Genomic DNA, 959,307 nt, shown 5'->3' on the forward strand with positions numbered 1-959,307 from the left:
ACCTATCCATTTCCATTTTTAAATTTTCTAACCTACCTGCCCGATTAAGGGATCTGACATTCCACACTCCGATCCGTAGAACGCCAGTTTTCTTTCTCTTGATAACGACGTCGTCTTGAGTAGTCCCCGCCCGGAGGTCCGAATGGGGACTATTTTACCTCTGGAATATTTTACCCAAGAGGACGCCATCATCATTTAACCATACAGTAACGCTGCATTCCCTCGGGAAAAATTACGGCTGTAGTTTCCCCTTGCTTTCAGCCCTTCGCTATACCACAACAGCAAGGCCGTTTTGGTTAGTGTTACAAGGCCAGATCAGTCAATCATCCAGACTGTTGCCCCTGCAACTACTGAAAAGGCTGCTGCCCCTCTTCAGGAACCACACGTTTGTCTGGCCTCTCAACAGATACCGCTCCGTTGTAGTTGCACCTACGGTACGGCTATCTGTATCGTTGAGGCACGCAAACCTCCCCACCAACGACAAGGTCCATGGTTAACGGGGGCGCGGGAACCGAAGTACCACTACGAATTCCTCTTGTGTCAGCTAAATCGGAAATTGGTTTCATGATTGCACATGTAGTCAAAAACATTGATTCGTTGAATGGAGAAAATAAACACGTTTTCACAAAATCGACATTCTCACCCAAAAATTGTAATGTCCATTGTTAATATCTGCTGTCAAGTCTACTTTTATTTAGTTTCTATTGCTATTACGTTTTTCGTTTCAGTCGTACGTCGATACACGATCTGATGTATCAAGACGGAAAATGGATTTGCTACTGCAGCAAATGCGAAACATGGTAAGATATTGCCAGGTGTGCACCTTAATAAGTGATAATGACTAGAAAATTGTGCACTAAGAAAAATGAGGGGTCAAATGGCAGTATGAAGACAGCAGCTATGGCTATTTTTCATTCATCGCTCACTGTCTGAGGTAGGAGTTCGATATATGGAGTATGTGGGATCTGGAGGCTGTAAATCCTTCAACAGTGTTTTAAAAAGCATACACTATGATGAACTTATGACAAAGCTTTAATGTGTATGCCGTCTAAAGAAAAGCATGGGATTCCGATTTCGGGAGCTGAAAAAGATACTTGCCGACGCCAAATTATCATATGGTAAAGTATGAAATACACTGGAAGTCCAGTTAATACAATTAGCGGTGAATTTTAGGACCACTATGGTGAATTCATTAGAGAAAGCACACATGATTTGGAACACAGGATAAGAACAGTGTGGGCAACATGCTTTCGCTGGCTGTCCACAGATACCAGCCCTGAAAATAACTTACGCCCACTTGCACCAGATACTTGGTGCGAGTATAGAAAAACAAAGGCAACTGGTAAACTGGATGTCATGGGTAATGGATGCAGTTTCCGCAGTGCCGGCTCCTTCGGACATACATGTATGACCAAAGGAACGTTGTATCGTAATTCGGAATAACACAGCCTCTGTAATATTGTATTTTACTTTGTTTTATTGGCTTCCTAGCTGATGTAAGCTCTTTGTCTTGTCCTGATGTTAGACAACGTATGTATTCTCCCGAAGCACATGTATCAATATAAATCGTGATGAAACATCGTATGAATTGTTTTCATTACAGAATATTCATTGCATGCAGTGTAGTCACTCATTCAATACTTTAGCTCGCAGGAAAAATACGGCGCTTTGTTTTTAGTTATTCACCGATCTATAAACGTATTATACACTGCAAATAAAATGAAATCTCCGTTGTCACTTTTTTCCATAATTATTTACAAAAAATAATTGTATAACTGTATTTGAAACTGTATCGTGCTCATTGACTTTAAATGCAATTTTGCCATCTGCTTTTGCGCTATTTCGACGAACTGTAAACATTACATATTTGAATTCAAAACATGAAATTGTACCACAGTTCTGCTATTTTTTTAATTTAATTGGATGACTGCCAACCACACAGATGCGTAGGCCCCCCACCGCCTCGCAGATTGTGACGATGAGTGTGACATCACAACTATAAGGTAGGGGCAGATGTAACTATGTCTGAACCATTACCGGATACTGAAAAGGTATTAAATCTTTCAGTCCCAAGTATTTAACTCGTTTTCGTACATCAAAAAATTGTACGACAAATAGTGAACGGAGGTAGTGCCACAAATTGTGATATTACTGAATAGTCAGAATCATCCCACAAAAGTTATAGATCCCGTTATGCATTAGAAGGGAAGCTGTACATTATTTACTATAATCACAGCGCAGACCGTACGCTTACTACAACAACTGTCTTATGCTATCCACTAAAATGCCCGCTAACTAAACTAAAAGAAGGTAACAAAACATAGCTTCATGCATTTTAGAAATAAAGTGTGCACTTACCTTGGTAGATACGTGTAGTTTAACTATATTTAAAGCGGTTTCATACCATAATGATACACGTCGGTCTATCCATTGATCCAGTGCATAAAATCTACGAAAAATAAGGTGAAAGAGTGCTATGGAAGCACCACCTCCTGCTGGTGATTTGAGTTTTTTATCACTCGGTTAGACGCATTATTAAAGTTTATAGCTTCTAAATAGAATTAGGTAATATCCAGTGGAAATTTAAATTTTAATGATTAAGACACACCTATTCTACAGCCATACTCAATTACCTGGTGAATTCAAATAATCTAATTCTCCATCAAACAACTGACAACGAGAGCTGTGGAAGTCATCAGTGCTATCTGTAATATTTCTACAGACACCTCTAGAGCGTGAAACCACTGTGCGACCACTTTTATTTAGACTATAATACTAATAAATGGAAGAAGAAGTAAGGAAAATACAATTTATTTGCGAAATAAATATCCGAAAGACGTACGTAATACGAGGTGCATTCAAGTTCTAAGGCCTCCGATTTTTTTTCTCCGGACTGGAAAGAGATAGAAACATGCGCATTGTTTTAAAATGAGGCTGCGTTCATTGTCAATACGTCCCAGAGATGGCAGCACCGTACGCCAGATGGAATTTTACCGCCAGCGGCGAGAATGACATTGTTTCAAATACTTAAAATGGCGACGTTTTCCTTACTTGAACAGCGTGCAATCATTCGTTTCCTGAATTTGCGTGGTGTGAAACCAATTGAAATTCATCGACAGTTGAAGGAGACATGTGGTGGTGGAGTTACGGAAGTGTCGAAAGTGCATTCATGGGTGCGACAGTTTAATGAAGGCAGAACATCGTGTGACAACAAACCGAAACAACCCCGGGCTCGCACAAGCCGGTCTGACGACATGATCGAGAAAGTGGAGAGAATTGTTTTTGGGGGAATCGCCGAATGACTGTTGAACAGATCGCCTCCAGAGTTGGCATTTCTGTGGGTTCTGTGCACACAATCCTGCATGACGACCTGAAAATGCGAAAAGTGTCATCCACGTGGGTGCCAGGAATGCTGACGGACGACCACATGGCTGCCCGTGTGGCATGTTGCCGAGCAATGTTGACGCGCAACGACAGCACGAATGGGACTTTCTTTTCGTCGGTTGTGACAATGGATGAGACGTGAACGCCATTTTTCAATCCAGAAACAAAGCGCCAGTCAGCTCAATGGAAGCACACAGATTCACCGCCACCAAAAAAATTTCGGGTAACCGCCAGTGCTGAAAAAATGATGGTGTCCATGTTCTAGACAGCGAGGGCGTAATCCTTACCCATTGCGTTCCAAAGGGCACTACGGTAACAGGTGCATCCTACGAAAATGTTTCGATGAACAAATTCCTTCCTGCACTGCAACAAAAACGTCCGGGAAGGGCTGCGCGTGTGCTGTTTCACCAAGACAACGCACCCGCACATCGAGCTAACGTTACGCAACAGTTTCTTCGTGATAACAACTTTGAAGTAATTCCTCATGCTCCCTACTCACCTGACCTAGCTCCTAGTGACTTTCGGCTTTTTCCAACAATGAAAGACACTCTCCGTGGCCGCACATTCACCAGCCGTGCTGCTATTGCCTCAGCGATTTTCCAGTGGTCAAAACAGACTCCTAAAGAAGCCTTCGCCGCTGCCATGGAATCATGGCGTCAGCGTTGTGAAAAACGAGTACGTCTGCAGGGCGATTACGTCGAAAAGTAACGCCAGTTTCATCGATTTCGGGTGAGTAGTTAATTAGAAAAAAAATCGGAGGCCTTAGAACTTGAATGCACCTCTTACAATTGGCCTCAATGAAAAATGTAATATAACATAACGTACAGTTCCCAACAAATGCATTCCATACAGGTATAATAAAGTTCAACTCAATTTATTATTTATTGCGAGCTGAAAAAGCGCCGCTTCGCATGTTTTTTATTTTCATTTGCTTCCTGCGAACGTTTCAGGTCACGGTCAGTAAGAATGATTATTCAAAAAATCGTAAAAACGTTAGCATTCCACCCGAAAAAGTACTCGCGAATACTCAAAAATACCGCCCTGTACAATTACATCCACCGAAGTAATCAACAGTACTCGAATCTGAAATAAGTACCCCGCCAGTCACTTATTTATAGAACACCGAGAACATTCCAAAACATTTGAGAAAGTTAAAAAAAAGGAACGTTCTAGGACGTTCTAAGATCTTGAACATTAAAAATATTCATAAAAGTTCGAAAACATGGCTAAATCTCAAACTTTTTCACTTAAAATACCCACTGAAAGAGATAAAAGATATTTTGGTGACCACAATGTGGTAGCGACCACTTCAAACATTTATATCTTCAGAAACACAACAGCTAAGACCGCACAATCACTGTAGGCACGACATGGGATCCTAAGGTAGCACCAGAAACAAAACACAGTGACAGGCGGTAGGTAGAATCAACCTTTAAACACAGTAATTATAGCGCTGCACTATCTCAGCATACTCCCAATACAGCTGTATATGACTTGGCGAAAGAAAATTTCGCTCCGTTTTCACTACATTTCATACTTAATTAACTTTTTCTGTCGCATTACTTGTTGATGAATTGCATTTGACATCTTGTTATTTGGTGAATAGATACATATAGTCCTTTAGTTTCCCATCCCTAGAACAAATTACATATAAGCGAACATGAGAAATTGATACCGCAACGTCTTAACGTTTGTCTTTGTCTCATTTGTTGTGACTCTAACTGCTAATCTTACTAAAAATTACAGTCTTTCGAATTTAAGAATTAGTTCTGTACACATGAGCGGAGTCCTCGGAATAAATGTTGATTCTTTCTTTTATCTTTTCTGATTTTCTTGACGGTATTTTTGTTCTGTCGTTGCAATTACAAAAATAAGACGCGTTTCGCTTTGTTGAGGTAAAGCATCATCAGTGGTCTGTAATTAAGTTATTTACATTTTGATTTGCTTTAAGATCGAAAAACATTTCGTTAAAAATCTTACATCGGGAAATCAAGCGAAAATCACCGTAAGTACAAACCAACATATTGTTAAAGAAGAGTTTTTCGATCTTAAAGCTAATGAAAATGTAAATAACTTCATTACAGACCATTGATGACGCTTCACCTCAGTAAAGCGAAACGCCTCTGGGGAAAAAAAGGCATTTTTGTAGTTGCAACGTCAGAACAAAACCACCCTCAAGAATTGCAAAGCAATCACGGACAACATGAGCACACAAAGGAAGAATTTTCTGGTATTATTTTTACTTCAATTGTAATGTTTGCTAACTGTTTACGAACATTTCTTGCTTTGAATTTTTTAATTAATAGCGTCAGATACTTCATTTCTTACTGCTGTAATGGTTCTTTCATGTAACCAACATAAGTAATCTTTGAACAATGTTCGGGAAAAAATTATCTACTACTTTACTTGGGCTGTTGTCAATGATACAGAAATCACTTGTAAGTTCAGTTTAGCGTGTAACACAATCAACTGGGAGAGTGCCTTCAGTAATTTGTTCGGGCTTTTCGACGAAGTGTTTCGCTTCTTCATCACTGGAAAGCTGAACTCTCATATTTGTTCTTAACTGTGCTATCCTCATTTTAGAATAAGAAATGATATCTTAAAACATGAATTAATTTCAACTGCTGGAGTTGATTTTGGAGTAACTTGAAGCGTTTGCCGAAAATTCCTATATTTGTAAATAATGTACTTCCCATTAATTCCGGATTACCTAGGAGATTTAGAATGTTTTCGAATCTTCTGAGAGATTCTATAACATTTTGGAACGTTCTCCAACATTCTAGAAGGAATCGGGCCATTCCCACTTCGGCTCTCGATTTCAAGCTTCTTCAACCCTTCGCATAAGACATTCGTTAGTGGGACGCCCTCATTTGACTCCAATATCTTCGAACGCAACCCCTGCAGTTCCGAACCAAACTTTCTTCATAGATGGTGAATGGAGGGCTACCATACTATGTAACCCACTTTGGGCTGCAGGAGGATGTGGCGGAGTTACAGCGGTACTCATAAAGTTAAGTGTGGCGAAATAAATAAAAAAAATTAAATTTATTGGTTTTTTGAAAAGAGGAAAAATTACGGACATGGAACTGTAACTTTAGAACCTTTGAAAGGCTTTTTTACGGATTGTATTGACTGGCTTGAATGCGGACAAATACGTTGCGGCGTGAAATATGCCTGTAATATAATTTACCATTCCGATTAATTACATTTTGAATTCTACGTCATTGTTGATTTAATCAGAGTTCTGACCTTAGACGTAGAATTAGTCCTTCTGCCACAATATTAATTCATTAGTCGCCATCGGTGTTCTTCTCTTTGTTGACCGTGTGTATCTTCCTGAGTCGGCATCGGTTCACTTCACGAAGACGGTGGAAATCAAGGAATAGAATGCTACGTCGCTTTAAATAATTTTCGTAACACTTCGATAGTTCTCACTATTTTTTATTCACAACACAATAAGACTTGCTCTACTCGTCGCACAAACCATAATTACTAACAATATGGCTGCCTTTCCGCACAGTCCAAAAATCACGTCCATCCTCCACAAGGCAACAATCGAAAGTGTCTCTTAGCTCCTTGGGGTATGAAACAAAAGAGAATCCAATGTGAACATTACAAAGATTATAATCTACATGCCTCTCAATTTAATCTTTGGCGCAGCCTTTCAGGTATTGTATGTCTCTGCGTCGGAATGTGTCATTACAGTACTCATAAAGTTATTATGTCGGCGCGAACAAATCCCAGCTTTAAAACGTATATCTTCATAATTAACCCCTGCAGTTTCAAACGAAAACCTGCTTCATGGAGCTACGAAATTATCTTGCGAAGTTTTGACGGAACATCAGACACACATACATACTCTTATTATTCAGGGTGGGCAGATACAGTGTGAAAAGCTTGCAAGAGTATTGCATGGGAGATTGTGCTGAGAAATAATCGTTAAGAAAAATGGTCTATACGTTGCGCTGTTTCCAAATTATTTAGCGCTCCAGTTAGCCAGCCAGTTCATTCCACGCGGAAATTCAAGCACTTGCACGCGCGAAACTGTAGTAACACACGCATTTGTGGTTCCACGAGTTGCTACTTGTTTAAATGCTCAATACCAGTCAAAATGTGCCTTTCTCTGACACGATAAGTTTATGTAAGAATGAAAAGTCTCACGGCGGTAACACTGAATAAAATCTTTTCGGGTTTGCAACCGCGTCAAGTAATTAAAGTTGCACAAGTTTTCGACCAAGTACTCTTGGCCACTCTGAAGCGGAGTGGCTGACAGTGGGCTGCTGCTATTCCTCTTATATATACTCGCTGCCGGCTTTGACCTCACTGGTGCTCGCTGCACTGCCATAATTATAGGGCTTTCGACGCGCCCGCTTCTACCGCACGACCGCCGGATTCCACGCGGTGCTGAGCTGCAGACAACCGTCACTGTTTAGGGTGTTACTGGTGATTTATACTTCAATGGCTTCTTTAATGACGCAATTCCACAAGCCGTCTGTGCGAGCCACGACAGATGCTCAGCTAAAGCAGATTTCTCGAGGTAGCTTTGGCGATAAAATTTCTCATGCTCCTTCCTGCGTCGTTCCACAGTGCGCACTGTTTGTCCGATGTAAGACTGGCCACACCCTCAAGGTATCTCGTAAACCCCAGGTGTTCTTAGACCTGGTACTTCTTTAACTGGTCTCAGTAATTGACGGATTTTCGTCGGAGACCAGGATATCGAGTTCATCTTGCATCTTTTCTGCATGCGGCTTATCTTGCGCGACACGGAGCCACAGAACGGCAAGAAAGCAAGTCTCTTTCCCTGCTCCTCGTCAATGGTCTCTTTGTGAGTCTTGCATGAAATCACTTCATTTATTTGATGAACGCCATAGCCGCTGTACCTGAAGACCTTGCGTGCGTGGCCCAGCCCATGGGGCAGATTATCAGCGCCTGGTATCTTGCTTGCACGATGCACCGATGTTTGAAAAACAGTGCGCTCCTGCGCCCGGTGGTACCGGCTGATGGCGTGCAAGTACAGATCGGTGTCGGTGGGTTTTCTGTACACGCTGTGGCCAGGGCACCCATTTCGTTTGAGGCGGACAAGAAGGGCAATGCATCGTGTTTTTCTACTTCCATGGTAAACTGGATGTCACTGTTAATGCCGTTGAGGTTTTGCAAGAATTCTTCAAGTTTCTCACGTCCATGAGGCCAAACGGGGAACGTGCCGTCAACGCATCGGAATAAACAAGTAGGCTTTAATCGGACCGCGTCTGATGCAATATCCTCGAAATTCTCCGTGAACAGTTTTGCAACAGCAGAAGCTAACGGGCTACTGGCCGTTGTACAGAAAGTAAGAAGACATCAAACAGTGCCTAAATAGCTCGCCCACAAAGAAGTGGCATACCGAGTCCAAACAGCCTCTGGCAGGCACATTCGTAAACAGCGCCACCACATCAAAACTCATCATAATGTCGCCCTCACTAAGTCGAAGACAGTTAATTCAGTTGATAAGATCTGTTGAATTCTTGATTGATGCTCCAAGTGGCCCACATGTGGAGCTTGTATGTTGGTGGTCCAATGGTGGATACAATAAGGCGGAATGGCGTCCCGTCTTTGTGGATCTTCGGTAGAGTAAAAGCAATAGGTGTTGTAGGTGCCTATGGGAGACGATTCTTGACCCGAGAACGTTTTATTCAGTGATAAATTCAAGCTAGGTGAGTAGAAACTACGTATGTTCGATTTGAGGAAACCAAAGGAAGAACAACTTTGGCGACAGTGTCTCTGGCAGGCTACTTTAATTTTCCGTGGGCGGCAACCTGACTGGCTAATTACAATGCCAAATAACTCGTAAACGCAAAGCATATCTAATTTTTTCTTAACAACCTCCCCTGCAACACTTACGAGACTGACAAGACTGTTTCTGACCACTCTGGTCATTCTCCATAGCAAATTGTCTAGAGTAGTGTTCAAAACACTGGTTGACATTGCTTGGTAAATTTCAACTGTGTGATGGCGTCAGAGCGAAAGACCGATTGCGAGCGATGTCGCCGGGGTCCCTCGTTCGTGTGATGGTTGGGGGGGGGGGGGGGGGGGGGCATGAGCTCCCCGCGTTGCCAGTATTTAGCTGTGAGGTTAATACCTGAACATAACATGACGGACTCTAAGTGCAAAATGATGAAGTCATTTATCCTCGTTGGGAACATATACGCTATCTAGTATTTCAGTATATAAAGCTTTAGTTGCAGAACACGGTGCACCGTGTATTGTTGTGTAATGTGAATATTTGTCACCCGTTGGATGACAGACGAACAAAATTTAATAATGGTGGTGGTCTGAAACACCAGTGTTCGTTTACTAGAACTTTTTTAACCAGTTGACTGTAAAATAATCACCAGTTTGACCTGGAGCAATAGGGAGAGGAATAATACGCAATCAGATTAAAAGCATGTGGACACTTAGTATTCAACGTCAATAGAGTGTGTGTTCAGTATTCGCGTTTGTGACGGCTTGACCTCTGCTGACCACATTTTCAGTGAGATGCCTGACTGCCTGTGGAGGAACACAGCCCATTCTACCTCAAAAACCCCAATCAGGGAAGGTGGTGTTGACGGGCGCTGTGGTCTGGAGCGACTCATTCCAAAGGAGTTACAGTGGGTTCAGGTCGGGACTCTGGGTAGGCCAGTCCACTTGAGGAGCGTCATTGTCTCACAGGCGCTACCTTGTGGCAGGGTGCACTGTCATTGTGACACAGTGAGCCATCGGCTCCGAACTGTTCCTCTACTGTACGTACACAATCCTGTAAAATGTGGTCAAGTCCATCTGAATGTAGCCTTTTACTTACAGGGTGACAACTATTGATCTATATGGAATAAAATCGCCATAACTTCTCAATGTTTTGCGTTAGGACGTTCAAACTGCACGGTTGGCCGCGGAGCATTCGTCAATAAGTAAAATTGGCACATCCGCATTTTGTGATCCAGGATCTTTTGACTATCAACGAATCACTGTGTGGTGTGCAGTGTACAGTCACGGAATGATCGGCGCGATATTCCTTGATGGCACGGTGACTACCGTACGGTACGAGAAGGTTTCGGAAGACGATCCCATCCCATTATCCAAAATGGCCCTGATTTCGACGAGGTGTTGTTCATGCAAGACAGAGCTCGGCCCCATCGAAGCAGGAGAGTGTTTGATGTCCTGGAGGAGCACTTTGGGGACCGCAATCTGGCTCTGGGGTTAGAGGCCACTGGCATGGGCCTCAATTAGCCGCCATATTTTCCGGATCTGAACACGTGCGACTTCCTTTTGTGTGGCTGTACTGAAGACAAGGCGCGCAGCAGTAACCCAAAACTATTGCTGAGCTGAAAACAGCCGGTCAGGAGAGCTTCTGTAAAGTTTGGAAGGTAGGAGAAGAGGTACTGACAGAAGTAAAGCTGTGAGGAGGGGGCGTGAGTCGTGCTTAGGTAGCTCAGTTGGTAGAGCACTTGCCCGCGAAAGGTGAAGGTCTCGATTTCGACTCTCGGTCCGGCATACGGTTCTAATCTGCCAGGAAGTTTCATATCAGCACACACTCCGCTGCAAAGTGAAAATCTCATTCTGGAGCCATTCAGGAGGCCATCGCCACCATCGATGTTCTGACACTTGAGCGCATCATGCAGAATTTCGCTATTCTTCTGCGCCACCTCGTGACCAATGACTGCAGGAATACCGAACATGTGATAACCTAAAACCTAACAACTGTAGCGATGTTTGCCTGTTGAATGAAGTGCGTGCACGTCGAAGTTTATAACTAACTTTATTTTTTTCGTATAATTCTATAATTGTCACCGTGTAAGTGCACTAAGGGGACCACACCCGAACCCAAAAAACATTGCCATACTATAACATCTGCATTGTTCACACTTTGCATTACACATCACGGCAGGTAACGTTCTCTAGGCGTTTTCCAAACTCAAACCCTTCCATCGGACTACCACAGGGTACAGCGTGATACCCCACTCCAGATGACTCACTTCAAGTTGTCCACTGTCTGGTGGCGTCGCTCTTTACTCTCCCTTAAGGGCCGCTTAGTACAGACCACATGCATACACGGTCCATAAAATTGCCAAATATGCAGCAACCAGTCGCAAAATCATGTTTTATTTATTCACTTTTGCAAATCGATTTCAATTGCAAAACAGCTATCATCGGTGCTACAGATACAACAATGAAAATAATTAATAACAGTGACCAAATGAATAAATGTACAAAAGCAACGTAAAGCAATTACGGGTGATCCCACAGGTTCTCGAGTAGGTTTCAATTCGGGAAGTCTGGTGGTCAGGAGAGTACAGTAAATTCTTCCTGGTGCTCTTCAAACCACGCACATTCCGCCAGGTTAGCCGAGAGCGCTAATGCTCTGCTTCCTGGACTCGGGTAGGCGCGCCGGCCCCAGATCGAATCCGCCCGGTGGATCACTGACGTCGGCCAGTGTCCCAGCCAGCCTGGATGTGGTTTGAGGCGGTTTTCCAAATACCGGAAGCGGAATACCGGGCTGGTCCCCACGTTCCGCTTCAGTTACAAGACTCGCAGGCATGTGAACCCGTTCACACTATTCCATGGCTTACGCTAGACGCATAGAGCTGGGGTACATTTATTCCATCCATGGAGGGAGGGGGGGGGGTACGGGGTGGCGGCAGGAAGGGCATCCAGCCACCCCTTAAAACTAACCTTGTCACATGCGTCCTAACCATGCCTACCCTGCAGAACTGCGGGACAAGGCACCAACTAAAGAAACAAAGAAAGCTCTTCGAACGACGCACCTACACTGAGAGCGGTGTGACATCTTGCATTGTCCTGCTGGTACATGCCATCATGCTGAAGAAAACCAAACTGCATGTAGGAGTGGTCGTGGTCCCCAAGAATAGATGCAGCCTTGTGTTGATCCAGTGTGCCTTACAAAATGACGAGACCACTCAAGAGAATGCCACGAAAACATTGCTCAGACCATAACTGTTCCTTCACGATACATGTTTTCACAAGCAAACCATCACAATTTGAGAAGAACAGTGATATATTATACCTACAATTGCAGACGAAAAAGTGACCTTTAATAACCAATGTTAAATCCGTCAGTGGCTGAGGAGTTCTGTATGCAGCAATAAAAATTTTTGATCTGTTGCCCAATAACATAAAATGTCTGACAGGCAGCGAAGCAACTTTTAAATCTAATTTAAAATCATTTTTCCAGGACACCTCGTCCTATTCCACTGAGGAACTGTTGGCCAGTAAAAAATCGTACGTAGGATCCATGCGACATGTAACTAACTAGCTAAGTATCTGACTAACACTGCCTCCTCCGGCCTGGACATTTCCAGTGATTGTTGCGGGGCTGTACACGCCATCGGCCATCTATCCGAGGGAGCATAAAACGTGATTCGTCTGCAAAGGTCACATGTCGCCACGCGGTGGACGTTTAGCTGCAGTATTCGCGTGTAAACTCCAGGCTTCGTCGTCGACGAACAGCGGTCGCCACAGGTGTGTGAATTAGGCGCCTCCTGTGGAGACCCAGACGCAGCGACATTCGGCGGATGGTCGTTGAGGAAAAACTGTTAGCAGCCTTTCCGTTGATCTGGGTGGTCGGATGCTCAACAACAGCGAGTAGGTTCTCCTTTACACGTCTCCGCAGCCGTGGTTAACCCATGTCGTCTACGGAACGTGATGCACCATAGTCGCTTCGCCACCGGCTTTGTACAGCGCCAATTTGCCAACCACCGACAGCACACTGATGGTTTACACACTTAGCCGTTTCGGTAATGCCACCACTCTTGGCGTGAAAGCCAAATGGCCGGCCGCGGTGGCCGAGTGGATCTAGGCGCTTAAGTCCGGAACCGCGCTGCTGCTAGGGTCGCAGGTTGTAATCCTGCCTCGGGCATGGATGTGTGTGATGTCCTTAGGTTAGTTAGGTTTAAGTAGTTCTAAGTTCTAGGGGACTGATGACCTCAGGTGTTAAGTCCCATAGTGCTCAGAGCCATTTGAACCATTTGAAAGCCAATGATCATGGCCTTCTGCACGCCAGGTAAATCGTTTCGTGTCCGCATTACATCTACATCTACGTGATTACTCTGCTATTCACGGTAAAGTGCTCGGCAGAGGGTTCATTGAACGACCTTCAAGCTGTGTCTCTACCGTTCCACTCTCGACCGGCGAGCGGGAAAAACGAGCACTTCAATTTTTCTGTGCGAGCCATGAATTCTCTTATTTTATCGTGATGATGATTTATCCCTATGTAGTTGGGTGGCAACAGAATGTTTTCGCAATCGTAGGAGAAAACTGGTGATTGAAACTTCATGAGAAGATCCCGTCGCAACGAAAAACGCCTTTGTTTTAATGATTGCGACTCCAATTCACCTATCATGTCTGTGACGCTATCTCCCCTATTTCGCGATAATACAAAACGAGCTCCCCTTCTTTGAACTTTTTCGATGACAGCCGTTAATTCTACCTGATGCGGATCCCACACCGCACAGCAATACTCCAGAATAGGGCGTACAAGCGTGGTTTAAGCAATCTCTTTAGTAGACCTGTTGCACCTTCTAAGTCTACTGCCAATGAATCGCAGTCTTTGATTTGCTCTACCCACGATATTATCTATGTCATCGTTCCAATTTAGGTTATTTCAAATTGTAATCCCTAAGTATTTAGGTGAATTTACAGGCTTCAGATTTGTGTGACTCATGACGTAATCGAAATTTAGCGATTTCTTTTAGTACTCATGTGAATAACTTCACAATTTTCCTTATTCAGGGTCAATTGTCACTTTTAGCACGATACAGATATCTTATCTAAATCATTTTGCAAGTAAATGACAGCATCATCTGCAAACAGTCTAAGACGGCTACTAAGGTTGTCGCCTATGTCGTTAGTACAGATGATGAACAATAGAGGACCTGTAACGCTTCCTTGGGGAACGCCGGATATTACTTCTGTTTTACTCGATGACCTTCCGTGTATTACTACGAACTGTGACCTTTCTGAGAGGAAATCACGAATCCAGTCACACAACTGAGGCGATATTCCCTAGGAACGCTCCCTAGGAACGCAGTTTGGTTAGAAGACGCTTGTGAGGAACGGTGTCGAAAGCCTTCTGGAAATCTAAAAGTATGGAATCAATTTGACATCCCATGTCGATAGTACTCATTACTTCATGAGTAGTAAGAGCTAGTTGTGTTTCGCAAGAACGATATTTTCTGAATCCGTGCTGACTACAGGTCAATAGATCGTTTTCTTCGAGGTACTTCATAATGTCCGAATACAGTATATGTTCCATAACGCTACTGTAAGTCGACTTTAGTGATATAGGCCTGTAATTCAGCGGATTACTCCTACTTCCCTTTTTGGGTAGCGGTGTGACTTGTGCAATTTTTCAGTCTTTAGGTACGGATCTTTGTGTGAGCGACTGCTTGTATATAAATGCTAAATATGGAACTATTTTATCAGCATACTCTGAGAGGAAGCTTTCTGGTATACAGTCTGGACCGGATGCCTTGCCTTTATTGATTTCAGCTGCTTCGTTACACCGAGAATATCTACTTCTATATTTCTTATCTTCTTAGTTGTTCTTGTTGGAATTCAAGAACATTTACTTCGTCTTCTTTGGTGAAGGAGTTTCGGAAATCCGTGTTTAATAGCTTTACCTTAGTAGCACTGTCATTAGTGACCTCACCGTTGATATCGCGCAGTGAAGGTATTGATTGCGTCTTGCCACTGGCGTGCTTTATGTATGAACAGAATGTCTTTGGGTTTTCTGCCAGATTTCGAGACAGAATTTCGTTTCCGAAATTATTGAAACCACCTCACATTGAAGTACGCGCTATATTTCGAACTTTTGTAAAACTTTGCCAATCTTTTGGATTTGCATTCTTTTAAATTTGGTATGCTTTTCTCGTTGCTTCTCCATCGACGATCTGACCCGTTTTGTGTACCATGGGGGATCAGTTCCAACACTTATTAATTTATGTGATGTATATCTCTCAATCGCTGTTGATACTATCACTCTGAAAACATTCGACATTACGACAACGACTAGACTGTTTTTGGCGTCCTCCCCAACACGATTTTATATCCCCTCCACTACTACTGCTGCCACGTGCCGTCTGTGTGTGTGTATTACACGTTGACGTCGAACATAGGCGGCGGCCACGTTAACGTGACTGGACCGTGTATGTGGCTTGTGAGGAGCTGCTCGAGCATTTATTTAACCGCCTACGTACATTTACTGTACTAGCTGGACTGGTGGTAACGCTTTGCAACTCACGAATTATTCCCTCCGTTGCTGACATGTGATTTATCACAACCACATTGCTCAATACTCGTCGGTTCCTGTTCGTGAGGGCATGAGATGTGTCTGGTCTTAGTTTCGTTGTGCTTGTTCCTTTGCGTTTCCAATTCACAATCACATCACCAACATTCGACATTGGCAAGTTTAGAAGCATTGAAATGTCCAAAAATGTTTTAAATGGCTATGAGCACTATGGGACTTAACATCTTAGATCATCAGTCCCCTAGAACTTATAACTACTTAAACCTTACTAACCTAAAGACATCACACACATCCATGCCCGAGGCAGGATTCGAACCTGCGACCGTAGCAGTCCCGCGGTTCCGGACTGCAGCGCCTAGAACCGCACGGCCACCGCGGCCGGCTTGAAATGTCCCTCATGAATTTGTTTCTCAGATAACATCCAGTAACTGCTCCACGTTCTAAGCCAATGAGCTCTCCCGGACGACCCGTTTCCCTGTTATTGTTTCTCTACTGACACACAATATTCCCCTCCTTGTTTTACATTGGCGAGTGACATTTAGTGATCTACGGGGCACCACATAGGGGTGACCGTATACTCTTGATCAGATAGTGCACCATTACTACTGCAATAATACGAAGAGCCAAACCGTCGAATAGGCCCAGCCTGATACACTCCGTCGCCGTTCTCCTTATCAGCACCAAATTTGCAAACGGTACACGCTGACGCCAAGGTGGAACCCACTCTCAAAATTCCACTAGCTGCGACTTCCGCGTCACTCTCGCATTTAAGGCTCCAGTGGTATGTGGAGAAGCCAGGTGAGTGACACACTTGTTTGTAGCACATCTTCCCAAAGACTGTTGCTCATGACTAGCTAGCACTCTGGATGCATTGACCCTAATCTGTGCTGTGGCCACAGTGCGGTATTGAATGGCTTCTGAAACCAAGACAAGGCACAGGGGCCTTTTCTTGGCCCACCGGAACCAACAGAAACACAGGTGTGGCGCTTCTCGTCCAACGTGTGGAAGCTTCTTAAAAGGAGCATCCAACGTGCAGCTACCCACAATACGACCACTCTGAAGTTTAGCTAATTAGACCAATTGTGCTCGTTGCCGCAGCCGTCACGTGTCTACAGTTCATGCTTTAAGTAGCAAACTACTCTCTCAGCAACGCAAGTGCTTACATTTCATTTGGTACGGTGGGGAAGCCTGTCCTCTGACCTCTTCTCCTGGCGGCGGACCAGTGGTTTGCGGCGCTCTCATCTCGTTTCTCTTAGGATAACTTGCACACATTATATGAAGCTGACGTCCTCTTCGAGATGTCTTTTCAGTACCACGAAAAGAAGTTTGATTTCCATTACAAATAAAAAGCTTTTCAAATTCACTCAGAAGAGTACAACTTCCAATAAAAATTGCTGTCATAACTCGGTAGCAACAAATGGTAAAGTACGCCGCCTGACGAAAAAAGTGAAGCACACAGGGCATGGTTGGATGTAAGTGCAAACACCGGGTATGTAGTGATTAGAGCTGTAGTTCTCAGTGACAGGTAAAATAGCCATCGAAGTGTGTCACTGTTGTCTCTGTTGTTACAACACCTGGTAGTTTGAACGAAAGTGGTGTGAACAACGTCAGATGTTGCATGATCACTGTGAAGAATATTTGTTTGAGACACCGTCATCATCACCTGCCAGAGTGTGAAAGAGACCTCATTGGGCATCTCCATTTGGAGCACCTGCTAGAGTGTGAAACGAACCTCGTTCCGCATCTCCATTTGGAGAAGCTGCCAGAGTGTATAAGAGGGCCTCATTGCACATTTCCATATGGAGCACCTGCTAGAGTGTGAAAGGAACCTCATTGCACATCTCCATTTGGAGCACCTGCTAGAGTGTGAAAGGAACCTCATTCCGCATCTCCATTTGGAGAACCTGCCAGAGTGTATAAGAGGGCCTCATTGCACATCTCCATTTGGAGCACCTGCTAGAGTGTGAAAGGAACCTCATTGCACACCTCCATTTGGAGCACCTGCTAGAGTGTGTGTGAAAGGAACCTCATTGGGCGTCTCCATTTGGAGAACCTGCCAGAGTGTATAAGAGGGCCTCATTGCACATCTCCATTTGGAGCACCTGCTAGAGTGTGAAAGGAACCTCATTCCGCATCTCCATTTGGAGAACCTGCCAGAGTGTATAAGAGGGCCTCATTGCACATCTCCATTTGGAGCACCTGCTAGAGTGTGAAAGGAACCTCATTCCGCATCTCCATTTGGAGAGCCTGCCACAGTGTATAAGAGGGCCTCATTGCACATCTCCATTTGGAGCACCTGCTAGAGTGTGAAAGGAACCTCATTCCGCGTCTCCATTTGGAGAACTTGCCAGAGTGTATAAGAGGGCCTCATTGCACATCTCCATTTGGAGCACCTGCTAGAGTGTGTGTGAAAGGAACCTCATTGGGCGTTTCCATTTGGAGAACCTCCCAGAGTGTATAAGAGGGCCTCTTTGCACATCTCCATTTGGAGCACCTGCTAGAGTGTGAAAGGAACCTCATTCCGCATCTCCATTTGGAGAACCTGCCAGAGTGTATAAGGGGGCCTCATTGCACATCTCCATCTGGAGCACCTGCTAGAGTGTGGAAGGGACCTCTTTGGCCATCTCTATTTGGCTGGCTGGTTGAATCATGCAATATCCAGATCTGTGGCATTCGCGCGTGACAGCGACCCGGTATTCCACCACAACACAGCATCTCCTTATTGTACACCGAGCACACCGTGCCCCCGTCACATCTGCACCAGCCATCTTAAAACAAGTGGTGGACTCACCGCCTCACTCTGTACCTTCCTGTACCATTGACTGGAGGCCAGCAGTAGCTGGAAGAGGAAATTACCATCTGACGTGTTGGCTACAGACAGCTGCGTTTGGCGCGGTGCCTTGACCGGGAAGCATGGACTGCTGATGGATGGCTTCGCACTCTGTTCAGTAATGAACCGAGATTCTGCACTGCCCAGATGATGATAGTCGGCAGCCGGCCGGTGTGACCGAGCGGTTATAGGCGCTTCAGTCTGGAACCACGCGACCACAACGGTCGCAGGTTCGACTCCTGCCTCGGGCATGGATGTGTGTGATGTCCTTAGGTTAATTAGGTTTAAGTAGTTCTACGTTCTAGGGGACTGATGACCTCTGATGTTGAGTCCCATAGTGCTCAGAGCCATTTGAACCATTTGATAGTCGGCGAGTATGGCGGCGACCTGGATAGAGGTCCCATTCTTCCAGTGTGTTGGTGGGGCACAGCAGTGTGAATCCTGGTGTCATGGGGATGTCTTCAGGCTACGGCTGGTAGCGATTGAGGGAACTGACGGCGAAACGTTACATCGCGGACATCCTGCGTCGCCGTGTGTTGCCTGTCACTCGGCAGTAGCGTGCTGCCACTTTTCAACAGAACAATGCTCGTCCACACACTGTCTGCGTGGTGCTGAGGTACTTCCGTAGTCAGCAAGATCTCCAGACTCTTCCCCCATAGACCATTTGTGGGACTAGTTTGGACGAGAGCTCCCACCTCGTGAACGTACCTAGTATGTCAAGGATCATTTACAACGGTTGCCTCAGGAGTGCTTTGCAATGGCTTCATAACCCGTTTCCCAATGGAATCGGAGCATGCATCCAGACTGAAGGGGGCGCAACAGCATACTGGTTAGAGGGCTCTTTCTACCAACTCCTTTGTATATTTCACCCGATTTTGTAAACATTGAGAAGCTTCATATATTCTCTCAAGCTTGTAACAACAACAACGCTGTACTATTGTACATATAATAATTTTTTTCTGATTTTTCGATAAATTAGTCTAATCGCTGTTCTGATTTCATTTCTTTTTTTTCTTTTTTCATGCCATCATGTTAAAGAAACTGTAAACAATTTTCGATGTGAATATTAATGTTTGTCAAATTTCAAGCAATATTGTAATAGAATTGAAGTGTAACAAATGTTGTAACTGTTGTAAGATGTTTAAAATTGCAACTGTGCGTCTGGTCCATATGTAGGCAATGTATTAGGATATGTAGAATGCAAAACCTCGGGTGAATACCCGGCTTGTAAGGGAGTGGTAAAAGGTGGATGGCAGGGAGCGCGGGAAAATGCGCGCGGGCGCGGCACGGCACAACGGGCTCAGCAGAAGTAGTCGGAGTTGGGCATCGGTCTGAGAAACACGTTCTGGATCGAGGAGGCTCTCCTGGGAAACGTAATTTCGTTGGGCCTCGGATATGCCGTTCCGACGCCTATACAGCATGGCAAAATTCCATAGGCACTAAATGGAAAAGTATTGCGACGCTATGAAGAAGTAAAGTGCCGATACATCAAGAGCCATTGCTGTGGTTGTATGTGCGCTCTGTGCCTCGCCATCTCGCCACCTGCCAACCGCCACATCGATACAAACAGGTTGAAACTTTTAGTACTGTATTCGTGTGGACCAGTGTTACTTTTGTTCCATACTATTCAATAACAACTTAAATTTTACCAGAACTGTCCTATCATTTAATTATCTTCACAACTAACCTAGACAGGGTCCTTTCCAAATGTTGTGCAATCCGAGTGTCCCAAGATGAAAAATTAAAGTTTGTGTTAATAATAATTACCTGCAGACCTATCTATGTTAGAATGATGTTTAAAGAATTTTTTTGTTGATGAACTAATAGACGAATAACAAAGGTCTGACAAAGTGGGAAGATAATTTTGATATTGATTTAGTAATGAAACTTAATTATTTCGAGACCGGTATAATGGTATTTAAATGAGCAGGAAATAAGACAAAAAGAGTAGTAAATCATATATTGGAAATCTTGAGGGCATAATGATTTCAGTAATTAATTGTTTTAATACAGTGATCATAACAGTTTCAGGGTCCCCCCCCCTTTTTTTATTCATTTGAATTCTGAAGTGTTCTAAACTGATTTGAACAGCAAAGTCAAAGCCAAAATAGAAACCAAAATTTATCAGTGTTTTACCTTTATCAAAATTGACATTGTGTGTGTGATTCGAAAGTGCTATTTCTAGGGTAACCTATGCCCGATTTTAATCAGATCAATAGACAGTACGAAGTTTTGTAGTAAACATTATATTGTAATGTTATGTATTTATGGTTTATCCATATTAGTACAGAAAGTTAAATTATCAGTTCAGCAGATTTTCTGGTTCTAAAATTTACCATATTATGCAGTGTTATTACGTGTTGTTTTGTATGAACGTGCATCAACTTGTACAGGGAAGAAACTCAGTTAATGCCTAATTAGGCTGGCGACCGTATTATTAGCAAATTGGTAGCATATTCTGTGTTGTTTCTTGTCCATCCTGACGTGTAGTTGCATTTCGGACTTGCTTGACGTATCATTGTTATTACAGAGTGGGTGTAAGTCTGATTTGCCTCCATTCAGGTACTCGCGGTCAATTTCTATACAAAAATCCTTTCTCATAAGGTGAAGCCCGCCAGCTTACCATAGTACAGGCTTTAATGAGTATCGTGTGCCCACGCGCACGTTACAAGCTGTAAAGTTTTATTTCGTTTCCCCCCTCACTTTCTACACGATTAACATTTTTCAGGTAGTGAATATGCGTACTTTACAAAATTCGCCACGTTGTCAGTAAAAGTTTAGAGAAAACCGAAACTCGATATATTTACTCGCTCTGCGTATGTTTTTGTAGCCCTGTCTTATCTGCATTTCTTTTACTATCACCATCATCAGGTTGACGAATACTGCAGGAAGAATAGTTAAATGGCTCATAATGTTTCCTGTCTTGATACTACCGTTTCGTGGAAGAACGTCTGTGAACCAGCACCACGGTTCACACCTCAGTCACGTAGTTGGAAATTCACCAGCTCGTATTTACGAAGCTACATTACATAACCTTAACGATGTCTTCCTTCTGCAGCACTACGCATACATGAATAATACCTCGCATTGTTGTTGTTCTTAAACAGCTACAGACATCACATCATTTCACCTGTAAAACTGACCGAAACCGCAATCTTACTAAAAAAATATAGTCTTCTGTGGTTTTATCGAATTCCCATCATTGCGTTAATGTGAAAAACCTACATCAAACTTTTATAGTCAAAATCACACAGACGGCATAGTATGCTAAACTGAGCAAACACCGAACCACTGGTCGGAATTCAATCGCCTGCCTCATGGACGTTAGCCCTGCTACGTTTCCACGGTGGAATTCACCATTGTTCACAACTGACTGTCGAAACTGGAGTATAACTCGACGCAGGATCTTGCAGACAAATTGAATGTCGTACCCGAAAAGTTGGAACGGATTTTCTGAGATACTTTTCGCAACTCGCGTCGTGTTTATAGCGTTTTTAGTGTTGACTAGTACTACCTCCTATGGAAATATGAGACGTATTTGAATACTGTACGCTCGTTTTTCCCCGCTACATTTTCAATTTCACCCTACAGCACTACTACACAGTACCTCATAATAAAAGCCGTGTTTAATTTAATTTTACAACCTTGATGACATTTTCTCAATACAGATGTATGTATTTTATTACCTGCTTGTCAATGATCATTAGTTGTAGGAATGTAAAATACGTACAGTATGGAAAATCAGTATTATAAATGAATGTAGTAGACACTCTGGCGATATAAGGACCTTGAATTATGTAGAATCCATGTACTCTGATAGAATCTATAGAGTATGTATACATATGGAGTGACCAAAACCTACTGCGCATGTTCTCAACACCATACCGGGCTAGTCACGTGATTTTGGGACGAAGCTGCTCCTCTACAATTTGCGGTAATAGTGAAACTTTAAGATTAGATGCATTCACCTGGTTTTATATACGTTTCTGCACGTGTGAGGTTTACTAACAGCTATGGTACAGTATTGGCGTTGCTACGGATGTAAAGAGAACTATGTGAAACGGCCTATTACTTTTCATAGGCATCTACAACAAAAGTGTAATTGCAGATTTCATACTGATTTGTGGCACTTTGTTTGTTGAAATATATCGAGACACGGTACTATAAAGTCTAGTACTGCAAGTATAGTTCTATGATTTTATAGTCTTGTGTTTAAAGACAAACACTAGATAAATTTGCAGATGAGTTTGAGTAAACTTTCAGTATGTGTACACATATTGCTGCTGTGTTCATATGCAGGTAAAATTTATACATGACAGTGATTAATTTCCTCCAGTTTATACAGTCTCTCAAACCCTTGCGTGTAAAACTATTTCTGCATGAGTAGTTTCCTAAAATATTGCTTTCTAAACTACCTAATTAATCAGAAGAGACTTGAAAACATGAATCAGAGCAATAGTGAACGTCAAAAATATTTTTGGTTCTCACTTCCTATCACGTTACAGAAAAAACGTAAATAAAGAGGAATCTGAAATTTAGTGCAGCGAGAAAACCCAATACTACTGCTCTTCACGTTTTTAAGCCAGCTTCAGTTCTTGCTATCAAATTGTTAACATGTCTGTAAAACGCATATGCAAAGTTTCGGGGTACTTCTGACAGTGATGTATATGTAGCAGCGAAGTAATAAGATTCAAAATACGCTAGTCGGGAAAAAAAGCGCCGTCCCAAAATCACGTGATTTGAGCTGCAGCAGATGTTTCGGACAGAATTCTCATTCCGGTCATCCGAATGTTCACTCTATATATATTTATACTCCATGCGAGAATACAAAGACGTTATTAGGAGCAGGTCACTAATATCTGTGGGATGTGGACTCATGCAGGCAGAGAGTACAATGAGCTGCAAGCTTATAGCAGTCGAGAAAATACGCAAGCTGGCTGTGCTACCATGCACAATTAAGTCCATTGGCGATGTTGTACACAAAGTGCGGCAAGGCTTTGTAAACTGATGAGCGGGCATTTATATGGGTCACAACACAAGGTTTAATCAAGAGGAACTGCTAAAATGGATGGCTGGATGAAGAGCTCAGTGTGGCCAAAGTTAATACAGAGTTCTCGTTACTAATCGTACTGTAAGACCGTGCCATTTAGTGGCGTAGTATTGTAAAACACTTGCCTGGGTCGTAGATTCAGTACTTCCGAACACTGTAGTGCTTTCGCGTAAACTACAAAAAGGATTTAGTGTTAATGATTTCAGAATGAAACTTTCACTCTGCAGCGGAGTGTGCACTGATATGAAACTTCCTGGCAGATCAGAACTGTGTGCCGGACAGAGACTCTACTTCGGGTCCAGAGTTCGAGTCTCGGGCCGGCACAAAGTTTTAATCTGCCAGCAAGTTTCTTAGAGTTAATGATTGTCTCAAGTGATCAACGTCAGTGAGACCCTTTCCTACAATCATTATTACCAGTGACACATTAGCAAAAGACGTATTATTTGACTAAAAACGATCTAAATGTTCTTGCAATTAAAACTTAAATTTTGCCATTTCATGGAAAGAGAGATAGTAATAAGTAACTGAAGTCATTATTTCACTGCACTACGTTAATTGCTTTCTACAACTATTTTAGAAAGAAATTTAGTGCAGTTTATATGTAGCTAAAAATATTGGCAAAATGAAGTTATTTATTATGATTTACAGAAAGTGTTTATATTTTTTGTATGTTCTAGAAATTTATTATGTGGACTTGACTACCGTGATTTTGGCGTTGTCTAAATTGATTGCTTCTATTTAATGAAATAATGTTGAACCTAATTGTTATAAAAATGCCATGGAATATTGAGTATTCGTAGGTATTGCTTCACAAAATCTGACAACGTTCAGAATTATCGCAAATGAAGTTGCTCAATGTGTGTCACATTATCTATTAAGTAAGAATTGGTTTTCCATGTTCATAAAGTTTTCATTTCAGTAATGGCTAATTTTCATTTATGTTATTTTAGTGACATTATCATTTGATCCTCCAAGTGTGTATTTACTGAAACTGCCTAAACGCATGGTAGTAGTTGTTATGTACGAGTAATATCAGCTGCAATCAAACGTGTTTAATTTCATAACTTTTGCTTAAGCATGAGCTGTCGACCCTATAATACCACTCAGTAATTAATATTTCAGTAAATTTCAGTGGCGTAAGTAACCACAAACTTAGCTAACTAGCGCGACACTAAATTAATGAACTTCTACATCTACTTTAACATATGCATGGCTACTCTGCAATTCACACTTAAGTGCCTGGCAGAGGGTTCATCGAACCATTTTCATACTATTTCTCTACCATTCCACTCTCGAATGGCGCGTGGGAAAAAGGAACACATAAATCTTTCCGTTCGAGCTCTGATTTCTCTTATTTTATTATGATGATCATTTTTCCCTGAGTAGGTGAGTGTCAACAAAATACAGGGTGATTCAAAAAGAATACCACAACTTTAGGAATTTAAAACTCTGCAACGACAAAAGGCAGAGCTAAGCACTATCTGTCGGTGAATTAAGGGAGCTATAAAGTTTCATTTAGTTGTACATTTGTTCGCTTGAGGCGCTGTTGACTAGGCGTCAGCGTCAGTTGATGCTAAGATGGCGACCGCTCAACAGAAAGCTTTTTGTGTTATTGAGTACGGCAGAAGTGAATCGACGACAGTTGTTCAGCGTGCATTTCGAACGAAGTATGGTGTTAAACCTCCTGATAGGTGGTGTATTAAACGTTGGTATAAACAGTTTACAGAGAATGGGTGTTTATGCAAAGGGAAAAGTTGTGGACGGCCGAGAACGAGTGATGAAAATGTAGCACGCATCCAGCAAGCATTTGTTCGCAGCCCAGGAAAATCGACTCGCAGAGCTAGCAGAGAGCTGCAAATTCCACAATCAACTGTGTGGAGAGTCCTACGAAAATGGTTAGTTATGAAACCTGAACGTCAACTACCCGAGGCGATGGATCGGCCGCCAGGCAGCCCGTGACAGAGCACTTCATCAGTGGCCTCCAAGAAGCCCTGATCTTACCCCCGGCGATTTTTTCTTATGGGGGTATGTTAAGGATATGGTGTTTCGGCCACCTCTCCCAGCCACCATTGATGATTTGAAACGAGAAATAACAGCAGCTATCCAAACTGTTACGCCTGATATGCTACAGAGAGTGTGGAACGAGTTGGAGTATCGGGTTGATATTGCTCGAGTGTCTGGAGGGGGCCATATTGAACATCTCTGAACTTGTTTTTGAGTGAAAAAAAAACCTTTTTAAATACTCTTTGTAATGACGTATAACAGAAGGTTATATTATGTTTCTTTCATTAAATACATATTTTTTAAGTTGTGGTATTCTTTTTGAATCACCCTGTATTTTCGCATTCGGAGGAAAAAGTTGGTGATTGAAATTTTTTAAATAGATTTCGCCGCAAAGAAAACCGCCTTTGCTTCAGTGACTGCCACCCCAACTCGTGTATCGTATCTGTGACACTCTCACACATATTGCGCGATAACACGAAACGAGCTGCCCTTCCTTGCACTTTTCCGACGTCCTCCTTGATTGCACACTTTGTTTTCGGTCGTTGTTGGCAATATATTATTCGTGCCTTAGCGATCAAGAGTATGACCACTGCCATTCTTTTGATCAAATTATTCTTCGGAATTGATGCCTTTTCTGGAACTTATAGGACCTTAGGTCACATGTGTCGTTAAAATACCCGAGGGTGCTGGACGGATTACAAGCCGTTTAGGCTAAAACTAGTTGATGATTCGAAACTGTCAAATGAAGCGCAGTTTCACGCTGGTCATTCTGAAAGCTTGTAATCTAATCTACGTGTCACTGTTCTTTCTTAAAGAATAAAAAGCAGAATCAGTAATCATGAGCGCAGCTGCTTGAAAAAATATCATTCATAAATGTTTTCTCACTAACTTCGAAGGTGGGCGGAAACAAAACGCCTTTTTATGAGCTTTCCAATGGTCACTTAAAATGTCACGTATCTAGAGCCGTGACTTGCTAGGTAGTCTTATTAAGTGTCATGTTAATTTCAATTTTCATGCAGTAAACAGGTATTACAACGAGATATCGCAAAAGTGGAATGAGAAGCATACCATAGTGTAAAGGCCTCAGTGGTACGGTGCTACATGTTGGTATACAGATTTTATTAAATGTAGCCGAGCAGTCTAGGGCGTCTTGTCACGGTTCGCGCGGCTCCCTCCGTCGGAGGTTCGAGTCCTCCCTCGGGCATGGCTGTGTGTGTCTGTTCCTTAGAGTAAGTTAGTGTAATTTAGATTGTTGTTGTTGTTGTTGTGGTTTTCAGTCCTGAGACTGGTTTGATGCAGCTCTCCATGCTACTCTATCCTGTGCAAGCTTCTTCATCTCCCAGTACCTACTGCAACCTACATCCTTCTGAATCTGCTTAGTGTATTCATCTCTTGGTCTCCCCCTACGATTTTTACCCTCCACGATGCCCTCCAATACTAAATTGGTGATCCCTTGATGCCTCAGGACATGTCCTACCAACCGATCCCTTCTTCTGGTCAAGTTGTGCCACAAACTTCTCTTCTCCCCAATCCTATTCAATACTTCCTCATTAGTTATGTGATCTACCCATCGAATCTTCAGCATTCTTCTGTAGCACCACATTTCGAAAGCTTCTATTCTCTTCTTGTCCAAACTATTTATCGTCCATGTTTCACTTCCATACATGGCTACACTCCATACAAATACTTTCAGAAATGACTTCCTGACACTTAAATCTATACTCGATGTTAACAAATTTCTCTTCTTCAGAAACGCTTTCCTTGCCATTGCCAGTCTACATTTTATATCCTCTCTACTTCGACCATCATCAGTTATTTTGCTTCCCAAATAGCAAAACTCCTTTACTACTTTAAGTGTCTCATTTCCTAATCTAATACCCTCAACATCACCCGACTTAATTCGACTACATTCCATTATCCTCGTTTTACTTTTGTTGATGTTCATCTTATATCCTCCCTTCAAGACACCATCCATTCCGTTCAACTCCTCTTCCAAGTCCTTTGCTGTCTCTGACAGAATTACAATGTCATCGGCGAACCTCAAAGTTTTTATTTCTGCTCCATGGATTTTAATACCTACTCCGAATTTTTCTTTTGTTTCCTTTACTGCTTGCTCAATATAAAGATTGAATAACATCGGGGAGAGGCTACAACCCTGTCTTACTCCCTTCCCATTAGATTAAGTAGTGTGTAAGCTTAGAGGCCGATGACCTCAACATTTTGGTTCCATAAGACCTTGCCACAAATTTCCAATTAACTGTCCCAATTTTACTTGTCATGCAATGTTAGTTTCTCCTGTACCATAGAATTCTATGGAGACACTGATGAAGGGCAACTTTGGACTGTACTTTCAATGTGACGTATCGTACGTGTATCTGTATATGCCTTCGTGTCATTAGCACTGAGTGATTTACATAAATTTATAAAGTAGGAAAAGGAAAGAACGAAGAAAATTCACCGTTTAACGTAAACTAAATCTGTATAACAGACGGTGAGTCGAACCATTGTCCTCCTGTATGCGTGTCCAGCAATTTATAAAATAGATGGATTTTCGTTTGTTAATTTGGTCGTAGGAAGTACTGTAGAGCTTCGACGGGTTTGGCTGATGTAAACAAAGAAAACAGTACACTCAGTTGTTTGACAGGTGTATTAGAACTAATAGAATTCAAGTTCCTCCCGAATACAACGGCTTTCATTTTCTTAGACGCCTACAGCGCTCCGTTGAAACTTCTGCGTTGAAACCGGTTTGTCAGTCTTCTTCAAGCATGGTGTGCTCTGCTGCCAGAACAGCAGCACCCTGTACTCAACTGTCGAAGGCCCTACGGGCTGAGAGCCATCCAGTTAGCTCCGCCTCTGGCCTTACGTAGACACGTCCCCTTTTACCTCGTGCATACCATGTCTCACATAAGAGCTGGCTGTTGGTTTTCAACTAGCAAGAATTGTTCAGAGAGTAAGACGGTAGTACGGAGCAATGCTAAAGGTTAATCTGAAAGGTAAAGAGCAAATCGAAGTGATAGACATTATGTAACATATCACTGCTGACAGCACCATCGCATCTTCTTCTTGGCTACTGCGGTCGATAGAGCCAATGTCCACTCTCCTGAAGAATGGGGCTTTGTATGGCCTGAAGATGACGGTTTGGTCTTTCCGTAACCCTTCTACATGGGTTGTGGTCGGTGCCTGCTATCCTTTGCTCAAGAGACAGTGATCTTCCCATGATGACTGGTGTTCTCCAACAACTATTGGAAACAAACTACTGAAACTTTCTGGCTAAATGCAGCAGTTTGCAGACAAATGTTACTGGTGGGATCAGCAAACGGCTGACGACAGTATTGGTCGTAAGGCTGAATGGCTGAAAGGCGTGGATGTTGAAGCAATTTCCTGGAACAGCTGGGAATGGAGGAAATCATGAATCTGCTGGCATGTCTGACTGGTGTGGGACACAATTCATGTATCCTTTGGGACGAAGCTGGTGACTTAAACCGTTTAACTTGTGAAGCCCAGAGTTAGTGAATCTTCGTGATCAGCCAGCATACTTCTCAAGTGCAGAAAGACTACAATAATTCAAAGTGCATTTCTGTGTGCGGTTATGGAATGCAGTTTAATCATTTTTGTGGTTTCCCAGGTACATGGGCTCATTATGTAGAGGTCTCATAGCACATAGTACAACCATCGGGGGAGTTTTTGGTGAGGTTCAACTGAATACAATAACTTCCTTTTGTTTCTGCGAAAACTTTCCTCTGTTATCGTCTTTTGTCCTTTCGAGATGATTGGAGTACGGCCGCAATCTGCCGCCGCGCTTGACGTTACGAATGTCGCAGCCAGCTGCCAGAGGTTTTGTGAACCAGAAAACCTGTGGTGCCACTTTTTAATAATAGCTCAATTGCCATCGGGGAACAGTTGTAAGTAGGCTGTTTAGGTTTTTTTATTGGTAACGCCACGTAGCGCTCTGTATGAAAATCAATGGCTGTGCTGTGTGCAGTCTGTGGCTAGTTTGCATTGTTGTCTGCCATTGTAGTGTTGGGCAGCGGCAGCTGGATGTGAACAGCGCGTAGCGTAGCGCAGTTGGAGGTGAGCCGCCAGCAGTGGTGGATGTGGGGAGAGAAATGGCGGAGTTTTGATATTTGTAAGAATGGGTGTTATGAACTCCTATATATATTATGACTTTTAATGACTATTAAGGTAAATACATTGTTTGTTCTCTATCAAAATCTTTCATTTGCTAACTATGCCTATCAGTAGTTAGTGCCTTCCGTAGTTTGAATCCTTTATTTATCTGGTAGTAGTGGCGCTCGCTGTATTTCAGTAGCTCGAGTAACCAAGATTTTTGTGAGGTAAGTGATTTGTGAAAGGTATAGGTTAATGTTAGTCAGGGCCATTCTTTTGTAGGGATTTTTGAAAGTCAGATTGCGTTGCGCTAAAAATATTGTGTGTCAGTTTAAGCACAGTCATGTATAATTGTTAAAAAGGGGACGTTTCACAGTCAGTTGAGAAAACGACGCCGTATGAAAAACTACTTCTCCTCACACTTCTATTAAAAAAGAAAATCCGAAAGGTTAGAAAAAATGAGATGAAAATGAGTTGACAAGTCATGGGATAGCGATATTCACACGTACAGATGGCGATAGTGTCGCATATACAAGGTGGAAAAGTGCACTGCTATGACGGAGCTGTCTTTGGTCTCAGGAGATTCACGTGAAAAGGTTTCCAACGTAACTATCACCGCATGACGGAAATTAACAGACTTTGAACATGGAATGCTAGCTGGAGCAAGACGCATGTGACATTCCACTTGGGCAGTTGTTGGAGAATTCAGTATTCTGAGATCCACGAAGTCAAGAGTGTGCCGAGAATACCAATTTCAGGCATTAGCTCTCACCACGGACAAAGCTGTGGGTAACAAACAACACTGCTTGAAATAGCCGCACAAGTCAATGTGGGACGTACGGCGAACCTATCCGCTAGGACAGTGCGGCGAAATCTGCCTTTGATGTCCTACGGCAGCAGACGACCGACGCGAGCGATTTCACAAACAGCGAGACGTCGCCTGCAGTGCCTCCCCTCGGCTTGTGACCATATCGATTGGACCCTAGACGAGTGGAACACCGTAGGCTGATCACATGAGCCCAGACTTCAGTTGGTAGGATCTAACTGGTGGGGTTCGATTGTGGCACAGATTCCCACGAAGTCATCGACCCAAGTTGTCAACAACGCATTGTGCAAGCTGGCACAGGCTCCATAATAGTGTGGCCTCTGTTTCCACAGAGTGGTCATTTAGCCCTCTGGTCCAACTGAACCGATCGCTGACTGGAAATCGTTATGTTCGGCTTCTTGGAGACCTTCTGCAGCTATTTTCGGACTTCGTGTACACAAACAACAATGCAATTTTTATGGATGACAATGCGCCATTTCACCGGGCCACAATTATTCGCGATTGGTTTGAAGAACACAGTGGACAATTCGAGCTAATCATTTGGCCATCCATCCAACATGCTAGGGTTGCCTAGAAAGTAATGAACTGCATTTTTTTGTTCTCATCCGAAAGCAATGCTACGAATACGAAACATTATGTATTATTTGGAGTTAAGTTATTTGGAGTTGAGTTTCCGTCACTTCCGACAGATACCGTAGCTGCAGGACAATTTCAAAATGGCGTCTGTAGGTCATTTAAGTTACGAGCAACGTGCCGTCGTTGAATTTCTCACTGAAGACAAAGAAACTGGGAGGAACATTCACAAACGCTTATGCAAAATCTATGAGGCACCTGGTGTCGACAGAAGTACAGTTAGTCTCTGGGCACGGAGGGTGAGGTCAACAGAAGGCGGTTCGGTGGAGCTCCACAATTTGCACCGGTCGGGCAGACCATCCACGGCTGTCACACCTGACATGTTGCAGCGAGCTGATGTTGACATTCGAGAGTACAGACGCGTTACGACTCGGCTGTTGGCGCTGCATCTGTCAAGTGTGGATGCGATTATCCGCACTCTTGGATACTCAAACGTGTGTGTACTGACAGGGCATACACGCCCTTGTTTCGGGCTGTAGGGAGGCCATAGAACGGGATTAAAATACGTGGAAAAATAGGGTGTGTACATAAAACACCACTCTTTCGCGTGTGTAATTCTCATTAAGTTCAATAAAGAATTGTTGGAGAAACAAATGCGATGCGTATATGGGATACAATCGAGAGGTCAGTGCGTGCACAAAATCCTGCACCGCTCACACTCTAGCAATTATGGACGGCTATAGAAGCACTATGGCTTAAAAATACCTGCGGGGGACTTCCAAAGACTTGCTGCGTCCGTGCCACGTCAATGTGCTGCACCACGCCAGACAAAAGAAGGTGCGACACGATAGAGCAAGTCCCTCGATTCGCCAGAGGATTGTACTACACTCTGGCGATCATAGTGTGGAATTTCGTAAATTTTTCAACTGTCTTCGAATGTGTAAACTGCCGTTTTACGCGTTGCTTGGCGATACAGGAGATGTAACTGGTATCGACAGAGTACTAAACAAGTGGTTTTCAGCGAAAAAAGAAATTGATCCTCACACTGAGGTAAGTAATGATGTAGTCGTTACTTTATTTTTCGTAATATATCTTCACAAATTTCTATAATTTTGCAAAATGCTTTTCGTGACTAATAACAACAGTAGACGTGTGGTAAATAAAGGTAGACAGGAACAGTAAACATTTATGTGCTAACAGCCTCACTGAAAATGTACATAGTTACCTGTTTGTGATAAATTATTACCTGACGGATAATGTGTTAGTGAGAGCACTTGCAAAGGGAATACCTGATGAACAGTGGATGGAGGAAATTGTGTGGCCCGACATGATACGGCGACTTTTAGTTACCTGTGGTTTCTGCTTCTGCTATAACTGAAATTATGTGGGAACAGGACTCACTTTGCAAATCTCAAACAGGTGGGAGATAAAGAAGTTCCTTTCTTCATCATTCGCTTCTTGGTTGGAATGTGCTTTTGGGGCAATCTTTCATTTTAACTGCAATAAGTTTGCCGTCTTTACTTTTACGTGTCTTCATTATTCTGTTTCCGTGTTTTCCAAAATCCGGATAAATTTTTACACCTGTCTGGGTCAACTTTTATGTTCATGAACATGGATACTGTTGTCAGCTTCCACATAGCTTATTGTTTCCCTGGATAGAGCTACAATGAAGCTCAGTTGATCAGAATATACAATGTCGTTTTTTTGTTAAAAGCTTCAGAATCAGAGCTGCCCCAGGTGTGGCTCATCGGGCATACACCATTTGGTCTGCCTGATCCCGCATGACCGTTATTGGCGTCAGACGAAAACTTGCAATTTCGTTGCATCACTCGTGGTATGGTAGTGATACGTGATACCACATTTTTTTTTTATTTGTTTCTGAACCTGCTGAACTTCAGAATATCCTTCTATCACGTCATCTCAAATTGCATTTCTCTTTTACTTCTCAAAAATTAGGTATTCTGTATGTCGTTCTATTTTCAAAGTACTTATCACTTCCCTCACTTTTCGGTCAACCTTATTTCGTGTTTCCTTATTTACTTAATTACAAAATGTGTAACGCCTTCCAACAAAGACGACGTTCACTGTATTGTAGCAACAAGTTATTGAAGAGCCAGGTTCTTCCCGTCCCTTTACGACGGACCTGCACCTACCCGTGAACATTGTCTCAGCAGATGATCAGTAAGGAAGCCGAGTGAAACCTACTGCACTTCGACGTGAACCAGGCTGCAATTTAAGTCACTAATCAACGTTTCAGGAGAAAGTTTTCACACGAAATGAAAGGTTGGAAATTTTGTCCTCAATCAATATATTCTGAAACTTAGGTGAACAAGTATTACTGCCAAGCTCGTGCTAGTCTTAACACAGTCACTCACAATCCCTTTCACTCAGGTTAGCAAGTTCATGGTGTTGCATTTCGCGAAAAACTTAACAGCTACAAAAATACTGATTGTTTTTGATTGAGAATGCTCGCCAAATATTAAGTCTGTCGGTACCAAATGCAGTCACAGTTTTTAGCCACCGACCTGCTCAATACCCCACGTGGAATATATGTCTTATCTCGTCACAAAATTCACTTAAAAATTCCGAAATTTCTACACACACATCGGAATAATTATGCCGTCACTTTCCAACACTTTTGATGTATGAAACACTGCTAGATCCGGCAACTTATCGTTTCCATCGGAACTACTACTACACACGTCCGAACTGTTTCATGGCTAGGCTACGACTTCTCTCCAGAATACTCTGAGTCTTCTCTACCAGCAGAGAAAGGCGCGCGAAGAATACTGCGTTACCATTGGTCAATTTACTCAACAGCCAATAGCAAAACAACATTCTCCCGCGCCAATCCGCGCTTTTCATCAATAACCAATCGCAAAATAGTAAACCTAACGACTGCACTTTTTACCGACGTAACTATCTAATATTCTGAAGTTTTGTTTACGCTTAAAGTTATTTACTATTGTTATTTATACCTGAATTAACTTTCCCTTTACCATAATCTTACTTTACGATACTATTCTACAAAAATCCCCTTTGTCCATATCCATACTTCTTCCAAATGTTCCCACACTAAATCTTACTACATAACTCGTTAAACAATTATCTTCATATTAACCTTAAACAACACTCACGCATCATTCATTCTGCTAAAACACATTTATAACATTTTACATACACAAAAAGACATAATAACACTTTATGAAAATATTAGAACAGTTTATGAAAAACAGTCTATTACTTTAGTGCACTCTAGTGGGCACAATCGAAACTAAAATTACGGTCCCCCTATCCAATACTGTCCTCTATCGGCTGATACATAAACTACGTGTGTGCGTCCAGTCTCGCGTCACCATCTGTCACTCCCCAGCTCTGAGACACATCTCCCACTTAACCGCCTCCAAGGCAGGATCGGTGTACGGCGCTACGCCTCACACGGACTGAGGGCGCGTGCTGGAGTGATGTACGCGATCACGGGTGCTTCAGGGAGAAGTGGCTTCACGTTCACCAGTGGCCACTTAGGCAGCTCCCAAGTGGACTGATCTGTTGGCAGGCGCGGCATCTGGTGGATCCGTGGCTCCGCTAGTTGCCGTTGGCTAACGAGCTCCCGCCACCGCCAGTAAGACACAAGGCGGCACCGAACCCTCTGGCAGCTGGCAGTGGCGTTCATGACGTCACGAGTGGCGCCACTTGTCTCCCTCTACCAATAGCGGCCCGAGGCACTAGAAACAGGGAGACAGCGGCGTATTGGCAGTTGGCAACGTACATTCTACAATCGGATACTTGTCACTAGAAGTCTTGCTAAATTTTGATAATTAGCGACACGGCTTTAATTATTGATTTGTCAGTAGTGGCAAGATTAACCGTGCCGCGGCTCAAAGCGAGGCAATGGCCATTACTGCGTCAGTTGAAAAATTTTCGAAGCTGAATTAATAAAAAGTAGAGAAATAGGTGATTTTAATGATTCAGGTGTTCTACATAGTCTCCCTCACTTGAGTACAGCCACGCCAAACTGCCATAAGAGCCTCCTTTATGATGGGTTCAACGTGCCTCACATTCGCACCTTCATCGGGCTTCGCCTAACGATCAGAGAACCATACCGCTCTTTGTCGTTCCGTGGTAGGTTCGTATTGATAACACCAAGTCTCGTCACCCTTGATGTATTTTTAGAAAAAAGTGTTTTCATTGCTTTTTATGTCACCAAGTCCCGGCAGGCGTCCATGCGCCGTTGTTTTTTATTGGTGAGTCAAGGTGTTCGGGACAGTCTTTGCTTTGCACAAACGTTTCTCTTCTCCAAAACATTCTGAAGAATGTCTTGAACACTTTATTTAGACCATCCTTTTTTCCATGATTTCCCTAAATCACTTGTTGTCGTTGGCAGGAGAGCCAACACCATGTTACTACAAGAGGCCGAAAGGCATGCGTTTTAGCTGACGCAGGCTGGCGTGAGGTCTGGAACAGGACAAGGAAATTAGAATTTAGAAAAACGGACGTAGCTGGTGGAATACTTAACTTTAATCCATTAATGATGAACGTCGCTCTTGACGGTACATGATTTACAATATCAATAGTAACTGAATATGGCGCCTTGCTAGGTCGTAGCAAATGACGTAGCTAAAGCCTATGCTAAACTATCGTCTCGGCAAATGAGAGCGTATTTCGTCAGTGAACCATCGCTAGCAAAGTCGGCTGTACAACTGGGGCGAGTGCTAGGACGTCTCTCTAGACCTGCCGTGTGGCGCCGCTCGGTCTGCAATCACTGATAGTGGCGACACGCGGGTCCGATGTATACTAACGGACCGCGGCCGATTTAAAGGCTACCACCTAGCAAGTGTGGTGTCTGGCGGTGACACCACATCACTCCAGGCGAATGGCAGGGTGGTTCTTTCGAAAGCACACGGCCCACTTCTTTCCCCATCCTTCCTTAATCCGCCGGAACCGATGGCCCCACTGTTTGGTCCCCTCCCCCAAACCAACCAGCCAACTTGATTTAGAGACGGTTCCACCGCTTTACCTGTGACACAATGACGCACTATGGTCGTACGTCCACTCCTTAACACTGCCTGCTCACAACTGACTGGTCGATTGCTCATCTGTTGTTTACAGTTGTTACTTCAAGTTGCGAAGCTGTACTTAATGCGCTGTGGTCGCTTATACGCCACGAAAGAAAATCAAATTCGGAACTTTTTGGACGGACTGTGTATTTAAAGTTCTTTTAACGGTGTAGCAATGCAGGTAATTATTCCGAGCTCGCACCAATAAATTGTTTCGGAGTAAACCTGCAGAGCAGTACGTCGCGTTATGTTCGTCTCACGCGTCAAGTATTGGCAGAGAGCGAGGATTCTCGCCGTGGCGAGGATTGTGATTTAGCGCGACACTGCGGTCTCCGACTCAAAGACGTAAAAAACGTTTCAATTACTGTTTCAAGAAGTACTATCACAAATGAAGTTATTCTTAGCAAACTACTAAGTAATATCAACAGAATTATATCATGATTTAGATTAGCCTGTTGACTTGTACTTACCAAGAAAACAGACAGTTTTGAAATATCTGCACACTAAACTAAGATATAAATCTTTACTAGGAAATGGTTGACGAGAGCATATACATGACGAATCACCTGAAACTTGCACAGCAGATATTACGGAAATGGAAAGTGGTATTGATGTGCGGTCTTCACACACTCTATTGGCAGTAAGGGCCTCGTATTGTTAGCCATTCAACAGATTGTAAAAGTACTTGGAAAGTTTATTTTTTGTGCAAACATACACTTTTGTCAATGGAACAATAGCTATTGACATTAACAAACTAAAGGTAGTGTGAATCAGAATGCAAGCGGCGTTTCTTGCAGGGGTCTGGTGCGAGTCGTTTACGAGAGATCGTAGTTTGAAACGTTTCCACACCGTCACTTGTTTGTGGCATTCAACCTCCGTAGTTGCTAGGTACGACGTTGTTATGTTTGCTTACAGTGTGCTTGTGTGTTCCTTGAGTGTACTGCGACTTGCTAGTGAGTCGGTGTGTGACAGTGCTACCGCTAGTACTTGGGTAGACAATGGGATTTATGAATCCAGAAAAAGCCGACATGCTCAAGGTGTATGATGAGTGTAAGAAGAATACATTCCGTTCTTGTAGACTGTATGCGGTAAGACGTCCTTACAGTCGTCAACTACTCCCGGAGATATTTATCAACCTCTTCAAACAATTACACCCACGCAACGTATCGGAAGAGGAGGAAATTAGTGTCCCTACTGATGCTGCAGTTGAGCCGTACGATAGCTCCAGCACAATCGCACAATAAACTGCGATGAGTCAGCCAAATGTCGTACGCGCTCTCCATCGACATAGGTTACATCTCTCTCATATCTCTCTCCATCAACAGTTCCATGGCAACCACTATGAGAATTGTGTTAACTTCCGAACATGGCCATTAAGACAAGATACCCCAGATGTTCACGTAGTGATGAACTTACGTCTATCAGTCATGGGCAGGTAAACCTCCCAAACCTGCACTAGTGATCTGTTGACAATCGCCGTTGGCTTCGTCAGGCAGAACGTCAGCGTCCGTGGAGCCTGGGACAGTGAATCATCAGCTCATAAGACTGTTTCTCATGGACGGAATACTCACTGCGCACAAGGACTGCAGCCTCTTGACACACAGTCTTCTACATATGCTAGAAGACGTTCCTCTGTAGAGTAGGAGCAACCTGTGGTACCAACATGATGGCTGTCCAGCCCATGGTGTTCGAAGTACTGCAGGAAGTCTTCACGAACTGTTTCACAGTCGAAACTTCCTGGCAGATTAAAACTGTGAGTCGGACCGAGACTCGAACTCGGGCAAAGGTCCCCAGTTCGAGTCTCGGTCCGGCTCACAGTTTTAATCTGCCAGGGAGTTTCATATCAGCGCACACTCCACTGCAGAGTGAAAATCTCATTCTGTTTCCAAGTCGTTGGACTGGACGCAGAGGACCTTTACCTCGGTCGGCCAGTTCCCAGAATTAGACGCCTGTAGATTTATTTTGTGGGGAAAGCTGGAAGACGCTCTTTACAACGATATACAACAGGCCCAATGATATACAACGACATATTACTGCAACCTGTTCTGACACCTGCGCTGAAACGCTAGTAAGTGTGCAGCAGTCGTTCTGTAACAGACTGGAAGCGTTGTATTGCTGCCGGTGGTCAGTTTGAACGCAAGCTGTGATGCCCCGTTGTCTCGTTGCTGATTAGAATCCACATAACTAGTGTGTGCACTTGTATTGTTCTGTAGCATGTGCTACCGTAAGTATTGTACGAGTGTTGATATCAGAACTTTTCAAAATACGGTATCTCGTAAACAGCTCGCACTAGATTCCTGAAACAAACACCACTGACATTCTAATTTACACCGCCTTTAGTTTCCTAACGTCCACAGGCGTTGTTCTATTTACAAATCTGCGTGTTTGCACAAAAAAATTCTCTTCCTAATTATTATTATAATCTATTGATTGTTTAACAATACGAGCCCGTGACTGCCAATCGATTCTGTGAAAACTGCACGTCAATACCACTTTCCATTTCCACAATTACTTGCGATGCAAGCTTTAGATGATTCGTCCTGTATATTATTCCAGAAATATTCACTCCAAAATTAAATCGTCCTTTTGCTTACGTGGCAAAATTTAAAGAACCTTACGTAGCAAATTCAGTGCCGTTTCGGGGATAAATTTTATACAAACGTGGCAGTCCTTATAATCCTTCATGCAGCAGAGTGTCCGGCACTAACAGAAAAACAAAATCGCAGAATCTCATAGCAGAAATGAGGTTTCTACTCTGAAATTTAGGATATAAAAGAATTGACCACATCTAAATGTACTTATGTCTTATATTAGGCGCAAAGAGTGCAGTGGGAGAAACTGTAGCACACCACACAAAACGCCTAACTCATGTTGAAAGAATGCCCGATAAAGCGATAGGGAAATGTAATAGAGGAAGCTCATTTTCGAAATTGTAGAACACTGAACCCTCTCAAGATGATTAATTTTTTATGCCGTTGATGACCACTGTTCAAACTTAAATACCTGAAAGTTAAAAAATAGTACTTTGTAGCTCTCCGTCCCGACGACCATCATGGTCAAGTAAGGCTGTTTTCTTCTGCATTTAGGCGAGTGGATAATAATAGGAGAGGCTGTCGGACTGGGTTGTTTCTGTTTTCCGCATAATTAACTTACAAGCCGGCGGCATTAAGAAGTATTCTACGAATCAGAAGTATTTGGATGTGCATTATTTTATTTGCACTGTACCACACCTTTTTAAGCGGAGAACTATCTCCGTTCTGCCATAAAGCTACCATTTCGAGAGGGTATAAAAATAAAATCTCCGTCACAGTCGGTGAGACTGCGCATTTATCTCCGTCCGGTTGCCCTCAGTATCCACGTAGTCACCGCACCGACTGCTCTAAGGCACTGACTCACAGGTCGATCGCTGTGTCGCAACAGTTCCAGGAAGATCATCCCGACTGACAGCAACCGAGGCAGACGTTTGTCGACCGATAAGTGACGGCTCAACACGGCTTTGTACTCTAGCATCTAGCAACTCGGCACACATTTCTTCCGAGCCTGACCCCAATCGGAGAAAATGCGTTTGCCTCTAAACGCTCTGGTTCAAAGAAACATCATTATTAATGAATACTGACAGAAAGATATTCAATAATATCACCCCTTCCGTGCACGGGGCGGATCGCTCGAAACTGCTGTCACAAATAATTCCCAAGGAAAACGTGCGGTTGATCTGTTGTTTCCACAGTGGTAAACAATAAAGTAGATGATGCAAAAGAGTTTTGATGAGATGCTGTGTTCATTTCTAAATTAAAACAAAAACTATTTTGCCTACAAGGGCCCAGTGGGTACCCAGCCGAAAACAGAACACAGATCGCCCGCATCTCGTGGTCGTGCCGTAGCGTTCTCGCTTCCCACGCCCGGGTTCCCGGGTTCGATTCCCGGCGGGGTCAGGGATTTTCTCTGCCTCGTGATGGCTGGGTGTTGTGTGATGTCCTTAGGTTAGTTAGGTTTAAGTAGTTCTAAGTTCTAGGGGACTGATGACCATAGATGTTAAGTCCCATAGTGCTCAGAGCCATTTTTTCAGAACACAGATCGAGCATGAAAATCAGAAGAAGGGATACTAAACTGTGAAAAAAAGCAACAAAATCGTAACAGTCAACCGTCCAAGCTCAAGATGTGCTGCAGCTAGCCAGTTGCAAGACTCACGGAGCAGTGGTTGTGTGGTCACTGTGCTAGATTGCATGGAGGGAGATCCGTGTTAAAACCTTCCTCGTACCCCATTTTTTTACAAAATTATGAATTTTCTGTCGTGTCTTTGACGTGTCTGTTCTCCTTCTGCAATCTTGGCAATTGTCGTACTATGCATTGGTTGTAGAAAGTAAGTCACGTGGTAAGAATATTTTACCGTCACGAGTAAAAGTGATGAATAGTGAGAGCAGGCGAGATGTCGCATAGACCTCCCGCAGAAATGAAAACAACAAATAAACAGTGTGAACTACGATACAAGAAAGGAATTCAAAAGTCAGAACTTGCAATACGGAACGTAAGAGTCATAACATGTGGTAATTGTGAAGAACAAATAGGAGGTACGTACGTCTGGAGGTCCCTTCCTTACACCTCACTGTCGCAAACGGACTTCACACAACGAGAAAGACACAAAGTTGAATACAGCGAACAGACACGTCAATGACCAGACGGAGAACTCAAAAAAGTTTGTGAAAAAAGGGGGGCACGAGGGAGATTTGAACACAGATCTCCCCCTTCGCAGTCAATACCGTGACCATATAATCACATCGCCGTGACTATTCACATCAGGTCGATGTTGCACATCTTCAACTTGGACCTTTCACTGTTTCGATTTTGCTTCTTTTTTCACACGTTTGATCTGTGTTCAGTTTCTGACGGACCATCCACTCGGCCATCTTACCGCTAAATCTGAGGAGGATGCGACGGGGAATTTCCCTTGTAAGCACTTTACAGCAAACGTGATATAATTTAGTTTCATGAGGCTTCAGGTTATTCATAATATTGTAATATCCACGAGTGACACACTGAAAAATTTTAATATCGTAATTTAATTGATAGGTTGTAACCTCCCTCTTACTAATCGGCCTATCCTGCTTGCGACATAAAATATGACCGTCGATCGCGTGTATGCCGAATGGGTTTTTTCTAATTGTATAAGTCTGTCTTTCCCGAAGAAGTGATACCGATAAGTAGGAGAAAAGTGTACAACCGACCCTTCTCATAGAAAGTCTTCTAAAAATAAAAGTAATTAAACAGAACAGGGCTATAATTTGGAAAATAAAAGTTATTTTGTGCATTCATTCACTCACGAACAACAGTGGACAGAGAGGGGTACCACTGAGCATGAATCCAAAAGTTACACTAATGAACGAAAAGGAAGTAATTAACGGTCGCCAGTCGACTACGGCAATTTACATCCAAAATCCTGTACAAGATGCTCAGGATGACGGGAAAGAAAAACACGTATTATTAAACACTGATGTGGCAACTAAAGGCTGCCACGTTTTTCTTTTTCTTTTTCTTTTTTTTTTTTACACTAATTTTAAGTGAGTATGTAATGATAAAGAAAACTGAGAAATCACTCTTGGGCATTAAATTTTGAAGAAGGCAATCGAGTAATCATTTGAAAATATTCAATTCAACTGTATGTTAGTACTGAGCTTCGTTACATGAACAATGACTTTCAGTGACCTCAGCATAACGTCATCAAAGAAATTTAGAAAAAAAGCAAGCACTTTTTACTTTGCCGTTACTTATTTTGCAAATTGGATTTCATATTATTGTCTGAATAACTGAGCCCTTTTTTTTTTACTAACTTGAACAGAAATAAATAGTAGAATACATAACAGACGAAACAGCCATGTGCTCCAAGCTATATGTAAAATAAATAAAACTTCCGCACTCTTAACTTGTGCATTTTTATAGATTTGGATTTTTTTCAGTGATTGATTCTCAATCTAAATAAATGATATTGCTCTACTTTAGTCATATACTGAAGCCTCTGTTGTAAAACAGTTAATTGAAAGTAAAATTCTTAAAAGAGAAACTATTCATTCATAAACTGGCTGTAACTATTCAATGTGTTTCTTATGACACTCAGTTAGCATATTAGGGAAAAAAAGGAACAAGGACCCTGCTTGGTGACAATGTCTGGGGGCAATGAGGACACAGTCACCCTGAGTTTAACTGATTATTATTTAAATAAATATTATCAATCAAATCACATTCAGCTGTACTGCATGGTTAGCCATTAATACTTTCTACTAATGAACAGTCTTACTTCAATGCTGTGCGTACGACGAAACTCTGAGCCGACGACGAAACTGTGTTGCTGGAACTGCTGCTGTTGTTGAAGATGGTAGCATATTGTGGAGCCATGGCTAATTATAGGAACGGGAAATCGTAACTAATACAGCCCCTTCCGCCCGTCCACTGTCCTTACTCCTGCTCTAGTCATCTGCCCGGCGCGCGTACATGATGCCGCCGAAATGGTACTCTCTACTGCGAGAGCGATAACACCACACTTCCGCACACTACAAGCGCTGGAACCCGTCTCCCGCTCTCTCCGCCCGCTCTGAGCAACAACTCCCTTCCCAAAGATTTTACAACGCACAAGCACTGCTATTATCGTTGCTAGTCGATGCAAATAACAATTTCTATGGCTTTTTCCTAGAGCTTGTAAGTTTCACAGTAAAACAGAAATAAATACAATGAAACGTCAGCAGACTTCTACCTAAATGTACACATACTGTCAAGCTTTGTCCTTACTTATTAAAAGAAAGCATCTAAATTATATTTACATACAATTCAAAAAAAGTTATTTATCGGTAGCAGGTGACATGCATCATGCATTTTCGGTGTTACAAGCTGTCTACTGCATGGAGTGGTAACACTTGTGATCATTTGAAGTTCCAAATAGAGGCTGTGTTTACACCTCTGTATATACACTGAAGAGGCAAAACATTATGACCACCTGCTTAATAGTGTTGGTCCATTTCTGGAACTTAACACAGCAACGGTTGTGTGTGGAATGGACTCGAAAAGTCCTTAGTGGGTTTCGGAGGTATGTAGTATTAGATGTCTAGACACAGGTCACGCAATTCCCGTAAATTACAGACCAGTGGTTCATAGCTGCGGAGCTGACTTTCGATAGCGTCCCTGATCTACATCTACATCTACATTTATACTCCGCAAGCCACCCAACGGTGTGTGGCGGAGGGCACTTTACGTGCTACTGTCATTACCTCCATTTTCTGTTCCAGTCGTGTATGGTTCGCGGGAAGAACGACTGTCTGAAAGCCTCCGTGTGCGCGCGAATCTCTCTAATTTTACATTCGTGATCTCCTCAGGAGGTATAAGTAGGGGGAAGCAATATATTCGATACCTCAACCTCATCCAGAAACGCACCCTCTCGAAACCTGGCCAGCAAGCTACACCGCGATGCAGAGCGCCTCTCTTGCAGAGTCTGCCACTTGAGTTTGCTAAACATCTCCGTAACGCTATCACGGTTACCAAATAACCCTGTGACGAAACGCGCCGCTCTTCTTTGGATCTTCTCTATCTCCTCCGTCAACCCGATCTGGTACGGATCCCACACTGATGAGCAATACTCAAGTATAGGTCGAACGAGTGTTTTGTAAGCCACCTCCTTTGTTGATGGACTACATTTTCTAAGGACTCTCCCAATGAATCTCAACCTGGTACCCGCCTTACCAACAATTAATTTTGTATGATCATTACACTTCATTCGTTCCGCACGCATACTCCCAGATATTTTACAGAAGTAACTGCTACCAGTGTTTGTTCCGCTATCATATAATCATACAATAAAGGATCCTTCTTTCTATGTATTCGCAATACATTACATTTGTCTATGTGAAGGGTCAGTTGCCACTCCCTGCACCAAGTGCCCATCCGCTGCAGATCTTCCTGCATTAAGCAATGGTCCCATAACACTCCCCTGTGGCACGCCAGAGGTTACTTTAACGTCTGTAGACGTCTCTCCATTGATAACAACATGCTGTGTTCTGTTTGCTAAAAACTCTTCGATCCAGCCACACAGCTGGTCTGATATTCCGTAGGCTCTTACTTTGTTTATCAGGCGACAGTGCGGAACTGGATCGAACGCCTTCCGGAAGTCAAGAAAAATGGCATCTACCTGGGAGCCTGTATCTAATATTTTCTGGGTCTCATGAACAAATAAAGCGAGTTGGTTCTCACACGATCGTTGTTTCCGGAATCCATTTTGATTCCTACAGAGTAGATTCTGGGTTTCCAAAAACGACATGATACTCGAGCAAAAAACATGTTCTAAAATTCTACAATGGATCGACGTCAGATATATAGGTCTATAGTTTTGCGCATCTGCTCGACGACCCTTCTTGAAGACTGAGACTACCTGTGCTCTTTTCCAATCATTTGGAACCCTCCGTTCCTCTAGAGACTTGCGGTACACGGCTGTCAGAAGGGGGGCAAGTTCTTTCGCGTACTCTGTGTAGAAACGAATTGGTATCCCGTCAGGTCCAGTGGACTTTCCTCTGTTGAGTGATTCCAGTTGCTTTTCTATTCCTTGGACACTTATTTCAATGTCAGTCATTTTTTCGTTTGTGCGAGGATTTAGAGAAGGAACTGCAGTGCGGTCTTCCTCTGTGAAACAGCTTTTGAAAAAGGTGTTTAGTATTTCAGCTTTACGCGTGTCATCCTCTGTTTCAATGCCATCATCATCCCGGAGTGTCCGGATATGCTGTTTCGAGCCACTTACTGATTTAACGTAAGAGCAGAACTTCCTAGGATTTTCTGTCAAGTCGGTACATAGAATTTTACTTTAGAATTCACTGAACGCTTCACGCATAGCCCTCCTTACGCTAACTTTGACATCGTTTAGGTTCTGTTTGTCTGAGAGGTTTTGGCTGCTTTTAAACTTGGAGTGAAGCCCTCTTTGCTTTCGCAGTAGTTTCCTAACTTTGTTGTTGAACCACGGTGGGTTTTTCCTGTCCCTCACAGTTTTACTCGGCACGTACCTGTCTAAACCGCATTTTACAATTGCCTTAAACTTTTTCCATAAACACTCAATTGTCAGTGTCGCAACAGAAACTTTCGTTTTGATCTGTTAGGTAGTCTGAAATCTGCCTTCTATTACTCTTGCTAAACAGATAAACCTTCCTCCTTTTTTTTATATTCCTATTAACTTCCATATTCAGGGATGCTGCAACGGCCTTATGATCACTGATTCCCTGTTCTGCACTTACAGAGTCGAAAAGTTCGGGTCTGTTTGTTATCAGTAGGTCCAAGATGTTATCTCCACGAGTCGGTTCTCTGTGTAATTGCTCGAGGTAATTTTTGGATAGTGCACTCAGTATAATGTCACTCGATTCTCTGTCCCTACCACCCGTCCTAAACATCTGAGTGTCCCAGTCTATATCTGGTAAATTGAAATCTCCACCTAAGACTATAATATACTGAGAAAATTTATGTGCAATGTATTCCAAATTTTCTCTCAGTTGTTCTGCCACTAATGCTGCTGAGTCGGGAGGTCGGTAAAAGGAGCCAATTATAACCTAGATCTGTTGTTGAGTGTAACCTCCACCCATAATAATTCACAGGAACTATCCACTTCTATTTCACTACAGGATAAACTACTACTAACAGCGACAAACACGCCACCACCGGTTGCATGCAATCTACCTTTCTAAACACCGTCTGTGCCTTTGTAAAAATTTCGGAAGAATTTGTCTCTGGATTCAGCTAGCTTTCCGTACCTATAACGATTTCAGCTTCGGTGCTTTCTATCAGCGCTTGAAGTTCCGGTACTTTACCGATGCAGCTTCGACAGTTGACAATTACAATACCGATTGCTGCTTGGTCCCCGCATGTCCTGACTTTGCCCCGCACCCTTTGAGGCTGCTGCCCTTTCTGTACTTGCCCGAGGCCATCTAACCTAAAAAACCGCCCAGTCCACGCCACACAACCCCTGCTACCCGTGTAGCCGCTTGTTGCGTGTAGTGGACTCCTGACCTATCCAGCGGAACCCGAAACCCCACCACCCTATGGCGCAAGTCGAGGAATCTGCGGCCCACACGGTCGCAGAACCGTCTCAGCCTCTGATTCAGACCCTCCACTCGGCTCTGTACCAAAGGTCCGCAGTCAGTCCTGTCGACGATGCTGCAGATGGTGAGCTCTGCTTTCATCCCGCTAGCGAGACTGGCAGTCTTCACCAAATCAGATAGCCGCCGGAAGCCAGAGAGGATTTCCTCCGATCCATAGCGACACACATCATTGGTGCCGACATGAGCGACCACCTGCAGATGGGTGCACCCTGTACCCTTCATGGCATCCGGAAGGACCCTTTCCACATCTGGAATGACTCCCCCCGGTATGCACACGGAGTGCACATTGGTTATCTTCCCCTCTCTTGCTGCCATATCCCATTACGCGCCTGACGTTGGAGCTCCCAACTACCAATAAGCCCACCCTCTGTGACTGCCCGGATCTTGCAGACTGAGGGGCAACCTCTGGAACAGGACAAGCAGCCATGTCCGGCTGAAGATCAGTATCAGCCTGAGACAGAGCCTGAAACCGGTTCGTCAGACAAACTGGAGAGGCCTTCCGTTCAGCCCTCTGGAATGTCTTTCGTCCCCTGCCACACCTCGAGATGACCTCCCACTCTACCACAGGTGAGGGATCAGCCTCAATGTGGGCAATATCCCGGGCAGCCACAGTCGTAGTCCCCGACAAACCCCCATCTGGACCCCCACAGTGATGCCCATTGGCAACAGCCTCAAGCTGTGTGACCGAAGCCAACACTGCCTGAAGCTGGGAGCGAAGGGATGCCAACTCAGCCTGCATCCGAACACAGCAGTTGCGTTGCGTTGCATCGGGTTCAGATCAACGGAATTTGTTGGACGAGACATTAACGTAATTCACTGTCATGTTCTTCAAATCACTGCAGTATGATTCTAGCCTCGTTACGTCGACAGTTATCCTGCTGGAAAATGCCACGCACTTGGGAGAAAACATCAAACATGAAGTAATGTAAGAGTTGGTAATAATGTTCACGACCTCCACAGCTGTCATATTGCTTTCGGTTCCTGCCCAGGCCCCATCATGGCGAACATGGAGCTAGTGTAACAAGAAACGGGAGTCGTCCGACCAGGCGACACGATTTCGCTCCTCCACGACTCAAACTCAATGGCCCCAATACCCACTGCAATCGTAATTGACGATGTTGTTAGGTCAGCATGGGAACACGTAGCGGTCGCTACTGCAGAGCCCCATGTTCAACAATGCGCGACGAACGGTGTGCTCTGGAACGCTTTCGCCTGCTTCAGAATTGTATGCTGTCGGTAAATCCGCCGCAGATCGATACCTAAACTGCTTAATAGAGAGAGAAAGATTCAGAACTCCACATCCTACCCTGGGGCGTGCACTCCCAACACATTGCTGCCTACTCGTGGCTTCATCGTCATTCAACTGCTTTCTATAGATGCTGACGTCAACAGCATGTGAACTGCCGGCGAAATTCGCCGTTTCCGAAACGCTCGTTTCCAGGCGCCCGGCAACGATAACCTGTCCTTTGTCAAAGTCGCTTTTGTCACCTGATTTCCCACTTTGCAGCCAATATCTTCGCTATACATGTTCCTTACAGCCTCACGTCCCCCCACCGCCATCAAGCAGCACTAAATCTTGCGGTGGCCGGTGGCAGTAATGTTTTGGCTCGACACTGTGTATTATCCTTTATCGTATGTAAGTACTGTCCACTGAAGTTGCCAGATTTTTGTGTGAAACATCTTTTCTGACCCATTTATACAACCGCTGACTGGTGTGACCTCAGTTGTCTGAAAATTGTAAATGATCGATAGTGCAGCAGCACCAAATGACATCCATATGCGATAATTATTATGTTTTACAATGGAGTTTATTACAAGATCATTGGCCTTGCATAATAGAGGTTGGAAAAAGGAGCACGTCATTCTCATTTTCATGAGAAATGTTCGGACTTGTGATTGCAGACCAAACTGTTGTAGAATTGTAGAACAGAATTTATGCTAGAGTATTGTGACATTTCTGTGTAATGTAAATTTCCTGTGTGCACAATTCAGCTCGGTGTGTTTCTTCATGAGAAAATAAAGACAATAGGCAACAGAGCTACATTTAGTGATTTCAAGAAGATGATCGATACAGTTCCATATTATCGTCTACAATAAACTACTACTTTTCGGGCCGCTGGACCAGTTTTGTGACTGGACTCAGGACTTACAAAGAGGTAAAAGTCAACACGCCGTTCTTTACGGAGAGAAATAGTAAGATGTAAAAGTAACAACAGGATTAGTGCACCCCCAAGGAAGTGCTGTAGGCCCTGTCCTGTAAATTATTTGACAGTAAACGTCGGAAGTCCTCTGATATTGTTTGTGAATGATGCTACTGTATGTAAGAAAGCCACAAATGCAGGGTTGTATAGAGAAACTCAGGAAACGCCGATGGAAACGTAAATATGGGGGGATGTTAACAGCCGACAGCTCGAAAGTGTGGCGAATAATGATACCATTTGCGGAAAAGGTGTCACGCGATACGAAGGATCACCTTTTCCACTCAATTCGTGTGCCTAGGAGCCTCGTTAAGTACGAGCATGTTAATGGGTATACTCCGGCAAACCTAGAGTGAACCGGGTGGAACCAGCTGTAGATTTTGGCGCACGTTTGAACAAACGGTGCCTGTTATCTGGGCTCCAACGTGATACTTGGATACTTTCAGCAAATTGAGAGCAGTGAGAATTTTTAAAGTAAGTGTAAATATGCTTCGTTAGTCTAATCTTTCGTTTGCAATCCCTATGGGAGAGATAAGTAGTCGTTCTAACACACTCCTCCAGTCCTTTCTTATAGCTGAGTTTTGAAAAATTGTAAGTAGGCTTTCTCGGACAGATCTTCAAGAGTCTGACAATTCATGCTTTTCAGCATCTCCACGAGGCTCCCTCTTGGTTAGAAGAAATCTATGGCCATTTGTATTGAACTTCTTTGCATACTTTCCAATATTCCCTGTTCGTCCTTTTTGCTATAGGTCTCATACAGCTAAGCAATATTCTAGGACGTGTCGCACAAGTGTTTTGTAAGCAGTCTCCTTTGTAGACATTGCATTTTTTCCTGTACCCCATTAATGAACAAAAATGTGCCGTCTATTATCTATAATTGAGCTTATATGCTCCTTCCATTTCATATTGGTACTAATTTCCACACCCAGGTACTTGTATAAAATTTACTGATTCGAGTTGTGACGCATTAATATTTTAGTGACAGGATATGGAGTTTTTTCGTTTTGTGAAATGAAAAATTTAACAGTTCTAAGCTGTTGCAGAACGTTTCCCAGCTTTACACTACCTTGAAATCTTATCAAGATCTAATTGCAAATTTATGTTGAATTCTTCAGACAATTCTTAGTTAAAGGTAACTGCATCAACTCCAAAAACTCTTAGGTTACTATTAATGTTATCTGCCATTTAAATAGTATACAAGATAAACAGCAGAGGTCCCAATGCAATTTCCTGGGGTACGCCTGACGTTACTTGTAGATCTGTCGATGCCTCAGCGTCCAAGATAACGATCTACGTCCTCGTTACCAAGGAATCGTCAATTCTGCTGTTACAAATGTCTTTTGGTACCCTGTATGATCGAAATTTCGTTAGTAAGCGGTGGTGTGGCACAGAGTTAATTGCGTTCCGGAAGTAAAAAAAAAAAAAAAAACACACATTCATCTGACTACCTTGATCCATGGCTTTCATACGTCATGTGAGAAAAACGCGAGTTGGATGTCGGAACCCATAGTGCTTGGCACGGAGGAAGTAATTCTCTTGGAGATACCTCTTAAGTTTCAGCTTAAAATATATTTCAAGGTAATACAAGAAAAGCTTCACCGCATTTTGACTTACTGTGTCCACGTGCGTCGAAAAGTTTCTTCTGTTAGCGCTGAGTACGTACAAACAGTGTAACGCCTAGTTGCGTTATTATCTAGCTTAATGTCGGGATTTCGTTCTGGGGTGATACTCACTTCAGAATAACACATCTAGTTTTATTTGTAGTTATATTGTTGCTTGTGCGCATGTCTGCATTTTTGAAAGCACATGGTTTGCATTCTCTTCAAGATCCCACCTGGACATTTTGCCACGATGTTTTAGCTGATAAACATTCAGCCATACGCCAGTGAGTTTTGCACTGCAATGTTATCTGAAGCGTGTTAAATGTTTGTCAGCCGAAATGTCGTGGCAAAAGTCGACGTCATACAGCTGCAACCCCGATACGTCACGAAATTCTAGGCGTTGTTCAATAGTAAGGTAAAAAAATAAAAAAAAACTGATGCACATTTCTTTTCTGCGGACAGTCCTCTCTTACATTTTTTTGTTAGTTTCTGCACCCTACAGATCCGTTCGACTCTAGGACTCTTTCAGTAGTCCATGAAACTGAGATGGGTGTCTCTTAACTGCTAATCACTAATTTATAGAAGACGTTCGAAAGATTTAAGCCAAGTTTCGATAAATTAGGTAATGTGATGGTGCTCTAAACGTCATATAAATATTGTAACACGACGCACCTTTTTAATACACTGAGAGAAATTGTCCTGCGGCCGCCTTTGTCAGAATCTGATCCATAGCTTTCTTGCAGCTGAACAAGACATAAATTTTCGCCTCCATAAAAATTAAAAATTTAAAAGCTGCGACCATTATGACGCAGTACTTTCGAGTTGCATTGTACCAACCTGTGGCACTACGTGAATTTATCTCAGTCCTTCCTAAACAGTCACGGCGGTGTTCGTTATGTGTAACACGTACTTCAGCCATGCTACGCCATTATAACCGGTTTCTGCTACCGTGGCTGCGAAGCAGTTACAGCCTCAGTCATTTAAACGTGGCGTAGGTCTCTCTGCTAATGAAATGGCTTTCATTTGGCTGTGGAGTGGACGCCGGAAATGAAATACATCGCCACGTCTTCAGCTACTGCCATTGGTGTCACGAATGAGATACGCGGACACACAGCACAACCGTAAATTACCAGCTATTCATTTGTACTGCATGATTTCAGGCTACCACAGAGGCCCTTACTGATTAAATCTCGAGCGCCACATCGAAATACACACTACCCTGTTTGCTATACGTTACACTGCTACCACATTTCTCAAAGCATTCATTTCTACACGCATGTTATACACATTTGAGTGAAAGCAGGAGTCACATTGCATTTATTCACAGGGGCATGCAGAGTCACCTTGCCTAAAAATTTATTCCACGAGTGAACACAATCACTTCCAATACAATTAGGAATTACTCTTGTGTTGGTGATCTACTGCCATGAAGGCAAAGTGAATATTTCTTCTCGACACGTGTCCGGAATATTGTCACCCCTTGCATACGTCGTCGGCTCTCAGGACAGAAGTGACCACTAGACACAATGAAGTCTCAGTTTTATTCTATGTAATTATATTAATGGACTTCCTCCTTTCGTAAGGGTAGTTTCTCGCAGTTCAATGGAGCAGCGAAGCGTTCAAGTGAATGTAAATAAACCTCATTCCCGTTTTCAAGTAGAGATGTCGGTAAAATTTATATAGCTATATGCGTAAATGTCTGAGCGACTATATGCTCTGGTTAGTGTACTGTACTTGCATGCAGCATGACCGCGGTTCGTATTCCCGTCTGACCTTCTACACTGATGGAAGTAACACAGCTTATTTAATTCCCCGTCCTTGTCATATCCAGGCTTGTATGCTTCTGTAATGGCATCGACGACAGGACTTTGAACTCTAACCATCCCCCTTTCTTCGGACGGGCGGCTAGCTAGGAGGAGACTTGTGGCACTAATTTATTCTCTGTCACATACCCTAAAAGGCTGACCCCCCCCCCCCCCCTCGACTAGATACCACAACAGTCTAATGCCAATTAGCACGCAACCAAGGCAGCACATTCCCCCCTTCATCATCCAGTGACATCCACATGACCGCAATGGCCATTGCCTATGGAGATGTTTGTGTGTAATGGAACTACTCAGTTTGTATAAACTCACTTTGTTATTACAATCCTAATTAAAATTCCACTTTAAATACCTACATTCCATTAATGACAGCCGTGAGTGGTGAAGATTCCGGTCTCGCTCTAGGACAACACATTTCGAAGTCACAGCCAAATCAAACTTCCGCCCAGCTGCGGTGATAAACAGTATTGTCAGAGTCCCGGCAAACAAAGAGGCAAACAAAAGTCTTACGTAGCACGCTGTTCCTTCCTTGACATATTGCTCGCCGCAGTAGTTCGAGCAAAGAAATCTTTTTTCTGTTTTATTTTTAGAATACCTTTGGCGTACCTTCGGTGTAGTCTGTCACGTCGGGTTTCCTGAATTACTTGTGAAAAATAGTGAGCATTCCGAGTATATTTTCGTACAGTACGGACCTGTAATCGTTACAATTTTTGCATTATTTTGCATACTCCCAAGGAAATCTGCTTATCTCCGTCAGTCACCATACTCTGAAAACAGTTTGCGAACCATCTATGGTACATTTTATCATCTTAATGACTGAAAGCGAAATGAATCACTATGGTCTTTTAGGCTTTCTTGGTGTGATTGATTACTGGTGTGGTTTCGTTTATTTATTTTCTTTTCTCCATAGCTAGTTATTTTCAAAAGTTTCTTACATTGAACGCAACTTTTTTATATTCAACGATGTATCCAAAAATGAAAGCATGTTCTCGCCAAGGTAAACAGAGGGAGAGAAACAAAAACATAGTAACGTACAGAGAAGGTAGGAGGATCAAGTACGAGTAATAAATTATCCATACCAGCCAGTGAACGAGCATTTTTCAAATACTAAGTAGTAATTACAGTAAAAATTCCCAAAAACAAATATGACACCTGTAAATAATTGTGAAGTACAATGATCTTATTATCGACCACAGAGCATGAGGTCAGTAAAACTGCACAAAACCTAAAAAGGGAATGGCAATAGTCTTAGATGCAGTACCAGTCTGCATACTGAAACAATTCATGCGGAGCACACAACTTCTCTCCACTGATATGCATCAGGGAACTTTCTAGAGTATTTAAAACAGGGAAGAATTGTGCCTCTGCTAAAGAAAGGTAATGCAGGTGACACAGAAAACTACATACCTATTTCTTTGCTGCCATCATTTTCAAAAATAATAGGACAAATTATGAAAGACAAAATAATAAATTACTTCAATATATAAAATCTTCTAAGTGAAGTGGTAGATGTATAGGATCAGCCTTACCAGAATTTACAGAAGTGGTACTTCGTCTTTCCACATAGATCAATGTGAGACAGGCGTATTCTTGGAACTTTCTAAGTGTTTTGATACTATTGACCATAATATCCTGCCAAATAAACTAAAATCCTTAGGTATGAGTGCTGTTGCTAATGACTGGTTCAGATGACACGTAGTAGATGAGGTACAAAGAGTAGATATGACATAAAACTGATGTAAAGGTGAACTTGGGTAGCCTATTAGTACCAACGCTATTCCTGATATGCATCAGTTGCTTTATTAGTAGTGATAGTCATGGAGAAAAATTTTCTTTGCTGGTAACATCAACCGACAATGAGAAAACAAGGGAATTCGTTGTTACATTGAACAAAGTGAAAACAAATGTCATGATTTCCAGTGGGAAGAGGGAAAATAATACCGTCTAAATAAATATAGTGAGAAAATGTTCGTTTCGCGGAATAACATTTCAAATTCGAAAAAAAAATATCCATCAAAGGGCGTAGAAGCCGCGGGGGGGGGGGGGGGGGGGAGGGGGGAGGGGGGCAGAGGAGCGTGGGAGTTCGAACTCTGCAGTTTACAAAACTCAGAAACGAGTCCCGGTAGGATCAAGGCAGTTATGTCGAGTGGTAGCCCTCTGTCCCCCAAGCATAAGGAAGGTTCCCGTTTTTTACGAGAAGGACGTGCTTTTTAAGATATAAGGGCTGGAAAGTTTCGACCTCTAAAAATTTGTAGAACTTTCCAGGATATTGCAGACTAATCAAGAAACTAGGGAATTCGAGAGCATTGCACAACATTCCAGAATGTTTCGGAATGTTGCACAATGATCGGGGATGTTTTGGAATGTTCGGGAATAGTATGGAACGTCGGGAAGATTCCATAACGTTCGAGAACATCCCATAACATCCAAGATCATTGTGGAACATTCCACAACACTCTAGAATGTTGTGGAATGTTCTGGAAATTGTGGAGCATTCTGAGCCTTTTTGGTATTTCTCGAATTCGTCACTGGGTGGGTTACCCATTGGTAATGACCCGTCGTAGTTTCGAACGTCAGTTTCGTATCAGTAACGAAGGGAGGATTCGAAAAAGTAGTGCAGTGGTTGAATAAAAACAGTGAAGTATGAGTAGTCGAAATGATATAATGACTGAATATAAACCGAAAATAAAGTGTGTAAAGTGTACTTAGTTTATTTGTTAATAAAATGTTGATTTGATTTATATTTTAGACACAACGCCGAAACGTAAAACAGGAGATCTTGCATTTCTATTGCAAGACGGCGAAAACAAAAGAACAGCGGAAAACCGAAATAGGCGAAGAGCGAGGGGCATGTTTAATTTACAACGAACAAGAATGAGCATCCTGAGAAGCAGAGAAACTGAAGTACACCGAAATGAACGGACTGAAGAATCAGGGATTACAAAAAAGTAATGCAGTGGGTGAATAGAAACAAACAGGGAAGTGTGAGTAGTCAGTGTGATGCAGTGACTAAATGTAAACCGAAAATTTGTTGTGGAAAATAATAAAAGTTGTTAATAAAAAGTAAATTTGATTTATATTTTAGACAATGCTCAAACGTAACAGAGGAGGGATCTTGCCAGTTCTGAAGCAAAACTGCTAAAACAAAAACATCAGCGTAAAAACGAAACAGATGAAGGGCGCGATGCGCGTTTAAGTTCCGAACGAATGACAATGAGCAGCGTGAGAAGAGAGAAACCGAAGAACAACGAAGTGAACGGACTGAAGAATCAAGAACTGTGACGCACACTTATGACTGCGAACTACAGCCAGCCATGAAAATTATCACTCTACGAGAAGCACAGACGAGATGAAGTAAACAGTACAACCTAAGAATCGAAGCATTCCAGTACGACCCGGTGAACGAATATAACAAACACGTCGTAATCGGAAAAATGGGTATCATTTGCCAATTTGGCAAAACGAAAAAATTCGGTAGAGAAAGACCAGGATTCTATTGCATAAATCGAAAAATTCGATTACATCACTGAAAGCACCTCCGCAGGAAAACAAAATGGAGAATAAGTACTGCAAATAGTTAGAATAAGTTTTCAATCATCTTTTTACCTCTTATACTTTAAATTTTATCCTTTTATCGCAACCACCACACAGTCTCATATCAACTCCGTGAGCGAAGCCGTGTACCCCAGTTAGTAACAGAATATTCGGTACAGACAATAAACAAACGAAAGCACACCATTAATCAGTCATATCCAGAAACCAAGAGTTATCATATTGATACACACCGGTTTCAGTCATTCAGATAAGATAAAAACCGTAAATCATCTGCATCTATCACTAAATAATACCTCAGCTTATAAATAAGGGTATTACGTATAACGCGAGGTTCGGTATTTACTATAAAATATGTTAATTTATAGAAAGTATGACGCTGAGTTATAAATAAATTTCATTACGCTCGATAATACTATTCCACTTTTATGGTTCAAATGGCTCTGAGCACTATGGGACTCAACATCTGAGGTCATCAGTCCCCTAGAACTTAGAACTACTTAAACCTAACTAACCTAAGGACATCACACACATCCATGCCCGAGGCAGGATTCGAACCTGCGACCGTAGCGGTCGCGCGGTTCCAGACTGAAGCGCCTAGAACCGCCCGGCCACAACGGCCGGCCCACTTTTACGTAATTGTCATAAAACAAAACAGCTATGACAAATGAAAGATAACATGGAGTAGCTAACGACTTGTCGCACTAAATCACTACTTCGCATAATAATCTAGTGACGTAATGACTACAGTAATGATTCAAACCGTCATGCACATTCATTAAAATACTATTCATGGCCTAAACAATTTACCTACTCATACAGAAAGAGTAGTGCAAGTACTATACAGTAAGTTACTGCAATGGCGGAAACAGTGCGCTCGTAATGCAACTTCCGAGTGGCAAAGTAATATGTAGTGAAGGGTTGTGAAAATATTTAATAAATGAAATCAGTTGTTTGCTCTGTATTTAATCCATTAGTTTCAGAATGTGAACTGTAATTGGTAGTGAGAAACTGCACATTGTTAAGTAAATATTGCGTAGCTGAATTGCTGCTTTGACTTCGCTGTACACTGCCAGATAAATAATACACCCTCCATCGTTCCTTTTACTGCCATCTTATGTTAATTGTTACATAGTGGCACATCTCTTCTCGTAGTATCTCCATATACAGCCAAGGTATAGATATTAGCCGGCCGGAGTGGCCGTGCGGTTCTAGGCACTACAGTCTGAAACCGAGCGACCGCAGGTTCGAATCCTGCCTCGAGCATGGATGTGTGTGATGTTCTTAGGTTAGTTAGGTTTGAGTAGTTCTAAGTTCTAGGCGACTGATGACCTCAGAAGCTAAATCGCATAGTGCTCAGAGCCATTTGAACCATATAAATATTGAAATGAAATGATAGTATGACACTGTTGGCCAGGCCGCCCCATGCGGGGAAGTTCGGCCGCCGTATTGCAAGTCCTTTTTAGTTGACGCCACTTCGGCAACTTGCGAGTCAATGAAGATGAAATGATGATGAACACACAACACCCAGTCATCACGAGGCAGAGAAAATCCCTGACCCCGCCGGGAATCGAACCCGGGACCCCGTGCGCAGGAAGCGAGAACGCTACCGCAAGACCACGGGCTAAATATTACTCCATATATACTGTAGCAATCATCACTGTTACATACAAAGTACACACAATTCCACAACAAACCGAACTGCCACAGACTACCACTCTCAAAGTTGTTACAATAAATAAAGACTTTGCCTGACAGTTGCAGCTTCTTATAGAAGGATAGTAAATATTTTACATATTTGGTTTCTTTTTAACACACATACTGCTTTTCAATATAACTCAACTTTGGAAGTAATTGATAACGTAAGTAATACCCGCGAATAATGAAGTGCTCAGACATAAACAGTTTCTTACGCTACTAATAGATGGCGTTGCTGATCACAACTACAGAACAATGGAGCATAGTTTCAGATATTCAGATCGAATTATGGATTCAAATTAATACATTCACAAATGGTGTTTATAGGTTTGCTTTAGAAATGGCAAGATCTCTTGTTTTACGTTTCGGCGTTTTCTGTTTAATTAATTCTAACGTATCATCTGTCAACGTCAGATGTGAAAATTACCGAACTATCGGTTTAATAAGTCACAGCTGCAAAATAATAACGCGAATTATTTACAGACGAATTGAAAAACTGGTAGAAGCCGACCTCGGGGAAGATCAGTTTGGATTCCGTAGAAATGTTGGAACACGTGAGGCAATACTGACCTTACGACTTATCTTAGAAGAAAGGTTAAGGAAAGGCAAACCTACGTTTCTAGCATTTGTAGATTTAGAGAAAGCTTTTGACAATGTTGACTGGAATACTCTCTTTCAAATTCTAAAGGTGGCAGGGGTAAAATACGGGGAGCGAAAGACTATTTACAATTTGTACAGAAACCAGATGGCAGTTATAAGAGTCGAGGGGCATGAAAGGGAAGCAGTGGTTGGGAAGGGAGTGAGACAGGGTTGTAGGCTCTCCCCGATGTTATTCAATCTGTACATTGAGCAAGCTGTAAAGGAAACAAAAGAAAAATTTGGAGTAGGAATTAAAATTCAGGGAGAAGAAATAAAAACTTTCAGGTTCGCCGCTGACATTGCAATTATGTCAGAAACAGCAAAGGACTTGGAAGAGCAGTTGAATGGAATGGACAGTGTCTTGAAAGGAGGATATAAGATGAACATCAACAAAAGCAAAACGAGGATAATGGAATGTAGTCGAATTAAGTCGGGTGATGCTGAGGGAATTAGGTTAGGAAATGAGACACTTAAAGTAGTAAAGGAGTTTTGCTATTTGGCGAGCAAAATAACTGATGATGCTCGAAGTAGAGAGGATATAAAATGTAGTCTGGCAATGGCAAGGAAAGTGTTTCTGAAGAAGAGAAATTTGTTAACATCCAGTATATATTTAAGTGTCAGGAAGTCGTTTCTGAAAGTATTTGTATGGAGTGTAGCCATGTATGGAAGTGAAACATGGACAATAAATAGTTTGGACAAGAAGAGAATAGAAGCTTTCGAAATGTGGTGCTACAGAAGAATGCTGAAGATAAGGTGGGTAGATCACATAACTAGTGAGGAGGTATTGAATAGAATTGCGGAAAAGAGAAGTTTGTGGCAGAACTTGACCAGAAGAAGGGATCGGTTGGTAGGACATGTTCTGAGGCATCAAGGGATCACCAATTTAGTATTGGAGGGCAGCGTGGAGGGTAACAATCGTAGAGGGAGACCAAGAGATGAATACACTAAGCAGATTCAGAAGGATGTAGGTTGCAGTAGGTACTGGGAGATGAAGGAGCTTGCACAGGATAGAGTAGCATGGAGAGCTGCATCAAACCAGTCTCAGGACTGAAGATCACAACAACAACATCTGTCAACGTAAATATACTCTTTTCAACAAACTGCCATTTTTGAAGTGCAAACTACTTTCATACTATGATAAATGGATGAGATTAATAAACGAGAAAAGAAACAATTCAAAACATTTCGATGTTCTCGTTGATAGCATCTCTTCTCAAGTCATAACTCTTTGTACTTTTGCTCTACTGATCATTCACAATTTTCACATGAAAATGCTTTAGTGAAGAGTATTGTACCTTGCAACACTTTTCAGACTATGGCCTCTCATAGATGTTTAATATATTTTCTTATTTCATTCTGAAATGACAACAATCAGTTCATGTGCGCTGTAATTTTGTCTGAAATTTCAAAAATTACTCCGGAAAAGTACAATTTTTCCAAATACGAAAAATCTTTCCAAGGTGAAACATGGTAGTATAACCAGGAACAATTATTCTATTCAAATTTAGACGTATTACAATCGATAAAATCTTGTCAACACTCTATGTAACAAAAAAATGTTCAAATGTGTGTGAAATCTTATGCGACTTAACTGCTAAGGTCATCAGTCCCTAAGCTTACACACTACTTAACCTAAATTATCCTAAGGATAAAGCCGGCCGGTGTGGCCGTGCGGTTCTAGGCGCTTCAGTCTGGAACCGCGTGACCGCAACGGTCGCAGGTTCGAATCCTGCCTCGGGCATGGATGTGTGTGCTGTCCTTAGGTTAGTTAGGTTTAAGTAGTTCTAAGTTCTAGGGGACTGATGACCACAGATGTTAAGTCCCATAGTGCTCAGAGCCATTTGAACCTAAGGATAAACACACACAACCATGCCCGAGGGAGGACTCGAACCTCCGCCGGTATCAGCAGTCCATGATTGCAGCGCCCTAGACCGCTCGGCTAATCCCGCGGAACTGTATGTAATAATCTGTGCGTTTCATTATAAATGTGCTACACGTCAGTAATCAGTAAGTAAAATAAAATTAAGAAGTATAATGAAAAATGTTACATGTAAAAACCAGTTTAAAATGGATGCTATTGGTAACTAACACAACTTTCCATTTTTCAGATTGGGAAAAGTGTTAATACATTACAGAAACTCAGCTGTTTTGTCAATATCACGTGTTCTATGGTTGATTAATTTCTTCTGTTTGAAGGTACAAGATGGTGCACAACCGACGAAGTGTGACATTTTTTAAAAAATGTACAGTGTTTTAATCACGATAAACCTCTGTAACTGAATAATTAACAGAGTTCTCAAAATAGCTTTAAAATACTGTATAGCACCTACGTTTGTAGAGCTCGTAGTACTTACAAATCCTACACAAAACACATCATCGTGTCTCACATCAACAAAGAACGCAAAACATGCCGAAAGCTGCTTATGGCGGTCTCTACTGCTGTTTGAAAAATGCCTAGTGTACAAATATGAGTTATGACACATCGAATGCAAATACAGGGTGCATATCACATTCCTTGAATACCAAATATAAACTAGAAACATTGCAAGGTTTGCACATCAATGAGGTCACAATCTGCTGTTAGGTAACTACAACGCGTTGCTCTACCCCTTGATTTGGGAGACGTTTACATCCTCTTTGGAACGGTGTCCACAAAATGGCCAAGATATCTCCGTCTCATTCTTTGATGGTGGCGATCCAGAGGCCTGAGGATGGCAGTAATGTGCCGCCGAAACTAGTCGTGTGAGACAATAAAGACATCCTCAACACAGAGCTGTCGTGGCACTTTTTCTTATATATATATCATCAGCTGAAGTCCGTCGCCCATGCAGTAGGAACGGCATCTATAAATTAATTTCAGAAGTGTGAAGATTTTCATGTAATGTTGTCGCTACAATGCTCGCTTGCGCGTAATTTATGGCGTGTTTGGAAAACGGTAAGTTTTAGTGGGATTTTTCTTTCTTGGGTCGCGTTAGTTAGTTCGAGTACTGAGGTGTGATTAAGTGAAGTTATCAGTTCACATGGCTTGCACTCAGAAGTTATGGATTTTCCACTCCTTTACCATTTCAGTAACTAATTTCATGGAAATGTGATATTTGTATTATGAACTAAGTTCTATAAAGATCATTGTAATGTGTAAGGGAGGTATTAGAGTGTCAATATAGTTTTTGAATGCTAGTCTCTTTACATCATTCAGTAAATGCAATATCCTCAACGTCTCCTCATGAAATTTATTCTTTGATTCTGCGTGTTACCGCGTTGCACTGAGCGGAACACAGGCGCGCAAAAGTAAAGCTGAAGCTTAATGTGCTTTGAATAGTCGCGTGCCCTTGCGTTGCAATGTGCAAGGATTTTGTTCCTTTTAGCTTGTTTGCAGCCGCGCTGCAATTTTTTTATGTTTATCAGTTACAGCCGTAACGAACTTCTGTTACCACAGGTCAGCCATGAAAGTTAGCGACGGTTTTAACATCACAGTCAGAACACTGCAACATCATTTACAGTTAGCTTTGTATTTCAAAACTGTTACCAGGTTCAATGTAGGTAAATATCAGTTAAGATTTATTTTCTTATGCGCATAGACTTATTCTTACAGCGCAGTGTTACATTTGCGTGTATATTACGTAGCGTTTGGGATTTTATTTAGTCAGTTGCTTACGTAGAATCAAAGGGCATTTGTTCGGGAAAACATTTTTGGTTATTTATTCTTTCAAAATACGATTTGTAATTTTATGCATCATTTTTATTCTGTTATCTTCGTGGGTTAGAATTGTAAGTCACATATTGTGACGTCACAAACTGTAGCCCTGTTCACTGCACAATACTATTTTCACAGGACTGTTTCTTTAGCATACAGTTTTAGGTTTTCTGAGTCTTTTGGCAAAGGTTTATTCAAGTGCAATTATACAATTTCAGATAGTTTGGCAGCATATTCTATCAGATAGCCTTTCTGTATTATGTAACTTGCATTGTTCAGTATTACAACACAGACACACATGGAGTTAAAAGAAGAAAATCGTTCAGTTGACTCCAGTTTCAGTTCACAGCATCAAACGATTATATTCGTACACGTTACAAACTGCGCTCTTTTGAGCAGACTGGCTTCATTTTGGTAATGCTTTGCATTTGTTTCAAAAATGCTAGGTTTTTAGTTTCAGGTGGCTTATTCTTTTACTCTCTGCTTCCCTTCAATCTAAGACCACGAAAAAAATGGTTCTAAAGGCTCTGAGCACTATGGGACTTAACTTCTGAGGTCGTCAGTCCCCTAGAACTTAGAACTACTTAAACCTAACTAACCTAAGGACGTCACACACACCCATGCCCGAGGCAGGATTCGAAACTGCGACCGTAGCGGTCGCGCGGTTTCAGACTGTAGCGCCTAGAACCGCTCGGCGACACCGGCCGGCGAATCTAAGACCACACACGCTAGCAAAATTATTACGTGGTGAAAACATTTTTTTATTTTGCTGTTTACAATAGTCGAAAAAAATTGATTCTTGTATTCAGCATATAACATCTGAACATAGTAATTACCGCTTAGAGATGTCAAACATATAGGTGGAAAGCAACGCGCACATTAATCTTTCATCACATCTTTAATGAATTACACGAACAGAAAAATAATAATAATAATCAAAAATAAAGCGAAATGGAATCATTACGTTGTATTGATGTTTATACACAGGGATAGTCATGGATGTATGCAGGGTGAACATTAATAAAACCGACAAACTGCCGGGATAGTTTCCCGACTGGAAATGGAGGAAGAAAGGTACTATGAACACGCGTCCAGAAATGGACGGTGTGCGTGCAACGGTAACAAATCGTCCCAGAACACAGTACAGCGCTTCATCGCACCCACGTCACCACAGATGTTCAAAGCGGCCTCCATGGGATGTAATGTCATCCAGAATATTACTTTGCTTACACATTGTTGGTGGATCTCTTGTCTGCAGCTTGTACTAGGATTCGTCTTAATATCCTCAGAACCACGTGAACGCAAAGTTTGCCGCCTCACTGCACGTTCGTCTGAAAGTACCCACGATCACACAAACGACCAAAAAGAGCTTGAAATGTTGTGTGATGCGGTTGGTGTTTGGTTCTTGGTTTGGTATAGGCAATCTGCCTCTCGACCGTTTCCTTCTGCTTGCCCGTACACAAACATCATCTTGGCTCCTTCAGAACATGAATACTCGTCCATTCTGCTGCTTACAGTACGCTATGTCAATCAGACAGCCTGTAACGCACAAAGAACACACGGCACGTGGTCAGAAGAACTGTCATTCGTCAGAGCCATCAACCGTGGCAACAATGCCTTTCCGGGCACATGTTCATAGGACCTTTCTCCTCCATTTTCAATCAGGAATCCATCCCTGAAGTTTGTCGGTTTTATTAATATTCACCCTGTGTACTTGCGAGCACCTGCAATAGAGACACCTACCTAACTGCATCTATCAAACCCTTTCAGACGCATGAGAGTGATGACACAACGTGGTATATACTCCAGGGAACACAGATCCTTGGGGAGCCCTATCCACCCAAGACAGTCCACTTGTCGTCCACAACTCACGAAGGTGAGTAGGGCTGGAAGTAAGGTGCGCAATAGACGCTCGGCGACTTCCAAGATCTAATGAATAGGATTATGGGACCTGTAGGGCCACACGAGTGCACTCTTTCTAAAGCATTCCTGAAACTGTTCTGACACGGCTCAAGGGCGACTGTCCGTGGCCTTGCTGGTAATACACAGGTCTTCAGTGTGGCGCAGTCGGTGCCCACGATCTTCATCGCTTGCCACTAACAGGCAGTAGAGCGTCCCCATTGTAGCCCACTTAAAGACCCCCTATGTTAGGCGGAGGTATTTATACCTCACAGCGACGAGGTCGATCTGTATGGTATGGGCACTGACTAATTGTTATCTTTACGGAGCTCTCAACTCGCAGAAGATCTGCGGTCTTGTGACCTCTCTATTCTCTTTTACAATCCGTGACAGTGGATGACAACTACAAATACCACCACGAAAGTTGGCTCAGGAGGCAGTTTTTCTCGGTGTCGGAGGTGGAGCCTATCTAGGGGTCCATTTCATCCATTGCAAACGTCCACCAGGTGATCTTCCCGTACGACGCCCTTCGCTAGTGGGAACCATCGCCTCACGTGGTTTCTGCACGCTGCACCAAGGACGTAGTTATAGACGATTCGGCTGCATATTGGTGTCCAGTAATGAAACAGCCAGTGATTCACTGTTACAAACCCTGTTGTAATCCCTGTTAGAAAACAATGACACCTGGCGTCATCAGGTGTTCATAAGTCCTTGCAGGTGAAAAGCACCATTCTTGAAGCACCTAGAAGTTTGAGTGACCCAGGAGGTGGGCTTCGATGATCTGGTCGCAGTCAAATGGGCTGATATTGTGTCTTTTCCACCTTGTGCGGGACATTCATGGCAACTGCTATTACAAAAGCCTCAACCTATTTTATTCACTGCAGCGAAAGGAGGACATTCTCTTCAACACAGTGACTATCTCCAATTTAATTGTTCTCTTGTATACAGTACGATCATTTAATGGATTTATGGAAGTAAATAGGAATATAAAAAAGGGAGGAAGGTTTATCTGTTTAGCAATAGTAATAGAAGGCAGATTTCAGACTACCTAACACATCAAAACGAAAATTTCTGTTCCGTCACTGACAATGTTGAGTGTTTATGGAAAAAGTTCAAGGCAATCGTAAAATGCGTTTTAGATAGGTACGTGCCGAGTAAAACTGTGAGGGACGGGAAAAACCCACCGTGGTTCAACAACAAAGTTAGGAAACTACTGCGAAAGCAAAGAGAGCTTCACTGCAAGTGTAAACGCAGCCAAAACCTCTCAGACAAACAGAAGCTAAACGATGTCAAAGTTAGCGTAAGGAGGGCTATCCGTGAAGCGTTCAGTGAATTCGAAAGCAAAATTCTATGTACCGACTTGACAGAAAATCCTAGGAAGTTCTGGTCTTACGTTAAATCAGTAAGTGGCTCGAAACAGCATATCCAGACACTCCGGGATGATGAAGGCATTGAAACAGAGGATGACACGCGTAAAGCTGAAATACTAAACAGCTTTTTCCAACTTTCAAATAACTTCCGGGAATTCAGCTAGGTAACACTTTCAGCGACCGTCGATATTTCGGCGGGAGAACACCCCGCCATTTTCAAGGCAAACCTTTTTCCAAAGCTGTTTCACAGAGGAAGACCGCACTGCATTTCCTTCCCTAAATCCTCGCACAAACGAAAAATGGCTGACATCGAAATAAGTGTCCAAGGAATAGAAATGCAACTGAAATCACTCAATAGAGGAAAGTCCACTGTACCTGACGGGATACCAATTCGATTCCACTCAGAGTATGCGAAAGAACTTGCCCCCCTTCTAACAGTCGTGTACCGCAAGTCTCTAGAGGAACGGAAGGTTCCAAATGATTGGAAAAGAGCACAGGTAATCCCAGTCTTCAAGAAGGGTCGCCGAGCAGATGCGCAAAACTATAGACTTATATCTCTGACGTCGATTTGTTGTAGAATTTTAGAACATGTTTTTTGCTCGCGTATCATGTCGTTTCTGGAAACCCAGAATCCACTCTGTAGGAATCAACATGGATTCCGGAAACAGCGATCGTGTGAGACCCAACACGCTTTATTTGTTCATGAGACCCAGAAAATATTAGATACAGGCTCCCAGGTAGATGCCATTTTTCTTGACTTCCGCAAGGCGTTCGATACAGTTTCGCACTGTCGCCTGATAAACAAAGTAAGAGCCTACGGAATATCAGACCAGCTGTGTGGCTGGATTGAAGAGTTTTTAGCAAACAGAACACAGCATGTTGTTATCAATAGAGAGACGTCTACAGACATTAAAGTAACCTCTAGCGTACCATAGGGGAGTATTATGGGACCATTGCTTTTCACAATATATATAAACGACCTAGTAGATAGTGTCGGAAGTTCCATGCGGCTTTTCGCGGATAATGCTGTAGTATACAGAGAAGTTGCAGCATTAGAAAATTGCAGCGAGATGCAGGAAGATCTGCAGCGGATAGGCACTTTGTGCAGAGTGTGACAACTGACCCTTAACATAGACAAATGTAATGTATTGCGAATACATAGAAAGAAGGATCCTTTACTGTATGATTATATGATATCGGAACGAACACTGGTAGCAGTTACTTCTGTAAAACATCTGGGAGTATGCGTGCGGAAATATTTGAAGTGGAATGATCATATAAAATTAATTGTTGGTAAGGCGGGTACCAGGTTGGGATTCATTGGGAGAGTCCTTAGAAAATGTAGTCCATCAACAAAGGAGGTGGCTTACAAAACACTCGTTCCACCTATACTTGAGTATTGCTCAGTGTGGGATCCGTACAAGATCGGGTTGACGGAGGAGATAGAGAAGATCCAGAGAAGAGCGGCGCGTTTCGTCACAGAGTTATTTGGTAACCGTGATAGCGTTACGGAGATGTTTAGCAAACTCAATTGGCAGACTCTGCATGAGAGGCGCTCTTAATCGCGGTGTAGCTTGCTCGCCAGGTTTCAAGAGGGTGCGTTTCTGGATGAGGTATCGAATATATTGCTTCCGCCTACGTATACCTCCCGAAGAGATCACGAATGTATAATCAGAGAGATTCGAGCGCGCACTGAGGCTTTCCGGTAGTCGTTCTTCCCGCGAACCATACTCGACTGGAACAGGAAAGGGAGGTAATGACAGTGGCACGAAAAGTGCCCTCCACCACACACCATTGGGTAGATGTAGATGTAAATGTTAATAGTAATTTAAATGCATGCCAACATTTAATCTTGAGGACATCGACAAGAAATTACGACTCCAGGACGCATAAAGCTTGTACCGCGAAACGCCTCAGTTCAGCGAGGAAGACAGTACATAAATATCTCTCAAGCTATGTGGAAATGTTGGAACACGTGAGGCAATACTGACCCTACGACTTATCTTAGAAAATAGATTAAGGAAAGGCAAATCTACGTTTCTAGCATTTGTGGACTTAGAGAAAGCTATTGACGGTGTTGACTGGCATATTCTCTTTAAAATTCTGACGGTGGCAGGGGCAAAATTAAGGGAGCGAAAGGCTGTTTACAATTTGTACAGAAACCATATGGCAGTTATAAGAGTCGAGGGGCTTGAAAGGGAAGCAGTCGTTGGGAAGGGAGTGAGACAGGGTTGTAGCCTATCCCCGATGTTATTCAATCTGTGTACTGAGCAAGCAGTAAAGGAAACAAAAGAAGTATTCGGAGTAGAAATTAAAATCCATGGAGAAGAAATAAAAACTTTGAGGTTCGCCGATGACATTGTAATTCTGTCAGAGACAGCAAAGGACTTGGAAGAGCAGTTGAACGGAATGGACAGTGTCTTGAAAGGGGGATATAAGATGAACATCAACAAAAGCAAAACGAGGATAATAGAATGTAGTCGAATTAAATCGGGTGATGCTGCGGGAATTAGATTAGGAAATGAGACGCTTAAAGTAATAAATGAGTTTTGCTATTTGGGGGGCAAAATAACTGATGATGGTCGAAGTAGAGAGGATATAAAATGTAGACTGGCAATGTCAAGGAAAGCGTTTCTGAGGAAGAGAAATTTGTTAACAGCGAGTATAGATTTAAGTGTCAGGAAGTCGTTTCTGAAAGTATTTGTATGGAGTGTAGCCATGTATGGAAGTGAAACGTGCACGATAAATAGTTTGGACAAGAAGAGAATAGAAGCTTTCGAAATGTGGTGCTATAGAAGAATGCTGAAGATTGGATGGGTAGATCACATAACTAATGAGGAGGTATTGAATAGGATTGAGGAGAAGAGAAAGTTGTGGCACAACTCGACTAGAAGAACGGATCGCTTGGTAGGGCATATTCTGAGGCATCAAGGGATCACCAATTTAGTATTGGCGGGCAGGGTGTAGGGTGAAAATCGTAGAGGGAGACCAAGAGATGAATACACTAAGCAAATTCAGAAGGTTGTAGATTGCAGTAGGTACTGGGAGATGAAGAAGCTTGCACAGTATAGAGTAGCATGGAGAGCTGCATCAAACCAGTTTCTGGACTGAAGACCACAACAACAACAACAACAACAACAACAACAACAACGAGATATGTCATAACGAATTCAAGCGACTCATCGATGATTAGAAGCCGCAGAGCTGCCAAAGTGCAGGGTACTAATTGTTGCGATGAAGTCGGCCGTTGTGGCCGTGCGGTTCTAGGCGCTTCAGTCTGGAACCGCATGACCGCTACAGTCGCAGGTTCGCATCCTGCCTCGGGCACGGATGTGTGTGATGTCCTTAGGTTAGTTAGGGTTAAGTAGTTCTAAGTTCTAGGGGACTGATGACCTGAGATGTTAAGTCTCATAGTGCTCAGACATTTCAACCATTTTTTTGTTGCGATGAATCTGGTGTTCCAAATATCCTTACCGTGCAGTGATAAATATACGTATATGAAAATCCTGGGATGTGGCTAAGCCATGTCTCCGCAGTATCCTTTCCTTCAGGAGTGATAGTCCTGCAAGGTTCGCAGGAGAGCTTCTGTAAAGTTTGGAAGGTAGGAGACGAGATACTGGCAGAAGTGAAGCTGTGAGTACCGGGCGTGAGTCGTGCTTCGGTAGCTCAGATGGTAGAGCACTTGCCCGCGAAAGGCAGAGGTCCCGAGTTCGAGTCTCGGTCGGGCACACAGTTTTAATCTGCCAGGAAGTTTCACCTGTCTTAGTGTTGCAGTGTATTAGGCAAGGTCTGAACAACGAAACGGAGTTGGCGACCAGGCAAAGAGTGCGAATTGATCAATTCCTTTTCGAAAAGATTTTAATTCGGGTGAAGTTAATGCTCAGATAACTGTACCATTTGTATGTGCACCGTTCGGATTTCGGTTCCGGAAACAGTCACTGTCGATCGGATTTTACAGTCGTCCCTAAATTAATCCCGACTGGAGCGATACTGATGGTTCAAATTTGGTCCTCCAATGTATCGAACCTTGATCTAAGATTAGTTTAAACAATGTGAAAAAATCTTGCTTCATTCGGATTTTACGCGAAAAAAATATATTTTTCTTGGAGGTTTCTGAGTCGGGCTACTATTTTATTTTAAACCTGTACGAATGGGTTCAAACTATGCGCGAAGGTAGATACATGAATAAAGACGAAATGAAATTTTTTTATCAAATAATGTTTAACCCTTGTCGAGATACGATGGTTTAAAATCAAGTTAAATTAGTGCGTAGAGTTTGTTCTTATGTGAACTGAATGGGTCGAAACTATTTAAAGTGAATTAAAGAATGAAATAAATAAATCATGCATTCTTATGATAAAACTGAAAAATAGCATTCAAAAATGTAGCTTCATTCGGATTTTACTTGCAAAAACCATGTTTTTGTGAGGTTTTTTTTCCACGTGCCACTTCCATGTTTTAAACTTGTTCAAAATGGTTTCGTTAGAAGATAGAAAAATACATGTAACTGATGGTTGTCTTGCAATTTTGTGTAAGTTTTATTCGTGGTTACAATATGTTGTTGTTGTTGTGGTCTTCAGTCCTGAGACTGGTTTGATGCAGCTCTCCATGCTACTCTATCCTGTGCAAGCTTTTTCATCTCCCAGTACCTACTGCAACCTACATCCTCCTGAATCTGTTTAGTGTATTCATCTCTTGGTCTCCCTCTACGATTTTTACCCTCCACGCTGCCCTCCAATACTAAATTGGTGATCCCTTGATGCCTCAGAACATGTCCTACCAACCGATCCCTCTTCTGGTCAAGTTGTGCCACAAACTTCTCTTCTCCCCAATCCTATTCAATACTTCCTCATTAGTTATGTGATCTACCCATCTAATCTTCAGCATTCTTCTGTAGCACCACATTTCGAAAGCTTCTATTCTCTTCTTGTCCAAACTATTTATCGTCCATGTTTCACTTCCATACATGGATACACTGCATACGAATACTTTCAGAAACGACTTCCTGACACTTAAATCAATACTGGATGTTAACAAATTTCTCCTCTTCAGAAACGCTTTCCTTGCCATTGCCAGCCTACATTTTATATCCTCTCTACTTCGACCATCATCAGTTATTTTGCTCCCCAAATAGCAAACCTCCTTTACTACTTTAAGTGTCTCATTTCCTAATCTAATTCCCTCAGCATCACCCGACTTAATTAGACTACATTCCATTATCCTTGTTTTGCTTTTGTTGATGTTCATCTTATATCCTCCTTTCAAGACACTGTCCATTCCATTCAACTGCTCTTGCAAGTCCTTTGCTGTCTCTGACAGAATTACAATGTCATCGGCGAACCTCAAAGTTTTTATTTCTTCTCCATGAATTTTAATACCTACTCCGAATTTTTCTTTTGTTTCCTTTACTGCTTGCTCAATATACAGATTGAACAACATCGGGGAGAGGCTACAACCCTGTCTTACTCCCTTCCCAACCACTGCTTCCCTTTCATGTCCCTCGACTCTTATAACTGCCATCTGGTTTCTGTACAAATTGTAAATAGCCTTTCGCTCCCTGTATTTTACCCCTGCCACCTTTAGAATTTGAAAGAGAGTATTCCAGTCAACATTGTCAAAAGCTTTCTCTAAGTCTACAAATGCTAGAAACGTAGGTTTGCCTTTCATTAATCTTTCTTCTAAGATAAGTCATAAGGTCAGTACTGCCTCACGTGTTCCAGTGTTTCTACGGAATCCAAACTGATCTTCCCCGAGGTTGGCTTCTACTAGTTTTTCCATTCGTCTGTAAAGAATTCGTGTTAGTATTTTGCAGCTGTGACTTATTAAGCTGATAGTTCGGTAATTTTCACATCTGTCAACACCTGCTTTCTTTGGGATTGGAATTATTATATTCTTCTTGAAGTCTGAGGGTATTTCGCCTGTCTCATACATCTTGCTCACCAGATGGTAGAGTTTTGTCAGGACTGGCTCTCCCACGGCCGTCAGTAGTTCCAGTGGAATATTGTCTACTCCGGGGGCCTTGTTTCGACTCAGGTCTTTCAGTGCTCTGTCAAACTCTTCACGCAGTATCATATCTCCCATTTCATCTTCATCTACATCCTCTTCCATTTCCATAATATTGTCCTCAAGTACATCGCCCTTGTATAGACCCTCTATATACTCCTTCCACCTTTCTGCTTTCCCTTCTTTGCTTAGAACTGGGTTTCCATCTGAGCTCTTGACATTCATACAAGTTGTTCTCTTATCTCCAAAGGTCTCTTTAATTTTCCTGTAGGCGGTATCTATCTTACCCCTAGTGAGATAGGCCTCTACATCCTTACATTTGTCCTCTAGCCATCCCTGCTTAGCCATTTTGCACTTCCTGTCGATCTCATTTTTGAGACGTTTGTATTCCGTTTTGCCTGTTTCACTTACTGCATTTTTATATTTTCTCCTTTCATCAATTAAATTCAATATTTCTTCTGTTACCCAAGGATTTCTACTAGCCCCCGTCTTTTTACCTACTTGATCCTCTGCTGCCTTCACTACTTCATCCCTCAAAGCTACCCATTCTTCTTCTACTGTATTTATTTCCCCCATTCCTCCCAATTGCTCCCTTATGCTCTCCCTGAATCTGTGTACAACCTCTGGTTCTTTTAGTTTATCCAGGTCCCATCTCCTTAAATTCCCACCTTTTTGCAGTTTCTTCAGTTTTAATCTACAGGTCATAACCAATAGATTGTGGTCAGAGTTCACATCTGCCCCTGGAAATGTCTTACAATTTAAAACCTGGTTCCTAAATCTCTGTCTTACAATATAGGCAACATGATTCGAAAGACATTTAAAAAAGCTTATGCCGGATCAGACGTCACCCGAGTCAACAAAAATCTACATCGGTTGCCAGGCTATGGCGACCTGTCAAAATTATGGTTACCAGGATGAAAAATACTCCTACCGTGGCAGAAAAGAAGACGAATATGTTCTGGGCAAAGTTAGGAAGGTAAAGGGAAAAACAACTTTTACGGCTTTGCTGGCAACTTCAGAGACATTTAAATAAAAACATATTGATATATTCGGGCTTTTTTACTTGTGAATATTTGTACCCATATCATGTGATATCATGGATCGTGCCAAGCAGAGTGACATGGTACCTGATCTCATGTCGTATAACTTTCCCAGCAGAGTGAGCCCTCTTAGACCCACCCGCTGTATGGCGTGGGGTGTAAATACAAACAAACACAAATTTATGTGCCTCTATAGAATGGGATGCAGCTACAACAGGAAGTATCCGAAAGTAGTAATGCATGTGTAAAAGGTAATGTACCGGATTGGGGATGCATGCATCGTACACTTTAATGACACGCTGTCTCATATTGCACGACTACACAAATGCCATTTTGGATGACATGATGGATTGTGTCATGTTACAGGACATGGAATCATGTATCATGTTACTTTACTTGACACGATGCATTATATCATATGTCACGGGTACTGATAGCAACAACTAACAAATAAAAAAGCGCGAATATGTAAATATGTTTTGTTTTTAATGTCTTTGAAGCTGCCAGATAACGCGAAATGAGCATTTTTCATTTTTGTTGGTGAGATTATGGTCGCATGGTTTATTAGGCTAATCGAGCTGGAGTGGGCTGCCTGAGTGTGGACTTCCTTTGTGAACTGTTTATGCTATTTCTGTCTGTTAAAATTCAGGCACGGGAAGTCGAGTCTAACGTTCCTGATACTGGATATTTGCGGTTTTTGAACCTTTACGTGTTAAATACTTATTTGCGCAACTGATTTTAAGTCTATTCACAAGATAAAATGTGACTATTATGCAATGTTCGTGAAAGAATGTGTTACTTGCAAACTTTAATTTTGTTTACTGAAATTCCCGAGTACTTAGTTGAAACAGTATTTCGTTACACACGCGTGTAATCTGCTCTGTGTTACTGTGAGCACAGCTTGGCAGCATCGACCTTTCCTCGATGTTGAATTGTAGAAAAGCGACTAAATGAAATAATAGAACTAGAATTATTCTTTTTGACATTAACTGTGTTTTTCGTCAGTGCTTGGTAGAACATGAAAATATTAAAAAGAAAAACACTTCCTGATGGTCTGCAGAATTATGTTTATTTGGTCACGAACAGGCTTTCGGCTTCTTTAGGCCATCTGACATCTAAGTGATATTATTTGTACAGAAGATACTAAAATCATATTTATCTGTGTTAGCGACATTCATTGTCACCTGAAGATGGCCTGAGAAGCTGAAAGCCGGTAAATAAATATAAGTTTGCAGAGCGTTAGGAAGTCTTTTCGTTTGTAATATTTTTAATATTGTTCTTTTTGAGTTATCACTTAGTATTTCCAATTTGTATCTGTATAAACTGTTATCGTAGAACCTTACCATTGGTTACGCCACAATATTTCACTGTGTTGATCACTTTGTTAAACTAAAACTTAAACAACCAAACTCCGCCTGAACAGCCCATGAAGGCTCAACGGTACCGACCGGCCACCGTGTCATCCTGAGCCCACAAGGCGACACGGGATGCGGATATGGAGTGGCATGTGCTCAGCACACCGCTCTCCCGGCCGTTTTGTCAGTTTACGAGACCGGAGCCGCTACTTCCCAATCAAGTAGCTTTTCAGTTCCGCTCACAGGGGCTGAGTGTATCCCGCTTGCCAACAGCGCTAGGCAGCACGTGAGCGCTTAACTTGGGTGATTTGACGGGAACCGCTGTTACCACTGCGGCAAGGCCGTTGGCTAAGTTAAATCTTGCTCTATAATTTTCTTATTCAACAGTCACGCTGATCTAATGCTCTCAGTATTCTGTCTGAAACGGTTAATTATCTCAATACTCACACTTCACACCCGTGTAATTCACCGCTGCCACTCTCACGTGTACGGCTCTCGCCTCTCCGTCCTGTTTTGGCGCTGCTGACGCTACTGTGGCACGTTTAGCGCCCTGGCGTCGCACGATACACTTTGTACCGACTTACATCACATGATTTACCAATGAATACAATATTCTTACAAACAATTTCGTTTTCTTACAGATGCTTTTTCCTATCAAACTTCTATAAATAACAAGGGCTGAGTTCAGGGTGAATTTCTTTAACAATTCTCAGGCGTGCGCTACGGCTTCGTGGCCAGAGTAATGCCTCTTGGTTATCGATGGTCTTCCGTGGTTTAGTCTTCCGACCAGACACCGGCATGAGGGTCTTTGACTGGAAGTATGTTTGCAAAGTGGTTTGGCACCTTATCATTCCCCTCCCGCTTCTACCATCTCAAGTACAACAGTTTATTTACCATACAATTAATCAAACTGTGAGGCGACATCGAAGGCTTCCGAAGATATGGGCACCTCACACAGTGAACAGACATGTAAAAGCATGTGGACACGATTATTGGCATCTCGGAAGACGAAGTATGCGAAGTACATTCATCATGAAGATATAGAAGAAAGAGCAACTTTTGGTAACCACGGAATTTGAATTAAGTATCCTGGCTTATGTTAACAGTAACGTGCGCAACAACACTGTGTGACCAAAAGTATCCGGACACCTGGCTAAAAATGACTTACAAGCTCGTGGCGCCCTCCATCGATAATGCTGGAATTCAATATGGTGTTGGCCCACCCTTAGCCTTGATAACAGCTTCCACTCTCGCAAGCATACGTTCAATCAGGTGCTGGAAGGTTTTTTGCGGAATGGCATCCCATTCTTCACGGAGTGCTATACTGAGGAGAGGTGTCTCTATGTCGCTCGATGAGGCCTGGCACGAAGTCGCCGTTCCAAAACATCCCAAAGGTGTTCCATAGGATTCAGGTCAGGACTCTGTGCAGGCCAGTCCATCACAGGGATGTTACTGTCGTGTAAGCACTCCGCCACAGGTCGTGCATTGTGAACAGCTGCTCGATCGTGTTGAAAGATGCCATCGATATCCCCGAATTGCTCGTCAACAGTGGGAAGCTAAAAGGTGGTTAAAAGATCAATGCAGGCCTGTGCTGTGATAGTGCCACGCAAAACAACAAGGGGTAGAAGCCCCCTCCATGAAAATCACGACCACACCTTAACATCACCACCTCCGAAATTTATTGTTGGCACTACACATGCTGGCAGATGACGTTTACCGGGCATTCGCCATACCCACACCCTGCCATCGGATCGCCACATTGTGTACCGTGATTCATTACTCCACACAACGTTTTTCGACAGCTCAATCGTCCAATGTTTATGCTCCTTACACCAAGCGAGGCGTCGTTTGGATTTTGAGCAGCCGCTGGACCATAAAATCCATGTTTTCCCACCTCTCGCCTAACTGTCATAGTGGATCCTGATGCAGTTTGGAATTCCTGTGTGATGGTCTGGATACATGTCTGCCTGCTACACATTACGACCCTCTTCAACTGTCGGCGGTCTCTGTCAGTCAACAGACGAGGTCGGCCTGTACGCTTTTGTGCTGTACGTGCCGCTTCACGTTTCCACTTCACTACTGCATCGGGAACAGTGGACCTAGGGATGTTTAGGAGTGTGGAAATCTCGCGTACAGTCGTACGACACAAGTGACACCCAATCACCTGACCACGTTCGAAGCCCGTGAGTTCCGCGGAGCGCCCCATTCTGCTCTCTCACGATGTCTAATGACTACTGAGGTCGCTGATATGGAGTAACTGGCAGTAGGTGGCAGCACAATGCACATAATATGAAAAACGTATGTTTTTTGGGGTGTCCGGATACTTTTGATCACATAGTGTAAGTGCCGCTATGAGCTATGACCTTTTGCGACTTGCCCGAATCCAAATGTCCACCGTACGCAATTCCATTCGCAAAATTCGCTCGCAAACTGGTTGAGATGGAACTTCATTCAGCGAAAGAAGCAATTCCAGTCATGTTTTAACCTAACTGAGATACGGAAAGGTTGACGCTCGCCTCTGGTGCATGTAGATCACCACTATTTGTGACCACTGTTCTTACACACTGATACATGGCTGTCAGTGGTACATGATTCCTTGTAGACACTTTGGGCCGTCCATATTCATACTCCAATAAATCAGCAGCATTATTAACAATGTAGTTATGGGCACATTCTAACACGACAGTTCCTTTCCATCATTCTTTCACGCCTGCGCGTCGACTCATTTTAGTGTGATGGTGATGTGCAGTTGAGTAGCTCATTGAAATGTGTATTCAGGTGAGTAATAATTACACAAAGGAAAGATCCGCCAGTTACGCGAGACATAAGACGCGAATTCTGCCGCGTCAGGAAAGCACATTCCGACAGCAATGGAATTATTTCTTATTATCTAAGTGGTTGCTGTAAGAAAACGTAATTATTTGGATGTTAAAGAACTGCAATTACTGTTCTTCCATTGCTGGATGTTCAGACCAGTGGATGATGGATGACACGAGACATTGTTCAATGGCCTTTGACCGTAAAACTCCAACGAAATTCTTAAATTGTGAAAGCGTAAAGAGAAAAATTGATATGACCAGATTTCGCCTCTTACAAAGATAAGTTCTTTCTCTAATGACAGAATGATTAAGGGAAGAGCGAACATGAAAATCAAATCGTTTCCTCATTGAACAATGCGGTTGGAATCCTATTGAAAACGGCGTCCTGTGAACATGTTAACGTACAATTTTTGATTAATGAATGATATACAAAATAGGTAGTTCGAATACTTCTACCAAATAAAACACTATACCAAAAATCAACTCTTTAATTATTCAGAGAATTGTTTACACGAGAGACACTTACAATACGCTTCGAGCTGAAGTAAAAACAGTTAAGAGAATGAGTGAGTTTGTTCAGACAAAAGAAGGATTCAAACGTTTTCTTGTTTGAAAGACAAATGAAAAGACATGGAAGCAGCATCTTAGAACGGAGTAATGAATCTCTGGCATTGCATTTTCTTAGCACTGTGTAATTGAGTAGTATATAGCGAGTCATATTTTCTCGATTTTAAAAGACAGCTTCATAACATACGCACCATTTCACTTCCATATCTCACGCTAGCCCTGAAAGGTCACATGACTGCAAGGAAGGTTACTAATATTTTGTCCAGCGGGATTGTCTACACTTAGAACTCACGCTGTTTTAATAAACCGACTGAGTCATTCCGAATCATAGTGAAGTATAGTGGCTATATTGTGTATAACACGCAAATAATCAATCATTTATAGTAGGTGGACTGTTAATACAAACCTCTTTGAAACTAATGAACTACTAGTGCTGAAAACTGTAACTTTCCCGTTAAATACTATGTTTCGTTGAAATAATTCGAATTTGATTTAATGTTTGACTGAATCGTCCAATTGCGACGAACGACGAGAAGCGTCTAAACCGGAGGGTGGCTGAATTCGGACCGCTCGTTGCAGCAAGCACCAGTGTATCGCCGTCTGCACGGGCGGAACGCACAGATGGAACGAGTGGCCGATATTATGGAGTTACTCCGAAATCCGTTCGAGATTGGTGCCGCGAAATTGAAAATCAATGCCATTTCGCGCACTTCACTCTGAACGAATTTCGCGCTCTGCGATTTTTCAGATCTTGCCGCTTTCGCTGGCGGACTTTGGGGCCTTACGTTTCATCTCCCGTGATCAAGTGAATGACGCAGTCCGACAGATCACCAAAGACCCCCCTTCAGTCGTACGTTGATTGGATGAGATACGAGTTGCTCTGTATCAATCTGCTCCTTCGTATCTCTCTTCGACTGTTTAACTTTCTCTTCATTGTTGTGGTCTATACTCTGACTCTCTCTCTCTCTCTCTCTCTCTCTCTATCTATCTATCTATCTATCTCTCTCTCTCTCTCTCTCTAAGTCTCTGTCTCTCTCTCTCTCACTCTCTATCTATCTATCTTTCTCTCTCTCTCACTCTCTCTCCCCCTCCCCCTCTCCCTACCCTCGTCTCTCTCCCCCTCCCCCCCCCCGCCCCTTCCCCCCCATGCACAGAGTTTATCACGTCCCGCTGTTTTCATGAACTGACAAATTTATTTGTGACCTCATGCCCTTCCTGTCATAACAGGCGTCAGTCACGTAAGCAACTGTCAACTGTGTAATCTTTCTTCTATGCATTTTAACTGTTGCTGTATCGTACGAGAGGCTGCTGATAGGTACTTAGCTTTTCCAAGTTAAAATAGATGTAGGTTAATTCTAATGTTTTGCCACTAAACCTTGTTCATTACATTATTTCATTATTTGATTTAATTCCGTAGCAGTAGGTTTGGTGCAGATCTGAATTGAAAATAGTGCAAAAAACACAGAATTCACAATTAAAGAGTCGTGTTGTGATTAAGCAGCTTTTTTTTTTTTTATAAAGGAAAGACGGCCGAAAAAATTAATGATTGTATCTCTGGTACAGAGGGTGGTAACTGCCCTTCCTACTCCACTATCAAGAATTGGGAGCTGTATTTAAAACAGGAGATTTCAGCGCTGGAGGTGCAGAGCGTTCTGGAAGGCCAACTCAAGTCACAGTTTCGGAAGCCGTGGAGGCTGTTCATTCCATGACCCTGGATGATCGGAGCATAACTGCTAAAACGATAGTAGAAACCATGTGTATATCCTAGGACCATGTGGCGTATGTTATTCATAAGACTTTGCACCTTGAAAACTCAGTCAAATGGATTCCCACATGCCTCAATACAGACCAAAAACGTGAAAGAGTCATTGCTTCGCAGTGCATTTTGATTCAGTTTTGCCGGGATCCCATGGAAATGAAACATTCATATGTCCTTATGATCCAGAGACCAAACAACAGTCAAAAGAATGGAGACATCGGTGGTCTCCAAGTCCAAAGAAGTTCAAAACATAAAGATCATCCGACAAGTTGCCAGCATCCTTCTTTCGGGATAAAGACGGAGTACTTACAACATAATGAAACCTTCACGGCAAAGTTCTATTTTGACCACATCGATTAACTAAAGCAACAGTTGCACTCGAAACATCGAGAAAAGCTGAGAAAAGGAATCTCGTTTCTGAAAGACAATACCCCCTCCCCACAAGGCGGCCATCACGCAGCGAAAACTGGTAGATCTTCAATTTGAAATCCCCAAACATTCACCCTCGTCACCTGACTTGGCCCATTCTTACTATTTTGTGTTCCCAAACTTCAAGAAATATCTCAACGAAAGACGATTTCTGAACACTGAGGAAGTCATAAAAGCTACGGATGGGTGGTTTGCAGCACAATATAAATCTTTCCATTTTAGGTAGGTTAAATAAACTGGAACAAAGATTTCATACATATGATGAGCTCAAGAGGGAATATGGACAAATGGACACCTATAATGAGGCCCCATTCAAAATCTGTTAGATGCTGATAACCTTGTCTCACTAAAGTCAGTGATGAAGAATTTGTAACCAGCAGCAGTATTTTTAGATGAATAATTTATTTCTCCTTATTTTTATCTCGAGGAAAAAATTTACTGTCCATACTGACGTGTGGTATAACCAACCATAAGGGCTCTTAGTTCAGCACGTCACAGATCAATGACGTATGCTGCGGTTTATCGAAATAGGAGATATACTGAGGGAAAGTAAAGGAACGAATGTGGAAGAAAGCTACTGCACGTCCATCAGTTCGGGAATGATACAGTAAACGCGTGGAGAACGATTCGGTACTGAATAAAGCACTAAGTTGTTGAAAGATTAATAGAATATCACAGGACAACGTCGAAAAACCTTTCTTCGCTTTCCTACAAAACTCTTTCGAACAGCTTCCAAATAGTTACAGATATCGTAGTGCACAGCACACAAGAAGTTGTGATACTACGCTTTTAAACTGTAACTGTGACATGCACTGCAACCATCACACCGCACTTTATTTACCGAAGGTCGTGTCCCTGGTGTCTTTTCTACCCAGATTCTGATGTGAGACCTTACGTTCGTGCTAGCATTACCTAATATATTAAATCAACCTATTAGTGTAAATTTCAGTACTGATATTTTTAACTTTTAGTGATCCCTTGATACCTCAAACGGAATGTGTGGACATCTTATACTCCAATTACGTCCATACAAATTCACCTTTCAATTTTTGCATAAATATTATCGTCTGAAAACACCCCAAAGAGACATGTATAACGCAAGATAACGAGGAGTTTGAGACTACAAAATATGCAAAGAACGACAAACATTTCCGATTGTCGCATATTAAGAAAACTTGGGATGACATGTGCGGCAAGTTAGAATAAACATGATGGATGGCTACATATTCATTGTCGGTGAAAATACACACATCAAAAAAAGTTTTGCATCACCTCAGTTCCGGAACCTGTACAGAAAATTGAGAATAGAGATCAACATAAACATCATTCCCGCCCTTTTTATTGCTCATGAAAACCACATGTTGCATGTTGTACCACCATACAGCAAGACCTTCAGAGGTGATGGTCCAGACTGCTGTACACAGCGGTACCTCTAATACCCACTAGCACGCCCTCTTGCATTGATGCTTGCCTGTATTCGACGTGGCGTACTGTCCACAAGTTCATCAAAGCACTGATGATCCAAATTGTCCCACTCATCGACGACGATTCGGCGTAGATCCTTCAGAGTGGTTGGTGGGTCACGTCTTCCATAAACAGTCCTTTTCAATCTATCGCAGGCGTGTTCGATAGGGTTCATGTCTGGAGAACATACTGGCCACTCTAGTCGAGCGATGTCGTTATCCTGAAGGAAGTCATTAACAACATGTGCACGATGGGGGCGCTAATTGTCGTCCATGAAGACGAATGCCTCGCCAGTATGCTGCCGATATGGTTGCACTGTCTGTCGGAGGATGGCATTCACGTACCGTACAGCCCTTACGGCGCCATCCATGACCACCAGTGGCGTACGTCGGCACCACATAGTGTCACCCCAAAACATCAGGGAACCTCCACCTTGCTGCACTCGCTGGACAGTGTCTAAGGCGTTCAGCCTGACTGGCTTGCCTCCAATGGCGTCTCCGACGATTGTCTGGTTCAGGGTATATGGGACACTCATCGGTGAAGAGAACGTAATGCCAATCCTGAGCGGTCCATTCGGCATGTTGTTGGTCCCATCTGTACCGCGCTGCATGGTGTCGTGGTTGCAAAGATGGACCTCGCCGTGGACGTCGAGAGTGAAGTTGCGCATCGTCCAGCCTCTTGGGCACAGTTTGAGTCATAACACGACGTCCTGTGCCGTAGGTAGCTGTCATCCACTGCAGTAGTAGCCCTTGGGCGGCCTGAGCGAGGCATTTCATCGACAGTTCCTGTCTCTCTGTGCAAGCTTACTACTCTCTTTTAGAATCTGGACTTTAATAAAAATGGCAGGGTACTGTTAATCAGAACACAGGGAGAAGCTGTAATCTAAATGACAATAGATTTATTCATCTCTAACAACACAAGACAACAAAAATGACTAAAGAAACGTCACAGAAACATTTTTTATTTGACAAACGCTTTCACTAACATGGGGTTTATGGTGGACAAAGTGATCAGCTGGGGATCGACACACGATACTGACCAGAACACTAATTGCTTTATCTGACTCCATACACGTGAATCCGGGTTATGGCGCAAAAACTACACCACCATCAAGCATCTGTATTCTACCATTCCAAAAAGAAAAATATGGTTCGAAAGAACAGGGTGCTGAGAAACATATATTGGAGTCCTACGCCGTAGCAGCGAATACCTTACCCTCCTGCTGGTCAGGGAGGCACACCACGATGCGTTCGGCGACTGAAGTCATGGACGTCCGCAATCTCTTATTAATGGTGCGCGCCCTTAAACTGCAAGTACGCGGTCTCACCTTTGGTCAATTCGGAAAGCAGTTACTTTCCCATGAGCCTCTGAAACCCCGGTGGATTCCAGTGTGCAGGTGGACCCGTTTGCTAGTCTGCCAAACCAATTTGACTCCGTCCCACGACTACGCGTGACGGAATATGTCACATGTTTAGACGGCCGACTCAAGACAAATAAGTACGCCCACACATCACCCGTTGTGTGCGTGATGCTAGAAGCAGTACGCCTGACGGTTCAGAATGTGTCTGGCACAGACTGCAAGTGGCACACTAGCCAAGGACACAAGTCTCACCATTTAGGTAGAGACCTGCAATTCTTTACTAGCGAAGTGCCAGTACAAGAGTGATCTTCTCTTTCTGTCCGCTCTCCTCCTCAGCTTGGTAGCAAAAGCCCATTTACATCTTAGACTTCCCCCACTTTAGCACAAGCCAGTCACGAGCTGGAGAACGGCATTCGAAGCTCGGAGAGTTACTCTTGCTCTGCGTACACCGATTTGACCAATCACAGACTTTAAAGTTAATTGGGAGAAAAGGAAAAAAGATTCAGTTTCGCGTCCTCTTTCCCACGCGTTTACGCTGTCTCTTTTGCTAGTAACATGACCAGGATGGAAGCACACCCGTCCATTAAAAGCTTTTTGTCTCCCCTGCTGCGTCCATTTCGAAGTTTCCAAAGAACATCCATAAACTCGCTGCAAGCCTCGTGCCTTCCCAAATACGTGTTCTAACACATTCTGGACGTTTGGGCGCCAGTGACCTGTCCCACGGAAATTCGTAGAACGCTCGCAGTTGTCTCATCGGCTTCCCGACTAACAGGGGCCCATCCTCTGACTTACTGCCAGTCTACAATGTGCTGGCTATTGCAGCGGCGACTTCTCGGCGCTGGTCAATCTACCTGGACGCAGATGCCTACCGACCGGTGCCAACCAACGTGTCTGCACAACGAGACCACAGAACTCGGCCGTCCGGAAACGTTTCCACCCAGGTTCCGCAGAAAAAACCCGCTTTTCTTGTCCCACAGTCGCCGTGCTTTTACTGCAGTCGTTTAAATCGGCACTCTATTCCTTTGAAAGCAGGTAAAGCTTACTGTTATTCCTTACCTAGAGCATGCAAGCAAGAGCATTAACTACTATCCACCATTACATCATGAAGTCAAATCGTAATAAAGATCATTTTCCCTAAGAACATGAAGCGGTATAACACCGAATCAGAAGTGAGAGGCCGCGCGGGATTAGCCGAGCGGTCTGGGCGCTGCAGTCATAGACTGTGCGGCTGGTCCCGGCGGAGGTTCGAGTCCTCCCTGGGGCATGAGTGTGTATGTGTTTGTCCTTAGGATAATTTAGTTTAAGTACTGTGTAAGCTTAGGTTCAAATGGCTCTGAGCACTATGCAACTTAACTTCTGAGGTCATCAGTCCCCTAGAACTTAGAACTAATTAAACCTAACTAACCTAAGGACATCACACACATCCATGCCCGAGGCAGGATTCGAACCTGCGAACGTAGCGGTCACTCGGCTCCAGACTGTAGCGTCTAGAACCTCACGGCCACTCAGGCCGGCTGTAAGCTTAGGGACTGATGACCTTAGCAGTTAAGACCCATAAGATTTCACACACATTTGTAAAAAAACAGACAAACAGAAGTGAGAGTGCCCTGCAATCTCTCATCCGTATCTTCTCCATGTTCGAACAATATCGCTTTGGCTCGCTCTTAGACGCCTGGACACTTCCTTTGTTGAGAGCCCTTCCTGGCACAAAGTAACAATGTGGACGCGATCGAACCGTGGTACTGGCCGTATAGGCATGATTGAACTACAGACAACACGAGCCGTGCACCTCCTTCCTGGTGGAAAGACTGGAACTAATCGACTGTCGGACCCCCTCCATCTAGTAGGCGCTGCTCATGCATGGTTGTTTACATCTTTGGGCGCGTTTAGTGACATTTCTGAACAGTCAGAGGGACTGTGTCTGTGATACAATATCCACAGTCAACGTCAGTCTTCAGGAGTTCTGGGAACTGGGGGAATGATGTGTGTACATTGAACAAGTAACGGAACAGAAACGCACTCCTGCAAATCAGATCGTACAATTTTAATGTAGATTCGTGTTTTCTTCTTGCTAATGCTTCCATAGTCTTAATATGTTGATTGAGAATATGGACGTCAGTGATGAAGATATTGATCAGCGACATGGTAGACGAGCTCGAAAAACGCAAAAATCAGATACCCGTCCATAAGGCAAAAGTGGCGTCAAAACCTTCGGTACGATTTGTCGTATTGATCTGGACGAGGATACGGTGTCAGATCTCTTATGTTCGGGGACAGTGGCTATCAGTTACAAAATCTGAACTTACCACAGAGACTGAATGAGGGCCTGAACTTGCTACTGACTCCCCTCCACAGATTCTTCTAACTTCCCTAGCGATAGAACACGTAACAGCTCCACCTACTTGCAGGCCCAGTGATTCTTGTGAGATAATATGTTTTTCATTCTAATGAAGAATACGATACGATGACCATTTGTATTAAGTTAAAACTCTTCTTAAGAGTAAAAGTACGTCTCAGCTGTGGAGGTATGTAGCACGAGTTGAACGGATACTGAATTTATCTTAATGTAAATGATGATCCACACGCGTTGTCGAAGTGTAACGTGGAGCGATAGGCATTCTTTGTACTTTTATCGAAGACTCGGAAGACAATCAGATACCAAAGTGATGCTAATTCAGACCCCTAACAATTCATCCCAAAACAAAAGAAATCCTTCAATTGAGCCAATTTGTTGTGTTATAGGGATTTCGTTACGTGGCTAACATAAAAGAGAAACAGGAAGTGAAAACAAGAGAAAGATTTTTGTTATTTTTAAATCGTGCTGTACAACTAATTTGGCTATTGGAGTGGCACTGATTTTTCTGAAGAGTCACAGCTTAACGGTGCAGGGATACCTTTGACCTTTGGTTGCAACCTACATCAGCTCATTCAGCTCTAAAATTTGGCTGTACAGGTATTCGGCTGACTGGTGAGCTTTCTAAATGAATTCTGCCACTATTCACTGCTACGCCTCGCGAAGGCAGAGTGATCTTTTTTTAGTGTGCATAATGGATCCAGTCTACGCAATACGTAAGGTTACCTCTGCACTCCTGCAGACATGATGCCGCAGATCACACGTAGAGCAAGCAAGGCGTACGAAAAGTTAGCATATTTGTGTACTATGTAAACTACCGTAAGATGTGTGGAGGAGAGCACTTTTTGTTTCGCTATTACTTTCCTCTTTTCGATTTGTAAGCTCCACACATCCTTCTTGTTGTAATAATTTCGTGTGGCTCAATGAGGAAATGCAAGTCTTTCAATCGAACGCCTTCGGCGACTTGCGTTTCCCTACTTTACCACCAGTTCTCCAACCGAGGAAAGGGGACCTACAGTTTAACGTCGAATCCGAACCACATGTCATTCCTAGCGACTTCCGGCTTCATTGCGAAGTGAGAGCTAGAGCCGGCCGGAGTGGCCGAACGGTTCTGGCCGCTACAGTCTGGAACCGCGTGACCGCTACGGTCGCAGGTTCGAATCCTGCCTCGGGCATGGATGAGTATGATGTCCTTAGGTTAGTTAGGTTTAAGTAGTTCTAAGCTCTAGGGGACTGATGACCATAGATGTTAAGTCCCATAGTGCTCAGAGCCATTTTTTGAGAGCTAGATTAAAGGCAGAGTTAAAATTCCCGTGGTCTGGTTGGATTCAATCCCCTGACCTGTTGCTATTTATTACTAGACCACGATGTTCGTGGAGGGTATGAGGCGGAATATTATATTCTTCTTGTCGTTATCGGGGATGATGAAACTACTAAATCGCAGTTAATAAACGTAACTCTTACTTCATTTTCATCTTACTTTCACACCAATAAAAAACACCAACGTCATTCGTCATTCTACTACTGAACCATTGTTACACAGGGACAACGTACATAAACAAATGTAAACACTTTGGTAGCAACAAAATACACCACGCAGATTGAATGAGTCTCTTTACCAGTGGTCAATAGCGACTGCAGGTTAAGCTAGACTGCTGGTAAAGCTTCTCTATTGTCAATAACGTTTGTGGTATGTTAACTGTTGCTTTCAACAGTTAGTTTTGTAAAAATTGTGGTCACAAACTGACAATGGGCCACTTTGTAATATACCAACCTAGTCTTAACAGGACCAGTATTAACCTAAAGTTAAAAGTGATGCAGACTGATTAAGCAACTGAAGATCATCCGCCACGGTTTGAAACGCATCGTACGTCGAAATAAAAACCGCGAGTTGCAAGTGAAGGCGGTTAATTTTTTATTTTACGAGAGTAATACAGTCATGGAAGCAATACTGACAGCAATGGATAAAATTAAATTACAACTCTAATTCATAACAGTCACTGATTTATTCTGAACACGGACAAGATAACGGTATCCTCACAGGTTACAATCGCGATTTTTGCACTGGATGAATAATGGCTTCGTCTATTCCTTCGTAACTACCGCATTCGTAGAAATCGAGAGTAACGTAGTCACCTCTACTATTCTCATCTGGCTTAATCATGAACCGTGGGGAGACGACTTCGTCAGTGTAATTTAGAATACGTCCATTCAACGGGATATTAGTGCTGATACAGCATTTTCTCTCTTCTAATATCGTCCTTTTCATGTTGCTTAATTTTGTGCTGTATACGTTCCAGTAACTACTTTTCCTGAGGTAGGAACCACAGGAGCACGAAATTTCTGAAATGATAACATTTTCTGTCTATGACTGCACCTGTTAGTTATTTTCTACTATCGACCAACTTCGGTATACTGGTATAACAGCTGAAATTGGTCAACAGTGGAATATTAAACGGCAAAAACTGACTTCCAAATCTAGTTGCAGGTTGCAACGTCTACCAAGGAAAACAAAAATTTGATTTTCAATAATTTAACTAGTTAAGAAATTTTAAATGCTCTCGTAATCTACGCATTAACATGTATAATTTTAAGGGTTTAACACAATAAGTCAAGTATTAAAGTTAGATACTTTGTAAATGTTTTGAGGCGTTTTCGGCACGAAAATTACGCAGACTCTGTTCATCCAGTATTTGAGAGTGAGAACACTTAGCGACTTCCAATAAACTTTAAACACAGTTTCAAACCTTTTTGAAACTTCTTTTCGTTAACATCCACTACAAAATAATGAAAGAAGTTCATCTCTTATTACATTCTCGCTGTTCTCGCTATAAAACTTCATTATCAGGCATGACGTTTTAATTTATTCCTTCTTTCCTACCAACTCTATTCGGATCGCACTTTGCAGACAGACGGTAACCAGATACACCACTGAATGTACCTGAAAACGCTTATAATGCTACGGCACGTGGTACAGGAGATGCAGACGTTATAGATGATGAGATACATGAATAATTTCATTTTCTTGAAACGGAGCTTAAAGTACTCAGACTATTCACATCCAATACTCGATAATGAGAGCACTTAACGACTTCCAACAAACTTTAAACGTGAGAACGAAGCTCTTCACGACGGCACTGTTGCATAAAACATTCTCGGACTTCTGCCCCCCCCCCCCCCTCAGTCCAGGGTAAAAAAAAAATAAATGGCTCTGAGCACTATGCGACTTAACTTCTGAGGTCATCAGTCGCCTAGAACTTAGAACTAATTAAACCTAACTAACCTAAGGACATCACACACATCCATGCCCGAGGCAGGATTCGAACCTGCGACCGTAGCGGTCACGCGGTTCCAGACTGAAGCGCCTTTAACCGCACGGCCACACCGGCCGGCTCCAGGGTAAAACCTCGAGCTTCCGGCGATATCGCCATCGTCTTCATGTGGAGCAACCTGACCAAATTGCTGCTGTGATGGCCTTATATACTCCATAGACAGCTTGTGATTGGTCAGTAGTTACGTAATGTTGTCGCAGGTGGTGTCAACGTCTGCGCTGGTCGTGCCACCGCTTTCGTAGTAGCGTAAACACTGCGACCCACATCTCTGCTTCCTCTCTGCACCGAGGGCTAACTTCCATGCACCGCTAAGAGTATACGAAGGGCTTATTTCAATACTGGTAAAAGTCCAATACCCCCACTTTTCTGCCTATAATGCTTCTGAAATTAATGATCCAAGTAAACAGAAAGAAAGGTTCATCTCTAGCAATAAGCCATATGCTTGAATATCTCTGGTCTCTCAACTGCAAATTTTTCAGCGCTCATTAAACTTTAGGACTCTGTATCTCAAAATGAAAAAAAAAATGTACTTGTACCACTATTGAAATAAGCTTTTCATATATGCCGTCATGGTTGAAGTTATTCTCATACATTCTTATTTCTACAGCCTCCTTAATTACAGAATCCCAGTAAGTAGGATTCTGGATCGAAACTTTTGTTTCGCCAAACAACATTTTGTGTTTGTTCGTGAGGCTGTGCTCAGCAGCTGCAGATTTATAGGTGTCCATCTTACAGCATGGACGAAGGACTTCAGCTGATGATATGTGTGACAAAAAGTGTCACCTCAGCTGTATCTTGGGAATGTCTTTATTCTGCCACACGACTAGTTTCGGCTGCAGTTACCACCATCCTCAGGCCCCATCACTGCCAAAAGAGTATTTGATGTTCTTGGCGCCTTTACTCTGCGATCCTTGTTACTAGCACACGAGCCTAACCCTCATTATGAGTCTATACCTTGTTGTCTCCAATGCCAAACAGGTGTGGTGGTACTTTTTCTCATATAACGGCAGACGTCTCCAGTTCTCCGTTTTTTATATGCCGCTGACGTTTTACACAGTGGTCGGAAACGGTGTGGATGGAATGGACTGATCGATGTAATTGCTTCCACAATCAAAGGGACGTTATAAATCCCAGTGATCCTGAGGCCGAGACTGTCCTTAACATGGCGAAGTACGACGGTATTTCGGAAAGTAAAGATACACCGTACGCCAGAGGAACAGAAGAGTTTTGGCGAGCAAGTTAGCAACACTGGTGTTAACCTTGAACCGTTAGCTTTCTCCTCGGGATCGTTCGGCAGTTGAACGTTGCTTCTGGTTGGAGTAGGTCGTGTTTAAAATGGCTGCGCCGATTCAGAACCCCTCCAAATGCGAAGTGCGCTCCGTCATAAGTTTTCTTCATGCAAAAGGTCAGCGACCAGCGAATATTCACAAAGAAATTGTTTCTGTTTATGGGAACATTATGAATCGACAAAATGTAACGAAATGGTGTCGTCAGTTCTCTGCAGGTAGGACCGATGTTCATGACGAACAAAGAACAGATCGGCTATCTGTGATCTCTGATGCCCTTCTTCGGAGAAAGGAGGAAGCAATTCGTGTGAATAGACGTCTCACATTGAACGAATTGCTTCAGATCGTACCGGACGTGTGAATGACAACTCTTTATGACGTTGTGACTGTCTTGTTAGGGTACATGAAATTATGTGTGCGCTGGGTTCCAAAGCTGTTAACGGAAGACAACAAAAAGAAAAGGATGGGCTTTGCACTCGACTTCCTCATATGCTACGCTGAAGCAGGAGATGAGTTCCTTGATCACACTGTGACAGGTGATGAGACATGGGTTTATCACCATACACGTGAATCCAATAAACAATCAATGCAATGGCGCCATTCGAATTCCCCAAAAGCCAAGAAATGCAAAATGTCGATTGCAGCGAAGAAAATCATGGCTTCTGTTTTTTGGGACAGACAAGGCATTCTTCTGTTGGAATTTATGCCTCCTGTAACTACTATTAATGCTGCTGCATATTGGCAGACTTTAAAACGTCTTCGAAGGGCAATTCAAAATAAACGCAGGGAAATGCTGACTAGTGGAGTCCGCTTGCTTCGTGACAACGCTCGGCCTCACACAGCGCTCGTAACCAAAGCACTACTCAGACAATTCAAATGGGACGTATTGGACCATCTGCCGTACAGCCCGGACCTTGCGCCCACCGACCTCCATGTCTGTCGTTACCTGAAGTCACATCTTGGTGGAAAATCATTCCACGACGATGAAGAGATAAAAGGTGAATTTGAAATGTGGTTCCAACAACAGACGGCAACCTCCTATGACTCTGGGATACAATAGTTTGTGCACCGACTTAACAAATGTTTGGATAACGGGGGTGATTATGTCGAAAAATAACAAATTATCCAGTTAATAAGGTGTAACTGACGTTTTCTAATTAAATGTTCTATTTAAGGACTGCGAACCATTGTATCTTTACTTTTCTAAATGCCCTCGTATCTTTTTTTACCTTGTTAGGAGGTGGAAAAGTACGTCTTATACCTTGTCTTCCCAGGAGAGTGCCTGTTTTTCTCGATGTAGCGCCGCAGAAAGAAAGAAATATAGTCGGTGGCTCATGACGCGAATGTTCAACATTTTCACGTTTTTTTTTCCTTTTTTTCTTGGAGAACGCTAACTTCATAGCAGATGGACCATAGCCTTTCTTTCGGAACACTACTTCAGATGATTAGTCTCGGGATCCAAGTGGTTCCCGCCAGTAACAGTTTTTGCTCTGTGTACCAGTGTATTTCAAACTGCTCTCTTCTGGACTGCGTGATGAAAACTCTGGGCGCTAAGATATAAATCTGTGCGCGTCGGCTTGCGCTATACTGATCGGCCGAGACATCCACCCGACTTCCGTTGTACGAAAACATCTCAAAATGGCAACTGTCCTTTCTCTGTCTCGACAGTGATGATCCGAAGCATGCTGTTCATATGTTCGAGGAACTGCCCCAGAGCTTCTACGCCGCGTAGTCAGACCATAAACGCGTCGTCAGCGTAGCGATAAAACAAAGACTGAGGGAAGCGAGGCAAATTTAATGCACGCTGCTCAAAGTGTTCCATAAAGACGTTGGTCACTGCTGGAGACAACGGAGAACCCATAACCATTCCGTCCGTCGTTTCAGAACAATTATCACCATACAAGAAGTAGATGGTTGTTATAACATGTCGGAAAAACTTTTAACTTCAGGAGGAAAATGCTCTGACAACAGCTGAATGTCTTCTCTACAGGAACTTTTGTGAATAGTGAAACCACATCCAGGGCGACTAAAGTTTCTTTTGAGCATATTCTGATTTGTTTAATCGTCTCAATAAACATCTGAGAGGTTTTTATGTGACGTTCGCAGAGACCAGCTACTGGAGTCATCAGCTCAGTTAAATATTTCGCTAGCCTATTGGTAGGAGAGCGAATAGCGCAAACAATTGGTCTCAGTGGAATACCTTCCTTGCGGATTTCAGGTAATCCGTACAGCCTGGGAGATCTAGGAGTTCGAGCTCTAAGAGTTTTCGTGACATCCTCTAGTATACCAGAATTCGTCAAGAACTCCACCAAATTTCTGCAATATGACGGAGTTGGATCCAGTTTTAGGTATTTGTACGTGCTGTCCTCCAACAACGATGCCACTGAACGTCACAGAAAAGCGTTAGATGTGACGTGAGAGACGTACACACCTGTGAGATGTTTACCAGCTCATCGACCTGCTAAACTATCATGCAGTCACTCACGACATCAAAGGAGAAATTTGTGACTTGTGGCCTCCCCCCTTAATTCTCGGCTGGAATTCACATGAGTCGTCACACGTGACGTCAGTGCAGCAGTACAAACTCCGCTTGTGTACAAGAATATGAGGAAGCACAAAATACTTAGCTCCTTTACTGACGATCTCCTAGAAGTCGAAATCGCACTGTTAGTATCTCCAGGTTCGTAGTCGTAGCTTTGCAGGAGATTCTGTTCAAAAATGGTTCAAATGGCTCTGAGCACTATGGGACTTAACTTCTCAAGTCATCAGTCCCCTAGAACTTAGAACTACTTAAACCTAACTAACCTAAGGACATCACACACATTCATGCCCGAGGCAGGATTCGGACCTGCGACCGTAGCGGTCACGCGGTTCCAGACTGAAGCGCCTAGAACCGCTCGGCCACTCCGGCCGGCAGGAGATTCTGTGATGGATTCTTGTGAGGTTAACTTTAACAAATAAAATAACGATAGTTTCAGTATACTTCACAGTTTATTGGTGCTTCTTGCTCCGCTTTTATTTTAAACCATTAAAGTTGTAAGGTATGCTTTAACATTGCAAAAGGCTGTAAGTAGAATTTACAAAACTCGTCTAACACATCTGACAATCAATTCCTCCCACAGTTTTTCAGTGGTAAACAAACTGCATCTCTCTGAAGTGAACATAATTCTCAATATTAACTTCTGATTATTGTTCAAATTCAGGTTGAATATTGAACAGGTGTTCGTAATTTTAACGTAATATATACACTTCTGTTTAATGAACATGTTTTACTAAAACTGCAACTTATCGTTGCTTTTTGCAAAAGTTCAAGAAAATTGCTATCGGTGGATATTTTTGATACTGGTAAGGACCAAATTACAATCTATTTTTTTCTTTTTTTTATGAACATGACTCTTTTAAATTAAAATATAGTTTAGTTGTTACAGAAATCCAAATATGACGTTAGTGCCGCTATTTGAGTGAATGAAGATTGCATCGGAATTCTGACTTGAGACGAAATTAATCCTCAAATTTTATTCCGTCTCAGAATGTTTTGACACAATCTAATATGTATGGTATTTACTCTGTTCTTTAAGCTTTTCACTGAGATATAAATTATCAAATGGAAATAACTTTTTAAAAATACGTAAAATTTGACGTTCACTATTTTATGAGATTATGGGTTAATTTTTATTTCTTAACTGTTTGGTTGACTTGTCGTTTTTTTTTGCACATGACACGGTCATTGACCAAACGAAATAAGTCTCAGTTCAAATTGAATTGCTTCGCAGGACATGTATTTAGATGTAGATGGTTGCGAACATGGTAGTCATTACTATACAGTAAGTCAGAAACCTGTATTTCCTTTATCAAAATTTTTCAAATGGCTCTGGGCACTATGGGACTTAACTTCTGAGGTCATCAGTCCCTTAGAACTTAGATCTACTTAAACCTAACTAACCTAAGGAAATCACACACATCCATGCCCGAGGCAGGATTCGAACCTGCGACTGTAGCGGTCGCGTGGTTCCGTACTGAAACCCCTAGAACCGTTCGACGGCGGCGGCCGGCTTTCTTTTATCGATATGTGACAATGGAAGATGAACGTTGTCCACTGCTCGAAATAATTAAAAGGTCACTTTTGAAGGTACCGTCATTTTCGTTCATTGCGACGAAGAAGTTTAAAATTTGGCTCAGGGATACCTACAAAATCCTCTGCAACGTCGCAAAAGCGTGACGCAATGCGACGTCAGGATCGGCGGCGCTTCAAATAGCAAGTTTTCGACACAGGCTAAATAAAGGCCGGAGGTCAGAAGTGAGATGTAAGATGGGTTAGTGATGTCAAACCAGCTCGCCGGCCGGAGTGGCCGAGCGGTTCTAGGCACTTCAGTCTGGAACCGCGCGACCGCTACGGTCGCGGGTTTGAATCCTGCCTCGGCCATGGATGTGTGTGATGTCCTTAGGTTAGTTAGGTTTAAGTAGTTCCAAGTTCTAGGGGACTGATGACCTCAGATGTTAAGTCCCAGAGCGATTTGAACCACACCGGCTCCAAATTTCACCACAATTCTGACCAATGCCATCGTGGACCTTTCACACGTTTGGAAAGTCGTCACACCCTCTCTTATTCACATTTCACCTCTTCTTTTGACGCCTCTGCGATTGAGGTCAGACCCGTGATGCCCAGCTTTTAAATCACGCGGTTTTCTATGACGGCCAAGGAAAGCGTTTTATGCACTCTGCCGCTCATAATTCACACTAAAAGACCTCAACAGGTGGCATAATGGCACAAATTAAACCACTCCTTCACCTGCAGAGTTCATTTGCACACATTTCGCAATCGAAAACGACAGTTTGCTGTGCGATGTGCAACGGAACGACGTGTTTGATAACCCTTGTCACAGCTACAACCTCTGAATGATAGAACCCTTCTCTACGAACATCCTGGGGCGGCAAGCCCTCTGAACAAGATCTGACTCTTTGCAGTGTAGCGCCACGGCAATTTTTATTCGGGTATAAGGAGTGAAGCCATTAGGGACAGTTAAAAACCATTTGACGACATCTGAACACGATCCGAAGCAGCTCCTGTTTCGCACCCCCCACTGCCATGAACATTGGAGGAGGGGGGGGGGAAGCGGAGGAGGGGGGAAAGGGGAAGGGGCCAACATTGACATGTGTGTCGTATGTGAATAAAACATCAAAGGATCCGCTAAGGTGACCCAGCTACGCAACACACTCGGTGCCACTAGCACACCGTTGTTGAACTCTTTAAATTGGTACGTGTACAGAGAGCACCCTTGACTCGTTCCTTGGCACCTGCTGACCAGCAACCCCTCAACACCCTTCAGTTGAGTGGCACTGCACTGCTACTCTAGTGCGTGTTTGCAGACATGCGAAATGTGAGTTGTGTCGAAGGGGTTGCCTATCTGCAGGCGCCTAGAAATCAGTGAATGGTTGTCTCTCCACAGGTACATTTTTAAAGAGCTCAACAGGGATGCACCAATGGCACCAAGGTTGTTGGCGTACTACGGGTCTTAGAGGGACCCCCTGCTGTTTTATTCACATATGTGTCAGTGTCACAGAATGGCGCAAAACAGGAGAGCTGAAAAAGTGTGAACACAGTTTGCTGCTTCAGGTCATGATCAGATTTTGTTGAATGGTTTTGAAGGGCCCTAGTGGTTCTACTTTCATGTAGTTAGCACGCGATTCTCTGATTACGTTATGGTAATATCTGGTGAGAGATTTTTCTAGAGTCGGTCTTGCACTTGCTGCCCTACGAGATAAAAGACGATCCGAAGCCATGGAAGAGGCACTCCAGCAGCCAACTGTGACCCCAGCACAGCAGCTGGCGCTGATGTGTAGTACGAGGGTCTGCCAACACGACTCCAGTCTGCCCTAAACTCCAGTGTCGCACAGGTCTGTCCCGGTCTGCCGTACCAGCGGGTCAGGTTCAGCATTCAGCACAACAACACGGCATGCGACATCATGGTCCATGTGAGGGGACAAGGTGGGCAGCTGTCTGAGTGAATTGAATTCTCCCCGAATCGGCGTGTGAGGCGAAATACACACGTTGTGAACACCGCCACCACAAGCAGAGCTACCGCGTGGCGTGCCCACCTTGCCAGTAGGCGGAGTCAACTTCCACTCTGGGCCGATGCAGAGCCCTTGGCAGTCATCGATCCACTGTTGTAGTCAGCGCATTCTTCTCCGAATTACGTAGTCGCCAGCAGCAACGACTTGCATTTCCAGTTGTTGTTGTTGTTGTTGTTGTTGTGGTCTTCAGTCCTGAGACTGGTTTGATGCAGCTCTCCATGCTACTATACCCTGTGCAAGCTTCTTCATCTCCCAGTACCTACTGCGACCTACATCCTTCTGAATCTGCTTAGTGTATTCATCTCTTGGTCTCCCTCTACGATTTTTACCCTCCACGCTGCCCTCCAATGCTAAATTTGTGATCCCTTGATGCCTCAGAACATGTCCTACCAACCGATCCCTTATTCTAGTCAAGTTGTGCCACAAACTTCTCTTCTCCCCAATCTTATTCAATACCTCCTCATTAGTTACGTGATCTACCCACCTTATCTTCAGCATTCTTCTGTAGCACCACATTTCGAAAGCTTCTATTCTCTTCTTGCCCAAACTAGTTATCGTCCATGTTTCACTTCCATACATGGCTACACTCCACACAAATACTTTCAGAAACGACTTCCTGACACTTAAATCTATACTCGATGTTAACAACTTCCTCTTCTTCAGAAACGATTTCCTTGCCATTGCCAGTCTACATTTTATATCCTCTCTACTTCGACCATCATCAGTTATTTTATTCCCTAAATAGCAAAACTCCTTTACTACTTTAAGTGTCTCATTTCCTAATCCAATTCCCTCAGCATCACCAGACTTAATTCGACTACATTCCATTATCCTCGTTTTGATTTTGTTGATGTTCATCTTATATCCTCCTTTCAAGACACTGTCGATTCCGTTGAACTGCTCTTCCAAGTCCTTTGCTGTCTCTGACAGAATTACAATGTCATCGGCGAACCTCAAAGTTTTTACTTCTTCTCCATGAATTTTAATACCTACTCCGAATTTTTCTTTTGTTTCCTTTACTGCTTGCTCAATATACAGATTGAATAACATCGGGGAGAGGCTACAACCCTGTCTCACTCCTATCCCAACCACTGCTTCCCTTTCATGCCCCTCGACTCTTTTAACTGCCATCTGGTTTCTGTACAAATTGTAAATAGCCTTTCGCTCCCTGTATTTTACCCCTGCCACCTTCAGAATTTGAAAGAGAGTATTCCAGTTAACATTGTCAAAAGCTTTCTCTAAGTCTACAAATGCTAGAAACGTAGGTTTGCCCTTCCTTAATCTAGCTTCTAAGATAAGTCGTAGGGTCAGTATTGCCTCACGTGTTCCAACATTTCTACGGAATCCAAACTGATCTTCCCCGAGGTCGGCTTCTACTAGTTTTTCCATTCGTCTGTAAAGAATTCGCGTTAGTATTTTGCAGCTGTTACTTATTAAAATGATAGTTCGGTAATTTTCACATCTGTCAACACCTGCATTCTTTGGGATTGGAATTATTATATTCTTATTGAAGTGTGAGGGTATTTCGCCTGTCTCATACATCTTGCTCACCAGATGGTAGAGTTTTGTCAGGACTGGCTCTCCCAAGGCTGTCAGTAGTTCTAATGGAATGTTGTCTACTCCCGGGGCCTTGTTTCGACTCAGGCCTTTCAGTGCTCTATCAAACTCTTCACGCAGTATCGTATCTCCCATTTCATCTTCATCTACATCCTCTTCCATTTCCATAAAATTGTCCTCAAGTACATCGCCCTTGTATAAACCCTCTATATACTCCTTCCACCTTTCTGCCTTCCCTTCTTTGCTTAGAACTGGGTTGCCATCTGAGCTCTTGATATTCATACAAGTGGTCCTCTTCTCTCCAAAGGTCTCTTTAATTTTCCTGTAGGCGGCATCTATCTTACCCCTAGTGAGACAAGCCTCTACGTCCCTACAAATGGTTCAAATGGCTCTGAGCACTATGGGACTCAACTGCTGAGGTCATTAGTCCCCTAGAACTTATAACTAGTTAAACCTAACCTAAGGACATCACAAACACCCATGCCCGAGGCAGGATTCGAACCTGCGACCGTAGCGGTCTTGCGGTTCCAGACTGCAGCGCCTTTAACCGCACGGCCACTTCGGCCGGCTCTACGTCCCTACATTTGTCCTCTAGCCATCCCTGCTTAGCCATTTTGCACTTCCTGTCGATCTCATTTTTGAGACGTTTGTATTCCTTTTTGCCTGCTTAATTTACTGCAATTTTATATTTTCTCCTTTCATCAATTAAGTTCAATATTTATTCTGTTACCCAACGATTTCTATTAGCCCTCGTCTTTTTACCTACTTGATCGTCTGCTGCTTTCACTACTTCATCCCTCAGAGCTACCCATTCTTCTTCTACTGTATTTCTTTCCCCCATTCCTGTCAATTGTTCCCTTATGCTCTCCCTGAAACTCTCTACAACCTCTGGTTCTTTCAGTTTATCCAGGTCCCATCTCCTTAAATTCCCACCTTTTTGCAGTTTCTTCAGTTTCAATCTGCAGTTCAGAACCAATAGATTGTGGTCAGAATCCACATCTGCCCCTGGAAATGTCTTACAATTTAAAACCTGGTTCCTAAATCTCTGTCTTTCCATTATATAATCTATCTGATACCTTTTAGTATCTCCAGGATTCTTCCAGGTATACAACCTTCTTTTATGATTCTTGAACCAAGTGTTAGCTATGATTAAGTTATGCTCTGTGCAAAATTCTACAAGGCAACTTCCTCTTTCATTTCTTCCCCCCAATCCATAGTCACCTACTATGTTTCCTTCTCTCCCTTTTCCTACTGACGAATTCCAGTCACCCATGACTATTAAATTTTCGTCTCCCTTCACTACCTGAATAATTTATTTTATCTCGTCATACATTTCATCAATTTCTTCATCATTTGCAGAGCTAGTTGGCATATAAACTTGTACTACTGTAGTAGGCGTGGGCTTTGTGTCTATCTTGGCCACAATAATGCGTTCACTATGCTGTTTGTAGTAGCTAACCGGCACTCCTATTTTTTTATTCATTATTAAACCTACTCCTGCATTACCCCTATTTGATTTTGTATTTATAACCCTGTAATCACCTGACCAAAAGTCTTGTTCCTCCTGCCACCGAACTTCACTAATTCCCACTATATCTAACTTTAACCTATCCATTTCCCTTTTTAAATTTTCTAAACTACCTGCCCGATTAAGGGATGTGACATTCCACGCTCCGATCCGTAGAACGGCAGTTTTCTTTCTCCTGATAACGACGTCCTCTTGAGTAGTCCCCGCCGGGAGATCCAAATGGGGGACTATTTTACCTCCGGAATATTTTACCCAAGAGGATGCCATCATCATTTAATCATACAGTAAAGCTGCATGCCCTCGGGAAAAATTACGGCTGTAGTTTCCCCTTGCTTTCAGCCGTTCGCAGTACCAGCACAGCAAGGCCGTTTTGATTAATGTTACAAGGCCAGATCAGTCAATCATCCAGACTGTTGCCCTTGCAACTACTGAAAAGGCTGCTGCCCCTCTTCAGGAACCACATGTTTGTCTGGCCTCTCAACAGGTACCCCTCCGTTGTGGCTGCACCTACGGTACGGCTATCTGTATCGCTGAGGCACGCAAGCCTCCCCACCAACGGCAAGGTCCATGGTTCATGGGGGGGTTCCAGTAATAAATGGAAAACTTTTGAATACTGTTTTACTGAATCTAACGAGGTCGCCCAGGTCCTCGGTCTGCATCCTTACGAAGTAGGAAGGGTTTCCACCCTGGGAGAGGGCTGCCCCTACAGAAGGATCAACACTGTCATCACATTTAATGGTCGAAGCTTCATTTGTTCGAGGTGATAGTGAAATCGTCATTACTAACTTTGATAAAACAAACGGAATAGTTGATGTTTTAACTAAAGTGACCACTCAAGATGGAGAAATTACTGACTGTGGAAAGCTATTCACTGATTTCCCACAAAGTGTTCGAGCTTCAGGCAGGCACTTCAGTAACATAGAGTGAAAGTAGTCACCTTGAACCAGAGGAGCTGTTAGGTACAAATAAGAAACATCTGCACTGCATCAGCCTTACACTGTGCCCAGTCTGTGCGCGTGGCGAAGGTTGTATTTATAGATTTGAATCCACAAATTACCTGACAATTTTTTTGAAGCTCAAGAGTCCTCTGCTGACTGTCTATACACCCTACGCACGTTCCAGTCTACTTGGACATCCTTTTTTAATAACGAAGCGCATACAGCGTTGTGTGAAATTGATTGATTACTTGGGTCAGTTACGTTATTAGCTATCAGTTTAACAGTGGTGGCTGTAAGAGACCTTTCCAGCTAGCAACCATCGAAAGAGACAAAAGTGAGATCCACTTTCAGGACGAATTTAAGCGCATACATTGTTAAGCCATTTACGCCAGAGGCCTGATACAATGACTTCTGTGGATTTATGGCAAACATTTGATTAACACCGTCCTTTTCCGAGGTTGTGCGTCTTCCTAATCTTCTCGCGTCGGTTATGGTGCCTGCTGTTAGCAAATTTTGATGCAAATTTCAATTTGATATTATTGCTAGAAACACATGAATCCTACCTGTCACCTTCGCCTGCGGTTCACTGCTCGCAAAGTCACAACACCGCTGTTATCTCAACTCTCTGTTCCACGTTTATTGTAGTTTACATAGAATAAAGGAACGGCACGTCAAATTAAACAACAAATAACTGCTTTATTGTGGTCACTTAACTAATAGTAATGTTGTAGTAATTTAAAGTAAACAGTACTTTATCAGACACCTTTCGCTACCGAGAGAATTATTTCTGAATACTGATTTGCAACTTATATCCACCGAGAGTAGCTCAAAATACTTGGCGATTTCATATCTCTGACGGAGGCAGCCGCGTAGAAGATTTCCTGCAAGGCCTTAGCTGTTTACCAGCGAATAGAGGCTCGATCAGGGAAGATGGTTGCCACTCATGCAAGAAGCGTGACACTGTGTTACACGACATCGCACACGTCCGTCAGGGTCACCCAGATCGGGAACACCCACACACACACACACACACACACACACACACACACACAACCGACCGCTGCTCTTCGGAATGTCACTGTCACGAACGCGATACGAGTTCAGTTGACAACACGCAGTGTTTACCTGCAGACGTTTTAAAAGCAGGTCGTTAAAGCAGTAATCTAACAACAAACAAATGCAAAACGAGGGTAGAATTTACTTTTATTTAAAGTGATAAGGCGACCACACTCTGCTACGGAATCACATTAACGGATACGACCCATTAGGTTTTTTAAACTAGGCGTATTTTATACTGTAAAATACTACCTAAACTTTATTATGATTACGAGATAACATTCTGTCATAGTTTTGGATGTACTTAAAGATACATTAAGTTACATTTTTATTTAGATGTATTCCAACTAGAGTATTTTAAAATAAAAATTTTATTTAAGTGTTGCAATGTGGTGTCAGTCTACTTCTTTTGTTGCCAAAGAAAAAATTTAATAGAAAACAGCAACATCACTTGGAACAATTTTTGCTAACTACACGAAATACCTTATCAGAGTGATCCTTGAAAGACCATTCATTACATTCGTCACACTTTCAGTCTGTTCTCAAGTGTTTTCTTGGTCCACGTATCAAGGATCTTCCTTGTGCTTCTTTCTACAGTTCCGGTTTGTTGAGTTTCCGTAGATGCACCCACCAAATTCGTCGCACTGAGGACATGTTTGCTCAGTTGCGTTCGATTTTTTGCTCTTTGTTCAATCTGAGGTTTCACCATTTCTTTTTCCAAAGCAAGCTTTTGCTGCCAGGTTACATTTTTCGTCAACCAGAGAACGAAAGCTTTGACACAGGCAGCATGAATTAAATTGAAGAAGCGTTTCATAGGCTGTGGTGAGTTGGATCTTGATATTTACGCTGATGAGCCAAAACAGTATGACCACTGCCCACCGCGGGGTTGAGTACCTCCTGGTGGTGTTTTGGGCACGTAACGCAGTGAGGAAAGAATGTACGCGCAAGAAAGACGAATGGGCAGTCATTATAGCGAAGATACGGGCCGCAAATGGGGAAATGCTCTGACATAAGCGGTGCTGCAAAGGGCACATTGTTGTTGCGCTGCGGCTGGAAAAGAGAATCTCTGAAACGGCGGAACTGGTCGACTGTTGGCGTACTACTGTCGTAAGGACCTATGGAAAGCGGTTGTAGGGATGGCGAAGTGACGAGTAGGCCGTATGGTACTGGATGACCACGTCTCATCACAAAACGTGGAAGTCGGAGGATCTCCCACAGTGCAATCCAGCTGACGACAGGGTACGATGTGGGTCAGACACAAGTTCTTTGGAGCACACCGTTCAAAGGCCGTTGTTGAACACGGAGCTCCGCATCACACGACCCGTACGTCCTCCTGTGTTTACCCAATGACGTAATCAAGTATTAATGCTGTGGGGACAGCGTCACTGAGTTCAATAGAAACGTACAGCCTGTCGAATGAATCGCATTTCGTGTTACACCAGATCGATGGTTGGTTCCTTACACGTCGTCAGCCATGCGGATGGCTGCACGAAACATGCACGCAGGCACAGGTGCAGGCCGGTGAGGGCGGAATTATGCTATGGAGTATATCGAGTTGAGCTTCCGTGGGATCTGTGGTGGCAATCAATCGTCATGACAGCAGTGTTGTGTGTCAACATTATTGCGGACCGCCTGCGCCGCTTCATGCTTGAAGTCTCCCCCTGCAGGATGACATCTTCCAGTAGGACAACTGTCCGCGTTGCAAGGTCAGAATCGTGCTACAGTGGTTTGAGGCGCGTCATAATGAACTCACATTGATATCGTGGGCAGCAAATGAACTTGATCTGTACCCACAGAAACACATATCTGGCGCCAGCTGCGTGCCCGTAAACCACCATCCCGGAATTTGCGGGAATTGGTTGACCTGTGAGCAGGCATCTGGTGCCACATACTTCTGGACTTGTAGAAGCCATGCCAAGGAGAATCTCTGTAGTATTGTGTTTGAAAACTGGAATGACACGCTATTAAGCAGGAAGTCATAACACTTTGGCCCATCGGTGTATATTCCATCGTTAACTTGTCCACCAAACCAATACCGCTTTTGTTAGCATTGTAGTGCATGATAATTTCCGGCTTGATTTCACTTGCTTGGTTAGTACATTATTCATCATGGCGTTAGGATGAAAGACGTACTACCACTCTTTTCTTTGCTGGCGCGTAAGACGCCTCCGTTAGTTCACTGGTAAAACCAAAAGTGGAAGAATGTATCGCCTTTTGTTTATTTTTCAAAAATAATCCTGGAATCTCTGGCTTATTTTTTCCAGTATATACATGCATTCTGTGTGCATAGAGAGTTTGGGCGGCAGCTCCAACCCGAAACATTTATTCCACATTTTCTTGCTTTTGTTTACATTCACAGATGAAATGGGTATCTTCCCCCCAATATAACCAATTGCTCGTTCACTGTGACACAGTGATTTTGTGTACAAGCCATTTGAAAACTGCCGATTACAGTGTCAAAAACTGCTTTAGTTGGATCTAATTTGTCTGACATTCTACGTGTACATCTGATGGTTTTATCGTCATAACGAATGACAGTAAAATTCCCACTATTTCAGTAAATACTGGTCTTGAAAGTGCAGGGTTTTTGAAACAAATTTACTACTGATGTTTTCTTCAACCTCAGAATACCCGCAAGCTTACACGAGCCAATAAGTGCTAGCAATTCTCCTGCAGTAATATCGTCCCATAAATTTGGAATTTGAGAAGCGTCCTCAGAGTTAGTGTGTATGCAAATTTCGTACAATATTTCATTAGTACAAAAAAGTTTCTTGGTGTCACATTATTCTGAATTGTTTCTCCCGTTAGCTGTCAACTCTGGCTTACCTGCTCCAATGTTATGTTGTCTGAGGCGACTTCGAGGAGGAGGTAACTTTTTCGTAATTTGCCAGTTTTCCCTGTCTAAGTTTTGCTCATTTCGTTGTTAGCAAAGTCTGCATTTCCTTCATTTCCGTGATCTGTATCAGAATTATCTTCATTTTCAGATACATGATTCACTTCTTGTACATCTGATTGTTCGCTGAGTACATCCTTATTATCATCATTATGATCACGAAAGATATTCCTATCACAACCATCATCTGAATTTGCACCTAATACCTCTTGTAACATTTTTTTTAAATTGCTTTCGTATTTTCTTCATAGGGGACCATTTTCGCTAAGTAAATGTCTGCAGCTTGTCAACTGAACCTAACGTTTATTTTTAAATGATCAGTGTTGCCAATAGTGCAATTAGAACAAAAAGAACTTAAAATAAAAGTTAACTGAAACAAGCACAATTGTGTATAAATTGATCCACTGTCATTTTTGGCAGTGCGTATACACTGCCCGAAAATGAATTAGTACACCCTTTTCGAGTTTTCCGATTCACTCAAGGTTTATTGTTGCAACAGTGCACATGTTGTTGTTGTGTGGTCTTCAGTCCTGAGACTGGTTTGGTGCAGCTCTCCATGCTACTCTATCCTGTGCAAGGTTCTTCATCTCCCAGTACCTTCTGAATCTGCTTATTCATCTCTTGATATCCCTCTACGATTTTTAACCTCCACGCTGCCCTACAATACTAAATTGGTGATCCCTTGATGCCTCAGAACATGTCCTACCAACCGGTCCCTTCTTCTAGTCAAGTTGTGCCACAAACTTCTGTTCTCCCCAGTGCACACAGAATACATGAAATTATCACATTTAGAGACTAATAGCAGTAGCGTTTCTGCGGTGTCAGGTATCGACTCATGCTGAAACACCAACATCAGTAGGAGGTGTTGCCACTACGGGTGGCAATGCAAACACTGTTTCTGGGATCCAGTTGCTGGCACAGGTGGCGAACACTGTCCTGGGATACGCCATGCCACGCCTGCTCGACCTGTTCACGTAGTTCTGCAAGACTTGTTGGTTGACGAGTTGGACGGGTCGCTTCTCGTCCCACCACATCGCACACGTGCTCGACTGGACACCGTCCGGAGATCGTGCTGGCCAGCGAATTGCTTCACGTCCTGCAGAGCACGTTGAGCTTCCCGCGCAGTGTGTGGGCGACCATTATCCTCTCTGAACAATACGTCAACTCCCTGTTGCAAGAACGGCAAAGGAATGGGTCTAACGACATTCTGCAAGTACCGAGCGATGGTTCGTGTCCCTTCGAGTTAACCTGGAGTGGGGCCAGCGTGTGTTGAAGGAATGCACTCTGCGAGACAGCACTCGGCAGGTCTAAGTCACACGCAAAACCGACCATCTTCTGTGTGCAAGCAGAATCTGCTTTCATCACTGAAGTGTACAGCGGCCATTACGACTTCCAAGTGATTCTGTGACGGCGCCAGTCGAGCTGTGCACGTAGATGCTGTGGCGTGAGCGGAAGACGGGCTAGAAGTGTGTATGCCCGTAGCACCACTGCTAATAACCGGTTCGCAACAGTTCGTGTTGGCACTCTGGGGTCACACGCCTTCTTATCCGTTCTGTCGTAGCTGTACGATCTGCCACTGCTTCTCCTACATTACGATTGAGCCGTGGTAAAAACTGCTGTTTTGAAGAGCGCGCCGCAGCGCGTAGTGTGAAGCAGTCGCCCTCCGTTTCTGGCGGTGGCGCCGCTGTAGCAATCGCAGCTTTGGTGTCTCCCTCTGGTGGGAAAGGGGAAAGGTAGAGTGTTCACGTGCATTTAAGGGGCGCTATGAGCTCGCCAGTCGGTCAGTTGGTCAGCCGGGTCAGTGTGGGGCAGTCAGTGTCTGTCTGTCGTCCGGAGTGCTAGTATGTGTTATGCCGCCAGTCCGCTCGAGTTGCTCGGGCAACGGTCATTGGCGGTTGGATCGGTCGGTTGGTCGGTCGCGCACTGAGACACGAGATGACTGGTCCGCCTTGAGCGTCGGCGCATGTGAGGTCGCCACGTGAGTCCAGTGGGCCGCGGCGTATAGCGAGGGGTAGTGGGTTCGCGGCCGACACGAGAGCAACAGGAGTCAAACCACGACAGCGGGCTGGCAGGTGCGAGCTGCGACGCCGTGAGACGGGAGATCGGCGCGCCTTCCTGCGTCCGTTGAAGCGGCTGGCAGCGGACGCTCTGGGAGAGCGTTTTGGGGGTGCTGCGCCAGGTCTTCGCCAGACGTCGCACTTTATTAGACGTAAAGTGATTCGTGATATGTTTTTTCATTTACTTGTTAAATTCTGCTTGCTCGTCTGTCTCTCGTCAACATTTGTTAGACAGCTAGTGTTTGTCTGTCGGTCTGCCGTACGTTAATAGCTGCCACTGTCATGTTTGTCGGATTCGGTGTTACCGAATTTATTGCTTGAAGTGTAACGGCCGAATTCCTGAAATATGTTTTCTATCTTGGCTATCATCTTCAGAGGCGGTACATGTGTAATGTAGAGCATTATGTATGACTGCATTTCATGGGTTTTTATTTAAATGGTTATTCCACCGTAAGAGTTTTTTTTGTTTCTTTTTAAATCAAGTTGCACCTTCTTTGGCAAGTTAATCTTTTAATGTTAGTGTTTCATACCATTTCCATCCCTCCTACGAGGTGCATAAATTATGTGCTTGTGTGGGTTGTTAAAATTTTTAGTTTAAAGTAATCTGGTGTTGCAGATTTGCACGAGCGTAGTCTCTCAGAGGTTGTTGTGAGCGGTCGTCACTACGGCCGTGTCAAAAGGGAACGGCAAGGTTCTGAGCCCGAAAGCTCATACTGTCAAAAATTGTTCTTTCTACCTCTGAATAAATTGTAACTTGATATTTAGAAGGTGCTTTCTGATTATAATGTTAAATCTATTTTTAAAAAAAAGGCTTTCAGGAATAAAATTTCTATTTGTTGAAAGAAAATTGATTTGTTTTCGGTCGGCCGGAGTGGCCGAGCGGTTATAGGCGCTACACTCTGGAACCGCGCGACCGCTACGGTCGCAGGTTCGAATCCTGCCTCGGGCATGGATGTGTGTGGTGTCCTTAGGTTACTTAGGATTAAGTACTTCTAAGTTCTAGCGGACTGATGACCTCAGAAGTCAAGTCCCATAGTGCTCAGAGCCATTTGAACCATTTGTTTTCACCAGTTACCCGCTGGCAACTACTTCCGCGCTCACAAATTGTGATTAAATGTGTGAATGTTCTTGATGAATCGCTAGTAAATAAAGTACATTCTTAAGAAAAAGTTTTGAAACTAAATTTACGGTTCAACGATCCTGGCGGGCGTCTGTGCTGCGTGGACGTCCACAAACTCGTCCACGGCTGGGAGACTCTTCACGTGGCCAGTCATACCAGCATCGTTGCACAGCTGGCGCACCACGTCCAACCTGTGTGCCAATTCTCCGAAAGGACCATCCCGCCACCCGAGACAGTACGACCCCTTTCAAACTCCCTCAGTTGGCTGCAGGGAGCGCGGCTGCGCCTCCGTGGCATGCCTGCCTGCTTGCTTGGTACGTTTGCACCACACTTTCTGGCTGTGAGCAATCCCTATTCAAGGCTAGATACAGATAGCGCTTTGGAAGCTACGCCACTACACTATGTGTTGGCGGACGACGTTGAAACCATTATCGGCACATCTACTAACGTCTAGCTGACGTATGCCGTAATCTGATCAAAATCGACGTCGTCTATCCAGATGTACTAATTTTTTCCGGCACATGCATGCGATTAAAACACCTTAAACGCAAATCAAACGTTGAAGCAGCTACGGAAGGATGTGAAACACATTTTTGTGGCTTACTGAACGTAACAAAATAGGAAAATAAACTTTGCTCCACTGGAAAAACAAGTTGTCGTTCCATAAAACGTGACAGGTTCATTTGCAGCACTGTAATATTAACCAAATACAGAAATAAAGGCGGTCGAAGTGGCCGAGCGGTTCTAGGCGCTACAGTCTGGAACCGCGCGACCGCTACCGTCGCAGGTTCGAATCCTGCCTCGGGCATGGATGTGTGTGATCTCCTTAGGTCTAAGTGGTTCTAAGTTCTAGGAGACTGATGACCTCAGGAATTAAGTCCCTTAGTGCTCAGAGCAATTTTTAAAAAGAAATAAATCCCGCCGCCTGTTGGAAGACTTACTATAACACCGAGAAAAATCTAAAAATAAAATTATAATTGGTTTTCTTTTGCTTTCGAGATAAAGCTATGCAAAGCAAATTATTTCTACATGAAAGCTTTCCAGCGGTTGTTCTGCAATCAGCCGCAGGGATGTCGCTTTGTGAATGACGCGCTGAGGGCCCCTGGACTCACAGTGCAGAGTACTGAAGGACGACTCATGTCAGTAAGACATGGTGTTAAGAAAAACATATCACACCTAAATTCACTGTACATGTATGAGGTACATCTGACGGCGAGGCTACAAGCTTCGAAATCGATCGTTGCGTAATAAAATGAAGACTGCTTAATTGCACTCTCAGGCAATTTACTATTCCCAACTTACAAAATATTTCTGTTCTTCTCTGAATCTCTCGCAGAAAGATACCACACGATGTATACTTTAGTAGAACTAATTCACCAAGTCATAGAATACCTCACCACTGCTTGAAACAGCTCTTTGTGATAACAAACAGCGAGCCTAGCACGGTTTCTCATTTCCAATCTTAATTCTTTCCTATAATAATGAAACAGAAGCTAATTGTCTAACGAGGTACCCGTATACCCTTCATTCTCAAATGGTTCGAATGGCTCTGAGCACTATGGGACTTAACTGCTGTGGTCATCAGTCCCCTAGAACTTAGAACTACTTAAACCTAACTAACCTAAGGACATAAGGACATCACACACATCCATGCCCGAGGCAGGATTCGAACCTGCGAGCGTAGCGGTCGCGTGGTTCCAGACTGTAGCGCCTAGAACCGCTCGGCCACTACGGCCGGCCTTAATTCTCCTCCACCGGTTTGCATGTTGTGAATTCCATAGTACGAAATTCTGAGTACTCACAGGTTCACCTGTTGTATTGTAAATCTGATGTTTCGTGGCAATTCTGTTTCCATTCGGCGTTAAAATGAATCTGCTTGCAGCCATTCCTACTGTTATCAACATCAGTAAATGCAGTGAACCTAGAACAATAAATTGCCGGATGAAGTTCTCAATTTCTGATCAGCTATAGTTACATCGTATGTTTCATTAGTTAATGTAAACACTGACTGGAAGCTTACCGAAACAGATAGTGAAGCTCAATGATCTCAGTGTAACGAGCTCAGATAACCTCAACTTTCAAACAATCGGAAAAGTCAAATCTGGAACAAAATTTTATCCCCTGATGAAGGTTTTTTCAAGTGAAACAAAGCCGCGCCGGGCAGCCGTGCGGTCTCGGGCGCCTTGCCACGGTTCGCGCGGCTTCTCCCGTAGGAGGTTCGAGTCCTCCCTCGGGCGTGGGTGTTTGTGTGGTCCTAAGCGTAATATAGTTTAAGTTAGATTAACTAGTGTGTGACCCTAGGGACCGATGACCTCAGCAGTTTGGTGCCATAGGAACTTACCACAAATTTCCAATTTTCTAAAATGAAACAAGTAAATATAATGTTCCAATTAGAAAGTTATTATGAAGAAGTTCTTTCCTGCTTATCACCCCCAATTACCTATGTTTTACAAGTCCAAAACGCGTTAATAGTAAAATAGACCGAAACTGAATGTGCTGCACACATGGACTATACTTTACGTACAATATCAACTCAAAATCATTAAATAAAAACTTTACGCTCATGAAATTAACCGATTAGTGTTTGTTACTCATTTTTCTTGTGTGCATGAAAATTTGTCGCAACATAATGACAACTGTTTGTTGTGACACAAGTAGAACAACAGAATATGTCCAGCGTTATGAAGAAAAAAAATGAATTACTTACGAGCACACTTTAAATACCGTTGCCAACATGACATTTAATTAACAAACATGGACATTCATTGCTCCCTTGAACAGAGTGAAAATTTGGCTATGGTTTTATGCGTCTAAGCTATTTAATGCAAACCTAGGCTCACTGTACCAAATACGTATTTCAGAATAATTACAGAAAATCGCGAAAAAAACACCGAAAAATCGTTCTTCCCCGTAAAAAAAATACATTATAATTACTCACAGTGCCTTAAACAATTCATTACGTCCATATCCCTAAGTTAGCTATAAGCAGTATTTCGGAAACTGAATTATATCAAAGCGTGGAACACACTGAGCCAGACAAAGAAAAAAATGATTAACTAGAAAATTTATTCGTTGCATACAATTTTTCGTAGTTATTGCTAATAACAATCTCTGTCCTCTTGAGAACATTATTGATCCGATACATTTTCATACGTTATTTTTATTGTATCCAAACAAAAAGTTGTTTTTCTTGTTTAAATCTGGCTCACCTTGCTTCTGCTTACAGACATAGTCACAACGGTTTCCATCTAGGGGCAAATCTTGGAGTAATCGTTTAATCTGGTCCGTTAAGTGTCACCTTTGTCACTTTCTTAACCAAAGCAATGAATGCAATTTACTGTTAAAAGTCGCAGTACTTGGAAAAGTACTCACTGTTGTCTTACCAGCTGTCATATCTACTGTAGAGTCACACTATCGTAATAATAAGTACTGCTATGTTGTCAATATAACGTACTCGACAGCATTTGAAAAAAGAAGTGATTATGTAGGGATAACTGGACACGTCAAAATGTGACCAAAAGGCATAAATATGCGTGCTAATGTCGCCAGTATCAGACTGGTTAATTATGAGCTCCTTAGGTAACTGGCAGTTTCAGTCCAGAACGTATATGAGAGGACAAACCTGCGGGATTGGGGTATGTACACAAACCCCTACCCATCGCAAGCATTGCGCAAATAATTACGATATCCAAGTGCGCTTTCCCGTGCTGCTAAGAGCTTTAAGTTGTCACGAGCTTGGAGGAGGCAAGGGAGAAAGCTGTGTGTCAAGTTCAGTCGGTCCGTGAGTCGGATGGCGAAAGGCGGGACTCTGGGTTCTAATGCCGGTCCGTCATAATTTTAACTTGTCACATACAATAACCGCAGCAGATATTGTACAGAAAGTACAACTAATTAATGGTCAGCTGTGTTAATAAAGACCTTTGCACTGTTGTTTATCTGGCAGACGGCAGAATTCCCATCAGACGAAGATGTTTTTACAATGAAGGTCCTTACGTATGGCACTTTAATACTACCCTTTCGCCTTCCTGTTCCTATTGGACACTGTAGTTATCCTCGCAGTTCGTGACATCTGCTGACTTTGACGATGTGCTGATGCGTAGCTCGCAACGTATGCATGGATATTCTCACAGTTTGCAACTACATTCGTCCCCCACCCTTCTGCAATGTAACCTGCCGTCACTTTCATTTTAACTTGTAATTCATCTTTAGAATTTCAAGAATAATAACAATGAAAAAGATAAAGTATTTAATCTCCGACAAATGGCAATTGAGAGAAATCATCATGACAAGTCTTTATGTTCATCGCTGAGTGCCGTGACTATAGGAACCAAACGTCTCCACCCCGAACGGTTACCAGCTTCTCACAGAGAGTGCTGAACAGGTAGACGAGAGGTCTCGGTTTGATCCTCTTCTCTCCCCTCGACCACGCGCTCTCCATCTTCCCTTTCATGATTATTTTCTCTATATTCTCTCCATCTCTTCTCACAATATGGCCAAAGAACTGCAGTACTTTTTGGCTGACACGAGAAGAAAGGCATCTGGAGATACTCAGTCGCTTAATAATTGATACATATGTTGTTCTTTCCGTCCATTTCATGCGCAGCAGCCTGCTCCAGCACATCAAAGGCATCGAAACGCTGGCTTTAACAGACAGCTGTTTCAACAAGCCGCATCTTTGTGCTACTTGGGATCGTTCTGATCTGCCAGATCTTGGTGAGTTTCTCGATAGCTACTCTCCCTAACGTGACCCGTTTTCTTATCTCATCTTCGCAGCTTCCCGTGTCATAGAAATACACCATTTAATAATATTTACCCAAAAATTCGATAACTACATGGATAAATCAACTAGTTTAAAAACTGTAATAGGAGCAAAATGTGATAGCTTTGACAACGTCACAATTTATATGGTAGAAACCCAAAGTACGGAGTAGTCATTATTAATATTTCACTAGGCGATACGATTTTCAACACAAGTCTGGAGACGATCTCTATGAGATCGTCTATGTGGGTGAAATGCTACTACTGCTTCCGTGTTAAATTAGTGGTGGGTCATTCCCTCTCTCTCTCTTGCCTTACTCAGTTGGCTGCAGTTTGCCGGTTCGACTTGTGGGCTCACGAGTCACGTCCTGTTTGTTGTTAGTAGCAGGTATGGTCACACTGAATTGGGTCCTTTGCCTAACTGCAATACTGTCTGCAGCCGATAAGGTCCGAAAGCCGATAACGCAGGCAAACAGTTATTTTATTCTCCGAGAGTCACTCAAGTAATTTGGAAATTTACGTATGCCAAAAAATTTAGATTTTCCAAGGTTGGAATGTGACACTCTGTTGGCGAAGCCAGCGAATGTGAAAGGGAAAAACCTGATTGTGGTGACGGACCTGTAGCTTAGTCCGAGGTCTAGGTTAGGGTGTAATGTGACAGTGTGCTCGAGATTTGGCGAAACCAACGGAAGCGAAAGCAACACACGAAGTGGCTTACATTCTGCAGGAACGTCACTACATTGCAGCTCCGCAGAAGCGTCACTCCGCTCAAACTCCGAGCTCTACGCCGAGACCGAACGAGATGGTGTACTGCTAACATACTGTATTCGTGTTTGGGACGATAGTGGTTCAAGCTACCATCTGGTCGTCCAGATACTGGGTTTTCGTAAATACCCGCTACAGATTTCTAAGAACTGTAGAGGGGAGTGAGTACATGATATTTTGGGCAGGAACCCATGTCCGGAAACGAACAGTTTCCGTTCTACGACGGTTTCGGTTCAGATATTTAAGTCACCCATTTCTGCTTGAGGAACTGAATTAGGCGTGACGCAGCACAATTATCAGGTAAAAATTGGGAAGTAAATAACGAAACGTTCATTTATCACTTAAGCACATTTGTTATACTAGCACTTAAACAATACGTGTTTACATTATTCCAAAACAAAAAAGAATCCAGCTCGTTTTGTATTATCACGAAATAATGCGGATAATTGGGGTGGCGGTTATTTAGACAAAGGCGTTTTTCGTTGCTGCAGAATCTTCTCATGAAATTTCAATCACCAACTTTCTGCTCAGAGTGTAAAAATCTTTTGTTGACGCCCATGTACATAGGGAGATATGATGATCATAATAAAATAAGAGAAATCAGAGCTCGCTCGGTAAGATTTAAGTGTTTGTTTTTCCCGCACGCTCTTCATGACTGTAAAGTTAGAAAAATAGCTTGAAGGTGTTTCTCGACCCTCTGCCAGCCATTTATTTGTGAACTGCAGAGTAGTCACGAAACCTCTGCCAGCCACTGAAGCGTGAATTGCGGAGTAACCATGTAGATGTAGGCGTAGATACTGTACGTACAGAACAGCACTGGTGCGTCACAACAGTAGCTCCATGTGGCGGACACCAACGTCGTTACAAACATTGTACCTGTGAAGCATGTTGTGGCACGCACTCTCCACCCCACCTGCTGTCTCTTCAGCTTCTAGTGCATCGGCCAGAACTCGTGCCAGTAGCTCTTCTCTGTCTTTGAATACGACCCCACCAGATGTGTTCCATAGGAGTTACGTCTGGGGATCGCGGCGGACACGGGGCTGGACCACCTCGAACTGTCCATGTTTCACCACATCGTCAGGTGGGTAGTCTCCGAACCGCACGTCAGAAGTGAGGTGGTGCACCATCATGCTGAAACCACAGCTCGTGGCGCTACAATACGATATAGCTGGAGGCAGCCAGCGCGAGCCATCTAGTAGCAAAAAGGTGGCGCTGAGCGGTAGTATTAACATAAAATAAAGTCGAGACCGGGCAGCAGGACATGGATACAGCCAGTGAGAGGCATCTAGCGCCTTAAAAGAGAAAAGATACTGCTAGCCTTACCCGGACTCACTACTCCCCCTTTGAAAATGTAAATAGTGTGCAAAGAAAATATATAGTAAGTAAACAAGTAAAAATAAGAATTAAGTTGTACTGATGGAAGAAGAATAGGTAAGGGTAAATAGAGTATTAGTAAATGAACCAGTAATTTCACAAGAATAACAAGGGGAGTTTCTCCGCCCCCCCCCCCCCCAAACAGGTAGGTTATGCGGATGGAACAGCGTAGGAAAAAGAGCAAAGAGAAGAGTCAAGTCGAGGCGGCTCACGGCAGCGGACGTTTCGCACGAGAGCTGGCGAGCCCTCAGTACGCAGTCCACTAACTTTTGTTAATTATTATAAAAGACAGCGCCGAGACGAGGTCGTGTGGAGGGGAGCAGTGGCATATACACGTTAAAAAGGGCTACAGAACGAGGAGAAGTATATTTCACTGAAAAGGGCGTTCTTGTGCAATGCGGCAATGACCATGGCAACCAGGTATACCCACGGCTTTGGACTCCAGTATGGGATATACAAAGGCAACAGTAAAGAATAAAGTTATTAACTGCTCTGTGTTGGGGCAAGCTCGTGAATATAAGACGCTCCCAGCACCGTGAGCGATTGTAAGTGCGAAACCGCACCGTAGAACAAAGACCAAAAACAAACAAAAAGGTATTTGTTTTTCCAGTGTAAAAGAAGTATATGTGTATATATATATATCTGTTGTGCTACTAGTGAAAGAGAATTAAATCAGTGTTTACCCCAAATAGCGGTCCCAGTGAATGTTACTTGAGAGTTAACCTGAGTCCTTCACCACCTGGTACATTGCTTGGGTACAAGTCGTGGAGTACACAAGAGGTCCACAGGAGCATCGGCAGTCGCACTGAGGCAGAGAATTTCGCTGGTCATAGTTACTCAGAACTGACAATTGTTGATGTCAACGAGCTGGAGGGATCAGAAGACACTACAGGGTACTGTACTTGCAAGTTCCGGATGCTACGCTGTGGGTGAAAATGAGTGAGCAGAGTAACTGCGTGAAAGTTTCAAGTAGTCCAAATTGAAGGATTATGGATAATTGTCGTGATTAAATCCAGAAAGATCACCACAGCTTAGTAGCCTTATCAGTAGTTATTGTAAAGGTATTAGTAGATTAGTAGATGTAATATTCTACTGATAATCCTTGTATTGTGTAGGGGAAAGGCGGGTGATGGGATGGAAAAAGTGGGGGTCCTTACTGAAGCATATGTGCGTCTGGATAAGGGAAGATTAAATAAAATCGGACACCTCAAAGGGAATCAACCTAAGAGTTACTGCGTGAAGTGTTGCCGATTATTCCCCATTATAAACTTCTTGTATAATATAAACAGAGCGGGAGGATTGTCAACCACAGGTACCACGAAGTGGGTCGGGGATGGTAATCTGTGAGGCAGGTGTGCAGTCGCGCCAAACGGAGTCTGATGGAAGAATCCTGGGGAGGGCATTCAGTGGCCAGCTTTGTCCCAGAACGGGTCCAATAGGTTCTGTGAGCAAGTAAGACGAGTTAGTATGAGTGAAAGGACGTATGGCTCAATCACAAGACCGTCCAGCATAAACGCAGACGTTGATATGAGGTAACCGTCTGGCGTAGTACTTGTCATCCGGTCTACACCACTACAAACCAGGACAAGCAGCTCTGAGGCTTCTCTATTTCCCTCAGCAGACGTGGACGCCTTATACATCTTAATTTAAACCGTCTCAGAACGGAAATATTACGTTTCCGGAAAAGGGGTCGTATTCAAAATATTATGTGCTCACTCCCCTTTAAAAGTCCTAGAAGTTTCTAACGGGAATTTTCGGACGCCCTGTATACGCATTCCTTGGGTTCAAAAATGGCTCAGATGGCTCTGAGCACTATGGGGCTTAACAATTGAGGTCATCAGTCCCCTGGACTTAGAACTAATTAAACCTAACTAACCTAAGGACATCACACACATCCATGCCTGGGGCAGGATTCGAATCTGCGACCGTAGCAGCAACGCGGTTCCGGACTGAAGCGCCTGGAACTGTCCTTGGGTTCCCTACACGCTTAAGGACATGGTCGATTTCTTTCTCCACCCTCCCCCAATCCTAGCTCTGACATCGTCGTCGAAGAGACGTTAAAACTTGAACGCACAGTGGTTCCTTGAGAATCCGCGCAGCAGCAGTCCTCAGCCTCTGGCGGTCCGCGGCGAGTCCGAGACCTTGCCAACCCTCTGCGCGATGAAAGGCTCTAGCAGCATCACGAGGAGCAGGAGGAGAGCGTTACCGGCTATGTGGGCCAGTGGAGGCGGCAGATGCGTCAAGGCTGAAGGCTGCCGCCGCCGCCGCTGCCGCTGCCGCCACGGACGGATGGGCCGCCGCGTGGCAGAGTGGTGGGGCTTGCCGCCAGCCAGGCCCGCCAGCGGAAGAAAGCACCGCCGCCCAGGCGCACTCATTGCGCGGCCGGCGCTGCACCGCGACGGTCCTCTCCCGCCCTCTCCACTGGTCGCGCGCGTGGTCGTGGTCGTGATCGCGGTACTGGCAGTGCGGTAGCCCCGAGGCACGGGCCAGCCAGCGCCGAAGACGACGACGTCGACCACTGGCTCCAGCCGCCTGACCACCGAAAAGGGTGAACCGGAAGTCTGCACCGTCGACATGCGGTACAAGGTAGGCACCATCGTCCTCTCTGCCGCTGCTGCCGCCGCAGTCATGGTGTTAACCTACACAATACGTCCATTGTCCGTCATCTAGTGGTTGCCACCGCTGTCTATGCGAAGGACCTGGGGCGATTCCATATGACCACGTTGGATTACTCTGCCGTATGATGTCAAATGGTAATCGCCCTGGAAAAAAAAAAGCGTTGAAAGTTGACATGCAAGGCGCTTGGCAGGTGGTAGACCTCAAGTTGGGTGTCAGTGTCGCCCGTTTAGAGAATACTTCTCATCGTGCAGTGTACATAACGTCGTGAACTTATTTCTCTGTTATTCGTGGAATGTGTTCCATTTCTCAGAATAGCCCAATTTGATATAAAAATGAAGTGAAAGAAGCAAATATCGCTACATTTAGCCAACTGCCGTATTAAGCAAAGCAGTGCTTGTCTGTGTCATTTCAGAAACAAAAGAAACATTTTCACGTCTGTATTTCCATTGGCCGAAAAAGTGATACAGTTCGCACTGACCACCAGCCCAACGATTTATTGTTACGCGCATAATATTTCAGTGAATGAGATGTCTGCCTTCGTCAGGTGTCATGGATGACCGATTTAAAACTGTTCGCTGCCTGGGCACAAAAGACACCAGTCGGTTTAAGACCATCTTTCGAAGCATGAGACAATGAATGTCAGATTAGTCGTCCACACATTGTGCATAAAAGTGAGATAGTTAACCTGATAAGGCTTCTACCGACCACACTAAGCCAACATGAAAAATTACGTTGCTACATTACTGCACACAGCATCTGTTCAGTTTGTTTGACAGTTGAGTGGTATTGATAAAAGATGAAATTTAGCGACTTACATTATTCCGTCGCGATTTTTGTAGTAACATTTCACTCAATAAACAATACACGAAATACGCGTATAAGTAATTGTGGCTGAATCTGACATCAAAATGTATTATTGTTTTCATTAGCTTGATCTAAGTCTCTTGTTAATACACTGTAATTACAAAACAACAAAATATTGTCCATGTTTCGTACGACAGAGTGTTACACTTGATCAGAGTTGTAAGTACTGGGTCCCCACGTAATACCAAGAAAATAATCTACAAAAGGCTGTGCCTATGTGGTACATAAACAAAGTACATCTACGAAATTTAGCGACAATTCTAAATACTTCATCGGGGTCTTGAGGTATAGTCATTGAAAATGGAGCATTATTACAGACGAAGTTACCATTCAGTGAGAGACGAACGTTACCTTCTGTCAAATAAATGTCCTATTTGCTCGCTGGGAAAAGTTCTTAGAGTCATTTACTTGCCTTTTCAGACACTGGCTACAAATCAAACAAACATATTTATATGTCTGCTCATGATCACTTAAAGATAGACCCGGAAATCTCGAAAACCAATGCAAATAAATTGAAAAGTGGTCAGTATGTACCTCTGAAGTATCTCATACTGTCATGTTTGTTAACATATCAATTGGAAAGAAAATTAATACAATTAAATTCTGCAATTGAGATTATCTAAATTTTTCCTCGGTACCAGCCTCACGCAGACAGCTCATACACCCTGTATACACCTGAATCTCTTTACAGTTGGCGTAGAAAAGTGTCTGATATTTTCAGCCCAGAGAGTTCGAAAGGTATTTTGAACACCTAAATTGTAAAGCCTTCTATGTGAAGAGTTTTGGCATCTCTCCTCGCGAGCCGTATGTTTGGTGTTTTATCAGGAGCTGCCCATTACAGATAACTAGATGACTAGATGAGTGTGTCTACACTATAGGTAATGTGTGAGATTGGCTCTAGATAAACGTGAGACACGATCTTTCCGCAGTGTTTACTCATTCACGGGTATTTAACAGCACCTCCCGGCCTTCTCCTTGCTCGTCGAATTGCGCCGATGGACATTCTTTCAAATACTGATATTCTATGCGCCTATCTCTGTGTTGAACGCTAAGGCGTCACCAGAATTTATCTCAGTCGGTCATGCAGACGAGTAGCTTTGGCTCTGATAACCTCCTTTGGCAGTCATCCATTATTTCCTGTTGACTTCTAGATGACGGGTGAACGCCAAGAAATTACGAAGCGTATCTCACCGTTTGACCGCCGAAAAATGCGAACGTAGTGGTTGTGAATGCGAAACAGTACTTACATAATGAATACGACACTAGAACCACAACTGATACTGAGAAGAACTGAACACTGTGAACGAGCAAGATACCGCGAGAGAGAAGAAGGTAGAGAAAGGCAGAAACTAATACGATGAAAACGACGATGCTTAGCATGATGCTGAAAACGTAGGATAAAAGAAAGAAAACACCAGTTGCAAATAACGTTTATAGATAATGCTAAATTGTTTCTACTGCTATGTACCGTATCACGAAGTTAGTGTATCCACAGGCTTTGAAATTCTAACTGTCGAAACAATACTTATGAGGTATGCTGCAGAAACCAGTTAATTCACGATACGCTTACAAATGTTGGCCAAATTTTATGTTACACTTAATAAAATCGTCCTTGTCGATAACCCATAAAGAAATTTACAAAACATCATCACTCTTATGATTTCAGAAACGAAGAGCAAATACAGCAAATGAACTCCCAAATTTTCGTTTTTTATCAGCATAAAACGAAACAATTAGAGTGAGAAACTGTATTAGTAACGCTCACCACAATGTCCAATGAATAAAATGCTTCAAAGCTAATGAAATGAATTTCGTTCGCATAATTATTTCCACGTGTGTCAGACCACATTGTGTTAATTGGAGCATATGCTGTTGAAAAGGTCAGTAGCATTTACGGTGTGGAATTTAAAACAACTCTGCATACTTTCTCTAGTAAAAAGTCACTTTTTAGTTATCCGTCTCGTTTTTGAAAAGAGTATTGTGGCATAGGATCGCAAGCAACTGATAATTTACAAAAAGCAACCTTAATAACTGGTGAAAATATTATGCCAGTGATGAAAACTACAGAAATGTAAGTAGACCGCAAAGTATTCATTCTACAAATATCATTCAGTCATATATAGCTGGTGTTCCTAAGACGTATTGAGTCTCACCTTCATTTATAAGAATGATGTAAGCCAAAGCACCTTGTAAGCAGGAGACCAAGGTTCGTATCCCGGTTCTGGTATAAACTTTAATTTGTTGCTTTGGCCTACATTATTACCATACTATCATTTAAAACACGTCCTCTGTGCATCTTTCACTGCAACGTAATCCCTTCGCTTCATGGCATTTTAAGAAGCAGAGAGCTGTTTTTCGAGAGACTTGTTGATTAAATAAAAACTGAGACTAGTAGCAAAAAATGTAATAAAGTCTCAAACGAATGATGACATTCATCATCATTATCATCATCTTAGTATTCCGCAATATCTGCAGACTCTACTGAATAGAATGTTAGCAAAACTAAAGAAGCCTCTACTACAGAAGGGCAGAAACGGCTTTGAAAGCTCTCCTTTGTATATATATATATATATATATATATATATATATATATATATATATATATATAATTCGCTCTAACACATTTCCAAGCAGATCATGGAAAAATTTATGTAATACCATACAAGAAATTCTGCAGATTTTGTGTGGCTTTCCGCTTACTTCTGTGCCTTGGGGAAAATACTTTTGCATGCCCCTTCAATCTTCGTTAACCATGATTTCCTCTTTTAATATCGGACATGAAAAACATACTCCGTCAACAAGCCCTAGCGGGCGCATTCCAACCGACCGACCGCCGAGTCACCCCCTCCCCCACTGGCGACACTGGATGCGGTACGGAGGTGCGCGAGGTCAGTAAACTGTTCTCCCGCCCGTTGTCAGTTTTCGTTACCTGAAGCCACTACTATTCGGTCAAGTAGATCCTCAGCTGGTACAACGAAAGTCAGTGCACCCCGTGCCAATGGAAAATCTCTGGCAGTGCCGAGAATCGAACACGGGTCCTCCACCTGGCAGTCAACTGCTCTGTGACCAGTCAGCTACCAAGGTGGACGTCGCTCTTCTGCAGTTAGTTATTTTCTAAGCTACATGACGATCACATCCACCGAAAATGAGTGTCAAATATAGCGAAAGAGTTTTCTTTCTGTTTTTGGCAGGTGAAGGGCAATATTTTGACAGTAAAGTATACATTATGCTAACGTAATCACTGCTCCTTGCTCACATCTATAGTCTTTACAGCTCTCAGCACTAATGTATACTTTCCCTGGGTCGAATTCCGACATCGGCTGAGCACTCTTATTTTGTAACGTGCGTATCAAATTTCGATTTATCACACTGTAACTTGAGTCACGTTTTTACTGAGTTGTGCTAATTCTTGACTCTAAGGTCAGGTTATTACTTTCCCCAGACTGCAAGCGAATCGTGATGCGTCTGTGATTCTGTGCATCCATCAGTGTCATAAGGATGTGAGGAATAAATAACGACGACCTCTTTGCAGTAATTATTTGGTAATAGTGTCATGAGAAATATTTCCAAAACTTTAGGTGAGGAGGAAAATAAAATTTTTCTGCAAGTTTCAGCTTTAGTTGTGATTCGGCGCAGTTTCTATGTCCAGCTCACCCACATTACAGAGGCGTGTGTTGGCAGTCATCTGTAGTGAGTAATGTGGAGGCTTGAAGATAACAGAAAAGCGAGTTGCCCGCTGTTAGTAAAACTCTTCGCTTAAAAGTTTTTTCCTGCGCTACACATCGAATATGAATTTGGTTAAGTTCGTGCGGACGGCACCGCTGGATTGTGTGGCTGTAGGTGAGTGGAAGCGTCAAATTATAATTGCAATGACTCAGGGTTCAATTCTCAGTTACTCTTAGTACCTTGTTTTTCGTACGTATCACTTCTTTCACCTCCTGCATAGGCTTGTTAATATGAAAACTGCCGAGCTGCATCGAGATGCTGTATCCTCGTCAAACAACAGGTTTGGTACGTCAGTTCAGAGGGTGGAGGAATACTAGGTCATATCACTTACAACTCAGATATTCAAACCAATCTTCAGTTTGAGGACAGATTTATCTTGTGCTTAGATTACTCAGGTCTGAGAAGCACACAATTTGCACCGCGGCCTTACTCGACAGTTGAGACCATCACACACAGCTGTCCACTGAAAAAACATCGTCACATGTTAACGGAAGTTACCAGTTCATTCTCGAGATCCAACCATCGTCCGCAATTCAAAAATCTGAAAGAAAATTTCCAAACCATGTGGTGAAATCGTGAGAATTTTGCGGAGTTTAACAGAAACTACTTCTCCGATAGGATGGACTGTCTCCGGTTAAAGTGGATGACAGTTGAAGGAGACCATTGATAAACGATATTGTTACAAAAACATTTGTTAATTACTAGTTTTGGCTAGTTTTATTTATGTAATCAGATACTTTTGTCCATAGTCACAATAATGTTAATTTTTAAGTTAATGTTTCGTGGAAAAGTAAAGATAATATGTATGGAGCTGTCAATGATACTAACAACGCGAAAGGCACTTTCAGTGTTCTGAAGGTAAGATAAATACTTGCGACGTAGCGAACAGGATATCAAGACAACTGACGCATATTACGAGAGGAAAGCATCATCTAAAAATATTCTTGGCTTGCGATCAAATGCGTAGACCCCTCAGGTCTCTTCTACAAGTTGCAGTATTTCACTGCCTATCATGTATCTAAATATATTGTTTTAATTTCTACTTCTTGCTAAATATCTGTATGAAAACTTTTTCTATTCACATCAGCAGAAATTTGTGGACACACTCAAGTCAACCAAACTACATGTAATAAATTTAATCTGATTTGCCGTCTACATTTCCACACGAATAGAATTTGTGAACTCTGAGACAGTTTTCTGAAAACAGGAAGGAACGTTCGAGTTTACATGGATATCATTAGGGACCGAAAACAGTATCACTTACGCAAGGATGCTGCCAGAAATTGGTTGCACACTTTATGGAGGAACCGTTTCAGTTTTCGCCTGATGGAACAACACTTATTAATCTGCGCAGTCTGTCTCGGCTGTTTCGTTGTATGTGAAGTCGATAGTTTACTTCGTGCTATCGTTTAAGCGGCGTTCGCTTATCTTCTTATCTCTTCCTTTCATCAGCTTTCATTGTTCATTGTTTGTATACTTGCCCAATGCCTCTGGTACGTTATTTGATTTACACGTTTGTTGGATTCAGTCTAGTATCCAGATGGCACTATTACGTCTGTGTTCCAGGTGCCCTTCCGTGGTCTAATAATTCTGACTTCTTAAGTTTAACAAAAGTATTTCGTTCTCCAAACATCAGGAAATAACGTGTCGAAGAGGTGTTTATGCCATACGTATCGTTCACACTTCTATTTTGCCATTTATTATAATTTTCGTAATGAACTACTGTCTCTCTCTCTCTCTCTCTCTCTCTTTCTCTCTCTGTCTGCCTTATCTTTTTTAATGTGAATACTCACACAACCCGTCCTTGTAGAAAATTTAGTATTGTCGCGAATAACGTCAGTTAAAATGTAAAGGATTATAAGGTATCCTCCAGGATGAAATGGATATGTTGGACTGCAATTCAAATGGAGTACGTCATAATCAGTTAATTCCTTCCACACAATATTTCTGGCCTTCATGGCACTTTTAACAAAGAATACAATGCGTCGCATAAGGTTCACATTAGTTGCTTTAAGACTGCATTACTAAGCGTGCCAGCTAGACAAGTTTCTGTCATTCTGAGGATATAATTACGAGATGGAAGCCGTAGGCCGGTTTTACGGAAGTCTCGCCTAGCTGCCATTCTCCCTGTCAGTGACGCCACGAACGTTTTCCGGCACCGCGCCACCAGCTCACTAAGGACTTGCCTCGCGTGACTAGTTCATCCCGCTGAAGGCCAGATTGCGCTGCCACTAATAGTTGCAACTACAAAACTCTTATTGTCTGCAGACGAATCACGAGAGTATTTTCAGAACCTTTTGCTTCTATAATGTTCTTTTTAATTTTAGCCAAGTCTTGGTTATTCGTCTGCAGTACGGGTTAAAAAATAAATTGTACGGTATTCAGCGCCTCACAGCGTTCAGCTGTAATAGTTGTGGCCGTTTTCCTTCGAGTTTTCTTTTGTCCCGACTGTTGAACACAGTGCACTTTTACTTTAGGAGATGCGGCGTTGAAACACCTCTCCGGCATCCCAGATATACGTTCCCCATGGTTTCCCTAATTGATTATTGTGAACTGTGGAATGATTCGTTTGGGAAGGACACAGATTATTTCTTTCCAAATCCTTGTCTTATCCGAGGTTCTGCCCCGTCTCTCACGAAATCGACAGGATGCCGAAACTGGATTGTCTTCTTCGGGACTTTCGAGACACGCATATGATAGTTGTGGAAATGTTGGCTACGTCCAACTGTAGCATACACCTCACGTACAATGTTCGTTAGAACATCCTATTTTCTAATCACTAGTGAAATATTAAACACAAGGAGAATGTGGACTTGACATGTCAGCAGTATAACATGAAGGTAACCTCAAAGGAATAAGGGGCAAGCCGTTGAAAGGCTGTTGTGCGGATGGCCACCTGTTTGAAGGGGTTCGGAAATATTTTATTCGAAAATTTTTTATCGTAACCGTCGGATCGGAAAATTTTCTTTCTCTCGTGTCAAGAGTTGCCGTCCGCCCGCAGGACTGCTCCCTCGGATTAAAAAAGAAGAAAATTGGTTCAAATGGCTCTGAGCAGTATGGGTCTCAACATCTGAGGTCATCAGTCCCCTAGAACTTAGAACTACTTAAACCTAACCAACCTAAGGACAACACACACATCCGTGCCCGAGGCAGGATTCGAACCTGCGTCCGTAGCAATCGCGCGGTTCCGGACTGTAGCTCCTAGAACCGCTCGGCCACCGCTGCCGGCTCAAACTCCCTCGGATCACGCTCCAGCACCTGCCTATGTTGCAGGTCAAACATGGCTCACGTAGTTGAGGAATGCCGACAAGAGACACTTTGAGGGCGCCTCCTACAGCCCTCGGCCAATGAGAACTGTGGGAAAATGATCACGTGGAGTCCCGGTACACGGGAGTAGAGCGGCCGTTTCAGAAAAAGTGCTCCCACGTGACAACACGCCTTCTATTTGCTCACTCCGCCACGCCTTCTATTTGCTCACTCCGCAACTTACAATGGTAGGCCACAACAATGATATCACAAATTTACTTCAAACATTGTACACCTTTAGTGGGCCATTAAGACAACGTAATGGGCAAGTATTAAAGTGCACTACTTTCGCAATTCCGAGACAATCGCGGGGAAGATTTACTCGTCTAGTAAGTACTCGTAACTGCCATATCTGTGCGTTGGTGCCGGACGATAGAGTTTATGGTGGTCGAATGGTTAGCTTTCGAGCGTCGCAGAACGAACGTGTATGAAGCTTCGGTTCGACTCCCGCTCAAACTTAACTCTTAATCTACAGGGTGGACATAAAGTCCGGGAACACTTTCAGTTATTTATTGCTCAAGAACCAAACATTGTACAGATATCAAACGTGTGTAATTTTGAAAAGAAACCCTGAAAGTTTTTTTTCCATCTATACCGCCACAGCATAGTTTGGTAATATGCCGATAGTCAGCACTAGTCGCAAGCATGGCGTGTTAAGGTGCGGATCGAGGATCACCAGATCTCCAACGTCGGTGTGACTTTTTTCTGTGATGACACATTAAAGATCCGGCATATGTACCGCCTCTACCACGTGATGTTGCAGAGCTCCGGAAGAGAATACGGGAAGCGACTGCCACAGGCGACGATGCCATGCTGGGACGGGTGACGGGTGTGGCAAGAATTCGATTACCATATTGACGTCTGCCGGCTCACTCATGGTTCGCATATCGAAATCGAATGCTTGAAAAAAAAAAACTTTCAGTTTTCCTTCAATATGCAATATGTATGACTCTGTACAAGGTTTAGTTCGGCAATATAATTTTAAAAAACCATATGTATTTGCATAAAGTTTTTGTGGTTTTATGTTATTTGAGTACTTACTATTTTTAATGAAATTTAATTATTAGAACAAACATATTTATAATTATCAACACGTAAATGAATAAACGCATAGAGTTTTCCTGAAAATGTATGCTGTCGTGATTTGCGAAATCCCTTATACATGCAATCTGCTAAGGTGCCCATACCTACTTTGCACCTCGAGGCTTCGAGCTGCAGACACAAAGCCTGCGCAGCGGTGAGATGGTGATAATGTAACAAGAGCGAATAGCGTAAGTCCAAATTCTTTGTATGTCACAGAACTTACATTTGTATTACAAAAAGGAAGGTTTGAGCGGCAGTCGAACAGTCGCCTCATACACGGTCGTCTTATGTAGCTCGAACGCCAACGACTTGACTACCATCAACTCTAACTTCCAGCACCATGCAAGGATACACCAGTTACATAATAGACGCGTGAAACTTCTGATTTCCTCGGAATTTCCAGAGTAGTTGTACTGTACAACTTGCACGTTACGTTTTCTTAATGAGCTACTAAAGTTGTGTAAAGTTTGAAGTAAATCCATGATCCAACGTCGTGGCCTCGCCCTGTTAGCCGTAATGGCACCTTCCCTACACGTGCCCTTTGTGCTCCGAGCTATAAAATACGCATGGATTTTTAAGAAAACTCCCTGTTCTCAGTTAAAATATCCTCACTTGATGCCCACTCCTTCGCCTTACCTCTCGGTTCAAATGGTTCAAATGGCTCTGAGCTCTATGGGACTTAACATGTGAGGTCATCAGTCCCCTAGAACTTAAAACTACTTAAACCTAACTAACCATGCCCGAGGCAGGATTCGAACCTGCGACCGTAGCGGTCGCGTGGTTCCAGGCTGAAGCGCCTAGAACCGCTCGGTCACACCTTACGGCCCTTCCTAAACAACTGTTGTCAGAGCAGAGGGAACTGACTCACCTTGTGATCCATAAACACGCGGTGGGTGCCACTGTATGGGAGTTGTTGTTTAGAAGGTGCAGCCTGCGATGCACGGCCTGACGGTTAGCCGACAGTATGGGACGTGGGTTCCTGCCTGTGATGCCCGGCACGTCCCTAAACGACACGTGACAGCTAGATGATCGTTGATTGGTACGCCTGCACGCCGAGCCGGTGCGCCAACCGTTCTGGACCATCCGTACACTATATGTTTAAGTGAGACTGTAAACTATTGGCTTGAGAAATGGCATTTTTAAATATGGTGCTAGATATCTAAAAGCACTAAAGACGCATTGCAGTAGCGTACTGCCTTGGGAATTTGCAATAAAGTCTCAAAAATTAAGTTAGATCGAATAAACCCTTAGCCACTAAATCGTGTAAGTTTAGGAAATATCTGTATTGTCGTCGTATACATGGGCACCTCAGGAAGTGGGACACATTCCTATACTGTAGCAGACCTGTGTATGTGTATGTTCATGAACAATCTCAGCTCCATATGCTCGCTCGTTTATGTGCGGAAGAATAACCTGAAGAAATCTGATCAATTTTTTTATATTCTAGAGTAGATATGATCGGTCAAACTTCGTACTTTCGCAAAATCCTTAATTATTTTAGACACCACCTTGCTAGCTATTTGCTATTTCTCATTTGACGCTGGATCAGCAGGTATCAATAATTATGTATGCTACATCACACAGGCATTTGGCTATTACGACATTTAATCCGTCGAGTTCACATTAACATCGTTAAAAATGAACCTTTGCAAGTTATTTTGAGAAAATTCGCCTGCTTAGCTGGATGGTGACGTGCTCGCCTCCCATGCAAACGGGCCCGGGTTCGATTCCCGGCGGCATTGGAGATTTTCTCCGCTTGGGGACTGGCTGTTGTGTTGTCCTCATCATCTTCTCATCCTCATCACCGGCGCACAAGTCGCCTAATGTGGCGTCGACTGAAAGAAGTCTTGCACTTGGCTGCCGAACTTCCCCGAATAGGGGCCTCCCGGCCAACGATGCCGTACGCTCATTTCCATTTCCATTTTGCGAAAAGCTCCTAAGTACTGGAAAGGTGAGCACGCCACAATACTAGATATCCCTAATGCATCCGATAGTGTAGTGAAACGATGGTAGGCACTTCAAAGGCTGAAGATGGAAGAAACATCCGGTATTGGCATCTAGGCGGTAATAAGGCGCGAATGTGACGTTGCAGAATTGACAGTGTAGATACTTCCCCTCCGCCGAATGTAGATTTCGCTTTGGCCACCACCTTGATGCTGTTCAGGAGGAGTATTCGAACACTACAAACAAAAGTTCTTTAACATTTGAAACTGCATTGTACGTAGAGAGGTAAAACTTGACATACATGCCTAAAATGATATGGGTTTTTACTGAAACGAAAACTAGTGCAAAAACAGGCCAACAGATGGCTCTGGACAGGGACACGCCAGTGCCGCTGCTTCCGACAGGTCAGAGGTATCCTGATTTGTCACAGAATCGCATCATCCCTAACCTGGCTGATCAACAACTACTGGAAGGTACGACTTTTGTGCGGGATTGTCCTCCACCCCATACTGTTACACGTGTGAAAAATCTTTGAGGCACATCGTTTACTGGGGATCGCGTACCGAGCCGCCACTTTTGTCATGCTTGGCCTCGCAGCTGCCCAGACCACCCTCCGTATGATTCTTGGTTGTGGGCTTACCTGAAGTCGCAAGTCTACTGCGATTGTCTGACCTCATAATGTATACTAAAAGACAACATCCGACGGCGAGTTCTCACAACACCTAGTGATACGTTGATACGCGGGCTATTTACAACATTTTGCCTCGACTTCAGGTATATTGATGAATGACATTTCTTAGAAAGAACTTCGTCTTAGCTGAGGATCAACTTATATACTAATTATTGTTTTTGTATCATATGAAGCTCCATATGTTGGTCGTTTTGTGAACTGTTTTTGGTTTCAATAAAAACCCACATCATTTCAAGCATGTGTGTCAATTTTTCCCTCTGTACCTACATTGTTCTGTGAAATATTCAATTTTCAAATGTTAACGGACTTTTGGATCATCCTGTAGAAGTAATAGCGTTTCTGATTTTAGTGTTTTATTGAAGAGAAACAGCCAATGAGCTGGCTAAATCGGAAAGCGGAACAGCTGATTTCTAGAGTCCATTAATGTAAAATAACTGACCATCAGGAAACCGATATTTGACGGGTCTAGTAAAAATACTTCCTGCCTTAACACGGAAACACGGCAGCAAAACACGGTTTCGGAAATTCGGCTTTGCTGTTTCGGAAGTTGTGCCTCGCCCAAACGTAGCAGACGAGTCGATCTGACAGCATACCTTTCCATAACCGTGATAAGATGAGCCACTGGTATTTTATCTTTACTCCCTTCATCATCTCTTATAACCTTCTATGAAATGCAATTCGCAGCTTGATACATTTCTCCCACTCTGAGCTTAGCGAGTGGATTTTTGGCACACTAAGTTGTAGATTCTTGGCGTGGTAAGTCTTAAGTTATTTGATGCGAGACTGATACTCGGTAGAAAGGATATCTCTGGCGGTCGCGTCCGCCAGGAGCCCTATAGGGGTGACTGTCGAATTCGTAGGAGACAGGGCCTTTCTATGCGGCAGCTAGCTCTCTACCTTCTTCACCGGCGATCGTGGCAATCAGTCGCTATCACTGAATGACAAACAACATTGCGAGACGTTTCGCCTACGGTCCGTCACCGTAAAAGTCACGTTTGCTGCCAGAGGTGTGGCCTATTGGCAGACGCCAGAGGCTGTAACTTCGAGGCTCCGTAGTGTCGCTAGATGACGTTTCTGGACATGGGTGCCAACCTCTATGTGTTCCTCAGGACACAGTCTACAACGCCTACAAGCTTGTCGCAACATTTCTGGGACAGTTGCTGGTAAGCCTTTTGGGATGTGTGGTCGTCCTCCTAGAAACTCTTCTGTACATGAGTTTCGTTCAGGACTGCGCTGGGCATCTTCAGAGGAGCTCCTCCGCTGAGTCTTGCCGACTGACCGGCCGGATGCCCGAGAGCGACATAAATAGTCGGAAAGGGGGGCGTGGTCAAAGTAACATACGATGAGCAGAGATAATCCTTGTCAGAGGTAAAACTTAACTATCGATTGTCGTCTTGTCGAAGATGAAACCGTCTAGAGATTCTGCAGAGCTACTGTTCATATGTCGCTAAGTTTCATTGCTTCCTCCTTAGTATTAAAATTATCCTCTTGCTTATAAATATCAATGGCTTCTCTATGTAGTCATGGATAATAATTTGACGTTGTAGATAAAATATGTTTCAGAAAACTTCACTTCGTGGTTTCGTGACTGAAGAGCACGCTCTGCTACAGTTGATTTCTCTGTTTTTCCTAGTCGGACAAGACTTTTGTGCTCTTACGCCCCTCTTGGTAGTTTCAGGTTTTATCTCTGATGTCTGCTCATCACGTGTTACTTTGAACACTTCTTCATTTACTACAGTCTTTATGTCGCTCTCGGGCGTCCGACCAGTCAGTCGGCAAGACTCAGGGGAGGAGCGCCTCTGAAGATGCCCAGCGCAGTCCTGATCGAAACGTCAAGAACAGAAGGGTTTCTTGGATCACGACCTCTCATCCCGAAAGGTTTACCAGCATCTACGTCATCCGGTCGAGAAAGCATTCATTCTATTTCTGGAACACCCTGTATTTCTGTTCTTGTTGTTGTTGTCAGTACTTTATTTCTTCAGACTCATCGAATACGTGACTTGACCTTCATGTCTGCAGGCCGGGCTTACTACGGTCACTATTTACCGTTTTATAATTAATGTGTATGACACCGTGCACAACTGTTATATTTTCGTCATAGATATTTCCCTCCGTGTAGGCCGGCCGGGGTGACCGAGCGGTTCTAGGCGCTACAGTCTCTAACCGCGCCACCGCTACGGTCGCAGGTTCGAATCCTGCCTCGGGCATGGATATGTGTGATGTCCTTAGGTTAGTTAGGTTTAAGTAGTTCTAAGTTCTAGGGGACTGATGGCCTCAGACGTTAAGTCCCATAGTGCTCAGAGCCATTTGAACCATTTCAAACTCCGTGTAGTTTTCATCTGTATTTCTTCGAGTTATGTGGTAATTGCCCACGTAGGATGAGGCAAGAACAGCAAACTAAAGCACATTCTTCAGGCCAATATAGCACGAAGACACATAAGGCCACGTAAAATATATGCCTAAAAGTGAAAGAGCAGTAAACGTACTAGTTTTCAGTCTGAGGCAGCTGCAGAATAATTTCGACAGTGTACGCTCTCTTTATTCAGGGTCAATTGCCATTTTTCGCACCATACATATATCTTATCTAAATCATTTTCCAATTCATTTTAGTCATCTGATGACTTTACAAGATGGTAAATGACAGCATCATTGCAAACAATCTAAGACGGCTACTCTGATTGTCTCCTATGTCATTAATACAGATCAGGAACAATAGAGGGCCTATAACACTTTCTTGGGGATCGCCGGATATTATTTCTGTTTTACTCGATGACTTTCCGTCTATTTCTACGAACTGTGACGTGCCTGACAGGAAATCACGAAACCAGTCCCACAACTGAGGCGATATTCCGTAGGCACTCAGTTTGGTTAGAAGACGCTTGTAAGGAACGGTGTCGAAGGCTTTCTGGAAATCTAAAAATATGGAATCAATTTGACATCCTCTGACGATAGTACTCAGTACTTCATGAGTATAAAGAGCTAGTTGTGTTTCGCAAGAACGATATTTTCTGAATTCGTGCTCATTACGTGTCAATAAATCGTTTTCTTCGAGGTACTTCATTATGTTCGAATACAGCGTATGTTCCAAAACCCTACTGAAAATCGACGTTAGTGTTATAGGCCTGTAATTCAGCGGATTACTCCTACTTCCCTTTTTGGGTATTGGTGTGACTTGAGCAATTTTCCAGTCTTTAGGTACGGATCTTTCTGTGAGCGAGTGGTTGTATGTAATTGCTACATATGGAGCTATTTCATCAGCAACCTGACTGGTATAGAATCTGGAAAGGAGGCCTTGCTTTTATTAAGTGACTTAAGCTGCTTTGTGACATCGGGTATATCTGTTTCTATGTTTCTCATCTTGGCAGAGCTTCTTGATTGCAATTCAGGAATATTTACTTCGTCTTCTTTGCTGAAGGAGTTTCGGAAAATCGTGTTTAATAACTCTGCTTTAGTGGCACTGTCATCAGTAACTTTACCGTTGTTATCGCGCAGTGAAGGTATTGATTGCGTCTTGCTACTGGTGTGCTTTATGTATGACCAGAATCTCTTTGGGTTTTCTGCCAGATTTCGAGACAGAATTTGGTTGTGGAAATTATTGAAAGCATCTCTCATTCAAGTAAGCACTATATTTCGAACTTCTGCAAAACTTTTCCAGTCTTTTAAATTTGCCATGCTTTTTTCGCTACTTCTGCAACAGCGATCTGACCCGTTTTGTGTACCATGGGGGATCAGTACCATCACTTATGAACTTTTGTGGTATACACCTCTCAATTGCTGTTAATAATATCCCTTTGAATTCATTCCACAACTTTTCCACGCTTACACGATCAGATTGGACGAGGTGCAGACTGTCTCTTGAAAAGGCATTAAGAGCATTTTTATCAGCTTTTATAAATAGATATACTTTGCGTTTCTTTTTGATGGTTGTAAGAGTTACGGTATTCAGCCTGGCAGCTACTGACTTGTGGTCGCTAATCCCTGCTTTCGCAACCATTTACGCTTGGAGTGTCCTCTCCGCAGACGGAATGTCAGTTTTTCCCAAAAACGAAGCAGCGTGTCCCAAGAAGAGATTAGCTTCGGCAGTCCGCTTTCACTGCCTGCCGTATTTAGCGAGATCGTGCATCCAGAGTGGACGTCCTCACGTGCAGTGAACCGCCGTGTCGCAGGACGTGGCCAGCGGTAATCCGACGCTGCGGCCGCTACCCGATAATTACTGCAGTGTCATGTTCAGCGAGGTAATGCGGGAACGGGGAAGTCTCGGAGCGGGCGGTCACGCCCTGAACACCTCCGATCCTCCGTGGCTTTCTCCCGATCACGCTCGCACCGGACGTGGCTTTCGATAAAGTCTTCCCACGTTTGCTTTTCTGCACAGCTTCTCTCACACGGTCCGTCGTTTGAAGCTTGCGGTAACTGTTAATCCCTGTTATCCGTGACTCGTGCAACTGTGTACGCTAGCTGCCCCAGCTACGGAGCTGGGTTTGGTTTACATGATATACGCATAAACTGCTTGGCTTTTGAATGACGTCAGCACCAAATAATTCGACACCACCACATCATCAGTTATCACATTGCGCCTCTGACCATGATGACGTAACGCAGAAAGTAGTCTTGAACACGAAAAACAGAAGACATGAGCTTAAGGACACACCGACGAGTTCTGAGACTAAGCACAGACTGAGATGGAGAAGGACACTGGAAAGGTACCAACAAGGCGTCTACCTTTAATGATCTGTGGAAACTACGAAAAATGTGGAAGGCTGAAGAGGGATGTAAACCTTCCGAATGCGAATCCAGAAAGCTACACTACTGGCCATTAAAATTGCTACACCACGAATAAGACGTGCTACAGACGCCAAATTTAACCGACAGGAAAAAAGATGCTGTGATATGCAAATGATTATCTTTTCAGAGCATTCACACAAGGTTGGCGCCGGTGGCAACACCTACAACGTGCTGACACGAGGAAAGTTTCCAACCGATTTCTCATATACTAACAGCAGTTGACCGGCGTTGCCTGGTGAAACGTTCTTGTGATGCCTCTTGTAAGGAGGAGAAATGGGTACCATCACGTTTCCGACTTTGATAAAGGTCGGATTGTGTAGCCTATCGCGATTGCGGTTTATCGTATCGCGACATTGCTGCTCGTCTTGGTCGAGATCCAATCACTGTTAGCAGAATATGGAATCGATGGGTTTAGGAGGGTAATACGGAACACGTTGCTGGATCCCAATGGCCTCGTATCACTAGCAGTCGAGATAACAGGCATCTTATCCGCATGGTTGTAACGGATCGTGTAGCCACGTCTCGATCCCTGAGTCAACAGATCGGGACGTTTGCAAGACAACAACCATGTGCACGAACAGTTCGAAGACGTTTGCAGCAGCATGGACTATCAGCTCGGACACCGTGGCTGCGGTTACCTTTGACGCTGCATCACAGACAGGAGCGCCTGCGATGGTGCACTCAACGACGAACCTGGGTGCACGAATGGCAAAACGTAATTTTTTCGGATGAATCCAGGTTCAGTTTACAGCATCATGATGGTAGCATCCCTGTTTGGCGACATAGCGGTGAACGCACGTTGGAAGCGTGTATTCGTCATCGCCATACTGGCGTATCACCCTGCGTGATGGTATGGGGTGCCATTGGTTACACGTCTCGGTCACCTCTTGTTCGCATTGACGGCACTTTGAACAGTGGACGTTACATTTCAGATGTGTTACGACCCGTGGCTCTACCCTTCACTCGATCCCTGCGACACCCTACTTTTCAGCAGGATTATGCACGACCACATGTTGCAGGTCGTGTACGGGCCTTTCTGGATACAGAAAATGTTCGACTGCTGCCCTGGCCAGCTCATTCTCCAGATCTCTCACCAATCTAAATCGTCTGGTCAATGGTGGCCGAGCAACTGACTCGTCACAATATGTCAGTCACTACTCTTGATGAACTGTGGTATCGTGTTGAAGCTGCATGGGCAGCTGTACCTATACACGCCATCCAAGCTCTGCTTGACTGAACGCCCAGTCGTATCAAGGCCGTTATTACGGCCAGAAGTGGTTGTTCTGGGTCCTGATTTCTCAGGATGTATGCACCCAAATTGCGTCAAAATGCAATCACTTGTCAGTTCTAGTATAGTATATTTGTCCAATGAATACCCGTTTATCATCCGCATTTCTTCTTGGTGCAGCAATTTTAATGGCCAGCAGTGTGAAAACTGAGCCATAGCTCCGCGTCAAATCTTCAATTATGGTTTAAAACTAAGGGACAACGAAAACCGGGAGAAATTAGTCGAAATCAATGCTTTATTATACAAAACTCTACATTTTGTATTACTTATAGCTCCATATTTCAAAAAGAACGTAGTAATTCCAATTCCAAAGAAAGCATGTTCCTGCACCACAGAATGTTTTACACCCATCAGTTTAATAAACCATGGTTGTAAATTACTGACAAGAATTATTTGCCGAAAATTGCAGACATCGGTAGAATCTAACCACGGGAAAGGCGAGTTTGGGTGCAGGAGAAATGCAGGGACATGGGAGGCAATATTGACTTTGCTACTTACTTAGAAGAGAGACTGGAAGAAGGCAAACCTTCGTTTATAGCAAATGCAGATTTAGAGAAATTTCTCGAGAACATTCACTGGACTACGCTTCTTGAACGTCTGATTAGAGCAGCGATAAAATACATGGAACGAAAAGTTGCCTAGGAGCTGTTCAGAAATCAGACTGCAGATATAAAAGTCGAAGGGCGTGAAAGGAAAGTAGAAGTTTTGAAGGAACTCACACAGGATTGTAGCCTATGCCGCTAACATTCACTCTGTGCTTTGAGCAGCCAGCAAAGGAAAGCACGGAGATATTTGGCAACCGAATGAAATTTCATCGAGAAGAAATAAAAAGTTTAAAGAATGAATAGTCTCTTGAAAATATGAGTGGAGTTAAATAAGTAATGTAACACTCTTTTTCTCGGTCAATTAGAAGTGAAGAAAATGCAGAATTTATTGAGGGATATCGTGAAATATTCCACTTCCGCCTCTACAGTTTCACTAAGTTCCATGAGTTGTCCGCGCTATATGTACGAGTATGCTTCGAAACGGCATCTGTAACAGAAGTGAGTTCCGAGCACAAAGCTGTCATAGAGTTTATTTATTAGGGGGAACCAGAGCATCGCAGACACGCGTAGGCGCTTGCAGAATGTCTACGGAGACCTGGCAGTGAACAAAAGCACGGCGAGCCGTTGGGCGAGCCGTGTGTTATCATCGCAACAAGTGTGCGCTAATCTGTCCGATCCCCCGCGTGCCGGCCGACCCCCCATAGCTTTGACTCCTGCAATGCTGGAACGTGGGGACACCCTCGTTCGGGGTGACAGACGGATCACAGTCAAACACCACACTGCACAACTGGACGTGTCTGTCGTCAGTGCTGACACCCTCGTCCACCAGTTGGGGTACTCAAAGGTATGGGACCGCTGAGTTTCTCGCCGCCTAACAGAAGACCCTAAACAGCAACGAAGAATTATCTGTCCGGAGTTGCTAGAGCATTACGAGGCTGATGATAGTTTTTTGTCAAACATCTTCACAGGCCATCAAACATGGATCCATCACTTAGAACCGGAAGCAAAACGACAGTCCATGGAGTGGCGCAACACCACATTTCCTCTTAAGAAAAAGTTGAAAGCCACACCCTCAGCTGGTGAAGTCCGGACTACGGACTACTGGGACTCTATAAGGGTTATTCTGTTTGATGTCCTCCGTCATGGTGCAGCGATTGGCTCTGAAGTCTACTGTGCTACCCTCAGGCAATTGAAGACACTCTCCATGACAACACAAAGCCTAATGCAAGTCTGCCGCACCTGAGAGGATCTCGTAAAACTTTAAGGGACTGTTCTTCCACATCCACCATACAACCCTGACCTCCCGTCTTCCGGCTTCCATCTGTTTGGACCAATAAAGAATGCATTTTCGTGGGTACTCCGACGTCCAGCAGTGGAATGGAACCATGCGGGTATACAGACCCTCCTATCAGGTGGCGTACGGCCGTCGCACTGAATGGAGATTATTTTGAAAAACAGAGTTTTATGGTCAACAGAGTGGTGTATTGGAATCCTGAATAGAACCAACCCGCTATGAGGAAAAAAAGTGTTTCGTTAGTTACTGAACGACTCTCGTAGGTTCTAAGATTAACATCAGCAAAAACAAAAGTTGGTTAATGAAATGTAGTCGATGGTCGAAGTAGAGACGATGTATTATGTAGACAAAAAACAGAAACAAAAGCATTTCTGAAAAACAGGAATTTGTTAACATCGAATATAAATTTAAATGTTAGAAATTTTCTGAAGGCATTTGTCTCGAATGCAGCCATATACGGTGGTAAAATGTGGATGGTAAATGGTTCAGGCGAAAAGGGAACATAAAATGTTGAAATGAGATGTCACAGAAGAGTGTTGAGTACTAGATGGGCAGATAGGCAATTAATGGTGAGGCGCTGAGTGAAACTGGCGAAAGAAGAAATTTAAGGCACAGCTTGAGGTATCAAGGAATCTTCAGTTGGTAATGGAGTCTATTTCGTGTTGGAAGGGATGTATGTAAGAGGGATGTATGTAAAATTTATCAAAAATGATGAAATTTTTTGCCACTAGATAGTTTTGTAACATGTTAGAAATACCGTTTTCAATTTTCACAGTTTAATTCGTGCTGCAAATGATGTAAAATCCATGTTGTTTCGATCAATGAGCGGTGCCACGCCCCTTTTTCTACACGAATCTGCCCTTGTTTGCGTTATTTGACTATTTCTTGCCATCAGAGAAGACATCTGTAGAGTATAAGAGGTTGGGAGTCCATTTACGATGGATTTATGAAAGAAATGCACACATGGTGGAACAAAAAACCTGAACTAAAGCTTTGACAACCCCATTTATAAGAGATGCCCGAAGACAACATTTTGCTCATCTACAATTCTTAAAATTTCCTCATTTGATGCTTTGTAGGCTTCATTTATGGTAACAATGGAAGAATCAGAACACTTATGAGTCTAGTATTTGATAGAGGTTGCTTGACTGAAAACCTGTTGAAGAAGACTGATGATATGCATATTGACAGTTCTGAAAAGTCAGTGAAGCATGTTGCCAAAAGGACGTGGCAGAGGGATCAGAGTAGAATAAAAGAGCTATAAGAAGACCAAAAAAACCTAATATATTGTTCTGGTCAACACTAAGGTACTTGTTTCTAGCATAAAGGCTGATAAAACGTTCTTTCTACATATCCCGGAATTTTCATTTTTCGTATATAACGAACGTTTTCTGCTGAACAACCGCAGGTAAAAAGCTGAAATTTGCTGCAGACTTTGTACGTACTATAACACAATTTCGTGTGGTACAAGGTTTTTCAAAGTGCATTATTGTGAAGTTTATTTAATTTTTCTGAAATAAAAATTGTTACGTATCATACACGCAAATTAAAATAAAAAACACTGTTGTGAGAGTTGTAGGACCGGTATTGAGAAGTGGTACACAGTTTACTCGCCGGCACGGTAACTCAGCTTGTCGGTCAGAGGGTTGGCTACACTCTGTAATAAAAATACTGAGTTATTGGATCAACAACGAACTTCAACGGGTGTCTAGCGACGTCCTTCCCGAGCAGATAAAACGAACAAAATGAGATTCATAAAAATAATAATAATAATAATAAAGCTGTCTCGCGGCCGAATAAATACAATCTATGTGTACTATCAAGTCAGAGGTGACCGACAAAAGAAAAAAACAAAAACTAAGAATGACTTATCACATTTTGAAACTGATAAGTGCACTAACCCTTGAGAAAATGTTTCTCATGCGATGGTATGTGTTCCAGAAGTATCCGGCAACGTCCTGTTCAAATTATTTGAAACAAAAAAGAGTTAAAAAACAATTCAGATTGTAGCCAATAACATAATGACAACGCGTGCAAAAATTTGGTTCAATTACTTCTCAAACTGTGAAAGATGCATCAGATTATATGTACGTGTGTGTTTTGTCATGCGACTCCCCCCTTGAAAGAGATGAATACGGTAGACTAGCATGGAGAGCAGTACCAAGCAATTCGTCCAAGTGAAATGGTTCAAATGGCTCTGAGCACTATGGGACTTAACTTCTGCGGTCATCAGTCCCCTAGAACTTAGAACTACTCAAGCCTAACTAACCTAAGGACACCACACACATCCATGCCCGAGGCAGGATTCGAACCTGCGACCGTAGCGATCGCGCGGTTCCAGACTGAAGCGCCTAGAACCGCTCGGCCACTGCGGCCGGCCTTCCAAGTGAAAGACCAAAACAACAGCACGGCAGTAAATTACAGTAATTCGAGAATGAGGAGTAAATTGTTGTGATCTCAAAATGAGGGGTCAGTTGCACGCTGTAATCTATTGGTACGATCGAGCTACGTTGAACTGTGGACTGTAAGACTGGGAGGGAGATACAGCGCGCGGCTTGTGTGGGAAGGAGGCGGAACGCCGCTGGCCGACGTCGCAGCTGATCGCAAGGTCGCCGGTGGCCGGGGTCAGGTCAGCCACAATTGAGGCAGCGTGCAGGCCGGCCGGGCAGCTGCGCCGCCACAGCGGCTCCCACGCACGGGGAGAAAGCTGCCGATGCACTGAGGCGCGCGTCCCGGCTGCCGGCTGCGCCGCGTTTCCCGGTGCGACCTCTGGCACCGGGGTGACTCACGCTGGACGTGCCTCGCCGCACACGGTACATTGCAGCAGTGTGCATAGCAGAAATAAAATAGTGGCGGAAAGGATTGACGGTCGCAGTTAAACGGTGTGATTAATCAGGAAGATAGTATGCTGCAACATGAACTGCAGAGTGCAAAGGTCATCAAAACATTTTTTTTTTACAAGTGTATGTGCGGCCTGAAGTGAAGACTGGAACTTTGCACCGAGTCTGTGATTCAAACCCGGGTCCCTCGCTCAGGAGGCAGATGCGCTGACCATGACGCCAGACTGACACATTGGCTTTGCACAATTGCGCGGTCTACACTATAGTCCGTGAGACGAGTGATTGGTAGTGACAGTTCCGGCGGGCAGACGGCGCTGTTGCCGAACGTGGCTCACAGCACGCGGCGCCCTGTCTGCTACACGCATTCTCTAGCAGCAGAAATAAAAGCCAGACAAAATACAAGTCGTATTGGTACGCGCGAATTTATTTAAAGTTGATGCTTGAAATATATTAACTCTAAAACTGATAAGAGCTATTTAGTACAAGTATCTAAGATGCTGAAACATAATAAAGTTATTTGTTAAACTTCACAACTGAAATTATTTTCGCAAGTTGTTGAACATTAGCAGTTTTGGTTTCCATTGTTAAGTATTAGCATTATTAATTTGTTCTACTACAAGCTACAGAATAATTGGTCAGTGTATTAAGAGTTATAATCTGAAGAAAGTACTCACAATATGATGATCTGGTTGTAGATCGATAGCAAACTCCCTCCTTACATTCCTGAATACGTTGTAGTTACTGTAATGCAAAAACACCACTCACATCACTGTCAGAATCTGATTTGACATTGTCTCCCTCAGCACTACTCGAACTATCACTGCTCTCTCCCAGATGTATAATTAAATTTTCGATGCAATCTTCCACAACCCCTTCGGTTTTGGCCGCCTCTCTGATGGCACTTGCAGTGCTGTTTACAATTTTAGCCCACGTCTTCGCTTGTCACTTTATTGATAGCTGCTGGAAGGAGAGTTTCCACTTCAGAGATCGTGAATTTTTTATTGTTTGCAGCAATGTAATTTTTTATCTGCGCCCACACTCCTTCAATTGCACTGAAGTGACAGTGGTATGGAGGAAGCCGAACGATTTCATGCCCGTGCCTTTTAGCAATCTCGTCAATTACATATGTTGGAAATTGGGGTTTCTTTTGTGCCACAATTTCGAGCAGTTCCGCCTTCCTTAAATCTTCTCTGAAATCTACTTTTCACCGTTTCAACCACTGAATGATATCGTCTTTTTTTTTGTTGCCAAGGTTGGTGCCTTATCGTGAACAACGGAATGATAAGGCGCATTGTCCATAAAAATCACTGATGGACTTGTCAGATTCGTCATAAGCGATATCTCGAACCATTCTTGAAATACTACACTGTTCACTTCTTCATGGTAATCTCCCGCCTTTTTACCGAAACATTTTCAAGCAGTTTGGCACAAAACCTTTCGATGTTCCTGCATGTAAGACAATAATACGCCCTCCTTTGCCAACAGGCACTGCCATTGTCCCCTCTGGCGTTCCATCATTCCAGCCTCTACGTAAAGAATGGCTGGCATTGACCCAAGTTTCATCTAACCACACTATACTTTCGAATTCCACACCCATGATCCTGCGCAGAAATCTGCACCGCCATGCAACTACATCTGTCCTTTCCATTAATATTTTGCGTCCGTTAAACAATGAATAGCTGAAGCCTATGTCTTTCAACACTGTACGCAATGAAAATTTGCTCCCTTTAAAAAGATCGTCTTTCTGAAGCGACACCTGTAGTTTAGATAGAGTGGGATGTTCCCTTCTCTTATAATAGCTGTATATATCACGACGAATAGCGTCTTTCTGAAAATCGTCCAAAGCTGTCACCTGCTTATTTCTCGGTCGCTTCTCTCCTGGTGTGTGCAGCTTTGTTGTGCCACTCTCGTCACAATCTACTCTAAACTGTTCTTTCCCTATCTTTACAACAGTGTTCTTACTTATTTTCAATGCTGCTGCAGTTCTCTTCACAATCTGAACAACAGGAATTAAGGGCCCACCTTTGTCCTTTTCTTTCTCAAAGTAATCCCTCGCAGAGCACACGAATTCACGGGCCTGGGTGTGTAGCACACTTTTCTTCCTCCGTTTCACTTCTTGTGTTGGGCTGGTACTACCCGCCGCACTAGACATTGTTTACAACGAAACATAATCAAAGAAACACTAAAAACAACAAAAACGAAATAAACTGCGAATTCGACTTCAGACAAACGACGAACGACCGCACCGCCTGCACGCGAGACACTGGTAAGTTCCATAAGCGCGCGACCGGGTTTCAGAGCGGCAACGTGGCCCTTGCTACCCGCTCAAAGTCAGGCCGTCATAGGCTGCCTGCCTGCGGTCGCTAGGCAACGGAAAGACGCTACCGAGCTGTCAATACCAAAGACTCGTCTCCCAGACTATAGTACGCCTCCATCCTCAGTCCAAATTCCCATTTACTCCTTAGCCCACTTGGAACCCTCCTAAACTTCAACAGCACTGCAGCTGTATTGGAATGGCAGTTCAGCACTGAACGAAATAGAAGAGCTTGCCTCAAATCCAGCATATCTGCTGTAATCAAATGAAACTATATGATTCTGGAGACCTTTTCCAAGTCTCAAACATTCACGATGTACACACGGTGATTATTTTTGACCTTTAAAAACCGCCGAAACGACGCAGATGATGTTGAGACAAGTAATTCAATATAAGGCACACGGAGCAGCAAGTGCAGGGAAGTAGCCCAAAATCGGATGACAAATACTGAACACGTGATGTGACGGAATGACGTACTTCGCCGCACGGCTGATAGGGAGCAGTGTAGCAATCCGCTCCGATAGGCAACACTGTTTTCGCAGATGTATACCCATTCATCGCAGTCTACCGTATGAGATGGGATAACGCAACAACGAAACCGAGTGCGGTGGCGCAGCGGTTAGCACACTGGTCTCGCATTCGGGAGGACGAAGGTTCGAACCCACGTCCTGATTTAGGTTTCCGTGATTTCTGTAAATCGCTTCAGGCAAATGCCTTAATGATTACTTGGCACGGCTGACTTCCTTCCCCGTCCTTCGCTAATCCGATGGGACCAATGACTTCTCTGTGTGGTCCCCTCCTCCAAATCAACCAACCAACGAACCAGCAAGAACGAAAACAATGTACCCTAGTGGAGCTACGTCCAAAAACACAGCCGCCAATCGGCTAGCATAGGATAGACAAGACCAACCGCTGCACGTGCGGCGAGGTACGTCGTTTGGCGATTTCACGTGTTCAACACTTGTCATGCACTTTTGGAATATTTCCCGACATTTCCGGCCCCATGTGTCTCATATTAAATTACTTGTCTCAGCGTCATCCACATCGCCTCGGGGTTTTATTAAACATTAATAAGTATGGACCTGCAAATGCAGACTGAACCGACTGTCTAGTGAGCAGGAGACCAGGGTTCTAATCCCAGTCTTGGTAAAATTTTTATTCGTTGCTTCAGTCTGCGAATATACACTACAGATGTTTCAGACTTGGAATGTCCTTGGGACTATATAGTTTCCTTCAACTTTTTGTAGTTAACGCTTTAACCTAATTTCTCGCTACCTGAATTGCCTGACAAAAAAGGTGAAGCATCCATAAGGCGAAGAAGAAACGAGATGATACCTTATTACTTAAGAGAGTAAGGTGCGTGATGTCATCCTTCGCTAATCCGATGGGACCAATGACTTCTCGGCTTCGTCGCAGGTACCGAAGCAATTTTAAAAACAACTTGATCGTTCGAAGCCACGTATCAGTATGAGGTTGTACCCCCTCTGGCCTGGATTTATGCACTGATTCTGTTGGGAATGGTGTTATAAAGCGTTTGTATCCTCTCCTAGGTGATCCACAACGGTATCCTAGATGCTGGGATGCTGGCTCTCATGTGGTGTTGACACCCGAACTGGTCCCACACATGTTCTGTCGGGGAGAGATCTAGGGAACTTGCTGGCCACAGCAGTACTTCATCACGCACACAGTCCGTAGAAACATGTGTGGATGAGCATTGTTCTGCAGAAGAGCGTTGAAAGTTATATTACATATGGACAACCATCACCTGTAGAATGGAATGACGACAATCAAAATTTGTGGCGGGTAGGGACTCGAATCCAGACTTCCAGCTTATCGCGAGCGGCCGCCTTCACATTTCGCAATCCGTACACGACTTAATGGCAGCCCCAAACTTCCCTATGTGGTCCATGTGTCACAATCTGAACTCGCGCCTTAAGTATATTTCCCGTGCAGGAAAGACATACTGATTTATTGAGAATCGAGGGCCGAGTGTTAGCGAATAAATACGAAATACCAGTGTCCGTCTTATAAAGAAATACTATGCAGTGTTCCTTCGGACGTGTAAGTCGCTGCATTCTTCCGTTACTCCTTCTCTACTGACAACAGCACAGTCACCGCATCTTCTCGTACTGGTTGGTCTGCTCTCGTAATACTTAGTAGAGGTCGTTTCCGCAGTAAGCACAGGTGTCCTGATATTTTTGACCAGGTGGTCGATACTGTCCCCACATGGCTCTGCCGATTTTTTTTTCACATGCTAAACTATAAAGAAAGCTATGTGGAGGCGAAATAGTAAGAGAGTAAACGGTCTTTATACTTCATAATAGTGTTGACAGTTTTTTGTTACTGGCTAATGACGTAGATTTTTAGATTTATTAATTTTTTTGTATTCTAGAGCTTCCCAATTTTCTGTCATATGTCTTCAGGCGTTCTGGTACACCCTTGCGCAAGAATTCATACTCACACAAGATGCAAAATCTACCAAAGTCCACGTAGATACAATTTTTGAACTGTATGTTGACGTGGTTCGCATTACCGGTCACATTAAAACGAATATTTAGTACTGGTAAAAAATGACAGCTATCAATAAACAAATGAGCTACCCAAGCACGACTCACGCCCCGTCCTCACAGCTTTACTTCTGCCAGTACCTCGTCTCCTACAATCCAAACTTCACAGGAGCTCTCCTGCGAACCTTGCAAGAATTAGCACTCCTGGAAGAAAGGATATTGCGGAGACATGACTTAGCCACAGCCTGGGGGATGTTTCGAGAACGAGAATTTTCACTCTGCAGCGCAGCGTGCGCTGATATGAAACTTCCTGGCAGATTGAGTCGTGCTTGGGTAGCTCAGATGGTAGAGCACTTGCCCGCGAAAGGCAAACGTCCCGAGTTCGAGTCTCGGTCCGGCACACAGTTTTAATCTGCCAGGAAGTTTCATATCAGCGCACACTCCGCTGCAGAGTGAAAATTCTCATTCTGGAAATATCAATAAAGAGCCTGTAAGTGTAACACCTCCAAAATCCTCGGTGAAGCTTCTGGATGATAATTTTTGCAGCCATTACACACGACTCCCATTAGTCGTGCTGAGCAAACAAGTCACTGTGGCCCCAGTTGCATCCGCTCAGAGAACCATCATGTAAATCAGTAGCGAGTGAAAGTGTGTTAGACACTTATGAATTTTTCTTTCCATGTTAAAACATCGAGAGTTATGTCATACTGCAATTAAGGCCAAAAGAGGATTCTTTTGGTTGCTTTGTCAATACGGCCGCTCCGTTTTCTTGCTCGGTTTACGTGAGAATTTTTAGTTGAGAGTGTTGTTATTCGATTGGATTTACGTGATACGAGTGGCTCTCATAGTGTCGGTTAAGCTTAATGTTGTTAACCAGTTGGAAGTGAATCAAGAAATTAATTACGCTGTGAATTTAGTGGTTCACTTGTGGCGCTTAGAAGATACATCCATCTTTAGAAAAGTCCTTTAATATCTTGCGCTGAATCTTGAGGGATATTATTTTTGATGTCCTCTATACGGCATAAATTGTCACCATACTGTAACAATCGCCTATCAGTACAAGTTTCGTAACACATGGTTCCTAATTCGTTAGTATCTATTCCGTGCATTCGATAAACTGTCCAGTATTTCATTTGAGTGTCTTTTCTCAAAACACACTCCTTTTGTTGAATTGCAACGGTATAATAATTATTCCTAACAAGAAGGTATTATATAGCTCTAGCGAATGGAAACAGCCGAAGTTTGAACAACCGACACAGATACTAAGGTAGTAGTGAAGAGGTGAGGATAATGTGTCCGGTCGAAACCGGAAATCATGCTTAACTGAAATTGTGATTCTTCAGTTTCTCCCGGCGTATTTGTTGCTCGAACTGTCCACGGGTATACTGCCGGTTCATGGTGTCCAACGGGCACAATATTTCGGCGATCAAACATGTCGCCATCTTCAGGTGCGCTGGCGAACTGAGCTCCTGAGGGCTTGCGCCCGTCTTAAATCCCCTGCTGAGAGTCTTCTTAATTACATTCAATGTCGGGTCCCAGGCCTTGCTGGGATTGTAGCCGCAATCTCGGTTGATAAGATTCCCTGGTGCGAATTTCGATAGCTTCCCTTATAACGCTGTCCCAATATTTAGAGGTCTGAGCCAGGATCTTGGTACGCTCATAATCCATCTCCTTTTTCTCGGACAAACAGTGCTCTGCTATTGCCGACTTATTTGGATATTTCAGTCGAGTGTGCCTTTGATGTGCTGCTTTACTCCGGCCGCTGTGGCCGAGCGGTTCTAGGCGCTTCAGTCCGAAACCGCGCGACTGCTCCGGTCGCAGGTTCGAATCCTGCCTCGGGCATGCATGTGTGTGATGTCCTTAGGTTAGTTAGGTTTAAGTAGTTCTAAGTTCTAAGGGACTGATGACCTCAGATGTTAAGTCCCATAGTGCTCAGAGCCATTTGAACCAATCCTCTACAGACAACTCTCCGCTTCCTTTTAAACTGGCGGGTCCTCCTGTTGTGGGTACTTTTGATAAGATAATGTATAGCCTTTTCATAGTACTCTGTCTCTCTCACAGAAACCAGACTTTGGCAAAGAGAAAGTACAGGCATCGGAAACATGTCTCTACTCTGAGTCATTGATCAGATATGCATTGTCAGCAGGCCCGTAGGCAAATCTAAATCAGCCGTCTGGTCAACATGTACGCTCTGTGGAAAGCGGTGATGGACGCTGCGTGTGAATATAAACGGAGCGCGACATTGACTAATGTCTCATCACCATATGCCTGTTCATGCGGAAATAAAGACTAGGCATAAAGTGCTGTTGACGATTATCTAGTTAGAAACGGAGGTCAAGAACGGAAAGGACAAATATGGAGAAGAAAATAAGCCGTGTTGTTTTCAAAGGAATCATCCCGGCTTTCGCCTTGATCTGTAGGTCGCCAGACGTGGATCTGAAGTCGGCTCCTCCAGAATTCAACCCCCAGAGCGGCAAGCTGCAGCGCCATTCCGCTTGGTTTGTTTAATCGACGCCCCATCGAACTGCTGTGCTGAGACGGAGAAATGCTGCAATATTTACTTAATGAGGTGGACGAATTGGATGAAAATATTCAACCGCACATGAATGAATTAAAGTCGTTTAGATGTGTTTTATCTATACTCCCCGTTGCTTTAAAGGCAGTCAAGGTTTTTTATACTGACCGTTCGTTGGGATATTGCTCACAAAAAACTACGTTCCTTCGTTCAAGATTCATATGGTATTACGATATTACACTTACATCTGTAAATAAACGATCTCTGTCTGATGTACATGTGACAACTCGTGGTCAACCATTAAATGTATTCGCAACTGCGAATGTGGAGAACCATGAGCTGTACAACGGAATAACGACAATCAAAATTTCTACCGGGGCGGGGCTCGAACCTAGATTTCTCGCTTATCTCGAGCGGTCGCCTAACCATTTGGTTATCCGAGCACGATTCACTGCCGGCCCCTAGCTTCCTTACGTCCACAGCCACGTGCGTACAACCTGTAGTCGTACATCCATTACGTATATTCTCGTACAGGAGAGAGTTTACTTGAAAGGCACTCGCCCCGTGTCGGCGGGTAAATACGATGTTGCAGTTTCTGGGTTATGCATGCAAGTCCAAAGGAACTTTGCATCGTAATTCGGGATAAAACAGCCACTACAGTATATCGTATCGTGCTCATCGTAACAGTGTTAACGGTTAGGCTCTCTTTGCGAGGGGGCCGCCCCACGTCTTCCTCGTCTCGCGGAAACTGCTCCAGCTTGGTAAGCCTCCGGAACCTTCCAGGAATCCCCGCTCCGAGAGTATAGCTCCACTTTTTCATGGAGCGGGCCGCTCATCTTTCCTCCATCGTCCAGTGGATGGCGTCATATTAAGACACGGATCAAGAGGCCGCGTGGGACTTTCCCGATGGAGTCCTGCGTCCCTTTGCGAGTTTCGCTTAACAGAACGCGAGTCAGACGTACAACTCTGCTGAAGGCAGAAACTGGACGGTTCAAGACCGGCAGATCTACGAATGTCCTTTCGGTTCTCACATTGCACTTCATACTATCTACGAACCAGTCGATATGAACAGAGGAAGGACTGAAATGTCCACATTCTCTCCCATATACTAGTCAAGTGTTATCAGCATCGTATCACCAAAAGCGACAGAGAAAAAGACATCTTCCTTTCTTCCAAAGGCGGAAAAGTCCAACTAGTTTTTAGCGCTACCAATATATTCAGACAAATAACTGACACGCATTCGGGAGGACGACGGTTCAATTCCGCGTCCGGCCATCGTGATTTACGTTTTCCGTGATTTTGCTAAATCGCTCCAGGCAAATGCCGGGATGGTTCCTTTGAAAGGGCACGGCTGACTTCCTTCCCCACCCTTCCCACAATCCAGTGAGACCGATGACCTTGCTGTTTGGTCTCTTTCCCCCAAACAACCCCAACCCTCAGACAAATAACTGGTTTTCTTCACGGAGAGCCGGCCGGAGTGGCCGTGCGATTCTGGGCGCTACAGTCTGGAACCGAGCGATGTGTGTGATGTCCTTAGGTTAGTTAGGTTTAATTAGATCTAAGTTCTAGGCGACTGATGACCTCAGAAGTTAAGTCGCATAGTGCTCAGAGCCATTTGAACCATCTTCACGGAGAAAATTGGTATTGTAAGTGAACAGCTAGGACGGCTAAAGCTGTCTAAAAAAATTAAAAATATAGAAATGTATTCAACTCGAAGGAAGAAAACCGCGTACAAAAGGTGAAATGCTTATTACGTTATGAAAAACTGCACACAGTGTCTGAAGTATAAAAGAACACATGTCGTTAAATCAACTGCAGTTATAAAATAAATTCAATGAAAATGTGGTAACTGGAGTACAATTATAATTTATTTTTGTAGTAGGTAGAAGCTAGAGTATTTTCTAGACACACAAAGTGCATACGTAACTATGTAGAGGTAAAGCAATTATATGCTCGTTCTGGTGTAGAAAATATTTTAGCTTCCACCTGTTAGAAAAATTTTATTTTTCTATAACCAATTACGAAAGTGTCATTAAAATGACGTGAGTAAAATTTCAACTAACAAGGACATGAATACTCAAGCGACCTCTAGCGGCACTATGTGACAATGTTGTCCAGTAACTTTTGCTGTGTGTTAGTTCCCGGCGTTCTTGTACCAGTGATGTTCTCTGTGATTTGTAATATGCGACAGATGAACTTCGTGAAACACTGTTTTTAACTTCGGCGTACCAATGTATCTAATGTCAACTAGCCAGCTAATTAATAAATGGAGTACATTTATAACTCTAATTGGGTACTGTATTAACCTTCACCGAGGCATGTGGAATAATAATTCATTCCACGTATTATACGTATGACAGTGTACGCTAATTTTTATAATCTAATATGTTTTATACTTTTACACCATTCACAGATCAGATGATAGTAACTCTGTTTACCGAAACCCGTCATGATAGATAAAGGTTTCACAAATGCGATTTTTGCTGAGAAGTCGTGTTCCTTCAAGATGGATATTTAAAGATCGTCCCTTATCAGTCAATATAAGCTAGTTAACAGGAATGTTTATTCTGTCACCACTCCATTTATCTGTTGGACTGTATTTGTTTACAATTTATGAAGTTAACCGAATTTAAACACTACAAAAGAACAAGTTGCTGAAGAAGCAATACTGTGTAACAGACGTAGTTATGTACATTCTGTTAGCTGTAAACGTTGAGCGTGCTTCTTATCTCGTCGTTGACCTGTACTTCTCTGGACTTATGACTTACGCTATTCCAGTAAACTATTCTCGTGTCGTTGACAACCTGTGCTTCGTGTCCCAATCCGAGTGTATTATTCCTTTCCCTTTACGAAGACTCGGAACATGTAGGGTTGTTTTTCTGCAGCAGGGACAAGTCTCTGTGTTTATAATTCCTTTGGAGCAGAAACTCAACAATAAACACAGTTTTCGTCCTGCATTCTTTCAGAATTGGCTGTTGAGGCCAGTCCCTTCCCCTTCTTTTGGGTCATCAGTTTTCTGACAGGTTCGATGCGCTAACCTCTTCGTCTCGAGAGTAAGAATTGCAGCCAACGTCCTGAATTAGTTGTTGGATACATTCCAGTCTCAGTCTTTCCCTATAGTTTTTACTCCCTGTATCTCCCTGAGGTGTCACGAAAGTAGCTCCTTGATGTCTTAACACATGTCCTGACACTCTGTCCCTACTTCTTGTCAGTGTTTGTCAGATGTTCCTCACCTCGCCGAATCTGCAGAGATGCTCATTTCTGATGTTATAAATCCACCTGATTTTCATCACCCTTCTATAGCATCACATCTCAAGCACTCTAGTTGTCTTCTTATCCGGTTTTCTCTGACTCTATAAAATGGTTCCTTCAAATTCCGATTTATCAGCATTTCATTCACTTTAGCAGCGATGCCACTGTGTTAGGTTGGTTGGTTGGTTTGGGGAAGGAGACCAGACAGCGAGGTCATCGGTCTCATCGGATTAGGGAAGGACGGGGAAGGAAGTCGGCCGTGCCCTTTGAAAGGAACCACCCCTGCATTTGCCTGGAGCGATTTAGGGAAATCACCACTGTGTTAAGTAACCGGTACTGAGTGACAAGTTGTTGCACAAGCAGAATCGGACCGCAAAGTGTGTCCGGCGCGGCGGATGAGAGGGCGTCCCGCGGAACTGAAGGGGGCGGCGAGCCTGCCGCAGATAAAGGCCGGCCGCGTCTCTTGCGTAACGAGCAGTCGGCCGCGTCGGTTCGGCGCGTTGTCCCACTTCTGCCGCAGCGCCGGCACAGGGGTGAGTGGCGACAGTGCCAGGACACGATGGCAACACGCTGGCAGCTAACCGACAAATGTCGCCGAACACGTTACACACGGTGTTCCTCCAGAGATCTGGGCGGTAACTTTGCACGAGGGTGTTCAAAACGTGTCTGATAGTCTTTTGTTGAAACCAACAATGGTATCGGAGTGCGCGCTCTCTACGTTTGTAGGCATAAGTAGCGCGCATGCCCGATTTTTTTTTTTTTTTTACATGACTGTAGAAACAATCAGTCAGTGGCTGTATGAATATGTCCAAAAACAAAAAAAAAAAAGCTCTGAAACATTAAATGCAAGTTAAAGGCCATGGCTGCCGTCAACTGCAGCGAAACATTACGCGGAATCAGCGGGGACGAGTGAAAATGTGTGCCGGACCAGGGTTCGAACACGGGATCTCCTGCTCACAAGGTAGGTGCGTTAACCAATGCGGCTTCCGGGACAGAGCCTTAGGGCCGATCCACACTTCCGCCGAGCGCCAGCTATACGCAGTTCTTGTATATTTTACTCCCATTCGCTGCTCTGATATTCCCACAGGAGGCCGGACCTATTTGTGCATCCGCATCGAAGAAGGTTTACCATTTATATGAATGCGTTGGATCTATTCGGACATTTATTATTTATCACAGATAAATGAGGATTTTTGAAGCATCGAATGTGCATCCATTTAGAACAAGACATCACTAGAATTAATTTTAATTTTAATAACCAACAGCCTCAGTTGCACCGTTTACCTAGAATTTACCTAGGTTTCAGTCGCGATTGCACAACCTTTTTTCAGAATAACAGTACTACCGTTTGTCCGTAGTGGACATCGTCAAGCTAAAACTGCAGATCCATAAATTGTCGTCAGACTATAAAACTTATCTGGAACTGCCTCGGTCCCGCTTCGCGACCGCGATGCGGCAGCCACGAGTGCTGTAGTCCAGTTCCAGTATAACATTCGTGGCTGCAGCATCGCGGTCGCGAAGCGGGGCTGAGGCAGTTCCAGAAAAGTTTTATAGTCTGACGACAATTTATGGATCTGTAGCTTTAGCTTGACGATGTCCACTATGGACAAACGGTAGTTACTGTTATTCTCAAAAAGGTTGTGTAATCGCGACTGAAACCTAGGTAAATTCTAGGTAAACGGTGCAACTGAGGCTGTTGATTATTGAAATTAAAATTAATATTTACACAATTGCTGACAGGGCCGCGAAATGTTGAAGATATTTAACATCTCTAGAAGTTTCCTCGAAATGCACCGTTCCGCTGAGTCCTGTCTATATTTATTAAAGGGTAAAAATGAAAAAATATTTTAAAGACAATGCGGTTTTCATCTACATCTACGTCACATTCCGCAAGCCACCTAATGGTGTGTGGCGGAGGGTACTTTGGGTACCACTATTTGACCCCTACAACCCTGGTCCACTCGCGAATAGTGCATGGGAAGAATGATTGTCGATAAGCCTCTGTATTGGTTCCAATTGCTCGAATTTTCTCCTCGTACTCAATACGCGAGATGTATGTGGGGGGAAGTAATATGTTGACTGACTCCTCCTGGAAAGGGCTGTCCCGAAGTTTCAGTAGTAAATATCTCCGTGTTGCACACCGCCTCTCTTGTAACGTCTGCCAGTGGAGTTTGCTTAACATCTCCGTAACGCTCTCTCGCCAGCTAAACGATCCCGTGACGAAAAGCGCCGCTCTTCATTGCATCTCCTCTCTCCCTTCTATCGGTCCTACCTGATAGGGAACCCAGATAGATGAACAATACTAAAGAATCGGGCGAACAAGCGTCTTATAAGCCATTTATTTCGCGCATGAGTTACATTTCCTTAAGATTCTCCCTATGAATCTGAGTCTTGTGTCTGCTTTTCCCTCTATCTGTTTTATGTGGACATTCGACTTAAGGTCACTCTGGATAGTTACGCCAGATATTTTGCGGCAGACGCTGTCTCCAGCTGTTTGTTATCAATAGTGTAGCTGTGCAGTAGTGGATTTCTTTTCCTGTGTATGAGCAGTATTTTACATTTATTTACGTTCAGGGTCAACTGCCAGAGCCTGCACCATTCATCAGTTCTCTGCAGGTCGTTCTGCAAATTCTTACTATATTGTGACGTTGCTACTTTGGTATAAACAACAGCATCATCTGCGAATAGCCTTAAACAGCATCCGTCGCTTTCTACTAGATCGTTTATATATATATATATATATATATATATATATATATATATATATATATATATATATTGTACACAGCAACAGTCCTATCACACTTCCCTGTGGCATTGCGGATATTACCTTTACATGTGTCGATTTAGTTCCGTTAGGAGCGATGTGTTGAGTTCTATCTGCAAGAAAGTCTTGAATACAATCGCAAATCTTCTCCGTTTCTCAGTAATCTCCTATTTTTTTCGTTCAACAGCAATGCGAGACGGTGTCAAACGCCTTACTGAAATCAACGAACACGGCATCAAGCTGGGCGCCGTTGTCCACTGTGCTGTGGATCTCATGGAGGAACAGAGCCAGCTGAGTTTCACAGGATCTCTGTTTGCGGAAGCCATGTTGATTTATGTAGAGCAGATGTTAATTTTCAAAAAACTTCATAATTCTTGGGCATAAAACATGTTCCATAATTCTACAGCAGACTGACGTCAACGATATGGGTCTATAATTGTGTGAATCTGTCTTACGGCCTTTCTTAAAAACGGGAACCACCTGCGCTTTTTTCCAGTCGTCACGTACCTTTCGTTGCTCAAGCGATCTACGAAAATTTTCGCTGATATTCGTTAGTTGTATAGTGCTAACAGAGGTAACGTAATGCAGTATTTTGTTAATAAGCTGCTACTGTGTTTTTCAAGCTTGACATTTGCATCTGCGAGTAGTAGCTGCCTCCAAGTAATTTTCCCTTTATTTGTTCCGCAATAGCTTCGGTGTTGCAAGGACACGCCGCGACCACAAGGACTTGAAGGTCTTGATGAGTTTTCCCGCGCTATTTAAAGCCACCATCGTTCATGCAACCGCAAGGAAGGCTGGTAGTGTGCTGTTTTCGGAGGTGGATATTAAAGTTCAACTATTCAATACTGTTATATTGTACTGGGTTTTCAGGAGGAATAGCAAATAGTTTACGAGGTGGTAGAATAGATAAATCGAGTAGAACATTAATATAACATGTGGGCAGTTTTTACTGGTTTGAGGTATACAGTTGGTTACAGAGACAAGATTTCATTTCACATGTTGGTATTCCAGCTGCTATGGATTTATTTTTCGATTGTCATTTTTGGTTTGAAGTTCAAGTTACGACGTTGTGCTTGAGTATACATAACTGAATTTTTCAACTGTGATTGGGATTTGTTGGCCAATGCTTTTGTATCGACTACGCATGCAGTACATATTTACAAATCTTGAGTACGGCTATATAAAATTTGTGCTCACATTTTGTAATGGAAACGTTGTTTGTAGAGAACACGATGGAGAATATTTACTAACAGCGCAACACCAGATTCAAGAGTGTTTACACTAAACTGCTTGAGACTGGTGCGGTGTCCTGCACGATATTAACTCTGAAGGTGCAAACTAGCAAAGTGCGGATGAAGTAAGGTACAGCTTCAGATGTTATCACGTAGCCTTCAGTAAGTAAACGAGGAATATCAACACTTATCGACGTTCCACATACGGCAATATGGAAGAAATCAGGTATGCTTCTATCTTTATCAGTTCCAGGTGATGCTGCACATTCATGAAGGATATGAGGATAATACGTAGATGAGGATAATATGTAGATCTGAAATAATACTGCTTATTGATGAAGCCATTTTCACTCGTAACAGTATCGTCAACACTCATAACTCACATTGGTCGTCCGACGGAAACACACATACCTGTTTTTCCAAGACAGAAGATAACTTACAAATAGCAGTAAATTTTGAGCTAAAACACAATATAGTACAATTTAATTATATCTGTATGTAAGTTAAAGGGAATGGTTTCAAGTGGAAGAAACCGCTCAGATCTAAAATAATAATTAAAGAGAAAATTTTAGAACAAGTATCCCACTTAATTTATCTATGACTTTATGTTTGATTTAACTGTGCCAGTGACATTCATAAGAAAGTTAGTAAATTTTAAGCTGTCTGCGGAACAATTGTACAATCTTTGCGAATAAAAACAAGAAAGGAAACACAGATGAAATTCTATAAAATTACGGCTGTACCTACTCTTGTATCTGTTTCTGAATCATGAACAGGAACAGAAAACGAAAAATCCCACGTACAGGCAGCAGTGATGAAGTTAGTGAGATATTAACGAGCTGCAAAAAGTGGACAAGTTAAGGAATGAAACAGTAAGATCAAATTGAAACATCTTTTGAGTTAATGATAAGACAGACGAAAATAGAATGAAATGGAAAGATCATGTTGGCAGAATGAAAGAAAATAGATTGGCCAAAAAACTAATGAATAAATAGGCGACTGGTGTTGAATCTTGCCTCCTCGTCGAATGTGGGGTGTCTAGGAAACCTGCTTTCTCGGATCGCTAGCCAAACAACTAAAACAAATCGTATTAATGAGTTTTATTACAAAAAGTAAGGGACAATACTTACCTTTCATAATTAAATATATGTGTCGCAAGCAAAGGGAGACATCCGAAACAAACAATGTTCCTGAAAAAATGGCTCTGAGCACTATGGGACTTAACTGCTGTGGTCATCAGTCCCCCTAGAACTTAGAACTACTTAAACCTGACTAACCTAAGGACATCACACACATCCATGCCCGCGGCAGGATTCGAACCTGCGACCGTAGCGGTCGGGATGTTCCAGATTGTAGCGCCTAGAACCGCTGGGCCACTCCGGCCGGCTAATGTTCCTGAGAATAACAACTCAAAGATTGAGCTACATAGAATGTAGAAGCAAATAACGAGCTTTGGCACTTCTATTCAGGTCGCCTGTCTTGATGCTTCTCTCCGACTATGCCACGACCATTCTTTTTTTTTTTTTTTGCGAGAGATTGAAATAGTCTTGTGGACAGTAAAACTCTTCCATTCGACAGTGATGTCATTCCAAAGACAGCACTTGAGTGAACGTTGAAGGCGTGGCGGTGGGACTGATCTTCCATACCACCCTCCGACAGCGGAAGTTCAGCTCGCAGGCAAATATTAACTAACTACGAACTACATTACGTATGAGCAGTGGTGGCTGAAGATGGTCGATACCCATGGGATTGTCAAGTGAACACTAACACTTTATTACTGGCCTTAACAGCGCCATCGATAGACATGGTCAGAATCGGAGTCCTCAAGGATGGTGTGGGGAACAGGGTGTCGCTGGCAGTGCCGGGAAGGCGTTGTGCCAATGTTTTGTAAGCCAGCGTCCGTATCGAGTACGGCTTCTACTTTGGCATAGAGACGCCTTGCCTTCTCTCGCATGGACCTCTTGAGAGAGGCCTGACGGTTTCTCTCGTGGAGGGTAACTACCCTGGTGAAGGGAGGGGCATGGAGACTCCACCGAAGCACCTTATTCTGCAGGCACTGGAGAGTCTGCATCCTGGAGGCATTAATCGCAGCCGACGCAGTGGAGCCATAGGTGAGGGAAGTTTGTACAGCCATCCGGTACAGCCGGAGCTTGGTGTCGAGTTTCAGCCCCCTGATGGTGAACATTGGGTTCAACTCTTTTATCAGCTCGAGTCCTTTTTCAGTTACATTCGACCGCGACCAGTCGGGCGCCGCGTTTGTGTCCTTTTCACTTAGGGGCCGCTGCTATCGCGTTGTCATCGTGGAGAGGGGCGGGTCTGCGTGCAACTGGCTGACGTCTTCTTCACAACCCTGTCTGCTCTCTCGTTCCAGACAGCCGTGCCGGCGCCTGACTTTACGCTGGAGCAACTGGAAAGAGAGAAGCAGGTAGACCTCACAAGGGCAGAGAGATGGATGGATGACAGAGGCCGGAACTAATAGCCGGCCGGAGTGGCCGAGCAGTTCTAGGCGCTTCAGTCTGGAACCGCGCGACCGCTACGGTCGCAGGTTCAAATCCTGCCTCGGGCGTGGATGTGTGTGATGTCCTTAGGTTAGTTAGGTTTAAGTTGTTCTAAGTTCTAGGGGACTGATGACCACAGCAGTTAAGTCCCATGGTGCTCAGAGCCATTTGAACCGGAACTAATAACAAATAATCCTTGGAAGGGTATTATGATGACGATGATCGTCGACATACAATTAAGTAGTAGTGGCCGTATAATACGTCTTTAGAACACGCCTGAAATTATCTTCACATTGAAACTTCCTGGCAGTTTAAAACTGTGTGCCGGACTGAGACTCCAATTCGGGACCTTTGCCTTTCGCGAGCAAATGCTCTACCAACTGGGCTACCCAAGCACGACTCACGCCCCGTCCTCACAGCTTTACTTCTGCCAGTACCTCGTCTCCTATCTTCCAAACTTATACAGAAGCTCTCCTGCGAACCTTGCAGAACTAGCACTCCAGAAAGAAAGGATATAGCGGAGACATGGCTTAGCCACAGCCTGGGGGATGTTTCCAGAATGAGATTTTCACTCTGCAGCGGAGTGTGCGCTGATATGAAACTTCCGCTGCAGAGTGAAAATCTCATTCTGGAAATATCTCCACATCTGTCGATTTTGTTGGAATAAGAACAACATGTTGAGTTCTAAGTAAGTGCCGTTCCCGATCTCAAATCTGGTCCAGTACACGGTAAGCTCCCAATTTTTTTTTCTTTTTACGGTGAACGATCGGTTGTAACTGTATCGAATACCTTCCTGAAGTGAAGATGCACTCTATCAGTCTCAGCACATTTGTCAATGACGCTATGGATATCACGGAAAAAAAGAGCGAGCTGAGTTTCGCAGGATCGATGTTGGCGGGATCCATGTTGATTTTTACACTACTGGCCATTAAAATTGCTACATCACGAAGATGACGTGCTACAGACGCGAAATTTAACCCACAGGAAGAAGATGCTGTGATATGCAAATGATTAGCTTTTCAGTGCATTCACACAAGGTTGGCGCCGGTGACGACACCTACAACGTGCTGACATGAGGAACGTTTCCAACCGATTTCTCATACACAAACAGCAGTTGACCGGCGTTGCCTGGTGAAACGTTGCTTTGATGCCTCGTGTAAGGAAGAGAAATACGTACCATCACGTTCCCGACTTTGATAAAGGTCGGATTGTAGCCTACCGCGATGGCGGTTTATCGTATCGCGACATTGCTGCTCGCGTTGGTCGAGATCCAATGACTGTTAGCAGAATATGGAATCGGTGCGTTCAGGAGGGTAATACGGAACGCAGTGCTGGATCCCAAAGGCCTCGTATCACTACCAGTCGAGATGACAGGCATCTTATCTGCATGGCTGTAACGGACCGCGCAGCCACGTCTCGATCCCTGAGTCAACAGATCGGGACGTTTGCAAGACGACAACCATCTGCACGAACTGTTCGACGACGTTTGCAGCAGCGTGGACTATCAGCTCGGAGACCATGGCTGCGGCTACCATTGACGCTGCATCACAGACAGGAGCGCCTGCGGTGGTGTACTCAACGACGAACCTGGGTGCACGAATGGCAAAACGTCGGATGAATTCAGGTTCAGTTTAGAGCATCATGATGGTCACATCCATGTTTGGTGACGTCGCGGTGAACGCACATTGGAAGCGTGTATTCATCATCGCCATACTGGCGTATCACCCGGCGTGATGGTATGGGGTGCCACTGGTTACACGTCTCGGTCACCTCTGGTTCGCATTGACGGCACTTTGAACAGTGGACGTTACATTTCAGATGTGTTACGACCCGTGGCTCTAACCTTCATTCGATCCCTGTGAAACCATACATTTCAGCAGGATAATGGACGACCGCATGTTGCAGGTCCTCTATGGGCCTTTCTGGATACAGAAAATGTTCGATGCTGCCCTGGCCAGCACATTCTCCAGATCTCTCACCAACTGAAAACGCCTGGTCAATGGTGGCCGAGCAACTGGCTCGCCACAATACGCCAGTCACTACTCTTGATGAACTGTGGTATCGTGTTGAAGCTGCATGGGCAGCTGTACCTGTACACGCCATCCAAGCTCTGGTTGACTCAATGCCCAGACGTATCAAGGCCGTTATTATGGCCAGAGGTCGTTGTTCTAGGTACTGATTTCTCAGGCTCTATGCACCGAAATGGCGTGAAAATGTAATCACATGTCAGTTCTAGTATAATATATTTGTCGAATGAATTCTCGTTTATCATCTGCATTTGTTCTTCGTGTAGTAATGGCCAGTAGTGTATATAGATGAGTACTTCGTTATCGAAAAACACTAATGCGTGAACACGAAACATTTTCATAATTGTACAACAGATCTACGTCAGTGATATAGGCCTGAGGTGTAGAAGATGCGCTGTGAAAAGAAATCATTCACCGACACAGTTCTCAGAAACGCAAAGCGTATTCGCAAGTAACCTTGAGGGTCACCAATTGCTATTGGCCTGTGGAGGATAGCCATTACACAGTCGATTGATCGTAGGCAAATGATGGACGTTTTCGCTGTAACAGTTTCACGGAAGTGTGGCTAAACGCTGCCCGTTATCCAATTCGCCAGACAAACCGTTCGCTGCTGGCGGTAGTGGTTTGGTCTGAAAGGAAGACGTAGGTAGAAAGCGCCGCCGCCGCCGCCGCCGCCGAGGCCGTTTTCCGCCGTTTCGAGACACTCTCGCTGGGAGGCCCGCCGAATGGGAAGACGGAACAGGTGAGAGGCGCGGCGGGGAAGCGGCTCCCGATAGCTGCGGCGCCTTCCCGTTTCTGCTCCAGTAATCCCGCCGTGCAGCCCGGCCTGCAGCCTAGCCCTGCCTTCCTCGGTCGCTCAGCTACGCTTTCGCGGTGGCTCTCCGGCGCCGAACGCCACGGACCGAGCGGGGAGAACCCACCCGAATCCGACAGCTCCGCCACCGTGAGGCGGGAAAACTACTGCCGGTGGCAGGCGCACGTCACAAGTCCAGCACAGCGATTCCAGTTCTAGGTGCTCTCCGTGGCGAGTGATAATTTTTATTCCCTGTCTGTCACAAGAGTTGTAACTACACTGAGCAATACAATTAAAGCATCACATTTTGAAACCCCGTAATTTTTTCCTATCGCTAAGCATTCAGATAGATTATATAATGGTAAGACAGAGATTTAAGAAACAGGTTTTAAACTTTAAGACATTTCCAGGGGCAGATGTGGACTCTGACCACAATTTATTGGTTATGAACAGTAGAATAAAACTGAAGAAACTGGAAAAAGGTAGGAATTTAAGAAAATGGGACCTGGATAAACTGAAAGGACTTGAGGTTCTTCAGGCAGAGCATTTGGGAATGATTGACAAGAACATGGGAAAGAAATATACTAGAAGAAGAATGGATAGCTTTGAGAGACGAAATAGTGAAGACAGCAGAGGATCAAGGAGGTAAAAAGAAGAGGGCTAGTAGAAATCCGTGGGTACCACCACAGATATTAATTGATGAATGGAGGAAATATAAAAATGCAGTAAATGAAGCAGGTGAAAAAGAACACAAACGTCTCAAAAATGAGATCAACAGGAAGTTCAAAGTGGCTAAGCAGGGATGGCTAGAGAACAAATGTAAGGATGTAGAGGCCTATCTCACTAGGGGTAAGATAGATACTGCCTACAGGATAAGTAAGGAGACCTTTGGAGAAGAGAGAAACTCCTGTATGAGTATCAAGAGCTAAGATGGAAAACCAGTTCTAAGCAAAGAAGGGAAAGCAGAAAGGTGGAAGGAGTATATAGAGGGTCCATATAAAGGCGAAGTACTTCAGGGCAGTATTATGGAAATGGAAGATGATGAAGTGGAGATGAAATGGAAGATATGATACTGAGTGAAGAATTTGACAGAGCACGGAAACACTTAAGTCGAAACAAGGCCCCGGGAGTAGACAACATTCCATTAGAGCTACTGACAGCTTTGGGAGAGCCAGTCCTGACAAAACTCTACCATCTGGTGAGCAAGATGTATGAGACAGGCGAAATACCCTGAGACTGAAGTAGCGGAAAAGCATCCGGACCAGACGAGATACCCTTAAGATTCTACAGTGATTATGCTAAAGAACTTGCCCCCTTTCTATCAGCAATTTATCGTAGATCGCTGGAAGAACGTAAAGTACCTAGCGACTGGAAGAAAGCGCAGGTCGTTCCCATTTTCAAGAAGGGTCATAAATCAGATGCGAATAATTATAGGCCTATTTCGCTTACGTCAATCTGTTGTAGAATAATGGAACATGTTTTGTGTTCTCGTATTATGACGTTCTTAGATAATACAAGTCTCCTTCATCATAACCAACATGGATTCCGCAAACAGAGATCATGTGAAACTCAGCTCGCCCTATTTGCCCAAGAAATTCACAGTGCCGTAGACACTGGCGAGCAGATTGATGCCGTATTCCTGGACTTCAGGAAGGCATTTGATACGGTTCCGCACTTACGTTTAGTGAAAAAAATACGAGCTTACGGAATATCGGACCAGGTTTGTGATTGGATTCAGGATTTCCTAGAAGAAAGAACACAACATGTCATTCTTAACGGTTCAAAATCTGCAGATGTAGAGGTAATTTCGGGAGTACCGCAGGGAAGCGTGATAGGACCTTTATTGTTTACAATATACATAAATGACTTAGTTGACAACATCGGTAACTCCGTGAGGCTATTTGCAGATGACACGGTTGTCTACAAGAAAGTAGCAACATCAGAAGACTCGTACGTACTCCAGGAGGACCTGCAGAGGATTAATGCATGGTGCGACAGCTGGCAGCTTTCCCTAAACGTAGATAAATGTAATATAATGCGCATACATAGGGGCAGAAATCCATTCCAGTACGATTATGCCATAGGTGGTAAATCATTGGAAGCGGTAACGACCGTAAAATACCTAGGAGTTACTATCCGGAGCGATCTGAAGTGGAATGATCACATAAAACAAATAGTGGGAAAAGCAGGCGCCAGGTTGAGATTCATAGGAAGAATTCTAAGAAAATGTGACTCATCGACGAAAGAAGTAGCTTACAAAACGCTTGTTCGTCCGATTCTTGAGTATTGCTCATCAGTATGGGACCCTTACCAGGTTGGATTAATAGAAGAGATAGACATGATCCAGCGAAAAGCAGCGCGATTCGTCATGGGGACATTTAGTCAGCGCGAGAGCGTTACGGAGATGCTGAACAAGCTCCAGTGGCGGACACTTCAAGAAAGGCGTTACGCAATACGGAGAGGTTTATTATCGAAATTACGAGACAGCACATTTCGGGAAGAGATGGGCAACATATTACTACCGCCCACATATATCTCGCGTAATGATCACAACGAAAAGATCCGAGAAATTAGAGCAAATACGGAGACTTACAAGCAGTCGTTCTTTCCACGCACAATTCGTGAATGGAACAGGGAAGGGGGGGATCAGATAGTGGTACAATAAGTACCCTCCGCCACACACCGTAAGGTGGCTCGCGGAGTATAGATGTAGATGTAGATGTAGATGTAGACTTCAAGAAGAATATAGTAATTCCAACTCCAAAGAAAGCAGGTGTTGACAGGTGTGAAAATTACCGAACTATGAGTTAACAAGTCACGGCTGCAAAATACAAACACGAACTCTTTAGAGACGACTCGAAATGTTTATACAAGCCGACCTCGGAGAAGATCAGTTTGGATTCCGTAGAAATGTTGGAACACGCCAGGCGTTACTGACCCTAAGACTTATCCTAGAAGATTAAAGAGAGGCAAACCTACATTTCTAGCATTTGTAGACTTAGAGAAAGTTTTGAAAATGTTGACTGTAATACTATCTTTCAAATTCTGTAGGTAGCAGGGGTGAAATACAGGGAGCGAAAGACTAGTTACAATTTCTACAGAAACCAGATGGCAATTATAAGAGTCGAAGGGTACGAAAGAGAAGCAATGGTTCAATAGGATGTGAGACAAGGTTGTAGCCTATCCCCAATGTTAGTCAATCTCTATATACTGAGCAAGCAGTAAAGGAAACAAAACAAAAATTTGGAATAGGAATTAAAATCCATTGAAAAGAAACAAAAAGTTTGAAGCTTGCTAACGACATTGTAATTCTTTCAGAGACAGCAAAGGACCTGGAAGAGAAGTTGAACGGAACTGACAATGTATCGAAAAGAGGATATAAGATGAACATCAACAAAAGTAAAACGAGGAGGATTGTTGTTGAGGGAATTAGAGTTGGAAATGAGACACTTAAAGCAATAGATGAGTTTTGCTATCTGGGGAGCAAAGTAACTGACAATGGTCGAAGTAGAGAGGATACAAAATGTAGACTGGCTTTGGCAAGGAAAATGTTTCTGAAGAAGCGAAATTTGTTAATATCGAGTATAGATTTAAGTGTCAGGAAGTCGTTTCTGAAGGTATTTGCATGTAGTGTAGCCATGTATGGAAGTGAAACATGGACGATAAAAACTTTGGACAAGAAGAGAATAGACTGGTGCTACAGAAGAACGCTGAAGATTGGATGGGTGGTCACATCACTAATGAGAAAGTACTGAATAGAATAGGGGAAAAGAGGAATTTGTGGCACAACTTGACTAGAAGAAGGGATCGGTTGGTAGGACACGTTCTGAGGCATCAAGGGATCACCAATTTAGTTTTGTAGGGAAGTGTGGAGAGTAAAAATCGTTGAGGGATACCAAGAGATGAATACACTAGCCAGATTCAGAAGGATGTTGGTTACAGTAGTTACTGGGAGATGGAGAAGCTTGCACAGGATAGAGTAGCATGGAGAGCTGCATCAAACCTGTCTCTCGACTGAAGACCACAAAGGTCCCCACTGAACATGACCACACGCCTTTGAAGTGAGACCGGAATTGTTGGTCTGGTACGCAGGTTGGATCCATTAGGGACCATTCAAAAGAATGAGACGAAATCTGAACCTGATCTGAAGCAGTAAAGGGTGTTTATATTTCTTCAGCTGTTATGTTTCACCATGTCCTTATTGAGGGGGCAACACTGGCACAAGTCTGAATAAAACAACAAAGAGTTCCTCTAAGACCCACAAGTTTGGCAACACTGTCAGTACCACCCATCCACGTTTAGTGAGCACTTTAAAAATGTGTATGTACAGAGAAAACACTTGAGAGAGTCCTGCACGCCTGCTAGTAGGCATGCGGGATCAGTGAAGTGTCAAAGGGCTGCCTACCTGCAGGTGTGTAGGGCTTGAATGGTCCCTAGTGTTCCACCCTGTACATCAGACCAAAACTTGCGGTCCGCATTTCACTCCAAAGGCGTGCGAACACGTACGGTGGGGACGGAGCGCTGCGATGTCGCAAAACTGATAAAATTTCACTTAAGGGGTATTTCATTGCCACTAGTTACTTACAAAATTGTTTCAGAAATCATACTCAAGCACTGGAGCACAATCAGACCATTTATTCGTGAATATCAAGCAGGTTTTAGGAAAGGTTCATACTGAGTGGAACGAATTCTCAATTTCAAGACGGTGTTACAAATCCGTAAGGACAGACGAACGGTGGTCACATTTGCACGCTTCAAAAGAGGATATGATTCGACACATAGATGTAAACTGTTAAGCACACTCTATGAGTTTAAACTGGATAGAATGACAAGACAGCTGATTACAGTGAGTTGACAATATTCATGGGATAGCGATTTTCAGATATACAGTAGGCGGTATTATCACTTGTATAACATATAAAAGTACATTGGTACATTGGCGGAGCTATCTTCTGTACTCAGGTGGTTCATGTGAAAAGGTTTCCGACGTGATTATGGCCGCTCGACGAGAATTCACAGACTCTGAACGCGGAATGGTAGTTGCTCCTACAGGCATGGGGCATTGCATATCGGAAATACTTACCGAATTCAGTATTCCGAGATCCATTGTGTCAAGAGAGTGCCTAGAATACGAATGCTGACGATAGTCGAAGTACAAAGCAAGCTGCCAATAGCAATAAAAGAATTTCTGGAAAAAGAGAAATCTCTTGTTGCCGAATATAAATTTAAGTATTACGAAGTCTTTTGTCTAGGTATTTTCCTCGGATGGAGCGTCGTACGAAACAAACGTGGACGATAAGCAGTTCAGACCAGAATAGAATAGATGCTTTTGAAATGCGGTGCTACTGAAAAATGTCAAAAAAAAAAAGAAATAGGTAGGTCGAGTAATTAATGAGGAGGTAATGAATCGAACTGAGGAAAGAAAGAAATTTGTGAAATAACTTGATTAAGCGAAGGTATCGGTTGACACATTCTAATGCAGCAAGGAACATCAATCTGGTTGTGGAAGAGAGTGCTGAGGGTAAAAATCGTAGAGACCAAGGCTCTGATACAGTAAGCGGGTTCATATCGATGTAAGTTGCAGTTATTACGATGAGATGAAGAGTTTTGCTGAGGGTAGACTATCGTGGACAGCTCCATCGACCAATGTTTGGAATGATGAGCGCAGCAAACCAACAACATAAACACCTTTCCTTTAGAGGATTTTATTCTGTTAGAGAAGATGTACTATCCTCGTACATGTAGTTTGATGTGATGTATGGTGAAATCCATTTGTGGTATTTTCCCCACAAAATATGCACCCTACAGGAGAACTTGTTTACAGTTCTCGAAGTAACATTAAAATCACTGCCAAGTACTTTTGTGAGACACAGGAAATGTGATATTAATGCCAACAAAGAACACATGGGAAACTTCTTTGATTAACCCCAGTCTCCCGTTGCATTGTTGCAGCAGTTGCAATTGTTGAAACAAACGTTCCTCTCTCATTTGCATTCGATTTGCGTTCTATCCTGCGAGCTCCATGTTAGATACACTGTATATTTGAGAATTACAAAATCTGCTGCTTTAATCTCAACTGTTTTGTTAATAATATTATCCGAATAGCTGGGAGTGCTTGACAGAATCTGTGTGTTGTTATACTGCATACGATGACCAGTTCCAGGAAAGTGTTGTGCAATAGCAGATTTCCTCGGCTGTTATTAAGTGTGTGTCACACACGCCCACAGTAGCGAAGGAAATTGCGCGTGAGACACACGCCTACAACAGCCGAGAAAATCAGCTCTGGCAGGACATTGCGTTGACACCAGCCATCCTGCAGAATAGAACAACTCGGAGATTCTGGCATGCAGCTCCAACTACTGGGATGTTAAGGAAGCAGTTGAAATTAAATTACCAAACAGTCTTGTAAACAGAGACGGGGTTTTTAGTTCAATTCTATTTGAATTCTGCTCTCTGCCTTGTAAAACGAAAAAGGGCAGAGTTAACGCCAAGTCCCCCGTCGGCAACCAGTATTCACTATTGACAAAGTAAGAAATTGTTCTTCTTTGGTTGTGTTGTGTCATTTGCGTTGAATGATGAGATGTGCACCTATCGAAATATCGGCGGCTGTTGATGACGTTACCCAGCTATGTTCTAGTAAGCTGTTTGTTCGTATGGAATTTACGCAGCAAGAATAGTGTTTACGTCCTTGGTACACGACATCGTTAACTAACTGAAACCCGTAATACGCTAAGGTACGCAGCGAAAATTATGTGCGGTTGGCTTCAACATTTCGTTCCATAGGTACTTTTTTCTGTATCCATGAGGGACTACCCAAATGGCCGGCCTCTGTGTCAGAGCGGTTCTAGGCGCTTCAGTCCCGAACCGCGCACCTACTACGGTCGCAGGTTCGAATCCTTCCTCGGGCATGGATGTGTGTTGTGTCATTAGGTTAGTTAGGTTTAAGTAGTTCTAAGTCTACGGGACTGATTACCTCAGATGTTAAGTCCCATCTATGCTTAGAGCCATTTGAACCATTTGGACTACCCAAATGAGTTAATACGACTGTTGATTGGACATCGAGAGCAGTTTTGAACGATTACAAACAGCAATATCAATTCGCTCCCGCTTATCCCACTTGCTTATCAGCCTCGCAATTCATTTTAAAGCACCAGATGTCGAAAGTTGAGGACAGCATGCTGGTGCCGGGGGTGCTACGCCCAGTTCGCTGCCGAGGTTACCAAGGAGTGAGTAACCTCCGTCAGATGTGGAAAAATGTGACTAGCGCCCAGTTAATCAGCGTTTAGTGCATCAGTTATTCAGTTAACGCTCCATAACTGGCTCAAAAGCTGACAAAGACCAGTTTCTATAAAAGAGCACGATCTGAATAAACCTCATTTTAGTGCTATGGAGGTCTCAGTAACTACAAGGACTGATTTAACTACCACTATTTCAAATAGCCGTACCACCGGAGCACGTTTTTTGTAGAGTTTCGAGACTTTTTGAAGTTTGGAGATGGTCTTCCGGTATCGCTACTGCCTGTGTTTATACGGTCGACGTCGTCAATTTTCCGGCAATTGAAGTACATGGTGCCAATACTGTTCCAAAAATTACTGTTGGTAATTAGAATGTTCGAATGTGTGTATGAAATCTTATGGGACTCAACTGCCAAGGTCATCAGTCCCTAAGCTTACACACTACTTAACCGAAACTATCTTAAGGACAAATGCACATACCCATGCCCGAGGGAGGACTCGAACCTCGGCCGGGACCAGGCCGTACAGTCCATGTTGGTAATTAGTTTTCGTCAGTTAAACAGTTATTTGGTAAGGCGTTCCCGCCGACTGGGCGAAGGTTTGAACGGTGCTGCAAACACAGTATGGTTACAAAGTCGTCGCCTTGTATCGAAAACGAAAAGCCTTACGTGTTGTGACCCGGATGGAGGGGCCGTTAAACTCTGCACAGGTCGGTCAAGCCGTGGGTAACCTTGGAAATGCGTGCAGGAACGACGAAACCATTCCCAGCCTTTTACCGGCTGTAACAGCTAACGTAGACATCCCAAAGGAGTACAAAATCTCTAATACCAATAAACTTTCGAAACCCAGTCGGTTAAAGAATCGATAGGGTTCATACAATTCCACGTTTAGATCTCCGTACCTTCTATAGCTACGGAGGAGGTCTAAGTGGAAGAGTGATGGAATCCCGGCTGAATAACAGTACAATTAACCACGTCTGAAATCCGATTAGCGTGAAAAAGCAGCCGGGACCAACCATTATTCACCTCTTTGAGTGCATTAAATTCACGACCATGTCTAGGTCCTCCAGATTACCCGGTCTTAACCCAGCTCGAGCATTGGTGGGATGCTCTCAATACCTGCGTACTCTCGATGCACTCAGCACCAATTGCAAAAGAACAATTGACGGTAGCACTGCAAGATATGTGGGTATCTCTCCAGAACTATTCCAGCACCTCGTATAGTGCATACCTCACTGCGTTGCTGCAGTTTTGAGCACTCAAGAATAATCGACTCAGTATGAACATCACTTCCAGTACCTTGCTATGACTTCTGGAGTCAGTAAAACTGAGGTGTCTTCAGAATTGACGTATTAAATACACATTAGTAACACACTGTCGTCCGCAGCTCGTGGTCGTGCGGTAGCGTTCTCGCTTCCCACGCCCGGGTTTCAGGGTTCGATTCCCGGCGGGGTCAGGGATTTTCTCTGCCTCGTGATGACTGGGTGTTGTGTGATGTCCTTAGGTTAGTTAGGTTTAAGTAGTTCTAAGTTCTAGGGGACTGATGACCATAGATGTTAAGTCCCATAGTGCTCAGAGCCAACACACTGTCAGTAGATGACATAGGCTGAGGATTTAGACTTTTGCAGGTCTTTGTAAGGTTCTAAATATGGGACTGAAATGACACTGAAATCGAGAGAAACAACCTCCAGGCTGTGGCTAAGCCATGTCTCTGCCTCCGAAATATCATCTCTTCCAGGAGTGCTAGTTCTGCAAGGTTCGCAGGAGAGCTTCTGTGAAGTTTGGAAGGTAGGAGACGAGGTACTGGCAGAAGTAAAGCTGTGAGGACGGGGCGTGAGTCGCGCTTGGGTAGCTCAGTTGGTAGAGCTCTTGCCCGCGAAAGGCAAAGGTCCCGAGTTAGAGTCTCGGTCCGCCACGCAGTTTTAATCTGCCAGGAAGTTTCACTGAAATCGATGGCATAGAAATTTGGCGTGCATGAGCGGATGAAGGAAACTGATAAGAGGGACCTATGAAAATACTGAAAAGTTAACGCGCTACCTGGAGGCATCTGTTTCGGGCTCTTCAGCGTTAGCAATTCCAGATATCTATAAGCCTCGTTTAGTATTCGGAAAGGAATATCGCGCGTGCCTGAGAAGGGTTTCCTCCCTTCAGTTCGATAGTTTACAAACGGTTCATGCTTCTGTCTGACAGAAGCAGTAAGGAAAAGTTTTTCTTTTTGAGTCTGGTTGAATGAGGAGGTGTAGGATGACTTGAAACATTGGCATACCTATGGCATAGCTGTTTGGGGAGTCAGAAGTTTCCGTGTTTCAGTGATGGGTGGGGAGGCGCCCTGGTCTCCTGTTTGTTTACTCGTGCAGAGCGCCACCGCGGCAGCGCACGGCGGCGGCGTGCCAGGGCGTGCCGTGGCCCTGGAGGGCTGCCCTTGGCCGCTGCAGACCGCAGCGTGACTCGCGATCCAAGAGGACAGCTGCACAGGGCAGGGAAGGTCTCATCCGTCGGCTTCTGTTCCAAGTCGAGAGCGTTAGAAGCGTAGCGCTGTTTCAGTTGGGAAAGAACCAGAGCAAGAAAGAAATCAAAAGGTGAAACCATCCCATTTATGTCTACTGATGGGAGAAACGTTAGAAAACTTGAATTTGAAAGAATCAGAGCAAGAAAGAAATCAAAAGGTGACTGTGAAACCATCCCATTTATGTCTACTGATGGAGAGAAACGTCAGAAATCTTGAAATGGAATGGCTAGACTGCAACCTGAGCCCTTCTTAACAAGTCAGTCTCGTGACCGTTACATCAAAACCCACAGTAGCCACTGACTAGCGTTTTCATCTACATCTATATCTACATCTACGTGATTACTCTGCTATTCACAATAAAGTGCCTGCCAGAGGGTTCAATGAACCACCTTCATGCTGTCTCTATACCGTTCCACTGTTGAACGGCACCCGGGAAAAACGAGCACTTAAATTTTCCTGTCCGAGCCGTGATTTCTCTTATTTTATCGTGATGATCATTTCTCCCTATGTAGGTGGGTGCCAACAGAACGTTTTCGCAATCAGAGGAGAAAACCGGGACTGAAATTTCATGAGAAGATCCCGTCGCAACGAAAAACGCCTTTGTTTTAATGATTGCCACTCCAATTCACGTATCATGTCTGTGACACAATCTCCCCTATTTCGCGATAATACGAAACCAGCTGCCCTTCTTTGTACTTTTTCGATGTCAACCGTCAGTCCCACCTGATGCGGATCCCACACCGCACAGCAGTACTCCAGAATAGGGCGGACAAGCGTAGTGTAAGCAGTCTCTTTGGTAGGCCTGTTGCACCTTCTAAGTGTTCTGCCAATAAATCGCAGCCTCTGGTTTGCTCTACCCACAATATTATCTATGTGATTGTTCCACTTTAGGTTATTTGTAATTGTAATCCCTAAGTATTTAGGTGAATTTACAGCCCTCAGATTTGTGTGACTTATCACTTAATCGAAATTTAGCGGATTTCTTTTAGTACTCATGTGAATAACTTCACACTTTTCTTAATTCAGGGTCAATTGCCACTTTCCGCACCATACAGATATCCTGTCTAAATCATTTTGCAAGTTGTTTTGATCATCTGATGACTTTACAAGACGGTAAATGACAGAATCATCTACAAACAATCTAAGACGGCTATTCAGATTGTCTCCTATACCGTTAATATAGATCAGGAACAACAGAGGGCCTATAACACTTCCTTGGGGAAAGCCTAATATTACTTCTGTTTTATTCGATGTTTTTCCGTCTCTTACTACGAACTGTGACCACTCTGGCAGGAAATCACGCATCCAGTCGCACAATTGCGGCCATATTCCATAGGCACGCAGTTTGGTTAGAAGACGCTTGTGAGGAACGGTGTCGAAAGCCTTCTGGAAATCTAAAAATATGGAATCAATTTGACATCCCCTGTCGATAGCACCTATTACTTCATGAGTATAAAGAGCTAGTTGTGTTTCACAAGAACTATATTTTCTGAATCCGTGCTGACTATATGTCAATAAATCGTAATTCAGCGAATTACTCCTACTTCCCTTTTTGGGTATTGGTGTGACTTGAGCAATTTTCCAGTCTTTAGGTACGGATCTTTGGTTCCAATGGCTCTGAGCACTATGCGACTTAACTTCTGAGGTCATTAGTCGCCTAGAACTTAGAACAAATGAAACCTAACTAACCTAAGGACATCACACACATCCATGCCCGAGGCAGGATTCGAACCTGCGACCGCAGCGGTCGCTCGGTTCCAGACTGTAGCGCCTAGACCCGCATGGCCACACCGGCCGGCTACGGATCTTTCTGTGAGCCAGTAGTTGTATATAATTGCTAAATATTGAGCTATTTTATCAGCATACTCTGAGAGGAACCTGACTGCTGTACAATCTGGACCGGAGGTTATTGATTTAAGCTCCTTTGTTACGCCGAGGATATCTGTTTCTATGTTTTTCAACTTGGCAGTTATTCTTGATTCGTATTCAGGAATATTTACTTCATTTGCTTTGGTGAAGGAGTTTCAGAAAACCGTGTTTCATAACTCTGCTTTAGTGGCACTGTCATCAGTGACTTCACCGTTGTGATCGCGCAGTGAAGGTATTGATTGTGTCTTGCCACTGGTGTGCTTTATGTATGACCAGAATCTCTTTGGGTTTTCTGCAAGATTTCGAGACAGAGTTTGGTTGTGGAAATTTTTTTGTCTGCGAATATGTAATTTGTCTGCGAATATGTAATTTATACGCATCCAAAAGTACAGCATAAGCAAGAAATGAAAGAACACTTCCAGAACAGGATTTTCGAGGAAGTGCAGAACAAGGTTAAAATTGTTTACATTTGGCACATAAAAGGTATAAACTAGGTAAATGGAAATGATCTGAAATCGAAGTAAGAAACTTCGAAAAATAACAAGTCGGAGAATCTCTTTCCCTTCAAAGTAGTAGACAGAGGATAATGGTTACCTGTACAGGCTCGACACACCAGTCAGTGGAATGCTCTCTATGAGATGTTTCAAGTGTTTCATGAGGTATCTTGACAGCCCAGCCTTTTGTAGGGACACAGCCATGCTCCGTAGGATTCCGATTTAGTGACGTTGCTGACCTCGAGGTGGATGTCTGTACTCGCAAAAACTGATCCAGGGGTTCAGTTCGATGTGGACAGGCTCTGTTGACTGTGGTGAGGAGGTCTGGAATATATTTGATCGCAGGTCATCCGGGATGGTGACGAAGAATAATGTGAACAATACTACACCTAGCCATCATGTTGCTTCTGCACAGTAAGACCTCACCACCAACAGTCTGGTCTCTTTCTCGACAACTGGGAAACGAGATAGCCTTTCTCCCGACAATCGAATGTGCTACGAGAATTACTGTGTGTACTGAAGTAGGATTCGTCTATGGAGAATAAATTCCTGTTTTCAACCGTTCATGGTCCACCCTCGATGATGCAGATTCCACAGTATAAGACAGTGATCTAAAGATTAGAACCCAAGCGTTAGGGAGACTGACCAACTTGTTCGGGCTCCTCATACACAGAACGCCTGTAAGTACTTAATTTGTTGAGAGAGCGGAGCTGAAGTGCACTGTAAGGGTAGGAGAAAGCGTGGAAGACGAAAAGCCACTCAGAAATGCCAGATTAAAAACGAAATTTGTAGGAAGGGTAGGGGCAGGGGGAGAATGGAAACCTTTAGTGGATGCTTTGTTTTCCTCGGGGAGACACAAGAACTAATGGGGGCAAAGAACATAAATGTGTTACTTGAAATGTGAAAGGAGTTCTACAGTCCCACTTTTGTCGAACCACGGCAAGAATTGTCTGGTAATATACTGAGGACAGAGAGGCAGCAGCCGGACATGAAGTACCTGAGCAATTGAAACGAACAGTTGTAATTCAAAACATGCTATCAGTTTCGTTGCGAAAATGCGTTGTTTGAGCCCTCTGTACATGTAAACATTCCTAATATCATAGTAAAGTGTAATGAGAGTATTAACAATGTAAAATAATGATCTCCGATACATGAACCACATAAATCAGTCTAAAACCTAATATACAAATTATGTATTGCGGGTCATTAGAGAATGTGTGATATTTTATTTCGGTGAGTTTGCAGTATCCAATAATCATTTGTTCACTAGTTTTTTTGTTGTATTTGTTTACTCCAGCTATTTCGTTTTATCTTAGTAGGCTGTTTCGTTTTATTATGTTTATATCCTGTTTTAGTAGGTATTCCAGTTAGGGATATACATAACTTCGGTTGCTTTTCTGGTGTTATTCGTTGTACACGTGGCCTCCCCTCGGATAAATTACGTCACTGGATTATGTAGTTATTGTATATTTTATCCCGCGTCGGAGATTCGAGTCCTCCCTCGGGCATGGGTGTGTGTGTGTGCTGTCCTTAGCGTAAGTTAGTTTAAGTTGGATTGAGTAGTGTGTAGACTTAGGGACCGATTACCTCTGCAGTTTGGTCAAATAAGATCTTACCACAAATTTCCAAAAATTTATTATATATTTTTAAAAAATTTTAAGCAGTATAAATTAGATGCTGAATTTTGTTTTGTTATAGGTACCGACAGTATATTCGTATTTATGACGTAATTTATCCTCGTTTAAGTCACAATCTGTGCATTTTGAGGTTAGTACTCTCGCTATAGTTTACTGTCATGCTGTGTGTGTTTCCACATACAAGAACTTGAAGACGACTTTTTCGCGTCAAAACTGGTAGCGTGTTTTCAATAAACGACGTTTGAATTACAATACAGCTGTTCAAATAGTTCAAATGGCTCTGAGCACTATGGGACTTAACATCTATGGTCATCAGTCCCCTAGAACTTAGAACTACTTAAACCTAAACGGGCCGACTTGGAGCAGGAGAGGCACCACAGGACGTTTTAATTTCTACTGTCCATAAGGACATCACACAACACCCAGTCATCACGAGGCAGAGAAAAATACAGCTGTTGCTGCAGTTTTAATTGTTCGTGGCAAGTATTGTTTGTGACATCATAAGGAAATCAGCGAAAGAACAGAATAATAAAAGGACGTTTAACATTCCGACATTCCTATTTCCCGTCGACAACGGAGCGAAATCACGGAAAGGGACAGGGCGTAAATTGAAATAGGGCGTGCCTTTTTTTGTTTTGTTTCTTCTTACAGGAATCGACATTCTCTTTAAATAGTTTAGGGGAACCACACAAAACTGAAAACTGAATGCCCAATCGGGGGTTTCAAACCCACTCCGTCCGAATGTGAGTCCAGTGTGCTAACTACTGCAGCACTTCGCGCCGTTAACCAATGGACCCTGAACTTTTTGGCACGTAAAACTAATAGCAACATAAGTAGATTACTGAAGATTCAGACGAATTAAGATCAACCATCTCCCCCAAAATTTGAAGATACCTTATGCATTTGATATCACATCGTAAATTCATTGCCATCGGAGAGAATGGCGATGTCTCAGGTTAAAGAAAGAAGTGATTCCTTCTACGTTAGAAATCAGATATGCAAATTAGGAACATCACCTCAATGGACTGTCGTGATAGTGTTGGGAGGAATATGTAAATTTACACTCCGATGATGTTAGTCGTGGGACAGCTACTCATATCGAAATATTTCTGATACTCACGGTACACTCGTGGAAAGGTAGTACGGAAAAATCCCCACTTCATCGCTGCCTTTGTGGTGCTGTGTCCCATGATGATGATGATGATGATGATGTTTGGTTTGTGGGGCGCTCAACTGAGCGGTTATCAGCGCCCGTTCAAATTCACAACCTCTGCTAAGTCCAAACACGCGCCATTCATGAATTATGATGAACTGATGAGGACAACACAAACACCGAGTCATGTCGAGGGAGGGGAAAATCCCTGACACCGCCGGGAATCGAACCCGGGACCCCGTGCTCGGGAAGGGAGAGCGCGACCGCGAGACCACGAACTGCTGACGCTGTGTCCCATCGTTCGTGCGCCGACAATAGCACCACGTTGAAACTCACTTAAGGGGGGTAGGACGTCAAACGGGCCGACTTGGAGCAGGAGAGGCACCACAGGACATTTTAATTTCTAATGTCTACACTTTAACAAATAAATTCATAATACTTTGTCAGAATCACCAGGAAGGATTGAGGACTCACACTCATAGCAGTGGAAGCTCAAAAACGTAGCAAAATACCTTTTTTTTTTTTTTACATGTGAAATTTCATCCTTTTTTTCACTTACTACTGGCTGCATTTGTTTCTGTAGGTACACTTTTCTTCCTCATTAAGAGAGATTCTTCGATGAATTTTGCACAGCATACAAGCAGTACTTACAGGTGTATGAAACTCTAGAATTTTACAAATCTATTAAAAACTGTGGTAGAAATTGAGATAATTAACTATAAAATTTTAGTTTTTTCTAAACAAGAAGTTTAGAATGTAACAGTTCATTAATTTTTTTCATAAATTAAATAAACTCTAGAGTTTCATACACATGTAACTACAGTTTGTATGCTGTGCAAAATTCATCGAAGAATCTCTTACTTAGGAAGAAAAGTGTACCTATAGCAACAAATGCAGCCAGTATTAAGTGAAAAAATATGAAATTTCACATGTAAAAAAATGTATTTTGTTACGTTTTTGAGCTTCCACTGCCATGAGTATGAATCCTGAATCCTTCCTGATCATGCTTTCAAAGTTTTATGAATTTATTTGTAAGAGAATAGACAGTGGAAATCAAAGCGTCCTGTGGTGCCTGTCCAGCTCCAAGTCGGCCCTTTGATGTCCTACCCCCCCCCCCCCCCCCCGTAAATATAAATATTGATAATCTGCAATTGTAGCAGCAGTAACCGATCTAACAACTGCGCCAGATACTTGTTGTATTATACAGACGTTACCGACCGCAGCGCCATATTCTGCCTGTTTACATAAGTCTGTATTTGAGTAAGCAAGCCTATACGAGTTTCTTTGGCGCATCAGGCTACAGCTTGCCTTTTCCCTCTTCTTCTCGTTCATCGCTCGACTCCATCCGTCAGCAGCGCGAGTGCCTCTGGCTCGCTCTCCCGTGTTACGAGCGCAGGCAGCCTTCAGCGTTCGCCTCGCTCCGGCGAGTAGAGGCGGTCAGCTCGGCGGTACTTGGCCTTGACCGAGAGAACCGTGGTAGTCAGCTGACGCAGTCAGAGCACCCAGCAGCCAGCTGCTGGCTGCCGGCCGCAACAGGAATTTCCTGCTCCGCGCACCGCCCACCGCTCGCGTTCTTCTTTTTCTCCTGCTCCACTACTCGCAGCCACACCGTGTTTACCTGCTGGGGAGCGAGACGCAGGTCGCGTAAGTGCTGACGCACGGCCGCCTGCAAGTCACCCGGCCAACGCCGGCAGTTGTACTTGCTAGTGGCACTAATTTAGAAAATTCCCCAAAGTCACAGTAGCCGAACGGCCTTACGATTGATTACCGGTGCAAACACACACTTGCTGGGGGACTACACCTAAAAGGCTAAATATGTATGTTCTGCAGAGGTCTTCTTTTCTTCTAAATCCGATAAGAGTGAAATTACGAGAAAACTTGCTCTGAACATCCTTAAACCAGGGAAATCTGGTGAAAACCCTGCAAACTTCCGCCCAATAGCATTATTGAGCATTCGCTACAAGTTGCTGGAGAGACTGATCTACAATAGGATACACCCAACGGTAGACAAACACCTGCCTCGCGAACAAGCCGGATTCAGAACTAATCGAAGTTGCTGCGAACTTCATATCATACATAGAATCGGGATTCCAAAAAGGATTGAAAACATCAGCAGTCTTTGTCGACCTCAGTGCAACTTATGATACGGTATGGATAGATGGTCTTATCCTGAAGTTTGCCAACATGATTCCATGCTTGAAATTGACAAACCTGTTGGCAAAAATTCTGCAAGTCCGATATTTGAAAGTAAACCTGGGGTCACAAAGCAGCATCTTCATCTACATCTACACGATTACTCTGCAATTCACATTTAAGTGCTTGGCAGAGGGTTCATCGAACCACAATCATACTATCTCCCTACCATCCCACTCCCGAACAGCGCGCGGGAAAAACGAACACCTAAACCTTTCTGTTCGAGCTCTGATTTCTCTTATTTTATTTTGATGATCATTCCTACCTATATAGGTTGGGCTCAACAAAATATTTTCGCATTCGGAAGAGAAAGTTGGTGACTGAAATTTCGTAAATAGATCTCGCCGCGACGAAAAACGTATTTGCTTTAATGACTTCCATCCCAACTCGCGTGTCATATCTGCTACACTCTCTCCCCTATTACGTGATAATACAAAACGAGCTGGCCCTTTTTGGCACCCTTTCGATGTCCTCCGTCAATCCCACCTGGTAAGGATCCCACACCGCGCAGCAATATTCTAACAGAGGACGAACCAGTGTAGTGTAAGCTGTCTCTTTAGTGGACTTGTTGCATCTTCTAAGTGTCCTGCCAATGAAACGCAACCTTTGGCTCACCTTCCCCACAATATTATCTATGTGGTCTTTCCAACTGAAGTTGTTCATAATTTTAACACCCAGGTACTTAGTTGAATTGACAGCCTTGAGAATTGTACTATTTATCGAGTAATCGAATTCCGACGGATTTCTTTTGGAACTCATGTGGATCACCTCACACTTTTCGTTATTTAGCGTCAACTGCCACCTGCCACACCATACAGCAATCTCTTCTAAATGGCTTTGCAACTGATACTGGTCTTCGGATGACCTTACTAGACGGTAAATTACAGCATCATCTGCGAACAACCTAAGAGAACTGCTCAGATTGTCACCCAGGTTATTTATATAGATCAGGAACAGCAGAGGTCCCAGGACGCTTCCCTGGGGAACACCTGAAATCACTTCAGTTTTACTCTATGATTTGCCGTATATTACTACGAACTGTGACCTTCCTGACAGGAAATCGCGAATCCAGTCGCAAGACTGAGACGATACCCCATAGGCCCGCAGCTTGATTAGAAGTCGCTTGTGAGGAATGGTGTCAAAAGCTTTCCGGAAATCTAGAAATTCGGAATCAACTTGAGATCCCCTGTCGATAGCGGCCATTACTTCGTGCGGACGATGTTTTCTGAAACCATGCTGATTACGTGTCAATAGATCGTTCCCTTCGAGGTGATTCATAATGTTTGAATACAATATATGCTCCAAAACCCTACTGCAAACCGACGTCAATGATATAGGTCTATAGTTCGATGGATTACACCTACTACCCTCCCCCCAGGGGATCCACAACTCTTTTGTGGATACGTGCGTAGCGAGCACGGGGCCCCGAGCTAATGTGGCCTTCCTTCCTTTCCGGGCTGCATACCTTCCCTTTCCGCATCCTTCCCCATCCCCTATCTTCACCCCCCCCCTCACCTCTGGCTGTTTCCTTCACTTTCTCCCCCTCTGGGAGTATGGTTTGCGCCTACGTCCGGAGACGGACGCTTGTAAATGTTCCGCATTCTTCTTCTTCCTTGCTTGTATGTCTTCTTCCTTCCTTTGTCCTTCTCCTTTCCTTATCTCTTCTCTTTACCCTTTTCTCCGCTGCGGCGTTTGAGACCCCCTCTTCTTTCCTTTCCCTTTCTCTTTCTTCCTCCCTGTGCGTGTCTGAAGGCCGACCCACGCACTTCCATGCGTAGCCGGTGACGGGGTAACGCGTAATTCCCCGCCCCGGGTAGACAGGTAGGACACGTACGTACCCCCTGGTAAAGGCCAGGCCCAGGGAGGGGTGATTACCCGAGCTGATACCTTCCGAAAGTGCCGATTGGTCCCTCCGTCCGTTTGTCGGGAGGTGTGACCTGAGGTGTGAACAATCACCTAAGGCGGGTGTGCCCTCGGTGAGGGCCCCCACAAGGGAGGAGCGCGCCATCGGAGACGCCGGTAATCATGGGGGATTCTTCCGCAATGGTTTCCTCACCTTCCACTATGTCTGCTCACAAACGTAAGTTCACTGAGTCTCAGCCACAGACGGTTCTTCCATCGTTGCCACAGTTCCTTGTTGTTTCTCGGTCTGACGAAGGTCACGACTTTTCCACGGTCAACCCTTTCATTATTCAGAAAGGTGTCGACGCAATTGCGGGTCCTGTAAAGTCTTGTTCCAGACTACGGAATGGCACCCTGTTGTTGGAAACACACAGTGCCCTCCAGGCTCAAAAATTGCTGCGTACTTCTCTGCTCCACACCTTCCCTGTCCGGGTGGAACCGCACCGTACCTTAAATTCCTCGCGTGGAGTCGTTTATACACGCTCCCTCGATGGATTGTCTGACGAAGAAATTCAGCACTACCTGTCTGACCAGGGCGTCACCGCTGTTCATCGGGTTATGAAAAGGGTTGACTCGAACATCATTCCTACCCGCACTGTCTTCTTGACATTTGACAAAGTTCAACTCCCATCAAAAATCAAAGCAGGCTATGAGATAATTTCCGTTCGCCCTTATGTCCCGAACCCTACGCGTTGCTATCGATGTCAGCGGTTCAATCACACCAGCCAGTCCTGTTCCAATCCGGCCAAATGTGTTACGTGTGGCAGGGATGCCCATGAGGGTGCTTGTCCACCTCCATCCCCTCGCTGCATCAACTGTATGGGTGACCACGCTGCTTCCTCTCGAGATTGCCCTGTCTTTAAGGACGAAAAGCTGATCCAGGAAATAAGAGTGAAGGAAAAGGTGTCGACCTTTGCTGCTCGAAAGTTACTCGCCAGTCGACAGCCCACCGTGCCTCAGAAAGGAAAATACAGCGCTGTCCTTGCTTCTCCTCGGCCAACAAAGGAGGCGGCCACGCAGACTTGCGATCTCACATTTAGTACCACGGTCGTCAGATCGGCCAGCGCAAAGATCGCCCGTTCAACCTCACCTCTTTCGCCTGCCCACTCTATGGCTCACCCTTCGTCGGGTTCTGCTAAATTTCGAGCCCAAAAGTCAGACGCCAAGTCTTCCAAAAAAGAGCATTCTCGTGAAGAGTTTTTACGTACTGCAACTTCACAACCATCGGTTCCTCCTTCATCTAAACATACCTCCAAGAAGGCTACGAAGAAACACAGTTCCTCTCCTTCTCCGCCAAGGCGTGTCCCATCTACAGCACCACCTGGCGGAAATCGCCCTCGGCCATCTTCTGTGTCGCCGAGGCGCACTGTTGGTGGCCGGTCAACTGGCCGATCGTTGGTGGCAGGAGCTGCTCCTGACCAACCTATGGATCAGGATCTTCTGCCTTCGACTGAATGCCATTCCATCCCGTCGGTCGCAAGCTCTGAGCAGTCGTTGAGTTGACAGCACCCTTGGTGACGTTCCTCCATTTCTGTTCACCCTATGTCCATTATCCACTGGAATATCCGCGGCATTCGCGCCAATCGGGAGGAATTGTCGATCCTCTTACGATCCTACTCGCCGGTCATCTTCTGTCTTCAGGAAACAAAGCTGCGTCCCCATGACCGCTTTGTTCTCCCTCATTTTCAGTCCGTCCGATATGACCTCCCCTCTGTTGAAGGCACTCCAGCCCATGGAGGACTCATGATTCTGCTCCATGATACTCTCCATTATCACCCACTCCCCTTAAACACTTCCTTCCAAGCTGTCGCCGTCCGTCTTTCCCTTTCTGGATACACGTTCTCTCTTTGTACGGTATACATTCCATCGTCTACACCAATGGCACGAGCTGATCTCCTTCCTCTTCTTGATCAGCTTCCACCCCCCTATTTGCTGGTTGGGGACTTCAATGCCCACCACCCGCTTTGGGGATCTCCACATCCTTGTCCACGTGGCTCACTATTGCTAGACGTCTTCCACCAAGCGGATCTAGTCTGCCTCAACACTGGGGTCCCCACATTTTTGTCTGCCTCCACGGCAAATTTATCCCATTTGGACCTTGCGGTCGGTACTGTTCCGCTAGCTCAGCGCTTCGAATGGTTCGCCCTTGATGATACACACTCGAGTGACCACTTTCCATGTGTTCTTAGACTGCAGCCTCAACTGCCATATATGCGCTCGCGACGCTGGAAGTTTGCCCAAGCCGATTGGACACTTTTTTCGTCTCTAGCGACATTCGATGACCGTCGCTTTCCCAGCGTCGACGATGAGGTCACACATTTTACCGACGTTATTCTCACAGCTGCGGAACGTTCAATACCACGCACCTCCGAATTGCCCCGGCGCCCTCCAGTCCCTTGGTGGAACGAGGCATGCCGTGACGCAATACGTGAGCGGCGACGTGCTCTTCGCATTTTCCGTCACCATCCCACTTTGTCCAACTGTATCCGATATAAGCAGCTCCGTGCGCGATGCCGTCGCGTCATCCGCGATAGCAAGAAGGCAAGCTGGAAATTCTTTACTAGCTCATTTAACAACTTCACTCCCTCCTCGGAAGTTTGGAGTCGGCTTCGACGGTTCTCAGGCGCGCCTAGTTTCTCCCCGGTCTCTGGGCTCACTGTCGCGCATGATACCTTAGTGGACCCCGTCGCAATTTCTAACTCATTGGGTCAGCACTTTGCTGAGATTTCGAGCTCTTCAAATTACCCGCCGGCGTTTCTCCCGAAGAAACGTGCAGCGGAAGTGCGACATCTTGCTTTCTCCTCTCAAAATCGCGAAAGCTACAATACTGTTTTCTCCATGCGCGAACTCCAACATGCACTCTCTTCTTCTCGCTCCTCCGCCCCAGGACCGGATGGTATCCATGTCCAAATGTTGCTGCATTTATCAACCCATAGCCTGCGTTACCTCCTTCGCCTTTATAATCGAATTTGGACCGACAGTACCTTTCCCAGGCGATGGCGGGAAGCTATTGTCGTTCCCGTTCCGAAACCTGGAAAGGACAAACATCTCCCCTCTAGCTATCGCCCCATTTCTCTCACGAGTAGTGTCTGTAAGGTTTTGGAGCGTATGGTGAATTACCGTTTAGCTTGGTGGCTGGAGTCCCGCAGTCTTTTAACACCTGCCCAATGCGGATTCCGAAAGCATCGTTCTGCTGTTGACCATCTTGTTGCTCTCTCCACTTATATCATGAACAATTTTCTCCGGAAACGCCAAACGGTAGCAATATTCTTTGATCTGGAGAGAGCGTACGATACCTGTTGGAGGACAGGCATCCTCCGTACACTGTTCTCTTGGGGCTTTAGAGGCCGGCTGCCCCTTTTTCTTCGCGAATTTATGGCAGAGCGCACATTTAGGGTGCGGGTGAACACTACTCTCTCCCGTACTTTCTCCCAAGAAAACGGGGTACCCCAGGGCTCCGTGCTGAGTGTTGTACTGTTTGCCATCGCCATTAATCCAATTATGGATTGTCTCCTTCCTGATGTCTCGGGCTCCCTCTTTGTGGACGATTTTGCGATGTACTACAGCTCTCAACGGACCAGCCTTCTTGAAAGACGTCTTCAAGGATGTCTCGATCGCCTCCACTCGTGGAGCATCGAAACCGGCTTCCGTTTCTCACCCAGTAAGACCGTTTGTGTTAATTTTTGGCGACGTAAGGAGTTTCTTCCGCCCTCCTTACATCTAGGCCCTGTCAACCTTCCGTTTTCCGACGTCGCTAAATTCTTGGGTCTTATGTTTGACAGAAAACTGTGCTGGTCCTCCCACGTTTCCTATCTTTCGGCTCGCTGTCTGCGTTCCCTTAACACCCTCCGTGTCCTGAATGGTACCTCTTGGGGAGCGGACCGAGTGGTCCTTCTCCGCCTCTATCGCGCCTTAGTGCGCTCGAAATTGGATTATGGAAGCATAGTCTACTCCTCTGCTCGGCCGTCTATTCTTCGGCGACTCGACTCTATCCACCACCGTGGATTACGTTTAGTGTCTGGAGCTTTTTACACCAGCCCTGTGGAAAGCCTTTATGCTGAGACTGCTGAACCTCCGCTGTCCAATCGGCGGGCAATCCTTCTGAGTCGTTATGCTAGCCATCTGTCTTCCATGCCTGCTAATCCAGCCCATAACCTTTTTTTCGACGCCTCCTTTGATGTCTGGTATTCAGGCCGCTCCTCCTCCCTACTACCCCCGGGAGTCCGCTTCCGTCAACTGCTCCATTCTCTTTCCTTCCGCTTTCCTAAAACCTTCTTGACAACTTGGGGTACAGCACCGCCTTGGCTCCGTCCCCGGATCGACTTGCTCAGAGACCTATGTCAATTTCCCAAGGATGGTACCCCTACACTTGTTTACCGTCGGGCATTTGCTGCTCTATGTGCACAAATGACGGAAGCCACATTTATTTACACCGATGGCTCGAAAACATCGTTAGGTGTAGGGAGTGCCTATATTGTTGGCGACACCCCACATCACTTTCGGCTTCCCGACCAGTGTTCGGTCTATACTGCGGAGCTTTACGCTGTTCTCCAGGCTGTCCACTACATCCGCCGCCATCAGCGGATACAGTACGTAATCTGCTCCGATTCTCTCAGCTCTCTCCTAAGTCTCCAAGCTCTTTACCCTGTGCACCCTCTGGTCCACCGGATTCAGGACTGTCTGCGCTTGCTCCACCTGGGGGGCGTCTCAGTGGCGTTCCTCTGGCTCCCGGGACACGCTGGTATCTGTGGAAATGAGGCGGCCGATATAGCGGCCAAGGCTGCAGTCTCTCTTCCTCGGCCAGCTCTTCAGTCTCTTCCGTCTACCGATCTACGGAGCGGTTTATGTCGCCAGGTCACTCATTTATGGCATGCGCATTGGTCAACACTTCCCCACAATAAATTGCGGGAAGTGAAAGCCCTTCCTTGCGCTTGGACCTCTTCCTCCCGAACGCGTCGTCGGGAGGAGGTAATTTTAGCTCGACTCCGGATAGGGCACTGTCTTTTTAGTCATCGACATCTTTTAAGCGGTGATCCTCCCCCACTCTGTCCCCACTGCTCTCAGCTGTGGACGGTCAGACACCTTTTAATTGAATGCCCCTATTTTAATCCGTTACGCTCCCGTCTACAGCTATCGCCTGATCTATCGTCGATTTTAGCAGATGACACGCGCTCAGCTGACCGCGTTCTACAGTTTATTAGTGACAGTGAAATGACGTCAGTCATTTGAAGCCTTTTTTTGGGGGACAACCAACCCCTTTCTATAGTGGACCTTTAAGCATTCCTTCTGCCTTTAGTTTCTCAAATTTTCTGACTTTGTTTCCATTGCTGCTGATTTTAAATTTCGTTTTTTTCCTGTTTTCTACGTCACGGGCTGGGCGCTAATGACCATAGAAGTTTTGCGCCCTAAAACCACAAAAAAAAAAAAAAAAAAAAAAAAAAAAAAAAAAAAAAACCTACTACCCTTCTTAAACACTGGTGCGACCTGCGCAATTTTCCAATCTGCAGATACAGATCTATCGGTGAGCTAGCGGTTGTATATGATTGCTAAGTAGGGAGCTATTGTATCAGCGTAATCTGAAAGGAATCTAATCGGTATACAATCTGGACCTGAAGACTTGTCCGTATCAAGCGATTTGAGTTGCTTCGAAACCCCTAAGGTATCTACTTCTAAGAAACTCATGCTAGCAGCTGTTCGTGTTTCAATTTATGGAATATTCCATTCATCTTCCCTGGTGAAGGAATTTCGGAAAACTGCGTTCAATAACTCCGCTTTAGCGGCACAGTCGTCGGTAACAGTACCATCGGCACTGCGCAGCGAAGGCATTGACTGCGTCTTGCCGCTTGTGTACTTTACATACGACCAGAATTTCTTCGGATTTTCTCCGATATTTCGAGACAGTGTTTCGTTGTGGAACCTATTAAAGGCATCTCGCATTGAAGTCCATGCCAAATTTCGCGCATCTGTAAATTTTAGCCAACCTTCGGGATTTCGCTTTCTTCTGAACTTCGCATGCTTTTTCCGTTGCCTTTGCAACAGCGCTCGGACCTGTTTTGTGTACCATGGGGGATTAGTTCCATCTCTTACCAATTTATGAGGTATGAATCTCTCAATTGCTGTTGCTACTATATCTTTGAATTTGAGCCTCATCTCGTCTACATTTGCATAGTCAGTTCGGAAGGAATGGAGATTGTCTCGTAGGAAGGCTTCTAGTGACACTTTATCCGCTTTTCTAAATAAAATTATTTTGTGTTTGTTTCTGGTGGATTTGGAAGAAACGGTGTTGAGCCTAGCTACAACGACCTTGTGATCACTAATCCCTGTATCAGTCATCATGCTAGCTATTAGCTCTGGATTGTTTGTGGCTAAGAGGTCAAGTGTGTTTTCGCAACCATTTACAATTCGCGTGGGTTCGCAAGTCAAAAAGAATAAAAAATTGACTCCCCAAGGATCCGTATTGGCTCCACTGCTTTTCAGTGTTTACATCAGTGACATGATAGACACTGAGTCAAGTAAGTTTTGCTACGCTGATGACATGGCTATAGCTACTCAAAGCAAATAAGATGGTGAAAGAACTTTAACTGCTGACCTAGAAGTACTAAACCAGTACTACAAAAAATGGAGACTGTGCCCAAACCCAAATAAAACAGAGACGTGCGCCTTTCATTTAAATAACAGACTAGCAGACAGAGAACTAAATATTACTTTCTGCGGAAAACGAATTAAACATAACAAAATTTCCCAAATATTTAGGCATAACTCTTGACAGGTCACTTACCTTCAAGAAACACCTGGAAGTAACTAGCCAGAAATTGAAAACCCGAAATAACATCATCCAGAGATTAGCAGGTACCACATGGGGAGCGGATGCAAATATACTACGTGTTGCAGCCATATCACACGTCTGTTCCGTGGCAGAGAGTACTGTGCCCCTGTGTGGAGTAGGAGGGCCCATGTAAAGAAGATTGGCGCTCAGATCAATGAAGCCATGAGGACAATCACAGAGACACTAAAGTCAACACCTCTCGAATGGCTTCATGTCCTCTCGAACATCACTCTGCCTGAAATCCGTAGAGAGCTGGCAACAATTCAGGAATGGCAAAAAAATAAATCATGCAGACAAGGCAAGAGTGCTACCGATACACCAAGTACTTCATGACCGCTCTCGATATCGCCTTAAATCAAGACCGCCAATATGGGAAGACAGAACACTTGCCCAAGGAAATACCTATGACTGCCACAAATCCTGGAAAACCAAGTGGAACAATAGTCACATTAACCGACACAATATAGATTATCCCAGCCAACAACTCCCAGGAATGCAGCTTCCTCGTAAAATCTTGTGCCAGCTTAACCGTGTGAGAACTGGACACGCGAGAACTAAATCCATGCTGTACAAATGGGGCCCCAATGATAGCCCAGTGTGTGACTGTGAAACTGATGAACAAACATTACAACATCTAGTGCAGGATTGCCCACTGCGAAGATTGTGTGGTGACTGGAAAGACTTCGTGGAGGCAAGCCCTACTGCCATTAAATGGCTATCACATTTGGACATAACTTTTTGACGAATTGTAGCTGTGATTATATTTCAACTTTGCTCAGATTTAATAATGACTGGTGTTTGTTCTGCTTATATTATTATGTATGTGTGTATATATATATTTGTATTTATATGTTATGTTATGTAAATTTACGATGTCAATACCACACTTGCACTAGAAAAGCCATACGATAAATAAATAAACGAGAAAACGTATTGTGTATTATAAGTACTTGAGCACCTTGGAAAACGATATCATCGTAATATGAGGTGTAATCCAACCGGTCAAGGGTAGGGTCACGAATTCGCTGTGACCTTCTTGCAGGAACTGTCACATAATTAAACCAAACATTTTTCAGGAAGATCGGAAACCGTTGTCACAATGCTTAGACTCACATTTACCACACTCTCTAACCTCCACCATACTAATTTAGTCTCCAAGTCACTCATATTGCTTGTTAATTTTATTAGTACGATGTGTAGTCTTTGCAACGCATTTCAGCCAAGGATAAAAGTAGAAATATGTGAAAGGTTACATTCACCACGGGAAGACGTCTGTCACATACCGGTTCGTAAACTTTACCACTAGCTCCTTCATTCCATATCTAGAGCGCTGTTGTTGCGCGATTCGGTGATCAGAATTGTAGCTGGAGATTACCTTCGAAGTCCTGACATTGCGAAAGCGACGAATGTTATTGACAACGCAATGACCGTCTTCCACCACACAAATCAAAGAGCTGAAAACACGTATCCAGTAATTTTACCGTATTACGAACGCAAAGACGCGGTTAGAGGAAGACTGCAGACGAAACACACTTTACAGCAGAAGCAAAGGTAAGGAAGATGAGGAAGACATAAAGACACACAATAATTATAAATACACCGTGTTCGTAAGAGCGTGCGAAAAGTTAACTGGACAGGACTGAATAATTTGAGGTAGGTAACGTGGGGTCAGAGAAGCCAGCTTAAGGAGATAATAGGTATAAAATCACATTACTGTATACTTCTTATCTACATTGTTAACTGCAGATACCATCACTGACACAATGAACGTACCACTGGTACTGTATCTTACAAAAGAAGCTGAAACTGTCATCATCCTCTATGCTAGCATGTTATAGACCAACAAGGTTCTGACTCACCCTGACAAATATCCCGAAAAGAGTATGTGTGAAATCTTATGGGACTTAACTGCTAAGGTTATCAGTCCCTAAGCTTACACACTACTAAACCTAAATTATCCTAAGGACAAACAAACACACACACACACCCATGCCCAAGGGAGGACTCGAACCTCCGCCGGGACCAGCCGCACAGTCCATGACTGCAGCGCCTAAGACCGCTCGGCTAAGCCCGCGCGGGAAATATCCCTGGTGTGCTTCGAATCATATCACAGACAGCTACAATTCTGGCAACTAAATCTGTCTCCATATACAATGACGGCTCATACAAGTGACTTTAGATATCCCCTTAGGAAATAATCATGGGGATTCAGATCATGTGACCTCACAGGCCGTGGAATAGGACCTCCTCTTCAAGCGACGAGGAAATACAGCATTGAGATGAAGCTCCCCTGTGAACCTAGGTCCGCGAGAGGCAAAGGTCCCGAGCTCGAGTCTCGGTCCAGCCCACAGTTTTAATCTACCAGGAAGTTTCATATCAGCGCACACTCCGCTGCAGAGTGAAAATTTCGTTCTGAAAACATCCCCAAGCTGTGGCTAAGCCATGTCTCCGCGATATCTTTTCTTTCAGGAGTGCTAGTTCTGTATGGTTCGCAGGAGAGCTTCTGTGAAATTTGGAAGGTTGGAGACGAGGTACTGGCTGAAGTGAAGCTGTGAAGATGGGTCATGAGCACGACTCATATATATATATATGAAGTTTAGTTTTGTGCTGAATTTCGTTGGGCCTACTGGCTGACATCCAATCTCGTTCAGGAGTAATGGTCACAAATGTTGCGAATCACTGAATCACACAGATTAAATAATTATTATTGCGGTTTTAGCGTTGACATTCGCCTGCAACGATGCTGAATAAAATGTCATAGTTGTCATAGTTTCTCTTTAGTGCACGAGTGTAATTTATAAAATAACGATTATGTGCTCTGTGCTGCTGTCTTATTTGATGGACTAGACTACAGTTATATCTCGCACCTAATATAAGTACTTGTCTGTGTGCGTCACAGGCTCTGGACAGGAAATGTGGCTGACAACGTAAATCGTGCGACCTTTAACCTGTATCAGCTGATAACCGCCGTTGGATCTTCACTCAAGTTCGGTTCGGTGACCTATTGGAAGCGCTCCGATCACCCGCAGTCTGCGGCTAGTTAATGTACGAAATTATTTTGACTCTTCTCAAAATAATTACAGCACAGAATCCCTGCCGACGTTCATCAAAGTAAATCGTACTAAGACAATGTTAATTAATAAAATTATCGAACGCCAATGGTGGAATCCCACCGGCAGTTCTGAGGAAGATGCCGATAACAGAGGACGGAAGCCGAAAATTTTCAGCTGCTACTTTCAAAATATTAGAAAGTTTCTTTTACTGAGATAAGTAACTTTTTCGAAAAAATTGTATCGGTTAACTGATTGCACTGCACTCACCGAATTCGACTTCTTTTAGTTAAAACTGCGAATTACGCAACAATGGTCGTAAAGAATAAGACAACCAGTAAAATAATCCATCTGTGTCTTTCCATATTTCTTTCAAACCAATCGCGTAACTTTGATGAATCATTACGGGCAAGACTGGAAGCAATTCATGCGTGCAGACACATAACCTGGTTTGGTGCTGTTAATGTACGATAAAATAATGGCCTGATGCAGAAGTGCTGGAACTGTCGCCGATCACAGATTTAGAAGTTTGCCAGGGAGAAGGTGAAAAAGCAGCGACCCCGCTAGTGTAGCCGATTTCGTAGGTGTTACACTTCCTCGCCTTACGATGAAGGATCTGGTTCTAAATTTTCGGACTCTGTAAAAGTATATTTCATCAGTTTAGAATACATTTCTTATGACCCAGGCGTTATTGTTGTTGTGGTCTTCATTCCGAATACTGATTTAGTGTACCTATCCATGCTGGAGTACCCCACCGAAGGCCCTATATCCTTGCATAACTACTGAAGGCTTCATTCATTCTAACCGGCTTACGGTGTATCAAGCCTTTGTGTCCCTACCTCTACAATTCTTACCTTCTCTCCTGTCCCACACACTTTTCTCCGTTGCCAAACTGACAATTCCTTGATGGCCCAGGATGTGACCTACCTATCGATTCATTCCTTTAATCGAGATGTGTCATGAACTTCTATTCTCCCATGGATTCAGTAACTCATTAACTATCTGAAATACACATCCAATTTTCATCGCTCTTCCATAGCTCCACAGCGCTGTTTATCGTCCAAATTTTACTTCTTTACAACGCTCTACTCCAGATTTATCTTCGAAAACACTTCCTTAGATTTATGTTCGCTGCTAGGAAATTTCTCTTTGTCAGAAACGCTTTTCTTGCTGTTGTCAATCTGCGTTTTACATCCTCTGTACCGCAGTCATCGCCAATTATTTTGCTGTACAAGTAACAAAACTCATTTACCACTTCTATCGTCTCATTTCCTAATCTAAATACCTCAGCATCATCTGATTTAATTCATATATATTTTATAACCCTTGTTTTACTTTTGTTGATATTCATTCTATATTTTCATTTGGTTCCACTGACGTTCCAAGTCCATTACCGTCTCTGGCAGACTTAACAATTACGTTGGTAAGCCCCGAAGTTTTCATTTATTCTCCCTGAACTTTATTTGCCTTCCCAAACTTTCCCTTAGTTTCCATTGTTGCCTGCTCAGTGTACAAATGCACAGATTGAATAATATGGCGAACAGTCCCGTTTCCTTCTCGACTACTGCTTCCTTTTCTACATCTACATCTACATCGATACTGCTCAAGCCACCGTGCGGTGCGTGGCGAAAGGTACCCTCTACCACTACTGGTCATGACCTCCGACGCTTATAACTATACAACACAGGCTTGACGCAGTTTGTCTGTATTCCAGACTACGGTAGTGACTGTTTCCTACTTACGTAGAGAAGTAGAGCAGAGTGCAGTGGCTGTTCATTCAGCAACAGTAGTACTATATCAGGAATAAAGGCGGAGAGGTGCTCTTCGTAAACGAATCAGGATTCATTTTCCATACGATTCTCATCTCACATTCGTCGGGAGGGGAAGCAGTATTCGCTTAAATGAGAGGCACGTCATGGGCGGGGAACAGCTTAGTGGGGGTGGGGTTTCGATGTGAGGACACCACAGAAGTCTTGAAGAGGCCCCTACTCAGCTGTGGATGTTGGATGTTATGAAATAACATATTTTTCGATTTTTTCCTTTGTAGGATTAAAAACAGAAGGAGTTAATTTAAGCGCAGTAAATGCAACATCCATGATTTAAATAATGAAACACTGTGCTAATCACGAATTTTTTAACTATCACGAAGCTTTTCGAGAATTTAGTCCCATTGTAAAGTGCATTTGTTTGCGTAATTATTTGTGTGAAGTTTGCACGTATATTTTGTCTCGTTTGCCCTGTTGCTGTCCTTTTTATATTACGTTGCATCGAAAAATCGGACAAAATGAATGTTGAGGGTTTTTTACCTGCTAACCCTGATGGGAAAGAGTATTTGAGCTAACATAAACACGTAAAAGAATCTCAGTATTTATTCCTCCCATTTTTCCGATTTTAGTATAATCTCAAAACAAAAATAAAAAAAGAAAAAGAATAAAAAGATTACAGCGCAAGAGAAGCAGTACAATATACAATCACGCATAGCACGAAGTAATTATCTAAATATTTTCGCTTTGGAATGAGAATAAATCCTCGGACCACGCCGTGCTAAGCACGAAAAAATACGTAAGTGGTACACTGTTTTCTTACTTAAATCATAAATAATACAATCGCAGGCTTCCAGAAACGTCGATTATGATGAACAGAATACAACATAATTAACAAATATGACGAAGACAGGTTGTTATCAGTACGGAATTAGTCTTTTTCCATAACTGACTCAAAAGTGGGTCGTACAACTGACGGTACGACAAAAAACGTTAACCAAGCTACAGTGGGAATGGGTTGACTAAGCAGTCTTCAAGACGTCTAGAATGATTATTAGCAAAGTCAATAACTATAGAAGGTACAGATCTCAAGGAAATTGTGTTTAGGTCTATAGTGAAGCGATCCACTGCCTTGCGACAATACTGCATCAACATTAATACGTCACTAATAACATTGCAAAAATTCCATATGCAAACGAACGTATACGAAAGTTACTCATTATTTGAAATGCTGACTAGGTCAACCGAGCCTGATCAACGTTGCTCAGACACGATCATGACAACCCTTCCGTGCAGTGGTACCAATGACAAGTCAGTTGACAAGTGAAATATCAGTATCAGGTCGCAAATGTACTGTTGATTAACGATGACTACGAAGATTAAGTGTTTTAGGCGGAATGTTTACGCCAGTGTTTGAATTTTCAAACACTCGCACGCAACGCGATGGTGAATAAATACTGATCGACTGACGTCATTCGTCTGATTGCTTTCCGCTCCCGTAGCCAAAGCCCCTAGTTGTTAATTTTTTGTCATGAGCTCGGTCACTGGGAGCAACGAAGCTAGTACCAAATGGTAAGAAGTGTGTGCGTATAGCGAATCATTGAAAGAAATCTGGTCGGTTCTGTCTCATATGGTCGGCCGCTGTGGCCGAGCGGTTCTAGGCCCTTCAGTCCGGAACCGCGCTGCTGCTACGGTCGCAGGTTCGAATCGTGTCTCGGGCATGGATGTGTGTGATGTCCTTAGGTTAGTTACGTTTAAGTAGTTCTAAGTTCTACGGGACTGATTACCTCAGATGTTAAGTCCCATAGTGCTCAGAGCCATTTCAAGCATTTTCTTTTTTATTTCTTTTTTTTTTTTTTTTTGTCTCAGATGCAACTCCCCTAGTGTCACTAAATCAGCCTATTTATAGTGTGATGAGTACAGATTTAAATAGAAGGTAGTTTCCAATGTCAATGATGATTAGTCATTTGCTTAGTAGCCTTTAGATACAATATAAGTTCACTCGAGGCAAACTTTAAACATCGGCTGTGACAACATATATGTCAATAAATGCTACGATGTTCGCTTTTAACCTTTCCCTTGAAAATCTCACTTTTTACTGTCCAGTTAGATGATGTGTATCTCTTACGCACGAAATAATGCAATATAATGTCGGAGGTGTTGACGTAACCCCGAAAAATTACCCTTGTAGATCCTGCGCAGGCCCCCACAACCGCACCCGCACGAGTGGTCGACTGTGAAGAGCGGACAAATTGAATAGCTGGGCGGCGGCCATTAGAGTGGTAAACTGACGCGCGGAGTTCGAATGTTTATACATCGCTTTTGGTTATAAAACGCCTTCCCCTGAGTTAGGTCTCCAACATAATGCCTCATTTAAATACGTTACTACAATATGCTTTTTAATTTATGAACAAACAGCAACTAGTCATTGTTTATGAATTTATCTTACGTACTACATGGAATCTACCATAACTAAAAGTTATGTACTGGACCCCTACATTTTTCGTAGTTCATTTACGATAGATGTTCGCAAAATGCATCAAAATACTCGAAGATTTGCCCCCTATGTTAATAGATATTTTCTAACTCTACATTGCTTTACATTTTACGACGAGAAGTGCGTTATATACGGCATAGTGCTTTGGCAACTCACGTCCAAGTTATCAAGTTTCTCTACCGATCAGCCAACGTTCTTCAAAATGATCAGAACATATAAAATGGTATTCTATCGGTCGGAAATCTTGCCTCCTGACAGCGTGTAACCATTTTTGTAACAGCTGTGGTTTTGAGAAAGGGAACCTGAAAATAGATGCACAGACATTATGGTAACACCGTGTTACAAAAACATTTATTAAGCAAGTGCACTGACATACAAAACAACTTAAAATATTCACATACCTGTGAAATGTAATATTCGTTCCTTTCTCGAATTTATTTGTACAATTAATCGCTGCACAACTCTTCGCCATTGTACCTCTTTTGATTGGAACGTACAGACAGTAGAATTACGAGTAACAAATACTGTATGAACGCCCCAACAAATATACAGCGTTGAATCAGGGTCGTCATAAACAACAGTACTACACAACACATCAGACTACAACCACTATAATGGCGTCCAGCCGAAGGTTCAAATTATCCCGCGACTGCAGCGCCATCAGTGAGTCTAGTTATTTTTTACAAGGTCTTTGATCCTGCGACGGCTGTGGAGACAGCTGAATACTCCGCTTATATCTAGCCGTTTCGCTCGTCGGCCGACGTACTGTGTCGGCTGTGCGCGAGTCGGGCAGAAACGTCTTCTCGGCCGTCTCGTGTTGAGGCAACGAGGCGTGTCATTAAGACGAGCCTTGGGCCCGTGTTGAGTCAGCGCTGCACGCCGTGGCACACGCTGAATGCAAACGTGTCTGCTTACCGCTCTGGACTCCGGCCACGTGTCACCGTCGCCGACCTGTGGAGGAAACAGCCCGTCTCCGACATTCCGGCTCCAGCGCAGATATGTGCGTAATGCGTGCCAGTGCGAGCTTCTGATATAATCTTGTAGGTGTAGAGCTGTACCCACTGCCGGCAGATGCACCACGCGCGTTTTCGTGAGAGGCATTACGTCCCTTGTTGCCACATTACACAGATGAAGTAAAGTGTTACGATCTCCGCACAGCGGAGGACTGAATGCCATCTGCTGCAGTTGCTGGCACGTCACGCGGTAAGGGAAGTATATAAGCGAGACGAATGTGGAACCAACCTAGCGCCGAACGAAAAAATGGCTGACATCGAAATAAGTGTCCAAGGAACAGAAACGCAACTGAAATCACTCAACAGAGGAAAGTCCACTGGACCTGACGGGATACCAATTCGATTGTACACAGAGTACGCGAAAGAACTTGCCCCCCTTCTAACAGTCGTGTACCGCAAGTCTCTAGAGGAACGGAAGGTTCCAAATGATTGGAAAAGAGCACAGGTAGTTCCAGTTTTCAAGAATGGTCGCCGAGCAGATGCGCAAAACTATAGGCCTATATCTCTGACATCGATCTGTTGTAGAATTTTAGAACATGTTTTTTGCTCGCGTATCATGTCATTTCTGGAAACCCAGAATCTACTCTGTAGCAATCAACATGGATTCTGGAAACAGCGATCGTGTGAGACCCAACTCGCTTTATTTGTTCACGAGACCCAGAAAATATCAGATACAGGCATCCCAGGTAGATGACATTTTCCTTGACTTCCGGAAGGCGTTCGATACAGTTCCGCACTGTCGCCTGATAAACAAAGTAAGAGCCTACGGAATATCAGACCAGCTGTGTGGCTGGATTGAAGAGTTCTTAGCAAACAGAACACAGCATGTTGTTATCAATGAAGAGACGTCTACAGTCGTTAAAGTAATCTCTGGCGTGCCACAGGGTAGTGTTATGGGACCATTGCTTTTCACAATATATATAAATGACCTAGTAGATAGTGTCGGAAGTTCCATGCGGCTTTTCGCGGATAATGCTGTAGTATACAGAGAAGTTGCACCATTAGAAAATTGCACCGAAATGCAGGAAGATCTGCAGCGGATAGGCACTTGGTGCAGGGAGTGGCAACTGACCCTTAACATAGATAAATGTAATGTATTGCGAATACATAGAAAGAAGGATCCTTTATTGTATGATTATATGATAGCGGAACAAACACTGGCAGCAGTTACTTCTGTAAAATATCTGGGAGTATGCGTGCGGAACGATTTGAAGTGGAATGATCAGCCGGCCGGAGTGGCCGAGCGGTTAAAGGAGCTACAGTCTGGAACCGCACGACCGCTACGGTAGCAGGTTCGAATCCTGCCTCGGGCATGGATGTGTGTGATGTCCTTAGGTTAGTTAGGTTTAAGTAGTTCTAAGTTCTAGGGGACTTATGACCACAGCAGTTGAGTCCCATAGTGCTCAGAGCCATTTTTGGAATGATGATATGAAATTAATTGTTGGTAAGGCGGGTACCAGGTTGAGATTCATTGGGGGAGTCCTTAGAAAATGTAGTCCATCAAAAAGGAGGTGGCTTACAAAACACTCGTTCGACCTATACTTGAGTATTGCTCATCAGTGTGGGATCCGTACCAGATCGGGTTGACGGGGGAGATAGAGAAGATCCAAAGAAGCGCGGCGCGTTTCGTCAGAGGGTTATTTGGTAACCGTGATGGCGTTACGGAGATGTTTAGCAAACTCAAGTGGCAGACTCTGCAAGAGAGGCGCTCTGCATCGCGGTGTAGCTTGCTCGCCAGGTTTCGAGAGGGTGCGTTTCTGGATGAGGTATCGAATATATTGCTTCCCCCTGCTTATACCTCCCGAGGAGATCACGAATGTAAAATTAGAGAGATTCGAGCGCGCACGGAGGCTTTCCGGCAGTCGTTCTTCGCGCGAACCATGAGCGACTGGAACAAGAAAGGGAGGTAATGACAGTGGCACGTAAAGTGCACTCCACCACACACCGTTGGGTGGCTTACGGAGTATAAATGTAGATGTACGTAACACAAAAGAGAAAATCTTTGGCAAAGGGCAGCCCGGCGCCTGGGAGCTGGTACCTGTGAAACGGCAAAACGGTTAGGTGTTCGTGTGCTTCTCTCATGGGCATGTATGGGATGCGCTTGAAGGACGGTGAAACCATTAGTATGCTACATGGCGTTGAACGTCCACATCTCGCCACGTGTGTCGAATGCTTGCTCACCCTGTAAAGCGGTGTAAGAGGAGGTCTGTACCAAACTGGACGACAGAGTACAGTCCTGAAGCAGACACAGGTGTCTCAGATAACACTACTCAGCGTACATCGTCGGAGAGTGGGTTACGAATCAGGCAATCCCTACGTGTTCCGACTTTTGTAAGACAACGACGTGTAATGTCCCCCTTCCCTTCTATCGACAATGTTAGAAATATATGAACGTGTAACCATGTGCCTAAACAATTGGAATAAAATTTTGAAAAGGCTATCGTTCCGAAGATTCAATATAAAGTCGATAACAACGAGATGCCTTCTAGGACAACTTACTCCGCCTACTTAATTACTGTAAAATGTAGTATGGTTGTTCGAAAGGTTTTTGCTATCATTCACGTACTGTGCCAACGAGAAGGGGTACCACGTGGATCGGAACAGAATAATAAGAGTTACTGAAATAATTATTGCTAAAAGAACTGAAAAATTATAGCTAAAAGAAATACGGTCGCCAGCCCAATTGGGCAAAGTTTCTGATCGGTAGGTGAATTAATGAGCCGATCAGTCAATGTCAACAATTACTCGAACACGCGCGGCAACAGAGGGCTGCACGCACGTTAGCAAAAACAATTGAAACATTTACGTAATAATGCGAGAAAGAAAATAGTTTGCGCTCGAAATATCATTAACTAATAGAGCTGAAATTTTGAAAACATACAAGATAACACTTAGATTAATGGTTACTTACTGTTGTAAGTTACAATGGCGCTTCCTCACAATAACGTCTACTATTTTCATATGAATTTTGGAAAATGGCAAAACATAATTAAAAGAAACTCTATTGACTTCTGAACAGGGAAGTAGAAATTGGTAATTACTGTATCATAAGGTAATTATTATACTTTAGCACGACTGCAAGTCAAGATGTGAACCAGAACTTCACTAACAACAAATTACAATAATCACTGATACTTGCACCCACTCATTAATTCTAGTTAGAGCTTTTGTTCATAGTGCCAGGAATCATTTTAATTTTATTAATTGATTTACTATTTGCAACGATCGCCTCAGATTAAAGTTCAAATTTAAAGTTAGTGAGACTGAAATTACTGAATGCTTTAAGTTCAAATCTTTAATCTGAGTGAATCATTTAGTTCATAAGAAAAATTAACTGGCACTGCAATTTTCATTTTTCATAAACGGTACTCGGATTATTGTAACAATAGGAACTTACTTGGTGAATGATTTTAGGAGAATCACGGGTAGACAGTTTTGATTAAACTATGGTAATTACTCACTCGCAGAACGCCACAAAGCTGAGTAACGCCGTTACAGAACTAGTTGACAATAAGCTGTGATGCAGCTTTACGACGATACTGCTGCTGGCTCCTTTCCATGATAATTAGCGAGCACGGGAGTTATTGGCAATGATATTGTGGTGGCGGGTTCTTGATGTTGCTGCAGCCAATATTTCCACCGCCCACGCTCATCACTTGCCACGTGCCGCTAAACAATCACTCCTCCAGTACAGTGCACGCCATCCATGCGTCCGTACTTCACCAAGTCTCACACCAGAGTTCTCTCTCTGTGTAGCGCGCGCTCTGACGTAACTTCCTCCCGCGTCCAGAGACGCCGCTACTCCAAAGATACTCTTTCGTTGACAAAAACCTAACGTTTCCCTAACATTTACATAATATCCATATTGATTATACGGCAAAATAAACAAATTAATTCATACATCGTGTACATATAAATTTATATAAAGATAAAAGCAAGTATATCTCTCTCTCCATTCGTTTAGTCGGTTCCGACTCTTCGTGACCCCATGAACCAAATCACGCCACTTTTTCCTGTCTTGCACTTTCTCCCGTAGACCTTCCAGGTTGGAACACATTGCTTGTGTGATGCCATCGATCCATCTCATCCTCTGACGTCCTCTTCTTCTAGTTCCTTCAATCTTCCCCAGCATTAATGTTTTTTCCAGCGAGGCATGCCTTCGCATTGTGTGTCCAAAGTAGGTCAGCTTTTGTTTTAAGATTAGACCTTCCAGGGAGAAATCTGGTTTAATTTGCTCCAATATTGACCTGTTGGTTCTCTTTGCAGTCCATGGAACTCTAAGAAGTTTCCTCCAACACCACAATTCGAAGGAGTCAATTCTTCGCCGTTCAGCCTTTCTAATGGTCCAGGTCTCACACCCATACATCACAACTGGAAAGACCATAGCCCTCACAATACGGATCTTTGTTGCTAGTGTTATATCTCGGGACCTTATAACCTTGTCAGGGTTTGACATCGCCTGTCTACCGAGCAACAGGCGTCTCCGGATTTTATGGCTGCAGTCACCGTCAGCAGAGATCTGGGAACCGAGATAACTGAATGTGGTCACTACCTCCATGGTTTCTCCTGCTATATCCCACGAATTGGTAGGTGTAGTTGCCATAATTTTCGTTTTCTTCACATTCAGCATAAGACCAGCCTTTTCACTTTCGTCTTTCACCTTTAGTAAGAGTGTTCTCAAATCTTCTTCACTTTCTGCCAATAGGATCGTATCATCCGCGTACCTGAGGTTGTTTACATTTATTCCAGCTATTTTAATTCCTGTATATATAGAATAATAAATGGTCAAAGAGCACTTCGGCATGAAAGTGTTACAGACGTCGTCAATTACGACTGCAGTGGGAGCGGTATCTTTGAGATTGGACCGCGGATCGACGGGAACACGTCGCCTGGTCGGATGAATCAGGTTTCATGTTGAACCTGGTGTATGGTCGAGCCCAGATACGCCGTCATCCAAGCACACAGCCGCTCGGCACAGTCAGAGCGACATGGGCGCCGTGGAGACCGTACTATGCGATGGGGGCTTCCGTGGGACTGCTAGCAGTAAGCAAAGGCACTATGGGAGCTGTGAACTACATGGACACTAATAGGTGCTTAATCTCTTCCCAGACTGCGATGGTATATTTCAGCAGGATAACTTGTAACGATCCTATCCACATTCTTTCCTATTTCCTACTCCTGTATTTCACAATACAGTGTTCTATGATCGTCTTATGTCATGAGTTTTCGGTCTCGTCTGCAAGGCGGCGTGCCCTTGCCACCACTTTAACTACATTACGCAAATCATAGCTGTCGACTCCCAACTAAACCGACTATGTAAAGACTTTGAACACTACTTTTCCGCATCCCGCGTGCTTTTACTATAATTAACCTCGTTTGTACCTCTTTGAAAGTCAACCAGGCAGTCTTACTTCGTCCGAATCGTCTAGTGGACGAACTAGGCGGTCGTTGCGAAACAGCGTTATGAACTTCACTCCTAACCTTCAACTGTATTTCTGATAGTAGATGTTTTCCGCTTAAGTGCAGTGACATCACGCTTCAGTAGGTCAGGGTCAATATTGACTTACCTTGTCTATAATCTTTGCTAAAAACGGTCGCCGCTTTCTGAAGGGACGATGTTTTGGAGAAGTGACCTTATTTATTGTTTCATGAATGACATTAATGGTTGTTAGACCAGAATGAAACTTACAGACTTTAAAGTACTTTGTATTCAAGTAATACTTAAGCAACTTGTAAACAAACTTTAATGTAACATTAGTCTTTAGACATCAGTTACTTTAATCTTGCATTTCGAGTGAAAGAATTTAAGTGAATAAAATTCAAGGAAAAACAGAAGAAATGCGATCCGTCAAAGCTGCGCGACTTACATTAATACATCACAATACCAATACTTTACCTCGTGCAACGTTCCAACAAAAATTTAGTAACTTTAAGACATAATTTAAGCCAAAATGAAGTAGGTGCTTCAAATCTAACACTCGTTAATTGTCTGTATACTGAATCAAAATCTCTTCTTACACATTCCTAATGAACTGAAGGTGTTTTCTCTTACACAATACTAAAGAACAAAACGCCTGTAGCCGGCCACGGTGGCCGAGCGGTTCTAGGCGCTTTAGTCCGGAACCGCGCGGCTGCTACGGTCGCAGGTTCGAATCCTGCCTCGGGCATGGATGTGTGTGATGTCCTTAGGTTAGTTAGGTTTTAGTAGTTGTAAGTTCTATGGGACTGATTACCTCAGATGTTAAGTCCCATAGTGCTCAGAGCCATTTGAACCCTTTTTGAAAATGCCTGAAGCTTGCCTTTCGTGATGCAGTGCAGATGAGGACGTTCTGCTAACGTACTCCTACACATTCTTCAGGTCAGTGGGCAGACCGAAGTACGATAGCGGCTACCCTTGAGCAGCATACTTCAAATATTATGGTGTAATAATTGAAATACCTAATAATGACAGGAAAACTCTTGCATATAAACCACAACGAAACAATATAGATGGCTTTCATTTTCAGAAGTGCTACTTATTACTTGTTGCCGTCGGGCGTACGAAATTTCGGACAAGTACTCAGTGTCTTGTAATCGCACCACAAAACGACCTCCAACTATCATTGGGAGCAGGCTACCCTATCGAGCCCAGTCTGTATTCAGTATACCTCTTACTGGCTAAAAAGTGTTACCAAAATGGAGAACGATAAGGTCCGTACTCGACCGTGTCCCCCGCGTCAACCTTCAGTGCATTTCCCCTTGTAGAGAAGGTGTTTCCGCAACGGAAGGGGGCAACGACTTGGTGGTCCTCATGCCTGATGGCTGTCACAGTGTTTTTGCAGAATACTGTGCACTGCTTAACAATTATTTAAATTATCCTTAGGATGGGTTCAGACCAATTACTTTTAGTGTTCATTTATACACTTGAGGCTAGAACAATAGATAAATGCGTAATATGAAGTCAAGTTATAGTTTAATAAGGTGTTGATTACATTTAACTCTAAATGAGAATCAGTCAACGTTCTTAAGACATTCAACACACGTTTTTATAACACACTACGAATGATGTGACGTCACACTGCTCTGTTATAAACTGCGCGTGTCAGAAGACTAGAATCTCGCAACAGTGAATTGAGCAGTATGATAGCGAACCCACACTGATGTCTTAGCCAACAATTTCGCCTCATATGAATACGATGGAATACATCTGAAACGCTCTCATTGACAACTCTGCGCCGAGAAACCAGCGACCCTTAATTTACGGGAACTTCGTAACCTGTGCGGTGGACATCCGACGCTTCATGCTTCACGAGACGAACAAAGGAGTTTCCGATTCCAAGCAACGCAGAATCGCTGCTGTATTGCGTTCTAAATGTGGACCAAAACACCTAAACATGTGATCATAATGTTTTGCCTCATTATATGGATTGTTCGTCTTAATTGCAACACGGTATTAAGGCGGAAAATTACGGCTGAAGCACTGCTTATAGAACCCTACTTTCTATTCAAAACTGGCGTAACAATTTACTGTTAATTGTACTGTTTCGGCTTCACAAAACTCAAAACGCAACACTAAGTTGCACGATACTGAAACGTTTCTAGACAACACGATACGTTATGTAGCACTACATGTATTTGCCTTGTCACTTGGGGAATGGGTGACAAGATCCTTGTACAACAACAACAACAAATGAAAATTTCTGATGCTTCACTGTATTTCGTGAAACGTAACCATTATGTATGGGTAAAGAGAGCCCAGAAATGCCCGTTGGACACTTCTCGTCCCCTCATTTAAAACGCCGACGGACTCCTCTTTGAAGGCGCAATAAATCTCTACCTTCTCTGAATTTGATAGCTACCACACTTTTTCTTCATTCTTGAAAGTACAACACTCCCAATATATATCATAGCAGAGCGTCTCAAGAGTGAGCAACATTCGTTGGAGGATATGACGGAAAACATGGGGGCGCTGCACTTTGAAGAAAAAGGATGGTCGCTGTCAAATTCAGAGAAGGTAGAGATTTATTGTGCCTTGAAAGAGGGGTGCGTCGGCGTTTTAAATGAGAGGACGGAAGTGTCTAAGGGACATTTCGGGTACACTTTAGCGACATCCTTAAGACGCAGCCGCCAACATATTTTACCTAGTAGACAGGATTTACCCATGCTACGAGGGTGAGTCAATTATTATCCGCCATTTAGTTATGTTTTTGTTTATTTTGGCAGTACTGTCGTTTTATGTTGATGACGCATGCTTTACTTATTTGTTGTTATATCTTTGCAGTTTTCAAGCTGCTAGGTTAGTTTCGTTATCGCTGCCGTGCTGTTAATCGTGGCTGATCCGCTGTCTATTTGCACCAAAGGAGAGTAAAGTTCAGTGATCCGTATTTTGTGGTCACAAGACGTATCAGGAGCCGAAACTCATCGAAGACTTTCGGTACAATATGGGAAAAATGTTTTGGCACAACGGAGTGTCTACGAATGGATCGAAAAATTCCGAAATGCTCGCACGAGTGTTACACACGATGAAGGAGCCGGACGACCGTTTACCGCCACAAATGAAAAAACCATTGAGCGTTGACGTGAAATGATTCTCTTAGACAGATGATTAACTATTGAGGAAGTCGCACATCGTCTGCAAATTAGTCACGGTTCTGCCTGCGAAATCATCCACAACAGACTTGGGTTTCATAAAGTTTGTGCAAGATGGGTCCCAAAACAACTCGCACAGTTGCATAAACAAACGCGCTTGGACATCTGCAAAAAACATTTGCATCGGTATGGAACCAAGGATACAACTTCTTAGACAGGATCATTACTGGTGACGAAACATGGATGCATCATTAGGAGCCGGAAAGTAAACGGCAGAGTTTGGAATGGAAACATCCAAATTCGCCGTGCAAGAAAAAGTTCAAGACCCAACCGTCCGCGGGAAAACTGATGCTTACTGTTTTTTTGGATGCACGAGGTCCAGTACGGGAACATTATGGGGAAACGGGCACAACAATAAACACTGTACGTTACAGAGAGAAGCTTACTGCCAGGCTAAAGCCTGCAATTCGAAGCAAACGCCGAGGATTGCTGCTAAAAGGTGTTGTGTTGTTGCACGACAATGCCCGTCCGCATACTGCTACCCACACTGCTGAAGCGCTCCATAAACTCAAATTTGAAGTGCTGGATCATCGTTCACAAAGTCTCTATCTTGCTCCTCCTGACTATCACTTGTTTGGTCCACTCAAACAGGCATTAAGGGGCCGTCGATTTGCCTCGGACGAAGCAGTGAAAGAAGCGGTGCATTCCTGGCTAGTAGCTCAACCGAGAACCTTCTTTTACGAGGGCACCAGGAAGCTTGTACAACGATGGACCAAGTGCGTTAAAATGCAAGGATGCTATGTCGAATAATGATGTCCTTGTAGGTTCCCTGTTTGATTACAATAAAACTTTATAACTACATTGCGGATAATAGACTTACCCCGTATTTCCGTTCAGATTGCAGCGTAGTGGTATTTTTAAGTTAGAATGTGCTAGGACTAGACAGGCATTTCTCAAAGATTTTATGACAGACAGTGTATCGTTGGTGCTGAGCACTCAGCTTTAAGTAAATATCATCGTCGATAGGCGACGACAGAGAATTTCTGTTTGCAACTGTACCTTGAGTTAGGTGGATGGAAACTCAGGATGTATGTAACATTTATATGAAGGGCTTATTTCAATAGTGGTACAAGGCCATTTTTGTTCATTTTGAGACACACAGTCCTAAAGTTAAATGAGCGCTGAAAAATCTGCAGTTGAGATACCGGAAATATTCAAGCATATGGCTTCTTGCTAGAGATGATCTCTCCTTTCTGTTTGTTTGGATCATTAATTTCAGAAGCATTATAGGCAGAAAAGTGGAGCTAATGGACTTGTACCACTATTTAAATAAGCCCTTCATATGTCTGTCGGTATAAGGAGGATTGTTTTACCCGATTTCCTTGTTTTTAGCACTTGAAAATGGGATAATGTTGTCTCGGAACATGTTGTGGCAGTAATCACACGATTGGCCACTGGGCTGAATATCCTCAGTATTGCTCAAAAAAATTACTTTCTTCTATTGCTCCCTAGTCCAGGTTTCATGGCTTGACCACCATGTTTTCGTTTTACGGACGTTTGCTATACTGATGTGAGATTTTCGAATCCCATGTCGCAATACAGTTCGCAGCTTATAGAGCTCCCTTCGTGTTGTTTGGTTGCTGACATTGAGTTCACCAGTGACATTTGTGGCCATCGTCCTCTTATTTCTCGTTACAATCCTCTTCAATAGCCTTCAAAATGGTTCAAATGCCCCTGAGCACTACGCGACTTAACTTCTGAGGTCATCAGTCGCCTAGAACCTAGAAGTAATTAAACCTAACTAACCTAAGGACATCACACACATCCATGCCCGAGGCAGGATTCGAAGCTGCGACCGTAGCGGTCTCTCGGATCCAGACTGTAGCGCCTAGAACCGCACGGCCACTTGGACCGGCAATAGCCTTCCGTCACGACACTCAAAACATACTATCGTCCGCATTGTGACTTAGGGGATGATGTTTTCCCACTTTTCGTGTACGCCCCATAAATCTTCGATACTATACCTCTTGAAGCACCAAAAACTTCGACTACTTTGACTGCGGAAGCATCTGCCATAGGAATGCCAACATTCTCTCCGCTGTTCGAATTCACTTGCGTGCGACATAATGCACCCACATCCATGTAGGACACTGTCCTGACCAACGTACTGACGGCGCTGCACGCAGGTGCCGTTCGTGGTCAAATACAACAGCGCCACCTGCAGGCTTCTACGTTAAAGCAAGCACTTCTCGCCGTGCTTCCATGTTTATGTCCAGTCCGCCTTAATCACCATCTGTCTGTGAGTCGTGCAAACACTGTTCCGTATATTTCTGTGTTTTAATTTCTTTGTCGGTTGTGCTTTTTTTGCGGTGAAGATGGGACAGATGTTCGATACTTGGTTAGACCAGTATGGCAAAGCACCTTAACGTCGCATACAGTTGGCAGAGGTTCTAGAACAACATTCGTTAATCTGTCAAGCGGATTCGACCACGACCTAGCTCACTTAAAATGGCTCTGAGCACTATGCGACTTAACTTCTGAGGTCATCAGTCGCCTAGAACTTAGAACTAATTAAACCTAACTAACCGAAGCACATCACACACATCCATGCCCGAGGCAGGATTCGAACCTGCGACCGTAGCGGTCGCTCGGTTCCAGACTGAAGCGCCTAGAACCGCACGGCCACTCCGGCCGGCTAGCTCACTTCCAAGTCCAGGAACGTGGACGACAACCCGTACTAACAGGCCATTTACATTTTAGTGTACGGCTCAGTATTATGCCAGGATGGATATTACTCGAGAATTTCATCAGTCCACAGCCACCCCTGACCTAATATTAATGTCACAACCGTGGCAGAACCCTTCCGCGTTTTGCGCAGCTGTATCTCTCTCGCGGCTTGCATCAGACCACTGTAGCATCGTGAAGTCTGGGCCAGAGGGCCATTGAAGCGTTGAGTGGGGTCATTAGGGTAGACGATGACGCAATGCGAACCGACTGCGATAATTAAAACAATTCGGGCCTCGTTGTTTGATGTTCCAGTTTCCTCCGGGCCTTGATCCTAAAGTACAAGCAGTCATTTGAAGCTACTAGTGAACATTCCGTTTTACACCATTGATGAATTCTTTGAAGATGAAAATACTGTACCTATTTTATGTAAACCAATTTACATCGATATAGTAGTTTATGTAGAAATATATGCTCTTGACTTTGCCTATTGCTGTAATCAGCTGAACGACAATAAAATTATTATTATTATTATTATCGTTCCCTGCGGTCCTCATCGTCATCACTCTTGGACGACATACAGCAACGCCCACTTAAGATGGCAGCTCTTGGTTTTCATTTCTAATGATTATAAAGAATCCGCCTCGGTTGCAAATAGAAACCGGATGTTGACCAAGGTTTCGGCGCGGATAACCACGCCTGTTTCGGAACGCACTAAAACTACAAACTGCCTAAGGACTTTGTAGTTTTAGTGTGTTCGGAAGAAGGCGTGGTTATCCGCGCCGAAACCTAGGTCAACATCCGGTTTCTATTTGCAACCGAGGCGGATTCTTTATAATCATTAAATTATTCACGATTGCTGACGAGATTGCAATGTTAAAAGTTTTCATTTGTGCTTCATTAAAAGGTTGTGCATATTCTGGTGTACATCCCCAGCACAGCTCTGCCTACACACAGAAGCATATCCTCTCAACCCCTCATATACTTTTAACTTACCCGCCAACATACCTTTATCATGATCCATATCTGATAAATCATTACTTATTTACAAATACATCATGAACAGAAAGGTATTAGAGAAGAATTTCATTTTGGGGAAAACAACTGCGGAAATGTAACTACCAACATGAAATGAACATAAAACAAGCAGCGGGGTTTCGATACTTGAGCCTCGATATTCACCACAAAATCATGACGTCATGGATTCAGACCAGCCATCCTGGGAAGTCTGTCTGAAGTCAGCTGCGAAAGGAAATAATGAAGTTTTGAGTTGCGTCGTCTTGCCTGAAAATGTGACCTCCAGAGCTATGCTACTGAGTATAGTTAGACACAACATTCTTGCTTTATTCCGTAATGGCTGTGCTCATTTCAGGAGAGGGACTTGCCACATTTGCTGATACCTCACCATGTCTGAAGTAACTTTTACACCTATCTGTATGGTTGTTTGTCCAGGACACATCTTGATCAACTTTTACTTACATATCCAGTTAACTTACGTAAATGATCGTAATAGTAATGATAATAATAACAATAAAATTTACTCTTTTAAGAAATCTGGAAAACAGAGAAAATCTAAGAGGAATGGAAAGTTGCGTTGATACATCCACACGAAAAAAAGCTAATAAATAGGGCGTATTCAACTGTAGAGGAATCTCTTTAGTGCCAATAGCATATAAAATATTTTCCAAGATTTTATTATGCGGAACAAGAACAACACTAGTTGGTCATTTAGGTGAACACCAAGGCAGTTTTGGTAAGAGAAGGTCATGCTCAGAACGAGTATTTAATTTTGGTAATTCGCCACTGATTCAAAGAACGTTTAGTTATATTTGTGGATTTCAAACAGGCTTTTGATTCTGTTGACAGAGAAATTGTAGGTAAAATAATTAGAGAATTTGGCGTGAAGTCTAAACTGGAGAACCTAATTCGTGAAACACTTGCAGATACAGAATGAGATTTTCACTCTGCAGCGGAGTGTGCGCTGATATGAAACTTCCTGGCAGATTAAAACTGTGTGCCCGACCGAGACTCGAACTCGGGACCTTTGCCTTTCGCGGGCAAGTGCTCTACCAACTGAGCTACCGAAGCACGACTCATGGCCGCTACTCACAGCTTTACTTCTGCCAGTACCTCGTCTCCTACCTTCCAAACTTCACAGAGCAGGAGAGCTTCTGTGAAGTTTGGAAGGTAGGAGACGAGGTACTGGCAGAATTAAAGCTGTGAGTACCGGGCGTGAGTCGTGCTTCGGTAGCTCAGTTGGTAGAGCACTTGCCCGCGAAAGGCAAAGGTCCCGAGTTCGAGTCTCGCTCGGGCACACAGTTTTAATCTGCCAGGAAGTTTCACTTGCAGATACAGTCTGTAAAGTGAAATTTATGGGAGAAATTTGACAGCCTTTCAAAATAAAAACAGGTGTACGACAAGATGACGGCGTATCCCCAACTCTTCGTAATATTATGCTAGAAAAAAAACCAGTGAGAATTTGCGGAACGAAAAGTTATTGAATTGAACATTTCGCCGATAAGGATAGGAAGAGGGAGCAAAAAGACCTAAATCAGCTGCCTTGCATTTGCAGATGATTTTGCTACACTTTTCAAAAATGTGGTATCTGCTATAATATAAATAAATATAATATAAATAAATATAATATAAATAAATCTCCTGGAAGAAATAGGCAACAAACTTTAAGGATGCTCGAAAATTCCTGTAAACAGATGTTGGTGAAATGTAAAGGGAAAAAAAAAGAAATATCTAGGGGCTATAATCTAACAAGGTGCTTTGGAAAATCTGCAATAGAGTAAAGGTTGCATAAAATGGGGAGAGCATATAGTATCACCAAAGACCTCTACAATTAAAAGTTCCCGACCAAAAATGCAAAAATAAGTCATTAGAACACAGCAGGGAAGCAAGAATGCTTATATGCAAGCGAATGACTGGCATTAAACTGTAATTTAGATAAACCAGAATTATATGGAAAATATTAGGACCACAAAACACAGCATAAAGTTGAAAATTACGAAGTAGTGCTGAAATATACCAAACTATAGAAAATATTTAAAATGTAATGATAAAAAGAAGACTTGTGGCTTTTTGGACATTTGTTTCGAATGCAAGACAGTAGATTAACTAAAAAGGTTTTGAAATATTTGTGGGCTAAGAAGTCCAGAATAAGTTGGATCTGCGAATTAAAAAAGATTTAAAAGGAAACAATATAAAAACAGAAAATATAAACCACAGAGAAGCCTTTCGTGAGAAAAAATATTGAAAATGGAAGGTTTCCAAGATAGGGTAATTCTGAAGACTGGTACAAAATATTTTGAAGTCAGAAAGAGGAAACGTAGGTAAGAGATCAAAGTATTAATAATAATAATAATAATAATAATAATAATAATAATGCAATAATAAGTCTTGAGAAAGTAAGTTACACATGTCCCACGTTAAGACCGTTATGTAATAAGAGTGGTGCACTGTCAGAAAAGAGTGACGGACATGTTCCGGATTTCCAACGGAGACAGTTCTGCTGCGGTACGGGCAGCAGGTGCATCGGCGTATGGGAGTGAAGCGGCTCGGCAACTGAAAAAGTACTCCAAAGTCAAGTATGGGGGACAGTACGATTCTTGTGTGGGAAAAACATCTAAATTGTACGCAGATTTACCGTGAAATCTGGAGATACATGGCCCAAATGCAGTGTCGCGTCCAGATATAATGAAACGGTGTCAACAATTTAATCAAGGCCGCACAGGCGTGGTTATCACTGACCGGGAAGGAAAGGCATCGATATCGACTACAAACCACAATGCCCAGCCAGTCGAGGAACTGATTCGCAGCAGTCGCAGATTTTCGAAAGACTAGAATGTTCACACGACTCTTTCCGAATGGCTCCGTGATGTAGGAGAGGATTTCTGTCGGCGAGAAATTGAACAGTTGATAAATCGTTTCGACCGTTGTTTACAAAGACTTGGTGACAAAGCTGAAAAATAATGTCACTTTGAAGTGTACTGCAACAACCAATAAAAGTTAATAAACCTGCCCTAATAATACGCAATTTAGGTTTTGAAGTTTTCTCGTAATAATAATGATGATAATAACAACAATTCGAACCGGGTTCCTTCAGATTGGGTGCCATCGCACTAGCACGTCCTTGCTTCTGTCGGACACAAACGTAGCTGCCTGTATTTCTGTGAGATATAACTGAAAGTGGTTTTCAGTTTCTCACACATCAGATCATGATGCTCCCCAGTCCTCTGACAGTACTCGGTTTAACAATTGCTACAGGAGTTACATGAAGTACTGCTACAATTAGACGGTGAGAGTGGATTCTAATTTTTATATGTATAGCGACGAGCGCGCTCAGAACATTTCGAAAGCTACTTGAGTATAAAAGTAGCAATTAGTGAACTATTGATCAGTCGTTATAGTGCCAACAAGAGACAATCGACATTAAGACGAAACTCAGTACAATTCTCGATAGGATGCATAACAAGATTCTGCTAAGAGAGCCGTAGAGTGGTCCCACTGTTTTATAATTCAAGTCAATCGGTTTGTATTTTCGAGTATCACTGCGCTGTATTTAGATTAGCTGTATATGAGTCTCTTTACATTACAAAGTGGGTGTCTGATTTGCAAAAAAGGTTTGACTGGCGCAAATACTGCATCGTTTCACAGCATTCTGTCAGTTTTGATCAATCATTATTCATTTTCGGGTCTAATAGGAGGTCATGGGTATCTCTGAATACACAATTACAATAGTATATTAATGCTACGCTGAAAGTAATGACTTCTCTGCATAGACGTTTTCCTTTTACTATGTAAGTTATGAACAAGGCAAGTGAATAGCCAAAAGAAAAAAAATTGTGAAAGAGCTAAGTCAAATACTGTTACGATTTTACTCACTGTCCAGATGAACACTCATTTTAAACATCATGATAAATTATTAATGAATCACTTTCTGAATCGTAGTTCCGTTGGCCATTCGTGTCATCGTGCCTGTACTTTGCTTAATCATACGAACGGATGTTCAAAAAAGAAAGGCAGAAACGTCCACATGCCAAAGTTGGTAGACGTCATAAAGAATGATCGATGAGCGAGTCATACAGAAAGTTCAACCGTTATATGTTAGCGAAAGTTCTTGCCGAGAAAAGGAGAAAATACTGGTCCCACGTAAAATCGCTAAAGTGGTCGAAAGCCACCATTCAGTCAAACATCGCTGAATCTGGTGTGGCAATAAAAAATGACGGATAAAGTTTTAAAATCCGTTTGAAAACCACTGACGCAGGAGAACCACAGAAACACGCCATTGTTTGACCGCCGCATGGACTGCTGAATGGAGGACAAAGTAATACCATCCCTGACGTAGATAAGCAACTGAAAGAGTCGAAAACAAATAAGTCGCCACGGCCGGATGGAATGTCAGTTGGGTTTGACAGAAGATGCTGTACAGCATTTGCCCTTTACTTAGCTTGCATTTATCACGAATCTCTCGCACAGTGGAAAGTGCCAAGCGACTGGGAAAAAGAGCACGTGTCTCCCGTATATAAGAAGCGTAACAGAACGGATCCGCAAAACTACATACTAATATTCTTAATGTTGCTTCGCCGGAGAATGTTTGAGATTCTACGTCCGAATACATTTTCTTGAGACAAGCTTTTGTCCCCAAGTCGGTACTGACTTAGAAATCATCGCTCGGGCGGACGAAATTCAGCTTGCCCTTTTCTCACAAGATATTCTGCGAGCCACTGATGAAAGGCAAAGATTAGGTTACATATTTCAAGATTTCCGTGAAGGGTTTGACACAGTGGCCCACTTTAGAGTATCAACGAAGGTACGAGAATACGGAATAGATTCTCACCTTATATGTGACCTTGTAAAGAATACAAAGCTATGTTGTTCCGGACGGTGAGTGTTCATTAGAGACGTGGGCATCATCAGGAGTGGCTGGAGAAGTGTGATTGGTCCGCTCTGGTTCCCTGTGTACATAAAAGAGCCGATGGTTAGGATGAGCAGCAATTTGCCACTGTTTGCTGATGACGCTGTAGTGATCGGGAAAATGTGATCATTGAGTGACTGTAAGAGCACGCAGGATGACTCCGACAGAATTTCTATTTGATATGGTAAATGGCAGTATGCTCTAAATGTAGAAAAACACAAGTTAATTCTGATGAGTAGGAAAACAGTCCTGTAATGGCAATATTAAAGGTGTGCTGCTTCACGCAGTCACGTCGACTAAATATCTAACTGTAACGTTCCAAAGCGGTACGACATTAAACTAACACATAAGACCGGTTGTAGACAAGGCAAATGGTTAACTTCTTTTATTGGGAGATCTCTAGGAAAATGTAGTTTTTTTATGAAGAAGACCGCGGCTATAACACTATCGTGACTCGGTATTGCCCGTGTCTTTGGGATTCCCACAAGTCTCTGACAGAGGCATACTGTTAGATTTGACCGGTAGGTTCTATCAACACGCGAGCATTACGGAAATACTCGGTGGATTCAGAAGGGAATCCCCGGAGGGAAGATGACGTTCTTTTTGCCAAACACTCTTGAGAAAGTTCAGGAAACCGGTATTTGTGGCTGATTGCAGAGCGATTCTCCTACTACACGCGTAAAACTTGAGTAAGATACGAGAAGACAAGATGAAAGAAATAAACGCTTGTGCAGAGGCATATAGGTAGTCGTTTTTCCCTTACTCCATCTGGGAGTGAAACACGAAAGGGAATGATTATGGTACCATCCGCCGTATACCGTAGGGCGACTCCTCACATGCCAGCGATAAAAAAATGTGTCCCAAAATTTCGTATGGCGAGTATATCGGGCAGAAAAAGGAGGTTAAAGAGTGGCAATCTGGCAACACTGTCACAACAAGCATGCTAACTACCTCTGACAAAACTTTTTTAATCGTGCCGCACAGTTTGCGCAGTGGACAGAGGTCTGGATTACCATGCGGAAGGGCGAGGGTTCAATCCTGGGTTGAGTTGCATTCTTTCATTTGCTAATTTCATTCTGACATTTCGTACTGTAATATACACCGTTTCTTATGTGACATGTACCCTAAATTTACAACATTTTGTAACGCTGAACACGACAAACATGTGGTTAGACAAATAAGAAATAGATTGTTGAAACAATTAATGGGACCATAGTGATAACACATAGAAATAGTAACCGAGTTTCGACATTATTCGCAAAGCACGTTGCTAGTCCGACTGGTAACGTAAGGCCCTAACGGAATGTAATGATCCTGAACGAGGCAAGAATAATAGTTGGCACTAATCTATGTGACCATTAGAGAAGAGGACAAAGAAAACAGGTTACGCTTCTAGTAGAGGAAGTGGTGCGAATAAATTCGAGCCCACGACGTGGAAAGGGTATTTTCAAAGCTGACCAATGTTCCAATTCTACGATTGTCGTATGTAAGGGCAAATGTTTTCCAGAGGACCCGCTGCAATCGCAGTTGACGATTAAGATACCAGATACGGTACCACTTTGACTACATTTACCACATAAAAAACATATTCTTGAACCCAGGATCGAACCCTCGACCTACTGCATGCTAACCAAAAAACTCCAACCACTGCAACATCTGTAAAGCCCAGCTGTAATATGTTGACGGAGCTAGTTACTATACATGTGGTTACAGTGTTGCCAGATTGCCACTCTCTAACGTCCTTTTTCTGCCGAATGCACTCGCCGGACAAATTTTTGTGACAGACATATTTTTGTCGCTGCCATATGTGGAGTCGCGCTGCGAAGCTCGAATTTCGCTTCACCCTCCATATGGATGTGTAATGGAAGGAAATCGCGAAAATCGCAACCACGTTCCATCTGTTAATACTTTGCGTAAAAGATTCACTTAGGGAACAGTATAAGACTTGAACAGTTGCTGTGTTTCATTATCTCTGTCCCTGCGTGTCATGTCAGCGGAATGCCGGTGATATTCCACAGAACTATTGCCCCTGCGTCAGCTGGCACGTAAACAACAGGAAAATTAAAGCACTTGCCGCGCAAAATGTTGACTTCCCACTCGACGTTAAACAGTATCTCGTGTGACACACGTTCGCCTGTCAGCAGATGAACTCGACGTCTGTGTTTCGTCACCTGCTCCGACTCAAGTTAAGTGGCGCAAATCCAGTTTTATTTACGCAACCTGCGCGGATGAGACAGCAGTTTCAGCGTTGTAGGCAGTCATTTCGTCTTCAAAATTAGCTGAGTGGGAAACACAAACGGCTCTTGCAGAAATACTTTTTTCAGACTTTAACAACATTTTAACAACTTACATCAAGCAAACCGAGGATAGCCTTGAAATGCGAAATGTGCGAGACTCATAATCTGAATATAATTTTCACTTGTAAAAAGCTACGAGTTCGTATTTTTTTAGTTTATGAAAGCTTCCAAAGCAAATATCGCTAACTCACGCTTATGCGACGTTGTCTGACTCGGAGACAGCAGGTTTGGTTCGTAGTAGTGAAAGGAAATATCACCTCCAGTACTTGGAGCGGGAGAGAGGGTGTACAGGTATTGCCAACTTCTTTGCTACAGTATTTTGTATAAACGTCGAGGATTGAATTCTAATTTTTTCGTCAGTGTCTTGTGTCATATGACACTTCTGATGGCGACTTATCCTTCTGACGAGAAGGATGACCTCGACGGATGCTGTAACCTCCCCCTCACTTATCGACCTTAATGACAGTGAAAAATTAAACCGCGGGTATCTAATGGAAATTTGGGAAAAGCAATTGTCGCCGAAGTTAATCTGTCGATAAAGAGGGAGGAAGGGTTGAATCTAAATGAAAGGAAAAATGCAAATGAAGTTGGTGTAAATTAATTTTGAAAAAGGGTTAAGTTAACAAAGAAAGTAAATGTGCGGTCGTTACGTTAACAGTTAACTGCCGTTCATTAGATATTTGAGATTTGGGGAAAATTACTGTCGACAGTCCTATGGACAACTAATATAATAACTGAAAAAGAAAGGTTAATGCACATACAATTAGCACCAAAATCGTGGCAACTGAAGGTTGACACGTGTTGTGTGAAAACTGAATGTTTCTCAGAAATAATAAATTTCGCTACACTCTGACTTAATTAATAAAACCGGAAAATTGAAAGTTAATTTAGTGACTGAAATTAATAGTGAACTTTGTTTCTGAAGCACTACGAAATTCAATAAAATAAGGTTAGTCTTGGGCTACCACAACAATCATTTCAAAAGCTCCTTGAATCTACGCAATTTAGAAATAAGAGATTTAACTTTGAACTTGAATTAAATGATTCAGAACAATTAACAATAGTAAAATTTAGTACGTACCAAGCTGAGCTGCAGTCACAGGTAAGCTAAAATATGGTAACAAAACTCGCACTCTTAATTTGTAATCTAAATATTGTAGCCAGCTATGAATACTTTAGCTGAACTTTGAAATTAAAGCAGTGAAATGGAATGATATTACTTTAATGCTGGCGTTTGAATTTCAATGACACTCGGTTTCATTCCGGAAAAGGAAGGGACCCTGCTTGGTAATGCAATTGGAAGAATGAACAACAAAGATTCATGCCAAGGTGCTGTAATTTTGTGAGGCAAATGGAACAATTTTAAAAACTGAGGTCTGCCATACAGTTCTAAAACTTTACGTGCTTCCAGTCTTCCTTGTTGGTTGATTGAAGGTTTGAAGTCGTCGGTCGAGGAGGTGGCGACAGTCACTCATTGTCGGCCGTCGCTGTTGCAGAAGCTGGATGTTGGCGCGCCTTCTTCTCGACACGGTCAAGTGGCAAAACGGGCTCTTGATGTGTGCCAGCTAATGTTTCCCGTCCGCGACACCGTGCTAGAAGCTATCATAGCAAGTCGAGCGCAATTACATGCCGCCAAACCCCGAAAGCGCGGCAACTCGCGGGCGCGTCACACAACACACCTGCTCCACCGCCCTACTCCAGCCAGACTCTCTCTGCCCTGCCCGCGCTCCATGCGGCAGAGTTAACACTACCCAAGATCCTAATCACTTTGGTTCTCCACACGACCTATCGATGTAATCGTTCGATAGCATAGTTTTCCCTAGGCAAGACCCAGCGTAAAAGTACAAATAATATTTACAAAACAAACCAATTATACATCGACATATATAGGGTGGTCCAAAAGTCCGGAAACACCCCGATAAAATCCAAATGGAGTAGCAAACAAGGAAACAGAGTCTCTACACACGAGGTGAAATTCTCTATCTGTTTGATATGTCACATGACCACATTCCCATTTGAAATATTGGAGTTGAATCCAAGATGGCAGCTTTCAAGATGGCCGCCATGTTGGTGGCATAGGCTATAAAGTTTCCCCCTTCCCGTTCCTCGTGTGTAGGGACTCTGTTTCCTTGTTTGCTACTCCATTTGGGCCGGCCGAAGTGGCCGTGCTGTTAAAGGCGCTGCAGTCTGGAACCGCAAGACCGCTACGGTCGCAGGTTCGAATCCTGCCTCGGGCATGGATGTTTGTGATGTCCTTAGGTTAGTTAGGTTTAACTAGTTCTAAGTTCCAGGGGACTAATGACCTCAGCAGTTGAGTCCCATAGTGCCCAGAGCCATTTGAACCATTTTTTACTCCTTTTAGATTTTATCAGGGTGTTTCCGTACTTTTGGACCACCCTATATATATATATATATATATATATATATATATATATATATATATATATATATATATATATATTTTCGTTTTTTTTTTCAAAAAATTACAATACATAAAGACACAGAAATGTCATATGTTCAGGTAACAAAATAAGGAAAAAATTTATAGTACAATAGATGGAAATAGGAGGATATGCATTTCCGGTGTTACAATGGCTTGATGTTGTTGGATAAGAGTAGTCTATCCACCTGCATTTGGTTTCTACCTCTCCCTTCTCTCTGTCATCATCAACAAAACGAAAGCGGCAGTCAGACTACATAGACATTCATCATAGCCACACATACTGTACATATATACGTAATACATACACTGATCTGCCAGAATGTTATAACCATCCACCTAATAGCCGGTATGTCCACCTTTGGCACGGATAACAGCGGCAGCGCGTCGTTGCACGGAGGCAAGGAGGCCTTCGTAGGTCGCTGGAGGGAGTTGGCACCACATCTGCACAGATCGGGCGAGTTGGGGGAGGGGGGGGGAGGAGGAGCAGCACATCAATTGGAACTCGTCATTGTGTTCCTCGTACCGTTCCATCACACTCCTGCTCTTGAGACATAGCGCGTAATCTTGTTGAAAAATGCCACTGCCATTGGGAAACAGGATCCTCATGAATTGGTGTACGTGGCCTGCAGTCACTGAGCGATACTCCATGGCCGTCACAGTGCCTAGCACGATCCCCACTGGACCCATGGATATCCACGTGAATGTTCCCCAGAGCATAATGGAGCTGCCACCACCTTGTCTCCATTTCTCAGTACAGGTGTCAGGAAGTTGTTCCCCGGGAAGACGACGGATTTGCACCCTCCCATTGGCATGATGAAGCAGGTATCGGGATTCATCAGAGTATACAACGCTCTGTCACTGCGCCAACGTACAGTGGCGATGGTCACGTGCCCATTTCAGCTGTAGTTGCCGATATCATGGTGCTAACATTAGCACGTGGATCGGTCGTCGGTGCACTGTGTGTTCAGGCACACTTGTACTCTGTCCAGTTCGGCTACAGTTCGCCGCCTGTCCTCTTTTACCAGCCTTCCCATCCTGTGACGTCCGACAACACCCGTAATGAGGGATGTCCGCCCACGCCCAAGACGTCTGCACGTGGTTTCACCTTGGTTGCGGCTTGTGTTGAAGACACGACAGCATTCCTCGAACACCCGAAAAGTCGGGCAGTTCCCGAAATGCTCGTGCCGAGCCTCCGGACCATCACAGCCTGCCCTCGGTCAAAGTCAGATACGTGGCCCGTCTTGCCCACTCTACACACGGACAGCTTGCTCACTGTTACTACATGCATCGTGCGTGTGTTGGTTGGTTGATTCGCGGGGAGGGGACCAAACAGCGGGTTCATCGGTCCCATCGTATGAGGGAAGGATGGGAAAGGAATTCGGCCGTGTCCTTTCAAACCATCTCGGTATTTGCCTGAAGCGATTTAGGGAAATCACGGTAAACGTAAATCAGGGTGGCCGGATGCGGGCTTGAACCGTTGCTCTCTCGAATGCGAGTCCAGCGTGTTAACCACTCCGCCACGTCGCTCGGTCCGTGAGTCTGTCTGAGTAGTGGCCATTGATCGCCAGGTGGCGCTGCTGCCTCCTGGACGGTATCGATATTAGGTCGCTGGTCATAATGTTCTGTGAACCACCAGATTTGACGATGCAAAGAATAATGTAGTATTCATTTGACATGTTCGTAACTACTATTGCAGTAAGCTTATATTAAGATATTTAAGTGAAGGATGTCAGTGTAGTGGTTCAGTTGATGCTGCAGCTGTGGTCGCTCTTGTACACTAAACATGACAGTGTTACTGCCGGCCGTGGTGGCCGTGCGGTTCTAGGCGCTACAGTCTGAAGCAGAGCTACCGCTACGGTCGCAGGTTCGAATCCTGCCTCGGGCATGGATGTGTGTGATGTCCTTAGGTTAGTTAGGTTTAAGTAGTTCTAAGCTCTAGGGGACTTATGACCTCAGCAGTTGAGTCCCGTAGTGCTCAGAGCCATTTGAACTATTTTTTGAACAGTGTTACTGAAGGGCTTGGGAATATTAGACGTCGATCCGAGGAAGAGGTGTGACGTCTTTATGAGAAATGCTGTGGAAGATGAATACTCCAGACACAACGTAAATCAGTTTAACAGCTCCGTCGTAATTACCAGAAGAAAGTAAAAGTGTCAGTATTAACAACATGAAGTACCATCCACCACACGTCGTGCAGTCTTCTGTGAAGTATTTATATTAACGCCCATACAGCTCCATCACGGTACTCACGTAATAGCGTTAGCTTATAGACGACAGAGGTTTGTCGTTCGTTTTCAAAACTATGATTTCTGTACTACATGTCACATTATTTCTTTTCCCTTAAACATCCACACCTAGAGAATGGCGTATTTGAAACCCTCATCTACGCTTGGGTTGAGACTCGAACCCGCTGTATACGTTTGACGAAACACCGATGCCACATCGAACTTCGTATGCTGTCTTAATATTTACCTTCCACCATCATTACCAGAACTGAAAGTCTAACATTTTGGTACACAGTAAAAGAAGAAGAAAAGAATGAAATAAAAACTCAAACGTCCTATGCCTGTGTAGATACACTCACATACGTTCCTTTTTTGTAACTATCTATGAGCAGTTTTATCAGCCCACAGCTTCTAGATTTTTTCGGTTACGACTTTGTAGAACACATTTGCAGCTGCTTCATTCTGTACCTGATTTCCTTGATGCGATTCAAGACGCGTAGGCTATGTCCCTTTACTGTTTTCTACTATCTTTCTTGTACCCCTCCACAAAAAAGAAAAAATCAATTATCACCGTCATTAACGCTATGGAAGTTACCAAGTGACTATTTGTAACGAGTCAAGTGAAAGAAACGGTGAACCAAGATAGCAAAGGAAGATGCTGCCTTTTTCCTGATACTAATTCTAGCTTGGGATATTCGTTCCGCACCGGTTCTCTGCTACGGCAAGGTATTCTACTGACGCTTCATACTTCTGACGTCATAAATCTGCTAAATCTGTGATAGGCTGCACTTAAGGTTGAATCGGTTGTCAGTATGGATAGTAACAGCTTAAACAACCTTTAGTAATAAGCTTCAATAAAAATCGTCTTTCTTCACACTTACCATGTACTTACCACTGCTGGATAACAAACTTCATATGTAGTATCGATACCTTTGAATCTAAGTCCCGTAAAGCAAAGTCACTATCAACTTTACCATAGTAAAAATAACAAAATTACTCCCAGTTAGTTATCCAGTTCTTTTATTATGCGTCATGATCCTCATTACTCATCCTATTGTACTTGGTTGCTTCTCTTCCACAAGACTTTTAATGCGTACTTTCCGGAAGCATTCTAAGCTCCTTCGTCGTTTACGGACATGTTGCAACTGTTTCCCGAAAATGAACTGCTTGACCAAGAAACGGGTGTTTCGTTCCACTAGCAGCAGTTGCGTCAGAGGCGTGTGAAAGACTTAACGGGCCAAGTAATTAGTGAGTCAGATTACAGGCGCCGAAACGGCAAAGTCGATGAGTTATTGCCTTTGTCGTGTAGGTATGTTCCGACAGGGACCGCTGTTATGGCGTGATTACTTCGAAGAATTGCATCTTCGAATTTATGATGGCTGTAAAGCGTATAATTTTTTCCACTTGACGTCTATCTTTCTGTTATTGTCATTATTATGTGCTACACGTATTGTAATGTTAACGTAGTAGGAAATACTGTTTAGATGTAAGAGGTACCCTATAGGCCTTAACTTGCCATAAATAAATGCATAAACGAAAAAATTAAGGAACATAGTACCTCTTACAGCAGTCTAAAGAAAACGTTAATTCACCAATACAATGCGACGGTAGCCTCAACCATAGTGAAAATAGCCAACTGATTTGGCGTGTTATTCCTGAGTTACATTAAGTCACTAACGGTAGCATTTATTCCTTTATTTGCTCGTTCATATGCGATATCTGCCTCTCGGGCCATAAAATACATACAGAAATGGGACATTTCGTAAGGGTCATGAAATGGGGTGTAGCCTTTGAAGACAACAGTAATGATTCGCAGGTGTGTTTCCAGGATATTTTTTTCCGTTTTTCATTGTGCTCTCCTTTCTTCCAATTGACCTTAGGGTGTAAAGTGGAGGAGGACGTCGTCGTTAGAAATAGACAAACTAGGAGGATAGGAAAGGAAATTAACCGAGCCTTATCAAGGTAATTATTATTTATAAACAAACATCTAGGACTGACGGAGAAATAGAAAAGATACAAAGAAGAGCAGCTTTTACTGTCACAGATTCATTTAGAAACGTCACGGAGATGGTCAATGAACGGCAAGGGCAGACGCTATAACAGAGGCGTTATGCATATCGGAATACTGTAATGTTAAAATTCGAAGTTCGTATGCGATGAAAAGAGTGAATCAACATGCTTCCTCGTACGCATGTCTCGCGAAAAGAACACGAAAGAAAAATTAGATTGCTTGCCAACAGTGTTTCTTCCCTCTCATCATTCGTCGTCAGGAACGGGAAAGAGCGGAAGCGGCACTATGTTCCCTTGACCACACACCATAAGGCAGCATATGGAGTATAGATGCAGATGTAGGACGGACCAAGTCCATCCAGAATCACACGATGTAATACAAAACTCTCTCTTCAACGCAGATGGTGTCAGATAAGTATACCATTACACACACCCGATGAATAAAATTACACTCTTCGCTTACGAAGTCCCGCTGGCGATCTACACTCCTGGAAATTGAAATAAGAACACCGTGAATTCATTGTCCCAGGAAGGGGAAACTTTATTTACACATTCCTGGGGTCAGATACATCACATGATCACACTGACAGAACCACAGGCACATAGACACAGGCAACAGAGCATGCACAATGTCGGCACTAGTGCAGTGTATATCCACCTTTCGCAGCAATGCAGGCTGCTATTCTCCCATGGAGACGATCGTAGAGATGCTGGATGTAGTCCTGTGGAACGGCTTGCCATGCCTTTTCCACCTGGCGACTCAGTTGGACCAGCGTTCGTGCTGGACGTGCAGACCGCGTGAGACGACGCTTCATCCAGTCCCAAACATGCTCAATGGGGGACAGATCCGGAGATCTTGCTGGCCAGGGTAGTTGACTTACACCTTCTAGAGCACGTTGGGTGGCACGGGATACATGCGTACGTGCATTGTCCTGTTGGAACAGCAAGTTCCCTTGCCGGTCTAGGAATGGTAGAACGATGGGTTCGATGACGGTTTGGATGTACCGTGCACTATTCAGTGTCCCCTCGACGATCACCAGTGGTGTACGGCCAGTGTAGGAGATCGCTCACCACACCATGATGCCGGGTGTTGGCCCTGTGTGCCTCGGTCGTATGCAGTCCTGATTGTGGCGCTCACCTGCACGGCGCCAAACACGCATACGACCATCATTGGCACCAAGGGAGAAGCGCCTCTCATCGCTGAAGACGACACGTCTCCATTCGTCCCTCCATTCACGCCTGTCGCGACACCACTGGAGGCGGGCTGCACGATGTTGGGGCGTGAGCGGAAGACGGCCTAACGGTGTGCGGGACCGTAGCCCAGCTTCGTGGAGACGATTGCGAATGGTCCTCGCCGATACCCCAGGAGCAACAGTGTCCCTAATTTGCTGGGAAGTGGCGGTGCGGTCCCCTACGGCACTGCGTAGGATCCTACGGTCTTGGCGTGCATCCGTGCGTCGCTGCGGTCCGGTCCCAGGTCGACGGGCACGTGCACCTTCCGCCGACCACTGGCGACAACATCGATGTACTGTGGAGACCTCACGCCCCACGTGTTGAGCAATTCGGCGGTACGTCCACCCGGCCTACCGCATGCCCACAATACGCCCTCGCTCAAAGTCCGTCAACTGCACATACGGTTCACGTCCACGCTGTCGCGGCATGCTACCAGTGTTAAAGACTGCGATGGAGCTCCGTATTCCACGGCAAACTGGCTGACACTGACGGCGGCGGTGCACAAATTCTGCGCAGCTAGCGCCATTCGACGGCCAACACCGCGGTTCCTGGTGTGTCCGCTGTGCCGTGCGTGTGATCATTGCTTGTACAGCCCTCTCGCAGTGTCCGGAGCAAGTATGGTGGGTCTGACACACCGGTGTCAATGTGTTCTTTTTTCCATTTCCAGGAGTGTATATCTTCAGCAAGATAATGCGGCACCCATCGGTCCTGAGTTGTGTCAGAAGGTTTTGAGGAATAATTTCCAAAGATGTGCCTGCGTGCTTTCTTTGTCATCTGACCTAAATGCTATTGAGATGCGCGAATCCCTTACCCATTTCAACAACAGTCCCTGTGAGGACTGGTGGTGACGGATTGGTCATGGATCTCGTTGCCCGCTTCATCCGGGTGAAAGGCGAAACTACAAGGCACTAGGTAGAACTCTTTGATGTACCTGTGCACGTGTGTCTGTCATCTTCAGTCTGAGCAGAGGTCTCCTCCAGAACTTTCCTTATACTCGTACCACAGTCACGCCACTAGAAGCCCACAGTCACAGAGGTGGCAGGCAAGGCGAGTGGAAAGCGCCCTGGGCTTATGCGCAACACAGGCGGCCCAGCCAAGTCCAGCAGCAGACACCAGCCCACTGACTCACTGATAGCGTGCTGAGTGGGCCAATATTGACTGTTCAGACCGTTGCGACGGTGCTAGCTACGATATCTACAAATGCGTACTGCATGTAGCATACAACTGCACTTCACGTGAGTGACTGCTCACACAAACGCCACAACAATACATTGTCAAGCAATTAAGAATCACAATTTTGGCGCCGCTGAGGGTGGCAACAACCTGAAACAGAGAGCAATCGACACCAAGTGTTCCGAATAACGCTGACGTTTAACTGGGAGTCGGCAGTCACCTTATTGCTCCCTTACCATAGCTACTCTAGTAGGAGCTCACAACATACCAGTCTATGCAGTTTACCAGTTGGTAATAAGATCGGAACGTTTTCTGGCCCAGGCGTCGCCCCACAGTATCAGTATGGGTTCTTGAGAAAAAGAGTTGGACTACAACTGGTTTAGAGGAAAGTCCGCATTTGTAAGAAGAATGTTTTCGTAAAACATAATTGTGTGAATGCACGTATGTTTCAGTATACATATTCTTAGTTAATACAGTCTACAGTGTTAACTACCCGGTGGTATTGGGATCGGGATGATACCAAATGAGAAGTAAGATTGCGATGTGCGCTATAGTAACTGTGACAGACGCGGGAGAATATTCACTGCTAGACGCAACTCTGTGGGGCAGCTGCAGAGTGGGTGGAGCGGGGCAGGGAGGGAACGGAGAGGGATTTTACGCTACTTAAGAACTCGTCGAGCTCTCCATCCCGAATAGTCGGTGACAAAAGCTCTGATGCCGTCAGAAAATGCCGAGGCTGCGCGCGAGGAACGGAAGCAAACACTTAAGCCAGTACGAAGAGAACAGCACGTTTCCTCATGGAAGGGAAACAGCTAAGTATCTCGTAACGTATATCAGCAGAACGGTAATCCCCTACAGGAGCCGTCTTAATCACAGCACCTTTAGCCGCTAACAGCATCAAGAGCCGCCCGAATTTGCACACCGAGCGCTGACTGCAACGAATTACCTACGTTTTGTGCGAGCTGCTATTTCATGCAGCTCACACGTTTTATAATCAGATTAATCTGTTCTGCGTCCACAACACATGTGCTTACGTATCTCTGATACGACTGTTACAAAGTTTCTCTTAATTTATAGGCAGTAAGTCTCACGAATTTTAGAGAGATATTACAAAAGATTTCACTATAAAAGTTAGAATAAGCATTGTTCACAAGATTTGAGAGACAAAGCCATATCGACTACAATTTTTTTGTTTTTTGTTTTACAGGCTTTAATAAGTTACACCAACAGCTGTCGTTCTGGTATTACTGAACCAAAAGTATACCTACGGTCAATTCCTTGTACTTTTCTCTGAGATTGTGATGATTATAACAGACAAAATAAAACTGAGTGACGAACAGGAGTTCGAAGCATTGAACACGACATTTCGATTGCTGTGCACTTTCGCTTGAACGTCCATGACACGCCTCTTACACTGCCTCGAAGCTTTGCCAATGTGTTTGTTCCTTTCACGTGGCTGACATGGGGAAAAAATTTTCGCCGAAAGGTTGGCGTCTTAATGTATGGGACGAAACTGCTCAGGTCATTGGTCCCTAGGCTTACACACTACTTAATCTAACTTAAACTTTCACTAAGGAGAACACACACACCCATGCCCGAGGATTCTAACCTCCGACGGGGGGTGGGGGGTGGGGGGGGGGTGGGGGAGAGCCGTGCGAACCGTAACAAGGCGCCCAGACCGCAGAACATCATGACCACTGCTCACCGCGAGAATGAATGGCACCTGTTGGGGTCGCGGTTCCATTACGTGGTAAGAAAAGTAAGCGGAACAGAGGCGAGGGGAAAATCATTCTAGCGGTGATATGGGCGGCAAATGACGAAAACGACTGACACGAGTGACTAAGTAAAGGCAGATTGCCATACAGGGTTGAAAAAATAGAGCTGGCACAGAAAATCCATACATATTATAAGAATGTGTGTATGTAGGTGTGTGCGTTCGACATCTCCTCATAAACGACTGAACCGATTTCAAACAAACTTGGTACACATATGTCTTACTGTCAAATAACAATCGCTATGGGGGTAAGAACCACTTACCTATCACGGTTCAGGAGATATGACGTCATAATCAATGAGAAGCCTGAAAAACTGCCGCATCATACATGACGTTTAAATGTATCACTTTTGTGCTACAAGCGGTATTCGCAATAAATTTGCAGACCGTGCTTACGTATTCCTCTAAATGCACCGTCAAAATTATATCATGGTACCACCCATACTTATAAAAAATGAGATGCTTGAAAACGTGCCGCAATTGTGCATGACATTTAAATTTATAACTTCTTTGCTAATATCTGTATTCGTAACATATTCTGCAGACAGTACCCCTACGCCTCTGAGTGTACCAACACCAATATATCATAGCATGAGACACAGATTAAGAGATATGACGTCATAAACACTGAGATGCGTCGAAAAATGTATTATTATGCGTGACGTCTTAATACGTTTATTCCTTACTACTGAGTTTCTCCTACAGTCGAGTCAACTTGAGGAATGTCTTCAGATTTGTTTCAACGCGGTGGCATCCATCACTGAGCTAACAGATGCAGACTATTTCCGAAACCTATCAAAGTTTGAAGTGGTTCCGAGATAGCACTATACTCGCTTCTAAAAATGAAGATGTAGACAATCAGATACCTGCCACGTAACTTGGTCAAGTCACTGAATACCAGTCTGTCGATACCATGGTAGGCGCCAGAGACACCTTCAGTCAGCAAGATATCGGTCCCAGGGACTCAAAGACTTTCGACAATGTTTTAATTTCAAGTTTTAAATCGGATATCAAATGACGAAATCTTTCTTCTGATGTAATTACAAATTGACAATGTTCTCATTCTTTTCCTTTACTTGTACTGTGAAACCTTTCTTCTTGCCGAATGTCATGATCCGTTGTCAGTGGAAAGTACCACATATGTTGTAATGAGCGAGCCTGCGACTGTCAAACTAATGTGACATAAATGTCCGTATCTTTTGATTACACAGACTTAGAAGGTTAACATTTTTACACGACCAGAGTACTGCAGACCTCAGTATGTGACATAAATTTAAACGGGGTATGTGTTCTCCTTCCTGAGGAAAAAGGTGTCTTAACAGACGGTCAGATAAAAAAATGACAAAAAAAGTTTTCATGTAATGTAACTACAAATTAGCAATTTCGGATTTCCCTCTTGTAGACTTAGAGAAAGCTTTTGACAACGTTGACTGGAATACTCTCTTTCAAATTCTAAAGGTGGCAGGAATAAAATACAGGGAGCGAAAAGCTATTTACAATTTGTACAGAAACCAGATGGCAGTTATAACAGTCGAGGGACATGAAAGGGAAGCAGTGGTTGGGAAGGGAGTGAGATAGGGTTGTAGCCTATCCCCGTTGCTATTCAATCTGTGTATTGAGCAAGCAGTAAAGGAAACAAAAGAAAAATTCGGAGTAGGTTTTTAAATCCATGGAGAAGAAATAAAAACTTTGAGGTTCGCCGATGACATTGTAATTTTGTCAGAGACAGCAAAGGACTTGCAAGAGCAGTTGAATGGAATGGACAGTGTCTTGAAAGGAGGATATAAGATTAACATCAACAAAAGCAAAACGAGGATAATGGATTGTAGTCGAATTAAGTCGGGTGATGCTGAGGGAATTAGATTAGGAAATGAGACATTTAAAGTAGTAAAGGAGTTTTTCTATTTGGGGAGCAAAATAACTGATGATTCTCGAAGTAGAGAGGATATAAAATGTAGACTGGCAATGGCAAGGAAAGCGTTTCTGAAGAAGAGCAATTTGTTAACATCGAGTATAGATTTAAGTGTCAGGAAGTCATTTCTGAAAGTATTTGTATGGAGTGTAGCCATGTATGGAAGTGAAACATGGACGATAAATAGTTTGGACAAGAAGAGAATAGAAGTTTTCGAAATGTGGTGCTACAGAGGAATGCTGAAGATTAGATAGGTAGATCACATAACTAATGAGGAGGTATTGAATAGGATTGGGGAGAAGAGGAGTTTGTGGCACAACTTGACAAGAAGAAGGGACCGGTTGGTAGGACATGTTCTGAGGAATCAAGGGATCACAAATTTAGCATTGGAGGGCAGCGTGGAGGGTAAAAATGAATACACTAAGCAGATTGAGAAGGATGTAGGTTGCAGTAGGTACTGGGGGATGAAGAAGCTTGCACAGGATAGAGTAGCATGGAGAGCTGCATCAAACCAGTCTCAGGACTGAGGACAACAACAACAACAAACTGGAAATCAGAGACAGTGTTCAAGACTGAACAACCGTTGTCGCAGGGCGTCTGACAGTCTATTCAGAACGCAAGTTCCACCCGCGCCCCCTGAGAAGCCCGACCTGGGACTCGTTTCCCTGTTTTAACGTCTCTCGCCCGTCGTGTAGCACCGCCGGCGCTTCCTGACGAATCCCCCTCGTCTGTGCCACTTGCTACTCGCCGCGGAATGCGGTCACCGTCGTTAATTACGCTCCTCTGGCGATCTCGCTTCAAGTGAAACCAGGCGGTGCCGCTGCTCGCTTCGAAACTCCGAAGTGAGCAAAAATTAGCGCAGCACGTTCCGCTGTCTGAACACTGCACTTCATTTACGTCCCGTGACGTACAACGAAAGAAAAAAATACTGATCTAATATTATTTATTGTGAATTAAGCGGAAAACCTGTAATACTGAAGGACCCAAATAAAGCCATCTTGTGCTGTATTACTTCCACTGTTCAAAAGTTATTCCGAATGTAAGCGCGCTGTGTCTGTCGCGGTCCAAGTTATTTGGCTGCGAAATTGACGTTAGTTGGGCATTATAGTGTTGACAACACGAAGTTTGGGATTTGACTGCGGGTACGGCGCAATATCCACCACAAAGCGTCCCGCAGTCAACTGTAATGCTACTATTTAATATGAACAATTTTATTAGTTCAGTGACTGTTTGACGCTGTGCTATGTATGTAGCTGTCAAAGACGCTATAATCTTACAGAGGCATGAACAATACTATCATCTCTGATTTTATATAATTTTTTTGTTATCTGCAATGTTAATTATTCTGACTATTGTTCTCCAGACTGTTGTTCTCGTTAAGATTGTGTTGAAACTAACCCTGCATCAAACCAGTCTCAGGACTGATTGTATTGTGTCAGACGAAATAAAATAGCTCATCTCAAATGATTAATAGGTGAGACCCGAAATTAATTACTCTTCTACTATTACATTCTCATAAATATCCAGAGAGTTCCAGACATCTACGTTGACGTGCATTTGGAGAGAGGCTGGAGACGCGGCGAATGAACTTGCAAACACACGGCGATTTTTACAGATTCAAGAACTCGCGTTTAAATACCGTTAACAGCGCTTTACCAAGATTTCGGCACTCAACATCTTACGTAAACGCCGAATTTACGTAACAGTACATCGCTTGAAAGCCAACTGAACAAACCAAAATCTCGTCCAAATAATATTCTAAGACAACATAAAACTCCACAACAAACAAAATAATATAACACAATCTGTTAAGGGGACATTGTACGTGAAATTCGTTGACATTTTCTGTTTTCTACTCCATAATGTACTTTGGACTTTCCTGAACGTTTTGGTACATAATACATTAAAATCAGATAATTGTGAGACCTTCAAATAATATTTTCAATGCTGACATGTGACTCAAATTTCGTGGCTATGCAGACACTGCCACAGTTAAACAGTCATATCTTGGGAACTACACAGTCTAGAAGGCCGTGAATTGCTTTGTTTTGTGCCTACTGCTACGTCTCAGAAGTTGGCATTACCAATAAACAGTTTCTGATACTAGTTTTCGCTGAAAGTAGTGTGATTATCGGCCATTTGTGTAGTAAGCTAACTCCTATTGCTTTTTATACGTAAATAAAATGACTAAGCGTTAAAGTAACGTCAAGAAACGCAGATTTGCGGGTAACAGATGTGTGAGACCTGCATTTTCTTCTGAAGTACTTGAAGACACGTGTATTAGCAGTGACGGAAACACGATAATGTTCCTGAAGTGACCGCGGCCCCTAGTGCATCGAAAAGGAAAGTAACTTTAGAAACGGATGACAGTGGTAAAAGTAATGATATTATGGCAATGAAACCTATTTACAGAGATTTGGCAAATCCTGACCTTCTAAAGAGGTGTTTAAATGGAAGACCCAGAGTGTCAATGACTCCTTCAATAATGTTGTGTGGTGCCGTGTACCTAAAAATGTATTTGTTGGCCTTGTGACTCTAAAGTTAGCAGTGTCTGATGCTGTAATAACTTTTAATGGTGGGAACTATGATAGACTTAAGGTTCAGGAGAAGTTAGGGGTAAGATTTGGACAGAACACAGCTAAAGGACTGCGGGAACTGGATGAGCTTCGTGTATGTGAAGCAGAGTTAGCTGCTCAGCAAATGACGAAAGAATCAAGAAAGAAAAGGAGGAGGCAAGCACTGGGCTATTGTGACACTGAAGAAGACACAGACTATGGGCTAGGGCAATTCTAGTGCATAAAAGAGGCAGGAATGTAAGTCTATATAAGAATTTGTAATAAAAAAGTTGCAAACCTGAATATCTCTGAACTACATTTTTTTGCAATAAATGACCCATTTTCTAAAGAAAGTACTGATGGTAGACACATGAAATTTTCACAGGGTTCCAAGTGTGAGATTCAACACATATGGAACTAGATTAATTAAAATATCCTGAGTTGTTTTGTTTTTATGTTCATTTATTTACAAAATTCTGTCAAAAAATTGAGTATTTGAAAAAAAAGATAGCATGCCCCACAATACAATTTTAGAAATAATTCTAGTTCAGTGTATCTAAAAAGGTGGATTCAATAATCGTAGAACATCGTAATATGGTGTCTTAAAAAGTTTCCAAGATAATGGGTCACAAAGTTCGATAATTTGACATTGGCGGCATAGGACATACAAGAGGTGGTCTTCTGCTCATAGCTGTACCTCAGAAGGAAACGCTTAGGCTCGCTTCACACTGAAGCGATATGGTATGCGATACAGTAGGCGCTACGACCTGTGTTCCGACAAACAACAAGAGAGCAAGACTCACGTTTCTGGCTCAGTTGTAATCACGAGCTCTTCTGGATAGGATGTTATTGTGGCTTATCAATATCTAAAGCTCAAACAACTTGGAAAGGTAAGGAAGTACTAGAAGTACGCGTATTGCGTAATCAAATATCACCACGGTTGTGGTTTCTCTTGGGCTCTCTCAGCATGAACACGGCATGAGTGCAGACTGTTTCCACTTTTTGGAGCAACTAGCATCAGCTATTCTGACAAAGCAGCTCACAGGCTCGTATTGGCGGAAACACGAGACAGCTGCGCATAGCGCGGCGATGGTCATAGCGCCGAGTGTGGTGCGTCCTATCTTGTCACAGCCAGGCGTCAAAATTTATCACGTGGCCTGAGGTGTGCCGTTACTTCTTGCGTTAAAAAATGTTTAGATACGTTCCTTACATTTCTTACGCAGCAATCTATGCCATAAAATGCACCAAACGCAAACTAACCAGCGATTACACTTTTTACTGCAAACTTTTCTGCTGCTGAGAGACTCCTCATTACAATAAAGAAAGCTGGTTAAAGTACGCTAATTACGTTAAAAATGCCACCATTAAAAGTTTTTTTGTAATAAGACTGCATGATGCGGTACTTTATTCAGTGAAGTCGCATACAGTTGAACATTAATAAAACCGACAAACTGCAGGGACGGATCCCTGATTAGAAATGGAGGGAAAAAGGTCCTAGGAACTTGAGTCCGGAAATGCATCGTTGCCGCGGCAGATGGCGCTGACGAATGACCGTTCCTCTGACCACGTGCCGTGTGTTGCTTACGGGCTGTGTGACTGACCAGCGTACTGTAAGTAGCGGAATAGTCCGGCATTCATGTCGGCTTCAAGCCGAGATGGTGGTTGTGTACGGCCACTCGGATCGAAACGGTCGGGAGGCAGCACGGCTGTACCAAAACAACTCCCTCACAGACACCATCCACATCACACAACAATTCAAGGCGTTTTTGGGTGTTTGTGTCATCATGGATCCTTTCATACAGATGAACGTGCAAGGAGGCGGTGGACTGTGGGTACACCAGATTTGGAGGGGCGGGTTCTACGTGCTATTGAGACGAACCGTAGTACAAGCTACAGACAAGTTGTCCTCCAACATGGTGTGAGCCAAAGTACGACTATGTGTCTGTCAGAAAGACCCCATGATCTCAAAAAGCCCACAAAGGGCTTGAAATGTTGTGTGATGTATTTGGCGTTTGTCGGGGACTTGTTTTGGTATAGCTGTGCTGCCTCTCGACCGTTTCCGTCTCCCTGGCCGTTCACAAACACCGTATCGACTCGTTCCCGAGCTTAAAGTACGGTTCGTCAGTGACTCAGCCTGAAACTCACAAGGATATATAAAATAACCCAAAATATACGGCTGTTGGTAAAGTTTTTTTGGATCGAGGAAAAAGAGCCTTCTTGTCTGTATTGTTGGAGATTACGAAGGCGTATGCGATACTCCAGAGTTACATCAGCTCATCTGGGATTCAATGTGACGGCCGGATAATACATGTATCAACACTAACGGAAGACATCTGACCCTCAAAGTTACAGACCAATAACCTTAACAACGGTTTTCTGCAAAATCGAACATATTCTCGGTTCGAATATAATAAATTTTCTTGCTCAGTTTGAATATAATAATTTTTCTTGAGACAGATAAGCTACTGACCGCGAATCATCACGGTTTTAGAAAGTATCGCTTATGCGAAACTCAGCTCTCCCTTTTCTCACACGATATACTGCGAGCTATGGTTGAAGAGAATCAAGCACATTCCATGTTTCCACTATTCTTGACAGCAATCGACACTAAGTCCCCGATTAATGTGACGAAGGTATGAGTGTATTCAATTCTAAACCCTACCGTATAGGCGACGGGCTATTAATAAGACAATATACAAGACACGATATACTGCGAGCTATGGTTGAAGAGAATCAAGCACATTCCATGTTTCCACTATTCTTGACAGCAATCGACACTAAGTCCCCGATTAATGTGACGAAGGTATGAGTGTATTCAATTCTAAACCCTACCGTATAGGCGACGGGCTATTAATAAGACAATATACAAGACACGATATACTGCGAGCTATGGTTGAAGTGAATCAAGCACATTCCATGTTTCCACTATTCTTGACAGCAATCGACACTAAGGCCCCGATTAATGTGACGAAGGTATGAGTGTATTCAATTCTAAACCCTACCGTACAGGCGACGGGCTATTAATAAGACAATAAATATAAAATACCTGCGCGAGAGATAAATACTCTGGGGAATTTAAGCATCGCCATGCGAACTCGATAACAAAGATAGACTGTATTAAGCTACGGCAAAGAGATAATTATTTTATGTTGTACATTGGAACATAGATGTTCTATGTCAGATTGAGAGGAGATTGTTGGACGCCGCCATTAAGGCAGTAATCGATGTTTTATGGTATTGAAGAAAATAAATGCATATAAAAGCACAAAAGGAGTATCAGATGTGTAGAGTTCTTAACAATTAAGCATTTCAAAAGAAATATTCAGTGATTATAAAGACGCAAGTCGTTCGGAAGTGTTGTGTGGTTTGATGATGCGAACCCGCAGTTTTACCCGGTTTTGAGATCCGTCGAGAATATTACTCCGAAGACCTAAAAAATTTCACGAAATGAAGTTGGACGCCACATTCCATACACATGACACAGCATAGCACTTGGCTGTACCGATCGATTTTCCGCAGAGCGATAAATTATCTTTAGCGATTCAAGGTGGAGAAGTTACAGCAAGGAGGCCCCAGGAGATCTGCTGCTGCGAAACGCTTATGGTATTACCGTATTCTTTAACTTACGGAGAACAGTAAGCAATGTAGACTTCATAACTACCGCGAACATAATTAAAAGGACTCAACTTAAATGAAAGGAGCAAACAGTAAAAAGGATTCGCTAGACCTAACCATAAATAAAAATCAGTTCATAATAATACGCAGTCGCGTTAATAAAACGCTCATTAAATAATAGAGAAAATAAATTGGAGGGAAGTGCTACAAAGCCATTGAAACCAACTGTTTTGCCTTCGCTGACGATCTCGCCTGTTTAGCTTACACACAAAAAGACACAATAAAACAAATAGAATTACTTAAAGAAACTGCTGAAAAAGCAGGCTTGCAAATTTCATTTGAAAAGACAGAAATCATTACAAATATCAAAAATCCACGAAAGAAAATAACTGCGACATACGGGAAAATACAGGTATCTAAACATTTTAAATATCTTGGTGAACTAATTCAGCCTGTGGCAAAAGGTCATCCAGCCTGCAGGGCTAGAATACAAAAACTAGAGACAGCAACTCACTACTGCAGACAAATGAATTCAAAAAAATGTATATCCAAAAACATTAAACTCAGACACTACCAGACTTGGACACAGGAAAATAACAGATGATCAAGGCAAGCCTGTATACGGACTAAAAAGTAACAAAGAAGTGTATACGAAGTGCATCAAAATTACAGACGAAATTGGAAAAAGGAGATGCTCCTTTTATGCTCACATCATGAGGATGAACCCGAATAGGCTTACAAAACAAATATTTTCGTACATCGCAAATCTAAAAAATAAAAATTCATGGTTTATCAACACAGAAAGAGATATAAACGAAATGGACGTAGAGCAGGAAACAATATTTAACAGAAACCTTTTTAGAAAAAAACTGAATTCATTCACGGGTTTCGGTGTGAAAATTAAGAAGACTTGTGGAACTAAATGGTCTGAAGAGAGAAAAGCCGCCTTCAGCGCTAGAATGAAAGCAGTGTGGACTGAGAGAAAGAAGACTTCCCAGAAGCGCAAGAAATAACTGTTTTCACGGTCTTTAACGTCCAAATTTGTATAATAGTAATAATAGAGAAAATAAAAGTGAGAACTTTAAAATACGATCGCACCATGTGAGTGGCTCGAAGACTTCTTAAGTAATGCAACACAGTGCGCTACCCTGTCGGCGAGTGTCCATCAGAGACAAGTTTATCGTCAGGAGCGCCCCAGGGAAGTGTGGTACGGAACTACCATATTTGAAACGCGCGGCACACAGCAGCTGTTTCCGATCTTGAGCAAACGACACCACCACACAGCCCTGTCACTGCGCATGCGCAGTATGCAGCACGTGCAAGAGCTAGAAGTCTACACTCGGGACAGTTACTTGCTCCGTGATGTCCCTAGCCCATTCGCGACGTGGTTGGCGGCTGATTTCCACTCGAGCACGAGACGCGCGCCCAAAACGAGAAGTCGGTTTCGGCCGGAGAGTCGCCCTGGACTTGGGAGCGGGCCTCGGCAGACGGGACGGCACGGCTGGCTGTGCCCGCACCCCGGGCGAGCGCGCCTTCACGGCCGCGGCCGGCGGGCAGCGGCCCTGCGCCCAAGGTGATCGGAACAATACCCGAGCCTCGCACGCGACACGACTGCTGATGACGCAACGAGCCGCTACGGCGCGCCCGCCGTCACCAGCTGCTTCCGCCGGAAAATTGTCCCGGCCTCGGCGAAAATTGCGTTCTTATCTTCCGACATATTACATGTTTTTTTTTTAAACGTTTAACCTGTCCTTTAATAACAAAGTACCAGATTTAGGAGGATTTGACGGCAGAAAAAAAAAACAAAAACAAAATTGGAGGCACATGGACAGAGGAGAAGAAAATACAACATGAGAAGAAGATGAAGGAGTTGATCAACTGAACACAAAGTTTGTAAACGTGTCCGTGATCATGTTATGAAGCCTTGGGGAAGTCCGTCTCAATCACATAAATTGTACACCTCACAATTGCCGGTTTCTGCCGATGTCATTTTCAGATCTGTTACAAACAGCAAACGGAAAGCAGTGGATTAACTAAGTTCAATTAGTTGAAGCGATATCTACAACAGGCTTAGTGACACACACAGAATGTTGACATGATTAACAGCCATGCATACTGTGCTGTCACCGCCAGACACCACACTTGCTAGGTGGTAGCCTTTAAATCGGCCGCGGTCCGGTAGTATACGTCGGACCCGCGTGTCGCCACTATCAGTGATTGCAGACGGAGCGCCGCCACACGGCAGGTCTAGAAAGACTTCCTAGCACTCGCCCCAGTTGTAAAGCCGACTTTGTTAGCGATGGTTCACTGACAAATTACGCTCTCATTTGCCGAGACTATAGTTAGCATAGCCTTCAGCTACGTCATTTGCTACGACCTAGCAAGGCGCCATTATCATTTGCTATTTATCTTGTGATGCATGTACCGTCAGACCGATGTTCACCAATTGTGGATTAAAGTTAAGTCTTCCAACAGATACCTGCTATTTTTGCTAGCCTCATATCCCTGACCTGTTCCAGACCTCACACCAGCCTGCGTGAGCTTAAACGCGTGCCTTTCGGCTATCTCCTAGTGGCTTGGCTGTCTTGCCAAGTCACAACACATACCATAAAATATTTTGACATCGGTATCAATGTGAAAACCTAGATATGTAAGTACATGGTGACTGCTAGTGATGGTTTGGATACGTCCAGTATGGAAGGTGAACATTAAAGAAACCGACGAACTGCAGGGACTGATTCCTGACTGGAAATAGAGGAGAAAAGGTGCGATGAACATTTGTCCGAATCCCGGGTTCTATTCCCGGCGGGGTCGGGGATTTTCCTGCGCCTCGTGATGACTGGGTGTTGTGTGATGTTCTTAGGTTAGTTAGGTTTAAGTAGTTCTCAGTTCTAGGGGACTGATGACCTCAGAAGTTAAATCCCATAGTGCTCAGAGCCATTTGAACCATTTGTCCGAAAGTACGTCGTTGCCACGGTAGATGGCGCTGACGAATGACAGTACCTCTGACCAGGTGCCGTGTGTTTCTTGTGTGCTGCAGGCTGTGTGGTTGACGCAGCGTACTGTAAGCAGCAGAATGGTCCGTTATTCACGTCGGGAACAAGCCGAGATGATCGTTTGTGTACGGCCAAGCAGATGGAAACAGTGGAGGCCTAGAACCTGGTCCCCCAAATTTGATGTACGCACAGTCCGCCGCCTCCCTGCACCTTCGTCTGTCTGAAAGGACTCATGATCACCCAAGCACCCAAAAAGGGCTTGAAATGTTGTGTGATATGATTGGTGATATTGAGGGACTTGTTTTGGTATAACTGCGCTTCTTCTCGACTGTTTCCATCTACTTTGCTGTACACAAACAAAATATAGGCTTGTTGCCGGCATGATACCGGACCATTCTGGTACTTACAGTAAGCTGCGTCAATCAAACAGCCAGAAATAGACAAGAAAAACACGGTACATGCTAAGAGCAACTTTCATTCGTCAACGCCATCTACCGTGGCAACCATGCGTTTCCGGACACATGTTCATAGGACCTTTTTTCCTCCATTTCCAGTAAGGAATCCATCCCTGGGGTTGCTCGGTTTCACTAATGTTCACCCTGCACACAGAAAAAATGGAAATGTCGTGTGTCTAGGGCCTCCCGTCGGGTAGACCGTTCGCCTGAGATGCAGGTCTTTCGATTTGACGCCACTTCGGCGACCTGCGCGTCGATGGGGATGAAATGATGATGATTAGGACAACACAACACCCAGTCCCTGACCGGAGAAAATCTCCGACCCAACCAGGAATCGAACCCGGCCCCTCTTTTTTTTTTTTTTTTTTTTTTTTTTAGAAAATTACCTCTTACACTTCAGGCGTTGGCCCCTATCACCCATACTACCCCCAAAAACCTATCTAGCCTAAAAACAAAAACAAAGCTAGTGCCACCGCCACTTTCATCCTGAAGCTAACTAGGACGGCCGTTCGCCACCACTTCAGGTTCCGCCAACGAACAAAAATTAAATATGCCTCTGAACTTTGTACAAAAAAAATAAAATAAAAGAAGAAAGGAAAGGGTATAATACTTTATTAAATTTTATTTCTTGTTCATTTTGTTCTTATTTTGTTCTTGTGTATTTATTTGGATTTGAAAGCAGGTCTCCTGCCCACGTTTTTTTTTTTTTTTTTCAATGTGCGAACAGTCACAGTTAACCAAGCCTGGAAAACTAAAACAGAATGAAGACGCCATCGAAGATATGAGACATAAATAGCATGAAAAGAAAGCTACCACGTCGTAGTGAGGCTTCCCAGCGACTGCGCCCACTGATAAGATTGTTCAATATATGGTCGTTTGCAGTTCGTTCTGACCTCATCTGCCACTGCCTGGAACATTCCAGCTACACGGCGGGCTGTGAAAGGCACTCCATAGGTAGTTTGCGAAGCACTGTCGATATCTGGTATGCCCGGAAATAGCATGATGTCTTTCTTGCAAAGAGAGCCAGAAGTCAAGGAAATCCTTCTGTCCGTCACGACAGAGGTAATGGACGGCATGTCCACGTATCCAGGTGACAGAGTTGGTTCGAGTCTTGGGGTAAAATGTCTCATCCGGAAACAATAACGTGCGTGCAGATATATGCTCCGGCCTAACTCGCAAGAGATAAGCCAACATCTGCCGCAGTAGGTGCCAAACCGGTTCCGCCTCTCCACAGCTGAGGCGGTGCTCGTCAGAATCTACTGTATTACAACCCACACAATTGGGAGATTCTGTCATGTGGATATTGTAGAGACGTTCTTGCGTCACCAGCTTCCCATTAACGACGACGTACCATTGAGAAACAACATCGGAATCAAGCATGGCATCGTGTACAGTTTTCCACACCACGCGCCACCGTACGTCAGGATATTTTAGTTCGACCACATTTAGGGGGCGGCGTTGCAGCATGTCATGATAGAGGCGTCGAGTTGTGGCCATTTGTGGTGTCGTGAGCGCGACACTGCTATAACTCTGTTCTAAATAGAAACGTCCTATATAAAAGAGGGGCGCCGGGATGTCCCGTAGTGGCACCGGCGCCCTTAGTGAAGCAGGTCGTAGCGCCGTCAGAAGCAGACTCGTGAGGCTCGTAGGACAACGGCGCAGCAGACTTAAATGTGAGCTAACATAGAGGGCAATGGCCCTATCATGGACGTCAACTAGGCCGAGACCACCTTTTTCCTTGGGGAGGGTAAGAGATACGTATCTGATCTTCAGTAACATACCAGCGGTGACGAAGTATCCCAGCGCTGCCATAATGCTACGAGCCAAGGGCTTCGGAATGGGTAGCGTTTGGGCGACATGCGGTATGCGGGACGCAAGGTATACATTGGCATAATACGCCCGCTGGACGATTTTGAGGGATCGCAAGCGCTGATTTGCAATTCCGGCCCTAATTTGGTTAAGAAGGCGTCGATAATTGAGCGTCGTCGCGCGTCGCATGTCGTTCATGAAATCTAAGCCCAAGCAGCGTACAGTATCACTGAAGCGTAAGGGGGCAATGTGTTCCTGCGGTAGCCCAATCCCGATGCTCAAGACGACGGACTTGTCAACGTTGATTTGGCTACCTGAAGCTGTACCGTAGGTTGCAATCCAGTCCAAAGCCGCGGCCATATCGTCAGCTCCTCGTATGACGATCATCAAATCATCCGCATATGCGGTGCAGCGATAGATGGAGCCGCCGATCTGTATCCCAGTGAGCCTGTCTCGGAGACCACACAACAAGGGTTCTATGGCCAATGCAAATAACAATGTTGATAATGGACATCCCTGTCGTACTGATCGGCGGATCGGCATGGGTGCCGTCAGTCTTCCATTGACAAGAAGTCGAGAAGTTGCACCATGTAGTAGGCGTGTCAGCACTGTGATAAAGGGGTCGGGGTATTCCATGCGCCGTAGAACGACCGTGAGGAAAGTGTGGCCCACACGGTCAAAAGCCTGGCTAAAGTCGATAGACGCGAGGGCTGCCGGCAAACGTCTCACCCGTGCAAGGGAGATGAGATCTCGGTAACGACATAACGCAGTTCTGATGTTGTTGGGTCCCCCCAAGGACGTCTGATCGCCGGACAAGACGTGCAATAGTGTGCCGCGAATACGTTCTGATAGCAGCCTCGAAAAGATCTTGAAGTCGCTGTTCAATAACGTTAAGGGACGATAGTCGCGGACATGATTCCGTCCCTTCGGCTTATGGATGGGGACAATCAGACCTTCCAAGAATGGTGCAGGCAATGTTATATCCGGGGACATCAATTCCTGGCAAATTTCGATCAAACACGGTAGCAACAGTTGTGTAAAGGCACGATAGAACTCTAATGGTAACCCATCGATTCCTGGTGATTTATGGGGAGCACCTTTACCAATGGCGTCGAGCACTTCCTCTTCTGTCACTTCTCCCAGTAAATTCGGTACCATGTCTGGTGGAACTGTACCGTGGACATGTGCGGAAACGGTGTCTACCGTCGCCATATCAGGGGGCACTGCTGAATAAAGTTGAGCGTAATGCCCATAGAAGGCTTCTGCTATATCTGCTTGTTCTACCACGTGTCGACCGTCGTCGGTTATCATGTCGGTTACCAGTGCCCTGCGGCGCCTCCTGCGTTCTATGAGCACGTGGTGCGTAGATGGCCTTTCTGATTGTATCATGTCTGGAGCACGCGACCGTATAATAGCGCCTTGTAAATGATGGCGTGCTAAGGAGACGAGCTGCGCTTTCGCGCGATTGACTGTGATCTGCCTGTCAGGTGAGGGCTCCATAGCAAGACATTCCCGTAGGACGGTGTAATAAAAGTTTTCCGTGCTCCTCCTCCATGCCGCTGCTTCCCGGCCGTAAGCCATGAAGGTGCGTCTAAGAGCAGGCTTCGCACATTCAATCCACCAACTGAGGGTCGATCGGTACCGACCACGACTCCGTAAGGACGCGGTCCACGACTCTTCGACAGCACCTTTACATGCCGGCTCGTCCAGATGGGCGACGTTCAGTTTCCAGGGGGGCCTACTGCGCCACACACGTGCAGGTTGGAGGGCAATGGTGCAAATATAGGCTGTGTGGTCGGTGAATGCAGTGGGCCAGAGCTCTGCTCCTCTCGTCGCCGTCGAAAGGGTGCTTGTGACGTAAATCCTGTCCAACCGACTTGATGAATGGCTTGTATAATGGGTGTAACCAGGAGCTGGGCCATGGATGTGGCGCCACGTGTCAATCAGGTGGAGGTCACGCACCAGCATTTCCAATTCCGCACACGGGACGTGATGTGGCTGCTGATCAGATGGAGATAATGTACAGTTAAAATCTCCTCCGATCACCATATCGTCTATGTGGCCCATAAATAGACGCGTAATATCTTCCGAAAAAAAGCGGGCCCGATCTCTCCGTCTCCCTGATCCTGAAGGGGCATATACATTGATGAGTCGTACACCGTTGACAGTTACTGCCATGGCTCTTGCACTCGGTAAGTACAGTACGTCCGTAGCCGCCAAACCGTCCCGTAACAGAACAGCCACACCACAATCGGTAGAAGAGGCGTGGGAGATGTGGGCGGTATATCCGTAGAAGTCAGGGAAACTAGCGACACATACTTCCTGTAAGAGGGCCACGTCGATGTCCGCCGCATCAAGCATGCGTTGTAGCATTGTCAGTTTGTGTGGTGCCCTTATCGCGTTGATATTGATTGTGGCAAGGCGAAAGGTGTGCTGCCTAGCCTCTTCACCTAGGGTAGACGCCACGGCAATAAAAGCTAACCGCAAGAGATGCCGGACCCACCAAACCTGTTACAAATTATGAGTCGTTCACGCTGGTAGTGGCATCCCCAATGCCGCCCCCTCCCCTGTCACCCGTGCCCTCTTCAGGAAGTCCCTCAACATCGTCCGACCACAGTGGGTGCAACACGATGCTGTGTGGCTGATCGGCACCTAAATCTCTCTCACGTACGTCGTCTTTGGTAGAGGTAGACGGATCGCCATCCATCGACGCGACCTGCCGCGTTTGTGGTGCAAGAAGTAACGGGGCACTCGTAGTATGGGCAAGTGAACCGTCTACACCACTTATATCCTCAGCAGGCGCAGCATCCATGCTGTCTGATGAGATGTCACCTTCTTGACCGGCCGTGTGTAGGAGGCAATCGTCAGAAGGGGTCCGCCGACGTCGCTTGCGTCGTCGGGGCGAACGTTGCTTTCGAACGTGGACATCCGTATCCGAATGTGGGAGGCAATCCAGCGTCGTATCACCTTCCGCTAGGAAAGCCGCGGTCGGGACAATGTTCGCGTCCACGTCCGTCGCGTTCTGAATGTTATGTTGCGTCTGGAGTCCGTGGGACTGTTGCTGCTGTTGTTGCTGTGGAGGGGGCGACATATGGGTTGGCACCGAGGGTCCTTCCTCGTCCTCCCGTGGTACTTCTGGCGTCGATGGATGTGTCTTATCGCCCGTTTCGTTCTCAACTATGGTGCGCATCGTCGTCTGAGCGTACGTGAGGGGCAGGATTGTCGTCCCCGTCGGGGAAACGGAGTCTCCCACTGGTATCTGCGTAATTCTACGTTGTAAGCAGCTCGATCGAACATGGCCTTCCTGCCCACATCCGGAATAGGTACGCGGTTGACCGTCGTACATGATGATTGCACGACAGCCACCGATGTTCAAATAGGACGGCACGTGTATCTTGAGCTCAAGTTTAATTTGGCGCACACCATTGTAGACCTTATACGTCGAGAAAGTTTGCCACTTTTCTGCAACGTGGCTGATAACATTGCCATATGGTCGGAAGGCGTCCTTGACCACTTCCTCTGGGACCTCGAAGGGGAGCTCAAAAACTCTTACAGTCCTTAGGCCCATGCCAGCATGATCCACCGTCACTGCACCGATATGCCCGTCAGAATGTTTGAATCGGAGAGAGTTCGAGTATTTAGAAACCACTGTCGCGCAGACCTCTGCACTGGTCATTTTAACATAAACCACGCTCGCCGTTATAGAAAAATGTATTCCGACGACAGTCGCCGGATCTAAACTTAGATCGTCGCGTATGAACTGTTCTATTTCATAGGCTCGAGGACGCGCGTGATCTGGTTGGAAAGTAATTTTGATCGTATCGTGGCGCCATGTGTGTGCCATAATCGCACTGAACTTGGAACAAATACAACTCGCGCCGCGAGAAGGTAAACACAAGCAAGCGCTCACGGTCGCGCACGGCGAGGCGCAGCGGACGTCCTCGCCCCACCGCAGCCGAAAGCAGACTGTGCCCTTAGGATTGACAGTCTGTCACGCTGACCACTCAGCTACCGGGGCGGACTGCACAGAGAAGAAACAGAGGTGATTAGAGGACGCTATTGCTACGGCGCATGGGTAACCGATACTCTAAATTCAATAGTTAAGATACAGTATGTATAGTTATTAATTGAAATTACTTCATATGGCAAAACGAGCGTCTGAAAATAGACTTTTATAAAATATGTGGACATAAAAATGAAGGTTCAAAAATGGTTCAAATGGCTCTGAGCACTATGGGACTTAACTTCTGAGGTCATCAGTCCCCTAGAACTTAGAGCTACTTAAACCTAACTAACCTAAGGACGTCACACACATCCATGCCCAAGGCAGGATTCTAACTTGCGACCGTAGCGGTGACGCGGTTCCAGGCTTAAGCGCCTAGAACCGCACGGCCACACCGGCCGCCTGTACCTGAAGGGAAGCCTTGATCGAGTAACACTAGCGGTTCGATACTCGGTAAGCAGGTGTTTCGTTCGCTGGAGAACAGTGCGGAAGTGCGCCCGTAGCGAAGCGACCGCGCAACTGCGTCCGCTGACGCCGCGTGCCTGCCGGCGGCGGATCGCGCTCACTTGTTTCAACAGGTCACTGGACTTGCGCGCGGGACGCACAACGGGCCGACTAATTGACGTTCGCTTTTTTTATTTATGACGGCCGCCCTGGCCGGGGCGACAAGCTGCGAGCCGGCTGTCCGTCACGGCTGCCGGAGGCGCCGGCGGAACTCCGCCTCAGTTACGCCGCACTCAAAATACCAGCAGCGGAAGAATGGAAACGGCTTTGTCCGGATCAGTAATATTAGCGTGTATTCCAATATGACGCTTGTAATATGTTATGCATTAGCGCTGCCAAAACCGTGACGGCCGGCCGCGGTGACCGAGCGGTTCTAGGCGCCACAGTCCGGAACCGCGCGACTGCTACGGTCGCGAGTTCAAATCCTGCCTCGGGCATGGCTGTGTGTGATATCCTTAGGTTAGTTAAGTTTAAGCAGTTCTAAGTTCTAGGGGACTGATGACCTCCGATGTTAAGTCGCATAGCGCTCAGAGCCAAAACCGTGACGTTCTATAGTACATTTCTAAAATGTAAAATTCCTGCAATCTATGGTTAGTATTCTATCTATCTATCTATATCTACATCCATACTCCGCAAGCCACCTGACGGTGTGTGGCGGAGGGTACCTCGAGTACCTCTATCGGTTTTCCCTTCTATTCTAGTCTCGTATTGTTCGTGGAAAGAAGGATTGTCGGTATGCTTCTGTGTGGGCTCTAATCTCTCTGATTTTATCCTCATGATCTCTTCGCGAGATATACGTAGGAGGGAGCAATATACTGCTTGACTCTTCGGTGAAGGTATGTTCTCGAAACTTTGATAAAAGCCCGTACCGAGCTACTGAGCGTCTCTCCTGCAGAGTCTTCCACTGGAGTTTATCTATCATCTCCGTAACGCTTTCGCGATTACTAAATGATCCTGTAACGAAACGCGCTGCTTTACATTGGATCTTCTCTATCTCTTCTATCAACCCTATCTGGTACGGATCCCACACTGCTGAGCAGTATTCAAGCAGTGGGCGAACAAGCGTACTGTAACCTACTTTCTTTGTTTTCGGATTGCATTTCCTTAGGATTCTTCCAATGAATCTCAGTCTAGCGTCTGCTTTACCGACGATCAACTTTATATGATCATTCCATTTTAAATCACTCCTAATGCGTACTCCCAGATAATTTATCGAATTAACTGCTTCCAGTTGCTGACCTGCTATTTTGCAGCTAAATGATAAGGGATCTTTCTTTCTATGTATTTGCAGCACATTACACTTGTCTACATTGAGATTCAATTGCCATTCCCTGCACCATGCGTCAATTCGCTGCAGATCCTCCTGCATTTCAGTACAATTTTCCATTGTTACAACCTCTCGATACACCACAGCATCATCCGCAAAAAGCCTCAGTGAACTTCCGATGTCATCCACAAGGTCATTTATGTATCTTGTGAATAGCAACGGTCCTATGACACTCCCCTGCGGCACACCTGAAATCACTCTTACTTCGGAAGACTTCTCTCCATTGAGAATGACATGCTGCGTTCTGTTATCTAGGAACTCTTCAATCTAATCACACAATTGGTCTGATAGTCCATATGCTCTTACTTTGTTCATTAAACGACTGTGGGGAACTGTATCGAACGCCTTGCGGAAGTCAAGAAACACGGCATCTACCTGGGAACCCGTGTCTATGGCCCTCTGAGTCTCGTGGACGAATAGCGCGAGCTGGGTTTCACACTATCGTCTTTTTCGAAACCCATGCTGATTCCTACAGAGTAGATTTCTAGTCTCCAGAAAAGTCATTATACTCGAACATAATACGTGTTCCAAAATTCTACAACTGATCGACGTTAGAGATATAGGTCTATAGTTCTGCACATCTGTTCGACGTCCCTTCCTTGAAAACGGGGATGACCTGTGACCTTTTCGAATCCTTTGGAACGCTACGCTCTTCTAGAGACCTACGGTACACCGCTGCAAGAAGGGGAACAAGTTTCTTCGCGTACTCTGTGTAAAACCGAACTGGTATCCCATCAGGTCCAGCGGCCTTTCCTATTTTGAGCGATTTTAGTTGTTTCTCTATCCCTCTGTCGTCTATTTCGATATCTACCATTTTGTCATCTGTGCGACAATCTAGAGAAGGAACTACAGTGCAATCTTCCTCTGTGAAACAACTTAGGAAAAAGACATTTAGTATTTCGGCCTTTAGTCTCTCATCCTCTGTTTCAGTACCATTTTGGTCATAGAGTGTCTCGACATTTTGTTTTGATCCACCTACCGCTTTGACATAAGACCAAAATTTCTTAGGTTTTTCTGCCAAGTCAGTACATAGAACTTTACTTTCGAATTCATTGAACGCCTCTCGCATAGCCCTCCTCACACTACATTTCGCTTCGCGTAATTTTTGTTTGTCTGCAAGGCTTTTGCTATGTTTATGTTTGCTGTGAAGTCCCCTTTGCTTCCGCAGCAGTTTTCTAACTCGGTTGTTGTACCACGGTGGCTCTTTTGCATCAAACTAGAGACGATATATAGGGTGTCCATTTTAATTGAAGACATTGAAAAATCTCTAAAACTACCTATCCGATCAATAAAAGTTATAATTCTAATTTGTTTTTCTCGTAGGGGTACATCCAACGATAACCCACCTCGTGCGTGGGTGGGGGGTGGGGGGTGGGGGGGGGGGGGAAGAGGGGGGCGGGGCGCGGGAACTTGGAAGCCTTCAATTGGAACCCCCGTTTTTTATTGCAGATTACGATTCTGTGGTAAAATAGACAAGCATTATATCTGAAGAGTATTCCTCGCTTCACCACAGATGGGGCTATGCTCTTAGGAATACAAATGAGTACACTAACATAATTTACGACATTCTACTCAATGGCCCTTAAATACCCACATGGGATCCCGCCTCCGAGCTGAGAGGGTAGGACAGACCGGTACTTCGCAACTTCCAATTGGAAACCCCATTCGCAACGTTGTATTCCTTCGACATATGGAACAGTGCAATGGCAAGGAAAGTGTTTCTGAAGAAGAGAAATTTCTTAACATCGAGTATAGATTTAAATGTCAGGAAGTCGTTTCTGAAAGTATTTGTATGGAGTGTAGCCATGTATGGAAGTGAATGATGGACGATAAATAGTTTGGACAAGAAGAGAATATAAGCTTTTGTCCGCAGCTCGTGGTCGTGCGGTAGCGTTCTCGCTTCCCGCGCCCGGGTTCCCGGGTTCGATTCCCGGCGGGGTCAGGGATTTTCTCTGCCTCGTGATGACTGGATGTTGTGTGCTGTGCTTAGGTTAGTTAGGTTTAAGTAGTCCTACGTTCTAGGGGACTGGTGACCATAGATGTTAAGTCCCACAGTGCTCAGAGCCATTTGAACCAATAGAAGCTTTCGGAATGTGGTGCTACAGAAGAATGCTGAAGATTAGATGGGTAGATCACATAACTAATGAGGAGGTATTGAATAGAACTGGGTAGAAGAGGAGTCTGTGGCACAACTTGACTAGAAGAGGGGATCGGTTGGTAGGACATGTTCTGAGGCATCAAGGGGTCACAAATTTAGCATTGGAGGGCAGCGTTGAGGGTAAAAATCGTAGAGAGAGACCAAGAGATGAATACACTAAGCAGATTCAGAAGGATGTAGGTTGCAGTAGGTAGTGGGAGATGAAGAAGCTTGCACAGGATAGAGTAACATGGAGAGCTGCATCAAACCAGTCTCAGGACTGAAGACCACAACAACAACAAAATCGAACAGGCCAGTACTCGATGCCCCACTGTGTCCGCGCAACAGTACACTGCCTGCGGAGCTCGCTTAAAGTGCAGACGTAGGACAGACAGCGGCTCTAAACATTACAATACATTCGCAGCTTTTATTGCCTACGCATCATCTGGAGAACAGACGTGCAAGTAGACGACGAATGTTGCAACCACGGAAGCAAAAACTGAAATTATCCTTATTTACGGAGAATGTAGGAGAAATATTGAGGCTGCTATTGCCTCGTAAACCGAGCGTTTACCGGAGTAAGCTCGCTCTAGCCCGTCAGTTCACGGGGTTGTGAACCCCTTTATGTCTGATGGCAGCGTGCAGACCGGCGAAAGGAAACGGCACAGGAGAAGCTAATGAAATCACTGTGCTGGCGGCAATGCACGACAGCTCACGGACAAGTGCCCGGCAATTACACCGCGGTTCCGGTATGTTCGCAGGCAGCATTTCCACAATACTGTATCGTCGTAAGTATCATCCATACTACGTGTCACTGCGCTAAGAACTTCGTGGCCCCGATTTCCATAATCGGGTAGTGTTTTGTGAACGGACAAATGCAACTGATCCCCACGTTCTTTGGGGAGGTACTGTATTTCTACGAGTCTACATTCACAAACCATGACAGCGTTAACCGGCATAACATGCAGCAATGGAGTGTAGACGTCCTTGGTCGGTTAACGCATGGTGTGGCATCATGGGGAACAAACACATTGGTCCGGTTTTTATCCACGGCACGTTGAATGAACGCAAATATCGAATGCTTTTGCAACAGGAACTAACAGTACTACCGCACGATGTTGTCCTGGACATTCGACAACATATGGTGTATCAGCATGATTGGCCAGTGCATTACGTAATTGTAGCACTGCAGGTATTAGAACCTGGGCGGTAGATCACCAGTGGTGGCCGTATTAATTGGCCCGCTATATCTCCGGATTAGACGTCGTCGGATTTCTTTCTGTGGGGCTATTTAAAAGAGAAGGTGTGGCAATAGGCCGTGAAGACATGGTCGACTGTATCAGAAACGATTGTGCTGACACTCCCACAGATATGCTTCTGTCCTGTGTACGGCCATTTGAGATGGCCGTTGTGGCCGAGCGGTTCTAGGCACTTCAGTCCGGAACCGCGCTGCTGCTACGGTCACAGGTTCGAATCCTGCCTCGGGCATCGCTGTGTGTGATGTCCTTAGGTTAGTTAGGTTTAAGTAGTTCTAAGTTCTAGGGGACTGATGACCTCAGATGTTACGTCTCATAGTGCTCAGAGCCATTTGAACCATATGAAAGGCCATGTGAAAAGCAGATCAATGAGAGTATTGAAGTGTGCGAATTGCGTTTGAACACTTACTCTATTTGGAAAAGCAGAGTAGCGTTCGCCTCGGGCCACGAGCGCAGTGGCGCGTCGAGTAGTCACCTGTTCGATATGTCGAAGGAATACAACGCTGCGAATGGGTTTCCCAACTAGAAGTTGTGAAGAACTGGTCTGTCCTACCCTCGCAGCATGGAGGTGGGGGTCCAACGTGAATATTCGAGAGCCATCGACTAGAATGTCATAAATTATGATTGTGAACCCATTTATATTGCTACGAGTACAGCACCATCTGTGGCGAAACGAAGAAAACGCTCCAGACAAAACGTATGTAGACTCTGCCGTAGAATCGCAATCTGCAATAAAAAAATGGCGTTCCCATTGCAAATTTCAAAGTTGCCCCCGACACGCACTGGGTGGGTTGGCGGGTCGAGTGTTGAATCATTGGTTGCCTTCCTCCGAGACAAACAAACTGGAATTATTGTGTAGTTTTCAAGGTATTTCAATGTCTTCAGTTTTAAAAAAACTTACATATTAAGGAAATTGCAGACCTGGTAGAAAACGATCAATTTGGCCTTAGGAAAGGAGTATTAGTTGAAAACAGTCTTGGTTGCAATTTTAGTTTCTTTTAATTTATCAACTACACGTTTCACCTTATTTAGGCATCTTCAGGCTGATGTTAGTTTGGTATTTCTTAGGACGATCCATTTGACAGTGTAGCTAAGGGGCAACGTCGAGTACATCAGGCCAACATCGCCTTCGTTCACCTCAGTAAATACTTTCTACATGGTCATGAGTGACTACAAGACCTGGATAGCGCGTTCACGTTCACAGGAACAAATAATTCTATTATCTTGGCCTGATGTACTCGACGATGCCCCTTAGCTACACTGTCAGAAGGATCGTCCTAAGAAATACCAAACTAACATCAGCCTGAAGATGCCTAAGTAAGGTGAAAGGCGTAGTTGATAAATAAAAAAAACTAAAACTGCAACCAAGACTGTTTTCAACTAATACTACTAAACACTGGTTTGCTGATTCATGCCACATATGGACTGGACGAATTTCTTTAGGAAAGGATGTTGCGATTGATAATGGAAACAAGACAAGAAAAATTAAAAATACTCTTCGGGTGTGTGTACCTGAAAACAGTGTTAGAGAATGTAAGATGTTACAAAAAAATGAAAATTCTGAAGAAATGGGAATAAGCTGTATGAGATGGTGGATAATATACAATATGTGCAAGTACAAATAGGGAACAATAAAAATGGAAGACGAAAAACGAGGTGTTCGATTCAGAAAGAATGTAAGACAGGGGTGTAGCCTTTGGCCCCTACAGTTCAGTCTATGTCTATATCGAAGAAGCAATGGCGTAAGTAAAATAAGTCTCGAAAGGGGGATTAAGATTGAGGATGGGAGGGTATCAGTATAAAGATTCGCTGGTGATATAGCTATGTTCAGCAAAACTGAAGAACTGCAAGACGTGTTGATTGAAACGAACAGTCTAATGAGTACAGTATATAGATTGAGTGTAAACGAAAGAAAGGTGAAAGTAATGAAGAACAGTAGAACTGAGATTATCAAAAACTTAACATCAGTATCGGGGTTCCCGAAGTAGACGAGTTCTGCTACCTCGGAAGCAAGAAACATACGACAGCTGAAGGAGAACATAAAAAGCAGATTTAGTATAGGCAAAGAGGGAATTACCGCTCGTGAGTAGTCTGTTACTACCAACAGTCGGCCTAAATCTGAGGAAGAAATGTCTGAGAATATACGTTTAGAGTACAGCGCTGTATAGTAGAAAATCATGGACTGTGCGAAAGCCGGAAAAAGGGAGAAACAAGCGTTTGACGTGTGGTGCAATAGAAGGACGGATGTTGAAAATTAGATGGTTTGATAAGAAATGAGGAAGTTGTCTGCGGAACTGTCGAAAAAAGCAACATTTACAGAACAGTTTCATGACGAAGGGACAAGACGACAGGACGTAAGTCGTGGAGTAACTTCCACGGTTCTAGAAGAAGCTGCAGAATGTCAAAAGTGTAGATGAAGACAAAGATCGGAATACATTCAACAAATTAGGAGGGAACTAGGGTACAAGTGTTACTCTGAAGTCAAGAGATAGGCACAGAAGAGGAAATCTCATGAAACTAGTCAGAAGACCGACGACTGAAAAAATAAAAAAGAGGTATAAGGTTGAAGAGAAACTAGGTCACAAAAGTCAGCTTCAAATGTAAGAATTTCGGGTAGATGATTAGGCAAGGCAAGAAGGCACTGCTAGATGTAATCGGAAATCAGACATAAACAGTAACTTAAAATCACAGCTCAACATCTTTTGAAATTTGGTTTGAGATCACCAAGGAAATCAAACTTGTAAATATGTGTCATTCCTGACGATTAAACGAATAAAAGGAAACGTGCATGGTAAAATATTGTTTTAGTTGTTTCGGATTTAAAACGCCAATAACAATAGTACAGCAACAACAGACATTATGGTCGCGGACATGAAAACACATTTTAGGGGCGGGCAGACTTGAAAGCACAGAACCTGATTCACCTGAAATGACCACCTGCCACCACACAGTGGACGTCAGGCTGCGGTATTGGCTGGAGTTCCAGCTTTCGTCACCGACGAACAGCGGCCAGTATGGGTGCGTGAACCAGGCTGGGGAGGCCCGTTCGCTGAACAGTCGTCGAGCAGACACTGTTGACAGCCCCTCGGTTCACCTGGACGGTCACTTGCTCAACAGCTGCACGTCTGTTCGCCCCTACACACATCCTCCGCAGCCGACCTGCACACCAGACATTTATGACCCGTGGTGCACGGCACTTGACTCGGCAGCTGTTTCGGATAGCGCCATTTTGTCATGCACGGTATACTTTAACCATGGCGACACGCGAACGGTTTCCTAACTTGGTCCTTTCCAAAATGCTTCCACCCTTGTTGGTCCGAAAGCCTATGATCACCTCCTTCCGGACATCAGATAACTCACTCTGTCCCCACATTACAACGAATTCACTGTTCTCCGATACGTTTCATATCTCCTACACTGCTAGTGCTGCCATCTGCTGTCTGTAAGTGGTGATTGCACGCTGGCGTCTAACAAAGGCGGTGGTCACACCAATGTGACTGGACTGTGTAGTTCCGTTCTGTTATTTAAACGTTTCGGGGAAATTTTAGCTGGTATCTCCTGTCATTGGAGAAGTAGGTTTAATTAGTAATACTGAATTGTTATTACCGAGGTGTGCCTTTTGGACAAATCGACATCGTTGAACGAATCTACAGCGTGATTATAACAGCTGTAGAAATAGCACCACTGGTAAGAATGACGTCAAATTGGAACGGAATACTATCGGAGAAAGGAGAAAACGTATGGCAGAAGAAAACTAAATAGTTACAAAATGTAGCAATAGATGGCTCTGTAAGCATCATAATTTAATAGTGGTCGACTAAAAACGACAAATGAATCACACAACAATGCCTAAGGTGAACGTCTGACATTAAAAAAAAACTGTTCTATTCAGTGTGATACTGTTAGTTTCGTAAGCCCATCCACCACGGCAAGGTCCTATCACAATGGACACTCCGCACCTATAGCTGAGTGGTCAGCATGACGGACTGCCGTCCTAAAGGGCCCGGTTTCGATTCCCGACTCGGTCGGGGATTTTCTCCGTTCAGGGACTGGGTGTTGTGTTTTCTTCATCATCATTTCATCCCTATCCGGCGCTCAGGTCGCCCAACGTGGCGTCGAATGTAATAAGAGCTGCACCAAGGCGGCCGGACCTGCCCCCAAAGGGGCCTCCCAGCCAATGACGCCAAACGCTCGTTTCCATATCACATCGGATGGAAAAAATTGGTTTTTAATTGTCCTGAGGCTAAAAACCGCATAAAAAGCATCAATCACATGGGTCTTTAATTGTTCTGAGGCCAGAAACCGCATAAAAAGCATCAATCAAAATGAAATCGGATTATTAATTTCCGTGTGACTGGCTCAAAACATGTTCAATATGCTATCCACCGTTTTCTGCAGCGTAATCGAGAAACAGCATGTTCTGTAGCTGATCGAAGTGTTTCCGGGGTCACGTTCAGAATGTGTTGCGCAGTGCGTGCCTTCGATGCAGCTAAGTTTGCAATCGGAACACTGAACACAACATGTTTCAGATAGCCCCATAGCCAGAAGTCACACGGATTAAGATCACTTGATCGGGACGGCCAGACTGTAGGGAAATGGGGGCTGATAACTCTAGCATTTTCGAAATGGCGCTTCAGGAGCTGCTTAACTAGATTTTCAACGTGCGGATGTGCGCCATCTTGCATATAAATGATCCCAACCACACATCCACGCTGTTGGAGAGCTGGAATGACGCGGTTGTGCAAAAGACACTCGTAGCGGCTACCAGTGACGGTGCAGGTAACAGGACCGGAAACACTCGTCTCTTCGAAAAATACGGCCTTTTGATCAATGATGACGTAAACCCGCACCACACAGAGACCTTTTCAGGATGAAGTGGAGCTGGTTGATTAGCGTGTGGATTTTCCGTTGCCCATATTCGACAATTCAGTGCATTGACATATCCTGCCAGATGGAAGTGGGTTTCGTCTGTCCACAGAACCTTCCACGGACAATCATTGTCCAGTTCCATGCGAGCAAGAAATTCTAAAGCAAAGGTCTCCCTAGCTCGCAGGTCAACAGGAAGCAACCCTTGCACATGGATAGCTTTGAATGGATAGCACAGAAGGATGTTTGGTAGGATTTTACGCACCGTACTCACGGGTATGTCCAATCTACATCTACATCTACATTGATACTCCGCAAGCCACCCAACGGTGTATGGCGGAGGGCACCTTACGTGCCACTGTCATTACCTCCCTTTCCTGTTCCAGTCGCGTATGGTTCGCGGGAAGAACGACTGTCTGAAAGCCTCCGTGCGCGCTCTAATCTCTCTAATTTTACATTCGTGATCTCCTCGGGAAGTATAAGTAGGGGGAAGCAATATAATCGATACCTCATCCAGAAACGCATCCTCTCGAAACCTGGCGAGCAAGCTACACCGCGATGCAGAGCGCCTCTCTTGCAGAGTCTGCCACTTGAATTTATTAAACATCTCCGTAACGCTATCACGGTTACCAAATAACCCAGTGACGAAACGCGCCGCTCTTCTTTGGATCTTCTCTATCTCCTCCGTCAACCCGACCTGGTACGGATCCCACACTGATGAGCAATACTCAAGTATAGGTCGAACGAGTGTTTTGTAAGCCACCTCCTTTGTTGATGGACTACATTTTCTAAGCACTCTCCCAATGAATCTCAACCTGGTACCCGCCTTACCAACAATTAGTTTTATATGATCATTCCACTTCAAATCGTTCCGTACGCATACTCCTAGATATTTTACAGAAGTAACTGCTACCAGTGTTTGTTCCGTTATCATATAATCATATAATAAAGGATCCTTATTTCTCCAATGTTCGGGCACTCCACCTTTACACACCACCACTCGTCTCCTCCTGCATTGCTATGGCCACTGCTTCCATTGACGTCGAATCAATTCGTTTCCTGCCTCTACCAGGATAGATACCAAAAAAATCCATGTTTTCGAATTTCCAAATCATTTTCTCCAGACCCACGGCAGTCATCGGACCAAAGCCTTTTTTTTTTTTTTTTTTTTTTTTTCAAACCGTTCAGTGTCCGGAACTTCTGCAGAGCGACGTGTGCACAGTCATATGTCTTGTAATACAGCTTTACAAGCAGAGCGCTATTCTGGAGTTAGACAGTCCTGGCGAAAGTCGCAGACGTGAAAGGAAGAAAAGCCGTGTACCCGGAGTGTTTATACCAACTTCAATGGGTCGTGCGCATGACAGGTTTTTTCAAAAAATGTTCAAATGTGTGTGAAATCTTATGGGACTTAACTGCGAAGGTCATCAGCTTACACACTACTTAACCTAAATTATCCTAAGAACAAACACACACACACACTCATGCGCGAGGGAGGACTCGAACCTTCGCCGGGATTAGCCACTCAGTCCAACAGGTTTTTTCATTTACGTATTCTGACACATACAGCGCCATCTATTGATCAATTTGACACTACTTTTTTTTCTTCTGCCATTTGTTCTCCCCCTTCTCCGATAATATTCCGTTGCAATTTGACGTCACTCTGACCAGTGGCGTTATTTCTCCAGTGTTTTGAAAGTTTAACTTTAATTATAATCACCCTGTATATTATTAATTAGTTACCGGCTGAAAGTGTCAACCTATCACCAGGTTCATGTTGCAGGCTTATTGCCTATGTCACGGGTCCAAGGGGCAACAAATATTTTATTTTCAGTATTTCATCTGATTGCCTTGCCGCAGTGGTAACACTGGTCCCCGCCAGAGCAGCGAAGTTAAGCGCTGTCCGGCTTGGATAGTACTCTGATTGGTCACCATCCAGGTCTGCCGAGTGCTGTTGGCAAGCGGGCTGTGCTCAGCCCTTGTGAGGCCAATTGAGGAGCTACTTGAGTAAGAAGTAGCGACAGCAGTCACGAAAACCGACAGCAGATGAGAGGGTAGTGTACTGACCACATATCCCTCCGTATCCGCATCCGGTGAGCTTAAGGGTGAGGATGACGCGGCGGCCGGTCGGTTCGGAGGGCGTCATTTTTATTTCATCCGATTACTGACAGAATTTATAACCTTCTTGCATAATCTTCCCATCATAGGGCATAATCTTACACAAAAAATTTAACACAGCAAGTCAAATAATAAAGTTAGAAACTGCGTGTATGATTTGTGGCAGAGTTGAGTCACTGGGTGCAAATTACCCAAACTAAATTCATCTAGTGTTTGACAATGAGAGCACTTTACGACTTCCAGCAAAATTCAAACATAATTTCAAACCTTTTCTAAACTTTTTTCTCATTTACAACTTACAGCTGTTTTGTACGTGAGAATATAATTCTTTAAAGGATTCGGGTATGGGATGAGGGGCTACTGGTGACAGTTTTTTATGTAGAGAGAGCGGTAAAACACGTCACCGTATTGTACTTCCCGCTTGATTACCCTTTATTAATTACGTTCGGCCTACGAGGCTGTTTCCCGAGTCACTGAGTTGACGTAACTTCATTCACGTCCAGCTCTCCAAAGCCATTGCTGCCAATCACGCGTGTGAGAGCTCCACAGGTTCATCATTTATGCTATGTAGTCCAATAATAGTCACTCTGTTTCGTATCAGCGATTAGCTCACTCCAATCACACGGGCGAGTGCTCACGCATCCCTCGTGGCTGTTTAACTGTGCAGCTCTGTAATAAAGTGAACAGCTTCTGCAGCAGTTAATCCGCACACTTTTATCCGGAAATTCGATATGAATCTCAGAGGTGATTATCCACTCTTGCACGACACAGTACTTATCTGACATTGTCACTAATAGGAAATACTATCCATACAACGCGATGTTCAGATGTTTTATATTGAGGCTGGGCAGTACATGAAAAACTTACCCACATTCAGCCAGCTAACAGTAAGATTTAAGAGCTGCATCAAGGAAGACATATGACGTGGACTAGTAGAAGGTGAAATCAGTTGGTTTAATAAATCACATATGTAAGATTCATTTGCTACATTTCTACTGAAAGGCTTTCCTGAAAATTTGGGTCTGGAGTAAGGGATTATACTGGAGTGAAATTTGGACAGCGTTACGATTGGAATAAAGAAATTTGATGAATTTGAAAAGTAACACTAAATGGGGATCTGAAACGAAAACGAAAAAGGGACAAAATAGGAAATCTATTAGTTTCGCATGTAAGTTCAGGCGGATTTTTCTTAATTCTAGGTTTCCAGAAAAATAAATAAGAAATGTACAACAAATCGATGAATAATGTATTCTCCGTTGTTGTTTGTAGCTTATTCTTAACGTTCCAACAAGCTGTTCAATGACTCGTCGGTAGAAATCATCTGGTTTCCACTCGAGGAAATCGTTCACTTCGTTAATCAACGAAATGCCACGTGGCGCATTCGAGAGGGATCGCAGCGAATGTAAACCCGAAGGCGCCAAGTCGGGAGAACGCAGACGATATCGGAGCACTTCGCAGACAAGCGTTTGAATGGCTTCAAAGGCGATGAGATGGCGTTTCCATATTCCAGAAGAACGCCATGTTCGATATGAATCTCAGAGGTGTTCATCCACTCTTGCACGACATTCTCACTAATAGGAAATACTGTCCATACAACGCGATGTTATAAGGCCCAACGAATGCAAGGACTGAACAACGCTATCCAGCAATAACGTCCTGATCGGCGACATGGCGTTCTTCCGGTATATGGAAACGCCATCTCATCGCCTTTGAAGCCATTCCGTATACCCATAAAGCAATTCTTGGTCGATCAAGCATGTCTTTGAGGTAGAAACTGCCGTCTTTAAATCACTTAAACCAATTTTGACCAGTCCTCAGAGGCATTCCTTCTTCGCCATACTCTTCACAAATCTCTCGATCAACTTCTGTGGCTTTGGCACCTCCATTAAACGCACTGAGGACGGGCCGGGGTTGGCGTGTGACTTGTGACTGAGTACGAACGACCTCCAGAAAATATACCTCTTCCTGACATATGAAGTCGGTTTCCTCTTTAGAGCAGTGCCTGACGTTGCTTCCGAACAATGGTGTTACTTCTAACTGTTGTTGTTGTTGTTGTGGTCTTCAGTCCTGAGACTGGTTTGATGCGGCTCTCCATGCTACTCTATCCTGTGCAAGCTTCTTCATCTCCCAGTACCTACTGCAGCCTACATCCTTCTGAATCTGCTTAGTGTATTCATCTCTTGGTCTCCCCCCATGATTTTTACCCTCAACGCTGCCCTCCAATACTAAATTGGTGATCCCTTGATGCCTCAGAACATGTCCTACCAGGCGATCCCTTCTTCTGGTCAAGTTGAGCCACAAACTTCTCTTCTCCCCAATCCTATTCAATACTTCCTCATTAATTATGTGATCTACCCATCTAATCTTCAGCATTCTTCTGTAGCACCACATTTCAAGAGCTTCTATTCTCTTCTTGTCCAAACTATTTACGGTCCATGTTTCACTTCCATGCATGGCTACACTCCATACAAATACTTTCAGAAATGACTTCCTGACACTTAAATCTATACTCGATGTTAACAAATTTCTCTTCTTCAGAAACGCTTTCCTTGCCATTGCCAGTCTACATTTTATATCCTCTCTACTTCGACCATCATCAGTTATTTTGCTCCCCAAATAGCAAAACTCCTTTACTACTTTAAGTGTCTCATTTCCTAATCTAATACCCTCAGCATCACCCGACTTAATTCGACTACATTCCATTATCCTCGTTTTGCTTTTGTTGATGTTCATCTTATATCCTCCCTTCAAGACACCATCCATTCCGTTCAACTGCTCTTCCAAGTCCTTTGCTGTCTCTGACAGAATTACAATGTCATCGGCGAACCTCAAAGTTTTTATTTCTTCTCCGTGGATTTTAATACCTACTCCGAATTTTTCTTTTGTTTCCTTTACTGCTTCCTCAATATACAGATTGAATAACATCGGGGAGAGGCTACAACCCTGTCTTACTCCCTTCCCAACCACTGCTTCCCTTTCATGTCCCTCGACTCTTGTAACTGCCATCTGGTTTCTGTACAAATTGTTAATAGCCTTTCGCTCCCTGTATTTTACCCCTGCCTTCTTTAGAATTTGAAAGAGAATATTCCAGTCAACATTGTCAAAAGCTTTCTCTAAGTCTACAAATGCTAGAAACGTAGGTTTGCCTTTCCTTAATCTTTCTTCTAAGATAAGTCGTAAGGTCAGTATTGCCTCACGTGTTCCAGTGTTTCTACGGAATCCAAACTGATCTTCCCCGAGGTCGGCTTCTACTAGTTTTTCCATTCGTCTGTAAAGAATTCGTGTTAGTACTTTGCAGCTGTGGCTTATTAAACTGATTGTTCGGTAATTTTCACATCTGTCAACACCTGCTTTCTTTGGGATTGGAATTATTATATTCTTCTTGAAGTCTGAGGGTATTTCGCCTGTTTCATACATCTTGGTCACCAGATGTACTTCTAACTACGCAACCTATAACCATCAAATCTGACACAAGTCACTGCACTAAGCAAGTGACCGTCTGGAACCGCGCGACCGCTGCCGTCGCAGTTCTAGGGGACTGATGACCTTAGAAGTTAAGTCCCATAGTGCTCAGAGCCATTTGAACCAACTAAGCAAGCCGATAATGATACAAATGCCTATTTTTACTTCTTGTAAAAGGAACAAAAGTATTAAAAATAACTATACCCTGCATATATCGTATCTCGCATTACAGCCACGTGAGGCAAGGGGATGAAGACAGAGTGTCAACTCCACGTCCCTTTTTAGGGTACTGCTTTCTACGAATGTAAAACGCGCTGACGTAATCACAGTGAATATTGTTACGTCTGTATAGTGCGTGAGCGATTGTGGCTAGATTAAGCTGCATGTGCTCATTTTTTGAGAGAATATGGTGGGGCGTGTGGTAAGGGTAGAACACATGCACTTCATTAGCGAATGCAATGGAATAAAGAGTATTAGTTCAGATTTAGGCTTCTATGAAATGATGGGTATATTACAGGCCTGCTGTTATACCACACACATGAGGTAATTTATTTTTTGCATTCTACAGATCTTGTGAGCACGGATTTTCGACACTGATTGAAGAAGAGCTTTTATTGTGTAGGAAGGCCGTTGCACAAGCCTCTCTGCCAATTCCAGCCCCTTCACACCTAACGAAGTGCTCCATGTCTAATATTATCAGTGTTACTCGCACTTTCAGGTTCTCACAAAAATAATCAACTGTGTCTGACGTTGGTTGGTGTTAGCCGGTGGGCATTACAAATGACGAAGTGTGGAATTCCCAGTTAGTTTTTTTCTCTGTTGATTACAACCTTGACGTGCTAACTACAAGGAGACAGCCGATAATCCATTTAACTCTGTGAATGGGAAATCCCTCCATGGTCTGATCTGCGGGCGCCACTAACTGTGTTTATCTTTTTGCTTCGACAGTGTAGGAAGAACTGGAGACATCAGCTGATAAACATCTTGTAACTGAGAATAAAAACTAAGTAGTCGCACATTACTACCGTATATCCAACCATATGAACTCATCTTTTATTAATCATTTGCTAATTCTGGAAATTCAGTAATAATAAGAGAATAAAGAAACATTTGCGAATTGTCGACAAAAAAAAGCAGAAGCAATAATAATAAGAGAGTAAATAAACATGTAGTTACGTAACGACAGTGGTTTTAAACCGGTAGTAGCGTCTTACGCGCAGAAAAACTATTTGTTGATGAAAGTAAGAATTTATATTTCATAGGCTGAATGGGTTTACGCATCAGATAAAATGATATGAAATTCACGATACCTATTGACTAGAAGTGAAGAATTCATCAATTAAATCGCTGAAGTAGGCTGTGGGTGGCCAGTTTAGCGAGGTTAAACCCGTTGCCAAAGGCAGACTGGGTGACCAACGACTCCCTTCAGCCAACGAGATGCAGCCTGCTGAAAAGTTCAACCACGAATTAATATTTATCTGTGTATGTCAATGAGATGTGGGTGTAACACGACCCATTGTAATCGATGGCCCGCTACAAATACCTGGAAGATGCGGAGAGGGGGGAGGGGGAATCGTGCACGCCTATGTCCCTGTTCAGTATGAAGACCGCGGTTCTGAACACTCGTTTAGCTCCATACTTAACAATCATATACAGCCGTTTGGTCGACGAAAGATCCGTACCCAAAGACTGGAAAGTTGCACAGGTCACACCAATATTCAAGAAAGGTAGTAGGAGTAATCCACTAAATTACAGGCCCATAATATTAACGCCGATATGCAGCAGGATTTTAGAACATATATTGTGTTCGAACATTATGAATTACCTCGAAGAGAACGGTCTATTGACACACAGTCACCATAGGTTTAGAAAAGATCGTTCCTGTGTAACACTACTATCTCTTTATTCAAACGAAGAGTTGAGTGCTATTGACAAGGGATTTCAGATCTATTCCGTATTTCTGGATTTCCGGAAGGCTTTTGACTTGGTACCACACAAGCGGCTCGTAGTGAAATTGCGTGCTTATGGAATATCGTCTCAGTTACGTGACTGGATTTGTGATTTCCTGTCAGAGAGGTCACAGTTCGTAGTAATTGACGGAGAGTCATCGAGTAAAACAAAAGTGATTTCTGGCGTTCCCCAAGGTAGTGTTACAGGCCCTTTGCTGTTCCATATTCATATAAATGATTTTGGAGACAATCTGAGCAGCCGTCTTCGGTTGTTTGCAGACGACGCTGTCGTTTATCGACTAATAAAGTAACCAGAAGACCAAAACAAACTGCAAAACGATTTAGAAAAGATATCTGAATGGTGCGAAAAGTGTCAGTTGACCCTAAATAACGAAAACTGTGAGGTCCTCCACATGAGTGCTAAAAGGAACTCGTTAGACTTCTGTTACACGATAAATCAGTCTAATCTAAAAGCCGTAAATTCAACTAAATACCTAGGTATTACAATTACGAACAGCTTAAACTGGAAGCAACACACAGAAAATGTTGTGGGGAAGGCTAACCAAAGACTGCGTTTTATTGACAGGACACTTAGAAAATTTAAGAGATCTGCTAAGGAGACTGCCTACACTACGCTTGTCCGTCCTCTTTTAGAATACTGCTGCGCGGTGTGGGATCCTTACCAGATAGGACTGACGTAGTACATCGAAAAAGTTCAAAGAAAGGCAGCACGTTTTGTATTATCGCGAAATATGGGAGAGAGAGTCACAGAAATGATACAGGATTTGGGCTGGACATCATTGTAAGAAAGGCGTTTTTCGTTGCGACGGAATCTACTCACGTAATTCCAATCACCAGCTTTCTCCTCCGAATGCGAAAATATTTTGTTGACACCGACCTACATAGGGCGGAACGATCACCACGATAAAATATGGGAAATCAGAGTTCGTACGGAAAGATATAGGTGTTCATTCTTTGCGCGGGCTATACGAGATTGGAATAATAGAGAATTGTGAAGGTGGTTCGATGAACCCTCTGCCAGGAACTTAAATGTGATTTGCAGAGTATCCATGTAGATGTAGATGTAAATGGTAAGTGACAGTCTATGAGAAAAAGAGGTATTGCGTGTAAAACATTGTACGTGGTGCGCTTCACGCATATTAGTTGACAGTTCGACGATGAATCGAGAGAGGGCAGCTCTGTCTACAATTTCAGATTCTGAGCAATGGTAACTTTGTCAGGATTTGCTCATGCAAACCGTGATAAGTCCCAGAACATGGCTACAAATAGTAACAACGCGTGGGGGGTCGTGCCAGGATAATTCTTGTCACAAACTATCTGTACGAAAGTGAGTCAGTAAATAAATCGGAAACTAGGAGAGAGACGCCAGAGCCACGTGTACGAGCCTGAAATATATTTTCCTTTCAACATACACCCCTTGAAGAACTTAAACCTTCATCCCATTGTCAGACAAAGCGTTAAAAGCCCGCGGCGTAGAATTCTTGTGGCGTCGTTCGCATCTGAGTGACCTCTCTGGGTAGAAATTTATTTGGTTTCTTAAATTTCTGCAACCCATATGACCTACATGTGCACGGGGTAGCGAAATACCCCTAGACACGGAAACTGTGCCGTCACTGAAAAAGACAGGGCGGTCAGCACGCTCCTTGTTTGTGACCTTTTTGGTACTTTGCTGAATTCCTGTGTACAGTTCAAACTTTCACTATGGAAGTCCTCGACGGGTAGTCCCTTGGCTCACAGAAATCGCGTTGTTCTAGTTGGGTACACAATCATAGCACACCTGCCATCTTGGTCTGACTGCAGATCATTAAATATTGGCTGCGGAATACTGTGTATCGTCTACCTTCCAAGCTACAGGTGCTTCTGGATATGTATAGGCGGTATTCTCGTGTTTACGACGTATTTATTGACTCACAAATCCAAGGATGGTTCAAATGGCTCTGAGCACTATGAGACTTAACTTCTGAGGTCATCAGTCCCCTAGAACTTAGAACTACTTAAACCTAACTAACCTAAGGGCATCACACACATCCATGCCAGAGGCAGGATTCGAACCTGCGACCGTAGCGGTCGCGCGGTTCCAGACTGTAGCGCCTAGAACCGCTCGGCCACTCCGGCCGGCTGTTACACTTCATTATTTCCAAAATTGGTAATTCAAATCTTACTATCACAAACTGAAATAATTTGGACCTTTTAAATTTGTATTTTTTGGAGGTTTCACAATTACGTTTTGTTAACTCGCACAGAAAATAAGCAATGTTTCGTCGGTGCTAACCGATGTTAAGAGCACTCAGTCTGCAAGTAAACTACTGTAAGTACCCGTTGACGTATTTTTAAAAATTAAAATTTTGGAGAGAATTTACGCCTTTATAAATATTTCTGTACGTCCATCTTTTCAGAGATACTTGTGGGACTCGTATGCTCAGTCATAACGTCAAATCAAACACCTATCAACCCTCTAATTTCCATACTGATATTTTATTTGACTACCAGTTTCGGCGATTTACTACGATGCCTTAGAGGATTGTTGAAGTGATGGCTGTATCAATTAAAAATCTACACACCAGTCTTTGAAACCTTCCTACACGTCGGTCAGGGGACCTGGAGACAGCGTAGTAAATCGCAGAAACTGGTAGCCAAATAAAATAACAGTATGGAAATTAGACGGTTGACAGGTTTTTGATTTGACATTCTCCCTTTAAAAATGTGTCGTTACTCTAGAAATATTGGAAAAGAATGACTTATGTGAATAAAATAATTACAATGGATGCACATGAAATATCTTATTTATGAGGTTTTATTGAAACTTTGCTGTGCAACTTCTCAAAACAACCACCTTGTCCCTTTGCATTGTTAACAGCCGAGCTCTTCCAGTACAGTCAGCAAATTCGAATAATAGTAATATTTGTTTGGAATAACCGAGAAAAACTTTTTAACTCAAATAATATTATTGTAGCATTCAGTAATTCCTACCAAGATCTTACAAAATCTGGATGACATGCTTGGTTGGATTACTTAACGAGTTTCGCATCACAGAAATGTAGATAGCAGAAGGAGACCAAGAGACGAGTATAGTAAGCAGGTTCAAATGGCTGTACGATGCAGTAGTTATTCAGAGATGAAGAGCCTTTCACAGGACAGAGTAGCGTGCACAGCTGTGTCAAACCACTGTTCGGGCTAAAGACCACAAGAGAATAAGGACATCGTAACTACACAAAATTTTTTCTACACTTACCTTTTACTTTTTGTGCACGGTCTCCGAAATACTCTCTCCACAATTCATACTCCACACTTAACGCCTTTTCCACTTCCGGATGCATTCTTGGTACGCCTCTTCCTGGATCACACGAATTTTCTTTTATCGTGTCTATTGTTGCAAGCGTTCGTCCTTTCAACGGGATTTTCCAACACTGGAAACTAAAAAAGTTCTCAGGAGCCAGATCTGGAGGACGAGGCAGCGTAGCAATTTCGTTTTTTATGCAATAGTCCCGCACCAACAGGGATGAATGTGCCGGTGCGTTATCATGATGGAAGAGTCACGAATTGTCTCGTCACATTTCAGGCACTTTCCTTCCCACATTTTCTCGCTGGCATCGCAACACGTCCCCATAGTATCATCGATACGAATTCATGACGAACTAATCCTTCGAATTCAGATAAAAGAATGGCTTTGACATTTGACCTGACCTGACGAGCTTTCTTTGGTCTTGAAGAACCTTTCCCGACCCATTGTGAAGATTAAACCTTGGTCTCAAATCATATCCGTAGACTCACGTTTTATCACCAGTTATGATTCTCTTAAGGAATGTTTTTTCGTTTCTGCGATCCCAAAGCTCTTCACAGATTGCGAGGAGAAGATCTTTCTGGTCTTCAATGGTGAGCCGTGTGATGAACGATACATTCCAAGATTCTGCATCAGGGTTTCATGACATGATCCAGCTGTAATGTTACAGTCTTCTGCTATCTCTCAGACAGTCTGTATTCGATTGCCACGTACAGTTTCGTTGAATTTCCTGACATGAGTGTCGTCGGTAGATGTCGAAGGGCGTCGTGAACGAGTGTCATCTGTAACTTCCGTCTGGCAATTTTTACACCGTGTCAACCATTTGTAACGCCGAGTACGGTTTCAGCACTCATTACCGTAGGCTTTCCGCATTATTTGGTGTGTCTCTGTAAAGGTTTTCTTGAGTTTCACGCAAAATTTCATGCAGACACGTTTCGTCATCTGGAATTTCGCAAACTGTACAACACAACGTTCTACTCAAAACACCACTGAAAACAGTAACTGAGATACAATAATGAAACTCCCGGCAACTACACATTAACACAGGCGTGTGCAGCTCTGCCAACCACATTTCGCTCCAACACGCCAATGGCCCGAAATTCAGGAATTTTTTGAACAGACCTCGTATATACTTCAAGTGTCGACTTCTTCAAGTGTTCCACTGACTCTCCAAAGTCGCTAAAGCTGTCTTACGGAGCTCTTTATTTACATGAAGTGTTGAGTGCTATTGACAAGGGATTTCAGATCGATTCCGTATTTCTGGATTTCCGGAATGCTTTTGACACTGTACCACACAGGCGGCTCATAGTGAAATTGCGTGGTTATGGAATATCGTCTCAGTTATGTGACTGGATTCGTAATTTCCTGTCAGAGAGGTCACAGTTCGTAGTAATTGACGGAGAGTCATCGAGTAAAACAGTAGTGATTTCAGGCGTTCCCAAGGTAGTGTTATAGGGCCTCTGCTTTTCCTTATCCATATGAACGATTTGGGAGACAATCTGAGCAGCCGTCTTCGGGTGTTTGCACATGACGCTGTCGTTTATCGACTAATAAAGTCATCAGAAGATCAAAACAAACTGCAAAACGACTTAGAAAAAATATCTGAATGGTGCGAAAAGTGGCAGTTGACCCTAAATAACAAAAAGTGTGAAGTCTTCCCCATGAGTGCTAAAAGGAACTCGTTAAACTTCGGTTACACGATAAATCAATCTAATCTAAAAGCCGTAAATTCAACTAAATATCCTAGGTATTACAATTACGAACAACTTAAATTAAAAATAACACACAGAAAATGTTGTGTGGAAGGGTAACCAAAGGCTGCGTTTTATTGACAGGACACTTAGAAAATGTAACAGACCTACTAAGGAGACTGCCTACACTACGCTTGTCCGTCCTCTTTTAGAATACTGCTGCGCGGTGTGGGATCCTTACCAGATAGGACTGACGGAGTACACCGAAAAAGTTCAAAGAAGGGCAGCACGTTTTGTATTATCGCGAAATATGGGAGAGAGTGTCACAGAAATGATACAGGATTTAGGCTGGACATCATTAAAAGAAAGGCGTTTTTCGTTGCGACGGAATCTTCTCACGAAATTCCAATCAGCAACTTTCTCTTCCGAATGCGAAAATATTTTGTTGACACCCACCTACATAGGGCGGAACGATTACCACGATAAAATGAGGGAAATCAGAGCCCGTACGGAAAGATATAGGTGTTCTTTCTTTCCGCGCGCTATACGAGATTGGAATAATAGAGAATTGTGGAGGTGGTTCAATGAACCCTCTGCCAGGCACTTCAATGTGATTTGCAAAGTATCTATGTAGATGCAGATGTAGATGTAGAAAATAACGTAGTCCTATTCCGTAGCTGTATAACTCCATAAGGAAATTAACATTAGGCTGAACGCAATGTGCATCCAATCAGGCCTGCTCAAACCTCCTACTGCAAGTGTTTTCGGGGGTAAACACCCCCCCCCCCCCCCATCCACACCCACCACCTGTCAAGCCGGCAGGCAGGCAAGCAGTGCGGCGACAGATAACCGCGCATGCGGCGGCGTCGGCGCTGCCCTGGAGAGCGGGCAGACGTGCTGCTGGCGCTGTCGCGATGGCCGGTCCTTTCTTCGGCTTCCTGCCATTCCGGGTCGTAACGAAGACGGATTGCCGGCCCAGAAACGGCGCGCCCTCTCCTCCCGCCCCGGCCGTGTAACACCGAGGCTCCCAGCGAGCCGAGCCGAGGCGGACTGCCGCGTCGCTGCAGAGCCAGCCCAGCCCCACACTGGCTGACCGGGCAATGAGGTCTGCTATCACACCGTAGCCACACGGCCTTATTTGGATTCCGTATACCTGTTAATACCCTGCCTGGTAAATAAAGTGAAGCCCCCACAAGGAGAGGAGGAAACAAAATGAAATTTCGTGAGTTGATAGACTACGTGACGTTATATCAGTGGATTATAAAATTAAGTCAGCTTTAACGAGATCAGTATGACGTTCCACCCGCTGTGCCCTGAATGTATGCAATGATGCGGCCGACAACTGTGTCATAAAACCATTGCTTCCTCTCCAGCAGGGAAGCTAACACAAAATATATATGAAGAGGTTCTTCTGTGCGTATACACCAACAGTCTCCGAACTCTTACGGGAATCGGCAAAAAGCCGCGAGTAATGTATATAATGGGTAGGGGCACTGTAAATATAGTGTGGGACCACAAGTTGGGAATGCGGCTCTCACGGGAGGCGTGCCCGAGATAAGTCCCTGCAGTCGCACTATCCTCTGTGTCCTCGGTGACTCAGATGGATAGAGCGTCTGCCATGTAAGCAGGAGATCCCGGTCGGGACAGACGTTTTCAACTGTCCCCTTTGACTTATATCGACGCCTGTATCCAGCTAGGGGTACTCATTTCACTGTAACTAACACGAAATGGCTGCGTGAAAAATGTGAAAAAATAAAAAAAATGATTGTTCAAAGGAATGACTCAGCATACAGAAAATTCATAACCTTCGGTGAAACTGAAAGCAAGGGTGGTAACATTAAGAGTGCAAGGGGAATTCCACCGTTAAATGCAGAGTAGATAGGTAGGAAGGGTACATTGAAGGTCTCTGCGGTGATGGAAGATTTCTCTGATTTGATAGAAGATGAAATAGGAGTCGATGTAGAAGAGATAGGGAATCCAGTATTAGAGTCAGAATTAAAGAGAGCTTTGGAAGACTTAAGATCAAGTAAGGCAGAAGAGATAAATAACATTTCAACAGAATTTCTAAAATCGTTGGGGGAAGTGGCAACAAAAGTGTTGTGGATTGGCAAGACAGCCAACCCACTATGAGAGGAAGCCGAAAGGCACGCGTATTAGCTCACGCAGGCTGGCGTGAGGTCTGGAACAGGTCAAGGAAATGAGACTAACAAAAAACGTACGTAGCTGCTGGAATACTTAACTTTAATCCATAATTGGTGAACATCGCTCTTGACGCTACATGTTTTACAGCATCAATAGTAACTGGTAATGGCGCCTTGCTAGGTCGTAGCAAATGACGTAGCCGAAGGCTATGCTAACTATCGTCTCGGCAAATGAGAGCGTATTTTGTCAGTGAACCATCGCTAGCAAAGTCGGCTGTACAACTGGGGCGAGTGCTAGGAAGTCTCTCTAGACCTGTCGTGTGGCGGCGCTCGGTCTGCAATCACTGATAGTGGCGACACGCGGGTCCGACGTATACTAACGGACCGCCGCCGATTTAAAGGCTACCACCTAGCAAGTGTGGTGTCTGGCGGTGACACCACACAAAGGACTATTCACATTGGTGTGGAGAATGTTCGAGTCTGGCGACGTAGCATCTGACTTTCGGAAAAATATCTTCCACGCAATTCCGAAGACTGCAGGAGCTGACAAGCGCCAGAATTACAGTCCAGTCAACTTAACAGCTCATGCATCCAAGTTGCTTACAAGAATAATGTACTGAAGAATGGAAAGAAAAATTGGGGATGAGCTACATGACCATTTGTTTGGCTTTAGGAACTTCTGACGTTGCAGTTGATAACGGAAGCAAGATTAAAAACAAATCTGGGTGCCAACAGAATGTTTTTTCGCAATCGGAGGAGCAAACTGGTGATTGAAATTTCCTGATTCCTTCGCAACGAAAAACTCCTTTGTTTTAATGATTGCCACTCGCCATCACCTATCATGTCTGTGGCACTGTCTCCCCTATCTCGCGATAATACAAAACTAGCTGCCCTTCTTTGTACTTTTGCGATGTCAACCGTCAGTCTCACCTGATGCGGATCCCACACCGCACAGCAGTACTCCAGAACTGCGCGGACAAGCGTGGTGTAAGCAGTCTCTTTAGTAGACCTGTTGCACCTTATAAGTGTTCTGCCAATGAATCGCAGTCTTTTGATTGATCTCCCCACAATATCATCTATGTGATCGTTCCAATTTAGGTTATATGTAATTGTAATCCCTAAGTATTTAGTTAAATTTACAGCCTTCAGATTTGTGTGGCTTACCACGTAATCGAAATTTAGCGGATTTCTTTTAGTACTCATGTGAATTATATCACATTTTTCTTTATTAAGGGTCAACTACCACGTTTCGCACCGCACAGATATCTTATCTAAATCATTTTGCAATTCGTTTTGGTCATCTGATGACTTTACAAGACGGTAAGTGACAGCATCATCTGCAAACAATCTAATAGGGCTATTCAGATTGTCTCCTATGTCGTTAATATAGATCAGGAACAATAAATCGCCTATGACACTTCCTTGGGGAACGCCGGATATTACTTCTGTTTTACTCGGTGACTTTCCGTCTATTATTACGAACTGTGACCTTTCTGATAGGAAATCACGAATCCAGTCGCTCAGCTGAGGCGATATTCCATAGGCACTCAGGTAGTAAAAGTGGGGGCATTGGCGTCGTCATGTGTTTGGTCGGTCCTGCCATTTTGTTTAGTCGAGGTCATGGAGCCGTGGACTCTGAGACATCGTGTGTTTGCCTACGATAGTTTTGTGCTTAATAATGAGCCTGTAGTTGCAGCTCAGAGTGAGTTTGGTCGCCATTTCAATCTTGCGAGACAGGTTAGTGTTCACACTCGTAACACCATTTTGCTTTGAGCTGAATCATTTCGTTTACGAAGAACAGTGATGAACAGAAAACCGCCAGGGGCCCCCCGTTCAGTACGCACTGCAGAAAATGTCGAAAGAGCTCGGCAAGCCACACTCCGTAGTCCTGGCCGATCTACTGGCTGACGTTCTGCTGAAGTGCGCCTCGGTAGTCGCTGAGCGTGGCACACCGATCTGGGGTTTCATCGCGACAAAATTTTCATGGTGCAACAATTGATCCCTATAGATTATGGACAACGGCTATATTTTGCTCGAGAAATGGAGGCCATACTTGAGCAGAATGACAACATTATTTTGTTTGTGAGTGATGAAGCTCATTTTCGCTTGAACGGCGTGGTAAATCAGCAGAACTGTTGTTATTGGGCCAGTGAAAATCCAAAATTAATGCATGAGAATGTTCAAATGTGTGTGAAATCTTATGGGACTTAACTGTTAAGGTCATCAGTCCGTATGCTTACACACTACTTAACCTAAATTATCCTAAGGACAAACACACCCATGCCCGAGGGAGGGCTCGAACCTCCGCCGGGACCAGCCGCACATTAATGCATGAGAGACCAATACATAGTCCCAAGGTGATTCTGCTGCCGGCCGGCGTAGCCGAGCGGTTCTAGGTGCTACAGTTTGGAACCGCACGACCGCTACGGTCGCAGGTTCGAATCCTGCCTCGGGTATGGATGTGTGTGATGTCCTTAGGTTAGTTAGGTTTAAGTAGTTCTAAGTCTAGGGGACTGATGACCTCAGAAGTTAAGTCCCATAGTGCTCAGAGCCATTTGAACCATTTGACTCTTTGGTGTACTGTAATTGGTTCAGATGTTATTGGTCCATACTATTTCCAAGACAATAACGGGAACACTGAAACCGTAACATCGGAACGTTATAGAAAGATGATCACTGAACTCTTCCTACCTGAACTAACAAGACATCGTGTTCCATGGTTTCAACAGAACGAGGCTTCAGTTCACCGACGAAGAATGTCAATGGAGGCTATTCGGATGGTTTTTCGTGGTCGCGCATTTCCCGGCTTCGTGGCATTAGTTGGCCTGCTCGTTCCCCAGACTTGTCCGACTACTGTTTGTGGGGTTACCTCAAGTCACGTGTACACGAGCGTAAACAACGTACACTTGAAGAACCGAAGGAAGCAATTCGTGTGGAAGTCGTTCAGGTTGGCAGAGCAATATTGGAGAGGGTGGAAACCAACTTCCGAGAATGGCTTGAGGGGTGCATCGCTCAAAAGGTCCGTCACCTGAGAGATATGTTTTCAAGCATTAATTTTGTAAAATGGCAACAGAACTTGAGTATTATTCTGTAAATAAACATTCTTTTGAAGCAAAAGTATCGATATATTGTTTTTTTTTCTGAACGTCCGCTAGCCGCGCGGCCTTGGGTGCCCCCACACCCCCGTCAGAGACTAGAGTCCTCCCTCAGGCAAGTGTGTGTGTGTGTGTGTGTGTGTGTGTGTGTGCGTGTGTTTGTGTGTGTTGTCCTTAGCGTAATCTAGTTTATGTTACATTAAGTAATGTGTAAGCTTAGCGACCGATGACCTCAGCAATTTGGTCCCATAGGTTCTTACCACAAATTTCCAAATTTTCTAAACGTCCGTCCTTTATCCCTCACCTTGTACTACACCCCAAAATATGGAAAGCAAAGAACTTGCGGTAGAAGAGATTTGTTTCACAGTATCGAAGATGAAGAAGTGATCGCAGATCTTAAGGTGTACATTTTAAGGCCCATGTTTACTGGACTTTTTTATTTCGATTGATCGTTCCTGTCATCTCCCTGAATATTGATCATACAAGTCTCTTCTACCGCGAGCTCTTTGCTTTCCATATTTTGGGGTGTAGTACAAGGTGAGGCATAAAGGACGGACGTTTAGAAAATTTGGAAATTTGTGGTAAGAACCTATGGGACCAAAGAGGTCATCGGACCCTAAGCTTACACATTACTTAATCTAACATAAACTTACGCTAAGGACAAACCACACACACACACACACACACACAAACACACACACACACACACACAAACTTATGACAGGGCACCCTCCATACTTTCAGGCCTGGTAACAACGTTAAAACACGAAAAATTTCTATGCTCTCTGGTGATCGTTTACCTGTCACAGAAAACTGCTATCCTAATGATTTACCTGCCCACCGATGGTCCATGCGTGTACAAAGTATCATTGACATCCGACTTTCTTTTCTGGGTTAGACCGTGTACTTTGTACGCAGCTGCAAGTTAGTTTTTACCAACGCAACCTTCTTCATGTTCATTCTCCACTTTGTTTGCTTTACTGACATGCATCTTGATTTCCAGTCTAAAAGAAAAAGAAAATGGCTCTGAGCACTATGCGACTTAACTTCTGAGGGCATCAGTCGCCTAGAACTTAGAACTAATTAAACCTAGCTAACCTAAGGACATCACACACATCCATGCCAGAGGCAGGATTCGAACCTGCGACCGTAGCGGTCGTTCGGCTCCAGGCTGTAGCGCTTAGAACCGCACGTCCACTCCGGCCGGCTTTCCAGTCTCGTCTTTATTATTATTGTCTTTAGGAGAGCTGTCATCTAGACAGCAGCATTGCTTCGACATTTCTGTAAGACTTAAAACTCAACGTACCGGTAAGAACCTAATATCATCTTGCAAACACTGCACCAACTTTCAGCAAAAGTTCGCGCGAAGGTATTGCGTGCGCTCATGTTCACTAGTTCTTTCATTCTTATGAAAACTGGCTACCTCAGATGGCTTACAGTCAGCTTCCACCTGCCGTAGATAATCTTCACCATTTGTTACATTTACTCGAGTCGTTCTCAACATTGCTCGCAAGATTTGAGTACAAGCGCAAGTTTCTCGATTAAAGCAGGTGTACGCACCGATTCACAGTACACAGCCCCCGCTCTGTGACTATTCAGTGAACTATGCGACCGAGCAAACAGTGGTGCGAACCCTTTTTGCGCGCAGAGATGAATTCCTTTAATAAAGCGCAAAATCACACTGCAGATAACAGAGGCGGCAGCACTCCTTTGTGGCGGATAGGGCCTTTCGCGCCGAACCCGCGGCACAGTTGTATAATGCGATAGCCGAACCGATATGTTTGCAGAATATTTCTCGCCGCCGGTTTCACGCTACCTTCCCCTCTTTCGGAATAAAGCCACGTGTATTTCATTGCAGCGGATTATCTTCACAGAGGGATTTGTTTACCTGTTACAAACGAATATTCAGTTGTGCACTCTCGCTTTTCGGCTATAGAAGGTGTTTTTTATTCGCCACAACAGAGAATCGGTTTCTGTTGCAGTGCAGAGATCTAACGACACCGCTTATATCTCGGTAAGCATTCAGTAGCGCCCTTGTGGAAGACAATATTTAATCCTCTCTGGTGCGCCGGCCGGTGTGGCCGAGCGGTGCTAGGCGCTTCAGTCAGGATCTGCGCGACCGCTACGGTTGCAGGTTCGAATCCTGCCTCGGGCATGGATGTGTGTGATGTCCTTAGGTTAGTTAGGTTTAAGTAGTTATAAGTTGTAGGGGACTGATGACCTCAGATGTTAAGTCCCATAGTGCTCAGAGCCATTTGAACCATTTGAACCTCTCTGGTGCGGTCTGTACATCAGTCTTCACTAATGCCTTCATAGCCATTAGTTACATTAATTTGAAATCTAAATTTGTAAATGTCGTGTGTCTTCTTAAGCACTCACGTAACCGAGGTCGCTAAGGCACACGTCAGACGTTCAAAGGCAGCATCAGCCCTCGGCAACTACACTCATGCCCATAAATTAAGGATAATGCTGATACATGGTGAAACAACGCTCTGGTGAGCGGTTTGCGAGCTTAAATCACCTCGGGGTATGACCATGCGGTGCATTTGACCCGCGGTCATCTCACGGTGGCGCTGGCAGCAGTCCACATACGCAGAGGTGTGTTGGTGCATGTCAGAGTACAGTGCAGCGAGTAAGTGTGCAGACGTTTTCAGACGTGCTAATCGTGACTGTGTGTTGAAAATGGCTGAAAAAACACATATTGATGACGTTATGAGGGGTAGAATACTAGGGCAACTGGAGGCTGGTCAAACACAGCAGGCCCTACCACGGGTCCTCCGTGTGCCACAAAGTGTGATCCTGAGATTATGGCAACGATTCCATCAGACAGGAAACGTGTCCAGGCGCTACAGTACGGGACCTCCACAGCGTACAATACCACAAGAAGACCGATGTCTTACCATCAGTGCCCGCAGACGGCCACGGAGTACTGCAGGTAGGCTTACTTGGGACCTTACCGCAGCCACTGGAACCGTTGTCTCCAGACACACAGTCTACAGACGACTGAACAGACATGGTTTATTCACCAGGAGACCTGCAAAGTGCATTCCACTGACCACTGATTACAGGAGAGCCCGTAAAGCCTGGTGTCAAAACACGGTACATGGTCATTGGAACAGTGGTTCTAGGTTATGTTGACGGACGAATCCAGGTGTAGTCTGAATAGTGATTGTCGCCTGGTTTTCATCTGGCGTGAACCAGGAACCAGATATCAACCCCTTAATGTCCTTGGAAGGGACCTGTATGGAGGTCGTGGTTTGATGGTGTGGGGTGGGATTATGATTGGTGCACGTACACCCCTGCATGTCTTTGACAGAGGAACTGTAACAGGTCAGGTGTATCGAGACGTCATTTGGCACCAAGCCTTTCAGGGGTGCAGTGGGTCGCACCTTCCTCCTGACGGATGATAACGCACAGCCCCACCGATCTGCCATCGTGGAGGAGTACCTTGAAACTGAAGATATCAGGCGAATGGAGCGGCCTGCCTGTTCTCCAGACCTAAACCCCATCGAGCACGCCTGGGGTGTTCTCGGTCGACGTATCGCTGCACGTCTTAAAACCTCTAGGGCACTTCAGGAGCTTCGACAGGCACTGGTGCGACAGTGGGAGGCTATACCCCAGCAGCTGCTCGACCACCTGATACAGAGTATGCGAACCCGTTGTGCGGCCTGTGTACGTGTGCATGGTGATCATACCTCATACTGGTGTCGGGGTACATGCACAGGGAAAAGTGGCGTTTCGTAGCACATGTGTTTCTGGATGGTTTTCTCAACTTGTCACCAATACCGTGGCCTTACAGATTTTTGTCGTGTGTGTTCCCCTATGTGCCCATGCTATTAGCGCCAATTTTGTGTAGTGCCACGTTGTGTGGCACCACATTCTGCAATTATACTTAATTTATGAGCATGAGTGTAGTTCACAGCACACGCCCATGTCTTCGTTTCTTATGAGTGATGCATCCAATATTCGACAGAAAACACGTCTCCCACAGTACACTGAGGAATATACCGGGCGATTACAAGTAACATTTGGCTACCTGAACCAGCATAGACGGAAAACTGTTTACCGTGTGCGTGCCCAACCTTATAGGAATGATGCTCAGACTGTGCTCTGCAGGATTTGCGTTGTTGGTAGTGTCAGTGTCATGACATGCCGTTAGGCGCCCGTGCTGACGCGGCGACGTAGGGCTGAAACACAGGCACCAGTGTGCGGCGACAGCTGCAGACCGTCAACATGGGTCTCGACAGGGCGAAACGGGATTTCTCGTAAAGCTGTTTTAACAAAACAACGGCGACAGTGCTACTGTTCTTTACGAGCATCGACACATTAAAGGAATACGGAGAGGTCCTCTTTCCGTACCAGGCTTGAAGGACACGATCGGAAGTTCGAATTAACTCCCAACATTTGGGAATTGCTCCCGGGAGAGACCAACAGCCAATTGGGCCGGAGATTGTTGAAGAAGTCGCTGTTTTCATGGCTGAGAGTGCTGGGCATAATGTGCGAACTTCAAACAGTGTACGAGTTGTGTCGCGACAACTGAACATTCCACGGTCCACTGTTCGAAAAGTGCTGCGAAGAGTTGTAAATGATATTCGTACAAGCTTCACATTACTCACCACCGCTTGCCACTTCATTCAGACATTCGAGTAGACTCGGCTGTTAGGTTTCTTGTAAGGGTTGAAGCTGACGATGTGTGGCCTTGCAACATTTTGTGGAATGGTCAAGCCCACTTTACGCTCAATGGAACAGTGAACACTCACAATGGTCCCATTTGGGGATCGTCACCGCCAACGAACGTTCACGAACTTTCCTTATATTGCGAATGTGTCACTGTGTGTTGTGACTTCACAGCGTAAATGGCACACGTTACTCTGATCTGCTCCCAGAACATGCGATCCCTGCTCTGCGGGGGAGAGGTACTTTGGACTCGACTGTTTTGACGTGCGACGGAGCTCCACCTCAAAATGCTCGTGAGGTCACTCGATTACTCCGTAACACATAAGGAGAAAACAGAATCATTCACCAATCGTTCCAAAATGAGTGGCCTCGAAGGTGATAATATTTGTATTCAAGTGGTTTCTCGCTGTGGGGTTCGCTAAAGGACAGGTTTTTTCAAAGTGCCAATAACACGTTGGAGGTTGAAGACAAGGATAGCATAGAGGTAGCAAAACCTCACTGAGGTGTTTCAGGCAGCAGTTGAGCAATCTATCCTGCGGTTCCAGGATGTAGTCGATGCAAATGGTCGTCACATAGAGCAACGTTTGTATCCTGGGACGTAAACATGATTCTCTATTAACAAATGTAACCCACACATGTTGAAATTAAAATGTACTTCTTTCAATGCTTTATTCGTTATTTCTCTTCCGCATATCCTTACAAATATCACTGTCTTAGGATCATTCGTTTTTCATGGAACTCATCTCAAGCAGCGAATGTTCATTTATAGCTACCCCGTACATTGCCCGCGTAGGTGTCTTTTTCCTGAAGACAGTTTTGATTGATCTATAGCATTAGCAGTTTCCCCTCTTCATATATTTCAAATTCAAATAGCTCCAAGCAGTATGGGGCTTAACATCTGAGGTCATCAGTCCCCTAGACTAAGAACCAAGTCAGCCTAACTAACTTAAGGACGTAACACACATCCATGCCCGAGGCGGGATCCGAACCTGCGACCGTAGCAGCCGCGTGGTCCCGGACTGAAGCGCCTGGAACCGGTCGGGCACAGCGGCCGCCTCATATATTTCCACCAGACTGTTTTTCACCTGGAGTTTCTTACTTTGATCGACTGAGTTGTCCAAACTGTGCTCAGCTCTGCGTGCGGAAGTTCACATTCCGCTCGAGTACCGGTGGAATCTGTGTTCTGTGCTTCCAACTCTGTATCTCATGACACAAAACCTTCTTAGGTTTGAAGTACCATAGCAAGGGAGGAACTGGCAGGAGTAAGGTGCTGGTCAGAAAAAAATGTTACACTTCTGCCAGAAAATACTAATTTATCTTTAAATGGTACTCCAAACAGATCTAATGTATTCTTTTAACACGTGAGGTTTGAGTTCAAGTAATTAAAGACTATGGACGTTCCATGGTAATAAATCCATTAAATGTTCATCTGTTAGATCACAACAGACAATGGACCACTGTAAAAAGCAGAGTAAAATAAATAGGCAACTGTAAAGAACCCAGAATGAGATTTTCACTCTGCAGCGGAGTGTGCGCTGATATGAAACTTCCTGGCAGATTAAAACTGTGTGCCCGACCGAGACTCGAACTCGGGACCTTTGCCTTTCGCGAGCAAGTGCTCTACCATCTGAGCTACCGACGCACGACTCACGCCCGGTACTCACAGCTTTACTTCTGCCAGTATCTCGCCTCCTACCTTCATGGTAGAGCACTTGCCCGCGAAAGGCAAAGGTCCCGAGTTCGAGTCTCGGTCAGGCGCACTGTTTTAATCTGCCAGGAAGTTTCACAACAGTAAAGAATGTTCAGATAAGTACAGGGAATTATTAATAAATATTTAATGTATGACTTTTAAGTTAATAATTGAAACGGGGAGATTATGTAAATCTTGATCTCGATCACGTGGTTCTGCGATTTATAAATCCAATAAAGCGTAATATGACTTCGATTACTATTAGAACAGACGAAAACGTTTTGATTAACACATGTTCTCAAAAATACATAAAGCATCAAAAGAGTTAGCTGATGGTTGGGTTAACCTCTGTAAACACAGCATATCAGAAGAGGAAAGCATAAAGTATAAAACACTCAAGTATATTATTTGGATCCTGGTAAATAACCAGGCAAAATCCAAACATCAGTCAAAGAAAAGGTAGCATGCGCATAGCTTGGTTTATAAATTTAGGTTACTGGGGCTACTTCCTTAAAATAATGCATAATTCAATTTTTAAAAAAGTGCCCTCAAGGTTTGAACAGCAGAGTGACATCACGCAAATCGCCGTTATGTCGATTATGTCGACTTGGAGTAGATGGCACATGCTCCCTGGCGGGATTCGAAGGAGGCGGTTTTATGGTTACAGAGTAAAAGAGGTAAAATCGAACTTTCGATAGACATCGAAGCTCCGCATGGCTCAGGTTAACTGTGGCCATTCGAAGAATATGACCCCATCACATCAACTGGCTTTTCTGCCGGGGTGACTCAGTCCCTGTTGTGGTAGTAGTCTTCTTCCCCATTCGGTCTCATCTGTGTATACGAGTGTTGAAAACTAGACTTTTGAGATTATGTAGAACTTCGTTCTTTGAACCAATGACCTCTCAGTATGCTTGGAGGGGAGCAGAGAGGCTTCCAACAGAGAATGTTTGGGCGTCGAACTGCAGTGCCTGCATTCGCTTCATAACCAAAAGGAAACTGCCCAATCTGTTGGTCGGGCCAACGTCGCCTCCTCTACGGGCCAGAATAAAACTAGTCTCTGTATGTCCCACTTTTCAGAGATAGTCGCGGGACTCGGCCGTTCGGTACAGGGTGTCACATGAGACACCTCTCAGCCGTCTAGGTTCCAAACTTATTTTATTTGCCTACCAGTTTCGGCGTTTTACTACGCCATCTGTAGGCCCTCGGCCGACGTGTAGGTAGATTCTAGCTTGGTTGTGGTCCAAACAGGAGCCAGCAATACTGGTATTAATTGATTTCTGCTTGCTACTGCGATCTGCCATCATCTGCCGACCAATTACCAGTATTGCTGGCCCATGTATTGACCACAACCAAGGTGTAATGTACGTAAACGTAGGTCAGGGGCCTGAATATGGCGTGGTAAAACGCCGAAACTGGTAGCCAAAGAAAATAAGTGTGGAAACTAAACGGCTGAGAGGTGTTTCATTTGACATCGAATATTAAAATACCTTGGTTAGTAGTCGAGGGTATGGTGGAGCGTCGAACGTCGTTCGGAAATCTAGGAGGGGGGCTTCTACGTTCCAGCTACCTTGTATGCTTGTGATCGGATAAAGGAATGGTTGTAGTGAAATAAAAACAGTGAACATGTCTTAGTGCTGAAATGAAGATAAGTGTGGGCTTTCGAAAATATGGCATTAACACGGTTTGCGAGCACCACAGACGGCACTACATGCTCTTCAACGTGGTCCTGGACCGGCCACAAGGTCGGCGCGGCTAGACAAACGCTGAAAGATCGTTTGTACGTGTGAACGCATTCCACACGTGGTCGATGTGATGTAAGTCGGGGGAATGGGCAGGCCAGCTCATCCGCCGAACGCCATTTCGTTCCAAGAGTTGCTCTACTTGCGCTGGTCGATGCGGTCATGTGCTATCATGCATAAAGTTTTCAAAGATTTGGAGATCAGTACGCTAGCCAGCGTTATACTTCCCCACACCAGGACACGTGGACCACCGAAATGATCATGAGCGACACAGACCTTCAAATCTTTGAACACAGTACGCTCGCCGATCATATTTATTGTGACGCTGTATTACTTCCCCACGTGCGTCTGTTGAGGGGTGTATTAGGCCGTAGCTTCATTTTTATGGATGACAATGTATCGAGCAGTACAGAAAAGAGCTCTTGGAACAAGAGAATATCCGGCGAATGAAGTGGCCTGCTCGTCCCACCGACTTAAATCCCAAAGAGTACGTGAAGACGCGTTGGGGAGACGCATTCCAGCACCGACGTCCATCCAGTAGTTGTCGAACGTGCTGGTGGAGCAATGGAACTCCCCTCCCCCCCTCCCCCACCACTACCACCACAAAAACTCGTTACCAACCTAGTGGGCGGCATGAGAACACGCTGCAGAGCGTGCTCACAAACCCTGTTAAAGAGAATGTCCCGCTATTTTTGTTATGTCCAGGGGACCTTTATAAGTCGTGCTAACTATTATCTGAATAAAAGAGTCATTTTATTCGTCTCACTGCGTATTTCTTTCAGTTACCTTCTGAAGGCTACTGCACTGCAGCAGTTCCTTCTACGTGTCGCAGTTCCTTCTATGTGCATCAATGGGCGCGATAGAGGGAGCCTGATGGAAAGTAGTTAACCAGGAGTGTTATCAGGTTTAGTTAACTCGATGAAATCTACTCGTGTTTTCAGCCGAGCCGCGGCGTCGTGTTGTCGCAACGTTTCGACGAGTTTCCTATTCGTCAACTTCAGGCCTGAAGCTTGCATTCCCATGTACACATGTTCTGGCTGCCTGCTTTTCATACTGATCTTTTTTGCGGCAGTTTTATGGCTTTCAGTCGTCACCAGTAGCAAAGAAGTTAGGATTAATGGATAATAAGATAATTATGCGATGTTAGAATTATATTAATGCCTTCAGCTGCTGACAGGCTTTGATGCATATCAACGGGGACAGGTGAAAATGAGTGCCGCGACCGGGACTCGAACCCGGCATCTCCTGCTTACATGGCAGACACTCTATCCATCTGAGGTACCGAGGGCACAGAGGATAGTGCGACTGCAGGGACTATCTCGCGCACGCCTCCCGCGAGACCCACATTCTCACCTTGTATGTCCACACACTACATTCGTAGTGTCCCACCCCAACACATTCATTACTCGTGGTAGACATTCTTACTAAGCGCCGCACTGAAGAAGGAGGTCATGGCCGGTGTGGCCAGAACTATATACTTATATCGCTATGGTGTCTGTTCTATCGGAGATGTCCGAAAAAACAGACACCATATCCATATAAGCTCGTATTATGTTGTTTGTACGTCCCATCTTCTTTACAAGTCCAGGGAACCATCACAAATCGCAGTGACTTCAGTGTGTTGTTGTTGTTGTGGTCTTCAGTCCTGAGGCTGGTTTGATGCAGGTCTCCATGCTACCCTATCAAGTGCACGTTTCTTCATCTCCCAGTACCTACTGCAACCAACATCCTTCCGAATCTGCTTAGTGTATTCATCTCTTGGTCTCCCTCTACGATTTTTACCCTCCACGCTGCCCTCCAATGCTAAATTTGTGATCCCTTGATGCCGCAGAACATGTCCTACCATCCGGTCCCTTCTTCTAGTCAAGTTGTGCCACGAACTCCTCTTCTCCCCCAATTCTATTCAATACCTCCTCATTAGTTATGTGATCTACCCAGCTAATCTTCAGCATTCTTCTGTAGCACCACATTTCGAAAGCCTCTATTCTCTTCTTGTCCAAACTATTTATCGTCCATGTTGCACTTCCATACATGCTATACTCCATACAAATACTTTCAGAAACGACTTCCTGACACTTAAACCCATACTCGATGTTAAAAAATTTCTCTTCTTCAGAAACGCTTTCCTTGCTATTGCCAGTCTACATTTTATATCCTCTCTACTTCGAGCATCATCAGTTATTTTGCTCCCCAAATAGCAAAACTCCTTTACTACTTTAAGTGTCTCATTTCCTAATCTAATTCCCTCAGCATCACCCGACTTAATTCGACTACATTCCATTATCCTCGTTTTGCTTTTGTAGATGTTCATCTTATATCCTCCTTTCAATACAATGTCCATTCCGTTCAACTGCTCTTCCAAGTCCTTTGCTGTCTCTGACAGAAGACTGTAATTACTGTAATTTCTGTTCACGTTACTGCGTATTTCTTTCAGTTACGTTTTCTGCTGTTCTGTAACTCTCCTCTCTATGTATGGTCCAAGTAGCTATGTCGTTGGCAGTGTCACATCATGCGGGAGTTCCTTCCATCCTTATGTTATGCCCACCGGTATACATGTGCTAATCGTGAATTCCCAAATCCGGCGACTCCCCAGCAATGTCCGGGTCACGTTTTTACGCGGACTCAACGCTGGTGGTGGGCCACACATCCCGTTGGCGGGGCCAGCAATCGAACCGCCGCCGACCGATACGTCGGCTCGGCTCGGTACGGATGTTTGGCGGCGGTGCGCATTGTCCGCGGCCATTGTACGGCCCGCCTCATTGTGCCGGACTCATCCCGCGTCAAGGACAGCCGCCGCGGGCAGTGGGGCTCGTGACAGAGAGAGATAACATCGCGCTGCCACAGCCGCAGGCCGCGGGGTTAAGCCCCGCTCACGCTGAGCCGCCAGCCGGTTGGCCAGTAGCGAGTCCACTCACCTCTGGGGAAAAACTGTGCCGGCCGGTTATAAAGACCCGCAACAAAAGTAATTTTCACTCACCGCGCGAGAGTGGCTGAAACCTGGTAGTCAAGGAAGGCAGGATTCGGCTACGATTGTGGTCGGGGCCGTAATCAACTACAATTACACACATTTATTTTAAAACGGTAATTCCACACTCAGCAATTAATAAAGATATCACACGTTGTCAATGAAGGAATAAACAACTGTGTAATTAATAGTGCTTTGAGTGCGTTACAACTTACCAAATGAGCATAAAATACAGACACAGCAAGTAATGTTTTAATAACAAGCCAATGTGATCCCAATTAGAATTTTAAGGTAAGTGACCACAGCCACGGCCAAAGGCCTTTAACGCCAAGAACGGCAATTATAAAGAAAATTTAACAAACGTACTATAAAATAGCAATGAAATAGCAAAGGTTAATTTAAAAAGACAGGCAACTGATCACGAAACGGGTCAGATAAAAAGATGGTAAATTTGGTAGCACAACCATTCAAACCTGCTGTAACGCCAAGAATGGCAATTATATTTAAAAAAAATTAAAAAATACGTAAAACTTTGAACATAGCTGCTAAGGTTCAGTGACCGAGTCAGAATTATATTGGAAAAAATAAGCCCTCGGTCACAAATATTAAGTCAAAATTCACCTGGTTTCGACGCTACTATGAGCGTCTTCTTCAGAATTAGACTAACTGTTCTAAAACATATTAGGTATATAGTACATTAATAAAATTAAAGTTTCTACTGACTGGAAAAGATGCAGTATTTACGAGGTGCATTCAAGTTCTAAGGCCTCCGATTTTTTTTCTAATTAACTACTCACCCGAAATCGATGAAACTGGCGTTACTTCTCGACGTAATCGCCCTGCAGACGTACACATTTTTCACAACGCTGACGCCATGATTCCATGGCAGCGGCGAAGGCTTCTTTAGGAGTCTCTTTTGACCACTGGAAAATCGCTGAGGCAATAGCAGCACGGCTGGTGAATGTGTGGCCACGGAGAGTGTCTTTCATTGTTGGAAAAAGCCAAAAGTCACTAGGAGCCAGGTCAGGTGAGTAGGGAGCATGAGGAATCACTTCAAAGTTGTTATCACGAAGAAACTGTTGCTTAACGTTAGCTCGATGTGCGGGTGCGTTGCCTTGGCGAAACAGGACACGCGCAGCCCTTCCCGAATGTTTTTGTTGCAGTGCAGGAAGGAATTTGTTCTTCAAAACATTTTCGTAGGATGCACCTGTTACCGTAGTGCCCTTTGGAACGCAATGGGTAAGGATTACGCCCTCGCTGTCCCAGAACATGGACACCATCATTTTTTCAGCACTGGTGGTTACCCGAAATTTTTTTGGTGGCGGTGAATCTGTGTGCTTCCTTTGAGCTGACTGGCGCTTTGTTTCTGGATTGAAAAATGGCATCCACGTCTCATCCATTGTCACAACCGACGAAAAGAAAGTCCCATTCGTGCTGTCGTTGCGCGTCAACATTGCTCGGCAACATGCCACACGGGCAGCCGTGTGGTCGTCCGTTAGCATTCGTGGCACCCACCTGGATGGCACTTTTCGCATTTTCAGGTCGTCGTGCAGGATTGTGTGCACAGAACCCACAGAAATGCCAACTCTGGAGGCGATCTGTTCAACAGTCATTCGGCGATCCCCCAAAACAATTCTCTCCACTTTCTCGATCATGTCGTCAGACTTGCTTGTGCGAGCCCGAGGTTGTTTCGGTTTGTTGTCACACGATGTTCTGCCTTCATTAAACTGTCGCACCCACGAACGCACTTTCGACACATCCATAACTCCATCACCACGTGTCTCCTTCAACTATCGATGAATTTCAATTGGTTTCGCACCACGCAAATTCAGAAAAGGAATGGTTGCACACTGTTCAAGTAAGGAAAACGTCGCCATTTTAAGTATTTAAAACAGTTCTCATTCTCGCCGCTGGCTGTAAAATTCCATCTGCCGTACGGTGCTGCCATCTCTGGGACGTATTGACAATGATCGCGGCCTCGTTTTAAAACAATGCGCATGTTTCTATCTCTTTCCAGTCCGGAGAAAAAAAAATCGGAGGCCTTAGAACTTGAATGCACCTCGTACAAGTCACACATTAAAAAAGATCTCAGCCGGAAAGGCGACGTCATGAACAGTTGTGAGATGGCGAGCCGCTAAGGGCTGCTCGTAATGTGAATAATGTACTATGTACCTAATATGTTTTAGAACAGTTAGTCTAATTCTGAGGACGACGCTCATAGTAGCGTCGAAACCAGGTCAATTTTGACTTAATATTTGTGACCGAGGGCTTATTTCTTCAAATATTAAAAAAATACAATAAAACAGCAAATACAACAGAAAATGATAATTTAAAAGACAAGCAACCGATCACCAACCAGGTGAGACAAAATGATGGTAAACTTGGTAGCACAATCATTTGAACCTGCTCTAACGCCAAGAATGGCAATTATATAAAAAAAATTTTAGAAACATACAGTAAAACAGCAAATATAATAATAAAACACAAGGGCCAGTCACAGACGGTGCACCAGGAATCGAACTCAGAGTAGGGCCGGCAAAAAACACTTTCGCGAGTGATGAGACAGGCAGCAAAGAGTTGCACTCACTTCACAAGATGGTAGCTCAGACTAGTGGCAGTCTAACGAATGACTAATGATAATCTTGATGAGACTACTACCCGACTTCCAGTAAACCAAATGCAAAGATGTTAAGATACGCCAAAGCCGGAACCGGCAGTCTGGACTCCGCCAGTAGAATACTGTGCTTAGAGCGCCCGGAACGAGAAAGGAATCACTACCATCAGAGCAGAAAAATCGTAACCACCTACAATCAAGAAAGCTGACAGAACTACACGCCTCACCGGACGGGCAGCGGCAAGGGGAGGAAACGTACACTGCCGATACATAGACTAACACCCAGGGCGGGTAACTGGGGCGTTAGCGGTTGCGAGGGAGGAAAAATACCGCTGGTTGAACTTAACAAATAGTAACAAACTGAACGCAATAAATAGTAATTAGACGTCCTCCAGGAAAGCTAATCACATCCGCCTTCCCCAAGCACTCCACCCGCTGCTCTTCGTCTCGGCAACACTACGAGCAGCAACACGAATCCAAGTTACTGGAGAACCGCAAGATCTCACAATGGTGGAGGTTTCTCCACCTGAGTCCAAATGCAGTCAACTTAAAGCTTGCAGGATCCGGTTTACGGCGAGGTGATGCAGCCTCGTGACCACAGGCCTTCGATCCGGCATTCCATGTACGCCGTCAGCAATTCTGGCGTGTTTTCGCACTGCGTGGACCTGGCTCCTCCTGTGTACCCGTACCGAACTGCACACTCACACGACCCGGAAGAACAACAACGTCGCCCCATAGATAGGGCCACAGTTACTACATATGGATAACCGCCGCTGCTGCCACTAGCAGACAGGCAACGCTTACGAAACCAGTGGCGCCAGTCAGCACGAGAAGAAGACAAACAACCGTAAGCATGCCAACTAAACAATACCGTCTGGCCTGCAAGAGAGGGCGGAAACCTACAGACAGCACCAACGCGAGCCGCAGTACGGTTCAGTGGCCACAAACGCACACACACTGCTGGATATATTTCGTAAACCACATCAAATACTGACGAATCGATTCCACAGACCGCACGTGAGGAGAGGGGCTAGTGTAACTGGTTAATACAAACCATACAAAAATGCACGGAAGTATGTTTTTTCACACAAACCTACGTTTTTCTAAATGGAACCCCGTTAGTTTTGTTAGCACATCTGAACATATAAACAAATACGTAATCAGTGCCGTTTGTTGCATTGTAAAATGTTAATTACATCCGGAGATATTGTAACCTAAAGTTGACGCTTGAAAGCTCCGACGTTCAGTTGCGTGATGTAACAAACACGGGCCACGGTCGGCGAGCCCTCCTGATCTTACACATCTGGACTTCTTTCTATGGGGTACGTTAAAGGAGAATGTGTACCGTGATGTGCCTACAACCCCAGAGGATATGAAACAACATATTGTGGCAGCCTGCGGCGACATTACACCAGATGTACTGCGGCGTGTGCGACATTCGTTACGCCAGAGATTGCAATTGTGTGCAGCAAATGATGGCCACCACATTGAACATCTATTGGCCTGACATGTCGGGACACACTCTATTCCAATCCGTAATTGAAAACGGAAACCACGTGTGTACGTGTACCTCACCCCTCATGGTAATGTACATGTGCGTCAGTGAAAAAGACCAATAAAAAGGTTTTAGCATGTGGACGTAATGTGCTGTTCCAGTCTCTTCTGTACCTAAGGTCCATCACCGTTCCCTTTGGATCCCTACGTAATTCGGTGCTCTCCGATACACACGATCGAACAGCGGAGGAGTCGTACTCAAGAGTCAACTTTAGGTTACAATATCTCCGGATGTAATTAACATTTTACAATGCAACAAACGGCACTGATTACGTATTTGTTTATATGTTGAGATGTGCTAACAAAACTAACGTGGTTCCATTTAAAAAAACGTAGGTTTGTGTTAAAAAACATACTTCCGTGCATTTTTGTATGGTTTGTATTAACCAATTACACTAGCCCCTCTCCTCACGTTCGGTCTGTGGAATCGGTTCGTCAGTATTTGATGTGCCTTATGAAATATATCCAGCGGTAACGTTAGGTGACTCACCCTGTATAATGCATAAATACATGGTCTTGCAGAGATACGATCTCTTCGGCCTTCCAGCCGCTGTTAAGAGTCTGTGCACTGTCTAATCAAAAGTGTCAGGACGCGCCTATGTAATGCGGAATTGTCCACTAGATATCACGAAAGGCTGACCATATACGATAAGAGAACGCGACGAGTATCAGATTCTCAGTAACAGCAGAATGGGTCGGTCAGTCAAGTAGAGTGACTTCCAACGTGAAGTAGTTGGTTGGTTGTTTGGTTCGTTGATGTGGGGCAGGGGACCAAACAGCGAGCTCATCGGTCACATCGGATTACGGAAGGATGGAGAAGGAAGTCGGCCGTGCCCATTCATAGGAACCATCCCTGAATTTGCCTGAAGCGAGTTAGTGAAATCACGAAAAACCCGAATCAGGGTGGCCGGACGAGGTTTTGAACTGTCGTCTTCCCGAATGCGAGTACAGTGTGCTAGCCACTGCGCCACCTCCATCGGTAGTGAACTAGTCATTGGATGTCGCCTGAATAACAAATTTGCTAGGGACGTTCCAGCCGTTCTACAGCAGCCAAGGTGACTTGTTGTGACTGCGATGAGAAAACTCGAAGGAACAACCACAGCTAAACCAAGAGGAGGCAGATACATGAACTGACGTACAGGGACCATAGAGCGTTACAGAAGACGGTCGTAAAATATCTCGTGAAATGAGTGGAAGCAGCTCAGCTGACGGAATGACTGTTCGTAGTCGGCTGCTGAACAGACATAACACTTTCTTCAGGCCTGCTGATAAAATAGGTCAAACTTGTCATGTCTGTCAAAGGTAACATACACGTTAGTGGTCGAGCAGCTCCTCATAAAGCCACACATTTATATGGTGTAAAGAGCGACGCCAGACGGACCATGGATGACTGGAAACGAGTGATTTCGAGTGACAAATCGCGATGTAGCCTATGGCAATCCGTTGGAACGTTTTGGGTCTGTGCTAATGCTTGGACACGTTACGTGCAGTCGACGTTTTTAAAAATATCGGGAATTCAATATACTGATGTTTAAAAAACTATCACTATCTGCTTACGATATTTCGAAAAAAGCGTAGATACATCGGTATATCGACGTTGTAAATATAGACGTACTTGCCTACAAAAATATCGGATGCACATTGTAAATATACTTCCGGTTTTACAAGTGTATATTTAAATATTGATTTATTATTAGACATTCTCTATAGCAACAAGCTAGCAGCCTGCCCATTCCCCTTAGAGCAAGAATTAAGAGGAAAACTATGCATTTTCTTGTTTGCCGGGAACGACTTTGCTAACAATTGTGACTGCATGTAAGCGGCACAATAAAATGTATCCGTCGTTCGGTTTCGTCACATATCGGATTTGTCTGGAACACTTCATCATTTATTTTTTCTACCGACGCCAGCGACCTAGCACTTGTAGTGTCAAAACTGCGTGCTGAAGCTCAGCGTTAAGACCAATCCTGTCATTTAGATTTTTGTTCATCATTTTCAGGAACTGTTTCCGAAGAATACCCTCCCCAGTGCAGTCGGACTTCTTCTTTTGTGCCACATATACTTGCTTCACACAGTCGAAGAAAAAGATTGCACGGGATGAAAGCTCAAAAAGTAGTAAGACTCCTTCACATAGTAAAAGTAAAATTATGTCCTACTAAAATTTCAAAAGAACAAATTTAAACATTTACCAAAAATTGTGGAACAAATATAATATGAAATAAAAATATCGACACTCGATATTGCCATTTTTATGTCGATGTGTCGATATATCGGGGGAAATGATGTAGAAGATACGTATCAATATTTGTTGAAAAATGTAGATATATTGATGTACCGATATTTCGTCAACAGCCCTACAGCTGACAGCGAAGTACGAAGGATGTGGCTTGCAGTATGAGAGTGTTTTTCGAGGTTAAGGTGTGGTTCCCCAATTGTGCTTAAGAGAATGTTAAATGCTGAACGATATGAGCACATTTTACTGCGTACAGTAGAGGAAGAGAAAGGAGATGATAACTGTATTAACATGACACTGCAACCTGTCGTAAGATAGCTTCTCCTTTACCCAGTGGGTGACCTTTGGAATAAGTTAGAACGGCGACTTCGGTCCAGGTTCTGCCGCCCAACACCAGTACCTTCTTGAGGAAGCGTGGGGTTCCATTCGTCCACAGACATTGAGATACCTGTTCAAGTAATTTATGGGAATGCAGTTGTCAACCTGCCGATGTTTAGACCGCTGCACATCCTGTCATTTTCAAGGCAAAACTGCAGCAAGTAAGCAAGTAAGGAAATTTAAAACCACCGTTTGTGGGGATATCCCGGAAAGAAAACGCGCGCTCACACACACACACACACACACACACACACACACACACGCTGTAAACACCGACGCCATCTTTGGTTGTGTGATGGCGCTAGTGTTAACAAAGTGTGTGTGTTTGTTACGTACGTGTGTATCATCTTTTCGCAATTTCTCTGCAAACCAAGGTCCTAAATTCTCTTCCACAGCACTTGCTGTAGTTCTGCCTTGAAAAATGACAGTGTGCACCTGTCGAAATATCGGCAGTTGTCGACGTCACCCGGCTGTGTTTCCGCAAGTTATTTGAACATTGGTATATACAGGGAGAAACATCCGCAGCTTGTGGTCTCGCGATCGCGTTCTCGCTTCCCGAGCACGGGGTCCCAGGTTCGATTGCCGGCGAGGTCAGGGATTTTCATTATTCATGAAAGTGGCGAGATTGGACTGAGCAAAGGTTGGGGATATGTACGGGCGCTGATAACCGCGCAACTGAGCTCCCATGAATCCAAGCAACATCATCATCATCAGAGGGAGAAACTCAGATTCAGACACCTCATTCCACGTGCGCCTCAGCACGTTTCAAGCCGTCGTAATCGTGAAGGGCGGACACACCCCTTGTTAACGTCCACTAACAGGTGTACAGATATTTTTTACCAGACAATGTACGGCCATGGCTCCTGTAAAGCCTAGTTGATTTACTGCCGCGTCGACGACACATTCGTTGTGTGTCCACATGGTGGTAGAAAACTGGGTGAGTTCTTGGAACACCTCAGTAGACAACATCAAGTTTACGATGTGCGTTTAAAAAGTCCTTGTCCTTTATTGCCGTCCATAATCCTGGTAAACGCAATAGGTGTCTCAGTCACAGTGCATAAAGGCAAACAATTCGTACGGATCTGTACTTGCACGCTCTGCTCCACCAATCGATATAAAGGCGCAAGTGTGTAAAGAGTTTGGTTCATGGAGCAGAATCTGTCTTGTCCAAAAGTTGCCAAAAATTTCAGGAAGTATACGCAAGCAAAACACCTCGAAATAGGAGATAAAAAAAGCGTTTTTCCATTCTGCAACTCAGTCTCAGGGCCGATTAGTCGGCTGCTGAACAGACATAACACTATCTTCAGGCCTGCTGCTAAAATACGTCACTTGTGAAGTCTGTCAAAGGTTATATACACCTCAGATCTCCCGTCGTTTACAAAATACGGCGAGAGTGTAGACAGTATTACGTCGGGAAGACTGTTTATCGACAGAACTACAGGCTGCAATATAGGCCTTAGCAGATGATACATTTGAAAATGGAAGGGAAATTGCATCAACGACAACTCTGTCATGGCGAAGACTAATGGTTTCTGGGATATCATAATTATAGAACACAAAGACATCGAAATATCTGACAACAGCTTCAGTAATGACGGCTGTTTTCAGCTGAGTATAGCATGCATCACGGCCATTGCAACCTTAAAGTGGGATCGGAGGAAGTGGTATGAGAAAATTACCTTATCTGGCGATGGGCTGAAACTCAGTAACCCCACAGTAGGTACCACGGCAATAAATGGCGATTCAGCTGCACCTAAGAATTGGTTTTGTGTACCACCCAACACCTTCCAAAACCACGCATGAGATTCATGTATTCTCTCACTCTCTATGTGCAAGCTACTGGTCCTACAGGAAAAAATGAACAGGACCTTTTTGTAGGAAATATAATATAGTTTACAATTATTCAAGAAAAACATGTTTGAAGGTAACTTTAGTTCCTTTTTCTTTAATAGTACAAAGATCATGGCCTCTAGTGGAAACTTTTCCCAGTAAAATAATTTATCTGCATTAAATTTCCTACAAAAAGGTCCTGTTCATTTGTGTAGGCTTTAGAGTTTTCTGTACTGAGCGAGACGATATGAAAATCTTTTGCGTGGTATTTGAAGCCATTGCAAATTGCATAAAATCCAACAGTAGGGCCAGCAGAATCAGCCTGTCACAGGCTGCGGGCCTGCAATCACACAGCAGTGGGTACCTGACGATGACCAAGGACTACCCGTCTGAGAGCTCATTGCCATTGCAAATTGCATAAAATCCAACAGTAGGGCCAGCAGAATCAGCCTGTCACAGGCTGCGGGCCTGCAATCACACAGCAGTGGGTACCTGACGATGACCAAGGACTACCCGTCTGAGAGCTCATTGCCATTGCAAATTGCATAAAATCCAACAGTAGGGCCAGCAGAATCAGCCTGTCACAGGCTGCGGGCCTGCAATCACACAGCAGTGGGTACCTGACGATGACCAAGGACTACCCGTCTGAGAGCTCATTGCCATTGCAAATTGCATAAAATCCAACAGTAGGGCCAGCAGAATCAGCCTGTCACAGGCTGCGGGCCTGCAATCACACAGCAGTGGGTACCTGACGATGACCAAGGACTACCCGTCTGAGAGCTCATTGCCATTGCAAATTGCATAAAATCCAACAGTAGGGCCAGCAGAATCAGCCTGTCACAGGCTGCGGGCCTGCAATCACACAGCAGTGGGTACCTGAGAGCTCATGAGTATACGATGACGCGACTTAATACCAACCAATGAAGAAGGATAATACACTACTGGCCATTAAAATTGCTACACCACGAAGATGACGTGCTACAGGCGCCAAATTTAACCGACAGGAAGAAGATGCTGTGATTTGCAGATTACTAGCTTTTCAGAGCATTCACACAAGGTTGGCGCCGGTGGCAACACCTAAAACGTGCTGACATGAGGAAAGTTTCCATCCGATTTCTCATACACAAACAGCAGTTGACCGGCGTTGCCTGGTGAAACGTTGTTGCGATGCCTCTATAAGGAGGAGAAATGCGTACCATCACGTTTCCGACTTTGATAAAGGTCGGATTGTAGCCTATATCGATTGCGATTTATCGTATCACGACGTTGCTGCTCGTGTTGGTCGAGATCCAATGACTGTTAGCAGAATGTGGAATCGGTGGGGTCAGGAGTGTAGCACGGAACGCCGTGCTGGATCCCAAGGGCCTCGTATCCCTAGCAGTCGAGATGACAGGCATCTTATCCGTATGGCTGTAACGGATCGTGCAGCCACGTCTCGATCCCTGAGTCAACAGATGGGGACGTTTGCAAGACAACAACCATCTGCACGAACAGTTCGATGAAGTTTACAACAGCATGGACTATCGGCTCGGATACCGTCGCTGCGATTACCCTTGACGCTGCATCACAGACAGGAGCCCCCGCGATGGTGTACTCTACGACGAACCTGGGTACATAATGTTAAAACCTAATTTTTTCGGATGTATCGAGGTTCTGTTCAGAGCTTCATGATGGTCGCATCCGTGGTTGGCGACATCGCGGTGAACGCACATTGGAAGAGTGTATTCGTCATCGCGATACTGGCGTATCACCCGGCGTGATGGTATGGGCTGCCATTGATTACACGTCTCGGTCACCTCTTGTTCGCTTTGACGACACTTTGAACAGTGGACGTTACATTTCATGTGTTACGACGCGTGGCTCTACCCTTCATTCGGTCCCTGCGAAACCCTACATTTCAGCAGGATAATGCACGACCGCATGTTGCAGGTCCTGTACGGGTCTTTCTGGATACAGAAAATGTTCGGCTGCTGCCCTGGCCAGCACATTCTCCAGATCTCTCACCAATTGAATACGTCTGGTCAATGGTGGCCGAGCAACTGGCTCGTCACAATACGCCAGTAACTACTCTTGATGAACTGTGGTATCGTGTTGAAGCTGCATGGGCAGCTGTACCTGTACACCCCATCAAAGCTCTGTTTGACTCAATGCCCAGGCGCATCAAGGTCGTTATTACGGTCGGAGGTGGTTGTTCTGGGTACTGATTTCTCAGGATCTATGCACCCAAACTCTGTGAAAATGTAATCAGATGTCAGTTCTAGTATAATATATTTGTCCATTGAATACCCGTTTATCATCTGCATTTCTTGTTGGTGTAGCGATTTTAATGGCCAGTAGTGTATTCAAAGGACTACGAATTTCTCATTGTTTCATTTCAATTCCTATTACACGTTGCGAGTATGTATTGCATTCTGAGGCGCGGCATAAAAAATGAAGGCAGATTAATTTTGAGGTTCCCGTCGATGACGAGGCAGCTAGTCGGAGCACAGACTCGGACTGGATAGGGATGGCGAAGTTAACCAGATGTCTCCTTCCCAAGAGAACGATCGCGGCATTCGCGTTACTCCTTACAGAGAAAAGAAACAAAATAAAGGTCGATGACCGAATGCGGACATGAATACTGCGCCTTCCGAATCCCTAATTTATGCTACCACAAACTTTGACTATAACCCCTGCATATGAAATAAAATTCAACGAAAAAATTTATGTACACAGTATTTGTGGAGGAATAATAAATTGTCTGAATAATACAGTCTACATCGCAATTTTCAGTGACCGGTTTCAGCCAATATAGGCCATCTTCAGATTCGTTTCGTCGTAAACATTTCAGGAGCTAGCAGTATATACTAATTCGAATAAAACAATCTAAAAATTTTGGTCGAATTTTATTGATTATATAAAACTGTTGGTATTGCAGTTTACATGTGTTTACTTATTGTCATAATTTTTCTTTTGATGTTAAAGTTGGGAAATTGTTTTTGAGTTTACATAACAGAATCTTCCAGCTGTGATTTATTCGAAAATTGTACTGTATCGTTTAACAAGCCGCAGATACTTACAAACGCTGAGTATGCCAATATGCTATTTGTTTACTGATTTTGTGATGGCAATGCTGCTGCTGCTGACAGAGCAAATGCTATACAATTATCCTAACCGCAGAGTATTATACTTTACTCGTGTTTTCGCTAAACGCTGAGAGACTGCTGCATCGACTGAACGCTTTCTATAAACAGAACCACCTCGTAATATTGTCACACAAGTATTGAAAATGTGTCTCATGCACTGTCTCGTATGAAATACCCGTGGATCTCTCATTAATTCTGTGAAGAAAGGTTGTAGTGTATTGTTTACGTACATATCGTAAGTTATAATTTGGTAAAAAAACTGTACCGAATAACTTACGTTCTACTAATTGCACGCGCATCATACTCATATGCCGTACCGAGGATGTTCACCTAACTGATAAGAATTTTAAGAATTTAAACGTCGATTGTTCTGCGAGTTCGCGTACTCTGACAAATGAGGCAGTGTTTCTGAGAAATGAGTATTTCAGGATAAATTTCTCCAGCACGAGGAAAATATTTCATTGCTGACTTTTCCAAATTCCCGAGATATCGAACCATTCGAACAGCAAAATAGCTAATGATGACCGAACAAAGGACGATATAAAATGAAGACTGGCAAAAGCAAGAAAAGCATTGCTGAAAAATTGGAGTTTATTAAGTTCTAATGTAAATTAAAATGTTAAGAAGTCTTTCTGAATGTATTTGTCTGGAGTACATAACCTTGTACAGAAGTGAAACGTGGACAATAGACAGTTCAGACAAGAAGAAGACAGAAGGTTTTGAAACGTGGTGCTAATGTAATTGGACAAAAAATAAATTTACGGCACAACTTGACTAAAAGAAGGGAACGGTTAATAGGCCACATGCTGAGACGTCAAGGAATTCTCTGTTTGTTAAAGTATAGAAGCATAGCGAAGGTAAGGGGAGGGGGGATGTGTAGAGGAAGACCAAACAGTAAGCAGTTTCATATGGGTACAGATTGCGGTAATTGTGCCGAGATGAAGTTTGCGCGGGATAGTTTAGTATGGGGACAATTATTGAACTGTACGAAATAAAAACTTCATAACTTCTGAACGGTTTGTGTTAGGACGTTCAAACTGCACGGTTGGACGCGCATGATGGGAATTAGCATACGCTTTATTGTTTGGTTTAACGACGAAGCCCACTTTCATTTGGATGAGTTCGAAAATAAGCAAAGCTGGGGAACTGAGAATCCTCATTTCCCACTAGAGAAGTCTCTTCGCCCTCAACGGGTAACTGTGTGGTGTGTAATGTCCAGTCACGGAATAATTGGTGCGATATTCCTTGATGGCACGGTGACTACCGAACGGTATGTGAAATTTTTGGAAGATGGCATCATCCCCATTACCCAAAGTGATCCTGATTGCAACAAGATGTGGTTCATGCAAGACGAAGCCCGACCCCACTGAAGCAGGAGAGTGTTTGATTTCCCGGAGGAGCACTCTGGGGACCGCATTCTGTCTCTGGGGTACCCAGAGGCCACCGGCATGGACCGCCGTATTCTCCGGATCTGAACACATGCGACTCCTTTCTGTGGGGCTACATAAAAGACAAGTCGTACAGCAATAACCTCAAAACCATTGCTGAGTTGGAAACAGCTGTTCAGGAGGTCATCTACAGCTTCGATGTTCCGACACTTCAGCGGGTCATACTGAATTTCGTTATTCCTCTGCGCCACATCATCGCCAATGATGGCAGGCATATCGAATATTTCATAACCTGAATATCTGTAGCCACTTTTAAATGCTGAATAAAGTGTGTGCACGCTGTTGCTCGAAACTAATTTGTTTCTTTCCATGTAGTTCAATAATCGTCACCCTGTAAATCAGCGTGACGGAATGTCAATCCTAAGGGCACGGGTTCGATTCCCGGCTGGGTCGGAGATTTTCTCCGCTCAGGGACTGGGTGTTGTATTGTCCTAATCGTCATCATTTCATCCACGTCGACGCGCAAGTGGCCGAAGCGGCGTCAAATCGAAAGACTTGCTCCAGGCGAACGGTCTACCCCACGGGTGGCCCTAGTCACACGACATTATTATTATTACCCTGTAAATAAAGCCAGTCTTCGGACCGAAGACCACAACAACAAACAACATCGAGCCAACAAGATTTTTATGCTCTCCTTGTGAAGAGAATGTCAGAATTAAATAAGGTGGCTCCTTCTACACAACAACGGAATTGGGAAGACAGTGGCCGTGCACCATAGAGCGACTTGCGGAATTTCTACGTATACGTTGAACTGAGCTGCAGCACACTAAACTACCGCCCGTGTGGTGCCGACGCAACTCTCATGCAGAGAAGCTACAGCGCCATTTCACCTTTGCACAGAACTTGTTCGCGGAGCTGTTCAGAACTTTCAAACCTTTCCCCGCTGAGGAAGTTTGCAGTCGCGCATAGGTGCGGTAGCTCTGGAGGAGTGGAATTTTGAACCGCGCTCCGTGTTTGTCCCGGGCGGCGCGGCGGCGGGTTCCCGGCCAGTGGCCGGTGGAGCGCCCCCGACCTCTGACGAGTCCCCGGGGTGCGGCGGCCGCTGTCGGCGCCTCCTCCGCCTCCGCCTCCGCCGCCCCCGCGCTATGCTAATGCCCGCCCGCCGCCATGTTTTATTCATGGGGCAGGTTATCGCGGCCGGTGGCCGGCTGGCCGGCCGGCCGCTGCTATCAATCAGACCGCCAGCGAGCGCCGCAAACAAGCCCAGTTTTTCCGGGCGCGGCCAAATCCCCTGGCAGCTAGGCAGCCCAGCTGTACGTTACGCGCGAGGTGAGGCTGCTAAATGGGCGCTGCCGGAGCAAGAACGACCACCTCGGCCTTCCATACAGTCGGAAAACACGCGTCTGGCGCCCGAGGCGGCCTGATATACGACACGGTCCTGTACGTGTTCTCGACCCCCTGGGACTTGTCCAAAATGTGCAAGGGGGAGAGGTCTTCTCTTCCTCTCTCATCCCGAATGTGGGCGGGTTCTGCCATACTTTGCTCCCTCTTGATGCTCTCGTATATTCTACCAGCTTCAGTTTCATTCATGAATTCCTGTCTCGGTCATCCTCTCTGTTTTCTTTCTCCCTCACCCCCTTCAGAATAAACGTCTTAAGTGAAAAACCTAAACATCTTGAAAAATTAGCAGCTGATTTTTGGTGCCAAATGTAGCAGAGACACTGATGCGTCGAGACTTGCTAGCAAAATACACTAACAGAAAAAAAGTCACAGCACCAAGAAGGAGTAGTGCGACATAAAAATTTGTAGATATTTTTCTATGTCCTAAAGGTGATGTCTATTCAAATTTCGTGTCAGTTGCATAAGACTGGCGCTATAAGGATGCAAATCAGTTTTGCCTTAAATATACGCTGTAACAGTCGTCAGCGTTAGCTGCCTCAGAGGCTGGACCTTAAGACGCCAGAGTCTTCATTGTCATTACCTCACTGTTGTGTGCATAGTTCCGCATAGTCAGCGCGTACACAACTTTCCCACTAGACCGCGCTCCGCTAAGTACAACAGCGCAGGCGCAGCGCTCTTCCGTCTCCGCACTACGAGATGGCGCTGTCTTAGAGACGGACCAAATTCTGCTTCCGCCGATCCGCGTATTAATATGTCACGCAGCCAATGAGATTGATGCTAACGTAGAACCTTTTCTCCTCGCGGATCACACTCGCGCAGTGATACCTGAACGCGCGATTAGTCAGTCTGCATTAGTCTGCATCAGTCTGCATTAGTCTGCATTTGTTTGCACCAGACTATAGTAAAGTTTCAGTCTGCGCCTAATAAGATTATCTCCTGTACATAGCCATGAAGAGAAATGTATAGACACTTTGTCAAGTATCAGAGATATGTGAGAATAAGATTATCGTACCAAGACCAAAGGAACTTCAGATTGTCAATTGTAAATAGCATCCACAACCAAGTTAAGTTATTTTTATGCTTGTTCTTCTTTTAATAAATGTGTGTGAAAATTAATCAAGTTCTGTTTAAAGTTGGTCACCGTCAATCTGCTACTCTAAGCGTGCAAGTGGCATTTCTATCGTCTGACCTAACGGCAGAAGATAAACACGCCACGTTAAGACCACGAGACATATTGCTGACACTCGCCTACTTCGTTAGAGTGACACGTCAAATAATCTGATGGTGTGTGTACCGAAGGTCTTACAGTACACACACCACACTCACTGAGTTTGAACGAGGTCGCGTAATAGGGCTGCAAGAAGCTGTATGATCCTGCTATACTGCAGAAAGTCTGGGCAGGAATGTAGCCACTGTATGTCACTGCTACCAGCGGTGATCACGAAAATGTACGGTTCCGAGCCGCACTGTACAGCGTGCCTCCCACTAACCCCAAAAGACCGCTATTTGCGACTTCACAGGTGTCAAACGAGAGCTCACTTCTGGATGGTAGGGTGTAGATCTGTTGTGTTTTCTGATGAAAGCTAGTTCTGCCTCGGTGCCAGTGATGGCCGTGTCATGGTTGGAAGGAGGCCATTTGAGGGTTTCTTCCAGTGATCCAATTTTTTGATTTAGCCGAAAATCTGTGCTTCACTATCAGTTGTCGAAACCATCAGCTGTCCCCTTAACTCGTTCCAAGTCTGGTCTACTTGATAACGATCGCATACTCACGAACCTAACAACAGAACTGGTGGCGGCGTAGTATTGAATGTGGTTCCCTTGCAGTAAACTTTCCCATAACCATCACAAAATATCTGTTTCTTCCTTCCGCCTACACCATTGCTGACTATAATTAAAGTTATCATCCAAAGCGAACTTCGTAATGCATTTAATTCACAGCTGCAATTTCATAAACATATTTATTAGTATCTGAACACGGTTCCACCTTCAGCTGGAAAATCATGAGTCATCTACGCGCATCGGATTAACATATAGGGTGTATCCGAACCACGTTCTTGCGCAGCTGTAGGAAATCAATAAGAGTGACAAGCAACGAATCTGACACTGCCCATTTCCTAGTTCTCAAACTACACAGAAGCTATCCTGCTTACTTTGATGTTAATAAATTTGCCCTCGAAAAGCAACAACCTAAGTTCGAGTCCCGGTCTCTGATTCTCTCTAAGCCGACGCCATTCCCGTATTTTCCGCGTTTGTTAATGACACATACTTTTGTTTAATATTTGTATACGACGAAATTTTGGAGATATTTTTCTTTGCCTGAGTTCCACAGCTTTTATAAATTGTAGAAATGTCGTGATGAAACATCTTAAGCTGCTGTTAAATTTATTTCAATTTGATTGTTTGTAATTTACACTCTATTAATCTACTTCTGCATGAGTAAACAATAGTCATAAATACCGTATTTCTGACATTGTTGATTTTGATGTATATATGTAACAAAAATCTGTGCTGTAAAATAGTACTTCACTGAAACCCGTCACAAAATAAAAAAGAAATTGATAATCTTATTTTATCGACGCTGGATCTCGTGAGCTCCACGGCTGTTTAGGATTATTGGTGACGAACACAACCAGCTACAAATATTTTTGAAATGCTTTATTTCAGTGTCATAACTGGCATCGGGTTATCACCCCTCCCCCTTCAGACGGAGTGGACGATACACTGCTGCCAAAAACATCAATGTAATCAGGAACGTTAGCCATCTGAAGAGGGGCGTGATATCACGAAACCATTGTAGACATTTAAATAAAGCATTTTCAAAGTATTTGTCGCTTGTTGCTTTATTCATCAACAATAATCTGAGCAGCAGCTTAAGGTGGTAAAATTTCGGAAGCTCTATTTCATCTTTTTCCCCTTTCCTTTTCAGTACTTAAAATTCTGCTGAGAGTCTCCTCTCGTTTTGAACTGAGTACAAAAGAATATGTGACTTCAGCAAAATGCCCTTTTTATAAAAAATTGTGACCCAAGAAATAACTTAACACTATCTGGCTAGGGTTTCACAGTCATATTCAAGTGAAGGAGGTGTTTTCATTGTGCAGTGGAAAAAACTGGAAAATATATGAATATCTGAACAAATTCCAGATCGCAATTACTTCTCTAAGTTTCTGAACAAATTTTGTGAGTGTATACGATCTCCCCTGTAGGGAGACACGCGCAATGAGAATGAGAACTTCACACTGAAAGCCTGATGTCTGCCCACGCAATAACTTGAGTAACAGTCACAGCGAACGTAATATGGGAACAGCACGCTGCCTCGAAGTCTCGTCAGCACCACTTGCCTTGAGACCGTAAAGACGTGCAAAAAGTTCAAAATATTTCTGCTGACGGCAGTTTGGCTTTACTACGACTACTGCAGCTTGAATTCGTACTCCATTCAAGAACGGACGCAAGAATGTACATAGAAGCACGTGTACAGACCGAGTACAGCTATGACTTCATAAAAGACTGGTCAATGAAAATAATTCGTTAATGTTTTAGAGAGATTTCTGATTGATGATACTCAGTTCAAAAGTGGTAACAAATAACAGCTTTATGCTTGTCCCATGATGGACCACATGCTATAGTAGTCCATGGCACATGAAAATCAGAACAAAAAACAGAAAGCTCTGTACATGTCTGAGTACTTTAAGCAACAGTAACGCAGTGAAAGTGTGTTGAAACAAGTACGCTAACCTCGAACGAATGAAATACCGTACCACCAGCATGGAACACGATCTACCTGTTTGACCAACGGGAATTAAGACTGAATATGCGTGAAGAGACAGCTATAGATCTGAGAATGTTGCAAACAAAATATTACGCCAAGCTGCAAGTGCATGGCACGGGCTCACCGTAGTTCTCGTAGCGTGACTGTAGCTATCAGAAAGTAATCTCAACTGACATGCACAGAGTCGATAAGGAAGCTCTGACACCAGTGGTCCCCAGCAACATGCAGGCAGGAACGGAACAGACTGCACTCTGTCTACCGTCAGACAGTACATACTAACACACGAGTCGACCTGCCCAGCCCTCTCAGCAGGTTCTGCACACTGTGCCTCCAGAGTGTTGCGTAACTCCACTTTACCAGTCAATGTCAGAATGTGGTAAGTAAAACCATACCTAAAGCCATCGATAGCCTGGGTAGAAAATGTCTTGGAAAAGTAATGTATTGTAGAGTAGCTTCACACCTTTGTAAAAATAAAGTTTTAAAAAATGGCAGTTTGGTTTCCAGAAGGGTTTTTCAACGGAAAATGCTATATATACTTTCACTAATGAAATATTAAATGCTCTGAGTAGTCGGAAGTCACCCGTTGGGATTTTTTGTGATCTATCAAAGGCTTTTGATTGTGTAAATCATGGAATACTTCTAGATAAGCTCAAGTACTGTGGTATGAATGGCACAGTACTCAGATGGTTTAAACCATACCTAACAGGCAGAGTGCAGAAAGTTGAAATAAGCAGTTCACATAATACGCAAAAAACTGGTGATTTCTCAAACAGGGGAACAATCAAGAATGGGGTGCGGCAAGGTTCGGTCTTGGGTCCTCTGCTGTTCTTAATATATATTAATGACTTGCCATTCTATATTCACGACGATGCAAAGCTGGTACTTTCTCCCAACGATAAAAGTATATCTATAACACCCAACAGACAAGAATTAACTGGTGAAATTGTAAACGATATTTTTCAGAAAATCATTAAGCGGTTCTCCGCAAATGGGCTCTCATTAAACTTTGACAAAACACAGTATATACAGTTCCACACAGTAAATGGAATGACACAATTAATAAATATAGACTTCGATCAGAAATCGGTAGCTAACGTAGAATATTCAACATTTCTAAGTGTATGCATTGATGAGGGGTTGAACTGGAAAGAACACACTAAGGATCTGCTGAAACGTTTGAGTTCAGATACTTATACTATTAGGGTCATTGCAAATTTTGGCGACATACATCTCAGTAAATTAGCTTACCACGCCTATTTTCATTCTCTGTTTTCGTATGGCATCAGACTCTGGGGTAATTCATTGAGTAAAAGAGTGTTCATTGCACAAAAGCGTGTAATCAGTATAATTGCTGGAGCTCATCCAAGATCATCCTGCAGACACTTATTTAAAGTGCTAGGGATCTTCACTGTAGCCTCACAATATATATATTCACTTATGAAATTTGTTATTAACAATCCGAACGAATTCAAAAGTAATAGCAGTGTACATGGCTACAACACTAGGAGAAAGGATGATCTTCACTACTCAAGGTTAAATCTAACTTTGGCTCAGAAGGGGGTAAATTATGCTGGCACAAAAGTCTTTGGTTACTTACCTAATAGCATCAAAAGACTGACAGATTGCCATATAGCATTTAAAAGGAAATTGAAAGAATTTCTTAATGGCAACTCCTACAACTCCTACTACTCATTAGATCTATTTTTGGATGTAGTAAGTGGGTAATTTCCACACACCCCACCCCCCGAAAAAAAAATTAAAAATATTACGTGTCATGTAATATTTTGTGTAATGTAATATGTTGTATATACAGCTTTTATTAACCTCACACGTCCCACATAATTACGAAGTGTCGTATTCATGATCTATGAAACAAGTCTAATCTAATCTCATCTCTAATCTTCGCAACAGACTCGCAACTCGGAACTCGCATAAGTAAGAAGAGCTTGGAGACTGACATTTTAACGAACGAATTTCACTGTGCAACCAGTGGGTTCATCTCGGGCATAATGTCCGAAAGAATAGAAAATATCTCAGCATACCATCGTTGGAGAATTAAAGTTCTTAAGATAAACTGTTAATGGCCTAGTTACGTACGAACTCTAGTATTACTCAACCGGAGTCCAGTATTTCAAAAGGTGCAACCCCTCGCTCGATCTTATTATTTCTATCACAAATGGTACAAGAGACGTCAGACTCCCTCGTGGCAGCCGCGCCTTCCCCTTCCACAGCGAGGGCGCAACGTCGGCTGTCCAAAAATTTAGGGACGCGTTGTCATAAATCCCGAAGTACTGGTGACTCAGTCGAGTCCCGTAATCGGGCGACGGGCGCTCTGAGACGAGCTTTGTGATTTACTTACTGCGCTGGAATTAGCGCGGCGACATTTCGGATCAGCGCGCCACCGGCAGATATTAATTACGGGCTCAGTAATTAGCGATGCTGATGAATAAGCAATGAGCGCCGCTTGCCGCGTGTCGGCCCCTGCGCCCCCCGCTTCCCGCCGTGCACCGCGCGCCAGCGGGATGCCGGCCTGCTCCTGCCACTGTGCCCTGACACGCACTGCCGTGTCCTCCACGTGGGGCGCCGAGTACTGCCCCTCCTGGAGAAAACTAAACACTCCGTAAACGAGCACCATTCGAAGGTCAACGTCCACACTAAAGGGTACACAAAACCATACAGTGGAACATAAATCCTTATAGAGACAGTACGAGGCCGGGATAAGATGTACTGCACCTCGCTTTTGTGTTAAAGAATCAATACTCGAAATCCAAATTTTAATCGGAGGAGAATAATTACTTTTAGTTTCAGAATAAAATCAGTCTTGTTTGTTCGATGTCAATGACGTGTTTCGCCCTTTTGGGGCATCATCAGATTGTGCAAAAGTAGCTGGATATGTAACCCTTATGTCATAAAATCATATAAAATAGAAAATAGGCGCAACAGTAGATATAGTAATGATATTTTACTTTTTGGATGGTCTAATCGCAGCCGAATTCAACAAATTTTTTGTACTAGAATGAAATTTTCGCTCTACAGCGGAGTGTGCTCTGATATGAAACTTCCTGGCAGATTGAAACTGTGTGCCGGACCGAGACTCGAACTCGGGACCTTTGCCTTTCGCGGGCAAGTGCTCTACCGACTGAGCTACCCAAGCACGACTCACGACCCGTCTTCACAGCTCTAATTCCGCCAGTACCTCGTCTCCTACCTTCCAAACTTTACAGAAGCATCAACAAAATTTGGAAGTAGAACTTTATTAAGTACATCACAGAGAAGGAAAGAGTGCCACAACCGTTTATAACCTCAATATACAACAGCGTAAATATAAACTAAAAATATAAATAAAAATATATACATATTCCAGACCACTGAAGTTGGCTTGAAAGTAATAAATGCGGAACGCACATCGGACAAAAATCGTGTGTTTCTGATTAGATGTCACCAAGATAATAGTTACGTACAGAACACAATATTATACGCAAAATGATGACGACAGCACTACAAAAACCGAAGATGTTTAATCCGAGGAGAAGTTTGAGAGATAACTGTTGTGTTTTTATTAACTACTCAAAGCAAACAACATGAATTACATGTAAAGTATAGCAGCCGTTTCCCCGACAAATACCAGTGCAAAATCATCTGACTCTACAGAATCTGATCATAATTATGCATACACCGTTAGTAAATGCGGAATTGACCACCAGATGTCACGACAGGCGGATCCGCCAGTATAATAGGACGTGGCGAGTAACATGTTGTAAGAACAGAAGCAGTAACAACAAGACGAGACGTCAGCACAGCTCAGTGACTTCGAAAGCGGAGTAGTCACTAAGTGTCACATAAGTGACAGATACATCAGAGACATTTCAAAGTTGAAACAAATGAGCCCACGGTCACAATTTTTAGTCTCATTAACCAGGTGTCAACACTTCTAAGAGGGCCTTCATCAGAATTTAAATGTTTAAAGTGGCCTGTAACATAATTACAAATTATAGGAAAAGAAATTATTTTATATAAAAGTGTAAGTACTGAGTAACAATACAAGACAGAGAGAGTACTTACATGTCACATATACAATAAATAATAGGCCAGAAGGGGTTTACTCACATTTTTAAAAAAAAAGAATGCATGAAGGCGAGCCACTATTGGCAGCTCATGTCACAGGTAGCAACGGACCGAGGCGCAAGCGTTAACAAGTGTGAGCAGGTGGTACATGACACCAAGACGGCCGGTCCTGGCGGAGGTTCGAGTCCTCCCTCGAGCATGGGTGTGTGTGTTTGTCTTTAGGATAATGTAGGTTACAGTAGTGTGCAAGCTTAGGGACTGATGACCTTAGCAGTTAGGTCCCATAAGATTTCACACACATTTGAACATTTTTATGACACCAAGAGTGCCATTTGATAGACGTAAATATAAGAAGGCTACTTAACATTTAAAATACATACAGCTGAATGTTAAAATGAACAGTATTTAGTACGTGAAGTCACAGGCAAAGGTTTACATGACAACGGCAGACATGGTAACATTTTCCTTATGCAAAAGCATATAAATAGGGTTTGAAAACCGAAAACTAATTAACAGTACAAAAAGAAGCAGTACTTACACGTCACGTATAAAATAAATATAAAGCGAAACAGCTTTAGTCACAATTTAATGTAAAATGTGTGGAAGGCGAGCCCCTACGATCTATTCGCATATGTCGTGCTCGCATGTGTCGTGCTCAGGTTCTTGCTGGTGGGACGTGAAACTATGGTCTTCGTTTTCCTTTTAGGACCACCTACTGCGGAAGGATACACGTCTGTCTCTCTCTCTCTCTGGGAACTAGTACACCTCATATGTAAGTTGAGGGTTGAGGAGTGAGAAAGAAAAGAAAAGGGAAGGGGCTATTGATGTCAGCTGCATCGGTACTTTACACGGAATCAGTGGCGACGAGTGAAAATGTGCGCCAGATCGGAACCCGAAATCGGGATCTCCATCTTGTACTGTATTGTACTGTATGTTAACCGGGGACCTGGAAACGACGGAGAGGCGCCGTCCCCGCCGCAGCCGCAGTGGTCCACAACCCCACGACCACTACCGCAGTCCACTTCACCCCTCCGCCGCCCCACACACAACCCAGGGTTATTGTGCGGTTCGGTCCCCGGTGGACCCCCCAGGAAACGTCTCACACCAGACGAGTGTAACCCCTATTTTTGCGTCGTAGAGTAATGGTGGTGTACGCACACGTGGAGAACTTGTTTGCTCAGCAATCGCCGACATATAGTCTTGGAGACGAGTCTTTGGTATTGACAGCTCGGTAGCGTCTTTCCGTTGCCTAGTGACCGCAGGCAGGCAGCCAATGACGGCCTGACTTTGAGCGGGTAGCAAGGGCCACGTTGCCGCTCTGAAACCCGGTCGCGCGCGCTTATCAAACTCACCAGTGTCTCGGGTGCAGGCGGTGCGGTCGTTCGTCGTTTGTCTGAAGTTGAATTCGCAGTTTATTTCGTTTTTGTTGTTTTTAGTGTTTCTTTGTTTATGTTTCGTTAGTTTATTTCGTTTTTGTTGTTTTTAGTGTTTCTTTGTTTATGTTTCGTTGTAAACAGTGTCTAGTGCGGCGGGTAGTACCAGCCCAACACAAGAAGTGAAACGGAGGAAGAAAAGTGTGCTACACACCCAGGCCCGTGAATTCGTGTGCTCTGTGAGGGATTACTTTGAGAAAGAAAAGGGCAAAGGTGGGCCCTTAATTCCTGTTGTTCAGGTTGTGAAGAGAACTGCAGCAGCATTGAAAATAAGTAAGAACACTGTTGTAAAGATAGGGAAAGAACAGTATAGTGTAGATTGTGACGAGAGTGGCACAACAAAGCTGTACACACCAGGAAAGAAGCGACCGAGAAATAAGCAAGTGACAGCTTTGGACGATTTTCAGAAAGACGCTATTCGTCGTCATATATACAGCTATTATAAGAGAAGGGAATATCCCACTCTATCTAAATTACTGGTGTCGCTTCAGAAAGACGATCTTTTTAAAGGGAGCAGATTTTCATTGCGTACAGTGTTGAAAGACATAGGCTTCAGCTATTCACTGTTTAACGTACGCAAAATATTAATGGAAAGGACAGATGTAGTTGCATGGCGGTGCAGATTTCTGCGCAGGGTCCTGGGTGTGGAATTCGAAAGTATAGTGTGGTTAGATGAAACTTGGGTCAATGCCAGCCATTCTTTACGTAGAGGCTGGAATGATGGAACGCCCGAGGGGACAATGGCAGTGCCTGTTGGCAAAGGAGGGCGTATTATTGTCTTACATGCAGGAACATCGAAAGGTTTTGTGCCAAACTGCTTGAAAATGTTTCGGTCAAAAAAGACGGGAGATTACCACGAAGAAATGAACAGTGTAGTATTTCAAGAATGGTTCGAGACATCGCTTATGACGAATCTGACAAGTCCATCAGTGATTGTTATGGACAATGCGCCTTATCATTCCGTTGTTCACGATAAGGCACCAACCTTGGCAACAACAAAAAAAGACGATATCATTCAGTGGTTGAAACGGCGAAAAGTAGATTTCAGAGAAGATTTAAGGAAGGCGGAACTGCTCGAAATTGTGGCACAAAAGAAACCCCAATTTCCAACATATGTAATTGACGAGATTGCTAAAAGGCACGGGCATGAAATCGTTCGGCTTCCTCCATACCACTGTCACTTCAATGCAATTGAAGAAGTGTGGGCGCAGATAAAAAATTACATTGCTGCAAACAATAAAAAAATTCACGATCTGTGAAGTGGAAACTCTCCTTCCAGCAGCTATCAATAAAGTGACAAGCGAGACGTGGGCTAAAATTGTAAACAGCACTGCAAGTGCCATCAAAGAGACGGCCAAAACGGAAGGGGTTGTGGAAGAATGCATCGAAAATTTAATTACACATCTGGGGGAGAGCAGTGATAGTTCGAGTAGTGCTGAGGAAGACAATGTCAAATCAGATTCTGACAGTGATGTGAGTGGTGATTTTCGATTACAGTAACTACAACGTATTCAGGAATGTAAGGAGGGAGTTTGCTATCGATCTACAACCAGATCATCACATTGTGAGTACTTTCTTCAGATTATAGCTCTTAATACACTGACCAATTATTCTGTAGCTTGTAGTAGAACAAATTAATAATGCTAATACTTAACAATGGAAACCAAAACTGCTAATGTTCAACAACTTGCGAAACTAGTTTTTATTTCAGTTGTGAAGTTTAACAAATAACTTTATTATGTTTCAGCATCTTAGATATTTGTACTAAATAGCTCTTATCAGTTTTCGAGTTAATATATTTCAAGCATCAACTTTAAATAAATTCACGCGTACCAATACGACTTGTATTTTGTCTCGCTTTTATTTCTGCTGCTAGAGAGTGCGTGCAGCAGCAGACAGGGCGCCGCGTGCTGTGAGCCACGTTCGGCAACAGCGCCGTCTGCCCGCCGGAACTGTCACTACCAATCACTCGTCTCACGGACTATAGTGTAGCTGAGGCGGAATAAGGGGAAGCAGCCCGCATTTGCCGAGGCAGATGGAAAACCGCCTAAAAACCATCCACAGACTGGCCGGCTCACCGGACACAAGTCCGCCGGGTGGATTCGTGCCGGGGACCAGGTGCTCGTACCCAATCCGGAAAGCGGTGCGTTAGACCGCACGGCCTTACCGGGCGGGCTGCCTCCTGCTTACTAGATACTTGCCTTAACCATTGCGCTCTTGGACACAGTGTTTGTCGCAAGTGCGCGGACTCTCTCTACGGTCCTCTCTGCCGACTGACAGCGCCACGCAGCGCCACCTGTCTGCACTGCAGTCCCTGTCCACATCCTCCATGCTCGCTGCTTTGATGTTACAGCAGGAGGTCAGACTTAATGGTGCATCCACAATGTCGAAGGTGGATTCGTTCCTCATCGAGGCGAATCACTTGCAGAGGGTGTCCGGGAAGTAGCGACGAATATTTAAGTGCTATACAACATACAAAATTTATTGAAAATGTTATGTTTTTAGAAACACTTTAAGTAAGTCTCCCCTTTATGTATGAAAAATTATATCCTCCATATGACCTCCGCGAGGCAACGACCAATGCGTTCATCGGTTCTCCTGCAGTTGGTGTATTGTTTTTCACTGCGCTTTTGATTTCACAAATCCCCACAAAAACAGTCACAAGGCGTAAGATCGCATGATATGACAGGCCATTCCTGGTTACCACACAAAGAGATAATTTTTTGAGGAAATTTTTCATCCAGCAGAGCAATCGTTTCACGCGATGTGAGACTTGTCGCACGATCCTGTCGAAATCAAAAATCGTCATTTTCGTCAATAAGAAGGAAAAACCAATCAGGAAGCATGTTTCGGTAACGGTCGCCGTTCACTGTGACGGCAGCTCGCTCATAATTTTCAAAAAAGTACGGGCCGATCACTTCTGCTGCCCAGAACCCACACCGCACAGTCATGCTTTGTGGATGCACCTCATCTCCCACAGCCACTCGCGGATTTTCGCCACCCCAAATTCTACAGTGCTGCTAATTGACGTAGCCATTCAGGTGGAAGTGCGCCACATCTGAGAAAACTACTATTTTTGTGAAGTTCTCGTTCTCCGCTTGTCGAGCCAAGAAGCATTGAGCAAATAGATGTCGCTTTCCATGATCTGCAAGTTTCAACTCTTGTGTAGGTCACATCTTGTACGCACGCATTTTCAGACCTTTTGAAAGGATTTCACGCAGTGAATTTGGTGATAAATTCAATTAATGAGCACGTCCTTGAACCGATATTCTGTGGCTTACGGTTACATCGTCTCGCACGACAGCAATGTTTTCTTGTGTTCGAACAGAACGCTGTCGTTCTGCTTTCTTAAAGTTTGAAACGGAAGACGTGGTCTCATAGTTCCGGACCAACTTCCGAACTGGCGATTCGGTTGGAGCAGCATTACGTCCGAGTGTCAGACGCAATTCACAGAATGTTGCCGTGGGACTTCCACTGTGTCTGTAATAACTTTTTCTCACTAAAACATCAAACAACAATTTTCAGCACACAAAAGCTATCATGCAACTGACGGGAAGGCTCGCAAATTAAAAACATGAAAAAACCACGGCTTCCAACCGTCATATGACAAAATGGCGCAAAATTCAAATTCGTCGTTGCTTTCCGGACACCCGTTATGAATGCGTGGTGTCTGTTCTTTCGGACATGTCCGAAAGAACAGACAAGTCCATAAGAATTCATATAAAAGATACTAAAACTATTCTCGAGGAGAATGCTTTAAGGAGGCACGTTCTTGAAATTGACCAAAAATGTCGATTTTCGGTTTATTTTTATTTGTTAGTACAACTCATGGCCAATAAGTTCCCAAAGTTTCAATGTTGAAATGACGTCCGAACTGTGTGATAAATTAATTAAAAGTGTGACGCGGCCTCCCTGACATGCCCACGTTTCGAAGGAGCATTTCAATACCAGCTCAGTCAACAAAGATTCTGTGTATTACTTTCAACCAAACTTGTGGGGGATACAGCTAGAAGGCCGTGATACATACTCTTTGGTTTAGTAGATCATCTGTGGCCGACCCTGCACTTCTCAAAAAGTGTGTTCATGGCAAAATCGAAAATCCAAATGAGTCTTCAAATTCACTCATATGGAAACGATGCCCTAAAAACACATTTTCATCTGCTACAGTTGTCAGAATTGCAACTTATGATGCAGTTATTGTATTTAACGTCGGGAGGATGAAGGTATTAGAAAGAATGGGCTTCAAGATAGGAAATTTTACTCAAGACATCCTGAGAAAAATTGATTTACAGCGCGTCTCTGCAGCTGAAAAGTCAGCTGAGGACTTGGTGAAGGAAAGAAGACAGACAACAAGAAACCAGAAGAGAAGCCTTGAAGGGAAAGACGACCCAGAATACAAATGTGGTGCCTTCTGAAGAAGTGACACATGGAAAAAAGTTAGGTTGAACTTTAAATTGAGTTTCCTGTAAAGTTTGTTTTTTTAAGTTTATGTACCTTTTCCTCAGATTCTATGAATGCTAGAATTATGAAATTTTGCACGCATATTTCTGTAAACCTAATAAACGTTGTCTCAAGAGTAAATTTTGAAATTGTGATTGCAAGCTGAGATATGGGGCAAAGTGCTTAAAGTTTTGCATAAATTTAAAATTGTGGAATTATAATTTATAAAATTGTGAAAATTCTCCCATTTGAACTGTTCCAAAAACCTCATCAGAGAAGCTTACAACATATAAAGAGGTGAAACAGAGAAGTTTTTGTAGAAATCCCTTGAATACTTTCTGAGGAAGAGGAACATACATCATTTTTTAAAATAAAAGTTCAAATTTCATTCAAAAAAGTTGAATAAATATATTATCAAAGGATTTTATATGTAAATGTGTAACTTTCATGTAAGGCGTGGTACAAAATTTCATTGCCATATCTCAAAAACAGTGGATTTGGTGCATTTTTGAAGTAGTGTGCGTTTTTCATCAGCGTCCCCCTGTGTTCATGAGATACGGTTTCAGCAAATCATTTCCGGAGAATGACGGACTGGTCCTTGATGAACACTGCGGCTCATCTCCTACGATCAACTGTGCTTGTGAACCATGATGATTGTGATTTGGTTCAACGAACTCACGCCCACAGCCTACTCAGTAATTGCATCTCATGGGATGCTGAATGAAGCAGAACTAACTCTGCGATCAAAACCCGAGTGCCCGACCGGCCGCTGTGTCATTTTCTCCCAATGGCGTAATTTCAATGCGGAGCGCTCTGGCATGCAGATCTGTTGCTGTGACAGCCGCTGTCGGATCTGCAGACTTCGCAGCGGGCACTCCACTTTCAAGTAAATCCTCGCGAAGCTGAGTCCTTACCATTCCACTACATGCACCAAGGAAACGTTCCTTGCAGTGCCGGGAATTGGAGCTGGGTCCGTCAGATGGCAGGCAGACCTACTCGCCGCTGAGATAAAAGGTAATTCCGTGCCACGTTGCCCCACTCTCTCTGGAAGAAATACTGCTGAGATTTCGTGGGCTGTGTAAGATTTCACCACGATGGGATACTGGCAGCCATTCCTCACCATGTCACTATCAGCTATCTGCACGGGATGTGCAGATATTTTTTCATGTTGGACCTTAACATGTACACACATCAATGTGTTCTTTGTTTCTCTCTGTCTGTCTCTCTCTCTCTCTCTCTCTCTCTCTATCTATCTCTCTCTCTTTCGAACAGCCTTCCTACAAACAGGTCACAGATTTCATGAACTAATGTTCTCTGTATGGCCGTAGCCGCACCGCTAAGTGGACTATGCCTGTTAGTATAGACTAACCATTCTGCATCCGACCTACTGCCTAGAGGAAAGAAGCATTGCAGGGTAGCCGCGCGGTCTGGGACGCCTTGCCACGGTTCGCGCGGCCCCCCTTTCGGAGGTTCGAGTCCACTGTCGGGCATGGGTGTGCGTGTTGTTCTTAGCGTTAGTTAGTTTAAGTTAGATTAAGTAGTGTGTAAGGCTAGTGACCGATGACCTCAGCAGTTTGGTCCCATAGGATCTTACCACCATAAATTTCCACAAAAAAAAAGAAGCATTCATGGTCTGTTCTTGACACACGTACTTGGAGTACTAACCATCTTAAAGACGTACTACCCCAAATAGTTATAATTAATAGTCTGCAAATAACGTAAACACTGATGTAATGTCGTTCAGCACACCGTCCTCAATTACCAACACAAATATCTGCACTTACAGCATTACGCGCTGTACAGTTTGGACAGCAATTAATTGAATACGATCTCTTAGTTAGTTATAATATCAGTTGACACGTACAAATAACTGTAATCCGTTACTTGTTTTCATATTCACATTATTCGTTTCCAAAGATTATCAAGTGTATTTATTTAAATTAACAGTACATCGAAAATATGTAGGTGGATTATTTGCGCTGCTGTCTGGAATTACGAGGCTTGTTTTTTAAGTAACTACGGTTTTGAAATTTAAAAAAAGACGTGCTAAGATATCTCAATAATTTTATTTTTACATGAAAACCTGTACCTTAATCTACTTTTCTACGTAATTTCCGTCAATACTGAGGCCCTTGTCATAACGTTGTACCAGTGTTTGAATACCCTCCTCATAGACGTCTGGCGCCTAACTTGTTAACCACTGCATCACGACTGTCTTGAAGACGCGGACCGCCCAGGTGTTTCTTCAAGTGCAGGAACAGATGGTAGTCACTGGGCTGTACGGAAGATGATCTAGAGTTTCCCATCAAAAAGATGTGATGCGATCTTTGATCTGATTCGCCACATGCAGACGGGCATTGACTTGCAGCAAAACGTTGCCCTTGCTCAACTTCCATGGACTGTTGCTTTGATTCTGCTGCGAAGAAGGCCACCCATGTTTCATCACCCGTAACAATTTGGCTTAAAAAATCATCACCGTCGTTGTGATACCGCTCAAGGCTAGTCAATGCGCTGTCTAAACGTTTGGTTTTGTGCACATCCGTCAACGTTTTCGGTACCCAACGTGCGCACTATTTTCGGTAATTCAAGTGCTCGGTCACAGTGCCATACAAAACACTACGTGAAACATTAGGGAAGTCATCCCGCAAGGAGGAAATCGTAAAGCGTCTCTCACCTTATTGTCCACTTCCTGCACCAAACTTTCATTAACGACTGAAGGACGCCCACTCCGTTGTTCATCATGCACATCTGTGCGGCCATCTTTAAATGCTCTCACTCACTTTCTTACCGTTCCATCACTCATAATGTTTTCTCCGTAAACCGCACAGATCTCACGATGAATATCGATCGCTTTTAGGCCTTAAGCACTAAGAAATCTTATAACAGCCCGTACTTCACAGTCGGCGGGACTGACGATTATCGGAGGCATCTTAAACACTCAGTAAACAACGTAAACAAGGAAGACTCAGACTGTAATGGCGTCAGCGCGTAGATTAAGGTGCAGGCTTTCATGTAAAAATAAAATTATTGAGATATCTTAGCACGTCTTTTTTTAATTTCAAAATGGTACTTACTCAAAAAACATGCCTCGTACTTCACGCCTTCTGCTGCCACACAGTGCCACATGCTGCATCGTTTCCAGGACACCACACGTCCATCTCATCCAAGTTTTGTTGGTAGTGAAGAAGAGTAAAAGTAATTCTTTCCGAGTTATTTGTGTGTGTCAACGATCCACTGATATTGCTGCTTCTGTTCCTAGATCCACTGCCTCCTGTTGTACCACGCACGTATTTCATCATATACCACATGAAAAACCGATAGTGATGTGGACCTGCGTGCTTAGACTGTAATAAACACCGAAACTCAGCTGTGAAAATATCCAGGCTGTACAACTTGTTACTACAGCGTTCTGTAAGGAAAATGTACATACTTTGCTGCACAGTGGTGTCTTGTACGTTTTTTGGGGGTATGTTCATGTAGATGTTACGAGGGTGTGCTGAAAAGTAATGCCTCCAATTCTTTACACGAAAACTCTTAAAGCTTTTTAAATAAAACAAACATTATTAACATTCAACATCTTTATTCTTCATGTCTACATATTCATTTCACAATATGATCACATTTCTCCGAACGGGAGAGCATTTTCTTGATACTGTCACTGCAGAATGTTTGCCTTTATTGACAGAGCCACAATCTCACCTCCTCTTGTACCCGCTTCTTCAGTATCAAAGACAAGCCATCGAAGGTGTTCTCTAACTCTGAGAAACATTGCAAGTTCTGTTACACACGTTGAGCTTAGCACTTCCTTCATTACGAGTATGAACAACCCAACATCGCACATTACTGATGTCGAACCAACCCTCAGCCTGGCAACTCCTCACCTAGTTGAGAGGAGAAGGCTAGATTGCAAGCAGACTGAAAATTTCCGTGGTCCATCCGGGATCCGATCACCCGAACTCTTGGTTTCCAGCCTGAACGCCCCATGGATTAAAGTAGTGAGACTGCTAGATTCTACATCTACATCTACATCCATACTCCTCAAGCCACCTTACGGTGTGTGGCGGAGGGTACCCTGAGTACCTCTATCGGTTCTCCCTTCTATTCCAGTCTCATATCGTTCGTGGAATGAAGGATTGTCGATATGCTTCTGTGTGGGCTCTAATCTCTCTGATTTTATCCTCATGGTCCCTTCGCTAGATGTACGTAGAAGGGAGCAATATACTGATTGACTCCTCGGTGAAGGTATGTTCTCGAAACTTTAACAAAAGCCCGTACCGAGCTACTGAGCGTCTCTCCTGCAGAGTCTTCCACTGGAGTTTATCTATCATCTCCGTAACGTTTTCGCGATTACTAAATGATCCTGTAACGAAGCGCGCTGCTCTCCGTTGGATCTTCTCTATCTCTTCTATCAACCCTATCTGGTACGGATCCCACACTGCTGAGCAGTATTCAAGCAGTGGCTGAACAAACGTACTGTAACCTACTTCCTTTGTTTTCGGATTGCATTTCCTTAGGATTCTTCCAAGGAATCTCAGTCTGGCATGTGCTTTACCGACGATCAACTTTATATGATCATTCCATTTTAAATCACTCCTAATGCGTACTCCCAGATAATTTATGGAATTGACTGCTTCCAGTTGCTGACCATCTACTTTGTAGCTAAATGATAAGGGATCTATCTTTCTATGTATTCGCAGCACATTACACTTGTCTACATTGAGATTCAATTGCCATTCCCTGCACCATGCGTCAATTCGCTGCAGATCCTCCTGCATTTCAGTACAATTTTCCATTGTTACAACCTCTCGATACACCACAGCATCATCTGCAAAAAACCTCAGTGAACTTCCGATGTCATCCACAAGGTCATTTATGTATATTGTGAATAGCAACGGTCCTACGACACTCCCCTGCGGCACACCTGAAATCACTCTTACTTCGGAAGACTTATCTCCATTGAGAATGACATGCTGCGTTCTGTTATCTAGCAACTCTTCAATCCAATCACACAATTGGTCTGACAGTCCATATGCTCTTACTTTGTTCATTAAACGACCATGGGGAACTGTATCGAACGCCTTGCGGAAGTCAAGAAACACGGCATGTACCTGTGAACCCGTGTCTATGGCCCTCTGAGTCTCGTGGACGAATAGCGCGAGCTGGGTTTCACACGACCGTCTTTTTCGAAACCCATGCTGATTCCTACAGAGTAGGATTAAGCGAATGCATGTGAATTTGCAGTCGTACCGGAAGATATGACAAAGGAAAAATCATTGACAGTAGCTGGTTTGATTCACTTCTCCTGAAAAGTAACCCGAGCCTTGAACACATAGTCTTCAAAAATGTATTGTGTAATACAATGAGAAAAAGAGTTGGAAGTAAATCCGAGACAACAGCTAGAAGTTTGGTGTTAAGTAACCAAGTTTTGCATTGTTTTCTCTTCTCGTTGACCAAATTATAGAGCTGTTAGCCCTTCCACTCACAGAATTCCAATCCATTACCACTGTCTGGCGTGCTACGTTTGACATCATATATGCTGACTGATGTTTCTCAATGGATCATCTATAATTTATTAGTAATATATCTTAAGGATAAAATGCCTTTGGTTTTCAATTCTTTTTAGTCTTCAGATGGAGGTCGAAAGAAATGAATACACAGAGACGGTCGATTAGATTTTACTGCAAGCCTAAAATAACTCAGATATCAGCATTATAAAATATTTTATATATTTTTTTTCAGTTTCCACAGTTCTGTAACTGTCGTAATCCATAGTGTATTTCTCAGTCTGCATCTTCTACCCGCAGTAAAACAAGGATAAAAACGCGGATTCGCTGAACAGACTTGCCCGTGTAACCTAATGACGCGGAAATCTGTCATGCTTTAGTAGCAAGAATTAGAACACACTTTCTAGCAATCCGTTCAGTAGACAATTCCATTTTATGCTTCCGCTCTTAACTGCATCTCAGTTTGAATGAATAGCCTAATCAGAAGTGTTCCACAAGACTGCACTCGCCTTCTGCGGCAGGAAAAAATACCTTGCGAGAAATCTGTTTCGTCATGATAATCTGTGCTTTCTAGTACCTTCTGCTTGTTGAATTTGTGGAGCTCTGCGATTTGTGAAAGTCTCAAAGAATCACACGGTTGCTGTTACGATTACAAGGTAGGTGCTCAACTTGTAGCTCCTTCACTTTCCGATGTTGCCTCTAAATGCGCGAAAAGGAAATCGGAACGAGTAAATGATTAGCTAACACGATACAGGAAATATCTTTTGTCAGGAATATTACAGATTAAAACTCCTCAAAAATAAAATGTATCTCTTAAAGTATACGTCATTTCCGTTTTGAGCATGCTTAATTTTCCGGTTTATGGTAGCAGCTAGTTAATTTATCTAAATGTAAACGAATTTCCACGCGTATTAGAGTTCCTTCCGCACTTCATTAAGTAGTCAAGCTTCCCCGTTTGCCGTTAGTTATGGTGGCGACGGAACTAGGATATCACTTAAAAATTAGTATCACAGCATTCGATAATTCTCTGACAGGTGTGTTAACAACTGTCCAGCAAGTGTCCAACTATTAAACTATTTTTCCTCACATAGCAGAAACTTCTGATATTTTTCCTCTTCTTCTGCGTTTATAGATTACATGATTTCACCTGTTTCGGTCAACGAGGTCCAACCATACTTGCCATGGTGTTCCCTTCTGTCTTGTCCGTCTACGTTTGTGGTGGAGAATTTGTTTTGGAAGTATATATCCATGCGTTCTATATACATGATCTGATAACTTTTTTCTGTTTAGACCTATTTTCTTGTACACTGAATCAACCTGTAGTTCATTCCTATTGTCTTTATTTCTGAAGCGATCTCCTCTATTGCTTCCTTTAACAGCACAGAGAAATATAAATATTTCCGTAGCCTGGACCGTACTGATATCCTCTTCCGCTGGAATTCAGGTTTAAGAGCCATAGAGCGTAGTAGCAATGCCATAAGTATCATTGCATCAGTAGAGATGTGCTTGTTGTATTTGTATGCCAACATATTAAGATGACAAACGGCTCTTTGGAGATTGCGAGGCGCACCCAGAAAATAAAGTCCCCTGTTTTTGTTGTTGTTGTTGTTGTTGTGGTCTTCAGTCCTGAAACTGATTTGATGCAGCTCTCCATGCTACTCTATCCTGTGCAAGCTTCTTCATCTCCCAGTACTTACTGCAACCTACATCCTTCTGAAACTGCTTAGTGTATTCATCTCTTGGTCTCCCTCTACGAATTTTACCCTCCACGCTGCCCTCCAATGCTAAATTTGTAGTACCTTGATGCCTCCGAACATGTCCTACCAACCAGTCCCTTCTTCTTGTCAAGTTGTGCCACAAACTCCTCTTCTCCCCAATCCTATTCAACACCTCATCATTAATTATATGATCTACCCATCTAATCTTCAGCATTCTTCTGTAGCACCACATTTCGAAAGCTTCTATTCTCTTCTTGTCCAAACTATTTCTCGTCCATGTTTCACTTACATACATGGCTACACTCCGTACAAATACTTTCAGAAACGACTTCCTGACACTTAAATCTATACTCGATATGAACAAATTTCTCTTCTTCAGAAACGCATTCCTTGCCATTGCCAGTCTACATTTTATATCCTCTCTACTTCGACCATCATCAGTTATTTTGTTCCCTAAATAGCAAAACTCCTTTACTACTTTAAGTGTCTCATTTCCTAATCTAATTCCCTCAGAATCACCCGACTTAATTCGACTACATTCCATTATCCTCGTTTTGATTTTGTTGATGTTCATCTTATATCTTCCTTTCAAAACACTGTCCATTCCATTCAATTGCTCTAAAAGACAAAGACAACATAGTTAAATGAAAAACTTCATAGATAACAGCTACAGCAATGTTTGAGCTATTTTTCGACATAGTCACCAAAAGCATTGAGAGACTTGTCATGTCGCGGGATCAATTTTTGTATTTCTGTGTCGTAGAAGTCTGCCGAATGGCACACAATTTCTTAATGAATATGTGCTTAGTGAAAATTTCATGCAACAAGGGTCGTTATGTCTGTGGAAAATGGCTGCTGAGCTGCGTAGTCGTGAAGTGAGGTACGTCTACATCAAAGAAAACGACGTCGGGGAACTTACTTCCTGGATGAGCCTCATATATCCATTTTCTTGTATTATTATTTGACCGTCTGCGTATAGTAGAGCATTAAAAGTAAACATTTTCCTCCGTTGATCTTTATGCAGCCGGTGACATTATGTTTCCAAGCCCTGACTAGGAATCCGCTGCTCCGTTTTGGTACCCGAACACCATATTTTATGGGTGTTTCTTGATAACTGATAAAGATTTTTTTTGAAATGGGAAGACGGCACTTCTAGATAAATTATTAGAGAATATCCAGTTACAATTTGAGCAGCTTGCTGCGGTTATTTATTATTTACGTTTTACGTACGTATTTTAGGTGTGCAAGCATGGTAAATTTGAACATCTGTAACTCTAAAACCGATGAATACGTCAGGAAATTTTCAATTCTTTTCGAGATCCGGATCTAAACAGTGTATCGTAATATCTAAAGAATATAAGAATTTCAGCCATTTCTGTGCATAGCCGTCTTGGAACCCGCGACTCGGTTTTGGTACGTTTTTCGTGTTTACTCGGGAACCACAAAAGAACTAAATGTTGCTTCCATAGGCCTCTTAAGGCGCACCGTAGAGCACATCTGATGCAGAAAGAACCAGCTCCATTTGCTGGAGGAAGTGTGTAATTTACGAGCTGTAGGATATTTACAGTAAGAGCATCCTTCTGTTGGGTATACAAACAACCCCTAGCCAAAGGACTATTCGAAACACTTGACACTGCCTTTCTATCACCAATAGAACAGAAGGTATGACCTCCGGAAGAATCTCGTTTTTATCTGTGCCGTTTTGAAACAAATTAGGTAGCACATGCTGTCGCACGCGTAACGACTGTGCTGAAGTGCAATGTTGACTCGAAGCTTAACCATCATCAACACATCCTTCATATTATTCATATTAGCATGGGAAATAATTGATCATTTATAAACGCTCGCCCAGTGATTCATTCTAGATCGAATTTGAGCCGTAAGTCATTATATATCTTGCAGTAATTATTCAAATGTTTAGTGAACGGCGCAACACATACTCTAACACATTATCACAGACACTAACGTAATATAACTAACTCCGTCGGACACAGTTTGGGAATTATAATTCTGTAATAATTGCTGAAATCATCTTTCATATTTGAAATAAACATAGAATATTTCTTATTGCATGCACTTCATACAAAAATAGTAAGAACTTTGCTTTTTCAGATAATATCATGTCTACATTGTTATTCACAACAAGCCGTTAAAGTGTACGGCTGGTCACGTTACCCGCATCGAAAAATTTTATTCACTCAATACAAATTACTCATCTTTGGCTGGTCACAGACGTGGCTGTTTGTGGCGGTAGAGGTAGTGTGGGACTCTTGCGCCATTCATTATTTCAAATGGTTCAAATGGCTATGAGCACTATGGGACTTAACATCTGAGGTCATCAGTCCCCTAGATTTAGAACTACTTAAACCTAACTAACCTAAGGACATCACACACATCCATACCCGAGACAGGATTCGAACCTGCGACCGCAGCCGCAGCACGGTTCCGGACTGACGCGCCTAGAATCGCTCGGCCACAGCGGCCTGCTTCATTATTTCATTTGGGCTGTTCGTTCCAAACTTTTTCTTAAAGTTATGTAGATGTAATTAGTTAATAGTTTCCCTACATCTGCAAGTTTCTTATTCGATGATACGAACTGTCAGGTGGTTTTGCTCGTGTGTACAGAATACCACGTAATTAAATCTGCCCTAACTGTAATTAGACCAACCGACGTGTACAAGAATTAAGGAACACGACTCGTCATATGCCTTCATTAGGACTTCACGCGTTTGCTTCATTAGCGTGAATGGTAAGTATGATATTACGCCATTGTCGATACTACCACTTACAGTTATGATAAGCTATATAATACCACCAATGTCTTAAATTTCTTCATATACACTGACAAATTTCCTCTCAAAAGGAAGGGAAGATTCCAGGTGAACATTGATTTTGCACCTCACAGATGGACCACCAGTCTTCGTCGAGGATGAGGAAAAGCGACGTTCGCAGTGTTGTTGGAAAAGCTATCTTGCATTCTTCTGAAATATAACTCATAGGTCAGCTATGGCGTGATGGTCGAGCCGGAATTACTATTTATTGCTCAGTTCAAGGCTGCCTACACTGCTCTCGTTCGTTGATTTCTGTGCGTTATGGGATACTCTCGTGTTCAGCAGGTAGGATCAACGGATGACACCGCAAAAGCCCAACGAAAGGCAGTTCTTTTTGTATTGTCGGAAAATATGGGATATAAATTCACGCATATGATAAGAGAGGTCGGTTGACAATCATTAAAACAAAGACATTTCTCGTCGTGGTGACTTATTTTCACGAAATTGCAATCTCTAACTTTGTCCTCCGGATACCGGAATATTTTGATGGCTCCTAACGTACATTATGATACAATAAGATAAATCAGTTCACGAACGGAAATATGTAGGTGTTCATTTTTCCCAAGAACAAAACGGTACGTAAATACTCTCAGAACGCACCCCTAGGTGGCAATTGCCGGTGTAGACCTAGATATTCATCTTGAATTAGCAGCACTATTGAGAAGTAACACTTTGTTTCTAGGGACTTGTAAGCTGATAATTCAGATGCTACCATATTTGTGGAGACTGTCTGTCTCACTATCTGCGAGAATGTGTGGTTTAAACCCAACTACGCACCATCCCCTTCGATATCAATCCATGTGAGCACCGGAACGTAGCTCAACTGGAAGTAGTGAGGCTGTCTCGAGCCCAGAGCTACCGCAGATTGTTAATACTACGGGTTTTCTTCTTATTAGGTTACGTAAAACTGTTGCTGTGGGAAATTCCAGTAAAAAACTAAATGGCAACTAGTTAATTGAGTGCTAATTGCCCATCACAATGTCTCATGTCGAATTCACTTAGCCTTGACATAATACACTCAGAACTAACACAGAAAATATGGTTCTGATCACCACTGATACGTGCAATATATTGAGGACGTTCCACAGGTGTCGCTCGTGGACGAATACAACAGCTCATCCTGCAGGCTCGGCTAAAACCTGAATTTATATTCAAGCACATTACCACCCAACCGCTGTATGCGTCCCACAACAGGTTATCGGAGAACCAGTGGGAATTTTCTGCGTGTTATTGCTATGCGTCAGTGTCCCATAGGTGAAAAAAAGCCTACTAATGGTTTTCAGAATTCTTCTAATTGCAGCTTGCATCTGTAGTTCCTGCTGGCTTCAAATTTCGTTGTTAACCTGCTGCTACGCTCTGGTAGAATTAGTTCGCGCCTGCAGACAGGCAACCCCAAGAATAAATTTGCCGAGTCGGCTGCTTTTGTGCCTTCCTAGATTCTGCTTCCTTTATGTCTTCTAGTTTCAGCACAGCCATCTTCTGAAACCACGTAGGTATTTATAAATAACCCTGTACGTCGCTATCTACACTGTGTTGAAAAATTAAATGGTGGGAAATATGGTTTTTTTTTGTATTGTTATTTCTGACTACGGTATTATTTAAAATAACATACATCACTGTCCTTCACTCGGAAAAAATTGTGAATGGATTAACCAGTTCGATATTGGTTTCTCTCATCCCGGATGGGGCAACCAGACTGCTGTTTCTAATATATTTTTTGGAAATCATAGCTTTGTAACTGTAAATGCAATATATGTGTATGTTGCTTCATTTAAAGTGGTGAAAACTGGTTTACCTAACCTTGAAGATCTTATTACGAAATATTAAAATCAGCAGACATACGAAAAGTTTCATTGAATCATGCTTTTTTTGTGAAGAAACACTTGCACACACCATTATTACACGTAATTTGCCTCAGTGTGATATGTTTTGAAATATTCAGCATACAAAGGGCTACATCACAATCTGGAGACCACCAGGAGTTCATTTTCGGCATGTTTTTCTCTTCTGTCTGTTAATGATCTCGGAAGACGCTTTTCAGAGATGTGTTTGCTGAGCTTTTTAATTATATTTTGTACTACCAGTGTAGTTGTACGAATGTCAATTAAGACGTTACAATATTGCAACGTTTCACCACATTGCTTTCATTTATTTATTACTTCCGTCAACATACGGAAAGCTGAATCAATATCAGAATCATCTGCTTGCCCTTCTCAACCGATTTCTTCTTCCAACGCATTGGGAACATTGCTGTCATCAAAATACCCCCCCCCCCCCCCCCAAAAAAAAAAAAGAAATAAAAAAGCTATGACAAGAGCGAGCAGCGGTCTTACAATGTTACAGGCAGCAGACTCAGCAGTATGGGAGTCAACACATAACACACTAAAACTACGTAGTAGCAGAATGTAGAGACGTTTCCTTTTGCATTTTATGTAGCTGTCAACAGAGGGAAGGAGGCCCAAAGTTATCTGCAAATTCTTACGCAGAGCACGAGCAAGACTCGAGCGCCGTCCACTTGATTAACTGCCGCTGCCCGGGTCCTGCTCGGGCTCAGTCCACAGTGTGTTAATATCATTTAGTACTAGCGAGCAAACAAGCTAGTTTGATAGACAAACTGCATTGTTGAAGTTTATCAACATGCGATCACTGACGACGGTCTGTGACAACGTCTTGGTTCACAATGTTGCGTAGAAAAATTCACAAAATCCGTTTCAGCAGTTGCGACAGATAACTCTACCTCACGGAACGTACGAAGAACTTGTACTAAAATACGGTCATGTTCGGTCTCTATGCACATAGTTAAGTGAAAGTAAATTACGAGACCCGACTTCACCAAACGAAAACTGGCAACCGTCTCAAGCTTATCGGCAGAGTCTCGACACACCGAGCACATTAAAGCCATTTACAAAATTATAACACAGAGAGATGCGGATTGATATTTGCGGATGCGGATATCATGTCTGTTATCCACGCGGCCCTGGAATCACGTGTGCCGTTTATATTGTTTTAGAGTGGAAGAGTGTTCGCTTGGGAACTGTGCTGACAAACAAAATTGCATTTGCCACCTTACAGCGCGATGCTGCACCAACGGTTACTGGTTCCATAAATCAACACCACCACTTTTGGAAGCATTTTCAAGGCTTATCAAGTAACAGAACATCATTCACAGAAAGCGACTGATATTCTAATTTGACCAACAGAACGAACATATCAACCAGGTAATATATGTAGTAGTAGTAGCTTTATTCATCCGTTGATCTCTTTTTACAAGGATACAGGACATGTCGAAGTATTTACAAGTTTAGACCAATTTAAAATAAGCTAATTCGTATACACATATATTTACAGACTTCTAGTTAGACACAATTATTAGATTTAGTTCAAATGATTCAAATGGCTCTGAGCACGTAACATCTGAGGTCATTAGTCCCCTAGAACTTAGAACTAGTTAAACCTAACTAACCTAAGGACATCACACACATCCATGCCTGTGGCAGGATTCGAACCTGCGACCGTAGCAGTCGCGCGGTTCCAGACTGTAGCGCCTAGAACCGCTCGGCCATACCGGCTGGCGTAGATTTAGTCCTGGTATGTAATACTTTTTTTTTTTACAAATAACTTATTAAGTAATGTAATGCCACACTGTTCACTCATATATCAGTATTAGTCACTGCACACACTATATACATTGTTTCATACTACTTCACACATTACACACACACACACACACACACACACACACACTGATGATCTCTGCACAATTTTCTGTACCGCAACTTCCCATTTGCTATCCTGTAAAACTGAGTCAGCATCCCTCCATAATGAGTGAGATGTTGAGCTCAGAAAGAGGAAGACATGTTAGTATTCTGCTATGCATACCTTGGGGGTAATTTTTTTTAGAAAAGGAAAAAAGAAGGAAACAAATAAAGTGAAGGTGCTATGAGAAATGTTCGATGTTTTATAACATTATTATTATTATTATTTATTTGTAAAACATTTTTTATCAAACCCCTACTCTGTTTTATCGAAGTAATCCTTCAATGTATAACAGGTACTTTTTAGCTGCCTTTATAAATAAGTGTATTTCTGCCAATTCTTTAATCTCTTTTGGTATTTTATTGTACAGTTTTGTCCTTGGTAGAAAATGGTGTTTTGAGTTTTATGTCTATTTTTTCTCGGTGAATGTAAGTTGTCTAGCTCTTGTTGCATGGTCATGGACAGAGGTGTTTGTGCAGTATTTACCAATGTTATTTTTGATTTGTATAAATGACTGGTAAATGTATTCACATGGAGCAATTAAAATCCCCAGTGTTTAGAACAGATCTTTACAATGAGCTCGACTAGTATTTTTGGTTATTATTCTCATGGCTCTTTTCTGGAGTTTGAAAATTGTGTTCATATGTAGCTAAGAATTGAATGTATATATGAATAATATGTAACTAAAAATCACTACATGTTACACACTGATGATAGGATTCTAAGGGCATAACATGCTGATGCATTCTGTTTGCAAGTACCTTTGTGTGTTCACACCACTTCAAATGAGAATCAATATTCATTCCTAGAAATTTTGCATTTGTTACACAGTCTACAGAAGTGCCATCTATATTTAATTTAACATTGTCATTTTTCCTCTTCAAACTAAAATTCATGGCATTGGTTTTGTTTATTTTCAATGTCACTATTGCTTATTGACAAATCATAAATTTCCTTGAGAGTTTCATTTGCTATCTCAGCAAGGAGTTCTCTTGTTTTCTCAGTGACTATAATACTTCTGTCATCAGCGAAGATAATTTTTTCACCATGAGTGACACTAGTGGGAAAGTCATTGATGTATATCAATGTTCATCAATCTCGGCTATGGGCAGTCCTCTCAGTCCTGCTGTGGCTAACTTACTTATGGAGACTTTTGAACAACGGGCGTTGCAGACTCCCAGTGAGAGACCAGCCAGATGGTATCGCTATGTCGATGACACGTCCGTAGTATGGACACACGGAGCAGAGGAGTTGGATGCCCTCCTGACACATTTAAACAGCAATAATCCGAAAATCCAATTCATTATGGAGACAGAAAGGAATGGGCAATTGAACTTCCTGGATGTGTCTGTGATTAAACGACCGGACGGAACGTTGGTCCATAAGGTGTATAGAAAGCCCACACATACTGATCGTTATCAACACAAAGATTCAAACCACCATCCTAGACAAAAAAGAGGTGTAATGAAAACTTTGGTAGACAGGGCGCACAAACTTTGTGAACCTGTTTATTTAAAAGATGAGATTGAACACCTACGGTCAACTTTCGTGAAGAATGGCTATTCTAGCAAGGATATAGATCGAGCACTTCGCTCTAGGCAGAGAATCAGGAGTAACGACGAACAACAGTTGTCCAAGGGCAAAGTTTCTCTTCCGTTCATTAGTAAGATCACAGATCGCATTGGGAAAGTTTTAGGCAAGCATCGGGTGGAAACTATTTTCAGACCTACTAGGAAAATAAAAGAATTTTTAAGGTCGACAAAAGATGCACGGCACCCTTTGGCTACACCGGGGGTGTATAAAATTCCTTGTAGTTGTGGACAGGTTTACATCGGTACCACAAAGAGAAGTGTGAACAACCGTCTTGACGAACGTAAGAGGAATTGCCGCCTGGGTCACACGGATAAATCGGCCGTAGCGGAACATGTTTACCAGGAAGGTGATCATGAAATAAAATTCAGCGAGACGAGCGTCATATCAAAAACCTCGCATTATTATGCACGCTTGTATAGAGAGGCTATCGAGATTGATAAGCATCGTAATAATTTTAACAGGAAAGACGAAGGTGTTAAACTGGATAAAATTTGGATGTCAGCGTTGCACCGCAAGCGTGACGATCGATTACTTTCAATAGAGAATGTTGGCATTACCAGAGACAATCTCAAAGCCGACGCCACGTGATCGACAGTGGCGCCCTCTGTACTGCCTACACAATCAGCGCCTCCTCGAGTTCTCTTCGCAGTTCGCCGCTTTACCTTCGAGGATGTCTCCCGCAGTCGGAGACAAAACGTCAGGAGACAGTTTTATACTTCGACCACGGCCTATCAGCCCGGGAGTTTTAAGTGAAGACAATACCGGCCGTGAAAGTTTACATTGTATGATCAGTTGTTAGATCGCTCACTGCTGCTGCAATGGCAGGTTATCAAGATTTAAATGAGTTTGAAGGTGGTGTTATAGCTGGAGCATGAGCGACGGGACACAACATCTCCTAGGTAGCGATGGAGTATTCCCGCACAACTATTTCACGAGTGTACCGCGAATATCAAGAATCCGGTAAAACATCAGATCTCCAACATCGCTGCTGCCGGAAAAAGATCCAGCGAGAAAGGGACCAACGACGACAGAAGAGACTCGTCCCACGTGACAGAAGTGCAACCCCTCCAGCAGATGTCAGTGCTGGGCCATCAACAAGTGTCAGCGTGCGAACCATTCAACGAAACATCATCGATAAGAGCTTTCGGAACCGAAGGCCCACTCGTGTACCCTTTATGACTCCACGACACAAAGCTTTACACCTCGCCTTGGCCCATCAACACCTACATTGGACTGTTGCTGACGGGAAACATGTTGCCTGGTCGGACGATTCTCGTTTCAAATTATATCGATCGGATGGACGTGTACGAGTATGGAGACAACCTCATGAATCCATGGACCCTGCATGTCAGCAGGGGACTGTTCAAGCTGGTGGAGCCTCTGCAATAGAGTGGGGCGTGTGCAGTTGGAGTGACACGTCGAGATACGAGTCTGACAGGTGAAACGGACGTAAGGATCCTGACTGATCACCTGCATCCATTGACGTCCATTGTTCATTCCGATGGACTTAGGGAATTACAGCAGGACAATACGACACCCCACACGTCCAGAATTGCTACAGGGTGGCTTCTGGAACATTGCTCTGAGTTTAAACACTTCCACTGTCCACTACACACACCAGATATGAGAGTTATTGAGCATATCTGGGATGTCTTGCAACGTGCTGTTCAGAAGATACCTCCACCTCCTCGTACTCCAACGGATTTACAGTGTCACTTCCACCCTGCACTACTTCAGATATGGTCGAGCCCATGCCACGTCGTGTTGCGGCACTTTTGCGTGTTCGCGAGGGCCTTAGGAGATAATAGTCAAGTGTACCAGTTTCTTTGGCTCTTCAGTGCGTTTACGAGGGCTACTCGGAAAGTAAGTTCCGATATGTCGCAAAATGGAAACCCCTGTGAAATTCAAAACTTTTTTTTTATTTGCAACAGTTAGGTACACCTCGGAGCTACTTCTCTACACAGTGCTTAGACATATGCCATAGCGTTGTACCATCTTCCCAGCACCCTTTCACAGAAGGCAGTCGCTTGCGTTTTCCGCCAGTTCTCTACACTGCTCTACAGCTCGTTACCTGTGCCAAATGTTGTCTTTGTAACCAGCAGTTCATGTGAACAGAGATGAACATCAGAGGGACCACGTCCCAGCTGTATGGTGGACGATCGAAGACTTACCATCGAAAACGCTGCAGGAGCGTCTTCGTTGCCCCTACAGTGTGCGGCCGAAAACTGCCACCAAGACGGAAATGTGTGACAGTCACGTTATGTGGGCTGCACGAAATCAGGCGGAACCTCACTGAAGGACTCACACTTGGCGGGGAACCGTTATCTTTACCTGCTCACTGTGCACTCAGAACTGAAAAGAGCCACAGGCTGCGATTTACAGCCTTCGTACATGTGTGGTATCTATTCTGTCTTCTGACATATCTGATTGTGTTATTTGGTTTTAACTGTGTTATGATGACGACGGCGCGCGGGATTAGCCGAGCGGTCTCAGGCGCTGCAGTCATGGACTGTGCGGCTGGTCCCGGCTGAGGTTTGAGACCTCCCTCGGGCACGGGTGTGTGTGTTTGTCCTTGGGATAATTTAGGTTAAGTAGTGTGTAAGCTTAGAGATTGATGACCTTAGCAGTTAAGTCCCATGCGATTTCACATACATTTGAACATTTTTTTGATGACGAGGAACGAGTCATCGGCAATGTTGACTGGTAGCCAATGCTAAATAGAAACATATAAATCGCAGCAGCCTTGTCAGTAACGTAGATAAGGTGCTGTCTACGTGGTATGGATCTGCAATGACTAAAATAATTAGAATTCGTTGGTAAAAAACAATATATTTTGTACTTAACTGGTTGTACAGGATTCTTCTTGGCTGCATACATATAATTATAAACAGATAGCTATTGAGGTCTCACTTATGCCCTGCGTTACTAAGCGCCTTGTTAGAGATTGCTTCCTATCAGCAGAAGGCTATGCTACTTTACTACTCGACGTCCCGAGCAAGAGTGGACGAGAGCTCGCTAGAAACTCGATACAACTGTCATGCGGAGCCGCGCTAGCGGTGCTGGTCCAACGATACTAATACGGACCGCGGTCGATAACTGCAACCCCTAAGAAGTGTGTTATCGAACATTGATACCACAAACTGTCCATGGCGTTGCATGTTTGGAGTTCTGTTGGTTTAAAATTTTTAAGACACTGCATGCTTGGACTGGCTGTATCGGTGCAACCGGGGCCAATGTGTGCGTCTGCGCCAGCCCTCAGTAGAGCTTTATTTACCTGCGGGGACTGCTCGGTAACGTCGCCCCATCTTTGACAGAGAAGGTGCTTCGACTGTGTGAGCGGTGGGGTCCCAGCGTTAAGTACTGCATTTGGAGTCACGAGCGATGGTGGTCGAGTTTAGGCCTGTTCTGCGCATCTACGTCACGTACTCTCCGACAGCCAACGAGCGTTCATAAGTGTTCTCAGCACTCTACTCTAAACGTCGTATCCAATGCGAGTATAAACGTGATTGTAGCGAGTTATTTATTGAATTTTTTAATCCATTTATTGGGAGTTGTCGCGGCTGATGGTGGTTGTAAGGCGCAAATTCCGCACGAGCAAGCGAGAGACATAATTTGCAGTATACACGCTTTCTTCAAGCGCCGAGCATGTGTATGCGGCTACAACAACTGTCGCTTGGAACCGGCAACGGTACAATCTCCGTCCCCGTCTCGAGCTTAACGAACAGCCATCGTATGTGGGTCGGACTACAGCGTAAGTAGCTAGCAGCCCAACACGGCCGTTAAAGAACGCCTTCTGTGAGGACGGGACCGCAACAGCTGACACCGGCCAGCGGCTGCGAGCGCCCTGGGGGCGGTGGTGGGGCAGGACCTGGGGGCGGAGGTGGCCCACAAAGGCGGCCGCCGCCATTGTCTGCGCTTCTCGGGTCGCAGTCGCAGTCGCAGACGCAGTCGATAGTCGCCGCGCTTCGTCTGCGGGCCCCGGCGGGAGCGCCTGCTTTCTCAGCCCTCAGAGGCGGCCGTCTCGGAGGTCCTCACCTCTCACTGTGTCTCATTCCTTTGACTGCAGTGTGCGTAAGAATGTACGTTAGTCGTCAGCAGCGTACCCAACACGGCAGACTGGTTACTACCTTCCAACAGGAAAACCACCTTGCTGTAAATAAAGGGGCACCATGCCGTTCCAGGGGCATTGCAATTATCGCTAAGAGTGGCATTCCACCACTGGGTCACGTGGGCTGGTCCTACCTGTTGTGGCATTAGCCTTGGTACCTGCGCATTTTCGCTGGATTATCACCTAAATGTTTCACGGCAGCATATGATACCACCAGCCTCGGAAATCTCATTGCGAAAGTGCAAAAAACAACAAAAGGCCTCAACTCACTGCTGTAATCCAGTCGCAGGCCGAAGCGGCCGTGCGGTTAAAGGCGCTGCAGTCTGGAACCGCAAGACCGCTACGGTCGCAGGTTCGAATCCTGCCTCGGGCATGGATGTTTGTGATGTCCTTAGGTTAAGTTAGGTTTAACTAGTTCTAAGTTCTAGGGGACTGATGACCACAGATGTTAAGTCCCATAGTGCTCAGAGCCATTTGAACCATTTTTTTGTAATCAAGTCAGGTCTACACTACTGGCCATTACAATTGCTACACCAAGAAGAATTGCAGACCATAAACGGGTATTCATTGGACAAATATATTATACTAGAACTGACATGTGATTACATTTTCACGCAATTTGGGTGCATAGATCCTGAGAAATCAGTACCCGGCACAACCACCTCTGGCCGTAATAACGGCCTCGATACGCCTGGGCATTGAATCAAACAGAGCTTCGATGGCGTGTACAGGTACAGCTGCCCATGCAGCTTCAGCACGGTATACCACATTTCATCAAGAGTAGTGACTGGCGTATTGTGACGAGCCAGTTGCTCGGCCACCATTGACCACACGTTTTCAGTTGGTGAGAGATCTGGAGAATGTGCTGGCCAGGGCAGCAGCCGACCATTTTCTGTATCCACAAAGGCCCGTACAGGTCCTACAACATGCGGTCGTGCATTATCCTGCTGAAATGTAGGGTTGCGCAGGGATCGAATGAAGGGTAGAGCCACGGGTCGTAGCACATCTAAATGTAACGTCCACTGTTCAAAGTGCCGCCAATGCGTACAAGAGGTGTCCAAGACGTGTAACCAATGGCACCCCATACTGTCACGCCAGGTGATACTCCAGTATGGCGATGACGAATACACGCTTCCAATGTGCGTTCACAGCGATGTCGCCAAAGACGGATGCGACCATCATGAAGCTGTAAACAGAACCTGGATTCATCCGAAAAAACTGGCGTTTCGCCATTCGCGCAAACAGGTTCGTCGTTGAGTACTCCATCTCAGGCGCTCCTGTCTGTGATGCAGGGTCAAGGGTAACCGCAGCTACGATCTCCGAGCTGATAGTCCATGCTGCTGCAAACGTCGTCGTGCAGATGGTTGTTGTCTTGCAAACGTCCCCATCTGTTGACTCAGGGATCGAGACGTGGCTGCACGATCCGTAACAGCCACGCGGATAAGATGCCTGTCATCTCGACTGCTAGTGATACGAGGCCGTTGGGATCCAGCACGGCGTTCCGTATTACCCTCCAGAACACACCGATTCCATATTCTGCTAACAGTTATTGGCTCTCGACCAACGCGAGCAGCAATATCGCGATACGATAAACCGCAATCGCGATAGGCTACAATCCGACCTTTATCAAAGTCGGAAACGTGATGGTACGCATTTCTCCTCCTTACACGAGGCATCACAACAACGTTTCACCAGGCAACGCCGGTCAACTGCAGTTTGTGTTTGAGAAATCGGTTGGAAAATTTCCATATGTTAGCACGTTGTAGGTGTCGCTACCGGCGCCAACCTTGTGTGAATGCTCTGAAAAGCTAATCATTTGCATATCACAGCATCTTCTTCCTGTCGGTTAAATTTCGCGTCTGTGGCACGCCATGTTCGTGGTGTAGCAATTTTAATGGCCAGTAGTGTATTTAACAGAAGATATTTTGTTAACTTCCAGGGTAACAAGAGCAAATGGCGACTACAAAAAGAAATGGGCTTCCCCAGGGCAGTGTTCTTGCCCCCATGTCATTCAATATTTATACAAATCACCAGCCTGTTAGTCCCCGGTCAAGATCTTTCATTTACGCTGCTGGTAGGGCAATAGCACTTCAGGCATCAAACTATAAGGAATTGAGGAAATACTGGCTGAGAACCTGGAAAGTCTCACCAACTATTACAATAAAAATCTGCTTAAACCCAATCCAAGTAAGACCCAGACTTGCCTGTTCCATCTTAACAACAGAGAGGCGAAGCGAGAACTGAATGTTTGGTGGAATGACACAAGATTAACACACTGCCCTTTCCCAGTGCACTTGGGAGTTACTCTTGATAGGATGCATTGAGAAGTACAGGGCAAAAGTCCAGTCACGGAATAACTTACTTGGCAAGCTAACAACATCAAAATGGGGAGCTAATCTAAATGTTTTACGCACCACCGTAATGGCACTCTGTTACTCTGCTGCTGAGTTTGCAAGTCCTGTCTGAGAGCGGTCATGTCACACAAACAAAATGGACGCTGTCCTGAACCAGACGCGTAAATTTATTACTGGATGTCTTAAGCCAACAAGGGTAGAATATCTATGTTCCTTATCAGGAATTGCTCCGTGAAATGTCCGACGTTCAATACAGAGCAGAATTGAACGAACAAAACAGGTTCGAGATCACGTCATCCGCTACATGGGCACCAAATGGTACCAAATCGCCTTTAGTCAAGAAGTAGTTTTCTCCACTCAACCGAACCACTCACAGATCCATCAAAAACTTCTAGAAAAATACTGTGTCATGAACAACAATAGTCTGCACACAATTCTGAGGAAGTGCTGCCACCAACTGCGGAACTTGAGTGGGAGGGACGGAAAACTCTGAACAGGCTGCGTTCAGGAACGGGCAGATGTAACAATAATCTGCACAAGTGGGGGAATTAGTGAAAGTGCTTTGTGTCCGTGTAATAACATCCAGACCATGAACCACCTGCTTCAATGTCCGCTAGTAAACCATCCAGGAACGTCCACGGCCCCAGACTCGATGGCGTGCAGCGAAACAGCGAGGGCATATGTGGACTTCTGGGAGAATGAGATATGAAGCAAAGACTGCATAATATTTTATTATACTGTATATAATGTCCAATGTATTTTATAAATTTCATTGTAATAGAGGAAAAATTATTCTATAACGTATAAATTTATTGTAAATTGTTTGTAGTACGCATACGAAGTATGCATCACCTTAAAATGAAAAGCCAAAATTTCCTCCTTAGGTTCATAATTGGGATTTTACCTATCTTTAATCACATTTGTAACATCCTACATGTGGTGACCATGTCTCTTACGGTCCCCAATAAAGTTTAGACACAGCTCGTTCGCACAGACATATGCGGAGTGTAATAGTTCTTTTTTCGACAAAAAGTAAAACTTCATACTGTACGGAAGAAATGGACAAAAGCTGCTTCACACTCAGTTATGTATAAAAAGTCACAGAACTGTTTTTAGTCACAAACATTGTTCAAATGATCCAGCACAACTTTTGACTGTCTAATGCTCATTATTGTAGAACAAGTTCTCTCAGCCCTGTCTCCAGGAACGGAGATGCAACTCAAAATTCAGAAGCAGGGCTAGCGAACAGACTAACTACACTAGCCGAATGCTTTGAGCAAAATGACCAGAATGCATGAAAGTAATGCGAGCTTGGGCCTTATAAAGATTGTCTCCAGTTTATAACTGTTTACAAATTCCGTAGGTCAAAGAGTTCACCTTTTTATTGTTCAGTGATTTCGTCAATACGTTTTACCTGTATATTATTTCTCATGAGCAGTACCAATTTATGCTTACGCAATGGGAATCCTGGGTTTATGATGATGGAATCCATTTTGTATGTTAAATTTAGTTATTGAAAATTTAGTAATTTTTAATTAAGGACTCTTGCTCATTAATATGGGTGTCAACAGATTTAGAAAAATCAAGTGATCAGAAGTATAACGACAGATCCCTGAAATTTACAGCAGTTTAGCTATAATCAGCACTAAAAGTCTTTAATTAATAATACGTTCTAAACTAGTTATGTTTGGGTTAATGTAAACATTTTACTGAAAAGAAGAAAAACAGTTCTTTAATTTGGAAGTCGATTTTCGTTCTATTAGCGCACGAGATTTTTCCTACAGACACGTGTACCAAATTTTTTAGTTGCAATAACTTTTGATTGCCATCATTTATGACGAAACTAGTTAGCTGGTTGGAACCTGGACAGCAAACTGGATGAACTAAATAATAAAGTTTTATGAGGTGAATTCGTTTCTACCATTTTCGTGATATGAGTACTATGTGCTTAATGTAAGAACTTTAACATGGAAATTTTGAAAAGAAAGTTAGCGAAAATCTTATATAAACCTTAACATATGAAATATGAGGGCATAAAAAGTAGAATGGTGGGGGTCGACATGCTCTTTCATAACTGGACAAGGTCGTATAGAAATACTCCTTGCACCATACCTTCCCCAAGATGTGCGACGGCAGAGAAGATCCTTGTAGAAGAATAGTCACACCTATCGCACCAAAATGTAGCCCAGAGACTTTGTCACGCACATAACGCACCTGGCGAGGCCACAGCGTCTACCCAGACCAGTATGCACCATAAAGGAAGAGATATTAATAAAAATAATCCTTCAATTTTACTCACAGTATCTAACTCCCAATAAAATTCCGAGTAAACTGATACTGATTAATTAACAAAGTCGCCAATTCTAATTACACAGTTATACTACTAAACTAATTTCCCCAGGTTCGCAAACACTGTCAAGGTATTGTCTACGTAGACGATCATCGATTGGAGGGGACAGGTCAATTTTGGCATTCCCTGTTTATTTAACGTAGAAACGCTCAAGATAGCGAAATCTAGCTTGATTCCCTGGCCGTTATTTCAAATCGTCGTTGAAGCCACGCGGTGGCGGAGACATACAAAGTATCCTGCGCTCTCGAAATTTGCGCCAGTTCAGATCACCCAACTTGAGGGTCGGAAATCGATCTCCGCAGTCGACCCGAACAACAGTAACGGTTAAAAACTAAACTCCTCCCGAACAGGCCATGAAGGCTGAACGGTACCGACCGGCCGCCATGTCATCCTCTGGCCATAGGCGTCACCGGATGCGGATATGGAGGGGCATGTGGTCAGCACACCGCTCTCCCGGTCGTACCTCAGTTTCCGAGACCGGATCCGCTACTTCTCAATCAAGCAGCTGCACGGTTTTGCACCACATCGGTTGAGTGCAGCCCGCTTGTCAACAGTGCTCGGCAGACCGGGTCGTCACCCATCCAAGTGCTAGCCCAGCCCGACAGCGCTTAACTTCGGTGATCTGACTGGAACCGGTGTTACAACTGAGGCAAGGCCGTTGGCAACAGGTACGGTATACAGTTCCAATACCTGTCAGGTTGACTACAAGAAACTTTTCGTATACCGCGGAGGTGCGCAGTATTTCGTCGACCGAGTCTTTAAACAGTCCGGAGATTAACTCTCCACCCCATTCCTTTGCAGTTACTGAAGGTGTCGGCATCACGAGGCCCATCGTGCAGCAGTTAGCGCCATCTTGTGGCAACTTTTGTCTCTCGTTACTTTAGGAACAGCCTTGGTTTAAGCATCCGCGAATTTACAATTACGAAGCACTCTGCAACTATGACGGCTGCGCCTATGATGGATGTCCGGCACATAGCTCGCGTGCGGTTGAAGCGGAATTGAATAGCATATTTCACGACAGGTGGATTGGTCGCCGAAGCACCATACCATGGCCCGCACGTTCACTGGGTCTGACGTCCCCGGATTTCTTTCTGTGGGGAAAGCTGAAGGATATCTCCTATCGTGATCCACCGACAACGCCTGACAACATGCGTCAGCGCATTGTCAGTGCATGTGTGAACATTACGGAAGGAGAACTACTCGCTGTTGAGAGGAATGTCGTTACACACATTGCCAAATGCACTGAGGTTGACGGACATCATTTTGAGCATTTTTTCCATTAATGTGGTATTTACAGGTAATCACGCTGTAACAGCATGCTTTCTTAGAAATGATAAGTTCGCAAAGGTACATGTATCACACTGGGAGAACTGAAATAAAATGTTCAAACGTACCTAAGTTCTGTATTTTAATTTAAGAAACTGTTCGTCTAAAATTGTGAGCCATATGTTTGTGACTATTACAGCGCCATCTATCACAAGCGAAAAAAGTGGTCCAACTAAAACATTCATATTTCTTTACGTACTACACGAATATATAATAAAAAATGGAGGTTCCTATTTTTAAAAAACGCAGTTGATGTTGGTTGGACCTAAGGCAGCGCCATCTAGCGGGCCAACAATAGCGCCATCTGGTTTCCCCCTTCAAGCTAGACAAGTTTCATTCTTCGTAGTATTTTCGTTTGACGCTTATTTCGTGAGATATTTGGCCCGGTCACGATCAATGGTCCACCCTGTATATATCATTTCATTCGGAAAATTGCAAATTTTATAATTACATAAAAATTCGAAAATATAAAAAAATTATTTTTCCTTCTAACTCCTCTTAATTCATTTTGTGTTCTCTCTAGGGACTGATCTTTATACTGAAGACATTATCGTTTGTGTGTGAACTTTTGTTCTTTTGATTAATTCCACAGCAAGTCCATTGCTCGTCTAGCAGCTGACTGATTGTGAGTGACGTGTTAGGAAATTTGTAAGAGGGCTACCTCTAATTCATGTGTCCATTTCTGAATAGATGCACTGACAGACGATTCTGACTCTCATTGGTCGGTAGCTTCCCTTTAATCAATTCTTTATTACGTGACGAAACATCTGCAGGTGAGTGATCTGCTAGAGAACTGTGAAAGTTGTACACTGAATTCAGACTGCTGAGAGGTGAGATGACAGAGACCCCGGTCATAACTACAGCTGTTCTCGAGATCAACCCGCACGCTGCAAACAGAAGAACGCGGAAGAAAACTGAGCATGTGTCAAATGACGATTAGTTTGGTTTCAGAAGCGTGAAGCCACGAGAGACGTTGCTTTTTATAATGAAAGCAAGTCTTTACTGAAATCACGACACGTTTATCTAATCTGTCTGCCTAGAAAAATCATTTGACAATGTAAAGTGTTGCAAGATTTAGATTCTAAGAGAAACAGGAGTAAGCTTAAGGAGAAGATGGGTAATCCACGATATGTACAAGAACCATGAAGGAACAAAAAATGTGGAAAGACCAAGAACGAAGTACCTGGATGTTACCTGAGGTAACATAAGGATGCATTCGTTGGCCCATAGTGCACAGTCTATACATCCAACAAGCAATAACCCAAATAAAAGAAAGATTCAAGAATGAGATGAAAATTCTGGCTTGAAGGTTAGCAATGAGAAGGCAGTGTGAGGATTATAACGTTATACTGGTGCGCAATATAATGTACAATATACAGTATGGAGAATATTTGTAATCGTTAAAAAAAGTCCAGTGGAAAGTATTGGAGAAGTGACGAGATGCCACAACCTGCAACGTAATACATTACTTTAATGTGAGAGCACCTAAAAGAACGAGAAGCCGGCCGGTGTGGCCGTGTGGTTCTAGGCGCTTCAGTCTGGAACCGCGTGACCGCTACGGTCGCAGGTTCGAATCCTGCCTCGGGCACGGATGTGTGTGATGTCCTTAGGTTAGTTAGGTTTAAGTAGTTATGAGTTCTAGGGTACTGATGACCACAGATGATAAGTCCCATAGTGCTCAGAGCCATTTGAACCATTTTTGAGAACGAGAATGTTTGGGGCTTATGATTATTATAGTGTCCGCATGCTACTTTGTTGTTATGTTTCTTGTCCACTGATGTAAAAGCTGTCAATGTATGATTTTCGTAGGAAACGCACGTATCGAACACAATACTCAAAAATTTTGCTGCTATAAACGAAATTCATGGATTTAAAAGGCTCGAGGGAGGCCTAAACAAAGGACAAAAGCAGTAAATTTGTTTAGTTTATCAAGAAAAGTCTGGAATATCATCACTTTTACGACATGAAATTGTATCAGACAAAATCTGAATGAGGCTCGCAGGATCAGTAATTCACGTTCGTGTCGGCATGGACGCGGGAAAAGCGTTTTGTGAGAAAAAAGGGGTTGCTATCTGTGTCGTGTAGCAGACACACAGAGAAATTAATAGTAACGAATGAGAATAAATGTGAGTCTGTGTGTGTACGTGTGGGTGGGTGGATAGCTTGGTGAGAGAAAGGCTGTGTGCAGCACGGTGTCTGTATTTATACGTGCCTGGCAGGACGCTCATAGCGGCTAACGTAAATTCGAACAGGATTGCATTTCGGTAGTCAGTTACTTCAGCGGATTCCGCGGAATCGAAAACAAACAAAAGCAGGAAGGGCGCAGCTAACGCAGTAAAAACGAAATCCGTCGATTTGGTGCAAATGAAATTCCATCACGGGCGTACGGCGCAAAGGACTGTAAAGAGAAATAACACGGGCGCACTTTGTCACGACTGCTTTCAAGACTACTGTGTCGCCGCCGTCGCTATTACAGCATCGCCGAATACGTTGTCTCTCATTTTCAGATTCACTTTACTGACTTCCACAAGCGGGAACTACTTCACTGACAGCGGGAAGCTTGTGTAATCTGTCCCAGTCCCCCCCCCCCCCCTCCTTTTTTTTTATATTCTCTGTTTTTCACTTCGACAGACCGAGAAACTGGCGGAGCACAGATTACTGTCGCAGCCGCTGGGACGCCACGCTGCGCGCTACGGCCGGGAAAGCGAGGAAAGCGCTTTTCGCGGCTGCGCGCGTCCAATCTCGGCGGCGCGAGATAGTGAGGGCTGGAGGGGGGGGGGCGGTGTCAGTGGGGGCGGCGCGGGGGCGGCGGTCGTGTCTTGTTAGGCGGCCGGCGCGCGCCACAAAGGCCGCCGTCCACCGCCACGGCGCATCACAATGCGGCTACGGAATTAAACCGGCCGATCCGGGCGGCGCCCGCTGCGCGCTGCTTATTTGTTCGCGAGCTCCACGTGGCGCCAATAACGCAGCCCGGGCGCGCCCACGTGTGATAGGCGAGCAGGGCGGGCTGCGGGCAATTCCTGCCCGAATTAGAACGCTGGCCAGGTGTGCTGAATATCGACACCGTTTCAAACGGGTATCGGTTTCACGATGCTGCCATTGTTTCCAAGCCTTTGTTTTTGACAGGCTAGCAATTCTCGCTATTTTTCCACTGCAATGACTAGCTATATCCCTACATATCTACATCTACATTAAGACCCTGCAAATCGATGTTCTTGGTGGAAAGAATATTTTTATTCTGCTGTACGTTTAAGGTTATTTTCGTTCATCATCTTGAGTTGTTTTTAGGAGTAACATTTTATTAACGTTCTGCAAAAATCTCACTAGTTGCAAGCTTATTTGCTTAAGATATAAAAGTAGCACTTAAGAATATATGTCTAGGATCTCCTTCCAGGCCCCTGCATTGATTTCAGTTAAACCTGGCACACAAACAACAAACTTCACACGTATTAGCACTAAGGGGTAACCTCATAGCTCCAATAATACGAACGTATGGGAAAAACATGTTAGTACGAGGCCCCTTTCATACGACCTTGCACAATCCATACCAGCACCATTATCAGGACGTGAAACGGGATGGCGAATCATGGCTGGTAGTCATACTTCGATTTACACATACTTAATTTATTAACATAAGGTTCCTTCAGATAATTCCCCACAATCTTCAGTTCAATGCAGCAGTTACTTACAAGGGAACCTCCCCATCGCACCCCCCTCAGATTTAGTTATAAGTTGGCACAGTGGATAGGCCTTGAAAAACTGAACACAGATCAATCGAGAAAACAGGAAGAAGTTGTGTGGAACTACGAAAAAATAAGCAAAATATACAAACTGAGTAGTACATGTGCAACATAGGCAACATCAAGGGTAGTCTGAGCTCAGGAGCGTCGTGCTCCCCTGGTTACCATGAGCAGCTGCTGAACGAGAGGTCCTTGGTTCAAGTCTTCCCCCGAGGGAAAAATTTACTGCCTTTATTTTCGCAAAGTTAAGATCTGTCCGTTCGTTCATTGACGTCTCTGTTCACTGTAATAAGTTTACTGTCTGTGTTTTGCGACAGCACAGCAAAACCGTGCGATTAGTAGACGAAAGGACGTGCCTCTCCAATGGGAACCAAAAACATTTGATCGCAAGGTAATAGGTAAGCCGATTCCTCCACAGGAAAACACGTCTGGTATATTCTATACGACACTGATGACGGCAGGTGCGTCACACGACAGGAATATGTTGTCGAGCCACCTAACTTGTACACTTGGCGAATGGGTAAAAAGATTCTTCTACCTTGCCCGATTTAGGTTTTCTTGTGGACGTGATAATCACTCCCAAAAAAGTGATGAAAACAAGAGTGTCAGATAAACTGCAACAAATGAATGCAACAATTTCACAGTCACACAGTTTTCTCTGTGCTCTGTCAAAACAAATGTTTGTAACGTTTTCAAATTTTTCCGTGTGCAGACCGTCAAATCCTGCATTTGTCCAAGCAAATCTGAACATGTCCTGGAATTTTGGAGAGCAAGATTATATAAAAAATTAAACTTTTCATTCGAGGGAAGACTTGAACCAAGGACCTCTCGTTCCGCAGCTGCTCACGCTAACCACGGGACCACGGCGCTCCTGAGCTCACATTATCCTTGCATATGTTGCACATGGACTACACAGTTTGTATATTTTGCTTATTTTTTTCATAGTTCCACACAACTTCTTCCTGTTTTCTCGATTGATCTGTGTTCAGTTTTTCAAGGTCTATCCACTGTGCCAACTTATACCTAAATCTGAGGGGGGTGCGATGGGGAGATTCCATTGTTAGCATAAATTCTTATTGAAACAAGACAGTTATCAGAACGCAACAAGTATAACCATAAAATGCATATGAAATGAGTTAAGGAACAACTAGCAAACACAGGCCGTGGCTTCGCCACACTTAGAAAAAGCTTACACCTAACAGTACACTTCCTATCAGAGTGGACCAGCCACTTGATTTCATTTGTCTACTAAACGGCCTAACACGGTCCAAGCAACACTTAAAACTCACGTGGTTAACCACAGTTCACTAGAACATGAATATGAAACAGAAGCAAGAAATATTGCCATAAAACAAACCCAGATAACAGTTTACCTTATTACAAAAAAATGGTTCAAATGGCTCTGAGCACTATGCGACTTAACTTCTGAGGTCATCAGTCGCCTAGAACTTACAACTAATTAAACCTGACCATGCCCGAGGCAGCATTCGAACCTGCGACCGCAGCGATCGCTCGGCTCCAGACTGTAGCGCCTAGAACTGCACGGCCACTCCGGCCGGCTTTATCTGATTACACACTGTACCTTAAATAGAGATGTGACATCGACTAAACAAGAACTGCAGACTGTCTATTACTACAGTAACAGATCACTGCAATTAGCCCAAAATTACATGACAATCGATAGAGAGAATTTAATTACTTTACATCTGCTCTATTTGCTTAGGTTTACTTAGTTACAGGTCTATCTTTATGTAACCGAAAAAAACATTTGTTTAAACATCAGAAAATAATCAAATTACAAAACGCGTTTTACCCGCCTTGGTGGAAAGGAAAGACATACTAAACTTTTGGTATGGGGTCTTCGCCCAAATCAATCCAGCCGTGGCAGGGTTACGTAAACACAGCAGGACCTAGGCTGCGGGCTACACCTCACTCCCCGCCAAGGCGTTGGCACTCACAGCAGATTTCGACAAACACGGGACAATTGCACCTCTCTGAAAGGCACACCAAAATACAGGGCACAATCTTTGCACCATACATACGTGCATCAGTCTGCCAAATGTTCCGTCTACAGCAATCACTGACCTTTAACTTGAAACCATTTAAAGACGGTTCACCGATAATAGTGATATCACTTAGGTGCAGTTTTCAATCACTTAATACCCTTAATAATCAATTAGAGAACAACCAGTACAGTTATAACTAAGACTTCACTGCGAAGCCAACATTTAACCAGCTCACACGCAGCTCATCCACATACTTTTCGATTAACGTCTGTGTAAGTTCCACAATCATCTAGCGAGTTTAACGCCTCTTAACACGACACTCAACCACATACACTAACGGCCAACTTACTTGATGTTTGCACAAAACACAACTCAGTGGCTCAAGCAGCTTAACCACTTTACTTCAGGGACTTTTCCATTGATGGAAATCACGAAACTTGGATCTCCGAGCTGCTCCAAAACCCACACTTGCCGACCAATACAACTCCGCGGCATATCACGCTGGTAGGGCACACCGGGTCGCAGTCGACACTCCTTTCTCCAGAGACGTCCCAAGTCTCTCAATGTTTTCTTTTCGAAAGCTGACGGCCGACTCTTCAAGCCCGCCAACCCGGAAGGAAGCCACACGATATCCAAAGATGACATATAACCTCCAAAATCGATCGCAACGATATAACGAGCGTACCTGGTGCTGGAGCCAGTCTGCCACGGCTCACATGTTTTTTATTTTTTTCCAGCCTCAGGCTGTAGGCTGCCCTGAATGGCATGTGTGTTACATGAAAATAGTATCAGCGTGCGTTATCAACCTTCTTTGCATTGCACCCTACACATCTGGTATGCTAAACGGTTCCCCAGCCCCTGATGTGTAAACTGCCCTGCACAACACGTATGGATGATCATGGCTGGGGGCAGAGGGCAGGAGGGTGTAGAGAGAGAGGATGGACAAAGAGAGCAGGTGCTGGAGGCAATAGAATCGATGGACGATATTATCAAAGAGACAGAGAAGAAGGCAGGTTGTGGGGTAATATTGGCGTGCCTTGGAGGGGCTACTCTTGCAGATGAACACAGCTCAGCAGAGATAAGGAGGGAAGAAACGCATAGTGTGAGAGGGGGGGATGAGGTGGTTCAAATGGTTCAAATGGCTCTGAGCACTATGCAACTTAACTTCTGAGGTCATCAGTCGCCTAGAACTTAGAACTAATTAAACCTAACTAACCTAAGGACATCACACACATCCATGCCCGAGGCAGGATTCGAACGTGCGACCGTAGCGGTCACTCGGTTCCAGACTGTAGCGCCTAGAACCGCACGGTCATTTCGGCCGGCGGATGAGGTGGACAGAGAAAGATGGAAGAGAAGATATTCGGAGAGACGTGCGAGGAGAGAATGGTCAGAGAGAAGGAGATGAAATGGACAGAAAGACTGGCAGGTGGGAAAGAGAGTGCTACACATGCAGATGGGCATAATTGAACAAGGTGAGAGGGGAGCTACGACTTTTTTTTTTCTCTATTTTTTTATTGACCCAAAATCTATACTTTTTGGATTGAAGATTTACATGTAGAGGTGGATGTAGATGCAGTGCGGAAGTCAATAGTTAATTTACCGGCTGTGCCAGAGGTATGGTTGCTTTTAGTTCTTCCTGAAGTTTCCGCTTTATGATAGAACAGTCGGTCAGGGCGCTATTAACCCCCTTGAAATTTGTGTAACTGGACGTTCGAAATTTTGAATCCATACAATCACCCCTCGTTCTAACGAATTCAGGCATCTCCATTAGCTGATTGTATATTTAAAGTCGCTTAGTGGAGTATCCAAGAACATTTAGTAACAGTAGCAAATTCAGCGTTGGGGAGGAAGTAATTCGGCGATTCCTCTGATCTGAAGAAACCGTGGATTAAGAGACCATCGCTATTGTGAAACACAAAGTAATGAGCGATATCGTCAGTGCATCTCAAATTAATTGCTTGTTTCTACATTTCACAAAGAAGATTTCCATAGGATATTTCCAAATTTCCTCACAAGCGACTACTAATAAAATTGTGCGAGTTGTGTGACTGGGTACGTTATTTTCTGTCGGAAAGGTCACTGTTCTTAGTAAGTGAGGAAAAGTCATCGAGTGAAACAGAAGTGATATCCGGCGTTCCCGAAGGCAATGTTACAGGTCCTCTACAGTTTCCGATCCACGTAAACGGTGTAGGAGACTCTCCGAGCTCCCCCTAAGGTTATTGCAGATGCCCATCGCTTTCCGCCTAATGAAATCATCAGAAAGTCAATACCAATTGCGAAATAATTTAGATAAGATATCTGTACGGTACGAAAAGTGTGAGCTCCCCTCGTCAGTTCCGAGGGGAATCCGTCAAATGTTGGTTACACGAAAAATCACGCAAATTTAAAAGGAAATGTTGTAGGGAAGGCGAACCAAGGACTCCGTTTTATTTGCAGAACACTTGGAAGATGCAACAGATCTGCTAAGGAGACCGGCTACACTACTCTTATGCATCCTACTCTGAAGTATTGCTGCGTGGTTTGGAATCTCTACTAGACACGACTGACGAAGTAGATCGAAAAACTTAACAGAAGCGTAGCTCGTTTTCTTCGTTTTACGAGCTATTGAAGATAACACTGTTCATGGACTGAATCTATTGTCACAGTGAGCTTTACTGAAGTTTGGCACGGTCTATAATAATAATTGCACATTCACTATCCAGTTAATCATTGAAAACAGTCACTAATTTACAGAATGCTACGGATGCAAAATTTAGGTAAAACTTGTCCCATTTCACGACTTTGTACTATCTCGTCTGTGGTATTGGTTCACATAGATCTTCCGCCTTTCACAACCTTCTGCTGACCGACTAAAATGTCTTCCACAACCTTCTCTATCATCTATCTGGAATAATTAGAAGTTAAGTTAGTTATTGTTGTTTGCTTCCTTTTTTCAAATTACAATTAAAGTTTTACATTTCTGAGTTGCTGGATAATAGATGGATATTCATTGGAGAGTGAACTTTTAGGTGGAACAGTAATAACTGCTGTTCAGTTATGAGGTTTCTATTACAGAGACAACGGTTTTTTTTACGAACGCTAATTACTCTGAAACTAAATGAATGCAAAAGTTGCTAAAATATTGTCGACATTAGCATGTACAAATAGTATAGTTCTTTACATGGCTTTTTCATCTACATTATCTGGATACGTATTGTTTACACATGAACAGCGATAACGAAGCTTTATGTTCCTGGTATCTGGAATTAGCACGGGTTTCAGGCAGACTAATTACACTTCTGAGTTCTAATTAACGAAAAGAATGTTATGAATGATTAGTTAGCTAAGCCCTGAGTAAGCATTCAATATTTTTGGTACTGAGCATACGTCATAAAAATAGCACTGTTGGAAATATTTGAAAAGAAAAATTGGTGGAAAAGGAAAACATAACAGGAGGAAAAAATCCACCTGTTTTGTTAGACCATGACCACCACAATAAAATAAGAGAAATCAGAGCTCGCACGGAGAGATTTAGCTGTTCGTTTTTCGCACGTGCTGCTCAAGAGTGGAACGGCAGAAAAATAGTCTGCAAGTGCTTCTGTGAACTCTCTTACGTGTGAACTGCGGAGTACACATCTAGATGTAGATGCAGCGAGACAATCGAATTTTGCAGAACCCACCGTGATAAAAACTTCGCGTTATGCGTTTGATTCGAAAGTGCGAAAACAAAGATTTTCCAGATTTTGTTGTCAAGGGGAGCTCTTTGCTCGTCAAAAGCGGAGTTGTGGCAGAGCGGTAGTGACGTGGGCGCCATTTTGGCGTGTCGCGCGCGCAGGATGTAATCCGCGGTGCTACTTTGCGGAAACAAGAGAGAGTCGCCAGCCGCGAGCGCTGCCAGGCTGCATTAGCCGCGAAATGCGTGCCTCCCCCCCCCTCCCCCCCTCCCTCCCTCCATCTGCCTGCAGGCACACGCACACACACACACACACACACACACACACACACTGTACACTGGGCAGACTCTGTGCTCGCCGGACAACTGTTCCATCAGAACAGGAAGTACCTGCGGACAACCCCACATCGACTGCGTACACAGATTGCAGATAAACATTCTCAAAATTGTACTTCACCACACGATTCCTTTGATACTATCGACAAAAACACATCTGCGCATATATTCGGTATAAAGGGACGTCAAAGGAATGTGCTGTATTCATCAAATGAACTTGGCGTGAAACGTACACATTTGGCTGGAAGTGAACCCTTTATCACCGAAGTTGTTATGAGACGGCTTGCCTGCATACAGCAACTATACAGGGTGTTACAAAAAGGTACGGCCAAACTTTCAGGAAACATTCCTCACACACAAAGAAAGAAAATATGTTATGTGGACATGTGTCCGGAGACGCTTACTTTCCATGTTAGAGCTCATTTTATTACTTCTCTCCAAATCACATTAATCATGGAATGGAAACACACAGCAACAGAACGTACCAGCGTGACTTCGAACACTTTGTTACAGGAAATGTTCAAAATGTCCTCCGTTAACGAGGATACATGCATCCACCCTCTGTCGCATGGAATCGAAAAAAAAAAAAATGGTTCAAATGGCTCTGAGCACTATGGGACTTAACATCTATGTCATCAGTCCCCTAGAACGTAGAACTACTTATACCTAACTAACCTAAGGACATCATACAACATCCAGTCATCACGAGGCAGAGAAAATCTCTGACCCCTCCGGGAATCGAACCCGGGAACCCGGGCTCGGGAAGCGAGAACGCTACCGCACGACCACGAGCTGCGGACGCGCATGGAATCCCTGATGCGCAAATGAAGCTCTGGAAAATGGCGTATTGTATCACAGCCGTCCACAATACGAGCACGAAGAGTCTCTACATTTGGTACCGGGGTTGCGTAGACAAGAGCTTTCAAATGCCCCCATAAATGTAAGTCAAGAGGGTTGAGGTCAGGAGAGTGTGGAGGCCATGGAATTGGTCCGCCTCTACCAATCCATCGGTCACCGAATCTGTTGTTGAGAAGCGTACGAACACATCGACTGAAATGTGCAGGAGCTTCATCGTGCATGAACCACTTGTTGTGTCGTACTTGTAAAGGCACATGTTCTAGCAACACAGGTAGGGTATCACGTATGAAATCATGATAACGTGCTCCATTGAGCGTAGGTGGAAGAACATGGGGCCCAATCAAGACATCACCAACAATGACTGCTCAAACGTTCACAGAAAATCTGTGTTGATGACGTGATTGCACAATTGCGTGCGGATTCTCGTCAGCCCACACATGTTGACTGTGAAAATTTACAACTTGATCACGTTGGAATGAAGCCTCATCCGTAAAGAGAACATTTGCACTGAAATGAGGATTGACACATTGGTGGATGAAGCATTCGCAGAAGTGTACCCGTGGAGGCCAATCAGCTGCTGATAGTGCCTGCACACGCTGTACACGGTACGGAAACAACTGGTTCTCCCGTAGCACTCTCCATACAGTGCCGTGGGCGACGTTACCTTGTACAGCAGCAACTTCTCTGACGCTGGCATTAGGGTTATCGTCAACTGCACGAAGAATTGCCTCGTCCATTGCAGGTGTCTTCGTCGTTCTAGGTCTTCCCCAGTCGCGAGTCATAGGCGGGAATGTTCCGTGCTCCTTAAGACGCCGATCAATTGCTTCGAACGTCTTTCTGTCGGGACACCTTCGTTCTGGAAATCTGCCTCGATACAAACGTACCGCGCCACGGCTATTGCCTCGTGCTAATCCATACATCAAATGGGCATCTGCCAACTCCGCATTTGTAAACATTGCACTGACTGCAAAACCACGTTCGTGATGTTGATGCTACGTACTGATGTGCTTGATGCTAGTACTGTAGAGCAATGAGTCACATGTCAACACAAGCACCGAAGTCAACATTACCTTCCTTCAATTGGGCCAACTGGCGGTGAATCGAGGATGTACAGAACATACTGACGAAACGAGCTCTAACATGGTAATTAAGGGTTTCCGGACACATGACAACATAACATCTTTTCTTTATTTGTGTATGACGAATGTTTCCTGAAAGTTTGGCCGTACCTTTTTGTAACACCCTGTATAGATTCGTCACACGGCTAAATGGACAACAGCTACGGCAAAAGTAGATGGCAGAACAGATTAGCAACAATTTACAATGTATCATGAAGATCATGCGTGGTAATATAGTTCTAAGTTCACTTGCACAGATTTGGCTTTAAGCACTGGTATGATCCTATATCCAGTGAACGATGACTGATATCGCTTGCATAATGTCCACTACGACAGGTACTAACTGATGGGTGGAGTCCTGTTTCTATTTATATTCACGTTTGGCAGGTGAATGTCGACTTGGGAACAACTTGTATGACGAAAGGCACATGCGTAACATATTCCTTTTGTGTGCATCCTTTCTGGAGTCTAAACTTAACTGTGTTTCCCCTGAGCTGTACGCAGCTCGGAGATGTTCATTGCAGGCTGAGTCCCGTCTCTTTTGCGGAGTACAGCAGGATGCCAATTTGGAAAAAAAAAAACAGTAATCACGTATAGGAGGTGATGTAGTGGGAAACCGGTCACCTTTTCAAAAAGGTACCCTTCGATATAGACTTTCTTTATAATTAATATCGAAACTCTTCACTTTAATTAGTTGGGCTATGTAGTACCGTTGAGATAGTGAGGAATGGCTGAATTTAAATTAGGATAATCTTAACGTAAAAATTGAGAACTATGTAGTAGGTGAAGTGGAGGAATTCCGCTCCGTTGGAAGCAAAATGACGCATGATTGACGAAGCGAAGGATATGTGAAGCAGACCAGCAAAGGAAAACAGGGCATTCCTAGCTAAAAAGAAGTCTGCTGGTATCAAACATAAGCCTCAACGTGACGAAGAAATTTCAGGGTATGTACTTCTGCAGAACAGTATTGTAAGGAAGCAATTATAAGGAAGCGAATCGAGTATGAGTAAAATGGAAAAGAAGAGAATCTAACTTTTCAAGCGGTGCTATTGAAAGATACTGAAAATTGAGTGACCTAATAGTAAATGGGGAGTACTCCGAAAGATTGGGGAAGGAAGGAATGTGTGGTAAACAGTGTAAGAAGCGATACGACGGAAGGGCAGTTTCCATGGTAGCAGAGAGGGATGTAGAGAAAAGCTGTGGAGTAAGAGATTGGAATATATCCAAAACATAATTCAGGACGTTGGTGTAAATGCTACTTTGAAATGAAGAGATTGACACAGAAGGACAATTCGAAAAAATAAGAGTAAACCTTGTGGTTAAAGAAGTCTGGATTCAAAACGAGGGTACAAGGAGTACAATAAAAGAAGAAGATGGTATTTTCCGTTTTACTTTGGGGGAAGCGATATAATTGAATAAGGGGGATGAAATGCTTAGAGCTGATCGGAATGCATGGAGGAGTGCAGTGCGTGGCAGGAGAAGGAAATGAACGCTAAAAGGTAAAATACGTCAGTGAAGAGGAATAATAGATACGATTGTCTCGTCTCTTTGTTAGCATTCAGTAACTGCTGTAACTGCTGCATTACGAATAAGATCCGAGACAGCGTACTAACATTATCAAATACGACAACACGCCTACTTTCGGAGTCGAACCCTCGATCTCGAGTATTCTAACCCAACGTATCAACCGACCAGAACAGAGGCACATATCGTGCATGTGAACAAATTCTGGAAGCACTGCCACGTTAGGTGTAAGACGCTATTCTAGGGACAAAGAATGGGATGACACCGAGAGCCAGTCACGTTTCAGTCAACGGTCATCAACTTGAAGATTAGCTTGGACGTGCTGCAGCGCATTACTGGAGGTGGTTATCCCTTTGCTTTCCTGCGACCTTTGAACTGATTCACCTAGTCACGAACGAGGGGGACATACAGTTTGACGTAGATCTCGAATGACGCTGCATTTCTGCGTTTTTGACGTCAACAAGCAGTTTCAGAGGTGAAAGAATTGAGAAGTGACAGTGAAAAATCATAGGACTGATTGGGAATCGAATCCGTTCCGTCTAGATTCGTAATCTAGTGGTTACCACTGAACCATTGAGCCACATCAAAAAATATCGATCTTCCATACCTTTCATTCTAGCCCGGCCTTTAGTAGCCCATTTACGCCTTCTCCGCTATACTTCCCCGAAAAAAATTAACTCCACTACGCAGGGAGTGGCAACTGACCCTTAACATAGACAAATGTAATGTATTGCGAATACATAGAAAGAAGGATCCTTTATTGTATGATTATATGATAGCGGTACAAACACTGGTATAGCAGTTACTTCTGAAAAATATCTGAAGTAGGCGTACGGAACGATTTGAAGTGGAATGATCATATAACATTAATTGTTGGTAAGGCGGGTGCCAGGTTAGATTCATTGGGAGAGTCCTTAGAAAATGTAGTCCATCAAAAAGGAAGTGGCTTACAAAACACTCGTTCGACCTATACTTGAGTATTGCTCATCAGTGTGGGATCCGTACCAGGTCGGGTTGACAGAGGAGATAGAGAAGATCCAAAGAAGAGCGGCGCGTTTCGTCACAGGGTTATTTGGTAACCGTGATAGCGTTACGGAGATGTTTAGCAAACTCGAGTGGCAGACTCTGCAAGAGAGGCGCTCTGCATCGCGGTGTAGCTTGCTCGCCAGGTTTCGAGAGGGTACGTTTCTGGATGAGGTATCGAATGTATTGCTTCCCCCTACTTATACCTCCCGAGGGGATCACGAATGTAAAATTAGAGAGATTAGAGCGCGCACGGAGGCTTTCCGGCAGTCGTTCTTCCCGCGAAACATACGCGACTCGAACAGGAAAGGGAGGTAATAACAGTGGCACGTAAAGTGCCCTCCGCCACACACCGTTGGGTGGCTTGCGGAGTACAAATGTAGATGTAGATGATGTAGATAGGCAGTACTTTTCCTTTCAGCGGCCTGTGTGAGTAATAGTCGTAAAAGGAAGATGTTCTTCTTCGTGAAGTAAATTAAATGTAACATATCCTGATCAGATCATGAGCTTCCATCTTTCCAGACTTACAGCTTGATTCTTCATAGCCAATAAATTAAAATGTTTTTCTCTCCCAGTAAGACGATAAATGCCTTCTAAGGAAGAAAATATTTAAAAGGCAAGGCACTGTAAAATTATCGTCCTTTTTACAAGCTATTTTCAATCTCAGCTTTGTATTAGAAACTTAGTGCAATTGATTAAAATATTCGAATGACATTTTTTGATTATTTTAAATTTAAAATATGGATCTTTAGAAATGTTAGGGCTACCAATACTTCTCTTTGTTCTTAGTTTTATGCGACTGCGTATATGTGTGGTTTATATTTTGTTCCCAGTTTCGGATTTGTTAGTATTTGTATTTTCCATCTTTCTTCCTTAGATGATCGTGGAAACGCGTGTTGCGTCGTTAAATCCGGCGGTTCTTTCTGCTTCACAGGTTTCTGCAGCACCTGTATTATAATGAGTTAGATCTTCGTTACATTCACAGTTGGGCTTCATTTGGTGCATCCGGTGGGTCATCTGTCAAGGATACATTGTTCTGCTCCCTAATCTTTTTTGCAGATCATGAAATTCTTTCACATGGGATGCAAAGACTGGTGCGATTTCATTGTCCTTCATTCCATTTAATGTCTTTTGATATTAGAGGCAGGAGTTTGAATTTCTCTCCTCAGCTTCTTCTCTTCTTTCCGTGTCTGTTCTTAACAAAGTACTGAAGTTGATTTTTACTTTCGCAAAGAAGACTCTGAACAGCGTAATGTAGAAGACGTTTCGTCACTGCGCCCATTTTCCTTGGATTTTTCCAGCATGGTACTTTCATCGGAATAGATTTGTCGTCGTATTGTTTTCTGCATCTTGTTCCTTGCTTTCACTGGCGCTTGCGACACCTACACATTCTCTTCCACTGCCTTCTGATGTTGCTCATCATATGTGTTATTCACACATTTACCATACACATAATTTTCAGCATTCTTAACTGAATACCTATCACTCATCAAGCAATTTAACATCATTAATCAGCAATTTCTGAATAGGAAGAGGGGTAGGCTATTCGATGTTTCTTGCAAAACTAAATTCCAAAGTTTCTCTCCTCGAGAAGACACAAGATTTGGTATGTAGGTTATCCGTAACTTGGGTTGTTTTGGGGAAGGAGACCTGACAGCGAGGTCATCGGTCTCAACGGATTAGGGAAGGACGGGGAAGGAAGTCGGCCGTGCCCTTTCAAAGGAACCATCCCGGCATTTGCCTGGAGCGATTTAGTATCCGTAACTGAGAGCAATGATTAATTAATTAATTTCAAGAGATCCGCTTCAGTTGTACTAGTTATCACTCACACCAAGATCGTTTCGCGATGTTCAAATCCCATCTTCAGATGTGTCAAATTATGGTACTGGGTAACGCGTAATATGCAGCCGGACCAGTCAGTTTAACGGCTCCAGATCACTGAATCACAGTGGAAATAGTCCAATGTCGAGCAGCCACACGGTCGTCTTTGTTTCGCGTTATCAAATACGATAATTTCATACACCTGAAGATGGGATCTTAACATCCCGACACCGGTAGTGGTTTTAATAATAATTAGCACAACTGAAGCGGATCTCTTGAAATTAATTAATCCTCGAGAAAGACACTTACAGTTCAGTTGACACTCCTCTTGAGTACAAACGACATTCCTCAGAAAATAAGCACTCCACTTCATTCACCGAGAAGCATACACGAAAGAATACAACTCTCCAAAACTGGAACAAATGTGTGAGTAATCTCCCTCGCAAAAAGGAAGACAGATAACAGATATAGACTTATTTCCCTGCTATCCACAATGTACAGTACGAGTATATCCACTAAAATTATCGCTCGCCGCATAGCAAGCAATCGATTTTAATCAGATAAACTAAGAAATTAGCGTTAGGATAAAAGATCTATGCAGATACTAGCCTTTTATCCGCAATGTAAAAGATATTCACTTACATCATCAGTAACCATAATAATGGACAGGTGCGAGAAGAACCCGCGCACTGTGGGTTCCGTACAATCTTAACTGTGTATGCAGACAGTTCATCCACACCGGGAGTCAAAGATCTCGACAATTTTTACCTTCTGTCGTGAAGCATTGGTCCCAGCGATTCTAAGACTACCGAGAATGTTTTAATTTCACATTTCAAGACGGATAACAAATGACAAAAAATATTTCTTCGTATCATTTAATTACAGATAACTATTTACTGATTATTTTCCTTTACATGTACTTTGTACCTTTCTTCTTGACAAATTTCATGGTTCTGTCTCAAGAGGAAGGACGTACTAAGTTTGCGGGTATCAAAATATGTGACATAAATGGCCGTATCTTTTGATTGCATTAAGTTACAAGCTAATGTTTATTATTGGGCCAAGTGACCACAAACCTTAATATGTGATATAAATTTCAACTTCAAACGTGTACCCGTTCCTGGGAAAAAAAGGGGGCATAACAGACGACAGACAGGCAGTCAGATAACAATTTTTTTTGTTCTATAATTAAGAATTAACAATTTTAGGAATTTTTGCCATTGCGTGTACAGTGAAACATCGCTTCTTGACAAACTGCGTTATTCTACGTCGAGGGGAAGTACCCTATAGTTTTTGATGAGCGAGTTTGCGAGTGTCAAAATACGTAACATAAATGGCCGTATCTTTTGATTGCACTGACCTAGAAACGAACATTTATTATATCGCCAACGGACCATAGCCCTATTGCAGGATGTTCGGAAATTCCCATTACGAACTTCTAGGGCTTGTAGAGGGGAGGGACTACATAATATTTTGAAGAAGAACCCATGTCCGGGAACACGTGGTTTCCGTTCTACGACAGCTTCAATTCAGAAGTCTAACTCATCCCTTTCTGCTTGAGGAGCTGAATTAGGTGTGGCGCAGTACAATTATTAGGTAAAAGTTCGACATGAAACACAAAGAAACATCCACTTATCACTTAAATACATTTGTTTGTATCAACGCTTTAAAGTTACGTTCTGTACAGTATGCTGGGTTCTTTATTGTTTTGGAAAAATATGAGCAGATAATGTTAATACAAACAAATATGCTTGAATGATAAATGGATTTTTGTTATGTTTCCTTTCAAATTGTTACCTAACAACTGTGTTGTGTCACACCTAATTAAAATTCCCCGAGCAATAAGTGGATGAGTTAAACATCTGAACTGAAACCGTCGCATAACGGAAACGTTACCTCTCTTTATCTTTTCGGAGATGGTTGTGGGACTCTACTGTTCGATACAGGATATCAACTCAAACACCTTTCGGCCGTCTAGTTTCTAATCTTATTTTATGTGGTTGCCAGTTTCGGCGATTTACTACGCCGTCTTCAGGGCCCTGACCGCAGTGTAGGAATATTCCACCTCGCTTCTGGTCAAAACTAAGGACTTGGCTTCCCATGCCGACTTGACACTTACTTTCACTCATCACAACTCATTCACCAGCAGATTCAGAATTCCTGAAGGGAATTTGCTGATAACATTTCGTGCCACTGCATTTCAGTGTTTGAACTGTTGCTTCCATTCATTTAATTTTAGCAAATTTTCACCTGAGAAATGCATCTGTGTGGTACATAACGTAGGTCTGCAAGTAGCGCAAAGCCACGAGACAGTCCGCTGTCTGCTGTTCCTGTGTTTACTGGTGTGTGACCCACATTGTCCTTTTGGTCCTTTTCGCCGCAGAAAGTGCTTATATCAGCATTTCCTGCACGACGTTGTCAACCTCCAGTTTCATCTCTGGAGAGAGGGATTTGTCACAGGGGGCTAAACCGGCAATACAGGGGAGTGGAGCACTGTCCCCGGGTGGCGGGCGCATTTCCGTAATGGAGCCCCCATTTGCTCTGGCCCATTTGTCTCGACACTGCTCGCGCCCAGACACTCCGGGGAATCCGGCAGGCCGCGCCTCTGGAGAGACTTATTGACATTCCGCCTCGCAATAGCGGGCTCGTTCGCTGCGGAACTGCTCTGATTTCAGCCTTCCACAGACGCCACTCAGTTTTATTCTGCGTGTCACGCCGCTGTTTCGACAATGTGCACCATCCTCAGTTGGGAGATTTGTCTTCCTTTCTAACACTGCAATGCGTTCACACAAGTGTTGGCTTCACTCAGTCTGCGCGATGGAACACATGACTTAACAACTAGACAACGGCAATATCTCACGAGTCACAGGCATTTGAACTCTCATCTGAGTGTGCGTAACAAAAGACATGAATAAGGGTAAGGGAGAAACGGTAATCGTTTCCTTATTTTCCGGTATTCCGACGAGAATAGCTTTTTATGAGATTCTGCGCTGGGCAGCCAATACCACCCATAGTCGACAGATTAGAATTTCGAGGTCTTTATACTGAAAACCGTGAGGACATTATATGAACTGCTCCATTACATACGATTTATACCGAACTTCCAGTGGCGGCGACGTAAAAATAGCGTTTAAACAATTCACTTTTCGCTAATCGAAAAGATTCTTTGCGATATGCATTACAGGCCATTAAAATTGCTACACCAAGAAGAAATGCAGATGATAAACGGGTATTAATTGGACAAATACATTATACGAGAACTAACATGTGATTACATTTTCACGCAATTTGGGTGCTTAGATCCTGAGAAATCAGTACCCAGAACAACCACCTCTGGCCGTAATAACGGCCTTGATACGCTTGGGCATTTAGTCAAACAGAGCTTGGATGGCGTGTACAGGTACAGCTGCCGATGCAGCTTCAACACGATACCACAGTTCATCAAGAGTAATGACTGGCGTAATGTGATGAGCCAGTTGCTCGGCCACCATTCACCAGATGTTTTCAGTTGGTGAGAGATCTGGAGAGTGTGCTGGCCAGGGCAGCAGTCGAACATTTTCTGTATCCAGAAACGCCCGTACAGGACATGCAACATGCGGTGGTGCATTATCCTGCTGAAATGTAGGGTTTCTCAGGGATCGAAGGAAGGATAGAGCCACGGGTCGTAAAACATCTGAAATGTAACGTCCACTGTTCAAAGTGCCGTCAATGCGAACAAGAGGTGACCGAGACGTATAACCAATGGCATCCCATACCATCACGCCGGGTGATACGCCAGTATAGCGATGACGAGTACACACTTCCAATGTGCGTTCATCGCGATGTCGTCAAACACAGATGCGACCATCATGATGCTGTATGCCGCAGCTCGTGGTCGTGCGGTAGCATTCTCACTTCCCACGCCCGGGTTCCCGGGTTCGATTCCCGGCGGGGTCAGGGATTTTCTCTGCCTCGTGATGACTGGGTGTTGTGTGATGTCCTTAGGTTAATTAGGTTTAAGTAGTTCTAAGTTCTAGGGGACTGATGACCATAGATGTTAAGTCCCATAGTGCTCAGAGCCATTTTTGATGCTGTAAACAGAACCTGGATTCATCCGAAAAAATGACGTTTTGCCATTCGTGCACCCAGGTTCGTCGTCGAGTACACCATCGCAGGCTCTCCTGTCTGTGATGCAGCGTCAAGGGTAACCGCAGCCACGGTCACGGAGCTGACAGTCCATGCTGCTGCAAACGTCGTCGAACTGTTCGTGCAGATGGTTGTTGTCTTGCAAACGTCCCCATCTGTTGACTGAGGGATCCAGACGTGGCTGCACGATCCGTTACAGCCATGCGGATAAGATGCCTGTTGTCTCGACTGCTAGTGATACGAGGCCGTTGGGATCCAGCACGGCGTTCCGTATTACTCTCGTCAACACACCGATTCCATTTTCTGCTAACAGTCATTGGCTCTCGACCAACGCGAGCAGCAATGGCGCGATAAGATAAACCGCAATCGCGATAGGCTAGAATCCGACCTTTATCAAAATCGGAAACGTAGTGGTACGCATTTCTCCTCCTTACACGAGAGCATCACAACAACGTTTCACCTGGGAACGTCGGTCAACTGCTGTTTGTGTATGAGAAATCGATTGGTAACTTTCCTCATGTCAGCACGTTGTAGGTGTCGCCACCGGCGCCAAACTTGTGTGAATGCTCTGAAAAACTAATCATTTGCATACGACAGAATCTTCTTCCTGTGAGTTAAATTTCGCGTCTGCAGCACATCATCTTCGTGGTGTAGCAATTTTAATGGCCAGTTGTGTATTTCACGGTCCACTCATATTAATGTGACCACCTACGATGTTCGGTGTGAACGTGCAACAACCACTCACAGACGAGAGGTGGGAGCACTATTAGTGGAGGGTATATAAAGCGTGTCAGGGGGAAGCAGAAAACAGTGCAGTCGTTGTCATAACGTGGAAACGGATCGATTTATCTTACGTCCAAAAGGGCATGTCCATCGGCTTTCGGGATGGGGTGGAAGAATTTCCGAAATGTCTAAGTTTGTAAAGTGTTCGCGTGCCGCCGTGGCTAAAGTGTATTGTGCGTGGTAAAACCGACGCCGGGGCAACTGTTGGGCTCAACAGGTCAGAGAAGACGGAGGTGGAAGGCGGCTACGGAGATCTTCAACGGGGGAATACACTTGTAAGTATTGAGATGCTGAACCAAGGGTTTACCAACAGTCTCTTGTGGCGTTCGCTGTGTTATTCAGTGGTTTGGTATTTAACTAATATGTAAATGAAAATTATAATCTTATTTTATTTCAGTGAGTAATTAATAAATAATTTTTCTCCCGGCTAAAGATTTGATCAAGTTGCTAAGGAACTCCAAGTTAACGTTGGGTTAAAGTGTTGTCTGTAAGTTGTGTAAGTGTCACTAAATCACAGTTCATACAACAAATTCTATACAACTATTGATTACGATGGAAACAGTTATCTTCAGCAAAATGATCATTAAAACCACCGAATATCAGCCGCGCACAACACTGACGTATGTTACCTGAAACAATATTCTTTGCAACTCGTGCGTAATTACTTTCGCCTCCACGCATCAGCTAGAAAAGTATGTTATACGGATCGTGCTATGAGCAAGTTTTTAAAGAACCAATCTGATTCGAATTATTTTCATTAAAATGAGTTCGGGACCACCGGTGCACATTTATTTTTATATATTTTTATTACCTTCGGTATTTATGTCTGCAAAGTTGCGTAATTTGAATTTGCCGCTGAGATAATTGTTAAGATGGCGGCAGACAATTGATAGAGACTTTCTATTGTTAGAGCAAATAGAATAAGTATTTGAAATGCTTATTAAACTTTACTTTCGTATTGTGCACTATTTAGACTTCATCAAGCAAACATTTGATTTTTTTCTAAGGAAAACACAGACAAAAAACGCGATGCAAATAGCTATCATCAATGGCTGCACTCCTTGCAGCGGAAAGAAATAATTAACACAGATAATGCTTACTGAGAGAGGAATTAAAGTTACAAATAATTATTCACTCATATTTATAATAATAATGAACTCTATTCTCAAGTAATAATTAACAAATAATTACAATTTCTTAACAGATCTGAGTTTGATATGCGTATTGCGTCCGCAACCTACAAAGGCCAACCAACAAAAGGTAAAAACAAAGGAAGACAAACGCAGATCATAAAAGGAATTTACAATTATCATTGTCTTCGTATGATACACATCGATATGTCCAATCACATCATAAAATATTATATAAATAATTAACATTTATTTTACTGTTTTTTCAGATGTCGGATAGATAACGTTTATAACTGTTAGAGGCATAATTTCCTCTCATCGCACTGTAGCTAAAATTTATCTCGTGGATGTTACAGTCCGCTCAACGACCCAGGCTGATTGCTGTCCATCAACGACGAAAGGCTGGAATATGCACGCCACTACCGCAACTCGGCGTCCACTGTATCAAGAATCAAGTTTTATTTTTCTCCGGGGAGATTACTGTTGGCGTGTAAAGTTTGAAACGTCTGAAAGCAAGCACCCTGCAAACAGGAGGGAGCGTTATTGTCTGGGGAGTGTTTTCGTGGCTGACCTTGTCATTGTCGAAGGCACAATCGATCAAGACACGTATCCATCTATCCTTCGGGACCATGTCCACACCTACACGCAGTTTGCTTTTCCTCGGCACGATGACATCTAGCAACAGAACAATGCGATGTGACACACAGCTGCCGGCCGGTGTGGCCGTGCGGTTCTAGGCGCGTCAGTCTGGGACCGCGCGACCGCTACGGTCGCAGGTTCGAATCCTGCCTCGGGCATGGATGTGTGTGATGTCCTTAGGTTAGTTAGGTTTAAGTAGTTCTAAGTTCTAGGGGACTGATGACCACAGCAGTTAAGTCCCATAGTGCTCAGAGCCATTTGCACCATTTGCTGACAAGAGTCAGTAGATATTATAAACTAAAGTCCACCGCCACGTTTTGCTTAGTGTATATGAAGCCTAATCTTAGAAACTACTGTGGGGATTTGGATGTGGTTGTGACTAATAGGATCCGCCCCGATAGCTGAGTGGGCGGCGCGGCGGTCTGTCACGCCAAGGGGCCCGGGTTCGATTCCCGGCTGAGTCGGCGATTTTCTCCGCTCGGGGACTGAGTGTTGTGTTGTCCTCATTATCATTTCACCATTATCAGTGGAAAGCAACGGAAATGCTTTTGTAATTGGTCGTGTGGTGTCACCGCCAGACACCACACTTGCTAGGTGGTAGCTTTTAAATCGGCCGCGGTCCGCTAGTATACGTCGGACCCGCGTGTCGCCACTATCAGTGATTGCAGACCGAGCGCCGCCACACGGCAGGTCTAGAGAGACTTACTAGCACTCGCCCCAGTTGTACAGCCGACTTTGCTAGGAAAGGTTCACTGACAATTACGTTCTCATTTGCCGAGACGATAGTTAGCATAGCCTTCAGCTACGTCAATTGCTACGACCTAGCAAGGCGCCAATTATCCTTTGCTATGTATCTAATGAAGCATGTACAGTAACAAGACCAATGTTCACCAGTTGTGGATTAAAGTTAAGTATTCCAGCAGCTACGTACTTTTCTTTATAGCATTCATTACGTATCCTGTTTCAGACGTCACGCCAGCCTGCGTGCCTTTTGGTTACCCGTCACTGTGGATTGGCTGTCTTGCCAGTCCACAACAGGTCGTGGATTCTGCATGAAGATCTCTGGCAATACCGGGAATCGCTTCCAGGTATTCCGTATAGCCGTGAGGCGAGCTGACCAACTACCAACCTAGGACGCTGTTTGACGTGCAGTAGTATGCTTAGGTTCCGTACCTTAGACCCTGTAGGATCATTTGTAAGGCCACGAAACTCCCCGACTGTTGAGCTTGGCAGGTGCGTTGTGGATGGAGGCTTCTGTCCGCGACCCCGGCCAGCAGGTGTTGGCTTCTGGAAGGAGGCGCGGCCGACGGTGTCTGGGTCAAGGCCAAGGGCGCTTTCTCGCTCGCAGCTGCTGGCGAGACGCGGCTGCGCGAGGTCGCCAGCTACCGTTGCGTAACGCGCCGCATTCTCGGCCGCCACGCGGGTTCGTTACGTACTGCGACTTCCTCTGTCACCCCCAACTTGCCTACCCGTCACCTACTTCGTTTATTTACTTTCTGAAGTGTAAGTACCGAAACTGTTACAATAAAATAACTGCTTTGTCTAAGTTACCCACCTGCTTAAGGGGGGTAGGACGTCTAACGGGCCGACTTGGAGCAGGAGAGGCACCACTAGACATTTTAATTCCCAGTGCGTATACTTTTACAAATAAATTCATAAAGCTTTGTCAGCACGACCAGGAAGGATTCAAGATTATCACTCGTAACAGTGGAAGTTCAAAAACATAACAAAATAAATTTTTTTTTTAGATATGAAATTTCATCATTTTTTCTCTTACTTTTGGCTGCATTTGTCCTATGGGTACATTTTTCTTCACAAGTATGAGAGATTCTTTGATGAATTTTGCACAGCATACAAACCATACTTAGAGATGTATGAAACTCTGGAATTTTCCAAATCTATTAAAAACTGTGGTACAAATTGAGATAATTAACTAGAAAATTTCATTTTTTTTCTAAACATAAAGTTTAAAACGTAACAGCTCATTCATTTTTTAATAAGTTAAATAGATTCTAGAGTTTCAGACACCTGTAAGAATGTGTTGTATGCTGTGCAAAATTCACCGAAGCATCTCTCTCACTTATGAAGAAAAGTGTACCTATAGCAACAAATGCAGCCAATAGTAAGTGAAAAAATGATGAAATTTCACATGTAAAAGAATTTATTTTGTTATCTTTTTGAACTGCTGCTCCTATGAGTGTGAATCCTGAATCCTGTATTACTTGTAAAAGTACAGACAGTGGAAATTAAAATGTCGTGTGGTGCGTCTTCTGCTCTAAGTCGGCCCGTTTGACGGACGTCCTACTCCCCCCCCCCCCCCCTTAACCAAGACAGGACACTGGAGCGGTGTCGCTCGATACGACTGTATCTCCGGTTCGAATCTTTGTGTTGGAAGAGATTTTCATCAGCAGTTGTTGGCACAATGTAATTTTACAGGTGGAATCTACGCTAAATGCTAAATGCTGAAACTTCGCCGAAGACTCTCGTAGACTACGAGTTACCTCAGCACACAAATACACCGCCTGGGAAAAAGAGGGTGAAGAACCAAGAAAGGGCAGACAAAAATAATCACTGGTCTGGATTTGATGTTATTTCAGTGATAACAACATTCAGCCAAATCTACATAGAACCTGACAGTATAAGCCCTCTTATCAGCATCGCGTTGTACCCCATTAGGGGTTGGGACATCGGACTGGGAGGGAGCTGACCGACGACTGTTGTAACTGGTCCTCGATGTGCAGGTACTGCACTGGCAAGGAGATGACACGCAAATTGGTCGCACAGATGTATTGGGGACATATCTGGCCCCCTGCTGACCTTGGAGTAGCATGACGCAGGCAGTTCACAGACAAAAATTGTTAAGGCTTTCGTGGCCAGTTGTTGACAAACTGCCTATTGTCTCCTGTGTCGGGTTCTTCGGCCGACGTTCATCTAATGATTTTACTGACGTTTCGCCAGCACGAGTGGCTGGCATTGTCAAAGCTTCGCCCTCCATTGCCGGTGGTGAACTGGAGCCGAGCTCGCGGCCGCAAACTGTATGTACCTGGCACGCTAACGTCCGAGGGCTTCTCCCCGGTCATTTCCGGTGCGGTTCCCCTCTTGCTACCTGCGACGGTCATTCGCTGCAGCACGAGAAACCAGGATCCGTTTATCTTAAGGCTTTCCTCTTTCTTGTTGAAACTGTTCGCGTGTTTTTGTATTTCTACAGCTTCTCTGAACAAGCGCGTGTGATAGTGCTTCTCTACAGCCAGAACTTCCGCGTAGGCGAATTTTATTACGTGGTCGGTCTCATACAGTGCGTGCTCTGCCACGGCCGATTTCTCCACCTGCCCCAACCTGCAATGTCGTTTATGCTCTTTGATCCTCGTGTTAATAGATCGTCCAGTCATTCCGACATAAACTTTTCCGCATGTGCATGGTATACGGTATATTCCACGTGTTCATAGACACACGTGCCATGCGTTGACGAGCGTTGTGCTGTTGAAAAATGGCACCAGGATACTGTCCCATGATATGAGAGGTTAACACATGAGGACGCAGCATATCCATGACATACCCTTGTGCCATTAGAGTTCCCTTCATCGCTACCAGACGTTGTCTGTATTCCACGTGTTCATAGACACACGTGCCATGCGTGGAAGAGAGTTGTCCTGTTGAAAAATGGCACCGGGATACTGTCCCACGAGATGAGAGGTTAACACATGAGGACGCAGCATATCCATGACATACCCTTGTGCCATTAGAGTTCCCTTCATCGCTACCAGACGTTGTCTGTATTCCACGTGTTCATAGACACACGTGCCATGCGTGGAAGAGCGTTGTCCTGTTGAAAAATGGCACCGGGATACTGTCCCACGAGATGAGAGGTTAACACATGAGGACGCAGCATATCCATGACATACCCTTGTGCCATTAGAGTTCCCTTCATCGCTACCAGACGTTGTCTGTATTCCACGTGTTCATAGACACACGTGCCACGCGTGGACGAGCGTTGTGCTGTTGAAAAATGGCAGCAGGATATTGTCCCATGATATGAGAGGTAACACATGAGGACGCAGGATATCCATGACATACCCTTGTGCCATTAGAGTTCCCTTCATCGCTACCAGACGTTGTCTGTATTCCACGTGTTAATAGACACACGTGCCATGCGTGGACGAGCGTTATCCTGTTGAAAAATGGCACCGGGATACTGTCCCACGAGATGAGAGGTTAACACATGAGGACGCAGGATATCCATAACATACCCTTGTGCCATTAAAGTTCCCTTCATCGCTACCAGACGTTGTCTGTACTCCACGTGTTCATAGACACACGCGCCATGCGTGGACGAGCGTTGTCCTGTTGAAAAATGGCACCGGGATACTGTCCCACGAGATGAGAGGTTAACACATGAGGACGCAGGATATCCATGACATATCCTTGTGCCATTAGAGTTCCCTTCATCGCTACCAGACGTTGTCTGTATTCCACGTGTTCATAGACACACGTGCCATGCGTGGACGAGCGTTGTGCTGTTGAAAAATGGCAGCAGGATATTGTCCCATGATATGAGAGGTAACACATGAGGACGCAGGATATCCATGACATACCCTTGTGCCATTAGAGTTCCCTTCATAGCTACCAGACGTTGTCTGTATTCCACGTGTTCATAGACACACGTGCCATGCGTGGACGAGCGTTGTCCTGTTGAAAAATGGCACCGGGATACTGTCCCACGAGATGAGAGGTTAACACATGAGGATGCAGTATATCCATGACACACCCTTGTGCCATTAGAATTCCCTTCATAGCTACCAGACGTTGTCTGTATTCCACGTGTTCATAGACACACGTGCCATGCGCGGACGAGCGTTATCCTGTTGAAAAATGGCACCAGGATACTGCCCCACGAGATGAGAGGTAAGACATGAGGACGCAGGATATCCATGACATACCCTTGTGCCGTTAGACTTCCCTCAATCGCTACCAGCCGTTGTCTGAAGTCAAATCCGATGGTTCCCCACAAAATGACGCCGGCAGCAAAACAGAACAACCTCTCTCAGGTCACCGTCATATTCGTTGACGTCGGTCATGTGGTATATTGCAGACTGGCAATCCGTCGCTCAACACAACGAGACGCCATTCCTCAGTATTCCGTACCTTCCAGTCGCGGTACCACTCCAAATTTAGCCGTTCCTGATATGGTGTTGCCGGCAGCCTATGCTTGGGACGGTAATTACCTTGTCCACCTGCTACTAGTCTCCAGGCACTGCCGCGGCATATCGCAGAACATTGCAGGGTGTTCGTTACTTGTTCTCGCCTGGCAGGCTCAGCCGTGAAGGGTTACGATGTGTTTGGTCCACAGTACTGCGATCCGCGCCTATAGTGGTCAGATGCAGTCCACCAGAACCTTGACGGGAAGTAGGCCTACCCTCATTTTCCCATGTGGTCCAACACGGGCCACTGTCACATCTTAAGGCCTCCCAAATCTGGATAACGCACGATTCGGTCAGCTACCTAAATGGAGATCCACAATGAGTTATCTTTGAAACCCTTTCCTGTGCCGATAACACTCTCACATGAGTGCAATGCATCCACTTCACAGTGGTCACCCAACATCTGACATTCATCGCATCTCTTATATAGCCTAGATTTTTAGACAACATAGCTGTGTGGAGATAGCACCGATTGGTTTACTTATATTCAATCAATCAAAATGCACAAAAAGTTCTCGGTTTACTTGCCACGTCTAATTTGGATAATATCCCAAGCTTTCGATGACTACCTACGTCATCTTCGTAAGCTTTACCTCTGACGAAGATGACGGAGGTAGTCATCTAAAGCTTGGGATTTTATCCAAATTTGACACGGCAAGTAAATCGAGAACTTTTCATGCAAGGACTCCGTCGCGAAAGACTTCGTAGTCAAATCAATCAAAATGACACTCACAATCGCGTTATTTATTTTGAGGCCAACCGGTTTCAACCCGCCATGGGATCATCTTCAGGGCAGTTTACACCATTTGATCGCCTTCTGGAGTTGTCACCATGTCGACCAAATGGTGTAAATTGTCCTGAAGATGACCCCATCGTGAGTTGAAACCGGTTGGCGACAAAATAAATAACTCGGTTGTGACTGGCATTTTGATTGATTTTCTTATACACGCTGCCATGAGTGGTAACAACACTAAATACGAACAACACTAATGCTCTCTGGTGGCCGTTCTACTCTACAATCATTTACGTACCCGCTGGTCGTGTGTACATGTACGAAGCTACATTGACAACCGACCATATCTTCTGGATGTTTCATTTTTTTTGTCAGGTAATATACCTCACCAGCCAACGGCCTTGCCGCAGTGGTAACACCGGTTTCCGCCAGATCATCGAAATTAAGCGCTGTCGGGCTGGGCTAGCACTTGGATGGTTGATCGACCGGGTCTGCCTACCGCTGTTCGCCAGTGGGGTGCACTCAGTCAGCCCTTGTGAGGCTAGCTGAGTACCTACTTGATTGAGAGCTAGCAGCTCTGGTCACGACAACGTCCGGGAGAGCTGTGTGCTGACCACATGCCCCACCATATCCGCAGACAGTGACAAGCATAGGCCGAGGATGACATGGCGGTCGGTCGGTACCGTGGACCTTACGAGGCCTGTTCGGATGGAGTTTACTTTAGTTTTAGATTTTAGTACACGTCACCCTTCAAAGGAGCAGACAAGTCGCTTTGTGGCGTTGCAGATAGTGTAGAAATGGGACAAGATGACCATGTGCACGTTCGCTGTTGAAGTGGCGTCTCAGTCGGATGCATGGAATAAGGAAGGAAAGTGGATAGACGTATAGACGTGACAGCAGGTCAGATATGAGCTATCATCTTTGGCCGTGAATGAAGTTGCCCGATTACTTGGTGTGTCAACGCGGGCTGTAAGTCGTGTCTACAAGGAATCGTAGTCCATTCGCGGTCACGGAATGCGACGTAAGAACAGTGGTCGTTAGAAGATCCTAACCACAGAGATCAGAGGCGAGGGTAACGTCCTGTGAATGACAGCTGGTTTGGCATTCCCCAAAAATTGCTGCTGTCGGTGAATCTACATCCATCTCAATCAGTCTGCGAACGAACACTGCATGCAATGGCTATTTGTAAGGAAGCAAGAGTGCAACGGGAAATCCACTGTTAAATGCAGAGGAGAGAGCGCATAGGTGGAATGAATACATTGAAAGCCTCTATGAGGGTAAGATTTGTCGGATGTGATAGAGGAGGAAACAGGAGCCGATTTAGAAGAGATAGTGGATACAGTATTACAATCAGAATTTAAGAGAGCTTTGGAGGATTTTAAGATCAAATAAGGCAGAAGGGATAAATGACTTCCCATCAGAATTTCTAAAATTACTGGGAGAAGTGGTAACGAAACACATTCAGGTTGGTGTGTATGGAGACATACCATCTGACGTTCGGAAAAGTATCATCTACACAGTTCCGAAGACTACACTAGCTGACAAGCGCGAGAATTATCGCACAATCACCTTAACAGCTCATGCATTCAAGTTGCTGACAACAATAATGTACAGGAAAATGTGAAAGAAAATTGAGGGTGTGTTAGATAATGATCAGTTTGGCTTTAGGAGAGGTAAAAGCACAACAGAGGCAATTATGACGTTGCGGTTGATAATGAAAGGAAGACTAAAGAAAACCCAAGGTACGTTCGTAGGATATATCACCTCGAGAAAGCCTCCGATAATGTAAAATGTTGCAAGATGTTCGAAATTCCGAGAAAAATTGGGGTAACCTATAGGGAGAGACGGGTAATGTACAATATGCGCAAGAACCAAGAGGGAATGATAAGATTGGACGACCAAGAACGAAGTGCTCGAATTAAAAAGGGTGTAAGAAACGGATGTAGTCTTTCGCCCCTGCTGTTCAGTCAATACATCGAAGAAGCAATGATGGAAATAAAGGCAAGGTTCAGGTGTGGAATTAAAATTCAAGGTGAAATGATATAAATAAAACGATTCGCTGATGACATTTGCTATTCTGAGTGAAAGTGAAGAATAATCACGTGGTCTGCTGAATGGAATGAACGGTCCAATGGTATAGAATATAGATTCAGAGTAAATCGAAGAAAGACGAAAGTAAAAAGAAGTTGCAGATATGAGAACAGCGAGAAACTTAATATCAGGATTGATGGTTACGTAGTAGATGAGGTTAAGGACTTCTGCTACCTAGGCAGCAAAATAACCAGCGACGGACGGGACAAGGAGGACAACAAAAAGCGACTAGCACTGGGAAAAAGAGTACTGCTGACCAAGGGAAGTCTACTAGTATCAAACATAGGCATTAATCTGAGGAAGAAATTTCTCAGAATGTACGTTTGAAGCTCATCATTTTATGGCAGTGCATCATGGACTGTGGGAAAACCGGAATAGAAGAGAATATAAGCATTTGAGATGTGGTGCTACAGAAGAAGTTGACGAATGAGGAGATTATCCACAGAATCGGCGAGGAACGTAATGTGTCTAAAACACTGATGTGAAAAAGTGACAGGATGATAGGATATCTGTTAAGAGATCAGCGAATAACTTGAGTGGTTCTAGAGGGAGCTGTAGAGGCCGAAAACTGTAGAGGAAGACAAAGATTGGGATACATCCTGCGAATAGCTGAGTACGTAGGTTGCAAGTGCTAATCTGAGATAAAGCGGTTGGCACACGAGGAATTAGTGGCGGGGCGCTTCAAACCAGTCAGAAGACTGATGACTCGAAAAAAAAGAAGAAACAGTAGAGTTCAACGTTACGTCGACGGCGTGGTCATTAGAGATGTATCACCAGCTCAGATTACGACAGGATATGAAAGGAAGTCGGCCGTGCCATTTTCAATGGAACCGTTCCTGCGTTTGTCTGGAGTGATTTGTGAAAACCTACATCTGGCTAGCTATACGTGGTTTAAACTGCGATCCTCTCGACTGGCAGTCCAGTGTGGACATTTGGGGTCGAGGACCTCGCAAAATCCATTGCCCACAGCGGCGAGTTAAACTTCGCGTTCACAATGGGAAAAACAACACAGAGGTGTTTAACTCTCAGGGTGTAGAAGGTGAAACTCCGGCTGAAGGTAGTTCTACGATTTTTTGGGAGTGTTTTTCGTACCACTACTTGGTGCCACTGAGTCAGGATACAGCGAATACCATCCAGGATGTTTATTTCAACATTTTCGGTGACCAGGCGATGCCTTTTCTTCTAAATTTACGTGGTTAGTAGGCTGTGGACTTTCCGCCTTCCAGGATGACACCACTTGTGTTCTCAGAAATGCAGGCAAACTTTCCTGGTTTGACGAACACTGAAGTACCCCGTCGTACTTCGACCAGCCCTTTAAATCAATTGATCGTAATCCCACAGAAAATATCTGGCAGTATTTGGAACAGCGGATTAAAAGCAGCAGCCGAGATTCCCGTAGTTTGATAGGACCACGCATCAGTTATGCTAATAGAATTCAGTCTGCTATTTGCTGTAAGTGATTTGTTCTCGTCAAAAAAAAAAAAAAAAAAAAAAACCGACTTTACACACATAAATTGATTTTTTCCCACTGAATTTTCAGGTAAACAGGTCTCGTTTCTCAAGTCACAGGGCCTTAGATAAAGAACGGCACACATGTGATATGTACCGTGGAAATCATAGTGTTGTTATGTGGTCAGTAACGTGCTTTATCTACGGCACAGAAACACTTTTCGTGCTAAGAAACTGAGTATTACAGACTTGACTACCCGAAAATTCTGTAGACGTAAAAAATAAACTTAACTTGTAAACGTGCTGCGGCGGCGCGGTTGTTTCCGTCCCTTTACGACGGACCTGCACCTACCTGTGAAAATTGTCTCAGCAGATCATCAGTAGGAAAGCCGAGAAGCCGAGTGAAACCTACTGTACCTCGACGTGAACCAGGCTGCAATTAAAGTCACTAATCAACGTTTCGGGAGAAACACGAAATGAAAGGTTGGAAATTTTGTTCTCAGTTAATATACTCTGAAACTTTGGTGAACAAGTATCACTGCCAAGCCCATGCTAGTCTTAACACAGTCACTCACAATCCCTTTCACTCAAGTTAGCAAGTTTATGGTGTTGCATTTCCCGAAAACGTAATAGCTACAAAAATACTGATTGTTTTTGATTGAGAATGCTCGCCAAATATTAAGTCTGTCGGTACCAAATCCAGTCACAGTTTTTAGCCACCGACCTGCTCAATACGCCACGCGGAATATATGTCCTTTCTCGTCACAAAATTCGCTTACAAATTCCGAAATTTCTACACACACATCGGAATAATTATGCCGTCACTTTACAACACTTTTGATGTATGAAACACTGCTAGATCCGGCAACTTATCATTTACATCGGAACTACTATTACACACGTTCACACTTTCATAGCTAGGCTCCTGAAATTATAAAATAAAGTAAATAAATATTATTTATACATAATAATTTTATATATAATAATTTAATAATATAATTTAATATAAAATTTAATATAATATAAATAAATATAAAATAAATTATAAAAACTAACGTTAGTCTTTTTTTTAATCTTTACTGGCGTATAACACAAAATTCTGGTTCTGTCCACACAATGTTTAGCCCTAAAACATAATTAGCAGAGAAACTTTTTTTTTTACTAATGTGTTATCGGTGTGAATAGCATCACCAATAACTCCAGCAGGAAACGTCGGTTTAGCTTCCCAGGTTGGACAACATTTTCAATCCATTATGAGGGGCAGTTTGTACCTGCGTGGCCCCACTTGTCACGTTCCGCTAACAGATGAAACGCGTATTGCACGTCACATGCTCGCAACCGCCCGCTTAAGCCTGACTCGATTTCCGATACGGCGCACACTCCGCCGCTCAAAGCGGACACAGCGCGGCGCGGCCGAATGCAAATCTCCGATGGTGCGCGCACACACACACACACACAGCCGCCGCCGCCGTGTTTTCGCTGCGGCTCTAGGGATTACACTTGACGAGGTCACGTGACGGAGTGGTGTCCCCGGCTGGCAGGGACGCGCTTCGCGCTGCGCACAATAAGATTTGACGCCCGCGTTATGAGGTTTGCGGCCGCAGCGACGCCATAATTCGCAAACAGGCTGCCAGCTCTGCGCTAGGCGGCCACGATGGAAAATGAGCTGCCGCCCGCTGACCAGAACAAGAGGGCAGTGCGCAGAGGAGAGATCAGTGGCGTGCAAGAGGGTAACGGGGCCCGCAACTGCACATCTCTGTACGCAGAGTATGCGAAACTTTTTCACTTCCGTTTTGGCCAGCTAGGGACCATGGGAACATTTCAGTTCTTCCTTATTTTCTCTTTCCTTTCCTACAATATTCTTTCACCTTCTCTCCGTGCGTTTTTTTCTTCTTTCTTCGAACTGCTGTAATCTCCCCACTACATCTTGGTTTCCGTCTGAAATTTACCCCAGCTTCACCTCCCACTTTATAAAAGTCTACGTTTCACCAAAACTATGTCCCCACAAACTGTCATCCAACTTAAATTCATATCCTAACCTTTGACCAAACAGAACCTTATTTGAACTGAACTTTAACTGATATGTGTAGTGTTGGCAGATTGCCAACACTACGCACCTTAATTGAGAGAGGCGGCCTAAATGCACGCGTCAACTCACGCTGGCTGGCGTGAGGTCTGAAACAGGATACGGAATGAATGCTATAAAGAAAAGTACGTAGCTGCTGGAATACTTAACTTTAATCCATCATTTGTATACATCGTTCTTGATGAGACATGCTTCATACGATAACTATCAATTGCTATGGCGCCTTGCTAGGTCGTAGCCATTGACTTAGCTGAAGGCTATTCTAACTATCTTCTCTGCAAATAAGCGAGGCTTCGTCAGTGTTGCATCGCTAGCTAAGTCGTCCGTACAACTGGGCGAGTGCTAGTCCGTATCTCGAGACCTGCCTTGTGGTGGCGCTCGGTCTGCGATCACTGACAGTGGCGACACGCGGGTCCGACATGTGCTAATGGACAGCGGCCGATTTAAAACTACCACCTAGCAAGTGTGGTGTCTGGCAGTGACACCACAATATGAATGGAACTTTTCTTATCTTAAATCCGCAACTGAAGTAAAAGAATTATCTGGTCATAATCAAATTTCCATTTACATATTGACAAGGGACTTCAAATCGATTCCGCATTTCTGGATTTCCGGAAGGCTTTTGACACTGTGTCACACAAGCGGCTTGTAGTGAAATCGCGTGCTTATGGAATATCATTAACAGTTAGATGATTGGATTTGTCATTTCCTGTCAGAGAGGTGAGAGTTCGTAGTAATTGACGGAAAGTCATCGAGTAAAACAGAAGTGATTTCTGGCGTTCCCCAAGGTAGTCTTACAGGCCCTTTGCTTTTCCTTATCTATATACACGGTTTGAGAGACAATCTTAGCAGCCGTCTTAGGTTGTTTGCAGATGACGCTGTAGTTTATCGACTAATAAACTCATCAGAAGATCAAAACAAATTTCAAGACGATTTAAAAAAAGACATCTGAATGGTGCGAAAGTTTCTTAATTTTATAGGTCCGTCTTGATCACACGAATTTTTACACTCCATTTTTACAGGTTTCGGCTACTGCCATCTTGGCCGGCCGGTGTGGCCGTGCGGTTCTATGCGCTTCAGTCTGGAACCGCTTGACCACTACGGTCGCATGTTCGAATCCTGTCTCGGGCATGGATGTGTGTGCTGTCCTTAGGTTAGTTAGGTTTAAGTAGTTCTAAGTTCTACGGGACTGATGACCTCAGATGTTAAGTCGCATAGTGCTCAGAACCATTACTGCCATCTTCAGATTATAAAATATTCTGATGTGGTATCAACGTAAAACTAAACATGTAAGTACACAGTAAGTGCGTTTGCTATGTTTAGTTTGACGCTGATACTACATCAAAATATTTTATGACCTGAAGGTGGCAGTAGCCGAAACCGGAAATAGTGCAGTGTAAAAGTTTGTGATATCAAGACGGACCTGTAAAATAAAGGGCCAAAATATGACCACGGACTCATTTTCAGACTTAATGTCTTCAGTTGACCATCAGAAGTTAACACATGACAACTGAATACATCCATCACCCACCACACTTCAACTAAAATTGTATCAGACTGCGCAGAGGCAAAGATTCTGCCACCACAAGACCAAAGATTGATTAAGAGTAACGTAACTTGTTTTCTCTCTGATGTACACATCGATAACATAAAAAAACCAAAATGATATGACCACCTTACACTATTTCATACTAGTTCTCTTACTGCTCTCATCTTAGAACCTACACTTTGTGCCTCGGGTACTTCTAAAGCTTCTTCAACTTCTAGGATCCAGCTCGTTATTTCTTGTCGTCAGCCTGTTGTCATTCGTCCTGTGTAAATATCCAACACAGCATAATTAAACTGCAGCTAGTCACAGAGTTATACGTTTCTCATTTGTTTGACCTTTTGCGCCTTTGCACGTCTTTCTTGCATTCACAGAGCCATATTTGCACCCGGTGGCCAAAACTAGAACTAGTTTTTCCAAGGTTCCGCATCAGAATACCTGTAAAGTTGCGCTGCCATATGGTAATTACATCCCGCACTGGACCTCTCTGACTAGCTGCATTTTAATTATAACCACACGGTATGTTAGTGCATAATCATTTCTTTTGTGTGGGCTTTTGTGGCAATTTCTTTATTATTATTTACAAGGGCAAAAAGTGACTAGATTTCTTATTTGTTCACAGGTACGTGCTCATACAACATCAGTTTGTCCAAAGATGTGAGCTTGGCTGTATGGGTATGTGAATAACTTCTATTGAATGGAATTACTCTTCATTATTTTATACAAAGTATATTTTTCAGACATATGCCTGCTGTTGAGAACGATCTACTATTTCATTAAGTCTTTTTCTCGACCAACCACGTCCTTTTCTTAAATTATTTTCAATATAATGTTACATAACATTAATTATAAATGCAGTAAAATCACGTTATCAGTTTCGAGTAGAATTAATCATCTGCGGACGTACGACGTAACATTATGTCAGTTAGTGTACCACCTGGATTACGAGGCAGCCGTATGCCAGGTGCTGTCCTGAACGGCACAGCGACGGCACGAAATGCGTCTCATGATGGTTAACCAAATTCGAAACGGATAATGTTTATGCAGGGTGTCCGACCCAACTCCGCCGTCTGCAAGAACTATGTAAACTTTAATGTAACAATAAAATGGCCCAGACTAAGGTGGTTTGATTTCAAAGGCACCGTAACTCACCTGAATAGCGTTTTCAGGAAAATACAACGGTCACTGGTGTTTTTGTGGCAGAGCAGCAGATGTATATGAGACGATTTAAGTGACGTACTTTTTTAGATGTGGCATAGAAATACACTGACTATGGAGATAACTCTGTTGTTGTTCCCGCTGTCAGTAAATTTACTCCCTTCTCCACGGAAACCAGCGCCACCGAAGCAAGCGACTGAAGCTGCACAAACTTCAGCTCGCACATTACGTCCAGACAAAATCACGAAAATAAATCTTACGAAATGCCAAAGAAACGGTAATTAATGAATATCAACCTGAGGCTGACCTCTGACAGAATCTGGCACACGAGAACATTGACTTGCAGGTTGCTGTGAAGATGTTCGTGACGCGATGACTTTAAGATTTTGACAATGGCAATGTTGGAAAACGAGAACCACCGACTTATGTGAAAGACCCATAAAGAAGTTGTATATCAATTGGGAATCCTTGTCTTTTAAAACACACAGAAAATGCTTGTCCGGTGGAAAGTTAAACCCCGATCAATAGGACATTATCCTGTTGGCTGAGCGATGTTGCATTCTCCGAGTGGCAGCGCGGAATAGTGCGTGCCTTCTCCCTTGTTAAAATGTTCTCCAAGGAAAATAAATTATAAGCTGCTTTTGCGACTGTAATAAAAATATTGTTTAGACCACACACCATTCTCTTTCTTTTAAAGTATATTCGGTTGTGAGCTTCGTTTTTTGTCTCCTAAATCAGTCCACTGTTCTTCTCCATATATTTATTCTTTTTTTTTACACTATACTGACACGAAATATATTTTCGTTTTCATGTTGTGTAGGGCCATTTCCATCTCGCGTACATTTTTTTTCGTGTTAGTGAAGTGCAGCGTACAAAAATCGCGCACATACGTGTAGAACCACATTATAATGAAGTAAGAGACAAAAACAACTGAACGCTGAAGATACCTTAAAAAAGCGAAACTCGTATGGTCTGAATAAGTCATAAAAGACGGTATACGTATGACTCACATTCCTTGTATACCTTGTGACGTCGGTGGCATTTGTTACGTTATATATAAAAAAATTACATATATATTTTATATATTTTTCTGTTTAATTTATCAGCATGAATTTTTCTTTTGTTAGAGCATGATTCTTTCTCTCAGGGATATTATCTTTTCTTATCACTTTTACTTACGTGCATAAGTAAATATGAAACGGGTTCTTGAAGGGCCGCTGCTATTCATGTACCAACTTTAGATTTTGAACGTGGTGACTAAAATATAGTTGCCGTTAACTGAATTGAATGTAATTTTGTTAATTTCTATTCATTGATTGCAAAGCAAGGCTCGAGAGAATTTCGATTGTTGCTGTGGAGCGGCCATATACTTATTGAACTCATGGAATCTTTATAATTCAAAAAATGAACTTTAACGTAAATTAATTATCTGTTGCAATTTAAAAAGATTCTTACAACGAAATCTCTCGCATTTACATTTACTGTTAACACTTTGAAACATAAATTAACACTTCGGTGCTTAATGGCCGACCAGAGGCTGCATCGGAAGATGAGCTTCTCGCAGCGCAAATTACTGAAAAAATGCTTATTAAAAATAATTAGCCACTGCGAGCATTTGAGGTGACAACTATTACAAAGAAATTCATTTTGTGATAATAATAACAAGTTTATTTTTTAGCACAAATACGAATAACTCACATAAAATATGTGTGCCGCTCAATGGCTGCCTTCCTTATAGCGAAACAAAACAGTGTGTGTTCCACAAAATACGTTCTTCCTCTTCGGCCGTACAATCGCGTCTCGTTCGATCCTTCTCTATTTTCATAGACGTTAAATAAAGATGCTACTCTTAAATTATCGCTGCATATCAGTTGTTTCAAGAACATTAACTGTATCTTTTACACTAATTATATTCATAAAATACTTTAACTACGGTTTACAACCGATAAAAATGTCAATATTTATGTAACGTACCGTCACAACCTACAACTGCAGAAAAATGGACTGAAAAACATGAAAGATAACATGTAAAATGTTCTGTTTCGAAACTTGAGATACCGTTTCTCCTCCCTTCTCGTGCTGGAGTAGTGTACATCCCATTCCCGTCTTTACAACAAGAAAAACCCACTCTAAGTGCTGGCATTCGAAATAGGTCTTCCGTGTGACAGTACGGTAAGTCGACCTCTGAGCCTTGGATGTGAACTTTATGTTTTAAATAAACTGCATTAAACAAAATAAAATTTGAGTAAACTCATACTTGTAACAGCCGACCTTTCTACAATACGTACGGATGTTCAGTGAAGCAGTATGAGTTACGTCTTATTGAGTACAAAGGTTGCAGAAACACGACATGAGGTCTTGTTACTGCAACCGAGCTAAAACTGATACTTATTTCAGTCCAATTGCTAAGTGGTCCAGGTGAGCATGATAGGTTTCAGTCTCTAGATGCTATCTTCAGGTCTGTAACAGTGACCATAGTCGATTAGCAATGTTTTCCCGTTCTGTGGCTAGAAAAAATTATTCAAACCATCACAAATAAAAAAAATTCAGAATAATATGAAATATAAACAAAAGATTAAAATTAGTTTTTGACCTTCACAAACAGTATAAAATAGATTTATCTGTGGGGTATTATCAAAAGTAAAAATATAAGAGCCGAAATGTTCTATTGCAGTATGGCCTCCAACGGCCGGAACTGACTATGATGGCCTGGATCATTTGCAGCGGCAACTAATACTATGATTTGAGAAACGCCACTATTTGTGTTTGTCACGGATCAAGTAAACAGTCATAGAACAGTTGAGTATGATCCGGGATATCTACACCCATTCAATACACGAGAAACTTGTATGTTTGTTGGAAGCTGTAAATAAATATTTTATCAACGATTTTAGTTTTGATAAACTAATGCTTTGTTAGGTAGCGGGAAAGCTGAATAAATATTTTCATTTACTTCGCACGTAAAAGATACGTTCTTGAGCGATAGAGTTCGCTTACGCTTTCAGCTTGATAGAATACAGTAGTCATCTCCTCGCATGAAACAATACAGTGGCTGTTGTAATTCAAACGTGAAATTGTTGAACTTATAAGTTAACGTATTTCAGCTGTACTAACAGCTAACGGCTGTGTCAGCGAGAGGAACTAACAGTGAGAAGGCCATCGTGCAATTTGTTGGTAGAAAACAAATTATTTTTGTTAATACACAGCGTACGTGTTTAGTTATAACTCAATACTAGATGTGGCACATAATTCGAGAAATATCAGTATTTACGATGTCGTGAAGGAGCAACAAATGCGAAGGTAAAGTCACGACTACACATGGTGATTCCGTAGTTTGATCATCTAAATCTGCATCTACACACATACTCCGCAAGGCACCGGATTGTACCTTGCACCATTACTAGTCATTTCCATTCAGTTAAATTAAGAAACGACGATACCGTGTTTGAGTATTAGATGCAACATCATATTTAAATTTTGTATCTAACGTGCTCACACACTGCCGAGCGTTGTCCGCTAACACAGAAACAAAAACGAAGCGACCGAATGTGACTTCCCGCCGGCGGTAATGAGTTCTCCATCTCGTGCAGCAGCGAGAAAATGGCGCTCGAGCACCTAATTAAAAACAGCCAAGCTGTCAACCACTTGTTTCAATTTTTATCCGACAGTCGTCATCAACCGTCCAGAATTAATCCACCAAACACAGTTGCGAATTCGAGGGGCAGCCATCGAATTCCAATAACAGTGTTTTTACTCTGGACTGCTGTTTGCGGGCAGAGAAGCGGGTTCCTAATTAATAAGGATTCCCTTTGTATCAGAATCCAGTTCTTTCACATCCACCGCCATAGACGCGTCACATTCTGCGGGAGACATATTAACGGAATTACTCTTCCTTAATATTTACTTTTTTAATTGCCGACCTGCTCTTTTTTTATTCGAACTGCGCTGGTATTAAACTGTAGCATGTCTCCAATGGTCGGTTACCTTTACATTTGGGTTTATGGGAGGTTTAGTTCTTAATGTTCCAGAGACTGTTAACGCCATACACCAAGCTAGCTGAAGCCATTAAAGATAATTAGTCCTTAAATACTGCTGTTCGATGACCACTGCAAAGAATTTAGGATTAAACATATTTAGTTTACTAACAAAAGAGAGTATTCAATCTTTATGTAAGTTACATGTTTATCAAAAATATTTGTTCTGTGAAATAGATGGACGTACCAAGAAAGACACTTTTCACATTACCTTGAATTTTTGGCTGTATGTGTGAATTAAGTCAGTTTCAATGAAGAGTTAAAAAGACACGCGAACCTATGTTCCAAAACGCCCCACGCGAAAACGGTATTCTTGGAGCTCGTACCCAGGTTTCTATTGGTGATAAAAAGGTAGGGTCAAATGTACTGGATAGGCCTTTGGCTAGAGACCATTTGTGTAGCCAACAGAAGGGCGGTCTTAGTGTCTCTGCCCCACGCTCTGGGATAGAACTGTGAATAATATTACAGACGTTCTCTTGCTTAAGCAAATGTAGGAAACCGGATCGCTTTTTTTTCTTTTTTGCATTTGATGTAGTCCACGATGGACTTGACGGGACTTACGCAGGCACAATTAGTTCGTGGGCGGTTACTCGGAAAACCCCAAAAACATTTTTTTTTACTCTATTTTCGCCGTCACCAGCGAATCAAAGCTCAGTCGAAGATTCCAAAACGGCTGTGCACAGCAAATGGCTAAAATGTGCGCAATATATTCCTAAGATCCTGGATCTCGAACAACCTTGAATATTTTCTTGGTATCTATATCCGTTTCCAAGATACAGAGGTTCGAAGTTACCCCTCTTCTACATGTAAAAATCCTTTATGAAGTGAAATCTAGATAATAAATAGCCACAGTAAATCGCTCAAATGCTAACGGTATATTCTCTAGGCATTTTTTCACTGAAGCGTCAAAGAAACTGGTATAGGTATGCGTATTCAAATACAGAGATACGTATTTACTTTATTGAGCGTATGGCTCATAACATCACAGTAAAAAATTACAGAAACAACACGATTTAAAGAAAATCACATATGTATAAACAGAACAATAAATAGCAGTTTGTATATAAGGACACCACCAATTGTGAATTTACACTCACACAAGAGCAATCACAAACAAACGTCCAGCTTAGATAATAAATAGTTGATTGCCTCTTGGGTCGCCATTAGGAAATCCTGTGGGTCACCCTCGTATGCCCTTAGTGGGCATTCCTGCACGATGTGTTTCACCGTCTGTCTCTCAGCGCCACAGTCGCAAGCGGCCGAAGGAAGTTTACCCCATCTGTGTAAGGAATCGGCGCACCTCCCACAGTTGGTTCTGATGCGATTAAGAGTTGACCAAACTTTGCGAGGGCAATCAAATCCTTTTGGTTTACTAAAGATGCACGGCACACTGTGGCAGTTTACTGCTGTTCTGCTCTCCCATTCCTCTTTCCATCGGCCATTTCTTTTAAAGTTGGTTTGGTGCAGAGCCTGTGCGGTCTTTAGTGGAGCATGCCTAGACCGGAGTCGGTTTCCTTGATGTCGTGAGTATCTTCATGGATTTTTAATTGAGGGTTGGTCATGATTTTTTGAAATTCTCTAACCAGAGCGTGTTCTCGGCGCAGGTTAGGAGGGGCTATGTTACTGAGAACGGGCAGCTACACACCTTATTGTGCCTGATATAATACGCTTTGTTGCATTAAGTTGGCTATCTACCACGTGTGTGTGTTTGTTGTTGAGCCACACTGGGGCACAGTATTCTGCCACTGCATACACCAAGCCAAGTGCGGATGTTCTTAAGGTAGATGCTGTGGAGCCCCCAAGTGGTGCCACAGACCTTCTGCAATATGTTGTTGCGTGTTTTAAGTTTCGCTGCAGTTTTCGTCGGGTGTTCTTTGAATGTTAGTGTGCTATTTAGGGTAACCACAAGGTACTTTGGGTGTTAGTTGTGATTTAGTATTTTCCCGTATAGATATACATGTAGTTCTCTGTTGGCCATTTTGTTGTTCAAATTGAAGGCAGATACTTCCGTTTTTGTAGCACTAGGTTGTGGCCTCCATTTTCTAAAGTACTCGCTGAGATACGTAAGCAGGCCGGATAAGGCCCTGCTCTCGGCAGCGCCTGTATAAGACAACTTGTGTCCGGTAATTAGTTTTGTGCACAAACGTTCTACACTACACACACAGAGAGAGAGAGAGAGAGAGAGATATGGTGATGATCATGTTTGGTTTGTGGGGTGCTCAACTGGGCGGTCATCGGCGCCCACACCAAGTCCGAACTATGACACAGTCCAATTTCTTCACAGTCAAATCGAGTCACTGTCACAGATGCTGATGATGAGGAGGAGGAGGAGGAAGAGGAGGACAACACAAACACCCCGACCCCGGGCAGAGAAAATCACCAACCCTGGAATCGAACCCGGGACCCTGTGATCCAGAGGCAGCAACGCTAGCTTCTTGACCACGAGCTGCGGACACAGACAGATATGAAGCAGAAAAGTTACACAAGATACAAAGCTGACTGTACCCGAAACCAAATGAACTGCAATAACTTTGTAACGGACCACCGGAGATGTCAAAATACTTTGGAGGTATCCCTGAACAACCTCTGAAAATTTGTCAGTGAAGTTCAAGGTCTCGTATTATCTGGGGATGACAAGGCGGCCTGGCATACTATGTTTTGATTGGGTGACATGATCAAAGGAGGAGGGATAATAGATATTTATTGATATGAGATATTTATTGATATTATTTTTTATTGATAGCCGTGGGCGAATGCAGTGGAACCTACCATGTTGATACAGTCTTGCCTGAACAGTGGACGATGGTGTCTGATCCCTGCTAGTGACTCCTGTTGCTGCTACGGTGGATCCGCTGGCCTGCATTTAACTGAAAACAACACGACGGGGAGTCTATGGCCGTCATACGTGGTGGTATTGGACGGCTGCGTTTTACCACACATGTCGCCGTCACGCATCCAGAAGAATTTTGTTCAGATGGGCGGCAGCAAAGCAAACTGAGCCCACGACAAAGGGGGCAGAAGTGAGACTGTGAGTGTTGGAGATACGCGGGAGGAGGGTAAGGGGGGGGGGGGGGAGGGAGCAGTCGTACCTGAATACTTCACTCACTAACAGGATGAGGTTGTGACAATGGAAAATTGTACTGAAATGCAGGAGGATCTGCAGCGAATTGACGCATGGTGCAGGGAATGGCAATTGAATCTCAATGTAGACAAGTGTAATGTGCTGCGAATACATAGAAAGAAAGATCCTTTATCATTTAGCTACAGTATAGCAGGTCAGCAACTGGGAGCAGTTAACTCCATAAATTATCTGGGAGTAGGCATCAGGAGTGATTTAAAATGGAATGATCACATAAAGTTGATCGTCGGTAAAGCAGATGCCAGACTGAGATTCATTGGAAGAATCCTAAGGAAATGCAATCCGAAAACAAAGGAAGTAGGTTACAGTATACTTGTTCGCCCACTGCTTGAATACTGCTCACCGGTGTGGGATCCGTACCAGATAGAGTTGATAGAAGAGATAGAGAAGATTCAACGGAGAGCAGCTCGCTTCGTTACAGGATCATTTAGTAATCGCGAAAGCGTTTCGGAGATGATAGATAAACTCCAGTGGAAGACTCTGCAGGAGAGACGCTCAGTAGCTCGGTACGGGATTTTGTCAAAGTTTCGAGATCACACGTTCACCGAGGAGTCAAGCAGTATATTGCTCTCGCGAAGAGACCGTGAGGATAAAATCAGAGAGATTAGAGCCCACACAGAGGCATACCGGCAATCTTTCTTTGCACGAACAATACGAGACTGGAATAGAAGGGAGAACCGATAGAGGTACTCAAGGCATCCTCCGCCACACACCTGACTTGCGGAGTATGGATGTAGATGTAGATGAACCGCATACGACAAGGTTCCGGCTTCGAGTCCAGGCCCGCCATGCAGTTTTAACCTGTCAGAATGTCTCAGAGCAAACATCATTGACGCTTACGGAATCTGCGTTTGTTGCTAAAAAGGAGCTACCCAATTTGCAAGAAAAAATCTTTATACGTCATAGATCCAGCTGCCAAAATATAACTTTCGCGGTTAAATCCTGATGAAACCACCCGAAGTGGGTAACCTCGTACGTTGCCGTATAAATATCACAATTCGTTGTAGGAGAATATTGAATTCTGTTTCTCAGATAAGGAAGAACACGGAACCACTCTTCAGCATATTTTAGACGATATCGAGAAAAAGTGCACCTGAATGGTTTGCGTTACACATAATTGAAATGCGAAGGTGTTCAACGGTTCAACTGAGGCTCACTAAGAGCTTACTATTCCACCTCCCTTTATGAATAATTTTGATTACCAACGAGTTATTCATTGCGTTCCTAACGAAGGTCATGGCTTCTTACGGTTTGAAACTGTAGCCTGGGTGAGCGAAACGTTTTATCTCTTGCGCACTCGGAGATGACGATACGCCAGTAAGTCTATATCAGTTGTTCGGCCTGACTTCTGCAGGTTCTAAAACAGTTGTACGAAGAACACCTTCGAAACTCATGGTGTGAAAATCAATTTAGTGTTGTACAGTAACACATTCGTTACCTAAAGCAACCTGAATCCTACCAGTAATCGATGGCCGTGAAACCTGAATGATATTCTCTGAGGTTTCACTCCACCTCCCGCAAATAAATTATTCCAATTTCTATATACTTGCTGGAGGAGGATAACGGAGACCCTTAAAAGCTTTTACGATTTAGCTCACGATATTTTTCCATATGAAAAATTTCAAGAACTGGCATACAAGTTCTAATGTATCTGTGCAAGAGGTGGCTACAAAAGTATGATAAGACGCTAGCATTCAGAAGAACAGCGGTTCAAGTCCACGTCCGGTCATTTAGTGTTTCCATAAATCGTATACAGTAAGTGCCGACATGAGTCCGATGAAAATAAGAAGGTAGATTTCCTTGTCCATCGTTGCTCAATCATCTCTAACATTATCGTCAACGGGGCGTCAAAATCATACTTAGTTCTTGCGTTCCGATTAATACCCTACAACACCTGCGGAACTGACTGAACAGTTGGACGATGGTAAGAGGAAATAAATACAATAGCCACCAGGAGGTAAACACGGTCTGGAACTGAGAGAAGGCTGTATAACTGTATGATTCAAATGATCCATAGTATAATCAGAGCGTTCGTCTTGTTTCATTCAAGCACAGTAAGTAGCGAGGTTAATTCAGGGCGGGAAAATGTTGTCTGTGGTAGAAGAGAAAGTGATGCAACGCGGGGACGACATTCAGCTGCTTCTTTCGTAAGCGGAACCACAGGCTTGCGCAACAGACCAGAGATAATAAGAGCAGGACGGCGGCTCGTGAAATACCAGGCGAGACCTCGCCGCTGACCTGGAGCATCTCAGCGAAAGTGCAGCCCCGGGTTCGTTGCCCCTACCGTTAAGACTTGCCGTACCGCCTCCTACGTACTGCAGGCGATCTCAACAGCAGCCGCTGCATCAGGGATGTCTTAGAGCAACATTCGGACAGTCCACATGTGGCGATGGAAGTGCAAGTCTTCCTCGAAAATCTGCAGACACCACTGGGTCCCTACTCCACTCTCGCGCCAAACACGTCGTTCCTAGTATGTGTGTGAGCTAAGTTTACGTCAGATCCCTCTATCGATGAATCTTGCTGCTTTGTGGATTCGTATTGGATCTGTGTGAAAGAGGTTCCCCAGTAACACAAACAGGTTCTCTTTAATATAATGTCGCGAAGATTATAAGAAGTGGTGACAACACATCACACGAGGGCTGTCCGGTAAGTAAGTTACGATTGATCGCGAAATGAAAATCACAGTGAAAATCAGAAATGTTTCATCTGTAACAGTTAACTACACCTTTCATCTACTTCTCTACGTAGTCGCCGTTCTGACTCAGACATTCGTCGTAGCGTTGTACCAACTTTCTAATACCCTCATCATAGAAGGCAGCCACCAGTGCTTTCCGCCAATTCTCTACGCTGGCCTAAAGCTCGTTGTCTGTGCCAAAATGTTGTCTTCATAGCCAGCGGTTCGTTTGAGCAGAGATGAGACTCAGTGGGAGACAATTACGGGCTGTATTGTGGGTAACCAAACATTTCCAATTGGAACGATGCAGGAACATCTTCATTGCCCCTGCAGAATGAAGCTGAGAATTGTCTTGAAGAAGAAACCGCACGACAGTTATGTAATGTTGGTTGCATAGCTTCAGGGGAAAATTCTCACCAGGCCCTCGTACTTGGCGGGAGACACTACTTTCTATAACATCTTTACGCGCTCACTAAGAGCTCAGAAATGAAAAGAGCAACATAATTCTACTTAGAGTCATACTAGAGACACTGCCCAACACATCTTTGCAAAGCTTTATCGGATTTTCATAGTCGTTTCCATTTCGCGACCGATCGTAACTTACTTTCTGGACAGCCCTCGTATTCAAATCTTAACGTGGGACATCATGTTCAGTTCTACAACATTAATCAGTTACTGGTTGTCATGTATCTAATTTGTAATAGGATGTTAATTTAAGTAAAGCTTGTTACTGCCAAACGTCGCTGAAATACTTCTGTGGCTATTTTGGTTTACAGTGGGTACTAATGTTCAATAGTCCATGAGATCTTGGATTTAAGATGCGTCATAGGAGGCCTATTCGGAAAGTAATGTCCGAGTGGGCGCGAAACGGAAAGCTCAGTGAACATCCAATGAAGCTTTGCACAAATGCGTTGGGTAGTGTCTCTGGTATTCCTGTCAATCACGTCATGTCGTTTTTTTCAGTTCTTAGAGAGAACAGTGAACATGCAATGATGCCTAGAAAGTAGTGTCTCCCGCCAAGTAAGAGGTCCTGTTGAGAGATTTCGCCCGATGTCATGCAGCCCACATAACACAACTGCCATGCGTTTTCTTCTTAATGACAGTCCCCGGTCGGACTCTGCAGGGGCAATGAAGATGCTCCTGCGGCGTCTTCGATTATGAAGTGCCGGCCGGAGTGGCCGTGCGGTTCTAGGCGCTACAGTCTGGAACCGAGCGACCGCTACGGTCGCAGGCTCGAATCCTGCCTCGGGCATGGATGTGTGTGATGTCCTTAGGTTAGTTAGGTTTAAGTAGTTCTAAGTTCTAGGCGACTGATGACCTCAGAAGTTAAGTCGCATAGTGCTCAGAGCCATTTGAACCATTTTTTAGGTTAGTTAGGTTTCATTAGTTCTAACAAGGGGAGGCCGCCAATTGTGAAATTCAGATTCGATTCACACTGCGCATAATAAAAGCTCATGGCCAGAGGTATAATGTGGCAAAGCACCAAGATGCACTTCTCAGCCGTTGTCGAGAAAAACGACAGTTAAAAGAAACCGTTGCGGTGAAATACTCTCTACGATTACTAATTTTCTACACCGTCGTGGTGCAGCAGTAAGCGGTCGGATTCGTAATCCGAAGGTCGCTGGATCGATTCTCGCGCCATGCTACCTTTTTTTTTTTTTAGTATTTGTTTTTTGTAATTCAAATATAAATATATATATATATATATATATATATATATATATATATATATATATATAATTCCCGACAATCAGTTGCAACAATTATGCATATAATAAGTTGTTGAAAGTAGTTTGTCGTGGAAATACTGGCGACTTCGAACATCATTATGTTTTCCGCAAACAAAGTTGTATTTCACAAATGTTATTAATTGTCTTCATAATGTTAACCACGTATAGTTAACGGAAGACGTAGAAACGATATTCCGAAACGAATACGTATAGCGTAAGTCAAACGTTCGAATTAGAATAGAGACCCCACGAACACAAACTTGCTGTGGCAGGTATGAAATATAAACTCCGTTCCTCGCTCGTTACACTTGAAGGACAGATGTTGAATGAGCCGAAACGAGCCGCCGCATAACAGCGTAGTTGCCTGCTAACTTCGAAAGAAGGTAGATGCGGTCCCTAGCGCAACTTATAACATGGTCGAAAATCAGTGCGGACGGGAGAGCTTTGGTACACCCTGTTAAACAAACGGAAAAATGGAGGCGGTACAATTGGAGAGCGATCCACCTTCACCAACATGCATAAGCAATTCATTAATAGTTTATATATATATATATATATATATATATATATATATATATATACATATATATATTATTATTATTAATCGTAGAGAGTATTTCACAGTAACGGTTTCTTTTAACTGTCGATTTTCTCGACAACGGCTGAGAAGTGCATCTTGGTGCTTTGCCACATTACACCTCTGGCCATGAGCTTTTATTATGCGCAGTATGAATCGAATCTGAATTTCACAATTGGCGGCCTCCCCTTGTAAGTTCTAGGCGACTGATGACCTCAGAAGTTAAGTCGCATAGTGCTCAGAGCCATTTGACCGTTTTTGATTGTGAAGTGTTTGATCTCCCATAATACAGGCCGCAATTTGCTCCCACTTGAGTTTCACCTCTTCCCACATAAACCGCTGACCAGGAAGAAAACATTTTGGCACAGACAACGAGCTACAGACCAGCGTAGAGAATTGGTGGCAAGCACTGGCGGCTGCCTTCCATGACGAGGGTATTGGAAAGCTACTACAACGCAACGACAAATAAGTCGGAACGGTGAAATAGTGGAGAAGAAGCTGGAAGGTGTAGTTAACTGTTGTAAATAAAACGGTTTTGATTTTCACAGTGGTTTCCATTTCATGACCGATCGGACGTTACTTATCGAGTTGCTCTCGTAAAATGTGGAGTGTGGTCATACGTGTGAGGGTCGTAGCACCAGAGTTTGTAACCACGATCTTCACACGTATGATACTATTTGCCTGATGTGAGAAACGTGAACAGATGTGCGATCATACGTACCCTTGTAGCGTAGAGGTTCTCACAAGTGTTATAGAAATCAACTCAAGTAGTTGAAACTTCCTCGCAAATTAAAATTAGGTTCCCGACCAGGACTCGAACCCAGTACCTTTGCCTTTTGCGTACAGTTGCTCTACCGTCTGAGTTACCAAAGCGCCTATCCTAGCAGCTCAAATTTCGCCAGTAACCGATCTCTTGCCTTCCAACATCCACAAAAATTCTACTGGGTAACTTGCAGGACTAGCACTACTAGAAGAAAGGATATTCCGGAAACATGGCTTAGTCACAACCTGCGGGATGTTAACCGGACGAATTTTTCACTCTGCAGCGGAGTCTACCTTGATTTGAAACTTCCTGGTTCAAATGGTTCAAATGGCTCTGAGCACTAGGGGAATAACTGCTTTCATAAGGGCCAGAGTGGACCAATGCGACACTGACTTGTTCAATAAATCATCCAGTTTCTCTGAAACTGGTATCATTTGTCTGTCAGTATATGTACATCACAACTCACGATCTCCGGCCCACTCGGATGATTCCTTCACGGTGCTTTCTTTATTCGCAAATTATGACCTGCCAACTACTGAAAATATTTTTGTAAATAGAGACACTGCGTGAGAGTTTTGTGACCCAGCGACGTGGGAAGCGCAGATGAACGCGGCACCGCTGTGGGAGGCGTGATTTCCGGCCTGGCGCCCGGGACCAGCTCGGTGGGCCTTCCGCGGCGGCCGGCCGGCGCTGCATGTGAAAGAGTCGTCCCAGGGGGGAGGTCCTTTGCGGAGGAAGTTGGCGGCGTTCGGCGCTCGCCGCCCGCCCTTAGGCTGGCCGTATAAATCAGGCGCCGAGGCGTCCAGCCCGCGCCACATATTACGCCACGGCCGAGGAGTCGCCACGGCGCGGGCGAGCCCCGGGGATGCTCGGGCGGAGATGCTGGCCAGATTTCAGGCGAAGTATTGAGACTGCCGGACCGAGGAAGAAGCGAAGGAACCGAAAGAAAATTTACTTCGTGTGAATACAGAGCTAGTAGTGTTTCACAAGAACGATGTTTTCTAAACCCATGTTGACTGTGTGTCAATAGACAGTTTTCCTCGAGGTAATTCATAATGTTCGAACACAACATGTATTTCAAAACCCTGCTGCATATCGACGTTAACGATATGGGCCTGTAATTTAGAGGATTACTCCTACTACACTACTGGCCATTAAAATTGCTACACCACGAAGATAACGTGATACAGGCGCGAAATTTAACCGACAGGAAGACGATGCTGTGATGTGCAAATGATTAGCTTTTCAGAGCATTCACACAAGGTTGGCGCCGGTGGCGACACCTACGACGTGCTGGCATGAGGAAAGTTTCCAACCGATTTCTCATACACAAACAGCAGTTGACTGGCGTTGCGTGGTGAAACGTCGTTGTGATGCCTCGTGTAAGGAGGAGAAATGCGTACCATCACGTTTCCTACTTTGATAAAGGTCGGATCGTAGCCTATCGCGATTGCGGTTTATCGTATCACGACATTGCTGCTCGCGTTGATCAAGATCCAATGACTGTCAGTAGAATATAGAATCGGTGTGTTCAGGAGAGTAATACGCAACGCCGTCCTGGATCGCAACGGCCTCGAATCACTACCATTCGAGATGACACGCATCTTATCCGCATGGCTGTAACGGATCGTGCAGCCACGTCTCGAACCCTGAGTCAACAGATGGGGACGTTTGCAAGACAACAACCATCTGCACGAACAGTTCGACGACGTTTGCAGCAGGATGGACTATCAGCTCGGAGACCATGGCTGCGGTTACCCTTGACGCTGCATCACAGACAGGAGCGTCTGCGATGGTGTACTCAACGACGAACCTGGGTGCACGAATGGCAGAACGTCCTTTTTTTCGGATGAATCCAGGTTCTGTTTACAGCATCATGATGGTCGCATCCGTGTTTGGCGACATCGCGGTGAACGCACATTGGAAGCGTGTATTCGTCAACGCCATACTGGCGTATCCCCGGCGTGATGGTATGGGCTGCCATTGATTACACGTCTCGGTCACCTCTTGTTCGCATTGACGGCACTGTGAACAGTGGACGTTACATTTGACATGTGTTACGACCCGTGGCTCTACCCTTCATTTGATCCCTGCGAAACCCTACATTTCAGCAGGATAATGCACGACCGAATGTTGCAGGTCCTGTACGGGTCTTTATGGATACAGAAAATGTTGGACTGCTGCCCTGGCCAGCACATTCTCCAGATCCCTCACCAATTGAAAACGTCTGGTCAATGGTGGCCGAGCAACTGGGTCGTCACAATACGCCAGTCACTATTCTTGGTGAACTGTGGTATGGTGTTGAAGCTGCATGGGCAGCTGTACCTGTGCACGCCATCCAAGCTCTCTTTGACTCAAAGCCCAGGCGTATCAAGTCCGTTATTACGGCCAGAGGTGGTTGTTCTGGGTACTGAATTCTCAGGCTCTATGCACCCAAATGGCGTGAAAATGTAATCACACATCAGTTCTAGTATAATATATTTGTCCAATGAATACCCGTTAATCATCTGCATTTCTTCTTAGTGTAGCAATTGTGATGGCCAGTAGTGTATCTTTCTTGAGTATTGGTGTGACCTGTGGAACTTTCCAGTGTTTGGGTACGGATCTTTCGTCGAGCGAACGGTTGTATATGTTGTGTTGGCAGAAGAGCCAACACCGTGTTACTACTGCAGGCCGAAATGCACGCGTTTTAGCTCACGCAGGCTGGCGTGATGAGGGAAGGACTATACTGACGTGAGGTCTGGAACATGACAAGGAGTTAGAATTGAGAAAGCGGAAGTAATTAGTTTGATACTTAACTTTTATCCATTAATGATGAACGTCGTTCTTGACGGTACATGATTCACAATATTATCTGTTCAGATTATACTAACTGAATAAGGCGCCTTGCTAGGTCGTAGCAAATGACGTAGCTGATGGCTATGCTAAACTGTCGTCTCTGCAAATGAGAACGTATGTAGTCAGTGAATCATCGCTAGCAAAGTCGGCTGTACAACTGGGTCGAGTGCTAGGGAGTCTCTCTAGACTAGACCTGCCGTGTGGTGGCGCTCGGTCTGCAATCACTGACAGTGGTGACACGCGGGTCCGACGTATACTAACGGACCGCGGCCGATTTAAAGGCTACCACCTAGCAAGTGTGGTGTCTGGCGGTGACACCACAGTATATGATTGTTAAGTATGAGCTAATGCATCAGCACACTGCGAAAGGAACCTAATTGGTATACAGTCTGGACCAGGAGACTCGCTGTTATTAAGTGATTTAAATTCCTTCACTACTCCGAGGATATTTACTTCTACTTCACTCATGTTGGCACCTATTCTCGATTCGAATTCGGGGATATTTACTTCGGTTTCTTTTGTCAACAGTAACCCTGCGGTAACTGGTTCCCGAAAATGATTGAATTGCAGAATATCAAATTAAATATTGATTGATACACTGTTGCAATGCAACAGCCGACTTTGAATCGTAGCAAAATGTCTCTGTCACAGCGGGTACTGCGGACACCTGCTAACTGCGGGTAGCGCGTCAAGTTGGTAGCCCTGCGCCACCCTTTCCAGCCGGTAGTTGGCTCGCGGTGCGCCTCGGCACCGACTCTTATCGGCCGTCTCTCTGCTGTCGTAAAGCGCTCCTCAACTGCCTCCAACCCAGCACACCCACCCACCCACCCACCCACCCACACACACACACACACGCACACGCACACGGAAGGCGCTGCCCGCTACCCACTCTGACTTCACAGCAGCTGTTACTGCAGAAAGTTGAGCCGTCCTCACACGGGACGTCTTTCCCATCGTGAAGCACGCCGGACGTGGTTCCCATCGTGTGTGGTGCACGCTTAACCGTCCTCTCCTGGGGGCATGAAAACGTGAGTACACGTGTAACTAGTGACGTCACAGACCGGAACCCCACTTTGCACTACACTGCGGATCGTGAAACGAAGAACCTGGCGTACCAGATTTTTGCGTCGTGGTGAGGAACACGGCCTGTGGGATTCGGCGTCAGTTTTATGTCACAAGCAGAGCTTCGCAAGCAGTTACACTGTATGAAGATAAAACTCCGTATTTGGTTCTCAGAATGAAAATCTGGTCCAAGTAAGCTGTATTATTTTTATTTTGCGTGCAGTTGGCCAATTTCAGCTTTGGATCGTTCTCAAACATACGACATAAGCTTCCAACTTCGTTTCACAATCGAATTTCTGCGTGTATGTGGTACAGAAGCAATACAGTTGTACATGGTTATTACAAATGATTGAAGCGATTTCACAGCTCTACAATAACTTTATTATTTGAGATATTTTCACAATGCTTTGCACACACATACAAAAACTCAAAAAGTTTTTTTAGGCATTCACAAATGTTCGATATGTGCCCCTTTAGTGATTCGGCAGACATCAAGCCGATAATCAAGTTCCTCCCACACTCGGCGCAGCATGTCCCCATCAATGAGTTCGAAAGCATCGTTGATGCGAGCTCGCAGTTCTGGCACGTTTCTTGGTAGAGGAGCTTTAAACACTGAATCTTTCACATAACCCCACAGAAAGAAATCGCATGGGGATAATTCGGGAGAGCGTGGAGGCCATGACATGAATTGCTGATCATGATCTCCACCACGACCGATCCATCGGTTTCCCAATCTCCTGTTTAAGAAATGCCGAACATCATGATGGAAGTGCGGTGGAGCACCATCCTGTTGAAAGATGAAGTCGGCGCTGTCGGTCTCCAGTTGTGGCATGAGCTAATTTTCCAGCATGTCCAGATACACGTGTCCTGTAACGTTTTTTTTCGCAGAAGAAAAAGGGGCCGTAAACTTTAAACCGTGAGATTGCACAAAACACGTTAACTTTTGGTGAATTGCGAATTTGCTGCACGAATGCGTGAGGATTCTCTACCGCCCAGATTCGCACATTGTGTCTGTTCACTTCACCATTAAGAAAAAATGTTGCTTCATCACTGAAAACAAGTTTCGCACTGAATGCATCCTCTTCCATGAGCTGTTGCAACCGCGCCGAAAATTCAAAGCGTTTGACTTTGTCATTGGATGTCAGGGCTTGTAGCAATTGTAAACTGTAAGGCTTCTGCTTTAGCCTTTTCCGTAAGATTTTCCAAACCGTCGGCTGTGGTACGTTTAGCTCCCTGCTTGCTTTATTCGTCGACTTCCGCGGGCTACGCGTGAAACTTGCCCGCACGCGTTCAACCGTTTCTTCGCTCACTGCAGGCCGACCCGTTGATTTCCCCTTACAGAGGCATCCAGAAGCTTTAAACTGCGCATACCAACGCCGAATGGAGTTAGCAGTTGGTGGATCTTTGTTGAACTTCGTCCTGAAGTGTCGTTGCACTGTTATGACTGACTGATGTGAGTGCATTTCAAGCACAACATACGCTTTCTCGGCTCCTGTCGCCATTTTGTCTCACTGCGCTCTCGAGTGCTCTGGTGGCAGAAACCTGAAGTGCGGCTTCAGCCGAACAAAACTTTATGAGTTTTTCTACGTATCTGTAGTGTGTCGTGACCATATGTCAATGAATGGAGCTACAGTGAATTTATGAAATCGCTTCAATCATTTGTAATAGTCCTGTATACATGATTACGTCCATTAACCGTCCATTTCTGTCTGTGTCGGCTAATGGACGTAATCTAGTGTACCATTGTATTGTTTCAGTCCCACTTAGACGCAGAAATACGACGTACACCTGTCCACGTGTACAAGCGATGTATTAGAATGTGAAATGAAGCTGGAAGCTTAAGACATGTGCTTGAGAATGACTCACTGTTGAAAATGACCAGCTGCACGGGAAAGAGGGAAAGAAAAAGATTAAAGCCTACTTGGACCATGTTTCCATTCTCAGAAACCGACAAAAATAAAAATTTTAAAATGTTTATCCGTATTTGGTGTTACCTTTCTTTTTACTATCCAGTAATAACCGGCTTCAGAGCATCAGCAAATTGAGTATCTCTCGGAAATAGGTAAATTTTATGTACCATTTGTTAAAATAAAGAGACAGGAAACTGCCTATCGGTAGTTAACGGCTTCCTATACCAGATATGGTGTCATAACTTGCATGCTGTGAAAGCTGAAAGTATCGTTTCACTGCTACGGTACAATGGGGCTTATCAAGAACTCGTTGTTTTCGATACAGTCTGTCAGAGTTAAATATGAAATAAGGACATTTTTAGATACAACCATTAGAGAGTGTATACCGTGTAACTGATTTGATGCAGCTATTTTGAAGTCTTAAGGTAGTTGCTGGCGGGGAAAACTTAAAAGGGAAAGCTTAACACGTTCCTGTCTATCTCCTCCAATGGTTCTTTTACATTTTGTTTTCTAAAAGATTCTGCATCCTTCTTGTTAATTTAGTATAAGTATTATTTGGAATAGTCAACGTTGTTTATAGTAAATAATGTATTTGCTGCAATTTTTGCTGCGCAGGACAATGACTGGAAGGTTTCCCCAGTGGCCAGGAATCTTAACGTGATTGTCGGTCTATCTCAGATAGGAACCACAGGTTACACACTGGAAGCTGTTGATATTGTGAAACTTGGTCTAAAGTACGTATACCTATCTCTTGGTTTTATAGGCTGTCTCATGTGTGTGCCTTGTGTGAAAATATCTTTTTCAGTGACGGGAGCAGCTCCCATTCCATTAGCATTAAATTACGAAACGAATCCTGATCTTGAAGCCCACACGAATCACGTTACTTCTGAGTAATGGTAGCTACTACAGTAACGAGAATTTGGATATCATGCATGCGCAAATTGACGTTACACACTTAACTACATTGAATGTAAAACAGAAAATGAGATGGAGATACAGATGAGTTAACGAATAACACCTGCTGGTATGTACCTCACATTGTTGCAAAGTGTTATGTGGTGTTCCTCTACCAGCAATACGCTCTTCAGGCCATCGACGAGTCGAGAATCCGCGAATTTCTTCGTTCTTCTTCAACAATTGCTAACAAAGTTAACGCAGCTGTTTTACGCGCGTCCATGTTCATAAAGAAGCTGTGTGATTTGCGTTCCAGTTGCAGCCAAGAACGGCCAATGGAGGGCGCTGCAGTCGCGAATCGCGATGGATGTCACTTTATGCTCGGATCGTGAAAGACTGAATAAGACGAGTCAAATTTTTTGCTTTATGGGAACGAACGTGGCCAGTGAGATTAAATATCGCGTTCTTCGTCACAGGCAGAACTTTGGTGACGCCATGTTGGATTTCTTCGTGTATAGCTGAAAGTCCGTTTTTGGTGGGTTTTATATTACAACTTAGGACCTATGAATACATACTGTTTCTAAACATGAGGACAATGAGGATATCTCGCAGACGCATTGTTGCTGATACGTTTTATTATAAGAAAATCATGGGAAACGTTGTATTGGTGGTTAAAGAATCTCGTATTTCATTGTTTCTGTGTTACAACATGCGTGTTACGAAAGTACGCCGTTTCGAGACAACGGAGAAATTAACATTTACCCAAAACGCTTTATTTTTCCTACGATCTGTTATTATTAAATACCATTTCTGTGTTACAACATGCGTGTTATGAAAGTACGCCGTTTCGAGACAACGGAGAAATTAACATTTACCCAAAACGCTTTATTTTTCCTACGATCTGTTATTATTAAGTACCAGTTAATGACATATCGGCGGTTAAAGCCTTTAATAGACAGTTATACAAATCATACGGTTGTTTCTAACTGAAGTTTAGCGTAGTCTGGTGGACAGAGGCGCAGAGTTATGAAGTCAAGTGTAGATGTTTCGTATCCTGGTGTATCCAAATATCGTCTTATTTAGTTTCATATCTTCTAAAATGTTCTGGCACTTTCTTATTAAAAGAAGCATCTTTTACAATTATTTATACTCTCTCTCTCTCTTTCTTTTGCTTCAAGATGTTCATGGACACTGAAGCTTTTGTTTATGTATACTACACACAACAACAACATGACCAGCACATGGAAAAAGGAGGAAACGAGCGTTTCGATACAGATAATATAAAAATTTAACGCCCTTCTATTTTCGTTAGCAAACTGTGTGATTTGCTAATAACTGCCGCTGGAGAGCGCCGCAGTCGTAAATCGTGATGAGGGCCACGTTCCGTGTGACGCACCAGCTCGTTTCTAAGCTCGCGCCGTGTGAACTGTCTGGAGTACTTAACGATGAGTAACACGTCCCGTGTGAGGACCCCTTTAACAACCAGCTGCTACATCACACGGAAAGTGCTCTTCGTCGTGATCTGCGACCGTAACGCCCTCCAGTGGCAGTGCGAAAATCACACACTTCGTTTACGAAAATGGACGCGCGAAAAATTGCTAGGTTACCTCTATTAAAACGCATATTTCCTCCCATCTCCGCAAGGTAGCTGTGCTGTTCTGTCTGCAGTATACATATATATAAAAACTTCAGTATCTATGAACACGATACAAGGCAAACGAAAACCGAAGTTCCATGTCTCGGTAGCGTTTAAAATCTTTATTACAAATAGTGTGATACAAATTGGCAACAGTCTTCCACATAAGATTTTAAAAAATTTCCATTATTTTGACTTCTCAGGAAAGCCCTAAGGTCAGTATATCGCTGCTTCTATTCAGAATCAGAAATGGTAGAACATGTGAAATGACGTGAAGGTCAATAAAACATACACTCCTGGAAATTGAAATAAGAACACCGTGAATTCATTGTCCCAGGAAGGGGAAACTTTATTGACACATTCCTGGGGTCAGATACATCACATGATCACACTGACAGAACCACAGGCACATAGACACAGGCAACAGAGCATGCACAATGTCGGCACTAGTACAGTGTATATCCACCTTTCGCAGCAATGCAGGCTGCTATTCTCCCATGGAGACGATCGTAGAGATGCTGGATGTAGTCCTGTGGAACGGCTTGCCATGCCATTTCCACCTGGCGCCTCAGTTGGACCAGCGTTCGTGCTGGACGTGCAGACCGCGTGAGACGACGCTTCATCCAGTCCCAAACATGCTCAATGGGGGACAGATCCGGAGATCTTGCTGGCCAGGGTAGTTGACTTACACCTTCTAGAGCACGTTGGGTGGCACGGGATACATGCGGACGTGCATTGTCCTGTTGGAACAGCAAGTTCCCTTGCCGGTCTAGGAATGGTAGAACGATGGGTTCGATGACGGTTTGGATGTACCGTGCACTATTCAGTGTCCCCTCGACGATCACCAGTGGTGTACGGCCAGTGTAGGAGATCGCTCCCCACACCATGATGCCGGGTGTTGGCCCTGTGTGCCTCGGTCGTATGCAGTCCTGATTGTGGCGCTCACCTGCACGGCGCCAAACACGCATACGACCATCATTGGCACCAAGGCAGAAGCGACTCTCATCGCTGAAGACGACACGTCTCCATTCGTCCCTCCATTCACGCCTGTCGCGACACCACTGGAGGCGGGCTGCACGATGTTGGGGCGTGAGCGGAAGACGGCCTAACGGTGTGCGGGACCGTAGCCCAGCTTCATGGAGACGGTTGCGAATGGTCCTCGCCGATACCCCAGGAGCAACAGTGTCCCTAATTTGCTGGGAAGTGGCGGTGCGGTCCCCTACGGCACTGCGTAGGATCCTACGGTCTTGGCGTGCATCCGTGCGTCGCTGCGGTCCGGTCCCAGGTCGACGGGCACGTGCACCTTCCGCCGACCACTGGCGACAACATCGATGTACTGTGGAGACCTCACGCCCCACGTGTTGAGCAATACGGCGGTACGTCCACCCGGCCTCCCGCATGCCCACTATACGCCCTCGCTCAAAGTCCGTCAACTGCACATACGGTTCACGTCCACGCTGTCGCGGCATGCTACCAGTGTTAAAGACTGCGATGGAGCTCCGTATGCCACGGCAAACTGGCTGACACTGACGGCGGCGGTGCACAAATGCTGCGCAGCTAGCGCCATTCGACGGCCAACACCGCGGTTCCTGGTGTGTCCGCTGTGCCGTGCGTGTGATCATTGCTTGTACAGCCCTCTCGCAGTGTCCGGAGCAAGTATGGTGGGTCTGACACACCGGTGTCAATGTGTTCTTTTCTCCATTTCCAGGAGTGTATTTTCAGTTATCAGTTTTTTTCTAGTAACTGGCGTTTCCTAGGTCTAGATCTTTCGTAAATATCCAGCGTGTTGTTGCCTTGATATGGTGTACTTACACATACCCTTAAGCCGAATTTCTCAAATGGCACAAGGAAAGGGGGTGATCAACAGAAATGGGCCGGTAGTATTGCGTTGTCAGTAACGAATCAGTAACGGTAGAACAGGTCGGGCAAGAAAGCTCAGTGACATCGGATGTGGACTAGTGATTGGATGCCATCTGAGGAACAAATCAATCAGGTTCATTTGAATCCTTCCAAAGCTGTACTACTGTTGATGAATATTTGACGCGTGTGACTTTCGTGGAGTCACAGCAGTTGCTCCGTTCACCGCCACCGTCTACCATTATGGTATAAATGGTCTGAAGATGGTCACATTCAGACCGAAACCGGTGACAATCGCAAATAAATTTTTCATTGTTTTTAATCCATTTTTAAAGTATTTTAGCCAGAGCACTGTTTTTCTCCATGAGAAATGTTCTCAGAAATTACTCACTCTTTATAAGACAAACATTTCTGTAGCAAATCGCAGGCGACACTTGATAAGAGCGACGCCACGACAGCTGGAAACGTCTGATTTGGAGTGGCGAACAATCTGGTGGGCGTGTTTGCGTTTGACGAATACTGTATATATGGAGAAAGTTAGGTTCCACCATGTGCGGTACCAACAGTGAAGCGCGGTGATAATAATGATGATGATGATATTTGATTTGTGTGTCGCTCAACTGCGTGGTTATCACAACACAAACACCCAGTGCCTGGGCGGAGAAAATCCCCGACCCGGTCGGGAATCGAAACCGCGACCCCGTGATGCAGAGGCAGCACTCTAGCCACTAGACCACGAGCTGCGGGCAAGCACGGAGGACGTTGTGCTGCGACATTGAGGTTCGTTTCGTTTTTAGAAAGAGGAAAGGGGTAGATTGGAAAGAGAGACGAATGATACAGAATCTATATTTACACCAGAAAGTAAGGCTGAGGACTGGAAATGAAATGTCAGAAGGAAGCAGCATTGGACGAGGTGTTAGACAAGGTTGTTGCCTTTCCCCACTGTTGTTTAACGTATACCTTGAAGAGATTATTGCGAAAGGCTTAGATGGGAAAAGAGGAATATGTATTGGTGCAAAGAGAATTGAATGTATAAGATTTGCTGCTGACATGGTATTAGTGGTAGAAAGTGAGCGGACAGTGAATAACATCCTGAAAGATCTGAATGAAGCTTGTGTGGAATATGGGATGCAAATAAACACAGCAGAAACAAAGAATATGGTCATCAGTACAAGACGCAGACTGTCCAATATTAAAATAGGACAGTCTACCATTAGCCAAGTAAGTGCATTTAAATATCTTGGAAGCACAATAACGGAAGACTTAAGATGTCACCAGGAGGTGAAAACTCGAACTGCCATAGCGAAGGAGGCATTCAACAGAAAGAGGAGACTGTTATGTGGCAAATTAGATAAAGGACTAAGGAAAAGGCTTGGCAAATGTTTTGTCTAGAGTGTGGCACTATATGGGGCAGAAACATGGACGCTGAGACGAGAGGATGAAGAAAAGGTTAGAAGCATTTGAGATGTGGATGTGGAGGAGAATGGAGAGAATAAGCTGGATGGAGAGAGTGAGTAATGAAAGAGTATTGGAAAGGGTTGGTGAGAGAAGATTTCTGCTGAAGGTTGTAAGAGAAAGGACAAAGAACTGGTTGGGACATCCATTGAGAAGGGAGTGCTTGCTAGCAGATGCTTTGGAAGGATTGGTTTGTGGGAGAAGACTGAGAGGAAAAAGGAGATACAAGGTGATAGACGACATAAAGGGGAGAGGAAATTATGCAGACCTGAAGAGGACGGCAGAAGACCAGGCAGCCTGGAGAACTACCATGTGAAGACTCGTCTTTTTGCAGAACATTGATGATGATGACGATGAGTGTGTGGTCAGTTTATGGTGCTTGAGAAAATCCTAAACGCGGACAGATATGTTCACATTTTGCCGCATTGTGTAGTGTATACAGTAGAGCGACAGTTCGCAGATGGAGATCGTTTGTATCAGCACGACAATGCACCCTGGCGTAAAGTGCCATCTGTGAGGAAATGCTTTGTGGATGGTGACATTCTTGAAATTGAGTGGCCTGCCTATTGTTCCGGCCTGAAAATGAAAGACCCTTGCGAAGAGTCAGAATGGCGACTTCGCTCCAGACCCCAGTGACCAACATGACAACTTAATGTGGTTTTCGGCTCTTGAGGAAGAATTCTACATCTACATCTACATCTACGTGATTACTGTGCTATTCACAATAAAGTGCCTGGCAGAGGGTTCAATGAACCGCCTTCAAGCTGTCTCTCTACAGATCCACTCTCGAACGGCACGTGGGAAAAACGAGAACTTAAATTTTTCTGTGCTAGCCCGGGATTTCTCTTATTTTATCGTGATGATCATTTCTCCCTATGTAGGTGAGTGCCAACAGAATGTTTTCGCAATCGGAGGAGAAAACTGGTGATTGAAATTTCTTTAAAAGATCCCGTCGCAACGAAAAACGCCTTTGTTTTAATGACTGCCACTCCAATTCACGTATCATGTATGTGACACTATCTCCCCTATTTCGCGATAATACAAAACGAGCTGCCCTTCTTTGTACTTTTTCGGTGTGATCCGTCAGTCCCACCTGATGCGGATCCCACACCGCACAGCAATACTCCAGAATAGGGCGGAAAGCGTGGTGCAAGCAGTCTCTCTAGTAGACCTGCTGCACGTTCTAAGTGTTCTGCCAATGAATCGCAGTCTTTGGTTTGCTCTACTCACAATATTATCTATGTGATCGTTCCAATTTAGGTCATTTGTAATTGTAATCCCTAAGTATTTAGTTGAATTTATAGCCTTCAGATTTGTATGACTTATCGCGCAATCGAAATTTAGCTGATTTCTTTTAGTACTCATGTGAATAACTTCGCACTTCACCTTATTCAGTATCAATTGCCACTTTTCGCACCGTACAGATATCTTATGTAAATCATTTTGCAAACTCATTTTGATCATCCGATGACTTTGCAATACGGTAAATGAGAACATCATCTGCAAACAATCTGATAGGGCTATTCAGATTGTCTCCTATGTCGTTAATATAGATCAGGAACAATAGAGGGCCTATAACAGTTCCTTGGGGAACGCCGGATATTACTTCTGTTTTACTCGATGACTTTCCGTCTATTACTACGAACTGCGACCTTTATGACAGGAAATCACGAATCCAATCGCACAACTGAGGCGATACTCCATAGGCACTTAGTTTGGTTAGAAGACGCTTGTGAGGAACGGTGTCGAAAGCCTCCTGGAAATCTAAAAATACGGAATTAATTTGACATCGACTGTCGATAGCACTTATTACTTCATGAGTGTAAAGAGCTAGTTGTGTTTCACAAAAACGATATTTTCTGAAACCGTGTTGACTATGTGTCAATAAATCGTTTTCTTCGAGGTATTTCATAACTTCCGAACACAATACATGTTCTAAGACCCTACTGCAAATCGACGGTAGTGATATAAGCCTGTAATTCAGCGGATTAGTCCTACTTACCTTTTTGGTATTGGTGTGACTTGTGCAATTTTCCAGTCTTTAGGTACGGCTCTTTCTGTGAGCCAGTGGTTGTGTATAATTGCTAAATATGCAGGTATTTTGTCAGCATACTCTGAAAGGAACCTGACTGCTATACAGTCTGGACCGGAGGTCTTGCCTTTATTAAGTGATTTAAGCTGTTTCGTTACTTCGAGCATACCTACTTCTATGTTTCTCATCTTGGCAGTTGTTCTTGATTGGAATTCAGGAATATTTACTTCGTCTTCTTTGGTGAAGGAGTTTCTGAAAACCGTGTTTAGTAACTCCGCTTTAGTGGCACTGTCGTCAGTGACTTCACCGTTGTTATCGCGCAGTGAAGGTACTGACTGCGTCTTGCCACTGGTGTGCTGCCATTCTACCACAGACATTCAGAGGCTTCACTGAAATTGTTTGCAGCAGAGTTAAAGCCGTCATAAATGCGAAGGATTGCCAAACCCCATATTAGTGTCTACTAACAGGTATCTGGATATTTTTGAAGACCAGTTTAAGCTCTTGAGGAAGAATGGACTATCATTCCTCGACATACATTCTGACCACGCTCGAAAAGGCGAAGGGTGTACACAAGCCATATTATCGTACACTGACAGGTCTCGGGACACTGTTGATCAGGTAGCGTTGCTCTGTCTGCGATTTGGAGTAAGTGAGTGTATTAAAAAACCAGAAACCCGCGTCGATTGCGAAAAAAGCACCTAGTGTTAACCTAGGTTTCGGCCTAGATAAATACACCTTCTTCAGAACAATAAAACTCAGAAGTGCGTAAGAAGACTTTTGTCAAAGATTAAAAGAACACCATGGCTATACATTTACAAACGAAAAAAAAGGAAAACACAAACAGTAGATATGTACAAAGTCTAAACCGTTACTTAACTTAATGGTGTAACCTCCACCTCACACCGGTCTATATTCGATGGGCCATGACCCGCCATGACCATTTGTAGCTGCTGTTTATGGCGGGTCATGGCCCATGGAACATAGACCGGTGTGAGGTGGAGGTTACACCATTAAGTTAAGCAACAGTTTAGACTTCGTACATATCTACTGTTTGTGTTTTCCTTTTTTTTCGTTTGTAAATATATAGCTGTGGTGTGACCGCCAGACACCACACTTGCTAGGTGGTAGCCTTTAAATCGGCCGCGGTCCATTAGTATACGTCGGACCCGCGTGTCGCCACTGTCAGTGATCGCAGACCGAGCGCCGCCACACGGCAGGTCTAGAGAGACGTACTAGCACTCGCCCCAGTTGTACAGCCGACGTTCATAGCAATGGTTCACTGACAATTACGCTCTCATTTGCAGAGACGATAGTTAGCATAGCCTTCAGCTACGTCATTTGCTACGACCTAGCAAGGCGCCATTACCAGTTTAGATTCAGTGTAATAATGTCTAAGCAAGAGCGATGTTCTCCAATTGTGGATTAAAGTTAAGTATTCCAAGAACTACGTTCTTTTCTTTATAGGATAATTACTTTACCTTGTTCCAGACCTCACGCCAATCTACGTGAGCTTAACGCGTGCCTTTCGGCTACCTCCGAGTGGCTTTGCTGTCTTGCTACGCCACTACAATAGCCATGGTGTTCTTTTAATCACTGACAAAGGTCTTCTTACGCACTTCTGGGTTTTATTGTTCTGAAGAAGGTGTAGTTATCTACGCCGAAAGATAGGTTAACACTAGGTGCTTTTTTCGCAATCGACGCGGGTTTCTGCTTTTTTTAATATATTAACCAAGGATTGCTGACGCGCTGCCATGTTGAAGGTTCGTAAATGAGTGTCCGCTGAGGCAGGACTGCTTATTGAGGCTTTCACTGCCGCACACAGCTCGTACACAGATACGCGGCGCTGAGCTGACCGCGCGTGACCGCCGGCCGCTGTGGTGGAGGCGGCGTGCGGAAGCGCGCGCTGCTGCAAACGGGCACGGAAGCGCGCCACGCCCACGCCCCGCGAGCGGGGGCCGTCTGGACACCCCCCCCCCCCCCACCTGCCCCCACCTGCCGCCAGTCATCCCGCGCCGGAAAGCCGCCTCTGTAATGTCACAGCGCGCGCCTAGTCTGTCCGCCGGCGCAGCAGTTGCGCAACTGCCGTAGCTCGTCCGCAGTAACGAAGAAGACATGCACGCAGTGACGAAATAAATGTCGGTGAACAGCCTGGTATGAGTGTGCATAGGGCACAATATTTCGGCAATCGACCAGGTTGCCATCATCAGGTGCGCTGATGTACTGACCGGCGGTGGGCCGGCGCCAAGTATGCATCAGCCAGGTATGCATCAGCCAGGTATGCATCAGCCAGGTACGCATCAGCGCACCTGATGATGGCAACCTGGTCGATTGCCGAAATATTGTGTCCTATACACACTCATACCAGGCTGTTCACCCGAGATTTATTTCGTCATAAAATACTCCTGGACAAATTGAAGAATCACATACACGCAGTGGGTCACCGTTTCTGCTCATCTTTCGCACGACTCTACTACATACTCGTAGCTGCTTTTGCTGTCATGCTATGCGCGCTTCAGGCATTTCGAGAATCCGAGGCTAAAAGTTTTACGAGCCAGTTGATTGATAAGCGAGAGGGCTAGCCGCCGAGACATGCCCTTATTCCACATATACGTTATGAGAGGTACATCTACATACTCCGCAAGCCACATAATGGTGTGTGGCGAAGGATACTTTTTATACTACTAAGCTGGCCGCCCGCCCCCCCCGCCACCCCCAACCCCCCCACCCCCCCACCCCCCCACCCTCATGAACCATGGACCTTGCCGTTGGTGGGAAGGCTTGCGTGCTTCAACAACACAGATGGCCGTACCGTAGGTGCAACCACAACGGAGGGGTATCTGTTGAGAGGCCAGACAAACGTGTGGTTCCTGAAGAGGGGCAGCAGCCTTTTCAGTAAATACAGGGGCAACAGTCTGGATGATTGACTGATCTGGCCTTGTAACACTAACCAAAACGGCCTTGCTGTTGTGGTACTGCGAACAGCTGAAAGTAAGGGGAAATTACAGCCGTAATTTTTCCCGAGAGCATGCAGATTTACTGTATGATTAAATGATGATGGCGTCCTCTTGGGTAAAATATTCCGGAATAGTCCCCCATTCGGATCTCCGGGCGGGGACTACTCAAAATGTGGTGCTACAGGAGAATGCTGAAGATTAGATGGGTAGATCACATAACTAATGAGGAGGTATTGAATAGAATTGGGGAGAAGAGGAACTTGTGGCACAACTTGACTAGAAGAAGGGATCGGTTGGTAGGACATGTTCTGAGGCATCAAGGGATCACCAATTTAGTACTGGAGGGCAGCGTGCAGGGTAAAAATGTTAGAGGGAGAGCGAGAGATGAAGCAGATTCAGAAGGATGTAGGCTGCAGTAAGTACTGGGAGATGAAGAAGCTTGCACAGGATAGAGTAGCATGGAGAGCTGCATCAAACCAGTCTCAGACCACAACAACAACAACAACAACAAGCCGTCCGGGGTGGCCGAGCGGTTCTAGGCGCTACAGTCTCGAACCGCGCGACCGTTACGGTCGCAGGCTCGAATCCTACCTCGGGCATGGCTTGTGTGATGTCCTTAGGTTAGTTAGGTTTAAGTAGTTCTAAGTTGTAGGGGACTGATGACCTCAGAAGTTAAGTCCCATGCTGCTCAGAGCCATTTGAACCATTTTTTTGTACCACTAACAGAGCATTCCGACACATTCCAATCTCGAATAGCGCGTAAGGAAAATTATTGTCGGTAGGCCTCTGCATTGGCTCTAATTTCTCGAACTTTCTCGTCGGGGTCATTACGCGAGACGTACGTGAATGGAAGTAATATTTTATCCGACTTTTCCCAGAAAGTGCTGTCTCGGAATTTCAGCAGTAATTCTCTCTGTGATTCACAACGCCTCACTTGTAACGTCTGCCAATGGAGTTTATTAAGCATCTCTGTAACGCTCTTGTGGCGACTAAATGATCCCTGACGAAACGCACCGCTCTTTGCTGGATCTTCTCTATCTCTTCTATCAGTCCTACCTCCTAGGGGTAACAGATAGATGAACAATACTCAAGAATCGGTCGAACAAGCGCCTTATAAGCCACTTCCTTCGTTGCCCTTAGGATTCTTCCTATGAATCTGAATCTGGGGCCTGCTTTTCCCGCTATTTGATTTATGTCGTTACTCCACTTAAGGCGGCTTTGGATAGTTACTCCTAGATATTTTACGGCAGACACTGCTTCTAGCTGTTTACCATCAACGTTGCAGCTATACAGCAGTGAATTTCTTTTCCTATGTATCAGCAGTACGATACATTTATTTACGTTCAGGGTCAACAGCCAGACCCTACACGGTTCATCTATTCTCTGGAGGTCATTCTGCAAATAATTACTATCTTCTGGCGTTGCTACTTTTTTTATAGACGACCGCACCATCTGCGAAGAACCTTACAGAGCATCCGACGCTTCCTATTAGATCATTTATATATATTGTAAACAGTAATGGTCCCATCACACCGGAATTACCTTTACATCTTGAATCCTATCGAAAATTCGCAATTCTACTCCGATACTCGATAAGCACCTTTTTTTTCACTAAATGGCAGTGCGTAACAGTGTCAAATGCCTTCCTGAAGTCAAAGAACGCGGCATCAACCTGAGCGCCTCTCTCTACGGCGCTGTAGATTTCATAGGGGAACAGAGCGAGCTGAGTTTCGCAGGATCTCCTTTTACGGAATCCATTTTGATTTTCATAGAGAAGATTTTCCTTCTGCAAGAACATCACAATTCTTGAGCACAAAACATGTTCCATAATTCTACAACAGATTGACGTCAACGATATAGGTCTGTAATTGTGTGCACCTGTCCCACGGCTCTTCTTAAAAGCGGGGTTTACCTGCCTTTTCTTCCAGTCGCCAGGTACCCTTTGTTGGTTAAGCGGTCTACGGTAAATTACTGCTAGAAGCGGAGAATTTATATTCCGCGATCAGTTAATTTAATATCTGTGGCTCTATTCCTTTCGAACGTGTACTTTGGCTGAAGAACTTAGGAGACGCCATACTGGATTTCGTCGTTTTTAGTTAACGCTCGTATTTGATAGGTTTTATATTACAATTTATGTCCTACGAATATATACTGTTTCAAAACAGCGGCACATTGAAGATCTCTCGAAGAGGCGGTGTTATTCGACCAATTTTTTGCAGTTAAATGCCAGGTACTGATATATTGGCGTTTAAAGCCTTCAGGAGATGTATGACAAAGAACACCGTCAAATGTTGCAAATGTTCAAAATGGTATACTGGACAGAGACCCTAAAACAAACTACCACTCAGAATAAAAAACAGAAAAGAATTAAAAGATAACTTAGTCTCAGAAAAGAAAATTTACAACCTAGTTACTTTAGGAAACTTCTTTTTCAAACAAATTAATTTACTTTTGCCGACTAAATGCTTTCTGGTATGACTACAGACATATTCCCACTGTGTTTTTTTCTTTTTGTTTCAGTTACTTTCGAGTGAAATGGAACAAGTTTACTTTTCTCGTAGTGAACTTTAAGGGAGGTTCTCACTTTCAAAGAAACAGTTCCAAAACTGAGCTAAATGTACCAATTGAAAATATAGTGAGCTGCTGCATTGTAGTGACTCAGTCGGATAGAGGATCTCCCATTTAAGCAGAAGATCCTGCTTTCGGGTCACGGTCGGGGCATACATTTTCACTTGTCTCCGTTGATATTTATCAACGTCTGTAAACAGCTAATGGTGTGGATGTCATTGTAATTTCATTCTTCGAGAGCTGCAAGATCACCTATGGTATCAGATCTTTCGGACGTGTCCGATAGGACAGATACCTTCTTCATGTAGATAAGCCCTACCGACCAATGATCTTCTGCAGTGCGGATACACTCACATTGCCCGAACTCCTACGGGAATCGGTAGATCGACTGCTGCGAGTAATGAGTATAGTGGGCGGGGGCACTACAGATGTAGTGCGTGGGCAGTAAATTGGAAATGTGGGTCTCACGTGGAGAGTGTCAGAGGTAAGTACCTGTAGTCGCACTCTCTTCTGTGTCGTCGATGGCTCAGTCTGATAGAGCGTCTGTCATGGAAGCAGGAGATCCCGGGTTCGATTCACGGTCGGGGTACACATTTTCATCTCTCCCCGTTTATATTTATCAACCTGGTGGTCTGCATTTCATTGTAATTTCACCAGAGTTTTCGTCTCAGCGCTCCACGCCGGCATATCCGGTCAATTTCGTCGTGATCTGCACCGGCAGTACGTCACCCGTCAAACGTCGATTTTAGCGGCGCAGAAAAGTCGCAGACCTTCATGCCGCCACCTACCACGACTCCGTGGTTCGTCGTGTTGGGACATCGCAGACATTGTCATAGGAGAGACATTTCTGTTGTATGCAGTATGCAGATATTCATCTAATGACGTTATAATTGAGTTTTGATTGTATTAATAAATTTATACTTTTAAAAGTGTCTTCGATCACTCCTCAAGGCGAGGGTACGTATAAAACACCACAGAACCATGTCCGAACTCTCCACATACTTTGGGTTAGAGGCGTTCCTTGGGTCACCGGTGCACTCGGCGTCTGGCATCATTCGGAACGAGACAAAAGAGCGACTCGTTGAACCACACTACAGCCCGTCAACTGCTGTCCAGTTTCCGTTTGGCTCATTGAAGGCCTGCTGCTTTGAGAAACAGGAGCTCCCTTGCCCCAAATGCCCACTGCGCGCAGTTTCCTTCACAATATTCGCTCGGAAACTAATTAATATGGGCGTGCATTTAGTGACAGCAACATTACCTGTAGGGTTCGAAACCAGTTTTGATCGAAAAGGCGTGGTACTCGTCTCTGGCGCCTGTCGGGTCTTTCTTGAGGTCACCTGAGCGTCATGGCTTACGTCGTCTGAACGCCCAGTACCAGTTTTGCGCAATTTACAGCACCTCTAAGTGACCAGCGTCCTTTCTTAACGAGACGAGCAATATTTTGCCGGGTGGGCTTATCTTTGTGTGTAAATGGCTCTAAACTGAGAATCTCGAGATAAGGAAATGCATTTACAGAAATAAACTGAGGAAGCTAAAGAAAAGTATAATAAATTCAAAACCTAAACACAGAAATTATAATAAGACAGGCACATAGATGTTCATTGGATATATTTACAAGTAGAGTTGAATATGGTGCTGTTGGTGGTGGTCGGTTCCTCTGGGACCAAACTGCTGTCATCAGTCCCTAGAATATGGCGTTCATAGCAGATAGAAAATACTATATGTGATGATCAAGCAGCTGAAAACGACCGATAAAATCAATACATATATAAATAGCATTCCTTCCGAGGAGTGAATAAATCATTTTAACTAATTATTGTACAATTCAGAAGCAGAAAAGCAGAAATTAAAACCGGCACTAATATGTAATACCTACAGTGAAGTAATTAACGGTTCAGTTTTGTTACAACAGCAAGCAGGTTTTCGTAAAGGAAGATCCTGGGCCAACGATGTTTTCACACTGAAACTGTTGTCTTGACTACTGTCGGAATCGGCACGGACACAAACAAGGAAGAAGAGGAGCTGGGATGGCCGGTGACAGGAATCCAAAATCATCGGTATAAAACACTTTCAAATTAATAGAAAACTTTATTTGTATTAAGGGAACAAACAGTACTTAACTTTCTGTGCTTCGTGGGCTCCCTACATGCAGTTACATTGACTATCTATTACTACTCGCAAAACGCAGGCTAAGTAACGTCTTCTCGTTACTTAGAACTGCAGCGCTGCCCGCTTGCCCCGTGACAGGGCCTGACGGCGGCGCCAGTGAAGGGGACTTCGTCACGACGTGGCCAAGGCCGGCAAGCGGCAGGGAGGATGCTCCGGCCACAGCCGCTGCAAGGACGCGGAAGCAGGCAGGCAGCCGCCTGCAGCCTACACTGCGGCCGCGTCCAGCGCCTGCCGGTAGGCCTCCCTCAATACACCAGCGGAAAGTTTTAGCCCACACCAAGAAGCACCTGCCCGCTCGTTATCAAACTTCGTGGAGATTTTCATCACGTAACGAGTATTAAATGATTAAACGTTCATTCCATTCCTAACGGACGTTCATCATGACGTACGGGTTGACCTCAACAGGTACGAATTCTTGTATTCTGGAAGCGAATGACCTCCGAATGTCGAGGAATTTTTTGCCGCACATACTGTGTCATATCATGAGGGCTTATGGCTGGAATCTGGTATGAAAGTACACCTCTTCCCAGACATGCTCCATGGGTGACAAATCAGGGGATCAGCCAGGCTTGTCAATGGTCTGTATTCCTCAATGTGTTTCTTATGTGAACTGCATTACAGAGTCTTTCATTACCCTGCTGCAATATACCATTTGGTGTACTGGTCACGAAGGGTATAACAACAGGGCTTACCAGTCTTGGCACAAAATGCTGAGTACTCAGCTCCCCTTTAATAATGAACAAATCAGTTCACGCACCATATCGGATAGTTCCCTACAACATTGTTTGATGAGTTGGAGAGGTGTGGGTCTCAAAAGACACTCCTTTCTGTGACCTTTCACCAGGTCGTCTTTGGACACATTGGCGTCGATCTAACCACCAGAAACAGCAGCGAGAGTCATCGCTGAACATCACATAATACCACAGAATGTCCCAGGTACAGCGTAAAAATAATGTGAACGGTTGAATTACTGAATCGCGTCATCAACCTCCACTGTGTTACCACAGATTACGTGTTAATGATCCCATTTGTTCTGGGACTGCATTAAATGTGAGGCATCTAGATGCTTTCATAATGCTGGATGAAACGCATAGTGTTCTGGTAACTTTGATCAAACTGCAATCGTAGATCAGTTGTCTTGAGGCGGCAATGAACTGTTAGCGAGGAACTGCTACTACGCAAATAACTGGTTCTTTAACTATTTAGAGATGACATTCGCATGTATTTACGCAGAACAAGAGAAACTGCAAGTTACAAACCTTATGCACTGTCTTTTGATCAAGTCACAAATTATTAATGCATTTACAAACTTTATCTACCGACGCCAGTAACTGATTACATGCTTCAGATTCTTAAAACGTTCCACTTCATCATTTCGGCAAAAAATTAAAATCTGGCCGGCTGCACCAGCCAACACTTCTCTACCACATGACTGCCCATTCCGTTCTGATTAACACTTTTACCGAATTTGCATAAAACTGAAATATACCTGTCTGCATTAGACACACGTCTGGCTCGTATGAGATCAGCACTTTACTGAATTTTCACAAAAACTGTAATATAACTGTCTCACCAGGCAACACATCTACACCCCATGACTGCCCCTTCAGATCTGGTTACACAGTACCGCTACTCCACTTGAGAGCCAAGTCTAGGCTCGAAGAGCTTCGCCTGCCTTTTCGTTTAGCTTTTGTTTTCAGTTCAACAGGTAATTCTGACTTTCGAAGTAAGTAGGCAATAATCTGTTATTTAGAGATACCTATTCCAGAATGTACGTTAATGCACCGTTATTAAAATATTAATGAAAGAAAGTTAGCATTTTGGTGTGCAGCCCTTGCATGTACCAGCCAATTAGACTGATACGTAGATTACAATTCTGGTGGTCCTTTCCAAGTGAAAGGTACCATCTGCTACTGGTACGTCACACCACTGGTCGTCAAACGCATAATTCTGCAACCTCTACTGTCCTGAGGAAAGAATCTTGGAGCCAGATATCACGGCTGCTAAAGCCAGAAATATCACACAAACGATTGAGATCTGTGTCACGCGAGTCTGTGTCCGTATAGTTCATGGAATATCGAGATCTGAACCCAGTTTTCAGTACTCAGTTCCCCGCCTTCGTGGTGAGACTCTGCTAGCAACCTTGGCCTGAACTTCAGAGCTATTTATCAGAGTCAGTGAAACAGTCTTTCCATTTTATCTCAGTGTAGTTCTTCTGGAAGGCCTCGTTCCTACTATTCATGGTTCACAGCTGGGGCCTAAATCAATCACGTCAGCTCTCGTTCTGCAGTCATCTGTCGTCTGTGTGTATGACGATCGCATATCCTTCATGCTGATGATTCAAGCTTTCTCAAAGCTCCAAAGCGCGAGATAAACTGAACGTACGCGTCCTATGTTCATCTGTGTTGCGATCTCCAGCTGAAAAGTTCCATTAACTTTAGACGCACCTTGCAGCTGTCATGATTGTTTTCTGTACTGAAAATAAGGTAGCATAAGGATGAAATTCTAAGCGACGTATCCCTTCTTCTTCCTGTTCTCTTCTTCTTGTTCTTCTTCTTCTTCTTTTCGCGGATTACCTACGGTTCGCGCCGCTTCTCCGCCCACAGTAGCCATCTTCTGTCCTGATTTTCCTCAATATTCACGTTCCTCAGTTTCATTGGTTCCTCAACATCACCTTGCCAGTTGCGCGGTGAGCCGCTCCATTTCATTCGCTGTGATGACATCCCTCGTACTATTTGATGTCTTGTCTTCATTTATCCTATTCACATGGCCAAACTATTTCTTCTTGGACTTCTTCTTTCCCCCAAATGGCCCATGCGTTTGCTCCGTTCAAAATTACACTGTGGATTATAGCGTTACACGTGCTATTCTTCGTTGTTCTTCTTATCTTTTTGTTCATTGGCTATGTTACAGCTCGTCCTGTATTAATCCTACTAGTGATTTCATCATAACTTGTGCCCTGTTTATTAAATAACACCTCAAAATATTTTGCCGATTTCCGCACTTACAATTACTTCTTCATCTGCCTCTGTCCTCTACTGTCACTCCCATAATCTGGTATCTTCTGTTCCAGATCTGCAGTACAAACAGCTTAAAGAGGGTCTGCTGTAGACCTTTATTCACGTCGATTTCTCCTGTCCAGATTTTCCCAGTCCTTACTCTTGCACTGTTACTTCGAATCAATTTTGCAATAACCTTCAGTATCTTTGATACAACTGTCTCTTTAAACTTGTCCCGTATTTTGTTGGTCAGCACGTAACCACATCCTTTCCTTAGGTCGGTCAATGTAACGTGCTTCTCCAGTTGCATCTTTGTGCGTTTTTCAGGTATTATTTTCACTGTGAAGATGCCGTGCATTAGTAACTTTCTTGCTCGAAATCCTGCTTGCTGTGCGTGCTGCTTGTAACTTGTTCCTTTCCAAAATCAGATCTGTAAGTACCTACGAGGACAGCCTTCGAATGAAAGTGATCACTGCCAATTCGCTATATCTGTTTGGGTTGTTAAATGATCCTTTTTCTCTGCAGTAGTATTCTGTAACATGTTGTCCATCCAGATGGAACATCTTCACCGTTAACTACTCTTTCAAACAACTCCCTTGGCAACTCCAACAATTTCCATGTCCAGGCTTCACCATCTCTGGATATATTGATATATGATATATTGATATATATCCTGGTGCATCCAACATCTTAAAGCTTGTTACAAATAGTTTTTTGTTGAAGGAAACAGCAGTTGAAGTAAACCATGTTTCATATTGGTTCTCATGGAGCTTAGATTATTAGGATGGTATCTGCTTTCTGTTATATCGTGGATTGCATGTTTCCTATCTTGCCGATGTACACATGAAGATGTGATGTGACGTTACGAAACTTTCTCTAAGCTGGTCGTAGGTTGTGTTCCAAAAATGAACAGCATAGAGACAGAAGTGATGACACTTTTTGCAGGACCTGACCATCATTATGCAGGACAATGCTCAAACACGTACAGTGCAGGCTGTTACGGATTTGTTTGACTGATGGGGCTGCCAAGTGCTATTCCACCTACTGCACTCCCGTGACTTAAGGCCTCGTGAGTTCAACTCAATTTCTAAACTGAAGGAAACACTTCACTGCATTCGCTTCAGAACTGCTACAAATTCGTCGGGCAATAGACCGCGCCGCTCGAACTGTCGACAGAACTTGAAACGTCCCCTTAGTAAAATTTATGAATTTCTATGCTGATAAACGACTTACATTACTTGATCTTTAAACAGCTGAGCAGAACTGAACGTATTCAGATATTTCTCTCTTTACTTATTCTGATAGACACTAAACTGACACACAATATTTTTAGCGCAACGCAATCTGACTTTCAATAATCTCTACAAAAGAATGGCCCTGATCAACAATAACCTATAACTTTCATGAATCACCTACCTCACAAAAATCTTCGGTACTCGAACTACTGCAATACAGCGAGCGCCACTACTGCCAGCTAAATAAAGGATTCGAACTACTGAAGGCACTAAATGTTGATAGACATAGTTAGCAAATGAAAGATTTAGATAAAAACAAACAATGTATGTACCTTAATAGTGTTCAAAAGTCATATAGCAGTTCATGGCATCCAGTCTTAAAAATTTACGGTCCCTGATGGACACACGTCCAGATCATCCGCTCTCAAAACTCCGCCATTTCTCTCCCCACATCCACCACTGCTGGCGGCTCACCTCCAACTGCGCAACGGTACGAGCTGTTAACAGCCAACTGCCCAACACTACAATAGGAAATTCCAACAATGCAAACCAGCCACAGACTGCACACAGCACAGCCAGTGATTTTCATACAGAGCGCTACGTGGCGTTACCAATACAAGAACCTAAACAGCGTACTTCCAAACTGACTCAACTACTCGCCGTGCTTTTGTTCTCTGCGAGGTCTCCTTAGACATTCTGCAAGCACCTCTGAATACCTGCGATGCTCTGGTTTTCCGCCACAAGAAACTCAATGACTGCTCTCTGCTCGGAATGCACTTCCTTCACAGGCGCCATTTTAAAGACGCCGGCACCTATCGGAATTCCGTGAAGCTGTAGGGGCTGAAGAGGGAATATTCTGTGACGTAGTACGATAAATTCCTGGTTTTTCTAAACAGAAATTAGCCGAGAAAAAAAAGGCGCTGCGTTAGGTATTGAATGCCTGTCTTACATCCCACCAAAATGCTTACTTCTTTCCATATTGTCCAAGGAATACTATTTCTGGTTCATCATACACCCACATCTACATGGATACTGTGCAAATCTCATTTAAGTGCCTGGCAGAGGGTTCATTGAACCAACTTCACAATTCTCTATTATTCCAGTCTCTTATAGCGCGCGGAAAGAACGAACACCTATATCTTTCCGTGCGAACTCTAATTTCCCTTATTTTATCGTGGTGATATCGTGAGAGCTGCATCAAACAAGTCTCAGGACTGAAGACAACAACAACAACAACAACATCGTGGTGATCGTTTCTCCCTATGTAGGTCGGAGGAGAAAGTTGGGCCGGCTGATGTGGCCGAGCGGTTCTAGGCGCTACAGTCTGGAACCGCGCGACCGTTACGGCCGCGGTTTCGAATCCTGCCTCGGGCATGGATGTGTGTGATGTCCTTAGGTTAGTTAGGTTTAAGTAGTTGTAAGTTCTAGGCGACTGATGACCTGAGGTCATCAGTCTTAACTTCTGAGAAGTCCCATAGTGCTCAGAGCCATTTGAACCATTTTTTTCTCTCTATGTAGGTCGGTGCCAAAAAAATATTTTTGCATTGGGAGGAGAAAGTTGGTGATTGGAATTTCGTGAGAAGATTCCGTCGCAACGAAAAACGCCTTTCTTTTAATGATTTCCAGCCCAAATCCTGTACCATTTCTACGACACTCTCTCCCATATTTGGCGATAATACGGACGTCAACATATCCTACAGGCATTTAAATATCGGTTTATTGGTTCGTCGAAGCTGCTCTAGTGTAGCATTTCGCACTGCTCAGCATATTTCGAAAATATGAGCGGAGAACTTTTATTCGAGTGCAATATTACCTTCGTAAAGGAGGTCAGAGATTGTGGACGGCGCCGTCCGTGGAAACTGTGCCATTTGCGCGCAGGTAACTGCGGCTCGCGAAGAACATTCGCGCACAGGTAATTAGGGGGAGAGTGCCAGGGGGAGGCTGTGAGCACTTGGCGGTGGCGGCAGGTGGGCAGGTGGGCAGGTGCGCGGGTGGGGTAAAACGAAGGGATGCGCCGGCCGGCCAGCGTGACGCACAGCGCAGCGCAGGGGCGGCCGGTGTGTGCGGTCCCCCGCGGGCGGCTGGGTGACGTCGCTGCAGTGGAGACTCGGACTGGGACACTGGGATACGGCCCGGCGTGCCTTAATTAAGCCGCCGCTGCTGCTGCGTGTTTGTGAGCGCGTGCCAGCCAGCGAGGCAGCCAGCCAGCCAGAGAGAGAGAGAGCAGGGGCGGCGCGGCGGCGCCGGCAAAACACCGTACTGCCCGTGCTTGTGCTGTCGCCTCTGTCCTCTGTAGCCGTCTGTCCCGTCCTGTTCTCAGCTCCTCTGTGGGACAGCCGGCAGTGTCCGGCAGAGGACCAGGCCAGGCACACTGTGTGTGTGAGAGAGAGAGAAAGAGAGAGAGAAAGGAGAGCTTTTCACTGTGGGATACGTGTGTGAGGGTACAAAGGTCCATGTCACTCGCTAGGAGACCACATCACAATTGGATTTTTGAAATCCATACACTGTATATAAAACAGTGGAAAATCCAAGGTGAAATGTAATAATATTATGAAAAGGATAGTTGCTACTCACTGTATAGCGGAGATGCTAAGTCGCAGATAGGTACAGCAAAAAGACTGTCCGAAAGTGAGCTTTCGGCCAACAAGGCCTTTGTCGAAAACAGACAGCACACATCCACACGATTACCCAAACGCAACTCACACACACAAGCCAGACTGGCGTTGCGTTTGCGTAATCGTGTGGGTGTATGTTGTCTATTTTTGACAAAGGCCTTGTTGGCCGAAAGCTCACTTTCGGACAGTCTTTTTGCTGTACCTATCTGCGACTTAGCATCTCCGCTATACGGTGAGTAGCAACTATCCTTCTATCCTTTTCCTAGTATTGTTATATATAAATGTGTGTGTGTGTGTGTGTGTGTGTGTCTCTGTCTCTCTGTCTGTTTGCATGTGAGTGCATGTTCAAATGGTTCAAATGGCTCTGAGCACTATGGGACTCAACTGCTGCGGTCATTAGTCCCCTAGAACTTAAAGCTAGTTAAACCTAACTAACCTAAGGACATCACAAACATCCATGCCCGAGGCAGGATTCGAACCTGCGACCGTAGCGGTCTTGCGGTTCCAGACTGCAGCGCCTTTAACCGCACTGCCACTTCGGCCGGCTGAGTGTATGTATACATATATAACAATATTATGAAAAGTATAGGATAGTTGTTGCTCATCAAATAGCAGAGGTCGCTGATAGGCACAATAATAAAGGCCTTGTTGGCCGAAAGCTCACTTTCGGACAGTCTTTTTGCTGTACCTATCTGCGACTTAGCATCTCCGCTATACGGTGAGTAGCAACTATCCTTCTATCCTTTTCCTAATATTGTTATATATAAATGTGTGTGTGTGTGTGTGTGTGTGTGTGTGTGTCTCTGTCTCTCTGTCTGTTTGCATGTGAGTGTATGTTCAAATGGTTCAAATGGCTCTGAGCACTATGGGACTCAACTGCTGCGGTCATTAGTCCCCTAGAACTTAGAACTAGTTAAACCTAACTAACCTAAGGACATCACAAACATCCATGCCCGAGGCAGGATTCGAACCTGCGACCGTAGCGGTCTTGCGGTTCCAGACTGCAGCGCCTTTAACCGCACGGCCATTTCGGCCGGCTGAGTGTATGTATACATATATAACAATATTATGAAAAGTATAGGATAGTTGTTGCTCATCATATAGCAGAGGTCGCTGATAGGCACAATAATAAGACTGAATATACCGTCTGATGAAAAAGTCAGTATAAATTTGAAAACTGAATAAATCGCGGAATAATGTAGATAGAGAGGTACAAATTGACACACATGCTTGGAATGACATGGGGTTTTATTAGAAACAAAAAAATACAAAAGTTCAAAAAATGTCCTACAGATAGCACTTCATATGATCAGAATAGCAATAATTAGCATAACAAAGTAAGACAATGCAAAGACGATGTCCTTTACAGGAAATGTTCAATATGTCCACCATCATTCCTCAATAATAGCTGTAGTTGAGGAATAATGTTGTGAACAGCACTGTAAAGCATGTCCGGAGTTATGGTGAGGCATTGGCGCCGGATGTTGTCTTTCAGCATCCCTAGAGATGTTGGTCGACCACGATACACTTGCGACTTCAGGTAACCCCAAAGCCAATAATCGCAAGGACTGAGGTCAGGGGTCCTGGGAGGCCAAGTATGACGAAAGTGGCGGCTGAGCGCACGATCATCACCAAACGACGCGCGCAAGAGAACTTTCACGCTTCTAGCAATATGGGGTGGAGCGCCATCCTGCATAAATATCGTACGCTCCAGCAGGTGTTTATCAGCCAGGGTGGGGATGATGCGCTTCTGTAACAAATCGGCGTACCTCTCACCCATAATGGTACAGTTACAAAACCAGAATCACGCATTTCCTCGAGGAAAAAAGGCCCAATAACGGTAGATGTTTCCAGAATGAGATTTTCACTCTGCAGCGGAGTGTGCGCTGATATAAAACTTCCTGGCGGATTAAAACTGTGTGCCCGACCGAGAACCTGCGCAGGAGAGCTTCTGTAAAGTTTGGAAGGTAGGAGACGAGATACTGGCAGAAGTAAAGCTGTGAGTACCGGGCGTGAGTCGTGCTTCGGTAGCTCAGATGGTAGAGCACTTGCCCGCGAAAGGCAAAGGTCCCGAGTTCGAGTCTCGGTCGGGCACACAGTTTTAATCTGCCAGGAAGTTTCAAACGGTAGATGTGGTAAATCCAACCCATACCGTGACTTTCTCGTCGTGCAATGGAGTTTCCACGACAGTTCTAGGATTTTCGGTAGTGCTGACAGACCCTCGGAGAGTGAAATGAGCTTCGTCGGTCCACAACACGTTACTCAACCAATCGTCATCTTCCGCCATCTTTTGAAACGCCCTCACCACAAATGCCCTCCGCTTCACTAAATCGCCAGGGTAACAGTTCACGATGCCGATGGATTTTGTAAGGATAACATCGGAGGGTACGCCTCAGTGCCAACCAAACAGTAGTGTATGGAATACCGCTGCGACGTGCGAATGCACGAGCGCTGACTTCCCCATGCATAGACCAACCCGCTACAGTCTCCATTTCTTCCTGAACTGCCTCAGCAGCATTACGCCTTCTCCTCGGTCGGCCACTTCGGAGTCTATCGTCTAAACAACCCGTGGCTTCGAACTTCGAAATCATTCTCGCCACAGCTGCATTTACCAATGGACCTTTACCCGTTCGATTCCCCTTCCTATGGCGATAGGACCGTAAAGATGAACTAGCACATTCCCCATTCTGATAATACAGCTTCACTAAAAGCGCCTTTTCAGGTAACGTAAACATGCTGCGACTGCTGGTGCATCTGATTCTCTCTCTCATCCCTTTTATACACAATTGTCATGCGCAGTCACTGACGTTTTGCTGTCCGGCCCCATCTATCGGAAATTCTTTTGTTTTTATTTTTTGGTTCTAATAAAACCCCATGTCATTCCAATCATGTGTGGCAATTTTTACCTATCTATATTATTACGTGGTTTATTAAGTTTTCAAATTTATACTGACTTTTTGATCACCCAGTATGTACACACACACACACACACACACACACACACACACACATATATATATATATATATATATATATATATATATATATATATATATAGGGTGAGTCACCTAACATTACCGCTGGATATATTTCGTAAACCACATCAAATACTGACGAATCGATTCCACAGACCGAACGTGAGGAGAGGGGCTAGTGTAATTGGTTAATACGAACCATAAAAAAAATGCACGGTAGTATGTTTTTAAACACAAACCTACGTTTTTTTAAATGGAACCCCATTAGTTTTGTTAGCACATCTGAACATATAAACAAATACGTAATCAGTGCCGTTTGTTGCATTGTAAAATGTTAATTACATCCGGAGATATTGTAACCTAAAGTTGACGCTCGAGTACCACTCCTCCGCTTTTCGATCGTTTGTATCGGAGAGCACCGAATTACGTAGGGATCCAAAGGGAACGGTGATGGACCTTAGGTACAGAAGAGACTGGAACAGCACATTACGTCCACATGCTAACACCTTTTTATTGGTCTTTTTCACTGACGCACATGTACATTACCATGAGGGGTGAGGTACACGTACACACGTGGTTTCCGTTTTAAATTACGGAGTGGAATAGAGTGTGTCTCGACATGTCAGGCCAATAGATGTTCAATGTGGTGGCCATCATTTGCTGCACACAATTGCAATCTCTGGCGTAATGAATGTCGTACACGCCGCAGTACATCTGGTGTAATGTCGCCGCAGGCTGCCACAATACGTTGTTTCGTATCCTCTGGGGTTGTAGGCACATCACGGTACACATTCTCCTTTAACGTACCCCACAGAAGGAAGTCCAGAGGTGTAAGATCAGGAGAACGGGCTGGCCAATTTATGCGTCCTCCAGGTCCTATGAAACGCCCTTCGAACATCCTGTCAAGGGTCAGCCTAGTGTTAATTGCGGAATGTGCAGGTGCACCATCATGCTGATACCACATACGTCGACGCGTTTCCAGTGGGACATTTTCGAGCAGCGTTGGCAGATCATTCTGTAGAAACGCGATGTATGTTGCAGCTGTTTGGGCCCCTGCAATGAAGTGAGGACCAATGAGGTGGTCGCCAATGATTCCGCACCATACATTTACAGTCCACGGTCGCTGTCGCTCTACCTGTCTGAGCCAGCGAGGACTGTCCACGGACCAGTAATGCATGTTCCGTAGATTCACTGCCCCGTGGTTTGTGAAACCCGCTTCATCCCTAAACAGGTAGAACTGCAACGCATTCTCTGTTAATGCAAATTGACAGAATTGCACTCGATGATTAAAGTCATCACCATGTAATTGCTGATGTAGCGACACATGAAACGGGTGAAAGCGGTGACGATGCAGTATGCGCATGACACAGCTCGCCGACCGTGGCCCGTGTTTGTTACAACACGCAACTGAACGTCGGAAGTTTCAAGCGTCAACTTTAGGTTACAATATCTTCGGATGTAATTAACATTTTACAATGCAACAAACGGCACTGATTAGGTATTTCTTTATATGTTCACATGTGCTAACAAACCTAACGTGGTTCCATTTTAAAAAACGTAGGTTTGTGTTTAAAAACATACCTCCGTGCATTTTTGTATGGTTTGTATTAAACTATTACACTAGCCCCTCTCCTCACGTTCGGTCTGTGGAATCGGTTCGTCAGTATTTGATGTGGTTTACGAAATATATCCAGCGGTAACGTTAGGTGACTCACCCTGTATATGTGTGTGTGTGTGTGTGGTGTGTCTTTGCATGTGTGTGTATGTACACATATATAACAATATTATAAAAAGGATAGAAGGATAGTTGCTGCTCAACATATGGCAGAGATGCTCAGTCGCTGATAGGCACAATAATAAGACTGAATATGTATATACGAGGGTTATTCGGAAAGTAAGGAACGAACGGTTGCGAAATGGAAAACACAGTGAAAATCTGATGAATCTTTGCACAGATGCGTTGGGCACTGTGTCTAGTACGCCTGTCCATCGCATCGTGTCGCTCTTTTCAGTTCTGAGCTCACAGTGGAACGCAAATATGGCTAGAAGTTAGCATCTCCCGCGGCGTATCAGGGCCTGGCGAAAGATTTCGCCTGAAGCTATGCAATCCACATAACTATCACGCGACTCGTTCTACACGACAATTCTCAGCTCCACTCTGCAGGGGCAATGAAGATGCTCCTGCAGCGTTTTCGATGGGAAGTGTTTGATCACCCAAAATACAGCGCGTAATTGGCTACGCCTGAGGTTCATCTCTCCTCAAATGAATTGCTGGCTATGAAGACAATATTTTGACACAGACAACGAGCTGCAGTCCAGAGTAGAAAATTGTCGAAAAGCACTGGCGGCTGTCTTCTATAACGAGGGAATTGAAAGGTTGGTACAACGCTACGACAGATGGCTTAAGTCTGAGAAGCGACTGTGTGGAGAAGTAGATGGAAGGTGTAGCTAACCATTGCAAATAAAACAGTTTTGATTTTCACTGTGGTTTCCATTTCGTGACCTATCGTTCCTTACTTTCCGAGTAGCCCTCGTATATATATATATATATATATATATATATATATATATATATATATATATATATATATATATGTGTGTGTGTGTGTGTGTGTGTTTGTGTGTGTGTGTGTTCCATCTTTACTCCTAAACCACTGAACCGATACACTGAACTTGATACACATATCCCTTTTGTCAGACGACAATCGCTACCACCTACCTATCATAGCTCAACAGATATGACGTCATAAAAAGGAGATGCGGGAAAAAACCTCCGCATCATGTATGACATTTAAATTTATTATTTCTGTACAACTAAATGTATTCACAATAAATTTCGCAAACGGTATCTACACATGCCGCTAAATGCACCTACAAAATTGTGTCAAGGTACCACACACAGTTCAGAAAGTTTGAAGTCATAAACCATGAGCTGTGTGAAAAACTGCCGCCTCATGCATGACATGTAATTTATTACTACTGTGCCACTAACTCTATTTGCAGTAAATTTCGTAGACAGCATCCAGATACGCGGCTAAATGAACCTACAAGCATAGTTCAGAAGATATGACGACATTAACAGTGAGCTGAGTGAAAAATTGTCGCCCCATGCAAAACATTTACATGTATTACTTCTGTGGCACTAACTCTATAAGCAAGACATTTCGCAGGTAGTATCAACATATGCCGCTAAATGTACCTACACAAGTACACTCCTGGAAATTGAAATAAGAACACCGTGAATTCATTGTGCCAGGAAGGGGAAACTTTATTCACACATTCCTGGGTCAGATACATCACATGATGACACTGACAGAACCACAGGCACATAGACACAGGCAACAGAGCATGCACAATGTCGGCACTAGTACAGTGTATATCCACCTTTCGCAGCAATGCAGCCTGCTATTCTCCCATGGAGACGATCGTAGAGATGCTGGATGTAGTCCTGTGGAACGGCTTGCCATGCCATTTCCACCTGGCGCCTCAGTTGGACCAGCGTTCGTGCTGGACGTGCAGACCGCGTAAGACGACGCTTCATCCAGTCCCAAACATGCTCAATGGGGGACAGATCCGGAGATCTTGCTGGCCAGGGTAGTTGACTTACACCTTCTAGAGCACGTTGGGTGGCACGGGATACATGCGGACGTGCATTGTCCTGTTGGAACAGCAAGTTCCCTTGCCGTTCTAGGAATGGTAGAACGATGGGTTCGATGACGGTTTGGATGTACCGTGCACTATTCAGTGTCCCCTCGACGATCACCAGTGGTGTACGGCCAGTGTAGGAGATCGCTCCCCACACCATGATGCCGGGTGTTGGCCCTGTGTGCCTCGGTCGTATGCAGTCCTGATTGTGGCGCTCACCTGCACGGCGCCAAACACGCATACGACCATCATTGGCACCAAGGCAGAAGCGACTCTCATCGCTGAAGACGACACGTCTCCATTCGTCCCTCCATTCACGTCTGTCGCGACACCACTGGAGGCGGGCTGCACGATGTTGGGGCGTGAGCGGAAGACGGCCTAACGGTGTGCGAGACCGTAGCCCAGCTTCATGGAGACGGTTGCGAATGGTCCTCGCCGATACCCCAGGAGCAACAGTGTCCCTAATTTGCTGGGAAGTGGCGGTGCGGTCCCCTACGGCACTGCGTAGGATCCTACGGTCTTGGCGTGCATCCGTGCGTCGCTGCCGTCCGGTCCCAGGTCGACGGGCACGTGCACCTTCCGCCGACCACTGGCGACAACATCGGTGTACTGTGGAGACCTCACGCCCCACGTGTTGAGCAATTCGGCGGTAGGTCCACCCGGCCTCCCGCATGCCCACTATACGCCCTCGCTCAAAGTCCGTCAACTGCACATACGGTTCACGTCCTCGCTGTCGCGGCATGCTACCAGTGTTAAAGACTGCGATGGAGCTCCGTATGCCACGGCAAACTGGCTGACACTGACGGCGGCGGTGCACAAATGCTGCGCAGCTAGCGCCATTCGACGGCCAACACCGCGGTTCCTGGTGTGTCCGCTGTGCCGTGCGTGTGATCATTGCTTGTACAGCCCTCTCGCAGTGTCCGGAGCAAGTATGGTGGGTCTGACACACCTGTGTCAATGTGTTCTTTTTTCCATTTCCAGGAGTGTATATCATTGTACGACTCATAGTTCAAGAGGTATGACGTCATATACACTGAGCTGCGTCAAAAATGCGGCATCTTGTATGAAGTGTTAGAACATTTATTCTTTACTCCTAAGACACTCCGACAATCGAGTCGATTTAGGGGAAACGCTGACACCTGTCAGGGCTTTTGACAGGTTTCAACAGCGTAGTGCAAACTGTTGTATGCGAAAACAATAGCCGTTTATAGAGCTATGGACACCTTTACGAAATCGCTTTGTGGGCACGCGAGGCAAGTGTACTTATACATTTGTGCGTTATGCATATTTCTTTGTACGACTGTTTGATAATTTCAGCTGTGTTTTCATGAATACATGCAAAAGATTATTTTTCGGTATTACACTATAAACACTATTCATTTTTTGTTTCCGTTTCTAATAGAAAGTTATCGGAATGAATACCCGGACAATGCCGGGTTTGTCAGCTAGTTTTTTTACATTAATGGACGTGAAGTGCAGCACTCAAATTTCTGTCAATCACAGCAAGTAGATGCAGGTCTCGAAAATTCTCGAAAGAACCGACTGCAAAGTTTTCCGAGCTAAGGCAAGTCGATGGAATTTTCCAAACTTTTCTCGAGAGAATCGACTGTGAAGTTTATCGAGGATCTTTAGCACCATAAAGTAAGGTCAGTTTTTTGACGGGATCCGTAGCTTTGTAGTAGACTGTTTGCCTGCCATGTAAGCATCCTGGCCTCGATTCCCATCTGTCCCATCTGTGGTAAATTTGTAAACAAAGGCGCATGTTTAACGAGTGGATCTATAAAGATGAAAAGAAAGTTTAATTTGTAATACTTTTTTTTTAAATTCAAACCATTTCGTTCTGGTTTTTTTTATAAAATTGGTAATTAAAAGTTTATATTTACAATGAAAACTGTTTTTTTAGTGCCACGTGTAATTAGAAATAACACGTTTGTGTCAATTAGGATTACACTCTTAAAAAACGACGCCCCACGAAGGAATTATCCGAATGGGACGGAAACCGGTAGGTGTGACGTCCATGTACAGACAAACAAATGCTTACAGTTTCAGAAAACCTTATTCAAGAGAAAAATTTATTCAATAGAGAGAGCTTCACAAATCAAGCAAGTCAACAACACGTTCGTCCACCTCTGGCTCTTATGCAAGCAGTTATTCGTCTTATCATTGCTTTATAGAGCTGTCAGATCTCCTCCAAAGTGATATCGCGTCAAATTCCGTCCAACTGACGCGTCTGATCGTCAAAATCCCCAGCTGGTTGGAGGGCCCCGCCCATAATGCTGCAAAAGTGCTCAAGAGAGAGCTGTGGCATACTTTCTGACCAACGTGACGTTTGAAAAGCACAAAGGCAAGCAGTAGAAAGTCTCGTCGTGTATGGGCGGGCATTATATTGCTGAAGCGTAAGGCAGGACTGGCTGCCGTGAAGTGCAACAAAACAGTGCGTAGAATATCGCCGACGTGGCGCTGTTCTGTAGGGGAGCCTCGGATGACAACCACAGGGGTGTTCCACGTAAATAAATGTCACCCAGACCATAGCTCGTGAGTCCCCCTCGCGTCGCAACAGACAAATCACTCCATTGAGTAACTTGAAATAGCATGTTTTGAAGCACGGAAGAACTCTCAGTGCTAATATACTTCAGCAGAAGCTTCACGAAGATGAAGAGCCTCGCTTAAACTCACGAGACAGGGCTGTGTAGCTGCTTTCAGAAATAAGCTGAATTCCAACTACAGGAGCCGAAAACGCACACCAGTAACTGCCCGCAGATTGCCACCCAGTGATTGCTTTCACCTTCTGTTGACAACCTTCACAAGAATAAAAACAGGATAGCAGTTCAAAGCCAAAAGATCAAAATTCGCACGAAAACATTGAAACTTCATGAGAACAACATTTGCGAGTTAAATGATTGTGAGTCATAATTACATAAAAAGAAACAGCATACTTCTCAAATATGAGCTTCTAGCACATAGACATCGAAATGAAGTTCCTTACACAACAGTTGTAGCCCTCATGATGTAATTGTGTATTCGAAATGTACACTCCTGGAAATTGAAATAAGAACACTGTGAATTCATTGTCCCAGGAAGGGGAAACTTTATTGACACATTCCTGGGGTCAGATACATCACATGATCACACTGACAGAACCACAGGCACATAGACACAGGCAACAGAGCATGCACAATGTCGGCACTAGTACAGTGTATATCCACCTTTCGCAGCAATGCAGGCTGCTATTCTCCCATGGAGACGATCGTAGAGATGCTGGATGTAGTCCTGTGGAACGGCTTGCCATGCCATTTCCACCTGGCGCCTCAGTTGGACCAGCGTTCGTGCTGGACGTGCAGACCGCGTGAGACGACGCTTCATCCAGTCCCAAACATGCTCAATGGGGGACAGATCCGGAGATCTTGCTGGCCAGGGTAGTTGACTTACACCTTCTAGAGCACGTTGGGTGGCACGGGATACATGCGGACGTGCATTGTCCTGTTGGAACAGCAAGTTCCCTTGCCGGTCTAGGAATGGTAGAACGATGGGTTCGATGACGGTTTGGATGTACCGTGCACTATTCAGTGTCCCCTCGACGATCACCAGTGGTGTACGGCCAGTGTAGGAGATCGCTCCCCACACCATGATGCCGGGTGTTGGCCCTGTGTGCCTCGGTCGTATGCAGTCCTGATTGTGGCGCTCACCTGCACGGCGCCAAACACGCATACGACCATCATTGGCACCAAGGCAGAAGCGACTCTCATCGCTGAAGACGACACGTCTCCATTTGTCCCTCCATTCACGCCTGTCGCGACACCACTGGAGGCGGGCTGCACGATGTTGGGGCGTGAGCGGAAGACGGCCTAACGGTGTGCGGGACCGTAGCCCAGCTTCATGGAGACGGTTGCGAATGGTCCTCGCCGATACCACAGGAGCAACAGTGTCCCTAATATTCTGGGAAGTGGCGGTGCGGTCCCCTACGGCACTGCGCAGGATCCTACGGTCTTGGCGTGCATCCGTGCGTCGCTGCGGTCCGGTCCCAGGTCGACGGGCACGTGCACCTTCCGCCGACCACAGCCGACAACATCGATGTACTGTGGAGACCTCACGCCCCACGTGTTGAGCAATTCGGCGGTACGTCCACCCGGCCTCCCGCATGCCCACTATACGCCCTCGCTCAAAGTCCGTCAACTGCACATACGGTTCACGTCCACGCTGTCGCGCCACGCCATGCTACCAGTGTTAAAGACTGCGATGGAGCTCCGTATGCCACGGCAAACTGGCTGACACTGACGGCGGCGGTGCACAAATGCTGCGCAGCTAGCGCCATTCGACGGCCAACACCGCGGTTCCTGGTGTGTCCGCTGTGCCGTGCGTGTGATCATTGCTTGCACAGCCCTCTCGCAGTGTCCGGAGCAAGTATGGTGGGTCTGACACACCGGTGTCAATGTGTTCTTTTTTCCATTTCCAGGAGTGTACATAGGCATAATAAAAAAACACTGTTGAGGAACAGCATACAGATTTTTTTATTATTAAGTTCTCCATTAATTTCACGTAGCAGGTTTGTCAAGAGTTTGGCTACAGTGGATCACTGAACGACAATTCGTAAATCATTAATACTATGGAAACAGCACCTCCACTCCAGAAACGACAGGAAACCCACACCCAGAAGAGCTACTGACACAGTCACGAGTTCCAAAAAACTTGCAGAACTGTTTATACAACCCGTTCGTTCGACCAATCTCGCTCAGGAGTAGAATTCAAGCATCCTCTTTGATAGTCTCCTAATCCCGCTAAGCACTACTTTTTGACAGGACTTCCAGCGAGTGTATTCCCAGCATCAGCTTGGAAGTCAGCAGCCTTTCAGCCGTCCTTGTAGTTTCCGACGACGACACACATTAGGCGAATTAGGGAAGACCTACCAGCCCGTTAGTAAGAGGGAAAGTAAGCGACGAAGGAGAGAGAAATGAAAAATCGGATGGAAAATTGTAAAAAGCTATTTAAAGAAAGAAAATGTTTGTGTCAGTGAGCGTGATAGTTATTTAAACGGGTAACGCATAATTATTCATATCTACTCCTTAAATCATAACTTCCTTACAAAATTTAGTCACAATACGTGGCATAAGACTTCTTGGTTCATATAACTGAGGGAACAAAACAGAAGAATCGTGTACACGGAGAGTAACGGAACAAAGGTATGTAGTAATAGGAGCAGGACTGTAATAAGTCTAACATTTCAAATTCCAGTGTCTTTGTTTCGTAAACGCATTCGCATCCAGCTCTTTGTGTGTGTGTGTGTGTGTGTGTGTGTGTGTGTGTGTGTGTGTGTGTGTGTTTGGGTGTGTGTGTGTGTGTGTGTGTGTTCGCGCAGCTGGCTGTTCGTGAGTGTGTGATAGGATCATGTCACTGCACCTTCGTAATTAATTTAACCGTAACTGCGAGAACCATGTAATTACATTAGATCCCTCTCACAGCTTTAACGTCTGCAGACGGTGACACAATGTAAAATAGAAGTGTATGTGCCTGCGCGAGTGCGTGTGTGTGTGTGTGTGTGTGTGTGTGTGTGTGTGTGTGCGTGTGTGCGTGCGTACTTCTTAACACTGATGTTCTACCGCTGAGTACAGATGGAGCACCCGGGGCGAGTGTTTCGCTTTAAAACTTAAAACATTAGCTGCATTCTCTTTCCTGCCTTTACTTAATTCTTTGATTTGTGACAACGTGTTGTCACCTCTTCTGTAACCATGAGGGCGAGTCAAATGAAAACTATAAATTTTTATCTAACATTATTTATTTTGCAAACACGACATAAAACCCTACGACTATTCGATATGATCTTCCACATTCTCGTCGCAAGTTCGTCAGCACCTACAAAAAAAAAAAAAAAAAAAAAAAAAAAAAAAAAAAAAAAAAAAAAAAAAATGAAATAGTGGATTCACGTACAAAAAAAATATTTTTAAAATCTGAGCAACCTTTGGTACGTTCCGTCACAACGGAACTTCTTGCTGCAATACTTCTTTCAGTTTCCCAACGTACGGATATTGTTCGAGGAAAATTGTGGTCAGGGAATGCGACAGTCCTAATGAAACCAGAAGGTTACTGGCAGAAGATCGACACCTTACTACAAGATCCAGCACACAGAGAAGTGGGGAAAGACGCGACTGCTTCTGTTGCGCACAAGACCATCGATCTTCTCAACAGTTCAGGACAGAAACACCATCAGGAAGCTTTAGCCTCGGGCACCGGCTCCACCGCGACTGTATGGCCTCTCGAAGATCCATAAGAAGAATGTCCCACTACGTCCTATATTGAACACCATAAATCCTCCGACGTATGGTGTAGCGAAGCACCTAGCACAGCTGTTAAAACCACTCGTGGCTCACTGCCCTGACAATGTCAAGAACTCGACCGAATTTGTTAAGGTACTCCAAGGGTTACGCCTCGACGAGAAGGACCTACTAGTCAGCTTTGATATCACTTCTCTTTTCACCCTGGTGCCGCTGGACGATTCCTTAGCTCTACTCGAAGATCACTTCGATGAGGACACACTCAGACGCTTTCGTCTCGTGTTAACTTCAAATGTGGTGGGAAATTCTATGAACATACAGATGCTGTTGCCATGGGTTCACCCCTGGCCTCAGGTATTGCCAACTTTTACATGGAGCACTATGAAGATGTGGCACTGAACACCGCCCGCCATAAACCAAAGGTGTTCTACAGATATGTAGACAACACTTTCGCAGTGTGGCCCCATGACAAGGAAAACCTACAGGAGTTCCTACGCCATATCAGTGGCATGCATGACAGCATCAAATTCACCATGAAGGTAGAAAAGAATGGTCGCTTTCCCTTCTTTGATATTTTGATCAAGAAAAATCCGGACGGTACGTTCGGACACACGGACTTATATCTCAATGCTCAGAACTGCCACCATCCAGCACAACGTAACTGAGTACTGTACACCTTAGTACAAAGAGTCAGGTCGATCTGTGACAGCGAGAGTTAGCACATCTGCGGGAAACCTTCCGTAAGAACGGCTACACCGAGTCTCTTACAGAGTCCAGTATGGAGGACATAGTGATAGATATCCCTGGGGTTGTGAAGCAGCTGAATGAGTTGAAAATAAATAAATCGCCAGGTCCTGATGGGATTACAATTCGGTTTTACAGAGAGAACTCTCTCGCATTGGCTCCTTACATAGCTTTCATTTATCGCGTATCTCTTGCCCAACGTAAAGTCCCGAGTGACTGGAAAAAAGCGCAGGGGACGCCTGTATATAAGAAGGGTAGAAGGACGGATCCTCAAAACTACAGACCAATATACTTAACATCGGTTTGTTGCAGGATTCTCGAACATATTGAATTTCCTTGAGACAGAGAAGTTGCTGTCCATGCATCAGCACGGCTTTAGAAAGCATCGCTCCTGCGAAACACAACTCGCCCTTTTTTCACATGATATCTTGCGAACCATGGATGAAGGGTATCAGACGGATGTCATATTCCTTGACTTCCGGAAAGCGTTTGACTCGGTGCCCCACTGCAGACTCCTAAGGTACGAGCATATGGGATTGGTTCCCAAATATGTGAGTGGCTCGAAGACTTCTTAAGTAATAGAACCCAGTACGTTGTCCTCGATAGTGAGTGTTCATCGGAGGTGAGGGTATCATCTGGAGTGCCCCAGGGAAGTGTGGTAGGTCCGCTGTTGTTTTCTGTCTACATAAATGATCTTTTGGATAGGGTGGATAGCAATGTGCGGCTGTTTGCTGATGATGCTGTGGTGTACGGGAAGGTGTCATCGTTGAGTGACTGTAGGAGGATACAAGATGACTTGGACAGGATTTGTGATTGGCGTAAAGAATGGCTGCTAACTCTAAGTATAGATAAATGTAAATTAATGCAGATGAATAGGAAAAAGAATCCTGTAATGTCTGAATACTCCATTAGTAGTGCAGCGCTTGACACAGTCACGTCGATTAAATATTTGGGCGAAACAATGCAGAGCGATATGAAGTGGGACAAGCATGTAATGGCAGTTGTGGGGAAGGCGGATAGTCGTCTTCGGTTCATCGGTCGAATTTTGGGAAGATACGTTTCATCTGTAAAGGAGACCGCTTATAAAACACTAATACGACCTAGTTTTGAATACTGCTCGAGCGTTTGGGATCACTATCAGGTCGGATTGAGAGAGGACATAGAAGCAATTCAGAGGCGGGCTGCTAGATTTGTTACTGGTAGGTTTGATCACCACGCGAGTGTTACGGAAATGCTTCAGGAACTCGGGTGGGAGTCTCTAGAGGAAAGGAGGCGTTATTTTCGTGAATCACTACTGAGGAAATTTAGAGAACGAGTATTTGAGGCTGACTGCAGTACAATTGTACTGCCGCCAACTTACATTTCGCGGAAAGACCACAAAGATAAGATAAGAGAGATCAGGGCTCGTACAGAGGCATATAGGCAGTCATTTTTCCCTCGTTCTGTTTGAGAGTGGAACGGGGAGAGAAGATGCTAGTTGTGGTACGAGGTACCCTCCGCCACGGACCGTATGGTGGATTGCGGAGTATGTATGTAGATGTAGATGTAGATGTCGATGTAGAAACGCCTTGCGTGCAGACAAGAGGCGGGAGGAGAAACCAGAAGAAGACGAAGCAAAACGTGTGCCGTTTCTGCCGTTGGCTGGACCGCCAACAGCCAAGTTCGCAAGAATATTAAAGAAACACGAAATAACGACCATCTTTCGCGCACCGAAAAAAGTCAAAGACATGTTTGGCTCAACCAAAGACCAGCTGGCGCTGCAGACGCCGAGCATTTCCAGCATTGAGTACGAATGTGGGATGGAATATATCGGGCAGACACAGCGATGTGTTTCCCAGCGCTGTACTGAGCACATCAGGAACGTACGACTAGGACAGGCAAACAAGTCCGCCGTGGCAGAACGTAGCATTATCGAGGGACACACCTTCGAATTCGAGAAAACGAAGAGGCTGTGCAGCGCCAACCGTTTCTGGGACTCGATCTTCAAAGAGGCAGTGTACATACGTCTGCACAACAATTTAGTAAACAGGGTTAGCGGTTTTCAGCTCAGTGCGGCGTGGAATGCCACAATTGCGAAAATACTTCAGGAACGCTCCGATCTGAAAGCAGCGGCGTCCTCAGACAGGTTGGATAGCCACCGGGTCTCGACGCCGGTCCGCGCCGCGGTCCCCCCTCCACCCCCCCACCCCCCCCTCACCGAAGCGGTACCTCCTTCCGGAGGAACGTGATTGGCTGGCCTACAGTAGCGGACGACGGCCGAGCAGCCATATAGATATGCAGAACACAGCCGCGCGACACTTCGCCAGAAGATGATGGGTACGAAACTCATTGAAACGTTGCGACAATACGACGCCACCACTCGGCTGATAACCCTAGAAGAATTCATCAATCAAATTGTGATCAGTACAGTATATAGGAAGAAATTCAGACGTCAGATCTGGCGTTTTTTAAAAGGGCCATATTTGATTTTTTTGCTGCTCAAAGGTGATGCTTTAGAAATGAATGTAAAACACAAGGCACCTGCGGCATGGGAGCCTGTGAGTCTGGATTTAACAGCTGAACAGCCGCCATTATGAAGACAACCAAAATAAAGAAGAAAAGGTTCGACGCTTCTCTCTTCATGAAATCATAACGAGAAAAAGGTCTGAACAGAAAATTTGATATACGATATCTAGACCAAAGAAGAGAAATCAGAAAGGTGGAAGGAGTATATAGAGGGTCTATACAAGGGCGATGTACTTGAGGACAATATTATGGAAATGGAAGAGGATTTAGATGAAGATGAAATGGGAGATACTGCGTGAAGAGTTTGACAGAGCACTGAAAGACCTGAGTCCAAACAAGGCCCCGGGAGTAGACAACATTCCATGAGAACTACTGACGGCCTTGGGAGAGCCAGTCCTGACAAAACTCTACCATCTGGTGAGCAAGATGTATGAGACAGGCGAAATACACTCAGACTTCAAGAAGAATATAACAATTCCAGTCCCAAAGAAAGCAGGTGTTGACAGATGTGAAAATCACCGAACTATCCGTTTAATAAGTCACAGGTGCAAAATACTAACGCGAATTCTTTACAGACGAATGGAAAAACTGGTGAAAGCCGACCTCGGGGAAGATCAGTTTGGATTCCGTAGAAATGTTGGAACACGTGAGGCAATACTAACCTTACGACTTATCTTAGAAGAACGATTAAGGAAAGGCAAACCTACGTTTCTAGCATTTGTAGACTTAGAGAAAGCTTTTGACAATGTTGACTGGAATACTCTCTTTCAAATTCTAAAGTTTGCAGGGGTAAAATACAGGGAGCGGAAAGCTATTTACAATTTGTACAGAAACCAGATGTAAGAGTCGAGGGGCATGAAAGGGAGGGAGTGGTTGGGAAGGGAGTGAGACGGGGTTGTAGCCTCAACCCGATGTTATTCAATCTGTATATTGAGCAAGCAGTAAAGGAAACAAAAGAAAAATTCGGAGTAGGTATTAAAATCCATGGAGAAGAAATAAAAACTTTGAGTAATTAAAACTTCCGGGCTAAGAGGCCGTGGTCCAATAGTAGAAATACTTCTCCCTGACGTTTCGTTGCCAGCTGCGGGCAACATCATCTGAGGTGAGTCTACGACTGGCTGCTAGGCCGTGGAGGTCCTGTTTATATAGAGCGCGTAGAGGGCGCCACCACTCGTCACGTGTTGTCAACAGTAAAACTATCTCTGGCTGGCGCCAAACCAGTCTCAGGACTGAAGACCACAACAACAACATCTAGACCATACCCAGTGCCAGGGACCTCCGAGCAGGATATATCACTTGAGTTTGTTGCAGATGAGGCGTTTTATATCATTCACGAATGAGATGCGTCCACTTGCTGGAAGAGCTTTATCATTGGGAAAGAGAGTGTTTAATTGCCGTCTGTCTAGGGCAAGATGTCTTATTGAATGTACATTTGGAATATTGTCCAGTAGTTGTTGGATTTGCCGTCAAATTTTTATGTGTCCTTCGAGTTTTCGGAAGGCATAAAACGTTGCGCTGTGATTAAGAGCTTAGTAGTAAAATTTGAAGCTATGTTGCCATGAGACGGTTCTAAAAATTCAGAATGTGGACTGGCTACAAATTGCATACCAGGTGCAGCGCAAACTAATTTAGTAATTTAGCACACTAGTTTGTCTGCAGTACTGGAGAACACGAATTGCGGTATTCGCGAATTTAAGCTCATAAAATTCTACAGATCAATGAAGGAAATTTATTATCACCTGTCGTCACTTAAGACGTAAATAACTGCAGTCGAATGTACCAGTGACACATATTTTACGGTAAATACTGCCGTATCCCCGAGAAGATACGGGACACAGCCTACGTAAAAGAGCGTCGTGCTGCCTAATCTTCAGGTGCAACTTCGTTGACAGCTTATAAAAGAGAACGCACACGACAGAGACTATGTAACACATGGAGCTAACGTCACATAAATAGTTCCAAAGTTGATATCCACCTGCCAAACGTGAATGAAAGCAGACACAGGACTCCACTCAGCAATTAATACCGCAAGACAGTACCTCAGGACACACCCACAGTGAATTTCTCCGGACTGATTTACGCTTGCCGCCAAGAAGAGCCAAACCGGACGCTACACCACTGATGCAGGTAATCGTTCACTGGATGTAGGCCTATACCAGTGCTTAAAGTCGGTTGAGTACAAGCGAACATTGACGCACAAACCTCATACTCCAGCTAAGTATTTCAAGTCTTTCTTCAAAAAACCTTTATAAATTGTTTCTAATCTGTGTTTCCATCTATTTTTTGCGATAGATTTTGTCTAAAGCCATTTGGCCCTGTACAGTTCGACTCTGTACGGTCTGTGCGTGCAAGCAAGCCGCCTTATACACTCCTGGAAATTGAAATAAGAACACCGTGAATTCATTGTCCCAGGAAGGGGAAACTTTATTGACACATTCCTGGGGTCAGATACATCATTTGATCACACTGACAGAACCACAGGCAAATAGATACAGGCAACAGAGCATGCACAATGTCGGCACTAGTACAGTGTATATCCACCTTTCGCAGCAATGCAGCCTGCTATTCTCCCATGGAGACGATCGTAGAAATACTGGATGTAGTCCTGTGGAACGGCTTGCCATGCCATTTCCACCTGGCGCCTCAGTTGGACCAGCGTTCGTGCTGGACGTTCAGACCGCGTGAGACGACGCTTCATCCAGTCCCAAACATGCTCAATGGGGGACAGATCCGGAGATCTTGCTGGCCAGGGTAGTTGACGTACACCTTCTAGAGCACGTTGGGTGGCACGGGATACATGCGGACATGCATTGTCCTGTTGGAATAGCAAGTTCCCTTGCCGGTCTAGGAATGGTAGAACGATGGGTTCGATGACGGTTTGGATGTACCGTGCACTATTCAGTGTCCCCTCGACGATCACCAGTGGTGTACGGCCAGTGTAGGAGATCGCTCCCCACACCATGATGCCGGGTGTTGGCCCTGTGTGCCTCGGTCGTATGCAGTCCTGATTGTGGCGCTCACCTGCACTGCGCCAAACACGCATACGACCATCATTGGCACCAAGGCAGAAGCGACTCTCATCGCTGAAGACGACACGTCTCCATTCGTCCCTCCATTCACGCCTGTCGCGACACCACTGGAGGCGGGCTGCACGATGTTGGGGCGTGAGCGGAAGACGGCCTAACGGTGTGCGGGACCGTAGCCCAGCTTCGTGGAGACGGTTGCGAATGGTCCTCGCCGATACCCCAGGAGCAGCAGTGTCCCTAATTTGCTGGGAAGTGGCGGTGCGGTCCCCTACGGCACTGCGTAGGATCCTACGGTCTTGGCGTGCATCCGTGCGTCGCTGCGGTCCGGTCCCAGGTCGACGGCACGTGCACCTTCCGCCGACCACTGGCGACAAAATCGATGTACTGTGGAGACCTCACGCCCCACGTGTTGAGCAATTCGGCGGTACGTCCACCCGGCCTCCCGCATGCCCACTATACGCCCTCGCTCAAAGTCCGTCAACTGCACATACGGTTCACGTCCACGCTGTCGCGGCATGCTACCAGTGTTAAAGACTGCGATGGAGCTCCGTATGCCACGGCAAACTGGCTGACACTGACGGCGGCGGTGCACAAATGCTGCGCAGCTAGCGCCATTCGACGGCCAACACCGTGGTTCCTGGTGTGTCCGCTGTGCCGTGCGTGTGATCATTGCTTGTACAGCCCTTTCGCAGTGTCCGGAGCAAGTATGGTGGGTCTGACACACCGGTGTCAATGTGTTCTTTTTTCCATTTCCAGGAGTGTAACTACAATTAATCGATTGAAGGGGGTTCTCTTCCTGCCACATTTACACGTTCGATTTTTTTGCTCCAAGTGCATTTGGTGCAAAAAATAAATACTTTTGATGAAATCTCATCGAAACGTCGCGGATTTTCGTCGCAGTTACCCGGATGGAAGCCCAAGAAGATTTCATCGTCATTATATACCGGGAAAGCCTACATTCACAAATAAATACTTTGCTAAAGATTGATAAAAATTCTTACGAGTACTTACCTATCATTCTTCTCCTGTAGTGGTAATAACCCTGTCGTCAACATACACCCAACAGACAAGAATTAACTGGTGAAATTGTACACGATGTTTTTCAGAAAGTCATTAAATGGTTCTCTGCAAATCGGCTCACATTAAACTTTGACAAAACACAGTATATACAGTTTCACGCAGTAAATGGGATGATACCATTAATAAATATAGACTTCGATCAGAAATCGGTAGCTAAGGTAGAATATTCAAAATTTCTAGGTGTATGCATTGATGAGGGGTTGAACTGGAAAAAACACACTGAGGATCTGCTGAAACGTTTGAGTTCAGCTACTTATGCTGTTAGGGTCATTGCAAATTTTGGCGATATACATCGCAGTAAATTAGCTTACCACGCCTATTCTCATTCTCTGCTATCGTATGGCATACTATTCTGGGGTAACTCATCATTGAGTAAAAGAGTGACCATTGCACAAAAGAGTGTAATCAGAATAATTGCTGGAGCTCATCCAAGTTCATCCTGCAAACACTTATTTAAAGAGCTAGAGATCTTCACTGTAGCCTCACAATAGATATATTCACTTATGAAATTTGTTATTAACAATCCGAACGAATTCAAAAGCAACAGCAGTGTACATGGCTACAACACTTGGCTCAGAAGGTGGTAAATTATGCTGCCACAAAAGTCTTTGGTCACTTACCTAGTAGCATCAAAAGTCTGACAGATAGCCATGTAGCATTTAAAAGAAAATTAAAAGAATTTCTTATTGGCAACTCCTTCTACTCATTAGATGAATGTTTGGATATAGTAAGTGGGTAATTACTCCAACGCCCACAAAAAAAAAAATTAAAAAAATATTCAGTGTCATAATATTTCGTGTAATGTAATATCTTGTATAGACACCTTTTATTAACCTGACACGCTCCACATCATTACGAAGTGTCGTATTCATGATCTATGGAACAAGTACTAATCTAATAATCTAATCTCTCTCTAACTCCTTTCCAAGTTTCAACCTTTTTTAATTTGTCTGCATAATCAAGTGTGGAGCAATCCCATACTACTACTGTACACCACAGACATGAAACTGTGCACGTCGAATATACTGTTTCCTGCGCCGGCAGACACGTGCGGAAAATATCTACTGTACCGTACACTAATTGTAAACAGCAGGTGGTAGAGCTGCTGATTTGACAGAGTGTGCCGACATTGTGCGCGGAGTGCGAAGCAGTGGTAGACACACTACTTACGCCTTCCTGTCTGTAGTGGGGCTCCCCTCTGACTCCGTGTAAAGCGAGTAGCTGCGGTTCACTTCCTGACGGCTGCAGTGAGCCGATGATAAAGCACCGCACCTCTCGTGTGAAAGGACATACAAGATTCAATGTAACGCGAATCGCTTCAGCTGTCTGCATTCACGGTCTCCCGTCTGAAAGGGCTCTTACTGATCATGAACACTCGCTTCAACGTGTCGCATCTTGTCCCAGAAAAACGGATCCGAATAACCTTCCCTGCTGATGACTTCTTTTATCGGAAGGTCTTCGATTGTAGCGGTAGAAAATTGCACCTTCTCTTGTTGGCTGTCTTCGTTTCTGATAGATTCAGCTTTCCTCCCCTCGTTCCTTTCCTCCGTTTCCTCCTTTCATTCCAAGCAAGGCAGCAGCTTCTTGTTCACTGCACCGTGGAAGTTGTTCGCATTTATCAACACTTCGCTATTTCAGCTCTTGAATCGGCTGCCAGGGCACCCACCTTGCACACACCTGGTGAAAGTGCAACACACCGTGCACGCAGCGAAGTGCATAACCACGAATAATATTCCAATTGTTTTTCAGCTGTGTTCCATTACGATGTCTTCAAGGTCTGCTATGTATTCTCGAGTCACAGACCGAAGCACCAGAGCGGACGGGGAACACTGGTAGCGGGCGGAAAATGGCACTGTCTGACGAAAATAGTGAAGCACCCAGAAATGATTCGGTTGGGAAGGCAGTCACGAGGTTGAGGAAAGCTGGTCCAAAGCCGATCTCTGTCAGCCTGGACTCTGGTACTGGGACGCAGCTGCCGTCCGCGCTGTTCCCAGACACAGACGTTATATCGGTGGGAGATCCGGAGATCTTGCTCGACACAGGAGTAGCTCACCAGCACGTCTGCACGTGCCATGCGTGGATGTGCATTGTCCTGTTGAAAAATTGCATAGTGTTACTGCCACATGAGAGGCAACTCATGTGGATTCAGGATTACCGTTGTGTACCACTGCGCCATGAGAGGTTCCTCAGTCACTACCAGCAGTGCCCTGACGTATTCCCGATGGCTGCCCACACCATGATGCCACGCGTAGTACCTCTGTGGATTCCCAAAACGTTTGAAGAATGGGATCTCTTCCCAGGCAGCAGGCATACCCACCGATGATGGTCATCCTTGGTGCCCCAGAATCACAGTTCATCGCTGAATATTACGCGACGACTTCCACCCATCAGCAGTCCGTGGTCCCGGTCATAGCACCTCTTCAAATGTAGCTGTTTGTGTTGCGGTGTAAATGGCACCCTAGGTGTGGTACAGTAATTCGCTGGTGCGGCTTCAGCCAGTATCCCACCAATGGTGCTGGATGGCAGTAAACGCTGCTGAGACTACGTTACTTTTTCTCAGACGGCAGCTTCAGCTGTGAAGGGGCTACGATGTTCCTAGTGCAAAATACGAAGATTCCCTCTACATCTACATCTACATCCATACTCCGCAAGCCACCTGATGGTGTGTGGCGGAGGGTACCTTGAGTATCTCTATCGGTTCTCCCTTCTATTCCAGTCTCGTATTGTTCGTGGAATGAAGGATTGTCGGTAAGCCATTGTGTGGGCTTTAATCTCTCTGACTTTATCCTCATGGTCTCTTCGTGAGATATTAGATATACGTAGGAGGGAGCAATATACTGCTTGACTCCTCGGTGAAGGTATGTTCTCTAAACTTCAACAAAAGCCCGTACCGAGCTACTGGGCGTCTCCTGCAGAGTCTTCCACTGCAGTTTATCTATCTTCTCCGTAACGCTTTCGCGATTACTAAGTGATCCTGTAACGAAGCGCGCTACTCTCCGTTGGATCTTCTCTATCTCTTCTATCAACCCTATCTGGTACGGATCCCACACTGCTGAGCAGTATTCAAGCAGTGGGCGAGCAAGTGTACTGTAACCTACTTCCTTTGTTTTCGGATTGCATTTCCTTAGGATTCTTCCAATGAATCTCAGTCTCGCATCCGCTTTACCGACGATCAACTTTATATGATCATTCCATTTTAAATCACTACTAATGCGTACTCCCAGGTAATTTATGAAATTAACTGCTTCCAGTTGCTGACCTGCTATATTGTAGCTAAATGATAAGGGATCTTTCTTTCTATGTATTCGCAGCACATTACCAGTGTCTACATTGAGATTCAATTGCCATTCCATGCACCATGCGTCAATTCGCTGCAGATCCTCCTGCATTTCAGTACAATTTTCCATTGTTACAACCTCTCGATACACCACAGCATCATCCGCAAAAAGCCTCAGTGGACTTCTGATGTCATCCACAAGGTCATTTATGCATATTGTGAATAGCAATGGTCCTACGATACTCTCCTGCGGCACACCTGAAATCACTCTTACTTCGGAAGACTTCTCTCCTTTGAGAATGAAATGCTGCGTTCTGTTATCTAGGAACTCTTCAATCCCATCACACAATTGGTCTGATAGTCCATATGCTCTTACTTTGTTCATTAAGCGTCTGTGGGGAACTGTATCGAACGCCTTGCGGAAGTCAAGAAACACGGCATCTACCTGTGAACCCGTGTCTATGGCCCTCTGAGTCTCGTGGACTAATAGTGCGAGCTGGGTTTCACACGATCGTCTTGTGGTTTTGAGACGTGGCTAGCATTGAGCTTGTTCACTCCCCTTATATACCCTACCAGACAGGAAGATTGAAGATGAGTATGCCTCCCCTGACGTTCCCGTGCAGTCCAACATCGGGCGATTGTGACGCCAGAATACCCCACAAATGCAGATACAGCACGATTCAGACAGACAGCCAAATGGAGACCCACAATGATGCCCTTTTCAAACTCTGCCAGGTGCTGATAGCACTGTCTCAGTCAACCATGTGGCATCTTCGTGTCCTCCACAGTGATCACGTAAAATCTGACGCTGTTAGGACCCACCAGCCCTGGCAACAGATTAAACACGAACGACACTAAACACGAACACCACCAGTGCTCTCTGCTTGCCGCTCTACGAGTCAGAGAGAATTGCAACTCCGATCGTTTACACACCCTTCGACTGCGTCTACGTGTATGAAGTTACACTGACACCTGATTTTGACTTCTTGGTATTCCAGTTTTTTTTTTATTTTATTTTTTTTTTTTTTGCAGGGAGCTTATTTTCCATTTTTTATCTGAATTTGTAGACATCCTGCCATGAAAAACATACTTGACCTCCATAATCCTCTTCATTTTTCTCTCAAAGAAAATTATGTTACGGGACGATAGCTGATAAACAGGACAAGAATGCACGGCTGCCAGCATCAAATCAAAATCTAAGGCCCGAAATAAAAGCTGATATTATTTCACTAGATAACTCTGTCACTGTCACACTTTAATTACTTAGTCCTAACTAGTTTCATCACTGGAACCCGAATAGCAAGCGCCCCTGGTATGGCATAGTGTTCTCAACCTTCTCCATTTTTTTTTCGGGGAGAGTCCTCAGTCAATATTATCTCAGAAAATTTTCATTGCGACTCTGTGTTTCATCATTTATCTAATCCGAATAGCTAGTTTGCATGCCGATGCCCAATTATCAAACGCTCGTCGCCGTTGAAGCAAGAAACAAGCTGTCATGGTACTAAGTATATAAGGCAAAGCACAACTTAAATGTGCGCCACTGTTCGTCTTTTTATAGTATATGTTAGGTTTTCATTTTATTCAACCTCTTAGATGGCGTTCTTACATACAGAGCGCTCTTTCTTCTTCTTGTCCGATTTAGCGACTCGTCAGAGGGAATGACGTTAGGAAGGGAAGATGTTAAAGGGAGAATGCCATAAACTGTGAACTGTCCTTCTACTGACAATCTATCCTGACTTACACTCAATTTGGACTCTTCTCTACAGAAGAGGAGGTAAGCTACATACTACACTCTCAGTCCTTTCTCTTAAATGGAAAGAAATGTTTAACTGGTGCACCCCAGTGTAGATTGGAAATTATCTTAGTTCAGCACCTAATCAGGACGTTTTTCGTTATACGGACTTACGCCACAATTGCCTTTGAATAACACAATGTGTTAAGCGTAACTGACTTGCATACCGTATAGTACTGCTTTTGATATTGATGACATTGAGTGAGAGAAGTAATGGAACACAGCTAATCTTCTGGGAAATATTCATACAATACTAGACTGCTGTTCTGACGGACGGCGTTTCATATCCCAGTCCGACAATCCTGATTTAGGTTTTTCTTAATTCCCTACATTCCCCGATTTCGGTCCTCACCCTTCCTCTACTTCGTCGTCACCGGGACTTTAAACCATAGTCTTGCTTCTTCAATAAGATCTAAAGGAGCTGCCAAGCTTAACGCTTTCAGACCGGCATTTTTTCTGGAGAAAGAAATTTTTTCTTTTTGTGGTAATGCTCTTACGCGAGCTTTTAATGATTTTAGATGCAGGATTTACACAAAAATATGTACTCGTTTCCAAAACACACTTTGTACTCTTGGCTTCATTTTATGGACTAAAATATCTAATTACGAAATATTCTCTATTGTAATAAATGGTAAAATGATAATTCAATAATTACTATGCAAAATAACGATAACAATATTCGATTATACAGCGGAAGATAGCCAACCATCCACATCCGTATATTTTGGCGGTCACGAGCTGCTGCGCACTGCTGCATTGACTTGCTGGTATTTTCATAGTGATACCCAACAGTTGGCAGCACTTTCGCTTGATGAAAAGGATGAACATTCACAAACGTGTATCTCAGATTTCCATTGGGGAAAAATACTTCTGTTGCAGCTAAGACACACAAAAGTAAATGCACACAAATGTGGCCAGAGAGTCAGGAAGGATTAACTCCCGAATCTGACATACGCGTCGCCACCGACATTGTCCCACACGCTCACTGCGTGAGACACTGTTCAGTGAATCCTCGACTTTAGCACACTGACTGGTGATAAGTAGCTGTTCGACTCCCATTCTTTCCATCTCTGGGACTGGAAACAGCTACGAGGTCGCCATACTTCGAGTATTATAGATGTACGAAACGATTAGGGCAACGCTGCCATACTAACGCCACTTGGAGAATTAGGAGAAGAGTAACACTCGCCATTATGCTTGATGGTGGCGGCACTGCATCAGCCACTGAAACAACAGCGCCGCGATTTAGGTGCCACCTGTGCTCTCTCTCTCCACCGAAACATAGACAAATGTAATGTATTGCGAATACATAGAAAGAAGGATCCTTTATTGTATGATTATATGATAGCGGAACAAACACTGGTAGCAGTTACTTCTGTAAAATATCTGGGAGTATGCGCGCGGAACGATTTGAAGTGGAATGATCATATAAAATTAATTGTTGGTAAGGCGGATATTAGGTTGAGATTCATTGGGAGAGTGCTTAGAAAATGTAGTCCATCAACAAAGGAGGTGGCTTACAAAACACCCGTTCGACCTATACTTGAGTATTACTCGACAGTGTGGGATCCGTACCAGATCGGGTTGACGGAGGAGATAGAGAAGATCCAAAGAAGAGCGGCGCGTTTCGTCACAGGGTTATTTGGTAACCGTGATAGCGTTACGGAGATGTTTAATAAACTCAAGTGGCAGACTCTGCAAGAGAGGCGCTCTGCATCGCGGTGTAGTTTGCTCGCCAGGTTTCGAGAGCGTGCGTTTCTGGATGAGGTATCTAATATATTGCTTCCCCCTACTTATACCTCCCTAGGAGATCACGAATGTAAAATTAGAGAGATTAGAGTGCGCACGGAGGCTTTCAGACAGTCGTTCTTCCCGCGAACCATACGCGACTGGAACAGGAAAGGGAGGTAATGACAGTGGCACGTAAAGTGCCCTCCGCCACACACCGTTGGGAGGCTTGCGGAGTATAAATGTAGATGTAGATGTAGATGAAACCGCACTGGGAATATTCGGTGGCGAGTCCGTTAACAAGGGTCACGTGTGGTAAATTAACCAATTGTTTCTACGGGTGATGTCAGCGGGAAGCACAGCGTAGCAGATTCCTACCGGCCATGAAACAGTGTTCTCGGAAAGAGGCCCGTTGTATACAGTAGTGGGCTGCGAGCACATTCAGAGGAAAACCGCCAACAGCTGGCCGCTCGTCCCAGCAGTCCTCGACAGGTTCTGCATTATTCAGCGCTGACGCAGGCGCCCATATGGCCAGGCGGCTGCCTTCAATGAAGTGATGATACCAGCAAGCAGCTTAACAACATGCAACTCTCTAAACATTTCGCGACGAAATCACGCCAAACCGTTTGTCTGCTTCCATCATTCATTTTCTTTTATCTTACAAATTTCTCCCATCAAGCTAAGTCCAAATTTCACGGAAGAAACAAATTTTAACTATGACACCGTGTCCTGAACAGATGGATGTAAAATCAAAAATCGGCAATGAAACACGAGCATAATTTCTACACAAGTAATTAAACAGTAGGGTCATCGTATCTTTTTTTTGCCACCTCAATTTGCGCCAAGGGCACTACCACACTGTTATTTTACTTTGTGAGCATAATACTACCACGGAGATTTCTGTCAACAAAACACGTCCGATGTTACCTGAATGACACCATTCTAGGACGTTGGATTGGAAGAGGAGGAGAAGAAGGTGAACTTCTTCGCCGGTAACCTCCCAGGTCTTCAGAGTCCAGACCTCCCACCTTGTGACATTTATCTTTTTATCTGTGGGGTTACGTAAAAGACCGCGCTTTTATCCCTCCCCCCCCCCCCCCTCCGACCCCCCCCCCCACCCAATGCCTGACACTCTAGAAAGTCTGCGACATCGCTTTGTTGAAGCTGTAAATTCCACAACGACAGACCTGCTGCTTCGTGAGTAGCAGGAAATGAGTCAACTTTTTGATATTTGCCGTGTAACACATGATGCTCATATTGAACGCATAAAAAATTTGAATTTGAACTTTTCTCTTTCCAGGAACGTCGGAATTGTGTTTCTATTTTTCTAGTTTGGAAGCAATAAATGTCTGAAAGCTGTTCCTTCTTTTTGAATAGCCCAGTGTTTTATCTTCCCTTCTGGATTAGACCTCGTGAGAAAATAACGAGATACAAAACAAGCGAATCCAATGGCATCTAACCAGTGTCTATAATTTCAGAATAAAAACTTATTACCACGCCCCGGAAGAAAGATAAATTGTTTGGTCAGATGTTAAAAAAGCTGTAATCTACACCAGTGGACACAAATGAATCAAACACACTCCCTCTCAACGTTTTGCATGATGATGGTTAACCGAAAATAAAAATAAACTGACATCCTAAATGATGTCACACCAGTAACTCGCCAAATTATTATTATTAATATTATTACCATTATTATTATAAAGTAATGAGAAGGTCCGTAAACTCTCTGTTACACTTGTCAAAATATTCCGTGCTATTGTGCCGTGGTTAGATGAACTTCTTGTTGAAATCCAACGTTTCGTCCCCATGCACATCTGCAGAGGTGGCTACAGGCGAATTAAAATTCCGTCTCCGCGTGATTACGCGTAGAGGCGTGACATCACACGATTTGAAAATTCGAATACAATTGGCCGTTGTCGGTTGCTGTCGTGCGCTACTGCTTAAACCTGCCGTCGGAAGAATGGTGCACATTTTCTTCAGCGCCAGAATCCAGACAGCATTCAGTTTCAGCTACTGCTCCTTCCGATTATCATTACTGTGGTGTTTAGTAATCTCTGCAGCGTCTTTCATGGTATCCGCTTGTGACTGCAGATACCTGAGTCTTACCATATCGAATCCGGTGGTCTGCTGGCTGAACCGAATGGGTTGGTGCAATGGTTAGCAACTGGACGCATTCGCGAGGATGATGGTTCAAATCCAAAGATTCAGGTTCTTCGTGATTTATTTACATCGCTCCAGGCAAATGCCGGGATGGTTTCTTTGAGAAGGGCACTGCCCATTAACTTCCCCATCTTTTTGCAATCCAAGCTTGTTCTCCGTCTCTAACGACAGTGCTAATGTCGGGACGTTATACTCTCATGTTTCTTCCTCCTGCATGCAAAGCATGTTTCCCAACAGCTGAGCTGTCTGTTTTTCCCTTCTACAGTTGCCCTTGTGTTGATCGAGTCGTTTTGTCGTCTGTTCTTATAGTATCGCCCGCGTACACGTCTCCACAACTACTAGACAGTATCCTGTAAATTCCTGCTTTCTTCTTTTTTCCTGCGGTTAACGAGCACCATCGGCAGACTTTACATGTTCGAGTCTCTTTCGGATGGCTTTGTTGATTACAATGATACTAGGTTTCCTTAAGATCTTCCGTACACGGTGAGCAATGTCTTTAAATGAATTTTGCTCCAGGCATTAGAGAGCCAGGATGTGCATCGGATCTTCGAAAGGGCTACAGCCCCCTTCAAAGACGTCCCCCGCAAAGGGGATGATAAGAAATTCATCCCACCACCGCTTAACAGCGCAGGATATTTTAATAAACGTGACATTTCCGGCCGTGATAGCCTACATTTTACAAGCCCTTTGTTGTTCACTTAGCAATATTCTGCGAAACTTATGTCTCTATACGGTAGTCTTTCAGCTGGTGATTTTGCAAAAAAGGTGATATTCTTTTCCACATCATCATTGCTGGTCATCTTGGTAGTCTTCTTCCTTCCGGGAATTCTTCTGCAACAGTTTTGGTCAATCTGTCTTACTGCGTCCACACTGCAGGACCAGTCCATTTTATCCTTATAGTTGTTATCTCTGAAACAATGTAATGTTTTTAAAAGTTCCGCCTTCTTTCCGGATCCGCCGTTCTCTACTGCCACGACCCTTCACCGCACTAAAGATTTTTCGTAGTATTTTTCTTCACTAAATCTAAGGCCTCACTTCTCATGGTCTCGGTGAACATTATTTATAGAGTTTCGGTTATGAAAAACAAGTTAAATGATCTTCGGCCACAAACACCTATCAGATTCTACACGTAAGGGCCAAAGAAACAGTTCTAGGCATGCGTATTCAAATACAGAGACATGTAAACAGGCAGAATACGGCGCTGCGTTCGGCAACTCCTGTATAACAAGTGTCTGGCGCAGCTTGATAGATCGGTTGCTGCTGCTACAATGGCACGTTATCCAGATTTCAGTGAGTTTGAACGTGGTGCTGTAATCGATGCACGAGCAATGTGACACAACATCTTCGAGGTAGCGTTGAAGTGGGGATTTTCTCGTAGGACCATTTCACGAGTGTCCCGTGAATATCGCGAATCCGCTGAAATATCTGCAACCGGAAAAAGATCCTGCAAGAACGGGAACAACGGCGACTGAAGAGAATCGTTCAAAGTGACAGAAGTGATGTTCTTGCGCAAATTGCTACAGATTTCAATGCTGAACTCTTCGCCCTGTATCAGGCCAAAGAGTACATCCGGTGACACAGACTTTTTGATTGTATCCTCTGCTCAGACTCTCTCAGCGCCTTTCAGTCTATGTACGCTGCACACTACCCATCCCATAGTGCAACGCGTCCAGGAAAACTGCTAACCATTCAACGAAACATCATCAATACGGGCTTTCGGAGTCGAAGATTTACGCATCGCTTGAGCCCGTCAACACCGACATTTGACTGTTCATGACTGGAAACACGTTGCCCGGTCGGACGAGTCTCGTTTCAAATTCTACCTAGCGGGTGGACATATAAGGGTTTGGAGACAACCTCATGAATCCATGGACCCTGCATGTCAGCAGGGGAATGTTCAAGCTGGTGGAGGCTCTGTAATGATGTGGGCCGTGTGCAGTTGGGATGATATGGGACCCCTGATACGTCTAGATACGGTTCTGACAGGTGATACGTACATAAGCATCCCGTCTGATCACTTGCATCCATTCATGTCCATTGTGCATTCCGACGGACTTGGGCAATTCCAGCAGGACAATGCGACAACCCACACATCCAGAATTGCTACAGTGGCTTCGGGAACACTCTTCTGAGTTTAAACACTTCCACTGGCCGCAAAACTCCCCAGACATGAACATTATTGAGCATATCTGGGATGCCTTGCGACGTGCTGTTCAGAGGAGATCTCCACCCCCTCGTAATCTTACGGATTTATGGACAGTCCTGCAGGATTCATGGCGTCAGTTGCCTCCAGCACTACTTCAGACGTTATTCGATTCCATGCCCTACACGATATTAGGCAGGTGTACCACTCTTCAGCTTTTAGCGTGTGACATTGTGTATCGTTGTGTATATGTTCTTCCTTGTAATCAGGACAAACTTTGATCAGAAACTGACGCAATGCCAGGACACAAAACGTAAGTCAGCCACACAAGAATGCCAGAAACTTCAACAGTAGTCTAATGGCCAAACTGTCATATTATTGTAATTTGTGATGTCATGGAACCGCCACATACACATTTACTGAGAGTTTTAAATCTTCTACATGACGAGACGAAATTTGCAACAACGATACTGGGAAACCGTGGTACGTAACACCTCTAAACAACATGACAGTGAACTGCATTGTGAAAACAGCAGAGATGGCTCCTGGTAATAATCTGAAATCTGAAGTAAATGTGAAGAAGCTGAAAATTTATGCAAGGTCCTAAAATGCCAGGACGGTAATTTCTGTTTCATCCGCTGCAAAAAATGTGCTGTAGAACATTACATGACCCATTATTTTTGTATTCCTCCTGTTATATTAGAGAAGGTAATAATTTATATGCTAAATACACTCCTGGAAATTGAAATAAGAACACCGTGAATTCATTGTCCCAGGAAGGGGAAGCTTTATTAACACATTCCTGGGGTCAGATACATCACATGATCACACTGACAGAACCACAGGCACATAGACACAGGCAACAGAGCATGCACAATGTCGGCACTAGTACAGTGTATATCCACCTTTCGCAGCAATGCAGGCTGCTGTTCTCCCATGGAGACGATCGTAGAGATGCTGGATGTAGTCCTGTGGAACGGCTTGCCATGCCATTTCCACCTGGCGCCTCAGTTGGACCAGCGTTCGTGCTGGACGTGCAGACCGCGTGAGACGACGCTTCATCCAGTCCCAAACATGCTCAATGGGGGACAGATCCGCAGATCTTGCTGGCCAGGGTAGTTGACTTACACCCTCTAGAGCACGTTGGGTGGCACGGGATACATGCGGACGTGCATTGTCCTGTTGGAACAGCAAGTTCCCTTGCCGGTCTAGGAATGGTAGAACGATGGGTTCGATGACGGTTTGGATGTACCGTGCACTATTCAGTGTCCCCTCGACGATCACCAGTGGTGTACGGCCAGTATAGGAGATCGCTCCCCACACCATGATGCCGGGTGTTGGCCCTGTGTGCCTCGGTCGTATGCAGTCCTGATTGTGGCGCTCACCTGCACGGCGCCAAACACGCATACGACCATCATTGGCACCAAGGCAGAAGCGACTCTCATCGCTGAAGACGACACGTCTCCATTCGTCCCTCCATTCACGCCTGTCGCGACACCACTGGAGGCGGGCTGCACGATGTTGGGGCGTGAGCGGAAGACGGCCTAACGGTGTGCGGGACCGTAGCCCAGCTTCATGGAGACGGTTACGAATGGTACTCGCCGATACCCCAGGAGCAACAGTGTCCCTAATTTGCTGGGAAGTGGCGGTGCGGTCCCCTACGGCACTGCGTAGGATCCTACGGTCTTGGCGTGCATCCGTGCGTCGCTGCGGTCCGGTCCCAGGTCGACGGACACGTGCACCTTCCGCCGACCACTGGCGACAACATCGATGTACTGTGGAGACCTCACGCCCCACGTGTTGAGCAATTCGGCGGTACGTCCACCCGGCCTCCCGCATGCCCACTATACGCCCTCGCTCAAAGTCCGTCAACTGCACATACGGTTCACGTCCACGCTGTCGCGGCATGCTACCAGTGTTAAAGACTGCGATGGAGCTCCGTATGCCACGGCAAACTGGCTCACACTGACGGCGGCGGTGCACAAATGCTGCGCAGCTAGCGCCATTCGACGGCCAACACCGCGGTTCCTGGTGTGTCCGCTGTGCCGTGCGTGTGATCATTGCTTGTACAGCCCTTTCGCAGTGTCCGGAGCAGGTATGGTGGGTCTGACACACCGGTGTCAATGTGTTCTTTTTTCCATTTCCAGGAGTGTATGATCAACTTATCAAAGTGGCATCCCTAAGAACATTGTTTCTACTTTTGTTCAGGATCAAGGCTCATGTTGCGCTGAAAGTTTATAACTGAACATTTTCTTTAAACGGTTTTTCCAATACTTCACGACAGTAGCACGTTACCTTGTTAAAAGACAGTAAAAGCTCAAGGCACAATTCTGATTGAGAATCTTAATTGGGGAGTACAGTGACAGGATGAAGAAAACCTTATTCTTTCCTACATGCCATCCAAGACTTTATAAAACTATATCCACCCAAAATAATACGAAAATTAGTCCATTCTTAAGTGTTGCCGTATCTTTACTCCTGTGACTCAATGCAACACGGCGCAAACACTGAAAACTCCAGCCTTGTCGAAGTTGCTATCAATCGTAGCGTAAGATATGTGTGTAAACTTCCGACTGTTTGATCATGCCGCTCTTCATGCTCTGTAATGGAGTAGTGTCCTAATGGGCGACGTACTTTCCCTACGCGTTACTGTCTTCATCATATGCTTAGCTGATTGTGTCTGTTCCTAATATCTCCCCTCGCGCCTCAAATGCCAAACATCGTTCCATAACTTCAATACAACATCCGATACGTCAAGCATCCTCGCTGTAAGTATGCATAATTCTTAATCTTTCTCTATCTCTTTCTCTGTTTCAGCAATACATCAGTGGAACACGTGTGCATGTCATCCAAAGTCACGACTAGCTTTCCCTATTGTCATTGGTGTAGTTTCCTAGAGGAGTGTATCACTATGCACTCCTGTCTAATAGTGAGTCAGTGTCTTTGTCACATTTTCAACGCTTCCCAAGATTATCCATTTCTATTTGTTTGTGTTTATTTTGTAACTTCGGCGTTTCTATTACACTTATTCGGTTAATTATCTCTATTACCTCGACTCATTAACTGCTTCACCAGCTCTAATCCTTTCAGTACTGCTGCTATGCTTTGCAGCTCTTACATACACTACTGGCCATTAAAATTGCCACACCACGAAGATGACGTGCTACAGAGGCGATATTCAACCGACAGGAAGAAGATGCTGTGATATGCAAATGATTAGCTTTTCAGAGCATTCACACAAGGTTGGCGCCGGTGGCGACACCTACAACGTGCTGACATGAGGAAAGTTTCCAAGCGATCTCTCATACACAAACAGCAGTTGATCGGCGTTGCCTGGTGTAACGTTGTTGTGATGCCTCGCGTAAGGAGTAGGAATGCGTACCATCACGTTTCCGACTTTGATAAAGGTCGGATTGTAGCCTATCGCGAATGAGCTTTATCGTATCGCGACATTGCTGCTCGCGTTGGTCGAGATCCAATGACTGTTAGCAGAATAGGGAATCGGTGGGTTCAGGATGGTAATACGGAACGCCGTGCTGGATCGCAACGACCTCGTAATACTAGCAGTCGAGATGACAGGCATCTTATCCGCATGGCTGTAACGGATCGTGCAGCCACGTCTCCATCCCTGAGTCAACAGACGGGGACGTTTGCAAGACAACAACCATCTGCACGAAGAGTTCGACGACGTTTGCAGCAGCATGGACTATCAGCTCTGCATCACGGACAGGAGCGCCTGCGATGGTGTACTCAACGACGAACCTGGGTGCACGAATGGCAAAACGTCATTCTTTCGGATGAACCCAGGTTCTATTTACAGCATCATGATGGTACCAACCGTGTTTGGCGACACCGCAGTGAACGCACATTGGAAGCGTGTATTCGTCATCGCCATACTGGCTATCTCTTGGCGTGACGGTATGAAGTGCCATTGGTTACACGTCTCGGTCACCTCTTGTTCGCATTGACGGCACTTTGAACAGTGCACGTCACATTTCAGATGTGTTACGACCCGTGGCTGTGCCCTTCATTCGATCCCTGCGAAGCCGTACATTTCAGCAGGATAATGCACGACCGCATGTTGCAGGTTCTGTACGGGAGTTTCTGGATAGAGAAAGTGTTCGACTGCTGCCCTGGACAGCTCATTCTCCAGAACTCTCACCAACTGAAAACGTCTGGTCCATGGTGGCCGAGCAACTGGCTCGTCACAATACGCCAGTCACTACTCTTGATGAACTGTGGTATCGTGTTGAAGCTGCATGGGCAGCTGTACTTGTACACCCCATCCAAGCTCTGTTTGACTCAATGCCCAGGCGTATCAAGGCCGTTTTTACGGCCAGAGGTGGTTGTTCTGGGCACTGATTTCTCAGGATCTATGCACCCAAATTGCGTGAAAATGCAATCACATGTCAGCTCTAGTATAACATATTTGTCCAATGAATACCCGTTTATCATCTGCATTTCTTCTTGGTGTACCAATTTTAGTGGCCAGTAGTGTATCAACTCCATTTGAACTGGAACGCTATATAACGAGAAAAGTACCCAACGCAACCGTAATACGACTGACATATTATTACAAGATATCATGTGCTTTGCAGATCCTAATGTTAGCTACATATAGAATGTGCACGGACACCTAGTTAGACGTAAGAAAGATCTTGGACACTCTTGTCTTGCAAAGAAAAAAGTCACTGCATTTCTGAGTGATTCGTTTGTTTTCTGTCTTCAAATCCAGTGAAATAGTACTCGTAGAGGCTTCAGAAGTTCCCAAGTTTTGCTGTATCTTTCTGCATGCTGTTAATTCTCTTTTTTCCACTCTTTTGTGCCATAATGTGCTCAGCCGTCGTATTGGATGCATTGTCGCCTCGTTATGCCCTTTTTTCGGATTTTTATGCTGTTGTTGACCTCCCGAAACCCATCTAGTGCGACCACTAAACTCTGGTGAAGAGAAATCCCCTCGTGCAGTTCTCTTGAAACGATTGTCACAATGCACAGAGTGTACGTAATTGAGGTTTCCCGCGATAATTATTCATTGAGGCGAAAGCCAACCGCAAACTTTGTTCAACCGATTCCCTTGGCCTAGATTCCGAAATTTATTCCCTGTGCAGACTGCTTTCGCTCGTAAATCCAGAGGTTTAAGGAGTTCTTTTCGCGGTCTGTGATAAAACCGCACGTATGTTGGAGGGAATTCCACGTCTTACGGGTAGTCCTACAGAATACAGAATTACGTTTACTGCTCCTCGGCTTCGGACTGCATTATGAAGCAGGGGTTTACTGTGTTCATTGTCTGATGTGCTTTTTGGAGGGTTCACCTTATCTCACGGGCACAACCAGCTGATGAAATCTTTACAACGTCAAGATAATTATTTATTTTTGTGCGTTTATTACGAACAGCCATTATCGTCGAGTCGTACCCGTCTGAATACCGGGGCAATTTTCTGGTGTATATTGTCATAAGTACAACATCTTCAAGGAACGGAGACGGTGTTCACTTTTTCCGATGACTAAGACATTGTTTCATAGGTGCTGCAAATAACCATTGGTATGTCCGACAATAATATTGATCAGTGCATACAACGTGAGTCACAAGGTTGTGGACGAATTGAGAGAGCTGATAGAGGAGTCGAAAACTTTGGAGTGCCAGGAAAAACAGTGCCAATCAATGCACACGCGCGGTCAGTTCAGTAACTATAATGTACTGTTTATTGAACAATGCTGTGTGTTATAGAAGGCGTTCAACCCACAAAGTACTGGACAAAGAACTTTTCACGCAGTAGGATGTGAGTAGATGGGTCTGGACCGGCCAGGGAAAGATTCATCAACAAACACCTGGAAACTCTGTATTAAAATGCACACACACAATAACATAGTGTGGAGAGTAGTGATGGAGCAGCAGCTATACCACCTATACCATAAACAACGTGAGCAAAATGATGCCAAACCATTTTGAGTTCAGTTTTGTCAAGGATGTCATTGTAATGTTGCACTGGGACAGGTCATCAAGTTGAACAGTATCTTGAGCATTAAGGCTGACGTACATGAAACTATAATATTTAAGTTTTAATAAAACCTGATACAGTTTCTAAGAAACGTTATGTGGACAGAAAGATAATATTTGCAAACGAATAATCCCAAAACCACTCATAATTTTTACTCTCGGACTCACACTCATCAAGTGACAAACCATTATCAATTTTTTTCTTCGCTGCACTTGTTTTCGTACTACAAGTGAAGTCTTCATTCATTATTATTGGGCTAGTTTTCAAGTTTTCTTCTTGATATCGAGAAGCACGACATTTCGTAACCTTTTTAAACACTGTTCAGTAACGGGGCATCCTGCAGAATGCGACATCAGATCCACACCCTTCTGTCTTGAAAGATACTCCTTTACAACCACTTATAAACAAATACGCTAAACCAAAAGAAAAAGAAAGTCAGTGGCAAGTGATGTTAGCTCACAGCCTTCTTGATATACCACACAAACATTCCCTGCATTGTGACTGCACAAAACTAGAAGAAAACGACGCAAGAATAACTAATATGAGAAAATGAAGAACGTCATATGGAGTAGCCCTGTATAAGCACTTGAAAATTATTAAGTTTTTTACACTTAGGAGTGGAATTGAAACGTAATATTGGAGAACTGAAATTTTAATACAACGTAGCAAACGATGAGCTATTTTTACAATTTTCGTCCTTAGATCTTAAGTTTTTGTTATAAAGTGTAAGGTGTTTATGTCATTAAAAAACTAAATAACTATTTCTAACTATTAGTTCGTTATTTCTAAGTGCTCTGATCAGCAGTCTCTACCATCTGTATAAGTTTGACCTTAATGGTTTGGAGCACACTTTATATACTACGGCAATGAAAAAATTAAAATGAATAATCATTTGTAGAGAGGTTGTTACTATTTTTCCTTAAGCAAAAAGTTTGGTAAAAATGTAAATTTTGTATGCAATTGTTGGCTAGGATATCTCACAGTGTTGGTTCAGAGTGTTTTTTCCTCTGCGCATACTGACCGCCTTCTTTGCGGATCTGTGATAGTTGTATCGTTTGTGTACTTGTAGAGTGTAGGTTAGTGTAATGCATGCATGTATAGTGTGGTGTTATGTTTGTGTTTTACGATGATGATGTCAGGAGGGAGAGGGTGAAACACGGTGACGAAAATGAAGGAACCTGGCGCTAAGACTGGTGATCAGGAACTTTAGACCGCCACCCTTCCTTTCCTTCCCTTACCGGCCTATTACTGGCAGTGCAAATTTCACCCACCACCGGGAATCGAACCGGCCTACCTCCGATGCGAGTTCCACTGCCCAGCGGTGACAGGCCACTCGCTACATAACATTTGTAACAGAAACACACAACGCAAATCCCAATTAACACAGCCGTGTACCGAAGCATTTTCGTCAGAGTTTACTTTTAACCCCACGAAAGTTATTAGTGATTTTCTTTATCAGAAACTTATCGCTGCAAGCATTTGCTAGTTTGTATGGTCGAAAGCAAATTTTTGTTTCTAGATTTTCGAACAGGTGAGTTCGTACGTCTAATCGTTTTATGGTGCAATTAAGTACACGTTAACTTCGTATTCAAGTAATAACGAGTAAAGCGGTAACACATCGCAGCTATTCTTACAATCAGGTAGTTTCATGTACTCATTCTCCTTTACGTAGATTGAGAGAAGATGATTATATTGTTTGAGAGTAGTACAAAAAAAAAAGCAACGTATGACTCTAATTCTATCTTGAGTGTCTTTCCGCGAGATATACACAGGAGGAAGTAATACACTGATTGACTCTTCTAGAAAAGCAGCTCGCGAAATTTTAACAACGATATACACCATGATGCACCAATGCCTCTCTTGCACCGAGCGAGGTGGCGCAGTGGTTAGCACACTGGACTCGCATTCGGGAGGACGACGGTTCAATCCCGCGTCCGGCCATCCTCATTTAGGTTTCTCGTGATTTCCCTAAATCGTTTTAGGCAAATACTAGGATGGTTCCTTTGAAAGGGCACGCCCGACTTCCTTCCCTGTTCTTCCCTAATCCGATGTGACCGATGACCTCGCTGTCTGGTCTCCTCCTCCAAACAACCCAACCCAACCACCCTCTCTTGTACTGTCTGCCACTGTAGTTGGATGACCATCAACGAGACGCTTTCACATTTACCAAACATACCTGTGACGAAACGCGTTTCTCTTCTTTGGATCTTCTCTGTTTCCTGTATCAATCCTGCCTGGTAAGGGTGCCACGCTGACTGCAATATTCAAATATGAATTGAACAAGGTTCTTAAAAGCTAGGTCCTTCGTGGGAAGCTCACATGTTAGGAATTCTCTCCATGTCACCTGCCTTCCCTACGGTATGTAGCCATCACCTACTCCCTGGTATTTAATGGATGTCACAGCTTCCATTGCTTGTTCGGCAACCACGTATTCATATTCCCTTCCTCATATTCATGCACAACTTGTATATGCTTGGCTGCAACTGCCAATCCCTGCACCAAATATCAATTCTCTGCACTTCTTCCTGCCTTGAGCTAAAATTTTCTAACGCTGCTACGTCTCCATATACAACGGCATTATCATCAAGCAGCCTAGTGGAACTCTCGCCGTTACCCTCTAGGCCGTTTATAATATACATGTATTGTGGACACTGGTCGTCTTGTAACACTCACTTGGGATACGCTCGAAGTAACTTTTACATCTGAAGATCACTCTCCGTTAAGAATTTGATAGGTACTCTCCAACACAATGTCAAACCTAGACTGATGCTCCGTGTGCATGTGTGTTATACAGCTGGCGACAGTGCAGAAATATATACACACATCAACAGAAGTGTTGCATCACCGCGACATGTCGTGCATGTGAATAAACTTGTCGAAGCTGGGATTCACAGTCATAAAAATTTTTTTGAAGGACTTCACCTTTACGCCAGTGACTGTTATAAGTTTTTATTAGACTATTGCAATTTCGGCCTTAGGCCATTATCGAGCCATAATATCAGCACTTCATAATGGTCTAAGGCCGAAATTGCAATAGTGTAATAAAAACTAATAACAGTGTACTGGCGTGAAGATGATGTCCTTCAAAAAATGTCGTGCAGGTGTTTTTGTATTATGAATGTTTCTGTATTGATCGGAAGGTCACCCCTGAGTTGTTTGTAAGCATACACACAGCTACCATTAGTGCTATCTGCGCGTAGAACGTCGCACTCAAATGAATTGCAGCTTTTCAGTTGAAAGTAAAGCATCAATAGGGACGCATTAGAGATGTCTGCGGAACAGTAGAGTGAACATCATCATGCCACGAACGACAATCGTAACCAATGATCAGTATGATCACGTTACGCGCAGAAGCCTTGCCAAACAGGAAGAGGCTCGACTTGTACAGCGGACTCAAAAGTGACGGCGTTGGGAGATCGAATCGGTTCCAATTGATAGGTAGTGATAAATTACACAGCGAAGGGCCGTTTAAGTTCGACAGATACACAAGATGATCGATACCAGAGTGAAATTTTCGTTCTGCAGCGGAGTGTGCGCTGATATGAAACTTCCTGGTGGATTAAAACTGTGTGCCGGACCGAGACTCGAACTCGGGACCTTTGCCTTTCGCGGGCAAGTGCTCTACCACGAGGTACTGACAGAATTGAAGCTTTGAGGACGGGTCGTAAATCGTGCTTGGGTAGCTCCGATTGTAGAGCACTTGCCCGCGAAAGGCAAAGGTGCCGAGTTCGAGACTCGGTCCGGCACACAGTTTTAAACCGCCAGGAAGTTTCAAGATGATCAATATTTACGACTTTTGAATCAGAGGAACCATAGGATAAAAATGCTCCAGAACTGAATTTGACGTTAGAAGAGGCTACAGGACGTCACGTATCGCATCAAACCGTTAGGAGACTATTGCATTATAAAATTTCCGTTTCCCACGACCATGGCGAGTACACGTCGTACACAACATGGATTCTTTTAAAGATGGGCAAGTAATCATGCAGACTGGACACCACAATATTGGCATGTTGTTTATGGACGAAACTCGGATCTGTTTGTAGCCAAATAATCGCAGGCAATGTGTTTGGAGACATCTCATTTGTATCGAATGCCTCTAACATTGTTCCACATGTGCAACAAGGTGGGTGCGGGGTGATGCTCTTGGGTGGCATTACAAGGGACCACCGTATGCCTGCCGTGGATGTTGGGTGCAACATTCCTGCTCTACGGTACGGGGACAAGGTTCTGAAACCGATAGTTGGACCGTACAGCCAGTAGATTGGTGACAATGGATGATAACTCCCGAGCTCATCGTGTTGTTCCTTCAACATGCCGGGATCAACAGAATGGAGCGGCCTGCCTGTTACCGGGACATGTGTGGGATCGAGTGAAACGAGCTGTTTTAGGACTCTACTACGACGGCGTACCCTGCGCAAACTACGCAGAATCGCCTCTGAAGAGTGGAAAAATTTGAACCAGGGATGGATTAATGATCTCATGGATGGTATGTCGCGACGCATTCAAGCCTGTACCCGAAAAAGAGGACAATTTTGTCGTTACATATTTTTTCTTTCTTTCAATTTGGTCATCTGGACATTCTGCAGTGAATATATGGGCACACTCTGATCATGTTTATGTTTTCTTTGCCAATCCCGAAATAAAGGGGTGAAGCAAACTTTTGGTGATGTGTGTGGAAACGCCTTCCAGAAGCCAAGCACACGTTCTTAATCTGGGCGTTGAAATCTACTGCCCTTCCGGACGAAAAGCGGGGGTTCGCTTTCACACGATCGTTGTTTGCGGAATACTTGTTGACTCCTAGAGACGAGCATAAAACATGTTCTAAAATTCTACAACAGGCCGACAGTTGTGCTCGTCTGTGCGACTGCCCATCTTCTGTTAGCCATCTACGAGGTAGGGCACCTAAGAGTTTTGGGAAATCGAAAAAATTCCATCGCTCGCCTGTCCATAAGGAAGGTGAGTGCAAGTCATACGGCAGTCAGGTGTGACCGCGGCTTCGTCAGCGCCGACCCGCGGAATTCACACGCCGCGCCAGCCCGGTGGGCGCAGCCAGCTGACTCGCGGTTCCCCAAACGAGGCACGGCCGGAATACGGGAGCAGCCCTTTGTGCTGTCGCTTGTTTCCGGATCCCAGGCCGGCAGGCAGGTGGGAAGGGAACACGCCTACTCCGGTCGGGTTTTGCGCATTTCCCACTGTGTTCGCGCGCCAGTAGCCAGCCACCTGTGGGTTCTTAGCGCCATGTGTCCGGAGGCATTGCACAAACAGGTAAGTGGCTTGGAGCCTCCTTGTCGTGTGTACGCTTTGTTTCGCCAGAAGTGACTGCAGTTTTTAGATAATCACGATTCTCTTCTGGAAATCGCATGTCACATATTTTCGTTCTTTTTGCACGTCGACACTATTCAGTCTTAGAGAAGAAGCTTGTGCCGTCGCTGTTCTTAGTCTAAGGATTACGAGCAGCACATGACCTAAGGATTGCTTGCGTGTCTTAGTCATTATGGGGCCGTACGCTACGCTACTGAATTTGGTTCGATTTCCTGATCTAAGAGGTAAATACTCAACCTCACTCGCTACCCCAAAGGCTGGGATCCACTACCATGCCCACAATATTTCACCTGGATCGGGATGGAATTCTTTTGCATTGTATGGAGCAGATTGTATGTCGGTATCATCATGTTCACTCCAAGCGCTAGGCCATTTTTGTTTTGCCTGTTACAGTACCCATCGCTTCCTCGTTATTCCTTGACTTATTCTCCCATCCGTCTTCAAGCATCGTATCTGGAGAGGAAATCTTTCTCCAATCATTAATTCTGAGAGTTCTTGCCAGTTTTTTTTCTTTTTTCTTGTATTTTGTTGTGGATGTTAAATATGTTTCGCACTTCCCTAATTTCTGACTCTCGAAATCATCGGCTGTTGAGTATCCATTTACTCCTTTTAGATACCTGATCTCTCATCTTGACGTTTCCTTGTAACCCACGATGTAGTTTCGTAAACAGTATTGGGATTGGCACTGTGTTGTAAAATTTCGATCTTATTTGCTTCCTCGTTTTATTCTTTAGACTTCTGTCTATTGCTCCACATGTATTCCCAAACCTTTCTAATTTCTTCTCTATGTCTTCGTCATACTGATATGTGACGTCACAATCTAAATAATTAAAATGTTTTACCTGTTCTGTATTGATCAAATTTTTTTCTGTACAGGATATTTCCCTTTGAAAGCCGTCGATTTTGTCTTATTTCCTGAAATCGTCAAATGGTACTCTTCACAAAGCTTAGCTAATAAATGAAATCCCCTTTGCAGGTCTTCTTCATTATCCGCTAGCAGTGAGAGGTCGTCTCCATATGCAACACAATCCAAGCGGGAATTACTGTTAATCTTAATTCTCCCGTTAAAAATCTCCTTACTTTCCTAGTTTTGTCATCTAAATAAGTCTTAGAAAGTGTAGGTGAAATGCTGCATCCTTGTCTCACTCTTTTGTTTGTGGCTATAGGTTGCGTTAGAGTGACATTTGTATCTAAAATTACAGTCTTATGATTGTACAGACATTTTAAAACGTTGTGTTACGGATATCCTCTCTTCCTTATAACTCTGCACCGCTTCTCTCTATCAATATTATCAAATGCATTAGTAAAATCAATGAACACTATATGGGTTTCCCTATTATACACCGTTTTCCGATTATTTGTTTTATTATAAATATTGCAACTGTTGTCGATCTGCCCCTCCGAAGTCCTATTTGCTTCATTCCACAAGATTTCGGGATTGCAGCCGGATCTCATCGACTTCTTTCCACGATATTTCGGCTGACAACCTTACAGCCATCTTCAGGCGAGTGTTTGACACTGGCTGTAAGGTTGTCAGCCGAAATATCGTGGAAAGAAGTCGATGAGATCCGGCTGCAATCCCGAAATCTTGTGGAATATTCGATACGCCGGGAAAATTTCAAGAGTCACGTCCTATTTGTTCTTCACCTAACAAACTTTCACCTATAGCCCGTAACTCTTGTTCACTATTCTTGCATAAACTTTGTATGCGGTATCAAGTAAGCTGCTTCCTCTAAAGTTCTCGCAGCTGTCGCGGTCTCTTTTTTAAATAGTGATATACTGCAGACTCAGTATTCGAACGCAGACACTTGACATTCGCGAGCAGTGCTATGTTAATTGACAGCCTTGGCCATCTAACACGACAGTAAAAAATTTTTCTTCTAGCTCTTTTGTTTCACACTGAGCTTTAAGTCGGTGTGTGAAGCGTGCCCGGGTGACTCAATTAGTGGAACACTGCTGAGAAAAGCCATACGTTTGCATTAGATCGACGGTACGGAAACATTTTTCAGCTTGTCACAAATATCTCTCCAATAATCCCAACGTCTTCTCATATCGGCTTCCTGCCGTACATAGTCATCATGATACAGTTCACTCACTTGGCGATATAGCCTCTTCGAGGCAGTGGGCAACATAAGACGCCATCAGGTTCCCCCATTCCGCCCTGTCTTGAGCTTCCCGTTGCCAGTTGAGCCCAGCTGTCTTTAATCTTTTTCTCATCTGTCCTACGGTGTTCCCCTCTGTCTCTTTTTAGTAAATTGGGATCCAAACTAGTATTTGGTCTGACCATCCCCCAGCCTTTCTTCGAAAGACGTGATCAGCTCACAGCCATTTCAAGGTATTAGTTCTGACCTTTGTTGTGCGTCTTATATCAAGTGCTTTCTTTCTGTCTTTCGTTGTGTAGTTCACTATCGATCTTTCCTTTCCTCTCTGACCCAGTACGAGTGTTCTAACAACGATATCATTTAACGTTCCTGTCTAACAGCCATACTTCTTTACTGGTAGTATACATTGGTCAAAAACTTTTTTCTTTAGCTCAGGAGACATCTTAGACCTCACATCTGAATAGTATCTCCCGCAAGCTTTGCAGTGCAGTTTAATACATGGTAATGTTTCTGGTTTTAAGTTCCCTTTCAAGCGTACAGATACACATGTTATATGATCATTTGCAGTTGTACAGTATCAACACATTTGTTTTGTCGTGATCTCTATTTTACCATAGTAAACTTCTAAACCAACTACGGAGCAACCTAACCCTCCAACAATAAATACACATCCATATATATAATAAAAATGGTAGTACAGGGTGACAATTATTGAATTATATGAAATAAAATCGTCATAACTTCTGAACATTTTGCATTAGGACGTCCAAACTGCACGGTTGGCCGAAGAGGATGATGGGAAATACAGTACTATGGGCATGGTTTGGTTTAGCGGCGAAGCACACTTTCATTTGGATAGGTTCGTCAATGAGCAAAGCTGGTGCATTTGGGGAATAGGAATCCGCTTTTGGCGATCGAGAAGTCTCTTCAGTCTCAACGGATGACTATCTGGTATGCAGTGTCCAGTCACGGAATAATCTGTGCGATATTCTTTGATGGCATGGTGAGAACCGAGCGGTATAGGAAGATTTTGGTAGATGATTTCATCCCCATTATCCAAAGTGACCCTGATTTCGACAAGATGTGGTTCTTGGAAGACGGAACTGGACATTATCGAAGCAGGAGAGTGTTTGATGTGCTGGAGGAGCACTTTGGATAACCGCATTCTGGTTCCGGGGTACCCAGAGTGTACTTTCTGATACGACCCACTTAATGTAAACATGTATCATCACAGGGTATTTAACAATAATGTAATTTTCGTTGCTACATTTGGTAACGGTCACAATGCAATCCGATCATTCGACATAATGTTTACCTTTTAAGATAACCTTGTTTATTATTTTTAGTGCAGAAACGTTTAAAGTGCATAGTCGAGCTGTGCTTGTAATTGGTGCTTGTGTGCATAGGACTGCATTTCTTGGACTCACATAAACCCTTATGCTTGCTGCATCAATATTCCTTGTCTCATTCTGAGCTATTAGAGAGTTCTGTTCAGAACCTTGGTATTTCCAAACAACACATCTTCGGAGATCTGTAGCTGCTGGCGGCCCTCTCGACGTTCACCTGTTGGTCTTCAACACCAGCCAGACGCTCACTCCTGATAATCCTTCATTTGTCCGTAGGCCCTCGTCATGCCGACCCCGGCGGAACCCAATACTGTTTCCGTATCTATATCTACACAGATACTCCGCAAGCTACCGTAAAGTGCGTGGCGGAGGGTACGCCGCACAACTACTAGTCATATCCTTTCGTGTTCCACTCGGAAACAGCGCGAGGGAAAAACAGCTATCTTTACGCCTCCGTATCAGCCCTAATACTTCGTATCTTATCTTTGCGGTCCTTATGCGCAATGTATGCAGTAGAATCGTTTTTCAGTCACCTTCAAATACACATTTTTCGAACCTGACAGTGACAAATCTAGCAACCCGCCTGTTAATGATACGTATATCAAACACTTGTGCAGTACTCAAGAAGAGGTCGCACTTGCGTCCTAATTGCGATCTTGTTTACAGATGACCCACACTTTCCTAAGATTCTCCCAGCAAACCGAAGTCGACCATTTGCTTTCCCTACCACAATCTTCACATGCTGCCAACCTCCGTCCATATGCACACTGCACAATGAACAGTTTTCTGTAGTAATTCCCTTTTGGAAGCGTCTCCCGATAGGGAACCGAAAAAAGCAAATGTGTGTGAAATCTTATGGGACTTAAGTGCTAAGGTCATAAGTCCCTAAGCTTTGCTTAACCTAAATTATCCTAAGGACAAATACACACACCCACGCCCGAGAGAGGACTCGAACCTCCGCCGGGACCAGCCGTACAGTCCATGACTGCAGCGCCCTAGACCGCTCGGCTAATCCCGAGCGGCGAAAGGGAACCATCCTCGGCATTACTGAGCAGTTTAAATTAATGGTTATGCTTCTTCGGCACTCTGGTCTTTCCACAATACTCGTTATGGACCGACTTTTATTGTTTGCGCTTTCAGGCCTTACTACAGTAGTGGAAGCTTCTCTGATTCCCCAGATTTCACGAATATCAGCCTGAGGCTCTGTAACCAGCCTTGTCACATCAAAAAATACACCACGTGTGTGGAAGATCGAATTTCAACGTTTACCACACACTAACGGAAAAAAAAGTCACAGCACCAAGAAGGAGATGTGCGATATAAATGAAAGTTGGGACCCGTGTTTCCATACCTGAAAGATGATGCCTATTCAGATTTCGCTCCAGTCACATAAAGGTGGCGCTAGTAGCAACACGACGATGTAAATCAGGTTTGCTTTAAATACACTCTACAACGGTCGTGAGTGTAGTGAGCTGATGTTAGTCAAGAATGCTTTAAGGCGACAAAGACGCCGTTATCATCACGAGATCGTGTAACAGAGCCACGAGAAGCTTAATGTTACTTCTGCGATACCGCAGAAAGATCTGGCTGGAATGTAGTCACTGTACATGACTGCTGGCAGCGGTCGTCACGGGAATGTACGAACGCAAGAAGACTGGGCTCCGGACGACAACCATCGCTCTACCGAGAGGGAAAAACGCCGTGTGCGGAATATGTCTGGCACATCGTAAGTGCAACTGCTGCAATTTCAGCAGCAGTTGGCACCAGAGTGACACAAAGAACTGTTAAAAATCGGTTATTTGAAGAGCAGCTCCGAGTCAGGTATCCCGAAGCGTGCATTCCACTGAGCGCAAACCAGCGCCATTTGGGACTTCAGTGGTGTCAAGCGAGAGCTCATTGGAGGTCAGGGTGGACGTCTGTTGTGTTTTGTGATGAAAGCTGGTTCTCCTTTGGTGCCAGTGATGGGTGTGTGTTGGTTAGAAAGAGGCCAGTTGAGGACTGCAGCCAACCTGTGTGCGTGCTACACACACTGGACCTACACCTTGTAATGGTTCTTTATTTCCGTGACCATTACGGCACTCCAACCCCAGTTCTCGATACCAGTAATATCGTACTACTTTTCTGCAAAGTAACAGACCTACACTCCTGGAAATTGAAATAAGAACACCGTGAATTCATTGTCCCAGGAAGGGGAAACTTTATTGACACATTCCTGGGGTCAGATACATCACATGATCACACTGACAGAACCACAGGCACATAGACACAGGCAACAGAGCATGCACAATGTCGGCACTAGTACAGCGTATATCCACCTTTCGCAGCAATGCAGGCTGCTATTCTCCCATGGAGACGATCGTAGAGATGCTGGATGTAGTCCTGTGGAACGGCTTGCCATGCCATTTCCACCTGGCGCCTCAGTTGGACCAGCGTTCGTGCTGGACGTGCAGACCGCGTGAGACGACGCTTCATCCAGTCCCAAACATGCTCAATGGGGGACAGATCCGGAGATCTTGCTGGCCAGGATAGTTGACTTACACCTTCTTGAGCACGTTGGGTGGCACGGGATACATGCGGACGTGCATTGTCCTGTTGGAACAGCAAGTTCCCTTGCCGGTCTAGGAATGGTAGAACGATGGGTTCGATGACGCTTTGGATGTACCGTGCACTACTCAGTGTCCCCTCGACGATCACCAGTGGTGTACGGCCAGTGTAGGAGATCGCTCCCCACACCATGAGGCCGGGTGTTGGCCCTGTGTGCCTCGGTCGTATGCAGTCCTGATTGTGGCGCTCACCTGCACGGCGCCAAACACGCATACGACCATCATTGGCACCAAGGCAGAAGCGACTCTCATCGCTGAAGACGACACGTCTCCATTCGTCCCTCCATTCACGCCTGTCGCGACACCACTGGAGGCGGGCTGCACGATGTTGGGGCGTGAGCGGAAGACGGCCTAACGGTGTGCGGGACCGTAGCCCAGCTTCATGGAGACGGTTGCGAATGGTCCTCGCCGATACCCCAGGAGCAACAGTGTCCCTAATTTGCTGGGAAGTGGCGGTGCGGTCCCCTACGGCACTGCGTAGGATCCTACGGTCTTGGCGTGCATCCGTGCGTCGCTGCGGTCCGGTCCCAGGTCGACGGGCACGTGCACCTTCCGCCGACCACTGGCGACAACATCGATGTACTGTGGAGATCTCACGCCCCACGTGTTGAGCAATTCGGCGGTACGTCCACCCGGCCTCCCGCATGCCCACTATACGCCCTCGCTCAAAGTCCGTCAACTGCACATACGGTTCACGTCCACGCTGTCGCGGCATGCTACCAGTGTTAAAGACTGCGATGGAGCTCCGTATGCCACGGCAAACTGGCTGACACTGACGGCGGCGGTGCACAAATGCTGCGCAGCTAGCGCCATTCGACGGCCAACACCGCGGTTCCTGGTGTGTCCGCTGTGCCGTGCGTGTGATCATTGCTTGTACAGCCCTCTCGCAGTGTCCGGAGCAAATATGGTGGGTCTGACACACCGGTGTCAATGTGTTCTTTTTTCCATTTCCAGGAGTGTATTTTTGTGACAATATTAACATTTGGTTTTATTAATGTATAGGTACTCCGATGTGTCGATATATTACAGTGATATGGTTCTAGTGTGTATTCATTTCTGTGAGACTGTCATAATCTTTGACTTACTTGTAACCGTTTTGGCGCGAATGCGCACAGAGCAGTCTTTGTTTCACTTTGCAAAAGTTTAAGTTGTTATTTCGCTTTGTAAAAGTACAGTCAAGTCTTGTGTTTGGTTAAAGTGGAAATTAAATATATGAAGATTGATAAAAAACTGTTTCGTTGATGATGTGACAATTAAGAACAACTATATGTGAATTTACAAATAAAAATGTGGATCGTGAACACCAAGTCAAAAATTATTTCTACGATACCATTGTTCTGATGTGGGATTGTTTGATCATTAAGAATTTCCTGAAAAACGCATTTGTTAGGTCTTCAAATATTGCTAAAATACGGATCTGGACCTTCCAGCAGTCAAAGTGAAATCACAATAGAATCGACAAGATGAGCCATAACAACTTCGACGAAATATACGTGAGAATCCATCCAAGATAAGTGCCAAAATTAATGACTTTTTTACAGTGACTTCATTATTTCCATTCTGACGATACCATCCACAGTCAATAACTTTGTTGTTGCCCGATAATGAGAACATATGCTGCGTGAGTAACATTGTTAATCTGATTTCTAACCTACTTTGCAAGTGGTGGTATTGTGAAGTTACACTTTGAGATGCAATATCGCACGACAGCAGGAGCATTTTTCGTGGCTATTCCACGCACCATGGCTGCAAATTTATATGTCATTCTGATGATCTAATGTCTTGTGCTGCGATTTATGAACGCTCGCGCACACCCAGCATGCTCTACAGGGTATCGACATCTTGCTTTGGCCTGCTCGATCACCAGATCTGTCTCCTATCGAGTACATACGTGACGTCACAGGACAATTCCAGCGTCATCCACAACCAACATTAACCGTCCCTGTTCTGACCGACCAAGAGCAACAGGTGAGGAACTCTATCTCGCAAACTGACATCTGGCACCTGTACAACACAATGCATGGGCGTTTGCATGCTTCCGTTCAACATTCACTTTTCATTAATGTACCTGCACTTCGCATTTGCCATGGGTTTTCTCCCGCCTGCATTAAGCTGTGACCTTGCAATGTTAATCACTTAAATACGTTACCTAGACAAATGTATTCCCGAAATTTCTTTACTCTACATTAAGTACTTTTTGGTGGTGCGATGCTTCCCCGTCAGTATATCTTCCCGTAATCTGAAAGGCTTCTGATATACTCAGGGACCCCGACATCACTCTGTTAATTAAGCTGACATACGCTTCCACCATATGGCACGCTATCTGTACCCTTACGTCCTCCGCCGGTCACACAATAACTCATAGCTCCGACACATTTCCTCTCATGTGTGAAAGATTACGTGATGCTTCTTGTTTTTTATGCTCACAATTTGTTGCCATCGCCTACTGCAACAAACTCTGTTATAGAAATACAAACTGCTAACAGATTTCTTTTGAAGCTTAATCTAGCTTCAGTTTGAACTAGATTATCTTATGTCTAATTTTGGTAAACATTTTTGGAATGCAGTGATCAATAAATTGTTATATTTAGATTAATGTTCAGTCTTGATCACGTTATGTCTGTTTTAATGAGTAACCGGTTTCGGTTTTTTCTATAAAACCATCATCAGACCCATTGGTCCCTTGGGTTGGTAGGTGGAGCTCTCCTTGCTGCTGTGCATCAGTTGACTGCACAGCAGCAAGGAGAGCTCCACCTACCAACCCAAGGGACCAATGGGTCTGATGATGGTTTTATAGAAAAAACCGAAACCGGTTACTCATTAAAACAGACATAACGTGATCAAGACTGAACATTAATCTAAATATATCTTGTGTCTGTTGCGTTTCACGACAAATTACATTAAAAATCGCGAATTAATTTCTACAGCGAGAGGAGAATATATGTTCGTGGATTAGGTTGATTGACTACACTGAATTTAGTGAGTTACCTGCATATCTGTACAGAGAATTTTATTGTCCTGTTTAAAACATTTTCGGTCGACACTTTCACTGACACTTGCTCACGACCAAAGAAGTATGACAAATGCAGTGCAGCAGATTTCAGTGCTTATGAGCCCATTGCCCGAAACGGAGGTGTTTATCTGTTGGCTCTTTTTGAGCCTGCGGTCTTCTGGCTGGCTTGATACTGCCAACCATGAATGTCTCTCCTGTGCTAATTTCTTCATCTTAGAGGAGTACTTGAAACCTACGTCCAAAATTATTTGCTGGATGTATTCCAGTCTCTGTCTTTCTCAACAGTTTTTAGCCTCTGCAGCTACCTCTAGTACCATGGAAGCTATTCCCTGATGTCTTAACAGATATCACATCATCCTATCCCTTCTCTTTGTTAGTGTTTTGATTCTGTGCAAAACCTCCTCAGTGTTTACCTTATCAGTCCACCTGATTTTCAGCAATCTTCTGTAGCACCTCATGCTTTGATCCTCTTCTGTTCCGGTTTTCCATGTTTCATAACCATACAATGCTGTGGTCCAAACGTACATTCTAAAAAATTTCTTTCTCAAATTAAGGCCTATGTCTGATATTAGCCGACTTCTGTTGGCCAGGAATGCCCTTTTTGTCAGTGCTAGTCTGCTTTTGATCTCCTCCTTGCTCCGTCCGTCATTGGTTATTTTGCTGCCTAGGTAGCACAATTCGCTAACTTCAACTACTTCGTGACTATCAATCCTGATGTTAAGTTTCTCGGGGGTTTCATTTCTCCTACTTCTCATTACTTTCATCTTTCTTCGATTTACTCTCAGTCCATATTCTGTACACATTAGACTTTTCATTTCATTCAGTAGACCTTGTAATTCTTTCTCACTTTCACTGAGGATAACAGTGCCATGAGCGAATCTAATCGTTGACATCCTTTCACCTAGAATTTTCATTCCACTCTTGAACTTTTCTTTTATTTCCATCATTGTTTCTTCGATGTATAAATGGAACGTGAACGGCCTTGCCGCAGTGGTAACACCGGTTCCCGTGAGATCACCGAAGTTAAGCGCTGTCGGGCTGGGCTAGCACTTGGATGGGTGACCATCCGGTCTGCCGAGCGCTGTTGGCAAGCGGGGAGCACTCAGCCCTTGTGAGGCAAATTGAGGAGCTACTTGATTGAGAAGTAGCGGCTCCGGTCTCGTAAAGTGACATACGGCCGGGAGAGCGGTGTGCTGACCATATGCCCCTCAATATCCGCATCAACCCATCAAGAAACGCCTGTGGTATGAGGATGACAAGGCGGCCGGTCGGTGCCGTTGGGCCTTCCAAGGCCTACAAGATAAGTTTATAGATGGAGCAATCTATATCTCTGTCTTACACCCTTTTCAATATGGTTTAGGATTCTAGAACAACTAGATGTCCAAATACTCAACGGTACTGTTGTGAATCTCTTTTCCTACCCTTCTTGGGTTTCACCTGTGCCTTTTTCCAAGAATTGGAGAACGTTTTTTGTTCGAGGGATTTACGATAGAGTATAGAAGAGGTGCTAACTCAGCCGTAAATTCGGTACAGAATCTGACAGGGATTCCATCGGGCAGTTTTATCGATTTCGGCTGTTTCTCAACACCACAGGCACATATACTTACTTCATTAATCTTTTCAGTGGTACGATGATTAAGTTGGGGCAGTTCTCCTGGGTTTCCTTTGTAAAGGAACATTTGAAAACGGAATTAAGCATTTCAGCTTTTGCTCTGCTGCCGAGCGGTTCTAGGCGCTTCAGTCCGGAACCATGCTGTTGCTACGATCGCAGCTTCGAATCCTGCCTCGTGCATGGATGTGTGTGATGTCCTTAGGTTAGTTAGGTTTAAGTAGTTCTGAGTCTAGGGAACTGATGACCTCAGATGTTAAGTCCCATAGTGCTCAGAGCCATTTGAACCATTTTGCTTTGCTACCTTCAATTTGAGTTCCTGTCTCATTCACTAGGGACTGGACACTAACTTCGATGCCACTAACAGCCTTTACATACGACCAGAATTTCTTTGGATTCTATGAGAGATGATTGACAATATTCTGCTACGGTAGTCATAGAATCATGACGCATTGCTCTCTTCACAGCCAAACGCGTTTCGTTCAACATCTCTCTATCTATACCCCTACGCCTTGTTTTACACCTATTAAGCAGTACGCTCTGTGCTTTTAGAAGTTCCTTTACAGTGACTGCATATCACGGAAGTTCCATCCTATTACGAACTGTTAGACTAGGTACATATCTGTCTAGTGCACGGTCAATAATTCTTTTGAACTTGACCCCGAGTTCATCTACGTCCTCCTGCCCTGCGCTGAAAGTTTCAAGTTGCTCATTGAGATATGGCACTACCGATTTTTATCTAGTTTATTGAACTCATATGTCTTTCTGCCTGTTTCACTTGTCCTTTGTACTTTGGTAATCATTGTTGCCACAACCACGTCATGGTCACTGATACCAGTTTCGATGTGGACATCCTAAAAGGGGACAAAATTGTAATTTTCCCAGTAAACTGCTGGATGATTAAAATCTCCACTGCTGATTACAGTTTCACTGGTGAACCGATGTTTTCTTTAAGGTTTACGGTTACATCAGGAGATGAGTTTGGTTGGTGGTAGAAGGGTCCAGTTACCATTTTACTCCCACCCCTGAAACTGAGGGTTGCCCAAACAATCTCGCACGCAGCTTCAATTTCTACCTCGGTGGATCTGAGTTTCTTGTTTACTGCGACAAATACACCACCCCCATTTCCCATTTGCCTATCCTTTCGATACACACTTTAATTTTCCCCAAACCTCCCACTACTATCAACTTCAGGTTTCGATCAGCTTTCTGTAACTGGTATTACTTGAGCTTCGCTGATTTTCACGAGCTTTTACTTTTTTTCATCTCATAACTTCTTTTTAAGACACTATCCTTTACTTTCAATTGATTTCCCAACTCCTCTATCGTCTCTAACACAGTTTCAATGACATTAGCAAACTTCAAAGTTTTCGTTTCATCTTTCTACAAGTCCCTTCCAATTTTCGCCTTGGTTTCCTTTACTGCATGCTGAGTAGATGGACATCGTGCATAGGATACAATCCTGTCTCACTCCTTTCTTAATTATTGTCTGCCTTTCATGTCCATTGACTATCACAACTGCAGCCTGGTTGTTGTACTAGTCATCTACAACTTTGCATTTTATCCCTACTGACATCAAAATTTCAAAGAAGAATTCCAGTCAACACTATCGAAATCTTTCTACAAATGGTTTAAATGTTAACTTATTTTCAATTATCTTACAAGTCATCCGTCCATTATTGTCCCGAGTGTTCCCACGTTTCTTCAGAACTTATTTTTAAACCTCGTCGAGGTCGGCATCTAGGAGTCTTTGTGATTCGGAAAATTTGTGTTAGTATGTAGCAGCAATGGCGGTATTCTGGTATGGTAAAAATTCGTGAATGGGTGATGAGTTTGAACAGGAGACCTGGCACTTGGAATCTGAACTACGTTTTTCCAACAGGGTCGAATGTTGTAGCATCCATAAAAACGCAATTATGGAAAGTTACTTTTATATTTGGAACTGTTTGTGTTGTTTCATATAATTTCTGCACAGAAATAAGAGTTAAGGTCATGAGGCACAATGATTATAGTAATATTGCTTTTGGATAAACCTTCAGCCGTGTATATCAGGATCCTTACAATGGCAACAATCCCGTCTATGTGCGAGGATGAAAAAGTTATTTCCATCTGCACTACGTACACACTCTCTCACAACTATGATCGCATCTTCGCGAAACACCATACAAAATTACACTTAGTGTACCTTTCAGCGCTTAAATACACAAAGAGAGTTATTATAATGAGTGAACACAGGTTTTCAAACTACAATATGAAACAGCTACGTAATAATTTACGTCAATTGCTTAACACTTGTCTTGCAGTAAAATTACGTAAACGACGCGTTCCTGAGAGACTGACATGGTATATGTATGGAATCGTTGGAACATGAATGCTAAGAGGAGAAGTCGAAGTGTGTGTCCTGCTCGTTCTAAGAATTAGATAGGAAAAGGGGAAATTGTAACACGAAAAAATCGTACATCGGTCAATACATTTGCTAGTAGACAAATCAGCATCAGCGATAAATATCTTTGTTGCACTAGTAACTTGAGTGCGTCAGTAATCAATGCAATATAAAATTTAACTTGTCATACAGCAAAAAATAGTGTAGTATTCTGCTATGAGGGTCTCAGAATGTGTAATAATGAACTAGATTTCTAACAAAAGACTGGATTGGGGTGTGGGGGAGACGCGATACTTCGCAACTGCCGTACTCTGCAGTATTTCAACATGTGCTCTCATGAACTAGTATCCGGTGGACGCTTCTGCAGCACGAGACACCAGCAGAGCACGTACATACGAGAATTCGCTCTTTCCTTCCACAAACAGTGTAGTCGAAACCGCTGTTCACCCGACAGCCGTTTCATCAGGGGATTATGAGCCTCAGCGTTTCATCAGCTCACCCGATCGAACGCGTCACGCACGCATTGGAGCCGGCAGAAACCCCTTCGCTTTTGACGGACTCTTATCGCTTTCACTCTGGATTAGGTTATCGGAAATGGGGTATCTCCAGCACTCGATGAAATTGTCGCTATCGCTTCCCACTCATCGTTTTCAAAACATTGACATCCCTTCTACACGAAGCCAATGAGTGTGACTATTGGTTTGATCGCTTATCTGTAACTGATAATATAATCAGTGCCCCCAGACTTCTGCTTTTAGATAACACGAGCTTCTGAACCCGTGCCTGGACCTCCAGCGCTATCTAATGTTGTTGTCGTTGTTCAAGTTACTATAAAAGATATAGTGCATGAATAAGGCCAAAAAGGCAGGCATGGGGAGATGTCTCTTTCATGCTACCTACTGAATCGTACACCGTACTTATTACCTGCAATTCGGTACAATAATAATTTGAACAATTTTCGATCAATAGAATGCAGTGTGCTACATTCGTCTGTGAACATTCGACAAAAACGAAAATAGCATCGGGAGTTTTCGGAGAAAAGACTGTGGAACTGCTAACGTCTTATCAGATACGCGCTTCCGCACTATTACAGTGATGGCTGGAGATGCCGTTGTCTGTAGGAAAGCGTTTTCCTTGTACGATCTTAAGATAATGCAAAAAAAGGGCATAATTTTCACTTGGTAGAATGAGTGATATACGGGTAAATGAAATTAGATTTGTTGGAAAGGTTTTGGAGAAGTCCAGCGCAGAGTCCACGTGCGTTTCTCCAGTGGATGGAGCCCTTAAAAGGTAAGCATTACAGCATTCATCGTGCAAATTGAGAGACGAACTTCTTGCACCGCAACGGGGCAAAAACTCACACAAAAGTGTCATATAGACGCTCAAGAAATCTAATTGGTAGTCATTGGTAGAATCAGGATACTGCACTCCAGAAGTACTGTCTTATAGGGGGCGCTGTAGGACTCCGACTCATGTAAGCCATTATTTTCTCATCTGTGTAAGAGATAAAAAGAGTTTATAACAGTACTGCTTCAGTAACAAGTAACTCTTAAAGCACAGTTTGCTGTGACATGAGAAATTAAGCTATATGCGTAAATACGCTTTAAACTTAAGTTTATCCGTGTTTATGAAATTGTTGGAGATCTGCGACAGCATGTTAAATTTATAATATTAACTGCTACAATCATTTTTATTAATATTCACTAGCACGTTTCGGCACCACGTACCCATCATGAAGTGCATTATAGTTACATGCGCATTACATTAAGCTGAACACTGCTGCAATGTGCATGTAACTGTGATGCAACTAAGACAGCAGCATGCAGACGAAACGTGTCGTGCTAATACATATTAGTTAAAAGTGACTGAAGAAAGCAAAATGCAAAATTATTTGATAAATACATTTTAAATCTGAAACCTTAACGTTCTCATCTGTACTAAACATTTAGCCAAACGACTGTTGCTTTGTGCCTAAGGCGTGAGTGGACAGAAGGATTGGAGAAACAAGTATCGCCTTCTACCCTCCCACTGTCGTTAATGATGGAGTTTCGAAAGCGCACTCGGTATTTCTCCTTCACGAAGAAGCTCAGTTACCCTGCTAAGTGGACCTGTTAACTGTCCCGTCAACTGTCTAGAAGTCAGACATGCTGACCATACTGTGTAGACAGCAAAATTAGCGGCAAAAGGATTTAGCCTAAGAAAGGTTCGCCTTCGTAACAGAGTGTAGGTACGTTCCCCAGACACAACAAGTCGAACTAGTTGGACGAAATTTGCGACATGCTATAAATTCCTATATAGCCTCAACGTTTCTGCGATCTTTCACAGCAACTGCAAATCTAACGAAAAGTACGACATACTATATTCTATACCATGTATACTGCATTTCTAACGACAGTGCTAAGCGGGTTGAAATGAATCCTGAGGTAAAAAAAACTGTATGTGTGAAACTCCGATCCGATTTAAATTAAATAATTTTTTTGCCTTTCGATTTATTTCGTCCCTTCTAAAAGAAGACTTGGTCATGTGAGTCAGAGTAAAAGTCAGAAGACATAATATTGAGAGATCGAAAGACTGCTAACGGAAGCAACCATTCATAGCAGTTAGACAAAGTCTGTCACTAACGCCAGCGAAACACTAGGCAAACTAAAGAACACACGTAAGCAAAAAATATACTATATTCTTCTTGAAGTCTTAGGATATTTCTCCCGTTTCATACATCTTGCTCACCAGATGGTAGAGTTTTGTCATGACTGGCTCTCCCAAGGCTGTCAGTACATCTAATGGAATGGTGTCTACTCCCAGGGCCTTGTTTCGATTTAGGTCTTTCAGTGCTCTGTCAAATTCTTCACGCAGTATCATATTTCCCATTTCATCTTCATCTACGTCCTCTTCCATTTCCATAATATTGCCCTCAAGTACATCGTCCTTGTATAGACCCTCTATATACTCCTTCCACCTTTCTGCTTTCCCTTCTTTGCTTAGAAATGGTTTTTCGTCTAAGCTCTTGATATTCATACAAGCGGTTCTCTTTTCTCCAAAAGTCTCTACAATTTTCCTGTAGGCAGTATCTATCTTACCCCTAGTGATATATGCCTTTGCACCCACACATTTGTCCTCTAGCCATCCCTGCTTAGCCATTTTGCACTCCTCGTTAATCTCATTTTTGAGACGTTTGTATTCCTTTTTGCCTGCTTCATTTACTGCATTTTTCTATTTTCATCTTTCATCAATTAAATTCAATATTTCTTCTCTTACCCAAGGATTTCTATTACCCCTCGTCTTTTTACCTACTTGATCTTCTGCTGCTATCTCTCAAAGCTACCCATTCTTCCTCTACTGTATTTCTTTGCCCCATTCTTGTCAATTGTTCCCTAATGCTCTCTCTGGAACTCTCCACAACCTCTGGTTCTTTCAGTTTATCCAGGTCCCATCTCTTTAAATTCCCAACTTTTTCCAGTGTCTTCAGTTTTAACCTGCAGTTCATAACCAATAGATTGTGGTCAGAGTCCACATCTGCCCCTGGAAATTTAAAACCTGGTTCCTAAATCTCTGTCTTACCATTATATAATTGCCTGAAACCAGTGTCTCCAGGCCTCTTGCTCGTGTACAACCTTTTTTCATGATTCTTAAATCAGATTTTAGCTATGATCAAGTTATGCTCTGAGCAAAATTCTACCAGGCGGCTTCCTCTTTCTTTCCTTACTCCCATTCCATATTCACCTACTACTTTTTCATTCCCTTCACTAAAATTCTACCAGGCGGCTTCCTCTTTCATTCCTTACTCCCATTCCATATTCACTTACTATTTTTTCATTCCCTTCACTATCTGAATAATTTCTTTTATCTCATCATTCATTTATTCAATTTCTTTGTCATCTGTGGAGCTAGTTGGCAAATAACCTTGTACTACTGTGGTAGGTGTGGGCTTCGTGTCTATCTTGGCTACAAGAATGCGTTCACTATGGTGTTCCTAGTAGCTTACCTGCGCTCCTATTTTTCATTCATTATTAGATCTACTCCTGCATTACCCCTATTTGGTTTTGCTTTTATAACCCTGTATTAGCCTGACCAGTAGTCTTGTGTCCTCCTGCCACCGAACTTCGCTAATTCCCACTATATCTAACTCTAACCTATCCATTTCCCTTTTAAATTTTCTAACCTACCTGCCCAATTAAGAGATCTGACATTCCATGCTCCGATTCGTAGAACGCCAGTTATGTTTCTCCTGATAACGACGTCCTCCTGAGTAGTCCCCGCCCGGAGATCCGAATGGGGGACTATTTTACCTCCGGAATATTTTACCCAAGAGGACGCCATCATCATTTTTAACCATACAGTAAAGCTGCATGCCCTCGGGAAAAATTACGGCCGTAGTTTCCCCTTGCTTTTAGCTGTTCGCAGTACCAGCACAGCAAGGCCGTTTTGGTTAGTGTTACAAGGTCAGATCAGTCAGTCATCCATACTGTTGCCCCTGCAACTACTGAAAAGGCTGCTGCCCCTCTTCAGGAACCACACGTTTGTCTGGCCTCTCAACAGATACCCCTCCGTTGTGGTTGCACCTACGGTACGGCTATCTGTATCACTGAGGCACGCAAGCCTCCCCCACCAACGGCAAGGTCCGTGGTTCATGGTGGGTGGGGGGAACTGGACCATGACGGTACATATATTCCTTAACGAAATTAAACATAAATAATCCACCACCATTTGCGAAGAATAGTGATATCCACCACTGCAACACTAAAGGAAAACACGATTATTCATTATACAGCTCTCTGTTCCTTGGAAAGGAATTCATTATGCAGCAAACAAAAATTTTTGTTCACTTGCCCAGTAACATAGAACGTCTTACAGATAGCAAAGCAAGTTTTAAATCTAACTTAAAATCCTTTCTCCTGGACAACTTCTCCTATTCCATAGACGACGTTATTTAAAAACTGGTAGCATATAAAAGCAAAACCCGAAAAAGGAGAAATACGTACATAAAAACTGACTCGTTCAGCATCATTTCGATAAACGAATCGTTCAAATTATCTGCAGCTACATACAGTCTCCGCAAGCTACTGTTCGTTGACTGTGGATCATTAACTAACTAACTATTCGGTTCCTCATTATTTCTATACATTCCAATAATAATCTCTAAGAGATTTTCATCCATATCTTTCATAGCTTCCCACAGTTTTGCTCTAGCAACCGTGTCATAAGCCTTTGCTAAACCTACAAAAGCAGTTTGTGACTCCTTCCTCACTATTACAAATTTCTCAACTAGCTACTGTAAAATAAAGAGCTTTACGGTACATGGTGTATTCAGTCGGAATCAAGTCTGCTCTTCTTCACTATGGCGGGCAACATAGGTATGCAAATGGACTGTTAACGAAGGACCGCCAGAATATCAAGATTCGAGAAATATAATGATGAAGCAGAAGGTAGAATGAAGGCAAATGAAACGGTGGTAGACTGAATTGAAGGAAACGGTGGTACGAACGCTTCCTCAGAATTCCCGACCGTCGGCAGCCAATGAAAAGTTTGAATGGAAATAATGTAGCAAACGTAAAAGCGATAAACCACGACGTTCTCGGAAAGACGTCATCAACGAAATAATGGAGCATCGCGGTGTATGTGAGGAGGACGCGCTGAATAGAAAGGCTTTGCAGAAGATAAGTAGTTTAAGATGTGTTCTAGTTTTTAATGCACTAGTCGCCGCCGCCGCCGATGCGAAAGCTTTCACACACTTTGTCGAAGGTGAATAAAGTTTCTCGCAAAGATGCAACGTGGGAAATCAGAACGTCAGCTGAGAAGCAGTGCGCTTCGTCAAATGCGATCAGAGCTGACGTAAGTGTGTTACGATGCTGCGTTACTGCGGCGCGCGAAATGCTTCGAGTACACACTTCCTGCGAGGTCAGGCTGTGCTCACGCGATCCACACAGTCGCTGACCGAGCTGCACCCGTGACAGCCGGGCACTTGTCGCAGGTTTCCGCTGCTGTGCGCGTATTTGTGCGTGGGAAGCTCGCCTTTAAAGAACTCACAAGACAGGTAAATTACCGAGTCCCGTCGCACACAGCTGCGCTTCACGAACGTTCGAGATGAATTAAAGTCCAGTCCGCAGTTAAAGTTAGCCATCCTGTTCAACCTGACCTAAAAGAAGATGCATCGGTCGATACAAAAATAAAACACAACCGGTCATAGGTAAAAAGTTTATATTTAAATCAGAATGAACAGTCGAGAGCGCAATACTATTCGTTTATTAACCGGTTTCGGCTTATGTGAAAGCCATCTTCAGAATTTTTGGCTCATCGATTGTCTCGTGCAGTACGATCGCGGTATCATGAGCCACCAGCACCAGCCACAAGGGGTCAAAACTTCTGAAGATGGCTTTCACATAAGTCGAAACCGGTTAATAAACGAATATTATTACGATCTTGACTGTTCATTCCAATTTAAATATAGTATCAGGTCGCTGTTTCTCCACAGACTACGTTGTCTAAATTTATGAAAAAGTTGATAGCTCTCTAATAACGGACACAAAGGCTTTGGCTATACTAAAGGATGTGGGGGGGGGGGGGGGGAGGGGGATGCTATGGGGTACATAGTACATTAGTTCGCATTTTCGTATTTCGGATAAAATGACGTCGTGGGGTCAAGGATCTTTGTATATGGGAAGAGCATGTTATTCAGACATTTGGTATAGCATTAATACACTAGTTCTCAAGAATGGCAAATACTATTGCGGTCTCTTTTATTTTTTTAAGAAAAAACGTCGCAGCTTCCAATAGTAGAAATTGGTATAGCGTTTTGACAAAAATGCCTTGACACGAAACGTATAAGCGTCATATTCCACTATGCATTTTGTTAGACTATAATGGATGTACGATGCACGGGTATCAGCTATGAAGCGATTCGTAGGTGTTCTGAAGTATAACTGGTAAGTAGAGAAAGTTGCAGAAGCGAAAGCCATATACTTCATCACATCCCTGATGCTGTAATTGAATTGCCTGTAACTGAACTTCTAGGTTCTCTTCTCAGTACAATTTCTAACACTGGCACGTGAAAAACATCGTTATTGTCAGATGTTCCATAATCTCCTTCCTCAAGGTGTAGGTGGACAAGTGTGGAGTAGAACTCCAGGAAGATTCGTAAGATGCCTTTGATTGCGAACAACAAAGTTCAGACCTTACCTGCATGCATTAATTGAACGCAATTATATTTCGCTGTAATACCCCTCCATAATATATATATATATATATATATATATATATATATATATATATATATGCAATTATTGTTATTATTGAAATATATCTGCTTGTGTCTGTATATGTGTGGATGGATATGTGTGTGTGTGTGCGAGTGTATACCCGTCCTTTTTTTCCCCTAAGGTAAGTCTTTCCGCTCCCGGGATTGGAATGACTCCTTACCCTCTCCCTTAAAACCCACATCCTTTCGTCTTTCCCTCTCCTTCCCTCTTTCCTGATGAGGCAACAGTTTCTTGCGAAAGCTTGAATTTTGTGTGTATGTTTGTGTTTGTTTGTGTGTCTATCGACCTGCCAGCGCTTTCGTTTCGTAAGTCACATCATCTTTGTTTTTATATATATATATATATATATATATATATATATATATATATAATTGTTGTTATTATTGCTATATATATATATATATATATTGTAATAATAATAACAGTAACTGTGTATGGGTCGATGGCAGGTGCAAGTCTTTCAACCGGATGACAGTAGGGCGGGGGAAAGGGAACCAACAGTTTAACGTGGAATCCGAACCACTTGTCATTTCTGGCGACTGCTCACGTAACTGAGAGCAGAAGACTACAATCAACGACGACTACTAACGGTCTTGATGGGTGTTAGAACAGGCAAATCTCTGCATTTTAAAATCATTTTTCTACGGTTTTAGCCGTTCAGGTAGAGGCATATCCCTTGCTAGTTAAAAAATTTAGTCTATTTTAAATGCAGAACGATAAGAAAAGACGAACTAGGTGCAGGAACAACAATAATACTGCTCTACCTGTCATGATAAACAGAAGCAACCGATACTCGTTGTGTTGTATTTTTCACGAAAAGAAGGATGACGTACACGCGCAAAGTGCGAAATACCTGCTAGTTTCTTTCGCTACACCACCCACGGACACATAAGATTCTACTCGTTTGTCTGTCAGTTTACGGCCAGGCGTACGAGACAGGTGTGTAGTGGGTCGCTGACTTGTTCCTGAGTTGTGTAACACAGACCTTTGTACGTGCCGCAAATTACTCTTACAAACGCGTAAGACGTGTGCAGACTGATGTTTATTGCTGGTGTATCTTCGCAAGATCCAAGGCCACCTTTTTCAGCTACAGCAGTTAGCCGTACGGAATGCTGGCCTTCTGTTATTAGCTTCAATTCTTTCCATCTCGTGCACTTTCCAATTGATGGCGAGAGAAGTCACCGCACTGAAATGACGTGTTTGGCAAACGCGCTCGGCACGATTACTTGACTGCCAAACGCTGTGTTTGTCGTAGACAAAGCCGTGCACGATACTGTCTTACAACTTTCAACCTCGTTCTAAAATCGCGTCGCCCTTGATATAGATGCCTGCAACCTGGTGCATCAAAGTACGGACCTACTGACACCTATATTTGGCCACAACGTACTTGTGTTGTAAGAAGAATAGACACATTATTCTCGCATTTGTTTTGTCCGAGAAAAAGTATTCTTGCCACGGTAGTAAAGTTGGTTGGTAAGTTATTATCTTGGTCTTGCAAAACAGACACTGTATAAAAATATCTGAGTATTGCACGTATAATTCATTCATAACCGTCCTTTGTGTTAGCGTGCCTAACGGGTTGATGTGGTAAGGCGTAAACACTCGTTCGCTGCGACTGTAAATGATATGTAAATATTACACATTCATCACGCGCAATGTAGCGAAAACTCCTTTAATCTACAAGACAGACCTATGCAGATTTAGATATGTATTGCCGGCCGGGGTGGCCGAGCGGTCCTAGGCGCTACAGTCTTGAACCGGCCGACTGCTACGGTCACAGGTTCGAATCCTCTCTCGGGCATCGGTGTGTGATGTCCTTAGGTTAGTTAGGTTTAAGTAGTTCTAAGTTCTAGGGGACTGATGACCTCAGAAGTTGAGTCTCATAGTGCTCAGAGCCATTTGAACCATTTTTTTTTAGATATGTATTCCAGTTCGCGTAGAATCAAAGTAGCTGCTTCATTACTTCAGAACTAAAAGAAGACTCTTCGATTTTCCTATTCTGTTCTGTTAGTACAAAGGTTAAAAGTGCGCTACAGAAACTACGTTGTCTTTCTTTCTTTTCATCGAAGCAAGAGCAATAAGAAGCATATTTCAGCTAATCTGACAGGTCATCATGAAAACTTCATCTCCAGCACTGACAATGTTCAGCATCTGTGGACAAAGTACAAGAGCATCGTGCAATACACTTTATAATGGTATGTGCTGAGCGAAGTCGTCACGGATGGAGAAGACCTTCCGCGGTCCGACGACCGTATTAAGAGGCTGTTACAAAAGCAAAGAGAGCTTCTCTGCAAATTTAAAAAACGTAGCAAAAGCCCCACAAACAAACAAAAATTAAAGGAAGCCAAATTAGCGTAATAGTGGCTATTTGTGAACCGTTCAACAAACACGAAAGTAGAACTCTAGCTACCAACTTGACAGAAAATCCTAATAAGTTCTGGTCTTACGTTAAAGCTATAAAAGGATCGAAGCCATCTCTCCAGACATTCTGTGGCCGCAGTGGAATTGAAACAGTGTATGGCACAGAAGATGTCGAAATACTAAACATCTTTTGCCAAAACCGTTTCACAGCGGAAAATCATACTGCAGTTCCACATTTAAATCGTCGCACGAACCACAATATGACAGATACCGAAATAAGTAACCAGGGGATGAAAAAGCTACTGCAACCGCTCAACAGAGGAATGGCTACTGGGTCTGACGCGATACCAATTCTGTTCTACATAGAGTATGCGAAAGAACTTGCCCGTCTTCTAACAGCGGTGTACGGTGTGTCTCTTGAGAAACGAAGCGTCCTGATAATTGGAACAAAGCAGAGATCATTCCCGTTTTGAAGACGGGTCGTTCAACAGACGCACAAAACTATAGGCCTGTATCTCTGACGTCGGAGTGTGTATTATGCTAGACTATTATGACATTTCTGGAGACCGAAAATCTCCTCTTTACGAATGAATGTGGGTCCCGAAAACAACGATCGTTTGTAATCAAGCTCGTTCTGTTCGTCAGGCGCCCGGGTAGATAACGTGCTCCTTGACTACCGAAAGGGCATTCGATACACTTCCGCTGCAAATTCGTAGGCGCATACGGTTAGACTAACTAAATCAAAATTAGCTCCGCGCAGAGCGCCGGGGAGAATTTTGGTAAGACCTACGGGTGTACGCGGGATTGCTTCTTTAGAAACTCTTCTCGTAAGATTAGGAACACGTCCGCTATACACCGAAGAGCCAAAGAAACTGGTACACCTGCCTAATATCGTGTAGGGCCCCCGCGAACAGGCGGCAGTGCCGCAGCACGTGGCATGAACTCGACTAACGTCTGGATTAGCGCTGGAGGAAACTGACACCATGAATCCTGCAGAGCTGTCCATAAATCCGTAAGAGTACGAGGGGCTGGAGCTCTCTTCTGAACAGCACGTTGCAAGGCATCCCACATACAGGGTGTTTCAAAAATGACCGGTATATTTGAAACGGCAATACGAACTAAACGAGCAGCGATAGAAATACACCGTTTGTTGCAATATGCTTGGGACAACAGTACATTTTCAGGCGGACAAACTTTCGAAATTACAGTAGCTACAATTTTCAACAACAGATGGCGCTGCGGTCTGGGAAACTCTATAGTACGATATTTTCCACATATCCACCATGCGTAGCAATAATATGGCGTAGTCTCTGAATGAAATTACCCGAAACCTTTGACAACGTGTCTGGCGGAATGGCTTCACATGCAGATGAGATGTACTGCTTCAGCTGTTCAATTCTTTCTGGATTCTGGCGGTACACCTGGTCTCTCAAGTGTCCCCACAGAAAGAAGTCACAGGGGTTCATGTCTGGCGAATAGGGAGGCCAATCCACGCCCCCTCCTGTATGTTTCGGATAGCCCAAAGCAATCACACGATCATCGAAATATGCATTCAGGAAATTAAAGACGTCGGCCGTGCGATGTGGCCGGGCACCATCTTTCATAAACCACGAGGTGTTCGCAGTGTCGTCTAAGGCAGTTTGTACCGCCACAAATTCACGAAGAATGTCCAGATAGCGTGATGCGGTAATCGTTTCGGATCTGAAAAATGGGCCAATGATTCCTTTGGAAGAAATGGCGGCCCAGACCAGTACTTTTTAAGGATGCAGGTACGATGGGACTGCAACATGGGGCTTTTCAGTTCCCCATATGCGCCAGTTCTGTTTATTGACGAAGCCGTCCAGGTAAAAATAAGCTTCGTCAGTAAACCAAATGCTGCCCACATGCATATCGCCGTCGTCAATCCTGTGCACTATATCGTTAGCGAATGTCTCTCGTGCAGCAATGGTAGCGGCGCTGAGGGGTTGCCGCGTTTGAATTTTGTATGGATAGAGGTGTAAACTCTGGCGCATGAGACGATACGTGGACGTTGGCGTCATTTGGACCGCAGCTGCAACACGGCGAACGGAAACCCGGGGCCGCTGTCGGATCACCTGCTGCACTAGCTGCGCGTTGCCCTCTGTGGTTGCCGTATGCGGTCGCCCTACCTTTCCAGCACATTCATCCGTCACGTTCTCAGTCCGTTGAAATTTTTCAAACAGATCCTTTATTGTATCGCTTTTCGGTCCTTTGGTTACATTAAACCTCCGTTGAAAACTTCGTCTTGTTGCAACAACACTGTGTTCTAGGCGGTGGAATTCCAACACCAGAAAAATCCTCTGTTCTAAGGAATAAACCATGTTGTCTACAGCACACTTGCACGTTGTGAACAGCACACGCTTACAGCAGAAAGACGACGTGCAGAATGGCGCACCCACAGACTGCGTTGTCTTCTATATCTTTCACATCACTTGCAGCGCCATCTGTTGTTGAAAATTGTAACTACTGTAATTTCGAAAGTTTGTCCACCTGAAAATGTACTGTTGTCCCAAGCATATTGCAACAAACGGTGTATTTCTATCGCTGCTCGTTTAGTTTTTATTGGCGTTTCAAATATACCGGTCATTTTTGAAACACCCTGTATGTTCAATAATATTCATGCCTGGGGAATTTGGTGGCCAGAGTAAGTGTTTAAACTCAGAAGAGTCTTTCTGGAACCACACTGTAGCCATTCTGGACGTGTGGGGCGTCGCATTGTCCTGCTGGAATTGCCCAAGTCTGTCGGATTGCACACTGGACTTGAATGGATGCAGGCGACCAGACAGGATGGTTACGTCCGTGTGACCTGTCATAGCCGTATCTAGACGTATCAGGGGTCCCATATCATTCCAACTGCACACACACACATACACCATTACAGAGCCTCCATCAGCTTCAACATTCCCCTGCTGACATGCAGGGTCCATGGATTCATGAGGTTCTCTACATACGCGTACACGTCCATCCACTCGATACAATTTGAAATGAGACTCGTCGGATCAGGCAACATGTTTCCAGTCAGCAACAGTCCAATGTCGTCGTTGACGGGTCCAGGCGAGGCGTAAAGCTTTGTGTCGTGCAGTCATCAAGTGTACAGGATTGGTTCTTCGGCTCAGAAAGCCCGTATCGATGACATTTAGTTGAATGGTTCTCACGGTGACGCTTGTTGATGGCCCAGTTTTGAAATCTGTAGCAATTTGCGGTAGGGTTGCACTTCTGTCACGCTGGACGATTCTCTTCAATATTCGTTGGTCCCGTTCATGCAGGATCTTTTTCCTCCCGCAACGATGTCAGAGATTTGATGTTTTACCGGATTCCTGATATTCACGGTACACCCGTGAAATGGTGGCAGGGGAAAACCCGACTTCATCGCTACCTCAGAGATGCTGTGCCCCATCGCTCGTGCGCTGACTATAACACCAAGTTCAAACTCACTTAAATCTTAATAAGCTGCCATTTTAGCAGCAGTAACCGATCTAACAACTGCGCCAGACACTTGTTTTCTTATATAGGCGTTACCGGATGTAGCGCCGTATTCTGCCTGTTTACATACCTCTGTATTTGAATACGCATGCCTATACTAGTTTCTCTGGCGTTGCAGTGTATATAGGCGTTACCGACTGCAGCGCCGTATTCTGCCTGTTTACATATCTCTGTATTTGAATACGCATGCCTATACTAGTTTCTCTGGCGTTGCAGTGTGTATTGACCTAGTAGTTAACGTCAGAAGTTCCATAAGGTTATTCGCGGATGATGCTGTTGTATACGGAGAAATCGTGACAATATAAAATTGAAGCGAAATCCAGAAAGATCTGCAGGATATTAAAACTTTTTGGTGCAGGGAGAGGCAATTGATCCTCAGTATATACAAATATAATGTATTGTGAATACATGAACCCAGTATTGTATGATTCCAAAATTGCAGCAAAATCATTGGAAGCAGTTACTTCTATGAAATATCTAGGAGTGCGCGCAGGGGCGGCCGGAGTGGCCGAGCGGTTCTAGGCGTTACAGTCTGGAACCGCGCGACTGCTACGGTCGCAGGTTCGAATCCTGCCTCGGGCATGGATGTGTGTGATGTCCTTAGGTTAGTTAGGTTTAACTAGTTCTAAGTTCTAGGGGACTGATGACCTCAGCAGTTAAGTCGCATAGTGCTCAGAGCCACTTGAACCACTTGTGCGTAGGGAGCGGTTTGAAGTGGGACGACCACATAAAATGAATCGGGTGTAAGGCAGATCTCAAACTGAGATTTATTGCAAGAATCCTCAGGAAATGGCGTCCATCGACAAAGGAAGTACGGTGGCTCACAACTCGTCAGATCAGTACTTGTATATTGCTTGTCAGTATGGTCGCCGTACCGGATAGGAATAATTGAGGAAATAGAGAAGATACAAAGAAGAGCAGCACGTTTCGTTACAGGTTCACTTACTAAGCGTGAAAGCGCGACGGGGGTGCTCAGCCAACTCAAGTGACAGACGCTGCAGGAGAGGCTTTCTGCGTCTCATTACGGTCTGCTGTTGAGGTTCCGAGAGCGTACATTCCTAAAGTATATTGCTTCCCCCTACGAATATCTCGCTAAAATACCATCAAGTTAAAATTATAGAGATTCGAGCTTACATGGAGGCTTATCAGCAATCGTTCTGCCCGCGAACCACACGCGAATGGAACAGGAAAAGGGGGAAGTGACGCACGTACACAAATTACCCTCCGCCACACACCGTAAAGTGATGTGAGAACTATATATGTAAATCTAGATGAACTACAACTCCGACCCTTTGAGGGCTGAAGCAACATGAAAATTTATCGAATTACTGTGAACAAATAAAAATACACAGGCGTCCGAAATTAAAGCAGCAAACGCAAATTTTGTAAGGTTGCTTTTATTTTGGCACAAAACACTATAAACGGGTGATAGTAAAGTAGAAACAACGCAAAGAATTCAGAATGTAAACAACTGCAACCTGTATAACGGTAGACAAAAATGTTCTTGGTTTTTTCCAGTTCGCCGGCCCCATGTGTCCGAGCGGTTCTAGGCGCTTCAGTCCGGAATCGCGCTGCTGCTACGGTCGCAGGTTCTAATCCTGCCTCGAGCATGGATGTGTGTGATGTCCTTTAGGTTAGTTACGTTTAAGTAGTTTAGGGGACTGATGACCTCAGATGTTAAGTCGCATAGTGTTTTGAGCTATTTGACCCATTTTTTCAGTTTAACGAATTTGCACACACTTTACGACTACTGATTAATCTAGCCAGTATGGGGTGTGACACCATCTGGCAGCAGTAAAGGCCTGACAACGACGAGGAATGCTGTGAATGATGTCATCAGTTCATGTTGAGGCAACAACGGCCATTCTTCCTGCAGAGCTGCTCGCAGTCTTGGAGAATGTTTGGTGGATGTTGAGGTGATGCCAGCCGTCTCATCTCCCTAGTGCGCCCCAGACGTGCTCTGTGGGATTCTGATCGGGAGAAGGAGCAGGCCACGCCAGGCGTGCAATGTGCAATATCTTCCAAGAAAACATCAACCACCCGTGCTATACTAGGTCCAGCATTATCGGCCAACAGCACCTCGTAACTATCGCAAATGAGGTCCCAAGATCTCGTCGCGATACCTGACTGCAGTTAAACCTTGTCGATTAACCTGTACAACTCCTTGAAGAGGTGTTTGTGTGTTTAATATAATCCCTGCCCACACCATTATGGGTCGCTCCTCGATATCGGTCTCTTTACACAATGTTTGGGTCCCGAAATCTTGTTCCACGTTCCCTCCGGATGCTAATCCATCGAGAATCACTCTCCTGACTAAGCCGCGCGGGATTAGCCGAGTGGTCTCCGGCGCTGCAGTCATGGACTGTGCGGCTGGTCCCGGCGGAGGTTCGAGTCCTCCCTCGGGCGTGGGTGTGTCTGTGTTTGCCCTTAGGATAATTTAGGTTAAGTAGTGTGTAAGCTTAGGGACTGATGAAAAAAAATGGTTCAAATGGCTCTGAGCACTATGGGACTCAACTGCTGAGGTCATTAGTCCCCGAGAACTTAGAACTAGTTAAACCTAATTAACCTAAGGACATCACAAACATCCATGCCCGAGGCAGGATTCGAACCTGCGATCGTAGCGGTCCTGCGGTTCCAGACTGCAGCGCCTTTAACCGCACGGCCACTCCGGCCGGCAGGGACTGATGACCTTAGCAGTTAGGTCCCATAAGATTTCACACACATTTGAACATTTTTTGAACTCTCTTGACTAAATCTCATCTGTGAAAATAACATTAGCCCTCTTTTCTAACACAGTGGTGGTATGTTGATGACCCCACTCTGTAAGTTCCCTATTGTGAAGACGCGTCAGAGGTAGACATACAGCTGGATTTCGACAATAAAGTCCATTCTGCCGAAGCCTTCCGCACACCGTTTGTCTCGATACAACGCGTCCAGTGGGTGATGCGAGCTCACATATCCAGTTGCCGTGCTGTAGTAAGGCGGTACTGTCGTGCCCTTACAGCCAAATGACGGTCCCCTCTTCTGAAGCTACACGTGATCGGGCCTACCCCGGCCTTCGGGATACAGTTTCGGTCTCTATAAATTGCCGCCACATCCGAGAAACAACAGAACGTTTCACACTAACAAGGGGAGGCCGCCAATTGTGAAATTCAGATTCGATTCATACTGCGCATAATAAAAGCTCATGGCCAGAGGTGTAATGTGGCAAAGCACCAAGATGCACTTCTCAGCCGTTGTCGAGAAAATCGACGGTTAAAAGAAACCGTTGCGGTGAAATACTCTCTACGATTAATAATGTTCTACAGCGTCGTGGCGCAGCGGTAAGCGCTCGGGTTTGTAAGCCGAAGGTCGCCGGATCGAATCTCGCACCATACAATTTTTTTTTTTTTAGTATTTGTTTTTTGTAATTCAAATGTGTATCACACACACACACACACACACACACACACAGCGGTAAGCGCTCGGGTTTGTAATCCGAAGGTCGCCGGATCGAATCTCGCACCATACAACCTTTTTTTTTTACTATTTTTTTTTTGTAATTCAAATGTATATATGTATATATATATATATATATATATATATATATATATATATATATATATATATATAATTCCCGGCAGTCATTTGCAACAGTTATGCATATAATAAGTTATTGAAAGTCGTTTGTCGTGGAAAAACTGGCGACTTCGAACATCGTTATGTTTTCCGCAAACAAAGTTGTATTTCACAAATGTTATTAATTGTCTTCATAATGTTAACAACGTATAGTTAACGGTAGACGTAGAAACGATATTCCGAAACGAATACGTATAGTGTAAGTCAAACGTTCGAATTAGAATAGAGACCCCCACGAACACAAAGTCGCTGTGGCAGGTATGAAATATAAACTCCGTTACTCGCTCGTTACACTTGAAGGACGGATGTTGAATGGGCCGAAACGAGCCACCGCATAACAGCGTAGTTGCCTGCTAACTTCGAAAGAAGGTAGATACGGTCCCTAGCGCAACTTATAACATCGTCGAAAATCAGTGCGGACGGGAGAGCTTTGGTACACCCTGTTAAAAAAACGGAAAAATGGAGGCGGTACAATTGGAGAGCGATCCGCCTTCACCAACATGCATAAGCAATTCATTAATAGTTTATATATATATATATATATATATATATATATATATATATATATATATTTGAATTACAAAAAACTAATAATTGCATGGCGCGAGATTCGATCCGGCGACATTCGGATTACGAACCCGAGCGCTTACCGGTGCGCCACGGCGCTGTAGACCGACGTTAATCGTAGAGAGTATTTCACCGCAACGGTTTCTTTTATTTGTCGATATTCTCGACAACGGCTGAGAAGTGCATCTTGGTGCTTTGCCACATTACACCTCTGGCCATGGGCTTTTATTATGCGTAGTATGAATCGAATCTGAATTTCACAATTGGCGGCCTCCCCTTGTAAGTCATCGAGCCAAGTCAGTTTCCGACTGTCCTGCTTCTTTCTATGGCCTCCCACAGCAGAGAGTCTGGTAGACATCTTCTCTGTGCCATATTGCACCGTTTGTGACTGTTTACACAGCGATTGTGCGTGTGGGACTACCCGGCAGACACTGCCTCGTTTCGTAGGTGCCATCTTCCGTGCAGAACACGATCATACAGACATCTGGTCGACAGTTTATACGTCGTGAATTAGACACAGGAGGGGGAAATAACTATTTGTTGCCTTAATTTTGGATACCAGTGTAGTTGCTATGGCGGACACTACATTTCTCACTTGTGTCACTGTTGACTGATAAGCCAGCGTAAGCACTCACTGGTTGTGATGAATGGTACTGCCCAACAGCAAGTACAAAAAATGTGACTCGTCAGTTCCCAACAACTGGAGTAGTTGTGAAAGCAGTGGGAGTTTGTTTCGTGTCGAAGCGGACAGAAAGCATAACTGCGCAGTTACATCGTTCGCTGTGCGAGAAAAGTCGGTGTCTAAATTCCGGCTCAAATATCCTGGTCCGTTATCTCATCACTCTTCTCCCGTGACAAGCATTTCATAATGCGTAATGCGTATAAAGCCCGCGCACCTGAGCTCCTTAGCTTTTACGCGCTTTCTGGTGCGTTCCAGTAATACCAAGGCCTAAGTTGTTCTTGGCGCTACCAAGACCTCATTTATTTTGCGGCTGAGACTGAAGAAAACAAAGGCGTTTTCAAATTCCTTTGCAGCTATCGTATTTTCTTTTCTACTGCCTTATTGCGGCCACAATACAGAGTGCTGATAATTACTCGAAATGTTTGCAATACAATTTTTCCATCGATGTGTCACCTGCATTATGGTACAGCTGTCTTGACGTATCCCATACAGGAGCTCAGCTATCTCCATACACTAAGAGACAGTGCGATGTCAGGAGATATAAGGGGAGAAAGTAGTTCTCTCGAGTTGTAGTCTCACCGCTTCCCTAAACGGCGAACTGTTTTACGTAGCTCTTTCTCTGAATACAAACACATCCAGTCTGCCTCGATCAAAAAAATGGCTCTGAGCACTATGGGACTTAACATCTATGGTAATCAGTCCCCTAGAACTTAGAACTACTTAAACCTAACTAACCTAAAGACAGCACACAACACCCATTCATGCCTCGATCATTGCCCAAAATAAGAGCAAAGTGATGATACAAATGGATTAGCAGACAACATCTTTATTCCTTATAATAATTTTTTCATAATGTGGGGCCACAGTCATAATACATTTCTTTAAAGTCAGTACCGCCATTAGACTGTTTTTTATTTGCAGTGTTACATTTACACGATCGTGATTTCGGCTTCAAAGTGCCATTATCGCGTTATACAGTGCCTAAGATGACATACTGTCGTATTTAAAATACACTATTAGACACATTGTCTAGTGTATATTAAATGCCGCTCGACCGGCTATCTTTACCATCCATTACCATGGGAATTCCTCTTCAGATATCATTACCGCTTAAGAAAACAACTGGATTTTTTTTACCATATCATGTTCTACGTTCGAAGCGTACTGCGATTTATTTTCTCCAGTATACTAGTACAGGCATGAGGAATCAGGCTGATCACCTGAAGATTTTCACATTTATCCGTTCGATCATCCTGCGGTAATCACTGGCAATATTTTCCTGGGAACCTAATGGTGTCCCGATTCATTAACGAAATAACCTTCAAGTTCTTACCTTTTGCAGGGAACCTAATATTGATCCAGTGCTAAGTGATAGCGTTTGTAAAAGTTTGGTTTATGCACTATCAGTTTTGTTTCCAGATTCTGCTGTTGAAGTAGAACACAACGCAAGGTTTGCATTTTTCTCTGGGGTAGTCTCATAATTCAGATACCAATATCACATTGTGAAACGAAAATATGAAACCATTGCGTGTATTGAATTGAATGAACAACAGACGAGACCGCATATTGCTAGAATGCAGAAGTGAGAGAGAGTTTATTGTTGATAATACGCAGCGTTACCATTGAATTCCGGCTACTACACCAACTTGTGAAACCGCCCACTGGACAGAGTTCCTCTCCACAATAACAATCTTACAGAACCATATATTATGCAGCTACGCAGTCAGCAGGCCGTAAGTATTAGAGTGTGATGATAAGACATGAATCACTGATTGATGGAGGAGATAATATGGAGACAAGAAGAGCAGCTACTCACTACGTATCAATAACGACTGCACTTTTACAGTGCTCCATATCTGTATCAGTTAACTGTATCTGACCTGACGTCAGAGCTGAGAAATAACGAAATATTGGCACTACCGTGGACGTCAGCGGAAGGTTAACGTTTGCGGTGAGTGACAGGTTCTCCGACTACTGATGTGCGACGAAGATCAAAGGCCGCCGCTCTGGAACATCTGCCTTCCAAATATATATTGTCAATTCCATAACCTGAATATGTGCCTCGAACTCACACACATCGGCTGTCATAACCTCACGGTGGTTTATTTCTGAAAATGATTCCCCTAGTGCAATAATTAACAAACAGTATGACTGATGACAAGATTATACAGCGATCTTCCTAGTCACAGTACATAAACTGCGTTGAGGTCAAATCAGGGAAACAATACAAAACCTTGAAGGTCGCGTATGTTAACCACTGTGACATCAGTCTCGGTTTAAATTTAAAAAATTAACATGCACACATAAGAGAGATTTGTCTTTCTCATTCCAAACAGTCCAAGCTTGTTTTCAAGAGCTTCTGTTTGTGAACGAAGTGTGTCATACTTATACGACAACGATGCGCTCGCTTTGACAATGTTTGTACCTCTGATGCAATATCTGATGCCAAGACTTCTTCGTGAAACTTTTTTTTTTCCGGCATCGATCTGCTCAGTGCATTTGACATATCCACGTGACTGATATAATTATGTCAGGGTGCAACAAAGGAACATATCTGAACTATCTGTCATTCCTAACTAAGTGATAAACACAAGACAGAGACACCGGAGTTTGGCTAATGGTTCAAATGGCTCTGAGCACTATGGGACTCAACTGCTGAGGTCATTAGTCCCCTAGAAATTAGAACTAGTTAAACCTAACTAACCTAAGGACATCACAAACATCCATGCCCGAGGCAGGATTCGAACCTGCGACCGTAGCGGTCTTGCGGTTCCAGACTGCAGCGCCTTTAACCGCACGGCCACTTCGGCCGGCTACACCGGAGTTTAAACGATATGTTTGTTCAGTTGTTTGATATGTAGCAGCCCCATATTTATAACCACGGCCACGTTTCCCTCTTATAGCCGTCCCTACGTGAATTTATCTATTTAGTAGCAATCTGTTGGTTGATGTTTGGGTACTCTTGTCCACTTTTCCGTATCAGATTAAGAAAATTATGAACTGTCTCAAAAATACAAGCTCATACAGTGTTGCTGATACCTCCTACAGAATGCTAGAGAGTTCTTTTCATAAAACATGTACTGTCCTTCCTGCAATATGTGATGCATCACTGAATCAGGACATTTTTCCAGAGAGATTAAAATATCCAATTGTTAAACCTCTACGTAAGAAAGGTGATAGACAGGATATCAGTAATTACCAACCTGATTTCGTGTATCTGAGAAATATTGTAGAGTAGTTCTCTTCTCGGCAATAATAATTACTAAATCACGATTTTGATTTCACAAGAGTTGCTCAACCAATAATAATGTTCACACATTTATTTATGAAATTTTACAAGCCACAAATAACAAAACAGCCTTAGTTAGTATTTCTGTATTCTGTACAAGTAAATTGACTGTGCATATCATAACATTTTTAGAAAAGCTATGATTTTATGGAATTTATCTTTTACTCAACAAGTGGTTCGAGTCATGCTCACTATAAATAAATCAGAGAGTTGTGCTACATACTTCAATAACCATAGAATAGGAATATTTTTTGCTATTAAGGGAGAATCTTCAATGGAGTACCACATCGTTCATTATTAAGTCCATTACTGGGTCTCACATTTGCTAATTTCTTTCAAGGAGAGTTAATTCTTTTTCAGCTAATTTAAGTATTATATTGAAAACCAAGATGCACACAGTAACAGAGGAAATAGCAGATAATATGTTTAAAACAATTAATAACTGATTTTCAACAAATTTAATTTGAATAAAGTACATCTCGGGATGAACAGCTGATGTTAAATCTGAAAAATTTCATTAAGTGCTTCTTAAACAACCACGCTCAGCCACTTTTGCACTTTGTGTGTTGCAGATCTTGGAGGGAAACAAACCCATAAGCTAATTTACTTCACTTATTTTCGTTTAACCCTGTCGTATAGAATTATATTCTGGAGCCATTCATTTTTAAGAAAGAAATATTTCATAGCATAAAGCATGAGATAAGAAAAAAATGTGGTACTCATCCACGATCGTGTTACAAAGAAATATTTGAAGGATCAGGTATTTTAACTAATCACAGTACGTATATTCTTCCAGGTCAGTCGTTGTAAATAAGCTATTACAGTTGAGAAGGTATAAAGACATGTGCAATTACTTGGATTATTTTACAATAAAAAAGACGTAAGCTCGGAAAGGGGTGAATAATGTGTCCACCAAAATCTTTGATTATTTACCCGGTAATGTTAATTGCATGACAAATGCCGAAGCTAGATTTGGAAACTATATAAACATGTTCCTTCTGGACATTTACTTTATTGGGTAGAAGAGTTTTTATTTAAAATTTTCTAACTTATTGAGTAAAAAAGTCATATGCACTTCTATTATCATATATATATATATATATATATATATATATATATATATATATATATATATATATATATATATATATATAGCTATGTGAACCTATCCACAAATGGTCAGAATGAAGTTTTACGTAAATAAAAACTAACTTCTTAATCCGAGAATTGACTCGTTCCAGGCCACTACGACATATTTTGGAAGTAAAGCATGAAATATTTAGCTAACTGAACAACTCCAACACGCTAAAGGCTGCTACAATGCAGCAGCTCTGCTTGCTCCATCGCGATACGCTTTCGATATAAAGCTCGAGGCACAACGCTGGCTTTCATACGCTCGAACACACTCGTTCTACAATTCGCGCTTGGTTTGCATCAGCTCTCTCGGAAAGTTGCTACTTCAAAGACTGACTCAGCTAATGTTTCCTTGTAAAAGCCTGCACTTTGTTTGTACACACGTCCAAGCACACACGTATCTGTAAGCTTTAACGAGCTACTGATAAGTGAAAAGCGATGAAGTGCCTCAAGCAGATTATACAGTTAATTGGCTTCTGAAATATTTCCGTGAAAAATCTCTAGCCTGTTTGCATCAAATACTTGAAAATACACTACCAGCCATTGAAACGGCAACACCGCTAAGGCGGAATGTGACGAACGGTTATTTGGCATAAAGTGTACTACATGTTAGGACACGCAAATGATTAGCATTTCAGCGCAACCGTTCATATTAGGTAGTAATAACATCATCTGTCACCTGTATGCAGTGTGATCCAAAGGATGTGCACAAACTGATGGAGCTGAATTATGCAGCAGTCGAAATATAACGGTGGAGTAGAAATTTAGAGTTTTGGAAGTAATCGTTAGCCAGTGAAAGGCGTGAAGTGTTAGAAACCACTGCTTACTCGTCAATGCTGTACATTAAAAATGGTGTCCAAAATGGTGACCATCACACTGAATCGAGGCATAACTCACTCGTAGAAAATTGTCGTGCAGACTGCCAAGTACACCTGGCATCACGCAAAGCTGATCAGACGCTGGCGAGAGATGTTTCTTCGTCGGGGACTCGTGTCACGTACACGAGGCTTTTGATGCGACCCAGCCCCTCTCCCGAAAGAAAATAAAGAGGTGTCAAATCAGGGGAGCGAGGTGGCCATGCAATTGGACCTCACCTTCCGAGCCAACGCCTGGGATTCGTGACATTGAGTACCCCGACCACCAAAAGTTTCGAAACACCAAGTGATTATGGACAATTGAAAGGAAACACATAATGAAATTGCATTTTATTATTTACTAATTGTTTATTAAGCTCAAACAATGCACAGGTAAATGCAACTATTAAATTTCAGATTCATCATTTACTTGCATACTCTTGGCATGCGATGGGTCAATTTTATCAATTGGGATTAGTCTCCATTCTTGTGTGTCCCGCTCATGATTCCTCTTTCTAGGATCCTCCTGTCCAACTCATCCTATAGAAGCTCGACTGGGGTGTTATTTTATGCTTTTCAATATTTTCCGAGCATCTAGAGGCTTCGCATAGGTGTGACACAAGCGGCGTGTACTTTTCGGGTCATTGTCTGATTGCAAGACAAGCCCTTTCCCGATCAGACGCAAACCAGAAATCTTGGCATGTCTCTGGAGAACGGCAAGACGAAATCACCGACTTCATTTCTCAAAAAGATCCCCATACCATCACAGAATCCACTCTATGCTTCATAGCTGAAATTAAGCTCTGGGGATTCGAGCGTTCATGTGGTAACAAGCGTACGAAGTGACGGTGTTTACTTCCAGATATTTCGAACTTGGATTAGTCAGTGAATAAGACTGTCCACTGTTGATATGTCGCAGCCCATTGAAGTCTTTTCTTCTTGCTAACAGGGCACAACAAAGGTTTCCTTGCTGCGACATAAACCTGGTGGTTGTTTTGTGCCTGGCGCCATCTCAGTGTTGTCTCCCTCACTGATGTATCGCTTGTCGTGTTTAGTTCAGCAGTCAGTTCACGGACAAGTCAGAATCTATTACGGTTTACTGGTCACTACCAAATACTTTACCTGGCGTTCTCATATTTTCCTGTGTGCTTCTGAGAGAGGACGATCAATATACGAGCTTGTATATCGACGTTGCTTTATGGTCTAGACAACCCCGCTGATGAAATCTTCAATTTCTTTGTCGTTTGTAGGACACTATTGCTTTATTGGTGCAAAGAGATAATCTTCACCCGCGGATCAGAAGGAATCTGCATGGCACTTTGGGACCATTTTCAGTTACTTCCGCTGGGTGTACTACCCTCTCTCGCGGTGTATCCTACAGTAATCCAAACGGAACTACAAATGAACAGAACTGTAGACAACGTACCTCTCCACAGTCGTTCCGTGTACTAGCGTCATCTGGCGTGTTTAGTGGAGCTGCCTGGACAGCTAAAGTCAGTTTATGCTAGACTGAGCAATACCAGTACGATAGGTACGTATATGTACAATAAGTATCTGTTCTATGCTGTCAATATTAATCATTATTTGAGAATACTATTCCGTATTGTAACCAATAGTTCACAGAGGTCACTCCCACCTTACTTTTTTGCAATACGCAGCATGATGTTTCCAGACTTTTGGAGGGTAGTGTACGTCGCTTACTTGCACAGAAAAGTGCTCAGGTGCCGCGTCTAGTTACATCCAACCGTACGTCCACAGAAAAAGGACATTACCTTTGCTCAGCTTAAGCTGCATGTTCACTGATTGTCCTTGTTTCTGACTCTCCAGACCTTTAACTGGCCTAGGATTACTACCAAGACCGTAAGTTCGTATTTTAAAGTTGTATTTAAGCGTCTATTACGTCGTTCAATCCCTGTGCAACATTTTGAATCGTGCTACAACCGATAGTGGGACGTATCGACAACATAATGTTGATAATTTCATCTTTGTGAAAGATATCTCGGGTGTCCATTGTGCTGTTCTCGTGGGCACGTTCCTTCAGCATAGTACGACCACCAGAATCGAGTAGCCTGCCCGTTCCCCGGACATGGGATCGATTGAAACGAACTCGACGAAACGAAGTCAACAATGACTACGTGCTGTGTGCGACTTACGAAGGACCGCCATTGAAGAGTTGGACTATTTGCAGGAGGGCTGTGTTGATGATGTCAGTGATGGTGTGCCACGACGGATCCAAGCAACGAGACATTGCTCAGGAGGGCTCTGAAAAGTCCTCATGGGAAACAGACGTTCAGACTTTTTTTTTTTTTTTTTTTTTTTTTTTTTTTTTTTTTTTTTGCGAACGAATACATCCACACGCCATATCCATTGGCTCATATCCATTGGCTGATAGTCATTTTTTTCTGTGCCAATAATTTCGAAATAAATGCCTGATGCAATACTGTTGTTCGCAGGTGTATATGTTAAATGTTAATTTGACAATTTGACACTACAGTAGTGAAGCCATAGTGACAGTAACCTTCCACTTGATACACTTACGACTTGTGAATTTATATCAGCCATACTGTCGTTGTGTCACAGCAGGACACATTTCAAGAATTCGTGGCAATTTTTGGCCTGGAGTAGTTTTTATCTATTCTAAATTAGGACGTGGAATGAACGGTTTGGGCAAACGTGCGCATAACATATAGTGACCTTGTTGTGCCACCATTGCCTCGGTTGCCTGGTCTCATTATTTTTCGTAGTTGTTGTCAGATGTATGGTGACAATTGCCATTATGTATTCGCCAACTGATGTTTTACATTCCAAAATGACGACGTAGTTCGTTGAAGCCGGTAATGTAACCCCTTTTTCTTTTAAAGAAAAGTTGTATGTACTGTGACTATATGGCTTCACTAGTGTAGTCTCAAATAAACATTTAAGTTATATTATAGTCACATTCCTTTACGACAATTATGTCGGAATATAGAAGTGTGTACATTTCATACCCAGAGCAGGTAAAAATTTCTTTACTTTCTGTCCTTTGCGATGTTGAAACTTTCAATAGCCAGAATTGAATACTGGCTGGGTGGCTCACGGGAAACAGACTAGTATACCTTCCGTTCAAGAAACCTACCAGGAAAGAGGAAGACGCGGTGAAGCGTGCACTATTGTTACGCGGTAAGGAGGACTCGCACACGCGATCGTACCTGGAACTGCCGTCGCAGACTTGTGAGGCGCGCTGATTGCTAATCGCCGAGGACCACGCCCCCCCAACACGTCACGGCTGTAGCCCGCCGGCAGCTCTGGCTCTGCGGGCCAGCCAGTCTGCTGCGATAACCCGTGGCGGCTGCGCTGGCGGTCGGCACTCCGCGACACCTTGCCTTCTCACTGTGCGTTCCGCCCCCACTGCTGTGCGCCGCTGGCGAGGAGCGGCGCCATGACGGCCGACGGCGCCAGGGGCGGCGGCGGCCACGCCGGATACCTCCCTGTCGTAAATATCGCCTCCGTCGGTTAGCGGCTTGCCTTAACACTCATGGTACACGCCAGCAAAACTAACACTAGTAGTTGTCAAGCTATGTGCGAGTATAAGCTTTCGTGACTGGTGACTGCTGGAGCTAAGCCCTTTAACACCTTCATCTATGCTCTGCTAGCCACCTTACGGTGTGTGGTGGAGGGTGCTTCTGCTGCCACTAACTTTAGCCCTCTTCCCTGTTCCAGTCACGAATGGTAGGTGCGGTCTCACCGCCAGGCACAACACTTGCTAGGTGGTAGCCTTTAAATCGGCCGCGGGCCGTTAGTATACGTCGGGCCCGCGTGTCGCCACTGTCAGTGATTGCAGACCGAGCGCCGCCACACGGCAGGTCTAGTCTAGACTCCCTAGCACTCGCCCCAGTTGTACAGCCGACTTTGCTAGCGATGGTTCACTGTCTCCATACGCTCCCACTTGCAGACAGTTTAGCATAGCCTTCAGCTGCGTCATTTGCTACGACCTAGCAAGGCGCCATATTCAGTTACTATAATTACTATCTTCCAGAATGTATCCTGAACAGATAATATTGTGAATCATGTACCGTTAAGAGCGACGTTTTATCATTAATGGATTAAAGCTAAGTATCAAACTAATTACGTCCGCTTTCTGAATTCTCATTCCTTGTCACGTTCCAGACCTCACGTCAGTATAGTTCTTCCCTCCTCACGCCAGCCTGCGTGAGCTAAAACGCGTGCATTTCGGCCTCCACTCGTAACACGGTGTTGCCTCTTCTGCTAACACAAAGGAGGAGTAACAATTCTCCATAAACATCGGTGAGAGCTCCGATTTCTCTGATTTTTCGTCGGGGACATTTCGCGAGGCGTCTCTAGGGAGAAGTTCAAATGGCTCTGAGCACTATGGGACTTAACTTCTGAGGTCATCAGTCCCCTAGAACTTAGAACTACTTAAACCTAACTCACACAGCCATGCCCGAGGCAGGATTCGAACCAGCGACCGTAGTGGTCCCGCGGTTCCAGACTGTAGCGCCTAGAACCGCTCGGCCACTCCGGCCGGCCTAGGGAGAAGTGATGTATTGTCGGACTCTTCTTGAACACACACACACACACACACACACACACACACACACACACACTCTCGAAACCTCTCCTTAACGCAGCGTCTGCCGCTGTACTTTGTTGAGAATCACCGTGAAACTCTTGCACCGAGTACATGATGCCGTGGTAAACGCGACTCTCTTTGTTGCTTGCACCTTCTCTATGTCTGCTGCAGACTAATGAACCATACTGAAGAATCTGTAGAACAAGTCTTTCGTAAACCAATTCTTTCGTGGCTAAATTATGTTTCCATTTTTCCCAATGAATCTCAGCTTGGCAACTGCTTTTCCTGCTTAAGGTTTTTAACATGGCTGTCAATCAGCGACTGTTGTATAACACAAAATTTTGAAAAACACAGCTCTCAGCCGCGAACACAATTAATTTGTGACCTAGGTTTCAGTGTCACAAGGGACACCTTCTTCGGACAAAATTAAAACTAAATGTTACAGCACAACGTACCAAAATATACGAAAGCTGCGGTCATAACTGACAGCGTCAGATAGAATTAAAATAAAATGAAACAGAGGTGCAGCGACTGGGGGCTGCCATGTGTCTGCTACAGTCAATACAAAAGTTTGGCCGGCCGGAGTAGCCGAGCGGTTCTAAGCGCTGCAGTTTGGAACCGCGCGACCGCTACGGTCGCAGGTTCGAATCATGCCTCTGGCATTGATGTGTGTGATGTCCTTAGGTTAGTTAGGTTTGTTCTAGGGGACTGATGACCTCAGCAGTTAAGTCCCATAGTGTTCAGAGCCATTTGAACCTTTTGAACAAAAGTTTGTGTTTTGTGTTGACTGTAGCAGAGGACGCATGGGACCCCCTAGTGGCTTGCACCTCTGTTGCATTTTATTTTAATTCTGACTATCTGACGCTGTCAGGTATTACCGAAGCTTTCGTATTTTTTGGTACGTTATGCTGTAACATTTAGTTTTAATTCTGTCCGAAGAAGGTGTTCCTTGTGACACCGAAACATAGGTCACAAATTAATTGTGTTCGCGGCTGAGGGTTGTGTTTTTCAAAATTTTGCTTTTCGTACTGTTTGTTCTATGTGGTCCTTCCTCTTTAGGCCGCTCCCAATTGTTACTTCGAGGTATTTTACGATCACAATGTTCCAGTCCGAGGGTGTTGATGCATCGTTTGCGTAGTTCAGCGAATCTGATTCGGGTATACACAGGGGCAACAAAAGTCAGCGATATGCACATATAAGATTGCGATAGTATCACATACACGTGGCGTAGGAGGGTGATGTATTGGCGGAGCTGTCATTTCTGTTCACATGAATCATGTGTGAAAGTGCCCGACATGATTATGGCCGCACGACCGGGAATTCACAGACTTCTAACACGGAATGGTAGTTGGAACTAGGCGCATGGGACAGTCCATTTCGGAAATCGTTAGAGAGTTAAATATTCCGGGTCCACAGTGTCGAGAATACGCAGAGAACACTACACGTCAGGCATTACCTCTCAGCACGGCCAACACGCCGACGGCCAACGGCCGAGAGCAGCGGCGTTTGCACAGTGTTGTCAGTGCTAACACACAAACAACAGTGCGCGAAATAACCGCAGAAATCAATGTGGGAAGTATGACGAACGTGTCCGTTATGACTGTGCGGAGGAATTTGGCATTAATGATCTACAGCAGTAGACAACCGACGCCAGTGCATTTGCTAACTACGACATCGCCTGCAGCACCTTCCCTTGGCTCGTGACAATACTGGATGGACCCTAGATGACTGGAAAATCGTGGCCTGGTCATATGAGTCCCGATTTCAGTTGGTAAGAGCTAATTGCAGGATTCGAGTGTGACGCGGACCCCGTGAAGCCATGGACGCAAGTTGTCAACAAGGCACTGTGCGAGCTCCTAGTGGCTCCAAAATAGTGTGGGCTGTGTTTACATGGAAGGGATTGGGTTCTCTGGTTATGTTCGGCTACTTGGAGATAATTAATTGACTTCATGTTCCCAATCAACGACGGAATATTTCAGTGTACCTTGTTTTATGATTACAATATGTAATATAATATATCTCTCCTGATTTGTGATACACAGGGGCCTGAAGACGACACCTATGTAGTGTCTGAACTGCTCGGGTAATTAACGTATTCTATAAAAAAAATACGGCTGTCGGTATTCCTTACTTCCACAAATTTACTGCCCCATCCTTCTTCAGTGTGAGGTTGTGCGCCGTCTCTAGTGATCACGTCGCGGACGGGACGATAAACTCTGATCTTTCTTCTTTTTTCTCTTTGGCATTCCTTTGTAAACAAACCACATTTTTTGTTTCAGATTACTGCTTTGTAATACTGTTAATAGCCAGTGATTTCATACTTCCACTTTTGTTTTCTACCTCGACAGTCGAGGGCTTGAAACAAGGTAATCAGATTGTGCTTTTACTGTTAGTAGATTTTACAGTGATCAGGTATCGCCCATGGGACATTATATCTGACGTGAATGAGGTATCGAAAACGTTAACATACGTCTAGTTAAATACCATGCACGCTGTCACAGTAATTAAGTGGACAGAGTCCTATTCGGAAGGACCGAAGTTCCAGACGCCTCCCGGACACACTGGTTTGGAATTCCGCGTTTTGCCTAAGCCGTACAAGCGAATGCCGGGATGTTCCTCTTGAGCAGAACGTAGTCAGTGGATATTTCCTTCTGCGGCCTTGTCCAAACGCATTAGTGCTGTCCCTAGCAACCTAACAAAGTTGCTACGCTATAACCTTGCTTCATTCTTACTTCCTTTAAAATGAACATGATAATCTATACTCAAGACATCCGTTTGTGCACGTAATTGCTTTTCTCTGCCTGCAGTAATCTTACCGTAAGTCAAAGAAAAGTAGAAGCATTTATTAAATATCATGGTTGATTTATTAGAGCACGTGATATGGGTAATAGCAGTTATATGAAAAAGATAGGAAATCGATTGTTTGTTATAGCTTAGTTACACTCGCATAAACTCACACACACACACACACACACACACACACACAAACACACACACACACATTAAGATTTCGCATGTCAAAAGAGTGCGTGTGTGTGTGTCTCTGTGTGTGTGTGTGTGTGTGTGTGTGTGTGTGTGTGTGTGTGTGTTGAAATATTCGTGCTATGAAAAAGAACGAGAGTTCAATAGAAAAAAAGTGCTGTTTTTAATTATATTACCATTGTGCCTTAGATCCTATGTTATTTCCAACTTTACAAGTTGCTCTTAATAAAAGAACGCTATAAAATCTAGCAAAAATCAGTAAAATTATAGAAAAAAAATATAATTATAACTGTACCCAACATTAAACTCACAAGAAACGGCGATAAATGTACATCCATAACAGATATTGCTTGTCATCTTTGTTCCTCCGACAATCAGAACTTCTCAGAACGTTTTACTCGTATTTATAAAAGTCACGCCACAATATCTATGGTCTTGCTATTGCGAGTCCGTATAGTAACAGTGGCGATCATTTCTTAGGATTGTGCTGTTGTTGGTAGTGAAGGTGCACGAAAGCTATTGCAGCCCGCCTTTCGCACGGTGACCTGTTTCATTGCGGCCTTACTCCTCGCTTGTCTGTCAGAGCGGATTTCAGCACCCAAGCTGTAGAGAAACTATGGCTCTTTCGTAACGGCTCTCACAAGAAAAGTACAGTGGATTACCTCGGAGTCTGTCAGCCCGCAGGATGTAACAAAACTCTGATAACAGATAAGATACGAAGGCAGCGTTCGTTTAAAATACCTCTTGTTTCTGTCAAGCCAGAACGTGTGACAGTGCGTATTTTCCACAGTTCACAATGAAGGAAGCTCTACGCCCGAGACATATTGTCTGTGTTCACTGAGTACACTGTGTGATGAAATGTCGTCCTGGTTTGATCTTAAGTTTGTTCGTTAAGTACCTGTTCAGAAATTGCGAAAACTAAACAGTTCTTTACTCACTATTATCATTCTTCTAGGTGATATCGCTTCATAAAAAACAATACCAATACATGTTTCTCTTGATTGATTATTTACAGTTTTTGTTCTTTTGGTGGCATTTCCATTAAAGTACGCAGTTTTAAAATATCTTGCATATTTCCAATTACAGACTTTGTATTTGCATATTGTACTGTTTTAAAAAAATTATTGGGTATTTCCATCTTATATTGTCCACACATTTTATGCGGAAGGTATATTACAGAGCCTTCTAATGTCACTTCATCCACCTGTCCTAATGCCTTTTGGGTATGACCAGATTCCAGGGCTCGTCTTCTAACCTAAAGAATTTAAATTTGGACAAAGTGAAGAGTAGCTGAATTAATTTGCATTTAGCTTTTTAGTGTTTTCGGCGATGTCTCCCAAGCTGCTGCTGCTTCTTTTGCAAGTTTATAAAAGTAGGTTCTGTCAAGAGGTTTGACATCGGATTTTAAACAAAAAGTCTTGCCCATGATGTAATTTTCCACCATATGGTTTATTTGCAAATTCTGATACACTTCCACTACTGGTTACAATATTCACATGTACTAGTTATGACAACAGTTTCTAGAGCAGCCCTCAAAACACGTCCGCTTCCTATCATCCACGACAACCAAGTGCGTCGTCTGCCTCGAGACGTCAAAGACGTCGTAAAACCTCCAGGTTCAGGCTGGAGTTGTTATTCTGGATTTCGTTTTCATGCTTTTGCCACAGGTGAATACTATCACAAAAACTACAAAAATGTGAAACTTGAAGGTTGAGAATAATGCTTACAATAACTATTGTTGCTTACTTACGAGAATATGATGTTTATATTGAGCTGAAAATGGTATATTAATTTGACTTCAGCGTGTTTTCCACTCTGATTGTCAATGAGGTGTTTTGCATTTTTGTGTTTTCCTACAAATATGTTACATGTGTTTTATGTTACATGTCAGGATTTATAAATAACAAAAGTAATTTTGGTATGAACATGTTTGTGAATCAATGACGCTTTTTAATTAAAAATTACAACACAATTTTCATACTTAAAATATAGGTATTTCTATTTGGGATAGAACTGACGAAAGTTAGGAAGCATTTCAGTGTCTCTAAGTTTTCGGATGAGACATAAAATTCCAAATGATGATTCAGTTAATAATTTAACAGTATTGCATAATTTGTAACTTTCTTCTTTTGATTCGTTATTGAGATTGACCTGGCTATTTCTATGATGTCAGCGCTCAGAGGTCTGTTTACATGTAATATGCATTTTATCTGTTCCAAAAATTTATGTTTTCTTGATTACTGTGTGGTTGCAAATTTGGTTGTAAGTCTACGTTGAAGATAATTTTCGATATTTCTTGTCTATAGAACTTATAGGGTGCCGACAAATGTTATCTGTCGTAATACTGCGGGTACGGTTTGAACAAATTGTAAAGATGAACTAGAAAGTTTTACTTAATCTACCGATACCGTCTCCACAATGTTACAGCCTCTATATTTTTTACCAGTAGTAGCATAGCAAACTGAATGCTTTTTAGGTATTTTCTTCCTCTCTTCCCACTTTATTTTTTTGTACAGGACCCGGCCGATTTTCTTTGCTATCCGTTCCCAATCTAAGCGTGTGATCCGCCTCTAATAACGTCGTCGTGTTGTCGACAGGACGTTAAGCCCTAATTTATTTATTCATTTACTTATTTATTTGTTACTTGCAGCAGCAAGATACCTGACTGCATCTGTAAGACCATAGTGGGGTAACATACGAAACTGCCATGCCTCCAATACCAAACCACATGTTATCCTGGCCTATATCGTGAATTGCGTCATGAGGATTTTCATTTGTCCAAAAGTGTTGATCGCTAAAATATGCTAATCTCAGCTTGCCCTTTTCTCACATGATATACTGCAAACTACAGATGAAGGGCACCTGGCAGATTCCATCTTTCTAGATTTCCGGGAAGCAATAGATCCGGTGGGCCATTGCAGGCTGTTAACGCAGGTACGAGCATATGGAGTTAAGTTCACAGATATGTGAGTGGCTCGAAAACTTCTTAGCTAATAGAACCCAGTATGTTGTGAAACGTCCCATTCCGACTTTCAAAAATCCCTACAAAAGAATGGCCCTGACTAACATTAACCTATACCTTTCACAAATCACTTACCTCACAAAAATCTTCGTTACTCGAACTACTGCAACACAGCGAGCGCCACTACTGCCAGCTAAATAAAAGATTCTAACTACTGGTAGGCACTAACTACTGATAGGCATAGTTAGCAAATGAAAGATTTTGATAGAGAACAAACAATGTATTTACCTTAATAGTGTTCAAAAGTCATATATATATATATATATATATATATATATATAAAATGGTTCAAATGGCTCTGAGCACTATGGGACTTAACTTCTGTGATCATCAGTCCCCTAGAACTTAGAACTACTTAAACCTAACTAACCTAAGGACATCACACAAATCCATGCCCGAAGCAGGATTCGAACCTGCGACCGTAGCGGTCACGCGGTTCCAGACTGAAGCGCCTTTAACCGCACGGCCACACCGGCCGGCTATATATATATATATATATATATATATATATATATATATATATATATATATATATATATATATAATCAGTTCATGATATCCAGTATTACAAATTTATTCTTTCTGGCGGACACACGTCCAGATCGTCCGCTCTCAAAACTCCGCCATCTCACTCCCCACATCCACCACTGCTGGCGGCTCACCTCCAACTGCGCAACGCTACGTGCTGTTCACATCCAGCTGCCCAACACTAGAATAGCAAATATTCCAACAATGCAAACCAGCCACAGGCTTCACACAGCACAGCCAGTGATTTTCATACAGTGCGCTACGTGGCGTTACCAACATAAAAAGCTAAACAGACCACTTACAGTGGTCCTCGACAGAGATTGTTCATCAGAGACAAGTTCATCGTCAGGAGTGCCCCAGGGAAGTGTGGCAGTACTGCTGTTATCCTCTGTACACGCAAATGGTTTGGTGGACAGGGTGGGCGGCAATCTGCGGTTCTTTGCTGGTGATGCCGTGGTGTGCGGTAAGGTGTCGAAGATGAGTAAGAGGATACAAGCCGACTTACACAAGATTTATAGTTGGTGTGATTAATGGCACCTAGCCCTAAATGTGGAAAAATGTAAGTTAATGCGGATGGGTAGGAAGAAAAAAAACTGCAACATTCGGATACAGTATTAGTAGTGTCCTGTTTGAGACAGTCAAGTCGTTTAAATATCTGGACGTGATGTTGCGAAGCGATATGACATGGAACGAGCACATGAGAACTGAGGCAGGGAAGGCGAATGGTCGACTTCGGTTTATTGGGAGAATTTTAGGATATTGTGGTTTGCATGTAAAGCAGACCGCATATAGGGAGCTGGTGCGACCGTTTCTTGAGTACTGCTCGAGTTAATTATAAACAAATCCCCCTCGATTGCACAAACTGCCTGGTGTTTACCTAGGTTTCAGCGTGGGTAACTACGCCTTCTTCAGAAGAAAATAATACAGCTTGCCTAAATAGGCATAGTCAAAGGCTAAAATCAACACCTACAGCGGCAAGACCCCATAATTTTTTTTTTACAAATACACGATACATATGTACCAAGTCAATAATATTACTTATCTCAACCCTGTGTGTGCTGCCTCACCCCAGCCAACGTACGATGGTCACAGACTCTCCACCGAACTCAGAACTTTTATGGGGTCTTGCCGCTGTAGGTGTTGATTTTAGCCTTTGACTATGCCTATTTAGGCAAGCTGTTTTATATTTCTTCCGAAGAAAGCGTGGTTACCCACGCTGAAACCTAGGTGAACACCAGCTAGTTTGTGCAATCCAGGCGGTTTTTTTTTTTATAATTATTTCGATGCTTACGATTGCTGACGCGCTTCAATGCTGAAAGTTCTTACTGCTAGAGTGTTTGGGATCCGTACCAGGTCCGATTGAAGGAAGACATCGAAGCAATTGAGAGGTGGATATGTTATAGGTATGTTCGAACGACACACAGATGTTACGGGGATGCTTCGCGAACTCATCGGAATCCCTGGAGGAAATGCGACGTTCTTTTCGAGGAACACTATTGAGGAAATTTAGAGTACCGTCATTTGAAGCTGACTGCCGAATGGTTTTACTGCCACCAACGCAGACTGCGCATAAGGATCTTACAGATAAGATACGAGAAATTAGGGCTCATACCATACGGAGGCACATAGACAGTCGTTTTCCCCTCGCTATATTTTCCAATAGGGCAGGGGAGGGAATGACTAACAGTGGCACATGGTACCCTCCACCAAGCACCGTAGGTACCTTGCGGATTATCTATGAAAAAGTAGGTGTAGATGTTTAGACTTTTGGAACACTTTTGAAGTGTTGGCCGACTCACCACAGTGTTGGTCTCTTCTTCTTCCCTATGGCGATCGAGTTTAGGGACTTTTTACTCCTTTAAGAGAGCCTATTCTGTTACCAAAATACAAAGGATCTGCCGTTGTTCAAAGAAAAGCGAGCGCGTGACTGCGATAGAAAAGGTGCTTACGTTATCTGAATACGCTCACGAGTATCAGAGATCCATCTCAAGAGAAAAAAAAAGGATGGCGTTAGAATGTCATTGTTCATTTGCTCTCCAGAAAGTAAAATTAACCCTTTCGGATCTGAATCTTTTCTGGAGGAAGAGAAATTATTCTTTATGCTGTAGTGCTCATGTGTGATTTTTTGATGATTTAGATGCAAGATCTATACAAAAATATCTACCGGTTTTAAAAAACACCTTGTAAAGTTGGCACCTTTTTATCGTCTAAAATAAGAAATTTTGAAATATTCACTATTTTAATAAATAAACTGACCGTTAATAGTTACAATACAATATAACAACAACAATAATATTCATTTAAGCAGTGGAATATAACTAACCAACCACTTCTGTGTATACTGGCGGTCACAAGCTGCTGCACAGCGCTTGCTGACTTGATATTTTTGTAGCGAAGCTCAACAGTTGTCAGCACTTGTACATGATAAAAAGATGGACCATTCACAAATGTGCACATGAGGTTTTCAAAGGGGAAAAAAATTTTCTGTTCCAACTAAGAGACAGTAAAATTTAATGAACGCAGTTCTAGCCAGTGGGTAGGAAAGTGATGTAAGTAAGTTTGTTGTAAGACTGTAGAAGCTTAACGTGTGTTACTATGGCAGTATTGACATATACGGTCTCTTATACATGTCGCAGTGCTGTGATAGCATATTTCCTTAAATTTGGATAGCAACAGAAGATTTTCATGAACGACCATTCAATTACAATAAGGTGGAACTAGTTAATAAGTTTTATACCAAGGCTGTGAAAAAGTACCTGTCAAGCTACAATTCTGTCCGGTTCAGAAGTACTTGGATAAAGCAGTGTAGTAGGTTTGTTACAACAAAAGTAATTAATAATGAAATACCTCTGACATTTCACAACACTCTACCGTCCTATAATGTTTTCGTTTTATTTTCTGGAAAACTTTATACCAGAGCTCTGAAAAGGATAATACTAATATCATATCCTGGTCCTGAGCCCAGTATCTCACTTATTGTGGAGGCATGTTGACTGAATATTTCAGGCAAACAGATGGGAGGGTGCTCTACACAAAATGAAAATTGGATGTCTTGGTCAGGAACCTGTTAGCAGCTGATAGTTTGTGCCTGGCATGTGCAATGATTGGCGTTGAGAATTGTGTGAGTAGTGTAGTACTTGCCTTTTACATTATTAAGTAAAGTTTTTTTTGGAAGAATTTATAAATTCTTAAAGGACAGTTCTACACAGTAGATATAAATCGAATAAAGTTAGGCAGTTTTAAGTAGGCTGAAGCATCTGGCAGTAGTCACCGTCATCTAGTTTTTTCATTCTTTCTCTAAATTACTTCAGGCAAATTGTCGGGCACCACCGACTATCTGTCCCAGGCTTGTCAAACTATATTTGTAAGCATGTAAATGTCTCAGAATACAATTTTTTCTTCTGAAACTGCAATATCTACCGTAAAATGTTCGGTACTCTTTTAAAAGAGACCTAATTAACGAATATAATTACTACAACTACCACTAATGTCTTAATTAATTACCGGGAAGACAAATGGAACTAGACTATGGTAACACTGTACCTTCGCAATTTTCGCTCTACGTATAACACGTGTCCCACACGTAGATGGAAAGTTTGTAGCGGCTGCAGACATCTTTATATATGTTTCGTACGTTTCAGTATCTTAATTCTTCAGATAAATTCACAAACTGAACTTACTTGTGAATTATATCTTACCAGCAAATAATTTGGTGAAAATGTGTCGTTAATACACCATGCTGCCCCGTATCTAGAACTTCGCATACAAAATTCTGTCGTTAGTTAGTTCATTAGTTTCATGTTTTGTAGGTCAGTTGCACGTTTAATGGTAATGATGTGTGACGAATCATTTCACATTCACATTACAAATTAATATATAAACATAGCTAAATTCTGACTACTCACAAGCTTTTTCTTCCCTACAGATGTTAATAACTAATTCCTACCCACCACTTTTTACACATTACAGAAACACAAATTCTTCTGCGGAGTAGGAGGAGTCGTCAGGGAGAAACTTTTTCAGTTTGTTTCCAGACTGTTTTTGCTCAATGTAAGACATTTTATATCATTACACAAGTGATCAAAACGTTTGGTCGCAGCATTGTGCAATCATTTTTCTGCTAAAGACAACCTTAATGAAGAGCAATGAATGTCTTTTTTTCTTCTGCTATTGTAATTGTGGACATCATTGTTCCTCTTGAAAAACAATGAACCATTTACAAGAAATCTGATGAGGGAATATATATACTGTGAAAAAGTAATCAGAATCCCTACTTAAACAGATGCGTACAAGATGATAGCGGTGAGCAACGCATGGTATTCTAACAACACGATTATAGTCAAAGAGGGCTTCCTTTCTTAAAGATAAATTACCCAAGAACATTATTTCATATGACTTCATTGAGTGAAAACACGCAAAATATGTCAACTTGCTGATCTGTCTCTTCCCAAGATTTACAATGATTCGAAGTGCAGATACGGCTGAGCTAATTTGTGTCAGGAGTTTCAAAACGTGTTTTTTCTTCTAAGTCTCACCAATATCGGCACCAAAATTTTTTGAAGATTCCATCGTAGTTATTATTTCCATCACCATTTGTTACTCTCGCCATTGCTATAGTACGTCTAGGTGTAAAGAACTGAGGATTTTTTTAAATCGAAAGTAAGCCTATTAGCAGAAAACCACTAAATAATACTTTTAAGAACATTATTTTGCCCGTTCTTCTATTGCTGCATGTATTTTTGCATGAATTACAATACTAGTATTAACCCCAAAAAGAGCTAATTGTGCATGTTATATACTAGGTGCAAAGTAGTTTACATATACGCGACACTAAATGTGAAGACTGTGCACAGCATTGACGTTACAGTCACAACCATTCAACACCATCCTGGAAGAGAATACTTTGTTTCAGTTGCTTGCGCTTATCCTACTCTGCATTTGCGTGTCATGGTGAAAGCCTCTTTAAAGAGTCGTGCCAACCTTGCCTGCTTTCGGCCCCTGCAGTATTTTATCGTTATCTGCGACGTTTTTTACACGTTTCCTTTGTTTGTCTACGTATCTGTGTTGCCAGCCACGAACTACAGCGTACCGAAGAACAGTTTTGTAACTGTTGGGAACTCACATAGCCATATCCGACGCAGTTTGGTTAACGTTGCGGCTGTGAAGAATTTATAACGAACTTATCTCGATTTAACAACTACACTCAACGACTAAATATTTATTAGGCATGAGATTAGGTTTGCCTTAAAAGCAATACGTTCCGTTTACAATCTCTGTCAGATCATTTTATTTTCAACCACTCCTCATACACAGTTATTGTACTGTTGTTATTAGAGAACGTTTCAGTATAGTACACGACGTTAAAACTAGCACTTCAGTCTTGCACCGATTGTCTGATACGTGGTGTTTATTGAAGGATTACGTATCAACGTTCACTAATTTTTAAGACATTTTACAGAGTCTTCTGTATAATTTCAGACCGCTGCCAGCCCCTGCAGTGAACAGAAGTTTTGTCATTATTTAATAAATTGAACAGTCTGTGAATCATTTGTCACAGAAAATGAAAACTTTGGAGTTATCGAGTATTTACTCCAATGGAGATTTACATACAGATGGAAGCTATTTAGTGGAATAAGTGTAAAATGTAAGCAAGGGAGTAAGATCATTGTTTAATCTCCCTTCGACGGGAAGGTCAACAGAGACGGAAGATAGCGACGTGAGCTGTGTGCCATATTTGATCAGGAACATCAGCAGATGTACATGACATCAAAGAGACGAGTTTCGTCAGAAAGCGTCATCGTACACGGGGAGCAGTTTAACGATTTAGTCAGGCAGAATCGGCGAGTCGCTCAGCAAAATATTGATTCCAGAATACCATTTGCTTCATATTATCACTTTCCTTTCCGATTTACTCATATCACACCTGTTTTTAACCACCTCTTCTCCACTTCACGAGCGAATTCCTTCTGCAAGGATTCCTTCGTATAGTGTTTGTACGCAACCACCTCATTTCTTCCTAATAAATAAATTTTGGCCATGAAAATTTTTTCCAGTAACGGTATTCCACTAGGCTCCCTGGCGTCCGAACATCCCCGCGTCATCACCAATGCCGCACCGCAGCTGACGTGTTTCGCTCTCTTTGTGTATGGCCGTTGTTCCACGCTGTGAATGTGTTTGATCCGTACTCGATTTCTTTTTTATCTTTCCCCCTTTTTTTTAGAAAATAGTGTAATGTTATCAGTGGGAAATGTTATTTCATTGCGGACTGACATAGTTTGAGAGAAAATTTCAGGTTACATTTCTGGAACATTTGTGACGGCCAGCATGCACCCATTTTAATTTCGTTTCATTTCTCTTTTTTACATTTCTGTATCCTGCGACACAGAATATCTGCGGCCCACCAGCGAGTTAACGGCAGGCACGGTGCGCCTACAATCCGGCTCGTCGCTATCAGTGGTACTCATTGTTTTCGACGCATACGATTTTAATTTGTTGCGGATGTCAGAGAATATTGTGCCCGCCGAATAAACTCTCCAAGCCTCATTAAATATTTTTAACATTTATTTACGCGGGCTTTCACGCACGCATCCAACTCGGCATTTTTCTGACCATTGCGGTGTTAATGAAGACGCTGCTGCAAAACACGAAAATGTTGATAAAATTTTCTTGGGTTGACAGCCGAGTCAATGCGTTGTTCTCCGGCAACGTTTCAGCAAATTTCGTACTTGTCATCTTCAGGCGAAGGCTGTCAACCCGAGAAGATATTCTCATCAAGATTCGCATAGACGAAAATGTTCATTAGTTCCTTCCTTCTTCGTATAGTTTCGTATGGTGAAGTCCGGAGCGCAAATCTCTGTCACGAAAATCTCTTGTCCAGTTGTTATGGTTTCGATAAAATGACATTTTGTCATGCAGATGGTAACTGACTTATTTTCGACGTACACTTAACAGTTTCTTTGACCTATTGAAAGAAAATGTGTCTGTATCCTTAGCCGGTATCGACCGACGTTAATCGTCATCAGATAGTCAGCACGTAATACTTGTGCTGGTACCGCTATTATACTGAAAGTACTGCGACTATCAATTCCCGAGTACATCAATTTTTAATCGGGTGAACCAGCAGTAGGGCCTAACATAAAAATTCCCTGATATTACCAAATTATTCCGGCACAATATCCATGACCGGGGCCCTGAATTTAGTATGAGAAGCTCCTCAGCTTATTGCGACAATCAAGATCCGCTGTGGCGGTCGTGAATCTGGAAAACAAAGAATACTCTGAAACGAAACTAAGAAAAAACACAGGTCCTAGTTGCTAATATCACACAGCAATGCAGGCGTATTATAAAAACGTATGTATACATGTGTGTATGTTCGGTATCTCCTAATGAGCCACTGAACCGATGTCAACCAAACTTGGTAGACATACAGTCAGTTCCACAAGAAAGTGTACGCCATAATTTTAAATGTAACGTCCGCCACGACATCTCTGTTTTTTTTTTTTTTCTTTTTTGGTCATCAGTCTACTGACTGGTTTGATGCGGCCCGCCACGAATTCCTTTCCTGTGCTAACCTCTTCATCTCAGAGTAGCACTTGCAACCTACGTCCTCAATTATTTGCTTGACGTATTCCACTCTCTGTCTTCCTCTACAGTTCTTGCCCTCTACAGCTCCCTCTAGTACCATGGAAGTCATTCCCTCATGTCTTACCAGATGTCCTATCATCCTGTCCCTTCTCCTTATCAGTGTTTTCCACATATTCCTTTCCTCTCCGATTCTGCGTAGAACCTCCTCATTCCTTACCTTATCAGTCCACCTAATTTTCAACATTCGTCTATAGCACCACATCTCAAATGCTTCGATTCTCTTCTGTTTCGGTTTTCCCACAGTCCATGTTTCACTACCATACAATGCTGTACTCCAGACGTACATCCTCAGAAATTTCTTCCTCAAATTAAGGCCGGTATTTGATATTAGTAGACTTCTCTTGGCCAGAAATGCCTTTTTTGCCATAGCGAGTCTGCTTTTGATGTCCTCCTTGCTCCGTCCGTCATTGGCTATTTTACTGCCTAGGCAGCAGAATTCCTCAACTTCATTGACTTCGTGACCATCAATTCTGAAGTTAAAGTTTCTCGCTGTTCTCATTTCTACTGCTTCTCATTACCTTCATCTTTCTCCGATTTACTCTCAAACCATACTGTGTACTCATTAGATTGTTCATTCCGTTCAGCAGATCATCATTTCTTATTCACTTTCACTCAGGATAGCAATGTCATCAGCGAATCGTATCATTGATATCCTTTCACATTGTATTTTATTTCCACTCCTGAACCTTTCTTTTATTTCCATCATTGCTTCCTCGATGTACAGATTGAAGAGTAGGGGCGAAAGGCTACAGCCTTATCTTACACCCTTCTTAATACGAGCACTTCGTTCTTGATCGTCCACTCTTATTATTCCCTCTTGGTTGTTGTACATGTTGTATACGACCCGTCTCTCCCTATAGCTTACCCCGGCTTTTTTCAGAATCTCGAACAGCTTGCACCATTTTATATTGTCGAACGCTTTTTCCAGGTCGACAAATCCTATGAAAGTGTCTTCATTTTTCTTTAGCCTTGCTTCCATTATTAGCCGTAACGTCAGAATTGCCTCTCTCGTCCCTTTACTTTTCCTAAAGCCAAACTGATCGTCACCTAGCGCATTCTCAATTTTCTTTTTCATTCTTCTGTATGTTATTCTTGTAAGCAGCTTCGATGCATGAGCTGTTAAGCTGATTGTGCGATAATTCTCGCACTTGTCAGCTCTTGCCGTCTTCGGAATTGTGTGGATGATGCTTTTCCGAAAGTCAGATGGTATATCGCCAGACTCATATTCTACACACCAACGTGAATAGTCGTTTCGTTGTCACTTCCCCCAATGATTTTAGAAATTCTGATGGAATGTTATCTATCCCATCTGCCTTATTTGACCGTAAGTTCAAAAATGGTTCAAATGGCTCTGAGCACTATGGGACTCAACTTCTGAGGTCATTAGTCCCCTAGACCTTAGAACTAGTTAAACCTAACTAACCTAAGGACATCACACACATCCATGCCCGAGGCAGGATTCGAACCTGCGACCGTAGCGGTCTTGCGGTTCCAGACTGTAGCGCCTACAACCGCACGGCCACTTCGGCCGGCCTGACCGTAAGTCCTCCAAAGCTCTTTTAAATTCCGATTCTAATACTGGATCCCCTATCTCTTCTAAATCGACTGCTGTTTCTTCTTCTATCACATCAGACAAATCTTCACCCTCATAGAGGCTTTCAATGTATTCTTTCCACCTATCTGCTCTCTCCTCTGCATTTAACAGTGGAATTCCCGTTGCACTCTTAATGTTACCACCATTGCTTTTAATGTCACCAAAGGTTGTTTTGACTTTCCTGTATGCTGAGTCTGTCCTTCCGACAATCATATCTTTTTCGATGTCTTCACATTTTTCCTTCAGCCATTTCGTCTTAGCTTCCCTGCACTTCCTATTTATTTCAGTCCTCAGCGACTTGTATTTCTGTATTCCTGATTTTCCCGGAACATGTTTGTACTTCCTCCTTTCATCAATCAACTGAAGTATTTCTTCTATTACCCATGGTTTCTTCGCAGCTACCTTCTTTGTACCTATGTTTTCCTTCCCAACTTCTGTGATGGCCCTTTTTAGAGATGTCCACTCCTCTTCAACTGACTGCCTACTGCACTATTCCTTATTGCTGTATCTATAGCGTTAGAGAACTTCAAACGTATCTCGTCATTCCTTAGTACTGCCGTATCCCACTTCCTTGCGTATAGAGTCTTTCTGACTAATGTCTTGAACTTCAGCCTACTCTTCATCACTACTATATTGTGATCTGAGTCTATATCTGCTCCTGGGTACGCCTTACAATCCAGCATCTGACCATGATGTAATCTAACTGAAATCTTCCCGTATCTCCCGGCCTTTTCCAAGTATACCTCCTCCTCTTGTGATTCTTGAACAGGGTATTCGCTATTACTAGCTGAAACTTGTTACAGAACCCAATTAGTCTTTCTCCTCTTTCATTCCTTGTCCCAAGCCCATATTCTCCTGTAACCTTTTCTTCTACTCCTTCCCCTACAACTGCATTCCAGTCGCTCATGAGTATTAGATTTTCGTCCCCCTTTACATACTGCATTACCCTTTCAATATCCTCATACACTTTCTCTGTCTGTTCATCTTCAGCTAGCGACGTCGGCATGTATACCTGAACTATCGTTGTCAGCGTTGGTCTGCTGTCGATTCTGATTAGAACAACCCGGTCACTGGACTGTTCACAGTAACACACCCTCTGCCCTACCTTCCTATTCATAACGAATCCTACACCTGTTATACCATTTTCTGCTGCTGTTGATGTTACCCGATACTCATCTGACCATCTGACATCTCTGGTAGTGACCTCGAATCTGCACTCAGCGCCCTTTTGCACAGTGTACAGATAAACAGTGTGAGACTTGGATGTTTTCTTTTGTCGGTTGAATTTTAAAAAAAGGCAGTGCAAAAATGTGCAATATTTATCCAAAATGCCTTCCATTGAGAAGCTGTTTGGTTCGAACGAGGAAAACTGGATGCTTCAAGAGCATAATGATCTGAAAGACCGCGGCAGTCTCTGTACATCGTGGAAACTAGACAATAGGGTGTCCTCGATGGGTTGACCTGTAAAGTCTCCGGACGCAAATCGATCGGTAATGTTTGTTGCTACTTTGAGATGAAGAGTAAAGGAGAGCCATATATATTTTTAAGCAGTCAGTACGATATGGAGATCGTTATCGAAAGAATATGCAGAAAATGTCGTGAAAAGCATGCCAAAAAAGCGCCAATTTATAATGGATAGTTGCAGGGATTTTATTTATTTATTGTTGTTTTTTTTATCTGTGGTAAGGTCTTACGTGCCCAAATTGCTGACGTTATCGGCCCATTAGCTTACCCACTACTTAAGCTAACTTACGCTAACGACAGTACACACACCCATGCCGAGGGAGGACTCGAACCTCCGACGGGGGGAGTCGCGCGGACCGTGTCAAGACGCCTCAGACCGCGCGGCGGCGGCGATTGGGAGAACTATTAGGTAAATGTGCAGTTAGCACTAACACGTATTTTCAGGTGGACGTATATTTACAACAGTGTCTTCTATTTCATATAGAGAACGGCGTACACCTTCTTGCGGATCTGACGGTATCCCTTACAGTCAGAGAATAATTAAAAAAAAAAGGTTCAAATGGCTCTGAGCACTATGCGACTCAACTTCTGAGGTCATCAGTCGCCTAGAACTTAGAACTAATTAAACCTAACTACCCTAAGGACATCACACACATCCATGCCCGAGGCAGGATTCGAACCTGCGACCGTAGCGGTCACGCGGTTCCAGACTGAAACGCCTTTAACCGCACGGCCACACCGGCCGGCAGGGAATAATCGCTGCGAGAATAAGAACCATATACCTATCATAATTCAGAAGATATGACGTCAAAACAATGAGGTGCGTGAAAAACTGCCGCACCAGGGTGACTTATATAACTCTATTCTGAATTCATCTCGCAGTGAGTATCCGCATATGGCGTTAAATGTACGTACACTCATATATCATTGTACGACTCATAGCTCATGAGATATGACGTCGTAAACACTGAGATGCGTGACGAAATGTCACATCACATATGAGGTATCAAGCAGAAATTTTAATAAATTTATTCTTTACTGCAAAAATACTCCTGCAGTCAAGTCAACGTAAGGAAATCCCTGACACCTGGCAGTGCTTCCGACAGCTTTCAACTGCAAATCGCAAATGGCTGTAGGCGAAAAAAAAAAAAAAAAAAAAATCACCGTCTATAGAGCTACGAAGAGGCACTGCCTTAGAGACGTTTACAAAATCGCCCAGTATACTGCACCTATTAGATATTTACACATTTTGAGGATGTTTCTTTGTACTACTATTTCATAATTTCGAAGATCTTTGCTCGAATACATGGAAATGAATTTTTTTCTATATTATAATACAAACATAGTTCATTTTTTGTTTTCGTTTCTAATAGAAAATTGGCAAAATGAATACCTGGACAATGCCTGGTTTGTCAGATAGTTACCAATACAATGAAACTTCAGACTCCGTAATTAATTAAAAATAAGGAATCACGCTATCTCGCAACTGTATACGGAAATTAAAATTCGACCTTTGAAATAGAAATCCGCATACATTGTACAAAAACAATACAATCGTCGCGCTAACGTTTTCTAAATGGAAACTAATCAATGTTGTTTGTGGATTCCTCCGTTACTTCTTAGTAGAACAAGTCCATATTTAAGACTCAATGACAAGTACACTGTTTTTGTTTCCTGAAGGTGGTCTAATAAGCCGAAAACTAGTTTGAAATAAACAAAAATGAATAGAACAAAAACTGTGTACTTGTTATTCAAACATAGATAATCAATATTAACTTCAAAAATCCTGCCGGCCGCTGTGGTCTAGCGGTTCTAGGCGCGCAGTCCGGAACCGCGCGACTGCTACGGTCGCAGGTTCGAATCCAGCCTCGGGCATGGATGTGTGTGATGTCCTTAGGTTAGTTAGGTTTAGGTAGTTCTAAGTTCTAGGGGACTGATGACCACAGATGTTAAGTCCCATAGTGCTCAGAACCATTTTTCAAAAATCCTGGCTGTAAATAAAATAAACGTCAGTCGGAAACGAGCACAACTCAAAGATTGATAGATACATTTAATCTTCCAGAATGAGATTTTCACTCTGCAACGGAGTGTGCGCTGATATGAAAGTTCATGGCAGATTAAAACTGTGTGCCCGACCGAGACTCGAACTCGGGACCTTTGCCTTTCGCGGGCAAGTGCTCTACCATCTGAGCTACCGAAGCACGACTCACGGCCGGTCCTCACAGCGTTACTTCTGCCAGTACCTCGTCTCCTACCTTCCAAACTTTACAGAAGCTCTCCTGCGAACCATGCAGAACTAGCACTCCTGAAAGAAAGGATATTGCGGAGACATGGCTTAGCCAGAGCCTAGGGCATGTTTCCAGAATGAGATTTTCACTCTGCAGCGGAGTGTGCGCTGATATGAAACTTCGTGGCAGATTAAAACTGTGTGCTAGTTCTGCATGGTTCGCAGGAGAGCTTCTGTAAAGTTTGGAAGGTAGGAGACGAGGTACTGGCAGAAGTAAAGCTGTGAGGACGGGGCGTGAGTAGTGCTTGGGTAGCTCCGTTGGTAGAGCACTTGGCCGCGAAAGGCAAAGGTCCCGAGTTCGAGTTTAGGTCGGGCACACAGTTTTAATCTGCCATGAAGTTTAACATTTAATCTTCTTCGCGTGTTTTTTTTTTTTTTCCTCTGGTACCTGCTAGTTATAATCTCCATGCTTGTGGTCATTGTTCTGCGCACCCACCCGTGGCTACATCACACAACATATTTACAGCATAGTTGTAATTTTTCCTCATATCTACGTAATTATGTAGCTCTCAATTCGTTCGAGCAATCAGTCATTCATAATATGAAACACAGTCATAGCTCATTCACTCAAAATGATTCAGAAATTTTACTTGTTAGAATGAAATCAGGCGATGATTCTTCTTCTCTGGAGGCTCGTGCTTTACGGCAGTCTGCTAATCTGTACAAATAAAATGCCTCGTAATTTTTGGGAGCGTTGTATAATCAGTCGGGAAACCTCGGATCAAGCGGATATTTGTCTTTGATGAAGTTTAACCTTCCGAAGAAGTAATGGAGCTCTTGGATTATTAAATGCAGGTTCGTATCGAGTCTTTCGGAAGTTCCCTTCTGATTAACAACTACGCAATATATCGATAAATATCATTAATTCTCAAATTTCAAATACACACCTTTTATTTGAAGGAGCAATCTATATATATTTCCTTTTTAATCGTACAGTTTCGTCTCAGTTATCTTCTGTCATAAATCTCAATAATCAGATTACAATTCTTCAAACCAAGCTCAGGCTGATCCGCACGAAGACAATCTCGGAAGCTCCCTGTCTATTTTTTTTTTTTTTTTTTTTTTAACAACCACCAGAGAGAGTGCTACAAAGAATACTTATGCGCTCATGGCATAGCTATTGTATGAACTACTTTTCGCATGGATTCTGCGAGTATGAAGATAGAAAATTAGTAAACGTCATTCAAGGGTAGAATTGTATCTGAATAATTCATCGAATATAAAGAGATATTACACAGTCACTGTTTAATTTTCACGTGCCTCAGTGACTTCAGAGGAGTATGTGGAGAGCTCTGTTAAGAACTTGGTGGCCTACTGCTCGTCCAGTCTCGCCCTGCTGAGCTCGTACTACGTCTCTGGTGACTGGGACGCCGACAGCCGAGCTGTGCTGTGCTGCTCGCTGCCTGCCTCTTCCGCGGTGAATGGGGGTTGCTGCGGTATCGGTGTCAGCGTAGGGTTTCACGCTCGGTGCGTGTGTGGGGGGAGGGACGGCGCTCGCAGACTGCGGTGCGGCTGTGGCCGGCGCGACAGCCGTCGGTGGACGTTTCATTAGGGCTGGCCGAGGGCCGCGCGCCGGGGATTAATTACGGACAGGCGGCGGCCCCACTGCCGGCTGCCCACTGCCGACTGCCGACTCAGCGCCGCACAGTGGCCCGTGACGTCACGCGGCAGACAGCTGAGCGCCGCTCTGGCCGCGGCGGACGGGACGCGGAGAGCAGCGGCAGCGCCCGCCGCTCCGTATGTGCCTGGAGCCGCGTGAGGCAGTTAGTCGCTACGGGGCAGCTGCACTGACCCCAACTACTGCCGGGATCTCTTTCTTTCACTCAGCACCACTGCAGGCACTTAGAGCCCAGGTAATTTACACCGGATATACTGGCAGTATTTTAATGAAGTAACATAGAAACATACATTACAGTTGTAAGTAATCGATTTCAGCTATCAGTCGTCCTTTGGAATTTTTATTGGCGCACCTACAAACTAGACATTCTCGATGCACTAACATTTTTGATCAGTGCATGTAATGAACTGTGTATGAAGCCTGACCAACAGGCATTACATGCATTGATCAAAAATGATAGTGCATCGGGAATGGCTAGTCTCTAGCTGAAATCGACATCTGCCAATAAACAGTCCAAAGGACGACTGATAGCTGAAATCTATTATTTACAGTTAAAAATAACTGCCGCTGAGTGCAACAGCCTCTGAATGGAAGGTAACGTGATGCATTACAGTTTTTCGTTGTAACAATAACGATTCATAAAAACCATTCAAAAGCCAAGACCCCAAAAATATACCGGTTTCAACAGTCTAAAGCGTTATGATTAGGTCTTAAATTTTTTGTTATAAAACATTCTCATTTTATGCTGACCTCATCCACAAGATGTCAAGTGGATAAAACTCAGCACTTTATAAAAGTTTATCATCGCTAAAATATTTTAAAAACACGCAGCATCCTGTGCAAAAGCCCGTGTCAATATGGCCATGAACAGCTTTCGCTAGATAAAAAAATCTTTAAGACTTGAAGATGACAGCTAAGACTGTTGAAACGGTTGTCTCGAATAAAAAATATTTTGTGCGATCTTGACTTTAGAACGGTTTTTAACGGTTAAAAGAGATCACCCTTCAGTATTCTCATAATGATAAAATTCAAATAACGATGCTATTTTCATAAATATTACGTTCAACATACAAAAAGAATTTTAGATTGGGGTAATACTGACCCTAGTGGTACTCAGTGCAAAAAAAAAAAAACATGAAAAATTGTAATGTGCTGTAAACATACAACTGAACTTCACACCACGGGATACAAGTGACCCAGAGAGACACAGTTTTGATAAAAAAAAAAAGCTTTTAAAACAAGGGAGGTACGATTTTCCAATATGCTTATTGGGTCATATTGAACCCGGTGGTGCTAGGAACGGTACAAGAAGAGCTGATGCAACAAACCCAACAATGGTACAAAAATAAGAGCGAAGTAGTATTTTCTTGTTGCCGGTATTTTGTACAACAGCTGTTCTTAATTCCATGAGAATGCAGGCTTCCTCGACGAATCTCGTTGATAAAATCTTCTCGGGTTGACAGCCGTTGACGTTGCTGGAGAACAGTGCATTGACTCGGCTCACTTCGCCTGAAGATGGCAAGTAGGAAACTTGCTGAAACGTTGCTGGAGAACAACGCATTGACTCATAAGCTCAACGCATTGACGCATAAAGAAACAAACAAATAGTTTAGGTCGTGTCACATTGACCCCAGTGGCACTCAGTGTAAATACCGTGAATATATGCTAAGGTGTTGAAAATATAAAAGTGAACGAAACAGTAATGGATACAGTTGACTCTGAGGGAGAATGTATACTTTTTATTCGAGACAACCGATTTCAACAGTCTTAGCTGTCACCTTTAGGTCTTAATCAGTATTTTCTAGTAGAACATGTTCAAGGTCCTATGGAAATGGGCTTATGGACAAGATTTTTAAATATTTTAGCGTTTATAATGTGCTGAGTTTTATCCACGTGGTGAGGTCAGCGTAAAATGAACTGCCAGAAAAGAAATTCTACACCTGAAAAGAAGACGTCGATTTTGATCCGAAGACGTCATACGCGACCTTGGGGATAGTAGATGTACTGATAATGGTTTCAAAGTTTTCCACCAACGAATAGCGTAGTCGCATGGCTGCCAGAGCGCCATCTTTGTCTGCCCTTTAATACGGGATAGTTACAGCCTGAAGGCTCATTGTGGTGTCCTTTCTGAGAGTTTCCACATAAGTTGAATATGGTGTTATGCAGAGATGCTGCTGTCAGTGCTCATATACTTTCTCTCACCCGTAGACGAAGTTCTGTACATCCTTGCAGCACATACGGCCGCCGCCAGAATACGTCGTACTGAAACAGCAGCAGTGGCAGGTCGTACAGCTGCCACGGCACAGATAAGGGGGCCTGTGAGCCCAGTCGAGTCAACTCCTGCGACCTGGTTATCAGCAGTGAGACGACACACCTGCAGCCCGTCTTCTACTTCACGCCACAGCATCGACGTCCTCATCTCGACTGGTGCCGCCTGCGAGCTAACATCCCACAGATGTTGGGGCTCACATGCCGTTCTTCTTCGTCGAATGGTCTTGGCTCAAACTCGTCAAGGGGTTGAACCTTAGTGGTCGCATTACGCGCCCTAAATTAGACAACTTGTGATCCTTTGGTTGTCTGGCCGACGTCAACTTCGCGAAATACAAAGTTAACTTAGCATATAATAACAGTAACAATAATATCGGGAACTACATTAACGACCCATAAATCACGTACGCCACACAGTTGCATTTTGGCTAGAATGATGTTTATTCAGAAAGCAAACTAATAGCGAAAGTGGTCGTATTTAGAGTTACTGTTACACTCGAGCGCATATCCATTTGATACAGTTCGATCATTCACAATCTCATTGTGAAACACAAGTCCAATACTCCATCTCCTTAACTACGCGAAAAGTTAAAGAGTTCACAGCAGGCTCGCGGCTGCTCACCGCTCAGAGACTGTCCCGCGGTACCACACAACGCGACATTTCCTAATTCGTTTCACTTCCTAGCTCCCTAACAACCGACCGTCCGCTTTCGCGTCTCCACCAGCACTGTCCCCTTTGGTGTCTCGACCAGAACTGCCCTCTGCCCGTCTCCGACCGCGTTTCCCGCGCGCCGAACTTCTTCATTCAACTGACTAGCGCAGTTTCCTTTCGTGAAGCGGTCCATCTGCTTGGCTACAGTCTATTCTATATTATTTTACATTTTAAGATATTTAGATAACCAAAGCTTGAGCATTATCACGATCTGAGTAAAGTAACAATAATATCCATTACATAATAAACGTTAAATTCTTTTACATAAAACCAATACAATTTCCTTCTTAGCTTTGAATGTCACGGCCAGTAGCCTTGCACCAGTGTGCTTTCTGATAAATAAATAAATAAAGAACAAAAGTAACTATTATGCACTAAACTTTACAACAAATATTCTATTACCTAATGATTCAATAAGGTGTCATGCTGTCATCGTTATATGCGTTTTGTGTGTAGTAAATGATGATCTGTTGCTTAACTGAAAATACTGATAATTTAAATTAACTATACATTTTAAACAAATAAAGTTACAGAGTTGCTATTTACAACATTTGTCATTTTAATGATGCGCTTCTATATGACATGTCGATCGTTAAGATCGACTAAAGCGTTCAGATTTTAGCATTCAGGTCTTTGTTACAAAACTTGTGACTTTCACTTTAACAGTAAATCCTAAACTATTTTAGATAAGATCAATATTCAAACTTTATTGGCATCACCATGAAAATTTATGGAGGATAGCAGATTACAATTACTGTGGCTTCATTCCCTGCAATACTACAGAATTAAATAGTTTTCTTATGGCCGGTCTTAGGTACGCCATATTTAACACTGCTACTTCTCCTCGGCCACAAAAGCCTTCTGCTGTGTTTCCCTACGGCGCAGGTTCTCGTCTGTCTCACTCGCACACTACACAGCTTAGGCCTCAATCGACAATAGACGCCTGTGAATTTCCCCATCTCGTGGTAAATCTGCGCCCTTTGTGGCACGCGATCCTGGACGACGGGGTTCGTTTCACAATTCCTGTAGGCTGACTCTTTCGGCCATATATTTAAGTGAGAGCGCAATGCTCGTTAACTCACACGTCGCAGGGCCACTTGGAAAATAACCGCGCGGCCGCTACGGTCGCATGTTCGAATCCTGCCTCGGGCTTGGGTCTGTGTGATGTCCTTAGGTTAGTTCTAGGAGACTGATGACCTCAGACGTTAAGTCCGATATTGCTCAGGCGGGCGATGGTCTTCAGCGACCAAGATGCCCAATGGTGTGGGATGCGATAAGCTAAAACACTCGTTCACCTTTGTTGTTTCTGGAGGGGAGACCAACTAGCGCCTGGTAGTTGCAGAATGTTTTCAGACCCATTCTTGCGGGATAATCCTCGTTGACACACTACCCGTGAAATTCAACGTGCTGTGCAAGACGTGCAGCAGCTTCCCTGCCCAGCACAATGTGCGGATTTGTCTCCCTTCAAGACGTGTGGGATATGATGAGACGAGATGTGACTTCTGCGACTCCTCAACCAATAACTCTTACAGTATTACGTGAACAGGTGCAGCAGGCCTAGCATAACGTATCCCAGGAAAGTATTCTCCATCTGTACGACCGACTGGATGGCAAGTCAACACCGGCACTGCTACCCCTGGGGACTAGACCACGTACTAATATGGGCGTTTCGCCGTGAGTCGATACCTGGTACCTTTGAACCCCTTGTCCCACTCATCTGCAAACGTAATCATTTCATGTACTCCATATGCACAGTTTCAATAATAAATCTTGAGTGAATTGGAAATCTCCAAAAGGGTGTATTTTTTTTTTTTTTTTTTTTTTTTTTGTTGCAGGCGGTGTATTTTGAAAATAGTAGTTTGCCTATGGGATCATAACAACGGCGATGCCACAGTAGTAACATCGGTTACCGTCAGATTGCAAAAGTTAAGGGGAGACGGAAGGCAATTTTAATCCCTATTCTGCCAATTCTGTTTTACCCCTCGAATAGGTACACTTTTCAGATAAACTATAAGTGATAAAATACAAGTAAAATGAACATAAGAAAAAAAGAAAGAAAAGAAGAAGGAAAAAATTTATTCTTTCACTAGTAAAATTTAACTTTTTTGTACATTAATTATTGTAAAACAGTTTGATTGTTTGGTGGTTCTCAATTTACTTGTAATAACTTATTACCATCTGCAGTACAAATTGACCAAATTTCATGTTTCTAACCCCATTAGTTTATCAAATAATGGTACCTGAAAGGAAAAAAATGTAGTTTTGAGAAAAATCCATTTAAAAATTAATATTGCAATTCTAGTATAGTTATTGATGAGAATTACTTGCCACTTATATTTTCCTGTTCTGTACTGAGCATCATCTGAATCATACTGATCTTTTCTTCATCGGTCCCTCTTCTTCTCTGTCTGGCTTCTTTTGTGCATTTTAAATTAGCAATATCTGCTTTGCGGATTCTCTCTTTATCTATTTGCACCAAGGATTTTGCAGTATTTCCACTAGATTTTATGCCCAATAATTCCAAAACATCCAGTTTTCTAATTACACCATCACTGAAGCATAAAATAGCATCATAAACACCAAAAAATACAGTTTTCGGTAACCGGTTCCAAATGACAGAATTCACACATTCAAGTAAATTTTGGGATTTCCCATGAAGACATTTCTGCAACTACGTATCTTTTCAAAGGTCTCTAAATATGGCCTTAATTTCATTCATTACTGATGCAGGTAAAGAATGTTTGTGGTCATATCTGGCACCTGTCCTGTTCTTGCACCAAGTGTCAGGATCATTCGGGCAAAGACCATCATATCTCACAAAAAAATTGTCATATTTTTATAAAACAAAAACTGTTTCACGCAGGAAAGAGTAGGGATTTCAAATATGTTAAAATCTAAAAATCGAATTTTTGAAGCCCACTTGCCATCCGTCTCCCCATAAAGCTCTCTCGGGCTTGGCTAACACTTGGTTGGGTGACCACCCGGGTCTACTGTACACTGTTGACGAGCAGGTTGCACTGAGCCCTCCTGAGGCCAATTGAGCAGCTGCCTGACTGCCAAGTAACGGCTCCGCTCACGAAAACTGAAAACAGCCGACAGAGCGCTGTGCTGGCTATGTGCCCCTCCATATCCGCAACCAGCAACGCCTATCGTCTGAGGATGACGCGGCGATCGGTCGGTACCGCTGAGCCTTCCGTGACCTGATCGGACGAAGAAAATTATTTCATTTGACCCCAGTGCTACTAGGAGTGTTGAGCCATTCATTGAGTTATTCGTACCTTATTGGTGTACAAATTCAGTCTCTGCGATTAAATGCTTACTACTAAAGGAAACAAATTTAGTATAAAAGACCGTGATCATCTTGAATATTTTATGAATAAAATCTTCTAGATCGCTACGAAAAATGCCTTTATTTATTACGTTTCGGAATGTATTCACGAAGTATCTGCTGTTAAGATTAAAGTAATATAGAGAGTGACAGGCGTTTGTTATGCAACAATTAGATCTAAATTTGAAGGCAAATTCACCTACATCAGCGTCACCTGCCTGCTAAAACGTACTTCTTTATACTAATTTTTAAAAATGTTGTTAGCTGACGCCCCGATTAGGTACATATTTTAACATTCGCACTGAACCTTGTTCCTCAAGTTCAAAGTTTTTTCGTAAGTGAAACTTTTCAAATGTTTTTCATCTTTCTAAGTTTTTGAACCTTGATGTTGTATAACGAATCTTTATACAATGCCAGATCACTAGCGGTGTTCAATAGAGGTTAGTTTACGAAACATGAAAACTACTAAACCAAAAAATTGTGACTTGAAAATGTATCGACGTTTTATAAATCAGAAAATGAAGTAGCAGTGTGAGATCTAACCTATGATGAGATGAGAGGAACCGTTGATTACGGCCGAAAAAAATAGTCACTGTAAGTAGCAATTTATTAACATAAAATTATGACGTGAATTATTTTCTGCTCTGAAAGTATAGTGTATAATAAACTGTATTATTGCAGATTAAATTCATTGAAGATTCCTTAATGTAAGAGTATAAATGCGTCTGAAACATAAACAAATTTAGGTTGCAACTAGGAAAAGCCGTTTCAGTTTCCGAAACCGATATTTATATACTTGAGGGGAATAATGGTCACGTAAACAAACTTGAAATGCTGTTTAGGGTTGGATGCCAGAGATGTTTCTTTTTGTTACATTAGAATAATCCTCTGTGCCTTGAGACATACTTTTTGTTTCTTACGTCATTCGATGTTAGAATCGTGATGAAAGACTATTGAACGTGTTTTAAAGTGCAATCTTTTGGTTATTTCTTAGTTTAAAAATTCTTTTGGTGCAAAAGTTACCTTGAGTAGTTCTGAAATATTATAGAAAAAGTTAAATACTTCATTAATAACGCCGCTTAACGCCGTAAGCTGCTGTTAGATGTACTCCTTAATAACAGACTGAGATTGCCATCAGTAAGCGATAATCTTTAGACTGCGTATCAATGTCGAAGTGTGTGTTCACAGACCAACAAAGGCCGTTCGCTTTGCACTTTGTATGCTGTACTGTTGATCTTTTTGTATCACGACTTAATACTCTCTATACTGGTTCCGTTGCTTCGATGCCACACCTAAAATTACCCCTCTGGTGTTTGTTACTGACACACGATTGTCATATACCGATTCCGATTTGCGAAAATTTTCGGTTTTCTAGGCATGGGTGTTAAATTAGAACTGCTGTAGTGGAACCGACAAAAAGAAAAGGCTTTAACCGGCCACTGTGGCCGAGCCGTTCTAGGCGCATCAGTCCGGAACCGCGCTGCTGCTACGGTCGCAGGTTCGAATCCTGCCTCGGGCATGGATGTGTGTGATGTCCTTAGGTTAGTTAGGTTTAAGTATTTCAAGTGTAGGGGACTGACGACCTCAGATGTCAAGTCCCATATTGCTTAGAGCCATTTGAACCAAAGAAAGGCTTTATTTCTTTCCGAATTTTTTGGACTCAGTTTCACACCCCTGTCTTAAACATACGAAAAGTTAATGTTTGTCAGGTCTGTAGTGAGACTTTTTTTTTTCAGACGGATTGCACGCATTTTAATGAACAGGATGCAAAACTTCCTACTTAGTGATGCAGCTGAACCAGGAACACCTTTTTCTTAATATAGTAGGAGAAATGGGGGAGCCTACGCTGCTATAAAAGACTCAGCTATTACCGGGACACTTAAGATATTTGCCGAAGGGCTGGTGGAAATGAGGCAGAGCAGGGAGTAATAGTCACGAGCTACCGCTGGGCACGGCGCAGAAATCCATGAATGGCTGCGATTTCTCGCTCGAACTCGCTGCTTAATTACGTTTGCTGCCTCCTTGCACGCAGGGCTTTCGCTTTCAACATTCACTCCACTCGCTTCGACAAAAGCTGGAATGGTAGGGCTCTTCTTTTGCACGAGAGAAGACAGCAGGTGAGCTGCACGTATTCCTACCGTAGGGAGCTGTACTTGTTGGTTAGCTTCGTCATAGACACACAGCCTACGGTGAAAGCAGTGTCAGTCGGAAAAACGGAAGAGTCAGTTTGCTCTCTCGAAAGCACTGGCTTCACGGAAAGTTTGCTCATTATCAGTACAGCAAGAACGCAATCAAAGTGACTCTCCGTGCCTAAACATGGCGCTAACCTCTGGTTACCCATCAGAGGATTGGCTGTATGTTCGTTCAGGTGGTTCTGTAGTAGATACAGATGGAAGCGCATTTGTAGGAGTCCTTTGATAAGAGGATTCCATTTACACAGACTGGGCACACTACGCTACGGAAATGTTGATGCAGTGATAGTCTTGTGAAACGTGGTCGTTGTACATTTCTCCTCAGATGACACAAATGGTATCGACTTGTTACCAAAGCCTCATCAGGTAGTTTGAGTACGTTACGTTTGTAGCGCGTGCGAAGTTAATTCATGAAGTCGAAGGGCAAAATGGAATTGACGTTGTTGTTTGTAACCTACCCCTCGCTTATCGACCTTAATGACAGTGAAAAATTAAACCACGTGTACCTAATGGAAATTTGGGAAAAGCAATCGTCACCGAAGTTAATATGTCGGTAAAGAGGGAGGAAAGGGTTACATCTAAATGAAAGGAAAAATGCAAATGAAACTGGTAGAAATTCATTTTGAAAAGGGGTAAAGTTAATAAAGAAAGTAAATGTGCGGCCGTTACGTTAACAATTAACTAGCGGTAATTAGATATTTGAGATTTGGGGGAAATAACGGTCGCCAGTCCTATGGACAATTACTATAGTAACTGAAAAAGAAAGGTTATTACACATATATTTAGCACTAGAAGCGTGGCAACTGAAGGTTGACACGTGTAGTGTGAAAACTGAAAGTTTGTCAGAAGTAATAAATTTCGCTACACTCTGACTTAATTTAGCAAAAGAATTAACAAAACCGGAAAATCGAAAGTTAATTTAGTGACTGAAGTTAATAGTGAGCTTTGTTTCTGAAGCACATCGACATTCAGTAAAATACGGTTAGTCTTGGGCTACCTCAACAATCATTTCAAAAGCTACTTGAATCTACGCAATTTAGAAATAAGAGATTTAACTTTGAACTTGAATTAAATGATTCTGAACAATTAACAATAGTAAAATTTAGTACATACCAAACTGAGCTGTAGTCACAGGTAAGCTAAAATACGGTAACAAAACTCGCACGCTTAATTTGTGCTTGTGTAATCTAAATATTGTAGCCAGCTATGAATACTTTAAGTGAACTTTGAAATTAAAGCAGTGAAATAGAATAATATTGCTTTAATGCTGGCGTTTGAATTTCAGCGACACTCGGGTTCATTCCGGAAAAGGAAGGGACCTTGCTTGGTAATGCAATTAAGACAATGAGCAACAAAGGTTCATGCTACGTTGCTGTAATTTTGTGATTTGAACAGTTTGAAAAGCTGAGGTCTGCCATACAGTTCTAAAACTTTACGTGCTTCCAGCCTTCCTTGTTGGTTGATTGAAGGTTTGAAGCCGTCGATCGAGGAGGTGGCGACAGTCACTCATTGTCGGCCGTCGTTGTTGCAGAAGCTGGATGTTGGCGCGCCTCCTTCTCGACACGGTCACCAGGCGAAACGGGCTCTTGATGTGTGCCAGCCAATGTTTCCCGTCCGCGACACCGTGTCAGAAACTATCATAGCAAGTCGAGCGCAATTACATGCTGCCAAACCCCGAAAGCGCAGCAACTCGCAGGAGCGTCACACAACACACCTACTCCACTGCACTACTCCAGCCAGCCCTCTCTGCTCTGCCCGCGCTCCACGCGGCAGAGTTAACACTGCCAAAGATCCTAAACACTTTGGTTCTCCACACGATCTATCGATGTATTCGTTCGATAGCATAGTTTTCCCTAGGCAAGACCCAGCGTAAAAATACAAATAATATTCACAAAACAAACCAACATAAATGCATATATATATACAAATAGTAAAACAATTACAATATACAAAGACACAGAAACGTCATATCTTCAGGTAACAAAATAAGGAAAAAAATTTGCAGTGCAATAGATGGAAATAGGAGGATATGCATTTCCGGCGTTATATGTTCTATCTGTTACTCTTCTATGTCAGCAGATGAAAGTATTCTTACCTGTAGTTCTGACCGTGAAAGCATCGTATTTCGACCCTACAGCAGGCGTTTCCGTCAGGAAAAGGTAATAAGGAATCGTGTCAAAGTCACAAACTCATAACAGACATGTGGTAAATCGGTGCAATATGGATACACTGATCTTTAAAAAACGAACTCGGTGGGAGGGGTAGCCTTTTCTACAGCACGGGACGACACCGTCGAGTAGCCAGTACTTCACAGGAAACAAAAGAAACATGATAGAACCATTGAACGAGAAATACAAGTGCGGCCACCCTCTAGGGGGTCCTAACTGGTGAAACTTAATAAACCATCACAAGAAACATATAGAAGAATTGTGGTCTTTAGAGGCGAGAGATTCGGATGCAAAGGTCAGCATGGACTGCAACCCTTACCCCATCAGCATGCGTGAGCGTAGTACGTGCAGCTCACATGCAAGATTTCAACGCTCGACGTCGGTGCGTACATACGTTCACTGCCCGTGCCCAGTCCTACCCATGTGATTTTACACGTAACGGATTCCTAAGTAATGGAAACCAGTTCATGCTAACTGATCGAATGGCCTCCAACTGAAGTCCGAGTGAGAATGGGCCCTGGAATCAGGTCTCCGGCGGCAACACACTCCTACTCCAGAAAACAGTAGTCCCTATAGCCAACCTTTCCAGGGGGTAGCACTGAGCGCTCCAGCGGCTTTTGGGAAGACTCTCTGGAATTCAGATTGTCCATGCTGCAGTGGCACCAATAGGGCGAATCAGGCGAAATAACTGTCTCCTTCGCGCTAGTGTGTCTGTGTCGCAAACTGTAACTCAAGCTATCAGTCTTTTATCGATTTATGCCCTCTTGCTAGTTCCTGAAATCAATTATTCAGCTCATATTAAAACTAATTCGCTCCCACCACCCAATGTTTCATGATCTAGGTGACACGTCAGTGAGTCCACAACGTCAAAAACAAATTTATATTGTCACTCATATTTGTCTATTAATTCTAACTTGTTCAATTTGCCTCCTGTATGAGTCCATGATTGAAAATACAGTTAGCCTATTAATTAAATATTCTTCGTTTATAACGGACTGGGCTATACAACCGCTGAGGTCCTCTACGCGTAGGTGATACATCGTGAAAAATTCTTAGATTTACGTGTTGAAAAGTGGCTACGCAACATATTCAAATGATCTGATAACGACTTGGTAACGAAAGTGAGTAAATCCTACAGGAGTGCTCGGATAGCCTAAATAATTAAGGTGACTGCTTTCGTTAAGTAAGAGATCCCGGTCAGAATCACTTTCTGGCACAAATTTTCGTTTGTCGCAACATTTCCATATCCCTGCAGGTTCAGCTTTACTGAATGGGTTTCGCTGTCATTTTATCTCGTGACTACAGCGTTATAAACACAAAATCAAACAGGGGTAATGCAGGAGTAGGTTTAATAATGAATAGGGAAATAGGAATGCGGGTAAGCTACTACAAACAGCATAGTGAACGCATTATTGTGGCCAAGATAGATACGAAGCCCACACCTACTACAGTAGTACAAGTTTATATGCCAACTAGCTCTGCAGATGACGAAGAAATTGAAGAAATGTATGATGAAATAAAAGAAATTATTCAGATTGTGAAGGGAGACGAAAATTTAATAGTCATGGGTGACTGGAATTCGAGTGTAGGAAAAGGGAGAGAAGGAAATATAGTTGGTGAATATGGATTGGGGGACAGAAATGAAAGAGGAAGCCGCCTGGTAGAATTTTGCACAGAGCACAACATAATCATAACTAACACTTGGTTTAAGAATCATGAAAGAAGGTTGTATACATGGAAGAACCCTGGAGATACTAAAAGGTATCAGATAGATTATATAATGGTAAGACAGAGATTTAGGAACCAGGTTTTAAATTGTAAGACATTTCCAGGGGCAGATGTGGACTCTGACCACAATCTATTGGTTATGATTGTAGATTAAAACTGAAGAAACTGCAAAAAGGTGGGAATTTAAGGAGATGGGACCTGGATAAACTAAAAGAACCAGAGGTTGTACAGAGATTCAGGGAGAGCATAAGGGAGCAATTGACAGGAATGGGGGAAATAAATACAGTAGAAGAAGAATGGGTAGCTTTGACGGATGAAATAGTGAAGGCAGCAGAGGATCAAGTAGGTAAAAAGACGAGGGCTAGTAGAAATCCTTGGGTAACAGAAGAAATATTGAATTTAATTGATGAAAGGAGAAAATATAAAAATGCAGTAAGTGAAACAGGCAAAAAGGAATACAAACGTCTCAAAAATGAGATCGACAGGAAGTGCAAAATGGCTAAGCAGGGATGGCTAGAGGACAAATGTAAGGATGTAGAGGCCTATCTCACTAGGGGTAAGATAGATACCGCCTACAGGAAAATTAAAGAGACCCTTGGAGATAAGAGAACGACTTGTATGAATATCAAGGGCTCAGATGGAAACCCAGTTCTAAGCAAAGAAGGGAAAGCAGAAAGGTGGAAGGAGTATATAGAGGGTCTATACAGGGGCGATGTACTTGAGGACAATATTATGGAAATGGAAGAGGATGTAGATGAAGATGAAATGGGAGATATGATACTGCGTGAAGAGTTTGACAGAGCACTGGAAGACCTGAGTCGAAACAAGGCCCCCGGAGTAGACAATATTCCATTGGAACTACTGACGGCCGTGGGAGAGCCAGTCCTGACAAAACTCTACCATCTGGTGAGCAAGATGTATGAAACAGGCGAAATACCCTCAGACTTCAAGAAGAATATAATAATTCCAATCCCAAAGAAAGCAGGTGTTGACAGATGTGAAATTTACCGAACTATCAGCTTAATAAGTCACAGCTGCAAAATACTAACACGAATTCTTTACAGACGAATGGAAAAACTAGTAGAAGCCAACCTCGGGGAAGATCAGTTTGGATTCCGTAGAAACACTGGAACACGTGAGGCAATACTGACCTTACGACTTATCTTAGAAGAAAGATTAAGGAAAGGAAAACCTACGTTTCTAGCATTTGTAGACTTAGAGAAAGCTTTTGACAATGTTGACTGGAATACTCTCTTTCAAATTCTAAAGGTGGCAGGGGTAAAATACAGGGAGCGAGAGGCTATTTACAATTTGTACAGAAACCAGATGGCAGTTATAAGAGTCGAGGGACATGAAAGGGAAGCAGTGGTTGGGAAGGGAGTAAGACAGGGTTGTAGCCTCTCCCCGATGTTGTTCAATCTGTATATTGAGCAAGCAGTAAAGGAAACAAAAGAAAAATTCGGAGTAGGTATTAAAATTCATGGAGAAGAAATAAAAACTTTGAGGTTCGCCGATGACATTGTAATTCTGACAGAGACAGCAAAGGACTTGGAAGAGCAGTTGAATGAAATGGACAGTGTCTTGAAAGGAGGATATAAGATGAACATCAACAAAAGCAAAACAAGGATAATGGAATGTAGTCTAATTAAGTCGGGTGATGCTGAGGGAATTAGATTAGGAAATGAGGCACTTAAAGTAGTAAAGGAGTTTTGCTATTTGGGGAGCCAAATAACTGATGATGGTCGAAGTAGAGAGGATATAAAATGTAGGCTGGCAATGGCAAGGAAAGCGTTTCTGAAGAAGAGAAATTTGTTAACATCCAGTATTGATTTAAGTGTCAGGAAGTCATTTCTGAAAGTATTCGTATGGAGTGTAGCCATGTATGGAAGTGAAACATGGACGATAAATAGTTTGGACAAGAAGAGAATAGAAGCTTTCGAAATGTGGTGCTACAGAAGAATGCTGAAGATTAGATGGGTAGATCACATAACTAATGAGGAAGTATTGAATAGCATTGGGGAGAAGAGAAGTTTGTGGCTCAACTTGACCAGAAGAAGGGATCGGTTTGTAGGACATGTTCTGAGGCATCAAGGGATCACCAATTTAGTATTGGAGGGCAGCGTGGAGGGTAAAAATCGTAGAGGGAGACCAAGGGATGAATACACTAAGCAGATTCAGAAGGATGTAGGTTGCAGTAGGTACTGGGAGATGAAAAAGCTTGCACAGGATAGAGTAGCATGGAGAGCTGCATCAAACCAGTCTCAGGACTGAAGACCACAACAACAACAACAACATGTAGGATGATGATCTTACAGACTTTCAAGCGTTGTGGAGAAGGGTAAATACATAATATCGAGGTTAGAGACCGTGGTCCGGAAACGAAGCAATCGAAATTTATAAGGGTAAGTCGTTCCCATACCTCTGACAGTGGAATACGTATAGTGCTACTGTTGCACCTAAGATTGTAGAGTAGACAGCTGTCGTAGATTGTCGTATGGAACAAAAGAAGAAAAAAAGTGCAGTAAATACGGCTCGAAAATGCATACTTTAAGAGCTATGAGCACTTGCTCATCTTCGCTACTGTGACATATCTCATCTATTGTGCCCATACCTCTTAAATTTCTAGAGCCCTTATTTGCTGCACTTTTTTTCTTGTTTTGATACATGGTAATTCTGTCAGAGACAGCAAAGGACTTGGAAGAGCAGTTGAACGGAATGGATGGTGTCTTGAAGGGAGGATATAAGATGAACATCAACAAAAGCAAAACGAGGATAATGGAATGTAGTCGAATTAAGTCGGGTGATGTTGAGGGTATTAGATTAGGAAATGAGACACTTAAAGCAGTAAAGGAGTTTTGCTATTTGGGGAGCAAAATAACTGATGATGGTCGAAGTAGAGAGGATATAAAATGTAGACTGGCAATGGCAAGGAAAGCGTTTCTGAAGAAGAGAAATTTGTTAACATCGAATATAGATTTAAGTGTCAGGAAGTCATTTGTGAAAGTATTTGTATGGAGTGTAGCCATGTATGGAAGTGAAACATGGACGGTAAATAGTTTGGACAAGAAGAGAATAGAAGCTTTCGAAATGTGGTGCTACAGAAGAATGCTGAAGATTAGATGGGTAGATCACGTAACTAATGAGGAGGTACTGAATAGGATTGGGGAGAAGAGGAGTTTGTGGCACAACTTGACCAGAAGAAGGGATCGGTTTGTAGGACATGTTCTGAGGCATCAAGGGATCACCAACTTAGTATTGGAGGGTAAAAATCGTAGGGGGAGACCAAGAGATGAATACACTAAGCAGATTCAGAAGGATGTAGGTTGCAGTAAGTACTGGGATATGAAGCTTGCACAGGATAGAGTAGCATGGAGAGCTACATCAAACCAGTCTCAGGACTGAAGACCACAACAATAACAACATACTACTTCCTCCAAAAAAGTGGAAATTAAAGATCTTGCAGTAGAAGAAAGGTGTTTCACAGTATCGAAAATGAACAAGTGCTAATAGCTGTTAAGAAAAAAATTTCAGACTACATGTTTACCAGACATATTTTCTTGTTTTGACCCATATTACCACTTCTGTAAGTTGCTTACCCTGCAAACCTACTGGTACATTTATTCCACAGTCAAAGATATTGGAACGATTTTCGCTTGTAAATTTTGGTTCGTTGCTTTTCGGACCATGGTCCCTTACATCGAACTGATGTATTTGCTCATCTTCATCATTCCTGAAACTTTGTACAATCATCACGGAATCGTCCTGTATAGTGACAGAAAATAACAACGAAATCCATTCAGTGAAGCTGAACCTTTAGGGAAACAAAAATGTTGTGACAGTTAAAATCCGTACCACATAGTGATTCTGTTTAGCGAAAGCAGCCATCTTAATAATTTAGGCTATCAGATCACACTTTTAGGATTTAAGGCCGGACGGTGTATCCGAGCGGTCTTAGGCGCTTCAGTCTGGAACCGCGCGACCGCTACGGTCGCAGGTTCGAATCCTGCCTCGGGCATGGATGTGTGATGTCCTTAGGTTAGTTAGGTTTAAGTAGTTCTAAGTTATAGGGGACTAATGACCTCAGATGTTAAGTCCCTAGTGCTCAGAGCCATTTGAACCGTTTTTTTTAAGATTTACTCAGACTTCCATTGTTTCCCTCCTGTTACTTCCGACACTACGGTGAGAGTCTCTGAAGAGCACCGAACTGAAGTTGGAAGTGCAGCGAGGGAAATGATCCTCCGGTTCATGCCACCTCCTGCAGCCTCTGCACTGGTAACGTATCCTGTTGAATGACGGTGGTATCCTAGTACAGCCAGCCTGTGTAGTACGCAGCCTTCTATTAAGATAATCTGTAAGCTCCTGCTGCCAGACATTGCACGGCTACTAGACACTGTGGCAGCCATAGACGACCCTTGGCGCTGAGTTTGCTGGCGCGTAAGTTTGTGAGGGACTCGCCAAATAACTCCATCGCGGCAAGTGGTCCCGCCGGCCTCTTGTAGGCAAAAGCCCTGCTCCGTAGAGAGAGAGAGAGAGAGAGAGAGAGAGAGAGAGAGAGAGAGAGAGACAGCGCGGCTAATGAGGAGAAGTGAACTTTCCGGGAGTACTCGGCACGTGTCGCCCTCGCCGTCTACGTCTTCGCCCCGAGAGCGCGAAGCGGGGAGTGCAGAGTCTGTGCTCTGCAACCAGTTAGCCGCGCCTTTTCTTCGTACTGAGCAGCCTCTAGAAGATCGCAAGTGGCGTTTAAGAGTTCCCCTTTTATTGCGTTGCGTGTAATGTCTCTCTGGCGGCGCAGATAAATGAAGTGGAAAAATTCTTCGGTGTAATACGCGCTTCGCACACCGCAACAATTTAATGCTTCCCCATTACGACACACAAATATGTCAGTTGTGAAGAATTAATAGCATACAATACAGTCTCAATAACACATCTGTCTTTCTTCAAGTCATCAAAGTCGTACTCAGCTTCTTGCTGTCTTAGGAGGTCCTTTGCGTCTCTAATTATTGCGATCCATTGCTTCCTTCTTTATGTTGCGTATGCTGACATCAACCACATCATCCAGGATCTGGAACCTCTTCTTCCTTCGCCTCCCCTTCCGTTCCACATACCTCTCTGCGACTACTTTTGTATGTCCCTCCTTCTTTCTTAACATATGTCCAATACAGTTTCTTTTCCTTCTTTTTTACATACAGTTGCTGTATGAGCTATACGGACAGACAGACAGACAGTACACAACTTGTACAAGAGCCAAGATGGAGTAATAAGAGTGGAAGAAAAACATTGCTCTCAGCACTATGGGACTTAACTTCTGAGGTCATCAGTCCCCTAGAACTTAGATCTACTTAAACCCAACTAACCTAAGGGCATCACACACATCCATGCCCGAGTTAGGATTCGAACCTGCGACCGTAGCGAGAGTGGAAGATCAAGAATAAAGCGCTCATATTAAAAAGGGGGTAAGACAGCGTTGTAGTCTTTCCTCCCTACTTTTCAATCTGTACATCGAAGAATCAATGGTGGAATTAAAAGAAAGGTCCAGAAGTGGAATTAAAATTCAAGCTGAAAGAATATCAATGATACGATTCGCTGATGAGATTGCTACCCCGTGTGAAAGTGAAGAAGAATTATGTGAGTGCTGAGTGGAATGAACAGTCTAATGAGTACAAAGAATGGTCTGAGAGTAAATCGAAGAAAGGCGAAAGTAATGAGAAGTAGCAAAAATAAGAACAGAGAGATACTTATCACCAGGATTGATGGACACGAAGTGGATGAAATTAAGGAATTCTACTACCAAGGCAGCAAAATAATCAATGAGGGACGGAGCAAGGAGGACATTAAAAAGGAGACCAGCAAAAAGGGCACTCCTGGCCAAGAGAAGTATACTAGTGCCAAACATAGGCCTTAATTTGAGAAATAAATTTCTGAGGATGTACATCTGGAGTACAGCATTGTACGGTAGTGAAACATGGACTGTGGCAAAGCCGGAACAGAAGACAATCGAAGAGTTTGAGATGAGGTGCTACAGATTAATGTTGAAAATTCGGTGGACTGACGAGGTAAGGATCGAGGAGATTCTACGCAGAATCGGAGAGGAAAGGAATATGTGGAAAACACTGACAAGAAGAAGGGACACGGTGATGAAACATCTGTTAAGACATCAGGGAATGACTTCCATGGTACTGGAGGGAACTGCAGGGGGAAAAAACTGTAGAAGAGGACAGAGATTGGAATACATGCAGCAGATAATTGAGGACGTAAATTGCAAGTGCTGCTCTGAAATGAAGAGGTTGCTACAGGAGAGGAATTCTTGGCGGGCCGCATCAAACCAATCAGAAGACTTAAATAAAAAAAAAAAAAATAAAAAAAAAATTAGAAACGAACAGTTGCTGTCTTTGCTCTCTCACTCTTCTCAGTACCTCCTCATTTATCATACTGTTCAACCATATTATCCTTTCTGAGCCTTGTTGCGACTCGATTTGATTCTGCGGCCGATCGCAGGTACTTGATACCATAGCTAGAGGTATGTTTTTTTCCGATTGCCATGTGGAGACCGGAGACATGTCAGTAAGTAACGCCGGCCGCGCGTCAGTGAAGGGTGAATCGGTCGCTTCCCATTCAGGACACCGGGCCGGCTGTTGCTGGACGGAAAGACGGCTGTACAGCAACACGGGATAGTAGCTCCAGTTCCTTGATGTGAGTCGAACTACTGCTTGAACGATTAAACGGAAGTTCTCGGTCCAAGTCGTTCCTGGGCGCGCTGTACGTTACGTGACTGCTCAACCATGGTCGCTGCCACAATGGTGCTTTGGACTGTTACATGTCGGATTTGTGAGCGTCCGTCCCTGGGAAAATCTTGTGACTGTGTTCAGACCCGCGTCTTCTCGTAATGCCGGTGACTGTGCTCCAACATTCAGTTCCTCCCTGCTAGCCTGCTTACCCGGTGAAATGGTGTATACATTTCGAGGCTGGCAACCAATTAGTTGTTACCTTTATGTGACTGTCTTATGATAAAACATCCAGCAGTTAGTTTCTGGATTTGTGTTCTGCGTCAGCTACCATTTGATGCCAATTGTAAAGAACACTCGTAAAATTTATTTCTGACCGAGGAATAATTGGTGCGTGCTGTTCCGATGACGAGAGCGTTTGTGCAGTTATAATGAATTCGGAACATTATGTGATGATGTTAAATTACCTTTTTGGTCACTGACTTGCAAAACTTTTCTGGTAGTAACCAAAGAACTTGGTCTCAGCAAGACGGAACTACACCACACAGGTTCAGTGCGTCTGTGCTGTGAGTTGGTGGAATTTTCCCTGGCAAATTGATCACCAAGAGGGGTGGCATAAATTGGCCCCCACGCAGTCCAGATTTGAGCTCCATAGATTTTTTCTTATGGAGAGATATCAGTACTAAAGTGTATGTCAAAAATCCAACTTCTCTGGAACAACTGAAAGAAAATATCCGTTACGAAGTGACAGCCATCCCATTGTCATGCAAAATTTTTTTTGACATACCAAGTATAACCTTTCTTTTAAGACACCCTGTAATTTAGGATTATGCTTTGAGGATATCACTGCGAGATTATTTTAATGTATTTGACATACCTGCCAAACGTTTGCAGTCCAGAACAAACACCAGTTCACACTATATCCAAAACTGCGTGCAGACTACTTTACAGAAAGGTTCCAATTCTCCTCTGCTGTCTTCTAACAACGAACGGCACCACTTACAGTGCTAGCCGCCACTCCGCAGCACTTCTCATAGTCCTTTGGGTAGCGGTGCCCAAATTTCCACCTGTGCCCGTTTTTACGCCTTTTCCTTTACAGTAATAAAAGGTCGCAAATTTGGCGTAGAAACGATGTAGCATTTGTTGATTATGAGAAACCGTTTGATAGTGTAGAAACACCCCTTTTGTGGAAAATACCTTATTAATACCATAAAGAGTCTATATGTAAATACCAAAACAGTTATAAGTTCAGGTTCTAAAATGTCAGATGGTATTTTAATAAATCAAGGTGTTCGACAAGGGTGCAGTCTTTCACCCACTTCATTTAAATACTGACGACCTAGTTAAGAAATAGAAAGATGCAGTTAGGAATTAAAATAGGATCTAACGTACCATTAAACACTGTATTATGTGCTGATGACCAAATAATTATACAGGAAACCGAAGATAATTTACAACGGGCAATGTGCAAGAACTGTCGTAGAGAAGACAAATGGTCCACTTCGGTTTATTGCGAGAATTGTAGAAAAGAGAGGTTCAGCTATAAAGGAGTCCGCATATATGACGCCGTTGCGACCTTCTCTTAAGTACTGGTCGAGTGTTGGGGATCCGTACCAGGTCGGATTGAAGGAAGACGTCGAAGCAATTCAGGGGAGGGATGCTTGATTTGTTGCCGGTAGGTGAGAACAAAACTTAAGTGTTACGTAGATGCTTTGGGGTCTCAAATGGGAATCCCTGGAGAGAAGGCGGCGTTCTTTTTGGGAAACACTATTGAGAAAGTTTAGAAAACCGGGATTTGAAGCTGACTGCCCAACGATTCTGCTGACGCCAACATCATTGCGCGTAAGGACCACGAAGATAAGATACGAGAAATTAGGGGCATACGAAGGCGTACAGACAGTCGCTTTTTACCTCGCTCTACTTGCGAGTGGAACAGGATGGAAAATGACAAGTAGTAGTACAACGAACCCTCCGCCAGGCACCTTACTGTGGCTTGCGGAGTATCAATGTAGACGTACATGTAGGTATAGTTTGAGCCAAAGGCGATATATTGCAACTTAACTATATCTGCAAATACAACAAAGGTAATGGTTCAAATGGTTCTGAGAACTATGGGACTTAACTTTTGAGGTCATCAGTCCCCTAGAACTTAGAACTACTTAAACCTATCTAACGTAAGGACATCACACACATCCATGCCCGAGGCAGGATTCGAACCTACGACCGTAGCGGTCGCGCGGTTCCAGACTGTAGCGCCTAGAACTGCTCGACCACTGCGGCCGGCAACAAAGATAATGGCTTTCAAAAGAAATAATCTAATCAGATCGAAAATAACAATAAATGAGAAAATTTTAGGACAAGTAGCCTACTTCATTTATCTATATTGTGACAAAGACATTGAGAAGTAGGGTTAATAAACATCAAGCTATCTGCGGAACGACTGCAAGAACTTTGTTAAGGAAAAGCGAGAAAGGAAACACAAATGAGGTTCTATAAAGTTACAGCTGTACCTACTCTTGTGTAAGATTCATGGACAGTGACAAAAAAAAAGGAAAATCTTGTAAACCGAGAGCAGAGATTAAGTGCTTATGTAAGATACTGCAATGAAATGGATAAAATAAGGAATGGAACGATTCGACCATATTTAAAATTTTTTCATTTTATGACAACATATTGTTGTTGTGGTCTTCAGTCCAGAGACTGGTTTGATGCAGCTCTCCATGCTACTCTATCCTGTGCAAGCTTCTTCAACTCCCAGTACCTACTGCAACCTACATCCTTCTGAAACAACATAAAAGAGACTAGAATGAAATGGATCATTTTGATAGACCGATAGAAAACTGATCATCAAAAAAGATAACGAATTATCGGCCGACTGGACACAGAGAACTAGGTAGACCTCTTAAGGGATGGATGGATGGATGACACGGGCCGGAACAGGTGATAACAACATCTAGCATTGGAAGGAGACGATGATGATGATGATGATGATGATGATGATGAAAGTCTAGTGTTATCTTGGCTTCGATTTATTTTCCTTCCGGCTTGAGATCTGGTGGGGACTTTGTCGCTCTGATGATTACTGCTGATGTTCTGCACCTGCTGCATGCACAGTGTTGAGTGTTTCCACTGGGTGAGAGTACGGGTTGGGAACAGTTATGGTGGGGCATTACGAAGCAGATCTCGGTCCGCTGGATTCCGGAGCTGACGGAATCCGCGCGTACTAGCAGCGCTCGGTCACGGCATCACACGTACAGTAATGCCTCTACCATCACACACCTCCACGACGCAGTCGCTGCACCTGTAACGTCGAACAGTAGCCGACTGCCATGCGGCGACGCTGTGGCGACACGTGGCGAACTGCAAATAACAAGCAGTTTTAATAGGAGTTTAATAAATTTGGTCTCCCCGCGTTCACGCACCGCACAGAAAAGCTGTGCACTGTCCACAGTTAATTCCGCCTACACTGCCTGCCGTGCGAGCAGCAAATCCGGCAGTCGCTTTGCAGGCGAGACGCCACTCGGAACTGCGTGCGAAGTGTGTTTTCGGGGGGCGCCCGGTGTGGTACACAAGGCCAGCGCGCCGATCGCGGCAGCGGCAAACACCGGCAAACAGCTGCTGCTCCCGTACCGCAGGCCCTGCGACGCTTTCGCCGGCTGTTTGCGCCGGAATTAGGCGCCGGCCGCAGTCTCCGGCAGAACCACTTGCTGTGCGCTGCAGATCCGCCCCCCCCCCCCTCTCCCCCCCTGTAATAACCCCGCCGCTGCCTGCCTCACAAAGGCCGGCTTTGCCCCGACGACGGCGAAAAAATTGTTTGCCGAGGCTCCGTCTGGAGGGCGGTGCTACCGGGCCCGGAGCTGGAGCTGTCCTCCAGAACCGTGCCCTTTCTGTCCGCCTCTACATTCTGACGCTGTCTCATTCTTTCGGGCTCCGTCCCAAGGCCTAATACGCAATACATAGAACTCAACGGGGAAAATTGTTGCAGAGCGCAGTGCGGGAGCAGTTCAGAAATACTGCAACGAATTTAGTTCCGAATGAACAACACGAAATGAGAAACAGAAGATACACCTCCCGCCCAAAAGGTTCCGAGACTGCGGCTGTAAACAACAGATGTGCATTCGACCAGTCAGTTGTGAGCAGGCAGCGTTAAGTAGTGGACGTACATCCGTAATGTACAGGGTGACAATTATTTTCCAGTGTTCTACCAGTAGTGGACACCGAAAGATCCTGAGGAAGATCCCAGCAGAGGGTGAAACGTCGAACATTTTAGAGGAAACATGACGTGGCCTAATAGCCCAGAAGATTTTAACTTCAGTTATTGAACTATATGAAATTAAATCGTCATGACTTCTGAACGGTTGGCCGAGGGACGTGACAGGAATTAGTATGTGCATGTATGGTTTGGTTTAACGACGAAGCCCAATTTCATTTGCTTGTGTTAGTCAATTAGCAAAATTGAGGCATTTGGGGGACTGAGAATTATATGTCTGCGTAAGCAGAAGAAACTAACGATCAAAGTCCGAAAACAATTTATTGGACTGTTCAATTAACCAAAACAAATTCTGCAAGTTTAACACCAACACAAAACAGTGATCCGTCTTCGAATCACAACTACATACAAGAATAAGATAGAAAACAACTGAAACAATTTCCTTCCAGTCTCCGCCAGAGACTTCTCCATAATACCAAGCCTAATCCAGAGATCAGCGAGAAGATCCAAGCCGGGCTGCCAGGGGCGGCAGCTATCCACGTCTGCTGTCGGTTGATGTGCGGCCGAGCGCCGGCCTTTATAGCGCTTCGGCGGATGAGTACCTCGGAACTATTTTCCATCACGTGGTTTGACGTGTGAAAATAGTTCCCGGATCTGCAGCGACCTCTTCCTTATGTTTATGTGGGCCGCTAGTGGCCCCTGGTGGCCGCTGGTGTCTTTGCTGTGTTGCTCTTGTTGTTGTTGTGGCCGTTCATCAGTATTGTCTGTCAGTTGTGTAGTGCTTCAGTGTGCCTGCGAAGCGGGCAACCCGCGGCTGCAGGCTGTCTGTTTGGTTGCTGATACTCTAGGCGCCTTGATGTCTGGTGGAGAAGGCCACAGCAGAGAATCCGCATTTCGCGATCGAGAACTGTCGTCACCCTCAATGGGCGACTGTGTGGTGTGCACCGCCCAGTCACGGAATAATCGGTGCGATGTTACTTGATGGCATATTGACTATCGAACGGTACATGAAGATTTGGAAGATGATTTCATCCTCATTATCCAAAGTGACCCGGCCTTGACAAGATGTGGTTCATGCAAAAAGGGGCTCGACCCCATCGAAGCAGGAGAATGTTTGATGCCCAGGAGGGGCAGTTTCGGGACTACTTTCTGGCACTGCGGTACCCAGAGGCCACTGGCATGGGTCTCGATAGGAACCGGTATTCTCCAGATCTGAACATATGCGACTCCTTTTAGTAGGGCTGCATTAAGGACTAGATGTATAGCAATAACTTCAAAACCAATGCTGAGCTGAAAACAGCCATTAAGGAGGTCATCGACAGCATCGATTTTCCGACACTTCAGCGGGTCAAGCAGAATTTCGCTATTCGTCTGCTCCAATGATGCCAGGCACATCGAACATGTCATAACTGAAATCTCACTAACGGTAGTGACGTTTATAGGTTGAATAAAAGATGTACACACCGTAGTTTGTAGCTCATTTATGTCTTTTTTTTCATATAGTTCAATAATTGCCACCCTGTATCTTCGTTGTCGTGTCAAAAACTGCCGTTTCCTTAAAGTCAGTACCGCCATTAGACACACTGTATTTTAATACGACAGTTTGCCATCTTGGTCAATTTATAACACTTGAAACACTTGGTAATGGCAAAGCCGAAATCATGATTGTGTAAGTGTAAATGTAACACTGTAAATAAACAAGTCTAATGGCGGTACTGACTTTAAAGAAATATATTATGACTGTGGCCCCGCATTATGAAAAATAATTATTAAAAAACCGCAGTGTTTTAACACATTTTCCAGAACGTTTTGTGCACCTTAACCCTGGAATAACATGTATGGACGCCTGGCTCGACTTCACTGTAATGTACAACGCGGGCAGTTCTTTTGTGGAAAAAAGCATCATAGGTGACGAGACTCGTCTTATCAGTATGAAGCTACCAGAAAACGACAAAGCACAGAAATCATCTTCGATGGTTCGCCAGGACCAAACAAGGCACTAATTTGACGCGTGAGTTCAGAAACACCCAAGAGAGGAGGTATCTCACAATTTCACATGGTTGAAAGTTTTGTGCGGTGTACTCAAGTGGGAGGGGGGGGGGGGGGAGGTGGGTAATGGGGAGATGAGGGTGACTATGTAGAATGGCTGAATCATTAAAGCCAACATCTCAATTTTTCTCAATTTTTTATTAATTCAGTCACGAAACTTTTTGCACAGACAGAGTATATTGGACATTTTTGTGATATATTGCTACAAACGTAACACTTTCCACAAGGGCCAGTTGATCAGAACAACATCTACACCGCTTACAGCAGGGTGGCCAAGTTTTCAGCTCGCGGACCATGCCTTGGCACAAATTCCATAGCGCTCATCCTCGCTGCACATTTCCCCCACGGCCATGCCACATCGTCTGAACGCTTCAGGGGGCAAACTATGGATAGGGAGCTTTTAAATGGCAGCGCGGTAGTACCGCATATATCTTGGTTTTATATTTCACATTTCTCAACAGCATGGATCACAAACAAAACAAATTTTCAGTAATAATTTTTTCATAATGCGGGGCCACAGTCATAATACATTTCTTTAAAGTCAGTACCGCCATTACACTTTTTTATTTGCAGTGTTATATTTACACGATCATTATTTCGGCTTCAAAGTGCCATTCTTAAGTGTTTTAATGTTATACAGTGCCTAAGATGGCATATTGTCGTATTTAAAATACACTATTAAATACATTGTCTAAGGGTCAATATTTCTGGTGAAAGCCTACTGCTTTGTTTTATTATTGCGTATACCATCTTGTCTCAGTGATAAAGCAAAGCAGGAGGCTTTCACCAGAAATATTAACCCTTAGACAGTGTGTCTAATAGTGTATTTTAAATACGACAATATGCCATCTTAGGACTGTATAACATTAAAACACTTGATAATGGCACTTGGGAGAGATACAGGTGAACTGTGACTACTAACATGTGTGAAATACGTTAAATATACGCGAAATGTATGTGACTTGGCCGTACACGGGCAAAGCCGCTGATATAAAGCTGCTCCTTAACCCCTGGATACATTTCAACCAAATTTCGTACACGTACTACCTACTATATAGAAAGAAATAGCTTGGGGGTAAGAAACAGCACCCTCCTATTGGGGCAGGGGTAATAACGCGCAGAGAGAAGGGCATAGGATGAGATGGACAGACAGAAAGGAGAGCCGGCCAGGTGGCCGAGCAGTTCTAGCCACTACAGTCTGGAACCGCGTGACCGCTACAGTCGCAGGTTCGAATCCTGCCTCCGGCATGGATGTGTGTCATGTCCTTAGGTTAGTTAAGTTTAAGTAGTTTTAAGTTCTAGGGAACTGATGACCTCAGAAGTTAAGTCGCATAGTGCTCAGAGCCATTTGAACCATTTTGAACAGAAAGGAGAATGGTGGAGACTGACAGTGAGAGAGGACGGAGAAAGACAAACGAGGAGGAACTAGAGAGAGACAGAGAGAGAGGAGGAGATGGAGAAAGAGAAACGAAGAGGAGACGGACAGTTGTGAGCTGTTTGATGTGCATAGCGTTCCCTCCATACACGAATAGATTCGCAGGTGCCGGTTTAGTTTTGTCCCTTATAAAGAGTGGATGGGTACATGGTCGTAGATCCAATTATTGGCTTCTGAGGGCCTAATGACGGTGCAGTGTAGCACTGAAACCTGTCGCCTTGAATAAAGAAATTCGAAAAACACGAGGCTGAAGGCAGTATGATCAATCCTTCGGACTTAGAAGGTGTGAGAAGCAGAGAGAGAGTAAGGGAAATTGACTTGTAGGGTGAGGAGGAACTGGTCAGAGGGGGGGGGGGGGGGGGGAGGGGGGGGGAGGATGAGCTAAGAGAATGTTGGAATTGATGCATACCCGGGAAACGCCGGGTACCCAGCAAGTGTCTGATAAATATATGACTGGTGTTGCATGGTGTAGCACTTTTCGTCAGCCTATAATTTTACTATCAGTTTAATAAGTCACAGCTGCAAAATACTAACACGAATTCTTTACACACGAATGGAAAAGCTGCTAGAAGCCGACCTCGGGGAAGATCAGTTTGGATTCCGTAGAAATATTGGAAAACATGAGGCAATACTGACCTTACGACTTATCTTAGAAGAAAGATTAAGGAGAGGCAAAACCTACGATTCTAGCATTTGTAGACTTAGAGAAAGCTTTTGACAATGTTGACTGGAATACTCTCTTTCAAATTCTAAAGGTGGCAGGGGTAAAATACAGGGAGCGAAAGGCTATTTACAATTTGTACAGAAACCAGATGGCAGTTATAAGAGTCGAGGAGCATGAAAGGGAAGCAGAGGTTGGGAAGGGAGTGAGACAGGGATGTAGCCTATCTCCGATGTTATTCAGTCTGAGCAGTCTGAGCAAGCAGTGAAGGAAACAAAAGAAAAATTCGGAGTAGGTATTAAAATCCATGGAGAAGAAATAAAACCTTTGCGGTTCGACGATGACATTGTAATTTTGTCAGAGACAGCAAAGGAGTAGGAAGAGCAGCTGAACGGAATGGACAGTGTCTTGAAAGGAGAATATAAGATGAACATCAAGAAAAGCAAAATGAGGATAATTGAATGTAGTAGAATTAAGTCGGGTGATGCTGAGGGAATAAGATTAGGAAATGAGACACTTAAAGTAGTGAAGGAGTTTTGCTATTTCGGGAGCAAAGTAACTGATGATGGTGGAAGTAGTGAGGATATAAAATGTAGACTGGCATTGGCAAGGAAAGCGTTTCTGAAGAAGAGAAATTTTTTAACATCGAGTATAGATTTAAATGTCAGGAAGTCGTTTCTGAAAGTATTTGTACGGAGTCTAGCTATGTAGGAAGAGAAACCTGGACGATAAATAGTTTGGACAAGAAGAGAATAGAAGCTTTAGAAATGTGGTGCTACAGAAGAATGCTGAAGATTAGATGGGTAGATCACATAACGAAAGATGAAGTATTGAACAGAATTGGGGAGAAGAGGAGCTTGTGGCACAACTTGACAAGAAGAAGGGATCGGTTGGTAGGAGATGTTCTGAGACATCGAGGGATCACCAATTTAGTATTGGAGGGCAGCGTGGAGGGTAAAAATCGTAGAGGGAGACCAAGAGCTGAATACACTAAGCACATTCAGAAGGATGTAGGTTGCAGTAGGTACTGGGGGACGAAGAAGCTAGCACAGAATAGGGTAGCATGGAGAGCTGCATCAAGCCAGTCTCAGGACTGAAGACCACAACAACAACATAATTTTACGGTGCACCAGGTCTTTGAATGGTGACACAGACTTCCGAGGACAACGGAGAAGGGCAATCAGATTGAGACAAGGAACAGCGGTCCTCTCTGTGCGGGCGCCGAGGAGCACACGACCAGAGCCGCAGCGGCGTGTGCCGGTTACTACAGCCCGGCGGCGCCGGTGCTGTTGTTGACCCCGGCGTGCGGCTGGCCGCCGCTGATAAAGCCCGGCCCCCCGTATTTCGGGGCCACGTTACGAGCGCAGCGCCCGCCCACCAGCTCACTGCGCCGTTCCGCTTCTGCTGGCCGGCTCTGCAACTGTGCGCCGAGGCAGGCCGCGGCGCGGAAAGTTACTCCAGTTCGTACCGAATGTCGCGAAACCTCAGCGAACCGGCGTAGCGCTCTGCCGTTTCCAGTACCTCATTAGTGTCGAAATGTTACACATCGGACTCCATGGTCGCTAGGAAAAGCACTGATCTACTCTACTGGCCATTAAAATTGCTACACCAAGAAGAAATGCAGATGGTAAACGGGTATCCATTCGACAAAGATATTATACTAGAACTGACATGTGATTACATTTTCACGCAATTTGGGTGCATAGATCCTGAGAAATCAGTGCCCAGAACAACCACCTCTGGCCGTAAAAACGGCCTTGATACGCCTGGGCATTGAGTCAAAGAGAGCTTGGATGGCGTGTACAGGTACAGCTGCCCATGCAGCTTCAACACGATACCACAGTTCATCAAGAGTAGTGACTGGCGTATTGTGACGAGCCAGTTGCTCGGCCACCATTGACCAGACGTTTTCAATTGGTGAGAGATACGGAGAATGTGCTGGCCAGGGCAGCGGTCGAACATTTTCTGTATCCAGAAAGGCCCGTACAGGACCTGCAACATGCGGTCGTGCATTATCCTGCTGAAATGTAGGGTTTCGCAGGGATCGAATGAAGGGTAGAGCCACGGGTCGTAACACATCTGAAATGTAACGTACATTGTTCAAAGTTCCGTCAATGCGAACAAGAGGTGACCGAGACGTGTAACCATTTCTCCTCCTTACACAACAACAACGTTTCACCAGGCAACGCTGGTCAACTCCCGTTTGTGCATGAGAAATCGGCTGGAAACTTTCCTCATGTCAGCATGTTGTAGGTGTCGGCACTGTAGGTGAATGCACTGAAAAGCTAACCATTTCCATATCATAGCGTCTTCTTCCTGTCGGTTAAATTTCGCGTCTGTAGCACGTCATCTTCGTGGTGTAACAATTTTAATGGCCAGTAGTGTATTTGTAAGCGGAAATGGCAGGTGCCAGTCACGCCTCACAAAGAATGTGACTGTCCCAGTGCGCGTACACTCACTAGTTCCTGCGACAATGCCACATGTTTGTGCATTGATTTGGCACACGTGTTGGTAGGCTACAGTATCTGGCAAAGCGATAACAAAATGCCCTCCATGTTCGTATAGCGTAACGCGCAGCGCGCTAGCCTGAGAGTAAAGGCAGGTGAGTCAGAGCCGGACTAAATACGCGCCACTGACTGGAGCTGGAACACCGACCAGCCTGGGCATAGTTCTCAGGCTGTTTCCCTCGCTTGTTTAGATAACTGCTGGGCTGGTTCCCACTTTCTGCTTCAGGAAACACAAGCAGTTAAAAGGCGAGCGCACACAGAACAAACTTCACGCAGTCCACGGACAGGTCGCGCAGAGTGTGGATGGTTGGTTCGGGGGAGAGGACCAAACGACAAGGTCATCGGTCCCATAGGATTAGGAGGGGCAAGTATATCGGCCGTGCACTTTCAAAGGAATCATCCCAGCATTTCTCTGAAGCGATTTACGGAAATCAGGGGAAACCTAAATCCGGATGACCGGACGCGGGTTTGAATCGTCGTCCTCTCGAATGCGAGTCCAGTGTCATAACCACTGTGCCCACACTCTCGGTGCAGTGTGTGGTGTGGCAACCTATTGACACAGAGTCAACACGAAACAGGAAACATCGTTCTACATCTACATCGATACTCCGCAAGCCACCTGACGGTTTGTGGCGGAGGGTACCTTGAGTACCTCTATCGGTTCTCCCTTCTATTCCAGTCACGTATTGTTCGTGGAAAGGAAGATTGTCCATATGCCACTGTGTGGGCTCTAATCTCTCTGATTTTAGGCTCATGGTCTCTTCGTGAGATATACGTAGGAGGGAGCAATATACTGCTTGACTCCTCGGTGAAGGTATGTTCTCGAAACTTCAACAAAAGCCCGTACCGAGCTACTGAGCGTCTCTCCTGCAGAGTCTTCCACTGGAGTTTATCCATCATCTACGTAACGCTTTCGCGATTACTAAATGATCCTGTAACGATGCGCGCTGCTCTCCGTTGGATCTTCTCTATCTCTTCTGTCAACCCTATCTGCTACGGATCCCACACCAGTGAGCAATATTCAAACAGTGGGCCAACAAATGTACTGTAACCTACTGCCTTTGTTTTCGGAGTGCATTGTGAAACACAACTAGCTTTTTACTCACACGAAGTACTGAGTATAATTCACAAGAGATTTCAAATTGATTCTGTATTTCTAGATTTCCAGAAGGCTTTTGACACTGTACCTCACAAGCAGCTTGTAGTCAAATTGAGTGCTTATGCGTATGGAATATCGTCTCAGTTAGGCGACTGGATTCCTGATTTCCCGTGAGGCAAGTCACAGTTCGAAGTAACTGACGGAAAGTCATCGAGTAAAACAGAAGTGATTTCTGGCGTTCCCCAAGGTACAGTTATAAGCTCTCGGTTGTTCCTTATCTACATAAACGATTTACGAGACAATCTGAGCAGCCGTCTTAGGGTGTTTTCAGAAGATTCTGTCGTTTAGTAGAGTCATCAGGAGATCAAAAAAAATTGCAAAACGATTTAGAAAATATATCTGCGCGGTGGGACAATTGGCAATCGACCCTAAATAACGAAACGTGTGAGGTCATCCACATGAGTCCTACGAGGAATCCGATACATTTCGGTTACGCGGTACATCAATCAAATCTAAAGGTCGTAAATTCAATTAAATACCCAGAAATCACTACTACGAACAACTTAAATTTCGAAATAACACACAAAAGACTGCGGTTTATTGGCAGAACGCTTAGAAGATGAAACAGGTCTATTAAAGAGACTGCCTACACTACGCTTGTCCGTCCTCTTCGGGACTGCTGCTGCGCGGTCTGGGATCCTTATCAGATAGGATTAACGGAGTGCATCGAGAAAGTTCAAAGAAGAGCTGCACGTTTTGTATTACCGAAAAATAGGGGAGAGGGTGTCACGGACATGGCATAGGATGTGGGGTGGACATCATTAAAACAATGGCGTTTCTCGTTGCGGAGGGCTTCTCACGAAATTTCAATCATAAACTTTCTCCTCAGAATGAGAAAATATTTTTCCAGAACGGAGTGTGCGGTGATATGAAAATTCCTACCAGATTAAAACTGTGTACAGGGACCTTTGCCTTTCGCGGGCAAGCCATGTCTCCGCAATATCCTTCCTTCCAAGAGTGCTAATTCTGCAGCAACGCAGGAGAGCGTCTGTCCAGTTTGGAAGGTAGGAGACGAGGTACTGAAGGAAGAAAAGCTGTGAGGCCAGGGTGTGAGTCGTGTCTGGGTAGCTCAGACGGCGTCGGCACGATGGCTCAGCGTGTTCGGTCAGAGAGCTGGGAGGCCGAAGCAAAAAAAAAAGAAAAAAAAAAACTCTTAGTGAAACGATCAACAACGAACTTCAGCGGATATCATGTGACTTCAGATATGACCAAATACAAAGAACAAAATGCAAAAAAAAAATAAAAAGAAAAGATAATGTCAGTGGAGCACTTGCCCGAGAAAGGGAAAGTTCCCGAGTTCGGATCTCGGTCCGACACACAGTTTTATTCTGCCAGAAACTTTCGTGAAAGTATATTGTTGACGCCGACATACATAGGGAGAAACTATCATCATAAGAAAATAAGACAAATCAGAGCTCACGCGGAAGGATACAGGTGTTCGTTTCTTCGGCGCGCTGTTCGAGACAGGAATAATAGAGAAATATTGTGAAGGGTGGTTCGATTAAGCGTCTGCCAGTACTTAAGTGTGATTTCCAGAGTAACCATGCAGACGTGGATGTAGATGTACATGTATGTGATCGCCGTGTGTTGTCAACGGGGATCTGGAGGTCCCCCAAACGGCTGCTTGTTTTAACATCAACATCTCTTCACCCACAGACTTCGCTCGAAGCAAATCGACGGCCATGTTTATGTTTCTTCAAGGCTCCAAAACAATGAAAATCGCTTGGGGAGAGATTAGGACTGTGTGGAACATGTGGGCACGGGCTTCCCAGTTAAACGTCTGCAGCGCAGTTGAAACAATCTTCAAAAATGCGCGCGGGAGTTTTCTTGGTATGTTGTTTAGAGTACGCTGAAGAATTTTCTCTGAGGAGCCCTTACACACAGAGGACTAGAATTCGAAAAATTATCTATGCCGTGGGCTCGTGCAAAGCACACACTCTGCATTGTGTGCGTAGCGTGAAGCTGGATCTTTGAAAGTTCAAAATGGTTCAAATGGCTCTGAGCACTATGGGACAACTGCTGAGGTCATTAGTCCCCTAGAACTTAGAACTAGTTAAACCTAACTAACCTAAGGACATCACAAACAACCATGCCCGAGGCAGGATTCGAACCTGCGACCGTAGCGGTCTTGCGGTTCCAGACTGCAGCGCCTTTTACCGCACGGCCACTTCGGCCGGCCAATCTTTGAAAGTGATCCGATCTTAAAACTTATTTTACATACATACGATACATTACCGCACATCCACATCTACACCTTACAAACCACTGTGAAGTGAATGGTAGAGGGTACGTCCGATTGTAGCAGTTATCAGGGCTTTTTGGCTTTGCATTCACGTATGGAGTGAGGGAAGAATTACTGTTTAAATGCTCCTATGCGTACTATAGTTAATCTAATCTTTTCCTCGTGATACCGATGGGAGCCATATGTAGGGGGTTGTAGCAAGTCCCCGGAGTCCTCATTTAAAGCTGTTTCTTTCACATGGTCGATGCTTCCGGATTCGTGCCCGTTAGCATGGAGAGCGTTATTCTGTTCGAGGTACCTCGTTATGTCTGAGCTAAGAATATGTTCTAGGATTCTGCAGCAAATGGATATCAAGGACACTGGACGGTTGTTTTGTGGGTCACATTTGCTACCCTTCTTGTAGACAAATGTGAACTGTTCTTTCTTTCACCTACTATGCACGGTTTTTGGCTCAAATGACTCTGAGCACTATGGGACTTAACTTCTGAGGTCATCAGTCCCCTAGAACTTAGAACTACTTAAACCTAACTAACCTAAAGGACATCACACATCCATGACCCAGGCAGGATTCGAACCTGAGACCGTAGCGGTCGCGCGGTTCCAGACTGTAGCGCCTAGAACCGCTCGGCCACATTGGCTGGCTCGACGGTCTTTGTTGGGGTTTACTATAGATTGCAGTTAACAAAGGAGCTGTCTCAGCCGCAAATTTGAAAAAGAGTCGGAGATATTGATGTTGAAAAATGGTTCAAATGGCTCTGAGCACTATGGGACTTAAACACCTGTGGTCATCAGTCCCCTAGAACTTAGAACTGCTTAAACCTAACTAACCTAAGGACATCACACACATCCATGCCCGAGGCAGCATTCGAACCTGCGACCGTAGCGGTCGCGCGGTACCGGACTGAAGCGCCTAGAACCACTTGGCCACCGCGGCCGGCGACTGATGTTGAAGCTACCGTATAACTCACATCTGCAGCAATTGCTGCACTGTCATTGCACTACTCACTTTGACCTTCACTACGAAAATAATACCACGATCTGGTAGTAAACAGTGTAATTTTGATGTGATTCTTCAGTTTCTCCCGGCGTGTTTCTTGCTGGAACAGTCCACGGGTATACTGCCGGTCCATAGTGTCCAACGGGCACAGTATTTCGGCGGTCAGACATGTCGCCATCTTCAGGTGCGCACCTGCTGATGGCCACATGTCTGATAGCCGAAATACTGTGCCCGTTGGACACTATGGACCGGCAGTATACCCGTGGACTGTTCGATGAGTGTAATTTTGATTTGACTGGAATAGCGTTTCATGGGTTTCTCACATGTTGTGAAATTCAGTTAGGCAATCGTAATAGTGCTTGTTTACTTAAATATGAAAAGCTTCCTGTCTCGATTTCACCTGGGAAAGCCACTTTGATAAATTTGACAAGCTAAAATGGCCGCAAGAGTTCACCTGTTTAAGAATTCCTGAACAGCTGATATCTGGAAGTGTCTTTGGCCGTGTGAGGCAAACGGACCCGCGCCACTTGCGAAGTACAGTGTGAAACCTCCGCCACTGAAATCGCTGCGGCCGTCAGAACCTGAGCTTGGAGGCCTTGTAGGGCGTTAAGGGAAAGCGGGCGCCGGGCTGGATGATGGAGGCGGAGCAAACGGCGGGTCGTGAGTCACGAGCGGCCGGTAGCAGACAGCTTAGGAGGTTCCCAGGCCATCCTAGAAGAGCAGTCCTTACTTCACTTTCCGCTCCACTGCTCCACAGGTTGCGCTCTCCACCGCATCCGTTGTGGCACGAGCAAAGAGTGAACACTGGGGTGGACTTATCTGCGACGGCCACTCATAAGATGACGCCCACTATTTTTCTCCTCCTTCATTAAGTTGATAATGTAGAACCCATGAATTTAGCGCACATCTGCAAAACTTCTTCTTTCGCCCACTCTAACAACAGCGTCCTACATCGACAGAAGGCAGCACTGTATAACTTTAGAAAATGGCCCACAATACGCACGTATAAGGCAGCGTTCTGTCACTGAACTCCCTACTGAAGAAAGTAAAACGCCTGGTCCGATTCAAGAAGGCGTGTGGAGAGGCTGCCGTGCAGTCGCCAATGTTAGAAGTTGCACTCGTCACTGTAGAGAAGCTGAAGGTTGGCTGCCGTAGCGTGGAGCAGCCAGCCAGCCAGCCAATGCAGTGCGCTTTCTTCTTTGGTATAACAATACGAAATCATTCATCAGTCGCCCACCACTGACTTAATTGCAAAAACTGTCTGACAAATCTCGCCCCGTCCACCATACAGCCCAGACATTACGCCATCAAACTGTTCGGCTCACTGAAAGGCGGGCTCACTCAAAGGCGGTCACGAGGGCCTATTTTGAAGACGCTGGGACGTTGAAGAGTTCTGAACGTCAGTGGATAAGGTAGCAGGCCCATGATTTTTACCGCTCTCGTCTGAAAGTGGGAATAAGTGCCGGGCGCTTGTAGCATCCGCCCGTTGACGGCTCCACGCAAACCTAATTATGTATGTAGACAAAATAAAATTAAAACAATTCCAGCTCTCGGTCGCGAAAATGAAGTCTTTTTGACCTAGGTTTCTGCCACTTCTAAGAGTGCCTTCATCAGAAGTGAAACATTTGAGAATTGTATGTCACGTATAAAAGAAACTATGAAGCGATAACGCTTGAGTCGCAAAATATTAAAATAGAACGCATAGAGGCAGGCCACGAAGGGCTGCACCACAATCGAGCTACGGTAGCGCCAGACTGAGGCAGGTGGACGTTATACCAAGAGTGCCATCTGGTAGCCGCAAATACAAATCGACTACTGAACATTCCAAATATAGACAGGTGAAATGTGTAACACGTGAAATAAGAGGCATTATTTTATCTGTCAGCAGCAGGTATGGTAACAATTTGTCTATATAAGAGCTCAGAAGAATCAGTTTAAAGGCTGGAAATCGCCATTATAGAATTACAAAAGGAGCCGAATAACTCAGCGAATAGAAAAACGGTACAACATCAAACGTAGCTAATATAAACCATTTACTGAATAAACAGTTATGAATCCACTTAGATAGAAGAAATATTTCGGTTTCAAAGCTTAAGATTTCTGCCTACCCAAGCATCCAAGGCTGCCTCTAAATATAAAGAACTAAAGAAGAAACTGCTATGTACAGATACGACCATTCAGTTTAATAAGCAACGAGACAGAAGGAGGCTAGTCCCTAATCATGTGAAAGCCTACCTTAATTTCGCAAACTGTAAAAAAGATCCCAAGATTTTTAGACATGTAGTTAAAAATCTCATTTCTGATCATGTTAAAAAGCTACACGCTAAAAATTATATTCTCAATGATGAGGTATTTTATCTGTATTTAAAGCTCACAAATATCTTCCGTATTAATTTTAATTTTAATGTTGACGATTTCTTGATACAGATTAACGAACATTTAGAAATTTGAAAACAAGTTATACTGCGTAAGTACGGAAAGAAACTTAGTAGACTTTTTTGTCTGTATCCTGCTGAAAAAAATCCTCAAAGGTACTTTTAAAGGGCAGCCATGTATTTTATAAAAGAATTTTAAATAAGACTAACATTACTGTTACACAGAATGAAACTGTCTTACTCGAAAAAGGCCTGAAGTACAATGTCATGCCCAACTTGGCGGACAAAAATGTAATAGAAAATATGCTTGTCGATCTAAAAACTGTCTTGACTGTATAAAAATGAATAATTCATGTCAAACTAGAATTGCCTTCCACGTAGCTAACATTTTTTTAATTATTTTTCTTATGGGACCAAACTGCTTAGGTCATCGGTCCCTAAGCTTACACACTACTTAATCTAACTTAAACTAACTTACGCTAAGGACAACACACACACACACACCCATGCTCGAGGGAGGACTCGAACTTCCGACGGGGGGAGTCGCGCGAACCTTGGCAAGGCGCCCATAGAACACGCGGTTACTCCTCGCGGCTGCTAATATTCTTAGTAAAACCACGGCCTGTTTTCAAAATGCTGCGCATAACGGTAGGAAATTGGTTAAATATATGAATAATAAACTTAAAGAAGCTGGCGCTTTAATAACTAAGTCTAACAAAGGTCGCTCTTTGGTTATTGCCTACAATTCTGAATATATTTCTAAAATACTAGATTTTTAACAAAAATAATATTTCGGAATTACAAAAAAAAAAAAAAGTCGGGTCAGGTATCAGTGACGCAAAATTTTTAATCAGACCTTTCCATAAGAAAATACCTATCAACATGAACCCTCAGCCCCCAAAACTTCGTTCTTAACTCAAAGTTCACAAACCTAATCATCCATTACGCTCGATTTCTAATAGTATGAATAGCGTATACCATGACTTAGCCAAATCAAATTTCTTCATGAAACTCTGAAAAAATCGTTCGTTTTCGAGAACAATTATTCCATCCCCAATAGTCACGCCTCAGTCCATAAAACAAAAGATCTAGAATGCAGCCCAGATACCAAGTTGTTTTCTTCATACAAGTGTTCCCGTACAAGAAATGCTTAAGGCGTGGAAAAAAATTACTTCATTTCAAAAAATAAATTTCAGACTGATAAATCACTGACATTATGAATCTAATTATAGTCGTAGTAAAACACAACTATTTTGAATTTAATGATAAATTGTACCAGCAACCCGACGGTCTCGCTATGGGAAATCCGTTAACTCTCTAGAAGAAAAGTTCTTCAACTGTTTCTCAGCTACAGCGCTAGGCATTCTCTCGTATTTTTGATATGACCATGATATTCTAGTCATCTACAAAGGACCTGTTGATGGCATTGACCGTATTTTCAATCTCTTCAATGAACTTTACGAGAAAATATCCTTTACCAGCGAACTCGAAAACGAGACCCGGAGATTGAGTTATCTTGATTTGACGCTTACAGTAGAAGAAAATAAAATCTCATTTAATGTTTTTCGTAAAGATATACCGATCAGATCATACCTTCATCTTCTATGCACCCACAATCTCATAAGAACGCTTTCTTTCACTCTGCTATTCCCAGAGCTACTTCTATTCCACTCCCGAAAGAAAAATACGAGGAATAAATTAATATAATCAAAACGATAGCAGTTAATATCGAATACGAACCTGCCATAGCAGATAACATCCTTAAAAAGAAAACTGCAAAAAGAGTTACTACACTTGGCATATCTATCAATGAATCAGCCTAAAGAAGAAGCACTTTTCTATTCCTTTCTTGAGACCCAACTCATATCAGATCCAATGCCTTCTTCGTAATAAATGCAACTGTCATGTCGCCTTTTCAACCTATAATAGCACGAAAAAAAATTTATTCATAATATAATATCTACCCATTCCCTTTTGAAAAACTTTTTCGCGACATCTGCTCTTCTTATTACACATGACAAACAGGGCGTGCCTTTATAGTCAGATATAAAGAACATTTTTTAAGAAAAAATGGTACTAACAGCCGAAATTCGTCTTTTGCTGACTACCTCCTAATTACAGGTCACGCTCCTATAGCTGTTCACGATTTTTGCACACTGAGAAGAAAGGGCGTAGATTAAATGTTATAAAGCCCTTACTTGATATTTGATTTCGTGTTCTCTAGTACAGTTACCGAAATAATTCCTCTATCTAAGTCGATTCATAACTGTTTGTTCACTAAATGGTTTATCTTAACTACATTTCATGTTATACCGTTTTCCTATTCGCTGAGTAATTCAGCTCCCTTTGTAATTCTGTAGCGGCGTTTTCCAGTCTTTAAACTGAAGTTCTAAGCACTTACGTAGACAAATTGTTACCATGTCTGCTGCTGTCAGATAAAGTATTGCCTCTTACTTCATGTATTACACATTTCAGCTTGATACGTTCCAGGAAAATAGGGTTTTCAACAGTTGGACAGACAGAGAGAGACACAGGCTGAAAATAAAGAGATCCCATAGGGGCTCCGCTTTATACCGACCAAGGAACGGAACCGTAAAACCTGTGAACAAAAATGTGACTGTTTTAAAAAGTGACAAATTAATTATGAATGCTGCAGATTTTATCCTATGTACATGACATTTACTTTTCTTGTAAAAGAAAAATTAAAAAGGTTGAAACCATTACTTTCTGACTGACCCTTGTATGCTCAAATCAGTCGGTGCTTTCCACGATCGTTGAACCTACGACACAGACTATATAACGAGTCGCAACCAGCAGGAGGATATACGAGAGTTGTCCAGAATAAGTGAGGTTAGCGATAAAAACACCCAGTGGAGACTCGTAATACCTTATAATCTCTAGCTTTGATAATGGCTTCAGTTTTACGAAGAAGAGATTTCATAAGTTTCTTCAAAGTGTGCCATATTCAGCCGAAGCCATTCATTGGTTGGATCTCTTTGAGTTACCATATTATCGGGATGTTTATTTCTCCATTTCATCAGATGTTCCAAATAGTACTATACATTTTCTATGGCGTAAATATCATATGACTTAACGGCCCAGTGGAGGCGCAATATGGTGCTTTAGTGTTCGATAAACCAGCAACGTACACTTGCAGCACGTGTGAAGACGGAAAGACGTGCCCACAGGACGCTCGTCTTAAAGATGTTGAAGAAATGGGAGCTCTTGCTCTACGATAATGTTGAAATAAACGTTCTAGTTTCTTTTTACGGAAACCTTAAAGAGAGTACCCGTGTCATGGTTCGAAAAATGTGATATGCCAGCAGTACGCCTGAAGGGTCGGCAACCCCTCGGACGGGCAGGCATCGCACCCGCACATGCCTCCAGGCGTCGCCTCTCCGGACTTGGGCCACTGGTGACAAGTGCACCTCCGCGCACCGGCTATTTACAGCGGTTCAGTTCCTCTCACCGGCATTTCTCCGCCGACACTCCGGACCAACTTATTTGCCGGCTAATACTATCCCTTCAGTCAGATCCCGGTCGGTGCCATCTCTCCAACATCCCCACGGGATGTATCTTCGGCCAGCTTCCGTCGAGTACATTCTGCTTCCTTCTCGTTGCAAACTCCGTTGAATTAGTCTCTAGGTCCCGACATCTTAATTCATTTTGTTGTTTTCCAGGTGCATGCGTGATACAAGACAGAGGGAGTTTTGCATTCAGTTTTGTGAGAAGAAATTTTTGATCTGTCTGTGCGCTGCTGTTTTTTAATAAACCTCTCTCTTATTCATCCCTTAGCCATCTCACTACGTGAGATATAAAAAAATCACCCCCAAAACATAACAAACCACCCCCGGCTTGAACCAAGCCATTCACTTATTGATGGTTAATTACCTCATTGTGCTGTCGGTGCATCCGACACCTTGAATCGTTTGAAAAAAGTGATACATCGTGACTAGGGCTGCCGGGAAAGATCTATAAATCGATATATCAATGAAATATCAACATTTATCTATAAATATTGGTGATAATCTCTCAAAGATATATCGGTATATCGATATCGAAACGACTACATCGAGCCGGCAGCGGTGGCCGTGCGGTTCTAGGCGCTCCAGTCCGGAGTCGCGCTGCTGCTACGGTCGCAGGTTCGAATCCTGCCTCGGGCATGGGTGTGTGTGGTGTCCTTAGGTTAGCTAGGTTTACTTAGTTCTAAGTTCTAGGGGACTGATGACCACAGCAGTTGAGTCCCACAGTGCTCAGAGCCATTTGAACCATTTGACTACATCGAGTGCCGCAATTTTTGGTTTCTATTATATTTTTTTTCGTGAGTTACGGTATATATTTGAAATTGTAGCAGAACAAAATTTTACTTTCGCTGTGTGAAGGAGTGTTATTATTTTTTGAGCTATAGGTGGCACAAAGACGAAGTCCGGTTGTAGGTTGTACTGCAGGTGGGGGGGGGGGGGGGGGGGGGGAATAACGGTATGGAATGAAAAGGCTTCTGATGTGAGAGTAATAGCACAATAGGTGCGTTGAAAAACAATTTTTAAGGAAACTAGTATGCTATTTTTTCATATGAGCGTTCTTCGAAAACAGTTGCTGAAAATTATGAACAAAAACCTAAATAACAAGACTGGTCTTTACGGTGGTCGGAGACGTGTGAGGGGAAATGCTGACGTAATCGGTGATCGGCGCTACCAACAGAAACTGCTAGGTCACTGGAATCTGCAGAAATGAAAAAAAAAAGAAAACAAGGAAGTCGACATTAAGTGTTTCGACAAATTCGATATGTGACGAAACCGAACGACGGACCCCTCGAACACATTTCATTGTGCCACTTACATGCAGTTACGATTGCTAGCAAAGCGGTTATCGGCAAACTGGACGTGCGCCGTTTACCTTTCAGTTCTTGCTCTGAGAAGTAATAAGGAGACTGCTAGCTTGTTGACATACAGAAAACCTAGTAATTAGTACTTACACATACAGCTCTAAAACCGGCTGCTGATATTTTTATATGCCGGTACGCTCATATTTCTTCCGTCCATATATCGATACTTTCTTTAAATATATTGAGGACCTGTAATGATATTGTTTTAAATTTCGATGTATCGGATTCCAGATATTTTTAAAAATATCACCAGTCCTAATGGTAACTCATTGCACCATGCTACAAGCCTCCAGTCTGCTATTGTCCAATTTCGTGTAGTTCGGTCCAGTGAAGACGTTTACCTTTGTGTGCTGCTGAGAGTAATGGCCATTTTTGGGGTACTCGACTCCAAATGTCAGTTGCATTGTCTGAGATGGACCTGGATTCATTGGCAACAGCAATTCTAGTCGAGTCTGACACCGATTTCCATTTACAGGCCGTGCCATTCGCCTCTAGTCAGTATTGGTTAGGATCTTTGAGCGACCACTCTTCTTACAGCGCGTTACACGGATGTGAGGGTTCCGCCATTTCGTGTAGACGAATAGGATTTTTGCGTTGATACACCAACGAATCTAGCAGTTTCATTCACTGGTACGTTCGAACACGTCTCCACCTCGAACCATCTTTGTGTGCTGGTTCCACACCACCTACTGTCACATATGCTCCATTTGGACAAGACGTTCTTTCCTAATTCGTACAGCAACTTCAGTACATGTCATGTAATATTTCACCGTTGGAATGAAATTCTGTGTTACATACAGCACTGGATAACAACTGCTACACCCATACGATAATGACACATATATAAGGAAGAAAATATCATACAAGCTTTTACATAAATATTATTTAAAATGCGTTCAGTATTTACTGTTGTTTACTAGAATTTTTAAGTATTTTGGTTATCTCGCTTTAAAGGGAACTAATTTCTTTAAATTTTTATCATTTTGAAAACACTACTGAAGATTTTACTTTCAGTTTCTTTGATTGAAAAAAATATTAGGAAGAACTATCACCTTCACCAGACAAGACTCTCTGGCTGCGTTAATCTTTATACAGTTCAACAAAATAACGTAACACTATTTACAATGAGCAGAGCCTCTTCATTATTTCAGGCAGTCCACTCCAACATCTTTGTTTACAAACCTTGTTTATCACTTAGCTGCCAACAGAGATTTCTGGCAGACCATTTGAAACATCCTTTCCTGCTTTATTCACTTAGAAAGAAATTAAGCTGCCAATTTGACGCGGTGGAAGACTATTTTATTAAGCTACCGCTCGTTATGCAGTATAGCCTTCTAGTATGTCTTATAGGAATGTCCGTTTCGTTCTATACACAGCTACATCGTTAAGAATCTAAAACTTGGAAACATGACACTAATTCTTCACAGCATTATAACATGCGTAACAAAACACATTTTGTAAGAATAAACACTTTGTGATACACAACATAATATTTATTAAAAGTTTTCAGACGGCGCTTTTTATTCTGTTTGTGGACATAAAATTTCAAGTCCATTATATTACGGAAACCTAATGGCTTCTCTGATTTTCTGTACACCAGATAGTATACGTTAGTGTCAGGAGTTCCTTGCACTTCAAACGAGCCATTGTAAATACATTTAGAAATAAACCTGCCCCACATCCTCTAACTGTGCTACCAGTATGTGCTATGTGCACAGTTTAATTTCATTGTCCTGATTTTACCATAACTGGACCTAAGGCTGTCTAATTCCATCCCAAGAAATGTTATTTTCATTCTTGGAAGTTTGCTTGGTTTTGGGATTTCAGATTCTTTTGCAATTTCAATCCGTTGTTGTTAGATATAACGTCATCCGGTGGTTCTTTCTTTCTTGGTTCTGTGCTTACTTCCGGCTCTTGTTTTGACGTTGCTTCGTCTGGTGGTACAAAACAACTTTTCTGCACACCTCCCTCGATTTCTATTACTTCAACATATTCTTCATCCGAACTATCTTTTATATCTCACCATTCTGGGGCACTGTTGGTTTCTAAAAAAACGACTTTCTTACACTCATATTAATTTCCTCATTCGACCTTCGTCAGGTCTTAAATACTCATGGTTACGGTTTCCTTCGCATGTTATTAGTTCTTTGTTTTCACAGCGTGCTCTTCGCCTGAACAGTCATTTACATCGGCTCTAACTACATCTACCTTACTTCGTATTTTGTGAAGTCTTCGTGAACTTCGGTAATTCGTAAACAGTCGTTTGTACTTACTTCTTGCGGCCTACTGACAACAGTTTCTTCTGCCGGCGATTCGCCAGCACTGCCGAGGATTTCATCTTCCATTCTCCTCACTGCGACCGTATTTCTTTTCTTACTATCCGGCCAAGTCCTATTCTTGACATCCCTTTTTCTCCTTTCACTACTACCTAACCTTTCCGTCGCATAACTCCTTTTGAAATACTCCCACTCACACAGCTTTAGCTCTTGGAACAGATCATCGATATGTTCACACCAACAAGTAATCCCTGACAACTCATTTTCGGAAATTTTATCGTTATTCAAACTGTCGTCGGTACTTTGTTGCTCGCCTACGAACATGTTCACGTTTTCTCTTGCCCCGGTGTTTTCTGCCGAAGCAGGTTCACTGCATTCTATTGCCGGCCGGTGTGACCGAGCGGTTCTAGGCGCTACAGTCTGGAACCGTGAGTCCGCTACGGTCTCAGGTTCTAATCCTGCCTCGGCAGGTTAGTTAGGCTTACGTAGTTCTAAGTACTAGGGGACTGATGACCTCAGCAGTTAAGTCCCATAGTGCTCAGACCCATTTCTTGGATTCTATTGTGACGCCCTCGTTGTGTTCTGCTGTCATAACCATAGCTTCCATACGAAAAACAGATGGGTCTGATGTATCCTACGGGGGAAGGCTCACTGTCCTCTTGCTAGTATACGTTGCATCACCTGCCTGCCGTGACTCATTCCTGAGCACACCTGTCGCTTTGCCTGCAGCGACCTGCGGTGCTTCGCAGTCGAGCTCACAAGTTTTAGATTCATTACGCCTTCGCCGTTATTGTTTCTTACGTTTGGGCCGTGACAATCGCGTTAGTTTAGCCTGCAACATACGCGGTCTTCAGTTATCCGCGTTGTTGCTGTCGTGGTGACGTCACGGTGCAAATTTTCTTCCTCGAACGGCTGAAGTATCTCGACCTCTGCCCCTACTTCGTTGAACAATATTAACGCGTTACCTATGGCCATCATTTTGTGTGATTAACTCTATTGATTTTTTTACTGTGGCAATAATCACAATTACTTCGCCACTAATCTACATCCTCTACTCTTTCTAAAAACGCAGAAAAGGTTTTATGAGGACCGATGACCTCGCAGTTTGGTTCCCTCTCACGAGTCAACCAACCAACCAAAATCCTTAATGATTGCTTCTTATGTATCTCTTTGAATCCTCTGGCAGCTTTCTCCTCGTCAATTAATGGTACCAGGACTCGCATAAATATTTCATAGAGTATCTGTCCCTGTTGACACGTAATCTAGCCATTATGAATTCTAGCCACAAACCATCTCGTTTTCCTTCCGACCAGTATTCCTCGATAGAGGTTTTTTTACTGTCAGATCAGTGTTCAGATCCAGTCCCCATCGTTTAGCATCACCTGCTAATGCACTGATAACTACGTTAAACTTTTCCTAATCTGTCAAATATTCAGGAAAAATTATTTCGCAGTTTTTCAAAAATCCAGTGGGTACCCGTCAGTAGGTCTTTTAGGAGGATCAAAGCGTTCTTCGCTCTCTAATAGTTTGTTATGAGGTATCCTATCGTTGACACAACTGGATTTGTCTTATTTTCTTTTCAAGGTCGCCGATTTTGCCTTGAATTTAAAAGTGTTTTGGTTACACTTCTGTTCGCAAATATTAACCTGTTTTCTCATTTCTTTCTCAGAATCAACCACTGTCTGTCTCAAATGTGAGATTTCATTTCTACATTCATTAACCACTTCGGTTTTCAGATTGAAAAGTTTTTCGTCCACTTTAGTTACTATTACAGGTTCCACCGTTTCTTGGATCGTTGATTTCTAAATCGAGCCTTTCGTTGATACCATTGATCCGCCTCTGCATAATGGCAACATTGGTATATAAGTTATTTATTTCAATTTTCGTCTCTTTGATTGCAGCACTCAAGAACGTACTTTCTCGTCGACTTTTTCTATCTGTTTACTCATCTTTACACTCTGTGTTTGCATTTGATTATTGAGGCTTCTAATACCACTTGTCTGTGTTTTCAGCTGATTCTGAAGACCACTAACTTGTGTCTTGAATTGGTTATCAAGATCAATAATTTGAGTTTCGAGTTGGTTATCAAGACCACTAATTTGATTATTAATGCTGCTGCCTTGTGCTTTAGTTTGTGCAGATTAAATTCGTGCTCAGAGGTTTTTTTTTTACTGTCTTGCTCAACCGTGTCTTCATGCTTTGATCCTGCCTCGTGTTTCTGTATTAGTTCTTTCTCTATTTGTGACGATCTGAAAATATCAACCAGTTCATTCACACAAGCGCTATCTTCTACGTAATTTTTCTCATTTATTCTGTCCTTGCGTTCCTGTTCGGTTTGTGATGGGCTCATCATGTGCATCTGATCATTTATGTATGTGTGGTTTGTTACGTAAGCCAACTGCAGTTCCGTGGGGCAACCTATGTACTCACTTTGGTAAATGCTATCGCACTCCGTGATGTTTTTCAGTACATCCAGTGGTGTCTCGTTCTGTCCGCTTCGATCTACAACTGTTTCTGTATCCATTTAATACTGAATATGAACTGCAGTTTACTTTCTAACCTCCCATAATATTTGTGTTATTTGTTTTATCGAATTTACTGCAAGTTCGTGCTGCTGGACACTCAGTGCTTGTAATACGTTCCTTTCGCGCTTAGTACATATGCTAGGAGCTGCATATCACTGTATAAGAAGCTAATGAATAGCCTGTCACGTGGCGCCACATTAACAGTCTTCCCCAACAATACAACTATTCTTGTCACGGTCGCCATATATAACACTCTTCGCCCTAACAGAACTATTTGTACTGTCATGAGAAAAGAAGCCACATATAACACTACCGGTTACTACTGAAATAGTAGTCGATAATGTTATTCATATGAAATGATACTACCTTGACCGTGATTGTGTATAATGGAAAGATAGAGGATTCTATTGAAAAAATCAGTAGCAACACAAACGTTAATCGCACCAAGATTCTATTAGTAATCAAGAAAACTGTTATTACGTAAAAAAGAAATAGTCATCAGCCTAATGAGTCAAAGTTGTATCCAGTACTAGCATGGTTCATAAAACAATTTAACTTTTGGGATTGTTTTACTTGTTACTGAGTTTAACTGATAAGATGCAAGGCAATATAACAGTATAGCAGGTAATGTATCAGTGGTTTGATTTGAACTACACAGGAGAGTATTACTGCATTTAGGCAATAACTGGTTCTCAATAACACTCAGTATCTGTGCATTACAGTAGGAACCTAAAGATAACTACAGGTAAATAATTACGAATGGTTGAGCACTACTGACTTGGACATGAGGTTCTTTTGTCACTTTAACTATAGAAAATTACTAATACTGAAGTAGTTGTGAAGTAATTGTATCTTTTGCACTGATTATTATTTACATTCTCAAGGAACATTCACTTCATCATATTATTTCACTCAAGTGGAACATGGGATACATGTATCTAGTATAGTTGGAATATTTGTTGCTTATCCTTGATTGCTGTTATTGTAATAGGACATTTAAATCTTGCTCAACTATTAGCTTAGCGACCCAAGAACTAATCTATCGCTAGACTCAAATCGAGGTTGAACACTATACTCACAACATATTATGCGAAACACTGTCAACTACATAACACATGAAATTGTAGACATTATTATTTCAATAAGAAGACTCTTTGAAATGAATACTTTAAAACTATTCTCAGTTATTGTACTTTGATGAAACTTTAACTGTCCATTTACGAAAAGTACGTGGTGTATTTCAAAACTTATCCTCACTAAATGATTATGTACTTCACAACTCCACAAAGTTTATTAAGTTTTGTTAAAAAATAAATGTTTACACAAAATTATTATTGAAAATGAAACCACGTAACTGACCGATGCAATTGTACAATACCCAACAAATAATTTGAGATGGAAGTGTCGACATGACATGGCTCTGAGCACTATGGGACTTAACTACTGTGGTCATCAGTCCCCTAGAACTTAGAACTACTTAAACCTAACTAACCTAAGGACATTACACACATCCATGCCCGAGGCAGGATTCGAACCTGCGACCGTCGCAGTCTCGCTGTTCCGGACTGCGCGCCTAGAACAGCGAGACCACCGCAGCCGGAGGAAGTGTCGATCTCCTGTGCTATCCAAAAAGGGCGGCAAAACTATCCACGGCCCTTCATCTGTAACAAGCCCTGGAAATTCTCTGCTTAGCGACGGATTTTCATAGTACAGAGCTAGCCAAAGTATGCCCTGAATAATAAGCCGATTTACTTCCGCATCCGAAGCTATATAATATAATCTTGCGGTTCTTCTTGCGTCTTTCAGTTCACAAGATGCACACCCTTTGCCTCCCAGCTGGCGACTAATTCCTGCCACCTACGAGCCTTGCTGTTCGACCGCCAGATTCACCTTTTCTATTCCCGCCCAGCCTGTTCCGTTGCGAAGGCCCTTCCCTCCAAGTTTTACGTGATTAAAAACCTACTTACTCTATGCATGAACCAGTATTACAGTTAAAATATAACATTTTCATTCTTTTACAGCACATTATTTCCGACATTACATTCGCGGATTACTTACAGTTACATAAATTATCATAAGTAACGAATTAAACATTTACGTGGATGTTACGTCAAAGAGCATGGCTATACAGAAAGCATATTAAGTATAAACAGAAAAAGAAGTTAGATAAGACTCTTATAGGTAATATCGACAACAGTGTCACAAGATGCCGAAGCTGAGCGACTGTAGGAGGGTACAGGATGACTTAGATAAAATTTCTATTTGGTGTGATGAACGGACGCTAACTCTAAGTGCAGAAAAATGTAACTCTCTGCCAACGACATTGCATGTCCTGACTTCCCCTAACGTCATTAGAATAAATACATCATGACACAAAATAATTTATACAGGCTACATACCGTATCACATTTTTAATTAATACATAGACTCTAAAGATTGACAGAATACCACATCATATTTAGACTGTAGTGACAAAAGTCGTGGGAGACCTCCTAATACCGTGTCGGACCTCCCTTTGCCCAGGGCTCGGTGACATGGCGCATTGTCATCCACAAAAACTTCTCCGCTGTTTAGGGACGACGTCCATCGAAGGCTGCAAACGGTCTCCAAGTAGCCGAACATCCAGAGGAGCTAGTCCATTCCACGTAAACATAGTCTGTACGATTATGGGGTCATCACCAGTTTGCATAGGGCCTGGTTGACATCTTGGACCCATGGCTTCGTGGGGTCTGCGCACAACTCGATCCCTACCTTCAGCTCTTACCAGTCCGCCCCCGGTAGCTGAGTGGTCAGCGCGACAGAATGTCAATCCTAAGGGCCCGGGATCGGTTCCCCGCTGGGCCAGAGATTTTCTCCGCTCAGGGACTGGGTGTTGTGTTGTCCTCATCATTATCATTTCATCCCCATCGACGCGCAGGTCGCCGAAGTGGCGTCAAATCGAAAGACTTGCACCAGGCGAACGGTCTACCCGACGGGAGTCCCTAGTCACACGACATTTACATTTATCGCTCTTACCGAATGAAATCGGGACTCGTCTGACCAGGCCAAGGTTTTTCAGCTGTCTAGGGTCGAAACGAGAAGGAGGGCAGCTGCAGCCGATATCGTGCTGCTAGGAAACGCACTCGCGTCGGTCGTCCATAGTCGATTAACGCCAAATTTCACCGCGCTGTCCTAACGGATACGTTCGTCGTACGCCCCGCATTGACATATACGGTTATTTGACGCACTGTTGCTTGTCTGTTAGCACTGACAACTCTACGCTAACGGCCGCCTCTCTCGGTCGTTAAGTGAAGGCCATCGACTACTGCGTTGTCCGTGGTGAGAGGCAGTGCCTGAAATTTGGTATTCTCGGCACACTCTTGACACTGTGGATACCGAAATATTGAATTCGCTAATGATTTCCGAAATGGGCTCTCCCGTGCGTCTAACTCCAACTACCATTCCGCGGTCAAAGTCTCTAAATTCGTGGTCGTGCGGCATATCGAAAACCCTTACACATGACTCATCTGAGAACAAATTACAGCTCTGACTATGCACTGCACTTTTGTACCCTGTGCACACGATACTACCGCCATCTATATATGTGCATATCGTTATCCCATCCATTGTGTCAGCTCACTGTACAATAAGCATAATGAGTAAAATATTTTGTTGACAACCACCTACGTAGGGAGAAAGTAATATATCCGCCGTCCGCGGATAGGAAAATCTCAGAGTGTGAGTTATAGAGTTTTTATTTAAACGAAAGTCTTTCTTCAAGATTTACAAAACAATATTCGTGAGGTAGGACTGATCCTACAAGCCTACCAATAAGTAAATCAGAGATTCCTCCAAACATAAACTGTCTGTAGTAACCATAAAACTTCAGCAAACCGGGCGTCTCGTGAGAAGCGGCGCTGACTCCACGTTGCCGTCACCTGAGTCCGAGGGCGGGTAGAGGCCCTGCGAGGACGGCTCCGGTACGCTGGCGGCGGTGGACGATGGCGCGGCGGCTACGATGACACCAGTGGGCTCGCTCGGCGTGTACTGCCTCTCCAGGCTCCTGCACCAGCCTAAATACTTTTTTTTTTCCTTTATCGATTTTCAATTGCCCCCGAAGGGGGCGGGCTGGCAGCAGCTTACTACGCTGCTCTACAGCCCCTAAATACTGCTCGGCGCATGGGTATGGCTGGCTCTATTCGCAGTCACGTGTCGAGCGGAAGGAAAGAGATCCGCGTCTGTAGCGACCTCTTGCGGCGCCGTGGTCTCTGGGAAGCGTCTGTGTTTCCGGGACGACCGGCCACGCTGACCCCTACTCCGTCCGGGACCCGCTGTACCGGTCTCCTTCGCGGGAAGCGAGAGTTGCAGGCGCTTAGTCTGGACACAGTAGAAAGGATCATCGAACGGAAAGATTTAGGTGTTCCTTTTTCCCACGCGCCATTCGAGAGTGGAACGGTAGAGAAGTACTATGAAAATGGTTCGCTGAACCCTCTTCCAGGGACTTAAGTGTGAATTGCAGAGTAACCATGTAGATGTATATGTAGAAACATCTGTGTTATAGTGTCATATGTGGGTGTAACGGTGAAGGTACTTGAAACTGAAACAGGTAGTAATCTGACGAAATTAAAGCCCTGCTGTAGGATAGAGTAAATTTTATTTCTAATTGTGCTGGTCACTGTTTCAAATAACAGTGTCTTAGGAATAAGTGAATTATGCAAAAAAATGGCTAAAATGGCTCTGAGCACTATGGGACTTCACATCTGAGGCCATCAGTCCCCTAGAACTTACAACTACTTTAACCTAACTAACCTCCATGCCCGAGGTAGGGTTCCAACCTGCGACCGTAGCGGTCGCGCGGTTCCAGACTGAAGCGCCTAGAACCGCACGGACACACCGACCGGCTAAATTATGCAACAGCTGAACAAAGGCCACCCGCGCCTGCTACCGCAGTGGACACAGCGATATCCTTGTGGCAGGTAACGCAGGCCCCTGTCACTGCTCGCCGTGATTAGGGCGCCCCTCGCGGTGGGGCGGGCCGCCCCCGGCTGCCGCCCCCGCCGCCCGCCACCGCCACCGCCGCCGCCGCCGCCGGCGCTATCGCCGCCGTAATTACGGCGGGCGGCGGCCCGCCCTTTGAGGCCCTGATAGCGGCCCGGCCCGCTAAACACGGACACTTAATGGCCACCCCCCCCCCCCCCCCGCCCCCCTGCCACGGGCAGCCGCCTCGCCGCCTCGCCGGCCTTATCGCACTCTTCGCTCGGCTGCGCTGCGCACTTTGGGCCCGACGACAACTGCCGGCCGCCCCCGGGGGCTGTCGACGGCGGGGGACGCGCCGGACAGCGTGCGAGAATCACTTTTACTCTCTTCACGTCGCTTGTCTTACGAGACCGCGGAACGCAATTGCCGACCGCGAAGGGAACAGCCGCGGCAGCGGCCAAATCGAGCCTCGTCTCACCATCGTTGTACTATTGAAATTCCTGCACGAACGCCTTTGCAGACAATTAATCAAAAGAATAATGACATTAGCTGCATGTGGGCATTGAAATACAACGGCGAAAGTAGAAAATTTGTACCGGACTGGGACTAGTACTTGGATTATTCCGTTTCTCGAGAACGGTCGCCTTGACCGCTTCGGCTATCCGTACACGGCGCCTGACCGGCCCAAAATCTCATCTTAGCCACACACTACTGATGTACTGTAGTGGAAGTCAGTATAAGGGCACGGATAGTTACAAGCAAATTAACACTGTCAGCCAGAATAGTAAATCACACTATATGCAGTAGTATGAGATCCACTATACTGACGAAAGCGGACAAATACTATCGCATTTGATGTCAGTAACACAATATATAACAAGAAATCAACGATCCAGATGGTAGAGCGTGGCACTCAGTATATTTACATCTACCTGACGGTGTGTGGCGGAGGGTACCTTGAGTACCTGTATCGGTTCTTCCTTCTATTCCACTCTCGTATTCTTCGTGAAAAGAAAGATTGTCGGTATACCTCTGTGTGGGCTAATCTCTCTGATTTTATCCTCATGGTCTCTTCGCGAGATATACGTAGGAGGGAGCAATATATTGCTTGACTCCTCGGTGAAGGTACGTTCTCGAAACTTCAACAAAAGCCCGTACCGAGCTACTGAGCGTCTCTCCTGCAGAGTCTTCCACTGGAGTGTATCTATCACCTCCGTAACGCTTTCGCGATTAATAAATGATCGTGTAACGAAGCGCGCTGCTCTCCGTTGGATCTTCTCGATCTCTTCTATCAACCCTATCTGGTACGGATCCCACACTGCTGAGCAGTATTCAAGCAGTGGGCGAACAAGCGTACTGTAACCTACTTCCTTTGATTTCGGATTGCATTTCCTTAGGATTCTTCCAATGAGTCTCAGTCTGGCATCTTCTTTACCGACGATCAACCTTATAAGATCATTCCATTTTAAATCACTCCTAATGCGTACTCCCAGATAATTTATGGAATTAACTGCTTCCAGTTGCTGATTTGCTATACTGTAGATAAAACATAAGGGATCTATCTTTCTATGTATTCGCAGCACATTACACTTGTCTACATTGAGCTTCAATTGCCATTCCCTGCACCATGCGTCAATTCGTTGCAGATCCTCCTGCATTTCAGTACAATTTTCCGTTGTTACAACCTCTCGATATACTACAGCATCTTCCGCAAAAAGCCTCAGTGAACTTCCGATGTTATCCACAAGGTCATTTATGTATATTGCGAATAGCAACGCTCCTACAACACTCCTCTGCGGCACACCTGAAATCACTCTTTCTTTGGAAGACTTCTCTCCATTGAGAATGACATGCTGCGTTCTGTTATCTAGGAACTCTTCAATCGAATGACACAGTTGGTCTGATAGTCCATATGCTCTTACTTTGTTGACTGAACGGCTGTGAGGAACTGTATCGAACGCCTTGCGAAAGTCAAGAAACACGGCATCTACCTGGCAACCCGTGTCTATGGCCCTCTGAGTCTCGTGGACGAATAGGACGAGCTGGGTTTCACACGATCATCTTTTTCAAAACCCTGCTGATTCCTACAGAGTAGATTTCTAGTCAGTCGGCTCTGTGTGGAGTTACTGTGTGCATACCTGCCTCTACTGTAGATGGCAGACACACACCATTAATGACCAGGTGTTTAGTGTGCATAAACCACGATTGTGACAATGCCACGCAGAAAACAGTTGTCATGAGATAAGATGAGAAGGCAAAAACATCTGCGCATTGTCAATGGTTTGAATATACAGCAGTGTCTTTAAATGCGCCCATAGCCAGAAATGCAACGCATTCAGCTCCGGTGAATTGGCAGGCCATGTTACCGTACCTCCTCGGCCAATCCACTGCCCGTGAAACGTTGCGGTCAGGTTCTGTCACATGATCCGTGCAAAATGGGTTGGTGCCCAGTCGGGCATCAACCACAATCGCTATTTTTCTGGAAGAGTAACGTTCTCCAGTACCGCTGGTAATTCACTGCGCAGAAATCGGTGATACACAGCGTCTGTTAAACTTGTTTGGTAAAACGTATGGCCCTGTGAGTCTGTAACCAGCTATTCTCGCTCATACAGCATCCATCACAAAATTCTCGAAACTGATTTTATTCGTGGCATATAAGAGATCTCATCTCAGTAGAACGCTGGCGGCTTGAACTAGCAACTGTAAACAACCGATACGCTTTCGAGCAGACAGTCGTGGGCAGGCGTTTCCGGCAATCATGATTTAAGTTTCCCGTGATTTTCCTGATTCGATTTAGGCAATTGCCGGGATAGTTCCTTTGAAAAGGGAGCGACCGATTTCCTTCCCATTCTTCCGTAACCTGAGCTTGTCTTCCGTCTCTAATGACCTCGATGTCGAAGGGATGTTAAACACTAATCTCGTCCCCCTCCTCGTGACCAGGCAGTGTTAAACAGTGCACGTGCGGCCGTCAGCGTTGTTGTGTCACAGGTCGCTACAGAGCAACGAACTGAACATCTCTAAATAAAGTGCTCAAGACATTCTTCCGAAATTCTTGAAGAGAAAATTCTGTGCAAAGTTTGTCCCGACAACTTTGACTCCGCACGCTTTGACTCCGCATACTTTGACTACTGAATAAAATCAACTACGTGTCTTTGGTTGAAATGATCAGGGCGACAATTTCTTTTCTGAAAAAAAAATCGTCACGAATGACGAGGCTTGGTATTATAAGTAAGGTTCTACAACAGAACGACACAGTACACGATAGGTCCCTGATGGTTCGCCAAGAACGAAGAAGGTGCGAATGTGACGCGCGAATTGAACACTATCCCGAAGATGGACTTTTCTGAGAGTTTCATGTGTTTGAATGAACGTTCTGAGCTTTGTAAAGTTGGGGGAGACTATGTACAACACCTGAAGCATTAAAACCACCGTCATAACTTTTCTCTAATTTTTTATTTATCCAGTCTCCAAACTTTTTGGACTGGCGGGGTACATTGATACTGCAGCGATACTGTTTATTACCCCCACACGGTCGTAGTATGGCAATTCACTATGTTATCTTCTGGAACGGCCTACGCCTCCGTATACTACACATTACTCGACACAAAATGCAAGACAGCCCGTACCTCAAAAGGTACTGGTTTCCGAACACATAATTACAGCAGTTTTTGATTAATACTACTACTATTGTTACAATATTAATCAATACAAAGATTGATTAATAACAACATCTTGTTTTATTCCTGTTATCCTCCTCCAAGCCTCTTTATCCAGCGAATCTTCCTTTTCGATGCTGCGATGTTCCATTACTCCGTTTATGTCGTCTGTTCAAGAGCGTCGTGGTCCGCGCTTACGTCTGCCGGATGGTTTCCATTCATAAAACTGTTTTGGCCACCGATGATGTGGCATTCTCATCATATGTCCTTACCATTTTAATGATTTTCTTTCAATTCCATCACTGTATCATTTGCCTTCATTCTAGCTCTTACTTCATCATTATTTTTGCTTTCGATTCTTGATATTCTGACACTCCTACGCAAATAATCCAATTCCGCAGGTATTACTCTAATTTTGAGATCCACATTTAAGGTACATAGTTCTGATCCATAGCATAGCACTCTTTTCTTTTCTTATTGTTGTTGTTGTGGTCTTCAGTCCTGAGACTGGTTTGATGCAGCTCTCCATGCTACTCTATCCTGTGCAAGCTTCTTCATCTCCCAGTACCTACTGCAACCTACATCCTTCTGAATCTGCTCAGTGTATTCATCTCTTGGTTTCCCTCTACGATTTTTACCCTCCACGCTGCCCTCCAATACTAAATTGGTGATCCCTTGATGCCTCAGAACATGTCCTACCAACCGACCCCTTCTTTTAGTCAAGTCGTGCCACAAACGTCTCCCCAATCCTATTCAGTACCTCCTCATTAGTTATGTGATTTACCCATCTAATCTTCAGCATTCTTCTGTAGCACCACATTTCGAAAGCTTCTATTCTCTTCTTGTCCAAACTAGTTATCGTCCATGTTCACTTCCATACATGGCTACGCTCCAAACAAATACTTTCGGAAACGACTTCCTGACACTTAAATCTATACTCGATGTTAACAAATTTCTCTTCTTCAGAAACGCTTTCCTTGCCATTGCCAGTCTACATTTTATATCCTCTCTACTTCGACCATCATCAGTCATTTTGCTCCCCAAATAGGAAAACTCCCTTACTACTTTAAGTGTCTCATTTCCTAATCTAATTCCCTTATTGTTGTCGGAAATATTCTTATGCCGCCAAAAAGAATTCATACACACTAACACTTTTCTGCTTTGCTGTGTGCTATATTTTACTTCTGTATGGCCCAATTCACTTTTATCAATATGTACCACGAGATATTTAAATTTATCTCCCTGTCTCATAACTGCTTTGTCATTGATAAGTACTTCAAATTTATCATCACTATTTACCACCAGATACTTTGCTTTTGTTAGACTCGTTTGTACTCCCCATCTGTTGTATTCCTGATATAATCATAATCATCTTGTGCTATAATAGCTTGATCGTCAGCAAAACTTAATGAAAATATCTGTACATCGTTGGCAGTGATTCCCATTCCTCTGCAGCTGTTCTTCCAGTTTCGGGGAGCCACTTCTACATATAAATCGAACAAGATGGCTGACATACTGCAACCCTGTCGCAAAACTTTAGTGACATTAATAGGTTCTGATAACTTTGAACCTCGTTTAATATGTACAACATTATGTCTGTACATTTCCATAATAATTTGTAAAGGTGATCATCCATACCTATATCTTTAATAGCTTCCCACAGATTTAGGAACTGTATCGCAAGCTTTCGTTAAATCTACAAAGGCAATGTTTAGCTCCTTCCCTGTTGCTATAAATTCCTCCATTATTTATTGTAAAATAAATAGGTTGTCTGTACATGATCTGTTCTGCCTAAACCCGCTCTGGTATTCCCCAATATGGTGGCAACTATTTTGTCTAATTTTTTCAAAGGTTATCTTGCCAAATAAGCGGCTCATTGTACAGTTGACACTAATGCCTCTATAGCAGTTTGTGTCTTTTCTATTCCATTTCTTTAAAATGGAAACCATGTATGACTTGTTCCATTCTGGGGGAATTTCAATCCTTTTACAACAGTTCTTCATCAGGCATGCTATTCGCTTCTTCAGATATCTTCCTCCAGCCTTCATTAATTCAACACGAATGTTTCCTGGAACAGGTAATCGGCCATTCTTCATTTTAATTAATGTATATTTCACTTCCTCTATTGTAATGTTTATATTTCGATCAGTTACTTCATTCTTCACTTCATTCCCTTACGTTTAATATGACCTGTCTTCAGTTAAAAGGTCTGCATAATGCTTTTTCCATTCCTTTAAGGGAATTAGGTTGTCTACTGCATTGTTTACTTGAGTTTTCTTCATACTGGTAATTGTCCTCCACACGTCTGTTGTTTCTGATCCACCTATTAGACTCTCAATTTCAATACATTTCTGCTCCAACATCTTGTTCTTTTATAATTTAATTCTATTTATTAATACGTAATTTGTTGTCTGGTAGTTATGCCAGTTCTGTAGTGACTTGGTTGATAACCATTTTTATAGAAATTTTTCTTTTCCCTAATCAACATCTTCAGGTCATCAGACATGCATGGAGAACTAAAAATATCTCATGTTGGAAACTGTGCTACATTTTTGAAATAACCTGTATAAACCGTCGAAACACATTGGTCTTCACCAGAGACTACGTTGTAATGAGATTTCGTGAGAGATTAAAATCGTTTGCCGAGTTGGGACTAGAACATGAAGTCCTGGGTTTTGGGAGCACACAGCTGTGAGGGGAAGAATTATACATGACTGGATAGCTCAGTCGGTAAGAGCGCTGCCTTTGAAGACAAGGGTTCGAGTTCGAGTCCCCGCCTATCTTACAGGACAATATATTTATTAAATACATTAGGAAAAATACAAAACTTTCTATGTAGCAGGATTAAAGAAGACAGAGACACATTCAAAGCGTTCTATGCAGTAGGGTTAAAGAAGACAGAGACATAGTCTTTGCGAACGAATCTCAGTTTCAATTCAGGAAAAACATATATGCCAAATGTTCTGTGAATGTGAGTTAAAAAATTCAATACATCAAAGGAAAAGTACGTATTTGATACACATAGCTGAGGCTTTTGATAACCTTTGGTGGCCGACATTCTTTTTTAGACTGTGACAAATGGGGAGCCCAAAAAATCTCTAGCTGTTTCTCCGGACTATTGCAGAGAACGGAAAACCAAACGGCTTTGTCCGGCGAGAGTAACGAGAAAACTTACAACTAAAGGATCTCCCCAAGCCTCAGTATTTCTTGAATTTTGGCCTCGAAGCTATAGCAAAAAGGCAGCGAACTACCCCAAACAAAGGATGCTTCGCATGTACTGATAACTGAATGTCAGTAATAAAAATGTATCCTGGGGCAGAACCAGAACAAAAACTCAAGATATTGTGACACTGCATGCCACATCATGTTCAAAAAACCAACTTGAAACAGCTGCAAACAGCATACAGGGTGTTCAGATGCAATTTGCCACGGACTAGAAACTCAACTATAACAATCAGTAACAATTTGATCAAGAGATGTGCAGAATAAACATATTTTGGGTTGCTTGTTGATGAGAAGTAAATTTTCCAGAACACATTAAAACTGTCTACTAATGAGCTGCAAATCTGATGACCAAAATTTCGATGATTGGCCAAAATAAGTTCCATCTAGGTCCACACACCATCAGACTGTATCATGAGGCTATACTTTCTTCTGTAGTAGGTTACGCTGCAAGTCTGTGGGAACATGGGGCTAGATTAACTAAATCAAAATTAGCTCTGCGCAGAGTATTTATAAATAATGTAGCACAGTATTGCTTACAAAGAGATAACCTTGAGAAACAGACAAATACATTAGGGCAAAGAGAAAACTGAAAGTAAGAAATCACTTCGCGCATAATGCGAAAATACCAAAAGGACAAGGATACAAGAACGACGCATCTTCTGATTCTTTCCCAATGTGAGAGCAGTACTTCAGACGAAGTACATTCTAACCTCTGGAGGAATGATCCGTTTTATTACAGGACATCGACAGTACCCCACGAATCTCAGAACACTACTACGTCGACTTATCGATAATTGTGATTGCGCAAAAATTAGGGAGCCAGACCACATTATTCGGCAGTGTATTAATTTCGGATACGTAACCGAAATCAAAATAACTGAAAAAGATGGTTAGGCAGTACACATTGTCATATGGGACAAATCTTAATGGTACGACGAGTTCAATGAAGTAATCGAAAAGGTATCTAGGAAAGAACTGGTTATTTACCTTGAAAGACAAGACAGGAAAGAAAGAATCACCTATATTACTATATAAACTATTTTAATAAATATAAGTGAAGGTTGTGACGTAGATATGAGCTGAGCTGCTTGCGGCGGGCTGAAAAGTGTTGGAGAGTGGCAGGAGTTGATCCTATGAACCCCAGGGCTGTCGTCTGCTGTACAGCGACCAAAGGAAACTGGAAGCTAGGACGCTATCCGTTGCTGCAGCGCATGTCTTTACTTAAGCGATGAAGGAAATCTTAGAGCTGTCGGGCATATGGCACTGAAGGCAACACGAAGTGGTACAGTGACAATGTGTTTTAGATCAGTCCAAAATTTTAAAGAACTTCAGAAGTTATCGAATTTGGAACATTTAGCGTGGCCAGGTACACCTGGACTCCAGAAGCACTTCCTAGTGCTGGAGGCCGTGAACTCAAGTAAAGTGCAGTTAAGGAAGCACTCAAGCCATAACTAGTAATTATTAAGTAGTTAGTATTTCGATAAATCTAGATAGAGAGTAATATTGTCTCAGTTATTAACGAATCAACTGGGAATTGTTATCTATTTAAAAGTAGTTAGTAAACGAAATTAGAGGATAATAGTTGGTAAACGCAATGAAAAATTACAGTCTGCTATAGTTTCCAGGTAGCAATGCTACAGAGTTCTGGAGGAATAGGTACAGATATCTTGATAATTGGTAAATTAATATGTACTCACTACACTGTATTAGTTGTTTATTCTCCGCGTCAAACGGTCCGCCCACCAGAAATCACACCATTTACTATCTAATGTTTTCTGCATTGTGTAACTGCTACTTGAAGTGGACTACGTCTGTCAGTATAGACTATCCGTATTGCGTCCACACTCAGCACCTGACTTGGTTCCAAGGAGAAACGAACATTAAACACTCGCTTGTGCCACAGTTACTTGGAGGCAGTAACCAACCTAATAATGTACTACTAGTAACACCTATAATTATTAATCTTCAAATTAAGTAAATACTGATGTAAAGTTATTCAGTACGTTGCCCTGAGTCATTAATAGAAATATCTGAACCTGTACCCCTACACTCTATACACGTATTCTTGCTACAAATTAATAAATACAGACTTTCACACCAAATTATACTACGGTGTAAAATGAAATGTAATCAAAAAGTAAATGCTAAATCACTCTTCATGCGGGACGAGTTCCATCAACGTGCAGCGCACTTTAATGATTTCCTTTGCGCTTCGAGAAGCTTTCGGCGTATCCCGGAACAACATCAGTCGAACTAAGTCACGGTAGAGATGCTACTTGATCATTATGGCCATAGAAAATGAAACGAATGCTAAAATACAAAATGATTGAGCTTTTAAATTCCTTCGCCGAAGACCTCCACGCAGAGGCAATACACGGCAGTCACAAAGATGCGAAAGTGACAAATTTAAAAAATACGTCAAGACGGTTTTCTAAGTCGTGCGATGGAGGGACGACTTCATTGAGTGCCCGGTAGTTCTCAACTGATCCAACGATTTTATTGTTGACTTGTACTATTCTACATCAGACCATTGCAGGGTTTATTCTGTAGGCTTTACAGTGTACACGACACAAAATAACGATTAAGATGGCGCAGTGACTATCAAATTGAAGTGAAATCGAGAAGGAATTGATCTAGAAACCTTGATGGTCAATCCCAATAGTTGGTTTTTTACAGGTTCCCTAACTGACTTCCGGGAAACATTGGATTGTATTTTTGAATTGGGCCATGGCCAATGTTTTTATGCAGCATCCTATCTACCTTGCGTTAATACCTTCCACTTACAACATTTGCCATTACTTAGAAACCTGTACTGCGTGTTTTATTCAATCCAATCCACTGATTTCTTACTCCACTGTTGCTGCTTCCAGCAGGTCTCTCAGTATCCTGTGTCGTTCTCTGCTAAGATTTTCTGATACACCTCGCCTAATCGTTTTAATACCTCTTCTTTCCGCACGTAATCAGTAAAACTGATCTTGACATCCTTCAGTGGCGTCGGATTTCTACATCTGCATCTACATTTATACTCCGCAAGCCACCCAACGGTGTGTGGCGGAGGGCACTTTACGTGCCACTGTCATTACCTCCCTTTTCTGTTGCAGTCGCGTATGGTTCGCGGGAAAAACGACTGCCGGAAAGACTCCGTGCGCGCTCGAATCTCTCTAATTTTACATTCGTGATCTCCTCGGGAGGTGTAAGTAGGGGGAAGCAATATATTCGATACCTCATCCAGAAACGCACCCTCTCGAAACCTGGACAGCAAGCTACACCGCGATGCAGAGCGCCTCTCTTGCAGAGTCTGCCACTTGAGTTTGCTAAACATCTCCGTAACGCTATTACGCTTGCCAAATAACCCTGTGACGAAACGCGCCGCTCTTCTTTGGATCTTCTCTATCTCATCCGTCAACCCGACCTGATACGGATCCCACACTGATGAGCAATGCTCAAGTATAGGTCGGACGAGTGTTTTGTAAGCCACGTCCTTTGTTGATGGACTACATTTTCTAAGGACTCTTCCAGTTTAACAGAAGTAACTGCTACCAGAATTTGTTCCGCTATCATATAATCATACAGTAAAGGATCTTTTCAGTGAAAGTTTAACGTATCGGCTCCTCCCCCCCCTCCCCCCCCCCCCCCCCCTCCTTCTTTCACTGTTTCACTTCCATAACATGCTTTCAAGAAATTGTTCCACAATTGCATGCTATTATTTTGTTGTTGGTAAAAATCTCATCTGTTTACTTGTAGCCTCTTCATTGCTTCACTCGTCCTTTATACTACCGTTTTGGTCTCACTACAGCGTCATCCCCAACTTTGGCGCTAAGCAAGTTGTTATTCTCCTAGTTCTCCGCCCTCAATACCACGCAAAAGGTGATTTATCGACTGTAGAAGCAGGTCGTTAAAACCGATGTTGAGCCGTCCCTTCCACCGCAGCCGCAGCATACGGCGGTATGTGCCTGCCATATTGACACAGAGGTCGCTGTATACGCTGGGGCCCCGTCTCCCCTCCGTCCCCCAGTGCTGGCAACGCACTTCTCGGCTGAGTTACTGCACCCAAACTGCCTCCCGTTCCGTCCCGTCCCAATAACAGCAAAAGCCAATACACGGTCGGCTGAATAAAAAACTTTGTACAGTCCTCACGTGGCGCACCGTTTGCAGGCACATTTACGGATGTACATGCCAAGTGTCATCGTAAACTACATTGCGTGAACTCGTTCCATTCTACGATTATATGACACGCAAAGGTGCCTGCCGAAATTCTACGTTTGTTCTCCTGCGGTCGAAGTAGGTGATGCAAATATTTGGCGTGCACACGAGAAAAATAATGACTTAGGAACTCGGGTTTCAATAAATAAGGGGAAAATTGCAAAAGAAATGACCTTACAATGAGTATTAATTTTTTTACAATATCTTTAAGTCTCATCCCTCCCGCTCAAACAGTCTATCGAAAATACAATGTAGTAAACAAAATAATGGATCAGAAGCGGTGTTTAGGTGGGACGTGACAGTATTTCAGCAATAAGTGACTCGCTGATGGCGTTGGTATCCTCTTGGAAAGTGCGAAAGAATTTCAGTACATGCTGGGTAGACTGAATAACCTGCTGAGCGAAGTATTCAGGAGCAGGCGATCCGCGATAATAGTGACATCGTATCTGGGAACCATGTACCAGACAGAATGAAGGAATTCTCCTACCCGAATGGATGTTTCTAAAGTGTCATACTTGCAACTTCTGAGAGTACATGACATTAACTAATTTAGCGATGCAGATTTACGTGCATAAATCGTCAGAATCTGTACAGGGTGGTCGGAAACAATCTGCAACGCTTTTGATGGTGCTGCAGGTGACGTTGTGTTAAGAGATATCTGTCAGCAAAAAAATTGTATACGTTGCGCCGTTCCCGAATTATTTGGGATTGAAGTTAGCTGATCAGGCCGTCCCGCTCGCAAATTCAAGCCGCCAGCCGGAGACAGTGTTGCCAAAGTTGTTCATCGTTTGGTTTCCTCAAACGTAGCTTTCGCTCACCTAGCTTAAATTTATCATTTCCGGAAAAAGCACAGTTTATCCGAACAAGTGGTAACTCATGGACTCACAGATATCTGTGCATTACCGTGTTTTAGCTCGAGAAGGTGCTTCAATTTGCCCGAGCAACGATCCGAATGGGTAACTTCAATGCTAAGTAACTCGGAAACGGCTCAACGTATCGAATTTTTTTCTTGACGGTTGTATCTCACCACAACCTCCCCTGCAAAAATCTTATAAGCTTTCCATACTGTTTATAGCCATCCCGTATAAATTCACCTATTTTCACAGATGTCACAGCAACAGCAACTAGCGGTACTTGGCATAAAATACAAAGTTTCTGCGAATACCCTCCATCTGATGATGATCCTGCAGTTACTGGAAAGCGGGCAATGCATCAATAAAAGTTTTTCTTAAAAAAAAAGGACTCTATAAAGCAAGTCACCGACTGATTGCAGTTTTCATACACACCAACCAAAATTTTAACCACAGTCACAATGATCAACATTCAGAGTGGTTGAGACAAAAAGACTCTGGATGCATAACCTGCATCATTAAAAAGGCGCCATGCAGATTATTTTGAACAGGCTGGACAAAATAAAACCGACCTGAAAAATAGACTGACATAAAAGAAGTTGCGCAACAAAACGAAGTCGATAGGCGTGTTTCTACATCTGAAAGATGACGGCTATTCACTTTTCATCCCAGTGGTCTAATTACACGGGTAGCACCACTATGAGGACGCAAATCAGGTTTACTTTAAATACACGCCGTAAGCGTTAGCTACCTTTAAGACTGGGCGTGGTGAGTTGATATTAGTCAAAAATGTTTTTAAGGCGACAAAGACGCCTTTATCAACACCAGACAGAGTTTGAATGAAGTCGCGTAGTAGGGCTCCTTCTGCAATACTGCAGATGGCGAATGGTCGACTTCGGTTGATTGGGAGAATTTTAGCAAAGAGTGGATCAGAGGAGACCGCACATAGGACCTATTCTTGAGTACTGCTCGAGTGTTTGGGATCTCTACCAGGTAGGATTAGAAGACATCGAAGTAATTCAGAAGCGGACTGCTAGATTAGTTACCGGTACATTCGACGCGTAAATGTTGCGGAGATGCTTCGGGAACACAAATGGGAATCCCTGGAGCGAAGGCGACGCTCTTTCCAAGGATCACTATCGGGGAAATTTAGAGATCCGGCATTTGAAGCTGACTGTCAAACGGTTCTACTGCCGCCAATATACATTGCGCTTAAGAACCACGGAGATGAAATATGAGGGATTAGGGCTCGTACGAATGCACATAGACAGTCGTTAAAACGTAGCCACCGTACATTATCGCTGGCAGCGATATTCATGAAAATGTACGGTCGCAAGAAGACGAGGATCCGGACGGCCAGGTATCACTACCGAGTGGGAAGACCATCGTGTTCGGCGTATGGTTCTACATCTACATCAACATTTATACTCCGCAAGCCACCCAACGGAGTGTGGCGGAGGGCACTTTACGTGCCACTGTCATTACCTCCCTTCCCTGTTCCAGACGCGTATGGTTCGCGGGAAGAACGACTGCCTAAAAGCCTCCGTGCGTGCTCGAATCTCTCTAATTTTACACTCGTGATCTCCTCGGGAGGTATAAGTAGGGGGAAGCAATATATTCGATACCTCATCCAGAAACGCACCCTCTCGAAACCTGGCGAGCAAGCTACACCGCGATGCAGAGCGCCTCTCTTGCAGAGTCTGCCACCTGAGTTTGCTAAACATCTCCGTAACGCTATCACGGTTACCAAATAACCCTGTGACGAAACGCGCCGCTCTTCTTTGGATCTTCTCTATCTCCTCCGTCAACCCGATCTGGTACGGATCCCACACTGATGAGCAATACTCAAGTATAGGTGGAACGAGTGGTTTGTAAGCCACCTCCGTTGTTGATGGACTACATTTTCTAAGGACTCTCCCAATGAATCTCAACCTGATATCCGCCTTACCAACAATTAATTTTATATGATCATTCCACTTCAAATCATTCCGCACGCATACTCCCAGATATTTTACAGAAGTAACTGCTACCAGTGTTTGTTCCGCTATCATATAATCATACAATAAAGGATCCTTCTTTCTATGTATTCGCAATACATTACATTTGTCTATGTTAAGGGACAGTTGCCACTCCCTGCACCAAGTGCCTATCCGCTGCAGATCTTCCTGCATTTCGCTACAATTTTCCAATGCTGCAACTTCTCTGTATACTACAGCATCATCCGCGAAAAGCCGCATGGAACTTCCGACACTATCTATTAGGTCATTTATATATATTGTGAAAAGCAATGGTCCCATAACACTCCCCTATGGCACGCCAGAGGTTACTTTAACGTCTGTAGACGTCTCTCCATTGATAACAACATGCTGTCTTCTGTTTGCTAAAAACTCTTCAATCCAGCCACGCAGCTGGTCTGATATTCCGTAGGCTCTTACTTTGTTTATCAGGCGACAGTGCGGAACTGTATCGAACGCCTTCCGGAAGTCAAGAAAAATAGCATCTACCTGGGAGCCTGTATCTAATATTTTCTGGGTCTCATGAACAAATAAAGCGAGTTGGGTCTCACACGATCGCTGTTTCCGGAACCATGTTGATTCCTACATAGTAGATTCTGGGTTTCCAAAAACGACATGATACTCGAGCAAAAAACATGTTCTAAAATTCTACAACAGATCGACGTCAGAGATATAGGTCTATAGTTTTGCGCATCTGCTCGACGACCCTTCTTGAAGACTGGGACTACCTGTGCTCTTTTCCAATCATTTGGAACCTTCCGTTCCTCTAGAGACTTGCGGTACGCGGCTGTTAGAAGGGGGGCAAGTTCTTTCGCGTACTCTGTGTAGAATCGAATTGGTATCCCGTCAGGTCCAGTGGACTTTCCTCTGTTGAGTGATTCCAGTTGCTTTTCTATTCCTTGGACACTTATTTCGATGTCAGCCATTTTTTTCGTTTGTGCGAAGATTTAGAGAAGGAACTGCAGTGCGGTCTTCCTCTGTGAAACAGCTTTGGAAAAAGGTGTTTAGTATTTCAGCTTTACGCGTGTCATCCTCTGTTTCAATGCCATCATCATCCCAGAGTGTCTGGATATGCTGTTTCGAGCCACTTACTGATTTAACGTAAGACCAGAACTTCCTAGGATTTTCTGTCAAGTCGGTACATAGAAATTTACTTTCGAATTCACTGAACGCTTCACGCATAGCCCTCCTTACGCTAACTTTGACATCGTTTAGCTTCTGTTTGTCTGAGAGGTTTTGGCTGCGTTTAAACTTGGAGTGAAGCTCTCTTTGCTTTCGCAGTAGTTTCCTAGCTTTGTTGTTGTACCACGGTGGGTTTCTCCCGTCCCTCACAGTTTTACTCGGCACGTACCTGTCTAAAACGCATTTTACGATTGCCTTGAACTTTTTCCATAAACACTCAACATTGTCAGTCTCGGAACAGTAATTTTCGTTTTGATCTGTTAGGTAGCCTGAAATCTGCCTTCTATTACTCTTGCTAAACAGATAAACCTTCCTCCCTTTTTTTATATTCCTACTAACTTCCATATTCAGGGATGCTGCAACGGCCTTATGATCACTGATTCCCTGTTCTGTACATACAGAGTCGAAAAGATCGGGTCTGTTTGTTATCAGTAGGTCCAAGATGTTATCTCCACGAGTCGGTTCTCTGTTTAATTGCTCGAGGTAATTTTCGGATGTGCACTCGGTATAATGTCACTCGATGCTCTGTCCGTACCACCCGTCCTAAACATCTGAGTGTCCCAGTCTATATCTGGTAAATTGAAATCTCCACCTAAGACTATAACATGCTGAGAAAATTTATGTGAAATGTATTCCAAATTTTCTCTCAGTTGTTCTGCCACTAATGCTGCTGAGTCGGGAGGTCGGTAAAAGGAGCCAATTATTAACCTAGCTCGGTTGTTGAGTGTAACCTCCACCCATAATAATTCACAGGAACTATCCACTTCTACTTCACTACAGGATAAACTACTACTAACAGCGGCGAACACTCCACCACCGGTTGCATGCAATCTATCCTTTCTATACACATCGCATTATGCTACCCATCTGCAACGGCCATCTCAGCAGCAGTTGGGACTCTAGTGACATAACAAACTGTCACAAATCGGTTTAGTGAAGGACAACTCCGAGCCAGTCACCCCGTACCACTGACCCCAGACCACTGCTATTCGCTACTTCAGTGTTGTCAAGCGAAAGAGTTTTTTCCCCGCCTCGATGGCCGTATGTTAGTTAGAAGCAGACCAGTTGAGGGCCACCAGCCAACGCGACTGCATGCTAGGCGCTGCAGGAGGACTCTCTTGTTTATCTCACGCACCTTGACTGAAAAGTTGTACGTCAGTCTGGTGATTCGACCTGTTGTGCTGTCATCCATGTATGACATTCCAGGGGGTGTTTTCCAGCACGATAACGCTCTACCACATATCGCTGCTGTAATCCAGCATGTTCTACAGAGAGTCCACATGTTGCCTTCACCTGCTCGATCACCAGATCTGCCTTCACTTGAGAACATTTGCAACACCATCGGGCGACAACTGCAGTGTCATCCACAGACAGCATTAACTGTGTCTGTATTGACCGACCAACTGAGCATAGAACTCCATCCCACAAACTGACAGCCGGCACCCGTAAAACACAGTGCAGGCATGTTTGCATGCTTTCATTCAACATTCTGGCGGTTACACCGATTATTAATGTACTAGCATTTCACATTTGCAACGGCTTATCTCACGCTTACATTATCCTGTGATGTTGCAGTATTAATCACTTAAATATGTTACCTAGACAAATGTATTGCCTAAATTACAGTCATGATTTCATTGTGCCTTTCTCCCACTTCAACACGGGGTTGTCCCTGTTACTATGGATTTGGCAATGTTAGTGTCAGAATAATTCCAATCCCAAAGAAAGCAGGAGTTGAGAGATATAAAAATTGCCGAACTATCAGTTTAATAAGCCACGGCTGCAAAATACTAACACGAATTCCTTACAGACCAGTGGAAAAACTGGTAGAAGCCGACCTCGAGGAAGATCAGTTTGGATTCTGTAGAAATATTGGAACACGTGAGGCAATACTGACCCTACAACTTATCTTAGACTAAGAAGAGGCAAACCTACGTTTCTAGCATTTGTAGACTTAGAGAAAGCTTTTGACAATGTTGACTGTAATACTCTCTTTCAAAATATGGAGGTAGCAGGGGTCAAATATAGGGAGCGAAAGGCTATTTACTACTTGTACAGAAACCAGATGGCAGTTATAAGAGGCGAGGGACATTAAAGGGAAGCAGTGGTAGGGAAGGGAGAGAGACAGGGTTGTAGCATCTCCCAGATGTTATTCAATCTGTATATTGAGCAAGCAGTAAAGGAAACAAAAGAAAAATTCGGAGTAGATATTAAAATCCATGGAGAAGAAATAAAAGCTTTGAGGTTCGCCGATGACATTGTAATTCTGTCAGAGACAGCAAAGGACTTGGAAGAGCAGTTGAACGGAATGGACAGTGTCTTGAAAGGAGGATATAAGATGAACATCAACAAAAGCAAAACGAGGGTAATGGAATGTAGTCGAATTAAGTAGTGTGATGCTGAGGGAGTTAGATTAGGAAATGAGACACTTAAAGTAGCAAACGAGTTTTGCTATTTGGGGAGCAAAATAACTGATGATGGTCGAAGTAGAGAGGATATAAAATGTAGACTGGCAATGGCAAGGAAAGCGTTTCTGAAGAAGAAAAATTTGTTAACATCTAGTATAGATTTAAATGTCAGGAAGTCGTTTCTGAAAGTGTTTGTATGGAGCGTAGCCATGTATGGAGTGAAACATGGGCTATAAATAGTTTGGAGAAGAAGAAGCTTTCGAAATGTGGTGCTACAGAAGATTGCTAAAGATTAGATGGGTAGATCACATGACTAATGAGGAGGTATTGAATAGAGTTGGGGAGAAGAGGAGTTTATGGCACAACTTGACTAGAAGAGGGGATCGGTTGGTAGGACATGTTCCGAGGCATCAATGGATCACGAATTTACTATTGGAGGGCAGCGTGGAGGCTAAAAATCGTATAGGGAGACCAAGAGACGAATACACTCAGCACATTCAGAAGCATGTAGGTTGCAGTAGGTACTGGGAGATGAAGAAGCTTGCACAGGATAGAGTAGCATGGAGAGCTGCATCAAACCAGTCTGGGGACTGAAGACCACAACGACAACAGTGTCAGAAGGTAGCTGGATGCCCTTCCTGTCACCATCCCGTACCACCCGGGACGGAAGTAGTGTGGTACCGCAGCTGTCTGCGACTAGTGTAAGCCATGAAATGGTACGAACGGTTTGTCAAATGTCTGCGAGGCGTGTAACTGAGGCGAAACATGGCGACCAGCCCAGTATTCACATAGTGGGATGTGGAAAGCCGCCTAAAAACCACATGCAGGCTGGCCTCGTCGTTAATCCGCTGGGCTGATTCGATCCGGGGCCACCGCGCCTACTCGAGTCCAGGAAGCAGCGCATTAGCGCTCTCAGCTAACCTGGCGGGTTATTTCCGAAATTACATACTCCATATTAATTATTTTTTTGTGCTGCGTTTTTTTTCAGCAGTGAAATTAGAGCACCTTAAGGCAGTCAACAAAACGTACATCATTCCTACACGAGACAGATAGTGCGAGTCGGGTTGCCTATCTTAAGGTACGCGAAACATTTACCGGGGCACTTTTATTCTGCCCACCCTACACGTACGCGCTACAAACCGAGAACAACTTTAATTAAACACAGCGAGGCTAAGCGTCACTGCACGACGATCCAGCCGACCGCCTCGACAACGGCTCGGTACCTCGCGTCGTCTGCTAGCTGCTGACGTAACGGCGGCGCCCCGCCACTCGCCGCGGCCGTTACCCCTGGCCGGGTTGCCGCCTAGCGAGTGCGCTTTCCGGCCGACAGCCCGGTTTTCCTTCCAGCAGGCGCGTCGCGAACCGCAGCCGCTTTCTGTCGGTTACCCACAGCTCAGCGCCAGGGGCAATCGATTACACAGTCAGCGGTTCGAATACCTGAGATTACGTGTCAGCTGCTTCGTAATCTTACGCAAACGTTGGAGCACTGGAGGTGGTGGAGGGGCAGTGGGGATGGGCGACGGCGGGAGAGGGTGGGGGGGGGGGGGGGAGGTGCAGGGATGGAGGTACTGGAGGTGTGGTGGGCCGTACGGAATTTTGAGACAGTAAAATGTAATTTCTGCTAGCGGGCCCGTCGGTACCCACCGACCACCATCTGATCCCCTGCCAATGGCGACGTTGGATGGGCTATGGAGAAGCGTGTTGTCTGCACACAGCTCTCATGGCCGTTGTCAGTTTTCGACACCTGGAGCCGTTACTTCTCAGTCAAGTAGCGCCTCAACTGGCGTCACGAACTGAGTGCATCCCGTTCCAGTTTATTTTAAGAAAAAAATGTTCAAATGTGTGTGAAATCTTATGGGAGTTAACTGCTAAGGTCATCAGTCCCTAAGCTTACACACTACTTAACGTAAAGTATCCTGAGGACAAACACACACACCCATGCCCGTGGGAGGACTCGAACCTCCGCCGGGACCACCCGCACAATCCATGACTGCAGCGCCCTAGACCGCTCGGCTAATCCCGCGCGGCCAATTGTAAGACATCAGTTTATAATTTTCAAATTAAACTCGAATATGTGACCAGATACCAATACCTGAAAGCGAAAAGTATAAACACAGAAAATGTGCGACCAATAATACGTACCTTTCAACGAAACAGCAAAAAGCAGTATTTCCGATTACGGTCATCTATATAATAACTCCCGATATTATTTCAATTAAAATATTCCCAGGCTTACGACAATTATGTTAAATGAAAAGAAGAAAAGAACAGTTACAAAAGAACAAAGATTTCATAAAAAAGAATCTCTGTGAACCTTATATAATATTTTTTGGAACATATAACCACCATTCGAATGTACAATAGGTTTTATTCCGCAATGTATGTATCGTCTTTATGTTTTAGCAAGTGTAACAAGTATTAAAAAAGTCATTAGACTTGAGCAGAACACAAATCAGCCCGAAGTATGTATCTTCAGTTACATAAACCAATTTTGTCAAAAATAAATGAGAGAAGATTTGTATAATAGGCTTTTTTTTTGGTCATCAGTCTATTGACTGGTTTTATGCGGCCCGCCACGAATTCCTTTCCTGTGATAACCTCTTCATCTCAGAGTACCACTTGCAACCTACGTCCTCATTTTCTTGACGTATTCCAATCTCTGTCTTCCTCTACAGTTTTTGCCCTCTACAGCTCCCTCTAGTACCATGGAAGTCATTCCCTCATGTCTTAGCAGATGTCCTATCATCCTGTCCCTTCTCCTTATCAGTGTTTTCCACATATTCCTTTCCTCTCCGATTCTACGTAGAACCTCCTCGTTCCTTACCTTATCAGTCCACCTAATTTTCAACATTCGTCTATAGCACCACATCTCAAATGCTTCGATTCTCTTCTGTTCCGGTTTTCCCACGGTCCATGTTTCACTACCACACAATGCTGTACTCCAGACGTACATCCTCAGAAATTTCTTCCTCAAATCAAGGCCGGTATTTGATATTAGTAGACTACTCTTGGCCAGAAATGCCTTTTTTGCCATAGCTAGTCTGCTTTTGATGTCCTCCTTGCTCCGTCCGTCATTGGTTATTTTACTGCCTAGGTAGCAGAATTCCTTAACTTCATTGACTTCGTGACCATCAATCCTGATGTTAAGTTTCTCGCTGTTCTCATTTCTACTACTTCTCATTACCTTCTTCTTTCTCCGATTTACTCTCAAACCATACTGTGTACTCATTAGACTGTTCATTCCGTTCAGCAGATCATTTAATTCTTCTTCACTTTCACTCAGGATTGCAATGTCATCAGCGAATCGTATCATTGATATCCTTTCACCTTGTATTTTAATTCCACTCCTGAACCTTTCTTTTATTTCCATCATTGCTTCCTCGATGTACAGATTGAAGAGTAGGGGCGAAAGGCTACAGCCTTGTCTTACACCCTTGTTAATACGAGCACTTCGTTCTTGATCGTCCACTCTTATTATTCCCTCTTGGTTGTTGTACATATTGTATATGACCCGTCTCTCCCTATAGCTTACCCCTACTTTTTTCAGAATCTCGAACAGCTTGCACCATGTTATATTGTCGAACGCTTTTTCCAGGTCGACAAATCCTATGAAAGTAAGTAGGCTAATTTACAGGAAATTAGCGTGACCTCTTCATTAGATATGGTTGTGGAATAAAATAGATGACTAAATCACAGGTTCTGAACTTCTCTACACTGTGTCTAAGCAGCTACTTTGTTCTACAAATTTATAGTTTCTTTCTATATGTAAAAAGTGACTTCAATTATTTGTTCTTCCCGTTTTGGGCAGAAAAATGATAGAAATGCAATTGCGTTAGTTGTAAACTTTTTGCCAGCAATAGTTGGATCCTTTTGTTTCATAAATATGTTTTATTTAGTAAAATGATCAATCTTTCAGTCCTCCTGTATTAACTGTATGACACAAGTGATTTTTGGGCATTTAATTTAATTAGGAAGTGATCTGCTTGTTGACGTAACGATTGAGTGCCATAAGCGCTCTATCGTCGCTTGTTTTATCTTTTGAAGGCCGAACCTGCATCTTTATACGAAGTCCCATTCACTTATCACAAGGTAATTTCCTTTCCATGAATACGTACATGGGTCACCAAGCGTGCAGTTAATCAACAATGACCATTTTAGCCTGAATTTAATGTTTATTGCTTAGGCGGCAGGTCTTAGCGAGGGGACAACAAGTGTAACGCACGTTCTGAAGTCCCTGCGTACATCGAGCTAGGACACGGGACACTGCCGGTGGTGCTCCATCAATCGGACATTTTCCAGTCAACACTGAGGCTGGTTTGATGAATGTCTCCAGAACATCTAGCGCGACTGCTATCCATTTATTCCATTCATTTCAGTGCAACTGCTGCATGCTACGCCATCAACGATCTGCCTTGTATACTCATATCTAGTCCTTCCCCTAAGATTGTTTTCCACCAGAGCTTCAATTACACCCGCGAGGGGTAGCCGTGCGATCTAGGGCACCTTGCCATAGTTCGCGCGGCTGCCACCGTCGGAGGTTCGAGTTCTCCCTTTCGCATTGGTGTGTGGGTTGTCCTTAGTGTAAGTCACTGTAAGTTAGGTTAAGTACTGTGTAAGCCTAGGGACCGATGATCTCAGCAGTTCGGTGCCATAGAACTTACCACAAATTTACAATTTTTCCTTCTATTACAGTTTTGGGTAGCATTTGGCCAGATATTCTTTTTTTCTTCGATTCGCTATCATCTTACCAGCTATTTTTCCCCGTTGGTTTGTTGCAGGACGACTTTATTCTTTACGGGATCAACCCATCTGATCTTCAGTAGTCTCCTGTGATAACGAATTTCAAAGACAATTGCTGCTACGGTCGCAGGTTCAAATCCTGCCTCGGGCATGGATGTGTGTGATGTCCTTAGGTTGGTTAGGTTTAAGTAGTTCTAAGTCTAGGGGACTGCTGACCACAGATGTTAAGTCCCATAGTACTTTGAGCCATTTGAACCATTTTTCAAAGACAATTCGTCGTATCATATTTGTTTTACTCACTCTCCATGTTTCGCATCCATACAAATTATGTACTAAACACAGCTTTAATGATTTATCATCCCAAGCTTTACGCTTAAGGATTTTCGTGAAAAACCATTTTGCCTTGTACAATGTCTGTTATCAGCCGAATAGGAGCGGTAAGATTGGCTTAGTGTTAATCCTTTAAGAGTAGGTCAAGTGATAAACCCTGGTTCTTCCCTTTTCATTTCTTGAACTCTGCTTATATCCTTAACACAAACAATAATTCACTGCACAAACGCAAATGACAGCCAGCCGCAATTTCGAAATTCGCCTGGCGTAGGCAATGGGAAACAACTCCAATGTGATTTTGCACAGAACATTTATGCAGTTACCTTCTATCGTCCCATACTTCATTGAGACACTGGGTTTAATTTTGTACAAGACGTATCCCTGTTAACACTTAACACACTATCATTTCAAGTACTAGTTTTGACACTTTTATTTCTGTATCCCATTGCTCTCCAGTGTAAGCCATTCATCAAAGGTATCTCATAATCGGTATACCCTTTTACCTTTCTGGTGGGTACTCTGCAGATCAGTTCTGTGTTGTCTTAGAGGCCTAATCCTCCTTCGTCTGAAAGTTTCATACCAATATCTACCTATCGCTGCCATACAGCACTGTCACCAAACTGGGGCGCTGGTGTTGATTTTATTAGCCTTCGGAATTAGTTATTTTCAGATTACGAGAAAATGAGGTTTAGCGGTAATGGTGCGGTCCTAAAATGTGATCCATTCGGACATATGGGGCTAACTGAATGTTGGAATAAGCACAAACCAGCCAATGTTCATCACTAAACTGAATTACAATTGACAGAGTTGTGTGTTATCACATCATAGTTTGTCGAATGTTAAAATCAGAAAGCAAAATTGTGAACTTATTCAATTTACCCATATACATAGCTAACCATTCAAATAAAAACCTTGAGGATTGCTGACGGTATTGTAATTCAGTCACAGATACAAAGGGCTTGGAAAAGCAACTGATCGGAATCGACATGTCTTGAAAGAAAGATATAAGATGAACATCAACAAAAGCAAAACAAAGATAATGCAGTGTTGTCGAATTAAATCAGAAGACGCTGAGGGAGTCAGATTAGAAAACGAGACACTTGAAGCAGTAGAAGAATTTTGTTACGAGGCCTGTTCAGAAAGTAAGCTCCGATTGATTGCCAAATTGAAACCACAGTGAACATCAGAAATGTTTTACTTGTAACAATTAGCTACACCTTTCAGCTACTTCTCTACGTAGTCGCCGTTCTGACTTAGACTTTTGTCATAGCGTTGTACCAACTTTTCAATAGCCTCATCATAGAAGGCAGCCGCCAGTGCTTTCCGCCAATTCTCCACGCTGGCCTACACCTCGTTGTCTGTGTCAAAATGTTGTCTTCAAAGACAGCGGTTCATGTGACCAGAGATGAAACTCAGGGGGAGACAATTGCGGACTGTATTGTGGGTAATCTCACATTTCCATTTGAAAACGATGCAGGAGCATCTTCATTGCCCCTGCAGAATGCGGCTGAGAATTGGCGTGAAGATGAAACAGCACGAGAGTTATGTAATGTTAGCTGCATAGCTTCAGGCGAAATTTCTCACCAGGCCCTCGTACTTGGCGGCAGACACTATTTTCTAGACATCTTTACGCACTCACTGCGAGCTCAGAAATGAGAAGAGCGACGTGATGCTAACTGGGGTTATACTAGAGACACTACCCAACACATCTGTGCAAAGCTTTATCGGATTTTCATAGTCGTTTCCATTTCGCGACCGATCGGAGCTTACTTTCTGAACGCCCCTCGTATTTAGGCAGCTAAATAACTGATGATGGCCGAAGTAGAGAGGATGTAAGATACAGACTGGCAATGGCAAGAAAAGTGTTTCTGAAGAAAAGAAATTTCGTAACATCGAATATAGACTCAAGTGTTATGAAGTCTTTTCTGAAAGTACTCGTGTGGAGTGCTGCAAAAGTATCGAAGTGAAACTCGGACAATATACAGTTTAGACAGGAAGAGGACGGGAGCTTTTGAAATGTGGTGCTACAGGAGAATGCTGAATATTAGATGGGTAGATCACTTAACTAATGTGGAGGTGCTATACAGAATTAGATAGAAAAGAAATTTGTGGCGTAACCTAACTGGACAAAGGGATCGGTTGGTTGGACACCTTCTGAGACGTTAAGAGGTCACCAGTTTAGTACTGGAGGGAAGTGTGTGTGTGTGTGTGCGCGGGGGAAACTAAGAGATGAATAGAGTAAGCAGATTTAGAAGGATTCTGCTGACAATGCAAATTCGTGATTACTCCTTCTAAATCAAAGTCTAACAGGAATACATGTTAAAGCCTTCGTCACAGATTCTCAAGTCTTGATGCACTGCTTTCCGGTTCTGAAATACGATGAAAGTTCCGAAAACAGGTTTCTGACTAAACATTGAAATTTTTCCGTAAGGAAAATAAATTTCAGTGGCAGCATGCAAAACTTTCAGTTGTCACATATTTGTGTAACATTTGTGACATCGTTTTATATACAGGCAACGATTAATTATGAGGTTATCACAATGCCCTATCTGTCACTACAGTTGCAAAACGTTTTTATGTTACGACGCTCGTGTGATAGACAACAAAAGTATTGACATTATTATTCATGTGAACAGTATTCACAAAGCTCCGTAAAAGAATCAGGGCGCAAAAGGTTTGCGATTTAAACTAGAATCACTAGTTTACGACCCGACAGTGGTTCGTTTGTTTTATTTTCATTTCTAATTTCGACACTGCTGCACCAGACAACTGTTGCAAAATACAATAAAAGCCTATATGGGTAGTTCCACGTAAACATTTAAAAATCTCTAGCAAAAATTTCTGCAATTATAAACTTTTATAGTATAGAATTCAATTTATATGCGATGTTGACAGCAATTAGCTTCAAGGAAAGGAAAAAATCAACAACATGCAGAAAGAAAAATTGTTTTCACATATTGCTTAGTTATTTATGCATTTATTTCACTGACAATAGGAGGAAAACATAACTATCACATACTTTTAACGAAAAGCAGAGACGCTGACAGAAACAAAAGAGGAGCGCATTTGTATAACCTATATTTCATGACTGTGCGACAGAAAGTACTTGTCTTTTCACAATTATGTCAGCTAAGAATTTTAGAATTTAAGATACCGACGCTTATTCTGCAGCAGAATCCATTAACACTGCCATTATCGTCGAATCCGGATCGTACTTCCCGCAGTACTGTTTGTCCCGACGATGAAAGCCGGAGAGATATTTCTAATAGCAGATCCGAGCGGAATGAAGCCGATTTCAGGACGGAGAAACTTTAAGCACTTGGGAATCTCGCCGGCACGTTATCCCATGTTTACATTTGGGCCATTTGCTTTCTCTCTCTATCTCTTCCTCTTCCTCTTTGCCGACCTCTGCCACTGCCGGAGCCGCTTCGTTTAATGGCTCTAAAATCACGAGCAGGCAGCAAAGCACAGAGAACCCGTCTGCGCGTCGTGGGGAGATAATCGGTTTGCGTCACGAAGTTCTCCGCAGGTGGCGGCACAAAGAAATCCATTTGCGTGCCAAGTGGGCACTGCTAACCCACTGCAGAGCGGCCTGTTCTTCCCGGGAAGGAGCAGGCAATATTCTTTCTGCTTCTCTCTTTGATCCCACCTGCTGTCGAGCTATTCAACGCCCCGACGCGTCTCTGAAAGGAGTTTTGCTTTCCCTGCGATGGCGGTAACCAGGTGTTTCTGCGTTTTACATAAAGCTTAAGCTTCATTTGAATGAATCCGGGTTCGCAGTGGCTGTATCTGCGTGCGCTTTATGGCCACTGAAACAGCTTTGAATAATTTTGCAGACTTTAGGTATTTAATCGCGCGATGTTTCCGCTCGGATACCTCGCATTATGTTGTTCGCCGTGCTTCAGCCGTGGAGTATCATGCGTTCGTGGGATAATGAAGTGAGTTACTCAACTTCTTACCCGCATTTACTGCGCATTTGCACGCTCTTAACACATTAATGTGCTTTCAGAGGCTTGATGAAATTAGATAAGTAATAAAATTTCATTTCTGTTTTACACAGCGCATGCCACATCTCCTTAAAAACAAATAAACAATATAAAATTATAAACAGCCGACCAGTTGCAATGGATAAAGAATTCCTTACCTAGGTTTCGACAAATATAAATTTGTCTTCTTCAGAAGGTGGCAATTTTACATTAGTAAGGACTAATGTACCATCGCCGTTTTTACAAATGTCGGCATAGATCCATTTGTCAAAAATGAAATATAGCCCTAGAATTAGGGTTTGTCACGTAAATATAAAGACGGTTGTGAGCTCTGCAAGATCCATGTACTAATTTATATTTACGCGACAAACCCTAATTCTAGGGCTATATTTCATTTTTGACAAATGGATCTATGCCGACATTTGTAAAAACGGCGATGGTACATTAGTCCTTACTAATGTAAAATTGCCACCTTCTGAAGAAGACAAATTTATATTTGTCGAAAGCTAGGTAAAGAATTCTTTATCCATTGCAACTGGTCGGCTGTTTATAATTTTATTACGTGGAACCGTTGCTGTTGTGCAGCTATGTTTAAAATACTGAAATAAACAAAACATCCCGTGGGAATAATTATGCCCTACGACTGTGATTTAATCCAGAACAGAAAGAGGGCCAGCATTTGTCGTAATATTATCTGTATGTTATTGCAGATCCAATTTTCGGCTAACAGTGTATACCAGCAGTACTTGTCATGTAGAGTCAGCATAGTTGTAACGACGCACATGTCAGAGTAATAAATATTGTGATATGTGTCGTTATAACTACGCTGAGTCTACATGACTACCTATAACACACTGATTCTAGCTGCGCTCTTTGCTGAAATCTATATCTACAATAAATTACAAATTTCAAGATTTTTAAACGTGGCTGAAACAGCAACTGTTGAAGTTCTTCACGGTAAATGATAACAGCCAAAAAGTTGCTGGATAAAGATTTGTTAAAATCCTTGACCACGGTTTCGGTATATCTAAATGTACCTTCATCAGAAGTAAAATACACTAAAATCACATCCTGCAGTGGAGATACATAAGACAATTGTGCCAAAGGCGTCGTCAGTAGTTAAAACATCTACATTGATACAACATAATTATGGACAGAGGGTCGATGCGAACACAGCATAGCACCATTAATTCGCCTATGAACTAGCGTGAAGAGGGTGTAAATGGCATATTACTATAAACATAACTAGGCTTACTTTGGGTCTTCGGGTCGACATCAAAATGCCAGGTCTTGTAGGCAATGACATCTCAGTCGGCAAAAGATTCCAGTCCAGGAAGAGAGGCGTTTTCACAACGAACGATGGCAGGAGTAAAAACTAACCTTCTTCACGCTAGTTCACGGGCGAAGTAATGCTGCTATGCTGTGTTCGCATCGACCCTCTGTCCACAATTATGTTGTATAAATGGAGATGTTTTAGCTACTGCCGACGCCTTTGGCTCAATTGTTTTACGTATCTCCACTGCAGGATGTGATTTTAGTGTATTTTACTTCTGATGAAGGTATATTTAGATATACCGAAACCGTGGTCAAGGATTTCAATAAATCTTTATCCAGCAGCTGTTTGGCTGTTATCATTTACCGTGAATAGCTTACAAATTATATTACGACCTATGCTGGCCTTCTTTCTGTCCTCAAATAAAGAGTTACTGATTCTTCTATCTGCGTTAATGCACTGAAGAATGACTGTAATTATAATCCAAATTCCTCTAGATCGAATCCTACACTTAGCATTCATTGATGATACATTTTTTAATTAGAGTGAAACGAAGGCATGGGCTTTACTCGTTTCATTTAAATCTCGGCGACTAATATTTAATTATTCCGTTCTTAACAATTGTAGACACCAAATTCTGTTTATAGAACAGTACTGAAATATCCAAAAGTGGTTGTATCTTGACTGACAGACTTTTATGTGAGTCTCCGCCCACCTAGGGCTGTGTCACATACACTGACGAAAAAAAAAGTCCCGGATTTAAATGAAACGAGTAAAGGTCATGCCTTCGTTTCACTCTAATTAAGTGGTACATCATCAATGAATTCTAAGTGTAGGATTCTATCCAGAGACATTTGGATTATGATTACAGTCATTCTTCAATGCATTAACGCAGATAGAAGAATCAGTAATTCTTCATTAGAGGACAGAAACAAAGAAAAGTACGAGGTCATCCACATGGGAACTAAAAGAAATCCGAAAAATTGTGGGTATACGATAAATCGCACAAATCTAAGGGCTGTCAATTCGACTAAATACCTGGGAATTACAATTACGAGCAACTTAAATTGGAAAGACTACATAGATAATATCGTGGGGAAGGCGAAACAAGGACTGCCCTTTGTTGGCAGAACACTTAGAAGATGCGACTAACCCACTAAAGAGACAGCTTACACTACACTCGTTCGTCCTCTGTTAGAATATTGCTGCGCAGTGTGGGATCCTTACCATGTAGGATTGACGGAGGACATCCAAAAAGTGCAAAGGGCAGCTCGTTTTGTTTTATCGCGCAATAGGGATGAGAGTGTCACTGATATGATAAGCGAGTTGGGGTGGCAGTCACTGAAACAAAGGCGGTTTTCTTTGCGGCGATATCTATTTACGAAATTTCAATGACCAACTTTCTCTTCCGAATGCGAAAATATTTTGTTGACACCCACCTACGTACGGAGAAATGATCATCGTAATAACGTAAGAGAAATCAGAGCTCGAACGGAAAGATTAAGGTGTTCCTTTTTCCCGCGTGCCATTCGAGAGTAGAATGGTAGAGAAGTAGTATGAAAATGGTTCGATGAGCCCTCAGCCAGGCACTTAAGTGTGAATTGCAGAGTAACCACGTACATCTACATCTACATGATTACTCTGCAATTCACATTTAAGTGCTTGGCAGAGGGTTCATCGAACCACAATCATACTATCTCTCTACCATTCCACTCCCGAACAGCGCGCGAGAAAAACGAACACCTAAACCTTTCTGTTCGAGCTCTGATTTCTCTTATTTTATTTTGATGATCATTCCTACCTATGTAGGTTGGGCTCAACAAAATATTTTCGCATTCGGAAGAGAAAGTTGGTGACTGAAATTTCGTAAATAGATCTCGCCGCGACGAAAAACGTCTTTGCTTTAATGACTTCCATCCCAACTCGCGTATCATATATGCCACACTCTCTCCCCTACTACGTGATAATACAAAACGAGCTGCCCTTTTTTGCACCCTTTCGATGTCCTCCGTCAATCCCACCTGGTAAGGATCCCACACCGCGCAGCAATATTCTAACAGAGGACGAACCAGTGTAGTGTAAGGTGTCTCTTTAGTAGACTTGTTGCATCTTCTAAGTGTCCTGCCAATGAAACGCAACCTTTGGCTCGCCTTCCACACAATATTATCTATGTGGTCTTTATAACTGAAGTTGTTCGTAATTTTAACATCCAGGTACTTAGTTGAATTGACAGCCTTGAGAATTGTACTATGTATCGAGTAATCGAATTCCAACGGATTTCTTTTGGAACTCATGTGGATCACCTCACTCTTTTCGTTATTTAGCGTCAACTGCCACCTGCCACACCATACAGCAATCTTTTCTAAATCGCTTTGCAACTGATACTGTTCTTCGGATGACCTTACTAGACGGTAAATTACAGCATCATCTGCGAACAACCTAAGAGAACTGCTCAGATTGTCACCCAGGTCATTTATATAGATCAGGAACAGCAGAGGTCCCAGGACGCTACCCTGGGGAACACCTGATATCACTTCAGTTTTACTCGATGATTTTCCGTCTATTACTATGAACTGCGACCTTCCTGACAGGAAATCACGTATCGAGTCGCACAATGTAGATGTAGATGAAGAAGTTGTGCGAGATAAACGATAGTCTATACAAATTTCCCGCCAGTCGCATAATAAGATTTGCTCTAAATACGTGCTGAAAGGGTGGTGAGCGTCAGTTGCCTTTGATATTGGGCATGGTGAGCTGATGTTAGCACAGATGCCTTTAAGGTGGCAAAAGACGCAATTATCAATACGCCAGTAAGTTTGAACGAGATCGTGTAATAGAGGTACGAGAAACAGGATGTTCCTTCTGCGATACTGCATGAAGTCTTGGCAGGAATGCAGCCACTGTACGTGATTGCTGGCACCGGTGGTCAGGAGAGGATACGGTAGCAAGAAGACCAGGCTCCGGATGGGCACTATGGAGAGCATCGTGTTCGGCGTACCGTCTCTGGGGCATCCTACTCCATCTGCGGCAGCTATTTGAGTAGCAGCTGGAACCACAGTGACGCAACGAACTGTTGCAAATCACTCACTTCCAGGGCAGCTCCCTGTAGCGCGCATTCCACTGACCCCTAACCGTCGCCAATTGCTACTTCTCTTATATCAAGTGAGAGGTCATTGGAGGGCAGTTGGAGGCCTGCAACCAACGAGTGTTTTCCCACAGGATAACGCTCGTCCACATACCGCTGCTGTAACCCAGTATCCTCTACAAAGTTTCGATATGTTGACTTAGTCTGCTCGATCACTAGATCTGTCTCCAGTCGAACTGATATCGGATCTTATCGGACAACTCCAGCGTCATCCACAAACCTTTCCGTGTGTTGACCTACCAAGTGCAACAGGCACGGGATTCCAAACCATAAACCGACATCCCTAACTTGTATGACGCAATGCATGCACATCTGCGTACTTGCATTCAACATTCTGGCGATTACGCCGGTTATTATTTCACATTTATCTGGGTACATAAATACGAGGGGCGTTCAGAAAGTAAGCTCCGATCGGTCGCGAAATGGAAACGACTATGAAAATCCGATAAAGCTTTGCACAGATGTGTTGGGTAGTGTCTCTAGTATAGCCCCAGTTAGCATCACGTCGCTCTTCTGATTTCTGAGCTCGCAGTGAGTGCGTAAAGATGTCTAGAAAATAGTGTCTGCCGCCAAGTACGAGGGCCTGGTGAGAAATTTCGCCTGAAGCTATGCAGCTAACATTACATAACTGTCGTGCTGTTTCTTCTTCAAGACAATTCTCAGCCGCATTCTGCAGGGGCAATGAAGATGCTCCTGCATCGTTTTCAAATGGAAATGTTAGATTACCCACAATACAGTCCGCAATTGTCGCCCCCTGAGTTTCATCTCTGGTCACATGAACCGCTGTCTTTGAAGACAACATTTTGACACAGACAACGAGGTGTAGGCCAGCGTGGAGAATTGGCGGAAAGCACTGGCGGCTGCCTTCTATGATGAGGCTATTGAAAAGTTGGTACAACGCTATGACAAAAGTCTAAGTCAGAACGGCGACTACGTAGAGAAGTAGCTGAAAGGTGTAGCCAATTGTTAGAAGTAAAACATTTCTGATGTTCACTGTGGTTTCAATTTGGCAATCAATCGGAGCTTACTTTCTGAACAGGCCTCGTACTTGCGTGTTACCTTGACAAATCTATTCCCGAAATTGTATTAGTCTACATTAATTATGTTTTGGTTTTGAAATTATTTTTCAATCAGTGTATATTTCTGGCATCTCCTCCTCCTCACCTACATCTACATCATAATCCCGAAGTCACCTAATGTTGTGTGGCGGATGGTACTTTCGGTACCACTATCTGATCCCTCCAATCCTGTTCCGCTCGCGAATAATGCGTGGGAAGAATTATTGTCGGTAAGCCTCTGTATGGGCTCTAATTTCTCGAATTTTCTCCTCGTGGCCAATACGCGAGATGTATGTGCGGGAAGTAATATGTTGTCTGACTCCTCCTGAAAAGTGCTGTCCCGAATCGTAAATCTCTCCGCGAGGCACAACGCCTCTCTTGTAACGTCTGCCAGTGTAGTTTGTTTAGCATCTCCGTAACGCTCTCTCGCCACCTAAACTATCGCGTGACGCAATTCGTTGGATCTTCTCTATCTCCCCTATCAGTCCTACCTGATAGGCGAACAATACTCAATAAGCGGACGAACAAGCGCATTATAAGCCACTTCTTTCGTGGATGAGTTACATTTCCTTAAGATTCTTCCGATGAATCTGAGTCTTGTGTCTGCGTTTCCCACTATCTGTTTTATATGGTCATTTCACTTAAGGTCGCTCTCAGTTACGCCTAGGTATTTTACGGCAGACGCTGTATCCAGCTGTTTGTTATCAATAGTGTAGCTGTACAGTAGTGGATTTCCTTTCCTATGTATACGCAATACGTTATACTTGTTTACGTTTAGGGTCCACTGCCAGAGTCTGCACCGTTCATCAATTCTCTGCAGGGCGTTTGCAAATTCTTACTATCTTCTGGCGTTTCTACTTTGGTATAAACAACTGCATCATCTGCGAATAGACTTAAAGAGCATCCGACGCTTTCTACTAGATCATTTATATACACTGTAAACAGCAGCGGTCCTATCACACTTCCCTATGGTATTTCGGATATTGCCTTTAGATCTGTCGATTTAGTTTCGTTAAGAGCGACATGTTGAGTCCTGTCTGCAAGAAAGTCTTGAATCCAGTCGCACGTCTGCTTCGATACTCCGTAAGCTCGTATTTTTTTTTCATTTAACGGCAATGCGGGACGGTGTCGAATGGCTTACTGAAATCAAGGAACACGGCATCAAGACGGAGCTCGACCCCGTCGAAGCAGAAGAGTGTTTGGCGTCCTGGAGGAGCACCTTTCGGAGCGCATTTTGGCTCTGGAGTACGCAGAGGCCGCTGGCATGGGCCCCGATTGGCCACCATATTCTCTGGATTTGAACCATGCGACTCCTCTTTGTGGGGCTATATTAAAGACAAGGTGTACAGCAAAAACCCCAAAACCATTTCTGACCTGAAACAGCCATTCTGGAGGTCATCGTCAGCATGGATGTTGTGACACTTCAGCGGGTCATGCAGTATTGAGCTATCCGTCTGCGTGACGTCATCGCCAATGATGGCAGGCATATCGAACATGTCATAAACTAAATCTGAATATCTGTAGTGAGGTTTACATGTTGAACAAAGTATGTGCACGCCGTAGTTTGTAACCAATTTTCTTTTTGTTTTCAAATACTTCAGTAATTGTATCCCAGTATCTCATGCTTGCCTCATTACGTCCTCTTCTATCTGTACTCTACACTTTTTAAGCCCACAGCAAGCTGCTCTTTGGGTGATTCGTAAATGAAGGGGGGAGAGCCTCTCGAGTATAAGCCATCAGCGAGTGTCGTGTCAAAGTTGCCTATACGTCTTATGACGAAAACGTAGTAATTGCCTCGAATAAAACAGTATAGTGGCAGTTGTAAATCAAGCGTTAAATAGTTTGTTAAGCCCAGCAGTTAACATATCGCAGCTGTATTAAGCCATGTAAACATTTAACGGCTAAGTACTGTAAGCCAGAGTAATGAGTACTTCGAGTTTTGCCACTGAGTAGAGTAGACGTGTAGAGTCTGCATCACGTACTGTGCTGTCAGAAAAATGACGGCTTTTACTGATGTACGTTACACCAATTTAGTAATAATTTTTCACTAGACGTGGCAAATGATTTGAGTAATGTTTTCTCCTGTAAGAGGTAACAATAAAGTGTAGTTATAGTTACAAGTACGGCTAGTGATTCCGTAGTTTGACTACACGCGACGTAGAAAACTAATATCATTCTCCACCCACTGCGTGAGTTTCGCCGCTGACGGAGATGGCTGGGAACTCTCGGTTTTAGGATAACATTCCTGTGAACTCTGTAAAAATTAAACGATTTAAAAAAACTAAGTAATGTAGTGGAGAACTGATTAATGTAAAATAAATTCCTTTTTCTCAAATGTTCACAGACAGTCAATGTTTCCCTGATAAGCATCGACGTAGTTAAATAATTAAAGATATTTTTTTAACTGTTGGCTTGTGTGTATGATGCAGTGCGGTGAGAACACGAAATGACGCTGAGTCCTCTGTTGCAGGTGTCTGAAACGGGGAGCAGCGTGGAGGATGGCAAGAGCGGGTCGCACGTCCACCCGGAGCTCATCACCAGGTGAGTCCATGTACTTAGGTAGCAGTTCTGTTGTAAGCAGTTCCTGAGTATGGTTGGTGGTCAGAAGAAACCAGTAATCACCAAATTATAATTACATTTTATTGCTATCAGGACCATTAAAATTTACTGTAAATAATTATAGACGGCTGTGTCGCCCTCATCCGAGCTTGTCAGGTCTTGCCAAAAGTGTACAAATCGAACATGAAGATGTGAAATGAGCTACGTTATGGACAGAAGTGCTTACTGCATGAAATTTCTGTATGGTATAACAGTTATACCTAAAGCTAAACTGCTCACGTCACTCACCACAGGAATTACTTTTAGATTACTTTTAATGCTGAGCAGTTGAACGGAATGGACAGTGTCTTGAAAGGAGGATATAAAATGAACATCAATAGAAGCAAAACGAGGATAATGAAATGTAGTCGAATTAAGTCGGGTGATACTGAGGGAATTAGATTAGGAAATGAGACACTTTATGTAGTAAAGGAGTTCTGCTAATTGGGAAGCAAAATAACTGATGATGCTCGATGTAGAGAGGATATAAAATGTCGACCGGCAATGGCAAGGAAAGCGTTTCTGAAGAAGAGAAATTTGTTAACATCGAGTATAGATTTAAGTGCCAGGAAGCAGTTTCTGAAAGTACTTGTATGGAGTGTAGCCATGTATGGAAGTGAAACATTTACGATAAATAGTTTGGACAAGAAGAGAATAGAAGCTTCCGAAAGGTGGTGCTACAGAAGAATGCTAAAGATTAGATGGGTAGATCACATAACTAATGAGGAGGTATTGAATAGAACTGGGGAGAAGAGGAGTTTGTGGCACAACTTGAAGAAGGGGCCGGTTGGTAGGACATGTTCTGAGGCATTAAGGGATCACCAATTCAATATTGGAGGGCAGCGTGGAGAGTAAAAATCGTAGAGGGAGACCAAGAGATGAATACACTATGCAGATTCAGAAGGATGTTGTAGTAAGTACTGGGAGATGAAGAAAATTGTACAGGATAAAGTAGCATGGAAAGCTGCATTATACCAGTCTCAGGACTGAAGACCACAACAACAACAAATTAGGGTATTATGCATATTAACGGAAAATAGATATTTCGAAAAGAGCTGCTTTTCTTCGTTTTACACTACACAGTTGCTGCTTTTTTCTTACTACTTTGTATTAAATATTTATGTAATTTTACTGATTTCAGACCACCTGTTTAATACGAGCATTAGTGCCAACAGGAATTTTCGGTCCCAAGTACAAATATTGAGATAATACACACCATAAGTAGCTAACATTGTACTCGCTCACTTCGTTTCTGATCTGTGAACTTCCAGTTTCCTGTCTGATATCTACCTGGAACCAGTTAAGGGCCAGAACACGAAAGTCTATTCTGAACTCTAGACAAATGGCTGCACTGGCACTTTGAGCGTATCACAAAGTATCAGAAAGACATTGGATGGTCGACTTGAATCCCATACCATTATTGCACGCTTCTGTAAAACAATTATCATTATTACCTCAGCCTCATTTGACCACAAGACTATGTCATAGTGCAGTATCGAAGTGAAATTGTGCAAAGTACGCTGCCGCTCCCCTGTGTAGATCATTGCACTGAGAGAGTTTCTTGGTTATTTTAATCCAAGTGATGGATGTCAACAGTTGGATGCACAGGATTTTTGCACACAGAGACGGTTAAATGCGTGCCTGTTCATATCTACTTTTTTTGCCTATGAGTCATTTCTGCCTGGAAATGCATGGTATGAGTTTTTACAAATATCACTGAAGAAAAAACTGCCACCAGCCACACTCTTTGAATGACTGATTTACTTCGTCATAACTAGTTTCTGACCTGGGCCCATCTTCAGTCAGCAGAGAGGACTTCTTGTACAGATTTCATGTTTCTATCTTTAGGAAGCGTTTTTCTCTATACAGTGCAGGGTAGGGGTATCGTAATTGATACGGATCATGCTGAACGTGAGCTTGAGTAAAGACATATGAGTGATACTACATGTCAGGCTGGAAACTAGTTACCGGGAAATAAATCGTTCATTGAAAGAACGTGTTTGGTTGCTGTTTTTTCTACAGTGATACATGCGTAGACAGTCGCCGTGGAAAAAAATTATGAGTTTTTATAATGTTAAGAGCTACGAATGGAACTTCTGAAGCATGGAGGAAGTGTAGTGATAAGATAACTACGGAAACGTTTTGGCAAAATAGGGACGGTAGAAGATCCACCTACGGAATGGAATTTGCCATATATCTCCTCCATATTATAAAGAAAAGTTAACAAGTGCACCAAGTACACAGGAATAAATGTTATCCCGGCAACAGCTTGGCTTTTTCCCAGTATTTTGAATAAAAAACAGAAAGTAATGTGTCAGCTTTAAGTTTTAGACACGGACGGTCATGTTTTGATAACATTCACTGTATCAGAAAGTGTGGAAAAACCCAATAAATAAAAGAAACTACGTGTACATGACCTTTGCAGACCTGCAGCAAGCGTATGACAACGTCCGTAGAATAAAATTATGGGAAGCAATGAGTAGGTCTAATCTGAGAGAAAAATGGATTAACCTCTTTTAAAAGTAATACAAGGACACAAAAGCTGGAACAGGATTACCCGAAGTATTTTCTTTCACAAAGGTCAAAAACAAGATTATGGAACGTCATCTACTCTTTTTCACATTTACTTCGAACAGGCGCTGAATGGCTGGTACAGGAAACGCTGACTCTCTTTTATTTGCGAATGGGCAGCTAATAATCTCTCAAGATGAAAAGTATATGGAATACATGCTCAAAGAGTTTAAAGAGGAGTATAGCAAATTGTGTTTGAAAATAAATCTGGAGAAGACGGATCGTAGGCATGTGGTACAAGATTTGGTGGAGACTGACACAAAGGAAGGATAAATAAAATCCTGCAGAAACTACAAATATTTTGGAACAATAATAGATAACTTCAATGCTTCTGACAAGGATATTAATTCCAGAATAGCGATGGGGACGAGAGCTACTAAAGCTCGGCATGAAATACTATGGAATAATATTATTCCGCAGGACACTGTGGTGGTTCTTTTTACGTATGTATTGTTGGTATTTGTTTGTTTTGTAAAGTTGGAGATGGTATTATTCTGCCTGCTTCGCAACTGGAAAATTATTTATGCCATGGACTTAGTTATGGTACTTCTCTCAGTTAGTTTGCCCGACAAGCTATTTTTATCTCAAAAGACACAGTCACCAATTCATAGAGTTGCAGTTTTCTGTCGTTAATTATTCTTGTTTACTTTTGTGAAAAGGCAATGCTGAGATCAAAGAAATTTTATGAAACCACGTTAATTTAATATGGTTCAATATTAGAAAAACTGAGTGCTATTACTGTTTGAAAAGGAGAACTACTAACCAAGAAATATCTCCTACATTTACATTTATTTGTGATTATTTGTCATAATTACCAAATATTTATTATGACACTAGGCCGTTGTCATTTAGAACAATGGCGTTGACCTCTGCGCCAGTGTTACCCCAGAAAATTTGCATAAATCGTTAATATATATCACTTCATGAGTTGTTACAGTAAAACATTAGCGACACCTTTAAGTACTAGTTGATTATTTTAGTCTAAATATCACATGAAACTTACACGTTTTCGTGCCACGTCAAAAAAAAAAAAAAAAAAAAAAAAAAAAAAAATGGCTTCTTACACTACCAAGAAACAAAAGGGAAGTGTTAGATCATTTTTCAAAAGGAACAGAGATTACAATTACAGTCGTAGATCATATTAGTTTATATAGTCTTTGTGCTTCTTCTGCGATGACATTTACTTCATTACGACGTCAATTTTGTTAAATTTTCGAAATTCTTCAATGTTTTTCTTTTCACGTTATGTGACGTACCGCGACAACACTATGAAGAGAATATTTGACTGCATGGTCGAGAGCGTAGTTTATATAGACTGAGATGTGGCCTCAAACGGGGAAAGCTTGGCAGAAAATTAGAACATTGCAAATGGACTGTAAGAGAAGATGTCCTGCAGTTAACGGGGAAAGAAAGGATATGAAATGACGAGGTAGGGAGGCGAAAGGAGACAAGGAGCTCCATAACAAAACTGCGGAGAATAGACGGTTCAGTGGGACGGGCACGAACAGAAAATTCCTAACCATAGTTGACAAAGGAAGATTTGATACTAAGAGCCGCCTCGAAGAAGATGGGGAAAATACGCACAGGAAGCAACAGAAGACAGAATTCTACGACCGGATGACTGGAACGAAAGAGGCCTGTAGAGGCGGAAGACGGCTATGAATGTGTAACTCAATGATCTATGTAAAGCGTAAATTTTTTTTAAAATGTTTTGGGAGTATAAAAGTGTTTCTCCAAACAACTTATGTCCAGCATTAACAATTCGTTGCTGATTATTTGATTTTAAAACTTTGAACATGGCTGGAGGCAGCAACTGTAGAATACGGTACTCTTGAGTACAGGGTGAAAAACAGTCAAATCAGTTGCAACAGTACAAAGGTTTGATAAAACCCCTTGACCTAGTTTTTGACATCTTTGAAAAGTCCTCTAGTGAGCTCATTAGATCCATTTGAGAAGCATTTTTTAATGACAGTCAGCACGATATGTCGTGATTTTATTATTATGGAGGTGGATTTTATCTTAGTTTGTGCCTCGCGGCTACATTTTTAAGGTGCCTCTTCAGCATTATGTAACCAGTGGGAATCAGTGATCCTTCTGAAGAAGACGTTTTTAAAGGTGTCGAAACGTAGATCAAGGATTTAATAAAACTTTCGCTATTCCAACTGATCTGGCTATTTTTCACCTTATCCTTATGAAAATTGTTTAATGTTTTGATACTGTTGTTCCCCATAGACATTAGCTAAAACCTGAATTCAATCGGTCCTAAACAATGAGAATGAATATAATAATTCCAATCCCAAAGAAAGCAGGTGTTGGCAGATGTGAAAATTACCGAACTATCAGTTTAATAAGTCACGGCTGCTAAATACTAACGCGAATTCTTTACAGACGAATGGAAAAACTAGTAGAAGCCGACCACAGAGAAGATCAGTTTGGATTCCGGAGAAATATTGGAACACGTGAGGCAACACTGACCCTACGACTTATGTTAGAAGCTAGATTAAGGAAAGGCAAACCTACATTTCTAGCATTTGTAGACTTAGAGAAAGCTTTTGACAATGTTGACTGGAATACTCTCTTTCAAATTCTGAAGGTGGCAGGGGTAAAATATAGGGCAGTTATAAGAGTCGAGTGGCATGAAAGGGAAGCAGTGGTTGGGAAGGGAGTGAGACATGGTTGTAGCCTCTCGCTGGTGTTATTCAATCTGTATACTGAGCAAGCAGTAAAGGAAAAAAAAGAAAAATTCTGTGTAGGTATTAAAATCCATGAAGTAGAAATAAAAACTTTGAGGTTCGCCGATGACATTGTAATTCTGTCAGAGACGGCAAAGGACTTGGAAGAGCAGTTGAATGGAATGGACAGTGTGTTGAAAGGAGGATATAAGATGAACATCAACAAAAGCAAAACGAGGATAATGGAATGTAGTCGAATAAGTCGGGTGATGGTGAGGGAATTGAATTAGGAAATGAGACACTTAAAGTAGTAAAGGAGTTTTGCTATTTAGGGAGTAAAATAACTGATGATGGTCGAAGTAGGGAGGATATAAAATGTAGACTGGCAATGGCAAGGAAAGCGTTTCTGAAGAAGAGAAATTTGTTAACATCGAGTACAGATTTGTCAGAAAGCCGTTTCTGAAAGTATTTGTATGGAGTGTAGCCATGTACGGAAGTGAAACGTGGACGATAAATAGTTTAGACAAGAAGAGAATAGAAGCTTTCGAAATGTGGTGCTACAGAAGAATGCTGAAGATTAGATGGGTAGATCACATAACTAATAAGGAGGTATTGAATAGGATTAGGTATAAGAGAAGTTTGTAGCACAACTTGACTAGAAGAAGGGATCGGTTGGTAGGACATGTTCTGAGGCAGCAAGGGATCACCAATTTAGTACTGGAGGGCAGCATGAAGGTAAAAATCGTAGAGGGAGACCAAGAGATGAATACACTAAGCATATTCAGAAGGATGTAGGTTGCAGTAGGTACTGGGAGATGAAATAGCTTGCACAGGATAGAGTAGCATGGAGAGCTGCATCAAATCAGTCTCAGGACTGAAGATCACAACAACAACAAACAATGAGAAATACATTTCTGATGGGTTAGATACTGTGGTTAACAGTATGGACTCGTATTGTGGTGTTGACGTATCCAACAGTTCGTCATTGGTTCCCGGATACGGTTTCCTATGATTTCTAAAATCACTTATTACTCTTTGTCGTGTGTACGTCTCCAAATAGATATCAAAATGATGTTAAACCTTCATACTTGTTCTTTTACATGCCTAATGCCAAGGTAGGCAGATATATCCTAACTGCCCTCTTCAAAACACTGAACAGAAGTCAGAGGTCGTCTGTGCACACACGAATGTATCGGGCGCTGTGGGGAACGGGCAGAAGACACGCCGCAGGGAGATCTACTGCGATGGGCGACGGAGCGCGCAGAATATTTGCTGTGGGCCGTTATTTCACACGCAACTTACTGCGAAATATTTCCGCCGTCCCTACAGACAGAAAATACTTTGTGAACCTCATTTCCCGGTGATAAATCACGGACAGCAGGGACGAAGGGCTCCGGCCGTGTAATGCATTAAGTCCGCACTGCGTCTTTATAGCATCGTGATGGATGATCGGTTCGGGAGTTCCAGATAAACGAATAAGAAGCGGAGCAATTCCGGAGTGGGGTTATCCCTTAAAGTTTAATGTCGGCTGCCCCCTCAGATGACGCATAGCCCGCTCGTGGCGAACAGGAAATAGTCGTTTCTTCGCGCGCTTGGCTTCCTTCCAGGTAAACTTTTTTGCAACGATTCTGTTCGTGCAGTACAACGGACTCGCCAGTATTTCTTATTCCAACACGACTAAAATATGCAAGTTTGTCATTTTCATAGCGATAGTCTATTAATGGAAACGCAGATTAATTTTTTTACGAGTATTTGCGCCGAGAGATAGTTACTTCCGCTGCAGTGGTTGTTTTTTTGGAAGATATCTGTGTGGCTTCCACAGCCAGGGAACGTAAATAGACTCATATTGTGATCAGGGTTAAGAGGTCTTCAAAGAAACAGCTTCAAGTTTCTGATTTCTTTACTGATATGTTAAAGAGCTAAATACACAGTGTGTCCCAGTTCAGCTCATAAAATCATCGTATTTATTCAAATTAGTCTGCCCCTGAATCAAAACTCTACTGAAATTGTTTTAAAAGTGTTTTGAAACAATCACTGTAGTAATTCTGTGGGCCGGCAGCGGTGGCCGTGCGGTTCTAGGCGCTCCAGTCCGGAGCCGCGCTGCTGCTGCGGTCGCAGGTTCGGATCCTGCCTGGGGCATGGGTGTGTGTGATGTCCTTAGGTTAGTTAGGTTTAAGTAGTTCTAAGTTCTAGGGGACTGGTGACACAGCAGTTGAGTCCCATAGTGCTCAGAGCCAGTTGAACCAAATTTGTGGAGTTGCATTTAGTACCACGGTACAGTTTTCCTGGATATTCTCGAGTGCCTCATTGCCCTTTCATTGCCAACTTCAATTTGAGGAAACAACCGGAAGTCGGCTGGGGCCAAACCTGGCGAATACGACGGGTGATTCAGGACTGTGATTGATTTGCTGGCCAAAAATTCGTGGAGTCTTCGCTTTGTGTAAGTCCGCAGGCTTTCGTGGCCGTTGTCACTGAAGTTAAAATCTTCTGGGTTCTTAGGCCGCGTCATGTTTCTTCTAAAATGTTCGACGTTTCGACCCCTCTGCTGGGATCTTCCTCAGGGTCTTTTGATGTCCACTACTGCTAGAACACTGACAGTTTTCCGTCTGCCTCTACATCTACGTCCAAACTCTGCCAAATCAATATGAAAAGCTTGGCAGGAGTTACGTTCCATTACTCCACGCATAACAAGTTCTTCCCCATCAATTCGCGTATAGAGGACTGCAAGAATGATTAAATTTCTCTGTGCAAGCTATAACTAATTGTTTCCTCACGGCCCCTAAGGGTGCGACACGTTTGATTAAATTTCTCTCTGCAAGCTATAACTAGTGTAACGGCGTCCTCGCGGCCCCTACGGGTGCGATACGTATGGCGCTTGAATATATTCCTAAATTCCTTACTTTACAGTCATTCTTGAAACTGTTAGTCCTATTTGGTATTCGTCCCACACACTTGAGCAGTACTTTGGGATGGATCAGACTAGTGTCTTGTGAGCAATCTCCTCTGAAGACTGGTCACTTTTTTCCCAGTACCCTAGCAATGAATCCAAGTTTGCCACTTGTTTTACCCACGAGTGAGCCTATGTGACCATTATATTTCACATCCCTATAAATTGTTACACTCAGGTATCTGTATAAGTTGACCGATTCCAGCTGTTACTAACCTATATTGCGTTCATTGGACATAACTTTTCTGCGTTTTGTGGAAGCCACAATTTTCGATTTACGAACATCCAAAACAAAGTGACAATCTGCATACCATTTCGAAAACGTGACAAGATCTTAGAAAATATTTGTATCAATCAAACAAGGGCTAGATACAGACTACTAGCTCACCCTCGTTAGGTGAATCCACTCATAAGCAAACACATATCAAGGTCCAAACGAACTAATGTAAATTCTGACAGAACGGAATTACCAAACGCCACACGTACGTTCACTCAAAAAGCTGACGGACAACGGGCGAACAGCTGGAGGGACCTCGGAGGAAAGCTCAAACAGACAGCGCCGGGAACCATGATGAGCACAAATACGAAGAGACACTCACGGTAGATGGTTGAATGCAATGAGGTGATTGAACCCAGCGAGCTCTACAGAAAAAACTACTTCTCACAAACCGGCACTTTAAACGCTAGAAGGACGTATGGCATGGACGAAATTTGTAACAAAAACTTGCACACATATCAGACGCGACCATCATAAAAGAAAATTAGAGCAATTTTCGGGAGAATTTTTCTATGAAATACTAAAGACTACTCATACTCAACACTCAATGATCCACTGGACATGTTCGTGTTTCATGGATGAAATGGCCATGGCCAATAACTGCATAATACGGTGGATATTTCTTTTTTCTGCCTCCGATTGGTCACGAAATGGAAAGCTCAGTGAAAATCAAAAACATGTTTTATTTGCAATATTTAGCTACACATTCCAAATACTTCTCTTCATAGCAGCCACTCAGACTCAGACATTTGTCGTAGTGTGGTACCAACTTTCCAGCACCCTCGCCCAGAAGACAGCCGCCTGTGCTTTCCGCCAATTTCCTACTCTGGCCTGCAGCTTCCTCTATTGTGCCAAAATGCTGTCCTCATAGCCAGCGATTCATGTGAGCGAAGAGCCAAGTCCTGGCTTTATGGCGGGTGATGAAACACTTCCCATTGAGAAACACTGCAACTGTATCGTTGTTGCATCTGCAGCAATTGCCATGAAGAAGTAAACGCATGACAGTTGAGTTATGTGTGCTGCATGAAATCAGGCGTAACCCCTCAGTGTGCACTTCACACTTGGAGGAACTGTCTTTGCGCGTGCTCACTCTGTGCTCAGAACCGAAAAGTGCGACATGACGCGATCGACGGACACTGCCCAACTCATCTGCGAGAAGCTATGTCGTATTTTCACTGTGGTTTTAATTTCGTGACAGATCTGACATGAAAAAAGAGCTCTCGCACTAGTACAGTATTTGAACACATTACTAAGCTGTCCAGAGCCAGCAGAGAGATTCCCCCTAGTAGACCTAACATATGTCTAACCAAAGCCCCAGCACCACACGCAAAGGCAGAGCTGGAAGTAGCTATTTAATAACAAAGAATAAAGGGAACGATGACGTAGTGGCTGAACTGTTGACAGAGGTAGATGATAACTCACTCGCAGAAGTTCAAACCTTGTTAGTCCAGATATGGCACATAGAGTCTATCCCACAAGAGCATGAAGTTGTCCTTACCAGTCCACTGTATAAAATGGGTGACAACACAGATGTTAGCAACTATGGAGGGATATCTCTTCCGCCAGTAATCCATAAAATTCTCTCTTGTATTTTGTTTAAAATTATACAAGACATAGCCGAAAACACTATAGGTAAATACCAACAAGATTCTGCTCAGGACATTCTGGACCCGAGTTGATCCTGAGCCAAAAACTACTCAGGCACAGACAAATTACCTGCAAACCGTGGGTGTATCCTTCGCGGACTTCAAAAAACCACGTGATTCCATCGTTCGCACAACACTTTTTAACCTGTTGGATGAATTTCTTATCGATGTTATCACTGTCAACCTTATCAAGAAAATACTCACTGACGACACTTCTTTAAATCGTTATGTATTGTGTCTCCTAATAATTACCATTAAAACCTTTACATTATTCGCCAAGCAACATCTGTTTTCGAATGTATGTCGCATTAAAAGTGCCTGACTCACGGTGCTTACAGATAAATTGAATGTTTGGTTTTGAGTAGCCTCTGCAGCTTACCAAAAGCAGTCAGGCGGCTTTTCATTTGTGATTTCTCACCAGAAAGTAAACTTCCAATATCCTGCATTGATTGAGTTTCTCAGCATTTTTTTCATTCTTCACATTAAAACGTGAGGCAGAACTTATGAAAATAATTTGAGCCAAGGAGTAGAGACAGCTTTAAATGAAACTAGTACCATTTATAAAATTATAATAGCAATTTTATGTACTTTTTCCCTTCTATTGTTCTTCAAGTGTCGCATAACAATGTTTGAGTACGACACGTCCGGCAGTTAAATAACAGCTTTAATCTATCAAAACTCCACATCTTCACGTAGTTAATTTAATCAGTCGTATTGAGTTCAAGGAGACTAGTTTAATAGTGCAGTTCGATACAATGGCCACTATATACCATTTGCGTGCTATAGTCTCTAAGGTGGAAGCGAGCTTTCTAAAATAGATACACGTCCTCTTCCTCTACGGAAGGAAAAACATAAGAAGATAGCCAGAGATGTACGATTATTTCTTATCTGTGACTTCACGTAATATCAGGTTTACTCGCTGAAATACTACTTAGTATTTTATTAAAATTTGTTACATAATTTGTACCCACGAGATATTACACATTAACACCATCAAATTTAACAGTATACAAGATAGTATAAGGATTCCCACAATCATATTTGAGAAAATAAAGAAAGAATCAGTTTGCCAGGAGTGCTAAGGTTAGCTACTAGCTGTATTTTAACAATTGCTAGACACTCTGTTTCAATTATTATCTGAACAAAAAGATATGGAAGTCATATCTTAGGATGTAATGAAGATATTTGCTATCGAAAAATAAAGAAACTTGCACTGCTATTCTTCGTTACGTTGATATCACCAGAAAATATGGTTCGGAGTAGGGGACTATACCTGCACTCACCACAGACGAGATTCTGATTCAACAGTCAGCAGAGAGAAGGTGAACTATAAAAACTTCATGCTCCTCTAACGACGTATTTAAAATTCTATTGTTACGAGATGACAAGCCGCCACGTTGTATAGAGGGTCTGAAATACATAAGGATGCCATCCCGCCAGAAAGTGGTAGCCCCATCATAGAGGTTAGTAAAATACGTAACTTAATTTCTGACAACAAACTTTTGACGGCGCTGTTATGAATTCTTAGATGATCAGTGATTTCATTAAGCGCACCAAGACGATTCCTCTGAAATTATTATCAGCGCTATTTCCTTATTTTCTGAGTCACAACTTTCTAGTAAATAATTATTTCCGGGCACTTTAACTACGATGTACTTTTTGTCCGTTGGAGTGTACTGTGAAACAATCGATGCCGTCGCTGTCAGCTGCCTGTTATAGCCACATGTTTCAGTTTTTTTCACATAATTGTTTCATGTTGAGTCTTGGAATTGTTTAGTTGCATATTTTCGTCGAGACAGAGAGGACGCATCTGGTGCGACGGCACATGTTCTGTGGAGGTTTGTTGGTCCAATAAGCGGCACAAATTCCGTATGAAGAGCACAAGGAAATGGGGATGTCGTAGTGCCTGATTTTTCGGAGCTGTTAATGGAATGGAAATAGCACAGCTATTTCTAGAGGATTTCTTCTACCGGAAGGCCAGGTAACTAAACTGTCGTAGTTTCCCTGATTGCGTCCACAATAGAGGCGTCGTTAACATGGTTGTCAAGTCTGCTTCTGTCGGAAAATATTTGATATATCAATGGGAAACACTTGGAACTATGTTCGTGACAAAACTGGTACAATGCCAGGAAACAATCAAAGCACTCGTCACAATACGAAGACCCATTCCCGTTTCTTACAAATAAAATTCATCGAAGTATCCGAATAATTGGCTAAGGTATTTATCTAAAAAGAGGTACACCTTTGTTAATTGCGATAGATTCAAGAATGATAGCAAAAGCTTACCGAATGCTGTATGGAAACTCTTCACACAACACCACAAGAAGTAGTCATGTCCTGATAGTATTTCAAAGTGGTACCAAACTGACCACATGCTTTAAATGTTCAGAAATGAAACTTCACAGAATGCCAAAATCTAGTATGTAATGACTATAATATCAATGTGTCACAATCACAATCATTCAACCCATACAAATACCTGTGTGCAACGATTTGTCAGACTAATCACATGGCTCAATCATTGGAACAGCAGGTGGTAGACTTCATTTTGATGTGTAACTGGCAAAATTCAGTCAGTCTGCAAATGGCAGTGCTTGTAAAACGTTCATGGGACCCATTTACCAATTTACCCATTTACCCTATTATTAAATAATTGGTGAGTTAGTGAATGAAAAACGCGCTGCGGCAATTTTCTCCAATATTAGTTCTAGGTCAGTAAATCACGTCCAGGAAATATCGAACTCAGTGTGTTACTAATTCGTTTCTCGGTTTGATAAACTGACGGGCATATTTCCAAAATATGAAGTAAATGTACATTTCGAAAGAGTTTAATTAAGAGCGTCGAGTTTAATCGACAGTTATGGTGTTAATGACCCTTCCAAAGTAAGAATTATTCGATCGTAGTTTCCACGACAATTCATCTTTCAGCATGTATTTGCAACGTCAGGGCAACTCCTTTAATTTCGCAGCAGAACACGTTCGTGAGATGACATTTTCTACGGTCATCGTTACGCTCTTTATCCGCGTTGCAAACGTACGTGTTGTTGTTTGGCGGTGCAAAATTCAATTATTTTTAATGTAGTCTGAAGCAAATTGGAGAGAAATTACGAACAAGAAATTCCGCAGAACGGTGTTAAGAATCCTTCCTTTGATTGCATCAAAGGTAAGCTACACTAGCATCAAGAGGTGTTACTGCGGCACAATCTGCGCGAATAATGCATAAAATTAAAATTTGCGCCATAAAACGCTAATGTTGCAGTAAAACTCGTCTCCCTTCCATTAGAAGTATCGCCCGTAAAATCCCAAAGTTAACATCTGAGGTTAAGCTTTATCCGCAACAAAAGCCCTTTAATTCCAAAACATTTCTCCTCTGTTGGCCGTTCTAAGCAGGCACAAAGGTTGTTCCTCTTCTCTGACAGTTTTAGTAGCAAACACTTGTAAACGCACAACATCTGCTGGTTCCAAGTTCTCTCGCAGCCAGATGGACATTCGTCGGGCATTGAAGGTGATGACAGTGAATCGATTCGACACCACGCGGGATATCGTGTAGTCAGAGTTGCTGGACTCTAGTTGGATATTAATCATTATAAAATGTGAAATTAACGAATCAAGGGAAACTCAAAGAGTGGACTTATATTAACTGCCTAGTATGGTCAATACAGACGTTTTTGGTTGGTCTTAATCGATTTTTATGTTGTACACAAATTGCAGCACCTAAACTTTTTACACTAATTAAAGCCGTAGAAGGATTGCCTTTTCTGAATGTACTTCTGACCAAATAGCGATTCTGCTAGCTGGAGCCCAAGGCTTTTATTTCATGCCTTTTGAGTTCTCGTGGTGGCAGTTCCACAGAAACTTTCATCCCCTAACATATATTTCTTCATATCTAACCCAAAAGTGAAATACCAATTTTTATAAATTTATCTTACAATTTTTTAACATAACGAAACATTTCCCGAAAAATTTTCATCTCCTATTTCATCCCTGTAGGGGTTAAATTTCCAAAAACAATGAAACACATTTTTTTTTAATTTGCCAGACAAACCAAACACAAATTTTTATAGGTTTATTTTTGAAAATGCTTTCGTAATAAAATAATTTCATAAAACTTTTCATCCCTTATTTCATTCCCTTAGGGTACTGAATTCCAAAAACATTGAGAGTCGATTTTTTTTACATCTAACCGAGAAGTCAAATACCAGTTTACACAGAAGTATCCTTAAAAGGTTTTACATGTTCTACAATAATGATTTATTTCCAAAAAACTTTTACCCACTTAGTGGCAAAATTTCCAAAAATGCCAAAACACGTATTTTTTAATTTTTTACTGATACGATAAATAACAATGTTCGTAGTTGCAACTTCAAAATGGTCTTAATAGCGACATATTTTCAAAAAGACTCTCATCCCCAATTTCAGCACCTTAGGAGTGGAATTTCGAACAATACCTTCTTAAACACTGCCTACAGTATAAGATCAACGCCCTATCCAAATTTCAAGTTCCTATCCTTAGCAGCTGAGGTTTGGAGTGCAGGAATAAATCTTATGGCTCTAGAGCCAGAAATGTTACAGTCTGCGGGAGGCATCGTCAGGGATATGTCGGCAACCACGCTTACTTCCTTTCATATGTCGAATCTTTTTTTTTCTAGAAGAAGGAAATTTTTTATTTATATGGTAATGTTATGTGATTTTTTAATGATTTTAGATGCAAGTTTTGTGAAAAAATATGTACACTTGGTTCCATTGTATACACTAAAATAGCTACGAAACATTCCCTGTTGTAATAACTAGTAAAATGGTCATTCAATAATTACTATGTAAAATAACAATAAGTATATCCAATTATAGAGCTGAATATAGCAAACCAACCACATCCGTGAATTCTGATGGTCACGACCTGCTACGTCGACTTGCTGATATTTTCACAGTTATGCCCATCAGTTAGCAGCACTTGAACATGATGAAAAGGCTGAACACTGAAAAACGTGGACCTCAGTTTTTCGTTGGGGAAAAGTACTTCTGCCGCATCGAAGACACAGTAAAAGTTAACGTACACAGTTATAGGCAGTGGGGCTGAAAGGTTTGAATTATTCTTTGTGACCAAATGTTCCTATTCGCGAAATTGTGACTTATAACACTACAATACAACAAAAATGTTAAGAATAAGTGCATACTCCACTTGCAACTGACGTTCACCAGTAAGCTGTTCGTAATGTTGATCGCCAGCTAATGCCGTCATGCGCTGTCTGATCTGTGGTCTAAAAGGCCACTGAACACGTAACTGCTAACGTAACTGTAAGTTATTACTGGGAGATGTGCTGAGTGAGTGATTTCCGACGGACTGCGAGCCGTGCTTCGCTGCAGGCAGGCCGCGTGCTGTGGCGTGTCACTGACGGAGGCGGCCTCGCTGTGTTCCAGGACTCGGACTCCGGGGAAGCTGGTGGTGGTGGTGGCAGCCCTGGCGACCGCCGTCGTGTCGCTGGCAGCCGCCGTCGCAGTGCTCGCCACCATCAGTGAGTACGGCCGCAGTGCTGCCAACACACACGCTGGAGAAAACTGCACACGTTCAGGGAGTATCTATGTAACCTCCCCCTCACTTATCGACCTTAATGACAGTGAAAAATTAAACCGCGTGGACCTAACGGAAATTTGCGAAAAGCAATCGTCACCGAAGTTAATCTGTCGGTAAAAAGGCAGGAAGGGTTACATGTAAATGAAAAGAAAAATGCAAATGAAAATGGTGGAAATTAATTTTGAAAAAGGGTAAAATTAATAAAGAAAGTAAGTGTGCGGTCGTTACGTTAACAATTAACTGGCGTTAATTAGATATTTGAGATTTTGGGGAAGATTACGGTCGCCAGTCCTATGGATAACAACTATAGTAACTGAAAAAGAAAGGTTCATGCACATATAATTAGCACTAAAAGCGTGGTAACTGAAGGTTGACAAGTGTTGTGTGAAAACTGAATCTTTGTCAGAAGTAATAAATTTCGCTACACTATGACTTAATTTAGCAAAAGAATTAATAAAACCGGAAAATTGAAAGTTAATTTAGTGACTGAAATTAATAGTGAACTTTGTTTCTGAAGAGCACTACGAAATTAAATTATGTTAGTCTTGGGCTACCTCAACAATCATCTCAAAAGCAACTTGAATCTACGCAATTTAGAAATATGAGATTTAACTTTGAACTTGAATTAAATGATTTTGAACAATCAACAATAGTAAAATTTAGTACGTACCAAGCTGAGCTGCAGTCACAGGTAAGCTAAAATGTGGTAACAAAACTCGCACTCTTAATTTGTGCTTGTGTAATCTAAATATAGTTCTGTTTGGTTATTGTAGCCGGCTATGAATACTTTAACTGAACTTTGAAATTAAAGCAGTGAAATGGAATGATATTACTTTAATGAATTTCAACGACACTCGGTTTCATTTCGGTAAAGGAAGGGACCTTGCTTGGTAATGCAATTGGGACAATGAGCAACAAAGGTTCGTGCTAAGTTGCTGTATTTTAGTGGTGCTAATGGAACAATTTCAAAAGCTGAGGTCTGCCATACAGTTCTAAAACTTTACGTGCTTCCAGTCTTCCTTGTTGGTTGACTGAAGGTCTGAAGTCGTCGATCGAGGAGGTGGCGACAGTCACTCATCGTTGGCCGCCGCTGTTGCAGAAGGTGGATGTTGGCACGCCTTCCTCTCGACACGGTCACCAGGCGAAACGGGCTCTTGATGTGTGCCAGCTAATGCTTCCCGTCCGCGGCACCGTGTCAGAAACTATCACGGCAAGTCGAGCGCAATTACATGCTGCCAAACCCCGAAAGCGCGGCAGCTCGCGGGAACGTCACACAACACACCTGCTCCACCGCCCTACTCCAGCCAGACTCCCTCTGCCCGCGCTCCACGCGGCATAGTTAACACTCCCATAGATCCTAAACACTTTGGTTCTCCACACGCCCTATCGATGTAATCGTTCTATAGCATAGTTCTCCCTAGGCAAGACACAGCGTAAAAATGCAAATAATATTTACAAAACAAACCAATCGTACACCTACATAAAGGCATAAATACATACATACAAATTGTAAAACATTTACAATATATAAAGACACAGAAAGGTCATATCTTCAGGTAACAAAATAAGGAAAAAATTTATAGTACAATAGATGGAAATAGGAGGATATGCATTTCCGGTTTTACATCTAGTTATTAGCGAATTCTAACACGACTGAAGGAACGCGATAATGGCGTGCCAGTAAATGTGAGAACCCAAAGGAGCCATTTGCGAGATAACTGCGAACATGTGGGTTCCAGCCGCCACTGACTCCATTACGAAATACGGCCCTTGTTAGTAGAAATGCATTTGAAATGTAAACCATAACTTCCCATCTAATTAGGCTCAAATTTCATTGTTGTAAACGAGAGTATCGCTAAAGTGACAGACCTCAAGGATTCTTCTGTGGGTTTCAGCATTCCACTCTGAACACTTGCGTTATTGTGTTCAGACACTATAAGTCACAACATTTGCAAACCATCACCACCGCATGCGTGCTGCTCCTGCAGCCACTGCTCAATGTAGGTAGGGTGGGCAAAGCGTTCTGGCCCGAAAAATATTTCATCCACGTTAAGACAGGCAAAACCCAACTCACATCATCCCCAACATAAATTTCCTGCAGACATGAATAACTAGTGTGGCATGTTTTGAAAGTACGTCTCAGAGATGAAGGGAACTAAGACACTTAGGTAAAGTACACTAAGAAACCTCTACTAGTGTCACCAATTTAATCAAACATTAATTTTAAATGTAATTCCTTTCTCTTAGAATGATCCTAAACGTTGGTGATGCAATGTACTGATATATCTGGTGCTCGCAATAAAATATTAAATGCGTTTGGCCATAACATCAGTGTCCACAACTCAGTGTGAAAATAACAGATGGTGGTATCTGGTTTGCAGCTTACCCATCTAAACATTATTTTTATCTTAATCGTATACAGTTAATGTTCCTGAGACATACATCACCTACGACTGAGGTACACACAGGATTAACGCCATTTCACCTATTGCTAAGCTGCTATTCCAGTATTGGAGAATTTCAGCAATACTGATGCTTACTTAGAAGGAGAATAGCAGAGGGTTGAGGGATGAGTTTGAATTTGTATCGGGGAGGGAGACGTACTGGGGTAATCCGTACTGCTGAGGTAGCTACAGTCCCAGTCTGGCGTAACGGCTACCGCATCTGCCTACTAAGCAGGAGACCCGGGTCTGAATCCCGTTGATGGTACAAATTTTGATTGATTGCTTCAGCCTACATCATTATTTTTATCGTTTGATTGCTATTCTTTGGGCCAAATGCACGTTATGATCAATTCATTGAACGGAAATGGAGCTCAGCTTGTTGCATTGCTGCCGTGAGGGATTGTACAATACAAAATGTGTGTCTGAAATAAAGACCCTGGAATTTAGTTGGATTGCAGAGTTCATTTTTGGCAGGGAACGTTCTTATTGCTTAGCCGACTAACTGAATTTATTCTTATTAGCGGAATAGACTGTCTGATACACTTTAAATGATTTATGTGGTAATTAACGCAGCACACGCTGTTTGTTGGTAACACCAAAATACATAAATTTTTACTAAGGCATACAATCTGACAGTTGTTCCTAAATGAGCCTTCTAGTAAATGTGGTCATGAAAGGAATAGTACGTGAACCCGTGGCACCAGAAGGTTTCTAAGACCATGGCATGTATTTGTGCGCGACTTCGAAGAACAGAAATTTAGCTGCTGCAAAGTAGTGAATAATTTCTTCAACGGAACTCAAGGAAAACCCGACAGAGAACACCTGTAAAATTGAGCACTCATAGAATTGTAAACGGATGAAGTGTAAGGATTTCTTTGAGCATCAGTCATCTTGCTTAAACAACAAGTCACATAAAGTTCTTCGGCGGTTGTTCGTGGGCTCGACTAGAGAAACCTCACTGAAACAACAATTACGGAAAACAATAAACGCCGGCGTGCGATAGATAATAGCGAGTGGCGAAAGCATAATGGCGTAGGTTTCCGCGGCCAATCAGCTACCATGGAAGTTTTCTTGTTTTCGTACCGCGTCATACTGTAAAAAATTGTCACTGATGAAACTAATGTTTAGGCCACGTTTACGGTTGCCTTCTTCTGGGTCTTTTGGGTCTGCACTGGCCTTCCTGTGGGTTTCCTGCGTCTTTCCAGAAGAAGGCCATTGTAACCTTTGCCCAGACTTTGGTTTCATCAGTGGTAATTATTTACCACATAACTAGAAGCTTTCATGTCACCTGAGTAATGAAAACTAGTCTCTAAATAAATGAAGCGATTCAAGCGCAAATACCAAAAAGGGTATAGTGATTCCATGCAGCAGTTAATTTCACCTAATGCATGCTGCGGCTCCTTCCGAAAAGAAGCTATTGGAATTAATTTTATTTGTTTGAAAAATATGATCAATAGGTTTCATTGCAGTTGCTCTAAGTTTATACAGATTGTGCCAAAGCTTCACGAGTTTACGGTAAACGATCCTAAATTGACTACAATGAGATAAGAAACCAGAGGTCAGCCATAACCAATATGTCATTGAATGTGGTCTATGTACTTCAGTCATGGCCTTCCTAGGAGAAAAAAAAGAATTATTTGCCACAGCCGCACTTCCGTTTTGTTCAATGATGACCGTTTTCGGTACCTAATATCAGCCCAATCTGCAATCGCAAAAATCATAGTGCAGAAATAAATACACTTTACGACAAACTTATGAAATCTCATTTTATATAATAGCTATTCTACGGTACAAAACGTAACATTGAACTATAACTTGCTCCTTACTCTTGACGTGAAGTCGTTAAATTCGCTTTCCCAAGTAGATGTGTCATGCTTTGTGTTAAGTGGACGCAAACTGTTGCCAGGCATGACTTTGGTTTCGTCTATGCACCAAGGTAAGAAGAGAAATAACACACACTGAATGACATAATTCCCACTGTAACGGCAGGGTACATGTAAATTGCTATGGTTTCGTCGACTGCTTGTACATCGCGTATTCCTCTATAAAGCTTTCCAAACTCCGAGACAGACTTTCTACTAAGAAAGGTGTCGATGTTGGAGCAAAGACAGAGTTGTTTAATTACAGGCGCTGTACTGCAGAAATACAAGCGCCAACGGAGAGTTTTGCTTTAACAACCTTTTTCCACTCAGAAACAGATGTTTAATTAACGGCAGAGTGGACACGACTGCTTCCAGCTACATGTTTAACTAAACGACGTTATGCTCAGAGGAAAAGTACGCTCATGAAAAAAACACTCTTTTCACGCGCAAAAAAGAACTACAGACTCAGGTACCATGAACCACAAAAGGGCACTTGTTGAAGATGGTGGCTTCGTAGTGTACACGAATCAGAGGTCTTCATACAAATCTTTCACTTTTCTGCGAAAAGTGTCCTTCGTACTATACGTTTAGAAACTATGCGCAACGATCAGTACGACAGGACAGCGCGGTTTCCGCTGGCCGCCGTGTCGTCCTTGCCACACAGCGTCACTCGAAAGCGGTATGCAGGGGCGCGCGACCAGCACGCCGCTCTCCCGGCGGTTTTCGGCTTCCCCCATACTGGAGCCGCTACTTCTCAATCATAGTCATGTTATAGTTCTGGGTGGAGATTTTAATTTGCCGCCTATAGACTGGGAGACTCAAACGTTTATAACGGGTGGCAGGGACAAAGAATCCAGTGAACTTTTGTTAAGTGCTTTATCTGAAAACTACCTTGAGCAGTCAAACAGAGAACCGACTCGTGGCGATAACATATTAGACCTTCTGGTGACAAGCAGACCCGAATTATATGAAACAGTTAACGCAGAACAGGGAATCAGCGATCATAAAGCGGTTACTGCATCGCTGATTTCAGCCGTAAATATAAATATTAAAAAAGGTAGGAAGATTTTTTCTGTTTAGCAAAAGTGACAAAAAGCAGATTTCAGAGTACTTGACGGCTCAACACAAAAGTTTTGTCTCGAGTACAGATAGTGTTGAGGATCAGTGGAGAAAGTTCAAAACCATCATACAATATGCATTAGGTGAGTATGTGCCAAGCAAGATCGTAAGAGATGGAAAAGAGCCACCGTGGTACAACAACCGAGTTAGAAAACTGCTTCGGAAGCAAAGGAAATTTCACAGCAAACATAAATATAGCCAAAGCCTTGCAGACAAACAAAAACTACGCGAAGCGAAATGTAGTGTGAGAAGGGCTATGCGAGAGGCGTTCAATGAATTCGAAAGTAAAGTTTATGTACTGACTTTGCAGAAAATCCTAAGAAATTTTGGTCTTATGTCAAAGCGGTAGGTGAATCAAAACAAAATGTCCAGTCACTCTGTGACCAAAATGGTACTGAAATAGAAAGGCCGAAATACTAAATGTCTTTTTTCCAAAGCTGTTTCACAGAGGAAGACTGCAATGTAGTTCCAAAGGATTGGAAAAGGGCACAGGTCATCCCCGTTTTCAAGAAGGAATGTCGAACAGATGTGCAGAACTATAGACCGATATCTCTAACGTTGATCAGTTGTAGAATTTTGGAACACGTATTATGTTCGAGTACATTGACTTTTCTGGAGACTAGAAATCTACTCTGTAGCAATCAGCACGGGTTTCGAAAAAGACGATCGTGTGAAACACAGCTCGCGCTATTCGTCCACGAGACTCAGAGGGCCATAGACACGGGTTCACGGGTAGATGCCGTGTTTCTTGACTTCCGCAAGGCGTTCGATACAGTTCCCCACACTCATTTAATGAACAAAGTAAGAGCGTATGGACTATCACACCAATTGTGTGATTGGATTGAAGAGTTTGTAGATAACAGAACGCAGCATGTCATTCTCAATGGAGAGAAGTCTTCCGAAGTAAGAGTGATTTCAGGTGTGCCGCAGGGGAATGTCGTACAACCGTTACTGTTCACAATATGCATAAATGACCTTGTGGATAACATCGGAAGTTCACTAAGGCTTTTTGCGGATGATGCTGTGGTATATCGAGAGGTTGTAACAATGGAAAATTGTAATGAAATGTAGGAGGATCTGCAGCGAATTGACGCGTGGTGCAGGGAATGGCAATTGAATCTCAATGTAGACGAGTGTAATGTGCTGCGAATACATAGAAAGATAGATCCCTTATCATTTAGCTACAATACAGCAGTTCAGCAACTGGAAGCAGTTAATTCTGTGAATTATCTGGGAGTACGCATTAGGAGTGATTTAAAATGGAATGACCATATAAAGTTGATCGTGGGTGAAGCAGATGCCAGACTGAGATTCGTTGGAAGAATCCTAAGGAAATGCAGTCCGGAAACAAAGAAAGTAGGTTACAGTACACTTGTTCGTCCACTGCTTGAATACTGCTCACCAGTGTGGGATTCTTACCAGATAGGGTTGATGGAAGAGATGGAGAAGATCCAACGGAGAGCAGCGCGCTTCATTACAGGATCATTTAGTAATCGCGAAAGTGTTACGGAGATTACAGATAAACTCCAGTGGAAGACTGGACCAGCCCGGTATTCACCTAGTGGGATGTGAAAAACCGCCTAAAAACCAAACTTGGGCATCATCATTTGTTGGAGGTCGTGGTTGACATTTCACATGTGGCCGAACACTTCCTGTTTCTTTAAATAACGTAACTATCCGGCGAACGGTCCGGACACTTGGATGATGTCGTCCAGGAAACCGAGCAGCATACATAGCACACTCCCCTTGGGCATTTTGATCACAATACCCACACATCAACACGATATCGACCGTTTCCGCAGTTGGTAAACGGTCCATCTTAACACGGGTAATGTATCACGAAGCAAATACCGTCCGCACTGGCGGAATGTCACGTGATACCACGTACTTATACGTTTGTGACTGTTACAGCGCCGTCTATCACAAAGCGAAAAAAGTGGTCCAACTAAAACATTCATATTTCTTTACGTAATACACAAATATGTAATAAAAATGGGGGTTCCTATTTAAAAAAAGGGAGTTGATATCCGTTTGAGCTATGGCAGCGCCATCTAGCGGGCCAACCGTAGCGCCATCTGGTTTCCCCCTTCGAGCTAGAGAAGTTGCGTTCTTTGTAGTTTTTTCGTTTGACGCTTATTTCGTGAGATATTTGGCCCAGTCAGTGGACCACTCTGTATAGGCGATAGAGTGTCGGAACTTGAGATCGGTATCATGGCGCCGCACAAGGTCAGCTCACAGCTCTTCATTCGCCATCTTGATGTGCACAGTAGAACTGAGGATTGGAAAACGATTTGCAAGAACATCTTGCGGCATGAGACGCATTTCGTCCCGTACGAACCTTCTAGTTGTTACGCCTTAGGTCGTCCATTATCCAAAGGAAAAGTTAGTTTAATCGTGGATTGGCGAATGGAAAATGCCATGGCGGTCGATGAATTCGGACATGGAGTCATGCCGCTACGCGGAGGTAAACAAACGCGCGCTCGGTCGCAAGTAGGCGAGGCGCAGTCAAGGCGCGCTCACTTCACCACTGCCGAAGGCAGACTGAATCATTTCGGCTATCCGTGCACACACTCTGGACAAACCCAAACCTCTGTACGTTACAATGTCTACATCCTTATGCAAGAATCCACTTAGTAATGTTGGCAAGCATAAGGTGATGAACATAAAGAGCTGTGGCATTAGGATGTGGACAACTTGATATACTGAGGTTTCAGTCGGTGTAGCGAGTGTGCATGGATAGCCGAAGTGGTTAAGTCTGGGTTCCAGTCCCAGCCAACACAAATTCTCATAATGTCACTAATAGCTAGTACATCTATACCGAATATAGCTGATATCAAAGAATTCACAGCCAGGGAATATACTCGCATATCGAATTATTTTGTACAGCTGTGGATCGTCAAACAAGGTCTGTTCTTTCAGACATGTCTTTGGATAAATCGTGGGATAACGGTGGTAGAGAAAGGGCTATCAAAACCCGCAGAGGCAATATATAACGAACACAATGAGCGGATCTGCCAAATAACAGAGAATATATTTACCAACGACATTTGCTGAAGCTTGTCTTTGTAATTCATTGAGAGTACACCAGCGTGAACAAAGAATGGGCGAGAAATTCTTTTCCATTGGTGCAGCAGTATTTTTATACTTTGCGTTATCGAAGGCAAATTGTAAAAGGTAATATTTTAAAAAGTAAATTCATCCTTTACAATACTATAATAGCAAAAGTAGCATAACACAACTTCAAAAATTCTTTCGTTTCAACATGAAAAACTATAATACAATTTTCCAGTCTTTTAATAGCACCTAGGAACTAAGAAACTGGAAATTGTGTGTTTCGATGGAGCTAACGATCTATGCAAAATTTCACAAAACTTTTATCGTAAGCTGTAGTTCCCTATGGTCATTTGTTGATTGAAATCTCAGGGAACATGTACCTTTTGAAAAAGTAGTGTGACATTGGTAACTTCCCTATGCATTTAATAATACGTAGTTTCAGCTAGAGAAAGGTACAAATGGGAGTCACCTGAGTACAGTTTACAACTGTTAGTTCTCAAATCTCCACCTTTACAAACAAATTACACTGTCGCATCGGCTGTAATAAGCATCGTATGACATAGACAAAAGCTGAGAAAGAGCGTCTGTACGTCGATGAGTTTAGAATGACTGATGCTACTGAATTACACAATCAACTCTCTAGCTGAATGTTTGTAATTCACCGGAATCCTGCTTCTCAACGTGGAATAAATGTTTACGGCGACCGTCGAACGGTCTGCTCTCGGCAAGCCAGACATCGAACTTTCAATATCGCTTCAGCAGAAACTATCATTTACCACAGCATATTATACATTCCTACAGTCCAGCTTCGGTATATACGTACCGGTTGTAATTATTTCATTTCATGTTATTGCATTTCATTGATTTCATCTGCGTTGATTCCACTCATTTCATTTCAGTGAAATTAATGTGTATGAACTCTGTATGCAGGGTGAGTCACCTAACGTTACCGCTGGATATATTTCGTAAACCACATCAAATACTGACGAACCGACTCCACAGACCGAACGTGAGGAGAAGGGCTAGTGTAACTGGTTAATACAAACCATACAAAAATGCATGGAAGTATGTTTTTTAACACAAACCTACGTTTTTTAAAATGGAACCACGTTAGTTTTGTTAGCACATCTGAACATATAAACAAATACGTAATCAGTGCCGTTTGTTGCATTGTAAAATGTTAATTACATCCGGAGATATTGTAACCTAAAGTTGACGCTTGAAACCTCCGACGTTCAGTTGCGTGTTGTAACAAACACGGGCCACGGTCGGCGAGCTGCAACATACATCGCGTTTCTACAGAATGATCTCCCAACTTTGCTCGAAAATGTCCCACTGGAAACGCGTCGACGTATGTGGTATCAGCATGATGGTGCACCTGCACATTCCACAATTAACACTAGGCTGACCCTTGACAGGATGTTCGACGGGCGTTTCATAGGACATGGAGGACGCATAAATTGGCCAGACCGTTCTCCTGATCTTACACCTCTGGACTTCTTTCTGTGGGGTACGTTAAAGGAGAATGTGTACCGTGATGTGCCTACAACCCCAGAGGATATGAAACAACGTATTGTGGCAGCCTGCGGCGACATTACACCAGATGTACTGCGGCGTGTACGACATTCAGTACGCCAGAGATTGCAATTGTGTGCAGCAAATGATGGCCACCGCATTGAACATCTATTGGCCTGACATGTCGGGACACACTCTATTCCACTCCGTAATTGAAAAACGTAAACCACCTGTGTACGTGTACCTCACCCCTCATGGTAATGAACATGTGCGTCAGTGAAAAAGATCAATAAAAAGGTGTTAGCATGTGGACGTAATGTGCTGTTCCAGTCTCTTCTGTACCTAAGGTCCATCACCGTTCCCTTTGGATCCCTACGTAATTCGGTGCTCTCCGATACACACGATCGAACAGCGGAGGAATGGTACTCAAGCGTCAACTTTAGGTTACAATATCTCCGGATGTAATTAACATTTTACAATGCAACAAACGGCACTGATTACGTATTTGTTTATATGTTCAGATGTGCTAACAAAACTAACGGGGTTCCATTTAAAAAAACGTAGCTTTGTGTTAAAAAACATACTTCCATGCATTTTTGTATGGTTTGTATTAACCAATTACACTAGCCCTTCTCCTCACGTTCGGTCTGTGGAATCGATTCGTCAGTATTTGATGTGGTTTACGAAATATATCCAGCGGTAATGTTAGGTGACTTACCCTGTGTAATTGTGCTCATTCGTATACTTCACTTTTACATTCGTTAATCAACTGCAACACAACATTTGACAAAGGATAGTTCTTAGAATTTACTTAACGTAAGTCCACGGCTCGTGGTCTTGCGTTCTCGCTTCCCGCGCACGGGGTCCCGGGTTCGATTCTCGGCGGGGTCAGGGATTTTCTCTGCCTCAAGATGACTTGGTGTTGTGTGTCTTTCACCATCATTTCATCCTCATTCACTCGCAAGTCGCCGTAGTGGCGATAAAGAACTTGTGGAGCGGCGGCCGAACCGCCTCGTTAGGGGTCTCCCGGCCACCAATGCCATACGTTCATTATTCTTATTACTTAACGTAACACACCTGCAGAAAAGAGGACCGCATAAATTACAGTTCAACGCAGTACAGATCTTCAGCTAGCCTCGGGTACCTGTAAATACTAATACTACTGCTAGACGATTCTGTACCGGTGTGAAAAAAGCTCCAGGGACTGCACAGCGCTTGAGAAATCCAGTTCCTCTTTACATTTTCTACAGACTGCATGTAGCCCAGAGGTTTTGACGAACCAGATAAAACTAAAGCCGCCACTTCTCATGTGAGCTTCCATTCATTCATGTTTTCATACATAATACCGCCAGTATTGTGAAAAGCTTCGTAACAGTGTGATTTTTAGGTCTGCATAAAGCCCACTGGTTTCGTGGGGCTCGATACAGCTGCAGCCGTATGTCACATCATTTCCCGCTTGTTCATTCTTTTCATACGCAGTACCCCCAATCCAAACATGCTATTATCATGATTAACTCAATATTAGTCTCGCTGTCGATATTCCGCTATCGACGCTTTATGATAGTTTCATTTTTAACTCATCAAAAAAGTAATCTGATGCGAGTGAAATAACGTTTTTTAAACTAACTTATGCACATCAATATTTACAAAAGAAAAATGTGTCTGAACGAATCCGCTAGTGTACATTTTTTCCTTTATTGCAGTTTCGCTCTTTCGTCCGGCTGCGTGATGGTGGACTGACAGTGGTACAATTGCCGCTCTGCGATCAAGAGCATTTATAAATAAATGTATAGCTTAAAAATTTTAAGAAGATAAAATATTTACTTGTTTTAATTATTGAAAAGTGTGGCTTTGTATTGAAGATCTAAAAAACTGTCTTTTTTTCTGAACCCAAAGATCGTTGGTAGTGAATATATATATGACTAACTACTCTCATGTTCAGAGAAAACAGAGCACCTTGCAGGATTAGAGATAGGACGTTCATATTCAGAGACCATGTACGATAGTATGTTCTGCAAAAATGATTAGCATTTCAGTGACCCCGGTTGAGAATGAGTCCTGTTGTCTAGTAGGCAAAGGGTCCGCCATGCGCGCTGGTAACTTGTTCCATGCGTGATGCCATCGACGCCTAAAAGGCGCGAATGGCTTCCTGTGGTATATCCATCCATGCTACATTCACCTGATTCCAAAGTGCATCTGTGATGGTTGACAGTGGTTCACTGGGACGGTTCAAATGGCTCTAAGCACTATGGGACTTAACATCTGTGGTCATCAATCCTCCATACTTAGAACTACTTAAACCTAACTAACCTAAGGACATCACAAACATCCATGCCCGAGAAAGGATTCGAACCTGCGACCGGAGCAGCAGCACGGTTCCGGACTGAAGCACCTAGAACCGCTCGGCCACAGCGGCCGGCCACTGGGACGGAATATAATAAAACAGTACATAAGTGATGTAGTTACAGAACAAATTTTTCTCTCTGAAGCGGAATGTGTGCTGATGTAAAACATCCTGACAGATTACAATTTTGTGCCAGACGGACACACCTTCGCGGGCACGTGCTCTACCAAATAAGCCGGACCGAGACTAGAACTCGGGACCTTTGCCTTTGCGCGGGCAAGCCCCCGAGCATGACTCAGTAACCGTTTGGAAGACAGATGACGAGGTTCCGGTGTAAGTAAAACAGTGAGGGCACGTCTTGATTCGTGATTGGGTAGCTCAGTTGGTAGAGCAGATTCCCGTGGCAGACAGAGGTCCTGACTTCAAACGTGGATCTGACACACAGTCTTAATCTGCCAGGAGGTTTCTGCAGCATGCCTAGTTACTATATGCAGTACAGAGAAGTCCCATATCAACTGCTCCTAGCCCTCATTAGCATGCCGGCCGCTGTGGCCGAGCGGTTCTAGGTGCTTCAGTCCGGAACCGCGCCGCTGCTACGGTCGCAGGTTCGAATCCTGCCTCGGGCTTGGATGTGTGTGATGTCCTTAGGTTAGTTAGGTTTAAGTAGTTCTAAGTCTAGGGGACTGATGACCTCAGATGTTAAGTCCCATAGTGCTCAGAGCCATTTGAATCATTTGAACCTCATTAGCATCCCTGTCTGATCTAATATCTATCAATAATAACAGAGTCAAAATTAAAATAATGCTCAATAAACTTCACTGTTACAGCGAAATGCTTCAAGATTAATTAGGTTTTAATATAATCCATTATGGAGTCTAGGTAGCAGTTTTCGTTATACTGGTTATCACTGTTAGCATTCAACCGCGATTCTTATACATATATTTTAACAACGCGTTTCAAGAGACAATGCTCTCATCATCAGGTTGTAAAATCTATGTCATGAAATTAAACGGACTAAAAAGGCAAAATACCATCACAAATAGTTGGGAAGTCCATAGAGTAAAACAGAATTAAAAGGGTATTGGACAGTGGGTCCTCGTCTTACATTGAAGTTGTTGACACAAGTCGATGGCCGTCCCATAGCTACCAAGTATGCTGTCGCACTGTGCCAGCTCGGGAGCTGTTGTGGACTGGCGTGCCTAGGCGTTGTGGCGTGGTTACAGCCGTGTGCTTGACGGTAACGCTATGCTACTGGGCGCCTTATTTCTTTATTGCATTGGTCTGCCATCGTTAGCCTTAATTTCTGAAAAAGACTTACGTGTATAAAAACAACTATTTGGTGCGTGGTAGTATGACCATGATAGGTGAAATTAAAGATACGCGTCACTGACACTTCTCGTTTGGTTTCGTTGGATGTTAAGAACTTATACTCCAGTGTTCCGGTTAACGAAACTATAGAAATCATTAAGAGAGATTTCCTTAAATACGGCAAAATTTCAACGCAAGAGACAATTGAATTTATTGAACTCCTACAGCTCATTACAAGTTTTAATTATTTTTCGTTTCATAACAAATTTTATATTCAGGACGATGGGTTAGCCATGGGGTCCAGTATTTCAGGAACTATGGCGGACATTTTTATCAACGACCTTGAAGATAAAGTTATAAATTCTGACGATAACATTATGGGTAAATTGTTTATTACAAATGTTATGTTGACGACACTCTGTTACTTGTCGATGGTTCCCATGAGGACATTGAGGAAATAGTAAAAAAGTTCAACGACGTACATAATAAAGTAGAATTTACCGTGGAGTATGAAACTGACAATTGTTTACAGTTCCTGGACCTGAATGTAAAAGAAGCAGAACAACAAACATGCGTTCTCCGTTTATAGAAAACAAACTACGACTGATGCCGTGATCCCAAATGATTCATGCCATCCGCAGGCTTATAAAGAAGCTGCTTTCCGTAGTCTCGTGCATAGGGCAGTCAATGTACCTATGAGTGAAAAAGATAGGGAGGCTGAAATTAATACCGTTAAGAGAATAGCGATGAATAACGGTTACAGAATAGATATGGTTAAAAAACTGTTCCGGAAAAGTAATAAGCGCAAAAAGAAAAAACCCGATGGAGAGAAAGTGAAAATTATCACGATGCCATACTACGGAACAGTCTCACAAGAGATAGCAAATATTTTTAAGCCATACGATGTCAAAATAGCTTTTCAGACTAATAACCTAGTGAGGTATAGCCTTAAGCACGATATTGGCGAGAAGAGAAATAAGTTTGAAAGATCGGATGTTTGTAAGATTCAGTGCAGAACTTGTGATGCAAAATATATAGGGCAGACAGGAAGATCATTCGCGATGCGGTATAAAGAACATAAAGATGCGCTCAGGTTAGGAAATTATGACAAATCAGCTGTTGCGAACCATATATATGAAACAGGCCATCCCCTTAATAGCATAGAAGACAACGTACAAATTTTGCATGTAGATAAGAAAGAGAGGAAACTTGATTTACTAGAGGAATTCGAGATAGCTATCCATGAAAAGAAACAAAGCAATATTCTAAATGCACAAGATAATTTTAAAGAAATGAGATTTTTTAGCGGGTTTTTGGAATTATTTTAGGGTAGGTATGCGACTTTAAACTTGTAACATGTCACTGACGGAGTTGCGAGAGGCTAACGATGGCAGACCAATGCAATAAGGAAATAAGGCGCCCAGTAGCATAGCGTTACCGTCAACCACACGGCTGTAACCACGCCACAACACCGAGGCACGCCAGTCCACAACAGCTCCGGAGCCGGCACAGTGCGACAGCATACTTGGTAGCTATGGGACGGCCAACTTCAATGTAAGACGAGGACCCACAGTCCAATATACTTTTAATTCTGTTTTACTCTATGGACTTCCCAACTATTTGTGATGGTATTTTGCCTTTTAGTCCGTTTAATTTCATGACATAGACTTTACAACCTGATGATGAGAGCATTGTCTCTTGAAACGCGTTGTTAAAATATGTGTATAAGAATCGCGGTTTAATTAGGTTTTATGTACAACTACAAATGAGATGGTACAGTGTCGCGAATGGGTCGCTGATGTGAGTAGAAATGTATAAGATGAACTTGTAGGATCGCAACCTAACGTCAGCCAGGGCGCTGGGAAGCAGGAGAGGTTTCGTTTTTGTGGCAAGGGACGCTGGAGCTACGAGTCCAGCTACGACAGAATGTTCCGGAAGGAAGACAAGACACGGGAGGCGCGAGTGATCGCGGGGGATTGCATCGGACGAGCCTATATAAGCTGGGCCGTTGGTGCTGCTGGGAGTTTCCTCCGACAGTTGCCTCAGACGCTGGACCTGAGTTACTCTGCCCTTTGGGACTTAGTTTCTCGTGGAACTTAGCTGCACAGGGTACATGCAGGATTGCTCAACTTACATTCAATGTGTTGGTGCCTCTTAGGATTCGACAGTGCTCTTATCCTACCTCGTGTTCCATCTCAGTTATTTCATCAAAAGTATACGTCCTGTATCCCACCGAATTCCCTTATCTGCAAAGAATTTCCAGCTTATATTCCAGCACCAGGATGTCGAGTTCGACGAGCTACCTCATGATTGGATTTAGCGTCCAGCTCCCATCCTGATCCGCTCGCAGGAAAGTACAGACGCGACAAAAGGAATTTATTTTCTTTCTTGCTCATTTTAGTTAATACTTCTCAGCTTCAGTCGTTTCAATACAACATGTCCGTCACTTACAAGCATCAGATTACATCTGTCTCTTTCTAAAACACATTTTCAGCAAAATGGCCAAAGATCCACTAATCTGTACAAAGATACTGTCTGACGTTAATATGGATGGTTACAGATAAAAACAACTTAATCCGTAATTTAGGATTTTATTTTTATACTATAGTATACATTATTTAAATTGTTAATGATTGTGCAGTTAGTAATGACAATAGTAACATAATTAATATATTTGATAATTTTTGAATTACAATATCTGAAAGAAAAACAGTTTTCTTCACTAGTACACAAACAAGCAACACCCCAGCATACGTATGAACGCAAATAAAAGTGAAAAATTATAAAGAGATTTTATGTATGTACCGTGTTGTATATTAGAAAGTGAAAGATTATCACCGAGCATTTCCTTTGTACGCAGAAACAAGCTGATGGTTTCTGGTTGTGTAATAACTTGTGTAAGTGAATCCTTCTCTCTCTCTCTCTCTCTCTCTCTCTCTCTCTCTCTCTCTCTCTCTCTCTCCGTTAGTGTGTGTGTGTGTTTGTGTGTGTAAATGTCTTCACTACGTCAATACGCCACATAGCTACGGTGCTATAACAAATGAACGGCATGCCACCGCGATTCTCCACCACGTGTTCACGATTCCTCCTGAGGATTGTTGTTTTCCTCTGCCACAGATTCCAAGTCGGGCGAGAAGATGGCGCTGATGTTGCGGCGCCCCGAGGCCCGCACCTGCGTCTCCGAGGCGTGCGCCAAGTCCGGTGAGTGCCGCGGCGCGGCGCCACCGCCGCCTGCCTGCCGGCTCGTCACTTCCGGCGGGGATTCCCCGGCTGCATGCACGGCAGTCCAAGTCTCGAGCAGAGTTCAAACTTCCTCCGACTGGTCTGTTTGTTTGTGTGTGTGTGTGTGTTTGTGTGTGTGTGTGTGTGTAGAGGGGGGGGGGGCGGGGGAGTCAGAAACTAGTTCTCTTCCTCCAAGTTCTGAGACCCAGACACCTCAGCGGTTATGTTCCTCGACGTTCTCCTGACTCGGCACAAAATCAGATTGCCAGCACCGCCATAAAATGTCAGTCCGCATGTCTAACGTGCTCACTGCTTCATCGTCCGTTTCACTTGAGGTCATTCAGAGATTTCCATTCTAACGGGTGTCGTTTAAAGAACATAAATTTTGAAATGCCCGCCATTTCTCTTCCAATAAGTTGGCAGCACTGAACATTGTACGATTCACTTCTGTTTTCTTTGCACATTGTAATGGAACAGTCTTTTGTCACTGTGAAAACTTATTAAAATGTGATGAATGTTGCATTATTCACAACTTCCTGGAATGTTTGGCCAAGGCAACGAACTGAATAAATCCACTGAGATGAGGCTGGCTGCTAAATCTGAGAAGACCGGTTCGGTTGTGGACATTAAGCGTTTGGAACATCCTCGTGTTTAGGGTTGTCAGGAACAAAAATGGAAAAGCCCGACTCAAAGTCATATTTAGTTGGACATTTGTCCTAAATGCCAGATTACCTATTTTAAATAGAAATAATCAGTTGGTCGTTTGTTAATAACCAGGCACGGTCAGACCCTTGCGAGATCAACATTAAATGTGCCTAAACTAAAAGAAATTATTACACAGCCTTGTTGTTGTGGTCTTCAGTCCTGAGACTGGTTTGATGCAGCTCTCCATGCTACTCTATCCTGTGCAAGCTTCTTCATCTCCCAGTACCTACTGCAACCTACATCCTTCTGAATCTGCTTAGTGTATTCATCTCTTGGTCTCCCTCTACGATTTTTACCCTCCACGCTGCCCTCCAATGCTAAATTTGTGATCCCTTGATGCCTCAAAACATGTCCTACCAACCGATCCCTTCTTCTGGTCAAGTTGTGCCACAAACTTCTCTTCTCCCCAATCTTATTCAATACCTCCTCATTAGTTACGCGATCTACCCACCTAATCTTCAACATTCTTCTGTAGCACCACATTTCGAAAGCTTCTATTCTCTTCTTGTCCAAACTGGTTATCGTCCATGTTTCACTTCCATACATGGCTACACTCCATACAAATACTTTCAGAAACGACTTCCTGACACTTAAATCTATATTCGATGTTAACAAATTTCTCTTCTTCAGAAACGATTTCCTTGCCATTGCCAGTCTACATTTTATATCCTCTCTACTTCGACCATCATCAGTTATTTTACTCCCTAAATAGCAAAACCCCTTTACTACTTTAAGTGTCTCATTTCCTAATCTAATCCCCTCAGCATCACCCGATTTCATTTGACTACATTCCATTATCCTCGTTTTGCTTTTGTTGATGTTCATCTTATATCCTCCTTTCAAGACACTGTCCATTCCGTTCAACTGCTCTTCCAAGTCCTTTGCTGTCTCTGACAGAATTACAATGTCATCGGCGAACCTCAAAGTTTTTACTTCTTCTCCATGAATTTTAATACCTACTCCGAATTTTTCTTTTGTTTCCTTTACTGCTTGCTCAATATACAGATTGAATAACATCGGGGAGAGGCTACAACCCTGTCTCACTCCTTTCCCAACCACTGCTTCCCTTTCATGTCCCTCGACTCTTATAACTGCCATCTGGTTTCTGTACAAATTGTAAATAGCCTTTCGCTCCCTGTATTTTACCCCTGCCACCTTCAGAATTTGAAAGAGAGTATTCCAGTTAACGTTGTCAAAAGCTTTCTCTAAGTCTACAAATGCTAGAAACGTAGGTTTGCCTTTTCTTAATCTTTCTTCTAAGATAAGTCGTAAGGTTAGTATTGCCTCACGTGTTCCAACATTTCTACGGAATCCAAACTGATCTTCCCCGAGGTCGACTTCTACCAGTTTTTCCATTCGTCTATAAAGAATTCGCGTTAGTATTTTGCAGCTGTGACTTATTAAACTGATAGTTCGGCAATTTTCACATCTATCAACACCTGCTTTCTTTGGTATTGGAATTATTATATTCTTCTTGAAGTCTGTGGGTATTTCGCCTATACACAGCCTTATGTTTTGGCAATTATATCAGAAACTAAGTGCTCAGTCTTCTCAGTTGCTCGGTCTTCTGCCTAAGATAACTCACGTCACAAAAAACTAAACTTTCTTCAGTAAACAAAATAAACTATTATCAATTCTTCTGGAAAGGAAAGTGAAAAGATATTCAATATATCTCGTCATTTCAATTAGACACATACACAAACAACAGTAATCTGTGGTTAATCATTAATATTATTCACCGGAATCCACTTTACCAAGGACCTAATTTTCCCAGGAAATCATTTCCTTTGTCCACTAGGCGCTTACGAAAGAGAACTCCCTTTTCACGCTGGCATTATGGCTTCGAATTGCAAGGTAATATCCTGCCTGTTTCAAGGACTCCGAATAAAATTCTTCGTCATGCTGTGATTTTAAATAAGCTGTCCACGTTTCAAGTGCCAAAAGCTTTCTGAAGGCAAGTCTCTTTTTTTTTGCATAAACTTTATGAAATTTTGCCACCGATCAAAGGATCAACTACCATCCAACTTTATATTTCCTCTTGACAAAATATCTAGCAGCACATTCAACAACTCTGTCAATCAACGAAAATCTGAATAAGTGCTTACATAAGGGCCAGAGGTAGACCAACACGTTATTGACTTGCTCGAGTTCTGAAGCTGTTTCTCTTGAATAAATCATCCATTTTTTTCTCAGATTGTAATCATTTGTTTGTCTGCACACGGACATAACATCTATCGAGTTCCGTCTCATTTGGATAACTCCTTTGAGGTGTGTCTCATTTTTTCCGTTTCTCTTAGAGTGTACAATTGTAAGCTTTGTTCACTTTTCCTCTAGATTCTTCCACCTAACTTTGATGTGTCTCTGATAATCACCTTAAAATACCGAGACGCTACATCCTTTCGGCTTACTAATAACTGAAGGGCATATACCCCAACCTCAACCATGGGACATGTATTGTACATGGTCTACACCGTGTTTGCGACAGTACCAGGGAAAATTACTGCAGAGAAAAAGACTTCAATGTTGCTCTGAAGAAAATTCTCGTAAAGCCTCCCTGTCGTCAAGTTTTGTACCAAGAAATGGCAGGGCTTCACCTTCCACAGTTTCCAATCACAATAAGGTTGAGTACTTAGATAAGACGCGCCGTTTTCTTGTGCAAAAACTTTGATAACCTCAATCAAAGACTTCATATATTTTATCGGACGCAACACCAATCAAGCAGGGCCAACAAGTAGTCAACAACAAAGACCTATAGTTGGAACTTTTTGGAGTGTATGGCTACAAGTATTTGCCTGTTGTGATTGAGAGTTTGGAAGAAGAAGGTATGGAGAAGGAGGAACAGTGGAACAGATCGATCAGTGTTAGAGACATCCTTTCTGGATTTGCTAAAGACAAATTCGAAGAACAATCCAGATGTGGAAGCCTTTGCAATTTTGACTGAGCTCAAAGCGCTAGCGTCTTGTGTCAAAAACATTGAAATTATGTGTGTAGTCCAGTATAACAGAACTCTGTACATTTTTACATCTTTTTATATGTATTTTGAAAGCCTTCCCCCCTTTTTTATGTATGTAACTTGTACTTTAAAATCCTTTCATTAATAATCACAGTTTAGCATACATTGCAATAATATGGAAATTATTTAATTTCATCAGTAAATTTGGATGCTGTTATGGGTCAAAAGTTGAATTCTTTATAAAACACCCTTTTAATGATTTTGTGTGGTTCAGTGCCCGGGTGCAAATCTTTTAATTGGACGTCACTTTTCCGATTTGCGTGACTCTAACCTAAACCATTTATCTCTCTGCTTCAAGACTGCTTGTGTCGCAGTCACATGTTATTCGACACTTTCTTTGAGTTGTCAAGGCTGTACGTCTGGTTGGTTAGGAAGGAACTGAAGTTTGTGATGTCTGAAGATGGGTGTAATCCCGAAACGCGTAACATGTTCTAATAAAAGAGTCAATTGAACATCTCATGACTTTGATGCTAATCCAGACCTGCAATTACAGAGTAGTTTCACTGAATGACTACTTGCTCAAGGGATTTGCATCTCAACCTCTGGTGCTTCATTCTTGAGTTGAGTGCACTCAGTTTACTGTTAAGTAGATGCATCTGAAACCTGTAACAATCATATACGAAAGGTGGGAAGCGACTAGCAGGGAGCCAAAGTTGCCAGGGCAAAAATAGCATCGCTCCCAAAAAGAACCTGGCGCGTCTCGAAAGCCGTCAGGCGCCAACGCCACACTGCAACACACCGCCGTCTGGCTGGTTGCCTGCTCTGCCTCTGCGATTACACGGCGTTCCGGCTCTGTCATTTGCAGCGGGACCTGCAGAGGGCCTTCGCGTGCACCGGACCAAAACACAGAGGGTGTGTAAATTGACAAGAGAGGTCGCTCCTGCCACGAATGTTCTGCTCCTTAGCCAAAGTCACGTGCAGCCATCCAGGAGGAAGTGTACCCCCGCCGCCGATCATGGCTTCCACCATCCTTCACAGCTACAAATCCTTGATCCACCCCATCCTGTGTTATGCCAGCATTACTTGGATTTCCGCCCCTAGCAGTTTCTATACCACCCTCCAAATCCTCGAGCGCCATGCACTCTCCATTGCCTTGTGTATCCGCCTTCCATCCCCCACGCACATCCTCTATGACCTCAACCCCTTCCCCCACCTTCTCCTTTTCCTTGAACACATCCGCACCCTGTATATTGTCCGCCGACTCGATCCTCCCCCACCCCCTGATGTCCCCCTTCCTCTCCACCCCCAACCCGTTGCCGCGCCTTGTGTCCCACCCTCTCTCCATCTCCACACCCTCCACCTCCTTAACCAATACAACTTCCATCATCTACCCCTCAAGAATGATCAACTTTGCCCTGACGTCTAACCCTCCAACCAACTCTAACCCTCCTGCCTCCTCCTCAGGGCTCCCTCTCGTCCCCTCCGTTCTCCTGAGTGGCTTTCCCCCTCTTACACCCCCTCCCTCTCTCGTGATCCCCTTCAGTGTCTCTGCACTCCTTCCTGCCTTGTCTCCCCTCTTCATCTCCCACCCCAACTGTCTCCTGCCTCTAGATACACCCCCTGACCCCCCCTATTCCTTACATGCCGCCCTCTCTCACGCTGCACCTTGCTCTCCCCTCTTTTTCCATCCTCTCAGGCCTCTCCCTTGCAGTTTTTATTCTTCGTCATGTGTGCTTTATCTCTTAAAGCGATTTTAAGGTGTCTTTGTTCTGGAGTGTCCACCGGGGGACCGAACCGCACAATAACCCTGGGTTCGGTGTGGGGCGGCGGTGGGGTGAGTTGACTGCTGTGGCCCGTTGTGGGGTTGTGAATCACTTAGGGCTACGACGGGACATAGCTTTTCCGTCGTTTCTAGGTCCCCAGTTCATTAAACACACTGTACACAACCCTCTGTAAAAAGCTTTTAATTTCCTCTTAGGCCTGCTACATCCGCTGCTTTCTGCTTGACGAGCACACTTTTTGGCAAGTCTATAAGAGATAAACGGAAAAACTATAAAACACAACACCACGGCTTGCATCGCAATATGAGGCTGATTCCTCACCAAAACACAACCTTCTTTCGATTCATGTTGCCACGAAAACTTCTGATAATTTACGATTCAGCACAGATCTCTAAATAAGCTCATTGCCAACACTAAACGTCGTATTATTGTTGTACCCAAGACCAGCGCAAATTTTCTCCATCGTTATCTTTCACAATATCCACAACAGCGTGGGAAATGGATAACACAAATTCGTGGCACCACAGTAGGATTTCGGTGAATGAACCAAGCAGTGACGCGTAATGCCACAGCCTGTGGTCGACTGCTGATCTGCGTAATATTCAGCCGTCTTCTCTCGGCGGTCTCCCGGCTCTTTTCTGTGTGCTCATTACGGAAAGTGGAACGGGGCGTCCGCAAGAGTTACCGCAGCTCACGCCTGGAGGACACGCTTTCAGTTGTCTTTTTTCTTGCCGTTAGACTTTTCTCGCTAAGGAATTTTAACATCGTGTCACGCCCACTTGTTACAGCGTTGATACAGAGTGAGCAATGTCATGACATAATCTATCTGCACTAATGTCAGAGCGTCGTAATACTGCAAAGACAACGTACTGTTTTTCTGATAATTTACTCACCGGAGGAGGTACTTACTTACCATTTTATTTAAAACGTCAAAAAAATTCCAATCAGTGAATAAACTGTCTTTCTCTTCAAACGCATTTTGGGTATACCTATTATCGGAGCTAACGAAAACGAAAAGTCCTAAACTGAGATTTCCATCAGTTCGATAAATATACAAGTTTTTTCACATGCTACTAGTATTTTGTAAACAGCTGCGTCATTATTGCAATGACTATCTTTACCATGACCCATTCAACATTGGCTACTGGATTAAGGCCTCCTCCAAACTTCTCCATGGTTCACTGTATTCAGCCCTACGTACCGACGTTGCTCTTGCATAACTTCTCTTGTCGCCTTCCCACTTCCGATAACGATGTCGTCTCAATCCATTTTTTTTTTTATCTTTTGGTATCATGGAAAGAATTGTCTCAGTCCATACACCGACCATACCCTTGGATACATATCCACCCCATTTCCTTTTAAATTTTTTATTACAGCTGTAATTGTTTCCTTGCAATTTGTCCGCTGATCCATGTTTCATTCCCTTTCTTTTCAAGCAACTCCCAACACGCATGTCTCGATTGGTTTTCTAATAAAACGTGCATATATCACAACCAAAAGTCAAAACTCGTAATTCGTGCTGAATCTAAACTTCCCTTTACGGACACATTGGAACACAAATCCAATCATGTGTAACAGTAAGGTCTTTGAAGGTCAACGAAGGTCACAATCGTGGCATGAATGTCCATTTACGGAAGGTGTTCGAAGTGATGACCATTGGTATCAATGCAGTGCTGCAGTCTTCTTATCATGGATTGAGTTATTTTCCTTATCACTTCGGCACTTATCGAAGCACATGCTCTGACAATTCTCTGTCGCATATCTTCAGGTGTAGTTGGAACGTCTTTATAAACAATGTCTTTTACGAAACCCCAGAATAAAAACTCGAGAGGCGTCAAGTCTGGCGAACGAGCCGGCCACGACACATCTCCTCTGCGTCCAATCCAACGATTGGGGAATTTCCAGCCATCAGCGAAAAATGTGCCGGACACCCATCGTGTTGATACCACATTCTGTTCCTTGTTCCTAAAGGTATTTCTTCCAATATCAGACCTAATGTTTCTTGCAGGAATGTGGTGTACTTCCTAACATTAAATTTTTTTTCGATGAAATAGGGGCCTATAATTCTGTCCCAGAATCCCACACCATACATTCACCGACGATGGTTTTTGGTGTGTAACACGGATTTTCAGTTGCCCAATAATGCATGTTATGCAAATTACCATTTCCATGGTTCGTGAATGCAGCCCCGTCAGTAAATAAAATCAAATTAATAAATGTGTCATCCCTCTGAATCTGAATTGACCCATCGGCAGAATTCAGTGGGGCGCATACAATCCGTACCAGTTAATTCTTGGTGGAGACTTGTATGGTGACGATGATATTTATGGCGATGCAGAACACGAACAATACTACTCTGGCTGATGCCAGATTCCCGTGCGATTTGACGCGAACTAACGCGAGGATCTCGAACCACAGTGGCAAGAGTACGAATTTCCGTTTCCTCGTTAGTAACTTTCCTTTGCCGGATATGTTTCCGTCGCGCTTAAGATCCAGTTCTGAATTTATCATACACGTATTTAAATGTACGACGTGTACGGTGAGTACGTTGAGGATATCTTTCAGCGTATAAATCTCTAGCTCTCACTGAATTTCGTCGGCATGCTCCGTAAATAAGAAACATATCGACTTGTTCTTCGAAGGAATACATCATTCACATATGCTTGATTCGTCGATATTACTCTTACCGTTCCTATTAGTGTTGCGTTGCGAAACCGTCGAATGGTGTTTACATGTCAATGGCACGTTAGATGGATAGGCCGCATTCGGCGGATATTTACTACTTGCACGATATACGAGAGAGAATTGTCAGAGCATGTGCTTCGATAGGTGCCGAAGTGATAAGGAATACCACTCAACCCATGATAAAAAGATTGCAGCACTGCACTGATACAAATGGTCACCACTTCGAACACCTTCTGTAAATTGACGTTCATGTCACCATTATGACCTTCGTTGACCTTCGAAGACCTTACTGTTACACAACATTCGATTCGTCTCGATAGCCGCTGTCAGAAAATAAGTACCAGACTATAGCACCCCATTTAAAAAAAAACAAAGTCGACCTACATATCTCTGAAGCGACCCCACCTACCAACAAAAAAAACCAGCGTCATATTATGGCCCCCGTTGTCCAATGCAACTTTTGTCCCACGAACTGTTCAGCTCCTATCATAGTTTCTGAGTTATTGTAGGTGTCAATAGTTGTTGACTCACCCTGTATAGCCCTTTTACGTAAACATCAGTGAAACTAACCGAGAAAATGCGAGTCCTCGTATATGTCGTTCACTTTCGATGACCTGTCCACCCCTGGTAGCGGTGCAGGGCTTATGCGGACGACCTCCTCTTTCTCACCTACTCCTCCCACGGAACTCAATGACGCCATCCAATGGATCCACCAGTATGGACGTCTTTCTGGTAGCGTTCTTAATGTCCGTAAATCGACTATGATGCACATTGGGCGCGGCCTCCCGGCTGTGGTGCCGACCCCACTCCCAGTCAGTACCAACCTTCGTTACTTGGGTATCGAATTTACGAGCTCCAAAAACTGCACAGTGGCCCTGGCTTACCGGCGGCTTTTGCAGTCGATTCGGCACCATGTCCGCGGTCAAGTGCACCGTAACTTAAACCAACTCCAACGTGTGTCGTATGTCAACATGTACGTCGCCCCTAAACTGGTACACGTCGCTCAGATCCTCCCAATGCCGTTACTCCTTGGCCGCCGCATCCAATCAGCCTTTGGATATTTCGTGTCAGCAGGGGCACTTTTCAAAGTCCGCTCATCATCATCAGTTATCTGCTATATTAGCAGGTCCTTTGCCTCTCCATTTTCTGCGATCCATTCCTTCTTAAGGCTGCTGTATGTTGTACCGTCCATCATGTCATCCAGTATCTGGAATCTCTTCCTTCCTCGCTTCCTTTTCCCTTCTACATAACCTTCTAAAACTGTTTTTATCAGTCCGTCATTCTTTCTTAATATATGCCCAATCCAATTTCTTTTTCTTCTCTTTATTACATCTAGTAACTGCCTTTTCTCTCCCACTCTTCTCAGTACCTCTTCATATTTTACTCTGTCCATCCAACTTATTCTTTCCATCTTCCGCCATGTCCAGATCTCAAAAGCCTCCAGCCTTTCTCTGTCTTTTTTCCTCATAGTCCATGTTTCAGCGCCATATAGAAGAACACTCCATACAAGACATTTTATGAGTCTCTTTCTGCGTTCCCTGTCCATACCACTGCAGAAGATTCTCCTTTTCTTATAAAATGCCTCTTTTGCCATTGCTATTTGTTTTAATTTCTGTGGTGCACTTCCAGTCGGTGTCTATCCTGCTTCCAAGATACTTAAAATTTTGCACCTGTTCTAGTGTTTCTTCATTCAGCAGAATTTTTATTTCCTTATTTCCTCCTATTGCCAATACTTTTGTTTTATTTGTGTTAATTTTCATTCCATATTTTTTTCCGTTAGTTGCAATGGTGTCCACCAAATCCTGTAATTCTTTTTCCCCTGTGGCTAGAAGGACCATGTCATCAGCAAATCTCAAGCACCCTACTCTTCTTCTATTTCTACTCCTTTGTCATCTAATGAGCAATGGTCAATCATATTTTCCAAGTACAGGTTGAAAAGAGTAGGTGATAAACAGCATCCTTGTCTTACTCTTTTCCCTAGTCTGATCCAGTTTGTACTTTCTCCTCTCACTTTAACTGAAACTTTTGATTAAGGTACAATGAGTTTATAAGTCTTCTGGTTTTCCAGTCCACTCTCTTTTCCCTCATAATAGTCGCCAGCTTGTCCCAAACCACATTGTCAAATGCCTTTTCTAAATCGATGAAGCACATATATAGGTCTCTTCCTTTTTCAATAAACCTTTCTCCCAAGATTCGTAGGAGCCCTATTGCATCTCTGGTGCCCGTATTCCGTCTAAAGCCAAACTGCTCCACGCCGAGATTCTCCTCTATTACTTTTTCAAGTCTTTTATTAATTATTCTTAACATCACTTTGGCTGCATGTGAAATGAGGCTGATTGTCCTGTGCTCGCTGCATTTCTTGGTTCCTTGTTTTTTCGGCAATGGAATCATTACTGTTGTCAAAAAGTCCTCAGGCCATTCACCACTGTCATATATTTTATTACATAACCTCAATATTTCTCTTATTCCATTGTGGTTCAAGCATTTTAGTATTTCTCCCGGTATTGTATCTGTACCTACTGCTTTGCCATTTTTCATTGCAGCAATGGCAGACTTTACTTCTTCCATTATGATGGTCGGTCCTTTCTCTTCATCACTTACACTGTTGTGTGATTCAAGTTCCAGAGTTTCTGGTTTGCTATTTGTGTCATATAGCTCTTTTATATATTCTTCCCATCTCTGGAGGACATCGTCACGATCTTTATACACTACCTCTTCGTCTTTACTCAAAATTTCCATAGTAGCACTTCCTGCTCTGTTTTGTTCCCATGTCATAGTCTTTACTCTGTTGTATAGTAAGTCGTATCTTCCTTTCCTGTTCAGTTCTTCAATTTCATCACATTCCTCTTTTAGCCATTTTTTCCTAGCCTGCTCTGTTTCTCTTCGCAGTTCGTTATTTAACCTTCGGTATATCTTTCTTGCATCTTCAGTGTTCTTGTTTTTCAATTTTCTTCTCTCCTCCATCTTGGAAATCATTTCTTGTGTGACCCATGGTTTTTTTGACCTTTTCCCTTTTACATATCCTATATTTTGCTGTCCTGCTTTAATGATTCCTTCTTTCAGCATATTCCAGTACTCGTTGGCATTATCAGGTGCTTCTTTGTCTCGTAATGTGTTTAGAAAGTCCCGAGACAGCATTTCTGTAATTTGTTCTTTGTTGGACCTTGTCTTCTCTAGATCCCATTTCTTCACCATTGTCGCCTTTTTCAGTTTTTTCATTCTTATTTCTATTTCCGCCATAAGTAAGTTGTGGTCACTATTAATATCTGCACCTGGTAATGTGTGCACCTTCTTGATTCCATTCCTGTATCTTTCTTCTACCAGTATAAAATCGATTTGGTTTCTGTATTTATCCCCTGGTGATTTCCAAGTGTAGAGCCTCCTCTTATGTTTCTTGAACCACGTGTTTGCCACTATCAGCTGCCTTTCCCTGTAGAAGTCAATTAATCATTCACCTCTGTCATTTCTCTTTCCAAGACCATGACTGCCTACTATGTTTCCCTCTTTCCCTTCTCCCACAATGGCGTTCCAGTCTCCCATTACTATTTTGCAGCATTTATCATTTTCGTCCATTATTCTCTCTATTACATTGTACGTTTCCTCTACAATTTGGCATCATGTTCTGAAGTTGGCATATACACCTGGACAATCAGTATATCTTTTTGTGCTCCTTTCAGCCTTACACCAATAACCCGGACATTTGCATAGTCTACATATTCCACACATTTAGCCAATTCCTTTGTCATAATCATTCCTACTCCATTAATTCCTTTTACTTCTCCTCCTGAGTAGTAGAATACATATTCATCTGACTGCAACTCTCCATGTCCATTCCATCTTACCTCAGCAACTCCTACGAGGTCCATATGATTCTTTTCCATCTCTCTTTTAAGGTTTTCTAGTTTTCCTGCTTGTAGCAGAGTTCTGACATTCCAGGTACCAATTCTCGTTTTGATTTTTTGCCTCCTTTCAAGTTGTCCCCCCCGGAGATCCGAATGGGGGACTATTTTACCTCCGGACACTGATTTAACATGAGAGGAAGCCATTTTTTTGTGCGTAAAATGGAGACTGCATTATGCAGGGAAGATAATCTGCGGTGGTATTCCGTTGCCGGCCGCCCCTAACATGGGATACAGACGCCTTTCACAGCCGCCCGCTCCGGGTCAGACGCTGCATGAGAATTACAGGTTGGAAAATGAAAGACCCCTAGCCCTCGAAACCTAATAGCGTCAGGGTCGGAAAAGAACAAGAGCTGGTCAAGGGTGGTCGGATAGGAAAGATAAAAGTCAGGAGCCTGGCATAAGTAAGTGGAAGCAATGCCAGGACTCAGCTCGGGGCCCCGTGGTCGCCAGCCACGTATCACTAGCTGTGACTCCCTGAGGTATCAAAGTCCGCTACAACGCTCTAACACTGCCTCCTGCAAAACGTGGTCCCGGACTCGTCAACGTGCGGGCACGATCTTCTGCACTCTTTGTCCACACACTGTTGCGGCACTGGCAGAGGCCGGTCCCGTCCTTAACACGCAGTCTCTTAGATATCCTCCGACCAGCTTCTCTCGATCCACCGATCAATGTGGCGCCTATCTTTCCATTATTGCACCACGTCGCCAATTGTTTCATAGAACTCCGCTACGTTCGGGCCGATGTCCCAGTCACCCGTCCTCCCCGTACAAAAGATTATTATCGTTTGTTTATGCTGTCCAACCCTTGCGACCCCATGGTGCTACAGCATCCTGATAGTAACTGGCGAACGGTTTGAGGGTGTGTGCACGCACCCTTTTTACCGTCGTCTGTGTCTGCAGTCTGGTATGTTTTAGTCTATGGCAAATTTCCCACTAATAGTCGACTTTATCGCATAGGACTGGCCACCTCCCCACTCTGCCCTGACTGTCAGCTCGAAGACACCGACGAGCACCGTCTTACGTGCCCCCTCAAACGAAACGTATGGCTCCTCATCCAAGGCATCGTGGGCTTTTTCCTCCGAGCCCCGCCAACGACGGTAACCCCAGATTTCTTGTTGTTGCCCCAAACATTTCAGTACCCTCTTGCTAAGCACCATACAGTCATCTAGTTTCGAGGACAGGCTTTAGAATACGTCTTTAAGAGTGGTCCGCATACAGTCTTTGACTTCTGGTACAAAGTTGTGACCGCGCATAGCACCCTCACCCGAAAACCATCTTACAGACAAATTTTGCCGGTTATCTCCGCAGCGTCTTCCTTGATTCCCCTCAAAGTTGTGGTGTACCATGCCTACACGTCACATGATGCAACACCCTTATCCACGTTCTCATGCATCGACAAAAAATAAAAGAAGGAAGAAGACAAAATATGTTTTTTGTTGTATTTAATGTTATTGTAATAATTTTGTTAAATAATAATCATTTGTATATGTTTAAATGGTACCTTGAAGAGCTGTTGCATCGTATATATATATATATATATATATATATATATATATATATATATATTGTTGTGGTCTTCAGTCGAGAGACTGGTTTCATGCAGCCCTCCATGCTACTCTATCCTGTGCAAGCTACTTCATATCCCACTGCAGCCTACATCCTTCTGAATCTGCTTAGAGTATTTATCTCTTGGTCTCCCTCTATGATTTTTACCCTCCACGCTGCCCGCCAATACTAAATTGGTGATCCCTTGATGCCTCATAATATGCCCTACCAACCGATCCCTTCTTCTAGTCACGTTGTGCCACAAACTCCTCTTCTCCCCAAATCTATTCAATACCCCCTCATTAGTTATGTGATCTACCCATCTAATCTTCAGCATTCTTGTGTAGCACCACATTTCGAAAGATTCTATTCTCTTCTTGTGCAAACTATTTATCGTCCATGTTTCACTTCCATACATGGCTACACTCCATACAAGTCCTTTCAGAAACTGCTTCCTGACTCTTAAATCTACACTCCACACACACACACACACACACACACACATATATATATATATATATATATATATATATATATATATATATATATATTGTTCGATAAAAAAAAAGTGGTCAGCGCGACGGAATGTCATACCTAATGGCCCTGGTTCGATTCCCGGCTGGGTCGGAGATTTTTCTCCGCTCAGGGGCTTAGTGTTGTGTTGTCCTTATCATCATCATTTTATCCTCATCGACACGCAAGACGCCGCACTGGCGTCAACTCTAAAGACTTGCACCAGGCGAACGGTCTACCTGAAGGGAGGCCCTAGCCATACGGCATTCCCATTTACTTTCTACGACGTAAATCTGTGACTGGATGTTGCAGCGTCGCGGATCCTGGAGTCTCTCGACACGACGGCGGAGCCGTGCGAGGACTTCTACCAGTTCGCGTGCGGCGGCTGGATCCGGCGCCACCCCGTGCCCGAGTCGCAGTCCTCGTGGGACCAGTTCCGGCTGCTGCGCGAGGACCTGCTCATCGACCTCAGGGGTGAGCATGTCACCTACGGATTTACCGCTTCTAGCATTCGCGTTTAACCTGCGGCTCTCTGAACTAGGCTGGGTGGCGCATATCCGGTACAGTAAGCCGGATCAGGGGGTGCGAGTGCGACGTGGTTCCTCAGGGAACTGTTCCGCAGGTGCGACTCCGCAGTCAGTGGCTAAGCGTGCTCCATCAAACTGAGGGTCCGTCCCCACCCGATAGTTTTTTTATTTAATGACATTATCAAATAAATAAGAGCTGATCGGCGTTACGTGCTACGGGAGCTGTTTCAGTCGGATTTTGGCTGCTCAGTAATACTAAATTCAAGGAACATAGTTTTAGCAGTAATTAAGGTCAAGTACATTTGCACCAATTAAGGTCCCAAAAAACACCGACACGCTTTAGGGTCGGATTCCGTACCTCAAAACAAGAAAAAAAATGCCTGTTAAACGTGGGTCGAAAAAGGCATACCAGAAGTGCTATGAGTACTTGTAGATCGCGCTTGTCCGACACACATCTCTTCTACTGAACAAGAGTTCACAGCTCTTCAGGTATGCCGCTTTCGGCCCATGTTTAATAGGAATTTTTTCCTTGTTTTGGTCCTCTTTACCTCTTCTGAAAATATGGAAAGCAAAGAGCTTGAAGTAGAAGAGTTGAATTTCATAGTATCGAAGACAAACAAGTGCTCAGAGCTCTTAAGCTATGCATTTCAGAGTCCACATCTAGTTGACTTTTTTTCTCTTGTTTGGGTCTAAGGAACCTGCCACTAAAACTTGGTGTTTTTCTGAGTACACACAGTTCAGTCGTCAAACATAACAGAAGTCAGCCACTAGCTCTTTCATACAAATCTACTCATGCCTAATGTCAACACAGGTCCAGTATATCAAAATATTGTCACACGCTGTTATAAAAATCAGCGATCCACTCTGCAGTCTATTGGTCGCAGCGGTAGACGCGAGGCGTACTATCGGCATTCCTTGTTGAAAGTCACTTTTTGGTGCAAACACTTTGTCACCATTCGCTGTAATTCTTTCGTTTTACTGAAGGTCAACCAACAGCGACGGGGACGCACTCATCCGGTACATTTCAGTACGCCTCTTCCCTCTACGTGACTAGTACCACGCTCTACTTACTGACTGCCTCAGACAACAATATCACTCGCTCGGAGCACTCGCCTCTTGACAGTCGATTACTGGCTTATCCCCAGCCTGTGTGAGCAAAATATGTTTATCTCTGAATAAGGAACCGTGAATCCCTTACTACTACTGGCAGTGGGTAGTGTTGGTGTTTGAAAGGGCTCGTCCGACAAAGACAATAAGCACAAACCAAGTTTGTTTACAGCTTACCTATTGTGAACACTGGCTCTATATTTAGCTGACGGAGCCCTATGAGATCAAAACGCTATACGAAGTGACCATCATCACAGCAAAAGCAATAGACCTTGCTGTCTATTTACAATGGTAACTCAGTAAGCATCTGTACTTTCCTTGTTATCGTCTCTAGGCTGGCAGTACAGCTTAGTGCAAACGCCAGCACCTAGATCGCACCATTCTCTTCACGTGTAACAAGAGTTCGCTTTGAATTGTTGAGGAGAATACATGGTTGCGCCAATCTTCGTTTGCACCGATGAGGACCAGCGATCTCTAATCCGTATTTTGTGCTCTGAAAGTGTCACAAGAAATGAAATCCATAGAACATTCTATAGAGGCAATGTTTTACCACAGCTAAGAGCTAACAGCGAGGAAATATCAGGACGTCCAACGATATCCACTACGGACTCCAACACAGAGCAAGTTTGCGGTCTCAAAAATGTTCAAATGTGTGTGAAATCTTATGGGACTTAACTGCTAATGCCACCAGTCCCTAAGCTTACACACTACCTAACCTAATTTATCCTAAGGACAAACACACACACCCATACCCGAGGGAGGACTCGAACCTCCGCCGGGACCAGCCGGTTTGTGGTCTGATTTAGAATAACCGATAAGTGACTGACGAAGAAATGGCAGACCAAATGCACGTTAGTCATAGTTCAGTATGTGACATAAATCTTAACTGGCTCAGCTTTCGTAAATTCTGTGCAAGATGGGTCCAAAGATAACTCAATGAAGAGAACACTCGCAACAGTGTAAGAATCTATTATCAGATTCCCTCACGTCAAAAAAGGTAAAACGTTTTTTAAATGAATCATCCCTATAGATGAAACATAGTATCATCTCTTCGAACCATAGAGCAAAAGACAGAGCAGGGAATGGAAGCAGCCAAAAAGAAATTCCAAGAGTCAGCCGTGAACAGGAAAAACGATTCTCACAATTTGTTCTGATTCACAGGAACACTACCTGGAAAGGGGGTCAGAAGTAAAAAAGCTGGCAGTACGATGACATGTAACGAATTTAAGCCTGTAATTTGAAACAAACGACGAAGTGTTATCAAAGGACGTTCTCTATTTGCATGACAACGCTCTTCCACATACTGCGATCTACACCGTTCAAACACTCCAGAATATGTGTCTCTAAATATTGGACGCCCTGCATGCAGTCTTGATTTCGACCCGTCGGATTTCCATTCGTTTGGTCCGCTTAAAGATGGTTTACGAGGCAGTCGCTTCAACTCCGACGAATAGGTCAAGGAAGTAGGGAATACGTGGTTTGCTGCTCTAACGAGAAAATGTTTTTTATGCTTGCAACGACGGTCCTAGTGCGCTTAAAACCAAGTGACTGTGTTGCAAAACGATGTCGTTGTAAATTTTCTACTGTTGTTGTAAGAAATTAGAAAAGCGTTGTGGTGAAACTTGTTATCTTATCCTGGTGTCTGTAGAGGTACAAATGAATGCACTATTAGCAAGGGATAATTGGAGCAAGGTTTTGTTCATCTTGATTAAGTGTGGAGAAATTAAATCACAGTTCCAATTTTTTCTAAACTAATTCCTCGTCTCAGCTACAAGAGCTTATTAGATTATGGCTGCCAAACAAGCCATTAAGTGTTTCTTCTGACGCTTTGCAGACAAACTTATTGTCTTCTGTCATCAGTTAAATTGTTTCTGTGGCAGCTTCAAGGGCGTATAAGTGACTACGACAAGTTTCGCTCGTAAAAGGCCATTTTCAGATCTCGATAAGTTGGTTATAGTGTTACATAATACTCGATTTTAATATCGATACGTGGGTTCACGGTACCATTCATAATCAGTTGCAAGTCGTCATAGCTGTAACTGAAACAAATATGTAGTTAAAACTCTTGTTGCAGGACACGCCAGCTACTAAATATGTCGCACAACTATCGACTTTCCTCTGTCACACAGATAAACAGTACACAATCATACGCAGGTTACGTCTTCGTATTTTTGTCTCAGGAACTAAAATAACCTCAGTTCCACGATTTCGACGAAGATTTTCGAGAGCTTTCCCTCAGCTGTAAAGCAAATGTTCCCAGTTGGGTCCTTGATCAAAAATAACTGTACAGATGATCGGATCTTGAACAACCCCCTATATTCCTCCGGATAAAGAAAAGACGAAAATTTGTATCAACAGTTGTGTTACTGTGGTGTTAAACACACAGACTGTCTAAGTACTTGAGTACTGTGCGTTGACAGCAGTCTTGTGTCTTTAATAACAAAATTACTTTCCCGTAATAAAAGAAAATAACATTTTCTCCCCCTTTCCTGTAGGCCACACTCTTTCTGCTAGAATACACCGGTAAAAGAATAATTATGTTATACCGCAATTAATATTTCAGCCTCTTTTTGTTCTTTTTATTATGTAATGCTCTTCAGTCCCAAGCAGCACAGCGTAATTTTAATATTCATACCGATGTTAGCAGCAAGTGTACAGTTGGTAGCAAATATTTGTATCCGTAATGAAGTGCCGTCTACAAACAAACTTCTGTTTGTGTATTATGTGTTTGCAAACGTGTAACGTGTACACTTGGCCGCGAAAATATAAAAAAGGTGAAAGTTGCAGATAAATAAATATCAAATTATATCAACACAGACATCGGCAACACTCAGAAGCTCACCGAAGGTAGCAATATTGATACTCGGTTTTGTCGTCACGGAAACATGTTTATGAGAATAGTTCATCTGGGCGTACTTTAAAATAAACTGATTTTGTTCCATTACTATCCTTTGTAGGACTGAATGGTATGGACAATGAGGCATAATACCGATGATTTAACTTGGTAGCCAAAGCGTAAATAAAATTACGTCGACCTATCACTGCCGAAGAAACTATATGTGTTTGGTTACCTAAACTGCATAGTTAATGAAACTGTTTCTACAAGCTATACAATGTTTCTGAACTTCGGAGTCTCATCAAATTATTTTTTTTGTACCAGTTTCTTAGTCATTAGTTTCAGTATTTTGTTCATTCCTCTTATCTGTGTAGGAATAAAACACACACAGTATAGAGAATACCTTACAAACAATTTGAAGCAGTTTTTTCTGTAGGCTATTCAGTATAGGTTTTTATTGTGATATGAAACGTTTTACGAGAATAAATATTACATGTAAGGTCAATAAATGCTATAAATTGGCTTGAGATAAAGAGCTGTCATCTCTCTGCCATACTCACGAAGGCACACGAGGGAGTACATAGGGAAAGAGTGCAAGATGTAAAACTGCGACTTCACATCAAAAGTGACTAGGGTGCATGCACTGGACAGCTAGTGTGAACGAGAAGAGCCTCCCGTGCCTCGGAGCGAATCAGCGAATGTCTCAACATCTGATGACGCCCACAGGAAGCTGATTACTGTACGCACTATATTCCGTTCTCCTTTAACAAAGCTCCCTGTTTGCGCCTTCTGAGAAGGTAGGCTGGCAACCTGCAACGCCACAATGTTAACACAATTGTATGCCCCCCAGGCGTCAAGTCTGTGTCTTGAAGTGTATGTAGTCGACTTACTCAGCAACATGTTCATTTAGTGTAACGTTGGAATAGAATCTTCAGAATGTATGGTGGCTACTCACACCTCCATAATTTTCTTGTATTTACACCAAATAAGATAAATATCTAAGGTACTATTTGAAATACAATGTGTTATATAATTCCAGAATGAGATTTTCACTCTGTAGCGGAGTGTGCGCTGATATGAAACTTCCTGGCAGACTGTGTGCCGCCATACCGAGACTCAAACTCAGGACCTTTGCGTTTTGCGTGCAAGTGCTCCACCGTCTGAGCTACCCAAGCACGACTCACGCCCCGTCCTCACAGCTTTACTTCTGCCAGTATCTCGTCTCCTACCTTCCAAATTTCACAGAAACTCTTCTGCGAACCACTTGCCCGCGAAAGACAAAGGTCCCGAGTTCGAGTCTCGGAGCGGCACACAGTTTTAATCTGCTAGGAAGTTCGTTACATAATTGCTTAAGATTAAATATCGCACTACTTGATTTACGTCTAGTGCTCTTTCTTAAGACGTTACATATAATTGTGCTTAAATTCCAATAACAGATTGCATGAAATGGAAAATTCTAAGTGTTTCCAAATGACGGGTTTTGTGGGCCATTCAGCCTCCAATTATCACGTACCAGTAGTGTATTCACTTTCGGTTTCTGTTTTGAACAAAATGACAGAGCCTATTTACAAACGTGTTTAAAATATCTTACGCTTATTTCAATATAAACTGAATGTATCGGACACTTTACTGAGAAAAATGTCCAGAAAAACTGAAGTTGCAATTAGTATGAACAAAAAAGTATAAAGTGAAGAATGTACGTAGTATATGGGAATGTCTGCCTCAGCAGAAAATGAAATGACGTGCCAAAATTTATATTAATTCCCAAAAATATGTTATCGAGGACCCAGAAAATGCTCATCAAAGCCTGTAGGGTATTTTAACGTGGGCGATTAAAATATATTTTTATTTGTCACTGAGTAACCAGTCCTTTTAACACACGCACGTCATAAATCAGTTTTCACAGTCCTAACTAACGTACAGGTTTAATATGTCGCTATTAGTCAAAATAAGTTGACAGTTCGGTGTTAAGTACGAGGCATTTCATTCAGGCCCGTCGACGCATAAATCCGAATAAACGGGCGACTGAGAATACAACTGTCGCTGAGCTCACTGTCAACAACGTATCAGCAGGTTCCATGCGAGTCTCATATTTATTTCTACCGAAGAATCGGTGCTCTTACATCTCCCGTTTCACGAAGAAAGAAACGGTACTTAAACGGTGGTGTAATAAAGTTGGTGTTCCGTCGACACGTTGTTCACACGTGGAAATCAAAGCAAACCACATTCTTTGGCCGGTAATGCTCGTAAAACGAAGAGAATAGTACCTTACCTATGGTAAGGATCCCACACTGCGCAGCAGTACTCCAAAAGAGGACAGACAAGCGTAGTGTAGGCAGCCTCTTTAGCAGATCTGTTGCATCTTCTAAGTGTTCTGTCAATAAAACGCAGCCTTTGGTTCGCCTTCCCCACAACATTTTCTTTATGTTCCTCCCAATTTAAGTTTTTCTTAATCGTAGGTATTTAGTTGAATTTACGGCCTTTCGATTAGACTGATTTATCGTGTAATCAAAGTTTAACGGATTCCTTTTAGCACTCATGTGGATGACCTGACACTTTTCATTATTTACGGCCAATTGCTAATTTTCGCACCATTCAGATATCTTATCTAAATTGCCTTTCAATTTGCTTTGATCTTCTGATGAGTTTACAAGAGGGTTTATGACAGTATCATCTGCAAACAACCGAAGACGGCTACTCAGATTGTCTCCGGAATCGCTCATATAGCTAAGGAAAAGTAGAGAGCCTATAACACTACCTTGACGAAAGCCAGAAATCACTTCTGTTGAAGTCGATAAGTCTTCGTCAGTTACTACAAACTGTGACCTCTGTGACAGAAAATGACGAATCCAGTCACATAACTGAGATGATATTCCACAAGCACTCGATTTAACTACAAGCAGCTTGTGAGGTATAGTGTCGAAATCCTTCTGTAACGGTAGAAACACGAAATCAATTTTAAAATGCCTTTTCAGTAGCATTCAATACTTCGTGTGAGTAAAGAGCTAGTTGTGTTTCACAGGAACGATATTTTCTAAACCCACGTTGACTGTGTGTCAACAGACTGTTTTCTTAGAGGTAATTCATAATGTTCGAACACAATATATGTTCCAAAATCCTGCCACCTATGATATGTGCCTGTAATTACGTGGATTACTCCTAATTCCTCAATATTGGTGTGACCTGCGCAACTTTATAGTTTTTGAGTACGGATCTTTCGTCGAAAGAGTGCTCTATATGATTATTTAGTATGGGGCTATTGTTTAAGTGTCCTCTGAAAGGAACCTAATTGGTATACAGTTTGGACAGGGAGACTTGCTTTTATTAAGTGATTTAAGTTTATCCGCTACTCAGAGGATATCTGCTTCTGAGTTCCGTTGTGATTTAGCATCCGTAATGAGGTTGGACGATGGCGGGATATTTGTGCCTTCAGGTAATCCCACAACCAAGAATCACGCCGATTGAGGTCTGGGGGCCTGGGAGGAAAAGCTGACGGACGTGGCGGCTCAGTGCACGATCCTCACTAAATGATGTGTGCAAGAGGTCTTTGACACGCGTAGCAACATAGGGGGAGCGCTGCGCTGGATAAAAGTCGTACTTTCCAGCAGGTGTTTATCTCTCTCTTACCATAGCCCATTTTATACGATTCTCATGCTTCATCAGTGACGTGTTTCCGTCCAGCGCCATTTGTTGGCCAGTTGTTGCACTCGTTTCTGGTTTCGATAAAACTCCATATCATTTCAAGCGCGTGTGTCAACTTTTATCTGTGTACCTATATTATTCCGTGAATTAGTGTATTTTAACTAACTTTTGGATCACCCTTACGTCTCTCGAAAAATAGAAGACTTTTACTTCCGTATCTCTTCTTAGCGGGAAGTGTGGCACACCACAAAATTTCCAAAAAAAAACTACACTACTGGCCATTAAAATTGCTACACCAAGAAGAAATGCAGATGGTAAACGGGTATTCATTGGACAAATATATTATACTAGAACTGATATATGATTACATTTTCATACAATTTGGGTGCATAGATCCTGATAAATCAGTACCCAGAACAACCACCTCTGGCCGTAATAACGGCCTTGATATGCCTAGGCATTGAGTAAAACATGGCGTGTACAGGTACAGATGCCCATGCAGCTTCAACACGATACCGCAGTTCATCAAGAGTAGTGACTGGCGTATTGTGACGAGCCAGTTGCTCGGCCACCATTGACCAGACGTTTTCAAGTAGTGAGAGATCTGGAGAATGTGCTGACCAGGGCAGCAGTCGAAAATTTTCTGTATCCAGAAAGGTCCGCACAGGACCTGCAACATGCGGTCGTGCATTTTCCTGCTGAAATGTAGGGTTTCGCAGGGATCGAATGAAGGGTAGAGCCACGGGTCGTAAAACATCTGAAATGTGATGTCCACTGTTCAAAGTGCTGTCAATGCCAACAAGAGGTGACCGAGACGTGTAACCAATGGCACCCCATACCATCACGCCGGGTGATACGGTAGTATGGCCATGACGAATACACGCTTCCAATGTGCGTTCACCGCGATGTCACCAAACACGGATGCGACCATCATGATGCTGTAAACAGAACCTGGATTCATCCGAAAAATTACGTTTTGCCATTCGTGCACCCAGGTTCGTCGTTGAGTACACCATCGCAGTCGCTCCTGTCTGTGATGCAGCGTCAAGGGTAAACACAGCTACGGTCTCCAAGCTGATAGTCCATGTTGCTGCAAACGTCGTCGAACTGTTCGTGCAGATGGTTGTTGTCTTGCAAACGTCTCCATCTGTTAACTCAGGGATCGAGACGTGGCTGCACGATCCGCTACAGCCATGCGGATAAGATGCCTGTCATATCGACTGCTAGTGATACGAGGCCGTTGGGCGTTCCGTATTACCCTCCTGAACCCGCCGATTCCATATTCTGTTAACAATCACTGGATCTTGACCAACGCGAGCAGCAATGTCGCGATACGATAAACCGCAATCGCGATAGGGTACAATCCGACCTTTATCAAAGTCGGAAACGTGATGGTACGCATTTCTCCTCTTTACACGAGGCGTCACAACAACGTTTCACCAGGCAACGCCGGTCAACTGCTGTTTGTGTATGAGAAATCGGTTGGAAACTTTCCTCATGCCAGCACGTTGTAGGTGTCGCCACCGGAGCCAACCTTGTGTGAATGCTCTGAAAAGCTAATCATTTGCATATCACAGCATCTTCTTGCTGTCGGTTAGATTTCGCGTCTGTAGCTCGTCATCTTCGTGGTGTAGCTATTTTAATGGCCAGTAGTGTACTAAGGCGGGCAGATGCTGTTCGTTTGACGTTGTGCAATTCCTCTCGTTGCTGTAGTTCGGCAATGACTGGTCCATAATGCATGCCGTGGCTGCCTGCGGCGTATGTGAGGCATTCTGGGTATCTGTCCCGCTGTGGCAACAGCTCATGCTCGACAAGTTGGCATAGCTCGTCGTTCGCTTCTGGGTAGCAGCTATTATTTGTCCTGTTTTTAATCTTCAATGTTTTTCATCTGTGACGAGTTTCTTTATTTACGCATTTATCGCATCACTTGTTGCAGAGCTTCTGGAGGCCGAGAACAAGGACGACGACCTGCGGCCAGTGAAGCAGGCGAGGGCGCTCTACAAGACCTGTCTGGACGTGGGTGAGTCTCCAGCCGTGGTCGTGGCGTGGCGCCTCTGGTTGGTAATCAATCAGTCCTGCGACCCAGGGTCGAATCGCGCCTCCGCTTAATAAAAATGGTCAGCAGTGGCGGACGAAGACTTCTAGCATAAGAAGTCACCCTTGCCTTGTCAAAGAAGGTGGAGCAGCGGACACAGTTTCAGGGCACTCTCTTGCTCTTGGGCTAAGATACGCCCTTTAAAAGTGGAAGAATTGTCAATGATAAACGGCATGAGGACGCGGAAGGCATTGGAAACCACTACATTATAGACACATAACATGTATCCAGAGAACATATGGCCCGTAATTGAAAAGGTGTCACGATTATCTCCCCATTGGCAAAAGTTTCCGGAATAGTCTCCCATCCGGATCTCTGGGAAGGGGCAGACAAGTGGGAGGTGACCGTGAGAAAAAGACTGAATGAACAACGAAACGATAGCTTTGGACGTGTCGTGGTGTTGTGTCGCCTACTGTGGGAGCCAGCACCAACACAGACAAGGCAGTGAGGCGTAGCGCCGCATAGCGATCCTGCCTTGGAGGCGGTTAAGTGGGAGATGTGTCTCAGAGCTGGAGAGTGACAGATGGTGACGCGAGACTGGACGCGCACGTAGTTTATGTATCAGCCGATAGAGGACAGTACTGGATAGGGGGACTGTGATTTTAGTTTCGATTGTGCCCACTAGAGTGCACTAAAGTAATAGAATGTCTCTTATAAACTGTTGCAGTATTTTCATAAAGTGTTACTACGTCATTATGTGTATGTAAAATGTTATACATGTGTTTTAGCAGCATGAATGATGCGTGAGTGTGGTTTAAGCTTAATATGAAGATAATTGTTTAACGATTTATGTAGTAGGATTTACTGTGGGAACATTTCGAAGAAGTATGGATATGGACAAAGGGGATTTTTGTAGAATAGGTTTGTAAAGTAAGTTTATGGTAAAGGGAAAGTTAATTCACTATAAATAACAACAGTAAATAACTTTATGCATAAGCAAAACTTCAGCATATTATATAATTACGTCGGTAAAAAGTGCAGTCGTGAGGTTTACTATTTTGCGATTGGTTATTGGTGAAAAGAGCGGATTGACGCGGGAGAATGTTGTTTTGCTATTGGCTGTTGAGTAAACTGACCAATGGTAAAGCAATATTCTTCGCGCTCCTTTCTCTGCTGGTAGAGAAGACTTAGAGTATTCTAGAGAGGAGTCGGAGCCTAGCCATGAAACAGTTCGGACGTGTATAGTAGTAGTTCCAATGGAAACGATAGTTGCCGGATCTAGCTGTGTTTCATACATCAAAAGTGTTGGAAAGTGACAGCATAATCATTCCGATGGGCGTGTAGAAATTTCGGAATTTTTAAGTGAAGAGAAAAAGACATATATTCCACGTGGCGTATTGAGTAGGTCGGTGGCTACAAACTGTGACTGTGTTTGGTACCGACAGACTTAATGTTTGGCGAGCATTATCAGTCAAAAACAATCAGTATTTTTGTAGCTAATACGTTTTCGGGAAATGCAACACCATAAACTTGCTAACGTGAGTGGAAGGGATTGTGAGTGACCGTGTTAACCCTTTCGTGGTTGATGGGTCATATATGTCCCACTAACTTTGAGCACAAATTAGTGTGTCGGGATATATATTATCCTGCTCTGCAAGTTCCTGCCATCTAGGGAGGACTGTAATGAACCTAAGAAAAAATCTGGACTGCACTGCACAGACACCAGAGGAGGCTATGGCTACTTTCGTTGATTGGCGCATGCATATGGCCACTGCAACTTCACTGATTTGTGTCATACCACAGTTTTCATCATTTCTCGCTTTATAGAGATGTCTGAAGTAAGTAATTCGTCTTATTACTAACGTAATATTCATTTTTAGTACAAATACACTGTCGAATGTACTTACCAGTCACTGTATTATTTTACACTCGAAATAAAATTAGTGGGACACATGTGTCCCAGCAGACCTTATTTGTAAGTTTCTTTATCGGTTTGAAATATAACGTGATGCTGTTTAATTCCTTTTCATTAATTTGCGCTGAAAATAATACAGTTACAGCTTGCTATTAATGAATTATCATTTCCATTTCGCAGATACAACAGCAGGTGATAGTTCAGACGTTTCACAAATAGCAAATAACAGTAACAGTAGAGTTGCGAATGTCTTTCTTGATATTTTCGCTGCTGAGGACTCTGATGAAAAGGCTGAACATAATGCATCTGTTATAAACATTGAAGAGATAGGAAATCAATGCGTAAATGATTCTGACAGTGACCCCAGTCACTGTCAGACCCTAGTCACTGTCAGACCCCAGTCACTGTCAGACCCCAGTCACTGTCAGACCCCAGTCATTGTCAGACCCCAGTCACTGTCAGACCCTAGTCACTGTCAGACCCCAGTCACTGTCAGACCCCAGTCACTGTCAGACCCTAGTCACTGTCAGACCCCAGTCACTGTCAGACCCCAGTCACTGTCAGACCCCAGTCACTGTCAGACCCCAGTCACTGTCAGACTCCAGTCACTGTCAGACCCCAGTCACTGTCAGACCCCAGTCACTGTCAGACCCCAGTCACTGTCAGACCCCAGTCACTGTCAGACCCCAGTCACTGTCAGACCCCAGTCACTGTCAGACCCCAGTCACTGTCAGACCCCAGTCACTGTCAGACCCCAGTCACTGTCAGACTCCAGTCACTGTCAGACCCCAGTCACTGTCAGACCCCAGTCACTGTCAGACTCCAGTCACTGTCAGACCCCAGTCACTGTCAGACTCCAGTCACTGTCAGACCCCAGTCACTGTCAGACCCCAGTCACTGTCAGACCCCAGTCACTGTCAGACCCTAGTCACTGTCAGACCCCAGTCACTGTCAGACCCCAGTCACTGTCAGACCCCAGTCACTGTCAGACCCCAGTCACTGTCAGACCCCAGTCACTGTCAGACCCCAGTCACTGTCAGACTCCAGTCACTGTCAGAATCACTTACGTATTGATCTCCTACCTCTGGTTGCATGCATGTATAATTTGTAGTTATTTTATTCCCTGCAAAATCCTGTTTATGTCTAAACAAGAAAATTACAAAATCACTGAGTCAACAGATAAGGTATCTCGTATTGGTTCGTGGGACATACTTGCCCCACTTTGTATTGTGAAGAAGACTGAGAACTAAAAAATATTTTGGTGGTGAAAGTGTAGTAATGAAATTGAAAAGAAACCATTGCCACCATAATATATTAAAACACTGTAAGAAATGAATTTTATCCTTGAAAGGGTTAAGACTAACACGGGCTTGGCAGTGATACTTGTTCACGTAAGTTTCAGAATATACACTCCTGGAAATTGAAATACACTCCTGGAAATGGAAAAAAGAACACATTGACACCGGTGTGTCAGACCCACCATACTTGCTCTGGACACTGCGAGAGGGATGTACAAGCAATGATCACACGCACGGCACAGCGGACACACCAGGAACCGCGGTGTTGGCCGTCGAATGGCGCTAGCTGCGCAGCATTTGTGCACCGCCGCCGTCAGTGTCAGCCAGTTTGCCGTGGCATACGGAGCTCCATCGCAGTCTCGTAGCATGCCGCGACAGCGTGGACGTGAACCGTATGTGCAGTTGACGGACTTTGAGCGAGGGCGTATAGTGGGCATGCGGGAGGCCGGGTGGACGTACCGCCGAATTGCTCAACACGTGGGGCGTGAGGTCTCCACAGTACATCGATGTTGTCGCCAGTGGTCGGCGGAAGGTGCACGTGCCCGTCGACCTGGGACCGGACCGCAGCGACGCACGGATGCACGCCAAGACCGTAGGATCCTACGCAGTGCCGTAGGGGACCGCACCGCCACTTCCCAGCAAATTAGGGACACTGTTGCTCCTGGGGTATCGGCGAGGACCATTCGCAACCGTCTCCATGAAGCTGGGCTACGGTCCCGCACACCGTTAGGCCGTCTTCCGCTCACGCCCCAACATCGTGCAGCCCGCCTCCAGTGGTGTCGCGACAGGCGTGAATGGAGGGACGAATGGAGACGTGTCGTCTTCAGCGATGAGAGTCGCTTCTGCCTTGGTGCCAATGATGGTCGTATGCGTGTTTGGCGCCGTGCAGCTGAGCGCCACAATCAGGACTGCATACGACCGAGGCACACAGGGCCAACACCCGGCATCATGGTGTGGGGAGCGATCTCCTACACTGGCCGTACACCACTGGTGATCGTCGAGGGGACACTGAATAGTGCACGGTACATCCAAACCGTCATCGAACCCATCGTTCTACCATTCCTAGACCGGCAAGGGAACTTGCTGTTCCAACAGGACAATGCACGTCCGCATGTATCCCGTGCCACCCAACGTGCTCTAGAAGGTGTAAGTCAACTACCCTGGCCAGCAAGATCTCCGGATCTGTCCCCCATTGAGCATGTTTGGGACTGGATGAAGCGTCGTCTCACGCGGTCTGCACGTCCAGCACGAATGCTGGTCCAACTGAGGCGCCAGGTGGAAATGGCATGGCAAGCCGCTCCACAGGACTACATCCAGCATCTCTACGATCGTCTCCATGGGAGAATAGCAGCCTGCATTGCTGCGAAAGGTGGATATACACTGTACTAGTGCCGACATTGTGCATGCTCTGTTGCCTGTGTCTATGTGCCTGTGGTTCTGTCAGTGTGATCATGTGATGTATCTGACCCCAGGAATGTGTCAATAAAGTTTCCCCTTCCTGGGACAATGAATTCACGGTGTTCTTACACTCCTGGAAATTGAAATAAGAACACCGTGAATTCATTGTCCCAGGAAGGGGAAACTTTATTGACACATTCCTGGGGTCAGATACATCACATGATCACACTGACAGAACCACAGGCACATAGACACAGGCAACAGAGCATGCACAATGTCGGCACTAGTACAGTGTATATCCACCTTTCGCAGCAATGCAGGCTGCTATTCTCCCATGGAGACGATCGTAGAGATGCTGGATGTAGTCCTGTGGAACGGCTTGCCATGCCATTTCCACCTGGCGCCTCAGTTGGACCAGCGTTCGTGCTGGACGTGCAGACCGCGTGAGACGACGCTTCATCCAGTCCCAAACATGCTCACTGGGGGACAGATCCGGAGATCTTGCTGGCCAGGGTAGTTGACTTACACCTTCTAGAGCACGTTGGGTGGCACGGGATACATGCGGACGTGCATTGTCCTGTTGGAACAGCAAGTTCCCTTGCCGGTCTAGGAATGGTAGAATGATGGGTTCGATGACGGTTTGGATGTACCGTGCACTATTCAGTGTCCCCTCGACGATCACCAGTGGTGTACGGCCAGTGTAGGAGATCGCTCCCCACACCATGATGCCGGGTGTTGGCCCTGTGTGCCTCGGTCGTATGCAGTCCTGATTGTGGCGCTCACCTGCACGGCGCCAAACACGCATACGACCATCATTGGCACCAAGGCAGAAGCGACTCTCATCGCTGAAGACGACACGTCTCCATTCGTCCCTCCATTCACGCCTGTCGCGACACCACTGGAGGCGGGCTGCACGATGTTGGGGCGTGAGCGGAAGACGGCCTGACGGTGTGCGGGACCGTAGCCCAGCTTCATGGAGACGGTTGCGAATGGTCCTCGCCGATACCCCAGGAGCAAGAGTGTCCCTAATTTGCTGGGAAGTGGCGGTGCGGTCCCCTACGGCACTGCGTAGGATCCTACGGTCTTGGCGTGCATCCGTGCGTCGCTGCGGTCCGGTCCCAGGTCGACGGGCACGTGCACCTTCCGCCGACCACTGGCGACAACATCGATGTACTGTGGAGACCTCACGCCCCACGTGTTGAGCAATTCGGCGGTACGTCCACCCGGCCTCCCGCATGCCCACTATACGCCCTCGCTCAAAGTCCGTCAACTGCACATACGGTTCACGTCCACGCTGTCGCGGCATGCTACGAGACTGCGATGGAGCTCCGTATGCCACGGCAAACTGGCTGACACTGACGGCGGCGGTGCACAAATGCTGCGCAGCTAGCGCCATTCGACGGCCAACACCGCGGTTCCTGGTGTGTCCGCTGTGCCGTGCGTGTGATCATTGCTTGTACAGCCCTCTCGCAGTGTCCGGAGCAAGTATGGTGGGTCTGACACACCGGTGTCAATGTGTTCTTTTTTCCATTTCCAGGAGTGTATTAACTGAGGTCAAAATTTCCAACCTTTAATTTCGTGTGAAAACTTTCTCCAGAAACGTAGATTAGTGACTTTAATTTCAGATTGGTTCACGTCGAAGTACAGTAGGTTTCACTCGGCTTCCCTACTGATGATATGCTGAGACAATGTTCACAGGTAGGTGCAGGTTAGTCGTAAAGGGACGGAAAGAATCGCGCCGCGGCAGCAGGAATCCAAAATGATCTGTACGTAACACTTACCGATTAATACTGTAGAACATTTTATTTCTAAAAAGGAAAGGAACATAATTTCATTTTATAAGCTAGCTAGATGTGCTTCCCGTGCCTACATGCAATTACTTTTAGACACTGTTACTACTCGTAGAACGCAGGCTAAGTATCTTCCCATTACTCAGTACTGATGCTCTCAAAGTCTGCGACGGAACTGGGTCGACTAGCCATGGGCGGCTCGTTAAGTCAGCGCTAACGGGGGCCGTAGAGCTCTGTCTTCCTGGAGGTGTGGCGGCGCCCGCTCTTTCACTGGCGCGAGGGTCAGCGCCTTCCTGGTGCACTTTCGCAGCGTTGCGCCGGACGGTGCTTTAGGACTGCACACGGCGGGGTGGCAGGGGAGCTAGAAAATCTGAAAAGGGAAATGCTAAGGCTCAATCTAGGGGTCAGCGAAGTGAAAGGGAAAGAAGATAACGGTTTCTGGCCTGATGAGTGTAGGGTAATATCAACAACAGCAAAAAATAGTACGATGGGAGTAGAATTCGTTATGAATAGGTAGGCATGGCGGAGGGTGAGCTACTGTAAGTAGTTCAGTGATAGGGTTGTTCCGATAAAAACAGACAGCAAACCAACACCGACGAAGATAGTCCAGGTATAAATGTCGACGTCGCAAGCCGAAACTGAAGAGGAAGTATATGAGGTTATTGAAAGGGTAATTCAGTTCGTAAAGCAGGGTGAAAATTCTAATAGTCATGGGGGACTGGAAAGCGGTCGTAAGGAAGGGAGTAGAGGAAGCGGTTACGGAAGAATACGGGCCTGGTACTACGAATGAGAGCGGAGAAAGACTACTTGAATTCAGCAATAAATTTCTGCTAGTAATAGCGAATACTATGTTCAAGAATCACAAGAGTAGAAGTCATTCTTGAAAAAGATCCAGAGATAATGGAAGATTTCAGTTAGATTACATCATGGTCAGAAAGAGAACGAGGTGTAGTGGAAATGAGGACAGCGAGTCACTTAGCATCAGGATTGGTGATCACGAAATAGATGAACTTAACATTTTGTGATACCTAGGAGCCGGCCGCTGTGGCCGATGGCCGAGTGGTTCTAGGCGCTTCAGTCCGGAACCGCGCTGCTGCTATGGTCGCAGGTTCCAATCCTGCCTCGGGCATGGCTGTGAATGATGTCCTTAGGTTAGCCAGATTTAAGTAGTTGTAAGTAGTGTGAGGGACTGATGACCTCACATGTTAAGGCCCATAGTGGTTTAGTCGTTAGAGCCATTTGAAACTTTTTTTTTTTTTTTTTTGGAAGCAAAGTAGCTTATGACGGACGGAGCAAGTAGGACATCGAAAGCAGACTACCACTGCCAAAACTGGCATTCCTCTCCAAGAGACTCCTACCAATATCAAACTTAGGCCTTAATTTGAGGAATAAAATTCTGAGAATGCACGTTTGGAGTACAGCATTGCATGGTAGTGAAATGTGGAGTATGGAAAAAATCGGAAAAGAAGAGAATCCAAGCATTTGAGATGTGGTGCTACAGAAGAAAATTGAAAATTAGGTGGCTTGATAAGGTATGGAATGGGGATGTTCTTCGGAGAATCGACGATGAAAAAATATGTGGAAAACACTGACTAGAAGAAGCGACAGAATGGTAGAACGTATGTTAAGACATCAGGCAATTATTCCCATGATACTAGACGGAGCTGCAGAGAGTAAAAACTGTAGAGGAAAATACAAATTGGAACATATCCAGAAAATAATTGAGGAAGTAGGTTGCAAGTGTTATTGTGAGATGGAGAGATTGGCACAGGAGAGGAATTCCTGGCGAGCCGCATCAAACCAGTCAGAAGACTGGTGATCCTCAAGACCATTTTAGTCATATAGGATCGGTCAAATTCTTATGGATTTTCAAGAGACTCAGAACTGTTTTAACCCCCTGGAATACAACAATGAAACATCTTCATATTTATTTTATAAATATCTTAAACCATTACCGCGATTATTTGCCAAATTTGCTTAGCAGGTGGGGACAACCTTGGCTAGCCAGTAATTTGCTCCGATTGTGTTTTCTTGTGGAGTTCCTTTCTGTATATTTGTGAAGGCTGAACACTGAAGAAGAGAAAAAGAGACAAAACTGGAGTATTCGTGGTGTGGGTTGGGAGGAGAATGGATAAAACAAGATGGCGTGTATAGTCACCAACAGAGACGTACTGGAAAGACTAAAGGAGCAAACTAAACCTAGTTCAGAAAAGAAAAGTAGATTGGATGGACGTATACCGAGAGAAAAAAGAATTCTAACACCAGCTGTCGAAGGAGCAGTGAAAGGACAGAACAAAACAGCGAGTACAAGAATAAAAATATTGGATGAAACCAAGAGAGGGAGGTACCAGACTGCGTAGCAGTTGACCTGGAGCAAGATCAGATGTGGATCTGCCAATGGGCAAAACACAGTATGACGATAATGGTGTGTTCTCAGTATCCGTTTATTGTGACCGCAGAAGATGATATAGAGACACATGAAATTTTGAGGAAAATGGAGTGCACGAAACGTCCTCCTGTCACTAAATTCCTTGTCTGCTGCATCCCTCTGTGAGCATTACGTACCTTCCATGTACCCAACAGATGAACCAACCATTCAGTCCCTGGCTTCTCCCGATCGCCTACAGTAATCTTCGGAAGCAGACGATACACTTCTCGATATCAGAGCAAGTTGATATTTTGGAGCAACGAACTAGAGGATGCAGCAGGATGCACCTACACTATCAAAACATATATTCCACCTACAGTCCGTAATATCGCTGTTGGGGGGAGGCCTCACGCGTCATTATGAGGAGGAATGATTAGAAGTTAGGGAAACCGAGTTGAAACTACCTCACACTGGCGTAGCTCTTTGCAGCAACTGAGAAGAAACGAAGGCCCTTCAACGCTCCTCCAGAAAGCTTTCTCCTTTTTGAATCACGGTTCCATCCTCCATCGAAAGGATTCACCAGTATCCGGTACTTGTGGCGTACGACTCTCCGTACATCTTATCTTGAATGAGTTCGTGAAATTAACTAACGAGAAGGTAGGCCACAGTTTTGCACTCTGTTTTGCCACGATGTATGATCAGAAATGTAAATTTCTGTTCCTTGCCAAAATCTTCCCTGTATAGACACCTTTATAATTTACTAAAATTATCGTACATTTTTATTTTCGACATTTTCGATTATTTATTTCTATATTTTAATTTCTCTTTTGGATTAATTTTATTTTACAGGAGAAAAGAATCAATTGAGCTTGGGTGCTAACGAGCCCTCTTGCCACAACAAGTTACAATTAAAAGTGTTAACTTCTGAATGATTAGGCTGCGTCACATTCCTCTCCAAATTTCTTATCCAAAAACTGGCGTTGCTCTCCATCCGTTGAGCTCCTCCTCAATTATATTCAGCCATACGACAATACCAGAAAATTCCTGAAAAAGGGATCAAACGTCAGATTTTGGAGAAGTTTCAAGAATATCATCATGCACCCAGAAGATTTTATCTTCAATGACAACGGCTACGAAAGAAGCAAAAGATGTCATTAAATTTGAGTAACTGCGTGTGAATCCCGCTCGTGTCTCTGCCAGAATCACTGGAATAGTTTTGTTTAGTCTTCACAGTTTAATTTTGAAGGCTTTAAAAGTCCCGTATGACGTGTTAAACAGAAGTTAGCGAGAGAAGAAGTGACTAACGACTTAATGAAAGTAAAATAAAATTCTGTTGTCACTCTTTCACAGACAGCTGTTAACGATAGCGGATATTGAGATAAAAAGGAAAGATATTTGGTTCTATTCGCACAAAAATTGTATGAGTTCACTACGAAAATAAACGTGAAAGATTATTTATTTATTTATTTATTTATTGTTCCGTGTGACCAAATTAAGGAGAAGTCTCCATGGTCATGGAACGAGTCAATACATGAAATTATAACACGATATTAGAAACAGATAAAATGAAATATAAAAAAACATATTCAGGTGACAAGTCGTAAGTTTAAATGAAGAAAATCAACAATGTAGCACTGAAATTTGTTTAATTTTTTAGCTCATCCAGGAGCTCCTCGACAGAATAGAAGGAGTGAGCCATGAGGAATCTCTTCAGTTTAGACTTAAAAGAGTTTGGGTTACTGCTAAGATTTTTGAGTTCTTGTGGTAGCTTATTGAAAATGGATGCAGCAGAATACTGCACTCCTTTCTGCACAAGAGTCAAGGAAGTGCATTCTACATGCAGATTTGATTTCTGCCTAGTATTAACTGAGTGAAAGCTGGAAATAGGCTAATATTGCTAACAACAAACGACATTAAAGAAAATATGTACTGTGAGGGCAATGTCAGAATTCCCAGATTTTTGAATAGGGGTCGACAAGAGGTTCTCGAACTTACACCACATATAGCTCGAACAGCCCGTTTTGAGCCGAAAATACCCTTTTTGAATCGGAAGAATTACCCCAAAAAATAATACCATGCGACATAAGCGTATGAAAATATGCGAAGTAGACTACTTTTCGTGTTGAAGTGTCACTTATTTCAGATACTGTTCTAATGGTAAATAAAGCAACATTTAGTTTCTGAACAAGATCCTGAACACGGGCTTTCCACAACAGCTTACTATCCATCCAAACGCCTAGGAACTTGAACTGTTCCGTCTCGCTTATAATATGCCTATTCTGTCTGATCAAAATATCGGTTCTTGTTGAATTGTGAGTTATAAACTGTAAAAACTGAGTCTTACTATGATTTAGCATCAAATTATTTTCCACAAGCCACGAACTTATTTCATGAACTGCATTATTTGTTACTGTTTCAATATTACACACAAGATCCTTCACTATCAAGCTGGTGTCATCAGCAAACAGAAATATTTTTGAATCACCTGTAATACTAGAAGGCATATCATTTGTATAAATAAGAAACAGCAGTGGCCCCAGCACCGACCCTTGGGGAACGCTCCACTTAACAATGCCCCATTGGGACTGAACATCACTACCACTCTCAATATTGCGGAGAATTACCCTCTGCTTTCTGCTCTTAAAGTAAGAGGCGAACCAATTGTAAGCTACTCCCCTTACTCCACAATGTTCCAACTTCTGCAGTAATATTTTGTGGTCAACACAGTCAAAAGCCTTCGTTAAATCAAAGAAAACGCCTAGCGTTCGCAACTTTTTATTTAATCCGTCCAAAACCTCACAGAGAAAAGAGAATATAGCATTTTCAGTTGTTAAACCATTTCTAAAACCAAACTGAACATTTGACAGCAAATTATGTGAATTTAAATGCGCCAGTAACCTTGTATATACAAACTTCTCGATAACTTTAGCAAACACCTATGGCATAGAAATAGGTATAAAATTGTCAACATTATCCCTGTCTCCCTTTTTATAAAGTGGCTTCACTACCGAGTACTTTAATCGGTCAGGAAACTGACCACTCCTAAAGGAAAAGTTACAGATATGGCTGAGAACTGGGCTAACATACATAGAACAATACTTCAGTATTCTGTTAGATACCCCGTCATATCCATGAGAGTTCTTGGTCTCTAGTGATTTAATTATTAACTCAATCTCCCTCTTGTCAGTATCATGAAGGAGCATTTCAGGTAACAGTCTCGGAACACTTTTTTCTAAGAGCGCTATATGATTCCCCGTTGGGACTAGGTTTCTATTTAGTTCACCTGCTATATTCAGAAAGTGATTGTTAAATACTGTACATATATGCGACTTATCAGTAACACGGACATCCCCACTACGCACTGATTCTATATCCTCGACCTGTCTCTGCAGACCAGCAACTTCCTTTACGACTGACCATATGGTTTTAATTTTATCCTGAGACTTAGCTATTCTATCTGCATACCACATACTTTTTGCCTTCCTAATAACATTTTTAAGCACCTTACAATACTGTTTGTAATGGGCTGCTGCATTTAGATTTTGACTGTTTCTAACGTTTTGATATAATTGTCACTTTGTTCTACAAGATATTCTTATCCCTCTAGTCAGCCACCCAGGCTGCCTGTTTGTGCTAGTACCCTGTTTTAAACGTTCTAACGGAAAGCAACTTTCAAAGAGCATGAGAAAAGTCTTGAGAAAAGCATTATATTTATGGTCCACTGTATCAGCGCTATAAACATCTTGCCACTCTTGTTCCTTTATAAGGTTTACAAAGGTCTCTACAACAACTGGATCAGATTTCCTGAACAGCTGATGACTATATTTAACACGTGTTGCAGCACAAAAATCTTTTAAAGTTAAAATTTGTGCATCATGATCTGAAAGGCCATTCACCTTTTTGCTAACAGAATGCCCTTCTAGTAATGAGGAATGAACAAAAATGTTGTCTATGGTTGTTCTACTGTTCCCTTGCACTCTCGTTGGAAAGAATACGGTTTGCATAAGATTATATGAATTAAAGAGGTCTACCAGCATCCTCTTCCTTGCACAATCACTTATACAATTAATATTGAAGTCACCACATATAACTAACTTTTTGTATTTCCTATAAAGTGAACCAAGAACCTCCTCTAGCTTTAGCAAAAATGTTGTGAAATCGGAGTCTGGGGATCTATAAATAACAACAGTTAGAAGTTTAGCTCCGTTAAATTTAACCACACCTGCACAACATTCAAACACCTTTTCAGTGCAGTACTTTGAAACATCAATTGACTCAAATGGGATGCCGTTTTTCACATACATGGCTACTCCCCCACACCACAAAGAGCTCCTAGAAAAGCTGCCAGCCAATCTGTATCCTGGTAAAGGAAGCCTCTGAATTATCTCCTTATTTAAGAAGTGTTCAGATATACCAATAATTTCAGAGTTAACATCTATAAGCAGTTCACTAACTTTATCTCTAATACCTTGTATATTTTGATTACTCGGATACCTAAGCTTTGTCAAAAGTGATTCCCTTGTTAGAGAGACTTCCCTTAAGCAGGAATACCTATCAGCTGACTTCAATCTAAAAAAAGGTGCAGCTCTAACACCCACTACTGCAGGCATTTTCCCATGAGTGATCCCACCAACCCCACCTATGCTGTCACCTATAAGCTTTGCCAACCTCCCCCTCCCATACCTGTTGAGGTGCAGGCCATGTCTAGTGAAACCCGCCCTGCTGATAGACTCCACCGACACAACGGAGATGTGACCCATGCCTTCTGTCATCAGCGCACCCCCAAGTCTCATGTTATTACGCCTGACGGCTGTATTAAGATGAGGCCGATCGTGACGCTGAAACAGTTCCACGAAATGCACATTCATGCTGCCAGTCTGAGTGGCTATCTTTTCCAGGTCACCATCTATGTTATACTCCCCATCCCTATCCATACTATTACCAGCCCCACCCACAATCACTACCTGATCCTCTTTAGTAAAATCCCTACATAACCCCCCTATGTTAACAGTCACCTGAGCCACCCCTGCATTAGGCTTCACAATGCTGGTGACCTGGTACTCACTCCCCAGCACTTCCTGCAACTGCTGGCCTACACCTCTGCCATGAGAACTACCTAACAGCGGAACCCTCTTCTTCCTCTTCGACTTTGCAACTGTTCTAGCCACCGTAACTACTGAGGTCTGCTGCATACTTCCTACATCTACAGCTACTAGAGATTCCTATCCACTAGACTCTGACAGTTGGTCATATCTGTTGTAAACACCAATAGTAAAACTATCTGAAAATCTTCTTCTCCTAGCAGATCTCTTGCCAACAGCCAGCTCCCATTCCCCAACCCCCTTCTCCCTCCTCATCCTATCTAGCTCCTCCTGTGCGTTTTTCAACTGCACCTGAAGGGCACAGATCTTACGCTCCAGCTCCTCTATCAACTTACTCTTGCCACATAACCTGCAGTTCCAGGAGAGGATCTCACAAGAATGCCCACTGGCTTCCCCACTACATTCCCCCCAGTGAAAATACTTCGAACAAGTCTCACGCCGCAATCCACTACTCACGAACCTACGGCAAAGCCCACACTTCTCACTCATGGTAAAATTTGACTTTTTCTAAGTTCCGCTACTACAATAAGAAGATGTTAAAAACCTGACAACAATAATCACAAACTTACTCTACAAGGGAAGTAACTACTATTATTAACAGTATTAATAAACAACAAATGTAAATATAACAAAAGACTAATACAGAAAGAGAATCAAACGTCTAATGACACAGTAACGAAGCTGAAAACAGTTCCCAAAAGGTTCTTCTGAAATTATTTCACCAGAAAACACCAAGAACATCGGTTGAAGACTACTACAGTTCCTAAATAAACCAATATACACAAACAATTAATTAGTACTTAGCTTTCGATGCGCCGCTACAGCTGCAACTGGTCAGCGCGAAATGTAAACACAGGCAAGAGGTTAAGTTGCTCGATACGAAACACACACAAATATCAGGTCACAACACAAGAAAGGCAGAGGTGAATGAAGAAACCACTAATACGTCACTTATATAGTAAATATTATCACAAAACCCGTTAAAATATGTAGCTGAAACCAATAATATATGAAAATTTAGAGAGCGATCTCACACGCAGTCACACGCTTATGACGTTAAGGAATGAGTATCAGTGTTAGAGAACAGGATTTTATCAAACTTAAAGAGATAAAATTCGGAAGCAGTAGGTACTAGAAACAACAGATAAAAAACTGTGACTGGAAGAAAGGAAAAGATTGATGGAATATTTCCAAGGCCCTCCATGATTAGGTAACTTGCTTCTTGAAGGGACACTGGAATGAGAAAATGTAGCGACACGCTAAGATTCGAGTATCTAAAAAAATCGAAGATGTTCAGTGTAGTAGCAGATATACGGAAAAGGAAAGATGAGTTCAAAAGACTAAGAAATAAAAGCAGTCTAATGACTGATATGTAAAATAACAACACATTTTTGTTTATATGCTCTTTGGTAATGGGACATCTGAAAAGATATTCATAAAAACTTGTTTTATTATATTGGCAAAATGTATCGCTGTATGAGTATTTTCAATACATTTTTTTTGGTTTCTATACCATACAAACTCAATTTCTTTGAGGTTCATTCGTGAACAGATACACATTTTCGTAACTTGCAGAAAAGTTATACGCAGATAACGAGCTTTTTTTTTTTTTTGCTAAAATTATGTTCGTGGTGAATATTTAGACCGCGACAAACTTATGGTAATAAAATTTCCTCGAACAAAAGCGATTTTGTTATCTAAAACTTCCAAATATATTCAGAAAAGTGCCCTACAAAATATAAATCGTCTTCGTAGATATATTTATTATTAAACTTCTATTGAAATCAACGATCTTCGATTTTCCGCTCCGTTTATTGAACCAGTTTGTAGCGACAGCATAAGTTCGTGGTCCACGCCAGCTACTAATTCATAAACCATATATATCTTCGGAAACGAATTACAGTTCTGTAACTCCGAAGATCGTTCAATTCGCATCGTTTGTCTCCGGCGCAAATCACGCCAGAAATGTTCACCTAGGGTGGAACATTCTTTTTAACCAGTATGTATTTTCGCCTCTTTTTTTTACATTTACCTCGTGATTTACACTCCTGTCGACAGAGATAAAGATCTGTAACTTCCCCACAGCGTTTTCTCCGAAATAAACCGTTTAAATGAAGATTAATTCTTTTCGAGCGAGGATTTAAAACGAGAACAATGCTGATATAAAACACCGTTCGCTAACTCAGTCAAACGTAATCTTTTGACAGGAATTAATTTCATTTTTCTCCTCTTCGCGTGTTTCAAAGCGCTTCTTTTTAAAAACGGCAAATTCTACAGCGCTTCAGAAGAGCATTGGATGGACAGACACAAGCGGCGGAGAGAGATTTCGCTTAATTCGTCAAATAAATGCTTGTCTCTCCATGTTTACTAAAGATGATGTAAATAAACTGGCTTATTTTCAGTCTCTAGTTTCTTGCTACCGACATTTTTGCTTTACATTAAAAATAAAACTGTGTAAATGGAAAACTGGGAATGATAACATTTCGCTAATCCGCTGATTTCACTAAATGTGTTTAAACTGTCTTTACCGCTTGTATGTGTTCTTTTACTTTTATCCCATGCACTAGTTTGATTTCAGATGTTGTTCTTTGCATGTATAACACGCCCATCCCGAAACTCATTGTTTAACGGAGACTTTTATTTGCCCATCATAAACTAAAGAACTGTTTGTTGTTGATTTATGTAATACATTCCATAAAGTCACTGAATCGAACTGTTCAAAATGAATTCGAGTGGTGAGTCTATGCGTTTGGTTGTCCTGCACTTTCTCCTGCTTCGTGTCAGATCTTTTACCTACTTTTTTGTCTTTTTATGCTGACTTCCAAGCCTTTTTGTCTTGCAATAGCCTTCGCAGTTCTATATACCTAATACACGTAGCACTGTCGGCAATACATTTTGCATATTTTGATAATTTTCTGTCCTGGTAATTGTGTCCCTCCTTTGATTGCGGCGTTAACTGTACTTGAAAGAATATATGCATACCATCTGAAGAAATGTTATATTCAACGATAGTGTCTATGTGTCTCACGGCTGTGCAAATATGCGCTGTAGCCAGAGTTACGATTTATAGAATCTCGTTGAAGCTTTTGTGTTTTTATCGGGGAGGATATTGTGATTCATTCCAGGCTGTGTGTATGATGGAGACGGAACCTTATTCTTCCGGGACGCGCCACTTTTAATAAAATCAAGTTTAAGGCGACCTGTATTATAAATATGATAAACACGATTATTCTCTTAAAGTAATAGCATTTATTGTTTATGGAAAAAAAATGTGGCAATCTTACAAAGGACCGTGGGCAATCAACACAAGAACTGGATACGTTGCAAGGCCAATAAACAAGACTTTAGTTTTTGGATCGCTGTAATTTCGTACCTCCAGGTAATTGAGCAAATAACAGGAACCTTAAATATGAAACAGATGTAGCTAAATGCAGTTGCTGCAATTCGGTCAGTGTTCTCGCCTCTCAACACTGCAGATATCGATATCAGTGTTCTGTGTCACTGGAAACGAGTGGACGCAGCTCACCTCTCACTGAAACAGGCTAGATCGCGTCTGTTTTATTGTAACTCTTCACCATGTGGTGTCAGCTAGCCTTTCCGTGAGAAATCTCTACTTTCATCCTCGATGGAGTATACTGCGTGAGTACCACGCATGGCTAACAGCAAACCCAGCCGCCAACACACACGACGTCCCTTGGTAAACGCTGCTAGACAAGTACTTACGGCCGGTCCGCAAGCGCGAGAATTGTTTCAGCAATATCTAACTCTGAAATCTGAACACTCTCAAATATACACTACTGGCCGTTAAAATTGCTACACCAAGAAGAAATGCAGATGATAAACGGGTCTTCATTGGACAAATATATTATACTAGAACTGACATGTGACTATATTTTCACGCAATTTGGGTGCATAAATCCTCAGAAATCAGTACCCAGAACAACCACCTCTGGCCGTAATAACGGCCTAGATACGCCTGGGCATTGAGTCAAACAGAGCTTGGATGGCGTGTACAGGTACACCTGCATGTGCAGCTTCAACACGAGACCACAGTTTATCAAGAGTAGTGACTGGCGTATTGTGACGAGTCAGTTGGTCGGCCACCATTGACCAGACATTTTCAATTGGTGAGAGATCTGGAGAATTTGCTGTATCCAGAAAGGCCCGTACAGGACCTGCAACATGCGGTCGTGCATTATCCTCCTGAAATGTAGGGTTTCGGAGGGATCGAATGAAGGGTAGAGCCACGGGTCGTAACACATCTGAAATGTAACGTCCACTGTTCAAAGCGCCGTCAATGCGAACAAGTGGTGACCGAGACGTGTAACCAATGGCACCCCATACCATCACACCGGGTGATATGTTAGTATGGCGATGACAAATACACGCTTCCAATGTGCGTTCACCGCGATGTCGCCAAACACGGATGCGACCATCATGATCCTGTAAACAGAACCTGGATTCGTCCGAAAAAATAACTTTTTGCCATTCGTGCACCCAGGTTGGTCGTTGAGTACACCATCGCAGGCGCTCCTGTCTGTGACGCAGCGTCGAGGGTAACCGCAGCCATGGTCTCCGAGCTGATAGTCCATGCTGCTGCAAACGTCGTCGAACTGTTCGTGCAGATGGTTGTTGTCTTGCAAACGTCCCCATCTGTTAACTCTGGGATCGAGACGTGGCTGCACGATCCGTTACAGCCATGCGGATAAGATGCCTGTCATCTCGACGGCTAGTGATACGAGGCCGTTGGGATCCAGCACGGTGTCCCGTATTACCCTCCAGAACCCACCGATTCCATATTCAGGTAACAGTCACTGGATCTCGACCAACGCGAGCAGCAATGTCGCGATACGATAAACCGGAATCTCGATAGGCTACGATCGGACATTTATCAAAGTCGGAAACGTGATGGTACGCGTTTTTCCTCCTTACACGAGGCACCACAACAACGTTTCCCCAGGCAACGCCGGTCAACTGCTGTTTTTTAATGAGAAATCAGTTGGAAACTTTCCTCATGTCAGCACGTTGTAGGTGTCGTCACCGGCGCCAACCTTGTGTGAATGGTCTGAAAAGCTAATCATTTCCATATCACAGCATCTTCTTCATGTCGGTTAAGTTTCGCGTCTGTAGCACGTCATCTTCGTGGTGTAGCCATTTTAATGGCCAGTAGTGTATAATGAAACAATAAGCAACCAGTTGCATAAAAGAAATTTAATTTCTTTATCAGTTTCGGACACTTAGTGCTCTTCTTCAGAAGCTTATACCTATCGCATTTTTTTCCAAGTCTCAAATAATGCGATGGGTATAAGCCTCTGAAGAAGAGCGCTAAGTGTCCGAAACAGGTAGAGAAATTAAATTTCTTCTATGCAACCGGTTGCTTAGTAATTCATCACATGCGACTACAGTTGCTGAGGATGGATAAAATAATATTCTCTCAAATAGAAATTACAGATATTTCAAACCAAATTCAAACAGTTTTGCTTCCGTTTTATGTTTCGGACAAACATACACTTATACTACCGCCACCACTCACTGATTAGGTTCTTAAGTGTATTCTTACCGGTCCGTCTGCTGCTTACAAAGCAGTACGACCAGCGACTTGTGATTGAGGGACGTGTGATGAGCCTATCACAAACACCTCCAGTCCTTACTGACAGTACATGAATCGTGGTGAAACCAGCTGCTGCTTCTTAATTCAAGCAGTTCCTCATTTGGGCTCAAGAGGCCGAGTGGACCCCGTTCCAGACCTCCCTGCCTCACAAAAAAGTCTGAGGAGGTACCGAGAAACGAAACGACGTCCTTCCACACCAAAGGCATTTACAGGGTGAGAATTACTGAAATATACGAAATAAAACCGTCATAATTTCTGAGCGGTTTGCCTTAGGACGTTCAAACTGCGCGGTTGGCCGTGGGGTATGATGGGTATTAGTACGCGCAGCATGGTTTGGTTTAGCGACGAAGACCACGTTCATTTGGATGGGTTCGTCAACAAGCAAAATTGGCGCATTCATGAGACTGAGAATTCTGCATTTCACGATCGAGAAGTGTCTTCACCCTCAATTGGTGACTGTGTGGTGTCCAATGTCCAGTCACGGAATTATCGGTGCAATATTCCCCGATGCCGCGGTGACTACCGAACGGCACGTGTAGGTTTTGGAAGATTATTTCATCCCCATTGTCCAAAGTGACCCCGATTTCGACAACACGCGGTTCATGCAAGACGGAGCTCGACCGCATCGAAGCAGCAGAGTGACGACCTGGAGGAGTACTTTGGGGACCGCATCCTGGCTCTGGGGTATCCAGAGGCCACTGGTACGGGCCTCGATTGGCCGCCGTATTCTCCAGATCAGAACAAATGGAACTCCTTTTTGTGGGGTTACATTAAAGATAAGGTGTACAGCAGTGACCCCAAGACCGCTGCTGAGCTGGAAACAGCCATTCAGGAGGTCATCGACGCAATCTGCGTTCCGACACTTCAGCGGGTCATGCAGAATTTCGCTGTTCGTCTGCGCCACATCATCGCCAATGATGGCAGGCATATCGAACATGTCATAACCTAAATCTGAATATCTGTAGAGACGTTTACATGTTGAATAAAGTGTATGAACGCCGTAGTATGTAACTATTACGTTTTTTTTCATGTAGTTCAATAACTGGCACCCTGTATATAGTACTTAATTCAGATTATAAACTGCGCAACTCTCCTGATTCGCATAGTTTGTGAGTCTTTTACAGGAGTCTCTAGTGACTACAGGAAATTGCTACGTACAACTACCCGTGTTATCAAGCTGAGGGTAAATCTGCGTCCTCATATCCAAAGCTGCTTGTATCACAAAGTAGTGTGGAAACGAGCTTGCACCAATACTCGTCTGAAGTACGCTGTCTCACGCGTTCAGTAGTGAGGTAGGTCAGTCATGTCTTGGACTGGTACCACGTACAGTACGCCAGTTATTCGAGGGTAATTTGAGGACTGCGCAATATGAGGGCAGGATCCTCCTACTGCAGTCTACATTTTGGCCGTAGCGTCTAGTTTAGAAACCACACTCTCAGCTTCCTCGTCGATTATCTCTCTGCGAGACAGAGTTCCAGTTTTCCTACATAGGCGGAAAGACCCATTACTGTAGGAATACCCGATTTGTGAACGATCATCGAACTAGCCACACCAATTAAAAACGGGTCTGGCTAAGGAGAGAATTAAAGTGGAAATGCCACAACCAATGATAGGGAAGACTGTACCAGACTGAGATTCATTGAAAGAATCCTCGGGGAGTGTGGTCCACTCGCGAAGGAGGCAGCTTACAAAACTCTCGTTTGACCAGTACTTGTATACTGCTAGCCATTCTGGGATTCATACGAGATAGGATCGACAGGGGTAATAAAGAAGTTCCAAAGAAGACCATTGCGGTTCGTCACATGTTGGTTAAGGAAGCGGGAAGGCGTCAAAGAGATGCGTATCCAATTTACAGTGACAAACGCTGTTAGAGAGTCGTGGAACGTTACAGAGTGATTTACTGTTAAATTACCGAGAGAGTACGGTCCTATGAAATTTAACCAGTATACTGCTTACTCCTACGCACATCTCTTTAGAACACCATGAAGACCAAATCAGAGAGATTCGACACTGCACAGAGCCCTACCAATAATCGTTCCCCTGCACATCGTTTGCGACAGCAACAGGAAAGTAAGAACTGATAATTAAATAACGAAATATTCTTCCTGGTGCCGGGATTCTGTGTGGCAGAACGACCCATCTGCCCCTCATCAATTGATGACGTTGATGATGATTATTACAATTGTAGTTATTATTATTATTGTTATTAAGGTTTCGTGGTTGTAAACTGCTGGATCATCGGCGCAATCTCATCCACGGAGATAGACTGTTCAATAAAGAGAGGCGTTATGTGTGGCACAGTTTTACTCGCAGCAAAAACGCTGTCCCTGTTGTACGTGTGACCAGCGGATGTTTGTAAGCGTATGCATGGAAAAAAAAAGCAAATGAAAATCAATCTGGGCGCTCTTTCATATTTACGACCAATCAGGACAAGTGTCGCATAACGCAGCGTTAATTACTGTGACACCAAATTAACCTCCCCTCTGGAAGCTGTCGGACGTGCACGTCACAGAGGGCGGACACACTGCTAAAACACGATCCAATGTCAGTGTCGCTGAGTGTCGGTACAAAACGTCAGGCAGTTCGACACTCACTACTGGACGTCGCTGACAATGCGACAGCTCTGAATTGTTTCGGGACTTTAGAGCGCATCGTTCGTTGTCACAGCTCTTTTTTTTATTTACATTCTTTTGCTACAAATAATATTACATTTTGACAAGAGTTACAAAATGTCGAAGAGAAAGGGACGCGATCAGAGACGACAAATGGCATTCGTCCGATGCTTCTGACGTAAAGGCCACGGATCAAAGTGAAGTTGGTAGGGTGTTCTGTATGAGAAGATCAGTTGTAGCAAGTAACAAGAAGTCACACCACGCTCGCTACTTGAGCACCACAGCGCAATACTTCGATAGTAAATACTGAACAAAATGTGTAATGGCCACAAAAATGGACCACAAGATATACAGGGTTATTACAAATGATTGAAGCGATTTCACAGCTCTACAATAACTTTATTATTTGAGATATTTTCACAATGCTTTGCACACACGTACAAAAACTCAAAAAGTTATTTAGACATTCACAAATGTTCGCTATGTGCCCCTTTAGTGATTCGGCAGACATCAACCGATAATCAAGTTCCTCCCACACTCGGCGCAGCATGTCCCCATCAATGAGTTCGAAAGCATCGTTGATGCGAGCTCGCAGTTCTGGCACGTTTCTTGGTAGAGGAGGTTTAAACACTGAATCTTTCACATAACCCCACAGAAAGAAATCGCATGGGGTTAAGTCGGGAGAGCGTGAAGGTCATGACATGAATTGCTGATCATGATCTCCACCACGACCGATCCATCGGTTTTCCAATCTCCTGTTTAAGAAATACCGAACAACTTGATGGAAGTGCAGTGGAGCAGCATCCTGTGGTACGTTTAGCTCCCTGCTTGCTTTATTCGTCGACTTCCGCGGGCTACGCGTGAAACTTGCCCGCACGCGTTCAACCGTTTCTTCGCTCACTGTAGGCCGACCAGTTGATTTCCCCTTACAGAGGCATCCAGAAGCTTTAAACTGCGCATACCATCGCCGAATGGAGTTAGCAGTTGGTGGATCTTTGTTGAACTTCGTCCTGAAGTGTCGTTGCACTGCTATGACTGACTGATGTGAGTGCATTTCAAGCACGACATACGCTTTCTCGGCTCCTGTCACCATTTTGTCTCACTGCGCTCTCGAGCGCTCTGGCGGCAGAAACCTGAAGTGCGGCTTCAGCCGAACAAAACTTTATGAGTTTTTCTACGTATCTGTAGTGTGTCGTGACCATATGTCAATGAATGGAGCTACAGTGAATTTATGAAATAGCTTCAATCATTTGTAATAGCCCTGTATATCTCTTCATAAATTCCGCGCGTTAATTTTGTTTTTAGTTAACTGAGAAGTGGAAGATTTATGTAACGATTACCAGCGAACTGTCAAGCCAGAAACAGCTTAAGGTCGCGAAGACTATCGAGTTCTAGTGCTGAAATGCCAGAAAGTCGGCATTGGTTTCGCCTAAGAAATATTATTTGTGACTCAGAATGAAGTTTGAAATTTTCTAAATGTAACCAAGTAACCTGTTCATGTGAAACCTTTTTAATGATTGTGCAATATGTGAAAATCCCATGCTGAGATTTGTACTGTGTGACTTAGTGACTGAATACATATTTTGTGAAAACTTATTATGTTAAACTAAAATCTGAAATTTACTATCTGTTTATTGCCGTTAATATTTAACGGTTCCAGCATTAGAAGTTATTACCTATGATACCCATTAATCTACAGCTTTTCTTTGAACAGTGAAGACTTTGCAATGTGAAATGCTCCATAGTAAAACGACGTTGTCAACGGTTACTGGTTCTAGCTGCTAACTTTTACGAAAGTGGAAATACGTTCTTCGACCCTAAAATGCAAAGAAGGAGCTGCTCCTCGTGTTTGTGAAATAAAACATTACGTACGCAACAACAGATCTGCTCTGCTCTGAAACAGTATCTGAAATATAATTGTCTGCATCTTCACCTCAGATAAAACACGCTACTAAGTGGACCAGAAATAAGTCACGCTGCTATGCAATGCGAGTTTGTATACTTATACGAGGTGGCTTTCAGTAGTCAACAGGAAGTGTGGAGGTGTGAATCAAAATCTCTCTCTGCGTTACGCTTTTTTTTTTTGTGACTAAGAAAATGTATACGGTTAAAGAGCTGCATTTACAGCGAATGAAAATGCATGCTTCTCTTAAACGAAATTTTGATAAATGCATAACACACCGCTTTATTGTGTTTCTTATCTATGCATGTGAAATACGAACTACAATACATTATGTTATGCGTTTCTCAAAATATATTTCTGCTGCTGACTGCCGCCTGAAAAAATGGTTAAACATCGCTGTGAGTAACAATCAACTGGGTGCAAACATGGAAAAATAAACTCTACCGGTCCATTAAACGAATTCGTCAAAAAAGATCACTACATACAAACGCAATAAAATTCTCAGGACACGAGGGACGATGTAACGGCTTTCTGAAATTATGCGTCAAAATCGTGAAACAGTTACGAAGCCAAATATCTCCTAATCATGAATAAAACGTGCACAAAATAACTCGCAACGCGAATAAACTATCCTAAACATACTACACGAATATCACAGATCGCTGGAGATGCCAAAGCGTTGACACGTGTTGTCCAATAAGCATACTCAGAGAGGCATCGCTATCGCCCAAGGGAACAGTTCTGTCCTCCCCATGAAAGCGGCTGACGTCAGCCTGTACCAACCGACAGTCTGGCTCCCGAAGAGGTATATCCCACGCGTGTGTTCAGGTACAAGGCTCTATGGTTGTGATAGCCGAAGCTAGCTCATAGCATAACGACGGCCACCTTCCAAGTCGCTACGAAACTATGTGTTTGTGTGATGTTATTGGGTACTTATAGTATAAAGACTTTGAAATTATGGAACACTATGAGTACTTTTTGTGTAACGAAAGTAGCTGGAGTGATGGTAATCAAAGGAACAAAAATTTGTACGATTTTTTGTAGTTGAAGTGCGGAGTACATTTGGTTGCCGCGAATATATCAATTAATACCACCCCTTCTGATTATTCAACAACTCATCATTTGCAAAAGACAAGAATTAACTATATATAGGCGCATAAACCCTAAGACAAAAATAGATGCACCACTAAGGAATTATCCGAACGGCTCGGGCATTGGTAGATATATGTGTACAACAAACACATGATTACAATTTCAAAAAAACTGGATGAGTTACTCAAAAATGATCAAACGTGTGTGAAATCTTATGGGACTTAACTGCTAAGGTCATTAGTCCCTAAGCTTACACACTACTTAACCTAAATTATCCTAAGGACACACACACACACACCCATGCCCGAGGGAGGACTCGAACCTCCGCCGGGACCAGCCGCACAGTCCATGACTGCAGCGCGTAGACCGCTCTGCTAATCCCGCGCGGCGATGAGTTACTCAAGAGAAAATTGAGCAAGTCAGTAACGCGTTGGTCCTCCTCTGGACCATCGGCTTGATTGACAGAGTCATTGGATGTCCTCCTGGTGGATACCGTGCCAAATTCTGCCCAACTGGAGAGTTAGATCGCCAAACTCACCAGCTGGTTGGAGGACGCTGCCCATAATGCCCCAGACGTTCTCAACTGGTCTGAGATGCGGCGACCTTTCTGGCCAAGGTAGGGTTTGGCAAGCACGAAGACAAGCTTCAGAAACTCTCACCGTTTGCAGGCGGACGTTATATTGCTGAAATGTAAGCCCAGGATGGCTTCCATTAAGGACAACAAAACGGGCTGTTGAGTACCGTCGACCTACCGGTGTGCTGTAAGGGTGCCACGGATGACAACCGAAGGGGTCCTGCTATGAAGAGGAATGGTACTCCAGACCATCACACGTGGCCGTCGGGCCTTACGGCGGCCGGGAGTCAGGTTGGTATCGCACCGCCATCGCTGGTCATTAGGGCTCAGTTCGAAGCGAGCCTCATCACTGATCACAATTCTACTCCACCGAATGAGATTCCAGGCCGAAGACGAGTCTGGAGACGCCCCGGACAGCTCTGGAATACCAACCTGAGTGTCGGCCGCCAGACGGGCTGACAACCAGAAGTGATGGTCAGTGGCTACCATTTCTTTCTATAGCATGACCAGTTTGGCTGTCATCTGAGGCACCCTTAGAGCAGACCGGTATGTCGACAATACTCTGCGCCCCATTTTGTCACCCTTCATGCAGCCCATACTGGGCTATCGTTTCAGTAAGATACCGGTAACACACGACAACATACCGGCTGTGTGTCTATAAATGTACATCATATCTACCCATTTCCGTCCCATTCGGATAATTCTTTCGTCATCTATCTTCTTCCTCTTCTTCTTCTTCTTCTTATTTTTTCCGTGTATTATATCAACGACGCCAGACATACCAGATAAATTCTAAAAGGACTTCCTTACAGCCGACAGACAAGGTGGCAGGTTAGTTGTGTGAGCTGCTACGGAGTATGACGTCACTATGGTATACGCCAACTCGGCATGCAACAGCCCGTGCTGAACCATCTTTCTAGCTGTAAAGTGACAATCTAAGTTAAATTTCAGCTCCTTCCAGTGGTGGCTGTACATGGTAATTACTTGCGAACAACAGAATGAAACACAAAATGATCGAAGCATACGAAATGAATTAAAATTTGCGCTGCGGCTGGGACTCGAACCCGGGTTTTCTTGCGTGTTAGGTAGAAATGCTAACCATAACACCACCGCAGTACGATGGTTAACATTGCTCCACGAACCACCTAAGGTGAGTGCCCTCCCCAACACAAACTTCAATTCATTTTTTCCCTTACATATTGTCACTTCTCCCCATGAACCATGGACATTGCCGATGGTGGGGAGGCTTGCGTGCCTCAGCGATACAGATAGCCGTAACGTAGGTGCAACCACAACGGAGGGGTATCTGTTGAGAGGCCAGACAAACGTGTGGTTCCTGAAGAGGGGCAGCAGCCTTTTCGGTAGTTGCAGGGGCAACAGTCTGGATGATTGACTGATCTGGCCTTGTAACACTAACCAAAACGGCCTTGCTGTGCTGGTACTGCGAACGGCTGAAAGCAAGGGGAAACTACAGTCGTAATTTTTCCCGAGGGCATGCAGCTTTACTGTATGGTTAAATGATGATGGCGGCCTCTTGGGTAAACTATTCCGGAGGTAAAATAGTCCCCCATTCGGATCTCCGGGCGGGGATTACTCAAGAGGACGTCGTCATCAGGAGAAAGAAAACTGGCGTTCTACGGATCGGAGCGTGGAATGTCAGATCCCTTAATCGGGCAGGTAGGTTAGAAAATTTAAAAACGGAAATGGACAGGTTAAAGTCAGATATAGTGGGAATTAGTGAAGTTCGGTGGCAGGAGGAACAAGACTTCTGGTCAGGTGACTACAGGGTTATAAACACAAAGTCCAATAGGGGTAATGCAGGTGTAGGTTTAATAATGAATAGGAAAATAGGAATGCGGGTAAGCTACAACAAACAGCATAGTGAACGCATTATTGTGGCCAAGATAGATACGAAGCCCACGCCTACCACAGTACTACAAGTTTATATGCCTACTAGCTCTGCACATGAAGAAAAAATTCAAGAAATGTATGATGAAATAAAAGAAATTATTCAGATAGTGAAGGGAGACGAAAATTTAATAGTCATGGGTGACTGGAATTCGTCACTAGGAAAAGGGAGAGAAGGATACATAGTAGGTGAATATGGATTGGGGGTAAGATACGAAAGAGGAAGCCGCCTGGTGGAATTTTGCACAGAGCACAACATAATCATAGTTAACACTTGGTTCAAGAATCATAAAAGAAGATTGTATACATGGAAGAAGCCTGGAAATACTGACAGGTTTCGGATAGATTATATAATGGTAAGACAGAGATTTAGGAACCAGGTTTTAAATTGTAAGTCATTTCCAGGGGCAGATGTTGACTCTGACCACAATCTATTGGCTATGAACTGTAGATTAAAACTGAAGAAACTGCAAAAAGGTGGGAATTTAAGGAGATGGGACCTGGACAAACTGACTAAACCAGAGATTGTACAGAGTTTCAGGGAGAGCATAAGGGAACAATTGACAGGAATGGGGGAAAGAAATACAGTAGAAGAAGAATAGGTAGCTTTGAGGGATGAAATAGTGAAGGCAGTAGAGGAACAAATAGGTACAAAGACGAGGGCTAGTAGAAACCTTTGGGTAACAGAAGAAATATTGAATTTAATTCATGAAAGGAGAAAATGTAAAAGTGCAGTAAGTGGAACAGGCAAAAAGGAATACAAACGTCTCAAAAATGAGATCGACAGGAAGTGCAAAATGGCTAAGCAGGGATGCCTAGAGGACAAATATAAGGATGTAGAGGCTTATCTCACTAGGGGTAAGATAGATACTGCCTACAGGAAAATTAAAGAGACCTTTGGAGAAAAGAGAACCGCTGTATGAATAGCAAGAGCTCAGATGGAAACCCAGTTCTAAGCAAAGAAGGGAAAGCAGAAAGGTGGAAGCAGTATATAGAGGGTCTATACAAGGGCGATGTACTTGAGGATAATATTATGGAAATGGAAGAGGATGTAGATGAAGATGAAATGGGAGATATGATACTGCGTGAAGAGTTTGACAGAGCACTGAAAGGCCTGAGTCGAAACTAGGCCCCCGGATTAGACAACATTCCATTAGAACTACTGACAGCCGTGGGAGAGCCATTCCTGACAAAACTCTTACATCTGGTGAGCAAGATGTGTGAGACAGGCTAAATTCCCTCAGACTTCAAGAAGAGTATAATAATTCCAATCCCAAAGAAAGCAGGTATCGACAGATGTGAAAATTACCGAACTATTAGTTTAATAAGCCACAGCTGCAAAATACTAAAGCGAATTCTTTACAGGCGAATGGAAAAACTGATAGAAGCAGACCTCGGGATTCCGTAGAAATGTTGGAACACGTGAGGCAATACTGACCCTACGGCTTATCTTAGATGCTAGATTAAGGAAAGGCAAACCTACGTTTCCAGCATTTGTAGACTTAGAGAATGCTTTTGACAATGTTGACTGGAATACTATCTTTCAAATTTTGAAGGTGACTGGGGTAAAATATAGGGAGCGAAAGAATATTTACATTTTGTACAGAAGGCAGATGGCAGTTATAAGAATCGAGGGGTATGAAAGGGAAGCAGTGGTTGCGAAGGGAGTGAGACAGGGTTGTAGCCTACCCCCAATGTTATTCAATCTGTATATTGAGCAAGCAATAAAGGAAACAAAAGAAAAGTTCGGAGTAGGTATTAAAATGCATGGAGAAGAAATAAAAACTTTGAGGTTAGCTGATGACATTGTAATTCTGTCAGAGATAGCAAAGGACTTGGAAGAGCAGTTGAACGGAATGGATAGTGTCTTGAAAGGAGGATATAAGATGAGCATCAACAAAAGCAAAACAAGGATAATGGAATGTAGTCGAAGTAAGTCGGGTGATGCTGAGGGAATCAAATTAGGAAATGAGACACTTAAAGTAGTAAAGGAGTTTTGCTATTTGGGGAGCAAAATAACTGATGATGGTCGAAGTAGAGAGGATATAAAATGTAGACTGGCGATGGCAAGGAAAGCATTTCTGAAGAAGAGAAATTTGTTAACATCGAGTATAGGTTTAAGTGGCAGGAAGTCGTTTCTGAAAGTATTTGTATTGAGTGTAGCCATGTATGGAAGTGAAACATAGGCGATAAATAGTTTAGACAAGAAGAGACTAGAAGCTTTCGAAATGTGGTGCTACAGAAGAATGCTGAAGATTAGATGGGTAGATGACATAACTAATGAGGAGGTATTGAATAGAATTGGGGAGAAGAGGAGTTTGTGGCACAACTTGACTAGAAGAAGGGATCGGTTGGTAGGACATGTTCTGAGGCAACATGGGATCACCAGTTTAGTATTGGAGGGCAGCGTGAAGGGTAAAAATCGCAGAGGGGGACCAAGAGATGAGTACACTAAGCAGATTCAGAAGGATGTAGGTTGCAGTAGGTACTGGGAGATGAAGAAGCTTGCACAGAATAGAGTAGCATGGAGAGCTGCATCAAACCAGTCTCAGGACTGAAGACCACAACAACAACAACAACAACGACAACATATTGTCACTACTGCCAGGGCTCTCCGATATTGGCGTAGTGGGACGTCCTTCTACCATTGGTGATCTTATAGATCTTATAATTAAATGTTTCCCTGAGACATTTATGTCTCTTCTTATTATGTACGACTCTGCAAGAGAGGCGCTCTGCATCGTGGTGTAGCTCGCTGTCCAGGTTTCGAGAGGGTGCGGTTCTGGATGAGGTATCGAATGTATTACTTCCCCCTACTTATACTTCCCGAGGAGATCATGAAAGCAAAATTAGAGAGATTCGAGCACGCACGCACGGAGGCTTTCCGGCAATCGTTCTTCCCGCGAACCACACGCGACTGGAACAGGAAAGGGAGGTAACGACAGTGGCACGTAAAGTGCCCTCCGCCACACACCGTTGGGTGGCTTGCGGAGTATAAATGTAGATGTAGATGTAGATCGAATCAGACGAAATGAATTAAGATCATGAATGATACAAGGACGTCCCATTTCGTTCAATTCTGGGGTGCTTGTCAATATCGGAGAGCCCTGGCACTAGTGACAATATGTAAGAGAAAAAATGTATATAAGTTTGTGTTGGGGAGGGCACTCAGCTTAGGTAGTTCGCGAAACGATCGTGAAACAATGTTAACCATCGTGCTACGGTGCTTTAATAGTTAGCATTTCTCCATAGTAAGCAAGTAGACACGGGTTCAAGTCCCGGCACCAGCGTAAATTTTAATTCATTTCGTCTGCTTCGATCATTATCGTAGATATAAAAAAGAGACTTAAATGTCTCAGGGAAATATTTAATTAGAAGAATGTAACAGGTTTACGATAAACAAGAAAACAAGTGATGAATGTGATATATAGCTATTTGTATCAGTAACTAGCTCAGCACGCAGCGCTGCCCCGATATGCATTTCTTCCTGTTTTCTATTAATCCATCTCCTCCTGCCCCTTCTCTCCACCTCCTCCACCCGCGACTCTTTGTCTGTCTTCCCCTGCGCCTTCCTATGTCCATCTCCTCCTACCTCTCCCTCTGTTCACCTCCGCCTTTCCCCTCTCTGTCGATCTGCATCTTCCCCGTCCGCCCATCTCCTCCTCCTCTTTCTAATTCCTCCTTCGCCATCCCTCTGTCTATCCCGTCCTCTTCCTCTCTCTGTCCATCTGCTCTTCCCTTGTTTCCTTGCTCGTCTGTTCCTGTCCCCTTTCTCTGTTCACATCTCCTTCTCTCCCCTCTCTCTGTTCATTTCGCCCTTCCCCCTGCCCTCTGTCTGTCCACGTCCTGGTACACCCATTTGTGCCCATCTCCTCCTTCCCCCTCCCTGTCTGCTCATCTGCTCCTGCCCTTCTCTCTCCACTTTATAACGCTCACCCTAATAGTAGGCTGGTTCTTCCTACCCCAACAATATTTCTTTCCAGGTTCCAACTGCTGTGTGTAGCAAATTAGGGTGAAATCGTTCCATCGGTCTAGGATGAGCTTTTTATCGTGGCTTTGCCCGCGTACGCGCATTTCACATATATTCAACATATTTCACACGTATTTATACACGTATTTCATCTGTACTTCCAGCAAATTTCGCCTTACAACTTCATTTCACGCAGCCCAATGTTTATGACGTCGTATCTTCTTAACTGCGTGCATTTCAATGAGATAATTTTGCTGGTCGTGCACTGGTGTATGTGGGTACTGTCTGTGAAAAGTGTTATGAACAGAGTTACAACTAAAAAAGTAATGAGTTGGCAGTTTTCCACGCATCTCAGTGTTTGTGAGGTTATATCTCGTGAACTATACATCGTACAATAATACCAGGGTTGCAACTTAAATAGTGGCAACTATTTATTCATAACCGATACAAAAGAGTTACATGTTTGCACCTGTTACTGTCCTTCAGAGTAGTCACCAGTGTTCTGTAGAACCCGTTGCCAGCGATATGGAAGGCGCAGTATACCGTTACCAGAGCCTGTTCTGTTGATGGTGCGAATGGAGCGGTCTACTGCCTATCGAATCTCTGGAACAGTTCTGAAGCTAATGCCTCGAAGTGGTTCCTTCGTCTTCGGAATCAAACGAAAGTCACAAGGACTTAAGTCCCGGGAGTATGGTGGATGGTACAGCCCAGTCCCATCGACCGAACAGAGCAGCCACAGCTTGCGCTGTTTGCGCCCGCGCATTGTCGTGCAAAATGATGGGTGGGTTGCGCAGAAAGTGTCGCCGCTTCTTCCGCAAACTTGGTAGCAGGTGATGCTCCAAAAACGAACAGTAATACTGTGTATTGACGCTCTGCCTTGGAGGAACGTAATGCGTGAGGACAACACCAACACAGTCGTACACGAGAATAGCCATAACTTTAGACCGCTCCATTCGTACCATCGACAGAACAGGCTTTGCTAACGGTATACTACGCCTTCCACATCGCTGGCAAACGGGGTTCTATACAACGCTGGTGACTACTTTGAAGGACAGTAACAGGTGCAAGCATGTAACTCTTTTGTATCGGTTGTGAATAAATAGTTGCCGCTATTTAAGTTCCAACCCTCGTATATTTACCTACGTACATTCAGCGCCGTATGGGGATACTGTATGCGAAATGTGTTGTGAATGTAATTAACAGTAAACAAGTAATTAATTAAAAGGTCAGACATGATGCCGCCGTTTTTCACGCTTCTCGGTATTTTACTTGATATCTTCTAAACTATGTGACGTAAAACGATACATATTTGTAAGAATTTTTAACATTTTGCAGCCCTGTCAGCAACTGTGATAAATGAATATATAACACGTCAGCCTCAGTTGCAAATAGAAGCCAAACTTCACCGAGGTTTCAGCCAAAATAATTTGGCCTTCTTGAGAAGCGAGTGACACTAAACTACTGCATGCCGAAGTTTGGCCACGTCAAGTATAAAACGTAGCACCGTAGTACCCAGACATAATGTACATTTCTTGGGTTGAAGAGAAGCAGCAGGCCCCACCGCGCGGACAAGGTCGGTAGGCCGCGAGAGCTTTGGCTGAAACCTGGGTAAAGTTTGGTTTCTACCTGCAACTGAGGCTGTCGTGTTACATGTACATATTTGTAATTTCAGCGGCATATGCGGATACTGTCTGCAAGAGTTGCGAGTAGAATGAGTAGTAAGAAAGTAATAAATTAAAACGTGATGCATGATGCTGCGGTTTTTCATGCATCTCAGTATTTGATGTCGTATCTCCTGAACTACTTGTCGTACGATGATGTAATTCTTCTGGTACATTCAGTGGTACATCCGAATATTGCCAGAAAAATATGCCGCGAAAACAGTTTATAGTGAAGAAGTAATAAATTAAAAATTGGCAGTTTTACTGCATGAACAGCGAAAATGTAGTAAGCAATAAACTTTTTTCCTCTTCATCATTTTGTGGGGGTCGTCAGCGACAACAAGCTTCGTAAGAGTTTGAAACTATGAGTTAAGTTCGTTGCAAGTCCTTAAGTGTGAGACCTTAACTGTTTCCGGCGAATTGAACGTTTAAATAACTTAAGCGTTTGCTGCCGGGTGACATCTCGAAGTCACCTTTTGTCAGAATGGTTATAGTGAGAGGCAGATCAAACGTGCGTTGCGCTATCAGCCTTCTGTGCAACGGGTGAGTGACGATAGCAACGAAGTGGCACCTAAGTCTACGGCCTTTTCGCCTTACGCAGGAAGCATTTCCAACAGGATTGGCCGTATTTTGCGGAAATATGATGTGAAATGTGTTTTCCGACCACCGTCTAAGATTAGGGCCCTGTTGGCGTCCGTAAAAGATGATCTCGGTTTGCGTAAGGTTGGTGTCTATCGTATTCCTTGCAGTTGTGGCATTTCATTCATTGGTCAGACAATCAGGAGTGTGGAAGACGGGTATACTGAACATAAGCGTCACACACGCTTACAACAGCCGAGTAAATCCGCTTTTGCAGAACATTGCCTTGACACCGGTCATCCTATGGAATACAACAACACGGAGATTCTGGCTTGCACGTCCAGCTATCGGGATAATGTTATTAAGGAAGCTGTTGAAATCAAACTATCAAGCAACCTTATAAACAGAGATGGTGGATTTTGTTTAAATGCTGCTTGGAATCCGGCTCTGTCTCTCATCGAAAAACAGAGCGACTGAATTAGTACTACGTCATTTGTTGATTAATAGTCACTATCGATATTTGTGATGTTGGTTATCTTTGGTTGTGAGTTGACTCTGCGGTTACTTCTTTTGTGTGTGATATCTTCCTTGTTTCTCCTCTATGAACTGAGGTATTAAATTCCTTTGCACGTTGCTTCCTCCTTGCAGTTGTGCCTTGAAAATGGCAGGGTGTGCTCCTGTCGAAATATCGGCCGTGGTCGACGACGTCGACCCGTAAGTTATTTGAACAAGTCCTTAAGTGTTCTCATTCTCAAATACTTAATGACTAAAGTATGGGTATTTGGGTGTTTGGTAGGTACGTGTTTCTTAACCCACAGTGATGTTTTCCGGACAGTATGTGATGTGTATATCAAGTTCACTTGAAATCGCTGCTGTGGTTTAGGAGAAGATGTGGGACATTAGATTAGATTAGTTTTTCATTCCATAGATCCGTGCTGAGGAGATCCTCGTGGATGTGAAACATGTCATTTTTTTTGCTGAAATAACAATATTAATAGTATGAATATATACAATACCTCATTTGTCTCTATTACAAAATTCGTCAATGGAGTAGAAGGAGTTGGCTACTAGTAAGTCTTTCAGGCTCCTTTTAAACTGATCTTTATTTGTAACAAATTTTTTATGTTTGCTGGCAAACCCCTTTTTGAACTAAAGTAAGTGCTTTTAAGTCCTTGTGCAGATCATTTTTGTTCCTGGTATTGTATGTATGAACTGAGCTGTTTGTTGGAAAAAGAGATATATTATTTAGGACAAATTTCATTAAGGAGTAAATATTCTGAGAGGCAGTAGTTAGTATACCCAGTTTTTTGAAGAGGTTTATATAGGACATCCGTGAATTTACTCCACACATAATACGTATTAGACGCTTTTGGACTCTGAAAACTTTTGTTTGACTTGAAGAGTTACCGCAAAATATTATACCATATGACATTATGGAATGAAAGTAGGCAAAGTATGCAAGCTTTTTCATTTTTATGTCGCCTATGTCTGCTAACACTCGAATTGCAAATACAGATTTGTTAAGGCGTTTCTACAGTTCTGTGGTATGCTCCTCCCAACTGAATTTATTATCAAGTTGTAATGCCAGGAATTTAATACTGTCAACCTCTTGTATCTGCTCTTCTTCATACTTTATGCATATGCTGGGTGGAAACCTCTTACAGGTTCTGAATTGCATGCAGTGAATCTTTTCAAAGTTTAATGTCAATGAGTTGGCTTTAAACCATTTATTAATATCCATGAAAATATCATTAGCAGATCTTTCTAGAACTACACTCGACAAACTATTTATTGCAATACTTGTGTCATCTGCAAACAAAACGAACTCTGCTTCTGGCAGTGTAACTGATGAGAGATCATTAATGTACACAAGAAAAAAGCAATGACCCTAAGAAGGATCCTTGTGGGACACCACATGTAATTTCTTCCCATTCTGATGATGACTGATGACTTAATTCACTAGTCCCTTGCACTGACACAGTTTGTTTCTCGTTAGCGAGGTATGACTTGAACCATTTTGCAGCACTGCCCATGACACCATAGAATTCTAATTTATTTAAAAGGATGTTGTGGTTCACACAGTCAAATGCCTTTGACAGATCACAGAAAATACCTGCTGCTTGTAATTTGTTATTTAATGAATTAAGTAATTTTTCACTGTACGTGTAAATAGCCTTCTCGATATCAGAACCCTTCAAAAATCCAAACTGTGTTCTTGATAATATGTTATTTGTGGTCAGATGGTTGAGAAGCTCCCTGTACATTTCTTTTTCTAAAATTTTTGAGAATGCTGGCAAAAGTGAAATCGGCCTGTAGTTTGATGGCATCTCTTTATCCCCTTTCTTGAATAGAGGCTTAACATCTGCATATTTTAGCCAGTCAGGAAATGTCCCAGTTATAATTGACTGGTTACACAAGTAACTTAGAATTGTACTAAACTCACAAGAACATGCCTTAATTAACTTTGTTGATATTTCATCGTAACCACTAGAATGCTTGTAACCTCCCCCTCACTTATCGTCCTTATTGACAGTGAAAAATTAAACCGTATGTACCTAATGGAAATTTGGGAAAAGCAATTGTCACCGAAGTTAATCTGTAGGTAAAGAGGGAGGAAAGGGTTACATCTAAATGAAAAGGAAAAATGCAAATGAAACTGGTGGAAATTAATTTTGAAAAGGGGTAAAGTTAATAAAGAAAGTAAATGTGCGGTCGTTACGTTAATAATTAATTGACGTTAATTGCATATTTGAGATTTGGGGAAAATTACGGTCGCCAGTCCTATGGTCAATTACTATAGTAACTCAAAAAGAAAGGTTATTACACATATAATTAGCACTAGAAGCGTGGCAACTGAAGGTTGACACATGTAGTGTGAAAACTGAAAGTTTGTCAGAAGTAGTAAATTTCGCTACACTCTGACTTAATTTAGCAAAAGAATTAATAAAACCGGAAAATCGAAACTTAATGTAGTGACTGAAGTTAATAGTGAGCTTTCTTTCTGAAGCACATCGAAATTCAGTAAAATACGGTTAGTCTTGGACTACCTCAACAATCATTTCAAAAGCTACTCGAATCTACGCAATTTAGAAATAAGAGATTTAACTTTGAACCTGAATTAAATGATTGTGAAAAATTAACAATAGTAAAATTTAGTACGTACCAAGCTGAGCTGCAGTCACAGGTAAGCTAAAATACGGTAACAAAACTCACACTCTTAATTTGTGTAATCTAAATATTGTAGCTGGCTATGAATACTTTAACTGAACTTTGAAATTAAAGCAGTGAAACCGAATTATATTATTTTAATGCTGGTGTTTGAATTTCAACGACACTCGGGTTCATTTCGGAGAAGGAAAGGACCCTGCTTGGCAATGCAATTGGGACAATGAGCAACAAAGGTTCATGCTAAGTTGCTGTAATTTTGTGATGCAACAATTTTAAAAGCTGAGGTCTGCCATACAGTTCTGAAACTTTACGTGCTTTTAGTCTTCCTTGTTGGTTGATTGAAGGTTCGAAGCCGTCGATCGAGGAGGTGGCGACAGTCACTCATTGTCGGCCGTCGCTGTTGCAGAACAGAAGCTGGATGCTGGCGCGCCTTCTTCTCGACACGGTCACCGGGCGATGTGTGCCAGCTAATGCTTCCCGTCCGCGACACCGTGCTAGAAACTATTATAGCCAGTCGAGCGCAATTACATGCTGTCCAACCCGGAACGCGCGGCAACTCGCGGGAGCGTCACACAACACACCTGCTCCACTGCACCACCCCAGCCAGACTCTCTCTGCTCGCGCTCCACGCGACAGCGTTAACACTACCAAAGATCCTAAACACTTTCGTTCTCCACACGACCTATCGATGTATTCGTTCGATAGTATAGTTTTCCCTAAGCCAGACCCAGCGTATAAATACAAGTAATATTCACAAAACAAACCAATTATACATCGACATAAATGCATATACATACAAATAGTAAAACAATTACAATATACAAAGACACAGAAATGTTATATCTTCAGGTAACACAATAAGGAAAAAAATTTGCAGTGCAATAGATGGAAATAGGAGGATATGCATTTCCGGTTCAAAAAAATGGCTCTGAGCACTATGGGACTCAACTGCTGAGGTCATTAGTCCCCTAGAACTTAGAACTAGTTAAACCTAACTAACCTAAAGACATCACAAACATCCATGCCCGAGGCAGGATTCGAACCTGCGACCGTAGCGGTCTTGCGGTTCCAGACTGCAGCGCCTTTAACCGCACGGCCACTTCGGCCGGCTATGCATTTCCGGTGTTACATGCTTTGTTTTTAAAGATTTTATTATGGAAGTTATTTCTTTTGGTGAAGTGAGTGACATATTCATGTAGCTGAAGGTATTTGTAAAGGCTAGTTTCAGATATTCAAGGGCATTATTTACTGATCCTGACATACAGGCGTATGTACATCCATTTTTTATAATATGTGTGGACTCATTCCTCAGGTTAGCTTCTGGTCCTGGGTCTATTTCTCCCGCACGAGCACAAACCCTTAGTGAAGGCTCGTCCTCTTGGCAGCAGTGCATTGCAGAGTGCGCAGGTGGGTGACGTTGCGGCGCGGCCGGTGTGTTGGCAGAGACGCTGGAGCGGCTGGGGGTGGAGCCGATGCTGGCGGTGATGCGCCAGCTGCGGGTGAGCGCCGGCCCTCCGGGGGGCGTGGCGGGGCAGCGGGACGCGCCCTTCGACTGGGTGCTCACGCTGGGCCGCGCGCAGCGCATGCTGGGCCTCAGCGCGCTCATCGGCTTCTGGGTCAGCCAGGACATGAGAAACACCTCGCGCAACCTCATGGTGGTCAGTGCGCGCTGTGCCTTACTCCAGTTGTTACTGTCGCCTCCAGAAAGTACGGCTGCGGCTACGAAATTTGGTGATCGTAAGAAAAAAAAAGTCCAGAACAGTCATAACATCACCTTTCCAGATGACTGGTTTCGGCCATCTCAAACGGCCATCTTCAAATAAAAATAAAATTTAAAATTTCTGTAGAGTTTGTTAAGTCTTTGCATCTGACGTCTAGGGGTGACAGATTGGGTAATAACTTTTGTCAGGAACAAAGCGTTCGCAGACGCTTTCTACCGTCCTGTTGTACTTGTTATGCCCCTGAGAGGCAGCAGGGTGCAGACACTGCGTGGCATGCGTATGTCAGGAGTGTTGCCTATAATACAGCCATCTGCTTCGTATAAAAGGGCTCAGCAAAATTAAAGTTCCTGACTCGCTTCTAAAATATCTTCCGCCGCTTACAAACTTTCATTCTTCAGGATTTCTTGTTGAAAATCTATCGGTCTACTGGGGTAAGCAGTATGCAGCACACCTGAATAGAAGTTGCCGCTAGTTACACTATGTGATCAAAAGTATCCGGACGCCTGGCTGAAAATGACTTACAACTTCGTGGTGCCCTCCATCCGTAATGCTGCAATTCTGTACGGTGTTGGCCCACTCTTAGCCTTGATGACAGCTTCCACTCTCGCACGCATGCGTTGAATCAGGTGCTGGAAGCTTTCTTGGGGAATGGCAGCCCATTCTTCATGGAGTGCTGCACTGAGCAGAGGTATCGATGACGGTCGTTGAGGCCTGGCACGAAGTAGCCGTTCCAAAATATCTCAAACGTGTTCTATAGGACTCAGGTCAGGACTCTGTGCAGGCCAGTACCTTACAGGGGTGTTATTGTCGTGTAACCACTCCGTGCATTATGAACAGGTGCTCGATCGTGTTGAAAGGTGAAATCGCCTTCTCCGAATTGCTCTTCTACAGTGGGAAACAAGAAGGTGCTTAAAACATCGATATAGGTCTGTGCTGTGATAGTTACAAGCAAAAAATAAGGGATGCAAGTCTCACCCATGAAAAACACGACCACACCATAACACCACCGCCTCCGAATTTTGCTGTTGGCACTACGCACGCTGGCAGATGTTCACCGGGCATTCGCCATACCCACACCCTGCCATCGGATCGTCACATTGTCTACCGACATTCCTCACTCCGCACAACGTTTTACCACTGTTCAATCGTCCAATGTTTATGGTCCTTACATCAAGCGAGGAGTCGTTTCGCATTTACCGGCGTGGTGTGTGGCTTATGAGCAGCCGCTCCACCATGAAATCGAAGTTTTCTCACCTTCCGCTTAATAAGTCAACACACGAGGTCGGCCTGTACGCTTTTGTGCTCTACGTGTCCCTTCACGTTATCACTTCACTACCACATCGAAAACAGTAGGCCTAGGGATGTTTAGGCGTGTGGAAATCTCGCGTACAGTCGTATGACACCCAAACACTTGACCACATTCGAAGTCCATGAGTTCCACAGAGCGCCCCATTCTACTCTCTCACGATGTCTTAATAACTACTGAGGTCGCTGATATGCAGTACCTGGCAGTAGGTGACAGCACAATGCACATAATATGAAAAACTCACGTTTTGGAGGGTGTCCGGATACTTCTGATCACATAGTGTAGGTGAAATCTCGTCGTCCCATCGCCGACTTCGTTCCAGGTCTCACTGACTTACATCGATACCTCTTCTCAGTGCAGCACTCCGTGAAGAATGGGCTGCCATTCCCCAAGAAAGCTTCCAGCACCTGATTTAACCTATGATAGCGAGAGTGGAAGCTGTCATCAAGGCTAAGGGTGGGCCAAAACCGTATTGAATTCCAGCATTACCGATGGAGAGCGCCACGAACATGTGAGTCATTTGCAGCCAGGTGTCCGGTACTTTTGACTACATAGTGCAACTAGCAGCGACTACTAATGAGGTGTGCTGCGTACTGCTTACCCCAGTAAACTGATAATTTTCAACATTAAATCCTTAAGAATGGAAAGTGTACTGGATGGTTACAATTAAAGCGCAGCTACACGCAGAGGTCCAGTTTCGGCTGTAATTATCGTATGGTAGCGAAAGTTGGTAGATACATCAGTGTGGAACTGATTTACGCTGCAAAAAAATTAGTTCCAATTTTAGCCACCAGATGCAAATCTGGCACTGTGAGCGCAAGACAGACGTGCAGAAATGTTCCCATATGTAATGGATCTGGAACAGGACATCTGCAGATAAGGCCAAACAAATGAGAAAGGCTTGATGATGGTTTTATTATTAACCGCCATTTACGCAATTTGTTCAGTATAAGCATCAGAGACGTCGACCAGATGCAGTACAGCGCCAGATTTGTACCTTGTGGCGAAAACTGGAACTAATTTTTTCCCAGCGTAAATCAGTTCCACATTGATATATCTACCAAGTTTCGCTGCCATACGATAATTACAGCCCACACTGGACCTCTGTGAGTAGATGCAGTTTAACTGTAACCACCTGGTGTTCGCCGGCCATGGGACAACGAGATTTCACCTAACTAGCAGCGACTACTAAACAGGTGTGCTGCATAAGGCTTAGCCCAGTCAACTGATGGATTTTCAACAATAAAACCTTGAGAATAAAAGTCCCTAAGCGGCGAGAGACATTTTAGAAGCGAATCAGGAACTTTAATTTTGCTGGGCCCTTTCATACGAAGCAGATTACTGTATCACAGGCAACATACACGGCATACACACGCCACAGAGTGCCTGCGCCCTGCTGCTTTTCAGGGGCATAACCAGTACATACCACGTCAGTAGCTGCACTTAAATTATAACCGTACGGCCCGTCTAGCGTCGTCGGGAAGCGTTAGCGAACATTTTGTATGTAACGAAAGTTGTTCCCCATGACGTGACCTATCATCTCTAGACGATTGATGCAAGGACTTTGAAAAAATCTTTTATAACAGTCCACTGCATGAAAATGGACGATTATGACCAATTTTCGTATGCTGCGTTGAGATAAAATTTTAGTTTTTCTCAATCACGTACACATTCTTCTGGATACTAGTTTTTTCCTGTGCTACTGAAATATGCTTTAATTTGACCAAAACAAGTTTCATTTCACGAGCAACAGGGAAACTTTCTTCTTTGTGTTTATTTTGATCTCTGTGTTTATCCATTTAGTGTTACAATTGAGTCCGCCTTGATGCAAAACATCTTGTTACTTGTCTAATTATTTATTTTGCGAACTAGTTTCGATAACAAATATCACCGTCATCAGTGTTTTTGTTTTTTTTTAAATCTAAAACATGCAGCAAATAGCATAGTTATACAAACACAGTAACACATTATTACATTTTTACTATCCGTCTTTGAAATGTAGTTTTCTATGGATACTTTCATACTACCTTATTTATAGTATTTTGAAGCATGTTTTTTAAAATTATTGACGCTGTTTGCGGCATATTTTCTGCGCTTTTTTCTGTTGCCATTTTTTTCTCAGGGTACATTTAGTGTTAGCTAGCATATACACGTGGTGAGTTTTCGTGCCATTTCGAAGAAGAGCTATTGGTGAATGGTGTAATGGGAATTACTGCAGTTTTTCTAGGCTGTGCTTATGAGAAATTTGTAATATGTGAGTGTATTCTTTCAGAAACTTCAGTGCAAAATGTCTAAATGTGTAAATAACCCAATTTTGTTTCCTTACATTCGTGAGGAATATACAGTGAAAAGCCAAAGGCGTTATCTTACTCATTTATGCAGGCGTACGGATTGTATTTATTGGACGCCAAATACTATAGTTTATGAAAGATACAGATTTTACCATCTAGTTGACTGAGAATGAAAAACATGCGTGGAATGCATTCAAGCAAGTGTGAACACACTTTCTTGGATATCACAAATTTGGTTGTAAATCGCGTGATGACAGGTTTCAACGTATGAAATGTCATATGTCACCAAAGTTACATCTCTTTGATTGCAATTTTGACTTTTTCCATCAGAACTTGAGGGATACAGATGATGAGATCGGCGAACGTTTTCGTCAGGATAGTGTAGTGGCGAAAGAGCGGTTTTTAAGGAGGTGGAACAGCACTTTGTTGGCAGAATATTGTTGGTCCTTAGAGACACGATGGGACATGAATCTAAAAGAAAAAGACCAACATGTCCTTTGAAACCTATCCCTGGATGAAATATTTGTCTTTCCTAGGTTTCAACATTTTATATTTTTTTATCTTTATACATAAAAATTCAGCCTACGTGTGTTTGTGCTGGCAAAACTCGAAAAGTACTCCATGGATCGACTTGAAATTTTGACACAACGTTGCTTTCGAATACACGTGTTTTTCCATGAAATGTATAAAGGGGAAACCTTGTTACCAAAAATTTCGAAACGTTCTTGACAGGTTTACTTCGAATATTTACACGTCGTTCTAATGGACATTGGGACAGACAATAGCCTACATATTTTACTAAATATAATATATAAATACATTTGAAATATACAAAGAGAAGACACCGTTATCAAAAATCTCAAAAAGTACTTGAGAGATTTACTTCAAACCTTTACATCTTACCCTAATCAACGTTTGGACGAATAAGCAATGAAACGTTAGCAAAAATCTTGAAACATTCTTGATCAGCTTGCTTCAAATTTTTAACGGTACTCTATTAAACATTCAGGCTACAGAATCTTAATTCGCAATAGCAGTAAACAAGACTCAAGGTAAGAGAGAAGGGAGGAGATGAACGGAGAAGTAGGAGGAAATTGACGTAGACAGTGGAAAGGAGGAGATGGACACTGGGGACAGAAGGAGAGAGAGAGGGAGGAGAAGATAGAGAGAAGAGGGGATGGGCAGAGAGACGGGGATGGAGGAGGAGATGGAAAGATAAAGATTGGAGAAGGAGATCAGGAAGTGCTTCCTCTTTTCTTTCTTTTTCATTTAACCCGACTGAGCCACAGCTACAGGTACAGCTAGTAAACAATAAAACCTCTACTTTTGGAGAACGGCTTGTGGTAGCAAATTTTTATTTTGAAACCATTATTCGTCGCAACCATGGCAAGGGAAAAATTATAATTCTTTCCAGAGAGTAGGTGAATAGTAATTTGGGACGTCACATTTCGTATTACAAAATAATGAGACGATAAAGTTCTCATATGTGCTCTGTATAGAGGCAACTATCGACTCTGGGGAAGGAAATGATACTACAACGCGCTTACCCACTAAGAGTACAGTCGCTGTCACAATTAAAGTTCCACATTCCGATCTTAATGGCGTCATTGATGACACAGTTGCAGTAGGTATATGTTTTGGATACGTTTTCGTTTCACAATCTGTAGTAGTACCGGGTGATCAAAAAGTCAGTATAAATTTGAAAACTGAGTAAATCACGGTATAATGTAGATAGAGAAGTACAAATTGACACACATGCTTGGAATGACATGGGGTTTTATTAGAACCAAAAAAATACAAAAGTTCAAAAAATGTCCGACAGATGGCGCTTTATCTGATCAGAATAGCAATAATTAGGATAACAAAGTAAGACAAAGCAAAGATGGTGTTCTTTACAGGAAATGCTCAATGTGTCCTTCATCATTCCCCAACAATAGCTGTAGTCGAGGAATAATGTTGTGAACAGCACTGTAAAGCATGTCCGGAGTTATGGTGAGGCATTGGCGTCGGATGTTGTCTTTCATTAGAGATGTCGGTCGATCACGATACACTTGTGACTTCAGATAACCCCAAAACCAATAATCGCACGGACTGAGGTCTGGGGACCTGGAAGGCCAAGCATGACGAAAATGGCAGCTGAGCACACGATCATCACCAAACGACGCGCGCAAGAGATCTTTCACGCGTCTAGCAATATGGGGTGGAGCGCCATCCTGCATAAACATCGTACGTTCCAGCAGGTGTTTATCAGCCAGGCTGGGGATGATGCGGTTCTGTAACATTTCGGCGTACCTCTCACCCGTCACGGGAGCAGTCACAAAACCATAATCACGCATTTCCTCGAAGAAAAATGGCCCGATGTGGTAAATCCAACCCATACCGTGACTTTCTCGTCGTGCAATGGGGTTTCCACGTCAGTTCTAGGATTTTCGGTAGCCCAAATTCTGCAGTTCTGGGCGTTGACAGACCCTCGGAGCGTGAAATGAGCTTCGTCGGTCCACAACACGTTACTCAACCAATCGTCATCTTCCGCCGTCTTTTGAAACGCCCACACCACAAATACCCTCCGCTTCACTAAATCGCCAGGTAACAGTTCATGATCCCGATGGATTTTGTACGGATAGCATCGGAGGGTACGCCTCAGTGCCAACCAAACAGTAGTGTATGGAATGCCGATGCGACGTGCGACTGCACGAGCGCTGACTTCCTCGTGCATAGACGAACCCGCTACAGTCTCCATTTCTTCCTGAACTGTCTCAGCAGCATTACGCCTTGTGCTCGGTCGGCCTCTACGAGGTCTATCGTCTAAACAACCCGTGGCTTCGAACTTCGAAATCATTCTCGCCACAGCGGCATTTGTCAACGGACCTTTACCCGTTCGAATCCCCTTCCTATGGCAATAAGATCGTAACGTTGAACTAGCACATTCCCCATTCTGATAATACAGCTTCACTAAAAGCGCCTTTTCAGGTAACGGCAACACGCTGCTACTGCTGGCGCATCTGATTCTCTCTCTCATTACAGCTCCTTTTATACACGATTGTCATGTGCAGTCACTGACGTTTCGCTGTCCAGCGCCATCTGTCGGACATTTTGTGAACTTTGTTTTTTTTGTAATAAAACTCCATGTCATTCCAAGCATGTGTGTCAATTTTTAGCCCTCTATCTACATTATTCCGTGGTTTATTAAGTTTTCAAATTTATACTGACTTTTTGATCACCCGGTACATACAAGTTCCATGACTTCGTTATGTCTCCATAGCATAATTGAGCCAACATGTGAAACCACTACATGCCCTGTTACTAGGTGAGGTGTTGTGGTCTTATTGCGCTTTTCCGACTGCCGACACGTAATAGAAGCTTAATACACTGATCAGCCAGAACATTATGATCAGACCCAATAGCCGGTATGTCCACCTTGGTGGCGACGCGTCGTGGCTCGGAATCAGTGAGGCCTTGGTAAGTCGCTGGAGGGAACTGGCACCGCATCTGCAAGTCACCTAATTCCCGTAAATTACGGGGAGGGAGGCGACGACCTCTGACGCCGTGTTCAGTGACATCCAGATGTGTTCGATCTGGTTCAAATCCGGTGAGTTGGGGGGGGGGGGGGGGTGTCAGCATACCAGCTGGAACTCGCCACTGTGTTCCTCGAACCACGCCTTGTGACATGGCGCATTATCTTGTTGAAAAATGCCACTGCCGTCGAGAAAGGTGATCATCGTCAAGGGGTGTACGTGATCTGCAACAAGTGTAAGATACTCCTTGGCCGTTAATGTTGCTTTGCACACACTCCACTGAACCCCTGGATGCCTACATGAATGTTCCCCAGTGCATAATGGAGCCGCCGACAACTTGTTCCCGTCTTGCAGTACGTGCTTCAAGGAGCAGTTGCTCTGGAAGTCGACAGATTCGCGCCCTCCCTTCGGCATGATGAAGAAGGCATCGGGATTCATGAGACCCTGTAACGCTCTGCCACTGCGCCCACGACCAGTACCGGTGATCATGTGCCCGTTTCAGTCGTAGTTGCCGATTTCGTGGTGTTAACATCGGCACGTGCATGGCTCTGTTCCTGCTGAGGCCCATCGGTAGCAGTGTTCGATGCACTGTGTGTTCAGACGCACTTGTACTCTGCCCAGCAGAGTTATTAATGTGCCGTCATTTCACATTTGCAACGGCTTATCTCGTGCTTACGTCAACCTGTGATCTAGTGATGTCATGCATAAAATATGTAACTTACACAAATGAGTTCCCAAAACTTCACTATTCGACATTAATTTCTCTGGTGTTGCGATTTTTTCCGTCAGTGTATTTACAAATACGATGCAAAACACAATCTCATGTGTAACAATAAAATCTTTAGAAAATGGCGGAAACTACGTCATGTGATCCTAAAATCAACCAAGAAACATCGTGTGTTCCTAGGTATACTATCCTCTACATGCAGTACTCTCCTCTGTGAGAGATAGATTCAGACAATGACGTCAGAGGGAGGCGTTGAATGACTGAGGAAGCAAACAAAACAGGCGCCAATAAGATAACCAAGGAACATTTATCTGCGAAATGAGTTACTGAAACCAATGAGCCCTGTTTCGTGTAAACGAACAAAAACGTCACGACCTCCTGATGATGAATCGGACCGTGTGTCTGCATTGAAGGGCTATCTCAAGTTTTTAAAAAGGAAGGAAGATTAGAGTTAAACGTCCCACCGATGACTAGCCCATCAACGACGATGCGATAGAACGAACGCTCGGACTGGGGAAATATGGGGCAGCATTATCCTTAAACCGCTTGAGGAAATGAAGGAAAACTTATATACGGATGATGGCGGATTTGAACCTCTGTCCTTCTGAATACGGCTGTAGTGTCTTGCAACTCTACACGTCGTTGGCCACGTCTCCTATTTGAAGGGCATAGAAATTCATTGGAAAACAACTGGGTTAAACGGATCGACCTATCAGCAGCAGTAGCAGCAGCAGGCTGACCCAGCGTTCCCCTGCACACATCTGCTGGGCGGCGGTTACTGTTTGTTATCGAACAAGCGCCGTAAATCGGGCGGCGCAGCCCCTGCCTGTGCGGCAGGCCCGCAGCTCACGCAAACTGCCCGCCGCCGGACCGCTCCCGCAGATACCCCACGACGGCCCGGCGGCCATCCAGCTGTTACGAGCCTTTCAGGCCGGAGTTATTGTAGCCCGGCCCCCGGGTTTTACGGTCCTCGCGCCGCAGCGCCGTCGCCCTCCCACGACATGAGTAGCTGCCGGTCACGCTGTGAGCCTCTGCGGTCGTGAATTTGGTCCGTCTGCTATACTGTGTATTTCAGATATCTCTAAAAATCAGGCCGTCTGCTTCCATGGAAGGAAAATCATGATCTTGATTGACGTCGGAAGTTCCACGGGGCTGTAGGAAGGCTGCAACGGTAGAAGACAGCAGCGAAATACTAGAATGACCAGCAAAGGATCGACGGTTGGCGGTAAGTAAATGTAACGCACTGTGCCTCAATAACTGACAAGACCGATAGGGGTATTGGTGATAAACCACTGTAAACAGTGTCAACCGTAAGATATCTATGCATAATCATCTCGAGAGACCTAAAAAGGAAATGAAATTAATTCTAGGCAAAGCAGATATCAGGCTGTGATTCACTGGGAGAATATTAAAGAAGTGTACGTCATCCACGACATAAGATGTTGATTTATCTGGCTATAAATACGAACCAGTCGCTTTTTTCGATTTTTTTGATACGATTTGTTGTGCCGTTAACTAGTTTTCGAGCCACTGCAGGCTCATCAGCTTATGGAGGTGCTACAGGAAAATTATATCGTCGAGTAAGTGTAGCTGGCTGTTGTGATTACTGGGCTGCCGAAAATGACGAAATTTTAGTAGTCGGTAACGAAACGTTTATGCAGCGGAAATGTTGTTGCGTTTCGGATATTTATAGTGGACTGCATCGTGGTACCTGAAGAAAATCCGTCCCCATACTGTACCTAGCTGGCGTAGACACAAGTACACACAGAATGTACACTGAAGAGCCAAAGAAAATGGTAGACCTGCCTAGTATCCTGTAGCGCCTACGCGAGCACTCAGAATTCAGGACCAGAATTAATCTAAATCTGAATAAGATTAAAGCAGCTGAAGATGATCCCCCAGGGTACGAAATGCATTGTGTCTTAAAATAAAATCACGATTGTGACTGTAGGCAGTTGTTCATTATTTTAGAAGGATAAATACGTTGCAGGAAAAAAATTAGTACGCCTTTTAGAGGTCTCCAGTTCAGTCAAAATTTATGATTGCAACAATGTATAAGGAGAACATGAAATGATTACATGTACAGATCAATAGTACAAGCTGAACTGAGATACCAGTACCGGCCTATGCAGAAACACCTGTACTAGTACGTGGTGTAGCCTCCACGGGCGGGAATGCAGCCACAGACCCTGGCGTCCAGTCGATCGTACATGAGGTGAACACTGTGTACTTCATGGTACGGCTGCTCGACCTGTTCACGTAGTTCTGTATGAGTTGTTGGCTGACGAGTCCTTCTCGTCCCATCGTATCCCACAAGTGCTCGATCTGAGGCAAATCCGGAGATGGTGCTGGCCAGGGAAACTGCTGCATGGCTTGCAGAGCACGTTGAATTTCATGGGCAGTTTTTGGGCGGGCATTATCCTGTTGGAACAACACATTACCTTCCTGCTGCAAGAACGGCAAAAGAACGGGCCTAACAACATTCGGCAACGTACCGAGGGCTGGTTAGCGTCACCTCCAGAAGCACCAAAGATGAATGAGAGTTGTAGCTTATCGCACCCTAGACAATGATGCCTGAGGTGAGCCCAGTGTGTCCTGGACGAATGCACTCTTATGAGACGACACCAACCAGGTCTAAGTCGTATGCGCAAACGACCATCACTAGCGTGCAGCGAGAATGTGCTTTCATGGCTGAAGACGACGGCGCGCCATTCCATCTTCCAAGTGATCCTCTGACGGCACCAGTCTATCGATGCCGCGGTGTGAGTGGAAGACGGGTTGGAGGTGTGCGTGCCCCGTACTCCCACTGATAACAAGCTGTTCGGGACACTACTTTTTGAGACGTCTGGGCTGTGTGCCGTGGTAGCTGCACGGCCTGCCACTGCTGCCTTTATGATACGACGATCCTGTCGGGCGTCTGTGATGCGCGGACGTCCAAATTCTCGTCTATGGGCGTGACAATGTTCTTTTGACCATTGGTACGAGCATCGTTGCTCAACTGACGCAGACCTCCCGACTTGCGAGGTAATTCTGCGAAAGGACCGTCCCGCCACTCGGAAAGCCTTAATTTGACACCTTTCAAACTCACTCATTTGGCTGCATGAAGCACGAGTGTGTCTCCGTGGTATGGTTGCCTGCTTGGCCCACACCTTTGCGCCACGCGGAACCCTCTGGCTGTGAGTGTTCCCCATTAACCCCCCTACAGCGTTCAGGTAGCCTACACCACTACGCTATCTTTTGGCAGGCGACGTTGAAACAACACTACTGGCCATTAAAATTGCTATACCATGAAGAAATACAGATGATAAACGGGTATTCATTGGACAAACATATTATACTAGAACTGACATGTGATTACATTTTCACGCAATTTGGGTGCATAGATCCTGAGAAATCACTACCCAGAACAGCCACCTCTGGCCGTAATAACGCCTGGGCATCGAGTCAAACAGAGCTTGGATGGCGTGTACAGATACAGCTGCCCATGCAGCTGCAACACGATACCACAGTTCATCAATAGTAGTGACTGGCGTATCGTGACGAGCCAGTTGCTCAGCCACCATTGACCAGACGCTTTCCATTGGTGAGAGATCTGGAGAATGTGCTGGCTAGGGCAGCAGTCGAACATTTTCTGTATCCAGAAAGGCCCGTACAGGACCTGCAACATGGGGTCGTGCATTATCCTGCTGAAATGTAGGGTTTCGCAGGGATCGAATGAGGGGTAGAGCCCTGGGTCGTAACGCATCTGAAATGTTACGTCCACTGTTCAAAGTGCCGTCAATGCGAACAAGAGGTGACCGAGACGTGTAACCAATGGCACCCCATTCCATGACGCTGGGTGATATGCTAGTAATTGCGATGACGAATACACCCTTACAATGTGCGTTCACCGCGATGTCGCCAAACACGGATGCGACCATGATGATCCTGTAAACAGAACCTGGATTCAACCGAAAAAATTACGTTTTGTGATTCGTACACTCAGGTTAGTCGTCGAGTACACCATCGCAGGCGCTCCTGTCTGTGATGCAGCGTCAAGGGTAACCGCAGCCACCGTCTCCGAGCTGATAGTCCATGCTGCTGCAAACGTCGTCGAACTGTTCGTGCAGATGGTTGTTGTCTTGCAAACGTCCCCATCCGTTGACTCAGGGATCAAGATGTGGCTGCACGATCCGTTACAGCCATGTGGATAAGATGCCTGTCATCTCAACTGTTAGTGATACGACGCCGCAGGGGTTCCAACAAGGTGTTCCGTATTACCCTCCTGAACCCACCGATTCCATATTCTGCTAACAGTCATTGGATCTCCACCAACGCGAGCAGCAATGCCGCGATACGATAAACCGCAATCGCGATAGGCTACTATCTGACCTTTATCAACGTCGGAAACGTAATGGTACGCATTTCCCCTCCTTACACGAGGCATCACAACAACGTTTCACCAGGCAACGCCGGTTAACTGCTGTTTGTCTATGAGAAACCGGTTGGAAACTTTCCTCACGTCGCCGGCCACGGTGGCCGTGCGGTTCTAGGCGCTTCAGTCCGGAACCGCGGGACTGCTACGGTCGCAGGTTCGAATCCTGCCTCGGCCATGGATGTGTGAGATGTCCTTAGGTTAGTTAGTCTTAAGTAGTTCTTAGTCCAAGGGGACTGATGACTTAAGATGTTAAGTCGCATAGTGCTCAGAGCCATTTTTCCTCATGTCAGCACGTTGTAGGTGTCGCCACCGCCGGCAACTTTGTGTGAATGCTCTGAAAAGCTAATCATTTGCATATCACCGTATTTTCTTCCTGTCGGTTAAATTTCGCATCTGTAGCACGTCATCTTCGTGGTGTACGAATTTTAATGGACAGTAGTGTATTATCAGTGCATCTACTACCCCCTGGTACTATATACCAACATTGGATCAAAATCGAGGCCGCCTTTCCAGATGTACTCAATTTTTTTGCAACATACAGCTGTCTTAATGACCGCGACACGGAAGGGTACAGACGGCCTTGCCTCCCCCGTACCATCCACAAATGTACTAGAAAGGAAGAGAAGTAATGTTGTCACACTGTGCACTCGCTCGTTTCCGTGGTGTGGGCGTGACTGCAGACGATACTGGGCCACTTCCAGCGGCACGCGCAAATGTCGCACTAATTAATCAAGCTGAGAGCGGCGACGCGAAGAATTTGCTGCGACAGTCGCTCCGCGAGAACCGCAGAATGCGTAAGTAGGGCGGGGGACGCTCTGCCGCCGTGGCGGGCGGCTGCACTCGTGTTAATGAAACTTGTCGCCGTTTGTCTGGCTGGGCCCCCGCTCGCGCCGGATGCACGGGGCGGCCTCGCGGCCCCTGCGGCTGCGCCCGCCACACCGCGCCACACACCCTGCCTGCGCCCATTTCCCGGAAGCTATTCTGCGCCCCATTATCGGCGCCCTATATCGGCCGGCCCGGCACCCCGCAACGACTGCGCATCGCTAAGTGAACGCCGCGCTACACCGTCCCGCCCCCAGCCCAGCCCAGCCTCCAATCCCGCGACTCCCAGGGCAGCACTCGCCTCTGTGTGGCAGACTCGGCGACAAAGGTGTCGCGCCACTCCTTACGGTGCTAACCCGCATCTCCAGTGGAGATGGCTGGTTGATTTGTGGAAGGAGACGAACAGCGAGTTCATCGGCCCCATAGTACGAGGGCAGTTCAATAAGTAATGCAACACATTTTTTTTCTCAGCCAATTTTGGTTAAAAAAACCGGAAATTTCTTGTGGAATATTTTCAAACATTCCCGCTTCGTCTCGTATAGTTTCATTGACTTCCGACAGGTGGCAGCGCTGTACGGAGCTGTTAAAATGGCGTCTGTAACGGATGTGCGTTGCAAACAACGGGCAGTGATCGAGTTTCTTTTGCCGGAAAACCAGGGCATCTCAGATATTCATAGGCGCTTGCAGAATGTCTACGGTGATCTGGCAGTGGACAAAAGCACGGTGAGTCGTTGGGCAAAGCGTGTGTCATCATCGCCGCAAGGTCAAGCAAGACTGTCTGATCTCCCGCGTGCGGGCCGGCCGTGCACAGCTGTGACTCCTGCAATGGCGGAGCGTGCGAACTCACTCGTTCGAGATGATCGACGGATCACCATCAAACAACTCAGTGCTCAACTTGACATCTCTGTTGGTAGTGCTGTCGCAATTGTTCACCAGTTGGGATATTCAAAGGTTTGTTCCCACTGGGTCCCTCGTTGTCTAACCGAACACCATAAAGAGCAAAGGAGAACCATCTGTGCGGAATTGCTTGCTCGTCATGTGGCTGAGGGTGACAATTTCTTGTCAAAGATTGTTACAGGCGATGAAACACGGGTTCATCACTTCGAACCTGAAACAAAACGGCAATCAATGGAGTGGCGCCACACCCACTCCCCTACCAAGAAAAAGTTTAAAGCCATACCCTCAGCCGGTAAAGTCATGGTTACAGTCTTCTGGGACGCTGAAGGGGTTATTCTGTTCGATGTCCTTCCCCATGGTCAAACGATCAACTCTGAAGTGTATTGTGCTACTCTTCAGAAATTGAAGAAACGACTTCAGCGTGTTCGTAGGCACAAAAATCTGAACGAACTTCTCCTTCTTCATGACACCGCAAGACCTCACACAAGTCTTCGCACCAGAGAGGAGCTCACAAAACTTCAGTGGACTGTTCTTCCTCATGCACCCTACAGCCCCGATCTTGCACCGTCGGATTTCCATATGTTTGGCCCAATGAAGGACGCAATCCGTGGGAGGCACTACGTGGATGATTAAGAAGTTATTGATGCAGTACGACGTGGGCTCCGACATCGACCAGTGGAATGGTACCGTGCAGGCATACAGGCCCTCATTTCAAGGTGGCGTAAGGCCGTAGCATTGAATGGAGATTACGTTGAAAAATAGTGTTGTGTAGCTAAAAGATTGGGGAATAACCTGGTGTATTTCAATGCTGAATAAGACAACCCCTGTTTCAGAAAAAAAATGTGTTGCATTACTTATTGAACTGCCCTCGTATTAGGGAACGGTGGAGAAGGAACCATCCCAGCATTTGCCTGAAGCGATTTAGGGAAACCACGGGAAACCTAAATCATGATTGTAAGAAAATAAAACGCCTGCAGCTGTTCTTATGATCTTATTTATTGTTTTGCTGCCATTTTCGACGCTCCAATGGGCCATCTTCAGGCCTTAGTTGATGCTGAAGGTGTTATAACGATCGATATATACGACTATTGGAGAGACAGCATCACAGTTACAGATGGTCTGCGTAAACCACTTATGTTGGCCTCTGATGCATCATATATATGGATCGTGATTACACCTTCAGCATCAACTAAGCCTTGAAGATGGAGCACTGAAGCGCCGAAACTGGTAGCTACACTATAAATAAGAGCAGAAGGACGGCTACAGGCGTTTCAAAATGGATCAAATGGCTCTGAACACTATGGGACTTAACATCTGAGGTCATCAGTCCCATAGAACTTAGAACTACTTAAATATAACTAACCTAAGGACATCACACACATTAATGCTCGAGGCAGGATTCGAACCTGCGACCGTAACGGTCACGCGATTCTGGATTGGAGCTCCTAGAACCGCTCGGCCACACCGGCCGGCACAGGCGTTTCATTTTCTTACAATAGCGAAAGATCGTGGTTCCCCAGACCTCCACTCAAAAGGATGGACAGACAAATGATAAATTAAGAGAGGCTGGCCGCAGGTTTGAACCGTCGTCATCCCGAATGCGATTCCAGTGGAGAGTGCTAAAGTGTAGCCCTCTGACTGTAACCTACAACCCCGTTCGTGTCCGAATAGTCAGCTGAGTTCTTGATTGTATTATATGCACAAAATTTCGAGGACCCACCCAGTCGTTTTCTTCAAATGCTACGACCATTGTTGGCTTGCTCACTCGTTCCACCTGCTTTCTAAGCAGACTGTCAACTACTGTTCGTGTCGTGCCGCTGTTTAAAGGGTCACGGAATCTACAGACGTAAATCTCATTTCTGGAGTACCCCAGTGAATGTTATAGCACCATTCGTGTTTACTACATAAACTAGTAATCACCCCTTTCCGATGCCATGTATAAAAGACCTGTATACATCTCATAAGTTTACAAATGAGTTAATACGTTAAATATTTGACGTTAAGCCCGTAAAACTTTTATGGCTGAGGACACAGAGCTCTAATTATGTTGGGTTTTTCTTTTAGTTTTGCGTTGTCCATCCACTGAAAAATTTAGAAAAAGACTTGAAATTATGCTCAAGGTCTGTTGTAAGGAACTAAGTGCTCTCATTTTCCAATACTATAGTCTGGATAATTTATGATCCGTATTAAGCAAAATCAATTTTTTCACGCATATCAACGTTTATGACCTCCTACGTTCTCAAAAGCAAGGAATATATCATTAAGAGTTCTGTGGGATTTCCACTGTTGAAAGCAGAGGAGAGAGCGGATAGGTGGAAAGCGTACTATTAATGCTCCTCTGAGGGTGAGGAGTTATCTGTCGACTTGATGTAAGTAGAAATAGGGGTCGACCGGGAAGAGTTAGGAGCTCCAGTTTTAGAATCAGAATTTAAAAGAGCTTCGGAAGACTTAAGATCAAATAAGACAGAAGGGATAGATAACATACCATCGGAATTTCTAAAATCTTTGGGGGAAGTGGCAACAAAACGGCTATTCACGTTGATGTGTCGCATGTATGAGACTGGTGATATAGCATCAGACTTTCGGAAAACATCATCCGCACAATTCCGAAGACTGCAAGAGCTGACAAGTGCGAGAATTATCGCACGGTGAGCTTAGCAGTTAATGCATTCAAATTACTGACAAGAATAATATACACAAGAATGGAAAGGAAAATTGAGGATCTATAAGATGACTATCAGTTTGGCTTTGGGAAAGGTAAAGGCACGAGAGAGAAAGTTCTCACGTAGCGATTGATAACGGAAGCAAGGCTGAAGAAAGGTCAAGAGACGTTCATTGGATTTGTCAACACGGAAAACGCCTTCGACAATGTAAAATATCCGAAATTATGAGAAAAAAGGGGCAAGCTATACAGAGTGGCGAATAATATACGTATGTAGAAGAACCAAGAGGGAATAATGAGGCTGGAAAAATTAAGAGGAGAACCGCATCGGAAATGACTCCGCTACCTGCGTTGGCCGTTCGCTGCAGCACGGGAAGCCAGGATCTGTTTACCTTGAGACTTTCTTCTTTCTTGTTGAAGCTATTCCCGCATTTTTGTATTTTTATACCTTCTCTGAACAAGTGAGCCGAAGAACCCGAGACAGAAGCCAATAGGCAGTTCGACGGAAAATCGTCGAGGAAAGCAAAACTGGCGTTCGCGAAGGAAGTGTTGAAGGACCTCTATTGTGTAGCAAAGGGAGAATCGCACAGGAAATGACCGCGGAGAAGCCCTCGGACGTTAGCGTGCCAGGTACATATAGTCTGCGGCCGCGAGCTCGGCTCCAGTTCACCACCAGCAATGGAGGGAGAAGCTTTGACAATGCCAGCCACTCGTGCTGGCGAAACGTCAGTAAAATCATCAGACGAACGTCGGCCGAAGAACCCGAGACAGAATCCAATAGGCAGTTTGTCAACAAGTGGCCACGAAAGCCTTAACAATTTTATTTTTTCCGACAGTTACTAACAAGGGAACCTCCCCATCGCACCCCCCTCAGATTTAGTTATAAGTCGGCACAGTGGATAGGCCTTGAAAAACTGAACACAGATCAATCGAGAAAACAGGAAGAAGTTGTGTGGAACTATGAAAAAAATAAGGAAAATATACAAACTGAGTAGTCCATGGGCAAGATAGCCAACATCAAGGATAGTGTGCGTGCAGGAGCGCCGTGGTCCCGTGGTTAGCGTGAGCAACTGTGGAACGAGAGGTCCTTGGTTCAAGTCTTCCCTCGACTGAAAAGGTTACTTTCTTTATTTTCGCAAAGTTATGATCTGTCCGTTCGTCCATTGACGTCTCTGTTCACTGTAATGAGTTTAGTGTCTGTGTTTTGCGATCGCACCGCAAAACCGTGCGATTAGTAGACGAAAGGACGTGCCTCTCCAATGGGAACCGAAAACATTTGATCGCAAGGTCATAGGTCAACCGATTCCTCCACAGGAAAACATGTCTGATATATTCTATACGACACTGGTGACGGCATGTCTGTCACATGACAGGAATATGTTGTCGACTCACCTAACTTGTACACTTGGCGAATGGGTAAAAAGATTCTTCTACCTTGTCCGATTTAGGTTTTCTTGTAGAAGTGATAATCACTCCAAAAAAAAAAAAATGATGAAAACATAACGGACGGACAGATAATAATTGTCTTAAAAATAAAAAATTAAACTTTACACTTGAGTGAAGACTTGAACCAAGGACCTCTAGTTCCGCAGCTGCTCACGCTAACCAAGGGACCATGGGGCTCCTGCACGCACACTATCCTTGATGTTGGCTATCTTGCCCATGGACTACTCAGTTTGTATATTTTCCTTATTTTTTCATAGTTCCACACAACTTCTTCCTGTTTTCTCGATTGATCAGTGTTCAGTTTTTCAAGGCCTATCCACTGTGCCAACTTATAACTAAATCTGAGGGGGGTGCGATGGGGAGGTTCCCTTGTAAGAAATGCGACCACTCTGATAGTAAATCACGAATCCAGTCCCACAACTGAGACGATACTCCATAGGCCCACAATTTGATTAGAAGCCGCTTGGCAGGATGTGGGCGACGATGGAAGCAAGGAAGATGAAATACACGCCTTCCAAGGTGTCTTCTGGTAGCTCTTGAAATCCTCTTTATATGAGTCATCTGGTGACAAAAACTGTTCTATAAAGACAGACGCTATCAAATATGCACGGCGACTGAATGTCTGAGTACAACACTGCTATTTTAATCAGTGTAGGACCCTTCATGTTCACACAGTAGTTATAATGGGCTTCGGTGTCAATTCATTGTCAAATAGACCGTCAGCGTTGCTAAAGCGAAATGTAACCATCTTTTCCGTAAGAAACAACGGTTCGGCATGACGTCAATTGTAGGTTACAGTTAACAGTTTTCATGTCACAGGTTGAATATGATGATCAAGTGGCAGATTTCCTTGTAACACTGTGCTAATGCACACAATACTCTTTAAAGCATGTACTATGGTAAGTTGACGGGCTTCACCTTAAGAGAAAGGATTTTTGTATAGATTTTGACCGCGTGTACCTGAATGGAGGCAAAACCAGACTTACACCCACTCAGTAATAACAAAGATACGTCAAGCAATTCCGGAGTGCAACCACACATTAGGACGGACAAGAAACAACACATCAGATGCTACCAAATTGTTAATAATATGGTCGCCAGCCTAATTAGGCATTAACTGAGTTTCTTTCCTGTACAAGTTGGTGTATGTTCATACAAAAGAACACGTAATAACACTGCATAATATGGTAAATTTTAGAACCAGAAAATCTACTGAACTAATAATTTCACTTTGTGTACTAATATGGACAAGCCATAAATACACAACAATACACTATAATGTTTACTACAAACTTCGTACTGTCTATTGATCTGATTAAAATCGGGCATAGGTTGCCCTAGAAATAGCACTTTCGAAACACACATACAATGTCAATTTTGAAAAAGGTAAAACACTGATAAATTTTGGTATTATATTGACTTTAACTTTGCTGGTCAAATCAGTTCAGTACACTTCAGAATTCAAATGAATAGAAAAGAAAAAGGGGGGGGGGACCCTGAAACTGTTATGATCACTGTAATGAAATTTTGATTATTGAAATCATTAAGCACTCAAGATTTACAATATATGAGTTACTACTCTTTTTGTCTTATTTCCTGCTCATTTAACTACCATTAATTTGGTCTCAAATTAATTAAACTTTATTACTAAACCAATTTCAACATTATCCTCCAACTTTGTCAGACCTTTGTTATTTACCTATATATTCATTAACAACAAAGTTCTTTAAACATCATTCTAACATAGATAGGTCTGCAGGTAATTATTATTAACATAAACTTTGAATCTTCATTTCGGGACAGTCGGATTGCACAACATGTGGAAAGGACCCTGTCTAGGTTAGCTGTGAGGATAATTAAATGATAGGACAGTTCTGGTAAAATTTAAGTTGTTATTGAACAGTATGGAACAAAAGTAACACTGGTCCACACGAATACAGTACTAAAAATTTCAACCTGTTCGTATCGATGCGGCGGTTGGCAGGCGGCGAGATGGCGAGGCACAGAGCACACATACAATCACAGCAATGGCTCTTGATGTATCGGCACTTTACTTCTTCACAGCGTCGCAATACTTTTCCATTTAGTGCCTATGGAATTTTTCCATGCTGTATAGGCGTCGGAACGGCATATCCGTGGCTCAATGAAACTACGTCTTCCAGGAGAGCCTCCTCGATCCAGAACGTGTGGCTCAGACCGATGCCCAACTCCGACTACTACGACTGCTGAGCCCGTTATGCCGTGCAGCGCCCGTGTGCATTTTCCCGCGCTCGCCTGCCATCCACCTTTTACCGCTCCCTTACAAGCCGGATATTCACCCGAGGTTTTGCATTCTACATATCCTAATACATTACCTACGTATGGACCAGGCACACAATTACAACTTTAACATCTTACAACAGTTTCAACATTTCTTACATTTCAATTTTGTTATAATATTGCTTGCAATTTGACATAAACATTAATATTCACATCGAAATTTGTTTATAGTTTCTTTAACACAATGGCAAGAAAAGAAAAAGAAATGAAATCAGAACATCGATTACACTAATTTATCGAAAATCGGAAGAAAAAATTATTATATGTACAATAGTATAGCGTTGGTGTTGTTACATCCTGATTTAATTAATGCAATATTGATAGATGAATGGGACAGATTCCAAACGGGAGACGGCCAACGACGTATGTTTGAGTGCTGAACGCATTCCTTTGTCTCAGATAAATATATGATAACGTACATTTAAAAATTATCGATTATCTTCCGGAGTAACGACAAACGTCGGCACGAAGAAGGAGAACGCAAGAGCAGAGAAGGCTGTGAGGCGACGTCAACCGATAGCCCGTTGACTGGGACGTCACCACAACAGGAGCGGCCTCTACAAGAAGAGAACGCAAGAGCCGCTGCTGCCAGCCTCGGCCGGACAGGAGTAGAGCGTCACTAGCAGACCAGGACAGCACAAGACGCACACTAGCAGAGCCGTAATCCTACCTGTTATACTGACTCTTGTGCCTTACATTAATTGCTTGAATGGACATTGTCTGTAGCGAAGGACATTGGTTATTTGCTTCTCGCCCACTGTTTGCGACAACTAATTGTAAACCAAAGTTAAGTATTGCAGCACCATTCCCCCTTTCAGTTATAGAACAAACGCAAGGACGGCTGACATAGTGTTTAGTGTATCTCGGATTGTAAAACAGTTAAGATCCTTAGACGCCAGGAAGCCATAGGGGCCCAGACGGTATCCCCATAAGATTATATGTTGACTATGGTTATAAATACAAAATCAAATAGGGGTACTGCAGGAGTAGGTTTAATAATGAATAAAAAAATAGGAGCGCAGGTAAGCTACTACAAACAGTATAGTGAACGTATTATAGTGGCCAAGATAGACATGGACGATAAATAGTTAGGGCAAGAAGAGAATAGAAGCTTTCGAAATGTGGTGCTACAGAAGAATGTTGAAGATTAGGTGGGTAGATCACGTAACTAATGAGGAGGTATTGAATAGGATTGGGGAGAACAGAAGTCTGTGGCACAACTTGACTAGAAGAAGGGATCATTTGGTAGGACATGTCCTGAGGCATCAAGGGATCACAAATTTAGCATTTGAGGGCAGCGTGGAGGGTAAAAATCGTAGAGGGAGACCAAGAGATGAATACACTAAGCAGATTCAGAAGGATGTAGGTTGCAGTAAGTACTGGGAGATGAAGAAGCTTGCACAGGATAGAGTAGAATGGACAGCTGCATCAAAGCAGTCTGAGGACTGAAGACCACAACAACAACAACAATGCAACAAATATAGCACCATTCTTATCCATCATCTATCAGAGATCATTGGGGCAGCGGAAAGTTGCACGGGACTAGAAGAAGGCCCAGCTCATAGCAATCTATAAAAAGGGTAGAAAATCAGATGCACAAAATTACCGGCCAACTTCACTGACATCGATTTGTTGTAGAATCATGGAACATATTTTGTTTTCGGACATAATGACCTTTCTAGACTCTGCGAAGCTCATCTGCAGAAACCAGCACGGTTTTAGGACACAGCGGTCATGCGAGACACAGCTGGCCCTCTTTGTGCGTGACATACATCACAGGCTCTAGATACCGGCTCCCAGGTTGATGCCATATTTCTCGACATTCGAAAGGCGTTCGACTCTGTTATACACTGTCGCTTGCTCCAAAAAGTGCGCGCTTACGGCCTGTCCGATGACATGTGCGATTGGATAGATAGTTTTCTGACAGACTGGGAGCTGTATGTCGTCCTGAGCGGGATGACTTCAACAGAAACAAGCGAAACTTCAGGCGTTCCCCAGGGCAGCGTGATAGTTCCTCTGCTTTTTACGACTTACATAAACGATCTGGTTGGTGGTATTAACAGTGCCATTAGGCTGTTTGTCGATGATGCTGTAGTCTACAGCAAAGTAGTATCACACGAAAGTTGTGAAGAAATCAATGAGGATTTGCAGAAAATTAATGCGTGGTGTAATGACTGGCAGTTATCTCTCAATATTAGTAAGTGTAACCTACTGCGTATAACAAGGCGAAAATCCCCATAATGTATGAGTACAAAATAAATGCCAGTCTTTGAAAGTAGTAACGTACGTCAAGTATCTGGATGTGACTATTCGAAATGATCTCAAATGGAATGATCAGATAACACAAGTAACGGGTAAGGCAAACTATAGATTGCGATTTATTGGTAGAATCCTGAAGCGATGCAAGCCTTCAACAAAGAAAATAGTTTACAATACGTTAGTTCGTCCAGTCTTATTGTTCGTCTCTATGGGACCCTTACCAGTTGGGTCTGATTTAAGACATTGAGAAGGTCCAAAGAAGAGCGGCAAGATTCGTGACTGGTACATTTAGCCATCGCGAGAGCGTTACAAATCTCATAGAAAGTTTGAAGTGGGGCACTCTTGCAGATAGACGGCGCGCTAAACGGAAGGGGCTGCTCACTAAATTCCGGTATCCGATCTTCACCGAGGATGTAGGGCATATATTATTACCACCAACTTTCAAATCGCGCTATGACCGCCATTCAAAGATAAGGGAAATAAGAGCTCGTACTGAGGCGTTCAGACAGTCGTTTCTCACTCGCGCTATCCGCGAGTGGAGCAGAGGGGGGGAGGGGGGGGGATATGACTTTGGCGCGAATTGTGCCCTCCGCCGCACACCGCTTGGTGGCTAGCGGAGTATATATGTAGATGTAGATGTAGATGTAGATTGTCAGTCTACTTTATGCTAATAAAAACCATTAATGTGATTTGCATGAATTGTTGTATAGTTATCCGAGAAAGCAGCATCCTCTAGGTGCCCTAAAAGCGACGAGTGGGCAGCAGCCCACAGATTACACAGCTGGTCATGCTAAAGAAAGGATTTGTTCGGCACTGTGACCCACACTGCCGATACAGGCTTGACGCCAGTACATCTGTTGTGTTCAAACTTTCTTTGACGGAAGCTTACCAGAGGTTAACTACCTGGTGACATCATCAACGTCGCAGAGAAGGGGGGAGGGTGGGCCGTACGGAGAGAGAGAGACAGAGGAAGAGAGAAAACAGAGAGAGGGAGAGGGAGAAGGGACATAAAGAGAAATAAAAGTTCAGCTGCAGCGTCCTCTTCTCCATCATTCGTCTACGCCCGGTCCGGGTTCTATTTATGTAATCTTTTTTTCGTCGCCCTGTACTCGTATGTGATAACTAGGTTGGCAACTCTGGATTACGAGCTCGATGCAGCCCTCCTTGCTTACAATGGTAGTTCCGTGTTAGATGAGGGATACTAAAATAACACTCGTAAAGACTTTTGTAATAAAAGTGGTAATGAGAGCCACACATAACGCACTCTTATTACAGGAACTTTCCGCACCCAGGCGCCGATAGGGGGGTTCGAGTAGCTCACACCACTCACTGAGAACCACTCCTCTTAAATTTAAAACTGAGCACTTTCAGACAGATTGCAGCCCCACACGCTACTGCTTAACACGGTCGCTGCGTGTGGCGTCCTCTCCTCTCTATCCGGCCATACGGTTTTTGCAGTCTACGTAAGGAGCTATTTCTCACACACTGCACATGAAACCGCTGCACGCTGCTATCACAGGCCCTATACTGCACTCCAAACAACCGTCAGCCATTTTTTAGAGTCCCTGTACCCGTCTACCACGAGATCAACGACAGCAAACTGCACCAGTTAGCAAAATATCAGTGGTCAATCTAAAAACTACATCCAAAGAATACCACATGGTATGAGACAATGGTTATAGCATTAGACTCGCAAGAACCTTGTTATCAATTTTTTTTTTTTTGCGTTTTCTCTACAAACTTCTAGAAGCGACTATCGAGATGGTACTCTCGAAACGAGAAGACCGTTTTTTTTTCTTTTTTGTTTTTTTTAGCATCCTTTGTCCAGTACCAGTTCTCAGTGTCCTTATCACTGATGGGAAATTACAGCCTAAGGTTCCTTTCTTTCTTATTTTTGTATGGAGCAATTATTTAGAGAAATGTATAAGAGGCAGTCAAATGAAAGTGAAGCAAATGGAAAAAAGCAAGTTAACTGCTTATTATTCCAAATGTAATCGCTATAAATCGGCCAAAGTGGCCGAGCTGTTCTAGGCGCCACAGTCTGGAACCGCGCGACCGCTACGGTCGCAGGTTCGAATCCTGCCTCGGGCATGGATGCGTGTGATGTCCTTAGGTTAGTTAGGTTTAAGTAGTTCTAAGTTCTAGGGGACTGACGACCTCAGAAGTTAAGTACCATAGTGCTTAGAGCCATTTGAACTATTTTCTCTGTTATCTATAATAACAGGAAACACTTGGCAATGATCATGATGAGGAATGTTATATATATATATATGTGTGTGTGTGTGTGTGTGTGTGTGTGTCTGTGTGTGTGTGTGTGTGTGTGTGTGCGTAATGTTTGTGCGTGTAAACTGCACTTGCACCAAAAGTAATTGCTTTGTTTACGTAAAAGCGCCGAAGTTAAGCGATCGACTAATTTTTATTACTTATGAAATGCAATTTACATTGCGTAAGGATATAAAATCCATAGCGGAGTAATAGTCAACGATGTGCTGTGCTGTGTTAATGATGTGATGTGCTGTGCTTCGACTCCCAGTTTCTCTGTTACACATTCTTTCCCTTCGCATGCTGCCATTTAGAACATCGTTTACTTAGTGCACCTGCACTACCGCGCCGTAGTTTTGATAGATCCTAACTCTACTGGTTTCACTCCCCCAATGAGAGCGCCTTCAGATGCAGCTTCAGATATTCGTTACCCTGATGGCTACTCGTTAAAGTTTGAAATCTCTGCTCGGCACCCCCACTAACGCAAAATGGTGCAAGCTGGGTGCGCATCCTGCTTACAACATTCTGTGTCGACGACTGTGCTGACCAGAGCTTTGAATCTCTAACATGTTGCTGTCAGGGGAACGCATACCCAAAGGCGCTCTCGGTTGTAGAGTAAAACTGGTAATAAAGCAAGTAAGGCGCTACAGGTAGCGGTTTCTCTGAACGTTAAATTCCAAAAGGCCGCTGGATCCCGGGTAGGGATGCCTGCGTTTGCCACGTATGCCCACCGCGTCGGCTCGCAGCCCGCGGACTGCCAGCCTGTGAACTCTGCCCCCAGGTGGACCAGGTGGCTCCGGGGATCAGCGAGCGCTACCTGCTGGACCCGGCGCGCTTCGCCACCGAGCTGTCAGAGTACCGGCGCTACGTGCGCGACATGGTGCACGCCTTCGAGAGGCGCCTCGACAACAGGGTCGAGCCCGAGGACGACATGGAGGCCTTCGCCGAGGGATTCGCCGACGAGATCCTCACCTTCAGCACCGAACTAGCCAAGGTGAGCCAACACTCCAAAATAATCTCCAAATCTCACAGTCGCGAATAAAAAACGCTCAGCCACAAAATGCAGAATTTGTTTTTTTATTACGTAAGTGTATAATTTGATCACATAGCATATTAATACACTGCTGGCCATTAAAATTGCTACACCAAGAAGAAATGCAGATGATAAACGGGTATTCATTGGACAGATATATTATACTAGAACTGACATGGCTACATTTTCACCCAATTTGGGTGCGTAGATCCTGAGAAATCAGTACCCAGAACAACGACCTCTGGCCGTAATTACGGCCTTGATACACCTGGGCATTTAGTCAAACAGAGCTCGGATGGCGTGTACAGGTACAGCTGCCCATGTAGCTTCAACACGATACCACAGTTCATCAAGAGTAGTGACTGGCGCATTCTGACGAGCCAGTTGCTCGGCCACCATTGACCCGACGTTTTCAATTGGTGAGAGATCTAGAGAATGTGCTGACCAGGGCAGCAGTCGGAAATTTTCTGTATCCAGAAAGGCCCGCACAGGACCTGCAACATGCGGTCGTGCATTATACTGCTGAAATGTAGGGTTTCGCAGGGATCGAATGAAGGGTAGAGCCACGGGTCGTAACACATCTGAAATGTAATGTCCACTGTTCAAAGTGCCGTCAATGCGAACAAGAGGTGACCGAGATATGTAACCAATGGGGCCCCACGCCATCACGCCGGGTGATATGCCAGTATGGCGATGACGAATACACGCTTCCAATGTGCGTTCACCGCGATGTCGCCAAACACCGATGCGACCATCATGATGCTGTAAACAGAACCTGGATTCATCCGAAGAAACGACGTTTCGCCATTCGTGCACCCAGGTTCGTCGTTGAGTACACCATCGCAGGCGCTCCTGTCTGTGATGCAGCGTCAAGGGTAACCGCAGCCATGGTCTCTGAGCTGATAGTCCGTGCTGCTGCAAACGTCGTCGAACTGTTCGTGCACATCGGTGTTGTCTTGCAAATGTCCCCATCTGTTGACTCAGGGATCGAGACGTGGCTGCACGATCCGTTACAGCCGTGCGTATAAGATGCGTGTCATCTCGACTGCTAGTGATACGAGGCCGTTGGGATCCAGCACGGCGTTCCGTATTACCCTGCTCAACCCACCGATTCCATAGTCTGCTAACAGTTGTTGGGTCTCGACCAACGCGAGCAGCAATGTCGCGATACGATAAACCGCAATCGCGATAGGCTACAATCCGACCTTTATCAAAGTCTGAAACGTGATGGTACGCTTTTCTCCTCCTTACACGAGGCATCACAACAACGTTTCACCAGGCAACGCCGGTCAACTGCTGTTTGTTTATGAGAAATTGGTTGCAAACTTTCTTCATGTCAGCACGTTGTAGGTGTCGCCACCGGCGCCAACCTAGAGTGAATGCTCTGAGAAGCTAATAATTTGCATATCACAGCATCTCTTTCTTGTCGGTTAAATTTCGCGTCTGTAGTACGTCATCTTCGTGGTGTAGCAATTTTAATGGCCAGTAGTGTAACATTGATTACCGGTTTCGGCTTTGCAGTGATCACCTCTTGAAATGTAGAAGCGACATGTAGAAGCGTGTGCTCACTGTCTGCCTACATGTCGCTGGTATATTTTTAGATCTGGTTATGGCTGAAAAGCCGAAACCGGTAGTAAGTTTTAATAAAATTTGACCAAAACGTTGACTTTTATAATCCAACCCAATATAAAGGTCACGGACCTCATCAGGAGTTCCCTAGATCATTATTTTGCATGTTTCTTTTACTCCAGTCTGTCATCAGGCTGAAAACAAAAAAAAATTATAGTCACAGATTGCAGCAAAAGAAATAAATTTTCCAGTTTCTGCCTCTCTCTCTCTCTCCCTCCCTTTCTAACAAGTGATACATGAAAATCAGTGCACTGCAGCCAACACAGTCTTATTCACTGGTCGTCTTTCTTGAATACAGGACCATCATCGCATGCTCCCACTGCAATGGAATCTATCTGCTTCTACAAGAGATCTTCACAAACATTTTAAATCTTTTGGTCTTAAGCTGAAATCAAATTAAGTAGCATTATCGCACTCTGTAGCTATTTTTATCTTTTATCTGTTTTAAAGCTCGTACTAATTTCGCCGGCACTGTGTTATCCGCTACAGTATTTTCTGTGGACGTTCGACTTCTTCCTCCATAGTTTTCCAAAGATCTTTCTAGTATGCTAATCACTGCTCTTATTGTGTTATCTGGATTACTTCATTGTCTCTCACCTGTCTGTTGAGCTGTTTCAATATCCTGTAAGCACCGTTCTGCCACCCGCGTACGTATGTTTCAGTATTACAAATGTAAGTGCGAGTAATAGTAGGTACGGTGATGAATATAGGGCATTTCAGAAATATCAGTGTAATTAAGGCTGTGTCCAGCAGTTTCTTCGTCAAGTTTTACTCGCATGCGATGATACCCTATGGCGACGTGTGGCAACTGCGCAGAAGGTATCAAATCTGAAGAAGTTGAGTGTTCAGGAGCCGAGCAAGCAATAACAAGTCATGGTTAGCGAATGAGATGGAAAAAATAAAACAAATTGACAGGAATGAGTAAAGGATTACGTAACTTTTAAAGCATACTAAAGAAATGATATTAATAAGTGATTCGTGACTTACGAATATTTTCTGTAGTGGTAGTGATTTTACGCAACAAACATTTTAAATATAAACCTTCTCTTCAACTATTTTTCTTTCATCGAACATACAGGGTTATTACAAATGATTGAAGTGATTTCACAGCTCTACAATAACTTTATTATTTGAGATATTTTCACAATGCTTTGCACACACATACAAAAACTCAAAACGTTTTTTTAGGCATTCACAAATGTTCGATATGTGCCCCTTTAGTGATTCGGCAGACATCAAGCCGATAATCAAGTTCCTTGCACACTCGGCGCTGCATGTCCCCATCAATGAGTTCGAAAGCATCGTTGACGCGAGCTCGCAGTTCTGGCACGTTTCTTGGTAGAGGAGGTTTAAACACTGAATCTTTCACATAACCCCACAGAAAGAAATGGCATGGGGTTAAGTCGGGAGAGCGTGGAGGCCATGACATGAATTGCTGATCATGATCTCAACCACGGCCGATCCATCGGTTTTCCAATCTCCTGTTTAAGAAATGCCCAACATCATGATGGAAGTGCGGTGGAGCACCATCCTGTTGAAGTCGGCGCTGTCGGTCTCCAGTTGTGGCATGAGCCAATTTTCCAGCATGTCCAGGTACACGTGTCCTGTAACGTTTTCTTCGCAGAAGAAAAAGGGGCCGTAAACTTTAAACCGTGAGATTCGACAAAACACGTTAACTTTTGGTGAATTGCGAATTTGCTGCACGAATGCATGAGGATTCACTACCGCCCAGATTCGCACATTGTGTCTGTTCACTTCACCATTAAGAAAAAATGTTGCTTCATCACTGCAACCGCGCCGAAAATTCAAAGCGTTTGACTTCGTCCTCGGGTGTCAGGGCTTGTAGCAATTGTAAACGGTAAGGCTTCTGCTTTAGCCTTTTCCGTAAGATTTTCCAAACTGTCGGCTGTGGTACGTTTAGCTCCCTGCTTGCTTTATTCGTCGACTTCCGCGGGCTACGCGTGAAACTTGCCCGCACGCGTTCAACAGTTTCTTCGCTCGCTGCAGGCCGACCCGTTGATTTCCCCTTACAGAGGCACCCAGAAGCTTTAAACTGCGCATACCATCACCGAATGGAGTTAGCAGTTGGTGGATGTTTGTTGAACTTCGTCCTGAAGTGTCGTTGCTCTGTTATGACTGACTGATGTGAGTGCATTTCAAGCACGACATACGCTTTCTCGGCTCCTGTCGCCATTTTGTCTCACTGCGCTCTCGAGCGCTCTGGCGGCAGAAACCTGAAGTGCGGCTTCAGCCGAACAAAACTTTATGAGTTTTTCTACGTATCTGTAGTGTGTCGTGACCATATGTCAATGAATGGAGCAACAGTGAATTTATGAAATCGCTTCAATCATTTGTAATAGCCCTGTACAATCGCTTCAGTTTAACCGCCCCCCCTCCCCCATGAACCATGGACCTTGCCGTTGGTGGGGAGGCTTGCGTGCCTCAACGATACAGATAGCCGTATCGTAGGTGCAACCACAACGGAGGGGTATCTGTTGAGAGGCCAGACAAACGTGTGGTTCCTGAAGAGGGGCAGCAGCCTTTTCAGTAGTTGCAGGGGCAACAGTCTGGATGATTGACTGATCTGGCCTTGTAACACTAACCAAAATGGCCTTGCTGTCCTGGTACTGCGAACGGCTGAAAGCAAGGGAAAACAACAGCCGTAATTTTTCCCGAGGGCATGCAGCTTTACTGTATGGTTAAATGATGATGGCGTCCTGTTGGGTAAAATATTCCGGAGGTAAAAGAGTCCCCCATTCGGATCTCCGGGCGGGGATTACTCAAGAGGACGTCGTTATCAGGAGAAAGAAAACTGGCGTTCTACGGATCGGAGCGTAGAATGCAGATCCCTTAATCGGGCAGGTGGGTTATAAAATTTAAAAAGGGAAATGGATAGGTTAAAGTTAGATATAGTGGGGATTAGTGACGTTCGGTGGCAGGAGGAACAAGACTTTTGGTCAGGCGAATACAGGGTTATAAATACAAAATCAAATGGAGGTAATGCAGGAGTAGGTTTAATAATGAATAAAAAAATAGGAGTGCGGGTAAGCCACTACAAACAGCATAGTGAACGCATTATTGTGGCCAAGATAGGCACAAAGCCCATGCCTACTACAGTAGTACAAGTTTATATGCCAACTAGCTCTGCAGATGACGAAGAAATTGATGAAATGTATGATGAGATAAAATAAATTATTCAGGTAGTGAAGGGAGACGAAAATTTAATAGTCATGCGTGACTTGAATTCGAGCGTAGGAAAAGGGAGAGAAGGAAACGTAGTAGGTGAATATGGATTGGGGCTAAGAAATGAAAGAGGAAGCCGCCTTGTAGAATTTTGCGCAGAGCATAACTTAATCATAGCTAACACTTGGTTCAAGAATCATGAAAGAAGGTTGTATACCTGGAAGAACCCTGGAGATACTAAGAGGTATCACATAGATTATATAATGGTAAAGAGATTTAGAAACCAGGTTTTAAATTGTAAGACATTTCCAGGGGCAGATGTGGACTCTGACCACAATCTATTGGTTATGAACCGTAGATTAAAACTGAAGAAACTGCAAAAAGGTAGGAATTTAAGGAGATGGGACCTGGATAAACTGACTAAACCAGAGGTTGTACAGAGTTTCAGGCAGAGCATAAGGGAATAATTCACATGAATGGGAGAAAGAAATGCAGTAGAAGAAGAATGGGTAGCTTTGAGGGATGAAATAGTGAAGGCAGTAGAGGAACAAATAGGTACAAAGACGAGGGCTAGTAGAAACCCTTGGGTAACAGAAGAAATATTGAATTTAATTCATGAAAGGAGAAAATATAAAAATTCAGTAAATGAAACAGGCAAAAAGGAATACAAACGTCTCAAAAATGATATCGACAGGAAGTGCAAAATGGCTAAGCAGGGATGGCTAGAGGACGAATGTAAGGATGTAGAGACTTATCTCACTAGGGGTAGGGTAGATGCTGCCTACAGGAAAATTAAAGAGACCTTCGGAGAAAAAAGAGCCACTTGTATGAATATCAAGAGCTTTGATGGAAACCCAGTTCTAAGCAAAGAAGTAAAAGCAGAAAGGTGGAAGGAGTATATAGAGGGTCTATACAAGGGCGATGTACTTGAGGACAATATTATGGAAATGGAAGAGGATGTAGATGAAGTTGAAATGGGAGATATGATACTGCGTGAAGAGTTTGACAAAGCACTGAAAGACCTGAGTCGAAACAAGGCCCCCGGAGTAAACAACATTCCATTGGAACTACTGACAGCCTTGGGAGAGCCAGTCCTGACAAAAGTCTACCATTTGGTGACCAAGGTGTATGAGACAGGCGAAAAACCTTCAGATTTCAAGAAGAAAATAATAATTCCAAACCCAAAGAAAGCAGGTATTGACAGATGTGAAAATTACCGAACTATCAGTTTAATAAGTCAGAGCTGCAAAATACTAACGCGAATTCTTTACAGACGAATGGAAAAACTGATAGAAGCCGACCTTGTGGAAGATCAGTTTGGATTCCGTAGAAATGTTGAAACACGTGAGGCAATACTGACCCTACGACATATCTTAGAAGCTAGATTAAGGAAAGGCAAACCTACGTTTCTAGCACTTGTAGACTTAGAGAAAGCTTTTGACAATGTTGATTGGAATACTCTCTTTCAAATTCTGAAGGTGGCAGGGGTAAACTACAGGGAGCGAAAGGCTGTTTACAATTTGTACAGAAACCAGATGGCAGTTATAAGAGTCGAGGGGTATGACAGGGAAGCAGTGGTTGGGAAGGGAGTGAGACAGGTTTGTAGCCTATCCCCGATGTTATTCAATCTGTATATTGAGCAATCAATAAAACAAACAAAAGAAAAGTTCGGAGTAGGTATTAAAATCCATGGAGAAGAAATAAAAACTTTGAGGTTCGCCGATGACATTGTAATTCTGTCAGAGACAGCAAAGGACTTGGAAGAGCAGTTGATCGGAATGGACAGTGTCTTGAAAGGAGGATGTAAGATGAACATCAACAAAAGCAAAACGAGGATAATGGAATGTAGTCGAATTATGTCGGGTTATGCTGAGGGAATTAGATTAGGAAATGAGATACTTAAAGTAGTAAAGGAGTTTTGCTATTTGGGGAGCAAAATAACTGATGATGGTCGAACTAGAGAGGATATCAAATGTAGACTGGCAATGGCAAGGAAAGCGTTTCTGAAGAAGAAAAATTTGTTAACATCGAGTATAGATTTAAATGTCAGGAAGTCGTTTCTTAAAGTATTTGTATGGAGTGTAGCCATGTATGGAAGTGAAACATGGACGATAAATAGTTTGGACAAGAAGAGAATAGAAGCTTTCGAAATGTGGTTCTACAGAAGAATGCTGAAGATTAGATGGGTCGATCACATAAGTAATTAGGGGGTATTGAATAGATTTGGGGAGAAGAAGAGTTTGTGGCACAACTTGACTAGAAGAAGAGATCGGCTGGTAGGACATGTTCTGAGGCATCAAGGGATCACAAATTTAGCATTGGAGGGCAGCGTGGAGGGTAAAAATCGTAGAGGGAGACCAGGAGATGAATACACTAAGCAGATTCAGAAGGATGTAGGTTGCAGTAAGTACTGGGAGATGAAGAAGCTTGCACAGGATAGAGTAGCATGGAGAGCTGCATCAAACCAGTCTCAGGACTGAAGACCACAACAACAACAACAACAACATATGCGTATTAAAACACCCTCAAATTTAAAAGCCAGGACGTCCAATCCACTAACTATAATAAGAGAAAAAAGATAAAAAGTCGATAATTGTGTATCGACGTTTACAAAAACTTGACATATACATATTGCAAATATCGAAATTTGAATTTGCTTCATATTCTTTGTAAATTTACCACACCTTAACTTCGCTGTAAATTGTCTTTTATATAAGAAGCTGGTCGATGGAAAAAGTCTTTAACGAAAATTTCACATCTTAACCAATTCGTGTCTCAGCAAATTTGAGTATTCTCAGAACCTCTGGACGTAAAGATGAATTTAAGCCTTTTGACTGAAAAGTTAAACTCAAAAATTTATTAAGAGACAGGTATTTTAAAATATAATATTCCTGACTGATCACTCTGAATGCACTAGACGCTCGTTAGTTCCCTGAAGAACTGAAAACAAAAAAGTTTACAGAGATCAGTATTACTTAAGTTATATCACAGACGTTTTACAAGCAGTTCTTTAGCACGCCCCTCTTTTACTATGGCTTAATATGGCATATCCTTCCCATCGTAATTCACGATAGATGTCATGCTCATTTACTTCACACTGTAATGTGCAATATTATCAAGATTATTTCTATTATTGTCGATCATTGCCGCCCAACCACCGCTTCTCTCTCTCTCTCTCTCTCTCTCTCTCTCTCTCTCTCTACCTCTACATAAAACACACACACGCGCTATTCGTGAAAAAGAACCCCATTTTAATAGCAGGCCTCTTTCTCTCTCTCTCTCTCTCTCTCTCTCTCTCTAGACAACAGACACAAACACACACACACATTATAAGTGGAAAAAGGAGCTCATCTTTATAAGCACGCAAAAAAGAAAATGGGTGATTTCAACGTACAACTGAGATCTGTTTGCCGACAGATAATGACGTCGACGGAGGCACGGAGGGACACTCGCAGCCTGTTCCACGAGATGCACATTACAGACCTGCAGCTAGTTATGGACTCTCCAGGGGACGGCAAAAACCCAAAGGTGAGTACAAACAACATCCCCACTGTACCAACAGGACACACGAATACCTTTAAACAGCACAATAACACCAGATAAAACTTTTTCGTATTGACCGTCTACAGCAAATAAGTATATTCATTCAAAAAGCCCTGCTTTCCAGTTTCTGAGCTACTGTAAGTGCTTACAGAGTATACATTCCCCAGTCTTGTATTACTACAACACTCAGGTACAGAACATCACTCGTATCAGCGCTACTGTGGAAGACACACAACCCACAGAACAAGACATATTCTCCAGTGGCTATACCACAATTGATGATGTACGCACCCTGCATCAAGTAGTTACTAGAGCCAAGGAATACGAAATGTCATTGGGCGTATCGTTTATTGATTTTAAAAAGGCTTTTGATTCTGTCGGCCACATTGCAGTCATATAGGCAGTGACCCTAAAAACAAGGTACGTAAACATGTTATGTAACATCTACGATACCTCCATGGTTTCTGTCAGCGTACGAAAATGAAGTAATTTTCCACTGGAAGAGGAGTAAAGCAAGGTTACACTAATCCGCGAAACCATCCAAGGCAGTCATCGAAAATGTTATGTTCAAGACTATTTGGAAATAATGGGGAATTAGAATAAGTGTAAAAAGACTAACTAACTTCAGAATTGCTGATGATATAGTAATCTAGCGAACAATATGACAGAACTGCCATGTTCTATACAAGATTGATCAAGTAGTTGTGAGAAAGTGGGCCTCTCCGAAACAACTATTATGCGCAACAAGTGAATAACCACAAGATCAATAATAGTGAACAATAACCGTTTACAAAATGTTGACGAATATGTTTATCTGGAAGTGTTAATTGATATCTAAGATCTCTTGAAACCTGAAACTTCAGGCCGATTCAAGCTATGTTGTAGGGCTCATCGAAGAAACGGAACCATTTTTAAATCTAATGTGTCAGTAAAGTTACAAATGTCTGTTTTCTGCTGGATTAAGATATAAGAAACCTCGATTTTACACGAGGTTTTCAAAAGACAACTTCGAACAGCTCAGAGAGCTAGGTCTCGCTAAAAACGATCAGAAAAGAAGTAAAAACATAAGGGCAATAACATTAGTTCAGGATGGTCTGAAAATAGAGATGTGTAGGCACGAAGAAATGACTGAAGACAGAGAAAGCCTCAAAGTGAAGTACCAGAGAAAGACGAAGACCACAAAGCACACCAGCCGACTGTTGTCATAAGAAATGATGAAAGTCACAGGATTCAGTTGGCAGAGGACGGCAGGAGAAAGAGAATAGAGACTGAAATTGAGCCACGTAAAGGTTAAATTAACTGAACAATAATAAAATAAATACGTTATCAAAAAGATTCTATACCGTCTTTGCCAGCAGTTGGAGACAGAGGGGTGTGAGGGTGGCAAGGAGTGGGGGAGGGGAGGGGGAAGGGGAATACAGAGGCCATACAGATGGAAGGGGCGATATTAATTACAGCCCGTATCAGACGGCAGCTGTTCCATTAGCTTAAGGTGCCAGTGCAGTGTTCCCGTTTCGCACATGGACACAACGCAGCAACTAATTACGCTCTGAGGTTTTCGCCTGCAGGTGATTTTATTATTTGGCGCTGATGGCTTTGGTACTGGAAGCAGAGCAACCAATAACTACTTTTTTTGTGTTTCTGTGTTTCGTAAATTCTGCATTTCAGAAAAGACTATTGCTCTGCTGGTAGTATATTATTAATTTAAAAATCCCCGTTAGAAATAGGTCCCGATCATCCACACTATCGAAAGTATGTACCACTGTTCAGTTGCAGAGCACATTAACTCAAAAAACGAGTACAAAAATGCAGCAGGACAATCGAACCACAAATGAATGTTTTCGATATGGATGTATCCCAATCCCTACCAGACGCAGTTCCTGAGAAGGCAACCTAATATATAGAGCCAGGTGGGTCGTTATAGCAAAGTAAGGCTGAACGAGGACCACAGTGAAACTCGTCAGCAATCGATTGTAATAACTGTGATTTCAGTAACGTAATTAAGACGACCGCGCCGCGTGGGGTAGCCGAGCGGTCTTGGGCGCCTTGTCACGGTTCGCGCGGCTCCCCCCGTCGGAGGTTTGAGTCCTCCCTCGGACATGGGTGTGTGTTGTCCTTAGCGTGTGTTAGTTTGTTAGATTAAGTAGTGTGTAAGCTTAACGACCGAAGACCTCAGCAGTTTTGTCCCATAGAAGTTACAACAAATTTCCAGTTTCCTGAAACGACCGCTTTCTTGGAACCTATATACTTCACGCTACTGAAGCACTGTGATGTCAACTTCATGCTATTCTGTCGAAAAGTGACGCGGTGAGATTGAGGTTGTATAAAAATATGGTTTAATTATTACAATACATTAAAAACAGGAATCAGTCATTTTTAATAATAACGCTTTTTATTAAGAACAAATAGCGTCATTACCGGCTTCGAACCTACAGTTTCATCTTCAGGTGGCTGTCCACGTTTAAAAATCGATTTAGCTTACTTTGATTATTACGAAAATGACGGCTATTCTTCATTGTGACAAAGTTATCCCCACCCCTCCTGGAAGCATCACTCCAACGAAATACAGCAAACATCGTATGTACACTCTAAGTTGAATGTAGTTTTCACCGTCAAAACCAGTCTGACGATGTGCCTGCCGGCTGGAAACGAGTAACGGCACAATTCGTTCATAACGACAGTGGCACGTAAAGTGCCCTCCGCCACACACCGTTGGGTGGCTTGCGGAATATAAATGTAGATGTAGATAATAAATGGTATTATTGAAAGTGACTGGTTGTAAGAATTAACGGAGTGGCATCGAATTTTTCGAATCCACAATAAACTGTAGTTTCCCTACAACTGGCTAAGTAAGTCCGTTGCAAGGTTAGGAGACGACCGGAATACAGCAATGCACACCATTTGATCAAAAGCATCCTGAGACCCGTATGTAATGCGGAATTGACTACTATGTGTCACGTGAGTCGGACCCGACAGTATAAAAGGATGCAGAGAGGATTGTGTTGTCAGTAGGGAATTAACAACACAATGTTTCCCTCGGGAGAGCTGAAAGAAAGGGGGCTAGTCATTGAATGTCACCTGGCAAACAAATCTAAAACTGCACAAGTCGACAGTTCGTGAAGTGATTATGAAGCGGAAACGCGAAGGAACAATTGCAACTAAAGCAAGGTCAGGCAAAACATCATGTATTAACGAACAGGGACGGCGGAGCACTACGGAGTGTGGTTTTAGAAACATCCCATAAAATCAGCGAAAGTAATCACTCGAGAAGTAAAAAATGGTGCCAGCTATCCAGCTAGCACATTGCCAGTGCTTACGTAGTTTAAAAGAGGGGGGTGCCATGGTCGAGCATAAATTACTCTAGTCCAGTGCATCCCAATCTCCCTTAGACCATCACCACTGAGTACAATCAGACATTAGCTAGTACCCACACCCCCCACACACTGCCGTCTTCTCTACTCGTACATCTATCTAAATCTACATGGATACTCTGTAAATCACATTTAAGTGCCTAGCAGAGGGTTCATCGAACCTCCTTCACAATTCTCTATTACTCCAATCTCGTATAGCGCGCGGAAAAAATGAACATCTATACCTTTCCGAGTGAGCTCTGACTTCCCTTACTTTAACGTGGTGATCGTTCCTCGCTATGTAGGTCGGCGTCAACAAAATATTTTCGCATACGGAGGAGAATGTTGGTAATCGGAATTTCGTGAGGAGATTCCTCCACAACGAAAAACACCTTTGCTTTAATGATGTCCATCCCAAATCCTGTATCATTTCAGTGACACTCTCTCCCCTGTTTCGCGACAATACGAAACGTGCTGCCCTTCATCGAACTTCTTCGACATACTCCGTCAATCCTATCTGGTTAAGGATCCCTCACCGTGCAGCATTATTCTGAAAGCGTATTGTAGGCAGTCTCCTTAGAAGGTCTGTTACATTTTCTACGTGTTCTCCCAATAAAACGCAGTCTTTGATTAGCCTTCCTCAAAACATTTTCTATGTGTTCCTTCCAATTTAAGTTGTTCGAATAGTACTTCCTAGGTATTTAGTTGACTGATTTATCGTGTAACCGAAGTTTAACAGATTCCTTTTAGCACTTATGTTGATAACACTTTTCGTTATTTAGGGTGATTCGCCAATTTTCGCACCATATAGATATCTTTTCTAAATAGTTTTGCAGTTTGTCTTGATCTCATGATGACTTTACTAGTCGATTAATGACAGCGCCATCTGCAAACAACCTAAGAGAGTTGCTCAAATTGTCTCCCAAATCGCTTATATAGATAAGGAAGAGTACAGGGCCTATAACACTGCATTCGGGAACGCCAGAAATCACTTCTGTTTTACTCGATGATTCTCCGTAAATTACTACGAACTGTGACCTCTCTGAAATCACTGATGTAGACACATATCTGAGACGATATTCCATGTTACTGTTGTGGTCTTCAGCCCTGAGACTGGTTCGGTGCAGCTCTCCATGCTACTCTATCCTGTGCAAACTTCTTCATCACACAGTACCTACTGCAACCTACATCCTTCTGAATCTGCTTAGTGTATTCATCTCTTGGTCTCCCTCTACGATTTTTACCCTCCACGCTGCCCTCCAATGCTAAATTTGTGATCCCTCGACGCCTCAAAACATGTCCTACCAACCGATCCCTTCTTCTAGTCAAGTTGTGCCACAAACTTCTCTTCTCCCCAATCCTATTCAAAACCTCCTCATTAGTTATGTGATCTACCCATATAATCTTTAGGATTCTTCTGTAGCACCGGATTTAGAAAGCTTCTATTCTCTTCTTGTCCAAACTATTTATCGTCCATGTTTCACTTCCATACATGGCCATACTCCATACAAATACCTTCAGAAACGACTTCCTGACACTTAAATTTATACTCGATGTTAACAAATTTTTCTTCTTCAGAAACGCTTTCCTTGTCACAGCCAGTCTACATTTTATATCCTCTCTACTTCGACCATCATCAGTTATTTTGCTCCCCAAATAGCAAAACTCATATACTACTTTAAGTGCCTCATTACCTAATCTAATTCCCTCAGCATCACCCGACTTAATTCGACTACATTCCATTATCCTCGTTTTGCTTTTGTTGATGTTCATCTTATATCCTCCTTTCAAAACATTGTCCATTCTGTTCACCTGCTCTTCCAGGACCCTTGCTGTCTCTGACCGAACGCAGAAATACGGAATCCATTTGAAGTCCGTTGTCAATAGCACTCAATCCTTCATGCGAGTAAAGAGCTAGTTGTGTTTCACAGGAACGATGTTTTCTAAAGCCATGTTGACTGAGTGTCAATAGACCGTTTTTATTTGTTTTTGTTTTTCGAGGTAATTCATAATGTTCGGGCGAAATATATGTTCCAAAATCCTGCTGCATATCGACGTTAATGATACAGGCCTGTAATTTAGTTGGCCCTTCCCCACATTATCACCGCCTTGGCACGTAACTAAACTGTAGAATGAAAGTCTTTTCTTGGAACACTTTTATTTTCAAAATGATGAAAGATGAATAATATTTAATTTATGTCTGTGTGTGTGTCTGTGTGTGTTTTATAATGATGAATTTGTGGTGCGTCGCAAGTTCTACCCACAACTTCTTCTCAAAAAAGAAAGCTAACTATCCACAGTACAGAACATGCTACCCCTGCATTACCCCTATCCACTACGGCACTTGGTTGACCTATACACTGCAACCCCATTTATATTCGAAAAAGTTCAGATGAGTGCTCTATTCTTACTGCTCGTAAAGATGTTGGAATTCTGAGGAAATTAATTGTAAGCTACGAGGAAACAACGATGGTACATAAGATGTGCAAGAAACGAGAGGGGAAAGCAAGAACAGAAGTCCAAGAATGGAGTGGTCAGATTGGATTGGGTATAAGAACACTTTCCCAGACTGAAATCAGGAAAGAGTTTTCTCCGAACAACTGAAGCAGTTGTATCATTACTTTCCGCTCACCGAATGGAGCTGTAGCGAAACAATATACTTACAGGACATATTCAAAACATAAAGAAAAAGTTTCATCTAGTTTTCCATCTGTCGATGCTGCATAAAATCACTTGACATGCACAGGCATTGCGGGAGTCACTACACCCATCAAACAAAAACAACAAGAAAAAATACTTTGCCCATCATGTGCTTTTACCTCTGGTTCTTCCCATATACACTGACCACATTTTAATAGTAATAATGCAGTTTTAATGCACAAGATCTCAAATTTAAATGTCGATGAACAAGCTGGTAGTTACCGTATAAGCTACTAACAACATAAAGATGGAAAATTTTAACAGTAGTTTGGGAAAAAACGCCAATTTTTTTCAGTGCTATGTTAAGTACACTGGAATTAAACGTTCTATCCACGTTTAGGACAACAGAGGTTGAACACTGACTCAGGTGGTCAATGGCTGTGGAACACATGGGGCGGGAGAGGGGGGGGGGGCAGGGTGACTGGAATACTTAAACACTGTACACTGTATCCTGTATCGTACGCCTTGAGTCTTGGAACCAGAAATGCACTGAGAGATTTCACCGTTGGCGCCAATGTAATCTCTGCCCACAGTCGCCACTGCTACACCAGTTACATTTGTGTGACTCTATTTCTTCTTCGACATTCGCTTTTCTGATCAAGACAATGGTGGATACTGCCAATAGCTGGGTATTTCATAGTGACTTAACGCGAGAACGTTCAATACAACAAGATTCGCCCCGCGAAAAACTTCGCGATTGTAAACAGGTACTTCTTAAAAGCCGTCACTCTTTACCTTATGTGGGTTTCGATTCACGGCCGGGCCTGGGATTTTCTCCGCCTGGGGACTGAGTGTTTGTGTTGTCCTGATCGTTTCATCGTCATTCGGGAGAAGTGGCGAGACTGGACAGTGAAACGAGTGGGAATTTGTACGGGTGCTGATAACCACGCAGTTCAGCGTCAAGCAAACCAAATATCATCATCGTCATTATCATCTTTACCTTGTGGCTGCTAATTTTTATTCAAATTCATGTGTTTACCTGACGTTATATATACAACCATCAACGATGAACAAAAATATTGTTTATCACGTGGCATCTACGTGCTACATTGTAATACTGTGTATTGTGTAGCATACCATGTTTTCTGTTCGTAATGTTTCGTCAACCAGAGTTATTATTAGTGTTGGTGCGGTGTCGATCTTTTGCGCTCCGTGGAATTCTTCGCGTGGCTACCATCGTTGGTTCGTATTGCATTGTCACGACTGAAAAGGAGATTACGTGCGGGCTCTGCAAAAGAGCGACACAGTGCACAGACAGCAAAGAGCGTGAAACTTGCTGGCAGATTAAAACTGTGTGCCGGACCGATACTCGAACTCTACTAGAGCACTTGCCCGCGAAAGGCGAAGGTCCCGAGTTCGAGTCTCGATCCGGCACACAGTTTTAATCTGCCAGGAATCTTCATATCAGAACACACTCCGCTGCAGAGTGAAAATCTCATTCTGGAAACATCCCCCAAGCTGTGACTAAGCCATGACTCCGCAATATCCTTTCTTTCAGGAGTGCTAGGTCTGCAAGGTTCGCAGGAGAGCTTAAGTAAAGTTTGGAAGGTAGAAGACAAGATACTGGTAGAAGTAAAGCTGTGAGGACGGGGCGTGAGTCGTGCTTGGGTAGCTCAGATGGTAGAGCACTTGCCCGCGAAAGGCAAAGGTCCCGAGTTCGAGTCTCGGTCCGGCACACAGTTTTAATCTGCCAGGAATCTTCATATCAGAACACACTCCGCTGCAGAGTGAAAATCTCATTCTGGAAACATCCCCCAAGCTGTGACTAAGCCATGACTCCGCAATATCCTTTCTTTCAGGAGTGCTAGGTCTGCAAGGTTCGCAGGAGAGCTTAAGTAAAGTTTGGAAGGTAGAAGACAAGATACTGGTAGAAGTAAAGCTGTGAGGACGGGGCGTGAGTCGTGCTTGGGTAGCTCAGATGGTAGAGCACTTGCCCGCGAAAGGCAAAGGTCCCGAGTTCGAGTCTCGGTCCGGCACACAGTTTTAATCTGCCAGGAAGTTTCATATCAGCGCACACACTGCTGCAGAGTGAAAAATCTCATTCTGCAAGCAAAGAGTATGGTCTGAGCACATCTTGTCAATTGTAATTCATTATGACTGTATTGTTGAAGAGGAAAAAAATGTCTCACCTGACGTGCATGGTGAGACTTAATACAGCTGAGAATAACCTGTATTTCCACTCTCGTTATCAAGTCAATGACATGGCGTATTTGTAGCTTATGAGAGGTTCAGGAATGTGACTTCGGTGACGATTTCTTATCCTACTGCTTTCGACAAATTAAGCCGATGATATATTGCCTAAGTAGTGCGTTCTGCAACAACTTAGAAAAACTATTCCGAAAGAGTTAATTGAAGTGAACTGTAATAACTAAAATAATCTAAACACGACAAAAATATTGAGAATGAAAAAGTATAGCTGTTACTTAAGAATGAAGCGAAAGACAAACTGGCCTATTGGAAACGAATGTGGCTGTTAAAAGCGGAAAAAATGACAACTTTTAATATGTCTGTCGAGGCTGCGGAACCACCATATAAGAAAACCTATAAATGAGGATTTTCAAAGCTGCTCTTTGGACGTACGAGCTGTGTGCCTAGCCAGCTGCTTCATCTTCTTCGGTGTTTCCTAAATACTACACACACTGTTGTATTTGTTGTGGTTTCTTATGTTGTGTTGCAATATTATTTGGACGAGATTTTTGTTTGTAGTGTTGGCTTTCAAGTAATGCACTGTTAACTAAACTCATCGTTTGCTTAATATGTTGAGTGACGGAATCTTGGTAAAGCGTTGTTAAAGCTCTAATTGCGAGTTCTTGAGTCTGTAAAAAATCGCAGTGTGCCCCCAGGTTCGTTCGCCGCGTCTTCAGCGTCTCCCCAAACCCACGTGAGCGTAGATATCTGGAACTCTCTAGATATTCATGAGAATATAATGGTAGAAGAATAATTAATTTCGAGTCTCACCTATTAATGAGTTGAGGTGAGCTCTTTTATTTCTTTTGACACAACACAATACTGTCTACCTATAGAGCTGTAGTAGTTTCAAGCTAACCTTAACGAGAACAATAGTCAGAAGAACAATAGTCAGAATAATTAACATTCCGACATCGCTCAGTGTCAAACACTCATTTCACTAATAAAACTATTCATGTTAAATTATGACATTACAAAACCGCCTTCGCCTGTTACTAATTTTGCATTTAGGACACTATTATCTCGTGATTCAGACGGTTGTTGGAACGCCGCCTGACGAAGTTGTCATTGCAAATGGTTCAAATGGCTCTGAGCACTATGGGACTCAACTGCTGAGGTCATTAGTCCCCTAGAACTTAGAACTAGTTAAACCTAACTAACCTAAGGACATCACAAACATCCATGCCCGAGGCAGGATTCGAACCTGCGACCGTAGCGGTCTTGCGGTTCCAGACTGCAGCGCCTTTAACCGCACGGCCACTTCGGCCGGCGTTGTCATTGCAGCCTTCAGTACTAACAATAAGTGCAAGTGACATCATGTACTCCTTCTGCTACTCGCTAAATGAGCGCAATTCTGTATTCACTTCTGTTCACAGCTTATTTCTTTCATCTTATCCATCCCTAATCCCAACCAAGATATCTGCGACTTTAACCGCGTTCTTCTTCATCCCTATGGACAGCTCTGAATTGAAACCGAAAAGACTCTGATTTAATGGGTTTTAATATTCATATTCCCTGTCGTCCTGGGCGCTTGTTCTTGCGGATAATTTAAATGGATTTGGTGTCACGCCAGGGGGGCCGAGCGCAGAGCGGTAATAATTTTACGGAGATACTTGCATCTCGTCGCAGAATTCATTAATTTTTCTTTGTTATGTAGAAATGGTCAAAATGACGCATTAAGCGGTTTTCTTGAGACGTTCTTAGCCTGTTGTAAAAGTAAAAAAAAAGCAGTGAATTCCTCGGAAACTCTTTGGACCCATTGAGTCTCACCTCCTCCGCGTTTAATACATTCCGTGCAGCGCTGCTCTGTGATTTATGTCTTCCATGTAGAACGATCTGTAAGAGGCGTTCTGGAAAGGAGAAAGAAAGAGAGAGGGAAATCTCGTCCGGGGCTTTGAAAACCTCTGACTCGACGAAAAATATGGCTCGAGCTAGTGCAAAGACGAAGGGCTCGCGCTCAGTTCAGAAGGATGGAAAAAGAGTGTGCAGCAGAGCACACAAAGTTACTATCGCAAGTATATCTAGTTATACGACACTGTCATCCACATATACATTTACATCACGCTCCGCAAGCCACCTAGTGGCGTGTGGCGGAGAGTATTTCTAGTAGCATTAACTATATCTCCCTTCCCTATTGCACTCGCGAACTATCGGTAAGTTTCTGTATTGGTCCCAATTCCTCGAATTTTCTTATTATGGTAATTTCGCGAGATGTATGTAGGACGAAGCAATATGTTGTCCGACTGGTAAAAGTCCTCTCTCGAAATTTCGATAGTAAACCTCTCCCTGATGCGCAACGCCTCTCTTGTAATGTCTGCCACTGTAGTTTGTTCAGCATATATGTAACGCTCTCGCGCCGATCTAACGGCCCCGTGGCGAACCGCGCCGCTCTTCGTTGGATCTTCTCTATCTCTTCTATCAGCCCTGTCTGATAAGGATCGCAAACTGATGAACAATACTCAACAATCGGACGAACATGCGCCTTGTACGCCACTTCCTTCTAACACTCTTCCTATGAATCTCAATCTGGCATCTGGTTTTCCGGCTGTTTGTTTTATGTTTTCAAAAGGGCTCTGAGCACTATGGGTCTTAATATCTTAGGTCATCAGTCCCCTAGAACTTAGAACTATTTAAACCTAACTAACCTAAGGACATCACACACTACCATGCCCGAGGCAGGATTCGAACCTGCGACCGTAGCAGTCCCGCGGGTCTGGACTGTAGCGCCCAGAACCGCACGGGCACCGCGGCCGGCTTTTATGTTTTCATTCCACTTAATGTCGCTCTTGATTGTTACTCGTAGATATTTTACTGTAGGTACTGTTTCCTGCAATTCGCCGTCAATCGTGTAGTTCTACAGTAATGGATTTCTTTTGCTGTGTACGCCCAATATGTTAGATTTATTTACATTTAAGGTCAATTTCCAGAGTTTGCACCATTCATCAATCCTTGCAGGTCGTTCTGCAAATCTATACTGTCTTCTAACATTGCTACTTTCTTACAAATAAGCATATCATCTGCGAACTGTCTTAAAGAGCTTATGACGCTTTCTACTAGATCATTTATAAACGCTGTACATCTACGTCTATCTACATGATTACTCTGCAGTTCACATTTAAGTGCATGGCAGAGGGTTCATCGAACCACAATCATACTATCTCCCTACCATTCCACTCCCGAACAGCGCGCGGGAAAAACGAACACCTAAACCTTTCTGTTCGAGCTCTGATTTCTCTTATTTTATTTTGATGATCATTCCTGCCTATGTAGGTTGGGCTCAACAAAATATTTTCGCATTTGGAAGAGAAAGTTGGTGACTGAAATTTCGTAAATAGATCTCGCCGGGCCGAAAAATGTATTTGCTTTAATGACTTCCATCCCAACTCGCGTATCATATCTGCCACACTCTTTCCCCTATTACGTGATAATACAAAACGAGCTGCCCTTTTTTGCACCCTTTCGATGCCCTCCGTCAATCCCACCTGCTAAGGATCCCACACCGCGCAGCAATATTCTAACAGAGGACGAACGAGTGTAGTGTAAGCTGTCTCTTTAGTGGACTGGTTGCATCTTCTAAGTGTCCTGCCAATGAAACGCAACCTTTGGCTCGCCTTCCCCACAATATTGTCTATGTGGTCTTTCCAACTGAAGTTGTTCGTAATTTTAACACCCAGGTACTTGGTTGAATTGACAGCCTTGAGAATTGTACTATTTAACGAGTAATCGAATTCCAACGGATTTCTTTTGGAACTCATGTGGATCACCTCACACTTTTCGTTATTTAGCGTCAACTCCCACCTGCCACACAATACGGCAATCTTTTCTAAATCGCTTTGCAACTGATACTGGTCTTCGGATGACCTTACTAGACGGTAAATTACAGCATCATCTGCGAACAACCTAAGAGAACTGCTCAGATTGTCACCCAGGTCATTTATATAGATCAGGAACAGCAGAGGTCCCAGGACGCTTCCCTGGGGGACACCTGATATCACTTCAGTTTTACTCGATGATTTGCCGTCTATTACTACGAACTGCGACCTTCCTGACAGGAAATCACGAATCCAGTCGCACAATTGAGACGATACCCCATAGGCCCGCAGCTTGATTAGAAGTCGCTTGTGAGGACCGGTGTCAAAAGCTTTCCGGAAATCTAGAAATACGGAATCAACTTGAGATTCCCTGTCGATAGCGGCCATTACTTCGTGCGAATAAAGACCTAGCTGCGTTGCACAAGAACGATGTTTTCTGAAACCATGCTGATTACGTATCAATAGATCGTTCCCTTCGAGGTGATTCATAAACCATAATGGTGCTATACTAGTATTACACTTCCTTGGGGTACACCGTAAATTACCTTTACATCTGTCGATTTTGTTGAATTAAGAGTGACGTATTGAGTTGTATCTACAAGGATGCCTTGAATCTAGTCGCACATCTGGTCTGGTACTCAGTAAGCTTGTGTTTCCATTAAACTGCACTGGGGACCGGGCCCAGTCCAGTGCCTTCTTGAAGTCAAGGAAGACGGCAGCAAACCGAGCGCCATTGTCTACAGCAGTATGAATCTCATCCAGCAACAAAGCGAGCTGGGTTTCGCGAGATCCATTTCAGCAAAATCCACTGATTTATATAGAGGAGAGTTTCGTTCTCCGAAAACATCATAATTCGTTAAGATAATGCATGTTCCATAATCATGCAACAGATTGACGTGAACGATATAGGCCTAAATGTATGCGCAACTGTTCTACGACCGTTCTTGAAGACAGGAATAACCTGCGGTTTTTTTTCCAGTTTGCAGGTACCCTTCGTTGGTCAAGCGATCTACGATGAGCTACTGCTAGAAGGGGAACAAATTCTTTCGCGTAATCTTTATAGAATCTGAAGGTATCTAACCTGGACCTGATGGCTATTCATAATTGAGTGACTGTAGTTGCCGTACTATAGCACGACGGGCAATCTCAATCTGCCATTTCGACGTTCGTACGATGATTGGAAAAAGGGATCGGGGAAACAGTTTCGGAAGACCGAATGCAGAGCGTAAAATCGGAAAAAGAACAAAGACACGTAGAAATTCTTCAATAACACACGAGAGACTGAATTTTACTGACGAGAGGAGAAACCATAGAGGTATTGCAAATGAAGCAGGAAAAAGATGCTATGGAGGTCAAAAAAAATGGGATGGCCAGGAAATGGAAAATGACGAGGCTGAAAGGCTGGGACTCGAATGAAAAGAGGAAGTGGCACCACCCTAGCCAGTGTCTGATGGTGCAGTCGGCCGTAGCGCTGTGGACTCTGCCCCTAGTGGTGCCGCTCTGTGCCTTCCTCGTCAAGGGCGCAGTCTCCGGTATCGTCGCACTGTCCGTGAGAACACTCGCCCTGATGCGGTGCAGCCCACTTCTCTCTCACGACACGAGTCGTATCTGTACAATCATGCACGGCCGGGAGAACGAAGCCTTTGTCTTTTCGGACGCCAGACGCGTGCGGCCGTTGAGACCCTGCACGGCTTATGGCCCTCCTGAAGCCTCTGACGTATCCCGGCGGTCCAAAAAGTTTCGAGACTACATTAATAAAAAAAAATGAAAAATTAAGATGGTACTTCGAATGCTCCAGGTCTCCCTCCACTTGAGTTCAACTCAGAGAACTTTTATAAGAGCATGTGGAACCTTCAGAAATGAGATTCTTTGGGATGTTGTTCAACTCGCGCGAACTCACACCTTCTTTGGTCTTGACGAACCATCAGAGACCCATTCTGGACTTCATCGTTTTCATTGCAGGTTCGTATGGATAGTGCCAAATCTCGTCATCCATGATGATTTCTTCCAGAAAAGAACTGTCCGGAATTTTTCGAGCAAGTTTCGGCAGGCGTCCACGCATCGTTGTTTATTGTTCCGGAGTCAAAGTGTGCGGGACCTTTTTTCTTCATCAAAATACTCAGACGAATGCCTTGAACACTTGATCTAGAGATGCTCAGTTCGTTGCTCCCTCGCGATTTGTGATACAACACTGATGACACACTACGGCCACACGTCCACCACTTAATAACACTGCCTGCTCGCAAATGACTGGTGGAAAGCACATCCGTTGTTTACAGTTGTTGGTTGAAGCTGCCGCCTTAGTTACTGCGCTGACGTCGCTTGTCTTGCACGCCAGCAATAAAATCAATCTTTGGACTTTTTTGGCAACGGCCTTGCCGCAGTGGATACACCGGTTCCCGTCAGATCACCGAAGTTAAGCGCTGTCGGGCGTGGCCGCCATTTGGATGGGTGACCATCCAGGCCGCCATGCGCTGTTGCCATTTTTCGGGGTGCACTCAGCCTTGTGATGCCCATTGAGGAGCTACTCGACCGAGTAGTAGTGACTTCGGTCAAAGAAAACCATCATAACGACCGGGAGAGTGGCGTGCTGACCCCACGCCCCTCCTATCAGCATCCTCCTCGAAGGATGACACGGCGGTCTGACGGTCCCGGTAGGCCACTCGTGGCCTGAAGACGGAGTGCTTTTTTTGGACTCTTCGGACGGATGGTGTATATTCTCACGATGTACGTGGTGTCCCGACCAGCGCGACCAGCAGTAGCAAGGAACGATAAACTGTGGGTTTCTACAGGCCACTATGCTGCCACTGTCGAGTTCTGACACTTGCCAGGAGACGTTTCTGCTGCTCACAAGAAGATGCGATTTCTGAACGAGAAACCAGCTGTGTAATATTTCCTTCTATAGATAACCAGCTAAATACCCGGCGTCGCCCCAGTATGTATTTATTCTAATCTTCTATTAGTCCACTTCTACATTCCCCCTCTTCCTGTTCATCTGTTCCTCCCACGTCTGACCTTCTATTCCTTCTCCCTCTGTCCAGTTTCTCCTCCCTCCTCAAAGTCGCCTCTAAGCCAATCACCTCCTCCCCCTCTAGCTACTCCTTCCCCCTTTCTTTATCCGTATCTCATCCCCCTCTCTCTATCCATCTGCTCCTTCCCTCTGTGTCAATCACCTCCTCCTCCTATATCTGCCCATCTCCTCCTTGCCTGTTCTCCATCTCTTCCTTTTTCCTTTCTCTCTCTTTCCCTCCCCTCTCTCTCTCTCTCTCTCTCTGTCCATCTCTTCTTTCCTTTGCCTGACCATCAGCTCCTTTCCCCTCTTTCCATCTCCTCCTCCCACCTCTCATATCCTGCACCCCCCTCTTTGTCCGTCTCCTTCTTCGCCTCTCTCTATTCATCACCACTTCCTCCTTTCTCTGTCCATCTCGTCCTCCTCTGGTCTGTGTTAATCTCCTCCTCTTTCCTCTCTGTCCATCTCCTTCCCTGCCATCTCTCCACCTATCTCCTTCTGTCCTCTCTCTCTGTCCATCTCGTCCTCATTCCTTTCTCTGTCGATTTCCTCCTCACCCCTACTTCTATCCACCTCCTCCCCACCCCTCTGTCTTTCCATCTTCTCCTTTTCCCTGTCTCTGTCCATCTTCTCCTCTTTCCATTGTCTGTCCATTTCCTCCTCCTCCTCCTCCTCCTCCTCCTCCTCCTCCTCCTCTCTCTATCCTTGTTCTTCTCTCCCTCTCTCTGTCCATCTATTGCACCTCCTTCTCTCTGTCCATCTCCTCGACTTTCTGCCCGTCTCCCCCTCGGCCGGCCGGAGTGGCCGAGCGGTTCTAGGCGCTACAGTCTGGATCCGCCCTGCTGCTATGGTCGCAGGTTCGAATCCTGCCTCGGGCATGGAGGTGTGTGATATCCTTAGGTTAGTTAAGTTTAAGTAGTTCTGACTTCTAGGGGACTGATGACTCCAGCAGTTAAGTCCCATAGTGCTTAGTTGAACCATTTGAACCCCCTACCCCTCTCTCTGTCCATCGCCTCCTATCCCATATCTGTGTTCATGTCCTCCTACCTCCTTCTCTCTCCATGTTACCATACCTACCAATGCAGAAGGATTCTTGTTCTTACCCCTCCATATTTCTTTGCAGATAGTATGTACAGCAGGTTTCTTGAAATAGATACAGAACTGTAAGAGGAGCTTTACCCATGGCTTTGGGACATACTTTTTTTAAAATATTTGAGATATTTCACTGATATTTCTATACATAGGTCACCAGAGAAACTGCGCCTGAAGACACTTACGAGAGTCACCATATATGCGTCTTTTTAAATAGGAGCCCCCATTTTTATTACGTATTCGTGTAGTACATAAAGAAATATGAATGTTTTAGTAGGACCACTTGTTTCGTTTTGTAATAGATGGCGGTGTAATAGTCACAAACATATAAGTACATGGTATCACGTAACATTCCGCCAGTGCGGACGGTATTTGCTTCGCGATACATTACCCATGTTAAAATGGACCGTTTACTAATTGCGGAAAAGGTCGATATCTTGATGATGTATGGCTATTGTGATCAAATTGCCCAACGGGCGTATGCTATGTATGCTGCTCGGTATCCTGGACGACATCATCCAAGTGTCCGGACCGTTCGCCGGATAGTTACGTTATTTAAGGAAACAGGAAGTGTTCAGCCACATGTGAAACGTTAAACACGACCTGCAACAAATGATGATGCCCAAGTAGATGTTTTAGCTGCTTTCGCGGCTAATCCGCACATCAGTAGCAGACAAATTGCGCGAGAATCGGGAATCTCAAAAACGTCGGTGTTGAGAATGCTACATAAACATCGATTGCACCCGTACCATATTTCTATGCACCAGTAATTGCATGGCGACGACTTTGAACGTCGTGTACAGTTCTGCCATTGGACACAGGAGAAACTACGGGCCGATGACAGATTGAAGCTTCCTGGCAGATTAAAACTGTGTGCCCGACCGAGACTCGAACTCGGGACCTTTGCCTTTCGCCCGGACCTCACAGCTTTACTTCTGCCAGTAACCGGGCGTGAGTCGTGCTTCGGTAGCTCAGATGATAGAGCGCTTGCCCGCGAAAGGCAAAGGTCCCGAGTTCGAGTCTCGGTCGGGCACACAGTTTTAATCTGCCAGGAAGTTTCATATCAGCGCACACTCCGCTGCAGAGTGAAAATCTCATTCTCGATGACAGATTATTTGCATGCATTCTATTTAGCGACGAAGCGTCATTCATCAAGAGCGGTAACGTAAACTGGCATAATATGCACTATTGGGCAACGGAAAATCCACGATGGCTGCGACAAGTGGAACATCACTGACCTTTGTGGGTTAATGTATGGTGCGTCATTATGGGAGGAAGGATAATTGGCCCCCATTTTATCGATGGCAGTCTAAATGTATGCTGATTTCCTACGTAATGTTCTACCGATGTTACTACAAGATGTTTCACTGCATGACAGAATGGCGATGTACTTCCAACATGATGGATGTCCGGCACATATCTCGCGTACGGTTGAATGGGTACTGAATAGCATATTTCACGACAGGTGGATGGGTCATCGGAGCGCCATACCGTGGCCCGCACGTTTACCGGATCTGACGTCCCCGGATTTCTTTCTGTGGGGAAAGTTGAAGGATATTTGCGCACCGAAAATGCCTGACAACATGCGTCAGCACATTGTCAATGCATGGGCGAACATTACGGAAGGCGAACTACTCGCTGTTGAGAGGAATGTCATTACACGTATTGCCAAATGCATTGAAGTTGACGGTCATCATTTTGAGCATTTATTGCATTAATGTGGTATTTACAGGTAATCAGTCTGTAACAGCATGCGTTCTTAGAAATGATAAGTTCACAAAGATATATGTATCACATTGGGACAACGGAAGTAGAATTTTCAAACGTACCTACGTTCTGTATTTTAATCTAAGAAACCTACCTGTAACCAACTGTTCGTCTAAAATTGTGAGCCATGTTTGTGGCTATTACAGGGCCATCTATCACAAAGCGAAAAAAGTGGTCCAACTAAATCATTCATATTTCTTTACGTACTACACGAATATGTAATAAAAAATGGGGGTTCCTATTTTTAAAAAAACGCAGTTGATATCCGCTTGACCTATGGCAGCGCCATCTAGCTAGCCAACCACAGCGCCATCTGGTTTCCCCCTTAAAGCTAGACGACTTTCGTTCTTTGTAGCCTTTTCGGTTGATGCTTATTTCGTGAGATATTTGGTCCGGTCACGATCGATGGACCACCCTGTATATATGTGTGTATGGATAGATTTAGATAGCGTTACTCCTATTAACATTAATTTTCACATGCAAGCGTGTAGTGCAGTCGACGTCAAATTGACATGCTTTGCTGCCGCTTTTATAATGCCGTTATTTTAAAGACTAGCAGTGTCAGATGTAGAATCCCCGCCCCCCCCCTCCTTTCCGCCATCCTTTTCCTGGGCTCTCTGTTCCCCCCCCCCCCCTTTCCATCCTGTTTTCTCCCTACCAAACCTCTCCCTACCTCCCTTCTCCCCCCCCCCCCCGAGTCCTTTTGTATTCCCCTCCTCTGCCTTCCCCACTCCCTGTCGCGTCTGCCCAGCACCCGCCCCCCCCACCCCTCTTATGGGTCCTCATCCTCCATCGGCTCCTTTCCCACCTCCCCCCCCCCTTCGCTTTTCCTGTCCTTCCCCCCTTTTTTATTTTCCCATCATCTGTCCAATTTCCCCCCACCTGCCCTCGGCTGTGCTATTTCACATTTGCCAACTTTTTAGTGCAGTGTTCCAGTGAACGTTCAGTGTTGTTCGTCTTTCTCGTGTTGCGAACAGAAACCATGCTGTCGCTAAGTGTGAATTTTACGTCTTTTGCGAACACAAACCAGACTGTCGCCGTGTTTTTTAATTGTCTGTCTCTTGTTTTACCTGTCTGCTTCGTATATATTTTATTAGCATCATCATCCCTCTGTTCTATGTTTTAAGTTCCACGATTGTTTTCGCCATGTTACTATTTAAGTCTCCGATTTTATCGCCTGTTTTTATTATTTATTCTCTTCATCTTTTTAACAAAGTCTGTAGGCTGAAGAGCGGCATAGTAAGCTGCTGCCAGCCCGCCGCCTTCGGGGGGGGGGGGGGGGGGGGGGGGAATCGAAACTCAATAAAGGAACAAAAAAAAAGATGTAGAAGAGGGCAAGAATATCCGGTTAGAGATGTCAGCAAAAAGAATAGTTTGATTGAAGGGTAGGTGAGGCTGGCTGTTTTCGGTGCTGCCGGAAAGTAGGCGCGCCAGCCGCAGAGCGGGTGCACGTACGGCGGCGGAGTGGTTGTGTGTGTGCCGGGGCGAGCAGACGAGGTCGGAGCACGGCGGCGGAGACGGCGACGGCTTTACGGCCGCCGCGGGAGGCGGGCTCTACCCCCGCCGCCGCTCGCACCTGCTCACACGCGCAAAGTGCCGCGGCGCGGCGCAACGGCGGCGGCGGGGTTTCTGCCCAGGCGCTCACACCGACACTGCCTCCTCCGAGTAAAAGGACGGAACTCGTCGTGGGTCGCCACTCATTTCTTCTGGCGAGGGGTGATCAAAAAATAACGGGGAGTTTTGTTCTTCTTACACAATCTTTATTAATTCATCAACTTTTTCACCCCCAAAATAATTTCCCTCAAATACGAGGGCTATCCACAAAGTACATTACGTTCTAGAATTAAAAATAAATATAGTATTGGAAATTTTTTTTATTATATACAGATGAAAACCACACTTCAATACTACTTTTCTACATAGTTGCCATTTAAATTAAGGCACTTATCGTAGCGATGGACGAGCTTGGAAATTCCTTCGTCGTAAAACGGCCGCCTGCTCCTTCAACCACGTGGTTACCTCTTCTTGAAGCTGTGCGTCGTCATCAAAGCGCTGCATAGCCAACCACTTCTTCATTGCTGGGAATAAGTGGAAGTCGCTCGGTGCCAGGTCGGGACTGTACGGCGGATGAGGAAACAACTCCCACTTAAATGATTCGAGAACTTCACGAGTGGCATTTGCCGTGTGGGTCCGGGCGTTCTCGTGAATCAGCAAGGTCTTTGAGCCCAACTTTCCCCTGCGCTTGTTTTGTATTGCTCTTCTGAGGTTGTGCAGAGTTTGGCAATACCTTTGAGAGTTTGTTGTAGTGCCTCTTTCCAGGAAATCCACAAAAATCGTATTTCTACCGGGTTACTGATCAACCACGTGGTTGAAGCCGCAGGCGGCCGAATTTTACGACGAAGGAATTTCCAAGCTCGTCCATCGCTACGATCAGTGCCTTAAATTAAATGGCAACTATGTAGAAAAGTAGTATTTAAGTGTGGCTTTCATCTGTATCTAATAAAAAAAATTTCCAATACTTTATTTATTTTTAATTCCAAAACGTACTTTGTGGATAGCCCTCGTATAATACACTTTTGTAAACGCCGTTTCCAGTCTGGGAATCATTTCTGGAACTCAGTTTTCGTTATGTCGTTCAGCTCCTTCTGCGATTCTGTTTTGATCTCACTAGTAGCGGCAACACGACTTCCTTTCGTGGTTCTCAAAAATGGTTCAAATGGCTCTGAGCACTATGGGACTTAACATCTATGGTCATCAGTCCCCTAGAACTTAGAACTACTTAAACCTAACTAACCTAAGGACAGCACACAACACCCATCCATCACGAGGCAGAGAAAATCCCTGACCCCGCCGGGAATCGAACCCGGGAACCCGGGCGTGGGAAGCAAGAACGCTACCGCACGACCACGAGATGCGGGCTTTTCGTGGTTCTCTTCAGCCTCAGGCATAGAAAGAAGTCGCAGGCGAATGCGGTGGCTGAGGCAACATAACGGTTTTATTTTTTGCCCAAATTATCACGACCAAGAATTGAGGACGAAGGGCAACAGACAGATTCCATGTTTCCAGATTTCCGGAAAGCATTTAGCACGGTGCCCCATTGCAGGCTGTTAACGATTGTAGGAGCACATGGAATAAGTTCACAGATATGTGAGTGGCTCGAAAACTTCTTACATAATAGAGCCCAGTGTGTCGTCCTCGACGGCGAGTGCTCATCAGGGACAGGGATATCGTCAGGAGTGCCCCAGGGAAGTGTCATAGGACCGCTGTTGATCTCCACGTACGTAAATTATTTGGAGGTGTCGGGTGGGCAGCAGTCTGTGCTTGTTTGCTGATGAAGCCGTGCTGCATGGAAAGCTGTCAAAGTTCAGCGCCTGTAGGAAGATACAAGACAATATTTCCATTTGGTGTCATGAACGGCAGCTAGGCCTAAATGTGGATAAACGTAAGTTAATGCAGGTGAGTGGGAAGATCAAACCTGTAATGTTCCGATACAGTATTACCAGTGGCCCGCTTGATACAGTCAGGTCGTTTATATATCTGGGCGTAACGTTGAAAAGCGATTTGAGATGTAACGAGCATGTCGTAGGGAAGGCGAATGGCCGACTCCTGTTTGTTGGGAGAAATCTAAGAAAGAGTGCTTCACCTGTAAGCGAGACCGCATGTTGGACGCTCATGTGACCTGTTCTTAAGTACTGCTCGAGTGTTCGGGATCCGTACCAGGTCGGATTGAAGGAAAGCATCGAAGGAATTCATAGGAGGTCTGCTAGATTCGTTACCCGTAGCTTCGGACAACACGTTATGTGTTACGGAGATGCTTCGGGAACTCAAATGGGGATCCCTGGAGGGAAGGAGGCGTTCTTTTCGAGAAGCACTACTGAGAAAATTTTGAGATCGGGCATTTGAAACTGACTGCCGAACGATTCTATTGCCGCCAGCATATACTGCGCATAAGGACCGCGAAGATAAGATACGAGAAATTAGGGCTCACACGGAGGCACGCAGAAAGTCGTTTTTCACTCCCTCTACGCTAGTGGAACAGGAAAGATAATGACAAGTTTAGGTACAGGACACCCTCCGCCACGCACCGTGCGGCGGCTTGCAGAGTATCTACTTAGATGTAGATTTAAAGGTGTGAGCGGGAGCATTATCGCAATGCAATTTCCACGAGGGGTTTTGCCATAACTCTGGTAGTTTTCTTCGGATTCCTTCACGCAAACGGCGCCTATCTTCCAGATAGTATTCCTTATTGACCGTACGACCATAAGGCAGGAACTTATCATGCCGTACTCCATTTTAATAGAAGAAAACAGTGAGAACAACTTTCGCATATGATCTAAATTTTGCAATTTTTTCCGGTCTTGGCTCTTCCTGCAGTTCCCATTAGAAGATAAGAGCCTTAGTTACGACGTCATACCCGTGTACCCATATTCCGTTACCTGTTATAACCTTCTTTAGAAGTTATGCATCATTGTCGACTTCATTCAGCAATTCCTGAGTGATGTCTCGGCGACTTAGTTTTTGGTCGAAATTCAACAACTTCGGAAATAACTCTGCTCCTACACGTTTCGTACCCATAACATCCAATACAATTCCTTGGCATAGGCCAGTGGATATTCCGAGATCATGAGCGGGATACGGGTGGGGGAGGGTAAGCGGAACCGACAGACTAGGAGGAGTGCGTGGCGTTCGAGGATTTGTAGGGCTTGATAAAAGGGGGGCGGGGGGGGGGGGGGGGGAGGGAGCGGAAGTCCATGCCACATTATCGTAGCAGAGGATGGGTCGGATTAGCGCTTTGTAAGTGTGGAGCAGTGTTGAAGGATGCAGTCCCCATGTTTGGCCAGTTAGTAGTTTCATTAGTTTTGGTCTATTGTGCCCGTTCTGTTGAATGGTTTGTATATGGGGCTTCCTTATTAATCTACATTAAAAACGAAGAAATTCCTCCAGCTGTATTTAAGGTGTCGATTAGACAGGGTGATTCAAAAAGAATACCACAACTTTAGGAATTTAAAACTCTGCAACGACAAAAGGCAGAGCTAAGCACTATCTGTCGGCGAATTAAGGGAGCTATAAAGTTTCATTTAGTTGTACATTTGTTCGCTTGAGGCGCTGTTGACTAGGCGTCAGCGTCAGTTGATGCTAAGATGGCGACCGCTCAACAGAAAGCTTTTCGTGTTATTGAGTACGGCAGAAGTGAATCGACGATAGTTGTTCAGCGTGCATTTCGAACGAAGTATGGTGTTAAACCTCCTGATAGGTGGTGTATTAAACGTTGGTATAAACAGTTTACAGAGAATGGGTGTTTGTGCAAAGGGAAAAGTTCTGGACGGCCGAGAACGAGTGATGAAAATGTAGCACGCATCCAGCAAGCATTTGTTCGCAGCCCAGGAAAATCGACTCGCAGAGCTAGCAGAGAGCTGCAAATTCCACAATCAACTGTATGGAGAGTCCTACGAAAAAGGTTAGTTATGAAACCTTATCGTCTGAAATTGGTTCAAGCACTGTCTGCAGCTGATAATATTAAAAGAATCGATTTCTGTGATTTTATCCTTGCTCAAATGGAAACAGATGAATCTTTCGTTTCAAAGATTGTGTTTAGTGATGAAGCAACTTTCCACACTAACGGGAAAGTCAACCGTCACAATGTCTGTATATGGGGCACTGAGAATCCGCGGGAAACAACTCAGTATGATCGTGACTCGCCTAAGGTGAACGTTATCTGTGCCATTTCAGCCAATAAAGTTTTTGGTCCCTTTTTCTTCGAAGGTGCTACTGTAACTGGACTACAGTATCTGGAGATGTTAGAGAATTGGCTGTTCCCTCAGCTCGAACAAGAAGCACAACAATTAATATTTCAGCAGGATGGAGCGCCACCACATTGGCACTTATCTGTCCGTAACTACCTGAACGTCAACTACCCGAGGCGATGGATCGGCCGCCAGGCAGCCCGTGACAGAGCACTTCATCACTGGCCTCCAAGAAGCCCTGATCTCACCCCCTGCGATTTTTTCTTATGGGGGTATGTTAAGGATATTGTGTTTCGGCCACCTCTCCCAGCCATCATTGATGATTTGAAATGAGAAATAACAGCAGCTATCCAAACTGTTACGCCTGATATGCTACAGAGAGTGTGGAACGAGTTGGAGTATCGGGTTGATATTGATCGAGTGTCTGGAGGGGGCCATATTGAATATCTCTGAACTTGTTTTTGAGTGAAAAAAAAACCTTTTTAAATACTCTTTGTAATGATGTATAACAGAAGGTTATATTATGTTCCTTTCATTAAATACACATTTTTAAAGTTGTGGTATTCTTTTTGAATCACCCTGTATTTTGGTAACTAGTTTCAACGTTGTAACAAAGTCATCTCCAGGCCCATACACTTGTTGACGTCAACTGCGTGCGGCTGATACTGGAAGTCCTTATTAATCAGCGATCAAGTGTTATTACGAGGTATTTTAATTACCTGTATAGGACTGTTATAAATGCTAAGGTAAAAGTCGTGGGGACGGAAGGTGCGGGTGATTAAGCCTATAATTATTGCCTGGGTTTTGACAGGGTTAATTTTGAGGAGCCACTGGTTGCACTAGGAGGTGAACTGATAGAGATGGAAGGATGGTTGGGGTCAGGTAACACAGCATTCTGATGTTTTATCTCAAGTTTGCGGTCACATCTTGGGGTTGAGTATGGTGCCTACTGCAACGAATACACCACTTCCAAGTAACCTACGTAAAAAGTTCTTCCACGAGCACTTGTTCGTCAAGTCGTTGTGAGTTAAGACGCCCGCCGCTGCTGCACAGGAGCACTGCGAGGCGGCCCGCAGGTACGCCGCGCGATACTGTTAATCAAATATTCTGGCCGGAGCGGCGGCTGTGTCCGCCGCGGAAATGAGCTTTCTGGCGGCCCTTTCAGAGGCGCGCCCGCTAAATTGGGATTACGGTCACGAGTTAAACAGGCGCTGCGCCGCGCCGCCTGCCGATGGCCAGGTGGCCGCTGGAGGCTGCTGGAACAGCCGCGCGTCACACACACACAGCAATTAGCTCTCTCCAAACAAACTCCTGCTGCTGGTTGTGCCGCTGTCGGCAACCAGATCCGGCGCACTCGTGATTTCCACCGTTAAAACTGTTTATTTTTCCTCTCGCTGCTTTTCGTTCCCGTTTTACGTTGTTTCCGCGTGTAAAGTTGATTTGAATGCTACTTAAATCTTAACTGAAAGCTCTGGAAGCAATAAAATGTACAGTATTGCCCCAGTTATAAATTAAAAGTAATTCTAATTCTTCGATTTCCGTTCTTGCTTTCCCTTAATCACCAGATGAATGCTGGAACTGAAGATAATCTGTGTGATCAAAATTATCCGGAGACCCCCGAAGACATACGTTTTTCATATCAGGTATATTGTGCTCCTGCCACCTACTGCCAGGTGGTCCATATCAGCGACCTCAGTAGTCATTAGACACCGTGACAGAGCAGAATGGGGCGCTCCGCGGAACTCACGGACTTCGAACGTGGTCAGGTGATTGGGTGTCACTTGTGTCGTACATGTGTGCTCGACATTTCCACACTCCTAAACATCCCTAGGTCCAATGTTCCCAATGTGATAGTGAACTGCAAACGTCAAGGGACACGTAACAACACGAAAGCGTATTGGCCGACCTCGTCTCTTGACTGACAGAGATCGCCGACAGTTGAAGAGGGTCGTAATGTGTAATAGGCAGACATCTATACAGACCATCACACAGGTATTTCAAACTCCGTCAGGATTCATTGCAAGTATTATGGAAGTTAGGCGGGAGGTGACAAAACTTGCATTTCATGACGGAGCGGCTGCTCATAAGCCACACATCACGCCGGTGAATGCCAAACAATGCATCGCTTGGTCTAAAGAGCGTAAACATTGGACTATTGAACAGTGGAGAAACATTGTCTGGAGTGACGAATCACAGTACACAATGTGGTGATCCGATGGCAGTGTGTGGGTATGCCGAATCGCAGGTGAACGTCACCTGCCAGCGTGTGCAGTGCCGACAGTAAAATTCGGAGGCGGTGGTGTTATGGTGTGGTCGTGTTTTTCACAGAGGGGGCTTGCCCACCTTGTTGTTTTGCGTGGCACTATCACAGCACAGGCCTACATTTATGTTTTAAGCATCTTCTTACTACCCACTGTTGAAGAGCAATTCGGGGGTGGCAATTTCATCTTTCAACACGATCGAGCACCTGTTCATAATGCACGGCCTGTGGCGGAGTGGTTACACGACAATACCATCCCTGTAATGGACTGACCTGCACAGATACCTGACCTGAATCCCACAGAACACCTTTGGGATGTTTCGGAACGCCGACTTCGTGCCAGGCCTAACCGACCTACATCGACACCTCTTCTCAGTGTAGCACTCCGTGAAGAATGGGATGCCATTCCACAAGAAACCTTCCAGCACTTGGCTGAACATATGTCTGCGATAGTCGAAGCTGTCACCAAAGTCAAGGGTGGGCCAACACCATATTGAATTCCAGCATTACCGATGGAGGGCGCCACGAACTTGTAACGCATTTTCAGCCAGGGTTCCGGATAATTTTGATCACATAGTGTATTTCTCGAAATATTTTGAAAGAAGAATATTCGTCACTTTGAAAATACCCGAGCTGCATAAATGGGCTGAGATCTCAAATACTTACGCATCATTTTGCCAACTAGGAGAAGGAAAGATAAATTAATATTGTATTAAAGACATAATCGCCATTTGATTGTAATACAATCTAGAATTCGGCGTTAGGCCATTTTCAAGTGTTACAAGAATCAGAAATCATTAGACTCGAGTAGAACACAAGTCATCGTCAAAACATGTGTCTTCGGTTACATAAACTAATTTCGTCAAATTAAAATAAGAGAAAATTTGTGTAATACGCTAATTTGCTGGCAGTTAGCATGACCTATTCACTTGATGTCGCTGTAGAATAAAAGAGATGACCAAATCAAATGTTAAAATTTCGGTCCAATGTGTCGTCCTGATTGCAACAGATTGCAAGATGAAATCATTTTTTATTTGCTCCATTGGATACAAGTTTATTATCGGTGATGTTATTTCATTGTGAAGTTTGAGAGACATCCCGTACTGTAAGGACGAAGAGAGTACCTCCACGTGGATTGCAGCAGTGTCTGAAACTGAGGAAGGACATAGAGACAGAGAGAGAGAGAGATTATAGAAATTAAAAAGTGTAAAATATTTAAAACCGCTAATGTGACCATGGATCCGCTTGTTAAACACTAACATGCTCGCTGAAAAGGATGTACTGCGTTATAAGCGAATTTAGACACATGCGTTTCCACAAGGACAGACCACATCTGTACAGTGCAGGGTGGTAACAGGAAGAGCTTTTATGGTGTTTCCGCGGTGCGTGAGGATCAGTGGCCTGGGAAATTAGGACGGACAGTTTTCCGGTCAATTGGTTATCGGATGCGCTGACCGCGCGTACAGCTCCCATTGTTCAACCACAGTGCGTGTGATGGAGTCTGGTAGACGAGAACAGCTATGCAGCCGTTCGAAACTAAACCGCCTTCAATGTCGTTACGCTGGTATGTAGCTGTTATTCCTACGATAACGGCAGTGTTAAGGCCGATACATTATCAAAGACATATATTATGAGAAGCAGAAATGATACTGAGTAAATAAAGGTCATTCTTCGCTAGAAACGGGCCACTTCCGTGAACATAGGACAATGTTTTTGGAGACCGAACAATTTCTCGGTAGGAATCTGTTCGAATACCGCAAGGACCGCCGTTGAAACCCGAACAGCGCAAATTTTTTCCAGATAACCAGTTTGGGTGTCAAGAAAGCAATGCGTGAAGCCATCAGTAACTATACTAGCACAATATTGCCGAAATGTTTGGCTGTCAAGAAAGCAAAGCGTGAAGCCATCAATGACTGTTGTAGCACAGTATGGCCGAAAGATCTTTCGCAAAACCCAAAGAAATTCTAGCCGCATATAAGGTTATTAGCCGGCCATTGTGGCCAAGCGGTTCTAGGCGCTACCGCTACGGTCGCAGGTTCGAATCCTGCCTCGGGCGTGGATGTGTGTGATGTCCTTAGGTTAGTTAGATTTAAGTAGTTCTAAATTCTAGGGGGCTGTTGGCCTCAGATGTTAAGTCCCATAGTGCTCAGAGCCATTTGAACCATAAGGCTATTAGTGGAACCAAAATTAGTGTCCAGTCACTCGCGTACGAGGCAGGACCTTAAACTGAATCTAAGGAAACAAAAGGAGGCATGCTTAACTCCGTTTTCAAATGTTTCTTTACAAGGAAACTCCAGGGTTGTTAGTCTAATTTAAGGGGAGGTTTACTATCTTTGGCCCGAAAAAAGCACGTTCTTTGAGAATTTTTTTCTCGGGATGTCTTATAGATATCAATGTCAAATTGGGTCAAAATGTTTATTGATATTTACTCTAGAAATTGGATTTTTTCGACCGGAAATATCGAAGATTAATGGCGGAAGTGCCATCGGAATGAAACAATATTTCGATGTACACCTCCAAGTGCGGTAAATCACAGGTCAGCCGGCTCGCCTGAAATCAAAACTGAGTTGACGTTAGGGAAGTATATAAAATTCTGTAGGAGTTACACCTCGCTTAAGTTATTTGGACCATAGGAAACACAATTGTGGCCATTTGAAGAAAAATAGGGTTTTTTTCATCAATTTTTCGAATTCGTCGGTCAAGTAAAAATATTTGTAGTTGATGGACCGGAATAAAAGCGGTACAACTCCTAGACAATTTACTTAGCTTCGTCGGAAACAAAGAATCATGCAAATCGGTTCAGTAGATTTGAAGTTACCATACCGCGCGATAAAAAAACGTCATTTCGAGAAAAACGCGTTTGAAGTTTTGACTACATATAAATGCAATATCATGCAACGTACGTTCAGTCTGCTATTCCGGGTCCATAAACTAGTCCTTCCTCTTCCTCACAGAGGGCGTTCTGCTCGATCTGGGCCATCCTGCGCTGCTCCAGAGCCGCTCGCACGGCCGGTGACAAGCGGTTTTCGGCCGCTTGAATCCGGTGGTCGTCCGATAGCTTGGCGAACTGCGTCGAATAGAGTCCCAGGGTGGCGTCCATCGTTGTCATGGTCTTCAGAATTGCTCAATACCCTTCGTTGAAGCTGCTCACTGCCAGGAAAGTCGCAATCTCCACAGTCTTCGCACCAGAATGTAAATGCTTGGGGGCTAACTTCCAAACACACGCGTTCAAACTTTCATTTGAATTTTGTGTGTTTCCTCCCAAGCACCGGTACAATAACTCGTCCTCCGAAAGAAAAAAACTGGTGCGTGAAAAAGGCCGGTTTCAGGCACGTGCATTTTTTTGTTCAGCCGTGAATAACAAACATTTCCGTTCCGTATTCGGAAAAACCGCTTCGGGGATGGATTCTAAACACTTAGATGGATCCAAAAATGCAATTTTTAAAAGACCGATTTTTTGAACCAAAAGATAGTAAACCTGCCCTTAATTATAGTATCACTGAGAAGATGAGTGAAGATATGTCTGTGGGGATGAGAAACAACTGAAGCGTCGAAACTGAACATAGCTCCAGGACTCGATGGAAGCTCTATCAGAGTCTATAACCAACTGGCGACTCAGTTAGCGGCAGTGTCTGTGGGGATGAGAAACAACTGAAGCGTCGAAACTGAACATAGCTCCAGGACTCGATGGAAGCTCTATCAGAGTCTATAACCAACTGGCGACTCAGTTAGCGGCTGAGTATATGTTGGCTTTTGGTTGTTACTCAAACTTCCCACGTACACACCGCAACACAGCGTGCGCAGAGGACAATCACATGAAGTTTGTCACCATCTTTCGGGCTTTGAGAAAGGTCGAATAAGTGTCATGAATAACATGGGAGCATATATTGCATATCTCGCAGACTCAGTGTGACAATGTGGCAAGAAGAGCAGGCAAGTGTCCTTACAGAAGAGCTATACCACGAGAATATCGTATGCTTGTGAATAGACGGGACAACAGCAGAAATCTAGGCTGTGGTCGTAGGCAAAAAGCCACCGCGAACTATCCGGAACAGATTACTGGAAGACGGTACGGTAGTTGTCGTACGTCGTTTATTGCTGACACCGCAACACAGACATCAGAGAGCCTGACTCAACTGGGGGACTGAGCGGCGTGCTACCGTGTTCGCTGATGGGTCTCGTTTCTGTTTGTGGCGGTCAGATTGACGCCAAATGACCACAGAAGACCTGCTGGTCGTGCGGCGGAGCGGATCCGTCTCCCACTATCCTTTAAACAATCAGTCCACCTACCTGGATGGGTTTCAGGATGTCCGCAACTTCACTGTACGATGGTAGATACTGATGTAGCCGAAAAAACCAGGGTTGACGAAAAATCGACTAAATACCTACCACGGAAAGGCCAGGTAACTCCAGTCCAAGGGTAGCATCTGAAAGTTAAACTATCGAACGTTAAGGATTGTTGCATCAGTCGTTTGAAAAAAAGTCTAAAATTTCCTTTAAGTGGTTTTATTGTCTTTAAAAGAAGAGAAACTGCTATCAAGTCCCTATTACGAGTAAATATCCCGACATTATTATGCAGCAATGTTACTGACGTCTCTGATACAAGTGCACACCTGAAAGCAGCCAGAAGATACTTATTACTTAAAACATGTCCAAATTTTATGCAAATGAATATAAGTAACTGCTGATAACGGGACAAAGGCACTTAAGCATATTTGAGCATTTATACAGAAGAGCAAAAACACAGTAGTCTGCAAAACAGGTATATCTGAAATTCAGTAATTGTTATCTCCCCACAGTTTGTTATAAAAAGGAGTTCTCGCTTAATGCTGTAACACTTTTCGTTTCAGCCGGTGCATCTGTATAACTAAGTTTTGGGCCAGCATGCATAACACATTTTTGCAACAGTAAGTTAAGATGAGAGCCAGGTCTTGCTTCTGACTCCTGCCAGTTTGGTAAATGAGAAGTTCCTGTTGCATAGAGTGTGAGTATTTTAGTGAAATTTAAAAGTTCCATTTTTTACACACATAATACAGGGTTATTACAAATGATTGAAGCGATTTCACAGCTCTACAGTAACTTTATTATTTGAGATATTTTCACAATGCTTTGCACACACATACAAAAACTCAAAAAGTTTTTTAGGCATTCACGAATGTTCGATATGTGCCCCTTTAGTGATTCGGCAAACATCAAGCCGATAATCAAGTTCCTCACACACTCGGCGCAGCATGTCCCCATGAATGAGTTCGAAAGCATCGTTGATGCGAGCTCGCAGTTCTGGCACGTTTCTTGGTAGAAGAGGTTTAAACACTGAATCTTTCACATAACCCCACAGAAAGAGGTCGCATGGGGTTAAGTCGGGAGAGCGTGTAGGCCATGACATGAATTGCTGATCATGATCTCCACCACGACCGATCCATCGGTTTTCCAATCTCCTGTTTAAGAAATGCCGAACAGCATGATGGAAGTGCGGTGGAGCACCATCCTGTTGAAAGATGAAGTCGGCGCTGTCGGTCTCCAGTTGTGGCATGAGCCAATTTTCCAGCATGTCCAGATACACGTGGCCTGTAACGTTTTTTTCGCAGAAGAAAAAGGGGCCGTAAACTTTAAACCGTGAGATTGCACAAAACCCGTTAACTTTTGGTGAATTGCGAATTTGCTGCACGAATGCGTGAGGATTCTGTACCGCCCAGATTCGCACATTGTGTCTGTTCACTTCACCATTAAGCAAAAAATGTTGCTTCATCACTGAAAACAAGTTTCGCACTGAACGCATCCTCTTCCATGAGCTGTTGCAACCGCGCCGAAAATTCAAAGCGTTTGACTTTGTCATCGAGTGTCAGGGCTTGTAGCAATTGTAAACGGTAAGGCTTCTGCTTTAGTCTTTTCCGTAAGATTTTCCAAACCGTCGGCTGTGGTACGTTTAGCTCCCTGCTTGCTTTATTCGTCGACTTCCGCGGGCTACGCGTGAAACTTGCCCGCACGCGTTCAACCAGCGCCGAATGGAGTTAGCAGTTGGTGGATCTTTGTTGAACTTCGTCCTGAAGTGTCGTTGCACTGTTATGACTGACTGATGTGAGTGCATTTCAAGCACGACACACGCTTTCTCGGCTCCTGTCGCCATTTTGTCTCACTGCGCTCTCGAGCGCTCTGGCGGCAGAAACCTGAAGTGCGGCTTCAGCCGAACAAAACTTTGAGTTTTTCTACGTATCTGTAGTGTGTCGTGACCATATGTCAATGAATGGAGCTACAGTGAATTTATGAAATCGCTTCAATCATTTGTAATAGCCCTGTAATTAAGATTCTGTCTGCTGAGATGTCACGGCATGCCGCTTCGGTGCCTGCAGATGAACTGGACGCGCTACCTGGACGCCGTCCTGCAGGACACCAACGTGACGCTCAACCTCAGCTCCGACGTGGTCGTCGTGATGGACGTCAACTACCTGCAGAAGCTGGCTTCCCTCATCGCCGTCACCGATCCCCTGCGGCTGGGTGAGTAACCACGGACCAGCGTACCACATTTCCGGCTGCGATTACCACGTCACCATCTGTATTCCAGGCGCTAGGTGGCTACTGCCTGCAGTAATTAGGGAAAAACGCGAGTGCGCCAGCCATCCGGACGACTGCCCATGGTAACCGTGGACCTGGTGTCCCGGAATTACGTGAATCCTTCCATCGACCCGACGTCTCAAATCATCGGTTCTCTGTAAAATTCTTTAATAATTAGCCATCAATTTATCTCACATTGCCAATTGCCACTTACTCGGGGAACGCAACATACATCAGTGACCATTTCAAAACATAGCCTTTATGAAAACAATAAGTATGGCAGAACTTGTATTAGCAGCCCAGCTTTGTGCTACGTTAGTGTGAACAGTTGTTGACAGAACATATTCATGCTAAAGGCAAGTCAATACCTGTTACCTCATTACTACGTGCTTTTCTGGGTGGAATGTAATGTGCTAGTAACTCAGGAGCTCCAATTACTTCTTTTTTCGTGTTCCCACTTCATTAACTAATCTGGGTCTAATAAATAATTGCCTTTGATTGTATCCATGATAGGGCCGCCCGGGGTGGCCGAGCGGTTGTAGGCGCTACAGTCCGGAACCGCGCTGCTGCTACGGTCGCAGGTTCGAATCCTGCGCCGGGCATTGATGTGTGTGATGTCCTTAGGTTGGTTAGGTTTGAGTAGTTCTAAGACTGGGGGACTGATGACCTCAGATGTTGAGTCCCGTACTGCTCAGAACCATTTGAACCATTTTGTTTATGCATCATAGATAAGGTTCAAATGGTTCAAATGGCTCTAAGCACTATGGGACTTAACATCTGAGCTCATCAGTCATCTAGACTTAGAACTACTTAAACATAACTAAGCTAAGGACGTCACACACATCCATGCCCAAGGCAGGATTCGAACCTGCGACCGTAGCAGCAGCGCGGTTGCGGACTGAAGCACCCAGAAACGCTCGTCCACAGCGGCCGGCGATAGATAAAGGCTTGTAGATGTTAAAATCAGTGTTAAAACACAGATTCAAGCACCTTTCGCAATCGAAAAGTGGTAGAATTGACGCGTCTTTTGCAGGAAGAAACCTTCATAGCCTTATGAAATTAATTAAAATAATAATATAAATAACACTATTTTAAATATCGTGATCACTTCCCTTGTAACCGCGTCCTTCGAAAACGTGCTTCAACATCATGCGTCCAGTCGGTAAAACTGAATAGAATAGAACGGCATATTTACTACACTGAATTTAAAAGGCTTTCAATGCAGAAGAAATAAAAAATTGGGAACAACTTCGACAGAAAAGGGGAAAGACGACGTGGGGAGACAATGAGGGAGTACTGGGAAATAGAAAGAAACAACAAAGAAAGAAAAGGAATTGAAGTTGTTACGTGATCCAACATGGTCAATAAGGGAATGAAATGAAACGGCTTATGCAGTTCGTGAACGTAGACAGTGTCACAACAAGCAAAAATTACTCGCGTGGAAGATCCGCATTCCTCCAGGAAAGACACACCCGGATGCGAACACGTATGTAGCACGACTTACCGCTTTGTATGCGTAGAGAAGAAATCAATTCTAGTGCTTTCACATTGTGAATTGAGGTTGAACCTACATTTTAACAATCATTAATTAGGTTCTCATAAAGAAATAAATTAGTCCCATAATGATTTGTCAGCGTATTCCATATTTTCTTTTTGTGTGAATTTTATTTTTGCATATTGATTACATTCAATATTCTCCATATTCGCGTCTTTATTTATATTTACTCTCTTGCTATGAACCGCTCCTTCCAATTTCGAATTAAATACATTTCTTACGTCAATACCAGTCACACTAACCCATTCTTTCTCCAGTTAACACTTACCTACACACTTCCTAAAAATTCTATTCAACTTCTATTCGTTCCATGCATTACCTGGCCATTGAAACTTTCTTTTCCTATCTATCCCGATTCAGGGAAAGCCAGGAATTGCGATTAAGGGAAATTTACATGGGAACTGTTATGACGCAGGTCGTGTTCGACGTGGCAGTATTTAATGCCCACGTATACTGTGAACAAAAAGTAAATTGGTGATTAGTTAAAAGCTTCTCTCCTCCTTCTTTGGAGCTTAATTATACAAAGACAAGAAATACTTATCGATCATGTCTCTGTCTTGAACAATGATTTCGATACTTCAAGTTGTGTCCATCGAAGAATGCTAAAGTGCAAATAGTAGTGTGAAAATCTCACGTCGTGCATTTATTGTCTCTAACTACACGAATACTACGACGTGCAGTAGAACCTAAGTACTGGAGGTCTGACGTTGCACAGTCCAAGTCTCTGTGTAGCATGAAAACGACTGCTGGTAGGTGCACATGAAGTCGGAGGTGAAGATACTAAGTCGGCGGACTAGCTGACGTCAGAAAGCAGACCACTGGAGGTTCCAAGAAGGATTTTGATACATGGAGTGGGGCAGTGGTTGGTGTAAAGCCCAGGGAACTCGTCCGTGGAGAGCTCGATGTGCACTGGCGACGCTTGACTATGGGGTGACCTACTCGTGGGAACGTGATGCAGAAGTGAAATAGTGTCAACGAAAGCAGTGCCACGGTCATGGATGCAGGCGCTACGTTCAGCAAGCCTGGCACCTCTCATGGCGGCTGCCGAAGATTCTGTGAACAACAAACCAGCCTGTTTGGTTGCTGTTCATGATATTTACTAACATGTGAGGCAAGCACTGGTCGGTGATGGGGTTGGTGGTGGGAAATCCGAAACCATAAAATAACACCTGCCACGTGCTCACCCGTAGGATGCAGGTGTGCGACTGGTTGCTGTCTTATAGGCGAGTGGCCACAGATGTAGCATCCCTTCCCCCCAGTAAAGAGGTGGCAAAGTCACCTTGATGGAGAGAGACGATCCAGCAGCCATCCTCCCCCAGAAAACGAGGGTGGTGCTATCAGGAGGCTTAGGGTGGGGAGCCATCGTGGCATCTGCCCAGAATCAGCAGTCAGTGTGTCAGAGATGTCACCAGTAGTAGATTCTGCAGGATTGGATATTAGAGGCTGGTGTGGGTGGGCCCAGAATGGCTGGGGGCAACTGAAGAGCGAACAGTCTGGAGCCTATCTGCAAGGATAGAACATATAATAATAATACGTCCAGAACGCTGATACTGCTGCGAGAGCATCTGGAAAGTATGCATGGAGTGCCCAGAAAGCACAGAGTGGTGCTACAGCGCACTGGAAAGACTATGGTAGAAACATTGCGCCCATAGTGCGGTGTATGAGTACGGGAGCACCAAAGCAGTAAGACTGTTGCGCCCGGATGACATAGAGAGCGCAGGAGCACTTGACAAATAGGAATATTGCGCCTGGATGGTACATGTGTGCGCAGGAATACTTGAGATATTTATTTATTTATTTATTTATTTAACCTGGCAAGATTAGGGCCATCAGGCCCTCTCTTACATCTAACCAGGCATTCTACTTATTTTACGTTCATACGTTTTAGTAGGCATGTTAAACTACATCTAGTACAAAAAGAAGAAATAAACAATTAGAAATACATACATATAGAGTTTATATTCGTAGATCATAAGTACTGTTATAATTAGACATTATTGAAGAGACAAATTTTAGATAGGAGTGCTGGCAGCAGGGAGTGTGAGGGAGACTCATGGTGAAGGGAGGAGAAGAATAGAGAGACATGATGAAACATAATTAAGGAAATATAAAGGAAATGAATATTGCGTGGCTAATAGAGATAGATGAAGAGGAAGGCATCTCAGGAGCAAGATAGGAGACGCTATCTTTGCTATTTGATGGATGAGAGGATTGGCTTGGTACATTAATTTTGTGGAGAACTTTATGAAGATGATAGTAGGAAATGCTTCAACTTCTTCTTAAAAGCAGCACGAGATTGAATTTTGCGCAAGGTAAGGGGCAGTTTGTTCCAGAGGCGGACAGCGGCAACTGAGAAGGAGTTTGCAAAAGTTTTTGTTTTGTGAGTGGGCACAGTTAGGATACCAAATAAGAGTGACCTCGTGTTTCGATTATGATGGCATGACAGGTTTTTAATCTCTCAAGCAAGGTACTGGGGTGCTTGCGCGACGAGGAGTCGGTGAAGTAGACATAGAGGGTGGTAGTCACGCAATTTGTCCGGCCGCAGCCACCCTAGCTCGGAGTATGAAGCACTAACATGATCATGTCGGCGAATGTTGCAGGTGTAACGCACACAGGCATTCATGGTTAGCTCTAGCCGTATTTTGTTTTCACTACTCGTGCCTTGTTGAATCACATCACAATAGTGGAGGTTCGGTAGAACGAGTGCTTGCATATGGAATGTGGCGAGGAGTAAGGACTAGCTAGGAGTCCTGACGTTACTCCAGAGCGGCTTCCAGTGACAGTGCATGCAGCGTAGCACGCCACAAACTTTATGGCGGGTCATGGCCCATCGAACACAGGCCGGTGTGAGGTGGAGCGTACACTATTAAGTTAAGTAGTGGTTTTGACTTTGTACACATGGACTGTTTGTGTTTGCCTTTTCTTTTTCGTTAATAAATGTATAGCTATGGTGTTCTTTTAATCGTTGACAAAGGTCTTCTTAGGCACTTGTGGGTTTTATTGTTGTTCTGAAGAAGGTGTAGTTATCTACGCCGAAACCTGGGTTAACACTAGGTGCTTTTTTCGCAATCGAGGCGGGGTTTTAGTTCTTTGATATATTCACCAACGATTGCTGACGCGCTGCGGTGTAGAAGGTTCTTAGAAGTCGTGATATTTGAAGACGTCTTTGGTTCCAGAATTACACTCATGCTTCGTATTATTTTATTCTTTTAAGGAAAAAGAAATGTTAGTAACAACAAAGGTCATCAGTAAATACATGTATTGAAAAACAGTTCTCAAAATACCAGTTTGATGAATTCTCTGCAAGAGATACTATTACCTGTACGAGATATCATTCTTATAACATACTTCCGTATGGTGAAAATACTATGTCTATAAGTTCCCCAAAGATGATCACATAGCTCATTAGTGAATGTAAATATACAGATGAAGCTAGTTTCTTCATTTTTAAATCACTTAACGCACTAATCATACTCGGAAATGTAGTTGAACTGTGATGCTTAATTACGAGGGTTATTCCAAAAGTAAGGTCCGATCGGTCGCGAAATGGAAACGACTATGAAAATCCGATAAAGCTTTGCACTGATGTGTTGGGTAGTGTCTCTAGTATAACCCCAGTTAGCATCACGTCGCTCTTCTCATTTCTGAGCTCGCAGTGAGTGCGTAAAGATGTCTAGAAAATAGTGTCTGCCGCCAAGTACGAGGGCCTGGTGAGAAATTTCGCCTGAAGCTATGCAGCCAACATTACATAACTGTCGTGCTGTTTCGTCTTCACGACAATTCTCAGCCGCATTCTGCAGGGGCAATGAAGATGATCCTGCATCGTTTTCAAATGGAAATGTTAGATTACCCACAATACAGTCCGCAATTGTCTCCCCCTGAGTTTCATCTCTGGTCACATGAACCGCTGTCTTTGAAGACAACATTTTGACACAGACAACGAGGTGTAGGCCAGCGTGGAGAATTGGCGGAAAGCACTGGCGGCTGCCTTCTATGATGAGGCTATTGAAAAGTTGGTACAACGCTATGACAAAAGTCTAAGTCAGAACGGCGACTACGTAGAGAAGTAGCTGAAAGGTGTAGCTAATTGTTACAAGTAAAACATTTCTGATGTTCACTGTGGTTTCAATTTGGCAATCAATCGGACCTTACTTTTGGAATAACCCTCGTAATTCTAGGATGTTTTCTTATTATGATTGCGATTCCTCCTTAGTACCAGAAACATAACACTATCTACTTCTCATATTTCACTGTCTGAGTAAACCATTTTTATAGCTTGTGGAGGTCTATGAGAAGCCCTAAACTGTACATATTGAGTCTTACCAAACTTTAAAAATGGTTCAAATGGCTCTGAGCACTGTGGGACTTAACATCTTAGGTCATCAGTCCCCTAGAACTTAGAACTACTTAAACCTAACTAACCTAAGGACATCACACACATCCATGTCCGAGGCAGGATTCGAACCTGCGACCGTAGCAGTCCCGCGGTTCCGGACTGAGCGCCTAGAACCGCAAGACCACCGCGGCAGGCACCAAACTTTAATGATAATCCATTAGCCCACAAGCAGCTGTTGCTGTTTTGAATCATTTAATCCTGCACTTGTACGAGTATAACCTGTAAAATCGAAAATTAACACATATTTGACAATCCAAGTGGACAATAATTTACGTACATCTCTTATTGTTCCAAGTTTTGATATGTGATTGACATGTAACTAATATAGTCTGCTTTATGTCGTAACCATGAACATTCGGTGTCAACTATTCATTAACAATCTTGCTCTTAACTGATGTTAAATAAACTAACAAAGATGAATTGGAGGGAGAAAGAATAAAACAGAAAGAGGCAGATTGTATTCTGTAGAACTCTTCGTCCAGTCGAGCAGAACAGATTAGCGTGGAGCTCGATAGCGTTGTTTCAGTGGCTACGATGGTGAATAATTGGCCGCTGCCCTGGAATATCGTCAGTCATGACCAGCGAAACTACTCCGGCTGGCGGTCTGCACGGAACGGTCTGTCCCCCTGGCCCTCCGGCTAACTACGGGGAACACGCGCGCCGGCTTAGTGAGCCACAGCGGCGATAATTGAAGTAATCGCCCGCATCGCTGCGTAATCATAGCGCCCATTACGCCCGCTGATGAACTCCCGACCGCGGCACAAGTGATTACGCTATTTGCGCAAACTCGTATCTCCCAGAAGACTGATGATTCCGCTCCTGTGCATCATTTAGTATGTAAGCTGATCATCTCCTAACCTACTGTTCGTTTTAATTTCCAGAATACTTCTCTGGATGAACAGTTACTACATACTATTTATTTACGGAAACAAAGGTGGCCGGTAACGACATACTAAAATTTATTTCTATTTTACAGCCCACTTAGACAATTTCGAATCCTGTAAACGCAATTTTACATTACACTGATGTTTCTAGCGTAACACACGCAAAAATAGTTCACCTTACAATAATTAGCGTGTCCATCAATTCACATTTTTCAAAATGTGTTCACCTTCTCAGTTAGGTCTACAAATGGTTCAAATGGCTCTGAGCACTATGGGACTCAACTTCTGAGGTCATTAGTCCCCTAGAACTTAGAACTACTTAAACCTAACTAACGTAAGGACATCATACACATCCATGCCCGAGGCAGGATACGAACCTGCGACCGTAGCGGTCTCGCGGTTCCAGACTGCAGCGCCTAGAACCGCACGGCCACACTGGCCGGCTTTGGTCTACATGGCGGAGGCGAAATTACTCACCTTTCCTCGTATCAAAGATATTCCTTTCTTGACGAATAAATAATATTTCAACTAAATATTAGAACTGTGATCTTAACAGTGTAACAATGTTAATTAACAAAATTTAAAACTTGTTATGACCATATCTCCAGAAACTTAAAAACTGACAGTTCACGTTTAAAATTCCAATTCTTGGGCAGTATCTTCAGTTCAGACAATGAGACACGGTATTGCAATGGAACACCGTTACAATGAGACAAACATATTATAATTGCAGATAAACTGACTATATTTATTTTTAGAGGGGCCGCCTGAAACGTCCCCTCTGAAAAATTGTTAATGACTGTGCTGGTAAACTTTTATGTTATTTGATTTTCAAACAGCTGAGCAAAACTGAACGTACGTAATCTATTCTGATCATCACTAAACTGTCACACAATATTTTTAGCGCAACGCAATCTGACTTTCAATAATCCCTAGAAAATAATGGCCCTGACTATACCTGTACCTTTTATGAATCACTTACCTCACAGAAATCTTCGCTACTCGAACTACTGCAATACAGCGAGCGCCAATACTGCCAGCTAAATAAAAGATTCTAACTACTGAAGGCACTAACTACTGATAGGCATAGTCAGTAAATGAAAGATTTTGATAGAGAACAAACAATGTATTTACCTTAATACTGTTCATACGACCTTCATCTTTACAAATTTCCTTTTTCTGGTGGACACATTCCAGGTCGTCCGCTTATAGCAACCTCTCAAAACTTTGGCATCTCTCTCCCCACATCCACCACTGCTGGCGGCTCACCTCCAACTGCACAACGCTACGCGCTGTTCACATCCAACTGGCCAACACTACAATGGCGAATATTCCAACAATGAGTCCAGCCAGCCACAGACTGCACACAGCACAACCAGTGATTTTCATACAGAGCACTACGTGGCGTTACCAACATAAAAACCTAAAGAGCTTACTTACACGCCTAACCAACATCAGTTGTGAGGGAATAGATTCGTTCTGAGATTCAAGGCATTTATTTACTATAAAATCTCGATAAATATCGCATTAAAATGCCAGAGAATAAGCTTCCAGCGAAATGAACCTAAAGTGTCGTAAATGTGACTGAAAACCACTCCAACACAACGAGCACCACGTCGTCTATATAACTGAAACACGAAACACTCCAGCAGTGCAGTTTATTCAAAAATGTGCTACTAACACTGCGAGAAGGAACCTCATTTACCTTCAAGACTGCTTGAGGAACTCTGCAAGCGCCTCTAATCTGTTCAGCTCGCAAATGCAAAGTAAATGTGTCCACGACTCACGAGAGGGTACGATTATCAAGCAACACAAGCTGCGCGGAAAATGTCGCAAATTTTGAGCTGTTCAGGAAGTGGATAGCGTTAATGCGAAACGCGACACTTATATCAAACTCGGTAAACGTGTCCCAGACTGCGCAGACCGCCTGCGGAGATAAAAGACCGCCCCCAAACGGCGTCAGCAGGTGTGCGCGCCAATCGTTGCCAAGACGAGAAGCCTCTCTCAGTCCACGGCAGGACCGCTAAGTGTCCCAAAATATTCTCCTCTAAACCCGACTCCCCACTTTTTAGAAAAGTCAGCGGGTAAGGGATAACTCAAAGCCACTGCCACCGTGACCACCGCAATGTTGCTTTGTTTTCATGTGTACAGGGGAGCCCAGCAAAAATTTCCCATTCTTGGCTTACAGAATGCATCTTAACATGCAAGGGGTTGGTATGGGCTACTAGCGTTGTTCCACTTACTGGTCAATCCCTTCGCGCCGAGGCTCAGTGGCGGGTAAGGTGCATTTGATTGGACAACAAAATCTGGAGTGTAAGGCTACGAGATGCGACGGACCTTCGTTTCATCTGCATACGGCGAGATGAATTCGTCACACTCAGTAATACGCTACGGACATGCAATGGCTTAGCAGCAGACTGACTTCCAAGGATAAAAGCGTACTTCCCGCCAAAGCGCGAAGCCGCGCTTACCGCAACCGACTTCCGCAAGCTACAGTGTCCTGGGGTCCTACATCCCGTCCCTCAGCCTCTGTCACTGACCTCCTGCGGTCAACCCGTACCATGGGACGAGCATCTGCGCACAATAGTTTCTATCAATAAAATGTGAAGCCTTCTTCCTGAAATAGCAAGCCGTGTTCTCTCCGCAGAAATAGTCGAGAAATAAACAGAAAAACAATAAAATATCGCACAGAGATATCTGAATGTTATGTCACTCTCTACAACAACAAACACAAGAATATAGTTCAGAGTCAATAGGGGAAGAATGAAATAAAAGCACCACACCCAAATTTCAACGAACAAACGTAATTTAATGGGTTCAACGAACTCGACCTCTAAACACCATCGTCCAGCTAGGTACTTGGCTCCAAAATCATGTGTGAGGTCTCTGCTTATTGAGCGTCTCGAACTGACTAAACCCCAACTCTCACCTATAGACGCAGTGTGGGCCAACCCAAGATCCACGCCTGCTCACGGGAACGCACTTTCACAATCTCTCGATTTTCCTTATTGCAAGAAACAGCTGGGTCGACCACAAACGATCACCTTCAGATTTCTGGAATACACTTCGAAAACACCACCTCCGCCCCAGCGAGAACACGACTTCTACACGTCAAGAGGGCTGCTGGCCGAGTCGATTCCGCGAGTTCCAGAGCACTCCACAAAACTATTTAATGTTCAGGCCGCTCCACCAGTTATACTGAGAAATCGCAACTTCATCGGATGTTCCCCGCGCGCGGTAATCACTGAGTCCATTGCGAAACACTGCCTAATTCCAGGGCTTGCCAAACGTTTATTTCCCACCAGATGCTCAAAAACGTCTGCCATTCTCTGAAAATCACTCGCCTTTGAACCACACTTTTAGATGCCCTCCACAACCCGTTTAGGAGGATTAGGGAAAGGTCTGCGTATTAACTTCAGGCTGGAGAAAATTCCTTCCTCCGGAGACCGACTGTGGCGCAGAAAATCGCCACAGAAAGATCACACGGGCTCGATCAGGAAATTATGTTACAATACCTCCCCTTTGAACCTGCTTACTGCTGTCTCTACCTACAACTTAGCCTCACACTTCCCTCCATAACCAAACCGACTATTTCATAGCCTCAGGATGGGACCTGTCGACTAATCCCTTCTTTTCGTCAAGTTGTAACACAAATTTCTTTTCACTCCGATCCAATTCACCAGCTCTTCATCAGTTAAACGATCTACTCATCTAATCATCAAAAACCTTCTACATCAGTACATTTCGAAAGCTTCTATCATACTAGAGGGTGACAGTTGGGGAGGGGGTAGTAGAGATGGTTCTGTCTCAGGAAACACACTCCCAGTTCGCTCCTTACCAGCTATGCTCGGAACTATGGTGGGACCTGTTGTTGTCGGTAGGCGCAGCGAAAGAAGACTGAAAATTATTTATTTCCGAAAGTTACAATCAATGTTTTGAGTAGCTATAGACAGCGGCTGTCGATGCCCGTCGTGGATTTGCGCCTTCTGTCCGCTCAAGATAGCTGACGCACCATGTTCGTTCATCGCAGTCTGCTTCTATGCGACACAGCGGCAGTGAGTGAAGGCGGCGCGTGTGTTGGACTTACCACACGCTGATCTTTATGGGACATGCGCTATCCCCTCACACTCACCGCCGTTCTCCTTCATCTGTTGAACTGGGATGACACTCGCCGTGTAGCAGTGTAGTACAGCGATCTTGGTCTGCCTTTCAGGTAGGCCCTGGTCAGTCCGCCGAAGTAGCAGGAACGATGGTGTCTTGACCAGGGGCTATAGGGAAGACCTCCGGTTAAAAAAAAAAATGGCACTATGGGACTTAACATCTGAGGTCATCAGTCCCCTAGAACTTAGAACTACTTAAACCTAACCAACCTAAGGACATCACGCACATCCATGCCCGAGGCAAGATTCGAACCTGCGACCGTAGCGGTCGCGCGGTTCCAGACTGAAGCGCCTCGAACCGCTCGGCCACACCGACCGGCAAGAAACGGTCGGTAGCGAATTGTGGACGACAGTGAAAATCCGTTGAAGTTTTGCACATATGTTTTGGGCAGTGTCTCTAGTATGCCTGTCGACCGCGTTACGTCGTTCTTTTTAGTTCTGAGCACACAGGGAGCACGTAAAGATACCTATAACAATAGTGTCTTCCGCCAAGTATGAGGGCCTGGTGAGAAATTTCGCCGGAAGCTATGCAGCCAACATTACATAACTGCCGTGTGCTTTCTTCTTTAAGACAATTCTCAGCCGCGTTCTGCAGGGGCAATGAAGATGCTCCTGCATCGTTTTCAATTGGAAATGTTTGATTACCCACAATACAGCCCGTAGTTGTCTCCCTCTGAGTTTCTTCTCTGATCACATGAACCACTCCCTATGAAGCGCTGGCCTTGAAGACAGCATTTTGGCACAGACAACGGGCTGTAGGCCAGCGTAGAGAACTGGCGGAAAGCACTGGCGGCTGCCTTCTGTAACTAGGGTACTGGAAAGTTGGTACAACGCTACGGCAAACGTCTGAGTCGGATCGGCGACTATGGAGATAAGAAGCTGGAAGTTGTAGTTAACTGTTGCAAATAAAACAGTTTTGATTTTCACTGTGGTTTCCGTTTCGCGACCTGTCGTTCCTTACTTTCCGAACAGCCCTCGTATTATTCTTTGTGCCCACCTCGCGTCGACGCCGCCGTAATGTAATCGAGATAGCTTCTTCGCTCTGGTTGTTTGAAAAATTTAACCGTTTGCAACCTTGTACAATGTTAGGCATGCAGCAATTGTCTTCTTGTCGTATCCTCATGCCTTTTCGCACCTAGGGAGGGGCATTTGTCAGCTCATGTCTGCAAGTATTTTGATGTGATGTAAGAACATTAAACCAAATTCATCATAATGGCACAGCTGCAACATTCACTTGTTGCAGTTGAGCGAAATCGCAAGAAAAGTGAAAACCAAATAAATTTTTTCCTTCGGTTGCAGAACATCAAGGAAATTTTCAATAAACAGGAAAGACCAAAAACTAAAAAAAAATTACCAAACGCTACGAACAAAAACGTTTGTAGAACAAGCCCCTCCTTTTATAAATAAAAACTTATAGTGTCTCAACTCATGTCGACAGCGCCGAGAAATTGGTCTCCTACTTTCCTTTCTTAATTGGTTGAAAGAACGCAGCATAATACCGCGTCGTCCGAACAGGACACAGCCAGGACGAAAGCACCGCAGGCGCAAATACGCGAGCTGGTGTCGGTGACGTAGGGACTCGTCACCTGCGCGAGTTCCACCAGCGCTACGGGCGGCGCTGACGATGAAGATATCGACTACGCTTCGGCCAATTGCCGGCCGTGTACAATCCGCCAATGACGGGGCGACAACGGGCAGAAGCCTACTCGGAAGATGGCAGAGCAGGTCTCGCCCACTTGGTTATGGATCACCGTCCAGGGCTGACTTGGACAGGGAACGTCATTTGGCGAACTCTGAGAGGTGAACAGACAGTTGCTGTAAATTTCGTTTACCTACGATTATTTGCACTTTGCCAGTGAGGGTCATTTTTGTGTGTTGTATTGCTGACTCAATCATTCAGCAAGTCACAAAGATAAGTAAACCTTTTCAACTCATTTGTGTGACTTTGTTATTAATTTGTTGGAGTGTTGTAGAACCTTCGTTCTGCTGTCCTGTAACCTGACCCTGGGGCATAGATGTGTAATAGTGGAAGGGAGAAATATTCTTAGCGGTGTACTGCACCAGAAGCCGTTTCGCGAACTCTGAAAGTGCCCCCACGGCAGTAGCGACTAGGCCTTTATAAAACTGGCGAAGAGGGTTTACAGAACATAACACGAAGTAACCGACATTATCATTAAATACTGCAACGGCCTGATAAGGTAAACTGGGGATATTACGTACCTGAAATGAGAAACGACACCGATAAGAGCTAAATTAATACAACGAGGGGACTATTAACTCCGTTTATGCTGCGCATAACTAACCGTCAAAACTAATTAAACTTACGTTAGGGGGACGTGTATGAAATCTAAAGCCATCTATCATAATTAACACAACATTTCGAAAAGATACGACGGTCCTTAGAGTATTGTACTTGAGTTAACTCTCCCGGTAGAATATTCGCTAATGACTTTCTATAGTTTTCCAAGTAGATATTCCAATGCTCCACCCCGTCCATGGGGTAAAATGTATTGTCGTAATGCTCTTTCGCACTCTAAGAGGTGATTTATAATTTTGGCACGAATTTTGATGAGAAGTTCAACCAACATCGTCGTTACGGTACAGCACTAGCATTCTCTAGTTGCTAGTGAGCGAAATCGCAAGAAAAATGAATGCTAAGCGCACTGCCATTAAAGTAATACCTGAAAAATAAATAAGGGCCAACAAGTAAAAGTTCAAATTTGAGGACGTGCGTCATTAGGCTAAGAAAACCGTCACGTAGCAAGCAAGTAACATATGAACAAACCTGAAACATTGAACTGTCAATACCATCCGTCAGTTTTCACCCAATACGTCACCAAAATAGCGGCCACAAACCACCCATCGGAATCCAGTATGTTTACAATGCGCTTCATAGAAGAATTGTAGTTATTCTCATGACGTCACATTCATTGGCTCCGCCAATTCCAAACCAGAATGTCACTTTTCAACCTAGCGTAGGCCTCGGTATACATCTTATTTCAGTCTGTTGTCAGAACTAAGTTCCGTATTGACATTCGTTAGCACTGCCAACCTACAACCAATCTGTCACCTTTAACACTAACCTACATCTGTCGCCACACTCTTCACTGCAAAAAATAATATTGGAGAAAAATAAACTCTCAATATTCTACTAGCTTGCGCACCTATAAGTCACACGCCACATCATCATTACGTCACGGGTAAAAGCATGCATCAGTGATCAAACCGACCGAGGAAATCCACACACGACAGGCTCGTTATGAATGACACAATGCCATCGCCAACCGTCTGACTGGGTCAGTTAGTGTCTTTCTTACAAAAACAACTTTTTCGTTCATAATCCAGGAACATAAAACTGCTTTTTTTTCTGACTGAATAACCACACACTTCGCACTTCACCTGTTTTAACGTTCTTCCATTCCTTTCTGTGCGGCAACGTTGTGATCAAGGTTTCCCTTGAGAATAATTACACTCCTGGAAATTGAAATAAGAACACCGTGAATTCATTGTCCCAGGAAGGGGAAACTTTATTGACACATTCCTGGGGTCAGATACATCACATGATCACACTGACAGAACCACAGGCACATAGACACAGGCAACAGAGCATGCACAATGTCGGCACTAGTACAGTGTATATCCACCTTTCGCAGCAATGCAGGCTGCTATTCTCCCATGGAGACGATCGTAGAGATGCTGGATGTAGTCCTGTGGAACGGCTTGCCATGCCATTTCCACCTGGCGCCTCAGTTGGACCAGCGTTCGTGCTGGACGTGCAGACCGCGTGAGACGACGCTTCATCCAGTCCCAAACATGCTCAATGGGGGACAGATCCGGAGATCTTGCTGGCCAGGGTAGTTGACTTACACCTTCTAGAGCACGTTGGGTGGCACGGGATACATGCGGACGTGCATTGTCCTGTTGGAACAGCAAGTTCCCTTGCCGGTCTAGTAATGGTAGAACGATGAGTTCGATGACGGTTTGGATGTACCGTGCACTATTCAGTGTCCCCTCGACGATCACCAGTGGTGTACGGCCAGTGTAGGAGATCGCTCCCCACACCATGATGCCGGGTGTTGGCCCTGTATGCCTCGGTCGTATGCAGTCCTGATTGTGGCGCTCTCCTGCACGGCGCCAAACACGCATACGACCATCATTGGCACCAAGGCAGAAGCGACTCTCATCGCTGAAGACGACACGTCTCCATTCGTCCCTCCATTCACGCCTGTCGCGACACCACTGGAGGCGGGCTGCACGATGTTGGGGCGTGAGCGGAAGACGGCCTAACGGTGTGCGGGACCGTAGCCCAGCTTCATGGAGACGGTTGCGAATGGTCATCGCCGATACCCCAGGAGCAACAGTGTCCCTAATTTGCTGGGAAGTGGCGGTGCGGTCCCCTACGGCACTGCGTAGGATCCTACGGTCTTGGCGTGCATCCGTGCGTCGCTGCGGTCCGGTCCCAGGTCGACGGGCACGTGCACCTTCCGCCGACCACCGGCGACAACATCGATGTACTGTGGAGACCTCACGCCCCACGTGTTGAGCAATTCGGCGGTACGTCCACCCGGCCTCCCGCATGCCCACTATACGCCCTCGCTCAAAGTCCGTCAACTGCACATACGGTTCACGTCCACGCTGTCGCGGCATGCTACCAGTGTTAAAGACTGCGATGGAGCTCCGTATGCCACGGCAAACTGGCTGACACTGACGACGGCGGTGCACAAATGCTGCGCAGCTAGCGCCATTCGACGGCCAACACCGCGGTTCCTGGTGTGTCCGCTGTGCCGTGCGTGTGATCATTGCTTGTACAGCCCTCTCGCAGTGTCCGGAGCAAGTATGGTGGGTCTGACACACCGGTGTCAATGTGTTCTGTTTTCCATTTCCAGGAGTGTATATCGACATGAAAATACTCATTTTCAGTAACAAATCGTGACTTAAGATGTATACCTCATTTCGCGCTATGGGAGCTCCTTCTCGCGTTAATAATACGAGAGATAATCGTAAATTAATCTCCGACTGGCAATGAGAAAATTTTTTGCATGAAGTTTGTACTTACATGTTGACATTGTTTCTCCACATAACCACCACCCAAATTATAACATTTGTCGTACCTCGACACCAGTTTCTCTTCATCAAAGAATGAAGCAGCCTGGAGCTTCGGCCAGTCGTTGACAGCATCCTAGAGTTCATCGTCTGTCGTAAAGAGCAGAGTAACCAGCCAGGCCTTCATCTTGGAGACGAGGTGAAAGTCATTTTGCTCCAAGTCCGAACTATAGGGACAATGGTGAAAAATCTCCCAGTCAAAAAGTCTGTGGTTTTCCCTCGTTGGCTTCGTAGTATGAGGTCACGCATTCTCGTGAAGAAGAATGATTCCTTCGTTGATCGTCCTGGTCCGTTTGTTTTCGACTGATCCGCGGAGCTTTGTAAACTCTTAAAATAAAATGTGACGTCACAGGATTCTCGCGTGTTACTATCGCGAAATCTCTTGTCAAAATTTATTTGCGAACCCACAAAAATGCATGCGCCATTTTGCAGACTGATAGCGTCTGCTTGAATTTTTTTTAGGTTTTTTATCCAACGTTTGGACTGTTCCTCCAATCACGTCTCGCACTTACTCACAATCCTTTCGAGAAATGTCTTCGCTTTTTCGTGATTACCCTGAAGAAATGTCAAGGCCGAGCTCATTCTTTCAGTTTTATGAACATCTGTTAGACATTTCAGTACCCACCACGTGTAAAACTTATGGTAACCTAACCAGAAGATGATGGGTACGAAACCCATCTAAAGGCTGCGACAAGACGACGCCACCACTCGGCTGATAACCCGTGAAGAATTCATCAACCTAACCACTCTTAGACTATGTTAAATGTCCTTGAAATTTAGCGATGTTTTCAGAATCTTCGTAAACTGTGAACCGACGTTTCGCTCACATAATTTCGGCAATATGTTGCAAAACTCATCAGTCACATCTGAAAACCTCCCTCGAGCACTTTTATCATGCACATCTGTGTGTCTAGCCTTGAATTTTCTGCACCATTTCCTCAGAAAACCATCACTCGCAATCCCATCCCCATCCACACGACATAATCGCTTCCAGGACTCGAATGATGGAATGTTTCTCGCAGCTGGTGAGAGACGCAGTAGCACAGTCCATTTCGATAGCTCGCTGCTCACACACTACAAATGCAACACAGAACTAACTCACGCGACGTGGCCTTCCAAGTCTCCTTTCCCAACCACGCATCCGCCATGAAACTACAAGGATTTGTTTTATTTTTAACAGTCAATTGGAGGTTAAACTATCAATAGCACTCTTACATATATTTAGTTACTGTTTTTACGCAGGAATTTCCTATGGTCCTATTACATCTACATATGTTTGTTAGATGATTTCATATAATTACCCCTAATTTAATTTTTTGTGAGAACTTACTAATGGTTCTAGAAACAGTTGTATAGACTAGAAGCGTAATTTACATTAATTAACCGATCTCTCATAGTTCACAGATTTTTCTCCGTTTATAGTTACAGGCCAATAAACTAGGCATACCTCTTCATGAAACTGAGCAGCAACTGTACATCCTTTTGCACAGAGAAATTGGCAGCAACGATTGTCATAGCCATTGTCGTCTGCATCTAACAACAACTGCTGAATAAAAGCAATGACGTCTGTAGTTTCGTAAACAGTCATCAGATACTCCCCCAGAAAATATTTGATACAGGCTCCCAGGTAGATGCCATTTTCCTTGACATCCGCAAGGCGTTCGATACAGTTCCGCACTGTCGCCTGATAAACAAAGTAAGAGCCTACGGAATATCAGACCAGCTGTGTGGCTGGATTGAAGAGTTTTTAGCAAACAGAACACAGCATGTTGTTCTCAATGGGGAGACGTCTACAGACGTTAAAGTAACCTCTGGCGTGCCACAGGGGAGTGTTATGGGACCATTGCTTTTCACAATATAAATAAATGACCCAGTAGATAGTGTCGGAAGTTCCATGCGGCTTTTCGCGGATGATGCTGTAGTATAAAGAGAAGTTGCAGCATTAGAAAATTGCAGCGAAATGCAGGAAGATCTGCAGCGGATAGGCACTTGGTGCAGGGAGTGGCAACTGACCCTTAACATAGACAAATGTAATGTATTGCGAATACATAGAAAGAAGGATCCTTTATTGTATGATTATATGATAGCGGAACAAACACTGGTAGCAGTTACTTCTGTAAAATATCTGGGAGTATGCGTATGGAACGATTTGAAGTGGAATGATAATATAAAATTAATTGTTGGTAAGGCGGGTACCAGGTTGAGATTCATTGGGAGAGTCCTTAGAAAATGTAGTCCGTCACCAAAGGAGGTGGCTTACAAAACACGCGTTCGGCCTATACTTAAGTATTGCTCATCAGTGTGGGATCCGTACCAGGTGCGGTTGACAGAGGAGAGAGACAAGATCCAAAGAAGAGCGGCGCGTTTCGTCACAGGGTTTTTTGGTAAGCGTGATAGCGTTACGGAGATGTTTAGCAAACTCAAGTGGCAGACTCTTCAAGAGAGGCGCTCTGCATCGCGGTGTAGCTTGCTGTCCAGGTTTCGAGAGGGTGCGTTTCTGGATGAGGTATCGAATATATTGCTTCCCCCTGCTTATACCTCCCGAGGAGATCACGAATGTAAAATTAGAGAGATTCGAGCGCGCACGGAGGCTTTGCGGCAGTCGTTCTTCCCGCGAACCATACGCGACTGGAACAGGAAAGGGAGGTAATGACAGTGACACGTAAAGTGCCCTCCGCCACACACCGTTGGGTGGCTTGCGGAGTATAAATGTAGATGTAGATGTAGATATCGTTACATTAGTATAAATTTGATATGAGCTGCCATCTAAACTATAAGAAAATCGCTATTGCTCTTCGAGAATGCCTCGTTCAGACGTTAATTTTTTTTTAATCTCACGTTGAATGTCATCGGCCTTCTGAGTGGTTTAATGCAGCCCATTACGATTCCCTCCCTTATGCCCACCTCTTCATCTCATAGTAGCATTCCCATCCAGCATCTTCGATTATTTGTCGGAGATATTCCCATCTTTGTCTTTGCTCTGCAGTTTTTGCTCTCAACGACTAACACTAGTACCACGGAAGTTATTGCTGGACTTCTTGAAGCATGTCCTGAGATCATCTCAACCACTCCCCTTTTCATTTTTTCTGGTTCACCCACAACCAATGATGCTCTACACGTACATTCTCAGAAATTTCTTCCTCAGATTAAAGCCGGTGTTTGACACTAATAGACTTCCCTTGGCCAGGAATGCCCCATCGCCTGTGTTAATTTGTCTTTTATGTTCTCCCTACTTCGTTCGTGATGTATTATTTTGCTTCCAAGGTAGACAATCCCTTCACTTCGTCTGTTTCATGGTCCATAAGTTTGATATTAAGTTTATCGTTAATTCATTTCCGCTATTCCTCATTACATTAGTCTTTTTTTTTTTTTGTTTACTTTCAGTCCATATTCTGTACTCGTTAGACTGTTCATTCTATTCAAAAGATCTTGTAATTCTTCGGGACTTTCACTGAGGAAAGCATTGTCATCAGTGAATCTTATCATTCGTATCCTTTGACCCTGAATATTAGCTCCATTCCTGAACCCATCTTGTATTTCTGTCATTTCTTCTTAGCTCTTCAGTTTGTATGTCATTTTAAATCCAAACACTCTTATTTAGTCTCGTATTCTTATTTTTCCCTCTTGTTACTTGTATGTATTGTGTATTATCCGTCTTTCTCTACAAATTACATTTATATTTCTGATAATCTCACATTTCTTAACAGTTTACGTCGACAAAAGTTAAATTTTAGTTAAGAGCCAAACTTTGTTGAGGGATAAGTTGACACGTGATCTTGTTCTGGGGTTATGGTCTCTGAAATGTTGGGAATCACTTAACTATATGGAACAACTTAAGGAAAGGTTTACTATCTTTTGGTTCAAGAAAGCGATTTTTCTAAAATTCCATTTTTGCATCCATAAAAGTGTTTAGAATCCACCACTGAAACGGTTTTTCAGAATACGGAACGGAAATGTTTGTTAATGACGCTTGAACAACAAAATGCACCTTCCTGAAATCGGCCTTTTTCACGCACCAGTTTTCTTCGGAATTTTCGACTTTGTAGCCGCGAAAAATTATTCTTTGTGCTTGCCCATGACTAAAACTGATAAAGTGATCAAGGAGCTTACGGCGTACTACGGCTTGGCAATCCGACGGCATTCCATTGCGGTGGAACAGATGAAGATGGCAATTTGGGCAACGTATTTCCACAAGTGTTCGACGGATGACCACCCACAACACCAAAATTGTCCGGCAGGGGAAACTAGTTGGTGCAAGTGGCGCATTGCAGAGGCTACCGGACATCTGGACGAATATCAACACGACCAGCCGCTCTCCAGAGGAGTTCAAAAAGTGAGTCATCCGATCTACGAGGCTCTTTCGGAGGACGAGTTATTGTACCGGTGCTTGGGAGAAAACACACAAAATTCAAATGAAAGTTTGAACGCGTGTGTGTGGAAGTTAGCCCCCAAGCATTTGCATTCTGGTGGGAAGACTGTGGAGATTGCGACTTTCCTGGCAGTGAGCACCTTCAACGAAGGGTATTCATCAAATCTGAAGACCATGACAACGATGGACGTCACCCTGGGACTCTACTCGACGCAGGTCGCTAAGCATTCGGACGACCACCAGATTCAAGCGACCGAAAACCGCTTGTCACCGGCCGTACGAGCGGCTCTGGAGCAGCGCAGGATGGCCCAGATCGAGCACAACGCCCTCTGTGAGGAAGAGGAAGGATTAGTTTATCGACCCGGAATAGCAGGTTGAACGTAAGTTGCATAATATTGCATTTATATGTAGTCAAAACTTCAAACGCGTTTTTCTCGAAATGACTTTTTTTATCGCACGGTATGGTAACTTCCCACTCCCTATGAACCATAGACCTTGCTGTTGGTGGGGAGGCTTGCGTGCCTCAGCGACACAGATGGCCGTACCGTAGGTGCAACCACAACGGAGGGGTATCTGTTGAGAGGCCAGACAAACATGTGGTTCCTGAAGAGGGGCAGCAGCCTTTTCAGTAGTTGCAGGGGCAACAGTCTGGATGATTGACTGATCTGGCCTTGTAACACTAACCAAAACGGCCCTGCTGTGCTGGTACTGCGAACGGCTGAAAGCAAGGGGAAACTACGGCCGTAATTTTTCCCGAGGACATGCACCTTTACTGTATGGTTAAACGATGGTGGCGTCCTCTTGGGTAAAATATTCTGGAGGTAAAATAGTCCCCCATCTGGATATCCGGGCGGGGACTACTCAAGAGGACGTCGTTATCAGGAGAAAGAAAACTGTCGTTCTACGGATCGGAACGTGGAATGTCAGATCCCTTAATCGGGCAGGTAGGTTAGAAAATTTAATAAGGGAAATGGATAGGTTAAAGTTAGATATAGTGGGAATTAGCGAAGTTCGGTGGCAGGAGGAACAAGACTTCTGGTCAGGTGAATACAGGATTATAAATACAAAATCAAATAGGGGTAATGCAGGAGTAGGTTTAATAATGAATAAAAAAATAGGAGTGCGGGTAAGCTACTACAAACAGCATAGTGAGCGCATTATTGTGGCCACGATAGACACAAAGCCCATGCCTACTACAGTAGTACAAGTTTATATGCCAACTAGCTCTGCAGATGATGAAGAAATTGATGAAATGTATGACGAGATAAAAGAAATTATTCAGGTAGTGAAAGGAGACAAAAATTTAATAGTCATGGGTGACTGGAATTCGTCAGTAGGAAAAGGGAGAGAAGGAAACATAGTAGGTGAATATGGATTGGGGGGAAGAAATGAAAGAGGAAGCCGCCTTGTAGAATTTTGCACAGAGCATAACTTAATCATAGCTAACACTTGGTTCAAGAATCATAAAAGAAGGTTGTATACCTGGAAGAATCCTGGAGATACTAAAAGCTATCAGATAGATTATATAATGGTAAGACAGAGATTTAGGAACCAGGTTTTAAATTGTAAGACATTTCCAGGGGCAGACGTGGATTCTGACCACAATCTATTGGTTATGAACTGCAGATTGAAACTGAAGAAACTGAAAAAAGGTGGGAATTTAATGAGATGGGACCTGGATAAACTGAGGTTGTAGAGAGTTTCAGGGAGAGCAGAAGGGAACAACTGACAGGAATGGGGCAAAGAGATACAGTAGAAGAAGAATGGGTAGCTCTGAGGGATGAAGTAGTGAAGGCAGCAGACGATCAAGTAGGTAAAAAGACGAGGGCTAATAGAAATCCTTGGGTAACAGAAGAAATATTTAATTTAATTGATGAAAGGCGAAAATATAAAATTGCAGTGAATGAAGCAGGCAAAACGGAATACAAACGTCTCAAAAATGAGATCGACAGGAAGTGCAAAATGGCTAAGCAGGGATGGCTAGAGGACAAATGTAAGGATATAGAGGCTGATCTCACTAGGGGTAAGATAGATACTGCCTACAGGAAAATTAAAGAGATCTTTGGAGAAAAGAGGACCACTTGTATGAATATCAAGAGCTCAGATGGAAACCCAGTTCTAAGCAAAGAAGGGAAAGCAGAAAGGTGGAAGGAGTATATAGAGGGTCTATACAAGGGCGATGTTCTTGAGGACAATATTATGGAAATGGAAGAGGATGTAGATGAAGATGAAATTGGAGATACGATACTGCGTGAAGAGTTTCACAGAGCACTGCAAGACCTAAGTCGAAACAAGGCCCTGGGAGTAGACAACATTCCATTAGAACTACTGACAGCATGGGAGAGCCAGTCCTGGCAAAACTCTACCATCTGGTGAGCAAGATGTACGAGACAGGCGAAATACCAATTCCAAAGGAATTCCAGTAAAGGATACAAAAGAAAAGTTCGGAGTAGGTATTAAAATCCATGGAGAAGAAATAAAAACTTTGAGGTTCGCCGATGACATTGTAATTCTGTCAGAGTCAGCAAAGGACTTGAAAGAGCAGTTGAACGGAATGGACAGTGTCTTGAAAGGAGGATATAAGATGAACATCAACAAAAGCTAAACGAGGATAATGGAGTGTAGTCGAATTAACTCGGGTGATGGTGATGGAATTAGATTAGGAAATGAGACACTTCAAGTAGTAAAGGAGTTTTGCTATTTGGTGAGCAAAATAACTGACGATGGTCGAAGTAGAGAGGATATAAGATGTAGACTGGCAATGGCAAGGAAAGCGTTTCTGAAGAAGAGGAATTTGTTAACGTCGAGTACAGATTTAAGTATTTGTATGGAGTGTAGCCAGGTATGGAGGTGAAACGTGGACGATAAAAAGTTAGGACAGGAAGAGAACAGAAGCTTTCGAAGTGTGGTGCTACAGAAGAATGCTGAAGATTAGATGGGTAGATCACATAACTAATGAGGTGGTATTGAATATAATTGGGGAGAAGAGGATTTTGTGACACAACTTGACAAGAAGAAGAGATCGGTTGGTGGGACGTGTTCTGAGGCATCAAGGGATCACGTATTTAGTATTGGAGGGCAGCGTGGAGGGTAAAAATCGTAGAGGGAGACCAAGAGATGAATATACTAAGGTTCAGAAGGATGTAGGTTGCAGTAGGTACTGGGAGATGAAGCAGCTTGCACAGGATAGAGTAGCATGAAGAGGTGCATCAAACCAGTCTCAGGACTGAAGACCACAACAGCAACAACATGGTAACTTCAATTCTACTGTACCGATTGGCATGATTCTTTGTTTCCGACGAAGCTAACTAAATTGTCTAGGAGTTGTACCACTTTCATTCCGATCCATCAACTATAAATATTTTTAGTTGGTCGCCGAAAACCATATTTTTTTTCAAATGGCCTCCATTTTGTTTCCTATGCTGGAAATAACTTAAGCGAGGTACAACTCCTAAAGACTCTTATATACTTCGCTAATGTCAACTCAATTTTGATTTCAGACGAGCCGGCTGAACTGTGACGTACCGCTCGTGGAGGTCTACATCGAAATTTTGTTTCGTTCCGACGGCACTTCCACCTTTGCTCTTCGGCATTTCCGGTCGGAAAAATTCTAGTTTGTAGAGGAAATATCAATAAACATTTTGACGAAATTTGACATTGATATCTGTAACTCTGTAATACATACCGAGAAAAAAATTCTCAAAAAACATGCTTTTTTCGCGCCAAAGAAAGTAAACCTCCTCTTAAAGTGACTTTTCCACTGAGCTGCTGCTGTCTGAAGGTTCACAGTTGCAGCTGACAGTTGTGATATAACAACACTACAGCAGCAGAGCGACATCCTGCTTCTTCTCTCTTTCTTTTTCCTTCTCCGAGACTCTGAGTAAACGACAAGCGAGGTTTGTAAAGTGGACAAGTGCAGTCGGAAGTAGGAGCGGTGATCAATACCGTGGCACGGCAGCTGACGGGCAGACTGGGAGGAAGGCGTCCGCTCTCTTTAGTGGCCAGCTGCGGCCAGGAGCACACTCTGGCTCACGCCGCCCTCCCCCGGCGACGACTACACGGGCTCTGCGCCACGCTGCTGGTGCTGCTCCCTGGCCAAGGCTCTAACCTTCTCTCTCAGCAGGCAGAGTACCCGCACTAAAGCAAGCGCGTAGTAACGCCCAGTGCCGCATTCTGCTGGATGCGCTCTTCTCTTACTCTCGGCAGTTGTCGGAAGGTACACTGCCTGACAAAACAAAAAAGTGAAGAACACAGAAGTCACGGCCAGATGGAAATGTACGAGGGTACTTCGGAAAGTAAACATACACCGTACGCCAGAGGAACAGAAGAGTTTTGGCGAGCAAGTTGGTAACACTGGTGTTAACCTCGAACCGTTAGCTTTCTCCTCGCGGTCGTTCGGCAGTTGAACGTTGCTTCTGGTTGGAGTTGTTGTTGTTGTGGCCTTCAGTCCTGAGACTGGTTTGATGCAGCTCTCCACGCTACTCTATCCTGTGCAAGCTTCTTCATCTCCCAGTACCTACTGCAACCTACATCCTTCTGAATCTGCTTAGTGTATTCCTCTCTTGGTCTCCCTCTACGATTTTTACCCTCCACGCTGCCCTCCAGTACTAAATTGGTGATCCCTTGATGCCTCAGAACATGTCCTACCAACAGATCCCTTCTTCTAGTCAAGTTGTGCCACAAACTTCTCTTCTCCCCAATTCTATTCAATACCTCCTCATTAGTTATGTGATCTACCCATCTAATCTTCAGCATTCTTCTGTAGCACCACATTTCGAAAGCTTCTATTCTCTTCTCGTCCAAACTATTTATCGTCCATGTTTAACTTCCATACATGGCTACGCTCCACACAAATACTTTCAGAAAGGACTTCCTGACACCTAAATCTAAACTCGATGTTAACAATGTTCTCTTCTTCAGAAACCCTTTCCTTGCCATTGCCAGTCTACATTTTATATCCTCTCTACTTCGACCATCATCAGTTATTTTGCTCCCCAAATAGCAAAACAACTCCTTTACTACTTTAAGTGTCTCATTTCCTAATCTGATTCCCTCAGCATCACCCGATTTAATTCGACTACATTCCATTATCCTCGTTTTACTTTTGTTGGTGTTCACCTTATATCCTCCTTTCAAGACACTGTCCATTCCGTTCAACTGCTCTTCCAACTCCTTTGCTGTCTCTGACAGAATTACAATGTCATCGGCGAACCTCAAAGATTTTATTTCTTCTCCTTGGATTTTAATACCTACTCCGAATTTTTCTTTTGTTTCCTTTACTGCTTGCTCAATATACAGATTGAATAACATCGGGGATAGGCTACAACCCTGTCTCACTCCCTTCCCAACCACTGCTTCCCTTTCATGTCCCTCGGCCCTTATAACTGCCATCTGGTTTCTGTACAAATTGTAAATAGCCTTTCGCTCCCTGTATTTTACCCCTGCCACCTTCAGAATTTGAAAGAGAGTATTCCAGTCAACATTGTCAAAAGCTCTCTCTAAGTCTACAAAGGCTAGAAACGTAGGTTTGCCTTTGCTTAATCTAGCTTCTAAGATAAGTCGTGGGGTCAGTATTGCCTCACCTGTTCCAACATTTCTACGGAATCCAAATTGATCTTCCCCGAGGTCGGCTTCTGCCAGTTTTTCCATTCGTCTGTAAAGAATTCGCGTTAGTATTTTGCATCCGTGACTTATTAAACTGATAGTTCGCTAATTTTCACATCTGTCAACACATGCTTTCTTTGGGATTGGAATTATTATATTCTTATTGAAGTCTGAGGGTATTTCGCCTGTCTCATACATCTTGCTCACCAGATGGTTGAGTTTTGTCAGGACTGGCTCTCCCAAGGTCGTCAGTAGTTCTAATGGAATGTTGTCTACTACCGGGGCCTTGTTTCGACTCAGGTCTTTCAGCGCTCTGTCAAACTCTTCACGCAGTATCGTATCTCCCATTTCATCATCATCTACATCCTCTTCCATTTCCATAATACTGCCCACAAGAAGATCGCCTTGTATAGACCTCTATATACTCCTTCCACGTTTCTGCTTTCCCTTCTTTGCTTAGAACTGGGTTTCCATCTCAGCTCTTGATATTCATACAAGTGGTTCTCTTTCCTCCAAGGGTCTCTTTAATTTTCCTGTAGGCAGTATCTATCTTACCCCTAGTGAGATAAGGCTCTATATTCTTACATTTGTCCTCTAGCCATCCCTGCTTAGCCATTTTGCACTTCCTACAGATCTCATTTTCGAGACGTTTGTATTCCGTTTTGCCTAATTCATTTACTGCATTTTTATATTTTCTCCTTTCATCAATTAAATTCAATATTTCTTCTGTTACCCAAGGATTTCTACTAGCCCTCGTCTTTTTACCTACTTGATCCTCTGCTGCCTTCACTACTGGTTGGAGTAGGTCGTGTTTAAAATGGCTGCGCCGATTCAGAATCCCGCCAAATGCAAAGTGCGCGCTGTCATACGTTTCCTTCGTGCAAAAGGTCAGCGACCAGCGGATATTCACAAAGAAATTGTTTCTGTTCATGGAAACATTATGAATCGACAAAATGTAACGAAATGGTGTCGTCATTTCTCTGAAGGTAGGACCGATGTTCGTGACGAACAAAGAACAGGTCGACCATCTGTGGTCTCTGATACCCTCCTTCGGAGAACGGAGGAAGCAATTCGTGCGAATAGACATCTCACATTGAAAGAATTGCTTCAGATCGTAACGGACGTGTCAATGACAACTCTTTATGACGTTGGGACTGTCAAGGTAGGGTACAGGAAATTGTGTGCGCTCTGGCTTCCAAAACTGTTAACGGTAGAACACAAAAAGAAAAGGATGGGCTCTGCACTCGACTTCCTCACACGCTATTGCTGAAGCAGGTGATGAGTTCCTTGATCACATTGCGCCAGGTGACGAGACGTGGGTTTATCACCATAAACCTGAATCCGAGCAACAATCAATGCAATGGCGCCATTCGAATTCACCAAAAGCAAGAAATGCAAAACGTCGATTTCAGCGAAGAAAATCGTAGCCTCTGTTTTTTGGGACAGACAAGGCATTCTTCTGTTGGAATTCATGCCTCCTGGAACTACAATTCATGCTGCTGCATATTGCCAGACTTTGAAACGTCTCCGAAGGGCAATTCAAAACAAACGCAGGGGAATGCTGACAAGTGGAGTCCGCTTGCTTCGTGACAACGCTCGGCCTCACACATCGCTCGTAACCAAAGCACTACTCAGACAATTGAAATGGGACGTACTGGACCATCTGCCATACAGCCCGGACCTTGCGCCTACCGACTTCCACGTCTTCCGTTACCTGAAGTCACATCTCGGTGGATAATCATTCCACGGCGATGAAGAGACGAAAGATGAAGCTGAAATGTGGTTCCGACAACAGGCGACAACCTTCTATGACTGCGGGATACAAAAGCTTGTGCACCGACTTAACAAACGTTTGGATAAAAGGGGTGATTATGTCGAAAAATAACAAATAATCCAGTTAATAAGATGTAACCGACGTTTTCTAAATAAATATTCTATTTAACGACTGCGAGCCATTGTATCTTTACTTTTCGAAATGCCCTCGTCTATGGGGAGTTCAAAAAGAAACGAGCAGGAGTCTGGAATGCGCAAACCGGTGACGCGAGGGTAGCATCGTGGCGTGTGTAACAAGGTGTGGTTCCGACCAGAGCGTGGAAGTTCACAGCCCGTCGCTGGAGAGCACACGTGCACGTCACGTGACTATAGAGAGCTAGCAGCAGCATACATCAATCGTTCGACGGTGCCAGTCGCATTGCGAACAGTGACATTGTAAGTAGGCTGTTTATGTTTTCTCTATGTAAGTAGGCTGTTTATGTTTTCTTATTGGCAACGTTACGTAGCGCTCAATATGAAAATCACTGGCTGTGCTGTGTGCAGTCTGTGGCTAGTTTGCATTGTTGTCTGCCATTGTAGTGTTGGGCAGCGGCAGCTGGATGTGAACAGCGCGTAGCGTTGCGCAGTTGGAGGTGAGCCGCCAGCAGTGGTGGATGTGGGGAGAGAGATGGCGGAGGTTTCTAATTTGTCATGAACTGATATATATATTATGACTTGTGATGATATTAAGGTAAATACATTGTTTGTTCTCTATTAATATCTTTCATTTGCTAACTATCCCTACCAGTAGTTAGTGCCTTCAGTAGTTTGAATCTTTTATTTAGCTGGCAGTAGTGGCGCTCGCTGTATTGCAGTAGCTTGAGCAGCGAAGATTTTTGTGAGGTAAGTGATTTGTGAAAGGTATAGTTTAATGTTTGTCAGGCCCATTCTTTAGTAGGGAATTTTGAAAGTCAGATTGCGTTGCGCTAAAAATATTGTGTGTCAGGTTAAGCACAGTCATGTATAATTGTTCAAAGGGGACGTTTCATATGTCGACCCTTAGCCTAGGATACCTCACTGGAATCTTCTGATTTTTCTTGTAGTTTCTGTATTTAGTGTAGCTTTTGTTTATTGCTAGCGCGTAATTGTAGAGAGAATCTCCTTTGTAGTTGTAGCCTTTCATTGTTGTACAGTAAAACAGTTGTGGCATGCATATAGATTTGCACCAAGTATTTCGCAGCTGAAATTAACTAGATATTATTTTCAGTGTTATGTTAATGTGTTCTCTTATTTTTGCTCTTCAAATTGTGTTTTTCTGTGTTGTCGTGTGAAATACTGTGACAATAATGGCGTGTGAAAAACGTAACACTAGGCTCCAAAGTAAACTGAGAAATGACAGTGAAAATGAAAGCAGTGTGTTAGCGCCACCGAGTAATGAATTAACTGATGTTCAAAGTAGTAATTTGGTAATCGTGCATAGGGAAATGGAGCGGGCTGCAAACAATGGTGTAGACAGTGAAACAGGTAGTGAACAGGGAAGCATTATCGATCGATCGGTCGGCAACAGCTCGCCTCAGGAATCCGAAATGACAGGACACAATTTCGCAAATACTGTAGATTCAGGTTTTGGGTCATCACCGTTTTCTCAAATAAGTCAAGACACATTTTCTGCTTGTCAAAATGTGAATGTTGCCGGTGCAAATGCACTGCCGAAAAGCGTAGAGAAACAGATTCCAGACACTAATACATTATTATTGCAATTAATGCAACAAATGGAACAAAATCAGAGACAAACACAGCAAAAGCTTGAAAAGTTAGACACAATGGAACAAAATCTTCAAAAGTTAGACACAATGGAACAACACCAGAGACAAACACAGCAACAGTTAGACACAATGGAACAAAATCTTCAAAAGTTAGACACCACACTTGAACAAACACGTGAAGATTTAACTATTGAGTTGCATAAAATCGAATCGAAATGTCAAAAAGTCTGTAACGACGTAAAAACACAAATTTGTGAGCATTTTCAACCTATTTTTTCGCGGCATGAAAATGCATTACAGAATCACGAAGCAGCCATAAAAGAACTGCAAATTATTGTTCATGAAAATCATGAGACCTTGCAAGCTAAAATTGACTCAGTTGCATCTACCGATTCGGTTACGCAACTTGCAAAAACTCAGGAAAACTTAAAGGACACAGTAGAAAGACACATGGAGGAAATTAGTTCATTATCAGAGAAAGTAGTTGAACTTTCGGATCAGCTAAATAATTTATCTACGAAGGTAGATGATAATCTGAATGACACAAAACCGGTAGTCTTTAATAACACAGAAGAGAGCGAACAAATTAGGAAACTGAAACAAAATCTGAATCAAATTGATACGCAACACCAAAGAGAAATCCGGGAAGTACAAGATCAGCTAACACAGGTAATACAAGAATTACGTATTTCAGAGGACACTCGCGCTCCAACACGGGAAGAGGGACTTAGAAACACGGAAAAGCTGCAAAATAATAACACAGGGCATTTCGGAAGTAATGAAAGAAATTGGGAATGTGCACCGAATTTTGAGATGGAACCGCCGAAGCGACGTAACAATGACCGACATGCGACTCGCCGACATGATGATTTTGACTATAAGCTGTTCATTACTACACATAAATTCAAAACGTTTAAGAATTCTGCCAACGACATTCATCCACAAGCATGGCTCCATCAATTCTCTCATTGTTTTCCTCCCAACTGGTCGTTGGAACACAGATTAGAATTTATGTGTGGCTACTTAGAGAATGAACCAGCTGTAAGAATGCGATCGGTAATTCACGATTGCCACAGTGAAGGAGAGTTTTACCATGCCTTCCTCTCAGCATATTGGTCTCAAGCCACACAAGACCGTGTAAAACATAGCATCATAATGATGAAACGTTTCGAACAATCTGAATTTTCCAGTCTTATGAAATATTTTGAAGACATGTTGCATAAGAATCAGTATCTTTCAAACCCATACAGCCCCTCAGAACTCATCCGCATTTGCTTAATCAAACTGCCTGAACATTTACGACATATTATTTTGGCAGGACGTTGCAAAGACGACATTGAAGCATTTCAGGGACTGTTACAAGAATTAGAAATTGACACTGACAATCGCGGAACGCGAAACCAGGAACACAGCAATTACAGGTCACATCCGTCGCAATTCCGCGATGAAAGAAGTAATAACTTTACACGACAAGGCTATTCTCACAACACAAATCGTGACCAAAACAGACACCACCCGTATGACAACCGTTGGCAGAGTAGTAATAACTACAGGGAAAGATCACCTCTCCGTGGTAATGACTATCACAGAGACAATAAGATAAACAGACAATACGGGAACCAAAATAAATATTATCAAGGGAGGCAGAATAACTTCAGACGCAACGGACCAGCGCGCAGTTACGATTCAGGGAGAAATTCTCCACCACATGACCGACAAACAAGAAACTATGTAAACTACCGACAAAACGACAGACCTGAATTCCATCAGAACTGGCGAGCTTTAAACAGAGCTGGGCCCTCTCGGCAAGGCGAATTTGTGGAAGTTAGGTCTCCTAATCCCAGTAACGACTCGCGCCAACAAAGGAACAGACAATGACTCGCACCGCAGGCAGCCGCGCGCGCCGGCTGGCTCCGAGAAAAATAACATTATAACCAGTACTGCTAATGAGATTTTAATGCAACATTTTGGTTTACTTGAAAATACATTCCGGATTTAAAGTACTTTCTGAGAGATACCAGATGACACAGAGGTTAGTTTATGTGACAGCTACACGATTTTTATCACGACGCTACTAATGAGTGACAATTTACAATGTTGCTTTTGCGGTGTATCTGTTTTATATCTGCACAGTTTTCTGAATTCTTCTGGAAATCAAAACATGTTTTATTAGTAACTTTTGTGGTATAGCTACAAGGAGACAGCCTTTTCCATAGCACAACAATACGTTACAGCACAGTACTTTCTTCATCATGGCAATAAGCGTAATAACTAAGATATCTATACGCAAAGCATTTCACTTTGTTTATCATGAGGTAAGTACATTGACTTCTGCAGAACTTAGCTTTCGGAGGACGATAATTACGACACTTCCACAGAATTATCTTACAGCAAGACGCACATTTAGCGCTACAGGACACGCATTTGAGAGATTTTGTACTTAAAACATTTATTTTTAAAGATTTTTTAATTACAAAGAAAGTTTTCCGTGATATATTTCATTTCATTGCTGTAATCTGTAACACCTGAGGGTATAATTACATAAATCCTCAGGGGGGTACACGCCTACTTTGTGTACCATGTGTGTGGCAACCACAAGGAACCCTAGCTAATATGGTATTTGCTTATACAACTTTACACATCGGTACCATATTTCTCTAACACACAAATTACACAGCTATCTGATCATTTAACTGAGAGATAAACATTTTTTTATTACATCAGTGACAGATGTTTACGCAATACACAGTTGGGTAACTTTATACTTATGAAACTGTATTTTGTCTGTGCATTGTAAACTGTTCATATTTTTCGGAACCATTGTGATACTATGAGAGCTTTGAATGATGTATTTGGTAAAGGGATTATGATTTTTAAAGTACGTTTGAGGCAGATGACACTTTTGACATGAGCAGAGAATTTTTTTAATTATTGGAGGAAGTTACGACGATTTTAAGATTTGACTGAAGTGTTATGAGGTTATTTTTACGACGACGATGTGAATTATGCTGCTGAGGTATGTTTATGATTAATAGGCTGAGGCTATACGAGTTATTTGAATATGCTTCATATTTATAATGACGAAATATTGACGAGTGTCGATGGATACGTATATGTGTAATAAGGTAAGGAGTAATGAATAGTGGGTAGGGACTCTTGACTTGTGAAACAGGATGTTGGAAACCAAAGTCACCACCTGCACATAATGCGTCGCGGGCACCCAGCTGTGTCAGACGCCTGGAGAAAAAGCCATTATTGCGAGCCCTTTTCAGCGGCACAGGTAGAAAAAAAAAGAAAGGGAAGGCCATTGTCCGCGCTACTGACATCTCCTTGTTGAAAGCATACTGTGGAGCTCGTAATTTATGATATTTACTGAAATGCCTAATGAAACGATGAGAAACATTTCACAGCTATTGCCTTGCTAGTTAAGAAAAATGCCATATGGCTTGCTTAATGTATTTATTTACACATTTTGTTTAATATCAAGTTTCTAGCTGCACTGCAGCATTGGTTAAAATAAAATTTAATATATGTACTAATATAAATATTTTATGCCTACAGATCCAGTAAATAATTTTATGATCTATCCAAAACAAATGAGGGAGCACAAAAAAAAAAAAAAAACATTTCCCTTCACAGGAATTGCATAAATAATTTTTTTACGATTTGGTAACTTATCTACTAGCGTAAGTTTTTGTGATGCATCACTCTAATGTTAAGATGTGACATAGGTATTAGACATGGCCATTTTAGTGTAATGTTTTTTTTCTGCTTGAGCTATGTCATGTTTAGATATAAGTTATTTCTGCTGCTATTTGCCAGGCATAGTGTTATTGAATTTGACTTTTGCTCATTTATGCTGCTAGCTTTGCCAATTTGCATTTTTTGCATTGCTGTTGGTGTTGATTTGTTATGTGATGCTGCATTGCCTCGTCCCTTAGTTTAGCATCTGAGCTCAGTAGATTTAAGTTAGCTTAAGAGGGGGTAGCCTCTAAGAGAATGAGTTGCGATGAATTGGAAGAAATGCATTGAGAAAACAGGTTTAGGTAGGATTTTCTTGGAAATAAATGATGAGGTAAGATAATGGAAAATAAAAATGAGGTAAGAAATGTGTGAACATATAAATACAGAAAGCATGCTTAGATAGAATTTTTTTGGTGGAAACAAAGGATGAAATAAGAGGAAAGATATATGAAGTTTTGGGTTGGACTGCAGTACCACATGTTACACTGAAAACGAACCCTGTCCTTTCCTATGGTGTTATCCCACTATGTGTGTTTGTGTACCCTTGTGTATTTGTTTTCTTCCTGTCTCTGTGTAGTTTCATAGAATTTTTTCTTCTTTTAATATTAAGCTACATTCACTATGATGAGGAATACTGTTATCCTCGAATATAATTGGCATTAATAATATGTTATTTACTTTGTAAAGATGTTAGACATTAATTCCGTTCTGTTTAATGCTCATGTGTGAAGTTGATGTTTCGAAAGTTATTCTGATCTTTTATGTATTTACTAATGTCATAATTCCTGGAACACTGATGTATATGTTATATCGATTCTTTTGTAAAGCCTGTAATACAATTGTTATCAATATTGTTATGTTCTTTAATGATGTATTTTGTACCTTTGTTATTGTATTCTTCTGTTATAAAATTGTAATTGTCACCAGTTCATGATATCAGTAACTTGTAAGTTCCATTTCACTGCACACATTTCTGTTGGTCATAGTATATGGACAATATGTGAGAAGTAGGGACTGATAGTGTTTGCACGTGTGTTGGTAATTCAGCAAGGGACTGGATAACGGCATTGCTAGTTCTAAGGACAATTCCAAAAACTTTGTGAGTGCACAAGTGGTGGTTTATGGACTTGCTATGTTCTCCGCAAGACTCTTCGATGGTGATTGTGCACCTGCACAGTCACAACACATGGCTGCTGGCCATCTCTATAAGGACTACAGTGGGTCTGCATCTTTGATGGCCCACCAATACCATTATTTCTACAAGGACTACAGTGGGTCTGCATCTTTGATGGCTCACCAATACCATTATTTCTACAAGGACTACAGTGGGTCTACATCTTTGATGATCCACCAATACCATTATTTCTACAAGGACTACAGTGGGTCTGCATCTTTGATGGCCCACCAATACCATTATTTCTACAAGGACTACAGTGGGTCTACATCTTTGATGATCCATCAATACCATTATTTCTACAAGGACTGCAGTGGGTCTGCACCTCTGGTGGCCCACCAATACCGTAATCTCTACCAGGACTACAGTGGGTCTGCTCTGTGATGACCTCCCTACCAATATTCTTCAAAACGTCGAATGACTCTGCTGTGGGTTTGCTCCATTGTGGCCCATTACCTGTCAGCATGTCAAGAGTCAGCACTGTCTTTCCGTTGGAAGGACAACACTACTTCTTCAAGACGGCATGGAAATCCACTACTTCCGTGTGCATTGTCTTTTACTGCTCAGACTTTGAGAAAAGAAACGGCAGTTTCACTGTGACGAATGATGAGGACTGTCTTTATGGACTGTGAGAAAATTTTAGCTTTTGACCAACATTGTATCAATAAGTGTGTGCATTTGATTACTTTGTTATTGTAATTATGAAAAGAAAAATTTTTGTCAAATCTGTATTGGCCAGTGCCCAACACCATTTGTAAAAATTTTTGTGGGGAGCATGGGGGCTATGTAAGTAGGCTGTTTATGTTTTCTCTATGTAAGTAGGCTGTTTATGTTTTCTTATTGGCAACGTTACGTAGCGCTCAATATGAAAATCACTGGCTGTGCTGTGTGCAGTCTGTGGCTAGTTTGCATTGTTGTCTGCCATTGTAGTGTTGGGCAGCGGCAGCTGGATGTGAACAGCGCGTAGCGTTGCGCAGTTGGAGGTGAGCCGCCAGCAGTGGTGGATGTGGGGAGAGAGATGGCGGAGGTTTCTAATTTGTCATGAACTGATATATATATTATGACTTGTGATGATATTAAGGTAAATACATTGTTTGTTCTCTATTAATATCTTTCATTTGCTAACTATCCCTACCAGTAGTTAGTGCCTTCAGTAGTTTGAATCTTTTATTTAGCTGGCAGTAGTGGCGCTCGCTGTATTGCAGTAGCTTGAGCAGCGAAGATTTTTGTGAGGTAAGTGATTTGTGAAAGGTATAGTTTAATGTTTGTCAGGCCCATTCTTTAGTAGGGAATTTTGAAAGTCAGATTGCGTTGCGCTAAAAATATTGTGTGTCAGGTTAAGCACAGTCATGTATAATTGTTCAAAGGGGACGTTTCATAACATGGAGGCGTCAGCAGAAGACCAAAGAGGTGTTGTTCGCTTTCTGACAGAGCGGAAGGAGTAGGAGGAACGGACATACATCGACGAATGTCACAAGTGTACGGCGAACGCTGCATGTCCCTTGCAAGGGTCAACGCATGGTACAAGTGCTTCAGGAAAGGAGGGGTGTCGTTAGCCGACGATGCACGGTCTGGAGCACCGCACTGCATTACCGATGACATCGTCCAGCTGGTGGATGCACTCATTACCCAGCATCGCCGAGTGACAGTGAAAGCCATAACCGCCGTGGTCGGATTGAGCGTCGGAAGTGTTCACACCATCGTGAAGGGACTGCACATGCCCAGTGGGTGCCCCACAGTCTTCAACCACTCCAGGAAGCATGTCGAATGGCCGGCTGTCTTACTCTTCTGTAGCGCTACGCTCGGGAAGAGAATGCGTTCCTGGCACGAGTGGTGGCTGGAGATGAGTTATGGTGTCATCACTTAGAACCAGAATATAAACGACAAAGTCTCCAGTGGAAGCACCCAGTGTCACCACTAACGAAAACAGCCATTCACACGAGTGCAGGAAAGGTTATGCTGACGTTCTTCTTTGACCAAGGTGGCCCCCTTCTGCTTCACTTCCTGCAGCACGGGACAACAGCGAACGCCCAGCGCTACTCGCAAACCTTGACCACCCTTCGCCAGCTGATCAAATCAAGACGACCAGGCGACCTCACCCGCGGGCTCATTCTGCTCCACGACACTGCAAATCCTCGTACTGCCAACACAGTCGCGGCACTCTAGAAGAAATTCAAATGGGAGGTTCTCGGCCGCCCTCCATACACCCCGCACCTCTCTCCCTGTGATTACTCCATTTTTGGTCCCCTTAAGAAGGCTCTGAGGGGCAAACGATTCAACTCGGACGGCTACGTCCAGCTGTACGAGCGGATCTGGTTAACATCGTAGCCCCGTGAATTTTATGAGACAGCCATTCACCGCCTTGTGTCACAGTGGGACAAGCGTCCCAACAGCCAGGATCAGTACTTGTAACATACAGGTAGTGGTTTCTGTAATTATGCCTCCGGCTCGTTCCTTCTTCGACGCTCCCCACAGTACAAGTGCACACTGTCGACGAGTGTGTGAATGATTTCGAGCTGCGCCTCTCTGTCACAGTTACAACGCCCGCTACGGTCCATTAGTTGTTGTGGTCGAGTTCCGAAAGTAAGGAAGTGCAAGACAATCACTTTTACAGAGTATATATTCACGTAACTATGACAACAAACAGGCAACGATATTCAACAAGACACTCAATGATATTATACACTCCTGGAAATTGAAATAAGAACACCGTGAATTCATTGTCCCAGGAAGGGGAAACTTTATTGACACATTCCTGGGGTCAGATACATCACATGATCACACTGACAGAACCACAGGCACATAGACACAGGCAACAGAGCGTGCACAATGTCGGCACTAGTACAGTGTATATCCACCTTTCGCAGCAATGCAGGCTGCTATTCTCGCATGGAGACGATCGTAGAGATGCTGGATGTAGTCCTGTGGAACGGCTTGCCATGCCATTTCCACCTGGCGCCTCAGTTGGACCAGCGTTCGTGCTGGACGTGCAGACCGCGTGAGACGACGCTTCATCCAGTCCCAAACATGCTCAATGGGGGACAGATCCGGAGATCTTGCTGGCCAGGGTAGTTGACTTACACCTTCTAGAGCACGTTGGGTGGCACGGGATACATGCGGACGTGCATTGTCCTGTTGGAACAGCAAGTTCCCTTGCTGGTCTAGGAATGGTAGAACGATGGCTTCGATGACGGTTTGGATGTACCGTGCACTATTCAGTGTCCCCTCGACGATCACCAGTGGTGTACGGCCAGTGTAGGAGATCGCTCCCCACACCATGATGCCGGGTGTTGGCCCTGTGTGCCTCGGTCGTATGCAGTCCTGATTGTGGCGCTCACCTGCACGGCGCCAAACACGCATACGACCATCATTGGCACCAAGGCAGAAGCGACTCTCATCGCTGAAGACGACACGTCTCCATTCGTCCCTCCATTCACGCCTGTCACGACACCACTGGAGGCGGGCTGCACGATGTTGGGGCGTGAGCGGAAGACGGCCTAACGGTGTGCGGGACCGTAACCCAGCTTCATGGAGACGGTTGCGAATGGTCCTCGCCGATACCCCAGGAGCAACAGTGTCCCTAATTTGCTGGGAAGTGGCGGTGCGGTCCCCTACGGCACTGCGTAGGATCCTACGGTCTTGGCGTGCATCCGTGCGTCGCTGCGGTCCGGTCCCAGGTCGACGGGCACGTGCACCTTCCGCCGACCACTTGCGACAACATCGATGTACTGTGGAGACCTCACGCCCCACGTGTTGAGCAATTCGGCGGTACGTCCACCCGGCCTCCCGCATGCCCACTATACGCCCTCGCTCAAAGTCCGTCAACTGCACATACGGTTCACGTCCACAATGTCGCGGCATGCTACCAGTGTTAAAGACTGCGATGGAGCTCCGTATGCCACGGCAAACTGGCTGACACTGACGGCGGCGGTGCACAAATGCTGCGCAGCTAGCGCCATTCGACGGCCAACACCGCGGTTCCTGGTGTGTCCGCTGTGCCGTGCGTGTGATCATTGCTTGTACAGCCCTCTCGCAGTGTCCGGAGCAAGTATGGTGGGTCTGACACACCGGTGTCAATGTGTTCGTTTTTCCATTTCCAGGAGTGTACAATATACAGATAGGAAGACAAAGCCCTCAGGACAATGACGTACGATGTGGCCGATCTTCTACTTCCTCCCCAGCCTGGTCGACTTCCAGAGGGACGACCAGCTGGAATATCCTGGTAACATCTGTTCCATCCGGGGTAACGAGGGCGACAGTTCGAGGTAGTCCGTCCAGGCCAGTTCGTACTTCTTTCACTCTCGCTCTCTGCCACACGTGGCAAGTACCTCAATACATTCAACTTCATTTTCAAACGCTCGTCCTCTCTGGTATTTCTAAGCAGTTATATGCTACACTTCTGGGTAGAATGGTGTTCGTGGACAATTGTGTTTCAGAAGCTGTCACTTGTGGCGTACTGTTTCTTACCCAACAACAAAGCTAAAATGATATTCTTCTCGATGGATAACTTGGAACTTTCAAGTCATGTGTTCTTTCTTATAGATGTTCTCTTGCAATACTGGGCGCAGTACAACTGCAAAGGAAAATCAGCTTATTGCAAAGGAAAATCAGCTTTCACACCTTTCTTGCCAAGTTCACCGAGGGGAGCCACGACATTCTACACAGATCTTGATATCTTCAATTGGAAGCAATCCGGAGTCCCAACAAAATTTCGAACAGTTTTCCACACTATATAACCCAGTAATTAGATTTTGCCATGTGAAACTATCGTCATTCGAAACTGCAACGATTTCACGCATTCCTATTGACAATCGAAAACGATAAAATATGTTCCCCAGGCAATGCACTAAGCATTTACCACAGTTCGTGCCACCAGATTCGTGTGGTCGACATCGAATCACACGTCCGATATATATCGCTAGCAGTCTGCGCGTTCGATAAGCAGTCCTATTCATGTTGCATAGGAAAAAACTAAAGAACAATTGCGCGATTTGCCAGAGCTTTGTGTAGGTTCTGTGAAAACGACACTGACGCTGTACTTTGTTTAATGGTGTAGTCTTGAAATTCCAGGAAGAAACCAGTCGCCAAACATTTCTATACGCTTTACTTTCGAGTGTAGTTTTACCTGGTTCATTTAAACTACTTGTATTTAGAGTCACGGAACATGAGTATGCTTAATTTGACGTTTAAATTCAAATATTAGACACCGAAATAACGGACACGAAATACATACACTCACCTCTAGTTTATTTAGAACAATTTGCAAGCATACCTACTCATGTTCCAGGAACTAAAATGACTTTAAAGTTGCTTTTCGTCACAGTGGTAACAACGGGGAAAAAAAAAAAACAGGGCAGCACTAGGTAAGAATATACCGGGTGATCAAAAAGTCAGTATAAGTTTGAAAACTTAATAAACCACGGAATAATGTAGATAGAGAGGTACAAATTGACACACATGCTTGGAATGACACGGGGTTTTATTAGAACCAAAAAAATACAAAGTTCAAAAAATCTCCGACAGATGGCGTTTCATCTGATCAGAATAGCTATAATTAGCATAACAAAGTAAGACAAAGCAAAGATGATGTTCTTTACAGGAAATGCTCAATATGTCCACCATCATTCCTCAACAATAGCTGTAGTCGAGGAATAATGTTGTGAACAGCACTGTGAAGCATGTCGGGAGTTATGGTGAGGCATTGGCGTCGGATGTTGTCTTTCAGCATCCCTAGAGATGTCGGTCGATCACGATACACTTGCGACTTCAGGTAACCCCAAAGCCAATAATAGCACAGACTGAGGTCTGGGGACCTGGGAGGCCAAGCATGACGAAAGTGGCGGCTGAGCACACGATCATCACCAAACGACGCGCGCAAGAGATCTTTCACGCGTCTAGCAATATGGGGTGGAGCGCCATCCTGCATATTGGTTCTAATAAAACCCCATGTCATTCCAAGTATGTGTGTCAATTTTTACCTCTCTACCTTCATTATTCCGTGGTTTGTTAAGTTTTCAAATTTATACTGACTTTTTGATCACCCGGTGCACTGACGGAAAAAAATCGCATTACTAAGGAGCTGTGCGACAAAAAAAAAGTTGGTACGCGTATTTCTACAGCGGAAAGAAGATGTCTATTCAAATTGCGCACCAGTCACATAACAGAGGCACTAGTAACGCCACTATGATGGTCCAAAGCAGGTTTGCTTTAAATACGCGCTCTAACAGTCGTTAGCGTTAGTTACCACTGAGACTGGACGTGGTGAGTTGATGTTAGTCAATAATGTCATTAAGGCGACAAAGACGCCATTACCAATACCCCACTCAACAGTAAATGGCACAACACCAGTAATAAATATAGACTTTGAACAGAAGTCTGTAGCTAAGGTAGAATTTTCAAAATTTTTAAGCGTGTCCATTGATGAGAGGTTAAACTGGAAGCAACACATTGATGGTCTGCTGAAACGTCTGAGTTCAGCTACGTATGCTGTTAGGGTTATTGCAAATTTTGGTGATAAGAATCTCAGTAAATTAGCTTACTATGCCTACTTTCATTCACTGCTTTCGTATGGCATCATATTCTGGGGTAATTCATCATTGAGTAGAAAAGTATTCATTGCTCAAAAACGTGTAATCAGAATAATTGCTAGAGCCCACCCACGGTCATCCTGCAGACATCTAAGGATCTAGGGATCTTCACAGTAACCTCACAGTATATATATTCACTTATGAAATTTGTTGTTAATAATCCAACCCAGTTCAAAAGTAATAGCAGTGTGCATAGCTATAAGACCAGGAGAATGGATGATCTTCAATGTGCAGGGTTAAATCTGACTTTGGCACAGAAAGGGGTAAATTATGCTGCCACAAAAGTCTTGGGTCACCTACCAAACAGCATCAAAAGCCTGACAGATAGCCAACTAACATTTAAAAATAAATTAAAAGAATTTCTAGATGACAACTCCTTCTACTCATTGGCTGAATTTTTAGATATAAATTAAGGGAGGGGGGGGGGGAACTTAAACTTTAGTGTCATGCAATATTTTGTGTAATGTATTATCTTGTACAGACATCTTTTATTAACCTGACACGTTCCACATCATTACGAAGTGTCATATTCATGATCTATGGAACAAGTATTAATCTAATCTAATCTAACGGCACGTGACACCGCCCAGGGGAAAGACCATCGTGTTCGGCGTATGGCTCTGGCACATCATACTGCACCTGCAGCAGCTATCTGATCAGCAGTCGACACCACAGTGACAGGACAGCTCTGAGTCAGGCGCCCTGTACCGTGCGTTCTACTGACCTCAAACCACCGCCTTCTTCGACTTCACTGGTGTCAAACAATAGCTCATTGCAGGACAGGGTGGAGGTCTGTTGTGTTTTTCCATGAAAACTGGTTCTGCCTCGGTGCCAGTGATGGCTGTGTGTTGGTTAGGAGCTGGCCAGTTGAAGGCCTGTAACCAACCTGTCTGCACGCTAGATACGTTGTACCTACACCTAGAATTATGGTCTGTGGCGTTTCTAATTCGATTGATGGGGCGTTAAGGCAAACTATGCGATCATAAGTATCCGGACACCTGGCTGAAAATTACTTACAAGTTCGTGGCGCCCTCCATCACGAATACTGGAATTCAATATGGTGTTGGCCCACCTTTAGCCAGCTTCGACTCTCGCAGGTATACGTTCAAGCAGGTGCTGGGAGGTTTCTTGGGGAATGGCAGCCCGTTCTTCACGGAGTGCTGCACTGGGGACAGGTATCGATGTCGGCCGGTCAGGTCTGGTACGAAGTCGGCGTTCCAAAACATCCCGAAGGTCTTCAATAGGATTCAGGCCAGGACTCTGTGCAGGCCAGTACATTATAAGGATGTTATTGTCCACTGATAAGGAGAAGGGACAGGATGATAGGACATCTGCTAAGACATGAGGGAATGATTTCCATGGTACTAGAGGGAGCTGTAGAGGGCAAAAACTGTAGAGGAAGACAGAGATTGGAATACGTCAAGCAAATAATAGAGGACGTAGGTTCAAAGTGCTACTCTGAGATGAAGAGGCTAGCACAGGAAAGGAATTCGTGGCGGGCCGCATCAAACCAGTCAGTAGACTGATGACCAAAAAAAAGTTGTCTTGTATCCACTCCGTCACAGGCCGTGCATTATGAACAAGTGTTCGATCGTGTTGAAAGATGCAATCGCCATCCCCGAATTGCTCTTCAACAGTGGGAAGCAAGAAGGTGCTTGAAACCTTAATATAGGCCTGTGCTGTGATAGTGCCACGCAAAATACCAAAGGGCGCAAGTCCCCTCCATGAAAAACACGACCACACCATAACATCATCGCCTCCGAATTGTGCTGTTGGCAATACACACGCTGCCAGATGACGTTCGCCGAGCATTCGTCACACGCCCGCATCTCGTGGTGGTGCGGTAGCGTTCTCGCTTCACACGCCCGGGTTCCCGGGTTCGATTCCCGGCGGGGTCGGGGATTTTCTCTGCCTCGTGATGGCTGGGTGTTGTGTGACGTCCTTAGGTTAGTTAGGTTTAAGTAGTTCTAAGTTCTAGGGGACTGATGACCATAGATGTTAAGTCCCATAGTGCTCAGAGCCATTTGAACCATTTTTTTAGCATTCGTCACACCCACACCCTGCCATCGGATCGCCACATTCTGTAGCGTGATTCTTCACTCCACACAACGTTTCTCCATTGATCAATCGTCCAATTTTTACGCTTCTTACACCAAGCGAGGCGTTTACCAGCATGATGTGTGGCTTATAAGCAAACGCTCGACCATGAAATCCAAGTTTTTTCACCTCACGCCGAACTGTCATAGTACTTGCAGTGAACCCTGATGCAGTTTGGAATTCCTGTGTGATGGTCTGCATAGATGTCTGCCTATTAAACATTACGACCCTCTTCAACTGTCGGCGTCTCAGCAGACGAGGTCGGCCTGTACGCTTTTGTGCTGCACGTGTCCCTTCACATTGCCACTTCCCTGTCACATCGGAAACAGTGGAGCTAGGGATGTTTAGCAGTGTGGAAATCTCGCGTACAGACGTATGACACAAGTAACACCCAATCGCCTGACCACGTTCGAAGTCCGTGAGTTCCGCGGAGCGCCCCACTCTGCTCTCTCACGATGTCTAATGACTGCTGAGGTCGCTGATATGGAGTATCTGGCAGAAGGTGGCAGCACAATGCACCTAATATGAAAAACGTATGTTTTTGGAGGTGTCCGGATACTTTTGATCTCATAGTATATATGGATGTTTCTTGTGCTTTGTTAGTAGTTACTGTTTTTAGTCCTCGAACAATGAATTCTGAAGTCTAAGGGGAAACATTCTGTGAACAACGCATTTTGAATTGTCGCTTTACATTTTTAACAATGTAACTTCAATTTATAAATCACAACGTTATAGTCTAAGAAAAGATGTACTAGAAAACCTACATCAACTAAAACAGTGCGTAGAGAAGCTTGTAGTCCTCAGGACTTACGCCGAAAAACGAAACATCTATAAGAAAACTCTAAAGAAAAAGAAGAGAACATTCTGGGCAAGAGAAGGAAAGAAACCAGTGGAGGGAGCCTCAAAAGACCCATATATTGTGCTACGCCCCAGAAACGAGCTGAAACACATTACATCGATATGAAAATATGGGAAACACACTTCGACAACGTACTGAACAAGGAAGGACTATGAGGGAGACCCGAGGGCAGAGGGGATACAATGCCACAAACAACTGTGGAATGGGCCCCATTGACCACAGAAGAGATCAAAGATGCCATTAACAGCACCAAGAACAAAACATTGCAAGCTCTGACAGACTTTATAGCGAAGATTTGAAAGACACTGCCCAAATATTAATGGACAAAAGTCTACAATAATTGCATAGAAACAGCCTACATTCCAGAACAATGGAGACAGTCAACAGTAAAATTGCTTAATAAAGGAAAAGGAGGCCTCAAGGACCCTAGTAAATACAGAGGCATAGCCCCAGAAAACTTACCTTTCAAATTGTTCATAAAAATAATAACAGGAAGGATAAAGCAAACAATCGACGAACACCTCCCCGAAAGCCAAAAGAGATTCATGAAGGGTAGATCAACTCTGACTGCAATAGAACTACTGCTAAAGAGCGTATGGGAAGCCCTTGAAGACAGAGAAAGGTCTATGTAGTATTTATAGGCTTCACAAAAGCCTTTGACTTTATAAACAGAAAATTAATGACCAAAAAACCAGGGGAATCCCTAGGAGAAAACAACGTACGGACACCAGTCATAAGCGCAATACTTCGATGGAACGAGAAAAGGGTCTCAGACAACCTCTCCCTTTCGGAGCCGATACTCCAATCAAACGGAATACTACAGGAAGACCGCAATGAGTCCTCTGTTATTTATCCTTGCAGCGGAAGAAGTCCTAAGAATACCCCAAAGGGAGGCTGTAATCTCATATGCATACGCAGACGATATTGTAATAGGCGTAAAGGACATTGCAAAGTTAGAAGAAGCGATAAACGACATGGAAGATTGGCTTCGAAATAAATGTGGCGAAAACAGGAATGATGGTACTCAGAAATGGAGGAAGAGCACCTGCATCGGCTGAGATCTTCATACGGGAGAGAAAACTGAAGATTGTACAAGACTTCAAGTACTTAGGGGTCACAACACCAACAACTGTAAAGTGTTTCACAAAACATGTAACAGAGAAAGCAATGCAAGCAATAATGTCAATCCGTGAAATATGATGTATCAGATCTCTTAGCCCAGAGACAGCAGTGGCACTATTCAGAGCCAAAATCTTCCCAATACTGGCGCACGGCATAGAAATTATCGGCTCACATCTTACAGTGAAAAATCTAACAACACTAGAAAGAAAGCAATAGGAGTGTCCAAAGCAACACGATTCGGACTTGTATACCTGCTGGTGAAGGAACCATTCCTCACTGAAGACCTTTGGACAAACCTGATGCTTCCCAACAGCAGCGCTTTGGAAAGTCTACTTAAAACTTTGAAGGAAAAAAGGGGAGACATACCTCCAGAATTTTACAGCACAGCCACCATGATTTACCGAACATGGACAAAGGAAAACTTCGAAATGAGACATGTGGTCACCAGAATGGTAGTCCATGGTTTCTACCATCCTATTTGCAACAACCAAACAAAACGTGTGAGCGTAAACTGTCTCACGAAATATACTAACGTTACCACATATAGTTCTGTACCAAAAGCACAAGGCCAATAAGTGACTATGCAAATCACAATATGCAAAATTTCTAATTTCTTTTATTATTATCATTGTACTTTGAATTTGTATGGCTATTTGGCTGCAATAAACTTATTATTATAAATCAAGAGACTCTATTAACCTAACTTGGTGCAATCATCATATCATCCTGATGGACTATTGCAGGACGAATGGAAAGTCTGTGAACTTCCGTACCTATAATAATCTACAGTAACTTAGTAGAAAGTCTTGATAATCAGTTAGAAGCATTGTAATGGAGAATGAGTCATTAATGGCAGTCTAGTGTATGACAGAGAGCCACCTACCATTTTCATGCTTACTTCCAAGCAGAGTGCAAACAACTTGTAGTCCGTCTTTACTTATGTGTTTCAATAATTTCTATTTTGTACTGCTTCTTTTCATTATTTTAATCTCTTGTCCTTCTACAACAAAATTCTTCCGAGTTGATAAGATCTTCAGTCTTCTTCGTTCGTAGTTGCCATGGACTACAGTATTGCACCTCAGAATTATCACTGAATGGGATATAAATGTAATCTTTGACATCAATCTCCTGTAAAAAAAAAAGTCTGCAAAAGTAACGACAATTATACGTTAGTACTTCAAAGTCGCACAGTAATTGCATGTGTTATTTAGCGAAACTTCACGCGCCATTTTTCCCCTCCATTCCAAGGCCGGAAATGCGCAGACACCAGCTGGCCGAGGGCAGCGATACATCATGGGCGGCAGCGGGTCAGAGATATTAGTGTGGCGTGCGAGGCGCAAATGTGCTCTCTGGCGCCCAGGCCCGCCTTAATAATTATAAAGCGCAGCGCATGCGTCATCGGAAGCTGCAGCCGACATTTGCATGAAGCGGCTCGCGTGAACTATGGTCGTTGGGAAACTGCGGTAGCCGCTAATAGAGTCTGTGGGGTCGATTTTAAGGGCAATTTAGGGTATTAACTGAGGGTTGCGGAGGAGCATTACTGCAAATATTGGTCGTCGAAATTGTTCCCGCCAGCTAATTCCATAATTGGAGTAATAGACTACTACACGAGTGCTACGACGAAGATTGCACATCCATTAAGGGGAGGCCTTCGTCTCCCGAAAATTCCGGGCATAAAGGCAATCTTTGTCGCTTCGCAGCATAGTGAGAGATGAACTTTGTTAGTGCGTTTACCACCATCGTTTTGAATCTCAGAGTTCCTCTTCGATTAATCGTGTCATGGTCCAAACACATACAAACGTTTTAAATATTTATCTGTTACCAACTGATTGCCACTAAGGATAACGGTCGTAGACACAGTAGAGTTTTACGATGTAAAAATGCTCTTCAGAGTCTGTCAACACAGAGCGTTAGTCAACTTTGGTTAAGAGTGGTAACGTTTCGCTGCTTCGTTTTCCTTTGAGTATTTTTTTCCTTTTAATCCAACATATGAACTCGCCTCCTTCGCTGAATACTGTGGCACACAACCCGCTGATACCCAGTACGAAATCCGGTGACAGAAAAAAATTACATTCTCGGTTTTTTTCATTAAGTGGAGAATTTCGTTTGTAAATCTCGTAACCAAACTTTACGTCAGTTTCCTACATAAAAGCCAGACCTTTACATTGTCTCTCATGGAAAGAGGGCGTGCAAACTCGTGGTGGTTCTATGGGAACAGACAACAGCAGAAAATGCTGTGTTCTTGTAGTAGTTGTTTTTGTTGTGGTCTTAAGTTCTAAGACTGGTTTGATGCACTCACCATCCTAGTCTATCCTCTCCTCTTCATCTCTGCTAACTACTGCAACCTACATCCATTTGAATGCGGGGGTACTGGGTACTACAGACAAGCATTGGCCTCCCTCAACGTACAGACTGAATAAAATCGGGGAAGGGGTGCAAACTTGTCTCACTCCCTTCTCAACTCCTTCTCAACTGCTGCTTTTGTTTCATGTCCTTCGAGTCTCGTTTTAGTACAAGTTGTACATAACTTTTGACTACCTGTATTTCATCCCTGCTACCGTAAGATTTTCAAAAAGTGCATTCCAGTCAACATTGTCAAAGCTTTTCTCCATACTTATAAATGCTAAAAATGTAGGTAACAGCAACGGTTTTTGATGTAAAACCGAAATAAATAATCACTTTTGACACCCTAACAATTGGTTAGGATCGTGGTGGTGATAATGATGAAGATGAAAGCGTTATTTTGGTGCACTACATCAAGGCCTGAGGTGACGAATGTGGTTAAAATGATTAATAGTGTTTAAAAAATTGTAGAACGAATGGATAAGATATTTTCTACAACAGATGTATGTGTGTAGCTGATCGCTAAACAAAAGAGGCATGTGCCAACCACCATGCAACACAGTGAAACATGCAACTCAGTGGTTTAGGTTGTAGTCTAGACAAGTCACAGCATTTTAACAGCATACCACAATCAAATGGTTCTAAGCACTATGGGACTTAACATCAGATGTCATCAGTTCCCTAGACTTAAAACTACTTAAACCTGACTATCCCAACGACATCACACACATCCATGCCCGAGGCAGGATTCGAACCTGCAACCGTAGCAGCAACGAGGATCCAGACTGAAGTGCTTGGCCACAGCGGCCGGCGTACGACAATCGTCTCGTCATCGGCTTATATGGAGAGGAGATCACCAATGAAACGTACTCCTGCCGTCTCGTCAGGTTATAACACTCTGTTCAAATACGAAGCATTGAAACACGCACTCCACAATTCCCATGAACTGGTGAGTCCTCTCGCAGGAGTTGGAGCAAGAGCACACGGGTCGGAGCACTATGCCCTTCACGGAGACGGGTCAATGCCACTTTATCCCCTCCCTGCGATCGGAAGTGGGATCGCCACAGCTGGACACTTAGTCTCACAGACCGCAACTAACTTTCCAGCACTCCCAGTCACTCTGCCTTCAATGGCTTATGACTTCGTGGCTTAACAGCGGGCTAATGTCTCGCAATGGGACAGCACATGTTCCCACAATGCGTCCCTGACATGCTTCCTGGGCTGCAAATGTATGTCTGCTCGTGTCCCTGGATTCCGATAATGCCCTGGTACCCAGCAGAATGCTACTTCGTTTCCCCAGTCATGGATCTACTTGAAGGTTGTAAGGTGCCTATAATTTCACACCTTACAAGCACTCATCTACATACCTCGCCGTGATTCAAAACCGGAAATAGCTATCGTATGATAAGTCGTACATCATATACAGGGCTATTACAAATGATTGAAGCGATTTCATAAATTCACTGTAGCTCCATTCATTGACATATGGTCACGACACACTACAGATACGTAGAAAAACTCATAAAGTTTTGTTCGGCTGAAGCCGCACTTCAGGTTTCTGCCGCCAGAGCGCTCGAGAGCGCAATGAGACAAAATGGCGACAGGAGCCGAGAAAGCGTATGTCGTGCTTGAAATGCACTCACATCAGTCAATCACAACAGTGCAACGACACTTCAGGACGAAGTTCAACAAAGATCCACCAACTGCTAACTCCATTCGGCGATGGTATGCGCAGTTTTAAGCTTCTGGATGCCTCTGTAAGGGGAAATCAATGGGTCGGCCTGCAGTGAGCGAAGAAACGGTTGATCGCGTGCGGGCAAGTTTCACGCGTAGCCCGCGGAAGTCGACGAATAAAGCAGCAGGGAGCTAAACGTACCACAGCCGACGGTTTGGAAAATCTTACGGAAAAGCCTAAAGCAGAAGCCTTACCGTTTACAATTGCTACAAGCCCTGACACCCGATGACAGAGTCAAACGCTTTGAATTTTCGGCGAGGTTGCAACAGCTCATGGAAGAGGATGCGTTCAGTGCGAAACTTGTTTTCAGTGATGAAGCAACATTTTTTCTTAATGGTGAAGTGAACAGACACAATGTGCGAATCTGGGCGGTAGAGAATCCTCACGCATTCGTGCAGCAAATTCGCAATTCACCAAAAGTTAACGTGTTTTGTGCAATCTCACGGTTTAAAGTTTACGGCCCCTTTTTCTTCTGCGAAAAAAACGTTACAGGACACGTGTATCTGGACATGCTGGAAAATTGGCTCATGCCACAACTGGAGACCGACAGCGCCGACTTCATCTTTCAACAGGATGGTGGTCCACCGCACTTCCATCATGATGTTCGGCATTTCTTAAACAGGAGATTGGAAAACCGATGGATCGGTCGTGGTGGAGATCGTGATCAGCAATTCATGTCATGGCCTCCACGCTCTCCCGAATTAACCCCATGCGATTTCTTTCTATGGGGTTATGTGAAAGATTCAGTGTTTAAACCTCCTCTACCAAGAAACGTGCCAGAACTGCGAGCTCGCATCAACGATGCTTTCGAACTCATTGATGGGGACATGCTGCGCCGAGTGTGGGAGGAACTTGATTATCGGCTTGATGTCTGCCGAACCACTAAAGGGACACATATCGAACATTTGTGAATGCCTAAAGAAACGTTTTGAGTTTTTGTATGTGTGTGCAAAGCATTGTGAAAATATCTCAAATAATAAAGTTATTGTAGAGCTGTGAAATCGCTTCAATCATTTATAATAACCCTGTATATTAATATTTAAAGAAGACTGACATTGTCACGTACAGCTTGTAAATAGTTGCTAACTCTTGCTGCATGAAAGGTGATGGATTGCCTTTATTATGAAAACGGCGTAATGAATGATTGCCTATACTAGCAGACGTTGGAAGGCCAGTGGAAATGAAAAGGCAGGCATAACCCAGGTCCTTGGTGGAAAAGCCCGCACAGGTGCCCTGGTCCTGTTAGAAACAGGAAGTAGCCCAAGACGGACGGTCGGGGCACCTGGGCGCTGAAGCACAATAGAGTGGCAGCTGGTTAGTATTGTAGCTAGGCCGGAAGAATAACTGGAAACTCAGAACATCTTGGACGCAGCAGAAAGCAACAAAAAAGCGTTACTTCGGAAATCACGCAGGTTGGGTTATTTCCGAGGATTTTTACTCTGAGAAGCGTGCCATTGTACGAATTCCTCATTAACGGGGATAGGTATTTCCTCGGAAACTTTCCGTGCTGGACGACAAAACACTAAAATGTGGTTGGTCGGCGTTCGGAAAAATCTGCAGAGAGGGAGAATATTCCGTGGTTTCGAGAATATGACTCGCCTTCTGGAGTTACTACAAGGGAGGGGAGCCGAGCTTTGCTGGGAAGCCAGCGGTGGAGAGAAGGAGGTCTTCCGTTGTGAGCCCCCGCGTTTGATGGTCGCTCAGTGCCAGCTCTTGTTGGTACAGACGGACTTGCTGTCTTTGCTCTCAGGAGATTTTATAAATGGTTCAAATGGCTCTGAGCACTATGGGACTTAACATCTGAGGTCATCAGTCCCCTATAACTTAGATCTACTTAAACCAGCTAATCTAAGGACATCACACACATCCATGTCCGAGGCAGGATTCGAACCTGCGACCGTAGCGGTCGCGCGGTTCCGGACTGTAGCGCCTTGAACCGCTCGGCCACCCCGGCCGGCTCGGAGATTTTATAGTTAGGACGGTTAAGCACTGTACTGTTGCGAACTTATAAGATACTGGATTTAGCCTCCGGTTAGGGAGTCGTCGTTGTGTATGCAGCGTTCAGTCATTGAGAGCACTTCTTCTACCTATACTCACGTTGAGATGTTATCTGAACTCCATCCTTGTGGCTGGGAGTTCGCGTTTCTCGTCTGTAGAACACAGAGACGAGAAGACAGTATTAGAGTATACTAGTCAGAGGACCGCCTTTTGCCGTTCTAGTGTTTGAAAGAGTTTTTATTTGTGGCTGGAGTTCTTCTATCGTTGCAGACATGTACAAGAACCATCACTCCGACGCACCGGACGTAGTACATACGGTGATATTGCTAATTGCTTCGGCATATTAGAACTCTAAAGCTAGACAGCTGTGATCGCGTAAATTATATTTCCACTGAGGTTGCACACCACTGTAGATCATCTTTGAAAGCAGTGTCTTGAAGTGTTTGGTCATAGATGATGTCAGTCATCTCGCGTTATTTATGTTAGCTCGCGTAGCGATAAAAAGGGGCAGATTTAGGAAATTGATCAATCATATTAGTTAGTAAATTCATTTGTATCTCTTTATGTCCATTGGACAGTAATAAATAAACATTTGTAATATATAAGGGGGTTTTAATCAACAATAAATGTATAAGCAGAAAGAACATTTATCATTTGTAGTTACTAGTTCCGTTAATCATTCATTTATATTTATGTTGTAATGTATATGTTAAAGAGCAAGAAGGAGGAGATAATATCTCAACTAAGAGATCCTAAGATCTGCTTCAGGGGGTACTCAGACGGGGCCAAATCTTCATTTTCACGTTCAGTATTTTCCGTTGCGCACATTCATTTTTACACCCGCCTGGAGTAGCATCTTGGAAGGTGTCCTCACTGAGTTGAAGCATTCTATCTCCTTGCGACATCTGTGGATTCACCTGTAGGCCACTGAGGCAAAAGGATCAGATGATAAGATCCTTCCTTCTCTCACCCTTCACCTGCTTGCAGACTTCAGGGTGGCATGCAGTTCCACAGCAGAGACCATAGTTTCGTTTGGTAGGTGAAACCACCTCATACGAAATTCCGTGCAGTCAGTCATGCCTTCTTTTAGATTTTATATATATATAGACTGAAGCGGCGAATGAAAATTTGTACCAAGGCCGGGAATCGAAGCCGGGTGTCCTGCTTACTAGGCAGGTACGCTAGCCACCAAGCCACCTTGGCACAGTGGTCCGCACAACTGCACTGATTAACCTGGCACACCTCCCCCTCGATCCAAATTCTCACTGCCGCCCCAGTCTATGAACCTGCCTAGTGAGTAGGAGACCCAGCTTCGATTCACCGTCTTGGTACAAATGTACACTCGCCGCTTCAGTCTGTATACATAAAGTCAAATCTATATGAGACCACCAAAGTCTCTGAAATTGTGTCATTTCATTCTTTTAGATTACCTGCAAGAAAGTCAATTTTTTTTTTACTTTAAGACATAAATGGTAAGGAACTTTATGAACACTCTTTATATAAGTTTCAGTAAAAGAACACAAATGTATTGGTTACTCTACTGCGCATGAACAGAATTTCTTGCGTGAGGCAGCACAGCCCTCACATACTCCTTGGTTAAATCTAAACTGCCCCCCCCCCCTTCTTATTACATTCTAAAGGCTGTGTGGACGAACCAGGAGGGCACCATCTATCCCGTCCACTTGACTGTCTCCTACAGATCATTTTGCGCCTTTAGACACTGACTCTCTCTCTCTCTGTCTGTCTCTCTCTACTGCCAATCCTACAAGGGACGTGACTTTCTTTCTTTTTTTTGTGGGGGAACCACTTTGGAAAGTGTTCGTATTCAGTCCTTACCTGCGGTCACAAAAATACCTTACTGAACTTTTCATTGCCATGGAGCCTAGCGCGCGCTTTCGCCCCCTGCGCCATCGCTACGCCTCCCCACTTTCCTGGACTACAGCGGGCCGCCTGACGCTCCCCTGCCTCACCTTTTGCAGAGCGCTTCGTGTGGTGGAACGTGTTCTCGACGCTGGCGCCGCTCACGCTGCAGGAGTTCCGAGACCTGGCCTTCCGCTTCAGCCAGCAGGTGTACGGCCTGACGCAGAAGACGGCCCGGTGAGTACCCAATGTTACTGTATCACTAACAACTGCCCGTCAAATGTAGACTGGTAAGACAAAACATTACGACCACTGCACACCACGACGCTGGGTGCTGCCTGGTGGCGTTGGGGCCACATGACGCGGTAACAAAAGTGTGTAAGTGGACCAGACACGGAGGGGGAATCGCCCTAGCGAAGGAATGGGCTGCAAGTGGGAAAGTCCATAGAGATAAGCGACTGTGACAAAGGGCAGCTTATTATTACGCAGAGCCTGTCAACGAGTGTGACGAAAACAGCGAAGTTGGTCGAATGTCCACGTGCTACTCTCGTGAGCATCTACAGAAAGAAGTAGAAGGACATTGATACTACTACTAGGCGCTAAATGGTTGGACCTCCACGACACTTCAGAGAACTTGGGGTTCGAAGGTTCGTCTCCTCTGTAAAGTAGGACAGATTGGGATCTGTAGCATCTCTGCCGAAAGAGCACAATGCTGGTACCCGCACAAGTGTTTCGGAGCACACCGTTCATAGCACATTTTTTAACATGGAGCTCCGCAGCAGGCCATCCCTACGTGTTCACATATTGACCCAACGATATTGTCAATTACGCTATGTGTTCCTAAGTATCTGGGCACCTGGCTAAAAATGACGTACAAGTTCGTGGCGCCCTTCATCGGTAATGCTGGAATTCAATATGGTGCTGGCCCACCCTTACTTAGGCTTGATGACAGGTTCCACTGTCGTAGGCATACTTTCAAGGTTTCCTGGGGAATGGCAGCCCATTCTTCACGGAGTGCTGTACTGAGGACAGGTATCGATGTCGGTCGGTGAGGCGTGGCACGAATTCGGCGTCCCAAAACATCCCAAACGCGTTCTGTAGGATTCAGGTCAGCACTCTGTACACAACAGTCCATTAGAGGAATGTTATTGTCGTGTAACCACTCCGCCACAAGCCGTGCATTATGAACAGGTGCTCGATCGTGTTGAAAGACGCAATCGCCATCCCCGGATTGTCTATCCCCGGATTGTCTTCAAGAGTGCGAAGCAAAAAGGTGCTTAAAATATCAATGTAGGCCTGTGCCACGCAAACCAGCAAGGGGCGCAAGCCCTCTCCATGACATACACGACTATACCATAACACCACCACCTCCTAATTTTACTGTTCGCACTACACGCGTTGGCAGATGACGTTCACCGGGCATTCGCCATACCCACACCCTGCCATCGGATCACCACATTGTGTACCGTGATTCGTCAGTACACACGTTTTTCCACTGTTCAATCTTCCAATATTAACGCTCCTTACACCAACTGACGCGTCGTTTGGCATTTACCGGCGTGACGTGTGGCTTACACGCAGCCACTCGACTATGGAAGCCAAGTTTTCTCACCTTCCGCCTAACTGTCTAGTGCTTGGAGTGGATCCTGATGCAGTTTGTAATTCCTGTGTGACGGCCTGGATAGATGTCCGCCTATTACACATTACGACCCTCTTCAACTGTCGGTGGTCTCTGTCAGTCAACAGACGAAGACCGCCTGTAAACTTTCGTGCTGTACGTGTCCCTTCTCGTTGCCACTTCACTATCACATCAGAAACAGTGGACCTAGGGAGTGTGGAAATCTCGCGAACCGACGTGTGAAACATGTGACACAGAATCACCTGACCACGTTCGAAGTACGTGAGTTCCGCGAAGCGCCGCATTCTGCTCTGTCACGATGTCTAATGACTACTGAGGTCGCTGATATGGAGTACCTGGCAGTAGGTGGCAGCACAATGCACCTAATGTGAAAAACGTATGTTTTTTGGGGTGTCTGAATTCTTTTGATCATACAGCAGTGGGCACGGGACCATCGACATTCGACAGTCGACCAATGGAAACGTGTCGGCTCTTCGGACGAATCACATTTTTGCTACACTAGGTCGATGGCCGTCTCCACAAACGCCGTCACCGAGGTGAAAGGCGGCTCGAAACGTACTTCACGCCACGGCCGCAGGCTGCTGGGAGCCGTACTGTGCTATGGGAGACGTTCTCCTGCGTTTGCACTGGACCTGTGGCAGTAATCGAAGACATGCGAACAACGTGCATCCCGTCACGCTTGATCTCTTGCCCGACGGCGATGTCATCCTTCAGCAGTGTAATTGTCCGTTTCTCGCAGACAGAACCGTGCTACGGTGGTTTGAGAAGCATTATAGTGAACTCACGTTGACATCTCGGTGACCAATTACGTCTGATATACAATAAATCCTATGGAACCCATCTGGGTCGCTATCGGGCGTCATCACCGTGTCAGCAAACCAGAGGTCCGTTACTTACGCGAATTACATGACCGGTGCGTAGACATCTAATGCAACATATGTCCATAAACCTACCGAGACGCTGATGGAGCCCTGAAACGCAGAATCAGTGATGTATTACGGACCAAAGACGTAGAAACAAGCTGTTAGGCAGGTGGCTGTAATGTTTTGGTTCATCAGTGTACACTTCTATGACTCACCGCGTTGGTAGCTTCGTGCACGACTATGAGCTGCATAAAAAGCAGATTTGAATTTATTTTTAAATACATTTATCTATGTTGTCTTGTACGAGTATTGATCAAGTATGTCTGCAGATAATGAAAATTATTAATACTGCCTAGAGAGACCAGATTTTCTCCCGCGGCTTCGCTCACATACATATAAGAGTACGTCATTTATATTTCACACATATATGAATTTCGCATGTATGTAACGTATTTCAAACGTGTTTGTTCACACATTTCATACGTATCTGTAGTGAATTTCACCCTGTAGTTTCATCTGAATTCTGAGGACACTGTGATGCTCTCCGTTGTTTTGCACCATGCAACTCCACAGAGGGCGTTAAGTATGACTGTGATACTCAGTCACGTGGCCCCGAAACGCGATGGCGGAATTGTGCGTTCGCCGCAGTGCGCAGTCTCGCAAACTGGTTGACGCACTAAACAACCCAATTTGCGTTTCATACTTTTAAAATACTCCACGTCACCTAGTCATATCTGGGAAACCGCCTAAAAACCACATCTAGGCTGGCCAGCACACCAGCCCTCGTCGTTAATCCGCCAGGCGGATTCGATACGCGCCCAGAGCGCTCCTTGAATCTCCGAAACCAAGTGCCACGCGCGCGGCTATCGAGGCAGGTCAACTTACGTCCTACTATTCATGACACTGATATACATTACATCTTCATCACCATCATCATCACCATCATCATCATCCAACAATTAAACTCTGCCTGTTACTCATAGCGATTAGTCCAAGTCGTTCCATATACTTTTGGATCTTCGTTTTTAACGTCTCCGCCTTTTTTTCTTTAAATGACTTGAAGTCACGTAAAATAATTGAGAAATGAAAATATTAACTTTCGGTAAATTCTGCCTTTGATACAATTAGCAATGACAGCAACATTAAAGAAAGCTGGGGCCTCTTTTCACGAAACATAATTTCTTCGATTCTTTTGTTAATGCTTTTACGTAAATTATTAAACATTTTCAGTAGGAATTTTAAGAAGGCTACGGTCCACAGTTAGTTTGGACGGCAGCACTTTTGGTAATCTATAAACTGACCGAGAAATGTAATGGTATTTCCTTCCGGAATGAAATACATAATTAATAATCGGACTTCGTTAGGTAAAAATGGTTGCAGGTTCTATCGGAATTGCTGCGATTGGAATGGCGCTCGAAAATAACGCGGACCAAAGGAATAGCTTCGGTATTTAGTTATTCCGCAATTATTAATCTAATAAGGAAAGGAATAGTATTTTAAATGAAATAAAAATGAATTTAACAATATATTATCAAAGTAACTGACACACAGAACTTAAATTTGGTCGTCACAGCAACTGATCGATAGTTATGACGGAAAAACAAAAATATGTATGCTGTTTGTGAACATAATACTTTTATATAGTTCCTATACATTTAATTACCCCCGGAATATGATCAAACACTTATTCTCCAGATAATAATTAAAGGTAAACATCCAGTCAGATCAAAGCTAGCGCAATTCACAATCGAGCGAGCTAAGAAAGTGAGCGAGAAAAACAAGCAAAAAATGAGATCAAAAAGTGAGATCGAGGACCTTCGTAATTTGGTTTATACAAATCAATTACGTCGGCGATTTTTTGTCCATTCAGAGATTACATTTATGGTTATAGCTCTAGTATCTCTGATACAGTTCATACATTCCTAAAGTTTTATAGGTTTCGTTTGCGCAATTAACAGTGTTTGGTTCCACATACTTATATTACTAAAGTTCAGAGTAAAGATTTGTAAAGGTCGTCTGTGACGCTACACGTTTGTTTATTCGTGATGTTGGTTTGTATTTGTGTAGTGGGTACTGTGCCTAGCTGAATAGGCTCTGAAAACCGAATACTGTCTGTCTGACAATAACATCTGCTGCAGAGAAAATGCTGCACCACTCGTCAAGATGAGGAAACTAAGGCTGGTAACTGACAGATGGTACCGACATCACCAGTCTTTTCTGCTGTGGGCATGCCTCCCATACAGGGACATGTCAGACTCTTAATACAACAAACACGGATACACTTCATAATTTAATATTACAGTCAACGATGTTATTTATTTTTTCTAATTTAATTTACGCCATATGAACAATTTTCAAAGCTGCCTCTTAAGATTTTCGTTCAGGCCTAGCATTGCCCGCTAAGTGTTGCTCGGGTAAATTTAAACTACACCCACATTGTCTCTATTGGTTGACAAAATTTCGACTCCGCAAAGCCAGCTGAAAACAGAGTTTACCGCATCGTGATATAAGTTTGATTCAACAGCAAAAACCACGATACGAACTATCACCTCCTCTAGTAGGATATGTTCTATTGTCAAGTGCACAGTTTCCCTTTAAACAGCCGGTCATTCGAGTTGTGTGGGCATTGCGCTACGAAACATGGCAACAGCATACTATTTCCGCTAAGACCCTGTTAGCGGTATCAAAGAGGCACCTGTAACAAATGAGTGCTTGTCAAGCTGAATAGATCTGCTCCCTTTCAATGGAGGAACTCCGCCACAACTCTCTGATAGAGTCGCAGCGGGTTTTCGAAGTACTTGAGGCGCCGCCTGCCCACGACTTGTTTGCCTCTTACTTTTTATTCATAATCTCCCTCTCTGGACAGGAGAATACTCTCTAGTCCTAACAAACCGCTAAAGCGGTTCATAGTGCACGGGTCCAGTTGCAGGCTGCCTATATAAAGGCTTGCAGCAGAAACAAAAACTTGATTTTCAGTATTTCCTATACAGTGACGCCAAAAAATCTCAACACCAAAAAATAAAAATGTAGATTAATGAAATTTACGGGATACATTTGTCTAATGAGTACGAGATAAGCCATAGAAAATGTTAAATGCTGGTGCATTAACAACCGGTGTTACCGCCAGAATGTTGAACGCAAGCATACAAACGTGCATACGTTGTGTTTCACAGGTGCAGGACGTCATATTGTGGGATGGAATTCCATGACTGTTGCACTTGGTCGGTCAGTACAGGGACTGTTAATGCCGTTTGTGGATGACGCTAGAGTTGCCGACAGATGATATCCCATATGTACTCGATTGGAGACCGATATGGTGAACAAGCAGGCCAAAGTAACACACCGGCATCCTAGAGCGTGTTGGGTTAAAACAGCGGTATGTGGGCGACCGTTATCCTGTTGGAAAATACCCTCTCAAATGCTGTCCGCGAATGGCAGCACAACAGGTCGAATCACCAGATCGGCGTACAAATTTGTAGTCAGGGTGCGCGGGACAAACGCGAAGAGTGCCCCTGCTATCATATGGAATCATACCCGACACCATTAGCTCTAGGTATGGGTGGAGGGCGTCTAGCGCACAGACAGGCTGGTTGCAGATCCTCAACTAGCCTCCTTCTAACTAATACACGGCAATCACTGGCACCGAGCCACAGCCAGCGTTATCAGAAAACACGACAGACCTCCACCCTGCCCTGCATCGAGCTCTCGCTTGACACCACTGGAGCCGCGAATGGCGATGGTTTGGGTTCAAAGGAATGCACAGTTCACCGGGTCTGGCTCGGAGCTGTCCTTGAAGCAACCGACTTGCAACAGTTGGTTGTGTCACAGTGGTGCCAACTGCTGCTCAGACTGCTGCTGCAGACTCAGTACGATGCGCCAGAGCCACACGCCCAACACGACGGTCTTCACTCTCGGCAGTGCCACGAGGCCGTCCTCAGCCCGGTCTTCTTGCGACCGTGACCACCGATGCCAGCAGTCATGTACAGTGGCTACATTCCTGCCACGTCTTTTTGCAATACCGCAGAAGGCACATCCAGCTTCTCGTAGCCCTATTACACAACATCGTTCAAACTTAGTGAGTGGTTAATAATGGAGCCTTTGTCGCCTTAAAGGCACTCTTTCCTAACATCAACTCACCACGTCCAGTCTCAAAAGTTACTAACACTCACGAGAGTTACGGCGTGCATTTAATGCAAACCTGGTTTGCATCCTCATGTTGGCGCTACTACTGCCACTCTTGTGTGACTGGCAAAGAAATCTGAACACACATCACCTTTCAGATGTAGAAAAACACCTACCAAATTCTGTTTGTGTCACACATCTGTTTCTTGGTGTCGCGATTTGTTTGCCCGTCAGTGTAGTTGACCGAATTTAAAAATTTAAAATGCTGTCATAATGTACTCATATAAGTATAATCATATGTTAAACATCGAATACGGTAAGACAGGTATTACAATAGAAATTGTTTACATGTTTTGAGGTAGCGTAACTCGTCGCACAAAAATCACCCAGATTATATTCATCCAGCAATTGAGAATGACAGCCGTGACCGACTTCCGACGAACTTTACTCATTATTTCAAATCTTTACGAAACTTTTTCTCGTTCCAACCCTGTACAATATAATGAAAGGAAAAAAGAAAGTTTATCGCTTACTACACTTTCGCTGCTCATGCAGTAAAACTTGAATATCAGGCATGACGTTTCAATGAAGAGTTTGACAGAGCAATGAAAGACGTAAGTCGAAACAAGGCCCCCGGAGTAGACAACATTCCATTAGAACTACTGACAGCCTTGGGAGAGCCAGTCCTGACAAAACTCTACCATCTTGTGAGCAAGATGTATGAAACAGGCGAAATTCCCTCAGACTTCAAGAAGAATATAATAATTCCAATCCCAAAGCAAGCAGATGTTGACAGATGTGAAAATTACCGAACTAACAGTTTAATAAGTCACAGCTGCAAAATACTAACGCGAATTCTTTACAGACGAATGGAAAAACTGGTAGAAGCTGACCTCGGGGAAGATCAGTTTGGATTCCATGGAAATGTTGGAACACGTGAGGCAATACTGACCCTAGGACTTATCTTAAAAGAAAGACTAAGGAAACGCAAACCTACGTTTCTAGCATTTGTAGACTTAGAGAAAGATTTTGACAATGTTGGCTGGAATGCTCTCTTTCAAATTCTGAAGGTGGCAGGGGTAAAATACAGGGAGCGAAAGGCTTTTTACAATTTGTACAGAAACCATATGGCAGCTAAAAGAGTCGAGGGGTATGAAAGGGAAGCAGTGGTTGGGAAGGGAGTGAGACAGGGTTGTATCCTCTCCCCGATGCTATTCAATCTGTATATTGAGCAAGCAGTAAAGGAAACAAAAGAAAAATTCGGAGTAGGTATTAAAATCCATGGAGAAGAAATAAAAACTTTGAGGTTCGCCGATGACATTGTAATTTTGTCAGAGACAGCAAAGGACTTGGAAGAGCAGTTCAACGGAATGGACAGTGTCTTGAAAGGAGGATATAAGATGAACATCAACAAAAGCAAAACGAGGATAATGGAATGTAGTCGAATTAAGTCGGGTGATGCTGAGGGAATTAGATTAGGAAATAAGACACTTAAAGTAGTAAAGGAGTTTTGTTATTTGGGGAGCAAAATAACCGATGATGGTCGAAGAAGAGAGGATATAAAATGTAGGCTGGCAATGGCATCGAGTATTGATTTAAGTGTCAGGAAGTCGTTTCTGAAAGTATTTGTATGGAGTGTAGCCATGTATGGAAGTGAAACATGGACGCTAAATAGTTTAGACAAGAAGAGAATAGAACCTTTCGAAATGTGGTGCTACAGAAGAATGCTGAAGATTAGATGGGTAGATCACATAACTAATGAGGAGGTGTTGAATAGTATTGGGGAGAAGAGAAGTTAGTGGCACAACTTGACTAGAAGAAGGGATCGGTTGGTAGGACATGTTCTGAGGCATCAAGGGTTCACAAATTTAGCGTTGGAGGGCAGCGTGGAGGGTAAAAATCGTAGAGGGAGACCAAGAGATGAATACACTAAGCAGATTCAGAAGGATGTAGGCTGCAGTAGGTACTGGGAGATGAAGAAGCTTGCACAGGATAGAGTAGCATGGAGAGCTGCATCAAACCAGTCTCAGGACTGAAGACCACAACAAAACAAAACAAAAATTAAATAAACCTTTTTATTACACTCTATATTGGCAGCACATTTTGCAGACAGTATCCACATGTACCACTGAAAGTACGTGCACAATTATATCATTGTACGAGACAGAGTTCAGCAGATATGACGTCCTAAACACTGAGATGCTTCAAGAATTTGCTTTTGCTTAAGGGGAAGTTTACTATCTTTGGCCCGAAAAAGGCATGTTCTTCGAGGAATTTTTTCTCGGGATGTGTTACAGATATCAATGTCAAATCTAGTCAAAATCGTTATTGATATTTAGTCTACAAATTGGAATTTTTTCGATCGGAAATGTCGAAGAGCAAAGGCGGATGTGCCGTCGGAACGAAACAAAATTTCGATGTGGACCTCCATGTGCGGTATGTCACAGGTCAGCCGGCTAGTCTGAAATCAAAATTGAGTTAACGTTAGCGAAGCATATAAGATTGTTTAGGACTTGTACCTCACTTAAGTTATTTGCACCATAGGAAACAAAGTGGCGGCTATTTGAAAAAAATAAGGTTTTTTCATCGATTTTTCGACTTCGTCGGCCAAGTAAAAATGTTTATAGTTGACGGATCGGAAAAAAAGTAGTGCAACTCCTAGACAATTTAATTAGCTTCGTCAGAAAAAGAGAATCATGCCACTCGGTTCAGTAGATTTGAAGTTACCGTACCACGCAATAAAAAAGGTCATTTCGAGAAAAACGCCTTTGAAGTTTTTTGACTACATATAAATGCAATATTATGCAACATACGTTCAATCTGCTATTCCGGGTGCATAAACTAGCCCTTCCTCTTCCTCATAGAGGGCGTTCTGGTCGATCTGGGCCATCCTGCGCTGCTCCAGAGCCGCTCGTACGGCCGGTGACAAGCGGTTTTCGGCCGCTTGAATCCGGCGGTCGACCGAATGCTTGGCGAACTGCGTCGAATAGAGTCCCAGGGTGGCGTCCATCGTTGTCATGGTCTTCAGAATCGATGAATACCCTTTGCTGAAGCTGCTCGCTGCCAGGAAAGTCGCAATCTCCACAGTCTTCGCACCAGAATGCAAATGCTAGGGGGCTAACTTGCAAACACACGCGTTCAAACTTTCCTTTGAATTTTGTGTGTTTCATCCCAAGCACCGGTACAGTAACTCGTCCTCCGAAAGAAAAAAACTGGTGGGTGAAAAAGGCCGATTTCAGGCAGGTGCATTTTTTTGTTCAACCACTAATAACAAACATTTCCGTTCCGTATTCGGAAAAACCGTTTCAGGGGTGGATTCTAAACACTTTTTATGGATCCAAAAATGCAATTTTTAAAAAAATCTATTTTTTGAACCAAAAGATAGTAAATCTCCCCTTAAGACGGAGCGCAAATTACCCAGAATGATTCATCCAGTGTTTGATAATGAATCCACTTAGAGACTTCCAAGAAAGTTTTTACATAATTTCAAACCTTTTTTACATTTTTCTCTCTTACAAGAATCTAGGATGGTGAGTTTACTGGCACGTACTGGAAGAGAGCATACTTTTCTTCATTTGTTCGGGGTACACGAAAGGCACGCCATCTACCTCTAAATCGGAAGATGGCGTACTGACAGCTTCATCGCTGAAAGCAAATTTAATATCCCGTCGAGGGCGAATTAATTAGAGATGGAGCTGCAGGAAGAGGAGAACAAGGGCGAGAAGGAAGAGGAGGGTGAGAAGGAGATGAGGGCTTAACGTCCCGTCGACAACGAAGTCATTAGAGCCGGAGCACAGGCTCAGATTAGGGAAGGTTTGGAAAGGAAATCCGCCGCGTCCTTTGTCAAAGGAACCATCCCGACATTTGCCTGAATCCATCTGCGGAAATCACGGGAAACCTAAATCAGGATGGCCGGACGCAGGTTTGAACCGTCGTCCTCCCGAATGCCAGTTCCGTGTTCTAACCACTACGCCACCTGGCTCAGTTGGAGCTACAGCTTGCAATAGACAAGGATTGGGCAAGAAACCGGCTCTCCATTTTCAAGTGAACCATCCCAGCATTTTCCATAAGGGACTTGCGGAAATAAAGGATAATCTAAATCTGGACGGCGATGCGCGGCTGTGAAGCCCGCACAACCAGTCCAGTGGCTCGACCGCTGCACCATCCCCTCTCGATCGTCGGCAGGCGCACGCTTTCCCTGGCCAGACTTAGTATAATTAGCGAAAACAGTGTACACACAAGGTGCTGGTACATACATAAGCCATGTAACTTAGCAGCTATTATCGCACTTCGTATTCTGTTCTTCTGAATTCAACTGGTATACATACACCGTTATTACATCCACTTGCTGGATACGTTTCGGGTCACTACCCATTGCCTGTGGGCCTCCGTTTAACATAACTTAAAAAGTCAGGGGACTCGATTGGTCAACTGCAAATCCCTATACGTGAAATACGGACTATTTGCCTCACGCATATACCATCTCATTAACCGATGCTACAGTAGTCTCTGTTCAGATATCTTGCAGTGACTGCAGTCCTTATTCTGCTATAAAAAGCATATGGTATTCTATTATACAATCAGCGTAATACCTCATACATCAAAGTTGCTATCCAGAATAACCGGTAGAATAATGGAACAAAAGACTGGCCTTAGGAAAGGAAAACGGACAAGAGAAACAGTTCAGACGTTGCCTTAGATAAGAAGGGCAAAACTTAAGAAAGTAATAACACTTTCAGAGGATTTATCAGCTTAGGAAATGCACTCTACAAACTAAGATGGTGTACAATGTTTGAAATTATCAGAAAAATAAGTACAAAGTGCAGTGAAAGATGAGTAATGAACAATATGTTGAATAATCAAGAGCCTGCAGTATCAATGGAAAACCAATGGACGTAAGTGCTCGGATTATAAAAGGGCGTCAACCAGTAATACAGTCTTTCTCCGCTACTCTTCAATCCGTACGCCGAAGAAGCGATGGCAGAAATAAAAATAAGGTTGTGGGGGGGGGGGGGGGGGGGGGTAAAATACATGGTGAAAAGATATAAAGAATATATACGAAAGATAAAATTTGCTGATGACATCGCTACGCTCAATGAATATAAGGAAGTATTACAGGACCTGTTAAATGGAATGAGCAGTCTAATGAACACGAAAGATGGACGGAGAGCAAACCAAAGGAAACCGCAAATAATGACGAGTAGCAGAAATGAGATTAGCGATAAATTTAACGTCAAAATTGGGAACCATTTAGTAGATGAAATGAAGGAATTATTCTGCAATGGACGCGAAAAACCGTGTGATGGACGAAATAAGGAGGATGTAAGAAACTGGCCAACACAGGTAGAGAAGGCATCCCTCCTTAGTGGAAGCCAGCTATTATCAAACACTTGCTTGCACTGGAGGAAGAAATTTCTGATAATGTACATCTGGCGCACAACATTGTATGCGAGTGAATCATGGACAGTGAAATGTTGAAGCTTTGAGATGTTACAGAAGGATGCTAAGATTTAAGTGCGTTGATAAGATGAGAAGTAAGGAGATTGACCGAAGAACAGTTGAGGAACGGGACACATGGAAAACACTAAGAGGAAGACACGATGAATGATAATTTGTTAAGAGATTTTCAGGAAAATAATATCCATTGCATTAGACGGAGCTGTGAAGTGCGAAAAGTAAAGGGAAACATAGAGATTACAATGTACCCATGAAATAATCGAAGACATTCAATGTATGCACTACTCTGATGAAAAGCTCCATTAAACAGAGATGAAGGAAAACCTACAAATCAGTTTCCTCTCACCTTCTTATCTCGTAAGAAAGCCCGAAGCACTCGACGGCGAGTTACACAGACGGAAACTTTATCACAGAGGTCTGATTTACTGAGATATCGGAAATAGCGTTTGGTGTTCGTATTTTACGGCCTTTACTCGCTCCGTAGCTGTTAACAGCGGTGCCATTCGGTCGGGCGGGTTGCCAGTCTCCACGTTTGTAGGCGTACGGGGTATGGACACAGTTCTGTAACACAAATCGCGACACTTCTACTCATTTTTGTTACATACTGTGACAGCAGCGCGAAAGCGGACAGCACGCTACACTACTCATTACGACATCCAAGAGGGGAATGCCAATAGTGTCGTTTATATTGATTTGTAACACTGTTTGCAGAAAATGGAGCGACGCAGCGGAATAAATTGTAGCAGTAACGAAAAGATGACACAAAATTTGCCATTCTACAGGTTCCTAAGGATTAAAGAGGTATGAAACATCACATTACAGTACTGTTTGGTTACGATTTTCTTCCAACCCATAGAAATTTGCTAGAGAATAACGTTTCGTTAAAAAAAGAAAAAAAAGGAGATAGTAAAACCAAAAGGTATGATCAATGCAGAAATACGTGAGGTTTAGTTCACTGTACTTCAAACTAAACCAATTTATAAATTTGTGAAAGAGGGAACTGGTATGGACTACAGTACCTGCATTATTTAACGTGCCAGGTAAGTCATCATAGTCGCATCTGAAGCGAAAATTACCACACAGCCATGACGATAAAACAACAAAAACAATAAGTCTGTTTCCCGACTCAAACCAACTCGGCGATTGTTGCTACATCACAGCCACAAATATAGGAGTTCTCAGCACAGTTGTCTTTTGAAGAACAAGTAATTATACACTCTAAGACAAAAAAAAAAAACGACGCACCACGATGGAATTAACGGAATTTGACGGAAGGGGTAGATGCGATGTCCGTGTACAGACAAACAACTGATTACAATTTCAGAAACATTGGGTGGTTTATCCAAGAGAGAGAGCTTGACAAACTGATTACGTCAATAGCCCTTATGTAAGCAGTTGTTCGGGTTGGCACTGGTTGCTGAACTTGTTGGATGACCTCCTGCGAGATACCGTGCCAAAGTCTCCAATTGGCGCGTTAGATCGTAAAAAACCTGAGCTCGTTGGACGCCCCTACCCATAATGCACCAAACGTTCTCAACTGGGGAGGGACCCGGCGACCTTGTTGGCCAAATTAGGGTTTGGCCAGCACGAAGACAAGCAGTATAAACTCTCACCGTGTACGGGCGGGCATTATCTTGCTGAAAAGTATACCCAGATTGCTTTGCCTTGAAGAAAAACAAAATGGAGCGTACAATATCGTCGACGTACCGCCGTGCAGCGGATGACAGCCAAAGGGGTCCTGCTATGAAATGAAAAGGTACCCAGTTGTTGAGCCGTATGGTTGGCAACAGTCATGTTGACATCCCACCACTGTCGGGATCGCCTCCAGACACGTCTACAGCCTGTCATCTCTTTGATTGGAGTAGAATTGTCTTCAGTGATGAGTCCCGCTTCGAACTGAGCCCCAATTACCAGTGGCTGGTTGTTTGTTTGTGGGAAGAGACCAAACAGCGAGGTTATCGGTCTCATAGGATTAGGGAAGGATGGGGAAGTAAGTCGACCGTGCCCTTTCGAAGGAACCATCCCGGCATTTGCCTGGAGCGATTTAGGGAAATCAAGGAAAACCTAAATCAGGATTGCCAGAAGCGGGATTGAACCGTCGTCCTTCCGAATGCGAGTCCAGTGAATTACCAGTGAAGACGTGTTTGGAGACCCCCCCCCTCCCCCTCCAGAAAGCTGTGGGATACAACATGATCGTCGCCCGCCATACAGCTCAACAACTAGGAGCAGTGGTCTGGAGTGCCATTTTTCTGAGAGCGGGCTGGTTTTATTCAGGATTCCAATAAAACATATTACTCCCACTCTTGTCGCCTTTTCTGTTTGAGCCATCAGTCTCCTGACTGGTTTGATGCAGCCCGCCACAAATTCCCCTCCTGTGCCAACCTCTTCATGTCAGAGTAGGTAACACTTGCAACCTACATCCTTAGTTATTTGCTAGATGTATTCCAATCTCTGTCTTCCTCTACACTTCTTACCTTCTACAACTTCCCCTGGTACCACGGAAGTTGTTCCTCGACGTCGTAACAGACGTCTTATCATCCTGTCCCTTCTCTTTGCCAGTGTTTTCCATATATACCTTCCCTCTCCGATTCTGCGCAGAATCTCCTCATTCCTTACCTTATCGGTCCACATAATTTTCAGCATTCGTCTGTAGCACCACATGTCGAATGCTTCGATTCTCTTCTGTTCCAGTTTTCCCACAGTCCATTTTACACCAACATACAATGCTGTGCTCCAAACATACATTCTCAGAAAATTCTTCCTCAAATTAAGGCCTGTGTTTGATACTGGCAGACTCCTCTTGGCCAGTAATGCCATTTTTGCCAGTGCTAGTCTGCTTTTGATGTTCTCCTTGCTCCGTCAATCATGGGTTATTTTGCAGCGTAGGTAGCAGAATTCCGTAACTTCATCTACTTCATGATAAGTTTCTTGACGTTCTCATCTCTGCTGCTTCTGATTAGTTTAGTCTTTCTTCGATTTATTCTCAGTCCATATTCTGAGTTCAGTAGAATTAATTCATTTCACCAGATCCTGTAATTCTTCTTCACTTTCATTGAGGATAGCAATGTTTTCAGCGAATCTTAACACCGATATCCTTTCATTTTGAATTTTAATTCCGCTCTTAACCTTTGACTTCCATCATAGCTTCTTTGATGTATAGATTGAACAGCAGAGCCGAAAGACTACATCCCTGCCTTACACCCTTTTTAATGGAGCGCTTCGTTCTTGGTCTTCCATTCTTATTATTCCCTCTTGGCTCTTGTACATGTTGTATATTACCCGTCTATCTTGTAGCTAAGCACTATTTTCCTCAGCAGTTAAAATACCTTGCACATTGTCGAACGCTTTTTCCAAATCGATAAATCCTACGAATATGCCTTGATTTTTTCTAGTCTTGCTTAAATTATCAATCGCAGCGTCAGAACTTCCCTTTGGTGCCTTTAGCTTTCCTAAAGCCGAACTGATCGTCATCAAGCATATCGTCAGTTCTCTTTTCCTTTCTTCTGTGTATTTTTCTTGTCAGCAACTTACATGCATGAGGTGTTAAGCTGATTGTGCGATAATTCTCACACTTGTCAGCTCGTGCAGTCTTTGGAATTGTGCGGATGATATTTTTTCGAAAGACAGATGGTATATCGCCAGGTATACTTTCTACACATCATCGTGATTAGTCATTTTGTTGCCACTTCCTCCAACGATTTTAGAAATTCTGATGAAATGTTATCTATCCCTTCTGCCTCATTTGGTCTTAAATTTTCCGAAGCCCTTTTAAATTCTGTTTCTAATACTGGATCCCCTATCTCTTCCCTGTCGACTTCTGTTCCTTCTTCTATCACATCAGACAAATCTGTCCCCTCATAAAGGCCTTCAAGTTTCTCTTTCCACCTATCCACTCTCTCCTCTGCATCTGATAGTGGAATTCTCATTGCACTCTTAATGTTACCACCCTCACTTTTAATTTCAGCGAAGGTTGTTTTGTCTTTTCTATATTCTGAGTTAGTTCTTCGGTTAGTCATTTCTTTTGCAGTTTCTTCACATATTTCATGCAGCCATTTTGCCTTAGGTTCCCTGCACTTCCTATTTATTTCATTTCTCAACGACATGTATGCCTGGATTCCTGAATTTCCGTGAACATTTTTGTACTTCCTTCTTTCATCGATCAACTGAAGTATTTCTTCTGTTACCTTCTTTGTACCTATGTTTTTTCTTTCCAGCGTTTGTGATCACCCTTTTTAGAGATGTCTATTTCTCTTGAACCAAACTGCTTACTAAGCTATTCCTTATCGCAGTATCTATAGCTGTAGAGAAATTCAAGCACATCTCTTCGTTCCTTAGTATTTCTGTATCGCACTTCACTGCATATTGATTCTTCCTTAATAGTCTCTTAAACTTTAGCCTACTCTTCATCACTACTGAACTGTGATCTGAGTCTGTATGTGCTCCGGGTATGCCTTACAATCCAGTATCTGATTTCGGAACTTCTGCCTAACCATGATGTAATCTAACTGAAATCTTTCCGTATCACCTGGCTTTTTCGAAGTATACCTTCTACTGTTGTGGTTCTTGAACAGATTATTCGCTATTACTGGCTGAAATTTATTGCAGAATGCAATTAGTCTTTCTCGTCTCTCATTCCTTGTACCGGGCCCATATACTCCTATAACTCTTTCTTCTACTCTTTCCCCTACAACTGTATTCCAGTCTCCCATGACTAATAGATTTTCATCTTCCTTTGCGTTCTGAATTACCCGTTCAATATCCTCAAATACTTTCTTTCTCACTTTCTCTTCAGCTTGTGACGTCGGCATGTATACCTCAACTATCGTTGTCGGTGTTGACTTGCTGCGATTCTGATGAGAACAATCCTATCACTGAACTGTTAACAGTAACACACTCTCTGCCCCGCCTTTCTGTTCATAAGGAACCCTACTCCCATTATACCATTTCTGCTGTAGTTGAAATTACCCTATAGTCATCTGACCAGAAATAGCTGTCTTCTTTCCATTTCACTTCACTGACCTCAATATATCTAGACTGAAACTTTCTATTTCCCTTTTCAGATTTTCTAGCTTCCGTACCACGTTCAAAATTCTGACATTGCACTCCCCGACTTCCCGAGCGGTATCCTTTCGTTGGTTATTCTATTTTTTTCTCATGGTCACCTTTCCCTTGGCACTCCCCTCACGGAGATCGGAATGGGGGACTATTCGGGAATCTTTTGCCAGTGGAGAGATCATCGTGACAACTTTTTAATTACAAGCCACATATGCAGTGGTTTCCATTGCCTTCTGGATCCTCAAGCAATTGTTCGTTGCTGAATCTTTAGGGGCAGTTTCCCACCCCAAAGGCAAGAAAGTACGCTGAACCTCTGTTCACTTCTGCACCATCTTTGACAAGGCCGGTGGGAGATTGAGGCTGACTTCTAACGCCGAAGGCCTTCGGCCGCCGAAGCTGATGATTTTTATTCAAAATTTAAGCAGTGGGAGGGTTCGAACCTGGGATGGAGGACTAATCAATGACACTATCCCTAGGCCACAGGTCTCACAGCTTCTCGCTACAACGCATTGAACTGGGATTATGTTGCGAAAAGAATTCTTTTGGATACAAAACCCTATTTTTCAACATAAAAATTCTTTTGACTACATAACCCTATTTTTCAACATAATCTCTGTTCAATGTGACGGTCACCTTACTGAGAGGGCCTCTATGACTGGATGGACCCACTCAACCGGTCGACGTCGTAGACAATGTCTTGCTGCATCAATAACCTCCCCATAATCCGCATACTCCTTCCCGCCGCGTGCATCCTTCATTGGTCTGAAAAGACATGAAGTCAGAAGGAGCGAAATCCAGGCTGTAGGGTGGATTAGGAAGACTGGTCCAACGAAGTTCTGGGAGCTCCTCTCGGGCGCACATTCTTGTGTGAGGTCTTGCGTTGTTATGGAGAAAGAGAAGTTCGTTTGTATTTTTGTGAGACGAACATGCGAAGTTGTTTCTTTAATTTCCTGACGGTAGCACAACTACTTCAGAGTTGATCGTTGCGCCATGAGGGAGGACATGAAACAGAATAACGCCTTCAGAGTCCAAGAAACAACCTCGAAGAAGACCATCGCCATGACTTTACCAGCCGAGGGTGCAGTTTTGAACTTTTTCTACGGAGGGTGGTGTGGCGTCACTCTATGGATTGCCGTTTCCTTTCCAGTTCGAAGTGATGAACGCATGTTTCATCGCCTGTGATGATGATCGATAAAAAATTGTTACATTCAGCCTCGTAACGCGCAAGTAATTCCGCACAGATGGTCCTACGTTGCTGTTTATGGTCTTCTGTTAGGCGGTGAGGAACCCAGCACGCACATTCCTTCGAGTGCCCCAATTGGTGAACGGTCCACCTCCATAGCTGCGCTGTCAGCGAGGTGGGTTCCTAACCAAAAGGACCAAGGTGTAGCTGCGCGGTCAGAGCGGTGGACTCGCATTCGGGAGGACGACGGTTCAATCCCTCATCCTTCCATCCTGATTTACGTTTTCCGTGATTTCCCTAAATAGCTCCAGCAAATACATAGATGGTTCCTTTGAAAGGGCACGGCCGACTTCCTTCCCCGTCCTTCCCTAATCCAATGAGACCGATGACCTCGCAGTTTGGTCTCTTCCCACAAATAGCCCCAACTCAGAGTGGTGGATTCCTAACCAAAAGGGCCAGGGTTCGATTCCTGGCTGGGTCAGAGATTTTTCGCCACTCGGTGACTGAGTGTTGTGTTGTCCTTACATTCGTGTCATGATAACTGAAATTCCTCTACTGAGATGGCTGAATGGGCAGGTCCCAAAAGCCAACAAATTGAAGGAAAAAAGTGGTGGGCAGGTGTGTCTCTACCAAGAGAAACGTCCAGTTGTGCAGCAAGGTATCCGTCATCCGTCGATCACCTCGAACGAGAGTGTCCGCATGTTCCAACATTGCAGGAGTCACAGCAGTGTGTGGCCGCCCAACATACGGGAGATCAGTCAGCTTTGCACAGTCCTGTTGCGATGATGACAGACGTCTCGCCCAATGAGTCGCCACGCTTTTGTTCACAGTACGGTCTTTGTTGACTTCAGCAAGCGCATGTGAGTATCTGAGTAGCTCTAAATTTGCGCCAAACGCGGCTCAGTGACAGCTCTCCGCTTGGAACGCACCTCCTTTACAGAAGCCATTTTGAACGCTACGTACAGCGCTGCCACCTATCGGAACTTCATGGAACTATATGGGTTGAAACTGTAATATTCCATTGTGACCTGCAACAAATTCTGCAGTTTTTCAACTGAAACTGGGCTAGAAAAAAATGTGTTGCGTTGCTTGTTGAACGTTCCTCGATCTTACTTCCAAAAGGAAATCGATACTTACACGGAATACGATCCTGATACGCCTTGTATCTTTCGCACCCGATCTGTACTGTGGCTTGCGGAGTACAGATGCACGTATCGATACAGAAGCGCAACTGGAAAATGTCATATCTGATTTCAGACTGCACTACTATCCACATGTGTTTAAAGTAAGAAGCACTCTAACGTGACATGTCTTGTATTAGTCGTTTTTCTTTCTACAGGTAAGACACGGTCTAGATATTGACACTGCTGCTGAATTATACGATATGTATCGACAGATAGTGAAAATGGTGTCTATTTTCAGATGGAAAGGCTGCACAGGAAACGTAAACTCCAACTTCGGAATGGCGGTGAGCTACTTGTATGTGCAGAAGCATTTCAACAATGAATCACGGGTGAAGGTGAGTCCTCACATTCAAGAATATTTTTGTAATTATTTACGCATTCTTACTGAATGTAAATTTAATTGCAGGAATTGCTTGCTCAAAAGCGTTGGCTTTGTAGATTCATCCCAGTAGTGTTGTTAAATTGTGCGGTTTTTTGGATTAAAAATTGAGGAATTACCTGGCAGTATTACTTGACTAATACTTCCACAATAATGTAGGTCAGGTTCTTGTCGTCTCTGTGGAAACGAGTCTTGTTTTAGCGATAGGCCCAGGATATCTGCAAATCCGCATAATGGTAGAATATTGCATTTACCGTACGGTTTCTGTCAACCATAGGAATTACCGACTCCCCTCGTAACCGATCCTGCGCCAACTTCAAGTTCACACCAAACATTTCTCATCTCTTGAATCTCTCCAGCCAGCTGTGCCATAGTATGTAATTGCCCGAAAGCTAAAAACGCCCTCGAGATAAATGTAGCCCTGGTACGCAGTTACAGTTGCCGAATTCTCTGAAAAATCTCGGGGTCCATTTTGTTAGAGAAATATCGCAGAATAGGCCCGATTTATATTTGCTTCTCAACAAATCAATTACATCACGCTTTTTAATTACACTGCTGTTCAAAATCTGTTCATGAGAAACGGTAATGATGCACCAATCCCAATATAAAATTCCTCTCAGTGTCTTTTCACAACCGCAAACACTAAGACATTAGGTTAGACTGTGACATTACCGTGTCATTACCGACCTTTCCAAGGTCGACTTGAACTTGTTAAAAATGTACCGATATTACATTTAATTTGTACCTAAGATAATTGTGATGTATCCGCTGAGGGAACTGTATACGAAACCATGGGCGAACACAGCGGGATAAGGGAAGGCACTGCACCCCTAGAAAAGTATATATATATATATATATATATATATATATATATATATATATATATATATATATATATATATATATATATATATATATATATATATATATATATTCCTAAACCAGATTCGCATCCTACCCTACCACATCAAAGAGACATGTCAGTTTACAGAAAGGTGGAGCATGTGACAGTACCGACTAGTAACAAATGTACCCAGGACCATTTGTCGTGAGATCTCAAAATATTTCGCTGCTCACCGCTAGACTTATAAACCGCAATGCGCCATCTCCCCCCCCCCCCCCCCTCCAACTGCCACGATTCCAGGTATTCTCGCGAAGAAAAAAAGAAAAAGAAAAAAAGTTCTAGAACACTGAGCCAGTTTGGCAGGTGCTTACCAAATGGGTTTGACGGAAGTTGTCAAAGGCGCACTGAAAGGAACTTGTGTAACACACATGCTCTGAGACTCTTGGAAGAAAGACCATGTTCTCGTGAAACACGATTGGGTAAATTTAGAAAACCAGAATTTGTGATGGACGGTTTAAAAATTATGCTGCCTTTTTGGTAGGTCTATTTCTCACTTAGTCACAATAAGATAAGAGAGGTAGGTTGCATACAGAGCCATACTGGTACTAATTCACCACCACAACCATCACCACCATTTAATTTGCAAATACTTTGATTAAATTATGTTTTATATGTTCTTTAAATATGTGTTAATATTTCTGTTTGTTAGCATGATGTTAATTAAAGATTGTTGTTTCAGTGAATCTGTCAATGTGTGGAGTAGTATTGTTAGAACTGATAATGCAGGAGAAACAATCTAGCAACGCTTTACGTATTCTAAGCCAAATACGATCGATATCTTCCGAACGCATTAAAACACAACAAAATGCAATTTGATAATTGCACGTGAACATAAATATACTTTTAGCTCTCACTTTGCTTTTCATTGTGCTAGTTCAAATATAATGTTCACTTTTTGTAATGAAAGTCGTTCTCCTTTCGACACAATACCTTAAAATGCAAATTCGCCATTAAAAGTGCCGGGTCCAGGTCTCCAGCTTTATTTGAAGAAAAAATATTAAATAATCTGCGTTGATAGTACCGTGTCTGTAAAACAACGATGTAAATTTTAAATGTGTAATGGCGGCAAACTTCTGCGCTCCGGCAAAGCTGTCTTCTCTCCGCTGCAGAAAATGCTATAATTCTGAAAGCTAGGATTGTTTAACTTAGCTTTAACTCTTCTACAAATAAAGCTCAAGTCGCACTTTAACCTGTTCTCTATTTGAGATCAGCTCAGTAAACTAAATTACATTACATTACGGAGCTGGATAAGCAGTATACGCAATAAAGTTTCGGAAGACAGCCACAGAGAGAACTTTTCGCATAAAACTGTGTGTTTACGCATATCATAGTCACACGAGTTTTTCCCACAGTTCTTCTACACCTCAATTCACTTGCAAAAAATATTGTTATCACATATTGGTATAGGGACGCTATAACCACCACTCTCTCTTGTCTTGTTGGTCTTGTTAATTAAATAGATCAATAAGTGGTTAATGTTGATTTAAAAAATTATCCACACTTCATTGTGTAAAGTAAATGTAGATCTAGATTTAATTTTAATTACTTCAGCAAAATCAAACCGATCTAAATAGGATAGTTGATTAATTTCACAACCTGCTTGTTTACATGTAAATAAGCTCTTGTTTCTGTCACATAGCTTATGGATTCCAACTCTTGAGTCAGACTTGAAAGGTAAAACTACTCTACTAAACACGCCTAGAATAACTTGAGTTCATATATAATTTGAGCTTATATAAACTATCGTCATGTATTCATGTCTCTCTGTGTTTGGGAAACACTGTTTGTCTCTCAAGATTCAAGGGCAACTGAACGGCTTTCCAGGCTCTGGAGATGGTGAACGACATCAGGAACGCGTTCACCGAAATGGTGGGCGAGCTGCAGTGGATGGACGACGTGACGAAGGCGCGGACACTGGAAAAGGCGCACGCCATGCGACCCTTCATTGGCTTCCCAGGCTGGCTGCTCACGCCTGGGGAACTGGAGAAACATTACAACGAGGTTTGTCTTTACCCTGTTGCCTCAAAAAGCCTTATTTTCTCGATAAATTCTCGTCGTGAAAATGCTCTGAGATGAAAATATTATTCAGCTGATTTCCCCAGAATAATTCGTTTGGATAAAGCGTAAGCTCACGCACCTCATTTCTTTCTCTTGTTCACTTGGAACTTTGCCAAGACTGCAGTTAAGACGAAAAAGACAAAGGGTTTTTGATCGTACAATTCCTGGCTTTTCAATTAGATCCTAGCAAGGTTGCAACAATGCAAAGGAATCCCAATAGGGAATATGTGAGAGAGGATTCCAGTTCAATAATTTACCTAGCAATTGAGGATTTAGACTTATTTTAGTGATATAGCTAGAGCCATAGGCGACCGCATGCGGGGGCCAGCATTTATCCCAGCCAGTACAGGATCTGCTTTTTCAGTATTTGGCAAATTTCGTTTCATTATTTAACTTTATCACTGGATGGCCTTCCTGATGCCACAGTGATAAGGGTAACATATAGCCATGTCCTGAGTGGAGCAAGGCAGTTGCCCTTATTTCCCCCAGAGCATGCTACACACAAACCTACCCGATGATACGGAAGTGTTCGGGTGGCAAGTGTTTCAGAAAGCATTGCGCAGATGGTGGTAACAGTGTATTGTCTTGCGTATTACCCTATCTTCCACCTTTAAACTCGCAGGTTTTCAAATCTCATCCGGCGCAGCCCCAACAATCAGTCTTTTCTTCTCATCCCATCCAGCATGTCTCCATTGACACACAGTTCTGGGTGACTTTCCAGAAATCTACCCCTTTTCCTAGACCTCTCCAGTCCTTTTCCTTCACCACTCTTCCTTCCCCATCAACCCTTCTGCCTGAAGGAGGAACCACTGGCTCCAAAAGCTTGCCCAATTATAATCATTTATGTGTGTGTTCTGCCACTGCTTGGTGAGTAGACTTTTTTTTATCTATCCTATTACCTTATTTAATAATAAAGAAAGGTGGATGAATGCTTTGTACAGCCTGCTGATATATGCTTACCTATGAAATATCAAAGTGATCCAGCTTCAGAAAAAAATACTGAGTGAGCACTTAGGCTATAACTACTTTTACATATAATACATTTTGTGTATTTCCTGTAATATTTAGTTGTTGGGACATGATGTCTTCAAACTCAAAAATAAAACATTACAATAATGGCAGTTTTAAAATTTTGCTCCCTTTTGCATTTTTTCTTTTTTTTGCGAATGGAGCACACCTGTCACATCAATGATGTTTGTGTGTGTTGTGACTTGTTCAACATGTACTTAAGTGTCCGAAATGTGGAACAGTTCGTGAATTTATGAAATATTCCATACAAACATTTGTCTATAAAGTATACCCATTGGCCAGTGTTGTTATTCACATACATGTGAAATGCTTTTATTTAATTTACAGACTGAAGTCGTAGAAGGACAGCTGTTTGAGACTTACCTGAAGTTGTCACAAACTTCCATCAAAAGGACACTTGAAGATATCCGCAGATCACCTGACTATAACAGGTTAGTGTTTTAAATTTCATTTAATTCTGGAATTATTTCCAGTTGTACTTTTAACACTCTGAAATTGCCAAACATAAAAAACTTCTTGCAACTGTAATATGTTGTGACTGCACCTCTTGATCTCAGTCCACTGTGTGATTGTAGGAACCAAACTGTTATTTTATTCCTTACAGACAGACTTGACACAAAATTCCTCATTTGTATGTGCTAAGGACATAGAGAATATTGCAACACAGATAAAATTGGAAAATAAGTATGCTGGTAAATCTCTAAATGCAACACAAAAGAGTGATTACTTGTAACTCTGTGCATGTGCATTTCATATTGAAAATTAATCAACAATTCTGTTAACATGGAATGTTATTTCATTTTAAAGGTGGGTGACACCAGCAACAACTGTGAATGCTTTCTACTCACCAATCCTCAACTCTGTCAGTAAGTATTCTCTTCTACTTAGAGTGTTGTTATTTGTAATTTCTTTTTCATTTATATCCAAAAGCTAACATTTTAAAACATTTCTGATGTATCTAAGATACAGAAGACAAGGTAACTTTAAAGAAATTAATAATTATATTGTGTAACTTAGTGTCATTACTTACTATATGAATACAAATTACCTATAGCTTAACAGAGCTGGAGTGATAAAAGATGATAAGTAAGGAGGAAAAATACAGAAACAAAATAACTGTAAAGTTCTGAGTAAGTAAAGATAGTTAAAATTGTATTTTGATTTCTTCCATCACCAACTGGATGGTTTACACATACATTCATTCATCATTTCATGTGTTTGTTCATTCATTCACTCATTCATTGGTGTGAAGTAATTTACTAGCTCAGGAACTATGAAAATGGTGAAAAGAGAGGTCAGATGCACTGTGTGATTATGCTCCATGACTTAAAAGACCATAATATTATGAGAATCCCTAAAAACTGAAGCTGTGAGCAACAAGGAAAAGTTCTTAAAAATGTAATCAAACATAAATGTGGTAATATTTGTACTTACCAGGTGCACATACCATCATCATCAAGACGTCTCAAAAACCTTGCTTCAAGAACTAAAGTTTTCTTAACATAGCAAAAATAGAGCTAAAAATTAAACGAAACAAGGCTAAGCTGAGTTTGATTGGGGAAGTCACTCTGTAAGCCAGATAAAGTCTGACACAAGATGCTTCAAGAAATTAATCTGTAATCATATAGCAACATCTACATCTCAGTTCTTCAGACCACTGTGAAATGAATGGCAGCAGATCCTTCCCATTATATATTTATTAGGGCTTCTTCCCATTCCTATTGTGTATGGAGCATGGGATGAATGATTGATTAAATGTGTATGTTAGACTGTAATTAATCAGGTCTTGTCTTCATAGTCCCTAAAGGAGCAATATGAAACGGGTGTAGCATACAAGGTGTAGAAGTATGAAAGCAAAATTTCCCTACAGATGGTGCTAACCATCAGTGTAGGGGCCAGACTGCATCTGTGGTGCTATCTGCTTCCTGTAATGGCTGACGATGAATGTCAACACACAGGAACCCAAGTTGCAGACATTGGCATCTGTTTCAAACTCATAAACATGACTAGTTTTGCGTCTATGGACTACAGTTTGTGAACAGCATTGGTTTTCTGTTATCATTTGAAGAAAACTGCTGCAGAATCACATCAATTGCTTCTCGAAGCTTTTGGCAAACATGCTCTTGGGAAAACATAGTGTTTCAAGTAGTTCAAAAAACTCAAAAGTGGTGATTTTGAAGTGAAAAACAATGAGTGCAGGAAACCACCAAAAAAGTTCAAAGACAACGAATTGCAGGCCTCATTGGATGAGGATAATACTCAAATTCAGCAGCAACTTGTTGAACAATTAAAGGTGACACAGAAAGCTGTTTCTATTCAGTTGAAAGCTATGGGAAAGGTGCAGAAACTGGGGAAAATGGGGCCCACAAGAACTGAATGAAAGACAGCAAGCAAATCGAAAGACCACTTGTGAAATGCCTCTGGCCAGATCCAAAAGAAAGTCGTTCCTCCATCAAATAGTGACAGGTGATGAAAAATGCTTATACTTTGAGAATCCTAAACATTGCAAATCAAGCGTGAATCCTGGCAATCCATCCACATTCACTGCAAGACCAAACTGCTTTGGAAAGAAGACCATGCTCTGCGTTTGGTGGGATCAGAAGGGTGTCATTATGAGCTACTAAAACCTGATGAAACCATTACCACTGATTGCTACCAACAGCAAATGTTTGATTTAAATCAAGCATTATGTGAGAAATGACCAGAATATGGGAAAAGGCAACATAAAGTCATATTGCTCCATGATAACACTCCATCACAGACAGAAAAACGAGTCAGGGAAATGATCGAGGCGTTCAGTTGGGAAATACTAGGGCATGTAGCTTATTCTCCAGACTTGGCTCCATTTGATTATCATCTCTTTGCATCAATGGGACATGTTCTTACTGAACCATGCTTCAATTCACATTACACTGTACAAAAATGGCTCGCTGACTGGTTTGCTTTAAAAGAAGAACTGTCTTTTTGGCATGGCATACATAGCCTGCCAGAGAGGTGGGAAATATGTATAAAAAGAACAGACAACCAAATTCCAGTTTCATATTTCTACACCTGGTATTCCTAGATTTCTCATTTAATGCTGGGTTTTTTTTAATTTATTAAGCAGACTTTTCAGGGATCCAGTAGTTTGCAACTATCTTCAAGTGCCTACTGGCTTAAGTTTTTCAGCATCTCTATGATGCTCTCTGATGAGTCCAATAATTTGTGACCTTTCATGTTGCCCTTCTTTGTTCAACATCCCCTGTCAATCCTGTTTGAAGGGAGTCCCACATGCATGAGTACTGTAAGATGGCTTGCATGTAGCCTTTGTCCTACCAATGAACTGAAGTCAGTACCTGTTTTACCTACAACTGGACCTATGTCTTCACTCCATTTCATATCCTTGCTGTCTGCTGCATCCAGGTATTGGTATGAGTTACCAATTCGAATTGTAATTAATTGAATTGTGGTCATAGTATACTATGCTCTTACCAGTCTGTGAAATCCACAAATTCCCATTTCTGAACATTTAAAGTGAGTTATCAATCTTTGCACAACTTTAAAATCTTGCCAGATCTGACTGGATACTTCTGCAGCTCAAACAGTATTTCGTTATAGATAACTGTATCTTCTGCATAAGTCAGAAGCTACTATTTATATTGTCATCATGAACAACAAGGAATCAAACACACACAATATGAAAGGAGTGACTGAAAATAGAGCCCTGAGGATACAAAAATCAGCAGAGAATGAGAGAAGTGATTAGTATGATTGTTCAGATAATTTATTATGCTTGTCAATGAAGCTATGATATGCTAGTGATGGGAGGAAGAATGAAAATAATATGAACAGTAATGTAAACAATTAGCACAAGAAAAATTATTTGTCTTTCACTAAAATAAAGAAAAACAGTTAAAAGAGACAGTGATAATGGATAATAACACCATATTTACCAACTGCATCTTCACTCCTGCTAAGAAGCAAATCCACAGTTCTGCTGTTCATATTTATCTCATCAATGCTTCTATTTTTTAATCTGTCTCATCCATACCTGTAAATCAACAACTACCCTCAACAGACTTTTGAAGTATTATCTATTGCTAGCATTTCAGTGTTTATTTGCACTTCATTATCTTCTGTTTCTCCCTTGATCAAATATCCTGGGTAACTTTTGCAGTTAATATCTTTTAAGTCTAATAACTTTTAACAGTTCCCCCCATCTCGTAAATAAAAGTAGGTCTAGTCCTGAAAGTTAACATTTTTGAAATTTCTGTAACAGTTTCTGCCTCCTGGTAAGTAAAAATGAATTCTCATTTTGGTGATTACGTTACTTATAGAATCTGACTTAAAATGAAACTAATTTCCTTGACATCTTATGGTGATTATGGATCCTGTTGCAAGCACAGTCTTCAGTGGCCAGTACATATGTTACTCAGTATACAGAAAGCTCTCAATACTCATTTAGAGTTTCTAATGTTTCCGACTTAAAGTGTGAGTGTGAATTTGAGTTATTTCGGTTTATTCCCCCAAACCACCTTCCACTTCTTTATGAGGTGGCTTCCTTGGAATTTGCAGCCACTCTTCTTTACTGGATAGCTGGCTGCTGGAAACCCTCTTCACTTCTTCTCCATCGAATAATGCTAGGTACAGTAATTTTCAGACAGAGTAGACATACAAACTTTGCTTTTCATCTATTAATTATGTACTTGACTTTCAAACACAATAAAACTATCACTTTCAACATAAATATATAACTTCTGGTAAGTCCCTTGTACAGTTGAACATCAGAAACAAGTTAAATTACAGTTACAAGAAAGTTGGCTTTGATACCATAACTTTTCTTAGCATAAATCAGAAAATAAGTCTTGCCTATAGCAAGGTTACGTCAAGAGTTTTCAGGAGTTCTTTTTCGATTGTCTTTGTTTTAATAACAATAGTCAATGACCCAACAAGCACAGAGCTGGATATAAACTCCATGGTTCTTCCTTACACACTCACTAAAACATCTTTGGATTGCCCAACAGGTACTTGTCGATGCCGTTTGTCCACGGTGTATACTTTCTTCCCGCAACTGATTTTAAACCTGCACACACAAACATGTGATGCGCAGTAGGTGGGATTCACCATTCCACACTCATATCCAGAATATCATGTGTTCGAGACAGTAGAAGGCTGAGTGGTTCTAGAATTTACACAGAAATTCTCAAATCACCACAAGTTATATACAATTTCATTTCTTTGCTTGTGCAATGCTCCATGGTAAACATCAGGCAGCTACTAATGAATAAATTGCAGCTCATTTTTTTAATATGCTGAGCCTTGAACAAGTTCTGTACAACAAGTATTATCATCAAAAATCTAAAGTATTGTATTCTTTTTGCAGCATTTCCTGCAGGAATATTGCAGCCTCCTTTCTATGGTCTTGGTCTTGAGTAAGTATAAACATGCGCAAGGAATTTTCTTACATCCTGTTGCAAAAATATGGTAAATGTAACTAACTATAACTTTCAGTCTTATCTGAATTAGAATAATAATGTATCTGATAAAAATTTAAGTTTCACATAATGTAACATGACATGTAAATTTTGTAAGTTAATACCCAAAAATACATGGGAACCAAATTTTAAACCGTCTGTATCTACAGCAATACACCACAAGGGTACTTCTGGTACTACTAACTCACCCCCTTCCTCGTTCTATTCATGAATGGCATGTGGGAAGAATGAGTGTTGGAAGGCCTCTGTATTATCTCATGGTCATTCAATGAGATGTATGTGGGAGGAAGTAATATGTTGTCTGGCTCTTCCTGAAAAGTGCTCTTTCGAAATTTCAGTAGTAAACCTCTCTGTGATGAACAGTGTTGCTTTTTTAGTGTCTGCCACTAGAACAATTTGAGCATCTCTGTAATACTCTCACACCAACTAAATGATCCCGTGAGAAAACATGCTACTCTTTGTTGGGTCTTATCTCTCTCTTCCCTCAGCCCTACTTGGTAAGGGTCGCAGATTGATGTACACTACTTCGAAATCTGTCAAACAAGTGTCTTGTATGCCACTTCTCTCATGGATGATCTACACTTCCTTAAGATTCTTCCTATGAATCTCATTTTGGCATCTGTTTATCCCACTACTTATTTTGTGTAGTCATTCCACTTGAGATCACTCTGTATAGTGATAAGTGAAAATAAATCTTCAAAAAGTTAGGGAAAGGGTACAAGACTGAAAATATCGCATTAGCACAGATGCAGTGGCTGTGACTTTCGAAGACTTTGGTTCAAATTCCCATTTGGCTATTCAGGGTTACGTTTTGTGTTGTTTATCCAAATCACTGAAGACAAGTGTTGGAATGCTTCCTTTTAAGTCGAACAATGGAAAATCCAGGATGGAATGTAACAATACCAGAGATCCTACCCGCTGACAAAGGCTCCACCACTGCTGTTTTGAACCGCAAGGATTATGTGGCAGAAGGACTCCATCAGCTGTCAGATACTTACACCTACACACCATGCCACAGTGATCCCATTCCAGTAATCCAGCAGGATCTCCAGTCACTACTCAAATCCTTAGGCCCATCCCAGAACCTCTCTCCAGACTCCATCTCTTTACTTACCCCTACCACTCCCCACACTCCCACCTTCTACATGTTTCCTAAAGTCCATAAACCCAACCACCCTGGAAGCCCCATTGTGGCCAGTTACTGTGCCCCCAATGATAGAATCTCTGCTCTCGTAGACCAACACCTTCAACCTATTACCCGGAACCTATCCTCCTATATAAAAGATACCAACCATTTCCTCGACCGACTCTCCACAGTTCCTGTCCCTGTACCACACGATGCCCTGCTCGTCACTATTGATGCCACCTCCCTGTACACCAATATTCCTAATGCCCATGGCATTACTGCTATTGAACACTGCCTTTCCAGATGCCCTATTGATTCCAAACCGACAACCTCCTTCCTAGTCTCCATGACCAACTATATCCTCACCCACAATTACTTATCCTTTGAAGGCATTACCTACAAACAAATCCATGGTACGGCTATGGGCACCAGCATGGCACCATCCTTTGCTAACCTATTCATGGGCCATCTAGAGAAATCCTTCCTAAAAACCCAGAATCCTAAACCCCTCATCTGGTTCAGATCCATTGATGACATCTGGATTGGAAGGTGAGGACACCTTATTCACATTCCTCCAGAACCTCAACAACTTCTCCCCCATTTGCTTCACCTGGTCCTACTCAGCCCAACAAGCCACCTTCCTAGGTGTTGACCTTCACCTCAGAGATGGCTACATCAGTACCTCCGTCCATATCAAACCTACTAACCACCAGCAATACCTCCACTTCCCCAGCTGCCACCCATTCCATACCAAGAAGTCCCTTCCGTACAGCCTAGCCATCCGAGGTCGTCGCATATGCAGTAACCAGCAGTCTCTTTCAAAATATACCAAGGATCTCATTGAAGTCTTTACTGACCATACTTATCCTCCCATCCTTGTACAAAAACAAATCTCCCTTGCCTTATCTTCCCAGTCTCCCACCACCTCCCAAAGTCCCACAGTCCGGCCACAATGGAGCATTCCCCTCATAGCTCAGTACCATCCGAGACTGGAGCAACTGAATTATATTCTCCGCCAGGGTTTTGATTACCTCTCCTCGTGCCATGAAATGAGAAATGTCCTGCCCACTATCCTTCCCACCCCTCCTACCGTGGTATTCCGCCATCCACTGAACCTACACAATATACTCATCCATCCCTACACAACCCCTGCTCCCAATCCCTTACCTCATGGCTCATACCCCTGTAATCGACCTAGATGCAAGACCTGTCCCATACATCCTCCTACCACCACCTACTCCAGTCCAGTCACTAAGATCACCTATCCCATCAAAGGCAGGGCTGCCTGTGAAACAAGTCATGTGATTTACAAGCTAAGCTGCAACCTCTGTGCTGCATTCTATGTAGGCATGACAACCAACAAGCTGTCTGTCCGCATGAACGGCCACCGACAAACTGTGACCAAAAAATAAGTGGGCCACACTGTTGCTGAACACGCTGCCAAACATGATATCCCTCATCTCAATGACTGCTTCACAGCCTGTGCATATGGATCCTTCCCACCAACACCAGCTTTTCTGAATTGCGCAGGTGGGAGCTTCCCCTGCAATACATCCTACATTCCTGTAACCCTCCTGGCCTCGACCTTCATTAGTCACTGACCTCACCCATCCAGCCTCCTCCCTGTTCCCATTCCAGCACTACACAGCCATCATTTCACCACCACACCCAGTCTTTTAATTTCTTTTTATTTCTCTCCTTTCCACTATTTATCCCCTCTCCCCTCCGCACCTTCTCTCCTGCCCTCCGTCTAAACTGCAACACTTCAGTGTCTGCCACTCCCACCATACTATCCCTCCTCCTCCCCGCCACAGCCTCCTCCTTATCCCCACCCAGCCACTCCCATCATGCACTCGTGCTGCTGTTCGCAGTGTGGTTTCAGCTCTCTGAGGCTGCAGATATGTGTGCAAGTTGCGATTATGTGTGTGTGTGTGTGTGTGTGTGTGTGTGTGTGTGTGTGTGTGTGTGTGTGTGTGTGTGTGGCCGAAATGCTTGCTTTTAGAAAAACAAGGCTGATTTCCTTCCCCTGATATGATCTTGTACTCTGTCTCTAATGACCTCATCACTGACAGAGCATTATACCCTAATATTTCTTCCTTACTGGAAACATTCTAGTTTTATTCCCCTACATTTTTCAAGTTTACGTAATTGAATCTATAAAATTTTGTTTCATGATGACCCAGATGAACAGATAAAAATAAGTATCACTGTCAAACATTCTGACATGTTAAAATTGAATGATGGACTAGAACTCGAACCAAGACCTTTAGCTATTGCAGACAGTGTTCTCAATAACAGCTGTCCAGGGTTGACACACAACCTTCCTTCTCAGCTTCAGCTCTGCTAGTGCCTCTCTCCTACTTTCCCAGGTGCTCCTCTGCACTACTTCTGGACTAAAAAGCCTGAAAAGGAATGTATCATGAAGAAATTTCTTAGCCACAGCCCAGAAACTATTTTCAGAATGAAACCTTCACTCTCCAGCAGAGTGGGCTCTACTGTTAATACTCATGACACATTAAAAGTGTGTGCTGAACCAAACTTTGCAGATAGTGGTTTCCATTTAAGTGATCCACACACAGTGCATAATATGCTTTCACATCTTCAGTGGTGTCAGTACTTCTTTTTTACTTTCCAAACTGGAGTCCATGTTGCACACAATTTTAATCTGCCAAAAAGTTTTGCAAAATTGTACACTCAGCTGATGAGCAAAAGATTTTTTCCAGAAACAACTAATATGGTAATGCTTTTGCTTTACTCGCTGCATGTAGTTTTTAAATTAAGATTATATTAACTCTTTAGAATGCTGTGTGAATGGTAAAAAAACAATAATTTAAATATCCAGCTGTGAGAAAATGATTATGTCAAAAGTTAACATTCTAATGTTATGCCACATCGCAGAAACAAGCCATGTAGTTTTATCATTACTAATTTATCAATTATCTTTACAATATGCTGCAATTCAGTTTCTGCTATTCTTCTTTGCAGGTCACTAAATTATGGAGCTATTGGAGCAATTATGGGGCATGAATTAACTCATGGCTTTGATGATCAAGGTAAGCATCAAGATCAACACACTCTAGATCATTATTTTCACAAATAATTTTCACAGAAATAGATATTCCACTGTTATAAATTACAACATAAATCTCAGGGAGGAAATAATAAACAGTAGCGTAATAATAATCATCCATTCCACATGAATTATAGGTGTTACTTCTGTACACTTAAAAGATCAGACAAACAGTCTAGATACAAACTTTTGCTTTTCTTTCAACCGTAGTGCACGCACACACACAGTCATCTCAAAGTTCACCTCTGTGACCTTGAAAACTCTTATTGTTTGTGAGTGGCTGTCCAGTCAAATTGGTTTGAGAGACAGATGGAAGGATTGTGGCAGTGGGTATGCACGAAGAGTATTAAGGAGAGATAGTAGGAAGGTGGTAGGAAGCAGCAGATGAGCAGATGGAAAGAAAGAAAGCTCTCTGCTGATATTTAAGAACAAAGAGGATGGAGAGGGGGGGGGGGGGGGGGGGGAGGAGGAGGGACTAGTGGAGTTAAAAGTTGGAATGGGAGAGAATCACAATGGAATAGGACAGGAGAGGAAAAGGCAGTAAAATGAGAAGTAAAGGAGAGGGAAGAATGTGTTTTGAGAATGAGAACTAGTGGAGATTTTGGTGAGCAGTTTTTCATGAAAGGAGCCTCACCTTTAAAAGCAACAGTATCACTCACCCTCTCCCTGCTGCTTTCTACCGTTATGGGTATTAATTCAAATTTTTGCGTCCATCATGACAGCTACCCATCACCCTCTCTCCTGCCCCCCACTACTTCCTTATCCCTCCTTGCCCACGTAGCCCTGAAACACCCCCCCCCCCCCCCCCCTCTACCAGCCGCCAACCCATTCTCCCATTCTCCCATTCTACAACCATTTACCCTCTGTATCCAGTCATCTCACTTCTGAATTACAACTGACAGACTGTAGCTACGGTCATGGCTGAGGAAATAAATGTAACCGCCTCATCTTTCAAATACATCTTTGTTTTCAACCATCATTCATCAGAATGGTTGCCTGCCTTTGATGTTTATTGTAAGTGCTGTTCATTTCCATACAGCTAAGAAACCTGTGCATTTGATCTACTTGTATTTTTAGTTGTCAATATAAAAGCTACTCTGACTTATTTTGACAAATTCTAAATTATCTTTTCAGGACGTCGTTATGACAAGCATGGAAATTTGAAACAATGGTGGACAGACACTACTCTAACGGAATATGAGAAGCGTGTCAAGTGCATTGTTGACCAGTACAGCCATTATCAAGTTAATGAGATTGGAGATAATTTCACAGTAAGTGTAATTACAAAGCTAGTTACTTTCATATTCTCTTTTTATGTAATCATAATTAACATGGAAATGTGGGATCCTGATGTTACTGGCTTACATTTTCTTCATCAAAATGCTTTCAGGAATTGCCTCACACACACACACACATACAAACCAGTACCTTCCACACTTCCAGTTTCAGTCTGATCTCCCATTATATCTGACTTATAGCTGCCCTTTCTGTTGCTTCTGATTCTGATTTCAGGTTTTCTAATTTTAACTGTTGTTTAAGCTTCTATTTGAGGGTGCTGCTGTAGCATATATGAGTGTACCGTGACTCCAATGTGGCAATGTGGGTATGTAAGCACCGACAGGTAGGCAAGGGATTAGTGTGGAAGTTGTGTCTTTCTAACGTGCGTGCAGTAAATGTGAAAACATGAGTTATGATAACATTTTTACCATATGCATCCATATGGGACCAAGATGCTGTTATTCTTTTCTTGGATAACAAAGGACAAACACCAGTAGATATGTCAATCAGGGAGTAGTTATAGGGCAGCATGTCATCAAAAACCACAATTGTGGAATGACGCTTGGCAAGATGTTTTGTTGCTTCATGTTAATGCGTGCCCCATATCACAAATGTCATAACTCAGAAGTTACATCAACTCAAGTGAGAGACACTCGAGCACTCACCCTATAGTCCTGATCTCTTCCCAGGTGATTATCACATCTTCAGTCCCTTAACCCTCGAGCAGGTCGCGTCTGTGTATGAAGTCTGCCAACCAAAAATGAAATGATTTTGTGCGGTTCCATTTTTGTTTCACAACTTCAAGCCTATACCTGTTCCTTCAGTATTGCTTCAGGTAACACAGCGATAAATTGTGTTGTCGTACGTCCAAGTGAGCGGTAGTAATATAAAATAGAAAGCAAACTAGATGAGAAAAAAATTACGATCTGTTCAAAAAAATGACCCCCGTTACAAACCAGCCACATTATCCCACATTGAGGCAGTTGTCTATGAGATAGTTAGTGATCAAATAAGCAGCTGCCCGAGATCTGATGCAACTGCACTGCTTAATGCTCCGAATGCGTCATTAACACCTTTCCTTGGCAAAAAAGAGTTATAGTGAAAATTTATTTCATTATTGTTTAATAAAACAGTAGTTTAGCTCATATTATGTAAGTCTATTTTCTCCTTGTTTAAATAAACTAAGATTAAACTGTGATTTTGAACATACATGACTTACCTTGGTAACATAAGGAAACCGATTGTTTTCATGTGTACCACATGCCGGCTCGTGTTATGAAAAACAGCGCACCCGCTTGAGAGTTAAAAAAGATTTTGAAAGGTCAACAGTTTTTGTTAGGTGAGGATGTGCAGTAGGTAGTTACACACTTCTTCATGCAGCAGGGCACGGTGTTTTACCAAATGGCTATCTTCAGCCTAGTGTGTTGGTGGCATGATTGCTTAAATGCTCGAAGTAATTTTGCCTGATTGTCATACTGATTCTGGACTGTATGGCCTTCAAATGGAAACTTTTTGATTGTACCATACATTTCATCGATAGTTTATGCTCTCATAGTGTCCTGCTGTGTTTTAATTGGCATGGGACCTTCAGTGACTTTTCTACTTATAGTCTTGTTTCCTCCAACTCCTCTCCCTCTTCTTATAGAAGAGGGAACCTCTGGCTCCAAAAGCTAACATTCTCCTTCGTTTGAGTATGTGCCGCCTGCTACTGCTGATGCTACTTGGTAAACAGCAAATATTTCATTCCTTGTTATTCATTTCATTTACATTTATGATATGTGCAACACAAATAAGTAATTACTTGTTCTTCATAAGATTTCCCTGTCGTACACATTGGCACTCAGCAGCTGACACAGCAATGCAGAAAGAGCACAGGCATAAAAATAACTAATGCTAACACAAGAAATGACAAAGTTACCAGCATACTCAACAGATTAAATTAAATTATTACTAATAAGAATGTCATTGTAGTTAGAGCTCTGTACATGTATCACTTATTACAGTGTAAAACAAGTTCCTGAGCTATATTTTATGCACTTTGTTGTAAGTGATAAATGGTGTCTTTTGTAGGTTAATGGTATCAATACTCAAGGTGAAAACATTGCTGACAATGGAGGCATCAGAGAAGCATTAAGAGCATATCAAAAGTTTCAAGCAAGGCATGGTAACCAAACTGAATTATTGCTTCCTGGCTTGTCACAGTATTCACCAGAGCAGCTGTTCTACATCGGTTTTGCACATGTAAGTATTATTGTATCTATAAGGATTACATTGTTTAAAAGATTAGGATACACTGACAACTAAACCAGGTTCCTTTGAAAATACAACATAATAAATTTTATTTTCCCCTGCAGGGTAGGATGAATAGAGAGAGAATTTTCTTGTAGTGACATGTATCATGGTGACATGGAAGATCTTACGGGCAAAATCCCTTTCCAGTCAAAATATTATGTATGTGATGATTAAAAAAATTCCTGGTTTGAAACAAAAGTGAATTACCCTGGTGCAATATTTTAAACTACTTTTTTTCATCTGGTAGATTTGAAAAATATAGATGTAATTCTCACAATACAAACACTATGTGACTGTAAGCAGTTCCTGTGAGGCTGACAAAACTCTGTATAATGGAATATTGTGTGACCAAGTTGTAGACATAAAAGTCCAGTAGTTTTGAATATCCATCCAACTAAATGGTGCGATTTCACTGAAGCGTGCTGCCATCATGCTGAAATTTTAGTTAAATGAATGACCCAGTTATAGTGTCAAATTAAGAAGGCTCATTTGGAAATAACAGCTGCTAGGTCTTGCCCTAATTTCCAGTTCACCCAATGAGAGATACAAAGACTGCAAGAATTTTTAGTAATAAGTCATTTGTTGACAATTATTCTTTCTCTTCTGAACAGATTTTCAGCACCCAGAGCTGGCAATTTTTTTCTTTAAAATTCAACAGTGGCAATCAAAGTATTATACAGACATGTTCATCGTGCAGCATTTTTTCTCTCTTCGTTTTTGTGCCCTCTCTTCAAACATACATCCTCAGAACGAAAGATCTCATTTATATTTCATCTACCCTTATCATACACATGTGATTTCTATTACTTCTGTAATATTCAGCAGGCATGAGGTATATATCAGATTCCCTTGAGCGCTCCCTCTGCCGTCCGCACCGCAGATGCTCTCTTGGCCGTCCGCGCCGAGGTTTGACGCCCGGCTTGTGGCCCAGCGTCTGGGTGTTCCCTCGTAGGTCCGTGCCCAAGGAAGTTTGCCGGTGACATTTCGGAGGTTCCTCCCCCTGCCCTTGAAGTCAGTAAATTCTGGGATATTCTTAAGAGGTGTTCCTATGTTCTAGCATACTCGCATAAATGCTGAAGGAAATATTGCAATACTCTTATCAGATACTTACATTTTACTACACAACCATATAGACTTTCATTATGAAAACATCATACCAAAGCTCCTAAATCAGTTTTAGACCTTTCAATTTTGACAGTTTTTTTGTTCACTAAAGACATTACATTGCCTCTGGTTTTATGTTGGAAGGTAAGCAGCAGGTACAAGAAGTGGGCTGCTGTTTAACTGTCTTTAAAAAACAAGGACTTTTTCATATAAGAAAGAGGAACAGGATCTTTTTACACCTCCTACATTAAGCCCATACACTGAAGCAACATTGAGTGAAGTACATTATGACACATACTTTTTTTTATACTCTTAGTACTTAATAATCTTTCTTTTTGCAGATGTGGTGTGGAAATTCAACTAAAGGAGCACTCAAGTCACGAGTAGTTGAAGGAGTGCACAGTCCAAACAGGTATCGAGTGATTGGCACACTGTCAAATTCTGAAGATTTTTCAAAGGCCTGGAACTGTAAACCAGGAAGCCCAATGAACCCTGAGAAAAAGTGTGTTTTATGGTGAATCAGTTCAATTGTGTCTTACTGAAAGTTGCTGCCAAAAAGGAGCCTCTGATACCAGTGACAGTGATGTAGTGTTGTGTTTAGTGTATGTGACAATATGTGCATCTAAAGATGTGCTCAGATATATGTATGCTTCATGGTACTGGTACAAACAACCAGTGTTGCATGGAGAAATTAAAACTGCAGTTCTGAGAGAACATCAGGAAGCATATCTCAGGTTCTACTGAAGAACATTATTCAGTTTCAGTGGTTCAAGTGAAACAAAATATATCACTACCAAGTCACAATTATGGTGTCATAAGGCTTACATGAAATCAAGCACAGATTTTCTAAAATTGTTTGATTTTTGTATTCTTACTCCAATCAAGTGAGATTGAAACTGATGTGCAAACCCAGATTTAGAAGCTTTCAAGATTGTTGAATGTGACAGAGGTAGAACATAAAAAGTTGATCTGCAGTTTGGAAGCAGTAATTGTGATGAGTGTGTGAGTAACTGTAAAAAATGTATGGTTGGTAACAACAAAGAGTGAATATGTAATCATGAAAAAATATTTTGAGCAATCTCGTACTATTGTGTAACAGACTCAAAGGCAGCCGAAAAAGAGAAAAGACGGATGAAAAACTGAATGTACAATTATTTTCAAACGGAGTTGTGGCATACTGGGGAAAAAAAAATACTTTACTGATAAAGAAGTGGGTGCACAAGAAATCTTGCTAATGTAATATACATAAGTATGATGTGTAAAGAATATCAGGCAGTGTCTGAATTAAATGGCAGTTATAAATTAAGTCTCATTACCCATGAAATTATGATTATTGTATGTATTTTCAGAGCAACATGATGTGTATCACCCAATAACAACAGAGGAGATCACATCATTTCCACTTCACAAGGATGTAACAAATGAGATAATAATCATCCAAAGATTGAATATTTTATTCCACTTCTTTTGTAAGTCATCAGTTCTGTGCCGTAAATTAAAAACTATGACTGCATTTGTTCTCAAAGAAGTACTGAAAATTACATTGCAGCAAATTGTCGCAGATATTTGTAAAACCCTATTCTGAAATTCATCACTCAAATCAGTGTCCGTGCCCTTGACAAGGGCATCCATAGTACAACTTCTGACGTTCAATGTCTTATCAAAAATCTTTGGTTTGGAAAATGTATAAACAGGTGTTGGTCAATTTTAGTAAGAAAGATACAAATGTTACTACAATCCCAATTCAATAAATTTCAGTTAAATGCATTATGCAACCAGAACTGAGGACAAGCGATAGATGGATTGTTTCATCCATTTTCTTTTGCAACCATTTAGAACCAACTTCCTGCATCAGGAGAACAAGAGTTCTCATTCATTACAATATTTAAGTCATTAGTTCCAACAGCACTGTTTTCTTTTTCTTGAGTTATGAGAGGTTCTTTAACCTTGCTTAATTATACATAATTAGTGATTACTTTTCATATATTCCCCTCTGCTAACTGAAAGAATTTTTCAATGTTAAACCCCTGTTAATCTGAAATTTGCGAGCAACTAATCAATGGGGGGATATGGAATGTGCAATGCATTATAATACTGGCCACCCTTAAGGAAACATTCGAAAGCAAGCTTCGATTCAGCTCTCAATGTGCAGTAGTTACAAATATGGATTTTGATTTCAAGAACAGGACATACTTTTATCTGCCAATTTTGAAAATATTTTATTTCAGATCATTGTTAACAAAAAAAATCATTTCCAAAAGTTTCTTCTCAGTGCCATTTTCAAAAATACTCCATGACTATCTGCTGCAATGACTTAACTATATGTACTTACAATGCAGTCTATGGAGCACTGATATGACTGTTGTGTAAGTTTCTCTTGCTGTTCCAAGCCACAAATGTAACAGGCAACTACGAAGGTCTACAAGAGAATTGTAAAAGAACCTCAATAGTCTGTACATACCATCTTAGAAACAAAACTCTTATTAAATACTTGACGGCAACATAGACGTATACTTTTTGTACTACAAATGCTGTTTTTGTGACCAACGCATGGGTTTTTTCCCTGCAACTTTCAACCTGTTGAATTATAACATAAGTACAAAATGAAACAGAACACTCATGAACTATTGGTTTAGCCTGATCGAAACCAAAATCTGTTATTTTTGCTTTTGATCTCATGGTAACTAAAAGTGTTCATCACAAATGAATAAGTAAATACCATAGATCTCTAGAGTATCACAATCATTATTTATTTTTAAAGTTATCATCACATGATGTATGTGAACAAATTGTGAAATACATTTCATATGTAACTATAAAAAGAAAAAAAAAATGTTCTTTCATTTATTTGTATATCTTCCATTAACATAATACCACAGTTCCTTTTCCCAAATCAGTAACAGTTTAAGTGTGTTTAACATTTCTGCATCCAAATATCAGCAGCTGTTGAAACAAAGTGTGTAAAAATGGGAAAGAAGATTAATGTTTCAGTGCTTCACCAACAAACATCATTAATGTAATCTGAGGAGATGGAGTATAGGAATAGGCTTTGGCATATGATATGATCCTACTCAAGTCTGGATTTATCGTTATGTAGGAGTGGGGGTGGGAGGGCTAGGCCAAGTTCCGGGGGATCGAGCAATACAGCCTCCGACAGAGGTAGCGGGTGGTGCGCCTCAGAATAGGCAACTCTCTCAACCCAAATACGCACCCAAGGTACAGGATACAGGATCACGGTTGAGTGCAGAACATCCGAAACCAATGTCGGCCCCGCAATGATCGTAAATACAGACGTTTCTTGTCTTCCCAAACCTTAAGTCGGAAGAAGGTATATAAAAGCATATACCAAAATTATGGTCACTATGCAATCAAACCAACAACTGGGGCACAATTCTCAGTAATGATAGGTTAATTCTCAGACATGTTGTGACCAGATTTAAACAGTATGTATGTACATAAAACTGGAAAAATGTAATGAACCAAGCAACAAGCCCAGAATACTACAGCTGATGGCCGTAAGCTACCAGGTAAACCTGCTGCGGGTAAGGCTATTAAATGCCCAAAATTATTTTACCTTTTAAATATTAACTGACATAGATAAAGGACTACAAGATAATCATTGAAGCAATAAGTAGCACGTGTCACTGACAACAGTAATACTTAGTCACCAGACCTGCTGCGACCCAGCATATACATACATATTAAAAAAAGGGAGTTTAAACAGCAATATATATATAAAACTAGAACTATGTTATCTTGCTGACAACGTTAATAATCAGTCGCTAGACCTGCTGCGACTCAACATGTATATATATAAACGGGGCTTAAACAGCAACATATATTTATTATATTTTAAAAAACTAAAACTACGTAATTAACCAAGTCACAAGCCCAGAGTACATGCTAGTGGCTGTAAAACATTTGGTAATAACAGTATTTTCAACTGTACGCTGATTGAGCACTCAACAGCACTCTGTCGAAAGGCTCTTCTTGTGGCTTGCCATTAAAAAGATTGTGATTCAATGTTGCACATTAATAACAGGAAATATCAACGGTGCTCTGTCGAAAAGTTGTAATCTTGCCAAGTTATTAATAATCACAGAGCAATGACGTACTTGGTTATAACAGTAATTTCAACTGTATGCTCATTGAATACTCAACGGCGTTCTGTCAAAAGGCTCTTCTTGTTGCTTGTCGTTAAACAAATTGTCATTCAACGCTGCATGTTAACAACAACAGGAAAATTCAGGGAACACTACAAGAAAGCCACGACACGAATCCGCAAGATGCGAACTTGCAGATCAAGTTGACAATATACCATTTAACGGTGAACACACACACGTGACCACAGGCAGATTCAAACTGTCAAATGGTGAGTGTCGCTCTACCAGGAGGCAATCTCGCCAGTGCAACCTCGCAGGCAGCAAAATAAATAGCAAACAACCAGCACTTACTAGCAACCAAGAGTCTAATCTGTGTGAGGCAGCTTCAAATACCAACGGCCACAGTTTAAACCACCATGTCCTCTTTAGATGGGGGGGGGGGGGTTACAATGCAAAAGGAAAGATCAATCTTACCACAAGAAGCCGGGAACTCGATAATACAAACGGCAGCACATCATGCCTCCTCCAGGCACATCGCTTCACTGCCCTTCTGGATGAGTCGCAACACAAACCGCAACGGGGCGTGGCTTCCCACCTCGAAACAGCTCACCGTACGATACAATGCTGCTCGCGAAACATGGCTGTTCACGTGGGCCACCAACTGCCGGTACGCTAGTACGTCCTCCCTCTCCAAAAGCCGCCAGCGATTGCACGCTAAGCACGATGACCCCCTCTGGCGATGCACCGCAGGAGGGAGAGTACGATTCAGCATATTCTTGGAATCCACCTAGCATACCTTAAACGGTCAAAAAATCTGAACTTAGCAGGTCCAATGAAGGTTTGAATCATACCTCTCATGAATATAAATCCAACATGTAATTCATTATACTGACTCAGTGGGAACAAAATTTATTGAAAATTTCACTGCAAAATTATATCCTCTACTTTGGTCTCATTTTCATGTAAAGACCGACACCCAATTATCTACAACTACATTTAAATCTATATCTACACTCTGCAAACAACTGTGAAGGACATGGCAGATGGTACGTCCCGTTGTACCAGTTATTCACTCGTTATTGTACCCATTCGATTCATGTATGGAGCATGGGAAGAATGATTATTTGAACACCTCTGTGTGTGCTGCAATTAATCTAATCTTGTCCTGACAACACCTACAGGAGTGATATGTAGGGGGTTGTAGTATATTTCTAAAGTCATCATTTTAAGTCTGTTTTTGAAAATTTGTATGCAGGCTTTCTTGGGATAGTTTACATCTATCTTCAACAGTTTGCCAATTCAGTTTCTTTCTGACACTCTCCCTTGGATCAAACAAAGCTGTAACTATTCATGCTGCAATTCTCTGTATACATTCAGTATCCCCCGTTCCCGTTTGTCGTATTTGGCTCAGTGTAAGGTCCTCTGTATTACCCTCTATTATGGAGTTGGATCACAAACTTTATTCAGAAATATGCAGATGAACAAACAGGTTGACCAGTGTGGAACAAAGTAAGCATTTATTCCTCCATTCCACACAACACAAACATAACAACAGTTACTGCATTTTGCATAACCCTGTACCAGTACCATACACATAAAACATGAATGTATTATTCAATGGACATGCCCAACCAGTTCATGCATACCCACAGAGTTGTTCCCTATTCTCCTGAGGGATATCGTGCCACATTCTGCCCAGTTTGTGCATTACCGGTAAGTCATCAAAATCTTGAGCTGGTTGGAGGGCCCAAACTTTCTCAGTTGGGGAGGGATCCGGTGACCTTGCTGGTCAAGGTAGGGTTTGGCAAGCATGAAGACAAGCAGTAGAAATTCTCACTGTGTGTGAGTTGGTATTATCTTGCTGAAATGCAAACCCAGCTTGGCTATGAAATGACACCACAGATCACCACTCCTGGATGTTGGACCATGTGGCAAGCAACTGTCAGGTTGGTATCCCACCATTTCTCAGGGTGTCTCCAGACATGTCTTCACTGGTTACCAATGCTCAGTTCAGTTCAAAGCGAGACTCATCAACACTGCAAAAGGGCTTCTCAAGGGTACAGAGGTAATTTGCCTAAGGGGCACCGTGAACTTGGCCCTCTTTGTGTGAGCTGCCAATTTTTTTTTTTTTTTTTTTTTTTGGTCACTGAAGCACCAGTTGCATGTGAGATCGACGGTAATGATGAATCTGGGGCTCTGAGTGCCTCACTGACAATTTCTCGATCCTCATGTGCTGTTGTCTCGTTAGGTCGACTGCTTCCTTCTTGACACTGTGTTTGGATATGGTTCAGCCATTCCTGCCAACATCATCAAATATTGGCATTGCTCCTACTCAAATGTCAAGCTATTTGCCAATTACTCCAACCAGCTTAAGCCCAATTGCATGTCCTCTCTCAAAAGCGGAGAACTGCATGTACTTTTTACACATGCCTGTCTGTCAGGTGCCAGGTGTAGGTGTAGGCGTAGGTACTGTCCAACTGATATGTGGAACGAAATTTGCAAAAATTTTATGCCCCGGTATCATGTCACCTGTTTACCACACTTGCCAGCTGTGTGTTGAAATTGTACTGCAGTGTCATACATTCATCCGTTGGCAGCCCAAGTCTATGGTTTTGCATTTCCCATCACTAACAGTATGAATATCAATCTGTAGCCAATTTGCGTGACTCCTTCATACTGCTTAGTTTTTTCCCCTTAGAGTTTGTATTTAATGGGCATCACACATTTGATCAATATTCTAGAGTGGAATGCATGACTAATTTGTAAGCAGCCTCTTGTAGACTTACAGCATTTCACCAGTGGTCTACCAATAAACCAGTCTGCCACCTGCTTTACACACAACTGAGCCTATGTGATCATTCCATTTCATATCTCTACGAAGTGCTGTACCCAGGTATTTGTACAAATTAACCGTAATGACTGTGACAAACTCATATTATGGTCCTAGGATATTACTTTTTTTTCCATTTCATTTTGTGAAATGCACAATTTTACATTTCTGAACATTTAAAACAAGTTGCCAGTCTTTGAAATCTTATCATGATCTGACAGTATTTATGCAGTTTCTTTCAGACAATTCTTCACTATAAGTAACTGCACCATCAGCAAAAAGTCTAAGGTTACTATTAATATTGTTCCCAAGGTCATTGGTGTACAGTATTATCAGCAAGGGTCCCAGCACACTTTCGTGGGGCAGACCTGAAATTACCACTGCATCTCTTGATGACTGTCCAGCCACAATAACTTGCTGAATCCTGCCTACCAAAAAATCCTCAATCTACTCAAAAATTTTGCTTGATACCCCTTGATAATAAGTGCAGATGTGGTTCCAAGTCAAATGCTTTTCAGAAATCAAGAAATTTTTTTCTACCTGACTACATTGATCCAAAGCTTTCAGTATGTCATGTGAGAAAAGTGAGAGTTAGGTTCCATATGATTGATGTTTTCAGAATCCATGTTGGTTGGCATGGAGGAGGTCATTCTGTTCAAGATACCTCATTATGTGCGAGCTCAGAATATGTTCTAGGATTCTGCAACACATGGACATCAAGGATACTGGAAGATAGCTTTGTGGATCACTTCGACCACCCTTCTTGAAAATGGGAATGACCTGTGCTTTCTGCCAACTACTGGGCACAATTTCCTGTTCGAGGGATCTATGAATGATTACACTTAACAATGGGACTAACTTAGCCAAAAATTCAGTAGAGAATCTGATAGGCTTCCATCAGGCCCTGGAGCTTTGCCCAGTTATTCTCAGTGGCATCATCTTTTCAGTGGTATGCAAATTAAATCGGGGCAATACTTCTGGGTTGTTTTTAGCAAAGCAACATTTGATAACAGTGTTAAGCATTTCTGCCTTTTCTTTGCCACACTCAGTTTCATTTCCTGTCTTTATGAGTAACTGTACAGTAACAGCTTTTACATACAACCAGCAAGCTCATTTGACAATATTCTGTCATGGTAGTCTCTTGACAGCAAAACGTGTGTCATTTAGCATCTCTCTATCTGCAACCCTGTGCTTCATTTTACATCTGTTATGCAGTAGTCTCTGTTTCTTTACAGTGATTGTATACAATGGAAAGTCCCTCCCATTACGAACTGTTCTACTGGGTACGTATCTATCTACTACACAGTCAACTATTCTCTTAAACTTGATCTGTAGTTCCTCTGCACACTCCTCTCCTGAACTAAGTTTCAGGTTCCTCATTGAGGTACGGCACTTCCGCTTTTTCCATCTATTTTGTTGAACGTAATTGTATGGTCCCATGCTCTGTCTTTCTTTTTAACTAGATGCAGTGGCAGGGTGTGCCAAAACTGTGGATTATTCCTGTCTGCTGCAGTTCATCTATTTCCTTTTTTGCTGCAGTGTATTGATCAGGAGCCAAATGGAGAGATTTCTTGTCTACCAGTAGGCCAGGAGCGTTTTAGATTGATGTGACATGATGATGCACTTTGTGTTGGTAGCCAGGAATCAGCCACAGTCTGTGTCATGTGATCCACTGATAATAGCTGAGGGTGGGTCTAATCCTTTTATAACCTTCGAAGTTCCATTTTAGCAGCATCAAATTCCTTTTTCAGTGAATGCCATTTGGATAATAGCTTCTGGTTTTCAACAAATAAGTTTGTCTTCTCTTCCCATAATTCTGTTAGTTCAGATTACACGACATGGAAGGTGTGCTTCAGAAATTCAGGATCATGAAAAGCACTTTCCGAAACACAAAATGCTAACCTGAGTGAGTCTACTTCCTCTGCCTTTGTACATAATGTATAGAAAGGAGTCATGATATTAGAATCATTATTGCTGAACTATGACTTGTGTCAAGTTGGAGTGAGGGTTCTGTTGGTAGTTCTTGTGTCTCTAACTACCCTTTAATGATTTCAGTCCCCATTGAGATCTGTGCTGTGCATAACTGTATTTTAACACCTGATAATGTAAAAAATCAACACCCAATATAGGTTCAGTAACATCTGCTAACACAAAAGTCCATTGTAATGGTTCAGAGAAACCCGAGTCAACTATTGATGTATATTCTTTGGACATAGAAATAGGTGAACTGTTGGTCGCTACGAGTCATGCTCATTGGTGCTTTTGCTGCATTTCCAGCAAGATGTTGATGTCTCTTTTATGTACAAATGTTGCGATCCACGGAAGAGACTAGTATTACTCAGATATATAGAAAATTGATTAGTGCTCACATTTCAAATGATTGGTGTGATTAGATGTGGGCTGCTGAAACTGTAACTGTTGTTTGCTTGGGAGATAATAGTGACAGTTGCTTTGAACATGTTTTTGTTGTCACTTTTGCCAATGTGCTGTGTACCGACAGACATGCATTTGCTGTTCTTGTGAATGGTTGTGCCTTGAGCTTGTTGATGACCCCATTTGGGCGTGCACATGGTGCAATGCGGTTTCTGTCTGGATGCTGGAAAGGGAATGCACCAAAACATGGATGGATTCTACCTCCACTGCTGTTTGTTTGTTTTGCTACCATCAGAGCGTTGGAACTGCTGCAAGGAGAGTCCATGTTTTGTCTTCTGGTTTCATTATCTGAAGCTTAGGTGGGTCCACGGCATCCTGTATTGCTTGGAAAGCTGCAGTTGCAGCCCTCTTATTACAGTGGATGAAGACTTGCTGGTGTCGTCATCATAAAATTGCTGTGCAATATATACGTGGTGTTGACTGGGAGTGGCAGCTGGTTCAACCAAAAATGAGGCAAAGTAAGTCTCTGTGTAAATAACATTTGTTCACTGTTTAGCACCTGCTGGATGTGTTCATCCTAAGATTTATACATTATATGCAAAACACTGTCGTTAAGATGCTGCTATTTATTTTGTTTAGGTGTTATTTGCATAGACACTGAAACCAATGTAAGAAAGTCGAAAGTGTTGGCAGTTAGTATGAACCACATCTTGTCTCTTAAAACATCATACAAGATGCTGGGATTGGCAGTCGTGTGTGCACGAGGTGTGCTTGCTTGCATGTGTGAATGCGTGTCTCTCTCTTTTACTGATGGAGGCTATGGCCAAAAGCGATATGTAAGTGTCTTATTGAGCCTGTCTGCAACTTAAATGTGTCTTCCTTACAGTAAGTAGCGATCTGTCTTTTCCTACATTGTTGATATTCCTACCTGGAGTTTCCATTGTTTGAAGCAAAGTCCAAGCTCATTAAACGATAAGTCCAGTTGCACCAGTAAATACTGAACAACCTCTACTTTCTTTCTATCCGTAGTCTAGGAGATGTTTACAACGGCAAAGTGTTTGTGACCAGAACAGAAGGTTCAGAACACAGCAATGCTGTTAGTACTCCATAGGTTGAAGTCGTTTGAGTATGGAGATCCTGTTTGCACTGACCATAGCAACATTTTGCTATCCCAGTAAAACACTGTCCTGTGCAGCAGGCATTGTCACCTCACTCTTAACTTCCCGTATGGTGTTCATTTTCTTCATAGATTGACCACTTGTGGACAATTAAACCACAATAAATGACATGCATATAATGATGCTAACAAAAAAGATTACTGAACGTTTCGGAAATCGATATTAATGCTGGGCATGCACCAAAAGTGAGTCAGTGAAACCAATATGTCCACAGAGCTCCTATGGAAGCCTCTTCATCTCTGCATAACTACAGTGCCCTACATGCATTTGAATCTGCTTACATAGCCAAGCACTGTTTTCCCCTACAATCCCCCCCCACTCCACCTCATTCTTTACAGTACTATATGCCTCAACATATCCATCTTTCAATCCAGTTGTCTGATAAACTACTTTTGTCCCAAGTTCAATTCAGTATATCCTCACTAGTAATTTGAAGTAATCCATCCAATCTTTTGCATTCTACTGTAGCATCACATTTCTCTTCTTGACTGAACTGTTAACCATCTTCATTTCACTTCCATACAAAGCTACACTACAAACAAGTATCTTCAGGAAGGAATTCCTAACACTTAAATTTATAGCCATTGTTATTAAATTCCTCTTTTTCAGAAATGCTTCTCCTGCTGTTGTCAGTTTGCATTTTACATCCTCTCTGCTTTGGCCACTGTGAGGGTTTGTTAAGCCCAAGTAGCAAAGCTATCTACTGCTTTTAGGGTCTCATTTCCTAACCAAACTTTCAGCACTGCCTGATTTAAATCAGTTACATTCCATTACTCATTTTACTTCTGTTGATAATCATCTTTTAACTTTTCTTCAAGATACCATCCACCCCATTCAATGGATCTTTCAAGTCCTTTGCTATTTTGACAGGATTACAATGTCATCAACAATCTTCAAAATCCAGAATAAATTTTCTGTCTGTAAAAGAGTGAGCACTGGTATGAAACTTCCTGTGTGTCATACCAAGACAAACCCGGGACCTTTGCCTTTTGTAGACAAGTGCAATACCAACTGAGTTAGCCAAGCACGACTGACAACCTGTCCCCGTAGCTTTGCTTTGGAAGGTGGGAGAGGAGGAACAGGTGGAAGTGAAGCTGTGAGGATAGTTCGAGTCATGCTAGACTATCTCAGTCAGTAGAGTACTTTTTCTGTGAAAGACAAAGGTGTACAGTTTGAATCTACATAAAGCACAAAGTTTTAATCTGCCAGGAAGTTTCATAACAGTGCACACTCTGCTGAAGAGCGAAAAATTTCATTCTGGAAACATATCCCAGGCTGTGGCAAAACCATGTTTCTACATCCTTTCTTCTAGAAATGCTGGTCTCATAAGCTTTGCAGGAGAGCATCTGTGAATTTTGGAAGATGGGAGATGACATACTGGCGAAAGCAAAGCTGTGAGGATATGTCTTCAACTATGTTAGGGTAGCTCAGTTGGTAGAGCACTTGGCCCACAAAAGGCAAAGGCCCCGAGTTCAAGTCTTGGTCTGGCACACAGTTTTAATCTGCCAGGAAGTTTCAAACTTCAGAAATGAGCTCTAATTTCTTGAATTTTCTCATTGTGGTTGTTTCTTGATATTTATGTGGAAGGAAGTAATATGTTGCCTAACTCTTCCTAGAAAATACTCTCTCAGAATTACAAAAGTAAACTTCTTGATGCACAATGTCTCTCTTTTAGCATCTGCCACTGGAGTTCTTCGAACATATTTGTAACACTCTTATGCCAGCCAAACAATTCTGTGACAGAAGGAGCTGTTCTTCATTGAATTGAGTCTATCTCTCCTATCAGTTCTTCCTAGTAAGGATCCCAGATTGATATACAATACTCAAGAATCAGTGGAACAAGCACCTTTTAACCACTTCCTTTATGCATGAGTAACATTTCCTTAAAAGTCTTCCTATGAATCTCAGTCTGGCATCTGCCTTTCCTACTATTTGTTTTATGTGGTCATTCCATTAAGGTTGCTCTGGAGAGTTGATCATAAGTATTTTACGGTAGATATTGTTCCCAGGAGTTTGTGATCAATAGTGTACTTGTAAAGTAGTAGATTTCTTTTCCTATGTATGAGCAATATGTTACATTTATTTATGTTCAACATCAATTGCCAGAGCCTCCACCACTCATCAATCCTCTACAGGTCAAACTGCAAAATGATACTGTCCTTTGGCATCATTACTCTCTTATAACCAATTGTGTCATCTGCAGACAGTCTTAAGGAGCTTCCTACGGATTCTTCTAGATCATTTGTATAAATTGTGAACAGCAACATTCCCATCACACTTCCTTGGGTTACTCCAGAAATTACCTTTACATATGTTGATTTTGTTTCATTAAGAGTGACACATTAAGTTCTATCTGTAATTGTCTACAGCACTAAGGATCTCTTGGAGGAACAGAGTTGAGTTGTTTTTGAGATCTCTGTTTGGATAATCCTTGTCAATTTTTATAGAGAAGATTCTCATCCTCCAAATAAGGTCATAATTCTTGAGCGTAAAATACATTCCCTAATTCTAGAACAGACTGACATCTACATCTACATGGTTCCTCTGCAATTCACACTTAAGTACCTGGCAGAGGGTGCATCGAACCATTCTCATACTACTTCTCTACTGTTCCACTCTCAAATGGTGCGTGGGAAAAAGGAACACCTAAATCTTTTTGTTCGAGCTCCGCTTTCTCTTATTTTATAATGATGATGATTTCTCTCTACGTAGGTGGGTGTCAACAAAATATTTTCGCATTCGGAAGAGAAAGTTGGAGATTGAAATTTCATAAATAGATCTCGCCACAAAGAAAACAGCCTTTGTTTTAGTGATTGCCATCCCAACGCATGTATCATATCAGTGAGACTCTCACCCCTATTGCACGATAACATGAAACGAGCTGCCCTTCTTTGCACTTTTTCGATGTCCTCCGTCAATCCCACCTGGTAAGTATCCCATACCACGCAGCAATATTCCAGCAGAGTATGGACAAGCGTAATGTAGGCTGTCTCTTTAGTGGATTTGCCTCATCTTCTTAGGTTTCTGTCAACAAAGTGCAGTCACTGTTTCGCCCACAACATTATCTATGTGGTCTTTCCAATTTAAGTTGCTTGTAATTGTAATTCCTAGGTATTTAGTTGAATTGACAGCCCTTAGATTTGTGCGATTTATCGTATACCCAAAATTTATTGGATTTCTTTCAGTACCCATGGTGGATGATCTCGCACTTTTCTTTGTTTAGTGCTAATTGCCACTTTTTGCACCATACAGAAATTCTCTCTAGATCATTTTGTAATTGTAATTGATCGTCTGGTGCTTTTGCTAGAAGGTAAATTACAGCATCATCTGCAAACAATCCAAAGGCACTGCTCAGATTATCACATAGATCATTTATATAAATCAGGAACAGCAAAGGGCCTATGACACTACCTGGCGGAATGCCAGATGTCACTTTTGTTCTACTCAATGATTTACCGTCTATCACTACGAACTGTGACCTCTCTAAGAGGAAATCAAATCCAGTCACACAACTGAGACAATACTCCATATGCATGCAATTTGATTAATAGTTGCTTGTGAGGAACGGTATCAAAAGCCTTCTGGAAATCTAGGAATATGGAATCGATCTGAGATCCTTTGTCGACAGCACTCATTACTTCGTGGGAATAAAGAGCTAGCTGTGTTGCACAAGAACGATATTTTCTGAATCCGTGTTGGTCATGTATCAATAAGTCATTTTATTTAAGGTGATTCATAATGTTCAAGTACAGTATATGCTCCAAAATCCTACTGGAAATTGAGGTCAGTGATACGGGTCTGTAAGTCAATGGGTTTATCCTATTTTCTTTCTTGAATATTGGTGTGACCTGTGCTACTTTCCAGTCTTTAGGAACAGACGTTTCGTCAAGTGAGCGGTTGTATATGATTGCTAAGAAAGGCGCTATTGTGTCTGCATACTCTGAAAGGAACCTGCATGCACTGCTAGTTGCCTTCACCAGATCAATTATGCACCTGACAGGAGCTGAGAATGGTCTCAGAACACAAGTGGCAGGCATAATTCGTGCCAACATGTGCTGCTATTTGCAGCCATTTGCACCCAGCATGCACGATAGCTGCCAGCAGAGCCTCTTCCACGTCATGGTCGAGACCGCCACCAAACGTAACGAGTGCATACTGGCATTCTTGCCAGAGGGCCTCCTTACCCACCTAACAGTGGAGCTCCCAACAACTAGCCATACCTGCCCTCTGCACTTGCACTTGTCCGGACTGAGCAGGAAAATCAGCTGCTGGTACAACAGGAGAGGCATTTCGTGCTGACTCATCAAAACTGGGTACCACCTTGTACCTGATGCTAAGGCATAAGGAGCCAGCCTTGTGGCCTGTTCCCTCTTTTGCTCTCTGACCAGTGACATGTGAACCCATCACTGACTGCCAGTCACTCTCGAGTGAAGAATGTTGTGTATAACGAAACACAGCAACAACCAGGCCACCACGGGACTCCAACAGCACAAAGGGTGTTTCATTCCTCATCACTGGTGCCCTGATGTCACTTTAACTTCAAGTAGTAGCCAGAAGCCTGTAGATCATGGCCAACACATCCTCCAGATGCTTATGGACAACAACCAATTCTCCTTCTGTCTCCTCACAAAATGCACAGTCCCTATTTGTATTGTACTGAGTTAAAAAAAAGTGAATAAGATCTCAAAGGAAGTACAAACAGAGAAAATTACCCACTTTGGCACTTCTGAGCCTGGAGTGTTTATATTCCACCAGACTTTTTAATTTGTTCCGCATATCGCCTTGGTTTCCTTTCCTGCTTGTCCATTGCATAAAGTGAACAAATCGGGATAGACTACAACCCTGTCTCACTCACTTCTCAACTACTTTTCCTTCCACGCCCTTTGAATCTTACAACTGCAGTCTGGTTCCCGTACAAGTTGTAGGTAACCATTCAGTCCCTATATTTTGTCATTGCATTCAGAATTTCAAAGAGTGTGGTCCTGTCAACAGCTTTCTCTAAATCAACAAATACTATAAATGTAGATTTGCCTTTCTTCAGTCTCAACATGATAAACTGATAGTACAGTGATATTTACACCTGTCAGCACCTCCCTTCTTTCTTCTTGAAGTCTAAGGGTATTTTGCCTTTGTGTAATATTTTGCATGGTTTCTCAAGGTTTGTTCTTAAAACACTCTCCGTATTTCTGAGAGAATATTGTTTACTTCAAGTGCTTTGTTTCAGTTTCGATCTTTAAGTGCTATGACAAATCATAGCACTTTCGAATCTTCCATCTCACCATCATATAATTCGTCTTATCTTTCCTTATTACTGCCTAAAAGTTTGTTAACTCTGCACATCAAAATTTATACAGGTTGTCTCACGGGAAATACTCAATATTCATAGAAATGACAGGATTGATTATTTGAATCAAAAACCTTCATATCCACATATGCCCCTATTCTGAATGATTGCCTAGATAGAACTCATTTAATGTGCATTGTTATTTATTTTTTGTGTTATTCAATACATTGTCCTAGGACATCCTGTATACACTCTAAATGTTCCAGCCCTCCCGTCTTTACTTAGTACTGGGACGTAATCTGTGATGTTAATATGTATAGAGAAGCTTCTCTTTCATCCGAAGGTGTCTAATTTTCTTATAGGTCATATCTATCCTTTCCACAGTCATGCATGCTTCTGCAGCCTTGCAGTTCTCATTTCATCATTCCTCCTTTACCATTTTGCTCTTTCTACACTGTGAAAGAGGCATTTCCACAGCAGAAGAGACTCTTAGCTAGTAGTTTGAACACAGCATTAATGAAGCAGCTAGTGAAATGCTTGATATGGACCACGGCCTTGTACAGAACATAAATATGGACATTGAGAAAGCAGGACAAGAGGAGAATTGAAGCTTGTAAATTGTGGATATGTTGCAGAATGAAGATCAGCTGGTCTGATAAAGTCAGGAAAGAGGATGTGCTGAGAAGAGTTGGAGATCATAAGATGTTGCTGACAGTGAAGAATAGGAAGCTAAGCTGGGTACAACATAAAATGCGATGAGAATGCTTTCTAGTAGAGGCAAATGAAGGTTTTATTCCAAGGAAGAGAGGACAGGGTAGAAGAAGATGCCAGATGCTGAATGACATTAGTAGACTACAAGAAGGATACCAAATAATGAAGAGGAAAGCAGAGGACAGAAGTATTGGAGGATTGTGAAGTCTCAAGCTGCCACAAGGCAGACAACCACTGATGACGTTTTGAAAATCTGCTGACTTCACTATTTCATCTCTCAAAGCTATCCATTTGTCTCTTACTGTATAGCTTACCAATGTTTCAGTTAACTCCCTCAAACTCTCAACAACCAGTGATTCTTTCAATTTAGCCAGGTCCCATATCTTTAATTTTGTATCTTTCTGTTTTTTAACTTCAATTTTAATTTGCATTTCATAACCAATAAATCACAGTTTTAGTCCACATCAGCCCCTGGATATGTTTTCCAATTTAAAATCTGGTTTTGAAATATCTTACAATAATAAAATCAGTCTGAAACCTTCTGGTATCTCCAGGTCTCTTCCACGAGTATAATCTCGAAAAATTCTTAAACCAATTATAAGGAATTATTAAATTACACTCTGTACAAAATTTAGTGTGTGACTTCTACTTTTGTGGGTGACAGCTTTCTGTGTAGCTTAGCTACGATAATCAGTACACTATGCTGTTCATAATAGCTCTCCTGCTTCGCTAGTTTCTTCTTCATTATAGGGACTACTACTATTTGATTGACAACCCTACAGCTTTCTCTAACAATAACCTTTTAACAACTGCACTGTTTGCCTTCCATAAACAATTCTCTACACACAATTCTCATTAATTCAGTTCCAGTAAATTAAACACAAATGAGAAAACATTAAATGTGGTGTTCTGAAGGTTCAGTATTTGGTGCAAGCCAGTTCTTGACCTAAATACATGATTTTCTAAACACAGAGGGACTCTTCAAAAACTGTGATATTTATGGATGATGAAAGTATAACAGTAAGGGGCCCATATACATCTATAACAGCCAAAGCCAGTATAAATAATGGAACAGACTTACAACTGATTCACAACATACAGATTAACCCTTAAACTTAAAAAAAAAAAAAAAGAATCGTATTATGTAATTTTTCCCCCTAAGGTAAGTCTTTCCGCTCCCGGGATTGGAATGACTCCTTACCCTCTCCTTTAAAACCCACTTCCTTTCGTCTTCCCCTCTCCTTCCCTCTTTCCTGATGAGGCAACAATTTGTTGCGAAAGCTTGAATTTTGTGTGTATGTTTGTGTTTGTTTGTGTGTCTATCGACCTGCCAGCGTTTTTGTTCGGTAAGTCACCTCATCTTTGTTTTTATATATAATTTTTCCCACGTGGAATGTTTCCTTCCATTATATTGGTATTATGTAATTCCGAAGAAATAGCAATGACTTTCTGGTTCCAGAAACAGAGATGGACAGGCACACACTAAATGAAACTCTGTCAGATTTCTAGGCATCTAGTTGGATAACAAACGGAGGTGGCACCAATATGTGGACGAGATAACCAAAACAAGTCAGTTCTCTCTGCTTTGCAGTTCGAAATCTCTTTCACTGCATTGTCTTGCAGGACTGACTGTTCTGGGGTGCCCATTAGGTTGAAGGCTCTGGTGCAGCTTTAGATCACACAGACAGATAGCATTATTCAGAGGGGGTGCACATAGATTACACTGGGCCATTCAATATTAGTGTTTCAAGGTTGTTTCCATCCATAGCAATAATAATAATTTTTTTCATACGAAAAATTGGTGACTTAATGGTATTTGTTTTCAAAGGAGATTGTAATGTAGTAATTAGACTTGTAATTTTACTCGCTGCTTGGGTACCTTACTTCATGGTGCTATCATGTATGTTGAACTTCTGAGCTCATTATTGTCTTGTTCTACCCTAAATGCTTGGGTATGTTTATTTGTGATATCAAAATTAAAAATGGCTCTCAAGTTGCTAGACAAGGAAGTAACGGAATACTCAGAACATCTGCAGTAAGTTTCAAAGCAGGAGTCGAACAGTAGTGAAATTGAAACACGAGTAGAAACTTTCTGTGATGATTATATTATCAAGTGAAAATAGTTATTGTGTGTCCTGAGAAGTTACAGCAATGACTGTTAGAGCAGCAAAATGAACTCTAGTATGAAAACTAGCATATCATTTGGGAAGAGGTGTCATTTAATAAAACAGAGAAAGACAGGGAAAAAGATGTAGGTGTCAGGTAACTACACCAGTTTTTGTGGGTCATCTGGAAATCAGAAAATACGCAGCAGACTGTGCGACTTCTGACAATTTCTTGAAATCACCTGGAAGACTACAAAAAAAAAAATACTTTATGGCAAAATGGCAAAGAGCTGGACTGATGCCACTTATGAACAGAAACCAAAATTTGAAGCAATGCTAGTTCTGGGCGGCCGTTCATGGATGACACAATATTAAAACTGTACACACAGAAAGAAGGCCCTAGGCAACTTGAAAACAATAGTTGGCACATTTGTCTTTCTGAGCCAGATGTATTTATTTGCAGGCCTGGATGCAAATGGCTTTTTTGCAACACATGAATAAAAGTTGATAGCTTGTAGTCAAAAGACAAAGAACCAAAGTTCTTTCACGGTACAGTGTCAAGAGACAAATCTAGAGACATTACAAATTTTTTCACATTGATATCAGGGAAAAAAAGGTCACTAACACCCAAGACAGACAAATCTACTTTGGTGTCAGAAGTTTGGAATCCTTTGAAAAAGTACAGTTTTCATGTTCAAACACAGTTTGTAAGCAGTTCCATTTTTATTTGAAAACAGGCAAAACATGGCCTCACTCCTAGGATCTAGAAATGGAACAAAAATAGATAATTATAGTGTAAGCTCATGCAAAGTTTTTCACTTATAGATATTTGGCTTTGGGTTGCACATATGTTCCACTTTAAAAAGCAAATGCTTTGGATGCACCAAAGCAGATACGACAAAAACATTTTGAGATATAAAAACCATTAAACAACTAAATGCAGTGATGGAAATGGAACGACTCAGTGCAAATGAATACAAGACAGCATATCCGACAATATGAAATTCTAAGGCCTGATAGCTCCACATACTTATAACCCAGCTGGACGTATTGATGGAAAACGCAGAAGACAAGCACAGTCAACAAGTGCCAGTACATCTACATCAGGTGAGGGTGCTGTTGGTAATGAAAACACAGTATCTCCAGCCAACTGATCAGACACCACCATCTTGCCAGCCAATATAAGCCCAAGCAGCCACAAGCTCAATGTCATTCTCTGTGAGTCAGCTGGTGCTGTATCCTGACTAAACAATGTTTTTCCTAGACAATGTTATACTTACAGAGTCTGCTGAATAACAACGCATACTGCTCTTACTGTAGTGCTAACCCATATTAGAATGAGATCACTGAATAAAACTGAGAAAAAATAGAAAAATATTGATGTTCACATTTATGGATCAAAAGACGTGAAAATCACTGAGGACATTTGACAAGCTGTAGCCAGCCCCTAACTGATTCACAACAACCACCAACATTATATCCTAGTCCTGTAGGTTGTCTAGTAACTAGGTCACAGTTACTTCCTCACCAGAGGTGCCAGTTTTTTGCTAAGCCATGTGTGCACTGCTGATAGCAGTGCCATGAGCACAGAACTATTTTCTTCACCTGCAGTCACTTGACTACACATATATGGGCATATCTTTCATAGTGGCGTTGCGATCATAGTCGTGTGATTACATGCATATCCATCTGCCTGCCTTTATAGGCCTGACGAGACCACCTGCAGGCAGATGATTTTACTGCTCTGGGCAGTAATGCCGGCTGCTGCTCACGGCCCACCAGTCGTTCATATCACCATCCGGGGCACACTGCTGTGTCCTCGTGTGCCGCTGTTGGTTGAGCCTTCACTCTCATCGGTTTCCAACGCCAGCTCACTCGCTCCTTTTGGTATCATCACATCCTGGGCGCCCCTGTTGGTCGAGCGCTTCCACCCAGCTGCCATTGATTCCACCATCACACAGAGCAACCTCCTCTCACCGGCTTGTACATATCGTTGCTTTCTCACATGGTCACTGCTGGCCGAGTGCTGGCTCCCGCTGAGTGCCACCTGTGCCCTGCCACTGCATCACCAGGTGCCAGCTGTGTCACCACCAGTGGCCAGCCACGCCCATGCCACACCATCATCATGCCAGGTACACACCAGTTTCGGAAAAGCCTTCCACATTTTAATACCATGTGTAAAGTTATTGTTAACCTTGTACAACAAACCACTGCAGACGTCACTGGAAACCACTGTTTACTTTCTGTACCAAGGACACAAAACTGTTAAAAACATTTCCCTTTGACAGCATTCTTGGACCCATTTCAAAAGACATTCAGATTAAGGATTGTGTTGTCTGTCCAATGATTGTTGGAGTGCTGTCTGGCTACAACTGTACCAGATTTGATTGTGGCCAGGCTGGCACTGAAAAGACATTTACTAGGTTAGGTGAAAAAGGGAATACTTTACACTCTTGGTAAATACACTACTGGCCATTAAAATTGTTACATCAAGAAGAAATGCAGATGATAAACGGGTATTCATTGGACAAATATATTATACTAGAACTAACATGTGATTACATTTTCACGCAATTTGGGTGCATAGATCCTGAGAAATCAGTACCCAGAACAACCACCTCTGGACGTAATAATGGCCCTGATATACCTGGGCATTGAGTCAAACAGAGCTTGGATGGCGTGTACAAGTACAGCTGCCCACGGAGCTTCAAAACAATACCACAGTTCATCAAGAGTAGTGACTGGCCTGTTGCTCGACCACCATTGACCAGACATTTTCGATTGGTGAGAGATCTGGAGAATGTGCTGGCCGGGGCAGCGGTCGAACATTTTCTGTATCCAGAAAGACCCGTACAGGACCTGCAACATGCTGAAATGTAGGGTTTCGCAGGGATCGAATGAAGGGTAGAGCCACGAGTCGTAACACATCTGAAATGTAAAGTCCACTGGTCAAAGTGCCATCAATGCGAACAAGAGGTGACCGAGACATGTAACCAATGGCACCCCATACCATCAAGCTGAGTGATACGCCAGTATGGCGATCACGAATACACACTTCCAATATGTCGCCAAACAGGGATGCGACCATCATGGATTCATCCGAAAAAATGACATTTTGCAATTCATACAAGCAGGTTCGTCGTTGAGTACACCATCGAAGGCGCTCCTGTCTGTGATGCAGCGTCAAGGGTAACTGCAGCCATGGTCTCTGAGCTGATAGTCCATGCTGCTGCAAACGTCGTTGAATTGTTCGTACAGATGGTTGTTGTCTTGCAAACGTCCCCATCTGTTGTGTTGACTCAGGGATCAAGACATGGCTGCACTATCCGTTACAGCCATATGGATAAGGCACCTGTCATCTCGACTGCTAGTGATACGAGGCCGTTGGGATCCAGCACGGCGTTCCGTATTACCCTCCTGAATCCACCGATTCCATATTCTGCTAACAGTCATTGGATCTTGACCAGTGCGAGCAGCAATGTCACGATATGATAAACCGCAATCGCGACAGGCTACAATCCGACCTTTATCAAAGTCGGAAACGTGATGGTACGCATTTCTACTCCTTACACGAGGCATCACAACAACGTTTCTCCAGGCAATGTCGGTCAACTGCTGTCTGTGTATGAGAAATTGGTTGGAAACTTTCCTCTTGTCAGCACGTTGTAGGTGTCACCACAGGCGCCAACCTTGTGTGAATGCTCTCAAAAGCTAATCATTTGCATACCACAGCATCTTCTTCCTGTCGGTTAAATTTTGCGTCTGTAGCATGTCACCTTCGTGGTGTATCAATTTTAATGGCTAGTAGTGTACATTCTCTCGCTTTGGTGATTCCAATAATTCTTGGTCACTTAATACATGAACTAAAAATCCAGCATGTCAGGCACAGTCTTCATGTCTTTTGCGGAAATATATACAAAAATTCTCTGTTGTTTAAGTTGATGATAACAGTAAGATATGGCTCTTTGAACACTCAGCTTGGAAAGGTACTGCAATAATTAATGTCTTAGAAAAGGTTTAGAGTACACAGCGATAATGAAGTTTTCAATATACTGCATCACAATGCAATTTAAATAGAGACAGTAGGACTCTTATAAACGCAAAATCCAGTTCCTCGCATACAGTGGTCTCTATAGAGGTTTGTAAGTTAACTCGCAAGTTTTAGTCCTCCCCATCAAGTTGCTACAAGGGTGCAAACGCCACACATTGCTTGACCTGCTGCACCAAGCCCAGTGAGCCAAGAGGCTGCGGTCAAGTTCTTACTATTTTGTGTACAGTCAAGAGCAACCGGTCTGCACCAGCATCAGCTGTGATCATGACACCAAGAACAGAACACACCTCAAGACACACTGATCCCTGAGCAGCCACATACCAATGCTCATTTTGTCCCCTGCCCAGTCCTACTCTTTGTCCCTGCCATTTTGAGGTAATGATCACTGTACATGCTGCAGGCCACAGAGACAACTAAGCATTAACCAGAAAAGTATCAGCCATGCAGTGCACAGAAATCATCTGCAGCAGGATCACTGTGTCTCGTATGAATATTGTGGAGCACAGGAGCTCTAGTTAAAACTAGTTTTTCAAGGTTGTGACAAGAAGATTGCGTAGAGTTTATCTCATATGTATATAGCTGAAGTGAGTAATTTTAGTAAATTTATCAAATCATTTGGAGAAAAGGTTATGACAGTCAAAATTTCATTAACACAGGGGAACTACAAACTCAGTTATGGCATCTACACTCCAAGAACGTGACACAAAAAGGCTGGGATGCAAGAAAAAGCCAATCTGGTTTTCATGGCTCCACCTCACAATTTGTGAATGAACGTAGTACACCACCCAAAAGAAAAGGGATTGTTACAAGCATTAAACCACATTTGGTACTGCTGCTGAAAACCATCTCTCTTGTCCACTACTGCCTCCCTACAACATCCCAAGGCCACTCCTGTCCCTACTGTAGCCGCACACATCCTTCATACTGTTCTTCACAAAACCCTCTCAATTTCTTCTCTCTTTAAGGACTAAAAGAATATACCATATCTCAAGAGAGTATGATTTGTTAAGTTAATATTAACAAAGTTAATGAATATGAAATGTATCCATATTTAATAGGTACATTGTCCCATAACATTGTTTTATTAAAAAATATCATACGAGTCATTTCAACAAATAACAAAACACCACTTGTTAAATATCTTGCACTGACCACTGTCCCCCTGAACTAGTTAATTCTTTCATTTTCTTCTTAGTTCTTTCCTGCTTCACATTTTGATTTTCCATACTTTTATTTCCATTTTCAACACATTCTATGTCAGCTCCCTCACCAACACTGTTTTTCTTTTTTGATTTGCGTCTCTTTCTTTTTCTTGTTGTGCGATCAACTTCCACAATAACTTCACCAATTTCTGGAGTGTGTTTGCTGGAAGTGCTAGTGGCTATAAACTCTGGCTCTGTGTCAGAATTAGATTCCGGCTTGATGTCTACCTCTGGTTCCTTTATATTCTCAACAGATGGGTCCAGAAGTACAAGAGCGAGACAAGTTATCCTGCAGCCAGCATCTGCACAGCATTTTTCTTTCAGTTTTCCATCCTGCAATAAAATAAACAGATTTAAAAACAAAGTAGTTTCACGTGGTGTTTAATTTTATCAACTTATAATGTAAAAGGATAAACACGGTAAACATTCAGTTAAAATGTGACCGTTTGGATAATTACATTTCCACCCACTATGACCCACATTCTATAACATTATCTTGAACTTTATTCACTGAATGAAACACGTCTTCCATCTCTAGTGTCAGGTACAAAGAAAATAGAAACTTTTAAAGAGACAAAATGGGAAACAGAGGACCACTGTGTGTTAAATTTGAAATGGACAGTGTGCACTTTTTATCCTCCCACTTTACGCCTTTACAAAGTAATTAATTTCCAGTATTACTGTGTTTCCTTTGTTTCATAACCATAACCCAGATGCATAATTCTGCCTTTTGTCACAGAGGGGGAGGGGGAGGAGGAGGGGGGGGGGGGCACAATGTTGTCTGGTGCAAAAATTTAATTTAATGCCTTTTTCTTGACAAAAAATGACTGCACACTGCAGACATACAGAGACTCATTAAGTTATCTTTGCTGTTGCCATACAGGTGGCCATACAACATTTTACAGAAGACTTCATTTTTACATAACTTCTTGTTACCTACTTCTGTTACCTGCTTCTCTGGAAGAGCAGTTGAATGGAATGGATAGTGTCTTGAAAGGAGGACACAAGGTGAACATCAACAAAAGCAAAACGAGGATAATGGAATGTAGTCTAATTAAGTTGGGTGATGCTGAGGGAATTAGATTAGGAAATGAGACACTTAAAGTAGTAAAGGAGTTTTGCTATTTGTGGAGCAAAACAACTGATGATGGTCGAAGTAGAGAGGATATAAAATGTAGACTGGCAATGGCAAGGAAAGCGTTTCTGAAGAAGAGAAATTTCTTAACATCGAATATAGATCTAAGTGTCAGGAAGTGATTTCTGAAAGTATTTGTATGGAGTGTAGCCACGTATGGAACTGAAACATGGACGATGAATAGTTTGGACAAGAAGAGAATAGCAGCTTTCGAAATGTGGTGCTACACAAGAATGCCGAAGTTTAGATGGGTAGATCACATAACTAATGAGGTGGTATTGGATAGGATTGGGGAGAAGAGAAGTTTGTGGCACAACTTGACTAGAAGAAGGGATCAGTTGGTAGGACATGTTCTGAGACATCAAGGGATCACCAATTTAGTATTGGAGGGCAGTGTGGAGGGTAAAAATTGTAGAGAGAGACCAAGAGAGGAATACACTAAGCAGATTCAGAAGGATGTAGGTTGCAGTAAGTACTGGGAGATGATGAAGCTTGCACAGGATAGAGTAGCATGGAGAGCTGCATCAAACCAGTCTCAGGACTGAAGACCACAACAACAACCTACTTCTCCAGAGACAATACAATGAAATTTGTAGGCTCACTCCAAGACAAAATTACCATCATCACTAACAACATTTTACATACACTGCTGAATAAAGGTCTCATCCAATTTTTCCTGTTTCAGGATCTTCAGGGATAAACATCCATGCTGTCCCTGCACATTTTTTAATGTCATCTACATACTATTCACTAAATTGTCAACTCGTTTTTTCCTTATGTCTAGAAATCCAGCAAAGAACTTGCTTGGTCCATCAACCACCCATGAAAGTGGCTACAAATCTTTACCACTTCCAATTTATTTTCAGTCCAAACACATGTAAAGCAAAATCAGTAGTACACACTGATTGCACACTTTTTTCAGACACAGTGGGAGCTACATTTTAACTACCGTATATAGTTTACCATTTGTATTATTCCATTAATGCTTTTTATGTCCACTCAGTGGTTGTTTTCATCTGCCTTAAAATACAAAAATGCACCAACTGGTTCTACGACTTTGTTGTTACTTTGTACAATTTTCTCTTCGATACAATGGTCACACATTATTTCCATGATATCAGGCATACTTTCAAACTTGCTCTGTTAAGTTTTACATCCACTGTTGAACATAATCTGCACTAGAGGCAAAAAATATGTTGTCCTCAAAACAAAAGTGGTTTAGATACTTTCCATTAACATGGACTACTCCAAAACTTCCTCCAGGTATGACAAGGATAGTTTCAGTGATATGAAATCTCTTTACCTTAATCTATTTTCAATTTTTAATTTCTCACCACCTTAAAAAATCCAGCAGAAACTGTAGCATTCATGGATTGAATTAAGTGCTGTTAGTACAGATTTCAGTGAAACTGGCTCAAAAGCTTTCTCAGACTCTATGAACTGTAGACAAAGTAGTAATTCACATTCATTGGAACACTGTATAATTTAATTCTCGAGTTGCAACTGGCCCATTGTGCTACATCCACTTCTGAAGCCAACTTGTTTACCTACTTAACTAAAATCTAATTATTTTTGCCCATGCAACTGGTGTTAGTGTTATTGAATTTCTTGTTCATTATGGAGAGATGGCTCATGGGTTACTAGCTTTTTTCCCCCTTCCTATTGTGTGAAGTACAATAATTACAGCATTTTGAGGAATTGTCTTCCTCTATGGCAACCTTTTACAATTGTGGAAGTTAGTTTCAAATTTCTTTGCCCTCAACGCAGACTTTTCAAATGAAACAGTCTTTTTGCTTGTTACTTCCTCACACACATTTTCAGCAGGCTACTGGAAGAACATTTTGATCGTCACGCTGCGGCCTTCTCTGTTAAAAGCTGCAAAATTACTTTAGGTCGTTGCAGCTTGCTAAAATGAATTAAATATTGATCTCGTAATAAGTGGAAATGATTGTTACCTGATCCAGGCATCCAGATATGATGTGTCAAATCATTCTGGCAGATATGCTGACAATTTAATCCATAAAAGAAACTGGTACACTGCCTAATATCATGTAGAGGCCCCGTGAACATGCAGAAGTGCTGCAACACGACATGGCGTGGATTCGACTAATGTCTGAAGTAGTGCTTGAGGGAATTGACACCATGAATCATGCAGGACTGTCCATAAATCCATAAGAGTACGAGGGGGGTGGGGATCTCATCCGAACAGCACATTGCAAGGCATCCCAGATATGCTCAATAATCTTCATGTCTGGCGAGTCTGGTGGCCAGCAGAAGTGTTTGAACTCAGAAGAGTGTTCCTGGAGCCATTCTGTAGCAATTCGGTATGTGTGGGGTGCCACACTGTTCTGCTGGAATTCTCCAAGTCCATCAGAATGTACAATGGACATGAATGGATGCAGGTGATCAGACAGGATGCTTACGTACGTGTCACCTATCAGAGTCATTTCTAGACGTATCATGGATCCCACATTGCTCCAACTGCACATGCCCCACATCATTACAGAGCCTTTACCAGCTTGTACAGTCCCCTGCTGACATGCAGGGTCCATGGATTCATGAGGTTGTCTCCATAGCTGTACAGGTCCAACCCCTCATCCAACCAGGCAACATGTTTCCAGTCATCTACAATCCAATGTCAGTGCTGACGGGCTCAGGCAAGGTGTAAAACTTTGTGTCATGCAGTCATCAAGAGTACAGGAGTGGGCACTCGGCTCCGAAAGCCCATGTCCATGATGTTTCATTGAATGTTTCACACACTGACACTTGCTGGTGGCCCAGCACTGAATCTGCAGCAATTTGTGGAAGGGTTGAACTTCTGTCACGTAGAACGATTCTCTTTCATCATTGTTGGTCCCATTCCTGTAGGCTCTTTTTCCAGTTGCAGCAATTTTGGAGATTTGATGTTTTACCGGATTCCTGATATTCATGGTACACTTGTGAAATGGTCGTATGGGAAAAAGGCCCACTAATCACTGCCTCGGAGATGCTGTGTCCCATCGCTCGTGCACCAACTATAACATCATGTTCAAACTCACTTAAATCTTGATACCCTGCCAATGTAGCAGCAGTAACTGATCTAACAACTGCGCCAGACACTTGTTGTCTCATAGAGACATTGCCAACTGCAGCACTGTAGTCTGCCTGTTTACAGATTTCTGTATGCCTATACCAGCTTCTTTGAAGCTTCATGTGTAATAAAATTTCTAAGTCTCTCAGAAACTCATTGACAGATGGTATGCTTTAATTTGTCCAATCAGGTTGGCCATTCTTTTTTGCACAAAATATTTTGATGACTGACCTAACCACCAATTTCAGGTGCTGTAAAAGGTTCCTCTATTTGTACTAAGTGATTGGAATTCAATCAGCCTACATGGACAAATGGAATTGGAGGTGGGGGGGACCAGAATTGCTGTGTTCACATGTCCCACCATAATGACAACCCCAGAAATAGCAACAAAGTCATAAGAAACAGAAATATTTGTGACAAAGACGATACAAACTTCACAGCTGTGCTATTACACCCAATAATGATTAAAAATATTGATACCACCAACTAAAGCATTAACAAGCAAAAAACAGAAAAGAAAATGGTCCGAAAATTAATGTAAACCATTTCTTTTTGTTTCTTTTATTTCTCCTAGTAAAGTATTATCAAAACACAGACAATCAGAAAATGGCATAAGTTTGGTATAACGTTAACTTTTTGGCCGATACTTTGTCAGTAAAGCGGTCTGTAATTTTGATTAGTCAGAATATGATCAATATTTTTTTTCCTCAAGGAGCCTCTTAAAAAAGGGGTGTCATCTTATATTCAGGGTTGTCTTACACTCAGGTAAATACAAACAACGAAAAATCTGTGATGGAACATGTGTGTGTGAGATGTGACTGTGTGTGTGTGTGTGTGTGTGTGTGTGTGTGTGTGTGTGTGTGTTTTCTATTTTCAACAAAGGCCTTGTTGGTCGAAAGCTCATTTTGTGACAGTCTTTTTGTTGTGCCTACCTGCAACTCAGCATCTCTGCTGTATGGTGAGAAGCAACTATTCTTTCCATATACTCGTGTAAATATGGTATTTAACTACGCATAATGCATACACTATTCCCTACCTTAAATTGCCACAGCTTTATTTGACCTCCACTAGAAGCACTTGCAAGCCATGTGGAACCATCAGACAGAGTAATAGCGCCAGTTGCTTTCACCCTGTCCTCATGAGCCTTCACTTGTTTTGTGGATTCCCCACTCTTCTCGTTCAGTGAATACAGTGCTATGTTCCCTCCCTCACCAGCCAGGGAAAATATGTCTGGAGTGAGGAAACAAGCACAGCATACTCCCCACTGCAACTTTAATGAGCACTTGATACCAGCAGTTTCCACTGAGTACACATCAGCTCGTTTCCCACCAGGTAGCACAATGTAATGAGTACCATCAGGAGACCAGATTACACCTGACGACCACCGGCTTTCCCTGTCCAACAGAATAAGATTTATTTTAGTAAACACAGTGAAATAGGAATTAATTTTGTTCACAGAAAAGTAGCAGATATCCCAGTGAGTAATTATTGCCAACTAAATACACAACCAAAAATTAAAAAGCTGTGGCAATAAATAACATGCGCTATGACATTTACCTCCATAATGCCATAAAAATTTTAAAATACTGCAAGATATACAAAAGATAACACCACTCAAACAAAGTTAACTACTTGAAAATTAACATATGAATGTGTGACTGAGGCAAAAAAAATCTGAAACCATTAAACTGCTTACACAAGCAGTCAACGTATACAGTGTTCACATTGTGGATGTAGCAAAATATTGTTATTTTGCAGAATTGGAAGAGTTGCAGAGCACTGTGTGTGCCCACATTTGAATAAATTTTAAAGATATACACATTATTTTTATTTCCTGCATCATAAATTGGGCACCACTTTTAAGAATACATGAAACTTTCTTCAGTGCAGTCAAAGTACAGCTGGTTTTAAATAACGATGTCACAAATTATTACAGTAAATATAACTTAAGCAGTACGCAAATGTGGTGAGAACATAGATGAGAGAGGCAATATTATGAAAAGGATAGTTGCTACTCACTTTGTAGTGGAGATGCTGAGTTGCAGATAGCCACAACAAAAAGACTCTCACAAAATAAGCTTTCGCCCAACAAGGCCTTTGTCAAAAATAGGCAACACACACACACACACACACACAGCACGCGCGTGTGCGCACCTCACACGCACATGACCACAGTCACTGGAAGCTGAAGCTGTGTGTGCATTTTTGACAAAGGCCTTGTTGCCAAAAGCTTATTTTGTTGTGCCTCTCTGCGACTCAGCATCTCCACTACAAAGTGAGGATCAACTATCCTTTTCATAATATTGTTACATTCCATCCTGGATTTTCCATTGTTGGACACGTGATAAAAAACAGTGGTATAAACATCTCGTAAGAACTGTGTTAATTGAGTATAAGTGGAAAAATCGAGGACAGAAATAAATAACGCTATTTTGTCGAAAGACGACATGTTGAGAAACGTGGCTGTTGTACTTAAGGTTTATAATTTATATAAAAAACAGCTACCAGCCACATGTATGGTTTAAAAAGGTTTATCATCTTCAGACCATGACCGGTTTCGGATTTTCCTTTACAAATTCATCTTCAGATGGCAGATTACAAGCATAATAAATAAGTAATTCTTTTACATAAAACGTAAGTCTACTATGAAAAAGTCTGTGCACAATCACTCAATAATGTTAAGCTGATCCATTATTTCACATTTATATTAAAATCTGCAGTTGTTAGTTACTAAAAAGCTATAAGTAATACACCTAAGTAAAGCATAGGATTTAAAAGTTATTTGCTGATAGTAAACAGGGTGTTTCAAAAAGAATATATGTATTTCGAATGCATATATTTATTACACTTTACAACATTCGAATATGAAACTTTACACACATATTTATGAACCTCTCAAGTTCAGATTACATATGTTCAATATGTCCTCCACCAGCGACATGAACAATATCACATCGATACTCAGATTCCTCCCATACTCAGGCAAGCATGTCCTTCATCACTGATGCTATAGCAGTAAGGATCCAGTTTTCAACTCTTCCATGTTCTGTGGGAGTGGTGGTACATAAACACTGTCTTTAAAAAAAATCCTCAGGAAGAAGTCAGAGGGTGTCAAGTCTGGTGACCATGGAGCCCAGCTGAGACATGCTAAGTTGCCAGCTCCTTGACGAGCAATCCGACGGTTCGGTAGAGTTTCATTCAGATATTCACGTACTTGGCGACCCCAGTGAGGGGGTGCCCCATCTTGTTGAAAAATGAAGTTGTCTTCCTGCAGCCTCGGAAACAACCAGTTTTCTCACATAGCGACATACTGCTAACCGTTAACCGTATTTCCATCAAAGAAGAAGAACAGATGATTGGGATATCACACAAAACACACTGACTTTGGGCGAATCTCATATATGTTCAATGGCTGCGTGTGGCTTCTGTCGGCCCCAAATTCGAACAATGTGTTTGTTTACTTCACCTTTAACATGGAAAGTCACTTCATCATTGCGCTGTGCAAAAGTCTTATCATTGCCAAGAGCACCAAGAATCTCATTACAAAATGCCACATGTTTCTGTTTGTCATCAGGACACAGAGCTTGTAACAGCTTGACAGCTTCATAACCAACCAACATCTCAAAACATGCCAAATTGTTGTTGTAAACAGTTGTAACTCCTGACTGGCACAACAAGTTGATATTGAAGGACTACGTTGGAAAGCAGTTTGAATTCATGCAACATTTTCTTCAAGAACACAAGGGTGGCGAGGACTCTTTCCTTTACATACACATCCTGTATCTATAAACTGTCTATACCATCTGCGAATGTTCCATCCACTTAAGAGGATCAATTTGGTACTTCAACCTGAAACGTCTATGCACTGTTATCACGGAACTGCACTTCGCAAACTCGAGAACACGAAATGATTTCTGCTGCAGAGTAGCCATTTTAAACATAAGACGGTTACCAAGCAAAACAAAAGACAACTGACATCTAACGTCTATTAATATAAACTACACTATGTATTAGTTTCTCCAATAGCTGAGCTGACGCACAGCGATCAATAGTTTTGACAAAATAATACTTTTTAATATGTATATTCTTTTTTAAACACCCTGTATTTATTGCTTAAGAAACCTTCAAGTAAATGAGATTAAAGCCAAGTTATGAGAAGATTTATGACACAGTCTTACAAACTCTCATGTTTACACCGATTGTTGCTGTTAAGCATCATTTCAAAAAAATCATAAATTGACACCTACTGAGTGTAGCAAATTGGTGTCAGTGACAGTTTCGCAGTAGTAGCTTACATTTGATAGTGGAAATCTCTCTCTAAATGACAACAGGGCTAATTTTTATTTATTTTTACCTATTGCTTTCATTCAATCTTTTGTGGAGGGAATATGGATGCTGTGTGCACACACAGGAGGAGCTGACTGCAACAGTTGAAGACACTGTGGGCCACTGTCTGCCATCTGCAGTGCTGCCTCAGGGAGTAGCATGGGCCACCTCAAGTGTCAACTGGGGCATGGCATGCCAAGTGGTCTAGAGGTTCCCATATGAAAATCACTGATTTTGATGAGATTCTGTATCAACAATAACACAGGTTCCCGAAGAACATTGGTAAAGTTTCACAATCATTAATTCAACACTTCTGAAGATATAGTTATGTGTTTGACCCCATAGCACAAATATCAACAGTGCGCCTACGAGTTTTCGGCAACTTTGAGAGATAATATATCTGGTAATATTTTCTCAAAACAAAATTACACGATCTTGTACTGTGCTCTCTTCAACAAAATAAGAAAAACATTTCCTGAGTGGTTTGTATATGGATAATTTTAAGAAAAGTCCGTCAAAAACCTTGACACTTGAAAACAATGTGAAGTTCAGCTTTCTGTAACTCTGGAAATAATTGTGGGGTACACCTGAAACCTTGTACATAATAACTTTGCAATACATGGTATTAAAATACAAAATTTCATTCTGAAATGAAATATCATTCACCTAGTGCTTTTAAACAGTTTACAAATGAGGGAAAAGTTGATGATTTTTCTGAAAATGCTAAAAAAATGGCTATTTTTGGTCCACTTTTATGAAAAGGAGTCTTATGCAAACTCTTTCAAACCCATCTAAGAAGACAATATTTGGTTTTGAAATGTGATCATATAAAGAGCTAAAAAAAAAAATTTAGCAAGGACAGCATTTTAAAAATGGGATCAAATGCTGCTGATACTCAAATTAAAACCAATATCTTTTTCTAGGTTCTAAAATTGTTTAGCACTCTCTGGGAGAGGCATATCAAAAATATTGATGACTACAAATTAAGAAAATTCCGAATAACTCAAGAAACTTTTTTTTTTTTAAAAAGAGGTATCTTTTGTCATGACTTATTGTGACATATTTCAGTCTTTTTTTTCCTGCTATAATTGCAGCATCAAACTGGTTATAAACTTCACAACTTAACTGTGCATTATCAAGGCAGTGGAGATCATGGCAGTACAAATGTTGCATTACAAATGCAGCACACATTGTGTAAACAGCTGGCAGCTTTTACACCAATCTTACATTGTGTAAATTTTTTTAAAGTTCACAACAATTTTCCTGATATTTTTTGAACACATTCATTATATAGAGAATTAGTATGTATTTCTGTTGTGTAATTCTACTGATGTGCTAGTTTAATTCTGGTTTAAGCTGGAACTTACTTTTGTGTTCGCATACTTTGTGGTTAATGTGGAACATTAGTGCACATATAAAAAATTCTATACACGTCTTGGTATGGTCCATGGTGGCTTAACCATAGCTGGTTCTCTTTAAAGTAAGAAAACCAGCATACCCATCACCATAGGGGCCACACCAGATAGCTGTGCAACAGCAGTCATGGGTGAGTCTGTTTACTACAGGCTCCCAAATCTGTTAAGGGTTTCTTTACACAGGATCCCAAGCTGATGATAAATTTCTTAAGTGTCTGAGGCCAAAACTAGAAGTGGTGTATTTTAGAATCCTAAGCTTATGTTTACTTCAGGTTACTTGAGCTTTTTACAGGTTTCATTAAATTGCTGTACAATGTCACGAGGAAAATTATACTGTCAACTAGATGCTGTCATTGATGGGATTGTTTGGGAACAAATTTGATAAGACAGAAACCAAAAACTTACACTTTTCAAATGTGATTACCTCACAGTACTAGAGCCACACAAAAGGGAATACTATCGTATTTACTCGAATCTAAGCCACACTCGAATCTAAGTCACACTCGAATCTAAGCCGCACCTGAAAAATGAGACTTGAAATCAAGGAAAAAAAATTTTCCCGAATCTAAGCCGCACCTGAAATTTGAGACTGTAAATTCAAGTGGAGAGAAAAGTTTTAGGCCGCACCTCCAAATCAAAACAAAGTTGGTCCATTGTAATATGAGACACAATTTAGGTCGAATGAATGACGATACAGCTACAGTAGTTTGGTTCGAGTCGTAAGCTTAGCAGTTAAGCCTTACCAGGTAGCCACTGCTATGCGTCACGCACTCCATCTGTATTATTTACATGGGTACCCTTCCTTTTTCACGTGCTTCATCTGGTTTGAATTGATTGCTTATTTTTCTTTGATCTGATAAGTGCCGTTCTCTTTGTTATAGGTGTTTACGTCACTCTAAGTTGAAAATGCATTACTGTACTGTGTCATGCATTGTTTGTCGCATTCTGATAGTGCGTGTTTACGGCGTGTCGTCGCTCACGGCATGGCTTGCTTTTGGGCGCACTACTGCCGCTTACAATTTAAAAAAAAGAGAGAGAGGAATCGTCTCATTAGCGAAACAATGGCAAGAGACTGCTATTTGTTGTTACTTACACTGCTCCTTTCTTTCATAATGATCAACAAGAACCAAATAATAGACTGTGTATGATAGAAAATGTTCTGAACGAGAGTTCAGCGACAATTTTTCTCCGTTTGAAAATCTTTGCAGATGCCTCTTTAGTACATTACATTCTGCACAGAAATTAGAGTCATCTTAGGTTTAAAAATCTAGTCAATTGCTGTGCTTCATTTCTGAATGTATCACTATTGGGCATAAGAATAATACGAATATAAACATGACATGATATGTATATTCTTCCGCATTTGCTGTTGTCTCACTCTAGTTTCGTAGTTTATTAGGCAGACAGGATTTAAATGAGATAGCAGCAAACACGAAAGAATACATAGCAAAATGTTTATATTCATATTATTCTTATGGTGAAGAGAATACTGCATGTGATTCACAATTCATAAAACTTCCTATTAGCAACCATCTCTTCTCACAGGTAGGAATTTAGAACGTAGAATTGGCCATATTGACAAACACCTCCCAAACAGTTTTGCCAGTCGCATTTCCGTAGTACATTAAAATGCTGCTACATTCGAAGATGAACAGTATGGAATTTGTATTTACTTCGTTGGATAATGTATGAAAATGCAGTGTTCGAAACTCGGGGTGGAGGAAAAAGCTCATCTTACACCTATTTTTTTTTTAATTTATTTACTGACGCAGAGGTTTTGGCACCAGTATTTATCTTTGTGCCTGCAAATCATGCCCGTGTAGCACTACATATATTCTATGGCAGAAGTTAATTGTGGCGGCACCTACCAACATTTTTCAGAACTTCCGCTTACTTTGCACTCGATTCTAAGCCGCAGGCAGTTTTTTGGATTACAAAAACCGGAAAAAAAGTGCGGCTTAGATTCAAGTAAATACGGTATTTTGCTTAATCTACAATATTTATTGACAACCATTAAATAAGCAAAAATTACGTCAGCTGCATGCCAAATAAAGATATAGTTAGAGAAACATTAACACAACTATTAACTGTCAAAGTGCAGAGTCCTATCACTAGCAACTGAATGCACGCGGCATGAAGGTGTCTGACTTGCGTTGCCAGAGAAAGTGTAAGTGGATGAGGAAATGCTGGCAGGGGTCTGAAATGTTCATATTTGTCAGCCAGGGTGCAAGCTGTGGGTGATGGTGACACGCTTGCTTTGTACTTTGCCCAACTGTCACTGCTGCCGGATACAAATGCTGTTGTGGCAGATTGTGCAGGCGCACCATCACATATTCTTTTTATTGCATTCCTTCTTCCATTTCATTTTTGTAAAAAGAATTCTGTAAAGATGAATGCTGTAGAGGTCTCTAAAAAGACAAAAAAAAGACTACTTACTTGCAATTTTTCTGACTCAAACTCATTTCCTGGTCATCAGGACGTATAATATTATCTTCCTCAGACAGTACTAAACAACTGTAGCACATAATAAAAGATGTCACATTTAATTTGAGTACCAGCGGAAAATGACCCATTGTCAATGCATCTCCACTGTGTCATTCCTTTTTAGGACCTCATATGCTCACATTGCAAAACCAAATACAGTTTTTTAGGTGGTTTAGAACACAGATATCCTAATGAAAATAGTTTAAATGAGTTTGCAGGAGACTGTTTTTCGTAAAAGTGGACCAAAAATACCCATTTTTGACATTTTTAGAAAAATTGTCATCTTTGCCCTCAATTTGTAAATTACTGGAAACCAGCAGGAGAACGAAATTTTATATTCTTGACCTCATAATGGTAAGTTATTATGTGCAAATTTTTCAGGTTTATACTGCAGTTACTGTCAGATGTAAAAAAAGTTAAACTTCACATTTTTTCCAAGAACGTATTTTTTCAGCCAAGTTTCTTCACAAAAATTATGAACTTTGCCTTCAATCTGCATAACTATTGGAAAGTAGTAGGAGAATGAAATTTTACATTTAAGACCCTGTATTGCTAAGTTATTACATGAAAAGTTTCAGGTGTGTACCCCAATTAATTCTGAAGATATAAAAAGATAAACTTCACACTTTTTTCAAGAGTCTATTTTTTCTGCCGACTTTGCTTCAAATTATCATTATGCAAATCACTCAAGAAATCTTTTTTTTTTTATTATTTCACTTAAGTGAGCATGAAAAGTTGTATCAGATGGCAAAGTTTTGTTTCTTTCAAGAAAATACTACTGGAGACATTATGCCTCAAAATAGCAGAAAACTCATGGATGCACTGTTGATAGCTGTGCCATGGGGTTAAACAAATGACTATACCTCTGGAAGTATTAAAACTGATGACAGCAAAACTTAACCAATGTTCATTAGGAACATTTGTGAATGTTCACATAAAATTTCAGTGAAATCCATGACGAGTATGTGGGAACTTTTTCCGGAGTTAGACCACTTGGCACTGAATAGCCCAACTGTTCCACAGATGGGTTCTGCTGCTGAGACACCTTTCAGCATATCTGACAGAGAGAAACCACGCTCACTGCTGGGCTAATGTCAGATTGCAACCTGTTCAGGTCACTTGAGACGGAGAGTGAGTGTGGCGACTGGCCATCTACTCTCTTTCATTCACCTACGATTGGACAATAGTGGATGCTGCCTCAACATGGTCCCTAGTTAACAGGAGTTTCAATGTTATGGGAGCCCTTACGCAATTAATGTCCAGGGCTGGAAAGAAGTTTAACGTGCACTCGGTACGTCTGCTGGGGTGACCACATCCAAGACATGAAGGAAAGTCTGCCTGTGGCTGTCAAGGATGCAAAGTCCGTCACCTGCAAGTTGTGGCTCATGTCAGCACCAATGGTGCCTGTCAGTTGGGTTCTGAGGCTATCCTCAATTTGTGTGGATGGCTGGCAGAAGCAGTAGAAACTGCTGGTCATGCTCTCAGGGTGCAAGCACATCTTACAATTCAGTATCATACCCACAACTGATCAGCATTCTTTGATTTGGGACCAAGTGGACAGTCTCAGAAAGAGGCCAGACAATTTTAAGATGGCATTGGCTGCAGATTTATGGACTGCATTATGGGATGTAGAATTGTAGTATTCCCCTTGGTAGGTAAGAGTTTCACGATCCCTAAGAAGTATCTACTTGTGCATCGGAATGCTTATGAACTGCAAGTGGCTTTTTTACGGCTGTGTAATAGTTTGAAGGCCTCTGATGATTGCTCACCGGTCAACACACAGTGAGCAAAATCAAACTGCGTTGATAAAGACACTTCAAACGTCTAGATTTTAACAGTAAACTGCTAACATATTTGTAACAAAATCTCTGAATGTGTCACTTTCCAGGAAAGCTGTCGCACTGTAGACGTGAATGTCTACTGAGGGTCAAAATTGAGACTGATTGCGAAGTTATTTGCCACTAAGGTGAAGTCAAGTTAATCACTGGACTTTTTACCAGCCACATGGACCTGCCATACAAGTCGTGAAATAATTCAGAGAAATTCTATGCTCAGTAATACAGCAAGTCCCAATCATCCAGTATTAATGGGAGTTGACTTTAACCTACTGAACATAGACTGGGATGTCTATGATTTTTCTGCAGGTGATACACACAATCTTGCTAAGTACGTAGTTCCAAACACATTAGCTGAGAACTGTTGTAATGGCATGAGCCAACACAAGAGCTCATTGTTGTAAGTACACTGCTTGCCGCAACCCAATTATGCCATGTCACCCGACTATGAGCTGCAGCTGGACTTTTTGGTCAATGATCAACAAAGTTATCATACCCTGGCACACTTTGGAGGTGCTACGGCACTTGTCATATGTGACACCTGCAGCAACCACTCGACAACAAACACTGAAAGGCTATTAACCTTGTGAAATTTCTTATCTTATTGTAGGGTCAAGTCACAGTAGAAAATAGTGCCCTGAATCATGTTAAGATTTATGTGGCGAACGATAGCAACTGGAGTAAAGATTTACAACTGAGCAAAATGTGTTGCCTTAATCACACAAGAAATGTTCCACATGTTTACCAATAATGGCATCTCTCCAAACTTGTCCTCAATATATTCTATGAATAACAGGAGTTCAGTTGTTAAGAAGGTATTCTCATCCATCCTGGTAAAAACAAGGTATTCAGGTAATACTGTCCCACATTTTGACACCACTTTTCCTCCTCTCATAACATAGCCAAGAGCAGGAATGCCATACGATTTTAATTATCAGCTTCATAATTATGAAGCAGTGTGAAAAGTATTGACTCTGAATTTTTTATTCTGTTCTCAATATCAGCTGAGGTATTTCAGGTCATGCATATTACTCTACTGACTTTCTCACTTCACTAAGGCAAGTTGCAAACCTCTGCTGCTAGAAGGGTCCAAACTGTAATGTGTAATGTGGTGGTATGTAACGTAACTTATGTCGGGGCATGAGAAAGAGCATTTTGTAATTGAGTTTCCAACTGGAGAAAGAGCACCTTCAACTGAAGTCCATAGAAGAATGAAAGCTAAGCACAGTGATAACTGTATCAACATCAGTAATATGCAATACTGTGTTGTTCATGCTTGTAATGAAGGAAATGGTGGTGCTAATCTCAACATGTATGGCAGAGCTTGGAGTGGATAACCATGTACAGCAACCGACAAGACTCCTCAGAATCGATCTAATGAACTCATCAGAAAAACGTTGGGTAACACAGGCATAGCACTCAGGTAAGTGTTGCATATCATCAGAGAGTGTACAAGGCATGACTACAAAACTGTGGTACTGAAAGCCATTTACATGCTGGATGCCTCAAATGCTTACTCCTGAGATGAAACAGAGGAGATTGGACATCTGTCAACAATTTCTTTTGTGATTTGAGCTTGAGAGGATGTGTTCCGTAACAACAATGTGACATGTGATGAAAGCTGGGTTCACCATTTTGACCCGAAAAACAAGAGTGCATCAATGGAGTTTCACCACAGCAGATCAGTGATGCCAAAAAAGTTCAAGACCACGTCATCAGCTGGCAAAGTCATGCTCATATTCTTCTGGGACGTTCAAGGTGTGGTGCATTTACAGCTAATGCCTAAAGGCACCAACATAAACTCTGCAAGGTACTGGAAGACCCTCATCAAACTGAAAGCACCCATTCGAAGGGTTCAATCACACATCCACACATGGAGCACCGCTTTACTTCAGCATAACAATGCCAGATAACATACAAGCACTATGACATCCAGGACAATCCGACACCTTGGGTTCACTGTCATCCATATTGTCCCAACTTTGTCCCATTCAATTTTCAAAAAAATGGCTCTGAGCACTATGGGACTTAACTTCTAAGGTCATCAGTCCCCTAGAACTTAGAACTACTTAAACCTAACTAACCTAAGGACATCACAAACATCCATGCCTGAGGCAGGATTCAAACCTGCGGCCGTAGTGGTCGCGCGGTTCCAGACTGTAGCGCCTAGAATCGCCCGGCCACCCTGGCCGGCTCCAATTTTCATTTGTCTCCAAAACTTAAAATACACCTTCAAGGACTTCACTTTGAGAGTGATGAAGCAATGCAGTCAGAGGTGAGGTTGTGGCTTTGTCAACAAAGTCATACATTTTGCAGTGACAGTATCAACAAACTGGTCTCTCATTGGAAGAAATAAGTTCTAAAAATTAATTAAAAACAGTTTTGACTGCAATAAAATATTTATTTGCATTAGTTACCAGTTTCGGTCATTATGTGACTATTTTCATACCATTTGCGCCATGATGGTAGGTGGTGACAGTAAATAGAACAGGTGTTGAGAGTCCACAAACGTCAATTGCTCAGCTGATTTAAATCCACTTTTAAAGTATTTTAGGCAGACCGCTTTGTTCTCCACAAGAAATGTTCTCAAAAATTACAGAATTTTTTCATTGCCATGATGACTATGTTGGGAAATAAATATGTACACATGAAGAATAAAAATGTGTAATACTAATAAAGTTCTTTTTATTCAAAAATCTTTAAAGTACATTTTATTTTTATTTAAAAATCGTTAACACTTTTCACAAAAAAAATTTGGAGGCATTACATTCTCGTACCATGCCTACTTGATGAGGCTGCTGTAGCCTCAAAGCCACCAGCTTGTGAACATACTCCATTTAATTATGGATTTTCTGCCCTGGTGACATAAAATCCAACAAAGGGGCCCCTTTACGGGTGTCACCAAAGCATGGCAATGGTCACCTGAGAGTGAGTGTTACTTGGAGTAACAGAGGACCCAAAGATGGGCATACATTCTTTGACTTGTGTGGAGGGTTCTCAAGTCATAAACCAGCATTCTGTTTCCCACATTGTCCAGGAAGCTACACGGGTGCAGGTACATATAAAACTCCGGATGACGGACTCGCTACCATGTTGGGTTTCACATATGCTGTGTTATTTGAGAAGAAAATGGGCCCAGGATGGTCATACTGAGAGAAGATTGTACATCAGGTATTCTTTCCTGTAAACTTTACATTTCTAAATAATTCACAAGAAAGAGGTCAGATCCTAACAGGGAACTGTGAACATGAAGTGTAAAATAAGATAAAAGGAAACAATAATAAACCAGAATGGCTTGGGGCACCATGCTATTCAAGAGAAAATCATGAGCCGGATGCATCCACATCTCTTTCAAAAAAACAAGTCTTGAACAAATAATACAATTAAACAGAAACATGAGATATAGTGGTTATACAAATTAACAATTCAGATGATAGAGTATTACTGGTTCCCAATGAGAATTACATGACACTCTTCCCTAACGGCTGAATTACCTACAACACTCATCACTAAATGAAATGTAATTGTCATTGTCTCCCGTAAACTGAATAGCAAGAGTGTAAAGGGGCAAAACCTTCGTAAGAAGGTTTGTGCACACAAGTGTTTGCTGAAATCGTATTTCCTGCTACTCAAAAAAATCAAGCTTATTACTTTAAAACAGAAAATACAGTTTTTAATTAGAGGGGCTGATACATTTTGTGAAATTGATTTCTGTACCAGGTACTATTTGGACATGCAGTAAAAGAAACAAATATGGTATACCAAATTCCGGTACAACTTCATGGAAACAGTGACACGAGCCTCTAAAATAAAGCTTAAATAGGCATTCTATGTAGTTCAATTGACAATGACTTGTTAACACTAAAAGACTTAAATTTTTATTGAGTTTGAAATTATTTGTTGTAACTTACTTCCCTAAGTTGGTGACATATGCTTTACGGCCTTTTATAAGATTCCACGTCCTAAGTGTACCATCTGTACCCAGTGACAAAAGCAACTTTCCTGTCGGATGTACACTCATTGATGTTACAGCTGTAAACAATCACATTACAATAAAAGTTTTAAAATTTAATCTCAGTATTATAAAGTAATGAAACACAACATTGAGTAGTTACAATGACACAAGTTATAATTATAATCTCTTAACAAGGGAAATTTCATTCAGAATCTTGTTAAACTTGTAATGAGGTATATGGGCTGACCAGTACTATGCTGAAGGGAACACACAAAACTGGTAACAAAGCACAGGTTCTTTCCTCAAAGAAGTGAGAGCAATTGGTTAAGGGAAGGTTAAGGGAAGGTTAAGGGAAGGTTTGGGGGATGGAGGGGGGGGGGGGGAGGGGGGAGGGGAACAAGTCACCCACAACACAAACTAACAGGGCTCGCTACAGAGTGAGCATCATCAAACCAAACCCATAATGAAACCACTACCAGATGCTATTTATGAAAGGCTCTCTCACAACTAACGTGACTAGCAGATGTGTTTGTTACTACTAACTGTTGCTGATGTTCAACAGATGTTACATGTCAGCACAGTATACATTTCATTGCAGTGCAGTTTTGTGAGTGCAGTTGTGCTTGTGTAAAATGCTATGTTCATTCCAGGAGAGGATAGCTATAGCTGAGACAAACACTTGTTCTCAAGCATTAGATGAAACACAAAGTGTTCATAGAAAAATTTCTGAAATTCAGTAGCCCAGTGAAGAGCACCATCAAAGATTTAGTTAAAAACTGGCATGCAACTAGTTCAGTTTCAAGTATGAAATCAAACAGGCAACCTGCCATTAGTATTCCATCGGCCACTGCCCATAAAGAAGGAAAAAAAAACTGCCAGTCCAAAACAATCAGTAAGCAAGCTATCTGAACACTCTGGTGTTAAATACACATACTGTAGTAAAATTCTTAATGAATTAAAATTTTTGAGAAAGTAATGTATTCAAGAGTAGCTTCACATATCTGTAAAAATGAAGTACTAACAAAATGTCAGTTTGGTTTCCAGAAAGGTTTTTCAACAGAAAATGCCATATATGCTTTCACCAGTCAAATTTTGAATGATCTGAATAACCGAACACCACCCATTGGGATTTTTTGTGATCTCTCAAAGGCTTTTGATTGTGTAAATCATGAAATTCTGCTAGACAAGCTCAAGTATTGTGGCATGAGTGGGACAGTGCACAAATGGTTTAATTCGTACCTAACTGGAAGAGTGCAGAAAGTTGAAATAAGTAGTTCTCGTAACATGCAAAGATCAGCACATTCCTCAAACTGGGGAACTGTCAAGAATGGGGTTCCACAAGGGTCAGTCTTGGGTCCTTTGTTGTTCTTATTATATATTAATGACTTGCCATTCTATATTCATGAAGAGGCAAAGTTAGTTCTCTTCGCTGATGATACAAGTATAGTAATCACACCTGAGAAACAAGAATTAACTGATGAAATTGTCAATACTGTCTTTCAGAAAATTACTAAGTGGTTCCTTGTAAACGGACTCTCACTGAATTTTGATAAGACACAGTACATACAGTTCCGTACAGTGAATGGTATGACGCCATTAATAAATATAGACCTTAATCAGAAGCATATAGCTAAGGTTGAATATTCCAAATTTTTAGGTATGTCCATTGATGAGAGATTAAATTGGAAGAAACACATTGATGATCTGCTGAAACATTTGAGTACAGCTACTTATGCAATAAAGGTCATTGCAAATTTTGGTGATAAACATCTTAGTAAATTAGCTTACTACGCCTATTTTCACTCATTGCTTTCATATGGCATAATATTTTGGGGTAATTCATCACTGAGGAATAAAGTATTTATTGCACAAAAGCGTGTAATCAGAATAATAGCTGGAGTCCACCCAAGATCATCCTGCAGACATTTATTTAAGGATCTAGGGATATTCACAGTAGCTTCTCAGTATATATGCTCTCTTATGAAATTTGTTATTAACAACCAAACCCAATTCAAAAGTAATAGCAGTGTGCATAACTACAATACTAGGAGAAAGGACGATCTTCACTATTCAAGATTAAATCTAACTATGGCACAGAAAGGGGTGAATTATACTGGCACTAAAGTCTTTGGTCACTTACCAAATAGTATCAAAAGTCTGACAGATAACCAACAAGTATTTAAGAAGAAATTAAAAGAATTTCTGAATGACAACTCCTACTCCATAGAGGAATTTTTAGATATAAATTAAGAAAAAAAAGAAAAAAAACAAAAATATTAAAAAATAAAAAAAATAAATAAATAAATAAAATAAAAAAAATAAAGAAAAACAAAAAACACAAAAAAATAAAGTTGTTATATTAACTTATGTATGTTGTTAAATTAACCTAATTATGTCATGTATTGGAAAATTCGACTCGTTCCACATCATTACAAAATATCGTATTCATGATCCATGGAACTAGTATTAATCTAATCTAATCTAATCTAATATTGCTTTAGAACTGCACAATGGAAGGAAACGGACAAACAGAAACAAACTGATTATTGCCATTCACTTCTCGGAAATACTGCTGCTGTATAGGCAGACCCGATACTTTATTTAATGTCAGTTGATGCACGATTTCATTTATCAAGCTATGTTAATCCACAGAACACGATGTATTGGATGGTGAGGAATCCTCACAAGATATTTGTCCATCCACTTCACAAAGTGAAAATTGGTATTTGGTGTGCCGTGTGTGGTAACTGTGGTGTGGTGTAATGATTCTTACCGGGTTCCCGTAGTCTCTCCCCGGTAGCACAACTCCTGATCCCCATGCTCTGAAGGTCTAAATAAGTATGTGATGGTATTTACTAAGAAATGTGCACAACACCATAATTTACACTGCATTAAACACACATTTATTCTTCACTAAGATATTAAGAATCGTGACCAGTTTGTCACTATGAAAATTTATTAGTGCACTAAACCAGATCAGCACCTACAATACCTAACATTCTCAATCCAGTGGCAAACTTAATTATTCTATTGTGGTACAAAACGCACATCATGTTTACACAAAATCTTTGTAGTTCTTAACCAATATTGTTTTGAACTAATTTAATAAAAAGGAATGCAATGCAGTAGTTCCACTAATTCAGTCTACAGTGAGTATCACCTTGCCCTACAGTCACTCGTTTTGTCGACAGTGACTTTCCACGTTACTCATTAATCACATCAAAGTTAATTTATAAGGGTGATCAAAAAGCTTCCCTTCAATGGCCATACAGTCTAGAATTGGTATGTCAATCAGACAAAATCTCCATTAATACTGAGCCAATCATCCCACTGATGTACCAGGGTCAAGATACTTATTTGGTAAAACATTGTATCCCTATGTATGAAGAGGTCTGTAACTGTCTGCTGCACATCTGCTTCAGACATAAATCGTCAACCTGTAAAAGCCTTCTCTAAGGGACTGAACACATTAGAGTTACATAGGGAGAGATGAGGCCTATAGGAAGGGTGCTTGAATGTCTCCCATTTGAGTCGGTTTAACTTCGGACATCATTTATGATGTGGGGACATGTGTTATCACGAAGCAACATGGAACTTGGTGCACCATTCAATAAGGGTGGTTTTCGACACGCATGCTTCCCCATACACCTCCATTTTCCGATGGATGTCTACTGGTGTTTGTCCTTCAGCAGCCAAGAAAAGAATAAGAGCACATTGGTCCCATTTGGATGTATTTGGCAATAATGTCACCATGGTTCACACTACTACATTTCCTGCTCACAAAGCAGAAAAGCGACAAATAGTCTCTTGTGTACATGATGGTGCTTATATACCCACATTGGAGTTGTGCTATGTTGCATATACACTGTAGCAATGTTCTCAAATGGGAGAACTTTTCGATTGTCCCTTATAAAACGTTCATTAATTTAGGTTACAGTAATCACTCAAACATCACTAAAGTTCTCAAGTTTCGCAGATGTTGGTGTGCATATTTTCATGTACAGAATGTGCATGACTGTGGAGTGAGTCAACATTAAGAGTGCACCTGACATAGGTCTTACTCGTGGGCTTTTGAACAGCAAACTGCTTATTTTGGGTGACATCCAACTACTTATAGACATGCATACGAATAAACTTATTCTGTAAACTATCAGCAATCTAAGGAAAAGATAGATTGCTGCTTACTGTAAGGAAGACATCTTAAGTTGCAGACAGGCATAACTAAAAGCCCCTTACACATCACCTTTTGGCCACAGCCTTCATCAGAAAAGTAAACACATACACATTCATTTTCACAAGCAAGCACACCTCATGCACACCATCTCCAGCAGCTCAGACCAGAATGCACCTTTCATGTGTGTGTGTGTGTGTGTGTGTGTGTGTGTGTGTGTGTGTGTGTGTGTGTGTGTGTGTGTGTGTGTGTTTTACTTTACTGATGAAGGCTGTGAGCGAAAGCTAATGTGTAACTGTGTTTTAGGTGTGCCTGTCTGCAACTTAACGTGTCATCTTCACGGTAAGTAGCAATCTATCTATTCCTTATATTGCTGACATTCAAACCTGAAGGTCTCCATTTTTTATTTTGCGAACCATGTTATGCTTTGAAAACCAGATAGGCCAGATTTTTTTTAGGGTAAACTACAAGTACTAATGTGACTTTGGATTACAGAAAGTGGTCAGAAATTTAGAAAAATACATGGAATTGTTATTCACAGGGCTGTGGATCCCCTTGTTTACATGTATGCACCATATAGCAAATTAGTGTAAATGCTGTAAGTCATTTTGTACAGAAAAGTTCAGGTAACAAAAGTAAGCAGTTGAAAGTCAGAATCTAACAGTGATTGAGACAAAATCTGCAGTGAAACTTGTTAGTGACTTAGAACTTCAAGTTCAATTATTTAGGAAGCTAATTAGTTCTAGGTAATTTAAAATATGTTACTGGAAAGTCAGAATGCTTAGCTACTAATGGTGTGGGTCACATTTCTGAAATATACTGATAAGCTCATAAGGATCTGCATGTTTGTGAACTGTAGCACTCACAACAGTTTACTGCATTTTCTAACTACGAATGCCCTAATAAAAGTTAATTACATCACTGTAAACAGAACAACGAACACGATAACCTGAACAACGAAAACGATACCCTGAACAACAAACTCAAGTTAAATCAAGTCTAAATAAGAACTTGAGATTTTTATGTAAGTGTTTCACGCCAATAGATAAATGTATTGAAAATAAGTTAAAACTTAGTCAAAATAACTAAATAAAAATTAATGATATGAATATAATAGAGGGAAACATTCCACGTGGGAAAAATATATCTTTTTAGATATATAAAGATGATGAAACTTACCAAACAAAAGCGCTGGCAGGTCGATAGACACACAAACAAACACAAACATACACACAAAATTCAAGCTTTCGCAACAAACTGTTGCCTCATCAGGAAAGAGGGAAGGGGAGGGAAAGACGAAAGGATGTGGGTTTTAAGGGAGAGGGTAAGGAGTCATTCCAATCCCGAGAGCGGAAAGACTTACCTTAGGGGGAAAAAAGGACGGGTATACACTCGCACACACACACACACATATTTAAATATGTCTGTTTGTGTCTGTATACGTGCGGATGGACATGCGTGCGTGCGCGAGTGCACACCCGTCCCTCCCTCCCCCCAAGGCAAGTCCCCCCGCTCCCGGGACCGGAACGACTCCCCACCCTCCCCCTTAAAACCCACCTCATTTCGTCCCTCCCTCTCCCTCCCTCTTTCCTGATGAGGCAACAGTTTGTTGCGAAAGCTTGAACTTTGTGTGTATGCATGTGTCCGTCTGTGCTTCCATCAACCCGCCAGCGCCTTCGTATGGCAAGTCACATCATCTTTGTTTTTTTTATATATATATATATATATATATATATATATATATAATAGAGGGAAACATTCCACGTGGGAAAAATATATCTAAAAAGAAAGATGATGAAACTTACCAAACAAAAGCGCTGGCAGGTCGATAGACACACAAACAAACACAAACATACACACAAAATTCCAGCTTTCGCAACCAATGGTTGCCCCGTCAGGAAAGAGGGAAGGAGAAGGAAAGACAAAAGGATATGGGCTCTAAGGGAGAGGGCAAGGAGTCACTCCAATCCCGGGAGCGGAAAGACCCACCCTAGGGGGAAAAAAGGACAGGTACACACTCGCACACACACACACATCCATCCACACATACACAGACACAAGCAGACATTTGTAAAGGCAAAGAGTTTGGGCAGAGATGTCAGTCGGGGCAGATGTACAGAGGCAAAGATGAAGTTGAAAGACAGGTGAGGTATGAGCGGCGGCAAATTGAAATTAGAAATTAGCGGAGATTGAGGCCTGGCGGATAGCGAGAAGAAAGGATATGCTGAAGGGCAAGTTCCCATCTCCGGAGTTCTGACAGGTTGGTGTCAGTGGGAAGTATCCAGGTAACTAACACCAACCTGTGTGGGAAGTATCCAGATAACTAACACCAACCTGTCAGAACTCCGGAGATGGGAACTTGCCCTTCAGCATATCCTTTCTTCTCGCTATCCGCCAGGCCTCAATCTCCGCTAATTTCTAATTTCAATTTGCCGCCGCTCATACCTCACCTGTCTTTCAACTTCATCTTTGCCTCTGTACATCTGCCCCGACTGACATCTCTGCCCAAACTCTTTGCCTTTACAAATGTCTGCTTGTGTCTGTGTATGTGTGGATGGATGTGTGTGTGTGTGCGAGTGTGTACCTGTCCTTTTTTCCCCCTAGGGTGGGTCTTTCCGCTCCCGGGATTGGAGTGACTCCTTGCCCTCTCCCTTAGAGCCCATATCCTTTTGTCTTTCCTTCTCCTTCCCTCTTTCCTGACGGGGCAACCATTGGTTGCGAAAGCTGGAATTTTGTGTGTATGTTTGTGTTTGTTTGTGTGTCTATCGACCTGCCAGCGCTTTTGTTTGGTAAGTTTCATCATCTTTCTTTTTAGATATATTTTTCCCACGTGGAATGTTTCCCTCTATTATATATATATATATATATATATATATATATATATATATATATATATATATAAAAAACAAAGATGATGTGACTTGCCATACGAAGGCGCTGGCGGGTTGATGGAAGCACAGACGGACACATGCATACACACAAAGTTCAAGCTTTCGCAACAAACTGTTGCCTCATCAGGAAAGAGGGAGGGAGAGGGAGGGACGAAATGAGGTGGGTTTTAAGGGGGAGGGTGGGGAGTCGTTCCGGTCCCGGGAGCGGGGGGACTTGCCTTGGGGGGAGGGAGGGACGGGTGTGCACTCGCGCACGCACGCATGTCCATCCGCACGTATACAGACACAAACAGACATATTTAAATATGTGTGTGTGTGTGTGCGAGTGTATACCCGTCCTTTTTTCCCCCTAAGGTAAGTCTTTCCGCTCTCGGGATTGGAATGACTCCTTACCCTCTCCCTTAAAACCCACATCCTTTCGTCTTTCCCTCCCCTTCCCTCTTTCCTGATGAGGCAACAGTTTGTTGCGAAAGCTTGAATTTTGTGTGTATGTTTGTGTTTGTTTGTGTGTCTATCGACCTGCCAGCGCTTTTGTTTGGTAAGTTTCATCATCTTTCTTTTTAGATATAACTAAATAAAAAGCTATTTTTGGGAGTAGAAAAAACATAACAGATGGGAAGAATCCACCATGCTATGTAACAGTGTGATCAGTATTTTTTTGACTGGTCTGTCAATAGACAATTTTTGAATAACTCTATGCACAATTGACTGACAATGAAAAAGATACTGCTTTTTCCAACAAGATGGAGCAGCGTTTCACACATCAGACATTTCAATGAATCACAATTATGCACTTTTCACAAATGAACAAGTTGAGAGCAGTGTATAGTGGCCTCTACATTTGCCTGGGTTGTCTGCTCTCTCTCTCTCTCTCTCTCTCTCTCTCTCTCTCTCTCTCTCTCTCTCTCTCTCTCTCTTCCCCCCCCCCCCCCCCCTTGGGGCTAATTACAGGAAAAAATGTATACATCTCATTCCCACAGTACTGATGAACTGAATGTGAACATTCAATGCGAAATGAATACAATTGATAACAGAATCTTTTGTCTGATGACTTCTAATAGAACCTGCAGAGCACAAAAGTGCATTGATGCCCAGAGCTGTCATTTCGAACATCTTTTGTAACAACAATGTTAATAAATGCAACACTTAAATTGTGTATCATTCATAAAACTTCATTCCAACAAAATCAACTGATTCTGCAGATGTTATGTTATGGGTTTGGTTTTATGTTGTTCACCCTGTATAAGTTGAAAGGAGACAAATACTATGAAAAATGTGTCAGTGGGAGCAGGGAGGGGAGAGGGCCAAATATAGTAAATTAGCAAGTATAAGTATTAATGATGGAAGGAATAAACAAAGTGAGATATAAAGATGGATACAGAGAAAAAGAATAATACAAGAAGCAAAGTGAATAAAATTACACAAATAAAGTATAAAAGCATATGTGAGAGAGAGAGAGAGAGAGAGAGAGAGAGAGAGAGAGAGAGAGAGAGAGAGAGAGAGAGAGAGAGAGAGAGATGTCAGAGGAAGTTATAGGGTTCCTGGGTGGATGGAGGAAATGAATAAAGTAAAACATAAAACATCACATTGGAAGGAATGACTGACATTTAATATCAAGGTGCAAGAATTGTATGAAATACATCCTGGAAAGATGGCCACAGGAGAACTGGTGTTAACGAAAAGTGTAATGTATTGTATGATGTAGTCATAGGCTACTTTGAAAAGTATTATCACAAAAATTAACCTGAATTGGCAGGGTTAAATCACTTTAATAATTGTACTGTTAAGGTCTTAGTGTAATCATCCCAGCAATAAAATTTATGCATTACAAAAAGTAAAAAATTTAAAAAATTAAAAAAAAATACAGTCCTCCACCAAAATGATACTGGACAGGAAAATTAGGAACGTTCTTTAAAAGTAAATAATAAACTGATCAAATATAGCCTCAAAATTGCACACATTTCATAACATTTGTTCTGTCAGCGGTATATGATTTATGTATAATCATTTCCTTAATAGATAGATTTCAGTTTCTAAGAAAAACATTTAGAGCATTTTTGATAAATTAAAACTACATACTACATCTCCAAATGATGTTTTCATTGTTATCAACTCTCTTAAAAATATATTTCCAAATGGTTATGAAGAAATCAATAGCAAAATTATAAAAAAATTGTTCAGTTCAGCTAAGAAAATTACTAAGTTACTTATACAATAAATGATTTCATAGCAGTATTTTCCCCCAATATACTAAACCATGCTGTTTCAAATCAGTTCACAATGAAAGAGCTAAAACAGCAAAGAATTACCAATCAATCTACCTATTAGCAGTAGCTTTTTTTCTCCAAGATCATGTACAAAATAATTTATAAACACTTAGTACACAAAACATTCTCAGTAGCAAATAGTTTTGATTTAAAAGAGGACTGGTAACTGAACGGTTTATATTTACCTTACCAAATGATATAGCCCACCAAAAACGATACATAAGAAATTACAGTTTTACCACTGGAAATATTTTTTGACTTAGCATATTCTTTTGATGGTGTGAACAGATAAAAGTCCCCCCCCCCCCCACCCCCACCCCTTCATTAGGTCAATCTGTTAGATGCATAAGAGGTAAGCCTGGAAAAGGTTACAGTCATACGTGCTGAGGGATTTGGTGCTGAAGCAACACACACATTTGCCACAATTACTTCGATATTATGGATGACTTAGTTTGGTACAAAAAGGGAGACAATAGTAAAGTTCATATATTGTTGCTCTGATGTTTAGCAAAGTTTGAATGCGAACTATGATGAGATGGAGATCAACATCTAGGAAAGTGCAATGTGATTTGGAGAAGCACCAGACAGATTTCAATTGGAAAAAAGGACTTTAGAAGAAAGGGTATGTGAGGTTCTTTATTCCAAGTCTACACCACTAACATACAATTAATGAATTTGTATAATGCCATGTGGCACAGTGGCTGGGAACTGAGAAATGCCTCTTTCATGCAGTTCATAATAAAGCTGGCATTGGATGGAGCCTCCCTGGTACCTACAGTTATTTCCCATGATTTGTTCTAACATCTGGCACTCAAACCTGAAAAGGTATGGGTAAGTGGGTAAGGATGGCAACAGCTAGTGTGAAAATGTATGATGTTTTTGAAGAGTTTTTGGTGGGCACTGGGAGAGGCAGAGTTCAGAGACAAAGGGTCCGTGTGTGTGTGTGTGTGTGTGTGTGTGTGTGTGTAGAATGTTAGTCTAGAGAGCAACAATAACATGAAAGGGGCCAAGACATGGATATGAGATCTATAGGAAACAGTCAGTATCTTTTATGTATCATGTGTCCACCTTGATAGCTGAGTGGTCAGCGTGACGGAATGCTATGCAAAGGGGCCCGGGTTTGATTCCCGGCTGGGTCGGAGATTTTCTCAGCTCAGAGACTGGGTGTTGTGTTGTTTTCATCATCATATCATCCCCATCGACACGCAATTCGCCGAAGTGGCATCACCTCAAAAGACTTGCACCAGGCGACCGGTCTACCCAACAGGAGGCCCTTGCCACAACAAATTTCATTTCATGCATCACGTGTGCCTCCTGGTAACTTGGAGGTGCTGGTCCTCAAGAGCTAAGGTGCATTCTGTTTCGGTTTTTAATTCTGTCACAATGGGACAACTGAGATGGCTGTCTTCGATTTTCTCCATATAGGCAGGATTTGAAACTTAGTGTCTGGACATCAACTCCCTAAATAAGTATGATGTAATACGAAGGGGGGGGGGGGGGGGGGGGACTATGAAATTTTCTTTGAAAAGTAGAAGATTCCTGAGTGTTGTTGAGAGTTTATTTATTTAGAGAAACCTCTATAGGCTGCATGGTAACAACCAATTTCATTTTAGTGTATGTCTTGTTCTTGTTCCAGCTTTGACTTCCTGCCAGTATCTTTTGAGCCACATGAGACGTGCCCGTTTATGCTCTTTGGACAAAAGTCCTCTCCATCTTTTCGATGTTGATTCCATTGTAAAACCTTGGTAGTTGTTCACCAATCTTCTAAATTTGTTCCTGTCAGGAATTTCTCTCTCTGAGATACCAGTCTGCCTAAGACCTTTTTCACATTCTTCAAACCATCTCAGCCTTGTTTTCTTAGATTGGATGAAACTCCGTATTCTTTTTGTTAGTCAGTCACCACCCATCCTTATGAGATGACCATAAAATAACAATCGTCTCTTCTTAATGGATGCTGTGATAGGTTCTGTCTAGCTGTACAAGTCCTCATTTGCTCTCTCTTCAAATGTCTTCCCTTTGGAAGCCTTGATGTAATATTAGCATAGATGAAATGACTAGACTGTTTTGTAATGGCCTGATCTTTTGTACAGTATAAAAAGGCTCTGGAACAAGTATACTGCCTTGAGGTAAGCCATTCTTTTGTATGTGTCCTTTACTCTATTTATAATGCAGAAAGACCTGGACTCTTCTATTCTGCAGGAGAGTGCCTATGAGGAATGTTTGCTGATAATAATTGGTGTGCTGGTAAATTTTCTTCAATTTTTCTAGTTGAACAGTGTTGTAGTTTATAGTAGAGTTTGTAGTGTTTTCGTTGATAGTGTTGTAGGCAGCTGTTACATCAATAAAGGTAATTCCAGTTATCTTAACCTGTTTGAAACAATCCTCAGTATGTTCAGTGAGTTGCAATATCTGACTTGGCATGATTTTCCACACCAAAAAACCACCTAATTGAGGAAAGAACTTTCCTTTGATTCAGCTGTTAATTCAGTTAAGAATTTGACACAGCACTGAAAGAGCCAACTGGAAAGAAGACGAAAAACCCACAAATTTCAAGAAGAATGTAATCACTCCAATCCCAAAGAAGACAAATGCTATCTGGTGTGAATACTGCCAAACCATCAGTTTAATAAGTCATGGTTGCAAAATACTGATACGAAAGAGAATGGAAAAACTGGTAGATACTGAACTTGGGTGAGAGCAGCTTGGATTCTGGAGAAATGTAGGTACACCCAAGGCAATACTGACCCAACAACTTATGCTAGAAGATAGGTTAGAGAATAGCAAACTTAACATTTGCAGCTTTTGTAGATTTAGAGAAAGCTTTTGAGAGCACTGACTGGACTAGACTGGAATTTTGAAGGTAGCTGTGATAAAATACAGGGTGCAAAAGGTTATCTAAAACTTGCACACAAACCAGAGTGCAACTATAAGAGTCTAGGGGTATGTAAGGGAAGCAGTGGTTGAGATGGGAGCAAGAGAAGGTTGTAACCTATCCCCAGTGTTATTCAGTTTGTACACTGAGCAAGCTGATTAGGATACCACAGAGAAATTTGGAAAGGGAATTACAGTTCAGGGACAAGAAATAAAAGCTTTGAAGTTTGCCGATGACATACTGATTCCGTCAGAAATAGCAAAGGACTTTGGAGACCAGTTGAAAAGAATGAATAGTGTCTTGAAAAGAGATTATAAGAATGGATAGTGTCTTGAAATATAATTATAAAAAGAACACACCAACAAAAGTAAAACTAGGGTCATGAAATGTCAAATTAAATCTTTGTGATCTCGAGGGAATTATATTAGGAATTGACACACTAAAGTAGTAGTGTGTTTTGCTATTTGGATAGAAAAATCTACATCTACATGATTACTCTGCAATTCACATTTAAGTGCTTGGCAGAGGGTTCATCAACCACAATCATACTATCTCCCTACCATTCCACTCCCGAACAGCGCGCGGGAAAAACGAACCTTTCTGTTCGAGCTCTGATTTCTCTTATTTTATTTTGATGATCATTCCTACCTATGTAGGTTGGGTTCAACAAAATATTTTCGCATTCGGAAGAGAAAGTTGGTGACTGAAATTTCATAAATAGATCTCGCCGTGATGAAAAACGTCTTTGCTATAATGACTTCCATCCCAACTCGCGTATCATATCTGCTACACTCTCTCCCCTATTACGTGATAATACAAAACGAGCTGCCCTTTTTTGCACCCTTTCGATGTCCTCCATCAATCCCACCTGTTAAGGATCCCACACCGCGCAGCAATATTCTAACAGAGGACAAACGAGTGTAGTGTAAGCTGTCTCTTTAGTGGACTTGTTGCATCTTCTAAGTGTCCTGCCAATGAAACACAACCTTTGGCTTGCCTTCCCCACAATATTATCTATGTGGTCTTTCCAACTGAAGTTGTTCGTAATTTTTACACCCAGGTACTTAGTTGAATTGACAGCCTTGAGAATTGTACTATTTATCGAATAATTGAATTCCAATGGATTTCTTTTGGAACTCATGTGGATCACCTCACACTTTTCGTTATTTAGCATCAACTGCCACCTGCCACACCATACAGCAATCTTTTCTAAATCGCTTTGCAACTGATACTGGTCTTCGGATGACCTTACTAGACGGTAAATTACATCATCCTCTGCGAACAACCTAAGAGAACTGCTCAGATTGTCACCCAAGTCATTTATATAGATCAGGAACAGCAGAGGTCCCAAGACTCTTCCCTGGGGAACACCAGATATCACATCAGTTTTACTCAATGATTTGCCGTCTATCACTACGAACTGCGACCTTCCTGACAGGAAATCACGAATCTAGTTGCACAACTGAGACGATACCCCATAGGCCCGCAGCTTGATTAGAAGTCGCTTGTGAGGAACAGTGTCAAAAGCTTTCCGGAAATCTAGAAATACGGAATCAACTTGAGATCCCCTGTCGATAGCAGCCATTACTTCGTGCGAATAAAGAGCTAGCTGGGTTGCACAAGAACGGTGTTTCCTGAAACCATGCTGATTACGTATCAATAGATCGTTCCCTTCGAGCTGATTCATAATGTTTGAATACAGTATATGCTCCAAAACCCTACTGCAAACCGACGTCAATGATATAGGTCTGTAGTTCGATGGATTACTCCTACTATCCTTCTTAAACACTGGTGCGACCTGCGCAATTTTCCAATCTGTAGGTACAGATCTATCGGTGAGCGAGCGGTTGTATATGATTGCTAAGTAGGGAGCTATTGTATCAGCGTAATCTGAAAGGAACCTAATCGGTATACAATCTGGACCTGAAGACTTGCCCGTATCAAGCGATTTGAGTTGCTTCGCAACCCCTAAGGTATCTACTTCTAACTCATGCTAGCAGCTGTTCATGTTTCAAACTCTGGAATATTCCATTCGTCTTCCCTGGTGAAGGAATTTCGGAAAACTGCGTTCAATAACTCCGCTTTAGCAGCACAGTCGTCGGTAACAGTCAACCAATAATCAATAACAAACAAAGTGGGGGGAGGATATAAAACAAAGAATACAACAGCAAGAAAATAATTTCTGAAAAAGAGGAATTTATTACCACTGCCGACTTGAATGTAAGTTGAAACATAGATGAAAAGCAGCTGATACACGAAGAGAATAGGGACTTTAGAAATGTGTTGCTATACAACAATACTAAAGATTAAGTGGGTAGATCAAATAACAAATGTGAAGATATCGAATCAAATTCAGGAAAAAATAAATTTATGACAGAACTATACAATAAGAATGGATTGGTTGATACGAAACATCCTGAGATATCAAAGAATTGTCAATTTGGTAATGGAAGGGCAACATCTGTAGAGGAAGACAAAGGCTTGAATAGCTACCTTTTTCAGGTTCTGCGATTTTTGCTGCTATGTGTACACGCTGGACTCCTGGCAGAGTGTACACATAACAGCAAAACTCGCAGAACGTGAATAAGCCAGCTGAGTTGGCTGTCAAAATATTGTGCATAAATGGAAACTGTAACTCAGCAGAACACCCAGATGCACACCATTAATCAATTACACTGAAACCTGCAAGATTACAATAAGCAAGTTGAAATGGATGGTGACTGTAGTAGTTATGCACAGATAAAGAAGCTTGCAGAGGATAGACTAGCATGAAAAGCTGAACCAAACCAATCTTTAGACTGATTAGAACAATAGCAGCAGCTACAAATAGGCCTGACCTTATCAACTGTGTTAGTATGGGAACAGGATGTTGCCAGCTAAGGTCAAAAAACCCATCAAGAAGACTAGGCAAGTTTTTATGCTGGAAAGAGCACACATCCAGTTATTAACATTCTACTTAGACAATAAATTGACATCATTTAGTTCCAATATAATGGCTGTAGAATAATTATGGGCAAAGTCTAAACTGATTGTAAATTACATTATGGAGAAGTATGTGTTGAGTAAGTGGACTATGTATGTAAAAGATCTATCAAGATTTAACAACAAAATTTAGAAAATGCTGAGAAAACAGACTGTTACACTCGGAGTTCAAAAAAGAACACAGAAATGTCAACAGTCAAAAGTTAGTAGATATTTGTGTGTCTTTAAGAAGACTGTTGCATGAAGAATACTACTTTCACTGTCATACGTTACCAAAAGATCTTGCCAAGAATGCTATAAAATTCTGATCACAAATAAAATTTCTGAGTCGGCTGATGGCTTCCATTCGGTCACTATTAGGACAATCTAGTGAGGCAACAGAAGAGAGCAAAAGGGGGGAAAAAAAATAAAAATCATTCATTGACGAGGACTGTGCAGATGTACCATCGCTTGACTGCCACACCATCTCCCACATGGAGGACACTGGAATAGGTGCCCCTAACATTGAAAGGCAGCTGAAAGAACTGAAAATAAACAGCCACCAGGTCCAGATGAAATCCCAGTTTGGTTTTACAAAGAGCACTCTTCGGCATTGGTCCCACACTCAGCTTGCATTTATCACAAATCTCACACTCAGTGTAAAGTTCCAAGCAAAGAAAAGGTTGAGCTGATCAGGATCTGTCCTCGTAGCTGTGTTTCACCCCTAAAACACTTTAAACAGACAGCCTTCTCAACACAATGGAACCATTTCTATGAAGCAATGGTTCAGTTTCAAACTTCCAGGAACACTGAACTGCAAAACTACTCACTACTTCTATTTTTGTAGTGCAAACATGTTTTTATGATGACAGACTAATAGCTATGACAAACTCAATGGTTGGATGCAATTATGGAGAAGTCTAAAAACCCACAAAAATAGGTTGCGGACTGTGTCTTTATCAAATAGGTTGCGGACTATGTCTGGATCCTCATACTGCAACATAATTCTATTGAGTAATGTTTCAAGAAAGTATCCAGTCAATTCAAACAACAGAAAGAGCAATTAATGAGTGCCAATAATGATCTCAATGTTAATGTGACAAACTCTTCCCTTAAAGGTCACTGAAGTAATTGCAATGTCACCAGTTGTTCCAGTTTCAGAGAAACATTGCAGGCATTTGCTACAGAGCTTATTATAATGCTACTAAACACATTTTGTGCTAGCATCCAGTGATAATTTGGAGACTTTGATCACAGTACCCAGAAGGTTTGACGATATGACTGCAGATATCTTTCATAAATTCTGGAACACAAGGATTCTCAGGAAATAATGCAAGGAAGATTAGAGTTTTCTGTCTCATTGACAATACAATCATTAAACATGGAGCACAAGCTCCAGTTTAAGGAGGATAGAAAGGAAATCGCTGTGCCATTTTCAAAGGAACAACTCCACCATTTGCTGTAAACAATTCAGAATAATACTTAATCCTTGACAGCTGTCTGAGGTATAGTACCGTGGTTGTCCCTAGTCTGAATCAATTGTCCTAACTACTGTGTCACTTCAGTTACATAGAATATTTGAAGTTGTACATGGCAGGACAGAGAATCCCCTAACAAACAGAACACAGTATATCTTCCTAAATGTGGAGAGGTATGAAGCGAAGTAATGTTGAGGGTGTCTCAAGAAACTGTCACACAACCACCACAATTTATGATGTATATAAATGTCTTCAAAGGTCTCATATATTTCACAGAAAATACAATTACGCTAATGATGGTAGCATTGTCATGAGCTATTGCTTAATGTGGCTGTCTTACAGTTTCTCCACACTTAGTACCAAAAAAGATAAGCACCATACTATAAAAAGAAGCATAAATTGCAAGAACAAACAAGATCCCATATTACTTAACAACACTACAAACAATAAATCAAATATTTGAGTGTTATTATCTGCCGTGAATTCAAGTCCATAAATGACACTGCAGGAAAGTTGAGAGTCATTTACAAAAATCTAGTCAAATTCTTTCAGAATGTTTTCTCTCTCTGGGATCTTTGTGAAACATAGCTAACAAAAGAGAAAGACGAGCTGAAGAATAGTTGCATACATTATAACACATTTATTCAGTAAGAGTAGCAACATCAAAGTTACGCCACGAAACTCCAGTGTGAAATGCTAAAACAACAATGACGTGCATCATTGGAAGGATCTCTTTCAAAAGTCTAAGAATCCAGTTTCTAAGAAGGCAAAAAATATGCTATGAGTTCTGTCAGACACTTGCAGTAATGACTCAAATCACAAATAGGAGAGATACTTGGGTTAATAGAGAGCCACATTTTGGTTTACTATATCACTCACAAGCAGAATGAGAAATTTATGAAATCCCATCAACAAGGCCTCCATACGAAAATGAATATAAGAAAATATCACAATGGAGGCATGCATTCCAAGAGAAAGGAAGGACATAATAAAACATCAAAATAAAATTTTTCAACTGTACTGTATGTTACAATACTTATATTTAGAAAGATAACAAACTTTTACCTCGTCTTGCCAACTTGTCATGAACTAAATAAACACTATAAGCTAAACTTCTCCTTACCTGATCCTTTGTGTGCAGCACCCCACACTTTTTCTAGCTGCCAGTTCCCTGTCCTACAGACAGCCAAATTGCCATCCTCACTGCCACTAAGCAAATGTGAGCCATTTGGAGTAAATTCGAGGCAATGTACAGTACCTATTGTCAAATGTAAAACAAAATTATGTAGATATTAGAAATTTAAAGTGCTTTACATACATAAATAAATATTCCACAGAATTTTCAGTATCATTCCATAGTCCCAATCTTATTCATATGTGCTGTAACAGTAATTAATTTGAACAAGTGGAAATATAAATCTATTTCCCTGTACAATGGTCCAGAAACAACACCATGTGTTTATCCACATAAATCTTTACGAAAAATATCTAGGTATTAAATTATGGAGTTAATATCTCAGCACAAACTACTGGATACTGATAATTGAGCTTCCCTAAACAATGGTCTACCTAAATTAAGTTGTATCCAAATAATCAGAATCACATGTTAATACATCCACAAGCAGATTGTCGTAGACATGTATCTTTTATAGTCTGATCTATCATGTAAGCCTGCAACTGTGCGGGTATATAATCGCAGAGGTGGTGGATGACATCTTAGATGTCAGTGTTCCACACAGAATGCACCTGTTGTCACAACTGGTCAACTGATGCTGCAAGTAATAAAACTTGACCAGATACTAGTTAGCATACCTTATATGAAGAGCCCATGGAAAAAACGGGATAAGTCCATTTAATTAGGGAATTAGTTTATAGCATATTCTGATGGCCAGCTGCCGGTTCTACAATATAGTTAAAATGACTTTCAAATAATGTGGGAAGTCACCAAGATACAAAGGGTTCCACTTTTAGTAGTAACAGAAAGAATGTTGTAAGTTGGTCTTCTCACAGAAAGAACAAGGCATGTCCAGGATTTTCTTCCGCTGTTCATATTACCCCTGTTAGGTCAGTTGGGTTGTGAATAGAAGCATGATTGGTTGAGTTTATTACTTTTTGGTCTTTCCTTATAGTAATAGCACTTAGTTTGAAGTGTGATAATAGTGTTGTCCTTTTAGCATCTTTAAAACGTGTGGATCATCACAAGATGAAGGTGAGAAGTCGTCTGTTAATCAACTAGGAAGAGAAAATATTATGGCAGAATGAGTAATGTTTGTACGGATCTTAGAGCAGCATGACTTAGATAGTGACTGCAAATACTCATTGCAGACCCCTCAAGAGAACAGCTTATCAAGAATTTTAATTTGCTAGGTAACTAGAATGATCAATCTTCCTACGTAACCATCTTAATTTCTGCAACATTAATTGCTCTTAGAAAGCCTAGGCAAGACAATTCCACATCAGAGATTGCTCTTTCTGATATATTGTAAGAATCAGATGAAATGATACCATTAGTGAAATTCCTGTTTGCCAAGAGGCCATCTGAGGGATACTGGAAGGTCTCCCAAAGACAAAAGAGACATGCATGCTAAGTGGCCTCGGAAACTATCCAAAGAAAAGTAGGCTGCAGTTATAAATCACACGGCTGCATTTGTGGGGAGAAAGAGCAACTATGGCAAGGGGAAGACAGATGGAATTTATCTTCCAGAAGAAATACAAGTAAAAAAAAATCCCATTAGTTATATACAGAATAATAACCTTAACTTCCTGCTGCAATGAGACACACCAGAAAACATTTAACAGAAAATTCCATTTTGGTTTGATGACAAAGAAAACTATTGCAGGGTTACCAAAAGACTGGGTTAATGCTTTTGACACCACAAGAGAAAATCCAACGCCTTACAAAGTCATTACTGTTCAACAAGAAATAGCAACGCTTTTAAATGCATTTTACAGAACAGAGTGTTATTCAAGACATGGCCACTCAGTGACATTCTGTTGTGAATGAATATAAGCTGTTCAAATACAGGATTACTTACAATGGATCCTGGACACCAGTAGATCTGAAACATTCTGGTTGTCTACAAATAGATGTCGAGCCTGAGTCTCAACCCCAGGGACCTAACATATTCTTACTCTCTCATTGAGTGCATAATAGTAAGCATTTTGTAATACAAAACTTTTTGTATTGTAAATCAAGATTATTTTTCATATAAATAATTCTAAAGGTACATCTTCAGGGATCCTGCCAGTAGCATATGAAAAACATGTGATCAAGACACAAGAAATTTCTATTACAATCTACTACATAAAGAAGAAAAATCCTAGACCAACTAAACAACACAAAAGGGTTGAAAGCCTACCAAAAATTGATGGACTTATCACATTCTTTTTGTGGCAAACACACTTTCTTTGCATGGTTAGTCTCTTTCATTATATAATTTCAGTAGTTTTCCTTTGTACTTTGTCTACAGTTGCTAAATTTGGCATTAAAATTATATTGGTTATACTCAATTGGAATGTTTTATGTATTTTTTGTAGTCTTGAAAGTTTAAATTTCCACTGCTGAAAAGTGTACAAAATGTGACTTATCCAGTTTTTTTCCGTGGGCTCATCATATGTGTTCAACAGGGAACAAATGCGTCGGTTATATTTGGTTATTTATTCTCTTGCCAAATGAGCACACACAAAGTACAGACTGCACTGCATACATAGAGCCATAGATTTTCTAGAAACAAATACTAAATGACTGCTTAAAATTGAATCTTTCCTGAAGTTCCATTATTTAGTCAAAGTAAGTCCACTGGCTGCAGCTTTGGCCAAAACTTCAGCAACGTGTGTAGCTGGGCACAAATTGTACTTTGTTAATTCATCTATAGTCAACACCAGTGTCACAAAACATCAGCTTCTAGATATGGCCTGGTGTAATCTTGCCTGCCAAAGTAATCACTGCTTGTGATTTTCAAAAGATTTACAGCGAGATATGTGGCTGCATCATAAAAGTGAACTGTACAAGATACAGATCATAATCAGTACTGGAATTTGCAATGAAGTCCGAGTAAGTAGCCATCTTAACAACCAATCTCAGGAGTATTGATAGTGATAGTGTTTGCTGTCTGTGTGGGCATGTGTGGTCTTCCTGTGTATGTCCCATATACCAGGTTTTTAAAATTTTCATTGCACCATGCTCTGCCATTGCATTTCTGTCTTGAAGTCCGCCCCCGAAAGCTGAGTGGTCAGTGCGACAGATTGTCAATCCTAAGGGCCCGGGTCCGATTCCCAGCTGGGTCAGAGATTTTCTCCGCTCAGGGTCTGGGTGTTGTGTTGTCCTAATCATCATCTTTTCATCCCCATCAACGCGCAAGTCACCGAAGTGGTGTCAAATCGAAAGATTTGCACCAGGTGAGCGGTCTACCCGACGGGAGGCCCTCGTCACATGCCATTATTATTATTATTATTATTATCATTATTATTATTATTTTCTGTCTTGAAAAGGAGGGATGTGCACCTCTGGCTGCTTTCCCTTGAGTTTTTCTACTGGGACTCAACTAATAGGTGTTAGTGGGTTTACAAAATTTTCTGAAATGTTCCACACTACGTCTCATCAAGTTGAGACATTGTTTATCTGTAAACCTGGCATGCCCCTCATCATTAGTTCCTATACAGAATCAAAGGAGTATATAAATTCAGAATAGTCGGTTCCCCAGACCTCTGACAATCCATTCTACAACCTGTGCAGGCACGAGGAGATAAAGAATATTGATTATAAATAACAAACACTTTAAGAGTGGTGGGAAATTGTAAACACTATAGTAAATGCTATTTTCTACCAACTGTACAGCGAACATTTCTCTAGACATCCACACAACAAGCTCCGAGCAAGCACGAAACACTATTCAAGTGGTAGTGAAAATGTGAGTAATGGTATAATTAGTGAAGTACTAATTGCAGCAGTGCCGGCTGAAGCAATGCATTACAGAACAGTGTTGCCACTGTCAGGAATGCCCACATTGATGACGCTCCTTGGACCACTGTCACATTCTGTTGAGGTGTAAATAGCCACATGCACTGTAGCAGATAGCGCCTGAACATACCCTTTATGCCTGGCAGTGAATTAATTGTAATTTTTAAAAATGTGCCGTAACAATTTTAATTGTATCAAATGGTTCATTTCCTTGAGAAATTTGTAACATTACAAGAAGACAAAATGGAGACAAAATTCCAGCACTGCCACAAGCCACATTAAAAGTAGAGAATACTACTCCTAGCTTCAAAAGTGTTAGTTACTTCCTTAGAGAGGGAAACGGGATACATTTTGGAAGCCTGGAAAGGAGACGCAGGTCATTGAGACTGCATGTTGAGAGAGAGCCACCTTTAATTAATTAGAAAATATGAGAAGTGTGAATCATACAAATTATAGTTTGCTATAGAAATCATGCAGAAATCTAGCAAATTCTGCAGAATATACCAGTAATAGCAGGCATAGATCTTACTAACAATAGATGTAGTCACTGTCAGTAACACTGGGAGTAGGCCAGGGCTGGCATAACAATGGGCTGTTGGCAGGAATCCTTAGGTTAGGTTCTTCTTCCATTACATCCCCACACAGTATTGTGTTATGAAGTTCAGTGTTAAGGTTTCTGATTTTGTTTTTGTCAGTCTTCAGTATTTCATCTTTTTAAAGAAATTTTAGCTGTAAATTGTTTAAAATAATGAAAAAATTTCATGATGTCATTTTATCAAATACCACAGTTCGCTGATACATCCTGTGATTAATAATAATAATCAAGATAAACTATTATTTTATAAGTTTGCAGGGTCCACAAACAGACTGACTAAGTGTAGCACCACATAAGTCTTAGCCCCATATGAGATCAAGATCCAAAGTTTCTATAATTTAACAAAAGTACAGTAGAATTTCGCACAGATTTCAGTTACAACATTAACTGCTCAATACAACATAGTGCAAAAGATGCATATAGAGTGAGCATGTGTTAGAAAACTTCTGATCTAACACAATTATACAAACATATACTACATAAGGGCTTCATTAGCTCTTTTTCTGAACAAATTTGTGTACCTCATATGTAACACAAGCTCTCAAATACAAAATTCACTTTTAGCTTACCATTGTGATGCATCAACATGCCCGTCTCTTTCCTTGTATGTAGATCATACAGGTAGATAGTTTCATCAGCACCTCCAGATGCCAATAACTTCCCACAGGTAGTCACACATCTTATACTAGCACGATGAGAATGGTTAGCAAAACTCTGCACTAATTTGTACTTCTGAAAAATAAAATAATAAATCACTAATAATATATTTAGTATTGCATACATTGTGTGTGTTGTTCTGAATCATCTACAACAACATCCTGATATATATGATGATGTTGATGACGATTGGTGCTCAATGACATGGTTATCAGTGCACATATAAATTCCCAATCTTTTCACAGTCCAGTCTCGTCACATTCCTGAATGATGATGAAATGATGAGGACAGCACAAACAGCCACTTCCCGGGCAGAGAAAATCCCCAACCCAGCCGAGAATCGATCCCCTGACACCGTGATCCAAAGGCAGCAACGCCAGCCACTAGCCTACGAGCTGTGGACTGCTGATACATAGGCAGATCTGCCAACAACTACAAACCTGTACAAAAAGTCCCTCAGGAACTTAGCTTGATAGCTATGGAATATAATGTCAGCTTTTCAATCAAGGCTAAATCCACAGTATTTAAAAGAACAGAACCCCTCCCCACACACACCCACACAAAATTGTACACAAAGATATACAAACCACACTTAAAGTAGAAAATATTAATCCTAGCATCTTTGTCTTGTATCAGCCTCACAACAGCTTTGTCCCTCTCAACCTAGGGCCTGAGGGGATTTGCCACCCCCCCCCCCCCCCCCCCCCCCGCCTCCTGATCCTTCTCAGCTAATCCTTCTTTCCTCCATTAAGAAGGAGTGCATAGTTCCAAAAGCTAGGATTAGTATTTATGATGTTAAGTGTATCTTTCGGCAGTGTTATAAATTGCAAGCTTAAGTGCCGGTGACCCTTTCTGTATTTTAACAATTTTGTCAACTGAATTCGCCCTTTTATATAAATCAATACAATACAAGAACTTCCACATTTGTGAACATTCACTAGTACTGCTGCTGTGTCACTGTGTGTGGTCCTCAAGCATATGAGTTTACCATCATGATGTGACTGGTCTACCAGTAGAAATCCCCGACCTTTCCTCTAGAGTCTAGACTATTACAGTAGGTGCTTTGAGCTGGAATCTGGAAGTCCTATTGATGAGACTGTATGCCATGTATATTATAGTGTTCAATTTAGATTGCAAAACCAGATGGAAGAAACTGAGGATGTAATCCTGGTCTTCTCAAACAACAAGCAATGCACCTTGCTACTGCAATATTGGCCAGTCCAGAGTTACCGGGCTCTGCAATGCCCTGAGACAACCTAATAGGTGCGCCGAGAATAAAATTGTCTCTGACATGGCCCAGCTAGCTACTCAGCTCTGCTGAAGGACAATCATTTGTGTTCCCAAGCACATTGTACAGGTTGGAAGTTGTGTGCATTCTATAAATCAGGGAGTGCAATGAATCACCTTGTGTGCAAGATGATGATGGCTCATAGCCTGCAAATAGAGTTTAGTGTGAATAGACATGCAGTACAAAACAAAGATATGAACCAGGGCTTATATGAACATGTCCATCTGCACTGATAACTGAATATAAAGATGTAGTAAATTAACTCCTGAAGAAGCATGTGTAATATCTTTATGAGGTCACACTTTGAAATGTACCAGGCTCAAACTCTCAAAAACAAAAGTGACATCAAAACCATCAACTTCAGTATTTCTTTCTTCAAACACTTTTGTACAATAGTTGGTTGCCATGTGGTACAGAAAACTACACCTGGTATTTCTGACTACATGCTGAAACTAAAAAAAAAAAAAAGTAAGTTGGAGGTCCACATATTTTCAGAAATGAAAAGGAACTTTGTCAGTAACATGCCTGAATAACAGCACAATGTTCTCCTTAACCCTCCTAATACCACTGGCGTCAATATGACCTCACAAGCACCTTGAAAATATGTACCTCCCTTGTTTCCAAAGCTATTACTTTGAAAATATAACACTTTCTCCCTCTGAGTCAACTGTATCCAATGATGTTTTGTATTTACAAAATATTAATTTTTTTTTTTCAGTGAGTACCACTGGGGTCAATAAGCCCCAAACCTAAATTACTTTTTGTTTCTTGAATGTAACATTTATGAAAAATAATAATGAATGTTACATTGAATGACTTTAAGGTATGTTTTTATGGCAGTTCATTAAAATACAGTCAATATATTACATGTAAATTACTTGGGGTCTATCACATTTGTCCCAAAAACAGGCAGCAGAACTGATCTCCATAATTATCATTCTATTTCACATAGCTGAATTTGTAGCAAGTTTTGAGCAGATTTGTAAGCAATGTGATAGCACAGGAAAAACTAATGACATCATTCACATGGTGGGGATCAAGCCTCTTGAAATGATCTGTGGATGACAACAGCAAAACAAGAAAACTCCGTCAAAACAAAAACTAACAACACCCCTACTAGGATTGGGAAGGGGGAGAAAAGGAATTCCAGTAAAAGGTACATAGTGCACCACCAGCATTTTCTGTATTTTATGTACAATGCAACAAACTCCCCAGAGACTTGTTTGTTATCTAATAAAAGTTTTCTGAATTTACTTCGCAGTTTTATTTTATCTAATCTAACATTCATTAAATATGTGTGGATGGATATGTGTGTGTGTGTGTGTGTGTGTGTGTGTGTGTGTGTGTGTGTGTGTGTGTGTGTGCGCGCGCGCGAGTGTATACCTGTCCTTTTTTCCCCCTAAGGTAAGTCTTTCCACTCCCGGGATTGGAATGACTCCTTACCCTCTCCCTTAAAACCCACATCCTTTCGTCTTTCCCTCTCCTTCCCCTCTTTCCTGATGAGGCAACAGTTTGTTGCGAAAGCTTGAATTTTGTGTGTTTGTTTGTGTGTCTATCGACCTGCCAGCGCTTTCGTTCGGTAAGTCACATCTTTGTTTTTAGATATATTTTTCCCACGTGGAATGTTTCCCTCTATTATATAAATATGGCAAAAATGTAGACATGAGGCTATGTGACAGGTTAATCTTACCAGAAGTTCTATTGCATATTCACAGAAGTTTACTTTGCAAACTCACACCCAAATTATTATCTTTCTGTGTAACCTAGACCTTGAGCTGCATCACACATCAGCCTATTAAATGAATCCATCACATTCGGGGGGGGGGGGGGGGGGGAGTGGGTGGGGGCAGAGAGGGCACTGTCAATCTCTAGCTGGATTTTGGGTGAAATTATTTAATTGGATATATAAAAAATCTACTCACCAAGCGGCTGCAGAACACACACACAAAAGACTGGTGTGATTGGCAAGCTTTCAGAGCCAGAAGCTCCTTCTTCAGGCACACGGGTAGAAGGGGAAGGAAGAAGGGTGAAGGAAAAGGACTGGAGAGGTGTAAGAAAATGGTAGATTTTGGGAAAGTCACCCAGAACCGCAGGTCAGGGAAGACATACTGTACGGGATAAGAAGGAAAGACTGATTGTTGGGGCTGCATTGGATGAGATTTGAAAAACTGAGAGCTTAAAGGTGGAAGACAGGGTAATATGCAAGACAGAGATTACTACTAAAACATTATGCATAAGTTAATAAGAATGAGTAAGCTAAGTGAACTGTACGTAATGGAAGTGGGAGGGTGTGGTGAAAAATTGACACGAAAGGCAATGAAAGATGTAGAAAACTAAAACAGAGTGAGGCAAAGAGTAGTTACAGTGAAGAAAAGCTGAAATGGAAGTAATTTACGTAAATTAAGGCCCAGTGGGTGGTGAGAACCAAGGACATGTTGTAGTGTTAGTTCCCACCTGTGGAGTTCTGAGAAAATGGTGTCTGGAAGAAAAATGGGCATAGGCAGAGGGTATATACTGGCAACTCACAATATCCTGTTGCAGAGCATGCTCTACAACATGACATTTGTCATCTTGGTGCCTGCTTCACTACACGTGCCATCTGGATTCTGCCCCCAGACACCAGTTTCTCAGAACTCCGCAGCTGGGAACTAGCACAACATGTCCTTGGTTCGAGCCACCAACCTGGCGTTTATTTACATAAATTTCTTCCATCTCAACTTTTCTTCATTGTAACTACTCTTTGCTTTTCTACATCTTTCATTGTATTTCCTGTCTATTTTCCACCGCCCCCTCCCCACTTCCGTTACCTACAATGCACTTAGCTTACTCATCTTATTAATGTTGTAGTAGTAATCTCTGTCTTGCATACCCTGTCTTCCACCTTTAAGCTTTCAGTTTTTCAAATCTCATCCAATGCAGCCCCAACAATCAGTCTTTCCTTCTCATCCCGTACGGTAGGTCTTCCCTGACCCACAGTTCTGGGCGACTTTCCCAAACTACCCCTTTTCCTAGATGTCTCCAGTCCTTTCCCTTCACCCTTCTTCCTTCCCCTTCAACCCTTCTGCCTGGAGAATGAACCACTGGCTCTGAAAGCTTGCCAGTCACAACAGTCTTTTACGTGTGTGTTCTGCCGCCACTTGGTAATTAGATATTTTATCTATCCAGTTAAATAATTTCATCAAAAATTCTTTTCATTGTTAGATTTTGGGTGGAGTATTCTTGTTATTAATGCTACCAAACATACGAAAAATTATAAAATATCAGCACACAGTAGGAAGACATACATTTTCAACGGCATGTACATATAGTTACAGAACAATCCAAATAAATAAAAAGATTGTAATGATGTATTCTCTGGCATTGAAACTTGCAACCAAAAAGTAATCTTAGAATCAAAGTTAGGCCATGGGCTCCACTACAGACTTGCCAATCAGTGCAATGTACATTAAACAAAGAAAGAAAAGAAAAACTAGCTTTTTGCAAAGAAAGAAAAGAAAAACTAGCTTTTTGTTGCATCGTGTTCATTTCTGCAATCTGAATACCCTTGCTAGCCCTATATAAGTCTAATAAAGAGCATGACCTAAGTAACCACCTCCAACAACTATACCACATATATACCAAAAATATGAACAACATCCACAACTGAAACTTAAAAACAAAAATGTCAAACAATGGAAAATCTGGGTTAGAATAGCAATAATTTTGGAAAGGACAGATTGCTAGGTACTGTAAAGATAACATGCTGAGTTGCAGACAGGCAAGATGAAAAGACTGTTACACATTAAACCTTTGTCCAAAGCCTCCATCAAAAGGCTTTGGGTGAAAGCTTAATGTGTAAGTCTTATTTAAGCCTGTCTGCAACTCAACATGCCATCTTCACTGTGAGCAGCAGTCTATCCTTTCCATAAATGTAAACAAAATCATCACAAATCCCATGCATGGAACACACACCACCACACTTCAAAGAGCACCCCAATGATCAAACACAATATAGTAAGTTTGGCACACACATATAGCCATGGGAGTGGGGAGAGGGGATGGGAGGAGGGGGGGAAGGGGGGGAATGTGGCAGTGTTCACAGTTGTTGCACTGAAGGCCAATATGAATAACAACTTGCATGTTGAACAATGGGAACTGAATATGAGAGAACGAGATTCGGTAGTTAGTAGCGAATCAGAATGTTAATTCGTAATTTCCTATGGTTTGTAAATAAAGTTAGTTGGTATTTTAATCTATTAGGCTATAATTTAGTCACATCATAGGAATTTTTGGAAAAAATCGGTGATGAGACAAAGGAATGATGAATGTTCATCTCAGGCTACACTAAAAATAAATCTATTATGACACTCGTATTTGTAGCACTGACATTCATTGGCTTCACAAACTCTCACACAAATTATCACATTCCAATGTAACCCAGGCCTTGGGTTATGCTACAGGTCAGTCTGTCTGCACACCTAGTTCTGTTCTGTTCACGTTCATTACTTCGCCACCTCATGTCCACGTTGTCACATTCCAACATAACCTAGGCCTAACGTTGCACTATACATCAGTCTGTCAGCACATCTACTTTTTTCCACTCATCAAAGAAATAGGAAAATCAGAAACCAAAATTAAAGTTCATAATAACCAGATTAGAAAATGTTATAATAATCAACTCACATCTTCTTCCAAAATAAATCATTAGATTCAGCAATTCTCGCTGACTATACCATCACCCAAATGGCTATGACCAATGTCAATGAATTATCAACATTGGAACACAATACAAGAACCATCAACGCAATAAGTAAGTTACACTTTAGTCTGTGCTTCTAGCCTTTTGAAGGAGTTTTACATTTAGTAGCACACTTACTACGAAAATCACATACATACAGGATACAGACACTTAAAAAACATACCACGAAGCTGTTAAACAGATTGGTCACAAATTGATATTCATACACAGACAACAGAAACTGCAAAATTGTAAACTTTGGAAAGCAAAGGATGACTGTGTGATGCTGCAGTGAATTGTCACTGCACAGCTGACATGGATAGTAAAGAGGGACCATGTTGATACCAGGACATAAAGTCTTTGTGAATTTTATTCCATGTACTTAGTTGAACAGTAGCTATGCCTCATGGACACACCCATAAACAATATACACAGTTGTCAGAATTTGAGGGACGATGTGTTGTTGAGTTCAAAGAAGCCAGTTGGAGTTACCAGTGAATCACTCTAATTTGAATACAAGAGCACTGCCACTATACAACACTGGCAGGAATGGGTGAACAATGGCGGAACACAATGTCAAGGAGAAATCAGATGGCCTAGAGAGACAACAGAATGTGAGGACTGAGCAATCATCAGAGAGGCACTCAGAGCCCCAACTCATCATCATGACCGATCCGACATGCAACTGGTGCTTCAGTGACTGCGAGGACCATTGATATGCAGCTCACAGAAAGGGGGCTGAGCTCACAGTGCCCCTTGCACCGACTACCTTTGTCCTCTGTACACCAAAAAGGGCAAATGCCTTTAGTGTTGGGCACATTTGGCCTGGAATCTCACTGACTGGAGTAGAATTATCTTCAGTGATGAGACCCACTTCGAACCGAGCCCCAATGGAAAGTGGAGATGTGTTTGGAGATGCCCCAGAAAGGCATGACAGCCAGCAGTGATGGTTTGGGGTGTAATTTCATTTCACAGCAGGACCCCTTAGTTGTCATTGACAGCACCTTTACAGCATAAAGGTATGCTGACAAATATTCTACACCCCATTTTGTTGCCCTTCATGGCAACACATCCTAGGCTTACATATCAGCAAGATAATACCTGCCCACCAATGGTGAGAGCTTCTACTGCTTGTCATACCCTACCTTGGTCAAATCGCTGGATCTCTCCCCAATTGAGAATGTCTGGAGCAATATGGGCAGGGCCCTCCAACCAGCTCAGGATTTTGACACTCTAACACACAAATTGGACAGAATTTTGCATGCTATTCCTTAAGAGGATGTCAAACAAGTCTGTCAGTCAGTGCTAACCCGAGTAACTGCTTGTACAAGTGCCACATGTAGATCAATGTGTTATTGACTTGCTTAATTTGTGGAGCTCTTTCTCTTGACTAAATCATCCAATTTTTCTGATGTTGTAATCACTTGTTTCTTCATACATGCACATCACAGCTGTTGATTTTCACCCCATTTGGTTAATTTCTTCATGGTACATTGTTTTTTGCCTTAAGAGTGTATTTGAGACCATACTGAGAACAACGTGAAAGGCAGATTACATTATCTTAATACTGTGGAGGTGCTTCTGAAGAAACACATGTAAATTTTTAGTAAAACAACTGTCACAGACGTACATATAAACACAGGTATGCCTCAGTGTAGTGCATTGGATCCAATTCCATTCTACTATAAATCAATTACTTTCCAGACAGTATAAGACATGGAGAAAATTTTATCTTTGGTTATTACAACAACACTATAGCCACTGATAAAACGGCAGAATTCCTATTGCACAAAGCAAATGAAATCTTACAGGAAAGGGTCAACAGAAGGGTACGATTCCACTCATCTGCATGTACCCGTGACGTAACAGTGTTATGTGATGTCATTGCGGTGTGACTTGGAAATGGATTGTGCTTGCAGAGGGCTTGTTGGAGTAAATTGTGGCACACTCTAGTCTGACACGTTTATGTTTCCAAACTATTTGAGAGAGATGTCAGTACAGCACTAGACTTAGTGCTGTGTGTTACTCGATGTTGTGGGATTTTGTTTTTGTTGCATTGACAGTGTGTTATTTCAATGCCATTAGTTATTAGCTACTGATTTGATCTCAGTTTTGAAACTTTTACTTCATCACATCATCAATGGTTTGAAAGGATGTTACAATGAAACTTACTAGCCATTCCTTGGGTGCTGCTATAGATGACAACATGATCCATTCAGTTAAATTTCTCCAGTTATATAGCCTTTTGGAAGAATGTGTGCAAAGTGTCAGCAGTGTGCGGAAATTATTAATTCGGGCAAAGTCTCTGCAACTTGAACCAGGGATGGGTGTTGTGGCAATGTTTCTGTTGATTTCAGTAATAGTTATGTTGGTGTGTGTGTGTGTGTGTGTGTGTGTGTGTGTGTGTGTGATATGTGCCAGCCTAGATGTGTCAGCTGACTTTTGGTAGTAATCACACTCTTAAGTATTTTTTTTATCTTTACTGTAAGAAGTGCGAGCCTCAGAAAAAAGGACAGGATTTACTTGAACAAAAACTGGCAAAGCCACAAGGAATTCTCTTTTGGATCATGGAATATTAGAAGCCCGTATCACCCCGGACCTGCCCAAATACTAGCAAACAAATTAATAAAATATGGAGTGCAACTGGTAGCTCTCCAAGAAGTAATATGGCAGGGAACAGGTTCACTGAAAATAGCAGACGGGACAATAATGTATGGAGACTGCGGTCAGCTCCATGAATTTGGAACTGGTTTCTACATTCATAAATCAATAGATGACCCGATAAGGGAGTTCAAACTTGTTAATAACTGTACATCATACATAACTATTCAGAGGCAGTGGTTAGACATTTCATTTCTAAATGCACATGCACCCACAGAAGATAAGGATGACAACACAAAGGAAGAATTCTACAGCCAACTGGAACAAACATACAACTCATTAAGTAGGCACAATGTGAAAACAGTGTTAGCAGATTTTAATGCCAAACTAGAAAAGGAAGAAATCTACAAGCCAATCATCGGCAATTTTAGCTTACATGAGGAAAGTTCAGATAATGGGGTTTGACTTATAAACTTTGCAATGACAAATGGTCTCACGATAAGCAGCATGAAATTTCAACATAAACGCATTCCTTTAGGAACATGGATATCACCAGATGGAAAGGTAGTCAATCAAATTGATCATGTAGCTATCCATAAATGATTCCAAAACAGTATTATAGATGTCAGAACCTTTAGGAGAACGGATTGTGACACAGGCCACATGTTAATCATATCAAAAATGAAAGTGAAACTCAAGAGGAAAGTAAATAGAAACAGAGAAGAAATTGCAAGATATAACATAGGAAACCTGGCGAAAGTAAATATAAAAGAAAATTTTACAAAAGAAATTGAGAGCAATCTAACAAAACCGAGACTGAGCAATTCAGAACCGCAGGATGTCGAAAGCAGATGGAGACACCTGAAGGGCTGTATTCAAGAAGCAGCTTCCAAAGTCATAGGTAAAAGAAAATTACCTAATAAAATTTGGTTTAACACAAAGTGTCGTGAAAAAGTGCTGGAAAGCAGAAACTCAAGGAATGCATGGATTTAAGAAAGGGACAATATGACGTTGAAGGTAAAGTACTATTAAATCCACCAAGAAACACAAAGAACCCTACGACAAGAGAAAAGGAAATACTATAACAATATGGTCAGAGAAGAAGACGATGATTTCCAACATCACAGGACAAGGCAGATGTATCAAAATATTTAAAAAAAAAAAAAAAAATCCTTTGGTAAATTCAACAAAAGGGAGCAGTTTATACAGGATCAGTATGGGAAAATACTGACCAACAAAAGTGGCGTACAAAAAAGATGGAAGACATACTTTTCACAACTTCTCAACTGAAATGACCCACACTCTTACTTTAAACTGGAAGAACCTGGTACAATTGATACAGCTGATACAGTTACTACCCCATCAGTAAATGAAATACAGCAATCAATAAAGAAATTAAAGAATAACAAAGCTTGTGGTGAATACCAGATATATGCTGAGTTATTAAGGAATGGAGGCCCACAACTGTAATACAGGCGTTAATACAAACAATTAGATCACTTATTCACCCTAAGACAAGTAACTGAGAAGAAGTGGGAATTCAATGTAGATGTCCACATATTATTCGTAGATTTTAAAGAGGCCTATGATAGCATATACTGATAGACACTCCTAAATATAATGAAGGAATTCAAAATACCATCAAAATTGATCAGATTAGTTAAAATGCGTAGAGGCGAAACTTTACGTCGCATGAAGACATCGGTAGGAGAAACTGAAGACTTTAAGGTGTACACTGGACTTAGATAAGGGGATGCCATTCACCTATTTTATTTAACCTTGTCCTAGAGAAGTTCGATAGAGAATTTTCTAAAACCAGTCCACAGGGGATCCAGCTACAGGATGTGAACAATACAAAACTTGCCTATGCAGATGATGTAGCACTAATAAGTAGTTCCAAAACAGAATTAATCAGAACGATGCAAAATTACTAGAAAATTGCTGAGAAAGCAGGATTACATGTTAATGAAGAAAAGACAGAATACCTGCCCATAAGCAGGAAAACCAGGAAAGATGCACCTTTGACTATGGATGGATTCAATTTCAAGACTGTTGACCACTTCAAATACCTAGGAAGTATTTTTTGTAATAACAACAGAACAGATATAGAAATAGATGCCCATTTAGGAACAGCAAACAAGACTTTTTTTAGTTTCATCAAAATTCTAAGAAAAAGATCACTTAGCAGTGACTTCAAAATCCGCTTATATCAATCGACCATATACCTGTGATGTTATATGGATGTGAATTTAGAAAGAAAGATGAAGAAAAACTGTTAATATTCGAAAGAAAAGTACTAAGGAAAATTTTTGGACTGGTGTACGACGAAAATAATATGGAATGGAGAATAAGAAGAAATGAAGAATTACAAGGGCTGTACAAACACCATAACATCGTCGAACTGCTCACGAGGAGAAGATTGAACTGAGCAGGCCGTATGGTAAGAATGACAGAGAATAGACTACCTACAATAGCATTCAGGAGAACAATATATGGAATGACAGTTAGAGGAAGACCCAGAATCAGATGGAGGGATAACATTCGGGAGGACATAAATAGGAAGAACAGCAACAGGACAAACAGCGCATTGGACAGACAGAAGTGGAAGAGGCTCATAGAGCAGGCATTTGGTCGATAAGGCCCTTGTCACATGTAAAATAAAAGTAAGTAGGTTTTAATAATAGTTCTTCTAGTTGTAGGTTCTTGGTACAGCGGTCTTCGTTTGAGCTATATGTCATGTGAAATTCATGATACAGGTCTCTAAGGTGTGTGTGTGTGTGGGGGGGGGGGGGGGGGGGGAGCGCTGAGGGGGCACTATATTGCTGTTTTCCTTTGAGCTATACAAAACAAATTAAATATTCAATTTCCTTTTTTCCCCTACTTATTCCTGAGGATTTCGTGTTTCTCATTTTTCAGTTTTGTTTGTTTTGGAACAGTGTCATTATTCTTATTGCTGCATATTTAGCATGTCTCCACTCTAAGCCCCCAACTTCCCACAATTGTCCCATTAGTTTCATTTCATTGCTGCAGTGAAATAGTTAATGTTGTTTATATCTTTGTTTCCCAGTGAATTTAGTGATGTTAAGGTCACTAGTAGTGTCAGTGTCATCGTAACTGCCGTCTGCGTCACGTCTGCTGTGCAGCGAGCTACGTTAATTTAAGTATTAACTGTATTTTTCTTACTTGTCACTTCTCCTCCCGTGTGTTTTTGCTTTTACGAAGCTTTAATTTTCGAGTGCTAGTAATAGTGTTCCATAGATTTTGTGTTTGTTTTGAATACAGTCAGAGAGAGTCCCTTTAGTCAGCTGTAGTGCCAGTAGTGCTAGTGTTTGTTTTGAATACAGTCCAGAGACAGGTAGCGCTATTTTCATTGTTTTCAACAAGAAGTGTCTAGTAACAACAGTTTAGTCACCTATCAGCCACCTTTAGTGGATTAGCAGTCTAGTTAAAAGTTGATTAACTCTCTACAGTAAATTGATTCCTTAGGATGTATAGGATGTGTGACTGCTGTGTACGGGCGAGGGAGGAGCTGGGCACTGTTCGCTAACAGCTGAATGTGTTGATGGCCGCGATCAGCCGTCTTCAGGCTGCTGCCTCGGAGTGTAGCGGCAGTGGGGAGTCTGGAGCATTGCATGGTACACCCCAGGTGTTACATGCTTCACCCACGGTCCCGGCTGTCGAGATATCTACGCGGGTACCGGGCGCGGTTGGGCCACCCTCTCCCCAAGGGGAGTGGCAGGTTCAGCGGCGTTCATGGCGCATGAGGCAGAGGGTGAATGTGGAGGCTGGCCGAGTGGCATCGGCCGCTCTGCCTGTGAGTGGACACGTGGCCGCTCCTTCAGCAAGGTCCGAGAAGGCAGACGGGGGGAGGGGTTTATTAGTGAATGGGAGCTCCAACGTTAGGCGGGTGATGGAGCCCCTTAGGGAAATAGTGGAAAGGTAAGAGAAGGAGGCCACTGTTCACTCTTCTGCTTGCCGGGGGGTCTCATCCCAGATGTGGAGGAGACCCTACCGGCGGCGATAGAGAGCACTGGGTGCACCCGACTGCAAATTGTTGCTCATGTCGGCACCAATGACTCCTGCCGTCTGGGTTCAGAGGTCATCCTCAGTTCGTACAGGTGGTTGGCCGAGTTGGTGAATGCGGAAAGCCTCACTCAAGGGGTGGAATCTGAACTAACTATTTGTAGTATCGTTCCCAGAACCGATCGCGGTCCTCTGGTTTGGAGCCGAGTGGAACGCTTAAGCCAGAGGCTCAGACGATTCTGCGGAGATCTGGGGTGCAAATTTCTCGACATCCGCTATCGGGTGGAGAAATGTAGGGTCCCCCTGAATAGGTCAGGCGTGCACTACACGCAGGAAATTCCCTCCCTAGGCCTGACAAGACACCTAGTGAGATGCAGCAAGGTGGTAGTAGGCAAAACTCAACAGGGAATAACAATATTAATGTGGTAATAGTAAACTACAGGAGCATCTATAGAAAGGTCCCAGAACTGCTGTCATTAATAAACGGTCACAATATCCACATAGTACTAGGGCAGAAAGTTGGCTGAGCCAGATATAAACAGTAATGAAATTCTAAACTCAGATTGGAATGTACCCCACAGAGACGGGCTCGACAGTGAAGGGGGAGGCGTGTTTATAGCAATAAAAAGGGCAATAGTATCGAAAGAAATTGACAGAGATCCGAAATGTGAAATAATTTGGGCGAAGGTCACTGTTAAAGCAGGCTCAAACATGGTAATTGGATGTCTCTACAGGCCCCCTGGCTCAGCAGCTGTTGTGGCAGAGCACCTGAAGGAAAATTTGGAAAATATTTCGAGTAGATTTCCCCACCATGTTATAGTTCTGGGTGGAGATTTTAATTTGCCAGATATAGACTGGGAGATTCAAATGTTTATAATGGGTGGCAGGGACAAAGAATCCAGTGAAATTTTTTTAAGTGCTTTATCTGAAAACTACCTTGAGCAGTTAAACAGAGAACCGACTCGTGGCAATAACATATTACACCTTCTGGTGACAAACAGACCCGAACTATTTGAAACAGTTAATGCAGAACAGGGAATCTGCGATAATAAAGCGGTTACTGCATCGATGATTTCAGCCGTAAATAGAAACATTAAAAAAGGTAGGAAGATTTTTCTGTTTAGCAAAAGTGACAAAAAGCAGATTTCAGAGTACCTGATAGCTCAACACAAAAGTTTGGTCTCAAGTACAGATAGTGTTGAGGATCAGTGGACAAAGTACAAAACCATCGTACAATATGCATTACATGAGTATGTGCAAAGCAAGATCGTAAGAGATGGAAAAGAGCCACCGTGGTAAAACCACCGAGTTAGAAAACTGCTGCAGAAGCAAAGGGAACTTCACAGCGCACATAAATATAGCGAAAGCCTTGCAGACAAACAAAAATTACGCGAAGCGAAATGTAGTGTGAGGAGGGCTATGCGAGAGGCGTTCAATGAATTCGAAAGTAAAGCTCTATGTACTGACTTGGCATAAAATCCTAAAAAATATTGATCTTATGTCAAAGCGGTAGGTGGATCAAAACAAAATGTCCAGACACTCTGACCAAAATGGTACTGAAACAGAGGTTGACAGACTAAAGGCCGAAATACTAAATGTCTTTTTCCAAAGCTGTTTCACAGAGGAAGACTGCACTGTAGTTCCTTCTCTAGATTGTCGCACAGATGACAAAATGGTAGATATCGAAATAGACGACAGAGGGATAGAGAAACAATTAAAATCGCTCAAAAGAGGAAAGGCCGCTGGACCTGATGGGATACCAGTTCGACTTTACACAGAGTATGCAAAGGAACTTGACCCCCTTCTTGCATGGGTGTACCGTAGGTCTCTAGAAGAGCGTAGCGTTCCAAATGATTGGAAAAGGGCACAGGTCATCCCCGTTTTCAAGAAGGGACATCGAACAGATGTGAATAACGATAGACCTATATCTCTAACGTCAATCAGTTGCAGAATTTTGGAACATGTATTATGTTCGAGTATAATGACTTTTCTGGAGACTAGAAATCTACTCTGTAGGATTCAGCATGGGTTTCATAAAAAACGATCATGTGAAACCCAGTTCGTGCTATTCGTCCACGAGACTCATAGGTCCATAGACACGGGTCCACAGGTAGATGCCGTGTTTCTTGACTTCCACAAGGCGATTGATACAGTTCCCCACAGTCATTTAATGAACAAAGCAAGAGCATATGGACTATCAGACCAATTGTGTGATTGTATTGAAGAGTTCCTAGATAACAGAACGCAGCATGTCATTCTCAATGGAGAGAAGTCTTCCGAAGTAAGAGTGAGTTCAGGTGTGCTGCAGGGGAGTATCGTAGGACCGTTGCCATCACAATATACATAAATGACCTTGTGGATGACATCGGAAGTTCACTGACGCTTTTTGCGGATGATGCTGTGGTATATCGAGAGGTTGCAACAATGGAAAATTGTACTGAAATGCAGGGAGATCTGCAGCGAATTGACGCATGGTGCAGGGAATGGCAATTCAATCTCAATGTAGACAAGTGTAATGTGCTGCGAATACATAGAAAGAAAGATCCATTATCATTTTGCTACAATATAGCAGGTCAGCAACTGGAAGCAGTTAATTCCATAAATTATCTGGGAGTAGGCATTAGGAGTGATTTACAATGGAATGATCATGTAAAGTTGATCGTCGGTAAACCAGATGCCAGACTGAGATTCATTGGAAGAATCCTAAGGAAATGCAGTCTGAAAACAAAGGAAGTAGGTTACAGTACGCTTGTTCGCCCACTGCTTGAATACTGCGAGGGGGGGGGGGGGGGGGGCGGGGCGACATTTAGGCGGCGGACTTAGTTTGCAGTGCCAGAGTTGGAGTTGGTGGTAGTACGCAATTTTTTTGGCATCTATTCTTCTCAAGTTGTGATGTTTTGTGTTTTTATGGTATTGAATGTGTTTTAATTAATGTTGGGATGTGTGAGTTTTGAGGGGTTGTGGCTTTATTTTTTGTAGGTTTAGTTGTTGTGTTTTGGTATCATCAGCTGTGGTTGACCTATACAAATCACAGGAGATGCCCTATTCCAATGTTTGTAGTTTTAGTTGTAGGTGTTGGTGTTTTGATATTGTCAGCTGTGGTTGAACTGTACAGGTCAAGGGAAATGTCCTACTCCAATTTTCACAGTTTTTGTTGTAGGTGTTGGTGTTTAGGTATTGTCAGCTGTGGTTCACCTATAAAGCTCAAGGGAAGTTTCCAATTCCTGTAAATTTTCGCTGGTGTAACAGAATGGTGAAAAATTTTTTTTCCATGTTTTGCGATTGTGGTTTTTTTAATATTTTTTTTTTATTTATTTATTTTAAATATATGTATATATAGCCTGTCCCCGACCTAAATCCCCAATTTCCTGCGGCTGTCCCACAGTTTGGTTATATTTTTAGACGGAGATGTTATAGTCTTATTTATGCGTATTTTCGTGTTTGTTGCCATTGTGTATGTAGTGACGTCATAGGGGCTATACTGGAGACACTTAGAATAGCCATTTCCAGCATACTGATGATGTCATGGGTCAAAGCAGATGGGTGGAACCAGATACTTCTGTAATCCCCTTTACAGTGTATGTTATCTGGTGCAAACTGTGTATGATCAAATGAACATTGTACAAAAGGGGCCAATCATACAAAACAGTGCAACTGTTAAGGAGAATGTGCTCATATTTGAAAGGATGGAGTCTGGCCATCCTAACTTAGATTTTCTATAGTTTTTCTAAATAATCTCAGATAAATGCTGGGATGGTTCCTTCAGCAAGGCCACAGATTACCAACTGTCCCAACTTTATAAGAAACTTGTTTGTGCATTATGAGTTACCTGTTTTCATTGTACAGTGATGACAAATCCAATATCACTGTAAAATGTTCCCAGGTTGACTAAACAAATCAGCATGTGTGCAGGGAATTGTGATTCTACAAGTACTGTAGAATTGTACATATTATACAGACAGACTACCAATAAATTACTCCAGAGATAAAATAACAAAGTGCTTAAAAGACTAGCAAGCAGCATTTAAAGTATATAAATTTTAACTTAAGTTCTTCATGAAAAAAAAACTAGTTGTATGTCGTTATACAATTAACACTGCAGTTAGTCAATGAGAGCATAACTAGGTGACAATATGGAGTGGAACACGACGTTAGTTCACTTGTAGATACTGTGAATGAGGAGCTTCAAGTTGTTAAGAGAAAATTGCAAACGCCGTTTGGTCGCTGTAATGGAAAACCACATCATCTGCTCATTAAAATAAATTCTTCGAGATGCACTTCACTTTGCGGGGTTTATGTGAACAAACTGTGACTGTTATACAGGAAGATCGCAAACAAATAGCGCAAACAGAACGCAAGTAATTGGATGAACATACAACTCATTGCCGTTGAAAGTGTGACATGTCATAATCAGAGCAAGAAACCTGGCTTCCAACAATTTTTCTCTGAATAAAATATGACAACTGTTTAGAATACCTTAATCTCAGTCTTGGTCACTCGATAACCCAGTAGAAATTCTTCGTAAGTTCCTACTATTATTTCCAAACTAGTAACACTCATTACTCCAATCACTTGGTAAGCCTACACGGATACAAAAACTCTACCAAACATGTAAACAAACACACGTGCGATTGGTAGTGAAGTGTTGGATGTGGAGTATCGATACAGTATAGATTGTCGATCAACTCGATGTGCAATCGCCAAAGCATTTCAACCAAGCAGTCAAAAGTCACATTCATTTGAAACTGGCCCAAAGGATGACGGCAGAACCTACTTGCCACTTTGCTGTCTGAACAGGCTATTTCCGTACGCTAACCACATTTTTCTACTGAAGGTACTTCCAGTATATCAGCAAATGCAGTTCTTAATCGAGTTTTTAATGTGTGGGTGAACTGAACAAATAGAGTGTACATAGAGAACTTGTGGCACGTTATGTTGCCTTCCCTGCGGACGTGCCTTTATTTGCATATACCTTACCAGGGGTATCACTGTCTAACATATATAGCATCTATAGTCGGGACACTCTCTGATGTGAAAACTGTTACTGTCCGACAGTTGGTGCAACGCTAGCGCCCCAAGCGGCGAGAAAATAGCCATAAGAATTAAAGTGTGTTTTTAATTATTTTACCAGTTGATTAGCGAAATACGTATTACATTTTTGAGTTTCAAGTATTGTAAATTATCGACAGACATGAATGATCATTAAATACAAGTAAAAGCAGCCGAATATCCCTGATTCAGTGACATATGCTACAACTTGAGGCCAATTCACACAGGCCGTCACGACACGGCACTGTCAAGATTTCTCTGGAAGAAAGTGTTGACAGCTCCAGTCACCCCTCTGTTGTTGATAACGTAACGCTCAAGCTCATTTCCCCCTGATACACGGCCCTGCGGTCAGCGCTGATCTCCATATTTCGTTTCGCCATGGTTTTCGTGGGTGATGTCAGTTGTTTGTTGTTCTTTCGTTGTTTGCTATAAATTGTTTCACTTCGTTACTATGACGCCAGATTAATTGAAGCACTGAGCCAGCAGACTATCTTGTATGACTGAGCATACTAAATTACTTGCACTCTACCACATTTATAAAGTGGTTTTTTTTATAGATTTTGTAGATACCAGTACTGTATTCAACAACTTACAATGAAATGGATAACAATATGGCTGCAACTTGAAGTGAAAAAAGTACTTTGGGTAGAATCAGATTGATTAGTAGGTTGAACTTATTTGTATGTTGTCAGACATTTGTAGTGTTACTATTAGATATTGACTCTAATTAGTCCTCTGTGAGAATATAAAGTTGACCTTTTAATCAAATACACAATACACCGTATTGCCAGGAACACACATTTTTAGAGACCATTTATTCAGCGATGTACATAACGAAGATCAAGGAGAAAACATAAACTACCATACATACATCACATCAAAGAGTAAAATGTGAATGTTCCCAACACCCCCACAAGTTCTCGAGATGTCAAGTCGTGAACTCTGAAAGTCCCACAGCTTGACAGCACCACAGATGTTTACCTTTATTTATTCATTTATTTATTTAACCTGGCAAGATTAGGGCCATCAGGCCCTCTCTTACATCGAACCAGGCATTCTACTTATTTTACATTCATATGTTTTAGTAGGCATGTTAAACTACATCTAGTACAAAAAGTGAAATAAACAATTTGAAAGGTACACCTGGAAAAATACACACATACGGAGTTTATATTCTTAGATCATAAGTACTGTTATAATTAGACATTATTGAAGAGACAGATTTTAGATAGGAGTGCTGGCAGCAGGGAGTATGAGGGAGACTCATGGTGAAGGGAGGAGAAGAATAGAGACATGATGAAACATAATTAAGGAAATATAAAGGAAAAGAAGATTGCGTGGCTAATAGAGATAGATGAAGAGGAAGGCATCTCAGGAGCAAGATAGGAGACGCTAGCTTTGCTATTTGACAGATGAGGGGATTGCCCTTGTACATTAATTTTGTGGAGAACTTTATGAGGATGATAGTAGGAAATGCTTCAACTTCTTCTTAAAAGCAGCAGGAGATTGAATTTTGCGCAAGGTAAGGGGCAGTTTGTTCCAGAGGCGGACAGCGGCAACTGAGAAGGAGTTTGCAAAAGTTTTTGTTTTGTGAGTGGACATAGTTAGGATACCAAATAAGAGTGACCTCGTGTTTCGATTATGATGGCATGACAGGTTTTTAATCTCTGAAGCAAGGTACTGAGGTGCTTGCGCGACGAGGAGTCGCTGGAGTAGACATAGAGTGTGGTAGTCACGCAATTTGTCCGGCCGCAGCCACCTTAGCTCGGAGTATGAAGCACTAACATGATCATATCGGCGAATGTTGCAGGTGTAACACACACAGGCATTCATGGTTAGCTCTAGCCGTCTTTTGTTTTCACTACTCATGCCTTGTTGAATCACATCACAATAGTGGAGGTTCGGTAGAACGAGTGCTTGCACGAGCTGGCGTTTCAAGTTCTGTGGAAATATGTTCCGAAACGTTATGAGAGCATAGAGACAAGCAGACGTCTTTCGGCACACTGCGACTGTATTCTCCGCCCAGTTGAGATGCTCATCCAAAGTTACACCCAAGTTCTTCACTGTTTTCTGATATGGTATTGGAGTACCGTCGAGCAGAATAGGAGGTAGCCGTCCGCGGAAATCTGAACTTATTAATTTCTGATGGGCTATTAAGATTACTTGCGACTTTTTTGCATTTAGTTTAAGCCCCAGGTTTTTCGCCCATGTCACTACTGAAGACAGATCATCATTCATCTGAGCGATTGCAGTGTATACATCTTCAGGTCTGACGCTTAGGTAGAGCTGGAGGTCGTAGGCATAGAAATGATATTTACAGGAGGACAGAACCGACGAAATATCGTTGACATATAAAGAAAACAAAAGTGGTCCTAAGACTGATCCTTGTGGCACTCCCGAGGAAACATGTTTCCAGGAAGATTTTTCATTTACGCAGACAACACATTGCTGTCTGTCTTTTAAGTAGCTTTCAAACCATCTCATTGCACTATCAGAGAAATTAAGCTGTTGCATTTTTCTGAGCAATATGTCAAAGTTAACAGTGTCAAAAGCTTTGCTGAAGTCCAGTAGCGTCAATATTGTTGCCTTTCGATTGTCGATGGCATATTTCAGGTCATCAGTTACTTTAATTAGAGCAGTGCTTGTGCTGTGAAGTTTACAGAAACCGGATTGAAATCTGTCATATAGGTTGAATTGATGCAGGCGTTCAGAGATTTGTCATGAACAATATATTCAAGTGCTTTGGAAACAGCAGGCAGTATGCTAATTGGTCGGTAATCACTAGGCAGTTGCGGGTTTTCGATCTTAGGGATGGGTCGAATTATGCTTCTTTTCCATGCAGTGGGGTATATTCCGTTCACGAGGGAAAAATTAAATATATCAGTTAAGACAGGTACTAAGATATCGGCAATATTCTTAATCATGGTTATACCGATACTGTCGTTGCCTATTGCATCAGAAGAGATTCTCATTATAGCTTTTCTTGCCGTATTTGTTGTTACATGTTTTAGATGGAAGGTATCGTTGTTAGTTATCCTGTTTGGGGATTCTTGTGGACGGTAATTATCAGCTGTGCTGGTATTCAGAGGTGCAGAGAAGAATTCATTTAATTCGTTAGCTGACACATGAAAAGTAGTTTCCGATTTTGCCTTTCCGACCCCCAAGCTACGGAGATTCTTCCATAGAGTCGTGGGCGTCAGATCGCTGCATACAAGGGAGCGAGCGTGCCTGATTTTAGCATTGCGAATGCATTGTTTCACTCTGTTCCGTAGCTTTCTATATTCTTCGAAACACTCGGGTTTCGGATCTGCCTTGAAACGCCTGTGGGCAGTATCCCTATTAGTCATCATTTGACGTAATTCAGCTGTCAGCCATGGAGCAGGAGATTTTCTTACACGGATTGTGCGCACAGGTGCATGTTTGTCATAGAGGGCAGTGAGTTTATCACCAAGTTCATTAATTTTGCCGTCGATTGTAGGTTTTCTGATTATTTGATGCCATGAGATTTCTGAGCAATCGGCTGTTAGAGCGTCAAGGTCAATACGTTTCATGTTCCTACAAGTTATGTAACGCGATTTGATCCTTGGGGGCTGCACAGAGTAGGCCAGGAATATTACATCATGTGCTGAGAGGCCAGGGGCCGATGTTTGACCAACATCTCTTACTTTGTCAGTCTGTTTCGTTGCGATTACGTCTATAAGAGTATGACTGTGCGCCGTATGGTGTGTAGGTTGTAATGGAAGAATGTTCATGCTATTGCAACTAAACAGTCTTCTTAGGTTTATTGCGGAGGGAGTGTCTCTTAGCAGGTCTATGTTCAAGTCACCCATTACGATGACATGTTCGTATTGACACTGAAGTGAATGTAATTCCGACTGGAAGGAACTCATTGAGCTTATTTTTGGCGGCTTGTACACGACGCCAGTCAAGAATTTCCGACTTTGTATATTTATTTCAATGAACATGAATTCAGCCTCTTTTTCTTCAGCAGGATTTGACGTACATAAGACTTTCGCTTTGAGATCTGTTCGTATATACGCGCCGACCCCGCCACCTCGCTTTTTTGATCTGTCTGCCCTAAGAAATGTGTACCCTGGGAGATGAAAAGATGCAGAGGATATGTGTGGTTTCAACCAGGTTTCGGATAAGAGGATTACGTGGTAGTTTAATAGGTTGAGCAGGAGGTGAAGTTCTTCGTAATGTGCAGGTAAAGACTGGATGTTGCAGTGAGCTGCTAAAAGCTCTGACGCGTCCCGCTGAGCAGCCTGGAGTAGGGTGGCAGACTGGTTTGTACCTTTGTTAGGCACTACCTGCCGCGAGGGGCACTGGCCGCTGCTTCCGCCAAGTGACATAACACAGGGGTGTCCGAGATTTTGCGCGCCCTGTTTGTGACACAGCCAGTGCCGAAAGAAAGGCGACTGCTAGAGATTTCCTGAGGTTGCGGGAGTATAGAAAATGGATTAGTGGTATTCGGTGCAAGGAGAATATGACCAAAATAGTGACGGCTGTGTATCACTGTGTATCCTCTGTCGTAAGAGGAGAAATGTAATTAGCGTATTTGAAACAGCTTAGGGTGGAAATAAGGGAAAAGGGAGTGATTTAAGAGTCCGATGCTGCCAGCAGAGAGAAGTAAGCCTAATAATTAATAAATTATCGTAGGAAGCTAGAATTAAATTGAAATTTACTAAAGCGATACTGGTAGTGATTATCGTAGGAAGCTACAATTAGATTGAAATTTGCTAAAGTGATACTGATAGTGATTTTTGTTATGAACAATATAAACCGAAGAGATGGGTGATTAATGAACTAAAGGAGAGACTAATAATTGCAATAGAACTATTTCAGAATGGAAGAGAATAAACTGAGAAAATGAAAAAAGTAATAGCAGTAACTAAAATTAAGTAATGGTTAGAGCTACAGACACAAAAAAATAGTGAAAAGTTAATACAGTTACAAAAACAATTAGTTGAAGGTACAAATATGGGTATAATTAAAAAAATTAATACAATTACAAGACTGTATCTGAGTATAGGGATTGTTACAATTTGCAAATGGTGTTAAGTTTGCACTTTTGGCTCGAGTAGCTTCACTTAATACTATTCAGTTCTGTCATGTTTGTGACTGTCTTCTTTCCAGCTGCTGTCTTAATGATTACTCTGCCATCCTGAGTCCACACATTCTGAAGACCGAAATGGGATATGGCACTGTTTAAAATCTTCAGCCGTTCGTGTGTCAGATCTTCCCTTATTGTAAGCCCTGTCCTTGCTAACTTCTTCTTGTGGGTAAAGATCTCTGCCCTTTTTCGGTACGAGACAAATTTAATTATCATTGGACGAGGTTTGGTGGCACCTGGTAGTTTTCGTCCCACCCGATGGCTCCTGTCAATGTCTGCCTTGGTCACTTCAACGCCTAATTTTTCACGCGCAACCTTTAGGCAGTGCCTTTGTCAAAAATCAGCTTGCTGCTTATCGGTATTTACAGGTTTCACACTGAATTTTCCTGTTTTAGATAAATCATGAATTTAGTGGTGCCTCACGTCAATGTGTTTTGTTCGTGTGTGATGCACACCATTGTGACTCAGTACAATGGCACCTCTATTATCACAGCATACACTTACTGGTTTTTCACTATGCATAACACACAATTCACGAAGCAATCCTTGAAGATATACCGCTTCTTGCGCTGCTGCTGATAAAGCCATATACTCAGCTTCTGTAGTTGATAGAGCGACGGTTTGTTGTCGTTTTGAAGTCCAGGAAACTGCTGTCCCAGCTAACTTGAAGATATAGCCGGTCGTTGATAGCCGCTGATGCATAATCAGCATCACAGAAACCTTCAATTTCAGTTGTTCCACTTTTTCGGTAAGTTAGTCATACATTGACTGTGCCTTTAATGTATCGCATAATTCGTTTTGTCGCTTCCCAGTGGATTTTTCGATAATTAGAACTGAATCTACTTAGAACCTCCACAGCATATACAATGTCCAGTCTTGTGCTTTGAGCTAAATATGGTAGTGATCCTACGGCTTGCTGATAAGGAATATGATGTTGCACAAGGTTTTCCTCATCTGTCAATTTATTTTCACATTTTTGCAGCTTCGAACCAGGTTCAAATGGCTATGCAACCGGATTACAATGTTCCATACCAAATTTCTTGAGTATGTTTGGTGCATATTTGCTTTAATCAATACTAGTCATCCCTTGTTTCCTGTTTCGTTTTATTCTCGTGCCAAGACACCAACTAAGTTCACCAAGATCTCTCATCTTAAACTGACTCATTAATCCTTTCTTCAGTTCTTTCTTCCACCTATTACTTATATTAGAGAAAATGATCAAGTCTTCTACAGAAACAGCTGTAATGAGTATATTTTGTTTCTCAATTCTGAAGTAAATGCAAGAATCATGTTCTGACTTCTTTAGGTTCATTTTGTGTAATGTCATATCTAATTTCATATTCCAAATGCGTGACGCCTGTTTTAGACCATAAATTGCCTTCTTCAGTTTGCAAACCTTCATCCCCTCCCCCTCCTTCCCGTAGCCTCCAGGTTGACGAATATAAACTTCCTCATCGATGTCACCATATAGGAATGCAGTTTTGACATCCATACGTTCAATGTCAAGATCAAATTCAGCTGATGAAACTAATAGGTTGCGAAGTGAAGAATGACGAACAACAGGCGAGAACGCTTCATCGAAGTCTATTCCTGGTATTTGGGAATAACCTTTCTCTGCAAAACGAGCCATATAACGTTCAATTTCACCATTTGACGTTTCTTTCACCTTGAACACCCATTCCGAATTAATTACCTTCCTGCCTGGTGGTAAACCAGTCAAAATCCATGTTTCATTTTCAAGTAATGATTTATATTCATTATCTAAGGCTTCCTTCCATTTTCCACAGTCGTCACAATTCATTGCTTCTTCATACGAATTTGGTTCAGAAATACAAGCAAGACTAGCAAAATCATCATTAAAATATTTAGTATTTGGTTTTCTCTCACGTGATGATTTCTGGTTACATTTCTGGCTGCGTAACTTCCGTGTGACTATATACGTTGCTATTTACTGTTTTCTTCGTGTCACTTTGTACTAATTCAAGATAAACTGGATTTCTGTCTACTTCAGCATGTTGTGTCAGGTCATTTGCCTCTTCAATGATGTTAGGTGCTGGCGTTAGTTGACGACTGTCTATACGATTATCGTCAATTGGGTTACTGTTTGGAATACTGTTTCCACAAGTGCACTTTGAGTTTTCGATGAATTGCACATCACGGGCTTTCACAATTGTCTTTGGTGAATTTGGATCAATCAGACGATATGCATTAGAATCTTCGCAATATCCATGAAAGATAAGATCCTTAGATTTGTCTTCTAATTTCGTCCTTTTTTTCTTTTGGTATATGTACAAATGCTCGACATCCAAAGATTCGTAAATGACTAAGATTTATCCGGTGACCACTCCAAAATTCCTCAGGAATGACATTCTTAACAGCTTTTGTTGGAGATCGATTCTTTAAATAAATTGCTGTGTTTACAGCTTCAGCCCAAAATTGTCTACTTAGAACTGCATCTGTTAACATTGATCTTGCTTTTTCGATGATTGTCCGATTTAAGCGTTCTGCAACACCATTCTGTTCTGGCGTGTAAGGAGTTGTGGTTTCATGTTGAATTCCATTCGTCTTTAAAAATAACTTCATGCGCCGATTGACGAACTCTTTTCCATTGTCTGTTCGAAGTATTTTGATTGTTCGACTAGTTTCATTTTCTACTCATGCTTTGAATTCGATGAATGTGTCACAGACTTCTGTTGTTGATTTTAGCATATAACCAAAAGATTTTCTTTACAGATCATCCGTAAAAGTGAGAATATATCGTGATCCTCCCCATGAAGACATGCTCATTGATCCACAAACATCAGAATGCACAATGTCAAGTAGATCTTTTGCTCTTCTACTTCATGTTTTAGGAAACGGTTGTCGAAACTGAATACCTTTTATGCAGGGAATACACGGATCTAAATTGACATTCGTCCAGTTCAGTCCATCATCCATTTTTTTTTTTAATAAATGCATACTTACACGATTCAAATGTCCCAATCTTCGACGCCACAATTCATAACTGTCAATTTCTACAACATTTGCGTAATCTAACCGATACATACCATTTATTTGAGTTGCAGTTGCTACTGGTGTTCCAGAAACAACTACATCACTTTTATTGTATACACCGCACTGCACATTGTCAAACAATACACACAATCCACGTCTTGTCTTCTGACTGACTGACAGCAGGTTGTAAGCAAGGCTTGGAACATACGCAACATCATTAGCAGTTATCTGTTTATTCTTGTTGTCACAAGTAACTCGAAGATGAACATCACCTTCTCCAATAACTTGAAGGTTGCTATTATCTCCTACTGTCACTTTAGCAGCTGTGGTCAATTGGAAAGTGTTGAACGAGTCTCTTTGATTCGTCATGTGTCGTGAACACCCGGAATCCACATACCAGCCATCACTATGATACGAAGATGCAGTTACAGCCATTAACACAGTTTCGTTTTCAGTTCTCACTGCATTCGCAGAATTTGAAAATTTATTTGGTATCTTCTTTGTTGTACACTCATTCGCCTTGTGACCAGGTTTCTGACATTTATAACACTTAAAAGGCTTGATATTTCGCACATCACGTTGGATATTCGTCTTCTGGTGTTTACTGTCCTGGTTACTAGCTGTCAGCGCCGAATCTGTGGTCTCATTTGTGGATGCAAACTGACGCTTCGTCGATTCTTGAATTAATCGCTAACTTACTAAATCACTAGTAATCTTCACACCCGAATTCTCAATTGGCATCACCAAGGGTTGGAAATCTGCCGAAAGTCCACTTAGCATAATTGCAGCTACGAAATCATCGTCCATTTTCTTACCAATGCTTCGAATTTGTTGAGCAAGTGACATAATTTTCGACAAATACGCCTCCATGTTTTTCTCAGAAACCAATCGTACATTCATTATGCATTGTAACAGCCCAATATACCTAGATAAACTCTTATCTTCAAATGCAGAATGTAAATTTTGCCATGCTTTTTTAGCAGTCATTGCTCCACGAAGTTTTGGATACACAAATGAATTTACAGATAAACATAATTTCGATAATGCTTTCTGTACATTCTTCTCATCTTCGTCAGTGCCAGTAATTGTGTCCCATAGTCCCTCATGTTTCAGGTACATTTCCATCGTGAATTTCCAGTCGTTGTAGTTTGTCATACCGGTCAACTTTTCAAAATTAAACAGTGATTGTCCAACCAAAGCCATCTTGGATACGGTCAGATAGTTAAACAATAAATCTTGAAAGTTTCTCTGCAAAAAAAAAAAAAAAAAAAAAAAAAATTACGACAGCAACACATTGAACAGATGCGAAAATTATGTAACCTTGATTAATCAGTTTATTTCTTTGATGATGTATCTGCATGTGTCACGTCTTGTGTAACTATTTCGTCATTGTCTGATTCATGAAAAGGTTTGCCAATCAGATGTGCACTGTTGGTCACTACATCGGAATCAAATAAATCTGACGTATTTTGACTACATTGTTCATTTTCGTTAGAAACATTTATCTGTTTACCGTGCAAATTTTGCAAATCAGGTGTATCAAACTGGGCAGCATTCATTGTAACGGAGCGTGCCACGTCATCAAGTGTTAAATAAGTGTGGAGATAATTGAACTTGTCTGTTCATCATTTGAAATAAAATCATTACTTGTGGTCGGCACGCACTGATTATCTATAATTGGAGGATTATCATTATGGCACTGAGTGTCGCTAATATTATCAGTCAAATTTTCCAAGTCGGCTTTGTCACTCATTACACATCGCGATGTACTGTTAGCAGTTTTTCGCGGCATTTTCACAACTCTAAGGTAGGCACAAAATCAAAGACGAAGCAAAATTGAACAAATACAATAACAACAAATTGCAATAAATTGCCGATGATCTGTGAAAGAAAGAGTAACAAATTAATAAATGTGTTGCTCCAGATGTGAACTACATTTAACATTCAGTAAATAAGAGCAGATATATAACTGACTACTTCTCAGAAATTCACAAAAAAATACGATCCTGGACAGTTGTTGACAAGTGTAATCTCCCCACAGTAAAAATATAATTATATATCATTCGCATTCAGCGTAACTACCCAACAAAAAATGTGACTCATATATAACCTTTCAATAATTGACTGTGAATTGAAACTGGTAAATTTTGGACGTCAGCAGTGCTGCGTCATGACCCTGAAAGATTATTCTTAATAAATTGAAAAATCTTACCTCAATGAAGTCGCCGGATAACGCATATATATCTGTTCCTATAAGAAATTTTTCCGGCACAGCCCAGTGCAATGCTGTCCGATAGATATTGTCATGTATAAAAAGAACAACTAATTTGTTCTTTACAATAATTGGGATGACCATGGATTGGAGAAATTAGTAAATTCTTTAAATTGAGATGAATGATTGTCAAAAGTTAATTTTTTATAAGAAAGATTATTATTAAAATATTTTTTTAAAACATTTACATGGGACTTGATATAACAATAGTACATATGCACGAGGCTGCTTTTACCTTATACTACATCGCTCAGGCACCGCCTGGCCCAGCAAACTCGATACACCAGACTGCTAGCTACTACTTACTGCTACCGCCACACAGTTCCTACTGCAGCCAACATTGCTCTTTGGTCTGAGATTCTCTTATAGTTTACATATCGCAGGCAGCACATGAGCAATCCACCGAAATTACATCTGCTCGAGTGTGCTAGCAATAAATTCCTTAGTCATGGACCTCTTACAACAAGGCCAGACCTAGTTTTTACGATAGGAATTGTTAGCCGTTTTTGTAATAATCCAGGCATACTGCAGTGGCAAGCGGTCAAAAGAATCTTCAGATATCTAAAAGGTACTAAGGATATGAAACTTTTGTTTTCTAAATCAGAGGACTGCCACATAGTAGGTTACCGTGATGCAGACTCGGCCGGAGATTCTGAAGACAGAAACTCAATAACTGGATATCTGTTTAAATCACAAGGAGCAGTGATATCTTGGCAGTGTAAGAAACAGTCAACAGTGATCTTATCTACAACTGAGACAGAATGTATGGCTCTGGCCTCATCATGTCAGAAGGCTCTTTGGCTTCAAAAGCTATGCAATGAAATATCACCAAACCTCAAAAAAGACCCTGTCAAAGTATTATGTCACAACAAGGCAGCAATTGACCTGCCTAAGACTAGTGGCTATAAGAGTCGAACCAAACATATAGATACAGGACACCACTTCATAAGGGAAAAAATAAAGTCAGCACAAATTACTGTGCAGCACATACCTTCAGACCAAATTCTGGCATATAAGATGACAAAATCTCTGATGAAGGCACGCCATCATTTGCTACTGCAAGATTTTGGACTGAGAAAGTAGTTTTTTGTTGTGTGTGTCTGTGTATCTATTTTGCAGGCATAATTCTAGTGGGTGTGTGGAATTTTAGAATCTATGCCTCCCTGGTGTGTGAATATCTTTTGTGTTACTATGGGATGGGCAACATTCCGTGTATTGAGCTTTATGTGTGTAATTCATGCAGCTTGCTTAATGTATTAATAAATTGTTCCAATCAGAAACCACCCTTAAATTACTCTGCTAACCATTTTTATGTGTTTACTGACCCTAAAATTACTTTGCCGTTGCGCATTTTTTTTAGCGTTTTTAATCACCTTCCTGTAAATGTTCTTATATCTCTTAACATAGCCTGCAAAGTGTTTATCTTTGCTGTCTTTTTTCATTTGACTGAACTGTTTTAGAACTTGACTAGATACTCTGATAGCAGGTGATTTCTGCTGGCTATTGTTAATTGGCATGACATTGACTTTTGTAATATTTTTTGGAAAACACATCTCAAATAGGGACATGAAAGTATTAGAAAAAGCATTGTATGAGTCATCAGTTGTCGTTTTTGAAACTCAATTCTCCTAGGTTTCCTTTGCTAACATCTGAATAAAAGTATTTACTTTTTCTGTCCATGTGTAGGATGGAATCTGCGCCAAAAGCCATTAATATCAACAACGCAGACATTTTTGAACTGTTTGCATATATTCGAAAAACGTTCGTTAACAGCACTAATCTCCTTGTTTACACAAGACCAACGTGGCAAATCATAGCAGTGTGGAATGTCCACAAAGACAATGTTTGTGTGCGACACATGAGCCAGGCGCTTCTCTAATTCACGTCAAGTTGTGGATGTTTCATTCTTTTATAAATAATCTGAGTCGCCAAACAGGGCTACAAAATCGTTCGAAGACAATTTTATAATTTCTTCAGTGTTGACATTTGTGGTTATCTCAGAGGGCGATGACTCATGCTTGATGAAACGAATGGATTTCACTATTGATTCTTCATTAACACGTGGAGCGATCCCGAGTTCGTGGCTATCAACTGGGATGTGGAGCTTCTGAAAGCGATTACGAATTGTTTTTGCTGTGGTGTGGCATATTTCGACGCGGTTTTATAGTATTCTTGGAGAACAGCAACAGACGAATCACATATCTGTGAATCAATAACATTCTCTGAAGCACTTTCATCATTTATTTCGTTTAGAACTTCGCCTCTGTTTTTAGTGGTTCAGGTGTTGCAGTGACTACATGTCCACTTTGTTATTGTGTTTTCGTCTGTTTTCGGCGACGGATTAACTTTGCTACAGAGAAAATGGTAATTAGTTCCGCACACAGTTGGTATGTCCTCATTTCCGCCTACTCTCCGGTGCCTGTTGCACACGCTATAACTTGAATTTTTCGTACTAAAATTAGTAGTATCTAGGTGCAGTTCACTGTGTGATTCACATGCATCTTTGCGTTCTGCTGTTTGAATTGTTACACTCGTGTTTTAAAACCCTTACTGCATGTAGTAACAGTACAATAATTTTGCTTGCACAACAGTCCTCCTCGGTTAGCTTTTGATCAAGATCATCTCTGCTACGTTTTTTGCAGATCCATACTTTACATTTCGTATCTGCATTAACACATATTTAACAATACATAATTTTACATATCGAACGTTATACCTTTAGCTGCATGTTTCTTACAGTGGCAGGAATCCGAGCCTCAGACAGAGTATTTCGCTAGAATCATCGTACTATTACGTAGATGTTCCACATGTGTAATTCTCGTCACGTCTTTTTCCTGATTCTTTGCTTCTGTTGCTTCATTCTGTTTTTTTATATATATATAATATAGGACGACAAGCACAAACTATCGCAATATATATCGATTACATTGCAAGCTGAACACTTTTCAACATTGTTTTTACACTTTTTTCTGGACTCAACACACTCATCACCCGCATTCGTCGCCTTCTTTGTTGGCACGTTCCTTGAGGTGTCGCGCCTTACTATTACGTGTCATGTTTTGGTAAGTCATTCTGCCGTTGTTTTGAAAGATAGACAGTTCGTGTATGCCTTTGTAAGCCATAGTTGCTAAGTTTCGTTTCGGAATCGCGCCAGCTGTATGCTCAGAGTACAAATGTTCCCACATATCTAGAAAAAAATAATGAAGATCGGTGTAAATATTTTTACATACTGTGTTCTGTAACTGTGCTCTGTTTTTTGTATAGTGATGCATTTTTTTACTTATGTAATAAAGCTCATTTCATTTAAGTTCTTCTAAGCACACGACAGTCCGATAATTTTGTGACGACGGAAAATGTAACAAAGGCCTGCATCACAGTTTGTAACATTTCCAAAACGTCAGGGGCATAATATCTTAAGCTTTTTTAGTGACTGAAAACTTAGTTGTTGGTTGGAAGGTATGGTCAATGAAATTGTTTCGTATGATTCAGTTTCGACAGCTGCAATAAGCATTACTCCAATAACCGTTTTTGTTGTTTTCTGGAAACTAAATGAAGTGTGCATGGATTTGAGTTACGTAGTAGAAGTGGGTGGAGCCACGGAGGTAGAATAATTCCATGGGTGGAGTAGTCAATCAGCCCTGATCACGGTTGTCGGTTAGAGTTTCCAGTATCAGTAAAAATGACATGGACTGTTCAGCAACGTGTTGTGACTGTTGAACGTTATTTCAAAACTAATGGGTCGCTTATCACAATTCAATTGTTTTTCCGAACAGAGTACAATGTTGAGCATAATGGTTCAGTATCTAATCGCAACACAATACGTCGTTTGGTTCTCTTTTCTCACAACTGGAACAGTTATGAGGAAAAAGTTGACTGGTCATCCTCGTACAACGCGAACTACAGACGACGTCGCCAGAGTAAGAGCATCTTTACATCAAAGTCCTCGCTGCTCCACAAAGAGGCGTGCTAAAAAGTTTCGATGTCTCGTCACTCACTACACTTCATCCTCAACCGTGAGTTACAATTGCATCCTTACCAAAATATGATCGTACAGAAACTTCACGAACGTAATTTTGACAGACGGAGGGTGTTTTGTGAAAGACTGCTTGAGGTTCTTGCTACAGATAATATTTTGTTAATGAAAAGCAATGAAGCTCACTTTCACTTGGCCGGTTTTGTAAATAAGAAAAAGGGTCAGCAGACAACACAAAAGAATTACACTGTAAACTACTGTACAGAGCTAAAGTGACCACATGGTGTGGAGTTTTCAATGTGGAAATTACTGGGCCTTGTTTATTTATTTATTTATTTATTGAGAATGCGGTGCTAGTGTAACAGTAAACTCTGAACGTTATGTAATTTTTTTGCGACGACTACTTAAGGCTTTGGGGATCAACAAGGCAGAAATGTGGTTCCAAAAAGATGGAGCCACACCCCACACAGCTAATGCATCCATGGCACTTGTTTGAGACACATTTTCTTTACACTTGATCTCACGTTTCAGCGATTTCCACTGGTCTGCATGCTCGCCAGATCTGTCGGTTCATGACTTCTTCTTGTGGAGCTATTTGAAATGCAAACTTACTGCCACGAACCTCATTCACTTAACGATCTGACAGTTGCGTATGTGAGGAAATTGCTGCTGTTTCTAAGGACACTTTGAAATAAGTTATGCAGAACCTTAAAGAACGACTTTTAATGTTTGTGCACGAAGAAAGACGCCATCTTTCCGACGTTATTTTGAAAAAAATAATTGGAGTTCTTAAACCAGGTTACTTACAGGTTATATTGATGTAAATACATTTTATATATGATCAAAATAAATCTAAACATAGTAGTATGGGGCTCATGCATTCTTTTTGCGCCACTGTGTAGAAGTAACACACAGCTTTTTTTACTTACATGTTACATCGATGCAGTTTATTCTGTGTCCCGCACACTATCTTTTGATATTGTTTCTATAATAACAAATCAGTAAACAGTCAGATCAGTGGTCTTTCGATGTCTGGGGAAAATATTTTACCAGACGTTGCACACTTTACAACAACTGAAATCAAAACTATCACAATTCGTACTTCCCCAAATACAGTACCCTCTTCACTGATAATAGGCCGTCTTCACAGCATTGCCACTTTTCGTGACTCTGGCTTGTGTAAAGCCAGCTGCGACTTCTGGTAACACACCTTAGTTCACTTCCAGGACACTCGCAACAAGTTTATCAGTCCATCATATCATTTTTGTATTCGGTGATTTAAAGCCTTCAATTTGTTTTCGTTTCATAGTAACCATGAGGCTGCCTTCAGTACACTGTGCTTCTGATTCTTGCGTGTGTGTAGTGGCTATGGACCACAACAATAACATTTTGCAAACTCAGAAAAAATGTTATTGTTGTGGTCCATAGCCACTACACACACGCTAGAATTCTTAATAAGAAGCACAGTGTACTGAAGGCAGCCTCTGTTTACAATGAAATCTCCACCTAAGACTATAACATGCTGAGAAAATTTATGTGAAATGTATTCCATATTTTCTCTCAGTTGTTCTGCCACTAATGCTGCTGAGTCGGGAGGTCGGTAAAAGGAGCCAATTATTAACCTAGCTCGGTTGTTGAGTGTAACCTCCATCCATAATAATTCACAGGAACTATTCATTTCTACTTCGCTACAGGATAAACTACTACTAACAGCGACAAACACGCCACCACCAGTTGCATGCAATCTATCCTTTCTAAACACCGTCTGTGCCTTTGTAAATATTTCGGCAGAATTTATCTCTGGCGTCAGCCAGCATTCCGTAACTATAACGATTTCAGATTCGGTGCTTTCTATCAGCGCTTGAAGTTCCGGTACTTTACCAATGCAGCCTCGAAAGTTTACAATTACAATACCGATTGCTGCTTGGTCCCCGCATGTCCTGACTTTCCCCCGCACCCTTTGAGGCTCTTGCCCTTTCTGTACTTGCCCAAAGCCATCTAATCTAAAAAACCGACCAGCCCACGATACACAACGCCTGCTACCCGTGTAGTTGCCTGCTGCGTGTAGTGGACTCCTGACCTATCCAGCGGAACCCGAAACCCCACCACCCTATGGCGCAAGTCAAGGAATCTGCAGCGCACACGGTCGCAGAACCGTCTCAGCCTCTGATTCAGACCCTCCACTCGGCTCTGTACCAAAGGTCCGCAGTCAGTCCTGTCAACGATGCTGCAGATGGTGAGCTCTGCTTTCATCCCGCTAGCGAGACTGGCAGTCTTCACCAAATCAGATAGCTGCCGGAAGCCAGAGAGGATTTCCTCCGATCCATAGCGACACACATCATTGGTGCTGACATGAGCGACCACTGGCAGATGGGTGCACCCTGTACCCAGCATGGCATCCGGAAGGACCCTTTCCACATCTGAAATGCACACGGAGTGCACATTGGTTTTCTTCCCCTCTCTTGCTGCCATTTCCCAAAGGGGCCCCATTACGCGCCTCACGTTGGAGCTCCCAAATACCAGTAAGCCCACCCTCTGCGACCGCCCGGATCTTGCAGACTGAGGGGCAACCTCTGGAACAGGACAAGCAGCCATGTCAGGCCGGAGACAGAGCCTGAAACCGGTTCGTCAGACAAACTGGAGAGGCTTTCCGTTCAGCCCTCCGGAATGTCTTTCGCCCCCTGCCACACCTTGAGATGACCTCCCACTCTACCACGGGTGAGGCGTCAGCCTCAATGTGGCCAGTATCCCGGGCAGCCACAGCCATAGTCCCCAGCAAACCCCCATCCGGACTCCCACAGTGATGCCCATTGGCAACAGCCTCAAGCTGTGTGACCGAAGCCAATACTGCCTGGAGCTGGGAGCGGGCCCGCATCCGAACACAGCAGTTGCAGTCCCTATCCATGCTAAAAACTGTTGTGCAAAGAATGCCTGAACTAATCTACAGAGAGCACAAACAATTCGACGCAAAATTTAAACGGTTATTAAAATACAAGATTGCCTAGTAAATGCAGTAATGCTGCTACTTGCGCACTGCTGACACACTGCTTGGCGGCGGAAGGAGACTACGCAATTTTACACTATTCAGGTACTAAAACGCGATACTACAACTCTCAAATACTATAATATGTCCGAAATTTATGAATTCAAGTACCCAAAAACACACAATGAAATTAAGAATTAAACTATGTGACAAATAAGTGAGCTAAGAATATACGACTTGCTGCTGGCAGCTGCTTATCCAACGGCGGCAGGGAGCTGTGTTAATGTGGTTCTACTTATGACATCAATGGATTTCACCATTATGGCTGCACGGATTCACTTTCATTCACCATGCACATCTTCCACACCATGTGCAAATTCTTTCGATCCATCCTAGATGCTACCAGTTGCCTGGATTTCTAACATGTACATGAGACATATCCAGTTTCATCTGAACCAACCTCAAACCTGGGCTTCGAGTGTCAACAGTTTATTTCTGATTAGTGGAGTTGCTAATGAACATTGACATCAAGAAAATTTCATCAAATATTCACAACCTATTTCCATTGTTGATGGCAATGCTGCCTGCCATGCACCACAGAATCAGCCTCCGTGTGCTTTCTTCTAGGTAATGGCCAAGCCCAACCAACTTCGTCCGATCTTTTCCAACTCTGACGTCCCTGTGCCTAGCTGCAGCGATGGCCTTCGCACATCAACTAACCCCCATCTCCCTGTGACGTGCTCCATACCTGCTCGGAAAATTGCATCCACATTGTGCTGAGGCCTGTGCAGAATTCTGCCTAGCACGCCAATTCTGTGCCCGCACAAAACATTCCCATCTGCATTGCACCCAGGCTTGGGCAGAACACCATCGAGCATGCTAAACTCTCGCTTGTGCGAGCATCGTCAACAGTGCCACACCTGCATAGCTCCTAAACATGGACGATTCCACTGCACTCCTTATCATACAATGTACGTCGTCACCACAGCCCAGCATAGTGACCTGCAACCTGTCAAAACAAACGACTTCGTGTCATTTGACCACAACCCATGCTATGACATGTCCATGAGCGGCTGTCGCCCGGCTTTTCGCTACTCAATAGTGCTTGCAACAAGTTTATCTATTCGAGAATACTATCCTTGACCCCTCACCAGTCTGCAGGACAGTGAATCTTCTCTCACACCACTGACAATGATTGCTAACGGTATCACATCTCCCATTCTGCCCATGAACATGATCTTTTCGTTGACTCGTAGTCTGGTGAGTGTTCTGTGAGGCTTCCATTTCCAGCTGTCCTACTTCTGACGAACCATTTCCCAGCAGTCATCAGCTCTGACATCAACTTACTACAACTTGAAGAGTCATCGACAATGGATGAACCTGGGCATTGCAACAACATGAAGCTGCCAGCTCATTGATCACTGTTCACGGATTTGTCACCCAGACTCTGCTACTGTCATTATCTCATTGCCTCACATAGACATTCTCTCATAAGGATATAAAGTCAGACCTAGCGATGGACTTTCTACACCAATTCCACCTGATAAGATAAGATAAGATAAGATATTTAATTGTCACATAACATGTTTTTATACAATCATTCGATTTAGAACATTGGTGACTCGTCAGTCTTTAACCTATGTTGTGTGTGTGTGTGTGTGTTGGGGTTTATGGGCGCTCAACATCGAGGTCATCAGCGCCCTGACACACAGTAAAAGGAACGAATGTGGAGAGACCTAATAAAACTGAAAAACACACTCAGAGCAGGAAAAGAGGGAAAATAACCTATGTTGTTACAGTATTTTATATACTACAGGAAATATGTAATACGTACATTGCTTATTATAATAAAAAAAGAACATTATATTTTAAATCTTTTCATAACTCATCGAATCATTACCATAGCCTTCACTACCTATATGAAGTATGGATGTACTGAACGGGATACAAACCGCCATTCAAACTATAATTCTATATATAAACATGAATATACAGTGAACGTGTATACTTTGTATCTATATGGCTTCGAAAGAATACCATCTATTCCTATTTATAAATTCTTCTAAACTGTAACATTGCTTTTTATTCATTTAGAAATTCTTCTAGAGTATAATAACATTTGCTTTTTAGGTATGTGCCAATGGTCTCCAATGTGGATTCCCCAGATATTGACCTTGTCTTATTTCTGATCTTCAGAGCCATGTAATATGGAGTATTTTCATATATTGTGAGACGATGACAAGGTAGCATGTATTTCAATTTATGTCTAGTTTCATAGGCATGTGTGAATGTATTTCCTTCAAACAGATGCGAGTTTTGCTGTTCAAAGAGAAGTATTTCATATATGAAGATGGAAGGGATTGTCATGAAGTCCTGGCTTTCGAATAGTGGTTTGCATGAATGTCTACTATTGGTTCCTGTCATTGCTCTGATTTATTTATTTATTTATTTATTTTTTGTAGTTTGAAGATTCGAAGGAGGTTTGTCTTTTCATCACCCCAAAATATTGTTCCATATCTTATAAGTGTTATGAAACACGCGTGGTATACAGTTTTCTTCACCGTTAAATCCGTTACTTTGTGTAGTACCCTCATTGCATAAACTAAACTATTTAATCTCTTCAGTAAACTGTCCACATGGTCAGTCCATTGCAAGTTTTTATTTAAAGTTATCCCAAGAAATTTTACAGAATCAACTGTGGTCAGTTCTTTACCTGAATATTCTAATTGTGATATACATTCAGTAGTTTGTTTGGTCCTGAAGTGTATGATTTGGGTTTTTTCAAGATTTAATTTCATAGCATTATCTTTTATCCATTGTTCAAGTTCTTGTAGAGTTTGTTTCGTGGTCCTTACTAATTCATCAGTGTTTTTGCAGCAGACTACAGCAGTTGAGTCATCTGCATAAAGTATTGTATCTTTATTTACTTTGCTAGGCATGTCAGTTATGTAATATAAGAACAGAAGTGGTCCTAATATCGAGCCCTGGGGCACGCCTGCTTGAATTTCTTTCCAGCTAGAGCAAGTTTTCTCTCCCTTTTGATGTATCACCACCCTTTGATATCTGTTTTTGAGATAAGATGAAAACCATCTTATAGATTTTCCATGGAAGCCATAGGTACCCAATTTTTGGAGCAGTGGCTTATGGTTTACTGTGTCAAACCCTTTGAGAGGTCACAAAAAATACCAGATACACTTTGTTTGTTGTCAAGGCCTTTACTTACTTTAGAGGTTAGTTCATTTACAGCTTGTAAGGTGTTTCGTCCCTTCCTAAACCGATATTGGTTATTGAGAATAATATTACCTTCCTTATTGTACTTTTCTAATTGATTACATACTATTCGTTCAACTATTTTAGAGAAAACTGGGAGTATAGACACTGCGCGGAAATTTACTAAATCATCTTGTTTTCCCTTTTTGTAGATTGGACAGACTTCTGCATATTTCAGTCTGTCTTAAAAGCAGCCCTCATCAAATGATTGGTTTATTATTTTACAGAGTTGAGGTGCAACGCTGTCACTTCCTGCCTTTATGATATTTGTTGGAATTTCATCCCAGCCCCAGATTTAAGATTTTTTAGGGATTGTATGATGTTAGCTACTTCTTGACATGATACTGCAGTAAATTTAAACTCTCTTGATTCCTGCAGTACTGCATCATGTCTTATTTATGGAAGTAAGAAGTTATGAATTTTGTTTGTGGTTATGAAGTACTTATTAAATTCTTCAGAGATGTGCCAAGTGTTAGTAACAGTATTCCCACCAATTTCTAGTTTGTAATTAAAATGTTTTGTTTCTTCAGTACCTGTTTCTTTCTTGACAACCTGCCATACTGCTTTTGATTTATTTGAGGCATTACCTATATATTTACTGTATGCCAATTGTTTTGCTTGTTTAACTACCCAATCAAATATTTTTTTGTATTTGATTTTGTACCTAATAAATTCAGCATCATGGTTGGTTTTCGCTTCTTTATGCGTTTCCCTCTTTCTAATACTAGAGATCCTGATACTTTCCGTAATCCATATCTTACTTTTATTGTATTTATCATGTGCTGATACGAGGGGAAAGCAATCATTGAAAATGTTCTTGAATTCAGATATGAAAGTGTTGTAATTATTGCTTACTGAACACTGGTTGCTGAAGGTCCAGTAGGTTGCCTTTAATTTCAAGATAAATGTGTTTATATTTGGCTGGCTGAAATTTCTGACCAATTTCACTGTGGGCCTATATGTTTTGTCTACGTATGGCAATGACATAAAAAGTGCTGAGTGATCAGATATTCCTAAGTCTAATACATGTTTTTCTGTATTCCCATAATTTTTGCTGCTCACTATTTTATCAATGCTTGTGGCAGAAGTGGCTGTTACCCTGGTGTACTCAGTAAAATTTAGTGTTAAGCCATTTGCAGCCAACCAATGTTTCAGGGTGGTAACAAATCTGTTTTTGTCTCTTATATCTATATTAAAATCAGAACAAATTGCAATCTTTTTATATGGTTTCCTTACCTGCAACCTACTTAGCAGAGTTTCAGATTTCCCTAGAAATGCCCTAGTAGCCCAATATTCCGGGACATGATATATGCTTATGATTAGTAAACTGTATTCAGACAGCTCAATGCAACAGCTTTCGAATACCTGTTCCTCATTTAAACAATCGAAAGTAGTTTTGGCTTCGAAGTTTTGTGTCTGTTCAACTAATATACATGATCCCTCATACCCCTTTTTTCTGCAAAAACTAGATGCTAACTTGTATCCTGAGAGTGAATTTAGTAGCTTGACATTGTCCCATTTAAGCCAATGTTCATTCAAACATATGACTTTTACAGAGTTAATTTGCCCGAAGAGTATTTCTAAGTCATATAGTTTGTTCATCATTTCTCCCGACACACCACCTAT

The 959,307-nt window shown here is 43.2% G+C and overlaps 2 protein-coding genes and 2 pseudogenes across 3 annotated transcripts; 3 read left to right on the forward strand and 1 right to left on the reverse strand.

Moving 5' to 3' along the window:
• Positions 1–114,974: 114,974 nt before the first annotated feature.
• LOC126473867 (neprilysin-4-like) lies at positions 114,975–857,250 on the forward strand. Of its 2 annotated transcripts, none has more exons than XM_050101197.1 (20): positions 114,975–115,171; positions 600,799–600,869; positions 616,458–616,552; positions 633,375–633,458; positions 647,875–648,036; positions 657,611–657,694; positions 696,102–696,316; positions 722,084–722,296; positions 730,565–730,675; positions 762,963–763,107; positions 816,392–816,509; positions 836,014–836,110; positions 838,883–839,059; positions 840,473–840,576; positions 840,953–841,011; positions 845,508–845,556; positions 849,731–849,798; positions 850,950–851,086; positions 853,164–853,334; positions 854,831–857,250. In XM_050101197.1, the coding sequence occupies exons 1-20, from the start codon at positions 115,160–115,162 to the stop codon at positions 855,005–855,007; spliced, it is 2,349 nt and encodes a 782-aa protein (XP_049957154.1). In that variant the 5' UTR covers positions 114,975–115,159; the 3' UTR covers positions 855,008–857,250. The 2 variants fall into 2 exon arrangements, with proteins under 2 accessions (XP_049957154.1, XP_049957153.1); XM_050101196.1 differs by lacking the exon at positions 114,975–115,171 and adding an exon at positions 492,499–492,624.
• On the forward strand, positions 462,874–462,991 carry LOC126476096 (5S ribosomal RNA; annotated as a pseudogene).
• LOC126476547 (5S ribosomal RNA) lies at positions 745,105–745,222 on the forward strand (annotated as a pseudogene).
• Positions 857,251–878,183: 20,933 nt separating the features above from the next.
• Positions 878,184–936,693, reverse strand: LOC126473722 (p21-activated protein kinase-interacting protein 1-like). Its single transcript, XM_050100969.1, has 6 exons — positions 936,504–936,693; positions 919,311–919,473; positions 914,310–914,444; positions 896,503–896,623; positions 883,568–883,925; positions 878,184–878,659 (listed from the first exon to the last, which is right to left on the reverse strand). Exons 1-6 carry the CDS (start codon positions 936,585–936,587, stop codon positions 878,258–878,260), a joined length of 1,263 nt encoding a protein of 420 aa, XP_049956926.1. The 5' UTR covers positions 936,588–936,693; the 3' UTR covers positions 878,184–878,257.
• Positions 936,694–959,307: the final 22,614 nt, after the last annotated feature.

Source organism: Schistocerca serialis, chromosome 4 (assembly GCF_023864345.2).
Source record: "Schistocerca serialis cubense isolate TAMUIC-IGC-003099 chromosome 4, iqSchSeri2.2, whole genome shotgun sequence".
Taxonomy (NCBI): Eukaryota; Metazoa; Arthropoda; class Insecta; order Orthoptera; family Acrididae; genus Schistocerca; species Schistocerca serialis.

What these genes read in the sequence shown, in the direction of transcription:
- LOC126473867 (XM_050101196.1), top strand. Translation starts at nt 492,571, where the DNA reads ATGACGGCCGACGGCGCCAGGGGCGGCGGCGGCCACGCCGGATACCTC. An exon ending in CGCAGTGCTCGCCACCATCA is followed by an intron (nt 616,553 to 633,374) that starts GTGAGTACGGCC and finishes CCTCTGCCACAG; the next exon opens with ATTCCAAGTCGGGCGAGAAG. An exon ending in ACCAATCCTCAACTCTGTCA is followed by an intron (nt 841,012 to 845,507) that starts GTAAGTATTCTC and finishes TTCTTTTTGCAG; the next exon opens with CATTTCCTGCAGGAATATTG.
- LOC126473722 (XM_050100969.1), bottom strand. Translation starts at nt 936,587, where the DNA reads ATGAGTGTTACTAGTTTGGAAATAATAGTAGGAACTTACGAAGAATTT. An exon ending in TGACCAAGACTGAGATTAAG is followed by an intron (nt 919,474 to 936,503) that starts GTATTCTAAACA and finishes TTTATTTTTCAG; the next exon opens with AAGTACAAATTAGTGCAGAG. An exon ending in TAAAGCTGTGGCAATTTAAG is followed by an intron (nt 878,660 to 883,567) that starts GTAGGGAATAGT and finishes ATTTTATTGCAG; the next exon opens with GATGGAAAACTGAAAGAAAA.